This window comes from Meriones unguiculatus, chromosome 6 (assembly GCF_030254825.1).
Source record: "Meriones unguiculatus strain TT.TT164.6M chromosome 6, Bangor_MerUng_6.1, whole genome shotgun sequence".
Lineage (NCBI taxonomy): Eukaryota > Metazoa > Chordata > Mammalia > Rodentia > Muridae > Meriones > Meriones unguiculatus.
Window position 1 is genome coordinate 132,195,213 of NC_083354.1, and position 1,153,433 is coordinate 133,348,645.

A 1,153,433-nucleotide genomic window follows, 5' to 3' on the forward strand; every position below is an offset into this window, starting at 1 on the left:
TAAAGTCAGTTTCCTGGCTTACAGATAAATCAGTCTTAACCTGAGCACTAGCTATAAAAGGAGTATACATGGGCTGATTCCATGCTGTGAGAATTAGTGTGAGAAAACTGTAGCATGAAGCTCTGAGCAAAGACAAATTCACAGCAGTACTTCCCACAAATAGTTTATTCTTTTTTTTTTTTAATTGGGTTTCTGTTTTCACATTTACTATTTCCTCACTCTCACTAGCATTGGATATGATTTGTTCTTTCTCTAGTTTTCTTTTTTATTTAACTTTTTATTGATTATTTGTGAATTTCACATCACGCAAATGAATCCCACTCATCTCCCCATCCCTTCTTATCCATCCTCTGCCCTTGCAACCTCCCTCCAAAGAGGAAGAAAAAAAGATCCCATTGTGGAAGCTGCAGTGTGTCACTGTGTGCCCCACAGTATAACCTTTTGTCCACACTTCTTAGCTTGCCAATGTTTATTGCAGTGACTCCTTGGTCTGGTTCCAGGTCTCTGGCTTCTGCTCCACCACCAATACTGGATCCTCATCAGGACTCCTCTTGGATATTCTGTTGTTGCCCTGTGTTGTGGAGATCTTGCAGCTTTGGATGGGCCTCTTCACATACCCCAACAGTTCGTAGATGGGGTAGATGTTGGGATGGGCCAGCTCAAGGCCCTGGATCTGGGCCTGGGGGACAGGCTGAACTGATCAGCCCACCAGCTCTCCTGCACTCAACCACCAGACAAGCTCTCCATCACTCCATGCTAGCTCATCTACTGCCCCAGCCCCACCATCAGAACCAGCTCTATTGTGCTGCCTGCTCTCAGCAGGCAAGGGATGGGCCAGCTCTTCCACCTACCACAAGTGACAAAGCTTGGGAGGATGCAATGGGGAGTGGGGGATGCCAGCCCATGGCAGACTAGTTGTGGGGCCAGCTCTCCAGTACCCACAAACTCCAACTAACTGGTGCCCCCACCACTAGGGTCCCCTCTACTGTGCCGCTCTCCTGAGTGCTGCAGCAGGTGAAAGACAGAGCCAGCTCTTCTGTTTTCATGACCCCTCAGGGCCAGCTCTCCCTGCCTGCTGCAGGTGGTAAGGGGCAAGGGGTTGAGTGGACAGTTTATTCTTTCTATCTTTTCTCTTTTTAACTGAAACAGTCTTTAATGAAAGTTGTATAGGAGAGGCCTCTACTCCTGCATCTTCTCAATCTTTTCTTCCTTGTGTTAGCCCTTCTCTTTTCCTACTTGTCGAGACTTGGCTTTCCTCTCCATGATCTTCTTGCTGTCTTTGTCCAGCTTTAGCCTGGTGATAACCACCCTGCTGGGGAGGATGCCCACATGGACGGTTGTGCTGTTCACCTTTTCTCCCTGTGCTCACTCAGTGTAGATGATGTATTTCTTCCTGAACACATGGGCCACTTTGCCAATCTGCTGGCCTTTGTAGTGTCCTCGGACAACCTCAATGTCATCATCCTTTCGAATGGGCATGGAGCGAACATTATACTTCTGTCTCAGCTCTTTGGGAAGAGGAGAAGACATGATCATCCTCCGGATGTGAGACGGTGCATTGAAATGCCACTTGCAGTTCTTGCTTCGGTCAGAGGTCACAAAGTGATTGAATGTCATTCTGGCAGCTATGATCTAGTGATGGCTGCAAAAGGAAAGAACTTGAATAGTTTATCGTCAGTGTCATTTATTTCATGATATTCACAAACAAATGCATTTTTCTACTTAAAAATGAGGCTTTTTATTTGGGTATGTCAGTACATATCTGTGATTCAAGCACTTAGGAGGAAGGTTGAGGCAGCGATTTATAGTTTGAGGTCACTCTGTGGCTATACTTCCAATACAAAAGTAAATAAAATTAGGAAGGAAGGAAGAAAGAGAGACACTAGTAGACTTCCAACTTCAAATCTAAAGTTCCATGTTAACTTAGCAAAGAACTTTGCCCATACTGTTCTGTCAGTAACAATTAGGACAGTTTGGCCTGATTATAAAGTTATCTGATGTTTCCATAAGAGCTAGCAGTGAGCCCTTCCTAACTAATTAGCTTAGAGGAACACTGTGACATTCCTTCTACACAATAAGGAAAGGTTATGAGATATATCCTTTTTGTGAACACAACCATGTATGATAGTGTAGGGGTTATAGTATTCTGCAAACTAGAGTTAACTAGGGAAGAGAGAATCTCAATCAAGATGTCTCCACCAGACTGACCTGCAGACAAGACTGTGGGGCATTTTCTTAAGTAATGATTGATATAGGAGGGCCCATGCTACAGGGCACTATCCACCCCTCGGCAAGTGGTCCTGGGTTGTATAGGCAAAGGAACGGAATGAGCCATGAGAAGCAAGCCACTAAGCTGCACTCCTCCACGGCCTCTGTTTCAGTTCCTGCTTCCAGCTTCCTGCCTGGCTTGAGTTCCTGCCTTGGTTTCCTCAATAATGGATAGACTCCGTTACATGTTACGGAATGTGTAAGCCAAATGAACTATTACTCACGAAGTTGCTTTTGGACATGCTCTTCATCATAGCAACATCAAGCAAACTAGACAAACAGGAACCTCAAAATTCATCCAAATAAAAGAGAAAGGGGAAATGCAGTCAGCCAAATTGTTAACTTCAAGCTGAGATTTGGCAGAACATTGGGAAGAAAATATCTTCTACTCTTTGACACTTCACACATATTCAGTGAACAGAGGCAACCCAAGGTTTACAGCAATCCAAGCAATGCAGTTTGCTGGGGGGGGGGGGAGTCTAGCACCCAAGATTTCTATATATTGTCATAAGATTTAAAAATATCCATTTAGAGGACATGTCTGTCCGCTGATTCAGCCCCACTGCTTTCTGTCAACAATGATAATATTATTCCAATCCCTCACACACTCAGCAGTTACTTAACAAAGAAATAACAACTCCCAGGAAACAGAATAACCCATCAAGCTGAAAAGCACACTAAGAATCCAAAGAAACATAACAAAGAGCAGGTGCTCTTTGCTCTGATTGCCGATCGCTCTTATCGCAGAAATGGTTCTAAACACAAGCTCCTACTTACAGCTCCCAGAAAACAGCATCTCAGGGGATGCAATAGGCAAAGGGTATGATAAAACTTACAGTTCCCAGTGACTATGACAAAGCAGTGACAAAACTAGAAAGAGCTTGCAGCAGACTACTGAACGGGTGCTTGTCTGCAGTCATTTAGACAAGAGCAAGCAAGCAGCCAGGGACAGCTTAGCAAACACAGAAGCAACCTTGCCTCATCTGAGTGGGGCATACTGACCTATTGGGAAGACTTGGTAGTCTATGTAGAAGCTTCTCTTCAGAAAAGCAATGAGACAGTTTGCAATGAGGCATACGGAACTGCTTTGCTATTCAAGTGACTGAGCAGAGAGGATGCCGCTGAGAAAACAGTGCTGGTACATGACAGTTCACCCATTCCTCACCCTGAAAGAGAACTGCGGTTACAGACTGCATTCATCGCAGACAGCATTCATGTGGCTTTCAGCTTGTTTTGGAACATTGCTTCTTAATTTTAACCTATGTCCAAATGAGTCCATACCGAAACATCCTTCTCTCTCTCTCTTCCTGCCTTCTTTTTTTCCCTCCCTCTCTCCCTCCCCCATCCCCATCTCTTCTTCCCCAAGACCTCCATATTTAAGTGAAGAAAACTGTTCCGTTGGTTTGTTTCAAGCTAACACTTCTTTCTGTTGAATCCTGACTGGCAGCATGATGTCAAATGTCACTGCAGATGCAGGGCAATCTGGCTCTCCCACCCACCCCAGCCACCCCACTCAGGGAACACTATGCTTAAGGCAGATCCCCAGTGGTCAACTGTGGTGTTGACACAATTATTGACTGAGATGGGATTTGTTCGCTCAACAAACAAAATTAAATGTCACCTAATAATTAGGAGATATTGGCATCACATAGTAAACAAGAGACTCCTTGAGTAATTATTTATGGATATATTGATACATATTCCTTTAGCTTCTTAGCATCCTATCTGTACAACTGTTCCTGATGGGAGGAAAGGTTTGTGGCTTTGAGTTGGTGCACAAACCTGGGCTAAGTGATGACAAGGGCTTTGGAGTTAACCTTAGATCCCATTGCAAATGTTTGAAATAGTTTCTATCCTCTTTCTTCCTACATCATGTCTTTCACTCCTTAATATATCCATTAATTGTTATACGGAGAGCTTCTGCTCCAATCTGCTGGCTTGAATACTTTGAAAGTGAGATGCTTTAATTAATTGAGTGAACAACAGTGCAGGCAACAGAAATCTCTCATGATAATTCATTTTTCCATTCCCCCTCTTTTAATGAATTCAATCAATGTGAAAGTTAATTCCTTTATGTATTTTAGGGTCCTGTGAGTTTTATGGTAGATGTGAAGTGATTGAACAGGCAAGCAAACTGGATTGAGAGTCCTTGTCAGTTTTGGATTGGCATTTGCGGGAGGGGTGAGGAATCATGAGGAAATCTCAATGAATTTTCCTGTGCTTTCAATTGTCTTCTTCAGGTAGTTGTGTTTGTAGCTCTCAGGAATGAAGCTTTATTTAGTTGAGCAGTTTCTCGCTAACATGTTTTGCATTGAATCCTGACTGGTATTGATGCCAAATGACCCTGCAGATGCAGGGTGATGTAGCTATCTCCTCCACATACCCCCGACCCCTACATTCAGAGAATATGGCGCTCAAGGCAGATCCTGAGTCCCAGTTTGCCTCCTTCGGTACAGTAGTCTGTTGTGGTGCTCATGAAGTAATTGCCCCAGATGGGATTTGTTCACTTAACAAACAAATAGTAGATGCTCACTTTGTGGTGAGCAGTGCAGTAATTCTCTGTTCTCCATCAGTAGAATGAAAAGAATGAGTAGAATGAGTCTTCGGGCAAACTACCCTGGGGTTATGAGGATGTATTTCTTCATGGGTATTGAGTAGGGGAGCGGTTATCTTTGGGTTTCAGTTCCTTTGCCTTCCCTACATGTGGGTAGCCAAATGCTTGTATGCCAATAAAAACGTATAGCTCCATTTGCCTAGCTATGTTTTTACCTTTTTATGATTTAAATTAAACTTAGAGAGAGAGCAGTCATCTCTCTAAAAGATAAGCTCTCTTCTTTCAAAGAACATGGTTAGATGAATAAGACCAACATAAAACAACAACAACAAAATGTTCTAAAGTGTGGGTGTAGTTATTAGGCAAAGACAGAGTGTTCTGGGAAAGGTGAATACAAAGCACCTCCTTAAGAATGGAGGAGTTTTTGAGGGGGTGTTGTCATGTAACTGCAGATATGAATGGTATCCACTAAAGTCGAGCAGTGTGGCAATGCAGTGACACTCAAGCCTAAGGGGAGGGCTGGGGAGAGTGCAACAGGGAAAATCTGTGGAAAACTTGAAGGAGAGAAACATTTCCCTAAAGTTCTCCGACCTCCACACACACATACCATGGCATCATACCTACCCACCAATGCATATGAACACACACACGGAAGCACCCCCATAAAACAAACAGGCAAACAACAACAAAACCCTTAAAAGTCAGGAGACTCCAGGATAAGAAATTCCAACAGAAAAATAATGAAGAGCGTGTATGATGGCCACAAAATGAGTGCCAGAGCTCAGGGGGTTGGCCATCTCAGAAAAGACCAGTCAGCAAAGGGCTCGACATGAGGAAGCCAACTGGAGAAAAGAATAAAGAGGCAAAGATGTGATTATTCTCAGCCTCATTCATCATCATAAATATCTGATTTGATGTTAAATAAAGTGGGAAGCCATCAAAAAATTTAAATAAGGAACTGATAGCATTTTAGTTTTTACAGGTTCTTTCAGTTGTGTATAGGAAAATGTGTTGAAAAGGGAAAGAAGAGATAGGAGTTAGAAATCTGTGGTCCTGATTTAGGCAAAGGATGATAAAAGATTGGATTTAGGTGGTAGATTAAATAAACATTTTGGAGGCTGGTAAGATGGCTCGGCACTGGCTGCTCTTGCAGAAGATCTGGGCTTGATTCCCAGAACTCACATTGTGGCTCACAACCATTTATAACTTCAGTTCCAGGTGATCTGGTCCACTCTTCTAGCCTTTGAAGCCACTTTACCCTCACAGTGCACAGCCATACACGCAGGCAAAACAAGCATGCACATAAAATTAAAAATTATGATATGACTGGGAGGGAATGAGGGATCGGGACACGGCTGGGATACAGAGTTTATAAAATGTAACTGATAAAAAAATAATAATAATAAAATAAAAAATACAAAAAAAATTAAAAATTATAAAATAAGATATTTTAGTTAGTAGAACTGAGGGCCTGGTGGGCTTTATATGGTGCATTTGTTGTTGTTTTGTCAACTTGATGTAAGCTACAGTCATCTGGGAAAAGGAAATCTTAACTGAGAAAACGTCTTCATCGGACTGGCAAGCCTGTGGGAGCATTTTCTTCATTAATGATTGACGTGGGAGCACTCAGCCTACTGTAAGCACCACTGCCCATGAGCAGGTAGTTCTGGGTGCTACAAGGAAGCAGAGTGAGCTACAAACGGGAGCAAGCTAGTAAGCAGTGCTTCTGCATGGCCTCTGTTTCGGCTCCTGTCTTCAAGTTCCTGCCTTGCTTAAGTTTGTACCATGACTTTCATCGATGATGGGCTGTCACCTGGAAGTTAAGATAAAGTAAATCCTTTCTTCCCCGAATTGAATGGTGTTTATCTCATCAGTGGAAGCCATTCCTAAGTGAGTGAGTGACTCATGTCATAGCATAACTATTAGCATTTACAACTTAAAATCTCAACAAACCAAATTTTTGTTCACTAGCGCCACAAACAAAAAATTATGGATAAGCAGAGAGAGCATTATGCTGCACTGGAAGTTTTTAGTCCCACTTGGCACAAGATCTTGTGTTCAGCAAATGCGCACGCATGTGTGACATGAGTAATTAAAGCTGGCAGTACTCCTGCCATTCTAATAATTTATAAGAAAAAGTTAAAGGCATATTTTAAATAATTTTTCCTGATTTCTTAAATATTAGTGGAATAATAAATATTACAGTTGGAAAGGTTCATCTGGCTTTGGCAGCCCTGTCCCCAGCAAACCCACATCTTTGTTGTTATTGGACAAGAGAGACTCATTCCATTGGGCTGGGTCCTAGGCATACTGGGTGCTGGGCTGTTGCTGAGCTCCATGGCACTTCATGGGAAAGGCAGAGAGATGGTTCTTGATGGTTTTGAAGCCTAGATCCAGCTACGACATGAGAAAATAATTTCCTCTTTTACTTTACGTTCATATAATAGGATGTGTTATTTTTCACAGAATCAATGATCTTTTTAGGCTGTGACTTACAAATGAATTCTATATTAATAAGATTATGTTAATATTTATTTATAAAAGAGCCAAAACACTTAACATCTAATTTCATGTCAGTTAAAAATCTGTCTTATTTTTGTCTAACCTGTGCCTGACTGTTATGTAAAGGCTAAAAGGATCATTCACTATTTGTACTGTCTGGTGACACTGTCCTCTGAGGTGTTCAAGGTCCAATTCCTGGAGGTCAAACAGAATGAAGGGACTAAAAGGATGACTAGCATTTGTCTTTTTTCTTGCAAAGATAAAAGAGATCCAGGAGATGACAGAACTCCTCTAAAGGGCTCCTGACATTCTGATTTCACCAGAGAGGCAGTAGAGATGCTGGAAGCTGAATTTACTAGTGCACACCCTGAAAAAGCGTATCTGGAGGGAGAAATGTTTCCTAACCTCTAAGGCAGGCAACAGTTGGCAAAATAATGACTCATTCTAGTAAATGTCATGACACGTAGAGAAAAAATTAAAGAAACCAATAGAGGTTCTTAAAAGTAACCCCTTTTGGAAACTTTACTGACATAAAAAAAGAAAAAAAAGAAAAGAAAATGGCGGTTTGGGTCCTGTCTTAGTTACTTTTTCTATTGCTGTGATAAAACATCATGACCAAAGCAATTTATGAAAGAGAACATTTACTTTGGGGCTCACGTGTTTAGAAGTTAGAGTCCTGACCATCATGGTGGGGAGCACGCCAGCAGGCAGGAAGGTAGTCATGGTGCTCCAACTGCAGCTAAGGGCTCGCATCTACAAGCATAGAGTAGAGAGAAGAGCCTGGGGGTGCTGTGGGCTTTTGAAACCTCAAAGAACACTCTCAGTGACACACAGTCTACAACAAAGCCACATGCCCTATTCTTCCCCAAAGAGTTCCAATAACCGGGGACCAAATATTAAAATTTATGAGCCTCTGGACGCCATGCTCGTTCAGAACATACATGTCCACCTACACAATCTCTTTTCCTTTTAGTTCTTTGAGAATCTCATGCAATGTGTTTTGATCAAATTTGCCCCTCAACTCCACCAAGGTTTACTCCCCCATCCCCATCAACCTGATTTTGTGTCCTCCCCTCCTTACACCCATAAAATTCAGTCTGTGCTACCAACACATGCTTCAATGTATGTTGTTCCATTGGAGTGTGGTTGATCTATCAGCAGTTATATGTACATGTGTGTGCATGCATGTGGGTATGTATATCTGAGTACAGATGACTGTGGAGGCTCAGGGGTGTGTGCTGAGTGACGTGGGTGCTGAGAACTGAACTGTGTCCTCTAGGGAACAGTAAGTGTTCTTAATTGCTGAGCCATCTCTCCATTTTCCTAGGGGCTACACTCTTAAAGAAAAAGGGCTTTCCCAATCCCAGTAGTATCAACTGCTAATAGCTTCTCAGCTGGCTAGGAGTGGGAATTCATGCCCACGTCTTTTCTCCATGTTGGGATTTGGTCTGGCTTGAGCACAAGTCTTGTGCTTGCTGTAAATAACTGCTGTGAGCTTATGTGTATAGCTTCCCTGCTGTGTCCGGATGGTAATGTTTCCTTATGGCCATCTACTGCCTCTGGCTCTTACGCCCCTTTTACCCCCACTTCTGCATTGATCCTTGAGTCTTAGGAAGAAGGGGTGTATTTTAGGGCTAAGCATTTTGTAGTCTCTTACTACAGACAGTCTACACCTAGACCAGGTGTGGGTCTCTGTGGGAATCACCACCTAGAGCTGTCCCTACCACTTAGCTGGGCACCATGGGAGATCTGGCCTTGAAGGCCTGAGAGCAGGAGAGCTGGCCCTGCCCTGCACTGCTGCAACACTTGAGAGTAGCCCTCTTCCCCCCCTCCCCCGGGCCGTGCAGGAGAGCTGGCCCTGGTGGCATGAACAAGGGAGAGTTGTCAAGCTGACCAGCTCAGATCCAGATCCAGGGCCTTGTGTTGGCCCACCCTAGTATTCACCTATGAACGGCTCGTTCTTGTGATAGGGCCAGTCTTCCAGTGCCTCCAAACCAAAGCTGCAGCATCTCATGACACAGGGCAGCAACAGGATAACTGATAGTGTAGCAGAAGCCAGAGGCCTCAAACCAGGCCAATGACTCACTGCAATGAGCATTTGCACAAAAAGCTGTTTAGCAAAAAGGGTAAACTGTGGGACACTGTGACACACTGTGACACACTGAAGCTTCCACAGCAGAATTTGTTTGTTTGTTTGTTTGCTTGCTTTCTTTTGAGGAGAGGTTGCAAGGCAGAGAGTGGATGTGGAGGGACGGGGAGATCAGTGTGATTGGGGTGCATGATGTGAAATTCGTAAAGAATCAATAAGAAAGTTAAAAAAGATAAAGAGCTATGGACAAGGCATGAACAAGGATCACCACAGCCAGATGTGAGCAGGGCCTTTGTGGATACAGGGCGGCTGCCTGGGCTCTGTGTGGCCACAGCTTTCCATCATAGGTTAGACCATTCTTTGCAATTCTCTAGTTAAACCATTTCCTAGTCAGAGGCCAGGAGATGCCCAATGTGGAAAGAACTTGCTCTGCAAGCACGAACATCTGAGTTTGGGTCCCTACCACCACTTACGAGTTGTGCACAGAGGGCTGTGTATGGGACAGGGGAGAGGTGGGTTACCCTGGGTTCTCATTAGCCAGCCTGTCCAACCCAAACCAGCAAGCCCTAGAGAAAGACAAGAGAAAAACTCTGTCTTAAAAAACTAGAGAGAGTATTAGAGGATTGACATTGACCTGGGGCTTCTATGCATGTGCTCACACATGCACTTGTACACACACACACACACACACACACACACACACACCTTCATAACCATGAAATTTGCCACTGTTCAACACTTGGAAGAGGGAAAATATGTCACAGACTCAGTGTAACAGGAGGATGTGGGACATCTGCTCTCAGGAGCTTGTTGGGAAAGCCTAGTGCCCAGTTAGGCTGGAAACTTCCCTTGAGCAGAGACTCGGGGAACAGTTGAAGAAGAAGCTGTATTCTGGTGAGAACAGAGCCTCTCATGGGGCACCTGCTGAACAAAAGCTCACAGGTGCTCTGGGCGATTTGATGCCACCAACTTAATAAAGCCCTGAAACCCAGGGAATCTCTTTCTTCCCTGCTGGGAGATGAAGCTCATTAGCTCTTTGAAGGCTTAGATTTTTTTCACCAAACCTACTTTATTTAGGGTTCTTAAATGTTTCTCCCTCCCTTCTCCCCACTGACTAGGGGTGAAAGGTTATTAGGTAAAGGGGGTTGTAGACCTTTATAGAAGTAGTTGCTTGGGATGAGTCCAGTCTTTGTTGTTGAGATACCAGCAGTCCAGTCCAAAGGCCAACACCAAGCAGTAACAGGGATCAGCACGAGTCAGAAGATAGGGACAAGTGTGCAAAAGCTGCAAGACTCAGCAGGATTGCCCTGAGAAGTGCTCTGGGATGTTTTCTCTGTGGTCAAGTGTGGAAGCACAAAAACCAGCGCAGCAATGTCAGCACAAAAGGCGATGTCTCACTGTCCATGGGCTTCTACACATCTCCTCTCCTCAGAGTCCACCCACAGATGTTTTAGCTGACCAATGTCATACCTCTCGCACGAGACAGCAAAACATCACGCGCCCTCTCACAAGACAGCTTCTAGCCAAACATCACATGACTCAACTGAGTCTTCAAAGAAACCAGAAGCTTCCACTTGAGCTATTAAAGTTGTTAACAAATTTCTATTTCAAAAATAACTAAATCAATAAATCACTTTTTTATGAAGAAATCATGCACATTAATTTACTCATGGAGTTATTTTATTTTGTTGTTTTTAGTTTGGATTTTGCTATCAGACAAAGAATGCCTCATCTTGAAACAGATAATGTGATGAATGCTAATCTCTCAAGAATATACAAATGCAGTTGTGAAGGACGGGTGTTCTGAAGTCCATAAAGGGTACCCCAGAAACATAAAAATTACCTCTGTAGGTCCTGATATCAGTCTCTCATTACTCATTTTCTGGTTTGCTTGGTTAAAACGCTTAGCCGTTTTTCACATCACTGCACATGAATAAAATGAGAACCTTGGTACAGTGCCCTGAAATAGACAAAAAAGGGAATTTGGCTTAGAGGATTCCAGAGGTGGTGGCACCCTGAGGCTATGGGATGAACATCCCTCTTCTCCGCAGCTCACAGGAGGCCCAGCTGTGTGCTTTGACACACTAGCTGAGACTGTGGATTTAAAAATAAATGTGTCGTGTGTTTTCCCATTACTGTTTTTTTTTTTTTTTTCAAATGAATATTTTAAAAGCTCTTTTCTTAAATTCTGACTTTGGGCTTACACTTGATTCCTAAAAGTTAATGGAGGCTATTTTCACTTTTTTTTTTTTTTTCTAAAACGAAAACATCTCAATTTATATCAGTTTATACAGTAGGTAGACACTTTCTATTTAAAGAGAGTGCTGCTCTGTGGGAGCTGTAAGGGCCTCCACAGAGGTGGATATCACTTTCTGTTCACCCCTTGAATCTGAGATGAGCCTTCCTAGGCCAGCACAGCATTCAGGTCCTCGCTTCAGGGCCCTTTGATGCTGAGCCACGGCCTTCTCACTGGTGACCTTTGCTTCTCAAAGGCTGAACCTGGTTTCTCTCCCAGGGCCTGTGAGTTACATTTAAAGGTAGCACTTCGTTTCTTGTTTTAAGTCTATTCTTCCCTAATTACATTAAGTGCTTATACTGTAATATCCTAGTGAAAAAATATGTAAGAAAAGTCCCCAAACTGTAAGAAAAAGAAAGAGGGAAAGGAAGAAATACTTGGTAAAACATTAAGTTGACTTACAGCATATAAAGAGGGTGTGCTTTCCATTTGACATCAGTGAGATAGGTGTTTTTGTTTTGTTTTGTTTTGTTTTGTTTTTGCCCATTTTTCCTAAACTGTTCTCCAATCGGACAAGTCTCACGGCTCTAAGCTGGAGTTAGTTGTTTTTTAAAGTCATGCTCTACTGAGGTTTCTTCTGAACTGAGCTCTCCCGTTTTGTTTTTACAGTGGCTTCCCTTTTTTCCTTCCTGCTGCTTTTCCACATTTCAAACCACTTCTGTGTCTAGAGCAGTCTCTCCGTGGGGCTCAGGCAAGGGTCAGTAGTGTCAGCTGCTACCAATGTGAACCAATTACTCTCCCCACAGTCTTTCCTGAAAATGCCTCACCCGTAACAGCAGAGGCCACTTCCTCAATGCAGGGGTTTACGCTGCCATCTGGAAGCCGATAGACCGAAGTTTCTGCCTGCCTTATCCAGATTTCTAGCGTTTCCTGCGGAGGTCCCGCCACTGTCCGCTCTTAGTCATCCCCTGACTCATCGTACTGAGCTTTAAGTAAACAGATGACTCTAAGATAGAACTGGTTCATCTCTAGGTTAAACCCGGGAGTAAAGGAAAGCAACTTTCTTTCACTGACGATGAAGCCTCAGAAGTCATCTTTCTCAGTTCTGGACCTAGGCTTCAGGACGGATCTCTTACCAGCATCTATCTTAACCAATTCACAAACTTTTCTACTATTGATGAAAAAAGGATGCAAAAAACAGGACCACTGCATGTTTCAGCTTTAAGAAGCAGTTTGTAGGCACTTTGGATCACGATTTCAATTTAGTTGGGGCTCAAAATGGTTGTGATGTCCATCCATCTGCCCTCCTCATGACCTACGTGCATCACTCTGTTGGCCAGGGTGCGGTACCTTTCCTCCTAAGCAGGGCTGGTTCTGCTCAGTGCCCTTGGGTAAGACAAGTACAGGGCGCAGCTGCCGTTTATTTATTGTGGGTGGGTAGGGGTACAATCGCCACAGTGAAGCGGTGCAAATCAGAGGGCAGCTTGCAGAGTCCCTTCCCTCCCGCCACCGAGTGGCCTGGGGTTCAGCCCAGCCCCTTAGCTTTACCTCACAGGCCAACTATTTTAACAATTAAAGTCCTCTCCATCCCTCTCATCCATCTCTCCCTAGCCTGAGATTTTCTTCCTTTCTCAGCTTCTGCAATTGAGTTGTCTATCCCAGAGTCCAGAAATAGGTCAAAGATTTTATGCATAGTTCTGTGTGTGAAGATATTCATTATTCTAAGAGAATGTGGTCTTAGTGGTCATCAGATTACTAAACTACCTTATTCTTAGGACTGACAGGAAATGTTCAATGCTAATGTAGAGCTAATAGCTTATAAATTACACCCAGCGCGGGAAATAACTGTGGTGTTGGTGTTTTCATATTTATATGCACAATTTCGCCTGCTATGCCCCCTGAGATGCTTCTGCTCACAGGTTTCCGTGGCTCTCAGTGATTTATTCGGCATGAACTACAAGACATCACGCCATCAGGGCGAATCCTCATGCACCGTCACAGAGTACAGAGTGTTGGAGTGAGATTCACGGCCCCTCAGCTTCCAGGTCTCTTCAAATACTGTGAAATATGCTAAAGATGAAACAATCTCATCATGAATATTACTAGTCTTAGCTGTGGATATGGCTCAGTGGCATAGTGTTCATCTTCTTTGCATAAAGCTAGTTTGATCTCCAGCAGGGCAGAAACAAGACAAAAAATGAAGCAAACAGACAGAAAATAAAATAATATAAAAAAATAAAATAAAAACAAAACAAAACAAAACCCTCTCCAAACCCTGTTTGCTTTTTAAAATATCTTTTGCCCCAGTGACCTAATGGACAGTTCATGATGATATAACAGAAATAATCCAAAAGACATGAGTAACCTCTCTCAAAATACAAAATTGTTTTAAAGGCTAAATTGAAACAACCCCAAATATAAAGCAGACAACATTTTATACAGTGAGTCATGATCTCAGCTTTAATAGCCACATTCAATTTGGATAATTGGTTTCTTTAATTTTAGAAAACCTACAAAAGCAGATAGTGTGTGTGTATGGGGGGGGGGGTCCCCACAAATGCATGGCCCCTAGAATAAAGATCTGAAGGGGGCAGGAAAGGAATCCAGTTCAACACGCCTAAGTTAGCTCTTGTTGGCTCAAGCTTCTACAGCCAGGCAGTTTACTTTAGACACATTTAAATACAGTGCAAGTTTGGAAAAAAATCTCTTGGTGACAATGATTTCAATCCCGTGCTCACAGTGAAGGTTAAGGTGCGACTTCACTGAAACTCTTTTGCAAAGCACATGTGACCTCTTCCATAAAGCTGGCTTCTGCAGCCTAAGGGCCTAGGTAGGGAACGATCTGGTGTTGTCTTGGTCTTACAGATAGCAGAGGCCACAGAGCTGTGAAGGACACGTGACACCTTCCCTAAGTATGTCTCTATTGACTGAGAAGCCATGTTCTCAAGATAAAGGTGTGGGAAGGAAGGGTCTGAGATAAACGTGACAGCCTGGGCATTTCCAGTGTGGCTGGCCCTACAGTTAGCACAGGTTACCTATTAACTGCATCCTCACCCAGCCTTCTGGGGGGGGGCAGCTGTACATATCTTTTTCACTGAGATAAGCCTGAATGTTCCACATTTCTACTTTCCCTATCACTATCTGTGGGTGTGAGTACCTCATGCCTTCTACAAAACAGAAGTGTATAAATTACTGAAAATGTAAGATTGCTGTTCAAAAGGTATGAAAAGTTGGACTGGCGTGTAGCTCAGTGGTAGAGCATATGTTTAGCATACAATATCAACTCCCAGCATGAACGCAATAAATGTTAACGATGTCGTTCGCTGCTAAAGAACAGAATTGGTATCGGTGGCTCGGCAACTGCCATAATTCTGTTCATAAGAAAGCTGTGTGCTGTGCTACTGTTCTTCGTAAGAAAGCCATGTGCATGTCCTTGTTTGTAAGAGAGCCACGCGCGCGTGTTACAGTCTGTGAGAGAGCCACGCGCGCGTGTTACAGTCTGTGAGAGAGCCACGCGACGCACTAGTACAAAGAGCCTTGCAGGTGCTGCGGTCAGCCACCGTTGTTGAGTGCCTCCTGTGCTTTCCACGTGGTCAGTGATTGCAGTGACCCGGCACTGGAAGACTTGTCGTTCGCCGAGGACCATCTCCTTGGTAATATCCTGATGCCCACAGTGCTCTTCCGTGGACCTTCACGCTTATTGTTCCAGTTCGCTCTCCCTAGCTTAAGCCTCCAGCCATCACCCTTGTTGAGCTGCGCTATGGTGGGTTGCACTTCAGCTAGCATTCCAGCCCCCAGTCAGGGGTAGAAACTGGAAACTACATCACAAGGCGATGGGGACAGAGGAGCATGTGTGAAGTAACTTATGAGAGTCCAAGGGGAACAATAAATATGAGAAAAAGAAATGATTTGGGAAAGAAGATTTGTCCCTCAGTATAAGTTTTACAGTTTCTTTTTGTGTACACATAACATATGTTCTGTGACCATGAAGTCATCCAAAATGATATCAAAAAACTCCTGGACTCTACTGTTGTAAAGAATGGTGGATGAAAACACAATGATGTTCTCTGATAAAGTTATGTATATTTCCTAGCTCTCTCTCTCTCTCTCTCTCTCTCTCTCTCTCTCTCTGTATGTATGTGTATTTCTACCTCCTGAAGTGGAGAAAAAAGATAGCAATGGTAAAAGGAATGAGGAGGGAGAAAGTGTGACTGGTCAGAAGAAAGTATGAGTTAGCAGGTAGGAGTGGCTGCTGACTTGAAGAAAGCAGGGGTGTGGGATTTACTAGGCTATACTGATCCAGATGAAATACAGTAGATGACAGATGGAAACTGAGAGCTTAATGAAGTGTTGGAGGAGAGTGGGGAAAAGAATGGTGGATGTGTCTGCTTCAAAACCAGAATGAATCAGGTGTAGTGGCATGTTTGAAATGAAGTACTAGGAGTCAACGTCACAAAAATCAAGGGTAAGCCTTGGCCACATATCAAGACCATCTCAACACAACGACAAAAATAGAAACAAAAGCCACCCAGGCAACCAAAACCCCTCACTAAGAATAGGAAATAAATTCTTGTCTTTTTGTTTGCTATGGTTCAAAGTATCTTCTGAAGATTCAAGACAATGTACCAACTATAAGGCACTATAAAATAAAATTTAAAAATCAAATTACATACTTCCAATATCTAGTGGCATAGAAAAAATGTTATCATTTCAAAAATAAAGAACGAAAGAATATCAAAGAAATCTTGAAACCCAGAAAGGAAAAACGCCAACCATTTTTTTCCTATGTTTAGCATCTGGGGCCCATGCTTAGAATAATTTGAGCTCCAATGGCCTTCAGCTTCCCTGTCTCTCCACTTCTGCTGCATCCAGCACCTGTAATCTCTCTCTTGGACTGGTTCCCCTCTGCGCCTATAGCTTTCTTCAGCAGATACCCCGTAATCCTGACATCTCCACCACCCCTGGTTCTCCATCAGAACTTGGTCTTTACCAGCGTTTCACGCAGTAGTCTCTCAGAGGCTCATTGTGGGGTTCTATAACCTTTCCAGGAATGGCTTGGCCTCAATAGGTTTCTAGATTCTTGGTGCAAGACTTGCTGGTTCCATCACTCTTACATTTTCCATGCAAACTAATTTCTGCCAGCTTAAAAAGGATCCTGACTCCCTGCCTCTGGCCCACGGCTGCAGCAGTCTCTCTGTACATTTAAGGCTGAGCCTATGCATAAACAAGAACAAGAACATGAACAAGGACAAGAACAGAAGCAACAGTTACCCAGGGAATTGGTTTTCAGCATAGAGTCCCTTCAGTTCTCCTGGCAATCTAAGCTCAAGGATGCTCCTTCCAAATTAACTTTCACTTTCATAGATTGGATCCTTTGACCAGTTGTGTCTTGCCCTCTGAGGGAGGGGGCAGCTTCTAATTGTCTCAAGGTAGAGCAAAAGGGTTCTTTTTAATGGTGCTAATCGTTTAGCAAATAGATGCTTTGTCTACAAAGACCTTGTCTGTAATTCCAAACTTCTATACTCTTTTGTTTACCCTAACTACATGTTTTCATGTCTTTCTGTTCTTGTTGCTTTCTCTCATTGCAGACCTTGATAAAAAGCAACAAGCAGTAACCATGACATGGCCTGAGTGCTAACCTGTCCTGAAATTTCTTCTCCCAAGCAATTCAATTCCTTTTGAATTCAGCTTCTGTCAAGTTTTTATGTCAGAGGCAGAATACAGGCAGACCTTTTACCGGAATCTCACATGAATAATTTCTAGCGAGTACTCACTAGAGTACTTCAGAACCTGCACGAGGTCCATCCCACTGCCTGGATCTCTCTTAGCATTCTGCTTCCAAACTCACATCAGTGTGACCTATTAACCACTGATTAGGACATTCCAGGGCTTTTCTAGTCCACTCATCCCAAAGTCTTCTGCATTTCTCACACAAACCAACTCCGAAGACCTAGGAGTGACATAACTAAGTTCATCGCAGCAATCTTAGCATCAGTTTTCTGCATTACTTGCTTTGTTGTGTTGCTGTCACAAAATACTTGATGAAACAGCTTAGAGAGGGAGGGCTGTGCTCTGGCCCACAGTTTGAGAGTACGGTCCATCATGGTTGAGAGGGTATGTGGCGTGAGCATGAGGCAGCTGGGAATGCAGTGTCTGCAGTCAGGGGGAGGCACGTGGCTTTCTTCTTAGTTCAACAAATCATTGTTTTTCTTATGCTTGTGACCTTAGTATGTAAAAATGTTGTGCTCCTCAGTTCATGAACACTGTTCTAGATAGCGTGTTTATAAATTTTGTTGAGTATGCGCATATAAAGTTCTAATTATTTCTGCATGTCTCTTTTTATAATTCGTTTATGAGTGTGTGCGTGTGCGTGTTGCACATGTGACGGTTAAAGGGTTAAAGGGTTAGAGGCAAACTTGTAGCTCCCTCCTATAGCACTCGAGCATCTCTGCTCGCTGGTTCCTGGCTTTATGAAGCCACCGTATGAAATCTGTGACTCTCTTCTTCCGAAGGAATGAAGTACAGTTAGTGGGATCCTCTTCTTGAATAAACTGTGACAGAACTACAGATATAGCTATTTATATAATCTGCTCATCTCTCTGTCTCTAGTTCTTTCTCTCCATATATGTATATATATGTATATAATTATGTTGTGATAACCTTATTTATTAACAAATTTTAATAATGCTTGCATCTTGGGAATCTATCTTCCTCAGGCTTACTTAATCTGAAAGTGTTGGGGGAAAATCAGGCAACATTATCTACCAAACATGGTGTACATTGGCTACACACAATTTTGCACATTTGTGAATGCATGGAAGGGACAGAATGAAAAGGTAAAGCAGGCACTCAGTGTCTGAGCTTGGGGAGAAGAATGGAAAAGAAAGAGTGAAGTACCTTTTTAGGTATGATTTTAACATGACCAAATGAGAGTAGGAAAAGAGCCTCAGGGTCAGTTAAGATGAATGTGTAAGGCCGGTGAGCAATGAGAATTTAATGTGAAAGAAATGATTAAGGGATACTCTGTTTCAAGTTCAGTTTACTGGGCTTCCAGAAGACATGCGATTTATAGAAAGGACATGTGACTTCCTTTTGTATAATCTAAATAATGTAACACTATTCCTTTTCCTTTCTTCAATAACTTCCTTTCAATATGTCTGATTTCCTGTATTTGAGGCCTCCCCACTGGCTTATAAAATTGGAATATAACTGTTGATCTTAGTTCGATGTCTCTGTGAGATGCACTCTGCTATCCACACGATATTTCTCATCTCTTGCTCCTTCAACTTCACATAGGCATAAAACACACCATAGTGGAATTGCCTGTTGAATGCCAGCACATTCATGTGCACCTAAGGAAGGAAAAAGATGACATGGACCATCAGCTTGTCTAGAACATACTACATTTATGACACAATAAACATATATGGCTTCGGCTTATATAGTGCTTATTTCTTCTTAAGTAGCAATAGTGAGAACAATTGTCAGAGCAGAGGCACCTTAACACAGCTGAAGGAAGTGTCACATGGGCAAATGTAGGAGGTAGCGACGTAAAAAGTAAGTTTATGGACTTCACAAGGTTGGCCTCACATCCCAGCACTACCAGCAGAAAGGTGTGTTTGGGAATATATGTTTAACTTTGTAGTATTATTTATGTCTTTCAGTTGGTGGGCTAGCCTCATTTAGATAGAGCATTCCTTCTTGGCAACAAGTTCAAAAAATGTAAAGAGGAATTTAAGGCCTTCTACCCTGCAGGGCGTTGTGACAGTGTTCTGGAGTCCAGACTGACACTGTGAGCTTTTTATAGGTGCTCTGTAGCCACCGTCCAGGCAGCGGCATTGCTCTGCTCTTCAAAATCAAGTAGCAAAAGAAAATTAAACTCCTTACACCTCGAGTCAAGCTGAAGGTGGGGCGGCTCTTTCACCTTGCTCTATGTTTGACTTAGGATGGAAGGAGGGCAGGAGAGGCGCGCGGCCTACCACGCGGCTCTGCAAACCTTCAGCGACCTCCTCAGAAGTGCAAGCTGCCCCTGCAGACACAAAGCAGCTTCATTGACTGCCCCTTTGTGGGGCGGGTGTAGCCTGTGCACTTTTTGGGGATCCCTAACATGTTGGAATGTTTGCTTTGTTTCCACTTCTTTCCATGGAAGCAGGCTGTTGAAAAAAGCCTAATGTCTAGGAACAAAAAAAGTTCCCGAGCTGCAAGCGGTGACATCCCAACCCTGACGTCCGGATCTTTATTGACTTTAATCACGCAGGCACAGGTGGGCCAATGGTTTCAGCCAGCTGAATGGACTAGAAACATTCTCTAGATTTGTAGAAACAAACCTGAATAAGAATTTTTTTTTAAAAAAAATTTATTAAATCGTCCAGTAGCTCAAGGGTCTGAGAACGATTGATTAAGTAATCTGCATTTTTTAGGGAAAGAGAATAATCTAGGCTCTGGGTTTCCATATGAATACTTCCCATGTGGGTATAGGTTTCATTTTAACTTTGTGAAGACACTTCCTGCTGGTGACATGGACCAGAGAGTGAGAGGGAAAAAAATTAGTATCTGTGAGGACACACTGGCTTTCCGTTTCTAGTTTACTACCTCGAGAAGCCACTTCTACAGCTCCCACTAGAGATACACTCTTCACAGGACAATTTGTGTGAAGCTATATGTACTGCGGGGCTCTGGCATGCTAAGGAAGTCACATGAGTGTTTACAGAAAAACGTCGGGTGCCTTGATAAAATATGAGAAGAAATCTCAAGTGAGAAAACATTTAAAGCCCATGATAACAACAGGAAGAAGAGCACATAAACGATATTTTCACTTCTGCCGTACCTCTCTCTCATAGAAAACATCCTCCAGTGTCTTCCCCCCGCTGCCACCTACAGCCTCAAACAAAGGCTTGTAAACCTTAAAACAAACACAAGAGTTAAAATGTAAAGGGTTTTTCAGTTTTTACAAATGCATATATTTTCTCAGCAATATAGATATTTGTGTGTGTGCATGAGTGTGTGTATGTGTGTGAGTGTGTGTGTGTGTGCTTTTGTAACTGAGGAAAAGTTGTAACTGAAGGCCTGAAAGTTTTTGGTCAGGGCTTTGACTTCTTGACACTTCCCCACCCCCCTCAAAAAAATCCAAATGACCGACGAGGTGGTTGAAATTCTGACTTTCTCGCTTGTGGGCTTATTCGGGGCTACAAGCCCAGGGCAAACACTGTGTTTCCTCGACGTACATTGTTATTTTCACACATCCACACAGTGGACTCTGAGCTCTTACAGTGTGGTCAGCATAAGTTTTCGAGCTCCTTGACAGGACACTGTTGCTCCTCATGGAATTTCACGTGCAGAAGAAGGGGAAACTGAGAAACTCCGGTTTTAATATTATGCTAAAGGGTTGTCCTCAGTTGCAGATGGTATATGAGGAGGATTGCTCCTGGAAGGATCTGACACCCACGAGCAAACACCAGTGTCATTCTTGGGCTGAGAGGGGAACTTCAGGATACACACGTGACTTCCCACAAGTCTGAGGACGTAGAGTCCGAGAGCGAAGAGCCCTGGGTGCGGAGCTCGGGCCTGTCTCAGAGAGCTGAACGTGGGATGAGGAAAACTAGTGGCCAGTTCTGTTCCTCTCCCGGCTTCTGCCATTACACAAAAGGGTGGGGGAAACCCGCACATACCCCATACTCTCCTGTAGTCCCTACAGATACTCTGTCCTGATTTGGTTTCCCCAGTGGGTACTTGAAAGGAACCTTGGGGTCAGGCTCTTTTATGTAATTTTGACATGAACTCCCACTTCCAGGAGCTTTCCCTGGCCTCTTAGGGAATTTGCTTTAAAAGGTACTTCAAGAAGTGCTCAAATAACCACTCCTTGGAGATTTAAACAAGGGCTCTCTTGGCAGGACTCTTAAAAGGCACCAGCTTGGACTGGAAATTGGAAGTGTTTCTCTGGGAGGCGTAATTACTGCAAGAAGCACCACTTGCTGCCATATGGATGTAGCTTTGGATGAGGAGTCCAAGTGGATGTGTGTGAGTTTCTAAAGGGCCTATACTGGAGGACTGCGAGGTGCACGGGGCGCTGTTGAAATCACTTACTCCGTAATTATCTGCTACCCTCTTCATCTGTTCAAAGTCTTCAGCCTGAGCTAACAAACGCAGCCCCTCTGGATGAAGCCTGCCGCAGGTGGGGAACAGGGTCTCCCTGTCTTCTTTGCTCAACTCAGTGCCAAATGAGTTCAGAGTGATGATTAAAGCACGTCTGTCAGCCTCGAACTGAATGCAAGAGACACAAAGGCAGCAAATCTGTAATCTTTTACACCCCAAGCTACATGCAGAATTGCATTTCTGGAGTGATCTACATTTCATGTCTAATTACAAAGTAGGCATGTGTTAGTAATGTCTCTTTAGTCTCTTCTTGAAAGGGAGAAATTTGTTTGCTGGGGGAAGCTGTGCAGCCCAGTGACAGCCTATGGCTCTTGAAACCCACCAAAGCTCTGTTTCCCAGTGTCCTTGCAATGAGTTACTCACAGATTGCTTTCACGTATGTCACCAGAATCATAAGTGTATTTTCCACGAAGGAGGGAATATTACCACTAGAGTGCAGCCATGAAGGGAATAAGGCAACGTAAGCAAAAATGTCTGCTGGGGTGTTTGAATAAGAGAGCACCTCTACAGGTTTCCAACCCTTCTAGTTGCTCCTGTCACTATTACTGGTCTTATTGTTATTGTTTGTGATGGTGAGGATCCAATCTAAGGCCTCAAGCTTGTCACACAGGCTCTACCATTGAGCCACATCCCCAGCCGTATTCACTTTATACAATTAAACTTTATACTATATGCCATCTGAATTTTTATGGCTTGGATTGTTTTAATGACCTGCCATCTCTGATTCTGTAGCTAAGAATCATGTGGCTTGGGGTGATTTATCTTCCTTGCAAGGCCTGATTCCTTATGACCCTTAAGTAGGTCAATGTGTGCTCACAACCTGTGCTGAACGCTGAATAGGAGGCCACTGCAGTCCTATTGCATCAGTCCTGTTTCCTGTAATCGTGCTGTCTTTCCAGAGATTTCTTTCCTATTCTTTTGTTACCTGTGTTTCTGCTGTCTCTCAGTCTTCCCTATATCCACATTAATTATTACATCTTCCTCTCTTCTTTTTATACCTATATATGTATATACTTATAATATATATATATATATATATATACATATACACACACACATATATTTACCTTTTGACCTACTGAATCCATTTTGGGGTCCCATACACAAATGGTTGTGGGGTCATCCACCCAGGCATGGGGAATCTACCAATGGCCATACCACGTGCCCACAGAAAAATAACTCTTCTCCGGCAGCCACATCAAATTGCCAGTAGTTCATCAGCTAGGGTTGGGCCTCAGGTCCTCTTCCTTACTCCATCCTGAGATGTGAGACTGAGATGCTCTTATATTGGTCTTGAACCACACTGCTCTGAGTTCATGTGCGCCACAGCTATGTAATGTCTAGTGGAAACCATTTCTCAGGCTCTTCCCATCCACTGATCTTAAAATCTTTCCTCCTGCGCCCCTCTGCACTCCCTCAAGGCTCCTCTTCCTCTTCTTTTGGGAACTGGCCTTTAGGCTCAGGAACTCTTCCCCAGTTCCTTGAAGTACTTTATACTTACTGTCACTTTGAAATCTGTCCATGAAATTTTCCGCTTCCTACTCTTAACTCTTGAAAGAATCACGTCTTCTTAAATTTTATTTCTTGCTCTTGTCACATAGGAGTGTTCTAACTACCTACTGAATCTAACAGGACAGTCTGTTTGATTTCCTCACTTTTGAATTTTCTACAATATTTTCTACAATGATGCTGCTTGAAGTCATGGCTCAGTAGCTTTGCCATCAATGGGATCGTTACTAAAAATGCAGAATCTCAAGCCACAGTCTAAACAAAGTTAAACCAACTGACCCACACTCTGCCTTCTAACAAGATTCCACAGCTGTTCACATGCACAAGAAAGCTCTGTGCTGTCCTCTGTTGCTCTCCACACTTACTCGCTAGTGACAAAGCCAGGCTTGCAGCAGCTCTAATGGCAGTTTTGTTAGAACAGGTGTTTCTTCTTATCATCGGGAGAGTCAGAATTCCCACTGGTCCTTTTGATTACTCTCATGGAAATTATGGGTAGGCCAGAAGCAAGGTAGCCTTATTTGGAAGCAAAAGCAGTTACATTCTGGCTCTTGCATATAACCAGTCTTATAAATCATTTTAGAGCTTCTGGGGAGGAGAGAAGAAATGCAAGTGGGATTGTCCATGGCAATAAGAATCCTTGAAATAAACAACATGCAAGTAGTTATCCCAGATTTTCTTTCTAGTTGTAAGATGTTAGAATTTTAAGAAGGGGAATATGACAGGGCAGGCAGCATCACAAGCATCAAAATAACAGAGGCTGTGCCAGAGGAGGCTGCGGCAGGAGGGAGCACGTAGGATTTGGAGGATGCTCACAGCTTCAGCTTAGGGAAGCCACTGGAAAACTGGATACGCAGGTATATGGCGAGAAATCAGGAAGCACCTCCAGTGCCAGGTTAAGAAGAGAAGACTGACTGAACATAATGCATTATCCAAATAATCTACTCATTTCCTATGCCTTGACTTTGTTATTCGTTTTTTTTTCCTTAGCTTGTAAACACTCCTTCCGTACCTCTGTGTGCTGAAATACTCCTGCACCGAGGGGAAGCGGTGTTCCCATTAAGAGCTTTCTTTTTTTCGTAACAAGTACTTCTATCTCCTGCCTACTTGGATACATTTTCTTTTGAATTCCTTTTATACTTTAACGTTCTTCATTCCTTTAGTTTGAAAGCTCTTGGCATGGTTGTGAGGCTTCACAGCGAAAGAGTATAATTTAAAAAGTTTAAAAAATTGTGCTTTGATTACCCCTAAGCACCGTCTGACACAGAAAGAGATGACAGGAGAATCTCCTTTTTCTCCTCCCTCTTTCTTCTTTCTCTCTCTTTATGTCCCCTTCTATCCCTCATTTTCTCCTCTTCCCTTGCAGGGTTGGGCATTAAACCTGGGGACTTGTGCATTCTAGACAAACTCTCCCCTGAGACATCTCCAAGCCTTCAATGCTCTCTTCCACTACAGCGAGTCTTTTGACATCTCTCGTCAATAGACATTCAAAAACATATATGTGGAATATTATAAGTTGTGGTGCTCTGTAGCTGCAGGAATAAAAAGAGGCTGAGTATGTTATTACATACGACACTGACTAGTCCCATCTGAGTACATTTTTAGAGAAGTTGTAATTGTTTGCCACATGGAGCTGATATTCCTATGTAAGTTTTACGTGATTTGCATTCTTGAAGTAGGAAAGGAAACACAGAACCCTAGACATATAGCAGATCAAATTCTTCCACTCATAACCAAAACTCTATTGAGAATTACAAAGGCAAAATTCTTACATAGTCTTATTCTTACAGGTTATACAACAGGATCTTGCTTATGAATTAGTATGTTTCTTATGTACAAAATAACTGTGGGTGGTGAAGCATAAGTATGTAAGAATTGAACTCAGGCTGTCCAGGCTCAAATCCTGACACGGCTTCTTACTAACAGTATGTTGTCAGGCAAGTTTCTAGCCATCTGTGAGCCTCAGTGGCCTCTTCTGAAAAATAGGATCTTGTATAATTTTGAAGTGCAAGTGAGTTCATTTATACAAAACACTTAAAATGGAATCTAGCACGTAGTAAATATTAGGTTTTGAATTTTCTCTCCTTTTCTTTTAAGTGCTTGTGGTGGTTTAAATAAAAATAGCTCCCGTAGGCTATTGAATGCTTAGTCAGCAGGGAGAGGCACTATTTGAAATAGATTAGAGGTGTGGCCCTGTTGGAGGAAGTGTGTCACTAAGGGTGGTCTTTGAGGTTTTACAAGCCAAGCCCAGAGTCTGTCTCTCCCTTTGTCTTTCTGTCTCTCTCTCTCTGCCTACAGATCAGGTTTTCAGCTACTACTCTCACATCTCTCTGCATGCTGCCATGATTCCTGCCAGACTAAACCTCTGAAACTACAAGCAAGCCCCCAATTTACATGCTTTTTCTAATACTTGCCTTGGTCCTGGTGTCTCTTCACAGCAGTAGAATACTGACCAAGACAGTGCTGAGGACTAAACTCAGGGCCTCCTGCATTTTAGGTAAGAGTGCTACTATTAATCTGTATCCTTAGGCCAACATTGTCTGGTAAGAGTCACTGCATATTTTTTAAATAAGGTTATGAGTTTTATGAAAACTTTTATTTTATGTATTTCTGGGCATAAGATAGACATACCATTACTAACTCATTAGAAGTATGCCAACTGGAAAGTGCAGTTGGAACTATGGAATGAAACGGGGAGCTAGTTAAGTCTGTGAGAAGAAAGAGAGCCACCACCTAAGATTGCCACGCTCTTCACTGTGTAACCAGCATGTGCAAAAGAGACAAGCTCATCTGCGACCTTGTGTCATAAAGGTCATTTATCTGTTAAAGTCCCACTTCATAATACATAAGAACAAAACATAGTTTCAGACTTTTCCAGCCAGCGGTAAGATCTTCTTTCAAGGACTGCTTGGCTTTACTTTAAACACTTCAACAAGGGATAACAAAGTAACTTTACCTCTAAAGTTATAATGACTGGGTATTTTGAGAATTAAATTTTTCAAACAGTTTCAAATATTAAAATATATGCAAATGCTACCTGTATTTTTTTCTTTTTGAATGAAGGATAATGCTTGGTAGATTTTTCTTAAAATCAGAAGTTATTTATTTAGAAAATATGAATATTCCATAGATAAAACTAAGTTTCAGAGGGCAAAATAAGGATTTAGAAAACATGAAAGTTGTATTCTTTTCATTTTTTAAGAGGATTAGAAAGCCACTGAAATATATGTGTCAAATATAATCTGAGATGAACACCAACCTTTCTTGATGGTCACCCCAATCTCTCATGCATTTAGAGGTCAACCTTCTGCCAAGAGGACCCCTGAGCATGGGTGGGGTCTTTGGTGATACAGAGAAAATTTAAAAGGATATCACATCAATTCCAGGGAAGACACTGACGTGGTGCCCCACACATAATCAAATTCTGGCTGATTGTGCATTTTGAGTAACATCCTTCCCACTGCAGCATGGGATGGTAGAGGGCTGTTCAGCCTTGGTCTAAGGTTCTATTGCCACTGTGAATAGAGGCACAGCGGACTCCAGTGCCAACCTGCAGGGCTTTCCTGCTGCTCAGTGCTCCCCTTTTGGAGGGAATTTGAGTGGGAATTTGGAGGGAATATTATAAGAATATTTATAATCTACCGGTTTTTAGTAGCATGCAAAATGTTTAATGAATTGTAATTTACTTTCTACCTATCCATTAACACGAATCGTAGCCATACATTCGCCGTCGCTGTGTTTTGTTGGTTTGTGCATTGCTAGAGATGGAACCCAAGGCTCCATATGTGTTAGGTGAGTGTTCAACTGCTGAGCTGCATTTCTTGAGACCACAAATGACTTTCCTTATTGAACTTCAGATCACTTCTAAGATAAAGAAATACAACACGATCAAAGCAAGGACAAGTATGTAACTCATTATTTGGCAAAGACAGAGCCAAAGGCTCCTTCTTACCTCAAGAATGGGACACATAATTTCTGCTGTGACATCACCGTGATCCTTACAGAATTTGTAGAATGCCTCAAGGTAAGACTTAGAAAGAAAGAAGATTTTAAAAATGAAATGAGTAATTTTTCTTTTGGAAACATCTAGGTCATCTTTTTATAGCTTACAAAATGCTTTAATGGAAACTGAATTGTTACTCTATATTCTGTAGTAAATTTAATAGAGATTTAATATGCCTGTGGCCCAGACTGTAAAAGAACTCCATAAAAGAACAGAATTGCACTTACCACAATGTCTAATTACAAGCATTTTTTTGCACTTTTCTTGGATTATTTTTTATAGTTAATTCCAGCTATTCTAACAAGAGTGCCAAGTCCTTTTCTGGACTCTGCAAATGATGCGGTAACTCGTATGTTAAATCCCATAAGACACGTTGGCTTTGACTGTGGGAATACACTGGCAAAGCAGAGCCCAGGTTGTAAGGTTGGACTGTCTGTGTCTGCATCCCAGTTCTAACGCTTAACGGATTCAGCACTAAGTGATTTCTGCCGACAGAAGCCTCATCCCTCTGCATCACTCAGCTTTATATGAGGAACAGAAATTGCACAAATCTTATAGCTTTGCTACTAGAGTGAGTAAATTAAGGCCCAGGAAGTGCTTAGAGCACTGTCTTCTGTTAGTTATGTCCCAGGAATGCCTCCCTACAGCGTGTGTCTCTTCCTCAAACAAACAGAAAAGCAGTGAAAATAAAATACGACGGGAGAACCACGTGTTTGAGCTCAGTCCACTATTTACATACCACAGTAGTGTGTGTTAATTTACTCATGGCAGTGAATACCAGAGTTTGCTTGGCCTATAGTACAGTCTACTCTGCTGTTGGAGCCATCATCCAGACCGTCAGATCACACAGTGTTTCATATGACCTAGTGTGTACCCACTGGTAATGCTGACACGGGTTTCAAATTGCATGGACAGGTTAATTATAAGAGTAAGCGTTCTGTAACAAGATCTACAGCAGAGATGGACACTCTAAAACAGTACTAAAACATACTCTGTGCCAGTTACCTTTGAGATGGGTTTTCCCACACATTATCTACCCATTTACCATCATCGAGCTAACACTTTTTGCATTCAAGGCATTGGGCAAAGAGCAAAGGATAAAAAGAATACAGTATGCTATTTATTCTTAAAAATCTTGCCAAAGAGGAGATGCTGACATGCATGCATACAACTAAAAACCAAATTAAAGCTTTATTCCAAATATGCATCACTTAATGATTGCAGAAGTTGGCCAATAGGCAAAGCAACTTTGTTAATAAAGAACTCCAATTATGTTACATTGTACAGTCTAGAAAAATACATTTGGGAAAAGCATTACCTTGTATAGTTTATTGCGCAGCAATTCAATATTCAGTTCATCCAGAGTATTTTCAGACATACAATCTTGAAAGAATGGAGCTGACAGCAAAAGGATATAAATCACAAGCCATACTACAAACTTGCTGTTCATTAAGCATTTACTATGTGTGAACCTACACATGCCTCGCTGTACCAATCCGTGGATACACATTAGCTTATTTAATTTCACAGCATTTAGAAATAGTTACTTAAGTCTTGAAAATCCTTCCTTGTATTTTATCACAACCTTATAGCACTACTTACCATCTGCAAACTTGTTTACACCAGGCACAATGTTTTACTGAAACTATGCTTAAATTCATTTTCAAAACAGTTATAATACAACATGAAGTGAGGAAATTGGGGATAAGCCAAATTACCCAAGTCATTGTATTGGGACCCGGCAGAGCTTTGCCTCGTATCTGTTCATTCCAGACACCCTCGTCTCCACCAGGCTGCACTACCTTAGCCTCAGATGCCTAAAGGTGACCTGGCATGGCCTTGCCTTTTTAAAATGTGTAAAGGGTAAGTATTTTGGCTCAGAGTGTGGGCTCATGGGGATGGCATGTTCTTAGCACGCAAAATACCCTATGTTTAACCATGCTCCCCAAATTGATCATTTTATTTTGTTTTCTATTTTTATATGTATGGGTATCTTGCCTGTATGTATGTCTGTACATCATGTGTATGCTCAGTGCCTGCAAAGACCGGAAGAAGTTGTTGGCTCCCCTAAAATGGAGTTACAGATAATTTAAGGCACCATGCAAGTGCTAGGAATTGAACCCAGGTCCTCCGGAATAGATGCCAATGCTAACATCTCTCCAGCCCCTGGTGCCCATGATCAACAATGATTTGCTACCATCTAGATTTCATGACAGTAATATATATATATATATTGTTTGACAACTTTGCCTTTAACATTTTAGATAATGACAGTAATCAGGGCTAAGTCATAATGACACTAAGTCATTTCATAATTGATCTAGATAATTTCATAGAGTAGCCGAGAAGCTGATAGCAATGACATTTTTAAATTTCTTAAAGCAAAATACTCTTTAGATATTACCTGAATTAGATAAGAGTTTAATATGAAAGGATAAAAAACTAATTGTCTAAAACACAGAAAGGAAATCCATAGTTTGAGAACTTACAAATTCCTCATTTAATTTCTATGACCTGGTAGATAGCAGAGATTTGGAGGTTGGGATGCAAGCCCCAGCCTCTCCTCTACTCTGAATAGCTGTCAAGGACAAAGACCAGATAGATCGCCTCACTTGTCATCATCTGAGGAATGAGAAAGCAAGATCAGGTGATTTTCCATATGCGTGTGTATGTTTATTTCTGTAGATATTCCGATATGCATGGGTGCCCATACACATGGGGTGCGTTTAAGGAGAAGCCAGAGGACACTTTTGGTGCCTTTCCTTAAGAGCTACCCACCTTGTTTTTGTGACTTGAAGCTTGCCAAGTAGGCTGGGCTAGTGGTCCAGCAAGCCCAATGGATCTCCACCTCCCCAGTGCTGGGATTAGAGGACTGTTTGCACAGCACATTGGTTTTTTATAAGGGGTTCGAGGCTCAAATTCAAGTCCTTATGCCTGCAAGTACAGTGCTTTACAAACTGAGCCATCTCCCCAGGCCTAGATCATTCTTTTGGTGGTGTTTGTTTACATGAATCCGGGTCTCTCTGCATAATCAGACTGATCTCAGACTTCCCAACTTCCTGCCTCATCCTTCCTCATACATATGTATGTGTCCCCATGTCCAGCTCAGACATCCTGTGCACAGCATGAGTCGTATAGTATAAAACTACATTATAAAAATGTTGCATGGTGAAAGTACATTTTCTTATGACTCTGCTAACACGCACAGGCCACTTCACTAGCAAGTATTCATACCTAGCGGTGTTTCAACCAGCACAGCCTTGAAGAGATCTGAGGCAGTCTCGGCAATGTTGACAGCTTCCATCTCTGTAAACCGGCCCAGTGGGTGACATTTGGCTAGAACTTCTTTCACAGATTTCTTTTGCAGTGCCCCATTCATCAGTAGAATTACGTTGTCTATCATATAGCTGCATCTGCAATGGTACTCAAGCATTAGGAAAACAGTTACATGGGTGGTGTGATGATCTGCAGCTGGGCCCTGAAGAAGTCCACAAGTTAGGCTTCCTGGGAAATGACATTCAGGCTGAAATTTGAAGAATGAGTGGCTTTTTTTTTTTTCCATAAAGGGCTAAGACCTGGGAAAGCGAGTTTTTCTAAGCAGAGGGAAGAACATTTGAAAAAGGATGATAGACCCTCCTCTCTCTCTCTCTCTCTCTCTCTCTCTCTATCTATCTATCTATATAGATATATATATCTTTCTCTATCTCTATCTCTCTATGTATTATATCTCTAACTCTATTTACATATCTATATATCTATCTATATGTCTATATCTATCTACTATCTACTACTATCTATCTATCTTGGTTGGACCACTGGGGTAGGCTCAAGGTTGACCACAGTCATGATAGATAAAGGGAGGAGCTTGGCCGTTAAGGAAAATGGTGGATGCTTTTCCACTACAGGGAGTTTATGCTTTAGGTAACTCTGTTCACAGGTGGTGTCAGAGCCAGCATCAGTAAGGGTGGCTGTCAACTCATGGACTACATCAACACCCTGTTTTTAGCACCTTTCCAAACATGTATCTCTGATATTGGCATCTGGGAGAATCATGAAGGCACTTATCATGTTACAGCCAATCAATTTCAAAACTACTTTAAGTATATGTCTAATATCCAATGATAAGTGAGAATACATCATGTGTGTCTTTTTGCTTCTGGGATACCTCACTCAGGATGATCTTTTCTAGATCTCACCATTTGCCTGCAAATGTCATGATTCCATTGTGTAAATGTACCACAATTTCTGCATCCCTCTGTTGAGGGACATCTGGGTTGTTTCCAGGTTCTGGCTATTAGGAATAAAGCTGCTATGAACATGGTTGAGCAAACGTCCTTGTTGTGTACGTGAACATATTTTGGATATAAGTGGATATTCGACATAAAATATAGGAAAATACACTAAAATCTGTACACCTAAAGATGCTAAACAAAAAGGAGGACCCTGGGTAAGATGTTCACTCCTCATTCAGAAAGGCAAACAGGATGGATATTGGAAGAGGGAGAAAACAGAGAACATGACGGGAGCCTACCTCAAAGGGCCTCTGAAAGACTCTACCCATCTGGGTATTGAAGCAAATACTGAGATTCATAGCCAAACTTTGGACAGAGTGCAGGGAATCTTATGAAAGAAGGGGGAGATAGAAAGACCTGGAGGGGACAGGAGCTCCACAAGGAAATCGACAGGACCAAAAAATATGGGCCTAGGGGTCGTTTCTGAGATTGATATTCCAACCAAGGAACATTCATGGAGATAAGCTAGAACCATGGCACAGATATTACCCATGGCAGCTCAGGGTCCAAGTGGGTTCAGGGGCTATCTCTGACATGAACTCAGTGGCTGACTCTTTGATCATCTCCCGCTTAGAGGGGAGCAGCCTTACTAGGCCACATAGACCTGTCCTGTGCAGCCAGTCCTGGTGAGATCTGATAGACTAGGATCAGATGGAAGGGGAGGACAACCTCCCCTATCAGTGGACTGGGGGAGGGACATGGGAGGAGAAGAGGGAGGGTATGAGGGAGGGGGCTACAGCTGGGCTACAAAGTGAATAAATTGTAATAAATAAATAAATAAATAAATAAATAAATAATTAAAAAAAAACTGCTTTAAGTAGTTAAAAGTACATTTTCGGCAAAGGACCACAAGTTTGAGGCCAAATTGAGCTGTATAATGAGACCCTATTTCAAAAATTTTAAGTAAATATTTGTCATTGTAGAGTTTGTAGTATGTGGCAAGCATTTCGCATTTTTTCATTCAAGCCTCCTACAGTCTACTGCAGAGATTTCACAGCTTGGGGCACCAGGGATGGGGCTTCAGGTCATCCTGCTCCATCCTGGCAGCAGCAACTTGCTGGCAGTAATGTCTACCTGCCTCTCTGTGAAAACTTTTTTCCATTCCAAGTATCCACCGCTTCCTCAGGTTGTGTAAAATGCCTACGAAGCACCTCCTAGGGTAAATAAACAACCACGTTCAAAGCCAAGGCTTTCAATTCCTTTATCCGGTTGAGATAAAACAACCAGCTGAAGCCAGACAGTACTTCCAGCATTTCCCTTCCGTTTCAGATTTATCCTCTCCTCTTGGTCTTTAACTTGTTTAAGAATCTTGAAAATACCTAAAATGAATTTTTTTTTATACTATAATAGCCAGATTCTGAGCTGACAGTTGCTGAAGGTCAGCTCAAAATCATTATTTACTGAGTTAGTGAAAACTTTCTTTTATGGTTAAATTTTCTAATACTTCAGTGTCATTAACAGCAACTGTGAAATGGCTGCCATTTGCTAAGCACTGTGGGTGTGAAACAGAAAAAGACAAATGCTTTCTGGAAGGATTGGGAAGAGATTGTTACTGGGTGCTTGATGTGAAACTCCCAGAGAATTAATAACAATGTTATGTGGGAAAAAGAAAGATGAATGCTTTCTAAGGAAGACACAGATCAGTGATGATCTCCAGTGTCTGCAAAGCTGATAATTTGAGGTGTACTGATCAGGTGTGAAACAGGACGCCTCAGTGCTAGAATCTGTCTTACCAGGATGCTCAGATTATGGGTGGCTGCGAGGAAGACCCGTGAACTGCTATTTCCTTGCATCCTATCAAGGCTGAGTGGTAACATAATTTTTCATCTTTAATGTTGACCTTGATCTCCTGGCTGAGGTAGCACATGCCAGGTCTCTCCAGAGTAAACTTGTTCTATCCACTCTTTCCATATCGTATGTTTTTAATGTGTCTATACTGCTAAGAGGTTGCAATGATGATTATCCCCTTTAGCACGGGCTATCTGCAACAGTTACAGGAACTTTGCCACAAGGGAGACTTCTTCTTCATCCTTTATTCATTCATTAATTTAATTATTTGTTTGCACCAATATTAACACAGGGTATTTATTTTATGCCTGGGATGACAGTTCTAGGCTACCTCCTTTATTTTGTTGCTTAGCTTGTTGGCCACTGTGAGCTCTTTCAATTGGCCTGATGTTCCTTCGGCGAGCCTGTGTCGCTGAGCTTTGCTTCCTAGCACTTCCTCCATTTCTGGCACTATAAGGTAGACTAAGCTAATTCTGCACATTTCCTGTCCCAGCCCTAGAATCAGCTGTTTCTCTGAGGAAACATTTTAGTCCTATTTTGAGCAAATACTGCTAGAGCCCACGTCTGGGTACTGGTTGGGTTTGCTAAGAGGATACTATTTCTGTTGGCCCCTCTCAGCTGAGCGAAGGAAATACCTGTGGGTGTTCTAACTAAAGGCTCCATCCTACTGTAGTTCTCATTCAGTACCCCCACTCAATGATGTCTTCCCTGGGCATGGTTTTCTTCTGTTGAAGAAGCAGAGTTTTAGCAACTGTGTAGTTCTAAAGAAATCTGCCTTGTAAATGTCAAATGGATGAAAGTATGTTCTTTGCATCTCACAAACACAAATAATTTTGTTATGGGTTTATAATATAAAATAAAATGGATGCATGTTTTTAATTTGTATATTGCTGTTCTGGAGCCTGAACCAGGCTTCAGAGATGCCATGGCACTCAGTCACTGAGCTATGCTCTCAGCTGTGATTTTGAACTCTTGTAATTCTTTTTGGTGCATGATATCGTTGCTTTTCCCACAGGCACCACAATCACATGAACTACAGCAGCACGCAACCCAAATGTCTCTGCTATGTTTCTCTTCTCTTTCCAATCTCTCCACTGCTTTCACTCTTAAAGTGACAGTGACCTCCTTCTGCTTTCAGGGTCAAACACGTTTCGATTCCTTGGATATAGGCGTTTTTGAAATTGATCTTTGGTTACCCTTCAGCAAGAGATAACTTAAAATAAAGTGTATATTTTCAGGCATGGAAATATAGCCCTGTGCTGGAATGCTTGTACCAAGGTCTGGAACACCATCCACAGCACTGAAGGGGAATAAAAGGGGCATGTTTTAGAGGAGAGACTATGGCAGAGCTCCGAAGGATGTTCTTGGGGGCAGAAATGAGATGTAGTAGGATAGACTGAGAAAGGGCGGGAGTGCTAAAAGGAAGCCTGTCCTCACACTGAGTGGGCTGAGGAGGGCTTCAAAGGCTGGGTGAGGGGAGGGCTCGGCAACCCACATGGCTTTGGTGGCACAAGGGAGTAGGGTGCAAGATTGAAGGGGGCGTGCAACCAAGGGTCCAAGCAGAGGGAAGTAGAACATTCCTTTAAACAAATTTGGCACCACAAGACAAGAAGGGGCAGAGTTGGTAGGCCCACTAAGCAAATTAAAGTAAACCATGCATATCAAAGTGGCTTGAAAATCATAACAAGACTGTCACATTAGAAGGAGCCGAGGCTTGGGAATAGGGAAACATGACTCTAAGGCCAGTTCTGCCACTTAAAAGCCAGTTCACAAGCCCTCCATTTCCCAGCTTAAGAACAGAAATATTTGTTCAACTTTGAATGGTTAGCCTCAGGATTAGTAATAATAAGAAAACACAGGAGAACGCCTTGCACAAAAGAAGGCCTTGTACTCTGACAGGAGATTTTCCTACAAATTGGTCTCTGTAGGCGTAGAAAGTAGAAGTGAAAACCGCATCTTTCATGCAAAAAGTTTACAATGTTTATATCTTTTTATTAAGCTTGAGGTTTCCTCATATGTGGTTTTACATTTACTTCCAAGTAAAAGAGCCTTTTCAAACCTCCCCCTTTCTCTTGGAGAATGGGTGGTGGAGTTAAGAGGCTGAGCAGACGTGTAGAAGGCTGAGACATTCACAAGACCACAAGCCATGGGAGGTGAGGTAGTTCAGGGCTTTTACCTGCGTCTAACACTCGGAACTCACAGTGGAGGGAGGAAATCAGCTCCCCAAAGTTATCCTTTGACATCTACACACACACGCTAACAGTAAAGAAAATTAAAATTCCAAAAGGACATGAGCCAGTTACGCTTTGAGATATTAGCTTCAAGTCCGTGATTTATAAGTATTTTGAAAAACCAGTTACCACTTTTATTCTGTGTGTGTGTGTGTGTGTGTGTGTGTGTGTGTGTGTATCTGTGATTTCAACTCTACATGTAAGGCAGTGGTCATTGTTATAGATGATATTTTCTTTAAATAAAGAGTTCAATGTTATCTCTCTCTTTGGCAATGAATTATTAACTTTGAAAATTATTATTAAAAACATTATATGCATGTATGAAAATGTTACATTTTGTATAATTAATATATGCTAAAATAAAACCCCCAAACCAAAAATGAAAACAGAGCGTGCTAGGGGCTGTCTTAAATGACAGTCACTTTTGTACATAAAAAGACCTGGACTCACTTTTTCAGTTGGAGGCCCTTCAAGACCCCGTCTGAACTCCTGCCTTTGGTCTCAAACGAACAGTGTATAGCTTGATGACAATACCAGATATATGGTCTAAAGGCGTGAGACGATGGTATGGCTTGACCCTAAAAGTCATGTTTGTATCACATTGATTTATTTTGTGTGTTGGGGGCATCCATGCTATGGTGTGTGTGTGTGTGTGTGTGTGTGTGTGTGTGTGTAGGTCACAGGACATCATGAGGGTATCAGTTCTTTCCTTCCACTTTGTGGGTTCTGGGAATGGAACTTGGTTTGTCAAGCTTGGTAAACAAGTATCTTTCTTCACTGAGCACCTCGCCTACCTGAAAGTCACTTCTTTACATTAAGCTTCATTTGCATAGTTCCTTTCTACATAACAGGCCAGATCAGCATCCTTCTATCTGGAAAGTACGATGCATTATATAGTCAGTGACAGCAATTGTCTTAAGTGATAGGAGCTCTTACCTAAGTTGGCGAGGTAATGTTTGCACCTATGGAAAATAGAGAAGCAACATACATTTTCAGATATAACTGATCACTAACAGAGGTTTGGTGTGTGTGTTATGTTTGATACATTTTAAAACAATTTATTTCATCCCCCACTAAAACTTCTCAGTGAAAGATCCTGGTTCACTCATAACAGGCCGACCTGTCATTTGTCATAACACAATAAGGGCCATGTTCTATTTTCCAACTTTAATAATTTGCAAGTGAAGCTTTGTCTTGATACATGTTTAATTAAGTCACGGAATTGCTCAATCCATGTCTAAACAGATGTGCTTCATGGGGAAGTCCTGACATTTTGTATGATCTGCAAACACACTGCTGAAATTCAGCATACCCACAAACATTCTGCTCCCCCTGCATTTTCGGTAGCATTTTTTATTTCTCTAAAGCTTCTCATTTTTAAAATAGAGGAAGTGAAAATTAATTTTTCAGAACTATTTAATTTTGCTGCAACATTCTTTTTTCATTATAGCAGAATAAAATGCTGAAAAATTACTCTGCATTTAGCATTGCCCACAACAGTAAATATCAAAACAAGAATGTTGCTAACTATGTATTACCCAAACTCTAGACCCGTTAACATTTTGGTATTTAAGATAGTACCCAGGCTTGCTGAAAATTCCTCTACACTGGTGTTGCATTCTTTGCCTTTTCTAGAGACAAAAAGATGCTAAAAGTTTGAATCTATCTCATCCTTTCAGGCTAGAGTCAGGTACATCTTCACTTTAAATTTTTAAATGTTTCCAACTCAGGGATGGAGGGAGGGTTCAATAGGTAAGAGCACTTGCTGCTCTTGGAAAGGACTGGGGTTCAGTTTCCAGCACCCACATCCCCTTCTGGCATCCTCTGGAACCAGTATGCATTCAGTACTTACACACGCATGCGGTGCTCACACGTACACATAAAACAAAAAAAGTCTTTGAAATGCCTCCAGCTAGAAGGGACCTCTGTCTGTCTGTCTGTTGTCTGTTCATTCTCTCTGTCTCTTGGTTCCTATGCACATACACTGGCAGAAGTGTATTTCATTACACACTTAGTGAACATATAATCTGGAGTCCACTACCACCTCTGCCACTTCCAGCTGAGTGCTCCTGGGTAAGTCGCTGGATGTGTTCACTTGAAACATAGTTGCCCATAGTTCTTACCCATCTCTGAGGATGAGGACTTTACCAAGTATGCTTTCTTTTTCCTTTTCTTTTTCTTTTCCTCGGCTTACAGCAGACAGGGATACAATGAACATTTTTTTCTCTATGTTCACAAGTGTGTGACCTGATAGTGTTAACAAAGCAAAGGAAATAACTGGTGCCAGGTACCTTATCTGGAGCTCCCTCTCTAGGAGTGACAATTGCCAATTTCCTGCATTTTCTGTAACTTTTCTATGCACAGAATGATCATAATATTACATAAATGGCTCCAATGTTTTTTTTTCTCCAGTTAAATCACTGAAACATGCTGAGAGCATCTACCATAGCTGCCTCCCCACAGTAAAAAAAAAACCTTTGTGATCTCCTCTTTAATATATTTAATTATCACTCAGAGCAGGTTTTGTATTTATTTTTTTCCTTTTGACACAGAGAAGAAACAAACCCCAGTGGACAGGAGAGGGTCTGAGAGAAGCACAATCTGCAAAAACTGAAGACTTCGACAAAGCAGCTTCACTTCCGAGAATCCATCCTAAAGAAATCATGAAAGAACAGGTAGATGCAGGGAGGTTGCTTTCAGAATCACTTGGAATGCCAAGGAAATGAAACAAGCCAGAGGTGGCACATGCCTGCAGTACCAGAACTCTGAGTGGGGAGGATGGTGGACACTCAGTTAACTGAGCTTTACTGCCTTTTAAAATGAACTAACCAACCAAACAACCAACCAATCCATATAGACAAAAGGGGTGATTCAATGCATTATGATACAACATAATAGTCTATGCTATATTCATTGTATAAAATCATCTATATGTATTTATTTTGAAAGTTCATAACAAATATGAAATAGGAAACCTCTAGACAATGTCCACAGTGCAGTACTATTATCTAAGCAAATAATAAAGCTAATGATATAAATTTGTGCTTATACATAAACACGTGTTTATATGAAACTTTTTGAGGTGGAATATGTAGAAAAAATATCATCAAACATATACATAGTTACCATGGAGCCTCGGGACCCGAGCACTCAGAATGTTCCTTTATTTATGGAAACGCAACCCTGTTAGGACCACTCCGTGGTTACGGGGAGACTTCAGTGAGCCCACCACATTTCAAATGCTGGCGGATGTTCTATCTTACAGTGAGCGACAGATTCTAAAACTAAGTTTTAAAGACACACTGCTTCTTTGAAATAAAAAAAGGAAGATAAATAAAACTAGGGCAACAGATATCTGGATCACTACCAAGGTAGACGTCAGGCTGTACCCTGAGAACCCAGGTTATGAAACAGCCGAGTCTCTTCAAGCCATAGCTAGGGAGAAGAGAGACTGGAAATCAGGTTACCAGGATCCACCGCGCCCCCTGGTGGATGATTGATGGCTCGGCGGCTCACGGTCCAAGCCCCAAGGAAAGCCCATGCCTTGGGCCGTGATTGCATCCCACGAGAAGGTCAGTTGCAGACTGACGTCCTAAGCTCCTCCACACCCACTACGTGAGTATCCTTCATCCTCGGACGCCACTTGCGCTAATTCTCAGTTGGCAGCGGCAGCTCAGCAGCAGTATTAGTTCAACTGGTCTCTGCTTTCCTGGCTGGGTTCACCTCGGGTCTGGCCACTCCGCACAGAAACATAAGCTCCTCCTTCAAAGCTGGGCTGGGGCATCTGCCACCTTCACGTATCCTGCCCTCTCTCTCCCAGGTGAACACTGTGCTGGCATTTGCAAGTAAAATGCCCTACATTTTCAAAGCACATTTGGACATTTCTTTAAAACGTAGTATTTTTTATTGATTATTCGGAAATCTCACGTAACACACCTGGGTCACGTCCACTCCCCAGCCGCCCCCCTCAGGCGCATCCCTCACCTTGTCTCCTCCAAAATAAAAGAATAAGAAAACAAGAGACAAGAAGTACCGCGTCCTGTTTGCGTTGCCGTATACCGAAATGGTCCAACTCCCAGTGGCCAGCGCCCTCAAGATAACTGAGTCCTTCTCTCCCATCAGAAGCCACCAGGCGTGAAGACCTACACTTGACATCCCGCCCCAGGTTTTAAGTCACCTTGCGGCTTACAGCCAGCGGCAGCACAGGCCGCGGACATGCGCATAGCCCTTGGTGGTCACGGGACACAGTTCGTAGCCCAGGCACGACTCGACGTTTTTGAGCTAAGGTACAACGGCTGGGTTTGCTTCTCGTGTTAGCACGTATGTTTACAGGTGACTTTCACAAATCTGTGATTTACGTACCACCCCAGGGACCCACATGTGGTTTAACCATATCCCGTTTTCTCTTGAAATTATTAAACATTTTAAACCAAAGACCCTGCATATTCCTTGCAGTCGCTTTCACAAAATACCTTTTTTACACTAATCCCTTATTACACTTAAACGGACGACTCTGTACCGCATGAGATGACATTTCTTCTTCAGACGGAAACTAAGGTTTTGGGTGCCTAAGGGACTTTTTCTTGGGGTCCCAAAGTAGCAAAGTGCAGACCCATGTTGGAGTCATTGGGTTGCGAGAATTTCCCATCCTGCATCAGGGTCACCAAGAAGGCTTATTAAATAAGACACAGATACACAGCTCTGCTGCAGGGCCCACTACCGCATACCTTTTGAAGCATGATCTTGGAAGCTGCCCCTTAAATAATTCTTCCACAGTTAGGAAACAGTTCTAATCTTGTAATCTTGCATAAGTCTCCCCGGCAGTACTTACTCCAAACACGTATTGTGATGGGACAAACAAATATTCCGCACAGTCCAGCCCGACCAGATTTGGATTCTGCAAAAGGGCACCAGGGTTTTTCACTTCTTGAAAGAAGGCGGGGGCGGGGGGGGGCTTTAAATGATGAAGGCCTTATCAGCAACTGCAGCTGAGACTGTCTGGGGACAGCTCTGCTTCCTGTGGAGTTTCTGGAGATAGTAAAACCTTTGAGGCAGAGCGGTCGGAGCGTCGGAGCGACAGCCGGAGGGACTTTTCTGGCTGCAGACTCAGAATCAGGGATGAACGGTGGCGCTGAGGTGAGTGACTCGGCGTCACGTGGAAGCCTCTGTCACAAACACCTCAGGAGGAAAGACTGACTGACCACATCAGAGGTTCACTCCACCACCGTGGGAGGGCGGGGGTAGAGCGGAGCCGGTCCACCCACGCTAGCCAGGGAGCTGGAGCAGCTGTGGTCGTTCACACAGGCTCACCTTAGACCAGACCTCTCAAGCCTGGTGTGAACTGAGAAAGGCCAGATAGTCAGACAGGAAAGGTCCAGGAAAGGCATGTTTTTGGGACACACCCACTACTTCCTTCAACCAGGACCCAGGTCCATTTATGCAAAATAGTACTCTATCTATGGATTGACCTATCGATTAGATCAGAGCCCTTCAGTGCTAGTCATCGATAAAAACAAAACAACTCACAGACACATCTACGGGTGTGTTTTCCTTATCTACTGGCATATCTCAATCCAATTAAATAGATAGTCACGATTAATTGCCACTATTGTCAGCCATCGTCAAAATGTTGTTGGAAATTTGATAGTAAAAATAAGAACATAGAATGTACTAGGCAGAGTTTGGGGAAAGGGAAGGACAAAGCTTGTATCTGAGCTTCTGTCAGGAACCAGAGAGAAGGCTCTACAAGTCACTTAAAAATATGTTAGAAAATTATTTATGTTGGGGAAAAACACTCGGTGAATGTAGAAAAGCTAACAGTCCAAATTAACAGATTTTAGTTCTTTAAAAATGATAGAAAGAGAATGTAGAAAGATGTCAAATAATGATGAAATAATGGTGAGTTATTTACATTATATTCTTTAATTCACATTGGATCTTGAAAGTTTTGTCTAGAGATAAAAATTAAATTCTTACACATATCCCTTCCTTTTGCTTAGACTGCCTAGGAACCATCATAAATCAAGATGGTAAATTCAAAGAAACCCAACCCTAAGAGTCTCCAGCCACCTTCTCCTCTTTCTTATCTCAATTGTGAAGATTTCCAGCACAGATTTTAAAAAATAACTTCCTCCACATTTTCTGTGCTTTAAGCCTCATCTTTTCTAATGCCAACAAAATTACCTCCCTAAATACGTCATTCTGCTCACTTTGTGAAGCAGGAAGAATGACCAGCTAAAGCCACTGAATAAGAAGGACTATGGCTGCTTGGAGTACCGTACTTGGGTGCTTAGTTACGAGTCGTGCAGACTTAGACAAATTGTTTGCCAATGCCCCAGTAGATAGATATGGTAACTGCATTGCCAGTTATTGAATGAGCACTGTGTGCCCAGCAGTCCTAAGGACCTGCCACTGGCCGGGTGAGAAAAGAAGATAAACTCATAGAGATTAAACTGGTTAGCTCTCCAGCCAGCTGCAGTGGATGCCGTCAATCTTTCTGTCTCATCGTCTCATGGCAGGAAAGTACTCCTTGTCATGCAGGGTGGTGACTGTCAAGTGAGGGCGATAGATCAGCACATGAGAAGCACATGAACTTAAGCAGCTTTGTGACAGCCCTGCCCTTTTTTCTTCATTTTTATTTGGACCAAAGCCCTGAACCTGGCCAGGCTCCTTTCTTAACCCCACCCCGTCTTCTCTTTTTATGTCTTGTCCAGACCTTTCTGAATGAGTTCCTATTTCAAGCACGGACTCTTTTCATGTTTCAGTTATTCCTTCGATGTATGCACATTTTAAATATTGGTTATGTTCTGCCATTTCTGTGGATCCTTTAATGTTATAGCTACTGCTTCAAAACCTGTAGGTGTCCCTGACTGACTGACTTCTCTAGCCTGTGACCTGGCTGCCTAATCCTAGCTTGGCTTTTCACCATTCAAGGACTTTTTCATCTGCTTCATTCAGATAGGAGTTCTCAGCAAGCCTGAGTCAAGGTATTCATTTCCTGTCTAGACTGCTGAGAGCTTGCCTGCTTTGGGGACTATAGAACCTGAACGCACAGTGCAGGGTGAAGCCTGAAGACGATCTGTGGGGCATGGCTGGGATAGTCAAGAATGTGGTGAATCTTCAAAGATACCTTCAGAGGAACCTGAGATTCTCAGTATCTTTCATCTTTAATCTAAGATTTCTCACTTGATGCCTCCCTCTGCACATGGTGAGGACCTCACCTCCAAACACCCAAAATTTCAGATGTTCCAGCAGGTAAAATGGCACAGTATTTTTTTGTAACCTGCATGCATTGTCCTATATGTATGATCTGTAAATTCTATCAGCTGATATGATATAAATGCTATATAACTAATTGCCACAATTTAAAGCTATACTGACAACAAAAGTCTCTATATGTTCAATGAAGTAGGTACAATGTTTATCATAACAGTCTTGGTCTACACTTGGTGGCGGTCATGACTACTGCACAGGTCCTAAAGAGCGTATTTTTCTGGTTATTGCATTAAAGTTATTTTATCAACTTGATAGTAAAATACTTTGACTGCTTGAGAGATTTTTTTTTTAATAATTTCAAAAGAGATGAGCAGTTGAAATGGTTCTGGAAAGCACTGGGTAGGAAGGAAGAAAATCAAAATAATCTCAGCCTGTATTAAAAAGTCTTCTCTAACATGCTGCTGGGTCTGTTCCTTTGTTTCATAAACTGTGCATAATTATAGTTTGCAAAACCTTTAGATATTCTTGTTATGAAGGATTTAAAAATATCTGCTCCACATTTTCAAAATAAGTTTCTCATGTACAGTAATTATCTCATATAAAATGTGCAAAGCTTAAGATAATCAATTTAAATTTAGACTGTCTTTCTTAGGGTTGACTTTGACAGTGCTATATTGTTGCCTCAGGATATTTCATACTAGTGAAAGATAGAATTCTGATTGTTGGAAGCTCATGGGGGCTAGATAGGCACTTGACTTTGCACAACAGTTTGGAGGGAGTATAAGAAAAAAATTCAGAACAGTAGGACAATAGTCGCCATTTGTACACAGTTGGTTATTGAAATAAGATCTGCCTAAAGTGGTAGGCTTTTGCCAGAACCAACAAGTTACACCAGAGTATTGTTTACTATTAATATTTAATGTTGATTTATCTTTTAGTTAAATGGCGGTTATTCCTAAACCAGCTGTCCACCAGGATTTATTTAATTAACCTAGAGCACAATACTGGGCAGTCGTTACATTCTAAACCCAAGCTCACATGGCTTTCTCCCATTCAGATGTCCCACATTATATCTGCTTTTAGTCATATCTCAGGTCTCCTGGTGGTTCCAAGTCATCTCTTGCCAATCTTGCCTCTCTGACTCCTCCCACTTGCTTCCTTCTCCTCCCCTTCGGACCAGGATGTCCTACCCTATTCTCTCCATTGCTCAGCATTGGCTGGCTGTTTTATTGACAACACAGAGAACAAATGGTAGCATCTTTACACAAACTTGAGACAAGTGATACTTAGAATAAGCATCACAATGCAATATCCAGATTGAAACTCGATAGCTGGGTAGAGAAATCAGCATTTGAATGAAAAAGGGTAAATTGTATACATTCCACAAGAACATTATACAAACACCAGAGGATGATACCTTGGGACAAAACACAGACAACTCTGTAAGAGCCAGATATGGTGGTGCGCATGTGCAATGCTAATTATCACGAAGCTGAGACAGGTCAATTAAGAGACCAGAGCCAGCTTGGGCTGTGTAACTACTATGGGTCCAGATGAGATACATGGCTTTAACTAGCTTTAAAACATTAAGGGCTGGAGATTCAACTCAGTGGTAGAGTTCTTGGCTTGCATACTAGAGACCCTGATTCAATCCCCAAAAGTTCAACAGTCATAGACCTCATAGTCCATTCCTGTAATCCCAGATACTTGGGAGGCAGAGTCAAGGGGACTGCAAATTCTCAGTCATCCAAGCAGTTTAGATAAGCCTGGCTGTTAGTGGGACTCTGTGTGAAAATAAAACAGAAGGTGGAGAAGCACACAGTTGGGATCTCTAGGGCAGACTTTTTTCACTTTTTAGAAAGAGTCCTACAGGACTGGATGTCTGTAATCCTACCACGAAGACATACGATGAGGAAAAACACAAATTCAAGGTCAGCTTGAGCTAACTGTGAGACAGAGTCAATAAAAACAGAAACAGGGCAATGTATGCTGGTACATGCCTGTAATCCAAGCAACTGGAAGGTAGAGACAGGACAATTCGGCGTTCAAGGTTGGCTTTGGCTATATATGGAATTCTACACCAGACTGGGCTACATGAGACCCTGTCACAAAAAGCCAAACCAAACCAACCAATCAACCAACCTCATAGAACATCCTACACACACACACACACACACACACACCATAAATAGATATAAAAAATAAGGATCACTGAGTCTGGACTGTAGTTACTGGTAAAACATTTGTGTAGTATGTGTGAGGTCCTGAACTTGGTCTTCAGCACCAAGAGCATACAAAACTGATAATAAGTACTATAAAATTTAATTGCATCAAACCAAGAAAATAGCTTTGTAACACATTAATGCAGAAAAATACTGCTATATCAATTTACAAAGAATTCATTTCAATTTAAAAGTTCTGCAAAGTCTAATAAACTAGGTAAAGAATTTAGTCTAGTAATAAGTATGGGGAAATCAGATTAACTCACAAGTAGCTGAAAATCAAAGGAAGAAGTTGCTAGTTTTTAATCTTAACAGATTGGCAAACATTTAAAAATGATACAATATGCTGGCAATTGTATAAGAATGCAAGCCTTCTTGTGCACTATTCTGAAGATTAAAATTGGTGTTATTTTGGTTGTGAACAGTTTTGCAACATTTACCAAAGTTAAAAATGCACACTCCTAACCTGACGCATGGCCATCATGAGTTCAAAGCAAGCTATTGCTACACAGTGAGTCTTCGGCTGCCTGGTTTAGATAGAGGAATCGTCTCAAAACAAAACAAAGCAAGAGAGACTCATTTCTTTGACTCATCACTTCCACTGCCACAAACTGAACTTAGAAATCCATTTAAGACATGCCTAGATGACTGGGAATGTGGCTCATTAACGGAGTACTTACCTTCCTCACAACGACAAGGCCGTGGGATTTGATTCCATGTGCTGAAAAGAAAAGCCTTTACGGAAACTAGCTAATTGCAATTTATTTTTTGCAATGGAAAGAAATGAAAATCATCTAGCTGCCTGTCAAGAGATGACAGATAAGTGGAGTCATGGCACATTTAAAACACAGAGTTATATGGTTCTTTAAGGAGAACGATTTACACAGGGATATCATTAAGAAATATTAAGAAATATTAAGAAGGAGAATCCAAGAAGGAAGGAGCTGTTGGTATACACCTAACATATGGAGTAATGGTCATGGCTTGCATTGTCAGACGGATATGAACGGGAATGTTTTTATTTAAAAAAACACCTAAGAAATTAAGGAGTTAAGGGTTCCTGGAGAGTCCCCTGGTCCTGAGTTGACATAATGACCACATTGGTGGTCAAAAGCAGCAACAGAATAGATACGTGTCACGAGCAGGAAGTGAAAGCTGAGGAGAGGAACATGTCTGGGGGTCAAAGAGATTTGTGGAATAGGGCAATTTTTATGTTTTTCTGAACGCTCAGAAAATTATAGTTATGTCTCTTGGTTTTTCTTCCTCCTTCTCCCCTCTTCTTATATATCTCTCCCACACCTCCCTTCTCCTCTTCTTCTTCCTCCGTTTATGAAATGTGCGTTATAAAACCCAGGGCCTTTTCCATGCTTTAGATTCATTCCCCTCAATCTAAAGAAAGTGCTGTCTGATAGAGCAACAAACTCAGCCATGTTTTTTCTTGATCATATAATTCATGAAGTGAAGCTGACCCTACGATATCATGATATACTAAAGAATCTCAAAGAGCTGAACCTTCCTTTATTTCTGATCTTGTCCAGCACCAATGACAGAAAGTTCACGCTGACACAAGTTTGCCTTGTATTAAGCTTGAGATGTAGTTCTATTTCTATGGTGTATTTTCTGGTTGCCAGTTTTTTAGATCCAAATGCACATCTGATATAGTGTGAGAAGTATTTCTAACTGACACATTTCCCCCTCAATCTAAAGTCAGGTGCAACAGCTGGCATCCATCCAGTTTTGTTCAGCTTGGCACACATTTTGGATAACCTTCGTTCTATTTTCTATTCACTAGACTCAAATTCAGAGCTGATGATATTTGCAGAATGGAATAATAGACAATGGAGAGATGGAAGAAGAGAACAGTGCTACAACACAGTAGCACCATTGTAGTCATACTACCAGACAGTCATAAGAGCAGAGGCTGAAAGCATCCCTTTAGAAGGTCCTCTGCCATCTACCCATCTGCCCTCATCTTTTCTCCTGTTCCTCAGAACTTATCTCTATGCCCATAGTTTTTCCCCAGGCTGTCACTGCATGCACTCTAATGCCCACCTTATTTTATGTATTAACATTTTCCTGATTTCCATCTATCGCTGAACACAGTGTTCTATACAAAGTCCTGTTCTTTTTTTTTTATTAATTACACTTTATTCACTTTGTATCCCCCATAAGCCCCTCCCTCCTCTCCTCCTGATCCTACCCTCCCTTCCCCTTCTTCATGCATGCCCCTCCCCAAGTCCACTGATGGGGAGGTCCTCTTCTCCCTCCTTCTGATCTTAGTCTATCAGATCACATCAGGAGTGGCTGCATTGTCATCTTCTGTGGCCTGGTAAGGCTGCTCCCTCCTCAGGGGGAGGTGATCAAAGAGCAGGCCAATCAGATTATGTCAGAGGCAGTCCCTCTTCCTATTACTATAGAACCCACTTGGACACGAAACTGAAGGCTCTGCCCTGCAGACTATCAAAGCAGCTGCTGAGACTTACGGCCAACTGTTGGGCAATGTGCATGGAATCTTATGTAAGAAGTAGGAAATAGTAAGAACTGGAGAGGACGGGAACCCCACAAGGAGAGCAACAGAACCAGAAATTTGAACACAGGGGTCTTCCCAGAGACTCATACTCCAACCAAGTGCCATGCATGGGGATAACCTAGAAGTCCTGTTCTTTTGTTTCATTTTTCTACTTTTAGTCCTATACAATCCAGCATTTGCATCATCTTCCTATGAATGCATTGTATGCCTGAGTGCTATGCACTCTTGGGTCTATTAATTATAACTTTGTACCTTATAGTTAAATTCAATCTGTATAATTTATAGCATCTCTATTGTAAGTCTTTGTTTTTAGTTAGGATAGCTGGAGTGGTGCAAAGCTATTTCAAATGGCTCATGTGAGCACTGGTATATATTGAGTGTCATTTATCAGTACACGAGCATTGGAATTTCTTTTATAATAAGAAGCACACACCTTGAAAGGTTGAAAGCACTCATAGGGAGTAAGAATAAAGCATGTGCAACTATGACAGGAGGCGCTTGTACCGTGAAAAGGGGACCAGGAGAGGAAGAGATGACCCTTAGAAAAATCTGTGGCATCTTCTCCCACCTCACAAACATTAGAAGAGTCTCATAGATTTACTTCAGTCGTAACACTTTAAGGATTAGCCCCACTCCGTATTCATTAAAATAAAAACCCTGTCCACAGAGGTCATCATCACCTCCACAGTCAGCTTTATGTTCATGAAGCCTTCTCTATTTTGAAAAGAGGTCGTGAATTTACCAGTTGCTAAATTCTGCATGTATTCTAAAACACAGACAATGAGAAGGTCCAACATGGACACCCTTATAAGCCCACTGTCCCACTTATAACTTAGGGGCCATCCATCACATTGAGCTCCACTTACGTCATGTAGGTTAAAAATGTGCTCAGGGGCTCCAACGAATGATTCCGGAAATAGTCAAACTCCCTGCAGAGCTTTTTCCTCATCTCCGTGTCAATTTTGGAAACAGTGAGAGGGTTTGTTTCATTAGCCAGGAAGTTGCCATAATCAGTGGTCTGGAGGTGGATTTTCAGATCTGAAATGCAAAGAACCCCAAAGAGAGTTAAAGTCGGAGACATATTTGTGGTAACTTTAAGAAAAAGACATTTATTGTTTTCTTAGACTTTAAAATAGGTGTAAGTAGCTGGGAAATCTGAGACTGGTAAAGCTCTGTCCAAAACTGAGGAAAAGAGAGAATTGTAACAGTTGATAGAGATATAGGGGGGATGGGCAGCCATCATAGCTCAATCTCCGTGTCCTTTAGTCCATGGGGGCAGAATGATGGAGTTCCCTAGAGCTTATCCTAAAACCAGAAGAGAAGAGACTGTACTCCAAGGATCAGCATCATTTCTGTACCATTTATTATATAAGCACCAATGGTTTGTGCAGCCAAAGGATTGGACTCAATTCCAGCTTCATTTTATTGTTGGTTCTTTCTCAAAAAACCATGTGCCATATTTTTGTTATTGTTGATCCCACCCCACTTTCTAGAATCACCTCAGTAAACTGGGATTCAAAGCCATGTTTAATTTATTTGGAAATCATTTTGTAGTTTGCTGTCAATCAATGCAATCATTATCACACACTCTGTAAAGCCTCTATCTTCTGAGACAAAATTTGAGAACACTTTGCTAATACTTCAGGCATAGCACGTGCTGTGTTTTGAATGTTCCCTGTAGACTCACCTAACTGAACACTGGGTCCCTAGTTGGTGGTGCTGTTTTTGGAGGCTGGGTCTGTGGTCTATTTAACAGAAGAGGGTTACTGGGAGTTGACATTCATCTCTGTTTCTGCTCTAACCCCTCTGCTTCCTGACCCACCAAGATGTGAACAAGCCATGATACAAGTTCGAGGTCCTGTGTCTAACCTGCCTTCTTCACCATGGTGGGCTGAGCAGTCAAGTGGGAGATATGAAAATTAAAAATATACCTACCATACAATTCAGTAACCCAAATACTGGGTGCATACTCAAAAAATATGTAGTCAGCACATCAATGAGATATTTGTACATCTATGCTCTTGCAGCATTAATCACATCAATAAAGCTCCAGAAGCAACTCACACGGCCATCAACAGGTGCACAGACAAAGAACATGTTGGCTAAACACACATGAAGTATTATTCAACCTTAAAATGAAGGGACTTCTGTTACATATGGCAATAGCAATAAACCCAGAGGACATACTGTTTAGTGAGGCAAGCCAGGCACGAAGGGGCAGGTTTGATGTTATCTCACTCAGACGTGAAGCCTGAGAATGGAGCTTACAGAGGTGGAGAACAGAATGCTGGTTACCAGGAGTGGAGGGAGTCAGCTGATGTTGAGGAGGTGTTGCTTAAAATATACAATGTAGCTGGTAAAGGAACATTCCAAGATAGCTATTGCAGAACAAGGTGCTAGTAAATAATGAGGGATTCTATACATTTCAAATCATCAACAGAATGTTTAAAAAGCTTTCACCACAAAAAATATGTGAGGTAATGTTTACGTTAATTTGCCTAAAGGAACTACTCCACAAAATGTAAGGACTGCTTTTACTACATCATGTTAAACTGGATGTGATGGTACATGCCTTTAATCCCAGCACTGAGGAGGGGAGGCAGAGGCAGACAGACCTGTGTTGAGAAGCTTGGTCTCGTAGTGAGTGGTTACACAGAGTGAGTTCCAGGCCAGCCAAAGCCACATAGTGGGAACCTGCCTCAAACAAAAAAAAAAAAAAAAACCAAAAAAACAAAAGTACTTCTTTCCCTAGTAATCACCATTCTACACTCTACTTATATAAACTGCAGGCTTCACATCTGAGTGAGAGAATGTCAAATCTTCCCTTTTGTGCCTGGCTTATTTCACTAAACATTTTGTTGTCTGGGTTGAAGTTACAGAGAGGAGTAAGAAGTGTTAGTGTGCTTTTTGCACAGTAGATCGATCAAAGATCAAATCTACATGTCATAGATTTTTTTGTTTTAATTTAGAAGGATTTTTAAAGGTGATAGTATAATCCTGTCATGGTGTATGTCTGTAATCTTGCATTTAGGGGCCTGATGTCAGTCTGGGCTACATAGCAAGATACTGCATAAACAAACAAGCTAAATCAATAACAATATGAATGTTTGAAGTGCTTGTAACTATGACAAACAGCCTGACAAACTCAACTTGAAAGAAAATAATTTCTTTTTGGCTCATAGTTTAAGAAGGGATAGAGAACCAATTCCCAGCACTTTCACGAGGGCTTACCACCATTCATAACCCCAGTTTCAGGGCCTCTAATGACTCCTGTGTGTACCACGCACATATGTGGTGCACAGAGATATATGTGAGCAAAACGCCCATATACATAAAGTCAAATATACGTCTTTTAAAAAGCCGCTCTGAGCCATGAATTCATGGCTCTCACAGCCAACAGCCAGAGGAAGGATGATGTGGTGCTTGAGAGGTTGAGAGACAGGGCATGAAGTTCCTCAGTGTTCTGAGTAGATTTTGCATCAGAGATGCTTTTTATTGAATCAATTCACTTTTTTAACTTTTTAACTCAATTTTAAGCAATTACGCTTCGTGCCATGCCTTGTTTGGCTGTCATTTTGGTGGTGCAGATTTTTATGTAATTTTGCAATTTGTATTTTCACTACCAAAGATTATTTGCCAACAGAAATGACACAAGTGATGGTATTTCTTTCAAAACCATGATATTTTGCTCAGTGACATATGTTTCTTTTAAGCTAAACAACTTTCAAACCTTTTCTCTGCCAATGAGAAGTTGCAGTGAAATGTCTCTGTTCCAGACTCAGGAGGAATCTTGGAATGTTAAAGTCCTGGAAAATGGAATAAGAGACTCTTTTCCTTCCCCAGCACCAACATGATCCAACAGACATTTGCACAGTGCTCAGCATTGTGTAGTTTTCAAAATAGGTTCATTATTTTTTTTTCCCTTGCTGTTTGGACCTGCTTCTAAAATTTAAAATTTAGAGCTGGGTGTGCTGGTACACATCTATAATCCAAGTACTCTGGAGGCTGAGGCCTGAAGATCAAGAGTTTGAGACCAATGTGGGCTACTGAGTGAGATTATGACTCAAAAAGACAAAGCAAAACAACAACAAAAAAGGAACAACTCTTTCCCTGGAGGTTATGCCAAGGAGGTACCTTTAGACACACCTGTCATCTAGGATACTGCTGTAGCAATTGGACCCTTTCCATTTTCCAAGTCTGCTTAGTGCCAAGCTTAAGGAGGACTGTTGATCTTTCTCAACTCTGTTTCCTGATCCAGAAAATATTAGAAAGCTTTCATGGCATGAGTATGTGTACACACACACACAGTCACACACACGAGCAGGTGGGGGGGGTGATAGAGGGAGGAGGCACACAGGGAGAGAGGGAGAGAGAGGAATATAGACTCTATATACTCAGATTAAGGCAAGGGCCTCTTGGTGTTGTAAATAACTTAAGACAGGAGTTATAGGAGGTAGATGGTGTTTTGCTGCTAATAATGTGATTCTAACGTGTCATTTCTTAACTTTTCATTGACCACCATTTCACAGATGAATAAGCTGAGGCGTGCAGAGATAGCGTGCTCATGCCGGTGAGTCTGTTGCTGGACTCTGGCATGATTCTTGTCTCCACCCAGTGATATGTTCAGCATCCTGACTTTCACAATCAGACTTTCAAGGCACCAGGGTTGTTGTTTGAGAAAGGAACTTGCCCAGGATGGCCTCAAACTTTCCAGCCTCCTGCCTCGGCCTCCCAAGTGCTAGCACTGGGGACAGGTGGCACTGTGCAGCCTTTTCACCTTCTTACTTTCAGGGATGAGGATTTCCAAAACCAACTCCCTCTCAAGTAGAACACAACCAACAGTCATATGCCAAATACCAAGAACCCAACCCTGGAAATGAGCGCTTTTCCTGGCTGTAGCCGAGGAGGGAAATCTGATTCCTATTTTGTAGGCAATACAGTTCAGATTCACAGCTAAAAAGAAAAAAAAAAAAAAAAGGCTCCAGGAATGTTGGGTCCTTCCTTGTGCTGGGAGATGAACCCGAGAGATAAACTCTAAGTATCAGATGAGGAAGCTCCAAAGTGGAAGACTCCACAGCTTGCTTTAATGTCCTAGAGTCAGGAAGTATTAGACAGGCTGGTTTTGTGCTGCACCAAACAGCCATAGGCTCCAGGAGGCTGGACAGGGAATGGTGTAAGGTACACTTTCTGCCCACAAGAAGCTTATGCCAGAGCTAAAAAAGTTGCTTGGTAGTAAAGTGCTTATCTGGCCTGTGTTTAGCATGTTGCAGGCCGTGGGTTCAAGTCCCAGGATTGCACACACACTTGCACACACACACACACACACACACACACACACACACACACACAGAGAGAGAGAGAGAGAGAGAGAGAGAGAGAGAGAGAGAAATAGCTTACAATATAGGAGATGGTGTCTTGTTTCTACATGAGTTAACATGTTAGTCTCTAGAGCAGGAAAGTTGAGTGAGGTCACGTCCTTTGGCAGGGTGATACATTCTAATGTATGCTGCACAGGGTTCAGGTCACTGCGAGTTATATGCCACAAAGCTGGAACTTGCCAATTCTGTAACCAGGGACACCACAGAAAAGGGTCTCTGCAAGCAATGGTCTGAAATCAGATCAGATGGAGGGAATTTGTGATTGAGGGCATATGTCTAAAATAGTCAAAAAGTTTCCGAGTCATAGCTTGAAAGATGGTCCGGCTGGTCAGCCAAAGGTCAGCTGACATTGTCTTGGCCTAGTGGAAGCCACTGGTGGACATTGGAACAGCAACAGTGTTGGGTAAGCTTTCTAAAGACAAAGCAAAAGTAAGTGCTGGAAGGAGAGGCACAAATCATGTGCAACGATTCAGAGAGAAGTTTTTTGATTAACAGCCTTCTTCCTTTATGTATTTTTACTTTTTTTTTTCTTTACAGAATTCATTCTTTAATGTGTGTGTGTGTGTGTGTGTGTGTGTGTGTACAGGGAAAACTTTAATAGTTTCCTTCTTTTGTTCCCAGGAAAGACCGACTCACACTGGCTCCATGACTAGTTCATGCTTCTGTTAGTCAGGGTCAGACTTGGAATGGGTGAATATTTCTGACCACATTTGTCCACTTATACTCACAAGACAGCAAAATCTTGAATATGAAGACTTCCTAAAGTTTTCCTAGACAAGTTTATGTTCCCTCTTCTAAACTTACTTGCAATACTATGTGTCCTTTTTCTTTCCCATCAGGAACACATTTAAAGATGATGGGCTTTAAAACAGCGAAAGAAAATTCAGTCTTTTCCAAGTTAGCTTTTCTTTTGCAAAATGCACCTACTTCAGTATAGTGTTGGGACAGCAATCTTACTTTCTCTTCTTTATCCACAGCTTACCTAGTGCATACTCTGCAAAAGTCAACAGAAGTCCTTAACTCCCATCCCAGCAAATGCCCTTGATTGATTCCTAACCCTGAGCTGGCTCAGAAGTTTTGTGCATATTCATAGAAGCAACAAATACATTGCTTTTCAGAGCTGTTTACTTCACTTCTAACACCCTAGAAATGAACTAAGTAGGGGTCCTCTGTATCATTTCTATCAGCAAAGCAGAGCTGACACCAGCACAGCGTGGCTCTACTTGTGGGTCTGTGTGTGTGTTGCTGGAGATGTTACCATGCATGGCTGGGCAAGTGGCAAGCGCTGGACCACTGAGATACATCTCCCAAGATGCCCTGTGTGCTTCTAAGGAGAAATGTAGTGGGTGAAGAGACACTGCTCTCTCTTTTGGTAGCCTGTGGGCTGCTCTGAGTCACTCTGAGCCTCAGTGTTCTCAGCTGTATGAGGATAAGCAGTTCTGAACTAAGGAGCTGGAGGGGTGGTTCAGAAGAGTGCTTGTTGCTCTTGCAGAGGGCTACCTGTTAGTTCTCACCACATCAGGTGGTGCACAGCCTTCTGTAACTCCAGCCCCAAGGCGTCCCGTGCTCTCTTTTGACCTCTGTGAACACCTGCATATATGTGGCACACACATAACATACGTATATTACATGTACACACACAAAGACATTTTAAAAATTCTTTTAAAGTTGTTGTTGTTGTTGTTAATTTGGCTTTTGTGGCATCCCTGGTAACTCAAATGTGGTTTACTAATTTTTGATAGATGATATTTCTGGGTATCTCCAAATAGTATTCTGACACACAAGTTCACATATGGTTGGAGCCATTCCCTGAAACTGTCAGGAGGTTCTGCTGGGTCAACCCACCCGTCTGAGTTCCAAGTCTGTAGACAGATTATCTGAGAACTGAAGAACTGGAAAAGAAAATATTGAGAAGAAAGGTAGGAAATCATGCGGTGTAGTGATCATAAAGCAATGATGCATGCAACAGGGCTTCCTAGCTAGGATATAGGGTTGCTTTCTGGTGGCCCACTATCCCTTAGCATCCTCTGGGGAGTTACATGTGTGGGAATGTGTATAGTTTTCCAAGAAGCATCATTCCTGAAGTCTCCAAAAGGATCTGAAAACTTGCCTTGAAAATAAAGTACTATATTTTACTAGGCGACTCTTTTAAGCCAGATATAAGCTATATACTTTTCCTTCTTCTCTTCCCTTTCCTCTTTCAATGGAATCTTTTGGTTAAAATGCCCAATGGCAAAACAAAAGAAAAAAAAATCTTGGTAACTTTAAAAAGAAAAAAAAAAAAAAAAAACACAGATTACCTTCATTTGTAATTATGTGAACATGTGTGTGAGATGGGTGCATATCTGTATGTGAATGCGTGTGCTTTCGGCAGCTTGAGATAGTGTTATTAGGGGCCTGTGAATTGCCTGCCCAGTGGGAGTGCTAGAAGCTGAGGGTCAGGTCCTCCACAAGAGCAGTACTTTCTGTCAACCTCTGGCGCCAGCGACATCTTTTAGATCTTGATTTGTATCATTTTTACTTTTTATATCCTAGAAATATTTTTCTGACTTTGATACAACTTCTTTGATTTCTCTCTGAGCACTATGTACGTGTTTGGTATCAAAAGACGTCTCAATGATCGTTTGCATTTAGATTAGCACATTTCTATTGTAGATGCTTGACTCAAAACTAAATACAATTTATCCAAATGACTGACTTCTCTCAGAAGTTCACTTCCCTGTGTTCTTCCTGTATCCTTCCCCGTATTCTCCAACACCCCCCCCCACACTTTAATTTATACAGAGGTTTCTATGAGCAATTAATATTCTCTAGTTGGCTAACTCCTACCTGAATATTCTCTACCTGGAATTATGTATCATTGTTTGTAGTCAATAGAATTCCTTATCATCTGAAAGATATGTTTATAAATAAATCAAAAGGCAGAGGAAGGCAGATCCCACCTCGGGCCCTTAACTCTGGCTGTAACTAGTCACAACTGTGCAAGAGAGATCTCCGCTCCAGTTAGCCTTACAAGGAAGCCAGCAAAGTCACCTTCAGAAGGTTTTTTTTGTTTTGTTTTGTTTTGAAATACAGTTTGTTTCCCCTACTCTTTAATTCCTTTTCTAATAGGTTTCTTCTTAGTGCTTACTCACTTCTCCTAGAATAACTGGGAAATTTCTCAAAATGAACAAGCAAAGCTGTTTTTAATAGTACAATGGCTACAGATAATAATAATAAAAGGTTACAGATGTGCATTCTCTGTTAAGGTTTGAGAACAATGTGAATTAGGGGAAGTTGTCATTTGCTGAATGCTTGGCTATATTTTCTCCTTAGTAAATAGGTAGGAATTCATACCACATGTGTACAGGAGGGCTTCCAAGGCTCAGAGGTTTGGAAGCATCAATTTAGAAGTAGCAGAAGTCAAAGTGATTTTAACCCACAGTGGATCTGCCACACAGCTTTTCTTTTTCACCTGCTCTTCAGGTAAGGCAAATCTCAAATTCTCAAATCAATATTGAAAAACTGGAGCTATACAAAAATCTCTCTAAGCCCAAAATATTAACTGTTTCTTTCTTTCTCCATAGACTCTAAGCAGGTTGGTGAAGTTCCTTACCAATATTGTTTATAATTATCTGGATGAAACTAGACGGTATAATCATCACTGTATCTTCAAAGTGTGCGCAAAGGGCTCTTTGTTGACACATCACAAGTCAAATTAAAGGATGCACGCAGCATCTACTCTCACTGCAAACCGCAGACACATTAATATACTTGAAAACATCTGCAAAGACTTGAGGGGAGCCCTGTGGGTTTCTGGAACCGCTATGGTTTATCCTCTGCGTTCATAATGCAAGGAAATGTTAAACTGTGTCTGGAGAACGTGAAAACAGAGATCTCCTCCTCTCACATCCAAGGTCCCTAAACTACAGTCCTCTGGTTTAGAACTCCCCAGGACTTCTGCCCAGGAGGCACAGCCCCTTTCCCTTCTTTCCAGTGAGCGGCTTCAGTTTTTGATTGTTTTAACGGGATGAGGTGAGAGGCTTACCTTCTAAGGTCTCACACTGCACGAGGTTGGCGTAGTCCTGCTGAGACAGGAGGCTGGCCTTGCACCCCCGCACCAGGCCCTCCAGGTAGCCGTGGTCCACATTGAAGTACAGCTCCGCAGACTCAAGCATGTTCAGCCCGCCGCGGCTTTCACTCCAGGGCAGCAAGAGAACCCCGGGCCTGCCAGGAAGTGTGGGTGTTGTGGTGGCTCAGCTGATAGGGTGCTACTGACTAGTTTGTTGCGGTGGCTCAGCTGATAGGGTGCTACTGACTAGTTTGCTCCAGTTTCAGAGGCTCTCATCACAGGGCCTGCTCCTGTTTTTACAGCAACAGTGAGTCAGCCACGTGGTCTAAGTGCACCCAGGGAGAAAGTCACTGTCAGGAGAGGTGGTGAGAAGAGGGGTCCTGCCTTCTCCTCCCTCCCACAGTCCAAGGTCATGTCCAGTTTTGCCAAAAAGAGACTTCAGATACCCAGATGTTGTGTAAACATTCATTTTCCACATCTGAACTTTAGTTATAAGTTACAACTATTTCATTGTTTTTGAGGACTGTTACTGTGAGCAAAAGTTTCCTTTTCAAAGCACTGAGAAATGCTGGGTGTGATGGTTCATTCCTTTAATTGGAGTACTGCTGTAGCAGGAGGTTTGTCATGAGTCTGAGGACGGCTTGGGTTACAGAGTGAAACTAAACCATAGTCTCAAAAAATAAAAGCAAAAGCATTAAAACAAACAAACAAACAAAACGAATGTTTGCAGACCCATAAGACAATTCTGTAATATAGTGTATTGGTTAAACAAATTAGTAATGTCTTGAAATTGCCAAAAGCTGCCACCTAGTTCATTTTCTTTCTTTCTTTTCTATATTTTCTTTCCTTCCTTCCTTCTTTCTTTCTTTCTTTCTTTCTTTCTTTCTTTCTTTCTTTCTTTCTTTCTTTCTTTCCTTTTCTTTTTTGCTTTCGGTTTTTGGAGACAGGGTTTCTCTGTATGTAGTCCTGGCTGTCTTAGACTTGCTTTGTAGACCAGGCTGGCCTCGAACTCACAGAGATCCACCTGCTTCTGCCTCCCAGGTGCTGAGATTAAAGGCTTGCACCACCATGCCTGTCTGCCAGCTATTTCTTAACCAGTATAGCAACAGAGCCGTACGACTCCGTGATAATAAACCACTGCCTTTTCGTAATTTGGCAGATGATGGTGCGCTCTTTATTTTCTTTCTTCACGTGGATACTTTGAGATGGATGCTGTGACTGCCCAAGTCGCCGGTAACTTACCACATTTCAGAAGACACGAGGCAGCTCCAAGAGCACGGCTGGCAGCAGAGCAGGTATCAGTGATGTGGGCACTTACTGGCTGGGATTCATGCTCCAAAAAAATGACTTGTTCTCCCAATATACTTAGCTCACAAACTGTCACCTATCCTCAGCGTGACTTTCTCGGGTAGGGTTTCCTGTGTATTCTGTCAATTGCTCAGAGAGAGTTAAAGTATGGGGACTTCTCTGGGCAACCTCAGAATTTGCAAACTGACCAGGATTAGAAAATTTAACCAATGTAAACTGTGCTGTAGTGTTTTTAAACCACAGAGAATCAAGCTTAGCCCATGTCTGAATGTCTGCAACTGATGGGAAACCGAGGTTCTTATTGTATTCAGCTCTCCCACAGTTCCACCATCTGAAAATTCCCGAATGCTGTTATCATGAAGCATGTGAACTTATCTATCATTTTCATAAGCTAAAAATGGCTTATGTTATCATCTTAGTTAAAAAGGATGGAAATTCACAAATAATAATATATTTTATTTTGTTTCACTTTGCTTGAGGTTATTATATCTATTTTATTTGCATTGTGATTCTCTTTTCAGTCATTCTTCTTTTTTATTTTTTTTCAGTGTTATATATTAATCAGGCCCCGGAACATGCCTGGCGAACTCCACCAAGGAGCCACACTGTCAACTCAACAGGGAAACGTTTCATCTAAACGTTTTCTCCCATGTATCTCTTCTTGACTCACTCCGCTAGGAGCATTTATCCCATGAAAAATAAGAAAAATAGACATTTTCTTTTAGTATTTATACATACTAGTATGTGTATAAATGTGTATAATCATATTGACACGAAGAGGAATACCTATTCGTGTAAAAATGTCTGCCGAGTGTGTGCAGGCACCTGAGTAGGCCAGGAGAGACATCAGATCCCGCAGAGCTAGAAGTGCAGGCAGCTGAGAACCACCTGATGTGGACGCAGGAAATTGAATCACTGTCCTCTGCAAGAGCAGGGAATGGTCTTAAATTCTGAGCCTCCTCTCCAACCACCATATTTAAAAGCTTTGATCTGAACCAGCAAAACAAAAGCACCACCAAAATGTTCACATTCTGTAGCGCAGATGAAGGCCAGACACTCGCTGCCGTTGCTCCACCTTTATTTCAAGCATGTGCTGTTATTAAGTCTAACCGCCACCTTGTACATGAGCACCCCGGAACTATTTACCTTACGACGAAAAGCGTGTCCCGGTGACCACCGTCTCCACAGCCCCCTCCCATCCCCCGCCCCTGGTGGTCCTACCCTTCGTTTCTAAGAATTCAGCTTCTCAGACGCAAACACTGTTTGTGTTCTCAGTTCCGCAACTGAGCTGCGGGAGTGGACGTCGGTATCTCGAAAGGTATTTATGCTTCCGTGTTCACTGCGGTGCTGTGCATCAACAAATGAACGCATAAAGAAACTGATGTGCGTTCATTATTATTGTCATAACGCCAATGAACCCCCCCACCCCACCCCGTAGTGCGCTGTCCGGTATGCAGGAGCGCAGCGGGCTACGCAGTGTGCGCATGCGCATTCCTCTCTGGAAGCTGAGGTCAGTTTCTTGAGCAGATGTGCTCAGTTCTTCTAGAAAGGAATATACTAGGGACCATCGCTGACTTGAACTCATGGGCTGGCTCTTTGATCACCTCCCCTCAGCAGGAAGCAGCCTTACCAGGGCACAGAGGAAGACAATGCAGCCAGTCCTGATGAGACCTGATAAGCTAGGGTCAGATGGAAGGGGAGGAGGACCTCCCCTATCAGTGGACTTGGAGAGGGGCATGGGAGGGGAAGAGGGAGGGAGAATGGGATTGGGAGGGGGTGGGAGGAGGGGCTACACTTTATATACAAAGTGAATAAACTGTACCTAAAAAAATTAAATTAAACAATAAAAAAGAAATGAATGTACAGTTGCCTTGCCTTAACTAACCCCCTTTTAAAAACCAAACATCAAAACCAGAACAAATAGCCCCTATCCGTTTCCGGGAAATGCTCTGCTGAAACACGGACTTCCACAGCCACACACGCTTAACTTCTGTATATTCTTCTTCAGGAAGGGTCTCAACTTGATTCCAGTGAGCAAATCCAGGACACCGTGCTTGTATTCAGTACCGAAACATCAGCAGGCAAACCAAGCTCCCTCCCTGGACTCCAGCTTCAAACGCTTGTCATAACCAGCAGGCGGGGCGCAGGGCGCTCCTGCTTCAGTGGACCCTTTGATCCGCCAGCAGGTCATTGGCTTTCCAGCCCAAGTCACGAATACTCACCCTTCTGAGGTTGGAAGCAAGACCAACTTATCCAAAATAGTCGGTTTTGGATAATTTTAAGAGTTAAAAGACGTCTTATATTATTTAATCTTTTTGTTCTTTGGGAATTTTATACATTTATGCAATGTTTTTTGATCATACCAGCCCCCTCCTAAACTGAAGGTCTGAGTGATTTAACGGTTTCTTTTGAAGAGGAGGTTAGACTTTTGTGCGGGTTCGTGGTTAAACCTGCCCTGTCGGTTATTGCAGGGACGCCTGACCTACTGCTCACCTTTTGTACTTGAACAAAATACTGGTTTTTGTTTGTTTGTATATTAATGAAAGCTGGGCTTGATTTAGTTCAGGCCTTTCCTCAAGATCGCTCAGTGCTCTTCAGTGAGACTAGTGCATTACTTACTAGAAGACGTGACTCTGGCAAGACAGCTCCGTCTGATGAGAAGAGAGAAATCATCCTCTATCAACAGATAAAATATTCATCTGTTGATAAATACAAAGCAAAATGTTCAAAATTCCGAAATGTGAGTTTAATTCAAATACATAAGGACATTTCTGTTTAATTTAACCCAGAGTCTGAATTCTATGAGTTACCTGAGAAAGATGTTCCTCCTTTGGTTTGTTTTACTCTGATTCATTTACTTTGAGACAATCTTGCAGCCCAGCCTGGCTTCAAACTCATGCGTTTCCTGCCTCTGCACCCTGAGTGCTGGGGCTGCAGGCTGTGCCGCCAGACTTCCCTATTTTTTCTTTTTTGGTCACTGGAGCAATGGATACATTTTTGTAAAAACTGAACCTCCACCGGAATATATGAGTAAGCGCTTCGTAAAAAGCACGCCAGAAATAGACTCCTAAGGATAAGTTAGAGGACATGGAGTCGAAGCACCAAAATCTTTCTTTCTGCCCAGGGTGTCCGAAGCAGTTTCTCAAGGGGCCATTTTGCTTTTGAACCACAAGAGGTCATCAGAACATTGGAGCAAGCAGGTCTTTTGATTTGGTTCACCTGATCTGCAAACTTTTATTTTGAAAGTCGTCACATCAAAAGTTTAACAGGTGACCCTTGTTAAAACTACCTCTGAAGGGACTCCACACACGTCGGATGGTCTCCTGCTGTTTTCCCCAAACCACAAGTATCCTCAAAAAGGAGCCCATCTTCCTTAGCTTCTCAATAGCACAGGGCTTTTGACCCCTTTCCCTGTTACTTCGCAGTCTGGCTTCCGCGGCTCTGTTACGGTGCCTTTTCTTGCGCTGAGGATTTCTGAGAGACAGCCAGCCAAGGTGCTCTCAGGGACAGTTCTTAAATTAAAACTGCCTTACCTCAACCCAACATTTTCCCAAACATTTGATTGGACATAGTCCCTTTCTGTGGGCAATTAACATCCTGAAAATCTGAAAAAGTGGTATTCTTTGGAAAATGATTTAAGAATTCTGATGTGTAACAGTTATTTTTAAAGTGTTAAAAATGCACGATATTTTGTTTAACTTTGTTATTTTGAAGTTCAGGTTATCATGCAAAGAATTACATTTCCATATATCTATATGTATGTTGAGAAGCTAATTTCTATATATATATTTTATTCATCTTCCCCCCACCCCCATCAGTCCCCATCTCCCTGCCTTGCTGGTCAATTTCCTGCTTCTGATCTCCGCTCTGTTCTCATGGCCACTGTATCACACACCCCTCTTGTTGTTGGTTTCCTTTTTGTTAGATCTCTTTCTTTCTCATAGTTGTTTTTTTTTCAACTTTCAGACCCTGCTGTTTCATTAATATTCAATAAATTTTTATCTTAAATTTTAATTCACATTTTTAATTCATTTTTAATTCACATGTGCTTTAAAATGTAATAACCTAAAAAAATATTTTCTTTTCTCATCTGCTGCTTTGTTGGTGATCCCAGAACCTGTTTTGCTAGAAAAATAAATAGTATGGTGAACTATTGGTAACAAAAAAAAAAAAAGAAAGAAAGAAAAAACCTGTGGGAAAAATAAATATCATTGTTGTGACAAGAGGATTATTTATAGAGAAATATGAACTAAAGTAATTTCTTGTGAGTAGAGGCTCATTATTTTGTATTAAAAGGCTAGAGAAAACATGTTACATATATGTGTAAGCAGAAGGTTTTACACTAACAGTCCTACAGTGCTTGCATAGGATGACGTGTTAGGGGTCATGTGATATGATGTCACATGGACTACAGGAGTAGGAAGGAGCTGTGGTTCCTTTGAGGTTGGTCATGTTTTCACACACTACAGGCATAAGAAACATCTGTTTCCTGGCAAAATAAAACACTTTCCAATGGAACTTAGGGTCTGCTGGCTCTGTTCTTCAGGATATGAGATTTTTATTTATTTAAGGTCTGGTTAGCCAAATTCTCTTAAAAATCACTACAAGGTGGCTTTAAGACATTTGAAATAAAAAAAAAAAGTTTCCTGATCTATGAGAACTCTAAGATCACAAAAACTAAAAGTTTTTAATATACAGGGAATGACGGAGAATTAAGGATAGCATAATTAAAAACTAGTCTTCTTATCTTAAAAATAGAAGCCCATGATCAAAGAAATAAGAAAAAAGTTAAACAAGATCACAGACTGATAAGTGGCAGAAATGTGAACAAAACAAAGATGTTAGTAGTCCAAGTTTCTGATTCATTCCACTACCTAAAAGTGATTCATAAAGTTATGCAATTTTATGCCAGTACCACACAGTTACCATCTCTGACATGAACTCAGTGGCTGGCTCTTTGATCACCTCCCCCTCAAGGGGGGAGCAGCCTTACCAGTCTACAGAGGAAGACAAAGAAGCCAGTCCTGATGAGACCTGGTGGACTAGGGTCAGATGAAAGGGGAGGAGGACCTTTCCTATCAGTGGACTGGGGGAGGGGCATAAGAGAAGAGGGAGGGTGGGATTGGGAGGAGAGGAGAAGGGGGCTACATCTGGGATACAAAGTAAATAAACTGTAATCAATAAAAATAAAATTTAAAAATTTAAAAAAAATAAAGTTTTGCATTTTTTTTAAAGAATGAGTATTACTCAGTTTGACTTAGAACTGTGTTTCTTGTTTCCTGAAATGGGGTTACTCTTGTAGGTAAAGGCTGTGTGTCTCCATTTTAAACAATAGTGGAGATTGTGCATGTGGGCCTTCATAAAGGTAACCAACAAGTTGGATGAGTAGGTCTCAAAGGAACAGGGACAGACTAGAAAGATTTGGGTGAGTGAAGTTTATAGGGACACCGAGATAGTCACTTTTCTATTGCACATTATTAAAACCACTGAGAACCAGTTTAATGATTTTTGGTCCCTGTAATGGAGTCTGTGAATCTCACACCTGTGAGTTGAGTACAAAACGAGAAAGTGTTTTGTCAAAAACAGACATTTCTTTCTTTTTAATCTTAGTTTTTATTTATTCATTTTACATCCTTGTCATAGCTCCCTCTCACCTCTTCTCCCAGTCCCATACTCCCTCCCTATTTCCCCTATCCTTCCTTCCCTACTTCTCAGAGAAGGGGAGAGATTCCTCTCCACTCCCCACTCCCCTTCAGCACATGTCGCATCAAGACTGAATACATCCTCTTCCCCTGTGGTGTGGAAAGATAGCCCTGGCAGGAGAAAGCAACAGAGTCCATGTTAGAGTCAGCCCCTATTCCCCTAACTGGGGAACCTATATGAGGACCAAGCTGCCCATTGGCTACTGTGTAGGGGGCCTAGGGCCCCTACTATGTAGGGGACCTAGGGCCAGTCCATTCATGGTCCTTGGTTGGTGCATCAGTCTCTGCAAGCCGCTCTGGTTCCTAGTTAGTTGGCTCTGTTGGTCTTCTTGTGGAACTCCTGTCCACTTTGGGTCCTTCTATTCTTCCACCAACTCTTCCACAAGACTCCCTTTGCTCCACCCAATGTTTGATTGTGAGTCTCTACATCTGTTTTCATCAGGTGTTGGGTGGAGCCACTCAGAGGGTAGCTATGCTTGGCTCCCATCTGCAAGCATAGCAGAGTATTGTTAATTGTGTCAAGGGTTGGCTGTCTCCCACGGGATGAGTGTCAGGTTGGGACAGTCATTGGTTGGACATTTCCTCAATCTCTGCTTTATTTTGGGTTGAAGTTTTTGTGGGTGGGTTGGTGTTCCCCTCCTATTAGGAGTCATGTCTAGTTAGAGGGTGGCCTCTTCAGTCTCCATGACCCCTCTTATTAGCAGTCTCAGCTAGAGTCACGGTCATATCCTCTCAGGATCCTACCCTGTCATAGGCCTCCAGCTTGTCATAGAGAAGTCCCCACCCAAGGTTTCTCTTATCACAGCCTGTCTTCCTGCCTCCTCTCTCCCCAGGTCTGATATCAAGCCTCATTTCTCTCTGTGCTCCCTCTCTTAACTTCTCCCCTCCCTTCAACCACATCCACTGTCTATTCTGTTTCCACTTCTGAGTGAGAATTAAGCATCCTCCCTTGGGTCCTTTCTGTTACTTATCTTCTTTGGGTCTGTGAGTTGTAGTATGGTTATCCTATATTATAAGGCTAAAATCCACTTATAAATGAGTGCAGAGTATATGTGTCTTTCTGGGTCTGGGTTACCTCAGTCAGGATGGTCTTTTCTAGTTTCACCATTTGCCTGCAAATTTCATGATTTCCTTGTTTTTAATAGCTGAGTAGTATTCCATTGTGCAAATGTCCCGCAGTTTCTTTATCCAGTCTTTGGTTGAGTGACATCTGGTTTGTTTCCAAAGTCTGACTATTACGAATAAAGCTATTATGAACATAGTTGAGCAATTGTCCTTGTTGTATGGTAAAGCATCTTTTGGGTATATGCCCAGGAGTGGTATAGCTGGGTCTTGAGGTAGAGCTATTCCAAGTATTCTGAGATAGCACCAGATTTATTTCCAGAGTAGTTATATAAGTTTTCACCCTACCAGCAATGCAGGAGGGTTCCATTTTCTCCATTCTTTAAGTTCTTCTCAACCATTAGAGATTCCTCTGTTGAGAATTCTCTGTTTAGGTCTGTACCCTATTTTTTAATTCGATTATTTGGTTTGCTGGTGTTTAATTTCTTGAGTTCTTTATATATTTTAGCTATTAGTCCTTTGTCAGATGTAGGGTTGGTGAAGATCTTTTCCAGATGTGTAGGCTGTTGTTCTGTTCTATTCATAGTGTCCTTTGCTTTATAGAAGCTTTTCAATTCCATGAGGCCCCATTTATTGATTGTTGATTTTAGAGCCTGAGCTGTTGGTGTTCTCTTCAGGAAGTTGTCTCCTGTGCCAATGGGTTCAAGGCTTTTCTTCATTTTCTCTTCTTATAGATTTTGTGTTTCTGGTTTATTTTGAGGTCTTTGATCCACTTAGATTTGGAACTCAGACATTTCACAGTGTATTTGGGCATCAGAAAACCATTTGGAATACTGCATAAAAGGCAGGAATAATGGAGAAAAAGATGTAATGACTTGTACCTAAAGTTAAGGTAGCTGTGTTTAATAACTGTAAACCAATTGGAAAGCTCTAAGACTTTATAATATTACTTTTGATTCCAAAGACTACTTTATATACTAAGAAAGAAAGATGACAATGGGTGCATCTGAGCATGTCAGACAAAAATAGAACATTTTTATAAAGGACAAAAGAGGGCTGGACCTGTACCCCAGTTGGTAGAATGCTTGCCTGGCTTGCAGTACGCTCTGGATTTGATTCCCCAGAACTGCATAAACCAAGTGTAGTTTCACAGGCCTTGACTACCATTCAGGAAGGAGAGGCAGGAAGAGCAGAGGTTCAATGTCACCCTTAGCTAGGGAAAGAGCTATTAGGCCAGGGTGTGCTACCTAAGATCCTGTCCCAAGAACAAATTAGATGGATGTTATGGTTCATGTTGTAATTCTAGGACTCAGAAAGCTAAGGCAGAAGGATCACTGAAGGTTCAAGGCCAGTCTCATCTACAAAGTGAGATTCAGGCTGGGCTAAATTATAAACCCTTGTTTAAAACCAAATTTAAAAAATTACATAAGAGCTATTGAAGAAACAAAAGGAGCAAATTATAAAGGAAAAACATTGACACACGAGAAATAATCGTGATGAGGTAGGGAAAGGAAAATCAGCATCCCCTTCCCCAAATGTCCAGAATAATTCACCAGCAAAGTTCAAATAGCCAAATCAGGGCTCTTTATGCTACCCAGACTGTCCTCAAACTCATGGTCTACCCATGTCAGCCTAGGCACTGCACCATAATAATGTACTTGTTCTTTGTTTTCTGCTGATACAACATCATGAGCAAACTCAAGCTTGAGGGGAAAGAGTTTAATCAAGCAGAAGGGTCAGAGCCAAGACACTACAGGGACAGTAAAGCCCAAGTTGGTGTCGGTGGCCCAAGTGTCCTGAAGGATGCAGGCCTGACTATGGAGCCTAGTTAGATTCTCAGCTCCTTTCCGGGTAAAGTACCATGTGGAGAATTAGACTTCAGAAGATAATCCAGAGAAAATGATCGCTTCAGTGTCCTTTTCAACTTGCCTAAATGGCTGTTTCTTGGAGATTGTAGACCTTAGACATCTCTAAATTTTGTTTTGTCTTTTTCCTTACTGAATACAGTCTTCTGAATTGTCAAGCAAGAGTTGACTCTACTTTCCAGTGTCTGTGGGAGGAGAGGAGTCAAGCTTCGGGAGGACTGAATATCCAGCCTGGATGACATAGTCGAGAGGGCATCCTCCCGCATGTGACTTCCAGGGCTTTTACGCTGGTTCATTCCAGCACCTGAACTGGCTCTTGCCTTTTGTCTGAATGGGGGTGAGTTGCTCTTTCTCTTACCAGAATAGTTTTATTGCTGTTGGGGTAAGATGAATACAGGATTCCTTGCTATTTTTAACATATCCAGCGCCATTACGATTGATATCTTTAAGCAAGCACTGCAGTGATAAATGAAAGGAGAGCAATAAATCAGCAACCAGAGGGAGGGAATCCCAGTCCTTGCAGTTGAAAGGAGAAAGGCTTCCAACTTTTATGAGCTCCATTTAGATAAAGGGAGCTGCCTCTCGTATACAGGGTTGGGCCCAGTCAGCTATTGCTTGGGAAACTCCCTCCACTAAATTCTAGGTTGTTACTGGAACAGAGATTGGCCTTTGGTTTGGGTATCCAGGCTATATTATTTTTGTGGTTTTCAATGTTCCTTAGCCATTCTTCCTACACTTCTGTTTCTATAAAGTAACCAGCGGCAGCTTCTAATTGCTCCAACCATAACTGACACAGTAAGTATATGTATAATCTGTGCTGCACAGAGCACACCCCAAGCCCTCATTTAGCTGAAAGTACAATGCTTATCATTGTCATCACTGAAGAGGAGCCAGACCTGGCTGGCCCTGTTCGATACGCTCGCAGGTTGATGAGCACAAGAATCCATCAGCTTGCATCATGCTGGGCATGCTGACAGGAAATGAAGTCTCCTTCCCCTCTTAGTTTTAGATAGGATGCAGTGAAAGGCAGCCTAGCTAGCTCCTCAGGTAATTCTAGTCCTAGTAGTCTGTACTCCCTTCATCACAGTCCTCTTCCCAGAGTCTATGCAGAGCCTTTTTCTTGCTTCCTAGAGTATTTTAAGGTTAGGGACAATGATGATTAAGCACAGTAAGTCCAGTGGCCATGGGGATAAATAGGACTGGAATTGTAAAGAGCCAGTTAGCACAATGGTTCCTCTGGTTATCTATAAGCAGGGAGGGGATTCAGTTCTGGGGATATACACCCTTTTAATGCCAACCTTTCCTACTGTAAGTGGTTTTCAACAGATTGAATGCTCCAAAAATTAGCTAAAGCTTGTCTTTAACCTATGTAGAGTTGAGCTCAAAGCTTAGGCAACTTGCCAAATTTGTGGCCAAATTGCATCTTAGAACACAGCCATCTTTCTTGTTGTGATTCTATTTATAGTACTTGCAGAATAGGGACAATATAATTTATCTTTGTGTGTGTGTGTGTGTGTGTATGTGTGTGTGTGTGTGTTAGTAGTAGTACTAAAGATCAAACTCAGAGCCTCACACATACTAATGTATCACTATCCTGAAGAGAGAATTTAAATCTGACTTACTTTCATTCTAGGGAACTTATTTTAATTGATTTTGTCAAACAGGAGGGGATATGTAGTTTTTACATACTTCATCTCAAAAATCATGTTAAGATTTTTAAAAAATCATGTTAAGTTGCTTAGAGCAACTCGGATGATGTGAAATTGTGCCATTTACAAAACTGGCTTTGAAGGTGCTTTATGGGAGATGGGGATGGAGGAGAGAAGATGGAGGAACTGGAGAGATGATGTAACATTTTCTTCCCTGATGGGCTCCATTCCCACTTACCGTCTTCAAATCACCTTTGATGGCTTAGGGAAAGTATGTACTCAGAAGCGGATTCTCTCATTAAACGTTTGCTGCTGCTTGCATGAGCTGGACACCCCACATGGTCCTAGGCAGTCAACATCCCGTCAGGCAGATAGGCAGGATCTGGGCAACCTTCACGGAGATGTGTGATGAGACACAGCTTAGGTTTGTTCATCGTTGTGACACCGTTTATTTCTCCTACTCTAAATTTTGTTTTGAAGCCTACTGTCTCCTCCACTGTCAAATGACTAGAATTTTTCAGTTATTTGATACGTGAAGCACCACTTAACAGTGTTGAATAAAGCTTCGATTATTTGAGCAAAACAGTGTGTTACTCAGAAGCAAAACTGGGTCCTTAGATGTTTGGTGATTAATTCTATGAGCCAAGGAGTTTGTTTGCTGTTTTAGTGTGAGAGCTATAAATTAGTATTGGCAAAGTGCTTTCAACTGCATTAAAGATAACAGGAAACCTGGTCTGAAAAGCAGGAAGCTTTGCAGTGCTTGTGACTGTCTTCAGCACCACCCTGGCACAGCTGGTGAGTAAGAGACAGATTTGGGTAGCAGAAAAGAATCTTGTAGCAGTACTAAATTGCTGTCTGTTTTGATAAGGAAATTAGCCAGAAAATTCAATGACTGTGTACAACAAAGCTATTTTCTACAAAGTGGCAGAGCCAAACATCAGGGACATTTTATTCACAGAGTATTGGGAACACATAAACAGAAATAAAAATAAAAGTATAAGCTGTGCAGAAAGAAAAACTATTTGAAACGTAGTGATCTTTGCATTAAAAACTTAGGCATTGGGTGTGTTACAGAAACAGTTACCTTGCCATTTGACATTTGAGTCTATGCTATAGTTCTCTGGGTGAGATTTTCCTTTTTGAGGGATTGGGTGGAGTGGATTAAACATGATATTACAACATAGCACTGGCTGACCTTGAACTCACTACGTAGTCTAGGCTGGCCTCAAAATTGTACTGCCTAAGTTTCCCGAGTGATAAGATTATAGGCATCATATATCATACTTATGTCCTTGGAAAGATTTTTAATAAAGCATAAAAACATTAAATTATGATGCAAGTAAGGACATTTAGGCTCAAACTCCAATTCTATGGTTTAAACAACAAATTGTTCAATCCCAATTTTCAAATTTCCTTGTCTGTACCATGAGGGATTGGGCATGAAGGTCCCTAAAGCTGACTCTTCCTTGTCAGCTTGACTTGACTTAGAGTTACAGGGACCACACATCTGGGCATTTATGAGAGCTGAGCATCCCTGAGTCTGAATTCAGGAATGGCCTCTTCTCTCCTGTTTGTTTGCCCAGCACTGAAAACATACTAGAAGTCAGGGGTGTGTCATTAAAATAAGTCAGTGTATCCCACATCTATCTGACTCTTTATGTTTATTCAGACACTAATGTCTACAGTATTAACATTTTAAATTAACTTTTAAAAGTATCTTTGCATGGGCTTCTATAAAGACAACCACAGGTGGCCTTGTGCGATGGCACACACCTGTAATCCCAGCAATCAGGGAAGAAGAGGCAGGTGGATCTCTGTGAGTTCAAGGCTAGTCTTGGCTGCAAAGAGAGTCCAGGACAGCCAAGACTACACAGAGAAACCCTGTCTTGAAAACAAAACAAAACAAAACAAAACAAAACAAAACAAAACAAAACAAAAAATCCAAAACTAACCAACCAAACAACCAACCACAGGCTGCTGGTCTAACAAGAAGCCACCAGTGTGAAAAAGGACAACAGATGGAAGTGGTTCCCTGGGTCAGGGATGGCATGGCAGCTGGAGCAGCTAAAACCTGTGGCTATGGGAGTTCCTCATATAGCTTCCTGGCCAGCTATGAAGTAGCGGGTTTGGGCCAGTGCCAGGAGCGGCCATTGCCTCCCCAAGATTTGCTCCCAGTGCCATGCTTGCACCACACAGCCCTCGCCTCTTAAAGATAACAAATTTAACTCCTTACGACATCACCATGTGGGGACCGAATGTTCAAACACTGAGCCTAGGACATTTCACAGCTACTCTACAGCACTGGGGAAAGCTTCACCGGGCAGGGAGTGGATGGAAAATTGATGGTGAGTGACGATGATGTCTGCAGCTTATGGCTGGTTCCGAGTAGGAACTTGATTCAGTGTGTAGTTCCTGTAAATATTTTTGGTCTTATACTACCAGGAGTTGAAAATTTGAGCACACATGCTCAGTTTTTATTAATTTATAGGATGCACTCATGCACATATATTAGCTGTTAGTTTAATTTTAGTTTATTAAGCATAAACAAAATAGCTTTCTGAGGGAGAAGGTAGAGATAAACTGAAGCTCACTTTCTGCCTTTGCCTGCCCCGTTCTATCATGTAATAGGACAAGGACTCATAGGCACTCTCTGATTGTTCTGTATGGCTCAGGAAGTGTGTAATTTGTAACTCATGTTTGAATAATAAGCTATGCCTGAGTGATTTTTTTTCCAGTGTGCTGGTTACCTTATTTTCTGGAAGTGCATTTTTAATGTCTATTCATTTGCCGACATTTTAATGAGCTCTCGGTAAGCCTTGCTGCACAGATTTTATGTTCTTTCCAGAAAGATTCAGTTGCTTGTCTTTAATGTTCTCTTTGAGATGTCTGATTTACCCTTCATTTAAGCAGTCTTGATCTCAGATAAACGTGGCTGGATCCAGGGTCAAATAGTTGTCTAGACAAAATTTGAGGACATATCATGTGTTAGCCCCAGCCGGGCATTGTCTAGACTTTCATGCTTAAGTAGTTAACAAATATGTCCATTTAATTTATGACCTGTATTTTTCCAATAAATATTTTAATGAATCATTTACCTAAACAAATATAGGGGGAAGAATAATATCTTCACTAGCATTTTGTTATTCAAATTCTAGGTTAATACAATTTTAAAATTGAATTGCATGATGCCTATCCATGAAGTCTGATTTTTCCTGATCCAAGGAAAAGACAGACTGTCATCTTTCCTGGGACATATAACTTTAAAAACACATATTTGGGGGTGGGGTGCTGAAGAGATGGCTCAGCGGTTAAGAGTATTGGTTGTTCTTCCAAAGGTCCTGAGTTCAATTCCCAGCAACAACATGGTGGCTTATAACCATCTGCAATGAGAGTCTGGTGCCCTCTTCTGGTGTGGCAAACATTACAGGCAGATTTGTTAGAAGTTATGCTTTAGAGACAAATGTATAGGCAATTAATTTTGCCAATATGTATTTTTTTGGGGGGATGGTAAACTTTAAGGTATATTTTCCAAGTATATGATATGTGCGTGTAAGAAAAGACTTAGGTGTGGTACGACAACCTGTCTGTGCCCACTTGCACAACTGCCAGCGTGGCCACAGACAAACGCAGAAACAATGAGTGTACACATGTAGTGTCAAACAGGGTTTTGTGCACAGCATGCTGTGCCGCAGACCTCCTGTGTGCTGCACTTGGGAGAGATTACACAGCAGGGAAGAGACGCGCTGGAGGAGATGGCTTCGCGGGCTAGCCTTGTTCGGTTGGTCTTCTCTCTGTGAATGCAGAGGTGTGCTGAAGAGTGGCTGAGTCCAGATTAAATGTTGAAAGAGAAGGGGAAGCTGATGATCCCCAGTTTCTTCCATTTCCGCTCTGGTTCATTCTCTGGGTCACGGGGACTCTAAGGGGTGACAGGCCGTGTCTGATCATGATGTAGTTGCTTCAGCTAATGTGATGTGAGAATTGGTTAGCAGCAACATGCTGCAGAGGTGTGTATAAAGTACTTATCATTGGTAGGTCAAATTTTGGAGCATAATTTGCCTTTCTAGTTTGCTATATTGCTAAAGGAGCTTTTTATCTACTTACTTTAAGTCTTAGCCTTGGCCAAGTATTTCCTATTTGATGAAGTATAATGTAGACAAGATACTGTGGCTAGCCATTCAGCTGGTCAGACCCTAGGTCATCTCTAGATGAATGCTATGACTGCCACAGCTTGCAGTCTGAATCTTCAGAGAGCCATTTTCTAGAACCTCCTGCAGAAAGCATGTTCCCACTCTCACTGTTTTCTTTTATATATATATATTTGCTTAATCACTTCACAGCCTGTTCAAATGACCCTCCTTCTTCCCTCCCAGTCCCACCCTCATGCCCTCCTCCCCCCATTCGATCACCCTTCTCTTTCTTCTCTGAAAAGCGGAGGTCCTTAAGGAGTACCAAGTTACCCTGGCACCTCAAGTCACAGCAGGACCAAGCACATCCTCTCTTACTGGGACCATACAATACAGTCCAGCTAGGGGAAAGGGATCCAAAGGCAGGCAACAGTCAGAGACAGTCCCTGCTCTCATTACTAGGGGACCCACGTGAGGACCAAGCTGCACATCTGCTACATATGTGTAGGGCCTAGGTGCAGCTTGTGCTTGCTCTTTGGTTGTCTCAGTCTGCAAGGTTCTCATGGGCCCAGGATAGCTTACTCTGTAGGTCTTCTTGTGGTGTCCTTGACCCCTCATCCTTCCTCCCACTCTTCCACAGAACTCCCCGAGCTTGGCTTATCGTTTGGCTGTGGATCTCCATTGGCTGCTGGATGAACCCTCTCAGAGGACAGTTATGCTGGGCTCCTGTCTATAAGCATAGCAGAGTATCATTAATAGTGTCAGGGGTGGCCTCTCTCCCACGGGGTGGGTCTCAAATTGGGTCAGTCATTGGTTTGCTATTCCTTCCATCTCTGTTCCATCTTTACCCCTACACTTCTTGTAGGCAAGATAAATTTTGGATGGAAGGGTGGGTTGGGGCCCCTACCCCCACTGGAAGTTCCACCTGGCTTCAGGAGGTGGTGACTTCAGGTTCTATGACCATGGCTTCTAGAAGTCTCAGCTGGGGTCATCCCCATAGACCCCCGTTCCAGAGATGACCCCACCAATTCTGTTTTCTCTCCCAGTACTCTCCCCACCCTTGATCTCTGCATACCTGATCCTCACCTGTTAACCTCCCCATACCCTCTCCCACCCAGTTCCCTTCCTCCATCTACTTCAGATAGCTGTTTTATTTCTTCTTCTGAGTGAGATTCAAGCATCTTTCCTTGGGTCCTCCTTGGCTTCCTTGGGTCCGTGGATTGTAGCATGGTTATCCTGTACTTTATGGCTAATATCCGTTTATAAGTGAGTACCTACCACGTGTGTCTGTACAACCCTGGAAGTCACGCTGATTTTACAAACTGAAGCATACATGTAATAGAAGAGCAGAATTGCCTGCACTTATGTAGAAGTATGAACTTGAAAACCTTTGCCCAATTTTAAGACAGGTCTATTAATTTCATTTGTAACATTGGATTAAAAGTGATTATTTCATCATGATTAGGGCACTCAAAAACTTGGAGAATATGGGGGTATGCAGTCACTGTTGGATAATCTTGTCTTTACTTTTAAATATCTTTTTGTCTATATTTTTATAGTATGTATCTGCAAATGTTTAACAGGATAGTAAATGTTAGCTACATTAAAATAGTGGTAATAATAAATGAAGAAAAGTTTTTCAGTTATAGGAATTTACATGTTTTGATGTATCACTTACAATTATTTTGATGTACTAATTACAATTACAACTTACAAAAAAGTTGTTAACAGCAAAAAAGAGATGTCCATGAATGAAGCAGAGGAGAATTCTGAGAGCTTGTGAGAAAACTCGAAGAAACAAGATGAGAGTCTAATAACCTCCCTTTCTCCATTACATGAAATGTTTGTGGAGTGTGCTTTCATGCCTCTCCCAGGTGCAGCAAATAGGAGTGGGTTCAGTTCATCATTACTCAGATAATGCTTCTAAGCATGGGCTGTTCCTGTGACTGTATACAGCCTAAGCCCATGCAACATTGGCTCATTTGACCTTGCTTGACCCTCAGAATCTAAATCGTGTGAAGCTCCAACCCTCAGAGGACCCTCAGAATACAAACTGTGTGACGCTCCGACCCTCAGAGGACCCTCAGAATACAAACTGTGTGACGCTCCGACCCTCAGAGGACCCTCAGAATCTAAACCGTGTGATGCTCTGAATGAAGCTGGCCACTTGCTGAGACTTTAGCGCTCACTTGAGGCTCTGCTCTCCCAGCTTCACCCACCAACCACAGTGGTGACACACATCACCAAAGCAACCTGAGGAAGAAGGGGTTTGTCTGAGATAGGACTCTTTTGCTGTTATAAAATACCATGACCAAAAGCACCTTGGAGAGAAAACAGTTTTTTCAGCATACAGTTCCACAGTATTGTCCATCACTGAGGGAAGTCAGGGCAAGAACTCAAGTAGAGCAGGAGCCGAAAAGTAGGTTCCTGCTGCAGAGGCCATGGAGTAGTGCTGCTCATTGGCTGTGTCTCATGGCTTGTGCCCCACATCTTGCTCAGTCTTTCTTTCTGTCGTCCCCCATTTATTTATTTATTTATTTTAGTCACTCTACAGCCTCATCTAGCCCCATTCCTCCTCTCCTCCTCTCCTCCACTCACACCCTCCTCCTCCCATTTCCCCAAAAGGTTCCCCGGGCACCTCAAGTTGCAGCAGGACAAGTGCATCCTCTCTCACTGAGGCCAGAGAAGGCAGATAAAGGGATCCGTAGGCAAGCAACAGAGTCAGAGAGACAGCCCCTGTTCCAGTTACTAGGTGAAACACATGATGACCAAGCGGTACATCTGCTACATATGTGTGTGTGTGTGTGGGAGGTCTAGGTCCAGCACACACATGCTCTTTGGTTGGTAATTCAGTTTCTGTGATCCCCCATGGGCCCAGGGTAGTTTACTATGTAGGTCTTCTTGTTATGTCTCCTCTGGTTCCCTCAATCCTTCCTTCCACTCTTCCACAAAACTCCCCAAGCTCAGCCAATTGTTTGCCTGTGGGTCTCTGCATCTGTTCCCATCAGCTGCTAGATGAAGCCTCTCAAAAGACTGTTACCCTTTCAAGACCATCAACTCAGGGATGGCATTGCTCACAGTGAGCTGCAAACATCAATCGCCAGTCAAGAGAGGCGTTCCTTTCTTGTCACATGGCTGCTCCAGAGAACGACCTGGTGGGCCATTTCCTCAACTCATGTCGCCTCCTCTGCAATAATGCTAACTTCTGTCAAGCTGACACAAAATTAGCCATCACAATTATTTCAGCTTGAAAGTCAATGAGGAATACAATTCACAGAGGAGGAAGAAAGATTTTCTTAATCATAAAAGTAGAGGAAAAAAAAATCCATGGGACAAATAAAAAAACCATCAGGATAGAAAGCACCCACCATGTCCAGGAGAGCAAGCCAGTAAAACCCTGTGAAAGAAAAGAATAAATAATAATTTATAATAATAATAATTATTATTATTTATTTATGTCATTTTCTGATAAATTCCTAAGAAACCTTTTACTTTCAAACATCTATAAGAGTATGCTAAAAAGAGTAAACCTATAATTACAGGGTAGAAGAAGCTGAGTTAAAAGCCTAGAGATATTAAAAAAAACCTATTCAATAAAATTACATCAGAAAGTGTCCATAATATAGATCAAGAAATAGACAGTCGCTTGCAAGAACCTCTTCATGAACTATTAAGAGTCAAGATGTCAAAAATACAGAGCATTTCTTAACCTACCAGACTGAAAAGCATTTCCATCGTGGACAATGCAGATGGCGGGAGGTTGAAGGCTAATTCATACTTGATGGTACTACCTCATAGACACGGGAGTCAGTTTGGCTAAATCAATAAGCTTTGACCTTAACTTCATAGTAGCATTTCTAGAAATTAATCCTACATATACATTCTTGCCAAATGTATAAAGCATTAATACTTAGGTAACAGAAATCATAAATAGATTTAAATAGGGTCTCACAAAAGTGCTACAGCCATGAAAATGGCTGTCATTTATTCAGATGTTAAAATGACAGAATAAATTTGTATATTATATTGTATGAGAGATGCCTGCTTTAAATTTAAACAAAACAAAACAAAACAAAACAAGATGTGGAGGAGTGCTGCATTATGACGTCCTCCGTGATAAACGTGCTCAGAAACTTGAAAAATTGATAAGGCTCTGATAAAGAAAACAGTGATTACTTCTTATAGAAAAGTAGGACTTTGGGGTGTGAGGGAAAGGTTTACTTTTACCACTAGTTTGGAAAAAATTTTAATTCACATATTTACTTTATTCCTTTATTTTTTCAGATTAGAGGCACAGCTTTATTTTCTTCAGCAACAAAGAGCTTATTTTCTTAAGCATCAAACCAAATGGCCCCTAAGTACCTGAGAACCAAATCAGGCAAGAAAAAAAAAATTAGGCAGGCCCCTTCAGTTAGGTAGCAGCTGCTATTTCTGGAATCTTTTTTTTTTCAGCCAGGCTTAACGGGAAAGAGGAGGCCCAAAGCGCTGTATGGTGTTCACCACCAGAGAAAGCTGGTCCAGAAAGTTGACCACGGAGGTCCGGAGCAGCCGAGGGTCTTCTGCGCTCCAGCGCACCTCCAGCAAGCTGCCGCTCGCTTTAAGCTCCTTCCCTACCAGTCGTTGGTGTGGTTCCACATCAGGAGCTAAGGATCCACAGGCGATTTCTGCCTCCAGACAAGTCGGGAAAGGCACGGTGAGGGCGAATCTGTGACGTCGGATTCCCGGCCTTTCTGTAAAAGGCGTGGTGCTTTTGCTGGAACTCCGGTGAGCTCCACTAACTGCCTCTGGGCCAGCACCACCCAGACAGCAACGGCCGGTCGGGGCCTGTGCAGAGTGACCTGCGTGTGCCGCCTGCAGGTCTGCTGCTCCACTTTCCAAACCACACTCCCGTCTCGACATATTTAACTCTGCAGTAAAAAGAAAACACAACTGAGAAATGCAAGTGCTAGGAGGAAAAAGATTGCAAAGGAAGGACCCAAAGGCTTCCGGACCCTGAGAGACAGTGCCCATCAGGGACACTTTTTATCACTAGAGGTACAAAAAGCAGCCAACGTTTGTAACGCTAAGACGATCTGATCTCTTCAGTCAAATTAAAAAGTGTGTGTGTGTGTGTGTGTGTGTGTGTGTGTGTGTAGTTGTTCCTTTGGCTTGGAACTTACCAATTAATACTCACTGAGCATCAAGCCCCAGAAAATCTTCCCCTCTCTCGCTCTCCAGTGATCGGGTTACCAGCTTGACTTTTTCTTGTGTACCCGGGTTCTGGTGTTCTAACTCAGATCTTCATGGTTGCAGGCCAAGGACATTATCAACTGAACTATATCCCCAACTCCTGAAAAAGTTTTTAAAAATAAACAAGTTGAATGTTGGCCAGTAACATCAGCTCTTGGGAATTGGAGGCAGGAGGGTCACCCTGACACAAGCCTGCATAGCAAGACGGTCTCAGGCAAACAAACCACGGCCATGTGGTTATTATCCTAACATTTCCTGGTACCTCTGGGAGGAAACTTCTATAGCTTAGACATGAAATAACTTTCCCAAGATCATCAGGAGGGAAACAGAAGGTCTAGAATCAGAAACTTAGAATTCAGTCTTTGACTTCTGTGTAGATCATTTCCAAGAAGTAAAAATACAAATGAGAGCACAGGGGCCTGGGGATTATTTCTATGCATGATATATACGAGCATGAAATGTTTTCATGTAATGAATATGAGCAATAAAAAATAAAAAACAAATAAATTAAGAAAGAATGCAAATAGGTTTGAATGCTTATTATCTGTTTCTGTGCCACAGAGAAATAAAAGAATACATCATAACAGTACAAAGTTGTGCTGTAAATATTAGTCATTGCCACAGATAATCAACCCCCCCTTTTTCTTTGTTCTGTGTACTTACTGTTTTGATTATTATGTGGTAGGAGGATTTTCTTTTCTGATTGAATTTATTAGGTGTCCTGTATGCTTTTTGTATGCTTATAGGCCTTTCCTTTAAATTGGGGAAATTTTCTTCTATGTTTTTGGTGAAAATATTTTCTGGGCCTTGGAGACAGGAATCTTCCTTTTCCTCTATTCCTATTATTCTTAGGTTTTATTTTTCATGTTGTTTTGGATTTCTTGGAAGGCTTGTGTAAGAATTTTTTAGATTTAACATTTTTTTGACAAATACATTGATTTCTTCCATTGTATCTTCCACACCTGAGATTCTTTCTTCCATCTCTTGTAGTCTATTGGTTATGCTTACCTGTGTAGTTCCTGTTATCTTCCAAGTTCTTCCTCTCCATGATTTCCTCCATTTGTGTTTTCTTTAATTTTTCCAATTCTATCTTCATATCTTGAACTGTTTGTTGATTTCCTTCACCTGTCTGACTGTATTTTCCTGCTTTTCCTTCAATTCCTTCAGCTGTTTGTTTGAACTTTACTCTGTTTCTTTTATTTCTTTCAGTGATTTAATTATTTCCTCTATGAAGGCCACAAACTGTTTGGCTGCATCTTTCTGTATTTCTTTATGGATGGCTATAATCTGCTTGACTTTATTTTCTCTGTTTCTTTATGTACTTTATTTGTTTCCTCCATTATCCTCTTCATTAGCATAGATGTGAGGTCATATTCTTGGATTTCACTCACGTTAGGGTGTCCAGGGCTACTTGCCCCTGGATAACTGGGTTCTGGAGATGCTATACTGCTTCGACTTTTGTTGGTTGTGCTTTTACGATGGCTTTTATCCACCTGCTGTCTCAGGTGTTGGCTGTTAATTTCTGGTGCCTGCTGGAATCCTGGGGTGGGGAGAATCCCCTTGGCAGGAAGATGGTTGTTCCTGAAGGAGGCCTCCTCAGCTTTTCGAGTATGGTCACCAAATGGCCAGTGCTTCTCAGGAATTGCCACAGCTCACAACCTGCGTGGTCACTATGGACGTTGATAGTCAGAAGGGGTGTCCTCTCACCAGGGAAGTCCAAGAGACAGCTGCCCTGCCACTGGGTTTCTTGCTCCGAATTTAGTGGGCTGCTGCTGCTCTTACACTGTTTGCCACGTGCAGCCCTGTTGAAGAAGTAGGGAGGCCTGTGATTTGGTCAGTTTAGCTAGGAGACAGGTTGTGCCTTGGAGCAATGTGTAGGGGCGGATCCTGTGAGTCCCAGGCCTCTCTAGGTTTGAGGTTGGAGCTCTATGCCCCAGTACCCAAGTGTTAATCAGAGGCAGGTGAGCGCAGCACACAGGTGTGAGGCTGGAGGCTAGAGCCTGGAGCCTGCGGGAACCCAGGAACTTTTCCAGGGATTAGCTGGGTGTCCTGAGGTGGGACCTGATGTTTCTCCCACCAAGGGGTTTTCTCCTGACAGGGAGACACAGTCTGTGGAGTTTGGGGGTCCACAGCTCAGCCTGGGATGTTGAGTAGAGCACGCATGCGCAGGTGGGTGCCTCAACGCTGGCAACTGGAAGCCTGCAGGAACCGGGGATCCAAGAACTTTTTGTGATGGAGGTGGAGGGTTGGCTGGGTGCCCTGAGGTCAGACCTGCTGTTTCCCTCACGGGAAGAGTGTCTCCCGATGGGAAACCCAGTCTCTGGTGCCCTGGGGTCCATAGTTCTGTCTGGGATGGTGAGTCAGGCGCACAGGCGTTTGGCTCTGGGCTGGCGGCTGAGCATCCACCGGAGCCCAGGACCTGAAGCCCAGAACATTTTCCAGGTGTCTGAGTGACCTGAGGTCGGTCAGTCCCGATTGCTTCCTTCACCATGGGGTTTTCTCTCAACTGGAAATCCCAGTCTTGGTGTTGTGGGGCCCACAGTTCAGTGTGGGACAGTGATCAGAGCACGCAGGCGTGTGGCTTTGGGCTGGGGACAGAGGGCCTGCCAGACCTGGGAATTGTTCCAGGGTTTAGCTGGGTGACCTGATCTCGATTGCTTCCCATACCATGGGGTTTCCTCTCACCTGGGAAACACAATCGCTGATGTTTGAGGGCCCAGAGTTCGGTCTGTTCTGCTGTTCTGCTTGTCAGACACAGTGTCCTTTTGGCGCCGCCATCTTGGATACTCGCCTTTTTCCTTTTTTTTTTTTTTTTTTTTTTTTTTTGCCTGTACTTTACTACCCAGCTTTTATTTCACTGGCAGCTTTAATAAGCTTGTCAACAAGCATCCTCCAGTCCAAAAGTAGGACTCTGTTATAATGCCTGGTCAACGGACAATACTCCATGCAGTTAGACAATATGATTTTGGAGAGCAGTAACAGGGTTACATTTTCTGTCATATCTCCTATTTCAGAATTTAGGGGACTCTCTGGGGTGGAAGGTATCAGGAGAAACTTGCTCAAGACAAGATAGATCAAGACCACAATAAGAGGAATACAGGAAGTGATGTCTCTGTAGAGGGGCTTAGCACTGACCTGAGAGAACAGGTTCTCTCGGTTGCAGTGGTAGAGAGCCTGCAGGGTAGAAGATCAGAACACTAGACAGAGGCAGTAGGCATCTGCACTGAGACAATGTTTGCAGGACAGGACTGAACCATTGCACACACAAACTCACAGCCACTATGGCTGGAGTGTGCCTTCCCCTGCCCTAAAGAGACAAGCCAGGAAATTAACTCACCAAGTATGTCACCTAAGTTTTTAAAAACGTGTGGTGTGTGTGTTCACAGGAGCTGGTGGAAGGGAGAAGAAGGCATAGATTTCTTTGGAGTGGGAGTTGCAATGCTACCAGCTGTCCAGTGTGGATGCTGGGATCCAAATTCCAGGCTTCATCACTGTACAGCAGCAAGCATTCTAAGCTGCTGAGCCATCTCTTCATCCTCTAAACTTGTTTTTAATAAAATTCTCAGCAGTTCTCAGCCCATGGGCTGTAACCTGCAGGGGTGTCACATCAGATATCCTGAGTATCAGATATTTACATTATGAGTCATAGCAGTAGCAAAACTAGTTATAAGTAGCAAAATAATTTATGGTTGGACATCACCAAAAAGAGAGGGAACTCTACGGAAGTGTGGGAGCATTAGGAAAGTTGAGGACCATAGCAATTCTAAGTAACAGTTAATTAGATATACCTCCCAGCATTGCTGGGAACCCAGGGGAAAAATACAGCTTATGCTGGAATTCTGACACCATCTACCATCCCCTGGTAAAACTGCAGATTGCAAATCAATGTTTTTCTTTACGTAAATAGGCTAACAGCCTCAGTGAAAACAATACCCAGATTAATAAGAACATTAAACATCACATTTACTTTCTGAATTACTTTTATTAATACTTGTATGAAACAATTTCTATTTCTAATAGAAAAAAGGAATTTTTTCCTGGATGATAATACCAACTTAGTTCATCAGTAACACCATTTACATTTTGTCTTGTTTTATTATCAGTCCTGAATTTCTTACCTTACCATGTTCTCTTTCATTATGCTTCAATGTCTGTCTGTATATATGGAGGGTTCTGATTAATACTAATACCATTTCTCTGGAAGAAAAAGTATTTGTGAAATTACCTTAAAGAAGCAAAGGACTAATGATTTCACAGTGGTATGAACAGAAGGACACATGAAGAGTATGGGAAAGAGTGTTTGCCGTTCCAGAAGATATCCAAAAAGCTGGTGTCCTGATCGGCATCGCTGATCAACAGTATTTTGTAATTTTCATTGAAAGGCGTGTAAGGTATCCCTTACAACTAACTGATCTACACACTCAATTTCTGAGATACTTTGAGTGAAGAACCTGTTTACTTTTTTGAATGAACTGCTAGAAAACTGAGAGTCAAATGTGGGCTTTATCCTTAGTTACTATTAACAATTTTGTTTTTAAATAATAGGATTTTTATTTTAAATATATGTAAATAACTATATCATTGGCTATTTTTTACTTTTTTATTTATCTTTTTTCTTATTTTATTTTCTTCTATTTTTATTTATTTGTTTATTTATTTTTGCATTCCTAGTCCGGTGATTTCAAATGGATTTTACTTTTCTTACATAAGATGTTTTAAACTTTTATAATAAGAAAAGGAAGGGAGAAAAGGAAGGAAGGAAACAGAAAAAAGAAAGATATCAATTCCCTTAAAATAATTATAAGAGTCAAGTTAAATTATCTTACTGAATTGTTGTAAGAAATAGAATGTGGAGGGGTTCCAAGATAGCGGTGATCAGTGTGCACTGTACGGGGGGGGGGGGGGCAAGGATCTGAAACTCTGAAACTGGTGAGTGGATGGGCAGCTGAAGCCTGAGCATCAACTGTGAGGCTTCTTGGGCTAGAGGGGACAACCTTGAGCTGGGACGGAGTGGATCAAGCCCCAACCCTACCACCGTGGGCTTCTTCAGGATCTGAGAGTGGCTAACTGTTGACCCCCTGCCCTGTCCCTTGCTCTAGGAGTGACAGCAGCTGCCCCAGGTACGGGCCCCCAGCTCTAGCAGCCAAAGAGCTAAGCCACTGCTGGACCAAATCTGAGAGCAGACAACAGTGGGCCCCTGTGCTTTCCGCACATGCCTGCCTGAGAGTGCTCCTCTGAGTGAGTGAGTGCTCCTCCTCCGAGTGCGTACATGCAGAGCCCCAGACCCAGGGATCCCCTGAGCTATCTGTCAGACATTGGATCCCTCGCACCCACTGTGGGCAACATTGGGATCCCTGGGACAGCTTTCTCAATGCGGAAGCCCCTGTTCTGTGGCTCTCCTAGTGGAGTCCTGGCAAACAATTCCTGGAGCCACAATGGTGCAGATCTGAGTACCTGGAGTACAACAGGCCTGTGGCCCACTGAGCCATTCAGGGCACCCACACATGCGCACTGCACCCACGAACCACTCCAGGACCCCACCTGTGCTCTCCACCCTTCCAGGCATCTATGTGCTCTAGCACTTGGTCCTTCAAGGCATGTTTCCACGTACACTCCCGTGCTTGCACACATGCATCTGCAACATTCCTTCCATAGCTGCATCTGAAACACCAACATCCACTCTCAAACCGGTGGACCCCTCTCATCTGTCTGAAGAATACTCCAAACTCTGGAGACAGACGGACCCATTTTTGCAGTGCAAGAACAAACAGCTACAAGAACAAACAGCTAAGGTTACGAACAATCAGATGCTCAAGGCCAGCGAAAGAACACATCCAACAAAAATCAGGACAGCAGGCTTCACCAGCAAACCCCAGAATCAATGGATATTTTAATTCATCAGAAACACAGGAAAAATCATGTTAAATCTATGCTTACCCAGTTATTAGAGACACATAAGGAGGAAATGAACAAAGCTCTCAAAGAAATACAGGCAAATATAGCCAAACAAATAGAAGCACATATAGAGGCATACAGAGAGGAAATGAACAACAACAACAACAAAAAATAGAGGCCATCATGGACAAACAGGAATCCAAATACAAACAGATGAAGGAAATGGTGCAAGAGATGAAAATGGAATAAGAATCGATAAAGAAAACACACACTGAAGCGCCTTGAAGCTCATTGATACAGGAGACAACTTCCTGAACAGAACACCAACAGCACAGGCTCTAAGATCAACAATCAATAAATGGAACCTCATGAAACTGAAAAGCTTCTGTAAAGCAAAGGTCACTATAGTCAGAAAAAAAAAAGTCTACAGACTTGGAAAGGATCTTCACCACCCCTATATCTGACAGAATGCTAATATCCAGAATATATAAAGAACTCAAGAAGTTAAAAAGCAACAAATCAAGTAACCCAATTAAAAAATGGGGTACAGACCTAAACAGAGAATTCTCAATAGAGGAATATCAAATGGCAGAGAAACACTTAAAAGAAATGCTCAACATCCTTACTCATAAGGGAAATGCAAATCAAAATGACCCTGAGATGTCACCTTAAGATCAAACACTCAAGTGACAACACATGCTGGAGAGGATGTAGAGAAAGGGGAACCCTCCTCCATTGCTAGTGGGAATGTAAACTTGTACAATCACTTTGGAAATCAATCTGGTGCTTTCTCAGACAGCTAGGAATAGTGCTACATCAAGATTCAGCTATACCACTCCTGGGCATATATCAAAAAGATGCTCAAGTACACAACAAGGACATTTGCTCAGCCATGTTCATAGCAGCTTTATTTGTAATAGCCAGAACCTGGAAACAACCCAGATATCCCTCAACTGAGGAATGGATACAGAACTTGTGGTACATTTACAAAATGGAATACTACTCAGCAATCAAAAATGAGGAAATCATGAAATTTACAGGCAAATGGTAGGAACTAGAAAAGATCATCCTGAGCGAGGTATCCCAGAAGCAGACAGACATACATGGTATATACTCACTTATAAATGCATACTAGACCTAAAAGATAGGATAAACATACTAAAATCTTTATACCTAAAGAAGCTAAGCAAGAAGGAAGACCCTTGGTAAGATGTTCAGTCTTCATTTAGAAAGGCAAATGGGATAGACATTTGAAGAAGGTGAAATTAAGGAACAAGACAGGAGACTACTATAGAGGGCCTCTGAAAGACTCTACCCAGCAGGGTATTAAAGCAGAAGCTGGACTCATAGCCAAACTTTGGGCAAAGTGCAGAGAATCTTATGAAAGAAGGGGGAGATAGAAACACCTGGAAGAGTCTGGATCTCCACAAGGAGAGCAACAGAACCAAAAAATGTGGGCAAAGGGCTGTTTTCTGAGACTGATGCTCTAACCAAGGACCATTCATGGAGATAACCTGGACCCCCTGAACAGAGGAAGCTGTAGCAGCTCAGGCTCCAAATGGGCTCCCTAATAAAGGGAGCAGGAGCTCTCTCTAGCATGAACTCAGTGGCTGGCCCTTTGATCACCTCCCCCTGAGTGGGGAGAAGCCTGACCAGGCCACAGAGGAAGACTATGAAAGGCAGTCCTGATGAGACCTGATAGGCTAGGGTCAGATGGAAGGGGAGTGGGAAAGGGGCATGGGAAGAAAATAAAATGGAAAGAAAACATTGAAGACTCTGCTACTTTTACTACAGCAAGTGCCTTGTTAACAAAAATAACCATACTAAATTACTGTCAGGGAAGCTGTGATTGATCACAAGAAATCAGGGAACATGAATTTTATATTGTAGTACTTCACAAGGACATGAGGGTCAGGGTTAGGGTCAGGGTCAGGGTCAGGCTTCACACAAGACTAAAATGCAAGAGCAGAGTATGAGAACCTGCAGCATAGTCAGCACACAGCTAATCTTTAGAGAACACACGCATGAATAAAACACAGTACAGTGGACTCTTTGTAAAAGTGATGTGCCTCTACCTTAGAAAAAAGTAAATCCCATATATAGCAGTTTGTAGATTTATTCATATACCTATGAAGTTACTTGTTTCAGGTAATGTTATTGAAACACCAAACCCAACCCAACCCAACCAAACCAAAACAAAACAAAAACAGTGAAATTGGTAGTACATTTACTACATCAAGAACTTTGTTGTGGGAGGCTCCTAACTTGTTTCCTGTTTTCTTCTTCTTCTGGTGTCCATCCTCTTTGCCTTTCGGGATGCGGATTGAGCGTTTTAGTCAGGGTCCTCCCTCTTGATTAGTTTCTTTAGGTGTACAGATTTAGTATGTTTATTCTATATTATATGTCTATATGAGTGAATATAAGGCTCTGCCCTGCAGACTATCAAAGCAGATGTTGAGACTTATGGCCAAACTTGGGGCAGAATGCAGGGAATCTTATGAAAGAAGTGAAAAATAATAGTAAGAGCTGGAGAGGACAGGAGGTCCACAAGGAGAACAACAGAACCAAAAAATTTGAGCACAGGGGTCTTGCCTGAGACTCATACTCCAACTAAGTACCATGCATGGAGATAACCTAGAACCCCTGCACAGATGTAGCCCATGGCAGTTCAGTGTCCAAGTGGGTTCCATAGTAATGGGAACAGGGACTGCTTCTGACATGAACTGATTGGCCTGCTCTTTGATTACCTCCCCCTGAGCGGGGAGCAGCCTTACCAGGCCACAGAGGAAGACAATGCAGCCACTCCTGATTAGACCTAACAGACTAGGATCAGAAGGAATAAAAAAAAAACCCCTCCCTTACCAGTGGACTTGGGGAAGGGAGTGTGTGGAGAAGGGGGAGGAAGGGAGGGGTTGGGAGAAGAGGAGGGAGGGAACTAGAGGGGGGGATACAAAGTAAATAAAGTATAATTAAACATAAAAAAAGAATAAAAGAATTGGAAAGAAAAAAAAGAACTTTGTTGTAATGGTTCTTTACAAGAAAGCAGAGCATATGGCCCTACTCTTGTTGTACTGCATAAGGACATCAGGTGATCACAGCATTAGGAATGTGAGAGAGAGTATATGTATTTGTAACATTAGCAGTGCACAGAATCATCTTCAGAAAACACAGGCCCAATTGGCTAAAATACCACACAATGGTGTATTTGCAGAGTCCATGTACTCCTACTATGGCAAACCCAAATCCCATTAACAATAGTTTGGAAAGAATTACTCATGAATCTCTAAAGTTGCTTGCATCAGAAGAGCAGGTACACATTGCTATGTAAAGCACATTTTTACAAAAGAAGACTAAAGATGGCATTACTTTTACAACAGAAAGATTTGTCCTAACAGTGCTCCTCACAGAGAGAAGTGCTGCCTTGGGAGCACAGCACAGGAGTAATTCAATAGCAATACTGTTGCCCTGCATAAGGACATCACGGTTAGGTGTCTGTGTGGTTAGGGTTAGAAAGGAATATGGGGGAAGCGCGAGGACGCCTCTTCAGAAGACCACAGGCAGACTTCACTATGGCATCACAAGGTGGCGCATTTGCATAAACCAATGTACTTCTGCTCGTGGGCAAACTCAATCCTGGTTACAGCTTTCACTCTTAAAACTGAAGCTGCTTGCATCAGAGTATCGTGTGTACGTTCCTAGGTAAGTTTGTGAAGAATAGAGTGCTCAGTCGGGATGAGTGAGGCAACACAGGCCCAGACGACACACATGATATATATTCATTTATAACCAGAGTGTAGTCGGGTAGTACAGGGTGGACATATGACAACACACAGACCCCAAGACGATGAGGCCAACAGACACCTTAGACTTCATGTCAGCCTGCTAGTTAGGGAGTGGGGGATATCTCTAGCATGGAACTATGTTGCCTGCTTTCTAATCACTGCTCCCTGGTGGGACTTCCCTACCAGGCCCCGGGGGAGGAAGAAGAACCCAGTCCTCACTCGAATAGATGAGCTGGGATGTGTGGGTAGAGGGGGCTCCCCTGTTCCGAAGACGAAAGGGAGGGTGGGACTGGAAGGAGATGAGGGAGGGGCCTATGATCTAGATGTTAACTGAATTAACAATAAAAAGAATAAAGTGCTAACTGCAGTATTTTTACAACAGCAAGAACTTTGCTAGACCAATAATACAAAAGAGAAAGTGGTGTTTTAGCGTAAGAAAGCCGTGAAGATGAGTTTATTGCCATAGCTCCGGGCACAAGGTCACATGCGTTAGAGTTAACATTTTAACAAGGAAGGAATGGGAGGGGAAGAGTATGACTGTCTACACTGTTAGCAGTGCACAGAATCTTCTTTAGAAAACACACGCCGAAGTGACTAAAACATCGCACAATGCCATATTTGCAAAAACTAATGTACTTTCACTGTGCTAAAAACTAAATCCCAATTACAACAATTTGGGTGGTCTTGCTCTAACATCTCTAAACTCGTTAGTGTGGGAAAAGAGGTGTGCACACTCCTTGGCAAAGCTGTGGGCTAAGAGCTCAGTGAAGAATGTGCTGCCTTTACAGCAGCAAGTACTTTGTTAAGCCAATTCATTGAAATGAAATTTCTGTTGGGGAAGTTGTGGCCAATCATAAGAAAGCAGGGCACATGAATTTTTTATTGTAGCACTGCACCAGGACATGAGGGATAGGTTTATGGTTAAGCTTTACACAAGAATAATGCCAGGGCAGACTGAGTATCTGTAGCATGATAAGCACACAGCTGATCTCTAAACCCCCCTAACACACACACAGGCAGCTAAAATGCTGAACAGGGGTGTAATTGTAAAGGTAATGTCCTTCTACTGCAGAGAAAATAAACCCTGGGTACATCAGTTTGTAAAGATTTAGTCACTTAGCTCAGAATTCTTGCCTCAGAAGAGCAGCAGATGATGCATTTCCAAGTATGTGGGCTTTTAAAAAATGGAGTAAAAATGGTGTACTTTTACAACAGCAAGGACTTTGCTATAAAGAACTTTGGGGCAGTTCACCTCACAGGGAAGTACTATACGGGCATTGGTGATTAGTTAGAAGAAGGTAGAACACAGGTGTTTACCATTGTTGCATTTTATAAGGATATGATGGTTAACAATGGCATAGCATTAGGGTTAGAACAAGAAAGGAACATGACAGAGGAATACAAGTATCTGTAACTTTAGCAGTCCAGAGTGTCACCTTAGAAAACACTGGCCCAAGTGATTAAACACTGCCCAGTGGTGTGTTTTCAAAAACCAATGTACTTCCACTGTGGCCAAAACTAAATCCCATTTACAACAGTTTGGAAGCAATTACTCATGCATCTCTGAAGTTGCTTGCATCAGAATAACAGAGCATACATTGCTAAGTAAAGTGAGTTGTTAAAAAGCAGATGAAAATTAATATTTTACAACAGGAAGGCCTCTGCTATCACAGTGCACCTCTCAGAGAGGCGCTGTGAGGAGTTGGTGATTATTTACAGGAAAGCACAGTACAGGGGTAATTCAGTAATAATACGGTTGCCTTGAACAAGGGCATTAGGGTTGTGGTGAGAGTTATGGTTGGGGTTGGAACAAGAAAGGCTTACTAGGAAAGAGTCTAAGTGTCTAACTTTAGCAGCAGTGACTGCTTTAGAAATCACAAACAACTGGCTAAAACATCACAAGGTGGAATGTTTCCAAAAGCCAATGTAGGTGTACTGCAGTGAGAACTCGATCCCAGTTGCAATAACATGGTCGGTTTTACTCTTAAAACTCGAGTTGTTTGCACCAGTGATCAGTGTGTACATTCCTTACTTGACTGCATAGCTGCTACATAACTGGATTTGTTAAAGGCAACTTTCAGAAGCGCATGGATTTTGTTAAACTAATGCACCAGTCTGAAAAGTACAGTCAGATAGTTGCTGATTTAGACTGATGATCTTTTGGTTGTGTTTAGGGCTTCTGCAGGAGGAACCCATACCTGGCACTGTCAAAAGGGACAAGAATCTGTGGTTAGATAGGTTATAGGCCCCAGAGGAACAGCTCTTGTTCTACAGAATCAATACAGCGATAAAAGAACTCCTCATGACTTTGCTGTATAAATAGATCAGATAAATAGACTCAGCCTCCATCGGAGAAGCTTCATTTCCAGCTTGACTTCTCTGTGTTCTGTGTCCAAAGCATGTGGTACCTTTAGGAATAGGATACTATAATCTAGTTCTTGTGGGAGACTGAAAGTAATAACATTTGCTTACTTTTCGTTGGATGTGGGTAATGTCGCATTAAGCCTTTTGGAGGCCCATAGGGATGATGAGTGAAGAGTCAGCGACTCCGACTCCTTGAAAGGTCCTGATCCACTGCACACAGTGTTGATCCATGAGGCACTTCTGGCACACTAGTGAAGTCTCAAAATGGATATGAGCGGTGACTGCTTCACCACTAGTTACAGAAGCCGCCTAAGGTGACCTTGCCTCCCCCACATCTCCCACATTTCCTTATAGTAGAAGCAACCTGATTGATTGTTACTGGTGCTTGAGGCTAGTGTGGGATGGTCCGACTGGCCTTTCAATCATTTAAAGGCTGTTTACACTGTAAAATAAAGTTAGATCTGCACCTTTGAGTGTGGTCTCCGGAGTCTGATTTCTGGGATTCTGTGTAGGCTCCATCGCTACTCAACCCCTTTCCCCTCGGTTCCTGATCCCTGCAGTTGAAAGCTGGGTGGATGGTTGACCCACAATTCATAGGGAAGTAGCCCAGGCCTGGCACTGAGCATTGCATCTGGGAGAACCAAGGTCTGCTGTCATATTACATGTGTTTTACTAGCCCTCCCATCAAACCCTCCCTTCCAAACCTCCTTTCTTGCCTCCTGGCCTCTGAGTACACTCACTTCAACAATGTAAGCACAGAAGCTGAGGCATCTGTGTATCTATGCTTAGGTTACTACACTCAGTCTGATATTTTCCAGTTATGACAAGAATGGAAGACAAGAACTTGTCAAGGAGAACAGTCTCCTGAGCGAGCACCCCTGCCTAACCACTGTAGGTGGTAATGACTGGAATTAACAGGAGGTACCAGGATAACTTATGGCTGGGCCAACAGGACTGACCAGCTTACCTCCCTCTTCAGGATTCATGCCACTTTCTGCCAGAAGCCCTTTAAAAAGCCTCCAGATTAGCAGCTTGATGACACCCTACTTTCTGGGATCCTTCCTGCTGCACCCATTCTCTTTCCTTCTCCTTTCTTAAGCTCTTACCAATGAATCTATAATAAACTCTCTAAAACAGACTCTCTGTGGTCCACAAATTTCATTATTCAGACTTATGAGACAAGAACCAACTATGATCATCTTTTTAACAATTGTTTTCATGTCTTCAATGTACTGTGATGATATTCACATTCCTCTGCCTTCTTTTGTCCCTTTCCCTGATGGACTCTTGTTTTTCCCAATAATCTCCCTTTCATGTTCATGTCCTTTTTCTATGTATTCAGGTCTTCTGCAGGTGGCACAGCTGCTTTGTGTTCATGACTGCAAAGCCCTGTCCTGTCCACAAGACCATATTTCACAGCGCTCCTCCCTACCCTACAGATCTTGGCTCTTGCATGCTTTCTGTCTTCTTGGACTTGGAGAAGGTGATATAAGTAGACATTTTAGGGCTCAGCACTCAACAGTTGCTTATTATCAACACTTTGACCTTTTTATGAGTCTCCGTATTATCATTATCCACTGTAAAAAGGAGCCTTTGTAGCCAAGGTTGAAATCAGCATAGATATAAACACAATTATTCAGAAGGCAAATTAGCCATTAAGTTCATTTGCAAAACATTAGTGGTAAATTCCCGCCAGACTTGTGAGTCTCCAACCATAGGCCTGCAGGATTACAGTGCCAATCAGAAAGCAGACATTTACAGCCATGCCTCAAAGAGCTGTGCCATTATTGAAGCAGTGAGCATTTGCCCTCCAGGTCAGTAGAGTCTAAAACTGAGTAAGACCACTTGTGACTTAATATCTAGAATTTACAAAGAACACACACACAAAACTAATTATCAAGAAAACAGATGAATGAAAAATAATAGGCTAAGAATCTGAGACAGAGGTCTCAAAAGAAAAGTGTAAAAAGAGTAAAAATGACTAATAAATACTTTTAAAGTGTTAACATAATCAACTATCATGTGAATATAACTAAAAATACTTTGAGATTCCACCCATACCAGCCAAAATGACTATTACAAGAAAACAAATTAACAGCAAATACTGAAGGTGTAAGGACAAAGGGAAACACATTTAGAATTGGTGGGAATATAAACTGGTGTAGCCAGTTTATATGTGTGGCTGTTTCTGAGAAAGGGAAAACTGCTACCTTAGTGAATTATCTCCTAAATTCTCTGTATTGTACAACAGAGATATCTTCAAATTCATGTTTATTGTGACCTTACTCTTAATAGCTAGGAAATGGAATCAGCCTAGATACCCATCAAGTAATACATTGATAGTGGAAATGTGAGAATAGACCAGATGGGAAGAATAAAAGGTCAATAGGGAAAGGGATAAGAGAGGGAGTGGAGTGTGAGTATCATCACAATACATGGACGACATCGTAAAAGGAACTTTTATTTGCCTGTTTCAGTTATTGTCTTGGAGGCTTACTGTCTTCATCTGTTCACCTAGGCCTAATCCTGGAAACTTCTTACCTTCATAAAATCCAATCTAAGCCTAGAACATTTTCAGCTTCCAAGACTTATTGCTTAGTAAGCTCACTCTTTCTTGTTCTTACTGAGCTCTGGGCTGGCTGGTTCAACTCAGCTGTTCAAGCTCCTCTTCCAGCTGACTTATTTAACCTGGCTTTTATCAGCCTATGAATTGCTCTGCCTCAAACTAACTCCAGCAATAAGTTCTTATCTCCTGGCTCCTTCTCATTCTCTGGCTCATTTGATCTTCAGCTATTCTCTCTCTCTCTGCAACCTGTCTCTCTATTACTGTCTCTGTAAAACTGCTCTCTCTTCTTCTTTTCCCTCCCCTTCCCTTCCCCCTTTCTCCCTTTCTCTTTCTCCTTCTCTCCCTCCCCCTCTTCTTCTCTTCCTTCCCCTCCCTCTCCTCCTCTCCCTCTCTGTCTCAGCATTGCTCATTAAGTAGATTCCCTTTCCTCTCTCTTCTGGTAAGAGTTGGGCATACCTATTCCATCAAACCTTCTCTGATTTGTTACTTTTTCTGCCACTCATTAAATATCACTTTCAAACATAGGTGCTTCCTTCTACAAACTAAATTTACCTTCATTGTTTGGGATTAAAGGTGTATAACATCACACCTGGACCTAAGCTTTTCTTTACCTGAAACTTGCTCTATACCAGCCTGGTCTTGAACTCAGAACTACTTGCCTATGTTTCTTGGATTAAAGGCATGTTTTTATTCCATTTGGATCACACAGATTTAGAAGGTCTTTGGATGTGATCTCTTTCCAGAAGAGCCTGAATTTAAATTCCTCTACAAGACATGAATGCAATTCTTTTTTTCTTATAAAGGAAACATTTATTTGGGGCTGTCTTACAATTTCAGAATTTAGTCCATTATCTTGATGACAGGAAACACGGCAGTGCACATGTAGACAAATTTCTAGAGGTAGCTGAGAGTTCTACATCCAGACTGGCAACCAACAGGAAGAAAAAAAGACACTAGATTTGGCTTGAGAATTTGAAACCCCAAAGCCAACATGCAATGACACACTTTTTCCAACAAGGCCACACCCCCTAATCCCTGTCAAATAGTGCCACTTCCAATAGTGCTACTGACCAAATATTTAAATTCATTAAAAACATGGAAACTTCATGAATCTGCATGTCATACTTGCACAGGGCCAGGCCAATCTTCTCGGGGTCATTCCAATTTTAGTATCTGTGCTGCCAAGTGAGCGCATGAATGCTGAGGGCGGCGCGACATCCATGGCTATACAGAAAGCCCTCACTCAGCTCAGTGAATCACAGAGAAGAACCGCTAGTCAGGAGGCAGACATTGGCAAGAGTGAGGCAGAGAAAGAAAACGGTAGGAATGAGAAAGAGTAATTAGAATGAATTACATATATATGAAATTGCCAAATATTAATTAGTAACAGAATCATGTCTGGATTTTGGTTGTTTTTAGTTAATTTGATTTCTCAAGCATCCTGCACAGGTTTACTCACCAGGAACACTATCAGATTTCAAGCTATGCCTTTTTCTTATCAGTTTGTGCACTGAGCGCTACACTACGCTGCTTCCCCTTGTAGGGAAACCCTTGAGAAGGATACATTTTCAGCTCCACTTCTGCCTCTTCTACTCTTGTTTTCTTTCTGTGGTATGTATTAGACCCAACTCAACACATAACATTGTTGAATATTAAGCTCTGTTAAGCACATACCATAGCCAACTTCGCTGGAACTTGGGTTCTCCTGGGATTCCCCTTGGACAGATTTCAGTCATCCCAGGAAGCATACTTATTCTTTGCCCTCCACAAGCTGTGAGGACAACTCCTGGCTGTTGGCTCCTGCCTCTACAGCACCTATGAGCAGGGCTATGAACTGCTGCTTTCCAACCAAAAGTCACATACTAGTCTTTTAGATCTCCTTTATGAAGGTGAGCCACTTCTGCTCTTTAGTGAGTCCAGCAGTGGCCAACTCTTCTGAGAATAACAATAGAAGCCCTTCCTGAGTCCCACTGAGACTCAGTTTGAATCTGTTCAAAGGCACCCTCATTATATAGCCTTCCCTTCATCTCCACTTTTGGCTTTTTATACTGTGAATGAAAATTCATGGAAAGAAGCTGCCTTGGAAAAGACTGATTGACTGGTTAGAACTGTAGATGTGTAGAGAATGCGGTGGAGTGTGTGTTGTGATGGGGAGCATTGCAGGGGCAGAGGCTAATTGCCTTTTTTGGAGCTAACTTTTAGAGCCCTGGATAGCAATTTCTTGCCCACCTCTGTGTCGGAACAGTGGCACAGAGATAAAGATTTGTGACACTAACTACCACTAAGCCCGAAGTGAAGACTGTCCTCAGATAGCATCCAAGGCCTATAGAAAAGTTTTCCTCATCTTGCTCTAACCACCTCTCTGATGTACACTTGCCTGGATTTTCTTTTTCTTTTCTTTTTTCTTCTTTCTTTCTTTCTTTTTTTTTTTTTTTTAAGATTTATTTATTTCTGCCCCCATGTTCACCTGCAGGCCAGAAGAGGGCACTAGATCTCGCTGGGAATTGAACTGAGGACCTTGAGCCATCTCTCCAGCCCACCTTCTGGATTTTCAATATGTATCCTTGGAGTGAGAACTCTGTAAACTTCATTTCCCAGAATTCCTTAACAGCTGATTTCATGTAAGCTTTTAAGAAGGGAGAAAGCTGAGTGCATCCTTGTTCTGTACTTATTTCTGCGGCAGTGCCAGCCAGTCATAGAAGAGTGCTTCTTTTGTCTTACAGGTAGAGGGTGAAACCAAAGGCTTTCCATGTTACATGTTACATGTTACTTGGGTTTTTGAGGCAGCGGCTTCTATGTAGCTCAAGCTGCTCCTACTCAGCTCACTGTGTAACCAAAACCCAACCTCCAGTGACTGATTTTCCTGCCTCTGCTTTCCAAGTGCTGAGATTACAAGTACATACTACCACACTTGCCCAGAACAGGGCTTTTAAAACCATCTGGCTACCAATGGGCTTCACCTCTTTCATTCCCAACAACAGCACTGAGAGGAACCAGAGACTACTAGCACCTGCTGTCTCTTCTCCAGAATCCCAGCGGCGCTCTGTGATAGTAGATCCAGTCTTATCTAATGGACGTCTGTGGTTATGGCAGCAGCCTGGGGACACCTCCTCCACAGTTCTGGTATCTCACGACTCCTTTGCATTATTGTTCCAGAGGCACAATAGTGCAGAGCTATTAATACTTCATTTCCTCCCCCAGCACCAACCCCCCCAAACAAAACAAAGCAAACAAAAAACAAGCACCATTGATCATCGTGCAGCAATGATCGCAATCATACATACAAATAGTAACTAGAAACTGATCACACATTCATAAGCCTCTTTCTCTTTTTAAAATCAGTGTAGAAAAGCACCAATTGCTTAGACAATAAATTTACATTCTTGGATTCTCTAAAGTTCAAAGTTTGTAAAATAAACTCTCCAAACTTGAATACACGATATTCTATTTATATTTTTTTCAAAAATAGTGTGAGCGACAGCTGTGATTTGTTAGTTTAAATACTTTAAAAATGAACTTAACTAAAATTAAGCATTATGTAAAATTACTTACAAATAAACAAGAATAAAGATAAAAAAAATGCTTAAATTTAAAAGGACTGTTAAGACTGACGTTCCACAATAAACTAGTAGAAACTACCTTTGAGACCCTATATTCCAGCCCAGTTTCTGACACCTTAAAAAGGTATTCATTACACTTGAATCAAAAAGTATTATAACCATGATAGATCTCCAGCTGCATGGTGCAAAGCTTATCATGCTTGTGCAATGCTCTGTAGCTTTAGATTTCATTGTTTGCATATTCAAATTGCATCACATATTAGTGAAAATTTTAAATCCCGAAAAAGCTTCTCCACCCTAAACACTCCCTGTAGGGTGCAGCTATGTGTCACCTCCCCTGGTCAATCAAGGCCAGTTGTACCTATTGATGTAGCTGCAAGAACCGACTCCCTAGTGCTGGCCTTGGCTGGTCCCTGAGATCGTCCACATGGGCTTTCTCTACAGCCACCTTCCTACTCTACCTCCTTGAATGCAGACCTTTCTATTCAGGTCTGATTATCTCCCCTGGGAAGGTCTCTGGGTCACTTGCTTATCCTTCTTGTCAGATCCCTTGGATTTGCATTACCAAACCATTTAGATTGGCTCTGCTAATGTAATTCTGTGAAAGTACTGGTTTCCTAAAGTTTTTCTCAGCAATCTTGTTGATAGATCTCTTTTGACCAATTGTAATTTGATGTACTACAAATAGCATGCCATTATATTTCTTTTGTTATAGCTTATGCAAGCTTCTTAAAGGTAAACGAATATAAAATGGTATAAAACGCCACAGAGGAAGACAATGCAGCCACTCCTGACAAGACCTGATAGACTAGAATCAGAAGGAAGGAGAGGAAGACCTCCCCTATTAGTGGATTTGGGGAGGGGCATTTGTGGAGAAGGGGGAGGAAGGGTGGGACTGGGAGGGGAGGAAGAAGGGAGCTACAGGGGAATGCAAAGTGAATAAAGTGTAATTAATAAAAATTAAAATAAAAATATTAAAAAAGAAACATTTAAAAGACTCATAGACAAATTTTACGTGGTATAAACTTACATAAATGGTAGTTTAAAGGATTTTTAAACTTGGCTAAGAGGACAGATGTTAATTTTCCTAACTGGTCTCCAGTTATGAAAGGGCAAGACAGAGTAAACACATGCCAGAGTGTCGCAAGACGCGCCTAGGGTCTGAAGTGTAGAAGATAAGGAAGTTAGAAAATATTTTGATGTGTGAAGTAAAACTTTAAAAAATATATTTTCTAACTTCCTTATCTTCTACACTCCAGAGCTGCTTACAAGCTCTCGGCCACAGGTCTGTTTCCATGCTCTTTACATAGAGTTGGTCTTTGGCTATTTACAACACCAGAAAGTGTATGAAAGGCCATGGCTGAACCAACACACTGCAGCTGTCGCATTTGGCCCCAAAACTGCGCAGACACTTTTGGTGTTTCTTAAATAGGCCAGTAAATGTGTTATTTTATTGTTGTTTGCTTTCTTGCTTTTGAGACAGGTTCTGACTGTGTAACTCAGCCTGTCCCCAAACTTAGAATCCTCCTTTCTTAGCCTACCTGAGTGCCATTGTACCTAAGGTCATTTAAGTCCTAAATAAGCTGTTTTAGTTTGCTTTTAGAAATTAAAGTTTCATGAAGTCTCACACAGTGTCTAGCACAGAATTGATACTATGCAAATATTTATAAACTAAATTAATGATCACTACAGATGTTTAGTGTTTAATTTGTTGTATAATCAATAATGGAGAACTTTGACTTCCCCTAAATTACACAGCTAATCTGTAACTCACATGACACATAAAGTTCTTAGTACCCTCCTTTACACAGAATTGGCATACATGTGTACTTGAAGGGTAAAACTCTGGTCCACATTTCATTGAGCTATGTGGCTCTCCCTTGTTCTGGAGTGCAGTGGTGTTTAACTGTAGTGAAAATGATTTCCAGAGGCTTTACATACATTGAACTTGGGCGCTCAGTGTTAGTATTTCATAATCTGACTGTTTATTCTGGCTGTAATGCAGTGAGTTAAATGATGGCTTCATGTTATAACAAGAGTTCCAGGAGGTTTGGCATCTCTTTTAGTCTGCTGTAATCAACAAACACCTGCTGGTTGATGGCTTTGATGAAGTTTAGATCAACTTTTATCTTAGCAGTTCTCAGGAATCCAATTATATGTATCTAACATCTTACAAAACAGATATGTGTGCCTCTATGAACAGTATTGAGGCTACCAGATGTTATATTTAGAGATATGGTCATGACATAACAGTTACTCTTTAATAACTTCTTTAACTTAGTGGAAAACAGTTAAAACTACTCACTGAGCATATGAATTTCTATATCTCAGCTAAGTGAAATTCAGAAAACCTAACACTTGTTTTAATTTTTATTTTTTGTTTGTTTTTGTTTTTCAAGACAGGGTTGCTCTGTGTAGCTTTAGCTACACTTTGTAGATCAGGATGGCCTCAAACTCAGAGATCCACCTACCTCTGCCTCCCAAGTGTTGGTATTAAAGGCACATACCACCACCATCCAGCCTAACATTTATATTTTTAAAAAAATGAAGTATTTGGGGGTAATGTGTGGATGAAATATATTTTCAAAGTGCCATAGTATCTCTTTGATCAACATCTATTCCTCAGACAGTGTTCCAGTCCTACAGATTTGAATTTTGCAGGTGGGGGAGCTAAATTAGATTATATCCATTTGAAAGCTCTCAAATTTAGTGTATTTTAAAAATTTGGTGAAGTAGCTTTTAAAAATCCATATGTCTAGACTTGTTCCACGGAGATCTGAATGGGGCTGGCAATCTGTCTTTAACAAAACATAAGGTAAATTATGTAAGTATGTGACTATGATTGGGAAATATTATAATTAATATCATTTTCTAAGTTGAAAAATCTGGACAAATTGCCTTGAACTGAGAAGAATTCATCTGGGCTTGGAAAACTTAGCTTACACCTGAAACTCACTAGCAAACTACAGAACTTCCATTGCCACCCATCCTGATGACGCTGAAGAGAAAGGGAGAAGGGAGCTGGTGCTGTCCTTTCCCTAAGGACTGCACGACATCCTCCGGCATGGGGTGTGAAGATGGCCCCCCCAGGCAGAGGAGAGGAAGCCCCACAGTGGAATGCAATCTCAGCAGCAGGGTTTCCCAACAAGAACCCACGCCAGAAACCTGAAACCAAGGAGTCTCAGAGGAATTTCCTTCCTTGCTTGAGCTCAGCTGCTTTTCCTATAAGCTCAGGCCCGCCTGCCTACGGATGGTACTGCCTACTTTAGGCTGGGCACCTGTCCACAGAAACCAAGGAAGTGCCCCACAAACAAGCCCACAGGCCAATCAATGGAAACAACTTCTCACCTGAGACTCCCTCTTCCCAGGTGTGTCAGACTGACAGCTGAAACTATGACAGCCATAAAAATAACTTAATTTTGTATATGCTACATTTATAGACCTCAAAAATTGTACTTAGTAAGTCTCATGCAGAGGGGAAAATGCTATTTTATTCTGCTTGTATGAGGTACTCAGAATAGGCACAATCATAGAGACAGAAACTAGAATAGAAGGTACCAAGAGCTAGTACATGGATGCAAAATTGTTGGTAAAGATGGTAAAATATTTCAGTATAGGTGGTGGTGAGTACATTGTGGATGAATGCATTTTATCTCAATTATCTACTAATGAGCACTTAAAGTGATGAATATTATGTTGTTTATATATTATCACCAAAAGTAAATACATGAAAGATTATACAATGATTTTATGTCTGGCTTTTTCTCTATATCCTTCACATTTTCTCTCCAACCTTAATGTCTACCTTCCTATTTTCCTTCTCCTTCCTTCCTTCTTTCCTTCCTTCCTTCCTTCCTTCCTTCCTTCCTTCCTTCCTTCCTTCCTTTCTTTTTTGTCATTAACAGGGTCTCATTACATAGCCTTGGCAGGCCTGGAACTTGCTGTGTAGACCAGGCTGACTTAGAACCATTTGAGATCTACCTGCCTCTGCTTCTCCAGTGCTGAGATTAAAGATGTGCGCTACCACTCCAGGCCACTCTCCTTTTCCCTCACTTTTCAACTGAGGTTGCCCTTGAACTTCCAAGCCCGCTTTAGTCCTCTGCAGACTGGGATTGCAGGGCTATGCCACTGTGTCTGGCCTTCTTATGTGCTTGAGCAACATCAGTAATCTACCAGCTGTGGCTTGACTGACAGAGCTGTTAAGTTCCTTGATACCCGGATTGGAGACATGTAAAACGTGAATGCTGTGTCCCTCAGAGGCCATGAAGTTCAAGGACTCGGGCAGACTTGGATGTTACTACAAAGACAGAAATGAAAATAGATTTCCTAAATAAATAATGAGCAAATTCATATACAGACATTCATAAAGAAGCAGCAGCCATGAAGCAAACAATTTAAAGTAGTAGTCAAACCATCATGAGTCACGAATCGAGTATAAGCATTCAGATGTGTTGAAGTAAAATACATATTATGCATCTATATAACATAAGGAAAACTCTTGCAAAACACAGTTCAGTTCACATGGTAAATTTGGATTTGCCTTTACATCTGTATGTATTATCATTTATTTGACTAGAGCACCATCATGACAGAACAGGAGAAATCCCACACAGAGCAGACACCAAGTCTCCACAGGGCTTCCTCAGCCTCTCATCTATGACAAGCAGGGCTCTGGCCCTGGTCTTTAGATTCCAAACAAGGGTCTTTTGGGCTTCACTATGGGAGGGATAGTATTGACTTTTTATGTATATTAAACCATTTGAGTTTGGGTTCTGTGCCTGTCAGATAGGCCAAGTATGGGTAAGTAGAGGCGTTCTAGGATTCCCAGAGTTTGATGTAATCTCAGTCAAACATTGACCACTCAGAGGCAGTGCTCAAACCACTGCAATGTTTTCAATGGTAGTGGCTCACGCACGTGCATTCTCAACACTAGAATCCAGCTTTCAGACGGCCAGTACAGGGTTTTTCTTTCATATGCATGTATGTCAACCTGTGTGTCCAAGGATGGACCCCAGAGCTCGTATGTACTAAGCCAGTATGCTAAGATTGAGTTACGTGCCCAACCCTCCAGGCTGACCCTGTTTCACAGCAGTCAGTCCCTGAAATCTGATATTCTCATTTCTGAATAGGGATGGAATTACCTCTGTTGCAGCACTGCTAGGGATTAAAGCCACTATATATACACAACATCCAGCACACTATCTGACAAAACTTTTAGTATGTCCAGTCGATGGTTTTAATTTTTCTCACAGTGATGGCTATATCTACCTACTCATTCAATTCTATATTATAAGAATTTGGTATCTAAAGCTTAAATTTATATGAAAAGTACTTACATATTTGAGGAAGCATACTTATTGGCTAAAGCTACTGAGTCTGGGGTACCTACTCATTCAATTCTATATTATAAGAATTTGGTATCTAAAGCTTAAATTTATATGAAAAGTACTTACATATTTGAGGAAGCATACTTATTGGCTAAAGCTACTGAGTCTGGGGTTCCATATTGGGGTCTTGTCTACAGTCCTGCCTGATCTCCAAGGGGCTTTCATGTCTCAGTTGTCCATGTGCTGAGATTTCAGGCATGAGCCACTAGCTTGGATCTCAGTCTTAACAGGGCTGATTACTAGCTGTGTGAATCTGGGAAATTCCTTAGGCCCGTTCATCAGTTTTCTTTATAACATGGGAATAACAGTCTCCTTTGTAGGACTGCAGTGAAAATGAAATGACAGTGTTTGTGACAAGCAAATCATATTGTTCAGCATATAGTATAGATGTGTAAGTCTTTGTTTAGGTAAATATATCTTCATAAACAAGTTTAGCACATGTTGCTTTCAGATGAATTCTTTTTTTTTTTTTCAATGCAGTTTATTCAGAAACCTTGAACAATCCTCGGACCCTGGGGAAAGCCAGCCCACAGCTTAAATAGCCTCTGGGTAGCCAACCCAGGCGTGCCACGTGGGCAATGCAGATAGGTCCACATACATGGAAGCAAGCCAGATCCTCAGCCTTAGCCAAATGTGGAATTGTTCGTGACAGAGAGCACTCACCATCGGGAAGGTGGAAGGCGGAAACCAGCTCCATCTTTAAGGCATAGCATTCCGCAGCTCTCTACAGTTCCCCCTTTTTGTTTTAGACGCATCAGGCAAGAGTAGAGGTCTGATCTCTGATATTAGAAATAAATTGGGACTTTGTACCGATGTTCGTTTAGATGTCATCCACCCAAAGAGCATCAGACCCGTCAGATACCTTTTTCTCAGAGGCGGGACCTGGGGCATCAACCCGCATGCAACCAGACATGCTCTTCTCTGGGTCCAAAGTGGCTGACCCTGAGTGCAGTGCTTAGCCTCGCATCCTGAGCGTAACATTTTAGCTTTTTATGGTATCCAATCATGCTTGGGGAGAATGTCCTGCTTCAATGGCTGTAAAGGCCTGAATGATCATGGCTGCATCACACTGTTGTGAGACTCTAATCTTGCATATATACCACAGGCAAACCAAGGAGACCAACACCAGAAGGCCTGCTAATGCTCCCATGCCCGCCCATTCCTTCAGATGATTCATGGCTGCAGCAATCCATGATGGTAATCCTGTGGCTAGTCCTGCGTCCACTCTGGTAGAATTTACTGTGACAATGCCACTCTCAGCTGCTCCATCATAGTATCGAATTCTCCAGTCCAATTACCTAAAATATAGCTCGACAATTGTTTAGACAGATTTGCAGCACTCTTAAGCAATAATATATGAGATAGTATTTCCAACAGTTTCTTGGTCCATCTTTGCTGCAATAGTGAAATACCTTAAACTTGGCAACAAACTGAAAAAAAAAGCAGCACTTTCCGTCAGGCAATGTGCCTTCTGTAAGTGTCTAGCTCCAAAATGGTGTCTTTGGGTTGGAAAAATGGCACTGTGGTTAATGGCTCTTCCTGCTCTTACAGAGGACCTTAGGTCAGTTCCTAGCACCCATATTAGGTGGCTCCCAATTACTGGTAACTCTGGCTCCAGGGAATTAGACACTCTCTTCTGATTCCTGCATGCACCCTCACTTATACACATAAATAAGAGTAACATAAAATTTTAAGCAAATGGTGCCCTTTGCTCTCTTCTCTCATAGAAAGCATAAATGTGTAACTTACTGTCTTGTAAAGGCACTAATCCTGTTTTAGCAGGATAGAATCCTAGGCTTCTACTCGCTTCTTAAAGGGATGCCACCTTCACTGCTATTTGTGAGGAGTTAGGTTTCAGTGCTTATGTTTGGGGAACAGCAACCCCCAGACCTCAGTATCAGGCTAAACTTTTATTATTAGTGGCCTACAGAATTTTTACTATAGACTGATAGTGGTGTGAAGTGCTCAAAACTGGACAAATAAGTGTTTGGTTTACACATCTCAATAAATTTCTAGTTACTAGATGTGCAGTTTTTGTTGTTGTTTTACTTATCATTTTCTTTAATTGAAAATGTTTTTTCCCACCTCCCACTCACCCATTTCCATGCCTCTTTCTCTCTCTGGGAAACAAATAAAAGACAAACAAAAGAAAAACAAAATAGAAGAGAAAGCACAAGAAACATACACACATATACACATATGTACACACAGACTAAAAAAATACAATATCAGAAACCATAAAATATGAGCAAAATACCCGTAAGACAAAAGATACCCAGACAAATTGATATGAGACCAAAGTCTACAAAAAGAGTATTTGTGTTAGCCACCTGCTGCTGGACACAGGATCTCCCTTAAGTGTGGTTCACACAGCCAGTGAGACTCCACTGGACAGCACTAATCTTTGCTTTTCAATGATGTCAGTTGGAGGTTGGTTCTTGGTTAGGGGTGGTAACTCATATCCACTTGCCCCTCTCAGCACTGGGATCCTGTCTGACCCTGAATGAATCTGTACAGGCCCTGTACATGCTGCCATCATCTCTGTAAGTTCATGTGAATCAGTCCTGTTGTGCCTGGAAGGCAGGCATGGTTTCCTTCGTGTCATCCATTCCCTCTGGCTCTTACTATCTCTCTGCCTCCTCTTCTACACACACCCTGTAGGAGGAGTGTACTATGGTCACAGGAACCCCAGAGGAACTTGCAGTATATATCAGGGTAACTGAAAAGAAGTAAAAGGAAATGCTGAGAAATTCTGAGCATTGATAGACATTATGAGGTCAATCCCCAAGCACCCAAGTGACCCCATAGTTTCCAGTCAGAGTTGGGAATGTGGAGAGTGTGTTTTGTATGGGTCCTATGGGTAACAGAATGATCCTATGGGCATCTCCCCACTCAGAGTCTATAGTGGGAATGACTGCAGTTAGAATGTGGAAGAATCAGCTTATTGTTTTCCTGGCCCAGAGAGGAAGTAATTTAAGTAGAAAGGATCAAGAACAAGCCTTGGACTGAACACTATCCTTTGCCTCCAGGGTCCTGCCCCCATGTGCAGGACAGAGCCAAAGTGAGCACCAGACTTGCAGGAGAAATCTGTAGTGTGTGTGTGTGTGTGTGTGTGTGTGTGTGTGTGTGTGTGTGTGTGTACATGTACTCGTCTTCAGAATTTCTTTCTGAATCTGGAGCTCACTGATTCTGCTTGACTGCCTGGTCAGCAAGCCCCAGTAATCCTCTTCCCTGTCCACCCAGCGCTGAGACTACAGGTCTAGCCCAGTTTATTGTTGTAAAGTCTGTGACTTCACTAGCCCCGGGAAGCTGGCTAAGTGTCCAGTACCAGGCCTGGTTTTCCTTTCTTGAGTGGGCTTTAAGTCCAATTGGACAGCAGTTGGTTGCCACTGACACGGGAATCACTCTATGCATATGTAGCAATGCTCGTAATGGCCATGCTTCTCGGTTCTATAGAATGGCAGATGCTTCTTGGTACTATAGAAGGGTAGGACTGTTTAATTGCTTCCCTTTCTCAGAGGCTTGTGACCTTGATAATCTAAACAGCCCTACAAGTTCTGGACAGAAACAGCTGGTAATCAAATTGGATAAATAGGATGGTTTAACAAAAGAACAAAAGAAAGATGTGGAATCCAAAATCATCCTGGAAAGCTTGTCCTGAGTCAAATAGTGTCCTCCTAAGTGTCCTTCCTAGAACCCTAGAATGTGGCCTTATTTAGGAATAGTGCCTTTGTAGATGTGATTAAATTAAGCTGAAGTCATACTTGGTTAGGTGAGCCTTACTTCAACATGACTGTTGTCCTTATAAGAGCAGAAAACAGACAGGTAGAAACATACATAGAGAACACCATATCACAATGCTCATAGAAATTTGTGTGATAATAGTCAAGGGAACCAAACACCCTGTGAAGGAGCAGAATCCAGAAAGAAGCACATAGCTCACCTGACCCAGAGCCTCCAAAAGTAGAGCAAGGCCCCACAACCCTTGGGCTTCAGGGTTTCTCTCCAGAACTGCAGGGTTGAATGTCTGTTGTCTAACCACCTCATGGTGGCATTTGTTAAAGCAGTTCACACAAACTAGTATGATCTTAAACAGATAACAGGTGGGTAGGTAAGGACACCTAGAGAACAAAATCATGGCTATAAAATGGGAATTTTCTGTGGCATTCAGCAGTGGAGCAATCTGATCTGTGATCCTGTGGTAGAGTGCCAAGAGAATGACTGATCTCAAAATATCCAGCCAGTGCCCTCTGTTCACCAAACATCAGTAGGAGCCAGAGAGCAGGAGAACACATTGAAAAAAATCAATAGAGGTCAGCTTTAGGACTTGGGGAGATGGCTCCTCGGTTAGAATGTTTGTTTACTATGCAAACACGAGAACCTGAATTCAGATATGACACTCACACCAAATGTCAGGGACATGCTTGTAAGCTCAGTGGTCGGAGGGAGACAAGTGGAATCGCAATGGCCAGTAGCTCTTGCTAAAGTGGTGATAGGTTTGTGAAAGACCTTGCCTCCAAAAAAAAAAAAAAAATGATGGAGATCATTTAGGGAAAGATATGTGAAGTTTACCTCTGGCCTCCATATATAAACATATGGGCACATGCAACCATAGCCACAGGCATGTCCACATGGAAACACCAAACACACACACACACACACACACACACATACACACACACACACTCTCTCTCTCTCTCTCTCTCTCTCTCTCACACACACACACACACACACAGACAGATACAAGAATGTACACTTATGCTTGATATGTCACCGACTTCATATCAGAGAAGACAGCAGAGTGGAGTGTGTATCTGAGGTGAGCATGGTAACAGCTACACACTCTTCCACTGGTACATGCTAATTGGAGACCATATGCTTTTCACTTAACAGGGTATTTCAACAAGATATTGCATGTCCAAGGATTGCAAATCCCAGTTATCTCAGACACTTGCTGTATTAGTGACATTTCCCTTCTGGCACCTGGTGAGATATCCCTGATTTGCTGTGCCTGTTTTATGAAAAACACGAGTTTCAGGGCTGCTAAGAGCACGTGCTTCTCTTGCAGAGGGCCCACGTGTGGTTCCCAGTAGCCACAAAAAGCGGCTCATAACTGCCCATGACACTAGTTTCAGGGCATCTGGAACCTCTGGCCTCCACAGGCACTGAAAAAACAAAGACATGAATTTCATGTTTACACTTGGATTTCATCCTTAAAATATCTCAGATGTTTGGTGTTTTATGAATGCCCTCTCCCTGCCAGGGACACTGTGGTGAAAGGGCTGGCAGTGTATAAGGTAGAAAGGCTTCACGGGAGACCTTCAGGCTGTTGGGCAGAAGACATAGTTCTTCACAACTACTGAGTTCTCATGAGAGTAGTACTGGGCAAAGATCAAGTCTGTCCTTACCAGCTCTTCTTTATCTTTCTGCTCCTGTCTGAGTTATGACACCTTGTTCATATGTATATTTCTGCTGTTGTGGGGTACCATCTGCTGCCCTCTGCTGAGGCCAAGTAAGTGCCAGTGGTTAGGAGGACACCCATACTTAGACTTTGGTCCTCTAAAACTGTTAGTTAAATAAATTCTTTTTTTTTTTTTGATAAATTAGCTGCCTCCAATATTTTTGTTGTATTAACACAAAGCAGACAAACACAACAACAATTTGCAAATTCAAAATCCAAAACCACTTCTTAATCCTACACATTTCATGTAAACCATTAGTCACACGGCTTTTAGGCTACAGTGTTCAAAGGGGCCTGGTACAGGAAAAGACTTATCTGTAGATTCAGGCTCTAGCACTAGGTGTCCTAGGTTTGGCCTTCTGATTCACTGCATGGTGTTAGAATGATCTAAACATTCAAGGAATCACTAGGTGGTGTCTTCTTCTTCTTCTTCTTCTTCTTCTTCTTCTTCTTCTTCTTCTTCTTCTTCTTCTTTCTTATCTAATATCAGATAAACCCTGTCCTGTCCCTAACATTTCATTTATAAGTGCAGCTTTTAGTCAGACATGCCTGATGGACACCTGTATTGCCAGCATTGGGAAAGTGCGGCAAGATGATAACTTGAGTTCAAGAGTGAGTCTGAGACCAGCCTAAGTATCATAGCAAGATCCATCTCAGGTCTATCTCAAAAATAGTTGGACATAGTGGGGCAGGCTGATAATTTCAGTATGGGGAGACAGAGAAAGGAAGATTGCCTCAATCTTTTCTCTCAATCCTTTGTTTGAGGCCATAGCAAACAAGCGAACACTGCACAGTTGCACAACAACAACAACAAAATCACAGCACACACACACAAACATACGCCATACTAGATCCTCCTTTGCCATTGGACCTTGTTAGAGTGTGGTCACAGAACAAGAAATAATTGCAGTACTGTGTTGACTATTATTACCTTATCTGGTCCACCAACCTGTACTGTTTGCTGTTGTAGCCAAATGCTACAGTGTGTTAGGCTCTAGCACAGCAGTTTTCAGTCTATGGGTCATCATTTCTTTGGGGTTCAAACAACCCTTTCACGGGGGTTGCCTAAGACCATAGGAAAACCCAAATATGTACATTATGATTCATAATAGCAGCAAAATTGCAGTTAGGAAGTAGCAACAAAAGTAATTTTATGGTTGGGGGTCACCACATGAAGAACTGAATTAGAGGATCACAGTACTAGGAAGATTAAGAACCACTGCTGTGGCATGTTGGACAACACAGACCACTTATTTAATTGAGCCTAAATTCCCAAAGCACTTCCTCCTACTGCTTTGTCCTCCCTCACAAAACTCATTCTTGGGGAATCATGAAGACGCCCTGTAACTAGTTAAATGGAGGAAGGAATCATGAGGCTGAGTTTCTGAGTAGACACATGACACCAAGACACAATGACACCAATTGGGTGTGACAATGGTTGCATGACTGCCCTCCTTCAGGTTAGTCCTGAGAGAGTGAGGGAAAATCTTCCATTAGGCAGATGTTCAAGAGGCAGATTTTATTTATCTATCTGTTTAATACTGAAAGACATCAGGCCTGAACATGTTTACTATGACTTTCAGGAAATGCCCAATGCTGGGTCAAATAAGGAAGCAGCAGTCCTGGAGGCCTGACAATCAGGCCAACGGGTGAAAACATATGCAACTGTACCTGTTGACTGGGCAGACACAGAACAGGAATACTGTTTATATTTTTAGTGGACAGGTGGAGTTGAAAGTCCACCAAGGCCTTCACCGAGAAGATGCTGTTCCTTTCTAAGGCAGTAAACTACCATCCTGGAAGTGAGTATTTCTCTTTATCTGGGCATACTCAGTTACAAAGTGTGAATTACGGTGGGAAAGCAGCATACACATCGGGCTTATCACTCGAAAGAAAACATGGGCTTCTTTCCACCAACTCTTATATGGCTGTTCCCTAACTTGCCCTCAGTATAAACCAGCATTCAGCCCTATTACGGCACTGTTTCCTGGAGTCACCCCTGAACCTTGATCTTTTGATGCAATGAGTGAGTACCTTTCATCGGGGATGAACAGTGATAGGTCCTTACAGAAACATTGTTAATATGGGTCTTACTTTTCAGTAGCTTCAGAGAAACTAGTACAGATCCATAAGCAGTCCCCACAGATACTTTGTCTTCAGGGTGGTCTCCCCTATATACTTCCTGATTACAAAATTTGTTCTGTGGCACAAGAAGAATAACAGAATGGCTACACCTGGCTCAGGCTAACAGTTAAAACAGCTGCTGACTTAGAAACCAGCTGTGATAAGTACTAGAGAGTCAACATGATAGATTCTAGAATCTCTACGTATGCCTTTGAGGGTGTTAATCAAATTAGGTAAGCTCTTGATCATGACTGTGAGAGATTTTCTCAATTAAGTTCATTGAGGTTGGAAATCCCTTTCTGAATGGTGGATCAACAGAAAAGAAAAAGCAAACTAAGCTCCAGAAACCATCCCTCATGGTAGTCTGCTTTCTGACTACCATGTTAAGCTCCTGTGACCTGACCTCTACATTAAAATGGACTGTACCCTTGAACTGGTGGCCAAATAAGCTTTTCCTTCCTTATTTTTTTTGGGGGGGGGGTATTCTGTCATAGTAGCAGGCAAGAAGGGAACTTAGATACTAGAAAAGATTGAGAAAGATCAGCCTAAAACTCACTTCCATGTCTACTTGAAAGAACATACTGCTGGTTGGTGAGTTGTCCCACAGAGCTAGAAATAACAGAAACATGGTCAATGCTTGCTGCCTCAGCACCCACCCTTTACCCAGGAGGCAGCAGTGACCACATCCCTCTTACTGTGTCTTCTAACAACCTTTTAAAGAAATGTTTTTACTTACTAAGCTCAAAGATTTGGCTTAGAAAGTTTGGAGATCTTAATTCCCTAGAGAAAAATTATTTTGCCAGGGAATGCAGTGATATAGTTACTATTCCAATAAATAAACTGAAATTTCCAACAATCAGTTGAAGCTTCTGCATTAGCCATTAGGACAGAGGAGTGGTTGTTTGAAATCAGAAAAGACTTTCTGTTACACAATAGGGACAAGAGACTATGTTTGTGACCTAGAAAGTTCACCAGGGAGTCCTGTGTTCTGTGGTAGGAATCAATGGAAGCTCCACCCACTAACATCAGGACCATCTCAAGCCTGGAGCCAGTAGAAGCAAAGATTTGGAGCATCTCATCAGGTAAGGAATTTTGTGTCACTGGAAGAGAATAAAGGAACCATAGAATGGAGAGCAGATGAAGGTGGCCATGAATATTAACTTAGATCAAATGAATCCATTACCTATGACCAACATGATGTTGCAAAAGAGGCAACTCCAATAGGTTTACTGCCTGTGTTTCTGAGCTCAGCTAAGATTGGCTAATTGGCTCTGCTGATTTGGTCTGGCTCATTCACATGACTAAGAATCACCTGATTCTTAACTGGAATAGCTTCAGCTGGGGAACTTGGCTCTGCTGCAGGTATCACCATGCAATGGCCTACATGGGCACATCCTCATAATGACTTCAGAAATGCAAGCAGAGAGTCAAAAAGCATTGGGGATTCTGCTCAGGATAGCATTGCAACCTTACTCCTCCTCTATATTCACAAGAACAGGTGCAAAGAAAAGATGAAGACCTGACATGCGTTATAAGAATAACTGAAAGTTCTTATAGTGAAAAGCATAACCTCAGGGTGAGGTGGGGGAGTGGGCTCTAGTTGGAGACAGTGCTCTCCTAATGCATTGGGTCTCATTGGGTTGCACAGTCATCCCCCTTCTTGTTCAAGTATGCAGCACTAGCAATTCCCATTGCAGTTGGCTCTGCTATGTCCCGTCCTCCCTTGGTGAACTCTTTATCTACATCTGTTAAATTGTCCCCCTCTGTAAACTCAAGCCAACTGGTCCCTTCGGATGTGTTGTCTACTTCTTTCTGGGTCCCTAATTGAGACAGTCTCTTAAAGATTGACAAGTGATAGTAAGATGTTAACAGCACTCCTACTGGAGTCAGAGAGATGGTTTAACAGTTCAGAGCATAAGCTGTTCTTCCAGAGGCCTGTGTTCAGTTCCTGGCACTCGCATGGTGACTAAAAGCTAGTCCCAGGGGGTCTAGCTCTTCTGGCTATTAAGGGCACTGTGCTCATGAAGACATACATGCAGGCAAAGCTATCCATATAAAATTAAAATGAAGGTAAAAATATTATGTCACCTTTTGATGAAAAGGAAAGAATATAAGTAGCTGAAAAGTGACTTGAAAGATAGGGATTAAAAGCACCAACACATATACATCTAAAGTGTATAACTTTTTTTCCATTTTATTCATTTATTTTGGTGTATGGGTGCATGTGTTCATTGTGCCATAGTATATGTGTGAAAGTTAGAAGACAAGTTTCTAGAGTCTGAAGTTTGTTTTGTCCTTCTACTGTATGGTCATCAGGATTACTCATGTAATTAGGCTTGGCGGTGGCACCATTACAAGCTAAACCATCTTCCTGAATCCAAACTGTAGCTTTTGACTTTCACCAAACCCGTCAGCCTGATGCTAACTGGAAACCTATACAATAATAGTTGAGTATAACATATTTACTGTGCTGTAATTATAAGGGTAACTGTATGACAAAGGTAACAGAACCTTTAACTGTATGACAAAGGCATGAGAACTTTGAACAATCATTCTTTACTACCACTTTTTTACTAAAGAGACCAGCTCTCCATATGGAAATTGTCACCCAGCATTTTAAGCAGATGTTGGTAACACTTGACCTTGGTAAGTGCAGTATCAAAAAGTATGGAATTATTATAGTAGTTCAAAGTGGTTCTAATAGATGTTACTACTATCTACATATTTTATGGCTTTGTCATGTTTTATTATCTTTTCCTTTCTTTTTCTTTTGGAGGAGATTCACTTTATTCCTCTGATGCACAGCAGTGTACAAGGCAGACTTTACCTGACTCCATTTCTTGAAGAGTCTGCCTGCTTTAGCCAGTGGGGCAGAACACTTGATCAGGAATGTTTTTCTAAGACATTTTTACAGGGATGTGGCATCAAGGGGCAGCAATTATATCCAGTAATAGGAATCTTAGCCTTAGAGGAAAAGTTCTGCAGTAGACCCTCTGCTTCCCAGCAAGACTGGGGCAGAGAGGGAGAGCGCAACAGCAGATTGCAGAATAGAGGCAGAACAGTGTGAGTGGAAGAGCTGAGGAGAAGGAGCTCAGCAACAACCTAAGTCATTAGGCTCCTTCCTTCCTAGGTTCTGAGCAGAAACCCCGCTGGATACTAAGATGGTTTTAGTTTCAAAGCCTGGCTTTGCTCCAGGGTACCAGTCCACACCAGGCAAAGGTCTCACAAGTGATACAGGCAGAGACGTAGAGCAGGATGTTCTCAGGACCACGTGCACGCACAGCAGCTCTGAGGCTGAAGGAAGCTGGAGGTAGAGATCGCACTTCATAAGCTCGAACAGCATTTAGATCACAATTCCTCTGCTGTTCTGACCCCTCTCTATAAGCTGTTACCAATCACTTCTAAGGCAGAGGACAAGGCAGCAGGAAGGAGAGGATCTGCGGAGGCAAAGACTACTTGGCTCCCGCCACTCCACACCCACTTGTGCTGAAGGAAGGAATCTTCCCCTTTGAAGGACATATAGGCTGCTGAGATGAGGGCTCTTTCTTGAAATGTGAATTGCAGGAATCACCATTTTTGACACCCTGAGTAGGTTAACTACTCTGAGTAGGGTTAACGAGAATGAATTTCAGGCCCCTGACTGTCTCCAGGAGCCAGAGTAATGTTCTGTGTTCTCTAGTGAGGACCAGTAACTCGAGACATAACTACAGGTCAGATGATTGATGTTGGTGAAGATGTTTCTCAAAGGCTGGTGAGTTTTACAGGAATGTTAGGTAATCTGGGAAATCAGTTTTTATCTGCATAAATTCTAAGGGCAAAAGGTGTGGTACAAAAAGTTCTTCAGAAGTAGTCTATCATTTTATTGGATTATTGCTATTATGACTTTTAAGCTATTACATCTAAATTTTGTGATTAAAGCAAATAATTGATTATGCCATCAAAAGTTGGTACAAAATGAAAAAACCACAATCTTAAGTCTGACTTGGAGACTTTCCATTAAATTAATATGGACTAATCGTGAATTTTCCTATGAATAAATTCTATTTGTATTTCTCTCCACAAGAAACTGACAATGTAGCAAGAATGAGAAGGGATAGGAGCCTCCTTTTGTCCCCTTCAGGTGACTACCTAATCCCAGGTTACCACTCTCCAGGTTTCTAGGACACAAAGTTCTGCCTATTTTGTTACTGAAGAAATGATGCCCATCTTCTTCACTGACTTTCCATTTGGAAAATGCAGCCCTACTGCATTAGTTTGCCGCTTTACATACAGCGCTCTACTGTATGAAAACACCACAGTTTCTATACCTCTCCCATTATCAGTGGACTTTCTCATTATTAAATCTAACAATCGAATCTCCTATGAGTATATTTACGAGTCCTGTTTTGAACAAATGCTGTCTATAGCAGATTTTCAGTAATTAGATGGTACATGTGTATATTGGTGGGAATAAATATCAACTTTAGTAACTAATGCCAGTTTGTTCATGAGAACAGATAAAACATTTATTTCATGTTTCTTATAAAACAGAATCCCAGGTTGACAAACTAGTTAATAAAAAAAGAAAGTTTTTGTGTATAAAGCTTTCTTATGATAAGAAAATGACAAGTCAAAAAATGACCGTTTGTAACTCCTAGTAAAGAAATGAGCCTGCATTTTAGTAATGGACCTGGAAGCATTCAGACGAATGGAATAAGGTGAAGGTACCTATACCAACGAGCCAATATTTCTACACCAAATAATGGGACAGCACAGACATTATGAATCGCCTTGTGATGCAGAAAGAAATCTCTTCACTACTTCCAATAAAACTAAGATTGAGTGTTTCTCTGCCATTCGATATTCCTCTACAGAGAGTTTTCTGTTTAGCTTCATACCCCATTTTTTAAGTGGATTACTTGGTTTGCTGTTTTTCAGCTTCTTTAGTTCTTTATATATTCTGGATATTAGCACTCTGTCAGATATAGGGTTGGTGAAGATTCTTTCCCATTCTGTAGGCAGTCGTTTTGTTTTGGTGATGGTGTCCTTTGCTTTACAGAAGCTTTTCATTTTCATGAGGTCCCATTCATTGATTGTTGCTCTTAGAGCCTGTGCTGTTGGTGTTCTGTTCAGGAAGTTGTCTCCTGTGCCAATGAGTTCAAGGGTATTCCCCACTTTTTTTTTCTAACCGATTTAAAAAGCACTTTAATTGTAAGATTAAGAAATACTTGTTCCTGAGGATCTTTTTTTTTTTCAGAGCTGATCAATATTTTATTTTACAATCATTAATGTCATTAATGTTGAGAACGGCACTTTGCATAAATAAAAGATAAACATGCAGAAATGTTAAGTTTAAGTATTTCTTAATCTTATAATTAAAGTACTTTGTAATTTCAAAAAAAAAAACTAAGATTGAGGCAAAATCAAACTTCTGGATCTAAAATACTACTTACTGGACATGCAGGAGAAAGGGAAACACTTTAACAACACGAGTAAGAAGAAACCAGAAGAACCCAGAGTGTGGTAGAACCTAATAAGATTGATCCACCTACTCCAATACACTGATGGGGTTAAAAAGGAGAGTGGTCTAGAGTTTTAGATACAACCAAAAAAAGCCTCTAGGGGAAGGTGCCCAGACCCTGGGCTGGAGAGTGTGGGACAGGGTAGGGAGGTGTATAGCAGCCATACCCTGTTGACAGGTAGGGAGGAGAATCTGGGGGTCAGGACCACTTTGATAAGTTAAATAAGCATCTCAGTCAGGGTTTGAGACTTAGTTTCCTGATTGGAGTCTGACTATTTTCCTTTTTTAAAAAATTAATTAATTTTTTTATTAATTACAGTTTATTCACTTTGTATCCCAGCTGTAGCCCCTCCCTTTTCCCCTCCCAATCCCACCCTCCTTTCCTCTTCTCCCCCTATGGCCCTCCCCTAGTCCACTGATAGGGGAGGTCCTCTTCCCCTTCCCTCTGACCCTATCCTATCAGGTCTCATCAGGACTGGCTACATTGTTTTCCTCTGTGGCCTGGTAAGGCTGCTCCCCCTCAGAGGGAGGTGATCAAAGAGCCAGCCAATGAGTTCATGTCAGAGACAGCCCCTGTTCCCATTACTAGGGTGGATTCTATTCAGCAGGGTATCAAAGCAGAGGCTGAGATTCATAGCCAAACTTCCAAAGACCATGCATGGAGATAATCTAGAACCCCTGCACGGATTCTGTTTTTTTAATACTGTTCTATCTCCTGCTCAGCATAGAAGTCAAGGCTTGTAGCCCCGGAACCCCAACATCCCCAGCGAGCTGTCTCAGGAGTTCACACTACATCACAGCACATTACCTGCCTCCTTGTTTCCAGTTGTTGGCATCATGTTCTCCTACACCATATTTACTGATTTATCTCTGATCGATCCCCAACCCACACAAAAGTAAAACCTCACCAAGGCAAGAGTTTTGTTTTGTTCTGAGAATACCCCGATAATCAGAACAGGGTCTCCCCCCAGGAACCACTGCATCAGACATTCGTGTTCAGGTTCCTTAAAGGCGCTGGTCTGGTTTCACTTGCACTGCTCATTTAAGAGGAATTAGCTTCAGTTTTATGGACTCTCTTCTGTCTAGGTGGCAGTACAAGTCTAGGATAATTTCAGTGGGTGGAGATGAAGGAAAATGTAGTCATGCTCCTTCAGATTTCTGAGTTATCTCTGCCATCCTCTTCACTAGACATTCTTCAGATTCCGCCACTTAAAGATTTTGACTTGGACAGGTGGTGAAGTCTAAACTCACACAGTTACCGCGTGTTCCCTCCTCAACCCCTTCCCCTTTTATTTGTTTATGACTTTCACAGAGCTAGATGCCAAGATCCGGGAAGCATTTTCCAGGATGGAAGCAAGGAGGGGGAGGAGCAGGGAGACTGCCAAAGGTGTCTTCCTTGAATCCTTAGAGATGGCCTAAGCTCAGCTTAAGGAAGTAGGAGGGAGGATGGCTACTACAGTGTCTGCCACCCGGCTATTAAACGGCAGTTTAAAGGCTCCTTACAACTTCGTGATTCCAAAATGGAATAAGGCGGGGAGGGGGAAGGCAGCGAGGAACGAGTGAGAAAGGTCCTCTGGCAGCCTCCTTATAAACATTCCAAGTAGCTTTTTGAGTTCACATTCTCGACTTTCAACACCAGTGACTTTCCTTAACTGGGGCTGGCTCCTGCTGCGGTGATCAGCACCCGAGAGCACCACGTGGGTTCCTTTAAGACGGCGCCGTGGCCCTTGCACCCCCGGGGCACGGGAGATCGAGGCTTGCCCCGGTGAGTGTGCTGGGGGCGGCGGCCACGGTGGGGGCGGAGGGTGGCGCTGCGCCCACGATGTTCCCCGCGCCACCCTGAAAACGCAGCGGCGGCGCGGCGGGCATGGCAGAGATGCGACCGGGGCCAGTGACCGGGACGCAACTCAACGCGCTGCCCGACCACTCGCCTCTGCTACAGCCCGGCCTGGCCGAGCTCAGGCGCCGGGCGCAGGAGGCGGGCGTCCCGCAGACCCCACAGCCACTCACCGACGCCTTCTTGCTGCGCTTCCTGCGCGCCCGGGATTTCGATCTGGACCTGGCCTGGCGGGTGAGTGCGCACAGGGCCCCCGCAGACCTCGGTGAGCTCGGGCTCCACTCCCGCCGAGCGTGGCATTGTGGCTGCCGACGCGCCCAGAGCCCAGTGGCCCGCGCTGAGCCCTGCGTGGACTAGTCCAGAGCCCGAGCTTAAAGACAGTGGAGTTCAGCCTTGACACACCTGAGGAGACAACTCCAAGTGCGGTCAGAAAAGGACGAAACGGGCACCAGAGGATGAAAAAAACCTACGTTAATAGATCTAAATGCCAGCACAGTCAGGCAGTTCGGAAGTTTGAAATCCGGGGCAGGATGGGCGATTTTGTGCTTTAGGTATTTACAACACTGAGAACACACCGGCCCTGGGGCCAGCGAGGTGCAACCTTGAGTTTGACCCTCTAGGGCTCCATGTCCTTATCTGTTCAGTAACTGTGAGGACAGGACAGTAGTTTCAAGAACTGCACACTGACCTGTAACGGTTAGAACGAGATGTGCACAGCTCTGTGCCTGGCACTGAGTGGTCAGCGGGTCAGCTGAAGGACCTGACCTAGACCTTTCTCCGAGGGAAATACTAGGGTGCAGAATTCCAGCGTGCCCCAGTTTATTGCAAAAGCAACACAACAATACAAAGCAGTCGAAAAATCTTCAAGGAAATTTTCTAAAAGGAAAAAAAGAATTCCCACCACAAACTTGAGTTAGCAGCTGAGTAACCAGGAGTGTCATACTGCCTGTTGCAAACAGGTGCGAGAGGTTGTTTGTTTTGTTGTTGGCTTTTCTCACTGGCTTGTTGTACAGAACCATGTCATGCGAGCACGTGCACATGCATCCTAGTCTTTGTTGAGCTGCTCTTAGCCCACAAGATGGAGATATTACAATAAGTGTATCCAATCAGTTCCTTGTTTGTGCAGTCGAGATTAGTACCAGGTGCTGTCAGGCCCATGCTCACTGCTCATGCCTTCATTCGGGGGTGGGGACCCCCAGTTCTGCTATGCTTGCCATTCATCCCTTCATTTAGCGTTTCTCTCCTTCCTTTTTTTCCACCCACATTCTGCCTTGCCACTGGCAGGTGCGTGTGTTCTCCCACCGACTGCATCCTAGCCTGGGTTTACACTTCATCCTTATACACAAATAGGAACATAGCCTTATGCATCTGTATTGCACAAATCCATCACGTGCAGAAGTGTGATGCTCATATTTTCAGTGTTGAGGAATGCAACAGCTTTGCAGGGAGTTTTCACTATGTTTTCTACTCTGATAAAGTGTGCACTGCAGAAAGGTGTCTTCTCCATATTATTATGTATATTGCCTTACCAAATATGATTTATACCTGCTAGATGAGAAAATTTTTTATTATAATATACATCAATATTGTTATTAGTGAGGTTAACCATATTTTAGATATCTAAAACTAATTTTCCAGTTACCTTTTTAACATATTTTTTCTTCAAAAATACATATTTACATCAAAGAAATTATGCCTGTCCTAGCTTACAGCCTATCTGATATTTAAACTATGTCCTTTCTGAAATAACTAGAATGTTTAAATATAATTGAATGTATTGACTGTTCTTTGTTCTTGAGTTTCATTTGTGTTTTGTTTTCTGGTGACAGGAGTGTATCAGAAGGCTAGCAAGTTAACTGTGCCTTTGTCAAGACTAAGTCTTGCCATATGTGCCACAGCCATGAAGCTGGTGAAATGATCTTTCTCCATCTTTTCACTGTTGTTTCCTTTTACCTTTTTCTTTCTCTTCCTTTCTCTCTTTCTTTCTCTCTTCTTTTTTTTTTTTTTTTTTTTTTTTTTTTTTTCCTGTAGAGCTTCACGATCTTGGACAAATGCTGCCACTCCTGTGGTAGTTTGCTTTTCATAGGATTATATATTTCTCTTGTGGAATTGAACCCAAGTTTTGCTGGGTAAACATGATTCTACTGAATCACACCTCTAGCCTTTGTTTTGGAGGTACTTTTTCCTTTACTTCCCTTCTCTTCTCTCCTCCTCCCCCTTTTCTTTCTTTTCCTGAGCTGGAGACTGAACCCAATGCCATGTACTTAGCAGGCCAGAACACTAGGACTGAGTTTCATCCCCAGCCTGTGTAGAAATGCTTCTATCCAAACTTTTCTTTAGAAATGAATTGACTGTCTATTTTAATGTTGATTTCAATTTATTGAGATTATTTTGATGTTAGAGATTAAATTATCCTTTACCTGTGCATTCTGGGTATGAAGAGTCTCAACACCAATCAATGAATGCACTAGTGTGTGCTTTGCAGCCACTGAATGTGAAAATGCAGTCCCTGTAATTTAAGGACTCATAGTCCTTAGAGATCTGAATAGAGATACTTAATAATAAAATCTATGAGTTGTTGGCCTTAGCTGCTTTTTAAACAGTTATGGGTAAGCAGATGGCGATAGAATCTGTCTGTGGCCACTGTGGGATTGTGAATGTTTCTTGTATTCTTTTTTTTTATTGAATGTTTTCCATTCCACATACCACAATGAATTGCCTATTCGGACTGTGTCTGAGTCCATGGGACAGAATCCAAGTTTCTGTTTGTGACCTCTCTGTCTTGTCTGCCAACTGGAAAGGAAAGGGGAAAGGGCAAAGCTTTGCAACTTATTTTTATTTTATTTTTTCTGCAGTTACCACTGCAGAACTCTCTTGTTTATGGTACAAAGTTTTGTAGAAAAAAATATTCAACAATTCCCTCAATTATAATGGAATTTTTCATTATTCTGGTTTTTGAAGATGTGACAAATGAATATTTTCTAGCCTTACTAGCCAATATGCTAATGGAATGACAGGTACTTTTTCATTTTTTACAAGAAATTAAGACATAGAGTAACTCATTGGTACTCAGATAGCAGTGATATATGGCTTTGAACTTGGTTGAAGCACAACAGAGCCTGTGCTGCTGGAAGACTGCCTTGGCTCCTTCAGGTCAGATCAGTGAGCATGAAAATAGCCACATGTGTGCAATGACTGAACTGTCCCGTTTCTTACATTTCTGTTGTAAGCTGGGATGGTTTGGATGGAGTTTGTTCCCTCAAGACTCATCTTGAAGTTTAATCCCTATGGACAAGTATTAAGACGGAAGAATGAAAACCCAACTGTGGGGAGACATGCCTTTTTATAGAGCATTCAAGAGGCAGAGGCAGGTGTATTTCTGTGAGTTTGAGGCCAGCCTAGTCTATAGAGTGAGGGTTACACATTGAAATCCTGTTCCAAACCCTCGTCTCTCCACCAGAAAAGATGGCAGAAATGTAATTCAACTACTGTATGTGGAGTGGGCTTTCTAGGAAGAGTTAGTCAGTGAAGAGCATTCATGATAGAATAACGATAGTTTTTATGAGACCAACACACGTGTATATATGTATACACACACATATATATATATACATATATGTCCACACATATATACACATGTACTTATGTATTTATATATACATATATGTATATATATGTATATATATGTATGTAGTCACACACACACATATATATATGTGTATATATATATATATATATATATATATATATATATATACCCTGCCGATTCTTGCCATGTAATGCCTGGTGTTTTTTGAGGACTCTACCAATAAGAAGGCCAATAGCATAAGTGGTCCACTAGAACTGTGGACCTAGAACTGTGAGCCAAGATAGACTTCATCTCTTTATAAGTTGCATCATCTTTTATTTAGAAACAAAATTACTCAAGACACACACACATACACACACACGCACACACACACACTCACTCATACAGTGTTTTCAGCACTTTATCTTCACAGTTTCTACCAAGACATCAAAGCTTTTAAAATTCTATGATCTCTTTCTGACAATTTCCATCAAACTGGCTTCTTTTTGTGAAATTTATCATACTATATATAAATATCAATCTTCACTCTGCCTAGTGGGTAAACATTATTTCTCATAGCTTTGTTATCTATCAGTGGGATACCATCAAGGGTCATTATAAGGCAGATGGTATTGTACTATATAAAAGTGGCACACGTATGTTTTTGTTGTTGATGTTGTGATGGTGGTAATCTCAAAACATATGGAAAAATGTAAGAAGAAACCTGTAATGCTGAGCCATCTGTAGTGGTCTTTTTTTTAAACTTTATTTGTGGTGTTCAGGCCTCTCCTCCCTTCCATCAACCCCCAACCTTAAGTAAGAGCGAGAAAAGGTCAGTAGGGAGAGGCGGCCCAGACCCCTTTACTTCTTCTGGCTACTTAGGGTCAAGGGGTTCTTTCAGGTTTCTATACCAATCTCCATCAACCACAGATGCAGCTGGCATCTCTTCCATGCCGCTGTGCCCCAAAGCATTTCTCTCTGTCTGCTCCAAACCGCCACACCATCTTTGGTCTCTCAGGTCTCTTCTCTCCAAATTGCTATATACCACATGCCAACACAGAACACCACATGGTCTTTTTCTCAGCCACATATTTATACTCTCAGAGTCCTAGACCACGACCCTCTCCATGCTGCACATGGAAGGCCATTACCAGCTGGCAAAGATTACACCCAGCACATGACAATTGGCAGATGTGGATAAACTACAGCCCAACTAAAATCCCATACTTGGGATTAAAACAAAAGCAGATTTTCATAACATAAAAACAAACAAACAAACCCTTCATTACAGAAAACTACTTTAAATACGTTTTAAGTAGACATTTCCAATTTTTCAGTGGAATAGGCAGCCTTTGGTAACAAATAGTTATTTTGCAGCCAGTTTGGTTTTGGTTCTTGTTTGTTTGTGTGGGTATTTGTTTGTTCTGGACTTGAGTTTGGCTTAGGAACAATTTACTTTTACCATTAACATTTATGTTAATGGACTTCTAATTTGTTTATCAGCATAGAATAAATGACCAAAGGTTTGGATTTTGAGCCTTTGGGAAATGTAAGTGCCAAGATGCATGACAGTAGTTGTTTATATTTACAGACGTAATTCTTTTCAAATGTGGCTGATTGAATCCTGCATTGATACACTCTTTCATTCAGCATGTCTCTATGCCCCAAGAGCCCACACGCTCTCTGCAGAGACATGATGAATGTGCTGCCTCCATTAGCTCAATGCGAGACACTTTCACATTACCAGGATGATAAAACCACTATTCTTTATAGTCACCAAGATGCTGCTTTCAACATTTACACTGAAGCAGGATTTAAAGGTTTATTTTGTCTGAGGGAACTGTTAAAAAGTGAGGATCATAAAATGTTACTGACACTGATTCCACTGCCACCTAGGACAGGAGGAAGAAGCAAAGTTCATAGTATAGGACAGAATGAATGTATCAGAACTACAATGAGCCTCTTGTTCTTGCTGCCTTTAGAAATGGCTATTTAGGTCACCAATTACTTTTGATGGCAAACTGACTGACTTTCCTTTTTCTTACTTTGCTGAATTTGATCCTTAGTAAGTCTCTCTTTTTTTTAAGCTAAGGAGACTTTATAAGATGCAGAAATGAAAGAGACAGACAGAAAGGAAGAAAAAAAGACAACATGAGAATAGGAAGTAGGGAGAGAGAAAGAAAAGTGAGGACCACAGAGGCTTTGTTCTAGAGGGCTCCATGATACTTCCCTCGTAGCCCGACTGGCTCTTCTCCCAGCCATTCCTGGTCAGGGACTTGCTGTACAGTGCAGAATTCACCTGAGCATAAGCTATTTGTAGGCCTTCCTCTGGATTATTACTCTTTTGTGGCTACAGTTACAATGTTTATGATAATGAATTTTAAATATAAAGTTTCTTTGGTGGAGCTTCACCAGAGTAAGACCCTAACTCAATGAAGAATGAGGTTCACATACAGTGTCTTTTCTGGTGTTTCCACAAAATGCTTACTATATCTTTGTCTTTAACCTAACTGTGGTTTTATGTGGCTAGTAATACTCTTTAGACATAAAACAAGCACAATGTCAGTTTAGGGAAAACAAGAATACAAAAAAAAAAAAAAAAAATCCGGAAAGAAAATTAAGTGAAGATAACTTTTTGTTTACTGACTAATTATTCTGGTACTTCTAGGGGAGTGGCAATGGGTTTCCTTTAAACCATATTTTGCCAAGATCTATTGTTTAGTTACACGGCTTCTTTGCTTTTTAATTTATTTGACTGACTTTGATGCCTTGTTTCAAAAGTACTAGCAGTGGTATTCCTATTGCTAAATAGAAAATAGCCCCCCAAGGTTCTTGACCTACAGAACAACTCCACATTCACCTGAGTTCTCTGCCTTGGCTGAGGCTCAATGGGATGATCCATTTTGGCTATTATCATCCAGTAATCGGACAGATATCTGGACCAGAAAGCAAACTCAGACGGCACCAGGGTTTCTAGGTCTTGTGAAGCGTCATTTCTGCAACTACACTATGTCGAAGTAAGGTGTAAGGCCAATTGCACTTCTTTCTGGAAGGTACACATTAGAAGGTCTAGACTTTTTGGTGACTATTTTGGGAGACTATTATGGATGGCCACTAAAAATCTTGAACTCAGGACCAACTCTCATCTCAAATAAGATAAGGATGTCAAATCATTAATGAAAGAAACTTTTGACTTTTACAACTAAAAAGCTCTTTGAGAGTCTAAAATGACAGGTGACATGGTTCAAACACAATAGCAAACCTTTTAACTATTTTAAAAATTCTTATTACATATATAATTATGGACGTATTTTATTTTTTTCAGTTAATGAAAAACTATTATAAATGGCGAGCAGAATGTCCAGAATTAAGTGCAGATCTACACCCTAGAAGTATCATTGGACTTTTGAAGGCTGGCTACCATGGAGTTTTAAGGTCCAGGGATCCTACCGGCAGTAGAGTTCTTATTTACAGAATTGGTGAGTCATAATAGCAGTTCTCCTCCCTCTCATTTTGTCTTCACTTCTCTCGTTCATTACTAGGTGTTCTCGTGTTTGTTTTGGTCAATGTCTTATCTGACCAGGATACTATAGCACAGTTCCATAGACAAGTTGCTTAGAAAATTGAAATTTAGTTTTTAGTGCTGGAGGCTATGAATTCCAACATTGAAGAACCAGTGATTTTGTTGTGATGAGGGCCTGTGCTCTGGTTCACAGAGATTTCCTCACCCTGCCCTCATACAATGTAAGGAGAACAGTAATAAGGGTGTCTTAACAATAGCACTAACCCTATTCATGAGGATCCTACCTTTGAACCTAATGAGTTTTCCAAATCTGTTTCCTAATACCATAAACTACATTAAGATGGCTCAGCAGCTAAAAGTACTTGCTACAGAAGTCTGATTTCAAACTTTGGAACCCATAATGAAAGGGAAGACCTCACTCCAAAAATTATCCTCTGATTTGTACATGTGCACCATGGCACATACTTCTGTGTGTACGTGTACTGGGGGGTGGGTGCACACAAAGAAATACCATAAACTTGGAAGTAGAATCCTATCGTGTGAATTTGAAAGATACATAAACACTTATATCCATAACTGATGACCCATAGTCTCTGCCACATCTTTAGTTCTGTGTGGTTAAACTTTCAGGTGACAGCAGAGACCACAGACATTGCATGGCCTTTGGTATAACAAGGGCCACAGACATCAACACAGCCTCTGGCTGTGTAGTCTGTGGCCCATGTGGCTCCTGTTACCACAGGAGGTCATGTGGATTTTCGAGGTCAGTGCTGCGACCTGAAGCTGTGTTGATGTCCATGGAGCAGGTGGCTGCTGGATGACCGTATTGGTGTCTGTGGCCCATGTTGCCCTGGAGGCCATGTTGATGTCCTTGGCCTGTGGGGCTGCTAAGGGCTATAATGGTGTCAATGGCATGCTGCTGCAGAAGTTGATATCTGTGGTCTGTACTGGCACCAGGGACCATGCTGATATCTGTGACAACATGCTGATGTCAGAGACCATGTAGAAGTCCATGATCCGTGCTCCTGCTGACTGTAAAGACCAAGGTAGTTACTTTTGCAGTGATATTGATGACTGAAGACTCACAGTTGAAAAAGGGGCATGGAAGGTTTCTGTGACACCCCCTCCCCACCACACACACACACACACACACACACACACACACACACACACAGAGTAACAGCCTAGAAAGGAAGCCACTGAGGAGAAGTCCTAAAAATTGTTGTGTGGATGCTGAAATATATGTAGCTCTCCATAACTGATGACTTCTGGCCAGGTTCTGTGCGGGGAAGGGCTCAGTTTTCTTTCAGGAGCTGGCCACTGGGAGTTTAACCATGTTTCAGTAAGTATACGGGCAGCACAGATTGTATTCTTCTTCTCCTCCTCCTCCTTCCCTTTCTTCTTCTCTTCTTCCTCCTCCTCTTCTTCTTCCTCTTCCTCCTCCTATCCTCTTCTTCTTCCTCTTTTTCCTCTTCATCTTCTTCCTCTTTTCCTCTTCTTCCTCTACCTCTTCTTCCTCATCCTCTTCCTCTTCTTTCTCCTTTCCTCCTCCTCTTCCTTCTCTTCCTCTTCCTCCTCTTCTTCTTGGATACCAGGAAGAACTGGGAGGTGAGTGTAATGGAGTGAATGATGTGACATTCCCAAATGAAAGTATTGCATTGGAAAACAAACAAACCAAAACAACCAACCAAATTAAAACAAGCAGACAAACAAAACTTTCAGGTGAAAGGAGAGAATCCCATTTTTCCAGCACGTCCTCATAGTCCAGTTGAAGAAACACAGTTAACCAACATTTCAGGAACAGAATTTCTTCAAATTGTATTTACAAATATACTCTCTGTCTGTCTCTCTCGATGGAGTCTCAAAATATTACCCACACTAACTTTGAGTTCAAGTAGCTTTGAACTTCTGGGCTCAAACTATCACCCTGCCTCAGCCTAGTCCCTAGTGCAATCATGGGAAGGTGCCACAATGCACAGCTCATTTCTTCTCCTTTAAAATTTAAGTGTTTATATATTAATGATCACTGCTTACCTCTGTATGCAATCTCTACCTTTCCTTCAACTGCTTCATGTTTGTTAAAGAGAAGATGCTGTTTTTAACTCTTGAAAGTCTATGTACTTTGACTGGAGTACTATGACTGGAGTCTATATTTCTTGCCCCAGATTACATATTAAATAAAAATGAACTAATCATGGAGTCTTGGCTTTTCTGTCTTTCTGCTGTTCCATCCATGTCAGAAGAAGCTTCTTAGGGATGGGCTGGTCAGCATATATGTTTGAGTTAGCAAAGAAACCAATATATTATAAAAACTTAGGATTACCAGTTCAATTCAAATTTCAGATAAACCATAAACAAGTTTTCAGTATGCCTGGAACATACTTATATTAACTCTTATACAAATTTATCTAAAATTCACAGTTTAAGTGGTGCTTATATTTTACATGATAACTGTGCTTAAGTTACAAGAGCCCAAAACTGAAGCATACAGATGTTTTATTTCTTTCTGCCTGCCTCCTGCTTTTTTAAGTGTCTAGGTTTTGGAGTACCTGGCTGAGTAGTTGTTGTTTGTTTTGTGTTTCTAGTGTAGAAATTAAATGAAACAAAAAGAAGTGAAAACAATATTTTTGTAGTGAGAAAGCCAATGCGTTTTTTTTAAATTTTTCATCAATTACACTTTATTCATTCTGCATCCCCCCATAAGCCCCTCCCTCCTCCCCTCCCAATCCCACCCTCCCTGTTTTTTTTTTTTTATCACAAATATCATAGCGGCAAACTAAAAGGTCTATTGTACAGCCTGGGCCTCTGGGAGTGTAGTTATTTAAAAGTGTGTTATTTAGGAGCTGGGAAGATAGTTCAGTTGGTAAAAGACTTGTGGTGTAAACATGAAGACCTGAGTTCAGATCTCCCAAACTCATTGAAAAGCTAGCGCATGCTTCAGTACTTGTCTGCAACCCAAGTCATGGGGACCCATGGATACCTGGACCTTGCTGGCCCGTCCGTCTGCCACAATCAGTGAGCTCCAGACTCAAAAAAATAAGGTATAGAACGACAAAGACACCCAACATTGAACTCTGACCTTCATGTATAGCCATGTGTGCATGTTGCACACACACACACACACACACACACACACACACACACAAAATGTGTCACTTAATTCAAAGATATTTAACATCAAAGATACATAGGTTTAAGGAAGGTCAGAATAGAAAAGCATGTTGCAAGTCTCCTGTGTGCTATGTTATTCTAGAATGAAAAGAAGAAACTCAGAATTTTGTGAATAAAATAAAAGGACAGAATAAAATATTTTCTCAATTTAATTGAATTAATGATGTAGCTACATCTGTGATAGACTTTTTTTTTACAGAAGCCCAGTGTGGCCATCTCCCCTCTGTACTATGTTGGTACAGTAAAAGCAGTGAGAAGATGCAGAGCCCTTGCCTCTACATGGACCTTTATCAGACCCATGACAGAGGATGTAATTTGTGACCTTTGCAATCAACTACTAAACTACAGCAGCAAAAGCAAATTTTAACAATGAAGATTCAGTTTTAATGATACTTGAGTTATTATGAATTGAAGCTATGGGGCATGTTGACTTTATTGAAATCTGTAAAATGCATGTACTAAAACCCTACACCACAGAGTTGCTGTGAGAATTACATCTTGTTTTATACAGTACATACATGCACACGCACAAAAACTATAACAAGAACATTATCTGGTGCACAATGAATAATAAATGCAAGGTAGATGCTAGGGAAGTAATTAAAATTCTAGTTTCTCATGTCTTTCTTTATGGAACGCTCTTAGTTAGCCAGTACTGTGCAATAGAGCCTTCTGGGAAGATCCTGTTTTACTGTACCCACTAGTTTATACATAACTATTGAGAATTTGAACCGAAGCTACTGGAATGAGAAACTGAACTTTTAATTTATACTCACAGAAAGTAAATACAGGGCAAAACAGGCCAGACAAGTCAGTTGGCTCAGGAATTAGTCAGAAATTGTTGTATGATCTGCAGATTTCCTTTGTTGCACTCATATTTCATCACTGTAGCATTCATCTGAAGTTGTGTCATATTTTTGAGCTGAATTCCTATATTCTTACCAAGAATCCAAGTTGCTGTAAAGCAAAGTGACATCCCACCATGACTTTCCATAAATTCCACGGCCATTTTCTAGATTTGTATCTTTTTCCTCAAGGCTGGACAATACCAACTGACATTTATAATTGTCAAGGTTCAGCCTCTAAAAACAAAAACTCCTCCTCAGTCCCACTTAATCCAGCCTCCCCGACCCCCCTCCTGGGCACCTCTGGTTTCACTGTTTCTGCCCGTGGCCAGACTGCTTGTGTCCCTGCATCTGACCAACCTTACTTCTCAAGATTCTTATGTGTGCCTTGGTCTGGCTTCATTCCCACCTCTACTGAAAGGACCTGAGGCTAAGCAACCCTCTTTCCAGCAAATCTGATAAACAAACCATACTCTATTTGGCTTCAGCAGCCAGCCAGCACTTCTCTCTTATGAACTACATTATTCTGTGTCACTGTTGCCATGCATTCCAAGAGTTTTTCCTTAAACTAAACTGCACTCTTCATTTCTACCCTAGGAACCACCTGTTTTATTATTATTATTATTATTATTATTATTATTATTATTATTATTATTAATTTTATCAGCCTCTTGAATTCTGAAATCTGAGAGGACACTACTCAGATTTCATTACATATGTATCTCATTTTTACAAACTAAAACAAAAATATGCATTTGTGTATATCTGTGAAGGGGTATGTGCACATTCGTGAAGATAACCCACAGAAGCCAGACACAATGTGGGATCTGCTGGAGCTGAGACACAGGAGGCTGTTAGCTGCTCGTGAGCAACGTGAGTGCTGGGAATGAAATTCAGGTCCTCTGAAAGAACAGAGGAGTTGTAATTGCCAAGGCAGATTCGAGCCAATTAGCTTCTCTCTCCTGTAACAGAGATGTTTAGATCGATTCTGGCCAATCCCTGCCATAGGTGCCATCTAAGCACTAGCACCAACAGAGTCATTTCTTTGCCGTGTTTTATTCTTTGAAGATTCAGATCAATACAGCTGGTTGTCTGCACTACTCGCACCAGCTGGCAGTCGCTCCGTCACCACTGTGGAATGTGTGCATGCGCTTTTCCACTCCCCAAACACCATCTCAGTGAATAGCGCATCCCATTCAATTGGAGGCCTAAGCAAGGATATCTGAGTTTCTGAGCTTTTACAATTTCTTTGTTATTAATCATTTTCTTTCTTTTATTCTTCTTCCCTTCCTTCCGTCCTTTTCTCTTTTGACAGGAGCTCATAGAGCCCAGGGTGGCTTTGAACTCACTGTATAGCTAAAGATATCCTTGAACTCCCAATTCTCTGACTTCTACCTTCCAAGTGCTCCCACCATGCCGGTTTCTCAAACTGAGCTTATGTGGTCAGGCTTGGTGGCAAGAGCCTTTACCCACTGAGCCATCTTTCTGGCCTTATCTATTCTTCTAGATTCCACTCTCCTCTTCTTACATCTGTTGACAACTAGTTTCTTCTTTTAAGTCAGTTTTCTCTCTTAATTGTTTCCTTGAATTTTTATTTATTTTTTTTTGCTTTGTCTATGGAGTTTGGTGCCTGTCTTCTTTGTGAATCATAAGACAATTTTTAATACATCTGGATTATTTTAAAATACCACTTGTTTGCCTATCCATTACTGTTATCATTTCTGCCTGCCATGTCCTGTCTTATAGATGGTGGGGAGGGACGGGTTGTATAGACAAGACTATCAATACCTCCTCTCTCCATAGGAACTCTTTGTTTTCTGGGTTTGTACAGCTGCATTCTCAAGACCAGCTTCTTGCTCAAGCCTATAGGGACATGACTGCCCTGTGCTGCTTGTCCCTGAGATATTGCATATGACCAGCTGTCTATCTATTCCACAGGCTTGGGAACCTCTTTGGTTGCTGTGTTAAGTCACCTGTCCACCATTGTGACAGAGTTTCTGAGGAAATCAATGTGACAGGAGGAAAGATTGGTTCTCCAGGCCTAAGCCCAAAAGTGCTTGGTTTTATTATTGTAGGCTTGTGTTGATGCAGTGAACCATAACAGGGAGAGCAGGGTAGAGGACAGCTGACAAGATTATGGTGTTCAGGAGGCAATAAGTGAGAACAAGAGACAAAGTATCCTCAAGTGCACACCCCTAATGACCCATTTCTTCCAACCAGGCCCTACTTCCAAAGTTCTGAATACCATCCAACAGTCCATGACCTTATTAATCCATAGATGCCTTAGTCCACTGATGAACTTAGAGCTCTCATGAGCTAGTTCCCTCCAGAAAGCACTATCTCTGAACACAGATGCATTAGGAACCAAGCCTGTAGCACATGAGCTGGTAGGTACACTTCATATCAAAGCCACAAACTGCCAAGATCCTTGCTGCTGATTGCAACCCAGACTCACACTTTTCTATTTCTGAGCTTGGAGCACAGTCAGAGGCATTAAACATTTCCATTTCTAGGCACAGCCCTTTTTTGATGTGATGGTGTGACTTCATTTATCAATCAAATTTGATCTACATTCATCCTTACCCCAAACTATTAAAAATCTATTAATTGCCAGAAATTTAAGGAAGAAGGGAAAAGCAGGCAAATATTTGCACCTCAATTCAATCTATTGCTTAATTTATGGTCCCTTGTTCATGATTTTATTTCTACCCATCCTTTAGGCCTTAAAATAATCTGTCCCTTTAAAGAATCTGATTCTTCATTAAATGCTAAGATATGATATGTTTTTATCTATCTATCTATCTATCTATCTATCTATCTATCTATCTATCTATCTATCTATTTATTGTAGCATACTGGGATCCAAAAGTTTTTACAGCCTATGATGTATTTCGTGTAAGTCTGATCACATCAGAGCTCATTGTACAGGAGGCAGAAACTCAACGGAATGGAATCAAGGCCATATTTGATCTAGAAGGCTGGCAGATTTCTCATGCTTTCCAAATTACTCCATCTGTGGCCAAGAAGATCGCTGCTGTACTTACAGTGAGTATATATTTCAATTATTATGTGTTAATTATATAACAGTGTCTGTGTATACTTTAGAAACTTAAATATTAGAAATGACAGGTATATATTTAAACAAGGTTAACAGTAAATATAATTAATTTTAAATAAATACATTCAAAATAAGTAACTACAGAATTTATACATTTAAATAATAAAGGGATGTTATTTTATTTTGTTCATTTAAGTTTCTTCCTAAATTAAAAAGTTGGCTCAAGGCAGGCATGGTAGAACACATCTGTAATCCCAGCATTTGGCTGGTGCACACAGAAGGATCAGAAGGCCAGCCTGGGCTACATGAGACTTGATATCATAATACTAATAAGAATATTGACTAAAATATATTTATAATAATGATACAATACAATATCACATGTTTTTCCAGATATAAATTGATATGCCTTTCTTCAGAAATGAAATCTTTGTGTATGTACCATAGTTCTTGTGTGTGTACCTACACATGTGCGTACGTAAGGAAGCCAGAGAACAGCCTTAGATGTCCTTCATTAGGTGTCATTTACTCTATTTTGAGACACGGTCTCTCACTGGCCTCCAATGATTAGGCTAGGCTAGCTGGCCAACTAACCCCAGGGGCCTGTTGCCACCACCCCAGTGCTAGGGTTATAACCATATGCAAACATGCTCAGCTCCCCCAATTCATGCATTTGGGGATCAGTCCCAAGTCCTCACAATTACATATCAAGCAGATGACTAGCTAAGGCTACTTTCTGGCCCCTAACATCTTTAAAAATAGCCATTATCTTTAACCTAGTAATTTTACTACTGGAACCGAGCTAAAGGATGATCCTAAATTACAGTAAGAACTTGTAACAGTAATATCTTCCTCTGTGCTTGGTACTTCCCTAAGTCTCAAATGCATTTCTACTTAACAGCCATCCTGGGTGGTGGCATAGAATGACCATTTCAAGTGAGCAGTGACCTAAGGATCCTAGTCCAGGTCAGCTGCATTCTACAGTCACCTCTCTTACTACATAGAGACAGTGCCTGCATCATAACTTCTAATAGAAGAAAATTAGATATAACTTACTTGCCCAGAAATAAGAAAGGGATCACTTAAATGATGACATATCCATTTGATGGACCATCTCAACAATGTTAAAACTCATAGTGCTCCCCACAAATCGTATTGCAACAATGGGGCAAAACAGGATGCAAGATGTTTAGAGAGTATAATTGGCAATTAAGCTTAAATAAAATTACACATAGACTCTGTAATAAAAATAAATTAATAACACATCTCTAAACAGCAAGTTGGGGGAAATTCTTCATAAGAGAGGGATAAAAAACAGTCTTCATTAACAGTAATAGTTAAATTTCAGGATAAGAAAACTATTGATGAGTTGGTGTTTTTTTCAGGTCTTAACATTTTAAGTAGTCCATATGGCTTTGATACTAAAGATATATACCAATATCAAAAGTTTAAAAAGTATGTACCTATTGTGATAGTCTTTCAATTTTCATTGCTGTTTGAGTATTTTTCTCTAAAAATATTTTTTTTTGGTAAAAATACTAAATTAAAAAAATGTTCCAAATCATCGTTTCCCTAGTAGAAGCTTTATGTGTGACTAGCAAGTGGATTTTCTGCTAAAGTGGGTAGGATGGCTCTTAAAATACTTTTAAGATCTTTTCTGAGTACACTGACAATGATATATAAACCAGGATTTTGTGTTGACAAAATAAATCATTTTGAAAATGAAGTCACACTTTAGATTTTGTTGTGTGTGTGTGTGTGTGTGTGTGTGTGTGCTCATGCTTACTCATATATGAATGGAGGAGCGAGGTTAATGTCTGCTGTCTTCTACTGCTCTCCACATTATTTTTTGAAGCTTATCATTTCTGTTAGGCTGGCTAGAGTGAAGATCTGCCTATGTCTGCTCCTTTGTACTGGGAACACACACAGCCATGCTGGTTGTTTCCATGGAGACCTCAGGTCTCCATCCTTGCACAGCAAGCACTGTACCCAAGGAGCCATCTTGGAGATCCTTATAATGTGTTCCTAGAAAAGACTTGTCTTTAGGAATGTAACTGCAGTATTTATGTTTTGTTATTAAGGTTTTTATTTTTCTTTACTTTCAAAAGGATTCCTTTCCATTGAAAGTTCGTGGTATCCATTTGATAAATGAGCCAGTCATTTTTCATGCTGTCTTTTCCATGATTAAACCATTTCTGACTGAAAAGATTAAGGACCGGGTAAGTAAAATATATGCAAATGATTGTTTCCTGAGAATATTCTTACCTCTTTCCATTTAAGGATGTCTTTATTATATTCCCATACTTATCAAACATGTCAACTACTCTTTTTTTTTAAGATTTTATTTATTTATTTTATGCATATTAGTGCTCTAAGAGGGCAGTAGAGGGTGTAGATGGTTGTGAGCCACCATGTAGTTGCTGGGAATTGAACTCAGGACCTCTGGAAGAGCAGACAGTGCTCTTAACCACTGAGCCATTTCTCCAGCCTCTCAACTACTCTTACAAATAAAAGAAAATTGACTTTACTTTTGAAGAATCTAGCATTACTGGCTGTGAAACTCTGGGAAAACTGACTCTCATGTATCACTGGAGTGTAAAATATATTCCCTCTAGAGGGCAGTGTGGTATAATAGTTATGACAAACTATGTCAGCATTTTCTGGACATTCATCAGATACAGCTGTATACCAACACAAGCATATATAGTAAAGAAGATTAAAACCATGAAGCATTCACCATGAGGGGTCTGGGGAGCAAACTGTGACAAATTCACAAGACGGCAGCGTGTGTTTTAAGATGAAATGCGCACCATGCACAGGAGTGTTATGGCATGCCACCCTTGCTGTGAAGAGGGAGAATCAGAACATATAACTATGGCTGCACAAAAACAGATTCTGTTAGGACAGACAGAAAACAGTCCAGTGATAGAAGGTGAGGGCAGAGTTTGCAGCAAAATCTGTGTTTTGTTTGTTTCTTTTTTTTATTATCTTGTTTTGATTTCTAACTTATGTGGTTGTGTTATACAAATAGAAACACATACAGTCTTAAGTATTAAATAGATGTAACTGAAACATATCATGCCTGGGGCATATGACTTTAATGTCTTGCAGCTAACCAAAGTAGTCAATGTTCACTAACCTGTCCTGCTGAGCTTCATTTCACACAGAATTTTTTTAGTTCACATTTTGTTGTTTAGAAATTTTAAAATGTTGACAATAATTTGCTGTTCAGAGCAGCAACTGCTTGCCTGACCTAATCTGCAGAGGAGCGCTCTGACAGCTTTCATTCAGGATGTTGTTACATTGTTCAACTGTCTGTGTTTTCTACGGAGCTAAAGTTACAAATCTCCTTGTATGGGTTCTGGGAACTGAATGAGGTCCCCAGGGCCATCTCTCCATTCCCAACCCTCATTACCCAGCACATATAGGTTCTTATCAACTGGTTGCTGAAAGCATTGATAAGCATTTACCTCTATATGGGTATCCTTGCAAAGTCCTCTGTTGGCAGAGAAATGATCCAAAGAGAGACAAGAATGAAGCTCGGTTCAGTGAGACTTTACTTAGCCAGACTGGTTCAGACTTCTGGAGTTTGACCTCAAGCAGTTTATCTAGAGCAGAGGAATAAAGGGAGCAGTATTTAGAGGTACCTGCTTGCCTCAGTGTACCCTGTTTTGTGAGGTTAGTTTTTCACTGGAAAGGCTTCTAGCATGGTGAAGTCAGAGACAAACAATACCTTCTAAAACACTGGCTATTTCAGATTCATCTGCATGGAGACAGTTACAAATCAACCATAATTCAGCACTTCCCAGACATTCTTCCTCTGGAATACGGTGGCAACGAGTTCTCCATGGAGGATATTTGTCAGGAGTGGACAAATTTTATAATGAAGTCTGAAGATTATCTGAGCAGCATTTCTGAGACCATCCAATGAGAAGTTATTTCCCGTGAATGTCTTAGTCATTAAAAATTCAAGAATGGGATCCTATCTGGTTACTAAATTCAGAAGTAACCCTTCTAAATGAATTGATGCTTATCTGATCTTTAAACATTCAACATGGATATCTGGGGAATGGCTTAACTTTTCCAATGTTCTGTTCCTTTTATATCAATTAAATGCTAGAAGAGACGTGAAGGGCAGACATAGCTATATCTAAAGTACCTGTTCCAGTGTATCTTTGTATGGTTCGGGAAATTTTTATGATCACATTAATACTAGACTGAACACTAGTCCACGGGAAAGAAACATTGAGCATATCAGCTGATGTGAAACAGTGTTAGTGCTCAGTTGCAGTTGGTGTCAGGTTACATTTCAGACTGCAATCTGCAAGCTTTATGTTGGCAGGATAGCTCATCTCAGGAAAAGCCTACTTTAGCATATGCACACAGAAGCCTATGAGTGGACATCACACACTATTAATACTGCAATCAATGAAATCACTGTGGTTGAAAAAATTATTTACTTTAGAAAATATTCTGAGCACAACTGATGGTTTCTCATATAGTCTTGTATTTGCAAATAAGTAAAGGATATAATTACGGCTTCTGTTTATGACTTAGATGGAAAAGTAGGGGCACATGTCTTTTAAACAGACTGTTCATACTTGAAAATTTAACAGAACTACACAAGTGAAAGGAAGTGTTTACATTTTTAACCACCAGCAGTTATGTCTAGTATTTTTCAGATTATTCATAAAATAACTTGAGCTTTACTATTATCTCAAATATTTTAAGTCCCACCATTGATGTTTAATTTAACAGTCAGTAGCTAGGTGTGCTCTCTGTATCACAGTGCAGTTCATTTCTAAGGCTTTCATTCATTGAGAAAGGTGTACTCTAATCCCATATTCAGTACAATCTTCAATTTCTGGCATAAGTTTTTACTTAGTTTTTTAAATTAATTTTCTTTTGAACTTGAAAGAATACAATATAGAGAACTTGTTGAATTTGTGTTCAACTGTGTAGGCTTCAACATTAATCATAAAGAGTATCTGTGTAGGATATTTTTCATTGTAGAGGGGTGTTTGTCTTTATAAGAAAATAAGTTTAATCAGATGAGCTGACACTTATGATTCTCTGTACATATACCTCTGAAAAAACTGAAATGAGTGATGTTCTTTAGAGAACGTGTCTAATTTTGATTTAGCAACTAGATGCTAACTTTACTATTTGATTTTACTAAAAAAGATACCTTTTTTCTTAAAAAATTAATGTTCTTTATTAAATTATAAAATTAAAATTGTATAAAAATAATAGAAAATCAGTTAAAGTAATAATGAGTAACACAATACCTCTGGCTTATCAAGCTTTTAATCGCAGAAACTCAGTCAATCACCTTCTTTACATGTTGCTATTAAATTATTTGCCATGACTCTGAAGCAATGGCACAATACAATAAGGGTGCATGTTTTAAATGTCTACATTAGTGAAGTAATTAACAAGAAACTGGATTTTAAAATGTCAATCAGTGTAAGTGCATTCTATGATGGGGCTTTCAAATGTTTATAAAATGAAGCAAGCCTATGAAGACCATCAATGAACAATGTGAGTAGACAGTTTGAAGGGTGCTGTGCAAATAACTGTGGAATTCTCCATGCTGCTGCACTGCATTTGTGACAGAAGCACTTTCCAAGAGGGGAACTCAATAGGTGCTCAGTGTGTTGCTGAACTTCACAATAATTTGCTTTAATATTGTTAAAAATAAACATCTTTCTCATAAACCATGGCATTGATAGTTTTCATTTAAAATGTAAAGGAGGCATTCTTTTAAAAAATGCTATTTCTTTCAGAAAAAAATTAAGCAAAGACATACCACATTTCCTTATCCATTATACAAACATTGGTTCCCTTGTTTACACACTTTAGGTGCAGACTATTTTTCCTGCTGCTGAGCTCTCTTTAGTGTTATATCAAGGAGAGACACTGCAACATAAATTCCAACCTTGAGTCATATGTCTTTGGAATTCATGTTCAGTTTTACTTGAAGGGTAAAACATACCTAAAACATTATATATACATATATATTAGAGATGTAAATAATTTTTTTTATTTATTACAATTTATTTACTTTGTATCCCAGCTGTAGCCTCCTCCCTCATCTCCTTCCAGTCCCACCCTCCCTTCCTCTTCTGCTCCCTTGCCCCTCCCCCAGTCCAATGATAGGGGAGGTTCTCCCCATTCAATCTGACCCTAGCCTATAAGGTCTCATCAGGACTGGCTACATTGTCTTCCTCTGTGGCCTGGTAAGGCTGTTCCCCCCTCAGGGGGAGGTGATCAAAGAGCCAGCACTGAGTTCACATCAGAGACAGCCCTTGTTCTCCTTACTAGGAAACCCACTTGGACACTGAGCTGCTGTGGGCTACATCTGTGCAGGGGTTCTACATTATCTCCATGCATGGTCCTTGGTTGGAGTATCAGTCTCAGAAAAGACCCATGGGCCCAGATTTTTTGGTTCTGTTGTTCTCCTTGTGGAACAACTGTCCCCACCAGGTCTTCCTATCTCCCCTTTCTTTCATAAGTTTCCCTGCACTATGCCCAAAGTTTGGCTATGAGTCTCAGTATCTGCTTTAACACCCTACTGAGTAGAGTCTTTCAGAGGTCCTTTGTGGTAGGCTTCTGTCCTGTTCTCTGTTTTCTCCCTCTTCTAATGTCCATTCAGTTTGTCTTTCTGAATGAGGATTGATCATCTTACGGTGGGTCCTCCTTCTTGCTTAGCTTCTTTAGGTGTACAAATTTTAGTATGTTTACCCTATATTATATGTCTAACATCCACTTATAAGTGAGTGTATACCTATATGTCTTTCTGCTTTTGGGATACCTCACTCAGGTTGATCTTTTCTAGTTCTCACCTGTAAACTTCATGATTTCCTTGTTTTTAATTGCTGAGTAGCATTCCACTATGTAAATGTACCACAATTTCTGTATCCATTCTTCAGTTGAGGGACATCTGGGTTGTTTCCAAGGTCTGGCTATTATGAATAAAGCTGCTATGAACACGGTTGAGCAAATGTCCTTGTTGTGTACTTGAGCATATTTTCAATATATGCCTAGCAGTCAGTGATATAGCTGAATCTTGAGGTTATATTCCGAATTGTCTGAGAAAGCGCCAGATTGATTTCCAAAGTGGTTGTATAAGGTTACATTCCCAGCAGCAATGGAGGAGGGTTCCCTTTTTCCACATCCTCTCTAACATGTGTTGTCAGATGAGTTTTTGGTCTTAGCCATTCTGGGTGTAAGGTGAAATCTTAGGGTGTTTTAATTTGCATTTTCCTGATGACTATGGATGTTGAGCATTTCTTTAACTGTTTTTCTGCCCTCCAATATTCCTTTACTGAGAATTCTCTGTTTAGTTATGTACTCCATTTTTAATTGGATTACTTTATTTGTTGTTTTTTTAACTTCTTCAATTCTTTATATATTCTGGATATTAACACTCTGTCAGATATAGGGTTGGTGAAGATCCTTTCCCAGTCTGAATGCTGTCGTTTTCTTCTGATGATAGTGTCTTTGCTTTACAGAAGCTTTTAGTTTCCTGAGGTCCTATTTATTGATTGTTGATCTTAGAGCCTGTGCTGTTGGTGTCTGTTCAGGAAGTTGTCTCCTGTGCCAATGAGTTCAAGGCTCTTCCCTACTTTTTCTTCTAACAGATTTAGTGTGTCTGGTTTCATGTTGAGGTCTTTGATCGATTTGGACTTTTGTGCAGGGTGAAAATATGGATCTATTTTCATTTTTTTGCAGGTAGACATCCAATTAGACCAGCACCATTTGTTAAAGATGCTATCATTTTTTTTTTCACTGTATGGTTTGTCATCTTTGTAAAAAAAATCAAGTATCCGTAGGTGTGTGGGTTTATTTCTGGGTCATCTATTCAATTGCATTGATTCACCAGGCTCTTTCTATGCCAGTACCATGCAGATTTCATTACTATTGCTCTATAGTACATTCTGAGATCAGGAATGGAGATACCTCCAGACAATCTGTTGTTGTACAGGATTGTTTTAGCAATTCTGTGTTTTTTTTCTCATATGTGTTTCTCTGTGTTTTTTCTCATATGAAATTGAGAATTGTACTTTCAAGTTCTATAAAGAATTGTGTTGGTATTTTAATGGGAATTGCATTGAATCTATAGATTGCTTTTGGTAGGATGGACATTTTCACTATGTTAATCCTAACAATCCATGATCATGGGAGATCTTTCAATCTTCTGATATATTCTTCAATTTCTTTCTTTAGACTTGTTTTTTTCAAACATGTCTTTTACTTTTTTGGTTAGAGTCACATCAAGGTACATTATGATATTAGTGGCTATTGTGAAGAGTATAGTTTCCTAATTTCTTTCTCAGCCCTTTTGTCTTTTGTATACAGGAGGGTTTCTGATTTTTTTTTTTTTGAGCTAATTTTGTGTCCAGCCACTTTGTTGAAGGCATTTATCAGCAGAAAGAGTTTTCTGGTTGAATTTCTGGGGTCACTTATGTATACTATCATATCATTTGTAAATAGTGATACTGCAACTTCTTTGTTTTCACTGTGTATTCCCTTGATCTCCTTTAGTTGTCTTATTGCTCTAGCTAGGACTTCAAGTACTATGTTGAAGAGATATGGAGAGAGTGGGCAGCCTTGCCTTGTCCCTGATTTCAGTGGGATTGGTTTAAGTCTCTCTCCATTTAGTTTGATGTGTCTATAGGCTTGCTGCATATTGTCTTTACCATGTTTAGGTATGTGCCTTGTATCCCTGATCTTCCAAGACTTCAAACATGAATGGGTGTTGGATTTTGTGAAATGTTTTTCAGCATCTAAGGAGATGATTATGTGGTTTTTCTCCTTTAGTTTGTTTATATGGTGAATTACATTGATGGATTTCCTTATATTGAACCACCCCTGCATGCCTGGGATGAAGCCTACTTGGTCACAGTAGATGATTTTTTTTATGTGTTCTTGGATTTGGTTTGCAAGTATTTTACTGAGTATTTTTACATCACTGTTCATAAGAGAGATAGGTCTCAAGTTTTCTTTTTGTTGGGTCTTTGTGTGGTTTAGGTATCAAGGTGACTGTGGCCTCATAGAATGAGTTTGTTAATGTTCCTTCTGTTTCTATCTTGTGGAATAATTTGAAGAGAATTGGAGTTAGCTCTTCTTTGAAGGTCTAGTAGAATTCTGCACTGAAACCATCTGGCCCTGGGCTCTGTTTGGAAGGGAGACTTTTGATGACTGCTTCTATTTCCTTGGGGGATAATCTATTTACCTGATCTTGATTTAATTTAACATAAATATATTAAAGAAACAATTATTATTTGGTTAACTAGCACATTATGAGTTTTACTTTTATTTTCATTTTACTTAGAGCTTTAATTTAAGTATGCATGACTTAGCTTTATACATTTAGCTTTGTGGCTCCTTTTATGTATCTGCCTGAGGACATGGGTTCTATTCTCAGCATTTCATAAAACAAAGTAAAAGATAGATAATCCATTTTTTTTTAGAACAATTTTCTACTGTCATGCCTGGTTCTTGAACACCAGAAGACCAGGAGTCAGTAGACTCCGCTGTAAATACATGAGACTTTTTTAATTGTATATGCGTTTGAACATGGGACACAAATCTCCTGTGGAAACAGAAGAGAAATGTGGCCCCAGGGTCTAGGGGTACAGAGTTTTTAAGGGAAAAAAAAAGGGTAAGCAGTGATGTACATGCTTTGGCATTACATGATTGGGTAAAGGAAATTGACTTTTGAAATGACTGGTCCACTTTAGGCGCCATGACTACAAACAGTTCTGGCCTGGTCATATGGGCTTGTTTCCTAACAACTGTATAATTAGAGGGCAGGGAAAGAATGTAGTAAGATGAGCTTTCCCCTCAGGGCATTTCTGGACAAGTCTATACCCAGGTAGCCTTAGATTAGGCCTTAACCTTTAATAATGCTGCTGATTTTTAATCTTTTGGTCTCTCACTACCAACCCTCATCATGATTTTATTTGTTAAACTAGATTTTACCTATAGAAATAGCATTAAGGTACTTTTGAAATATTATCTCTACTACCAACTTATATTAAAAGTACAAACAAAAAATTAAATTATAGAAAGAAACCAACCCAGCCATCAAGTGACACTGTACGTCCTGGAACACTCTGTACAGTCTGCTGAGTTTTGCCTTTGTTAGATGGCAAAACTGGAAGAATCACGAGTTACAAAGGTGCAAACAGAAATGAAGCCAATAATATTGAAGACTGAAGGAGAACACTGATCAGCCAAGACATACACCTCCCTACTCCCATTGGATCCCTAGCACTTGACTAATTGTTCGTTCAAGCCAATCAGATTGTCTACTTTTTAATTATTACTTTTATTTTATGTGAATAGTGTTTTGCCTCCCTGTACTTCTGTGTACTACATGTGTACCTGGTGCCTGGAGAGGTCAGAAGAGGGTGCCAGATCTCCTGGGCCTGCAGTTACAGATGGTTGAGAGCCACCATCTGCTGGGAATTGAATAGGCATCTGGAATCCAGTGATCCTAACCACTGAGCCATGTCTCCAGTTCCACATATCTGTTTTTGACAACACTGTGTTGTTCTATTTCTGTAAAGAGACACCATGACAAAGGCAACTCTTGGCAAATAAAGCATTTAATAGGGGCTTCCTTACAGTTTCAGAAGAGAGCCTGTTATTATCATTGTGGGGTCATGGCAGCTGGCAGTCATTCATGATGTTGAAGAAGTAGCTAAGAGTTACATCCTGATCCACAGACATCAGGCAGATAGAGAAAGACTGGGTTTGACGTGGGCTTTTGAAATCTCAAAGTCAACTCCAAGTGACAAAATTTTCCCAACAAGGCTATACACCCTAATCCTTTCAACCCTCAGACAATTTTACTCCCTGGTGATTAAGCATTCAAACATATGAACCTATGGGGTCCATTCCACTACATTCCTCTCCCTGGCCCCCATAGGCTTGTAGTCATATTATAATCAAAATGCATTCAGTCCAACTTCAGAAGCCCCCATAGTTATTTAAGACTGTTTAAAAGTTCAAAGTCTCTTGTAAGGCTCAAGGCAATCTTTTAATCACACACTTCCAATATATAATGGCAAAGAATATACATTACCATTCCAAAAGAGAGGATAGGATGCATAGTAAGGAAATGTTGAACTAAAGTAAGATTGAAAATCAGGACGAATTCCAAATTCTGAATCCTATGTCTAATATCAAAGTGCTCTCTGGAGCTCCAACAACTTTCTGTTGTTGGTTTCCTTCATTATTTAAACTTTCCTTTAATTACTTTTCACAAGTTGTGAGCTTAGCCAGATGGGGGTTTGCCCAGATGTTACTACTTCCTTGATGCCAATTAGCATCAGGCTTTTCTTTAAAATCTTATGTCCTTAAGCACTGGACTTGGCTCCAACAAAACATTTCTTGGTGTGACCTTTCTCCTCAAAATATGCATTTTGTATTTCTTTTTGCCCTGTTTGTTCTTTTTCATTTGTTATGAACTTTGAGAATACTGGAAAACCCCCAGACTCAATCCAAATAATTATTAAGTGGATTTATTATTACTGTTAGCAGGGCAACAGCCTAGAAGGCAAATGGAAGGCATGCCACCCAGAAGGGGCTAGATGAAGGGCTTTTTAAGTTGGGATTTGCTAGTGCTTGAGAAACTGCTTCACTCCCTTCAGCTGTAAGGGTTGTTCCCTTCACTCCCAGTTACATGGTGATGAAAGAGCTGCCTCAAACCTTGTTACAGAAAGATATGCAGGTTTACAAAAGCCAGAGTAAGCGGTTAATTACCTCACAGCAGCAACACTATTTTTGGGAGTGTTCCGGTTTCTAGGAGCTCATCTTTTAGGAATTCTGGACAAAAGGAAATAGTTACGTAGATGGGTTCCTGTTACAGAATGGAGTTTTCTTAGCCATCACACACTGTAGGTCTACATAAGAGCAATCACTAATAACCATATGACACAGTCAGTACTAAGCTGTCTTGAAATCTCCTCTTCCAGCATCATAAATCTAAAATTCTTCAATTTAGTCTCAGGCAGATTTTTAGGACAAGAGCAAAAAGCAACCATTCTCTGTCAAAATAGCACAAGCATGGTCTCCATGTCAGCCAATAATATTCTTTCCCTCTGAAATCTCTTGAGCTGGGCCCCCACAGTTCACAATGCCCGCTGCACCACTGTTTTCTATGCTCTTACTAGTATGCCCTGCCTCTGAAGCCCTGCTTAAAGTGTTAGACTCATTTTATAGTCCAAAGTTTCAAACTCTTATTTCCTCAACAAATATAATGGTCAGGGTTATCACTTACACACCACTGCCTGGTACCAACTTCTATCTTAGTCACTGTTTTATTGCTGTGAAGAGACATCATGATCAAGGAAATGATTATAAAGCATTTAACTAGGAGCAAGTTTCAGAGACAAGTTCATTACCATCATGGTGGGGAACAGGGAGGCAGCAGGCAGGCAGGTGTGGTGCTGGAGAAGTAGCAGGGAGAAAGGAAGAGCAGGAGGAGGAGGAGGAGGGTGAGAGAGTAGGGAGAGGAGACTCAAAGCACACCCCTAGTGACATTCTTCCTCTAACAAGGCCACACATCTTAATCCTTCTAATCCTCTAAATAGTTTCACTTCTGATGACTAAGCATTCAAGGTATAAGCCCGTGGGACCACTTTCATTCAAACCACTACAAATATTAAACAGATAGAAGAGAGAAAACAGCATATCGAAAATTGTCAGGGAATAGTTCACTATAAAGAAAATTTGAGCAATGCCAATAAAGGACTTTGAGGTTTAACTAAAGAAAAGAGAGTTTCCACCTGGGGTAACTGAGGAGGCATTGTGCCAAAATAGCACAGATGAAGTACTATCAAAGGCAGCCTAATTTCCTAAGTTGCAATGACAACTCAGAGGGGGCAGGAAGCTGTCTCAGTTGGGGTTTCTATGCTTTGACAAAACATCATGACCAAGACAGCTTACAAAATCAAGCATACAATTTGGCTTATTGTTTCAGAGGGTTAGAATCCATGATGGTGTAGCAAAGGCATGGCAGCAAGAACAGCTGAGAGCTCACATCTTGAACGGTACGCAGGGAGTGGAGAGCATGAGTCTTTTGAAACTTAAAAGCCTGACTTTAGTGACACACCTCCTCCAGCAAGATAGCATCTCTTAATTCTTTCTAAATATTTTCCCACCAACCGGGGAACAAGCATTATAACGTATGAGCCTATGGGGAACATTCTCATTCAAAGTACCACAAACGCTTTGATTTTCATATTGTTCTTGAAGTCTGAGGTTATCCCAAGAGGCTTACCCTCATCATTAAGTGGTTTTGTCTGGTGGATTAGATCAAAGGATTTTTCTGAGTGTCCTGTAACTTGGGTACATGTACAGAATTGGTTATTCTAGGTCAGTTTTTTTTCCAGGCCTCTGTCCTGTGCAGGTGTTGCTGAGTATGGAGCTCTCCATGCTTTGTCTTGTTCTTTCTGGACTAGAATAATCCACATGCTACAACTTGGTGTCCTGTCACTCACATCCTGCACTTTCGCTCACACCTGTTTTTCACATCTTCATGCTGTTCTAATTCCTGGCTTTTTTTTCCTCCTTGTTTTTTCATTTGTTTTACAAAATTTCCATTTGAGTATTTCCTGTCTCAGACAGTGGCAGTTCATGGTTCCGTATTACATAAGGACATTGTCATACAAGTATACATTGCATGTTGAATGTATTCTCCACCTACTCCCAATCTTTCCCTCCCTCCCTCTCCATCTTTTAAGTTATTCTATTCCTCTAGAAGATTACAGTTCTACTTCATGCCATATGTATAGATAGGATTTTGTACATCTTCTTAAAGATTAAAAATCATACATGAAATTATACAATATTTGTTTTTCTGACTGGCTCAATTCACTTAGTATGATATTTTTCATTGATTTGTTTTCCTGAAAATGACATAACTTTTTTCTCTTTGGCTGAAAATTCCATAGTGTATATAACCACATTTTCTGTATCCATTCTTATGCTGCCACATCTCCAGGTTGGTTACATGACATTTGTATTGTGAACAGTGCTGCAGTAAACACCAGTGTGCAAGAATCTCTGTGATACGCTGACTTGGAGTCTCTTGGGTAAACACCCTGAAGTGCTTCAGCTGGATTTTACTGTCCATCTATTTTAAGATTGGTCTTGAGTGGATCATTATTCCATTCTATATATTCTGAGTATGAGGAAAGAACACACCCATGCCACAGTGCATAAACAGTCAGAAGAGAAGTCGAGTTGATTTCTTCATCATGTGGGTACTGGGAGGTGAACTTACGTTATCACAGTTGCTGAGAGGCAGCTTTACCTACTGAGCTACCTTACTAACCCTTATTTCCAAGCTGATCTGTGTAGATGGACTAGTTTGCACTGCAATCAACAGTGTCTGTGTCCCCTTTTGCCCACATCTCATTAGCACTTGTTATTTCCTAAAGATTGTTGTTCATACTGGGGTGAGACAGCATGTGAATGCAGTTTTAATTCATATTTCTAATACCTAGTGCAGTTGACTATTTTCATGTGTTTATTAACTATTTGTATTTTATCTTTTGAGAATTCCTTATTTTATGTTGAAGTTGATTAGGTTGTTTGATTTTTGCAATATATTTTTTGAATTTTTTTTTTTTTGTTTATTCTAGGTGTTAGTCCTTTGATAGGTAGCAAAGATTTTACCCCATTCTGTAGGCTATCAATTCACTTGACTAGCAGTTTCTCTTACTTTCATAAGCTTTGGAATTTCATCAAGATTGTGATAGCTAATCTTAATCACCAGCTTAATGGGATTTAAAATCACCAGGACGCCAGGAATGGTGGTATAGCTACTCATCCTGGCACCTGGGAGGCAGACAGCCATGAGTTCCAGGCAAGTGACCAAATGGCAGCATAACAGGGCCACAAAGTGAGGATTCCCTTTACTTCCTGGGTAGGTGCTTCAGTAAGAGGGATATCTTAAAGGTATAGAGAAAAAGCTGTTAAGACATGGCAGGGGAAACCAGAGGACCTTTCAGAGAAATCCACTGAACAATAGAAAATATGTACCTTTCCCACTTGAAACACACACACACACGTATCTATGCACAGCATTTCATTGCGTAGCCTCTGCTAGCCTTCAACCAGAGATCCACCTGCCTCTGCATGAGTGATGGGATTAAGTTTTGATGGCTGGTACAAAGTCGTTATTTATTTATTTATTTTTATATTTTTAACATCACTTTAGTCTGGGACAAGAGCATGGAGGAGCCAGATAACGGTTAGGAATACAGATTAGTGACTGCTGTTAGTCCACAGCACAGAATACCTTCTTGATCTGTCCCAGGGAGAGAGCTACAGGGTGTGTGGTCAGATTTTTTTATGCTATGGGATCTGGCTTCTTAGGTCTCTTTTCTAACAGGCACTAGTGCTTGTTGGTCTCTGGTGAGAGCCTCATGGCCAATGGCATCATCACATGGTACAAGAGGAAGCAAGTGAACAAAAAGAGGCTAATCTTGTTCCATGTTCCACAGTGGAACTAGCCACTCCTATCAGACCTGACCAACACCTGTGGAATAGCATCAATCTGTTCATCAGGGTGGAGGCCCCTTGACCTAGTTAGTGAGACTATGTAGCAGGCACGTACTTCCATCTGACAAATGGTGGATTACAGAATATGTGACTTCACACCTGCATCAGAGATTACCTAATAGCTTCCTAGAATGGTTGAAATAATCAACCATCTACCAAAAGTATCAAACTTTAACACAGCCAAATCCGTTCATTTTCATTAATACATAATCTTTTTAAATGTTTTATGATGTTCATAAAACTTGATATCTTAAGAACGAATCTGACCATAAAAGTTATGGATACACATATACCTTTATTTTTCCAACCAAAGTCTAGTATTTCACCTTTCACACGTACATCTTTTCACCACCTGGAGTTTATTTTTGTGCGCAAAGGCAGAAAAAAATTCGCCTTCGTGGGTAGACAATTGCTCCATCAGCACAGACACGTACTTGCAATAGATCCTTATCAACTCAGTTAGGCTCAGTCCTGCTTTACATTTTCTCAGTAGCTTTCACCACGCCCTTCTACAGTACTCTTACTAAACTAAGCCACGTATTGCAGTTCTTTTTCTTGGCACTTGCCAGAACTTTTCTATTGTTTTTTTCCACAAGTCACATTCTGCCTTTTTTTTTTTTCTCCCCTAAACTGTAAACGTTTTACACAAATGACATCATTCAGTACACCTTTTCATCTTCGATAGATTTTCTGTTTTAATCTGGAGTTTAGTTGAGCCTTGACAGGAAGGACCTTCCCTGTGTTGCCGGCTGTGAATGCAAGCATTCGTACATTCGAACTGCATTTGTCAACCTGAGCCTTTAACGGCTTAGCTGTTGCCGCTGTCATCATTTTGTAAGGTAACTAGTGGTTTTCTGGGGTTGGTGCTAACAGCGAAGCATATCAAGGACCCTGGGTCGTCTGAGTGTGGCCTGGTCTTGCCCGTTTGGGCTACGAGCCAGGACCCTGGCTAAGGCAAGGAGGGTGTCCTCTGGGCCTTTCAGTCCCTCCAGACAGCCGCGTGCCCCCAAAATAGAGAGCAGTGGAATGTCTCTGGGAAGCCACCCCCTGTCCTAACACGACATGCGGTCACCACCCTAGAGCCGGGCACCTACGCTCGGGCAGCAGAGTTCTCTGGCGACTTCTAGAACCTCGCCGGCCTCTGCTGCCTGGTTACCACACAGGGCCAGGCCGGACCCGAGCGCGCCGTTAGGTCCTGGGCTGGGCGCCACAGCCCGGAGTGGCTGACCTCGCCAGGCGACAGAATAGTTCACGGGGAGAACTCACAGGACTCGGAGGCCAGCGGGGCTCCACCCGCCGCGTCTCCGGCGTCTCCGCCGCGGCCTTCGGGCGCGTGCCACGCGCGGGGCCGCGGGTCGCGGGTGGCGCGCAGGGCGATGGGGCGGCGTCGAGCCCGCTCCCTGAGCCGCCGGCCCCCGCCCCGCGGCCGCCGCACGCGCGCGCCCGGACTGCATTTCCCATAGGCCCGAGCGGCGCGGCCGTGCGCGCCAGCCAGGCCCAGCGCCGCCCAGGCCGCCGGGCCGCGCCCCCGCCCGCCCGCCCGCCGCGCCGCGCCGCGCGACCTATTTGAGAGGCGGCCGGAGGCGCGGTGGAGGCGCGATGGCGAGCCTGGGCCGGCTGCTGTGCGTGCTGGCGTGGCTGCTCTGCGGGTCCGCGAGCCCCGGGCTGTCCAGGCCCCAGGAGCCCGCCTCCGAGAAGCCCATCATCGGTAAGGACGCCCGGGAAGCCAGGCGGCGCGGTCCCGCCGAGGTGGCGGGCAGGTGTCGAGGAGGGGTGGCGCGCAGGCTCTGCCGTGTGGAGGAAGGCTCAGCTCCACGCCACGACCTGGCCCTGGAGGCAGCCTACGGCGTCCCGTGGTTTTTAGGAAGCACAGTTCAGGCAGACCTAGCCTAGGAGGCTTCCGTGCAGAAAAGCATTTCAGGGAGAGCAAGTGGGAAGCCAGGTGAAGAATAGAGCGCAGGAGAAAGCATGGTGCGAGCTAGAGATGACTCCACCTCATAGTCCAAGAGGTCTCCCCGGGATCTCACTCTATTCCTGTTCCCCTATTCCGTAATGATTATTAAGATTATAGAGAGGATGCGGAGCTGCCTTGGATAAGATAAGACCAGGAGCTACTAGGGATGTACAAGAGGTTAGGATATGCCTTTTACTGTAAATGTCATTTCCAGCGAAACACCTAGAAAATTGCAGAGAAAAGAAAAAAACTTTGTGGCTGGCTCTTTGACACCCCCCCCCCCTCCCGCCGGGAGGAGCAACTTTGCCAGGCCACAGAGGACGACAATGCAGCCAGTCCTGATGAGACCTGAAAAACTAGGGTCAGATGGAAGGGGAGGAGGACCTCCCTATCAGTGGACTTGGAGAGGGGCATTGGAGGAAACGAGGGAGAGAGGGTGGGATTGGGAGGGAATGTGGGAGGGGCCTACAGCTGGGACGCAAAGAGATTAAAATGTAATTAATGTAAAAAAATAAAAATTTAATTAAAAATGTTAATTTACTCTTGAGTGTTGGCTGGTGAGAGGATTCAGTCAGACTTCAGTGTGAAGGGTGCTTTTCCTATCCTGTGTCCCCACCATTTTCCCTGCCTTTCCTACCCCAGAAATTCTGCACATGGGCTAAACTTACATAGCTTTGGTCGAAACATACTTGACGATACAACACACTGAAAATAAAAATGAAATAGGTAAGCAATGCAGGTGTGACAACAGTGGCTCTGAATGTCAGTTCAGAGAGCTGAATGTCAGTTCTATTGCAAATAAAGTGTGTAATTGTTTCTGGCATTTTTGTGCTTCAAACAGGGTAAAATTGGTTTGCATTCATATCAAACATTTGAAAACCTGTCAAGGAAAAAAATCAGCCTGTAGTTAAAATTTGACAAAAGAAATTTATGGGTAGATATATGTAGGATTATGATGTGTGTGTTTCTTCCTTGAAGGTTAGAAACAGAAACTAGAACAGAAAGTAGAAACTTTTTTATGTATTCAGAAGTAGCCCGTTTTTTTGTTTGTTTTTTTGTTTTGTTTTTTGTTTATTTTTTTAATGGTTGAAGAGGTTTTTTGTAGATACAAAGCATGGAACAGCACAGGTTTGTCACAGCTCAGATTTTACAGTTTTCTTTAAATTCATTTTTCATTTTGTGTGTGTGTATGTGTTTGTCTTTGAGGAGGTGTGTGCATGTAAGGACAGTTGCCCATGGAGATAAGAAGTGGGAATTTTCTTCTTCCTCTTCCTCCTTCTCCTCTTCTTTTTCTGTCTGTTCATGGCTGTCCTAGAACACACTCTGTTGACGAGACTGGCCTTTTACTTAGAGATTGACCCGACTCTGCCTCCTCAGTGCTGGGTTTAAAGGCGTGTGCCACCACTCTTGGCTGGGTGGGGATATTCTTCAGGCAGTTTGGAGTTGCTGGAGGCTGTACACAGCTCCTCTTTGTGGGCAGTCCCCCCTCTTAACCACCTTGCCATCCCTCTAGCCCCTCTAGTCTCACTGTATCAAATTACCAGAAATGTTTCTTCCACCGCTTCCATTGCTCTGGATTTAAGTAAATGTCTTTTCTTCCTGCTTTCATTTTGCCTCCAGATCCATCTGATATTTGCTACTAGCAATCAGCGCAGTTCTTTACTCCCCAAGCTCTGCCGTACCCATAACCTTCCAGTGCACCCTGAACTCTGCTGCACCTCATTCCCCAATCTGAAGTGTGTGACTCCTGCTGCTGCTTCTATGCTTGGAAGATACCACAGATCTCAGTTCCCACAGCTTTTCATTTCTTTACCGTATTTTTTCTCCTCCCTGGTAACTTGCTTTTTCACTCTTTAACTATATTATTTTTTTAACTTCACTGTCACAATTGCTACTTGAAGTGCTTGAAGAAACAAGTTTCCTTAATTTAAACAGGGCTCAAGTTCAGCTGTCTAACAGCCTGCTGCTTATTCTCCTCTTTTGTGTTTTAGAGGCAGGGTCTCTCATGCACCCCAGGCTAGACTCAAACTCCTGATCCATCTGCCTCTGTCTCCCAACTGCTGAGATCAGAGGCATGTACTGCCACTTTTTTTTAATATAGCATTTTTTTATTAATTATAGTTTATTCACTTTGTATCCCAGCTGTAGCTCCACTCTCATCCCCTCCCAATCCCATCCTCCCTTCTTCATCTCCTCCCATGCCCTTCCCCCAGTCCACTGATAGAGGAGGTCCTCCTCCCCTTCCCTCTCACCCTAGCCTGTCAGGTCTCAACAGGACTGTCTGCATTGTCTTCCTCTGTGGCCTGGTCAGGCTGCTGCCCCCTCAGGGGAGGTGATCAGAGAGCTAGCCACTGAGTTCATGTCAGAGACAGCCCCTGTTCCCCTTACTAGGGACCCCACTTGGAGCCTGACCTGCCATGGAGTAGCCCGGTTTTTAAATGGGTTGCTTACTAATATTTGGAATCCTTCTTCCAAAGCCATTTTCATTAATGGTTAGATTCTTCAAGGTGAATCATGTAGCATATCTAGTGAATTGCATTTGTGGGTCTAGTGAACAGAAAAGATGACAGAAGATTCATTGTTGTTGCTTATAATTTAGGCAACTCTAAGTTGAATATGGGGGGAAAAAAACGATGATGCTTTTGGTTAACCAGATCCAATCACATTTTTCTTTTATATTTATAGTTACTGTGTGTGTTTGCGCATGTGCAAGTGCATTCTTGTCACATACACCTATGGAGGCCAAAAGACAACTTCAGGAGTCAATTCTCTTTCTCCATGTGGATCCTGGGCTCGAACTCAGGTTCTCAGACTCAACAGCAAATGCTTTTACCTATTGCTTAGCCATTTTGAAGTCCCCTCTCCTGAATCAATTAAACATAATGTAGTTGAATGAGCACAAAGTATGGGTAAGCAGGCCACAGAGGAAGACAGTGCAGCCAGTCCTGATGAGACCTGATAGGCTAGGGTCAGATGGACTATCACTGGACTTGGGGAGGGACATGGGAGGAGATGAGGGAGGAAGGATGGGATTGGGGGGGGATAAGTGAGGGGGCTTCAGCTGGGATACAAAGTGAATAAACTGTAATTAATAAAAATAAATAAATAAAATTTAAAAATAAAAAAGTATGGGTAAGTTATTACTTCTGGAAGCACAGAGTATTCAAAGACAAGCCACAGAAGTTATGAGATACCCTAAGTACAAACGCCATCATTTGGGGCACATGCTGAAGGACAGGGCACACAATCTGAGCTTTTTGCTTCAGAACGAGAAGAAATGAATGGCTTTGGTGTGATGGTGGGATCAGCTTCCTGCTGCAGACACTTAGTTTCCATGATTCTGCATGCCTTCCTGGTGGCATCGCCCCTCCTGCCTTTACATCAGTGTTTTCTTTTCTTGGTTAGATTCCATTTTCCATTCTGAAGACTGCCTTACCTAATACGGAGGAGAGAAACAATCTTGCTAGATACATTTTGACATTTGATATTTTACAGTGGTCCATGTCAACTATTCTAAGAAGCTGACAATACAGATGTGGTTAAGATAGATGATGGGTGTGTCCCACTGATACAGTTAAAGCTTCATACTGACTCACAGAGGCACAGATAGTTAGTGAGCACAACTATTGTCGTTTAATTTTTGTAGGCCAGGGATGGACCCAAGACTTCGCACATGCTAAGCATATGATGACATGCTTGGGTGTATGTTGGGTTTCATTGATGAGGGGAGATGAAAGAGGTGAGTGGGACAGAACACGAAGGCACAGAGCTTGTGTAGCACCACTGAGCTATGTAATGAAGATGGTAGCCCCTGCATGTTTGCCTCTATCTGCACCATTAACTGTTGCCTTCTTGCTTTCTCTCGCATGCTTCCAGTCTGATGGACTTTTTGCAGAGTGACAGGCTGCCTCATGACCTTTGCATGGGACTGTTCCTTTGCTCTGAACTGCTTTTCTTCCAAATGTGGGTGGGCGGCTCACTGCCTCACCTCACTGCTGCCCTAGATTAAGTGTCATATTACACCTTCCCTGCTCCACCCCTCTGGAATTCTGTTCTATCTTCTCTGGGAGACTTGCCACCCTGTTTAAGAGACATTGTAAACGGAACACCCATTTCATTGACTTCTTAACACAAGCACCAGTCATCATAATTGGCCCTAAAAATACATCTCTGTTCTTTGTCTTACCTCTTTCCTCTCCCACCCACTTGCACTAAAGCCTACAAGATGGAGATTTTTTTTCCCCTTTATTTCATTGTGTCCTCAGAACCTAGTTCAGTGCCTGGCATGCAGTTTGAGTAAACGATATTGAATGAACAAGAGAATGGTGATGTAGTCAATGCAATTTCTGTGGATAAACTGGAGGTGGAGGGTTTCTTAAGGAAGGAAGAGGATTTTAATTGTCTGGGAAGGGCTTGCAAATACTGGTTGCTTCAATTATGATATTATTAGAAAAGATGGAGATGAAGATTATTTCTATTCTGGCTTTGCTGACAAGGTGCATCTGTGTCTTTGTGGGAAAAGGCTTTGTACTTTAGGCATTTAGTGAGTTGTGTTTGAATAGTCTAAGGTTCTATGCAGAAAGTTGGGGTGTGATAAATTTACTTTGGGGGCTTCTGAAACATTCATGGTGTGGTAAAAACTCAGATCCCCATTCTCCACTGTGTTCCCAGTGACTGGGCAGACTTGCAGGAGAAAGATGCAGGTCTGGGAACCAAGAAGCAAAACTGGGACATTGTAGTGTGCTGTGATTCAGCTCTGAGGAAGAAATAAATGCATCTGCTTGAAACTAAAGCCTTTTCTTTTGAATTTAGGAATATTAATGCAACACTGTCGTACGAAGGAAATGAAACAGTTAGGAAAATACTACATTGCTGCATCCTATGTGAAGTATTTAGAGTCTGCAGGTGCAAGAGTCGTACCTGTAAGGTATGTTTCAGTGGCTTTCACCATGCGTGTAAAGATTAGTGTTTTGTCTTTAAAATTAATACATTCTTTCCTCTGATTACATCATTAAAAGTTGTGATATTGTATCTGATTTCAGCCACAAATCTGTTGCCTACAGTCTCCCACTAAATTGTTTATGAAGCTCTGTGTGTCTGTAACATCATTGACAGTATGCAGTGTGATGTCTGTTATCACTGAGAAAGACATGATAGCTTCTCTCACTCCAGAAAGACACTCCTCACAAATACCCTAAAGAACTGTAACAGGGAATCCAATTTAGCTAGCTTTCTACCTAGGACTATTAAGGGAACACTTAGGGAATGAGAGAGACTTTTTAGAAGATGACTATGACTATGCTTTCACATCTTGTATAGCCTGTCAGGAATGACTGTATTATTGTTGCTTTAGAGTAAATGGCAGGTATTGCAGTTTTATAGGCATTAAGTTTGGGGTCAAAGACATGACTCAGTCAAGTGCACTTGATGATCTTCCAGGGGACCAAAAGTTGGGCTACCTGCAACTCACAACCACTTGTAACTGTAGCTCTTTGAGATCTAACACACAGGAAATGAACATTCACTCATACACACAGAGAGAGAGACAGAGACAGAGACAGAGAGAGGAGAGAGGGAGGGAGAGAGAAAGAGATAAAAATCAAAAGAAACCTTTATAAAGGTGCTAACATAACGATATGGCTCAGTACAAATAATATGATTAATCTCATACTTGCAGTGTGAAGGGATTGATTGCATCAACATTTTCACTAAAAAAGGGTTAATGAACAAAAATCTTTTAAGCACTTACATTGTCAGCAGGATCTCTTAGAACTCTCACCTAAGCTGTTTTGAAATTTTATAAACAAAACATAGCTATAACAACCTATTTTGCAAATAATTACAGACTTTCTTATATTCTATATAATATTACTAATGTAATATTATAAATTGTAAGTATGATTTATAGTTTTTCGAAAACATAGTCTTCATGTTGAGATTCATAAAGATTGTCTTGTTACACTTTTGACCTTTGGTTAGCTGTCTGTGCCCCTAAGATTAATGTTTAATTTCTTAGTAGTGAACCGACTCTCATAGGAACTTACATACTCAAGTTTTAGATCTGAGGAGGAGGTCTCTGAGGGTCTCCAGCATAGTGTTTCATAGTGTTGAAGATGGAACTTTAAAAGCTGTTTAGGAGGCTAGTGCAAGCGTGGGGGAGAACCAGCGCAGCAGGCAGCCACCTTCAGAGGCCTCTGGAGAGTTCTGGCTGGGAAATGAAAGAGAGTAGCACTGAGCAGCAGCTGTGGCTTGCTAGGTACGTGTCCTTAAAAAAATCAGAAAAAAACAATGACTCATCAAATATGAGGTTGCAGAAGAAGAATAGGGTGAAGTTTGGAAGCTTGAGCAATTTGAAACCAAGGAAGTTTTGAAACCAAATGACTTATAGAATATTAGCATTTATGTCAATCAGCTGAAAACCTGGTTGACAGCACGTAGGCTAAACTCCAACTTTGGCATTAGAGTTCACTCACTCAGAAACTTATTGCTTGAAATTGGAATCATGTGATCCTGTAGAAACAGTGTAATCTATGGGAGGGAAATTCTACATGTAAAATGAGGAGACTCTTGCAGCAGTATTGTGAACTTGGTTGCTGGGGCTACTTGCTGGTGCAGAGAGGAGAAGAAGGTCCACGAGAGACCTGGGTGGAATTGTGCTGTGGCTGCTGCTTGACGTTGGTTTCACCCTGCTCTTCTGGGTACCTTCTTTCCCAGGACTTGGTGCTTTCAGGTTGCCGTTTTGTACGGTTGGGCTGTTGGAAACAGGGTTCCTGAAAGGTAGAACCCAGCAGCCTGAGCCAGCAGAGTCTATGTTAAGAATAATTTCAGTTTGTTCCACAAAACATTTAAAATATTTTTTAACATTGACAAGTCAGAAGAGTATGTAAAAGACAGATGGTTTGGCTCCCGAAAATAGTAATGTAGGTCTGATCTTCAGTGGGAAAAGTGCTACTCTCTGGCCGTGGGGACTTCATGGCTTTTCATGCTGCTGCAGCCAACCTGTGCCATCATTGCTGGACTGGATTATGGAGAGAGGAAACTATTTCTTACGAACCTTTCAGAGGGTTTTCGTTTTGTTCTTTGACAGTTCATACAGGATACTATATTATGATCACACTCATGCCTATACTTTTTAAAAATAGTATTTTAAATTTATTCTCTGAAAATATCATATATGTGTACAATGCATCTTGTTCTTACTCACTCTCCCCTCCACCTCCCCCTAGTACTACCCCCTACCCCAAACACATCTTCCTTTCAACTTCATGTCCATTAAAAATATTTATTTTTCAGCCAGTGTGTCTAATTGGCTGCTTATATCCATTGGGGCATAAGCAACCCACCAGTGGCTGTATCCCAGGAGAAAAATTAATCTTCCTCTCCCAGCAGCCATCAACTGTTAGTAACTCCCCAGCAAGGGGTAGGTCCTCATATCTGCAAGAAGTTTTTAAACTGGCTTGACCTTGTGTAAGGTTTGTGCTTGGCTATTCTCACAGGCAGTCTGGCCACTATTGGGCCAGAGGGAGCCTCTTTCTTGGCACATCTGTATCGCATCATGGGGGGGTCTAGTGCTAGGTAAGAGCATTGGTGCCTTTTCTCCCCCAGCAGTGGACATAGCATCTTCCTGCACTAGGAAAGCTAGGGTTTCCTGATGGGCTCAAGACTGATTTCCTTGTGTCCTGCAACCACCGTGTATGATGTCTTAAGCAGCCTTATGCTTTCCTACCTTCCGCCCTTGCAAACTGCCCTCTGATCAAAGTGAACCCTCCTCCAATCTTCATGTCTTTTCTGTTTTTGTTTTGTAACCCTCTGAGTTAACCAGTGTGGACATTCTGTGGAGCTTGCCACTGGCCAGTGGACAACTCAGTAGCAGCCACACCACTGAAGACAGTGACTTCCTGTCCCTAGGCGACTGTACCTGCCAGGAGTTCCCAGGGAAAGGATGAGACCCTATGAGGCCCTTTCCGTACTTAACTGAATGTTCATTAGCCCAGGCTTGTGCAGGCTCTGAGCAGACAGCTGCAGCTGCTGTGAATTCGTGGGTACAGCAGCCATGCCATTCCTAGAAGGCAGCGTTTCCCTGAGCTTTGGCGGTGTAGGGGAGTGAGAGCAGTATCCTGTTCACAGCTGGGTGTGCAGCAGCCTCTCATTCTTCTCACCTGGGTTGGTCATGAGTCTCTTCGTTAATTACCATTTACTATAAAAAGACTGAGAGCAGTGTTGGTCTGTAGGCACAACAGATATTTAGGGGACAGTTTGGCAATATGTCCATTTAGTAAAACAAAAGAAGCAGGTTTACACCTAGGGCGTATGATCTCCCAGCCATGGACCTTTGGCCACGTGTGTGGTACCAAATGTGAACTTCCTTTAGGAAAGCATCATATCTAATTAGAAAGCATTTGGCTATCCCCAATCAACCATGCCATGATTGCACCAGTCGACATATACCGCCTGGCAGGCTGTTATTGTAGTACATAAGGTTCTCAACTGGGTTTGCTCTTTCTTCTCTAGCTACCTGCATACTATCTTCTAGCAGTATGAAAGCTAACCAGCAGTGGATAAGCTTTCAGCTAACTTCTAGCTTGATTTCTCTCTATCCTGCATTTAAAGAGTAACGGTGTCTTCAGCAATAGGCTGTTAACTGTATAGTTCTAGTGGCAAACCAACAGGAGGTTTTGTGTTAAGAAATTAAAAATAAAATTAAAAAAAAGAACATCTGACAATAAGCAGGTGCCGTCTATGTTCAAATCATGGATTATTTTTCCTGGCATTTTCTTGAAATAGGAATCATCAAGCCACAGTCAGCAGTTATGTAGCCTATTAGTAGTGAGATATGGGGTTAAAACCTACAGTCACAAATGCCCCAGTGTCTGCTTATTTAGCTGGTCAGTGGTTATGCTGTGCGGCTTCTCCTGGAGCATGAGGAAGGTTTGAGGTTGCTGGGACGACCTGAGGAGATTGGATTGGCAGGATGCTGAGAATATGTGCACTCACATTCTGCCTTCAACACTGATCTGAGTCACCTGTCAGCTTAGTCAGTCTGCAGCAGTCTCACTGAATGCTTTGTGGCTCTGTGCCCGAGAGATGTTTACTATGAATTTCTGAACAACTTATGTGGATTTCTGAGCTTGCTGGACTTAGAGGAAAGCTGGAGAAGATCATAGGAAGTAGAGCTTACTTAGCAACAACAGGAGCCATGTTCTAAATTGACCTATGTCCTCCTATATCTTTTTCCTGGGGCAGAAATATGTATATTCTAGTAAAGACTGTAAACTTTTATGGATGTGTGTATGGAGAGGGTGTGTGTCTTATAGAAATAGAAGGCTGTTCAGTTATTGCAGTTATTGCAGGATTTCACACACTTTTTTACAGACATCACACTATGAATCAAAGGTTGTAGTGGTTGTCATGGATTAGTTTCTTTGGGTTTTTTATCTCTAGAAAAAAAGAGATAAAAATCTCCAATATCGTAGCAGTTGCTAGGAAATCCTTGTAAGGGTGCTTGATCAAGATGCTTCAGAATAATTAATCGAGCCAGTCCCTGTGTGGTGTGTCATTAGATCTAGATTGTTCTGGAGTTTAAGTATGGTAGTAATCAGACCTTTGGAGCTGGTTGGAAGGAATGAGATGTTGGGATTTTGTGTCCATTCATATTGTTTCCATTTTTCCAGTCTGCCTGTAGGTAAGCTGAAAGGAAGGCAATGAGAATGGGCATCAGAAAAAGGAGAAAAGAGGGAACAAGTTAGGAGCCTGCCACAGAGGGCCTCTGAAAGGCTCTGCCCTGTAGACTATCAAAGCAGATGCTGAGATTTATGGCCAACTTTTGGGCAGAGTGCAGGGAATCTTCTGAAAGAAGTGGGAAACAGTAAGATTTGGAGAGGACAGGAGCTCCACAAGGAGAGCAACAGAACCAATAAATCTGAGCACAGGGGTTTTGCTTGAGACTCATACTCCAACCAAGTACCATGCATGGAGATAACCTAGAACCCCTGCACAGATGTAGCCCATGGCAGTTCGTTCAGTGTCCAAGTTGGTTCCATAGTAATGGGATCAGGGACTGCCTCTGACATGAGCTAATTGGCCTGCTCTTTGATCACCTCCCCCTGAGGGGGAACAGCCTTATCAGGCCACAGAGGAAGACAGTGCAACCACTCCTGATGTGATCTGATAGACTAGGATCAGAGGGAAGGAGAGGAAGACCTCCCTTATCAGTGGACTTGGGGAGGGGCATGTGTGGAGAAGGGGGAGGGAAGGTGGGATTAGGAGGAGAGGAGGGAGGGGTTTATGGGGGGATACAAAGTGAATAAAGTGTAATTAATAAAAATTAAAATAAAAAAATTCTTAAAAAAAAGCTGTGTGTGCCATACCCACAGAAGCCACAAGGGGGGGGTGTGTAAGAGCTCCTGGTACTGGAGTTACACAGTGGCACAAGTGTGGACAACTCTGGAGGAGCCCAAGATCTTTGAATTGATAACTGTCTCTCCAGCTCTATCAAGCTTTTAGAAAAAAATGTGTCCTTCTATGAAATGGCTGAATACTTTTAGGTTTCGTGGCTAAGAGATATAACTAGTGTCCAGTGTTTGGTATATTAGCATCTACTTTAAAATACTGAATTTCATTAAATCCCGGAAAAACAGATTTACCTTTCTGATCAGGTAAATATGGTATAATTTTGTGATTTTCACAGCTTGAGAAGAATATATCTAAGGTAGAGATATAATACTCTCTGGTATTTAGGCAAAAGTGGTGTTTCACTTGTGCTGAGTGTACAAAGCCTTAGATTCACTATGCAGCACCTCAGATAGCCAACCTTTCAGTCGGTGTTTAAAAAGTAGTGTGGTGACTTCATTTGAATGTTAACGCTTTCCTTCGACTTCAGAACTGAGTTTTATTGATAAAATTGTTCTTGTTTTCAGGCTTGATCTTACACATATAGAGTATACAGAACTTTTCAAATCTATTAATGGGTAAGTGGTCTTGCTACCATATCAGCTCTTCATACAGCGTTTCCATGTGTACATATCAGAGTTTTGCAAAATGTCATACAAGCACTGTATGTTTTTACAGAGCTCTCGTGAAAGTTGTCTGATGATAATGTGCTAAGTGCTTTTGTTGAAATGTTTTGAAAGAACGTGAAAAGCTCCAGTGGAGTGTGGGAGGCAGGGCGAGGCCTTGGACCTTAAGCCCGGACTGTAACTGCAGTTCCTTGGGAGGCAGACAGCAGAAAGTCACCAGCCTGAGAAAGAAAGGAAAAATCAGAGCAGAGAGGGCAGCTCAGTGGTAGAGCCTGGCTCATGTAAGGCTCTAGCTTCAGTCCTAATACTGAATAGGAAGCAAGTTAGGAAAAACGTAATTGCTGTATAATAGGCCCATTATTTTTAACTTAATCTTTGTTTCAGTGCTTAAATATTTTGAAGTTTCCAAGTCCTATGTTTGAAATTACAGACTGTTTATTATTTCCAAGGTAATTTGAATAGAACTTAGGAAGAAAAGAAAAACACTCTTTCCTGCTTCACCATAAAATATGTGAGTAGTTAGACAACAGATCAGGATTTGAAATCACATGAAAAACACCCATTATTGCTCTTAACTTGAGAAAGTACAATTATAGAAATCTAGAACTAAGTTGGCAGAAGTCAGACAACTTGCTAATACACTGTGAGGAAGAGGGAAGAAATAAGCATTCTGAATTTGAAATACACCTTTCTGGGAGCTTGAAATTTATCTTACAAATAAATACTTGCACAGACTTAGGAGTAGACTTTGTCCCAATCATAAGCAATTGTCCAGAAAGTCCCAGATTGTAGAAGCTGCTGTGTAGGTGGAGGTGGGAATGATTTCAGTGAGATCATTGTGTGTGTTTAATAGTATGAATATCTAATAGTACCTTATGCAGGAGTTTCAAACCAAAGATGTTTGTAGATGCTGTTTTGAAGCACTGTTCTTGTGCCAACAGTGTTATAAAAAAGCAAGGCACAAAAACAAAACAGAAAAACTGCTGTTTGCTGGTGTGCAGGGCACACAATGGCACCCATGGTGCCTGGCTTTTTGCTGGTGTTTCTATTATCAGCAGGCAGATGTTAGCAGTAGCTGCTTCTGATTAGGAGTAGGGTAGGAAGCAGTGATATTTAAAAATAAATTTTACTGTTGTTTCAGTTTGGATCAATAACTATTGTATAACTGGGTCAGTTTAGGAAAATATGTACCATACCCAGTAGGTTCAAAGTATTTGGTAAAGACAAAGGCAAATAAGTCCAGGCCAAAGTGCATTGGAAGAACTCTCCGATAAATGTTTTGAATTACTTCATCCCCCTGACCTTGTTGGGGAATCTGAAGCGGTGTCACAGAGAGGGGTGTGAACAGCTTGGGGCAGCTGGTCTAATGGCCGTGTGTCATCGTGGCTCTTCAACTGACCAGAGAGGCCTTCCGAGTCTCCACCTGTGTCTTCCCGGTCACTGACCTTCCAGAGACTGGCACTCTCTTCAGCACTGGCTCTGAAAGTGGGCCTCTGATTGGTGGATATCCTGGGTGTAATTGGTTGTTTCTGAATGGAATTTATTGTTTCTGAATGGAAACAGGAAGAAAAAGTGCAGTAATGCAAGTTCATAAACACCTTCACTGAGGTAGGGTGGTGTGGACCCCACACTATTTTGTGGGAGAATGTCCTCCAAATGAAGTATGGAGCCTGCCCTAAGGGCGACTGTCATCTGGGAGTGGCAGACCACCTTTACTCTGTAAAAGAGCTGTAGGATTCCAGAGACCAGATTTGGTCAGAGGTAGCTTTTAAAATACCCAGTTAATGGGGGAGACTACCAGTTGGTCTCCTTCAGTCACCCATGCCTTCTGCTGTGGTGTTGTGGTAGCTGTTTTAGCAGACAGCTTTTTCAGTCTTTTCCAATAGACTGTGAGTTTCCTAAAAACGGAAACTAGCATTGTCACAGGCTGATACCAAGCCCCATTCACAGAAGCTTGATATGGAATGAGATATAGCCTCTGGCTGGTAAGATAGCTCAAGGTATGCCTGTCACAGAAGCCTAGTGAAGTGTGTTCCATCTCCCTGTTCCATGTGGAGAGAACATGTGTGCCTGTTCTCACCCTCCCCCCACTTATACACATGCGAATTAAAAATTAAAATAGTGTCAGTATGCCATTAAAACTCATATGTAAATATTTTTATGTTTTAATATGTTTAATATTTTAATATGTGTAGTCCAACTTTTATTGACCAGAGGAGCTAGACCACTTCTGAATATCCTTTGTTATTTCAAGATGTATTCAAGAGTTCAAAATTTTAACGTTACTCTGAAGACCTGATTTAAAAACATGATAACTTTTCCCCCTATATTTCATCTTTTTGGGTGGAGGGGAAGAATCTAATATTTGTGCTTCTTCTAAGATATTTTCTAAGATGATGATTGTGTTGATTTTCAGGATTTCCTAATTTTATATTTATTGCTTAAGAAATATCAGCACTGTGAAGAAGCATATTCTTCCAGATACTTAATTCTAATAGAAATTATTGTTATGGTCATTTTGTGCTTTGTAGTTTTATATATTATTTTGGAGTTAAAATAGCTGTGTACTTATAATTGACCTGGCCTTGCTGATCACCTTAATTCAGAGCCAGACACACCTGGAATTTTGTCTTTTCACTCTCTTGGGTCTCTGTCCGTTTTTTTTTTTCTCTCGCTTTCTTTCTTTTTGAGTTTGATTTGTTCATGTAATGAGCTTGTTTATTGAATAAGTTTTAAGAGAATATGTGCAAAATTAACTACAGTAGTTTCTGAATGTCAAGGATTATGGACTGTTCTATATTTGTATATATTATATGTATTACAGAGTCAAATATATTCATATATAGTATATTCATATAATATTCACATATAATATGAATATTATATGTCTAGGATTATGAATATTATAAATGTATACATCACTACGTACAAGGAAAAATTCTTTAAATGAAGAATGTTTATTTACTTGGTTAAGGTGGAATACATCTTCTATCTCAATTGGTTTTGTTTCAGAATCCTTTTTCCTGGAGGAGGTGTCAGCATATTACATTCATCTTATTCCCATGTGGCCAAAATATTTTACAACAAAGCCATAGAGGTAAATATTTGCTATTGCTTATCCCTTCACATGGGTTTGTCTGTTTCCATAAGGACGATTCTCTTTCAAAGTACTTTAAAAGACTTCCTTCACAGTTATTCCAGCCTTCCTCACCTTCATAGTCAGACACCTGCTCTCCAGGAGTCAAGTGTCTGTTTCCACTGCTGGTTTTTTGTGTCATTTAATTTGGGTATTCCAGGTATAGACTGCACCCTTTTAGCTTAGTAAAGCTGATGTCCCCCTCTGGCCCATTATGTCCTGGGTATCATTCCTGTGCTACTAACGGTCTCCTTTTTAGTTGTTCCATCCAGCCTCATCCTTTTTCCAGCCACCTGTTGACACCAGACACAGTTCTTGCTAGAGAGGTTTTATTCTGAACCAAATACAAGTGAAATATAAGAGTTACAGAACAAAACAAAATTGAAAAAGTACTTTACCAAGTTGATGAGGACATGAGGTGAGACACTGTGGAAGAGTGAGTTTCAGGTGCTAGCTCACAGAACGTTTGGCTTTAGTGTTGGGCAAGTCAGAAGTTTGCTAAGCTCGGGAATGCACTGGAAAACTTGTACCTATTAGTACTAAACATGTCAGGTCAGGTGCAGAGGGTGGTGCTAAATGTCTATTAAAACAGGCTGCAGAGAGCTCAAGATCATTCCTCCTGTCAGTCTGTAGCATGATGTCCCTCCAAGGCACAGAGTTTTAGTCAGTCAGTCCATAGACTCTTCAAGACAGATGTGACTGTTTCAGAAAATGTCACTTCACATATCTTAGGCCTTGTCTGTTTACCAGGCACAGCCCCTAGCTATTAGGTAATGCTTCACCTTGGACCTTGGAGAAATTCTGCACTTCTGCCATGGCTTCTTAGATCCTTGTTTCTCCCCTGAAATATAAGTTGCTAAAAGTAAATGGTATCAGGCTAATAATGTTTATTAGCCCTGTAGTAATTATGGCAGTATTATTATTTCATCCGCTATCACAATCAATAAGACACAGTCACCTGTTAGATTTTATTATTGCCTTATTTCACCTTGGGCTGGGCAGGTAATTCCATCTATCCTAGCGCATGTCTCCCAGCTCCCATCCCATCTGCTTTAATGATTCCTAATTGGGCTTCCTCCCATCCATAATTCCATAAACACTTGCTTATTCTTCATCAGGATCTCTCCTTTCTAGCCATTCTCAGAGTCCTTCCACTTGGCCTACATGGTTCTGTTCCCGTGCTAACCCATTGTGGCTTTCTCCTTCCTTCTTTTCTCTTCTTCTCTATCCCCAAGAGTCCTCGAACCTTGGCCACACCTCCACCTTGCCCAAGTATGTTTCTGCGTTTTATTGGCTAAACAGAGAGGACAAGTTTACAGAGTCATTTGGGGTACCAGAGTGTTTTCTTGTAGCAAGCAGGCCTCAGAGGAGAGGCAGTTAACACCAAACAAATATTGTCGGCAATCTTTCATTTATTGTTGCTAGCACTCAGATATCTCCAGCCTCACTTAAACATTTTCCTCAACAACTACTTTTTTGAGATGGTTGCTTAATAACTTAATAGCTAGATTAGAAACCTCATGGGTCTTTGGAGGAACACGTAATGTGCTCACAATTTCCCTTACTATCCTGCCTGGGCTTTTTCTGAATACAGATTTAGTGGTAGCCTACTTATGAATCCTAGAGAATTCTGCAGAAATCTGTGTAGCAGTAATAACAAGCAGTGTGTGTGTGTGTGTGTGTGTGTGTATGTGTGTGTGTGTACATTTAAAGTTTGAATTAACTTAATTTTTTACTCTCCCAAAGAGTTATGATAATGGAGACTATTTTCCTGTGTGGGGAACATGCCTTGGATTTGAGGAGCTCTCCTATTTGGTTAGTGGAGAGAGCTTACTAACGCTTACAGACACTGTCTCAACGACATTGCCCTTGAACTTCACTGAAGGTAAGAAGAAGCACCAACTCTTCTAAAAATATTTCTCAACAGCACTAGCAAACACTGAATATCAAGTCAGAAATGGTCTTTGAGATATTTGAAAACCCAAACCATGAATAGCAAAGTTCTCTGTTCTTCACTTGTGAGGATGACAATATTTGTATTTGATAATGCATTACTTTTATGGTCTCAGGATCATGGGATTAAGAATTCACACATCAGTTCTGCTCTGGTTTTCAGTTCTAGCTTTCTCACATCGGTCTTAGAGAATCATTCAGTCTCTCTTAACCGCATATTTTTCACTGTAAAAGTTTCTGCGTCTGAGAGTTCTGAGAATTGATGGAGATGATGACTTCCAGTTTGATGTGTAGTACTTTAAATACAGATCTTGTAAATAGCAGGTATTATTGCCATCATACCAGCATTTTCTCTTTGTCTACATATGTTGCTTCTGTCTTACGTGTGCAATACTGCAGTTTTATTCTGGCACGAAATACTTGCAACTAGCAAGACCTCACAAAATTAAAGGGCTTGGTGCCCAACAAGACCATTGTATTTGTGTCTTAAAGAAAGGCAAATCTTGGGCAGAATGCATGGAATTTTATGATGGGGGAGATAGAAAGACCTGGAGGGGACAGGAGCTCCACAAGGAGCGCAACAGAGCAACAACAACAACAACAACAAAAATAAACCTGGGCCCAGGGTGCCCTGCAGAGACAAGGACCATGCATGGAGAAGACCTAAAACCCCTGCTCAGAGGAAGCCCATAGACTCAGTCTCCAAGTGGGTTCCCTAATAAGGGGAGCAGGGGCTGTCTCTGGCATGAGCTCAGTGGCAGGCTCTCTGATCACCTCTGCCTCTGGGGTGCAGCCTTGCCAGGCCACAGAGGAAGACAAAGCAGCCTTTCCTGATGAGACCTGATAGGCTAGGGTCAGATGGAAGGGGAGGAGGACCTCCCCTATCAGTGGACTTGGGGAGGGGCATAGGAGAAGAAGAGGGAGCAAGAGTGGGACTCAGAGGAGACAAGGGAGGGGGCCACAGCTGTGATACAAAGTGAATAAATTGCAATAAATAATAATAATTCATAAAAAGATAAAAAAGATAAAAGTGTTTAAGAAAACAGAATAAACAGTAAGAACAACAACAGAAAAGAAAGGCAAATCACCAGCCCATACCCACTCTCCTGCAAGCTGCTGCAGTTTTGGGAATGCCTAAGACATGGGTGCCATGTTTATAATTTACTAGAACAGGACGTAGAGGCTCAAGAAGGTACTTGTATTTGTTTTCCATCTTGAAACTTCCAGGGCTTTGGCTTTCTAGAGTTCCAGAATTTTCATTGCTATTTCCTTACAAAGCATGATTGAATCATTGCTCATTTGGATGAATTCAGTCTCTTATGCCTCTTCCATTTCCAGAGGTTGGGCTGTGTCAAAGTCTTTTAATCACATGATTAGTCTTCCTGGTAATCAACCTATTCTGAAGTAATCTAAGAGTTAACAACAAAGCATCTCATTATCTCACTACACTCTTACCACTCAAGAAATTTCAGAAGCTGTGAGTTAGAAATCTAAAACAAATTCTTTATAAATTCTAGGTCATCATAATTAAGTGCTACCAACTACTGATGTTTTCAGTAAGGATTTGTTTGGGGAGGGAAGAATAGTGGTCACTGACAGAATTCATAGGATGTAGCATACCTTCCACAGTCTTGTTTTCATTATCCCAGTCACTGCATGAACCTTATGAGAAGCATATGTTTTAGGTTAGGCTTTTGAGGTTGTAATATATCAGAAGCCCAGTCTATACAACAAAGGAATTAATTACTCACTGTTTGCAAGAACAGGAGGCCTGGCTGAGCATCAGAGCCTTGAACATATCAGGATTGTGTTTTCACTCCCCTGTTGATACTCCATTTTGTGTGCTTGACCACAGTCTACTGTGCCTCTTCCATTCCCAATGGTTGGGCTGTTTCAAAGCCCTCTAATCACCTGATCAGTTTTTCTGGTAATCAGCCTCATTCTGAGGTAATCCATGGAGCAACATGGATTCCTTCATGTGTTGGCCAAGTAGATTTCTTCCTTAGGTTACTTTCTTAATGATCTTTTCTCTTTGGTTGGTATGTTTAGCCTTTCTTCAGTTGATTAAATTTATTTGCTCACTTCCTACACAGATATAATGTATGTTTACTTTTACTTACACCTTTTATCTCCCTCTTTTCTCTCTTACCCATTAACTACCCTCGCCCTTACATGTGCCTTTCCCCCATTTATGTCTTTTTCTTTTTTGTTTTGTGGCTCACTAACTTTAACCAAGTCTCTCTGTGTGACAATGGTTTTTGAAAGGCATTTCACATTCCTTCTGTTTTGTGATTCTTACATCCTTTTCTTTGTACAGAACTTGACAGTGTTCGTTGAGCTTTAGATGAGTGGTACAAATGTCCTATTTAGGGCTGAGGATTCAAGTATCACTTATTCTTATCACTTTGATGAGCCACAGATCTACATTCACTGCTATCCATCGCCAAGAGAATCTTATTTAATTAGGAAGAACTAGCAATTGTCTCTGGGTGTAAGCACAAATATTTAGGATGAAGTTTGGCATCATGTTGGTTTAGCTAAACAATGGTGGTGAGTTCTACTTTAGGGCCCATGATCTTTTTAGGACCTATGACCTTCTCAGCATCCATATTCTATATGCACTGGCCCGGCCACAGGCCTTTCTGTGGGAACATCTTTGCTTGCCATTTACTCATCTTGGTTATGTCTTGATAATATCTGCTGTTTAGCTGCAGGTAAATGCCTTTGTGGCTTCTATTTTTTCATGTGTTTAAGTCATTTTTCTGTGCTTAAATTATTTTAGGTGCTGTTTATTGTGTGTGTGTTATGGGTTTCATAGTCCCAGGCATATTCTCTCATGAGAAGAGTGTCCCAAATCTAATCTGAGAGGAGTTGCTTTACTCTCTTGCCACTAAGATGCATCTCTTGCTTTGCAGGCTGGCGTTGTAGTTTATAGGGTTCACACCTGGTTGAGACCATTGTTGCCTTTTCTCCCTCAGCAACTAGTGTAGCACTTTCTGGCAGGGTGCAAGCTGTCCAGCATAGAGGAAGTATCTACCTCATTTTTCAGCTGGATTTCTTTAGATTTTAAACCCAGCATGTTGTGTGGTATCCTCTGCAGTAGGGTTTTGTCATTAGTTCTGTTGGGCAACCAAGAGGAATGGCAAGAGCTTATATTGTTTTAAGAGTCTCATTTGCCTCCCCGACCAGCCACTCAGAAGGCTGTGTCCCACATCAGCACAGGGATTTAAAGGAGCAGCATAACCTAGTTATGCAGAGTCTCTATCTGTCTATCTGTCTGTCTGTGTATCTGTCTGTCTGTGTATCTGTCTTTTAAAAGAAGATTTGTGTGTGTGTGTGTGTGTGTGTGTGTGTGTGTGTGTATACCAAAAAGGGAGTAGGATCCCCTGGAGCTGGAGTTACAAATGGTTGTGAGGTACTGGACATAGGTGTTAGAAATTGAACCTGAGTCCTCTTCAAAAAAGCAGCAAGTGCTCTCAGCTGCTGAGCCATCTTTCCAGCACCTTAACTTACAAGTTTTAGTTGGCTTACAAAGTAGTAGGTTCCCACATGGCCTTTTATTTTGGTTAATCTGCTGTCAATGCCTTTTAAGTCCTGTATACCTTTCAAAATACAGTGGAGATGTGAGGTCCTTTTCTGGGAACAGAACATATATATTTGGGGAGTCTTACTTTTCAGTGGTTTCTGAGGAGCCAGAGTTCAGATTCTCTGTCCTTCCACATCTTGATTGTACCTTAATAATTGTGTTGTTTGGCCAAAGGTAAGTGATTTAGTGGGTATATATATATATATATATATATATATATATATGTTTAAGTTATTTCTCTATGCTTAAATTTTTTTAGATGCATTACAGAGCAGAATGTTCCAGAATTTTCCTGCTGACTTATTGCTGTCATTAGCAGTAGAACCTCTGACTGCAAATTTTCACAAATGGAGCCTCTCTGTGAAGGTATCACATGATTATACAATCAGTACCTCATTAGTGAGAAGAATACATTTAGGACAATTACCAAATTGAACCCTCTGTTTTATTTTCATATTTTAGAACTTTACAGAAAATGAAAAGCTAAGTTCGTTTTTCAATGTGTTAACAACAAACACAGATGGCAAGACTGAGTTCATCTCATCCATGGAAGGTATGTGCAGCTGTAGAGCATCTAAACTGATATTTTTTCATTTAAATTTTATAGGCCTCTTTTCTTGTGAATGAAGTCATGTGACTTTGTAGCTCAAAGATAGAAGTAAGGTTGTTTTTGAAGACAGACAACACATTTGGAATGTCGACATTCCTCATCTATTTAGACTTAGGTGGTTAGTTTTTGGAACTGGGGTGAGGATGAAGAACTAGATGGAGAAAGCCACTCCATTTCTAGAGTTATCCCAGATTAAGCACCTTGACTAGTTTGTCAGACAATTATGAAAGATGGGTTGATGGAGGAAACAGCATTCTAAATAGGTGGTGAGGAAATAAGCACATTAAAGCTTGAAATGCTGAGTGTTGAAAGCAGCATTATTGTCAGTTCAGAACCAGGGACAAAGGCTGTGTATGGAAAGGGCAGCATGTGACAGGACTGCAGGCTGCTTGCCATGCATAGCTAAGCTTGAAAGATGCCTGGAGTCCTGACCATGGAACTTCAAGGAGAATTGCTGAGCATGCTGAAGGCATAGGGTGAGGATGGTGGGAGGAGAGAGCCTTAAGCACTCACAGTAACAAGATGGTCTAGTGTCACCTACATTATACTAGCTGGGAATATGGACAGAGGGCGAGTTAAAATGTTGGCTTCTTGGTGTCTTCTGGTAGTACACATGTGCATGGTAGAAGCAAATTAAAATACTTGTCTTGGAAAGGGCAAAACTCATTGCCGTTGAGGATATTTCAATGGATGAGGTTTGATGAAATGTGGATGGTTCATGTCCCAGATAACTAACATACAAGGAAGAAGAGTGCCACAGTGTAAACTTGGAGAAACAACAGTCAGCTCTGCACAAAATTCAGCTATTTCAGGGAGGAGGAAGAGGAGGAAGAAGGAGAGGAAGAAGGAGGGACAAGCATGCACTCCACTGCTGCTGGGAGGAAGCAGAGCCAATGGCTGTGTGCAGCTCTTGGCATTAGAGAAGAGAAGAAAGAAATGATGTACTATAAGATGTCACTGAAGACCTTAGTGGCCAACAGGGTGATCAGTAGACCCTATCCTGAAGCTTTTCATCAGGTGGTCTTGGTCACATTGTAGATGTAGATTCCTGCATCTCTACAGCATGAGACTGTATTTAATTGTGAACTTGTGTTAAACTATCTCTGTACAAAGGCAGAGGTTTTCTTTTTATATGGGGAAGTAGTAGTATGCTGGTCAGATTTTTGTCAGCTGGACACAAGCTACAGTTACATGAGAAGAGGAACTCTAAATTGAGAAAATACCACCATAACATTTGTCCCAATATTTGGGGATAGCTGCTCCAGACAGAGTTGACCATTTGGATTAGGTGACATTTGTAATTAGTCACAATGAAGAAAATCAGTCTGAAAACCTCCAGGAACTCTTTCAACCTGATTAAAAGCAAAGACAAAACTGAGTTTTTGGTGGGTCAATCCCAATCCCTCACTGGTAGGTGACTTTGTGAAAGACTCCTTCTTCGGGAGCTGCTATGGCAAAGACACGGCCAGCTGTGACGTTGGCAGTGAGGGCGAGAAAGGGGAGAACAGGACCAAAGGTGAGAGAGCCTGATGGGCACCTTAAAGAGGCAGTTGTCCTCTAGGCAGAGGGGTAAGGGCGACACTGCACCCACAGATGAAGACACCCCCTCGGCTTTAGCGCCTGGCCGCCTCAAGGTTGTGCATGCTCCAGGGCCCTTCTGTTCCACAACCTGCACAGTCTACCACTACAGCCCCACCTCCTGGCCTCTGCTCTGAGGAGGTATGCCTCAAGACGGAGCTACGGGTAAAGGTGCTGGTGTGTACTGTCAGCCTAGGCCCCCGTTTGCTCAAGGAGCTTCGTGAGCTGAAACTCAAGGAGCTGTATGACCTGCCACCCAGGATGCTGCCGCTGCCCAGGGAGCCGCAGCCAGAGGTGCGCCCTGAGTCCTGCTCACCCAGGGACCTCCTCCTCCGTGGAGGAGCATGTGCCTGTAGTTATCTGACTTGGAGGGGCCACGCAGCTGCTGCCTGGATACATCTTTTCCATGGAGGTGTTGCCATGCCTCTGGGAGGCACTAATGGCGCCTCTCTGTAGATGACAGTCAGGTGGACTAGAACCTGGGTGTAGGCCCAGAGATCCTTGTGGATTCGTTGGTGAATGCTTGTTGATTGGCATGACAGGGTCATGTTGCAGAGCCCTAAATCAGGTCAAGATGACGCCCTCCCCTCACCTCTCCAATGCAGAGTAACTCAATGTGAAGGACCTTCTGCAGCCTCTCCAGCTGGACGTAACTGGAAGCATTCACTATTGTTTGAGTTTCGATCCTAACTCTGCACCTGGGGTTGCACTCAGTGCAAAATAGTGACCCTACGAAGGAGCTGAAGAAGCTTGGAAAACAGGGGTGGTATGGCCTCATCCCACGCTGCGAGGTAGAGGGAAGCTGGCGAACATGCCAGATGGTCTTTCCTTGTTTGGGATAGTACTGATGACATTTTAAGCCTGAGCTTCCACTCTCATGGTAAAACATTTCACACTAGCATTGAGCACTCAGATGGTAGATTCAGCTTTTATAAACAGCCCGATGTGGAAGGGTGTTCATCTATAGTTGACTTTGTTGAACATTTAATCAGGGACTCTGAAAATGGAGTATTTTGTTATTCAAGGTTTGGGTTGCCTAGATCTGTGACTTACCCAGTCACACTGCCCAGTCCAGTGTCACGGTTCATGTGGGTGCTCTCTGCAGTGTCTGTGTCACTTTGTTATACCTCAGTACACCAGAATAGGCTTAATTCAGAAACTGCCTTTACCAAACAAAACGAAGGATTATTTGCAGGAGAAGCACTACTGAGAGATTGGGAGCCCTGCTTCTTTTACTCTGGGGTCCAGAAGTGAGACTGGAATACAGTTTACAGACCTCTATCACTACTCAAGTCTTTGCTGCCATAAGTTTTTATGTGAGTCATCGATTTGTTCAGGGGTGAGGAAGTGTCTGCCTGGCATGTTGAGTTTACTGTGGTTCTTGGAAAGGGATGTCTTGAGGGTCTAGAAGTGTAAGTTATCTTTCTTCAATGTGCAGAACAATCACAGTGTGAATGACAAGCTTCTCCTTATCTCTGTCCTCCCCAGTCCTTTGCTGCTATCCACTGTGGTTCATTTCATATGTAGTCAGTACTAAGTAAAGTTGAATGAAACTTAAAGAAATATAAGGTAATATGACATTAAATGGCCTAGTTGAATTAACCTGTACAGGATAAACCATACATATACACTGAAAAATGGGTTTTAAGTCTCATTTTAAAAGTGTTTGTTCACAATTATGAATTCATAGTCTTGATTAATGGGACGCAAATCTGCAACATATCTTGTACAACACTTTTCTAAATTATTTCTTAAGGATAATTGTTTTGGTTGTGAGAAGCTGAATTTTTCTGTTGCCTTCATTTTCATCTTGTGATTTGTCTCTTTGGATAAATGGACTTACATTAAAAATTCTAAACAAATATAAAAAATGACAGAGAAATATATACTTAAAATACATGTTATCTGCCAAAGGGTCTGTGTTTATCTCATAAGAAGTCAACTTTATGAACAAGGAATTTAAATAATAGACTCTTATAAATAGCTAGCTAAGAGCTCTGAATGGGTGCCTTGGAGAATGATCATCAGTGTGTTGTCCGCATATGGCTGTATGAGGGAAGCTGTCGGTGTAATTACCAACTAGTGGAATGCTGGTGGAAGCACAAGAAAGAAACCACCAGACATCAAGACTGACGGAAGTAAGACTGATGATGATGACAAATGCCACCCAGGCTGTTGCACAGGACACATTCACGTGTTTAAGATTACAGTCAGAGAGCCTGCAGCAGGCTAACTTTTATTAGTGAAGCTGAGTATTTTCCAGTCCTGTCATCCAGCAGTTCAGTCCCAATATTTAAAAATGCCTTCACAGAGCTGGATGTGATGGTACACACCTTTAATCTTAACATGTGAGAGGCAGGGGTTAGCTAGGACAGGGCCACATAAACAAAAACCAAAGTAAAACACAAAACAGTATGTACAAAACCCAATGAAACCCATTCACATACATAGAAATGCGCATATAATTGTTGCCATTAGAAAAAGGGAGGCCGTTAAAAGGAATCCAAAAGCATGACAGTCCAAGGAGTAAATCCTATGATAGAACACTATGCAGTTATTCAAGTCATCGCGCATACTTTGTGTTCTTCATTCTGAATGGACTTTGGCAAACAATTTTGAGTTTAAAAAAAAACCACAAGAAAATATAATATATCCTGCATTTTTTTTCTTGAGACACTCTCCCTCTGTGGGGTAGGCTGGCTAGAAACTCAGTGTTACAGACTGGCCGCAAGCCTTAACAGTCTTCCTGTTTCAGCTTGCAGAGCTCTGTGAGCATAGGCATGCACCACAGTGCTTCCTCCTAAATACTTTATATAGTTTACATTTCTATGGTTTTTCAAACAGGCTACAAGACAGCCTTGAAGCAAACACGGAGACGGACAATTTATTACAGGAGTTGTTGCACTGAAGAGGGGATTTGTAAATGTCAGTCACACTTGATGTTTCAGTGTATGTGATGGGTAATCAGGAATCATATTGTTCTGATGTTTATTCAGGAAATGATTCCCCCAGACTCCTCAAGAGGTATCATTTTACACACTTTATGCTCTGTCTCTCAGAACATCTATGACTGGATGGCTGCAGACCGTTTAGGAGCAAAGGCTGATGGAGTATTTGGAGGAGCTGGAGACAGGAAAGGGACCCAGACGCACAGTGCACCTTCTCTGCTCCTATGCCAGGCGGACTTTGGTTGGTGAGGCTGGAGAGAGCAGCCTGGGAGGATAGAGTCCTAGATTGTTACTTGGAGATTGGCCATGTCACTTTGACTTAGTCTGTCTATGTTACTGTTATTATTAATGTCACTGTCCTGGAGGTTGGCAGGTCCTGGGACATAATGTTAGCATCTGAACATATATGTATCCATAAATACACACACGCACACACATATATATTCATACATACATACATCATCACTGAATGTCAGATGGCTAAGCAGAAAGAGAAGCTAGGTCAGTTTTCCTTCTTACAGAGTTACTGATACTTTCATGGCCTCACCCTTCCAACCTCTTCTAGGCATAATTCCTCAAGATTCTACCTCCATATACCATTAACGTGATTTAGGAATGAACTTTCCAATATCTAAATCTGGGGAACACTCCTAAAGCACAGTGCATTGGTCAGATTCGTGAGAAGAGAAGTATCTATGAAGGAAATTCTGAGAAATGTTGGTCAGCCCAGGATGAAGGGAGGTTATCTTTCTACCCAGGTGCTAGTGTCCTCACCTCCCAAACAACCTGCGGGACAAACCTGGAGTTCACCCTGGCTTTCCTGCCTCATTATCTACTTTTTAAAATGTCAAACCCATCCTTGCCTCCCAGGCCTATCTTGGGTATGCCTTCTCCTTTCTACCCAGACTCCTAGCTGCTCATACAGTTATCTTCCAGCTAGGCATGGGATCTCACTGAGAAACCAAACTGATTGTGCTGCCTAAACAATACTCAGTGGCTCCTCACTATTGGACGACAAGCCTAGATTTACCTAATCATTATAATCCATGCTGTCTGCCACTTCCTCTGTGTTCCTTTGAGATCTGTGCTGCCCTCCACAGAGCAATGCTTCCTGAAAAGTTCCTCATGTCCCTTATGTCTTTCGGTGAGCTCTCAACTACCTTGAAAGACTCAAGCTAGCTGTCTCATCTTTGAGAAGCCTTCGTCATTATTCTCTCTTTTATGTCTTAGTGGGTTTGCTTTGAGTCCCTTGGAAGTGTTACTTTTTGCTTGTATTTGTTCAGGCTCAACACTAGAGCCTATTGGGAGCTAGGGTTTTTATCTTAGTTTTCTGTTTCTAGGATTTTGGGAAAACTACAGGTGATGAATGAGTGATCTGTTAAGCAATAGTACTGTATTGGAAGTTAGAGATTTAGATTCCTTGTTGGTTCTTCTGACCATGTCATCATACCAGGCTCATGGGAGAATTTTAGAGCCTGATAATTTTACGATACCTCTGAGTTAGGAGTCCTTGATGCTCCACCACCTATGTATTTTCTTTTCACTCTTGGTAATCTTGTTCTAAATCTGTGATTCAGGTCATAATTTTTACAATTGTAAAGTGTCATTGCTATTTCAATAACAGCTTTTCTAAAGAGTAAGCCATACTTGTTTCTGAACATCAGCCTCCATTTACCTGTGTGTTTGACTATCAGATAAATCCTCACATAGACATCTTTATCCTCAGCTATGCTTTTGTCTGTGGGTCATCCCAGGATGGGAAAAAGACAGTGCCAAGAGAGAGAGGGAGGCAGAAGGGAGGGAAGGGCTATGTCTGGAGCTGCTTGCTGGTAGGCTTTGCTTCTTCTGGACTCCAATAAGACTGGGATGAAGTGTTTACAGCCTGCTGTGCAAGTGGAGAAGACTAGTAAGTGGGGTGTGAGAGGACAGTGATCTTTCCTTGCCTGGCGTGGTCTTCAAGCACTTACTGGGAACTGTCATGGGCTCCAATCCAAAACAATGATGTGTGTGTGTGTGTGTGTGTGTGTGTGTGTGTGTGCTTGCTATTAAAAGCAGGAAATTCATGTGTGAATAAAAGAGAAGGCTTGCTAATTTTCAGAGACATATATATTCACTTTTCTAAAAATATGTAAAACCTGTAAAGCATTTCGGAAAAATAAGGGAGTTATATATATTAAATTTTCTCAGTTCTAACCAGTCAGCTTGCAAATGGCCATTCTTTTATATATTTTCTCCTCATACTTGTTATTTTTCAATCTAATCTTAGGGATTAATTCATTTCTATCTAGCTAAGAGTGTATATAATAGCTAGGAGTTCTAAAAATAATTGAATTATAACCACCAAGAGTACAAATGTTTTTAAACTGCTAAAATTTATTTTAACAGATATTGCCCCAAAGTAATAAGTCATTCCATAGGCTGAGACAGACTGGCAAATATAAAAATGCTTGCATTATTTGTTTTCACTTTTATAAGTCATTACGGGGTGAGAACATGTATGAAGAGAGGTAGGATACAGATACACACATGAGTGTCAGCAGCTAAGTGTGCAGTCAGGCCTGAGGATAGAGATCAGTGGTGGAATGTGTACTTAGCAAGGGGGTGGCCTTAGCTTAGAGCCGCAGCCAAGAGAGATGGTCACTTTCTCTCCTGCTGAGTGGATGCCAAGGTGGCAGTGGCGGTGGCTTCTTCTCCTTCATCTTCTTCTCTGTCTTTGTCTTCTTCTCCTTTGTCTTTTTCTTCTCCTTTTCTGTCTTCTTCTCTTCTTCATCTTCTTCTCCTTCATCTTTTTCTCTTTCTCTGTCTTCTCCTTCTTCATCTTCTTCCTCTTCATCTTCTTCTCCTTCTTCGTCATCTTCTTCGTTGTCCTCTTCTTCCTTCTCCTCCTCCTTCTTTTTCCTCCTCCCTCTTCTTCTTTTACTTTGATTTCCTAGAAAAGCAACTCACAGTCAAATTGTTAGAGAGTGCAAGTCAGTGGGATACACTATAACCCTGACTGTCAGCACTTCTTTGTGTGAGAGAATATGTACAACTTATACATTTTCTGATTTTGGTGAGTTCTAACATGTTTTACGTGGCACAGTGAAACTTCATGGCATGAAACAATGTAGGAACATCACTGTAAACCATTCTGTGCTTACTGGTGTGTGCTTTCCACACAGGAGTTAAGTATCCAATCTATGCTGTGCAGTGGCATCCTGAGAAAGCACCCTATGAGTGGAAGGCATTGAGTGGCATTTCCCATGAACCAAATGCTGTGAAGACTGCATTTTACTTGGCAGATTTTTTTGTTTCTGAAGGTAATATATGGCTGTATGATCTCATTACTCTATTAGGACTTCTGAAGGAGACTGCATACCCTGCTCTTGGCTCCTGCATAATTTTTTATCCTATGACTTCAATAAGGTCTATAGATTTAACTGGAAAATATTAAATAATGATAAATCCTTGAAATGGAGTATATTAGTATTCAAGAAAATTTCAGAGGAATTAGTTAACAGAGTCATCTGTGATTCAGTGGACCAAATTCTTGATCAGTAATTTAAAGAATGTGGAGTTCTTTCTTCTTTTTCCTTAAGTACTTTCAATTTTCCTTTTTAAGAACAATGATGTAATTATAACAATCTTTTAGCATTATATGTTTTTTCCCAAGACAGTTATATAAATTTAATTCTAGCCTATCATAGTCTGTAGCTTTATAATTGTCCGTATGCAGGCATTGGCATACTGGAGAAAAATTATTAAGTTTTGTCTGCTTGGTCCTGAGAACACAGATTTTCATGCTATTTTGCACTGTGGTTACATAGTTTGGGCATAGGTGTTTATATCATAGTTGAGTGATATGGATGAGAGCAGTAGAGGCAGCATGCAAGGGACAGAGCATCATTTAGGTGAGGTGGAGCCAATTGATGACTTGATGAGCCCCATGTTTATCTTAGATCCAGCTTGCCTTATGTTTTTTTCTCTACTTTATTGCTCATTAGGAAGCCACCAACCTCCTACCTGGTTCATTTGTGTCTAGAATTATATATAGTCGAATGGGGGAATTCCTAAAAACAAAACAACAACAAAAAACAAATGAGTTTTAAACACAAAGCCATCCCAGATGTAATGTTGATCCTAAGGAGAGTTCTCCCTGTGGTAGGTGTGAGTAGCTGCGTGGGCAGAGAAGGATTTCCTGAGGCTTTCATCTTGTGGTAGTTGGCTCTGTATCTGCCAACAATCTCTTTCAAAACGTCAGAGGGCCTTACTTTGACCTTAGTGTGGGATCTTAGTTCTCAGCTGTGTACAGAGTTCTCACTGGCTTCCTGGGTCAAATGATCCCTTCTTGTCTGCTCCACTGGCATCGTAAGTTTCCCCAGCTTTTACCTCATACACTATCCTAGGGCAGGAGTCCTATGACGAAGTGTCCACCACTTAATTCTGCATGTCTGCTAGCCCGTGCTTCTCCAGTGATGGCTACATGTCCTGTCTCTACTTTCCCTGGAACATATCCAGTCTTGTGCACATTTAGCCTTGTAATGAGTTATACTGGGGTTAAGGAGCTGTTATAACAACAGCAACTGTGCTAACATTGGCACTGTTGTCCTGAGGAGGGTATTCTTGAGGCATGTCTCTTCTTGCTCATGCTTCCCCAGTGAATAATTCTGATCTCAGGAAGAACTACCATAAAATAGTCTCTTGGAAATCTTGTCAACCAATCTTTTTAAAAATGAACATTATTTTCTCTTGCAGCTCGGAAAAACAAGCACCACTTTGAGAACAAAATTGAGGAGACGGATTCTTTGATTTATCAGTACTATCCAGTGTATACTGGAAATATTTCTTCATTTCAGCAGTGTTACTTATTTAACTGAAAGTCTTCAATACGGTAACAGAGAAAATTTGAGTACCTCTGAGATTGAATTGCTAACACTGCTCATGGTGATATGAGAAAGCACACAGATGCCTTTGTTGTGTGCCTCGTTCTGTTTCTTCACTTAGTACATGATTATTTTTTATCAGATTTAATAACTTGACAATGAAAAAGATAAACAATCATAGTGTTTTTCATGAAAAAGTCTTATAGCTGAAGATCAGTAAAATATAATTTTTTGAAAAAAAAATTTTCTGTGGCTTATTATTGATTCCAGGAGGAAAAGCTACCTCAAATCTACTCAAGTTATTTTTGCAAAAGTCTTTTTGAGTTCTACCTCCAAGTCCCTATTATGTCTCCCCCATTTGAGTGGCAGGAGTGTGTGTGTGTGTGCGTGTGTGTGTGTGTGCGTGCGTGCATGTGCACGCGAGCATGTAAAACATAGTGTTTCTTGGGAACATGTGAGTTTCTAGTTTTGTTTGTTTTTCAGCTTTTAAAATATTTAATTATGTGTATTTTTTGTGTGTCTCTGTGTGTTATATGGGCATGTGTATGTGGATGCTCATGACTTGTAGCCCAGAGGTGTTGGTCTCTGGACCGCAAGCTGCAGGCTGTTGGTACTTGAAATCAAACGTAGCTCCTCTCTTGGCAAGTATGTGCTCTTAACTGCCACTCCATCTCCTTAGTCCCATAAACAGAGTATTTGATCTATGTCAGATAAATATTTGTTTTCTCCTATTGTCCAAGACAATATATGGGAGTTAGAGTGATGTCAGAGGACATAGAAATGATTTATATACAAAAAATTAAGAGTAGGGACCTGAGTGTACTCTGAGAAACCACGCTGTCTGGCAGCAAGGACAGAGGGAGCACTGACACCAAAAGGATTACAGTTTCAGTTAGCTAAGACAGAGCTTTCATAGCTTTTATATGGCAGATTTGGTTTCTTTACAAATATTGCCAAATGTCCCATTCCCAGCCAACTTCACATCTCTTGCCACTAGAAGGGAGACATTTATGACTCAGCACTGGCTACTCTTCAGCAGGGCAGATCAGAACTTTGTAGATCAGCTTGTCTCAGCAAAGCCCTGATAGCCTGGGAATGCTGACTTTCTGCCTGCTCCAAAACTGCTCACCGGTTTATGATGGTGATTACAAAATGCATGAACATTTGAATGATTTTTTTTTCTGCTCACGTTAAATTTGCTAGTTCTCAACTCTGTGTGTGTGTGTGTGTGTGTGTGTGTGTGTGTGTGTGTGTGTGTAAGTCTTTACATTAGAATCTATTAATTCCAAGAATAAAATTTCTGGGGGCAAGATGGCGGCGCCGGGAGGACTCTCATTCTGAGCAGCAGCACAGCAGGATCAGCACAGTGACCAGCAATCAGAACTCGTGGCCATAAAACACAGTTATTGTGTTTCCCAGGTGAGAGGATACCCCACGGTGGGGGATTCAATCAGCTTTTAACTCACCCGGCTAAACCGCGGAAGAGATCCCGGTTCCGCCAGACGCTTGGCTGCCGGCCGCCAGCCCCAGCCCCAGCCCAGAGCCACAAGCCAGTGTCTCTGGTCACGGTCCCAGACTGAACCGTGTGCACCACACTATCAGAGACTGGAATTTTCAGTGGAGAGATAACCCCAGGGTACAGGAAACGATTGGGACCGGCCTTAGGTCACCCAGACATCCCCTGGAAAAGACTCGGGCGGGTTCCACGGGCACCCCAGGAGCCAGCCCGGAGCCAGAGCCGTGGACCCAGGTTCCGGCACAGAGCCCTGCCTGCCTGCGCGCCTGATTCGCCACCGGAGATAGAAACGGCGGGTCTGATCTCAGAGCACTCAGCTCACCACCAACCTGAAAAGGTCCCTGGAAAATTACCCATCTTAGGGAGGCACTCAGGCTCCCAAAAGCCGCAAAGGCAGACACAGGCAGTTTCTGCGCACCAGACAGCTGGCAGAGACTGAGCCGCCATCACACAGCTGTGCTCCAGGCACAGGCAGTTCCTGCGGCCAGCCAGCTGGCGGACACTGAGCAGTGTGCACCAGGGCAAAAAAAGACACTGGGAGTCCGTGTCTCCAGAGAATCCACGGGGAAGGAAGGAAACTGTACTGATCTAAATCACCCAATCCTTCCCTAGAAAGTCTAGCAGTCTAGTGGGGCCGAGGCGCCAGCACTCAGCTGTGCTCCAGACACAGGCACAAACAGTTGAGGCGCGCCTGATGTCCAATTGGGTCACAGCAGCTGATCATTAAATTTACAACAAGAAACCCAGAAACAGGGCAGCTGCCCTCAGGACTTCCCTGGGTGAGAGGAGAACCCTCTCGACTAACAAAGACCACAGTTACCACTCAGGTCTATATCCCTGAGGTGAGCAGCTCCTGAAAAAACACCAGCCATCCAGGGACTATACCCAAAAAGCTGAGAAGACATCCTTCAGGAAAAACCAGCTTTCTGCAAAGGGGATTCTCTCCACCACAGGATCCCCAGGAACCACCAGAAAATAACCCCAAACACCTAAGATAACACAATGGGTAGAGGCCAGCGTAAAAGCTCAAGCAACAAAAGACAGAGCAATATGGCATCTCCAGAACCCAGTTACCCAGGGGCAAGTAGCCCTGGATACCCCACCATAACTGAAATCCAAGAAGATGACCTAACAAGTATGCTCATGAAGATGATAACAGAGGAAACAAATAAGATTCGTAAAGACATAGAGGAAGATAAACTCAAACAGAATATTGCCATCCGTAAAGAAATAGAGGAAGCTGCAACCAAACAGTTTATGGCCTGTAGAAAGGAAATGCTTAAAACACTGAATGAAATGATAGAAATAGAGTTGAAGGAACTAAAAGAAAAACAGGAAAGTACAATCAGACAGGTGAAGGAAGTAAACAAAACAACTCAAGACCTGAAGATAGAATTGGAAAAATTAAAGAAAACACAAATGGAAGAAATAATGGAAAGGAAGAATCTAGGGAAGAAAACAGGAACTACAGAGGTAAGCATAACCAACAGACTACAAGAGATGGAAGAAAGAATCTCAGGTGTAGAAGATACAATGGAAGAAATCGATGTATCTGTCAAAGAAAATGTTAAATCCGAAAAATTCCTGACACAGAACGTCCAAGAAATGCAAGACAATATGAAAAGACAAAACCTAAGAATAATAGGTATAGAGGAAAAAGAAGACTCCCTTCTCCAAGGCCCAGAAAATATTTTCAACAAAATCATTGAAGAAAATTTCCCCAAGCTAAAGGAGAGGCCAATTAGAATACATGAGGCCTACAGAACACCCAACAAATTTGACCAGAAAAGAAAATCCTCCTGCCACATAATAATCAAAACAGTAAGTATACAGAACAAAGAAAAAATACTAAAAGCTGCAAGGGAAAAAGGCCAAGTAACATATAATGGCAAACCCATTAGAATCACACCTGACTTTTCAACAGAGACTATGAAAGCCAGAAGGGCCTGGACGGATATCATGCAGACCCTAAGAACACAGATGTCAGCCAAGGCTACTATACCCCGCAAAACTCTCAGTCCTCATAGATGGAGAAAACAAGATATTCAATGACACAAACAAATTTCAACAATACCTACAAACAAATCCAGCATTACAGAAGACACTGGAAGGGAAAATACAACCCAAGAAAGCTAGCTACATTCAAGAAAACACAGGAAATAAATAACCTCACTTCAGTAAAACAAAAAGCAACCAAGCACACAACAGTATGACCACAGCCAACATCAAAATCTCGAGATCTAACAGCCACTGGTCATTAATCTCTCTCAACATCAATGGACTCAACTCTCCAATCAAAAGACACAGATTAAAAAAAAAACAAAAAAACAAAAAAACAAACAAAAAAAAAAGACACAGATTAACAGAATGGATACGTAAACAAAACCCAGCAATCTGTTGCATACAAGAAACACACCTAAGACACAAAGATAGACATTACCTGAGGGTAAAGGGTTGGAAGACGACTTTCCAAGCAAACAGACCCAAGAAGCAAGCAGGAGTAGCCATTCTAATATCTGATAAAATAGACTTTCAACCAAAATTAATCAAAAGAGATGGGGAAGGACACTTCATACTCATCAAGGGAAAATTCCACCAGGAAGACATCACAATCCTGAACATCTATGCCCCAAATACAAGGGCACCCACATTTGTGAAAGAAACATAAAATTTAAAGCACATATAGATCCCCACACATTAATAGTGGGAGACTTCAACACCCCACTCTCAACAAAGGACAGGTCAACCAAACAGAAATTAAACAAAGAAACAATGTCTCTGACAGAGGTCATGAATCAAATGGACCTAACAGACATTTACAGAACTTTACACCCAAACACAAAAGAATTTACCTTCTTCTCAGCACCTCATGGAACCTTCTCCAAAATAGACCATATAGTGGGTCACAAAGCAAGCCTCAACAGATACAAGAAGATTGAAATAATCCCATGTATCTTGTCTGATCACCATGGAATAAAGCTGGACCTCAACAATAACAGAAATAACAAAAAGCCTACACACACATGGAAACTGAACAACTTGTTACTAAATGACAGCTGGGTCAGGGAAGAAATAAAGAAAGAAATTAAAGTCTTTCTAGAAATCAATGAAAATGAAGACACAACATACCCGAACTTGTGGGACACAATGAAAGCAGTGCTAAGAGGAAAGTTCATAGCACTAAGTGCCTTCAAGAAGAAATTTGAGACAGCTCATTCAAGCACCCTAATGGCTCACTTAAAAACCCTAGAAAAAGAAGAAGCAGACACACCAAGAAGGAGCAGACGGCTGGAAATAATCAAACTCAGGGCTGAAATCAATCAATTGGAAACAAATAAAACAATTCAAAGAATCAATGAAACCAAGAGCTGGTTCTTTGAGAAAATCAACAAGATCGACAAACCCTTAGCCAGGCTAACTAAAAGGCAGAGAGACACCACCCAAATCAACAAAATCAGAAATGAAAAGGGGGATATAACTACAGACACTGAGGAAATCCAAACAATCATTAGGACTTACTTCAAAAGTCTATATGCCACAAAATTTGAAAATCTAAATGAAATGGACAATTTTCTTGATCGATTTGACTTACCAAAGCTGAATCAGGACCAGGTAAATCAACTAAATAGTTCTATATCCCCCAAAGAAATAGAAGCGGTCATCAAAAGTCTCCCATCCAAAAAAAGCCCAGGACCAGATGGCTTCAGCGCAGAATTCTACCCAGACCTTCAAAGAAGAGCTAACACCAATTCTCTTCAAACTATTCCACAAAATAGAAACAGAAGGAATATTACCAAATTCATTCTATGAAGCCACAGTCACCTTGGTACCTAAACCTCACAAAGACTCAACAAAGAAAGAGAATTTCCGGCCAATCTCCCTTATGAACATTGATGCAAAAATACTTAATAAAATACGTGCAAACCGAATCCAAGAACACATCAAAGATATTATCCACTATGACCAAGTAGGCTTCATCCCAGGTATGCAGGGGTGGTTCAATATATGGAAATCCATCAATGTGATCCACCATATTAAACTGAAAGAAAAAAAACACATGATAATCTCCCTAGATGCTGAAAAAGCCTTTGACAAAATCCAACATCCATTCATGTTCAAAGTATTGGAGAGATCAGGGATACAAGGCACATATCTAAACATAGTAAAGGCGATATACAGCAAGCCTATAGCCAACATCAAACTGAACGGAGAGAAACTTAAAGCAATCCCACTGAAATCAGGGACAAGACAAGGCTGCCCACTCTCTCCATATCTCTTCAACATAGTACTGGAAGTCCTTGCTAGAGCAATAGGACAGTTGAAGGAGATCAAGGGGATACAAATTGGAAAGGAAGAAGTCAAATTATCACTATTTGCAGATGATATGATAGTATACGTGAGTGACCCCAAAAACTCTACCAGGGAACTCCTACAGCTAATAAACACCTTCAGCAAAGTGGCCGGATACAAAATTAACTCAAAAAAATCAGTAGCCCTCCTGTATACAAAAGACAAAAGGGCTGAGAAAGAAATTAGGGAAACAACACCCTTCACAATAGCCACAAATGACATAAGGTACCTCGGAGTAACCCTAACCAAGGAAGTCAAAGACTTGTATGAAAAAAATTTCAAATCTCTGAAGAAAGAATTAGAAGAAGATATGAGAAGATGGAAAGATCTCCCATGCTCATGGCTTGGCAAGATTAACATAGTAAAAATGGCCATCTTACCAAAAGCAATCTACAGATTCAATGCAATGCCCATCAAATTACCAACACAATTCTTTACAGACCTGGAAAGAAAAATTCTCAACTTCATATGGAATAACAAGAAACCCAGAATTGCTAAAACAATCCTCTACAATAAAAGATCTTCCGGAGGTATCTCCATCCCTGATCTTAAGTTATACTATAGAGCAACAGTTTTAAAAACTGCATGGTACTGGCATAGAAACAGAATGGTGGATCAATGGAACCGAACAGAGGACCCAGAAATAAACCCACATACTTATGGACACCTGATCTTTGATAAAGACGCCAAAACCATACAATGGAAAAAAGATAGCATCTTCAACAAATGGTGCTGGTCTAACTGGATGTCTACATGTAGAAAAATGCAAATAGATCCATACTTATCACCCTGCACAAAACTGAAGTCCAAGTGGATCAACGACCTCAACATAAAACCAGACACATTAAATCGGCTTGAAAAAAAAGTGGGAAATACCCTAGAACTCATTGGTACAGGGGAAAACTTCCTGAACAGAACACCAACAGCACAGGCTCTAAGAGCAACAGTCAATAAATGGGACCTCATGAAACTGAAAAGCTTCTGCAAAGCAAAGGACACCGTCATCAAAACAAAGCGACCTCCTACAGATTGGGAAAGAATCTTCACCAACCCTTTATCTGACAGAGGACTCATATCCAGTATATATAAAGAACTAAAGAAGCTGAAAAGCAGCAAACCAAGTAATCCACTTAAAAAATGGGGAACAGAGCTAAACAGAGAATTCTCTGTAGAGGAATACCGAATGGCAGAGAAGCACTTAAAGAAATGCTCAACCTCACTAGCCATTAGGGAAATGCAAATCAAAACAACCCTGAGATTTCACCTTACACCCATGAGAATGGCCAAGATCAAAAACTCAAGTGACAACACATGCTGGAGAGGTTGTGGAGAAAGGGGAACCCTTCTCCACTGCTGGTGGGAATGTAAACTTGTACAACCACTCTGGAAATCAATCTGGCGCTTTCTCAGACAACTAGGAATAGCGCTTCCTCAAGATTCAGCCATACCACTACTGGGCATATATCCAAAAGAGGCTCAAGTACACAAAAAGGACATTTGCTCAACCATGTTTGTAGCAGCTTTATTTGTAATAGCCAGAAGCTGGAAACAACCCAGATGCCCCTCAACTGAAGAATGGATGCAGAAATTGTGGTACATCTACACAATGGAATATTACTCAGCAATGAAAAATAAGGAAATCATGAAATTCGCAGGTAAATGATGGGATCTGGAAAGGATCATCCTGAGTGAGTTGTCCCAGAAGCAAAAAGACACACATGGTATATACTCACTCATATAGACATACAACATAGGACAAACCCACTAAAACCTGTGCATCTAAAGAAACTAAGCAAGAGAGAGGACCCTAACTAAAATGTCCAATCCCCATCCGGAAAGGCAAAGAGGATGGACATCAGAAGAAGAAGTAAACAGGAAACAACCTAGGAACCTACCACAGAGGGCCTCTGAAAGCCTCTGCCCTTCAGACTATCAAAGCAGATGCTGAGCCTGATGGGCAACTGTTGGGCAGAGTGAATGGAATTTTAGGTAAGAACTGGAAAATAGTAAGAGCTGGAGAGGACAGGGTCTCCACAAGGAGAGCAACAGAACAGGAAAATTTGAACACAGGGAACTTCCCAGAGACTCATACTCCAACCAAGGACTATTCATGGAGATAACCCAGAACCCCTGCACAGATGTAGCCCAGGGCAGTTCAGAGTCCAATTGGGTTACATAGTAATGTGAAGAGGGACTGCCTCTGACATAATCTGATTGGCCTGCTCTTTGATCACCTCCCTCTGTGGAGGGGAGCAGCCTTACCACGCCATAGTAGAGGACAATGCAGCCACTTTTGATGTGAACTGACAGACTAAGATCAGAAAGGAAAGGAAAACCTCCCCTATTAGTGGACTTGGGGAGTGGCATGCAAGCAGAGGGAGGAGGGAGGGTGGGATTGGGAGGGGAGGAGGGAGGGGCTTATGGGGGGATGCAGAATGAATAAAGTGTAATTGATGAAAAATTTTAAAAAAAGGGAAAAAAATAATTTAAGAACCTTAAATGACTTTCAAAAGTGGAGGAAAACATGGAGTTAGTCAATTGGCATGGAGCACGTCTCGCTCCTGGGGGCAATGGTCTCCTGAACCTACTCAGACCTCGGACACCACCACTGCTAGTTCTAGAACTGATGCAGGATGTTCCAACGAGGGGGTTAAGGCTTCTCATAATATTTCCTATAAGCCCACACCTGTTTGTCTATATCCCCCATTTTTATTCATTATTAGCCAGATAGAGCCAAGTAATTGTGGTGATGATACTTGCTTTTTTGCCCAATGCTGGAATGCTAGTGAATTTAGGTATGCCCTGGTTACTCGCATGCCTCACTGCGTGCCTGTGCCCGTTGATGCCCCTCACGCTATGACTCTCTTCAGACAGAAAAGGGATCTTGGAACTACAGCCACCATTGTTACTACCATCTCATTGGCGGCTGTTGGAGCTACCACCGGGGCATTAGCCATGAGTCATACTGGGCAGACTGCTCAGACCCTGAACAATCATTTAGCCAATGTAGCTCATGCCTTAGTTGTACATAAAGGAATTAATGCTCAACTAAAAGGAAGCTTGATGGTGTTCAATCAGAGGATTGACCTCGTGCAGGAGCAAATTGATACCCTATGGCAAATCGCTCAAATTGGCTGTCAATGAAAATATGCTGGACTTTGAGTCACTAGCATATAACATGAGAATTTTTCCTGTGCTGCAAATCTGTCTAAACAATTGTCGAGCTATATTTTAGGTAATTGGACTGGAGAATTCGATACTACGATGGAGCAGCTGAGAGTGGCCATTGTCACAGTAAATTCTACCAGAGTGGATGCAGGACTAGCCACAGGATTATCATCATGGATTGCTGCAGCCATGAATCATCTGAAGGAATGGGCGGGCATGGGAGCGTTAGCAGGCCTTCTGGTGTTGGTCTTCTTGGTTTGCCTGTGGTATATATGCAAGATTAGAGTCTCACAACAGTGTGATGCAGCCATGATCATTCAGGCCTTTACAGCCATTGAAGCAGGACATTCTCCCCAAGCATGGTTGGATACCATAAAAAGCTAAAATGTTACGCTCAGGATGCGAGGCTAAGCACTGCACTCAGTGTCAGCCGCTTTGTACCCAGAGAAGAGCATGTCTGGTTGCATGTGGGTTGATGCCCCAGGTCCCGCCTCTGAGAAAAAGGTATCTGATGGGTCTGATGCTCTTTGGGTGGATGACATCTAAACGAACATCGGTACAAAGTCCCAATTTATTTCTAATATCAGAGATCAGACCTCTACTCTTGCCTGATGTGTCTAAAACAAAAAGGGGGAACTGTAGAGAGCTGCGGAATGCTATGCCTTAAAGATGGATCTGGTTTCCGCCTTCTACCTTCCAGATGGTGAGTGCTCTCTGTCACGAACAATTCCACATTTGGCTAAGGCTGAGGATCTGGCTTGCTTCCATGTATGTGGACCTATCTGCATTGCCCACGTGGCACGCCTGGGTTGGCTACCCAGAGGCTATTTAAGCTGTGGGCTGGCTTTCCTCAGGGTCCGAGGATTGTTCAAGTTTTCTGAATAAACTGCATTGAAAAAAAAAAAAGAATAAAATTTCTTTGAAAGGTACCCTCTTTTGCCTTTCTTATTGCAACACAGGAAGGATTGGCAAGGGCTTGACCGTATGTGTCAAGAGCAGGCCCTTTTATCTTCCATCAGGGGAGCAAGAGGCAGGGCACTGGAGGAAGAGCCTGCTGCTGCTGCTGCTGCTGCTGCTGCTGAGTCATCACTCTGAAATATGGGGCTCTACCGCTGGTGGCTTACACAAAACACACCATGGAACATGAGGAGAGGCAGGACTATGTACTCACTGCTGTGAGGAGGGGAGCACAGGTAGGAGTGAAAAGTGAGGGAATATGTATGAATGATTGAAAGCAGCCACAACAAAGTACAAAGGAAGACTGGGAGCCTGGGCCATATACATACAATAAGGAAATTTCTCTTAGTGCTCGGCTGATGTGTCAATCTATGAAGGCTGTTTTGAGAATGCAATCTCTATTTCTCCTTGCACTGTCGTTCCTGGTACCTATATAGAATTATATAAATGCAGTCAGTGATGAGGAGAGCAGAGATGGCCAGGAGAGGACTTGGAACCATGAGAAGATATGAAGCAGACCTAATATATGACTAAAAGACTCCATCCAGGATTCCACACTGCAGATGCTTATCACTCTTCTTGGCCATTTTAAGGAGTTCTGGCCTCAGTATGGAGAGAGCAGAACAGCCCCACTAAAGCTTCGGGCCCTGTCTGTGGTCCTGCCCTGAGTGGTCCTAGCCTTCCTCATCCCAAGGATCCCCACACAGACAGGACCAGCTGCTGCAGGACAGAGGATCTCACAAAAACAACAGGATGAAACTGAGAAGGAACAAGGGTTGAGCCACGGGCTTAGATTTAAGGAACTAGTGAGAGACAACATCCCTGGGCTCTTTAACAAGTCAGAATCCTAGAGGGGGCTGTGCCCAGGTCATACAGAGCAGGTGTACTGCACAGTCGTGGAGAGAGAGAACACACTTCAAACAAAATAAAAACACCAGAACTGGACATTTTGGGGCCAAATAGAGAAAAGTGGAAAGGGTCTGCCTAATAAATATGACAATAGCTTAAAAAAATAAATGCACTGATGAGGTACTATGAGGGACTATGTCTACTTATTTCTAGTCATCTGGATATTTCCTCATACATTGAACTTGAGGCCTGGCCCAAAATGGTTTGTGGGGGATGTTGAGTATCCCCATTCTGTAGTCCAAAGTAGGGAAATCTCCTAACCTTTGTCACTAAGCCAGGGGTTCTGGGCTTAGGATAATTATGTGACTTCCAAAAACACAGAGATTACTCATTTGGAAGTAGAGAAGCCTGGAGCCTAGCACAGAGTAGGTCTCTTGTAAATCGCTGCCCACGTTAGTTTCTTTACTTTTTAACCTAATACAGCCTAGAGTCGTTTTAAAAGAGAACTCCAATTGCATAGTAATCTAGATCAGACTTTCCTGTGGGCATGTCTGTGGGGAATTCTTGATTATTAATAGATGTAGGAATGTATAGCCTACTACGGGCAATAACAACCTTAGGCAGGTGGCCCTGGGTTGGATAAGAAAGCTAGTGAACCATGAGCCAGTGCATGAGGAAGTTAGCAGTGTTGCTCCAAGTTTTGTGCTTCAGATTCCTGTCTTGAATTCCCTTAGTGATAGTCTGTGTCCTGGAAGTAAAAGATTAAGTTAACCCTTCTCTCAAGTTGCTTTGGATTATGGTGTTTGTTACAGCAATAGAGATGAAATTAAAACAGAAATTGGCACCAGGGAAATAGGAATGCAGCTATGGTGAACTTGGCCATATTCACCAAGCCTTTGCACTGTTTTGTTGGAAGGTTGTGGAGGATTTTGGAGCTTTAATCTAGAAATACAATTTATGAATTGTTGCTTTGGGAGTTTGACCAATAATGCTGAGGAAAATGTGGATTATTGAGGTCTGGCTTGTGGTGATTCAGAAGGAGCAAGGACTTGAGACTGGAATAGGAGCCATTCTTGGGATATTTTGTCCAATGTTTTATGCTGGTTGGTTACACTGGGTTCAGGGAATCATCTGTGATTAACAGACTGAGTGCCACTGAAGTGAAAGTTTTTGTGCTCTATCAGGACATTATGGGATGCTGGTCTGGCTGGGTCAAAAACTCATCTGGGATTAAGGACATATCAGCATCCCTGAGGTAAAATCTGCATAGGAAAATATTTCCTCAGGGTTAGCACCCAAAAGCTTCGTCCATCAGATCCAAGGCTTCATCTCTAGCTGGCAGCTGAGGCTGAAAATGTTTAAGGAGTGCCCACATGGCACTGTATTTGAAGGCATGAAAGTTTCAGGATTGAAAAAGTTACAGAGCATGACGGAAGCCTGGAGTTTGGTCATGGTATTTTTCACAGCAACAAGACTGCAAACCAGAACTGTGCTCCACACACATGTAGGGTTTTCTTGCGTTTACTCTCCAGAATTGCATTATGCAATATACAACTGGAGAATTTCTCATAGGAGAAGAATTAAGGCCATTTCCTACCAAACTGAAAATTTAAAACACAGAGTATTGTATTTTACAGAGTGTAGTAAAAACATGGTGATACTGGCGCACACACACACCACACACACATGTGAACACACACAGCATGAATAGAATTGAGGACTCAAATAGAAGTCTACAGACCTATGGCTAGGTGATTTTTGACAGAGGCCAGAAATACATGGTGGAGAATGGAGCATCTTCAACAAATGGTCCTGGAAAGTAGAATATATGTTTGTAGAAGAATGAAACTTGATCCTTATGTCCCACTTGGCACACACACAAACATTTTTTTTGAGTAGATCAAAGACTTCGATGCTAAACCTGAAACTTTAGAAGGAGAAGTAGGGGGAAAAACAGGATATAAGCATGGGTAGGATCATGCAGGAAACAGGAGCAATAATCAAATATTAAATTTAAAAAATTAAATTAAATTAAAAAATAAAAACATACTGCAAAAGAAAACTGTTGATGGAAAAGGCAACTTCTGAGAAAATCGATAAAGGGAAACAACCTTTATCAGCTTTATAGCTGACAGGATGGGTGTCTAGAATATAGAAATAATCAAAACATCTGCCTAAAAATAACCTACAGAGCTTGAAACTAAATAGATTTCTCAAAAGAAGAAATAAAAGTGACTGGGAAATGTTTTATTTACTTTCATTAGTATATTGAATTTTTAAAAAATCGGATATCCTGTATTTTAAAATGTTCCTTTATATAAAGTAGAATGGCTAGTTAGCAGATTTGGATATTGGTCTGAATTGGACACTGTGGTACAACACTGATGAGACTTCTCATACAATGTCCTGACATGGATTTGATACCCTCCTCAAAAGAATTCTATAAAGAATTGCTCTGAAGCCCCTTTGAAATTGCAATATTGCAGCAAAGCCACTGCCTGTGCACCTGTTACTTCAAATATAGACTGAAAGCTGACATGCAGTCCACCACCTGTGTGTGACTTCAACAGAAACCCTACCTAACTTAAACTATCAGATCTACACAGGCTGTCCTTTCACAGAAGGTAAACTGCCCTGGCATGTCAGAGGCCAGCCTCAGTGCTGTGGGCTGCGAAAGAAGGCCTCCTTCATGGTCTGAGTCATGTGAAGTAAGGGACCAGGCAGAGTGTAGACAGCTCAGGCAATTGCTGGGGTATACTGAGCCAGAATCTGGTGATGATCTGGTTTAAGCTGCTGTCAGGCCTACTGACCCTGTTCAGCTGGTTGATACTGCCACTCTCCCCGTTCAGTGACTGTGTATTTCAGGAATCCCGAAAGAGGTGGTTTCTACTACTTTTGGTCTGAGGAGGGAGATGCTTCTCTTCCTTGTTATTCTTCTCCTAGGACAGAGACGCTGGCTCATGGCAGCTTGTGTGAATCACACTCAAGGACAGCTAGCTGAGAGATCTGTGTTCTGATGACTTGCCACTCTCATCCCCTTGCACCTTGGCTCTAGCCACTTATCTATTAGAGGGGGCCAGGAGTGTGCTACCACCTATACCATGGCCAGCCTCTCTGGCTCTCCCCTGTGTTCCAGGATGGTAAATAATAGTTTTTAAAGTGTTCAAATATCCCTAGCCAGGAGGGAAGTATAAATAAAAACCACTTTGTGATTTCTGTTTACCCCAGTCAAACACAAATGACAACAAATGCTGGTGAGGATTTAGGGAAAGGGAAAGCCTTGTTCACTGCTGGTGAGATGGCAAACTAATGAACTGTTATGTGTAAGGCTAAGCCAAGTTGCTTTGGTTATGGTGTTTTATCACAACAGTAGTAGGCCTAACTAGGAGAGAGGGAGATACGAGGTGGTTATTTGGGAAGAGTTGAAGGCAGAGAGTGGGAGATAAATATGATCAAAATATGTTTTATACATATGTGAAATTCTCAAAGATAAGCTTAAAGCATTACATTATGAAGGGTATTGAATTAAGAAAGAAGAAAGTAGAAGAGATAAAGAGAGAAAGCAAGCAAGAAAGAAAAAGCGGAATGTCTTCTGCTCCTTAAAAGCAGCATCTGTGTGACTGTGTTGTTACTTGGACTTGAATTTGTCTTGTTGAAATTATTTTATATAAGTGAATACAGTGTTTATTTCATATGTAATTTTCATTGTGATAGTAGTTTGACAGATCTCTTGTAGGAATACATGAGAAACACTAGATGTCAGGAGAGAACCAGCTTCTCTGTAATTTAACCAGTTGTAGATCTGAGGAAACTGATTTAACTCAAGATGATTATTTAAGTACTTATGGCTATGTAAACATAGGCTTACATCTAACGCTGGAAGCTTTCTCATCTCATCTATGAGGAAGCTCTAACTTCGCTAAAGTCAGAAACAAAACAATTTCAAACATTTGTTAAGGGACAGGGCTTTTACACACATAAATGTTTATATGAAATTAAATTTTCACCTTGAAGGTTTGGTAACATGCCTGGAATCCTACCCTTCAGGAGGTGGAAGCAAAAGTACAGAGCACGGTTTCCAGGATTTCCAGGTTAGCTTTGGGTACACAGTGAGCTCTAGGCTATCCAGGGCTCTATTTCAAAATAATCTACCAAAGAAGCAAGCAAAACGCAAAAATGTTCTCTTTCCCCGGGCAAAATTTAGGCTCAGAAGTCTTTTCCTGGGTAGCACAAGCCAGCTGTTCCTATGCAATATGCGCCCGAGGTGGAAGGTTCGGAATTGGCCAGGGAGTACCCCCTGACTTCCTTTGAAGACACAGCGACACTTTAAGCAGACATAGGCCCTTGTTTGTACTGTTTTCTCTAGAGGCTCAACCTTGTCATCAGAATATGATGAAGAGCATGTCTTAGTTTCCCAAGTTTATGGGAAAGCTTTTACTGCTTTGTGTTCCTGGTGGCCTTGTTTCCTGTGAATAAAATTGGCAAGATTTTAGACTCCCATTTCTCTGACATTTGTAATAATTCTCATCCACCTCAATTAATCTACAGCCAGCCTGTTTCATAATGAAACTGATCTTTGGAAACTGCACTGTTACTCTAAACACCTTCTGCTGGAGTTAATTCAAGCTGGTTTCTTCTGAAAGCTGTTCAGGAAGAAACTTGGTAAGATTAGAAAAATCTCAAAATGGAAGAGAAAGCAGATTATATCAGTGAGCAATGGGGACACATAATTTCCATGAGTGACACCTAAACAGTATTTGCTTATTTAACCACATAAGCTCTGGGTTAAAGTGAACTTTTCACAGATGACAGGTGACAATTTTTTAATAATATTTTTATTTTTATTAATTACAGTTTATTTACTTTATATCCCAACTGTAGCCTCCTCTCTCATTCCCTCCCAATCCCTACCTCCCTCCCCCTTCTCCACCTACACCCCGCACCCAGTCCACCAATAGGGGAGGAGATTTGTTCTTATTCAGGTCACATCTTGTAGTTTCCCAGAGTGTAAGAAGGAAAGAAAATACCAAAAGCTAGGATAGCACAGATCATGTCCTATTTCTACTCTTTTTCTAAAGAAAGCCTTACCCTTAAAACTTTATACTCTGAGGACTTTTGGTCTTTTAAAACTGTCCTACAGGTTGTAAAAACCTTGTTCTGACTAATCTTTTCCTAGTCAGAGAAACTAAGTCACACCTACCATTTTTTTAAGGTCTCAATGAAGCCAATGTTCAGTTCTACCAAAGCTCACCTGAGGAGTTTGAGTTTATAGGCTTACTCACAGAGCATAGGCAAAAGGCATGGGCAGTAGCATGAGTGACCCCAAAGCAGCCACACTGCAAAAATCTGCATCTAGCAGAGGTCATAGCCCAATGGCTGAGTAGCCCCATAGTCTTCCCATCTCAAGACTCAAAAATGCAGCTAAGTCAGAATTCCTGCACACGCAAGGTTAGGAAGGGTGGCCGGATACTCTGGTGAGGATCTTCTAAAAGATCCTATCCCTATCCACCCCTCCTTCTAGCAGGGAATGCCAGTCATCAGGTCCAGCTGTGGTGATGCTTTGCAAGTAGACCCAGCTCATCTTACAAAGATGGCAGTTGTTTGGCCCAGAGCATATTGCTGTAAATCCCAAAGAGATACTTTCATAGTTTTGACAATCTGGTGAAAAATACACTTCCCATAAAGCTAAGGAGAATAAAAGTTTTCATCTTGGATCAAAATAGCGAAATGACTTTTCCCACTGAAGAACCTGTTATTTCTCCTCCAATTTTTCAAAATAAGTTGAAGAGGGTCATTTGCATTCTTTTTCTTCTGTACTCAAAGGAATCTAAATTGCTCTTGACTAGTCTCTATGCAATGCAAAACAAGCGTATGCAAATCTGTCAGTATAATTAAAGATAGCGATTGACTCCAACTTTGAGTGAAAATAGTTGCAAAAAAATACATTTTGAATTATTCCAGAGTAGACTTTAGAACAAAGCTGATACAATAATGATAATTTTAAGAAACTGAATTGAAAGAATCTTTCTGTCACTTCCCTCGACATGTTTATTTCCCTGTCCATAAAGTTTATGCCATTTCTTTCACTCTTAGTGGATCAAAAAAAAAAAAAAAAAAAATCACGTTTTAGTGTTGCCACACTGCCAGCCTCGCTGTTCTTTGGGGTAATGGAATGCCAGAGCTACTCACTGAGCTATGCAGGTTGGGCTGATCGTGTTGGGATTGGTCAGTGTAGAAGGTGGACGGGTTCAGCCAGTGCAGGGGTTCTCCTTTGCGTGGTCCAAAGTTGAGGAGTGAAGCCGATCCAAGCCAAAGCACACATGGGGAATCAAAAGTTCAAGTGAAAAAAGGACCGGGAAAATGAAGTGCACACCAGAACCAGAAACTAGGGCCTGGACTGAAGATAGTTTAAAATGCAAGCAAGTTTTCACAATCGGAGCGGGGAGGGTCTTTTGTGTCAAGAGCTCCCACGTTCAGAAAAAGTAAAAAAATTCAGTATTTCTTCCTTTGGGTGACTAAGGCTGTTTTAGTTTATTTTTACTATTGCTTTGATACGGCGAATTTGAGAAGAGCAACTCAAGGGAGAAAAGGTCTATTTTGCTTCACAGACCGAGAGTGCAGTACATCACGGCAGGGAAGTCAAGGTGGCGGGAGGTTAAATCAGTGGATTCTGTCCCATCTACAGTGAAGAACAAGAGAGCAGTGGAGGCTTGCTAGGACTCAGCTTGCTCTCTCCATCTTACATAGTTCAGATCCTCTGCTGAGGCACTACCAACAGTCAAGCTGAGTCTTCCCTCATTGGTTAATGAAGGCATCCCGCTACAGGCATGCCCAGAGGCTCGTCTCCCAGGTGATTCTTGCTTCTGAAAGGATGCCGGTGAAAAACTACCAGAATTTGTTCACTTTGGACATATAAGTTGATCATTTTAAAACCAGTACAGCCAGATGTGGTGGTGTATGCCTTTAATCCCAGCACACAGGAGGCAGAGGCAGGCAGATCTCTGTGGGTTCGAGGCCAGCCTGGATTACAAAGTGAGTCTAGGACAGCCAGGGCTGGCCTACACATTTTACACAAAGAAATCCTGTCTCAAAACAAAACAAAACAAAACAAAACAAAACAAAACAAAACTAAACTAAACAAACAAAAAAGTATTTGGGGCTGGAGAGATGGCTCAGAGGTTCAGAGCACCGGCTGCTCTTCCAGAGGACCCAGGTTCTATTCCCAACACCCACACGGCAGCCCACAACTGTCTGTAACTCCAGTTCTAGGGAATATGCCACTGTCACATAGACATATACATGCAGGCAAGACCCCAACGCACACAAAAATAAATAAATCTTAAAAACAACAACCTCAGTACAGGTTGACATTTCAATCCCCCCCCCCACTTCCTGGCATGGGCTTTCTGTACCATGTCTTTTGGGTCAGTACTGCTGTGGGCTGCCAGTCACTCTAAGAGTCACTCCTGATTTCCATTACTTCTATGTTCTCTCTTCCGGAAGGAGCTGATTCTTTTTATACTCATTCTTCCTAGGTAAATTGGCCTTGGGGTAATCTAGCTGTATGATTCACTGAAGGCAGTAAAGATGAAGCTCCAACACCAGCTTTGCTTTGGTAGGACCAGCCACTGCTGCTTTGCAGCCAGGATGGTGCTGAATATCCTCACATGCAAAGCAGACCACCCAGCTCAGCATCCATGGGGCAGGTTTAAGTGGGAAGGCACCCGATTGAGGCAGGGTGCTTATACTGTGACTCCCAATGAAGGCTTTTCCCTTTTATCGAAAACAATATATCCTGATAATGGTTTTCCATCTCTCTGCTCCACCAAGTTCCTCCCAAACTTCCCTCCCATCCAGACATATCAACTTTCCATTTCTCATTAGAAAATAAACAGAATGCTAAGGGAATATAATGTAATACCGCAAATAATATATATAATAATATAAATGATAAAATAAAACAGAAACTAACACATCAGAATTGGACAAAACAAATAAACAGAAGGAAAAGAGCCCAAGAAAAGGTACAAGAAACAAATAGAAATGCACAGGTCCATGTGTTTGCACACTGAAGACTCCCCCCACCTCCCAATACTAAACTGGAGGCCATGATAAATACATAAAGGAACAAAGGACATGTAGGGAAAAGTAAAAAGACAGAATGCATGTGTGTGTGTATCTATCTGTGTGTGTCCGTGTGTGTGTGTGTGTGTAAAATGAAAAATAAGATGGAGTATTTCTATAAGGAGAAGCCCCAACACAGCATTATGAGACAGGGAACCTACCACTGGGTTCATTTTCTATTGTCATCTACTGACGGCGTTAGTTTCCTTACTGTGACTCCCTTGGAAAAAAGAAGATTTTCATTATCCATTGGGGATGGCTTTTGAGTTAGGGATGAAAGTATGTGTCCACTGCTCCTTTCACCCATCTAATGCAGGTCTTGTGCATGCTCCCTCAGTCTCTACATGTCTGTATGTGCCTTGGTCCTATTGACTTATAGGGCCTTGTTTTCTTGGTGTCCTACCCTCTGGCTCTTACTATCTTTCTGTTCTCTCTTCTGCAGGGCTCCCAGAGATCTGAGGGGAGGGGTTTGATGGACACATCGCATTTAGGGCAGAATGTTCTAATGTCTCATTCTCTGCATAACATCTGCTTTGGATCTCTATATTTTCTCCCATCTGCTGCAGGAGGAGGAAGCGTTCCTGATGATGGCTGAGCAAAGCACTCACTGTTCTGTGAGTACAGAAAAATGTCATTAATAGTAATTTTATTGCTATATTAATTTATTTTAGAACAGCAGTGGCTTTATTCTAGGTCCTGGGCTATCTAGTCTCGTGTTCTTGGTCACCAAAGCAATGTTAGGCGTGGGTTCAATATCAGGCAGTGGATCTTAAGTCAAATCAGATATTGATTGGTTACTCTACAAGCTTTATGCCAACGCTACACTCTCCTATCTTGCAGGTAGGACATTATAGGTCATTGGGTTGGTGGCTGTGTTGGGTTTCTGTTTTTGCTTTGGTAGTTTATATAGTACCTTACTTGGGTGGCTGTGTTGGGTTTATGTTTTACTTTGGTAGTTTATAAAGTTCCTTACTCTACCAAGGATGGAAGCACATAAGGGTGAAGGCTCTATTTAGATACTAGCTTGACTTCTCTGCCCAACAACTTGTCTGCGTGACGTCCTCACCAGCGGGACCTTACCATCACCTTGTGAAGAGCAGTGCATAGTCTTGCACAACTGCCTGGGTTATTCGGGTGTTCCCATGGGACACCACTGGCCAAGAACTCAATTACATGTAATGGAATCCTGGCACTTCCTTCAGTGACAAGAGATGGCCAGATGGGGCTGTGTCTGACCCATTATTTGGCAATTCCATTTAAATTGCCACCATATATATGCATTTTAAGAAGCTTTTGTTGTATTGTTTCTATATCTACAGCTCCAATGTCCCTTATATTTAGCTGTCTCTCCCCAAGTCCCCTGCCTTGTCACCTTTTTCCATCCCCCTGCCGCTTGATTCTGCCTTTCCAGACCAGCATGTCCATATATAACTATTCTATTTCTCTTTCCTCAGGAGATGTATATGTTACCCCCACCTCAGTCCCTAACTCTATATCCAACCTCTGTGGATATATAGATTGTAGCTTAGTTATCATGAACTTAACAGCTAATATCTACATATAAGCAAATACATATCATATTTGTTTTTCTGGGTTTGGGTTATCTCACTCATGATTTTCCCCTAGTTCCATCCATTTACCTGTGAATTTAATTTTTTAACAGCCAACTAATACTTCAGTGTAAAAATGTACCACATTTTCTTCATCCATTCTCTTGTTGAGAGCCATCTAGGTTGTTTCTGATTTGTGGATGTTATACATAGAGTAGCAATGATCATAGTTGAGCAAGTGTCTCTGTGGTAGGAAGAAGCTTCTCTTTGGCATTCCTCAAGAGCGGTATATCTGGATCCTGGGGTAGGTTGATTTCCACCTTGCTCTGTAGCAACCACATAGATGTCCACAGTGACTGTACCAGTTTGCACTCCCATCAGCAATAGATGAGTGTTCTCCTTGCTCCACATGCTCACCAGCACATTTTATTGATCTTTCTGTCATCTGTGTTATTGATCTGACACAATTACACCATCCTGACAGGTATAAGATAAAATATCAAAGTAGTTTTGACTTGCATTTGCCTGATGACTAAGGATATTTAACATTTCTTTAAGCGCTTCTCAGCCGTTTTGAGAATTCTCTGTGTAGATCTGTATCCCATTTTTAATTAGGTTGTTTGCTTCTGTGATATCTAATTGAGTTCTTCAGTGGCTGGATCTTTGACCTCCCTCCTACCCCCCCCACACACACCGAGATAGGAGCAGCCTTGCTAGGCTACAAAGGAGGACATTGCAGCCAGTCTTGAAGATACCTGATAGGGTCAGATGGAAGTGGAGGAGAACTTCCCCTATCGGTCGACTTGGAGAGGGGCAGGGAGGAGATGAAGGAGGGAGGGTGGGATTGGGAGGGAATGAGGGAGGGGGCTACAGCTGGGAAACAAAGTAAATAAACTGTAATTAATATAAAAAATTAAAAAATCTAATTGAGTTTTTTATGTTTTGGATATTACACATCTATCAGATGTGAAGTTGGTAAAAATCTTTTCCTATTTTGTAGGTTGTTGCTTTATCCAAATGATGGTGTCCTTTGACGTACAGAAGCTTTTCAGTTTCATGATTCCCATTGATTGTTACTAGTGCCTGTTCTAAAAGTGTTCTATTCAGAAAGACTTTTACTGTGCCAATGAGTTCAAGGATATTTCCCACTTTCTCTTCTATCAGATTCAGTACGTCTAGCCTTATGTTGAGGTCTTTGATCCATTTGTAGTTGAGTTTTGTACATAGCTGTCTAATTTGACCAGACACATTTGTTGAGGATGCTGTTTTATTTATTTATTTATTTATTTTTAGTTTGCTTTTTTTTAGGAGGATACGGTGTCTGTGTCTTGCCTGGTATGGCATTCTTCTGGTATCCTGATAGGTTGGTCACTGGGGTTTCTGAGTAAATTGTGTTTCTAGGGATTGAGACCTGATACTTAGAATGGGCATGGGCTAGGTGTGTGTGGGCCTAAGGGATCCACAAGAAGGAGAACAGCAAAGTATTCCTCCAGGACCTGCTCAGTACCCTATGAGGTGGGGAGCTGGTAGACGAGGCCCCTACGGGTCGTAGGGACAAGACGGGGAAGTGGATGTGGCCCGTAGGAGGGAGAGTGAAGATCTGAAGCTATCCTCCCTGCTTTGCCCATTTCCTTCTCGGGCAGCTCTGGCTGATACGTTTCTAGAAAATGCACGCTGTGTTTGGGGCAGGGGATGGTCATGAGTTGGGAGGAAGGTTAGAAAGGAGTATCTGCCTAATCTGCTAGAGATGGGGCCAAGGAGGGAGGCGAAGATGCAGCAGCTGGCCTGTAATGGAGATGGGAGTGAGACTCAGGAATTTTGATTTGGGGAAGAGAGAGGCGAAGATCTGCAGTTTCCTTACCTGTTTCCCTCGCCAGAGTGGTTTTCCAGTTACCAGAGAATGCCTCCTGGAGACAGGGACTGGGATGAAGCAATGAGTGTGGGGGGCAAAGTTTGGAGGGGGAGCTCTGTGAGCCGCTGGAGATGGCTGCAGGTGGGGAAGGGAGTCTGCAGCAGAAGCTTCACTACTAAGCTAGGGCTGACACTCGGGGATTAGATTTGCAGGAGAGGAGGGAGAGGTGAAGTTCAGCAGTTAGCCTGTTTCCCTGGCCTTGAGGGCCACACCAATTCTAAGTCTTAATGAAGTTTAGACATTTATTTCAACATTTCTTCCCTACACAAAATCTGAAACAAATAAATCCAAGTGTTAAGGAGTTGTAGCATAATAATTTGCCAAAACACATGTACAAGGCTCAAAATGCTGTGTTTTTGTTTGTTTTGTCCTTTTGAGACAGGGTCTTGATGTGTAGCTTTAGTGTGTCTGGCACTCTTGGAGATCTGCTTTCCCCTGCTTTCTGAGTGCTGAGTCCCATGTGCGTGCCACCCCACCCAACAAAGATTCATTCTGAAGCTGCATTTATTTCTTTTTATCTCTGTAACCTCTGAAATACAGACACAAATGATTCCTCCTGTGTTGCATTTAAGCAGCCATCTTCTCGAGGAACGCCTGCTGTTTTTGGATGCTGGGATAACGGGATGAATTGAGGGAAGGAAGGTTGGAAGGGACAGTTCTATGTCACCCATTTGGATGGGGATCTGAAGGAAAGAGGAGGCTGCAAACAGGTAGTATTCTATAGAGCTGGGGATGAGACTGGGGGTTAGATTTGGAGGTAGAGAGGGAGAGGAGTTTTAAAGAGCAATTAAATCATGATTGGGCTTTAGTCCTCTCCTATCTGTAAGGAAGGAAGGTAGAATAATGACTGTTTCTTAGGTTTATGAATGTCTGTAAGAGCAAACCACAAAAGGTTTTGTTTCCTCTTGTCGTCCAAGGTGAGCGGTGTCTTGAACACAGGACCTTACCATTTAGTTATGGTGGGTATCCAGGAGCAGTAACAGTAGCCTGTGGTGGTTTGCGTGCCTCAAAATTATACATGTAATTTCTTAAACTGTATATATGCATAGTCATAGGCAATAAAGAGAGTCTGTATTATAAAGATGCTGGGATCAAGGCAGAAGTACCAACATAAGAATAAGCACGAACTAAAACTGATAGAACTAGGTAAGTACTTATAACAACTTAGTTTATTGTTGGGGAAGCATTATGTATAATTTATGAAGGGAAGGAAATGTTATATTGGTACTAGAGAAATGAATACAAAACAAGAACTGACTACCAATTCAATTTAACACACTCAAAACACAACAAAACAGAGTTAGGAAAACTGTCATGATGTAGTGAGATCAGACTTGCAGTGAATTTTTCAGCTTTAACCCTTCCCTGTCTCCAAACGTGGAAAGGATTTTAGTAGGAATTCAATAGACTTATATATTAAGTTGAGAAAAACATCACATTTTTATGATTTTTTTTTTTGGTTTTGTTCCTGCCTGAGTCTTCTTCTGTAGCCAGCTTGACTGCAAACTTTCAACCTACCTGCCTCAGTTTCCTGAGTACTTCTGGGGTCCATACCTACTGTCACACTCACAGAACAAGTAGATCTTTTTGACAGGAAAGTGTGTACCTTTTATACTTCCTAATTCAGTAAAGAATGCCATATTTGTATTTACTGCAATTGGTTATTTTATTATCAATGTAATTTCTCAATGGAACTTACTTTACTCAACATAAAGCTTTAAATTACTTCTCTCAAGGCCATGAAAATGATATCTCTCTAGACATTTACAACAGGTTTTATTAAAAACAGAAGGGTAGGAGCTGTCTTGTCAGCATTCTACTGATTTCTGTCTGTGGATTTTATATGTGTTCCTTTTACTGAGCCATTTATTAATTCATAAAACATTTTCATTGATGTCAAAGGACTGGTATTTTATCATATATTCATAATATATATTTATATACATAAATATATACTATCCTTTATTGCAATTAATAACTTATTTTCACACATGCACATGTGCACATACATATGTAATATATTATTTTGTATAGATTATATATTATAATATGTTATACTATCTACAATAAACTCATGTGTTGATTCTTTACCACAAGTAAGGAATTTAGTATGTACATTAAGTGGGCACGGAGGCATTTGCATACTGAAGTGGTGTAGTTAAAGTTAAGGCTTAGGGTTGCAGGATGTCATTTTAGCAGTGGATGCAGAAGCTGGTAGATTTGCTGCTCTGTCAGTGCAGTTATTCTGGGCCTTTGTCTTTGCCCAAACAGGAAGACCTGAAAAAATCCATAGAGGCTCTGGGTACCCAAGAAAGCACAAAAGGTGCCCTGGTGTTGAAGAATACCTCCGAGAAAGAACTGACACCTAGCTAATGAGAGCATCTCAAAGTCTCACTAGCACAGACCTCATCCTTTCCAATTAGGACCTCAAGAAACCTCCAGATATTTCCAGGCCTCTGGCTAGGGTCATTTGAATGTATTTACATTCCAAAGCCTGGAAGCTAATATTGATCACATTGATTTTTTTTTCTTCTGTAGTATTTCTTGACATTTATGGTAACCTAAAAGTCATTTATTTTACTTTTTAAAAAAAGAATTTAAGTTTTTTATTTTAAAATAATTTTGTTTCGTAGAGAAATTAAAAATATTACACAAAAGTTCTTATCACCCTTGATCTACCCACTCAAAGGTTAGTATTGTGTACATATTAATTGCCATTCTCATCTTCTCTGTGAGCTTGCTCTGTTCCTATGTCCAAGCTCCCATGCATATACACATATATTCCATATATACATGTGTTTGTATGCAAATGGAAAACACTTAGAAGCAAAGTGCAGATCCCCATATCTCATTATCAAGGTTACCAATAGTTTTCACAAGGGTAGTGTATTATTTCAAATGTTTCTGTAACTATTCTGATAGCATTTGGTGTCCTTTTCTTCTTGGAAGATACCATCTTCACCTGGTATTATCAAAACCAACTAACTTTTAAAATTACTACTATCAATGATAAATGATAATTATATGTATTTGTGGAGTATGTGTTGGTAGTCCTCAGACCCATAGATTTGAATGCTTAGTCACTAGAGAACGGCAGTATTTAGAAGGATTAGGAGGCGCGTCGCTATTGGGGTAGATACAGCCATGCTGGAAGAAGTGTGTCACTGGGGGTGGGCTTTGAAATTTCAAGACCCCAATCCAGGCCCAGCGGCTCTCCCTCTTCATAAAGATGGAGATGTAGAACTCTCAGCTCCTTCTCCAGCACTATGTCTGCCTGCCTGCTGCCATCCTTCCCACGGTGATGATGATGGGCTAAGCCTATGACGCGTTAAGCCCCAATTAAACACCTTCATTTATAAGAGCTGCCATAGTTATGGTCAGCAGCAATACACTAAGACAGAAATACAATGTGATTTTTTGATGTATGTATAAAACATGGAATAATTAAATCAAATTAATTAGTTATGTCCTTCATTTACCTGTCTATGTGGTGTGCTATTTAATATTCACTCTCTTAGCTTTTGAAAAATACAAATTGTTGTTAAGTGTAGTCACTCAGCTGTATGTTAAATCTTAAAATGTATTTCTCTTTCCTAAGGGAAACTTTCAACCTTTTAGATGAAGTTTCCACAGGTCCTGCTCTCACAGCTCTATTTTTAGCAATCCGTATTCTATTTTCTGCTTCTGTGAGTTTGACTTTAAAGGATTTCGCTTACATTAATCTTGATTGCCACTTGACAAGACCTGGTATCAATTAAGAGATACACATGTTGGTGTGTCTGGGAGGGTGTTTCCAGGAAGGATTGATTTATGGAAGAGCCCCTCCTACAGATGCCCCTATTGGCAGGTGGCCCAGTTAAAAGGGGTCTGAGGAGGAAGCTGTGTGCTTACCTGTCCACTTTGACTTCTTGCTACAAGCATTTCTGTCCTTTGCTGGCATCAAACTCTATCTTCTGCAGTTTTCCAACATAGACTAAAGTTCAGCAGCTTTCTAGGAATCCTTTAGGCCTTTTAGAACAGCTGAGACATTCAACTTTGTGGACTGAGTAACTACTGGGCTCTTAGATTCCCCAGTAAGCAACTGCCAAGTCTCTGTCAGCTAGCTGTAGTATTTTAGTAAATTCTCTTTTATAATAATTCACACACATTCTATCAATTCCATTCTTCTAGAGAACCTAGTCCAATATTCCACTTCTGAGATATGGCAGGTTTTTGTATTTCTGTACTAGGCTTTTTACAGTTAGCATAACATCCTTCAGGATATTGTCATAAGTGACAGGATTTCATTTTTTTAATGATTTCAGTTTTTAAACTACATTTTTCATATTACCAAATTATGTGTATTCATTCATTTCCTGATCAACACTTGTACTGATATCATATGTTGGCTCTTGGGAATTGTGCTTCAGTAACATGAGAACACAGGAATTTTGACATTACTTTCAACTCTTTTGAATAAATTCTAAAATGTAGGATTGCTGACTCATATAATATTTTTATTTTTAATTTTTGAGAAAGCTTCATGTTTTTCTCCATAATGCCTCAACTAATTTACATTTACACAACTAATATGTTTATTTTTTTTCTTTCTCTACATTCTTGTCAAGACCAGAAATAAGTCCATGCATTTACAATCAGTGAATTTTAATGAAGATACTGAAAACACACAATGGAGAAAAACCCCAAGTGATTAAAGGTATGATTTTGGCAAAATTGGATATCATCATGCAGATGAATAAAAATGGATCCCCACCTCACAGTATATAAACATCAATTTAAGAAAGATTAAAAAATAAACATAAAATTCCATGCACTCTGCCCAAAGTTTGGCTATGAGTCTCAGACTCTGCTTTGATACCTTGATCAGTAGAGTCTTTCAGAGGCCCTCTGTGGTAGACTCCTGTCCTGTTCCCTGTCTTTTCCTGCTTTCATGTCTATTGTGTTTGTCCTTCTGAATGACAGGAGCTCCAAAAGGAGACCAACAGGGCCAAACAAACAAACAAAACAAAAAAAGAAAAGCAAAAAACCTGGACTCTGGGGCCTCTGCAGAGACTGATACCCCAACCAGGCATGGAGAGGACCTAAAACCCTTGCTCAGATGTAGCCCATAGACTCGGTGTCCAAGTGAGTCCCTAGTATGCAGAACAGAGGCTTTCTCTGACATGAATTCAGTGGCTGGCTCTCTGATCACCTGCCCCTGTAGGGGAGCAGCCTTGCCAGGCCACAGAGGAAGATGATGCAGCCAGTCCTGATGAGACCTGATAGGTTAGAGTCAAAGGGAAGGGGAGGAAGACCTCCCATGGACTAGTGGAGGGGGATAGAGGGAGAAAAAGGAGGGAAGGGGGGGTTGGGAGCAGACCAGGGAGGGAGCCACAGCTGAAATACAAAGGAAATAAATTGTAATAAATAATAAATAAAAATTAAAAAGATAATAAGACCCAGACTGAAGACTTTAAATGTATTTGAGAAAACATGTGGTGGGAAAGCTTCCTGACACTGAACTGGCCATCGATAAGTTCAATGACAAGAACAAAAAACAAAAACCAGACAAAGCTAGATGAGAGACTACATCACCCAAAGAAGTTCCAGGAAAGACCAAAAAAAAAAAAAAAATCAGTAAAGTGAAAAAACAAAAAACAAAACAAAAAACCCAAAAAACTCACAGAAGAAAGTATTTGTGGTAGGGAGAGAATATGCAAAATAGATGAGTATGTCAAATGACCAAGCAACAACAGCAAAAAAAAAAAAAAAAAAAAAAAAAAAAAAGAGAGAGAGAGATCCAATTAAAAAATAAACAAAGGATATTATTGTGTGACTTTTCCTGGGGAGATGTTAAGAAATATGAATTCACCCCAGATAGGGAAATGATGGTAAGTCAAGAAATAAATTTGTTAGACATGTATTATCATCCTGCATACAACTCAACTCCAGATGGATCAAAGATCTCAACATAAGACTAACTACATTGAATCTGGTAGAGGGGAACGTGGGGAATAGTCTTGAGCTGATTGGCACAGGAGTAGACTTTCTGAACAGAACACCAACAGCACAGGCACCAATAACAAAAATTAATAAATGGAGACTGATGAAGCTGAGAAGCTTCTGTATGGTAAAAGGTACCATCATTGGGCCAAAGGGGCAACCTACAGAATGGATGAAAATTACCAACTCCATATCTAATAGAGGACTAAGATCCAAAATATATGAAGAACTCAATTAGATATCAAGAAAACAAATAACGACTAGCCACAGGATTATCAACATGGATTGCTGCAGCCATGAATCATCTGAAGGAATGGGCGGGCATGGGAGTGTTAGCAGGCCTTCTGGTGTTGGTCTCCTTGGTTTGCCTGTGGTATATATGCAAGATTAGAGTCTCACAACAGTGTGATGCAGCCATGATCATTCAGGCCTTTACAGCCATTGAAGCAGGACATTCTCCCCAAGCATGGTTGGATACCATAAAAAGCTAAAATGATACGCTCAGGATGCGAGGCTAAGCACTGCACTCAGGGTCAGCCGCTCTGGACCCAGAGAAGAGCATGTCTGATTGCATGGGGGTTGATGCCCCAGGTCCCGCCTCTGAGAAAAAGGTATTGGACGGGTCTGATGCTCTTTGGGTGGATGACACCTAAATGAACATCTGTACAAAGTCCCAATTTATTTCTAATATCAGAGATCAGACCTCTACTCTTGCCTGATGCGTCTAAAACAAAAAGGGGGAACTGTAGAGAGCTGCGGAATGCTATGCCTTAAAGATGGAGCTGGTTTCCGCCTTCCACCTTCCCGATGGTGAGTGCTCTCTGTCACGAACAACTCCACATTTGGCTAAGGCCGAGGATCTGGCTTGCTTCCATGTATGTGGACCTATCTGCATTGCCCACATGGCACGCTGGGGTTGGCTACCCAGAGGCTATTTAAGCTGTGGGCTGGCTTTCCCCGGGGTCTGAGGATTGTTCAATGTTCCTGAATAAACTGCATTGAAAAAAAAAAAAAACATGGGGTACAGATCTAAGTAGAGAAGTCTCAAAAGAAGAAACTCAAATACATGAGAAGCACTTAAAGGAAGGTCAACATCCATAAGTCATCAGGAAAATGCAAATCAAAACTTTGCAATTCCATCTTAGGCCTGTCAGAATGACTAAGATCATTAAAATAGTGACAGCTCAGCTGGAGAAGGTGTGGAGCAACGCGAACACCCATCCATTGCTGATGAAAGTGCAAACTGGTACAGCCACTATGGAAGTCAGTGCGGTGGTTCCTCAGCAAGACGGAAATCAACCTACCCCAAGATCCAGTCATACCACTTTTGGGAATATGCACAAAGGTTGCTTCATTCTACCAAAAGCATTGTCCAAACATGTTCATTGTTTTTCTGTTAATAATAGTCCAGAAATCAGAAACAACCTAGATGTAACTCAACAGAAGAGTGGATAAAGAAAATGTGCTACATTTTTACAGTATTACTTAGCTATTAAAAAAACAAAATTCACTGGTAAATGGATAGAACTAGAAAAAAAAAACATCCTGAGTGAGGTAACTCAGATGCAGAAAGACAAATATGATGTGCTTATATGTAGATGTTTGTTCTTAAGTTATTATAAACAAGCTACCATTTGTAAAACCACAGAGGTTAGGTAGAGAGTAGGGGATCTCAGAAAATAGAATAGATAGTTATGGAGGGACAGAAGGAGGGACAGGAATGAGAGGATCAAAGAGAGGCAGGGTAAGGAAAGGAGAACGAGGTATAGACTATGGGAAGGGACAACTAAAAGTCAGGGCCATTTGAGGGGTTGTATAAAAAGCCAATGGAGTAGAAGTTCTTAAAATACAGGCACATATAAAGGTTATCTGAATGAAAATGTCAAAGAATGGAGGAGACAGAGTCCCAACTGGCCTTCTCTTGACACCAAAGGAATCCAGTACTAAAATTCTGTTACACCTGATTGAGCCCGTGGGAACTCCTACGCAAGCCAGGCTATTGGTGGCTCTCCGCAGACGAACGCTAGGGCCCTTTTGCGGAAGACAACTCCTACACCACTCACTGAACAGAGAAATACAACTAGGACTTCCTGATGAATGGTGTTCATCGTACTGAAAGTTACTGCACATGCTGCCAAAGGAGAAAAGAAAACACCAGCACAGACCCTTCGGTCTACAAGAGTGACCTGCCAGCAAGATCCACTGCTGCAGTTGTGACACAAAACTTGTTAGAGTAGTTAACCAATAACTTATTAGAGTTAAGGCTCTCCCCATGAGATGGAACCCAGTGCTCCTTGGGTGGCCAAGTATCTAAGGCTACATAGGCCAGGGACCTAGGGAAAAACCAAACACTTCTGTCCTGCCAAGCAACGGTTTTAAACCCGTGGGTTGCATTCCCTTTTGGGGGTAGTCAAACAACCTTTTCATAGGGGTCTCATATCAGATATCCTGCATATCAGATATTTATATTATGATTCATAACAGTAGCAAATTACAGTTATGAAGTAGTAATGAAAATAATTTTATGGTTGGGGGTCACCACAACATGAGGAACGGTATTAAAGGGCCACAGCATTAAGAAGGCTTAGAACCACTCTGATAAAGGAACATGGCAATAAAATGACACCTAAGGACATTCTAATGATATTCATATTTCAGTGCCTAGCTCAGCCATCATCACAAGCTCCCTCCTGTAGCATATGGGAACAAATAGACAACCACAGCCAGACATTATCCCATCAGTGAGAGACCTTGGAGCACTCAGCACTAAAAGGGATGTCTCCATCAAATTTCTCCCTTTAGGGCTTAGGGAATGAAGCTGAAGAGAAGGGAGAAAGCGTAAGAGCCAGAGGGAATGGAGGACATCAAGGGATCAACGCCTTCTGAACACAACAGGGCTGATTCTCGTATGAACTCACAGAGACTGATGCAGCATGCAAAGGGCCTGCATGGGTCTGCACCAGATGAGGTTCTGCCTAGAACAGAGAGGAGAGGGGGATGCATACCCCCATTCCTAACCCAGAGACTATCTCCATCTGAAAGCCTTTTGAAAAGGAAAAATTATTTTCTCCGAGGGATTCTTACAGGAAACAAAGCACCCTTTACTGTAGGCCTCATGCCCAGCAACAGATGATCAACACAAAGGAACTCAGTAGCATCTTTGGAGGCTCTTTGTCCCATAATGTTGAGTCAGGACATTATTTATTTATCTATCTATTTATTGTTTATTTGTTTATTATTTTTTAATGTTACAAGGTCCTTTGTGTATATATTATGGTTTTTGGTTTTCGTTTTGGGGGAGGGATTTCTGTGTGGGCAAACATGTAAGTATGTCTATGTATGTTTCTTGTGGTTTTTCTTTGACTCTTTATTGTTTCATTGCTTTGTCATATTCTGCTTTGCTTTTTTTTCATTTATCTTATCTTAGTTTATTATTATTCTTTAGATGCCTGTTTGTTTTCTGATGAGAGACAGAAATAATGTGGGGGGTGAGGTGAGGAGGAACTAGAAGGATTATGGGGAGGGAAACCATAATCAGAATGTGTTAGATGAAAATAATCTATTTTTAATTTAAATTTATTTTTTACAATTTACATCCTGATTGTAGCCCCCTCCCTCATCTTTTCCCTGTCCTCCTCTCTCCCTCTTCTTCTCTATTCCCATTCCCTAGTCCCCAGAAAGAAGGAGCCCTCCTCCTCTACCATCTGACTCCAGCCTATCAAGTCTCACTAGGACTGCCTGCATCCTCCTCCTCTGTGGCCTAGGAAGATTCCCCAACCCCTGGGAGAAAATAAAAGAATGATTTCACCATTCGAAGAGAGGAGGAAGGAGAATGCCACGATGGGTTAGGTGGAGAAGGAACCACATGGCAGAGGAGTAAGGACTCCAAGAATGGTGTGGAAAGGACCAGATGAAGAATAAAAGCAAGTATTCATAAGATTATGGATGGAAGGTAGCCCAGATAAAGAAGGTTAAGGTAGATGGCATTGGATGGGGGCTGGGAGATGAGTGGTGAGGTTATTGGGACAGTATAGATGAAATATCTGCCCGGCCCAAGATAAAATAAGGCAATTATAAAATCTAACAGGTGTCTGTGTCTCATTATTTGTGAGAGTGGGTTAGATAATACCACCGGGTAATCTCAGGTAATAATAAATATTATTACACAGCCCAGCACCCACTTTCATTTACTGTAACACCTAATGAACTGCTGTTAGTATAGCGGTTAGCATCATGAGTGAGTTGATGATGTGAATTTCCTTAAGGCAGTTGGATTACAATGTAGTGGAAGTGTTTAAACATCTTCAGGTTATCACTGGAAACCAAATAGATGAACCAGCATAGTGAGAGGAAATTAATACCCACGACAAACAATCTTGAGAAAAGCGGATGGGAGAAAAATCATACAACCCAAGCACACCATCCACAGTCCCTTCCCCCAAGAGAGCTGGACCAAGGACCAACAGCTGAGTGGTGGGAATGCTAGAACAGAGAAAAGTAAACATGAAGAGTACAAAGGCTAAAAAACCACAAATGTCAGCCAAGGCATCTGTTCCACGCTGGGCAGGACCCAGTTATTATACAGGTCTGAAGCAACAACAACATAAAGTTGTCCACAGGTAAGCACCCATCAAGAGCAAGCCAGTAAACAGCTTTCTCCGGTGGTTCCTGCCATTGTTCCTGCCCCAGCTTCCCTCTTGGGAGGGGACAAGGGAGGGGGCTACAGCTGGGATACAAAGTGAATAAATTGTAATAAATAAAAATAATAAATAAATAAATTTTAAAAATGAATTGTGATCTGGAAGTATAAGCCAAATAGCCTTCTCCTAGCCCAAGCTGGTTTTGGTCAGTCTTTTAACAGAGCAACAGAAAGCAAGGAGAATACGTGGTGAGTGGACAATTCGGTCATCTCTTACCACTGTGGCTACCGCGGTGAGGGGTGAGGGAGAAGCTACCCTCATCTTTTAGGGGAGAGTGCACTGCCTCCACCTCCTCACCCAAAACTATTTTTGCCCTTCTTCACTAGTCTCTCATGAGCAAAGAATCCTTCTGTCCTGCTGCCCCTTAGTCTGCACTCTGCAGCTGCTTGCTGGCTCACGCAGAGCAACACCTGATTTGTGCACTGGCCTGTGAGGTCACAGGGTCTGCCTCCCCCCACTGTATTGTCCCTCACTCTGTACCTGAACACTGACCTTCCCCCCCACTGCTCTGCCCCAAAATATGATTTCTGCTCCCTTCCTGCCTGATATGGGCAGGCCTTTCCTGAACACTGCATGGCATCTTTTCTTGGCACTGTTGCTCTGGCTGACTGCTTCATTTGTCTTCACAGTATATAAAATCCTCCAATATAATTTTATCTACCTGTTCATGTAATTATTTTCTGCCTCCTTAGCTGGGATGCAATTTGCATGAAGACAAGAACGATTTTGCCCTACATCACTGTCTGCATATGCCTGGTGGCTCATAAATAAAGGCAGAGCTGTGCTCTCTGTGCCAGCAGAATTCCTGACTGGGCTGAATATGAGTGAAAGATCAGATTCCTGCGCACTGGGCTACAGGGTTTACAACACCTTTAAAGAAAAATCTGACTTCATTTAACTTTTGCCTCATGCACTCACTTTACACTTAACCTCCGGGGGGAATCTGACCGCATTCTACAGATCGCTTCCAGATGGACCCTTTCATAAAATGAATGACGAGAACCTGCTAACCCAAAGCTGCGTAAAGCTTCTCATAATGTACAGTGGAAAAGTGCTGAGGTCAGTGGTTCTGAGCATCAGGCATACTGAAAAGTGTACTGGGCTCATGGTCTCAGTTTTAACAATTCTGCCACAACAATACAAATCCATGAGCACATGTGGGGAAAACTGAAAGTCTTAAAAAAAAAAAAGCACAAAACATTAATGTAAGTCATCAGATACTGTTTTCATTTTAGTTTTATATTAAGAAGGCTCTTTCATTGTGAAAAATACACCAAGGTTTAGCACTATACACTCCAAACATTGTTGCTCGTTCTCCTCTACCCACCTTTTCTTCCTATTTATTTGATAAATTGAGAATAGACAAGCTATAGCCAAACACTTTTCACTTATAGTATACACATATATCACATGTGTTCCCACAATAAAGTAAGAACAAATGGAAGCCAGGAGACTTTCCAATAAGCCCCTATACCCAATGGCTTTCTAAAATGGCAGCACATAGTGATGGCTGTAGGTTAAAATCCACAGGATGTGACCACCCATGACCATCCACAGCCTTCAAGAAGGCTCCGATGAATCATAACCCCCCAAAATTTGTCTTCCTTTCCTTCTTAAGCCCGAGATTTCTTGGTGGTGATGGGGTGTCTGTCCTCTGTTCCATTCTTAACCACCAGTACATCTCAACATCCAAAAGCCATGTATTTTCCTTAGAACTGAATCTGAATGTATGTCTTCCGCCTGCCCTCACCTCTTTTCTATCTGGCAATTTTCAAATTCAATTTTGAGCTTAATTACTAGAAATGCTTCTCCCCTCCCTTTTAAATGGGGAGATGTGTTATTAGCATTTCTTCTAGTAAACACAATTTCTAGCAGTTCTACATAGGTTTTGTGCTGCTGGGCTGTATACCACAGATGGACTTGGACGTGACAGGAGGCAGAAGGTGTCTCCAGGGGTTCCCCATGAGGGGCTGGGGAAGGTGGAGGAGAGTTCTTCTCCTGGAAGGGAAGGGTTGTTACACTGTGGGCCACTGAGGGTGTCCAGGTTTCACATTCAGCCATAGGAGGCAAAATGAACTTACTGTCAAGGTTTCCCCAGACTGCAGCTGCTGGTTTGGGGCTAGCCGGCTAGCCGTTGGGACTCAGTTAGATTTACTTTGATCTTTCAATCAGCTTTATTAATGGGTAGCAGACAAATGAACATTGTACATATCTATCTATCTATCTATCTATCTATCTATCTATCTATCATCTATCTATGTATCTATCTATTATCTATCTATCTATCTATCTATCTATCTATCTATCTATCTATCTATCATCTATCTATCTATCATCTATCTATCTATCTATCTATCTATCTATCTATCATCTATCTATCTATCTATCTATCATCTATCTATCTATCTATCTATCTATCTATCATCTATCTATCTATCATCTATCTATCTATCTATCATCTATCTATCTATCTATCTATCTATCTATCTATTATCTATCTATCTATCCATCTATCTATCTATCATCTATCTATCTATTATCTATCTATCTATCTATCTATCTATCTATCTATCATCTATCTATCTATCTATCTATCTATCTATCATCTATCTATCTATCTATCTATCTATCATCTATCTATCTATCTATCTATCTATCATCTATCTATCTATTATCTATCTATCTATCTATCTATCTATTATCTATCTATCTATCTATCTATCATCTATCTATCTATCTATCTATCTATCTATTATCTATCTATCTATCTATCTATCTATCTATCTATCTATCTCCTTTTGTGGGTGTACTAAGAATTGAAGCCAGGGTCTGGTTCATGCCATGTGAGTGCTCTAACCACTGAGAAACATCCTTGGCCTGAGCTTTTGTTGCATGCACACACTGTGATCTGATTACTCTCCCACAGCGCCCATACTGCTCCAATTTCACACTGCTTTTTCCTATCTCTTCTCCATGACTTTTCTATTTCTCTAGTTTCATTTCTACCTTGTATCTCCAAGATATTTTTCATGTAGATCAGGCTAGCCTGTGCCAGATTTCTGATCATGCTCAGGTTTTGGTCCACACTCAGACTTCAGAGGCCAGGCAATGTGAGTGAGGTCCTTTTTGCTGAAGGCTTCTGTGGTGGCATGCCTTGTGGGAGTGGGGGATGGTGTGTGTGTGGGGTCACAGTATAGATTCTACTCTGCTGTCTTCCTAGCTTTAACTCACCCAGCCCTCATGCTGTAACCGGAATAAAGTCCTGAGGAGGATGTGGGACATCTGAACTATTCACAAGGGTTAAGCATGCAACAGATGCCTGTTCCATACCCACCTAATTGAGGGTTATTGGTTTAATTGCAGAGCTATATAGCCATCTGCCTTTCCCTGAACCCCGATGTGCTAAGCATCTGTGAATCTACTTTCCTTCATGTCATTAAGAATGGAAATGTACTCATGTAAATGCCAGTTGGGAGCGGTTTCTGACATTTGTCAAAGATGCTTATTTTGGAATTTTCTACTTGAGGTAAAACCTCACAGAACCATCAAAGTCTTATGTCAATATTTAGATCTAGAGTAGCAAGTTTAATGGCTTCAGTTAGACCCCCATGCCAATGGCTTAATTTTGTATTTCACCTACTTTCACTTTCCTGAGCTGTAACCTAGCTAAAAAAATAAAATAAAGATAAGAAAGCAGAGTTTTTCTGTGAAGAACATTTGAATGTTTCTTAGATAAAGAAAAATCTCAATTCTCCTTTCTAGTAGGCACCTACTAAAGACCCTCCACTTGAGGATGGAGGGAAGGTGGACCATGGGGCTCCCACACTTTGTCTACACAGTGCCTTACCCAAACTAGCTACCAGATTATAACCCTTCTCCAAAATGTAGCAACTCACAGGAGGAGCTGTGGTCATCTCGGTAACTTACAGCATTGCTGGAAAGAGGAAAACAGTTAGTGTTGAAAGGGACCGGTATTGCCCAGGACACCCCAAGACCAAGTTCTTAGCACAAAGGAGATTTATGTGGCCCAGAGGGACAAAGGGCAGGGAACAAGAGACAAAGATAGGAGATAGAGGATGAAGAGTATGGGAAGGAGAAAGGAAGGGGGTATTCATTTTAGGCAGGGTTGGGGACAAAGGATGGCCTCTGGACAGATGGATGTGGCCCATTTTTCAATGGCAGTCTATAAAGGTAAAATGGGAAACCCATGTTAGGATGAGGTGGTTAATTTTAATTGGGTATGTAAGCTAGGTGAGCCAAAGGTGGCTTTTTTTTTTTTTCAATGCAGTTTATTCAGGAACATTGAACAATCCTCGGACCCCGGGGAAAGCCAGCCCACAGCTTAAATAGCCTCTGGGTAGCCAACACAGGCGTGCCACGGGGGCAATGCAGATAGGTCCACATACATGGAAGCAAGCCAGATCCTCGGCCTTAGCCAAATGTGGAGTTGTTCGTGACAGAGAGCACTCACCATCAGGAAGGTGGAAGGCGGAAACCAGCTCCACCTTTAAGGCATAGCATTCCGCAGCTCTCTACAGTTCCCCCTTTTTGTTTTAGACGCATCAGGCAAGAGTAGAGGTCTGATCTCTGATATTAGAAATAAATTGGGACTTTGTACAGATGTTCATTTAGGTGTCATCCACCCAAAGAGCATCAGACCCGTCCAATACCTTTTTCTCAGAGGCGGGACCTGGGGCATCAACCCGCATGCAATCAGACATGCTCTTCTCTGGGTCCAAAGCGGCTGACCCTGAGTGCAGTGCTTAGCCTCGCATCCTGAGCGTATCATTTTAGCTTTTTATGGTATCCAACCATGCTTGGGGGAGAATGTCCTGCTTCAATGGCTGTAAAGGCCTGAATGATCATGGCTGCATCACACTGTTGTGAGACTCTAATCTTGCATATATACCACAGGCAAACCAAGGAGACCAACACCAGAAGGCCTGCTAACACTCCCATGCCCACCCATTCCTTCAGATGATTCATGGCTGCAGCAATCCATGTTGATAATCCTGTGGCTAGTCCTGCGTCCACTCCGGTAGAATTTACTGTGACAATGGCCACTCTCAGCTGCTCCATCGTAGTATCGAATTCTCCAGTCCAATTACCTAAAATATAGCTCGACAATTGTTTAGACAGATTTGCAGCGCAGGAAAAATTCTCATGTTGTATGCTAGTGACACAAAGTCCAGCATACTTTCATTGACAGCCAGGTTGAGCGATTTGCCATAGGGTATCAATTTGCTCCTGCAAGAGGTCAATCCTCTGATTGAACACCATCAAGCTTCCTTTTAGTTGAGCATTAATTCTTTTATGTACAACTAAGGCATGAGCTACATTGGCTAAATGATTATTCAGGGTCTGAGCAGTCTGCCCAGTATGACTCATGGCTAATGCCCTGGTGGTAGCTCCAACAGCCGTCAATGAGATGGTAGTAACAATGGTGGCTGTAGTTCCAAGATCCCTTTTCTGTCTGAAGAGAGTCATAGCGTGAGGGGCATCAATGGGCATAGGCACCCAGTGAGGCATGCGAGTAACCAGGGCATACCTAACTTTACTAGCATTCCAGCATTGGGCAAAAAAGCAAGTATCATTACCACAATTACTTGGCTCTATCTGGCTAATAATGAATAAAAATGGGGGATATAGACAAACAGGTGTGGGCTTAACTGGGAAATAGTAAGAGCTGGAGAGGACAGGGTCTCCACAAGGAGAGCAACAGAACAAGAAAATTTAAACATAGGGAACTTCCCAGAGACTCATACTCCAACCAAGGACTATTCATGGAGATAACCTAGAACCCCTGCACAGATGTAGCCCAGGGCAGTTCAGAGTCCAATTGGGTTACATAGTAATGTGAAGAGGGACTGCCTCTGACATACTCTGATTGGCCTGCTCTTTGATCACCTCCCTCTGGGGGGGAGGAGCAGCCTTACCAGGCCACAGTAGAGGACAATACAGCCACTTTTGATGTGAACTGACAGACTAAGATCAGAAAGGAGAGGAGAACCTCCCCTATTAGTGGACTTGGGGAGTGGCATGCAAGCAGAGGGAGGAGGGAGGGTGGGATTGGGATGGGAGGAGGGAGGGGCTTATGGGGGGATGCAGAATGAATAAAGTGTAATTGATGAAAAATTTAAGAAAAAAGGGAAAAAAATAATTTAAGAACCTTAAATGACTTTCAAAAGTGGAGGAAAACATGGAGTTAGTCAATTGGCATGGAGCACGTCTCGTCCCTGGGGGCAATGGTCTCCTGAACCTACTCAGACCTCGGACACCACCACTGCTAGTTCTAGAACTGACGCAGGATGTTCCAACGAGGGGTTAAGGCTTCTCATAATATTTCCTATAAGCCCACACCTGTTTGTCTATATCCCCCAAAGGTGGCTTTTGATTGGTAGACTTCAATACTTTGATAGCTGGATCTTGGTAGTCAACCTCAGGAAAAGGAAGTGGCCAAATGAGAGACTAGACCTTGGTTGCTAGTTTTAAAAAAGTATTCTAAAGGCTTTAGCAATGCAGAGGAAATGGGGAGGAGGGCAAGGCCTGTCAGAACCATGCTTGCCATGCTCAAGCTGGCCAGAGCATCTTCAAATGTAATAATTATTTTGTTGCTAATTTAAACTTTTCTGAATAGCAGTGTAAAAAAAAATCAGAATGTCTCTTTCCTTGGTCTGTAGCCCCAGAAATGCAATCCTCCTTCCAGAGATGCCAGTGAGACTAACTCAAACATTCTAAACTAGAGTACAAGTTCATTTGGACCCATCGGTTTTGGGCCTTTGGTGGTCATGGAACATTCTGGCAGGAGCCCATGCAGACCAGCTACTCACTTCATGAAAGCAGGAAGTCATGAAAACAATAATTGCGGATATCTCTTTCAAAGGCACGTTCTGAAGACCCAACTCTTTTCCACTATGCTCTATTGGCTGAAGCAGCCGCTATCAACCAGTAATGCCCATAACCTGCAGATCAAACCTTTAGCGTGTGAGTCTTTGTAGAGAAATCAGGACATAGACCAATGGTATGGTGCATTTCCTGCTGCTTATAGGCTTCCCATTACTTGTTTTGGAAGTGACAATCATTCAGTGCACAGAGATCCTCTTCCTCTTCTGATAACGCATAATGGCTGTCTATGATGAACCGGGCAAATATGAACACTGGGCAATGCAAAGGTGTTTGCATTGTTTCTGATCTTACTACTAAGATAGTTCAGTCAAAACAATAAATAACTTGTTTATACATGTGTGAGTACATCTGTAAGACATTCTTTTCCTAAATATTGCTGAAGCAAAGAGAGCTGCATTTTTCATGTTAACACAGATTTCCAAACGTACACATGTATTACAATTTGCAGTTAACCACAAGTCATGAATGCACTGAAACAAGGGTTTACCAAAAAGTCTGGCACAATAAAGGGACAAGGCATGCTGAAGTTGGCCTCATGTTTTTGAGCTATGGCTTATGCGTGTTTGTAGGTCTATTAGGGAAATGCCTGCTTTCCAAATTCTCAGAGCTTTATGCAGTGATAGTGATAGTGATAGAGATAGTGATAGTGATGGAGATAGTGATAGAGATAGTCATAGTGATGAGGAACCATAGTTGAGGTTTTCTTTCTCACCTGCCAAAACTGTCTTAGATAATGCTTTTCAAGGAAATATAAAGTTCGAGAAAGTCTCCCCCTGTAGTGTTTCTCCCATCTGCAGCCTCTCCCTTTAACCTCTTAGTACGAAGGCCACTCATGAAGACTGATTAGTAGCAGAATGATTGTGTAGGGGGACTGAGGGGGCGTGGAACGATAGAAAAGGGTGACAAATTTCCCTGCTGATGGCAGAGGAGTCTGCTGGTCCCTAGAGTGGTGCTTCTCAACCTTTGTAATGTGAGAACCTTTACTACAGATCCTCATGTTGCAGTGACTCCCAATCATAAAATTATTTTTGTTAATACACTGTAACTGTAACCTTGCTATTGTCATAAATTATAATGCCACTGTCTGTCTTTTCTGATGGTTTTAGGCCACCCCTGTGAAAGGGTCATTTGACCCTTTAGGGGTGATTGCCTACAGGTTGAGAAACACTGCCCTAGAGAGTTTTACACAGCACCCATCCCTGGTGACCTGTTTGGTTTTATAGAAAGATTCATATAAAGACACTGACTATTATTACTTTCTCAATGGTTTGTTATGATTTATATACATATATCACAATCTTTAGTTTTGCCTCCCATCCCTCCTCTTCTTCTTACAGATCACCTTTCTCCCTTCAAATAGCCCCCCTTGCTTTCATGCCATACGTGTGCAGATGTGTGGAAATCTAGATGGGCAGCTGAGCTGGCTCTACATCATTGCTGTTATTAGTGTAGCAATAAATATGAATGTGTAGATATTTAGCATCTCTGAGACATGCTAAAAAGTCTCTACTGTTCTGTGGAAACTTAACATTTCAGGGCAATTTATTTTTTTAAAAGTCTTCTAATTTTTATAAATATCAGTAAACTGCCAATATTAACCTTAATAATTACAAAGGAAAATATACTAATTGAAATGATTTTATAAGAGATTGCTGAGGCAAAGAATTCACTGACTTTATTCTAATTACTTTTCTTTCAGGGCCCTAGTGACACTCTGTGTTTTCCTTTCCTTGCTATCTGGCATGGCTGTGACAATGCTGATCTGGGCACAATGGTACATTTCATTCCCAGACTGATCCAGAACCAAGGGCCTCAGTAACCACTCAACCTTCCCCCATGCCCCGGAAGCAAAAGATCTCCAAACCTTCCACGATGGCAAAGCCAGCTATGGAATAAAGCCTGGTCTCTGCGCTTTGCTGGGAGGATACTGGGTGAGGCATTCTTCATCCCCTAACAAAGCAGATATGTACTTTCTTTGGATTTATCTTTATTGGCAGGTTGAAGACATAAAGACATGCTCAGGATTCAATTTCATTGTAGGTAGCCTTGCTCACCTGTAAGAAAATGCTATGCCTTATTCAGTGGAGGGAGTCAGATAATTCTCTTTGAAAACACTTAATGCTCATGAAATAAAAATCAAAATAGATATGTTGCTTTCTAGAATATGTTTTTAATACATTGAACTTTATACCTGCAGCCTCTAGCCTTTGGATAGCAAACTAAGGTGTGTGTGTGCGTGTGCATGTGTGTGTGTGTGTGTGCGGAAGCATGAGAAACATGTTGCCCTGTGGCATGTCAGGAGAAAAGAATAAAGGGAAGCTTGAAGGCTGGGAGGGGTTTGGAAACACTAATATTTGTGGAAGTCTTCTCCTGATGTCAGGATATGTCTTGTCTGCTTTCCATGCATTTTCTCTCTTTGTAATCAGTAGGGTGGTGGTTTGATTCTATTAAAGGTCAGAAAATTCAGACTGATAAAAGTCAACGATTTGTAAATGATATTCAGTGACTCAAGTTCAGAATTAATGAATAGTGGGGCACAGTACTAGAATAAAATGGGTTAATTGAGAATGGTGACCACATAATGCAGGAAGTGTAGAGATCAGAGAAAAGCAGAGAAGAACAAAGGACAGAAAGGAGAGAGGAAAGCAAGGGTGGGGCAGGAGACATAGCACCACTCTTTTCTCTGTTCACTTTGCAACCAGAACTGTAAACCAAGAAAACCATTTCCAGCAGCTTTTATTCCCCAGGACACACTGTCCTTAAAGATGTATTCAATCAGAGTTCTAAAAGATTGCATTAATTGGAGATGTGCCGTCACCTGCTATTTCTCATCAACAAAATGACAAGGCCAGAATCAAGCACCACTAATGCTAGGCTTCCTCGTTAGAGACCTTTCGCACAGCTCTTCCAGGAGATGGCAGCTTTAGGGGAGATGCGTTGTGAAAGCTCACTTAATGAAGTCACTTTGACACAATCTGTAGGCAGGAATGTCTATTGTAACTAAATTTCCATATCGACCAACGTCAAATTCTTATGCATCACTGTGGGATGACCAAGAGATCTTTTGTTGTGTGTTAGTCTTGCTGTGTCAGTTTGAATGACTTACAGGAAGGGAGAAAATAAATAAATTAAATTTCTGCTTTAGTAAGAGGAAGAATGCAGATCCTGTATTTGTTGCCAACTTTTCTGGTTCTTAAAGGTATGTGCAGCAGCATGTGTTGGTTCCGGCTCATTATCCCAGCTTTGGGGGAGGTTAAACAGGAAGATTTCAAGTTGAAGGCCATTATGAGCTGTAGATGGAAAACAACAACAAACAAACACACACGATATATACCCAAGTCTTGATATTTACTAAGTTTTTTTTTTCCTTTCTTAACTAATAGGCACCACTGCAGGTGATTAAATTTACCAGCAGTGATTAAAACTTAATACATAAGGCACAAGGAGAGCAACAGAACCAAAATATCTGGGCACAGGGGACTTTTCCAAGACGGATAGTCCAAGCAAGGACCATGCATGGAGATAACCTAGAACCTCTGAACAGATGTAGCCCATGGCAGCTCAGTCTCAGTGTGGGTACCCTAGTAGTGGAACAGGAACTGTCTCTGACTTGAACTCAGTGGCTGGTTCTTTGACCACCTCCGCCTGAGGTGGGAGCAGCCTTACCAGGCCACAGGGAGGACAATGCAGCCAGTCCTGATGGGACCTGAGAGGCTAGGGTCAGAGAGAAGGGGAGGCAGACCTCTCCTATCAGTGGACTTAGAGAGGGGCATAGGAGGAGATGAGGGAGGGTGAGTGGGATTAGAAGGGAATGAAGGAGGGGGCTATAGCTGGGATACAAAGCAAATAAAATGTAATTAATGTAAAAAAATAAAAATTTAATTAAGAAAACTTAACACATGGTGTTAGGGAAGAAAGATGGGATATGAGAGTGTGGCATGAAAACAGAAGGGGTTTATCTTTTTGAGAGAAGTGAACCAGTAAGAGTGGAACATGGGGCATGGAAGAGGACTAATGAGAACAAAGTATAATGAGCACAGACATATGAAAATTCTGCCACGATACCCGGTACTTTGTATACTCATTTTAAAATTTAATAACAACAAAAAACAACCTAGACCATGCCAGTGGTTTGTGCTGAACAACCCTTGACTTTGCCACCCGTAAGGCTTTTCAACACAGAAGACACTCTTTCCAGTTCCTGAGATAGCGCCCTCCTATTTTTGCACCATGCAGCCTCACATCTGGTCCTCTCTCAGGTCCAAAGCCATCTTTTAAGGTTGGTTCCGTTGCTGACTGCTCGCTCTCAGGCCTTATCTCCGTGGCCTACTCTCAGAGAAGAGTTCCGTGGCCTGGAAGGCCCGCTGGAAGCCAGGCCTGTCCTCCGTCTCATCACAGTTTCCTCTCTCTGACACCACTCAGGTCATTTTTCACAGCGTGATCCCAATGTGAACTGATTTTAAAAAATTAATCTATTCTTTGAAACTTTCTCGCATGCATTAAATAGTACATTCTAGCCACGCTCCTGCCTCGTTTTTGACTCGTGACCCCTTAGTTTCCCCAGGGCTGAACACGTGAGCTTGGTGTGGTGGAAAGATCTGTCGGAGCACGGCCACTCACCAGTAGCTACATGACTGAAGACAATGACTGACTTTTCCTCGGTAGCCCTCAATCGCCAGTAGTTCCTTGGACAGGGCTGGACTCCCAGAATGTCTCCCCACCTCTCTGCGAGTCCTGGTGGGCTGAGTTTCTGGAAGACCCCATGGCGGGAATTACAGCATCTGCAAGCTCAGGAGCGGCTTGGCCATGTCATGCCCGCAAGACAGCAAGTCCTGGTTCTCTCCCCCTCTTTCATGATGTTTTATGAGCCTCGGAAGGGTGATATGAGTGGATCAAAGTGAATTAATTTAAATGTGTTTATAAATTTGTACGAAGTTAACATATTTTTATAATTAATGTCTATTTAACTTTTATAAATAATTTCTTTAAATTTTTATGGAGCTCATTATCATCATAATTTATTTTTATTTTTTTTTTAATCATGAGATATGTCAGGGGAACAGGATGCTATTCCTACACAGGAGCCATCCTATAATATTCCAGCTTTTAAATCTGACCAACTGAAGTGAGCAAAGATTTATTTATTTATTTATTTATTTATTTATTTTTGTACTTACTGAGCTGTTTCAAGTTTACATTGAAAAATTAATATGTAGCTGGTCTACCAAAATTTTATCCTTTAGCACACAGGAAATAAAAATGTGGTTTGTCTGAGTGACACAAATGAACCTCTGGCCCAGAAGAGTGGCGGCAACATTCTGAAGATGCAGTAAGTGCTAGTGAAAACGCTGAATGCCTAGACATTCAGGTGGGACCAGTGTTCTTAGTGAACTCAGAATATCAGAGGAAAAGATTTTATAAACTATCACTACAAATTTAGTGCAAATCTCAGGAAAGATGTTCACGTATAATTTATAATATCTTATAAAATCAATGATAGACTTTGGCACTAATATGACAGAACACAGAACACCTTAGAACAGAAAACAAACATTTTCATAGTATTAATATGTTAGCCTCCACTAGAAAGACCAGAGAAATAAAGAGCCAGGGCTTCAGAAGGGCCCTCTACCTAGTGCTGTGCACACCCTTATTCTAAGGACTCATTGGGCCTTGTCTGATGCAGATTATGTAATAACTTGGCAATAATTATTTATTAACTTTTTCCAGATATAAGATTTTGAAAAATTTGCATATCATATAACCTGTGCACAATAATTGGTAAGCTATTTTTAGAAATTAGTATCTAGCTGTTCTGTACATTCAGATTTTAGGATGATATATTGTCTTTGTCTGTTTCATGCTACTTTAACAGAGTGTCACAGACTGTGGAATTTATAAGGCATGGGGATTTATTCCTTATAGTCTTGTGGTTATTTCTTGAGGGTAGTAGCTGGTGAAACCTTGATGTGCTGTCACATGGTTTAGGGCAAATGCATGCTAGAGTAACATACTTTTTGACATTTTATATTAACTGTACAAAATAATGGGCTTCATGATATAATTTTTATGCATTTATATTTTCTGATATTCAGTTCCCCACTATCCTCTAGTCTTTCCCTTATAATAACCTGCTTCACACGAGTGAAGGCAGACCTCTCATGACCTCACCTTTACACAGAGAAACCACCTCTCAATACGAGGCTTTCCAATACCTGACTCTCAGGGGAAAACTTAAGTTATGGGAAGAATTACATAAAGAGTCATGTAAGGATGAGGGAGACGGAGGATGTTCAACCAGAGCCGGACAGGGACACATGCTGGAATAGGGAGGCAGTAAGTTAAGGGGCTAATAACTCAGCTGTGCCAGGCCATAGAAGACCTCAGGCACCAAGCTGAAGATCTCCCATCTAGTTCATATTTCTGTTTCTACTTTTGACTCCATCGGAACTTTCTCCGCCTTTGGTGTGCATTACAGATGACCTTATGTTGAGCCTTCTGTCCCACCTTCCCAAATGCTGGGATCACAGGTGTATGTCTTTATGCTGGGCCTCTATGCTCCACTTGGAGCAAACAAAGTTCAGATTTGTTATTTTAGAAATACAGCATTGCTCTGCCAGGTGCAGGGACAGGTGCCTGTCTCCCCACCCTGGGAAGTTTGAGATGGAAGGTTTCATTCTATCCAAGAATTTAGGATTAGCCTGGGAATACAGTGACTCCCTCAGATAAATGGAGAGAGAGAGAGAGAGAGAGAGAGAGAGAGAAGAAGGAGGAGGAGGAGGAGGAGGAGGAGGAGAAGGAAGCGGAAGAAGAAGAAGAAGAAGAAGAAGAAGAAGAAGAAGAAGAAGAAGAAGAAGAAGAAGAAGAAGAAGAAGAAGAAAAGAATTTGGGACATTTGAACTCCCGTTAGAAATGTATTTAAGGCATAATCCCAGCGCTCAAGGAGGCAGAAGCAGGTTGAATTCAAGGCCAGCCTGGTCTACAAACTGAGTTCAGGACAGCCAAGGCTACACAGAGAAACCTTGTCTTGAAAAACTAAGAAAAAGAAAGAAGGGTATTTAATATAGAGATGATGAGACCCATACCTGAAAAAAAGTTGGGGTTGGGGAGTAGGAGCTATGAAATGAGAGATATTGTTAAAGTTACTTTAACTTAGGCAAAAAGAAATGAAGGAGTGGGAAAAAATATGTGATAGTTTATGGTTTAAATACATACGCTTGAAGTATGGGAACAAATAGTGTCATTGCCATTTGCCATACAAGACATGACAACTTACATATCTAGTCAAGGGAAACTCAACATGAAAAGTTAAATTGGTCTTTATTTTGTCTGGAAGTGGATTGTTGCTTTGAGAGTAGAGTACATTTTTATTATTAAATTTTTTATTGGTTTTTCAAGACAAGGTTTCTCTGTGTAGCCCTGGCTGCCCTGGACTCACTTTGAGGACCAGGCTAGCCTCAAAGTCAGATAGATCCTCCTGCCTCTGCCTCCCTTTGTGCTGGGATTAAAGGTGTTTATCACTGTGCCTGGCTTAAAGTATATTTTAGTCTTTGATCAACAGAGATAGGGACAAAATATTTATGATTATTTTATATCATCATGTTTATATTAATAAGGGCATGTCACTGTGTTAGTCAGCTTTCTGCTATTCTAATGAACATCAGAAAAAAAAAATCAGTGGCAAGGAGAGAAAGGCTACTTTGGTTCACAGTTGTTCAACTCAGGATACCCCATTACTTCTGTGCTTGTAGCAAGGCAAAGCATCATGATGGAGAGCAGGTGATGAAGCAAAAAGCTAGTAGCTTGTAGTAAAACAGGAAGAAAGAAAGAGGGGTTAGAGTCAAGTTATCTCCTTCAAGGGAACTAGTCCAGTGTCCTCAGGCTCCCTGTCCCCAGTCACCAGGCTCCAACTCCTACAGTCTCTACCATCTTCCCACAATGCACTGGCTGCAGATTGAGCCTATAATCCGCAGACTTTAGGGAACATTTAAGATCCACACCATAGCATCACTAAAACAAGTCTTCTCACATTTAATAAAGTGACAGGACCACAGGAGTACCATGAAAGCAATGCAGACATTTCCCATGCAAGGTGCTCTTACTTCCTCTTATCTGATGGCAAGGAACTCAGGGTGAAGAGTGGTCCTGTTGCAGGGTAATGCACTCACTGCCCCCAGGGATGGAATCCCAGCATGAGCGACTCTCAGGTATTTAACACTCTTTTACGTCTGGGAAATTATGCTGGTGTTAAGGGGTTACTGCTCTCTGGATAGGCTGGCTGGAAGGCATTGTGTGACCTGACCCAGAGACAGTGAAGAAGTTAGAAAGAATGGGTATTCTGGGAACGACATGGTGGCAGACAAGGGGAAAGGAAAAGAGTCCTGGCCAAGAGCATGGACTCAGTCTGACTCTCCGTGCAGCCCGGGGCTACTTTTTAGGCATTTCTTCCCTGTGCTGTGTTCTACAGGTTATATATAGTCGTTATCAAACCTTGGTATATTTGATTTTCTGTGTGAACTAAAATTTTGTATTCTGGAATTTTGGACCTGTGGCAATATGGCAGTGCTAAAAATAGTGTTGGATTTTGGACTTCAGGATTCAGTATGATTAACCCATAATACAAGGAGAATCATTAAAAGTAGCGTTCGTCTTTTATTTCTGTGTACACTTTTATTCATGGTTGAAAATAATAGTTTATTACATATAACTTATAAACTTATTCAGAATCAAAAGTTCAGAGAGACATAAAAATGTATGTATTTTCTATTAAAGACACATTCTGATGACTATAGAATATACATGTATAATCAAAAATGTGAAAAGTAATATTGTGAAAACAAGTCCTGTTAACAGTATATGTAAGAAAAAAAGATTCATTTTCCCACAGGCTACCAAATACAGGGAAGTTCTTAACTGAGTTCAGTTATTTTCATTTAATTCACCTGGTAGCTCAAGAAGTGATAGAAAAAGACTCTAATATACAGTGAAGTCGCTTCACAGTGTTACGTGACAGTAGAAACTCATATTAATACAAAATATCACTTGAGGTTTATTAACCCAGAGTTCCAGTGCCGAGTGTGAGGGACATCTTGGACAGCAAACAATCTGAGACTTATTAAAGACTGATTTTTTAAACAAATATTTCTGTTGGTAAAAATGTTGACGGGTTCAGAGCAGCTGAACATAGACAGAAGTTGCTGTGACCTGTCATTTTACTAGCAGACATGGATCAAGATGCTCTGGGTGCCTCCACTCCTTTCCATAAGATGTCAGAGCTGGTGTTACAAAGGGGATAACAAACTCATTCTATTGTCCAAGGCATTTAGAGTCATTCTTGCCATTTCAATATCACTATCTTCATTCAATGATAGCACTAATATTTATCCACGTTATCAGAAACAACAGCAGAGCAATGTATGAAACTCTAAGTGTATCAGGGTTCCCTGGGGACACTCTGAGCACTGCTACACATCGGGTCTCTGCCGGGTTTCTCTCATACCCAATCACACAAGCCCTGTGGCTGCACTCCCAGATCATCACACAGGTTAGGCAAGCATAGTTGTTTAGACTGGCAGGGTCTGAAGAATGGCCTACCTCACCGAGAGCTCAGAAATGTGATGGGCTGATTTTTGGCTTGTGTGATACGGTTGACTGGTTCTCGGATTTGTCTGTCTGGTACTGAGTGATAGGGCACCCATTTTCAAATGTGGCACACACATGCTCAGATAAACAGATGGCTCAGATCTCAGTGTCTTGAACATCACAGAGTGAACAGGTGATGTCAAAGGCTGATGTCAAAGGGGATAATTCTCAGAAACTCATCTTAGAAAACTAAATCTTGAAAATCAAATCCTGCTCCATCTCAGATAGCTTCTTACCATGCTGTGGATCCCATAGGGGGCGTGTATAGGAGATTTCTGAGGTATGAAGTATGCTTTGAACTTTATGCTTAGTGTCTTTAGTTTAGTCATTTTTACAGAGGAGTCTGACCAAGTAAAACTTACCTTACCCTAACTGTATCAGAGATGCTGATGAAAACAAGGCCCCATACCATAGGCATATCACGCTGCCCTCAGCAATGCCACATTTAAGAAGCATAGACAATGAAGGTCTGTGTGATCATCAGGGAAAAAATTACCATCAGCTAAAAGTAGTGCATCTCATTCAGGTAAAAGTAATAATGATTATAATTGTAAGGCCAGTGGAGGAGACCTAAGGAGTACCCATTCTTACTTCACACGGACATGATTTTCACTAACATCTGGATTTATTATAACAGGAATAAATCACTGTTTTGTATAGCTATGCACTATTGCCTATAGACCATGTTACAGCATTTTTTTCCTTACCTCACACGTGTCCATACACCAGTTATTTAGGTTCTTATTTAAGCTTTCTCCATATGCTCTTTCAGAGACAGTGTTTTAGTTGGTCACCAGTATTTTGCATATTTTATGCAATAGCTACCTTTTCTTTCCTGCTCCTAGTCTGTTGTGTGCTTGAAAAATTATTTTACTAAGATGAATTCAAGTTGTGTTTTAATCAAGAACAAGAAATACTAGGTTGGAGAGCTTCCCTATGAAGAGAACTCGAGAGTTTCAGAATGTGGAATATAAAACAAAACAAAACAAAAAAACCCTACAGGGAATGGCAGAGACTTTTTTGTCTGTTTCCTTGGTTCTGCTGTGTATGCAGGAGGTTGCTAGGCAGCGGGGCTCTTGTCACATGTAAGAAGTCTCAGAAAAGCCTACAAAGTCAGAAATTCCTCATTGTTTCCAGCCCAGGGGCTCTCGCTGGCAACTCTCACCTATAAGTTATTAGGAGAGGATGAGGAAATGCTTCGTTATTCTATGTTAGGCATTTTGCTCTAGGAACTGATGTGGATAGTAATTCTACTTCTCTTCACTTCAGGGTTTTCCCTGGAGGACGTGGAAGTGTTTTGAAGTATTCGCACCCACAATTCCCTTGAGTAATGTGAAATGAAGAAGATGTAACAGCTCCATCTTTAAAAGAAAACGAGGCCTGCTTTACTACCATTAGTGCTGCTGCTAATAATACTCTGGGCCTGTAGCATCATCCATCATGTGACAGCTCAGATCTGCAGAACTTCGATTTTAAGTAAACTCCGTTTGCTTAAAGGTTGTGTGTAATTTTTATGCAGCTCCTTAGTTACGGATATGGAAATGCAAGGTTTACATGGAGGAAATCAAGGAAGGTAGATGGCCATGGGCACTGAGACAAATGAGAAATAAGGAGACAAACCTGCAGCCTACTGACACCACTGCCCAAACCCTTGACAAACCCTTGCTTTGTCAAGGGTTGAGTCACAGCAGGACTTGCAGCCCCTTCACAGCCAATGGAGGGATTTTGATCTCTATTTCAGGTAGTTTGATGTCTGTCATCAATATATTTCTTTGTTATTAAAAAATCTAACAGTCACCAAATGATGTTCAAAATCCATTAAGTAAGCTTGTGGTTTAAAGACAATAAAACAAACTAATGAGTTCTGCTTGTCCTTTAGAAATGAGTTAAGTAAGCCACAAGGCAAGCTTGCCCTGAATTCTAGTCTTAACGATGCTTAGCTTGCAGGCTGGGCCCTTGTGGCACCTGCCTTTAATCCCGGCACTCAGGAGGCAGAGGCAGGTGGGTGAGTTACTGTGAGGTCCATGCCATTAAGGGATGTATATTGAGACCCTTGCCTCAAACAAACAAAGATATTTACTGTCCTACTCCACATATTATACTTTGCCTAAATCACCAAGCCCAGGGAGTGGTGGACTTCTAAAATATGATAAAGATGAAAAGGTATAGAAACCAAATAGATACCTGTACATATTGGATGAGTAAATGGATTTAAAAATGACAGTTTATAGTAATAAAATCCCAGGCAGTATGAAGAAAAGTTTATATGACCCAATGCAGGTATTAGTGAAGGAACTGGAAAGCTGGTTAATATTCATAACAATACCTGTTTCTATTATCAATACCTGAATTCAGTATTAGTAATTGTGGTTATTGGGCTCTGGCTTGTATATGAGACTGCAGGTGGTCTTCATAAACTACTCAGTAAAACTGCAGTCAGTGAGTATACTTTTAGTTAAGAATAGATTTCAGATGCCAGAAAGAAAACAGAATGATCCCCTTTGAGCATGGAGGCTTAAGAAGGATGAAACTGTAAAGTAGTAAAAGTAAAGTGACTTTAAGCAATTTATTACCACATTCACTTCCCCAGGACCTGTCATCCAACAGTTGGAAGTAAGCCATCTGTGTGCTGGCTGGTAAAACATAGTGTCCAGGTTGTTCAGACCACACAAATTTGTGTTTAAGCTACAAGTGAACAAAGCAGGTGCAGTGAAGTCTGTCTTGTGGAAAGCAAAAGGCAGTGACCTGTGGTCTGGGATTTCTCATTTTCCCTGATGTAAACGCAACCTTCATTTTGTCTAATGAGGGGCTGGGGAGGGGATGAGAACTATACCCAAGCTTTACCAATACATGGCTTGGGCTGAGCCCAGAGCATTTCTATCTGACTATGCCAGATGCAAAAGTAACTTATTCGCCTGAAGTAATTGCTGTCTCTGAGGCTTACTGCCTCCTTATGTTAACCTAGGCCTAGTAATGGAAGCTTCTAGCTTCCATACAATCTAATACAGGCATAGTATGTTTTCATTCTCTGAGACTTACTTGCTAATTAACCTTACCCTTTATAGCTCTTTTCTGAACTCTGGCTGGCTGGTTCAACTCAGATGTTCTAACTCAAACTTCTTGCCAAGCTAAATGATTTAAACTGGCTTTTCTCACTTTTGACTGAATTGCTCTGTTTGGCCTCAAACTAACTCTAGCAATCTGTTCTAATTTTCTGGCTCCTCCTCATTCTATGGTTCATTTGTCTTCACCTGTGTTTAGTTTGTTCTCTCTACAACCTGTAAAACTGTCCTGATAAAACTGACTTCCCCCTCTCTCCCTTTGTTGCTCTCTCTATTAGCTTTTCTTTACTTTCTCTTCTTGTGAGAGTTAGGCACATCCTATCTCTAACTCATTCAGTCAAATCTTTCTCTGTTTCATCACTTTGTCTGCCTCTTAATTAGACATCACTTTCAAACATGGATGCTTTCTTCTACAGACTAATTTTGCCTTTTTTGTTTGTGATTAAAGGTGTGTACTAAGGCATGTCTGTATTCAGTGGGATCACACAGACCTAGAAGGTCTTTGGATGTAATCAGAGAAGCCATGTTGCTAGATTAAAATTTCTCTACACCCAGAGAAGACAAACTGAAGTCAAGCAAGGAAGCAAGCAAGCAACAAAACAAAAAACAAAACAAAACAAAAATCCATCAGAATACAAATGTCCTCTGGCTAGTGACTCTGCTGAGAAGAAAGCAGAGGCAGATGATGCAGAGCAGTCCAGCAGGGTTCATCTTCCTGCAGGTGGCCTGCAACCTGAACACCCAGGGCAATGCAGACCTGCAGCAAATGTCACCACAGAACAGCCGGCCAATAAAAGCCTCGTCAGTAGGGGCTGTATAGAAAAGGAAACAGGCTAGACTGATTCACAGATATGATAGGACAGTGGGGAAGCTATGGTCAATTTCCTCCTCAGCAACTTCCTCCTGGACATAAGGAGACACAACAGGTCTTTCCAGTGCTATGATTTTAGCTTTCAAAAGAAAAGCATACTCTTGTGAGTGTTTGCACAAACCAGTGCCTGCAAAGGCCAAAAGAGGGAATCAGATCCCATGGAACTAGAATTATAGGCAATTGTGAGCTGCCCAATGCAGATGCTGGGAACTTAACTTGGGTCCTTTGCAAGAGCTTCAGGCAAGCAGTACACACTAAACCCATAATCCATTTTTTTCCAGTCCCTCTTGCTTACACACACACACACACACACACACACATTAATGATGTCTTGATGCTCAGGCTGGCCTTATACTTCTGGGTCCAAACATCTCTCCTACCCCAGGTCCTGAGTGCTAGACTGCAGATATTTGATACTCATGTGCAGCTCACGTAATCATTTTGAAATTATCAGTTATGTTAGCTGGACTTGGAGGCATTTTATGTCTAGAGAGAATATGACCAGCACTTTTCAGTTACTGAAATCACTTCCTAGAGTATTGCGGAATAAGCAGTACCTGAAACATATAGTCTGGGAAGAAGGTACAATAAAGTCTGATGATAAAACCTTTTTTATAATTTTCCTCAATCCTAAGTTTCTCAAGAATAATGTGTTTTTTATTTTTTATTTTTTTAAAGAAAAATGTGAAGAGAGGGAGGCCAACTTAAAAAAAATGCACTTTTTTTTCCCATTTTAATTCTCCTATGGCTGATAACTGAATCTAGCATTTTGGGTTCAGTGATAGTCATGTGTTCCACCACTGAAGTGATTCTCCTGCCTTTAAACTTTAACCTTCAATAGCAATGATTTCTTTCTCCTCCTCTTTCTCTTTTTCATCTCTCTCCCTGTTCTTTCCCCTCTTTCTTTTCTTCCTCTTCTTCTTTTACCTTTTGGGATAGACTCTCACTAAGCTGCCTAGGCTGCTCTTGAATTTATGTTCATGTTCACTCAGCCTCAGCCTCCCATGCAGTAGAGGTTATAGGCCTGTGCTAGCATGCTTGGCTGAGCTCAATTTTAGCAGAGAGAAAAATAACAGAATACAAAAGATCACTCAAAGCAATTCCACTAAAATCAGGAACACGACAAAGCTGTACAAAAGATCACATGTTCTAAGTTATCTGTCTTGACCCACTTTCCTAAGCACTATATACTCTAGGTACTTGTTGAATAAAATAGCAATAAAACAAAGACCTTATTGATCATCTCAAAAGATCTGTGTAGCAGAGTTCGACTGTTTTACAGTGGAAGGATTAACTTGTCGGTACTGTTACGTGCAGACTGAGCCCTGTATTGAACTGTCTCCTCAACTTAGGGTCATTTCCAAGAGTAAGAAAGTCAAAATGCATTCTGCAGAGTTGAGGAAATATGGGACGATATAGTTTCATACATCAGGTGTTCACTCCGACCATAAAGGCCAGATAGGTAGCAAGAACCAGACATTTTTATTTCATGGGACTGATGATGACATTTTTCACAAAACTGGAAAGTATATGTCTCATTTTTGCATAATCTGTAACAATTAAAAAATTAAGACCTCCATTTCAACAAGATGGTACTCTTGAAGGGTATAGAAGGGTCCACTCAATGTTCTTCCATATATGTTCACTATCTGTAGTTTTATATGGGTACAATATCATCTAAAATATAGTTTCTCATGCCCAGCTTTCTTTGCAGCAAAGTTTAGGGTAGACCAAACTTCAGCAAATGATCTAAGTAGAAATACTATAAGTCAACTTCTGAGACTTGTCCTCAAATGAAAGAAATAATTCTTTCTGCCTTTTCCCTGTCTTTGGCTGGAACTAAAAGCCAAAGACATAAACTTTTGCAGTCATTTTGAATGTTCTTATGACCTGAGAACAGTAGCCACAAAGAATGAAGCAATAACAGGTCAAGATCCCTAGGAGGCTCACATGCTGATCTCTGCTGATGTCTCCAGAACTGTGGAATATGAAGAGGAATAGACACCTATCTTAGGTAAGCTGCTGTCTTTCTGTTGTTAGTGTTGGTGATGGTAATGGTCATTTGTGGTTCAACTTCATCCTAAAGTAGACTGATGTGGTTGTCTATAAAAGCAGAGACTATGAGGAAAACCACCTCGACTATCAATTTCTTCAAACTGGTTTCTTAGCAACTCTGAAGAGGAAGGGGGAGGTATTCTGCCAGTGGAAAATAATTCAGTGTTTTCACTTAGTTAAAACAAATGAAGCCATTTGACCAAACAAACAAAATTGGCATTGTTCAAATCAAAATGAGGTAACTTTCAGTTTTGATTCTTTCATTGTATTTCTCACGCAGCTCTTCCTTTTTTGTTCTTTTTCCTCTCTACTTTTCTTCTTTGAACTTATATCTCTGGTTCAAGCTAAAGCACATTTGGATTCTTTGACTATTTCATTTTTAAAGCATTTAGCATTTAATAGGATTCATGTCCTTTATATGAATGCAAGTTCAAAGAAAATGATTAATTCATCATGGGCACCTACCCCCAAATCCCAGTACTTAAGAGGATTTATTCACCTTGTAGAACTGGCATTTTTCTCTAAACTTTCTTCAAGAAGAAAAGAGGTTCTACTTACAAAAAATGTGAATGTTTCTAGTTCTTCACTTTTCAGAATATATGTATTTTTTAATCTATAAGTACATTCTTCTAATATGTAAAATTTACCCACTTCCTTTCTGAGTGGCACACTATTTAGTCACACAAGGAGTAATGTTTTTTCATTAGTGTTGTTTTTGGACAAAACATTCTTAATTTACCGTCTTATTTATAATAAATATTTAAAGTTAACTTCCAGACACTTTAAAAGACTCCTTGACTTCAAAATGTTACAGGCTATTCACATATTGAAAGAATATTTTTTTAAAGCTCAGAAATTTAAGGTTCTTGAGTCTTTAAAAGATAGGTGGGCATATCTGAGCTCAACAAGATGCCAGGGGTTTAACAGTCACTGAACCGGGGCCACCGCAGGCGGCTTCTAGGTCCTCTCGCTGGTGGGTGTCAGTGCAGAGGCTGGAGAAGCCAGGTCTTGGGAACATGGCAATGCTATTCTAACGGCTACTTCCAAAGATCCAACTTTTGTATCATTTCATTAGGCAGCAGCTTTGTTCACAGTTTTGGGCTAGTTCACTAACCTATTAATGCCATGGAGTTAGTTCTTTAAAATATAAATGCCTGTCTTAGGCTTGGTTGTATCTGCCCGTGGCCAGTCTACATAACACATCAGTTATTGGTGGTTTTTCCTACTTTATTCATCCACCCTTGAAAGAAAGCAGATACTGTCTTGATCTAAAACAAGTCAGAACAGCTGAATTCTAAACAAACTGCAAAGTTTTTCCAAATTCCTTATTAAAGTGACTCACAAGTGATAAAAATCACTCCAGAACGTTTTCCATGGTGAGACAAAATGAAGCTCTGTTTAACTTGGCAGGATTCTCATTTCCAGAGACAAAAGGTACAATTTTGGTTATCATTTGCTCTCCAGTTTAGCAGTCAGGATGTTTTCCCTCAGCTTCACAGTCAGCGTACGTGATTCCAATGGAGACAAATTTCTCTTATCAGGAGTGGGTTGTTCATTGGATGAAACAGGTAGATAGCCACCTTGCCATATCTTGTTGGGTTCAGCTATTGAAAGATAGTTTATTTAGGTCTATGGGATCAGCAAGGCTTGTTTTTTTTTTTAGAAGAAATAAGAAAATGGGTCAAGATTTTGCTAGAACCAGGTGTCAAGTTGGCTTCTGAACAATCGAGCCAGCTACATTCAAGTTTGGAGAAGGGTGGAGACATGTTTTTGTTTCAGAGATACATTCTCTGCCTTTGTGAGGAGGTGGAAGGGAGGCTGAGATCCCTGGAGACACACTCTTTCAGTTTTTCTCTGATGTGGACTGTTGTATGCTGAGAACATTTTGTCAGAGAGAGCTCTAATCCTTTCATCCTTCTTCTGCCTAACTTTTGCTGGCTTTGAAACATGATTGGAAGTTCCAATGAATAAAATGGTGGCACCTCAGCTTCCTGTGTTACCACATAATGTAGCAGGAGGGCCACAGGGAAGGGTAAGTCAGCCACTCAAAAGGGGGCACAGCCTGGGGCCAGGTTGGCCATAACTGCAAGGTGGTTCAGAGACAAGACATTGGTGTGTGTCATTCTTCCACTCTCTGCCACACCCTCTCCCACAGTGCAGAACGGGAGCTTGGTGGCACCGCCTTTCGGGTTCCAAGAAGCTCCTTTATTTAGAATCTACCTTTATTCTGAAGGATAAAACTCAGTGAGAGTTAGTGTCAGGTCACTGAAAAGACACAGCGCAGGGACATGAACTTAGAAGCATTAGGGCAGAGGTGATTGCAATACATTCTCCACAAACATACACGAATTTGTACCAATTCCAGTGGTTTAGACACTCATGAGCCACACTGGACCACCACTGGAACAAATAGGAGCAGACAGAACCTTGATGAAGGGAATGCTTCATTTTCACATGTGAGAAAGAAGCAAAATGGATTTTCACATGGGTCTAATGGAGGGACAGAACAACACGCACATGAGACAAGCAGACAGTTAGAGATGCAGTTACACCTCAGCGGTGAGAACCAAGTCAGATTTTATGCATCCACTTGGCCATGTGACAAATCCAGATGAAACTAACATTTAAATGTCGGACTAAGTCAAGCACACTGCAGGTTACAGAGCGGTACGTATTGCGGGTCAATGGCCTCATGGTGACTGACGGAAAGGGGCCCTCAGGAAGTTTCCTGAAGTGTCAGACATGTTCTGCTTTTCCCTTGAAGCATTGGCCACTCAGTGTGCGCATTTCTCAGAACTAGTCACACTGTACCCTTAGAATAAATGTGTTTCACTATATGTATATTTTCTTTAATTTAAAAAGCCCCGCAATTGTGATAGCTTTTTTCAATATGAACCTTCCCTCTCTCCTTAGAAAATTAGGTTTTCCACATAATTTTCTTGGTTATTAGGATTGGGGGAGGGGGAAGAAAAAATGATGTAGTTCAAACATAAATATTTTCATTACAGATTTCTGTAGAGAATTTCAAAGCATTTGAATGTTCCCATTGAATATGCTAAAGTTCCTGGCTACAGATTTATGGCTGTGATTTCTATCCCACAGCCCTTGAGCTGTATGTTTTAGGTCTGACATCAGTGTTGGGAGTGAAACAAAGAGCAGAAAATATGACCCTCAGAGACAGCCAGGCTCCCTGCACAGGGGTAGGGGCCTCCACTCATCATTTCTTTCTTTTTGTACTCAACAATATACAAATCTATGTGTCTCAGAATATTTCAAGAACAAGATATGCATGAATCTGAAAATTTAGATTGCCATAATATTGTTGTGGAGGCTTCAGAAACTCAGAACAAAGGACTCCATGTTTTTTGTCTGTGTCTGGTGCTGTTCATCCAGTGATCCATGCTCCCTTTGAAAGTTGGATTCAGTTTTTGTGCATTCGGCCACAAGTCTACCCTTGGGTCTCATGCCCACAGGCAAAGTCAGCTCACACAAATCCATTAGGCCAGCACGGTTCAAGGGCCCGCAGCCTGGATGTCACAGCTCGACATCACTCCTTAGAAATTACTTGGAGAAGATTTTCACAGATTTTTTTTCTTTTCATTTTGCATGCCTCAAGTTAAATTAAGAAAAAAATTAAAACTTATTCTTATTATTTTACAATTTACAAGGGCTCATATAAGAAGATGACTGAGAAAAGACCCACCCAAGCACCCGGGACGCATCTAGCAAACAACGCTAACATTACACAGCGGAGACCGAAGTCCTCGCAGCATCGCGTTGGCTGGGCGGCAGGGGTCGCAGTCCTGCTGTCCAGGAGGAAGGTGGTCTGTCGGATACCCAGAGCCAGAGGCCAATGGTGCTTTTGTTCCCTAACTCAAGTCCAGAAGCCGCATTTCAGAGTCCATGTCATTACTTATTTCGACCTGAAAAAGAAAATATAAATTGCTTTAAAGAACTTCAGCGCTGATAAATGAAATGAAAAGCCCGGCTCTTTCTCAGGGCCTTTTGAAATGCAAAGCAATTTAGGGTGGGCCTGCTTCTGTCTGACTAGGCCCTAGGGAGGTAGAAGGCTCAGCAGATCAGCTGGTGGCACTCCAGATCCCCAGGGAGACAGCTGACAGCCTCAAGATTGGGGGATGAAGAGGGCCTCTTCCTGATAGACTGGTAACAGGGGTCTTGGTATGGGGCAAATCATGAACCCTGCTCCCTCATCAACATCCTGGCATGTATTACAAATCCATTTGCCTTAACCACCGTACCCAAATATTTGGTGGAAAAGAAAAAGAAATTATCTCTGGCAGTGTCCTTCAGACGAGAGTAACAGTTAAATCAATAGGCTAAGTCAAGTCTGTTTTGCTCCGCAGTGTGGGTGGACCTCGTGGGATCATTTGAAGGCCTCGCCACAGAGTGCTGCTCCCGGGGGAACGGAGGATTCCCCGGCCAGATCATCCGCAGCATCGACTTAGCCCTGCTCTTCAGTCTTCCGGCCTCATCTCAGATTGTGGACTTGCCAGGCTCAAGTACTGCCTGAGCCGATTTCTTAACATCTCTCCCAATTCTCCTCTTTTCTCCTCTAGATCTCCTCCTCGTCCCTCTCCAGAAGCGCCCCTAGCCACCACCACCACCACCACCATTTTGCTTCTCTGGCGAACCCAGAGCGCTGCAGCCCTCCTGTGTTAGTCCCGTTCTCCACATTTTTGAACACACATGTGCACTACTTCCTTTGCAGCCTTTAGAATGTGAGGATCTGAAAGTTGTGTCCGCGCACAAAGTCCCCTTCAGCACCGCACCTGCACAGCCAGCATCCAATAAAAGCTGGCCCGGTGTGTTAGCGCTCTCCGTCTCTCTCAGGTGACATCTTAGCTGGTCTAAACCGTCTCCCCTCGGACGGCCCAGTGAATACTGGCCTCGAACACTTTTATTGGTGTTCGGCCGTGCTGTGTCTCATCCGGCTACAAGAGCTCAAGCATGCTCTAGAGTCCCCTACGTGCAGCGCATGGCCACTGGTGCCACTGGTGACGCTGGACTGTTTCTCTCAGTCACAGGAGCTTTGTCCTTCTGAACTGCTCAGAACCATAGCGGCGAAGGAGGCTGTTTCACACTAATTTTACTCCCCGTCTAGAAACTTAACTTCTCTTCCATTAGCACAGTTCAGTTCGAATGGACGTTTCCGTCCTAATTCGAAATAGTTTAAAAGATTTCCAGCTTTCTAGTCTTATTTATTTACTCTTTGATGCCTCTCTTCTCCCCACAGATGATGCTCCCTCCTGTCCACCCCAGGAAGCCCCTGGACATCTGAAGTCATCCTGCAGCATTCACTCCAAGCTTCGGTTTCTCTGGAGTCTGAATGGCACACCGCTCGCTCTAATCCTTTCACTCTGCATTTTAACATGGATTTCCACAGGGAGATAAAGAGATAAAGTGGAATTTCATACTTCTGTAGAGTCTTAGGTTAGCAGGAAGGGTAAATCTCTAAAGATCATTTCGCTGTGAATACATGAAGATGGTCTCGGGGAGGGGGATAAAGAGGAAGCGCTATTGTATCTAGCGCATAGGAGCCAAGGGTGCCCCTGTATAGCCTTCCACAGCAGAACAGACATGACACGAGGAATTTCCGGGCCCAATGACAAAGTGTAGAGGCCAGGACAACCTGCCTGACTGTAAGACTTTGTCTACTTGTGTGCTTATTTTACCTAGTCTCCACCGCTATAGTTGTTAATAATATTTAACATATTTCAAATCTGTACTGCTTCAATTACCTAGAAATATTTCATTATAGTAGTTTTCTTGAAATGATAATCTAATTATATTTGACCGCTATGTCTCCTCAATCTATTTTAATTACTAACAATTTCCCATAATTAAGTTTCTTCTTACTTATACATATAGAGATTTGGCTCATTCTATTAAGAGAGTAGTTTAAGGACAGGCTTGAATTTACAAACAGGTAGCATGCATTCATTTCTTACATATCCCAAACCACAGACTATCTGGTGGAACTGTTTTTAATGTTGTGAGTAAGCAATAGGTCTAGGTGTTGATTTTGGATTCTTAAAGTCGTGCCTCTCCCTGCCCCCTTGCTTTTAAATAGGAGCATGCAGTGGTCTGATGAACCCTTCTCCAAAGGCAGAGAGCAAGCAAAGGAGACTACAATGATGCTAGTTCATTGTATTCCTGGTAGGCTTGCAATGATTTTTTTTATTTGTTTCTAAGTTTCTTGATGTTGCATCTAGTCTCTCTCTCTCTCTCTCTGTGTGTGTGCTCTGCTCTTGCTTTCGTTATTTCCAGTGTGTTATTTCATTGTTTCTCCACAGACTTGAAATATAATCTTTTTATCTTTATCAATCTTTTTAAAATTTACAATTTAGTTGTTTTTTTTTAAATTATTCACTTTCCATAGGAGACTACGATTGGAATAATATTTTTAATGTGAATAGAAACCCAGAATGTAGAAACAGGAAGATTTCTGCAAACCTCCACCTGTCTACCATATCACGCATGCAACACACATCTCTAAACGATTTTTAAAAGATGAATGGTTGTGTAGCATGAATGGAAACTTTTTTTTTTTTTACCTAACATGCTCTGTAGGTGAACAGAGAAGTTGAAAATGGTTGTGAACAGATTCTGTACAGTGAGATATGACATTACATTGGTGGCAGCGTGGTAATCTCTTCAGCTGGCTGAGAACCAGGTTCTACAAAGTTCTCAGAGCAGAGAATAAGGTTTCGTACCTTAATGTCACATGAAAAGATGGTGGTGTTCCCAGGGAGAATAGGATGGTTGACTGACTTTTCATTGTAGTGAGCACACTGGGCATCTACAGTGTTGGAGATAGCCTTCTTTTTCAGCGAGGACAGGACACATAGCCTATTTTAATGATGAATCGGTCCAGATCTAACCTCAGCGTTTCACATGACGGCTGCATGTTAGCATGTGCTCTTACAGGTAGTTATAAGATTGTGCAACCACTTCTCACAATGAATCAGAAAGCCACCAATGTCAGTGAGAAGAAAAGAGTTCCCAAACCAGAGACAGCAAGGAGCTGGGATGCAGCTTTCTTTTTGCTAAGTAAGACATACACATAAGGAATCCTAGTCTCTCCTTTAGGGCAACTGGGACTACACTGAGTGTGTTGAAGTTGGAGTGTCATTGAGGTGGTTCTCAAAGGTTAGAATCTCTGAAAGTGCCTTCCATTTCCAGGAGCTGATGATGGCTCTCAGTGAGTGGGCCTCTATGCTCAGCTATGGGAAGAGTGAGACTGTAATCACCAGGAACAGATCTGTTAAAAGTACTCTGTGTACCACAGGGGACAGAGCAGGCAGATTTACAAAGCTCAACACACACTCTTGGTAAACATTTAGCCATGAAGGCCAAGCAAGAATAAATGCAGATAACACGAAAATCGTTGCCATGCCTCCATCTTTAGTCTACGCTAGACACTGTTGCTCAGAGTTACTGAGAGTTTTTCTTCCTTTTTTAATTATACTTTTATTATTTAAAACATTTTAAAATTTAAATATATATTCTTCCCCTTCTCCAAGTCCTGCCAGATCCTCTCCCTATCCACCCAACTTTAAGTTATGTCTCAAATAAGCAAACAAAAAACCCAATACAACAATCCCATAAAAACACTAAACTGGAAGCCATAATGTAAGCACAGAGCACCGCGTGGAGACCCTGGTAGGCCTTACGCATGCTGCTTCTGTCTCTATGAGTTCACATGAACTCTTTGTTTTCTTGGTATCCTCTATCTCTTCTGGCTTTCATACTCTCTGTGACTTCTCTTTCACAGGGTGCCTGAGCTCTGAGGGGATGAATTCATAGAGACGTCCCATTTAGGGCTGAGTGTTCAATACTCTGCGGAAAGTCTGGTCATGGGTCTGTATATCTAGTCCCATCTGCTGTAGGAGGAAGCTTTTCTGATGGAGAACAGCACAATCAGATGTTCCCCAGTCCCGGTACTCGAAGTTTCATTTGGTGACTTGGGGCCCTGTCTCTCCCATTTCCACTTAAATCACTTCATATATGTATGCATATATTTAGGAAGTTTCTGCTGTATTATGTCTACATGTTCAAATGTCCCTTAGTCTTAGCTATCTCTCCTCTCCCTCTTCCCTCCCACAACCCCTCTACCTTCACACTTGATACTCCCATTACAGGACACCTTAAGACCCCAACCTGTCTAGTTCATTTTCCTTTTCTAACTGGATTTGTCTGTTCCCTTCAGTCCCTGACTTCAGCCCTAGCCTCTCTGGTTCTCTGGATTGTAACTTGGCTATCAATGACTTACAGCTAATGTTCACATATAAGGAAATACACACCACATTTGTTTTTCTGTGCCCAGGCCACCTTACTTAGGATGATTTTTTTTTTCTAGTGCCATCCATTTGCTTATAAATTGCATGATGTCATCTTTTGACATCTGAGTAATATACTCCATTGTGTAATTATACCACACTTTCCTTATCCATTCTTCTACTGAAGGGCATCTATGTTGTTTCCAATTTCTGGAATTATGAAATTGGTGTGATTCACTAAGTACTGGGCATGACTGAGCAAGTGTCATTGTGGTGGGATGAAGCATCCTTTGGGTATATGACCAAGACTGGTATTTCTGGATCTTGAGGTAGATCCTGCTGAGGAAACTCCACACTGTTTTCGACAGTGTTGTTCAAGTTTGCTACCACCAGCAGTGGGGGAGTGTATCTCTTACTCCATAACCTCTTCAGGATCAGTCCTCACTTGTTTTGTTGATCTTAGTCATCCCGACAGCTATAAGATGGAATCTCAAAGTAGCTTTGATTGGCATTTTTTCTCATCCTAAGGATGTTAAACATTTCTTTAATTGTTTCTTGGGCATTTGAGCTTCCTCTAGTGAGAATTCTGTTTAGACCTGTACCCCATTCTTTAGTTGGGTTATTTGTTTTCCTTATATCCAGTTCTTTGAGTTCTTTCTATATTTTGGTTATTAGCCCTCTATTTGATATGGAGTTGGTAAAAATCTTTTCCCATTCTCTAGGTTGCTGCTTTGTCTGAATTACAGTGTCCTTTGCAGTGCAGAAGCTTTTCAGTTTTATGAGTTTTATCTTATTTTTACCTTATTCAGTTTTATCTTATTTTCTCCATCTGTGGTGACTGAAAGTTTTGCTGGTTATGGTAGTCTGGGATTGCATCTGTGGTCTCTTAGGTATACAGCACATCTGCCCAGGCACTTCTGGTGCTTAGTGTTTCCATTGAGAAGTCAGGTATAATTTTAATAGTTCTGCCTATATATGTTACTTGTTCTTTTTCCATTGCAGCTTTTAATATGCTTTTCTCTGTACATTTAATATATTGGTTATGTGCTAAGAGGAATTTCTTTTCTGGTCCATTAGATTTGGTATTCTGTATGCTTCTTTTACCTTGATAGGCATATCCTTCTTTAGGTTAAAGAAAATTCATTTTATGATTTTGTTGAAAATATTTTTCATGTCATTTACCTGTATTTGCTTTCTTTCCTCTATTCCTATTATTCTTAGATTTAGTCCTTGCATGGTGTTCCATGTTTCCTGGATGTTTTATACCAGGAGTATTTTAGATTTAACCCTTTCTTTGACCAATGTATCTATATCCTCAACCATGTCTTCAATTTCTTCTGTCTCTTATATTCTATTGATGAAGCTTGCCACTAAGGTTCCTGTTTGAGTTCCTAAATTTTTAATTTCCATATTTAACTCAGTTTGTTTTATTTTTTTTAAGTATTGATTAAATTTTTCACTTTCAGGTCTTACATGGTTTTATTTGTTTCCTTCCACTGTTTGTTTGTGCTCTCATAGATTCCTTTAAGGGATTTATTCCCTTCCTTTTTAAGGACCTCTATCATATGTAGAAAGGCTGTTTTAAGGCTGCTCCACTGTGCTTCAGCTGTGCTGGACGATTTAGGGCCCATTATGTGAGGGTTGCTCAGCTCCAGGGAGACATTGTGCTGGCTGTTATCGGTTGTGTTTTTACACTGATGGCAGGCATCTAGGATTGACAAGATTGTAATTTAAGGCGCTTAGCTCTGGTTTTGTTGTTGCTAGGTAGGTGTTTCATTCCTTGGCTTTTGTTTTTTCCCTGGTTCTTAGGAGAGTGTGATGGCTGTGTGTTGCCTGAAGGAAAACATTTTTGGGTTCTGATAGGTGCAGGTAGTGGGTTCCCACATAATAGGTGTTTCTGACTACTGGGACCTGAGACTTAGGAGTGGGGAAGCACTGTGGGCCAGGAGGGAGCTTCATAAAAGGGAGGCAATCAGGGGGTTCAATCCGACTCTGCTTAGTTAGTCCCCTGGGAGCGGGGGGCAGAGAGTAAAAAGAGGCCACAGCAGAAGGTTTGCTAAAGAGCTGGGGTGAAGCCTCGGAGATAGGACTTGGAATGGAGGAAGAAGTAAAGGTCTGCACTTAGCCTGCTTGCTTCCCCAGTCAGAGTGGTCTGTCTGCCCCAAGGAGTGCTTGTTGGAGTGAGGGCTGGGTCTAATGAATGACTCAGGTGAAAGAGTCTCGGAGGGGAAGCTCTGTGGGAGCCACTGGAGATGGATGCAGGAGAAGCGAGGCTGCGGCAGGTGTTGTGCTGCAGAGCCGGGACCTGCAATTAGAACCCTTGGCTTGCTTTCCTGACCAGAGGGGCCTGTGGGTTCTCAGGGAGTGCCTGCTGGAGTTGCGGGGTGAGGGTGAACTGAGGGACGGAGTTCGCGGGGTAGGTGAAGAGCTCTGGATCCTCTAGAGATGAGGTGGAGAGAAGTCTGCAGCGGGCGCTTTGTTACAGCGCTGGAAACGGCACTGGGGACTTGAAGAAGTGAAGGTCAGGCGTCAGTCCACCTGCTGTCCTGGCTGGAGTAGTGGCAGTTATTATTATTATTTTTTTAATAAGGATGTGGAAATCCTTTATTCCACCGTCTTACCCACCTCCCCCAACCAAGGCACACCTGTGATTGTGTACCTGATTTGTCTAACTAGATAGAGCTCAATCAAGACACTAAATCCAAAATGATCTTGTGTGGAGACAATTTACAATGGCACCATTACTGACAGAAAAGGGATGCTCTCAGGAAAGAGCAAATAGACACTTTCCTCTTGGCATCTGTCCCCAGACATCATAGGTGAGTTTTCTGTGGTTCTGAACTCTTGGAGAAAAACAACCAACCAAGCAACAACAACAACAAAACCCCAAACAAAGCAAAACATAAACAAACAGGCAGCAATGATCCCTACCCAGAGCATGCTGGAATAGTGTTTTGAAATAGGGATTAGGTGCCTCTGCCTTTTATCACTTAGAGGCAACAGAGTGACACATGGCATATAGCAATTTTTGTGAAGAAAAATTAATTTCCAGCAAAGGCAATCAGACAAGTCAAGACACTATAGAAAAGTCAAGTTCTCATTTGGAAGTCTTAGGAAAAGAGTTTTTAAAAGTGACAGGTGAGTTCAGAATAAAGGGTCTCATCAAACCTTTCTAAGCTGTAGCCACGGGCATCTTCCTGTTGGATGCTTCCATCAGAATCCAGTGTCGCTCTGCCTCTGCTGTACAGCACAGTTCTGGAACGCAGCTGCTATCTCTCTTTGATAAAGTGCCTTGCTCTAATTACTTTTATGTGAAGAATTACTGCGACATGGAACTTAATTTTCCTACTATCCAGATGCTGCCTTTTGAGTGGAAATGCACCAGTTACAATTTTGACAAACTTTAATTTAGTCGCTCATTATGTTGTTCTCAGAAATTGCATCTCACTGTCATATATGGTTTTATGCTCTACTATTTTTCTTCTCAAAGGTAAATTTACTTTTGCTCTTCCCTTTCCCTTGCTGTCATTATTGCCTCCAATGTGGAAATGCCTCTTCAAAGCCCAGCTGGCCTCCAGAAACCTTGGCTTGGTCCTTGTAGGCAAGAGCTACTCTTGCTCTTGGCTTTCAGCAGACATACAATCCTTTGTGAGTGGTGGCTAGGGAGGTTCCAGTGGAGACCCTACTGAAAGTTAGTGTGAGGTTACTCCACTCTGTCAGCTGTGGCATGATGACGGACTATGGCATAAGCGAACTCTGATCTTTGTCCCACATTTGCAAGACTCACTCAGAAGACAACCACTAAAGTATTTTGTGTGTGTGTGTATTAAGGTACATGTGTGAATGCATTTGTGTGTGTGTGCTCATGCACATGAGTGCATTTGGTTCAGGACATCAGAGGTCGACATGGACTGTCTTCATCATTCACCTATCTTTACTTAGTTAATAAATTAAAGGTTTATTAAAGGTTTGTGCCTCCAATCTTGGACTCCCTCGTATTTTTTGGGACAGGGCTCAGCATTGAAGCCCAACCACTGATTCACTGAGCTCTTCTGGACAGCAATCCCTAGCCCCGTGTCCACCTTCTCAGCCCTAGGATTAGAGATACGCCATGCCATGCTTTCATGACTGGCATTTTAAGTAGGTGCCAGGGGTCACACTCAGACACACATGCTTGTGTGACATGCACTGTATTGGTCAAGCTATTTCCCCAGGCCCTACTGAAGGCGATTTGACAGTGGTAGGCATAAAGAGTAGAACTGTGTAGATAACGGCCTGACAGTTGCTGAGCTTGGTGTCTTCACCAAGAACTGCCAAGGTGCCTGCTCCACCTCAGCACCTTCTTCCTTAAGGATCCTCTCATTACGTGAGCAAAATGTCAGCCATCAGATTGCAGAGCCGTGAACTTAGATCTTGCCTTCCAGAGTTCAGATTCTGACACTGGGCTATATCTGTTATGGGGTTGTGTCACTGGATTTGGGAGCCATCCATGATTTGGACCAAGCCAAGGTTTCTGGAGGCCAGCTGGGCTTTGAAGAGGCATTTCCACATTGGAGGCAATAATGACAGCAAGGGAAAGGGAAGAGCAAAAGTAAATTTACCTTTGAGAAGAAAAATAGTAGAGCATAAAACCATATATGACAGTGAGATGCAATTTCTGAGAACAACATAATGAGCGACTAAATTAAAGTTTGTCAAAATTGTAATCATGGATGGCTCCCAAATCCAGTGACACAACCCCACAACAGATATAGCCATGTAATAGTTAAAGAGTTCTGAATATACAATGATCAAAAGTTATTTCGACATCAAACATGCAATGAATATGGAGCATTTATGGCAGTACTCACCTTACCAGTATCACCATGGCCTACCTCCGAACACATAATGAGCACACTTTGCAGGGTGCATGCAAACAAGCTGCATAACACCAACACTGCCTAAAACATGCAGCTCAGATTCCAGACTACTGTACAGCATGAGTTACTATGATTTTACCATGCACGTTTTCTGCTGTCATAGAAACACATGATTCAATCACAGAAAACAGACTGAACATCTTCCTGCTGCCATTCTTCAGCACCGAAGCACCGAATTAGCACACCTATAGCGTCACGTTTGAATGTTTGCCTCTGGAAAGTGCTGTTTGAGATTCTGTTTGGCATTGTGTAAAAGATATTAAATGAATTTTGGTTTGGGATTAGGACAGAATTTCTGAAATATTCCCCAAAATACTTCTACAATTTTTTATTATGCATTTATTCAAAATGGTGTCCTCAGCAGAAATGGATTATAAAACCAAAATATTGATAAACTTGGAAAAATAGCTCTATATCCTGTGTACTTTCAGCCAAACTTGAATTATTAATGTAAAAATAAACAAAACGTCCATCTAATTGCTATATAAATTTTTGTCGCTAATGGTAAAATTACATATGTCAAAGAATTGTATTATAATTTATTATCAGTAAATGTTTAATTATACACACTTCTCATGTATCTATAAACTGTGGTTTCATACAAAATTTTCTTGAGTGAAAGAGTTGGAAGTCAAGAAGAACAATCATCTCAGCTTCCATATGAGAGACATTCTCCATCTTCTTTCTCTTCCCCCTTCTCACCTTCTTCTTCAATTATAGGTTCATGACAAAATTAAGAGGAAGGTATAGAGATTTTCCATATTCATACATGGCCTTTGCCACTGTCAGCTGCCGAGACAATGGCTGCTGGTTATAGTCGATGAACCTGCATGATTGTGCCCAAAGCCCATACCTCACATTGCAGTTTATTCTATGAATTTGAAAAAGAAAGTATAATGTCATATATCTAGAAATGTAGTATAATTCCAAACTATTTTTGTCCTGCCAATACTCTCTGATCTCTCTTTCTCCATCCTCTCTCCAGCCCCTGATTTATGCATTGTCTTCAGTTTTGCTTTTTAAAAAAATAATGCCATATACTTAGAAATGAACACTGCAATGGCCTTTTCTGTCTGTCTCCTCTCACTTAATAATATACACTCACATTTTATGACTGATACCCATTTCTTTTGACTGTTTAATACTATTATGTTGCTTTTAGCGTCTTTATCCATTCTTCTGTTACAGGGCATGGTGGATTCTTTCCAGTTTGGGCCACTCTGAGTAAAGCACCAGTAAACATCATGGGCAGATCTTTGTGTGGACATAAGCTTTCTTCTTCTTCTTCTTTTTATTTTTATTTTTTTGAGTAATACACAAAAGTTCAGATGCTAGGTCATGTGGGAGTAGTATGCATAGCTTTGTGAGAGACTGGCAAACTGTTTTGTGCAGGGTGTGGTCTTTGTTCCTTTTACAAACTCCATGTCTTCTCAGTGTCAATTCAGTGTCATTTCCCAGTAAAGACTTTCTCTACTATGGGAAACAGCCATTTCCACTTGGGCAGAACATTATCTTGGAGATCTTATTTCATGTTTATTTTCTCCTATGTAGGTCTCCCCTCCTGGGTAATCAGCATTAGAGGCCAATACTCAATTGCTATTTATCTTTTTATCTCCAGCTCCCAGGGAAGTGAGTGGTTCACCCCATTGCAGTTAATCAATTGATGACTATAAATAGAATTAAAATGACATAATTAATCAACGGGCCTTGATACCACTATTGTAAAAAGAAAGAACAAAACCCGGCCTCATATGTGAACTGCATCACCCCCCTCACCACTGCTCTCCGCTGCACGCATGCCCACAATTCGGCCATGGGTAAGCTGATGCCGAGGCACGGGTATGAGTCTTCCTGTACAGTTGTAGAGTGCTATCCACAAACAGGCTGTCAGCTTTTATCAACTCTTCTTCAACAGAAAGGCACCTGTTCCTAGACACATGTCTGGGAATGTGCTGAGGATGCTTTTGCCTCTCTCAATAAAGAGGCTTCCTCATGAAGTCTGGCTTTATACTTCATGTAAATGAAAGAGTCAATGAAAGCTTAAAATCAGCTGAGCATTCACTCTCCTCTTGATCACTTTAGTACAGAAAGCTGGCTTCTTCTCCAAGCTGGTGCATGCATGTGTGTGTGTGCATATACTATGGTATCAGTGGGCTGGGTGAATTGCAAGAGTATGAAAGGCCTTAGAAAAAGGAGCCAAGCATCTAATAGATGCTCGCTGGATCAATACGGAAACATTTGTATACTAGGGAGAAACAGCGATTTTCAAAACTGTTCTATGTACAATGATTTCAATTCAGGCTTAGTTTGATTTTTCAGATTTCCACTCCCTTTGTGGTTGAAAGGCACTCCTTACACACACACACACACACACACACACACACACACACACACACACACGATGTGATAATAAGCATGTGTCAAAGCAGAGCCTTTTCGCAGCCTGTGGTTTATGTCAATGCTCCACTGAAGTGGTGCAGGTGCAGCAGTGAACAGGACAGTGAGAAAACCCTTTGAGGAGACAGAGCACTTGATCAAAGCTTGGCAGGTGATCTTAAAAGGATGTTTAATGTGGTCTCGATCCCCAGGTGAAGGGGCCTCAGTGAACATAAAAGGAAGTCACTTGTCCTGGGACATGTCACATGCAACTTGAGAGATGCATAGGTATTTAATAATCCATTCTTTAAAGTCCCCTGAGAAAGGAGACCCCTGTGGTCAACATTAATCAATTACAGTTCTTAATAACTTCCCTAATATACTCTCTTACACAGCAACGTTTTTCACACTGCAATTTCTCTGTAGAGGTTTTCCTTTTTTTCATGGCAAGATTAAAGAGTCCATTAATCATCTCTTATCTTAGAACAAATACATGAAGGCTTTTCCAGCCATCACCAGGCTTCATCTTTGTTCTCTTTCGTTTCCAGTGCACTTAACACTCTGGTAATTGACGTAACTCCTACCATGCTCTCCGACCTGCAAATACTGACTTTTGGAGCACCTCATTTGCGATCATTCACAAGCAAATGTAATGAGGTGATGAGCAAAGTGCCGACTTGGATGGTGTATGAGTCATGTTTGCTCTAACTAATTCTTTTTTGCAGGTTCCTCAGGACCTCAGTCCTCAGAGGTGCTGCGGGATCAGTGCAGATCTGAGCATGGACCAAAGTGCCAGTAAGGCAGCCATGGAGCCTTTGCTATGTGGTTGCATACTGGTGATGGATTTACGGGACATTCTGCTACCTCAGAATTATCTAAGGTTGGGCAGAACACACAGGATGTCCACTTGAGCATGTCTGTTAAGTCCTGCTAAGTAACACTGCATTACCCATAGAAGAGGCCAGCTCTTCTATTTATTAATAATGAGATGTTGAGAAAGCTCCTAATTCTTTGTTGAGGTTCGGTTTTCATACTCATAAAATGGAAATATTGATTAATATATATTAATATTCCTTTCACAATAATTCGATGAGACAGTGTAGGCAACACAGCTAGCATATGACAGCTGTTATTTTGTATGCTGGCCTATTTTCTACTTTGAGTTTCTCAAGAGTGGAGTCACTGAGCCTCTTCCATTATATTCCAGGATTTTAGGAATCCATCCTCCAAGATTCCTTCCTGAATCTGAAATTAGAGCAGTTCCATGGGGTCACTTTGTTATTGACTTTTTCTATTCCCTTGAGGAATATAGTAAACTTAATCCTGAGTTGTTTTAAATTATAAACAACATTGATTGTAAATGAAACTTAGAAGCGACTGCTCATATGAGCTGTGTTTATTAAAGATTACCTCCTACCCCACAACAATCCATCCTTTTCCCATGAAGCCACATGACAGATGATGTAAGACTCAGGCATGTTTAACAAGGTACCTGTATTCTGTAAGCCTTGACTGTAATCCATGGCCCCTCCCACTCCCTGTCTACTCTGCTGTGACACCCAGAGACTCATTCAGTCTTCATTTTTGTAGAATAAACAACCCTGTTTTCCCAAAGGCGATCAATCAACTGATGACGAAAACAATTAGACAAGAACATCACTTTAGAAGTACATGCCATATCACCTACATCAAATCCTCTCTGGAACCAGTAATAATGATATTGGGTTACATATGACAGTTGTTTTATTAGGAATGAAAATTAAAGCAGTGATGATTAGAAGGTCCAAAGTGCCCCAGAGTTGGTTAGTTTAGGCCAGGTTAGATGGATTAATATTTTGCATACTGTCACACCTCTACTTACAGGTTTAACAGGCTTTAATGCAACATGATCCTGGCAGTGCGGGTGCGCGTCTGGTCCACCCATGAAATCAACTGAAACACAGCAGCCCACGTTGGATCAATGCGTAAATGAAAATGCAAATAACACTGAATTTTAAAGAAGTCTACATATGCGTTAGACTAAAAAAAAAATCAGTTTCCTACAAAATGGAAGAAGTGAATATTTAGTACAAAGGGCTCCTAAAAATATGGTAGGGAAAATTTAAAAGACACACAAATAACCTGAGCTTTTAGGGCCTTGAAAAGTCACAGCTGCTATTGATTTCAGTAATAAAAAAAATGTGATCCTCTGAAATATTAAGACCTCTGAAATAATGTATCTCCTTACATATCAAAATGTATTTCTATTTTGGTTGCCAAGACCCACATCTTACCTTCTTAAGAATATTCACTACACAATTAAAATCACCTTTGGGAAGTCACAGTCTGTCTCCATGCCTCTGTCCTCAAGCTATTCCTAAGAAACCATCATTTGTCTTGCAACTTTTGCGAAGTTTCCATGTGCTGGACACCATAGGGATCTGCCTGTAGTCTCTAGAGGCATGGTGATTTTTATAGTCATGTTTATAATTTCCTTCTGCCTTACTATACTTTCCTCTCAAATCTTTAATTTGTTCTTTTATTCTATTTTCCACTGAAAGTATTACTTTAAGCCAGCAGTTCTCAACCTGTGGGTAGCAACCACTAAGGCAGCCAAATAATCTGTTCACAGGGGTCACCTAAGACCACTAGAAAACACCTATACATTATGATTCATAAAACTAGTAAAATTACAGTTATGAAGTAGCATCAAAAAGAATTTTATGCTTGGAACTGTACTAAAGGGCTGTAGCATTAGGAAGGTCCAGAGCCACTGAACTTTGGTTTGGACAGTAGTTTGTTGAGTACTATTGGTTTCTAGGTACACAAGAGCACTGGAATCTAAGGGACATGAGTATGAGTGCGTGTACACATACAGTGAAACACACTGTATGCAAACTATCACACTCAGTTCAAGACAGGCGTTTCAGGCAACTAACGTTGAGAGAGAGATGAAGGGGTCTAGCAGTTTTACCGAATTCTTGAGTAGCTATAGGCACTCTGGCAACCAATGACCTACACTTAACTTCCTTTGAGTAGCTGAAGCAAGGCCAGGAAAATCAAATTTTCACCACCTCGGTAAATAAGTATGAGCCTGTGGGTGCCTAGCCACTAAATGGCAAGGAGCATCTCTAAGAAGTCCCGCTGTAGGAAAGGTGGCCAGAAACGGCGTCATTTTTCTGCCATGTTCATCGCTTAAGAAAGGAAATGAGGAGACACAATTTGCCTGAGACCCTGAAAATTTTTCGTCTCCTGAGTCTAAGCAAGACATTTAACTGTAAGTTTGGACTAAGTTTTAAAAGAAATTTAATAAAATATTTGTCCTCACTTCTTTAGATTTCTGGGTAGAATTTTAGAGGGAAAATAGAATTGATTAAAATTGAATGACTGGATAACTTATAGAGCACATTTTAAAAGTAAAGAGGGTGTGAAAAATACACAAAACTTATAAATAACTACAACAATGTATAAATAATAAATAAAATAGTTTGACTTGAAAAACCACAGTCTAAACATTAGATGGTGTGTGTGTATATGCATCAAAGCAAAATAAAATGAATATGCCTACATATTGATTTATAATATGTTAAAAGAATCATTAATTTCCATGGTTTTTAATCTGTTTTTAATTATCTCTGTTGTTGATATATCATATAATTGGTATTTTGAGAAAAAAAACACAGATGTTCATTATTAATTACATTATTTTTATAAATCTATTTACAGCCTTCTCTGAAGTTTCTTTGTAGGATTAGTAAATTTAAATTAAAAGTAAAAAAATCTCATTTATAGTTTTATATTTGTTTTATGTGTGTGTGACCACGTATCTGCAGGAGCAGCACGGGTCAGTCCATGTGTATAATTCCTGGAGCTGGAGTTACAGGTGGCTGTGAGACGCCCTGTGGGTGCTGTGAACCAAACCAAGGTTCTCTGCAAGACCAGCAAGGGCTCTTAGCTGCTCGGCCACCTCCACCAGTGCCACAGTACACTGGCCAACTTTCTTTGTGGGTGTGGGTGTGTGTAGGTGACCTGGCACACATGTGGAGGACACAGGACAACTTGCAGGAGTGGGCTCTCCCTTTGCACCATGTGGATTCTGGGGATCCAACTCAGATCGTTAAGCTTGGCGGGAAGCACCTTTACCTGCTGATCCAAGTCAAATTACCTAGGGTTAGGTAATTTGAAATCGATCCGTGAAGGAAGACATCCTGTTTTTACTGGGGATGGCAACACCCTTTGAAATCTGTAGTCAAGACAACAACAACCGCAGAGGATCTGAAGTCTGCAGTGAGCATGGCAGAGGTGCAGGCAGGGTAGAGGTAGCATCCAGCCACTGCCTGCCAGGCAGCCTCAGGACATTGAGGGTGAGTTCTGGCTACCCCAGCTATTACATCTGGAGTATGATGTGCATTTTAGAAAAATATTAGCACAGCTGGGAGTCGGCCTCCACTCTCCAGAAAACTCGTTTTATGTGTGTGTGACCACGTATCTGCAGGAGCCGCACGGGTCAGTCCATGTGTCTAATTCCTGGAGCTGGAGTTACAGGTGGTTGTGTTGCAATACCCCAAACCCCATAACATTTATTCTGACATTATCTTCTTATTCCGCTTCATCATTCCTCGGTTTGCTTCTTCTATGAGGAGATTCCTATAAACGAAAGCCAGGCAGGAACTTGCTGTCCATTCAGATCATTTAAAGAGACCGAGCAGCATGCTACATAGAAGAGAGGCCAGTTATTTCAGAGGCAGGTGGCAGCCTCCTCCATTCTTGAGACTGAGGCATTGCTCTCACAGGATGCACAGGGGAAGAGCAGGACCGGGAAAGGCCCATTTTCAATCCTTCAAATTCACTTCCGGGGCCAGCATTCAAACCTACAGCGAAGCATCTTCCTGGAAGAACTAACGTTGCTTGTAATTGAATTTCTTTGTGGCTGCTCATGGTAGTGCCCCGCCCCAAACTCTGCCAAGATTCTCAACTGAATGAGTCACAGCATTTCTCTGCAGAACATTATCTCACCATGCAAGTTCGGGTTCACATCCAATTGTAACGTCTCTGTTCATCTAATGGACACGTTAGGTCACGAATGAAGCTTCCGTTCATGTGCCTGGGTCAGTCATCCTTGCTCAGCCATTGCACCTCTCACTTACACAAACGCCACTCTCTGTTCATCACAGAACACATGCTGATATCTGATAGTGAACATGGCTGCTTCACCTGGGCAACAGTCCACTGCAGCTCCTGAGACAGTGGAAAGCCGGCCGTTTATAGGACAAGTCCCCTTCAGCCGTGACCACTCCCCTGTGCTTCCCAGAGGCCATGCAGGCGTCGATGCTTCTCATTCCTCAGGGAAAAACTCTGGTGCTGTTGATATGGAGAGCCCTCTCTGTGGGCTGGAGTCCATTTTTCACTGTATCTGTACCTCTTTGGGTTACCTAAATTCCTTTGAACCACAAACTTAGACTATATGTAAAAAAACAGCCCGAGTTTCTCTTTTATTATCAAGAAGTCACATTATCTTCTCATTTTATACACTGAGAATATTATTTTATATTTGTATTTGCAGTTTGTATTTTAGCTCATTTTTCACATCTGAGTTTCCCCCTCTTATTTTTACTGGGATCACAGGGAAGGAAGCCTCTACCATCTGTGGGTGGACTCGCAGGTTCTTTAGCGACTTCCTAGCTTTGGAACCATGGAGCATCAGTTAACCTTTCAGTGCAGCATGCGCACATACAGCTTGTGGGGTTGCACTTTACCAAGTGACGGGACGCCCGCATTATTGGCTTAGAAACATTTGCTCATGATTGACGGTTGGAACCCAGCACAGCAGGAGGGGACCTTTCCTGCCCTACTCTGTCTTAGCCAGGCTCTCTTTGCAGGGAGCTAGAGGCTCAGTGTCTGAGGTGGGAAGTTGGTACAGGTTGCTGCTTCTTGGCTGAGCTGAGGCTGGGAAGTCTGTCACTTCCAACAGGAGCATCTCTCGGGCTTCCCTGAAGCATGGCAGTTGCAGTCCAAGAGTTAGCAGCCAGAGATAAAGGGCCCAGCAGGATCCTGTGATCTCCTGTGACAGTTTGAAACGCCACACGTGGCAGGGAGGGAAGGGAACAGAAAGTCTAGGTTTCCATGGTGCTGTCAGACAAGAACTCGTATACCTCGATTTGCAGTCTAGCCCTGAGCTGCGGTATGCCTCGTGCATACCGCACCAGCGAGTATTTGAGCTGTCCTTTGTGTCCCGGTTTTAAGTGTATTTACCAATAATCAGAATAAAAACATTTCATTCCAGCTTGAGCCATACTGCTTTGTGTCTTGCCACTGCATTAAGGGACAAGGAGTTTCTTGCCACTGCATCAAGGGACAAGGGACAAGCTAACACTGCTAGCTCAGAGAAAAGACAAAATTCAGGAAGAGGAGGACCAGTTACCAGATTCACTATTATTATTTCTTTTGTTTTGTGACATCAAAGATGGAAGAAGAACCTTTTGCAAGCTAGAGAAGTGTTCTGTTATTATGCAATACCCCAAACCCCATAACATTTATTCTGACATTATCTTCTTATTCTGCTTCATCATTCCTCAGTTTGCTTCTTCTATGAGGAGATTCCTATAAACGAAAGCCAGGCAGGAACTTGCTGTCCATTCAGATCATTTAAAGAGACCGAGCAGCATGCTACATAGAAGAGAGGCCAGTTATTTCAGAGGCAGGTGGCAGAGAAGGTCTACCCATGTTAGCAGGGGACACAATACTTGTATTGACGCTAATTCGCCACTCTCTCCTGTCTGACACATCTGAGCTTTCAGAAGGCATGGCCTGCTGTGCTAAACTAAGGCTCTGGGCTTGGCAATCACAGGACAATGAGTGCCTCCGGACACCATGCTGCGTCTGCCATGCAAGGGAACTTGACAGTACCCTACAATATTGAGGATTTCAGAGGCCGTGACTGCCCATGCTCTGCTACTTGGGTCAACAAGCTATGTGACCCCCCCTCCCCCCAGGCTTCAGATGAGGAAGTGACAAAACGCCATCTTCATGGCTGTTCCCCTACTCTTGTTATGACTCAGGAATATTTTGGCCTTTTACTTCCCAGCAAGCATGCAAAACCAAACACAGGAAGCACACAGGGCCAATGAAATGCGTCACAGCACATCAGCTCCAGCTGCATAGTCAGGACAGCATGCCAGGAGCTGCCTTCGTCTTGAGCGCTCTGCACAACATTATCACCTCCTGCCACATGGAGCAGCCATGCCAAGTGGACATTCCTTACTCCCTCTCATCCCTCCCCGCTTCATCTCAGGTTCTGATGTGTGCTCTGTTATGGTTCAGTGGACCTCAGTGGCACTCTGGTTCTCAGTGCAGAGAACCAGAGAGCATCACCACTTTCACTAGGATCCCTTGGTCTTCCTTGTGCTGGGGAACGAGATGGGAGGCAGTGAGAGAAATGGTCTTCATTCCAGAGGTGTCGCCTCAGGTAAATGCAGGGTATAGACACACACAGCAGCTGTCTGTTGCTATAACAGAGTACCTAAGACTGGCCAATCAATGAAGAGGAGCTTTATTTGGTTGGTAATTGTGGAGGCTTCTGCTAAGGGCTTTTGTGTTACCTCATAACTCCTGTGTAAGGAGAAAGGTCATGAGAACTTATGGAAGGAAATATGTTAGAGATGACAAATCCCTGAGGAGGTGGGCTTGTTCCCTAGCAATCTTCGTCCTTGACCAGGACATTCACTGCTCTTAAGACTCAGCCTCAAGGTCCCATCTCCCAACACTGCTGCAGCGGCTTCTCCTGGGGACACATGTCTTCAAGTATTGATTTCCCGTATTTCAGAAACTTTGTTTAGCTTACAGTTATGTGAGAATTTGTAAAAATCCCCACAATGCATTCTTGTTCCAGGGGAGAGTGTTCTGTTCTGATACAGCCTGCACTGGACTTGAGACCCAGTTTCTTCCATTTGGAAAGGTCAGCTGACTTGTAGGGTGGAAAATCATCAGTGAGTCATAGCGTGATGCTCAGGAGTTTTATCTTCTATAAATGTTTGTATTCTAGAAAGGTGCACTTTTCCTTGTAAACGCTGCTTGGTGGGGCGGGGAGGATCTCAAGTGAAGAAAAATTTGTGGCCTCAAGTCACCTATGGGAGCTCTTTAAGCTCTCTGCATGCTGCTGCTGGGGAGGGGGCGGGAGTGTGGGGCCTGCCAGAGTGGCCACGAGATGCCTTCATTCACCTTCCCTTTAATATTTGATTGGTGCTGACATTTTTCTCTGGTCTTTAGCTTCCCTACTCGCATGAACTTTGAGGGGGTGAGATTTCTCTTTTCTTCATATTTTAAGACATTCCACAGGATGCTTTGCAGATAAAAAAAAAATCCTCTTTGTGTGATCCACACACAGCGATTCTTATGGTAATATTTTCAGTGTTGTTCTTTTAGGTGCTGGAAGACTCTGACTGGACTTAGTTCTGGATCCCCTAGACCCTGAATGATTTACTACGTTGTCTTTTATGTCTTGCAAATGGGAGGCTGCTCAGTGTCCCTGTAAGGTGCTTGGATGGTGGTATTTACTCTTCTCCGCCTTCGTTTGGCAGGAGCTCTCGGCCTTATAAAGATGCCAGTAACGCAGCTGCCCACACTACCCTTATCTCAGCTCAGCACATGCACTTGGGGTGCTTATTTTCTAGTGTGCAGAAAAGAACAGCAACTGTCTCTTTCCTTGCTTTCTTTTTATTTTTTTTCTGACAGAGCGTATGTAGCCCAACCTCACGTATGGGGATGAGGATGACATTGAGGAAGTGACCTTCCTCCTCTACCTCCCAGCTGCTGCGACCACAAGCAAACATCACCCTATCTACTAATAAGTTTTTTCTTCTCTTCTGTCACTTTCATCTTTAACAGAAATTCTATTCTTCCTGAACTTTTCTAGCTCTGAAAGCAACAGTAGTTGTGCCCTGTTTCACAATGGTAGAAATGCCCTTAGCCCACCAGATACTTTTACCTGCTTAGTAACTGCATGGAATGGCTACCACAGGCGTCTGCCTACAGCGTCTTTACTGAAGTCCCTTCCTGAGCTGAGGACCCTTTCAGCTACTGTCCGTTTATATTCACTGGTGATCAAAAACTTTGGTCAGTATTCTTGGCCTCATCTGGAGCAACGTTTCATTCTAGACAAAGCACAGCTTTAAAAAATGCCCCTTTCTCTGTGTTTTTGTGCTTCCTCGTGTTTTTATTGACTGGGCTTTTGGCTTTTGCTCCTTCTGCGAGTTCAGATTTCTGAAACGAAGTGTTTCTTGTAATCTTTGCTGACAGTTTCTTTCCACCTTAGAATTTTCTAAGTGTGTAATACTTAAATAATGGGATAATAAATTCTAGAACCTTTTTGAGGTCAATGAAGCAGAAGAGAATGGCTGAACGAAAAAAAATAATGTTTCAAAAGGTCTGAGGCTAAAAACAGGCCCAGAATTTATCTCAACAACTCTGAGTGAATTCTTTTCCCATGTAAGGTATTTTATTACAGTTACTCAGTTTTATTCAATCCATTTTTATCATTCTTGCTTATGACTAGCCAAAGTTTTACTTTGCTCTATAAATCAAGTGACAAATACTTGTTGGCTTTAAAGTCTCTCTATAATTCCTTTTTACTGCCTGCTTCTACAATTTTAGACATTTCTCATTTGAAACACTATTTTCTTCTCCTCCTTTCCTTTCCTTTCCTTTCCTTTCCTTTCCTTCCCTTTCCTTTCCTTTCCTTTCCTTTCCTTTCCTTTCCTTTCCTTTCCTTTCCTTTCCTTTCCTTTCCTTTCCTTTCCTTTCCTTTCCTTTCCTTTCCTTTCCTTTCCTTTCCTTTCCTTTCCTTTCCTTTCCTTTCCTTTCCTTTCCTTTCCTTTCCTTTCCTTTCCTTTCCTTTCCTTTCCTTTTCCTTTCCTTTCCTTTCCTTTCCTTTCCTTTCCTTTCCTTTCCTTTCCTTTCCTTTCCTTTCCTTTCCTTTCCTTTCCTTTCCTTTCCTTTCCTTTCCTTTCCTTTCCTTTCCTTTCCTTTCCTTTCCTTTCCTTTCCTTTCCTTTCCTTTCCTTTCCTTTCCTTTCTTCTTCTTCTTCTTCTTCTTCTTCTTCTTCTTCTTCTTCTTCTTCTTCTTCTTCTTCTTCTTCTTCTTCTTCTTCTTCCTACTCCTTCTTCCTTATAACCACATCATTGCTTTTGGTTCTTTGTTTCCAAGGACAATCTCCATTTAAAGTATCATTTCCTTGCTGAGATTTCTCTCATAAATCCTTTTCCCTGCGAATTACTTTCCCAGGAAAATTGAATCTGTTCCTATCATTCTCAAGGTTAAATCTATTTACCAGTTCACACTGTTCAGTAGAACATCCCAAATAGCATGGCCTTCATGGGTGCAGGATGTGGATTCCCTTACTCTCTGAAGTGTCTCTGTGTGAGCACATACACTAGTGTTTGTGCATGTTACATGTATGTGCATGGATATGTGCATGTGTACACATGTTGGTGTCTGCACTCATGTGTATATGCATGCATGAACGTATGTGTATAGACATGCTTGTGTGACGGCACTAGTGTGTGTGTTGATTCTGTGGGAAGTGAAATTAGGAAGAAATAGCAGCTTGCCTTTTGGGACACTTGTTTCTTCTTAGTAGAAAAGGGCTTTATTCACTGTGGGCCCATACGTGTTGCCATTATCTATCTGACCATCAAATATGAAACATTTTGGACATCACTGGTGCAGAAAAGACTTCCAGGTCCCTCACAGACTGACCTACCATTCATGTTGTGAGCTGGACATGCAGAGCTACCTTCACATGACATCTTTAGAGTCAGATTTTCCCAGACTTTCTTGTATGTGATTTGTGTTATTATTTTTTTTTGGAATTTTTTAGCTTAAGACGTATTTTTTCTATTATTTAGAGTGTACTTTCTTCTTTTCCTGATGATGTGACATACCATACATATGGACAATACACATGTTCTGAACATACGTGCTTGACTCAGTTATACCACAACCTCTGTTTTTTGCTCTGCTTGATTCACTTGCCACACAACATCTTTTTTTTTTTTCAGTGTTCTGTATCTGTACAGGCCTGGCTCACCTACTAGAATCTAAGATCTCCTGGGAAAATGGCTGGGTTCTTCTATTCATCTCTGTATCCTGTGGCTTACCACACAGAAATCCCTCCATGAGTGTTTCTTGAATGAACAGATCAATTATAAATGCTCAAGGGATGAGCTATCTCAGCTAGTTCAGACTTCACAAGCTAAACAATATGTTGGGTCCGGACAATAAGTGCTTCCTCATCTGGACAGATTGATGACCTCAGGACAAGAAAAGATATGACTGAAATGGAGCTTAACCAAGCACTGAAATATCTACAGCAGTTGGCATCCTACCTGGGAAATGGAAGCAATGCAGAATGACATCAGGTGGTACAGTTAAAGGAAACAAAACAGGTAAATAGTCAGTTAGACCAGCACCATTCGTTGAAGATGCTGTCTTTTTTCCATTGAATGTTTTGGCATCTTTGTCAAAAATCAGGTGTCCATAAGTGTGTGAGTTTATTTCTGTATCTTCTATTTGATTCCATTGATCCACCAGCCTGTTTCTATGCCAGTAACATGAAGTTTTTATTAACGTTGCTCTATAGTCAGCTTGACATCAGGGATGGGGATACCTCCAGAAGATCCTTTATTTTAGAGGATTGTTTTAGCAATTCTGGGTTTCTTGTTATTCCATATGAAGGTGAGAATTTTTCTTTCAAGGTCTGTAAATTGTATTGGTAATTTTATGGGAATTGCATTGAATCTGTAGATTGCTTTTAGTAAGATGGCCATTTTTACTATGTTAATCCTGCCAAGCCATGAGCATGGGAGATCTTTCCATCTTCTGACAGGCAGGGTCTCTGTGTTTGTCTGATTGGTAGTTGGATGCTGTTGATTGCAGTTTGTTAAGTAGTCATGAACAAGGAAACAAGAAGAAATTAGATATCCTGACAGGTAGGATCTTCTTCTATTTCTTTCTCCAGAGACTTGAAATTTTTTTTTCATACAAGTCTTTGACTTGCTTGGTTAGGGTTACTCCAAGGTACTTTATGTCATTTTTGGCTATTGTGAAGGTGTTGTTTCCCTAATTTCTATCTCAGCCCTTTTGTCTTTTGTATACAGGAGGGCTACTGATTTTTTTGAGTTAATTTTGTATGCAGCCACTTTGATGAAGGTGTTTATCAGCTGTAGGGTTTTCCTGGTAGAATTTTTGGGGTCACTCATGTATACTATCTTATCATCTGCAAGATACTTATGTCTTTGTGCTTCTGCTGTATGAATTGCAGTTGGTCATATAAGCCCATTTCTTTGACCACAAAACATCAATTATTGGTAAAACCCGTTTTTACTAGTCAAAGTCAAAACACTTCTTCTTTAGTATGGTGAACTAAAGAAGGAGTGATACTTTGACTTCTTCCTTTCCAATTTGTATCCCCTTGATCTCCTTCAATTGTCTTATTGCCCTAGCAAGGACTTCAAGAACTATGTTGAAGAGATATGGAGAGAGTGGGCAACCTTGCCTTGTCCCTGATTTCATTGGGATTTATTTAAGTTTCTCTCCATTTATTTTGATGTATATTGCCTTTATTATGTTTAGGTAAGTGCCTTATATCCCTGATTTCTCCAGGACTTTAAACATAAAGGAATGTTGGATTTTATCAAATGCCTTTTCAGCATCTAAGGAGATGATCATGTGGTTTTTCTCCTTCAGTTTGTTTATGTGGTGGATTACATTGATGGATTTCTGTATATTGAACCACCCCTGCATACCTGGGATGAAGCCTACTTGGTTATAGTGGATGATATGTTTGATGTGTTCTTGGAATCGGTTTGCAAGTATTTTATTGAGTATTTTTGCATCAATGTTCATGAGGGAGACTGGTCTGAAATTCTCTTTCTTTGTTGGGTCCTTGTGAGGTTTAGGTATCAAGGTGACTGTGGCTTCATAGAATGAGTTTGATAATGTTCCTTCTGTTTGTATTTTGTGGAATAAATTGAAGAGTATTGGTGTTAGCTCTTCTTTGAAGGTCTGATAGAATTATGCTCTGAATCATCTGGCCCTGGGCTTTTTTTAGATGGGAGACTTTTGATGACAGTTTATCTTTCCTTAGGGAATATAAGACTATTTAATTTATTTACCACGTCTTGATTCAGCTCTGGTAAGTGGAATCGATAAAGAAAATTGTCCAATACATTTAGATTTTCAAATTTTGTGGCATATAGGCTTTTGATAGCTACATGTAAAGATTCAAATAGATCCATACTTATCACCCTTCACAAAACTAAAGTCCAAGTAGATCAAAGACCTCAACATAAAACCAGATATACTAACCCTGTTAGAAGAAAAAGTGGAGTAGAGCCTTGAGCTCATTGGCACAGGAGACAACACTAATAGCACAGGCTCTAAGAGCAACAAACAATAAATGGGACCTCATGAAACTGAAAAGCTTCTGTAAAGCAAAGGACTTTGTCATCAGAACAAAATGACAGCATACAGACTGGGAAAGGATCTTCACCAACCCTTTATCTGACAGAGGGCTGATATCCAGAATATATAAGGAACTCAAGAAGTTAAACCACAACAAGTAATCCAATTTAAAAAAAAAATGGGATATAGAGGTAAACAGATAATTCTCAATAGAGGAATACTGAATGGTAGAGAAACACTTAAAGAAATGTCCAACATCCTTACTCATCAGGGAAATGCAAATCAAAACAACCCTGAGATTTCACCTTACACCCATGAGAATGGCCAAGATCAAAAACTCAAGTGACAGCACATGCTGGAGAAGTTGTGGAGAAAGGGGAACCCTACTCCACTGCTGGTGGGAATGTAAACTTGTACAACCACTTTGAAAATCAATCTGGTGCTTTCTCAGACAATTAGGAATAGTGCTACCTCAAGATCCAGCTATATCACTCTTAGGCATATATCCAAAAGATGCTCAAGTATACAACAAGGACATTTTCTCAACCACGTTTGTAGCAGCTTTATTCATAATAGCTAGAACCTGGAAACAACCCAGGTATCTCTCAATTGAGGAATGGATACAGAATTTGTGGTACATTTACACAGTGAAATACTATTCAGCAATTAAAAACTGTGAAAAAAAATCCAAAACAGTTATAATGAGTTCAGTGCAGGTTAAATGGTCTAAGATGTAGTGAGAATTTTATAATTTTGGTTTCTTTAAAAAACATAGAATGTTATGGGAACATGTTTTTGTTTGAATCCCAGGTGTGGTGAGAAGAGACTGCTTCTGAGCAGGTGACTATGATTTGCTTAGTTCTGTAGCAGGGGTGTGGTTTGGCCGGTTGTGGATAGTTTCTGTGAGTGTATGATGTTTGGAATTCTGGGAACATTTCAGAGGTTATATAAATGCTAGGGTCCTGACAGGCAGGGTCTCTGTGTTTGTCTGATTGGTAGTTGGATGCTGTTGATTGCAGTTTGTTAAGTAGTCATGAACAAGGAAACAAGAAGAAATTAGATATCCTGACAGGTAGGATCAAACTTCCCCCAAGGAATTAATGCTCCCGCAGCAGGAAGTAGTCTTCTCCATTCGTGTTTCTCTCCTACCTAGTGTTAGGGCATTAATAAGAGTGGAGAAGGGTGGAAGAGAGAACAAGGAACCCACAAAGCTGCAAGACTGAGACTTCTAAGTCGCAAATAAAACAGATTATGTAAATGAATCCAGACTCTGGATTTAAATAGATCAAACAAATTTAAAGCCAAATGGAAGGTTTGACTTGATCATCTTTCCTCCTGCTCGGCACAGGGTTTGAAATGAGATCATCTGCCTTCTGTGAATCTTTGGGGCAGGAAAGCCCAGGTCACCTGCATGACTCTTTGGAGCAGTTTGTGTTGGGCACTCCAGGAGCCACACTTGGTTTGGCTAGAATCTTTCAGGATGTGTTTCTTATTTCTTCTGCCAGGAAAGTGCCTCTCCTGGCTTCACTTGCAGTTTTCTTTGAATCTTTTTTTTTTTTTTTTCAATGCAGTTTATTCAGGAACATTGAACAATCCTCGGACCCCGGGGAAAGCCAGCCCACAGCTTAAATAGCCTCTGGGTAGCCAACCCAGGCGTGCCACGGGGGCAATGCAGATAGGTCCACATACATGGAAGCAAGCCAGATCCTCGGCCTTAGCCAAATGTGGAGTTGTTCGTGACAGAGAGCACTCACCATCGGGAAGGTGGAAGGCGGAAACCAGCTCCATCTTTAAGGCATAGCATTCCGCAGCTCTCTACAGTTCCCCCTTTTTGTTTTAGACGCATCAGGCAAGAGTAGAGGTCTGATCTCTGATATTAGAAATAAATTGGGACTTTGTACAGATGTTGGACCCAGAGAAGAGCATGTCTGATTGCATGCGGGTTGATGCCCCAGGTCCCGCCTCTGAGAAAAAGGTATCGGACAGGTCTGATGCTCTTTGGGTGGATGACACCTAAATGAACTTCTTTGAATCTTTTAGGTCTTAATACAAAGCTATCACCCCAAGCAGCCCCCTGAGTCATAAAGGAGAACTCCTGCAGGTTTTTGCTCAGAGGTCCCTGTTGCAGATACTCCTGGATGCTCATCAGCACCTTAGGCCTCAGAAGCGTTTAACATCCTACTTTCAAATCCCACAATCAACTTTCTTTTAAGACCCAGGGCACTTGGGCACTATGGCACCTCCATTTAAATACACTGTCTGGAAGCTTCCTTGTCTGCTCATCTCCCACAGTTGAAGGGAAAGACCTTGGAGAGAAGCAGGTGGATATTACTTAGGGGGCAGGTCTGAAATCCACCTTGTGGAAGCTGGTTCCCCAACGGCGTGGAAGCTGAAGCATACTACATAACTGTGTGTTGGAGAACAGACAGCTTTAGTGGCTGGTGAGGCAGCCTCTGCTACAGCTTCTGTAGCTATTAGGAATTTTCTAACCGTAGTGTTGAATAAATCACTACAAGTTTGCAGCTGACTGAACTGTGGAAAGAAAAATGTCCTTCAGATAGACCATTAACTCGAATGTAGACTTTCTGTTCTTATGATGAGCAACTGAACAAAGAAAACAGGAAGGAAGGAGGGAGGAGGGAAAGGTGTATGTGTGTGTGTGTGTAGATTTCTAAGTGGAAAATATGGACAAAATAGAGAAGCTAGCCATCTGTTCTACATATTATGTTTCACCCATTTTGTGCCACACAGACCTCCGCATTGCTGTCCAAATCTTATGAACACACCCCATTACCTCATTTCAGTTCCAGGTTCAAACATTGTTCCCAGTAGTAATTGTTCTTTAGTGTTCCATATCTGCCCTTTGTTTATGTGTGCTAGTCAGTTCTATGGCATTTCTTCAAAGGAACTATAAAATCAGATCTTTATAAAAATCTTCAATGTTTAGCTTGAGATAATAGATTTTTAAAAACTATTATGTGCTATTTCATTATCTAAAAGGCCCAAACATCTCTTCTACTATCTGGCATTTAAAATATTGTTCTATTGCCTCATTGTAACATGCATGAGTAGAGAGAGCATCATGAATACAAGCCATTAAGCTATGTCTGAAGGGATGGAAAGTTGGTGAACAGTTTAAAGACAATGATAAGTTATCATTTTCAAACATACCCAGAACTAGGGTTTCAAGGTCTGTGAGCAGCATTCCCATAAAAAATTGGTGCATTTGTATGTAGATTTAAAAAAATAAATTATAAAATATGCATGGTTGAAAAAGAAAGGATTGCTTTTGACAAAACTCAAAAGACAGGATTCTTCTGCACTACCAAGCAATGCAGGAGAAAATTTCCAGCAACTAACAATGACCAGACCACCAACTCTAAGGAATCTTGATGAAAGCTAAGAGAATCTGAAAATTAGAGGGAGGGGCTCACTGGTCTTTGCAATAGGGTTTTCAGGATTCAGGACAGAAATCCTGATGGCACCTGACTGGGTGAGAAGTGGAAAAATGGCGGCCGTCACTCTAGAAGACTCAAGGATGAGGCATGCAAAACAGGAAGGACACTGCACACATGGCAGGTGGGGAAGCTGATGGCTTCCCTTTATTCTTTTAATATAACTGTGTGCCTTCTTATCTGGTTGAAGGAGTAAAGGAGGAAACTGAATATCTGGGAGAAGGGGGACAGGAAAGAATAGTTAAAAGAGCAATAGACCTTTATGTGATGGAAGCTTAGAGGCAAAAGCCACAGAAAACCCAATACAAAATGAATCTTCCTTTTCTATGTTGGGGAGGTCATTGTTAAGTATAGACAGGTGGTTATGAATGCAGAGAAATCTCAGGACTCTGAGAGATAAGAGCCCTTAGATGTAAATTCCCTTCATGATAATATTTCAATGATAGTGTTTGTGTAGATGTCATAGATGCACAAGTGTGTATGCAAGTATATACAACTGTGAACACATATGTGGAGGGCAGAGAAAGATGTGTGTCCTTCTCTATCACTATCTTATTCCCTTGAGACAAGAATTCTCATTGGATGTGAAACTAGACTAGAACCAGCAAGGTCCAGTTATCCTACTGTCTACATGTTCCCCCTACCAGGGAGATTACAGGAACACATGCAACCATTCCTGGCTTCACTTGGCTTTTCACATGGGTAGTGGGATCTGAACTTAGATACTTATGCTTTCTCGGCAAGTATTTTTACCCAGAGAGCCATCTCTCCAACCTTCTGTGAAGGATGATAAAGGTACTTGATAGAAGAGAAAGAACCATGAATTCACATTATCTATCATGAGTTTCAGTCAGTCATCTAGAAGCAGGGGTTTGGGACTCCAATATCCCTGATGTAAAAGTAGTTCAAAGTGTTAATTTATATGAGATCTGGAGAAGATGATGACTAGAAACAGGTGAATGGATGGTGTGGCACGTGGTTGGCTCTGATGGAGCACTGTGACTTCATCTTGGCAGGTGCCATTCAGCATCATTAAGGAACAAAAGACAAACACAGAGAAAGGAAGGCCCAATATGTCAGTGTTGGGGGCACAGAGTTCCTTGTACTCACAGAAGAGCGGTAGGAGGACCAGGAATGTTAATTGTGCAGGGGTGTCCCTCAATGGAGGAGATAAAATCAAATGCCTGCATCCCATCCAGAAAGCTGGGAGTGGATTTTCTTAATGAGCTGGTGATCTTTTTGCTACCTGTGGAGGCAGACCTCATCCATCTTTTGCTATAAAGATAGACCTCATCCAAATTCCCCCAAATGATTATCCCAGACACTTTCTCCCTAGACTGCTACCCATCCCTGGGGGAGATGTCACATGGCCTGCTGACCTCTATGCTATTGGTAAGAGACCACATTAGATTTTTAGAACTTTTAGCTATAGAACTGACCCTCTTGGTCACATCTACTTTGTAAAAGCGTTTCTATGTAGTCACACCTGAAGTTGTATTGTGCACCTGGAATTGGACCAATTGTTGCCTGGAAGCTTTTACCCAAATTGTACTGCATTTTTAATATTCTGACAACAAACTGTCTGGCATTAGACTCCGAGTCTGACCCAGGTTGACAAAGTCAATCTGCACTGGGTTTTCATTCTCATGTCTTTGAAGGCTTGCTTTCCCGTCATGACAACTACAGGGCCCTCCTCACACCAAGAACAAGGATGGCAAATCTGGATTAGTGGGTTAGCCACCAAAGGTGAGACGCAAGTCTGGATTAGGGTTTTTGAGCTTAGATTTAAAACAGAAATACAGGATCCTGCCATTTGCTCCTGCTAAATTCCACCACCAACAACCTTACAACAAATTTCTTCTTGTGATAAACTCCAGGAGCCGCAGGATGCGGACAGTTCCTCATTTGTTATCCCACTCTCTCATGGCCACATCTGGGCTCTGAGTTCCTCATCTTCCATTCTTACCATCTGGACAGCAGGTTTTTTGTTTGTTTGTTTGTTTGTTTTCCTTCCCCACCAACTTAAGAACGCCCTGCACATCTTGACACTGCTGCTGAGCATGAGCTCCAGGGAAGCAGCCTCCCGGAGCTGTCACTCGCGCTGGGGTGGGCTTTTCGGTGATGCTGCTGCCCTTGAGCTATTCACCTGTAAGCCACTTCCCACCCGCATACCTTAAGGAACTCCGATGCACTCACTGTTTCATCAGGCTAGACATTGGTGGAGTCACATTCTTAGTGTACCATCACTACTGTATCTGGAGTGAGTAGGCATTTGCTCACACATTCTCAGAAAAAAAAATCACACAACTGTATATTGCGTAGAATGACCACTGTGTTAGAAAATGAGGTTGCTGTGGTAAATACTGTGACCTTAGAAAATTACAGTTGTGTTATATGTTTTCAAAGAAGACACATGATTTACCAAAAAAGCGTTGGTCTCCTAAGATAGCCTGGAAGAGAGGGAGAAGAAAGTGGCGAAATTTGGGTAGAGGCAATTAAGCTCGAATGGAACAAAACCTGTTTGTATGGGCAGATAAAGGCGGAGTGGATTTAGGCTGGAGATTTGTGAAGAAAGCAGAATTCAAACTGTAGACAGTCCTGTTCAGGCTGAGCTACACAGTCTAACTGCATTGGACAGCAACTGAGGCCTTGTGTGATACTGATTTTAGCTTTTCCTTTGGAAGTGGATTTGATGAAATTGTTTTTCTAGCTAGCTCCTGTGGAGAGTTTTGCTCAGTCTATAGTTTTAGGTTCTTGGGTACTTATGATAGTATTAGAGAGAGAGAGAGAGAAAGATTGTCTTGTGATATATCCAGGTACTGGTATCTTCTCTTTGTCTTGGACCGCTGCTCAGGCCTTTCTTATGCTGCCCGAGTTTCCCACTGGTGACTGAGGTCACCATTAGCAGGTCTCTGATATATGGCAATGTGCCAGGTACAATTTGGAAGCCAAGATAAGAAGCAAGACTAAAACAGATCCCCTGAAAAACCTGGCAGTACGTATATACAATAATGGCTACTTTTCAACATAGCTTGCCTTATCTGCACACTTTTGGAAGGTCTGACAAAAAATGGTAACAAGTGGGCAGTTCACTTTGGCAGAGGACTCAACAGAGGATACTTCAGCAGGGTTTTATGACGACAGATCTCAACCGCAAATCCCACCCATTGCTCTGTTGCTTTTATCTCTTTGTCTTTGTGGTCATAATCTTTATAAGAAACAGTAAACAATGAGGCTGAGAGGTAACTGGGAAGATGAGTGCTGAAAACGAATGTTTCCCTAACCATTTATTGCCCTTTAGAAACTTCCACCTGAAACACTAGCTTTAGAGACTATGTAAGCAGGGCAGAGTGGAGAAGTGGGGCTCTTACTCATTCTCAACTCCCTGGCAGCTTTCAGTTTAAGAACAAGGCTTAATTCTGTACTTTAGATTTTGCAGAGATTTCATTAGTTCAAATAGGAATCATGATAAATGATAGAGTACTGGCCAAGATACCATGGCATTAGGGTAGTTTTTAAGTCCCCTTTCAGAATGAGCTTTCCAGGTGTATACTTAGATACATCGTAAAGTCACTGATTTTTTTCTTACTAGTGCTTCTATTTTGAAAAGCAATTAAAGAAGGTGTGCTTCTCTTTGGCAGCGGGCTGGTAACGTCGTGCCGAAAGAGCATTACATGATTGCACCTAGAATCCTGCAAGTGTTGGCAACAGCTGCGGAATTCTATGAAATCATGGAAACTGGCTGCAGACATTGCTTTTCACTCACATCTGCTTGTTCTTTTGATTCTCCTTTCGGTAAAAATGGAAAATCTGTCTTCCAGGTTAAAAGGGTTACAACTTCTTTTCCACTGTTATCTTTCTTCCAGCAGTTTACCACGTTATGCTGGGCATAAAGACTTTGTTTTGAGCGCCCTAGGCTCTTTTTGACTTTAAGCATTATCAGGGTTGATGTCAACACAACGACTTCCAGCTGTGGCCGAGTAACTTTATGTATGGCCCTAATAGCAAACACTAGAATTACACCATTAATAGACTAGGCTGTAACCAGCCTCTTCAGACTGAGTTTGATGGCATTATGTTAGCTGATTCAGAGATTTCAATGGAGAAGCTTCACTTAATAGTGTCAAAGTCAATAGAACTACACTATCTGCCAGTAGAAATACAGTCTCTGTCCTCTGACACTACTGCTCTAGAGCAGTGGTTCTCACCCTTCCTAATGCTGTGGGCCTTTAATACAGTTCCTCATGTTGTGGTGACAAATAAAATTATTTTGTTGGTACTTCATAACTGCAATTTGGTACTGTCATGAACCCTAATGAAATATCTGGTATGCAGGATATCTGATATGCAACCCCTGTGAAAGGTGAAACCTTTCGCCTCCAAATGGGTCATGACCCACAGGTTGAGAACCACTTCTCTAAAGGCAGCGTGATGGACTTTTATTTTGCACGACATTGTGTGTTTCCTGTTTTCACCTAAGACTCACAGCCTCAAGGAAATGATATTCTGTATGTATTGAGTTAGAAAAAAGACTGATGATTAGAATGCCTTTCCTCTTCAGTGAGGCAGGGTGGACTACTGGCGTCTAGACAGTTGAGGGAGGAGAAAGAAGAAACCCACCCTTTCTTGTGGGTAATGTCGGGATAAGTATTCAAAAGTAAATCATAAGAAATTCAGAACAGCAACTGAAGTATTTATTTAGTCCCGATCCCAGCTTCTTTGAAATCTCGCTTCAGTTGGTATTTGTGTTCAGTTGTTCGTGGCCATGTGAATTTTTTAATAGTTTTTGTTTTTGGCACAGCCCTGAATCACGCTGCTGATAGTCTTTCCTTAGTGCTGTCCCCAAAGTTCCCCTCCAAGTGGGACAGGTTGTTACGTTAACAGCACTTTTGAAATTGCCAGGAATTCTATGCCATTTAATATTAAAAGAAAAATATGCCCACGTAGGCACAAAACATGCTGCTAGGGTTTACCTGTCCTCATCACCAGACACCTGTACCCTCAAGGTCTAGCATTTTCTATCATTAGTTGGGTTAACTGAGATGAGGTCACACTGTCATGGATTTCGGCTCAGCCATCACCACTGCATCTGTTAGGTGGGAACCGTTCACCTTGGAATCGTATTCTAGCAAGGCTGTTATAAAGGTTAGCTATACATCCCCATTTTGTTAAAAGCACTATTTGAAGCAATTTGGGTAACAGTGGAAATGGGTAGATGTCATTTTCTGAGGTAATTCAACTGTAAAAACGGTTAATGTCTGTTATTGCCTTACGTGAGCACACTAGAGTTGTGTGAAAAGTGCCTTCCCTGTATGTTTGCAGGTATTCAGCAAATGGAATTTGTTGACCTGTGCTGATATCCCTTTAAAATAGAACCTCCAGTCATGCTATAACTTTTATTTGATGCTAAACCTTGACTTAGTTTCTGAGCATAACACGAGGCACTTCTAGTATCACTTCAATTTTTTAAAAAGTTCCCACGAATGGCTGTAATTTTGTTGCTCCACAAATTAGCTTAGCTCAAATTCATAGGGGATCCCACAATCCATTGCGTTGCTATTAATGCTGTTAGTGAAATTTCTAAGGTTTACCATCAGTATACTCCCAGCTGGTGACGAATAGAATAACCCTTAACTGAGCACATTGCTTCTCGAGCCTCTAGTGTTGCCTGACAGCAGCAGTCCGCAGGCGTCTGAGCCTCCCACACATTTCTGAGTGACTCGGAGGGAGGGTCAGTGGCTAGTGCTAACTTGCTTTTGTGAGCTTGAGTCTGCTACCTTGATTGTAGCTTGACTCTGAGGAGTTGAATAGTCTTAGCCTTGTAACAGCTTTTAGAGATCCGAGTCTTACCCAGAAGAAATGCCAAGGAAGGACCGATTCCACTACTTACAGGTGTCTTCTTCGTCCATGGAAACGCTGATCACATAACAGGCGTACACAAAACCAACCAGCTGGAAAAAAGCAGATGGTTTTAGAGCTTACACCAATGTGCCAGTAACGCCTAAGAATTTGTAATAGAATAAAATTTTACATCTAAGCAATAGCTGTTTCTAAAACCTTTTCATTCTTTTTGGTAACCTAGATAGCTTTCTAAAAAGATAAATGAGAAATAACAATTTGGGATACTTCCCTTCACTTTGATTGAGGATGTCCTTAAAATCATTACAAATTATTCATAATGTATATGTTAGTTTTTAATCTTTGTAGAGCAACATGTACTATATTCATTATTCCCACAACTATTTTAACATTTAACAGGCAGAAAGGGACCTAAAACAGGTTAAACATAAAGTAAATAGCAATCATCTACTTAATAATTTAAAGTGCAGTGAGAAAGTAAATTCTATTGAGTACTAAGTTGTTTTGTTAATTACATCATAAGAAAATACATTAACTTGCTGGTGGTCAGTGCTGAGATGCAGGAGGAGAGAAAATCCGTACTTTGCTGAGTGTCTCAAAGAACCAACCTAGCATAGAGCAGCCTTTGCTGCTTCTCCTGGTTTTTCCTGCACTTGCCTGAGAGATGATTTCTGTTCCACACAGCTACACATAGTCTTTGGAGGTTAAAGTAGTTAATCTCAGCTGATTTAAGATTACTTGGCTTCTTTGATAGTCAAAAGCAGTTGCCTCACTAGCTCCTGCCGTTAGCCATTTTGCCCTCTTCTGCGTGTTCAAAGCTTGCTTCCTCCTCCTATCCTCACCACAAAACAGCTCTGAAAAGCAACTACTTTCACAGCCCTGTCAAAGCCAGTCAAAGGCTAGGCTTCCTACTGCACGGAATATCCAACTGCCCAGGTGATTCTTAACCCAGGCTTACGATCTGACCCCAGACATGGAGGGAAAACCCGAGTCCTAAGGGACTGAGGAGTCAGGGACAGAGGCCTGTAAACGCTCAGAGAGGGATTTCCTACTAGGGTAGGTGGTGAGGAGGAGGATTCTGGTACTCTGGGTATAAAAGGTGAGGAAGGTGGTGTTAAGTGATCAGCCAGCAAGTGGTGATGCAGAGAGACACGTAGATAATACAGAGAAATCCTGAAGGAGGAGTGACTCGTAGTCTCCCACAAAATCACTCTCTGGATGAAACGCCAGCCTGTGCGGGACTGTCAGATCCAGCGAGTGTCCTCTGCCAGTTTATCGGTGAGCCAGTCATGTTCAGCCTGTAATCCCTGTATTTTACCTCAAGGTCACTGCTGCTTCAGTCCCTAAATATCCAAGTAGGGAGGAGTTGAGATGAAAACAGCTACTTATACGGCCCCTTCATATATTTAAATTTATTATAGTAAAACACCACTGGGAACTTCCTTTTGTTATTTTTTTTTTTATAAATATTGACTTGATTTTTGGAAAGTTTGTTTCATTTCTCTGTAGCAAAACCATTTAAAATCCTGCCTCCTAGTTATTTTGGAATATTCAGTACAATAATAATATATAATTATTATGATTCAGTTAAAACAATAAAAAATAAGCTGTAATATCTCTTATTCCACCACAGTAACTAAAAATACCCATCTCACCATGTTCTTAGTTGTACAGGATTTTTTTTCCCCTAGAATGAACGCATTCATAGAATAAAACACCTTCTCTTTGTAACAGCTTTACTTCATCTGATACATCTTTACTTTCTATTTGCTACAATTATGTGAATTATATGTAGAATTTCTTTACTCATTTCCATTAGATTTCTGTATCCCTGGGCTGGTGGCACCACCTCTCTTTCATCAATGCCAACAGCCCCAGGACAGATTTTTTTCATGCTACTATTGCTGTTGTCTTCTCTGCTATGCCTCCTTGTCCTACCTTTCCTTCTGCAGTCATTATAGTGAACTCACCTGGACCATAGTGGGAAAATCTCCCCGTTATTACGACCACCTGATGATCACACCTTCTCTCATCTGCAAACTCGATTGATTTCCCTTTGTGGTGAGTAGTTATTTCATCACAGGTTTCATAAGCTGAGTTGTGGGACATTCATCACATGTCTGTTAACCTGTCTTAAGTCAGGGGTAGGCTTGTCATACAGATTTAGATCTAGGAGATGATGTGAGAGAACAGCTTTCTGGGTCAGTGTTTGGGATCATGGTATTGAATGACCTGAACTGAGAAGTTGCATTTTCTCATTCATTCCTTTCAGCAAACACCATTTCATAACACGGAGACAAAAGCAGCTACAGGCAATTGCACATTTTTACATCTGACTTTATGTCTTTCCAACTTTCTAAAAATACGTGTTCCAAAAGCAGAACCTAATTACTTTAAACAGCACTTATTTCAAGGGGTTTTACTGACAGCTTCAAATGAGAGGGCACCATCTTTCATTTTGAGATAGTGTGGGTTTTATTTTGTACTGTGCCTGACAGACTAAACACACACCAAGAGGATGCAGCATGTGTGCTCCTACTTAACAGGAAACATAACTCACATTTTTATTTATAAGCCACAGATTGTTGCAGAAGAAACGTCGATCCTACCTGATTTTTTTTTTGTGCTATACTTAGTACGTAATTTGTAAATGCGCTGAGCCCTGCATGAATTCTAGTTAATCTCAATGCTACATGGCTGCCATAAGTAAGCTACCTGTACTGTGGCTCCTGTTTTTTCCCTTCCCCTCTCAAGGGCATTGCTGGAGTCTCAGCGGTGCATTTTATTGGATGAGGCTACTGCTGGGAAACCACAAGTCCGGTATAGTTAGAAGATAGTTTTTCTTAGGTTCAGGATAAGTGTAAATAGGAGAATGATGTAGCATGTTATCCTCATGTTGCATGTGCTTATATTGTATATCCTCTGCGCATCCTTTAGAATCAGGTATTCTGGGTTCTGTCAGGTTATCATGTGAATCTGTTTGGCCTGTGTGGTGGTGTGAATAAAAATGGCCCCCACAGGTTCATATATTTTGAATGGTTAGTCACCAGAGACTGGAACTGTTTGAAAAGATTAGAAGGATTAAGAGGTGTGGTCTTATTGGAGTAGGCGTGGCCTTGCTGGAGGACATATGTCACGAGGGGGTGGGCTTTGAGGTTTCAAAGAATCCACAGCAGCCTCAACATTATTTCTTTCTGTCTCTGACCCTCTCTCCTGCCCATGGACGAAGATGTAATGCTTTCAGCGCCAGGGCCATGCCTGCCTGTGTGCTGCCATCCACACAGTGCCATGCTCACGATGATGAATAAACCCCAAGTTAAATGCTTTCTAAGTGTTGACTTGGTCATGGGGTCTCTTCATAACAATAGAATAGTGACTAAGAGAGCCTGTTTTGGCAACTACATTTGTAGAGGTTCCTTTTGCTTGAAAAACAGTTTAATGGGTTCAAGAAGTCTGAATTCAGTAACGTTAACGGATTAGATTTCGTTGGAATCAGAAGTGGGGACAGCCTTTGGCTAAAGTGGCTGCAGGTGTCTTCCTAGTCATCACTACCAAAATGACCAACACTCCACGTCTCCTTCAACAGTGTAGAAAAAGATGGACCCAGCTGGATAGAAGCCCATCCGGGCCAGTTCTGGTATTTAATGACACATAGACAGAAATTAGACAAACATTTCTGATTTTATTTCAGAGGTGGTTACATTGTATGACAATTAGTTTTAATTTTCATGTCAGACTAAGGCCAGTTAATTCTCACACATATCACCGATTCTCGTCTAGATAAGTTGGAGGCAGACAATGCTGTACGGGCGTGCTTGGGTGAGTGCCCTCGGGGTTCCGAGGGAAGACTGAGACTTTCACGGTACTTAGTAATACCTGTATGAATTTCTATTGTTCTAATTAAGAATAACGCCTGACACCTTTATTTACATCTAAGTGTTGACTTAAGGTAAGGTGTGTTATTGTTTTTCTTTGTGATGGTTTTGGGCAGGGCATCTAGCGTACATATTCACATATTGCTGTTCCTTTTGACAGAGAGCATATACTTTTGTGTTTTCTAATATTGCTCATTCCATTTGGCAGAGCTTGATCCATCAATGTTTATTGGTAAGTCCATCAACATTTACTGGTTGGTCTATTGGCATTTACTGGAAGAAAGGCCAGAGGATTGATGAGAAGGCCCCTCAGGAGCAAACAGCCTTGCTGAAACGCTGCTCTCACATATCAATATGTGAAGTTAATTTGATGGAGTTGAGCCTGGAGACTCAACAGGAGACCACTTCGCCTTGAACAGATGCACCCCACCCCCTGCTCCCTGACAGAGCAACAGAGCAATCTTAGCCTTCTGGTTTTTCTTCCAGCTGCTAGAAAAGGTCTGGAAAGTATTAAGGGCTCATTGGTAAATCATTTTAATATACATTTATATACTTAAAGGCACAAAATAAGTACCCTCTAAGGGATTTTTATAGCATAAAATAAAATTGTACTTTTTGCAGGAAACTTTTATGTGGTTCTAGCTCAGACCTTCTTCTAGCCTCAAAATATATGTTGACCAGATGGTTAACATTAAAGATTAGATGTGAGGTTTATTGCCTTCATTTCCTCATCCAAGTAAGTAAAACTGAATAAACAGTTTGGAGATAGATGGATAGCCCAAGGCAGTAAATAAGTCAAGAGGAGCATGGAAGTTCATTATACATGGACTTCTGTGAGGGCAAAGCAGCAAGCTTTGGGCTAATGTTTTCAGATTAAGCTCAATGTAACTTGTATTTATCCCCCACGGTTTAAGGCTACGGATTCTGAAAAATATTAGAATAGCTGTATTTCATGAAACTATGTACTGTGTACGTACTCGTCAATGTATTTCTTCTTTTTCAAATATGTTTTTTAAAATAGTATGTTTATGACTGACAGTGAATATCATCAGATAGGTAATCATAGTAACAGCACATGCCTTATCTAGCAAAAAAAAAAGGTTCTTAATGGTGAAATGTGGGAACGCACAGTTCCAAAAGGAAGGAGCAATATGTACCAACAGAATGTTCAGAATGTTTGTCAGATCCAACTGTTCACTAATGGACTTTAATATAGTCTAGATAGATGACATAAAAGGAATTTTGGCCAGGAAATTGAAGCATACAACTCCATTAGAAACAATAAGATGAAGATTTACCATGCTAGAAACATTAGCTCACTCTCCAGACCCTCAAACAGAATTTGCTGTCATAATTTCAATATTACAAATGAATTAATTAAAATATTTCCTTTTACTTTTGCTGTATTGATGGGCATATTAATAAAATATTTATTTCAGAAATTAATCTTGCTATTGTGATTAACCAAACTACTGTTTAATTAATAATGTTATGCTCATGAGAGCCTGTCTAGACATCCTGTTAATCACCAAATTGTAGATGGCTGGCTTGTGTGCTTCTTGGTTTCCCAGAATAAGACTTGAAATCATTTCTGCAATTCTCTGCTGATTTATAAGAAATGAAGTGAAATCCATTCTTGCTAAGAGAAAAAAAAAACAGACAAAATAAATAACAACAGGAGGACAGTCCTAGTATTTTATTTCTTTTGATTTTGGATATCTGATAAAGGGTCTGATTATAGCCCAGGCTGGCCTGGGCTGCTCTGTAGCACAAGCTAGCTTCAGATCCATGGAAATCTTTGCTTCAGTCCTTGAGTGCTGGGATTACAGGTAGAAAACATTTTACCTGGCAAAGAATTTTTCCTTGCAGTGCTGAAGATTGATCACAGAGCTCCATGAATCTTAGTCAAATGCTATGGCACTGAGTTATAGTCCTGACCTATATTTTTGAGTAAAGTTATGAAAGAGGCAGTCCTCTTAAGAACAACTTTTTGCCTCTTTCATTAAAGCCATCCATTACCACATAGAATTTAATATTATCTCTTCTGTGTTGTAAATTCTGACAGCATAGAACTACCCTTTCCAACATGTGTAATGAAGGCAGATGACTTAAGAATTGGTTTTAACACCACTTTTTGTGTAGAAGGTTCATTATTTTCCACAATTGGGAAAGGACTAGAGGTTTGGTTCGATTTGGCCCTACATGCCTTGCACAAGGACTGCCAGGATTCGGTTCATAAAGAGGATGACAATTATGAGCTGTGCTCTACTTGTTTGCCAAGGAAACACTTTCTGGTGAAATGTATGAGTGAAACAAGCTCACCCAGGTGTGACGAAGGGAGAGGAATTACAGGAGACATATTAGGGAGGTGTTAGGGTTGGAATGGTTGAAATCCAAAAAGGTTTTTCGATAGAAGTAAGGGAGAAGAAGAAGGAGGAAGGAGAAGAAGAGGGTGGAAGGGTGGGATTGGGAGGGGAGAGGGAAGGGGGCTATAGCTGGGATACAAAGTGAATAAACTGTTATTAATAAAAATAAAATAAAATAAAATAAAATAAAATAAAAAGGAAATAACTCTAAGAGTATTCCTAAATTTCCCATCATTCTTGTATGGTCTGAGTGATGTAAAACTCCTCCTGGTACCCCAAGATTCTACAATGTTCTTTACTTATTGATTTTCATCCCTGAAGTTCAGAATAACTCTACAAGATTCTTGTCTAAAGCTTGGAAATGGGGCTGAGGCTGACACATTGGTCCTATGAGAAGTGGCTGAACATTTGTAAGCACAAAGCTTCAGTATGCAATGTATTTGGTTTACCATTTGCTAAGTTACTCATTAGAAAAAGCTCTTAATATCATCATTGTCGGGGTTTGGTATTGCTGTTACTCACAAGTTACCAGTTCAGCTATGGGTGTCTAAGGGATGAGGGACAGAGACAAGGTAGTGATAACACTATACCTTGGGATCTCGCCCCTCACGTGGGTTTCTGCGTTCTCACATGCCTTGAGCTGTGATGGGTACTCTGACCCCACAGTGAAGGTGTGCATAAGGGGAAAAGAGAGCTTACAGCATAGGAAAGAGTAGAAAATTGACTAAATATTGATCACTGAACTGGCCACTGGACTTATATATGAGAGTTATTTTTGTGGAGAATGAGACATCAATTTGGTTGAAGTCAGGGTCATAAGAAATAGGATGTCAATTCTTTCAGAAACTTGCTGAAAAGATAGAGACCCAGAGAGCAGTTGGAGAAGGTGATGTTAATGAGCCTGTTTTTCCTCAGTCCTTCCCTCTCTTCCTTTTTTTTCCCCCCCTTGCTCCCTCCCTCTCTTTCTTACCATCAGTGGTGATATTATAGTATGTTTACAGTATAGTGGTGATAAACACTTCTTAAATGATGCTTCCAGTGAATGTCAACGCTCTCCTGTGTCTGCTCTCCATCTCCTGAACATGCCCCGTTCTTTGCTGTGGTCACCACTCACCCTGTTTTCTCATCGCTTTTTGCATAAACCCTCTTCTCTTTTAATCTCGCCTGTATGTGTTTGGTTTCTCCAGCTGGCCCATTGCCCATATAAACTGCCCCAACCCTCTGTTCCACGAAGCAGCAGTTCCCGATCCCTAACACAGCGTGAGCACTTGGCACCACCAACAAAGGTGTCACCCTCTACGAGTCCTGGCTTGGCTCCATTTGGGAGAAAGAAAGTCTGTGTCTTTCCCTGCTTTGCTCTAGTTTCACAACCCTCCACACAGGCACATTTAAAGTTATCGCACTATCTGTTCATATGTACACCACCAGGCTCTACTAAAACAATCTCTCCTTAGCTCAGTATGGGATTAAACAAAACAAAACAAAACAAAACCTCAGTACTTAACTTTGTAAGAAGTTATTCATCAGAGTTTTTGAACGGGATGAGGGAAGGGAACCCACGTGCCTGAAGCAGTGGCGGACTCTCGGGATTCTGGTCGTTGGCAATGCCGGAGCTGCTGTGGCACCCAGCCAGCGCAAGCCTCTTGCACTTGTATAATGGGTTGCTGCCTTGATTCGGTGACTTGAGAAACTTTTGGCTCCTTTTCCTGAGAAGTCAAGATGGAGCTTTGTCTGATGGCTCACCATCAGTTTTGGGTTGGTCCTCGGGTCTTTCTTTCCCTTTAAGGAGCTTTATATAAAAATAAACAAGCAGAAAGGCTCAGATACTGGAGAACAGGCAGCAGGTGGACACTTTCATCTCTCACTGCTTTGTGGACAAGTTTCTTTCTTTACTGTTCCCAGGAGGGGCTTTCTGAGCACTGCTAACCCAACCCACCTGCTTTTCCCCATGCCCAGCTTAACAGAATCCCACCATCTCAGGAACCTCAGGGGATGAAGTCTTGAGAGGGACTGCCTTGCTGTTGTTGAGACCACTGGAGAAGTTGTGCATCTTTGTAATAACTAACCCACTTGTCTTTAATCAGTCTGCTTATACTGTCCTTTCCAGGGTCCACAGTGTCTGTTTATGGGGCCCAGTAAAGTCTGAAATTACCTAGAGACCTTTGGTTCCTTCCCGAGAGGCTCCCTGGAACCTGCGTTCCCAATAATCAATGAACATGGAAACAAGATGTCCCCTGTATGATGTCCACAAAAAGACACACCAGGAACTGGGCCACATTCTCAGGATTTACATCCTTTTTGTGTGGGGGGAGTGGGGTGGGGGTACACTCCCACAGACAGCTTCCAAATAGAAGACAGATGACTTGCTCACTTCCACAAATTAAGAGTAGATTTTTAATGATGTGCTTTTGTAGTGCAGACTCTGACTAAAACAGCTTAGCAATATCACAGAGGACACAAGTGCTACTTATCTCAGAGAAGATTCGTCCTTTAACTGTGCTGGTTGGGTACAAGTTATTAAGTACAGTGTCTAGTTTTGTTTTTTTTTCCCCCTCAAATGATACCTGTTTAAGTAGATAGCTGTATCTAGGGTTTTGAGAATAAATATAATTTCATGTGCTCTCTACCCATTTTATATCCTAAATATAAATAAAACAGACGTTAAAACTGTGGGTGATAACTCCCATGTTATTTTGTAAAGTGTCAGATTGGATAGGTAATGTATAAGCTTGAATGTGTGTGGAGAATTACTAAGTGTACATTGAACTTGGTCTCCTCATTCTTTATTAAAAGAGCTTGGCCTAGCAAGCTGGAATGAGGTCTAGATTAGGCTGGACATGGTGGCACATGTCTCTACTCCTAGCACTGGGTAGGCAGAGGCAGGTTGAGCTCTTGCTAATTTAAGGCCAGCCTGGTCCACACAGTGAGTTCCAGGCCAGCCAGGAAAAAAAAACAAAAACAAAACAAAACAAAACAAAACAACAAAACGCCAGATGGGGACAGAGTGGTAGGACCCTATGTGTCCATTCAGACAAACTGAACTAAGTCCAGACTGGCTTGTTGGATTTTCTGTTCCCTTTTCCTGTCTTTAGATGTTGACTTCACTCTCAGACTCCCCAAAGCCATCCTTAAGTCTTTCTTTAGAGCTGGCTCTGGTTTACGGACCAGAGAGGCACCTTTGGGACACCCTCAGGGCCTTGGGAAAGACATTTAATTTAAAACCTGAGGCATAGAGGTTAATATCCTGTCCCCACATTTCTTAGGGAAAAAGTGATGCTCTTGAGGCCCAAGATGGGGCTGTCTGTTTATTGCTTACCACAGAGGAGTTCTTCCCCTCCACACTGTCATCGGATACTGAAGCAGGTGAACATCCTGAGTACCTTGTGGACGGAGAAAATAGTGCAGTTTTTTGCAGTTATTCTTCAGCAGAACCAGGTGCTATCCACCGAGCCACCGCCTTAAATGCCATTTCTTAAATGGTGCCTAAAAAAGCACTTTTCTTAAGAGTATAAAGTTTAAGTGAAATGCATAAGATAACATTAGGATGCTGTGTCTGATGACCCAGAGTTCTCGCACTGCTCCTTTGGTTTTATAGTGCATGTTTTCAATTCAATGAGAACTGCCAGTTAATATCTTGAGTGGTGTGTTACCTTCCATAGGAATGAAAAATGCAAAATTTTCTTCCGTGTCTGACGATATTTCTATTTTCATTGTTGAAAGTAAGGTACAGAATTATGTGGCTGTATTTCCCTTCAGATACTAGTATCCATCTTTGTCCAACAAATTTAGTGCTATTAAAGTTAAATAGATTAAATCTATCTTTGGCACAAGATTTATCTAGTAACCATGTCCAAAAATGAGGCAAAGTCAACTCAAAACTCAATGTGGCAATCATGACCTCGAGTCTAATTCCTTTGCTGCTTGAAGACCTTAAATGATGTGTTCCAGAGTCACAGAGTGGAGGCAGGGAGGCTTTTCCATAACTTCGGGAATGTATCTTTGGGAGATTGGGACATGGACCTATATCGAAAGGGGAAGACATGCAGGCAGTTCTCACTTGCTCTAGAAGCCAGCTATGATTCTGAAGGAGAGTCCCTGCCAGGCTGGGCACTCCACAGTCCAGTTGCTGCAGTGGAAATGCTTTCAGTGGAGTCACGCAGTGTTACTTGGTCAGTGACAAACTGACGTAGGGCGTGAGGTGTGGCTCTGTGGTACTTTAGCTGGCTTGGCCTTCTAGGGTGGGCTTCGATTCACTCTCTTTAGAGGACAACTTAAACCCAAGGGTTAAATTACCCTCCAAGAGAAAAAGGTTACAAAAGGAGAGATTCCAGAAACAGTCTGGGAGATGAAAATTTTATCATTCAAAAGGAACACTTGGGGATTTATTAACCTATGTTGTGAGACAGGGTATTGTTCTGTATACCATATTGCTCTTAAACTCATGATTCCCTTTGTCAGCCTCACAACAGATAGGAAAGAAATCCTTTTAAATCTATTTTTAACTACCTTTTTCAGAATTAACATTATTTTGCTCCAGAAACAGTGAAATGATCTAGATCATTTCTGATTTTTGTTTAAAACACTCCCATGGAAATATAGTATATCCCACAAAAACCTCTAAAATAATTTGTGTGGTTGTAAGTGAAAAGTAGCTGTTTTGATTTCAGGTGTTAAATACAAAAGAGCCAACGGTGGGGTTGACTGCTGTTTTCTGGCTTCAGTTCTACCTTCTCCATCAGATGGAAAGGTCTAGCAGCACCGACAAACTTGGTGGAGGGCAGAAGATGTTGGGGTTGGCTCAGTAGTAATCGGAGCTCAGCTTCCTGTTAGGACTTGAAAGGTCGTAGCTGTGGGGGAAAGAAACTGTGGAGCTTTAACTCAGTGGCAAAGAACCAGCTGCTGAAAGTACATAGACCCCACTGGTGAGCTGGCTCTCAGCTTTCCTTTGTGGTGAGAGCTGAGCAGAGCAATTATTGATTATTAGAATTGTAGAGAAGCCCTGGAGTGTGTGTGTGTGTGTGTGTGTGTGTACTGTCCATTGTTTCTGCTAACAGGGTATGTCTGGGCCAGTAACATCTCTGTACTTATGATGCATGTTTGCATGCCTTTAACTATGAAAGACGTCTTCTGAAATACTGACCTGGTAGTTGGTACCATCTAGCAATTTATCTGTATTTTAATGTCTTTGGTGTGTTAGTTTGCCTTCTCTTCCTGTGGCAAACACAATGACAGAAATCACCGTGGAGGAGAAGAAAGGGATTATTTTATTGTACACTTCCCCATCATGGTCTGTTATCAATGGAAGTCATGGCAGAAACTCAAGGCAGAAACCTGGAGGCAGGAACTCATGCAGAAGCCGAAAGAATGCTCCTTAATGACTTGCTCCTCATGGCTTGCTCAGCCTGCTTTCTCAAGCACCCTAGAGCCATTTGACTGGGGTGACACATACTCAGTTAGCTGAGCCATCAATTAAGAAAATGCCTCAAAGTTTGGCCCAGAAGACAATCTAATGGGGCAATTTTCTTAATTGAGGTTCCCTCTTGCCCAATGCCTCTAGTTTGTGTCAAATTGACAAAACACTAATGGACATATTAAATAATTAAAGTATTATAGCATACTTGTGAGATAAATATTTTAGCTCTCTGTTTTCTTGTGAGAAAGCCAGAGATCAGAGTATCTTCGTAGCATGTAGTAGAATCAGAGCAACACAAATATTTTCTTTTCCAAAGGTTTTTGTCTCCAACGAAGTGCACAGTGCATTCCCTCCACAAGTGTTCCTACGCATATTTTGGTACATTTTGAGGCGCTGTTTTACAGAGATTCATCCCTTCTTATTTAGGGAGGCTGCAATTCTCTTGTGTTGCCTGAACACACCCCATAATTTCTGGATCTTTCAGCCTGTCGATTGTGAACTTCTCAGCCTGGTGGGCTGCCCCCCTCTCTCCCATCACAGCTGTCATGTTTGTGTGTGAAGACAGATATATACATATATAAGCTTGTGTGCACAGACACATGCCCCTTCCAAAATTAAGCTTAATTAACTTGTGGGTTATCTCCTTAACATGTTAAAACAATTGCTTACAATTAGAACTTCAGTGTGGAAATTCTTTTGGACAATTTTACTAAAAATAAAAATTTCTTGTTTCTCTTTAAAAGCTGCAAGAGAATATGATCTGAACACTTTGTGTCAACAGTTGGTTCAAACTGAATGATAACTGCTCTTTGACACATGCCCTATTCCTTGAACTCTGAGACATGTACTGTTTTCTCCTTCTCCCGTGGCCATGGTCCATCTTAAAGAGGGACTTCAATGTATTCATGAAAGATAAACGAGTGAAGAGTGAAAACATGTATATGAAACTCTGGAGTAAGCATCTCCATCTCTGAAGAAAATAATGACTACATCATGTCCTAACTTGTTCTCTTTGGATCTGGAACCTGGTTGTTTACAGAATGCACACTACACCATGGTGGCCCCCTGTTCAATCAGCTTTTTATACTGACAGGTACTTCAAAAATGAAATGAAGCCCATAGCATAAGTTTCCCCATTTCTGTGTTTTATGGTCAGAAAACTCACGCATGGGCTGGTTATCAACACCTAACAAGACTCCCTGCCATTTCTGAGCCTCCTTACCTCTTGCCTATATACCTGGCCCTTCCAAATTAATAATAGAGATCTGGAATCAGTGATACCATCCTTTATTTATTTATGCGACGCACAAGAGATTTTGTGTATAATCTATGTAAACAAACTAAATAGTTTTTATCAAGTAAAACGACTGGGATTTTGACATGATAGTAAGTTTTGTTACTAATTTGCACATTTGGGATTTTCTTATCTTTCTGTTTAGATTTATTATTACCTACATCAGACTGACAGACTCAGTTTTATTCATTTATTGCCTTTGGAAGTACATGGAAGATGTGGTTTTCACATCCAGGTTGAGCATTTCACTAGGGGACTAATCACAGTGGCCAGAAAGTGTGTGGGAAAACCCCAGTCGTGCTTTGTTAGATCCAGCCCCATTCTCTCACATCAGCTAATATAGCGGTAGCATAGAACAATTGTCCGCTTTCTCCCTCCCAAGGTGCTCATGTGAGGTGAAATTAATCAGAGCTGGGATGCACTCAGATCTCAGGGAGATGTTACAAATGCCTCTCAGAAATGATAACCTGTGTGAGCCTCTGTGAAACCAAGTCAAGCTACAGAGCATGCTGCGTTCTTTGCTTTTCATTTCGGTTCATTGTTTTCTTCTACCTTCCAGAGGATTTAACTCCATAATACCCCTGGAGCCCATTCAGAAAATAATTACATGTTACATAACATAGAACTATTTAAATATACTTAATCCTTGTTAAAATGAATAAAAGTGGCCCCAGGAATCCACTGAGATGTCTGGCTCATGAATATTCATCAGACATAGTTTTCTCTCTCTCTTTTTCTATTATTGCAACCAGAGCTGTTTCAACTGAGCACAAAGAAGCCATTCAAGCCTTCTTCCATTTATGATGGATTGTAGATAGCTGTCAGCAGGGCATTTCCTAGCATCTTTCTCTACTCATTTATTAACTGTGTGAAAATGTAAGGGAGGAAAAGAAGCAAGAGTAGGATGAGGATAGAAGAAGAAAGGAGAGAGAGAGAGAGAAAGAGAGAAAGAGAGAGAAATATTGTTAAGGTTAAAACCTAGTGACTTTGGAAGGATTTTAACTACATCTTAGAAATAACAAGGTTGGTAGGAAGGCAAGCTTTTCCCTGCTGAAGGGCTCAATAGGAATTGTATTTGAACAGTTAATATAAAGCCTTCCTGGTTGCTCATGTGCCCACTTTGCCATTCTCTGTCTACTGGCCTTAGTGAAATCCTTTGTCAGCCTGCAATCCTACCTTGACCCTGCCTATATATCCTAAGACACTTTGTTTGTATTAAACAATACAGTCCTATCCACCTTGGAGTTTTCGAATGACAAAAACATAAAAGAAATATTTCAATGTAACAATCACAGGTGGATAAAGTTTAGGGAGTGATCTGTTATCTGCTACATGAGAAAGGACAATATGGTTATGGGTAATTGGTGTGAATGACAGATGTCACACCCAAAGAAGCCTGAAGCTGTGTTTCTGTGGTTGTTGAGAGACCATTGGTAAGAACAAGGATGAACATGCTCAAAATATGGACACCCAAGCACATTGAGTGAGAAAGAAAACTTATCAAGTAGTCTGGATGATAACTTTTTAATGTTTGAATGCCTTTTATACCTGTGGACTCTACCTCTTTTGTGTAAGAGACAAAGGGAAATGAACAACTTTAAGTGGGAGAGAGCAGAAAGGTAGTTACCTTTCTGTTACTTAGGAAGCAACTTCATAAAATACAGATTGGCTCAAAGGAAGAACTGGCCTACCCAGCAAGTTTTCTCAGGCCAGAAGGGGGAAGATGCCTGACTGATGTACCCCCTCACTGGTCAAGTGTCTAAACAATGGGAAATTGAAAGATAGAATTGTCAATCTGGCTTGCTAACCAAGGTTCTGTTGAGCACACGCAGGCATCTGTGATCAGAGCATAACAGTTTTCAGAGATTATCTTCAGAGGGCGGGGTTTTCAATGTTGACTATGAGCTTTCTAAAAAATATATCAAGACTTTTTAATTAGGCTTTAGATAAAAAGGCTCAAGAATGGTATTTTGGACTCTAGTATTGAGAACTGTCAGCAAGCCTGTGACATTCAACTAAAGTAATTGATTGAAATAAGGTCTATTTTGTGAGTCATATTTTGATTATGAAGGTGAACATATAACATGGATTAACATCTTTTCTCTGTGTTGGCATCAAGCAGAATTTTGTTGAAGGAGGCTTTAGGATTCATTCTATATGATTCCATGATGGTTTTACATCTTAAGACTAGAAGTATTAGTAAGTTGTATTTTCTTTGTTTTTAAATGCAGACGGGATGAGAGTCCTTTAATCTCTCCCATTCTGGATCTTTGCCTCCCATGATCTCCATTTTTAGTCCTGGCCATCACTCCAGGTCTGTTCTGGGAACTGTCATGAAGGCACCCTGAGCACACCTGATCATCTCTGAAGTTCCATGTCATGCCTATTCTGTATTTCTAAGTCACACGTTACCTTATCGGTTTTTAAGAGCCATTAAAACCTGTCTTTTCTGTGGAAGAATTATTAAAAGCCTTTTTATATAAAATATCCATATAATCTACGTTCTAGTGCTTACGTGGAATTTGAAGGCTTCTTCCTATACCCACAAACTTTAGTATTTGCATTGTAGTTTATCTATATATTGCATTATCTTGATGGTCTTTGTGGTTTCTTTTGAAATGCAACAAAATAAAAAAAATGTGTGTAGAGCCTGGGCTTAGAGCCTAGATGTTGGTATTCTGTTTAAGGCTGATCCCCACTTTCTCTTATAATAGATTCAGTGTTTCTGGGTTTATGGTGAGGTCTTTCAACCACTTGGATTTAAGTTTTGTGCAGTGTGATAAATATGGATCTATTTACATTTTCTACATGTAGACATCCAGTTAGATCAGCACCATTTTTTGAAAATGCTTTCTTTTTTCAATTGTATGGTTCTGGCTCCTTTGTCAAAAATCAAGTGTTTGTAAGTGTGTGGGTTTATTTCTGGGTCTTCGACTCCACTGTTTAACAAGTCCATTTCTATGCTAGTATCATGTGGCTTTTATTACTATGGCTCAGTAGTACAGTTTAAAATCAGGGATAAACAATTAACAAACAGGACCTCATGAAACTGGAAAGCTTTTGTAAGGCAAAGGGCACTGTCAATAGAACAAAATGGCAGCTTACAGATTGGGAAAAGATCTATACCATCTGACATCTGACAAAGAGCTAATATCCAAAATGTATAAAGAACTCAAGACATTAAGCACCATCAAACCAAATAATCCAATTTAAAAATGGGGCACAACTTCACATCCCACTAGTGTGACTCTATTTATTAATTTCTTACATAAATTCACTCATATGTTGGTCAATAAACACCTTTCCTCTGACAAAGCAAAGCTGGTTTCCTAAATTAACTTGAACAATCCCTTTCTTGAGGAAGGCTACAGGGTAATAATGAAAAGCAGTATGTATTGATAATAATTCAGCTAGTGTGTTATCTCCTTCTCTTCAAGTTGACTGGCTCACAGCTCTCATACACATTTGATCTGTCTGTCATAAAATTAATGTTCTTGTAGTTTGTACATTAGTTAAACATGCTATCTAAAATTTTTAAGTTGAAAGTGATGTGGTGGTAATGGAAGATGGAGGCTTGTTGCGACCTGTTTTCACAGTCAAGAATAAAGAAACACTGTTAACACGGGAATGGATCTCATAATAAAATGAGTTTGGCTTCAAAAAATGGGGTACAGAGCTAAACAGAAAATATACAATGAAGGAATCTTGAATCGCCAAGAAGCACTTAAAGAAATGCTCAACATCCTTAGTCATCACGGAAATGCAAATCAAACGCCTCTGAGATTCCATCCTATACTTTCTTGTGGAAGAGTAGGGTAAAGGATAGAAGGACATGGAGGGGACAGGAACTCCCCAAGAAGACCAACAGAACCATCTAATCAGGGGCTTGCCAAAGAACCAGCCAAGGTCTATACATGGACGGGACCTAGCCCCTACACAGATGTAGCCCAGGGATAGCTCATGCTTCCTGTGTCCTCTAGGAAGGAGAGCAGGGACTGCCTCTCACATGGTCTCAGTTGGTTGCTGCTTTTTTATCTTCCTGGTGGGGCTGCCTCGCCTGGCCACAGGGGAAGAGAATGCACTCTGTCCTGATGTGCTAGGTGGGTTGGTGGGGGGGACCGCTCATTTTCTGAGAAGTAGGGGAGGGGGGATAAGGAGAAGAAGGAGGGAGGAAGGGAGGGTGGATCCAGGATGAGAGGAAGGAGGGGACTAAACTTGGAATGCAAAGTAAATAAATAAAAAAAATAAGGAAAAATATATAAAGTGTGTGTTTGTGTGTGTGTATGCTCTGTGTGCTCACATGTGCACTGCAGAAGCCAGAGTAGGATGTTTGTTATCCCTCTCAACATACACACATACCTATACAAGCTCAATCAGAAGTTTCTGTGGACAGTTGCAAGTCTTAGAGTAGCATACAGTGTGTGAAGAAGAACAAAGTCAAAGAAACTTGGGTTCACTAGTGAATTATGCTCAATATTTATGAAGAAATAATAATATTTGTCAAGACCTAGATTCATATAACATACAGCTATAGTGTTAGCATGTAACATTAACTAAACAATCGACAGAAAGACTTTCAGAACAGAACGGAGAGCCTAGAACATTTGCCACACAAATGTGGTGAACTGGTTTGATTTCTAATTAGAAGTCAAAGGTGCTATGGTAGAGCAGAATCAATTTCTTTCAACAAATGGTCTTGGGAGAACTGCACATCTGTGTACAAAAATTCCGTATATTCCTCAAACGATTAACTCTGAATGCTTTATGCACTTAAACGTAGAACAGAGAGCCATGAAATTTCTTTAGGATAATACTCAAGAAAAGCAAGGTGATCCTATGTCTTGGAATGCTTTTTAAAATAACATCAAAGGCACAATCCAGGAAGAAATAATTGATAAAGTAGATTTCATTAAAATTAAAAAGTTCTAAAGAAAGAAAAGAAAGCCCACAGACTAAGAAAAAAATATTTACAAAAGCCACATTTGATAAATTTCTGCTACCCTTAGTCTAAAAAGTTAAATGAATAGTGAAGTTAAAAAAAAAACTAGGCTGAAGATCTGAAGAGATATCTAAATAAACAATAAATAAAAATAGAAAGTAAATTTCTGGTTCTGTTGCTCTCCTTGTGGAGTTCCTGTCCTCTCCAGATCTTACTATTTCCCACTTCTTACATAAGATTCCATGCATGTTGCCCAACAGTTGGCCATAGTCTCAAAGTCTGCTTTGATAGTCTGCAGGGCAGAGCCTTTCAAAGGCCCTCCATGGCGGGTTTCTAGCTTATTTCCTGTTTTCTTCTTCTTCTGATGTCTACCTCTTTGCCTTTTGGGATGGGGATTGAGCATTTTAGTCAGGGTCCTCTCTCTTGATTAGTTTCTTTAGATGTACAGATTTTAGTAGGTATTTTCTCACTTCTGAAGCCTGTGTCATCACTATTCCACTTTGCTGTGGGAAGGCTTTTTAGCTCATATAATTTCACTTGTCTGTTTTAACTTTTGTTTTCTAAGCTTTAGAGTACATAGAATACATCACTTATAAGAATGTCTCAAATTTTCTGGTTCTGTTGCTCTCCTTGTGGAGTTCCTGTCCTCTCCAGATCTTACTATTTCCTACTTCTTACTTAAGATTCCATGCACACTGCCCAACAGTTGGCCATAGTCTCAGTGTCTGCTTGATAGTCTGCAGGGCAGAGCCTTTCAGAGGTCCTCTGTGGCAGGCTCCTAGCTTGTTTCCTGTTTTCTTCTTCTTCTGATGTCCTTCCTCTTTGCCTTTCAGGATGGGGATTGAGCATTTTAGTCAGGGTCCTGTCTCTTGATTAGTTTTTTAGATGTACAGATTTTAGTAGGTTTATCCTATATTACATGTCTATATGAGTGAGTATATACTGTGTATGTCTTTCTGCTTCTGGGACAGCTCACTCAGGATGATCCTTTCCAGGTCCCACCATTTACCTGCAAATTTCATTATTTCCTAATTTTTCATTGCTGAGTAATATTCCATTGTGTAAGTGGAGCAACAGAACCAGAAATTTGAACACAGGGGTCTTCCCAGAGATTCATACTTCAACCAAGTACCATGCATGGAGATAACGTAGAACCCCTGCACAGATGTAGCCCATGGCAGTTTAGTGTCCAAGTGGGTTACATAGTAATGGGAAGAGGGACTGCCTCTGACATAATCTGATTGGCCTGCTCTTTGATCACCTCCCCCTGAGGGGAGAACAGCCTTACCAGGCCACAGAAGATGACAATGCAGCCATTCCTGATGAGACATGATAGACTAGGATAAGAAGGAAGAAGAGGAGGACCTCCCCTATTAGTGGACTTGGGGAGGGGCATTCGTGCAGAAGGGGGTGTGAAGGTGGGTTGGGAGGAGAGAAGGGAGGGGGTTATGGGGGGATACAAAGTGAATAAAGTGTAATTAATAAAAATTTAAAAAATAAAAAAAGGAAGTAAATGAAATGTGCTCAACATGTCATTAGAGAATAGCAAATGAAAAGAATGATATTCAATTAAGCATGTACTAGAACAACCAGTGCCCCAAAACAATGAAAAGAGCAAATTCTGATGAAGATATGTCATGTATTCTGAGTTCATCAGAAGCTCCCATTCATTACTCACGGGAAGGCAAAAAGGCACAGCCAGTTTGGGGCACAGTTTATACAAGCACCCAAGTTTAAATATACGTAGAAAATGTATCCATATTTATGAAAACCTAGAAGTAACCAAATAGATAAAGTATGGCTTATTCGCATAACAGGACATTACTCAGCCTAAAAAGAAACTAGCCATAAGCCACGAAAAAGGATGAGGAGACTTATGTGCACATTACTAACACAGCACCAAGTCATAAATGGTGAAATAATGGCCATCTGGAAGAGATGGAATGATGGAGTGATATGATCACTGGTGGCTGCCCGGGGTTGCGGAGGGTTGCAGAGGGTTGCAGAGGGTTTTGACGACAGTGAAGTTATACTTTAGTAATGGGCATATTCATATAGTTGTTGAAAAACCTATAGCATGTATAAAAATAAAGGGAATTCTAATACAAAGTATAAAGTTTGGGTTATTGTATTCAATATACAATCTTCAGTTATATAACCGGTATTCTCTGCCTAGTGTGAGAGTTTGAAATGAATTAGCTTTATTTATACAGCACGGTTGGGTCCCCAACAGTGCTGAACATAAAGTAAGGGGTGAGTTCTCATCCACTCTCTGTGTGGTACAGTCATGATAAAGGGTGTTTGCACAAGAGAGCAAAGGGTAAGCGGGACATCGCTAGTGTCTGCTAAACTCTAAATATAAGATTTACTAAAAGAAAGATCACAACAGTATGTAGATTAGATATACAGGCTGAGCTAAATATTGTTTATATTTTTAAGGTGCCTCTGCAACTGAACTTGAAGTTTGTGGTCTATTTTCAGCACCTGTACTTTTAGCTATTGCTTAGCTATGCCTCTTATTTCCAGTATTAAGTAAGTTTTGGGAAGCTGCCAAATAGTAAAAGGTGAAATAGGAAAAGAACCTTTAGTCTGATCCTGAACACCTACATTTGTCTTGTCCTCATCACAGCATAGGGATCTAAATGAGGTGTAAAAGTGCTCAACAGTAAATCTGTCAGAACTCTTGCTTGTCTTAAAGAAAATGGATAACTGTATCTGTATATTAGCATGTGATTGCTGAAATTTGTTCCTTAACTGTAGTTCTCCCCTGTCTCTCTCTCTCTCTTTCTCTCTCTCTCTCTCTCTCTCTCTCTCTCTCACACACACACACACACACACATACACACACGCATGCATACACTTCCCTGATTTAGAGCCATGCTGAATGGTCTAAGACTGTACTTCTGGGCCCATTTCTGGAGGATGGCATGCTTGTTTTTAAGTAGACAGTAAATCGTGGGGCTGTGAAAAGGATACCATCCTCTGTTGCCTTAGGTCCTCTGGCTAGACGCTTAAGTGAATGTCAGAGAGCTGAGTGAATTTAATTCCTGAGTGCATAAGGAAAGGGATCTGAATTTGCTGCTCAGATGCACAGATAATTCTTGCTTACAGTCCTGCTTTGCAGCTTATTAGACGTGTGACCTTGGAGAAGTTTCTCCCTCATGGTGTCTGCTTCCCCTTCATAAGTGAAAATAATAATAATAATAATAATAATAATAATAATACTATCTAGTGTAGTAGCAGAATTTTTGTTTGTATAAAAAAGACATTTTAAGTAAAATTACTAGTTACTAGCTGGGGGCAAGCGTATCTTATTTATCTCAATATGGGAAACGACTTTAAGGAGTCGCAAGAGGCGGCTCCAGCGACTTCTACTTGTGGAGAAAATTACAATTTGTTGAGGGATGGATTTGACATTAAAGGAAATTTCAGGTATCAAAACCCACTGATGACCTCCCTTGGGAACAATCTTCTGTGTTTTAGAGCATGTGCCTAAAAGGAGATGAGGGGTAACAATATGGAAACGTGAGCAAATCACCTCCTTCTTGGATGATCCCTAGAAAGTCCCTGCCATTACCGCCACAGCCCAGCAGCAGGGAAGCAGCAGCAGGGAAGCAGCAGCAGTTAACCTCCATTTTCAATAGCCTCAGAGACACAGACTAGCAGACTGGACAAGAGCACAGGATCCATCTTAGTCATCCAGGAAACACACTTCAACATCAAAGAGAGACATCGTCTCAGGGCTAAAGAATGGAAAAGGAAAAGGCTTTTACAAACGAACCCGAGAAGTAAGCAGCTATAGTCATTTTAATATTTGAAAAAACAATAGACTTCAAAACTATCAGAAGAGATAGGGAAAGACAGACAGTACATATTCATCAAGGGGACAATTGCACTAGAAGAGTATGGCAGTTAGGAGCTGGCCACCAGGCAGGAATGCAGTGGAGGGAGATGGCACCAACCCACCCATAAAACCTTCAACCTAGAATGTTCCCTGTTTACAAGGTGTCCAGGGATAAAGGTGGAGCAGAGATTGAGAGATGGGCCAACCAATGACTGGCCCAACTTGAAACCCACCACATGAAACTAAGTGCATTACATCTAGTTGAGTCATTGGCTAATGGGACCCCATGGAAACTCCCAAACTTCTCAGACTATTGCCAAGGTTGCTTTCTACAAACTGATGGTATGGTTTTATTGCTGAAGTCAACATTGACAGATTTCACTGAATACAGAAATGTCCAGCTGGTGCCTAATTAGATCCTTTACCCCTACTAACTAGTGTTCATGGTCCTGAAAGGTGGTCTGCAAGCTATCACAGGTAGCTAAAAACCCTGCAATCAACAGTCTCCCACTTGCAAGATATACTGGTACAATAGTGGCATAAATGTTATGAGAGTAACCAATCACTCACTGATTGCACTTAAGGCCAACTTCATGAGAGGGAATGCAGACCTGACATGTCACATAGCTATGAACCTTAGATTACAAAGGCCATGGACGTAGGAGAAAACCAGCTACTATTGTTTTGCTAAAGGAACACAACATGAAATAAGTCCTAATGACATCCTGCTATGCCCATAGACAAGAATCCCATTTAGTCACCACCAGAGTAGCTTCCTCTTTCAGTAGAGGAAAACTAGCAGAGACCCACAACTGAACAATGAGCAGAGGCTGGAAATTTTGGAACACTCACTCCTAAATGGGATTTTGTCATAAAACCCATCTCCTCAGGTCTCAAGGAGCTTTGCAGAAGAGTGGCAGAAAGATGTAAGAGCCAGAGAGGAAGGATGCCTTCCCAATATAACAGAACTGATACACACATGGACTCTATTGCAGGACATATAGGTTTGCATAGGTTCAAGCTAGATGGGGTCCCATGGCTGAGATGAGGAAGTGGACATGGGCTCCTACCCCTAACCAAGAAGTATTTGAAATTGACAACTGCTTCAAAGGAAAAACATGTTTTACTCCATATACGCTCACCTGGTGTATTAACCACACTTACGGGTAGGCCCCAAAACCAGCAGTAGATAGCCAGCATAAAAGAAATGCAATGGTAATTTTATAGACTTTTTGTCTTATATTCCTTTATTTGGGCGTTTTCTATCTTAGTAATCTTTTATCTGCCTATTGTAGTTTATATCTTTTGGGGTTTTGTTGTTGTTGTTGTTCATTTGTTTTTGTTTTGAGACAGGGTTTCTCTTTGTAGCCCTGGTTGTCCTGAAACTCACTCTGTAGTCCAAGCTGGCCTCTGTTAAGATGAGAGTGTGCCACTGTCACAGCCACCCAGGTGATCTTGTGTTTTGTGTGCATGCGTGTGTTCATGTGTGTGAATGTGTTTGTGTGTGTTCTTCTTTTGCCTATTTTCTTTTTAAAGGAAAAGAAAGAAAGGGCAAAAAGTTCAATGGATGGAGAAGTGAAAGAATATGGCAGGAGTTGGGGGAGAGAAAATTGTTATCAGAATATATTGTGTAAAAATATTTTCATAAAATAACAAACAACATAAAACAGAGGAAACAGGATGAAATCCCTTTCTAGATTCTGGTAAAATGTGGAAGAAGAGCCCATGTGAATGTATGTATTGTGTAATAAAGGTTTTTCATTTTTCAAAAAGGAGGGCACATTAATTGATAAGGAAATAATTATTTGATAAGTCACAATAAAATCCCATGAGGATTTTATAGGAAGCAGAATTATTTTACAGAAAGAAATATGAAACTAACACAGTAATACATTTTCCAGCATGGGATCAGCTTAGTCAATTACTAAAAACAAATAACAACAACAACCAAAACAAAACAAAAACAAAACCTTTTTAGCAGTCTTCTCTCTTTAGAAGTCTTCCCGCCTTCTCTCCCTCCCTCATCTCCTCCCATGTCCCTTCTCCAGTCCACTGATAGGGGAGGACCTCCTCCCCTTCCATCTGACCCTAGCTTATCAGGTCTCATCAGGACTGGCTACATTGTCTACCTCTGTGGCCTGGTCAGGCTGTTCCACCCTCAGGGGGAGGAGATCAAAGAGCCAGCCATGGAGTTCATGTAAGAGACAGCCCCTGCTCTGACTTAGGGAGCCCATTTGGAGACTGAGCTGCTACTGGCTACCTCTTTTGGTGATTTCTCAGACAATTAGGAATAGTGCTACCTCAAGATCAAGCTATACCACTCCTAGGCATATATACAAAAGATGCTCAAATATTCAGCAAGGACATTTGCTCAGCCTTGTTCGAAGCAGCTTTATTCATAATAGCCAGAATCTGGAAACAACCCAGATGTCCCTCAGTTGAGGAATGGATACAGAAATTGTGGTACATTTATACAATGGAATACTACTCAGCAATTAAAAACAAGAAAATAAAGAAATTTGCAGGCAAATGGTGAGATCTAGAAAAGATCATCCTGAGTGAAGTATCCCAGAATCAGAAAGACACACATGGTATACACTCACTTATAAGTGGATATTAGACATATAATAGGGTAAACATACTAAAATCTGTACACCTAAAGAATCTAAGGAAGAAGGAGGCCCCTAGGTAAGATGATCAATCCTTACTCAGAAAGGCAAACAGGATGGACATCGGAAGAGGAAGAAAACAGGGAACAGGACAGAGGGCCTCTGAAAGGCTCTACCCAGCAGGGTATCAAAGCAGATGGGGAGACTCATAGCCAAACTGTGGGCAGAATGCAGTGAATCTTATGAAAGAAGCAGGAGATAGGAAGACCTGGAAGGGTCTGGAGCTCTACAAGGAGAACAACAGAACCAAAATATCTGGGCACAGGGATCTTTTCTGAGACTGATAGTCCAACCAAAGACCATTCATAGAGATCACCTGGACCCCCTGCACAGAAAATTAAACTTTCTTGCATTCATTTTTTGTTTATCTATTTATATGTCAGTTTTTAAATTTATTTAAAATAGCTTTTCTTTGTTAGTTTTTTATCTATCTATCTATCTATCTATCTATCTATCTATCTATCTATCTAATCTATTATTACAATTTATTCACTTTGTATCCTGGCTGTAGCCCCTTCCTCATCTCTTCCCAGTCCCAATCTCCCTTTCCCTTCTCCCCTTATGACCCCTCACCTAGTACACTGATAGGGAAGGTCCTCCTCCCCTTCCTTCTGACTGTAGCCTATCCGGTCTCACAAGGTTTGGCTGCATTATCTTCCTCTGTGGCCTGGCAAGGCTGCACCCCTGAGCAGCAGGTGATCAAAGAGCTGACCACGGACATGCCAGAGACAGCCCCTGCTCCACTTACTAGAGAACCCACTTGGAGACCCAGTCTACGTTTGGGCTACATCTGAGCAGGGGTTTTAGGTCCAATCCATATGTGGTCCTTTTTTCTATCCCCCGCTTCTTTCATAAGATTCCCTGCACTTGCCCCGAAGTTTGGCTATGAGTCTCAGCATTTGCTTCAATACCCTGCTGGGTAGAGTCTTTCAGAGGTCCTCTGTGGTAGGCTCCTGTTCTGTTCCCTATCTTCTTCTATTTCTAATATCTGTCCCGTTTGCCCTTCTGAATGAGGATTGACCATCTTCCCTAGGGTCTTCCTTGTTGTTTAGGTTCTTTAAGGCTGTAGATTTTAGTATGTTTATCCTATAATACATATCTAATATCCATATATATGATATATATATCATATATATAATACACCATGTGTGTCTATACCATATATATGATATATGTATAAATATACCATATATATGTGTGTGTGTGTGTGTCTTTCTGCTTCTGGGTTAGCTCACTTAGGATGATCTTTTCTAGTTCCATCCATTTGCTTCCAACTTTTAATTGCTGAGCACTGTTCCATTGTGTAAATGTACCAGAATTCCTGTACCCAATCCTCAGTTGAGAAGTTAAACACCAACAAACTAAATAATCCAATTCAAAAACTGGGGTACAGAGCTAAACAGAATTCTCAACAGAGGAATATCAAATGGCAGAGAAACACTTAAAGAAATGCTGAACATCCTTATTCATCCAGGAGATGCAAATCAAAACAACCCTGTGATTTCACCTTACACCCATTAGAATGAATAAGATAAAAAACTCAAGTGACAACACATGCTGGAGAGGGTGTGAAGAAAGGGGAACCCTTCTCCATTGCTGGTGGGAATGTAAACTTGTACAACTACTCTGGAAATCAATCTGGGGCTTCTAAGAAAATTAGGAATAGCACTTCCTCAAGATACAGCTATATCACTCCTATGCATATATCCAAAAGATGTTTAATCATACAACAAGAACATTCAGCTATGTTCATAACAGATTTATTCATAGTGGCCAGAATCTGGAAACAATCCAGATGTCCCTCAACTGAAAAAGGGACACAGAAATTGTGGTATATTTATACAGTGGAATACTACTCAGCAGTTAAATAAAGGAAATCATGAAATTTGCAGGCAAATGGTAGAAACAAGAAAAGATAATCCTGAGTGAGGTATCTCAGAATCAGAAAGACACACATGGTATATACTCACTTATAAGTGGACATTAGACATATAATATAGGATAAACATACTAAATTTGATAGACCTAAAGATGCTAAATAACATGGAGGACCTTTGGGAGGATGCTTAATCCTCATTCAGAAAGGCAAAGAGGATAGACTTTGGAAGTAGGAGAACACAAGGAATAGGACAAGAGTGTCCACAGGGGTCCCTGAAAGATTCTACCCAGTAGGGTATTAAAGCAGATGCTGAGACTTATAGCCAAACTTTGGGGAGAGTGCAGGGAATCTCATGGAAAAAGGGAGAGATAGAAAGACTTGGAGTGGACAGGAGCTCCACAGAGCAACAGAAGAGCAGGAGAACAACAGAACCCAAAAGTCAGCTCAGGGGGACGTGCACAGACTGATGCTGGAGAAGACCTGGACCCCCTGCTCAGATTTAGCCCATCCATAGGCCAGTCTCCATATGGTTCCTTCTAGTAAGGGGAGCAGGGGCTGTCCCTTGCAATGACTCAGTTGCCTGCTGTTTGATCACCTCTTCCTGGTAAGGTGGCCTTACTAGGCTTCAGAGAAAGAGGATACAGACAGTCCTGATGAGGCTTGATGGGCTAGGGTCAGATAGTAGGGGAGGAGGACCTTCTCTATCAGTGGACTGGGGGAGGGGTATGGGGTGGGAAAAAGAGAGGGAGGCTGGAACCAGAAGGAGATGAGGGAGGAGGCTACTGTTGGGATACAAAGTAAATGAATTGTAATTAATAATAGTAGTAGTAGTAGTAATAATAATAACAACAACAACAACAATAAATTTAGTTGTCATAATTCAGCTCCCTAAAAAGACTCTTATTTAGTTTTTAATTAAATCTTTTAAATCAGTTAATTGAAAAATAGTACCATAAGACAATGAATCTGCCTCTGCCCCTGAAATCTCACCCCAGATCACTTTTGTAAAAAATTTCAAATGTCCTTTCTTTATAATTAGCATCTATTTCCAACAGCATTTTTAGATGAGGTCATTTCAGAGCATGGGAGACCAAAAGCACACCACTTTCTTACTGTCCCAGCTTCCAAAATATGCAACTCTTGGCTCTGCTGTTAGAATACAGCAGAAGTGAGAAGAAAGGTGGGAATGCTTCCACCTTGATTCTTCTCCTCTACCTCCTCATCCTTGTCCTTGTCCTCCTTCTCCCTGTCCTCCTTGCCCTCCTCCTCTCCTTTTCCCTTCTCCTCCTCTTCTTCTCCCTTCTCCACCACTATCTCCTCCTCCTTTTAAATGGCAGTGGCAAAGATCTGGAAAGTAGCTCAGACAATATCTTCATCCAGCTCTGAAAATGTAGCTTGAAAAATAAAGGCAGGACATGGAAACAGTACCTATGATGTTACTGCTGAGTCACAGCATCTGGTGACTGTCCTCCTGGTTGACACTGAAACTCAGTTTCTCTACTTAATTGTGAGGTCACATCAAACCCCAAGAAACAGGTTTGACTTAGCACAAGGCATGAATCAAAGTTACAGCACGGCACTGTCATCACTTTGGGTGTGTGAAGCCAACAAAATCTCAGTGTTATCTAAAAGGTCTTGCTACTTCAGTTGTAAATTGTTTTTGCTTGAGATACTCACTGCTTCCTGGTCCATTTCCTCTCACTATTCAAGTCCAATGAGAGAGAGAGAGAGAGAGAGAGAGAGAGAGAGAGAGAGAGAGAGAGATGGCTCAATTATTTTTGCTTTGATTACACGTTAGAGTTCTTATGTTGCATCAGAGAGGGTTCATAATATGGCTTTTTATCCCAACGAGAGCATCTGTTTCTTCTTTTTCTAAATAATATTTTTATTGATTCTTATTTCACTTCATATACCCTGCTGATCACATTCAACTTGCTGTCCTTTCATGTCTGCCCCTCCCAGCCCCTCTCCCCCCAAAAAAGCAAGTCCAGTTTGTTGTTACTGGAGCATGGTCAATCTCCCAGTGGCCAGTCCCCTAAAGAAAATTGAGTCCTTTTCCACTTGCACTTCTATGATAACCCTACCCTCACCGGAAACCCTTCAAAAAACAAAGCAAAACAAAACAAAACAAAATGTAACAGTCTAAAAGAAGAGACATCAAGGAGAACTCTTAACTGTTAGGATAGGGTTATCTTGCTATAGCTCTCCTCAATCACAGCTTCTGCTCTCTTTTCTAAGAGTGCTACTTCCTTTTCTTTTAAAAATATCTTTCAAACTCTGGGCACACTAGCCTCTTACTGCATTCTAGTCAGATGCTTATAGTCTTCTCAGAATGACTGAGAACAAGGCTTCCTGTCTGTTTAGCTGACGATTTAGTTGATGATTTTCTGATATGTTTTAAAGCCCCTATTTCTATGCCATTGTGTGTTATATCTCTTTGTGTATGTATTCCTCAAAATGTACATATATTTCGCAGTTAAAATGAATGCAAATATCGCCAATATAGTGATTTAACATATGAAGGCATTCTGGCTTCTGAATAAAAACACGAGAGTTCTGAATTTACTTGTCTTTACCTCTTCTTTAACTCCAGAGACATGTGGTATGGAGGGCCCACGTGTCCAGAATCCCCACTGTCTTTGCATATGCATCTGTGCTGGTGACCAAATAGTTTTATATTCATAATCTAGTTAAGAGACCAGATAGTTTCCCCTCTGTAGCACCATCTGCCTTCCTATATATAAAGCAAAACTAAATGTGTTATCATATGTGGAAAGAAAAACTTTCCATGATGTGACAGTGTGCATAGAACAATTCTAGAAAAAAAATACCTGGAGAGGACAGAAGCTCTGCAAGGACCAAATATATCTGGGCACAGGGGTCTTTTCTGAGACTGTATCTCCAACCAAGGACCATGTATGGATATAACATAGAACCCCTGCTTGGATGTAGCCCATGGAAGCTCAGTATCCAAGTGGGTTCCATAGTAAGGGGAACAGGGACTGTCTCTGACATGAACTCAATGGCTGGCTCTTTGACCCTCCACCCCCAAGGGAGAAGCAGCCTTGGTAGGCCACAGAGGAGGACATTGCAGCCAGTCTTGAAGAGACCTGATAAACTAAGGTCAGACAGAAGGGGAGGAGGACTATCAGTTGACTTAGAGAGTGGCAGGGAGGAGATGAGGGAGGGAGGGTGGAATTGGGAGGGAATGAGGAGGGCTACAGCTGGGTTACAAATAAATAAAATATAACTAATATAAAAAATAAAAATTTAATTAAAAAAGAATATACTAGTTTGCAACAAAACAAATAAATATAGGAGAGAGGAAAAAGAGAGAGAGGAGAAGGAAAAGGACAGAGAGAGAATGAGAATATAACATGGAAACAAAGGGGAACAGGAGCCCCACAAGGGGACCAACAAAGCTAAAAATCTGAGCCCAAGGAGTCCTGCAGAGACTGATGCATCAGTGGAGGACCATGCATGGAGAGGACCTAGACCTCCTGCTCAGATGTAGCCTATTGGCAGCTCAGTCTTCATGTGGGTTCCCAAGAAAGCAAGTAGGGCTGCCTCTGTCATGAACTCGGTTGCCTGCTTTTTGAACACTTGCTCCTGGTGATGTGGCCTTATCAGGTCACAGAGAAAGAGAATCCCGGCCGTCCTGATGAGACTTGATAAGCTATGGGCAGATGGCAGAGGAGGAGAACTCCCCCTTTCAGTAGCTTAAGGGAAGGGGATAAGGGAAGAGGGAGGAATGGTGGGACTGGGGGGAGTTGAGGGTGGGGCTTCAATCTGGATATATAATGAATAAACTAAAATAAATAAAAAATAAAAAAAAATAAATAAATGAATACATAGAAAAAACATGGAACCAAGGGATAAGATTATTGCAATGTCACAGCACAGAGAAAATTATGATTCTTTGTAGATGAAAGCAGCCACAAATCAGAATACATTTAGTAGTTAAAATTAAAAGATATCAAAGAAAGTTGAATTATTGGAAAGATTATTTACACAGAATAAACCTGCCTAACTATCCTTAAAAGGGAATTATTTCATATATTATTATGGTAAGTATACAGGCATAATATGGCTAAAATCAGGTTAACATAATATCTAATATTTGACATGTAAGTGGTTGCTTAGTGTTTCAAATTTGTGTTCTACTAAAGGGGAAATGTAGAGGTCAGCATTTTTTTCTTTAATTGAAAAACAGATTTTTTTTCTCACATAATATATCCTGAATTCTGATACAGTGTCCTAAGATGGAAGTGGGAAGACTACAGGAGAGTCTAAAGCATGAAGAGAGCAATGCATAAACTACACCCATGATGTGAGGCACTGTGGGTCAGACTGAGTATGAAACAGAACAAGTGAATTTACACTGAGTGGGACACAGGCAGGAGTGCATTCCTGGGCAGCTTGCTCAACAGGCCGTTCCCTGCTGCACAAAGAAAATAGCAGTAGTTGCCAGCTCATAGGACTGAGCATGAAATAATAGGCACATGGATAATAACATAGATAAATAGATCTTAAGAGGAAATGGTAGTTATTGTTATATAAGTACCTTACAACCAGAAATGTACATCCTTTTGATGAATCAGCCATACTCTTCCTTCTTACATACTACATGTGAATATGTTGATAGGGCAAGTGCAGCTTTATATTGACAAAAATGGGGGAGGTTGGAGAGATGGCTCAGTGGTTGATAAGAGCACTTGCTGCTCCTGCAGAGGACTGGGTTCAGGTCAGACTCCATATGGTGGCTTACAACTCTTATAACTCCAGCACAAGGTGCCCTCTTCCGGTTTCCATAGCACCAAATACTTGAAGGAAAACACACACACACACACACACACACACACACACACTAAGTATATACATTATATATAATTATATATAATAAAAAACAAATCTTCAAGATAAAGAAAAATACTGAGGCCACAAATGTACCACTGAATATCAAAAACATCACTTCATGTCATGGGTGACACTGGAGAGTCAATGAGGAAAGTTTCCATGCCAGCTCCATCATACATCTTGAGGTGAACCTTTCTTCTTTGTGTGTTCATTCATTTAAGTTATTTTATAATATAAAAATATGGCTAATGATTCAAACACATCATGATGAGATCTTAAAATCACACATAATATCTAAAATTCTAACATTAACTAATTACCAAACTCTGAGTCAAAACAGTACTGTTTTTTTCATAATGATATGTTAATATCCTAATATAATAAAATGCAAAATAGCATTGTAATTACAATGCCTGGAAGGAATGAATATGCTTTCCTTTACAAGGTGCTTACTGAACTGAGTTCATTTAGAAAATATAGTGAATTCTCAAAGTACTTGAAAATGACAAATATTGGAATACTGTATCAGGCTGTTCTGGTTCTGGTCTAACACATAACTTCTTAAATTATGGGCAAACACACACTGAGAAAACCCTGGAGATGGAGAACCAGCGAAGTGATCGGGATCCACAGAGGTAAGCATTGCCAGCTGGATACAAGGGATGGAGGAGAGAGCCCCAGGCGCTGAAGATACAGTTGAAGAACTCTAACAATTAGCGCATCACACATAATCAGTCTGAGGTGCTTCTACCAGCATTCACCCGCAGCGCATCGAAGGCCACCACTGCAGCCTTGTGCAGGAACACACTGCATGTTTTCTCTGACATCGTCATGACATGTAATGTCAGCAAACACAGCTAGAAGCACTGCAGCTCTGATCCCAGGCCATTGTGAGTTGCACACAATACTGTACATGCCAAATTTTCTGTTCTTATAGAAACATAATTGTTTAATTGTGAAAATAAATGATTCAAAGATTTTCTTGCTTTCATTCTAAGTGGGGAAGTATCAAATAGGTATGTTTTTCAATTTTATAGTTCTAGAACATTTGATTTTGAAAATTAGTGCTTGAGTTGGTGAACTGAGTTTCATAATAATAATGATAATAATAATAAATCATTAAATAGATTTTTTTTTTGCTGCACTCTGCTCAAAGTTTAGCTATGAGTCTCAGCATCTGCCTCTATACCCTGCAGGATAGAGCCTTTCAGAGGCTCTCTGTGGTAGGCTCCTGTCCTTTTCCCTGTTTTCTCCCTCCTAAGATGTCCATCCCTTTGCCTTTCTGAATGGGGATTGAGCATCTTAGCCAGAGTCCTCCTTCCTGATTAGCTTCCTTAGGTGTACAGATTTTAGTATGTTTATCCTATATTATATGCCTAATATCCACCTATCAGTGAGTATATACCCTGTGTGTCTTTCTGCTTCTGGGATACCTCTCTTAGGATGATCTTTTCCAGTTCCCACCATTTATCTGCAAATTTCATGATTTCCTTGTTTTTTTTATTGCTGAATCATATCCCATTGTGTAGATGTACCACAATTTCTGTATCCATTCCTCAACTGAGGGGCATCTGGGCTGTTTCCAGCTCCTGGCTACTATAAATAAAGCTGCTACGAACAAGGTTGAGCATATGTCCTTGTTGTATACTTGAGTGTCTTTTGGATATATGCCTAGCAGTAGTATAGCTGGATCTTGAGGAAGCGCTATTCCTACTTGTCTGAGAAAGTGCCAGATTGACTTCAAAAGTGGTTGCATAAGTTTACATTCCCACTTTTTTGCTTGGGATCAGAACAGAATTTTCAAAAATTTCTGAAGTCAATATACTTCAGTCACTTTATACTTTTCATTTATGTGAAATAGTATTCTCAGAATTGATGATTTTGAAATTAAAATATTCATCAGTTCTGAAATACATCATACAGTCTCTAATATTTAGACAGGATTTAGATCTTTATGTAGAAATAAGCACAGCCATCTCATTAGAATGCAAATTTGCTTTCATGTTTATCCAGTGCTAAATTTATATAAACCAATTTATTTTTAAAACAAATTTATGTATTTATTATCAGTAAATGTTTGCTTTTTATACCTGTTATATATATTTAGATACTACCACTCATGTAAACATTTCTTGGCCAAAAATCTGTTGAGAATAGAAAAAGTTTAAGAAATCCTTGTCTAACAGGTATCCATGAACTACCTGTAGGGTATGACCATGACTAAGGCTCATTCTGTGATTTTATGGTGGGTTGATCTAGGCAGGTGCAGCTTAGAATGCCAAAACAAAACAAACAAACAAGCACGTGTTTGAGTTAATAGTGAGGCAAAAGGAGCCGAAATCCCTTTAGGTTGGCACCTACCACATGTGTTATAAGCCACATTCCAACCTGCCGAGGGTTACAGTTTTTCATCAAATTTCAGAAAACTTTGAAGAGCTCATGATGTGATACACTTTATTTGGGGCATTGCATAAGCAAATAATAGATCCTTTTAAAGATGAAGTACAATAGTATGTGTTACATATATGCATGTGTTAGCTATCAACTGTGTGCTGCCATCTTGGCTCCCACAGGTCTAACTACAGTCCTGTAGTTTTGGAGCCATCTTTCCCCGTTTTAGTTAAACACCACATCGCCAGCTTAGCCTGGCCTACCTTAGGTCACATATCTCTTCCACTGGCCAAGTCCAAGGAAGACATTATTACATCAGATGTACAACAAAAGAAAGAAGTCCCCATGTCAAGGTCAACTGGCCAAAACCAAAATAGCATGAATGACAAAGACAGTATATCTCCCATCAGATCTAGTAGTCCTATAAAAGTATTCTTTTATGAGAAGTACTTAGATTAACAGGAGGGCTCAGAATTTAAAAGAATTTAATTTCATTAAAGAATTTAAGACATTTAAAGCTGATACAAACACTTCATTGAACTGCAAGAGGATTTTAAAAACAAATAGTTGAGTGATGTCCAAGAAAATACAAATAGACGGCTGAATAAAATGACAAAGATAATTCAGGATTTTAAAAATGAGTTCAATAATAAGAAAAATACAAGCTGAAAGGAGACAGAATTTAAAACTCAGTATCCCAATTAGAACGTGCACAGAAAAACCTTACAATTAGAATGAATCAAGCAGAAGATGGAATACCAATACTTGAAGATAAAGTTGTCAGTTAGAATGACTCAAGCAGAAGATGGAATACCAATACTTGAAGATAAAGTTGTCAGTCTAGATGAAATAAGGAAAGACCTTGAAAAAATTGAAAAGTAAAGGGGACAAATATAGGGTACCATCAAAGGAACAAACCTTTGAATTATAAGCATTGGTGAGTGTTAGGTCTTAAATCTTGGACAAATGGACAATCTTGGCTAACTGTGGTGTCTGTTAACATATCAAAGCAGATGTTGGTTACCAGACTCTCCTTGCATTCCTTAGTCCTGGATGAAACAATCTGCAACTCTACCCTGAACTCTCTAAACTAAGTATTGGGTTGGACTCCCCCTCATCCCCCAGTTCCTCTGATCCTTAGCTATGCCAGCCTCTTGGACAATTTCTTGGTCCAGGTTGCTGCTTTTTGTTGATGGCTTCTCTCTGGATCTCCCCTCTTCTTTCCCCTCTCTCCTCACAAGACCTATGTCAGTCTGGCCATATTCACTCTAGACTCTCCCAGATGTCTCTGCCTCTGACTTTGTTCCCCTTTTTATCTTCAATAAATCTTCACTTCTACTGTACTTAGGAACAGTCATGCCTTCCTTCCTTCCTTCCTTCCTTCCTTCCTTCCTTCCTTCCTTCTTTCTTTCTTTCTTTTTTCTTTTATTTTCTTTTTCTTTCAATGGGGAGAATAATCCCAGGTCAATGTCAAAAAAGCAGATCATTAATTAGATCATAGAAGAAAAAAATCCCCAAACTAAGGAAAGATATACTCATAAAGATGCAAGGAGCACACAGAATCAGAACTAGACAAGACCAAAGAAGAAACATTTTTTTGCCATATCGTAGTTAAAACACTAAATATACAGAACAAAGAAAAACATTGAAACAGCAAGAGAACAAACATGTCATATATGTCTTAATTAAATTTTGGTGTTGTGCTGAAACATCATGATCACAAGCAACCTAGGGAGCAAACAGTTTATTTGGCTTCTACGTCCTAAATCACAGTCCACTGAGTGAAGTCACAGCAGGAATTCAAATCGTTGGAGACCTCCAGGCAGGATCTGAATGCAGATGCTCTGAAGAATTGATGCTTACTGGCTTGCACAAATGGCTTGCTCAGCCTGCTTTCTTATAGGACCTGGGACCACCACCCAGAGTGCCACCATCTATAATGGTCTTGGCCTTTGCTCACTAATCACTATTTTTTAAGAAAAAGTTCCCTATAAGCTGGCCTACAGCTTGATCTCATGGAGATATTTTCTCAATGGAGATTTCTTCCTCTCAAATGACTCTAGCTTGTGTCAAGTTGACAGAAAAGTATCTAGTCCAACATTTTTTAAAAATTTACATTATTAGTTACATTTTATTAACTCTGTATCCCAGCTGTGTCCCGCTCCCTCATTCCCTCCCAGTCCCACCCTCCCTCTCTCATCTCCTCCCTGCCCCTTTCCAAGTCCACTGATTGGGGAGGACCTCCTCCCCTTTCATCTGACCCTGGTTTATCAGGTATCTTCAGGCCTAGCTGCAAAGTCCTCCTCTGTGGCCTAGCAAGAGTGCTCCTCCCTTGGGGGGTGGGGAGGTCAAAGAGCCTGACATTGAGTTCCTGAAGTCCACTAAAAAAGGATCTTGAAGCAAAACCATCATGATAATACCTGGTTTCTCAATGGAAACTCTGAAAACCAGAACACCTGAAGCAATGCTCCAAAAGGAGCAATTGTCAACCTAGATAAGTAAGTACCCAATAAGTGTCTACCATGGTTGAAAGGAAAAACAGCCTAAAGAAACTCACATCCAAAATAAATAAATAAGTAAATCAACCACTAAGCAGAACTTAAGAGAGGAGTAAGCACAGCTAAGACAATTTAGAAAGAAAACAAATGATTCTACAACTTAATGAAAAAACAAGCTACACTAAGGACATAATCCAGCAGAAAACACCACATGATTACAATCTACACATACTGTTCAATAATAATCTTAAATATTAATGGCCTCAACTCAGGGGCTAGCTGAATGGAGAAAGAAACAAAGTCCATTAAGTTGAAAATCTAAAGGAAATGAAAGGATTTCTTCACTCATTCAAACTAACAAAGGTAAAGCAAGCAGCCAATGACCTCAACAGACCCTTAGTGAAGATGTAGATTGTAGTAACAACATAAAAAGTCTAACAACTAAAAACAATGAAAAAGTCCAGGCCCAGATGGGTTCACAGCAGGATTCTACCAGACTTTCAAAGAAGAACCATGACAAAGTTTTAAACTCTTAGAAATAGAAAAGAAAAAAAGAAAGAAAAGAAAAGAAAGAAGAAACAAAGAAATCTGGCACTTTGTCAGAAAATTGGGAATAGTTGTACTTCAAGACTGAGAGCAACAATCAATAAATGGGACCTCGTGAAACTGAAAAGCTACTGTAAAGCAAAGGACACTGTCCTCAGAACAAATCGACAACCTACAGATTGGAAAAGGATCTCCACCAACCCCTATATCTGACAGAGGGCTAGCATCCAGAATATATAAAGAGCTCAAGAAGTTAAACATCAACAAATCAAGTAACCCAATTAAAAAATGGGTTTTTACAGGATCAGATGAATGGGGAGGAGGTCCCCCCTATCAGTGGACTTGGAAAGGGGCACGGTGGAGATGAGGGAGGGAGGGACTGGGAGGGAATGAGGGATCGGGACACGGCTGGGATACAGAGTTAATAAAATGTAACTGATAAAAAAAATAATAAAAGAAAAAAAAAAAGAAAAAAAAAAAAGACACAGGTACACTCCTGTGTACACCCAGGTATACTCCTGGGTATATCCCCAAACGATGCTCTGCCATACAAGGGAACTTGCTCAACTATGTTCATAACAGCTTTATTGGTAATAGCCAGAATCTGGAAACAACCTAGATGTCCCTCAACCGAGGAATGGATAAAAAACAAACAAACAAACAAACAAACAAACAAAAACATCTGTGGTACATTTATACAATGAAATATTACTCAGCCATTAAAAACAAAGAAACCAGGCAATTTGCAGGTAAATGGATGGAACTAGAAAAGATCATCCTGTGTGAGTTCACGTAGACCCAGAAAGGCACACATGGTATGTACTCACTTATACGTGGGTTTTTGCCATATGGTACAGGATAACCACACTACAAGGCATAGACCCAAAGAAGAAATGTAACAAGGAAGATTCAGGGAAGGATGCATAAATCTCACTCAGAAGAGGAGATAGACTAGACAGAGGTAGTGGCTGAAGAGAGAGAACAAGGTAGGAGAGGGGGTGCAGAGAATTAAAAGGGTGGAGATCAGATGTAGAGAGAGAAGGACAAGAGGACAGAGGCCTGTAGAGAAAAGAGAAACTGTGGGTGGGGGCATCTCTGTGACAAGTTGGAGCTCTAAGTCAGGGTAGGCTCGTGGGGCAGAAACTCTTAGTAGCAGGGGCCATAGAGACTGAAGAGAACACCCTCTAACTAGACAAGTCTTCTAGTAGAAAGAGGGGAACACCAACCCACCCACAAAAACTTTGACCCAAATTTTACCCTGCTTACAAGTTGTGCAGGGATAAAGATAGAGCAGATAGAGCAGAGATTAAGGGAATGCCCAGCTAAAGCCTGGCTCAACCCAAGATGCACCCCACGGGAGAGAGCTAACCCCTGACACTATTAATGGTACTCTGTTATGCTTGCAGACAGGAGACTAGCAGAATTGTCCTCTGAGAGTCTCCATCCAGCAGCACTTCAAAACAGATACTGAGACTCACAAACAAACACTGGGAGATGTGTAGGGGTCTTGTGGAAACATGGAAGGAAAGAGAAAAGGATCTGGAGGTGACAGGAGAAGACAAGAAGACCAACAGGGCCAACTCGCCAGGGCCCAGAGGGGCCTGCTGATATTGAAACATCAAACAAGGACCATACAGCCCTGGACCTCGGCCCCTAAAAAGATATAGCCAATGGGCAGCTCAGGCCTCATATGGGTCCTCTAGTAAGAGGAGCTGTCTCTGACATGGACTCTGTTGCCAGCTTTTTGATCACTTCCCCCTGGCAGGACTGCCTTGCCAGGACACAGGGAAAGAGGACATGCTCAGTCCTGATGTGACTTGATGTGCTGGGGTGGATGAAAGGCAGAGTCCATTTTTTCTGAGGAATAGGTGAAAAGGGAGCTATGAGATGGAGGAAAGGTGGGACGGGGAGAGAGAAGAGATGGGGCTACAATCAAGATATAAATTGAATGAGCATGAAACTAAACAATCTTCAAACAGAGGAAAAAATAGAAAACAGATCCTCTTTGCAAACTTATGCTCATACGTAAATAAAATTCAACCCTGATTTAAAAAAAAAAAAAAACAAAAAAAGAGAGAGTGAGAGAGAGAAAGAAAGCAAGGAAGAAAGAAAAGCACACTTTGTAAAGCTGGCATTAGTCCAGTTCCTCAAATCAGGTAAGAACACAATAGACTGACAAAATACTCAACAACATGCTAGCAAACAGAATACAAGTACATATCAAGAAGATCACCCATGATCAAGTTGGCTTTATCCTGAAAATTCAGGATTGGCTCAAAATACATAATACGTCAATTAATACAATAATCCTTATAGATAGAATTAAAGGCAAAAATCACGTGATCATCTCAATAAGCATAGAATAACCTTTTACAAAATACAAGCTGTTTTCATAACTTAAGACCAAACTTAAGGTTTGGAGCAAATATACCTCAACATAATAAGGCAAACCATAGCCAACATCATCATAAATGGAGATGTATTAAATCCTATTAAAATCAGGTGTGAGACAGGACTTTGCTCTATCCACTTTCCTTTTCAGTACAGTGCCAGAATCGTTAGCTGTAGCAACAAGGCAAGGAAAGGAAATGGAATAGATACAAGCAAGAAAAAATAGTTATATTATCCCTGTTTTTAGATAATATAGTATCAAACATAAGAAATAACCAAATTTCACCATAAAGCTTGTAGAAACAATTGAAAATTTCAGAAGCATAGCAGGGTACAAAATCAACTTACAAAAATCTGCAGCTTTTCTATATAACACCAACAAATAAACTGAAAAAAAAAGATTATAGACACTTTCCCATTTACAATAGCACCAGTGATAATAAAATGTCTTGGAACAAACCTAACTAAGAGGTAAAAGCTAAATGTGATAAAAACTTAAAATCTCTGAAGAAAGAGATAGGGGAAGACATTAGAAACTGGAAAGAGCTCCCATGTTCAGGGATGTAATTACGGTACACGTAATATTGTGAAATGACCATCCTACCAAAAGCAATGTGCAGATTCAATGCAATACCAGTTGAAATACTTGAAAATTCTCCATAGAGAAAAAATCCTAAAATTCATATAGAACCACAAAAGACCCTGGATAGCCAAATCAATGTTGAGCAAGAAGAGGAATGCTAGAGGCATATATTATAGAGCATTAGTAATAAAAATAGCATAGTATTTTCACAAAACACATATGTAGACCAATGTAATAAAACAGAAGACTCAAAAGTGAGTACATGTAACTATAGTCACCTGGCACTTGACAAGCAGGCAGAAACGTATACTGGACACAAAGCAACATCTTCAACAAATGGTGCTGGCAAAATTGAATGTCCACGTACAGAAGAATAAAATCAGAACCTTATATATCATCGTGGAGAAAAATTATAGCCAAGTGGATCAAAGATCTCAGTTTGCAACCTGAAATGTTAAAACTGCTAGAAGAAAACATGTGCAGTTTCCTAAAAGATGTAGGTGTAGAAAAAAAAACCTTTTTGAACAGGACTCTATTGGTCATGGAATTAGGGCAATAATTGACAACTGGGACCCCATGGAACAAAAGAGCTTCTGTATAGCTAAGGAAACAATCAAGTGAAGAAGAATCTCACAGAATGGGAGAGGATCTTTGCCACCTGACAGTAAATTAATATGCAGAATATACAAAGAGCTCAAAGAAAACATAGTCAAGAATAGAAAATGACCTGCTTAAAAGTGGGTTAGGGATCTAAAGAGAGAGTTCTCAATAGCAGAAATTTTAAAAATGGCTGAGAAATATCTCAAAAAGTGTTCTTCATCCTTAGCAATTAGGGAAATGCAAACCATTGCAATTTTGTGATTTCATTTCATCCTAGGTAGAATGGCTGAGTTCAACAAAACAACTAATACTAAATGCTGTTAAGGTTGTGGGAAAAGAGGAATCCTCATTCTCTGTTGGTGGGAATGCAAATTAGTTCAGCTACTCTGGAAACCCTCAAAAGACTGACTGGAAATTTATCATCTGACCCAGCTATGCCCCTTGTCATATGTGCAATGTACTTGACATTTCGCTCTACAGATACTTGCTCAGTCATGTTCATTGCCGCTCTACACATAACAGCTACTAGATAGAAAGAACTTAAATGTCCTTCAGCTGATGAGTGGATGATGAAAATGTGGCTCATATTATACAAAATGGGATAACATTCTGCTGCAAAAAAAAAGTGAAATCTAAAATTAGCAGACAAATGGATGAACCTAGAAAAAATACATACTGAGTAAGGTAACCTATACCCAGAAAGACAAATGCTATTATTCTCTCTCATCTGTGGTTCCTAGCTACAAACCCTCAGAGGTGAATATACAGAATAAAGTAACCACAAAACTGAGGAAAGTATAAAGTGACCACAAGTGGCAGATAGAGGCTCGAGAGGGAGCTATCAGGATAAAGGTGATAGGAAGTAGGAAATGGAGTAATGGTGGGTATGGGGATCCAACTGGGGAGGAGGGAGGGAAGTCAACACAGAAGAAAGGGACGGGGCAAATATCACACGGTTGTTTGATGAAGCCATAAGAAATCACATTATTTTATATTTATATATACTATATATATGTATATATTTACCATAGCTACATGGAAATTATGCCACTTGGGCTGACAATGCTTCCCACAGGAACCATAAACTAACAAGAACCTCAACGTTCCAGGTGAGAGAAACTTCTTTTTGAGTGCTTGGTCAGGGTCATCCAAGAGGCTCTCAGTGAGTTGCATCACAGAGGTCGAAGGACAGTCCCTGTGGCTGAAGATATTGTCCACTTTGGTTTCATTTGATTCCAGCTGTATCTAATCTGGAAACCTCCTTTTTGTAGTCCAGCTTCTATGGTGCCAAAAAGTAACATACCAGCTACCATGCAAGCTCTTAATAGTCCCACCAGCTGCAACACCTCAGTCCCAGCAGTGAGCAGCATGGGAAGAGCTCTGTGAGGGTCTGAGCAGCCGCACCTACATGCTGGTGGTAACTAATTGCTGTCTAACTGGACTTAGGGTCCACTTACTGAGAGTGAAATGATCCCTGGTACTAGAAACCCAGCCACATTTGCAAGCTTAGTGTGGTCATGGACCTTAGATGAGAATCTACTACTGTCACTTTGCTAGAGCAGGGTGACTCCTTACTATATTCTAAATCTAATCCTTACAACCCAGTTAGGTATGGCTACAATCCATTATCGGAGAATCCACACACCGTCAGGTAAGTGTAGCTACAATTTGTTATCTCTTTACAGCAAATGAAAACAGTCCCAAAAACCACAACTGGATACAATGTAGAGATCAAGGAAAAGTGGGGACTGCAGCCCCACTGGACACATCTACATCACCTCTCCCGCATCCGTGGCTCAGGGAACACCTAGGAGAGGGGCCAGAATGATTGTTACAAGGCAGTACGCCAGGCTGTCAGCTGTGAAACATCGCTCCTACGAAGGGCTTCATCTGTAAGACTGGAGCAGTGGCAACATCAGTGGACATTCTAGCGTGGAAGGCAGAGGGTTTCACCTTTAGACAGAGAGCTATGGACACCCAGTGGCTTCTGGAGGAGAATTACCCTCCTCAGGGGTGAGCCCTCTTGTTGGTTATCCAACAGAAAGTTCTGAAATATACCCACAGACAACAAAATGGATTAAACAGGCTGTATTCATGTATTTGTGCAAACATATACACACACAGGTATGCAACAATAATAAGAAAAAAGAGGCTATCAATTTAAAACTGAGGGGCATGGGAGTAGCTGAGGGGAGGAAAGGGGAGCAGGAGGGTGATTATTAAGGATTTCAAAAAGCAACCTTTCTTTTAAAAGAGGAAAATTCAAAAGTGCTGTAAGTAACTCCGCTTGTAGCATGCCTGCCTAGTATACATGAGACCCTGGGTTTGCTATTGATTCCCAGCACCACATAAACTGGATATAGCTCATACTTATGATCCTACAATGTGGGAAGTAGAGGCAGAAGCATCAGCAGCTCAAGGTTTCCTAACTATACTGTGATCCTGCCAGCCTGGACTACTAAGACTATGTCTCACAAAAGTTAACAATTTATATATATGAAATATAATATATAAATACATAAATGTGTAAATGTATAACTACTAATTTAACATTTCTATGAAAATTATTGGATCAGAGAGAGATTCTAGGTCTAGAACTATATGTGATTCTAATATATGATTGTACTGTTGAAATGGCCCAGACCCAAGGCAAAGTGAAATGCCTATGTTTTGACATGGATGTCAAGATGGTGTTGTGGCTGGTGCTGTACAGGTTTTTTGTTTGTTTGTTTTTTAGAAAATACAGAATTATGAGAAAAAGATTAACTGTTACCCAACCACTAAAAAATATGTAATAGTACAACAGAATTATAGTTAGATATGTCTGAGAGGCCTATGATATTCAAAATGGCCACAGAACCTCCAAAAGAGAGGCTTTCTTTTCTCATGATTTTGACCAGTGTGTGTCCTCAAGAGCTCCTATTTTGTGTAAACTGTGGCTCCCTGTGATGTTGCTGCGAGCCTGGGGTCAATGGGAAGGTACTGATTTTAGATAATGACTTCATGGAACATCTGGTGCTAGTTGCACATACAAGCATCGCTACTTCTCTTCTTGGAGGGCAGCATGGGACCCGCTGTTGATTCTTTTCATTAAATTCTCCACGGAAGGCTAATCATTTCTGATCATGAATACATGCTTCCAGCCAATTGATTGCTTAGGCAGAGGGGTAGAGTCAGGTATAGTTTTGGCTTAAAAGCCCCAATAAATTTTAATTCTGTGCTTTCTTTTTGAAACAAGACATTTTGCTTTGTTTTCTTTCATTAATCTCCCTCTACCCCCAGAATGTGTGCCTTCTCAAGACTGGCTGTCAGAATGACCCTCATCTTGCCTTCTGGTGATTTCCGGTGATGTAAGACTGGTCTTAGTTAGGGTTTCTACTGCTGTAATGAAACAGCCTGATCAAAAACGAGTTGGGGGATAAAGGAGTTATTTGGCTTAACTTCCACGCTTTTGTAGTCTGTCATTGAAGGAAGTCAGAGCTCTAAAATTAAAACAGGAAGAGGCCCTGGAAACAGGACCTGATGCAGAGACCATGGAAGGATGCTGCTTAATGGCTGTCTCTAGATTTCTTTCTCACTCTGCTTTCTTACAGAAGCCAGTACCGCCAGTGCCATGGTGGTCCCATTCTCACACCAATCACTAATGAAGAAAATGCCCACAAGCTTTGCTATTGCTCAGTCTTATGGAAATATGTCTTTTTCTCAGTTGAGGTTCTCTCCAGTAACTCTAGCTTGTGTTAAGGTGACATAAAAACAGCCTGGACAGGGGAAAAAACCCCAAACCCCGGGAATCCTAGAGCCGCGAGGTGCCACACAGCACCCAGGAGTGAATATCTCTGTGACATTCGCAATCATTAGTGAGCTTGAAGCTTTGGCATTGGCTAGAGGCTGTGCTTGTTTGGGGTATTTGGTTCTGGTAGTGTCATACAGTCAGGCTGTGACTTGATCTTTCTTAATTTTCTTATCTATCATCTATCTATCTATCTATCTATCTATCTATCATCTATATATCTATCTATCTACTTTTTGGAGAGAAGCAAGTTTTATTTGTGGAGAATGTTTAAAAAACCAAGACCCAACGTTGACTGTGATATATTTTCTAACTTCTAAACAGAGCAAACTGAATATTACACTCCAAGATATCCTCATGACTAAGAATTTACCTTTTCATTACTAAAACCCATTATATTTCTTGAGGCTTCGTTATTTTCAGGACTATCAGGGAGGTTTAATTAATACTTATATTAACAATATTAAACAAACTAGACAAATAGAGTGTAAAATGACAGTCATACAGGTAAAAATGAGGAAAAAGAATTAAGTGATGACAAAGTGATTTGAGACCTCTACTGGTCCAAGTAGAATAAAGATCTCAATATAAAACTAGAAATACTAAATATGATAGAACAGAAAGTGGGGAATAACTTTGAAAGAACTGACACAGGAAACAACTTCCTGAACAGAACACCACCAGCTCAGACACTAAGATACAAACAAAACAAAACAAAACAAAACAAAACAAAACAAAACAAAAAAACAAATGGAACCTCATGAAACTGAAAATCTTTAAGGCATAGGACACCATTAACAGGAGAAAACAGCAGTCTACAGAATGGGAAAAGATCTTCACCACCCCTACATCTGACAGAGGGCTAGTTTCTAAAAAACATATAAAAAACTCAAGAAACTACACATCAACAAACCAAGTAACCCAAATAAAAAATGAGATCGATGGTCCTTGGTTGATTCATTGGTCTCGGAAGGGCCCCCTGGGCCCAGATTTTTGGCTCTGTTGGTCTTTCTTGTGAACTCCTGTCCTCTCCAGGTCTTTCTTCCATAACGTTTCCTGAACTCTGCCCAAAGTTTGGCTATGAGCCTCAACATCTGATTTGCTACTCTGCTGGGTAGAGTCTTTAAGAGGCCCTCTGTGGTAGGCCCCTGTCCTGTTCCCTGTCATGTCCCACTTCCGATGTCTATACTGTTTGCCTTTCTGAATGAGGATTGAGCATCTTCCCTGTGGTCTTCTTTGTTGTTTAGCTTCTTTAGGAGTATAGATTTTAGTATGTTTATCCTATATAATATCCAGGCTTGCAGAGGACCTGGATCCTCTGCTTGGAAGTAGCTTAGTCTCCGTGGGGGTCTCCAAGTAAGGGGAACAGCCACTGTCTATAGTGTGGACGAGGTTGCCCACTCCTTGATCATCTCCCCCTGGTGAGGCAGCCTAACTAGGCCACAGAGAAGGAGGATCCAGACAGTCTTTTTGTTGTTGTTGTTGTTGTTTTTCAGACAGTCTTGATGGGACCTGATAGCCCAGATTCAGATAGTAGGGGAGGAGGACCTCCCCTGTCAGTGGACCAGAAGAGGGACATAGGAAGGGAAGAGAGAGGGAGGTGTGACTTAACCTTTATGTTTGTGATCTTGAAGTTTTCCATGTGTGGACAAGGTCAGCTGATAAATAATAGTCAGTGTCTTCTAAAACATTTTTGAGATTTTATTTTTATTTTATGTGTATGAATGTTTGCCTGAATATACTACTTGTATACAGTGCTCTTATAGGCTAGAAGAGGGCATCATATCTTCTGGAATTGGAGTTACAGGACTTTTGAGCCACCATGTAGATGTTGGGCATTGAGCCTGGGTTTTCTGGGAGCATAGCCAGTGCTCTTAACCACTGAGCCATTTCTTCAGCCCCATGTTGTCAGTGTCCTATTTAAACTGGTAGATTCCAACAGAATGACGTTTGCAACCAGCTTCCATGTTCCACAGTAGCTGTCAGGGCAGACGGCAGACTAGCATATATACCTGATAAGCCTAGAGCCCTGGGAATTATTACATACTCAGCTGTGCAGGAAGTTGTAATCAGTGCATTAGCAAGTTTGTCATGCACAGCAAGTGATTTGCCTTAACTAGCTCTAGCTTTAGCACTCAGTACCATGCTTTCTTCCTGCCTTGAAAAGAGACCAGCTTTTTGGCCCAGTTCCACCAAACTCCAGTTTCCCCACAGAGGAAAACTGACATGAGGGGAGCTATCTACACTCACTTATCTGCTGTATGGACTAGGAGCAGCTGACTTTTGACTCTAAGTTATGAGACAGCTTATGCAATTGTTCCCAATCACCACCTACAACATAATTCAGACATTAGGGCTCAGACCATGCCATATTGGAAGAGAGAAATTAATCTGATGGCATGACGCCCCAGACTACTGACCTTAAATATACAGTCAAGAAATACTGACTATTCAAACATAGTCCTGGGCCTGGAAAAAACCATGCTTAACAGGAAAAACTGGAAACAGCTTTCTGCAGTGAATTAATCTGTTCATATCTGTTTGGTTGGGTTAGTCTCATAACATGGCTTTGAGACTAGTTTTTCATGACCCATTAATCTAAAATATTTGTAGTGTTGAAACAGAAGCAAGAGAGAGAAGGCATGCTAGCATCCACAGGTCCCAGAATTTTGTATACATAATGTTATTAATCTTCTCAAAAGACCCAAGGGGTGCATGGTCTAATTTCCATTTACAGGAGAGAAAGGTGGAGCTCAGTCTGTGGACCTCAGTCTGTGGACCATGTCTGAGGTCACAGGAAGGGTAGGAATGAAATTCCACTAGGTCTATCCAGATACTGCCCTCATTCCTATGGTATCTGCTCCTAGCACACTGCATGCCTTGTTGAGAGAAGATCACTCCTGTCATAGCATATATGGTGCTTCTATGATGTTTTATGTGTATGCATGTGTTCATGTGTGTATATGTGCCTATAGGTATACTAGTGTGTGTGTGTGTGTGTGTGTGTGTGTGTGTGTGTGTATGTGTATACAGAGCGAAGGTCAAATATTGAAGCAGAATGATCTAGTATCTTCCTTGACTGCTCTCCACAGTATATTCTGAGACAGGGTCCCTCGCTAAACCTGGAGCTCGCTGATTCAGCTAGACTGGCTGCCAGCAGGCTCATTGGATCTGTCTATCTCTACTTTTCCAGTACTGGAGTTAAAGTGCTCGCCACTACACTCTGCTTTTTCTGAGTTTAGGCCCTCATGTTTGAGTGGCTTGTGTAGTTAGCATTTTACTGGCTGGGTGATCTTTCAGTTTCCTTCCCCTCCTCTTCACATTCTCAAGTAGCACATCATTGTTCCTGGTCCCTACTTGGTAGTCAACATTGACACAGGATGATACAGGGCTTTTTGACCTCAGCTGACCCATTTCTCCATTCTTAAAGGCTGCCCTTGGTAATAATTCTGACATTTCCGAGGTCAACACAGTGACACGACTCAACGTGAAAAAGCAAAATGGGCAGAAGATGCCAAGTACAAGAGTAATTCCTCAGACAGAGCACCGAGGGTGCAAAGCTATTAAAACTGCCTTCTCCCTGCCCATCTGTTTCCCAGGCTGCGTCCCCTTTATGCTACTGAGTCCCCACCATCCCAAGGAAATGTCTCCCAGCATCACGCAGGACACAGACACTGAAATTATAGCTTGTTCTACCTTCAGGAGATGGCAGCTCATTTGTTCCATACTGGGGATGGTAAAGACAAGGAAATCTGTCACTAGGATTTGTGTATGAAGCAGGGACAAGGAGATGAATGTTCTTTATTTTAAAACAATTGAAGCTCTTGTATTATTATTTGATTTGGGGTGTGATTATGTGTCTTTTCACTTGAAGGAAAAATTATGGAACAAGGTAACTGGAAAAAGAAAAGATTATTTAAAAGGGAACTGAGCTAGGCTGGGTTAAAACTTAGCACACGCAAGGCTCCGGGATTAAACCACTGCTCAAAACAGAGACTGAACTGATGTTCTGTTTGCAACAGTGCAAAAGGCAGTAAGAAAACAACGCATTTTATATGCATTTGTCTTTTATCACTGCTCATTTTGAAGCATAGCAAATCTGGATACAGGTATAAAAACACAGTATGATGCTGGTTTTAAACACAAACCACCTTGTCGTTTATAAAAACAGAAAAGCTTGACCACTGGTTGGTAAATCTTTCCTTGCTATCAACCCATTGATTTCTGACAACATTCACTCCTCAAATCTCCTCTGCTTTATGCTTCTCTGTTACACAATCATTTCTTTTGGATGGAAAGTGTGTGGCTTCTTCTCCTGCCCTCACATGTCATGGTTGTGCTTTTGATCTTTATTCTTCATTCTTCTCTGGTAGCTGCATGATCATGTATGGACTTTTAAGAACTAAAGTTCTGAGGAGGACTTTTCTGCCTTGGGGTAACTGTCAAATCTGTGAAATTTGACATTGTGAATCCATACTCTATCTTCTCCAGTGATCGAAGGTGTCGGGAGCCGCTCCCGCCATTACAAGATGGCGCCGGTTTCCTGCTTCCTGGTTCTTCTTGCCAAACGTTGTCTTGCGATGTACGCATGCGCCACTTTATGCTAATGTAGGTTTGGTTGTTCTCCCTATTGGAGAACACATGCTAACTGGGTTTTGTGTAGAGCACCAATCACAGACGAGCAAGTCACCCTGCTGGCTATTTAAGCAGAGCACGCACAGGGTTTGGGGTCCTTCTCCATCTACTTTCAAGAGCTTCGCAATAAAACTGCTGCTGGACAAATCCTCTGTTGCCGCGTCATCCTTATCGGCAAAGGCTGCGCGCGACAAGTGGTGCCGAAACCCGGGAACTTGCCGAACCCAGGGCGGAGGGATGACTCGAAGGACCCCCGACTGCTCGTCGGAGGAGGATTCAAGCCAGCAGTGTGAGGAACCACGGTACTTTTCTGCAAGGTATGATTTCTGTGGTCTGGGGTATTCCGTTTCTCGTGGTTAGTTTCGTTTTTGTTTTGTTGTGTTGTTTCTGTCTCAATTGTGGGAAACGGGAAAAGGTAACGTTAAGACCAGGAGTATGGCCAATCTATAAGAAAAGGTCAAGGAGGGTCAGAGAGTTTTGTCAGACCATCAAGATAGTCTGTCCGAAGCAGAAAAGGGGAAGATGTCAAAAGGAGAGAAAAAAACTTAAAAGTGCAGGAAAAACAGCTAAACTCGAGTTAAAAGCTAAAAGGCCAAAATTAACCGCAGATACTAAGAGGGATCCCATTAAAAGAGAGGACGGTCGTAAACTGTACCCCCTCTTAGATGAATTTAAAAATCTTAGGGTGGAGTCCTCTTCCGGGGAGGAGACGTCCTCAGAGGAAGAGGAACCACGACAGTCTGATGACTCTAGCGAGGAGGAAGAGACAGGGCTTGATCCTGATGAACAAGCAGAATTAGACAGCAGTGTTATGGCAGCAAGGACCACTTTTATGGGTCCATTCCCAGACTTCCCCTGGAAAAGTGTTAAGTCATTATCCAACCCAGGTGGGAGAAATTGCTCTAAAGGGAATTCACATGGCTTTAACTCATTTTGGAATGGAGCCATGTTCTATTATCACCCCTTATACTAGCTATCAGGTACAAGTGTTGTGCTCCACTTTGGATAATTGGGCTATCTTGCGCTGTATTTATTCTGGCAATATTGATAATCATTATCCTAAACATCCCTTATTACAATTTACATTAACCAATGCATTTATTTTTCCAAAAATTACAAAAATTCAGCCTATTGTGGGGGCTATTGATGTTTGATGGATCAAAAACTGGTGTAGGAAGTTATGTTGTTAATAATGAAGTGTTTCAAAAGCATTTTAGTGTTTCATCCCCACAATTGGTTGAATGTGCAATTGTAGCTGAGGTGTTACGAGCCTTTCCTCAGCCCGTGAATATTATTTCAGATTCACACTATGTGGTAGGAGCAGTACAAATTTTAGAAACCGTGGGACTCATTTCTTCCAAAAGTAATGTAGCGCAAGTTTTTGTTGATATTCAACAATCTATTAGAACAAGAGTAAATCCATTTTTTATTCAACATATGAGAGCACATACATTATTACCTGGACCAATGTCAAAAGCTAATGACTTGGCTGATAAAGCCACTAGAGCAGTATTCCTTTCGCTTAATTCTGTGCAACATGCCGCAACCTTCCATGAGTTATATCATGTGCCGGCTGAAACACTTAGGTTGAAATTTGGTATCTCACGAGCAGACGCTCGTGATATTGTGCTGAAATGCGCCAATTGCGCAGAGTTTAGACCTACACCTGCCATTGGTGTTAATCCCAGAGGATTGAGACCTTTGCATATTTGGCAAATGGATGTTACTCACATTCCTGCCTTTGGTAAGTTGAAGTATGTTCATGTATCCGTGGATACTTGTTCTGGTGTCATCCATGCCTCACCTCTTTCAGGAGAAAGGGTGGCCCATGTTATTACCCATTGCCTGGAGGCTTGGGCAGCATGGGGAAAGCCACAACAATTAAAAACTGATAATGGACCTGCTTATACTTCTAAGGTATTTCAACAATTTTGCTCAAAAATGGAAGTCCATCTTGTCACGGGGTTGCCTTATAATCCACAAGGACAAGGCGTGGTGGAACGTGCACATGGCACACTCAAAACGTATTTGCAAAAACAAAAAGGGGGACTCTGGCCCATAAATATGGGTCAGAAAGCAACTATCTCCCTTACTTTATTTACCCTAAATTTTTTAAAATTGGATTCTAATGGACAGTCTGCGGCAGACAGACATGTCAGCCATGCATACCCGAAAGAATTGGTAAAATGGAAGGATGTGCTTGATAATCAGTGGAAAGGACCGGATCCTATTTTAATAGGATCCAGGGGAGCTGTTTGTGTTTTCCCACAGGATCGGGAAGATCCAATCTGGGTTCCAGCGCGACTGACTCGGGTGGTGAAGCACGATGACCCTGCTCCTGATCCTGCTGCTGAACGGGATGCTGAGGAGCCAAGAGGTGAAAGGCCAAGAGATTCGATGGGGAATCCTGTCAGCCTTCCCTCGGCCCATGCCGGTGATGCATGATGCACAAGTCTTCCCAAGATTCTTCACAACTAATGACTCTTTGGGGCTACCGTATTTGCCAATATCTAGAGACATAGCTCCTATTCAAAATAATGACACTTGGACCATTAATGGCAGCTTATGTTTTACCGTGAATCAGTCATTTGATTTCTGTTACACAAGGACTGTTTACTTGGATATCCTCTGCTTTCTCCTATTTTAAAGAATGGGTTGGTGTGGGAATGTTTGGAGTAACCTTGGTTGCAGGACTGCTCCTCTGTTTTTGGTTGCTCTGCAATTTAAAAAAAAAAAAAACAGCAGCAAGCAAAAAATGTGGCTATAGTCCAAGCCATGTTGGCTGTAGAGCAGGGAGCCTCTCCTCAAGTATGGCTAAATATGCTCAGCCGTTGAGACACTGTCAGAACTAAAAGCAATCCTTACGGGCACAGGTTCCCATTGCACTAGGAAGCTGTTCTTGGCAGACCTTTGCGCCCCCCAGGGCTCAGGTTCCCATTGCACGGGGCTAAGGGCGTAAAGGGTCTCATACACTGTGTAACCTCCTTGATCGCTGATGCTGTTGAGTCAGCAGGCTGATCGGAAAACTCATGGTGTAGTTACGGATCATTTTTGGCTGATTTTAATATAATTTTTAAGGGGGAGATGTCGGGAGCCGCTCCCGCCATTACAAGATGGCGCCGGTTTCCTGCTTCCTGGTTCTTCTTGCCAAACGTTGTCTTGCGATGTACGCATGCGCCACTTTATGCTAATGTAGGTTTGGTTGTTCTCCCTATTGGAGAACACATGCTAATTGGGTTTTGTGTAGAGCACCAATCACAGACGAGCAAGTCACCCTGCTGGCTATTTAAGCAGAGCACGCACAGGGTTTGGGGTCCTTCTCCATCTACTTTCAAGAGCTTCGCAATAAAACTGCTGCTGGACAAATCCTCTGTTGCCGCGTCATCCTTTATCAAAGGATGCGCGCGACACGAAGGCCCCAATATGGAGCTAAAAATTACAAAAGAGAGAACATTTTATTAAGTAATGAATCAGAATGCAGAAATCAGTGGGAATGATATATTCAGACAAACTTTATTTACTCTGACAAGATATGGCAGATTTAGGGACTTCAGTGGATTGATCTGAACTAAATCTGTCTTGTCCTTTTCTTTCTTAACATGCTGCTCAATCCTTGCTTGATAATGCCAGTTTTCTTCTGCTCCTGTCTTGTCTGCCAAGGGAAATGCCTGGTCAGCAGTCTGCATGTATGATGGCCTTACTTTAAATGTCTAACACTTCATTTTTCTCTGATTTTATTTTACATCAACTGGGATAGCTAGGATAAGTTATGGTAGTGATAAAATGTGACATCAGTCACTTAGGTATTTTCTACTCAAATATGACCCAACTCCCTTTCTTCTCAGCGGGCATTATATCTACTCCAACTCTGGTCATTACTTCTACTGTACAGAACTTATTTCAGATCCCAAGAGATGGTGTAAATAAGAGTGTTAAAGAGGCACTCAAACTGGCTTGTCAAGGTTCTCATTTCTGAAAGCAAGGAGAAGGGGCAAGTGAAGGCAGTTATATTCATATAAAGGAAGAGGTGAGTTCTGTTAGATACAACATCGTTTGATTTGTTAATTAATGGGTGAGTCCACACATTTGTATGAAACACATGACCAATGGCAAACAAAGAAAACTGAACATGTGTAGGCACCTTAAAAGCAACATCAACTTGGAAATCTGTCTTTATATTAACGTTAAGAGGTCCAGCACATGGTAAGATTCCCTTTAATTTCTAATGATATCCAAATAGGGTATGGGGCTAGAGTACACTAATGATACTGTACAATACACCTGGTAGGTGAAATTTGTCCAGACTCCTTTCTAAGATGTGGAACATGAAGGCAGGTGACCCGGAGAGCATAGACAATTGATGAACTTTCTCAGAAGTGTTTCCTCTCTGGTGCTATGGTTGAGGAAGCGCTAGGCATGCTGAGATTCATCCATTGCCAAGGCCCAGGGCTTTACCCTGTCATAGTCCTGGTAGACCATATTCTACAAGAAAAGCCCATGGGGCAGCAAATGGGATAGCCACCAAAATGAAACAGGCACCTTTGAGTGAAACCTTTCTCGTTTTGTCTTTTGCTTCAAGTTTTACTGGACTTCAGGGAAACCACATTCAACTCTAATTAATCCTCATTTGTATTTATTACTACTAATACAGCACAAATAAAGTTGTTTTTTACTATGGTCCAGCTTCACATTAGATCAGAGAGAATTAAAAATGTGTTGTGGTTGCAGTGAGGAGGAGGATGTGTTGTGGTTGCAGTGAGGAGGAGGATGTGTTGTGGTTGCAGTGAGGAGGAGGATGTGTTGTGGTTGCAGTGAGGAGGAGGATGTGTTGTGGTTGCAGTGAGGAGGAGGATGTGTTGTGGTTGCAGTGAGGAGGAGGATGTGTTGTGGTTGCAGTGAGGAGGAGGATGTGTTGTGGTTGCAGTGAGGAGGAGGATGTGTTGTGGTTGCAGTGAGGAGGAGGATGTGTTGTGGTTGCAGTGAGGAGGAGGATGTGTTGTGGTTGCAGTGAGGAGGAGGATGTGTTGTGGTTGCAGTGAGGAGGAGGATGTGTTGTGGTTGCAGTGAGGAGGAGTTTGTGTCTAGCTAGAGGACATTCCCTACATTATTCGATGGAAATGTTTTTAACTTGACTTTGCATTTTGATGTAAATGCTAACCTAAAGATTAAATTGCCAACGATAGCTGTTGATTTGACATTTTCTGACAGGAAAATATGATCCTCACTATCTTCAGAGGCAGGGAATTTTTTTCCAGTGGGCATGGGCACAGGTGGTTAATGAGGAGTTGCTTTTCTTTGCAGATGCTCTTATTTTCTACTCAGTAAAACAGTTAATGACCTGAAGACTTCCTCCACCATGCCTTCCATAAATCACAGGCTCAGGATGTATACAGCTCAAGGTAGAAATGCAAATAAATTGAGATGCAAGAAAATTTTTATGCCCTACAAGGCACTCTTCTTTAAGATAGACCAATGGCCTGTGTGTTTGGGACTTTTAAGGTCATAGATGAGTTTGTGTCCAGACTGTTACTATGGTATTAATTTGGCATGCAAATACTTTTTCATCAATAAAGCTGTTAAGAGAGTCAACCCATTACATAACAGTAGGTCTGTGGAGCTGTGCCTGCATGCTCTAGGTCACTGTCATTAATGCCTTCCCATTTCATTGGTGGCATTTCTCTTCTACAGCCAAGAGAGGTTATAAATTGGTATAAACATCAGCAAAGGAGAGGAGTGAGTCATGCTACAATGCAAAGCAGACTCAGCAGGATTGCACTCTGGAGCTGCAGAGCTTCCACCTTATAGGCAAGAAAAACAAAAGGCATGAAAAAGCATTCTGTATGATACTGTTGTAGCAAATCACCAAACTTAGTTACCTAAGAACACCATGCACTTTGGTAGTAGAACACAGATAAATTAATCTTAGACCATAGGGAAACCAATTGGTCTGAGGCCAGTTCTTCCATGCTGTATATCTGCCATAGTGCTGGAATGTGATGCAAACTACTTAGAGAGAGAAGACATTAGTGGTCTTGTTCAATTCTGGGCTCTGTATCTAAAAGTTAAAAAAGCTAAAAGACCACTATTTAAGATATGGATATATTATTTTCTATAATTTGCAAAAGATAGTTTGGAATTTTGAAATTCATTTGACAAAGGAAGGTAACTCTAGTCCTCCTACATTTCACTCTCTATTGTTATATAAAAAATGGGCATTGAAACATATCTGACTTTATGTATTTAAATTGAGCAATAAAAGAACACTGAGATTATGCATTAATACCAAAGGTAAAACTGGTGACAGATAAAGACATGCTTGCTAAGCCACTGGAAGAGAGATGCAGAAGAAAATGATAGACATCAGAAGTGGATGGAGAGGGAACTGAGTGGGAGAGGGGGTGAGACGTTGGAAGGACCCAGCTGTTTGAGGTTGCAGTCCTCCAAGTCCTATAGGAGCAGGGAGGGGAGAGCTAGCAGAAAGCTGTGTCAAAGGCCATATATAAAATGTGGTTAGGGGCTTCTATATCTAGAGACACTCAGTGGGAGGCATCTCTGGGACAGTCTGAAGACCTGTGATGGAATCAGCTCCTGGGAGGATGTGGGGGTGACTCTAGCTGAGACTCCTGGCAGCAGGGGATATGGAGCCGGAAGTAACCATCTCCTATAGCTGGGCAGGACTTCCAGTGGAGGGAGGAAGACTCCAACCCACCCATAAAACCTTTGACCCGAAGTTTACCCTGCCTACAAGATATGCAGAAATAAAGATGGAGCAGAGTTTGAGGGAAGGGCCACCCAATGACTGGCCCATCTTGAGATCTATCCATGGGAGAGAGCCAACCCCTGACACGTTTAATGATATGCTGCTATTCTTGCACACAGGAGCCTGGCATAACTTACTTACTTACTTACTTACTTGCCTCCAAGAAGCACCACCCATCAGCAGATAGAAACAGATGCTGAGACCCACCGCCAAACATTAGATGGAACTGGGGAATCTTGTGGAAAAATTGCATAAAGAATAGAGGATCCAGAGGGGGCAAGAACTTCACAAGAAGACCAACAGAGTCAACTAACTGAGGACCATGGGGGCTCACAGAAACTGAACCACTAACCAAAGAGCATGCATGGGCTGGACCTAGGACACTTATGTAGCTAATGAGCACCTTGGTCTTCATGTAGGTTCCCTAGCAATTGGAGCAGGGTCTGTCTCTGTCCTCAGTGCTTTACTTGAAGAGAAGGGGAAAGATAAATGGGGGCACATGGTGAGAGGGTGGAATAGGGAGGAGGGAAGGGAGGGGGTTTCAATCAGGATGTAAAGTGAATAAGTTAATAAATTAATGAGAAAAAAAAGAAAAGATATGATATAGAGCAGGGCTCCGTAAGGTCAATCTGGGTGTTGTAGGGACATGGCAGTGGCTATGTTAGTAGGGGATAGAATTATAGCAAATATGTCCACATTGTGTGTTGCTCAGGTGTGAAGTCAAATTCCTATAATTTTTATTATTGAAGAAGATTCTGGACTCTATTAAAAATTCTCCACTATTTGTGCAAAGTTATTTAATTTAATAAAAATAATTTCCCAGTACTAAAATTCCAAGCAATCCTGGTAATTCTCAGAACAAAAATATCTGTTTTTTTTTTTTTTTTGGTTCTTGTTGGAGGACTTTATTTTTTACTTATTTATTTTAATTAAATTAATTTATTTATTATGTATACAATTTTCTGCCTTCATGTGTGCCTACCCACCAGAAGAGGGCATGAGATCTCACTATAGAGGGTTGTGAGCCACTATGTGGTTGCTGGGAATTGAACTCAGGACTTTTGGAAGAGCAGCCAGTCCTAGTAACCTCTGAGCCATCCCTCCAGCCCATTGAAGGACTTTAAACATGTCCACAGGTTTTTTTTTTGTTTGTTTGTTTTGCTTTGTTTTGTTTTGTTTTTTCTTTGGATAGCTGGAAACTGACTCTTCCAACGGTAAAGAGTTCTCCTTTGTTTATGATCTCTGGTTACTCCAAATTAAAAGACGCAAGTAATACTGATTCTAGTTCAATACTAAATAATTGCACCTAATAAATGCAAAGCATGTAACATATTTTAACATATCCTTGCCAATCAATGCTTTTATCTCTGTCATAAAGTTATCTCTCTAGCTAGAGTCTACAAAGATTTCTGGAGGCAAAATAACATTTACAAATAACTAAGACAGTTAATGGAAAACTCTCAAGTTGTCCTATTTCTAGTTTAACATTGTTGCATCTTCTATTACTAAGCATCTACCAAATCCACAATTTGCTAAGGGTCAGAGCTGTTTGTCTCATTTGATATTTTGAATCACGTTTTTTGTCTTGTGTGTGTGTGGGGAGGGGTGGACATTTTTTGCTTAACCATTTCCACCATATGCTTTTTTTTTTTTTTTCCTGACAGGATTGTCGGATGTCAATACAGTTGTGCTCATCTGACACTTCTCATTGGTGTTAGGATGTACCTTGCCCATGATAGAGACTAAAAAACACAAACTAAATATGAGCACCTCTAGAAACTAATCCCCAGGCATCCCGTAGTGCCCACACAACATTTCCTTAGGTAAGGGGTGTATCTCTCTGATTCATTTGCCCAAGAAGTATAAAACAGCCTCCATCAACCACATCTGCAACCACATCTGCCTTTGTAAATTTAAATTGTTTTAGCATGAGAGGAAAGTAAATTTGCTCAGATTCTTTTGTTCTGTGTTAATCTCAAAGAATTCTGGGTTTTGAAAACTTGCACGAAGACATGGAAAGCAAAGAACATTACATAGTTCAAACAAAATGTCACTATCCAAATAGCAGTACATTATGATACTATGTATGCTATATTCATATGCAAAATAAAATCTCATTAAAAATAAGATTAAACTTTTCCTAGAATTATCAAGCATCAAAAATATTCATTAATTTGACTGTCAACAACTTTAGGACTATTTCATTTTGTCTTACATGGCTAAATATTCACCTACAAACCATCAGTTGTGACCATAATTAAATCATTAATCAATTATTTTAAAAGATCATGAAGTAATGTTTTATTCTTAAATGGGACAGGTTACTTACTTTCCTAAACTCAAGAAGAAGCACAGAATCAATTGATTTTAAGTATTTTAAATAAGTTTCAAGTCTGTGAAGACAGAACACTCATTAAAAATAAATGCTAGCTCATTATCCACACTGTCATTCACATGAACCAAATACTGGGAAGGCCTTGCTAATATTTTCTTAGAAAACAAATAGCAGAATCTTGAAGGAACGTCAGCCAGAGGAAGGACTAGGTATTCCGTTTCTATCATGTAAGCTTATCAGAAATGACCCTCATTTTAATACTGGACATGTACAGCGCACTTCCAGTCTGTAAGCAAACTCGGTTAGTTTATTGAAAGGTTGAGGTGTTACTTTTCTTACAGAAGCACATGTTAACTCTGAGGACATTCTAAGTGCTATGCAAGTTCCTGTGTTGACTCCCAGTCCTGAGTTTTAGAAATCTTGAAACTGCTTTACACTAGGGTTATATTAAGTATGGAAATAACGTCATCTTTACAAACACCTTGAGGTCAAACCAGAGATGGGGAAAGACAGGCAGAGGGCTATGGGAACCTAGGTGGTGATTTTGATTTTAAGTTTGCTTAGATTAGTAAACACCTATGAGGCTAGCAAAATATATCTCTGGGAATGTCTGAAATGGCATTTTCATGGGCAGATCTTAAGGTCTCTAACCCAATCCACAGATTAGTCTTTAAGTGGTTCATAATATAATCACATTGTTGAGAGGTGTGGAAAGCAGGAAGGCAGAGGCTAGAGGTCGGAGGTCCCTGGGAACATATCCTTGGGTGTATGTCCTCATGGCCCCTTCCTCTATCCTCCTTCTCTCTGATTCCTGTTTGCCAAAGAAGTATAGAACAGCCTCCATCAACCACATCTGCAGCTATGATATCCCAACCCAAATACATGGGTCCACAGCCACGGGGAGCTCTATCAGACCCGGCACTAAAGTGAACCCTTTCAGTGATGAAGCAGCCCTCAGGGCAATGGGATGGCTAACAGCACAGAGGGTCTCAGGAAATCTATTCTAGTTGAGTCCTTGTGGTATAGGAAGATCTGTTTGTTCACACTCACTGTTAGTATTGTACTGTTCACTGCCACGTATGAAATGGCAATTATAACTCAGATTTAATCCTAGTCCACTGCAACTTATCAACTACAGGGGCAAGAGTCTAGACTCATTAATTTCTCAGTGGGAAAAAATAACTAAATATGACTTTTAAATTGTACTCAATAGTCACAGAAAGATCAGTTATGTATTGAAAGTGTATCATAGGACTTACTAAAAACCATATTATGTAAAATAAAAACCGAAGACACTACTTATTTTTGAAGGCAAATCTAGAAATTTCCTGTGCTCTGTAGTGAACCATAGGCTCTTTTTCTTTCTACATTTTAATGATGTCTTTAATCACCTTAAGATTCAAGTGTATTACTACTGTAGAACTCTGTCTTTTTTGAAGGATGCATCTGGTAATTGGAACATGAGAACTATTCCATGAATTTAGTTTTGTCCTCTTTCATTTCAAAGGCGATTTGAAGCAGATATGGCATTTCTTTATTCATTTCTTTATTTTTTCTTTCATTTTCAGATGGAAAGTAAGGAGTGTAGTGTACAGGAGCCTACTTTATACACAAATACTTTAATATCCCTTACATAAAGAGAGGTGCTTATAGTTTTGCAGTGAGTATTATCTTCCTCGTATTACTATCTATATTGATTAATGACCTAGTCATGAAACAAAGAAACAAAGGTACAAAAATTAGGCATTTCTCTTTGAGATTTCTCCACACCGATTTTCATATCAGTTATACCAGTTTATAATCAACCAATAGTGGATGGGAATTCCCCTTTCTCTAGATCCCTCTTAGTATTTCTTGTCACTTATTTCCTAGATCTTAGGCATTCTTTCTCAGAAAGGATGAAATCTCAAATAGCCTTAATTTGCCCTTCTCTAATCATTGAGGATCCTAAATACTTTTAAAGATATTTCTTTGTCATTTTTATTTCTTTGTTTTTATTTATTTGGACTCTGTTCATATCCGTAGTCCATTTTTTTAATTGGGATATTGTTTCTTGAGTTCTTTGTAAATTTTGAATATTAGTTCTCCATTGTACCTATAGCTGAATGGCCTTCCTCTTCATTCGGTTGGGTTGGTCACTTCATTTGCTGTAGAGAGGCTTATAAATACCGTGAGGCCCCATCCGTCAATCGTTTGCATTTGTACATGAGCAAATGCAGTCCTACTCAGAAGGCACTTCCCCGTGCCTGCACATCAGTGTTTCTCAACCTTCCTACTGCCACTACCCTTTACTCTGGTTCCTCATGCTGTGCTGACCCCAATCATAAAATTATTTTTGTTGCTAATTTATAACTGTAATTTTGCTATTGTTATGAATCATAATGTAAATATCTCTGTTTTTCTATGGTCTTAGGTGAGCCCTGTGAAAGGATCATTGACCCCCGAAGGGGTACCAACCCACAGATGGATAGCCACTGCGTGTACAGATTACAATCTGTACTTTCTTCTAACAGTTTCAGCATTTTGAGCTTCACATTGAGATATTCGGTCCCTTTGGAGGTGATTTTTCTACAGGATGACAGATATGGTTGCGATTTCATTCCTCTGTATGTGGACATCTGTTTTTCTTAGCATAATTTCTTTAAGGTGCTGTATTGATTTCAGTGTGCATTTCCTGGTATCATTGTTAATAGCAGATGGCTTTAGTTACATGCAATCATGTTTGGATCTTCTGTTTTTATCAGCTGATTTACATGTGCATTTTAGAGCCATGCTGTTTTTATTACTATAGCTACATAGTCTAGCTTGAAATATTTTATGCTGGGATCATATTTTAGCAGGGATCTTTTTCTTAGACTGCTTAGGCCATTTGGGATCTTTTGTGTTTAGGATTTTTTTTTTCTATTTCTGTGAGAAATGTCATGAGGTTCTGGGTTGGGATTGCATTGAATATATAAAGAGCTTTTGGTAGAACTGTCATTTTTACAATATTAATTATATCAATCTGAAATCATGGGAAAACTATCCATCTTCACATGTTTTCCTCAAATTATTTCTTCATATATTAAATTTTTATTATAGAGGTATTTTTACCTCCACCTTTGTTAGATTTGTTCCTACATAATTTTTTAGACTCTTGTGGATAGGAATGCTTCTATGTCCTCCTCAGCATTCTTGTTACTGGTATATTGAAAGCCTACTGATTTTTAAAGTTGATTTTATATCCTGTAACTTTCTTGAAAGGGTTCGTCACTGGAACGTATGGCATCTTTTCCGTGTAATGTGGTGCTACTCCACTGTAAAGCCTATCAATCAAGCAAAACAACGATTAACTTGGAACGCTGTTCCCAGAGGTCCAGTCGTGGCAATTTCATCTTAGGACAAGCAATCTGGCTGGCTAGATGTAAGACCCCAGCCAAGAAGAGGAAATTTATGCTGTAAGCCTAGCCAGCTACCGACGGATGGACAGGTCAGACATCCCAAAGAAGAACCTATTACTGTCATTTTCTAAACCAATATGATTTCTACCTCTAGTCTAAACTCTTACTTTTGTATACACAGGTACATGCAGTTCTTACCTGTTGTCAGAGATGAAGACTATTATGGAAATCCACAACTGGTTAAAACACAGTTAAATTACTGGCTCTCTGCCCAAAGTTTGGCTATGAGTCTCAGCCTCTGCTTCAATATCTCCATAAGTAGTCTTTCAGAGGCCCTCTGTGGTAGGCTCCTGTCCTGTTCCCTGTCTTCTCCTGCTTCCAATGTTTATCCTGTTTGACCTTCTGAATGAGGATCGAGTCTTTTCCCTAGAGTCCTCCTTGTTGTTTAGCTTTTTTAGGAGTATATATTTTAGTATGTTTATACTATATTATATGGCTAATATCCATTTATGAGTAAGTATATACCATATGTGTCTTTCTGCTTCTGGGTTACCTCACTCAAGATGATCTTTTCTAGTTTCTACCATTTGCCCTGGTGGGGAGGTGTGCAGCCTTGCCAGGCCATAGAGGAAGACAATGCAGCCAGTCCTGATGAGACCTGATAGGCTAGGGTCAGAGGGAAGGGGAGAAAGACCTTACCTATCAGTGGACTAGGGGAGGGGCATAAAGGGAGAAGAGGGAGGGAAGGTGGGATTAGGAAGAGACAAGGGAGGGGGCCACAGTTGGGATACAAATAGAAAAAAATTGTAATAAATGATAAGAATAAAAATAAAGAAAATGCAAATAAACAAAACAGACATAGACCACAGTGTGCCTAGTTCTAGTTGATATATCCACAATGCAACCACTATTTCTAGGGCTCAGAGAAAATTGAGGAAGAGGGGGCAGAAAAACTGAAAAGATCCAGAGGACCAGGACACCTGCAGTTACATAGTGTTCTCTGCACTTATGAAAGCTATCCTCACAAACCCTCAATGACATGACCACCAATCAACACCTGAACAAGGACAACACACACTGAGATGGCAGTGTGAATGGGGGAACCATAATACCCTACCCTTGGTGAAGAGAAGTCAATGGATGTTGAAGGAAGGAGAACTGTTTTCTCTAGGGGTCATCAGACTCATAATATACTATTTAATCTTGAGTGGGCAGCCCTAAACAACTTACGAACATAAGAGCAACACTAAATGGCTGAGAGAGAGAGAGAGAGAGAGAGAGAGAGAGAGAGAGAGCAACATAATTAAAGAGGAGACCATGAATTTGAAAGGGAGTGTTGGAGGACAAGAGAGGAGTAGGAGGGGGTGGGGCAGGGTAGAAACAATATGAATATAGTAATTGTTCATGAAAAATTCAAAAATATTAAATAAAAATGTCTTTTTAATCTTTTTGCCAAATTAGTCTCAAATTAGTCAATTTTTAAAAAATGTAATTCGTAAGTATTCTATTGCCATGTGTCTATTTAGATAAATATCTTAAAATTTTTTGACTCCTGTCATACGTTCAATAGTCTACATAGGAGCTCCACAAGGACCAAATATATCTGGGCACAGGGTCTTTTCTGAGACTGACATTCAACCAAGAACCATGTATGGATATAACCTAGAACCTCCACTCAGATGTAGCCTGTGGTAGCTCAGTAACCAATTGGTTTCCCAAAGTGAGGGGAACAGGGACTATTTCTAACAGGAACTCGATGACTGGCTCTTTGGTCTCCCCACCCCTGAAGGGAGGAGCAGTCCTGTTAGGCCACAGAGGAGGGCTTTGCAGCCAGTCCTGAAGATACCTGATAAAACAGGATCAGATGAATGGGGAGGAGGTCCCCCCCATCAGTGGACTTGGAAAGGGGCACGGTGGAGATGAGGGAGGGAGGGAGGGAGGGACTGGGAGGGAATGAGGGATCGGGACACGGCTGGGATACAGAGTTAATAAAATGTAACTGATAAGAAAAAAATAAAATAAAATAAAATAAAAAAAAAAGAAAAAAAAATTTTTTTGAAATGTATCTTATCTCATTATCTCTCTCTTTAAAAATCTTCTTGAGACAGGGTCTTGTGTTACCCAGGCTGGCCTTAAAAATGCTGTGGAGCTAAGACTGGCATTGGATTTCTGAGTCTCCTTACAAGTGCTGGGATTACAGGCAAGCTATCCAACTATCCTGTCCAACTATCCCTTACATTTTACAACCTTGTGGAGTTTCTTTTTTCTAGGTTTGATTTTGTCCTGTAAAACAAATTTTCCTAATCTCTCCACCTGCTTTGCTTGTAGCATTGCTATTTTCTTTGCTGATATTCCTTACCCTTACTGCTGGTGAAACATGAAGTCTTCCCACGGTCCAAATATTTCTAGTGATCCTTTTTGGAGTGGCTGAAATGGTGAGTCAGGGATCAGGATAAACAAGAATTATCTGGGAAGCCTGTTGAAACTGAGCATCTGGATCTTCAGTTTCAACGTTTCTGACTAAGGCTTGGTGTGGGGTAACGTTTTGAATTCTGAATTTCCTGTAGCACTTCAGCAGTTATGACTTAGGTGGTGGAGACTGACGTTCTGAGCAACTCTATCTTAAGGCTGACTGAGCTCCTGATTCTGAGACCTACTTTTTCTTGAGTATGTAGCTCCATAGTGTGTGCCTTGCTGTAACTTGCCTCTTCTTTTATCATCAATCTCATGAGAAATTTCCTGTCCATTAGAGTATCTGTCTACTGTACAATAAACCTCTACAAAATTAGTAGCTATAAGCAACCACAAGAACTCACTTTGCTCATGAATTTTTGATTTGGCAGAGTGTAGTATGTTATTTAGTTTCTGACTTCCTGTGGCAGTGGGGGTGGTGTCTCTTGATTGGATATCCAGTTCTAGCATGGCCAACTCACATGGTGGGAAAGCTGGTTCTAGATGTTTCTTTCTCCACGGGCTTCCTTAATAAATGGTTTCCTAAAGGTATTCTGTTTTTCAATCTATTAACCAGTGGATTATAGCTAAAAAAAACAAAACAAAACAAAACAAAACAAAAAAAACAAAACAAAAAATCTACATAGGAATTTGAAATTAGTATATAAGTTTCTCCAATTCTAGCGTTTGCTGAACACCTATTTGAGAGTATTGATGACTATATAAGAAATTATACAATGAAACTGAATATGAGAGGCGACTAGAGAGTGCAACACTGCTCTTGTTCAATCTGCTGTTTTCTCCCTTAGCACCATTCTAGGCCCAAGTGCTGCAGAGAAAGTAGACAGGCAGGCTCCTGGGAACCGGATGTCCTCAGTGTGACTCATAAGTGGAGAGATACTATTTGCTAGTAGCTTTTTGTTGCTAATGTCAACAAATAATAGAAAAAATGAGAGAATGACTTTAATATAGATATGATCTACAACACCCATGCAAAGGGAGTGAATTCATCAGAATTCAGTACAAACAAGTCTTTTCAGTGGCAGACCCTTCGTTTGGGCTGGAAAATTATTTATTTGCAATTTATCACTACTGATCTATTATTTCCCTTTGTGAAAGAGAAATTCAAACACTAGGACCAGTGCAGCATCTCTCAAACCTGCCAGGTGACAAAGCCATCTCTTGTCCCCACTCTGAGACCTTAATAGCACATTCTAGTAAAGCAGAAAGACATTGAGGGGAGTGATACACAGCTGTTTCCAAACCAGCAAAAGAACTTGGCTTCAGAGCAAATTTCTGTAGTTCGTTACAATTCAGCCTGTCTCAGCTATTTAGGTTCTTCCAGGCTTCCTCTGTATTCCTGCTACAGTAAAGGAGAGCATTGTATTTCTAATAAATAATGGACAATTAATTAGCATTTCCAAAAGCATAGTTTCCTTCACATGTAATTGTCTTCTTTCTACTCAAACAGCAGGTACTAATGAGATCAGGTTTTTGTCTTGGAACAATCAGTGTCTGTTATTTGGTAATTATAAAGTACTTAGGGATTGGAACTCAATTTCTCTAGGTTTATCCATTTAAAATCAACCTTGTTACTACAGAATGGATAGAGTTTTATTTGGTATAAAAAAATCTTATTTAACAAAGTCAGAGGAAAAGGGATTCCAGCTGAAACCCACCTAAAAGAACTCAATCACCCTGAATTAAATAGAACAGAGAAGTCAGAGTTGTGAACTGCACTGACGAGTAGGGCTTTGTCTGCAATTGTGATAAACACTTAGCGTTACTCAAAAGAGCTCAGATAAATACATGTTTGTTTATGTGGACCCAACAATAATGCCAACACTCGGATGTTCATGAGGGCCACCTTGGAGACCTTCTTCTTCCATTATCTCCTGAACCCATTTCATTGAATCTATTCATTAAATAACTTCAAAGAGAGGAACTCAGAGAGTTCTTAAATCATCTCTGAGTCATTTTAATTGTAAATTAGGTTTAGGAATCCATGTTTCAGTCAGTTTGTTATCTGCTTTAAACTTGTCTGTGCACAAAGATAACACAAATACATACCATATACATAAGCGGTGAGAACAAATTAAACCATTGCTTCATTTGATATAGTGAATTTCATCTCATTACAACACATATTCTTTTCTGGAGGCAGAGTACAGTGGTCAGGGAAAGAACAATAACAGCTCAGTTGAATAAACATAACACATTATAAATTCTCCCCAACTATCTGTTGAATCTACAATAAAACACACACACACACACACAATATAGATGTATAGTGTTTGTGTGTGTGTGTGTGTGTGTGTGTGTGTATGTGGTGTGTATCAGTCCCAAGTGACACTCAGGTTTGGATACTATATTATTGAAAGGGAATATGCTCTTGCATCCTTTGCCTCCATGCTTATGCTAGAGTGTTGGTCAGATTCAGCACCTCTGTTAATCAGAGATGTCTAGATTAGGAGAATGATGGACATAGTAGTAGCTAACCACATAACCACACACACACACACACACACACACACACACACACACACACACTCACTGAACAATATATAAGACATAACTAATGCTTTATAAAATTTGTTAGCTTTGGAAAAATAATCTACTTCCTAACATGTGCTTCAGTTCCGTTAAATTTGCTAAGCCTGATTCTAATGAAATGTTCCATTGCTGCTGAGACTATATAAGGCAGTGGATGGAAGCCCACAAACTTGGTCTTCATCTTAAATCTTTGCCTTACTGGACATCAGACTGCAGGACAAGCATTACTCCTTCCTCATATCCCATACTGCAGCAGGCCTCCTTGTCTACTTTAAGATTCTAGGTGAGCATCCCAGAATGTGCTCTTTCAACTCCATTCTGTGATTCCTGAGTTTGTGTTGGTCTCTTTTCTAGTTACTGTTTAGTGAGACTGACACGATGTCTTTGAAACTGTGAATGATATGCAGATTTGAGGATAACTAGGATAGTGAGAATGCCAACGCACAAGTCTCCATGATTGCAGGGAGTTGAAGATTGGAGGAATACAGAGGGAGAAGTAGGTCAGGGATAAACAGAGGCTCTAAGTAGGTGAAGGAGTGGAGATGTGCATTCCCACACAGTGAAGCAAAATGCTCCTTTCTTTGCATTTCCAAAGCACACGTAGCTTCTACTGTCAAAGCACATGCTGTTGCTTGTTTATTGTTGTTGTTATTGATGTTTGTTTTCCTAATATTACAAAGACATTTTATGTTCATTCTTATATTGAAAAGGCTCAACAGATAGATGTCCGGTAGGGTGAGCAAAAATAACTGCCCACTGCATGGATGGACAGGGGAAACAGGTTTATAGTACACTTGTAGAGTGAATGTTGCTATGTGTTACTCGATTCTCTTTGCAGGATTAAGCACTCATTCCTCTAGCTCTGGGGAGTGCCATTTGTTGTCTGCTAAGTCACCTTTTGTGACTTATTCTCAGATGAAGAAGGTCACATTCCCTGCCAAGGAAAAGTCCATCCACATTGGCTGGCCAAAATCAGGTAATAAAATCTGTCTCTTTACCCACAAAGTAGTTTCAAAGGGCTTGTGGTCTCCCTCAGTTCCCACAGGGTTGAAGTCTTTGTAGAGACTGCACTGCAGCTCCACTCTCCCTGTTTAACGTGGCGCCTTCACTTCCTCCCGTGTTCATCAAAGGGCACACACCATCACACACCCAGAGCAACAATTTCCTCTTAGAGTTTTCTTATGGGATTAACCTATGCTAACTGGTGGTTAATATGGTGGTTAATGTTTTGCATAGTAGAAAAGTTAAGTTTGAGATAACACTGTGCCACCTGCAGACTTTGATGGGAATTGGAAATTGAAGTTACTCTTCTGCTGGAAAATGAGTGCCCTGAATATCTGAACTACAGCGAGAGTGCAGGCAGAGGAGACGCAGAGCTGCACAGTGGAAGGTGGCGGGGCACACTGCGGAGACCATGACCGGCTTCATTACTCAGTCTTTGGCTGCGCCCTTCCACAGCAGTGCTTTCGCTCATTCTGAGGCCCGAGGGCCTTTGCGTGGTGCTGGGTTTTAAAATAAACTTATGTAATGAGTCACTTTATTGTTACTATAGAAATTCGCTATTAGGCTTCAACTCTGTAACATGTCCAAAGTATGTCCCCCTGTTTATTCTGTTCAATATCACATGCTATTTGTCTATTTTTAGTATATTTGTTCCTCAGTTTCTTCTGAGTTCTTTACTACCTTCATCAGTGTATGACTAAGCCTCCCCACATTCAGAGTTCATGATCCTCAACAGCCATATATCTGCAGTATTCTCTGACAAGCATTAAACACTACGATAAAAATTACTATGTCAAGCTAATATGCAAGTCAATTTCATAGTAAATGTCTACACAAACCACAGGTAATGATTTTATAACCATGTGAGTCTACCATATTTGATACCAGATGCTGAATCTTCATTTATAGTCTTCATTTACTTGTCTGGGACTTAGTACTGAGGGCTAATTGAAGAGGTATGTCCCCTCACTCAGGTGAGTCTCAGAATTCCACTAATGCTTACTTGATTATTATTGTGTGATTGCTGCCTTTATCTTTATTCACCATTCCTTGAGCATCTCTTATATGATAGGTATGTTTTACTGTACATGCATGAATTATGACATTTGCCCCTCGGTTTTTACAAGAGATGCTTTCAGGACACCCCAAAGACACACAAACCGAACATTGTCAAGTATCATCTATAAAGTGTCTTGATATTTGCATATAGATACACATTTTCCAGTGTACTTAAAGTCACTTCTAGACCACTTATAATATCTACTGTGCCTGGCTATTATATAAATCGATGTTGCAATGCATTACATAATAATAAATAATAACAAACAGCAAATGTTTAGTTCAGATGCATTTTTCTCAATATTTCGATTGACCCTCAGTTGAATCCGCATGTGCACAACCCACAAGATACAAAAAGCTTACTATATTTAGCATTGCTATACCAAAGAGAAAATTACCAGTTTTTCCCCCTCAGTGTGTGTGTGTTTTCACTGAGAAATATCTTCAGCAAAGACAAGGTGCCTAGGTATAGTCTCTAGTACTCTTAGGCTGCATGCTTCCTACAAATACCAGCATAATTTCACATCAGCTGCCCCACATCAATGGGAAACTGAGGCCGCTGAGAATGACAGTTCCAACAGAAGCCTCTCTGAGACTGTCCCTACCTGTGTCCACGGATATTAACTGAGGCAAGTAGGCATTCTGCCATGGTTCTTTCAACATACCAATCACACAAAAATAACATGTAAGTGTTATTTGCCTAGGTGTCAGATGCTAAAGTAAAATGCCTTAAAATTGCTTAGTATGTAATTTACATCACATTAATGCTTTTATTGAAGAACTATTATTAAAAATCTTTCACCTAGTTTCTATTTTTGTATTACTAATGTAATTTTTTTTATTTGATGCCTTAACTTAGAATCCTTCAAACAGTTGCTCTCCCATCCCAGTGAGAGGGAAGAAATTATGCCCTACCATCAAGAAGATAAAATCAGCAATAAGACAACTACTATAGATCAGCTGGTTCCTTTTCCTTTTGACAATATGCTTCATTTCGATAACAGAAGGATTTGGTCACCTTGTTCAACCCAATTTAAACTCCATACAGCTTCATAAACGATTAATGAGAAACTAAATTTCTACAGTGGCATCCTGAAGGAGACCCAGTGTAGCTGTGGTTATCAACCTCCAGGTAATAGCTTTCCAAAGCAAGGCTACAGGAACACTGCCTCAAAAAGTACAGACTCAGAGGTAAATCTTCAATACCAGATCCCCAGAGATGAGCGTGGGACGGATTTTAATAGGCTGTGCTAGAGTAAAATTCTTCCCGTCATACTCAGAATTTAAATGCCACCTTTGTGTGTAAGGTTAAATGTAATAGGATTCAAATACATCAAACAACATTTATTGGAAAGCAGTACAGTGGAATGTTCTAGAAAGGAAGTGATAATGTCATGGAATGTTCTGATGTATTTCAGCCTTCATGAGCATCTGGCTGAGCATCCTCTTTGGGATTTCAACTTGAAAAATGTCATGTCGCCTCTGAACATTTTTGTTATTGTGCTCTTTGTCATAGGACATGCAATGCTACTTCATGTTGGTGAAAACACGCATGTTCTAAGCACAAGTATGCCTTTTATAGTTGTGCTCTACTCAAGAGAGGACTGCAGTGTATCTTATTGATGTGGTTAAGTCTGATGTTTCAACCTGCAACAATTTCTTCAACTCTCTGTCTCTCTCTCTTACTTTTCCCACTTATTTGTTAAATAAATTCATCTGTTGGAAATCTTCTTCCACCTTCTTGGTACTCAGGATTGAAATTGCATTTTCTGTTACGCTCAGGATGCGAGGCTAAGCACTGCACTCAGGGTCAGCCGCTTTGGACCTAGAGAAGAGCATGTCTGATTGCATGCGGGTTGATGCCCCAGGTCCCGCCTCTGAGAAAAAGGTATCAGACGGGTCTGATGCTCTTTGGGTGGATGACACCTAAATGAACATCTGTACAAAGTCCCAATTTATTTCTAATATCAGAGATCAGACCTCTACTCTTGCCTGATGCGTCTAAAACAAAAAGGGGGAACTGTAGAGAGCTGCGTAATGCCGCTCCTTAAAGATGGAGCTGGTTCCCGCCTTCCACCTTCCCGATGGTGAGTGCTCTCTGTCACAAACAACTCCACATTTGGCTAAGGCTGAGGATCTGGCTTGCTTCCATGTATGTGGACCTATCTGCATTGCCCACGTGGCATGCTGAGGTTGGCTACCCAGAGGCTATTTAAAGTGGGTTGGCTTTCCCCAGGGTCAGATGATTGTTCAAGGTTCCTGAATAAACTGCATTAAAAAAAATAAAAGTATAGCATCAGTGAGAACTGCACAGCAAAAAAAAAAAAAAAAAAAAAAAAAAAAAGAAATTGCATTTTCAGGCTTGATGGAGAACACCTTTATCCACTGGACAGTCTTAACAACCCCCCACTTACCCTTTTAGATCTAGCTGTTACGTTACTCTCGGACACCATCATGGGTTGCACACAGTTTCTCTGCTCTGCAGAGGTTTATTTTGGTTTACAGTTTTGGAGGTTTTAACTTGTGCTCAATTGATCTTATTGGTTTTAGAGCTTCACAAGGAAGCACACCAAGGGCAGAGAAATCTGTGCTCCTCATAATTAAGAACAAAATGAAAAAAAGAGGAGACCATTGCCCCCACAAAGCTCTTTGACGCTACACACTCAAGGATCTCAAACATTCTGCTCAGCTTCATTTCTACAGTGTTTTATTACCTAACAAAGGTGATTAATGCTTTAGCACATGGCCTGAAGGTCATTTCACATTCAAACTACAGCAGAGAAAGAAAGCATTTCACTGAAGAGGCCCCACAAACAGCAGAAATAAGCATACGAAATATTGTTCATAAGTAGTAGATATCTGGGAAGTGACAACTAAGAGGTATGACTCCATTCCTATAAAATGTTAAAACCGACCAATCAAACAAACAAAAAGCCAGCGACAACACCGAAAATTAGTGATGAAGAAAAATTAGGTCACTTATATAGTGCTTGTCAGGTTGTGCAATGGCATAATCACTTGGGAAGATAGTTTGGTAGTTTCTTCTATTATAACATATGCAAGTACCTTACTACTAAGCAGCTACAGGTTTTGAGTGTTCCAGAAAAAAAGAATAAAAGAATTACACCTTTTCACAGAAACCCTGCCACACAACTGTTCTTAATGACTTCATTTATAATGGTCTCAAATTGTAAACAACCTAGATGTCCTTCCACAAGCAATTAGTGAGGCTAACTGTGGTGCTGCCTTACCGAGGGACACTCCAGCCTAGCAGGGAAAAGGAAAATTTGTCTACTCAATCATGTGGATGATGCCACAGGGACTTATGTTGAGTGATTTGCAAGATATATTTGCTGCCTAGAAGACTGGAGAAGGACAATGGCTTGGAAATTTCTTAGAATTGCAACAAATACGCATTTCCAAGTCTAAAAAGGTTAATTTCAAAAGCAAATCTAAGTTATCGGTAATCTCTAATAAACTACATATGCAATTTCCAAGTGATCAATGAACTCATACGTATGTGCATGTACACATACATACACATAAGCACACATATGTGATCATGAATACTGAAAACGTTATGAACTCAACAGAAGTCAGTAAAGAAGAAAAGAAAACGAGCACCTGTATATGCATCACATCTACTCAGAATAAAAATCAAGAGTGAGATCAATTATCAAATGAATAGAAATGGTCATCTCAGATGTTAGAAGACAGGTGTTCAGCTTAATATTTTACAAATGAGAAATCCGAAGCCCATGGACCAACGTGGCTTGCCGCTACTCTCAAAGAAAATCCAATCCTCAGTATAGACTGAAATGCAGTCCCTCTCTCATTCTCACGCTTTCATGCTATAAATATTTTTTCTACCCTACAAATGACCTCTGCCTACAAATATATCCCATTAAACTTGCTCGCATGTCCTGACAACTCTTCAAATCGTAAAAGAATTGGAATGTGCATGAAAGCTGAATTACATTTTTTTTTCTCCAGAGTAAATGCTCTTCTGTATTTCAAAGGTCATTTACTTTTCTCTTTTCCCATTTTTTAATTTCTCAATATGTGGTAGGGAAGCCTAGCCTGAATCTGAAATTCATGAGCATGATTGTTCAAGCAAGGAGCTGTGTCCAGAACATTCAGACTTCTGGAACGAAGTGACTCCCCAGCTCAGGGGCACATCAGGGCTACATGAGTTAAACTTTCATCTTGGACCTGGTGAGGAAGACGATAATCAATAATATGAATATTATTTAAATATCCAAAGTCTTTACATACTAATATTATCTATTCTTTTAGTCATAAAAGTAAGCAGAGCTAAAGGTAAATATTATTGACTCTATAGGCAATTAGACTAGATCTGGAATTAGAAGATCTAGTTTTTGTGCTATGGATGTGATTTTTTTTTTTAAGCTGTGTGGTCAAGACTACATTATTTGTTATCCTGGTCTTCTCTCTTTTTTTCTGCAAAATATATAGTAACCATTCCCTGAATTGTAGGAATCATAGTATAAATCTATAAAAGCCCCTGGCTTGTGGTAAGAATTCAATATACTTGTCAAACAGCTTTGAATTATATTGCAAAGTATTGTTGAAGCATTAGAACTACTCTAATTACTTCTAATATTGTTTCCCCAGGAAATACCAAGTCAAATATTTTCTTCACACATATGTGCTACTGTGAGTTCATAAGACAGCAGTGTGATTAGCAACATGAGATGAAAGGCACAGACAACACAAGACGATGGGCTGAAGGAAGTTGCTGTGGGCCTAGAACAGCCACTGTGCAGAATGCCACAGAGTAAAACAGAAATAAAGACATACAGTTCAATAAAGGACTAGTAAATTGTTAGCAAGATTTTGCTGAGAGAACTCCTAAAACACAGGCTTTGGGGTGGGATGCTGAACTCAGAAACAAAGGAGCAAATGCGTGTGAAGCACAGGAGCAGAGTATTTGGAAGACTCGGAGCACGCTACGGCAGACAGCTAGCTGGAAAACCTTGGTTACTTCTGTTATCTGAATGTCAAATGTACCCCAAAGGCTCATGCATTTTACACTTGAGAACACTGCTTTGGAAGGTTGAGGAATCTTTATGAGGTGGAACCTTGCTTTAAAAAGTGGGTTACTACAATTAGCATTTGTCTTGAACCTTACCATTTAAAATTCATTCTGAGCTTTTGACTCAAAATGTCTTTTAGCAGTGAATAGCCTTCAGATCTAAATCAAGGCTAGCCTTGTATAAATCTTTAAAATTCCACTCCACCAGCCAGGCAGGGTGGAGGTGGTGCATGCCTGTAATCCCAGCTCTCTTGGTGGCAGAGACAGGCAGATCCCTGTGAGTTCCAGGCCCTCCTGGTCTACAGAGTGAGTCCAGGACAGCCAATGCTACACTGTGTCTGTGTACACAAACCACACTTAAGGGAGGCCCCGAGCCCAGAAGTAAGTGGCAGGCACGAAAAAGCCACCAGTATTTCTGGAGAGGTTTTCTTTCATAATGCACTGTTTGGGAATTTTTAGCTTATTTGTCTTTTGCTTATCTATTATGATTTCCTTATCTCTTGTGTTTTTATGGTATGTGTTCCTCTCATACCATATCATTTATTCTTTTTTTTTAAATCTGTTTTTCTGTTTGTTTTGCTTTTTTCTTGCTTGTTTATTTGTCTTTCTAGAGAGAGGAGAGAGAGAAAGGGTGTGGATTTGAGTAAGTGTGGAGGTGGACCTGGGAGGAGGTGAGGGAGAGAAAATCAGAATATACTGTATAAAATGTTTTCAACAAAACAAACAACAACAAAAAGTATAAGAACTGAAGGGGAAAAAACGAAGTTTTCATTCAAAGCCCTTTGAAACGAAAATGATCCCATGTCCTAAGGAGACTTTTGAGCTCTCTAAGTCCTCAGCTCAAGAGACACTTGGCTGGGTGTATGATCACCTCTAGGGAGAGCAGCAGAGGAGGGAGGAGCTTCAGGACGAAGGACCTTTCTGCCAGTGCAGGGCTGGTACTGCTTCTGCTTTTGTATGGAGACCAGTTATTAATAGCAATACCTAATGACAGCTGAAGGGCGCTTTCTTGTGCTTACACACCACGCTGGCCATGTAAAACTACTTTTCTATGATACTTGTCTCATGCTCCACTTGCTGTTTATTGGAACCAGACAAGAACTTACAATGTCAAAAATAACTACCTCATTACGAGGTCATTTATTGCTGGACAAGGTACCTTACTTTTTTTTCAATTTTTAATTTTAATTAATTACAATTTATTCACTTTGTATTCCCCCTGTAGCTCCCTCCCTCCTCCCCTCCCAAACCCACTCTCCTTCCCCCCTTCTCCACACATGCCCCTCCCCCAGTCCACTGATAGGGGAGGTCTTCCTATCAGGTCCTCTAGCCTGTCAGGTCTCATCAGGACTGGCTGCATTGTCTTCCTCTGTGGCCTGGTAAGGCTGCTCCCCCTCAGGGGGAGGTGATCAAAGAGCCAGGCTTTTAAAGAAGAAATGACATACTCTGTGTGCCCAGGCTCCTAACAGTGGCAGCAGGAAAGCCGATGACAAGATGGCATAGTAGGACAAATCTGCCAATGCTGGAGCTCACAGGCTCACTGAGGAGCCTTTGGCTTTACGAGCTCTTTTTATCCTAAAACCACACAGCAGGTATGAAAGCATGACTAATTTGAATGAGTAGGAAAGCAGTGCCTGTCAATTATTGCTTCTATATTCCCAAGAGGGCTTAATCAATAAAAGCGGGCATCATGCTGTTACAACTTAGTCGGTGATTCCCCCTCCACACACACACACTCAGGCTTATATTCCACCACCTATATGAATTACTTAATTCAGAAATGTCAGCTTTGATGGAGTTAGGGATATTCTGGGTAATCATAATAGGAATGCATTCTTTAGATGTCCTTACAGCTACCAACAAAACATTATTGACTTGATCTTATACATCTAGTACGAACTCAGGTGCTCAAATCAACCTTCCTGGGCTGCAGTGGCAGTGCCCCAATTCTGCCCTCCCTCCCTCTTCTCCTCCCCTGCCCCTCTCCAAGTCCACTGATGGGGAGATCCTCCTCCCCTTCTATCTGACCCTGGCCTATCAGGTCTCATCAGAACTAGCTGCAATGCCCTCCTCTGTGGTTTGGCAAGGCTGCTCCCCTCCCCGCTCAGGGGGAGGTGATCAAAGAGCCAGCCACTGTATTCATGTCAGAGATGGTCCCTGTTCCCCTTACTAGGGTACCCACTTGGAGACTGAGCTGCCATGGGCTACCTCTGAGCAGTTCTTTGTTATCTAGGTTATATCCATGAATGGTCCTTGGTTGGCGTATCAGTCCCAGAGAAGACCCCTGGGCCCAGATATTTTGGTTCTGTTGCTCTCCTTATGGAGCTCCTGTCCCCTCCAGGTCTTTCTGTCTCCCCCTTCTTTCACAAGATTCCCTGCACTCTGCCCAAAGTTTGGCTCAGCCTCTGCTTTGATACCCTGCTGGGTAGAGTCTTTGACCGGGAGAAATGACAGCTTCCTATTGCTAACCCTAATACAGCAGTTGTTCCTTATCCTTGCAGGGCACATTTCTACTTTCTATGAGCGTCTTAAGTATGCAGAGAACAAGACCATGCCCGTTTGTTTTCTATGCACCTAGAAAGGCAGCGGGTGCACAGCAGAGTTTAGAACAAGTTTAGATTCTTGTTCTGAGAATCTCAATATTCAAACTCACAAGTAACCTTTGATCTTCCTGTTTAAGCATTAGTAGGACTACTTAAGTACCATTTACACACACACACACACACACACACACACACACACACACACAACTCCTGCACACAGATATACATGCATAGAGACACCATAAACACACACAGATACACACATATACACACATACAGACATTATAGACACAAACACATACACAGACACCTATAAACAGACACACGCACACACACACACACACACACACACACACACACACACAAGCATGTAGTTACTGTTTGTGGCCTATTTGGACTTATCGTACCAACACAGCAAGAGAAACCAATACAGTATTGATGGCTACATCTGAGGAATTCAACTAACATTTTAAAATTCACAGGTAATCATATTCATTTGCTAAAGTTTCCTTGTTCTGGTTTTGCAAAGGACATTCATATTTATCATATTTAATTAGGTATTGCTCAGCCTGGAGCTTGAGATTTCTTTCCCTACTTTTCTCTTATTCTTAATTATTTACTTTATTTTATAAATAGATGATTTAGTCCATTTCTTTCTTTTGATCTATCTATCTATCTATCTATCTATCTATCTATCTATCTATCTATCTATCTATCTATCTATCTACCTATCTATTTTTTGCTCCTATTAGCTGCCTAAATCTTTTGTGGGGTAGTCAAGGATACAAAATAACCTGCAGAACCACACATGATATATTTTTAATAGTTGCTCAGAGACATATGTAGCATGTAGAATTAGAATAAAATTACTTCTTGAGTGACAGCATTGCATTCAAAGAAATAATTGGTTTATTTACTCAGTGCGAAGGATTAACATATTGCAGTTTATACAGACACAAAATCATGTCAGAGAAATTACATCTTTTTACTGTCTTTCTCTTTCTCCTCTCGTGTTCGTTTTATTCTATGGGTTCATTTTATTCAGGCATTCAAGATCATGTGTGTTAATCTGTGAGTTCCACATTAGCCAGCTTCAGGTCGGAGCAGAAAGCAGCTGTGGGCACTGTAGGTCACCAGCTGAAGCATATGCTCACCATTGCTCTGAGAACATGTTTCATACAGCCTGAGCACATGTGCCCGCCCAGCCAAGCCTTTCACAGACAAAGCAACCAAATCACCATGTTTTCATACTCCACTGACACCACACATGTTACAGACCTTTCTCAAAGGGTAAAAGCTTATGTTGCTTTCTTTCATTTGGCAATAAATATGTATGGGATTACCGGTCCATTGTAAATGGGCCAGCCAAATGTATTCTAACGCAAAATTGCTGGCTGCTTATCTAGCTGTTTGACAGAATGCAATTACAAGACCATTTTTTTTTTTCTGTGCCCTTTTGTTACTACTCCCTGGATAAGTAGTGATGGACTCTGTAGGTTTTTCTTCTTCTTCTTCCAATTTTGCTAAGCAATTAGACATTTATCCTTCTCTAGTAACTCTGCAGTGAAGCAGATCCTAGCCAGTCTAGGAGCAGGTGGCAATCCCTGGGGAGCACTGGGGTGGGCAGGATGGGCAGAACCTAAAAGATCACACCAGCTGCCCCTCCGGAGGATGGCATAAAAAGGTTATTTCAGGTGGCCTAGGAGCGAATGCATACTGCTGTGTGAAGGGCGATTGTTCTCAACCCCTTACCATACCCCGCAAACATTTTTTTTTCACAACTGAAAGTTTTCACTGTGATTTTCACATATCTAGCACAAAACTACCTGAATTGTTAAAGGGCATCTCTCTCTCCATTCCATTGTGTGGATGTACCACATATTCATTATCCACTTATCAACAAACATGGACGTGCCAGTATCTCTGTGGTAAAAGTCTTTGAGTGTAAGCCCAAGAGTGCCATGGCTGGACCGTGCGGTAGGTCAGTTTCAGCTTTTATTTTATTTTATTTTATTTTTGGTGGGAGACTATCTGTTTATTGTGTTTGGGAGGCAGAGCGAGGGAGAAACCCCCAGGAAGAAGATGGGGTATACTTTAGAGTGTGAAGGAAGAGCAGGAAGGTCTCTGCTGTACCTATTCTGGAAGGAGAGACAGAGCTCAATAGATCATCCCCTTTGTTTCTCCCCAGGTCTTCTTGAGCTTCTTGAACTTCTTCAGCTTCCTGAGGAGTTTCCACACTGATTTCCAAAGTGGCTGCACTACTAGTTTGCACTCCTACCAGCATTGAAAAGAGTTCCCCTTTCCCACATCCTCACCAACATCTGCTGTTATTTTTTTATTGGTCTAGGCCATTCTGATAGGAGTAAAATACAATCTTTCAGTACTTTGATTAGCATTTCCCCTGATGGATTAGGATGTTGAACATTTAAAAAGGTGTTTCTATTCCATTTGTGTTTCATCTTTTGAGAACTCTCTGTTTAGATCTATACCCCACTTAAAAACTGGGATATTTGTTTCCTTCATGTCCAGTTTTTGAGTTCTTTACATATTGTTGATACTGTATATCAGATGAAAATTTGGTAAAGATCTTTTCTTATTCTTTAGTCTGTCACTTTAATAGAATAATGGTGTCTTTCACTGTTACTGCTTATAGTATCTGGGACCTGTTCAGAAATGCCATTCCTGTGCCAAGAAATTCAATCACATTCTTGTTTTCTCTTCTATGAGATTCAGAATTTAGGCTCTTGACCCACTTAGTTTTGTACACAGGGATAGAAATGGATCTATTTTAAATGTTCTACATGTAGCTATCTAGTTTGCTGAGCATTACTTCTTGAAGATGCTGTTGCTTTCATCAGAGTGTACTCTTAGCTTCTTTGTCAGAAAGTAGGTGTTCATAGGTGTGTTGAATTGTCTGTGTGTCTTCAGCACTATTCCCATTGATCAACATGTCTTATGGTAATATCAGCTGTTTTATTATGATAGCTCTGTCATACATCTTAAAACCTGGAATGTGAAACCTAGGGCAGTTTCATTAGTATTCGCTTATTTACCTGCCTGGGGATGTCTGTGTGTGCATGTGTGTGCATGTGTGCATGTGTATTTTCATATGACAATACATATGAAATACATTTTTAAGGACATCAACGTGAAAAATTGTAATATCTAACTTACTTAAAAATTCTTTCAGTGTTTATTTTTTACCATTGATTTTCAAAACTTAGCACATAAAGTAATGGGTCTGATTATAGCATTCCACGTGTTCTATTTCATCTGTTACTGCTCTTTCTTGTTCCCACCCCTGCTCCTCTTTCTTTCTTTCTTTCTTTCTTTCTTTCTTTCTTTCTTTCTTTCTTTCTTTCTTTCTTGAATGGGGACATTCTACTTTCATATGTATCCTATTACCTTCCTACTCCTCTATAAGATCTCTTCTCTTGTCTAATATCCACTTATAAGTCAGTATAAACTATGTGTATCTTTCTGCTTCTGGGATACCTCACTCAGGATGATCTTTTCTGTTTATACCAATTGCCTACAAATTTCACAATTTCCTTGCTTTCAATAGCTGAGGAATATTCCATTGTGTAAATGTACAACAATTTCTGTATCCATTCCTCAATTGAGAAACATCTGGGTTATTTCCAGATTCTGGCTATTATAAATAAAGCTATATGAACATGGATGAGCGAATGTCCTTGTTGTATGGTTGAGCAAACTTTTGATATATACCTAGGAGTGGTATAGCTGGATCTTGAGGTAACACTATTCCTAATTGTCTGAGAAAGGACCAGATTGATTTTCAAAGTGGTTGGGCAAGTTGACATTCCTGTTTTATAGGATAATCATACTAAAATCTCTACACCTAATGAAGCTAAGCAAGAAGGAGGACCCTGGGTAAGATGATTAATCCTCATTCAGAAAGGCAAATGGAATAGACATCTGAAGAGGGAGAAAACAGGGAACAGGACAGGAGCCCACCACAGAGGGCCTCTGAAAGACTCTGCCCAGCAGGATAACATAGCAGATGCTGAAACTCATAGCCAAACATTGGGCAGAGTGCAGGGAATCTCATGAAAGAAAAGGGAGATAGTAAGACCTGGAGGGGACGAGCGCTCCACAAGGAGAGCAACAAAACCAAAATATCTGTGCAAAGGTGTCTTTTCTGAGACTTATACTCCAACCAAGGACCTTTCATGGATATAACCTAGAACCCCTGCTCAGATGTAGCCCATGGCAGCTCAATATCCAAGTGGGTACCCTAGTAAGGGGAACAGGGACTGTGTCTGACATGAACTCAGTGGCTGGCTCTTTGACCACCTCTCCCTGAGGGAGGAGCAGCCTTACTAAGCCACAGAGAAAGACAAATGCAGCCAGTCCTGATGAGACCTGATAAGCTAAGATCAGAGGGAAGGGGAGCAGGATCTCTCTCTCTCTCACACACAGATGCAGTATGAACATACACAATCACACAGATGCAGCACACACACAATCACAAATATGTTTACATTCACACACATGCATACAATCACACACAAATAATCACACGCAAACATACATGTTTTAGATATAAACACATTTTTGTTTTGGTCCCAGGTGTGGGATGGGGGACTGATTCACTGGTCCACAGCAGCAGACTATTTGCCTCATGCGGGCTCTGAGAGGAGTGCTTTGCCAGCTGCAGAGAGTTTACATCTGAGGACTCTGGAGAGAGAATAAAAACTGAGCCCATGGAGTGGAAATGTCCGAAACAGAACAAGGCTGCTGCTGCTGCTGCTTCCCCTGTTTCTCCTCTTGCTGTTGTGAGACAAGAAGCTGAAGCTCTCCTGAAGCAAGGATCCGACTGGCTCCAAGGAACCCAATGATCCAATGATTTTAGCAGGAAGCAGCTAAAAGAACTGTACCCCTTCTCCCACTAATTCTTTATCTCTCCTACCTGGTGTTGGGGTGTTGGGAGGGATTGGGATGGACTAGAGAGAAAAAGATTAAAGAAATGTAAATAAAAAGTTTAAAAAAGTATGCCAGCACACACACACATACACACACACACACACACACACACACAGAGAGAGAGAGAGAGAGAGAGAGAGAGAGAGAGAGAGAGAGAGAGAGAAATACGTAGGTCTTAGGTGTGCATATGAAAGAGTATACAGAGTATCTGTATTTAGATTCTGGCGGATTTCACGGAACATGGTCTCCAGTCCCATCCTCTTTTCTCCAAGATCATAACTTCATTTTTCTTTATAGTTGAATAAAATGCCACTGCGCATGTTCCTCAGTCTTTCTTATCCATTCATCTGTTACTGAACGTTTTGGTTGGCTCCAGGTTTTAGGTACTGAAGATGGTATAGCAGTAAACAGTAATGTGCAAGAAACTTTTTAAATGTTGGTTTAAGACTTCAGCTATACAACCAGTAAAGGTACAACTTTGTATATATTTATTTATTTTTAATTTATTCAGAAACTGCCACACTTTTTCCATAGTTTCTGTGTCTTCACATCTGCAATTTTAGTTATGTGATGTCAATGTACATATATATATATATCATAATAGTTATAATGTTTTTAGTTCACTTACATGATAATCATATACATTTTCTAATTTGCTTTTTCTTTTCAATATGTTTCATAACTTTTTTGTGTCTTCATTCTTCCTTGAGCCTTCTTCTGTTGACTAAATATTTTGCTTTCCCCCTTCTCTAAACCCTCTTGTTTTGAGGCAGTTTCATGTAGCCCAGGTTGTTCCATGTTTGCTATGTGCCTGCTGCCCATTCACCTGACCTACTCATTATTTTTGTTGTTCTATCTGCATTCCTTTGTTTATTTTAAGAGGCATTTAAAATTTATTTCTTTTGGATTCGTTTAAATCTGGCAATATGTATTTTAATTTTATACAGCCTAATCTTCAAGTTACCATATAGTTAATTTTGATAGGCTGTAGAATCTTTTCTGTTTTCTCTTTCTTCTTGCTCCTGTTTGATGAGATACATATGAACTATTGCAAATGTAATAACACATTGCTATAACTATTGTTTCTTTTAGAACCTGATAGCCTTTAAGTATATTCAGAAAAATAATACATCCATAGTCGTTTACATTTATCCTTTCATGAGATTCCCTACTCTCTGCCCAAAGTTTGGCTCTGAGTCTCAGCATCTGCTTTGATACCCTGCTGGGTAGAGTCTTTCAGAGGCCCTCTGTGGTAGGCTCTTGTCCTGTTCCCTGTTTTCTTCCTCTACAGATGTTCATCCTGTTTGCCTTTCTGAGTGAGGATTGATCATTTTACCCAGTGTCCTCCTTCTTGTTTAGCTTCTTTAGGTGTACAGATTTTAATATATTTATCCTATATTATATGCCTAATATCCACTCTTAAGTGAGTATATACCATGTATATCTTTGTGCTTTTGGGATACCTCACTCAGGATGATCTTTTCTGGTTCCCACCATTTGCCTGCAAATTTCTTGATTTCCTTGTTTTTAATTCCTGAGTTGTATTCTATTGTGTAAGTGTACCACAATTTCTGTATCCACTCCTCAGTTGAGGGACATCTGGCTTGTTTCCAGATTCTGGTTATTACGAATAAAGCTGCTACAAACATGGTTGAGCAAATGTCCTTATTGTATACTTGAGCATATTTTGGATATATGTCTAGGAGTGGTATAGCTGGAACTTGAGGAAGTGCTATTCCTAATTGTCTGACAAAGCACCAGATTGATTTCCAAAGGGGTTGTACAAGGTTACATTCACAGCAACAATGGTAGAGGGTTCCCCTTTCTCCACATCCTCTCCAGCATGTATTGTCACTGAAGTCCAAGTGGATCAAAGACCTCAGCCTAAAAACCAGACACACTAAATCTGTTAGAAGAAAAAGTGGGGAAGAGCCTTGACCTCATTGGCACAGGAGACAAGTCCCTGAACAGACACCAACAGCACAGGCTCCAAGAGCCACAATCAATAAATTTAACCTCTTGAATCTGAAAAGCTTCTGTAAAGCAAAGCACACTGTCATCAGAACAAAATGATAGCCTACAGACTGGGAAAGGATCTTCACCAACCCTGTATCTGACAGAGGGCTAATATCCAGGATACATAAAGAAGTCAAGAAGTTAAAAAGCGGAGGGGTGGAGCCAAGATGGCGACTAGCACACACAGTTTCTGAGCGGTGGGATACCTGATCTTCTGAGTTGGAGAATGGAAGGACCCCCAACCCAGGAAAACCACAGCGAGGCTTTCTGAACACCAGGGAACATCGCAGGAGGTGAAAACTTTGGCCTCCGGTCACCTGAAGACTTGCTTGGGGAAGGAGAGAAAGGATCCTTTGTTCTTGCAGCACTCCCTTCCCCCAGACCTCCTTCCTCCTCCGCACAGCGGCACAGCAGACTCATCTTTCTCAGCGCAGACCTAACTGCCTGGGGTATACAGCCGCTGAGACGGAGCCCCAAGCACTTTAGCGGCAGACAAAAGCCAGCAGTACGTGCCCCGGAGTCCCAGATTCGCGCAGCGGCTGCACCATCCTCCCAGGGCGCGAATCTGCTAGACACCATACTAGCTCCGCAGGTTCGCCATCACTGACGGTATGGCCCGCCCAATCCCACAGTGACAGAGAATACGCTATATACTCACCAAAACCAGGCAGAAACGTCATACAACCTGGACACACCAGGCGCTGGGCCTCCCAAGCTTGGAGAGCACAACCAAGAGATCCCAGGACTTCCCAGAAAGCATTGGGACTAGCAACCCAGTCTCCAGTTACAGTGGGAAGTGGCAGCGGAGCAGCACTGAACTGGCGGGGCACCACAGCCCTCCAGTTTAAGACTAACCAGGGCCAAACCAGAGAACAGAGAGCCTGCTTACCCCATCCCTGCTGAAGTGACCACCCTGAAATCTCCAGCTGCAGCAAGACCTCAGAACCTGGCAGTGACAGCAGTACAGAACTGGCGGAACACATCAAAGAAGCAGGGCCAAACCAGAGAGCAGAGAGCCCGGATACCAAGATCTCGGCCAAGAGACCTGCCTGTAAGTGAGTGCACCCTTGAGAATCTGCAGTTCCCCAGATCCTGGGTCCTTCTAAAACAGAAGCCAGGCATCGAACCCCCCTCCCACCCACATACCCACTTTGGGAAACAGAGGGGCACTAGGGACATTGAAGTTCCTGCCCTGTGGGCCTGACTGAGGAGTTAAGACAGTTAATGCCAGAAATTGCGCTGCGATCATCATTAGCGCCTGCGACATATACAGTGCAGAGCCCCTCCCACACACTCAAGGGTTCAACATTAGCCATCACTCTGTCCCTCGAGAAACTCATCCACGCACACTTACACACACAGACACACACACACGCGCGCGCGCGCGCACACACACACACGCTTGCATTTGCCCCGTTTGCGCCTGCGTACTTTCCTCCCACAGGTAAAGCTAGTCCTCAGCACACGCTGAGAGTGCTCAGCTTCCTGAAGAACTCTCCAGACACCAGAGAGAGACAGCACCAGTCTGATCTGCAGAATCCAAAAACAAACAGGGAAGGTTTCAGATAAGCCAATGGCCAGAGGTAGGCAAAGAACACTTCCAACATAAATCAGGACACCATGACTTCACCAGCAAACCCCAAAATCGATGGATACACCAATTCAGCAGAAGCACAGGAAAATGATTTTAAAGCCATGCTTGCCCAATTATTTGAGGTTCATAAGGAGGAAATGAACAAGTCTTTCAAAGAGATGGCCAGTCAATTGGAGGCAAAGAAAGAAGAAATAGACAATATCCTTAAAGAAACACAGGCAAACATAGCCAAACAAATAGTTACACAAGTAGAGGAAAAATTAGTGGCATATAAGAAGGAAATGAAAAAAGAAATAGAGGCCATCGTAGAGAGACAGGAATCCAAATTCAAACACATGAAAGAAATGGTGCAAGGCATGAAAACAGAATTAGAAGCAATAAAGAAAACACAAAATGAGAAAACCCTTGAGCTGGAGAACTTGGAGAAAAGATCAGGAACCACAAAAGTAAGCATCACCAACAGAATACAAGAGATGGAAGAGAGAATCTCTGGAGCTGAAGACACACTTGCAGAAATGGATACTTCTCTCAAAGAAAAAGTAAAATCAGAAAAGTTCCAATCACAAAATATCCAAGAAATCAAGGATGCTATGAAAAGACAAAATCTAAGAATAATAGGAATTCACGAAAAAGAAGACTCCAGACTCCAAGGTCCAGAAAATATTTTCAAGAAAATCATAGAAGAAAATTTTCCCAACTTAAAGAAAGAGATGTCCATAAATATACAAGAGGCCTACAGAACTCCAAATAGACTAGACCAGAAAAGAAACACATCACGTCACATCATAGTCAAAACACTAAATCTACAGAACAAAGAAAAGATTTTAAAAGCAGCAAGGGAAAAAGGCCAAGTAACATATGAAGGTAGACCTATCAGAATCACACCGGACTTCTCATCAGAAACTATGAAAGCCAGAAGGGCCTGGGCAAGTATCATGGAGACTCTAAGAGATCACAAATGTCAACCCAGACTACTATACCCTGCAAAGCTTTCAATCAACATAGATGGAGAAAACAAAATATTCCATGACAAAACTAAATTTACACAATATCTACACAGCAAACCATCCCTACAGAAGATACTAGAAGGAAAACTCCAATCCAATGAAAACAAATTCACCCAAGAAAACAGGGCATACAGATAATGTCCCAACAAAAATGAAAACAAGCAATGAAACAGGGTTAGATCATTGACTCCATTACAAAAGGAACTAACATGCATTGGTCACTATTATCTATCAATATCAATGGACTCAACTCACCAATAAAAAGACACAGGCTAACAGAATGGTTAAGGAAACAGGATCCAACATTCTGTTGCATCCAAGAAACACACCTATGCAACAAAGACAAACACTACCTCAGAATAAAGGGCTGGAAAACTGTTTTTCAAGCAAATGGTTCCAGAAAACAAGCTGGAGTAGCCATCCTAATATCTAATAAAATAGACTTTCAACCCAAGTTAATCAAAAAAGAGAAGGAGGGCCACTATATTCTCATCAAAGGAAAAATCCACCAAGAGGACATCACAATCTTGAATATCTATGCCCCAAACACAAGAGCACCGACATTCGTAAATGAAACATTATTAAAGCTTAAATCATACATTGATCCTAATACCTTAATAGTGGGAGACTTCAACACTCCACTCTCACCAAGGGACAGATCAACTAGACAGACACCAAATAGGGAAATAAAAGCACTCACAGAATCCCTAAATCAAATGGACCTAATAGACGTCTACAGATCATTTCACCCAAACTCAAAAGAGTACACCTTCTTTTCAGCACCGCATGGAACCTTTTCCAAAATAGACCATATAGTGGGCCACAAAGCAAGCCTCAACAGATACAAAAGGATTGAAATAATCCCTTGTATACTATCTGACCACCATGGACTAAAGCTCGACCTCAACAACAACAGAAACAACAAAAAGCCGACACGCACATGGAAACTGAACAACTTACGACTCAATGACAGCTGGGTTAAGGAAGAAATAAAGAAAGAAATTAAAGACTTCCTAGAATTCAATGAAAAGGAAGGCACAACATACCCAAATTTATGGGACACATTGAAAGCAGTGCTCAGAGGAAAATTTATAGCACTAAGTGCCTGCAAGAAGAAATTTGTAACATCACATACAAACAACTTAATGGCCCAACTGAAAACCCTAGAAAAAAAAAGAAGCAGATACACCCAAGAGGAGCAGACGGCTGGAAATAATCAAACTAAGGGCTGAAATCAATCAACTAGAAACAAATAAAACTATCCAAAGAATCAATGAAACAAAAAGCTGGTTCTTTGAGAAAATCAACAAGATAGACAAACCCTTAGCCAAACTAACTAAAAAGCAGAGAGAAACTATCCAGATCAGCAAAATCAGAAATGAAAATGGGGACATAACCACAGACATTGAGGAAATCCAAACAATTATTAGGTCATACTACAAAAGCCTATATGCCACAAAATTAGAGAATCTAAATGAAATGGATAATTTTCTTGAAAGATTCCATCTACCAAAACTACGTCAAGATCAGGTAGAAAGACTGAATAGCCCTATATCTCCCAAGGAAATCGAAGCAGTCATTAACAGTCTCCCCTCCAAAAAAAGCCCTGGACCAGATGGCTTCAGCGTAGAATTCTACAAGACCTTCAAAGAAGTGCTAACTCCAATTCTCCTCAAGCTATTCCACAAAATAGAAACAGAAGGAACACTACCAAACTCATTCTATGAAGCCACAGTCACCTTAATACCTAAACCACACAAAGACCCAACAAAAAAAGAGAACTTCAGGCCTATCTCTCTTATGAACATTGACGCAAAAATACTCAATAAAATACTTGTAAACCGAATCCAAGAACACATCAAAGATATCATCCACCATGACCAAGTAGGCTTCATCCCAGGCATGCAAGGGTGGTTCAACATACGGAAATCCATCAATGTAATCCACTACATAAACAAACTGAAGGAGAAAAACCACATGATCATCTTCTTAGATGCCGAAAAAGCATTTGACAAAGTCCAACACCCATTCATGTTTAAAGTCATGGAGAGATCAGGGATACAAGGCACATACCTAAACATAGTAAAGGCAATATATAGCAAGCCTATAGCTAACATCAAACTCAATGGAGAGAAACTTAAATCAATCCCACTGAAATCAGGGACAAGACAAGGCTGTCCATTGTCCCCATATCTCTTCAACATAGTACTTGAAGTCCTAGCCAGAGCAATAAGACAACTAAAGGAGATCAAGGGGATACAAATTGGAAAGGAAGAGGTCAAAGTGTCACTATTTGCAGATGATATGATAGTATACATGAGCGACCCCAAAAATTCAACCAGAGAACTCCTTCAGCTGATAAACACCTTCAGCAAAGTGGCAGGATACAAAATCAACTCAAAAAAATCAGAAGCCCTCCTATATACCAAAGACAAAAAGGCTGAGAAAGAAATTAGGGAAACAACACCCTTCACAATAGCCACTAATAACATAAAGTACCTTGGTGTGACTCTAACCAAGTAAGTGAAAGACCTGTTTGAGAAAAAATTCAAGTCTCTGAAGAAAGAAATTGAAGAAGATATCAGAAGATGGAAAGATCTCCCGTGCTCATGGATTGGTAGGGTTAACATTGTGAAAATGGCCATACTGCCAAAAGCAATCTACAGATTCAATGCAATTCCCATCAAAATACCAACTCAATTCTTTACAGACCTTGAAAAAAAGATTCTCAGCTTCATATGGAGAAACAAAAAACCCAGAATCTCCAAAACGATCCTGTACGACAACAGATCATCTGGAGGTATATCCATTCCTGATCTCAAGCTGTACTACAGGGCAACAGTAATAAAAACTGCATGGTATTGGCATAGAAACAGAAAGGAGGATCAATGGAACCGCATAGAAGACCCAGAAATAAATCCACACACCTACGAATACTCGATATTCGACAAAGAAGCCAAATCCATTCAATGGAAAAAAGACAGCATCTTCAACAAATGGTGCTGGACCAACTGGATGTCTACATGCAGAAAAATGAAAATAGATCCATATTTATCACCCTGCACAAAACTAAAGTCAAAGTGGATCAAGGACCTCAACATAAAACCAGATACCCTAAATCAATTGGAAAAAAAAGTGGGGAACAGCCTAGAACTCATTGGCACAGGAGACAACTTCCTGAACAGAACACCAACAGCACAGGCTCTAAGAGCAACAATCAATAAATGGGACCTCATGAAACTGAAAAGTTTCTGTAAAGCAAAGGATACTGTCATCAAAACAAAACGACTGCCTACAGATTGGGAAAGAATCTTCACTAACCCTTTATCTGACAGAGGACTAATATCCAGTATATACAAAGAACTAAAGAAGCTGAAAAGCAGCAATCCAAGTAATCCAATTAAAAAATGGGGTACAGAGCTAAACAGAGAATTCTCGACAGAGGAATATCGAATGGCAGAAAAACACTTAAAGAAATGCTCATCCTCATTAGCCATCAGGGAAATGCAAATCAAAACGACCCTGAGATATCACCTTATACCCATCAGAATGGCCAAGATGAAAAACTCAAGCAATAACACATGCTGGAGAGGTTGTGGAGAAAGGGGAACCCTCCTCCACTGCTGGTGGGAATGTAAACTGGTACAACCACTCTGGAAAGCTATCTGGCACTTTCTAAGACAAATAGGAATAGTGCTTCCTCCAGACCCAGCTATACCACTGCTAGGTATATACCCAAAGTTTGTTCAAGTACACAAAAAGGACACTTGCTCAACCATGTTTATAGCAGCTCTATTTGTAATAGCCAGAACCTGGAAACAACCCAGATGTCCATCAACGGTGGAATGGGTACAGAAATTGTGGTATTTTTATACAATGGAATATTACTCAGCAATCAAAAAGGAGGAAATCATGAAATTTGCAGGCAAATGGTGGGATCTAGAAAAGATCATTCTGAGTGAAATATCCCAGAAGGAGAAAGAAAAACATGGGATATACTCACTTATATAGACCTATAAGATATGATAAACATAATGAAATCTATACACCTAAGAAAGATAATCAATTGAGGGGACATGGGGTAAGATGATCAATCCTCGTTTAGAAAGACAGATGGGATGTGCATTGAACGTATGACAGGAGTCTACTGAGCGCATCTGAAAGACTCTAACTAGCAGTGTTTTCAAAGCAAAGACTCATGACCAAGCCTTTGGCAGAGTACAGGGAATCATAAGAAAGAAGGGGAGTTAGTCTGATGGGGAAAGGATAGGAGCTCCACAAGGACCAAATATATCTGGGCACAGGGTCTTTTCTGAGACTGACATTCAACCAAGGACCATGTATGGATATAACCTAGAACCTCCACTCAGATGTAGCCTGTGGTAGCTCAGTAACCAATTGGTTTCCCAAAGTGAGGGGAACAGGGACTATTTCTAACAGGAACTCAATGACTGGCTCTTTGGTCTCCCCACCCCCGAAGGGAGGAGCAGTCCTGTTAGGCCACAGAGGAGGGCTTTGCAGCCAGTCCTGAAGATACCTGATAAAACAGGATCAGATGAATGGGGAGGAGGTCCCCTCTATCAGTGGACTTGGAAAGGGGCACGGTGGAGATGAGGGAGGGAGGGAGGGACTGGGAGGGAATGAGGGATCGGGACACGGCTGGGATACAGAGTTAATAAAATGTAACTGATAAGAAAAAAAAGAAGTTAAAAAGCAACCAATCAAGTTTCCAACTTAAAATGGGGTACAGAGCTAAACAGAGAATTCTCTGTAGAGGAATGTAGAATGGCAGAGAAACACTTAAAGAGATTCTCAACATCCTTAGTCATCAGTGAAATGCAAATCAAAAGGACCTTGAGATTTCACCTTGCACTGATCAGAATGGCTAAGATAAAAAACTCAAGTGACAACACTTCCTGGAGAGGATGTTGTTTTCTTACAGTTTGAAAGTTTTCTGTCAGTATGGAAATATGACAGGGATTGTAGCAGCAATTTTTTCAGATTTTGTTTATCTTGGAATTTCCTTGCCTCATCTTCAGTTTTTAATTCTATTTAGTTGGATGGCAAACTGTTGTTCCCCCCCCCCTTTTTCTCTTTCTCTTTAATGAACCTTGCATAACTTAAGGAATTCAGAGGGAAAGTCATCAGTAAATTTTATTTTTATATTTTAGTCTAATAAATTGTTTTATGTTACTTGTGAGTATTATCCTTTGATTTTCAGCAATTTGGCTATGGCATAGTGTAACGATTACTCTGCTTCATACATCTTTCCTGGAGTATAAAGTTTCCTTGGATCTAAGGATCATATTATATCATTTCACTTAATAAGCCGATGGTATCCATTCTTTAAAAAGTTTTAGGCCACTTTTAGTCATTTCACACAATTATGCTTATTTTGTTGTATCTCCCAGGGTCCCTCTCCTACTTTTTCATCATTTTTCCAATATTTGTCATGTTGGATGATTTATTTAGTCATTCATCTTTCTTCTGCTTGATAATTCTGTCTTCTGCCATTATATCATTATTAAACCTGTTCAGTGGATTTCTCATTTTAGTCAGTAAAATTTTTTGATTTGTTTGTGTTACATCTAATATCTGTAATTTCTATGTGCACACACACCTACAAACACACACATATATTATTGAGATTTCCTGTCACTAAAATATTGCCATATTTTCTTTTCAGTATCTAAACACAATTTCCCTTGATTTTGAATATATTTATAGTTTCTGACCTGAATTATTTTCTTCTAAATATAACATTTGAGTCTGCATAAGGATACTTACATAACTGCTAGGTACCTGTGTAGTATTCTATCTAGCTGCCCCAATTCACCAAGATACAGTTAATATCAGCAAACATGCTCTCTGCGGATGATTCTTTGTATGAGTTGGGGAGTCATTAAAAATGTAGGAAGATATTTCCTTGTTTTTCCTTTTGGGTATTCCTGCCCTTCTTTTTTTTAATTATTTTTTCTTACCTTTATTTTATGTGCACTGATATTTTGCCTGTATGTCTATGAGAGTAGAGTGTCAGATCTTGGAGTTACAGACAGTTGTAAGATGTCATGTGGGTGTGGGGATTTGAACCCAGGTCCTCTGAAGAGCAGTCAGTGCCCTTAACCACTGAGCCACCTCTCCAGCCCTATTCCTGCTCTTCTTAAAGAGCCATGTGGTCAGCAGCTAGCAGAGCTGGTTGAGGACTTGAGTCTTCTCAGTTTGCCATTGCAGATTTGCAGACTCCCAGGTCTTTGCATTGTAAAATAATCATAGGAAGGATAGCACAGCATTTTGCCATATAAGTTAATATAGGATAGGATGGACATTTACCATCTTTCTCACTTGCAATTGGTTAAAACCGTGTTCTGGGTATTAGTCACCTTCAGAGGGAGGGGCTGTGCTTTGCAGGGATAGTAATACTAGAAGGGTAAATTACTGAGGGTCACTTCAGGATCAACAGTCTAATAGAGAGAATTGCTCGGGACTGAAGTTCCTAGCTAGTCTCTGGTCGAGGACTTAAAGGTATGCTTGGGCGAGCTTTCCGAATATTGCTTCATCTGTAAACCGTTTCGAGGAACTGCCTAAACTCATTGCCAAGATAAACAGCAGGATCTTGGTAGCTTCTGGTTTGGTGGACGGAGAAGCTCGTGGAGCTTGGTGTGAGAGACACAAAGCGGTCAGAGATTCTTTTAAAGGGAGGGAAGGAGCAACACGCCTGTTGAAGCAGTGGTGAGAAGGCAGGCAAGTCCTGTCTGTATAATTTCTTTAAACAGCATAGATTTCCTAGACTTTCTAGTCACTTTTTTAGGAAAAAAATAGCTCAAGAATTCAATGAAAATTTTTTTTCTTACTTGAACTATTTGAGTTGAATAAGTAGAATTAACTAAATAATTTGGCATTGTGTAGCTGGTCTATCTGTGACTGCTGATTATAATTGAAATAAGATAATTGTGGGGTTTGGACGGCTGTGGAGTGCCTAAGCATCTGTTAATATTTTTAAATAAACTCATAACTGTGCAGTTCATCACTTCTTAATTAGTGTGTCTGAGTAATTGGAGGCAGATTGCTATACTATATATCCCATGTGCTCAAATTTGAACCTGGACTGAACTCTAGAACTTCTCTTATATAAGTTTTTCACTAAAAAATTTCTCTGTAATAAGACACTTTCTCTAGTTTAAGAAAGAAAGAAAAAAGAAAATAGGTCTTGGACCGGTGGATTTCTATTCTCAGTGTGTTTTTATTCATTTTTCTAATATGAACGTAATCTAAATTAAGTATTCATTTTTTGTGGATGCCCACAAATTGCAAAGAAAAAATATTGAATATGTGAACTTGTCAGGTATCCAAATGCTAGTCTTTTAGTTTGTTTTTAGTTGTTTTTTCATAAGAAAAGACATTAAGAGGCAGGATCCTAAAATATTTATAACACAAGAAAGAACTAATCTACTGTATTCTATTTCACTTGTATGAATTTGTAAATTAAAAAATAAAATAATGTTCATAATCTTTTGTTGAGGAAACTCATAATAAGGAAGTAATCCCTTATCACTATAGTTACCAGAGTCTGTCTACATGTCCAAGTGATGCTGGCACAAGCCTGTGTGTTCGAAATTGGCTCAGAACTGCCGTAACCTTTCAGCACTTGTCTTTTACTAGGCCTAAGGTCAAAGCCATCTCTCATGAAACAAGTCAGAGCAAGACATGGCATCTCTGCTACACCCCCTAATGTGGCATTCTCTCCGGTGGCATTCTCTCTTTACGGAGTAGAGGGGCCTTCTCTAGTCTCCAGTAGAAGTTTATGCCTTATCTATGCTGTGCGGGACGGAAACTTTCCAGTAACAAGTCAGAAGAGCTGGGTTCGAATGACAAGTATGCTCTCTGTGAGTGCCTAGAGTGGAAGGTCCAAAGCGATTAATTGCAGATCAGCATATGAAAATCAGTTTAACACTTACAGAAATCAGTGTCGGATGGGTCTGACTAGAGGGAGAATGACTGAATGTTTAATCAGGAGTTACATCAATATTTATCAGGGATGTCCTCCACCAGTATTGTCCAAAAGAAATATGACCGATTGTAAACTATCTTATAGCATCATTAAGATTTAAAAGAGAGTATGTGAAACTAATTTTAATAGAAGATTCTATTTAAACTCACGATATACAAATTACTTCTTCTATATAATTAAGCAACATAAATGATCGAGGAGATAGTTTGCTTTTCCTTTTTCCCTGTTGTCAAATGTGTTCCTTACATCTACAGCACAGGTTGAACTGTATCTGCCTGATGGATTCTATCTGCCCCAGAGCAACATGCAGCTGATGATACAGACGCTATTGATGGCTGTGGACTGAATTCTTGAGATGTGAGCAAACTGGACTAGATTATTTCAAATTTCCTTAAAGTTAACAATCCTAAAGCAGAGTGCTCATTTGCTATGTGTGAGGCCATGGTTCAATCCTCAGCAACATAAACACTTGCACCTGCATACACACACACACACATAGACACACACACACACACACACACACACACACACACACACCTCAAAGCAAAACAATCCCTCCTCCAAAAAACCCTAGGATCCTAAGTGAATGTAAAGTAAGCACTCAGAAATTAAGAGACTGTGGAAACATTCAAAAAATCAATGAGAAAGTGTTCTAACTTAAAGAAACTGTTCCACAAACCACTGTAAACATGAGAGAGCACTTATTGCATCTGGTACAGGAAAAGGTTTGGGCATGTCTGCATAGTCGCTGCCTGCCCGCCTCTGTCTCTGTGTGTCTCTCATTTTCATAGATTGATTTTCTTCTCAGGTAGGTATTACGCACAGGATAACCAGCATCTACAGTGACTTAACTCGGTAGGCTTAAAAATCAAATAGAACTTCTATTTCACTAGAGTAGATCCTTCTGGGGTCCTTGTAGTATATCATAGACCCAGGGATTTAACATTCCAAGGAATCACTGAATAAAAGTTTATGTTGGTTTAGATGAACAGGCTTGAGAAGCAGTAGTTCTAGAGTACCCATTAATTTTATCAATGGGAATAGTTTGGAAAACTTTATTTTTCTCTTTGAAATAACCTATGTGGGACATAGAAATTTCATATGGGGATTATGACTTACCTGAAAGTGCCAAGTAAGCAAAAATTACAAATTGACTTTTTACACCTTAATGTCTTTTCAAAACATGCATTAATGCAAACATTAATGTAATGTAATGTAAAGTAGCTTTCCTTGCATGTATTAAGGAAGAATCCTCAATGGATATGATCATAGAGATGGTACAGACGAGGTGGGGTGTCCACTCTCAGCCACTGCCGCTGGCCACAGATTTGTCCTAGCTTTGTCATAAACGTATACACTGGGGACAATAAAGCCTGCTCTATGCAGCCTGAAGGATGTGCCAGATAGCACATCCAAGGAAGACGCCAGCCACAGACTATGCTCTGTAGTGAGAATGCCGATTCTCTTATTACAGGGACTGCCTTGAGAAGCCCTTAAGTGCCACACTTCAACACAACTCCCCGTCTCTTTGGATTAGGTGCGCTAATTAATGAAAAGCTGTTGTGTGCTCCAAGATGTTAATTTGGTCAGGCTTCTCTGTAGGAACCACTGTTTGTCTTTATGTTTGCATCGCAAACATTTTCTTGAATTTTACAGAAATTGAAGTTCGGCAGAAGCTATTTGCATTAATCAGTTTGTATTAGTGATTTTGCCTCAGGCGTGAGCGGCTAATGCCGCCCTAACTGCTGTAAGTCACCACAAAATGACAGTCGAGTTTGATCGTACAACCTGATAATAGCTGCTTTCTACTTCAGGTAATATAGAAAGAAGCAGGAATTCTGCTTCCGCTTCCTTTAAATTTAGGCAGAATATATTTTCCATATGTCTTACAACATTTCTCATTATCTAAAACTACAGTTATAAACAGCTTGTATTTACCCTTATTTTAAGATGAGGAAAAGCCACTAGCAAATAAACATCCTAGACTCTCATCTCACTAGCTACCAGCATCCTCTATCCTGTCACTCACCATTCCTTCATGCATCATTTCTTCTTGTCTTACAAGGACTAGGCATTTCTATGTATACAGCTACCACTAAGTCAAAGATACAATTTTTTTTTCTCTTTTGCACTATTTGTTCTCTTCTTTAGTCCATTCTCTGGGTACATTCAAAGTCACTTTCCTAAATACAGATGGTGCAGGTATCCTGAGTACTCAAGGTCTGTGTCTCTTCTTCCTCCCCCTTCCTCTTCTTCCTCCCCTTCCTTCTCTTCTAATTTTGGCTTTCTGAATCAGCATCACCCTACACATCCTTGTCCTTGTCATTGAACACATAGTCCCAGTGAAGGCTCCTCAGTGCTCAGATGCCACGGTTGCATTACAATGGGCAGACCGTGTCACTCTCTTATACATTCAAACGTTTACTATCAAATAGCCTAAAGCCTTTCATAAAAAACGTTGTGTATGATCTATGAAGTCCCAGCTATGTGTTCTCTTTGGCATTCTGAAAAACACCCTCTTATAATCGTACAGTGGGAATGAGGCAACAGAATCCTATATTGCCTGGGATGGTCAGATCCATAAAGAGAGCTCTATCCCAGGGTAACAAGACCAGAGTTGGATAAGGTAAGGTGCTGTGTGCTCAACTCTCCCCACCTACCAAAGTCACTCTTTCACAGTGCAGTTCGAATCCTTTCACAGTGCAGTCCAAGTCCCCTTTGCATCTCTGAAGGTAACATCTCAGTTTTGTGTACCTGCATAAATAACTGGTGGAAAATATACTGATTTTTTATTTTTAATGTCAGCAGCAAGGTGCGAAGGCATCTTTGAATTAAAATATAGCAAAGCCGCCACAACTGGTATGGCTTCTGAAAACTCTACCTACCAGGCCATTGAAGGACATACTGAGACTCATAGCCAAACTTTGGGCAGAGTGACAAAAACCTTATGAAAGAAGGGGGAGACAGAAAGACTTGGAGGGGACAGGAGCTCCACAAGGAGACCAACAGAGCCAACAAAACCTGGGCCCAGGGGGCCTGCAGAGCCAACTCTCCAACCAGCTTGTTCTGTTATAACATGCAGTGGCAATGCTCCCTTCGGTGCTGTATATCTGAATAGGGGCCCCACAAGCTTGGCAAAGGGCCCTACTGCAGGGGTATTGAAGCTCCGCACCTGTCCTGACAGCCGGGAAGCTGCTGGGGTGGCCATCTTTTCCCAGGCGGCTGTAGATCAAAGCCCTCTTCCCAATTCTTTCTTTTTTATTTTTATTTTTGAGAGAGGGTCTCACTACGTAGCCCTGGCTGGCTTGGAATTCACAGTATAGAGTGGGCTAGACTTGAAATCAACTACCCTGCAGTATCTCCAGTATACCACCATGCCTGTCTTAGGTGATGTTTTTAATTGCATAAACCTAAATGAGTCATGTTCAATTTCAAATAATATGCATTCATCATCTTCCTTTCTGTAAAGTTACAACCACTGTTCTTGTCACTTGAGCTCAGATTTCATTATTATACTTTAGATTTTTCTTTCAATTGCCGCCTCATCTAATTAGTGACCAAGTCCTCCTACTCTGGCCTCTGTTTCTTCAGTTGCACTTTACACACACTATATATTCAGAGTTCTGTCCTGTCTGTATGGCCGTCCTCACACTTCCCAGTTGTCTCTTTCACTCAACCCTACATACTACTTAGTGCAGCTTTGTTAATTTCTGAACGTCCCATGAGGAAGAAGATTGACTGGTCTCTGTCTCGTGTTTAGATCTCCAGAACAACTCATTCTTCAGTACTTTATAACTTCACAGAGTAAGCCTTTATATTGAGTATATTTTCAGAAAAAAAAAAATGAACGCTGACAGAAAAATTAAAATTTCAGAGAAAAATCTTGCAGTTCTAACTGGCTGTAAGCCTGTCAGTTTCTATTTCTACCTGGTATTTGTTCCAAGGATATGTCTGATAGAATTTTGAAGAAGTATTCACGGATTGTAGCAAATGAATTTGAATAACCACATCTTTATTAATAATAGCAAGGCAGCAGAAATTTACAGCCTTTGAGGATCTCCAGGAGCCACTTTTAAGTGGAGAATTTCAACAAACTTAGTAAGAAAAGTGCTATTTTTAGAATTATGCGAAAGAAGAAAATAAGTTTATGTTCACAAACATTCACAATTGTAATCTTGTAGATTGGGGGGTATTTTGCCTATTTCTCTTTTCTGAGGTGTCTAGAGTCATGAAGTGTCAGAGATGAGGGTCAGAAGAAGATACTAGCTCCTTGCTGAAGGTGACTAGCTTTACGTGTGTGCACACTTCTGAGACACCAGCCGCACCTTGTCACTTGCTCACACAACAGCTCTCTGCCAGTATTGATGAGGCCACCCCCACCCCTATTGGCATGCAAGACGGACACCGTCTTCTCCTTCACTTCTTGCACACTCATTCGCAAGTGCTGTCAATGTGCAGGACCTACCCTTGGATTTCTATTTCCACTGATACTTTCTAACTTTTCCTCACTTTTTTATTGTTAGTCAAAGCATTTCTTTGAGTAAATTGTTTGGAAAGTTAGATTTTTAACAATTTAAAAATACTCTCAGGTATAGCAAGATGCTCAGTGAATAAGAACACAGGCTGTTTTTGCAGAGAATCTGAGTTTGGTGCCCAGAACCTGCGTGAGAGCTCACAACCTCCAGCGACTCACGTTCTTGGGGTTCAACACATGCTTCTGAGATCCACGGCCACGGCTTGCACGTGGTAGATATACTTACACGCGCACAAGGCAGACAGACGCCCATTCACGTGAGATAAACTAAGCAAAATGTGACAGGAGTTTTGAAATTTCATTTTGCAATAAATTCAGACTTAACAAAAATTTGGAAAACATAGTACAACGGTTCCTTAAATATTCATGAACGAGACCCCTTATACAACTGCAGTATAGTGATAAAAAGAACCAGAAAATTAGCACTGACGTTATTCTGTCCTCTAGTCCACAGATCCATTACAAATCTCTTTTAAACATTCATCTATTTTTAAATCTGTATACATTTTAATTGAAATAGAATTGCACCATTTTCCCCTTCTCTTTCCTTCTTTCAGCTCCTCCCATGACTCCCTGCTCTTAAATGACAGGCTCTTCTTTGATTATCGTGACAAACATACATATTTACACACATGCGTGCACAAATATATACAGACAATCTGCTGGCCACATCTGTCCTGTTTGGGTGTATAACGTGTCAGGGCTGAGCACCCTGTATTGGATGACCAATAAGAAGGCTCATCCCTGGGAGAACTAACCTCCCCAGCAGTCAAAAACTGAAGAGGGAAGTCCTATCCTGAATATGGATGGCATGGTTCTGTGGGCTAAGGTCAGGGACTGAATCAAGAGTGGAAACCAGCTGAAAGTTAGCATTCTTCCCTCTCTGCATGCTGACTGCATACTCAATTTAACCAGCTGCCCTATGATCGCCGAGTCCTGCAAGCCTTGCCATTATGACCGACCGTAAACACTTTTAAAACCATGAGCAGGAAGTAACCTTTGCTTAAGTTGCGCTGGTTTGATTCTGTTGTCACAGAATCAGAGACTTATGGGGAACCTAGAACCCCTGCACAGATGTAGCCCATGGCAGTTCAGTGTCCAAGTGGGTTCCATAGTAATGGGAAGAGGAACTGCCTCTGACATAATCTGATTGGCCTGATCTTTGATCACATCCCCCTGAGGAGGGAGCAGCCTTGCCAGGCCACAGAAGATGACAATGCAGCCACTCCTGATGAGATCTGATAGACTAAGATCAGAAGGAAGGAGAGGAGGACCTCCCCTATCAGTGGACTTGGGGAGGGGCATGTGTGAAGAAGGGGGAAGGAAAGTGGGATTAGGAGGGGAGGAGGGTGGGGTTTATGGGGGGGATACAAAGTGAATAAAGTATAATTAATAAAAGTTTAAAAAAGAAGAAAAAAAAGAAATTTTGCATACTTTAAATTGTACCCAATTTTGAATATTGTTTTGATGAAATATGTTACTGTTACTTTGACCAGTCTTGGACATGAATTATCTGTCTGTCCAATGTATATCCATGTTCTATTCACTACCCTCCTAGGTATTGGATTTGTAGCCATACTAGAGCAGTGGCTGTGTTCTCATTGCTTTATTTTCACCAATAAAATTACAAAGCACAAGTATAAAGATTTTGAAAACTAAGAGAAAACAGAAAAGACATAAAGTGCTTCCAATAATTAAAAAGATGCAGGTTTTTTTCTGTTATATTTTTCTCTGTTTTTGAGATTTTAAAACTTTATTGCAATTTATTCACTTTGTGTCCCAGCTGTAAGCCCCTACCTTGCCCCCTCCCAATCCAGCCCTCTCTCCCTCTTCTCCTCCCATGCCCCTCCCTCAGCCCACTGATAGAGGAGGTCCTCCTCCCCTTCCATCTGACCCTAGCCTATCAAGTCTCATCAGAACTGTCTGCATAGTCTTCCTCTGTGGCCTGGCAAGGCTGCTCCCTCCTCAGGGGTAGGTTATCAAAGAGCCAGACACTGAGTTCATGTCAGAGACAGTCCCTGTTCCCTTATTAGGGAACACACTTGGACACTGAGCTGCCATGGGCTACATCTGTGCAGGGGTTCTAGGTTGTATTCATGAATGGTCCATGATTGGAGTATCAGTCTCAGAAGAGACTTCTGGGACCAGATATTTTGGTTCTCTTGCTCTCCTTGGGGAGCTCCTGTCCCCTCCAGGTCTTTCTATCTCCCCCTTCTTTCATAAATTCCCTGCACTCTATCCAAAGTTTGGCTATGAGCTTCAGCATCTGCTTTGACACCTTGCTGGGCAGAGTCTTTCAGAGTGCCTCTGTGTAGGATCCTGTCCTGTTCCCTATTTTCTCCTTCTTTTGTTGTCTCTCCCATTTGCCTTTCTGAATGAGGATTGAGCATTTTACACAGGGTCCAGTTACACCACTCCTAGGCATATATTTAAAATATGCTCAAGTATGCAACAAGGACATTTGCTCAACTATTTTCATAGCAGGTTTATGTGTAATAGCCAGAATCTGGAAACAACCTAGATGTCCCTCAACTGAGGAATGAATACAGAAATTGTAGTACATTTACACAATGGTATATTCCTCAGCTCTTAAAAGCAAGGAAATAATGAAATTTTCAGGCAAATGGATGGAACTAGAAAAGATCATCCTGAGTGAGTTATCCCAGAAGCAAAAAGTACATGGTATATACTCATTTATAACTGGGTATTAGACATATAATATAGGATAATGATGCTAAAAACTGTACACCTAATACCTAAAGAAGATGTAGGTTTTTAACTTAAAGCGAGAGAGAGAGAGAGAGAGAGAGAGAGAGAGAGAGAGAAAGAGAAAGATAGAAAAACCTATGCTAAGGTTGCTAAAATCTAGTGCATTTTTTATTGTTACTTTCACTGTACTTAATTAAATCTTATCCATAATAAGTACAAATAGGAAGAACAGTATAGGGATCCAGAAATATCTGTAAATGACAGTTATCAGTATGTTGTAGGAATTAGAAATTTGCAAGACTTCATCAAGCAGTCCTTGCTAATCAGAAGAGCCTATTATCATCCTAGAGCTGTGAAACAAACCAGAGTGCATTATATTTCCATTTAAAAAATAACACATTAGGTGAAACCTTTCAAGTGTATTACAAAAGAATCCTCAGAAAGCAATGGCTAAACTGCTAATTTTCTAATGTCTGCATAATAGAGTCAGACCTATGAATGTACTCTTACAGCTCCGACTTGTCACTAAAATAAATGTTAAAAATTCATTTCTAAGTGACAAGTACCTTTAGGTGTCAACCTATATAGTTTATTTAGATTTTACTTTGGGTATACTTTTATGAGCAGCCAACCCTTATCAAATGCTCTCACCTTGCTCTGCATTTCAGTTTGAGTTACTTTATTTGCTAATTTCTGGAAAAATGGCTCTAGTTCCTGCATTTTGTTGCACTGTAAAGCTTTGGAGAACATGCTGTTATTTCACAGTATGGTTAAGCAAGTTTTTATGAACATTTTAAAGTGAAGTTTATTTTTTTTTTAGTTTAGAAAATGTTTTGGATTAAAAAATCAATAAGAAAACTTAGAAGTGGTAAATGGTTAGTTCACACACACACACACACATACAAGTTTATATCATATATGTAATATATATCTGTGGGTTTTTTTTTTTTTGAGACAGGGTTTCTCTGTGTAACAGAGCCCTGGCTGTCCTGAAACTCACTTTGTAGACCAGGCTGTCCTTCAACTCACATCGATCTACCTGCCTCTGCCTCCTGAGTGCTGGGATTAAAGGCATTTATCACCATGTCCCACAGTTCTTTGATATTTTAAACAAGACTGAAAAATACTAAGAGAATGCTAGTCCCAGATTTTTAAAGCAAAGATTTAGTCACATATATTTTATTGACATTTCATTTATAACTGCTGGATTAAAGAAGGACCAGAGAAAACATAAAAATCATGTGGAAAATGATGATAATTTTTTTCACTTATAAAGCAAGACTGTAAGAATCTTGGATAATCAAATTCTTGCTGGCACTTTAAAAGGAGGTTCACCACAGTGAGATGCTTTTCACTGTGTTAAGTAGGAGCTACTTTATGGGTAAAAGAAAGTTGATAATTTTTATATTATGTTTTGACTCTTACTAAAATATTAAGTCCTTAGAGGATCTAAAAGACTCACTACACTTATCTGGGCATGGTGACACACTCCTTTAATCCCAGCACTTGGGAGGCAGAGGCAGGTGTGTCTGTGAGTTTAAGACCAGCTTGATCTAAAGTCGAGAATTCCAGGCCTGTCAGAATTGCAGAGTGAGTCCCTGTCTCAAAGCGATATAAGCCACTCTACGTTGTTTCTGATGTTACACATTTTTGCACTCCATATAATGGTCAAATGTAAGCAGAAGTCTCGTGGAAAGAAATTACCTTAAGGAATGCCTGGTACATTACAGTCTTTGTGGTATAACAAGCCAATTCCTCTTTTTTTTTCCTTTAAGAGAACTATGTCCTGACATCAAATGTTAAACATTTCTGGGGGACTTTATTTTTTTTAAGGAATGATTATTTGGAGCATGGAGGGCATCATGGTCAACTAGCCACTGTAAGTGCTTCCATCCTTCCTCCGGAAAGAAGCGCACTATTTGAAGAATATATTAGCAGCAAAGCTTGCAGTGCCCAGTAGATAACAGAGCACTTTGGGTGGTGATGATGTCATTTCACTTTATAGTGTAGGTTGAGTCTCAAGTTGGAAACCTTAGCGACTACTTGTTTCTAAACAAAATGCCTCTATGTGAAGAAAAGTGAGGTAACCAGCTGTTACATATCATTAATGACACCACAATTATTGTTGCTTCCACTGTTAATGTCTTCTGCATGCTTATCGGAAGCACGACCTACCTGGTGGCAGATACAAGATGTCAACAAATAAGACTCTATATTGGACAATGACACCCAAGTGAGACTTACAGATAGCAGTATTTGTACAGCACTGTGGATGACTTCTAGGTACTGGAAATCGACCACACAACCTGTGACTGAGACATACGTGTAGTCATCCACCATGTCGTGGGCTGATGGGGGCAGCACTCTCCGGACACAGCCAGGTCCATGTTCCCTCCACCATGACCGATGTACAGAGATGTTGAACGTCATCAGGTCTGTGTCCTACATGGCAGTAGACAAAAGAGAAAATTTCATTACATCGTGCTTCCGGCTTTGACATTGGAAAGGTCCAGGATAAGTGGAAGTGCTGAGATGATTTCAATTTCAAATGAAAAAGAAGAAGAAGGAGGAGAGAAGAGAAGAAAATCCAAAGTCAAACATGTCTATGAATATCATATGTCTGTACTACTGAGTTATAATCATTCAGTGTAGAGACATAATTGTTTGAATGATATTAGCCTTGAAAGATTTGGACATATCAAAAGTCTGGGGTGAGGGGTCTTTTGCTTAGATAGAAACAACTTTTTGCTACATTTCTTGGTGTGATATTATCATCGATATCATCATGCTAACTCATATTTCCTGAGTGCTTCATTGCCCTTTGGGTGATGTTATATGAGACTTTCACATAGTATAGATTTCTCTGGGGATCTCATAGGGGATTTATTCAGAATCCTCTACAGATATCAAGTGTATGCATGCTCATGTCTTATGTAAAATGGTACAATATCTTTATATAATCTGTAGCTATCCTTATCTAAAGTCAAGTCAGCTCCAATTTTTATAACATAATGCCTAATAAAATGTAAATGGCATGTAAGTAATTAATGAAATAATGAGAAAATAGTTTGCACAAGTTCTGTAGTGACACAGTTTTGTATTGCTTCACTGTTATTGATTGGTAAAATATATGCATAAGAAATCAACAGATATGAAACTCTAACTATGTAGCCTTTAGCCTTCATGAAGGTATTATTAATTTATTATAATTTAATAAATAATTTTTCTTCTAAAATATATGTCAAATTTCTAGAATGAGTGAATTTTATCTTCTGTATCAGTAAATAATTAAGGATGAGGGCTCAGGATGTTATACCAGATTATCTGGGTGGGCCCAGACTATTACCAGAGGTAAATATTTTCCTTCTTTCTTTTTCTTTCCTCTCATTCATTCTTTCTTTATTTTTTTTTCTTCCTCCTATGTAGTCTCTAACAATCGGAAACTGTCCTCAAACTTGCTGTGCATCGAAGATTGGCCTTGAACCCCCAACCCTTATACCACTACTTCCTGAGAGGTAACAGCATATGTTACCCTACTTAGCTAAAATAATATATATGCAATATGAAAGGGACGTAACTGGAGATGAGATATACAGAGAAAGGGAAGTAGTCAATGTGACCATACAGGTCATAGACATCGAGTGATGCAAGCATGGCCAATAAATACCGTGGCCACCAGAAGGAGAATGATGAAATGAAGACATAATCTCCGAATTTAGATGGTGCACAGCACTACCAACAACAAATTCAACTCCAAGAAACTCATTTCATATTTCTGGCTCTGGAAACGAGGGAGAAGAAATTTCTGATGCTTAAGCCAACAGATTTGTGATAACTTATTGCGGCAGCTATGAGAAACTAACACGGGCAAAGAGAGTAAATTATTACAGGTAAGTTAATTAGCCCAAGCTAGCAAAGCAAGCTAGGTGTGCAGTGAGGGCTTGGTGCTAGGAAGTCTACTCTTAGCTGTATGGACAGTATCATGTGCATTCTTTCACAGCTTTCCCACTAAATCTTTGATCATGCTTCATACCAGGAAGAGAGCTATGTCTTCCTTCCTTCACAAAATGCATCCTCAGTCAATCCAAAGCATAAAGAAGATACTCCTCAACTTTTACAAACTAAAATTTAGCAGTCGTGAGTGGAGACAACAACTGGCAGTTTTTACATCTTCAAGAGATGAATTTTACCCTAGACTGAGCATGTCTAACAGTAAAAGCATCCCAAAACTTTTTGATTGTCAACAGGAAAGTATCATTGGCAAGTCTGGCACTTGACCTCTTGTGAGAGGTTCATGTGCATTAGAAATGTTGTAAAATTATGTTCAAGCTATGTATGTAAGGTATATATGAAGCATATACAGACTTCATAATTAGACTTGAGAGTCCCACAACCAAGGTAACTTAGGTGTGTATAAATAATAAAAAAATCAAATCAATCTAAAAATATTTCTTGTCCCAAACACTTTGGATACAGAATTCATCATCTGCATTTCTGCAATATCAGCAGTGGCAGACTAAAGTTTTAATACTTGGACTTCTGGGTAAGATTATGGACTAGAAATTGCCTTTCTGTGACTTGGTAAAGAGAAATAATTAAAGAAGAAAAAAAAGACCGTATTTCAAAGAAGGAAAGAAAGAACTTTGGAAATGTATAAAGATCAGAACAAGACAGCTGAGAGCTTCAGAGAAAGAAGGAGATGCAATGAGTAGAAACAAGTCAAGCGCAGGGCATCTCCATTTGTGTAGCAGAATGGGAAGTGAGTCTACCCAGAAGCAAGAGAGGCAACCCTGTGAAAAGAAATTTGTAGTTCTAGCCTTCGCCATGCTCACCCCCTCAAGGAGCCTCAAATCCAGTTGTAAGTTTCGATGAGACCAAGGCCTTTAGCAAAAGCTGAGCAATGGAGAGGAACCCCACTTTGTCCCTCTGTCTATCTCTGAGAGTGACATGTTAAGCGGGGATACATTGTTTAAAACCGAGTTACAATGGGGGCCTGAGTTCCAGCAATGATCACAAATCTTGGAGGCCCAATTAACTAGCTCAAGTCCTAGGATGACAGCTGTAGAATTCAAAACAAACAAACAAACAAACAAACAAACAAACAAAAGAAAGGCTCAGGAAATGTAGTGTGAAGTGTGTGTGGAAGGACAGCCCCATCTTTGGTGACCTGAAGCTGACTTTACCAACTGAGAATAATCTTGGAGTCTGAGGGCTTTGTGCCTGATGTCAGCAAGTGGGTCATCCTCATCTAAAGCCACCTCTCTAACATTCGCCACTGGAGAATCTGAGAAGTATGAAGCTCTAAGGACAAAGTTTGATACCCGCATGTATATCCCTCCAACAGGGTGATTAACACCTGAGAGTGCTCCAAGTCTGACGCCTCCTCTTTTATAATATTGTTACTTCCTTTGGCACACTTAGGAGAAAGCCCTCAGCTTGAGCATCAGTCACTTCAGACGGCACAATCGGAGGAGTCTCAGCAAGGTAGCAGAATGTGCAGAAGACTGCAAAGCTAAGACTGGCTAGGGAAAGCCCTGGTGCACATAGATGATAGTCTGCTAAGGTGAAGACAGCTATGGTGGACACCAAAATGCTTGTACAATGGGGTTTAGTGTTTTGAAAAGATAACTTGTATGACCTATGTAAAATGAGTGGTGCTGAGATGACTCAGAAGGCAAAGGCCACTTACACCTAGTGACCAGTTTGAGCAATAGATCTCAGGTAAGAGGTTAAAGAAGGAACTGACTTCACAGGCAGTCACTGAATTCCACAAGTGCCAAGGCATGCCCACCCCCCCCTCTGTCATGCACACTCATACACAATAATAATAATAAATAAATTTTTAAAATATGACAAGAGACTATTTAATTTACTCACTAATATTACATCAGAATCCATGTAATCTTTCATGTCCATTGTGCTTGTTTTATAAAATTGGGAGGCTCGAAGTATTTATCTTATTAATTCTTTGTGGCCTTCTTTATCTCCAATGACTATTTTTGTTACATATCTTTTTTTTTTTTTTCAGGTATCAGAAGAGCTATGACTTTTGGCTTTTGTTTTCTTACTGGATTGCCTTTTATTCAGTGGCAGTTTTTGCCAGAGAGGTGTAATTTTTGTAGATAAAAATAATTTAACTTTTATTTCTAATTTAGTTAGTTGCTCTGCATTTCTCTTTGTAAGTTAAGTTTATTTATGCAACCAAGGACCATGCATGGAGAGAACCTAGACCCCCTGCTCAGATGTAGCCCATGGGCAGTTCAGTCTCCATGTGGGTTTCCTAGTAAGGGGAGCAGGGGCAGTCACTGGCATGAATTTGGTTGCCTGCTCTTTGATCATCAATCCTGGCAATGTGGCCTTACTAGGCCACAGAGAAAGTGGATCCAGACATTCCTGATAGACTAGGGTCAGATAGTAAGAGAGGAGGACCTCCCCTATCAGTGGACTAGGGGAGGGTCATGTGAAAGGAAAGGAAATATGGGTGAGATTAGGAGGAAATGAGGGAGGGGGCTACAGCTGGGATACAAAGAGAATAGATTGTAATAAATGATAATAATAATAATAAAGGGAAAAATTTTTAAGGTTATCATTTAAAAATTATTTGTTTTTTTATTACATTTTATTCACTTTGTCTCCCAGCTGTTATTGATACATGGTTATTAGTGTTTATAATTTTTCTGGCTGCATTTTGGGTGGATTTTTTTTTTCCAAATCATTTTGGTTCGTTTCTTTTGTCAACTTGACACAAGCTAGAGTTATGTCGAAGAGAAATCTCAACTGAGAAAAATGCCTTGATAAGACTGGTCTGTAGACAAGGCTTTAGGACATTTTTTGACTATTGTTTGATCAGGAGGGACCAGGCCCTGTGAGTGTTGCTGTTTGGGCAGGTGGTCCTGCAGGTATATAAAGCAGACTGCGCCACACTGGACTGGTAAGAGCCCATAATGCCTCAACCCTACACAAAGAATTCTAGGAAACTGAGGAAAGCTGGAGAGGGAAAAGTGACTCTCCCTAAGGAAGAACACACCAGTTGTTTGTCTGCTGCAAACTGGTCAGCTCTGAAAACAGATACACAAGTAACAACATATGGACACAACAGGCTATGCTTTTGAATGTGTGTGTATTGTAGAAATACATATATCCGTGCAATAACAATTGGTGAAAAACAAAAAAGCCCATGAATCTGAACGAGAGTAGAGAGGGATATGTGAGAAGGTTTGGAGGAATAAAAGGGAAAGGAGAAACATTGTAATCAAATTACAATATGAAATAAAAATACTCCCCATCCCCATCAAGCTCAACAAGCTGAGAGAACAAGTCAGAAAGCAGTGCTCCTTTACGGCATAAGTTCAGGGTTTGCCCCGGGGTTCTTCCCTAACTTCATTAGGATGTAAAGTAAATAAATTTAAACTAAATAAATCCTCTCCTCCCTAAGCGACTTTTTGGTTCTAGTCTTTATCACAGCCATGGATATCTAAGTGGGAGACAAATAAGAAAGGATTTCAATTCCCCGTGTGAAGCAGCAAAAGACTGGACAACAATGTGGGAGTAGGTGGGCCGCAGGCCATGGTACTCAACAGTTAAGCCCCTCAGGGAGTGGACAGCGCCCAGGCTAAAGCACTGCACACCTGGGAAGCAGGGTGAGTAAAAGGTACCCGGGTGGGGTGAAGACACTACACAGATGCATCTAAGGGAGTGGATGAAGGGGAGGCTGTGGCCCTACACAAGTGGACAGCGGTGGGAGGCGGTGGGAGGAGTAGCAAGGTTCACGGCTTCCTTGTCTCCTAAGCCAGGTCTGTTGTCTTTTAGGCCAGACACTTTTGCTTGAACAGCTCCTATATGGCCTTTGCTAAGAGGCCAGAGATTGGCAGTCAATGGGCATCAGCATCCCTGCTCCCCTGGCCATTTTCAGTCCTGTCTGAGGACAGTCCTCCTTTCAATAGTTTCTGAAAGTGAAGGTTGGGACTCTTCATGCACAAAGAAGCCAATGGGAAGGAGAATGCTCTTGAACTTGCAAATGGGTGAGATTGAATGTCATCTGATTTGGACTCTGAACAAGTACAGTAGGGTAACTACTCCATATATTCTCCTGCAAAGAGTGAGCCAGGAGGTCACAAAAAGGCCCTGAGCAAATTCCTGGGTGAAGGTACTCAATGCGGATAGATTTTCCTCAGCTTAAGGAATGTAAGGGAGCTTTATGGGCATGCCTGAAATTATACCAATGATAAAACCTTTTACAGTTTTTTGTTTTGTTTTGTTTTGTTTTGTTTTTCTTTTTTTTTTTTTTTTTGCTTGTTGGCTTGCTATTCAATTACCTTTACAGCACTAGTGCTTTATTGACAATAAAATATTTTACTTCACTTTTAAGGTCTGTTGATTTGCCGCATGAATCATTTTCATCTCTCAGAGGGTAAAATATTACAAAAAACTAATTGCTTTCATTGTGGATCTGGATAAATGTAAGGCAATTTACCTGCAGGCAAACTGCAAAGATGTACACTGACTGCTTCCCTTCCTGGTCATCTCTTACAGTTAGTCCTGATTGATAGAGAAGAGCTATGTGTTATTTCCATCTGAACAGAATTCATTAGGTTCAGGATGAATTAGCATGATCTAAAAAGAAAATTTTGTCTTTCAATCATTCATATCCAGTGACCTTTGCTATTGTGAAATATAAGCTTCTTTCAATATGACTTTGACTAAAATGTATACAAATAAAAAGCAAATTATACATATTTGTTACAGCCATAAAACTGCTCAGCATAGTTCTTACTTATCTCTAGAGATACAACCATTTATAAACCATACTATGCTTCTACTGCCTGTATTAAAATTTGACAGTGAACATCAATAGCATAAAATTATATTTAAAGTTCTTACTTCATAGTTTGCTCTGGAGTTTTTATTTCAAGTTTGTATCGATTTTATATGTCCTTCACTACTAGATTTCAAACACAAAAATTTTGCTACACAAACGACAACTCAATTTCCTCTATAAGAAAGTTCAGACAAAAGGAAATGCATAGAGCTTAAGGATTTTTATATAAATAAATAAATATAGGTCACTTATTTTGTTGAAACTCTTCTACCACATCAAGATCCAGTTGTTACATACATAGATTATTCTGAGACCACAGATAAGTAATAATAAAACAATTTTGAATATTTCAAATGCCATATCTCTTTCTGATCCTGTAATTAGAATGCTATGTCATGAATTAAGTTCACCTGGTCAAGAAAGTAAAACAAACAAACAAACAAACAACAACAACAACAAAAACAAATGCAACTGATGCTTTTGGGATTAGTTTTAAGATTAAAAATGATCTAGAGTTTGGATTCATGAAAATATAGGTAAAGGATAACAGAATTTGGCATTTGTAAATGTGACTTTTTGGCCTGATGATGACTTAAAACTAAAGAAATTGGAAAAGCAAATTTCTTTGCTTTCTCCTAATTTGCTAAAAGCAAGGTTCTAATTTGTAAAGTTGCCTTCCCTCCATGCCTGCAAGTAAAGGCCAAGCTTGATTACCTAGCCATGGCTTTACCTGCTGCCAGCCTGGAGACAGCATGGGGGGGGGTGTCTATTCACCACTGTTTACCACTTCTCTCTTTTATGGAGCCTTCTACACACAATCTTTCTGTATGTGTATGGAAGGCTGGGGTTAGAGCCATTGAACTGATAATGACCCATTCTTTGGGTGTCTCCCACAAACATGAAGTACATATGCCAATGCTCTTGTTTGTTTCTCTGTTATTCTGTTCCACCATTTACTATTCAGTGTTTGGAAAAGAATCCAGGAAAGAAGAACATTATCTTCCTACATATGTGGTACCAGAGGATGGTTTTTAGAGCAAAGAGAAGAATGAGAGAGAGAAACTAGAAATGAATAATGAATAAATTGTGAAGAAAAACAATTTTTAATAATTAAAAGAAAGAAAAGGAAGCCCAGGCTGGGGTGGGAGAGAACGGCGGGGGAAGGTACCGCAAGGCGGCAGGTATCTTTCTCATGAGGTCGGGCTTGGAGGCAATAAGGGCGTAGGATGGTGGCTTGAAGAAGGCCAAGAAGGGCAGCTGCCGACACAAGTTGAATCAGCTGTACCTCTCCACACACAGTCCCGGAACTTAGAAAAATCCCAGGGTATCAGCCTCCCCTCTCTAAGCTATTCAGTCATTAGGTGTTTCTCAGTTCTTTCACTTCATTAACCTACATTCTAAGCTTGAGGCAGGGTTTTACAAATATTTGAAATACAGAAAAAAGGTTTCATAAAATTTTAAACTGTTGCTCATTAGCTGCAAATGCAGCCACACCTGCACATGTGCGTTCACAGTAACTGCTTCTAGGGGATTAGTGCACATGCAAACAACCAGCCTTCATTTCTTTATGGCATGTTAGAGATATTTTCTCTATTGCCGTTTGAATCATCTGCTCCTTACAGTAAATGCTAAGTTTGGCTTTAGACATTTCCCCCTGTTCCTAAATACAGACCCAACTAAGCAATAACATTTACACCTTTACTTCACCCTAGTTGCAGATCAGAGGGCTGCCGAATTCACCTTACATAGACGTGTAAAGTCTATAGATTCACTATATATTCCAGCAGACAGCTGGAAATCATCAAACCCAGGGCTGAAATAAATCAATTAGAAATAAATAAAACTATTTAAAGGATTAATGAAACCAAGAGCTGGTTCTTTGAAAAAATCAACAAGATAGACAAACCCTTAGCCAAACCAACTAAAAGGCAGAGAGAAACTATCCAAATCAACAAAATCAGAAATGAAAAGGGGGATATAACTACAGATACCAAGTAAATCCAAACAATCATTAGGTCATACTACAAAAGCCTATATGCCACAAAATTTGAAAATCTAAAAGAAATGAACAATTTTCTTGATAGATTCCATCTATCAAAATTAAGTCAAGATCAGGTAGAAAGATTGAATAGTCTTATATCCCCCAAGGAAATAGCAGCAGTCATCAACAGTCTCCCTTCCAAAAAAAGCCCTTGGACAGATGGTTCTACCAGACCTTCAAAGAAGTGCTAACTCCAATTCTCTTCCAACTATTCCACAAAATAGAAACAGAAGGAACATTACCAAACTCATTCTATGAAGCCACAGTCACCCTGATACCTAAACCACACAAAGACCCAACAAAAAAAAAAAGAAAACTTCAGCCCTATCTCTCTATGAACATTGATGTAAAAATACTCAATAAAATACTTGCAAACGGAATCCAAGAACACATCAAAGATATCATCCACCATGACCAAGTAGGCTTCATCCCAGGTATGCAGGGGTGGTTCAACATATGGAAATCCATCAATGAAATCCACCATATAAACAAACTGAAGGAGAAAAACCACATGATCATCTCCTTAGATGCCGAAAAAGCATTTGACAAAATCCAAAACCCATTCATGTTTAAAGTCATGGAGAGATCAGGGATACAAGGCACATACTTAAATATAGTAAAGGCAATATACAGCAAGCCTATAGCCAACATCAAACTCAATGGAGAGAAACTGAACTCTATACCACTGAAATCAGGGACAAGGCAAGGCTGCCCACTCTCTCCATATCTCTTCAACATAGTGCTTGAAGTCCTAGCTAAAGCAATAAGACAACTAAAGGAGATCAAGGGGATACAAATCAGAAAAGAAGAGGTCAAAGTTTCACTACTCGCAGATGATATGATAGTATCCATGAGTGACCCCAGAAATTCAACCAGAGAACTCCTTCATCTGATAAACACCTACAGAAAAGTGGCTATACAAAATCAACTAAAAAAAAAATCTGTATACCAAAGACAAAAGGGCCAAGCAAGAAATCAGAGAAACAACTCCCTTCACAATAGCCACTAATAACATAAAGTGCCTTGGTGTGATTCTAACCAAGCAAGTGAAAAACTTGTTTGACAAAAACTTCAAGTCTCTGAAGAAAGAAATTGAAGCAGATATCAGAAGATGAAAGACCTCCCATGCTCTCGTGGATTGGTAGGATTAACATAGTGAAAATGGCCATCCTGCCAAAAGCAATCTCTACAGATTCAATGTAATTCCCATCAAAATGCCAACACAATTCTTTACGGACCTTGAAAGAAAAATTCTCAGCTTCATATGGAGAAACAAAAAGCCCAGAATTTCAAAAACGATCCTATACAACAACAGATCAACTGGAGGTATCTCTATCCCTGATCTCAAGCTGTACTACAGAGAAATAGTAATAAAAACTGCATGGTACTGGCATAGAAACAGAAAAGTGGATCAATGGAACAGAATAGAAGACCCAGAAATAAACCCACATACCTATGAATACTTGACTTTTGACAAAGAAGCCAAAACCATTTAATGGAAAAAAGACAGCATCTTCAACAAATGGTGCTGGTCCAACAGAATGTCTACATGCAGAAAAATGAAAATAGATCCATACTTATCACCCTGCACAAAAGTAAAGTCCAAGTGGATCAAAGACCTCAACATAAAACCAGATACTCTAAATTGGTTAGAAGAAAATGTGGGGAAGAGCCAGAACTCATTAGCACAGGAGACAACTTCCTGAACAGAACACCAATAACACAGACTCTAAAAGCAACAATAAATAAATGGGACCTCATGAAACTGAAAAGCTTCTGTAAAGCAAAGTACACTATCATCAGAACAAACAACAACCTACAGACTGGGAAAGGATCTTCATCAACCCTATATCTTACAGAGGCTGATACCCAGAATATATAAAGAATTAAAGAAATTAAAAAAGCAATAAATCAAACAATCCAATTAAAAAATGGGGTACAGAGCTAAAAAGAGAATTCTCTGTAGAGGAATATAGAAGAGCAGAGAAACACTTAAAAGAGATGCTCATCGTCCTTAGTCATTAGAGAGATGCAAATCAAAATAACCTTGAGATTTCACCTTATACCCATCAGAGTTACTAAGATCAAAAATTCAAGTGACAACACATGCTGGAGATGATGTAGAGAAAGGGGAACCCTCATCCATTGCTAGTGGGAATATAAACTTGTACAACCACTTTGGAAATCAATTTGGTGCTTTTTCAGACAATTAGGAATAGCGCTTCCTCAAGATCCAGCTATACCACTGCTAGGCATATATCCTAAAGATGCTCAAGTATACAGCAAGGACATTTACTCAACCATGTTTGTAGCACTTTACTTGTAATAGCCAGAAGCTGTAAACAACCCAGATGTCCTTCAACTGGAGAAGAATGCATACAGAATTTGTGGTACTTTTACATAATGCAATACTACCCAACAATTAAAAACAAGGAAATCATGAAATTTGCAGGCAAATAGCTTTATTTAGAAAAGATCATTCTGAGTGAGGTACCCAGAAGGAGAAAGACACACACAGTATGTACTCTCTTCTAAGTGGGTACTAGACCTATAAGATAGGATAAACATACTGAAATTTGTACACCTAAAGAAGATAAACAAGAAAGAGGACCCTGGGTAAGATGATGAACCCTCACTTAGAAATAGGAATGGGATGGACATTGGTTGTATGAGAAAACAAGTAACAGGACAGGAGCCTACCACTGAGGGCCTCTGAAAGTCTCTACCTAGCAGTCATAACCAAACCTTCTGCAGAGTAAAGGGAATCATATGAAAGAAGAAGTTAGTATGATCTGGAAAGGACAGGATCTGCACAAAGACCAAATATATCTGGGCACAGGGGTCTTTTGTAAGACTGTATCTCCAACCAAGGATCATGTATGGATATAACCTAGAACCCCTGCTTGGATGTAGCCCATGACAGCTCAGTATCCAAGTGGGTACCCTAGTAAGGAGAACAGGGACTGTCTCCGACATGAACTCAATGGCTGGCTCTTTGACCTTCCCACCCCCACCCAATGGAGGAGCAGCCCTGGTAGGCCACAGATGAGGACTTTGCAGCCAGGCCTGAAGATACCTGATGAAAGGGGAGGAGGACCTCCACTATCAGTGGACTTGGAAAGGGAGAAGATGAGGAAAGGAGAGTGGGATTGGGAGAGAATGAGGGAACAGGATACAGCTGGGATACAAAGTTAATAAACTGTAACTAATATTAAAAAAAATTAAAATTTAATTTAAAAATAAAAGAATACAGAATCTGTCCATATGGCAAAAACAGTATGTCTCTGATTATTGCCTTCCAAAATCTTCCAGTACTTGAATATCTACACAACATTATGTAAGTGGCATTCCAAGTATTACTAAACTGTTATAACACACATTCATAAATATCTACACTTATGCTATGCCATTTTTACATATGCATATGTTAAGATGTCTTTATATGTGAGTTTTGTTGAAACGATGTAGGTTTCATTTGTAATCTATAACTTTCTAACATCTGTAGTTTCCTTAGGTATTTACCATCTGACTCAACACATCTGGCTTCTTTATCTTTGTGTTAACCAATAATTATTTGATTACAGTGTTATGCCTTTTATGGTAATTAGACTTTTGAGACCATAAAATGGTTCGATGTTTGTGCTTCATGCCAGCACTAATGTGTTATATTTATATTTTAGTGTATTCATAAATCACGCATACATTTGCATGTCTACACACATTCTACCTAATTTGCACAAAGGAAAAATTTGTTCTTTGTTTCACATTTGTTCAAATTCACATTTGTTCTTATATCATTTGCCACCTGGAAAGAATATCCTTATTTGTTTTTCAGTTGAGATTAAAAAAAACAACCTTGTTAGAATAAAAAATGTTTTAATGGAATATTTTTTAAAAGAATGAAATGTCATATAATATTTCAATTGCTGTATTTTTTAAAGATAACTGGGTAAATAGAATAGTACTGCTATTTTTTTTAACTATGGATGTTGTTAATATTTTGTGCCAAGAAAAAAATTCTTTCTTTTTTTGTAATTGCTTTCTTTGATCAAATAATTATGAAGCCTGGAAAGAAATCTGATTAATTATAAAGTTGGCTGCATTTAAAACCTTTTCTACAAACTTTTACCTGCTAGCACCTGTCTCTAGTGGCTGAGTGGCTATCTTAGAAGTTGGAAGGAGGTACCCTATAGTAACTGGGAGCCTCAGAGACAGTAAGTCAAACACAATTCCTCAGTGTGACTTCTGTTGAGTGATACTTGTGTGGCAGGCTTTTCCTCATGCCTTTATTCTCACTTGAAATTTTTAGGGATCCATTCTTACTCGTTACTTGTATTTATTAGTTATTTTTACATTATTATTATTACCAAATACCTAGCAAAAATCTTGAGGAAAGAAATTGAAGAAGATACCAGATGGAGGGATCTCTTATGCTTATGAATCAGTAGGATTAATATAGTGAAAATGGCCATCCTGCCAAATGTAATCTACAGATTCATTGCAATTCCCATCAAAATACGAACACAATTCTTTACAGACCCTGAAAGAAAAATTTTAAACCTCCATATGGAAAAACAAACAAACAAACAAACAAACAAACAAATAAAAACCCCAAAATGACTAAAATCATCCTGGAAAATAAAAGATCTTTTGAAGGTATCTCCATACCTGATCTCAAGTTGTACTATACAGCAACAGTAATAAAAATGGCATGGAACTGGCATAGAAACATACTGGAATATCAATGGAATAGAATCCCAAGACCCAGAAATAAACCCACACACCTATGGACACCTGATATTTGACAAAGAAGCCAAAAACATACAATGAAAAAATACAGAATCTTCAACAAATCATGCTGGTCTAACTGGATGTCTACATGCAGAAAAATGCAAACAGATCCATACTTATCACCCTGCACAAAACTAAGGTCCAAGTGGATCAAGGACCTCAACATAAAACCAGACACACTAAATCCATTAGAAGAAAAAGTGGGGAAGAGCCTTGACCTTGTTGGCACAGGAGACAACTTCCTGAACAGAACACCAAAGGCACAGGCTGTAAGATCTGTTGATCCACATGATCATGTGAGAGACAGTCCCATTCCAGCAGCAATGCTGTACACAGAGGAAAGAAGGCTAGCACTCTGCTGCAGAGGTAGGTAAGATGAGGTTCAAATTTTAAGTCTTCCATGTACTACTGTATTCATTCTGAGGATATGTCTCACTTGTTTAGCTTTTGGTTCACTGTAAGCGCTAGTTTGGAAATTTGAAGATCCGTTTTGTCAATATTAGATGTATCCTTTACCTAGAAAAGAGGAAGCAATTACCACCTTGATAGCCTGCAAGTGTACAAAGTATAAGGAGCAGTTAAATAATAAACACAGCTTTGTATTATTACCCAATATTTTTCTAAGAGAATAATGTAGGATATTTTCTTTAAAATATTTTGGGTATAGATCTGAAACATGGGGATATCTTTCTTTTGTCTGAAAAACTGAGAGTGCTTTCAAGCCACTAATTCATTTACACTAGAGAATGAATGATCTCCTTTTTGCTAGCAGTGATTAATCCAGTTAGCTTTAACATCCCCAAATAAAGGAAAGCACTTTTAGCTTCTCTTTTGAAAATGTTAGAACTGAAGCGTTCTGAACAACATTGGGAACTCTTCCAGCCAGCATTCATGAGGTGTGCCTTTCCTCCAGAGTCAGGGGCATTTGCCTTGTACATAGTGGCTACTCCTGAAACACCCATGTTTCCCATAATGTCCTTAGCTATAATTTTTTGAAAGTGTCTCCATGAATACACATCTTACTATTCAAAGCAGATAGGCTCTTCTCTTTCATAATTTTGCCTCTGTCCACAAAGGTTTCCCTTGATCTACGGTTGTTTCCAAAAGTGATATCTCAGTGTGATGGTGGGTATTTCAAATGACTGCTACATGACACTATCGTAAATAAAGACCAACATAAGAGAATGCATATCAAGTAAGTGGACAATAAAAAATTAAACATTGAAAAGGGGGAACATTTCTGAATTACAGATTTTTCAATACTTCTTGTGCCTCCTTGGAACCCTTCAAGTGCAGATCTCAGTAACCAGGGCTTGGAAACTTTGCCTTCCTGACTGTTTCCCCTTTGCCTAAACACAGTCTTCTCGTGACATAGGTTTGCTCCTCATGAAAAAACAATTGTACTACAGATAGATCATTATGAATTTAAAAGTCTCACGAGGCTACAAGATCTGAATCAGTGTTCTTAATTCAGCACAGTGTAAAATAATTCATGCCTTAATTAGCACTTTATAATCTAAGATGCATAATCTATGTCAAATACATTAGAGGACGCAGAATAAGAAAACCTAATTCAGAATTGTTTATGTATCATTCAGGTTCTGTAGACTGAAACAGTCTGACAGAGTGATTTTTAGAGCATATCTCACCCAGTAATAAAGCTCAGAGCATGCTATTTGTTATTTAAAATAAGTCAGGATGGTCTACAGAGAGGTACTATAAAGGAACCCAGGTTTGAGGACATGCCATTTTGTCTCTGAGGCTCTACAATCCAGTCTATCCTGGGTCAATTCTTTTTCTGGGAATGAGACACTCTGGAAGTTTAAAAGTTATTTTAGAGATTTTAGCAGGAAAAAAATCAAAGAAAAAATTAGTGTTAAAGTTTCCCGTCTCTGAGGGTCTGTGTCCTCTGTGAAGGGCTGTGTTTCTGATGATGTGTAGCTGAAGAAGACCTCACAGCACTGGAAGGTAGATGTTGCCCAGCAGACCTGGTGAGTGAGACTTGGGCGCCACTTGCTTGGCATTCTTACCCTTATGTCACCTGTTGGCAACACAGTAACAAAAAGCCTACGAGAGCTTTAAATCAAGGAGAAATCAAAGTAGTTGAACTCTCCCTCTGTTTCCTGGGGGAGTTTCATTTCCACTGACCACTTTGGCATGCTCTAGTTTCAGCCCATTCTGAAATGTCAGCACAGCAATACTTGAGGCCTCTGTATAAAATTCAGATTTCAAATCCAGAGTCGTTGGCTGCAGTTTGGAACTGAGGAAGTCTTCTTCAAAGCGTAATGATATCTAACACACCATCCTCTATCTAGGGAAAGATTTTTGTTAAATTAATGTTGTTTTTAAATTAGCAGTTCTAAAAATATGTGTGTGTGCTTGCACATTAGCATGCTCACACATGCACATAATATGTGTATCTGGGCTCATGTGCCATGGCACACGTGTGTAGATCAAAGGACTACTTTTGGAGTCAGTTTTCTCCTCCCTTTATGTGGGCTCTTGGTATTGAACTTAGGTCACCAAGACTGCACAGCCAGTAGCTTTACCCTCTGAGTCATCTTCTTGGCTCCCCTAAATGAACTTTTCCTACATGATTTTTAAGAGGAACATTTTTACATCAATATAGACACAAGGAAACAGGTGGGAGAATAGTGCCATCTAAATCATATAAAAACAGGAATATTTCTAACCTCTTCTCCCATGATCCATAGTATCTCAGTTATGGTGCATGATATTAAATGGTCATTGATAAAGGCCCAGGAAATAAGGGAAGGGTAGACACATTGTATATACCCAAGCACTTCAGAGAAAGCTAGATAAACATCACATTACCAAAGACGCACAGTTAAATGGAAAGAATCTGAAATAGGCCAGTTACTGTCTGCTGTGCACAAAATAATCGGGGAAAGAACACGGAGTCTCTTCCTCTTAACTCCTTTCCCTACTTTATTAAGGACTGAAATAACATTCACCCAAGTAATCCAGCCAGCAGAACCAATTTGAAGTAAGAGACCAGATAGATTACTTGGTGGCTTTTGCCATACTGACTTTGGGAACAACGTGCTCAGAAAAAAGACAGGAGGAAATATAAGCTGTCATTATCAGAAAAAGATTGATTGTGTAGGCACAGAGAAAAGAGAATTTTATGGAGGAATTCAGTAAGTATGCCGTCCATTGGTCTTGTTGGGCATTATTTACAATTAATAAAGAATTAATTTATGGACAATTTTGGCATTTAATTAATAACTGCCTGCTATCTCACAGTCATATATTTTATTCATAATGATGAAAATTGTTCTAAAGTTCAAATAGCTTATAATATAATGTATCACATACAATGCCTATGTACTTATTAACAGAGAAATATAGGTGTTCCTGTGATTTAATGGAAATGCATAAATGTGTTAGGGCCATCATCTCATCATAAAATACCAGGAACTGTTATGTAAAGCATTCTGGGTCTTTTATATAACCATTCGCATTGTTATAACAGATTCTACCTTAGGATGTATAAATTATAGCTTTTTAGCTTGGTTACTCAGTTTGTTTATAATTTCACATAAATTGGGTCTTTCAGCTAGTGTCTGTGCCTGAAATGTGGTAATTATTATTTGGTGGGGGAGCAATTGCTTTCTTTTAGACTTATTTCTTTTATTCTATGTGTGAGTGTTTTGGCTGCATGTATATGTCTGTACCCCATGCATGCCTGATGCTTGTAGAAAACAGAAAAAAAAATCATCTGATCCTTTAGAGCTGGAGCTACAGATGTGAACCACTGTGTGGAAGCTGGGGAATGAACCTTGCTCTTTGTAGGAGCAACAAGTGTTTTAAACCACTGAGCCATCTCTCCAACCACAGTACAATTCTTGTATCTGATAAAAATGCATACAGATGATGGGAGGAACATAACATATTAGTGTCGGCAAGAGCAGAGGCTCGTCAGACAAAGCATGAGGCAGACAGATTATTTGCTGTTATTTTTTTCTGAAAATCAGTTGAGATCAGATTCAAGTAAATACTAGATGAAAGACAAAGCATAATCTCAGCTGACTGCCAAACAGTGATTTACTGGGCCAATTCATCATAGAAGTTTCCAAGGCTTCACTGATGGATTACAATCTTTAAGGTTAGTTCTCAAGAAAAACCATCCAGACTCCTGCTTGACGCAAAGTGGTGGCAGAAAGCAGAGGGAAGAACACCAGTGGAAAGGGCAAGGCCCTGTTTTAGCAGTTATTGCGGTTCTTAGGTTTCTGATGAAGTGTCAGATTGTGTGTGTGTGTGTGTGTGTGTGTGTGTGTTGAAGACCATCCTATGCTGAATACTTACCCACAAGGCAGTTAAGAACTCGAGTCTTTTTATAATGACGAGGTAAGAGTGGTTGCATCTATGCAGTGTGTCCACTATTGCTTATGTATATTGCTCCTGACCTGGCCTTGCTCTCAGCACCGAGCCACTATTACTCTGCTTGCCTTTTGGCTGCTACTGTGATTTCTGCTTGCTTAAAAGAATTCACCATGAATGTATCAGAATCCTACTATAGAAAGAAGTAGATCCATTAGCATAATTGTGGTTTTTTTTTTTGACTCCCAGAACTTGCTGTACCAAAGTGTTACTGATCTCCTTCTAGTGTTTCTTGATCACTGATGTTGCATACACAGCCTGAGTGTGTCTTTGTGTCCATGTGTATCTGGAGGCATATAGTGAGTTTTCAGATGACTCACTGTTCTCAACTAAAATAAATGACATCTACACTTAAAAAGCAAATACTCAAATCCACACATATCAGAGACGTAAGCACAAACTATAAACTAAAATTAAACAAAATAAAACAGATAAGTGTTTAAAGGTAACACTTTATCATAAAACAAGCAAAAAATGAAAAAGAAAAGGAAATGATTGGCTATAGTTATAAGGTTGCTTTATCTGATGCTCAAATGAAGTAGGGTTCCTGATTGTCCTGTGAAGCTACTTTAAAAATGCTCCTTGTTTTGTTTTTTAAAATTTTTAATTAATTACAGCTTATTCACTTTGTATCCTAGCTGTATCCTCCTCCCTCTCCCCCTCCCAAACCTACCCTCCCTTCCTCACCCTTCCCATGTCCCTCCCCAAGTCCACTGATAGAGGCTGTCCTCCTCCCTTTCCCTCTGACTCTAGCTTATCCAGTCTCATCAGGACTGGCTTCAATGTCCTCCTCTGTGGCCTGATAAGGCTGTTCCTCCCACCTCAGGGGGAGGGGATCAAAGAACCAGCCACTGAGTTCATGTCAGAGACAGTCCCTGTTCCCCTTACTAGGAAATCCACTTGGAGACTGAGCTGCCATGGGTTTTTATCAAATTAAATATTTTTAGCCACATGTTAAAAGAAATAATATCCATGCTAATAACATCACAGTTACACAGATGAAGTGGCTTAATATATTAAGGGAAATGTTACGTGGGTTAAGCAAAATATATTAAAATGTCTAAAACCCAACAAATTGATTTGACTCTATTTCTTGGACCTTAGTCAATAAAGCCAGCATCCCTTAAGGGTCATGCTAGAGCTACTTGGAAGCTACTTAGCACTAACTCCAGGCAGCTGTACAGCTCTAGGGAGCATGACAAGGAAAGATCCTTCATTTTACCATAGCCTCCTTGCTGAGACTGCATTGTAAGGAGCATGTGATGCTCCCTGAGAAAAATCTATGATCACAGATGAAGAAAACAAAGAAGCAATCTACAGAGGACCCACTCGGAGAAGTCAGGGACCATGCTCTTTCATGCATAATTTTGCTTCTGATTCACTATCACAAAGGTTTGGAGGTCCATTATTTTTGTGCAGTAAATTTTAAAGGTTTGCTATTCCATATATGAGGCTTACTTCTTACAGTCACATAGAAACATATTTATAACAAACGTGACTTACTCAGTTGTCATATTTTACACTTCACATTTTTGGTGTGGAACTATTTTCAACCTTGGTTAAATCTGCATTTGAGGTAAAATTCATGGTTACCTGTAGATCAAAAGCTATGTAACAACAGTGGTGTTTATATGTTTTTACTTCTTATCCAACAGTTTCACTCATGTATATACTGAATTTGGGGGATTTCACCCTCCCCTGGTTACCCTTCCTCCTCCCTTCTCCCCCATCATAGTTCCTCTTCTTAGTAAGTCCTCCATCTACTATGACGTACTGTTTTTGACTCACTGAGTTTAACTGTGGCTGATTGTATGAGCATGCATGGAACACAGGCAACTCACCAGTAGCTACATCTCTGAAGAAAATCTTCTTCTCCAAGAACCCATTAACTGCCTAATATCCTTTCCGTGTTCTGCAGCAGTTTGTGGGTGCAATGGCCTTGTCATATCTTGAATATACTGGCTCTCAGCATGCCCACTCCATCCTTTGGCTCTTACATTTTTTTTTCTGAACTCTCTTCTGCAATGTTCCGTGAGTTTTAGAGAGGGTTATATAGATGAGCCATTTATTACTCTGGCTGTTGTGGCAATTATTATGTAGCCTTAAAGTCATGGCAGTCCTCCTGTTCATCCTCTCAAAACTGGGTTTATAGGTGAAAGCCACCATGTACAATTCTTTCTACAATGATTCTTAGCTTAGAATTGAAACCAGGATAATTTTCCTAGTTCTTTTTTACTAGATCAGGTGTATCTTTAAGGCAGGATGGTAAATTCTGATTAGGCTTCTTGAGAAATTCAAATAGTTGTTTTTGTTTTTGTTTTTTCTTTTTATCTGAAGCCCAGTTTCCAGGCCAGAGGAAGAAAGTTCCCACGTGTCTATAAAATTCTGACACTGGCTCTTTAGAACAATATTAATCTTTAAGCCACAGAGTGATGTACTTTTTAAATCTACTTCACGAACAACAACAGAAAAGATATAATGGCTCATTAGGAAACATTAAATCCTGATCATTTTGTTAATGTTCTTGCTAATATGTGTTCCATAAAGTTGTTCACTTTTGTAACTACGATGCTGATATCATGGGTTAATGATCCATGCAGCTTCTAATGCTCCACATCTGCCATTAATCCATTACCAGGAAAGGCTAATCTACCAGCCCTGCAGATGGATTGGGTCCTGTAGGGGTAAATGATCCCCATCCTGTGTTGTTGTGTAGGGCCTGGTGATTCACAGAGCGTTTTTACATATATTATTTTTAATAAAAGGACGCATATATTATGACTCTCCCTTGTTTGTGCATCCTGACAGGGAAGCTTGCTATCCGTGTGTCCTTGACCAAAGAGAATTGATAGAGGGTTCTTTTAGGAGGAAGGCCACTGGCTGAGCGTGAAATTTTGATAGAAACACACTATAAATAGAGGCCTGGGAAGAGGATGTCATTCAGTCAGTTTGACAAAACAGCTCTGCATAACACTATTCCCATTTTGTGGTGAAGAAACAGCATTTCAACCAAATGGCAGTTCCCCAGTGGAGAGGGGGAAATCAGGCTGTTGATTGTTCCTTGCTCAAAGCTTCTATATCATACCATGTACAAGAGAGGCTGCTGAAAGTCTGTACTTCTGTATGGCCCTGTGTGGCCCTGTGTGGCTCAGAGAAGTTGGCTATGCCTTCAGGTCCCAGTGGTCCTTATGTTGAAAAAAAGGCAAGCTTGTTATATTATCTGGTAATTATGTAAGAGAGGACTTAAACTGCCTTCCTCTCAACCAAAGAATCGGAAAATTTCAACTGAAGAAACAGATTTTTTTATCTAATCTAATCTAATCTATTCTTCTTGCATTAGTAGAGATTGAACCTACAACTTCATACATAATAGGCAATCACTGTACCATTGAGCTGTATCTTAGTTTTCTGTTTTGTTAGTTTTGTTTTCCCCTCCTTTTTATTTTGTACCAGGGTCTCACTAAGTTTTACAGGCTGGCCTTGCATTTGAAATTCTTTAGCCTCAGCTTCTCAAGTAGTTGAAATTACTGGACTATCCAGCCACACCTGCCTAAATAATCTTCATATCTATGAGAATGACATAGTTTTTTCTTCTAGACATTGTCACAATAGCATATCAACAAAGATGAGGAAGACAGAGGTAGCCTAGCGAGTTTGCAGAATTTGCTTTAATAGCTTGCCATCAAGAAACCTTGTTTTAAAAAGGCAATCTGACTTAGCAAAAAAGAAAAGGCTCCTAGAAGGAAGCAAGTAGCCAGACCTGCCCCTAAGGACCTCCAGCCACTAGGCTCTGCTGACTGACACTCCATGGTGGGGAGACTTGGCCCTCAGAGCTCTAACATTTACATTGGGGAACGCTTTCCTCTCAGATCTGTAATACTTACAGAAAGAACCTGGGTTTTGATGGTGTCACACAGTAAGCCAGCCTTGAAAACAGCTCTCCCTTTGGACTTTGAGGTGTGAACTGTGGGTATCAGGGACAGCCTGAGGAGTCACTTTCTATAACTCGCATCACAATGCTTCTCAGGTTGTTATTCTCACACTGTGGAGCAAGCCACTGGGATTTGGATTTTTGCCTCCTAGGTTTTAGTCACCTCGCACCCTTTCCCAAGACTCCTCCAATCTGTGAAACTGGAGCAACAGTGATCTCAATTCCACATAGGTGGAAAGGATCCAAGGATGCTTTACAGGCTCTCCCCTTGTCCTTGAAGGATATGACTGAAGACTGTTGACAGATGTCTGAAATTGCTGAGTCCCAAAGGCTGAATTTCCTATGCCCTCTCAGCCCCAGTGGACTCTGGTGTTTGAAAAGGCAGTAAATGAGTAGGATGATAAGAGGGGCTGGAAGGTTCTCCCCCGAGGAAAGACAGAATAGTGTGATAGTCCGTAACAGCCTAAAACAGCACCACTTAAAACTTCAAATTGTCTCGTTCTGGAAACGTACGCTGGATACTTCATGACTGTAGGTAAGTGGAACTTCAGAAAGGGGAAGGCTGGGCACAGGCAGCCTCTAGAAGCCCCTCTCCCCAGCACACACCCCACCGAACTGACATTCGATGGTTATCAGCTACTATCAATACTATTAGCCACGGCATTTCATTTTGTTGTTGCTGTTGCATTTGATACTCTGCATATGGAATAAACATATAGTGTTTCTATAAGGAAGTAATTAATGAAGCATTCTAAAACTCTTTGGCAAATCTTGCTTTCCTGTCCTGCCAGATTAGTGCAGCTCTCAACCCTCATCATTGAAGCTTCTTTTCTGTAGTAGATAGAGCTTGATAAAAGTCTGACTGTTGGTCCCCTTTCAGTGAGTAAGAGACTGTGGAACGATCAGGCCTAAATGGAAAACCTCTTCCCTCACAGGGATAATCAGTGAAGAAGAGTAGGTGAAAGATCGTAGGAGCCAGATGTTGATGAAGATTCATCTGTAACAGCATATTATGGACCTGACAGGGCCACTTTACACATGAACTCACAGCAGTTGTATCTGCACGCACAAGATCCGAGTAAGATCAAACCAGTCGGAAATTTAATTTAGTATGGATGGGGAGTATTTGTGAAAGCCCACACATAGCCAAGGAACTATTACACTTGATGACTACTTGGGTAGGGATCATCAATGTTCTTCAGGGATGCTCCTCCTCATAGGTTGTCCATGTTCTGGTGGATGGCTCCTCACCCATGCACATGCCAATACCATCATCTGGACTCACTGCTTAAATGGAGAGATGGCTTAGAGATTCCTGATTCCTCAAGTGCTTCCTGATCTTGGAGATCTTCTAAGCTCAGATCCCCAAAACCATATTTGGTCACAAAACACTTCTGCCTCTTTGTATACCCGCACATATGTGCATGTGCACTGCACACATCTACAAACACACACTCCCACTTACAAATAACAATAAAATAAATGTTAAAAATCAGCACACACAAGATACTGATTAAATAGCAGTTATTTTAATTCCAATTAATTAATGTATGCCCGTGACTAAAAAATCAGAAAGTGGTAAATATTTATAATTAAAGGAAGGAACCCTCCCTATTTTTGAGTTAGCCACCCTAGCATATAATTTTATTTAAAAAAATTATATACCTTGGGGCAGGTGAAATGGCTCAGCAAGGAATTGTATTTGCTTGCCAATCATGATGGCCTGAATTCAGTTCCTATAATCTGCACGGTGGAAGGGGAGAACAGACTCTCTCATGTCCTCTGATTTCCACATGCATGTTAACACACACACTGAATAAATAAATGCAGTACATTTATGTATGCTCATTAAATATGCTGCTATATTTTATGTAAAAGTTTGCCTTTCAATAATTCTATCTGAACTGAAACATAATACTTTTTTCTCATAATGAAACCCCATTACAGTCTGTAAAAATGCCTACTAAGGAATGCCCTATTTTACATGCAAATGCTTGGCTTCTAAAATGAAAAAATGGAGATGTCTATGACGTTGTCTATTGATCTATATACTTGTACAGGTCAAATATCCAAGTAAAAATAATAAATATCTAATATTATATCACTAGTGAATATTGCACTATCCAGAAAAACTGAGTCTGATTTATCAATATCTAGTGGTTTCAAGCATAATTCTGGTTAAAAGACATATTAATAATAGTAGCTTAATTCTAGCCAAGTTTATAATGCATTATAATTAGCTTTCTGGCTTCCTTAGAAATCTGATGAAGCTTTCTATTGAAGTAATAAGCTAAAACTCTATTTGCATTATTACACTTAAACAAAATGAGGCAGTCTATATATCAGTGTAGTATTTAATGATACACATAAGCTGAATAAATGTTTACTTTGATTTGCTTTTGATTTAGGACCTAACAAATCTCAACATATGACTATTCATATAGAAGGCATTCCTACTAAATTATTGATTTGCATTTTATAATAGTTGTATTTTGTAGTAAAATACAAACATTGATCTCAATTATTATTAGTGACATGTGGTTACTCAAGAAGTATTTGTTGAATACATCATAACAGAGGATAAATCCAGTGCACATCTAAATTATTGTGAACTTCATCTTTATATGAATACTATTTTAATTTTCAGGACTATGTATATGTTTCACTAGCAGGAAGAAGAGAGAAGCACTTAGTTTTGTTAGTTTGTTAATAAAACAGTCTTCAGTCTATAAAGCATGTTTTACTATATATCTTGGATATAGAATGTTGTCCTGATCTATTATTCATCTTGGATGTGTCATGTTGTCCTCTTGTGGGTCTCTGTATTAACTGTCATGCACTGCAAAAGGAAACTTCTGTGAGGAGAGTTGAGTGACACATTATATTTATGGTTATAAAAATAAGAATTTGGGGAGCAGTTTATGATGAGCAGAATAATGGTATTGCGTTCTCATCTAAGCCAATGACCTAGCCAGCCACAGTCTCCCTAACCTAAGTGCCTGGCGTGAGTTCTGTCTTGTGGAGCCAATGTAAAAGTGGCTGGTTATCCCTATAATATTCGTATTACTCTTGGACCCTTGAGAATACCGTGCCAGGCCACTGTTATTACAGTTTGCAGGGTTTACAGCTGGGTAAACCCTGACTGTTTTTCTCCCCTAGACTATGTGGCACATTCTAACACTGTGAAAGCTAACCAGCAGAGCTGAAGCTTCCCGGCCATATTGATCAAAACCATCCGTTTTCAGTTGTGCTGTAGTTGCCAAGACTATATAGAAATGCAAGAATTATCATTCAGAATAAAACCTTAAACAAGCAGAACTATCTTGGTTTCCTCTTCAAATCTCACTCAAATATAAAGACGAGTTTCAAGAGATAACATACAATCTTGAAGGTATAAAGAGCACTCCCTTTTACCCCCCAACCAGGAGACCAGGAGACTATCTTTAGGACTATCTGCCCAGTTGGAAGCCAAGCAACATCTATCGCCCTGTGTGTACGAATCGTAGGACTCAGAACACAGCAAACATTAGGACCTTTAGACTAGTTCCTCTCCTAACTTGTAAGTATGTACCTGAAAGTATTATTAGGGATTTTATTAAAACCACTGCACCGTGACAGAGGACAGAGGCCACAACAAACAGAGATAAACATAACGGACAATAGGGTACCCCGAAGATGAAAAGCACTTTCTTTGGGAGAAAAATAACTAAGCTTCAAATGTGAAGAAAGCAGAGAAAAATACTCTATCAGGCAAAGATAAGATGCCATGAATAGGGACGTGAGAAATGAATCAATGTTTAAAAGTGCTTCCTGCTCCTCCAGAGGGTCAGGTTATGAGCTGCTGCGGGTCAGGTTATAACCTCCTCAAGCTCTCACATTCCAGGGGGATTTGACACCCTTTTCCAGCTTCTTCAGACACCCACATGCACAACCTCCCATACCTTTCCCATAATTAAACATAAATCTTTTATTAGAAAAAAATTCAATGAAGAGAAAATTTGAGGGAAAGATAACTTTTTATATATAAAAATATTAACATGTAAACAAAGCATTAATTTAGAAGTGTCAGAAAAAATATTCCAGAAGGGTTTTTTGTTTTTGTTTTTTTGTTTCTTTAGACTTGGAAAGTAAGAAAAAAGATAAAATCAGAGAGACAATCAGGGAAGTTTTGTGCCCAAGTATTTATAATTACAGTACAGATAAAGGGGGGATTGGACAGCAAATTAACAGCATAGTACTTTAGGGGGCTCATATAAACACTTGTTCTCTTGCTGGTGGGACTATTTGGGGAAGGTTCTAGAACCCCATGGACACAGGGATGCTTGGAGGGTTACTCTCACCCTCATGCACACGTGGCTTCTCGGTCTGTCCATGTGTCAGCAGCCACCTCCCAGAGCCTGTGCCAGGAACCTGCTCTTCTCAGATGCCCTCTCCACCTGAGTGGACTTACACCCTTGAAATGTGCGCTCATACTACACCTCCCTTCTTCTGTCTGTTACTGTGTCACAGCAGATGGGAAAATTGACCAACACCCTTATCTGGAATTACAAGACTGAAAAATGCCAAGTTTGAATAAGCAAATATCCAGGATAAATAGCTCAAAAATATTTTTCCTGTGTATGCCAAGACTGTGTCCTATCAAATGAAGAAGTAAATCAAGAAAGACATAGATTCTGGAGAAAATGAGGAGCAAAGGCAGGCCTGGGAAACTGCCAAGTTGTTTAGGTGGGCTTTCATTAGAGTAGGGCACATAGGTTAGCAAATCCAGATGACATTTCCTCAAAAGACTAGAAGAGCAGATCCTTGGTTAATGAAATTAAGAATTGATGACTATTAACCACTTTATAAATTAGAATAAAATGCACCGAATAGCTCACACATTACATAAACATATCTAAATTATATTTAGACAAATTTGGGGCAGTTTGGAGATAATTTAGTGATAAACACAAAGAAAATTAAGCAAACCAAATAGAATCGGTAATTTCTAAGAGTCTCACAGTTCTTTAAGGAAGAAAAAAATGTCTATATTCACAGCATATCCCAGGTCAATATCATTTCATAGCCCTAGTAAACAGTGAATAGTAATTGATACCGTAATATAAAAATATAATCAAAGTCACCTTATTGATCTGTGAGTAAATGAGTTAAATATATATATATATATTTTTTTTAATTTTTTTTAATTTTTTATTTTTTTTATCAGTTACATTTTATTAACTCTGTATCCCAGCCGTGTCCCGATCCCTCATTCCCTCCCAGTCCCTCCCTCCCTCCCTCATCTCCACCGTGCCCCTTTCCAAGTCCACTGATGAGGGGACCTCCTCCCCATTCATCTGATCCTGTTTTATCAGGTATCTTCAGGACTGGCTGCAAAGCCCTCCTCTGTGGCCTAACAGGACTGCTCCTCCCTTCGGGGGTGGGGAGACCAAAGAGCCAGTCACTGATTTCCTGTTAGAAATAGTCCCTGTTCCCCTCACTTTGGGAAACCAATTGATTACTGAGCTACCACAGGCTACATCTGAGTGGAGGTTCTAGGTTATATCCATACATGGTCCTTAGTTGAATGTCAGTCTCAGAAAAGACCCTGTGCCCAGATATATTTGGTCCTTGTGGAGCTCCTATCCTTTCCCCATCAGACTAACTCCCCTTCTTTCTTATGATTCCCTGTACTCTGCCAAAGGCTTGGTCATGAGTCTTTGCTTTGAAAACACTGCTAGTTAGAGTCTTTCAGATGCGCTCAGTAGACTCCTGTCATACTTTCAATGCACATCCCATCTGTCTTTCTAAATGAGGATTGATCATCTTACCCCATGTCCGCTCAATTGATTATCTTTTTTAGGTGTATAGATTTCATTATGTTTATCATATCTTATAGGTCTATATCAGTGAGTATATCCCATGTTTGTCTTTCTCTTTCTGGGATATTTCACTCAGAATGATCTTTTCTAAATCCATCAATGTAATCCACTACATAAACAAACTGAAGGAGAAAAACCACATGATCATCTCCCTAGATACCGAAAAAGCATTTGACAAAGTCCAACACCCATTCATGTTTAAAGTCTTGGAGAGATCAGGGATACAAGGCACATACCTAAACATAGTAAAGGCAATATATAGCAAGCCTATAGCTAACATCAAACTCAATGGAGAGAAACTGAAATCAATCCCTCTGAAATCAGGGACAAGACAAGGCTGTCCATTGTCCCCATATCTCTTCAACATAGTACTTGAAGTCCTAGCCAGAGCAATAAGACAACTAAAGGAGATCAAGGGGATACAAATTGGAAAGGAAGAGGTCAAAGTGTCACTATTTGCAGATGATATGATAGTATACATTAGCGACCCCAAAAATTCAACCAGAGAACTCCTTCAGCTGATAAACACCTTCAGCAAAGTGGCAGGATACAAAATCAACTTAAATATATATTTAATGTTTGTTTGTTTGTTTTCTGAAATGGTCTGTTGACCTTCAAAGCCCAGATTAGAGAATAATATATATTTTAAAGTTTTTCAATTAATTTATTGTTATACATGTAGGTTCTTTGCCTTGTCTATGTATCTCCCATGTGCAATGCCTGCAGTGGCTGTAAGAAGGCATTGGATAGCCTAGAACTGTTGCTACAGATGTTGGTGAGCCACCATGTGGCTGCTGGGAACCAAACCTGGGTCCTCTGGAAGAGCTCCCAGCTTTCTGAGCCTGTTCTCTCCAGCTGACAGCATTTTTAAAATAATTTTTATTTTTATTAATTACAGTTTATTCACTTTGTATCCCCCCCACCTTCCTCCCTCCTCCCTTCCCAACCCAACCCTCCCTCTTCCCCACCTATGTCCCTCTCCTAGTACACTTCCCTTTGACCCTAGTCTATCATGTCTCATCAGGAGTGGCTGCACTGACTTCTGTGGCCTGGTAAGGCTGCTCCCCCCTCAGGGGGAGGTGATCAAAGACTAGGCCAATCAGTTCATGTCAGAGGCAGTCCCTGTTTCCATTACTATGGAACCCATTTGGACACTGAACTACCATGGGCTACATCTGTGCAGCGGTTTCAGGCCATCTCAATGAGTGGTCCTTGGCTGGAGTATCAGTTTCAGAAAAGACCCCTGTGCCCAAAATTTTAGGATCTGTTGCTCTCCTTATGGAGCTCCTGTCCTCTCCAGGTCTTAATTTCTCCCACTTCTTTCATAAGATTCCCTGCACTATGCTCAAAGTTCGTCTATGACTCTCAGCATCTGCTTTGATACCCTGCTGGGTAGAGCCTTTCAGAGGCCCTCTGTGGTAGGCTTCTGTCCTCTTTCCTGTTGTCTTCCTCCTCCGATGCCCATCCTGTTTGCCTTTCTGAATGGGGATTGAACATCTTAGCCAAAGTCCTCCTTCCTGATTAGCTTCCTTAGGTATACAGATTTTAGTATGATTATCCTACATTATATGTCTAATATCCACTTATGAGTGAGTATAAAAAATAATATTTTAAAATAAAAATGAGAATTTGCTTCAGAGGATACCTAATAGCAGATGCTCAAGACATTATAATGTTATGAGATTAAGTAATTGTATTACTTAGTTAACTGGCTTTGGGTGATGTTTTTAATAAGTTGAAGTAACAATGAATGTAATACTTGTAGAGTAGGTGCTATTAAGTTTAGTGTTGCTGTCATGGAACACCAGGTCCGCTTCCTTCCCTACCCCACCGCTTTGGAATGAGAGGCTTTGGAATATGTCATACCGATGGTGCTCATTCTTATGATGCCATGAAATAAAATAGCCGTACAAATGGAGGCAATCATTAAGTCTGACAATCTGAATCAGCACAGAAAAGTTCCCTGAGAGTTTATTTCATCTGTTATTATATGGCTTCACTTAAGTTAGCATTGATATGAGGTGGGATATTTATATTCTTAAAGAATAATCAAAATTTAACTTGAGAATCAAAATGAAATGTGGCAAAACAATCTCCCAAAACATAAGTCTGGAAGCAAAATCTTCAATCATGCTAAGTATGTTTCAGGTTCCATGACAGAACAATTTCAAATAACTTTAAAATTAAACCCAGAAGAAGTAATCTGGTGCATGTGTACACAGGTGTCTATGTGTGTTTGTGAGAGAGAGAAAGAGAGAGAGAGAAAGGGAAAGAGAGAGAACATGGAGGCCAGAGGTTGATGTCATGTGTTCTCATCTGCCCACACTTTATTTCGAGGCAGAGTCCCTCAATTAACCAGTGATTAGCTAGTGATTAGCTAGACTGGCTGTCCTGTAAATCCCAAGGATTCTCCTATCTCTGTCTTCCAGTGCTGAGATTACAGGAGTGCCCTTTTCTGCTGGATCCTCATGCTGACATGGGGAGCACCTTAGCAACTGAACCTGAACCATCTCTCAGGCCTCCAGAATTAAAACAAATAAACAAATAGCATGGTAAGCAATAATAGCATGGTGGAGACATCATTTGCTAGAATCACAAAAATGATGTTTTCTTTAGTCAATGGCGCTTGTCCATTGATAAACTACCACAGATAAACTATTAATTAAACAAGGGAACAAGTTTTCTTGAATGATTTTGCCTTTGTACACACGCTGTTGGCATATCCATCTAACTTCTGAGGTCCTCATAATCAAATGTTTGTTTGACCTTTGGCTCTTCCCACTGTTTTACAGCATTGTGATTATTGTGTTTTAACTGAAGGCTCTGTGGAAGTAAGAACACCATGAGTCCTGGATGTGAAGTATACTCTACACGGGCACATTCTAAGGTCAGTGGGCATATACAGTCATGTCGGAACTGAAAGCTGCTTACTTTTATGTCATGTGCCCTTTACTTGACTTTCAGTATTTCTCTACACGTGTTCAAGTGGGAAGACGTCCTGGAAAAAACATGATTTGGAAGAGTGTGGTCAGGAAAATCATCCAAAAGGGAAGAAGGAGAGGCGTACCTCCCCTATCAGTGGACTTGGGGAGGGGCATGCGTGAAGAAGGGGGAGGGAGGATGGGATCGGGAGGGGAGGAAAGAGGGGCTTATGGGGGATACAAAGTGAATAAAGTGTCATTAATAAAAAATTAAAAAAAGTATAAGACAAAAAAAGAGAGACATTCCTCAAATGCAGGCACAGGTTCCTGTTCTTAGCTCATAGGGCCTCTTAAGGGAATTAGCAAGCTTCTTCCCTGGGCTTCTTCCCATGATCTGTGTCTTGTGTGTGTGAGGAGCCCGTGGGACATGTGCTTTGACACCGTGGTTGCTACGTCAGAGCTTTGGAATTGCTTCAGAAAATCAGTTCCAAATGGATATATGGAAAAGAGCTTCGGCGGGGGGGGGGGTCGTGCTTGGGCTCTAAGGAATGCCAGCTTCTCGGGGACTTGAGAGGTCTGGAGGTATGGTGCATTTCCCACTCCGGCCTATTCTGAAGTGATGGTAGCAGTGATGGTTTTGAGATAGAATTCTGCAACCTCTGCATCACCTTTCCCACATCAGCTCTGCTGCATACGACTCTGTGGAGGCCCCAGCCCCACGGTACTGTATACCCTAAACTGAATTTTTCTTTTATTGCAACACAGACTGAGTATAGCAATAATCAGTCACGGGTTGAGAGGAGTATCCTCCGCCCACATTTAATCGGCTGCCAGATTTTTTTTTTCGGCTTCTTGTCCATTTCAAGCCCCCCCCCATGCTTCCACAACTCATAAAATATGGAATAAACAAAATTTGAGTTAGGAAGCACGACAAATGCATCCTTTATCACTTTATACCTCAGGATACAGGCTGTGCCTGTTTGCCACAAGGCTGGCAGCCTGCATTCAAAGGTGAACATCAGATTCTACACTAAGCTGAGCCCTCCTTCAAACATGGTTGGATGCCATGTTTTAAAAGGCCCAGATGGCCAGATCCTAACATTTATTGCATTATGGTGTCAGTATTGTGAATCAAATCGAGACAAGAGATTCTGGGGCCAAAGTGGTTATTGCACAGTGATAAAAAGTGAGCTATCTAAGCAAGCGCAGGGATTTATAAAAAGGTAAGTCTGGCTGAATTTAACACTGACCTTCAACAGAAATCATTTACTTTTTACCAAGGACAGGTGGGTTTCTAGGAGAAAAGACTAGCTATATATAATATTTATGGCTAAGCTAAAGGATCAAAATGCATAATATTTGGAAATAATTTGTTCCTGTCTCAGGGTACCAATGCGCAGTTCAGGTCCATAAAGTAAGCGGATGGGAAGTAATAGTAGAGATTGTCATATTTCTCAGCTTATAAAATATGGCTCAGTGATGATTCATTTTACTTTTTCATATATTGGAGAAGGTCTAGCCCTACAATTTAGTTGCTGAACAAAATAAAGTTAAGTAATTATTCTTTGGAAAAAAATGTGTTCTTTAAGATAAATTTCATTTTTAAGATAAATTTCTTTAAGAGTGGGTTACATAGTAATGGGAAGAGGGACTGCCTCTGACATAATCTGATTGGCCTGCTCTTTGATCACCTCCTCCTGGGGGGGAGCAGCCTTACCAGGCCATAGTAGAGGACAATGCAGCCACTTTTGATGTGAACTGATAGACTAAGATCAGAAAGGAGAGGAGAACCTCCCCTATCAGTGGACTTGGGGAGTGGCATGCAAGCAGAGGGAGGAGGGAGGGTGGGATTGGGAGGGGAGGAGGGAGGGGCTTATGGGGGGATGCAGAATGAATAAAGTGTAATTGATGAAAAATTTTTAAAAAAAAGGGAAAAAAATAATTTAAGAATCTTAAATGACTTTCAAAAGTGGAGGAAAACATGGAGTTAGTCAATTGGCATGGAGCACGTCTCGCCCCTGGGGGCAATGGTCTCCTGAACCTACTCAGACCTCAGACACCACCACTGCTAGTTCTAGAACTGATGCAGGATGTTCCAACGAGGGGGTTAAGGCTTCTCATAATATTTCCTATAAGCCCATACCTGTTTGTTTATATCCCCCATTTTTATTCATTATTAGCCAGATAGAGCCAAGTAATTGTGGTAATGCTACTTGCTTTTTTGCCCAATGCTGGAATGCTAGTAAATTTAGGTATGCCCTGGTTACTCGCATGCCTCGCTGGGTGTCTGTGCCCGTTGATGCCCCTCACGCTATGACTCTCTTCAGACAGAAAAGGGATCCTGGAATTACAGCTGCCATTGTTACTACCATCTCACTGGCGGCTGTTGGAGCTACCACCGGGGCATTAGCCATGAGTCATACTGAGCAGACTGCTCAGACCCTGAATAATCATTTAGCCAATGTAGTTCATGCCTTAGTTGTACAAAAAGGAATTAATGCTAAACTAAAAGGAAGCTTGATGGTGTTCAATCAGAGGATTGACCTCGTGCAGGAGCAAATTGATACCCTATGGCAAATCGCTCAACTTGGCTGTCAATGAAAATATGCTGGACTTTGAGTCACTAGCATATAACATGAGAATTTTTCCTGTGCTGCAAATCTGTCTAAACAATTGTCTAGCTATATTTTAGGTAATTGGACTGGAGAATTCGATACTACGATGGAGCAGCTGAGAGTGGCCATTGTCACAGTAAATTCTACCAGAGTGGATGCAGGACTAGCCACAGGATTATCATCATGGATTGCTGCAGCCATGAATCATCTGAAGGAATGGGCGGGCATGGGAGCGTTAGCAGGCCTTCTGGTGTTGGTCTCCTTGGTTTGCCTGTGGTATATATGCAAGATTAGAGTCTCACAACAGCGTAATGCAGCCATGACCATTCAGACCTTTACAGCCATTGAAGCAGGACATTCTCCCCAAACATGGCTGGCTACCATAAAAAGCTAAAATGTTACGCTCAGGATGCGAGGCTAAGCACTGCACTCAGGGTCAGCCGCTTTCGACCCAGAGAAGAGCATGTCTGATTGCATGGGGGTTGATGCCCCAGGTCCCGCCTCTGAGAAAAAGTCCCAATTTATTTCTAATATCAGAGATCAGACCTCTACTCTTGCCTGATGCGTCTAAAACAAAAAGGGGGAACTGTAGAGAGCTGCGGAATGCTGTGCCTTAAAGATGGAGCTGGTTTCCACCTTCCACCTTCCCGATAGTGAGTGCTCTCTGTCACGAACAATTCCACATTTGGCTAAGGCTGAGGATCTGGCTTGCTTCCATGTATGTGGACCTACCTGCATTGCCCACGTGGCACGCTGGGGTTGGCTACCCAGAGGCTATTTAAGCTGTGGGCTGGCTTTCCCCAGGGTCAGATGATTGTTCAAGGTTCCTGAATAAACTGCATTGAAAAAAAAATATCCAAAATAAAAAAAAAAAAAGAGTGGGCTACATAGTAATGGGAAGAGGGACTGCCTCTGACATTGTCTGATTGGGCTGCTCTTTGATCACCTCCCCCTGGGGGGAGCAGCCTTACCAGGCCACAGAAGAGGACAATGCAGCCACTTTTGATGAGAACTGATAGACTAAGATCAGAAAGAAGGAAAGGAGAACCTCCCCTATCAGTGAACTTGGGGAGGGGCATGCATGCAGAAAGGGGAGGGAGGGTGGGATTGGGAGGGGAGGAGAGAGGGGCTTATGGGGGGGATACAAAATGAATAAAGTGTAATTAATAAAAAATAAAAAAGTTAAAAAACATGAAAAAAATTTAAAAATTTTTTCTTTTATTTTTACCTAATAAATATGATTTGTGCTAAAAACACTGTATTTATGTTTTTAAAAAATGGGATTTGCTATTTTTGCATCTCCATTTTCTTTGGAAAAGTTGATTACTATGTGATTCAATGTTCAAGTAATATATCTCTTCTAGGCTGATCATTCCTATAGAATGAGAGGGCAAATATGGAAAGCGATTACGTTTCTGGAAATAGTCACTGATTTCACACTTCATTATATCCTTCAGCATTTGAGTGCAGTTTGCTCTATGCAATTATAGAAAACATTGTTTCTCTACTTTTTTTTTAGCTAAGAAAAATGTGGTGCTGAGAGTTTTAAAAACCTGACCCAACCCACTAGTGTTTGAGCTGGAATGGTCACGGGTCTAAAGACTCCCTTTTTTACTCACTGCAGTTTTGAATCAGTAAGTCAAACTAAATAAACAACCCAAAAACTGTTTGAGAGATCCTCCTACACCCACATTCCTTGAGTTGTCCCTTTTCAGTGGAGACACAGCATCTATAACTATGCAAAATCATTCTAATGTCAAATACACCACTAGCCAGTTACATAAGTGAGTTCTTTAAAGCAATCTTTAAAAGTTACTTAGGGGTTTCAGTAACAACAGCCACACAGGCTCATATATTGTGACGCTTAATCACCAGGAATGGATTATAAGGATGCTTGAATTATAAGGATTAGGGATGTGATCTTGTTGGAGTAGGTATGATATTGTTAGAGGAAATATTTCATTGAGGGTGGGCTTTGAGGTTTCAGAAGCCCATAGGAGGCCCAGTCTCTCTCTCTCTCTCTCTCTCTCTCTCTCTCTCTCTCTCTCTGTATGTGTGTGTGTGCTCTATCTCTCTATGTCTATCTGTCTCTGTGTGTCTCTCTGTCTCTTTGTGTGTCTCTGTCTGTCTGTCTGTGTCTCTCTCTGTGGATCAGGATGTAGAACTAAGTCTTCGTTACTTCTCCAACACCATGTCTTCCTGAGTGCCACCATGCTCCCACCATGATAATAATGGATTAACCTCTCAAATTTCAAGCAAGCTCCCAAATTAAATGCTTTCTTTTAGTTTCCTTGGCTGTGGTGTCTCTTCCCAGCAATAGAATAATGACTAAGACTGGTTCTATGTTAATCATTCTTGAGTTACCTGTGTCTAAAGCTGAGAATACCAATGCCTTTGAGTATCATGAAACACTGAACACTAATCTTTTTTTGTGCTATTTTGTTACCAAATGCATACTGCAAGAATAGTCAGAACCCCAGGAGAATAAGAATAACCAAGGCTAGAAATCTTCCTTTGATGACAGCAGGAGCTAGGGAGGATTGAAGAAAACATGGTAAAAAGAGGCTACATACTTCTTTGAGAGATGCAGCTTAATTTCCATCCTTCTCTTCTGCCAAAGAAATGAGAAACGCGAATATTTAGAAGTATTTGGTATGCAGGTTCACCAATTAAACATAGTAGTAATCATTTAATCATATTTTTTTCCCACAGAATCGAAAGCATCTTCTTTCATTAGCGTTAATTTCATTTTGAAGGGCAATGCTATTTAAAGATGTCTTTAATTGGTCATCATTCATAGTTTAATATGGATCCTCCATGTAATTGATTTAGAATTAAAAGTATAATTACAGAGAAATCTAGTGGTGTGCTTTATAATCATGGAGCACATTGCACTAATTTCCTTGAACCTATTTGACCTTTTCTGATGAGCTTTTGTGTAGTTTTATCACATTAACTCCCTCTTTTTAAAAAAAACTAGGCAAAAAAAAATTACAAACTGGATATGCATCCTAAACAAAATTTCAGAGTAATTTCATGAGAGAAAATGTATCCCTAGGAAGGTCACAAGGAAGCCATCATTGATGAACAGTAATAACATGTCAGAACTTTCTTTTCTTTCCTTTTTTTCTGTGATAGGTTACCAGAAGGAGAACATAAAGAAAGTTTTCTGGTACTAGTTCTTACACTGGCAAAATATTAGACAATATCCTTACTCTTTAAATAGCAAAACCTTTAATTTCAACCGCACGTAAATGACTTAATTCCTGTCTAAGTCATCCTAACTCAGTGTAACTTATTAAGAACTGGCTGCCAACCAGCAGGAAGGTTTCTCATAGATTGCCTGAGGGTTTTCTCTCCTCAGCTGTCCTCAGCATTTCTCCAGTTAAATTTCCTAAATAAATGGAAAGTTTTCTCAAATTTGTAGCTGACACTAATTACCTTATTAGTGAATCCGCGGAGTTCAATCGTACTCAGAAAAGTTGTGCATGGGCTGACATCTACCTGCTGTGTGGACTGGAAAAGCGTCAGGTCTTGTGCCTGGATGAACTCCGTGTGCAGTGTGCTAGGAACTGAACTTGCTCAGAACTGCACGCCCCTAATCTATACAGCCGACAGAAGAACAACATGCTCAAATAAGAGAGGCGAATCACTAGACGTGGGGGGACGGTAGCACTTGGTGCTGGGAGCAAGCTCAAGTTTTGTTCAGTTCTAGCTGTCACCCTTGTCAGTCTGCTAGAAGGCAAGTCATGTCTGTCTGAGACAATGCAGGAAGTTGAACTTGTGAAAAGAAACGTCTGAACACTTCTGTCTTTATTCAGCTTGTGATAAACTAAGCCCTTGGATGGAACTCAACAGACTCTTCAAATACACATTAAAGTATATTATTCACAAGGGAGGTTTGAATGACATTTTTTATACTTAAACTATTACAAGATATGTATAAAACTGTATATATACACACACACACAAGATATATATAAAACTGCTGTGTGAGGAATGAAAACTTTTTCTTCTCATTTTTATATTGTATATTTTTCAATTTTTTAATCCATTTTCTAGTTTCTATTGATTAAGTTTGTAATTTTGTAAACAAATTTAAAGAAACTATTTTTACTACATAATGTAGGCTCTTTTAAGAATTTTTTGAAGTGTATATTATTTTAATAACATAAATGGTTGAGATTCATTTGGTAATTTATTGGTATTGATATTCAGTTTTAGGTTGTTTTTTTTTTTAATTTGCTTTTCCACATATTGTTTTGAGTCATGTCTCTCTTTACTCAAGCATGATTTTGTGTAAATTTTCAGGAATGGCAGCAGCCATAGGATAATCTCATATATAAATTATACCTCTTACAAAAGAAAAACACGCATTCTTCACGTTCAATCTTTGTCCATCTAGGTGAATACATTTTAGTTCATATTTCCAAAACATCGTGTGGAGAACTTAATACGTTCCTGGCATTTTTTGGCTCTAGAGATGCATCAATGAGCAGAAAACAAAAACTTTCCAATAAGCAGCAGATTTCCAGCAGGTAGGAAATAGCAGAAATGGGTGAAGTCAATAAGCAAATGATGAAGTATGTTAGAAAGGAGCAAATACTATTCTTTGAAACAGTGTGGAGCAAAGTTGACATTTCATATTGGATGTGATGGGGATGGTCTAACTAAGACATGATACCTGAACAAAGGCTTAAAAGGAAGGGGATGCCGACAGCCATTAAGATAATGTGAAAGAGGGAATTAGAGCTTTCTAAGGCCACGAGGTAGGAGTGTTTCTAGGAGAGTGAGACAGAGAAGCAGGTGTGGTGTGGAACACAGCAGGTAAAAGCTGGAGAGGCTGAAAGAGGGAAGGAGGGGATCTTCAGGCCACTGGGGACCAGTGGGCAGTAGCAGCGCTTGCCTCTGCTTGGTGGTGCTCCTAAGCCATGCGTGTGGAGAAAAGCCATGGTGCTCCTAAGCCATGCGAGTGTGGAGAAAAGGACAGTGAGGAGCTGACTTGAGATTGAAATGGATCAGCCTGGCAACAGTGTCGTAAACACAATATGGAGAGGCAAATGTGCAGCTTCAATTCGGGTCTCTTCTATTTACTTCCTAGCAATCAGGAAGCGCTCAATAATGGCCTTCCGTGCTTATTTATTCATGTGTTTTGCCTTTTACTAGGAAAAAGTGTAACAGAGGCTATCACAGAGAAATACCGACTCACACTACTGGAAGGAACCTTGAAAATAAATTTATTTCACATTGGTTCAGTCAGGTAACATCCTAGTAAATGACTCAGACACTCCTAGTGAAAGCTTCAAAACTTCTTAAAAATCTACACTCCAAGGCTTTACACATACATCTTTCACAAAGTCCTCCTATATGTCAAACTCTATAATGTATAATTTATTCCTCTTTTTTAAAACCTGGGAATAGAAAGCAAAAGGCATTGAGCACACACACACACAAATGCAGATTTCTAATCATTTTTGGTTCTAATCGCACTGACCTACAGTATAAACTATGCCATAGACACAGTCCTTCCCTTTAGCTCCTAGGAAGAAATGGGCTCCTCAGTCCAGACATAATTAGAGTCACTGTTGGTATTATTCTCTTCTCATTAGGAATGGGGAGTTAATCCGCTCCCTTCAGGGCACCTTGCCTCAGCAGGATGGTGCATGTTGCCTCTAGATATGGAATCTTCAGGGAGCAGCAAGTCATTAATTCTGAGTTGGGGAAAATCACTCGGAACTCACCTAAAGCTTTTAATCCTGGTTTAGAATCATTTCCCTCTACTACAGTGAGTGACCTTTAAGGAGAAATTCTTAACCATTATTTAAATGAAGCTTAGCAGAGTAGTTTAGTATAGTCTTTTTAAAAAAAAAATGTACTTCAGGCGTTAAAGTAGAGTAATCCATTTAAATATCTGACTTAGATAAAAAATTAGTAAAAGTTTATTAAAAAAAAACAAAAAAAAGTCAACAACCTAGTTTCCTAAGATAAAAATGGTTTGTATCTATGTATGTATAAAATATAAGAAACATACACCCATATAAATAATCTGTTAAAGTTCCTCCTGCACTGGAGCCATTCATCCCAAGGTGCTGTGAAATAAATCACCACTTCATGAAGCTTCCAGAGTCACCTTGTCTCAGGTCTCTAAGGTCAGAGAACAGCGGCCTGACCTTCAGCCTTGACTGTGATCTGGGATACCTATGGCACAGCCAGTTATTACAGAGCCTCCATTGGTCCTGACTTTTGTCTTCAGGACTGATGATAGTACAGTATAATGCTGTACAGACAGATCCTCATGTAGGTCAGACTGGCCTTGAACTCCTTCAATCTGTCTCTCAAATGATAGTATCAAACAACATCAAGCTCCTCAAGGCTGCATAGTAAAATGCTTCATCCTTGGTTCTGGGCTCAAGTTTGAATTTGTCATAAACTATTTCCATGTGTTTGGAGTCTATAGGTTCCATTTTTAGAGATTTCCAGTATTCTTTGCTCCATTGACAATCTCCTATTCTGTCTCAATGTGCTTTTCACTAACCTGAATACTTTGCTGTTTTTCTCCTGTATGTAACTATATCTTCAGTTCATCCTCTGTGCTTTATTTTAAAGGTTTACATTCTTAAACCTTTACTTTCTGTGGTGTTAAAGGCTTTGCTCAGTGTCAGTGAGGTAAAGCTAAAAACAACTTGGGCTTTCATATGTAGAAATGACAGTTTACACATGGTACAGAAAAATGTCACTAACTGATTTAAAATGCAGCCTTATTAGTCAAACTGCATTTGAATCTACAAAATGTTTTAGCAGCAGGAAGAAGGAAGATGCAGGCTACCTAAGGAGAGAAAGATTAGGCAAATGTTGTAGGGGAAGGCAGTGGCATGAAATCTGTGTAAAAGAGACAGATGGATGAAGGTGTTTTTAGGCAGACAGAATAATATTTACAGGGATCTGGAAGTAGGAAAAATTGAAAGGCAGATAATCTCTCCGTGCTCCAACCCTGTAAGAACACAGAAGAGGGAAGGCTGTGCAGATATCTTGTAGCTTCTGGGGTGAGGGTAGGCTAATAATGTAGATGTCGACCCCCTTTCCACGGGCAATGGAACCAGTTAGAAATCACTGGTTTTCAGAGCTGACACTGAAAGATGTTCTGACCAGTGACTGAGGGTCAAGAGTGACAGCACAAGATTCAGAAGTAGATGTCAGTGAAGTCAAGGTAAGCAGCTGAGGACGGAGATACGGAGGAAAACCTCAGTGGCAACATGGCATAGAGCAGTTTTTCTTTTTTTTTTTCAAAATGGGGAATGATTTTCTACAAGTTGGCTCAAATTCTGAATCCAATCTTTTTCAAATTGTATACTTTTTTCTTTTTCTGTTTCCTACAGTGGTCATATCCAGCTTTTTATATGGGTATTTCTGTATAGGGGGCATTTTTTTCCCCAGAGATTTCTGGTCTTGTATTTCTCTATCTTGTTGGTTTATTTCTTTTATTTCTGGGATTGTAATATAATTAAATTCAGTTCTTCAGGGACCCATTCTCATGCTTCAGTAAGACCAGCTGTGCCTTTATTTGCTTTATGTGAGTTTCCACATAATATTTTCTTGAAAAAAAAAAAAGCTGCTTAAAGAAATTTTGCTCTAGAAATAACCTAGAACCCCTGCTCAGATGTAGCCCATGGCAGCTTAGTACAATGATCTTGTATACTCCCAACAATACTATACCCATGAAATCTCAATGATATGGTAACAAGACATAAAAAATGACATCACACACCAACATGCCAATGTAGATGGAAGATACTTCACAAGTCCTCACCCTGTACATGAAAAGCTACTGGCAATCAATGGCTGCTGAGAGAAGGACAGCTTACAGACTGGGAAAGGATAATCACCAACCCTATATCTGACAGAAGGATAATATCCAGAATATATAAAGAACTCCAGAAGTTAAAAAGCAACAAATCAAGTAATCCTATTAAAACATGGAGTACAGAGCTAAACAGAGAATTCACAACAGAGGAATTTACAATGGCAGAGAAACACTTAAAGAAATGTTCAATGTCCTTAGTCATCAAGGAAATACAAAACAAAATTACTCTGAGATTTCACCTTACACCCATCAGAATGGCTAAGATCAAAAACTCAAGTGACAATACATGCTGGAGAGGATGTGGAGAAAGGAGAACCCTCCTCCATTTCTGGTGGGAATGTAACTTTTACAACCACTTTGGAAATCTTTCCGGTGCTTTCTCAGATAATTAGGAATAGTGTTACCACAAGATCCAGTTATACTACTCTTAGGCATATATCTGAAAAATTCTCAAGTATACAAGGACATTTGCTCAACCATATTCGTAGCAGCTTTGTTCATAATAGCCAGAATCTGGAACCAACCCAAACGTCCCTCAACTGAGGAATGGATACAGAAATTGTGGTACATTTACATTGGCTGCATTGTCTTCCTCTGTGGCCTGGTAAGGCTGCTCCCCACTCAGGGAGAGGTGATCAAAGCACCAGACACTGAGTTCATGTCAGAGACAGTCCGTGTTCCCATTACTAGGGAACTGACATGGATAATAGGCTGTGTCTGTGCAGGGGTTCTAGGTTATCTCCATGACTGGTCCTTGGTTGGAGTATTAGTCTCACAAAAGACCCCTAAGCCCAGATATTTTGGTTCTGTTGCTCTCCTTGTGGAGCTCCTGTCCCCTTCAGGTCTTTCTCTCTCCCCCTTCTTTCCTAAGATTGCCTGCACTCTGCCCAAAGTTTGGCTATGAGTGTCAGCATCTGCTTTGTTACACTCCTGGGTAGAGTCTTTCAGGAGATATTGAATTTGATAAGGACTCAAGAAGAATTGGATTGAGGAGAGGGAAGGGTGGAAATGTTATAAATTCAGTACCCCTCTATAACTATAACAAAACTATAACAAAACCAACTCAAATAAAAAGGTAGTATATCTTCCTCTTTTTAAAATTTTTTATATATTAATTACAGTTTATTCATTTTGTATCCCAGCCTTAGCTCACTCCCTCATTCCCTCCCAATTCCACCCTCCCTTCCTTATCTCCTTCCATGCTCCTCCCCAAGTCCACTGATAGGGGAGGTCCTCTTCCTCTTCCATCTGACCCTAGCTTATCAGGTCTCATCAGGACTGGCTGCATTGTCCTCCTCTGTGGCCTGGCAAGGGTGCTCTCCCCACAGGGTGACATAATCAAAGATCCAGCCACTAAGTTCATGTCAGGAGACAGTCCCTGTTTTTCTTACTAGGGAACCCATTTGGATACTGAGCTGCCATGGGCTACATCTGTGCAGGGGTTCTAGGTTATCTCCGTGCATGGTCCTTAGTTGGAGTATCAGTCTCAGAAAAGACACTTGTGCCCAGATTTTTTGGTTCTGTTGCTGTCCTTGTGGAGCTCCTCTCCTCTCCAGGTCGTATTATCTCTCCCTTCTTTCCAAAGATTCCCTGAACTCTGCCCAACATTTGGCTATGAGTCTCAGCATCTGCTTTGATACACTGCTTTGATACACTCTTTCAGAGACCCTCCATGGTAGGCTCCTGTCCTGTTTCCTGTTTTCTCCTTTTTCCAATGCCAATCCCGTTTGCCTTTCTGAGTGAGGATACATGCTGGAGAAGATGTAGAGAAAGGGGATCCCTCCTCCATTACTGGTTGTAAACTTGTATAACTACTTTGGAAATCAATCTGGTGCTTTATCAGACAATTAGGAATAGTGCTTCCTTGAGATCCAGCTATACCGCTCCTAGGCATAAAACCAAAATATTTTCAAGTATACAACATGGACATTTGCTCAACCATGTTTGTAGCAGCTTTATTCATAATAGCCAGAACCTGGAAACAACCCAGATGCCCCTCAATGGAGGAATGGATACAGAAATTGTGGTACATTTACACAATGGAATACAACTCCGCAATTAAAAACAAGAAAATCATGAAATTTGCAGGCTAATGGTGGGATCAAGAAAAGATCATCCTGAGTGAGGTATCCCAGAAGCAGAAAGACACATGGTATATACTCACTTAAGAGTGGATATTAGGCATACAATATAGGATAAATATAGTAAAATCTGTACACCTAGAGAAGCTAAGCAAGGAGGAGATGCTGGGTATCTTCCTCTTTTAATGGGGTATAAACAATTAGTTTTTGGGAGAAGATTAAGCAATGCTTTAAAGATACGTGGTATTTTGTTTAGCCATAACTTGATATCTCAAAAAGTTCTCTTCCCACCCAGCTTGCTCATCAGAATTGTGTATGTCAAATTTTAGAACCCTCAAATTCATAGCAACTTATAATAACATCATATTACTAATAATATATGATATAATGTAATTGAGCGACCCTAAAAACCAAATCAGGAGAAAAAGGAGACAGATGGTTCCTGGACTTTTTGAATGATTGGCAGTGACATTTAACTAAAGGGAAAAAAAGAGGGTGAGGCTCATTGTGCAGCGAGTTGAAATTAAGTTCAGCACCCAGGATTCAGTTAGGTAAACAAGCCCAAGCTCAGGGGGACTCTGAGCTCAGAGATCTGGAAGCCATCAGAATTGCATTAGAGGAAAAAGCTCAGCAGGTAAATTGGCTGAGGAGGAATCTCTGAAGGAGGAGTGCAAGCCTGTTGGAATGGCAACAAAAGAAGGTAGGGTGGGCTAATATTAAGGGAGGGCAGGCAAAAGCAAATTAAGAAAACTGAGAGCTAAATATCAACACAGTAAGTAAACCACAGCAGAGAAATCACCACTGAGTTCCCAGTCAATGGGAGCAAAGGTTAGTGTTAGGTGCGAATACCCCTTGGCTCTGATTCTCCTCTCCTTCAAGGGAACAAAGCACTGATTCTTTAGTGTGGGGTGGGCGGTCTCTCAGAAAGTTTCTGTCCTAGACTCAGCCAGCCTAGCTGACTGCACTGAAAAGCAGACAGTTGTCCTGAGGTTGGGGGAGGCGGGGGGAGGATAGGAGATGAACACCCTGACAGGGAGACTGTGTGCCGACAGGGAGGCTATTGTTTCTCTCGTCTCTTGTCTCTATTCCTTCCCGACTTTTGTTGCTGGAGGATAACGGACACACACTGCTGTGCCCGGGTCCAGGTGAGCTCTGGGGAGTCCAACTCACATCCTCACACTTGTTTGTAAGTGCATGGCCCACCACGTCTGGCCTGACATCCTCTGACACTCCACTGCAGGTTTTGTCACATAAAAGCCCAGGTCTAAGCTAGAGTGGAAGCTCTCATGACCACTGGAAGCCTAGAGAGGGAATAAGGAAGCACGGTGCCCTTCTGTTGCCTACAGTAAGTTAAGAGAACAGGTAAGATTCGAGAACTGAGTAACAGATGTCATCTTTTGAGGAGGGATATTCAAAGTCCTGTTACAGGGGTGAAAATGAGGATAATGTTTGTAGCCGTAGACGCACAAAGGATAAGCAGGGACGCGAGCGTACAGAGAATCGCTGACTGTGAGAAGAAAGACGTGGAAATGGACCGTAAAGATGAGAACGGCTATTGTATGGGGAGAGGTGGCCTGCCTGGGTGTGCAGAGGAACGGGAGGCTTATGTAAATGAAGATATTTGAGGGATCTTTGTTCAGAATTTTAGAATTTAACATTTTCAAGTACAACACACTTCTTTTCTCTCTTGGGTGAAAAACAAAACAACAACAAAACAAGGTCAATAGCAACAATGCACTCCTAGCATGATGCTACAATGCTTTGAAATCTGGGAACAACGAGAAAGCCATAGAAACACGACAAGGAGCCACAGCATCTCAGTTTTGCCAGCACTCCAGCAAGGGCACCAGCCACGCTCAGCCTCATCCCCCCCACATTACCAGGGCTTTCCTTTCCTTCGGGACAGTCTTCAAGGGGTGATGCAACGCGTTCTCTTGGTTCCATCTCCAAGCAGGTGCGTAAACCGCCCACACTTGGTTTCTGCCGGCCTCTCTGCAGTGTCGCCCGCTTCACTGTCAGAATCAGCGGCATAAAAGCAGGAGGCTGTGAGCCACCCAGCCTCAAGGGCTTCTTACACCAACAGCATTGAACTCCACACTTGGAGCTGAGGAAGCCTCTAAGATATGCAAATGTTTTGTTGTAGATGTCAAGGATGAGGCACCTGTTAACCCCCTGCATTCTATCAAGGGGACACATTGTCTGCATAATTTATTCTGTGGTTTCTCAGGATCTGGAGTGTCAGAGAACACAACGGAAATTGGTAAAGCAATTAACGCGCACAGTGTCTCCCCCCACCTGTGCAGGAGTGGGTAACAGTGGCAATTGCTCAGGCAAGTCTCCCTTGCAAACGTGGCCCGTCCCAGGCTCGCACATTCCCAGGGCATCTCTTACCCAGACAAACTCACGCTGTCCTCTCAGCTTGTGCGAAATGTGTGCAGCTGCCAGGGGAAACTTGATCAGCGCTGCAAACTGAGAAACTGGCTAGAAGTGTCTGTCAGGATGCTCAGCTCCTACCACCCAGCCTCTGGGCAACTGCCTACTTTTCATTGCTGCCAGCCAGGCTGACTGAGGCTGAGAAATGGAGGCACTAACGCTGAATACCCCCTGTCTCTCTGTGATGACTTTGGAAAGCTGCCCAGCTTGTGCATCTGCCTTGGCTTCATAGCGTGTACTTCAGAGAATGAAGCTTTCAAGAGAGACACTGAAAACAACCACATCTATTCACAGAGGGATAGTGACATTTCTTCTTTCTTTGAGGGACAAGTGCCTACCTCGTTACTTTCTGCCCTCGACATTGTAGCTGCTGGTGAATGTGTGGAGACAGGAAGTACTTACTTGGCACACAAGTCCTGTGACTAGTGCCATTGTCCAGCTGGCGTGTCTGAAGGACACTACTTAGTTCAGAGCTCAGGAGGGAAGGCTGAGAAGAGAGATGAAACTGTAAGTGCAGCTAAGCTAGGGTCCTTATTGGGCTCCTATCTCCCCTGTTCAACCTGTGGTACCTATATTTTCTCTTTCCTCTTTGTGTTTGTTTGCTTTTCTCTATGGTTAAAAAAAATGGCCAATGAGCTTTATTTGTTTTCAGCTGAAGAAACTGAGCTGTAATGTATTCTGATTTACCTGAGGGAATGGACAAACCCCTCTGGTGCTGTTCCAGTCATCTGACTTAATGATTACAGTACATATTATAGTCAAACAGATAAAATGTTCAAGTTCCAGAGATTTAAGAAAGAGATTCTGATAGGGTATAGGAATTCTTGGCGTGTGTTTTAGGGTGGTGTAGTTAACAGGCCTTTCTGAATATTCTTTAAGATGTGCTCCTCTGACACAGAGCTCTGTATGAAGTCCTGAGAGGTCCACTTTCTAAAAGGGAAAGAGTCACCGAGGATCAAGCCTGTCACCACTGAGGCTTTGAAACCTGACTTATCAGAAGTCTATGCCTGCTTGAAATGGATATACACAAGCAGTGTCCACCAGCAGATTCTTCAAAGGAGAAGAAAGGGAGCGTGAGAGATGAAATCAGAGCGAAGAACGGAAAGAAGAGGAAGTGACTGTACTCTGTGCAGAGGAGCTAAGGGGCAGGTGGGCAGAATGCATAAGAACAGGGCTTCTTAGAGGCATAGTGCTTTGACCTTTAGAGTACATTACTATAGCAACAAGTCTGGAGCGCAACTATTTGCATATGGCTTGTCTTGCTGCCCTCAGAAAGGGATTAATGCTGGCTTTACAGAAATAGGTAAGTTCCTTCAAAGGTGGGGTATTATAAAAAGAGGTGTCTGGCCCCTCCCACTCTCTTGAGCCTCTCTTGCCACCTATGGGTGCTTTCAGCCTTGCTAATGCCCCCTGGCTTTCTTTCGGCCTTGCTAATGCCCCCTGGCTTTCTTTCAGCCTTGCTAATGCTCCCTGGCTTTCTTTCAGCCTTGCTAATGCCCCCTGGTTTTCCTTGGTCTTGCTAATGCCCCCTGGCTTTCTTCGGTCTTCTAACTCTCTCACCATGTCATGTTCTTTACCTTTTGGTATCCCTACCACCAAGAAAAAACATCACCAGATGCAGCCCAACATTGGATGACAACTGCCATCCAAACCAAGCCCTCTTCCTTTCTAGCTAACCAGAGTGCAGTGTTACATTATTAAAAATGAAAAGCAGACTGAACCAAGAGAGCAGCAGCAACTTGGAAACATTATCAAATTATCCAAATTACTTTGAAGACAGGTTTCCAAAAATTGTAATTTCTTTCAGAACATATTTCCCTGTCAACATTATAGAAGGAAATATAACAACACATAAAAATTATGACAGAATGTACAAACTGTAGAAGGAATGTGTACAGTTGCAACTGTTATTTTTATTTAAAAGATTTATAGAGCATGAAGAAGAGCTCACAAAAACCTAAATATTTTGTTGTTAGTTTTAAAACTATCTTAAAGAGAAGTATTTTTAGTGGTCTTTATTTTAACAGGGGGAAAAAATCATCCCTTAACAGTGATATGGACAATAGATGAAGATTTTTGGAACGTTTATTCTTTATTCAACAAAATACCACAGAGTCTCTCTCAATCTCTCTTTCTCTCTCCCCCTCCTATCTTCTCCACTTTTCCCTCTCTCTTCTCTCTTTCCTTCTCTGTATACAGTGGAAAGCAGATTTCTTGATAACTCCCCTATGCAGGTCCTTTTACTAACTGGATACTTTCCAGTAAAGATCTTTTTACTTTTGTTAAATTTAAAGCTAGTTTTGCACACACATATTTTCCTTGAGGCAATATATACATCTATTGCTATATTCTTTGCTATATTGCAAGTTTATTCCAAAATTTGGAATAAGACAGGTACTTAAGCAATACTTTATGAAAACATGCTCAAATAAATGAGTCTGAATATTCATTATTGAATTATTATTTTAGTGTATACAAAATTTGCCAACACCTAACAGGACAAAAGACTAGGTATTAACATGTATTGATTTCACTTAATCTTCCTGTTATTTTAAAACATAGGTATTAGCGTATCTATTTTGCAGATGAAGAAAGTGAAGCTTATAGAGACTATCTGGGCCATGCCTGTCTGGTGTTCAGGTCTGGGACCAGTTTAAATTGTCCCATGACAAAAACAGATAGCTGCCTATGCATTATGTGGATGGACTGTCGGAGAACTCTAGAATGCACTTGATGAGAAAGCAAATATTTGTCACTGAGTTACGGAGCTTGTTTGACCAACTGTCAGGCTCATGTAATAGAGAAGACAGGAAAGGACTTGCGTAAGAAACAGCTAATGTCTCCTCTGAACTTCAAAGCTTTAATTGTCTAGACATGCTGAAGTGGCAGAATAATATGCTTCTTCCCTTCTCTTGGTATTTTTCTTGTTTTCTTTTCCTTTAAAGCAGATGGTTTTTATGATGCTGACTGACTCAGGAGAAAGACACCCAGAACAGCAATCAGAAATCCTCCTTCCTTCAGCTTCTCAGTTCTAAAATGCCAGTGCTTTCACAGGCACCTGGAAGCTTGTGGCATAGGCAAAAATAAGGGAGGGGAAGATCAAAGAAGTAAGCAGAGTTTGCTGAATGAACATGAGAATGCATTGGTACTTTTGAGGAACAGTTGCTGAACTTGAGTTCAATGAATGAAGCATGGAGGAATAGATTCAAGCAAGGTGCTCCTCACTGCACAGAAAACTGTATCCTTATCACTGATGGAAGCCCCATGGAGGACGGTTGCTTTGGAAATGGAGCAAGAACACAATGCACATGTTTTCAGATAAACCCCGAGGAGACAGAAAATCTCAGCATGACATTGTATGGAGGAAATATCCAGGACACACAGCCAGAAGTGTATCAGAAAATGCCAGGACAGAAGAGACACTCTCCTCCCCCCGCTAGAATTGTTTCTTCAAGCAGACTCTCCAAGCTTAAAGGCAACATGAGAAAGAGAACAATCACTGAAAAGAGGAGAATAATGGCTCAAAAATTTGTTCTGAAACCATAATGGTAATCAATGTTTGAAAATTTCTTCTAAATCTCTCGTCATCCTATTTATTTTATATGCTTTTTCTCCTTAATTGAAATCTGAGTACACATTGCTCCAGTGAGGATAGTTTAAGGTAACTATCCTTGATGTTCAAGCTCGACCTCCGAATGACATCATTGCCCCCATTTAATTTATTGTGAAACAAAGCGACACTAAATTGATCAGCTGGCTTTGGACCCTTCCTAATTCAACTAGCATATTTTGAGATATTACCTTCACATATTCACATACATTATTTTAGTGTTAATCACCAACAAAACAAACAAACACAAAACCCATACGACATGTTCTTCTGTATTTGAGTCTGACATCACTGGACCTCTTCTGCCTCCCATGAGAATGTGGAAGTGGTAAGTACCATCTCTCCATCCTTTTTCTCATCCCTTTCTTTACCTGTGGCTTGGACAGATATTCTCATAACAAATTTGCTCCTTGTGAAGTAGATATTGCAGAAGAGAGATTTAAGAGGTAAAATACCTATGAACGATGAAAACAGGCAAGAGAGGCAACTAAGGAGAGCTCACTCCAAAGAAGTCTCCTCCTTCAGCATGGAGAGGCAGAAGGAGGACTTGGGGGAGGGCTATGGATTTCTCTGCCTTTCTGAACAAAGGCTGTGAAAGCAGAGTGCTGGGTTTCCTGTCAAGGCAAATGGCCGGCATGAACAGCATCACTGGGTTTCCTGCTGAACTTGGAGCTGCCTGGGAAGAGAGGGCCTTGGCAGGAAGTGGGGCTTGGTCCTGAGGGACCTGTAACAGCCAGGCATCAGCCAGAAGACTTCCTCAAGCCAGGTACTGCTCTTGGACGGAGACTGTGGTAGTACACCATCATGGCTTTCACAGTTACCGTTGTTTCCTTTCAAGGTACACTTCTTTTTTAATGAAATTTTTATTTTTTATATATTAATTACAGTTTATTCATTTTGTATCCCAGCTGTAGCCCCTTCCTCATTCCCTCCTCATCCCACCCTCCCTAATTCTTACCTTTTTTATGAATATTAATTTAGAGTGGTCTTATGATTTCTTGAAAGGAAAAATTGTAAAAGGATTTAGGAAGAGAAATACAAATCAGACCCGCTTGTCCTAAATTATCTGTCAAGCATCTGAGAATGCTTGAAAGCCATCCTGTCAGAACAAGTTACTCTGACCAATCCCACTACATTGAGATTCTGAGCGTTCCCATGAGCCAGTTGGTGCCTGTATAAATCCCGTTAATGTAAAGTTCTTAGGGCGAATATTTGAATGGCACAAACACCATAATAATATCTTGGCTAAAACAACATAAAATTCAGCATTTGATTAAAAAGACTGTAAAGAAAAGGAGGTTCCCGAACTTTCTTTGTGAAATGGCTGACAAAAGTCTTTATGATGCATTTAAAGTGATTTTTATTGACCAATTTTCTTCCAACAGAAGAGAAGTAAGCAGGTGGGTCGGCAGTAAAGAATTGCAGCTTATTAAAGTCAATTTACTTACCTGTGAGAATTAGGAAGATAGTGAAATCGAATGAAAGGGAGGCTATTTTACAAGCCAGTGACTGAAAATGAGGACAGAACATTTTTAATATTATTTCTTTCTAAGCAAATTGCATAATAATAAAAACTTGAAGTTCTCACCTGAGCTTCATTCTGTGAATTCAGTTTGTTCCCCTGAGGGCTGATGTATTTAAGTTGTATGTTCTCCAGACAGAGACCATATTAACAGTCCCCCTGCCTCTTGCTTTGTTGTAAATCTCTCTCAGTGGGAAAGTAGGTCTCCTTGAGAGGAGCACCATCAGTGAAGAAAAGCTTTGTTCATAGCTTGCCAATACCGTCTTCTATTGTATTAGAATAGGATCTTACCCCCTGCCCGAATTAGCTCTCTAAGGCTGTCATAACACTCAGTGGCTAACAAAATTATCTTCACAGAACTCTGGAGGCACTAACCCAGGATTTAGGCATAGGCAGAATGTTTTCTTCAGGAACCATTTCTGCTTCCAGGTCAACTTTATTCTGATTTCTCCATGTGGCATGACATCTATACTTTTCTGCTTTAGCCTTTGTATGAGACCTCACTCATAGTAGATTAGGGCCTACACAGAGTTCCAATTTAACTCTATGTATTTAGAGTCACCACATGTAAACATAGTTGTAACTATGAGTTCTTAATTTGTGTGTGTGGGCTCGTGTGAGTGTATATGTATTCGTGTGTGTGTGTGTGTGTGTATGTGTGGGTGTGTCTGAGAGCCTCTGTTGCCATCTCTGAACTACCACATACTTCTTTTTCAGTCAGGGCCTTTCATTAGCCTGAGGCTCATCACACAGGTTAGACTGTCCAGCCAGCAAACCTTGAGGATCTGCCTGTGCGGGCTTCCCCAGCCCTGTGATTCCCAGTGTGAGCTTACAGACATGTGCCAACTGTGCTATGAATCGGCACTGAGTGTGTTAAAACACTGAGCCCTATGGGTGAACTGCATTTTAACTGAGATAATAAATGCTTGTGTTTCAACCAAGTTACATCTGTGGAAAATTTACAGAAGACATTGGGTCCTCATGTTAATGGCATTTTTAAAACTGGTAAAACTCAGTTCAAACCTGAGCACCCCGGAACTAGAAAGGGTCCAAAGCCAGCTGATCAGTTCAGTGTCACTGTTTCACAATAAATTAAAAGAGGGGTGATTATGCCACTCAGTGATACAGCTAACATTCCCATCATGCTACATTAAAGCCCACATTAAAGGCACAGTCTACAGCAAGAAAAATGTGAAAAACCTCCCGGAAAGAATATTAGCTGGTTGAGTTCTCATTCCCATCTAAATCCTGTGACTACTGGAACAAGTATAGACTCCACAACTTGCGGCCCATGCCGCAAGAGAGGGCCCACACCTGAAACTGCTTGGATGGCTAGGAACCAGTGGCTGGAGAGCCCAGAGACCTAGCATAGAACCACACATGACGAGTAAAAAAAGAAAAAAAATCTTAAGAGCTTGTGGGCCTGATAGCTTGTTGGATACAGGATTGACAAACAAGGAGAACCTGGATTAAACAAGGTAGAAGGTGATGATTGACACTCTGGTTGTCCTCTCATCTCCACACTCATGCTGTGGCACATGTATACTTGCTCTCAGATACATGAATGAGTATCCACACATCACATACATGCACACAAAAATATTGCTAATATTTACTGGTAGGTTATTACACTAGACCCTCCTCATGTGAGAAGTATTCTCTTAGCTTTTTAGTAGACACTTAAAACCACTGCTGGCATCTGTCCCTATCCTGTATCACACCAAAGGCAAACGACTACAGGTTTACAGGATGAGCCCAGGTCAGGAACATGACAATCAAGCAGGACAAACAATAATACTTACTGAATGACCATTGGCATGTTCCTACGACCTATTCCCAGTTCTGTAATGCCACTATGATGCTACCTATTTCTGCTCGATATTTGATTCCCTCTCCCCACCCCCCACCCCTGCAAAAACATATGGTGTGCTTGCTCCTTGCGGTTGGCTCCATGTGTACATGCACACATCCTTACCTGGACCCAAGATTTCTATGTCATGGTCCAACTCATGCCTAGGGTAACTTACCAGCCTGAGGAGGCCTTCTAATGGCCTAATCGCCTATGAGGACTAAATGGGAGCTAGCCAGGGCTATACTAGTCTCCTTACTGGTAGGAATTGGGACTGGGGTATCAGCCTTTGTCATTCAGGACAAAATTTATAAGTTTACCCGAGCCGCCATCAACTTGGACTTAGCAGAAATAGAAAGTCCATGACCCACAAATGGAAGAATCCTTATCCTCCCTAGCCGAGGTTTTACAAAATATAAGGCGCCTACACTTATTGTTCCTCTAACAGGGAGGGTTATGTGCAGTTCTAGAAGAGTGCTGTTTTTATACAGATCATTCTGGGGTTGTTAAGGAATCCATGAGCCTTCTAAGAAAAAGACTACTTGATTGAAAAATAGAAGGGGGACAAAATCAGAGCTGGTATAAAAATATGTTTAACTGGTCTCCCTGGCTTACCACTCTGGTCTCTTCCTTAACTGGGCCTTTGCTGATTTTACTATTACTTTTAACTTTTAACTATTACTATTACTTTTAACAGCCTTTAGGAGAGAACATATTAATGCAATCCAGCTGATGGTTCTTCGAACACCTAAACAAGGACATGCGAGCAACTGGACTCATGATTGGGGTCCAATTAGCTACAAGCAGAGGGGGGAATGAAGGGCCCAAGCAGCTGTGCTGAAGCAGCTTCATAAGATACTGTAGGCCAATTGGACTCATGATTGGGGTCCAATTAGTTACAAGCAGAGGGGGGAATGAAGGGCCCAAGCAGCTGTGCTAAAGCAGCTTCATAAGATACTGTAGGCCTGAGTTACTGTTTCCTGGTAAAGCTCCCACAGTTGCTTAGACCATGTTTCTATAGTCCATATAAACGAGATACAGTAACTCAATAACCTCCCTGAAAATCAGAAACAATAACCTAGTAACCGCCTTGAAAAGCCTCCAAGAACTTGACCAATCAAATTAAAAGTTAGTTAGAAATGCTTTGCTTAGTTAGTCAAAATGCTATTGTTACCTGTGCACTTTTTGTAGCACTCTTTGTTACATGGACACACCTAGTCACCTGGGCACTCCATGAAGTCCTCCCCCATCCCCTAGACCAGCACCAACCAATTAGTTTATGGCAAGCTTGCTTCTGCTAAATGCAAACCAATCACATAACTGAAAATCTGGTTCAGTCCTTGCAAAGAATGAAAGTGACTTTCAAAACCACAATAAAACCCCAGCTTTGCAGTTACTTGGCGCTCCTGCCCTAATCCACTGTGTTGGATGGTGGTGGGTCTGAGCTTAAACCCATAATAAAGCTCTTTGTTCTTGCATACATGGTAGGTTTCCTTGTGGTCTTTGGGGACTTTGTAATCTGGGCATAACAGAATCAAGTGGGAAAAAATGTTCATACAAAATGTTTTTCCTTACACCAGTTACAGTCAGTGATTAACTGTAATTGAGAAAGGGAGAAGGTAAGTGAGAACTTTGGTGGCTGATAAGGGAATATGCAAGATTCCCTCCCCAGCGATCTTCAGACTCTTCAAAATATAGCCCTCGCAAGCTAGAGTGTCAAGTACTAACAACGCAATTACAAACGCAATGTGAGGTCATCAGCATCTTATCTAAAAATTGTCCTTCAGAGCAAGTATTATTATTGGGAATAGTTTGGTTGTTCCTTAAATGGCTCTTTTTTTTCCTTACCATGTATTAGTGTGCGTTGACATAGAAAATCTATATGTTTCTTATCAATAAATATGAACCCAGGGAGTGTTGTGGGCCAGTCCATGAGCTGGAAGACAAAAAAAAATCATGAAGGCTCAAAAGAACAGTGATGATTGGCGTGAGAGTTAACAGCTGCCAAGAAGAAGTGCAGACGCTGGTTTCCGTGAGAGCAAAGGAGTAAGCAGTGACTTGTCTGTGACAAGCATGTGAGCGCTTATTGGAGGATTAGGAAATCTGGCTGTATTCCAAGGCTCAAGCCTATGCCATGTAACAGGGTTCGTGTGAATAGGAAACATATGAACCATCAATCTATACCCCACATCTTCATCTACCCTTTACCTCATCACCCTAACTTGTTAGAATGGCAAGAATAAGTGATGATAGACTATTTAGCCTTCAACAACGTCACTCTGTCACCTACTTCAAGGCTTAGAGAACATTATAGGATGGAAGAAGAAAGAATGTAAGAGCTGAGGTTGTGGAAATGTGAAGCAGTAAGAAACCTAGATAGGGAACAGATGTTGCACTCACTCATGAACTCACTGCAGCTGCAGTTTTCTGCACAAACCTTTATTAGTGCAGTAAGCACATAGAAAAAGCCAGGAGACCCCAATCCTTTTCCAAGAAACTATTCTTAATGAAGAAGATAATACCATTTTCTTCAAGGATTGTAGTCACAGATAAATAAACAGCTCTTCTTATTAAGAAAGATAATTTAGATGAAATATACAAATCTTCCAGATTGAGAAGATGAGGAGATAAATCATCATCAAGAAAGATTTCTCCCAATAGTTCTACCTTAAGACGCAGCTATACCTCACCTGGATATACCCAAAAGATGCTCCACCATAACACAAGGACACTTGTTCAACTATGTTCATAGTAGCTTTATCCATAATAGCTACAAATCAGAAACGACCTAGATGTCATTCAAACAAAGAATGGATAAGGAAAATGTGGTACATTTACATAATGGACTATTACTCAGCTATTAAAATCAAGGACGTCATGAAATTTGCAAGAAAATGGATGGAACTAGAAAATATCCCAAGTGGGTTAGCCCAAACCCCAAAAGACATGGATGGTATGTACTCAGTTATAAGTGGATATTATCTATAACGTTCAGGATAACCATAACTCACAGACCCTAAGATGCTAAGTTACAATAAGAGCCCAAGGGAAGATGCTTGAATCTCCCACAGAAAGGGAGATAAAATAGGCATTGGAAGTGGATAGGAGAAGGAACTGGGTAGGAGAGGGGAGGGGGAGGGGGACAAAGGTGGGGATTAGGACTAGGGTCAGCAGGAGAGGGAACAAATCCAAGGTGGAGAGCATCTCTGAGACTTGCCAGAGACCTGGGCTAGGGGAGGCCCCAGGAAGTCTATGAGGATATGGAGCCTGAAGTAGCCACCTCCTATAGCCAGGAACGACCTTATCCCTCAAGTGAAGGGATAAAGACAACAACCACCCACAAAACCTTCAGCCCCAAGTTTATCCTGCCTACAAGATGTGCAGGGGCAAAGATGGAGCAATGTTTGAGGGAATGGCCAACCAAAGATCGGCCCTACTTGAGACCCATCTCATGGGAGAGAACCAGTCTCTGACACTATTAATGTTATTTTGCTATGCCTGTAAACAGCAGCCTCGCATAACTCCTCAGAGACCTCACCAACACCTGATAAAAACAAATGGAGAGAACCACAGCGAAGCATTAGACAGAGCTTGTGGAATTCTACTGAAGAGTTAGGGGAATGACTGACAGAGCCAGAGTCAAGGACTCTACAGAAGACCAACAGAGTCACCTAAAGTGGCCCATGGGCGCTCACAGAGACTGAACCACAAACCAAGGAGCATGCATGGACTGGTCCTAGGCCTCCTGCATGTAGGTAGCAGATGTGCAGGTTGGTCTTCATGTGGTCCCCCAACATGATTGGGAGCCCTCTCTGACTCTGATGCCTGCCCTTGGATCCTTCTTCCCTAACTGGTCTGTCTTGTCTGGCCTCAGAAGAGGATGTGCCTAGTCCTGCTGAGACTTGATGTGCCAGGGCAGGCTGATACCCTTGGGGAACCTCCCCTTTCTCTGATGAGAAGGAGGGGGGAGAGTGAGGGGAAGGGTGTAATAGGAGGAGAGAAAGAGGGATGAAATAAGGATGTAAAGTGAATAAATAATTTTTAAATGTTAAAAAGAAAACTTTCTCTCTTCTCTGTAATTATTCTAATTTTAACTCTATCTATCTATCTATCTATCTATCTATCTATCTATGCTCATGTTTAGTTGCCACTATTTCTAAAATCTTGGAGATACCATGTGAGCATGTTTGTGCTCACTAAAACATTCATATTACAACTTTCTTTAAAGCCCAATTACTATAATTTGAGATTAAATTAGTTGTAATTTGATGACAATTTTCAAGGAAACTCTATGCAATTAAACAAATTCATCAGAGTAAAACAATTGAATGTAGAAATAGTGCATTGTTTTTTGTTTATTTGTTTGTTTGTTTTTGTAAAGAGACATTAAAGTGTGTGCACCCATACACACATTCATACATGGGAAAACAATCAACACACACATTTTTTTTTTAATTCTTGGGCTCACAGTATTGAAAAAGAGGTTGTTGTTGAGTTCTTCAAAGAGTGTTCAAAGAGAACACTAAGGCTCTTCTCCCCCTCTGTCTGAGATATGCCAAATTCTCCAGTATTGTGAAACTTTATTATCTTTTTAACAGAGAGGAAAGGTAAAGGAAAGGTTAGGAACCAAATTCCTTTTAAGTCATCTTTGTGTCCACAATTACAGGCTTCTTTCCAATATGAGCTTTCTGTATGTGCTGAAATTGCTATGATTTGAGTGACTTAGAAGCAAGCACACATTTCTTAACCCACAGTTCTTCCTGTCAGAGAACGGAGAGCTGCTAGACTCACAAGGCATAGCACCGGGGCCCTGTACCTAAGCCAAAGCTCAGGGGGACTCTGATTCTGCTTCTAGCATGAGGACTCAGTGCTCTGCTGCTGCCAGAGAGTGGGTTCTCCTGCTGGCTGTTAGGACGACCTGGTTTTCAGCTTCCACAAATGTACTTCCTCCTTCTCCAGCTTCAAAGTCAGCAATGGCGCTCAAATCACTCACTTGTCTTAACCCACTTGACAACTGACCCTCTCTGATTCAATCAGGAAACTTTCCAAGCACAGGACAGGCTTGTGCCACTAAAGCAGCAGTTCTCAACCTGTGGTTCTCTGTCCCTTTGCGGGTCAGGAATCAGCTATCCTGCCTGCCAGGCATTTACATTACAATTCATAACAGTAACAGAATTACAGCTGTGAAGTAGCAACAAAGATAATGTTATGGTTGGGTGTCACCACAGCGTGAGGAACTCTCTTAAGGGGTCACAGCGTTACGAAGGTTGAGAACCACCGCTTTAAAGGTTCATGTGAGTAAACAGAGCTCATCTGAGTTGCCTAATTTAAAGTTTCTGATTTTTTTTTTTTTAACAAATGCAAGCTAATATCATCACTGGCCCCCAGAATTAGGGAGTTGTGCTCTGTAAAGAAATCAACTGCTTACAACACCTTTAACAGCTAGCAATTTCTTTGTCTGGCTACCTCTTACCTGCAGCAGGCAGCACCCCCCCACACACACACAAACTGAGTTGTGTTTGCTTCTGAATAAGGGGTAAACGCTGACCCCTATAGAAATGTCCTCCTTGCCGATTTCTCAGTGTTCTCCTCAGTGTGCTCTCAGTTTATTTTCTTGCTAGTCTGCTGCCCTGCAGCTCTGACATTGTCTTCTGTGGTGCTGAGTCTGGGATGGAGCTGTCTGACGAGCTCTTTCCTCAGTCCTGCACTGACTAATCATCATGGCTTCTGAACTTGTCAGTTGGAAGGAGGATTTCCCAATGTGTCTGTAGCAAAGCTCTTCACTCTTTCCTCTGCTTCTCTCTGTTTCTGGTGTTAGCAGCAGCCACCGCTGCCTTCTAGTCTTATATTTGTCACACTACCCCTTGACATGAGATAATACGAAAATGCCTGTGTTCCAGTAATATTCATCAGATGCAGGGCATACATATCAACTGACTGGAATTCACATGTGATGTGATGAACTACAACTAAATAAAAACAATTTTTCAAAATTGTATATGCCTTGGTTTATGGAGAAAAGTTACAGAGCTAGATGAACTGGTATTTTTTATATAGTTTTGATAAATTATTCAACAGTGGTATATCACAGTGATGGAATTAATGTACTTCAAATGACAAGGTTCTAAAATATTCATTTTAGTGATTTGGATCTTTTTTAATAAATGAGTTACATTGGTGAATTATATTGATATTAAAATACTCTACTCAGTTACCTGGTCCTAGTTGTAGGGATGAGCTGAGGAAACTCCGGGCACTGGGTGGACACAGTCAAAGCTTACAGCTTCCTCAAGCACTAGGATGCCATAAGCTAAATTTGCAAATAGTTATTTACTACTTGCTGGCTGCAGTTTACTGGAAGGCAAATAAAGATGAATTTGGATTCCTCCTTCAAGGCATTTACAGCCTATTAGATGAGGTAGCAGAAAAATGAATATCTGGATTCAAGGTAGAAATAATGTCTGCTGCAACAAAGATTCACACAAAACACCAAAGGAATGAGAAGGGGAAATGATTCCACCACTGAGGACTACACCCAGCGCTTTGTCTAGGGTAGACACTTTGTAAATATCATTGAGTGAGTCGAGCCTCTTACTTGCTTTGAATCATTATATATACTGGCATCAGAAGGCAGTGAAAGTGCAGTGTTCTCAAATGGAGAAATGTGAATGGTATCTCAGAGGCAGCCCAGCTTTTCCTGCTGCTGCCTTTGCTTTCTGATAAGCTCAGATTCTGTTCATTTCCAGTCACTTCCTGAATGTAGAATCTGACCCATCTTTACAGGGTCTCCAGGGTCTCCGGCACTGTCTAGCAAGCTCCTACCTTGTTTAGTCTAGAAGTTACATTTGATCCATCCATATTAAGTTTGTATATACTTTCCCTACACTACAGATCATGTTTTCTCAGTTAACAAAGTTAAAACCAGATTATCCGTTCCTTGGGGGTGTTAATATATGACATTACATTTCATTTTTATCCTCAAGATGATGGCAAAGAAGTAGAACCATGGTTTAATGAGTAGACGGGTATCTTAATCAATGTTCTATTCCTGTGAAGATACATCATGACCACAGCAACTCTATAAAACAAAGCATTGAATTGGGGCTTGCTTACAGTTCATAGGTGCAGTCCATTATCATCATGCTGGGAAGCACAGAGGCATGCATACAGAGATGGTGCTGGAGAAATAGTGGGAGTTCTGCCTCTGGAGTCATGGGCAGCAGGCAGAGAGAGCCACTGGGCCTGGCTCAGGCTTCAAAAATTTTAAAGTCCACCCCCCAGTGACACACATACGCCAACAAGGCCACACCTATCCCTACAAGGCCACACTACCTAATTCTTCTAGGTAGTGTCATTTCTTGATGATTAAGCATTCAGATATATGAACCTATGGCAGCCATTTTTAAGCAAACCACCACCAGTTAGCTATAACCACAATGAGCTTGGCTTGGTTTCTTTTGGCACAATGTTCATTTAGTGTTTAATATTTCCTAATTGATTGACTTGTGGGATGACTATCTGTGAAGATATGGAATCATATTTTATTTGGGAGGGGGCTGCCTTTAAATATTTTTGTCACATATTCTAACTCCTTGTCTGATATAGTGGAAGAATAAGTGGAACCGAAAATTCAGGAAATAGAATTGATGACTATAGACACAACTAGCTTAATTACTGTTGTCATATTAAGTCTACATACCATTAAGAGCCTGTTTCTCCAATCAAGGACCAAGCATGGATATAACCTACAACTCCTGCTTGGATATAGCCCATGGCAGCTCAGTGTCCAAGTGGGTTTCCCTAGTAAGGGGAACAGGGACTGTTTCTGACTTGAACTCAATTGCTGGCTCTTTGACCCCCTTCTCCCCGGCCGAGGGAGGAACAGCCTTGCTAAGCCACAGAGGAGGACATTGCAGCCAGTCCAGAAAAGACCTGATAAGCTAGGGTCAGATGGAAGGGGAGGAGGACGTCCCCTATCAGTGGACTTGGAGAGGGACAGGGAGGAGATGAGGGAGTGAAGGTGGGATTGGGAGGGAATGAAGGAGGGGGCTATAGCTGGGATACAAAGTAAATAAACTGTAACTAATATAAAAAATAAAAATTTAATTAAGAAAAAAGAGCCATCAAAGTATTTATGGGCTTAGTATTCTCCTAAGTAATTGTATGGGGAATCCTGGGTAATCACATTGTCATTAACTTTTCAAGTCAATTTATATTTTACACTTGAAAAAGGATTGTGTTCTTTTTGATTAATTATTATTAAACATGGACATTTTAGAAGTTTTTAGTGAGGCTGAAGTTCAAAGGCAAAAGATCCAATTAACTGTAACTGCTTCTTACCTCTTAAAATTTTTTCTATCAGCGTATTTGTTAACATACTCTTATTTTTCTTTTGTAATGCTCAACACTAAGACATTCCTTTGTGGTAGAGAGTTCACTTAGAAACATACAGTGTGGCAGAGAGTACCTTTAGTAAGCACTGGAAAATTGTGAAGTCTAAAGTGGTTAATTATTGTCTACCAGAAGGTTCAGTACTCTCAGACAGACTGGCCTTGAGTCTTGTCCCAGATAACAGTGGCTGTGCACACTGGAATGATTTCTTTTAATGCTGTGAAAAGCACTGCCTTCACAGGGTTGTGGAAAGGATCAAATAAGATAATGCATGACCTACTAACAACTCTCCACTTACCACATCCCTTTCAAGTCAGAACTACTATTATTACCGTTTTCAGAGGGAAAAACTTTCTCATTTTTCTTCCTTTACTAACAATCATCTATTTGTAAAAGTCTACTCTATCAAGACTTTCCTGGGCCTATAGGCAGTCTTTGGTTCAAAGGCCCTCTCTATTTCCTTCCACGTGATTCTAGGAATATTGAGATGTTGACTCTCACCTCATATTACATTTTTCACTTTTTAACAAAATACTGATATGCATCAAAGGTCATACAGCTGGAAGTTGTTAGGGCCAATATTAAAAGCCAGGTAAGTGGTCTGATTCCAGAGCTGCCACAAAGACCCTAATGTTCACTTCACATAATCTCCAGCCTAACTCCCAAAGTCTCTAGATGAAATGCAATAGGAAGTAGTCAGGAGCGGGGCCCTGGGCTGCACTGCATGTATTAGCTTCTTGCCTGGCTGTAGCCTATCAGCACAGCATAGTTGGCTGTAAATGGCAGGAATGTGTTCTTCCACCCTTCCTCCAGTCAGAATCTGAAACCGAAGAGTGTGCTCCTTCTACTTCTATGGGATAATGCAACTTTCCTTTCTTTTAATGTCTGGCTCCAGACATTCTATGGCCTCTGGCTACACTCTTAGACTTCGAGGTTATTATTTTTCAAGTTTTCCTTACCTCCGACAATGCCTTCACTGCTATTTGTTTCTTTTTTTTCCGCATGTGTTTTAAGGATGCTTTGCTAGCACTTAGGACCACTTTGATAATCCAGGATAAGTTCGCATCTCAAGAGCCTTAATTTAGTCACAGCTAAAACACTTGACCATGGAAGATAACCTCCCAGATTTCAGGAAGGAGAGCTGGGAGTCTCTGGCAGGCATTGTTAGGTGCGCTTCAGTGGAGCATTTGAAAATGATACGTCCTCAAATGCATGGATCCAAAATGACATACGATTTTATGTACAGTAAGGAAAACATGTAGCCTGGGTAACCAATTAACAGACATCCCCCTGCCCCAACAAAAACTGTAGGTAATACCAGAGAGCAGAAATAAACCAAAACCAAATCCATCAGATAGGGGCATTTTGCATATCTTGACCTTGGTAGGAAGTAGAGAGAAAGGAGTTTCTGTAAATTTGAGCACGGATTATGTCTAATGTCTTGTCCAGACTCAGTGCTGAGGATTCATTTCCAAACGCAATGCTCTGGCATAAGAGGGGGCTGCGTGTTCAGAGAGGCACATCTGAGTCACCCTGTCTAGAAGCGCAGAAGTGTTGGGCAAAGGTGAGGAAACTTCCAAATGGGGAGTAGGTGTGTGGCCTCCACGCTACACACACATCTGCCTTCCCATTATAAGCTCTCGAGGGCCTTTGAAGGGTATTGCATGCCAGGTGAATCTGACATGTAAGTCCAGTAGACTCTGAGAACACCTGAGGAGACTGCAGTGAAAGCTGCACCAAGCCCGCCCAGTTCTGTCTGCTGGCCCGGAGGCTGTCGGGGGAGCCCTCTTCTCAGGCCTTTCCTATGGGACCCAATGAGCACCCCTCTGCGGCGTGCTGCTCCATGTGGGAGCACAGAGGTCTCTTGTCCTGACAAGGGACAATGAAGGTCTTTGGCTGCTGTAGCGTCCCTGGGTGACAGAGGCATCTACTACAAGTCCGTCCCCTCTCAGAGGGCCCTCTGCTAACTCCGATGTCGTCTTTTTCTTACAGGATCACACCTCAGACGTCCTTTCCCATGTCTATCCTCTCAAGACTGTCTCATTGTGAGCCTGACTTATCGAGTCATCTGAAAAATACTAAAACAAGCAAATAAAACAAGATCTCCCAAAACATAAAGAACAAACAACCTCAGGATTTGTCTGGCTGTGAAACACCTTTAGGGACAGTTATCCCACAGCTGGCAGCTAAGCTACAAAGTACGAATCAGTTTTTTATTTTTATTTTTTTATTTTTCAGTTTTTAGAGCCACTGGATATTTGACTAGGCTCCCAAGACAGTGAATTTCCAATCTGTGTTCTGACCTAAGCTATTGACCGTGTTACACACTTGGATATAAACTTCTGTATCTTCCACAATTTAGCCCATCCGATTTCTTGTAATAGGAGATTGGTGTCCTGGCCCCCTCTCAAGGTGCTTATAACTATGGTGTATTATGCTCCACAGAGAAAACCTGCCTAGCATGGAAAGGCAATTTAGGAATTCTACTTTCTTTTTATTCTCCACGGGATACCCACCCCCTCCACGGGATACCCAACCCCCCAACCTTCTCTTTCCTTGTAGTCTTCCTTTGAGAAGAATTGCAACAAAAGATCAGGAAATATGTTCTTTGTATGTGCTTACTTTAAATAAACAAAGGTTATATATACGGAGTAGTAGGAATAACAGCATTAAATAAATCCCCTTTCTTCTAATTTCAAAACAGACTCAAAATACCCACACCCATACGTGTTTTCTAGAAAGCGCAGTTGGACTGACTGTGGCCTATCCATAATCCAGGGGGAGCTGATAAGCTAGAAACGACAAGTATCCACCTGATCCCTGGGATTTCCTGCCAGGATGGTCTGGAGAGTGCGGCCCAGAATGTGGCATGAGGCAAGAGAGAGTAAACAGGTGTTGGCGCAGAGCTCTCTCTCTTCGTAATGCATGTTGCAATCTTAGAACCCAGGGCCTTCAGTGACCAGCACAAAACAGCCACAGTACCTGTCTAGAAGACCTTTGTTCTAGGTTCTGATAATGTGGCTGCTCTTCCAGGTTATAAAGACAGAAAATTGATCTGATTTTGCAAATTTTAGTTAGGTGATCATAAATTTTAGATGAATTTTTCATGTCTTAGAGAAAAAAATGTATATGCTTTGCCTGAATAGAAAGGTCATAAGAAAAGACATTAACTTTGATTTGCCATAAGTTATTCAATTATTTTGGTGAATACTCATTGGGGTGATTTAAAAATAGTAATGTAGAGATCATGAAAGAGGCCTTAATTCAGTGGTATTTGGTGGTTCACAAGGTATCTAAAATTTAATGAAACTGATATAAGATAGAAGTCTTGTTAAAGATAGGGAAAAAAAACATTTTTTCATTTTTATATCACTTTGCAGTTTACAAAACTCTTTTGCATATATTAATGGGAAAGATAATCCTCTGAGATGTAGGTTACATATCCATAACCTCATTTAGCACATGATCAAACTGACACTCAGAAGCGTTAACATAAAAAAAATAATTAACTCTCTGCTTCCAGACAAAAGCTGGGCCCAGCCCGCTGTGTTCCTCAACTCTTCAGGCAGGCCTGAGCAGAAGGTGTGTGTGGTCCTGGGTGCCTTACAGCAGAGCCGAGAATTCGCCGATGACTATCCTGGCAAGGACCAGATACCTCAGCTGCATTCCTCTCTCCCACTAACTACCCCCATCTAGAGCTTCTGTAATTGGCCACAGATGTCATGGCAAGAACATTGATCTGTTCTGTGAAGTTACACCATTAAAACACTCTCCCGGCCTTCCCCTGCAAATCAGCCTCTCAAGGAGACACCTTCCACAGCTGGGGTTTCCAGGTACCTCCACCTGCTTGCATGACTAACACTAAAAATGAACCTGTAGAAACAGTAGGATTGCTTCTCTGTAGGTCAAGCTAACTGGTAACAAAGCACCAGTCACCGAGTCGCATTTCAGCTGTTAATTCCTGGCTCATCTACAGGCAAGCATGTGGTCACTTTCAAGAAAGAAACTCTTCATTTTATTGTAAAAAGGGTATTTTTGAGTTCATCTAAAAGTCTCATGACGTCTAGGAATGTAGATTCGTGTCTAAGTATAGAAATCTGAGTCATTCAGAGCCGAGCCACCTTAAGCAGTTGATCCCACGGTGAAGTGCAGTTACTTTTCTTCACGTGTGAGACACTCCTCACAACAAGGTGGGTGGGCTCGCATCTTCTCTCTGAGGTTCACAACGGCTGCTCTCTGTGTGGGGTGTGCTGAGCACATGTTCATTGCCTGTGCAGTGTCATTCCCTTCCTTTGTCCTTTCCCCAGGACTTCATTTGGGAACTCATGTGATTTTGGAGACTAGAGCCCATCACAACCTGAGTCATGGGACATGTGATTTACAGAGAGTGGCCAGCACATCCCGTAAACCATAGACTTATGATGGCCATGCTGTCCAGCCCCAAAGTCAGACTGAGAACCAGACAGTCTTGGGAAACAGTGTTAACATCCTCTATCTGACTTGTAGGTATGACTGTCACACTTGGGACATATGCAGCCTTTTTTGTTGTTTGTTTGTTTTGTTTTTGTTTGTTTCCTGCTCCCGGGAAAGCTATACCAATAAAAATAACCCTGGTCATAGTGAGAGGTATAGTATAATGAGGCAGGTACAGAACTTAATAATATCATTATCTCAAGAATCAATTGTGTCCAAAGGCTGAGTCATGTATACAAATAGATTAGGTTAGTGGAGTTGAGTTTTTAATGTTTCTTATAAAATAAAAGGTTCATATATAAGAATTATCTCACAGAATCTGTGTAATTTATACTTTCTTATTAAAAATGAAGAATCCAGAAAGAAAATAATAAAAGCATTAGCTATGTAGTACTTTCCCAGTACAATTTTACATCAGAATTTATATTTTCATGCTTTCAAGAGGATCCACACATTAAATACCTTCCTCATGCAAAAAGCATGTGAGTTGGATTTCTACAGTGAGAACATATTTCAGATCTCAGGGCACAAAAATCCTTAGTTTTCAGTAATCATATCTGAAACTATTCTCAGGATCACCTGAAAGAAAACAGGAGGTTTTTATACAGGTATGAACATTTTTTAAAGGGTAAAGGTTGTCTAGTAGTTTCACGAAACTCTCAACTTACAAGGAAAGTAGGATGAGAGCTGGCCTGTCTTCATCCTCCTGACTCATATCTCAGAGAGGCTGAAACATTTCAGATGTGTGAGAATGAAGGAAACACCTATCGTAAGAGCAACCAGAACCTACGGGAAGAGATGCGCACATGGGCAGCCGTTAGACACTCTGCACATAAACGGGGGAGACTAAAGACTGGGGACTCAGATGAGCACTTCGCTGGCCGTCGCTTCTTTGTTCAGTGTGCACAGTATGTACGCATTGTTAGTCATATATCAATGTATGATTATAATGACATACATCCATATAAATGCAGTACTTAGTTTTAAGCAGGAGACAATCTCATGTTTTATAAGTGAATATAGATACATTTGAAGGAAGGAGGCACATGTGAGCACATGTGAGGGGCCTCACACAGATGTTAGGCTGGGGATATTGCTTAGGAACATTAGGAATGAAAGAGCTACAGAGCAACACTGACAACCCAAGACAAAACAGAAACCAAACTCCGCCCTAGACTATACCCCCATTGCTGGGGTTAAAAGACAAATGAGCAGCCTTACCAGGCCACAGAAGATGACAATGCAGCCACTCCTGATGAGATCTGATAGACTAAGATCAGAAGGAAGAAGAGGAGGACCTCCCCTATCAGTGGACTTGGGGAGGGGCATGGGTGAAGAAGAGGGTGGAAGGGTGGGATTGGGAGGGGAGGAAGGAGGGGCTTATGGGGGGATACACAGTGAATAAAGTATAATTAATAAAAAAATGAAAAAAGGGATACTATTGCTACTTTTAAGGTTCCAACTAATTATTCTAAAGCCTCAGAAAATAATCCATTTGACCACAGGCTTGCCTGAGGCCTCTAGCTTCTTTAGTGGACAGTTGCCTCTGAAACTGACTTCCAAAGAGGACCATATGCAGTAAGAGAGTAGACTACTTCCCAAAGGAAACCGTGGCCACTAAAAAGTGACTATTCCATTGTGTAAATGTACTACACTTTCTGTATCCATTCCTCAATTGACGGAGATCTGGGTTGTTTCCAGATTCTGGATATTACAAATAAAGCTGCTATGAATATGGTTGAGCAAATGTCCTTCTTGTATGCTTGAGCATATTTTGGATATAAACCTGGAGTGGTATAGCTGGATCTTGAGGAAGCACTATTCCTAATTGTTTGAGAAAGTGCCAGACTGATTTCCAAAATGATTTTACAAGTTTACATTCCCACCAGCAATGGAGGAGGGTTCCCCTTTCTCTATATCCTCTCCAGCATGTATTGTCACTTGAGGTTTTGATCTTAGCCATTCTGATGGGTGTAAGGTGAAATCTCAGGGTTATTTTGATTTGCATCTCCCTGATGACTAAGGATATTGAACATTTAAGTGTTTCTCTGCCATTCACTATTCCTCTACTGAGAATTCTCTGTTTAGCTCTGTACCTCATTATTTAATTGGATTGTTTGATTTATTGCTGTTTAACTTCTTGAGTTCTTTATATGTTCCGGATATTAACCTTCTGTCAGATATAGGGTTGGTGAAGATCTTTTCCAGTCTGTAGGCTGTCATTTTGTTCTGATGACAATGTCGTTTGCTTTACAGAAGCTTTTCAGTTTCATGAGGTTCCATTTATTGATTGCTGTTCTTAGAGCCAGTGCTGTTGGTGTTCTGTTCAGAAAGTTGTGTCCTGTGCCAATAAGTTCAAGGTTCTTCCCCACTTTTTCTTCTAACAGGTTTAGTGTGTCTGGTTTTATGTTGAGGTCTTTGATCCACTTGGACTTTAGTTTTGTGCAGGGTGATAAGTATGGATCTATTTGCATTTTTCTACATGTAGATATCCAGTTAGACCAGCACCACTTGTTGAAGATGCTATCTTTTTTCCATTGTATGGTTTTGGCATCTTTGTCAAAAATCAGGAATACATTTACACAATGGAATACTACTCAGCAATTAAAAACAAAGAAATCATGAAATTTGCAGGCAAATGGTGGATCTAGGAAAGATCATCCTGAGTGAATTATCCCAGAAGCAGAAAGACACACATGGTATATACTCACTTATAAGTGGATACTATACCTATAAGATAGGGTAAACATACTAAAACCTGTCCACCTAAAGAAGCTAAACATGAAGAAAGACCCTGGGTGAGATGATCATTCCTCATCAGAAAGGGTAATGGGATGGACATTGGAAGAGGGAGAAATCAGGAAACAGGACAGGAGCCTAGCACAGAGGGTCTCTGAAAGTCTCTACCCAACAGGGTATCAAAACAGAGGCTGAGACTCATAGCCAAACTTTGGGCAGAGTGCAGGGAATCTTATGAAAGAAGGGGGAAATAGAAAATCCTGGAGGGGACAGGAGCTCCACAAGGAGAGAAAAAAAAATCTGGGCCCATGGGTATTTTTTGAGACTGATACTCTAACCAAGGACCATGCATGGAGATAACCTAGAACCCCTGCACAGATGTAGCCCATGACAGCTCAGTGTCCAAGTGGGTTCCCTAGTGAGGGGAACAGGGTCTGTCTATGACATGAACTCAGTGGCTGGCTCTTTGATCACCTCCCCCTGAGCAGGAAGCAGCCTTACCAGGTCACAGAGAAAGTCAATGCAGCCAGTCCTGATGAGACCTGATAGGCTAGGGTCAGATGGAAGGGGAGGAGGACTTCCCCTATTAGTGGACTGGAGAATGGCTATGGTGGAGAAGAGGGAGTGGAGATAGGATTGGGAGGGGATGAGGGTGGGGGCACAGTTGGGATACAAAGTGGATAAACTATAATTAATAAAAAATTAATTAATTAAAAAAGGGACTATTCCCCTTTAGCAAAAACCACTCACATTTATACAGTGGTAGCTAAAGCTTTAGAAACTCCAACTTTGATTCCTGCCTGTTTAACTACAGAAGAATGTCAATAGAGTTGATAGTGTTAACTATTATAGTAAATGACAAAACAAAAGAAACAAACTTCTTATCAAGAGAACAGGATGCCGCTCATGGATGGAGACATTACCCTCCAGTTGGACACATCAGTGCCATGGCCAAGGAATCATCCTTTGGAAGGTTATCACACTGTAAGCCACACTAAAGGGTTTGGTAAAACCAATTTCTCATTTAAAGATATAGTAATTTCCTTTTCCAAATCCCTTCCCCTAACACAGTAGGTTGCTAGGCTGTAGCCATGCCATTTGTATGTCTGCCATTCCTCTGAATTATTCAGAGAAACTTAGCTTCTCTTCTAACTTTTTTGTAAGTATGATTTTCTTAATGTTTTGTGTTTTTTTTTTTTTGGGGGGGGGCTTCCTTTCATTCCCTAAAGCCTTCATTCTCCTGCCACGTAATTTCTGGTCTGTCATGTATCTGATATGTGACAGCTTAGATGACATAGCTTTTTTACTTCCCTCATTCATTCTCTTTTGGGCAGTGGCTGAGTTTTAATGCTTGAGTACCCCCCGCCCCCTTAACTCTAATATACTCCTCCTTGGGCTTCCATTTAGGTCCATTCTTAAGTTCTTTTACAGACGAGATCAAGAATCCCAAGGGAGACCCCAGATTTCCCTGTATCAATCGTATGACAACAGGTTTCTGTGTCACATCAGAAAGTTTAAAGCAGAGATGAGTAATGTACATCACAGGGATAAAGCTTCAACCTTCTTCTGAGTGACTGTAGGCATTTTTCAAAGGCTGTATCTATGATGAGATGCTCTTCCCACAGTAGGACCATGGCTGAGGATATCAGACTTGGTTCACTTAAAGGATAAAGGGCATCTTTAAGTCTGGAGAACAAAAGGAAGGATGGTGTTCTTACAAGGACTCACACTCTGTCTCTCCTCACCATCAGTACAGTTTGATGTTCACAGTGCAGACTTCATACAAGTGTTAACTTTCCTCATTTGGATAATCTAAGTCTAGTTCAAAAAACATACTCAATTCTTAGATGAAAATTTGTTGCACACAAAACATTGACAATTTGCTTCCATCATAGTTTTGAAGCACAAGGGTATAGAAAGAAGAAAGGACAATCCACTTCTGTTTTTCAGAGAAAATGACTCCATAGTCACTGATTCCCTCAACATGCAGAATACACAGAGTAAGAGGCAATCATACTTCCCTGAAGGTGGGCTATTTTTAAGTGTAACACACTGATGCAGTATATGAATACCCAGCATGTTTCTGACAATCCCATCCATCACACTGCAGCACTTACCATGGCAAGGCCCTGCAGAATAGACACAAAGGCAATGTCATTGTAAGAGCTGAACCCAGGAAGAGAAAGGTGAGTGGACTTCAAAGCCACGGTGGTCATTGGGATAACTTTACAGCAAGTGTCCTTACCTTTGTATTGATTTTTCTTCTATCCTGAAATCTCAGTTATACATTCCAGCATGATTGCACACCAAGCAGAAAGTCACTTGATGAAATACATTGTCCCAAAATGGAAGAATGAAAGGAGTTCAGATAATTTACCATTTTGGTTGTCTTGGAAGCAGACTCTGAGACAACATTAGGCGCCATGAGTAACGGTTAGTGTCTGTGTGGACATTGGATGGGAATGGCTTCAAACTGAAATCCAGCTCTTGTAAAATCCAGATTAACTGACTCAGCCTTGGAGGAGAGCAGTAGTGCACAGGGTAATAGTAGGGGACTGTGCAATAAGGGGCAGGAAACGCTGCTACATGTCTTCCTCCTAAATGCTCTAGTCTAATGACTATGTGGTAGGCTCTGAATAACTGGTAAGGTGAAAGGGAGCTTCAGTCTTGTGTATAGGAAACTTAGCCAAGAACTTCCAATAATATTAAGGAGGAACAAGGGACAAAACCTAATATTTTCAAGGACATTAAGATTGAAATGTTTTGAGCTGGTGAGATGGCTCAGGTGGTAGAAGTGTTTATGAGGCAAACACGAGGATCTGAGTTTGGATCCCTAGCACCAAAATAAAAATTCAGGTGGAGAGCCACACTTTTGTAGCACAGTGCTGGGGGTGGGCTGAGGCAGGAAGCTCCCATAACTCACTGGCCAGTCAGTCTAGATGAATCTATAAACTCCAGGTTCAAAGAGAGATTCTATCTCCAAAACTTACAGTAAACAGTGACCGAGGATGACACCCAACTTTAACCTTTGTTTCCCACAGTTATGGGTACACACGTGTACACAAACCTACATGCACACATGTATATGCACAAATATGCAGGCATGCATACATCTCTCACACATACAAACACAGAAGAATAAACAAAAGTTTGAAATGTTTTATTCCAATGCACATCAAACTTGATTTTGAATGTAAATTTCCTGGGAGTTGTGTTAAAATCCAGATTCTGACTCAGTTTTGAGGCAGGCCTTGGAATGCTACACTTCAAACATGCTTCTAGGTGCTGCCAGAACTGAGCCCACTCATGGTACATACACCAAGGACTCCAAATCTTACCACAGATGGTGCTACATCCGAACTGACTGCTGCACTTCTCATAAGAGCTAAGAAAGAGAACCAACCTTACTGTCTAGCAACACACGAATAGATAAAGATACACAATGGAATTTTACCAAGCTGCAGAGAAATGTGAAATCATTACAGTTGTAGAAAAATAGATAGAACTGGAGATTGTATTAAGTGAAGTAACCAGATTTAGAAAGACAAAAACTGCATAGTTTTTTCCACATGACTAATCCTGGATATTAACTTTTATGGATGTATCCATATATACGTACGTGTTCTGTAAATAGATCACAAGCAGACTGTTAGATAAGAAGAGGGAGCAGGGGAGAAAACATATGTAAGAGAATTCATGAGAAAGTAAAAAGACCAAGAGACTAATGAATAGGAGGGCACTGGGCTAAGGGAAGGGAGTGAATGAAGAATCAAGCAGAATAGTGTATGATTAAAATATTGTAGTGAAAGACATTTCTTTAAATGCTAATTAAAAAACTAATAAAAGAAATTTTTAAAAATACTGTCACATCCCAAGAGTTCTAGTTTTCAAACTCAGTAAGACCTTGCTGCAACTGTCTTTATCTTTAAAAAAAAAAAAAAGTTGTTTCTCGCTGTTACCCTTTCTCAGACAAAGTTCCCTGGAACCTTAACCTCTAAAGTCCAAAAGATTTGGCATTATTCCCTGTCCATCTGGAGTGGTTGATAGGCAGCATCTTTAGATAGGAAATATATCATACGGATAAGCAAGCACATGGACCCTGAAACACTTTTGAAATGCCATGGCCAGCTGAGGAGATGCCTCTGTAGTTAAAGCATTTGCAACATGAGAAGGAGGACTGGAGATTGAATCTCCAGATATGAAGATGTCACGGGTCCCAGAGTGTTAATCAGAAATCAGATACACCAAACTTGAGAGCTAATTGGCAAGCAAGACTAGCTACTGGCAGTGTTCCCAAGCTCTGGGCTTAATTGAGAGACTTTACCTCAAAATGGAAGTGGAGAATGATCATGAAAGAAACATAAATATCAAATATCAAACAGGGGGCCTCCTAGCCTATTAGGTATCATCAGGACTGCCTGCACTTCCTCTGTGGCCTGGTAAGTCTACACCCACACCAGGGAAAGGTGATCAAAGAGCCAGCCCCTAAGTTCATGTTAGAGACAGTATCTGTTCTCCTTACAAGGGAACCTACTTAGAGAATGAGTTGCCATGAGCTACATCTGTGCAGGGGTTCTAGGTTATCTCCATGCATGGTCCTTGGTTGTAGTATCAGTCTCAGCAAAGACCCCTGGGCCCAGATTTTTAGTTCTGTTACTCTCCTTGTGGAGCTCCTGTCCCCTCCAGGTCTTTCTATCTCCCCATTCTTCTATAACAGTCCCTGCACTCTGCCCAAAGTTTGGCTATCAGTCTCAGCATGTGCTTTGATACCTTGCTGGGTAGAGTCTTTTAGAGGCCTCTGTGGTAGGCTTCTGTCCTGTTCCCTGTTTTCTCCCTCTTTTGATGTCATTTGCCTTTCTGAATGAGGATTAAGCATCTTACTCAGAGTCCTCCTTGCTTAGCTTCTTTAGGTGTAGAGATTATAGTATATTTATCCTATATTAAATGTCTAATATCTACTTATAAGTGAATATATGCCATGTGTGTCTTTCTGCTTCTGGGATACCTCACTCCGGATGATCTCTTCTAGTTTCTACCATTTGCCTACAAATTTCAGGACTTCCTTATTTATTTATTTTTTTTTTATGTTAGATGTATATTGCAATTCTTTTTTATTTTATTTTATTTTACTTTTTTCTCAATGCAGTTTATTCAGGAACCTTGAACAATCTTCTGACCCTGGGGAAAGCCAGCCCACAGCTTAAATAGCCTCTGGGTAGCCAACCCCAGCGTGCCACGTGGGCAATGCAGATAGGTCCACATACACGGAAGCAAGCCAGATCCTCACTTTTAATTGCCTTAGTAGTATTCCATTGTGTAAATGTAACTCAATTTCAGATTGAGTTGTTTAGATTGGGTTGTTTTCAGATTCTGCCTACTATGAATAAAGCTGCTATGAACATGATTGAGTGTTGTAAGCTGCGATTAATATTTTCTATTGGTTTATCTTTTATTAATGCTGCTGTTAATCCTAAATAGCTGTATAACCAAATCACCACACATAGACTATGATTTATTTAGTTAAACTAGCTCACAATGCTGGGCAATAGATACTCCATCCTAAACCTCCAAGCCCTCATAGTTTCCTAACATTTATATTTCCCACATTATACTTGCTTTTAGTGATATATTAGGTCCAGTCCATCTTTCCATGTTGTTCCAAGGTCTCTCCTCCAGCCTTGCTCTCCCAGTTCTCTCCTGCCCCCCTCCCTTCTTCTCTGCCTCCCACCATCCTGTCCTCTGGCTCTTCCCTCTCTTCCTGCTTCCTTTCCCTTGCTCAACATTGTGGCTAGTTGATTTATTTTGGCATGTTTACACAAAGTTGAGAGAAGTGATGCTTAGAATAAGACATTGCATTAAGCATCACAATGCAATGTCCGATTGAAACCAGAGAGTGGAGGAGAGAAATCAGCATTTGAATGAACAAGGATAAAGTGTATACATTCCAAAAGAACATTATACCAACAATTGAGCAAATGTCCTTGTTGTATGCTTGAGGATATTTTGGATATATGCCTGGGAGTGGTATAGCTGGATCTTTAGGAAGCGCTATTCCTAATTGTCTGAGAAAGCAATCAAAGGACAAACAACATCCAATGCCACCAAACTCAGACATTGCATTAAACCTGGGCAACTTAAATTAAGAAATGGAAGCTATTTTAATACATATATCTGAAGAATTCAAGACAACAAAAGCTTTCCCAGAAGTGTATTTATTTGTTTAATTATCAGAAACAAAATGAGAAATTCTATAACATTTGCAGCAAAATTGTATCGAGGTATAACGAGACACAAATAAAGTTGCAAGGGCTGTTGAGTCATCCAAGAACATTTCTTCTTAAGATGAAAATTGTATTGCTTTGGCACTGCAGGGTGGCTGAACAGGTGAGGGTTCTTGCCACATGACATTGCAATCCTGAAGACCTGATTTCTAAGGTGGAGACCAGCTCAGCTTCCCAGAGAAGGCTCAGCTGAGTTACTGGGAAAAGACACTCTCGAACCTGTTGAGCTGCCTGCAGGCTGTGCAGTGAGCTCCAGGTCCCCAGCTTTTGTGAGCTATCACCAGTGCTTTGGTGATGCAGCTGTCTTTGAGTCACTCTTGCTTTTGTAAGTGACACATTCCTGTAACTCCAATTACACTCACTGGTTCAGCAAGTTAGAAAAAAATGGCTGGGCCTACCAGTTCTCAGTCAAAGACAGTAAAGACCAGCAAGCCTCATACACAGGGAACATGGACCAAGACCTCAGCAGAGGTAGGACCCATTGACTACCTGGAATTAGAGGATAATTTTCCCTCCAGCCAGCAACCACTGGGGTAAGAAAGTTACAAGAAGGGAGGAATAGGTCTTTCTGTGTGTGTGAAATTATAGGCTACGTTTAATAAAATTAGCCATTCAAATGGGAGATTTCTAGTGTATCAAAAACATAACTTTGAAAATATTATGACACGTAACCCAGTTGTTATCATACCAATAATAGGCTGTCATTAGTGGACAGGATGTTTGACTGTATAATACTATGACACCCTCCTCTTCAAACACAATACAAACATGAGGCTATAAATACTATGAAAAAATAAGCTCTGCCATACATAAACACCTTATCTGCTTAACTATGCTTTCTGTAATATGTTTTTTCTATCAAGGAAAATGTCATATCCTAAAATTTCAGAGATTTTACAAATAAGATTGACTTAAAACCATCTTATTTACATTTTTTATGAATTTCTTCTTCACTGTTTTCTATTACCCCAGTCTATTGAAATGGACACAGCTAGATGAACTGATACCATTCACATGCACAATTTGTGAAATTAGTCACTATTTTTCACACTCCAAGAGACTTATTTGTTTTTTTTTTTTAAATCCTTTCATTTCAGTAAGGCCACTCTTCTCTCCCCCAAAATACTTGATCACACCTTCCCAAATCTGCTTGGTCTTGACTCTATAAACAACTGGGTTCATGGTAGGGGGCAGTAGCAGGTAGAGGTTGGCCACTATGATGTGGATGTGGTGGGGAATAGTGTGTCCTCCAAAATGATGAGTGAAGAACGTGAAAAAGGCAGGCACGTAAGTGACCACAATAGCACAGATGTGAGCTGTGCAGGTGCTGAAGGTTCTGGGAGAGCATCAGCAGAGGACAGGGTCATTGCTGTTCTCGATATCATTGTGTAAGACACAGTGATACAGAATAGGCCTTAAACTCATGAGTAAGGAATAAGTTTTTTAAGAGAGGCTTCATCCTTCGTGCATCGGCCGGGAAAAACTGCCTAACTGGAAACAAACAAGTGATGAGCAAGTATGCATCATTCCCTCCTTGTTTCTGCCCTAAGTCAGTACGGTAAAGGCTCGTAGAAAGGGATAGATCACCAATAGAAATAAAAAGAGGAACTTCTTACATTTTAATGAGACCAGTCCTTTAAAGTCACCAACAGGTGATGTGAAGTTCAGGAGCTTTTGTGCCAAGTAGGGAGCTAAGTGGTGTCTATAGCTCACACATGCAAGGCTCTCGCTGTTCTCATGAGCATAGTGGCCTAACTGAAAAGAGCTGAGCCTGGCAGAGGAGTGTGGAAACAGGCCAGAGCAGGAGCTTGACCCAGACAGTAGATCTAAGTAGCCAGAAAGATGTGTTCACATGCCCCCAGTGTTTCAACTAACTGAACACCATGTGCTTCGACAGTGATCCCTGTCCCACTCTTGTGGAAATCCGGAAAGGTACAGAAAGCTTGCAAGGTATTTTGTGTAGAAGAATAGCTTTTCTCTGGTGCAGATACCCTGCAGGCAGAATCAGGTGAATTTGGGCCATAAAAGCCAAGGTCCCCTAGTTCCCTGGAGAGACCAGTGCATTGATCCCGTGGATCCACAGTCCACACTTGCATTTGGATCTCAGCTACTCAGGATCCATTTCTTATTCATTTATTGTGTAGCCAAGAGATGGAGATTAGGAAAGCCCACATGGAGTCTTGATAATATGGATTCTCAGGGGTTTTAGTTTTTAATTTTACATTATGGAGATATGACATCTCCATATCCAGAATTGGGTTATGAACTTAAATATCACCTCTAATCACTTTTGATCAGACTTCTTTTCTTTGTTATCAAAAAATGGTTTGCACTGCTATGTGAAGTCTTTGGCCGTTTGATCACTTTTAATCATTTCCTCAATATCTACGGTGTTAAGGCCACCATATGTATCATTTCTTTCATAACATAGTACAGGGGTTCCCTAGGTCACCATCTATATTGATGTGAGCTGGGGTATAGCTAAATTATTTCCTCTTCTTAGAGAGGGAAAAATAAAAGCTAGTTCCTGCATGTTTAGTTCCACTGTAGACATCTGTGAACAATCCAGACTTACAGATTATAGAACTAATTACATGCTCTGCAGAGTTCTTTTCTGAAGCTGCTGTAACCGTATGCTACTCGTCTTCATTACATCTTTGTGAGGTATGACCACAAAATCAATTCTTTTTCTTTAATAGGGAGAAGAGGAAGAAAGCGGTTTGCTCAAGGTTACTTACTAAATAAGCACTGGAACAAGTGCAGAAAAAGCAGGACTCATGATTCCTGTTTCTGTATTCAACCCAGGAAATCCTGTTGCCTTCCAAACCATGACATGATCTCAGGCATGGTTTCTGGTAAATGCAGAGCTGGTCTCTGAATCCAAGGCTGTCTCATTCCTATTCCCTGACACAAGGCACTGAATGAAGGTGGGTCCTTACAGAATAGATCTCTGCTCCTCGGGCATGGGAGATACAGACGTGAGTAAATCTCCTTTGGAGGCCAGCTTCTTTAGACATAGAAATGAAGTGGAATCTTTCGGGTTGCCTCTGGGCTGTGTTACTAATTAGCTTTGTGTTCTTATGATAGTCAAGCCGTTGAAAAAGAAGTTCTATGGAGACACAAATGACTACTGACTGAAGTGGACAGGAGTACAGTGCAAAACGATGCCTTTTCATATGGAAGAGGGCACTGAGAACATGTTTTTCCACTGAATTGGACCTCTTTCTCACTTTTGTCAATCTCCTCATCATTACTCTATTTCAAGGGCCTTGAATAACCTCTACATTCCAGATATATATTGCCATGTAAATATGCAGAACATTCTGACACTTAAAAAATATGTCCAGAGCAAAGTAGGACAAATGAGAATTACAGCGTAGCCTGCAGCCATAAGGGAGAGGAACAAGTAGGCAATACTTCACTTCCTAAAGCTAAGGTAGTAGTTTTCCAGCCAACTGATGCACAGGGGGATGAAATTATTAACCAAGCCAACAAATGCACAGGCTAGGAAACAAATAAATTATTTTAACATTATTTTAAAACCCATGTATCATCAATGATATATCACCAAGTACAAGCTATACATTCTGTACTGATTTTAAAGACTCAGTATCTTTATGGTATGATATTTATTCAAAAGTGAGCCATAATATATGAATGGATGAGTCTCATTTATTTATGATATACAGAATAGTGATTATTGTCAATAATAAAAAGCTACTGACTCAGTTTCCTAATGATAAACTCAATTAATTTCTGCATAGAAGCAACCAAAATGACCATTTCCAAGGAGACATGAAGAGTTTTTCCCTGATCCCTTTTTAGAAAATTCAGTTTTGCTAGGAGATAGGGTGCTGTGTGTTTTTGATGCTGTCCTTGTCATTGACAGAGGGCTGAGGAAGCACCTTCACTGCAATGGAAAACTAAGATGGTCATAAGCTTTCCGCAAAGCCAATGCTGCAGAACTGGACCTTCCCGCTGTGGTTCTAGGATCTGTGAGTAAGGAGTGCTTAGGATGCGCCATTATTGATGCATATGACTAAAAACCCAAGAGAAACACACATACAGATAGAGAGGTCTGAATTGCTTGCAGCTATTGCTTTCTCTAGTGTGATTTTTGTCATGTGAACGGGCACAAGAGCTTTCCTCATATGCTTCCCTTAATGTTCACAGAGTGACATGATGGGTAATTTTATTCCCATTCTCCACAGCAAGGCCATCCAGGATGAAGCAAATGCTGTTTGGAGTGCTTTTGCTCAAAGGGTCACACACCCCAAGTAAGGATTCTTTCTGCTATGTTGTCACCAAGGCAAATGTTACAGGCTGCCATGGATGACACAGGACGTTAGCAGCATAATGTGTTTTCAACAGAACACAAGGCTCAGAAAGTAAAATGATGAGCAAAACAAAGGTTTTTCTTTCCGGATGCTCTGGGATTGGTAAGTTTTATTCTTTTTATATTTTTTTTCTGATTTGTGGTTATAGAAGAAATTAATAGCACCGGGGGAATTAACTTTGAAGTTGGAAGATGACAAAAAAAGTGATTTAATTATATTGGCTTCCTGTTATTGAGATTGGCAGTAGGCATACAGCAGGATGTAATTTGCTTTCTGTATAATACTATGTAAAACTGATCCAAATGGATGTAATTAAGTGTAGAATATTGACTAACTAATCCACTCAAGTGAATATTATTGAGTAAATGTAATTGTGTATTATTACAATTTCTAATAGATTCTGACATTTTGAGTAGTTTCATTGTGTGCTTATGAAATATTTACGAGATTGTCCCAAGCTGATAAATAATAGCAAATTTCAAATACACTTTGGTAGCTACAGTGAAAAAGATATTCCATATGCAGTCTGATGTTTAAATGATATAAAAGTTGAATTTGTTTAAACAATGTTTGTTTCCAGTACAAGCAGTATAACTAAACTAAAGATAGGTATACCCAGGAGGAACTAACATGAGCTCATCTATTGGAAATTGATCTTTTTAAAGTTTGAGTTTAGAAAACGCAGAACTTTTTTATTTTCGAGGGATTCATTTCACACAAATGGATTTTTAATAAAATCTCCAATTATTTCCTCACATGTGGATTTACTGGTCACTTCCTTTTTCTTGTCTTGTTTATTGGTTTCTTTATCTTCCCAGAACAGTCTTAGCTGGAGGCAACCTCAGAATTGCAAAGTACCAGCACAGACTTCCCTTTAAAATAAGAAAATGATGGAGGTGAAGGTTGGAAAAGAGCTGCTGGGAAGAAAGAGAATCCTGGACACAGAGAAATTGTAAAAGCATTTATTCAAATTTACAAATTAAAAGGCTAAAATAGCTCAGGTTTTAGAAACATATAATTTTTAAGCATAATTACAGTCTACCAAGTGAGGCCCTAATTTGTGACACTCATTGTCTAACGCTTCCAAAGAGCTCCAAACAGGATTTCATAATTCAATGCAACTATTTTTTACTCTTTTTATTTTTTGGAATGCTTCCTGATATATAAAATAACAGCCATGGAGATTTCAAAGACCACTGCAACAGTGTCCAGTTTAAAAGTTGATGTCCCCGTTTTTACAGTTGACATTAGAACTTTGTGCTGAATGGAATCATCTAAATTGGGAAACAAGGAGTATAAAGGGAACTCCGTAATGGCCACGGTCAGAGATGGCTGGAAAGTCAGTGGCACACAGGCTCTCCTGCTTTTGAGATGGCCAAGCCATTGTTCAAGTGGAGCTATCACCAAGTCTTTTTTTCTGTGCCATCCTTACTCTGGACTTCTCTGGAGCTATCATTCTGCCCTTTTTAGGAGAATGGCACTTGGGCTACATCCACAGGGAAGGATTTTTGCTTGACTTTATTAGTGTATTTGAAAGAAATATGATTATGTGATCCCTACGCCAACGCTTCCAAAGCTTCAGGTAGTGTTTGAACTCCAGGAGTTTGCTCATAAGCTGTTGTACTTTCACTCCAGCTTGCTCTCTCTTCCTACTTTATAGGGATCTCTTTTCTACTCGTTTTGTTTAGGATACTAAAACATGTATTTCTCTCCCTTTGAAGGACAAACCACATATTCTGCTGCTTCTTAGACAGCTCCCTCCGGATTTGCCATGTCCAAAGCGGATGTCTTCACCTTCCGCAATAACTAGGTGCCAGATCTTATCATTGTCAACCCGTATTTGTATTTGAGTGGTAGACTACCAGCAACACAGTCATCTAGAAATCTGAGAGTTATTCCCTCTTACCTTGCCTCTCCACGTTTATATCAGTTCTACTTAGTTTCATATGGTTGGGTTATGTCCTCGCCTCTTTGATCATTCCTATATTAACTACTGGAATTTTAGATTAATTATAATGGCTTTGCTGCAGTATCATAGAGTTCTAAATCATTTCATGTTTTCTGCTCTTACTTCTTTCTATCTATTTTCCACCCTGGAGAGAATGTTATAATTTAAAATTTAAAACTAATTATGTCACTCACTTTCCTGTCTAAATATTTCAATGAATATCGGATGACAGACTAGTGATACTTTTAACACATTTTCATCCATTATTTGGGAATTCCATTCCTGTATACAATATATTTTGACAATATTCACTAAGTCTTCCCCATAACTCTTAGATCTTCACCAAACTTCTCCATCCCTTTATCAACTTCATGTTATTCTTTTTTAAAATTACTTACAGAATTAAACTTGTGCTGTTTATATACTCAAGGGTAAGGATCTACCCACTTGAATATAGTAGACCCACAGGTCTACACCCTTAAGAAAGACTGACTTTTCCTTCCTGTAGCAACTATCAACTAGGGGCTCTCAAAAGCACTTTGCTCCCTTCATGCTTAAAGGTTGCTGGGCCTAGTCTTGCCCAGAACGGCGCTGCTGTTAGGTTCACAAATGCAGAAAACACAGTTTGCCAAGGTCCTCCCTGACCTTTTAAATTGAAAGTATCCCATTTATGGCTGAGTACCTCACATACACTTAATCTCTGCATGTGATTGAGAATTCCTTAGTTAATGACTGTCCACCACACAAACACATTTCTCTGGTAAAATCTGAGAGCTGCACTAAACTATGGGCTTAGAAATAGGAATTTAGAGGGCAGCTTGATACTATATATTTTTTTAAAAAATGGTAATAGATATTCTTGGGGCTATGAGCTTCCTAGTCATAGGGTCTTAGCCAGATAGCCAGATATATAATACCAGGCATACATTTCTGCATGTGGAACGGGCCTTCACTCCAATCAAGAAACACCTTGTTATCTGAATAATATTTCTCCGACAATTGTACTTATAGACATATCTTGCTGTGGCAGTCACTATGGTAGTGCTCAGGGTTCATAGCTGGGTAAGACTACTGAGGATTTGTCTTCCTCTGTAGCTTACATAGAACCTTCTCTTACTATGAGACCTAACAAGCAGGGAGAAAACTTCCTGGTCGTTATCAACTTATTTTCCTTGTGTGCTGTGACAAATCTGTACAGTGTCTTTGACAATAGGGCATACACCAGTTTCTGGTGGACAACTATTGGATAGCAGTTTCCCCTAAGGTTAAATAAAGCCTTCCATCTTGTAGGGAAACTGCCTAAGACAAAAATAATAATAATAATAATAATAAAAGAAAAGTGAAAGAAAGGACGTTTTAGGATACGCTATTTGGAGGAGGTGAATCAACAGGATTCTAAGTGGAGATAAAACAGTCTATCTCTTAGGGAAATTCTGTTGAGATAGGAAGCAAACAGTTCAAGCAGCTGCACAAAGTCCCTCGAACTGACCAGATTCACTAGATCCCTTTCTCCTCAAGAGTCTATAAACAAACAAGACTACCAAGACTCACTCTCAAGACAACCCAGCCAAGCAACCTTGAAGAAGCCAGTGCCAGCCGGACTGCCAGGAGGAGGCTCAGACCAACTGATCCACCTGGAAAGACTCTCCAACACATTGAGCTGCCCCTGTGCACTGTGCGCTGGGTTTCCAGATTTTGTGAGCTGTCACCAGTGAGAACCGTCTTCATGTAGCTGGTTTTGTGTAATTTCTTCTCCTGTAAGTAGCCTTTCGCCCATATGTTCCTGATAAAACTCACTGATTCGCCAAATCAGATATAGGTGCAGTCATTACTTTGTTCTATCATGGACTCATTTTCTAAAATGAGTAGCTGTGTGTATTTCTCTCTCTCTCTCTGTGTATGTGTGTGTGTGTGTGTGTGTGTGTGTGTGTGTGTGTGTGTGATGTCTCCCTAGGAAAAGTCTACACAATATCAACCAAGAGCAATGGAAAAACCTTGTATTGTTTTTTGGGGGGGGGTGTCTCTGGGTCATCACTAACTAGGGTTTTTATTAGGCTATCTGCTTCTGAGAGGAACATGACCTCATATTTAGGGTAACATTTATGACACTTTTACACACACACACATTTCTGTGTGGCCTTTTCCGAAGTTCTTATCAATCTTCCTACCTTTTCTGCTTTACCCTTCTTTCCCTCTCACTACTTATTCCCTTTTCCCTTAGTGTAACTTGTGCTCTGCTAGCCTCCTCCCATTGAGTTATGTGTATGTCGACTATGTCAGAGGCAGGGCTTGCTTTTGGAGGAAGACAAGACCCCCTTCAGGCTCCCCCAGCCACATCCTCACACAATCTGCAAACAGCTGTCTGGCCATCTGAGCTTTAATCCTCACAACCCATTACAGAGGTACCAATCACCTTTTTCTCCTCCAAGCACTAGCATCTTGTTTTCCTGAACTGTATCTGAAGTATAGAATGTGTAAAGCATCATTGCTCTCCCTGACTGTGCACTCTTATCCTTCTCCCACTGGGACCAGGCCTATGCTTAGAAATAATCCTGGTATCTCATTTCCCTGTAAACTTCCCATTGTTTCTCTCCTGTTTCCTGTTTCTCTTGACTACCTCTCCTTTGTTAGGTGTCACAAATTTCCTCTGTGTTATTGTATGTGTTCCTCTATTTGTGTGTATGTGTGTGTGTGTGTGATAAATTTCAGGAGATCTATGTTTGAAAACGTTTTTATTATTCCTTAAGTGGAATGATAATTTGGCTTGGTTTATATTTTAAAATGGAAATAATTTTCTTATTAATTTTTAATTTTAAGACATTGCAGCATTATCTTTTATATATCAATATTTAATATGAAACAATTCTACAGTATTAAATAACAATATTGACCTGTTATAAAAGGTATTAAGCATATTCCTTCCACATTGCCAGTCTGAATATTTGAACCCTCTCCCTTTGTGGTCTAAATTTGAATGTCAAAATCCCAAATCTCATGCTAATAATGGATTAGGCAGTGGGATCTTTGAGAAGCCTTCATGATTTGAGTCAGTTATGCCTGGGTCCTGGACTTTCCAACCACCATGGCTATGAGAGCTAAATATCTTCTGTATAGAAGCCTCCCAGTTCATGGTATTTACTGTAGAAACCTGAATAAAGTAAGATGTAATCCTCCTATAGCCTTGTGGACAATTTTTGTCAATAAGATTTAAGAGAATGATTACTAGATATTAATGCAAATTTCACTATGAGACTTGACAATTGTTCCTCCTCTTATTCCTTGGATGTTTCTCTTGAGCAATTCAGACCATAAAGAGGTACTTTAAAAAGGATGTGGAACCCCTTCATCATGCATATATAAATATAAAGTATGAATAACAATTCAATCATGAATTAAAAGAAAAAAATGTGCTAGTATTATTCTGAAAAAAAAAAAAAAAAAAAAAACAACCTGAGCTAGAGTGGCAGGGATTTTGCTATGAGATTGTGTCTGTTACAAATGTCAGAGGGGCTACACCCATAAAAATCTCACCAACAAGGCTGCCCAAACATGAGCAGAGGATAGTGAATCGACAGGCTAATGGAAAAGGTGAATGCTCAGGAGGTCTCAACTCTAGACAAAGAACTACAGGCAGCAAAGAACAGGTCTGGTGGGGGGTTGTAAATGGGGAGGGTTCAGAGGAGCAGTTCTCAACCTGTGGATTGAGGTCCCTTTGGGGACTGAACAGCTCTTTCACAAGGGACACTTATATATACAGCATTATCAGCTATTTACATTGTGAGTCAAAACAGTAGCAAAATTACAGTTTGAAATAGCAATGAAATAATTTCTTGGTTGGGGTCCCTACAAATGAGGAACTGTATTAAAAGCTCACAGCATTAGGAGGTTTGAGAACCACTGGTTTAGAAGGCAAGAACAGAAGGGGAAATGATGTAATCATAACCTCAAAAATATTTTAGTAAATTTGTTCCTCTCAGAGGGAAAATATATTGCAAATTTACTTTTTATTCCATTGGAAAATGTTGCCTTTTCTTATTTTTTCCAGATACTGGTGGAAAATTAAAATTATATGCCAATGAAGGTATGTTTAGATTTTAAATGTTCACGTACAATTCATGCAAAAGACTAGAGTATTCCTATTGGAAATTTTCTTGAAGTGTAAATTTATATTTTTATATAAAGAAAGTTTTGTTTTGGACAATATAAAATTACTAGCTCTTATGTTTTAACAGCTTCAGTAGTGTTTACACTGTGTTTAAAAACATGTCAAGAATGTGTCACCAACATTGACAATGACTTCCATTTTCACCTCTTCAGGAAATAATGAGACAAACAAGCAAAGCAAAGACAGATGTCTGAACACAGGCTAAGCTGTGACATACACCAGACATGGGCACTTAAGTGATGATATCAGAAATATAGCCCTCAGTATCTGTGCTCAGCATGCTGTCTGTGATCAGGTATGCAAAACATCTTTCTATTTCATTTTCTTTCTTTTTTAATTAATTAATTTTTAATTAATTACAATTTATTCACTTTGTATCCTAGCTGTAGCCCCCTCCCTCGTCCCCTCCCAATCTCACCCTCCCTCCCTCATCTCCTCAGGATTGACTGCCTTGTCTTCTTCTGTGGCCTGGTAAGGCTGCCCCCCCCCCCCTCAGGGGGAGGAGATAAAAGAGCCAACCACTGAGTTCATGTCAGAGACAGTCCCTGTTCCGTTTACTACAGAACTCCCTTGGACACTGAGCTGCCATGGGCTACATCTGTCCAGGAGTTCTAGGTTATCTCCATGAATGGTCCTTAGTTGGAGTATCAGTGTCAGAAAAGACCCCTGTGCCCAGATTTCTTGGTTCTGTTGCTCTCCTTGTGGAGCTCCTGTCCCCTCCAGGTCTTACTATCTCCCCCTTCTTTCATAAGATTCCCTGCACTCTGCCCAAAGTTTGGCTATGAGTCTCAGCATCTGTTTTGATACCCTGCTGGGTAGAGTCTTTCAGAGGCCCTCTACAGTAGGCTCCTGTCCTGTTCCCTGTTTTTTCCCTCTTCTGAGGTCTGTTCTGTTTGCCATTCTGAATGAGGATTGATCCTCTTACCCAGGCTCCTCCTTCTTGGGTAGCTTCTTTAGGTATACAGATTATAGTATGATTATCCTATATTATAGAAATGTAAACTTGTACAATCACTTTGGAAACCAATCTGGTGCTTTTTCAGAAAAGTAGGAATAGTATTACCTCAAGATCTAGCTATACCACGCCTAGGCATATGTACAAAATATGCTCAAGTACATAAGAAGGACATTTGTTACTCATAATAGCCAGAATCTGGAAACAACCTAGATGTCCCTCAACAGAGGAATGGATGGAGAAATTGTATTCTAGAAGCAGAAAGACACACGTGGTATATGCTCACTTGTAAGTGGATATTACTTCATTTTCTTTAACCTCAAAAGAAGACAAACTCAAAAACATCTTTCAGAGTGTGACTATGATGTGTTTTGTAAATGACATTGAAATTTGATTGCTGTTTTGGTGGTAATAGTGGGAAGTTGGGAACAATGCCTTTTCTGAGAGGAGTTTCTCCTCTCAGGAACTCTATTACTTGCTCTGAGAAGAGTCTGTCATGAATGTTCTTTGCATATTCTCCTCTACCAGGGGCTGCTGACTGAGCACAGCTGTTATCATGACCATTTGATGGAGAACACTGCAATCCGTAACACCCAGGCCCCATCACCCAGGGAAATACTGTGTTCTCCAAATGGCTGTCTGGAAGGGCTAAGTTCTACAAGTGATAAGAGCCCAAAGGAGGCAATTTGGAGGCAGGAAATGGAAGAAACCAGAAGATAGCAGAATGAGCACATTTCCACCGACTGACCCACTGGGAAGCAGTACTGTAGGGTCATCATGAAGAATCATGAAGAAGCCTCAACACTAACTGCTTCCTATGAAGCTGCCTGGGTGGCATTGACCCTTCTGCCTCTCCAAGTCCCTCCGGACTCGGACTTTACTGTAACTTACCCTTGCTATGCCCCCCTCCACCCTCTGCAGTGTGAGGACTTAGCTTTGCTCTATAAGGAGCATTAGCTGAGATCTGGGGCTCCTCACACATTTAAGATGCCACTGGGGCTTCTCCTGGCTTACCTGTCTTATTACTCACTCACCCCCCCACACACACGCAACTCTGTCTCCATACCAGGCTGCTCCAGTGAGATCACCGTCACACCATCGTGCCTTCCATAGGTATCACCACACAGTGGGCTCATAGGTATCTTCAACCCAGTGTTCTCCAACTTGCTTCAAATGAATCCACAAGCTTAACCAAACAGCTCTTGTCTTGCTCATTTTTCTTAGTAACTGCTACCACCATAAATGAGTTGTCTAAGTCAGGAACCTGAAAGTGCATCCCTTTCTCCTACTCCCACTCTGCTCATCCATTCTCTAGCAAACCTTGAAAACCTCGCCTCTCTGTACACCTCCTAAACTCCATTCCATCCCCGTGTCATAGTTGTTCCTAGCTGTCCTCCGTACCTCCACTCTCCTCAGCTCCTTCAGTACAGTGTCCCTTCAGAAGAACAATCTCAGCATGCTTTGTTGCTGATTTTGTCTGAGGTAAATTTTTATTAGAATTACTCTGACCATTATTGACTAATCCTGCATTAAATAAATATCCTTCAACTCAGTGCAGTGTGCCTTCTATATCCTATCCCATATCTTTATCCCCAGGTTTTCTTCTTGTCCCCAGATTATAAGGGATTAAACTTCAGACTTACTGGGTTTTTATTTCCCTATACATCCTTTATCAATTGCACACCTGGTCTTTCCACATTCCCATTTTCTCTGTCTCACACAGTCTTACCTCTCCTCAGCTTGTTAAATTTTGCCTAACCTTTAGACATCCCTCCCCAGGAGGGCCCATCATATCTCCTCTCAGGTTAATGGTTCTTGCCATAGTAGCCACTGGGCCTTGACATTTGCCCCACACCACCAAGAGGACTCAGTCAGGCCTGGTGCTAAGATTCCTTCCATCTAGGGATCAGCCCTCTGCCTGCCCTGCTTACAATCTGCCTTCCTCACAATCTGGCACAGGGACTGGCTTAAACTTATCACAATTTATCAACACCTTTATGAATAGGTTCGCTTCTCTGCTCTCTCGGTGTGTGTCAATTCCCAGAACAGCCAGTATCTTCTTTCTGTGGATAACTGCTATGTGCAGGTTTTCCTCCACAGACTCTTAGCAGATGTCACTTACAGAATTGCAAGGGGTAAGGTCAGAAAAACTTTCAAGGAACGAGCTCTAAGGCAGACTATTTCATTTACTAGGCGTAGGAAATGACAAGACGTAGATAATGCAATTATTATCCAGTACTTAAAAATCTGCCTCCTTTATATCATTTAATCTGAAGTTGGTGAAATACAGTATGAAAGCCCAGTCTTTAAGAATTGATTTCACAGCAAGGGAGCAAATTAAACACTCATTAGATTTGCTTGCCAGGGAGCTGGGGACACAAATAATTTTTTAATCACTTATACCACTTTGAGCTGACATTTCTCCTTCTGAAAAGTCTCTTTCTTAGGTATTTTATTATGTGGTGGTCTATATGTGCTATACTTTTAAACTATAATTGTAACATTTGTTTTTTATTCATGTATACTTGTATGTCTGTGTGTGTACTTATATGTCTGTGTGTGTACTTGTATGTCTGTGTGTGTACTTGTATGTCTGTGTGTACCAGGCGTGTGTGAGTGTGTGTGATTGTGTGTGTATGTGAATGTGGAAGCCCAAAGAGCTCCTGGAGTTTGAGTTCTAGGGAGTTGTGGGTTCTGTACACATTTAATAAAATATATTTTATCAAATGTACATGTTTAAATTTTGTTTGGTTTTATCTACTTTTAATATTATTTACTTTTATTATATACATAATATAAATTTATGTTTATATATAATTTATATAAACTCTAAATACATGATTTATAAAGTACATATTTTAAAAAATGAATACAGAAAGATAACTCTAATTAAATACTTTTAGAAAAAAAACATTAAATGACTTATCTATAGTTGGATGGATCCATAAAAATCTCTCCAGGTTCTGACTCAAATAGAACTCGTTCTCTTCTTAATGTCTTTAGCGTAAAGTCCTGGCAGGTTATCAATAGGATTGAACCATGTCTCTTAGAAATTGGCATTCTCAATCTTACTTAAACTTTACACTGGGTTGAGGATGGTGGTTAGAACAGTAAAGCTGGTCCAGGAGCGTGCAAGTAAAAGTGCAGCAGCGAGTGTGTCAGCACGTACCTCCCTCAGATGGTGAGTGCTTAGTCAGCGTTCTGTTGCTGTGAGGAGATAGCCCCATGAGCAAGGGGACGCTGATAAGAGAAAGCATTTAGTAGGGGTTTTGCCTATAGTCTCAGAGGTTTGGTCCATTGTCATCATGGCAGGAAGCATGGAAGCATACAGGCAGAGTACTGAAGAAGTACCTGAATATCATCCTGATTTGTAGGCAGAAGAGAGAGCGAGACTCCGGGCTTAGCATGGGTTTTTGAAACATCAAGCTTACCCCCAGTGATAAACTTTTTCCAACAAGGCCGTATCTCCTGATACTTTTAATCCTTTCAAATAGTGACACTTCCTGGTGACTAAGCATTCAAATATATGTGTGTACTCAAATATATGAGTCTATGTTTTCCCTTCTGAATGAGGATTAAGCATTTTTCCTGAGGCCCTCTTTGTCATTTAGCTTCTTGAAGGGTGTAAATTTTAATGTTTATCCTATATAGTATGGCTAATATTTAGTTATAAGTGAATATATATTATGCATGTCTCTCTGACTCTGGACTGATCTTTTCTAGTTCCATCCATTTGCCTGCAAATATCATGATTTCCTTGTCTTTAATTGCTGACTAGTATTCCATTGTGTAAATGTATGACAATTTCTGTATCCATTCTTTGGTTGAAGGACATCTAGATTGCTTCCATATTCTGGCTATTACAAATAAAGCTGCTTTGAATAGTGTTGAACAAATATCCCTGTTGTATGGTTGAGCATCTTTCAGATTTATGCCCAGGAGTGGTATAGCTGGATCTTGAGGTATCACTACCCATTTTTTCTGAGAAAGTGCCAAACTGATTTCCAAAGTGGTTGTGCAAGTTTACATTCCCACCAGCAATGGAGGAGGATTCCACTTCTCCACATCCTCTTCAGCATGTGATGTCACTTGAGTTTTTGATCTTAGCTATTCTGATGGATGTGAGATGAAATCTCAGAGTCATTTTGATTTGCATTTTCCTGAAGACTAAGGATGCTGAGCATTTCTTTAAGTGTTTCAATATTCCAGTGTTGAGAATTCTGTTTAGCTCTGTACCCCATTTTAAACAGAATATTTGGTTTGGTGGTGTCTAATTTCTTGAGTTCTTTATATATTCTGGATATTAGCCCTCAATCAGATGTAGGGTTGGTGAAGATCCTTTTCCAGTCTATAGGCTGTCATTTTATTCTGTTGAGACTGTCCTTTGCTTTACAGAAGCCTTTCCATTTCAGGAAGTCCCATTTATTTATTGTTGATCTTAAGAGACTGTGTTGTTGGTGTTCTAACCAGGAACATTAGTCTCCTGTGCCAATAAGGTCAAGGCGCTTTCCCACTTTTTCTTCTAACAGGTTTAGTATGTCTGGTTTTATGTTGAGGTCCTTGATCTACTTGGACTTTACTTTTGTGCAACGTGATTAGCATGTATCTACTGGCATTTTTCTGCATGTAGACATCCAGTTAGACCACCACCATTTGTTGAAGATGCTATCTTTTTACTATTGCTTTTTTTTTTTTTTTTGTCAAAAATCAGGTGTCCGTAGATGTGTGGATTTATTTCTGGGTTTTCTATTTCAGATTCCATTGATCTACCAGTCTGTTTCTATGCCAGTACTATGAAGTTGCTCTATAGTACAACTTGAGGTCAGGGATGGAGATACCTCCAAAAGTTCTTTTATTGTATAGGATGGTTTTAGTTAGTCTGCTTATTTTCCCATATGAAGTTAAGAATTGTTCTTTCAAGGTCTATAAAAAATTGTGTTTGTATTTCGATAGGAATTACTTTAAATATGTAGATTGCTTTTGGTAGGATGGCCATTTTTACTATGTTAATCCTACCAATTCATGAGCATTGGATATTTTTCCATCTTCTGATATCTTGTTCAATTTCTTTCTTCAGAGACTTGAAGTTTTTTTTCATATGAGTCTTTCATATGAAAGTACCTTTTCACCAAGGTACTTTATGTTATTTGTAGCTATTGTGAAAGGTGTTGTTTCCCTAATTTCTTTCTCAGCCCTTTTGTCTTTGTTATACAGGAAGGCTACTGGTTTTTATTTTATTTTATTTAGTAAATTTCATATCTAACCACTTTGCTGAAGGTATTTATCAGTTTTAGGAGTTCTCTGGTAGAATTTTTGGGGTCACTCACGTATACTTATATTGTCTGCAAATAGTGATACTTTGGCTTCTTCCTTTCTGATTTATATTAACTTGATCTCCTTTAGTTGTCTTATTGCTCTAGCTAGGACTTCAAATACTATGCGAAGAGATATGGAGAGAGTGGGCAGCTTTGCTTTGTCCCTGATTTCAGTGGGATTGATTTAAGTTTCTCTCCATTGAGTTTGATGTTAGCTATAGGCTTGCTGTATATTGCCTTTACTATATTTAGGTATGTGCCTTGTATCCCTGATCTCTCCAAAACTTTAAACATGAATGAGTGTTGGATTTTGTCAAATGCTTTTTAAGCATGTAAGGAGGTGATCATGTGTTTTTTGTTTTTTTTTTTCGGTTTGTTTATATGGTGGATCACATTGATGGATTTCCGTATATTGAACTACCCCTGCATGCCTGGGATAGAGCCTACTTGGTCATGGTGGATGATATTTTTAATGTGTTCTTGGATTTAGTTTGTGAGTATTTTATTGAATATTTTTATGTCAATGTTTATAAGATAAATTGGTCTGAAATTCTCTTTGTTGTGTCTTTGTGCAGTTTAGGTATCAATGTGACTGTGACCTCATAGAATGAACTTGGTAATGTTGAATTTTTATTTTAAGAGTGGGTTGTTAGAAAGTTACGTATATTTAGGACTGTATAGATAACATAATCAAAAATGAGTCCATTCAGTTTCATCACCTTTGACTATTGCTCTACCCTTCTTAGAGCCCTGATTTTATTACATCATATCATTAGCTGCTAGATAAATCCCCACCTCTCATTCATAGAAACATACACACACACACACACACACACACACACACACACACACACCAACCCTAGTAGCATTTTTCTCTTCTAAAAAACTTCAAACAGGGATAAATGGAAGGTTTAATATAAAGTATGGATATCCAATATCTTCAAAGAATTGGAAACTCAGCTTTTCTTTAAATGACTCCTCCTGCTCCACCCTGCTCTTTGCTCTGAACCCACTGAGGAATGAGTTTGGTGAGTTCAGTACTAAACTGTTATCCAAATCTATTCTTATACCATTTTGCTTCTCCTGCCCAGCTCCCTCTTAATTAGCACCGTAATCCGACTATCAAGAGATTGCTATGATTCCAGTCAGGTGAATCATAACCTAATCCAGCAAAATTAAAGACCTTTCTTACAAGGAGTATTTACTGTATAATTTCCCTCTGGGTTACACTTTCATCTATGTAATGAGAAAAGGCAACAGAGTTAACATTTTCTGGAGGTAATATAGATATAGATGGCCTGTCTGCATACAGAGCAAATGTTTACTGCATAACAATTAACTATGCAAGCATCTTCATTAGCTGCCAATTATTACTCAGCTGCCATTGCCTGACACTGTGCTAGATGACGTGGATGGCAGAAAGTAAAGGGCTTTAAATTATATTAACTTCATTCCCGTTGTGGTGCGGGGATCACTGCAGTCACGCTTTTTTACTAGATGATACTCTATGAGGGAGCTACACCCAATTTATACATTAATTTCTGAGATAGGCACCACTCACAAACATACAAAAGTTCATAAAGCCATTGCCAGATTTAATACTTACAATCACGATGTAGGCATTTCTGTTTACAACTCCAATAAAGACAAATATCCAAAGCTTCTCCCACAATTTTCATTATATTTGTATCTGAGTCACAATATTTAGAAAGCTCCAGAAGTCTTAAATCGGAATTTTTAGAAATTTGTGGGAGGTGTATGGATTGTATTAAAAATAGATGTTTATTCTTTGGGTAATTAAAAATGTCATTTTGAAGAGGCTTGTTTTTGGTATTTCTAAAAGTATCAATATAGCTTTGTTCCTTAGCCTTGCTCATCCTGGTGTGCACCTATCAGTGTTTAATGGCAAGAGATGGACGCGCACAGCAGATATTTTGAGAGTTCTTAATTTACAAAGGCAATCATAATAAAGACAGCGAAAAGATCTACAGGTGTATGCATGTTTTAGTGAGAAATGTTTTCATAGTCTCTGCCATCTTAGTACTTGATCCTCAGCTGGTGGTACTGTTTAGGGAGGTTTACGTGATGCAGTCTTGCTAGAGGAAAAATGTCACTGGCAGTGGGTTCTGAGGTTCAAACACCTGGCCTAGTTCTATGTTGTTTTCTCTACTCCTTACATGTGGTTCTCAGTGTTCGCCCTCAGCTCCTGTCTTCAACCTCCATACCTGTTACATGTTGTCATGTTTTCTCCACTAAAATTAACTCTAACCTTCTGGAACCATAAGCCAAAACAAACCTTTTCTTCTATCATTGCCTCGGTAATGACGTTTTACCACAGCAACAGAAACGTAACTATTATAAAGGGTTATACATGATGGAACAGAGAGCAAGTTGGCACCAAGAAGAGTGAAGTTTATGAGAAGATGAGTTATACAGGCAATGGTGTGATGTCAGTAGCCCATCAGCCTAACTTCACTGGCTTGCCTTGCTTCCATAAGTTACTGGCTCTTCTCATTTGCTAAAACCAACTGGGAAGCAGAGGACATGAGGGTACTTTACTGGAGTCCATAGGAGTGTAGTCTGGACACTTGTGGGAAAGAGAAGCATAAGATCAAATGAGACCTAGCCAGCAAATTGTTCTAAGAAATTGTGAGTCACCGTAACAACTGTATTAGAATAAGAGTTCAGCCGGTATAGAGGCAGAAGCAGTGGTCAGTAGATAGGAACCCACTTACAAATGTTCTGTGCTGTGAGACATCTGCAGGTGGGTACTGAGCAACAAAGGTAATAACAAGTCATCACACACCAGGGCCTCCTGAAACTAGTGCATTCTCTTCAGGCCTCTGTCTCCCAGACAGCACATGAGGGTCTACTACTGTCACGTCTGGGGAGCTCCTCTGGCCATGGACTTGCTGTTATTAAGGTACATAAGTGGAGTATTACCCCTGCTTTTTTACCAAAATTGGAGGCAATGCTGAAGCTGGATTTCTACAGCCAACATTACTTGGCACACCTTTGGCCCAGTTCAGGTTCCTGTGACAACTGGGTTGTCAGCCTTCTTAGAGCCTGAAAGGTACCCAGGTCCTCCTCCTGAGGTCCCCCTGAGGAGATACAGTGTTGCTCAAGATTACCCTTTTCTATAGTTGCCATTAGGTCACATACTGTTCCTCTTCCTACCAAATCAAATTTTAACATTATTGAACTAGTAGAATAATATTTAATGTACGAAGGGTCAATAAATCCACTGGTGAACGCAAATACCTCTACCTCAATGAACTTGATAAAGCTATTCGCTTGCTTCGCTGCTAAAATGCTTTCACGCACATAGGGCTAGATAAGAGAACATCAAAAGATTTTTCTTATCAAAACACTTGTTTGGCCATTTTTGCTTATTTTTAGGACATCATGAAACTGCCTTAAAACTATACAAAGAAAAGAAAACTTTGAAGATGATTTCTCTGTGCTTAATATTGTGCCAGTTTCGATGGGCCATGGTCGCTCATGTGTGGAAGCCCAGTTCTGAAGAGGCAGATGGCCTTGAGCATCAGTTCAAGACCAACCTATGAAACATAGTGAGGTCTAGGCCAACTAAGGCTACATAACTAGTCATGGACTTAAAAATATAAATACATAAATAGAAGAAAACTTAAATATATCAACTTCAGATAGCGCAGAGAAAGTTATTTGATCCAAACCCATTTTTACAGAAAACAAATGCCTGTCTATATCCACTAATAATTTTTTTTCTGCTTATACACTGTTATCATATGAACTAATTGAAAAAAAATGGTAACAAAGGTCTCTAAATATTTTTTTATGGTAGGGAGATACAAAACAAGTAGGGAAGGCCATGCCTACTGAATTGATATTATTATTTGATTTCTATTTAATAATCTTCGTCCAGAAAAAAACAGAAAAAACTAGCTGCTTTTTCTGTTGGGAGAGCCCAAAGGGAAAGCTATTCAAGGAAAGACATTAACATGTGTTTTCTTTGGAAAACCATTAAGGTGCACTTTCATTGGGATATTTCATATTTACTTTGGCATGTGCATGCAAACACATACACACCCAAAAGGGTACTAATTCAGTTATTAAAAAAAGCAGAACAATGTGCATTATGTTGTCTGGGAAAGTGACAACAAGCCAGGAAATAGGAAGTGGATCATAATGACAAGGCTGTCCTTTGAGACTCGAGCGGTTAGAATTCAGAACCAACATTATCAGCTTTAAATAGCTAGCTATTCAGTGCCTATGCGAACGCGTGCTGATAACAGCCAAACATGGGCTCTTGCTTAAGAACTACACTGTATTATCTTTCCCTGTCCCTGTGATTGGATGCTTGAGGGAGACGGTGTAAGGGAACAGTGGTTTGCTTCAGTTCATGGTTCTGAGGATGTAGCCGTCTACTGTGGTGGGAGGGAGAGTGGGGAGAGTGGAGCATTTGGTGGTGGCTGGTGTGTGCAGTGGAAGTACAGCCCTTTCACACCTCTGTGCACCGGGAAGCAAGCTACACAGGAGGCAGGGCTCCATGTCCTTCACCTCCCAAAGGATCGTTAGCCTGCCAAAAGAGTGCCATCAGCTAGGGATCAACCAACTGCTCAAACACATGAGCTGATGGAGACGGCTCCCATTTAAACCTCTTTGTATCCTCTCCTAATGTACTGCACCGAGAGATGCAGACATCGGACTGGGGTTTCAGCGAGGGCTCTTGGACGCTGTGTAGTATGGTCATGTCTTTGAATACCAAGCTCCCTAGGGGAGCTGGTTACTTCTAAGTGGTTGGATGTAGGAGTTATTTTCTCTAATTATTTCATTAGTTTCTGAACTATCAACAAAGGACATGCAGTGCTCTTGTTTATAAAATGTACATTCTGCTTTTCTGGAATCCCTTACTTTGAAAAAGTACCGTGTGCTTTTCTGGAAGAGATCAAGCTGTGTGTTAGGATTTGCTTCAGGTGTCGCCTCTGGACTTTCTTAGCCAGAAGGATCAGAGATTCGGAGAGCTAATTCAATTTGCAAGGCTCGGATGCTCAGGAATTTACAGATTCTCAAACCTCTTCCAAGGTTATAAAGCCATAAAGCGGTACAATATGCTGCTGGAGCCTCCGTTGTCTCTGGAGATAGTGAACCCGTGCTCATAGTGGACAGTGAATCTTACCTCTTGGCCACTTAAGGTGCAGCCTGTCAATGACAAAACAAAACAACTTATCTATAACCAAGATTCTATTTCAGTTATCAAGTAGAAAAGGATTCTTCTGGTTTCAAACAAGAAAAACAATCTTTCCTTGAGAATATATGAGGCCTAAGCTGCTTAAAATTTCCTAAGATAAACATGCACTTACTTGATGGCACAAATACTGGCTAGAGGAGACTCTACCATCAGCAAGCTTCCTGCACATTGGGCAGGAAGCTCTTGGAGACAGCTTTTAAGAGCAGTCATTTGTGGTATGGAGCTGCATTTGAGTCTCCTATACCACTGTAAGGCACCTCAAAAACCTCACAGGTTTGCTAAGCTCTTCTTGGATGAGTAAGCATGTCTGTCCACATCGAGGAAAAATCATACCACACTGGCAGTATTCATTCTAACACGCTCAGAACTTCTTATCTGGTTTCATACTCCTCCTCCCAAAAGGGTCAATTAGGTCAGTAAGAACCTTATCTATGGTTGCTATTCACTTCTATGCGACAGCACAAACACAATCTGAATTATTATAATTGATTTTACCTAAGTATGTGATAGGATTGAATAGATAGTAACTGTTCAGTAGATATTCAAGGAACTCAATAGCTTTATAGCACACAAACCAAGTTGAACCTAAATTTTCTCATCCACTGTATTTTTTCTCTGCGACAATAACCCGTTCCGAGCTAATATCCTACTTCAGCAGTGTAGCATGTAAGATGCTGAGCCGTATTTTACCCAAGAAACCATTCTCTGATGAGGTGTTTTGAGGCAGATATGGATTACACTTTTGGATATGCTATTGCTACTGCTTTGAACCACAGCTGTCCTTCCAGAAGCCCACAAAGAGCAAACGTAATACAGAGTGTTACTGAACTGCTGAGCACATTGTGAGTCTGTGATCAGATATTTCATTGTCATTTCTTAACTACAGTTCGCAGGGAAGTGTCAACCTTCATTAAACAGTGCGCAGCTCTCCTCACACTTATCACGAGTCAGGCTCTTGATAATTTAGATAGCTATCAAGACTGTGTGCTGTATGCTGTTCATGAACAAAAATCAAAGCGGTGTCATATAATCTGTTGAGAACAATATAATCTTTTAGAACAATTAGTTGGCCTTATTTATAAGCCTCTCATTGTCTAGCATGCTGCTCCAGTCTTGGTGGCTTGCAAAGCAATATTCACTTTGTATCTCAGCTGTAGCCCCCTCCTTCATCCCCACCCAGTCCTACCCTCCCTCCCTCTCTCATCTCCTCCCATGCCCCTCCCCCAGGCCACTGATAGGGAAGGTCCTCCTCTCTTTCCATCTGACCCTAGCCTATCAGGTCTCATCAGGACTGTCTTCCTCTGTGGCCTGCTTAAAAGTAATATTCTTTATTTCTAATAAGCTTGTTGATGTTGCTGGCATCATCTTTTCAGAAATATGAGGCTGGAAAAATAAGTGACTTTTTTTTTCTTTACCTATGTCTGTTGCCACCATAATGCTGAGGATTAGAAGTTACTGTGGTAGATAAATCTGAGTACCAAGATTATCTGAAATAGAACTGGCCTGTTGCTTTTCAACAGAGGAAAAAGGAAATCTAGCAACAAAAGTTCACGTTAGTGCTCCTTTTGCAAGAGACCGGATTGGAGGAACAGAGGTGAGATTCACATGGATGTGAAATTGACTCTAGGGTTTGCAGAGGCTTTCAACTGGAGCCAGGATCTACTATATGTGTAAGCGAGAGACAGAAGTAACATCTATGAACATCTGTTAAATAGCTAGAGAGATAAGAAATATTTGTCCTGTGCATAACGTACAATTCAACTTTCATTATTCAAAATTCACTAATGTATCTGTGGTGCCTGCTTCCCAGAGCACTGAGTTATGACCTGGGAGAAGATGCAAACTCGTGTATGCTTCAGATTCTCCCTTTGAAAAATTTACAAACAAGTTGGAAAATTATATATTCATATCAAAATGTTATAAATAAGAAACAGGTATGCCTGGGTAAGAAAAGAGTAAGAGTTCTAATATGATGGTAAGATGACTGTTAGCCTATTAATCAAGTATTTCAATACAACTAAGACAAAGAATTGAATGTTTTCAGCATAAAGAAATCAGGTGTTTCAGGTGACATGAATACTTGTTATCCTGATTTGATCATTACAAATTGTTATATGTGTTGAAATGCCACAGTATATTGTATAAATATGTACAAGTGATTACATTTTAATTAAGATATATATATATATATATATGGATGGATAGATAGATAGATAGATAGATAGAAGATAAGCACAATGCTTACAGGTGTGGCATAGTAAACTCTAGATATGAAATCAGAACTTATCACCTCAAATTTGGAGCTAGAAGTTCAGGACTTCTGACATCCCACCCTGTCTCCATTTCCTGTTCCAAGATGTTTATTGACTGTTTCAGTTTTTCCCAGTGTCCAAAAGGCTTTCATCATTTTCAGCTGTGTCTCTCTTCCTTGTATATGTTAAAAATCAAATCATTAGAAAAACTTTTTAACACTCCCTTGAGCAAATCAGCTCCCACTGTGACTCCCAACACCACACTCTTTCTCCTCTCTCCACCCTGCCCACAGTCCACAGCCCACAGTTTATCACATCTACTCCACTGAAAAGTGCTTCTGGCACTTCTGTAATTTCTTCTGTATCCTTTGTAAGATCAATTCTTCCTCCCCAGAAAGACCTCTCACCAGGGACTTACAAACACACTTTAGAAATGTCTAGACTTCTTTTACAAAACAGAAATACTGAAACTTCCTCAACACGCATGCATGCGAACCAATGTCTTATTCATTCTCAGAATACGTCTTCAGTTTAGATCACATTCTTCTTGCCTGAACTAAAACTCCGAACTAAGACTCCTTTCCTCCAAGTAGTCAGTGAAAATTTTCATTTCTTATCCATCCATCAACATGGATTTTATCTTGCCAAACCTGGTGGTCCATTTTCTGACGTTATTCTACAGGGGCTTCAGGCATCATGTGACCTAGTAATCACCTGACCTCTCTAGGAAGCCTTGTCTTGGCCTCCTCACCAACTTGCCTCTGATTTCCCTGAAAAAATTTCCTGGAAGCTTCTTACTAGTGAAACTTCCAAAATGTGTAGCTCTCAGGGCTGAAGCCTAAGCCCCTTTCTCTTGTCTGTTTCTTTCCTTCCGTCTGCTTCAGCTTCTGGAGATTTCACTTGCTTCATATATTTCCAGTCACCTCAATGCCACACTGGCAGCCCAGGCCTACAATTCTAGTTTCTTGGGAGTGTAGGCAGGAGGATTGCAAGTGTAAAGATAACCTGGAATAGAGAAACAGCTCAAGGTTTGGGCAATGAGGTGAGATCTCCCCTCAGACACAATGCAGAAAGAGGGGAAGGGGTTTATCTCTGTGGGTTAAGTGTTCCTGTAAATCACAAAAGACCCTAGAGTCATGCAAAGTCAGATATTACAAAGTGAAGGAAAGAGTGGATGGATGTTTAGCTTCTTCAGGTCTGCAGATATTATTATAGCTATCCCATATTATGTGTCTAATCCACTTATAAGTGAGTATATACCATGTCTATTTCTGGGATACCTCGCTCAGGATGATCTTTTCTAGTTCCATCCATTTGCCTGCAAATTTTATGATTTCCTTGTTTTTAATTGCTGAATAGTATTCCATTGTGTAAATGTGCCACAATTTCTGCATCCATTCCTCTGTTGAGGGACATCTGGGTTGTTTCCAGGTTCTGGCTATTACAAATAAAGTTGCTGTGAACACTAAGGAGGACCTTAGGGAGAATGCTTAAATCTCATTCAGAATGACAAACTGTATAGACACCAGAAGTGGTGGAAGAGAGGATGCAGGATGGGAGCCTACTATACAGGGTCCTCTGAAAGGCTCTACCAAACAGGGGATCATAGCAGATGCAAAAACTTACAGCCAAACTTTGGGCAGAGTGCAGGGAGTCTTATGGAAGAAGAGGGGGGACCTGGAGGGGGCAGGAGCCCACAGAGAACCAACAAAGCTAAAAATTATGGTCCCAGGGGGTCCTGCAGGGACTGATGCACCAACCAAGGACCACACATGAAGGGGACCTAGACCCCCTGCTCAGAGGTAGCTTGTAGGCAGCTCAGTCTCCATTTGGGTTCCAGAATAAGGGGAACAGGGGCTGCCTCAGTCATGAACTCGGTTGCCTGATCTTTGATCACTCGCCCCTGGTGATGAGGTCTTGTCAGGCCACAGAGGAAGAGGATCCAGGCAGTTCTGGTGAGACTAGGTGAACTAGAGGCAGATGGCAGAGGAGGAGAACTGCCCTTTTCCGTGGGCTAGGGGAAGGAGACAGAAGGAAAGAGGGAGGGAGGGTGAGACTGGGAGGAGTTGATAGAGGGGCCTTCAAGTAGGATATGTCATAAACAAAGTGTGAAAAAATTAAAATTAAAAAGAATGGATGGATGAATGAATAAGTAAACTTGAAATGCATTGTGTGAGAAGATTCCTGATATAGAATGTTGCACAGAACAAGGTGGCAGAAGTCTCCAAGCCATTTTCTAGCACAGCTCAGAGCAACAGAGTCTGAAGTATGGCAGTCTTGTCATAATAAAACAAAGAATAGGGCTAAATATGCCTGTGGGGGTAATACAGAGCAATGCGGGTCACTCAGCATCCTCTGTAAGCTTCACACAAGAAAGCAGGAGCTGGGTGGGTTGGAGATGCATGAACAATGGGATAACATCTGGCTGTGGGTTTAGGATTGGATCAGTAGCACTAGAGAGCATTCCCTATGTTAAGACAATTGGATTGGGGTGTCTAGGCCAAATAAATAGCAGTGGTTATTTATGGATAAAAATGGACAGTATTGCCATTGTGGTATTCAGGATAAGGCAGTGCCAGGTACACTCCAGTTCGGTACCTGCCCAATCCTGCTGGTTAAATCAGTCAGTCAAGCGGATGTACATTTTAAGCCTATAGCAAAGCCGTCAAGAGGAGATCCGACCTAGCTCTGGGAGATTTGAAAGGAATACGCATCCAGAGTTAACAACCCCATCATAATCTCTCTCTACCTTCATTTTCCTCTCTGCCTCCACCCTGATTTGTACAGCAGTGCTCAGGTGTGTAAGAATTAGCACATGAACAGAACTAATGAGAATGGACTGAATCCTTCCGTTAAAATAAACCTTCATCTTATAATTACTGCTTTATAAAAACCTTGTGTGTGTGTTATATGCATCTGTACAGGTGTGCACATGAGTAGAAGCCAGAGGACATCAGCTGATCAGCTGTCTTTCTCTTTCAATCTTTACCTTTTCTTTTTTTTTTTTTTTTTGAGATTGTCTCTTCGCTGAGCTTGGAACTCACCTATACTGGTTGGCCAGCAAGCTCCTGGGTTCTGCTTATCTTAGATTCTCTAAAGCACTGAGATTACAGATCAGTGTTCTGTAAAACGAGGCTTTTTGGGGAGCAACAGCTCCCAAATAATGACAGACTTATATTTATTTATGAATGCCTAGGTATAAGCGAGGCTTATTCCCAACTAGTTTTCTATGGCGAGAATGACTCCATTGGTACTAATCTAAGTTCTGCCATGTGGCTATTATTACCTCTTATTAGTCTAGATCTACTTATTGCTCTGTGTCCTGCTGGTTACTCTAGTGCCTCTCTCTCCCAGAATTTATCTCTCTGTTCTGGAAGTCAACTTTTTTTTTTCTTCCTTTGCTATAGATAATAAGCTTTTTATTAAACACAATTACAAGATGCAAGAGGGAGTGTTTGCAAAATGCAGTAACAGGGGTGCTGAACAATACCAAAATCTAGCCTGTAATCAGATCTCTGCCCAAACAAAAATGAGAATTTGTATACTACAGAGACAATCTTTACAGCATGCAAAAACGATCTCATCAGCGGTCATGCCTGGCTTCTTATGTAGGCAATGGGAATTGGCATCCAGTCCTCATGGTTGTGTGAAAAGCACTTCACTTACTAAGGTATCCCATTTGTCCTTTATTAAAACTTTCCAAGTAGTTTTGTTAACTTGCAGATCTTGTTATGAGTCAAATACTTTTTATTCGTTCGTTCGTTCATTCCTTCCTACCTTTCTTTCTTCCTTTATTTCTTTGGGTAGAATTTTGGGGCAGGTGTCATATTCTCTAGCATAGCTAATTTTTGAAGAAATTAATATTTTATGTCTTTACATATTTCCTCAACACAGAATGTTTTAGGACTATGCTGTTATCTATCTTACTGCTACTTTAAAGCCCTCCACCTCAGTGAGTCTCTTGATGATTCTTTCTATTGAATGGATGAAAAGCTACTGTAAGTGGCATCATGGAGAAGGATAACTAAAGTACTAGTAACACACTGGGGTCAACTCTGTCATTTGGCTTTCTGTTGCTATGGCCAGAATTCCTGAGAGAATGATGTTAAAATAAAAATAAGCATTTCACCTCAGTTTCAAAAACTCATTTCTTGACTCAGAGCTTGAGGAGAAGCAGAACATTATAGCAGGGAGAACATGGGCAGGGTGGACAGGAAGCAGAGAGAAAGTGGTGGGAAGTCTCCAAGGAAAGAATTCGGCCCCCACCCAAAATGTGGACCCAGTAACCTACTTCCTACGGCTTTTCCTGTCTCCTTCGCCAAGACAACACCACTAGTGGATGAACCTCACCCAAACCGTCATACAAATGACTGCCTAAGCCTTTCCAGGATATTTCTTACAATGGCCAAAGGCAAAAGAGGTTACTGGGAAAAGACAGCCTGTCTCTACCTCATAGAAACATGAGCATTACATTTTCTTGTTTGTGTTTGCTCTCTTTCTTTTGATTCCCGTTCTTCAGGGCAGCACAGGTGGATCTTTCTCCAGAGCCTGCCTCCAGTGCAGTCTTACTTGGATTATTGTAATGACTCTTCAGAATGAGTTAATGCAGTGCCCAGAATTCACAGCACCCCCGGAAACCAGAAAACAGTCCTGGGAGTCACTTTAGGCTCTTTCGCCAGTGGTTCTAGGTAGGCTGAGGCCTGCTGTTGTTAGAATATTGAATACAGACGGGAAGAACATCAGCCACTCATTGTTTGGTTTCACCATTTTTGTTTTCAGTGTAGGAAGCTACAAGCATCCTGTGAGTTTGCCAGTGAGGGGAGACTAGAAACTGCTTGTTCCCACAGGCTCCTTTTGTTCCCATAGGCACCCCTTGGCTTTTTCCCTTATTTCTTCCACAACTTGCTCATGCAAATGGATGTTGCTATGGACTCTGAGCCTTAGATGTATTCTTTGAAAATTCAATTCAATAAATATGGTGAAAAGATCTTTTTATAAACACTAGACTTTATGAACGAGAGGAAAACAGTTGTCTTTTGTTCTGCAAGTAGCTTTTGTTTCTTTAATTTGTCCCCAGTTACAAACCTGAAATCATATTTTCCCAAAACAAATGTATTCACACTTAAGATGAAGATGATACTTGTTGATATGTGCACAACATTTTAAAAATGAAGTAAGTTAACACTCTCCAATAAAGAAAAACTTCAGTTTTCAGCAATGATAAGTGTGAGAGCATATTAGAATCATAATGAAATCAGATTAGCTAGTTTTCCTACATTGTCAGATATCAATCTACCATTGCTAATCACTGTCACTGGACAGTAAGATTAACTGAGATTTCAGAGTTTTCTAATGAAGTCTTTGAGATAAAACCTATATCATGTAGATAATTTCCATTTGTTTTAAGTCTAAGTGCAAATTACAAATAAATGCATGAGGAACGTTCTGACTTCAAATGGAAGTACTGCTTTGAAAACCACCCTGTTGTCCCCAAGGACGCCCTCTCCTGGAGGTCAGAGAAATGCACAAATGCCAGGTCAGCTGTAATGTAGGGAATTTTCCGTTTGGATTGCCACCTGTTTATATTTTGGAGCCTTGAAACTGTGAGAGGCATGAAATTTCAGGACCAACATTGTTTGAGAAATGTGTATTTTAAAATCGAGCAATCTTCCTACAAATTTCATTTTATAAAGGTACAAAGAAACGCTTACCTGACTGCCACTTTCAGACTGTGGTGAGTTAAGTGTGTCAAGACAGCTGCAGTGGAGCTGTTGGTACATGCTTCATGTGTAGCAATTGTGAATGTGTGTGTGTGTGTGTGTGTGTGTGTGTGTGTGCTACAGAGTACCATATAGCTACAGTTTTTGGAAGCTACAAAATAAAAAAAATAAAGGAAAATGTCTCTAGAAATTTATCACAAAGCTCTTACATAGAGTATCTTAAGGACTGATGTATTCCAGGTTGGGAAACGAGTCTTTTTTTTTTTTTTTTTTTTTTTTTATCAGTTACATTTTATTAACTCTGTATCCCAGCCGTGTCCGATCCCTCATTCCCTCCCAGTCCCTCCCTCCCTCCCTCCCTCATCTCCACCGTGCCCCTTTCCAAGTCCACTGATGGGGGGGACCTCCTCCCCATTCATCTGATCCTGTTTTATCAGGTATCTTCAGGACTGGCTGCAAAGCCCTCCTCTGTGGCCTAACAGGACTGCTCCTCCCTTCGGGGGTGGGGAGACCAAAGAGCCAGTCATCGAGTTCCTGTTAGAAATAGTCCCTGTTCCCCTCACTTTGGGAAACCAATTGGTTACTGAGCTACCACAGGCTACATCTGAGTGGAGGTTCTAGGTTATATCCATACATGGTTCTTGGTTGAATGTCAGTCTCAGAACAGACCCTGTGCCCAGATATATTTGGTCCTTGTGGAGCTCCTATCCTTTCCCCATCAGGGGAAACGAGTCTTATAAATAAATTAAGCACTAAAAAATTAGAAACTATTCCTTCTCAGCCTGTTTCTGAAGCCACATTACGGAAGTGAGCCACGTGTGCTTTCTTACTGAAGTGTATACTATGTAAATACAAATATATATGATTATATAGAGTTTATATACACACAGCATATATGTATATATAAAAATATAAGTATATACTTATACATACTTTAAAATTGTATTTTTATTCTGAATTTACAATGTCCACATTGACCTTGTGAGTTTTGCATTGATTTTACCTCAATTTATAGAAGTAGAAGTGAGGCTGTAAGAGTCTGGGCAAATTGCTTAGTCCACAGTTGAGGCCTAGAGGAGGGAGAAATCAAGATTCCCTCCATGACTCCTACCTAGCCTGTGTCTCACACCCTCCTGGTACCCAAAACCTGGGCTACCTTGACATGAAAGGCTTCGAGGTTAGGAGCGCTAGTTTCCAGAGGACTAGAGTTCCAGTTCTAATGCACACCCCCACATTAGGTGGCTCACAATTCCACCTACAGGGCAAGCAACACTGTCTTCTGGTCTACACGAGTACTCACACATCCGGGGAAATACAGAGCCATACATATGTCCACATGAATAAAAAAATAAAAGCCAACCTCTCCTTTAGAATAAAGAAAAGATTTTTGTAAAAGGCATCTTGCTTAAACTCCGCTTTCCTCTGTGGGTGTCTGCCTCTCTGACTCTGTCATCAGAGATCTGCTAATACTTGCAGAAGAAGATGGAAACAGACCTTTGCCAGAACACTCCTCAGCAGGGAAAAACAAAGTCAGGGCCATATCTTTACTATGTGTTCTCTCCTACTGCAAACTGTACTATCTTCCGGGGCCATTTAATACAGCCCTTAATTAAAGACTTTTGTCAATGAGCTCTTAGAACTTTACAGCTCAACTGCTTTTTTTCTGAATTCAAACTTAAAATATTTTGACTAAAACTGCAAGCAGCAAATAGTCTAATGTGTCAATAGGTATCTGATATTTTCATTTTATACCCTAGTCAGCATGGTCCCTGATGAATTAATAATAGGTCTATCCATTAAAAATAATTTCATGCTAGCTGATCAGGACAATCACAAATAAAAGTTAAATAAACACATAACATGTAGAGAAGCACAATAAACTATTACAGCAGTACAAGAGATTATTCTGACTCATTTGACAATGAGTCAAGCCGAAGACGAAAACAGAGTCAGGAGGCACCCACTGTATCCCAGAATCTGCCTAAGGTCTAGCAGTCCCTAGACCAGCTATAACAGTACAGAACAGTCTCCAGTGCTCACTCTGTGCTGATGTTGTGTCTTAGCAACAGACCCCGCTATTAGAACAGCCTTTGACATCATACACATCTTCAAGCGACATTAAGGCTAATCAGAAAGTCTTTCACACAAGCCCAGGGAGCTTATATTGGAAGGAGGGAGTTTGGGATCTCAGAGCTAAGAAATCTTCAGAAGAAAGCTTGCAGAAGAGAGGCCTCTTGGAGTAGATTTGAGGGAAAGGGTGAGCTGCCATAGTGGACAGCAGCCTGCTATGCAGGTGGAAGAATGTGTAAGGCTCTGGGAGCCGAAGTCTGCTTAAAGCTGAAAGAATGACAAGTACACCCATGTGTGAAGGTCAAGGAGCAAGGAGGCAGAACATTGAGCAAAGATCCTTCCATAGGGACCTTTGCAAAAACATGTTAAATATTTTGGCCTTTATTTTGAAAGCTGTGAGAAAGTACTGAAGTATTAAACATACCAAATTGACCAGATCACATTTTCCATGTTGGAAAAAAAAATTCTGGCACCAGGATGATGTAGAAGCTGAGGAGAGAAAAAGGACAGTTAGATTCTTCCTTTATTTTCAGGCTGTGACTGAGGATGGCATCCTCAACACAGTAAGATGTGGCCAGAACTAGGAGGAGGGGTGGCAAAGCTGACCTTTGATTTGTTAATAATGCCAATGAGTAGACACTGAGATGGAAATGCTCAGGTATGGCTAGGGTCTCTGGAGAGGAGGCTGAATTGTTTCTTCTAGCTGTATGCATTGTGAGACTGTAGTCAAGAGCTTCCTATGCTCCAGCAATTTCAATTAAAAGGATGCCCTCTGAGAAGATCCACCCGGCAGCTGATAGAAACAAATGCTGAGACTCACAGCCAAACATTACATGGAGCTTGGCCAGCCTTAGAGGGACGTGAAGGGAAAAGGAACTCCAGAAGGAGTTCAACAGAGTAAACTAACCTAAGGGGCTTACAGAGGCCGAAACACCAACAAAAGAGCATGCATAGAGTGGACCTAGACTCCCTGCACATATGTAAATCATGGACAGCTTGTCTTCATGTGGGTGTCCTAGTAAGTGGAGAAGGCATTGTCTCTGACATCGGCTCTGCTGCCTGCTTTTGCATCACTTTCCTCTAGCTGGGCTGCCTTGTCTGGTCTCAGTGGAAGAGAATGTGTTCAGTCCTGATGTGACTTGATGTGCCAGGGCAGGTTGGTATGGAGATTTTTTTCCCCCTTTTCTGAGGAGGGTGGAAGGATGGAACTGGGAGGGAAGGAGGTAAGTGGCTGCAATCAGGATGTAAAGTAAATAAACGAATTTAATTAAAAATTTTGTTTAGTATGTAGAGGGAAATATTAAAATACACATTCTAAAAATCACTTAGCATATAGAGAAAAATATTAAAAATTAGTATCCTTAAAAAAAGAAGTTACTAGTGACTATAGATAGCTGCTTCTTTCGATAGGGTGGACTCTTCTCTATAGGGAGCAAATTGAAAGCCTGAAAATGTAGGCAACTAGAATAAGGTTGTCCTAGAAATGGTGGTCATTCAAAGAGTGATTGATTCAGGGCAGGAGCTGGAGAAAAGACAACTTTCAGTTAATATTCAATGAGAGGCACAGGCTAAATATTTGGCAGTAAGACAGATATAATAGTGAAAAAAATGCAATTTCTAAAGGACAAAGGTGATCAGTGGAAGTCACTCCGAATGGTAGCTTTAGAAAGGGGGCAGGCCGAAGGAACCAGCCTCACATTCCTCTTTAAAATAACAAGCCATATCTGGAACCTAGCAGGCTAGGTAGCTTGGAGGTTACTGGGGCAAAGACTGTATGAAGGATTTGAGGTAAGTGACCGAGAAGCAGGTATGGTGTGAATGCCCTGTGTTCTTCTGGATGAATGCCCATCACCATTCCAATACAGCAGGCTCTGTGACTTGCAGAACATGCTTGAAGTATCTAGAAATACATTTTCAGGGTCATATTAGCCTATGAGGATCAAATATCCTTCAACGATCCCATTGAAGAGCTGCTTTTCAATAGTCTTAGCTTCCCAGTAGGAATGAGGGTAAATCCTTTTGTGATTGTCTTCTCCGTGGCTTACATCTCCACTTACTGCCTCATTTTCATTCACCAAGAGGAAACTGCTTCACCCTACACATTCCTATGTTCAGACTAGCTCTTGCTCAAACAACTGCCTCATGTAATTGTGTAAGAATTATTAATACATAACCTTCCAAAGTCCAAGATGAGTTATGCTGTTGGGTCCAAGTTTATAAATAACCTTCATAAATACAAATTCCCATTGAAAATGAATGAATATGAAGTATGTTCTTTAATATTTTTCCAGACTAAAACAGCTTAAGTTGTGGGGGAAAAATTGTTGGATATACACACTCTAACCTTAGAATACTTTGGCTGAGGATAATTTCTTTATATGGAACTATTTGTTAATAGTTTTCCCAATAGTAAGTACTTAGTTCTGTGTATATCCTTGTAGAGTAACCATGAGGACCTACTATGTGTCAGCACTTTTTTACTTGTAAAGTTGGCATTCTATCACCATGAGCCTATCCATGGTTTCAACCAACCACAGACTGAAAACATCTGAAATAAAAATTTTGTTGAGAGTGGCCATTGTCACAGTAAATTCTACCGGAGTGGACGCAGGACTAGCCACAGGATTATCAACATGGATTGCTGCAGCCATGAATCATCTGAAGGAATGGGCGGGCATGGGAGTGTTAGCAGGCCTTCTGGTGTTGGTCTTCTTGGTTTGCCTGTGGTATATATGCAAGATTAGAGTCTCACAACAGTGTGATGCAGCCATGATCATTCAGGCCTTTACAGCCATTGAAGCAAGACATTCTCCCCAAGCATGGTTGGATACCATAAAAAGCTAAAATGATACGCTCAGGATGCGAGGCTAAGCACTGCACTCAGGGTCAGCCGCTTTGGACCCAGAGAAGAGCATGTCTGATTGCATGCGGGTTGATGCCCCAGGTCCCGCCTCTGAGAAAAAGGTATCGGACGGGTCCGATGCTCTTTGGGTGGATGACACCTAAATGAACATCTGTACAAAGTCCCAATTTATTTCTAATATCAGAGATCAGACCTCTACTCTTGCCTGATGCGTCTAAAACAAAAAGGGGGAACTGTAGAGAGCTGCGGAATGCTATGCCTTAAAGATGGAGCTGGTTTCCGCCTTCCACCTTCCCGATGGTGAGTGCTCTCTGTCAGGAACAACTCCACATTTGGCTAAGGCCGAGGATCTGGCTTGCTTCCATGTATGTGGACCTATCTGCATTGCCCCCGTGGCATGCCTGGGTTGGCTACCCAGAGGCTATTTAAGCTGTGGGCTGGCTTTCCCCGGGGTCCGAGGATTGTTCAATGTTCCTGAATAAACTGCATTGAAAAAAAAAAAAAAAAGAAAACAAACATTTACCTTATATTATTATCTGTTAAACAATGTAGTTTAGTAGCTACTTACATAGTGTTTACATTGTACTAGACACCTGAAATTCTCTACAGATGATTTCCAAAGATACAGGACAGTGTATGGAAGTAACAGGCAAACGTTACTCATCTCATCTGAGGGGCTGTAGCATCCATGAATTTTTTTGAATCTGGAGTTGAATGTGCTGAAATTAATGCCTTAAATGATAAGAACCACTGAACACAAGGAACACCCTGGTGTTCCATACCATATGCCCACCTCTGGCACAAAGCAGGCTTACATTCAATAATTAAAACTCTCAGGCAAAAAACCAAAGCATACCAGGCATGGAGATAACCTAGAACCTCTGCACAGATGTAGCCCATGGCAGTTCAGTGTCCAAGTGGGTTATATAGTAAAGGGAAGAAGGACTGCCTCTGACATAATCTGATTGGCCTGCTCTTTGATCACCTCCCCCTGATGGGGGAGCAGCCCTACCAGGCCACAGAAGATGACAATGCAGCCACTCCTGTTGTGATCTGATAGACCAAGATCAGAAGGAAGGAGAGGAGGACCTCCCCTATCAGTGGACTTGCAGAGGGGCATGCGTGAAGAAGGGGGAGGGAGGGTAGGACAGGGAGGGGAGGAGGGGAGGGGCTTATGGGGGGATACAAAGTAAATAAAGTATATTTAATAAAAGTTAAAAATAATAAAAATAAAAATCATAAATTGAACTACAAAAAAAAAAAAAGAAAGAAAACAGAGCAGAGATCATTCCTTGGTTGTGGTCCATTGGATTAGCAGGTAAGGCACTAGTAAGGATGAATCTGTGCATGTGAGCTGCAGTGTCAAGAGCTGACTTAAAACCATCCTGTGCTCTGACTGTCAAGATTACGAGAACCACGGTTCATTTTCCTATCTCCCTTTGTTGGCATGCAAGGTCTATTTTTACTTTACTGCCAAATCCTAGGACAGTGTCTAATATAATTATTAGTAGAAAACTAAGTTGGGAGAGAGTGTTTTCAAATATATAATTTTGAGAGCCTAATGAACTCAGTGTTTTACACAACTGAAGATAACTGAAAAAAATGAAATTTTAAATTATTCATTAAAATATATAACAAGGATTCTATATCTCACACAGTCTACAGGACTTAATATATAATGTGTCAGAAGGATAAAACAAATATTCCTTGTTTTGTGGAAGCTGATATCTAGAAAGGGACATAGATGCCAAATTGTGTCTACTTTTCTTGTGGTAGAAATAGGAAGTTGTTGGAAACCATGAATAGTGCATGAACAATCCATAAAACTTTCTTGACAAACAATAGCAAAAATATAGCCATGATTAAAAGTGTGCACTATATAAAGACATTAAGAACACAGCATACGTATAGATTCGAGACAAATAAAATGGAGAGGGAAGAAAACTGCTTTTTAATATGTGTGAAAGAGAAACAGAGGTGGCTACAGAATTTCTTAAAATGACTTATCATTGCACAAGAAGAAGTTCCATTATATGGAACTCAACAAAATCAGACATCTGGATTGGAAATAGGAAACCTGGTACTGACGAAGTTGGTTAGATAATGGTACAATTCATCAAGAGACATCCTAATTTCAAATACAGGTGATGATAAAATGTACAAATTTTGCTATGAAAACTGAGGATTTGCTCAGCAGGAAAACATTAGTAAAACAATAATGCATTTTTGTTGTACATTAACATGTACAAGCACCTAGTTCAGCTTTGAGATACGGTATTTTCACACCCATCTGAAATAAACTCCCGCTTGCATTCTCGTCCTCCTCTCAGGCCTTTGAACTGTGTGAACGTCAGGGTCCCCAGCTGCTGTGGTACATAATGGTAAAAGGTCCTTCCACTCACAGATGATCACTTGGAAAAACCAAGAATGTCAAACATACAGGGCTATATCTTAAATAGAGAAAATTAAACACCTGCCTTCCGCTTAGAAATCTGAACCTTTGCTAGCTGTAGAGCCAGCCCTCGCCCAAACCCCTCAGAATTTTTATTGCAGATGCTGCATCCCTAGTCCTTAGAGGAGATGTCGCATGTTCTTTATAGACCCTGACATCTATACGTCTCCATCAGAGACCACAAGAGATCCTAGGACCTTAAGCGATAGAACCCATCTTCATAGTCACATGCACTTTGCAAAGGAGTCTCTATGTATAGTCTTGCCTTATGCTTTACTGTGCATCTAGAGTAGGGATAATCGTTGCCTGGAAACTTCCTTTTTTTCAAATTGAACTGTTTAAATATGCTTGCCACAAACTACCCGGCATCAGACTCGTAAAGTCTGATCCAATCTTATTAAGTCAAGCTGAATCAAGTTTTCATTCTGCCCTCTTTGTGGTTCACTTTGCTGCTAGCCTGATTACCGCAGGGGCTCCCACACATGATGATGGAACTCACCGTGAAAGGAAATACAACTATTATTTAAGATGCTACTCCATTTGTTCTTCCATGGTGTGCGCGCGTGCGTGCATGTGCGTGTGCGTGTGTGTGTGTGTGTGTGTGTGATGATGTACATGTTAGTGTACATGTGTGCATGTGCACTGGGAGGTCATACGTTGTGCTGACTAATTTTCTTTCATCTATGTCAACTTGCAACAGCTAGAGTCATTGGGAGAAGGGATCCTCACTTGAGAAAATGCCTCTAACAGACTGGCCTGTAGGGAATTTTTCTTGACTCATGTGTATGTATGAGGACACAAACATTACTGTGAAGGTAATCCTGGACGTTATAAGAAAGCAGGCCAAGCAAGCCATGGGGATCAAACAAAAGAGCTGTCCTCCTATACAAGAGGAAGTATCACTAGAGTGTGAAGGCCAAGAAATAGAACACTCCTGGGACTGGGCAAATGATGCAGCTGAAACTGTCTATAGAAGATTCAGATATTGGTTCATGAGGGAAGGGTAGCTGTTGCAGAATCCAGTTCTCTTGAGGGTTTCAATGATCAGCCATAAAATGTTTTGGTTTCCAAAAAAAAAGAAAGGTGCTATGTTATTTTTTTATGTGCTGGGTTTCATTGTTTATGCTGCACATGGACTGTAGCGTTTGATAACTGTGACCCCTCACTGTGGTAATTGTGGTCATGCTATTTTTGATAAAACAGGATCAGATGAATGGGGAGGAGGTCCCCCCCATCAGTGGACTTGGAAAGGGGCACGGTGGAGATGAGGGAGGGAGGGAGGGAGGAACTGGGAGGGAATGAGGGATCGGGACACGGCTGGGATACAGAGTTAATAAAATGTAACTGATAAAAAAAAATAAAAAAAAAAAAAGAAGTGTACAGTTGACACCAAAGCACAGCTACATGACTTGCACAAGAGCTGGAAAGTGAAGCTGGGTGAATATCCTAAGAATATTTTCCTGAAGTACTTGAATTCTGGAATGACATCATTTATCTCCAAGGGTTTCCTTACTTCACTCTGTGGAGCACTGGAGGATTGGTACTCAGGAGAAGGGTAATCAATGTATAATAGTCTAAAGCAACCATGCCCTCACACCCTTAAAACTTTCTAGCCTGTGCCCAGTGGAACCCATAATTTATTTGTTCAGTCAAAAACTTCCATGTATTTATAGATCTAAATTCGATCTCCCTACTCATGGGACTTAGCCAGTCTAGGCTGAAACAGGAGTTTATTAAAGAAACAAACAATTCTTTCCTTGACTCCCATCTTTTCTCTGTGGAAATTCATTGAACATTGAGCAGCTTTGATTGGCACATCTGCTCTGTGTTATTGGGAGAACTCCAAGTGGAAATCTGGGGGAGTCTCTCCTGTATATTGTGGTACAGAAAGAAACTCTCTGTGGTGCTTTCCTTACAGCCTGGAAGCAATGAACAGAGAGCCATCAAAAGGGCTAGCACCAGAAAAACAAAGCATAATTTGAAGAGACTGCAGGAACAACTGTTACAACCAAGCATGGTGACATGAGCCTTTAATCCCAGTATTTGGGGAGCAGGCAGATCTCAGAGAACTGGAGGCCAGATGGTCCACATAGAGAGTGACAGGTCATCTAGGGCTACACAGTGAGACCCTGTATAACAATTAGAATCAGAATTAGATGACTTAATTTTAAAACAACTTCCCCCATCTCTCCTTCCTCCTCCCACCCTCCTTCTCCCTTTCCCCCCTTCGCCCTCACACACACACACACACACACACACACACACACACACACAATCTTTCTATATATTTATTTGTTCATATATAACGTATGAGGGACATGCTTGATAATGATGAATCAAAGGGAAAAATTTAAATACTTTTTATATTATGTGTATTAGAATTAATCTGAATGTACATCTGTGCAATATATGAGTCAGTGCCCACAGACACCCAGAAGAGCTGCCATCTGAGCTCTGGGACTGTAACCTGGGTCCTCAGGAAGAATAGCTCTTGCTCTTAACCATTAGGCCATCTCCCCAGCCTCAGGAATAGTTTTCTATTATATACTCAGCACTTTGGGAAACAATAAAGAACCACAGTGTCATTTGAATATAAACTTGGATTATTTGAAAATCTATACAGTAAACTCTGTGCTAAATATTGAGAAAGTGGAAAAAACTTCTGCTGGCACCAGGATCACATGTAGTACTTATACATGCATGCAGGTAAACATTCACACACATAAAATAAAAATAAGTAAGCCTTTAAAATAAAAGAACGAACAGAGAGACACCTTACTCACTGTGAGAACACAGGTACTAAAGATATATGGGATAGAAGAGTGTTATCTACAACAAACAAAAAACTCTTCAAACTCAACATCAAGACGAGAACGAATTAGTTAATCATCTCTATTGACCACTTTTCAAATGGTCAATAGATATGATAAACTTTTTCAGTAGGAAAGATACACAAATGAAAAGTTAACATATGACAAAGAGATGAACATATTACTATAAATCGTGAGTCAGAACATGATAGACACCACACATCAAGCAGAATGCTCTAAAATCAGAAGGCCTACAGCACGCACGATACAAGCTGGCAAGGGTGAAGAACAAGCGGAAGACTAATTTGTTGCTCATGGGAATGCAAATAGCAGGATGTGATGAAAGGCAATTTGACATTTTCTTACAAAACTAAATACAACCTTATCATTGATCACATTATCCAGAAACCCTTACGGGTTTCTTTCACATTTGCTCAAACAACTTGGAAATTTATGTCCACAAAAACTGCCCATGATTGTCTACTGCAGCTTTGTTTTGCAAGTGTCAAAACCGAGGAACAAGATGTCATTCTGAGTGAATGAGTAAACAGGTTGATATATCCAGACAGTATAATGTTATTCAAGATTAAAACAAAATGAATTCTCATGCCATGAAAAAGCATAAAAGAGACTCAAATGTGGTTATTAGATGATAAAAAAAAAGCCAGCTGAAAAGTCTGTGATCTGAAAAAGTTGTGATTTTTGGTAGGACACTCTGGAAGAGCATAACTACAGAAATAAGAGAATTAGTGGTTCCCAGGAGTTGAAGAAAGGGAGGGAACAGGGCATAAATGGACCATGCAGTTTTCTAGAGCAGGAAATCTATTTTGCTTGCTACTGTAATGGCATTACATCCTGGTAAAACCCATGGAATGTAGAACACCGAAAGTTAACTCTAGTGTAAACTAATTATAATAAACTCTAATGTACAGTAAACCAATTAGAATGAACTCTAATCAGAAAGAATACTAATATGAATTACAGTCTTTGGGTATAATGATGTGCCAGTGTAGGTTTGTCTTTTGTGACAAATGCATCCCTGTAGTGAAGTCTTCAGTAATGAGGCACACTGTACATTGTATGGAGAGAGTACATGCAAAGTATGCAAGTTCTATGTAGATTTGCTACAAATTGAAGTATTATCTAAAGTTTGTTTATAAAATTATGGGGAAGGTGCTTGCACAGAACTAGTGGGAATCTAATATGTGGCTCCATCTTTTATGAAAAGTATCTACCATTCATAAAGCATAGTGCCCAGCATACCATGACAACTGCTAAGTGAATTAACAGATGCCTGAATGAGACATGACAGATTAACCTGCGTTGAATGAGGCAGGCTTTGAGATATCACACCAAAGTAATGCTAGGGAGCAGTTTTAAAAATTGCGATCTGCAGTATTGTTGTCGTGAAATACATTCTTTATGTTTTGTGCATAAAGCAATGCTTATAGGAGAGGATACAAAAATTTACATGTTATATATCACCATACATTTTTTCATTTCCCCTTTTTATTGAAATTAGATTTTTTCTCACACACTATATCCTGGTTTTGGTTTCCCCTCCCTCTACTATTCCCAGTTCCTCCCCACCTCTTTCCCCTCCAGATTCACTTCATTTCTGTCCCTCATTAGAAAAGAACAGGCTTCTAAGAAATAACAAAAAACAAGAAAATAAAATATAATAAGATGAAACAAAATCTATCATATTATAATTGGATGCAGCCACTGAACACTAGGCTCACAACCAAAAATATAACTATACATTTTATAAAAGCTTTGTAAACCAATAGCTTAGGTACCCAAAATGATATGTTTAGAAATGTAATATATTCATTAATCATAGCATCAATTTCATCTTACATTATACTATTTAGAAATGCCTAATTTTATTATACTGAAGAATCTAACAACAATATTTATTTCCCAGGACATTTGCCTCCTGACTACTATTCTTAAAATAGTCATCTCTTTATTTGGCATATACTGATTATTCATATACATTTAAGAGAACTTGTATTATTTTCTCTGACATCACACTCTCACAGAACCAAAGGGTGAATAGTTGGACAAATCATGACACAGGTAGAACATAAAACACTATTTTACAATAAAAGAAATGAAATATTGGTGCCTGTATCACCTTGGACAAATTGTCAGAGAATTGTACTCAATGAACTGAGCCAACACATGTAAGTCATACACTATGGTAATATAGTTAGAAAACACTATGGTATGCTAAAACCATGGAGAGCAAACATGGTGTCCAGGAAAACAAGAGAGCTGAGTGAGAAATCTGTGCAGTTATGCAGTTATAAAGGGCTAAGCAAAGGGTCTCTTGCTGACATATATCTCTTCTCCTTCCTCTCTCTCTCCATATATATGTATATCTACATAGATAGATGATAGATAGATAGATAGATAGATTGATTGATTGATTATGCTTGTGAAAATTGTACCATGATATTATAAGATGTTATCGTGGGGAACAACTGAGTAAAGATGACATTGCCCCTCCTTGTTTAAATTCTCAGTGCACACCAACAAGAATCTTAGTAAAGTGCTTTACAGAAATATTGTTTCCAAAGGATGTTTGTGTTGTATAAATAGCACTCTTATTATGATGCCTAAAGATGTTTTAAACAGTGACAAAGAAGACTGTGTATACATACTGGGCTTAGTGAAAGTATATGTTCATATGTTCATGCATTTAGACATATAGGTTACAACAGTAACCAAGAGTAAGAAGCCATAGAATTGAGATCAAGTGAGGGGAATGGGTGGGGCTTGGAGGGAAGAGAGAGGAGAGGAATTGATAGAAATATATTTTAATTAAAAATGATATTTAAAAACTCAAGTCCTCCTAAAAGGAATAACTCTTAAAATGCAGGTTTATCTTTGAGTGGTAGATGGGAGAAGACAGATTTCATCCCCCCTTTGGTACAAGTTAACATATTTCTCATGTTAGGAAATAACTATGTACTATGCTTATAATCAGTGTCAACAAAACAGATCTGCTTAGGTCATAATCATCCGTCCTGCCCAAATTCCAAACTACAGAGTGTTCCAGTTGAATGTCAGAGGAGAGGCATTGTTGGACACCTGGTTCTGATATTAAATAAATTATCATTTCCTACTCTTCAGAAAGCAGACTTATAATTAATGGGCTAATTTAACTGCATCTTCTAGGCAGTAATATTAATTAGAAAGAGGGTAGTAAATGACCTTCTGAAAAGGACTTATCTCTTAATTTGCCCACAAATGAGCACTTGCAATGACTTCTTAATCGATATCAGGAAGCTGGCTGGAATTAATGCTGGGATTCTTAGTTTCAGCCACTCTGAAGAGCTCTCAGGTTCCCCACAATCAGACCAGCACTCTATTGTCCTTTAATTTACCTGGCCTTTCAGGCAGAAGTGAATTTAAGGCATTTATGGTTTTGACCTGAATAACTGGCAATTTTCATTACTTTAGTCCTTGACCAAAAAAGCTTTGGGAAATGTCACCCTTTCCCAGGCCACTGTGAATATGTTAATCGTATCATTAACATCTTTCTTAGCAGAGAAAAGGACTCTGCCTATAGGAAGCAGAAGGAGACTGTAGGAGGAGAGCTGAAGACAATTGCATTTTAATTATGAGAAAAATGGGGTTCTTCCCCCACTTCTCTCCTACACATAACATGACTGCCTACCAGGTTTCTAAGAACAGACACAGATGAAGTACAGTTGCCTCATCTGGGGATCTCTGACTCCGACATTAGCCTACATCAGGATAGGTATTGTCCCTGGCATGTAGACATTAGCCTACATCAAGATAGGTATTGTCCCTGGCATGTAGACATTAGCCTACATCAAGATAGGAATTGTCCCTGGCATCCTTGACTTGTATACAGTGCAATAAAGGTACTACCAGCACACATCTGGATTGGTGGTGGGCTGGGTGGAGCTTAACATACTAGCCCAAGAGATAGTGCTAATGTAGCATGCTGGGTTTTTTAAGCTGAAGGAAATTGAGAAGGAGCCAAGAAAAGGAACACTGTTATTTTTGGAAGACACGGAGGCAGTGGGGGCTGCATGACCTGGTTAATTTAGTTGTCAAATTGGCACAACCTAGAGCTACTCAGGAAGAGGCTCGACTGTAACCAGCCTGGCTGGCCCAGCTGGCCCGGCTGGCCTGGCTGGCCTGGCTGGCCTGGCTGGCAGTTATGAATGTACTCTAAACAGATGCTCTTACTCCCCTCGTTGGCTATCAGACTACTGCAAGAAATGGATCCCAAGAAATTCGAATTTCTCAAGTAATACTCTGCCAGGGAGAAGCCATGGCTGAAATGCTGAGAGCAGCCAGAAGACTTGTCTTCTCATGAAAGATTCACAATTTGTTATCTTATAGGAGACACTGACATGGAGCTGAGATAATGGTGCACAGGGGACCACGCCTTGGCCTTACTGCTTAATTATGCACATCTCTTCCTCTCTATTTAAATCCTCTCACATGTCAGAAACTAAAAAATGGACGTGGGATAATTTCTTTTTTCCTTCTCCCAATGTGGTCACGTTGATTAAATGTCCTTTTTCTGTTTTTCACCATTATTTTAGGTCTTCCAAGTGGTTCACTGAGTGCAGGCGCCCAAATGTGGCTTGTTGGAGCTGAAGCTCCTAATCACGGTAGCCTTATCTACGTGGCGCTGTCCTAACGAAGCTAATCGATGTGTGAGTTCCAGGCCCACTGTGGGGGCCTCATTCCCTATGGCTGCGTAGAAGTAGATAAAGGTGGCTGAGTATCAACTGCACATTCATGCATTTCTCTTTGCTCCTGACTGTGTATGTGCTATAACGCAATGTAACTCACTGCTTTAAGCTTCTCTCACCTTGATTTACATTCTACGAAGGACTGGGAATTTTAATTCAAGCAGATACTTTCTTCCTTAAGTTGCTTTTCTCGGGATACTTATGACAGCAACAGAAATAAAATTAGAACACTCTCCTTGCTAAGTATTATTATCATTACATCATACCCTTCATCCTTTCACATTTTTATGACTACAAACTTTTCATCAAACCCAGACTTAAATATCTCTTCAGATATTTGTTTCTTTAAAAAGCTAACCTAAATGCATTTGGATACTTGGTTCTTGATAAGCATTTATTGCAGGGACCTCAGCTAATAAGCCTAAAGGAAAATTAGTTTTTCCTTCCCCACAATATTTATCTTATCTTCACAACACTTCCTTTTAGGTCTGGCCCTCAGTTTATTCATTATGTTTCAAGAATGATGTTGACTACTTTCCTGGCCACATTAACAAGCTTTATACTGTAACAAATACAAATTAGCATTTATCAAGAGCTAACAGACCTATACAAGTAAAACTTCTTCTCTTTACAACTTCTTTAGGCTGCTGCCTGTTTCAGGCTTGAATACTTGTATTTCTTTGTTAATGTAAATGACTCAGCGTGGAAGTTGTCAAGTTAAATTCAGTAAAGATAAATAAATACCATATCACTGCCCAGTAGAACTAGGCAAGGACCAGCATGTCCTTCTGCCAGCACAGCATTACCTGAAGAGCACTAGTTAGATTAGCCAGATATACCTACAAGATGGAGTATGGCATCCATCAATCATCACTTCCAAAATGATGAAAGGGGGTGGAGCTACAGAGAATTCAAGGTTCCGTGGCAGAGTTTGTGCTGCGGATGATTAGTGAGTATAGCAAGGAGGTGTGGATGATTCGTGAGTATAACATGTGGGGTGGCCAGCACTTCAACACCTAGTCACTAAGCTGTGGAAGTATGCTGCTTCATGCATCTTAAGCCAAAGACTTGCCAAAATCTGGAAATACGAAATGATGATTTAGGACAGTCCCCAGTGCTTGAACTCACAGTGTTAACATAGTAAATCTTCCTTTCATTTTTGTGATGCATTTCTGGTGCCAGGCATTGCTACAAACTTGTGTTTATTCATACAACTCTGATATATGAAGTTTTCCTACTGCTTATATAAAACAGAAAACCACTCTCAGCGAGGAGAAAGAGGTTTAAAACAGTAATATATCTGTTTGGCTTTGTATTTTTGTTCTTTGCATGTTGTGTTTCTCTTATGTGGTAGCTGTAAATAATGGATATGATCTTAGTCTTAGAGAGATCAGTCCAGACTGAACAGTGAATTTTCCTGGTATCATTTGTCTGACCATGGCAAATTATCTTCTGTAGTACTCTATTTTCTTATCTATATAATAAGCAAAATGCTTTCTATGCAAGATTGTGGCTAGTGGAACGTGAGCTGCCAAGGCAAAAGCTCTAGAGGTGCTTGGGCTCTAATGGGCCTTCGTGCCTTGGCCTCTGCCTTCCTAGTTGGCTCAATGTTTTCTACATTCAGAGATGGTCTCATTCTGCTTTAACCTGAGCATTTACTGTCAAGGTGGTCCAAAAGTTCTCTGTTAGTGCATGAGTAATCAAAAATACCATGATTAGTGTGGCATAATTAAAGCGTGCGTGTTTGTTTAGTGTGTTGTCGCATTTCTCGAGCAGAGTTTCTAACGCCCTAGGGGTCTTCTGAGTGATAGTAATTTTTTTGGTGTTAATAAGGTGTTCCTTTTAATTATAGTTGAGTTTGTTACTGAAATGACTTTTGGGAGTAGGGTGGAGCTACATAGCTTCATGAGAACTGGTTGCCAGAGTAACAAACTACATGACTAGAAAGTTGGACCTGTCAGCCCACACTTCTAGAGAAGCTCAAGGATGCCAGAGAGTAAACCCAGTTACCAAAGGCCATCAGTTTAACTAACCTTGTCTACATAGCAAAGCTGTGTAGGGATTAATGCCTAAAACACACAAAGAGCCTTAAAAACTCAGAGGCAAATAAAACAATGAAATTTCATAGGTTAATGAAATGAAGAAGGAGCTCTCAAAAGATAAAAGACAAATGGTCAATAAACAACAGAAATGTTTAATCTTCAGTAAAGTGCAAATGAAAATTACATCGAGTTTCCACCTTACCCCAATCAGAATGGCAGTCATTAATAAAACACTGCTGGTGAGAATTTAAACCATTCCAGCCACAATAGGAGTTTGTGTGGACATATTTCAAGAAAATGAAAGCAAATCTTTCATGTGACTCATGCACTCTTCCTAAGTATGCACCCAAAGGGTTCCAAGCCTAAGTGTTTCAGAAATACGTGCAGATTGATATTCATTACAGCAGCATCCACAATAGCTAGGTCATGGAGCCAACCTACATGTTCAGCAATAAACGAATGGGTGAAAAAAAAAGTGAATTCTTTTTAGCAATAAATAAGAATGAAGTAATGCCATCTACAAGCAAATGTCTGCAGCTGGAGAGATAATCAAATTGGATAAACTAAGCCAGCCTCAAAAAAAAAACAAAAACAAAAAACCCAAAATATACCTTTTATGTCACACTTATATAGGTACCTAAAATCAGGTATGTACAGAAAGTATAAAAAATACAATTTAAAAATCTCTTGAATAATCCAGTTCTGGAAAATGTTACACATGAAAATGTTGGGCTGGAGAGAACATGGAAACTCCACTTTTTCCCATTTCTCTTTCATTTGATTGTTTCTGAGTTGCATTCTTTATTTTTTTTAAAAAAACCAAAAAGCTCATAATCTTGAACCATGCATTTTCTTAGATTATGTGCGTCATTCTGGTTCTCAATCGTGGTTCTCAACCTTCCTAGCCCTGTGACAGTTCCTTATGTCATTGTAATCCCCCCACCATAAGATTATTTTGTTGCTGTTTTATAACTGTAATTTTGCTACTGTTATGAATCATAATGTAAGATCTGTGTTTTCCGATGGCCTTAGGTGACTCCTGTGAAGGGGTTGTTCAGCCCCTGGAGCGATCCTAACCTGGAGAACTCCTGCCTTAAGATCACTCAGTGCCTGCTTGTGTTACATTATTTTTTCTTGTCAGCACTTTAGGATACATTATATTGCTTTTTTTATTTATTTACATATTATATATCTTCCTCCAGAGTATGCGCAAAATTTTCTTTTTATCCTCAAGTTATATTAGTAGTATGCACAGTAACACTGAGGATAACAGGAGATAGAAACTCGTCAGACATGGATCTCAACTCCGAAGCACAGTTCAGGTTCTCCATCTTGGCCGCAGGTTGTAAACATCCTTGAGCCTGTTCTGGCTGGTGGTCCTAGTGCCTGAAGCGTTGGCGTGTTCTGGTTCCTGCTCTGGTTTCTTGCCCTCCTCCTTTTCCTCTTAAAGCCCTAGCAGCACTTCCTGGAAGCTGAATCTGAGGACCAGATTGAAACCGAGGACCAGACTGAAACCGAGGTGCATGAACAGCTAGCTCCTCGGTGGGCTGCCCACCTCCCACCTCCTGGCGGCTGCCTGGAAAGGCCTTAGCACCACAGATGGGAAGCCTCGATGGGAGCAGGACAGCTCTTGGGGCAGCAGCTCACTTTGTCGAAAGCTCTCATCTCATCTCGGAACCTGTAATAAATTCCTTCCTAAAAACTTGCTCTCTTTTGTCCATGAAATTCATCATCTGAGAACACTAAGCAAAGGACTCGGAAACCACTGGGGCTTCAGAACCCATGTCGCAGCCCCCATCCTTACGCCCACCTGAGGTGAGCTAGTCCTCTTTAGCATCAAAAAACTTTTCCCACCTTACCGACACTAGTGTAGACTGAATGCCTAGTAAATCTGTTGGACAAAGAAAAAAAAAAAAAACGTTTAAGAGAGCCGGAAGTCATTTAAAATAAAAGTTCTAGAAGATTTTTCTGTGAAAAGCACGCAGAGTGGACGTTTTCCAATAAAGCAGCACGCCTCTGGCACATTACAGCGTTCTTTCTCACCTCCTACGCCTGACAACGTGTTTTGACGGCTGCTGTCATGTTCTGTAAAACACCTAGAGCTACTGGAAGGAAAATACAATATAAATGCAAACTAATAATAAACGGCCTCTGTTTGATCCTCCTAATAAAGAATGTGCCATTTTCAACGATCCGGTGAAAAATGAAATAAGGAGCTTGTAAGGGCAAAACATAGATTGAGTTGAAATCACTAAGCTCTGGCAGAAACACTGAGACAGCTTACGATGTAAACCTTCACATTTCAGCCTCAGAAAGCTTATTTCCTGCTGATTTCAAACTTCCTTTCTGAAACAATTAGGGAAATGTCTGTTATTTTTATAGTAAGGTTTAAAATAATTGGATCCCATTCGTCCAGGTCTTGATTACAAATGCCCAAATACTACATAAAGAACACCTTGGAAAAGTTGAATGGAATCGCCCATTGACATCCCAAAGCAATACCACAAAACTCTCAGGCAGAATAACTAGTATCTACTTGAACTGGGAAAAGTATTGTGTACCCAACAAGAAAACCGTAAATGCCGCTAAACCACATTCAAGCTGTCACTCTTCAACATAATGTATTTAAAATGCGACATTCATGTGACCTTTCACTGCATTAATTTTTATAGTTTATTGACAAACCTGCAAATGGAGCAAGAATCATAATCTAAGTCTGTGATTTATTAAGCAGTTGAACTGTTGTCTTTTATGATTAATTACTAAATGTTTACATTTTGCCTTTATTATTTGACAGGAGACAAAAACAATTGAGCAAATGGCCTTATTTGCTGCAATCCTCAGGTTTGAGGAAACATTCTGAGAGAGGAGCAATATGAGAAAACCGGAGAGCAGCATCACTTTGTAAAGAGTTCCTACGCTCAGTGGATGGGTTACATAACAAAGTAGCGGTGGGCATACTGTTTTGATAATAGCAAAAGACAATTACGAATCTGGTACAAAGAAGCTGACTCGGATAACCATGCAAGGAGGCGTATTAGTAGATTAAAGCATTAAGAGCACAGGCAGCCAGGGCGAGTACCCAATGAAAAGGTACTTCAGATCCAAACCACAATGGTTCTCAACCTTCCCGATGCTGCAACCCTCTAAGTACAGTTAGTTTCCATGCTGTGGTGATTCCCACACAAAATTATTTTCTTTGCTACTTCCTAATTGTAATTTTGCTACTGTTTGGAACTGTAATATCTGTGCTTTCCAAGGTTTTAGGCTACTTCTGTGAAAACATTGTTTGAAGCCCTCCAAGGGGTCACGACCCACAGGTTGAGAACCATTGGCCTAGGGTATGCTAAACTCATAAGCAGGTAGCAAAGCTTTCTTTGGGTCTGGGCATCCGGAAGGCTGGGCTTTTTCAGGGTCTCTAAGAGACAGAGAGAGGCTGCAGGGCCACAGCGTACCTTGCTTGCCAAGTCTGAAGGGGATGTGGCCTGATGTTAGGGAGAGAGAATACAGCGAGAGGGGCTGTGACACGTATCTCGTATCTCTGAGTTTTCTGATTGATTTAATTGGTAGCAGTGACACATGCCGACATTCTTGAAATCTCTCTCATGGAAAGCTAAATTCCGTTTTCAAAAAGAGCGTTGACACAAGCGATTTCAGATCAGGAAGCAATCACAACTCAGATTTGTGATCTAAGCTTGCCAAAAAAAAAAAAAAATCACTAGAAAAGAGGATAAATTAAATGAATGTAAATATTGAGAATAAATTTCAAAGCATATCAAAAGCCCATGTTTGGTAAACTCCAAAAATGATTCATTATAGGCTATACTTTATTGTGTGTAAATTATGAGGTGCTGCATCCCATGAATATTCATCCACTAGCAATCATCCCTCACCATCCTCAGGGTTACAGATTCTCTGGAGGGCTGGACCTACTTTCAAGCATGAAGAATTCAATATGTAGAAATTATTTTTACCGACTTAACACCATTGGGGAGAGTAAGTGGAAAGAGATTACACTAATAAAAAGGGGATTTTCCTTTAATCATTTTCTTATGAAGAACTGCCAAATAGGCTCATGATTGGGGGTGCAAGTAATGATATTCCCCAAGATTGAACAGGATTGAAGAAATACGGACAGTTATTTCTTTACCAAGACATAAAATTTGAATACCTCCCCTTCATGAACACCTAGCTTTGCAAAGGTGCTTAATGGTTTTGAGAGGGAATACATCACCCTTCTGTGACAATGCTCATCTGCATACTCCCGCTGGGCTCAGCAGGGGATGTGGGCTCAGGGACCTCCCACATAGAAATATAGGCATTCTCAGGGAAAAAACAGTTCCTCGATAAACTTTATAACCCCATTCCCAACTCCAGCTGTCAGTTTACAGCTTTCCAGATTGACGTCTTAAATCAAGAAAATGCCACCCGCATACAGTAACTGGCCTAATCTTTTCTGTAAATTGCTGCCTGTGGTTTTCAAAAACATAGTAAATTGCTAGCAATTGACAATGGCTTCTCTCTGGGAAGCCAACTTCACTTCTGCAGTTAACAAGTCAGGCTTCAATTATTCATGCACATCACCCAATGTCTAGGCTCTTCTGACACCCATTGATTTCAGACATCAGGCAGCCCGCCTTTTGTACTGAACCGAAATACATATTGTGCTCTCTTCGTGCAAAACTGTGTGCAGGGATAATAACCACAGTTATTATTACACCTCTGTATCTCAGCTAATGGTGGGTACAGCTCACCGCACATGTGCTGTTGCTGCTGCTGCTCCAAAGCAGACCAGAGCCATCTCCCAAACACCAGGAAAGTCTCAATGCCCAAATACTCAGAGGAAGGGTCTTCTTTTTATAATTCTTTTATAATTACAGGACAAGATTAAATGATGAATTATATCTACCAAGCGAAGCTGCAGATGGCCCCCCTCCCTTAAAACTATGTTGTCAAATCGCTGCACTTTGTTCTAGAAATTGGGTCAATTCCTGTCCCTAGACAACTCAAGGAAATTGAATTGTTGCTAAAATAAAGGTAGGAAGAAAGTGCTTGTCCTGAAAGGACTTCCCTGCACCACTTTTTCTTTCAGCACTGTACTCCCTCAAGGGATTCTGTGGGACACATGTTTACCTGTCCTTGATACAGTGTTTGCATCATTACTGGCTCTGAGCTAAACAGTGGCTAGAACAGTGAACAGCCGAATGCTTGCAGAGCACGCTCGTCTGTATCAGCTCAAGAAAATGAACTCCAGTAACATCAGGAGGACTTGATACACACGTTTTGCCCTTACTGAGTCTCAGCAGACATCTTGGGTCACCGACAGTCACAGTATGTAACTCGAGACCTCCTGTATTTTGAACTTGTTTCTGCACACTCTTAAGTGCAGGGACCTCAGTTCTGACCCCCACAACCCAGGGAGTTCTCTCTGCATGCTGACCAAAGAAGAGTCTGAAAAACTGGTGTGCGGTGAGGTATAGAGGGTGAATAAGCCATTACAGGGAAAAAAAAAGTTTAAAGTAGAAACTCAAAGCACTTTTCTAAAGAAAAATACTAGTATCTTTGTGAAGGTCAGAAGGTCACTTGAAATGCTTTCCTTTAAGGAGAACAATATATTCCTAAGTTTATTTTCCTTGGGAAAGCAGCAGCTGATCCTGGTAAAGACTGTGCTCCCTGCCCTGGTTTAGAGTTTGCCCTCACTGTACCCACTCGATATTTCCTCTGGTTACTACTCACTGAATATTTGCTTTCCCTATTATTGACAGTTTAAAAATGCTACTGCTTACTTTGTTTTTTTTTAAATAACTTTACAATGGTGTCAAAGCTATACAGACTCAGAAGGAATGGTGCATTTTAGATTTTTTTTTACTCTACTAGTGATACAAAGTTAACGTTCTCTCTCAGAAGCATCTAAATGAACAATAAAAGAAACGGTGGGTACTCTAAAGTATGTTTTGTATTTAAGCTATGCTTTTTCAGTAGATTAGCAGAGTTAAATACATCGTCCATATTTTGTTTGCATTAGTTATTTTTCTAATGCTGTAGCAAAACACCATGGACAAGGCAATTTATAACAAGAGGGGTTTATTTTGCTTATGGTTCCAGAGGGACAACAGTACTTCATGATGGGGGAATTGCAAAGAACAGGAAGGTGAGAACTCCCATCTTCAAGCCACAAGCATAAAGCAGGGAGAACTGGAGGTGATGTCAGTCTTAGAAATGTCATAGCCCATCTGCCGTGGTGCACTTTCTCCAGCCAGGCCACACCTGTGACAAACAGCACGCCCAGCAGGGAACCGATTGATGAAGTGCTTGGGACTATGGAACATCTCAGTCAAACCAGCACAGAATTGTCTGGATCAAGGATGCTGTACACTGAGCCCTTTAGGAAGGTGACACTTATACACAGCCAGAGCCTTTGGTGCTATGTCTAGGATGGAGTAAACCATGATAGGAGGAATTGTACACTTCTGTATGACTGTTGAGGTGAGGACTTTAAAACAATGGCTGATGTTTGTATTTTAACAGAAAGATGAACACAGGGAAGGCGGCCGGTGGCTGCTAAGAAAGGTCATTGCACACAGTTATCTGTGACCCAGATTCTCATGTACTGTCGACATTTTCAAGATCATTTTGGGGCCAATGCGATTGTCATCTCTGTAGCAGTAAAATAATGGTCACCAAGATGTTCATTTACTCATCCTCAGAACCTGTGAATATTTTCTTACATGAAAAGGAGATTTTGCAAATATCGTTGAAATAAGTTTTATTTTTCATGTGGAAGGATTACCCTGAAAAGCCAGCGGAACCTAGTTTTAATCTCAGGAGTCCTTCAAAAACAGAGAATGTTTTCTGGCTACAGAAACTCCAAGATCTTCTTTTGAGAAGCACAGGGTCACCCTGTTGGGATTTGGGGATGAAGGGCTTCATCAGTAACCATGACGTCACCTCTATGGTACATGCATTCTCCTCTCCAGCCTCTCAAGACGGATATGCAGGCCACTGATACCTTGATTTTAACCTTTTAAGACCTATGTAAGATTTCTGACCTACAAAAGGGAAGGTGGTAAATTTGCATTGGTTGACTCATTATAGGCCTGCTTCTAATAGCTCTTAAGTTGCTATTGCACTATATTTCATAACATCTCAGCTACCAGAACTCTCTCTCTCTCTCTCTCTCTCTCTCTCTCTCTCTCTCTCTCTCAGTGTGTGTATGTGTGTGTGTGTGTGTGTGTGTGTGTGTGTGTGCATGTGTGTGTGTAGAGAAAAAGCCCTGCAACCTTAGATAAAAGCCGGAATTTTCTAGATTCCCAACCAGGAGCAGGACGGGGTACTAAAAGACAAAGAGAAGCATCTACTACCATGGTTAATAAAGAGATGATTTAAAGCATGTAGGCATCGTTTTTATGGACATCTACTGCTTAAGTTTGTGATTTAATATACAGGTACATCTTTCCTTTCAATTTTATTGAATTTATTTAACATTTGCCCCTTCTGAGATAATTCAGACATTCAGGTTTCACAAATCAGCTGTCAACAACTAGAAGAGGAAAGCAGAACTGTTTTTACTGTCTCTACCCATACAATAGAAATAGTAGTTCTTATCTAGCCATGCTTTGGCAGGTCTCACTGTTTTCCCTCTTCTCACCTCTCTGTATCCCACTCTACTTTTGTGGAATCAACTCACTTTAGTTCATACATTTGAGATATTGCATGTGGGACTTGTCTGCTTGGCCTTGTTCCATTTAATATGTTTTCCAGTGCCATCCATATAACCAGAAATGACAGGAGTTCATCAAAAAGGGTATTATTCCACATTTTCTTTATCCATTCACCTGTTGTGGGGCGCCTCAGGTGATTCCATATCTTGGTTGGTTTGACTAGTACTGAAATGAACACGTGTCCAGGTGTCTCTTTAATATACTGAATTCATTTATTTGGACATTTGCCCATCAGTGTGGAACGCTTGTGCTGATTTTGACCTTCACAGATTCTGGCAATTATTCTTCAGAAAAATTGATGTTGAATTATTCCTGTATTCCTTCTATTGCTGAGTCAGGAAACAGGAAAAGGTGAATCAATGATGAGTGCCTCCAAAGGGCAGAGAAACAGCAGCTCAGTCCTGATGAAGCAGACTTCAGATGATCCTTGTGCCCTCTCTTTCAACTTCTGGCCTTCACGAAGTGATCTGTACTGAGTCAGACCAGCTAATTCCACCAAATCTGAACAATTGTCACATTAGGTGATTCTCTGTCTTCCTCTCTCATCAGTCCTCAGACAGGGCACAAGAGGGCTGAAATCCCTAATGTTTCGTGTCCCCTCTCCCTGGGCATGTCCATGTTATAGCTGGTACCCTACAATGTCCCACTTGTAGATAGACCCTGGCTTGTAAGGATCATTTCAGTGACTTATGGTTTATCTTTGTGCAGACACCACCTTGAATCAAGAGCAATAAACCTATATTTCTGACAATTTCTCATACTTGACACCAAACATTTTTGGTCAGTCATTTCCTATACTCTTCCTGATATATATGTTTGATACTTTCATCATTTTGCTCTTCTTATATTCTCACACTTATCTTCCCTAAACCAGAGTTCTTGTGCTACAACAGCTTGTTGTGAAACACTGGGCCCCCAGCAGGTGCTATAACCAGACCATTAACAAATCAGGTGCCCAAGTACTTTCATACTCATCGTGTTCAGGACACTGTCCCAATTCAGTCTGACGCCTTAAACCAATAATTCTTCACAGTATCGCAACACCTGCTCATATAAATTCTCTGCACAAAGTAATTTATTAGAGATGATTTTTACTTATGATTTTATGTCATCAGGCTACAGAGGAAAATTTGAAAAAAGAAAAGAAAAAGCATTGAAATGATTTGTGATCTGTCCCTGAAACATACTTGTCAGAGAAATTGAATGACTGTTACTATGGGCTGCCCTGTCAACTAAAGGGTCATTCTACACAGTACATTCAGAAAAAGGCCATGTGTCCACTTTTATCTTAAAAATCTGCCAGTAGTATAGACTGCTATTTGACGTAGAGAAGTAGAGGTAGCTAAACATGTTAATCATTGTCTCTTCTGCAACGGAGCCATGAAAAATGCCACCTGAAACTCATTGTTATGACTGTGCTCTTAATTGATGCTTCACAGCAGAGAGATTGTGCTTGCTAAACAAACGAATTAACCTCATAAGAATATCCCAAATCTTAGTGGCAATTACATGTGTTGTGTTTGTTCTACATGTTGTTCTTCCAAAACAATCTCATGTTCAATTGACTGCATCAAAAACTCTGCACCAGAATCCTTAAATTGCATTTCAAAGGCAGCAAAGGCTTTGACTACAGTGTGCAAAAGTGAGCTCTTTGCAATACCCAAATCCTCTTGATCGTTATGCTTACATGGAAATTCAGCAATTGAGGTCTACCTTAGAATGGCTTAGATAATAAGTTGTAATAATAATAAGTTGTAATGGCTTGGTAATAAGTTGTTTTTTGTAGTGGAATAAATGCAGACTTTCCAATACCAGCTTGTTGAAGGTGTTCAGAGATTTCAATATATTTAGACAAATATTGAGACAGTTCCCTTCAGTAGCTGGGACAGACTCTCATAACACTCTGAGGTGATAATCCCTTGAAACTGGCTTTGTAGACTGCTATCTACTTCCCATTTTTATTTTCAAGGTGAATATAGGGAAGGAGTTGGGAAATATGTATTAGTTTTGTCTGCATCATTGTGTCCAAATCACTTGATATTAACAACTAAATGGAGCAAAGATTTATTTTGGCTCATGGTTTCAGAGGTATTCACCCATTCTGTTGTGGAAGGCAGAGAGAAACAGGCCATATGTTGGCAAAGAAGCAGACAGAAGCAGATTAGAACCAGCAGAAGAAGGATTAAGGGTATTGTGGTCTCTACCTAAAATTCCAACACATTGGAGGTAGAAGCAGGAAGATCAGGAGTTCATTCCAGTTATATTGAGTCTAACCTGCTCTACATGAGACCCTGTCTGAATACCAAGCAAAATATAACAACTATAACAAAACAAAACAGAAAAACAAAAACAAAAACAAACAAACAAAAATCCAAAAGCACAGCAGAAAATCTTTAGGCAAGAAACAGCAGCCATTCCTCAATGGCTGTTCTTTCAAGCAGGCTCTACCTTCCATAGGTCCATCAGACTCTCATATGCTACACAAATTTGAATCAATGTGTGGGTTAAACTGTTACTATATCACAGTCTGGATGATCTAATGGTGTCTGGAAATGCTATTGCAGACACAGTCAGAGTTGTGTTTCTTTAATCTCTTAGGTAGATCTTAATACAATCACGGTGTTAAGACTTACCCTTCACAAAACCTCTTAGTAGTTGGCTCAGGTGATGTGATGTGAAGGAACAGATTTAAATTTCCTATTGCAAAGATGTTATTTTTCATGCTCATCATTGTTATTTATATTACCCAATTTATTACGGGACAGTATCTAAATCTGAGATAGCATTTGAGCACTTTAGTAAAACAAAAACCATTTCACAGTCACAGTGATTTTATAATTTTACATATGTAAAATTCTTATCTTTCTTTAAAATTTTATATTTTCAGTGAAAAAACAAAGACCAGAGCCTAAGAATTTCTAGGTAAATTTACAGAGGTGTGATGGTACATATCTATAATTCCATAGGGAAGGTGAGTCAGGAGAATATTTTCATAGACATTTTTCAATGTAGTGTCTCTAATCACAAAACATGATGGAGAGCTCCAATCCATAGAACAAACAGTCTACCCACCAGCTAGTGAGAAAGATTCATTTTAACTATAGCCGAAAAACATAAGATCATAACAGAAAAATGCCAATCTAATATCCCTGATATTACTCAGGATTGCTGCAATCACATGAAAGTTGGTGGTTTCTGTTTGTCCCTGTACTATATAAATCAGCATTAAGTTGTCCTTGTAGAATAAAGATCATAAACATGTTGGCATTTGATGGAATTTATAAAAATACAAGACTGTGTTCAACCTTGCTTTATTAAAGAAAAGCTCCAGGAAGAATCAAGCCCCTCACTGAACACATGTGCTGGGGGCTTTGTTTTCAGTCATTCCAGGCACTAGCAGCCACTCCAAAGAAATAGTTTTTGGATGGTAAACCACCGAATGTAACTGAGAGTTATCTGCAATGCAATGCCTCCTGAGCAAAGATCAGTCTTGATTGTCTGTCTTGCTTTAGTGTCCCTGCCCAAAGCCAAGGTTAATGGAATAACCTAGCCTTGAAGGAAACCAAATCTTATCCAAGAAAAATAATTTACTACATAATATACTGGCAAATCTACTGATGACAATATGCCTTGAAACAAATGACTTCTCTGATGCTGCCAGGCTGCTCATGGGGACTATGAATATGAAAATTCCACAGAAGCCTCTCACGAGCTTCCCTGTCGGTAAAATGAGACCTATAAAGTAGTAAAAAAAGGTGGTTTACTTTCTATAAGAACTAAAATACATAAAATCAGAAAGTGCAGGTGGAAAAGGACATAGAGAAACAGGTGCATATGGGTTGCTTTTCCGTGTGGAAGGCAATGTAATATGATGTGAACCATCAGGCCTGAGTGTATATTATAGCACATGTGCCTTGAGCAAGGCAGCTTCTCCTTTCTGAGTTTCCATATCTTTAAAATGAGGCTGATAATACCTATCCCGGAGGTAAGGACACCACAGAAAAGCCAAGCATAGTGTCTGTATGAAGCAGATCATTGGTGAGTCAGTTCAATCGTTTCCTTCAGGTATTTTAGAAAACTTTGAATCAAAGCTCATTCTTTTTATGACTAAACTGTTGTTCATACAAAGTAATACACATTCAGAACTCTATGAAAATGTGATACACTTGACATGCTCTAAGATCATTATTTTTTAATTTAATTTTGTTATTAATTACACTTTATTCACTTTGTATCCCCCATAAGCCCCTCCCCTTCTCCTCTCCCAGCCCCACCTTCCCTCCCCCTTCTTCACGAATGCCCCTCTGCAAGTCCACTGATAGGGGAGGTCCTCCTCTCCTTCCTTCTGATCTTAGTCTATCAGATCACATCAGGAATGGCTGCATTGTCATCTTCTGTGGCCTGGAAAGGCTGCTCCCCCCTCAGGGGGAGGTGATTAAAGAGCACGACAATCAGATTATGTCAGAGGCAGTCCTTCTTTGCAGTACTACATAACCCACTTGGACACTGAACTGCCATGGGCTACATCTATGCAGGGGTTCTAGGTTATCTCCATGCATGGTATTTGGTTGGAGTATGAGTCTCTGGGAAGACCCCTATGTTCAAATTTCTGGTTCTGTTGCTCTCCTTGTGTGGTTCCCGTCCTCTCCAGTTCTTACTATTTCCCACTTCTTACATAAGATCCCATGCACTCTGCCCAACAGTTGGCCATAAGTCTCAGCATCTGCTTTGATAGTCTGCAGGACAGAGCCTTTCAGAGGCCCTCTGTGGCAGGTTCCTAGGTTGTTTCCTGTTTTCTTCTTCTAATGTCTAACCTCTTTGCCTTTCGGGATGGGGATTGAGCATTTTAGTCAGGGTTCTCTCTCTTGATTAGTTTCTTTAGATGTACAGATTTCAGTAGGTTCATCCTATGTTATATGTCTATATGAGTGAGTATATATCATTTGTGTCTTTCTGCTTCTGGGGCAGCTCACTCAGGATGATCCTTTCCAGGTCCCACCATTTACCTGCAAATTTCATGATTTCCTTGTTTTTCATTGCAGAGTAATACTACATTGTATAGATGTACCACAATTTCTGCATCCATTCTTCAGTTGAGGGGCATCTGGGCTGTTTCCCAGCTTCTGGCTTTTACAAATAAAGCTGCTACAAACATGCTTGAGCAAATGTCCTTATTGTGTACTTGAGCCTCTTTTGGATATATGCCCAGGAGTGGTATGGCTGGATCTTGAGGAAGCACTATTCCCAGTTGTCTGAGAAAGCGCCAGATTGCTTTCCAGAGTGGTTGTGCAAGTTTACATTCCCACCAGCAGTGGAGGAGGGTTCCCCTTTCTCCACAACCTCTCCAGCATGTGTTGTCACTTGAGTTTTTCATCTTGGCCATTCTGATGGGTGTAACTTGAAATCTCAGGGTTGTTTTGATTTGCATTGCCCTAATGGCTAATGACACTGAGCATTTCTTTAAGTCTTTCTCTGTCATTCGATGTTCCTCTATTGAGAATTCTCTGTTTAGCTCTGTTCCCCATTTTTTAATTGGATTACTTTGTTGGCTGCTTTTCAGCTTCTTTAGTTTTTTATATATACTGATTAGCCCTCTGTCAGATAAAGGGTTGAAGATTCTTTCCCAATCTGTAGGCAGTCATTTTGTTTTGATCGATTCTACTTACCAAAGCTGAATCAGGACCAGGTAAATCAATTAAATAGTCCTATACTCCCCAAGAAAATAGAAGCAGTCATCGAAAGTCTCCCATTAAAAAAAAAAAAAAAAAAAAAAAGCTCAGGACCAGATGGTTTCAGCGCAGAATTATGTGAGATCCTCCAAGAAGAGTTAACTCCAGTTCTCTTCAAACTATTCCACAAAATCGAAACAGAAGGAACATTACCAAACTCATTCTATGAAGCCACAGTCACCTTGGTACCTAAATCTCACAAAGACCCAATGAAGAAAGAGAATTTCAAGCCAATCTCCCTTATGAACATTGATGCAAAAATACTCAACATAATACTTGCAAAGCGAATACAATAACACATCAAAGATATCATCCACCATGACCAAGTAGGCTTCATCCCAGGTATGCAGGGGTGGTTCAATATATGAAAATCCATCAATGTGATCCACAATATTAACAAACTGAAAGAAAAAAAAACACATAATAATCTCCATAGATGCTGAAAAAGCCTTCGACAAAATCCAACATCCATTCATTTTTAAAGTATTGGAGAGATCAGGGATACAAGGCACATATCTAAACATAGTAAAGGCGATATACAGCAAGCCTATAGCCAACATCAAACTCAATGAAGAGAAACTTAAAGCAATCCTACTGAAATCAGGGACAAGACAAGCCTGCCCACTCTCTCCATATCTCTTCATCATAGTTCTGGAAGTCCTTGCTAGGGCAATAAGGCAGTTGAAGGAGATCAAGGGGATACAAATTGGAAAGAAAGAAATCAAATTATCACTATTTGCAGATGGTATGATAGTATACGTGAGTGATCCCAAAAACTTTACCAGGGAACTCCTACAGCTGATAAACACCTTCAGCAAAGTGGTGGGATACAAAATTAACTCAAAAATCATTAGCCCTCCTGTATACAAAAGACACAAGGGCTAAGAAAGAAATTAGGGAGACAACACCCTTCACAATAGCCACAAAGGACATAAAGTACCTTGGTGTAACCCTAACCAAGCAAGTCAAAGACTTGTATGAAAAAAATTTCAAGTCTCTGAAGAAAGAATTAGAAGAAGATATGAGAAGATGGAAAGATCTCCCATGCTCATGGCTTGGCAAGATTAACATAATAAAAATGGCCATCTTACCAAAAGCAATCTACAGATTCAATGAAATTCCCATCAAATTACCAACATAATTCTTTACAGACCTGGAAAGAAAAATTCTCAACTTCATATGGAATAACAAGAAACACAGAATTGCTGAAACAATCCTCTACAATAAAAGATCTTTTGGAGGTATCTCCATCCCTGATGTTAAGCTGTACTATAGAGCAACAGTTTTAAAAACTGCCTGGTACTGGCATAGAAACAGAATGGTGGATCAATGGAACCAAACAGAAGACCCAGAGATAAACCCACACACTTATGGACACCTGATCTTTGACAAAGACGCCAAAACCATTCAATGGAAAAAAGATGGCAACTTCAACAAATGGTGCTTGTCCAACTGGATGTCTACATGTATTAAAATGCAAATAGATTCATACTTATCACCCTGCACAAAACTAAAGTCCAAGTGGATCAAAGACCTCAACATAAAACCAGACACATTAAATCAGTTAGAATAAAAAGTAGGGAAAACCCTAAAACTCATTGGTACAGGAAACAACTTCCTGAACAGAATACCAACAGCACAGGCTCTAAGATCAACAATCAATAAATGTGACCTCGTGAAACTGAAAACCTTCTGTAAAGCAAAGGACACTGTCTACAGAACAAAAAATGACAGCGTGCAGACTTTGAAAGGATCTTCACCAACCCTACCTCTGACAGAGGGCTAAAATACAAAATATATAAAGAACTCAAGAAATTAAACACCAACAAATCAAATAATACAATTAAAAATGGAATTCAGAGCTAAACAGAATTCTCAAAAGAAGAATATCAAACGGCTGAGAAACACTTGAAGAAATGCTCAGTGTCCTTAGTCATCAGGAAAATGCTAAATACTAAAAACAAGGAAATCATGTCAGAGACAGACCCTGTTCTCCTTACTAGAGAACCCACTTGGATACTGAGCTGCCACTGGCTATATCTGAGCAGGGGTTCTTAGTTGCTGGTTCTTTGACCACCTCCCCCTGAGGGGGGCAGCCTTGCCAGGCCACAGAGGAGTACAATGCAGTCAGTCCTGATGAGACCTGATAAGCTAAGGTCAGATGGAAGGGGAGGAGGACCTCCCATATTATATCAGTAGACTTGGGGAGGAGCATGAAAGGAGATGAGGGAGGGAGGGTGGGATTGGGAGGGAATAAAGGAAGGGGCTACAGCTGGGATATAATGTGAATAAACTGTTATTAATATAAAAATTGTTTAAAAGAGCAAACTCCTGTTACCATGGTAACTAACCACCATATTCAATCTAGGGTTTATATTGAAGTGATACACTTATGATACTGATTTTTATTAAAATTTTCTCTTAAAATAAAAATATGCACATAATAAACTAATGAGAAAACATTAAAAAAAAACAAAACAAAGAAATCATGAAATTTGCAGGGAAATTATAAACGATGGAAATAGAAAAGATCATCCTCAGTGAGGTAACCAAGAACCAGAAAGACACTCAGGATATATGCTCACATATAAGCAGATATTAGTCATATAATATAGGATAAACATACTAAAATCTACAGACCTAAAGAAGCTATACAGCAAGCAAGAGCCTATGAAGGAAGCTTAATTCTCATTCAGAAGGCAAACAGGACAGACACTGGAAGTGGCAGAGGAGAGGGAACAGGTTCAGATCCTACCACAGATGTTCTTAGAAAGACTCCCTACAGCAGGGGATTGAAGCAGATGCAAAGACTCACAGCCAAACTTTGGAATGAAGGCAGGGAGTCTTATGGAAGAAGGGGTGTGGGGAATAGAAGGACCTGGAGGGGACAAGAGCTCCACAAGGAGACCAAAAAAGCCAAAAAATCTGGATCCGGGTGGGGAGGACCTTCATCAACCAAAGACCATGCACAGAGAGGATCTAGACCCTCAAATGTAGTGCATCGGCAGCTCAGTCTCCATGTGGGTGGCCTAGTAAGGGGAGCAGAGGCTGTCGCTGACATGAACTTGGTTGCCTGCTCTTTGATCACATCCCTCAAGGATGATCTTGCCAGCCCACAGAGGAAGAAGATACATGTAATCCTGATGAGGTCTGATAGTCTAGGGTCAGATAGTAATGGATGAGGATTCCCCCTTTCAGTGGAGTAGGGGAAAGGGATAGTGGGGGAAGAGGGAAGGAGGGTGGGACTGGGAGATGAGGTAGTGGGCTACAATTGGGATATAAAGTGAATAAAATTTTAAAAATACAGTCATAAGATAAAATTAAAAAAAGGAAAAAATACAACTCAAGTTCTCCTTGTAACTTACACTTTCAATATTTCAAAAGGTACAAAATTGTGGAAAGTGAGTGAAGTCCTAAGTACATATATGTGTTACAATGGGCACAGTCATGTTGAGGACCTCAATGCCTCATCCCTTTCCTGGGTGAGGCTCAGAGGGATGCAAAAGCTTTCCTTTAGTCCATGTGTGTGTATATCGAGAGATGTGTTTCCATTAGAGAGGATAGACCACCTAATATCAGCTCTTCCTTCCCTTGCTGTTCCTAGTTTGGGTTCCAGCACTTTCATGGTTCAAGGATGGGACAGAATTTATTTTCTGACTATATTTTTTCTGAGAAAAATTATTTCAAATCTTCTAAATTACAAAAGAAGTGGCCTTAAGTTACTAATTGCGCCCCTGTTGATCTGTTAAAAAATGGCCTGATAGGCTAGAGTCAGATAATAAGGGAGGAGGATCTCCCCTATCAGTGGACTAGGGGAGGGAATAGTGGAGGAAGAGGGAGGGAGGGTGGAAGCAGCAGGAGATGAGGGATGAAGGAGGGGCTACAGCCTGGATAGAAAGTGAATAAACTGTAATAATAATAATAATAATAATAATAATAATAATAATAAATGGCATAAAAACAGCCACAGGGGCTCTCACAGCTGCTTGAAGTACTTCAAACGGGAGCAGAAAGAACATACAGAAAACCTGTCTGAAGATTACATCAAGAAGCTCTTTACATGTTGAAGGGAAGGGTTTAACTAAGAGCAGTGAGGCTGAAAAGGTAATATGCAGAGCTGAGGTCCCATCACACGGGCTGTGTCACACTTCTCTAAACTACTCAGTCCTACAAACATACACTGTGTTGCTTTTGCACACTAATAAATACATGCCCCAAAGGATTCAGTGAGGACCCCACCGTCTATTAACTTCTCCCAAAACAATAGAGACGATCACGATGACAGTAAAGACAGCAATCATTTACGGAGACCTCATGATATGCCAAGGTCTTTTCTAATCTCTGCACAGTATTATCTCACTCAGCATCTTCATAACAGGATTGCTTTTGTTTTGCTGGTTTTTCAGAAAAGGGAATTACAACTCCAGAGCAGTTGGTTACCTGTATATGATAATCTTCAAATCAATGCGTCCATCACCTTCGAGTGCTAGAGGATGTGGGGAAAATCAGTGTGTTCAAGACCACAGTGGCAGATACCTGCTGCAGGGCTGGGTGGCCCAGGAGATCCATGCAAAGGGAGCATCTGCAAGCTGCCATCAAGGCCTCGTGATCTTTAGCCAGGTGTCTAATCATTCGTGAGAACATGCACTATTCATCAATAAGAATGGTCCGGCCGAGCTTTAGGATGACCCCAGCTGCCCCATCTCTTGAGGCTGAATAGATGCTTTTTTGAAAAGACCTGGATTTGTGCGCTCACTTAGACCTCTAGTCCTGACCCTGCCTTGCCCTGGCATAGCAGCAGATGGTGGATCCAGATGGGGCAATCACATCCTCCCCATCACACCTTAGTAACATAAAGCAGGGGCAGATGGACCACAGCTGGGCCCTGTTTCCATCTGAGCAGCAGCTTTCCCAGAAGGCTATCACGCCCCCGGCCCTCTGAGTGTTTCTGAGCCCTGTTCCTTAGCCTCTTATAATTTGAGCCTCTGTTTTTCCAAATTTCTCTCCACATGGTTCATATTAAGAGGTCTTTTGTCCAGTGGAAACCAGGAATCTTGACTGCCTGTGAATGCTAATATACAAGGAAGCAAAGCATATATTTAATCACTCCTTTTTTTTTTTTTGGTTTTGTTTTTTGATTTTCATTCAGTTTGGCTTCCTACCAGTTGCTGGTTCTGTTACTGAAGGTTGTTTTCCTGACTTTTCTAATTCAAGTTTTTCCTCAGAAATTCTAAATTAATTATAAGTTCAATATGCTAACTAAAAACAAAGCCAAAATGGGGTGTGTATATCTATATGTTTGAAACACTTTTGTTCAAATATAACTCTACAAGGAAAACCTCATAAATGTATGAGGTCAAATCACAGAGCAAGGGAATATTAGATTATGGTTAGGGAATTTCAGAAATAATAAACAAACTAATATAAAGTAAAGATGATAGTGCTATTGAAACAGGTCCTGTAACATGTATCACTTCATAAAATACACCATAAATCAGTGCCAAGTCCACCCAGCAAACATTATTTGTGATATGGGCAAGACTCCGGGGAAGGTATCTGTTAAAGCATCACTTTGCACAGTTCAGAAAAGTTAAGCTCCAAAGGACTAAAGACCAAAACATCACGCTCCAACACAATGTAAAAGGCACAAATTAACAGAAAGAGCAAAAGAATTTGATACCTGAGTACACTGAATAATATTTAATATTTTAAAAAATCTTAAAGAAGTAAACAAGATAAAATAAGGTCTTTCATTTGACATTAGCAACATCTTCCCCAACTTCCCAAACGAGAAAAGAAACCTAGTTCATATAGCCATTGTCCTGGCTAGTTTTGTGTCAACTTCACACAAGCTAGAGTCATCCAAGAGGAGGAAGCTGCAACTGAGAAAGTGTCTCCATAAGATCAGCCCATGGCTAACCCTGGATGGCATTTTCTTAATAAATGATCGATGTCGGAGGGGCTAGCCCATTGTGGGTGGGGCCACCTCTGGACTGGTGCGCCCGGATATTATAAAAAACAAAGAAGCAAGCCAGTACATAGCACTTCTCTATGGGCTCTTCAGTAGCTCCTGTCTCTTAGGTTCTTGTCCTGCTTGAGCTCTGTTTATGCTTCCTCCAAGACGAGCAGTAATGTGGGAGGTAAGCCAAATATACCCTCTCTTCCCCAACCTGCTTTTGCCCATAGCATTTAAACCCATCAGTAGTAACCTCAGTAAGCCACTCATAATAGCCAAGAATAAGTGCGAAAACTACGTACACTTATACCATGCATACTATGTTACATCACACAAAATCGTAGAGCTAACCGAGACTCTGGTGGCAATATAAAAGTTGGATGTCATTAAGGTAAGCGGCTTTAAAAACATCCAGGAATGTAAATTAACTTTAAAATATAATTTTTCCTGGGAGATACCTGGACTGGTAGGATTTCAGTGACAGCAAAGCACCCACATAATATGTAATGCCAGGATCATGTGAGATCACAAATGTATCGTGGAAAGGTTTTATCCTCCATTATCTAAAAAGGTGACACAGGGGTTAATATGGCTACTTCATGGTTTATTCCTGGTTGTGTGTGGGCTTGAGGTTTTTGTTTTGGTTTGTTTTGAAAATGATTTAATGCTCAGTTTGGGTTGGATATTTTTTTCTATTTTTGGTTATATTAATTTTGCTGTTATTTTGTTAAGGTATCAATTAATTTCATTTAAAATGCCAAAGTAAACAGTGTTTTTCTATGTCTGTACCATTTATAGTTATGACTCCTTATTGACAATGGGAATTGAGTTGCTATTTCTTCTATCTTTGAGTTAAATGTTAAATGTTCATTTATTTATTAACCTAAAGCAACGAAGTATGGGATCACCTACACAGCTCGGTCATTTTCCTCTTATCTTCAGATGGAAGGCTGTAAATATTTTTTAACTTTCTTTTTTAGTAGTATTTGCTTGAATGTGTAGTCTCTGCACTGTTTGGATCATCCATAAAAATCTACTATTTTTTAATTAACATTTTATTTTATTATTAAAATTATTTTACTGTCTTAAAATTTTACTATTAAAATTACTTTAAATTTTTCTAAATTTGTACCATGTTTTGTAGTTTATCTCAAATTGTTTGCCTTGATTTTCAAAAAGACCTTCCGGAGTCTATTCATGCTCAGGTATAGACGTTCCACAGAGTTGGTTTCAATCACCGCGCTGTCTGCCAAGCAAAGGCTTCCCGCCTCCCTGTGTGTTCTCGCCGTGGAATGACTCCCAGCTTACACACAAAACAAGACTACTCTGGGTGCAGCGTTTGCAGGGAGAGTCTATTCCACAGCGGTTTCTTTCTTCTTTTTTTTTTTTTTTTTCAATGCAGTTTATTCAGGAACCTTGAACAATCTTCTGACCCTGGGGAACGCCAGCCCACAGCTTAAATAGCCTCTGGGTAGCCAACCCAGGCGTGCCACGTGGGCAATACAGATAGGTCCACATACATGGAAGCAAGCCAGATCCTCAGCCTTAGCCAAATGTGGAGTTGTTTGTGACAGAGAGCACTCACCATCGGGAAGGTGGAAGGCAGAAACCAGCTTCATCTTTAAGGCATAGCATTCCGCAGCTCTCTACAGTTCCCCCTTTTTGTTTTAGACGCATCAGGCAAGAGTAGAGGTCTGCTCTCTGATATTAGAAATAAATTGGGACTTTGTACCGATGTTCATTTAGGTGTCATCCACCCAAAGAGCATCACACCCGACTGATACCTTTTTCTCAGAGGCGGGACCTGGGGTATCAACCCGCATGCAATCAGACATGCTCTTCTCTGGGTCGAAAGCTGCTGACCCTGAGTGCAGTGCTTAGCCTCACATCCTGAGCGTAACATTTTAGCTTTTTATGGTATCCAACCATGCTTGGGGAGACTGTCCTGCTTCAATGGCTGTAAAGGCCTGAATGGTCATGGCTGCATTACGCTGTTGTGAGACTCCTTGGGGATAGAAACATTTCTTTCTGGGAGAAGCAGGGAGACACAACTCCTAACACCAGAATACTCTGCAAACTCATGGGATTCACAAGGCCCATCTGCAAAGTTACACAAACAAGAAGCAACTGCCGAGGGGAGAAAGGAGTGTAAATTGCCCGTGACTGATTTAGGAACTCCAGGCTCAGTGAGGCGGTTTTGTGAGTCACTCATGCTGTAGTGAGACTTTTCAGTCCTGCAGCCGCCTTTGTCTTACCTGTAAGCAATCCCCCAAAGGTCATGGGTTTTGTCCCCGTTAATCTTGTCAATTTTATTGGGATCTGGGGTCAAGTACAGGAGACATCTCTGTAATTTATAAGCTATTTTTTTTGGAAGGATTAAATTCGGAGGGAAGCCCCTCCAGGAGCAGCCCAGTCTGCAGGAGGAGCTGTTGCTTTCTACCCGCCCGCCCGGCCACCTGCCCGCCCGCCCGCCTGGCTGGGGTGTTCATCTCCTCCACGGCTGCCATACTGCCGCTTCTCTTTGGTGGGATCAGAGCCTGGCTTCTTTGGCCTTTTGGTTTTGACCGAAGACCCGTAACTATCCAGATTGGGACCGCTGAGGCACGTCTTCTTACGGACTGAGCAACAGCCATGTTCTCAGCCTCCGCGGCATGCAGATGGCCTTTTTTGCCTGCCCAGCCTGAATGGTGTGAGCCGATATAATAAACTCCTTCTGTAAGATATGCGCACCACGGCCATCCTGTTTCTCTGCAAACCCTGGGTGACACAGGGTCATTAAGCTGGACTTGGACAGAACTATTTTATTGGCCTGTTGCTGTACCGTCTCTCTGGTATAAATAAACCTTTCCGTGTAATTCCCCAGGAAAAATAGCTCAACGGGTTTTTGTTCCAGAATGTGTTCTGGTAAACCTCAAGGTCCCGGTGGTTTCTATTAATCTACTAAAGTGGGTAATTACGGAAATGCTTTATGGACTGGCAGGAAACAGAGAACTCTCTGTTACAAGCCTAGTACACAAACTAGCACACACGGATGAGGGGTTTCTTAGAAAACAGAATCCTGCTGGATGCTCGGCAGGGGCACTTCTTGTCAAGGGTTCCTAGCTATACTCTTTCAGAATAGGTTCCTGCAGGCTCCGTTTGAGATTAAACGTGGCTAGCCAGAAAGGCTGGAAAAAACGTAAACAGAAAATGTTAAGACTGTTTCTTTTTCAGTCACACATCCTATCACCGACTCTGTGTATTGACAGCTTGATGGATTTTTGAATGGGTTAAAATGAATAACTAAGACGACAAATACATCAACCTACTGGGCTCAGGGCGATGCTATGTGCTTTCCAGCTATTGATATTTTTTACAAGGAACTCAAACATGAGCAGTGATGCAAGCATTGTCAGGGAGGGGCCTATATGGGGGTCTCTCTGCACTCCTGAAGATGACTACCTCCCCAGCTCCCATCCTGATCAAGTCTTTTTTGTACCCTAAAAACTAATGTCCAATAAAAGGGAACCAGAAAAAAAAAGCTAAAAACAAGAACAAGAACAAAATTGCAAATAGAGGTTAGAAAAATAATTACAAAGGGCAGTTCACAAAATAATCTTGAGCAGCAACAGCAATTAGACTTCTGCTGAGCAAACGATGGCTGTTATGCATTTTTCAGAGTTGTTTTGAAGCATACGTAGTTACCATATGTGATAAACCTAACAGAACCAACATTTGCTGCCACCATCACTGACAACGCTGGCCCTGTTAGGATGCTTTCATAGGATCACAGAGGAAAGTATTTCATAACAGCTTCATTTGTAATAGCCAGAATCTGGAGACAACCTAGATGTCCCTCAATGGAGGAATGGATTCAGAAATTGTGGTACATCTACACAGTGGAATACTATTAAAAACAAGAAAATCGTGGCATTTTCTGGCAACTGGAAGGAAGTAGAAGAGATCATCCTGAGTGAGATAACCCAGAAACAGAAAGACAGGCATGGTATACACTCACTTATAAGTGAATATTAGCTGTATAACGTAGGATAGCCAACTACAGAAGCTAAACAACAAGGAGGACCCTAAGGAGGATGCTTAAATCTCATTCAGAATGGCAGACAGGATAGACACCAGAAGCGGCAGAAGAGAGGAAACAGGATGGGAGCCTACTACAGAGGGTCCCCTGAAAGGGTCCACCCAACAAGGGATCAAAGCAGATGGTGAGACTCACAGCCAAACTTTGGGCAGAGTGCATGGAGTCTTATGGAGGAAGAGAGGGGTGGGGATAGAGGGACATGGAGAAGACAGGAGCCCCATGAAGAGACCAACCAAACTAAAAGATCTGGACTCAGGGGGTCCTGCAGAGACTCACAAAGTAGGACAACACATGGAAAGGACCTAGACCCCTGCTCAGACATGGCTGATTGTCAGCTCAGTCTCCATGTAGATATCTGAGTGAGGGGAGCAGGGGCTGCCTCTATCATGAACTTGGTTGCCTGCTCTTTGATCACTCTCCCCTGGTGATGCAGCCTTGCCAGGCCATGGAGGAAGAGGATCCAGGCAGATGATGAGACTTAACAAGCTATGGGCAGATGGCAATAGTGGAGAACTCCCCCTTTCAGTGGACTAGGGGAAGGGGATGGGGAAAAGAGCTGAGGAAGGGTGGGAATGGAGAGAGTTGATGGAGGGGGCTTTAATCGGGAGATATATAATGAATAAATTGTGAAGAAAAATATAAAATTAAAATTAAAAAATTAAACAATTCGTTTTTATATTTCTGTAACAATCAAAAGACATATTTTCAGAAAACCTGATGAAAATAACAATATTAAGCAGACAGAAATAACATGTGGACTGTGCTACAATAAGAGCAGAGTTTCCTGTCTGATGAGAACCTCAGAACAGCCATTAGTTCATGTGTTCATATGTTCATATGTTAGTAAGCATGGCTCCACTGAAATCCATAGAGCTTCCATTCTTTACAACCCCTTTTCTATTTTACTTTTCTACATAGGACCAAGGTCAGTGTCATACTATATATTCATCAAAGAGACACAAGAGTTCACTGGAAGACAAATCTCAATTTCACTCTAACAAAAACAGAAGCCATGATTTTGAAATTCCTTTATATTCACGTGCAGTCCTCCAAGTTCACCTTCTCATGATAGAATACAGACATTACTTATTTTTAAAGCAAGGTCCCATATAGCAGATGCTGACTTTGAACTCACTACACAGCCAAGCATGATCTTAAAGTGATCCTCTTGTCTTACCCTCCCGAGGGCTGCAATTACAGGTATGTAGCACATGCCAGCTATTTTCAATTAGTACCATGTCGAAGTGTTCTATATTTTACCACTCAAGTATAATAGTACAAATGCATATCATGATAGTTAATATATAATTGTGCTCTTTTGAAGCGCATTTCCGAGGCACGATAAACTCACCTTAGAGAGGCCACCTACTTCCAAATAAAAGCAGATGATGAACGCATTCCAGGTGACCCAGAGGGCAGTCCACACTGTATACTGCAAAGGAAAGGGTGGAGAAGAGGAGAAAAAAAGTGGAGATCAAAACCACACATTTGAAATAAATCAGTAATAGAGATGTCAATAAATATAAGTCCTTTTTGAGGAAATAAAGAATGTTCAGGAAAAATAAATATTTTTTTTTTCCGGGTAAGCTGAGGTTTAAAAATTGAAAAGACTTTTGGTTCTGTTGCTCTTCTTGTGGAGCTCTTGTTCCCTCCAGGTCTTTCTATCTCCTCCTTTTTTCATAAGATTCCCTGCACCCTGCCCGAAGTTTGGCTATGAATCTCAGCATATGTCTTGATACCCTGCTGGGTAGAGCCTTTCAGAGGCCCTCTGTGGTAGGTTCCTGTCCTACCAATTTTCTCCCTCTTCTGAAGTCCATCTCATTTGCCTTTCTGAATGAAGATTGAACATCTTACCCAGGTCCTCCTTCTTGATTAGCTTCCATAGGTGTACAGATTTTAGTATCTTTATCCTATATTATATGTCTAATATCCACTTATAAGTGAGTGTATACCATGTGTGTCTTTCTGCTTCTGGGATACCTCACTCAGGATAATCTTTTCTAGATCTCAACATTTGCCTGCAAATTTCATGATTTCTTTCCAAACAAGGACTGTGCATGGAGATAACCTAGAACCCCTGCACAGAAGTAGCCCATGGCAGCTCAGTGTCCAAGAGAGTTTCCCAATAATAGGAACAGGGACTGTCTCTGACATGAACTCAGTGGCCTGCTCTCTGATCACCTCCCACTGAGGCTGGAGCAGTCCTATCAGGCCACAAAGGAAGACAAAGCAGACAGTCCTGATGATACCTGATAGGCTAGGGTCAGATGGAAAGGGAGGAAGACCTCCCCTATCAGAGGACTGGGGGAGGGGCATAGGAAAAGAAGAGGGAGGGAAGGTGAAATTAGAAGGGAATGGAGAAGGGGGCTCCAGTTGAGATACAAAGTGAATAAACTGTAATTAATAAAAATAAAATATAAAATTAAAAGACAATGCTTCCCACTGTGTTTACTGGATGCCTAGAATCCTAGACTACTAAAATCCTTTTCTGACTTTCAGGTCCAAGTTAAATCCAAGTGCTCATAGGACTTCTGTTTTCTGTGCTTTAGTTTTTCAAGATAACACACTTACACAGTTTTTCCTGAGCTATTAATCTACTTATTACCTGTCTATCTATGTACTACCTGTTTCTCTATCTTTCTATCTCCCAACCAATGGAAATATATCTAAATGTTGTGATAGATTAGACAGATACATATCCGATTCGTAAGAGAAAATTGTCTAATTTTAGAACGTTAGTAGAAATAGAACTTCCATATTCCTGAATGAAGATTTCTGAAACTAGATTTTTGAGTAATGTTATCAAACTCTTTTCTGTTGTGTTATTTTCCTGAGAGTAAAGCACATGATTCTGTATCAAACAAAAGTATATCCACATAAGATATGCTTAAAATCCAAGAAATTAATAACTAACAGAATGAGCTCACAAACAACAGATTTCCATTATAAAACAATACCTTTAGCTCACATCCTGCTAGGAGAGGTAAAAGGCATCAAGAAGAGCATCAACCTGATTTAACATAGTGCAGATGATACGCCTGCATGGAGACGCAGAGTCCTACGTAAGTGGAGGTACCGTGTGCTGTCAGGATCATGGACTGATGAAATATGATAGTGTTCATGCTCACCTTACTGTGCTGGAAAAATCTATAAATTGTTGAAACAGGCATGTGTGTTAAATCATTTCGTTTATCAGTAGATAGCAACTGTTGTATCCTGCTCCTAAAATAAATTTAAAACTTTCTTTTTAAATTTTATTCTCTGTCAAATGATTGCATTAAAACTACAGTCTATCAGAAGTTTACTGAAAGTGTTCATCTGTAAGAGGCAACTCACTATGTCTTTGCCACTTACGATTTTAAAGTGTTTAAAGTGTGTAGGTGTGTATCACGTTTTCTTTTCTGAGAATATTTTGCTCTTTGAAAACAGTAACTGAAAGCGCCATGATCACTCTGAATTTACACTAAAGCCTCTCAAAGAGGTCAGAGGAGCACTGAGAAGCTGTGGTGGTTTAGGTGTTTTATAGATATTGCAAATACATTCAACCGGGAACTACTCTCATTGACATTGAAAAGATCTTAAATACATTCTTAATGGGCTATTTTTAAATTTAACTTTATTTATATATTTCTTCATTACAATTTAGTCACTTTTTATCCGGTCCCCTCCCTTGTCTCCGATCTGTTCCACCCTCCTTCCCTCTTCTCCTCCCATGCTCCTCTCCAAGTCCCCTGATAGGGGAGGTGCTCCTCCCCTTCCATCTGACCCTAGTCTATCAGGTCTCATCAGGACTGTCTGCATCATTTTCCTCTGTGGCCTGGCAAGTCTGTACCCCCTCTAGGGGGAGGTGATCAGAGAGCAGGCCACTGACTTCATGTCAGAGACAGTCTCTATACCTTAATGGGCTATTTTTATACCTCATAAATATAAAAAAGTATAGATGCTTTGCTAATTTGAGGGCACCAGATGAACCAAAAGTGTATCACAATAGGCCAGCAATGTCAACAGTCGAGTCAGGAGGAAAAGTTCTAAGGAAGCCTGAGGACTTTTGCTTGTTCATTTTGGTTTTTCTATGTTAGGAACTGAAGCAGGCCCTTGTGGACCTTAGGCAAGTTCTCTATCACAGTACTACATCCCAAGAAAAGCCATATAACTCATAATTATTACAATCCAACTCTAACCTTATAAGTTTTGAGAATTTCCACAGTGTAACAAAGGTACAATAAAAAAAGAAAGCTTTTCAAAACTCATAGTACAAACAATGCCTGAAGGGGACTAAGGATCTAGTGAACATTGTATTATAGTTGTATTATAGATTATGTTTCTGACCTTTCACAGTTGCTGATAGAACTGTCCAGATCTACACATTTGACTGTAGCAAAGGCACTCTCCAAGGGGCATATCACTCAAGCCACCATATTAAACCCCCGAAGGATGGGTCATGCTTTGATTTCCTATGGAGTCAGAGTTGTCTGTGAACTCTGGCAGCTTGCTCCAGAGGCAGCATGCTTCGGTTGGTAGGCTTTATTGCAGCCATGTTAGGAAAAGGGTTCTCACTGTAAATGGAGCCTTCATTAAGTGTTTTACCTCACCACATGACAAATGAATAAAATGACCATTTTACTAAATAATGTACTTAATGTATATAGATATTTTGGGAATGACAGTTAGTTTTTAATATTTTGTAACTGATGTGCCACGCATGGTAGGAACATGACAGGTTTTTCTTTGTTTGGGAAGGGGATAGAAAGTTTCTGGTTATATTGCTCATTGAGAATGATGCTTGTCTTACTGAATTTTGGTTTGTGTGGGGTATAAATGATACGCTTCAGTACGCAGCTGAGAGGCCACATGGACCACAGATCTGCCGAAGAGAGTGTCGGCAGATCCACAGATATGCATTCTTCTAGTTGGGACTACCGAGTCATCTCTCCCAAGACTGGCCGTCCACCCCACCCTGTGGAGGCTTTAATTAGCAGTTCAGTTGACATGCTAACCGTAGTGCATGTCAAATACCTTTTGGTTAGTATGGAGCACGGCCACAGGCTGTGCATCTATGTAGGTTGGATAGAATTGAAGTGTGACTAATGAAACTTCTCCATGTTAAAACGAACAATGCATAATCTCTCCCTGCCCCCCCCCCATTTTCTTAAACTCTGTACACATGTTTTAGGTCCCGTTCACAGATAACACATGGTTTTGTGTGATTTCCTAAACATCTCCTTATCTTGTGAGGCTATTTCAGCATTTGGTAATTGAAATAAACTTTATAAGCTTTCCAGTCTGTATTTCTTTTTTTTTTAACAGTTACATTTTATTAACTCTGTATCCCAGCCGTGTCCTGATCCCTCATTCCCTCCCAGTCCCTCCCTCCCTCCCTCATCTCCACTGTGCCCCTTTCCAAGTCCACTGATAGGGGGGACCTCCTCCCCATTCATCTGATCCTGTTTTATCAGGTATCTTCAGGACTGGCTGCAAAGCCCTCCTCTGTGGCCTAACAGGACTGCTCCTCCCTTCGGGGGTGGAGAGGCCAAAGAGCCAGTCATTGAGTTCCTGTTAGAAATAGTCCTTGTTCCCTTCACTTTGGGAAACCAATTGGTTACTGAGCTACCACAGGCTACATCTGAGTGGAGGTTCTAGGTTATATCCATACATGGTCCTTGGTTGAATGTCAGTCTCAGAAAAGACCCTGTGCCCAGATATATTTGGTCCTTGTGGAGCTCCTATCCTTTCCCCATCAGACTAACTCCCCTTCTTTCTTATGATTCCCTGTACTCTGCCAAAGGTTTGGTCATGAGTCTTTGCTTTGAAAACACTGCTAGTTAGAGTCTTTCAGATGCGCTCAGTAGACTCCTGTCATACGTTCAATGCACATCCAGTCTGTATTTCTACCATTGAGAATTAGTCTTAAATGTGGATTATATTTATAAAGGGCATTTGGTCAGTTATTTTTTTTTCTCACATGCATGAACCTACTACATTTTCTCACAATACGATATGAAACAAGTAGGATCTTTGCCTGTACATTTTTCTGCTGTCTCTTGGGGTTTAGTTTTTTTTTTTTTTTTTTGTGAGAAGAACCTTAACTGAAACCTTCCATCCATGCCCCTTACTTGTAAGGGAAGAAAAGCGAAGGGAAAAATAAATGTAATGAATAGTAACAGTTGAACCATGTATCAAGACATGGTCTAGGTGAGGTCAGAGAAAATCTGCCGCATCTACTCTGACTACTAAAATCAGTCTATGAACTGGGTTTTATAAATTAGGTAAATATGGCAACTATAATTCAAATAAATATTCCAACGCTTAACAGCCAGAAATTGATGAAATAAAGTCATTTCACCTAAAAGCCTTGAATTCATGTCCTATTTCTTCAAACACAGTGTTCTTGAAACAAGCTTCACGTAGAGCAGAGCAATGGGTGCCTTCAACCCTACTCTCAAGCACACCCTGACTACCAGGTGAGAGGCAGGTACTGTGATAAGTAGACAGAGACGTGACCAGAATCTGTTCCAACAGCTAGGAGCAGGCACTGAGTCCTGACCAGGGGAAAGTAGAGATAGGTGTTTAGGAAGAGACCATTTAGCTAGAGGATTAAAGATTTCCTAAGACGATAAAGAGAATAGTCCCTCCAGATGGGAGGTTCAGCATGTGCCCCTGAGGAGGCAACCAAGCACATTGGTTGTCAAGAGAAGGGCAAAGGCGTACGAACGCAGGACCACAATTTCTCTGGCTGGAATCCACACTCCGAGGATTTTAGAAATTTAGTGAATGATGCTGAAGGGCTTCTTCCACGTGTGCATTCAGCTAAGCCATTGTCACAAGGATGATTAATTCTTTGAGGTCAAGCATGGCCACCACCGTCTACTGACAGAAAATTGTAGAAGCTTAACCCCGTTGTTGTCTTTTGAGCTCTACTTTCATTGTCGTAGCAGCAGACATCACATTTTATTAGATTCTGAGTACTCTCTTAGCACATACCTGGTGCTCCAAATAATTTGTTAGTTTGAAGTGGATTAAGTGCAATTGTCACATAAAAGGGGGACCCGAAGTACAGCAGATATGACTTCAAGATAAAACCTCCTGCAATCTAAATGTTAAACTGCAGTTGTGGTTCAACTATGGTATGTGATAAAAAGGAAGCACTGCAGTGTGTTTTGAGATGCCTGATGAAGGTCTGGAGGGGTGAGGCTCCCCGCAGAAGTGTCGGGAAGCTGAGATTTGTGGTGTGCATCCTCAGGGAGGCAGGCATTGAAAGGATTTCTGAGCTGGAATCATCACAGAATGCCTACAAGTTTGACGTCATAGCTGCCATTCATTCATTAAACAGTGAAAATTATGCTTTACTGGGCCTGAGTGACTAGAAAAGAATGCATATAAAATTGTTCTTTCTTTTCAGGGGTTCTGTACCGAAGGAAGAAGGTAGATTCCAGGGCTCTAGAGGCAAAATGTGGTAAAGGTGGAGTGAGAACAGATGGGCAGAGGCTTGGGGAATATTTGACCTAGGGTAGGAGAACTGGCATAGCCCATGACTGGGACCTTAGCTCAAATATCCTACGCTCCTCCCTAACTCTCCAGCACCCCTTTCCCAGAGCCATGCTTGGCATTTGTAGTCCAGTTCAGCATTTCCTTGGATACACATCCCTTTTTCCAGTTTAATGATTAATCACTCTGCTTCTTCGCTTCTGTGTCATGAGCATGATTAATAATTTGTTCACATGCAAACTTTCATTATTATTATTACAATGTATTCATTTTGTATTTCAGTTGTAGCCCCCCTTCCTCATCTCCTCCTGGTCCCACCCTTTCTCCCTCTTTCTCCCTATATCTCTCCCCTGGCCCACTGACTTCTCTTACTGTCTTACCCTAGCCTATTAAGTCCCATCAGGACTGTCTGGATCCTCTTCTTCTGTGGGCCAGGGGAAGTGATCAAAGAGCCGGCAACCAAATTCATGTCAGAGACTGTCTCCTCTTCTCTTACTAGGAAATCCACATGGAGACTAAGCCATCTATGGGCTACATCTAAGCGTGGGGTTTAGGCACTCTCTATGCATGGTCTTTGGTGGATGCATCAGTCTCTGCATACCTCTCTGGGCCCAGCTTTTCTGGCTTTGTTGGTCTCCTTGTGGAGCTCCTGTTCCCTCGGGGTCCTTCTATTTCCCCCTTCTTCCATAAGACTTCCTGTCTTCTGCCCAAAGTTTAGCTGTGAGTCTCTGCATCTGCTTTGATCCCCTGCTGGGCAGAGTCTTTCAGAGAACCTCTGTGGAAGGCTCCTGCCCTGTTCCCTGTCTTCTATACTTCTGGTATCTATCCTGTTTGCCCTTCTGAATGATGATTAGGCATCTTCCCTGAGGTTCTTTTTGTTGTTCAGCTTCTTAGGTCTGTAGATTTTAATACATTTATCCTATATAGTATGGCTAATATCCACTGGTAAGTGAGTATATACCTTGTGTGTCTTTCTGCTTTTGGGTTACCTCACTCAGGATGATGTTTTCTAGTTCCATCCATTTGCCTTCTAATTTCATGATTACCTTGTTTTTAATAGCTTAGTAATATTCTATTGTGTAAATTTGAGTTCTGTATCAATTCTTTGGTTGTTTTCACATTCTGACTATTAAGAATAAAGCTGCTGTGAACATATTTGAGCAAATGTCCTTGTGGTATGGTTAAGTGTCTTTCAGATATATGCCCAAGAGTGGTATAACTGGGTCTTGAGGTAGTACTATTCCCAGTTTTCTGAGAAAGTGCCAGATGGATTTCCAAAGTGGTCATACAAGTTTACATTCCCACAAGCAATGGAGGAGGGTTCCACTTTCTCCACATCCTCTTTAGCATGTGTTGTCACTTGAGTTTTTGAACTTTGCTACTCTGATGGGTGAGAGATGGAATCTCAGAGTCATTTTGATTTGCATTTCCCTGAAGACTAAGGATGCTGAGCATTTCTTTAAGTGTTTCTTGGACATTTGATATTCCTGTGTTGAGAATTTTTGTTTAGCTCTGTACCCCAATTTTTAATTGGATTATTTGGCTTGTTGATGTTTAATTTCTTGAGTTCTTCATATATTCTGAATGTTAGCCCTCTGTCAGATGTAGTGATAGTGAAGATATTTTTCCAGTCTTTAGGCTGTCGTTTATATCACTATTTGCAGATGATATGATAGAATACATGAGTGACCCCAAAATTTCTACTGGGAACTCCTACAAGTGATAAACACCTTCAGCAAAGTGACTGGAAACAAAATTAACTCAAAAAAAGAAATCAGTGGCCCTCTTGTATACAAAATACAAATGGGCTGAGAAAGAAATTAGGGAAACAACACCCTTCACAATAGCCACAAAAAACATAAAGTACCTTGGTATAACTCTAACCAAACAAGTAAAAGAAATATGAATATGAAGAAATAAATAAATAAAATTGTCTCTGAAAAAAGAAATTGAAGATGAGTCAGAAGATGAAAAGATCCCCTATGCTCATGGAACAGTAGAATTAACATAGTTAAAATGGCCATCCTACCAAAAGCAATCTACAGATTTAATGTAATTCCCAACAAAATGCCAACATAATTCTTTATAGACCTTTAAAGAATAACTCTCAACTTCATATGGAAAAACACCCTCCCTCCAAAAAAACAAAACAAAACAAAACAAAACAAAACAAAACAAAAAACAGAATAGCTAAAACTATCCTGTTCAATAAAAGTTCTGGAAGTATCTCCATCCTTGGTCTCAAGCTGTACTATAGAACAACAGTAATAAAAACTGCATGGTTCTGGCATAGAAACAGACTGGATGGTCAATGGAATCAAGTCAAAGACCCAGAAAAATTCCCACATACCTATGGACACCTGATTTTTGACATAGAAACCAAAACCATACAATGGAGAAAAGAGAATATTTTCAATAAATGGTGCTGGTCTAACTGGATGTCTACATGTAGAAAAATGCAAATAGATCCATACTTACACAAAACTAAAGTCCAAGTGGATCAAAGACCTCAACATAAAGCCAGACGCACTAAATCTGTTAGAGGAAGAAGTGGGAAAGAGCTTGGATCTCATTGGCACAGGAGACAACTTCCTGGACAGAACACCAACAGCACAGACTCTAAGATCAATAATCAATAAAAGGGTCCTCATGAAACTGAAAAGCTTCTGTAAAGCAAACCTTCTTTATTAGGCAGAATCTTTGAGAACATTGAGTGTAATATGTCCTTTATTTTTCCATTCTAACACCCCATAAGTTCACAAGGTTCCCTTCAGAGTCATAGGCATTGCTTCTCTTTCTGGTTTCTTTCATTTTGCTTCCTTCCTCCCATGTAAGGAAAAGAAAGATTTAGATATGCCAAAATCTTTAAAGATAAACATCTATAAGACAAATACTTCATATTTTCATTCTTACCATTTTCTCTTTTAATGTGTATGTCATCTCAATTTTTTATCATTTTATTTATAATCTTAACAAGACTCCTGGAGGGAGTGGAGAATGACCTCCTCCTAAGTCTCCCCGGGAAAGCAAGAACTCTATTCCAAATGCTTTATTTGACTTAATCTTTCCAAGAACCCTGTAAGGTGTTTTAGCATCCATAATTTATAGGTGAGGGGTGCTGGTTAGGTGGCTAGATGGCATGCTCAAGGAGGCCAATTGGGACCAGGAGAACCAAATGTGGATTGCTCCCACACTTCTTATTAGCTTCCTAAATTTCCATCACCAGATTTCAAACCTTAAGTCGTCCTTGGTATAAGTGATGACCTCGGCACTAGTCCCGCCTTGTTTCTCAAGCAATCATAGACTCCTATTGCCTATCAGGGAATCCAGATTCCCCATGGCTACAAACAACCCATGATAGTGTGTTTTTATTGTCAACCTGCATAATGTAGAATCAACTGGGAAGAGAATTTCAGTGAAAGATTCCTTAGATTAGCTGGCCTGTGGCATGCCTGTTAGGGACTGTCTTGACTAAGGAAATTGATGTGAAAATACTCAGCCTAAAATCAGGTAGCCCCAGTCCCCAGGCTCGAGTCCTAGACTGTATAAAGAGGAGAATATAGGCTGAGCACAGGCATGCATGTCTTCATCCAGTGTTTCATCTCCTAGGTGAAGGATGCTACTACTTCAGGTTCTCCACCTCGGCTTTCCAGCAGTGATGGATAGTAACATGGACTTGTGAGCTAAATAAAACTCTCTGTCCCCCAAGTTAATGAAAACCCCCTATGCTAATTAAAATGCTGCATTCCTGGGTTTGGTGATCAAATCATTGTGCTAGATAGGTTTGCTTTCTAAGGTTAGTTTGGCTTCACCAATGGCTGTCGGTACCTGAAAACACTGTTGCCTATGTATTGCATCTTATTACAGTGTCAAGCGTATCACTGAGGCCTTCTACTCTATCTGAACCCTATCTTAGATTCTCTTGTTAATTTAGAAATTCATTACACCATGAATGATACTGTGGTCTCAGACTTATGGGCATGTCTTTGGTCTGGGTGAAACATTCTTTGCATTGCCTATTCCATATTGACATTTATTGCACAGTTGAGAATTTCAGGATTAGAACAGCAATACCATGCAATAAAGAAGCCTTTCAAATTGTTTTGTTCATATTCTAATAGAAATTTCTCAGCGTTTATTTCAAGAGACATGACAATAATACTTACCACCATGATATAACGAGGTCTATACTGAATGGTTCCAAACAAACCCAATATGACAACTATTATATGAAGGAAATTTCCAAGAATGGGTGCCCACTGGAAGCCGAGGAAGTCGAAGATCTGCCTCTCCAAGGCTGAAAGCTGCACCAAAGCAAAGAGCATTCATTAGTGGCTAATCCAAGTTCCATTAATTCATCTCCATCATTAGCTCCCAGTTGTAGAAATATGCACATTCAGGTCCAATCATGGTTGTAAACTTTGCTCTTCCTTCCTTCCCTCCCTTCCTTCCTTCCTTCCTTCCTTCCTTCCTTCCTTCCTTCCTTCCTTCCTTCCTTCCTTCCTTCCTTCCTTCCTTCCTTCCTTCCTTCCCTCCCTCCCTCCCTCCCTCCCTCCCTCCCTTCTGCCTGCCTGCCTTCCTTCCTTCCTTCCTTCCTTCCTTCCTTCCTTCCTTCCTTCCTTCCTTCCTTCCTTCTTTCCCTCCCTCCCTCCCTCCCTCCCTCCCTCCCTCCCTCCCTCCCTCCCTCCTTCCCTCCCTCCCTCCTTCCTTCCTTGCTTCCTTCCTTCCTTCCCTCCCTCCCTCCCTCCCTCCCTCCCTCCTTCCTTCCTTCCTTCCTTCCCTCCCTCCCTCCCTCCCTCCCTCCCTCCCTCCCTCCCTCCCTCCCTCCTTCCTTCCTTCCTTCCTTCCTTCCCTCCTTCCTTCCCTCCTTCCTTCCTTCCTTCCTTGCTTCCTTCCTTCCTTCCTTCCTTCCCTCCTTCCTTCTTTCCTACCACCACTCTCTCTCTTTCTCTCTCTCACCCTCTCTTCCCTCTCCTCTCTCCCTATTATTTATTTATTTATTTAATGTGGTGCTAGTGATCAAGCCGAAATGGTCCTGTATATTAGACAAGTACTCTAACACGGGGCCACACCATCAGTCTTCATTGCTAGGACCAATTTAGTGACTTCTTAATGCAGCTTTACTCAGAAAATCTTGTAAAATAACTTTGCATGTTCTGATATCAAGTATGGGTTTTTAAACATATCTCATTTCGTGACCTAGATATACATTTTTCTTAAATAATTTTTACACAAACAATTCAACATAGAATATGCCTTAAATTAGTCATTATTGTTGAACAAATTATTAGCTAGCACAATATTCTTAGAATAACAGTAACTTCAGGTTTGCACTAAAACAGCTGGTATAAAGTTAGAAGAAAACAAAACCTTTACCTTCCTGTATGAATTAAATGTGAACAATAATGATTTGGATAGGAAGAATACTTCAAAAGCTCATGTGTTGAAAGCCTGGTGGCCACGCAACTGTGTCAAAGGTCAGGCCAGTGGTAAGTAATGGTCCCTCAGCTGAAGAGTGGACTAATTTCATGACTTAATGGATTACTTGGACACTGTAAAGGGGAGTTCTAGTCAGAACAAGTAGGTCACTAGGAGTTATGACTTCAAAATATTCATTTTTGTCCTTAACTACCCCATGTCTCTGGTTATCAGCTGCCTTGACTTGAGCAGCTTTACTTTGCTTATGCTCAGCCCATGGGAGACAAAGAACCACTTGGTCGTGGACTGCAGCCTTCAAAACTATGAGCAAACTAACACTCTCTTCCTTTAGCTAATTTTCTTAGGAATTTTATCACACTGGCAGAAAACTAATGCATTGTGTCCAATCCACTTGCTTTGTTTAAAATCTTCACTCACCTCTCAGTAATGATACCAACTCAAAACTTTCTCAGTGATCCTAGTTATGCAGTTACTCTAGGCCTATGATCCTAATATAAAACACTGGAATGAAATGGTCTCTTGAATCTTGTGACTTCACTGAAATCACATTAGCTAAAATCTTTCTTGAATTCCTTAATAAAAATTATGATACCGTGACTATTTTAGAAATACCACAGAAAATTATATTTGTATTATATGTAATTAAACTTTAAAGCAATCCTTCAATGAATCAAACTACATACTTAAACCATTTATGAATGAACAATGAATTTCAGAGGGTCTAGTGAACCCTGGCAAGGTCATTATCATATATAAATGATACTTCTTGTATTCTAAATCTGGAAATTTTATAGTCCCACCTGCCATGTTTGGACACTAATATTACACAATGGAGGTCTTTTTCTAGATTTCCTTTAATAAAATAATAATTCTAATAAAATGACCCAGCAATTAGCTATATTGATAGCAGTAGAAACTGAATCTTTAAAATGCAAATGGCACCCTAGGTAGTTTTCCTCTTATGCAGCAGGTGTACGCCTGAATAGGTCTAATTTCTTTGTACATAAAGAAATGTCCTCTATCCAGTACGTGGAATTGAAGCTGTGCAGGAAAAGAGAGGAGAGTGGATACTCAAAGACCGTCACAGCACAGCCACAAGGACATCGCAGGTGCATCTTAGCCGTGAAGTGCGTTGTCACCACCCCTTGCATATACAAATGTGCCCAAGAACAGAATAACAGAACAACGGAAGATGCTGAAACATATTTTCAATATCCTCTTTATCTCTGCTTCTGACTCTAATTAGTCCCCAGGAACCTTCCCCTGAAGGAAGTATCATTTTATTTATTGGCCCATCACAGCTATAAATATGCAGTGTTTTTATGTTCAAATAGAACGGATAGGCTCGGAATAAAGCAACCCTGAAGAGCAGCCACAGGCAATTGTGAAATGGAAACCCTATTTTAAAACTCTCACGTATCACAGAAACCTTTAGAGTGAACTTTTAAAACTCAGAAAAACTTGTTTTTCTGCTGTCAGATAATGCATGGTTACTACCCCCCTTTTATAACATGAGAAAAAAAAACATAATGAAGGCAGCTCAATTAATAGTAATTATTAGAAATTGGCTGTCTGTATTCAAGATGCTCTATCTCTATTAGCATTTATTTTCTAAGAACTTAAACAATGGGATTGAGATGGGTTGAAATGAAAGGACAGAAAAAAAAAGCCATCAAAAATAGTCAGAAGTTGGTACGGTAGCATACACCTGTATTTCTATCATTTACAAAGTTGAAGCTGGAGGTTTGAAAATTTGATGTAAACCTGTGCTTTATAGTATGGTTCTATCTTAAAATATGCAATGGACAAACAAAAAGTAGGGGCAGGATTGTATCAAGAACAAGGCACAGGACTTCTGTGACAACTATGCTTATTGTGAAGTTGAGATTTATCTGTGTTTAAAATCAACAACTGCAGCAACAATAGAAAGTAAGCTAAAAAAAATAAAATAAAATAACCCGAGCCAGAGACCTGGGACGGGAGAGGCTTCAGGGAATCTGTGGGGATGATCCTCGCTGAGACACTTAGCAGCCAGGGATACGGAGCCTGAAGTAGCCACCTCTGACAGCCAGGCAGGACTTCCAGTAGAGGGAGTGGGACAACAACAGACCCTCAATACCTTTGACCCCAAATTTGTCCTGCTTAAAAGATGTGCAGGGATAAAGATGCAGCAGAGACTGAGGAAATAGCCAGCCAATGACGGGTCCAACTTGAGATCCAACATATGGAAGAGAACCAACCCGACACTATTAGCTGTGCTTGCAGACAGGAGCCTAGCATAACTTTCTTCTGAGGGGTTTCATCCAGCAGTTGATGGAAACAGATAAAGAGACCCTCATTAGGCAGAGCTTGGGAAGAGTGGGGGTAAGGATTGAGGGAGCAGGAGCCATTAAAGACACCATAAGAAGAGTAAAGTAACCTGGGCCATTGGGGCTGACAGAGACTGAACAAGCAACCAGAGAGCAAGTATGGGCTGGACCTAGGCCTCCCACATAGTAGCAGATGTGCAGTTTGGTCTTCATGTGGGTCCCCTAACAATTGGAGCTGGGCTGTCTCTGACTCTGTTGCCTGCCTCTGGATTCCTTTTCCCTAGCTGAGCTGCTTTGTCTGGCCTCAGTGGAGATTATGTGCTTAGTCCTATTGAGACTTAATATGCAAGGGCATACAGGTACCCATGTGGGACCTCCCTTCTATGAAGAGGAGGGAGAAGCAGGGAAGGCCTGTGAGCACAGAACTGAAAGGAGGGAGGAGGGGAGGTGCTGTGATCAGATGAAGAGTGAATAAATTAATGAAATAAACCCTGTTTTTCTCTTTGAATGTCATAATCTCTAGAGGTATCTAAGATATAACAGTAATGATTCACAGCCACCAAGTGAAATTAAATAATACACAAGTCACTTTATTAACTGGGCAAAAGTACGAATATGCTTTGGAAGTGTCACTGTGGTATAATGGAGACCCAGCCACTTGCTGGGAATATGAACCATGTTAATCTCTTGCCCAGTCTAAAGTTATTCCACTTCTGATTTCAGATTGGGAGCTGGGTGTTTACAGGGAAATTGCACAATGCAACAAATCACAGTTTCTTTTCATGTTCTGAGAATCTCTTGTTGAAGACTTACGTGCTCATTTCAAAACAGCACGTTGAGAGCAGTGGTTCTCAGTCACCATCTTTGTAAAGTACAATAAGCAAAATCAACTCAGTCAAGAGGAGAGGAGAAACAAAGGGCGTGGGAGAAGCAAGCATTCTGAGGACACCAGAGAGGTCTATGCTGAAAAGTCACAGCAGAGAAGAGAGTTCGTGAGGCCTGGGAAGGCATGCTTTATCCATGTGAAACATGGAACTCTTTTGGTTGTTTAGCGGATAAACAATTATCAAGCAAAGAAAATATTAATGAAGCTAGGAGTGCCATAGACTTGACATACATCAAGAAACATTACAGTTTCTGTGCACATACTATTTAGATTGTCATCATATGTGATAAGCTAGAATTTGGAGATGTTTTCACATCTGTGAAAGTATGAATAACATTTACACTGATCACTATTAACCAGTGTAGAGTTTTAACTTTTATTATTATTTTTTCAGCATGTGGGTTCTGTGAGCAAACCTGGTTATCCAGCATAGCCAAAACATACATTTACTCATTTAGCTATATTTCCAGTTCTTGTTGGTAGATTTTTTTTTACAGCCATATTCCGTAGTTGGATGGCTATCAGTGTTTGCATGTAATAGAAAGTGGGGAGGAAGTTCGATTCTCAGAAGAGAATGTGAAAGATATGTAATCTTCTGAATTGTATTGAACTGGGTCGGGTATGTCTCTCCAGCACACTTGAAAGGGTTTCTTGGATTTTGAGTCCCTGTATCTTAGGAAATGGAATGGGTTTCTCCAGTCTTTACATATTCACAATGAAAGTTTCTGTTTCAAGCAGACAATACAGTATCTCACCAAAAGCACATTTGGTGACTGACTTTATTGTTTGCTTTGCTTTGTTGTTTTCTTTTTGAGACAGACTCTGTGTTTCCTTAGATGGCTTGAATCTCAAGACATAGACCATACTGGCCTTGAACTCACAGACATACTCCTACTTCTGCCTCTTAAGCACTGGGATTAAAGGCATGTACCACCAAGTCCTGACACCGAATTCTTTTGCTTAATTTTAAAAAAGAAATTAAAAACTCCAGCTATCATCTCAAGGAAATTTTCCTGTTAAAACATAAATAAATTTTATGCTGTAGATGGACAGATTTATGAAGGCTGATGGCAGAGAGCCTGAGGGTGTGTGGCATGGAATCTGTAAATTAGAAATTCACTTAGAAAATTTCTTTGTATGTGTTGTGCTCTGATTCAAGGCATGAAATGAACTAGCAGAGAGACAGCCATTTCACAATATGTTAGTAAGCCAGTAGATTAGTGAAATGATTTAAAGACTGGGAATAGCAATATTATGCACATGACATAAACTGGTTCAACATTCAGTTTATCAATATTTGTTATTCTATGGTGCTAAGAAAGAGTAGGGCAAATAAATTTACCCTATAAGATCTATAGAAATATGAACACTCAACTAAGTTACATCCCCTGCCCCTATCTGTACCACTCTGAAATCGTGTAACTAATTGTTTAACAAGTTTAAATTCTGAAATAAGATGCCTATAGAATCAACACAGCAAGTATGGTGATATTTCACAGTTTAATACACTTTCTCTCTTTTGTTCATTCCCAGAAGGGCTTTTATTCCACTTTTTATCTTTCAGAGGAGGGAAACTGTCTTTCAGAAACATCATCTCTGCTAATTAACCAACCATCAGTTTCTTCATCAAAAGTAGCTCATGGGAGGCTAGAATTTGCCTCAGTGAGCTAAATCAAAGTATTGGCGGGTCTGCATTCTCTCGGGTGATTGTACAGTGCATTTATTTTCCTTGATTTTCTCATCTCCCAGAATGTTCTCCTACTTTCAGAAGCAGCAGCAGTTTGTAGTCTTTGTGTAGTGACACTTCTCCTTGCTTTTCAGCCATATCTCTCTTCTACATATAAAGACACTTATAAGCAATTTGGCTCTCCACTGAAAGGCCAACTAAATACTTGTTTCTACCTTCTACATTAATTTGCCTTTTTTATATTAGGCAGTGAATGAATAATGTTATTCATTTGAACATAGGCAATATTTAGGGGTGGATATTCTATCACACAGGTTTCATTTCCTGCTGTCTTGTTTGAGGGGTTTCTTGGGGGGAGGTACACTGTCTTAGAGGGAAGATATGTCCATGATCATTCTAGAGCGTTGTGCCACTTTCTCTCAGTTCTAGAAAACCACCTGAGGTAAGGGTATATGGTACATTACTGCTGGAACCAGTGTCTTTAATCAGGTCTTTTTCCAGATCACCCCTCACCAAATGGAAGATTTATTTTCAGAAGAGCTAAAGTTAGTTCCAGAACTCTGGAGGCAGAGGCAGGCATATCGCAGCGAGTCAGAGATCAGCCTGTCTACATAGCAAGTTATAGGCTAGCTATGGCTGTTTAGTGAGACATTGTCTGAAAACAAAATTAAAGTATCATTACAATTAAAAATTTATGATGGAAGTATTAGGGATATTAATGTGACTAAATATAGTCTTACTCTATAAACTATTTAGAAAACTATCAATAATCAGAAGTAAAAGACCAGCTCATTCTCACTCCACATGCTAGTGTATGTATTATCATCCTGTGGTATCTAGGCCGCTTGCCCTAGAACCCTTGTGGCTAATAAACTCTGGCTTCTTAATCAGCATATAGAGAATTGCACAGTATTTGAATCTAATCTGTACACATCCTACAGCTGATGTTAAATTGTCTCTAAATTAGTTAAAACACCCAAATACTTCCCACATACTTGTTATAATACTTAGTTAGGTAATAACAATTTCTTTTCCTAATATTTTTCATTTGAAGTTGGTTGAGCCATAGGTACAGAAAACATGAACACAGAGAGCCAACTGAGCATGACACATCTTATCATGCACGCTAAATTATTTGAAATAAAAATATTATCAGTTAAGACATTAGTTTTTGTCTGAAGAAAAGCACTTCCTGTCAGTAATAAAAAAAATTAGGGCTGTGTCTAGTGACATCCAACGACCAACAGGGATACGCACCACTTATGCACCAAGGGTAATTCAGTTGAGGAATTGCCACCTTTACTATGCTGGCCTGTGAGCATTTCTGGGGGACATTCTCTTGTTTAATGATTGACGTGAGAAGGTCAGGCCACTGTATACACTGCGACCCTTGGACACTTTGTTCTGTTGTATAAGAAAAGCTGATCAAGACATTGGTGGTCACACCAATAAGAAGCATTCTTTCACTGCTTTTGTTTCAGTATCTGTCTTCAGGTTCCTGTCTTGAGTTTCTGCCATTGTTTCCATGTGGGTAGGACTGTGAAGTATATGGGGACATAAACCCCTTTTTCTCTAAGTTGCTTTTATTTGGATCACAGCAACAGGCAGCAAACTAGAATAGGAGGCATTGTAGAAATTACCTGATAGCAACTGATTGTAGGATGTGGAAATTTACATATAATAAATATAACATAATTATATAATGATGAGTACAATATGGAAAGATTGATAGGTAAGCATAAAGTATTTAAAATTTACTTTGAATACAACCATTATAATTAGAAATCTCTTTCCAGATTCCATTTTATGAACTTACTACTATTAGTTTATTTTTCTTTTCCATTTACTTATTCAGTCAGTACCACTGAACACTTGCTTTGGAGCTGCCAAAGTGAATGGCAGAGCTGTTTGCCTTGAGGAGCTAACTCTCACTCCAGTGGGAAGAAAAGACATAGATCAAGTAATTATAATATAATATTGCATGCACTAGAGGAGTGCTTAGGACAGGAAAGGAGAAAAGAGGAAATGGTTGGACCCATTGCCTGGCACACAAGAATTTCCTAAACACTCTTGCAACGAACCTTCTATTGTGTAGGGTTTTCAAGGTTTGGTCCAAAGTTTTTCAGCCCAGAAAAGGTAGGGCAGAAAAATTGCAAATAGAAGCAAAACAAGCCAATTCCAAGATCCAGAAAAAGTAGCCAATGGGCCTTTGAAGTTCTTTCTTTAAAATGTTCTCTTTTAGAGACACTAAAGCACTTTAGTTTCTGGAATGTATCTTGATAGTACAAGTTGTAAAAGCAACATTGTGGATATGATACTTGAGAGTCGCTTTCTAGCAACATTGTTTGACAATCTAGATTTCCCATGTTTGCTAACCTGTGCTGTTTTGCACATTTTTATTTCATTTTATTATCTTGTGGTATGGAGTGCTTTGCCTGCACACATGTACACTGCAGGCATCCTTTGTACGCACTGAGAATAGAAGAAGATACTGGCTTCCGTGTAAGCGCAGTTACAGACAATTGTGAGCTGCCATAAATAAATAAGGTGAGAAGAAGACTGTGGACCTCGGGAAGAGCAGTCAGTGCTTGTAATGGCTGACTCTTTTCTCTAGTCCTCTAAGGTGTGATCTTAAACTCTGGGTTATGGCTGCACATCTGTAAGATCAGGAAAATAATGTAGCCCACCTATTAAATTATTCTATACACAGACCTATACACACGATAAGCAAAAACTCACATACAGACACGAGTGCACACATGTAGACATGTGTTATTTTAGATAAGGATGCTCATAAAATGTTTCTTATAATGAAAAGACTGGAAATTGTCTAAAATTGCCGATACAGTCATAAATGAAGTATATTCCCACAAAAGCAAGAGAGTTCAAATGTATTAATATAAACATATAAGCACAATATATTATTTATGAAAAAGTCCTGTGCATTTAATATAGAACTCTTGATAATGAGAAATTTATAACTTCATTCAGACAATAAATATTTTAAGATCTTTGTGAGTATATGAAATGGTTTTATAACCTTCTACATAAATCACTTGTATGTATAGAAACATAAGATAGTAACTCTAACTTCTAAATTATTTTTAAATAGGAGAACTTGATTGTTTAAAAAACATCAGTAGTCATCTTTGTCTAACTACTTCATTCACCAAATATGAATTACTTATTTTACAAAAAGAGGCTGTCTTGGTGGCATATGCCTTTAATCTCAGTATTGCAGATACAGAGAGAGGCAAATCTTTGAGTTTGAGGCCAGCCTGGTCTACAGAGCACGTTTCAGAAGAGCCTGGGCTACCCAGAGAAACCCTATCTCTAATGAGAAAGAGAGGGAGAGAGAGAGGCAGAGTCAGAGAAACAAAAACAGAGAAAGAGAGAGAAGCAGAGAGAGACAGTTTTTTTCTTTTCTTGAACCCACATACTGAAACAAAATAATAAGAAGCAATTTAAAACTTTATGTCAGCCATAGCCTGGTCTGTTTTCTTGTGATGCATTTTGTTATATAATTAGCTCACAGAATGATTTCTTAACCTACAATGGGCCAAAAATTGTATTTAGTAAAATACTCTTAAAAAGCACTCTTAAAATACTCTTAAAAAGTACTTAAAAAGCACTCTTAAAACTTTACCACAGAAAGTTCCACATTAGGGGAAACTGGAGAGTAGTTATGCTTGGCGAAAGACTAGAATTTTCACCGCAGGTGTTGAGAAAATATTAAAGCATGCAAATCTTGGACACTGAAGTTTCATAATAACATTATCCTTTAAAAATCCCTCTGCCAAGGTCTGGAGGTGTTCAGATCTTCCTTCTGATAGGACCAGAGAGTTAAGGCAGGTGGACAGGACTTGAACTGAGGAAGATAACACTGTCACCATCATTACAACCATCAAGTGAGAGAAGATGGAATCTAAGCTATGGCTGTGGTTAAGGTAATTTAGAGTATAGACAATGTAGAAACACCGAAGGAAAGGAAATTTAATTCCTGCAATCTGAAGAGAACTGCCTGTGAGAATTGAAAGGTAAAGTAGGTCAGATGAACTTATGTCTTCATTCTGACTAAAGCAAGCTGGCAGGGCGGATTCTGCCAAATCACAGAAGGCAGAGGGAAGCTAATGTGTTTGCATTGCTTATGGAGGATCCCACACAGTGTCAGTCCAGACTCCAACTGAATTGCCCTTATTTTTTGATCAAAGTCAAATTAAAGCCAAATGTTGATGATCTACCTGTGGGTTCCACTCTTTGATGGTGCCTAGGAGCAAGCAGCTTTGAAGTTGCCCTTTGAGCTCGGTGCTCTGCATGTCAATCTTCTCCTCCCTGTTTGCTAACAAGCTACAGAAGAGCCCAGTGGTTTGCAATGTGAGTGAAGGGAAATGTAATTAGAGTAATTTCACTAACAGGCAAGAGTTGGGCAGTAAATATCCCAAAAAGGAACGTAAAGCTTATCAACTTCTGGGTTACTCCTAATCAGCGATTCTTTTACTGCCAAATGCTCTCTTCTGTATAAAGTTAGCTCATAGGATTTCAAGCTGTGATTGTGGGGAACAAAATTCCTTCAATTAAGTTAGCTTTATCAATATTCAATTAAATAGCTTGGGGGATGGTTTTGGAACGTATTTGCTAATAACAGTGAAGTCGTGTCCAGGCGCAAGACAAAGCTGTTAAGAACTAAGCTATGAAGTCTCTCACTCCAGGCCTTCTACTAGGTCATCAATAGCCTGGGTAAGAATTTCTTCCAAATTTGAGTACAGAAGATTAATTTCTTGATGTTTGTCCAAGGAAGTCATTTAGTTTCTAAAGATGGCCATTTATAGCATTTGATTCAGCTTCCAATAATTGTGTCCCTGCTGCAAAATTTTCCACATTCTAAATCCTCCAACTTGAACCCAAACATCCAAACAGAAGTTGACCTTAAGAAGTACAGCTATTGTTCATGAGTAGCTCAATTCAGAAGTAAAGAAACTCTTTCAGCAAAAGCCCAATGTGGCAATTTGTTATAGAAGAGTGACTGAAGATTGAATTTCCACTCTCCAGTGGACCCCTGATGGACTCGAGAGTGCTGAGGTTAAACCCCTGGGCTGGCTGACATATCCGTTCCTACAAACAGCTGGCACGGACATGTCTACCACGGCATTTAAGAATCCCACATCGATGTTTCAGAAATGGAAACCCAGCATGAGCAGATGGAAGAGAGGCTTATGGGCCAAAAATTTCTTTGAAAGCCTTTTTCTTGTTTTTATTTGTAGGTGAGAACACTTGCAAGAATTCTATAAACATTCTCTTTATTTTCTGCACTCTCTTTATTTTCTACACTGTTTTTGAACAAAATTACATCTTCTCTTTAAATAAAATATAGACAAATGCAAACTTAGGTCATGTAAAAATACTTCTGATATAGACAAGTGATTCTAATTTTAGAATAATATAATGCATGATAAACATTAAAGCAATGAACACTTGATGTTAAAATAGCCTAATAATACCCGTAGATTCTTTTTTCTTTTTTGTTTTTATTCCTCCTTTCATGTTCCTTTTTCAGCATCTTCCTTGTGCTCACATAATTAAGGAAGGAAAACTTCTAGCAGCTGCAGTAAACCACCACCACCAAACACATTATATCTCTGTAGAACTTGGGAAGGCGTCATGCAGCACTCAGGGTGTTGCATGTAACCTTGTAGTCTACATTTCCCTTTACATTTATTGTTAACTGAGAGTGGTGGTCAGCCTTGGTGGTATGTTCCTCAGCAATTTCAACCAAGTGTCTTTGCTCTCTAAACTTTAAGGGACACACTGAATCCATCTCTTCTCACGATGATGATATCTTGGGCCCACTAAATTGTTTCTCAAACAACAAAGCAAACTTGATCAAACTCTTAGCTCTCAGGTTTCTAGATTATAGGTTCAGAAATAAGGTAAACAAGCAAGAAGCTATTGTATGTTTTATCTTCTATATATTTTTTTCTAGTGATAGGATGTGAAGGGTAAATAACACTAATTTAATTTATCATTGAGAAGTACATATGCACATCTTTAAAAGCCAAACCCACCTACTCTCCCCCTCCCCCCGAATACTTCCTTTAACCTACTACCAGTTCATGTCCCTTTAAAAAATACCCACACTGAGTACATCAGTCTAGTATTTGTGGTGGGTAGGACCATCCACAGGAGCATGGGCAACAAGCCATGGGCTGTATTTTGGAAGAAAACTCACTCTCCTTCCTAGGAGTTTCATAGCTATTGGGACTTCATGGGCCCCTACCCTTACCATACTAAAAAAAATTAAGTGATTTTATTTACTGCTGGGTTTGTTCTTATAACCACAGACTCTTAAGAGTGCTTGTGTGAAAACAGCCCTGTCATGTCCTGAAAAGACTGTTTTCTTTCAGTCCTCTGTCTCATACAGTCTTTCTGGCCTGTCTCCTGATGGGACTCCTAAGCCTTAAAAAGAAAAAGTGCAGTACAAATTTCCATTTAAAGCTAAGTGCAGCGCAATATTTTATTCTCTGCACTCTGACCGGTTGTGGGTCTCAGTATTAGCTGTCATCTACTGTTAAAAGAAGTGTGTCCAAATGAGGGCTAAGAGCTGCATATATCTGTGTATATAAAGGTAAGTGTTTAGAGGGCAGCTTTTTACTATGTCCATTAAACAAAATGAAAGTGCCTCACCCTCTCCATAGCATATAATCTACATAGCCATGTAGATTGGCCAAATCAACAGTACTGGGTACGAGTTCCAGCATGTGGAGTAAGCCTTACATGTGGTCAGAAAGTGACCGGTGGCTCACAGGACACTGTTGTACAAAAGGATTTATTCTTCCAGGTTAGCTGTTACTGTAGCTCTCAGAGTTCATAGCTGGGTAAAGCTACTGATGACCTTTCAGTTTCTAAATTATATGTGTAGGTATAAAGAGTTTAAATAGTTACTTGGTACAGAAGAGTAAAGTATTAATATTTTGACCCGGACAGAGCTGTGTTGGTCATGAGGGTAGACACTGTCCACAACCTGAATTTGCATCTCAGGCATACTTAATCTTCTGCTTAGAGTGAGGATCCATATTTGCAATGTCTTTTATAAGAGTGATGACTTTTTAAAAACTAATATACAATGACAAATCTTCATTGCTTTTCAATGGTTCAACCTAAACAAATGTTTATATCACAGTAATACATATTCATGATACTATGATATATGTTTGACTCTCACTCTTAAATAAGAATACTTTCACAAATCTGCTTCCATTTTGGGTAAAGGTAGAAGAAATATGGAAGCTACTCTTTGTCCATCACCTCTTTTTGTGGTAGCATTAGCACTATAAACGGTACCTCATCAATCCTAGGAAATGCTCAGAAGTTGGCACTTTTATGTATTTGAAGGTCTACCTAACACAAGAAGGAGACACAACTAGCAAGCATTGGAAGCATCATGAAAGTCAATCTCAGTGAGTTTTCTGGACCCAGATTATTGAAAAGACAGTGTGGCCTTTCCTGAAAGCTTAGTTTAATTTACCATCCATTATAGATTAATCAAAATAGAAATATAAAAAGGTATAATTCACAAGAAAATAAAATAAAAAAAAGGTAAAATCCAACAATAATGTCAAAACCTTTTACTTAAGCCTTACTAAACCAAAAGCAACACCAGGTAAAAATGGTCTATTGACCAATTAACTGAAATTGGCAGAGTGGCTTAAAAGCATGACATTCCTGTATGCTGCTAACAGAAAATTCACTTCAAATAAATTACTTAAACAGACTGAAATGAAAGTATAAGAATAATTGTACTATGCAACATTGATCAGCATTATGACTACATTAGGATCAGACAAAGTACATTGTCATCCAAAGATAATTGTCAGAGATGGTTAATGATAAAAGTTTTAATACACAAAGAAAACACATGAATGCAACCAAGACTAGAAAAACTGAAATAAAAATGATAAATTTGAGTGAGACACTTTAATATCTTCTTTACTGAAAAATCAATAGAATAATCCATAAAAATCTATGAGAATAGCAAGGAATATCAGTGTTGTAATGAAACAACATGATCAAATAGATTCTTACAGCACACTGGACCCAGAAACTTAAGAGTCCTCAATTTTTGCAACTGACTATTATACAAATTCCAAGCTATACCATATTTGGGGTCATAAATAAATCTCAGTGTATTACAATTGCATTAAAATTATTGGAATCAGATTATATTCTTTAAGATGAAAATGGAATTAGAAATTAGTAACAGAAAAATATGAACTCTCAACATTTGGAAAGTATATATTTCTAAGTTTCTTTCTCTATCTTTTGATTTGATAATATTTTCCACTATATTCTCTCCCTTTGTTCAAGAATATGTTTTCTTTTCTTCAGATAGCTATTCAAAATACCAAAACAAGTCTGTAGAAATAATAAAAAATGTAAAGTTATCTTTGTTGTTCTTCCTAAACAATAGAGTAATCTTATACACATACTCTCCAAAATCGTCAGTTTCACTCATACTGTTCTATTGGTATTGATATTTCTATTTTGATAATAGAAATAAATATTTCTATTTTTTGCATTTAATTCACATACATATTTGTTACTTTCTAACTCCTTTTTCTTGCCTCTTAGTTCATCTTTCTGGGTAGGCTTCCTCCACTGATGGTGGGAATGTAAACTTGTACAAACACTGAGAAATCTGGTGCTTTCTCAGACAATTAGGAATAGTGTTTCCTCAAGATCCAGCTATACCACTCATAGGCATATATCCAAAATATGCTCAAGTACACAACAAGGACATTTTCTTAACCATGTTTGTAGCAGCTTTTTTCGTAAGAGCCAGAATCTGGAAACAACAGATGTCCTCAACTGAGGAATGGATACGGAAATTGCCGTACATTTTTAATTCTGTCTATCTATCTATCTATCTATCTATCTATCTATCTATCTATCTATCACAATTTATTCACTTTGTATGCCGGCTATAGCCCCTTCCATCTCCTTCCAGTCCCACCCAACCTCCCTCTACTCCCCCTATGCCCATTCCCTAGTCCACTGATAGAGAGGACTTCCTCCCCTTCCTTCTGACCCTAGCCTATCAAATCTCATCAGAGCTGGATGTATAATTTTCCTCTGTGGCTTGGTAAGGCGGCAACCTCCAGGGGAAGCTGAACAAAGAGCCAGCCACTGAGTTCATGTCAGAGACAACCCCGCCCTCCTCACTAGGGAACCCACTTGGAAACTGAACAGGGGGTCTAGGTCCTCTCCAAGCATGGTGCTTGGTTGGAGTATAGGTCTATTGCAGGCTCCTTTGAACACAGGTTTTTTGGCTCTGTTGTTCTCCTTGTGGAGTTCTTGTTCCTTCCATGTCTTTCTGTCTCCCTCTTCTTCCATAAGGTTTCCGGCACTGTGCCCAAAATTTGGCTATGAGTCTCAGTATTTCCTTTAATTATCTGGTGGGTAGAGTCTTTCAGAGGTCCCCTGTGGAAGGTTCCTGTCCTGTTCCTTTTCTTCTCCTACTTCTGATGTCTGTCCTGTTTGCCCTTCTGAATGAGGATTAAGCCTCTTCCCTTGGGTCCTCCTTGGTCTTCTTTTAGCTTCTTTAGGACTATAGATTTTAGTGTAATAAACCAATATTCTAAATTTTATTTTTAATGCATTATTCTGCTTAGTAACCTCAGAAACTTCAGAAACATTATCCCATTGGTTATCTCTCTTCCCTTCTTGAATATCCTAAACCTATGTATTGTGTCTTATTTTTTTTAATTACTGTATTTTAATTTATGTTAATTCTTATTCTTTTAAGAGTATTTGTCAGTTCCTTTCTTCTCATAGCAGTTCTGTCTGTTATTTCCTTTATCATAGGAATTTATGTCTATTTTGTCTGCAATACCTAATATCACTGTAGGTTTCATTTAGCTGTTTTTTTTTTTTTTCCTGCATTATACATATGGCATCTTTTTTGTTTGTATATTCTGAATAGTTGGCTTTGAATTTTATTCTTTGGTCCTTTATTTTTGAAATTTCTATACACATTTATCATACCTTAATATACGTATACATTATGAAATTTTAACATTGTGGCAATAACATACTCATCTTACAAAACAGACCTAGAGGACATTAGTCTAAGTGAAATGAACAAATTGGATAAAAACATTTAAGCAAACAAAAACAAAAAACTGTGCTCAATCACCCTTAGAAGTTAGAGCTAAAAAATAAACATAAAACACAAGAAACAGAGAGTAAATGGTGAGTGGTTACCCAAGGTAAGGAAGGAGAAGACAGAAAGGGGCAGATCAGAATGTGTATTGCTGCTGTTGCGTAGCAGGGGCTGAAGATCTCAAATACAACATGCTAATCAGAGTGCATGATAAGCTTTCAGGCATTTTGCATTTATTGTGAAGTTAAATAACCTTGGAGGTCAATTTCCTTATTCTTGTTATTTCATTTATACTTTGCTTCTGAAAGTTCATTGTTTGTCAGATGCCTGCACATACTAAGACTCAAGACTATTTTTCTAAGCAGACAAGTGGGATAAATTTAACTTACAAATCCATCTGAAATACCTGTGAGTATTCAACAGTCTTTGACATTTTCCTCCATCCCTGTGGTTAGAGGCAGACAGCTGCTCTTTTGGGTGGTCCTTTGTAAGGTGTATTTTCTTCCTCATTCTTTCAGTTTTAGAAAGAGAGTTTCAAAAACAGAGCCACTAGTTCCTTGTTAGTTCCTTTACGCAAACTTCAAAGCCCGATAGTCACTGCTCTTAGAGTACATGGATATTCGGGGGATAATTGTATGATACTTTCAAAGAAATACATTATTCCAAGATGTTTTTAACAAACAAAATAGTGACTCTATTTTACATCCTGTGACACAATTTCCAAGAAAATTTTGTTTTTCCAAAAAACCAGTTGTTTGGTAACGTTCCTTCTGTTTCTATTTTGTGGAATAGTTTGAAGAGTATGGGTGTTAGCTCTTCTTTGAAGGTATGGGAGAATTCTATGCTGAAAAGCCATTTGTTTTTTGTTTGTTTGTTGTTTTCTGTTGAGGCTTACCAGGAAATGAACATAAATTAGCTCTATATTTGGAGTTGACTTGGACAATTACTTAGTTCTCTGTCAAGTTATAATGTTGCTTAATGATATAAAGTGGGGCAAATAAAAAAGATACCTCCTGTTACAGTAGTGATTGAAATATAACTGTTCATTAATAAATTGTAGTTTTAGAAGGTTGTAGATTAGAGTATGTTAAGTAGAAGAAGATCATTTTCACTATGTAAACACCAGCAAACTCAGCTGCTTAATGGATAAGACAGTTGGCTTTAAAATCTGGCCCCAGATAAGCAGACATGTCTGCATGTGTTTAAGGAAGGTAAGAGTGGCATGGTATGGAGTCACAGTGCACGTCTGTTCAATGATACTTGTATTCCAACAGAGAAGGTGATTTGAGAGCCCTGTGATGCAGATGCTGTTTGAAATCACGGCGGTTTTTGCGCACTAAGATGCAGGAACGATTGGCAGGTAAAGTGGAACAAGCAGCTTTGGGCTTGTGAAAAGTGCATGAACAGTGTCATTGTTCTAATAATACACCCCCAAAACAGCGTGGAAAATGGTAACTGAAGGCTTTGATGTAGCCACACTTTCTTCTTCAATAGTTGAATCTGCATAAGTTTTGCATGGAAGGAGACTTTTGTGTCATTTCTTCACCATCACCACTACTACCCCTACCATGTTTTCCTCCTATGACCATCTCTCCATGGCAACACATATTGATTTGTCAGCATGACTGCAGTTGTATAGCCAACTTTGTGTGACTCTGGACTACCAGAAAGGAATCCAGCAATTTTCTCTTTTTACTTCTGGTTCTTTCTGTACTACAGAGCCACCTTCAGCTGCCATTATTGCCACTTTTTAGAGCACAGCACACAGAGGGAGAAGTGGAGGTTTTCAATGAAAGGTGCCTCTTTATCACAGCAGTCTTCCCGGGGGCAAAACTTTTCCAGCAGTTCTTTTGTGGAACTTAAGACCTGTTTGAAAACTGAAAGTGTGTGTACTTATCAACAGTATTAACTGAGATTTCAACATATCAAAGTAGACAAAAGTGGAGCCAGGGAACTGGTAGAAAGTTTAGAAATAGTTCTTTTCCTTTATATTTGTTTCACATAGTAGCAGCATTCACACAGCACTCAATTAAAACTAGATTCCCCTTTAGGTGTGAACAGTGACGCCATACCAATGCATGAATTCCCATCAAGGCTAGTCTTCATTCATCTTTCTGGTTGAATTGAGCTTGGGGTTGTTGCATTATGTCAGATTATGCATGTGCTCTTTTGGACACCTTGTACCTCTGGATCCTAGAAAATCTTTGGGCACTGGGGAGGTTTTATTTCTGTGTTGAGTAAAAGAATAAATGTTTGATGTTATTGTAAGTGAGGAAGAAATATTGACCATATTAAGTACATGCTATAAATGTTATATAACAACTCAATTTTCTGTAATTATAAACACAAAATATATTAACATTAAAAGATTTTTTTTTCACTTTACATTTTTGAAAAATCTATTATTAGTGTGTGTCTTAGCTAGTTTTTTGGTATGACATTTGTTCTCTCCTTCCATTCTTACAAAGATGAATCTATGTGGATCACATTTATGGATCACACTCAGGTCACTCAGGAAGTGCCTTTTCACACTGAGCCATTTCACCAGCCCCCCCAAAATATAAATTTTGCTAGCTATACTGTCACAATTAATATTTTCTTGAGTATATTTGATTCCAATGAGTTGAGATGCCATGACTATTTTATTTATTTATTTATTTATTTCAGTAAAAGGTGTAAACTTTGTTTACTACCCTCATGACAGTTTTAGATGTCATATACTCTGATGATACCAAGGACTGGATGGAACCTGAGGTGTCCTTCAGAGCAGGGAGATGTCTGTCCATTTAGAGGGACCTATGAAGTTATAAGAATTCTAACCCCTGGCTCACGGAAGAGATGAATTGAGTGCTAGCTAGGTGGCAACATATCAAAAACATCCCAGCATTCCAAATGCCTTCAACACTACTAGTTTTATCAAATCTTCTAAATATTGTATTTCTAGTCAACCAAATGAAGAATGCTTCAAACAATAAAATACTGAACATTGCTTCATTTTTTAATGTTCAGATTTAATTCTGTATGCTTTATGAAGTAATAAGTAAGAAAGTGATCATCAGAAACAAAACAACAATCTCCTTTATTCTCTTACAGAAACTAAATTTCTTTCATCGGTATTTGGGTTAAGAGGGCCTGGATTGGATAGAGCTGATGTAGAGGATAGCAAATCAACAGAGCTGTGCTTCTAACTCCAGCTGCAAAGATCTCATTTAGAACTTGTTTTCCATACATAAGTTGTAGCTTGTGGATCAGCTAAAGCAATATCACCTGAGAGCAGATAAAAACTGCAGAACCTTGGGCTCTGAGGAAAACCACATATAAATCTGTGTTTAATATGACTCCCAGGTGACTAAATGCATATCCAATCCTGAGTGCTAGAGGAAGCTCTCGTTCTAGTTAAATGCCATATGTATCAATTACAGTGGCAATGGGATCTCCCCTGTACATATGCCCAGTACTGACTGACCTCATCACATCAAGTTACTTTCTGGGACCAGAGGAACAAATGTATCATGTTGAGACTATCAGAGGTAGTGGCCAGTAAGCATTTTATTTTGTTTTATGTATGAGTCAGGTTTAATTGCACCACGAGGTTTCCTTTTAACTCGAGAGAGAGCTCTGTTATGGCTCAGAACTTGCACATCTTTCTGCTACTGCAGCTGAATGAAGAGATTATGGGCATGTGCTCCTATGCAGTGTTTTCAAACAGGTTCAAACAATGGAAATTTGAAGATGCACTGGTGTGGAGACTTTTCTTTTTCTCACCATCGTATTATTTACTTCTGAACGCATCACTGACAGCAGCTGGGAACAACACATTATTACTGATAATCAATGATTCTCCTCCTTCACTGGGTATCCTTTTAGTTTTATTTATTTAAGACAAAGATGTACAAGAACATGAATGCCTGATTGATGGAAAGGAGACATGGTACTTCCCTAACATCTGTTCAGAAACTACAAAAGATGCAAGAGCCAGCCAAAAGAGACCTCTGTGGGACAGGGATGAAGTCACTATCCTGCTAATATAAGAACATCCTGGCAGTTCTGATAAAGCTCAGATCACTAAGGAGACTATCAAGTCATTAAAATGTATTTGATGGTGACAATTGCTGCCCTTTGGGGCACAGCTTTAATTCATTAAAAATCCAATATTAGTATACCTCCCTCCAGCTAGTCCTTTATTCCTGTTTCAGACACTAGACAATGATAATGAAAAAGATCGTCCCTGGTGTAGACTCAGCTGCACCAGGTCCTCACAAATCCACTTTCCTCCCCGGCATGCAGAAGGGATGATAGAATATTCATTGTTCACACAAAGCCATATGCTACATTGGCACAGGTCCCATTGTTCAATATTTAAAGCTCTGCTGGGTCTCCTGGCACCCTCTGCCAGAACCCATAGGACAGCTCACTAAGTACATGGCAAGCTTTCAACCCCTAGAGTTGCATTTCCCTTTTAATGCTGCTCAGACTCTCTTAGAGCTTACATTTAAAGAGAAGCAAAATTATATAGAACATTTCATCTAGAAGCATTTCAGACACTTCTGGTTTAAAATAGTGTCTGGCTTTGTTCGTGACATGGCTTTCCAAAATTCATATGGCTATAGCTATGAGGACATTACAATGTGAAAATTCCCAGTTGGACCGTCTAGAAGAAATAGTCACTGATACCACAGAAGCTCCCACAAATGCCCACCTGCATTGTGTTACTTTGAAAGCAAACCGTCCTACAGGTCTGAACACAGGTACCTGCATGCCAGAAATTCCTGTCCATCCGCCATCTCATAAGGTACTCCTGAGACATCATGAGAAATGATGTTAATAGCAACTCTGACTGTCGTTCTTTAGGTGACCCATGAACTGCCTCAGTTTCTCCCCTCAACGTGACTTCCTAGTTTCCATCCATACTATGACGGATCTCCAGGAAAGGAAAGTCATTGCAGTAAGAACTATCTGGTGAAAAACTCTTTAAGTTTTATCTGAGAATCTTAAAAAGGAGGAGGAGCAGCAGCGGTAGGGGGAGCAAGAGGAACAGAATGAGGAAGAGGAGGAGGAAAAGAAGTCAGTGAGAAAATCTCTAACCTACTGTAGACAGAGAGCCAACACAAATCCTGAAAGCAGTGTGTGGTGAGGAATGTGGTTTTCATCTGCTGTATAGAATGTGAGAGTGTCTGAAGCAAGTCAGCAATCAGCAAGAGATCCAGTCTGGAAATACTCAAACTCGAGAACAAACATACAAAATAAGAGACCGCTTTGTGCTTACTCACGTTGGTAAACTAATACTGACAATATTCAGTATCAGCGAGGGCATGAAGAAAAGAGATTCCTTGATTTCTGTTTCTAGATATCTATCTGCCAAAAAGGACAGTTTACATGCACATGTAAATCAATTTGATCATGAAGAATCACCTAATGTCCTTTTGTGTAGTGATAAAAAGGGAGAAATAACATGCCTGTCAATTGGTGAACCTTTACACAAATTAATGCTCATTAAAGTCATTCTATTATTAAAAAGGATTAGATAGATTTAGATCTCCTGATTTAGAAGCAATCATTTTAAATGACCATTTTAAGAACCAGGTTGCAGAGTAAGATATATATTTTAACTTTCATTATTTAAGGGTCCTTAATGACTAGTGTGTTCAGGCAGTTATTTTATTCTACTTCATATAATCACTATATCGCTGAATGTTTGGTTTACATAAATATTGTGAATGAACAGAAGGTGGTTTGGAAAACAAAAAGAGGTTAGACTTCTGAGAGTTTTAGGGGATAAGACTGGAACAGACTCAATGTGCTACATAACTGTCTAACTCTATTTTAAACATTAATAATATTAAATTGTGTGTGTGTTCCTATGACTGTGTGCGTGTGTGTGTGTGTGTGTGTGTGTGTGTGTGTGTGTGTGTGTGTAGGTGCCCACAAAAGAAAACAGGAGGATCAGATCTTCTGGCACTGGGGTACATGTGGCTATTTGGTACCTGATATGGCCGCTGGGAACCAAACTGAAGCCCTCTTAATTGCTGACAATCTCTCCAATACTTCTATCAATAATCTTAAATAACAGTTGCTTACTTCTGTAATTTAAAGTGAAGATGTGATCTGAAAAATATGTATATATAAGACTTTACAACAATTGTATTTTTTAGATTTAAAAAATGGACTCATCCATGTAAATGCAGATATGAAATAAATTTTATATAGGTTTTGGGAAAGTTACAGCTTATTCATTAAATAAATGGATGCATTTTGAAATATTGAACAACCAAAGATCACTTTTGAAAAACATCAAGGCAGTAAAATAGACTTTCTTATTAAAAAATGGACTGACCTACATAGGATATTGAGGTAAATAAAACATTTTGAGCATATCCCTCACCACTTTCTTTTATTTCCCTTGTCCACACCATTAATTTCCTTTGTTTCTGTAGGCAATTTTGCTTCTTCTTCATGTCATCTATACATAGACCAATCATATGAACTTATGAATTCTAGGCTTCTGGGTCTAAATTTCTAATATGTTTGTCTAATTTTCAGATTTTCATTAGCAAGTCCATGTTACTGTAATAAAAATTGTAATTTTTTCAATTTAATATTCTTTTTTCCAAACACTTTTTAAATTTTTTATTAATTACAGTTTATTCATTTTGTATCCACCCTGTAGCTACCTCCCTCCTCCCCTTCCAATCCCACCCTTCCTTCCTCCTTTCCACCTATACCCCTCTCCAAGTCCACTGATAGGGGAGGTCTTCCTCTCCTTCCTTCTGATCCTAGCCCATCAGGTCTCATCAGGAGTGGCTGCATTGTCTTCCTCTGTGGCCTGGTAAGACTGCTCCTTCCTTAGGGGGAGGTGATCAAAGAACAGGACAATCAGTTCATGTCAGAGACAGTCCCTTTTCCCATTAATATGGAACCCACTTGGACACTGAACTGCGATGGGCTACATCTGTGCAGGGGTCTTAGGTTATCTCCATGAATGGTCTTGGTTGGAGTATCAGTCTCAGAAAAGACCCCTGTGCCCAGATCTTTTGGTTCTGTTTCTCTCCTTGTGGAGCTCCAGTCTCCTCCAGGTTTTATTATCTCCCCCTTCTTTCATAAGATTCCCTGCACTCTGCCCAAAGGTTGGCCATAAGTCTCAGCCTTTGCTTTGATACCCTGCAGGGCAGAAGCTTTCAGAGGCCTTCTGTGGTAGGCTCCTGCCCTGTTCCCTGTTTTCTCCCTATTCTGATGTCCATCCCCTTTGCCTTTCTGAATGGGGATTGAGCATCTTAGCTAGAGTCCTCCTTCTTGATTAGTTTCTTTAGGTGTACAGATTTTTGTATGTTAATCCTATATTATATATCTAATATCCAATTATGAGTGAGTATATACCCTGTGTGTCTTTCTGCTTCTGGGATAGCTCACTAAGGATGATCTTTTCCAATTCCCACCATTTGCCTGCAAATTTTATGATTTCCTTGTTTTTTATTGCTGAGTAATATTCCATACAATCAATAAACAGGACCTCATGAAACTGGAAAGCTTCTGTAAAGCAAAGGACACTGTTGTTAGAACAAAACAACTACCTACAGATTGGGAAAGGATCTTCACCAACCCTATATCTGACAGAGGGCTAATATCCAGAATGTAAAAGGAACTCAAGAAGTTAAACAGCAACAAATCAAGTGATCCAATTAAAAAATGGGGTACAGAGCTAAACTAAGTGGAGGAGAACATGGAGTTAGTCAATTTACATGGAGCACGTCTCGCCCCTGGGGGCAATGGTCTCCTGAACCTACTCAGACCTTGGACACCACCACTGCTAGTTCTAGAACTGATGCAGGATGTTCCAACAAGGGGGTTAAGGCTTCTCATAATATTTCCTATAAGCCCACACCTGTTTGTTTATATCCCCCATTTTTATTCATTATTAGCCAGATAGAGCCAAGTAATTGTGGTAATGATACTTGCTTTTTTGCCCAATGCTGGAATGCTAGTAAATTTACTAGCTGGTTACTCGCATGCCTCGCTGGGTGCCTGTGCCCGTTGATGCCCCTCACGCTATGACTCTCTTCAGACAAAAAAGGGATCTTGGAATTACAGCCGCCATTGTTACTGCCATCTCATTGGCAGCTGTTGGAGCTACCACCGCGGCATTAGCCAGGAGTCATACTATGCAGACTGCTCAGACCCTGAATAACCTTTTAGCCAATGTAGCTCATGCCTTAGATGTACAAAAAGAAATTAATGCTCAACTAAAAGGAGGCTTGATGGTGTTCAATCAGAGGATTGACCTTGTGCAGGAGCAAATTGACACCCTATGGCAAATCGCTCAACTTGGCTGTCAATGAAAGTATGCTGGACTTCGAGTCACTAGCATACAACATGAGAATTTTCCCTGTGCTGCAAATCTGTCTAAACAATTGTCTAGCTATATTTTAGGTAATTGGACTGGAGAATTCGATACTACGATGGAGCAGCTGAGAGTGGCCATTGTCACAGTAAATTCTACCAGAGTGGACGCAGGACTAGCCACAGGATTATCAACATGGATTGCTGCAGCCATGAATCATCTGAAGGAATGGGCGGGCATGGGAGCGTTAGCAGGCCTTCTGGTGTTGGTCTCCTTGGTTTGCCTGTGGTATATATGCAAGATTAGAGTCTCACAACAGCATAATGCAGCCATGACCATTCAGGCCTTTACAGCCATTGAAGCAGGACAGTCTCCCCAAGCATGGTTGGCTACCATAAAAAGCTAAAATGTTATGCTCAGGATGCGAGGCTAAGCACTGCACTCAGGGTCAGCCGCTTTGGACCCAGAGAAGAGCATGTCTGATTGCATGCGGGTTGATGCCCCAGGTCCCGCCTCTGAGAAAAAGGTATCTGACGGGTCTGATGCTCTTTGGGTGGATGACACCTAAATGAACATCAGTACAAAGTCCCAATTTATTTCTAATATCAGAGAGCAGACCTCTACTCTTGCCTGATGCGTCTAAAACAAAAAGGGGGAACTGTAGAGAGCTGCATAATGCCGCTCCTTAAAGATGGAGCTGGTTTCCACCTTCCACCTTCCCGATGGTGAGTGCTCTCTGTCACGAACAACTCCACATTTGGCTAAGGCTGAGGATCTGGCTTGCTTCCATGTATGTGGACCTATCTGCATTGCCCACGTGGCATGCCGGGGTTGGATACCTAGAGGCTATTTAAGCTGTGGGCTGGCTTTCCCCAGGGTCAGATGATTGTTCATGGTTCCTGAATAAACTGCATTGAAAAAAAAAAAAAGAGAATTCTCAATTGATGAATATCAAATGACAGAGAAACACTTAAAGAAATGCTCAACATCCTTAGTCATCAGGGAAATGCAAATCAAAAATACCCTGAGATTTCACTTTACACCCATCAAAATTGCTAAGATCAAAAACTCAAGAGACAACACATGCTAGAGAGGAGATGGAGAAAGGGGAACCCTACTCCACTGCTGGTAGGAATGTAAACTTGTACAACCACTCTGGAAATCAATCTGGTGCTTTCTCAGACAACTAGGAATAGTGCTTCCTCAAGATCCAGCCATACCATTCCTGGGCATATATCCAAAAGAGGCTCAAGTTTACAACAAAGACATTTGCTCAATCATATTTGTAGCAGCTTTATTTGTAATAGCCAGAAGCTGGAAACAACCCAGATGCTCCTCAATTGAAGAATGGATATAGAAATTGTGGTATATCTACACAATTTAATAGTCTTAATCGGTTTCTGTCATGACAGAAATATGATAAAATACCTTGATATCAGTATACATGTTTTAGTTTGGTTAAAGTGACTGAATAGTTTATGTCTTGTTAACTGTTTTTTTTTTTTTTTTGTACGTTTCTGTTACACTATATAGTTTAACAATGTAACAGAGTATAAATTGAAAATCTTCAAAACTTTGAGGAATTCTAGAAAAACATCTGTGTATTACCAACCACTTAAAACAGAAGGAAGGCTGAAAATGGCAAGTAATTAAATTAAAAGATTTCCCTGTGGCTTCCCTCTTGTTATGTACCAAAGATAATATATATTGGCAAGCATTTTACCAAATTATCAAATAAATAATGTACCTGTGTACCGTATGTGATGGTGAGAAGACCTAGTGGCTAAGCATGCCATCTTCATAAGGTGCTGCATGTGACCCTCAGTGACAGAAAGTGCAGGGCATTGGTGGTCACACTCTCAAATCCTTCCCACGATCTCCTAGTTCCAAGGGCTGTACAAAGTGATTGTCTGCATTTTCTTTGAGCTCCTCCAAGATGCCACATCCAACCCACTGAGAATCTTAGATGGTGCAGTTTTTAAATCGCTTAGAAGTTATACAAATACTGAATTAATGAGACATAGGAGTGCTGTTTACATTATTGTCATACATGTTACTCTATATTGGACATGAAAGGAAAACAACACTTTGTCTACAGATAGGAAATGAGGTATCTTTGGGCAAAGTAAATCAGTGAAAAGTTACTAGGCTTGAGTGCTAGGAACGTTCAGAGAGTGCCAAACTGACACAACACATACCCTGACTGTGGAATGGACTTCCCAACAGCATTCTCAGGGAATGAAATGGCTTTCCTATATCGTCAGATGCTTGACTTCTCGACGCCTGCTAAAATATTTGCCCCTTAAGTATAAGTCATCTCATCAATTTAATTTTGGGAGGGACAATATTGCACCAGTGAATAACATGGAAAATGCTACACACTCTTCAGCTGCATGTCATTAAAAAATAGGAAAAATAAGAAAAAAAATAATAGAAAACACACAAAACATTATATTTAGTTTTGGATACAAGAATACATACTGCATCATTGTAATGTTTCTACATAATGTAACTATTCCAGAATTACAGTCAAACATTCCATGTAGCAAACTGGTTTCCTCTTTTAGTTCTACCAGGATATAGAATATTTATTCCCTGGATATCATGGTCCAGAAAGAACTTAGACTTTGTAAGACAAAGCTCAATTAGGAGTGTAATATCTACAATGAAAACTAGAATATCACCTGCAAGTCTACAGACCGACACTGTCTAGATCTTTCCCAAGAGGGTTTTCAGAGCCCTTGAACCAAACCAAACAAGCTGTGGCTTTATGTTTAGAGCAAGAAACAAATGCTTCTCGTAGGCTTCTGACGAGATCAAGAGAACAACAACTGGCCACATTGTCCTCCAGGTCTGTCAGAGAATCACTCTAGCCTGACAGACAGGAAAGAGCATCACCACCAAAGACCAAATGCTGAGAACTCCATGTTGGCTCATTCTTGAATGCTAGCACACAACTGTCACCACAGTACATCTTTAACCTGAAAGATGCCAAGAAGGTTTACAAAGTAGGGGAGAAGAATCACGGTGCAGGAAGAAAAAAAGAACTCAACAAAAGCAACAGATCCCTTCAGTTTTATTCACCGGGCAATAAGGAATATCTACATTTATGAAGTAAGAATTGGAAAAAAAAACACTGTGCAAAATGGATCTGGAAAAAAAAAAACAGCTGGGCATGGTGATGGATGCATTTAAACCCAACACTCAGGAGACAGACAAAGATCTCTGAGTTTGGGCCAGTCTGTTTTGTATGGTTTATATGGTTACAGCCAGGGTAAACCTTTCCACTAAAAAAGGTAGCACTGACAGAGAACATAAAAAAATTAAAACTAATTTGAGAATATAGTGTAAAATTTAGAATTAAAGGTCCTTACAATGAGGAACAGAAAAAAAAGAATAACAATAACCTAATAACAAAAGTTCATAAAGGAGTATTTGCGGGCAAATGGTGGGATCTAGAAAAGATCATTCTGAGTGAGGTATCCCAGAGAAAGACACACATGGTATATACTCACTTATATAGACCTATAAGATAGGATAAACATAATGAAACCTATACACCTAAAGAAGATAAACAAGAAAGAGGACCTGGAGTAAGATGATCAAGCCTCACTTAGAAAGACAAATGGGATGGACATTGGATGTAGGAGAAAACAAGTAACAGGACAGAAGCCTACAACAGAGGGCCTCTGAAAGACTCTACCTAGCAGTGTATCAAAGCAGATGCTGAGACCCATAATCAAACTTTCGGCAGAGTACAAGGAATCATATGAAAGAAGGGGGAGTTAGTATGATCTGTAGAGGACAGGAGCTCCACAAGGACCAAATATATATGGGCACAGGGGTCTTTTATGAGACTGACTCTCCAACCAAGGACCATGTATGGATATAACCTAGAACCCCTGTTCGGATGTAGCCCATGGTAGCTCAGTATATAAGTGGGTTCTCTAGTAAGGGGAACAGGGACTATTTCTGACAGGAACTCAATGGTGGGCTCTTTGACCACCCCCACCCCTGAAGGGAGGAGCAGCCTTGCTGGGCCACAGAGGAGGACATTGCAGCCAGTCCTGAAGATACTTGATAAGCTAGGGTCAGATGAAAGGGGAGGAAGTCCTCCCCTATCAGTGGACTTGGAAAGGGACAGGGAGGAGATGAGGGAGGGAGGGAGGGTGGGATGGGAGGGAATAAGGGAGCAGAATACAGCTGGGATACAAAGTTAATAAAAGGTAACTAATATTTTTTTTTTTAAAAAAGTAGTAATGTGGGTGAAATAATGAGGTTGAGTTTTATTGAGCTCACAAAATTTCCAGAAAAAAAATCCCACCTTCAACAAAGCACCGAAGAATTTAAACCTGGAATGACACTGGGCTTCTTAATCCAAATTAGGAAACAAACAAAAATAAATAAACCAATAGTTCAAAAATTCAATAAGCAAACAAATTTAAATGCAAAATTTGTATTTATTTTTCTTTTTAATTAAATTTTATTCACTTTGTATCCTAGCTATAGCCCAGTCCCTCATCCCCTCCCAATCCTCTCCTCCCTCACTTTTCTCTTCACATGACTCTCCCCCAGTACACTAATACTGGAGGTCCTCCTCCCCTTCCATGTGACCCTTGCCTATCAGCTCTCGCCAGGACTGGCTGACCTGTCTTCCTCTGTGGCCTGGTAAGGCTGGCTCCTCCCCAGGGGAGGTGATCAAAGAGCCAGCCACTGAGTTCAGGTCAGATAAAACCCCTGTTCCCCTTACTAGGAAACCCACTTGGATACTGAGTTGCCATGGGCTACATCTGTGCAGGAGTTCTAGGTTATCTCCATGCATGGTCCTTGGTTGGAGTGTCAGTCTCAGAAATGACCCTTAGGTCCAGATTTTTTGGTTCTGTTGCTCTCCTTGTCAAGCTCCTGTCCCCTCCAGGTCTTTCCATCTCTCCCTTCTTTCATAAGATTCCCTGTACTATGCATAAAGTTTGGCTATGAGTCGCAGCCTCTGCTTCAATACCCTAGCTGGGAAGAGTCTTTCAGGAGCCCTCTGTGGTAGGCTTCTTTCCTGTTCCCTGTTTTCTTCCTCTTCTGATGTCTGTCCAGTTTGCCTTTCTGAGTGAGGATTGATCATCTTACCCAGGATCCTCCTTCTTGCTTAGCTTCTTTAGGTGTACAGATTTTAGTATGTTTTTCCTAATTATATGTCTAATATCCATTTATAAGTTATCATATACCATGTGTGTCTTTCTGCTTCTGGAATACCTCACTCAGGATGATCTTTTCCAGTACCCACCATTTGCCTGCAAATTTCAAGATTTCCTTGTTTTTAATTGCTGAGTAGTATTCCATTGTGTAAATCTACCACAATTTCTATATCCATTCCTCAAATGAGGGGTATCTGGGTTGTTTCCAGATTCTGGCTATTACGAATAAAGCTGCTATGAACATGGTTGAGCAAATGTAGAGTATATTTTGGATACATGCCTAGGAGTGGTATAGCTGGATCTTGAGGTAGCACTATTCCTAATTTTCTAAGAAAGTGCCAAATTGATTTCCAAGTGGATTTCTACCAGCAATGGAAGAGGCTTCCCTTTTCTCCACATCCTCTTCAGCATGTGCTTTCAGATGAATTTTTGATCTTAGCCATTCTAATGGGTATAAGATAGAATCTCAGGGTCTTTTTGATTTGGATTTCACTGATGACTAAGGACGTTGAGCATTTCTTCAAGTGTTTCTCTGCCATTTGATATTCCTCTGTTGAGAATTCTCTGTTTAGCTCTGTACCCCATTTTTTAATTGGATTACTTGATTTGTTGGTGTTTAACTTCTTCTGTTCTTTATATATTCTGGATATTAACCCTAGAAAAACCAGATATAATCCCATACACCTATAGACACCTAATTTCTGATAAAGATGCAAAAACCATTCAATGGAAAAAAGATAGCGTCTTTAACAAAATGGTGCTGTTCTAACTGGATATCTACATTTAGAAAATGCAAATAGATCCATACTTATCACCCTGCACAAAACTATAGTCCAAATGGATCAAAGACCTCAACATAAAACCAGATACACTAAACCTGTTAGAAGAAATTTGGGGAAGTGCCTTGAACTCATTGGCACAGGACATAACTTCCTGAACAGAACACCAACAGCACAGACTCTAAGATCAACAATCAATAAATGGGACCTCATGAAACTGAAAAGCTTCTGTAAAGCAAAGACACTGTTTTCAGAACAAAACAACAGCCTGCAGACTGGAGGATCTTCACCAACATTTGTATTTATTAAATTTCCAGTTGAATACTGAGGTAAAATGCATCCCTTTTACTCTTGAGAACTTACATATCTCATACCATTTTTAGGAACCCTATTAGAAGAATAGTTTGACCATAGTAAGAAGCAAATCAATAGTGAAAGCCCAGTGCCCGATTAGAAGAAAGCTGTACTTGCTAGCATCTCAGCACCTCTGAACTTAACAGACCAGATTAACAGATAGGCATGTGGCCAAAGTAGCTCACTGGATTTCAACGCTGGACAGAAAGACTTGGGGAGAGCTATCCAGTAGCAGCTGAGTGCATCAGCCCTGGGCTCTCAGCAGTCCAGCCCACAGAAGAAGTAACAGAAAAACAGAGAGTGAGGGTCTCATGTAACTCCATCTAAGCTCAAACTCATTCTATTGGTTGGGTGTAGTCTTGAACTTTTGATCTGCCTGCATGTAGAGTGCTGAGATTATGGGCATATGCTACCATACCTAGCTCCCTTTCCACTTTGTGGATATCATAACTTCTTTTTGCTTTTCATGTTTCTTAAACTCACTTTGTCTTTCTTTAGACCCTTCAAATATCTTTGGTCTGGCGGAGTCATCCCATTTAGAAGTGGATGTTCCAAGGACTCTCACTCCTGTCAAAATGGTTGTCTGTGGATCTCTATAACTGTCCTCATTTGTTGCATTTGTCTTTTTCAATGGCTGAACAATGTACTAATCTATGAGAATAGTGTCAAATCATTCAGAATCATTTTATCAATACATTTAAGGAACTTTATAGCAGTATTTTTTGTTTTACCTTAGGTCCCTGGGCTTTCTAGTCTCGGGCACTTGGTCATGTGGGCTGTTGGTCTCGTCTTCTCGTAAGCAGGACTTGCATCTAACTGGTTATTCATTTGAGTCACATTCCCCTACTATGTTGTGCGGCCACTGCAGCACTGTAGATAAGGGTTTAACAGCAGATTATCTTCTTGTACCAAAGAGCCTCTCCTCAGAGCTCAGAAAACCCAGTTGAGCTGTAAAGAGGGTGAGAGCCAGAGTGTAAAAAGGACACAAAGAAAACAAGGCCCCCTGGATCAATGTGAGCGAAGCACACGTGAACCGACAGAGACTGAAGTGACAGTGTGCAGCAGACTCTATCAGGTCCTCTGGGTATATCACAGCTTCCAGTTTCCTGCTCATATGGGTTCCCGAGTAAGGGATCAAGCAGCTCTCTGGTTCTTGTGCTCTTTCTAGGGCTCTTTTCCTTCTGCAGGTTTGTCTTGTACAATTCCAAAGTGATAGTTTGTGCTTTATCTCATTCTATTTTATTCTTTGTTGTGTTAAAAAATGAATAAATGAAATCCCAGCCTCTAGGGTAAAGGATAACAACTGAACTGTCATTTATTCCTGGTGAGAGAAGGAAAATCAGTATTCTCAAACTGAGTGACACTGGGTTTATCAACCACTCCAGGACAGGATTCATGTTCAGGAATAGTTGACAAGCATGTAATGGACTCCATGTTATTTTGTATGCTTTTATTTGGTTACAGTTTAGTTTTCTTTTCGGGGGGTTGTGCTCACATGTTTTTTTTTCTAGGTTTGGAGAAGTTGTTCTTGCATGATGCTTTTGTTTTCTAAGAAAGAACTTAAAGTTCAGTGGGCAGGGAGAGAGATGATATGGAAGGACTTGGCAGAGAGGAAAATATGATCAAAATATATTAAATTTAAAAATTGCTTGAAAGTCACAACCATACTCCTCAGGCAATACACTGTTGAGAGGGCAACATGAGTAATTATAGAGGGTGTTCTCTGCTATGCCCCAAACATCTATCTGAGCTACTTGTACTACCTACTCCGTGACAGTGATATAGAAAGCATGAACTCTGGACCCTGTCATGTTCTGTCTAAATACATAAATCTCTACCTAACACCTAACAGGGCAGCTAAGCTAAGAGAATACAATTGGAAGTAAATTCCAACAATTCCCATCTACCCAATTTTTCAGGGCATATTAAGGTAGTAATATTTTCCAAAAATGCTTTTACAGAAATCCATAAGAGATACTCATCTCAACAGATATACAAATATTAACACAGAAAGAAAACACACATACAAAAGGAACTGGCCATGTAGGCTGACCAGCTTAACTACCACCCATTTCCAGATCCAGGGTTTAAGTTGGCCCAATCCCAAATTCGACATCACATATGAACTGTTGGGACATGTGAAAGGGTGTTTCTGCTGATCCAAAGCTGCAGAATTTCCATGACACAGGCAACAACAGGATAACCAGGAAGAGTCCAGGTGAGGATCCAGTATTGATGGTGTCATAGAAGCCAGAGTCTCGAACCTGACCAATGGTTTACTGCAATGAACATTTGCAAGTGAGTATGTGTGGATCAGAGGGCTATATTGTGGGACACCCTGAAACTTTCAGGACGAGAACTTTTTTATGTTTTGTTTTGTTTCTTTTGTTGTTTGTTTGTGTTTTTTATTTTTGTGCTGGGGTGTTTGCAGATATGAAGGGAAAAGGAAATGAGTGGTATTGGGATCCATAATGTGAAACCCACAAAGAATCACTAAAAAGTTGAAAAATTAAAACAAAAGAAAAAAACATACAAGAAAACCCCAAACCACCTGTAGAGACAGAATCCCAAAGACTTTGGTGGTTGCATATATGCTTTACTATCGGTTTCAAGAGTCTTAAAGGATAAAACCTATATAGTTTATCCCAATAATCAATTAGTTCTCAAACAAAAGAGTGAAAGCAGAGCCTGGAGATCCTCACCATTCCCCCCATCTGACAGTGTTTGCATATTGAGGTCTTGTTCCCTCCCTGCTCCTACAGACCCAGGGATCCCACAGCCATGACTCAGGGGTAGCCAAGTACAGCCAGTCTTCCTGGACCAGGTAGGTGAGACATTAGCTGAGTAACTAACTGGTTCTACTGCCAACTTTACCAAATGCAACATTTATTGCTAAGTCAAATATTTTTAAAAATTGCAAAAAAAAAAAAAAAAACAAAGCAACTTCATTCTTCTAAATGTTAAAAGACTGTCAGCAACTGACTCTAAAATACTTAAATGCCAAAAAAGTCAAAAGAATAACTAGAAAATGAATTTGAAGAAAATATAGGAAAATTCAAATGCAATAAAGTAGATGGTATGTACAATACTTATTTGAAAACAATAAACCCAACAGATCAAATTAACATATTCCATATTTAAAAGACCCTGAACACTCTGCCGCAAATCTTAGACTTTATAGACACTTATAGCTAAGGCATAGAGAGCAACACCAAAGTGCAAAAGAAAGTGTCTTTGCTGTGAACCCATGACTAATACTTCTGAAGGAGGAACCAGGGGGAAATTGTTTACAATAGCTCGGAATGGCAAAATACTTAGGCGCAGGCTTATTTAAGAGACCACGAATCTCTCCAATGAAAACTTTAAGAAAATTAAAGAAAAAAAGCATAGCATTTTTTTTTTCATTTAGTTTAGACTTTGTTCCTGGCTAATTTTGGTGTAGGATGTGTGTTATTTACTTGCAAATATTTTTATGATGAATTTATAAAAGAAAAAAGATAGCAATTGAAAAATTTAGGAGTTAGAAAAACTATGGTGCTCAGGAATCATCAGAATTAATATTGACAAAGTGGTTGTGTTATTGATAACTATTGGCAGATTCAGCAATCCCTAGCTTAATCCCTATGGTATACTTTACAGAGCAGGAACATTTTTCTAAAATCCAAATGGAATAAAAAAAAGTCTTGTCCTAGATAGTTTTATGTTAATTTAACACCAGGTAGAGTCATCTGAAAGGAAGAACCTAAATTAAGAAAATCCTTTGATGAGATCCAGGTGTAGGGCATTTTCTGGCCCCCTGTGGGTGTTACTTTCTTGAGCTGATGGTCCTAGCTTCTATAATAGAGTCAGCTGAGCAAGCCAAGATGGGCAGGCAAGTAAAGAGCACCCAACCATGATCTCTACAACAGATCCTGCCTCCAACTTCCTGCTCCATTTGAGCTCTTGTTCTGTCTTCATTCAATGACGGATTACAATGTAGAAGTGTAAGCCACACCTCCAGCTGTTTTTTTTTTCAGTTTTTCTATAAAGACTCTCCCAAATTAAACACCAACATCTCCCAAATCATCCAATCATTAAATGTGTAAATAAACTGAGCAGACAGTTCTCCAAAGAATAATTATAAACATCCAAAATGAATTAAAAATGTTCAACATCCTTATCCTCAGGGATCTATAAATTAAGACTACATCAAGATTCCATCTGGACCCAATAAAATAATCTATTATGAAAGAGACAAATAACAGTAAATATTAGTGGGGATTCAGGGAAAGAAGGGCCCTTATTTACTGCTACTGAGAATTTAAATTGGTGTAGCCACTACAGAAATCAAGACAGTGTTTTCTGGCAAGAAAAAAAAAAACCCTAAAAAATAAAACTATCATATCTTCTACCTGGACCAGACCTGACTATAAACCCAAGTGATTCTAAGTCAACACACCACAGAGATACATGTATATCTGTGCCTATAGCAGGGGGGAGTGAAGGCCGGGATGGAAGGGATCTGTGTTCTTTAAAGGGCTGGCCACTGGGAGCTTGACCAAGTGCCAATGAGTATATGGACAACACAAATTGGACTTGATGTATTTCCTCCCTCCCTCCCTCCCTCCCTCCCTCCCTCTCTCCCTCCCTCCCTCCCTCCCTTCCTTCCTTCCTTTCTTCCTCTTTCTTTCTTTCTTTCTTTCTTCTCCTTTTTTGGGAAGGACATAGGGACCTGGGTGGACTAGGAAATGAGTGTGATTCAGGTGAATTATGTGAAATTTCCAAATAATCAATAAAAATAGTATGTTGGAAAAAAAGTGGGGAGGGAAGAAAAAAAAAGAATGAAGATAGATTCAGAGAGAAAGAAAAGCTTACAGACATTAGTATAGCCAGCATGGAAAGCACTGCAGAGATTTAAAAAAATCTGAAATAGAACTCCTATACTGCCTACCTCTATTACTTCTGGAACATACCGCAAGAAACCATTTATCATGCAATAGAACAGGCCACATAGTTACATTTATTGTAGCATGATTTTCAAAATTCAACATACTAAATCAGCCTAGGTATCCTCAATGGTTGAGTGGTTTGAGAAAATGCCACACATTTACATGATGATGTTTCAATTTCATGAATAACAAAATCATGTCAGCTTTAGGAAAATGGAAGGAAATGAAGATGACAGAGCTAAGTGAAACAAGCTTGTCTTCATGTTCTGTTGCTGTGAAGAGACACCCCAGCCGTGGTAACTCTGGTCAAAAGAAAGCATTTGATTGAGCCTTGCTTACAGTTTCAGGAGTTTAGCCCATTATCATCATGGCAAAGAGCAGGTAGCACACAGGCAGACATGCTGCTGCAGACATAGCTGAAAGTTCTACAGCAGGATCCAGAGGCAGCTGGAAGAGACAGATCCTGGGTCTGGCTTGGGCTTTTTAAACCCTAAAGGCAGCCCCTGAGGACTCCCTTCCTAATCCTTCTCAATTAGTGCCACTCTCTGAGGACAATGAGCCCATTGGGGCATTCATATTCAAGTCACAGTAAATACACATTTTTTTTTTCTTATGTGACATCTAAGAATAAAGCTTTAAAAGGAGAAGTCCAAGCAAAAGGTGGCTAATTGGGAAAGAAGTGGTTCAGGTCAATGCAGGTATAAAGGAAGATAGTGGGTACATATGACCACATACATTGTCATAAGCAATTTTAAGAACACATCACACCATTTTATTTTTTACAATTAGTATCTTGGGTGATAAAATGAGCTACATAACATGATGTGAGCTTATGGTGAGGTACTGTGGTGACAAACACCTGTGATCTAGTACTCAGGGTGCTGAGACAGGAGGATGGTTAGTTTGAGGTGCAGACTACGTAATGAGCTCCATGTCAGCCTGAAGTACATAATTAAACACTATAAAACAAACAGACAGGTCCACATTAAAAAAAGACAAAATTATAATACAGTAAACAACAAACACACTCCAAATGATTGTGACAGAACTTCCCCGGAGGCCAGGGCCTCTTCCGGGGAGCTACTTCTCACCATAGAAATCAGATGTCTGAGTACAGAGAAGGGCAGGGGAGCTGCCATCACTGCGAGGCTGGGCACACAGGTAACAATGTTACCATTAAATGTGGCTTCTCCAAGACTCTTCTTTAGACCAGGTATGGAGCAGAAATTTCTTTCAAAAGCGATGTGATCAAAGCCAACTTTAAAATCAACAAGTCTGTTGTGCATACAATAAGACTCTCGATTTCAAGCAGCATTTTTTTTTCTCATAGTGCTGAAAAAGTCACAACCAGTATTTTTAAAACTGCATATTAATAACCAAAGATGCAATAATTGAGAGTTGTTGAATTAATAGTATAGAAACCCAAAGGAAATAATCTATAGCATTACAAGATCTAGCCCGGTGCAATTAGAGAAGTGGCTGGCTGTAATAGCAAGCTAAGAAAAGAGAACATGCCTGAGAAGTAAGACAGGAAAAGAATTTACTCTTAATGAAAACCAATTTGCTCCTAAGGTGCCATTAAAACATATAGAGCACTGCTCAGCAATGTTAGCACACAAGATGCTTAAAATCCCAATACCATGTAATCAATGATGACACCTTTTAAACTCTGCTGGTACTCCCACGAAAATCCAATGCATTGACTTATAAATCACAGTTTCAACAGAAGCCCCTTATCTCTTTTTTACTAATTTATTTTTTAATTAATTACAATTTATTCATTTTGTATTCCAGTTGTAGCCCCCTCCCTCAGCCCCTTCCAATCCCTCCCTTCTACCCTATTCTCCTCATTCAGAAATGCAAACAGGATGGACATTGGAAGAGGGAGAAAACAGGGAACAGTACAGGAGCCTACCACAGAGGCCTCTGGAAGAATCTACCCAGCAGGGTATCAGAGCAGATGCCAAGACTCATAGCCAAACTTTGGGCAGAGTGCAGGGAATCTTAGGAAAGAAGTGGGAGATAGGAAGCCCCTTATCTCTTATTTCTAACTGCACCACTGTTTCTAGGTCTGCTCCTATATAGAAAGTATAGAGTAGCCTCTTTGTAGTGAGTCACCAACCATTTCTTTACACAGCTAGGATGGTTGTCTTTATAAAAGTCTGTTTCGTCTCAGAAATGATTCCAAAATAAACGTACAATATATTGTTCTTTTATTTCAGGCCCTGAAATACAGTGTTTAATGGAGAAATCCAATATGTGAGTTTAAATTGTCACATTTGTATGTCCTGTTCTTAGGAGATGGACAGTCCTCTCTTTTGATGATAGTATCCATGTTTTAGATCGTTCTGTTGGTAAACAGATACCCTCAGTATACTAAATGAGTTTAAGCATACCTTATGTATTGATTGCTCTAATATAACTGAAAGACTGCTTGAGTTGTGCATAAGAACATAACAGCTTGGAAAAAATGAGAGAGACTGGATTTACACTATTCAAACATCATTTCAGAGAATATGGACAGTATACAGTCTGAACTCTAACTTCTTTTGTCAAAAGAATTTAACCTAAGACTCGGAAAAGACCGCAAATGTTTTCCAAGTATTTCAGTGTGTGTGTGTGTGTGTGTGTGTGTGTGGTTTTTTATTTTATTTATCTATCTATCTATCTATCTATCTATCTATCTATCTATCTATTTATTTATTTATTTATTTTATTCAGTTACCTCCATGGTCATAGATATACTGTCCAAGACAAACAGAAACAGCCTTGCTGTCCAGCACCCAAAGAAAATGCCACTCAGTAATTTTACTCAGTTGGGATCTTCTTATCTTTAGAAAGAAAGACCATCCATTACCATCATAAGAAAATGAATACCTAGTATGTACATAATAGGTTCATATGGTTGCACTATAGGATTGTCTCTAAATATTTGTTTTCCAGATTCAAATCAGCTTATTACCCTTGTCTCCAGTGTAAACTTATCACATGAGAATTTGCCAACATTGTGTTAGAATGCATGGTTACAAAAAAATTGTTTTTAAGGGGTGTGCCAGTTTGAGTAAGAATGGCTCCCATAGGCTCATATGTTTGTTTGGTTCTCAGTTGGTGAGCTATTTAGGAAGGATCAGATGAGACCTTGTTGGAGGAGGTATGTCACCGAAGGTAGGCTTTGAGTTTCAAATGTCCGTGCCAGGCCCAATCCTGGTTTCTTTGCCTGCAAATGATTGATCAAATGGGATCTCTCATCAAATACACCAGCACTATACCATGCCTGCCTGCCTGCCAGCCAGCCTGTCACCATGCTGCCCACCATTGGTGGCCCCAGATTAACTTTCTGAAACTGTTAGCAAGCCCCTAAACTGAAGGCTATCTTTTATAAGTTGCCTTGGCCAGGACGCCTCTTCACAATAGAACAGTAGCTCACATAAGAAGATTCTACTCTAGATATAAATGTTACTTATTTTTATCCCAAATAGCCCATTTAGAGTAACACTCTTTAAATACAAATATTTCTTATATATACATATGGATGCAGGATATTAAATATCACATATATGATTCTTTATTTATACACGTGTCTGACAAGCAAGCCACATATGTATATGACTGGATTAGCACATGGACATATGCTGTGAGTACTTCCATAAGACAAACAGTGTTTGAATCCCATTCTATGCTCATTTGTGAGCTGGACCAATTTTGCATGCAAAGAATGACATAGAGTTGAGTTGAATGGCAGAAATTCCTCCATAAAGAGAGTCCAATTCCAGGGTTTATAAATACCACTCGCAAGCAAACAGAGTACACGAATCAATTTGATCTAATTCTACATCTGCTATAGCTAGGGTGTTATTTGTTAGCTGTGTTTCACGAAAAGCTGATTATGAACACTCTCTTTGGGACAATTCTAGGCACTTTCAAAGAGTCAGGAATGTATAAAGAAGAAAAATAATACATGTGATGCTATTATATTCCTACAACAAGAAAAGATGCACTTCTCTGACAGAGAAACAGCCATGCAAAGAGGCATCTGCTAGACCAGCCATTCTAAAATGTGACCCAGGAACACCAACAGATTCCAGTTCTTCTGTTAGAAACATAAATGATTGTGTTTTCCCATCTCATGAAAGGGAAGCTGGCAGTGTGTTCAGCACTCTGGCACGGCCCGTCCTCCAGGGAATTCTGATAGAGCCAATACACAGAACTCACTGTGTTCATCTCGCCACGATGAGGAAAACCTGTGAGTTTTACAGTTCACGGAAGAGAATCATCCTATACTGGTTTAAGGGAGTACAATTACATTTTAATTATGATCAAGGTTACATGATTTCCAGTTAATAAATGATGTGTGGGTGGATATGACTCCATGGTTTTACCAAACCAGCACTGCACGAGAAAAGCTGCACTTGAGTCAGTCCAGCAAGAGAGCTGCTCGGCTTGTTGGCATTCTTACCATCTGGTGTTCTCTAAGACTGGTCTGTTTCACCCCACCAGGTTTGGTGGTTATTAATCTTCATAGGAATCTGCTCAGTTCTGCCCACCCATGATCACTGTTTCACCGAGACACAAGCCTCCCACGCCTGCTTACTAGACAGCATGAATCAGCTTAGAGAAGACAAGAATTTTTGTTGGATGACTATAGGATTTAATGATTACTGGTAGATCCAAAGCAGCATAATCAGAGAGCAGAAAACACCCCAGGAAACATAGTAGATGGGAAAAGCTAAACCTGCCTCATGCTTCATGACGTAATAATGTGATTTATGTCAGGAATGATCAGGGCAGCAGTCTCTAGTGCTTAACATGTTAATTCTAATATTATCTATCTCATGACTACCATGACAAGACAACATTATTATGATTTTGTTTTACATAATTTCATATTCAGAGGGTGAAGCATTTTAAAATTCCAGGCAAAATTTTTATTTCTATGACTGTAACTACATACTTGAACTAACAATTTATACACATGAAGTTTTATCCTTATAAACAACTTTTGATCAAGAACTCTAGGAAAGAGTAGATCAACATTGCAAGCAAAAGAAACATTTAAAAACTATCTACAAGGAAAAGCTAAATATAGTAAAGGGATAACCTTTCCTGGTACTTCAGAGTGGAAAGAAACTCAGCCTCCAAAATTTAATCTTAGCTCCCTAAAGATTTCTATTTGAAGCATCTGTAACTCTAGCAGGGAGGACCAGGGGATGGTTACATAGGAGGTAAGTTTGCACCAGGCCAAAACATAAAGTAGAAGAATCAAATTTATGTGGAGTTTTATCCTCATTTCCCTGATTCTACAATTATGTATTTTATACAATTTGTTTATTTTTATTTTTCTCTACCTATAATGCTTGAAAGTTTTTTTTCTTTGGTCAACTGTTGTTACCCAGAGTGGACACTTAACACTTGTCATATGACACTTTTTCTCATGTTAAAATATATAACTATAATGTTATAAATATAAACAGTAAATGTACTATTATTTACATTAACATCAAAGATCTCATTTATTTAATCAACACCCAGGTCAACAGAAAATATTCCTAGCATCCCAGAAAAAAAGTTCACATTTTAAATGTTCCCCAAAGGCATTTAGGTGGCTCGGTCACTACCACATGATGCTATTTGGAGGTGGTATAGTCCTCAGGAGTTTGCTTTTATAGGAAAAAGTTAGGTAATTGGGGGCATTCTCTTTAACTGGATTTTATCAATTCAGTTTCTTCCTCTTGCTGTTTTCTGCCCTCCACAAGATGGGAAGCTTTGCTTCATCATATTTTTAAAACATTTTATTGATTCTTTGTGAATTTTACATCATGCATCCCAATCCCACTCATATCCTCATCCTTTCAAATCTGCCCTCTGCCCTCACAACCTTATCCAAAAATGAGAATAAAATAACAAACAAACAAACAAACAAACAAACAAACTAAAATCTTGCAATGGAAGCTTCAGTGTGTCATGATGTGTCACACAGCACACACTTTTTCTGTACATCTTTACTTGCAAAAGCTCATTGCAATGAGCCAATGGCTTCTGATACTGTCGACACTGGATCACCACAGGCACTGTTCTCAGATATACTGTTGTTGATCTGTGTCATGGAGATACTGCAGTTCTGATTCTGTAGGATGGCCCCTTGATACACTCCAGCAGTTCACAGATGGGGTAGAAGCTGGAGAGGGCCAACTCCAAGCCCTGGTTTTGGGCCTGGGTCATAGCTGAGTTGTTTAGCCATCTAGCTCTCTCATATCTAAACAACTAGGGCCAGCTCTCGCCAGCAAGGGGAGAGGCCAGTTGTCCTGCTTTCATGCCCCCACAGGTCAGCTCACATTTTCCCTCCATCTTCTGCCAGCAGGGCCAGCTCTACTGTGCTGACCAGGTATATTACAAGCTTTTTAAAAAAAATTAATTTATTCACTTTACATCCTGATTGTAGTCACCTCCCTCATCTCCCCCCATCTCACCCTCCCTCATTCTTCCCCCATCCCTGTCTACAAGCGTTTCAATGTTGATTTTATCAACATTGTCATAGAAACAAAAAGATGACTGAGAATACATTCAAATGTTTGTTGCATGAATGACAACAGAAGAATGTTCTGAAAGGTAATATCTTCAAACTATCGATAAACCAATGCCTAAGTATAAAGTGCCAAAGTCATGATATGGAATGTGGCCTGGAATTTTTCATTGTAATGCAACAAATATCACTACTATATCAACCTGTAAACATGACCTAGGATGAAGAAGAAAATCCAGAAGATGTTGGGGGAAGATACTGCAGTCTTATGTAAATTAGCAGCCTTTCTCATAGTGTGAAACTGAAAACCAGAGCCAGTCCACAAATAATCTTAACAATATGAGCTTGTAATCAGAGCAACACAGGAAGATAGTTCTAATGTGGTGAGTATCCAGATATTGCCAAAATGCTGACATACACACATTACATGGCCATGTATCATCACAAAGCAAATGCAAAATGCTGAGCCTGATGTCCAGGGACACGGATTTTTAATGAGATTAGCTTCCTAGTTCTGTGAAAACATGGATAATTATAGCATCATGTTTACTGTGTTGCTGCATACAAAGCATATATTTATTGTGATACAGCTTTCTCCCCCAGTAGTCATAGTACAAATAGAGATGTTATATTTTGCATTGATCGGTAAAGGTGTAAAGTCTCAGCCGCGGGGACTGAGTAGAGGGATACTGCTCCAGCCTGCACCATGGCATAGATAAACAGCTTTGTTTCTCTGTCAGGCCTGTGGAATTTTCTACCTTTGGGGCAAAAAGTTTCTCTTAACCTTCAAGAAACAACCCTAGTTGATGTGATGACATGGCACACACCAAATGACCACCTTAGTGGTTCTCATGGGAATCAGTGACAAATAACAATTTAATGAAGAGCTGAGGCCCAAATGGGTTGTGGTCAAGAAATCAAGCATTAGATTAGTAGCTTTTACAAAGTAAATGGCAAAGTTATTCAGCTGAGCATGACCACAGGGGCTCTCAGAGATGCTAAGAGCCAGGGCACTTCGCCAGGCATGCAGAGGTGAGGCACATTAGGCCTTCACTTCATTACCGTCACCCTAGGGAAGCAGCAGTCACAGTAACACTTAGTGGGAAGCTGAACACAAGGACATGGTCCTGATTTCCTGTTGTTCAGGAGAGAGAGAGAGAGAGAGAGAGAGAGAGAAGGAATGAGGAAGGGAGAGAGGGAGGGAGAGAAACAGGGAGGGATGGGGGGAGGAGAACTTTGTGCATCTTTCATGCCAGAAGTGTAGGTGACCAAGCGGTTACTCAACAGGATGGGGTCTAGTGATTTCATTAAATCTGTTTGCTTATCTCTAGTCCAGCTGAGCCCCATTTGAGCATGGAGTGAGGTGAAATAAGCACTGGTCAATTATTTACTTAATTCTACCTCTATTTATCTGTAAAATAAATTAACTGTTGATCTATTCTCTTCACTCAACAAAATATATACAAGTGGGTTCCAAATGCAAAAGAAATGTCATTTGTATTCCTGAAAAGAACATTTTACTTGGGGAAACATGACATGTGACTAAATCCTTGCAACCTCCCAGTGAGGCTGCTCCAACTGCTATTAAGTAAAAGAGGAAAGAAAGACTGGCTGCAGCCACAGTAAAGCCTTGCAATAAAGAGTATGCATGCTGCAATCACCATGGGATAAGATGAGGAAAGACAAAGACAATATATCTCACAGTGAAGCAATTGTGCTTTAAATAAAAGAGGAGGGAGAAAAGCAAAGGACACTGGCATCAGAACAAAATGCCAGGCTACAGATTGGGAAAGGACCTTCACCAACCCTGTATCTGACAGAGGGCTAATATCCAGAATATATAAAGAACTCAAGAAGTTAAAAAGCAACAAATCAAGTAATCCAATTAAAAAATGGGGTACAGAGATAAACTGAGAATTCTCTGTAGAGTAATATCGAATGGCAGGGAAACACTTAAATGTTCAACATGCTTAGTCATCAGGGAAATGCAAATAAAAATTACACTGAGATTTCACCTTACACCCATCAGAACAGCTAAGATCAAAACTCAAATGATAATACATGCTAGAGAGGATGTGGAGAAAGGAGAACCCTCCTCCATTGCTGGTGGGAATGTAAACTTGTATAACTACTTTGGAAATCAATTTGGCACTTTTTCAGACAATTAGGAATAGCACTTCCTCAAGATCCAGCTATACCACTCCTAGGCATATATCCAAAATATGTTCAAGTAAACAACAAGGACATTTTCTCAACCATGTTTGTAGCAGCTTTATTCATAATGGCCAGGAGCTGGAAACAATCCAGATGTCCCTCAACTGAGGAATGGATTCAGAAATTGTGGTACATTTACACAATGGAATACTACTCACCAATTAAAAACAAGGAAATCCTGAAATTTGCAGGCAAATGATCATCCTGAGTGAGGTATCTCTGAAGCAGAAAGACACATGGCATATACCCACTAATAAGTAGATATTAGATATATAATATAGGATAATCATACTAAAATCTGTACACCTAAAGAAGATAAGCAAGAGGAGGACCCAGGGTAAGATGATCAATCGTCACTCAGAAAGACAAACGGGACAGACATCAGAATAGGGAAAAACAGGAAAAAGAACAGGAGCCTACCACAGAGAGCCTCTGAAAGACTCTACCCAGCAATGTATCAAAGAAGATAATGAGGCTCATAGTCAAACTTTGGGCATAGTGCAGGGAACCTTATGAAAGAAGGATAAGATAAAAAGACCTGGAGGGGACAGGAGCTCCACAAGTAGAGCAACAGAACCAAGAAATGTGGGCCTATGGGTCTTTTCTGAGACTGATACTCCAAAAAGGACCATGTAGCCCATGGCAGCTCAGTATCTAAGTAAGCACCCTAGTAAGGGGAACAGGGGCTGTCTCTGACATGAACTCAGTGCCTGGCTCTTTGACCACCTCTCCCTGGGGAAAGGGGGGAGTAGCCTTATCAGGCCACAGAGGAAAACAATGCAGTTAGTCCTGATGAGATCTGACAGGATAGAGTGAGATGGAAGGGGAGGAAGACCCCCCCATCAGTGGACTTGGAGAGGGGCATGGAAGGAGATGAGGGAGAGAGAGTGGGATTGGGAAGTAATGAGGGAATACAATATAAATAAACTGTAATTAAAATAAAAATTACACTAAAATATTTATAAACCAAAATAAATAAGTAAATAAATAAAAGGAAGGGAAAGGGATAGATGAGTACAGTGGAGAATAAACAGGAGGTACAAGGAAGGAACAATTAATTCTAAGTCTTAAAATAGATATAAAAGTATATAGCTTATGAAATGAAGAGTTCACCTTGTATTCTCAGGATAATGAAGCAAATTAGTTCTGAGCCATGAGGCATGTTAAGTGAAGGCAGGAGGATACATGTGGTGTGTTTATTATTAATGGAATGAAAAGGAGAAACAGATACTTGTTCATTGTCACCTACAATTAATGACTTGGAAGACATGTGGTACCCTCATGATTTAGAAGGTTAGACATGTGGCCAGGAGTATTTGTTGTCGTGTCTTAAAGAGGTTGCATTCAATTGTGTCAGGCCCCCGGCATTTTGTTTTGGATCCCTGACTCTGGTTCTTCGAACTACATCACCAGAGAGAAAAGGTGTTTCAGCAGAGAGAGGCAGAATATATGAACAAGGAGCATGAGTCTTGAAGTATGTCATGTTGGCAAAGAGAGTAAATTGCTGTTAGATACTAATGACGGAATTTAAGTATAAAACCCCAAATTAGAGAAATGCAGTAGAGAGAAAGGCAGAATTCAAGATCATTTACTTTTTCATACATACAAGCAGAATTTATTTGGTGAGTAAAACAATGAATTTTCGGAGATCTTTTGACACATTATCCCTTCTTGCTCCAGGCTCAAAAGCACTCACAGCAATGAATATTAATATGTTCTGTCTGAATTCGTAGGATTTCTGAAACATCTACTAAGGTACAATTTTAAGGTCAAAGGATAAAGATCTCATTGTTAAACATTATTTCAGTTTGCCAGGCTACTTAATTGAAATCGTGTGGAAAATATACTAATCAGAGTAGCTTTCTAATGATGTAGGGACTGTGGGATAAAACAAACAAACAAAAAAACCAATTATATAGCTTTGGCGTCACATTTTAGGACTACCTCATCCTGAAATCATAAAACTCTGGTGCATTAATTAGTCCCTCTACCCTTGATAACACTGGATTTTTAACTTTTTCTGTTGCTTCATTTCTTTAACTACACATCCTATGACTATATTTATTGGAGCTGCCTCTAACCTTGCTTATGTAGTGAGTACACGTAAATCTACTTATTGTGAAGAAAACAAGGCAGGGCCAAACATCAAATCCTCGTGAAAGGCGATGTGGCTCTGACTCTAGCCTACCTTTAATGACAGTGTAGAGTATTCCCTGCCCTAGAAAGACAGAGCTCTGTCCGATACGGCCTTTATTCACTGTATGAATCACAGATTCTTATATCTCCAACACATCCCAAATGTGCAAACAGATATTTAATGGGTGCAGTCTTTGCTGATTTGTGCTGTTTTAACAGATTATGACAGATTAGTGGCTTATGAACAACATATACTTATTTTTCACATTTCTGGAGGCTGAGAAGACCAAGAACCAGGTGGCACACTTACTGTCTGGTGAGGGCCATTTTTCAGTTCAGAAATATTCTCTTCTCATGTTTTTGGCCACCTAGATCTCTAGGATATTTCTCTAGAAAGACTTCAAAATACCATTTATAAGGATTTTTACTCTCATGATTTAATTACCTCCTCCAACCTTGATGTCCTCACCATTTGGGTCAGAGATTTAAAGTATAGATATTAAAGGAACAAAGACATTTAGCTTGTAAAATACATAGCAAGAGGCAAAAATATGCAGGAATCAGTGAGGTTGATCAGAAATTATTTTATGCTGGCCTACAGCAGACCTCAACAAGATTTTTTTTTTTTTTTTTTTTTTGCCTGATAAGTTAAAGAAATGTCAAGGCTATCCTGTAAAAATGGCATTCCATTTGCATCCTATTCTATTTTCTGAAAAAGTAGACAAACAGGTTGAGTTATGGTTAGAGACAAGGAATTGCATTCCACTACAAGTATTCTCATGGGAAGTGTTTGTAAACATATCTCATCTGCTGTGCATGCTAGAGAAGAGACAGATTAGGAACTGCTGGTCCAGCAGAATGAAAACAGACTTAGTTTTAGGCAGACTTTACTACAATTCTGTTTCTATCACTACAGCTTAAGACAAGTTACTTAGCTTTTCTAAGCCTCAGTTTTCTTACATGTGTATTTGGGAAAAGCCAATACACCACTTAAGATGATTCAAAATGTAGATATTTGGTATTTTGTCTAGTTCTTCTTTCATGAACTTCTTGAGACTGATTACATTTTCAGTCTAAGAAGCTTTTCATTTCAATTAACAGGAAGAAGAGCTCAAAATGACAGTGACTGTATGACATGCATTGTTCCAAGAAAGGAGCAGTTATAGAGGTTGAGCACTGGAGGTCTAGGATCTCTCGTCTAAAATTGATAAGCCAAAATTCTTTGTCTGACAACCTTGTTTTTGACAGAGAATGGTGGCCTGTATCACTTCCAAGGGAAGATGGCAGTCTGGCTCTCAGGATTACAAGCTTCAGAGAGGAAAATGTAATAATAAGAGCAAAAATGAGAGCTGTATAGAGAGGGAAGAGGGGTGGGATTGGGAAGGGACTAAAGAGATGACTACAGCTGGGATACACACTATATAGAATATAATTAATAAAAAATAAATAAATTTTAAAAATGCAATCATCTGTCATGATAGGTATTCCTGACAGGATTGCTATATAGTTACTCTGATAAAAATTGATTTGAATACAATTGGTTGTTGAAATAAGAAAATAAGCTGTTGCTATGTGAAGAAATTTATATGGATATATTTGCTTATTAGTGGTCTCTCTTTATTAACCCTTTTTATAGTAGCCTATGTGAGGACTGAATTGATAGAGCAATGGAAGGTTATGCGTGCGTTCCTGAAAGAGAATTCATTGATAACCTCAATCCCTCCATACAATTAATACATCTTTAATATGATCATATACAACACAAAAGTAGAACAGCTATTAAACTAGAATACATCAAGAATTCACTATAAAATGTCAAGATACACTTAGTAGCATAAGCAAATAATCAACACGGATGGACAAAAGGCTCTTAAAAATTAAGAATGGAAATATCACAGCTGTTCAGTATAACAGCGTTGCTAGAAAAGCAAAATGAACTTGAAATATTCTACATGCTGCCTTGGGAGGCTGGAGTGTGCCTGGAGAGTTGAAATAATGGAGGGATGTCATGCGGGTTAATTGATGTCAGTAGAGCAAGGCTGAGGAAAGCCTCTCTGCGGATGGAAGGTGAATAATTTCCACTGTCCAGGGCTATATTCTGAGTGACCTCTGTTGGTTACTATCAGCAGGCAGAATTAGTTATCACTGCCAGAGTGTCCCTTCAGGGTCTGCTCATTTTTCAATTCACTGCCATTCAGTTGAGTTATTCTCTAAATGAATCAATCACTAATTCATAATTAGATCCAATGCTATCATTGGGTCTAAAGTAAAAAAAACATTAGAGATGACATGAATCTTCAGACAAATCAGAAAGATTGCCTGTTTGTTATTCATAAAACCAACTGAATCTTGGCTTGCTTAAAATGATTCTTGGTCAAATGCTCAACAAAATACTTGTAACCGAATACAAGAACACATCAAAGATATCATCCACCATGACCAAGTAGGCTTCATCCCAGTTATGCAGGGGTGGTTCAGTATATGAATATCCATCAATGTGATCCACCATATTAACAAACTGAAAGAAAAAAAAAACACATGATAATCTCCCTAGATGCTGAAAAAGCATTTGACAAAATCCAACATCCATTCATGTTTAAAGTATTGGAGAGATCAGGGATACAAGGCACATATCTAAACATAGTAAAGGCGATATACAGCAAGCCTATAGCCAACATCAAACTGAATGGAGAGAAACTTAAAGCAATCCCACTGAAATCAGGGACAAGACAAGCCTGCCCACTCTCTCCATATCTCTTCAACATAGTTCTGGAAGTCCTTGCTAGAGCAATAAGGCAGTTGAAGGAGATCACGGGGATACAAATTGGAAAGAAAGAAATCAAATTATCACTATTTGCAGATGGTATGATAGTATATGTGAATGAAGAACAGATGCAGAAATTGTGGTACATCTACACAATAGAGTATTACTCTGCAATGAAAAATCATAGAAACCAAATCATTTTTAAAATCAAAGAAATCATGAAATTTGCAGGTAAATGGTGGGACCTGGAAAGGATCATCCTGAGTGAACTGTTCCAGAAGCAAAAAGACACACATGGTATATACCCATTCATATAGACATTAAACATAGGATAAACTGAAATCTGTACATCTAAAGAAACTAATCAAGAGAGAGGACCCTGACCAAAACGCTCAATTTCCATCCCGAAAGGCAAAGAGGAAGGACATCAGAAGAAGAAAACAGGAAAAAACCTAGGAACCTGCCACAGAGGGCCTCTGAAAGCCTCTGCTCTGCAGACTATCAAAGCAGATGCTGAGACTTATGGCCAACTGTTGGCCAGAGTGCATGGAATCTTATGTAAGAAGTGGAAAATAGTAATATCTGGAGAGAACAGGAACTCCAAAAGGAGAGCAACAAAGCAGAAAATTTGGACAAAGGGGTCTTCCCAGAGACTCATACTCCAACCAAGTAACAGGCATGGAGATAACCTAGAACACCTGCACAGATGTAGCCCATGGCAGTTTTGTGTCCAAGTGGGTTACACAGTAATGGGAAGAGGAACTGCCTCTGACATAATCTGATTGGCCTGCTCTTTGATCACCTCCCCCTGAGGGGGGAGCAGCCTTACCAGGCCACAGAAGATGACAATGCAGCCACTGCTGGTGTGATCTGACAGACTAAGATCAGAGAAGGAAAGAGAGGAGGATCTCCCCTATCAGTGGACTTGGGGAGGGGCATGCATGAAGAAGGGGAAGCGAGGGTGGGATCAGGAGGGGAGGAGGGAGGGGCTTATGGGGGGATACGAAGTGAATAAAGTGTAATTAATAAAATGAAATAAAAGATTCTTGGCCAAGATATTACTCATCTTTCCTTGTTTCCATATACTTGCACAGCTGATTTTCTAATGTGGTGGATTTGTCAAAACTATTGACATTCAGTCTTCTCTTCAGCTCTGCATTCTATAGTAACTACTATGAATGTAAGATCAGATCATCATCTTTCAGAACCAATGTCACACAGTAGGACTTACAGCTGCAATGAAACACCACTATATAATGAAATATAGACAATAAGGGTTGACACAGCAGCTGAATTGCATCTATAATCATTTCTGTAAGTCTTAAAGGCCCTTGACTCCAATGCAAGACTATTAACATCATAGTGAGATCTAACTGCCTCCCTCCTTTGCTTCACTGCACACTCCTAAGTAGAGAAGGGTGTACCTCTTCTCCTTATGCCTTAACTCCATGTCGTTTGACAGTATTCAGTGACCTGGTACCTTTGTGGTAATAAGACCTTCTAGAGAGACTCTTAACAGTAGACCATTAGGGGTCTCAAAATGTTCTATACCATATACCCAGCAATGTGGCACTTTCCATAGCCCTTCTTTTGCACCAGTAATAAGGTTACCAAATCCTTACATAGTGATTTATATTATACAACAATGAAAATGGCTAATGAATTACTCTCAGATAATATTGTATAGCATTTCCTCTTTCACTAAATTGCAAAACAGTTTCCCCTAGTTAGGTAAGTTATTACAGAACATGACAACAGAGTCATCACTGGGAAACTTGACCACTGTGTCATGACAACCCAAGTACTAATATTTGCCAGCACTTTCTGACTTAATATAGATGAATGAGCAAATGATTCATGTATGAATAAGATGAGATCAAACATGAGAGCACATTCTAGATTTTTGCCTTTTTAGTCACTTTGGGTTCTTTTCACTCTAAGAACTTTTGTAACTGGACTGCCAGGTCTAGAAAAATCTATGCCTAATCTCAAATATCATAGCAACAATTTCTTGTCCCTATTTCAAATGTTTCAAAAGGAGAGTAAAGCATTTAGAAGCCAGATTTCTCAATAATGATAAATAAAAGAAGTTAGGCAAAAGCTTAACTACATCTTATTTGGGAAAAGCTTGTGACAACATCAACAAAGATGTTTTAAAATATCTAGAGTCACGGTTTTTCTCAAACTGGCATACCCAAAGAACTTTTCGTTAATTTGTCTTCTGAGACAAATTGTCATGATCTTCTGGCAGACAGGAGATTGTAATGAGATGCCTTCTTTGTACATGCTTCAAGGGCTTTGACAACAGCTAAAGCAATTCAAGAAAAGTATTTGTGAATCTAGTTCATGAGCCCATCTATGAATTCAGCTACACACAGACATTTAATTTGCCCCAGCAGTCTTTGTAAATCATTTATTTGAGAGGTGTATGGACCTCTCGGAAATCTCTATGGGATTTTCTGCCTATTGAGCACACTTGTGGACACAGAAAGTACTTTGAATCACTCCAGCTTGCCAGGGTTCAGAGCTAAGTGATACTTCAATTACCAACTTAGAATCACTCAAGGAAAAAAAAACAACAACATTATAACTCTTCATCAATTATCATGGAATCACAAAGATTACTTGATCTCAGAGCACTTTGGAAACAGCTGATAATGTGGCCCATCAGGTGATTGTTACAATCACAGGCTCAGAGGAGGAAGAGACCTTGAGATGTTCACGAAAGCAGCCACTGCCCTTCAGGAAAACTGCAATTAAGACATCCAGACAGGTGCAGAGATGGATATTTGGCCTAATTTTACAGACTGCAGGGAGCGAGCTCTTGGGGCTTCTTACTCCGAATAGTGAGAAAGCCATTTTTTGTAGTTTAACAATCTCTATTTGAATCCAAATCCACTCATTTGCGCCTAGCTGAGGCAGAGGACGGCTTCCCCAGACTTCTGCAGCAACAAGCACGTTTCATTCAGACCAAAGTTGACTTCTTTGAGAATCAGCTTTTCTTACAACTTCAAAAATAACTGAGAACAGACCCTGTAGCATTAATCTTACTTCTAAACTCTACTTCTTTTTTTCATAGCTCTTAACCCTAAGCCTGGATATTCTTTTCCAATCAATGAGAAAAACTCTCAGAGGGTGGGCTCTTACAAAGTCATTCCTTGAGATGTGGCTAGAGGGACCTTGAAAACAAATTCTAAATTAAAAAATACTTAAATTTACATCTAAAAATTGATCCTTCCCTATTTGTAGGATTGTAAATATGTCTGGAACAACTTGAATTTTTAAATCTACTTTTTCAATTGAAATTATATAGCATATAAATGATATTCAAGTATCATTGCTAGAAATATATAGCTCATGGTTTGAAAATATCTTAGTATAAAATAGGGGATTTGACATTTTAACATGACTTAGATTAATATATTTACATTGATTACATGTTAAAATTATAGTATTTGGGGGTTAGAAAAATATTATTATTATTATCATGTACTATTTTTATGTTACTGTTGCTTCTGGGATACCTCACTCAGGATGATCTTTTCTAGTTCCCACTGTTTGCCAGCAAATTTGATGATTTCCTTGTTTTTAATTGCTGAGTAGTATTCCATTGTGTAAATGTACCAGTTTCTGTATCTATTCTTCCGTTGAGGGACATATGGGTTGTTTCTAGGTTCTGGCTATTATGAATATAGCTGCTACAAACATGGTTGAACAAATGTCCTTGTTGTGTACTTGAGCATATTTTGGATATATGCCTAGGAGTGGTATAGCTGGATCTTGAGGAAGAACTATTTCTAATTGTCTGAGAAAGCACCACATTGATTTCCAAAGTGGTAACACAAGCTTACATTCTCACCAGCAATGGAGGAGGGTTCCCCTTTTTACACAACCACACACGGTATATACTCACTTATAAGTGAATGCTAGACCTATAAGACAGGATAAACACATTAAAATCTGCACGTCTAAAGAAGCTAAATAAGAAGGAGGACACAGGGTATGAAGATCGATCCTCATTTAGAAAGACAAGTGGGATAGACATTGGAAGTAGGAGAAAACAAGAAACAGGACAGGAGCCTACCATAGAGGGCCTCTGAAAACTCTACCTAGCAGTGTATCAAAGCAGATGCTGAGACTCATAACCAAGTCTTGGGCAGAGTGCAGGGAATCATATGAAAGAAGGGGGAGTTAGTATGACCTGGAGAGGACAGGAGTGACACAAGGACCAAATATATATGGGCACAGAGGTCTTTTCTGAAACTGACTCTCCAACCAAAGTCCATGCATGGATATAACCTTGATAGGCCACAGAGGAGGACATTGCAGCCTGTTCTAATGAGGCCTGATAAACTAGGTTCAGATGGAAGAGGAGGAGTACCTCCCATACTAGAGGACTTAGAGAGGGGCAGGGAGAAGATGAGGGAGGGAGAGTGGGTTTGGGAGGGAATGAGAGAGGGGGCTATAGGCTGGGATACAAAGTAAATAACCTGTGATGAATATAGAAAATAAAAAATCATTAGAAAAGAATTACTATTGCATGATAGCTCCACTTATAGATTTAAACATGCAATGGGGTTTAAGGTTAAATGAAGAATGAAGGAAATGAACAGAACAGGATTTTAAATGTTGTGTTCCAAGATCATGCTTGAAACAGTCCAAAAGAGACAAAAGGCTCTGCAGCTTGGAGGCTCATTTATTAACAAATGGGATGTACAGGGATACACATAGCATGAGTAAACAAACTGGCTTTAATCATGTTTTTTTTTATTTTCTTTGTTTGCATATGAGAAAAATGAAGTGGGAATATGTAAGGAAAAAGTTTGGATGCTGAAACTTGAATGTTGTGAGCTCGTAGGATGCCCTGAGAGTTCTGAGAAGGTCTCAGATTCGTACAACCCAAAGAGGGCTGTGCTGTACTTCAAGTGGCAAAACATGTGGGTATGGGTATAGAGTGAAGAGGGTCCAAGGCTGCAGATGTAGAAAGATCTTTGTGTTGTGGGTTGTTCTAATGCTGGCCCTCAACATCTGGGTACACCTCTCCTTTTTTTATAAACCTTCTGAAGAGATACTAGATTGGTTGATTAAAGTCCTATACCTGGGCAAGGCAGAGTTGGGTAGGCATGGCTAAGGTTCCAGGACTTCTGGGACAGGAGGGAGACAGAGGGACATCACAGGAGACAGATGGATGAGGAGGGAGGAGAACTACACAGTAGGTTACTGTGGAGAAAAAAAACACATGGGCCAAGATGAAGAACTCCAATAATGGTGTTAAAAGGCCTAGATGAAAAATACAAGCAAGTGCCATGGGATTATGGATGGAAGGTGGACCAGATGAGGAGGATTGTGGTAGACGGCATTGGGTGGGGGCTGGCAGATGGATGGTGAAGTTATTGAGTCAGTATAGGTGAAGTATTTGCCCCGTCCAAAGTAAATAAGGCAATTAGGAAATCTACCAGATGTCTGTGTCTTATTATTTGTGATAGCAGGTTAAATAATACCACAGTGATAATCTTAGAGCTGATAATTAACATTATCTAGTCCAACACTCATTTATTGATTTACAACATATTTGGAATGCAACTGCTTGTGAAAGTATGGCAAGGGTTATTATTTAAAAAGACGCTGAAGTTGTTAGTTCATGGATTATAGGTGAGAAAGGCACAACACAGGAGGACGGTCATGCAGAATGATAATGTTGACAATCACAGAATGTTGAGTTTCCCAGGTCAAAGATAATTTCCATCATTAAGTTAAAAGGTATTTTTAAATTCCCTCCTGAAATACACTTCAGGTGTCTTTTAATGATGCTAAGAGAAAATATTATATATGTGCATTCTGTGGTTATAGGTATTAATATTTCCTATACTATGTTCATGTATTCAGAGCTTATAAAAGGGCAGCATGTGCAACAATTGGCAGCTTTTGTTTGATGTGACTTTAATCCATGACTGCATCATTTTAAAGTCAGATTGCACATCTGGCATCCACAGACAGGATAGGCCACAGGCAGCCTGGTGTGAGGGTTCTGTACCCAGAATGTCTAATAAGTAATCATGAGGATTTTAGCATATCAGAATTCTCTGACTCTTTTCACAGACACTTAGACATTTTATACTTTTGCAATTCATCTGTTGGGCATGTGCTGGCCAGGGATTTAAACATATTACTACTGGACATCTCATGAGGGGAGAGATGGTTTGCTAACTTCGTTTAACGTTTCTGTTTTTTAAATTATTTTTTTTCACATCCAAACCACAGTTTCCCCTCCCTCCTCTCATTGCAGTTTCTCCCTCTAGCTCCCCTCTGTCTCACCAAATCCACTTTTTTTTTTTTTTTACAGAAAAGGGAAGGCCTCCCGTGGATATCAACCAAACATATCTTATCAAGTTGCAGTAAGACTAGGCAATTCCTGTCTTATTAAGGCTGAGGAACAGGGTCCCAAAAGCTGGCAAAAGAGTCAGAGACAGCCCCTGCCGCACTGTTAGTGGTCCCATAAGATGACCAGACAAAACAACAGTAATTTATATGCAGAGGGCCTTGGTTAGTTGCATGCTGGCTCCCTGATTGTTGGTTCAATCTCTGTGAATTCCTTTTAGCTCTGGTTAGTTGATTCTGTGGGTGTCCTTGACCTTTCTGGCTCCTAAAATCCTTCCTCCACCTCCTTTGAAGTTTCTTAATTTCTTTCATGTGCATGATCTAAATGAAGATCTATATGATAGTACTGTGGAGTATTTCTTTTATATCCTTACAAAAATATGGTCATCCCATACATTGTAAATGCTATGAAATAGTAGAATATAGGTTCTGTAATGATTTCAAGAGGATTTCTAATAACTCCTATGATTACAAAACTCACAAAACTGGGACAAGCTGTTAATACAGCTTGTTAGCAGAAAATAGAGCTGGAATCCTTGTCGTTTGAAATTTTGCTTCCTTAGGCAGGCTTAGCAACAGCAGAGGTTACTTATGAACAAATCAAATACACAAATAAATTCAGTGCTCACTGTTTATAATTTACCTTGGAAATTTTATGATTTAAAGAAGTGTTTTAATGATTCAGAAAATTTGGGGGGTTTGATGCCTAATATGCAAAGTAAAAATGAGATGCTTAAAACATGATGAAATCAAATTTCCTTGATCCCCCAAATCATCTCACATTTACTATGTGTTAGCGACTATGTCAAGTACTATGCATAGAGTGCCTTACAATGAGAAAGGGGATATACAGAGGAAGAAAAATAGCCCTGAATCAAACATGAGCTGAATGATGGAATACCTGGCTTTTTCTTCATGTTCTGAATGATATTCAAGTTTCTAGTATCTTCTTTCAAAAATCAACTCACTTAGATGAATATGAGTGCTCAAGTGAGCCCATGCTATGCTTCCTAGGGCATTGAAAATGAAACACACACACACACACACACACACACACACACACACACACACACCTGCATTTGCATCTGTACCTGCACCTATGTATTCACAGTTCCTTCTAACAAAAATTCTGAAAAGGAAATTTAGAAATAGACCCACTGTGAACTGTAGACAATGTTGTCTCAGAAAAAATATGAAATACAGTCTGTAGAGAACATGCTCTTTACATCACAGTAAGTTAATGCTAAAATGAAACATGAAACCATTACTAATGTGTATTTTAGATCTTGTATTAATATACAATATATTTTTAGAATAAATTTGTCAGGAAAATAATTATAATTACGACCACAACATTATTTTATTTTATACTTAATGAAGAATATTGTTCATTTATTCAATCAATATTTATTTGAAAAGGTAATTCTTACAATTAAATTTAACATTAAATTATGAATTAATTCTTGGTTAAACGGGACTGTAATAACACTAGACTATACAAGAAGTCAGTAAAGAATTTATGATTAGTTATTAGAAGTTAAAAGTAGGGTCTGCCATTAAAATTGGAATGCTATTCAAAATGAAGAAGTGTCTGGATATGGTGTGGATATCAAGCATTCAACTGATGGCATATGAACTTTTATGCAAGGGAGAATCCCAACACAGATATGCGAAATTGTCAGTGAACTTTATGGAATACATGGAAATAAATATGGAAAGAAAGATATAGATTGCTGACATGATGCAACAAAGTGGTAATTCTTGGTGAATTAACTAAGAAGCTGGAATACATTTATAAACACATTTTTAAAATGTTACTACAGGACACTAATGGCACCTAAATAAAAGGAAATATAAATTTTGTTAGTAGATGAGAGAGTTTCACGGTTTAAGAATATTAAAATTCCTTGATTTGATAAGTAAATTCAATATGCCAATCCATGTTGCAGGAGAGTCTTTGAAAGAACTTTGGAAATTTTATTTAAAATCATATAAGTGAAATCGTCTAATGCTATTTTGACAAAGATAAAAAATGGAGACCTTTTTCTGTTATACATGAAGTTACACGCTAGAGTCCTGCTAAACAACAGGATCTATTGAGGATGCACAAAGAGCACCCAGATGACAACATGCTCTGTTATCTTGATACAGAATACAGGTAGGAATAGCAGCCAATGCTGAACTAGATCGTTTAGCTGAAATTTTAGGGAGAAATTCATTTCCCAATTACAAAACCAAAACTTTTACTTTATACCAGGCAGAAGTGAAATTAAGATGGATTGGAAACTGAAATGTGAAAGGTAGCAATTAATGAAATGAAAGATTATACAGAAATAAAAAAATGAGATTATCAAATACATAAATAATATTGTAAAGAACTATAGATCCCAGTTCATATAAATGTTAGCATTTTGTCAAAAACAGAGTATTTTGGACAAGGCTGGCAGAGACTTGGAATGATTTACAATTAATTAACAAAGAGTTCTTCATTAAACTTATAACAAAAGTCCTATAAATGAAGATGACAGATAGCAGAAAACATGCTGACAGAAACTGGCAACACACAGTGAAGCAAAAGTAGCATTAGAGGAATTAATCTTCATGGTTAATGAAAAATTTCACTCTAGGTAATGAAAACTACTGCAAGATTTTTCTTTATTTCCACAAGATTAGCAAAATGTAGAATACTGTTTGTGAAGATATGAGAAACAGAAACCTCTATGTACTCTTTGTGGGAATATACATTAATATGGTCACTCTGGAAAGCAATTGGACAATCCTTGTCTAACTGATCATTCATAGGACCTATATGTCAGATCCACACATATATACATTTATATATGGCATGTTGTATATTCTAAATGCAACTGTCTTACAAAAGTAGAGAAATTCACAATGACACTCATTAGTGGATTATTTACAGCACAGGAGAAACAATATTTATACGCAGTGCATTAAAATGTGCAATGCCATTTGCTCAGCCATGTTCATAGCAGCTTTATTTGTAATAGCCAGAATCTGGAAACAACCCAGATGCCCCTCAATTGAGAAATGAATACAGAAACTGTAATACTTTACACAATGGAATACTGCTCAGCATTTAAAAACAAGGAAATCACGAAATTTTCAGACAAATGGTGGGAAAGAGAAACTATCATCCTGAGTGAGGTATCTCAGAAGCAGAAAGACACACATAGTATATTCTCACTTATAAGTGGATATTAGACACATAATATAGGATAATCATACCAAAATCTGTACAGCTAAAGAAACTAAGCAAGAAGGAGGACCCTGAGTAAGATGCTCAATCCTCATTCAGAAAGACAAATGGGATGGATATCCGAAGAGGGAGAAAACAGGGAACAGGACAGGAGCATACCTCAGAGGGCCTCTGAAATACTCTATCCCCCAGGGAATCCAAGAAGATGAAGAGACTCATAGCCAAAGCTTGGGCAGAGTACAGGGAATCTCATGAAAGAAGAGATAGATAGAAAGACCTGAAGGTGACAGGAACTCCACAAGGAGAGCAACAGAACCAAAAAATCTGGGCCCAGGGGTCTCTTCTGAGACTGACACTCCATCGAAGGACCATGCATGGAAATAACCTAGAACCCCTGCACTGATGTAGCCCGTGGCAGCTCAGTATCAAGTGAGTTCCCTAGTAAGAGGATCAGGGGCTGTCTCTCACATGAACTCAGTGGCTGACTCTTTGTTCACCTCCCCCTGAGTGGGGAGCAGCCTTACCAGGCCACAGAGGAAGACAATACAGCCAGTTCTGATGAGACCGGATAGACTAGGGTCAGAAGGAAGGGGAGGAGGACCTCCCCTATCAGTGGACTTGGGGAAGGGCATGGGAGGAAAAGAGGGAGGGAGGGAGGAGTTGGGAGGGGACTAGGTAGGGAGCTACAGTTGGGATACAAAGTGAATAAATTGTAATAAGTAAAAAATTAATATTAAAAAGAAAAAAATGTGCAATGCTTATGCTCGCAAACACCAAGCAGGCATGAGAATTAACATTAAATATATACATATCTCAAAACATGTTGCATCATAGATAAGTTCTATTTTTGTCAATTAAAATATGGGCGGTCAATGACTGCTGATGGAAAGCAGTCATTCTCCTTGACAGACAAGGCCACCAATAGGATGCCCGTGATTTTGTGAACTGCCCCACACTCATCTATACTTAGGAAGCCCTAATTGGATTCAGTGGTTATTAAAAAACAACAAAATTGAATAAGATAAAGTTGGGAGGAAATTATTCTGAAAAGCACAGGGAGGTTGGAGGGAAGTGGTGGCCGATGAATATGATCAAAACACTTCACATAAATATATGATGTCAAAGAGCTTATAAAACATATTTTCAAAAATATTAAAAATAAAAATTTGCATGAGTTAGTAAGACCTGGAGAGTACAGGAGCGCCACAAGGACCAAATATATCAGGGCACAGGGGTCTTTCATGAGACTGACACTCCACCAAGGACCATGTATGGATATAACCTAGAACCCCTGCTCGGATATAGTCCATGGTAGCTCAGTGTCCAAATGGGTTCTCTAATAAGGGGAACAGGGACTATTTCTGACATGAACTCACGGCGAGTTCTTCAACCCCCCCCCAATCCCGAGGGAGGAGCAGCCTTGCTAGTTCACTGAAGAGGACATTGCAGTCAGTCCTGAAGAGACTTGATAAGCTAGGGTCAAATGGAAGGGGAGGAGGACCTCCCCCATCAGTGGACTTGGAAAGGGGCATGGAGAAGATGAAGGAGGAAGGGTGGGGTTGGGAGGGAATGAGAGAGGGTAAATTTAAATAAAAAAATAAAAATAATTTAAATGGAAAAAAATAAAATACTATAAATTCACATATCAGAATGAATAATTGAAAAAAGTTGGATCGAAAAATATTAAAAATGAGCTCTCAGCACATTTTTCCCTTAAATTTGTCATGATTTTCTGTACTTGAAAATGTACAGAAAATATTATTGTGTTACATAAATATGCAAAGAAATATTCCAGTTTGCTATGACATAGTAATAGAAATGAACAAGACCAAGGCTTTGCTCAGGAATGACTGGAAAGGGACAGTAAAAAAAATTTCATAAACTCAGGGTGACAGCTGCCTCAACAATTAATCACATATTCTCACAAATCAATATAGGTACCTTGGCGGTGTAAGGGACAGCGAGACAGGAAGAGACAATGAGAAGGAAGTGGAATTTTAAAATGTAATGTGAAATGCTGCTTCAAGTATGAATGTTAGTGGGCAAGACGAGGGGAGGGAGGCTGATGGTCCAGGTGGCCCAGCTGCAGTGTCATCGCTGATCTAGAACAGTATCTTGTGCTATTTGTTGAATATGTTGACATCTCTTAAGTAAACAAACCCAGATGTGGGTGGTCATGGGGCAGGCAAGGCGCTTAGTCATTATAATAACTGACATTCTTCATATTGCACTTGAGCCACAATTACCCATTTATTTCCATACATGATGTTAGTGCTAAGGAAGTTACATCCCTAAGGAAATTTAATATTTTTTTCCTTTTTAACTATGAAATAGCAATCAAAAGTGAGGAAATATAATAGCATTTTACAATTACTATGTCCAAGTGATTTCATTTATTATCTCCCGAAGATGAGTTTATAGATGTTTCTGTCTCTTTAGGGAGTAGTTCTTAGTACCGTTTTATAAATTTTCATTCTAATCTATATCAAATAAGAATATGGGGTGAATTGTAGATACACATTATTGATAAAATTATCTAAAAAAATTTAAGATGCAAAAAAGTCCCACCAAAATTAGGTGAGTGAACAAGTTTACACATGAAAAACATGTTTTTAGGGAAGGAAAGGGCATAGTCATTAATAGTGTATTCTAGCTTAATTCACAATCCAATATTTACACAAATTAGCCAAATGTTTAATATACTGTTCAGAATTAAGCATTATTTATCAATACTGAGCATTCTTATAAAGTCATTTAATCACACAGCAATCAAATTCTTATCTTCATGACCATACAAAGATAAACTGATTTCAGAACGTTGGAAAAATGCCTACAATTCAGGTATGTTTTATGTAACAAGGAACTAGGATTTACCAGCAGTAAATCGACGAGCGTAGACATAATCAACTCCACACAAACACATCCCTCCTGCACAAACACATTTTGCTGAATTATAGAAAGCATATGTTCTATGCCTTGATGTGTCTCCCAGCATTCATTTGCTTGAAACAATGTCCAAATGCAACAATGTTTGCTTGAAACAATGTCCAAATGCAACAGAGTTGAGAAGCTACTTACCCACTTACGTGTTGTTTTCATCATGAATGATCTGCCTGGGTATGTAGCATAGAATCTTTTTAAGATCCTTGTTTCAGGAATGGTTTAATCATCCTGGGAGTGGATTCCAGATAAAGGGATGATTCCTTTCTTCTCTCTCTCTCTCTCTCTCTCTCTCTCTCTCTCTCTCTCTCTCTCACACACACACACACACACACAGACACACATCCAAAACACACACAATCTGGGGCTCTTTTCTCTCTTCTGCTTTTGCCATTTGAGGTAAGACAGTCTCCACCAAAAAGAGATCCTTTGACCTTAGTCATAGCAACTATCAGAAACAAATCTCTATTCTTTATTAATGACTCAATGTCAAATATTCTGTTATTGAAACACAGAATGATATACTGTGTAGCACTATCTATATTCCAATAAAAATTAGCTTGATAATCCATACTGAAAAAATGTATAGACAGTTTTGTACTTGTACTGTTCAGCCCTGTATCTTACTCTTAGGGATTCCCGGTGAGCATTCTTATTATGAGTATGTTTAATATGACTGTTAGGACCTTACAGATAAGTGTTCTGGATCTGTCATCACATTCATTTGCAGTTATTTCCTTGAAATACACCCTATTCTGGCATGGAATATTTACTTATCACAATTTGTGGCCACTACTGTTGGAGGATGGTGCTGTGCACGGTGCTGTCAGCTGCTGATTTCAGTGCCCTGAGATCTCGTTATGCCCTGTCACAGGTATTGTTATGAATTCTGAACCATCTCCTGTACCCTCTGATTATCCCTGATTGGCTAATAAAGATGCAGAAGAGAGGAAGGCAGAGTTCTTGGCTTGAGGTTGAGAGCCCATGATGATGGGAAGAGAGGCAAGAAGAGGTACGAGGAGGAAAAGAAGCCAGAGAGAAAGGAGTCTCCGTGGGGCAAGATGGACAATGAGCACATACCATGAGGACAGGCTGATGGAGAAAAAGCCACCCAGGAGTCATCATATTGACAAATGATTGACTTTTATGTGAGTTTTTAAGGGAAGTAGGATTAGAATAACCCACAATCTGCCTAGCATAATACCTAAAACTTAATAATGAATTCTAGTCTCTGTGTCTATTATTTTGGAAGTTAGCTGGTTAAATAGAAATGATGCTTTATTAATCAGTATTCTACACACTACTTACACAAGGTTGAACAGGACCACTGTCTCCTGGAATACAAACCTAATACAAGAAAATATTTATTATCCAAATAACTGGATTCCAGGGTAAGCATATATGATGTTGAGCTGTCAAATGTCAAATTCTGTTTCTTTTGACATTGATGTTTTTTTTTTTCCAAAGCAGGTACTATGGTTACAGTTGGAACATTATGTGCTGGACTCATTTACTTTAAGGGCTTGCACAGCCTCCACTGCCATTGTCTTCATCATTAATTGCACTTCTCTCCAAGCACTTCCTAGAAAGACAGCTACTTGTCACTTGCTGGGGATGTGCCATCTGTTCACGGAAAATGAAAATCACGAAAAATGCAAGTTTTCTTGAGGAGAGAGGAACGCAAATTTGAGAGAAACCCAGAGATTTACAGGAATGTAAGCACATGCTTCACATACAGGCTTGGGGGATAAAGGATGTGGCTCTCAGCAGGAGCAACAGTGGAGATAGTTTGACTAACAATAGCTTTATGCAGTGTCTCTGAGGAGACATGAACAGCTATCTATTCACTCAATACGAGGCGACAAAGATGGGCCAAAGCAATGCTTCCCCCCAAGTCTAGCTTTGTGAACTGATTTATTACGCGCTTTTCTTACAGAAGCCTTGGGGAGGGGTTTTACTTAAAAGGGCGTAGATGGCACCCAAAGCGCTGAGACTTAAAGTTCTCACCCTGACTCGGGTGCTGGCTACTGCAGATCTATAGACGGAGTTTCAATTTCAGTTAACTTTAAAGTTTCTACCCTCTACATACTTTAACAGCTCTCTAGACAGCTTATAGCTGGGAGACTTAAACAGCCCAGGGCTTCAGGAGGGAGCGGCTAGTCACTCTGCCATTTACTACTAACCATCAGTCGTCAAGAGGCCTGAACTTATTTATTTATTTATTTATTTATTTATTTATTGGTGGTTAGTAACATCTCCTCTCATGAAAGTGGCAGTGGCTGCCATGCCGGGGGCAGAGTTCCACAACACTAACACACATGGTTCACTTTCCACTGAGTCTTCTCAGCAGCAGCAACTCTGGTATCAAGACTATAGTTTAGAGTCTAGGTCTGTGGGTGGCCAGCCAAGTGCCTGTTCCCCTAAGTAGCTTCTGGTGGGGTGTCGGGGAGGGGACTTAGTGAGAGTTACAGTGGAATTCAAGATCAAAAGAGGAATTTTAGGAGACATTTAAAAAGCAAAGTAAGTAAAAGCTCGAAGCAGAACTGACTAGAAACGGAAAATGAGGGTTCGAAATACGCAGTTCTCTAAAGCATGATCACATGTGGGAGGCATGCTGCACCCTTTGTCTGGTCTCAGCAAAGGGAACTGAGCATGTTCCAGGGCTTGATCAGTTATGCGGAGAGGAACATATGGGTGTAAAGGGTGAATTTAAGAAAACCCTACAAAAAGCTGAAGAAGAGAGAGCCAGCGCATAGTGGTGAAGGCAGTCAGCCTCTCCAAACACATGCTCATCCATCAGCAGCTACAAGCTCATCTGCCTCATAGATCACTTGTTAGTTCATTCTGATACAATGGCTCATTAGCTCAATCATTTATGCGCTCATAATTTTAGTCAGTGCCACAGATAAGAATTTTTTGAAGTCTTCCCGGCATGATTGTGTTCACTAAGATTGTATGCTGTATAATAGAAACTAAATGCATTCTTAATAAAGATAATACATCTATCAAGCATCTACGACATGCTAGAAAGCCTGCAATATGCTGAGAAAAATGACCAGAAAGACAGCTATTAATCTAACAATGACTAAACTTAGTGGTTATAAGGAATTAATGACTGGGGCCTGAGTGGGGCTGGGAGGGGAAGTGGACAAGGAGACAGTGAATATAAGGTACCAAAAGACAACTAGACTGGAGGAGCAAGTGTAATGCTATAAGGCGTAGTGTGGGGGGGTTAAGAATGTAGGAATTTGCAGCTTAATGATAACTAAAAGGGAAAATTCGAATGTCTCCAGCACAGAACAATGGTAGGTGTTGGAGTGGGCAGAAATGCCAGTTAGTGATAGTATACACATGTTCCAATATGCACATATATTGACACAAAACATTGTGTCTGACTATAATTATTAAACAAAGTCAAATAAAAGATGTGAAAGTTAAAAAATTACTTTTAGCTGATTCAAGGTGATAACAAGGGACTGAAATAAAAATACTAAGTCTTTGAGGATCAAGGATCTAGTACATGCTAGGAAGTATGCAGTATACTGAGGAAGTATGGAGTATACTGAATTTTCTTGGAAAGAGTACAGGAGAAAGCATTTTAAGCCACTTGGAGATAATGGCTGAATTGTGGATGGCTGCACTGAGCTGTTTAGCCCTATTTTTGTGATGTGGTACATCCTCCTCTTGTCTGAAAGAAACTTAACTAATCGTCCTGTCTCATATAGACTCCTTTCCCCCATGCTTACTCCTGTACTGCCAGATTACCCTCTCCTGATGTCCTCATGCCCCAGACCAACCCAACTTTCAAGGCTATTTGAATGTCACTTGGTAGTCTATGATGAACTCCACCTTCCAATCTGAAGGAAATGCTTTCATTCCCACCCCTCTGCACAAATATTAATTTCTGAAAATCTCGTTGTCCATTTAAAATCTACATGTCTCCATATGTTCTCTATCCCTTGATAGGCATTTATTTTCTCAAGGACAAGATCCATTATCTTCCCTTCGCACTGCCAGTAACAACTTTACCTGAGATAGTTGCCGTGCTACAATCAGTATTGCTGGATAGAATAAATAAAGGAAACGTAAGAAAATGCCTCCATTTAAATATGAATAGTATTAAAATGTGCACTGTAGTATTTATGAGAATTACAAGAAAAAAAATCATTAGAAAACAAAAGAAAGAATTCATGGCAGTTTCAGGTGCCTCTTCATGGCACACACTGTATTTTGGATTTGTGGCTTGTGTTTCATGGCAATTTCGTGACCACATGGTGTCCTGGCCCGTGGATGCTATGGTGTTTGGAGATAAGGAGGCAACCACCGTTGCATTTTATTGCTCATAGATCAGAAATGACAACAAGGCCACTTCTGTTAAGTCAGGGACACACAATACATACAGCGCAATAAACGAAGAGAACATGCAGAGGGCAGCCATGACAGAGGCAGCAGATAAAAGGAGACAAGAGCAGTGTCACAAAGGCCACCAACAAGTCCCCTGTCCATGGATTGGTTACTAGATCTTTGATTATTGACAAAGTCAAGCAGGCTCTGGGATGTGGATGGGAAAGGGAGTGGAATGCAAATGACTTTCTCTGGCTTGGCCAAAGCTTGACTTGATAACACATCCTTACGCTGTCATCTTCTGCTCTCTGATTGACACCTTAGACTTCTGAACCCATACTGCTTTTGTGGACACAGGAACAGATTCTTTTCATTGTCCTAGGAAATGTTGGTTTTTCAAGATCACAAGCTAAGCCCTGAGGAGGAAGTCGCTAAAGATTGACAGAGCTGTGCCTCCTCTGAAGGAATAGTAGACATTTGTATAGAGAAGCCCATGGTTTCCAAAAGAGCGATGTCCAAAAGCTTGCTGGATCATAGGAGCCTAATGTAAGCATCAGTATATCAATGGCAGAAAGGTTATATTTCCTGATCTAGGTAAAGAAATGGGGTACTTTGACAAGGAGGAACTGACATTGTAAGCATTCATGTCAGTATGTAAGCAACTTGTATATATTTTTCTCAATATTACATACTGGTAAATTCTAACAGTAAAAAATAGTGAAAAACTCTTACTGCAATATCACTAGTCTGAAAGAAAACCCATAGAGACACAGGGATTTAGCTGAGGGATGAGGAGAGTGAGGTCCCAAGTCACCATATGTAGGCATTTGTGTAGGCTTAGATTTTTCAAACACCTACTTTATTTAACGTTCTTAAATGCCTCTACCTTCCTTCCCACACCCAGACCTTAGGTAGGAGATTAGTAGGGGAAGGGGCTGTAGACCTCTTATCTACTTTCTGCTGATTAGGGTTGTTGGGTTCTTTGGGGGTTATAACAATCTCAGTTGTCAAGATACCAGCAGTCCAGTTGAACAGCAAAGCAGCAAACCACAGCAGCAGCAATCAACAGCAACAGTGAAGGTTTGGTAAAAGCAGAAATACTCTGACCAAAGGGCACACGTCCACCTAAGCTGCAAAACTCCACCAAAGCGGTGCAAGCGCTTCTCTGGAGCATTTCTCTCTGAGAAGACCAGCAAAAGATCTGAAGCTTTGCAAAGTGTAGCAATGCAAAAGTGTTCCCTCACTGTCCGTGGGCTTCTATTTGTCCCATCTCAGAGTCCACGTGAGGACTTTTTCCAGCTCACAAAAGCCACGCTCCTTGTATGAGGTAGTTTTCAGCTGACAAACATCACATGCCTTTTCACAAAAGCCGTTTTCATTCCCACATTCAACACTTGGGACCAAAACGTACTCACATGACAAAACTGAGTTTTAAAAACAAACAAACAAACAAACCCCAGAAACTCGCACTTCACATCTGTGATATTCTGTGTGTAGTCTTGTGGAAATATGTGCAAATATGTGTGCAGACATAGGGAGGTCGGGGTTGACTTTAAATGTCTTCCACTTAGACTAAGACTGGGAAACAGCATTGCAAGATGTGGTTTAGCACCTTTTAGTACTGAGGAACTACAATCTGGTACCTTCAGGCACCACTTTCTGAGTTTGTAGAGAATCTCTCTGAGGGCTGCCTCATGCAATGGAAGCCTGATTCCTCTCTGATATCTTTCCCTCAAGCTCTCACTGTACATCTGGCCCTTCCTTTAAGAAAGCCAGCATCAAGATAGCATCATTTCTTCTTACAAATCCCATAGGGGAGGCTTTTAATCCACTGAATAATTTGTCCCAGCTGTGAAAGACCAAGCAACTTTGGAACAGGAAGGAAAGGAGAATTATATTAATCTTGTCTCCATCTATCCTGGAACTCTATTTTTAAAAAACAGAGAGGAGGAGAAAATAATTTCAAAAGACAGAGTGGAAATGAAATGGCAGTAGTTTTGTGTTTTCCCACTAAGTGTATATAATTAAAATGTGTCCAGGAAGGCAATAGATCTTAGAAACTTCCACTGCTAGGTATATACCCAAAGTTTGTTCAAGTACAAAAAAAGGACACTTGCTCAACCATGTTTATAGCAGCTCTATTTGTAATAGCCAGAACCTGGAAACAACCCAGATGTCCATCAACGGTGGAATGGGTACAGAAATTGTGGTATTTTTATACAATGGAATACTACTCAGCAATCAAAAAGGAGGAAATAATGAAATTTGCAGGCAAATGGTGGGATCTAGAAAAGATCATTCTGAGTGAAATATCCCAGAAGGAGAAAGACAAACATGGGATATACTCACTGATATAGACCTATAAGATATGATAAACATAATGAAATGTATACACCTAAAAAAGATAATCAATTGAGTGGACATGGGGCAAGATGATCAATCCTCGTTTAGAAGGACAGATGGGATGTGCATTGAACGTATGACAGGAGTCTATTGAGCGCATCTGAAAGACTCTAACTAGCAGTGGTTTCAAAGCAAAGACTCATGACCAAACCTTTGGCAGAGTACAGGGAATCATAAGAAAGAAGGGGAGTTAGTCTGATGGGGAAAGGATAGGAGCTCCACAAGGACCAAATATATCTGGGCACAGGGTCTTTTCTGAGACTGACATTCAACCAAGGACCATGTATGGATATAACCTAGAACCTCCACTCAGATGAAGCCTGTGGTAGCTCAGTAACCAATTGGTTTCCCAAAGTGAGGGGAACAAGGACTATTTCTAACAGGAACTCAATGACTGGCTCTTTGGTCTCCCCACCCCCGAAGGGAGGAGCAGTCCTGTTAGGCCACAGAGGAGGGCTTTGCAGCCAGTCCTGAAGATACCTGATAAAACAGGATCAGATGAATGGGGAGGAGGTCCCCCCCATCAGTGGACTTGGAAAGGGGCACGGTGGAGATGAGGGAGGGAGGGAAGGAGGGACTGGGAGGGAATGAGGGATCGGGACACGGCTGGGATACAGAGTTAATAAAATGTAACTGATAAAAAAAAAGTTTGAAAGTAGACTAACTTTTGGAATAAGGAAGGTAAATAATTATAGTATGGGACTCTATACTGTCACATCTATCATGTTTGCTTGATTTAAATTAGATTGAGAAGAAAGAATACAATCAGGCTACTATTGACTAGGAAGAAAAAGCTAAATATGGTCCTCTTGTAGAAAAGTAAGCGTTTATTGAATGCATACTGTGTAAAGAAGTAAATAATGCTGAGATACTGATTACATTAGTCTTAAGTTCTAGAGAAAAAAATCATAATTTTCAAGCAACATTTTTGCTTTGTTCACAATTCAGACTCAAATGAACAATCTTCATCAATCTGGGTGCATCCACATTATCCAAAATTGTTTTAGTTTTATACAGTAAAACTGACAGACACATAATATTTTTCCCAGCCACTCATGTATTTTAGAAAACAACTGGACATTATTGACATAGTAAAAATTATCATTTTTCCCCCGGAAGATTATGTCATCAGCATGCTCTCAATCAAAAGCATTTTACATTTTCCACAAACTCCAATCATTTATGAAAGAACTTCCCAGGGTTGGAAAGATTGTTTTTGTTTGTTTGTTTGTGGAATTACTTTTTTAATTTCTTCCTTTTTTTTCTTTTACTTCTTTCTTTTCTCTTCCTTTCCCTTCATTTGCTTACAGTCAAAGAAATGAAAAAAAAAAAAAAAAAGCTTTGCCGGAACACTACCTAACCCTAACCCTAACCCTAACCCTAACCCCTCCTAAAAATGGAGGGGCTCTCTGTGTTCTTGCAGTGGGAGCAGGTTTCAGCTGCTTATCATATAAATTCCTTTCTACTCCAAAGGCTAATCTTAAAAAACAAAAACAAAAACAGATGAAACTTCACGTGTCCTTAATCATGCATGCATACATAATCCTACACATTTAATTTTATATTCTATAAAAACATAACTTTTTCATTATAGATTCATAATCACTATTATAAAATGGACAGAAGGATAATGTACAAGGTAGACTGTTTGCCCTGAAATCTCCTCATGCTGGCCCATGAAACTTGTGAGTGCATGATCTTATATACTAAAAAGGAAATTTGCACATATGATTAACCTAAGGATCTTGGTATAGGGTAGTTATCCTCAATTACCAGATGTACCTCATGCTTAAAAGAAGAGGATTGCTAGCTGCTGTCAAAGACAGAAGTAACAATGGGATAATGATCAAAGAGGTGAGTGCTATGTTTTGTACTTTAAAATAGAAGAAGAGACCATAATTCAAGAAAGGACGATGCTGGTAAGTTTAGAAAAGACCAGGAAACAGATTCTTCACTGGGGACTCCATTAAAGATTCCAGCCTTGACCCCTGGATTTAATCCAGTAAGAGATATGTGGAACCTCCAGCCTAACAACTGGAGAATAATGAGGTTGATTATTTTATGTCATTTACTTTGTAGTAGTGTTTATAATAGTACGGGAGTATAACACATGTAGGTTGGCAGGTAAGGGGTCGTTTGCATGAGTATCTTAAATGCACAGAGATATTTTATTTAGCAGTTAGTGATATTATTATGCATGTCTTTATTTAACAAAATGACTGTCAAATTCAAAATGGAGTTCATGGATTAAAGAGTATCAATCCATTTTTCATATGTAAAGATATTTCATGAATACTGCAACACACAAAAATCTCAGCCTAAAATTATGTAACAGATAAAATGTTGCATAAATTCTCACCGATAACCTAAGAGCTTGGTTTTATTTGTTGCCACAATAGTTTTCCCATAACAAAGTTGACTTTGTTGTTGTGATAATTTTTTTCATTCTTTTAGTATTTTAATTGTATTTTTTGCTAGTTTTACTGAATTTGCATTTATTTCTAAGAATGTAGTTTATGTGAAATATAGAAAACTTTTATAAAATAAAATATAACAAAGAATGAAAAAAAAACATTGAACAGAGGGTCACACAATGTCCCTTGAACCAAAAGAAGGTTGACATGTTGTTTAGATAGAAAGGGTATTGCAAAGAGAAGGGATGTCATTGACTTGAGTGCCTTGTTTGGATGACATACACTTATTTAGTAGTGCTAGAAGAGTTTATGGTAGTAGTAGCATTAAAAAAAAACTGGGAAAGACAGTAGAAATAACATTACAATGAGCAATGACATCTAAGATGGTCAATAATGCTTGGGATTACAGGTAATAAGGGTTAGTCCATGGAATACTAGCCCAGCTATTGATGCTTTTCAGGAAAACAAGATACAGAGAAAAGCTTTGGTTATGATAAAATGGATGCTTTGGAGAAATGGGAGACAAAGTAGAGAAAGTATTGGTTGTTGCAGCAACGCAAAAAACAAATGTTGAAGCACAGTAAATAGATATCTGGCAATGGAATGAAATCCAAAATAGAATCAATACAGCATAACAAATTATTGGGTGTGAAGTTGGAATGAAGAGAGAGGGAAATGACTGTAGGATGATGATGTGACAATGAGCAATAGAATACAGTGGAAAGGACAGGTAGTGGGAAAGGAAGTCAGCAAAATAGTCTGGATCAAATGATGATTATCTGCCGCATCTTATTTCAGGTCATTCATATTCACATATTTTATTCAGGATGGGGTTTTCATCTTTACTGTGTAAGTGCATAGAAAATGGAATGATCTTCTACAAGGTCCTATGATAAGCTAGAGTCAGAACTCTACCACTGGCCAGTTGAGCATAAAGGCTAGCAACTTCTTATTGCCCCTTGTAGCATTATTTCATTTTTAGTTCATAGAATTTGGTGGGCTGAAGACAATCCACACCTAACAAGCAATTGCATATGTTGTTGGAGACCATTTATGGAGCACACATGAAAGAAGAGCAATCGGGAAATAAAAACAGAAGGATAATGAAAATCAGGAAATGAACAGGAGTGAAGTCGAGGAGAGGTGTGGCAGAAAGTAGGTGGTTAGGTATAAGCCCTGGAAATTTATGTGAGGATAGGAAGCCACTGATTTTTCACAAATACAACCTTTATAGGGTCAATTTTCAGGTACTGGAGAGCAAGACACAGTGCTCAGTAGTGAAGATGTGCAGCCTCTTCTTTAAGATGCATCGTGACAGATGAAAAGAGGCAGGACAGAGTAACCAGGGCCAGGGAAGATCCAGACATGCTTTTTTTTTTGTACAATTCACTATCTGTAAGAAGGCTTGGTTGGTTGTGAAGGGGGAATAGGAAATGAAGGGTATGCATGAAGGAGAAAGGCGTAACCTTGCTAATACCGTAGATATGTTCATCATCTTTCTCACTGCTGTGACAAAAGAAGCAATTGAAGGAAAGTTGATTTTATTTTGTCTTATGGTTTGAAAGATACTAGTTATCTCGATGGGGAAGGTATGGTGTTGAGTCCTTGCTAACACCGAGTGGCTCAGGACGCAGAGAGATACTGTCCCCTGATGCAGGCCTAGAAACTCTTCTCAGAAGGCCCCTTCCCGCAGTGAACTTTCTCTAGCAGGGTCCTATCTCCTATAGACTCCAAAGTTCCCCACCAAGCAGCGTCAATAGCTAGGGACCATATTTCCAGATGTGTGAGCCCACATGAGGCACCTAAAACACACAGGATACTTGGTGGTTGTGCAAAGGCTTAACCTGCTTTGATCTTGTGAGCTGTGACACGGTGCGCTGTAGAGTGCTCTGAGCAGCCCTCCGTCACACCTAGAAAGTCTGTGTTACGTGACCTTCTATAACAGTGTATAATGTAAGCCTTTCATTTCAACTCAAGATTTCAGCCTTTGTCGTCTTCCTCCTGTCATCTTGCGTGTGTGTGCGGGAAGCCCCTGGGAAGTGCAGTACATAGTGGCTAGAATGTGTGAGGGGAGCCTTGGAGGCAGGAGAAAGAACGTGGGGCTGAGGTTTCAACACCCCCTTCAAGGGAGTACCTCCGGGACCTAACTTCTTTACGCTAGACCCCACCTTTTGACGGTTACATAACTTCTCATAGAGCTGAAGTGTGGGGCCATGTCTGCAACATGGGTGCTTTGGGAGGGCATTCCAAATTTGAACTGTTGGGGAGAGATCAAATCAACCCTTTATAATTTGAGCAGAATGTTCAGCTGGGTTCTGTTGGTATTTAAAATGTATCCATTAAGGAGAAATGTTGTATCCCAGAAATGACTCATCACTTAGTTCATTTATACTGTTACTAAATACCAAAGATTGTCATGCAAGGTTATGATTTTGTTTTGCATACATAAAGTAGTACAGCTTTAAATATATACATACAAGTTCAGTGGCTTGTGCTGGTTACCAAAATTGAGTTCCAATTTAAGCGGCAATTACAGCACAAGCATTTAGGAAAGCCGAGGGAGAGTATTATGAAGGTTGTGGGCTTTTTAGTCTAGCACATGCTGAACAGAATATGCAATAGCAAGAATATACATTTTACATAGTGTTCAGACATAGAGGCTGAGGTATAGTTTGATTCCATAAAAAGAGCAATGGAAACAATAAGAGCTTTGAAATCTGTGGCAGATACAAGAATATGAGGAATGAAGAAAAAAAGAAACAACAACAACAAAAAAAAAAACAACAAAACACAAGTACATAGAGAGTTGAGAAAGCTATGAAAGATAACAACAACAAAAGAATAGTGTTTTGGGCAGAGCACAGTGAATCTTATGAAAGAAGGGAGTGATAGAAAGACCTGGAGGGGACAGGAGCTCCACAAGGAGAGCAACAGAACCAAAAAATCTGGGTACAGGGGTCTTTTGTGAGACTGATACTCCAACCAAGGACCATGCACAGAGATAACCTAGAATGCCTGCACAGATGTAGCCCATGGCTGCTCAGTAATAGGAACAGGGACTGTCTCTGACATGAACTCATGGGCTGGCTCTTTGATCACCTCCCCCTGAGGGAGGAGCAGCCTTATCAGTCCACAGAGGAAGACAATGCAGCCAGTCCTGATGAGACCTGATAGACTAGGGTCACATGGAAGGTGAGGCGGACCTCCCCTACCATTGGACTGGGGGAGGGAAATAAGAGAAGAAGAGAGAGGGAGGGTGGGATTGTGAGGGGATGGGGATGGGCTATAGCTGGGATACAAAGTGAATAAACCGCAATTAATAAAAATACAATAATAATAAAAAAAAGAATAGTGGCTCTCAGGAGAAGGGAACAAATTGAATGTTCTACCCAATATTACTTTGTTCTTGTAAGAATAATTTGTAAAACAAACAGAAGAGGCAGGTGCCAGGGGACTTAGCAGGGCAGAAGATGGGGTGAGGATGGAACTTCCAGTAGTTAATGATCATGGCAACTCTTACAAAGGAAAACATTTATTTTGGGCACAGTTCAGAGGTTTAGTCTATCGTCATCATGGCAGGAAGCATGACAGACATGGTGCTAGAGAAGGAGCTGGAAGTTCTACACGTGCATCTGCAGACAGCCAGGAGAAGACTGGTAACCACTGGCCTGCCTTGAGTTATCTGAGACCGTAGAACCCACCCCTAGTGACACATTTGCTCTAAGAGCACCATACCTACTCCAATAAGGCCACACCTCCTAATAATGCCAGTCCTGAGTCTATGGGGCCATTTTCATTCAAACTCAACAATGTGGGATAACATAATTGCATACAGTCTCTCCTTTCCACAATTAACAATTCAGTATGGTTGGAAATATTTAAAATAATAATGATATAAATAACTAGAGAGTAAGACATGCATTAGAATATGCTTATGCTAATATAGCATATCTACACCTAAATAATAAACATATTCTGAATTTCTTTTTCTGAGAAAATGAAATGTTTTGTTTTGTAGTACCAACAGGCATAACAAATTTGAGGATTCCCCTCAATAGCAATGTGTGATGACCCCTGTGGCTCCTTGGATGAACAGTGATCCAGCCAAGCTTCCCTCCCAATGCTTTTGAGCTTTCTGATCTCTGATTCTCTATGAGAAACCCCCTTTCTGTTCCAGAAATGCCCCCTGCCCAAACAGATATTCCTCCACACTGACATCAGGTAAAGGTCATGTCCTTGAAGGCATTCTCTTCTGAGTTCTCACTTTTCTGACCCATATGTGACATGGAGGATACTTCTCAGAGTTCTCTCTTCCTCTCCTTCCCATTCTCCAACTCTCTTTCAATCCACCTCTGAATTTTTCATCCTCCTTCTTTGTCTAAAATAATTTTTGTTACTTTCTTCTGAAATTTAATGCCCCACAGACCACTGGATAAGGAATACATGCTATTGGTATCATGAAAGTTCCATTTTCTGAAATAAACCCCTAACTCAAAAGGCCATCTGGGTCCTAAGGGCATAGCTCAGAGGTAGAATGGGTTCCAGTCCAAGGTCTGCCAGTAGCTTGAGTATGCTCTAACACAGTGGCCTTGCCCAGCCCTCAGTGATGCACATTTCCAGATCCATGTAGGCCGACTCATGAAGGGGGAACTGAACTTGGTGCTAACCTTGCAGCATCAGGTTTGATCTTGTTATTGAAATAAATCACCAGCTCTCCCTGTCTGTTAGGTGCTTCAGCCATGACAAGGCACAATAGAGAAAAAGATTAATTGCTGAAGTGGAAAGTCCTTGCGGTGACAAGGACAGAAAAGAAAGGGGAAGGGGAAAGAAAGAAAAGAGAATACAAAGGAAAGAAATGAAATATAAGTAGATACAGATAGGTAGATAGATCGATGATAGAGACAGACAGACAGACAGACAGACAGATACTCTAGTTACTCTATTCTGCAATCTCTATTTATCTCAAATTTCAAAGTTTCACAGTATCAGGGCCAGGTTCTGACCATAAAACTCTATAGTCTAAACCATTAATAAAGGGAAAATTAAGAGTCCCATTTGTGTTACTGAAGAGCCTTGGCTAAAGCTGTGTGCTATGCTTTTCAACTGCTTAGGAGACCTGACACAGAATCCTTTGTCCTTTATCTCCTCTAATTCACATGAATACAATTTAATTCTACTCAGAGACCTTCAGCAAAACAGCCCTGTAATAAATTTGCAATACCACGGAGAATTGTTAAGTTGATTAGGAGATTCACCTCACTCAATGGCCTACTGTCCTAAGCAGGCACTGAAGAATGAAAAAGAATTTCTATATGGAAAATAACATGCCTGCCAGTTGCCTTCACTGAGTCTCCCAATGGCCCAGGGTCATCTTTTCCTTCCACAACTGTAAATTTTGGTGTCTAGTAAAGCGCAGGCGCAGTTAAGCTCCCTGCCTTAGTTAGGATTGGGCCAGTCACTATCTGGCAAATACCAGAGTTCTGTACCTACAAGGAAGCCCTTCATGACTCCAGAGAATATATGCTGACACAAGTGAGAGAATATGGACTAAAAGGGATTAGAGCCAGGAAGTAATTTACTGTCAAAGATGGCTTGAATGTATTTTGATGCTATTTTAGATACAAATAAATGGAATTGTGGAGGAAGTCATTCCAGAAAAGAAATGGTGATAAGAAAGACAAAGAGGAAGGAGGCCATGGCATAGAGGAGGAAGTCCAGAGTTACTGAACTCCTGAGCGTGTGGCTACTGTTGATAAGGGCATGCAGTGTCAAAGACTCCAATACCTCAGTGCCATCAGAGCAATAAGGCCTTCCTTGGACGAGGCTCAGAGGTTTGGCAATGACTTCCTCAGGTGTCCAAATATTTATGGCAAAACTTTGTACAGACAAAGTCCACTATACCTTTCCCTTCTCCACCCTGATATTTACTGCCTGTAGACAGCTGCTCTGAAGAGACTGCTCCTGCAGAGATCAGCTAAGCCTGCCCTCTGTATTCCTCTGCATGCCACAATGCCGCCTCCTTGTTCGCTGTGTGCAATAACCCCACCTCCCCGTTTAACTGTATGATAAACAGGCTGAGCTTCCAAAGTGCTATACCTCTCCATCACAGACCCCAGGGCACCCAGTTCCAGCTTGTTCGTCCTTGCATAGGTGTGTCTATCCTTTCTTCATTCCTTCAAAGTCCAAGCCAGGTCTAGTTCCTGAAGCCTTCCAGAAAAACCCCAAAGAAGGCCTTACCGCAGCCACCAGCACACTTGTAACTGGGTTCGTTTTTGTGAGGCTCCCTCTTCCCAGCAAAAAAGTCATGGGGCTTGAAACTACTCTGCATGTTCCAAGTCACGGTATATAGTCACACATGTTTAACTGAGTAGAGAAAAGTCATGCACTACTTCATTGATTCTATTATTGGCATTGATTCTTATTTGTCTGGTATCCAAAATCTTTGTTATGGAACCTTTCAGTTCCCCAATAAGAAGGTAGACTGCTCATCTTACCCCATGTCCGCTCAATTGATTATCTTTTTTAGGTGTATAGATTTCATTATGTTTATCATATCTTATAGGTCTATATAAGTGAGTATATCCCATGTTTGTCTTTCTCCTTCTGGGATATTTCACTCAGAATACAGATGGGATGTGCATTGAACGTATGACAGGAGTCTACTGAGCGCATCTGAAAGACTCTAACTAGCAGTGTTTTCAAAGCAAAGACTCATGACCAAATCTTTGGCAGAGTACAGGGAATCATAAGAAAGAAGGGGAGTTAGTCTGATGGGGAAAGGATAGGAGCTGCACAAGGACCAAATATATCTGGGCACAGGGTCTTTTCTGAGACTGACATTCAACCAAGGACCATGTATGGATATAACCTAGAACCTCCACTCAGATGAAGCCTGTGGTAGCTCAGTAACCAATTGGTTTCCCAAAGTGAGGGGAACAAGGACTATTTCTAACAGGAACTCAATGACTGGCTCTTTGGTCTCCCCACCCCCGAAGGGAGGAGCAGTCCTGTTAGGCCACAGAGGAGGGCTTTGCAGCCAGTCCTGAAGATACCTGATAAAACAGGATCAGATGAATGGGGAGGAGGTCCCCCCATCAGTGGACTTGGAAAGGGGCACAGTGGAGATGAGGGAGGGAGGGAGAGAAAAAAAAAAGAAGGTAGACTTCACTTTACACCTATTACCTTTGGACTTCTCTGTGTGATTGGCTTTAATGAAAAAGATTTTTTTTCTGTTTAGATGAGAGTTGTTGTAATCCAAGGCGAAACTTAACATTCTGCTAGCCATACACTTGCTCTCCAGACACAAAGGAATGGTCAGAAGAATGGATGCAATGTGGAGCATGAAGGCTTCAGAAGCAATTGCACAGAGATGGCGATTTAAAGAGTATAATGCCGAGTGTGCTTGAAAGTGTCAACTTAAAGGTAGGCAATCAAGTGAGGAAAGAGTAATTGATGGACAGTCTTAATAATCAAATAGAACAGTTCACATTTCAATAGAACTTGAAGAGAAAACAATGTCAGTGGTGCTGGTGAATAATCTAAACCAGAATCCGGTGCCCTCCACAATTACATAGTAACCCTGACTATCTAACATATGAAAACATCTTTACTCCTGAGCAAGCCTTGGGTGTTAAAATTCTACACCTGTGACTGACTGCAGTGTATAGACACAATCTATAAATATTTGTACACATGTAAACAAATTTGGCAATGTTCTAAAAATAAAACCCAAAGAAACAAACAAAAAGACACTAAGCAAAAAGAGAGGACCTGAATTCATAAATGCATTAACAGAAGGTCCACCTTCCTTGGCTTTTCTTACTCACTCCTTTCACTAATAGATACTTTCAGCCTTAATGATGATAACCCTGAGTTTTCTAGCTGTTCATTTCAAGCTGACCATGTGAGAGTCTCAGCTTGCAGAAATGAGAAAGCTTCATTCCTTAAGACAGGAATCCCATATGGTGATAAGCACACAAGATCATAGGAGTGAAAGACTTCACAGTGTAGATTCATACTTCAGTGTTAAGCTCAAACTCAGTTTTCAGTGAGGCTCACCTAAGGGATGATTTGGGTCTCTGTTAAACATGTGGGGTCTTCTAGTTGGATTTAGTGTGATAGAATGATTTTTAAAAAGCAAGATGGGTAATACAATTCTATTTAAAAAGATGTCTGTAACCAAACTGGAACTAGTAGATAGGACAGTAGAAACAAAGAAAGACCAAAGGAGAGACAAACCATTTGTTTTCCCACCAAGGAGAACTTTATTTTAAACAGAACTGCTTGTACAGCTATGAGCACACCATGAAAATGTAAGGTATCCTCAGAAGTCAGTTTTATAGACCTTACACTTCATGACATTGCTCCTGTAACCATTGGTTCTATCTATTTCTAAAACAGTCTCCTGTCACTTTTCTGGCTTAAGACAGAAGAGTTTGTTTATTTTTCAGCAACTTTAATTCTTTCTTCCCCTGAAGTGATACATTTTTCTAAAGGAAACCTATTGAATTGCTTATTTGGAGATTTTTTTTTTTATGGTAGCAATCAAAAGAGTTTAATCAAGGTAAAACCCCAGATTTAAAAACGGAAGAAGCAACTTGTTTTTTTTTTTTTTTTTTTTTTTTTAGGTTATTAACTCTTTTATGGCAGTTGCATCATTGAGAAAATGTCTTTCCTTCTTTTTTTTTTTCTGACAAGACCTTAAACTTCTAAGCCTCCTTAATTGTGAAACTGTGTATGTGCTCAGAGATGACATCTTTCTCCGGAGCTCATAGTCATCAAGCAGATCAACCATTGCAGTTACTAAGATACCAGACAGTCACTTAGCCAGGAGGGAGGCAGAGACCAAAATTAAGATACCCCTGCTAAGAAATGCATCCCACAAACAAAGCAGGCAGATGAAAATTCATGTCCCCAAAGGAGCTAATGGCTTCCTAGTCTGTTCCCAAATCACCCAACCCTTCTCAGCTGTTTCTTTGGAAGCATAATCTGGTATCCTTTTAAAACTCTTTATATCCCCTGCTGCTCCATTTTACAATATCTCATTCATGGAGCCTACTAAATAAACATATGAATAAATAAATGGATGTGAAGAGGACATTAATATGTGATCAAAGCCACAAGTAACTCCCTACTGTACTATTGTAGTTCTTTATGTGATGATAAGAATCAGTGAGGAAGATGGAGACCCGGAGACCCAAAGAACCATTTACTCTGAAGTGCTCTTAGGAGCACTGCTTTTTTTCTGAACAAGTAAGAATACCTGGATAAGCCACAGAGAACCAGTGCATTCAACATCTTACATACAACTAAGGTGCAGCTAGAAATGCATAGGAATTACTAAAATGCCCCTCCCCCACACACAAAAGAACACTCTAGTAAAAACATTTGCTAAAGTATTATTCCTATAGATTGGAAGCAATAGGAGAGAGCCTAATTAGCTATGTAGTTTAGATCAGCTAATGTCTTCTACGGAATGTCATAGTCACGTGACTTTGTTATATTTAGATATTATGAATGGCAACCACATCATTGAAAGCTATTCGGTAAATGGGGCTGGGGCTGTTGAGTAAAAGCGTCAGCATGTAAAGGTCCACTTTTGGGCTCAGTGCTCCTCACTTAATCTCTCAGCTACAGTGGCACCAATGAGAGCGCTGTGGAAACAGCCCCACACTGTGCTGCAGTGAAGCCAGAAATTGGCTTCTCAGTTCAGAGCGTTGTTGGAATATTGGATTAGAAAAGTGACTTAGTATGAGATTAATACACGGCAGTTTAAAGCATCATGTTGTTCTAGTCATACTCCGTAATTCAGATTCCATCTTTGGTCACTTATTACAAACTTCCAGTATCCTTGTTCCCCATAATATAACTTTACATGATTTTAAATACATCTCTGCATACTGTCCTTCAGGAGGAGACAGCAACTCTCCTTTTGTATCTTCTATAACATTTTCACCACTAACCTAACAGAGTGCTTGAAAAAAGCCAAATTACACTGGAGGGATGTGAGAAAAACAAATTCTATAATTCTCAAATATAGTGCATTTAAACGTTAAAACTATTGTCTCTCCTCATTTATTTATTTTAAGTTTTCAACTATAGTTTACCATTCCCTTTGCCTGGCACCTCTTGACTTTAAGTGCACTCGTAATCTAATCGTACAAACCCCATATTCAAAATTAGTTTTATTTTTTAGTGCAAATCTATTTAATGCAAGTTTAGATAAGTTCCATTTGATTGGAATTGACAACTGACATATTTGGATCAAAAATGGTACACAGCAAGTAGATAGTTTTAATTACATCTGCTACATCTGGATTCCATGAGGGAGAATGAGAGGCAGGAAGTACCTGAAGGATACTGTGCACCTGACAACGAAGGCAGGGATTTCCACATGGTGCTTAGACCAGAGTCTGCTCTTCCCTCCAGAGTTATTAATTACCAATTGCTGATAGTATTCTTTGCTTTTCGTATGCAGCTCCAAAGATCCTAATATGAAAATTGCTATAAAATTAAATTCCTGATATTTTTACAGATTAGGGAAATAACAAGTCAGAATATTTGAATTATGTTATAATAGAGCAATAGTTGAAGTATGCGTATTAAAATTAAAATTTTAGCCATTTAAAGCAGTAAGGTAACACCTTGAAACTTATATTATGGCTCTGATATAAGAATAAAATAATCTAATTTTTGAGAGCTAAATAATATATTCAGTCACTGTTAAGATGGGAAGGAAACCTAAACAACAGTTGTCTCACTTTTTACCCAGCTATTAGTTCAGTACATATGATGTGGGGCTTGGGGCATCCCTATTTTAAGTTTCACAGATAAATGAGGGGTACTTCCAAAAGCTAGTGGTCTCAGATCTTAATATGAGAGCTGCTAAACAAATACTGAAATCTTTAGAAGCTGCTGCTTCATATGTTTCATTAAATTCCAACAAGGAGTAAAAGGACCACTCATATGCTTGACATGGCATTTTCTTTCTTTCCTATCTATCTATCTATCTATCTATCTATCTATCTATCTATCTATCTATTTATTATTTACAGTTTATTCATTTTGTAGCCTGGCTGTGGCCCTCTCCCTTGTCTCCTCCCAATCCCACCCTTCCTCCTCTCCTCCTATGCCCCTCACCTAGTCCACTGATAGGGGAGGTCCTTCTCTCCTTCCCTCTGAACCTAGCCTGTCAGGTCTCATCAGGACTAGCTTCATTGTCTTTCTCTGTGGGCTGGTAAGGCTGTGCCCCCATTAGGGGGAGGTGATCAGAGAGCCTTCCACTGAGTTCATGCCAGAGAGAGTCCCTGCTCCCCTTACTAGGAAACTAAGTCTATAGACTACATCTGAGCAGGGGTTTTAGGTCCTCTCCATGCATGGTCCTTGGTTGGGGTATCAGTCTCTGCAGGGTCCCCAGGGCCCAGGGTGGGATTTAATTCCATTAGAGTATATAATTAAAATACTTGAAATATAACATCATAGAATACCAAATACACTGGACCCTAGCAATTGCATTGAGTTAGTGCCCAGAATTCTACTTTATATCTGTTGTGCTACTTCCTTTTCTATCCCTTTTCTAGAGCAACTATTATTTCTTTATTATTATTATTATTAATATTATTATTTACAATTTATTCACGTTGGATCATGGCTATAGCCCCCTCCCTCATCTTCTCCCAGTTTCATCCTCTCTCCCTCTTCCTCACCTTTTCCCCTCCCCTAGTTCACTGATAGGGGAGGTTTTTCCTCCCCTACTATCTGACCCTAGCTATCAGGTGTCATCAGGACTGTCTGGATCCTCTTTCTCAGTGGCTTACTAAGGCCCCCAAACTAGAGAGTGGTGATCAAAGAGCAGGCAATAGAGTTCATGCCAGAGTCTGTCCCTGGACCCTGAAATAAACCCACATAGCTATGGATACTTGATATTTGACAAAGAAGCCAAAACCATACAATGGAAAAAAGATAACATCTTCAAGAAATGGTGCTGGTCTAACTGGACGAAGAAAAATACAATTAGATCCACACTTATCACAGTGCACAAAACTAAAGTCCAAGTGGATCAAAGACTTCAACATAAAACCAGACACACTAAACCTGTAGGAAGAAAAAGTGGGAAGAGTCTTGAACTCTTTGGCACAGGACACAACTTCCTGAATAGAACACCAACATCACAGACTCTAAGATCAGCAATCAAGAAATGGGACTTCAAGAAACTGAAAAACTTCTGTAAAGCAAAGGACACTGTAATCAGAACAAAATGACAGCCAACAGACTGGGAAAAGATCTTTACCAACCCTACATCTGACAGAGGGCTACTATACAGAATACATAAGGAACTCAAGAAGTTAAACACCAACAAATCAAGTAATCCAATTAAAAAATGGGATTCAGAGCTGAACAGAGAATTCTCAGCAGAGGTATATTGAATGGCAGAGAAACACTTAAAGAAAGACTCAACACCCTTAGTCATCAGGGAAATACAAATCAAAACAGCCCTGAGATTCCATCTTACATCCATCAGAATGGCTTAGATAAAAAACTCAAGTGACAACACATGCTGGAGAGGTTGTGGAGAAAGGGAGACTCTTTTCCATTACCGGTGAGAATGTAAACTAGTACAATCACTTTGGAAATCAATCTGGTGCTTTCTCTGAAAATTAGGAATAGTGCTACCTCAAGATCCAGCTATATCATTCCTGAGCATATACCCTAAAGATGCTCCACAAGTCAACAAGGACATTGCTCAACTGTGTTCATAGCAGCTTTATGTAATAGCTAGAATCTGGAAACAACCTAGTTATCCCTCTGTGATGAATGGATACAGATTGCAGTACATTTACACAATGGAATACTACACAGCAAAAACAACAGGGAAATCATGAAATTTGCAGGCAAATGGATAGAATTAGAAAAGATCATCCTGAGTGAGATGACCTAGAAGCATAAAGATACACATGGTATATACTCACTTATAAGTGGATATTAGACATATAATATAGGATAAACATACTAAAATTTATAGTCCTACAGAAGCTAAACAACAAGGAGGACCCTAGGGGAAATGCTTAATCCTTATTCAGAAGGGCAAACAGGATAGACATTGGAAGAGGGAGAAGACAGGGAACAGGAAAGGAGCCTACCACAGAGGGCCTCTTAAAACTCTACCCAGCAGGGTATTAAAACAGATGCTGAGACTCATAGCCAACATTTGGGCAGAGTGCAGGAAATCTTATGAAAGAAGTGGGAGATACAAGGACCTGGAGAAGACAGGAGCACCACAAGGAGACTAGCAGAGCCAAAAAATTCTGGGCCCAGGCAGCCTGTAAAGATTCATAAATCAACCAAGAACCATGTATTGAGATAACCTAGAACCCCTGCTCAGATGTAGTCCATGGGAAGCTCAGTCTGTATGAGGATCTCTATTAAGGAGAGCAGGGCATTTCCTACATATGTTCTCAAGGTTAGTGGGCACTACTCCCATTAGCATTTTTAACAGTGACACGATCCATCTTTTCTTTTGGCCGTCTTTACAGATACTTCTTCTTCATGCAGATTAATTCCTAGTATTCTCCAGGGTACAAAGCCTGCTCTCTCCTTATCCTAGATTGATCTGCTTAATGAAGTGTGTGCTGATTTTGCTCAGAAATTCTTTCTAATCTAGGCTTTTACTTCTTACAGTGACACCAAAAAGGCTCAACTCTGCTCAGCATGAAGTTATCTTCACTATCCTCAGCCTCTTCTAGCATAATACCTTTTCTGCTTCCTCTATTTCTATGCTTTTTAGGACTTTTTAACTTTTATCTTGACTACAGTGAATGCTAAAATCTTTTTTTTAAGGTTTTTATTTTTATTATCAAGGTTTTGTTGCTCTTCATTCTTTTACTGGAGAATCATTGTGTCCACCTGTATTACTGCCCCTCTAATAACTTTAATTTTACAAATATAACCATGTACATCTTCATATGTGCAATCTACGCTGTCCACATAATAACAAAATCAACCAATGATGTGTTTCTAAAAAATGTATTTCCATAATGAAGATGTACATGGCTAAAATCTTTTAATATCAGCGCACATCAAAAGAATAGCACTCTTGTTTGCCTCTGCAAGAAATAAGAAAACTAGAAGAGGCCAGAGGGAAAAGGTTGAAATCCTTCTAAATGACAATTCATACACAGTGAATTCACTGAGTTCCCACCCCTGGTGCCTCCAAAATAACTTAGCTACAAGCATTACAAGAGTAAAATTTAACCTGCCCAAAAGATTAGTGGCCACATGGAGAAAGGTTAGGATGGCCACTGATCAATGGGCTGTTGGATCTCTTCATAGTCTACATGTAATTTGTGGCATCTGCTAACGATGTGAGTAAGCACAGAGGTGTTTAGTCATTATTTCTAGGGAGAAGGTGTTATTAAATTCATAATTATTATTTATACAGAAATTTGGAAGCTGATGGGATAATATAATTATTTTCTGGCCTTTACTCCTCCCCTTGTGGAACAATGGATAGAAAATTATGTGAGTGTTAATAGACAGGTTATAGTGATTATTTTATATTGATACTGATATCAGAAAGACATTCAGGAAATGAAAACTTGTAAACTGTTGAGACTCTATAGTCACACGGAACATCTAATAGTTGTTTCTTGTTGTTTAATTATTATTATTACTATTAGTTTTCAGATAAGATTTCACTGTGTAGTCCTGACTAGTCTGGAACTTACTGTGTAGACTGGTCTACACAGTAAGTTTCAAACTCATGGACATCTGCCTGTTTCTGCATCCTAAGTGCTAGAATTAAAGCTGTGCACTGACATGCCCGACACTAATTGATTTTTAGATCACCTTATTTTTATTTAATATTCGTGAGTGTGTTGTTTGAACGTATATGCACTACAGATGTGCAGCGCCCACAAAAGCCAGAAAGGAGCGCTGGACCCTTGGGACCTGAAGTCATCCATGGTGGTGAGCTACCAGGTAGATGTTGGGAGGTCGAAACTGAATCCAGCTACTCTGCAGAAGCAGAAAGTGCTCTGGCCACCAAGCCATCTTACTAGTTTTACTTTTCATCTTATTATTAGAGACATATAACTGAGTACAACAAATCTGATATTTATACTGGAAGCTACGAGGCAGGGCAGGTTAGAACCCAGGGCCGGAGTAGTCTCAGCTGTGGCTTGGAAATCTTTCAAATGACTGAATCAGGGTTGGGCAGATTGAAATCAAATGTTTATAAACCTCTACCGTATCTTCAAGCAATGTTAAGGCAATTCCTACCTTCATGGTGAATAGATATATATGTAACAGTACCTACATTAACTGACACATCAAATGAGCTTTTATGAATTCTGTTCCTATTCTAATACGAATAAAACACATGACAGAACCTTCCCTGTTTTAAATCATTAGTATCCGGCAAAATTGGAAAAGCATATTACCATTTATTAAACACAAAGTGAATGTCATGTCTGATTTCCCTAGTGACATTTCTAAGGAGACAGTGGAGCTAGGTATGAAACTTTTGTTCTGGCATACTCTTGACAGCACACTTCCACAGGAGCTACTGCTCCATTTTCTCACCAGAGTCTCAGGAAGGGCTGATGTGAGACCGTCAGCTTACAAGGTCACAAAGTTCTGTCTCAGACAAGTTTTGTGGCTTATATTAAACTCTGCATATTAAGCAGTGGGCTTATTTATTGCCTCATTGATATTTGCTATGACTGAAGAACATAATTAAAATAAAGGGTAAACACATTTCTTTTAAATAGGCTGGTTTTCAGAGCTGGGATGCCGATTCAGCAGTCTAGAGCACACACTGCTTTTGCAGACGACCGGAGTTCCATTCCCACTACCCCCATGGGCACGTATACTCTGCTCTGGCATCATTTTAAAATTTGTTATTCCTAAGAACTTATCTGTAGTGGAATCTGACATTTAAAAAAATACCCTTCTGTTATCCATATATAGAAGCAAGGCATATTAGAGCCTCACACTGCAAAAGCTACCAAAGACATTTAGTTTTCATTCACTTACAGACACATTCCTGTAGGAGGTATTTAAGATAGTTGATAAAGTAGATAAGACATTATGATTTAAAGATATACATACTTTTTCAGAGCTTAAGGTAAAATTTTATTTAATTTATTAATAAAATACAAATTAATTTATCTAATTAAATTTTATTTAATTAAATTTTATTTAATGATAAATAAATCACCCTATGACACATCAATGTGCCTTGTACACGCATGTGTTTAACCTTGAAATCAAAAAAAGAAGTAATCCTCCCCTAGCCCCTCTCCCTAGTCTACTGAAAGGGAGAGCTCTCCACTGTTGCCATCTGCCCATAGCTTGTTAAGTCTCATCAAGACTTGGATCCTCTTCCTCCGTGGCCTGGCAAGGCTGCAGCGTCAGGGGCAAATGATCAAAGAGCAGGCAACCGAGTTCATGATAGAGGGAACGAGGGAGTTAAGAGAGGGGGCTTCAATTGGGATATATAATAAAAAACTATAAAAAATAAAATTAATAATCACAAAATGTTTTCCTCTTGAAAGCACAAAATAAAAAAGTAATCATCATATAATAAATAGAATAAAAATAAGAGTCAGTGTTTTTTGAACATGTAACATACCTGCTTATTCAACTAGAAGACATTACAGAAAATATCAAATATTCCCAGCAAATTTATGTAGGATCCACAGCTACAAATGAGATTGTCAGCACATGGATGCTAAGTGTGGGAGCCACAGTGTGAGCCAAGCGCTCTTAGTTTCAACCCCACCACAGAGCTGCCTACATCTCTGATTAACGTAGCCTTAGACACAGTTATATTTCTAAGTCTCAAACTTTGCAACGTCTCATTTTTTGCGTGTGTTTTGTTCAGTTTTTTTTTCTGTTGTTCCTGTCCTTTCTATTGGGAAAAGTTATTCAGACATCTTTAAATAATCATTTTCTACTGATTTCAAGTTTGGACAAAGGTTTGGATGCGAAAATTCTACAGTACGTTTTCTGGGAAGTGTAAAGTAAAACAAAACATTCAGTAGGCAGTGAGACACCTTATTCAGTAACTCCCACATTCATTCATTCATTTCAGGTGGATAGTAAGGAGATAAAGATGAGAAAAAGAGCAATTTTACCTTTCAAAAAATTTGCTATCTATTTGAAATGGAAAGCTAAACAATTATATAAATGATAAGGGAAAGATAATAATAAAAGATCCACATAGTATTAGCTCAAAGCTCAGTATTAGTTAAGGAAGAACAGATGCCTTCATGACACATGAGCAGAATAGCTTCAAGATGGCACCAAGATGAAGCTGACGACAGAAGTGTGTGTAAAACATTGATAACTTTTACTGCACATGCATGAAAAAAATCAGGTAAAGAGGTTGTGTACTTGAAATGTCAGAAGGCTGAGTAAGAACTTCACTTGGTTATTGCCAAGTTGATTATGTGGCATTCTCTGCAGTCAAAATCGTCTAATTTAATAGCTTACAGATACAGTGCTTATCTCATAAAAATACAAATTAGATTTAACATAAAACATTACCAATAGTGAAACAGACTAATAACCCCCAATGACCAAGCTGCTTTCTTAGAAACATAATGAGGTATTGATATGAAGTTCTCACATCCATGGAGACCATCACAGCTCCTGGGGGGATATTCTATGTCATTTTGATGGTATGCTGTCCCAAACTCTATTCCCATTTAAAACTTGTAGCTGGCAATGAAACAGCCTGTGTGCAGCTGTCACAGAGTGACAATGTTGAGAGCTCAAATGCATGTGACAGAGGCACCAGATATGGGATGACCATGGAATAAATGACATGAATATTAAAAGCTTTAGGCACGCGCCATTCTAAACAGTTATAATTTACTTGACTATCACGTTTTGTGATTATATTTGACAATACAAACATGAAAAAATTTGAAAAATAAAATTTCAAATATTAGGATAACCATATACTAAAGCAGCCCCATAGCTATGAAGCCAAAAGGGGATTCAAACGTGGCTTTTTTTTTTTTTTTGGTGTCATTACCTCTGCATTAAGTGTGAAGACATGCAGTTCTGTCTCCTCATATTTGAAGAAAAGGTGGGGTGTGTTTCCATTTTGGAAACATCCTCACGAATGTAAATGTTCACATTCTCCTTTCCTTTGCTCAGTGTAGAGTCTCTCCCAGGGCATTTCCTCCTGACACCGTCTAAAAGCTGCTCCGTCTCTGGGGGCTGTCCCTTGATTACAAAGGAAGCACAGATTATTTCAGCTTCTTAGCTTACTCATTCCATTTTGTTACATGTGGTGTCTGTCTGCTTAAGTGTTTCCATATTCTTGGTTCCTTGTTCAAGGGACTGGATGTGATGCACATGGGAAGCAACACAGAACAAAGTTTTATTAAGAGCAAAATCTATGTGCAAGTTATACACACACTGCCACAAGAGGCAGCAGGCTGTCTGGCTGAGAGCGTCCTCAGAGGCTCCAGTTGTTATTTGGGGGCTCAAGAGAAGGAGGAGTTGGTAGCTTTGAGCATAGTTTAGGTCTTCCACTCTTCTGATTGACGGATGAGTCATGTAAGCTTTTCTCCACTCTATATGACCCTTTCTATGATTCATTCAATGTAATGCATATGAATGACCAATCATGGACAGAAGGTATATAACAGATTCTCTCTAACATTTCATTGAGAGGTCCCCCTTTAGCTTACTGCAAATGCATCCCCAAACCAGTACAGACCAGACATGCCTTCTGATTTAATGTCCCAGACGCATCTCTAAAAGTGTCTGGATAGAAGTGCTATATTATTAAATAACAAGAGCTTGCTAACGGTGTAAAAAACACTGTCGTCGTCTAAAGCAAAGCAGTACAGAGGCAGTTTGATAAAGGCGGTGGTGGAGGTGGCTTGGTTGGCAACAGGTTCCTACGTGCATCGCTCAGAAAGTAATGTGTTTAGTGCCAAGCCAAGCAGACCCCCCAGTTGCTATGCTATTCTCTCTTCTTGCCTCCTTTAGCTGTGAAATTTCAACCCAGGACTCTGCTGAGACCTCTCTACTTAAACAACAAACCCAGTAGCTTTTCCAACTGTGGGAGAGGCTAGCTCATCTATGCAATGAGGACAATTAACACTGCAGGGGCAATTTAAATGCTTAGGTTTCTATTTTGGCTAGCGTGGGCTTTGATTAGATTGTTCCATCACAGTGAAATGTCTGATGAAAAGAAAGAAAGAAAAAGGGAAGAAGTCTATGCTTGCAAGGAAGACTTTGTCTGGATGAGACTGTCAATTTTGTCAGTGTGCTTGTTCCCATTTCATTCAACTATGATACTTAAGCAGCACCAGGGAATCTTTGCCTCGTATAATCCTTGTTTTAAATAATCTATCTCCTCATTTACAGATTCTTCTACTTTTCTATCTTCCTTCAGAAACAACAAACAGCAGCAACAACAAAGGATGCAGAATGAAACTGTTGCCAGTTTCTGTAAGAAAGACTTAAAACGGTTGCAAGCAGTAATAGGGATAGCAGGAAAACTGCCCCGGGAAGATTAATAATGGCATTCTCACTTCTGCAGTCCACAGGGAGTGTTAGAAGTTTTCTCTATGTGTATTTAGGAAACTGCAATAAGGGTTATTACTTTTTCACATTGCCCTAGGTCAAAAACTCAATGTTTAAAATCAAAGACAAGTGAGGAAGATGATGGCCCTCTCTCCTATGAATGGCGTCCTGGAAATGAAACTGTCTCTCAAGCTTAATTTGAGCACCCTTTTGAAATACCATGGGAAAAGATTGAGGAAATCTAAGAAATTTACTATCTGAATAGCAATAAAAGAAACTTTTTTTTCCAAAACAATATGATGAAATAAGCAAATGGAAAATCAACCAATTCCTCACGACTTACGTTTGAGCAGAACAGGTGTCACACATCGAGGTCCCTTCCCCTTGTCTCAACCTGTACTTCCCGTTCATAGCCTCTCTGAGAATGGCCACCACACCATTCTTATCTTATCTTATCCAGTCAGTCTTCTTCACTGGTCACTTTTATTTTGAATCTTATATGTTGGAATGTCATCCTCATTCTGTGAAGTTTTCATATTGGTTTGATTTTTCTTAGACAATTTTATCTTTGATTAAAGCTTTAATGAGTCATTAACAGTTTCTCAATTTTGTTTTCCTCCAGACATGATTCTCCACCTAAAATGACACTTTCACATACACTGCAGGGCTTCAACCCAGAGCACACAGTTATTTTCCAATTAACATGGACCTACTGTCATCTCTCAGACCTGCCACACCCATATCACATAAAGCACTTAATGCATTAAAAATCCTCTGCACTCATCGTAAAGCACTTTCCTGATCCAGCATTAAATCTCTCAAGTTGACCTCTGGAACCACTCATAAATCCATTCCTTTCTCCTTTTTACCAGGATAATGAAGCGATTTACATGCAAGTCTCTTCTCTCAGAATGAATCTATGGTGTCCTACTGGCCTTCTTGGCTTCACCCCACCCTCTGGATTTTTGCTAGTACCACCTATGGAACACACCTGCCTCCTAAGTTCTGATGAGCCATGCTTCCAAAACAAACCAAACTTTGACCATAAAATATTCATAGTTTCTAACCCAATACCCATTTTCTAATACAGAAAGTTCCCTAAACACAGTGGACACGCAATCCACACCTGCTAAGTGCATATGTGAATGGTTGTGTTTTCATTTGGTTTAGCATTTCTATACCATAAATATTTTTTTTCTCAACAAAACAAGTGAAAATCATCTCAGACCTTTATTCTGAAATTAAGCAAAACTCATGCTGTCTTCTGAAGCCTGTCAAAGATAGAATGACAAACACATATCCTCTGAGCCATGGATTTTCACTGTCACAATTACAAATGATCCCCTCATTGTTTCACCTGTTTTGGAAAAGTGTAATGGAACTATGAATCTTCCCTCTGGCTTATGATGAGAAATAACGGCAGGAACAGAGCTAATAGGCAGGAGGAGACCATGCTTTGCACACTATGTTACAGAAGACCCAGCTTTGGAACAATCCAGACCATTCTTCTCCCTGTTCCCTCATAGAAGGAGTTGGGCTTTCCATCTCCAGGTGAGGTAAGAGAAATGTAGAATTTGTATGAAAGGTGGTAGGGTGATGACAATGACACACAGCAGTTTCTTTGTCCTGGCTGTGTGAGAAAGGCTATTACCACCATGTCCCCATCCCAGAGAATTTCTAGCCACAGCTGGACGCACAGCTGTAAGAACACTGTGATGTTGCCGTACAACTGGTCTGCTGTGACAGGGAGTCCAAAGATGAGCTTCAGCACTGGCTGATACAAAAAGGACGGGTGGAGACCTAGGTTCCCGCATTCTAGATCTTTAAGAGAGTGGAGAAGAATTAGTATTCACAACAACAAGGAAGGCAATGGACCCGTACTTATCCTAGGGGATCAGACAAAGTTCATTGTTCATTTGCTATATTCATCCTATGAAATCCTTTCTCTTTCTGTTAATCAACTTGTTCTGGATCAGAAAGCTTGTGAGTGGAGATTTATGACTTGAACCTAGAATGTCTACCTCAAAGTTAGCATAACTTAGTATGATGCGTACTGTCTCTACGTGACAAGCCCTGATAAGGCTGCTTAGGGCAGGTTCTGCATGTCCTACATGCAGAGGGCAGGAAGAATTCAACTGTAATTTTGGTGGCTTTTCTTCTAATGTATTACTCTACTCAGTACATGAAATTCAAATTCTCCCCACACTAGTGTGTAAAGAGCCTTTAAGACTTTTTTCAAAGCAAGTAATCACTAGCATTGGATAGTTTCTCCTCCTACAGAAAGAAAGGCATAAAAAAGAAGTTGAGATCATGTGTAAACAGTTGCATATCATCCTATTTAAGGCCAATATAAAGCTGATTAACTTAAAAAACAAAACAAAACAAAACAGGTGTTTGTGTATCCAAGTTGAGTTTCACTGTGGCCGCTGAAAAGAAAACTTCAGTAATAAAGACATATAGTGACCCCAAGAGCCAGGGGACAATGTTAAAGTAACTTTGACTTGTCTGATGCAATTGTCATCTCTGAGGCTTAATGCCTCCATTTGCTAATTTAGGCACAGTCCTGGAAGCTTCTAGCCTCTGTACAATCTAATCTAGGCCTAGAATATTTTCAGCCTCTGAGACTTACTGCTGAATAAGCTTGCACTTACTAGTTCTTTTTGAACTCTTACTGGCTGGTTTAATTCAACTGGTCTGGCTCAAATTCCTCTCCTAGCTGAATGATTCAATCCGGCTTCTCTCTCAGCCTCTGGCTGAATTGTTTTGCTTGGTCTTATACTACCTTTAATATTATGTTCTAATCTTCTGGCTCATTCTCATTCTCTGACTCACTCCGTCTTCAGCTGTATCTAGGTTGTTCTCTCTTCAATCTGTCTCTGTAAAACTGTCTCTGAATTCTACAAACTGAACTGCCACAGACTCACCTCCACTATACTGCCTTTCAGCTCACTAACTTTACCAAACTGCCTGAAGAGAACTGACTAGAACTCAGAAACCTGCATGCCCCTGTCTCCTAAGGGCTAGGATTAAAGACAGGAACTTCCATGTCTAAACCTAAGCGTTTCTTTACTTGAAACTTGCTGTGTACCAGGCTGGCCTAGAACTCAGAGATCTGCTTGGCTCTGTCTCCTGGGATTAAAGGCATGTCTGTATTCTAGTTAGAGTAGCCATGTTGCTGGATTAAAATTCCTCTACAGGTTAATGTGCATTTATGTGCTGGAGTTTTCATAAAAAATGTTCCAGAGGAACCATGTGAAAGCCTGAATGAAGGGATCATCCGGCTCATCTGTCAGCAAACTTCATGTGAATGCTTCATGAGCATCTCTCTACTTCCTCACTGTGTAGAACACAACAGCAACCTGTGCACAAGGTGCCCGTTGGGACTCAGTTAGCCAAGGCCCACTCTGTCTCCTCTCTTGAGGAAGCTGGACCACCTTATTATTAACCCCCTTGCTTTGGATCTGGCCCTGGCAGAATAAAGCTCTATATGAAGCTCACTGGGAACTAGCTTTCAAGGATGCCTCCTGTTGCCTGATTGCTTATCTCTACAGAGACATAAAAAAGTAGATGCCAAAACTTCTTTTTAAGCATGGAAATATGTAAGAGGTAATGAAAAAGAAGACAAAAGAAGGCGGTAGATAATTATCCCCAATTAGAGCAAAGCTTCGTGTAGGAAAAGAAGTTGCCAGTCTGGAGGTAGTCACAGGGAGAGATGTACAGTCTGATCATGACCTCCTGTAGCATATTTTTAGGAAATAGAAACAACAAGAACATTTTCTCTAGGGAGAGAAGCTGAGCTACATTAGAAGTTATAACGGATTTATTGGACACATAGAGAAGTGCAGGTGCGAAACCGCCACTCAGACAGAGCAGGTCCACTCTGTAGACACAGTCTGTGGTTTAAGTAAATGGGAGCTTCAGTTTGGTGTAACATAGAGGCATACAATTTAAGAGGTTTTTTTTAAATAATAGATGATTTTCGTCACATCAAACATTCAGTCTCAACGTGTATGGTGGTTTCTTGGATTAACACACACTGGCATGTGTTTTGTAGTCAAGGAACTAAAAGTGGAGTCGTTTTTAACCCTTGGTTATTTTTACTGATGTGCAGACAGATTTTTCAAAGGTTCTCCTGTAAATTTTCCTTATTTTTAATTAGTGATTAAATCAACAGATACTTACTCAATGATGTCTTGCAACTCTCCCCATTCTAGTTAATGATGGATGAACACAAGTATAATTTAGCTAAAATGCTCAGCTACCTTACAGATCTAGTTAGGCTGACAGAATAATCAGTGTGCAATGTGGATGTTTAAGGATAGAGTGATGCAAAAGAGTTTTTATTTCTGTCCTAGATGGATATCTGAAAATGCTGACGTCTCAGTGAGAGCTGTACGTGAAAGGCATCTTACAGCATGACAAGAAGAGGTCACAGACAGAGGGCAAAGGACCCGGTATTCAAATGTTCCAAAGTGTCACCCAACAGATTCAAAGCTTTAACTAACAAAACTGCACCCTCTTGCCGCTCTGCTCTCTCACATCTGATCCTCACTCTTGTTCCCCTCCCCACACCCCATCCCACCCCAATCCCACTCTTTGTCCACCATACACTTCTGAACGGGATTCAAGTACCCTCCCTTGGGCTGTCCTTGTTACTTTGTGTCTTTGGTTCTGTGGATGGTAGTAAGGTTATCCAGTATTATATGGCTAATACCCACTTGTTAGTGAGTACATACCATGTGTGTCTTTCTGGGTCTGGCTTACTTCACTCAGGTTGGTCTTTTCTAGTTTCATCCATTTACCTGCAAGTTGCATGATTTCCTTGGTTCTAATAGCTGAGTAGCATTCCACTATGTAAATATGCCACAATTTCTCTATGGGAGGCAAGAGTGCTAGGAGAGAAAACGGAAACCGTGCGGGAAGCACATCTTTGAGATAAGCTGGAGACCTGTGACACAGTAGGCTCCTGGGAGGATATAGGAATTACTCTAGCTGAGACTCCTAATTGTGGGGGACATGGATACTGAAGGGGCCACCTTCTACCCATGCAGGGCTTCCAGTGGAGGGAGAAGAACACCAACCGACCCACGAAACCTTTGACCCAAAATTTACCCTACCTACAGGATGTTCGGGGGCAAAGATTGAGCAGAGAATGGGGAAATGGCCAACCAATTACTGCCCCAAGCTGAGACCCACCCCACAGGAGAAAGCCAACCCCTGAAACTATTAATGATTCTCTGCTATGCTTAAGGAGAGGATCCTAGCATGACTGTCCTCAGAGAGGCTCTGCCCAAAGTGGAATGAAACTAAGGATCACAGCCAACCATTAGGCAGAGCTAGGGGAGTCTTGTGGAGGAGTGTGGGAAGGATAGAAGGTCTCAGAGGAGGCAAGAACTCCTCAAGAAGCCTAACAGTGTCAACTACCCTAGGCCCATAGGGGCTCACAGAGACGGAAGCATCAACCAAATAGCATGGACTGCACCTAGGCCCAGGACACATATGTAACTCACTGGCAGCTTGGTACTTATGTGGTTCCCCAAGCAAGAAGGGGAATGGGATCATGTCTGACATGGACTCTGTTGTCTGCTTTCGGATCACTTTCCCCTAGCTGGGCTGCCTTGTCTGGCCTCAGTAGAAGAGTGTATAATAAGTCCTGCTTTGCCTTGATGAGCTGGGGTGTGTTTGTAAGGGGCTCCCCTTTTCTGAGGAGGACAGGGGAAAAGGTAGAAGAAAGAGAGAGGGTGGGACCAGGGGGAGAGAAGGGGGGCATTTTGAAATTAATAAATGAATAAATTTATTTAAAAAAAAAGAAAACTGTTTTTGCTAAGCTGCCCAGGTGATCAGAAATTTTGTCCATTATTTCACGAGTTTGTAAAACCAGTTATTACTCTTTATAATACTCTTTAAAATATTTCCTTTTAAATAAAAATGGCAGCCTACACAATGCAAAAAAAAAATCTTCACCAATCCTACATCAGACAGAGGGCTGATATCTAAAATATATAAAACTCAAGAAACTAGATACCAACAAACCAAACATCCCAATTAAAAAAAATGGAGTGCAGAGCTAAACAGAGGATTCTTGACAGAGAAACCTTTAATGGCTGAGAAGCACTTAAAGAAATCTTCAATATCCTTACAGAAATGCAAATCAAAATGACTCTGAAGTTCCACATTACATCTGTCAGCCTGGCCAGGATGTGGAGAAAAAGGAACACTCCTCCATTGATGGTTGGAGTGCAAACATGTACAACCACTTTAGTGTTCAAGTTGTTGGTTTCTCAGAAAATTGAGAACAGCTCCACCTCAAGACCCAGCTATACCACTCCTAGGCATATACCCAAAAGATGTTCCACCATATCACAAAAACACTTGTTCAACTATGTTCACAGCAGCTTTATTTGTAATAGCCAGAAACTGGAAACAATCCAAATGTCCCTTACCAGAAGAAGAATGGAAAAAGAAAATGTGGTACATTTATACAATGGAGTACTACTCAGCTATTAAAAACAAGACACGGGGAAGTTTTGTTTGTTTGTTTTGGAGACAGGGTTTCTTTGTGCAGCCTTGGCTCTCCTGGACTCACTTTGTAGACTAAGCTAGCATCAAACTCAGAGGGATCTGCTTGCCTCTGACTCATAGAGTACCAGAATTACAGGCATGCACCACAGTGCCTGGCTGACATCATGAAATTTGCAGACAAATGGATGGAACTAGAAAATATCATCTTGAGTGAGGTAACTCAGACACAGAAAGACACATATGGTGTGTACACACTTATAAGTGGATATTAGCCATATAGTACAGGATAACCATGCTACACAATCCACAGACCCAAAAGAAACTAACAAGAAGGGCTCAAAGAAAAGTGCTTGAATATCATTGAGAAGGGAAAATAAAACAGTCACCTGGAGTGCCTGGAGGGAGAGCACTAGATAGGAGACTCGGTGAGAAGGAGAAAAAGAGGGATCAAATGTGGGGAGGATGTAGAGAGAGGGAAATGGACTCAGTGTGTGTTACCTCTGGAACAAGCTAGAAGTCTAAGATAATGGAAACACCCAGGAATCTGGGAGAATGACCCAAGCTAAGACTCCTAACGATAGGGGATATGGAACACAAAATGGTCACCTCCTGTAACCAGGTAAGACATCCAATGGAGGGTTACCATCTCAGCCACAAAACCTTCAACTTACAATGTTTCCTGCCTATGAGTGTGTCAGGTATACAGAGTAGAAAGTGAGAGAATGGTCAGCTAATGACTGGCCCAACTTGAGTCCCATGCCATGAGAAGTTGCCCATTAATTTTCTGCTATACCTACAGAAAGGAGGCTAGCTTAATTGTTATGTGAATGGTTTCACCCAACTGATAAAAACATATGTAGAGATCCACAGCCAAATATTAGGCGAGGCTCAGGAATCTCATGGAAGAGGGGGAAGAGGGATTGAAAGAGGCAGAGATGTCAAGGACACAAAAAGAAAACTTACAGGATTAACTAACCTGGGCCCATAGGGAATCACAGAAATGGAACCTCCAAAAAGAGATCATCCAAGGGATGGACCTAGCTCCCCTACATGTATGTAACAGATGTGCAGCTTGGTCCTCATGTGGGACCTCTAAGAGCAGGAACAGGGCTGTCTCTGATGCTGCTGCCTGCCCTTGGGTCGCTTTCCACTAACTGGACAACCCCATCTAGCTTCAATAGATGAAGATGCACCAAGTCCTACTTTACATGCCAAGGCCGTTGACTGCAATAGGATGTCTCCCCTTCTCTCAAGAGAAAGGGAGGAGACATAAGGGAAAGGGGGCAACAAGAAGAGACTAGGAGAAGATTGCAGAAAGTTTCAATTGGGATGTAAAGTTAATTAATTGATTGACTGATTAAAATATTTGAAAATGATTGAATTGTTATTCAACATGTATATATTTTTTCATGTCACTATTCCCTAAAGAGTTACGTGTAGCATCTACTTATCTATCACTAACATTAAATTAGGCATTAAAATTCTTCAAGATAATTTAAAGACAGCAAAGGCATCATTTGAATAAAATAGGGAGTCTTTCAGTGGAAAATTCTGTAAGCTTGACATCAATTACAGTACATAAAGGTGGCTGCCCATTCTGAGAAAATATCAAATAGGAGACAATATGTCAAAAACTTTTGTAAATGTTTTTACCTCCTTGGATGATTGGATGAGATAAGAGCTGTACTCGAGCTTTAATAATACAAGACTTAGGCTGAGCCCAGAGCATTTCTATCTAACTGTCACTACACCTAAACCTGGAAGCTTCTAGCCTCCATACAGTCTAATCTTCTGAAAGCCTGGACCTGAAGGCTTCAGGTTCTAGCTTCCACCTGCTAACCTAGGCCTAGAATGTATTCAGCCTCAGAGACTTACTGCTGAATATACTCACCCTTTCTAGTGCTTTCTGAACTCTGGCTGGCTAGTTAAACTCAGCTGCTCAGGCTCAAACTCCTTTTGAGGCTGATTGATTCAAGTTGGTTTCTCTCACTTCTGAGTGAATTACTCTGTTTGGAAAAACTGCCTCTGAACTCCAGATACTGAACAGCACAGAACTGTACTGTCCTCCTTAACTCCACTTTACTGTCTCCATGAACTCCCTGCTTTCTCTCTGTGCTACTCCTAAGTAGCTTTTCTGTCTGTTCTCAGGACAGTTGGGTGTATCCTATGTCTGACTCTTTCTGTCAAATCTTTCTCTGAGTCATCACTTTTTCTGTCCCTCAGTTAGACATCATTGTTTGAGATCAAAGGTACTAAGAGCATGTCAATATGTCACCTGGATCACACAGACCTAGGTTTTTGGATGTGATCCCTTGCCAGAGCAGCCATGTTGCTGAATTAAAATTTCTCTACAAACATTCTAGCAGATGATATCCCCCTTCCTTTGTCATTACAGTCCTTTTAGTAATACAAAAAAAAAACACCAAAACATCAATATTTTTATGATCTTGATGTTTGCTTTATATTTGTACGGTTTTCTTCACTGCTTATTTTTACCAACCATCTGTGTTCTTTCAATCATTTTAGGATCTGACTCAATAATCACTGTACCTTTAATTTACTTCCTTCAAGGAGTGAAACATGAAGATATCTTTTCCAGCATTTCAAGATGTTTTCATTCTTCAAAAACATTTCAAGAAATGTTTTTTTTTTCTGAGTACTATTTTTTATTTTGATCTTGCCATGATAACTTGTCACACAGGCTTTTCTGCTGTCCCCCAAAGTATGCAGCATATGACTGCCTTTGAGCTATTTTTAAAATTGTTTTTCTCCCTAAGAAACAACTTTGTTTTAAGTCTCCTGAGGATCTTCATATCAGAAAGGCAGGTCACAAAGCTCGGGTATGTCTCTCTTTTCTCTTATTATATAACACACAGCAACAAAACATAGGACATTCCTTTTAACCATATCTGTCAATTTTCCTGTTTGTTGGGTCTGTGAAGAGACACTGCTAGGATTTTTAGTACTTTTTGAAAGATGAGAGGTACAGCTTTATTGCGGCCTCTGCACATGTTCACATTATACATACACACACACACACATATACATACATACACACATACATACATACATATATATGCACATACATATATGTGTATATAATATATACATACATATATATGTACACACATATACATACATACATATATATGTGCACACATACACATATATATACATATATATATATATACACACACATACATACATACATACATACATACATTTGTTTTCTAGCTTCAGGGTAGGCTCTGCCCCTCAGCTTTGATCCTAGAATATCATATCAACCTCCAGGCTGTACCCACATGCACAATTGCCCTGTTGATTTGGTTTCTGTGGGAGTCACACTCACCTCTATTTCTGCCTAGCTTCTGTTTTCCATTTTCTTCTTCTACTTTCCTTTTTAGGTTCTGAAATACACAATTCCCTGAAGCTTCCTTCACATAATAGCACAAGCACTCTTATCTAGAAATACTACATCTGTCGATAAAGGAGGAATAATGTGAGCAACTATAAAGGACAGAGCCACAAATGACAACTCTGTAAGAAGCCATCTTGTGAGAGGATGGATTCTGGGGCTCTGTAGGGAAGGGATGAACAGAAGTGGACCCTGAGAATCCAGAGTCGATGAATAAGCAGTCTCTGCAGTCCACAGCTGCGCATTCATCCTGTTCACTGGGTTACCATTTCTTACTCCCTGTGGAAAAAGCATGCTCCTGTCACTGGGGAACGATGCCCTAAGACAGAGGTTTCTGTGCGTTTGCACAAAACTGTACATGTGTCAACCTAAGACTACCCTCAACCTTCCTGCAGCCACGGCAAGGATCCAGCATCCTTACCTGATCAGCTCCAGGATCTGTCTCTTTCAATGCTGATCGTCTAACGCCTGATAGCTTCTCTCTGCAGGAAGGTTCCCTGCAGTGATAGTTCTCCCTGCCCTGGAGACGTCAGTTTGTGTAGGGCGCTCCTGTGCCTTCCCTGCACCTCTCCCATCAAAGCTGCATCTACGTTTGTAGTCCAACCACATCCCTTCCCACCTCAGTGTCACAGCATTCCCCGTGGCACTCGTTTCCCGTCTTAGTGTAGAGCAATCCACCTTAAAACTCCTCAAACCCTTCTTCATCTTCCAAGAAAAGATACACGTTATTTCTGAAACAAAAGGCAGAAATATGGGAAGACTGAAAATGATAATGAATCCCCTGTAGTGGCTGTGTGTGGGAAGCACACAGCGCTGTGAATTATGATGGAAACGGACACTTGTGAATGCACAGCACATGTATGCCAGTAACATACCTGAACACCAAACAGCACATACCTGTGACCACGTCTATGACACCAGTTTCAAATATATGCAGCCTCAACTTTTCTAAATTCTGTTTGCACCTAATAAACAGTTTACTATCCTGCCACATACCAAGGCATACTCACATATCCATTTCTCATTGACAGCGTTCTCTCAAAGCAAATGTCCTGGTTGTAAAACTTAAATTTTCTTACTTGATGATGGCACAGAGCAACAAATTGTTGCTCATACAGCTCTAACCTGAAACTTCTTTCTCTAAAGAACAGTAATAAGAGTAGTTGCCATGGGGAGGTGTAGGGGTGAACACGATCAAAATACATTTTATGAAGTTATCGAAGAATTAAAGATTAGAGTGTTAAAAGTCAAAGAGAATATGTGCAATTTTAGAAATAGTTTTCACAACTTGACCACTGCTTTTCATTACCACCTCAAGGATAATGTCATTTCCACAGACACTGAGCTCCCTACATTGGAGCCATTTCCCTGAGTTCACAGGAGCAGGGACCAGTTTGCTACACAAGTTTGTGCTTTCTGATCCGGTGCGCTCTCTGCACTATATCAGTTAGATAACAGACTCAATGAATTCAAAGGGGAGTAGGAAGGAGACAGGCGTGTTTGGGGGAGAGGGAAGGAGTCTGGCAGGAAGCATGATTGGAAGCAGGCAGACACGGTGGAGGAGCCGAGAGCTCTCCTCACGTGGGCAGCAGAAGGAGACTGTGTACACACTAGTGGTAGCTTAAGGGTAGGAGACCGTAAGGCCCACCCCCACCGTGACACCCTTCCCTCACAAGGCCACAACTACTCCCAGGCAACACCTCCTAATAGCACGAGTCACTGTTGTCCAAGCCTTCAAACCCACGAATCATGGGAGCCACTCCCATTGAAACTGTCACATGGACATGGCATATCATCTACACTCCTGTGGAAGCGTTAGTGAAAACCGCAGCCACAGTGAGCATGCAGGTGGAGCCATGCCCTGCTGCAGACTCATGGAGACCAGGATAGAGCAGGCATGCCAGCCCCGTAATCTGCAACCACTGTCTCTCCTCCTTCTTTAAAGGACCGTTGTTTATTATAAAGCATTCTATTGAGATATATATTGTATGATGGTTACTGTTCACCATTCACTTGACAGGCATATAGGAGACAAGACTCCAAACATTCCCGTGAAGAAATATCTAGACTATGTAGAAAAAAAAAGTCTTAATTATGAATGGTACCATTATATGGGAGGGGACCCTGGACTGAAAAAAAAAAAAAAAGAAACGACAAAAATGGATATCTGTTGCTTTCTTCTGCTGATTAGAACACAATGTGATCAGCTGTTTCAAGGACCCCCATCCTCCTCCCCCAGGCAATGAAAGACTACACCCTTGGACTGTGAGCCAAAATAAACCAGCTTTCTCTGAGTTGTTCAGGTTTTTCCATTTTGCTTTAATTCAAAGAATCAGGAAAAGTAACTAAGACTCTCTCTCTCTCTCAGTCCTTGTTCTTTGATTCTTTGTTTCATTTCTTCACACATGTATATTTATTTGGAGCTGATGAAAATATGTTCTATCATAAGACTATTGCCTTTTTAAAGCTATGACTCATTATTTCCTGGTCATTGCTATAGGATTTCAATAGACATTCTCAACCAGTCACTCTCTATCTTGAGTTAACATTATGCATTTTCACACATACTATGAAACATTTCATACATAATGTACAAAATTTTGTTCCAATGATGCTCTATTATTTTCCTTTAGGTAGTGGATATTTTACTTTTTCTGGATACCAGTTCCTGAGGTCTTGCTTTCCAGTGCGGCTCCCTACCTCCACTGCCTTAATGAAAGCTGCCAGGAGAAAGGATTCAGATACAAATACAGCAAAGGCTGCTTTCTGGGACTTCTGACCTCAGTCCCAAGCATGGCTCTCCTATCACTTTGTCCTCCTTGGTTCATTACTTTAAGATTTTGGTGTGCCTGTAACTGTTTAGTGTATTTAAGAATGGCTTCTGCTTTTATGTTTGTTTGTATATATGCCTGGTGGTGTCATATTTTTTACAGTGACGAAGGCATCTCTGCTTTCTTTCATTCTGGGAAGAACCCTGGAAACACTTTAATTGTTTACAATGAGAAATGCAGTAATATTACTCAGACGTTAGGTTACAAGTAAATGACAAATTTATCTGATGAAAGAAGAGCTGCCAGAGAAAACACGTCACCCACTAAGCCTGTACTTTCAATACATAAGAAACTTTTTTTTTGTAAAAGTGCTTCTCGGCTATTGAATGTTATGATGGGCTATTCTCAGAAATACGTGAGATAAACCAACTGATAAAGGAAAATAATCTAGACATTCCTATTCATGTATAGGTAATCTTGGTACTTTGGAGCTAGTTACAATGAAGCATATTATGGTAAAAACTGCACAATGGAGCTAAAAATCTGTCAACCATGTGGTATGAAGGAAGCAAAAGAGAAAACGAGAAAGACACTAGACTCACAGTCCTCCTCAAAAACATGCTACTAATGACCAAAAAGACTTCCCAGAGGACCTACATACTAAAGGCTTCACCACCTCCCAAGAGTACCACAAATCATATCTGAGCCTTTAACATATGACATTTGGGGTATACCTGAGCCTCTGGAATATACTTATAATAAAATAACCTATTTATTTGAAGTGTGAATTTAGCTGAGCATCCTGTATTTTTATTTGCCGAACTTGTGCTTAACAGAAAGAAACCAATAATAGGGTGTGGGGATCACTTAACAGGAATGCAAAGATTGAGATCCTACTTAAGGAGAGATCAGGATGTTCAAAGATTACCAATAATGTATGTTCAGGGTAATGGTAAGAGGAATGGTCAGAGAGGTGTGAAGTTAAACCCCCTGAGGATTCTGAGATGCAATCTCAGAAGAACCAACTTCGTTTTGTCAGCGAAGACAGAATAGGAAAGACTCACTCAAAGTCCCTCATTTCAACCCCTTTAAAAGTAATGTAGCAGTAAGAATCAATTTTATGGTTTTGGTCTTCCACAAAGAAGACCTTTTTCAGATTTTATAGGGCTTTTTGCTTCAATAAGATCCATTTTCTTTTTTATGTTTTTCTCTGGGCTTTTATAGTCTTCCTTTGTTCAGGATAAAAATGATGATAGCTCTAACTTAAGAATGTGCAACAAATAAGATTTTCTATTAATGACAGATAAATGAAAGCCTAGATGGTGTAGAAATAGACAAAGGCCAAACAATAGTCTCTTTGCCATGTTTTTCTGAAGCAACTTGCTGCACTTCAGTGCAGATTACAAGTCATCCTCTAAGCCCTCGAGAATCTAAGGCTTGCCAAGAGCTACTTAACTGCTCTGACAGAGGGAGGATGAGCAACAGAAGGCTTGGTTTTTGAGTAAGTATGGAGCAATTAATTTGAATAAATGGGGAATCAGAAAGCAGAAGTGAGCAGGAGTAGCAGCCATCCAGGGAACGCCTCCATGGATGCTTGCTTGGTGCTAGAACCCTCCGCTGCAAGTACATACTGACATAAATGTTTGAGTACAGGTCAGCTTCCTGTTACAGTTGTGCTGGGACTAGTCACCCAGCAGTGATTGCAATGTGATCCTTTCTTGTCTTTCTGCACTTGTAACCAGTGGCCAGGGTATGCAGGGTGGGGTGTTCGCTGCTCACTGTTACGAATGGCTGAATACCAGGTTAACAAACTGCCATTGATAGCCCATGCACTTATGTTCCTTCACCCAATTCTCTTTTTAAAAAATTAATTATTCACTTTACATCCCGATTGCAGACCTCTCCCTCCTCTCCCCCCTCCTCGTGCCATTCTTCTTCCCTCTTCCTCAGTCCCTTTTGTTGTTCCTCAGAGAAGGGGAGGTTCCCCCATTACCAACCCACCCAGGCTCTTTTAAGTTACATCAGGACCAAGTAAGTGCTTTTCCCCTGTGACCTGCTGAGGCAGCCCTTCCAGGGGGAAGTAATCAAAAAGCAGGTAACACAGTCCATGTCAGAGGCAGACCCCCGCTCCTCTTACTTGGGGAACCGCATGAAGCCTGAGCTGTCCATCTACTACATCTGTGTAGGGGGGATAGGTCTAGTCCAGGTATGGTCTTGGTTGGTGCTTCAGTCTCCACAAGCCCCTCCTGAGTCTGGTTAGTTGGCTCTGTTGGTCTTCTTGTGGAGCTCCTGTCACCTCCAGGTTGCTCTATCCTCCCCCCCCCCCAACTTTCCACAAGACTCCCTATACTTTGCCCAATGTTTCACTGAGTCCCGGCATCAGTTTTGATCCACTGCTGGGTGGAGCCTCGCGGAGGAAAGCCATGTAAGGCTCCTGTCTGCAAGCACAGGAAACTATAGTTAATAGTGTCTGGGGGTGGCTCTTTGCCATGGAGGGGTTCTCAGGTTGGGTGAGGTATTAGTTGTGCATTCTCGGCTTTGTCTTCACCCCTTCACATCTTTCAGTCAGGGTAAATTCAGGGTCAAAGTTTTTGTGGGTGGGTTGGTGTTCCTCTCCTGTCGCTATGATAACTGTACTCTTATTCTTAAGGAAAGGAGACTGAGCATCATGTCCATGCCTCCCACTCAGGTGTGTTGGCTCTTGAGTCGCTTCTCCAGAGCCTGGGAGCACAGCATTGCCTTGCTGCTTTGCGTCCTCAGCTCTGTACGGATTATCCCGCTTCGATTCTGATTTGATGTAAAATTTTAGAACCCTGGACTTTAATTGTTGTTGAAGGTATGAATCCTTTGTCCGACTGAGTTCACAACCCCACGGGATCCGGGCCGGGCTGTCCTGTACTGGTTCGTATGGGTCACCGTCCTGAACACTGTGTGAGCGTTCACTGACTTCAGTGAGTCCAGGGCAGAAGATGCTGCTGACATGTGAATATACTGCTTCATGGAGAATTGGGTTTCTTCTTTTCCTAGCAGATTTTTTAAATCTATACAAACTTCTACAAGAGAAATCTAAATTCTGCATAAAAGTTATCTTATAGTACCTCTTATATTTTTTATAGTACATACAAGATTTTCCCAGATAACTTCAATAGAGCTTATGAGAGATTTCAAATGTTTTTTGACATAACAGTGGAATTATCACCAAGATAGAACAGATGTTAATATATTGTTATTTGAAACAGAACGTTTGTCAGAAGATATAAAATGTTATATATGTTCCTGGGTTGCACTCCTGTCTCCTTCTCAGTCCGCTCTCACCATCCACTCTGCTGGAGGTGGTGCGAACTATTTCCATGCGTGTTCTGGAGCATCTACCAAATGAATATGTTCAACCATGAACACTTTCCAGCTTTAAAGCTTAATACAACTGAAATCCTATAACATTCATTTATACAGTGTCTTTTTCTCCCAATTTTATGGATGTCTTTGAGGAAGAAAGATGAGAACAGGATAGAGGTATGAGATTCACTTAATATCTGAGCTTTCTAGTAAACCAGACATTGAAAACAACCCAGTTCTGCCATGATTATACCATGTGATTTATTTATTTAATGCAATTCTATCAATACTATCTAGCAGCTAAAATAAATCAACAAGAGCTGCATATAACTATGGAATTTAAACCAATTTTAAAGCACATAGGCCAAAGAAAGCAATGAATATAAAGTGGAATTTTTGTGTGTGTGACAGTAGCTTTTCTGTTTGATTTTTAAAAAATATTAATAAAAGTACTGAATGATTCAGTCCATAAATTTCTTAGTGTTACCATTATGATAGTAAAGCAATACTGCAGTGTTGTTGTTTTTTTTTTTTAACTCATCTCTTCAGGTTATATGTTGCATTTTCTATGTCTTAATGGAAAGAAGCAGAGTTTAATTAAACAATAAGTTACATCAACTCATCAGCAAAATGTCATCCATTCCCTGTCAATGACTTTGCTAAAAGCTCAGGAAAAGGGATGATATACCCATCCTCCATTCTTGCAAAAATGGTTCTGACCTTCCAAACTGGAATATGGTATCATATCTGGAGTGCCTCTCTGAATCTTGGTCCTTTTTGTTCCTTTGTTTCGTCAAGTTAATTCTAAAAAGACTGGATAGCTCATCTGTATGCAAACCTGAACTTCCAAATTGGCAGCTCTAACTAGTACAGTATTTGAATTGCCATCTATAGATGGCAGTAAATTACTTTCAATATTACCTTCAAACTATTAAAGCTACGGCACACTGGAATAATGCATGGGCCCATATTGCTACTGTCAGTAGGTACTCAATCAATAAAACAAGATTGCTCAGTATTTCAGCATAGCACAAGTCCCATAAGGTAATGGTTGCATGAAACATGTTAATAAATATACTCAGTAAAGCCTTTACTAGTGAAGAAGAAATTGATGTGAATTTGAATTATAAAGCATTCCAAGGCCTGGGCTCTTCAAAGACGATATTCTGCTAAAGAACTGGCTATGGTTGAACCTAAGGAGGAAGTTATGTAGAAGTCAGATAAAACATGCGGAGCTACTCAATTAGTCTGATGAGGAAAGCAACTTTTTTTCTGATCTTCCAGAACAAGTAGGAATAGCTTATTGTTTAGTTTTATGGTATATTGTAGAATTCTTTGGTGGAGCTTATAACCAGTCTGAACATCCAATTTTTGTAAATATTTGATCAAAGCTTATTGATTTGCTACCTCCTACTGTTATAGGCAGATTGTACCTGTCTTGCTCCATGTTTGCAGGGCAAAGAAAGCTCCTTACAGACATTGGAAAATTGCGTGCCATTTGGAGAAGCTTGACGATGCGTTACAGCCTCCACTGTTTCAGTTAGAATAAGATTAGCCTTTGTCTTGCGCGTCCATGTTGTATTTTCTTCCCCCCACCCCAGTCACTGGGCAACCATCCCAATTAACAGATCCACTAAATGATGGCGCCGTGTTTGGTGTAAGTAGCCCCTTTTCACTTAGTAATGAATGACCACAAAATACAAAAGTACTAATAATGGTGCTTTGGATATGAAAATGAGAAGCCAAGAAGTGCTTTCTTGAGTCCTAAACTGAAGGACTGATCAATACACATGCTGCCTTTGTAACATCTACAGTTAGAAAAACAAAAAACAAAAACCTGAATTCTGTGCTTTCTGTAGTTTTAGACATATACATTAGATTCATCTCCATGAATAAAAGAGAGACCACTGTAGTAGCGGAATTTGAAGGTAGACACAGTCTTCTCTTGTCTCTGTCCCTCTATGGCCCGTCTGACAAACAGCAAGCTAGTAGTTGAGGGAACAGTGGAGAACACGCATTTAAGCTGGAACCACAAGGTCCACATTTGACTGCGCTGCTTACCTGCTTGGAGACAGGGTAACTTAGTTAACTTTGGTGTGTAAACTATTTTAAGGACGAGAAAACTGCAGGTATTTTTTCAATACATGTTTTTCTTTGTTACCATTATTATTCACGATTAAACTAGCTGCTTAAGGATTTTGCTGAGTCGACAAAAATCAGAGGCAGGAGACTAGCTCCAGCTATTAGCATGATTAGGAAGGGCTTTCTCAGAAGAGATCATTAGTATAACTTAGGAAATAATCCGGTTCATGATCCATGCTCACACCAAGGTGAAGTGTGTGGGGAGGGTGGTGAAATTTGAAGTATTCAGGACTTGAGCAAAACAGAACACTGCTAGATGAGAATAAATTTCATTATTAGGAGCAATGCAACAATCCAATAGATCTGTACGAGGTGCTTGAATGTTACTTAGAATGAGCTGATATAATTTTAGGAAGCTAGTAATGAGGAGAGGATTAAGGTGGAGGCCGACAAAGCGATTCTGGTGATGCCTGTTACTGTCTGGGCGCTTCCCCAGGAGCGTAAGTGGGGTGCTCAGAATGAGGCCCCTAAAGACACTGAAGAAGTAGGGTGGCAGTCATGCGCGTGTGATGTATCTACTGACGCTAAATAACCTCCAAACAGAGACTCCGTACATTACAGAGCTTGTGGAGAGCAACTGTGTACAGTCAGTAAGGGACTAAATCCCTGCTCTCTAGTCCCAGAAATGCTACAGCACATCTGTTGCCATTATTGAATCATATCCTTAGCACACCTCGGGGGCATCCTTTCTTTCCCTCCTGGAAAGCCCTCAAGAAGGTTCTCAATGCAATACCCCCCTTCTTCTAAAAGCTGGGGTCTCCGAAGACATGTTCATCATCTCTGACCCGAGATTTGGGTAGGGAGGAAAAGCAGCCCTCCTGAGTCATATCCACTTTCATCTTCAAAACTCAGTCAGTGTTTATGTGTTCTTTATTAACTATACTTAGGCAAAGAACCGTGTGGCGAATAAACATAGAACTGAAGGAAATGGTCCATCTTAAAGTCACAGAGACACCTTTTCAAGGGAGGAGACATTTGTTGAACACCAAAGTGATGGTCCTTGATATAAATAAGTTGCCTGAAGAAAACATGTCAGAAGATTTTTTTTAAAAGAGTCCTAGACTTTCCAAATTATCTTACTCTCAAGCGTTGTATGTTCAAAACCATAAAAATAAGTTCAATGCTTTTATAGCTTCTATATAGAGTATAAATAAATTTATAACCAAGACAATTATATTTTGTTTTTTTCCACTGACTTTTACTTTCTATTTATTTATCTATCTATCTATTTATTTATTTTTTATTAGTTACATTTTATTAACTCTGTATCCCAGCTGTATCCCGCTCCCCCATTCCCTCCCAACCCCTCCCAACCTCCCTCCGTCATCTCCTCCCTGCCCTTTTCTTAGTCCACTGATTGTGGAGGACCTCCTTCCCTTTCATCTGACCCTGTTTTGTCAGGTATCTTCAGGACTGACTGCAAAGTCCTCCTCTGTGGCCTAACAGGACTGCTCCTCCCTTTGGGGATGGAGAGGTCAAAGAGCCCGCCATTGAGTTCCTGTCAGAAATAGTCCCTGTTCCCCTTACTATGGGAAACCAATTGGTTACTGAGCTACCACGGGCTTCATCTGAGCAGAGGCTCTAGGTTATATCCATACATAGTCCTTGGTGGAGCGTCAGTCTCATAAAAGACCCTTGGGCCCAGATATATTTGGTCCTTGTGAAGCAAATATTCTTTCCACATCATACAAACTCCCCCTTCTTTCATATGATTCCCTGCACTCTGCCAAAGGTTTGGTTATGAGTCTTAGTATCTGCTTTGATACTCTGCTAGGTAGAATCTTTCAGGGGCCCTCTGAGGTAGGCTCCTGTCCTGTTACTTATTTTCTCCCATGTCCAAATGCACCTCCCATCTGTCTTTCTAAGTGAGGACTGATCATCTTACCCTGGGTACTCTTTCTTGTTTATCTTCTTTAGATATATAGACTTCATTATGTTTATCATCTCTTATAGGATTGTATGAGTGAGTATATACCATGTGTGTCTTTCTCCTTCTGGGATACCTCACTCAGAATGATCTTTTCTAGATCTCACCATTTGCCTGCAAATATCATGATTTCCTCGTTTTTGATTGCTGAGTAGTATTCCATTGTGTAAAAATACCACAATTTCTGTATCCATTCCTCCATTGAGGGACATCTGGGTTGTTTCCAGGTTCTGGCTATTACAAATAAGGCTGCTACAAACATAGTTGAGCAAATATCCTTGTTGTGTACTTGAGCAAATTTTGGGTATATGCCTAGGAGTGGTTTAGCTGGGTCTTGAGGAAGCACTATTTCTAATCGTCTGAGAAAGCGCCAGATTGATTTCCAAAGTGGTTGTACAAGTTTACACTCCCACCAGCAGTGGAGGAGGGTTCCCCTTTCTCCACACCCTCTCCAACATGTGTTGTCACTTGAGCTATTCATCTTAGCCATTCTGATGGGTGTAAGGTGAAATCTCAGGGTCATTTTGGTTTGCATTTCCCTGATGGCTAAGGATGTTGACCATCTCTTTAAGTGTTTCTCTGCCATTCTATATTACTCTACAGAGAATTCTCTGTTTAGCTCCATACCCCATTTTTTTAATTGGATTACTTGATTTATTGCTTTTTAACTTCTTTAGTTCTTTATATCTGCTGGATATCAGCCCTCTGTCAGATATAGGGTTGGTGAAGATAGCAACAGCACAGGCTCTAAGAGCAACAATCAATAAATGGGACCTCATGAAACTGAAAAGCTTCTGTAAAGCAAAAGACACTGTAGTCAGAACAAAATGACAGCCAACAATTATATTTTGAATCAGGAACTTTTTAAATACCCTAATCAAAAAGTAAGACCAAGTCATTTCACAATTATCTAAATTGGTTGTAGGAGATAAGGCTGTCTTTAGTTTCTTTTCATAAGCTTGCTGATCATAACCATGATTTCACTGATTAAAAAACATTTTGTGAGAATTTCTTCAACCTCTTTTTTCATAAGGGTATATTCTATGTTTACTGAGACCAAGTTTCCAAGAAATACATAGCAATCATCCAAAGGCCACACTGTCTAAACACTAATTTGTGTGAGGTGTAGAATGAGAGAAAGTGGCCAGCTTTCCAGATAGACGTTAGCAAGAACAGATTTACAGCCCTGGGACCAGATGCTATGTGGCATTTAGGAGAAAACAGCACTCTCGTGGCTGTTCGGCAGTGTAGAACACAGTGATGTGGGAGAAGGAATCAAGTCATACAAAATCTCAAAACTCATGCTAGAGTTGTCCCTGAGTTAAAGTCCAAGGGGAAGTCCTTTGAGTAATTTAGGCAGATAAATAAATGACCTGCTTAACCTTTTAAAATGAGCATGTATGCTATTTTGGAATTAGTGTTAGTCAAGTCAGTTTCCAGACTCAGGGCTCACACTGATTGCTTCACTGCAGATTCTCTGGCATTGCTCACTTCTTAACACAAAGTACAGGTTCCTGAATGACTTAAATAATGTCTGTTTCTGAATGAAGCAATGGAGTCAGGGAAAAGACCTTCCTTGAATATGGAATTCAAGAGACATGCTGAAACATTTTGGATACATCAAAATTCTGAGTAGACCAGAAGTCCTTAAAATTGTAATTGTTATTTATAATCGGGAATGTCATCAGCCCCCAAATGCATTCTCTTTTTTAAAGTTTTTTCATCAGTTTTATGAATGTTACTGCTTTATCTAAGTGACTTTCTTCTGATTATTATTTATATATGTATCCAGGGTAATTAAGTCAAATATCCTCATTTTGAAGAGGTAAATTATGGTAACTATATGTTTCCAACTTATAAGTACATATAAATCTGATAACAGCATATTATTTATAGCATATATAACAATATCAATCTGAAGAACTTGCCATAAATATAGGAACTTGGATGCTATTAATTTAAACAGTCATTTCAGGCCAATATAACATTCCAACTTACATTTTTCTCAAAATCAAAGGAAACTATAAAACAAAAAAAAATTTCATTTCATGGTTCAAAACACCCATGCTGTATAAATCTTTGAAAAATTATCTACACAGACTGTCAAGTGGATAACAGTTTAGGACACAAAGACTTTAGATACTACAGTATATTGAAATAGTGATTCTTAACAACTAGACAGATACGGTAATTTCAGAAACATGTTCAAATTTTATTTTCTCTATGATTTCTCAATGAAAGTGTATTGGTCATGTATTCATTATCATTGTAAACCAAGATAAATCAATTCATAAAAGGGAAAAAGGTATTTTTTTGCCTTACTGTTCTGAGGTTTTTGGTCTCTGACCAACTGGTCTAACTTCCATGGGCCTGCAGCAGTACAGCATGACAGGACCACATGGCAATGAAATCTATTCAACTCATGCCTGGAAAATAAAAGCAAGTTAGGAAGTGGCCAACGTCTCCTGTTTCTACATTTCTGATGATCCACATCCCCTTGAGGGAACTCACCTTTTAAATACTCCACCATTCTTCACAGTTCCTCACTGGAAACCAAGTCATTAACACACATGCTTTAGGATGTTGTTTTAGAAACTATGAGAGATAGATAATTTATAGCTTATATCTATATTAATTGTTGGGAAGCATGGCCTACAATCTGACCTACCAAAGTTAAATCAAGATGAAATTTTAAAAAACTTAAACAGATCTATCACCCCCAGTGAAATTGAAGGAGCAATTAAAAATCTCCCAACTAAGAAAGTCCTTGGGCGAATAGACATCCAAAGAGAATTCTACCAGATATTTGAAGAGCTAACTTCAGTATCTAAAACACCATTCCTGATACTATATCATTCACTTTTCTGTCTTTTTAAAATAACTAATTGTATTGATCATCATATGACATTTTGTATTTGTTCATTGGCTTCTTTCATCAAAATGTAAACTCTAAAAGGAAAATGACTGTGTTCAGCATGTCATCCACAGTACTTAGAACAGTGCTGAGAGAGCAGTAGGAGTTTATTTTGTAAACAATTCTTGTGTTGGGAGCAGTAATCATCATCTTCAGACTAATACGACTTGCCTTACAATTATTCTTATTTGAACCAACCAGAAATTTCAGAAACACTGGGGTAACCCAGACTTTAACTACAATAAACACAGTCATTAACTGATGTGTCCAGATGATCATGGCAACTGGACATGCCCCACAACTTTGAGAGCATAGTCCACCAAGGATGACGATGCCATTTTGAATTTCTACTCCAAGTGGCAAGTAAATCCTTAATCCTGAATTTGAAACTTTTACAATAGAGCAAATCACTTTATGACCAAGCACTGAGGAAGATGAAGTCCTACCTTGGAAACCAGAAGCACAGATGCACTATGTTTTCTTTATTTGACAGACTCCCTTTACTCATGTCACTGAGGCTGAAAACTGACCTTTCACCTCATCAGCTATAACCTCTGAATGGTTGCTGCTGAAAGAAACTCCATGGGACAGATAAGTAGTCTAAAGCATCATGATTCCGCCTGTGCTGATTTGCTCTGCCTTGGCCCTCCACCCAGAAGGAGCACTTTGAACAAAGCAACTGGCCGTGCTGCTGTTGAATTTGGTTCAAGTTTTCCAACCTTAGTTTGTCAAATATATAGGCACATGATTTAAGAACATCTCAAAGACTTTCCACCGAACAAATAAATTTTGTTCTATTAAAGCAAACCCTTAGAAAACTGTCTGCCTCAGCAGCTTTTTATCCAAATCAAGATGGCTAACAGGGCACGCTTTCTTGCAGTCCTTCATGGTGACAGCAGATTCAGTGTCTGGCACTATTTTACTACAAGCCATTATTTGTTCTCATTGTTGTAAAGTTAGGTGATTTTCCTCTGAACCCAACTTTACCTCACTCTGCAGCTTTGTTTGTGGGGCCAATGTGTTCGTAATATTAGAATGGCTCATTCCTTCTACATAAATATTAGTCTACTTAACATAATGGTTCCATATGATCTCTGTGACATTTTTCACTCTGGAGGTTTGATAAATACATTCTTGTAGAGCTAGAACTACAAGGAAGGAATACAGTGGCTAGGATGAGGCTTATGGCATTAGCTCTTTCTGAAGCAGCAGCACCAGTAGCTAAGGAAGAGAGGGAATTGACTCCAACAGTCAGAATTGCTGATGAGAGACAGGAAGCCAATGATACAGTTGAAGTTGTCTACAATAGTGCTATTATTTTTGTTTCACTTAGAACTAAAATAAAGCACTGGAAAACCAAAGAAAGCTGAATGATATACTACTTATTCCCCCTGAGGACCACTGATAAATATAACACAAACAAAGTGACAGCAAATCTATAGGTAATCAATAGTGGGGCAGTTAGTTCAGTGGCTTAGATAGCTGTAGCCACAAGACTGTTTGAGCAATGTGACACAGACTTGGATAGATCCTCTCTGAACGAAAACTGAGTAAAAGCAAATGCTAGTAATAATAAAGTGATTTACAATACAAGGCAGATACAAATATTTGGTGTTAATATTCACATATGCCTAATCTAGAGTATGAGAACACTCTCTGTATTTGAATTTGTGTGATAAGCTATGTTTAAGTTATGATTTATTCAATGCTTTTGAAGGTAATTATCATCCTGGGAAAATGAATTAAAATGTGAAAAGAATGAGAAATTTGATTTTGAATTGATATTAGGCAGATGCTTTAAAAGGGGAAAATAAGAGGTATAGATTACAAATGGAAGTCACCGTGGGCTCAATTACTGAAAAATCAGACAATTTTTTCTGCTTGGAGATGTCTTCACGTTTGAATGCCTGTCCTGTGCAGACCTGTTACAGGTCCTGTCCTGCTACAGACCAGAGGATTACGTGATATCTATTTGACACTCTTGGTATCAGAGATATGAACTTGACAACAGATCTCTCTTTGCTCATATGTGAACAATCTAATTTATTCTTAAATTTTTTTCTGAACCAAAGCATTTTCAGGAGTTGTAACAGAGTAACCAACTGTGTACTCCCCGTAAAATAGCCTAACTAAAAACAGTCCCCTTTTTGTGCTATTCATTTTTTTCAAATATTTGCATATAAGTCTCATATTCCTTTCTCACATGGTCCTTTCTTTTTTAGTACCCAGAAGTCACATGCTCTGCTCACATCCATCTTCCCAATTATTCATTAGTTTAGTGTCCAGCTCTGTTCTCACAATAAACACCAAACATTGCTATGTTTAAAGAACTCAGGCTACACTGAGAACCAGAAAGATGCAGCACTTGTATTTGTAGACTTAACATACACTGAGACCTAAATACGTTAAGCTCGATATTTAAGATGGGTTAGTACAGTGAAGGGTAAGGTTCTGAGCGTTTTTAAAATGACATTTATAAAAGGTAGTACCCGGGACTACATACAAATCCTCCGTCATTATTTACTGAACACAATTAGAATTGTTTATCAACTTTGATCCAACTCATGATTTCTCTCTCTTTCTCTCTCTCTCTGTGGGTATGTGTATTCTATGCACCAAAATAAGTGTCTCATGTCTATAAAGAAATAATTCTACACATTCTCATGATCTTTTCAACTTGTCTAAGACTATACAAATCCTTAATTCACACTACAGTAAGTAATATTCATACTAAGCCTGTGCATACTTGCAAAGCCTATCTACATTTCACTTGTCCATCTCTCCTAAACCAACATGTTTTCTACTACTATAAAGCTGAAAGTCACCCCAAAGAAATTCTAAGAAACTTCACAGTTCAATTGGATGTTGTAATCGGAGATTAATATTTACTATTGGTTTATCTTTTAGTAAAGCTGCTGTTAGTCCTAAACAGCTGTATACCCAAATCACCACACCGAGACAGGGCTTATTTAGTTAACCGAGAAGAAAATGCTGGGCAATATTTACTCCATCCTAAACTTCCAAGCCCTCATAGTTTCCTAACATTTAGATTTTCCACATTATACTTGCTTTTCGTGAAATATTATGACCAGTCCATCTCCAAGTAGTTCCAAGATCTCTCCTCCAGCTCTCTCCTAGCTCTCCTCACCCTTTCTCCTCCCACTCATTTCCTGCCCTCTGGCTCCTCCCTTCTTTCCTGTCCTCTGGCTCCTCCCTTGCACTACATTGTGGCTAGTTGTTTTATTTTGGCCTGTTTATACACAGTTGAGACAGGATGCTCAGAATAAGTATCACAATGCAATATCCAGATTGAAACCAGAGAGTGGCTGGGAGGAGAAATCAGCATTTGAATGAACAAGGGTGAGGTGTATACATTTCAAAAGAACATTATACCAACAATGAGACAATAAACAAATCATATAAACAACATCTGTATAGGGTCTGCCAGGATACCTGAAAAGGGGTTTCATTTCTTCTTAAAATGTTTTTTTTTCCTGTGTAATATTTTAAATTTAACTTCATACATTAATGCCACATATTTTGATCACATTCACTCCATATTTCAATTTTTTTCTATTTTTATTAGTTCTTTGACAATTCCATAGAATATGTTTGAATGATCTTCAAACACCTCTCCACTCTCCCCTGACTCACTCCCTATCCCGAATGCGCTCGACTTTGTGCTCTCTTTACCTATTCTTAAATCCAAGTACAGTCGGTCCTGCCAATGTGCTCTTGGATATGTGACCTCCCACTGGAGAACGGTCAACCCATCAGTTTTAGGACACAATACTTGGTGGCTCAGTAGTGCTGTTCCCTCAAGTTTGCATTTCATTATAACCGACTGGCTCAATTCCATTTTTGTCATATAATTTGTCTTACTTCTTTCATTAGCATGACTGTTGTTCTGCATTAGCAGATCTCTGGGTATACACGAGGCTTAAATAAATGTGTAAAACTTCTCAATTTTTGCTTTGTTTTCCTTAGTCATGACACTATGCCTTGCATGTCAGAAGTTGTGCACTGATATTTTGCATGTTGTTAGATTTTTATGTATTAGGAGGAATGCTCCCTAAAGAAAGTCACCATCAATTACTGTGGGCATAAATTCTGTTTTAATCTACTGTTTTCATCTCTCCCTATATTTGATAATAAAAGTGAACAAGAAAACAGTAGTGACGTTCTCTAAAACTGCTTCCTTCATAACTCAATATATCGTTTGTGAGGCCCATGCTATTGTGGGGACAGACACACATTATATTAAAGTTAAGACTTCACCAGTTAAGTAACTTTGAGTGGATTCAATTTCTCCAGTGTTGTATGTTTGTATATACGAATGAATGTATGTATGCTAGATGATCTATAAAGTATTACATTTAAAATGATTTGTAATTAAGTTTTATTTTTTTTTCTCTTTTCTTTTGTCTTTCTTTTTTTTTTTTTTTGAGACAAGGTTTCTCTGTGTAGCCCTGGCTAACCTGGACTCTAATAGACTAGGCTGGCCTTGAACTCACAAAGATACACTTGCCTCTTCCTTCTAAGTGCTAGGATTACAGGCGTGTATCACCATGTCCAGCTAAGTTTCAGATATTTTTAAAAGAAACTGTAATGTTTGGTTTGAAGTTAGTATTTTAAAAAATAAAAAGTGAATGATTTTGAACTTTTTCTTAGTTATCAGTGCCAAGTAAAAACCTAAAGATTTATTATTTGTATAATACATTGACTTGTATTTTAGGAAATCTTGAATTATTTTATGTTACATACAAGTAAGCATATACAAACATGATTTACATTCAGTTTGAAAATGTCTTTCCTGATATGATTCAGTAGAGATATTCATGAAAAAGATAACCTACCTGATTTGCCCAAACTTAACCGTCAGCACACTATATCATCAGTCTGCTCTTCCATGAAGTAAAATGTAAAACATGATGACCCAAACACTCAAAAGGTTTAAGCTTTGGCGTAGTGCAGTGTTAGAAAAATTTGTTAGGTTTTGTTTGTTTGTTTGTTTTTCTTCCTAAACCAATGCTGAGGGATTATGGAGAAGGCTCAGTAAAATATTATTAAGCCCGAGTCTGAGGACCAGGGCCCACATGGTGGAATTGATAAGGAAGTGCCATCACTGGTTCTCTGAATTCCACATTGGTACTGGGACATGTGCTGCCATCCCCATCAACTCAGTAAGCAGGTGAATTTAATTACAGTGGGTTTTTAAAACAAAGTCTTCAGGAATGCTGACCTAGAATGTATTACTTAATCTACTTCAAATGTAAGAGCCAGTGAACCCCTCAGTTCTAGGGGTTTTGTTTTCGTGGCAGACCTAGGACAAGATTATTTCATCAATGTCTGCTGGTCAGCCCGGGTCGGGGACAGGTACACTTCAGAGATTTTGCCCCCTTTTAATTTTCTGGTGAGCTGGTATTCACGTGGGTAAGTTAACTCCCACTTGAAAAGTTCTGAGAGTAAAAATAATACATAAAACTGAAGATGACAGAATTGATAAAACATTGACATTTTTTTCTTTTTTTTTATTTTATTTTTTTTATCAGTTACATTTTATTAACTCTGTATCCCAGCCGTGTCCCGATCCCTCATTCCCTCCCAGCCCCTCTCTCGCTCCCTCATCTCCACCGTGCCCCTTTCCAAGTCCACTGATAGGGGGGACCTCCTCCTCATTCATCTGATCCTGTTTTATCAGGTATCTTCAGGACTGGCTGCAAAGCCCTCCTCTGTGGCCTAACAGGACTGCTCCTCCCTTGGGGGGTGGGGAGGCCAAAGAGCCAGTCATTGAGTTCCTGTTAGAAATAGTCCTTGTTCCCTTGGCAGAGTACAGGAAATCATAAGAAAGATTGGGATTAGTCTGATACAGAAAGGATAGGAGCGCTACAAGGACCAAATATATCTGGGCACAGGGTCTTTTCTAAGACTGACATTCAACCAAGGACCATGTATGGATATAACCTAGAACCTCTGCTCAGATGTAGCCTGTGGTAGCTCAGTAAACATTGACATTTATTTTGATCCAAGTTTAGTTTTAAATGTTCTTATGCTTCTTAATAAATATCCAACATGTCAACCAAATAGGCTAACGAGGAAAAAAATCCTGAAGTCATTCTGGATCTGAGAAGCTTAGACAGTGTAATAAGGAGGAGGCATGCAATAGAAATGCATGGGATTTATGTCTAATATGGGCATATTTACTTTATAGATTAGCAACATATATCATTTACAAAGCAAATTATAAAATCCAGCTTTTCCTTTAAATACCTCAAAAGGAAAACACGTACTTGTGAAAATGACAGTCCATATTCCACCTAAGTTATTAATCTGTCTGCCTGACTGCTTGCTTGTTCATCTACTGGCCAATTCATGAGTAATCTACGTAGTCTTACAATTATTTGGATATTACGTTGAGATTAATCATACTTCCTCCTGTATCTATGTTGAAATGTTCCCTAGGGGAAAAAATGAGACTATTGAATGTTTTCTTTGTTTGTTTGTGTTTGGGTGTGGGGGTTCTGTGTTTGCAGGGAAAGAACAATGTATATCTGGAGGCCAGAGGTTAATCTCGACATCACTCCACAATCTCTGATCATTTTGTGTTTTTGATGGGATGTCTCACTGGCCCAAAATTCACCTCTCGGGCAAGACTGGCTGAAACATTCTGCATTATTTCAAAGAATGGAACAATGGAAGTTATGGAATAAGAAAGATAAATGCTGAAGTCTATCAAATAGTTATTAAAAGATTAATGATTTTTTGAGAGAAGAGTTTCTCTGTGTAGCCTTGGCTGTCCTGACTCACTACATAGAGCAGTCTAGCCTCGAACTCACAGAGATCCATCTGCCTCTGCTTCTGCGAGTGTGCTTACAATGTGCACTGCCGTGCCTGGCTGCGTAATGAAATCTTAATACTTCTCCTCCAAAGCTGTGGAAAACAACAAAACTGCATGCTCAGTAATAACCTAAAAAAACATACTGAGATTAAAACATAAAATTTTACTTTCTATTGAGTCTTTGATCTTTGACATTGTAGGTATTTTTTCTTCTTAAGAGTCATTTCTGTCAATGCCATTTCATAACCAATATTAGCTCATAACAATGGCTACTGGAAAGCCTTCATGTTGTGGCTTCTTTGTGACCAATGCCAGTGTAATATACTTAATGGGACTGATTATATTTAATAAAGACAACTATTCTGACAAGTCAATGAGAGGAATTCATCAGACCCAAGGGTACGGTGAAGAATATTTGATACCCTTTACTCTAAATCCTAAAAAGATCTTTTATCATTTCAGTGCTACAATCTCACTACCTCTCTCAGTCAAGTACATGTGACTCAGCGGCTATAAAAGGAAGAAACAAAAAAAAAAAACAGAACTTTGAAGGCATTTAAAACTTTTTTTAGCTTTACTATAAAACCAAATGTAGTGTAAGAAAGCAATAGTAGCTATATTTGATATAAATGAGCAAATCTGTTTTAAAATCCCTAGTATAAGGCCATGCCTACATAATAGATCACTTTTGACAGTCCTGAATGCTTCCTGTGCTTAAATATTTTATGCTAGCCTATTTGTTAACGTTTATAGTCAAACACAAGGAGAGAGTAGAATGCATCAGGTTGACAGACTAAGCAGTCAGATGTAGATTTACCAGACTATGGAGCAGTGCATGGCTTGTAAAAAAAAAAAAAAAGTTTGTTTTCTCTCAGCATTTCTAAACCTAAGTATGTACAGTTTGGAGAAGTTCTCGCAAGAGTGAATCACTGTCGAGTACTCTTTTCTACTTCAGTGAAGGTGTCTCATCAAAAACATGATAATGTTGAGGTTTCTAGTGTACTTGAAGTCGTCAGAATTTCTTTCTAAGATCACATTGCAAACTTCTTCACATAAGTAGTTGAGTTGGCACTACATAGATAAATATACTGAAGCTTAGGGATTCTAAAGAGACTTTTCCTCTTTCAGTAGATACCAGAAAAGAGAGTGTAAGCTAACCTTGGCCTGTGATCTCAGTATCGACACCATTTACCCACCAGTCTGGAAAGGTAGAAACAAATGGAAGTTGAAGATTTTCTGTGCATCAAGAAGCACTATACTACAACACATAAGATTCATCATATTCATATTGACCTAGACTTAAATCCCTTGACTCTACAGAGTGCTCTGGGATGCTTAACAGCAATAGTTTTCAAAACATTCCTTCACTGGATTTCATATTCTAGTTCAGCTGCCTTTTCACTGTTTGTCTAAAGGATATGTTTCTAAAGCACACCTGACAATGGTCATGTCTATGACAATAAGGAATAAAACAACAAGACCTTACTGTGAACTACCACAGAGAGGTAAATAGAGAGCAAGCAAACAGAAGGCCATCTTAGTCATTGTCTATTGCTATGCAAAGACACCATGACCAGTCCAACTCTAATAAAATAAAGCATGTAATTAAGGGCTTGCTTAGAGTGTTAGAGGGTTAGTCCATTTGATCATAAGGTAGGAAGCAGACAGGCATTGCACTGAGCAGGATCTGAGAGTTTTACACACTGAACTGAAGGCAATAGAAAGAGAGAGTGAAACCCTGGACAGGCTTGGGCTTTTTAAACCTCAAAACCCACTTTAATAACACATCTCCAACAAGGCCACACCTCTTCCAACAAGGCCATACTTCCTAATCCTTCCCAAACAATTCTACTAACTGAGGACCAAAAATTCAAACACATGAGCCTATGGGGATCATTCTCATTCAAACTAACACAAAGGTATTCTTTTTGTTTTCTTTTCTTGTATTTTTTACATTTTCAGAACTAAATGCACTGAGATTATGGGTATTATTTTATAATTTTATACATAAATATTATTATATATTGTTAATTTATTATCATCTTTTGTTATTGAAATCACTAGAAATATGTAATTTGATATTCCTATCAGACTTAGAAATAAGCTATTACTGTTTTTATCTTCTTTGTGAAAATATCTTCCTTCACAGAAATTCCAATGTGTGTGCATTTGTTTGTCCTGCCCCGGGCCCCACTGGGGATGTTACAAAGTCTATGACAAATATATCATGTATATTTCTAAAACTTGAAATCTTCTCAGTTCTAGGGCTATACTCATTCAAACATTGGGTCAGACATTATAGATACATAATAACTCTTAAATAAAGCTTTCACTGAGGTTGAAATACTGTACATTGCCTGATAATAGCCTAACACTACAGACATAATAAATTCTTCCTGCCATCATGAAAACAGATCACAGCAATCATTTTCTGAACTCCAGCACCCTGCTTCCTGTTTGAGCAAGACCTGAACAAGCTACAACCTTTCATTAAAAAGCACAAAGTTGTTCCAGCCTCTCTGGCTATCATGTCTTCTTCCACCCTTCTTCCTGATATACTCCAAGTATGAGCCAAAAATAATTCTCTTTCACTTAAATTTCTTCTGCCAGGTATTTCATCATGGCTCCAGAGGAGCAATGAATACATTGCTAATATTCAGAAAGTAAAAATTATTGATCTTGGAAGCAGTTGGCAATACTCCAATTAATTGTTATTATTAATTCCTGTAGTCAAAGGTTAATGTATATTTTGATTTTAGGTCTTGTTTTTAGAGCATAGTAAAAGTAGGTTTTTGTTTTGTTTTCATTATTCTGTTTTAATTTTTTCTTCATGTCTGTAAAGTAGGTAATATAAAGACACTAAATACTATAGATTCTGAGGTAAAATTAACAAATGAGCTTTACTTCTCTATTTACAAGATACTAACTTTGAATAATTTGCTTCATCTGCCTATTCCTTATATCCAAAGCAGAACTAATTATGTGTAATTTTAACTTATTTATTACAATTTATTCACTTTGTATCCTGGCTGTATCTCCCTCTCTCATCTCCTCTCAGTTCCATCCTCCCTCTTCTCCTCCTATGCCCATTCCTTAGTCCTCTGATAGGGGAGGTCCTCCTCTCCTTCTATCTGACCCTAGCCTATCAGGTCTCATCAGGGCTGACTGCATCACCTTCCTCTGTGGCCTGGCAAGGCTGCACCCCACAGGGGGAGAGGAAGGGAGGTGATCAAAAAGCCTGCCACTGAGTTCACATCAGAGAAAGCCCCTGTTCCCCTCCTTGGAAACTGAGGTCCACTCATGGTCCTTGACTGGAGTATCAGTCTCTGCAGGCCCCCTCTGGCCCAAGGTTTTTGGCTCTGTTGGTATTATTGTGGAGTTCCTGTCCCCTCCAGGTCTTTCTGTCTCCCTCTTCTTCCATAAGGCTACCTACACATTGCCCCCGCCCCTCCCCCAAAAAAAGACAACTGGGTTGAGAAAGAAATTAGGAAAACAACACCCTTCACAATAGCCACAAATAACATAAAGCACCTTGGTGTGACTCTAACTAAGCAAGTGAAAGACCTGTATGAAAAAAAGTTCAAGTATCTGAAGAAAGAAACTGAAGAATATATCAGAAGATTGGAAGATCCCCCATGCACATGGATCAGTAGGAATAACATAGTGAAAATGGCCATCCTACCAAAAGCAATCTACAGATTCAATGCAATTCCCATTAAAATACCAACACAATTCTTTACAGACCTTGAAAGAAAAGTTCTCAATTTCATATGGAAAAACAAAACAAAACAAAACAAAAAAAAACCAGAATAGCTAAAAACAATCCTCTACAATAAAATATCTTCTGGAGGTATCTCCATCCCTGATCTCAAGCTGTACTTTAGAGCAACAGTAATAAAAACTGCAAGGTACTGGCATAGAAGCAGACTGGTGTATCAATGGACTAGAATCCTAAGACCCAGAAATTAACCCACACATCTACGGAAACTTATTTTTTGACAAAGAAGCCAAAACCATACAATGGAAAAAAGACAGCATCTTCAGCAAATGGTGCTGGTCTAACTGGATGTCTACACGTAGAAGAATGCAAATGGATATATTTATCACCGTGCACAAAACTAAAGTCCAGTGGATCAAAGACCTCAACATAAAACCAAACACACTAAATCTGTAAGAAGAAAAAGTGGGGAAGAGCCTTGAACTCATTGGCATATGAGACAACTTCCTGAACAGAATGCCAACAGCACAGGCTCTAAAATTAACAATCAATAAATGGGACCTTATGAAATTGAAAAGCTTCTGTAAAGCAAAGGACACTGTCGTCAGAACAAAATGACTGCCTACAGACTGGGAAAAGATATTCACCAACCCTACATCTGACAGAAGGCTAATGCAGATTATGTAAAGAACTCAAGAAGTTAAACACCAACAAACCAAGTAATCCAATTAAAAAATGGGGATGACACCTGATAGGTCCCATGCCCCTCCCCTATCACCAGACTTGGGGAGGGGCATGGGAGGAGATGAGGGAGGAAGAGTGGGATTGGGAGGGAGGGGCTACAGCTGGGATACAAAGTGAATAAACTGTAATTAATAAAAAATAAATAAATAAAAAAAACAGGGTACAGACCTAAGCAGAGAATTATTGACAGAGGAATATCAAACGGCAGAGAAACACTTAAAGAAATGCTCAACAATCTTAGTCACCCGAGAAACGCAACTTCAACTTCTGAAAGGTTTGGGGTATACTAAGGAGTTGAATATTTGAGGTTTTCTTGAGGTTTGGTTTGTTGGTAGTACATGGTATTTCAAGTGAAATTTCTGATTTACATGAATTTTTGGAAAGCAGTTTGTTTTATTTTATATGCAACATTTAAGCTGGTAAATCTTTGACAGTTTTTTTTTTTTTTTTTTTTTTTTTGTAATTTGATAAACTGGGAAGATTGTAATTGGACTGGGATGAGTAATTATCTTCCCAGAATGAGTAGCATGGCTATGTCACTGCACAGTTACGGGTAGTTGATCCACTGTACAGCTATGTCATTGATTCACAGGTGGATTTCCACATGGACTCTGCTTTCTTTAACTGTCCTTTGTGACAAATTGTCTTGTTATTTGTGTCATGTAAGTGTTATTGCTGTAATTTTAACTATGATTTAGAAATGGAGAACCTATTATATATTCATATGCATACTTACATGAATGCACATGCATGTGCTTCATATATGTACATATGTTACATATATGAGATATATATCAAGTATATGCATACTCATAAAAATAGTGCCTTCACAATCTGATTTCTTAAATTTAGGTTCAGGGTATATACAAAGTGAGGAAAACATTTCAACATGTGCATTGTTTTCTGATCTCAATAAACCCTCATAATTTTACAGAAAAATTTATTTAACAAAGAATACGTTGAGTATTAGGTTGAACATAACCTAGGCAAATTATAAAATGATGTTATTAATACTGTGTATGTCCTTATATCAAGTGACCACAGGATTCATATATCCTTGATTGACAATAGAAAAGTCACTTCAGCCAGGTTGCTAAAAATGAGATAATGTAGAACTAAGCAGGAAATAGCGTCCCTTGCCTTTGTAAGATACCAGGAACACTCTGGATATGATGTAGCATATCTTATGAGTGCTTTGGTTTGGATATGCACTGTCCTTTGAAGGCTTACATATGGAATGAAGACTTCATCCTCAAGCTATGGATCCGAGCACTCTGAATCACTGATGAGCTATTAACAGTCAAAATCTAATGAACATATTGAGAGGTGGTAAAAAGTAATAATTAGGGCTTAGATCATGAGATTGGTCACTGGGAAAAAACCCTTGAAAGGTCCATGTTGTCCATGTCCCTTCAATCGTTGTCTCCCTCTATGACTGTTCTTATACCTCTCTCCCACACTCTTCTCTTTTTCTATTCCTTTCTCATTCCCTCTCTTTCCTCATGTATGCACATCCTGGAAGCATGAGATAAATAACATTTCCTCCTTTTAAGTTATTTTTTTCTTATATATTGTCACAATGGCAAAACTCACTAATAGACTGAATTTACTATTCCAACCTGTCAACGGAATATTCTGCAAGTAGATATACTCATCACCCTTGTCATACTGAAGGATACCTATTGTATGGTTTTATGAATGTGAAGTCCCTAAAGCAGTAAAGTTGTCACTTGAATGGTGACGACCAGGACGGGGAGGGAGGAAATGGAGCATTACTGGGTACAATGTTTTAGTCTGAGATGATAAAAAACGTTCCAGTTACTGACGAAAATGATGATTAAACAATCATGTAAACATATTTAGTGTCATGAACGTCTACATTAAAATCGTGTAGATGACAAATGTTAACTATACTGTGTCACAACAAAAATCATGTTTAACAAACTTTAAGTGATTTGTACTCAATTTAGCATCTGTCTTAATTGTTGACGGTAACTGTTCTCATAGAAGTCAATAAGCACCAACATGGACACGCATGTTCGGTCCATCCATGAAGCCTTAACTGGACTTTAACTCCACTTCCAGCCTTACAATAATTCCTGACACCTCAGCTCTCTTCTCGGTGTTGCTATGATAATCTAAGGAAGCTCCCAAAATACTTGACATAAATTCAGTCAACTGAACGTCCAGCTACAGACATTTTCTTACTTTCGTTTAAACTTATTTATCTTACAGTTCTATTCTGATGCCAGCAAAGTGAATATATGGGAATTTTGACTCCTAAAATAATCAAAAATATTTTGGGATATTAAACTGTTAGTGTCCTTAAGAAGTTAGTGATTGCTTTTGCTTATCAGGCACAAATCGTTATAGACTCTGTCATTTAACTCTCACGTTGTTTCTTATCATAAGATTCCAACATAAGTGGTAGCCCACCAAAACCGATACTCCTTATGGGAAAGAGTTTCAAATCCTGATGTGTGGGCCATTTTTGCTAAACCTAGGAAAACCTGAATCCCGGGGGAGAGAAACACAGGATAAGAGCAGACCAACCATGGTGCTAGAAGCAGACACTTCCTTGTCCTCCCTTTGTCTTTTGTTTGTTTGGTTTCCTTTGTTTGTGCCTCACTTAATTTGGGGTCATCTTCTGTCCTCTATGCTGTTATAATACAGGAAGCAAAGCAGAAAAAATACAAGTGTGCACTTAGGAACCAGGCTGATTAGGTTAAAATTTTAGTCTCAGCATAGATGGCGTAAACTTACACAATTTAGTGAACCTCATGGAGACTCAACTTCCTTATAAGAAAAAAAATGGGTGTAATAACATCCCCACTAGAAGAGTATGTGTTGAATGCTTAGGATAATGTCAAGTGAACTAGAAACAGGCAAGTCTTATGAGCTATCTTTTTGAGTGTAGTTTCTCCTGCTCTGGGCTCTTAGTCTTTATGGGATGTAAGCATTCTTCAAAACAACTTATTTGCTTTTCATATTCCCCTGATTTGCTTTACCTGTACATGTTCATTGAAAGGAATGCATCTATATCTTATTTCTTTGTACTGCTAGTGATGTCATAATGCTTAGGTTCAAATTCTAGCTTCCTTGGTTGTTCACCTATTTTAATATGATAACTTAACCTGGTAATGGAGAAAGCCCTAATGGGTAAATGAGAATATAGTTGATACCTATCTAGGAGCACATATTAAAACAAATCGGTTCAATACCCACCAAATAGTGCATCATGAAAACAAAAAAGACCTTATGAGTTGCAAATAATAAATAATAAAAATCAACTCTGTGTAGAAAGGAGAAATAGGAAACACAGAAAGCAATTATTTTCCTTTTTTTAGATTTGTTTTTATTTTTATCTAGATGAGTGCTCTATCTGCATGTACACCTGCATGCCAGAAGAGAGCTTCAGACCCAGTATAGATGGTTGTAAGCCACCATGTAGTTGCTGAGAATTGAGCTCATGATCTCTGGAAGAGCAGACAGTGCTCTTAACCACTGAGCCATCTCTGTAGCCCACAGAAAACAACTATTTATAAATATAAGAAGTGCGAGCAAGAATTAAAGGGGAATAGTTATAATATGAGCTACAATTGAACAATGTTTAAAAGAATTTGCTGAATATTTCAAGTATAAAAATGTAATGGTTAAACAATGACCTGATTTGATAGACGGTAGCTTAATCTGAATGCAATAGAGATAGTGTGACTTTCTAGAAAACTGTGTTGTGGAAAGACAGTAGAAAACAGTGATGAGGCAGCTTTCAGAAGCGATAAAATGCTTACCAATTTTTGTCATCTCCAAAAGTATCAATATTCATAAGACATAAATAATCAAAAGAAATTCTAGTTGAGAAGGAGGAATTCTTAGATGTAACACTATATCAATGAAAAATGTGTAAAAGAATGCTGATGAAAGCATCTAAGATAAATATAACCAAATACAATAAAAAATAAGAAAATACTAGTTACATCAGGAAAAAGATAATGTATATATAAATTATTAAAAAATTCAAATAATTATATAGTTCTAGAGTTTTTTTGGTTTTATTATTTCACTTAATAGTAATAAAAGATGCAAATGGGTAGTCACACCATACTTGTCAAGAAACAATTGTCTACATCATGGTTCTTCTCAAATGATTTTATACTGAAGACATTGGAGAAGCAACCGAGCCATATAGCAATACACAACAAGTTAAAAAAGAATTTAAAAGCCTCAAAGTTAACAGTGCAAATAAAAAGTAGATGAATCATTAGCCACAGACTGTGGGCAACTACATCAAACATAATAAAGAGTTCAGCCTTTCCTAAGGAGAGATCTCACACCTGCAGAAGCTGGAGCTACAGAAGCACAAAGCCCCAAGTCCAGTCCCAGGATGACACAAAAGTGAAAGCAAAGTTGTTTTTTAAAAGGGAAACCACTAGAGAGGCAATAAAAACAAGACATAAAAAAAATAGAAACCAGTGCGACCAACATAAGTGCTGACTGCTAACGAGGGGAGCCTGAAAAACGGAGCAGGAAGAATAACAGCAGCTGGTAAGTGGCATTTTAGGAAGAAATTGACAGGGCAAATATAAAAAGTCATGATAATTGAAATGTCAGGACATTTGGAACAGCCATTTGCTGTGAACAACTATTTTCATATTACCTCAAGCTCCATAAATCTTACAAGAACCAAGGCACTAATCTGCCTGCCTCTGGGACCCCATGGCCTGATTAATGGTGGCTATTAAGAGAATAAAAACGGAATACTTTGTATTTATTTCCCCTTATAAGTCATTTCCTATTGTCTGCCATCTTCATTGTCCTCTCTTCTGTTTTCTATAATTTATGCTCTATTAGAGTACACTGTAGTCACCCAGAATTCTCTGCTACACTGGAATTCATTTCTACCTGGGTTTTGATACTCACCATCTAATCTGACTCTAGCCTCCTCCCTTTTCCTTCTTATTTTGCAGGAATTACTATTCTACTTTCCTATTTTGAAAAGCTTTGGGAGTAAGAAAGAACATTTACTTCCTGTGGTTGTTTATCCCATTTAGCACTATGCCTTCAATCTACCCACAGAGCAGGAGTCATTCTTTTTGTACTTGAAAAAAATGCTTCTGCTAAAGACAATAATTTTATCTACATATCCATCAATGAATATTACATATTATAAATTTAGTTTAGATTTTATGAATGAGATTTCTTGATTGCCTTGTCCAACTTCAATATGAAAATTATTGCTTTGTCTTATTATATTTTATTTCCCCTTATCTCTTAGAACCCTGTTATTTTCTAATGAGAAACAGAAAGAGAGTGGATGCAGAGGGGAAGAGAGATGGGGAGAAACTATGGGGAGGAGGGGCAACAATAATCCTAGTATATTATATGAGAAAATAATCTATTTTCAATCATTTTCATGCCATTTTTGGCTATTGTGACTGGGGATATTCTGAACAAGGAGAACCTATGATGAGCTGTGATATGCTGCTTTTATTCAATTTAATATAAACTCAATATTAGGATAACTGGTTCATATTTAGATGTTTTTAATTTTTTAAGAAGGCTCCCGTTTTCCTCTATAATGGCAGTATTAATTTGAATTCTACCTGAGTATATTGGAGAGTATGTTTTCCTCATCCTCCCAAACATTTGTTATTTTTAAAAATAATTTTGATAACAACCATCCATTATCCTGCCTGGTTTTAATATTGTATTGTGGTTCTAGTTTACAATTTCCTGATGACTAGCAATGTCATATACTCTTTTATACACTTGGAAATTTTTTTCCTTTTCTTATGAATTCTTTCAAATTGCTGAACTATTATGCACGTAATAGTTACATTTTTTATTATTTATGTATGCTGAATATTGATAATTTATTGAATGAAGAATTTACAGGTATTTTCTCACTTCTGAAGCCTGTGTCATCACTATTCCACTTTGCTGTGGGAAGGCTTTTTAGCTCATATAATTTCATTTGTCTGTTTTAACTCTTGTTTTCTAAGCTTTAGAGCACATAGAATACATCACTTGGATGCAGAATGAATAAAGTGTAATTGATGAAAAATAAAAAAAAAGAATACATCACTTATAAGAATGTCTCAAATTTTCTGGTTCTGTTGCTCTCCTTGTGGGGTTCCTGTCCTCTCCAGATCTTACTATTTCCCACTTCTTACTTAAGATTCCATGCACTTTGCCCATCAGTTGGCCATAAGTCTCAGCATCTGTTTTGATAGTCTGTAGGGCAGAGCATTTCAAAGCCCGCTGTGGCAGGTTCTTAAGTTGTTTCCTGTTTTCCTCTTCTTCTGATGTCTAACCTCTTTGCCTTTCAGGATGGGGATTGTGCATTTTAGTCAGGGTCCGCTCCCTTGATTAGTTTCTTTAGATGTTCAGGGTTTTAGTAGGTTTATCCTGTTATATGTCTATATAAGTGAGTGTATACCATGTGTGTCTTTCTGCTTCTGGGACAGCTCACTCAGGATGATCCTTTCCAGGTCCCACCATTTACCTGCAAATTTCATGATTTCCTTGTTTTTCATTGCAGAGTAATACTCCATTGTGTAGATGTACCACAATTTCTGCTTCCATTCTTCAGTTGAGGGGCATCTGGGCTGTTTCCAGCTTCTGGCTATTACAAATAAAGCTGCTACAAACATGGTTGAGCAAATGTCCTTTTTGTGTACTTGAGCCTTTTTTGGATATATGCCTAGGAGTGGTATGGCTGGATCTTGAAGAAGCGCTATTCCTAGTTGTCTGAGAAAGTGCCAGATTGATTTCCAGAGTGGTTGTACAAGTTTACATTTCCACCAGCAGTGGAGGAGGGTTCCCCTTTCTCCACAGCCTCTCCAGCATGTGTTGTCACTTGGCCATTTTCCATCTTGGCCATTCTGATGAGTGTAAGGTGAAATCTCAGGGTGGTTTTGATTTGCATTTCCTAATGGCTAATGACATTGAACATTTCTTTAAGTCTTTCTCTGCCATTCGATATTCCTCTACAAAGAATTATCTGATTAGCTCTGTTCCCCATTTTTTAAGTGGATTACTTGGTTTGCTGTTTTTCAGCTTCTTTAGTTCTTTATATATACTGGATATGAGTCCTCTGTCAGATAAAGGGTTGGTGAAGATTCTTTCCCAATCTGTAGTTGGTCGCTTTGTTTTGATGACGGTGTCCTTTGCTTTACAGAAGCTTTTCAGTTTCATGAGGTCCCATTTATTGATTGTTGCTCTTAGAGCATGTGCTGTTGGTGTTCTGTTCAAGAAGTTTTCTCCTGTGCCAATGAGTTCAAGGGTATTCCCCACTTTTTCTTCTAACCGATTAGTGTGTTTGGTTTTATGTTGAGGTCTTTGATCCACTTGGACTTCAGCTTTGTGCATGGTGATAAGTATGGTTCTATTTTCATTTTTCTACATGTAGACAACCAGTTAGACCTGCACCATTTGTTGAAGATGCTATCTTTTTTCCATTGTATGGTTTTGGCATCTTTGTCAAAGATCAGGTGTCCATAGATGTGAGGGTTTATTTCTGGGTCCTCTGTTCCGTTCCATTGATCCACCATTCTGTTTCTATGCCAGTACCATGCAGTTTTTAAAACTGTTGCTCTATAGTACAACTTAAGATCAGGGATGAGATACATCCAGAAGATCATTTATTGTAGAGGATTGTTTTAGCAATTCTGAGTTTCTTGTTATTCCATATGAAGTTGAGAATTTTTCTTTCCAGGTCTGTGAAGAATTGTGTTGGTAATTTGATGGGAATTGCATTGAATCTGTAGATTTGAACACAGGGGTCTCACCAGGGACTCATATTCCAACCAAGGAACATGCATGGAGATAACCTAGAACCCCTGCACAGATGTAGTCCATGGCATCGTAGTATCCAAGTGGGTTCCATAGTAATGGGAAGAGGGACTGCCTCTGACATAATCTCATAAGGCCTGTTCTTTGATACCTCCCCCTGAGGGGAGAGCAGCCCTACCAGGCCGCAGAAGATGATAATGCAACCATTCCTGATGGGATCTGATAGACTAAGATCAGAAGGAAGGAGAGGAGGACCTCCCCTATCAGTGGACTTGGGAGGGGCAATCGAGAAGAAGGGAGAGGGAGGGTGGGGCTGGGAGGGGAGGAGGGAGGGGCTTATGGGGGATACAAAGTAAAAATTTTAATTAATAAAAAATAAAAAAAGATTAAAAAAAAAAGAATGTCTCAACATGTTGCCTTTATCCTTTCTTCTAGAAGTCACATAGTTTTAGGTCTTATATTAAAATTGGTGGACCATTTTGAGTTAAACATTTTTCTAAAATGGGAGAAAGGGACCTAGGTTCAATCTTCTGTGTATGGATAGCCAACTTTTAGAACACCATTTACTAAATTCAGTAGCATTTTATATATGAATAATTAGCTTGCCAAGTAACTCTAATGAATAAGTAAATAAATATAGAAAATATTTATGAATAATAAAATTAACATACTGATTTCTACAAGAAATATTTAACAACACTGATAAAGGGATCTGAAGATGAAGAAAAAGGGAAAAGTAAAGGCCACTTATGTTTATGACTTGTAGGAATTAACATATAGTGTTCATTCTGAATAATTTAAATTTAAGATTTAATGTAACTACCAAGAAACCAGTAACATTTTTTTAAAATAATAAAATAAAAATATAGGTCATATGGAAACAGGAAAGATCCACAAAAGACAAAGCAATATTGATATGAATAGAATAAAGCTGAAAGCTTCAAGACATGACTCAAGGCCTGTGTAATAGTGGGGTAATCAAGACACCATAATACTGGCATAGAAGGCAACAGCAATAGCAAAGAATAAATGTGCGATAAGTAGTAAGTAATAAATCTACATCTGTAAGCAGCTACCAGGAAGTCTCTAAAATCCCATAGTAAGGGGAACAAGGACTATTTCTAACAGGAACTCAATGACTGGCTCTTTGACCTCCCCACCTCCCAAGGGAGGTGCAGTACTGTTAGGCCACAGAGGAGGACTTTGCAGCCAGTCCTGAAAATACCTGACAAAAGGGAGTCATATGAAAGGGGAGGAGGTCCTCCCCTATTAGTGGACTTGGAAAGGGGCAGGGAGGAGATGAGGGAGGGAGGGTGGGATTGGGGAGGGAATGAGGGATACAGCTGGGATACAGAATTAACAAAATGTAGCTAATGAGAAAAATAAAATTATAGGAAAAAAAAAAGAAACAATAAACTCTGGACTTTTTTTTCTCCTCCTTGGGTAGCCTAGTCTAGCCTTGATATATATGCCTCATCTTATTGCATCTCATTATGCCATGCTCAGTTGATATCACTAAGATGTCTGTGCTTTTCTAAAGAGATATGGAGGAGCAGTGGATCTGGGGGAGATGGAGGGTTAGTGGGGTGGGGATTCCAGGAAGAGGAGAAGGAGTCTAGTCTGTGGTCAGGATGTATTATGTGAGAGAAAAATAAATTTTAAATAAATGAGTAATAGAAAAAAGACTTGAGCATGAGAAGTACATCATGGAAAGCAGTCAATACAAGAGCTTAAGTAAAGAAGAGGAGTGATGACAACAAAAGAAAAAGATACAGAGTTGAATAGAAGACAGTGATGCAGGAAAGTGGAATGGGCCTTATTTTTTTAAGGCTGTTTGGGTAAAACTGATTCTTCTTATATCTGAATGAAATCAGGGTTATAAAAGAAAATGATATTACAGACATTGTTCATTTGGTTGGAGACTCTTTTTATTTTATTTTATTATTTTTATTTTAATTTATTTTTTAATGAGCCCTCTTGGTGTTCCACTTAGAAGGTTAATAAAAAGCAAGGTAAGTCAATATTAGAGATAACAGTGTTTTCCTAATTCTGCAGCTACCCTGACCTTGGAATGACATGGGACAGTAAATGAAATTCACCTATTAGAGGAGCAAATCTTGGTCAAAACAAAACAGAAAACAAAAGAACAAACAACAACAAAAATCTGTGGGCTCAGCAGTAGCTTTCCATTAAAATCCACATCCCCCTGAAATGATCACACCTGTTCCTCACTCCCCTACTGACTGAAGAAGGCAAAGCTGTAAACCTCAACCATTTTTGCCGCAATAATTATTCCAGTCAAGTAAAGTGAACATTTCCTTAGACCCAACCTATTCTCAGAACTCAACCACAAACAAAACATCCTTCTGGTTGGCACACCTCATGTTCAGTTGCAATGGCTGTTCTATGTAAATTATCCAAGGAAACCGAGAGAGCTTCTTCGTTAACATCTGCCTGCAAATGTTCAGAACACTTGGCATTTGAATCCATGTGGCTAAGTACGACTGTTAATGACTCTGAAATCAGATTGGATGGAGTGTAGAGACTGCCAAGTGTGACACAGAGAGCTGTGTGAGGGGAACAATCTGTGCGCTGGACACATTTCTTACCCGGATGGATGCCGAAGTGCTGAGACACTTCAAGGAAATGTATGTGTTAGCCAAAATGATGCTGGGATTTTTAATTTGCTTTCTTGCATCCAGAATCAAACACCTGCTAAGTCTGGCCCTTTAAACAGCTAGAAAAAAAAAGCATGGGTTGGCTTACACAAAATTATCCTAACACAGAAAACTGGAGCTACATGATAATTGTCTGAAGAGTCTCTTCACACGAGGCACATACCTGACAAGTTGTAAATTGTGACTTATGCTTAACACAGCTCTCTCTCTCTCTCTCTCTCTCTCTCTCTCTCTCTCTCTCTCTCTCTCTCTCTCCTGTGGAAAGCATTCCCAGTTGGGCTCTCACCCTGCTGTATCTCCCATCTATCAGTTGCTCCAGCACGGACTTCATGCAAAACCATTGCTCACTTTCACATCAATGATTGTCACTCTCTTTTTTTTTTTTAAAAAAAAATAATATCCTTCAAGAACTACTTTGAGACCCTTGGATAAAGGTAAGCACCCTTAATATATTAGATTAGAAATTTAGAAATTAGAAATTTCACCCTACCTACCTCTTCATTCTAAGTGTGTGCCATGCTTAACTTGCTTGCTATGGTCTCAAGTGTTCTGTTTAGATTTCCCAACACCCCATTACCCCAAATACCTTTAGAGCACACCTCTGGAAAAGAATAACAAATCCTGGATTAGATCCTGGCACTTTTGTGATACCCATTGCTGACACTGGACACAGGCGCAGCTTTAACAAGTGGGAGCCAGAGTGAAAGAGAAAGAACTTGGTCCAGGATGCTGGTGACAGGCTGGGCAGTGAGCTCAGAGACTTCTAAGTGCATAGACGATCTGCAATAGTGTTATGGCTAGAATGCCACTTGATTTGTGAACACAGGTGACATTTGTTTCTAGCAAAATGGCCACCCAAAATATAGCTGAAAGAAGATAAAACAAATGTAATTTTATTGTGGTTTACAGATAAGGATAGACTCCTTTTCTGTGCAAATACATAAAAACAAGAACATGCAACTTGCAGAAAGGAACTCAGAAGCACAGGAGGCTGAAAGAAAGAGGAGCAGAGCAGTGACTCCACCTCCAGGGAGCAGGACCTTGGCAGGGGCCCATTCTCCTCATCTGCACCTGTTCATATGGGGCCATAGTGCATTTTAAAAGACGGCCACTAGACCAAACCCAAAAGGCTTGAATTAAAAGCCATGTAGATAATTCATATGCTCATTCATATGCTCATTCACAGGCTCGGTACATCAAACCATGTAACACTAACCTTTTACCGCACTTTCTTTTGGCTGCATTGGACATAGGAGTATTTTAGAAATGCATTTAGAATTTAACATAGTTAATAACATGTTTCAGCAATTTTCTGAAGGCATCAAAAAATTCTCCCCAAATTAGCACTTAAATGAATACATCCATGGAAAATAGGCCACCAGACCCACAGACTGTTTTCTTGGATGTTAGAGTCATTTCCTTTCTCTTCTCATACATAAACACTCACTATTGCAAGCATTTTTTTATTTTATTTTTTTGCCATCATGCATTTCCAAGTCCACAGATACAAAGCACTACCTGAGTAATCCTGAAATATCTTTCCTGTTCTTGGGGGCCCACAACATCAGATTTTACAGTCCTTTCAGAGCAAAAACAAGAGTTTGCCTTTGAAGTATCATTAAGTCACAAATGGTAAAGACAGGTTAGCCTTGGTCCATCATCAGCCAACAACAAGGAAGATCTATCTCCACAACTGAAAGAAGAGCTGTAAAATGAGTAAATCAACAAACTCTTTATATGGCAGCAAGGCTGGGATATTTATTTTGAAAATTTAGTGGCTGCAGAGAGAACTTGATGTTTAAGTGCACTTGCTGCTTCTTCTCAGGAACAAAGTTCAGCTCCCATCACCTCCGTGGTGGCTCACAGAGCCTCCTCTGCAGTTCTGAGGGATCAAGTGACCTTTTCTGGTCTTCACGGGCACCAGGCACATAGGCAGCATGCATAATTATATGCAGACCAACACACACATAGCATAAAAATAAAACTCGAAGGCTTTCCTTTTTAAAGATTTTCTCCTAGCTCTATCTTTTTAATCAGGCAAAATATGATGATTTAAAAGGTAATTTTAGATAAGCTAGTTTAACCAGTTCTCACATTTCTTGGTAGGCATTTATTCTGAATGGTGTGACTGGTCAATAATAGTTTCATATAATTTTCATGTTATGAGCCTCCTAGCATCAAAAGTAAACCTTTCTCTTTTTCCAGTATTGAACCCTTGAAAATTTAAAAACTGTAAAGCAGTTCTATGGCTTTCAATGAAAAGCTATGGTTATAGCTATAGTTATAGCATAGTTCTGTACAATCTACAGATTCAATCTATAATCAGTTCCACTCTCTTTTGAAATTCATTTGTCTATCAGTTAACCACATATAAAACAATGTGATTGAGGAAAATTATTGAGGAATTATTAAGAAAGTTATTTTTATTTTGGCACATTTAGTTTAGATTCATAAAAAATACATTATTTTGTCCCACACATAAAAATTAACACTCCAAAAATATTTGCCGGATTTTTAACTCATAAAACTTGTACACAGTATGGTAAGGAATATAAAAACTGCTGATTGTCCCCTTCTTCCCATATCCATCCAATTTGTCTTTCTGAGTGAGGATTGATCATCTTACTCAGGGACCTCCTTCTTGCTTAGCTTCTTTAGGTATACAGATTTTATTATGCTTATACTATATTAAATGTCCAGTATCCACTTATAAGTGAACATATACCATATACCATGTGTGTCTTTCTGCTTCTGGGATTCCTCACTCAGGATGATCTTTGCTAAAATCCCACTATTTACCTACAAATTTCATGATTTCCTTGTTTTAAATTGCTGAGTAGTATTCCATTGTGTAAATGTACCACAATTTCTGTATCCATTCCTCTATAGAGGAACATCTGGATTGTTTCCAGGTTCTGGAATAAAGCTGCTACAAACATGGTTGAGCAAATGTCCTTGTTGTGTACTAACAGGAAACAGGACAGGAGCTTACCACAGACGGCCTCTGAAAGACTCTACCCAGCAGGGTATCAAAGCAGATGCTGAGACTCCTAACCAAACTTTGGGCAAAGTGGAGGGAATCCTATGAAAGAAGGGGGTGATAATGAGACCTGGAGAGGACAGGAGCTCCACAAGGAGACCAACAGATCCAAAATATCTGGGCCCAGGGTTCTTTTCTGAGACTGATACTCCAACCAAGGACCATTCATGGAGATAACCTAGAACTCCTGCACAGAAGTAGCACATGGCAGCTCAGTGTCCAAGTGAGTTCCCTAGTGAGGGGAACAAGGACTGTCTCTGACATCAACTCAGTGGTGGGCTCTTTGACCACCTCCCCCTGAGGAGAGGTGAAGCCTTGCCAGGCCACAGAGGAGAACAGTGAAACCAGTCCTGATGAGACTTGATAAGCTAGGCTCAGATGGAAGGGGAGGAGGACCTCCTCTATCAGTGGTCTTGGAGAGGGGAATAGGAAGAGATGAGGGAGAAAGGGAGGGTGGGATTGGGAGGAAAAGTGGGAGGGGGCTACAGCTTGGATACAAAGTGAATAAACTGTAATTAATATAAAAAATAAAAATTTAATTAAAAAAACTGCTAATTTTCAAGTCAAATATTGTCTTCTCTGTGGCTTGAGACACCATATTCCCTCCTCAATGAATTTCTGATTTTTTAACAGTTACATGAAAAGCTTATTGATGTTTGTAACATTACTATCTTAGGAAATGGTCAACACGTGAAAGCTCTTCATAAAGAACAAAGCTGAGGTTTCCAAAGAAGGATTGGACCTCCAAGTTCTAACTTCATCATGTATTTAGCAAGCTCCAAAAGGAGTGAAGCAACCAGAAGTCCTCCCCAGCTGTGACACGTATGACACACATCCATGATCAACAGGGCATGGCAACTCTAAGGGTGAAGTGGGCACACCCGTACCCTGGTGGGAGCCAACAGCACTCTGATTGGGTTTGAGTCCTGCTCATTGAGCAGGAAATCGTGCCTGGTACCATAAGCTTTGCCACACACTGAGGACTAGTGAACTCATGAATCTTGGAGGAGACCCTGTAGCTGCCCTTTTACCAAACCAGCACAATCACTAACTACATTCCAAACACTCCACACTTGTCTTTATATTCACAGACAAGTGTGGGACTCAACATCCCTCATCAAAGAAACTTTTCTTCCCAACATCTGGAGATAAAGAAAAAAAAAAAAAAAAAAAACAGAACCAATCAAAATGCAAAGCTGTGGACCCAAATTCCAATGAACAAATCTGCAATACAACACTCACTCATAAAGCTCAGGGACCGTTAAGGAGGAGGGAGCAGAAATACTCTAACAATCAGATGAAACTTGAACAGACATTTTGCTTGTAGATTATGCTACCTAAAAATATCAGAAGGTGCACACAGTCTCACCAAGATGACTGTCTAGCATGACCTGAACAAGGACAATATGGGGGAAAGTTTAAAAGGCCTCAGTCCCATACAAAGGACTATAGGGAACTAAGAAAACAGTCTCCTCCAGGGAGCAGCACAACGCTTGGTTATATAATGCCAAATGATCAGCCCCAAAATATCACACAAGTAACAGTATACAGCCTGAGCAAGTTGTACTTATGTATTTAGGAACAAACACAAACACACAAATGGATAACCAATTAATGAAAAAAGAAGCCATGAATTTTTTAGAAAGGGCCAGGAGAGCTGTATGGGTCCATTTAAAAGAGTAAAAGGAAAGGGAAAATGATGTAATTATATTATAATCTCAAAAGATAATTGATTTTAAGTGATGAAAATTTGCATCAGTGACAATGATATAAAATTCTTATATTAATTAAGCTAATGCCCAGAGATTCATGATTACCACTTAATCTGCCAAGAAAGAATGTGATGGCTTTATTATGTCTCATTCAAACTCCATATTAAATACTGCTAGGTAAATAGAAGCTGTATCTATAGTTCGGACTTCATCAAAAAGTTAGCTTTATATGAATTCTCAGCCATGAATTCAATTACACTCCACAGCTAGCTAGATTTCATTTATCTGGTTGCCTAGATATGTTTGTAATAACTATAAATAAAAGAACATTTTTAATTTTTTTTTTAAATCTCAATATATTAGCAAAGATGTGCACATACTGTGTCTTTTACAAAACTACTCTTTGGGGTATATTCCCAGGAGTGGTATAACTAGATCTTGAGGTAGTGCTACTCCCAATTTTCTGAGAAAGCACCAGATTGATTTGCAAAGTGGTTGGATAGCCATCTACAGACCTAAAGAAGCTAAACACTAAAGAGGACCCTAGGGAGGATGCTTAAATCTCACTCAGAATGGCAAACAGGATAGACACCAGAAGCGGTGGAAGAAAGGGAACAGGATGGGAGCCTACTATAGAGGATCCTCTGAAAGGCTCTACCCAACAGGGGATCTAAGCAGATGCTGAAACTCACAGCCAAAATTTGGTCAGAGCACAGGTGGTCTTGTGGAAGAAGAGAGGGATAGAAGGACATGGAGGAGACAGAAGCCCCACAAAGAGACCAACAAAGCTAAAGGATCTGAGCCCTGAGGGTCCTGCAGAGACTGATGCACCAATGAGAACTATGCATATGGAGAACCTAGACCCCCTGCCCGGATGTGGCCAACTGGCAGCTCCGTCTCCATGTGGATTGCAGAGTGAGGGGAGCAGGGGCTGCTTCTATCGTGACTGCTCATTGATCACTCACCCCCAGTGATGCAGCCTTGCCATGACACTGAGGAAGAGGATCCAAGCAGCCCTGATGAGAAGTAACAAGCTATGGGCAGATGGCAACGGTAGAGAACTCTTCTTTCAGTGGACTAGGGGGAGGGGAAGAGGAGGGAGGGTGGGGCTGGGGAGAGTTGAGGGAGGAGGCTTCAGTAGGGATATATAATAAATAAATTGTGAAAAAATAAAAAGAAAAAGGAAAAAATTACATACACACACACAAAGAAAAAAATGAAAAGAGAGCCATGTACATAGACAGTTATTTACTCAGGGGCTTCACTGAGAACAAGAGAAGGTTCAGTTATAGGTACTGAGAGTTATTGTCTGTTCACAGAAATGCAGAATGCATAGAACATATAACGACCACAGATGTACTGTCATTTTGGATAAAGGATGCTAACACATTTTTGCCTTATGTTATAAAACCCGAAAAACCACACAGTAGCTTAGACGAATACCATAGAGATAAATTTCTGAAATAATTAGCATCAAATGTTGTTACTTGTCAGTAGATGGGTATTTTGGTATTTTAAGTATTGCTACACTTGATTTCATGGCTTCAGGTCTACTTAAATAACTTATTATTTTATGAATCATTGCTCATCAGTGGAACCACTGTCCTACATAATCCTCTCAGCATATAGCTTGGAGTAAGAGTACAAACAGAAGTACTTGTGTTGGAGAGATTCATGCTGTGAATCTGAAACCGATACTAAGGTTGTAAGTAAGAATCTCTGTAAGCCACTGCAAGTCCAGCCCTCAGCTGCTGATGGACTCACGCTCCAGCTGGCTAAAGGTGACAGCAAAGCCAAGGGCAGCATTTGGGGTTTGAATAGGCTCTTGGTGCAGGTGTCAGGGCTATCTAGAAAGCTGCGTATTCCCTCAAACACTCCATCGTATTTTCCTCCTTTGTTTTGTTTTGTTTTTCTTTTCCACTCTTTCCCTATAATCCCTCTCCACTCCAACCTGGAGCTGAGCTCAGTGCCTCCTTGCCTTCTGTCTTCAACCAAGAAGGGGCGCCAATACAGTAGGGAAAATCCACAGATGCCTTCCCAAGCTCTTCTACTGTGAAGAGGGTGTTTGTAAAAAACACAAGGGGGAAGATCGGGCACCAACAATCAATCAGTTGTTTTGGAACTGTTTCTACAATCACAATCATTAAAACAGGTACCGATGAATAATTTTGAAAAAGACAGTAGATTAAGATTACAGGGCTTCTCAAATTTAAATATATGAGACCCTTTAAATGACAATTTCTTGGGTCCATGTTTTTCAAGAAAGCTTTTAAATGCCCAGCTGGATACTTTGTCATTTCATTATGAAAAAAAGATATCCTGCTAATGATGTCAGTTTTTTCTTCAAGTACAAAAGACAGAAACTAGGAAAAGAAGAAGTGATCTTTTGTACTTTTTCCAAAATTGTGTATTTTGGGGTCCTAAATATCCCAGTTTACTTTTAGATCATGTTTGGTCTAGTGAAGTATGCAAACAGTCCTCCCGAGGCCAAGGGAACGATTCTCCTATTCAGCAGGTCTGCTTCATAGACGCCTTCTTCCCTGATACCTAGAGCATCACTGCTCTCGGGAATTATTCCTGTCTGCTCTGACTCTCACCCCAGACTTTTGCTCACCATTCTCCCTCTGTTTCATGTTCTCCTTTTCACCTTGTAAAACTGGACAGCAGGGTTTTTCTCTGATTCAGTTTTGCAGTATTCAGTGTTCTGAATGTTGCTCTCATTGTGCATTCCTCATCCACCACTGTTGGTGCAGACACTGTGGAAATCAGTGTTGTGGATGTTCCTCAAAAAACCTGAAGCGTATCTATCACATTACGCAGCTACACCACTCTTGAGTACGAATTCCTTACTCTAAAGATACTTGCACATCCATGTTCATTGATGCTTATTTACAATAGCCAGGAACTGGCTAGAGAAACAATGAAACATGAGGTTGGGACTTCCACGACATGGAGATAGCAGCAGACACAAGCCTGCTCAACTCTGAAACTCAGCCCACATGTCACTTTCCAGCGTTTATCATCACGGACCATTTGCTATTTTGTTTTGTGAGTTGTTCTTGGTGTTTGGTGGGGGTGTGGGGTAGGGTCTTGTTAAGTAGCTTATGCTGGCATTGAGCTGGGACTATACTGCTTCAGCTCTCAGATCATCCTCACAAAAGTGGATCTCTTCCTGATAATGTAGATAAAATATCAAGGTTTGCTTCAAGCTGCCAAAGGTTTATTTTAAGTGCACGTCTTCACTAGATCTTGTTTCATTTATGTTCACAAACTCAGAACCAAGCTCCCACAAACCGTAATCTCCATGCAGACAGATGGTGATCCTCCTTGCTCCCATCTGTGTTTGTACAACCAGCACAAACTGTCAGAAAAATAGAGTTATTCAAGATGAATGCATAGATGGATAAAAAGTCAAAGGCAGAGGCTGACAAAATACAAAGACATCAGTCACATTCCCTGATGAATTTAATATCCAAAAATTAAAAGACTTTCAGAACGCACAGAAAAGGAAACAGAGAGATCTACCAGGGGCCAGAGAGCAATTCAGTAGTTAGGAATGCACAACGTTTCCCAGGGTTCCTCAAGTTCAGTTTCCAGTACCCAGAACCTGCAGTTGACAATCACCTTAACTCTAGCATCATACCCCCTTCAGACCCTTGAGGGCACCTATATTTATATGAACATCCCCTTTCCCCACATAGATATAATAAAAATAATAAAACATTAAAACGTATTTCTACCACACAAGTTTTTCCTTCTTAATTCAACTTATTTAATGAATTAAATTTACTATTTGAGACATTTGGAAGGAAAGCTACTGAGTCTTTCCTCAGTGACAATCCCCATAATCTGATACACAAAATGGGAAACCTAAACTTCCATTCCTGCCAGAGCATCTTACCATCATTTCATCAGTTAAAGTAATTTAACAGGGATGGTTTGCAATTCGAAGACCATTATAGTATAACAGCATGGGTGGTGGGCTCCTGTGTGCTTTCCAGTGAGGCTCAGATCCAAGGCAAGGGCTCAGACGCAGTCATGCAGCCAGCCTCGAGTCCCATATGAAAGCTCTACTTTGGGATCAGCAGGACTGAGCTGGTGTGAAATACACATTGATCTTACTGTGAGGTCAGACATCACCTGACAAAGCAGACACTCTTCTCAGACTCAGGTCAGAAAAATACAAACACTCAGAACAAATACATGTATTCAAGCTTCAGTTCACCTAGGCTAAAGGGTTTAACCTTGGCTGTATCTTCTCTGCCAGAGTGCATTACACTTCAACGACGTTATTTCCCATGACACAACCTGAGGAAAGATCAGAGACAGCAGGGAAGAAAATATGCAGTCTTAGGAGAGCACTGAATATCATGCCATTATATAGTTTCTGTCACAGATTAATTCGATGCAGAAACCCTGGAGTCACATCAGTAGCACAGAGGCATCTGATTCACTCATCCTAGTCATTCTGCAGTCTTCTCTGCTCACACAGAAGTCTTCCTTGAATTTGTTCTATAGTTTGAAGGACATTATTTGGCTAGATGAGAGTTCTCTCTGCTTCTTGAAGTTTCTCCAAGCAGTAAGAGTTCCAAGATGCAAGTATTCCTTGGCTGGAAGGGCAGCACTCAGCTGGGAGATGAAATAAAACCACTTCTGCAGGGATTCATAGTCTACGATTATTATAAGCCTATGAACACTCATCATAAGGATTCCCTTAACAGTTTCACATACGAGAACTTCTTATGATTTCAAGTGATGTTTGCATCTTTTAAAGAAGAGAAATTGAGTAGACCATGAAAAAGAATGACCATACTAGAATTTTTAGAGGACAAAACACAGTGCTAAATGCTTCATTTTCTATTGTTTTAATTATTTATTGTGTTTCACTAGAAATGATATCTAAACTATCTAAACGGTTGTAACATGGGATGATTACAAATGAGTAACAGTAAAATGGGGCAAACACTGTTTTAGAACAAATTCTGCTTTTCCTATTATAAGCCCCTCTCTAGTCATTCTTAGAACATTTCAAGAGATAATTAAGCATTCTGTAAGTGACGTTTATAATCCTTGTTAACATTGATTGGTTACAAGACATAACAGAAAAAATCACCAATTTTCAGGTTTACTTAAAACATTTTTAAAAGAATTCTTTGTTATTTTAGGATACAAGAAAATCAATGGCTATGGCTAAGGTGCTTTTAATCTACAAGCCTTGAGTAAGAACAAACAGTGATTTTATCTATGTCCTGATATTATACTTTGTTTTTTTTTTTTCTGTCAAAACTCTTTACTTGAAATTACAACTGTTTCCCCACCATTCACTTTCTATATTTATGATTTTTACACAGAATTGGTACACCATTGATCATAGATCATTGACAATTTATTATACATTGGTCCTTCCAGAACTCTGAGCAAATAACGATATGATTGACAGGGGAATTACAACTGTGAGAAAACTCACCTAACAAAGAGAAAAATATTTTCCAAGTAATAATGATATAAATAAACGACAAATATATTTCCAAATCTGTAAGTTTGATGTCATCCCTTCTTTTTAACAAATTTCTTCTTGAACACCCACTTGGAGTCTTTCATACCCGAAGTATTTGGTGCTTTTAAGGGTCTACGAGCATGCTGTCATGTATTCCCCGTCTATCTGCATGGACTTCCAAGCCCACTGGATGCTTTTTCAGTGCCTCTTTCCAGAGAGTCTGTTCTGCAGCCACACGATACACAGATCCTGCTTGCGTGCCAGAGGGCAGAGCTACATTTTATTATTTGTCAGGGTTGATATTCCTGATACGTCTACATCTTCCAATTTTTTAATTGTAGTAGTTTTAACTTCATGTCCTAACTTACGTCCTATGCACTTGAACATATGAGGTTTTGATGTCCTTTAAAGACATGTTATAGTGAGGTCCACAAGGATGTGACAAGATTGGGACTGTGTACAATGGTACAGCAGTATTGAAAAGACTGTTATTCATCCTTGAATGATTAAAAATGGAATATATGACCCAGCACTGCTACTTCTGGATATACTATCAAAAGCTCCTAAAAGAGATTTGTTTACTCATGTTCATAGAAGAATTATTCCAGGAGTTACAAAGTCAAAGCCCAAGGCTCCAGTGACATCTGAGCAGAATGACCAAATATAGAACAGCAAAAATACGGTGGATGGCACAGTAAACTACTACTATCCACTAAAAGGAAAGAGGTTCTGAAACCTAATGTAAAGGGAAGGAACACTGAGGAAATTAGAAAAGTGAAACTAGGTAGTAACAAAAATTAAAAAAAAAAACTGATTATACATATAAAACTACTAACAGCTATTGAAATCACAGTAAGAGAGTGGTTGGTGATTTTGTTTTAGGGTTACGGATATAGGTAAATGGGTAGCTTACATGAGTGTGCTTCAATTTTACAAGAGTCGTGAAAGTGGATAATATGATTGTATGTAACAGAGGTAGTAACCAAAAAGTAAAAAGTTGTTTAATTATACATATAAAACATACAGCTGTTAAAATCACAAAAAGGAGAAGGATTGGTGATTAATTTCAGGGTTTGGGTAGAGGTCTATGTGCAACTTAATGGGTGTGGTCCTACAGTTTCACAAGAGTTATGAAAGTAGGTGGTATGATTGTATCACACATTCAATATTGAACTTTTAAAACAGCCTGTACAGGAGCTGCAGAGATGACCCAGAAAACAAAGCATGAAAATTGGAGCCTGGGTTGTCAGCAGAAAAAAGTAAAAGTGAGAAGAGTGTTATAATCTACCTTTAATCCTGGTTCTATCCACAAGACGGAGACAAGGATCCTTGGAGGACATTGACTATCTAGCCTAGTGAAGATAAAGAGCTGTGGGATCCCTGATAGACCCATCTTCAGTGAGTAGAGTGGAGAGAGATTGAGGGAGACTTCTGACATCACTCACCTGCACATAAGTGCACTCACAAGTATAAACATGTACCATATACCTCTATACAGACACACTGTGGGTACACACACACGCCATACACAACACGAAACAGCTAAGGTGATATATTTTACACTATATCGATTTTATAAAAATAAAATTGAAGATAGAAATGGGTGCAGATTATAAGATAAAACATGACAGTTTACAAGGCTATGCTAAAACCAGAGATTCATGGGGCCAGAACAATGCTCCACATCGCAGCCTCTGGCTTTGTTCACTAATTTCATGTGAAAGCAATTTCTTTTTCATATTACATCAAAAGTCTGTATCTGGTCCAGAAACACGCATTCAGACGTTATGCAGAAGATGTATAATAACCTTTGAACACTCAGCCCTAAACTGGGTGTCTCCATCAAGTCCCTCCTCTAAGGGCTCAGGAACCGTGGGGGAGTAGAGAAGGAAAGAATGTAAGTCCAGGGGGATGGAGGACAGCAAGAAGACAAGGCCCTCTCCATCAACGTGATGGAGGCTCACTGAATTCCCAGAGACAGAGGCAGCATGCACAGGGACTGACTGCACCGGTCTGTACCAGGTCCTCTGTTATAAATTATGGTTTCCAGGTTACTCTTTACACGGAATTCCCGAGTGTGTGAATGAGTGGTCCTCTCTCTTTCTTTCTCTCTTTTTGTCCACTTTCATTTCCTTTTTTAAATTTTTATTTATTTATTTATTTATTTATTTATTTATTTTTATTAATTACAGTTTATTCACTTTGTATCCCCCCTGCAGCTCCCTCCCTCAACCCCTCCCAATCCCACCCTCCCTCCCCCTTCTTCACCCATGCCCCTCCCCAAGTCCACTGATAGGGGAGGTCCTCCTCCCCTTCCCTCTGATCCTAGTCTATCAGGTCTCATCAGAAGTGACTGTACTGTCTTCCTCTGTGGCCTGGTAATGGCTGCTCCCCCCCCTTCAGGGAAGGTGATCAAAGAGCCAGCCACTGAGTTCACATCAGGGACAGTCCCTGTCCCCATTACTATGCAACCCACTTGGACACTGATCTTACATCTGTTGGGCTTTTATTTTTTTCCTTCCCATTTTCCCCCCATTCTGATGTGTTAATTTTTTATTCATCTTATTATATTTTATCTTATTATGTTTTACTTTTTTATTATCCCTTTGAAACCTGTTTGTTTTCTAGTGAGAGACAGAAAGGGAGTATATCTGGATGGAAGGGAAGATGGGGAGGGATTGGGAGAAGAAGAGGTAGGGGAAACTACGATCAGAATATATTATGTGAGAAGAGAAAAATCAATTTTTAATAAAAGAGGGGGAGAGTCTGTATCTGAGACATCATTTCACTGAGAAAGGGTCCAAACTGTCTTCATATTCTGACTTTACAGGCCTTGATTGATGGTGTTAGTGCGATCGTGCAAGGAGCTCCAACCCAAGAATGCTTAAGCCTGTTACTCGCACAGCAATCGTATTCATAGATCAGCACAACCGTGATCCGCCACCCTAGCACTCAAGTGGCTAACGCTGGAGGAGAGACTTACAGATACTGGGGATACATTGTAAGAACTAGTGTCTGTCTGCCTGCCTGTCTCCGACTTTCTCTCTCTCTCTCAGACGCACACATGCATGCACACACATGAACACACACACATAAGTTCGATGCATGAGAGCATGCTTGGGATATATAGGTGTTGACAGTATAATATGTGCATTTATGCCTCATCTATATAATGTCTGAGCTAATAAATATGTATGACATAAATTACTTTTGCCAGTTGCCAGATTTTGAGATAAAATCTTAATGTGGATAAAATATAAAAAGAAAAAAAAACTACTGAAAAAAATAAAGAGCAGGCCAAAATAAACTAAAGATGAACAATGTTCCATGAAATATCTCTATAACATGTTTACTTCAAGCTTTTTTTCTTTCTTTTTTTAAACTGGCATCTTCTAATGACAATGACAATAATGAAACAACAAAAAACTCATGGAGGGGACAGGAGCCTCATAGGAAGACCAACAGAGACAACTAACCCAGTCCCATGGGGGCTTTCAGAGACTGAGACATCAACTAAGGAGCACATATGATCTGGGCCCCCTGCACACATGTAGCCCACAGGCAACCCAGTATTCATATGAGTTCCCTGGCAACTGGAAGCAGGGGGTTGCTGTTTCTAACATGGACTTTGTTCTCTGCATTTGGAAAACTTCCCCCTGGCAAATCTACCTTGTATGGCCTCAAGGGATGAAGCACAGTCTGATGTGATTTGATGTGCTGGGGAATGTTATTATGGGGAAGGGGACTCCCATTTTCTGGGGGCAAAGGGGGAGAAGAAGGGAAAAGGAGAGAAGGAGGATGACTGGGAGGAGGGAAGTGAGGGGGCACCCTCTGGATGTAAAGTAAACAAACCAACATATAATTTAGAAATGTCATGGAAACTAAACAACTCTCTATGATTAAAATACGTCAAGACAGAAATAACAAAATAAATTCAAGACATTAAAAAATGAAAACAAAGAAATGCAATCCTTCCAACCACATAAATGGAGCAAAGGGGAAATGGAGAACATTTGCAAAAACATGGCAGATAAATAAAATCCCTCAATAGCAAATTGGTAAGAAATAGTAAATTGGCAAATTCAGAAATGCTGAATCATAAGAGAAACATGTTTTCTCTTTTAAAATTTATTTATTTTTAATTAATTTTTTATTTTTTATATTAATTACAGGTTATTCATTTTGTATCCTAGCTGTAGCCCCTTCCCTCATCTCCTTCCATCCCTCTCCCCAAGTCAACTGAGAGGGAAGGTCCTCCTCTCCTTCCATCTGACCCTAGCCTATCAGGTCTCATGAGGACTGGCTACATTGTCTTCCTCTGTGTCCTGGTAAGGCTGCTCCCCTCTCAGGAGGAGGTGATCAAAGAGCCAACCACTGAGTTCATGTCAGAGACAGCCCCTGTTCCCCTTACTAGAGAACCCACTTGAAGACTGAGCTGACATGGGCTACATCTGTGCAGGGGTTCTAGGTTATCTTCATGAATGGTCCTTTGTTGGAGTATCAGTCTCAGAAAAGACCCCTGGGCCCAGATTTTTTGGTTATTTTGCTCTCCTTGTGGAGTTCCTATCCCATCTAGGTCTTTCTATCTCCCTCTTCTTCAGTTAGAGTCCCTGCACTCTACCCAAAGTTTGGCTATGAGTCTCAGCATCTGCTTTGATACCCTGTTGGGTAGAGCCTTTCAGAGGCCCTGTGTGGTAGGCTCCTGTCCTGCTCCATGTTTTCTCCTGCTTTTGACGTCCATTCCATTTGCCTGTGAGTGGAGATTGATCATATTACCCAGGGTCCTCCTTCTTGTTTAGCTTCTTTAGGTGTATAGATTTTAATGTTTACCATATGTTGTCTGATATCCCCTTATAAATGAGTATGTACCATGTGTGTCTTTCTGCTTCTGGTATACCTCACTCAAGATGATCTTTTCTAGTTCCCACCATTTGCTGTCAAATTTCATGATTTCCTTGTTAACAAATGTAATGTTCCTACTACTTTAATTATCTTCATCTCCATGGCAACAGTTGCCAACTAATGCTGATTTTTCATAAACAAGCCATTGGTTTAAGATATTGTTTGGCTAACAAAAATAGATTCAAAATTTCTATTATAAAATAAAGTACAAAAGGACCATAAGTGTTTTACAGGGGTGTTTGAAAGAGGAATAGCTTGGTAGGACTTATATGAAGCTGGAAATTAAAAAAAAAAAAAATGAAGACAGGCCTCCACCTTGGATCATGAAAGGGAGTTCAATACAGAAGGGGAAAGAGGAACAAGAGTCAAAAAATGCTAAAGTTACATGATAAGCTTCAGGAGATCATATTATCTTATTTTACCTAAAATTAATTATATATAACACATGTCACTTGGGCTGACAATACTTCTGGCAAGAACCTCAGGCTAACAAAACTCCAGTACAAGGCACAAAAAAACTAATTTCATACTGTTGGACAAGGTAATCCAAGTGACTCCCAAAACTATAACATGATAGCAGCCATTTGGTTACTCTCAAGGGTTGAGGGTGAGCCTCTATTGTGAAAGGCACTGGATAGGCACACTTAGGTCACAGGACTCAGATGATTCAAGTTGAGGCTAAAACAACAACAACAACAACAAACTCCTGCACTGTAGCTTCCAGGGTACCAGAAATGCTATATAAGCTACCAATGGGGGGAATCAATTAATAGTCCTGGCTGTGACAACTATAAACCACAACTATGAGCATCATGACAATATACCCATAAAAGTGTATTAAATGAAACTTGCATGTTGACAACCAAATGCTGTCAAGTTGTAAGACCCACTCAATAGGAGCAAAATCATGCCTGGCACTGGAAATACAAACAATTCATGGACCTTACAAAATAATCCACTACCACTGCATTGCTAGGTCAGCATAATTCCTTGCTACATTGTAAATCTAATTATTGCATCCATAAGTAAGTTTACCTACCACCCCTCATGAAAGAAAATTCTCTTTTCAACAAGTGGAGACATCATGGAAAATAATAGAACACAATGCAGAGACCAAAAGATAATTGAGAAACCAAACCCAAGGATACATTTACAGCATAGCTCCTACATTTATGGCTTGGGAAACGTATCAGAAGAGAGGGTAGAGAGACTGTAAGAGCCAGAATAGCAGGGAGTTTGCTATGACACAGTCTGCTAACAAGGGCTGCCTAGAAGATGTAGGCTATGGCAATATCGACAGAAACGCTGATGCTGACGGGGGACTCTCACAGGCTTCCTCCCCAAACAGACAACCGCAGGCAACTATTGCCGAGAGAAAGAGAGTATTAGCTCGTCTCAGGAACGAACCCCATGATATACAGCGGTCAGTCTTGAAGTGTAAGTAACCAACACAAACAGATTCGGGAGGTTGTATTTCTTTATCTACACACACATGCATCTCTACATCTGTGCACACATGTGAATGTGAGTAAAAATAACCATAAAGGAAAAAGAAGATGATAATTTGAGAGGGCATCGGGCATGGGAGGGGTTGAAGGGAAGAAACCTGGGAAGGACAAGAGGGAAGAAAGGAAATGATGTAAGTAAAGTAACTATTTATAATTTAGAATGTATAAAATAAATTTTTAAAAGTGTAAAGGATATGATGAAACACCTTGTTAGTGATGATGAGTGTGCTCTTCTGATAAGGCTCACTTTGGAGTGTAAAGACCATTGGTAAATAGCTACTATTAAATTTTTCATGATTCTTTTAGTCTCGTAAAGTTGCAAACTGTCACAACTAACTCACTCTGTGTCCACCAATGGTATTCACTTGTTCCCACAATTGCTAGTTATGTCTTCAGTGTCTTAAAATTATTCCCGTGACATTTCTAACTTCACTAAAATGCTTGTGATTGCTCATTATAATATAAGTAAAAAAAAATTCAAGAGTACGAAATACTTTTGTATACCTGTGCAATCAATCAATCAATCATGAGTCAAATCCATTAATGTAAATAGAAGATCAAATGTATGTTATATTTAGACATGTCATTTTATCATAGAGTTAAAATATCTTGCTATCCAAGATGATGTGCTTTTACAAAAATGTAATAATGCTAGGTAATATTGCATATATTAGAGAGATGTGAGACTTTGAATCAGAAAGTACCAGAATCATTGAACTTTGCAAGCAAATGGTGGGAACTAGAAAAAATCATCCTGAGTGAGATATACCAGAAGCAGAAAGACACACTTGGTATATACTCACTTGTAAGTAGATATTAAACATATAATACAAGATAAACATACTAAAACTTGTACACCTAAAGAAGCTAAGCAAAAAAGGAGGACCCTGGGTAAGATGATCAATCTCCACTCACAGGCAAATGGAATGGACGTCAAAAGCAGGAGAAAACATGGAGCAGGACAGGAGCCTACCACACAGGGCCTCTGAAAGGCTCTACCCAGCAGGGTATCAAAGCAGATGCTGAGACTCATAGCCAAACTTTGGGCAGAGTGCAGGGACTCTAATGGAAGAAGAGGGAGATAGAAAGACCTAGATGGGACAGGAACTCCACAAGGAGAGCAAAATAACAAAAAAATCTGGGCCCAGGGGTCTTTTCTGAGACTGATACTCCAACAAAGGACCATTCATGGAGATAACCTAGAACCCCTGCACAGATGTAGCCCATGTCAGCTCAGAATCCAAGTGGGTTCTCTAGTAATGAGAACAAGGGCTGTCTCAGACATGAACTCAATGGCTGGATCTTTGATCAGCTCCTCATAGGAGCTACAGCCTTACCAGGCCACAGAGGAAGGTGATGCAACCAGTCCTGATGAGACCTGATAGGCTAATGTCAGAGAGAAGGGGAGGAGGACCTCCCCTATCAGTGGATTAGGGAAGGGGGAGAGGGAGAGAAGAGGGAGGGTAGGTCGGTCTGGAAGGAGATGAGGGAGGGGGCTGCAGCTGGGATACAAAGTGAATAAACTGTAATCAGCAAATAAGGCTATCAATTTAATGAGTAAAGTATGGCATCTATTTACTTCCTGTTAGCTAATCAGTCACTGAAATGGCGGCGATCTTTTATCATATTTCACCCACCTATGTTTCTCATTCTCCCTCCGTTTAGTTAGGTAGCTTTATCAGAGGCTTTTCTGGCCTAGGAGATGTAACGTAAATGATCTGTATCGTTCCCCGGGCTGACTCTACAATCTTGGCTATGGTGGAGGCAGCTGTAGAAATGATCAGGTCTCTCAGAACAGTCTTTGAATGACAGCTGCACCTTGGTACCACCTGGTACGAATTTCAGCAATGGCCTCACACAGTTGACAACTTTATTTGGTAACTCATTGAGATTGCAGAGTTATTCTTATAACCGTTTATCAGGTATTGTCTTATTTTTGTAATTGTTCTGTTCCCATTGTTCAATGCAGGATATAAAATACAGTAAGCAGCAAATGAGTATTTTCTTTTAAGCTATATACCTGAGGTGGCAGAAATGGTAATGAATTATCTAAAGCACGTGTGGAAAATCAATATAAACCCCTGTACTAACATTAGCCAATTGACTATATCTCCTGAAAGCCCGGTCTTGAAATATTCTGAGATATCATGTTGTTTCTGTGGGCAGCAGCCTAAGGTTTACCAGTAATTTCCTACTCTGATGCAAAACCAGGGTGACAGGGACAAGTGCCACTCATTTGACACTTGTGAGTTTCTAGGTCTTCCAGGTACGATACATAGAATCAAATTAAATGCTACATTAAGTAGCAACCGGAAAGTAGTGTTTGGTTCTCAGACAGCTCAGAGTCACTTGCAATTTAATTTTATTATTTTGGTAATGCAGTGTATTTTATATTAGATTTTTAAGTTTTTGTTGTTATAATAAAGGGAATGTTCATAACCTTAAAGGTTAATTAAAATGTTTATTCAAACCAAATTATTTTTGCAGGGATAGGTAAAATAGTGTCAGTAAAAAATTCCCATAATGGATTTTTTGTTGGTTCTTTTAATGTTTAATTATGTGCTTTATCAACATCAAAATAATAAGATGTAACTTTACCATATTATATTTCATCTCCTTAAAATATTCTGGCATGTATTTCTGAGATAAGACAAAAGATTTAACATTTTCTACATATTTATTGTCTACATGAGATGCTATATGATGATCATCATACTCTCAGTAGTAAAACGGTCCTCTAAAATTATTCTTTGGGCATCACTATCCAGTCAGGCATTTTTATGAAGCACCGTAAAGTGTTGAAGCCAGAGCTTGGACAGAGCTTTTCAGTGTGTAGAAGATAACATGACTTTGTGGTGTTAAATCATTTGATTAAACAATTAATTAATTACCCCCCAACTGTTTTAAAATGGTACAACTGTAGCATATCCTGAGGCCCCAATGAAGACTATATTATAAAAACATAAAGTAGAATTGAAGCATTGATTACAGATTCAATATAAACAATGGGGCACTATGTGCTGCTTTCCTATACAGCATTGATCCACAGCCACAGACAAGTAAAAACAGAGAGAGATTCCTACAGATACCAACTCTTTTTTCAGACGATACAGACAATGAGCTCCACCCCAGGCAGATGGTATGTGTTAGTCACCAAATAGGCTATTTATTGCAGGATATCTGATCCCATTGTGAGCGCCAAAATTGTTAACTGTAAAACACTGTTTTTTTGGGTTTTTTTTTTTTTTTTTTTTTTGGTGTTGTTGAGCCCTAACACATACCTGATTCCAAGACCTTTCTGCTTATGCTAAATAGATGATTATGGTGTAGTTCACCTAGCCCTACCATACACCTACAAGCTTTCTATACACAGGATTTAATAGAGTTAACCCTAGGTCAAGAGGCAGAGCAAGAAACCAGGGATTGACAGGGATTAAAGAGTAGGAGGGGCTTCAGAGTTGAGTATTTAAAACAGCATGGAGAAGGAGAAGGGGCTTTTTGACCCAGCTCTTTAGTACTTTAGCTCTCTAGCTCTCTGGCTAATGAGACTTTTAGCCTTGGGTTTTGGCCTTTTCCTCCTGGCCTGTCACCTGAACCAGTGAGACTTTTGTTTTTTTTCCCATCAGGCCCTGAGCTGAGAAGCAAGGTCCACCAGGTGCTTTCTCTGCCTTTCTGAGCTAGCAGGTTTTCACCCCAGCATCTTGATCCTGAGTCTTCATTGGCAGAAAAAAAGAGAAAAGGCTGGGATTTTCATGTTTTTAAAACAACAGCTCTTTCCCAATCAAGCAACGTCATGGAGCCAGATTCTTCTCTTGCACGGCCAAAGCACACACACCTTCCTACTTTCATTAAGAAATGCCATCTTAGTGAAGGCACAAGGGGAAAGGAATTCTCAGAAACTGTCAACCATAGTAAATTTTGGTCTAAACTCCCAGAAACACATGTTTGTCCTAACTGCATAACTGCAGTGAGACAAGGATCTTTGAAGTGTTGATCTTACATTAAGAACACAATATTTTCATGCCAGCTCTACATGATTGGCTGGACAGAAGCCTTAGGTTTTAATTGAAAGGTACACACACAAAAAAAGATACAGAGTAGCAGAATGGATGCGAAAACAGAATCCATCCTTCTGCTTTATGCAAAAAACACACCTCAACATCAATGACAGATATTACCTCAGCGTAAAGGGTTGGAAAAAAATTTCCAAGTAAATGGACCTCAAGAGTAAGCTGATACAGCCATTTAATATCTAATAAAATAGATGCCTAATAAAATAGGAAGGACACTTTATACTCACCAAAAGAAAAATCCACCAAGATAACATTTCAAATCTTAACAAAATCAAGAGCACCCATGTTTGAAAAAAAAATTATTAAAGCTTAACTCACATATCAACCCCCACACATTGATATTGGGAAACTTTAATATCACTCCTACTCCTACCAATAGATATGTCATCAAGACCAAAAATAAAAAGAAATGCCAGAGCTAACAGATGTTATAAGTCAAAACTAACATATTTTTACAGAATATTTCACACAAACACAAATCATATAGTCTATTCTCAGCACCTCATGAAACCTCTAAAACTGAGAACATACTTAGTCACAAAGCAAGCATCAACAGATACAATAAAATTGAAATCCTCAGCTGCATTTTATCAGACCACCATGGATTAAAGATGGACTTCAACAACAAAAGGAACCCTACTGGTATACTGGGGGAAGGGCATGAGAGGAGAAATGGGAGGAAGATAGGCCTTTGGGAGGGGATGAGGGAGAAGGCTACTGCAGGTACACAAAATGAATAAATCATAATTAATAAAAATTGATTAATAAAAAAGCAACAGAAAGCCTAAAAATGTATGGAAACTGCACAACTCTCTACTTAATGACCACTGGGTCAGGGAGGAAATAAAGAAATGAAAGACTTTCTTGAATTCATTGAAGATGAAGGCACAATATACACAAACTTATGGGACACAATGAAAGTGGTGCTAAAAGCAAAGTTAATAGCACTGAGTCTCCACATTAAAATTTTTGGAAAGATCTCATACCAGCAACTTAATAGCACACCTTAAAGCTCTACAACAAAAATAAGCAAGCAAACCCAAGCAGGTTAGATGGTAGGAAATAATCAAACTGAGAACTGGAATAAATAAAATAGAAAGAAAAAGAAAAATACTGAGTCAAATGAAACAGAATTGATTCTTTGAGAAAATCAGCAAGATAGACAAACACATATCCAACCTAACAAGAACAACAACAACAAAAAGAGACAGAGAGAAAATTCAAGTTAATAAAATCAGAAACTGAAAAGGTGACATAAAAAACAATGAGAAAAAATCTAAAAAATGCTTAGGTCATGCTTTATAAACCTGTACCCCACAAACATGGAAAATCTTTAAAAAATGGCTAACTCTTTATAGATACCACTTAACGAAGTTAAATCAAGATCAGGTAAACAATTTAAATATACTTATTAATCCTGAGGAAATACAATAAGTCCTTAGAAATCTCCCAACCTAAACCAAACAGAAACAAGAACAAATCAAAAACCCCAAGGCCAAATGGTTTTAGTACAGAATTCTGCAAGATTTTCAAAGTGATGCTAATATGTGTCCAATTAGTCCACAAAATACAAATAGAAGTAACATTGCTTAACTACTATTACAAAGCCACAGTTATCCTGATACCAAACCACACAAAGATTCAACAAAATTATAGACCAATACACTCACGAACATACATCCAATATACTCAACAAAATACTTGCAAACAGAATCCAAGAACACATCAAAGGGATCTTCCACTGTGATCAAGTAGACGTCACCCCAGGGATACAGAGATCATTCAATATACAAAACTCAGTCAATGTAATCCACCAATGAACAAACTGAAAGGAAAAAAAGCATCTGATCATCTCAGTATATGCTGATACACCTTAGAAAAAATCAACACCCCTTTCACCAACTTCACATGGAGTAGAGACTTAATATCCAAAATATATAAAGAACTCAAGAAACCAGACATTAACAAACTAAATAAATCAATTTAAAAACTGGGGTAAAAAATTAAGAGAATTCTCAACAGAAGAATCTCAAATGGCCGAGCACCTTTAAAGAAATGTTCAAAATCTTTAGCCATTAGGGAAATGCAATAAAAACTACTTTAATATTTCATCTTACACATGTCAGAATGGCTAAGATTAAGACCACAAGTAACAATTCATGCTTGTGAGGATTTGGAGTAAGGAGAAAATTCATCCATTTCTGGTGGGAGTACAAACTTTTATAGCTACTATGGAAATTAACATGGTTGAAAGTGAGGATCTGTCTACTTCAAGATCCAGCTATACCACACTTCAGAGTATATGGAAAAGATGTTCCATCCTACCAAAAGACACTTGCTTAACTATGTTTGCAGCAAGTTTATTCATACTAGCCAGAAACTGGCAACCACCTAGATGTCCTTCAATTAAAGAATGGATAAACAAAATGTGGTATATTCATAAAATGGTGTATTACTCGGCAATTATAAAACATGGTATGTATTCACTTGTAAGTGGATATTAACTTTACTGGGTAGCTGCATGCTAGCATTTCTTCTTGATTGTCCCTGGGCTACTATGATGAGAACATGAGCAGAGCAGTCATGATGGCAGCCATGATACATGTACATACACTTACCAGGATACTCTGTATCACTCAGCCACTTTGTCACCACTGAACGTTAGCCTGTTAGTAACACATAAGAGCACTAAGGCCTCCAGTGCTACTACTACTTCAGAATCTGAGCTGGCTATTTCCAAACAAGTAAGCTACATCAGAACTTCTGCACTCTGGGGAGTGGTGATTTTCACTAACCAGCAGTAACACCTTTTGTAGGTAGACAGCTTTCCTATTGTGCCTGAGCTATTGATGCAATGCCTCACTACCTATGGCAAAGTGAAAATATCAGTCATGACCTGTACAAGGGTTTCGCACATCCAGTAATCCAAAAGAAGCCCCTTTAACCATGCAAGAAATGGCTACTACAGTTCTAGATAAATTACAAATGTAATCTGGTCCCCAGTGAAGATCAGTATTTGGAATGTAGCAATAGCCACCCATGCAGGATTTAGCTAGACTTTTGACTCCAGAAACTGTGAACAGGAAGGTGAGAATTATTCCTTTTAGCTTCACTCTCAGTGAATCATCTGTAAATTGCATCCATTCATCCCTTTAATCTAGGCAGTAAAAGCTTATGCTAGGGAACATATTAATGTTACTATCCAACTTGGAGATTAATGCTTCCTGGATCACACAGCATATCTTATGAAAATAAAGTGCCAATTACAGTAAACGTTTATAATTTCCATAGTCAACATAGCTTCCCACTTGATGCAAACAAGAATAAGTTTGATACTCAAGGGAACCAACAGGTTATCACTAAGTGCTTCCACAGCTAGTTCTGACAGTAATGTAGAGAACACAGTTACACCAAATGTCAAATATTAGGCAATGAGGAACAAGACATTTAGATGTTTCTACCCTATAAGTCACTTGGTCCAGTCAAATGGTTGTCTGAAGAGGAGGGAAATCTGCCCGAAGTTTGGCTTTGATCACTTTGCCCTGGGGGTGTGCAGCCTTGCCAGTCCACAGAGGAAGACAATGCAGCAAGTTCTGAAGAGACCTGATAGGTTGGGTCAGACAGAAGGGGAAGGGGAGGAGGACCTCATCTATCAGTGGACTCGGGGAGAGGAGAGAGGGTGATGGGATTGGGAGGGGACAAGGGAGGGAGCTACAACCAGAATACAAAGTGAATAAATTGAGATAAATAAATAAACAAACAAATAAAAAAGATGAGGGAAGTCTGAAAGGAGTGGTGTACAAGGGAGATGAAGGACTGATTATAGCCTACAGACCAGCTATACTCATGGAGGCTCAGATGGATTCATCATCTCTCTCAAATAAAGCTTTGCAAGGACTGCAGCTGACTTATCTCAAAGAAAATCCTCTAATACAGTTAGTTATTCCTTTCATCTTTTTTTTTTTTTTTTTACAGAAGAATGATTTTTTTTTTTAATTTTTTATTTAGGAGTTTTAGAAAATGGAGGAACCCTAATTAACTTTGATCAAAAATCAGGAAACATAGTCCATGGGACTGCTCTACCAGGCCACAGGGAAGCAAGGTGAACTCAGCCCTCATTTGACTAAATGATCTGGGATGTCTGGGTGGGGGTGGGGGCGCCCCTAGCCTGAGGAATAGGGGAGGAAGGATGTGATAGAAAGTGTGAAACTGGGAGGAGAGGAGAAAGGGGCCTATGATCAAGATGTAAATTGAATTAATTAATAAAAAATCTAAAATCTGAGCTTTGGTGGTAAAAGAAAGTGAAATAGAAGGCATGAAAGGAGAATTTTTCATCCTGACAGAAGTGGACTGAAGGTGCTGAAACCTGGGTGGCGTTAAGTGTAAATATCTGGAAGGTATGGAGCCAAAACACTTCAAGGAAAGCTAAAGACACATCCTACAAACAGGGCACAATAACTGAAGCAAGGAGTGACAGAAACGTTATCATTTACTAATTATAAAAGACAATAATTCTTAATAAAATTATCATAAGGATGCTTGTTGTGGAAATAGATATCATACTCTTGAGGGCTTCTCTATCCTAGATAGCTCCCATATAATCAAGACAGAGACCTCTTGGATTTACAAAAGCTTTAAGGCTCAGTAACTGGGCAGGTATCTACCCTATAAGCTATTTTGCTATTTCCCAGCTATACACCCCAAGTTACTTGCTATAATAGTTTCTGCCTGGGATGATTTTGTTTCATCACTCTTTCCTCAGAGGAAACTGCTCTTGGTAGCAGCCCCATGGCCCTTACTGCCCCATGGAGACTTCCTCCTCTCCAGCTTCCTCTCCTCCTGCTACATCTTCTTCTCCCTCTCACCTCTTTTCTTGGCCTCATGGAACCTCTCAGACCCCAAGCCCAGGAACCTAAGCTCTGCCTACCTCCCTTCTGCACAGTCACAGTCTTCAGCAACTTTATTAACCCATCAATTTTAAATTAGGTAGAGCAAGATTGGTACAGCAAAGACAGGTGTAAGTGAGAATGCGCTCTTCTGGGTGGCCAGATGTTGGGGGCCAGTAATTAGCATTCGATTACATATAACCAGACCCACCCCAACAGACCCTTCTGCGTCATCACAAGAAAAACGTTTCTATGGTTTATAAATATTACAGATAGGTACAATAATAGTAGCCTTTGAAGAATAGGTGATAATATGAACAAGTGTCCTACTTAATCCAGGATGAACATCACTCATTTCTAAGATACATCCTATGAAAAAAATCAATAGCCATTATGAAAGCAAGCTATACATATAGTTAACATTACCATGTTTGTCATTAAAATGTTTTCAAAAACTTGTAAGCCGAGATATTCAGCTCCTTAATATTTTTCCATTGCTGATAATGACACTATTGGTCACAACGTTGAGAAAAGCTGCAACCACATCATTACAGTAGCATACTGTCACCTACTACTTACATCTATTCTACGACAAACACATATTTTATTTCAATAATGACCCAAGCCTACTCCAAATTTCCCGATTCAAATTTCAGACTCTCCTTAAGTGTTCTAAAGAACTTACAAGTGTTCTAAATAATCAAATTTTAGCATCAGCCTCTATTTAGTGAGCTTTTGATTAAAATATAGTGGAGTAAAAAAAAGTTATAAGTGATATAAACTTTTACATAAAATACACTGTGCATGAAAAATATTTATTCACTGAGAAAATACTAAGAAGTTAGGAAAATGAAAGAGTCTGAGGCTCAGACAGAAAACAAAGAACAGGTTCATGAGCAACAGTCAAAAGAAATAACAAATTATCAAGAATTTGTCGAAAACATTTGGTAGAAATTTTTGTTTTCCAGCCATACGACCATACAGCCCCTGAGAGAGCAAGAAAATAAAAGCCACAATCATTAAAGTTGCTAGAATACAAAATAAAGCAGTTTGAATATTCAATGTAATGTAAAATAGATAAATATTTAATAATTTTGCAAGGGAAAGTATAAACAGATTACTAAAAAAGACAAACCTGATATTGGATATTTCTCTTCTTAGAATTAGCCACCAAAAAGAATAGAAATCCATTCAAGCAAAACTATATTTTAAGAAGAAGCTAAAATTTAAATTATAGAATAAAATATTCATGAATGCTAACTGATATTGGAGAATAAATTAATTTTAAGTATAAGAAAAATAAAAACATTGCTATTCAATACGTTCAATGTTTGAGTGATCTGGGGATGACAACACCCAAGGAAGCATGTGTGTCAGCTCACTGCTGCCCAGGTGTACGGTAAGAACTGGAGCACCTATGGGGTTTGGCACTCATGACAATCCTTCACGGCATTGGAATAGGTCTCTGTCTTGCTCACGTCACAGTTTTTGGAGTATAAAATTCCGCTGAGGGAGCATAAGATGGCAGCGACCAGAGTGCACCATATCTGAGGGGCACAGGATCCGAAACCCCAAAATGGGTGAGTGGAGGGGCAACTAGAACCAGAACATTGACATTGAGGACTCCCGGCAAGAGGGACAACCCGGGAGGTGGAACAGTTTGGATCCAGGTCACCTGTGGATGTCTCACATGACCAAGTAGGCTTTACCCCATATATGCAGGGATGGTTCAATATACAGAAATCCATCAATGTAATATAGCATGTGAACAAACTGAAGGGGAAAAAAACACGCAATCATCTCCTTTAATGCTGAAAAAGCATTTGACAAAACTCAACACCCATTCATATTTAAATTCTTGGAGATCAGGGATACAAGGCACTTACTTAAACATAGTAAAGGCAATATACAGAAAGCCTAGAGCCAACATCAAATTAAACAGAGAGAAACATAAATCAATCCCACTGAAATCAGGAACAAGGCAAGGATGCCCACTCTCTCCATATCTCTTCAACATAGTCCTTGCTAGAGCAATATGACAAAAATAAAGGAGATCAAGAGGATTCAGTTTAGAAATGAAGAAGTCAAGTATCACTATTTGCAGATGATATGATAGTATACATTAATGACCTGAAAAATTCTACCAGGGAACTCCTACAGCTGATAAACACCTTCAGCAAAGTGGCTGGATTCAATATTAACTCAAAAAATCATTAGCCCTCCTGTATACAGAAGACAAATGGGCTGAGAAAGAAATTAGGGAAACAACACCCTTCACAATAGCCACAGAGGACATAGAACACCTTGGTGCAACTCTAACCAAGCAAAGCCAAAGGCTTGTGTGAAACAAACTTCCAGTCTCTGAAGAAAGAAACAATAGAAGCAGATATGAGAAGATGGAAAGATCTCCCATACTCATGGCTTGGCAGGATTAACATAGTAAAAATGGCCATCTTACCAAAAGCAATCTGCAGATTCAATGCAATTCCCATCAAATTACCAACACAATTCATTACAGACCTTGAAAGAAAATTTTCAACTTCATATGGAATAACAAGAAACCCAGAATCGCTAAAACAGTCCACTACTCTTTGACAGCCCCCCCCCCCCCCCAAGAGAGGAGCAGTCCTGCTAGGCCACAGAGAAGGACTTTGCAGCCAGTTCTGAAGATACCTGATAAAACGGGGTCAGATGAAAGGGGAGGAGGTCCTCCCCAATCAGTGGACTTGGAAAGGGGCAGGGAGGAGATGAAAAAGGGAGGGTGGGAGGGAATAAGGGAGCAGAATACAGCTGGGATACAGAGTTAATAAAATGTAACTAATATTCTGGTTCTGTTGTTCTCCTTGTGGGGTTCCTGTCCTCTCCAGATCTTACGATTTTCCACTTCTTACATAAGATTCTATGCACTCTGCCCAACAGTTTTCCATAAGTCTCAACCTCTGCTTTGATAGTCTCCAGAAAATTTGAACACAGGGGTCTTTCCAGAGAGTCATACTCCAACCAAGTACCAGGCACGGAGATAACCTAGAACCCCTGCACAGATGTATCCCATGGCAGTTTAGTGTCCAAGTGGGTTACATAGTAATGGGAAGAGGGACTGCCTCTGACATAATCTGATTGGCCTGCTCTTTGATCACCTCCCCCTGAGTGGGGAGTAGCCTTACCAGGCCACAGAAGATGACAATGCAGCCACTCCTCATGTGATCTGATAGACTAAGATCAGAAGGAAGGAGAGGAGGACCTCCCCTATCAGTGGACTTGGGGAGGGGCATGCGTGAAAAAGGGGGATGGAGGGTGGGATCAGCAAGGGAGAAGGGAGGGGCTTATGGGGGGATACGAAGTGAATAAAATGTAATTAATAAAATTAAATTAAATTAAAAAATAAAAATGTAACTAATAATGAAGAAAGAAAGAAAGAAAGAAACAAAGAAAGAAACAAAGAAACAAAGAAACAAAGAAAGAAACAAAGAAAGAAACAAAGAAACAAAGAAAGAAACAAAGAAAGAAAGAAAGAACAGTCCACTACAATAAAAGATCTTCTGGAGGTGTCTACAGCCCTGATCTCATGCTGTACTATAGAGCAACAGTAATAACAACTGCATGGTACTGGCATAGAAACAGGCTGGTGGATCCATGGAATCGAATAGAAGACACATAAATAAACCCACACACTTATGGACACCTGATCTTTGACAAAGATGACAAAACCATACAATGGAAAAGAAATATAATCTTCAACAAATGGTGATAGTCTAACTGGATGTCTACATGTAGAAAAATGCAAATAGATCCATACTTATCACCCTGCACAAAACTAAAGTCCAAGTGGATCAAAGACCTCAACATAAAACCAGACACACAAACTCTGTTTGAAGAAAAAGTGGAGAAGTGCCTAGAACTCATTGGCACAGGAGACAACTTCCTGAACAGAACACCAATAGCACAGGTTCTAAGAGCAACAATCAATAAATGAGACCTCGTGAAACCGAAAAGTTTCTGTAAAGCAAAGCAAACTGTCATCAGAATAAAACAACAGCCTAAAGATTTGGAAACAATATTCACCAGCACTATATCTGAGAGAGGGCTAATATTCAGAATATATAAAGAACTCAAGAAGTTAAACAGCAACAAATCAAGTAATCCAATTAAAAAAATGGGGTATAGAGCTAAGCAGAGAATTCTCAGTAGAGGAATATTGAATGGCAGAGAAACACTTAAATGCTCAGCATCCTTAGTCATCAGGGAAATGCAAATCAAAACAACCAAGAGACATTACCTTACACCCATCAGAATGGCTAAGATCAAGAACTCAAGTGAAAACATGCTGGAGAGGATGTGGAGAAAGTGAACCCCTCTGCCATTGCTGGTGGGAATGTAAACTTGTGCAACCACTTTGGAAATCAATCTAGTGCTTTCTCAGACAATTAGGAATAGTGCTACCTCAAGATCCAGCTATAACACTCTTAGAATCTATCCAAGATATGTTCAAGTATACAACAAGCACATTTGCTCAACCATGGTCATACTAGCTTTTTTCGTAACAGCCAGAATCTGAAAACAACCCAGATGTCCCTTAGTTGAGGAATGGATACAGAAATTGTGGTACACTTACACAATGGAATACTCCTCAGCAGTTAAAAAGAAGACAATCATGAACTTTGCAGCCAAATGGTGGGAACTAGAAAAGATCATCCTGAGTGAGGTATCCCAGAAGCAGAAAGACACACATGGTACACACTCACTTTTAAGTGGATATTAGACATATAGTATAGTATAATCATACTAAAATCTGTGCACCTAAGGATGCTAAGTAAGAGGGAGGAACCTGGGTAAGATGCTCAATCTTCATTCAAAAAGGCACAGTCTTTCAGCCTTGCATTATACTTCAGTATTATAGCTACCAGTCAATCATAAAACCATAGTTTTGAAGTGTACATTTACATGGTTTTAAAATAGCAGTGTCTTGAATGTATGCTACATTTCTTTTTACAGAGAGAGGATCTTTAGACTTACACCTTGAGCAATATATCCTCCTATTTTCCTATGCCAAGGAAACAAATCTTGAACACCATATAAATTGTTCTTGTTTAGAATATGTAAAATCTTAATCTTTGAATTCATATATACAGTTCACATATCACCACAGGTACAAATTCTGCTCATGTATAACTTTCTCCACCTTAAGATAGTGTAAACTGATGCAATGACATGATATCTGTGACTTAAATATTTATTAATTGTTATCATTTAGGTCAACAAGCATTTATTGAACACACTTGGGTGTACTCAGCCAAATGCTAGCTACTGAGAGTACAAAATAAAATGCAGCATGACTTCCCTAAAAGCAAACAACATCAACAACAACAACAAAACCTTCACTTGGGCTAACTATGATAATTTATATGTTCCACTGTAGCAGGCTGTGCTGATTACGGGACTTACAGTCCTTGGAAAGAAGATAACAATGTGGTATACATTGAATAGCAATTCAATAGACCTAACAGCCAGGTGTCCAATGGGTAGTGAAATTATTTACTAGTCTGGTAGTCAAGAAAGGGAAAGAAATGAGCGATAATATAAAAAACACATTTGTCACAAATGATATGTGATTTAGGCTTAAGGCATGCGCAAAATTGTGGCGGAGTGAAAGGGTAGAGATTACAAGCAGAGAAAAAATCATAGGAAAATAACTTTGATATAGGAAGCCATGAAGTATGAAGTAAAAAGAAGCTGGGTTTGGAAGCTTCATAATCTAGAATATTAAAAGACAGAGTGTGGCCACAGCAAGAGTTATAATTTTATTCCAGTAGTAGGAGAAAACAAGAAACAGGACAGGAGCCTACCATAGAGGGCCTCTGGGAGACTCTACCAAGCAGTGTATCAAAGCAGATGCTGAGACTCATAAATAAACTTTGGGCAGAGTACAGGGAATCATATGAAAGAGGGAGTTAGTAAGACCTGGAGAGGACAGGAGCTCCACAAGGACCAAATATATCTGGGCACAGGGGTCTTTTATGAGACTGTATCACCAACCAAGGACCATGTATGGATATAACCTAGAACCCCTGTTCAGATGTAGCTCATGGCAGCTCAGTGTCCAAGTGGGTTCCCTAGTAAGGAGAAGAGGGACTGTCTTTGACATGAACTCTGTGACTAGCTCTTTGACCTCCCCAACCCCCATAGGAGGAACAACTTAGCTAGGCCACAGAGGAGGACATTGCAGCCAGTCCTGGTGAGACTTGATAGGCTAGGGTCTGATGGAATGGGAGGAGGACCTCCCCTATCAGTGGAGTTAGAGAGGGGCAGGGAGGAGATGAGGAAGGGAGGGTGGGATTGGGAGGGAATGAAGGAAGGGACTATAGCTGGGATACAAAGTAAATAAACTGTAATTAATATTTAAAAATAAAAATAATTTTAAAAATTTGTTCCAGAGTCTTAACTAAATATATATGTATAGATATTTATATCATATATTTACACATATTATATACTAATATGTAAATATATTTGTATATTATATAACTAATTATATATTCATATACACACACACACATATATGTAATTTGATCTGTATTAGTGCATTTTAGTCACCAGCAACTACATAAATATACCCTGGAGCTAACATCCACATGCTAACTAACATGATGATGAGAGAATAAAGACAAGTATAGCCAAAGAATGAGTCAAGGCTGAGCAATTAACTGGGAAAAAAAGCAGACACATAGCATATGCACTAGAAAAAAATGTATAATATAAATTTTGTGAGTCTTTTTAGGAAAAAAGAAAAGTCTTGGAAATTTCCCACAGTTCTTTGACCAAATGATTTTTTTTTAAGATAATGGCAGCAATTGAAATTTAAGATTATTGTCTGCTTGTATCATACAGTTTGGTTATCCTGGTCCGAGACTGCTTGCTGACTGAAGGTTGTCTCTAAGCAATAGAATATAAAAACAATAGTGCAGGGATGTCAGTCCTGTTAGTAGGACGCATAAGCTCATGACACTTGTCCTACCAGAAGGCTCTCTTTGCTGACTTTGATGGAACAAGCTGTCATGCAGAGAGGCCCAGCAGTCAGCTAGAAACAGATTTTTTAGTGAAACATCTCTGAAGAACTAACACTGCCAAAGCCACACTAGTTGGATGCTGACTGGAGGATGACACTATATTCCAGTAACATCACAGTTAAAAGTCTTGTGTGCTGCACTGTAGTAAAAGACCTCAGCCATCTGCCGAGATTCTACGTAACTCACGTTGATTAGTTTGTTGGTTAGTTTTTGTCAGCTTGACACAAACACTTCTAAGAAGAAAACAAATCTCAGTTGAGAAACTTTCTTATCAGATTTTCTTATGACTGTGCCCAGGTGGCGGAGCACTTTCTTCATTACTGATTGGTATGAGATAGCCAAACCCACTGTAGGGGAAGTGGGACCCATGGACAGGTTAGTCCTGGACTGCGTAAGAAAGCAGGCTGAGCAAGCCATGGAGAAAAACCCAGCAACTAGAGTGCCTCTGTGGTCTCTGCTCTACTTCCTGCCTCTGGGTTCCTAACCTGAGTTCTTACCCTGACTTCTCTCTGTGATGGATAGTAACTTGAGGGCTGAAATAAAACCTTTCCTCCATAAATTGTTTTTAGTCAGGGTTTTATGATAGCAATAAAAAAAAAGAAAAGTACTCTGTTATTCTCCAAATCTTCAGTTATTTTTCCAGCTTTCTTTTGTGGCTTATCCATAGAATGTTTAAAACATCCAGTTCTCCGATGCTGGACCACATACATAACACATCAGTGGGGCAAGAAAATGTATTTCCCTATTTTCTCGTTGGAAGGAGCTAAAGCTGAAGAAGAGACTGTCAGTATTTGCCTTCTGAATGAGCCAAATCTTAGACTTTCATTCCACTCTGGAGATGTCTCCTCACTGAAGCGGGGATGAGAATAAACCAGTAAGTCTCTTGTGAATTAAGCTACAGTGACATTTAAGAAAATTTCTCCTAAGTGTAGATACAACAATGACAATGCAGGTAGCTCTCAGGGTACCGATGAGATGTAAGAACTAAAGATGCTGAACTTCAGGACTAGAAAAGATGGTCCACAGCAGAGTTATATCCACAGTACACCAGAGTGAAATAACTGACATTTCTGGTTGCTTATTTCATGCAAAGTCTCTAAGCTTTATACACATATTAACTCAATTGATTGTCTTTATGCTATATGAAAGTTTCATTATATCCATTTTATAGATGAGAAAAGAGACTAAGAGAAGATAAGTAACTTGCCCATGTTTAGAATGTGCTTAAGTGGCACAGCCAGGGGACGAGCCACGGCAGTTAATTTTAGAGTCGTCACTTTTCCTTATTAGGAATGACTATTGACTGGCTGAGGGCAAACATGGAGATCTCCCCGTAGGCAGAGGTTTTCACAGGTCTGTGAAGCCAAACTTGTTCAGTGAGCTTAGAAGTTTGATGTATCAGCTGATCCTTTACAACTGTTGCAAGGATTGTGACCAGGAACATCTCTGTTTCTTTTCTTTTCTTTCTTACTAGGAACCCACTTGGAGATAGAGTCTAGAAGGGAAGGAGGAACTCCCTGTCAGTGGACTAGTTGATGGGCATAGGGGAGAAGGGGGAGGGAGGGTGGGATTGGGAGGAGACAAGGGAGTGGCCACAGCTGGGATACAAAGTGAATAAACTGTAGTAAATAATAATAATTTTAAAAAGAATTAAAAGCACAAAAAAATTAAAAATCTACATTCTCAAAAAAAAAATTACTGGGAAAACTTTTTTTTATTCACTTTACATCCTTCTTGAAGTCCCATCTCTTCTACTCTCCCAGTTCCCCATTCCCCTCCTTTTCCCTTCCCTCTTCCCTTTTCTCAGGAAAAGGGGAGCATCTTTCCCATCCACCCAGCTCATCAAGTTGCATCAGAACTGAGCATAGCAAGGCAGTCCCACCAAGGGGAAGTGATAAAAAAGCTGGCAAGTGAGTCCATGTCCCATGCAGTCCCCACTTCCCTTACTAGAGAACCCACATAAGGACTAAGCTATCCATTTGATACATTTTGGAGATGGCCTAAGGCCATTTCTTGCATGGTACTTGATTGATGGGTTTTTTGTTTTGTTTTTGTTTTTTTTCTCAGGAAGCCTCTCTGGACCCTGGTTAGTTGGCTCTATTGGCCATCTTGTAGAGCTCCTGTCACCTCCAGTTTCTTTTCTCTTTCCTCCCACTTTTTCACAAGACGCCCTATGCATTACCCAATGTTTGGCTGTGAGTCCTGACATCTGTTTTGAGGCTCTGTTATGGACTCACTTATAAGTAGATTTTAGCCATATAATACAGGATAAGCATACTACGAGGCACAGATCCAAAGAAGATAAGTAACGTAAAGGATCCAAAGGAGGATGCATAAATCTCACTCTGAAGTGGAGATATAATAGACAGAGGTAGTGGCTGAAGAGAGGGAATAAGGTAGGAGAGGGGACATAGAGAGTTAAGAGGGTGGAGATCAGACAGGGAGAGCAGGGGTGAGAGGTCAGAACTGGAGAGAAAAGAGAAACTGAGGGTAGGGACATCCCTGTGACAAGATGGAGACCTAAGTCAGGGTAGGCTCCTGGGAGGATAGCAAAAGGACAAGCAGAGACACCTAATAGCCTAGAGTCTGAAGAGGACACCCTCTAATTGGACTAGCCTCCTAGTAGAGGGAGGGAAAACTAACCAACCCCAATACAACCTTCGACCCCAAATTTACCCTGCCAAAAAGATGTGCAGGGATAAAATAGAGCAGAGACAGAGGGAATGCCCAACCAATGCCTGACTCGACCAAGAACCCACCCCATCAGACAGTGCCAACCCTTGACACTATGAATGATGCTGGGCTAAACTTGCCCAGGAGCCTGACAGGGAAGTTTTTTAACATAAAATCTCAAAAGCACAAACAACAGAAGCCATTACAGGCATGGGATTATATTAAACTAAGAAGTCATTGCATGGCAGAGGAGACAATCAAAGACTGAAGAGACACCACACAGGAGGAGGACAATATTTCTGTTTCCATTCACTGTCGCATGGATTACTATGAGAGTGGGTGTGTACGTAGTAGAGATACAAGCTCACCCACAGCTCATGCACTTGCAGCCAGAACCTTCATCTTGTGCCATTGCATTTTCAGCACATGTCACAAGACCTGGCACATAGCAAAATCATTCAATATTTACTGACTAGAGGAGCATGAGATAAGATTGACACTGCTCTATTAAATTTTACTGTTTGCAATTTATTCAAATGTCTATGAAATACAACACTGCAAACTGATTCCATATTTATGAAGCTCATGAAAGTTAGTAATATGCAGTACTCATAAATGCTTCTTTTTATTATTTTCCTTTTGGAGCCATATCCTATTTAATTTTGTTTTTATCTCTCTTATACCAATAATTCCCTAGTGACCGGCTTTTGAAAAACAAGGGTGCCCTTGTTTGTATGTGAATAATTCATTTACATTTTGTCCCACCCACCAGTTTTACTGACATTGAAATGTGGCATAATCAAATATATTTTCATTAATATTAAAGCTATGTAAAAGTAGGGCAGAAGCCTATTTTGCATTAATAGCAGTCCTTATCAATGCACAATATTTTCATATTATCAAAATTAGTAATGCAGAAATGCAAATGTGGTTCTCCAAGGCTTCTAACACTTGATCTCACTGGAAGGCAGTTATTCCTCGGACTTCTATGAAGCTTCTGTTGAATTACACTGATGTGGTAAGTTTGTAAACTTTGAAGGAGTCACTCTACTGCTCACTTATCATATGTGAAAATTAATTAACATACTAGAAAATATCTATAATTGCCTTTCCTTCAATTTCCTGAATAAGTAACCAGCTGAGAGCTTTGTATTCAAGTAAAATATCATATGATGAATAAAAATAAGGTAATCCAAACTACTTTTGATATTAGTATTTGTGACTGCATTCCACAAAGGACCATGAATAATAATGAATTGTGAGCTCTGACATAGTGTTCAGGGTACTTGTGAAAGATCACTTTTCTCTATATAAATAGCACATAAACATCAATACAGTTGGTGTTTATGTTAATTAAGCATGTAAAATATTATTCTATTTCTGCCACAGCTTAGATCCTGTGTCTAATTTGACATTAAACTACTATAACCATAGACAATGTCTGCATTGTTGCTTCTCATACCCTCACATCTACAAGAAAAAGGAGATAAAAAAAGCATTTATGTGAATTAAGAAAATGTAAAGACAGCTATAAAAGAGTTTTGTTTAAAACTTTTAGAGTTTGAAGTTCAGTAAGACACTCTGTCTCAAATGAATGAATAAAAAATAAGGGAGACAACAAGCTAGGATGATAACCTGTATTGACCTCTCATTTCAACGTGAACACATGTGCTTTGAAACATCCATGCACAAGTGAGCACATACATAAACATGCACACACATACATACAATGTGCATTTTTATCACAATTAATAACAATCTGCACAAAAGGAAGCATTTTATTAACCACATAACTGTAGCTATCATTCAGTTTCCCAGGCTAAGTTTCTTTAGTTTCCCTCTGCTTTCCTTTCTGTATTTTCTTCCACCTTTGTTACAGCATCAAGAAGGCAGTCAGCACAAAGTATTTTGCAGTCATTTAATGGAGGGCAATGAAACAGATATACACTAGCGACTGTAGAAATCCATTATGAATTATGGGTAACTGGGAGTTAATCAGACATAAAATTTATCATCAGTTTTCCAAAGAACATGGAACATGTGGTCCAGTTCATAGAGCTAACATGGAGTCAGTTAGGAGATCCAGATTCTTTGGGTGTCCATTTCCCAAGTTTTGGTAACAGTGCATGCAATCCACGGATATAGAGCTGATAAAGAGTCAGGAGCCCCATATTCCATTCAGATTCCCGTGACTCCAAGCTTCATTCCATTTCAATCATCTGCCCTATAAATTGGATACAGAACACATTGCCTACAACTCTCTGCAGAATTTGAAAGCTCAAAATGAGTTATTAGCTGTAGAGTGGTTGATACTCCTGGGGGAAAAGAAGTGCATACTTCAAGACTCAATTGCTCTACCTTAATCACTACAAACAACTTCAGCGCTTTGCAACACAACAAAAGAAATTTTAAAATCTTCGGATATGTTTATTTCTTTTTTCTTTGAAAAACTACATGATGAAAGGCACAAATGGAATGACATAGTTTATTTTCTACTCTAATTAAATATCAGGATGGCAGCAAGAATCAATGTTTTCACTGCAGTGAGGCAGCCAATAGCATCCAGAATAATTTCTGAATCTTTGATGAAGAGTTTACTGATAACAGATATGCCAGTCTTAACATGCCTTATCTGTAACATGCAAAAGAATTCACAAAATGAATAACTAATACCTGTTGTGGACACCATTAAATTGCTGTAAGCATCTCATTGCCTGTTCATGAGAACTCGTCTTTTTCTGTTAATGATACATGCAGGGAGAGCAGTTGAGCCTCCCAATCACATAGCAAAGCAAACGTCAAAATACTTCAGCATAATGTGATGCCCTGAAACAAAGTAACACTGAGACAATATGTAGGAAGTAGGAGACAGGGGCATTTTCCTAATGGTGATCAGCATACCACAAGAGCAACAGGAAAGGAAGCCATGCCCTAGAGTAAAGTGTAAAATGATCTGAATTGAGTTTCTATGAAATAGGCAGCATTAAGTAAAGGTCAGATTATTAGAGCAAAAATATGTCACAAATACCAAATTTATCCTGCTAGAAATTGGGAGGCATGGTTATACAGGAAAATAAATGAAAATGTCACCCTGAGCACATTAGTATTTTAACCACAGGTATATTCAAGAAGTGCGGGACCCAAACGCGGGTCTTCTCTGGCTCCTACATTTGTTCATTTTAACTTACTTTCATTGCCTTCGATACTTTTATTGAACAATTGTTTGTAGGACAGGATACAATAAAAAGAGAAAGAAAATGGAGATTTTTTTATTAACATTATATTGAGGTCAATTCTGCCAAAATTGAAAATATATTCATTGCAGTCAGAATCAAAATTGTAGCTGTCTTTATAGATGTGTTTGATGAGTTAATGTTAGTATTTGAACAGGAAGGAAAACAGCTTGGAGTAGTTTTAATGAAGAGCAATCAGATGTTGTTGCTTTAGACACTATAAAAACATGGCAATTAAAGAGAATGAGATTGGCATCAGGGTCGACACATCAATTAATGGGGGATTATGAGACTACAAACGAATCCACAATTGTTGCATTGTAACTCAATTTTCAATACAGATGCCAAGAAAAGGCAAGGGGTAAAAGGCTGTGTTTTTGTTTTTGTTTTTCTCTTTCTTTTCTTTCTTTCTTTCTTTCTTTCTTTCTTTCTTTCTTTCTTTCTTTCTTTCTTTCTTTCTTTCTTTCTTTCTTCCTTCCTTCCTTCCTTCCTTCCTTCCTTCCTTCCTTTCTTTCTTTCTTTCTTTCTTTCTTTCTTTCTTTCTTTCTTTCTTTCTTTCTTTCTTATTAATTACAGTTTATTCACTTTGTATCCCAGCTGTAGTGCCCTCCCTAGTCCCCTTTCAAGTCCACCCTCCCTCCCTCAACTCCTTCCATGCCCCTCTCCAAGTCCACTGATAGGGATGGTCCTCCTCTCCTTCCCTCTGACCCTAGCCTATCAGGTCTCATCAGGAGTGGCTGCATTGTCTTCTTCTGTGGCCTGGTCAGGCTGCTCCCCCCTGAGGGGGAGGTGATCAAAGAGCCAGCCACAAAGACAGTCCCTGTTACACTAGAATACAGTAGCTGAATATGTATGTGTTGGCAAATAAAGTGCTTTGACCCTTATTTCAAATGATAAATCCATAAAAACACAAACTTTATCATTAACCTAATTACATGAGGTGAATATCCAAATTTTATGAGGAAACTTAGGAGGAAATCTTCATGAACTTCTACAGAACCAACAATGGGATATTAAATTACAGAACACATGAAACCACATCAGTCCTTCAAGAAAAGAATTGAATGTACGTCATTTTGGTGATCTTTCCTACATGACGATGCTTGACCTGTGTCTTCTGTGAACTCTGGACATATTTCCAGCTGCGGCATCAGCTGGGATCTTGCCTGCTGTCCACCTGGGCTTTCTCGTCAGAAAGCCGGCGATCTGCACACGTCCATGTGAACACGTGTGCTGTGGTTTTAGCTGGGGGTTGTGAATGCAAAAGGCGTGTATGAAATCTTTTTTTCCTTGCACCTCAGTTATGTTTTCTATTTCCAGTTAAAATATAACCTTCAGCTTTTAAAGATGAGTTATGATGATGGAAATGAAAGATAACTACCCAAAACAGTTTCTTCATTGTTCATCCTGTCATGCAGATGCAGCCCTCTGACAGGTAATCAGAGCTTTAAGCTTCTCCTTCTATATCTATCTTCTTCCCTCATGACCTATTAGTTTCCATGATTTGCTGTACTTCTATTTAATGGTTCAATAGCAATGATACACTTTCAAATTTGCATAACAAAGTGACCAAGTAAGCAAGATAACTTTTGAAACTAACCAGAGCCTGTCAAAGCCATTCAATATTCCAGCTCCCTATCCTCAGTGATAATAAAACATGCCTATATCCTACAGCTAAACATGCCTATATCCTGCCTATATCCTACAGCTAAACTTCCACGCTGGCTCTAAAAGTAATAATAAAACATGCCTACATCCTACAGCTAAACATGCCTATATCCTACAGCTAAACTTCCACGCTGGCTCTAAAAGTGGCTTCATTTCACTGCAAATGTGATCCTCCTAATACCAATACTGCTAATCATTTATAGTTAGCACAATGGTCTTTAAAACAGCACAGCACCTATGTTTCCCACGGTGCAGGCTTATTTAGTTTTGAATTATTGTGAACCCAAGTAACTGTCGACTCACTTCTCTGTTTAGAGTAGTCAATACTAAGAATTTTCAGCGATATACATACACCTAAATTCCTTACTTCTTATTATATTACATTATTGAAATAATTTTATTCACTAGGTTCTACTTAGAGATTTCATGAGAACTTTCCCAAATTGACTAAATGTCTTGCTTTCATGTCTGAAAAGCATAGATTGATGCCGCAAAAAGTACAGGTTGAAAAAAAAAGAAAGACAACAAGTCACTGTGTGGCAAAATTATGACCACAGTGCTGTGTACTTACCAGTGAAGACAGCACCTGCACACATGCGCACACCCAGCCTCACACCGCATTCTGGGGCGCTTCAAAGACTTGCCATATGTTCAAGCTCTCGGTCCTGTCCTCCAACGTGTAACAAGTACTTGTACCTACCCGTATTTTTCTCCCAACTTCTATTTTAAAGCACAATTCTATTTTAAGTGCATCTCACTGTTTTAGTGTATGTTTTCATTACTTTCCTACTTTGTTCCATTCTTGTATCTTCTCTTCTGCCTTCATTATGTCCATGTATCTCCTCCTCATCTACATGCTCCCATTTCTTGTTATTAGAACTTGTCTTTCATCTATCATCTTGCCTTTCATGTAGTGTCTGGTATAACCCCTGGCATAATTTCAACAATTCTTCCCTTTTATTTAATGATTTCTTTTCATGCCATTGATCTTGTTTCACAGAATTGTTTACTTTCATCGACTGAGCAAGTGTCAGGTGAGAACCTGGCATTCAATGGAATTTAAGTCCATGCTAACCAGTGTCTCTATTTCTTTGTTACCACCAGTGCCATTTAAAAAAAAAAAATGCTAGAAAAATTTAAATGATATCAACTTTAAAAAAAATAAAATAATATTTGAAGTGGGAAGAATGTTTATTGATTTGATGTAAATGGAAAATTAGTGCCCTTTCTAATAAATGTGCACTCTAAAGTCATTTTTATAAGAGACGCAACCCTTGAAAACAACAACTACAACAAGGATTTGGCTCTACAGAACAGTCTGAAAAAATATCTCCCAGGAAGCCAAAAAAAAAAAAAAGAGGAAGAAGAAGAAGTTGACCAAATGCACAGGAGACTGCATCTCCCAGTCAGCCTGAGGAAAACCAGCCCTTGATGAAGCTCAGAAGGCAAATCTCAACTCTTTCCACTGACCAGAATGTTCTTTTTTCTAAATACAAACATATAATGAACAACCAAAACCACTGAAAATAATAATAACCTACCTTAAAGAGAGCAGCCCAGGCATGTGCAAGCGAGCGTGTGTGCGTGTGTGTGTGTGTGTGTGTGTGTGTGTGTGTAGTGTATGTGAATGTGTATGTGTGTTAGTATATGTGCCCAGTCGTCAACTCCGCTGCTATTCTTTGGCTCTTCAGGAGCCAATCACTTCTCTTTTGTATCTCAGCTTTTTCTGGGACGTGGGGCTCGCTGCTTAGGCTACTCTCACTATCCAGTGACCTCCATCATTCTGTACCTGTTTCCCCAGGACTGAGCCTGCAAACCCTCTCCACCATTCCTGGCCTTGTAGCTGCATGCCAGGGATCCAACTCCAGCCCTCATGCTTACGCTGCCAACACTTTACCACGTGAACAGCGCTGCTGGCATCCCAACTTGACAGTAATACGCCAGTCTTTCCTTTCAGCATTGCTTTCCTCAGAGAAGAGCTAAGACATGCCCAGCCTACATTTTGCCTCCTGTTCCTCTCTTCCACACCGGAGAGAGCCAGTGTCAGGGTGAGAACCTTGCACTCCATAGAGTTTAAGCCCATGCTTATCAGAATCTCCATTTCTTTATTACCATGCAGTGTCAGAAAACTACAGGAAAATTTAAATGATCTCAACTTTAAAAAATAAGAAATATTTGTTTATACATTTAGTGTAATTACTGCACTATACATATATGTAAACTTATATTAATATCATGTATTATAGTTCATAAGCATGTGTTTGAGTATAAATATAATATGCAAACTATATAAAGTCTCTACAGCTCTTATTATCCTATGGATAAAACTCTTTCTGGTTTTTGACTTTGGGTTTCCAGTTTCTAAGAGGCTACTGTGCATCTGGCAGTCAAACAGACTACTATCCTGGCTAAGCAGGCAGGAATCTGATGGTCCTGCTCTGATCATCACAGTTCATCTCCGAAGCTTTTCCCTGGAGTATGAGTCACTGTCCCAGTCCATGAGTAAAGCTGACATGCACTATTCAGTTAATTAGAGTGATTTTGGTAACATAAGGAGCTTGAACTTGTGATCTTCCTGCCTCCTCCTCTTTCAGCAAATTCTACCAGCATCTGGCGAAACTGTGGTGGGGATGGGGGGAGGGTACTGAGAGACATTCTGGGACAGGGAAGGTTTCCAGGAACCTAAGGAGTGACCCTAGCCGAGAATCCTAATACAGAGCAATATGGAATCTGAAGTGGCCACCTCCTTTAGCCAGGTGGAACTTCCATTGGAGGGAGAGGGACACCAACCTTACTGATTGGCCTGCTCTTTAATTACCTCCCCCTGAGGGGGAAGCAGCATTACGAGGCTTCAGAAGAAGACAATGCAGCCACTCCTGATGAGATCTAATTGACTAGGGTCAGAAGGAAGGAAAAGAAGTCCTCCCCTATCAGTGGACTTGGGGAGGGGCATGCATGCCAAGGGTGGAGGAGGGGAGCGATTGGGACGGGAAGAGAGAGGGAACCACAGGGGGGATACAAAGTGAATAAAGTGTAATTAATAAAGAATTAAAACCTTTGACCTACAACTGTCCTGCCTACAAGAAGTGTAGTGATAAAGATGGAGCAGAAATTGACTGATTGGCAAACCAATAACTGGCCCAACTTGACACCCACCCCATGGGAGAGAGCCAGCCCATGACAATGTTAATAACGCTCTGCTATGTTTGCAGACAGACAGAAACCTAGCATAACTGTCTTCTGAGAGGCTTCTTCCAGAAGCTGATGGAAACAGATACAGAGACCCACAGTCAAACAACAGGCCAAGCTCCAAGAGTTTTATGGAAGAGTGGGAGAAAGGATTGAGGGAACAGGAGAGATCAAGACCTGCAGAATCAACTAACCTGGGCCCATGGGGGCTCACAGAGACTGAACCACAAACCAAAGAGCATGCAATGGCTGGAGCTAGAAGCCTACACACATGTGGGTGCAGCTTGGTCTTTATGTGGGCCCCCTAACAATTGAAGGAGGGGCTGTATCTTAACTTTATTGCCTGTCTTTGGATTCCTTCCCCATCGCTGGGCTGCCTTGTCTTGTCTCAGTGGGAGAAGATGCTCTTAGTTCTGCTGAGTCTTGAAGTGCCAGGGTAGGTTGGTAACCCATGGTGGGGGCACAGCTCCTCTTCTCTAAGAAGGGGAGGGGTGATGGGGAAGAGGGTGTGAGAGTGGGACTGGAAAGAAAGAAGGAAGGGAGTTGAAGTCAGGCTGAAAAGTGATTAAATACATTAATAAAAGGGAAAAAAAAGAGTTTGTGACCTGGGAACAACTAACACCCTCAGAATGGATAACAATGTAACAACAATACAGAATACCCTGAGCCCAGGGAGCCATCCCAGATGGCATAGTCCTCATTTGTTGTTAAAGCCGTTTAAAAAGCTGTAGAATGTCAGTAAACTCTGGTCACTAGTTATAAAATTAGTATAATATAAGCTTTATTGTTGTTTAAAGTAATTAATATAGTCTATGGTTGTCAAAGGCACTAAGCAAGGAAGAGAAGCCAATTGGGTATAAAACTGTTCATCACACTTAGGCTTGAAAATTTTTCTCAATCCTTGGGTTTGTTCACAAACAATTATTGCCTGTGTTGGGATCTAAATAAGCAATGACAAAGTATTCAAGCAAACAAAAGATTTGGGGGCGTTTTTTTGCTAGTTTCTTTTGTGTGTATGGTGGGGGCATGGATGTGGGTACCCATGCAGGTACACATACATGCATGCGTGCTTATGGAGACCAGAGACAACCTGGAAGATCATCCTAAGGTAAGATACTCACCTCTTTCCAGACAGGATCTCTCCTTGACTTGAAGCTCACTGATTTGGCTGGGCCAGCTGGACAGGGAAGCCCAGCAAACCCTGTCCCACTTCTCTGACACCAGAAAATGATAAGCATAATCATCGTGGCCAGCATTTTGAATGGATAAACGATAAAACACGGGTTTTCACACTTCCAGGGGAAGTGATTTCCTGACTGTGCCATTCTCTTTAGCCTCTTAGTCTTATTTTTAATCATGACATCTCTATGCCCTGATATTATTCTTTGTCTATTACATTGGAAATAGTTTAAATTTAAAAAGGCAAGATGATATAATAGATTTCAAGTGTAATGAATAATAATATTTGAATTCATATCTGTGAACCACTTTGGGGTTCTAAAGCAGATGCCCATCATCAATACAGGAACATCTGGAATGTGAACACTGAGTCACAGGTGGTCCCTGTAAGATTTATATTCAATGCCCAATCAGCAAATGAACTCTAGAGCTATTTAGAATGAAACATATTTTAATTTGTTAAATATGCTTCGAAGTTGTTTCCTATTCTTTACAATGTCATTAAGAAGTTAGGCACTACAGCTAAATTCATCAGGGCTTAAAAACACCATGAATCAAGGAGAGTTTGTTAAAGTCACCTTTTTAACATTATTATAAAAAGAAATGTTTGTTATTCCTGGATACTTACCTAGAGAACAAATTAATAGCAGAGCTATTTACTTCTCTTTTCTCAAGATAGAATGGACAAATCGCATTAAAGAGTAAGTTTCAAATTATAATTATTACCCATCCCTTGCTGCAGCCTCATGGTATATTGGAGGTAGGAAGCCCATCAGCTCTGAGCTCGTCAATGCATTCAAATAGTTTAGGAGAAAACTTGTTATGTGACTGTCTCGTAGTGGCAGACCATCAGCAGAAAACGTATATAGCGAGCAAGGGGCTCGTTCAGCAATGCCAAGCTCAGTGCTCTGGCCACTCTCAATAGCAGGAGGATATTATGAAAAAATAGAGACGTGATGTAGGCAGCCATAAGTGTGCTCCATGGAATGCTTAGTGTAAATATGTGCCAAGGTTGACAGCAACATAACTGTTTCTGTGCTTAATTCAAGGGCCATGTCCCAGTGGAGGGACTGAATGGATGAACCTCAGTCAGGAGGTCCAAAATGGCTGCCTGCTTGCTGAACCTAAAATGAGAATATTTTTACGTGATCATTCCATACTTGACACATGAACCAATAAAAAAAATCTATTATTCCTGCTTTATTCCTGTGGGCCCATTAGCCATTGAGCACAGGATTTCAGGCAACAACACTCATCTCAGTTAACTAAATCCTACTTTCCTGGTTTGTCCACCCTCAACCCTCACTTACTACAGAAGCAAGTGTTTCCTGTTTCCTCCGTCCACTCATTTAAATAATGTTACCTGCTGGGCTGGCCAGGGTAATCGTGAGCATAGTTGAAGATGACCATATAAAGTTAAAAAGCAGCCCACTGGGGTCAGTATGAGCCGACAATCTACATCTCAAGTACTTAAGTACGGCTGATAATCATGAGTGAGACCTGTGATTCACTGCCTCCCTCCTCTCTCACATGTATCAGCCTGGGTCAGTCACAGAAGTTCAGAGATAAGAAAACCACAGAGAGTTGAGTGATAGGCACAGGGTCAGTACATTGTGGATCTGGTGCTGAAAGTCTAGTCTAAGTCCAACAGCTTTTACTTACTTAAACCAGACAATACATATGTAATAAGGATTTATCACATGCCCCTATATTTTTATTAAATCATATTCCATCATATACTCACCCAGGCATACACCAACTTGTATTGTTCTTAAATTTTATCTTAAAAATTAAATATGAACCAACTAAGTAGCTTAGAATCATACATTGTCACATTTGACAATCAGAAACTGACATTCTCAGTGGGACAAATTCATAGCATCCCTTCAGTTTCCTAGTCGTCTTTGCTTCCAGATATTCCAGAATTATAATCACTACCACTTATCAAGGGGCTGTGCCTGCTTAGAAGCTGTCCATTAAAATAAAATAAGTCTCAAAGCCGTATTTTTAGGTGGATAAAATATTATCAGCATCTTACAGAGGAATGGCTGAGACTGGAAAGTAATAAGGAAGTTATCAGACTTTATGAAACTAGCAATATGACTTTGTCACTTGTCTTTCAAGAAGTGAAACCTGCAATCACCTCCTAACTTTCTCTGGAAGAACTCACTTCATTGGCTCCACAGAACAGTAGAAAAATGGGTGCAAGAAAGGCATGAAAAATCAATATGCAGGCAAGAGGGAAGACCCAGGAGCAAGCATTTTACCAGCCATACAATTTAGGACACCAAATCCTATGTGGATGATGGACTGAGATATGATTCTCTCTGGATGACCTCCTTCTGGTCACTTACTCTAGGATTAAAATTATCCTAACCTGTTGGATGGGTAAATACGCAGCAGCGTGCAAGAATCTTACATACATTATGATGAGCAAAGAAGTCACAGCAGAAGTCTGAACAGTATGGATGCTCTTACTGGATCCCTCTGAACAGGGCAAAAATGCAGAGTTGAGGCTCCAGGCAGTCCTGATGAGTCTTAACAAGCTATGGGCAGATCTCAGTAGAGAACTCCCTTTTCGGTGGACTAAGAGGATGAGGGGAAGAATGGGGCCTGGGGAAGTTGTGGGAGGTGGCTTCAGTTGGAATATATAACGAATAAATTGTGAAGAAAAATAAAAATTAAAAAAAAGAAATAAAAAGAATACATTGGTAGAAACCAAGAGCCAGGGTCGTATTGACTAAAGAAAGACTGTGGGAGAGTTTTCAGAACAGTGGAAGCGCTCTATATATTGATTGTTACTGTGGCTATAGATATACAGTAGCCAAATCCATACAATTCGTAACCTGGAAATATGAGTGCTATTGAATTCAATTTAAAAAGCCCTTCCCACTGGCTAACTTTGGAATGGTATAGAGTGATTGAAGATGAAGTTAAAAGGCCCTGATTCACTTGAATTCTTGATTCACTTTTTGCCACTGGGATGATTAAAAAGCTATTGTGATTTCTCTAAGTCTCAGCGTATAAAATAAAGATAGCTCAATTCGCCTTAGCTTTCCATGTCCTTTGTACAGGATGTGAGGTAACACTGTAAAGTTAAAGTTGAGAGCCAAGCGAGATGTAATATCACACAATAGAGAGACATCACAACGGGGTAGAATGTGGGCGTCTCCGAGAGAGGGCACTATTTGCATTCATGCCTTCAGAGACTGACTCTGGTGATCGGAATTAAACATTTGCACTGGGTCATATATTTTCTCAAAAGAGTCCTATATCTCATGGATAATAACTTTTAAACAATTAAACATTTCCAAAATAAATAAATTCAGCATTTATTACAGGTATTTCGACTATGTAGAATACCATCAAATAGATGTCATATATACAATCATTCAAATCATAATTTCTTAAAGGAGTTTTACAACTACAGTGATAACTGGTGGACTGTTGGCTTCTTGTTTGATTTAGAAAATCCACTTTTGCTATATCTGAGATCTGCATAAGAGCTCTGAAGAATTTTGGAATTTTGAAATACTTGAATGTTTGGCTATCATTTTTATGATTGAAAGCTTTTTAAAAGATTCTCTCATACATTACACACCAACTGCAGTTTCTTCTCCCTCCATTCTTCTCACTTTCCCCTCCCCATCTTCCCTTCCCCCCAGTTCTACTCTTACTTTGTTTCCCTTTAGAAAAGAGCATGCCTCCCAGGGGTATCAAACAAACACGACATAACCAGTTACACTAATACTAGGCACAAATGTTCATATCATGGCTGGACAAGGCAACCAAGCATGAGGAGAAGGGTCCTAATAGCAGACCAAAGACTCAGAGACAGCACCTGACCCCACTGTTAGGAGTCTCAGAACACCAAGCTACACAACCATACAGGCATAACATATATGCAGTGGACCTAGACCCATGCAGGCTCCATGATTGCCACTCCAGTCTCCGTGAGCCCCTGTGAGTCTTGCTTAGTTGAGTCTGTGAGGGGTAATTTCTTGGTGCTCTCTACCCCTCTGGCTCCTACATTCCCTCCTCCCCCTCCTCCACAGGTCTTCTGAGCTCTGTCTATGTTTGGCTATGTGTCTCTGTATCTGCTCTTCGCAGTTGCTCGATGAAGCCTTTCTGATGACAAATGGACTAGGCAGCAACCTATGAGTGCGGGTATAGCAGAATATCAATAGGAATGGCTACTCAGCTTTATTTTTTTCCCTTTGCCAATTGTGTTTGGTTCTATCCTAGGTCTCTGGGATGTGAAGACTCTGTTTCTTGTCTATACAGGACAGTGTCAGGAGTGGGCTTCTTCTTGTGGCACAGGCCTCAAGTTGTACCAGTCATTGGTGAAAGTTTTTTTTTATTTTTTTTGGAAAAATTTTACAATATTTTAGTTACATTGTATGTGTCAAAGTCTTTACATCAATAGAAAGCCATTTGAAGATACAGATTTTAAGAGTTGCTTACAGATGAAAATACTAATCCAAAGTGAAAGCTCGGATGCATGCAATAAAAACCTAAGGATAGAGGTCATCACCTCTTTTTAGAAAGCTGAGGGGAGTGTCAGCTCTCATGTCTTAACAGTTTCGTAGCCTAGAGTAGATGGAGTTTGCCCAGAATGCTAAAAAGAGAAAGGACAACTTAAATGTGCAACTAAAAGAAAGTACACAAAGAAACCCATCGCTACAGCACAATTCATGCTCTTGAGCATGGTCATTGAGAATAGCTCACGACCACACATTGGAAGGAGTAACAAGGTAGGCGTCAAGGTCAGGCTGTGATGTTGACTGCAGGCCACTGTCCCTCCCACCACAATTAGGGTCACTGTCATGTGGGCCAATTCAATCAGCTCTGTAGGTAATTATTTTTCTTACTTGGGGACATTCATGAGGCAATGAATACAGCTTTGTTTTACTAAGTACGGCTTCATACCTTTGTTCTATTTCCCATTATAGTTGTTAATTTTTATTAAACCCCTAGCTGGTAGAAGTACTTTAAATGTTAAAGAATCAAATGTTTGGCTATTGGGTATTAAAAGGGGAAAAGGAAAATGCATTCTTGTATAAACTGGTTTATGCATAATTAAAGCTCGAGGCTAGGAGTAAAATTTTAGCCTCAGTTTGATTGACAAGATAATTGCAAAGAAAACAGATCTTCCATATTCTCAAAGTTACTCATACAAAGAAAGAAAATGTTTAACTCTAGAATAAAAGATCAATGCCAAGGGGAAAGAAAGGCAAGCTAATTAAAGCGCCACACATTCAGAAATGATAAAGGGTCTTGGGAAGTGTGGAAATACACTTTACTCACCTTTATGATTCTATAAAAGTAATATGGACTAAAACATTGTTAATTTATGCTTTTAATTGCAAAACTAAGCAGTTGGTATTTGTCAAAATGAGGCTCTCTGGAGTATATCACCATGAGCTTTCCCCAATAGGCGCCCTGAGACGTAAATTAGAAGGTCCACATTGCGCCTTGCAGGAAAACAGTGCATTACATTTGCGATTTATTGGCACAATAGCTCTTCAGCACACACCCAGCCCGTATTTCACACAGAAAAGCTGATTGAAGTCTCCTGTTGTGATCTGCTTTAAGTGCCCCCATTTTCAGTTTTGCAGTTGCAAACTGCCAGACCCAAAGCTTTTAGCATCGTTGAAACTAATGCAGAGGGTTTCAGTCTTTGCTTTGGTCTCACTTGAGTGTGAAAGAGAAATTATTCAAGTTCTCGTGTAGAAATGACAATGGGTTTTCCTGATCTGAGGGATCTGAGTCCAACCTTCCCATCTCTTCCTTGTAACAAGGCTCACCTGAGCATCAGCGAATGGGCAGCCTACCACTCTTCACTGTCATATTGGTTGAAGACTGGACACATGCATGTGCTTAGCAGCTGCAGTGACTATGCACTTGGGAGCTTCTCACTAGTGCTGGCAACGGGCTTGCTGAGTAAGTCAGAAGACATTGGTGTGTTAGAATGTGCTAGTCTTTCCACTGGCACGTCATGGGGGTTAGGATGGGAATGCCCACTAAACACACAGTGCCATCCAGAGGAGTGAAGACAACGGTACGTGTGGAAAAAGAAAAGGGGTCCAGGTGGTTATCTTGGCTATCCTGAAGCATCACACCCAGGTGGTTATCTTGGCTATCCTGAAGCATCACACCAACGTGTTCATTTACCCTCTGAGAGCAAAAAACACAAGCTAATTTTTTTTCTCATGACATCCTACTCATATTAAAACCATGTTGCATAGTTCTCGTCTTTTAGGCAGAATTCGACCTAAGCTATTTAAACAAGTTGTTGGTTGTATGTATATGCGTGTCTCTGTGTCTTACTCACACAAGAACACGGTGTTCACGGAGGCCAGAAGAGGGTGTCTGATCCCCTACAAGTGGAGCTGCAGTTGCTTGTGGCTGTGAGCCAACCTGGCTACTGGAACTGGAACTCAGGTCCTCTGCAGGAGAAGCATACACTCTTAACCACTAAGCCCTACCTCCAGCCCCAGCAAACACGGTTATCCCATGTTGCACATGGGATATTAAAATACCGGTTGTTAAAACTTTTTGCCAACTTAAATTTTCTGTTCAGCAAATGTTCCTGAAAGACAATTTTCTTCCAATATACTGACTTTCTCCTGGCAGAGATGATGCACAGAACTTCAGTCACCACTCCACCGCCTGTGGCGTCTGCCTACATCTTGTGATCCTTATCTGTAATATGACGATGTAAAAATATCTGTCATCTTGCCTGTTTGAGAAAAAAAACCTATTTGGAATTTTTGTTTGTTTGTTTGTGGGTTTTTTTTTTGTCTCAGACTTTTTAAATGGAGAAAATGGCAATATTCCACATGAGCTTGAAAATGGCTGCCACCAACGGCCTCCGCATTCCCAATCTTGCCTAATGATTAAGCAAAAATATTGAAGATATAGCTGAGATGCACAGTACGATTCTGAGAAACAAATCATTTATCAAACAAGTCCTTTGTTGTTGTTGAAGGTCTAAGTAAAGGGTTTGGGGGACATTGTTCTGCAGGAAGAAGGAAGGAAAAGTGGGGCACAGTTGTGCTTATGTGTATGAATCTATGCATTTGCACATATCTGTATAAAACATATAGACACTCTGGAGACTGTGTATTTCCCAAGAATCAATATTTTTCATACTTAAAATAAACATTATGTGATAATTAAATGCTAATTAGATAGTAAAGTGTATTTTGCTCTTGTTAATTTTCCATTACATTAACCTTCTCATCAAAGTATGTTTAAATACTAAAGCTTTTGAACAACTGAACTTTATAAAAAGGGTTTAGAGTCCTTTGCATATGATGTAGGCCTTCCAACAGAGTTATTATTTTGTGTGCTATAGAAAAAATTTTAAATGCACATAAAATATGTTTTAAAGTAGCTTTTGTGAGTTAAGTGCCTTCCACAACAGGCTTGATTCTAGATAGGAGAACGAGATTATATGTGAAATTACCATTCTCCACAGAATCATGTTTTTTGTTTTCTATTTAAATTGTGAAACAGCTTTAAAATTAACCTTTACCTAAAGAATAAAGTTTAACTATATTAGTACTTCAAAGCTCTCTTACAAGACTTCTCTTATGTTGTACATATAACGTCTGTCTTTCTGCCAGATTCTGAAGAAGGTGAGTATTTATCTGTTCTCTAATATACAACAGACTTATTTCCTTTTGGATCTGAGGAACTATCTGATTAGAACCTCAAGTCTTTGAAAAAAGAAATTAGAGACGATATCAGTGACAGAAATCATGCAGAAGAGTTACACAGCAGGTTCACAAATCATGCCATGTGACTGGTTCCATGTGGGAGGTTTATTAAGGGAAGGAGAAGGGAAAAGGAAGGGGGAAGGGGTCACAGAGACCATCTCTGGACAAGGCAGGAGAGAAAGAGAGAGAGAAGAGGAGCTTTGAGATCTCTTATAAGCTGACGCAGAGCATGCACAGGTGGTTCCAGATGGTCCGTAGGTGGCTTCACACATGCCTGATATGCGGTTTGTCAGGTCCCTTGGGGCTGGCTGTAGAGATGCCTGACGGATCCCAACAATCAGAAGACGGAAAGATTGGCAATGCTCATGGATCAGTATGACTAAATATAGTAAAAATGGCCATCTTACCAAAAGCAATCTACAGATTCAATGTGATTTCCATCGTCTGCATCAGGCCCAGGAGACAAGAGAAGACATGAGGGATTTTTTCCCTTTTCCCAGTGAATGAAACACCCAATCCTAATAACCAGGGGCAAAGTGTTAGAAACTATATAGCTATTTCACTTCCGACTCTTAAGGATCTCAAACTGGCTTGTGCTCAATATGGGCCAACTGCTCCTTTTAGATTGTCTCTCCCTGATTCTATTTTCTGGGGAAGCTTTTCTTCCCTCTGACTGGACAATCTCAATAAAAGCTTGTAAATATTTACCGTGGAAGACTGATTATGTAGAAAGATGTCAGAAGAAAGATATTAGAAATCAACAAAATAATGTGCCCATAACTTTTCAAATGTTAGCCGGAGAAGACATGTATAGTGATGATCAAAAACAGATGACCTATCCTCCTGAGATTTATGAACAAATCAATGCTTTGGATTTATAAGCATAGCATAAGTTACCAAATTCAGGGCGAAAAAAGACAGAACTTTCTACAATTAGACAGGGGCATGGCCAGCCATATCAAGTTTTGTATCTTGTCTTTTGCATATAGTTAATCACCTGGTGGTTAATGAGATGGCAGGAATGCTTATTGTTAAGCAATTAGCATATGAGAATGCTAATGATGTATGTCAGACTACCATCCATCTCTTTCAAAAGAAAGGATATGTTAGTGATTATGATGGTCTCTAAGCTAACATACTAAAGTGCATTCTCATATTCAAGAGTTCCCTCTGCCTATAGCCATGCAAGGGGAGACAATGCCTCAACTATTGGCAGCCATTCAACAAGAAAAAAAAGGAATGAATAATGACAAGAAGCCTAATTTTATTTCAAAAGTTTGCAGCTAGTACTTAAAAAAAAACACTAAAAATTTGTTTCCTCTTGTTTTTATTATGCATCGTATGAATGATCTGCTTTCTGCTAAAAATAAAATTCTAAAATATTTGTTTACAAAATAAAAATTATATTAATCCTTTTTTCGTGTTTGTATTTTGGATTTGTATTCTTCATGAAAAGCAATTATTAAACACTTTGAAGACAGCACTAGAATTTGCAATTCTATGCCCTGAAAAAATATAAAAAGAAACTAACAATGTTCCTACATACATCACCACGCCTTTTCATGAATTTTGTCAACAGTTTGATAGAACACACATCACAGGCATTCCATATAACCCTCAGGAACAATCTTTTATCAAAGGAACTAATGGATAACTAAACACTATTTTAAAATGAAGAAGGAAAGTAGGGTAGGATGCCAACTCTTCACAATATTTTATCTTTGACTTTATGTTCTTTGAATACTGATACCAGTGTTTTGAGAACACTTTTTTGCAGGGTAGTTCATTGATGTTGGGAAGTATTTCTTTATGTTTGTTTCTTTGTTTCTTTTTAATTTTTATTTTTATGTTAATTACAGTTTATTCACTTAGTATCCCAGCTGTAGTCCCCTCCCTCATTCCCTCCCTATCCCACCCTCCCTCCCTCATCTACTCTCATGCCCCTCTCCAAGTCCACAGATAGGGAAGGTCCTCCTCCCCTTCCACGTGACCCTAGACTATCAGTCTCATCAGGACTGGCTGCATTGTCCTCTTCTGTTGCCTGGTAAGGCTGCTCCCCACTCAGGGGTTGGTGATCAAAGAGCCAACCACTGGGTTCATGTCAGAGACAGTCCTGTTCCCCTTACTAGGGAGCCCACTTGGATACTGAGCTGCCATGGGCTACATCTGTGCAGGAGTTCTATGTTATCACAATGCATGGTCCTTGGTTGTAGTATCAGTCTCAGAAAAGACCCCTGGGCCCAAATTTCTTGGTTCTGTTGCTCTTCTTATTGAGTTCTTCTCCCCTCCGGGTCTTTCTATCTCCCCCTTCTTTCATAAGATTCCCTGCACTCTGCCCAAAGTTTGGCTATGAGTCTCAGCATCTGCTTTGATACCCTGCTGGGTAGAGTCTTTCAGAGGCCCTCTGTGGTAGGCTCCTAACTTGTGCCCTGTTTTCTCCCTCTTCTGATTTCTGTCCTGTTTGCCTTTCTGAGTGAGGATTGTTCATCTTATCCAGGGTCCTCCTTCTTGCTTAGCTTCTTTAGGTGTACAGATTTTAAAATATCCACTTATAACTAAGTATATACCATGTGTGTCTTTCTGTTTCTGGGGTACCTCACTCAGGATGATCTTTTCTAGTTCCCACCATTTGCCTGCAAATTTCATGATTTCCTTGTGAAAGAAGGGGGAGATAGAAAGACCTGTTGGGGACAAGAGCTCCCAAAGGAGATCAACAGAGAAAAAAAAAAAAAAAAACACAAACAAAAAACAAAACTGAGCCCTGGTATCCCTGCAGAGACTGATTCCCCCACCAAAGACAATGCATGGAGAGGACCTAAAACCCTGGCTCAGATGTAGCCCAGAGACTCAGTACCCAAGTGGGGTGCCTAGTAAGGGGAACAGGGGCTTTCTCTGGCATGAACTAAGTGACAGGGTCTCTAATTACCTTCCCATGGTGGGTACAACCTTGCCAGGCCACAGAGAAAGATAATACAACCCGTCCTGATGAGACCTGATGGGCTAGGGTCAAATAGAAGGGGAAGATGGCCTCCCCTATCAGTGGACTACGGAAGAAGCATAGGGGGAGAAGAGGGAGGGAGGGAGCAATTGGGAGTAGACAAGGGAAGAGGCCATAGCTGAGATACAAATTGAATAAACTGTAATAAATGATAATAATAAAAAGGAAAAAAATCTAAATTACTACAGTGATGGCAACTACTCATCTGATAAGAAAGTACCTTAGTGGATGTAGTGCTACAATTAAATGCAACTTATCCCTCTATAAACTTACATCCTCATTTAAGAATACTTTATGCTTGTTCTGTTTTGTTATAGCTTTCCATCAAAAGACCACTATTTCAACTGTAAAGGTGCTTCATGGAACCAAACTGTAAATCTGATAAATTTATCCCCAAAACCTTTGGCTTGGAGGAATGGTAAAATTTCAAATTTAATGAACATACTAAGTTTTAGGAACATGAGAAGATTAATATAATCACAGGTTCTCTTGTAAGAAGAGGTTGACCCTAACATGCTCGTAGGCTCTCAACAGCTCAAATGTTCATTCTTATGACCTTCTCAACACATGAAATTCTGCTGAACTTAAAAATAAACTTTGGAGAATTTCAGTAGAAAATAATTCTAGCCTATACTTTGTTTGAGAGAAATATTAAGTGAAATGCATATGCAGTGATTGGAAGGAGAATGGCCCCAGAGGCTCATGTTTAAATGATTGGTCCCAATTATTGGACATATTTGATAAGAATTAGAGATGTGACCACGTTGGATGAGGTATCGCTGTGATGGAATTTGAGGTTTCAAGAGCACATTTCAGAGCCAATCTTGTTTTCTGTCTCCTTCTTTTGGACCAGATCTAAAACTCTCAGCTAGTGCTCCAGCACTATGCTTGCTGCTTGCCACATTGCTTTGTGCCATGATAGTTGGGGACTTACCATGTGACCGTGTAAGGAAATTCACAGGTTAAATACGTTGCCTTGGTCATAGTGTCTCCTCACAGTGTATAACAGTAAACAAGACAATATATCTTTCCCAAACTTCACCTAAAAATAGAGTACATTCTCTCTGGACCTTAAAAATAGGTGGAAAGAATTTCATGACCTGCCACAGATTCCAGAACAGAACCCTCAGAAACAGTTCCATGATGTCTCTTTTCTGAAGATACTTTAATACCAGTTGCATTATTGGATCAAGTTAAATTGTCTAGAAGCAGAATTTCTGAGTCAAAGAAAAATCATGAACTCTTCTATTCAAAAATGATTTGGTAAGTTCTTTTCTCGAGTGTGCTTGTTGTACTAGTACAGATAACAATGCTTGCCAATAAAACTAGTAAGATATACATGGCTTTAAAATTTCTCCAAAGGTAAGAGCAAAACTATTAGAAGGATTACTATAAGCTCAAACGGTGAGGCACACTATAGACAAATTTCAAAAAGGAGCCCACAGTCATTTCATTTATCTGCTTCTATTTTGAGAAAGTTTTAATTATAAAGAAAGCAAAGGTAAGTTATTTCATAAAGATAAAAATTTTATCAAATGTGAAAATGCTAACCAAACTATACTACTTACTGTACTGATGTTGCCAGGGTTTTCAAGTAAAGTATGAGAAAACAAACAAACAAAAATAAAACCACCAAAATTAAAAAAATCCATTTAATTTATTTAAAACCTGAAAGATAACTCAAAGTTATATGAAGATATGCTGATAAACCTGCTTCTGAATATATGTGGGAAACAAAATACATGAACAAATCCAGAAGAAAGAAGGAGAAAATCTCCATGCAGATCACTCTCCTGAGTGACGCAAAGAACTGAATCATCTCTTCAGGTGTTGCTGTCCTCGGAGTAATTTCTTAAGTCTAATTAGGAAAAGGAAATGCATCCTCCTTCAGTACTATCTGTCCTATATTGAGACTATTTTCATAAGATACTGGGTTCGTTCGGGTCGAGTAAGGGAGGCTCTGATAATCTTTGTGTGTTCTTAAACTTTTAAGCCACGTGGAGAAGGCAGGTAGATATTTAGGACAATCTATCCTAACTTAGAAGAAAACATTAGTCCAGCAGTTTCAGAGATTGAGAGATTTTTATTAGTAACAGCCAAAGAGCCACCAGATCATGAAGACTGGGTCAAATCAATGTTCATCCAATTGTTCATTATAAGGAGAAGTTCTGGGTTAGTTTCTTACTTTTCCAAACAATCCAGGGATGATTCTACATATGGAATCATGGTTAAAGGGAATTTAAACTCCAGAATTCACTTAATATTATCCAATCTAATTTATCACGAACAATTTGTAAAATCCATTTTTTCTTCAAATCAATCATTCTACCCAAGCAACAGACACAATACATTTTTAGGCGCTTTTATTTAGCATTGGTACTTTTGTATATCTTTTAAAGACAAGTATTTTCCATTAAAAACTGACATAAATACAATTGACTCTTAAGCAGAGTCAGGATGTAAAATAGATGTCTCTCCAACTCCTTTCTCTTCTAGCGCCTGATAACCAATTTATCTATAGTGCTTATCTTTACAGAGTATCATGTAAGAGGAATAACATAACACCTATTCAATCTTTGCATCTTCTTCTAATCAGCATAGTTCATCTGAGATTCATACATGTCATTTTCACATCGGTATTCACTTACTTATATTGCTGAATGGTACTCAATTGTGTAGAAAAACCATTTTTCCATTCTAACATCAATGGCATTTTGATTATGAAATCATATTGTCATGCCTTTTTTCATGTGTTGACGAACTTTAGAGCCACTCATGCAGGTGCACACATGGAATCCCCGCAGTTAAGGGGTGAAAGCAAAAGGATCAGTAATAGTAGACTGGCTTAGGTTACAGACCAAGACTGTCTCAAAATTATAATAGCATTGTATGAACAAATTCGTGGTTTTGGTCCACTTTTTTAGTAAGTATTATTATTATGGTATTATTTCTTTTTTACTTCAACTTCTCTTACTCTTTTGTTATCAATTCTATCCCTTTATATTATTATTAAGAACTCTAAGGTAAACTATAAAAGTTTTCACCTTTTTCATGGTTGACTATCGCATCTACATTTCAAGGCAATGTTTACTCAAATGAACACACACATTTCCAAGAGCAGAGCACGTCTGAATCTATTATCACCATATCAGTCAATCAAGCAGCAGGAAGTGGGAGGCTGTTTGACATCATGGGCAAGAGTCCATGCAGCATGTGGTGGTCATTTGTTAGCAGGAGAGACAGCACTTCTCTCTGCACTGACTATTGAAGTTGTCCTTGTGCCACGGTGACAGAACCACTACACTGTTTGAAATTTAAATGTCTGCACAAATTGGATATAGTAAAATCTTATTATAGAAAAATCTCGAGAATGTTACAAATGTTGTCCTACGAGTGTTATGCTATTATTAAGTACTTCATAAACTTAGACTTTATAAAGTTGATATTAATCACCCATCTTTGTAAAACAGCCTAGAAACAAGAAATGGGATTGAAAGTAATACGATAGTAAAGTATATATACATAATTGTATGTAAAATTATATATAAATATATAAAATTCTATCTATCAAAATTATAATCAGGTACAGCCCTAACTAAATAACTTCTATTGCTTCGCTGCTTACGACATAAAATATGTGACGTGAGTATGTAAAAGCAGAGACTTGCTTAAGACATGCATTCTGCTGGCAGTTTTCTCCTCCACTGAACTTTGTCAGAAACATGACGAAGAAATATGTTAATGCAAAAGTTCAGCAAAATTAATAACCTAGCTCTCATAAAAATCAAGACAAAAAGTTTTAAGGAATAATTGTAATACAGGGACTCATGTAGCCCAGGCTGGCCTCATAATTTGTAGCCTGCGATGATCTTGCACTTCTGACCTTCCTGCTTCCAACTTCCTATATGAGCATGCCACTATGCATGATTTATGAAAAAATTAGATGTACCTACTAATAATATTTTATTAAGTACAGTTTAAAGAAATAATAGTATAAATTAGAAATGTGACTTATATGCATATTTATATGCATATTTAAAATAAAGAATGTCTGCAAGCTTGTAAGTGAGCTCTCAAATACTAGGCAGATATGACTCATATGTGTATCTACAGTCTGCTAAAATTCCTACTCTAATCTTCTGAGCCTCTGCCAATCAACCTCAGAAAATCTAATCACAGTTAAAGTCATTTCCCATTGATCAATTGAGCCAGTACCAAGACGTAGATATATAATCAATAATCCCTATCATCAGATATTAGAATATATTAGAAATGTGTGACATTTTGACAATTCCTCAAGAAAAAACACAAAAGTTTTAAGAAAAGACATAAAGGTAAGAGACAAATAATTCACCACAGGAAAAAGGAGACATAAGCTAAGAAGCAATTAAAGAAATGTTCAGCACCCTTAGTCTTTAGGGAAATGCAAATCAAAACATCTCTGAGATTCCATATCACATTCATCACAATGGCTAAGATCAAAAATTCAAGTGACAGCACATGCTGAGAAGGATGTAGAGCAAGAGGAACACTTCTCCGTTGCTCATAAGAGTGCAAACTTGTACAACCACTTTAGAAATCAATGTGGTGCTTTGTCAGGAAATTGGAAATCTGTCTACCTCAAGACCTAGGCATATCACTCCAGAGCACACCCAAAATATATTTTATCATACCACAAGAACACTTGCTCAACTATGTTCATAGCAGCTTTCTTCTTGGTAGGCAGAAACTGGAAACAATCTGGATGTCCCTCAATCAAAGAATGGATAAAGAAAATGTGGTACATTTTCACAATGGAATATTACTCAGCTGTTAAAAAAATGATATCATGAAGTTTGCAGGCAAATTTGCAGGAACTAGAAAAGATGATCCTGAGTCATGTAATCCACACCCAGAAAGATGAAAATGGTATGTACTCACTTATAAGTGGATATTAGCCATAAAGTCCAGGATAATCATGCTACAATCTAAAGACCCAAAGAAGCTAAGTAACAAGGAGGGCCCAAGAGGAGGATGCTTGCACCTCATTAAAAACGGGAAATAGAAAACACATCATGGATAGAGGGAACTGAGTGGAAGAGTGTGTGGAAGGGGAGCAGGATGGATGGAGTGGGGGAGGATAGAGGAAAAGTGTCCAAGGAGAGAGGACTGGAATTGTGGATCACCTCTGGGACCAGCTAAAAACCTAGGATAATGGAAACCTCTCAGGAATCCATGAGGGTGGCCCTAGCTTAAACTCCTAGCAATGGAGGTTTAGGAACCTGGAATGGTCATCTTCTGTATTCAGAAAAAAACTCCCAATGGAGGAAATGGGACACCAACCCAGCCACAAAACCTTAGACCCACAATTTGTCCTGCAACATGTTCAGGGGTTAAGAGACGGAGCAGAAAGTCATGGAACTGTCAACCACTATCTGGCCCAGTTTGAGATCCACGTCATAAGAGAAAGCCCACCCCTGACGCCGTTAATGATATTCTGCTATAGTTGCAGACAGGTGCCTAGCATAGCTGTCATCTGAGAGGCTCCACTCTGAACTTATAGAAACTGATGCAGTGACCCACAGCCAAACATCAGGCGAAGCTTTGGGAATACTGTGAAATATCTGAAAGAAAGGATTTAAGGAGCCAGAGAGGTGAAGGACACTACGATACAACCTACAGAATCACTAACCTGGGCTTATGAGGCCCACAGAGACTGAACCAGAAACACAGAACATGCATGGGCTGACAGTAGGCCCTCTGCAGATATATAACTGTTGTGCAGTGTGGTCTTCATACGGACTTCTAACAGCAGGAGCTGGGGCTGTCTCTGACTACGTTGCCTGCCTTTTGATCCTTTCCCCCTAACTGAATGACCATGTCTAGCCATAGAAGATGTGCCTAGTCCTACTGCAACTTGACATGCCAAAGCAGATTGATATCCATGAGAGGCCTCCCTTTCTCTGAGGAAAAAGGGAAGATGGGGGAAGTATGGGAAGTGAGAGAGAGGGAGGAATAGGAGGAGAAGAGAGAGGCAAAGCTGCAATTGGAATCTAAAGTAAATCAATCAATCATTTTTAAAAGGATACTTTACTCACTTGGCTTCTGCTCTCTTAAAATAAACAGAAATAAAAGTGTTAAGAGGGTTTGGTTTTTTTTTTGGTTTTGTTTTGTTTTGTTTTGTTTTGTTTTGTTTTTTAATCTAGACCACCAGGGAGAAATTGGATTACTTCCCCACAGTGGAAGTACAGATTAGATTATGTATGGAGTGTAGGAGATTATTTAGGGAACATCTTGGTGTTACTATGTCTTGTGAGTGAGGTCAATGGGAAAGTATAACAATCCAATTTAAACAGGATGACAAAGAGTCCAGATTACAAAACTGAAGAAATGGGGCATCTCTTCAGGAAAAGAACAAAGACCTGCTGAGGTGCTCGCTGAGGATGGTGGACGTACCGTCCAGCTAGTAGAGGAAATTCACTGCTAATACCAGCTAAGGTCACACTACACACTCAGAAATGAGAACTGCAATGGCGTGAGGATTTCTGTCTTATTTTTACGAAGAATATATTTGTGTATGCATACTTAAATACTATGTTGATGTTTGAATTAATGTTTGATTTATATTTCCTCTATTTCTATATCATGTAAGGTAATATTTACATGGTATTAGTTCTGTGTTGCAGGATATTTGATCACGTTGTGAACCCCAAGATTGTGTTGGTTAGTGGGAAAAAAATCTATTTCTAATTTGGGTGTGGCTCATGACTAGCACACCTTTAATCCAACAGCTTTTTGCTTGAATATTGTAAACAGGATTAAATAAAGTCAACCGTAGGTCAAGAGATGGAGCAAGTAACCAGCTGACAGAAGTGACATTGGATTATTAAGAAAAGAAAACATAGAGAGACACACAGGAAGTAAAAGGGAGGGACATCAAATTTGAACAGTCTGGTTTGAGACTGTTTAGAAGTGGGCGTTCCTTCTGGGACATCGGCTAAGGAGAAAGGTCAGCTGAGGGCTTTCTCTGCCTCTGTGGGATAGCAGGTTTTCACCCCAGCATCTGGCTCCTGACTGAGAATTTGCTGAAAGCAACAGTTTTGTAAGATAATATCATTTTAAGAAGTTTTGCAAGTTTGTATTATCATATAATATCATATTGTTGTCCTATCATATAATTACAATCTTATAATTATATGACTTACAACATTGTTATTTGTGGTGGTGGTGGTAGTTGGCTGGTTTTGCTAAAGAGTGTTTTGGCCTGTTGGCTGGCTCTTTGATCACCTCCCCCTGAGGGGGGAGCAGCCTTACCAGGCCACAGAAGAAGACAATGCAGCCAGTCCTGATGAAACCTAATTGACTAAGATCAGAAGGAAGGGGAAGAGGACCTCCGCTATCAGTGGGCTTGGGGAGGGGCATGCATGGAGAAGGGGGGAGGGAGCAAGCTACAGGGGAGATACAAAGCGAATAAAGTATAATTAATAAAAATTAAAATTAAAAATATTTTTACAAAAGTGCTTTGGCTGAAAACTCTCATCTTGTGTGTAAAAGATAAAATATATAAAATAGCTTGCAGCAATATTTGTATGAATAAAATTAGAAAAAACAATGCACATTTCCACATAGAATACAACATAAAATTAAAAACCACATAAACTCTTGATTAATTTTTTTTTCCAAAAACTAGAGGTCTATCGTACAAACTAAGAATTAAGTCAAATGCAAACTCAGGTACAAGTCCATGTCTGCAGATACAGAGAGCTATGCTTAAGGCTAAGCTCGGTAGTGAATAGACCCTTGGTTTTGATGAATTTACTATAACCAGAGTCCACAATTATACATATTAAGTTAAGCAAGTTAAATGATTTCCACAAAACATTCACAATCACCTTCGAGGCATTGCCATAAATCTTGATTTGGTGACCGACTTGCCATTTATTAATAGGCTTGAGTCAATTAATACACATTAAGTAATGCCCTGATTTGTTTCACTTCCTTCAATTAACGGAAATTCAACAGAACATACATAGAAAGCTCCTTAGGATAGTTAATAAAAGTTCACTTTTGCTTATATGCCAATGGTTTTTCAACAAAAAGACACATGAGAACAGTTAAACTCACATAGATCTCTATACAGAGAGGTAAAATTAAATGAAAAATGGCCTTTGGGTACCCGTTTCTCATTATTAGAGAACAATACAATATCCTATATAGATTTTCTTTTACTATTCTTAATCTTGCTGCAAAATAGAAATAAAATGTCTAATTAAACATTTTCTGCCTTCAAGCCAGTGTGTCATTCTTCTGCCTAAAACCCTGCATTCATATCTGTCTTTCAAGTAGAATATGCCATTGAGATGACAGATTTCCCAATGATTTCTGATAAACATTGACTTGCCAGGGAATTAACTTATTTAAGACAGACAAATTAAATTTCCTCAAATCCTTAAAAATCATCCTAGTGTAAAAGTGATTTTCAGTTTACAATATTGAAGTCACTTATAACATACAGCTTGGGTTTGTAATTGTAGAATAATGTATTTAGTCTACCCCAATAATCACCATTTGCATTTTCCTACCTCTTTAGCCCATGCCATCACAGAGCCAATGACAGGCCGGTTAGAAGGTAGAAGTGAAGCTTGGCCTAAAAGTTCCTGAACAGCTCCACGGGAAGACTTACGTCCAGTGTAGCTATGGTTCCAGACACTGTCAGGGAGCTGCCTGCTGTGCTAATATATGGTCTCATGCTGTAGAAAAAAATCCAAGTTATGGGTTGCAAAAAAGAAGACACTTCGCAGAAAGTGAGCTGCAGTAAGGAGATGCACTGGCCTGTCAGTATAGTGGTTCAGTATTAAGAGAATACAATCAATTTTCAAGAGTGCACAGAAGCAGACACACGCTGAAAACACCACCAGCTCTAGGTCAAGAGGGACTTTTTTACTGTGTGCAGAATAGAGTTCAATTTCAATTATAAATGTTGTTTTAGACATTGTCTAAATCCCTTCCCACAGGAACGTATTGCGGTCCACTGTGTGCTGTCTTCCACTTGGCCACTGCCATTCTTGCACTGAGAGGTTTAACTACCATCCCCCATGTTCTCATCCCTACCTTTGCTACAGTTTCTCCTCCACCTGGGAGACTGTCCCTGCATTTGGCCAGACATATAATGCTGTCTCCGTAGCTGCTTCTTCTACACTGGGTTTTTTTTTTTTTTTTTAACATTTTCCTAGTGGAATGATCGATTTTCCTTGGCTACATAAAATTGCAAGTGAAGATTCTTAATCGCCTAGTATGAGCCAACAGGTATAACCAAGTTCCTTAAAAGCTAGTATCCTCCTGACAATTTAGTGTTGCAGGACAGTCTGAGTTTTCCCTGATTCCAGCCTCCTGGTCCTACTCTGTTTTCCTAATACAGGTCCATTTGAGAATAATTCTCATAGCCTCGATGATCCTTCCTTAAGTCATCCATTAGCTCAGTGTTTGCTAGAATGATTTGTGTGGCCCACCCACTGTGGTGTTAGAGAACTTCATCAGTCTGTTGAGAAGTGGACCTAGGTCTCAGTGCATACTGAAGGTAGCAGGAGCAGGTAGGTCTGAAAGTACGTTAGGAAGCATCCTGGAGGTGAGGCATGGAAGTAAAATTACACAACAAATGGGAACCAATGAAATAACAGAGAAAGACATGTACACTGACAGTTGGGGCAACCAAATGCATACATTCAAGAGCCAAATAGACCGAGCACAATCTGTTCTTTGCTGAAGCTGCGAGGACTGACAGAGAAAATTTCATTTTCAGCACTTAATTCTTCACAGATCACTTTACATCAGTCGGTAATAAACAAGTACATACTTGCTGAGAATATAAATCATGAACTACATACTGGAACTAACAATATGAGTCATTAAGTATATTTGATGTAATAAATTTGTGGACCCATAAGGATTTGCAATGATTCATATATTTTATCTCCTTAAATATTTTGAATTATTTATAGTTCTTTTCTGCTTCACAGTATGTGAAAAGGTAACAGTCTAAGTAAACATTATTTTTAACTTAGTTCATTTAATCATTACACAAATATTTAACACAATCGTGCCATTCCTAGGCAGTTCTTTCATGGAGCTTAATGTGCTAGAGAGGAGGCGATACTAACACTAAAACAAGTAAACAGTTAAATCAATTATATGGCACTCCAAATCAGAGGCAAAGTGGAGCCAGTGATCCACGAAACTAAGGCCAACTCACAAAAAATGTCCATTTAGCAAAAATATTGTCAGAACCAAGTCAAACACTAAAATTATCTTCTAACAAGGTCATTGGTTATATTTCCTTTACAATTTCCTAAATAACTACAAGACTCAACTCAATTTTCTTGATTTAGACTGTTTGTTAGAGATAAACGGAAGATCTATGACATCTGTGGCAATCAGGGTGATACTGGCGTTGAATGCTCTGACCGTTGCAAGTCCAGACATTCTTACCCTCTTACTAGAGTTTGAGCCAGCTGTTAACCTTCTAAGAACACCATTACCTCCTTCATAATAAAAAGATAAATGTGATAATCTCCAAAGCGCCAAGTGCAGGCTACAGTGGGGTTTCCAGTGAGTTGAATTCACGCTAATCCAGTTAATTAAGATTGTGCTCTAATGACAATGCACTGCCTTTTCAAAATACACTAGCTATTTGTATTTCACTTCATTAAGAAAACAATAAAGTGCCTTGTTCAGAACCACTGTAGGTTTTATGAACCTACTGGCTGAGTTGTTGTGCTCTTCACAGCTTAAAAAAAAGAGCTATATATGTCTATGCTACATAAGTTTCAAATGGTAGAAAGTTGATTTCCTCTTAAATGACCCAATCTTCTTAGATCCAGATAGTAGGTTTCTTTGACATAAAATAATCACGATGACATTCACAGGAAGAATGATGACTAACAGGAAACTCAATAATCAGGACAGACATATATTTCCCTCTTCTCTCCCAGGACTCCTGGGTGGCTTCACTCCAAGAAGCAGGGTAGGACTTCCCAGGACCCGTGCATCTGGACTGAGATTTTATATACTCAGTATTCTAATGTGTTTCAATGAATAGGTCAGAAACCAATGTCACAGCTGGTGTTGGTGGTATTGAGGAAATTGGCACTAGCACTCCATCTCCTCTGTTATTTACTTCATGACATCTTTGAGATGAGTCTCCATCTCTTCAACTGGCCATGCTAGCATCAATCTCTTGAACTTCTACACAACGACACGCGTAGATACGTGCACTTGTAAATTCCTGCTTCTTTGCATCTTCGGTTTCTTGTGTGCAGTGCGGGGAACCCAGCCACAGCCTTACCTTGTTAGCAGCATCAGGTTCAGTAAGAGTTCATGACAACAGGCAATACTGATGCTGCTCCTAAGCTTTCCAGAAAAGACTTGGTCTGGCTTTGTTTCCTCTTTCGTGCTCCCCGCAGAGAAGAAATGAGTAACTTGTTGGGTAACAGCCATTTAACGAAATATGGGAGATTTGATTACAACTGTTTTCCTTTCCAAGTAAAAAACTGAGTCTGTGTCATTATTATTATTATTATTATTATTATTATTATTATTATTATTATTTTCTGTGTCTTTGTTATAGTGAGCCTAAATCTCTCTTTGAAGTACTGGCCCATGCTTTAGTCTGGGAATTAGGAAGTGTAAGCTGGTCCATTTGACTTATATGACACATACATGCTTCAAGTTCGGTTAGTTCTTTTGTCCACACTGGCCTCCAACATGCTATGTAGCGAAGAACAACCTTGAACTTCTGATCATCCCAGCATCCATCTCTCGAGCATTGGAATCATTGAAATGTACTACCACAGCCATGTCTGTAAGGCTGGCACTCGAATCCAAGGCAATTGTAACTTCCTAGGCAAGCACACTACCTACTGAGCTTCATCTCAAATGCACAGGCGACAAAAATGAACGACGATGGTATATCAAGATGCTCATGTCTATGTGCCAAGTGTTTCTAAATCCAGTAAATAAAACGAATGCTTCCTTGATCTTCTTAGCTGTTTGAGACAAAGGAACTTAAAAATGTAAGAAATGAAAACAGAATCTCTACCTTGAATCTCTACCTTTCCAGTCTTTTGTGACTTCTGAGGTTTGTTGAACTGTGCACATCTAAACTCTATAGGCTGGTGTAAATAAGATGGTAGAAACAGACATGTGTGTGTGTGTGTGTGTGCGTGTGTGTAGAAGTAAACACGGAACATACTGACAGAAGCTACCTGAACAAACAATTGACTTTGCAATGTCATGTATGACAGTTTAGGTTCAACAGTGACAGTGTCTTTCCCAAATGTTGAATTACGTGTCTTTTGTATTTGAAGATCCTGAGACGAGCAGTGTGAAGACATGCTAACAGCTCTGCCCATTTCCCACATTCTGCACTTTCTTATACTTACATCCATGAGGAAATGCCAAATATTTGGAATTAATGCCTGAGTATATAAGTGGGAACTCATTTATGTCCGCAGCTAGCATATATTGGATTGACACTTTTTAGTTTGGCTTACATAGCACTTTTTACCTTATCAACCACCATTAAAATGCATTAAATGATTCTCATAATGACGAGCAATTGACCTGCACAGTGCTCAGCTTTCCACATCACGTCTAATTTCTGTCTGAAAATGAAAACACCCAAATGATTAAACTTCTAACTCCAGTTCTATTGAGCATGCTAACACACACATATTCAATGTCCTTAGTCATCAGAGAGATGCAAATCAAAACAACCCTGCGATTTCACCTTACACCATCAAAGTATTGTCTTAAAAAGACAAAGTTGTTCTATGTGAGAGAACCTATCATACTTACATGGAGATATAAAAGACAGGCAGAAAGAAACTTCTTTCAGTTCCTGATTTAATATAAACATGTATAGTGATATGAAACACACAGAGAAAAATCTGTTGTGGTTCAAGGAACAAATCCTAATGTAGAAAAAAGAGTCCTAGAAAACTGCATTAGATGACTCAGAGTGGTGCTAACAGAGAGATTAAGTAACACTGTTTTGGGCAATGTGAGAAAATGTCACTGACATTACATACATATGTATGTTTATGTGTGTGTGTCACTAAAACGAGACAATAACTTCTATGTCAACCAGCTATACAATTTCATCTCCAGCCTAAGTGATGTCTCAGTTTCAGGCACTGGGAAGATGGCTCAGTTGGTAATGTGTCTATGTAAGCCTAGTTTGAATTCCCAGCATCCGCATAGAAAGCAAGCATCAATCACAGCACAGGACAAGCAGAGTTGGGTACAGAGAAGACAAAAGAATCCTAGTGTCCTGCCAATTTAGACAAAGTCATTGATGAGTGCCAGGATCCTTGAGAGGAACTGTTTGAAAAAACAAGGTGGACGGAAGCTCTCGGAAGATGTCTCCCCAGGCTTTTCTACCAAAGCCTAGGGCTTTAGTGCCATCTCCAAGACCCACATGGTGGAAGGAGAAAACCAATACCCACAGGTTCACTCTGACCCCCAAATACCCACTGTAGCAACATGCGTGCATGTACATGACGAACACATAAATATACAAGATTAATACATAAAATTTAATCTTAAATTCCTAAAAGTTCTGAGGATTGATCAAAGAAGTCCTCAAGATCAACTTCTATCCCCTTTCATGCCTGCATACACATGTGCACATTTCCCACAAGCACAGAAACGCACACCCATGCACATGCACACACACACACACACAGCTTTGTCAACTTAGATTATAAAAACAAACCTAGCCCTTTTTTGAAAAAATGGGAGAATTAATTTATTTGGTCCACATGTCAGTTAGGCCACGTATATAACACAGCTGCCTATGTGATTCTCAAAGCACAAGATGTTCAGGGAGCATGCCAACTGCTTAAATCCTGCCATGAACATTTTATGTTTACCTCTCCACTTAGACAGATTAAGACTTCTAAACACTGGGAGGAAATGCCATTCAAAGATTGCTGTGTTTATGGGGAAATAACACGGCAGTCCAAAAGAGTCCTAGCTTCCAGGTCAGTCAAGTGAGTCCTTTCTATTGAAAGAATTCTCTATAGACATCTCATACTCTGTAAGTCTTGGCAGTGAGGTATCATTACCCTTTGTCTCCATGTTTTCTAAGATGTTTAAACAGCCTTAAAACACAAAGACAGCAGCTCTCTAGAGAAAAAAGGCTGGCATGTTTCCTCTCAAGCATTATAAAGAACTCACTCCAAGCAGGGGAAAAGACAAGGCATATTTTTTGCCCATTGGAAAAGACCCAACACCTTAAGTATGGGAGCTCTTCAGGATACCTATGCACCTGCATGTCCAGATGCCCACATGTCATCTTTGTCTCCTCCAGGAACCGAGGGTTAGAGGCAGGGTGCTTAAATGCCAGCAGAGCAGGCACTAAAGTCCCAGTGAGCATTGAACACTCCTTCACCTCTTAGCCAGGAGTCTCAGTTCTTCAATCACTATTGACGAAACTGTGGCAAGCTCACTTGCCACCTTGCAACTAGTCGCACATTCTCAGACCCTGAACAGACAGTTCTATATAAAATTATTATACACACCCCTTTCGTCATTATCTTTGGTTGCCTTTCCAGACTGATCATTGCACATAAATCATATTAACCAGGGCCGGAGTGGTGCTTTATTATATTACAGCCCTTAAAGTTGTTTTTCCTAACTCATTCCATTTTTCCTTGACTCTCTTCCCAAAGATAATAGCATGTGTAATTCCTGCTTACTTTTCTTTTTCTTTTTTGGTTCATTTAAAAATTTACTGAGCAAAGATACAAAGATATTAAAATAAAACATGGTCAAAGAGATGAGGCTTTTGCACAAGTGGTAGAATGCAGTAAAGTCCCCTGCATCACAGGAGTGAAAAAATGCGATAGGAAAACAAGAGATTTCTTCCAGCATGCAAGAGGGAATGAATGGCCAACCAGGAGAGGGGACTGATGTTAAAATAGAAGACTTCAGTCTGGGTGGTTGATGGGCTCAATGCAGGCTATCTTTGTTTCTCTCCTTTTCCTCTTTCCCAACCTTTGGACTTAACAGTAGTGTCCAGGAATTTTCAGTGCACCTTTTCTATACTTGGTTGCATTTTTGCCTTCATGTCTTCTAAAGAACTAGGTTCTTTTGGTGTTTTAGGAAATTTTTCCTGTTTTTTGAAGGACTACTGACCATTTGATCTTGGTGTTGATGGTTTTAAGTCATTTCCATTTTGGTTTGATCTTTGTGAATTTTTTGCTGGTATATCTTGTACAGATTTCTTCACTGGGAATTTTACTTCAGTTTCCTCCTCATAAAAACCATCATCCTCATGATCTTCTTCATCATTGTCCTCATCATCTTCATCAAGTTTTATTACTTTTCAAGACACACTGCTGTATTCAGAAAAATGACCTGCTGGGCATCCCCAGAGGAACTATAATTACCTCCTCTCTTCCCAAGCCTCTGGTAATGACTAGGCTCCTTTAAAAACTTCATTCAAATATAGCTTTAGTTTAGAAAATCTACTAATGCACGAAAATTTCTATTAACATTGTAGCTGTGAACTCTCAGAGAATCTTTGTTCTATCTCCAAATTGTGTTTCATTTCTTACAATGTTTAACAGAAGCAAACACTAAAATACTACTCTCCACAGTTAACAAGAAAATTAGTCACATTTATACGATTTTCCTGAGTAGCAAATGTATTCATTACTAAATATTTATTGAGTTTTTACTGTGTACAAGAATATAATAGACTCAATAATACAAATTTAATATATTTTTCTTAAAATGTTCAATGATATAGAAGTCTATAATCTAATGGCATATCTTTTACAGCATTGATTTCCAAGAAACAAATAATATATAATTCCCACACCAATAAAATGTTTTGAATGATAGCTGAATAAATGAATACATGAATAATCAATGAGTAAATTCAAGTATGCAAACAGAGAAGCCGCCAGGCTCTGTACAAAGTGTATGTTTGTGAGGCCTGGGGATTTCTGGAATCATTTCAGATTAGTTATGCTGATGAAAACTCATTTCTTTGTAGAAAGTAGGGTTTAAATTGTAATTGCATTAAAATCCTGGGGCTAATACCATTTACTAGGAATACACATATAAACCATTAAATTACACTTAAACTAACTCTGTTAAGATTGACAATTTTGCCTTATTTTATGAAGCATGCAAATTTTTACCTGGATGTGTCTCTTCACTCCTAGGTATCTACAGGCCATCCATTGGTCTCAGGATCTGCTCAGATACGACAGTCCATGGATGATGTAGATAAAATGTCATCTTTGAATTACTTTTATAAGACTTCATGTGTTGTGAATGTCATATGAATTGCTGTTATACTGCATTGTTTAGAGAACAAGAAAAAGCATGTATGCTTATTCAGCACACACAAACACCACAACCTAAGGACAGCATACAACTGAGACTCAAGAGGAATAATTCTCAAGTCCTGGGTGCTGGAGAGGGACTGCCAGGCTATAAACTGGCAGGACCCCACAGGAGGGCATGCTATGTGTCACTGTATCTAAAAGTATTAATTGTAAAAATGAATATAGCAACCTGACTTTTTGCTTTGGTTTTAGAACTTTCCAGTATTTCCATTTCTCTACCTTTTTTTTAAAGTGTGACTATTCTGCAAGAATGACATATTTTAGAATTATAAAATCTAGTTATCGGAAGCAAGTTTTCCAATTCCCTTTCCTCAACATTTTAAACCAAAGTTAAGCTGACTAATAGATTTAGAAGCCAGGGATCCAGAGAGCCAAGTTTAGATTTCTTCTCGAATCATCCTTTTTCTAAAATTTTGTCGTTGTTTTCAACTTTCTGTAAATCTTACATTTGAAGGCAGTGCTGCTGATCAAATATGTCCTGATTTCTAGCAGCTAAATCAAAATCTCTGTCTCTTTCCGATGTCAGTTCTAATCTTTGTATTTCACTTGGTTTCTCTGTCTTACATTTCCTAAATCTATTCATGGCTTCAAATCTGTCAGTCCAAATCTCTGGCCCTTATGGCACAAGCCAGCTCTTGTCGAAACTCCCCAGCAGGGAGAAGCAGCAAAGAACCCCACTGCTGTGGTTCCACCCAGGGCGACGGGGATGATGAGCATGTTGTTCGCACAGCCTCAGCAAAGGATGTGTATAGTGTAGACTACAGGTCCTGGGTGCTAAATACTTAGATTTTTACTTTCTTTTGTTTTTCGCACAGAGATACCTCCTCTTAAATGATTACCACGATTACTGTCTACTGTAGACCAAGGCATATATGGATAACAGCTGCTCAAATATATGTAGCAAGGAAACAAAAGAAGCCACCACCTCCACTAAACTGGAAAATGTAGTTCTTAAAGTGCTGGAAACGTCTTCAAAGCAGGCACGACAAAGACTAAGCTTGTCCTGTTCAGTAAAACACACAGGCTTTATGTTTGTCTAATCAATTATTTCTTTTTAAAATTAAAATATAATTATATCATTTTCCTTTTCATCCCTCTATCCTATCTCACATACCTTGCTTTCTCTAAAATTTGTGGCCTCTGCCTTCCTTTACATTAATTGTTGAGAGACATGTATGTATAATGTAATATATATTTATTTATTATTTGTAAACATATAAATACAATATCTTCAGTCACTTTAATCTACATATGTGTATTTAACTACAGGATTGGCCACTTGGTATTGGATTCCCCAATTTGGGGACTTTTCGCTGGAAAACACTATTTTTTTCTCTCTTAAGTTCCCTGCCCCCATATATTTTTGTTTGTTTTAAGCTGAATCAAATTTTTATTTTTTACATTTTAATATAATCACGTTTATTAATTTCAAAATAGCATTTCCACTTGTTTCAACAGCAATTTTACACCATAATTTTCATTTTCCTCAGAGAAGGACACCTAGGTAGCCCATCCTAAGAATCACATCCTAAGAATGACATCCCAAGAAGGAGGGATACCCTAGATGAGGGCTTCTCTCTGTAGAAAAAGCTCTGTATATCTTAGGTCCAGATGTGCAGAACAACCGTGGGTGCTATGAGCTATTTTTAGTGGATCCCACGTGAACTGAGATCCAACTTTACTTTCCCTCACTTAATTTTCCTATGAATGCGACTACTATAGAGCCCCCTATGCTCTGCATGGCGAGTCAATTTTGGAAAACATGCATTGTCTTGTCTACTTGTTTTCATCATGTAAAAACATTTTTTAATTCTAGTAATTTCATTAAATTTATCTTCAACTCTTTAAAGACTGAATCACCTACAAATAATGATATTCGTTGTGAGGCTAGCAAACCACTGGGAAGGTTAAAAAAAGGTTCAAGTTGGATGTCTGGGCAACTTTATTTAGCGTGTGGGGCCTTTGAGAATGATAAAATGCTTCTCCTGGTAAGTGTGTTCCATTTACTAGCCCTTGACAGAGATTAATAAGCATCATAATTAGCTTCTGACTTGCTCATCTTTTCCTCGATTATGGAACATGAGCTGAAGGTTGCTTACTTCTGGCACTCTACCACATTTATGAGCCAAAGAGATTTCTGGTAAAAAAAATTATTCACAGCGACTCAAATTTATGTAAAAACTTGTCCTCAAACTTGTGTAAAAGCTAACAATTCTCCTGTGTGATGTTTATCTTATTTAATATGAAGCATACACTTACTTACTTTCTAATCCTCTTTCTGAACGATGAGACTGTCTCAAATTAAAGTTTGTTCTCTTTCTCAGATTAAATGGGAGAGATGAAGAATATGATGTCCTTGTTTCTTCTTGCTATTTGTAAGCTTATCCTTTGACTTGTTCCTGTTTTAACAAGCTTTGTTTTAACTTGTTTTAACAAGTTTAATATTAAACTTAAAACACATATATCACCCTGTTCTAGGCTTTGGCTTGCCACTATCTATATTTATTCATGTGTTCAGTCCTTGATTAGTGATGTCCATTTCCTTTGATATTTTATCTATTTCTGTCTCTCAAATGGCTGATTAATTAACACGCTCCTTCAATCCTGTGGAAATGGTTCTTAAGACCACTTATAGCCATGGTTTACTTTTCCAAGTCTTCTATCAATTTTCTGATAACCTCTCCTTTTAAGGCTTTTGAGAAATGGATATTTATCTTTTTTATAAAACTTTCCTGATTCCTTCTTTAAAAGCCAGGGTTCTTATCTGGAGCATTTCTTTTCCTTCAAATTTCTCTGCCAAATTGAAAGTACATTTTCCTTTTAGATAGGCTGAAAAATGCTTATCTTGCTTCATAAAAATGCAGTTTTTCAGAGTCCCTCTGTGGTAGGCTCCTGTCCTGTTTCCTGTTTTCTCCCTCTTCCGATGTCCATCCCATTTGCCTTTCTGAATGAGGACTGAACATCTTACCCAGGGTCCTCCTTCTAGCTTAGCTTCTTTAGCTGTACAGATTTTAGTATGTTTTAGATATTATAAGTCTAATATCCACTTATAAGTGAGTATATACCACGTGTGTTTTTCTGCTTCGGGGATACCTCACTCAGGATGATCTTTTCTCTACCCAATAGGGTATCAAAGCAAATGCTGAGGCTCATAGCCAAACTTTGGCCAGAGTGCAGGAAACCTTAGGAAAGAATGAGGAGAAAGAAAGACCTGGAAGGGACTGAAGCTCTATGAGGAGAGCAACCGAACCAAAAAATCTGGGCCCAGGGGTCTTTTCTGAGAATGATACTTCAACCAAGAACCATGCATGGAGATAACCTAGAACTCTTGCATAGATGTAGCTCATGGCAGCTCAATCTCCAAGTAGGTTCCTTAATAAAGGAACACGGGCTGTCTTTGACATTAACTTAGCAGCTGGCTCTTTGATCACTTCCCACTGAGGGGAGCAGCCTTTCCAGGCCACAGAGGAAGACAATACAGCCAGTCCTGATGAGACCTGATAGACTAGGGTTAGATGGAAGGGGAGGAGGACCTCCCCTATATCTGTGGACCTGGGGAAGGGCATGGGAGGAGATGAGGGAGGGAAAGTGGGGTTGGGAGGGGGCAAGGGAAGTGATACAAAGTGAACAAACTGTAATTAATTAAAAAATAATTTTAAAAATGCAGTTTTAAGTTGTATATCATATTGATAACCAAACTCTGCTTTTTGAACTGACCTCATAGATGTCATCACCATAAAATTCTCCATCACTGTTCTACCCTTAAGAAACAAACTTCAGATTATATTTGAAAATATCTCATGTAACTTTTCTGCACAGGTGGTCTTAGTATTAATTCTTCAGCAACAGGAGTTTCATCCACCCATTTTGTTCTCTGGGAATATTTAGTTCTCCTATTATAAATTATCATTTGCCTAGATGATATTCAGTTCAATGACAATGAATGATAAAATTGGGACATGGTATCATTCATTTACTCCTGGCATAAGTAATTGGTTTCTTTAAATACTATTTGAAGGTTACTGAATTACAGATGTGAGTCACAAAGAACTCATTCTGTATCTGGGTGAAGTGCTCTGGTGGGCCTGTACAGAGGTGCTCATGAAGAATATTCATATTCATATCAACCTTTCTGCTAACAAGTAGAGCTCATAGCATCTACAGCCAGAAACCTGGCGGCCTCGGCAACAGCTAGGCTTCATCCTTCTCTTCTAAAGTGACGGGACTGACTCGGCGGTGACAAAACTCAGCCGATCACAGGGGATTTACCACTTATTTTGCACCTGTTCAAGCTCTTATAATACATATCGAAGTAATCATTTCCGAGATCATTTTAATGTAAGAAAAAGATACATGTTAGCTTGCTCATTAAATTAAGTCAACAAATTAAAACACTGTTGGTTTTACTATTTGGCCAATATAGTTTACTTTGTAATTCCAAATTCGTGTATCCACTAGGTATATCTCTGAGTGTTGAAAGAGTCTGCTATCAATTTAGAAATCTGGAGACTGATCTAGTTCAAAAACAGAGACTTCTGAAAGTAATGCATATTGTGTATGACTATGTATGTGTAAATGTTAAGCAATCTAACTGAAAAAAGCTCAAGTGGATGCGCTCATTGAAAAGAATTACATTAATAGTCCCCATCCCAAGAAACAGAGCTTTGAAACATCAGTATACAAGTTTTACTGTAATAAAAACAATAAGTGGATATTAGACACATACTAAAATCTGCACACATAAAGAAGCTGAGCAAAAAGGAGAACCCTGGGTAAGATGATCAGTCCTCAGGAAGGCAAACAGGACAGTCATCGGAAGAGGGAGAAAACAAGAAACAGGACAGGAGCCTACCACAGAGGCCTCTGAAAGACTCTACCCAGCAAGGTATCAGAGCAGAAGCTGAGGCTCATAGGCAAACTTTGGGCAGAGTGCAGGGAATCTTATGGAAGAAGGAGGAGATAGAAAGACCTGGAGGGGGCTGTAGCTCCACAAGGGGAGCAACAGAACCAAGAAATTTGGGCGCAGGGGTCTTTTCTGAGACTGATACTACAACCAAGGACCATGCATTGTGATAACATAGAACTCCTGCACAGATGTAGCCCATGGCAGCTCAGTATCCAAGTGGGCTCCCTAGTAAGGGGAACAGGGACTGTCTCTGACATGAACTCAGTATGTGGCTCTTTGATCACCTCTCCTTAAGGGGAAAACAGCCTTACAAGGTCACAGAGGAAAACAGTGCAGACAGTCCTGATGAGACCTGATAGACTAGGGTCAGATGGAAGGGGAGGAGGACCTCCCCTATATCTGTGGATTTGAGGAGGTGCATGAGAGGAGATGAGGGAGGGAGGGTGGGATTTGGGGGAAATGAGGGAGGGTGCTACAACTGAGATACAAAGTGAATAAACTGTAATTAATATATATATAGAAAATTAAAATTATACACATAAAAGCATGCATACAAAATGTATTCATAAAAATATAACATACAGGTGATACAGGTAGCATTTACATCAACCGTTCTGAAAAAAAAGGTCACAAGGACTAGTCTCTTTGATATTTGATGTTATTAAATATTTTTTGTATCATAGGCATATGAAATATACATTACATTAAGCATTGAAATCAACTGCTTCAAATATAAGTTATAAAACTTGACAACTGATAAACCTAAAGGCAATTTATTAGAAATTAAACATGATAAAATAAACTTTTTAAATGTTAAAGTTCTTATTAGGTCACATAGCTCATATTTTTCCACAACTCATAACCAAAAACACATGAGAAGAGGAATACGATGTCCCTTTGTCTGTAGAAAGCCATTGGATTTTGCTAGTTTCAAATCTATTGCAGCTTTTTCTATTATCAAATTCATCTTTCTGAGTACTGAAGTAGAAAAATCCATAAATAATAGATACATACAGATATTAGTTAATTAATTCTTAAATTATGATAATTAAGTGAAGCCTCATTGCTTCACAATGTCCGCAGTAACTGTATGAAAGCTCACTGAGATGTGTAGTGTTGCAGACTAGGCAAATGTTTGGGTTTCTTCCTTACATCAGTTGTGTGTTTGTTTTATTTGTGAATTAACTCGAATAAGATGATTTATTTTTGAAAAGATTTAAAAAATATAGTCTATTATAAATGTTAAGCTATCTACATAAAGGTAAGTAGATAAGCTCATTTAAACATGCATCTTTGTGGGGGGTTGTTTGTTTACAAGATAGGGTTTCTTTGTGTAGCCTTGGCTGTCCTGGACTCTCTTTGTAGACCAGGCTGGCCTTGAACTCACAAAGGTCCACCTGCCTCTGCCTCCCTGAGTTCTAGGATTACAAGCATGCACCCCCACTCCTGGCTTTAAACATGCATCTTAATAGGGCTCATTCCCAGATAGAGTTTTGAAATATCACAGCTTTGATACTACACAGTATAACTTTGGTAAAAACCATAAAATGCAGGGACCTGTAACATGCTGAAGATATACATATGCATGTAAAATTTGTTCATAAACACAATATATAGGTGTTTTAACATTTATATCGACTCTTCTAAATAGAAGTAACGGAGATCTGGCATTTTTTCCTTTTTTCATGTTCTACTGGATGAAACAACTTTGATATCAGTGATATTAATTTTAAGGTATTATACAACACCTGTCCACCATTTAAACACTGATGTAATGATAGCCATGCTTACTTGTATTCTCAATACTACAACATTTTCATACACTCACTTTCAAAGGCTCATCCATATAAACAGGATATTACATACATACCTTTTAATATTTGTTTGAAAAATATGTTCAATGATGACTACAAATAAGTGATAAAAATATCAATAGAAATATATATATAAGTGAAAAATTAACAGAAAAGTAATTTCTGAGTAAACAAGAATTCATATAAAATCTTAAATACTGTTCTAGCAATTCTTACCCTATACTATTCTGTATGATCTACACTTATTAATGAACAGTTCTACTAATCCCAATAGCAGCCCTCTTTGTAATATAACCATTGCCCCCACTTGGCAGATGACGCCAGATAAGAAAATGAGCCAGGATAAACCAGGGATTACATTACAAAACCGGAATGTGGATGCAATGAGAGACCAGGCATTTCTGCGTATCCTGAGTGGTAGCTGTATGTTCTCTGCAATAATAATTATAAAATCAAGAACAATTACTTGCTATCAGCAGGTATGAAGAATAACAGTCAATGTTGTAGTCTTCTACACTCCTGAGTTCTAAGCAGAATATTTTCCATATGGTATTCCTAGCTTCTTCCAGAAATGTCTCCATTGGCATGATTAATAGGTATATTAAATGCAGCCCTTTTCCAGCTTTCTAATATCTGCTATTACTACTTCAAAAAGCAAAGCTCAGCTTTTCAAGAGTAGGTTTCTCTGATGGGCAGTCTGCTCAACTTTTGACATTATCAATATATTCTTTTCACACAACATTACAAAGAGTGCAGGCAGCTGTGCCATGCTGGCTGTGGCTGCTTTGATGACCCTTTCTGAATTTAATCAATGAAAGAGAAGCCCTGCATTTCGATGTTTCCAGAGGAGAAACATCAAGCTCTATAAGAACAGTTTTGTGAAGAAGTCTTGGGCTTCTATTCAGGGCAGAGGCAAGATCAGTCAGCAGGATGTGACTTGGTGACATTTCAAGGATATTAATGAAGTCTAACTTTTTTGACAGTAGGAAAAAAACATTGATTAAAATGTGTCTATTGTTTGGCTTGTGTGGCTACTCTGTATTCAAAAGGAGTGGATTCTGTAACAGACTTCATCATGAGTATTCACTGTAAGCCTGTTCAGCAATATGCAGCTCTCAACGGCAATAAAGCAATGCACTTCCAGTTTTCCCAAAAGTAACAGAGGTAAAACATGAGCTCTTCCCCCTCTATCTTCTACTTTGACTTTACAATAAAAAATATGAACTCTTCAAGCTTTTATTTCAGAGTTACAATTGCAGAGACAATCTATGTTCACATAAATACTTTTGTACAAGCACTCTAACCATAAGTTATCTCTTCAATGTGTGATAGAATGAGCTGAAATCTGCACTTTGAGAGGTGAGTCTCGTCTGTCAGCACATTTATGTTTCCGTGAGCTACAACTCAATAGCTCTCTACCAACATCTGGATAGTGGCTTGTAATACAAATACACACATAAAAGAACAAAGAGGGAGAAATGGGATGTGAGAAATAACATAGAGAAGTGGGTTAACTTCTACAGCTCTGTGTCAGCTGACACCACACGTACTAGACACACAATGAGCAAAGGGACCTCAAGGGTCTTCCCACAGCTAACACAAAGACTATCAACTTCTCCTCATCCACAGGCTTTCTATTTTGTTTTCTGACACAACATTATAATAGACAGCAAACAAACAACACATGGCTAGATTATTCACCTTGAAAAGTGCGGAAGCTCTAATAAGGCTAGTGACATTTAATTTAATTGCTCTTGAGTAAAGGTAGTATCTTTGGAGAGTTAATCCACGGCTGTCTGAGTAAACGGCTGTTGATGCTCTGACTTGAAAGAGTAGCTTCAAGCTGTAATGCAGTTGGTGTCACCTGCCCATAGAGGCTCTGATCAGGTGGACCTCAAGCTTCTCCTCACCACCATGCTCTATCATCTTTACAATGGACTTGTTTACACAGCCTGTTCCTAGGACTGTGTTGTGTGAGCTGATGTGACCACTCACTTGTTTTAAAGAAAATTAACAATATGAGTAATTTTTTGGAGCTAAATCACATTCTTTAAGCAAAAGAGCCTGTCACAGACCTGAGAAAATTATGTTCCATTCATAAGCCCATATAGTCATATGCACATAAGTAACAACACGGCAGTCAGTAGAGCTCACATGGGCAGTGTCGACCCTTAAGGTTGTAATGGAGCAGAAGAGGTTCAGGTTCTATATGCAATGGCGTAGTGGTACCTTAGCCTCCTCACCACGTGCTGTGACAGACGTGTACATTGCTGCTGGCATGTGTGAACCTACCGTGCTGTCAGCCAGATGAAGAGAGCACAGCCAATCACGTAGAATGTAAGAACTTAGAAGACCGTAACATGTGACTACGCTACTGGCTGCTGCTCTATTTATGCACTTTTTATTGGTATTTTACTGAACACTCTGTGTACGGTTTATTCAGTTCCCTGTAAACAGGCAGTCAGGTTGACCAACAGCGTCACCACGCCATGCTTCATGACACACACTCACTGACTTGGCGCATGTGGATTTGTGTAGCTGCACTCTCTGACGTTTGCACCACAAAATCATCGAAGGACACATTTCTCAAAACAGGCCCTCGTTGCTATGCGATGCTTGACTCTGTAAATATTTCAAAGTTCCCACTGCCCGGTTAGTCTTTTAAAGAGTTCAGATTAATGGCTAGCAGGTGAGCTGTCTGTTTCCTGTAAATTTAAGATAAACTACAGAGAAGCCTTGACATAGACAAGAGTAGTTCCAAGGGTAATGTAAAAACTCCAGAGGATACAGCTGTAATTTCTAGATGAATAAGAATGTAAGTACTTACCAGGTGGCACCTAAAATATGACCATCAACCGCCATGCTTCACAGCAGCAGTGTCTCAAGTCTGCTCTAAAGGATGAAGGCGGGATGGCACTCTCTTTGATCAAACATTCATCAGCCTCCCAGGACCCCTTCTTAAAACCTTAGCTTGGCTCTTGCCAAATCCTGCTCTGGTCATACCTGAATGATTCAGCTTAGCAAAATCTTGCCCAGAGGGGTACTAGACAATACCCTTACCCTATATATGACTGTCCTGGTTTGTGGTTTAAGTCAGATTTTCACTGTTGTAACAAGTAACTGAGAGAAATAATTTTATAAATAAGATTAATAAGATTAATTTTTACTTCATATTTCAAAAGTTTTTGTTATTTTCAGCCAGCTCTGCTGTTTCCTGGACATGTTGACAAAGGCCACTGAGCTGGCATGGCATGGCAAAATAACATTCCTTATGTCTTGATAGCCAGGAAACACAAACACAAAGAGGGACATAGGGATAAGATACCCCCAGCAAGGTACAACTCCACAGTCCCACTTCCTTCTACTAGGCCTTACTTTCTACAGTTTGTACAAAGTCTCAAAATAGGGCCATCATCTGAGGACTAAGATTTCAACCTGAGTCACTGGGGCACACTTCACGCTAAAACTAAAACAGCTGCTCACAGCAAACACGCTGTCGCCACCACTTAGTAAGGCCCTCCCAGTCTCCTTCCTGTTTGTATCAACCGTCCTTTAACCTGTTCCCTAGGTATTGCTAGGGCTCAGAGCATGAAGTCCCAGAATGCACTGCTTTCCCAGACACTCAAGGAGACTGACTGACCTCTGAAGCTCTTAAGGAGCTTCATGAATAATACATAGCTCAATAACTTCTCTCTGACCTCTCAGGCCTCCTTTCTCTTTCCCCTATTTCCTTCAGGCAGGAGCCAGAAGGTAAAATTCCCCTTCCTAAAAGAAGCTGTAAACGTCTAGAAATAACAGTTTCATATCATCGTCCTCCTCTGTTGCAAACCTTCTGACATCAGGGCTTTCACTTGTACATGGAGGCAGGATCGCATCACAAAGAAGGCAATAAATTTTACATATAATCTCAAGAGGCTCCACAATCATGTTTATTGCCTTTAAAGAATATCCATTTTTTCCCAATCGCATTTCAACATGGCCATCCACTCTTTAATCTACTTTAAAAAAATTTTTTTAAAGTGTTTTGCCCTGGTCTTCAGTCTGAAAGCTCCCATATCATGTCAAACTTTGTAAAATAAATTTCTTCATGTTACCTCTTATTAACCATTTATTGTAGTAGTATCAGCCATGACTTTTGTGGTAAGTGAAAAGAAAGTACCATGCTTTCTTGCATCTATGCTATACTTTTTACTTGTGTTTGAGTGTATCAAATGTTAAACCCCATTTAATACTTTTATTCTCAATACCTGTCATGAATAAAAAAAAAGAGTCATGAACATAACTTCCTTCATAATGCCATGAACTGTTTAAGAAAACACCATGACCAAGCATGAGAAACCTACTTTCAAATTGTTGGCTAGGGGCATCCATAAGATTCTCCAAAACTAACATAGTTTATTGCAATTGTCCTTGGTTTTCTCCCATAATTTAAAGTAGATATCAACTTCGTGAAGAACACACCAGACAAAGGATTTGGAGGAATTATATTGGGACTAACCTAGAAGCCGACTTCTTGAGGCCTACTCTTCATTGTACACAAAAGTACTGTGCAAGCTGTCAAAGACGGACAAAAAACTAACAGTCCTACCCAGAAATGACACTTCAAAGCTACAACAATGACCAGCTCAGCGAGATTTCCACAAAGGTGCAGTAGCTGACACTTTTATCATGGCAGTAACTCACAAGTGTTCAGTTGGATTTAAGGCCCTCTCAACAGGAGGAAATTCATTTACTACTATAGATCTCCCAGTCTCTGGAACAGTGTGTCTGATCATCCTATACCAAGAGCTTGAGTACCCATATAGTCTCTGTTTTGTTTTGCGCTTCTTTTCTGATATTAATTACAGCATACAGTCATTTTATCTAACTTCCTTTCTTCTATACGTCCTTAAAGAATATAAGTTCTATGATGGAAGCCTCTTTTTGACCTGCTGTTGGTGGTGTTTCATGCACTCAGAAAACACTCATTTCATGCATTCTAAAGATGAGTCTACATTTTATACTAATACCACAAGCAAAACGTTATCAGGGCTGTAGTAGTTTGGATGAAAATTGTTCCGCAGGTCCATAAGGAGTGTCACTATTGGAAGGTGCGGTCCTGTCAGAGTAGGTATGGATTTGTTGAAGAACAAGTGTCTCAGTGCTTACTGAGGATCAGAAGGGAGAACTCTCAGCTACCTCTCTTGCACCATGTCTGCCTGTGCACCACCATGCTGCCAGCCTTGATGATGATGAACTCAAATGCTGAACTATAAGCCAGCCCCGATCAAATGTTTTCCTTGATAAGAGTTTCCCAGGTCACAGCGTCTCTTCATAGCAACAGAAACCCTAACTAAGACAACGGCCATTTTTCCAGTGTCTGTTTTTGTTTTTTCCTATTTCAAATCTTCAGCATGCACACACAGTTTGTCTAAAAACTAATATATCTATATATCCATTTTATCAGAAATTATGACAACTTCTCAATTATAACCTATTAAAATTAATGAAGTTTTACAATTACTTCAAAGTAACACGCTATCAAAGCAACTTAAAATTAGCCGACACATGGATGGCAAAAAGTCAAATAACACTTATCAAAAATACTAGCATCCTCTGCCTTGTCTGAGAAGTCAGTGGGCAAAGAATTGGTATGAGAATATTTTTTTGTATTTCCCTAATGAATCTGATCCCAGAACTTACTATAAATAGTACATTTAACAATAAATCACTGTGCAATTGTGACCCACAAAGTCCTTTGTCTTTTACTTTTCCAAAGTATTTATTTCTCACACTTTAGTTAATGGAATGAAATCTCAATTGTGAAACCGTTTTGGTGGACTTTCCAGAATTTTCTAGAATAATAAATTACGTTACATTAGTTTATTTGAAGAGCATTGCTTAGTTATATATTTTACAGTGTGTGTATATGTAGGTATGCATGTTTTATATACAGAGACACAAGTGTGCACATGTACATTTATATCTCTTTTCTATGTAAAACCTGTGTGTTGTGCATTCTTCCTCTATGTCACAATGTAAATAGTGAGCTGAACAGAAATTAAAGTCCACTGCCGTTGTCGAGTGAAAAGAGAAGCAGGTACTAGCAATTACATACAAATACGAGCATGTGCCCAAATTCATTCGCTATCACAAGGGCACTCTCAACCTTAATTTGTTCCCATCTATTACAGTTAATTCTTCCTTGCATGTTAAGCTGTTCTTTTTATATGTTTGCTTCATACTATAACATAAGCTCTTTGAGGGTAAAATGTCATATTCTGTCAGGAATGTTGTTGTTTTAAATAAAGATGGCCTTTTCGTTAAGAATGTTCATGAAGTTCCATCTATCTTCTCTTTCGGTCTAAAAGGGAGTCCATGATTGTATCGGTGAATGAAAAAGGCAGAAGTATTAGGGTCTGCATTTTTTATCTGGCTCTCAGAGTGCTGGCAGCTTCCACTTTTTGCATCTTGATAATCATCTTTTAAGCCTGAGCTTCCATATATAAAGTTGGGCTCCTTTGAAAGAGAAATACTCAGGGAGCCCTTGGAATTACCTACAGCAGAATAAAACTCTACCAAGCCCACTTGGCTGGCAGTCTCCATGAGGATGAAAGCAAAGTGTAAAATTTCTCTGGCTGTCTGGACCAGGCACTGACTTATGAGTCACAGGGCAGCCACCTTCTTCTTTCCGTCATTGGCAGAACTTAGATACTGTGCCAAACAGTACAGACCACAAAACTTAGAATACCTGCTGCATGGTCACTCATAAATTTCTGGCTTGGTATTGGTGGATCCTTCCCAACTACCCTTGAATGGTTATGGGGGGGGGGTATTGTTTTGAGTAATAGTCTCTCAGTCAAACTCAGACTATAATCTTCACTATGCAAATCATAAGATGGACTACATTACTGGTGTAGTCCATCTTATGGACTACATAACTGGTTATGAACTACATAACTGGTGTAAGCCACTTACTCATATGCAATAGTAAAAAACAGACATAAAATAGTCACTGTCTGGAAGTATGTTGCTGCTTGAAATCTGTAACATGTGTTTCTGATTCTAAAATCAACAATAGATGGTAACCTGAAAAGCTTCTTGGGGTCTAAGTGGAAAGAGGACATCACATTGACATTGGAGGAATAGGTTCTACACCAACAAAACTGTCATAAAGCATTCCAGGATGTGAACACATACCATTGAGTTATACAGACACAGGATGCATCATGTGCACTGACGAAAGTTCTGTCTTGTTTCTGCATATAAAACAAAAAAGAATAGAAAGAAACCTAAAGAATTTGTAAGTCCTTCAAGGATGCTTACTGGCAGAATAGAGAAAATAACAATTGGCTTCAGCTGCCTGCTTGAAATATGAAAAGAGAGATGAAAAAAGAATTCCTGAAATGAGTGTGAGCAGAACTTGTAGAAAATATGAGGAAGCCAAGCTAGGCTAGATATGAAAAAAAAAATGCTGTTTCCATTCTCTGTTTTATACAGACATTGACCTGTGAGGCCAGAAATTGTTGTCTCCAGCATAACTTTAGATATGCTGTTACATGTCCAATAGAACTGTGTGGCCAAGAGTCTCAGGGTGTTTAAACTCTCAAATTTGATAGCAAGTTAGGTAGGGTTTCATAAGCCCCAAGGATATGCCTCTATGAATCTTAAGGCTATACCTACTGATCACTTTCAACTATAATTTTTGTAGTATTTTTCCACAGTACCCTGAGTTTCATCTCAAAAGATGAAAACGGTTATGTCAGAAAAAAAATGTCTATGTGGCTCTTCTTTGGTGGACAGGATTAGCATTTGATCCCTTGAATTTTTATAAAGAAATTTTAATGAGAGGAGGAGGATGATTTCAAAGATAGCATTAAGAACCATCACAGTCATTCTCAGGGCATAGGAATGGACTGCAAGCAATGAGCTAGTTAAATTCAAAATGATAATAACTGCTGTACCATCCATTCTCAACCCAATTTTTCTTCTTGGAAAAGAAATATTTTTATCTTGCTCTTGTCTGACCATAACATATTGCAGTGAGGGAAGATAAATAGTTTCTCCTGGTTTCATGTCTTTAGATAAAAGACAACCATACTAAAAAGTATCATCTAAAGATTGACAGGACTTATAAGCACCAGAATTTCATCAGAAAAACATCAATTTCACGATAATTCTTAAATGGAGTTAGGATTGAGAATATGAAAGAAATTTAAGCAATCTATGGCGAGGAGTTGGAAACAGTTCCTCACAGAAAGCATTTTATTTCTCCCCTTAGGTCTGAGGGTGCCTGGGACTACTACACTGGCTAAAAGAAGAGAGCAGTGATTGTGCCATTCAGACCGTTGCAACATCGGGAGGATAAAGAATAAGCTAAATATAAGATGCCTGTGACTGACGCTATTTCTGATTCTCCAGCACAGCCTCTGGTGTAACACCGCCATAGATGCCACAAGGAAAGACTTGTGAGGCCAGACCTTGAGAAAATATGGACCTAAAATATCCTCGGATGGGATGAAATGTTTGTTGTTTGGTGGAATTTGTTCAGCACCAATATATAATAAACATATGTCATACGGGTCCTACATTCCATTATATTTTCAATATCATCAGCCTCAAAGCCTCTGAGTTAGGCAATACATGCTCTCTCTTGAAACAAGGAAAGGGTCTTTCCAGGTCAGAGTAAATTAGGTAAAGTCATACTGAATTGTGATGGATCCTGTTCCAAGAACTGGTATCATTACATGTGTAGTGGGAAGTGTGGACACAAACATGCCAGGAAAATGGCTAAGAAAATGAAGACAGAGATGGGAGGCAGGAGACAGCAGCTGCTGCAGCCAGACACTAGAAAGAAACTTCTACCTGAGTCTTCAGAAGTAAACGGCCCTGTGACATTTGATTTTGGACTCTCAACCTTAGAATTATGAAAGAATGAGATTTTTGCCATTTCTGGTAGATGGGTTCTGTTAGTAAACACGAGGTAGGTAACTTCTCTCCTCATCAAGGACTATAGATCAGAGTGTGTGTTTTACTCTTACTTTGGCTGGTAACATGCTATGAATCCCGGGAGCAATCTTGACATAATCAACACTATAACCACCAAATGTAAAGGCGAGGCCTTCAGTGCTATCATTGCTCACTTGTGTGATTATGCTACAGTCCTTCATGGCCTTCCATCCTCCTGGCACTTCACCTCCACGTAATGGTGACTGACCTTACAGGCGAGAGGCAGCAGTCATGAAAAACCCAGTGACATAAAGTCACTCTCTAATCATTGGTGACAGATAACTGTAATTTTTCCCCAAAATGTGATTCAGAAGTTTCTAAGGCATTAGTTACTCTTTTAAAAGAACTTCAGAAGATGATGCCGAGGCTTAGAGCCATGAGTAAAGCACTAATGGTATGTAATATGTGTCTTAGTGAATGCCTAGTATTTTAAAAACAGGACGGCAGCTTGTGATGCTTATGTTTAGAGAAAGACAATGATCATATCTAATGAAAGCAATGAAACAAATCAACACGTAGTAGGCCCTTCTCATGAGTAAGAGCGCATATCTGCTTCATGAAGTGACTACACGAATGTGACTTGTATAGTGTTCCAGGGAGTATGAAGGACTGCTTTTTGTATTAACCCCCACTTAAGAAATCTCTGGTACCCCTACACAGAGTGCATAATGATTTCTTTATCAGTATTAAAAATGTATGTCCTATTTCCAGATGGTGTTCATTTGACCAATGAGACATGCACCATAATGAACTAGTAACAGATGCATCTGGGCTGTAAAAATAAATAATAACTGCATTATAATCTTCTAATAATCTTTTGAAGTACAGCCAAGAATCATTTCATTCTAGAGTCATACAAAGGTGAAATGAACCACAGCAATAAAATACCTGTGAGAATTTAAGAAATCATCTTCAGAGGCCAGTTACTCTAGCTTTTCATCCAATGAAAATGCCAATTTCACAAGTGAAAATCTATAATTTTAACAGTCCATTTATTTAGCATTGATAATGGAAAATCTGAAAATACATCTGACCTCTAAGCCTTTTGGGGAAGAAACTATTAAACCCGAACAAAGCCAGATATGCTATGGCATATATTCCTGAAACACTAACACTTGGAAGGTAGAGGTAGAAGGATAGAGAGTTTAAATATATATTCAATTACCTAACAAGTTGAAGGTGAGTGATAGATAGGTGATAGATAGATAGATAGACATATAGATGATAGATAGATAGATAGATAGATAGATAGATAGATAGATAGGCAAACAGACAGGCCTCAGCATGGTAGTATATCACATCACTTAAAATAAAATCATGGCTTAACAGAGCTTCTAGATTCACTTAAACTTCTCAAGTAATAGTCCCTAAAGGTATATGGCAAAAGTTATCCCAACTTCCTGTGTACTTTTTCATACGCATTCCTCTGTAATTTGAGGTTTTGGAATTTAGGTTGTGTTTGGTTGTGCTTATTTCTTTCTGTGGTGAAGTTTATTTTACTCAGAATATTATATTATTCCAACATAGTATTTCAAAGCAGTGATTTATTGACAATGGATAACTAGCATATAACCAGCATGTTCTCGGAGTCTGATGCACACGCATCCAAAACATTCTTACTGATCCCTAGCAGAGTCTGCTAAACAGAAATGAGAGGCCAAGAATGTAATAGCTGGAGAAGCAGTTTCTTCCCTCTGAAGAATTTATGATTTCACACTTCTCCTTTTCAAAGTCTTTTTAGAAGCTCTGACACACACCCATTGAAGTTTCATCAGGAGTGTAGACAGGTTGAAGGGCAGACAGGTAGAAAGGTTTGCTAGAATCTAGATGGAAATAAATCATTAATCATTCCCTTCACATTCAGATGCAGACGCAAGCTCCCACCCAGGCCATCCAGCTGGGGAGCTGCCTCTGGCTTCAAAGAATTCTCCTCCAAGAGAAGACATCAACTAAGTCATATCTAAAAGCAAAGCTAAACATTACAAAGTAGAAGTTTTAAAAATAATTTTTAAAGTGCTATTACAAGGCACTCTTTAATTTCTCTTGCACAGAGAATCACAAAATTACACAACGATCAATGGTTTCTGTTTAATGTAAATTACTTGTCATCTTTTCAGGTGGAAGATATTTGCTTGATAAGTCACTTTTTAATTGATCTAGGATAAAAATAAAATTCTTTTTTATTGCTTATAAGACACAATTACTTCCTTTCCAGATATCAAAGGTAAAGAATTTAAATCTCAGTGCTTTCTTCTTTGCATTATATTCTTCAGTGGGTAAAAGGTGGGATATTTGAAGACTCTGTTCTGAAACAGTCCATATTCATGTGGTGTCTCTTTTGTGCCAAAAGTTGTGCTGACAGGACCAGGCACAAGAGCCATGGTTGTTGCTCTCAAGACGTTTTGAAATTCAGGATGACTTTCATGTGAGTCAGAAATGGAAAACAGTAGGATGAGAGCAAGGGCAGATGGGAATCACAGACAACAGCAACTGTATCCAAGGCAAAGCACCAAATAAGTAATCTCTATAGATGAGAGGAGTTGTTGAGGGGAACGGGTGGCTGTCCAGTCCATGGAAGAGCAGACTCACAGTGCAAGGATGATCCCAGCTACTTTTGATATGACTGCACAATAGGAATGTCAAGGAAGAGGAAGAAAAGGGAAAGAAGATGAAACAGATAAGAGCAAGAAGAGAAGGAAGTGAGGACAGATGGAAGAAGATAATAAAAGATTTAGAAAACCCGTCTATGTCCAAACCAGAAGTGGTTTGTTTCAGTGACAGAGGAGAATGCTACAATGCAAGTAGACAGGCAACTCACATTTCTGGTCCCTTTGTGTGTTTGTTTTCAATGGGTCCTTTCTAGACACAGAGTACAACAATATCTGAGTGTGATAACAGTCATCACACAAACTGGGGGAAGAGGTGGCTAAGAGTTTGCTTAAAACTGCTTAGGAACAGAAGGGAATTAAAAAGAGTATTTTAGAAGTTAAGCATAATAATATTTGGCAAAATAATTGGACAGAGTGAAAAATAAAAGTAAGATATGTTTTCAACTCCAGTTCAAAACTTTACTGCAAGACATGGTCATGAACACAACATTTTTTATATATGTAATGAACAGTGGACTATTTATAGATGGCCTAAAGAATTATTTGCTCATATTATTTAATGAAAAATACAATATTCAATAAGTAAATGAAGCTGAATATATGGAAATCTAGAAGAAAGTAAAGGAAATTGGGCTTTCACCCACATAATTCACATCAATTGACCAAAACTGGATCAAACACATTAAAAAAAAAAAAAAAACAGAGCAAATGATTTACACTATCAGCAATGAGTCCTTGGTTACTATATCAAAGCCCACACCACAGACACACACATAGAAGAATTAGACACACTGATGTTTTAAAGCTTTTGCACATCAAAAGAACATATCAATAAAATGAGCTGACACTCAAGAGAATGGGAGAAAATATTTGAAAACTATATATTTGCTAAGGAATTAATATTCAGAATATATACAGCATTCCCAAATTCAAGAAAAATAATCTAAATTCACAATTTGGCAAAGGACTTGCATAGATACAAGTGTGAATAATCACATGGCCTGCCTTAGTAATAACTAGGAAAACCCAAGTTAAAGCCACAAGGAGGTAGCTCACCATGCTCATTAGGGTGGTTTTCACTTTAAAATATGTGAGAAAAATCAAAAGAACTGGTGAGTGAACAGAACTATCAGAAACCTCGCGGCAGCCGATAGACACGTAAATGGTGCAGCCACCATGGGAAGCAGCGTTCAACAGTTTCTGAGGAAGACAAACAGTAGTAGTCTATGACCTGGCAATTTCTTGCCTGCACATATGCCCAAGGCACATCCATGCTTTTCTCAACTTTATCTCCAATGTAGCTTGAAGACAAGATGAATAACGTGCTATAACCCTGTCTTAGGAAAAAGCACATCTTCTTTAAACAGCTCCACTAGGACTCATTTTCACAGGAAAGGTGTAGCAGTCACACTATCACATTGTAGTGACTAGCGGAGAAGACAAGCCATTAGCAGAGATGCAACTGCAACCTTAATTTTTTTAAAATGGGTTTACAAAATGGGCTGAAGAGGTGGCCCAGCACTTAAGGGTATATGTAGCTCTTAGAGACACTGAAATTCAGTTCCCAGCATCCACATAGGGTGGGTTACAACTTCCTGCTTGTCTAGCCCCAGGGCACCCAACACTCCCTTCTGACTTCTGGGGGAAGCTGTGGTCAAGTACGCATACCTACACACAGGCACAAGCACACACACACACACATACGCTCACACTCATACTCACTCTCTCTCACACACACAGGAGAAAGAGAGAGAGAGAATTTAAAATAAATATTTAAAAAAGAAAAAAAATGGAGAGCAAGGAACACTCTAAGATGACATTTCTTTTTATGCTTTTTTTTCAAGATCGGGAAAGGGCATAAATGTCCTAAAATTTCATGCCCACAGACAAATAACAGAATATTTCGTACTGCCAGCACAATAAGAAATTGCATGTCATTCTCAAAGGTGGATACCAAGACTTATCAAACTGCTACTGAAGAAGATCCCACTGCTCCTGGGAGGGAGCAGTTACCATACTTTATGTGTGCCTTGTCCCGAGGGCTTTCTGGAATGGCCTTTTTACTGATGGGCATTAATTCTCGTTTTACCTATGCATGACTGACAAAGGTTCAAACAGCATCTCACATAGGTTTATCCATCAAGTGTTTAAAGATGCCCAATTCAGGTGCTTTCTTACTATAGCATAAAATTATTTGGATGAGGTAGGGGTTTCTGCCATAGTCACTGACAACAAATAAGCATACATCAGAATTTTAGTGCTGAGACCAATCTGGCATCTTGATAAACAGAAACCAGTTTCAAAATATCCATTATTGCTGACTGATTTCTAAAGAGTTACTACAATTTTAGAAGAGAAAACCCGTATTTTTTTTTTGACTGTCACATAGAAAAAATATGCTCTAATCTTGCTGCACAAACCAAATTGTCATAGGCAATATCTGACTGTTTTACCTTGTTATGCCTGCTGTTCTCATTCATACTTCTTAGATACTGCGGCTTTCTCATTCCAGTTGTCCGAGATGAGCAGCTTCATAAACTCTCCTGTTAAACCAACTTCAGTGAGGTAATGTAAGCAAAATGGTCAATTCCCAACAGAGATTTGTACTCATCTCTTCTCAGTGTGTGCACTGAATCCCTGCAGGTACCCTGGAAATTGAGGTGAAGACAGTTGATGGCCGGGCCTGGGCTGAAAATATAAGCGCTAGAATGAACAAAATAGGCACAGACAACAATGCCACTCAGGACATTGGCTTTGCTTTGCATTTTGTGCTGTGCATTGAACTTGAGAAACTGACGGTGCAAAAGCTTTTTATGAGTTCCATTTGAGATAATCATTTCAATTCCAGTTTCTTCTAAATAACTGTAATATACAGTGAAGTGATGACTGCTGCTTAGATACCATGTGCCTTCGCACATTTGAGGAGATTTGTTATCCTGCCCATTATGGCTCTGTCTTAACTTTAATCTATGAAGTCTTCTCTTGCGATAAATTCACAACAAGCATTAGGCTATTCTATTTCCCAGGGAGCTCCTTCCTACACACTACACAAATACTCTTCTGTAACTCCCACAAGTCAAAGATTTCAAGATTTAGCCACTTGCAACAATGCTTTTATTTTCATCAAGAAATAAGAGTTTAAGAGCCAAAGTATTAGAGGATTGGCTGTGAGATTGTGTCTTCTAGTAATATCAGAAGCTATACCCATAAAAATCACACTAAGATGACTGCCAAAATATGAGCTGAACAAGGAAGACACTAAGAAATATGCCAAACCTACGGAGAAAATCCCACGAGGCCTCAGCATTAAACAAAGAACTACAGGCAACAGAGGAATGCTGAGGAAGGTAATGGCGGCCTTCTCCAGGGAAGAGCACACCAACTGGTTGTCCAGCACTAGTCAGCCCTAAAGATATGCATAAAGGTAACATATGGACTGTAAAGGTTAAACTTAGAAATACATATGTATATGCACATATACAGATATATACATATGTACATAATAACAAGTAACAAAAAAAGAGGCCCTGAATTTGAAAGAGAGTGGGGAGTAATATATGGGAGGACTTGGAACAAGGAAAGGAGAAAAAAATGTGATTAAATTATAATATCAAATATTAAAATAAATAAATATGAAAAAAGAAACTGTTCTATGTTTGGTTCAGATCTCTGTTTCATAGGGGTTGGCCACTTTGGCTAAAGTATAAACTGTACAATGAACATATATACTGACAAATAAGCATTGTTTTGACTACTGGCCAGTAAAGCACAGCAAGACATAACCTTGTTAATAGGCAATTCTCAAGTGAACAGGGTTGTTTTCTACTAAAGCTACCCCTTCAAAGAAAATTCAGACTCCCACCTCCACACAAGTAAGGAGACTAACTCTCAGACTCAGCTTTTGCTAAGGAAAAGTCTGTGGTTGTGGTGAGCAATGCTGTTAGAGGCAGGTAAGGAAAGTTAACAGGTCAGTCTCTCCACAGAGAAAGAACTGCTTATGTTCATGCAGGAAAGGTGTTCTTCTGAAGTAAAGGAAGAAGTTTTGTTTTCATAAAAGGCATAAATATATGTAATTTATTCAATCTGAGTGGGCAAAGTAAATACTGAGTGGAATCCTGACAATGGAACACTCAAATGACATTACCATGCCATTGGATGACCTCTGGAAGAACTCAACAGAGCGACAGCTGAATGTTAGGAGAGCTTCCTAAGGTACCAAGAGAGTCAGAATCCACCCAGTAACATAGCAATTTAAATTTTTCATTCTACTGTGTTTTAAACTTAATTAAACATCGTAATACCTGCACAATATTTTAAATCGTACCTTAACAGAGACATTATTCTGAATGACAGCAAAGAAATGTAGCAGATAATTACCCTGGGCTGCTGAGACGGGCCAGTGGGTGGGAGAAGCCTTTGCTGCCTAACCTGACGACCTGAGTTTGAACCGTGTGACCTACAGGATGGAAAGAATCAGCTCCTACAAGCTGCTCCCTGACTGCCATGTGTGCACCATGAAACATGCATACACACACATAAACATGAACACATATAAAATAAGTGAAACTTAAACATGTGAAAATGCTTATAATGAGCAGAATGTAGGAGTATTTACAGAGGTGATAATTTGAAAACTACACATGTAATTTTCTTCCAATTCTAATCTTCCTTTGTGCAAAGATGAAATTTAATTTTTTTGCAGTAATAGCCCCAGTACTTTGTACACAGAAGACACTCAATAAATATTTTGGATAAATAAAGATGTGGAAAAATATGGAACATTCAGTAGTGCAAATATATTTGTTGTGACTATGGACTTGAGGCATCATGAGCAGCTGTGCTAATGGACATATTTATTATAAAATGCTCAATTTTTTGCAATATTTTATGAAAAACAAATCTTCACTGCTTTGGTACATATGAATAAAATATTTAGAAATTGCTCAAAATATAACCAAGGAGTTATGGGCATTTAGCTCCTGTATCTATTATTTGTGACAGTAATGTCTACTTTCCACCCTCAAGTCCTTGATGATTAACAGTAGCTTTTGCAAGTTGTTCGCACTTTCACCCTTGAGCACTTGCGTTTCAAAGACACAATCTGACATATATCCCAGGGAAATTTATGAAACAGATGTATGCCAACCCATGCATAATTATACTTTCTGCCGCTTCCTAAGTGGATGGGAAGAAAAATACATAATTTCAAATACATTTTTAAAAAAAATGTAGTTTTAGATGAAGACAAAATTTCCTTTTATAAATGGCTTGGAACAGTTGGTTGACTCCATTCAATCTGCAGAATGGTTTCCTAGAGAAATTCCCCATCATCTATTTGATCAATAGCAGAGAATGCTTGAATGAAAGAGTCTACACAGTGTTGGACAGCAGTTTTTGGGATTCAAGTAACAGATGCCTGACTAACTTGACACATGGACATAAAAAGTAAGTCTTTTTTTTGCTTCTTTCTTAGAAATAAGTTTTAATATTGAGATGTAGACTAGAAGATGCTAATTTAATTCTTGCACCTATTAGCTTAATTCTCATTTGCATAAGTTTCTTTTCCTGTGAACTGTCTACTCTTCCTGCTTCTTAAAAGCAAAAGCTTGAAATACATGTAACAGTTTATTAGAAAGGAAGCTTAGATATTCAGCCTCAAGTGCAGTTTTTATATAGTAGTTCCTTGAGATTGTAAGGCCAGAGAAAGTCTCTTATCCAAAGCATTATTTGTAAAGGAATGAGATTTCTTAGCCTGCAGTTATGAAGTTCAAGGGCAAGATGCTGTCTTCTGTGTGTGTGAGAGAAAGCTTTATTTTTTCTTTTTTGTTTATTACAGTTTATTCATTTTGTATCCCAGCTGTAACCCCTTCCCTCAGCCCCTCCCCATACCACTCCTTGCCTCTTCTCCTCCCATGCCCCTTCCCTAGTCCACTGAGAGGGGAGGTCCTCCTCCCCTTCCATCTGACCCTAGCCTACCAGGTCTCATCAGGACTGGCTGCATTGTCTTCCTCTGTGGCCTCTTAAGGCTGTTCACCCCCTTCAGGGAGAGATGCTCAAAGATCCAGCCACTGAGTTCCTGTTAGACACAGCCTCGGGTCCCCTTCCTAGGAAGCCCATTTGGTCACTGAGCTGCCATGGGCTACATCTGTGCAGGAGTTCTAGGTTATCTCCATGCATGGTCCTTTGTTGGAGTATCAGTCTCAGAAAAGACCCCTGGGCCCAAATGTCTTGGTTCTGTTGCTCTCCTTGTGGAGCTACAGCCCCCTCCAGGTCTTTCTATCTCCCCCTTCTTTCATAAGATTCCTTGCACTTTACCCAAAGTTTGGCTATGAGTCTCAGCATCTGCTTTGATACCCTGCTGGGTAATCTTTCAAGGGCCCTCTGTGGTAGGCTCCTGTCTTGTTCCTATTTTCTCCCTCTGCTGATGTCTACCCCACTTGCCTTTCTGAATGAGGATTGAGCATCTTAACCAGGATCCTCCTTCTCACTTAGCTTATTTAGGTATACAGATTTTAGTAAATGGAATACTACTCAGCAATTAATAACAAAGAAATCATGAAATTTGCAGGCAAATGTAGGGAACTAGAAAAGATCATCCTGAGTGAAATAACACAGAAAGAGAAAGACGTTCATGGTATATATTCTCTTATAACTGGATATTAGACATATAATATAGGATAAACATACTAAAATTTGAACACCTAAAGAAGCTAATCAAGAAGGAGTACCCTAGGGAATGTGTTCAATCTTGATCAGAAAGGCAAATGGGATACACATAGGAAGCAGGAAAAACAGGGAACAAGACAGAAGCCTACCACAAAGGGCCTCTAAAAGATTCTACCCATCAGGGTATTGAAGCAGATGCTGAGACTCATAGCCAAACTTTGGGCAGAATACAGGGAGATACTCTTTTCTTTTTTTCTTTTCTTTTCTTTTCTTTTCTTTTTTCTTTCTTTCTTTCTTTCTTTCTTTCTTTTTCTTTCTTTCTTTCTTTCCCTTCCTTCCTTCCTTCCTTCCTTCCTTCCTTCCTTCCTTCCTTTCTTTCTTTCTTTTTCTTTCTTTCTTTCTTTGCTTTGTTTTGCAAAAAACAAAGGCTCTCTCTTTGTAGCCTTGGCTGTCCTGAACTCCCTTTGTAGACTGGGCTGGCCTTGAACACTGAGTGCCTGGATTTACAAGTGTGTGTCACCATGCCCAGCTGAAATGGAGATATTCTTTTTTATTTATTTATTTTACTTTATTTTTCTTTATTAATTACACTTTACTCACTTTGTATCCCCCCATGGTTCCCTCCCTCCTCCTGTCTCAATCCCTCCCTTCCTCCACCCTCTGTATGCATGCCCCTCCCCAAGTCCACTGATAGGGGAGGACTTCTTTTCCTTCCTTCTGATCCTAGTCAATTAGGTCTCATCAGGAGTGGCTGCCTTGTCCTCTTCTGTGGCCTGGTAAAGCTGCTTCCCCCTCAGGGGGAGGTAATTAAAGAGAAGGCCAGGAGATATTCTTACACATTTACTTCTTCCTTCATTTCCCATACTGGTCCTGTCTAGCTTGGGGATAAAGAAGATCTCAGGAGAACACATCATTCACCTCAGAGGTACACAGAATTGATAGTGCCTACCAATAGGTTTTGCTATAGACCCATACCTTCTGTTATGACTTGATTATGAGATGTACCTCCAAATATTATATAGTCAAGATTTAGATTTTAGGCAGCTAAGTGAAGAAGTGAGATTTTGGGGAGGTGATCAGATCACGAGGTCTCTTATCAGCAAAACAATCTGTAAATGAAGTCATAACTTGTCAGCTATGGAGAAGTGGTGCAACATTTGGAAGGTTGGCCAATTTTGAGGAAATGGATCCTCTAGGAAGATGTATTCTGTTCTGGTCCCTTTCTCTCACTCTGTTTCCTGATTTTCATAAGGATCATTGTTCCTCACCATGATGTCATTCTCAACAGAGGTCCAAAACAACAGTGATCATGTGATCATGAACACTGTGACTTTGGCAGAGTGCAGGGAATCATATGAAAGAAGGGGAGCTAGTAAGCCCAGGAGAGGACAGGAGCTCCACAAAAACCAAATATATTAGGGCACAGGGGTCTTTCATGAGACTGTTCCTTCAACCAAGGATCATGTATGGAGATAACCTAGAACCCCTCCTCAGATGTAGCATATGGTAGCTCAGTATCCAAGTAGGTTCTCTAGTTCTCTAGTAAGGGGAACAGGGACTATTTCTGACATGAACTCTCAATGGCAGGCTCTTTGACCCCTCCCCCCAAGGGAGGAGCAGCCTTCCTAGGCCACAGAAGAGGACACTGCAGCCAGTCCTGAAGATACTTGATAAGCTAGGGTCAGATGAAAGTGGAGGAAGTCCTCCCCTATCAGTGGACTTAGAAAGGGATAGAGAGAAGATGGGCAAAAACCACTATTTTTTTAAATACATGTTTCATGTGAAAATGAATACTATTTTTTAAGATGTAAAACTTTTGTTGTAGTTTAAGTAAAGTGTTATAATAGTTGGATATTTGCAGAGGTAAAATTATGTTTTATTTTATAAGCCACTGGACATTTTCTATTTAGTTTGAATCTTACTAACTTTTAAATTTATCGTGGACAGATAGCAAGCCTTCTAAACTATCAACATATGGTTGAATGGATGATTCTGATTCTGTTTTCCCAAAAGTGATCAAAGTAATACATATTTAATTATGTATTCATCCCAATGTACAGGTAGATATTCATGTTCAGCTGTGAAATGCCAGGGTTGTGCAGCAGATCTGAAATTTCTGTTTCCATTTTCAGCTTCTCTTCAAGAACCTACTTACATCACAAGTTCTGTGCTGGAAGACCCTGCTATGAAGGTCACAGTCCATCATGTCCCAATAGCTCTAAAAGCTCAGAACAAAATGGAGGACTCCCTTTCTAAGCAGGGCTTCTTCTCTTCCTGACCTTATCTTGAGAGTGCTCTAGGCACAGATGCCTGACCTAGCTTGGAGGAGGACCCTGCACAGAGCCTCCTGTACATGACTCAGCACACAAGTCCAGCTCCTCACCCCACCCCCACTCCACCTGCATGATAAATAGGTACTATGACCAATTAGACCTTCCTGCCCCTATGATAATTAGGTACTGTGTGATGGCCAACAGTCATTCCCTCCCCTAACACTAAGCACCTTCATCACAACACCTCTAAAACAATAAAATAACCTGCCTCTCTGAGGCCGACACCTGGGACGTCTTTCTTACTCACAGCCTTCTGAACTGAGCTGCTTACTTTGTCCTCCTGGGCCAGCAACCCCTAGGAGAAGGGAGGACCACACTTCTGATGATGGCAGCATGCTTTCTTTAATTAATAGCTCCTTTGCCAACCAAATCCAAATCCTTTGTGTCTCACAGTTGTTTCTCATTGCCACCTTCAGTCTATTCACACTGAAGTTCTGTTGTTTGCTTGTTTTTATAACCTCAGCAATATGGCTGATTAAATAAGAACTGAACAATGACAATATGATGATGTGAAAGGGGGTTCCATCCCTAGAAAAAAATTTAAAGGCAACTAATGACTTCTGGGAAAGGGAGAATGAACTTCTTTTAGGGATGAGCCCTCTAACTGGTTGCTCAATATAAGATGGTCAGTTCTGCTATCATATATGCACAAGCCATGCTAAATGAATTCAGTAGGATAGATGTATATAGTTCTGCATTCCTGTATATATGTATATTTGAATATATGTATATGTAAAACAGAATAATCAAAGAAGAAAAGAAAATCAATTTAAGAGAGTGAGAGGGGGACACATGAAGGGGTGAAGGAAGGAAAGCAAAGAGACCTGATTATATTTTAATTAAATTTTAATTTTTAAAAAGTTTAATAAAAAGTTTTTCTTCCACCATAACTCATGAAGATAATCCTCTATGCAACTGTAATTATAAGAGTGTTCCTCTTCCTGAGGTGTACCTTTAAATATTCTCATGGACCAAGATTGCTTTTGGTAGAACAATCTTCTCAAAGATAGTTCTTAACCTGTCTCAGTCACTTGTCTATTAACATGAAGAAATGTCATGACCAAAGTACTTCTGATAAAAATAAAAAAATAAAAAAAAACATTTAATTGGGGTTGGAGGCTTGCTTACATGATCATCATAGCAGGAAACAGAGAGACATGGTGCTAGAGCCATAGATGAGAATTCATTGTGATCCAAGAGCAGCACTCTGAGAGAGGGAGAGAGAAAGACTGGGCTTGGCTTAAACTTTGGAAATATAGAAGCCAATGAGGCACTGCCTTTAACAATTGTACACCTACTAATCCTCGCCAAACAGTTCTGCTAACTAAGGACCAAGTATTCAAATGTATCAACTCACAGGTCCACTCCCATTCAAACCACCACAATCATCATGCTCCATGGCAAACCCTGAGTCTTCTTCACACTGCTGTATTAGCGAGGTTCTAGTTTCCTGAGCTGTGTAAGGCTCTTACAACCCCTACATAGGGATGCAGGCATTCTAACCTGTGCACCATCTTGCAAGAACTGTGTGACCTCTCGACACACATTTGGAGTGAGGAAAGAAGAGGTCCACATAACTCTGAAAGGGCTCTGAAGAGAGAACAGACACTGCTGTAGCTCACCAGAACACTTGAGGCTGTCTTCACAAAGAACACAAAATACATAGCATCCTCTAAAGTGGGGGCATTTAGTAATCTCCTCACATGGTTATTGGGAAAACTGCCTTCTCCTTGTTTCAGCTAACCTTTGTAGCTAAGCAAGTGCCATCAGCATGGTGGACTGGAGTTCCAAACTCGGCGCTTTCTGAGCTGTGGCGTCTGTATCTGAAGGGAAGGTCTACCTAAGTTCTGGTGTCTTTGTCACCCCCACCGCTGTGTCACATGTCCTTCTCTACAAACTTGCCGTTACTCTGTCTCTAGATTTGACACTTCGTTTAGTTGAAGGTCAGCTTCTTCCTCCAACACCCTGAAACCACCAGCCTTACCTAAGGGTATGTGACAGATATGTACTTTCACTTCATATCTGCACACTGCATAATTCACACATGACTTGCACATTCCGACTAGAGGTGATCCCTCTCATACTTCCTGAACATTTACTATCAATTTCTAGGACATAAACAAGTCTTATCCAAGCCTTAGGTAATGTTTTATTAAAAAAAAATAAAAAAAAAAATAGTGGCTGCACAGAAGAGATGGAAGCACCTGTCTTGCTAGGTGAACTGGAGTAATGCTGAAAACCCAAAAGTGTGTTTAAATTTCTGCTGCAGCTGTGTTTTGTTATGAGACAGTTTGGATGTACTGCCCAGGGTGCCTAGAGCTTTCTATGTACCACAGACTGGCCTTGAACTTATAAGCACCCTTCATCTGTCCCCTAAGTACTTGGAAAGTAAAATAGCATGCTCTCATGTTCGAGTTTCTTTCCTCCCACACATTGCAAGTATTCTGTATCCCTATTACTTAATAAAATGTCTGGCAAACATAAGTGTGAGTGTACATGTACATAAATACACACACACACACACACACACACACACACCACAAAGAGAGGTAGGAAGAAGCAAAATAAGAAACAAACGGGATAAAGGAATGGGAGAGCAGAAGGGGGAGGAAGAGAAGATGAGGGAAAAGGAGAAGGAGAAGGAAATAGGAAAGAAGTAGAGCGGAAGCTAGTTGAAAAACCGAAGAAGAGGAGGAAAGAAGAGGGGATGAATGTATTTCATATCAACTTTTGTCTTGTTGATCTCCAATGACTTTGAAGAGAATTAATCTGTTTAATGAAGCTATTTGTATGTACTGTTTATAAGCAGAGCAGGAATTAAATTATAAGTGGTATTACTGCGGTAAGTTGGCATTTCCGGCAGAATCAACTGTAGGGCAGCACTGTGCTGCACGGAGCCTGCTCGCCATGGCTCAGGGTCATGCAAGGCAGCAGCACACTGGGAGAACCAGGACCGGGGTTCCCTAAGCTCAGTGGCATGCTGCTACAGTGAGTGACTTCTCAGGATGTCGTGAAAAGGCCCAAATGAACAAAAACTGAAGTGGCACTGAGGAAGGCCCAGGCCCTGCCCGGCAGAGTCCTCGTGGACACATCTCCAGTGATGCCAAAGGAAAGCCAATGGACCCGGAAGGTCTATGGTGACAGGCCAAGATGATCTGTGCACCTACCCCGCAGTCATCATTCATCCTCAGTGTGAAACTATGTAACCTTGATCTTTGGCTAAATCCACTAAAAAATGGCTAACTTTACACTAAAAGTATCAGTGGACTTGACTTCTCCCAAATGCTCTATGCTGATTTATTCCTCTATCCCTCTTTATTCCCTTCCCTTCCTCCATGAAACACACACACACACACACACACACACACACACACACACACAGAAAAAGGGAGAGGGAGAGAGAGAGAGAGAGAGAGAGAGAGAGAGAGCCTTCTCTTGACAGGATACGTTTAACCTTAGGAATGTATCTATTCAGTTACTTATCTGGCTTTAAAAACTGTCTTGTCCAAACTTTTATCACTTTTCTCTTACTTCATTTTATTGGAATATGGTCTAACACTCTGTACCATTTTATTTCAGATAATTCTAAATTCTTGGGACATTAATAAATTAATTATGTCCATCTATTATGTGCAATAAAACACCAAAGTCCTTTTTTTAATAAATCTTTAAAAGTTATAAAATTTTGATTTCTCCAGAGGAGACATAAAACATAGAAAAATGTATAAAATAGTACAGAAAATTGTCATTGCTTGCTTACGTATGGAATCCAATAAACAGTAAGAAAAAGTGCAGCAGGATTGAGGTAGTGGAGGAACACATTGAACGGCTGACCTCTGAAAGATGAAGAGGTAGTTTAACGATGTCTGACTACAGGAAGTTTTTGATCTTCAGAAAGAAGAATTCATTGAAAATGGCAGATTAGGGGGTGCTTCCTCACTCCACTAAGTCCCTTGATGCTCCTGTGAGCACCATTCAGTGTGACTCCTCTAGAGCTCAAGGAAGCTCAAATCATAGGAAGCAGTACAAAAAGCTCAGAGCTTTGTTGACCAACATCTCGGTTTTCCAACGTCTTGACTGAAAATGAGTCAAGGTCTACAAAATTCACCTTATATCGAAGGATGATAAATATTTAGAAACCCACGAAAAGGCAGTTGGAGGCCAGCCTTGCATTTTCTCCCATCTATTAGCCACACTGGGCTCCATGGGCAAGAAGTTAACACTTTCAGGGTCCTGATCAGGCATCTCAAAGGGACACAGGACAGAAGAGTGACTTCCATAGCCCCTAGAAAGGAAGACCAAAATTTCTTTATGAAATAATGGTTCCCCCAAAAGTGATTTTTTTTCAGTAAGAAACCATGAAATCAGTGGATACTAACAGAAATTCATGAAACGCCGTGTGCCTTAACTTTCATTAAAGTTTGCAATGAGATATTGTTTTAAAGCCATTGTGTTTTTCCCATTAAAAGCCATGTTCTACCAATATGTTTTGTAACCATTAAAGCTTTAAAGTCACATTTAGTAGAGATGTGTTTTATATAATTAAGAGTAAGTGGTATGTTTCAGTGGACATAGCCACTGCTTAAAGGATAGCCACTATGTCCTGTTTCCTTTACACAGGGTCTCACTGCTCCTTAAGCAAACCCATATCTGACTTATTCCCTCTTTATAAGGTAATAAGTGACTCAGGGTCACACAGCTATGAGGATCAGGACAGATATGGGCAGATTTTTATCTCCATGTATCTTTTTCTTCTCACTATAATGAAGGATTTCCTAAAAAAATAGAAAGAAAAAGTTTCCTTTTTAATTTTGTTTTTGGCCATGCTGGGATTGAAAGTGCAGTCTCCCACCGGTAGGACAAGAGCTCCACCACTGAGCTGTAACAGCAGTCCTAGATCTGCCCATGTTGGTGTTCAACCAGTTTTTGCTAATTTTGAACTTCGTGCTTAGTAGTCACATACCTCAGACATGACCCCAGGAGGACAATGTTACTCTCATGAAGCCAAACCAGGCTGGCGGCTTTCCTAAGCTATCTGGTGGCGTTTGAACTTCAGGCTTATGAACATTTTAAATCACAGATTGTTAGACCCCAGTGTCTGAGTAACTACACCCAAACACCTGGCCGTTTAGCAACAGGCTGAAGACTGACTATAGCTTATACTTGCTGGTTCTCGCGCGGGTCCTTTCTGCCTTATTCTACGTGCCTATTGCTGTGGTATAAATGTCCACCCCAAAACTCCTGATGACATTCAGTTGCTACTGCGATAGCATTATGGGGCAAGATCTTTGAGGCATCATTAGATTGAGATAGCCCTGTCATCATAAATAGATTAGTGGGTTTTTTTGTTTTGTTTTTTTCCACTAGGATCAGGCTAGTTATTGATAAATAGGATGAACTGACCCTATTTCTCCCCTCGGCCTCCCAGGCTTCCTCATGTTACAACACAGCACCACACTTTGCCAGGTCTGCTATGCCAGGAGACCCTCAGCCCCAGAACCATTAGGTGATAAGGACTCCTCAAAACTTTATGAATTATAGTCTGTGATTCTGTTACCACTGCAGATAATGGATATGCAGAAATGTCTACTTTTACCAAGGATAATCCTAGAAAACTGGATTACTATGTATTGGAAAATAGTTGTTCGAGGCGTGATACAGAAGTAAAGGTAACCAGAGTGCCACAAAGGAAAAAAAAATTCAGCCAAGCTGCACTATCTTTTGGTGGTCCCTGACAGGGGCTGATAGATAATGGTTGCAGCATGTATTAGCTGTCTTCCTTCTGGGTAGGTCCATCCTAGCAGGGTTCAGCATACTCTCCTCTCAGCCAAGCACTCACTCCAGCCCTTAGGGGTCTTCCTGTAGATGGCTAGGCCTGTCCTACTTCAACTTACGTATGAAAATGGTGGCTTGTCTAGGATCCCAAGGGTTTTCACAAAAAAAGACCAGGGCCTGTCACATTTCCTGCTTCTTTGATCATGACAACATCTTAGAAAGAAAGTTCCAAAATCATTTTTTAATTGAAATTAGAAACAGGTGACTAAATATTCCCTTGGAGACTGAGTGTATAGAAATGTCACAGTTTTAGAAATGTGAAGCAGCTATTTTATTTTATGAATTTATGATCTTGAAAGATTAAAAGTAAAACACTTGATTATAAGTTTCAGGGCTGTACTCCTTTTGTAAATTGGATGATAATTTCAATGTATACTTTAATTATTATAAAACTTGAAGAAATGTGTTAGTGTCGATGTAATCCTATTTTTCAAATTGAAGGCTTTCAAAAATTGCACTGTACACGATTTCTAACTAAGATGTTTCATGTCCACTTACAGACAAAAGGACGAAACGTTAGTGCCTGTTAGTGCTGTTTTCTGATACCTATACATTCACACAGCATTTAAATTACACATGGAAATTTTTTTAGCATATTAACCTATAATTCCAAAGACAGCCCTCGTTTTAAAGCCATCTCTTCTGCAATTACCATGATATGGTTCAGCAAAAGGCCACTTGGGTTTGATGAAGTACAGCAAGCTGCTATCAGCAAGCAACTTTTAGGAGGAAAAAAAAATCCATTAAAAATACAAGAGGTAAGCAAGGCCTGAACTGGTAAATTGGATCTTCAGTCACCAGCTGCTGTTCAAGGGTTGGCTGGGAGACCAAGCCAATTAGAATGGGAGCTTGGCTCACACAGTGAAGAACCTCCAAAGTTCTTAGGCATGCCAGGCCTCACACTGCAGCCTCGTGCGTTTCTTTTTAATTGTCACAGAATTAGTATCCAAAGAGCACAGCTGGTATAACACGAAACTATAAATCATCCACAGGAGAGCACACTTCCCAATTCCCCCTCATCATCTGCATTCTATACCTCACTTTTAATACTGGCAAGGAGTCCAGAACCATGACCAGGAAACCCAAGCTCCTTGCTCTACCCTCCTCCATTCTGAGCACTGCACTTACTTAGGCGATCTGCTACAGGCAGCACATCGCCGCGTTCTTGAGTGACACAATGAGGGAAACTGTTACAGGCCAAATCCCTCAAAGAAACATTCATAGATGGTGAAGAAACAGAAAAGATGAATCTTTTGACAAATCCACACCAAATGACATTCTGCTGTGATCACTTGAAAGCCTGACACCATTTATCTGTGCATGTTTACTAAGAAGATAAGAATTTTTCCTATTCTGGAGAACAGCTGTGAGCTGCTGTCGGTAGAGCAAGCTGGAAGATCTTCATATTCATGGAGTTCATGGCCATGGAGTGGACTCAATATGCCTGGCATTAGGATAAATGCCAATAACCATGCTCTAACTGATGTACTGACATATGTTACGGTCACTGTGTGTCCTAGTCCAACAGAGCATAACATTAGTTAAAGCTATATTTTTAAAACTAATCTTCCCTTTTGAAATTATGTCTCTTATTATTAAGTTGGCATCTGAAGAAAAGCTAAAAGGAGAAAAGCTTTTATATAATAAAGATGAATTATTGTTCTGAATAGCACCTAGAAAAAGTGCTTTATCTTGAAATAATGAGTTATTTATTTTCATTGGATGAAAAGGGTTATAAGGAAAATTTGGAACCCATCAAAGGTAAGAAAAAAATCATTTTTAACAATGTGGTTTAAAGAAGTAGAAGAGATTAATGAGCAAATATGGAGTAGCCCTTTCTTCCTAAGGAACCATTAACCAGCATGCACACTCTGGTTTGCCCACTGGGCAAAGCTGAAATGGAAAATATAGCCAAGCCCAGCCCTAATGAATAGCTCGACTTGGGAGTTCTGAGTATGGAGGGGCAGTATGGTATGAGCACATTCATGTTTTCAGATGAGATCTGGTATGTTCAGGGTGCTATATCCCCAGACAAATGAGCATGTTTTTAGTCACCTAGAAACCTTTTCATTATTAATCAGAAAGTGAGGATGCTTACTTAGCTAAAAGCTTGATGTTTGAGTTCATTGTGGCATAGTCTATGGTGACTACTGCCATAAACCAAGAATCTCTAAGAGATACAGGGGTAGGGCAACACTTTATAGCATTTATTAAGCTGGGGCCTAAAGGTGAAAGCCTTACTAGCATTTCTAACTTGATTTCATCTTTAATTTTATGAAACAATGCAAATGCTGATTTTTTCCCTTTGTGTGCAACCCTGGAAAATCTGATTGGTTCATACAGCTAAGTCTACCACTTTTCAAAGGGTGCTGTTGACACAGTAAAGGCCAGTGGGAACTACAGAACTCTGCGTGTGTGTGTGTGTGTGTGTGTGTGTGTGTGTGTGTGTGTGTGTGTGACAATATATATGAATATGTGAGAGAGACAGATCAAAAAATACACAAAAAATAAAATAGAGACGCAGAGACACCAATTGAGAAAAAGTGAAGTTGTTGAGTATGCTCACATTTCTATTGTTCAGACTGAACAGCCTAAGCTCTAGTTCAAATGTAACTCAGTTCCTTTAAGGACTGTTGAAGCAATTAAACCGTAAGCATGCTCTTATTTTCCATGAGCCCTTATGGAAACTTATGTCAGGTCATAAGTTTCGGGAGACCCCAAACCCTGTGGAAAAGCTATACAAGCATCTATAAGACAACAGGCGTGTGTCCTTTCATAAGGGAAGCATTCGTTCTGTTCCTAATCTGTCTCTGGTGGGTGGACAAATGCCCAGCCTATAGGAGAAGAAAAGAGACTGAGAGTGAAGAGCATGGTATACTTCCCAGTACTCCAAAAGAGCCTTTTCAGACATGTGCTGGTTTCTCTGACCATCCTGTCAGGAGGAAACTGGAGTCACATGTCCTCACTGTGAGGCTCTTCAGATTTATTCAGGATAAAGCTGCAGGATGAGTCATCAAATCATAGTACTTAAGCTGCCTGCCTTTTCTTCTAACTTCACTCCAGCACATTGGGTGTAAACCCACACTGGGTTACACAGTAGAAAATGTGTGGGCTCTAGCCCTGTGAGGAGTCACATGGAAAATGCTAGCTACCCACCAACCAAAGCATTCCTGCCTGCTGCCCAGTCTAAATCGTCCACATTTCCCTCGAGTGCTGCTACTCTCCCCTTATTCTTCCTTCTATCCGAATACAAGGATTAAAAGATGCTTATTTTTGCAAAAGCTCAATGCTTGTCCTGATGTGTTTCACATATGACACAAACATTTTACAGAATGCAGAAAGGAAGGAAAAAAGGAAGAAAGAGGGAGAGAGGGAGGGAGGAAAGACGATTGACTGTTTCATTCCCAAAGGGCAAATGAATGTGAAGAAGCATAAGAGCACCTTCAGTGTCTGCAAGGATGTGTGATGAGTCTGTGGAGTCTAATCCCCACAAGTATAGGTTTCTACCCCAGCAGCATTGTCCCTGTAACCTGGGTCTAAACATGTCTAAACTGAAGTTTTAGCATAGAAACTACCAGAACACCTCATACGGAAGGGACTGTCAGTGCAAAGAGTTTCATCTAAAAATGATGCAGGGGTGATAGAGAAGAAACATGCCAAGGTAAACGTGTTTTGTGTCTCACACTCTGTGTTCTGGGGGCAGCAGATTATTCCTTCGAGACTATTAATGACCTCAGCCAAACAGCCAGGTTAGAGAGTCTGAGTATATTGACCCACTAAATCATCCTTACAAGGGAAAGTTTAACACCAAGTTCTTTGCGCTGAAACGTGAATCATACTCTAGAGGGTGTTATTTAGGAATCTCTGTAGCCTGAGCTTCTTCCCAATTGTTTTTCATGCTCAAAGTTACCCAGAGTAGATAAGCTTAGATTCTATGTGGCTTTAAATAAGCCTCACATATGTGTTCATTGATTTGGTACTCTTTTTTAACTTGCTAACCATAACACAGGGACAAGCATTAACACAAAGATAAACCCCAGTCTACACTCAGTGAGATCTTGTTGAAGAGAAGAGTTTCTCACAAGGACTACATAGGAAAAGGTTTATGAATTATTAATTTGTAGTTTATTATACCTAGTAGGTTGTTAGTAGGATGTTTTCTGCCTTCTTCATCTAGCAAACTTCTTTGTATCCTTTGAGCTCAGCATGATCATCACTATCTTCAGGAAGCTCTCACTACGCTCTATGCTCCTTCACATTAGAATGGGTCTCTCTTATTCAAAAAACAAAACAGTGCAAAACAAAACAAACAATACAAAACAAAATAAAAGAACAAAAAGCCAATAAAAACAGCTCTGGAGTTGGTTTCCAGAACATGAAAGGAATTTCCACAAATTAAGTTCCTGGAACTTAATTAAGTGCCTGGAACATCAAGTAATCCATCAATGCTGGGTCAACATATTTCAAGAGCTGGATGTAAATTCTCATGTTAAAAGTGCTCAACTATGTTCATAGCAGTATCATTCATCATAGCCAGAATCTGTAAACAAACTAGATGTCCCTCAACCGAAGAATGGAAACAGAAATTGAGGTACATTTATACAATGGAATACTGCTCAGCAATTAAAAACAAGGAAATCATTAAATTTGCAGGCAAATGTATGGAACTAGAAAATATCATCCAGAGTGAGGTAACCCAGAAACAGAGAGAGACACACATGGCATATACTCACTTATAAGCAGATATTAGTCATATAATACCGGACAACCATACTAAAATCCACAGACCTAGAGAAAGATTAAGGAGGACCCTTTGGAGGATCCTTAATTCTTGTACAGTAGAGCAAGTAGAACAGACACTGGAAAGAGTTCAAGAGAGGCAACAGGATAGGTGTCTACCATAAATGTCCTCTGAAAGACTCCACCCAACAGGGGATGGAAGGAGATGCTAAGACTCACTGCCAAACTTTGCAGAACACAGGGAGTCATAGGAAAGAGTGGGGAAATAAAAAGACCCAGAGGAAACAGGACCTTCACAAGAAGATCGACAAAGCCAACAAATCTGGATGGAGGGAGACTTGCAGAAACTGATGCACCAACCAAGGACCATGCATGAAGAGGATTTAGACTCCCTGCTCAGATGTAGCTGATAGACAACTCAGTCTTCATGTGGGTCTTCATGTGGGTAAAGGGAGCAGGGGCTGTCTCTGACATGGATCCTATTGCCTGCTCTTTGATCACTTCCCTCTGGTGGGAGGCATTGCCAGGCCACAGAGAAAGAGGATGTAGGCAGTCTTAATGAGACTTGATATGATGGGGTCAGATGGTAGGAGAGGAGTGTGCCCCATTTCTGAAAAATAGGGGAGGGGCATTGGGGGAAATAGGAAGGGAGGGTGGGATTGGGAGGAGATGAGGGCAGGCTACAATTGGGATGTAAAGTGAATAAATTATAAAAATAAAGTTAGAAAACTGAGAAAAAAATTTAAAAAACCTGAGAAATGCTCTAAAAATTTAAACAGGGCCAGTGTTTAGAGAGAAAATCTTTTAAAAGGTTATATCACTTGCCAGTGAGTAGAATCTGCATTAAGGCCTAAAGAAGAAGAATTGTGGGGGAAAAAGAGAAAACAAAAGTCTATTTGAAGAATAAGTTAGAATTTGAGGAACTAAGAAGACAAAGGCAGGTTTAAGATAACATAGATAAAGTCAAAGTAAAAAGAAAGAAAAGATATGATGAAGATCAAGGAGACATATTTCAGAGAGCAAACATTCAGATCACATGTGCAAATCTGTCCTTGAAACATTGTCAAAGAAAATGTCAAAGAATTTGCCTATAATTTATAGACAAATTTATAATTTTTCCTTTCTTTCTTTTTATTCAAAACAGGTTTCTCTGTGTAACAAGACCTGCCTGTCCTGGACTCCCTTTGTAGAAGAGGCTGACCTCAAACTCACGGAGATCCTTCTGCCTCTACGGCCCTGCGTGCTGAGATTAAAGGCATGAGCCACCATGCCCAGCTGAAGTTTTTATTTTCAACAGTCATCACATCTGGGAAAGTCATATAGTCAGTAAATAAGAATGTATGAAAAGATTGTCAACTGTGTTAATAATAAAGGAAAATTATGTCAATGGCACCATGAGGTTCCAGAACATCCTAGGAGATAAAATGTCAAAAGAGATGCAAATAGTGACCCGTTACAGAGTAAGAGCCCCGAGTAGACACTCCAGTGTAACACTGACGACAGAGGGAGTTAAGGTGACTCATCATGGTTTGCAACAGTGGCTGCAGGCTGTGAGATACATGCTATCTATGTCAAGAAGGCAATTCTGAAACTGCTGTGCATCTAGGCAAACGTGCAGATTGTAGGTATAGGACAGGACCGTTTTCTTTACACCATCCAAACCCCAGTGCAGATAGATGGCTGCATTCACTCAAGAGTGGGAATTTGTTGAGCAGCTACAGAAATTGGTAAGGGAGACTGAAATTCACTGACATAAAGACAACTAAAATTTGGTTTACGTTCAGGCCCCTCCACAAGAAGGAACCCAGGCCCGACACTGCTTGGGTGACCGCGATCACAATACTATATGGACCATGAGCCTAGTGGAAAACAAAATACTACTATTTTTCTAAAGAAAAATAAAGTAAAATTACTCCTACTGACATTATACTCTACGTATAGATCAGTGTCTGACTCAGCCATCATCCCAGAAGCTTCTTCTTACAGTAGATGGGAACTACCACAGCGACCCACAACAGGAAAATGTGAAGAGAATGAAAGACTTTGCAACACCCTGTCCTAAAGCCCTCCATCAAAACCCCCTCCTCTGGAGTCAGGGAGCCTTGCAGAGAGGAGGTGGAAAGATTGTAAGATCCAGAGAGGATGGATACCCAAAAGAAATAGTGTTTTCCTAATTCACATATGAACTCACAGAGACCGTGGCTGCATTCACAAGCCCAGCCAGATGGCATTCCAGTGCTGAGAGGGAGATTTACACATGAGTTCCTACCCCTAACTAAGACGCTAACTCCAACTAACGTTTGTACGCAAAGCAAAAATCGGTTTCCTCCCAATGGAGTCGCACTGGGTCTGGGTCGATTAATCACAGTTAATGGAAAGCCCCATGCCCAGTAGTATGCAAATTCAATGGTATTCTTCCATACTTTTGTCTTACATTGCCTTGTTTGGGCATCTTTTTCTTATGGATCTTTTCCATGTACATTATATTTTCTGATTTTAGATTTTAATTGTTTGTGTGTGTGTATGTGTGCATGTATTTATTGTGTTTTTTCTTTGTGTCATTTTGTTCTTTTATAATAGTTTTATTTGCTTTTTTGTTTTCCTATTTGTTTGGGAGGCATGAAATTGGTAGGTAGGTGTACTGGAAGAGTTGGGAGCTGGGAAATTGTGATCAGAATATATTGCATGAAAAAACATTTATTTTCAATAAAATTTTTAAAATGTGGTTTACACGGGATCTTTTGTGTAGCAAAAAGATTATACTAAGACAAAAGGAGATAGAATTGTTGTGCTAGTCAGGATTTTGACACTGGGGCAAAACACTGTTGATATAAACAATTTAGAAGGAGGAAGGCTTGTTTTGGTTCAGTTTTGGACTCTCTACCCCTGATGAGTAGGTAATTTTGTTTTGGAACATGGGAAATAATACTGATGGAGTGTGCATATTAGACCCAAGCTGCTTAGCTCATGAAAACTGGGAAGAAAAGAGGATCACACTTAACTTTCTTAGGTTGAGCTCCATCCCTTAAAGTTTGCCTGAGCTTTGGTAGCACTGAGGCGAGGAAGCAACGGGTTGGAACACTGACCTTTGAGGGACAGGTAAGCCACAGATATAACCACCTCCATTCTCCAAAGCCATCAATGAGAATTTGCCTATAAAGACTAGACTTCAAAACAGCATACCAATTTCACAAAAATGTTATTGGTCGGAAAATAATGTGTGTCTTTTTAAATGATGAAAATGTGGCAAAAGCAATAAAAATACCTGTCTACATATTATTAAATTATAACTCCTAAATATCACTAAAATAAAAACTCCATTTAATATTTAAGCAAATATTAGCATATAATTCTGCTTCAAAAAGAAAGCAATATTTGTGGTGATGCCCAGAGATTTTTTTTTTTTTTTTGTAAGTCGTTTTGCCATCAACTTCCAAAGCCACAACTTTTGGGAGAATATTTTCCCTTTGAAAATGTTCAACATCTATGAAGACAAACCAAGTACCAAGTACAATTCCACCCTGGGTCACGCTGAAGAGCTAGTGAGTCCATAGTGTTTGTAGACCACGAACGAGGAGTTGCTTACTGGAGTATAAATGACCCCAAAGCAGTCACACTGCCAAATCTCACCCAGTATGAAGGACGGCTTGACTACAGTCTCATGAGAGGCACTCCTTTCAGCTAATCTTCTCTGGCCTATAACTTATATAGCACACCTGGAAACCCCTGAATACATGTATAGCTAGAACAGAATTGCATACACATGACAGAGAAGGAATATGAAGAGAAGAAGGTTTACCAATGCATCCCAGCCCTTCTATAAGGAAATATCAAGCCAGCCAGCCATTGTTTGAGATGGACTGTATCAGACAGACACAGCTCTCTGATGAAGACGGTGGCTGTTTTACTTGGACCACATTCCACAACAACCAAAAGTTTGTTTCTCTAATGTTGGCTTGAGTGTTACAGAAATCTGATCATTGTGATAGTCATTACTTGGAATACAGTTCTTGCATGGGGAATTGATGGAGAACAGAGAGGACAAGGATAAATTAAGATTCTTTTATGCTATACCATGTTCCTTGAATCCTCAGATTTACCAGAGTGACACTCACTTTAGCCACATAACCACCTCTCTGACTCCCTGGGAAGTGAGTGGGCTCCTACGAATAACACCAGGATTTGATCATTCTCAAATCCTCGGCAAAGCCCAGGAAACCAAGCTATTCTGGGCCCATTGGCTGTGAGCAGCCATGATAGTGCCTTCATCTGACTCCCAATAAAAGCAAGCACTGGCCTGCAACAAAAGGAGGGATTAGAGTAGCACAGGCAAGAGGAGAGGCCTTTTCCTTCTTTGTACAGTGTTCCACTATAAGTAATGTCTAAAAATATTTTCTTTACAAAAGATAAGTAATAAATCAAAATATATTCAGTCTTATCCATAACTCCATGTAAGTATGTAAGCAACACTGGCAGTTTAAAGACATGAGAGAGCATTCATTTATATACTGTAGGAAAGCTATGCTTTAGAGGTAGAAAGTAAATATCGCATTTCCTAGCTTTGTCATGTATTCATTTACTTATCAACTCACCAAGGTCCTGCTACATCCAGGAACCATAAGTAGCTAGGGAGAGAAGAGGGAAAGTCTCCCTGTATTGTGGATATAAACAAGTTATTATTTTAATCCCAGGTGTGGGGTGTGGGACTAATTCAGATAGTCAACAGCAGCAAACTATTTTGCCCTGTGCAGGCTCTGAGAGGAGCTCTTTACCAGCTGCAGATGGTTTAAATCTGAGGACTCTGGAGAGAATAAATGCCAGAGCCCAGAGAGTGTTGAGAAACTCTGAGAAAGAACAAGGCTGCTGCTTCCTCCCGACTCTTGTTGCTGTTGTTGCGTTGAGACAAGAAGTTGGAGATCTTCTGAAACAAGGGTTGAACTGGCTGCAAGGAACCCGACAACCCTAACCAGCAGGAAGCAGCTAAGAGAACGATGCCTCCTCTCACACCAACCCTTTCTCTCATCTACCTGGTATTGGAAGGAACTGGGGTGGAGTAGAGAGTAAAATATATAAAAAATGTAAGTAAAGGAGGTTTTAAAAAGTACATCAATATCTCTGGGCTTTAAACAATGAGTTACACATAGGTAAAACTTATTCTAGATGTAGGGAGACAACAGAATCCTGAATGAATGTATATTGTTGATGTGGGCTTTGTCGTGTCAAGGACCCCAATGCTGCAGATGGATGAAAACAGTCAGGCCTCCCTTGGTCAGCCCGAAAGAAGGTGCAAAGCTTCCCCTGGTGCAAGTGCAGATACTGCCATTGTATGCACTTCAACCTCTTCAGCTCCTTCCTCCTGGACAACTGCGGCCCCACTGTGTTCAACTACACAGACACACCACAGATTGGCTAGCCAGCTACCTTCTAATGTGTATAGTAAGCCTGTCTTCTCACTCAGCTGAAGATAAGCATGAGGAGTTCATGGGCTGCTAGCACATCTTCAGCTATTCTGTATGCATGTCTCATTTCTTTGATCCTGTCTAATCGATCAGTCAGGTCCATCTGTAAGTCATGTGTGTCGTGGCTTAAAAAATAAGGGTTAGAACAGGTGCAACAAATTCAAGTTAGTCAGGACTAATCTTTTTTTAAATGCTATTAAACTGATACCCAAATGAAAGGCAGGGAGCCAAGTTTGGCTGACCTAGGAGAAACAGCATGTTGGGCGGCTCACGAAAGGAAGAATATGGCGAACTGTTGGGGTCAGAGATGGTGAATACAGTAGAGCTTCAGTACACTGGACAAAAGGAGATGACGTGGACAGGAAGACAGAGCACAGCCCCTGCTAGAGACTGAGAAGCACTGGAACCATTGCAGAAAAAGCTATTTCTAGGACGGGGACTGTTGCACACTGGAATCAACCCCAAGCTATCACTTGCAGGATCTAATGGATATCATACTGAATACAAAAGGAATTGGAGCGGCGTGCTTCCTGGGTAATGGCAGGTATACACCAAAAAGGATTAGCTACAGCAGGCTCCAACAGGGGCATGGAGAAACTCAATCCATTACAAGGCTATACAAAGAGGCTGAAAGATTTGTGATGAGTCTTGGAAGACTGCCTAGGAAGACAATGTGGCCAGATTCCTGTTAAAAATACCTGGGTTAACAGAGGTGTTGCAGGTGGGGAAAACTGTGAGGTTCTGAGAAGGGTAGAAGAAAGAAGAGCCAAAATTCAGTACTCCAGGAACCTTACCTGAGGGAGACCGAAGAGGAAGCAGAAAATCGCTACTTAGATCTGGAAGTCAGGAAGAAGTGTGGACCACAAAGAAATGGAGATGCTTTTGACACATAAGTGGACACCAAAGGGACATATTTATTTCCTCTCTTCTGGATGTGAATGAGCTAGATTCACAATTCTAAAGTAGTTTCACACTAAACTGAAAAGTCAAGGTTTCGGTCATTTGAAATTAATGTCTTGGTGCTGTTTTGAAGATGATAATTATGCTAACTATAAAAAAATAGTCTTTTTAATTCCAGGAAGCAAGCAATTCCATGAATATGAGATTATGCATTCAGAGATGTTTTTCAGACATGTCAGATGGTATTTTGTCTAAAGAATTATCAGAAGAGCATTTTCACTCTCTACCACATTCAGCTCCCTTACAGACTAGTAGACTGTGTTTGCAAGTCAGTCTTGTGCAAGCCATCAGGGGCTCATCTGTAACCTTTAGTTATACCCCAACAGAACCACCAGCAAACATTCTAGCATTCATTATGGAGTCATATATCCTCAGGTCTCAATACTTTGCTCTTCTGTTCTTTGAGAACAACAAAGACTTGCAGCTGTGGATAGAACTGTGTGGATCGTAACAAACATGAAAAAAGTTTAAACTGGCCTGGTGAGAGCCAGAAATCCTATTTGAAATAATTTCTCATGCTCTTGAAGATCAAACAAAATACGAATTATCTTAATACTCTATGTTCAAGTTGGCCGGGGCGAAGGTGGAATGTTTACACTGATACTTGAGTACATAGAATTCTGATGGTTGTATTAGCCGCTTTCTGTCACTGTAACCAAATGGCACAGAAGGGTAATTTATGAAAAATAAATATCCATTCAGCTGATGGTTCTTCAGGCCCATAACTGAAGGAAAATATCAGGTGAAAAAACCTGCTGGCTTTCCCCAGGGTCAGATGATTGTTCAAGGTTCCTGAATAAACTGCATTGAAAAAAAAACAAAAAACCTTTCTGTGTTTAGGGACTCTACAAAGTCCCAAGACAGTCTGGGATATTTCACAGTAAGACAGGAACATCCATGGGACAGGAATTTGTGTCCCACTGACATATATAGAGGCTAACTTAGCAATTGCTCAATAAAACAGAAAGATGGAATGAAATGTCACTGAAGCATCTGCTTCATTCATGACATCCCCCATCGGAGAACATCTTAAATACCCGTCAACAGAAAAATGACATAAAAATTGTTATTCCTCAAGAAGAGGAATGAATTACAACCAGAATAATGCTGAATTGAGAGAAAAATAACAGACATAACCTTGTAGAAGAAAACACAGGGATTTTTAGTAATATACTTATATCTCAGTAATATATTTATATGAATATATCTAAATCAACTTTCAGAACCCACATAATTTTGGTGGTTTCTTATGAGTGGAAAGGATGTGTATAAAATGTCACTAAAGCAGCATGACAATAAAGAATGGCCATGATATTGGGGAAGCCGGGAACCAGATCACACAAATAGATTGTCTTCCTTCTACCTCAAGAAGATTCCTTGACCCTTGTTCCTCTTAAAGTTCATAGTTTTGGCAATTATTTTTTTAAAAGATAATTTAAGATTCTCATGTTTAACTCTTTCATCGTGCTTTGGGGTTTGTATTTGCTATATTGTCTTTTAAGAGAAACATAGGGTTGCAGAAACAATTCACATTTTACAAAATCGAATCAAACTACACCAGAAAATGTTTCTGAGTATCTACATTATAAATATGAATAAACACCATTAGCTGGCTTACATTAGCTCCTCAGTGCACTCCTGTGGTTCAGTGTTGTACTAATGAACTTGAATTATTCTGTCCAGAGAACAATACATAGATCAGTTCCTAAGCCATCCACCCTTAAGGATCAACTCTGACCCATAGCGTTGAGAGGTAAAAGTATAGAACTATTTCTTCAACTGGAAATTATTTGCTATTATTTCCACTAAGTATCCACTAAGAAGTCACAATCTGATACTGCAAATTTGCCAAGAACACTTACACTGGAAAGTGATGTTTAGAAGAAATCCAGTCATTTAAATGGCATAGTGCCTTTTGTGCTAACGAGGAAAGTGAAAGACCAATAGGAAAAAAAACTTCAAGTCTCTGAAGAAAGAAACTGAAGAAGATATCAGAAGATGGAAAGATCTCCCATGCTCATCGATCGGTAGGATTAACATAGTGAAAATTGCCATTCTGCCAAAAGCTATCCACAAATTTAATGCAATTCCCATCAAAATACCAACACAATTCTTTACAGACCTTGAAAGAACAATTCTCAATTTCATATGAAAAAAAAAAAAACAACAAATGGCTGAAACAATCCTGTACAATAAAAGTTCTCCTGAAGGTATCTCCATTCCAAATCTCAGGCTGTACTATAGAGCAACAGTAATAAAAATGGCATGGTACTGGCATAGAAACAGAATGGTGGACCAATAGGACTGAATCAAAGACTAGAAATAAACCCACACACCTACAGATACTTGATTTTTGACAAAGAAGCAAAACCATACAATGGGAAAAAAAGATAGCATCTTCAACAAATGGTGCTGGTCTAACTGGATGTCTCCATACAGAAAAATGAAAACAGACTAATATTTAACACCCTGCACAAAACTGAAGTCCAGGTGGATCAAAGACCTCAACATAAAACCAGATACATTAAACCTCTTAGAAGAAAAATTAGAGAAGAGCCTTGAACTCATTGGTACAGGAGACAATTCCTGAACACCAACAGCACAGGCTCCAAGATCAACAATCAATAAATGGGACCTCATGAAACTGAAAAGCTTCTGTAAAGCAAAGTACACTGTCATCAAAAGCAAACAACAGCCTAGAAACTGGGAAAGGATCTTCACCAACCTTATACCTGATAGAGGGCTAATATCTGGAATATATAAAGAACTCAAGAAGTTCAACATCAACAAACCAAGTAATCCAATTAAAAATGGGGTACAGCACTAAACACAATTCTTAATATAGGAATAATGAAAGGAATGTTCAAAGTTCTTAGTCATAGGGAAATCAAATCCAAACAACCCTAAGATTTCACCTTCACCCATCAGAACGGCTAATATAAAAAACTCAAGGGATGATGGATGCTGGAGTGGATGTAGAGAAAGGGGAAGCCTACTCCATTGCTGGTGGGAATGTAACCTTGTACAACCACTTTGGAAATCAATCTGGCACTTTCTCTGAAAATTAAGAATAGTGCTACTGCAAGATCCAGCTATGTGACTCCTAGGTATATACCCACCCAAAAGATGCCCCACCATTCAATAAGGACATTTGCTCAACCATGTTTGTAGCAGCTCTATTCATAATAGCCAGAATGTGGAAACAAACTTAATGTCCCTCAACGGAGGAATGGATACCGAAAGTGTAGCACATTTACACAATGGAATACTACTTCGCAATTAAAGATGAGGAAATCATGAAATTGAAGGCAAATGGTGGGAAACAGAAAAAATCATCCTGAGTGAGGTAACCCTGAAGCAGAAAGACAAAAATGATATATACTCACTTGTAAGTGGATATTAGCCATATAATATAGGATAAACATACTAAAATCTATAGCCCTAAAGAAGCTAAATGAATAGGAGGACTCTAGGAAAGATGCTTACTCCTCATACAGAAGGGCAAACAAGATAGACATCAGAAGTAGGAGAAGACAGGGAACAGGACAGGAGCCTTCCACAGAGAACCTCTAAAAGACTACCTACCAGGGTATCAAAAAAGATACTGAGACTCATAGTCAAACTTTGGGCAGAGTGCCAGAGTCCTTATGGAAGAAGAGGGAGATAGAAAAACTTGGAGGGGCCAGGAACTCCATAAAGAGAACAACAGTACCAAAATACCTGGGCCCAGGGAGGCCTGCAGAGACCAATACTCCAAAGAAGGACCATACATGGAGAGGACCTAGACCCCCTGTTCAAAGGAAGCCCATTAGCTGCTCAGTTTCCAAGTGGGTACCCTAGTAAGTGGTACAGAGTCTGTCTCTGACATGAACTCAGTGACAGGCTCCTTGATCACCTCTGCCTAGGAGTGGGGTGGTGGGGTAGTGAGTGCAGCTTTGCCGGGCCATAGTGGAAGAGGATTCAGCCACCCTTGACAAAATCTGATAAGCCAGGGTCAGATAGAAGGAGAGGACTAGGGAAAGGGTATAGGGAGAAAAGAGGGAGAGTGGGAAGGTCTGGGAGGAGACAAGGGAGGGGGCTGCAGCAGGTATACAAAGTAAATAAATTTTAATAAATAATAAATAAAATAAAATTAAAAATTATATAAGCCACTCCAAGAAATTACATCAAATAAATATGCCCACATTTATACTATACAAGATCAATTTTTGATGAGAAAAGTTCTCTGTAATTTAAGTTTTTTTTCTATTACGGGAAGATATAAAACTGAATTGATAAATTACATTTAGTTGTAAGGGAATGCTGCTGCTACATTCAAGCCTTCTTGTCCCAAATTACTATTACAAGTTAATGGTACTGCTCAGAGACAGATTGTGTAGGTCCTTAAGTTCCAAGGTTAGTCCAAACATTATGAGGTTTTATCAAGAGTGATGATATAAAAAGTCATAGTTTCAAAGAGACCCCAAGGCCACTCAGCACACTTGAAGTGCTAAAGTAGAGTCTGTATATTAGTCAGGGTTCACTAAAGTAACAGAACTTGCAGAATGAATGTGTGTATGTGTGTGAAAGGGATTTATTAGAATGACTTACAGGCTGTGATCCAGCTAATCCAACAATGGCTACCGATTAACAGAAGGTCCAAGAATTCAACAGTTGTAAAGTCCGTGAGGCTGGCAGTCTCTGGTGATCTTCAGTATACTTAGGAATCCTAAAGAAGTAGGCTCTAATGCCAGGGAAAGAACTGATGTGCTAGGGAGGGCAGGAACAAGCAGGCAAAGATGCTGCCTTCCTTTCTGCATGCTGTACACAGGCATCCAGCAGAAGGTGTAGCCCAGACTGGAGACATGTCTTCCCAAAGGAGAGGGGAAAAAGACTTATATTAAAGGTGTGTCTCACAGTCTCAAAGGTCTGGATTAGAATTAGATCTTTCCACTTGAGATTATTTAATTAAGCAAAAATACCTCACAGGTATGCCCAAGTAATTATTTTTAGCTTTATTTAATTGCTGTGTAGTTGACTTGACACCCAAAATAGCAATCACAGCAAGCCAAAAAACAAACAAACAAACAAACAAAACACAGAAGAGATCCTAGGAACCGGAGCCCAGGGACATTCTGGTTGCTGACCTCTATCTGTTCTGGCATGTTTCTCATTCAGCTTTCTATGATTCAGCTCTCATTACAAGGACCCCTATAACGAATAACTCCATTTCTAATGATGTACATCATGATAGATTTTTTTCCTAGCAATCGGATTCTCTCAATTTTTCTCCATCATGAAACACACACAATAGGGGAATTATTTTACCAAAAGTTTATAGCTGGCAACTTCAGATCAAATGGTTAAGAGGGCATCCATTCTCAGTTTTACAGTGACTCTTTTCTGAGAGAAATTATCTTGGGAGGTTTTAGCATCCTGAGAGTCATCATGAGAAAGATTAAGGGAGAACTTTATTGTGAGCACAGAATGACAGTGCCTCTTCATTTTTCAGAAACAGCAACATACCTGTGATGAACTTGTAGCTTTCTCATGCACTGCTAGACCTGAGCTTTAAGATGCAGCTGTTGAAGCTGATGGTTCGGCTCTGCACCATCATACCCACGGATGGTGCTCAGACCACTGAACTCTGATGCCACTGAGCATTCACACAGCCTGCATCTGGGACATCCTACTGGCTAACATTGGTTATTTACTTGGGAGAGATGCTACAGGTCCAGAGTTCATTTCAGCATCTTGTTTAAACTGCATTCCTATTTTACCCAGTTTTTTCCGTTAATGCTAGTATTGTACTGACTGTCCTTCATTACTGCTAAGTGTTAAAAGAGCTACAACACCCCCTGAAAATTAGCACCATAGTTGCCTAGCTTCCTTATACTGATGAAGATGACACCAATAAAAGTGAGGCTACCAAGGTCACAGCTGTCTCTTCCATCTTTACCCATGTTGCAATAAAACCCTTGACAAAAGCCACTTAAGGAAGAAAGGATTTATTTTGGCTTCCAATTTAAGGGTGAAACCTGCAGTCTGAGGTTTGAAGTAGCTGGTCCCTTGAATCTGTCATCAGAAAGCAGAGAGAACACTAATTTTGTGCAGTTCGAGGCCCCAGACCAGGGACTGGTGCCATTCATATATGGGTCTTCCCGTCTCCATCAGCTTAATGTAGGTAACCTCTCTAGCACATTCTAAGGCTTGTCTTCTGGGTGGTTCTCCACCCTGTAGAGTTGATAAACAATATTGCCATAACATATTGGTTACCAAAGAGTAGTATGATTAAAAATATAGGCAAAAGTAACATAAACATATTCTTCAGCATCAAACAATGCCCTGTTTGCTCTCCCCATCTCTGTATACCCTTTATTATTCTTTCTTGGAGCCCTTATGCCTTGGAGACGATAGATCCACATGGCCTCCTAGACTGCATGCAAAAATAGGAGTCTGGGTCCATGAAAGACAGAATGAGAGGAACTCTAGGTCAGGGCACAAAAACAGTATTTCTGAGCTAATTTCAACTTCACACTTGAGCTACTCTTCTGGTCCCACTTAAATACTATTTATTAAATCAACATAGCCTACAAAAAAAAGTAAAAATGTAGGCCCAGGTATGGTGGATATCGTCTTTAATCTCAGTATTAAGAAGGGAAGGGCAAGTGGATCTCTGTGAGTTCAAGGCCTGATTACTGTAGCAAGTCCCAGGCCAGCAAGGGCTAACACACTAAAAAACATAAAATAAATAAAATAAAATAAAAGTAAAGTGTTGAAAATGCAATAAAAAAATTTCATGTGTTGTATTTTTCTTCCTACAATATAAAAAAAAATTGTAAGTATTACCAAAAATAATCACAAAGACCATACTCTGGACAACAGAGACACTGATAAAATAAAGAAGAAATTCTCAATAGTTTCAGCTTACAAATTTATATCATTTAAAAAAGAAAAAAGAATCTTCTCACATATTATATTCGAGATGAAAAACACAAGACATTTGAAAATACAATGAAAGGAAAATATAGTGCCACGTGGACAAGGTCTTCAGATTACAACATTGGCTACCACTGCTCTAGAAAGTTACATAAGCGAGGACCCCAGGGCAGATGTGGCTCTGCAGAGAAGCCAAAATTCCAGTCTAAATTTTCTTTCATTCTATTTTCCTGTTATACTAAACTAGCATACATATGCCTGTCTCCATGACAACTTCAAGAAACTGAAGGATAGGTTCGTGCCTAATATATTCAGGGAGTGCCACGCAGGAGAGAGTCTAGAGTCACAATGGCTAACCCACAGGATGGACTGGAACAGGTGGCAAGGACTGAATAAGGCGCATGAACAGAGGGAACACGTCTCTTTCTCCCCCCCCCTCTCCCTTTCATGCTGTAGCATTTGCCATGAGAGCTCAGAGGAGAAAATGCTGCCTTCAATTTGAATATGTACTTCATATCAAAATGTAAAGGAAACAGAATGCAGCAAAGTATCTAGATCACACAAGAACATACTTTCACATACATACCTGTAAGAACAAAAGTAGCATGGCTATATACAATATATCACAAAGACCACACGAAATCTAGCGTCTTAACTGATTGACATCTGTGGATAAGATTACAATGTTTTTGGCTACCTTTATTTTCCAAATAAAATTAGGTTTTTAAAAATAAGTAAATTGATGTGACTTTCATCCAAAGCATTTTACAGAAAGCCTCCTCTACTCTTGGTCTGAACAGGTCTTCCTCCACCTGATAGCACTTTCTAAGGCACTGATGAATCTTTAGGCACATTACTTGATGCAGAAAACATACTTGATTTGGAGTTCTCAACAGAATAGAGCAAATACTTTTTATACTTTAAAATACATTTAAAAATACCTTTTATACGTGCTGTGTCTAAGCTTGGCTTCAAGCTAAGTACTTCGCACCCACAGTCAACTTCAGAAGTACTCAACATAAACGATATTAAATTACTTGAAAATTAACTAAAAGCAGCATTCCACGGGAATGATTCCACCTGTGTAATTTTGCTCTCCATTCTGATATCCCGTGTTCTTAGACTCTGTGATCACTGAGATCCTTAAGCATGTTTGTGCTATGACTTTTCTGCCAAACAGCTAAATGTACCAGGCATTTGAAACTCCCCAAGGCGATGTGTGCATGTGTGGCCCTGAAACACTTAGTTACAGAAGAAAAGAACCCATCTGGAGGAGAGAGAGCCTGTCTCAGTGCATAGGTCATGCTTGCTCCGTGGCTGAGAAGAAACACCACCCCCAAGTGTCCGAGCTCCTGGGCATTCCCACGGCAGCTTACGGGTCAGTCTTTCCGTGAGCAAGGGTACTATCTCCGGTATTTCTGAGAGCGTTTTCCGGATAAGCAGTGACAGTAGGAATACTTTTCATATTTCCTGCCATCCCTGTGCGTCTCTAACTCATGTGTGTTGACTGGGCTACTTATAAACATAGTTCTGAAAGACTGCTAAACACAATCCCTTCTCAGAGAGCTGACTGTGTACTTTTAAACTCCGATGCGAAGGCTCAAACTGGCACCTAGTACATGGGGGTGATTCTCCTTGTACCACCTGGACAGCTATATTTCCAACCAAAATTTGTTTTATACTCAACACAAACTTCAAACTCGGGTAATTATAACGATTTTTTTTTACCTTTTTAATTGTTAAATTTTCTCTTACCTTCCCCGTTCAAAGGTAACAATAATCTACGACATGTTTTCTCGTGCAAACAGATCAGTTCAGCTTTAATGCTCACGCCTACGATATATTTCGAATTAGTTTGTGAATAGAGTGAAAGAGGCACCAAAACTCTGATTTTCCATGTTTATCTGGCGTCCCAACCCTGCATGTTGAATAGATTTTCTCTCCTCCATTAAGTTACCAAGCCGTCTTATGAAAACGTGGAGCACTGAGCGGCTTTACTTCGGTTTTGGTCCATGTCTATAACAGCCACTGTGTTGTGGAGAGGGAAATCTTCTCATGGTGTACAAGATTGGGTCCTCTGGCTCCGATCCTGACCAGCGTTATTCTGGGTATTACGGACCCTTTTTACTGAAAACCCATTTTAGAATCGATTTATCGACTTGTTCCCCTGAAGGAGCACTGTAAGCTTATTTTACTTAAAATTTTGAAGGGATTGTTTCATATATAGTCTATATTTGGGATATGATATAAATATTGAGTTACACTTTAAAATCTTATCTTTAGGCTTGGTAAGTCTTTGTCATTTCACCACCTACTTTGATACCAATCCCTGTCAAGTGGTTTCTCATTCCAGAGTAATTCTGTTTTTCAGAACTTGTATATTGTTCTTTTTTTTCCCCTAGATTCTCTGCTTAATTTTTTGTCTCACTTCATTCCTCATTTCTGTGTTTCCTTTCAAACCCTAAACATCTTCATAGCAGAGTTTTGAAGGTCCTTGCCCGTTCATTCCAGGCAGAGTGCTGCCGTGAGGCAAGAAACTCGGAGAACAGCATCGGAGGGAATGGCTGTATCTCCAGGAAATGTGAAGCTTTAAGTGTGTGTGCGTGTGTGTGTGTGTGTGTGTGTGTGTGTGTGTGTGTGTATTCAAGAAGATGGCTCACACACAGGACAAAGGAGCAGTACCCAAACGACCTCCTGTGGAGCAGCTCCTAGGGTGTGTTCTCAGTCCCCTGGGAGGCCAAGGCATCATGCCAGGCCTGCATCATGGAGCCACCACGTGCAGCTCAGGTTGCTGACCTGTTGGGTGAGCCACTGGAGGGTGGGTCTTCACCCAGATGCAAGATCACGCTGAGTTTGGGCAACAGAGTCTCAGGGATAGTCCAGGTAGGGTTTACCACGCTTCAGAAACTAGAAACCTTGAAGAAACCAAGGCCTGTTACAATGGGTATTTGCATATAAAGCTATTGGGGATAAAAACAAATTCCTGCGTGACATACCACAGTGTGCGCTGCCTTTTTGGCGAACAAATGCATGAAGGAGTGGTGGGAAAGAGCGGAACGGAGGGGTGGTGCACAGTGAGAGAGGCAGAGCTGGGACGGGGCCGCAGCAGGTGTGGGGTGCTGCCGTGGTGGTCTGGGGAGCACTGTGGCCTAGCAGGGTCAGCAGGGTGGCATGCAGCCTGGAGCTCACACAAGCCGGCCTCCTGAGCACACTGCCCAGCCACACACTGCCCTGGCTCTGAGAAAGGGCAGATGAGACATTGACGGCTTCTGTGAGAACTACCCCCTCAAAGAAACAGTCTAGACAGGCGGCTGTAGGAGAGAATCCTTAAAAACCGTGATAAAGATGCTGGTCCAGCTCTTCACAGCTGATGACTTCTGCAGGGGAATGGGAACGAACTCTTAAAGGGCTGGACACTGGGAGTTTGGCCATGCTCTACTGGGTATATGGGCAACACAAATTGGAGTTGCGGTAATTTTTTTTCTTTCTTTGTGGTGTGGGGTCACTAGGATAGAAGGGTAGAAATGTAAGGAGTGTGAACAGGGTACATTGTATGAAATTCCCAAATAATCAATAAAAAATTATACTAAATATGAAAAACAACATTTTAATTGTCAAAACTCAATAAGCAGAAAATCTGCACTTAGTATTAAATACATGGAAATTTCAGAGCATCATGTCTTGGTTGCTGTGATGAGCATAGGTTAGAAATTGGGGTGATCTGAGACACAAAAATTGACTTATTTTCAGTTCTTCTCTGAAGTCCAGTGATGCCATCCAGCAATGGACTGATGTTTGTCTTATTGATTTTTGTGGATTTTTCTAGCTGTTAGTCTGCTGTGGTTTTAATTTATTCTTTTGTTGTTTTGTCTTCCCTGCTCTTGCTTTTGGGAGAGATACAGAAAGACAGAGTGTGAAGTCAAATATGGGAAGATTGGGAAATAGGAGAAACTGGGAGGAGTTGGGGGATGGAAAGCATATAACCAAAATATAATGTATGAAAAAAAACTAGGAAAAAAGTTGAAGTGACTAAAAATGAAAAGGTGAAATACTTCAATTTATCAATTAAAATATAAAATTCAGAACTGGTACAATAGACCTACGCAAGTAACCTCACAAGCCCTCTTACCAATTTCTTCTAATGGTGCCTCTTGGTCTTTTTTCTCAGTTTAACCTGGTAGAAAGATACTCTGAGCTTTTGTACAGCTACATGATAGCCTTAATAAAGTTATCTTATTTCCTCGTCCGAGAAATTATAAACAGATAATGAATGGCAAGCTTCAAATTTAGATGAGTAAATATTACCCAATATTTAAAAAATAATTAATATTTGCTTATGGAAACAATATAAAATAATTTTGTCTATAGTATTTTATTAGAAAAATATAATACTTCAAGTTTTGTAATTTGATTAACAACCCTTTAAATGTGAATTTTAAAATAACTTCAGACTGGTGAGCCGGCTCTGTGGTGGAGCACTTTTCTTGCCTGCAGTAGACATCTGTTTGATATCCACCACCAAAAGTAATTGCCAAGAATTCTCCTACTCTCCTTAGGCTAATGCATACTTCATTATGATTCCTAAAATCCGGTTAATTCTTTATCAACTTATCTTTAAGCTGAAAAAGCAAGCCTGATGAGTATGTTTTAAAGGAATAATAAATATTTAGGATGGATATGAGGGGAGAGAGAATGGAGAGAGAGTGAGGGATAGAGGGAAGAAGAAAAGGAAAGAGGGAAAAGGGAGAGTGGGAGAGGGAGAAAAGGAAAGTTGGTGTATGACTATACAAATGGAAGTCATAATCTTGCAATCTGGGTAAAATGAGAGAGAAAAATTAAAATTACACAATTCCTTCTACTTTTATAACCTTAATGCTAGTAATAGGAACAGGAACTGTCTCTGACATGAACTCAGTGGCTGGCTCTTTGATCATCTCCCCCTGAGGGGAGAGCAGCCTTAAGCAGTCCACAGAGGAAGACAATGCAGCCAGTCCTGATGAGAGCTGATAGGCTCAGATCAGATGGAAGGTGAGTGGACTGGGAAAGGGTCATAGGAGAAGAAGAGGGAGGGAGGGGACTACAGCTGGGATACAAAGTGAATAAATTGTAATTACTAAAAATAAAATTAAATAATTTTAATTAAAAATAAAGTAAATAAAATAAAATAAAGTAAAATAATTGGATTCTAGAAACCACCCAAGTCCATTAATCACAGATTTATTTAGAGTAGGCAATAAAAATAGAAAAGGGATATTCTGTAAAAATCATCCTTAGGTATAGCCTTCTTAGATTAATCAGTTATTCGTTCTCCTTGAATATTGGTAGGATCTCTGGGGGAGGTCAGCACATACCTTCAGTTATTCATCTATTTTTCTTTTAGATTCCAACAACAGATCATCCCTGTTTGGTTTTAAAACCAGGGCAGTTTGGAAACTGTTCACTAAAGGCATCTGAGGCCACATAGGACATTTTGCTCAGCACAGTGATGGTTCCACAGATAAAAAGTACTCACGAACACAAGGCGCTAATGATGCTATGTGTCCCTGATGAAGAGGAATTCCTACACAATATGAGATTGCTGTCTAAAATACCTCAGTGAATGCTATTAAGAAGCAACTAGCCTCTGTCTCGATTCTCTGTAAATTCAGTCTTCAACGTTATCATGTTATCAAGCAACCAACTGTTTTGTTAGATGTATAACATGCAGGGGGGTAAAGACTTCCTCATGGCTAACCAGAAGCTCAGAAATCCTATTAATATCTACTAGTGCCATCTTTGTCCTGCAAAGGAACTGACACCTGTGGACTGAATGTCATGTCACTCCTGCAACCCATTTACTGACCTTCTACATCCTGTGCTCTCCCCTCTGGTCCGGACTGCCTCTGGTTGTGCTCAGGAGGAACTTTATTTCTGAGGTACTTCAGTCTCCTGTGCAGCATGAGACATCATCCTTAGAATGACTAGCTGCTGTCCATTCCATTATTGTCTCCTAAGATTTTAAAGTTGTTATGAGCTACAACTCAAATCCACATGAACTATTGATAACAGAAGGTTTTTGTCATACTTGAGATTTCCAACCCTTTTTGGAGAGTGTGAATGTGAGAGCACTTGCCAGACGTACACACTATTTTTGGAGACTGAGTCTTCACTGAGCACAGAACTTGCTGTTTGGGCCAGAGAACTCCAGAGATCCATGAGTGATGGGAATTTGAACCCAAGACCTTGTGTTTTCATAACAGGTTGATCTCCCAATCCACCAACTATTCTTACTAGCATGAAAGTGGCCACACACAGCACATAAAGGAATGCACACAAGTGTGTTTAAATAAGCCTTACTTATAAATACACATGGTAGAATAGATTTTGCTCATGGAAAATATTTCGATAGCCTAGTTATATGTATAAAGCATTATTAGGGTAAACTCAGGTATATTCTTTGTTTACTATGGCTGTTCATATCAACTTGCTGATTTCAGCCAACAATTTAAACCAGCTGGAACCTTCTGACTTCTAATTATTCCACTTCTGTTTTCCAGTAAAAAAAGAAAGAAAGAGAGAGAGAGAAAGAGAGAGAAAAGAAAAGAAAAGAAAATAGGGCTTTAAAAAGAAACCTTTTTAAATTTTCCCTTATTTATTTATTTTATTCACTTTACATCTTTGTAGCCCCTTTGCTCCTAACCCCCCAGTCTCCACCCCACCCCCCTTTCTTTGGAAAAAGGGAGCTCCCTTTCCCATCCACCCCAGCTCATCAGGCTGCGTCAGGACTGAGCATGTCCTCGTCCCCTGTGGCCTGTCAAGGCGGCCCCGGTGAGTTACCTAGCACAAGAACATTGTAATGCCTGAAAATGCCTGTACTGCATACTTAAGATTTTAGTTTGAGATGAGCAGTCGTTTAGTTTGATAAATACAATTTGGCTTAACAATTCATTTATGACATGGTTCCAAGTTCCTGCCACACAAGGATCAGTTGTTCTTTCTGAAGAGTTAAGAAGAGATCATACTGTTTTCTTCAAACTATGATTGATGGCAATGACAAGCTCCTCTCTTGCCAGTATAAGCATGCCAACACATCCAATACTGATCAAATAAAGCAGATTTTTACTTAATCATCTGTTTGTTCAAGTTGTTTTTTACAGTTTGCTGAGAAGAGATGTGAATCTGTTAGATGTTCCACCTCATTAAGCTATTTGTGCAGGTACATATCTATGAGATTGTAGTGTGACTGTACAGCTGTCTATCAGGTTGTGAGAGCCTCTGTTGGTCCATTGGAGTCTACACATGTCAAACATCATGTGCCTATGACATAGTGTGACTCTGCAGTTCATCTACTTTCTCTATAGTTTAACAACATCTCCTTACTGCTATGTAAGAAGTGTTTCCATCTTCCAGGTCTGCTAACTAACGCAGACAGGAATCTTGCTCTGGTGTTTGGAGATTTTTAAGATGTTAGTGGAGGAATAAAAAGGGGAGGGGTGCTTCCAGTAATTCAAGATTCTAGGGAACCATTTGAAGGATCACTTGGCCTAACACCACCATTCACATTCATATTCTCTCTCTCCCCTCTCTCTGTCTGTCTCTTGTTGCAGGATATTTGATTCCATTGTAAACCTCGAAATTGTGAACTATAAAACCCTGTTTCTTTGGTGGGGTTGAGCCCTATAATACACCTTTAAAACAAGAGTTTTCTGAACACAGGATTTAATAAAGTTAACTCTAGGTCAAGAGGTGGAGCAAGAAACCAGCTGATAAGGATTAAGGAGTAAGAGGGACTTTGAGTTCTGGAATATTTAAGGAAATGTGTAGAAGGGCTATTAGCTCAAGCTCTGGCTTTAGCTTAGGCTTCACCTCCTCAGCAACCTGGCTTTTGGGGCTTTGAGCTAGCAAAAAGCTAGCTTTGGATTTTTTTGGCCTTTTGTTCCTGGGCTGTCAGCTGAGCTAGTGAGCCTTTGGGTTTTTCCATCCAGATCTGAGATGAGAAGGAAGGTTAACTGGTTACTTTCTCTTCCTGTCTGAGCTAGCAGATTTTCACCCCAACTTCCAGCTCCTAAGTCTTAATTGGTAAAATATTTTCCTTCTTTTAAAATACTGTCTCTCTCCCTGTCTCTGTCACTCTCTGTCCTTTTCTCTGTCTCTGTCTCTCTCTCTGTGTGTTGTGTGTGTGTGTGTTGTGTTTTGAGACATTCTCACTCTACACCCCAGGCTAACCTGAAACTCCTATATACCCAGACTGGCTTTGAAATTATAACAATCCTGTCACAGCCTCCACAATTTCTGTTCTCAAAAGATAGGAATTTTATTGGATACTGTTCAAAATGATACTTTAACAAATCTAGAAAGAAAGAGAAAGGAAGAAAGGAAGAAAGGAAGGAAGGAAGGAAGGAAGGAAGGAAGGAAGGAAGGAAGGAAGGAAGGAAGAAGCAAGAAAGGAGAAAGGAATGAAAAAAGGAAGAAAAGAAAGATTATGATCATAAGTCTTTTTGGCCTATCACACCAATAAAACCCCCAGATTCAGAAAGAATTAGAAGAGATAATCCTGGAATGCTAACTCTTGGCACCCTTTATTACATGGAAAATACAGCATGAAGAAAGAATACATATTTTTGGATGAACTATACCAGACATGCTCAGGTTACAGTAACTTGTAGACTTCCTAACACTGCCACTTCAGTAGAGGGGTTGATTTCTGTAGCTCGGCTCTTTTTTATTTTTTAATTTATTCACATTGCATCCTGATTGTAGCCCCCTACCTTGTCTCCTCCTGATCCTACCCTCCCTTCTTCCTCCCATCCTCCTCCCCTAGTCCTCAGAATGGGAGAACCCTCCCCCCTTGCCACCTGGCCCCAGCTTATCAAGGTCATCAGGACTGCCTGTATCCTCATATCTGTGGCCAGGGGGAAGTGATCAAAGAGCAGGTAACACAGTTCATGTCAGAGACAGCCCCTGTCCATTTACTAGAGGACACACCTGAGACCGAGCTGCCTATGGGCTGTGTCTGAGCAGCAGGACTAGGTCCTCTCCATGCATGGTCCTTGGTTGATGCATCAGTCTCTGCAGGGCCCCCTGAGGCCAGATTTGTTGGCTCTGTGGTTCTTCATGTGGAGCTGCTCTCAGGAACACATTGGTACTTTCTTCCAGACAAAAGCCAAGCCACCCCTCTCTCTCTTCTATTTCTTTTAAAATTTCTAATTTCTGAGGCCTACCACAAATCTTGTTTCTAAAGGATGCATGAAGAACAAACAAATTGCAATAAGCTCTCAGTTCTGGTCGTATCCTGTGTTGTAAACTCTTGTCCAACACTCTGGCCATAATCAACCACATGCATGCTGTGCTCCAGTCTTGGCCCAAACAGATGCACTTCACGAGCAATTCCTGAATCATTCAAAGGGAAACGGAGTATCACGAGAACACTTCAAAGAGTACTCAGAGATCACTCTGTGTCTTAAGCTCTAATTAAATTCGAAGAATGTGTATGTGTGTGAGTGTACGTGTGTGTAGAATGAGTGATGTGATATCTAAAAATATTAGTTGTATATTTAAAAGAAATTCTTAATCTTCCAAAAATTTTCCAAGTAAAATTGTATTACTTCTCAGGTCCACCTAAAATTTACTGTTACCATCTTTTTAAATACTACAAAGTTGATAAATCAGTATGTTCATAGTTTTAAACTGTAAGCTTTGGGTAACAATATTTTGGGAAGGACTTCATATGGGAGAAATAGAAATAGACATTTTGCATTATTCATACTTTAATATAAAATATTAGTTATATTTTACTGAAAATACATGATAATTTTTAGAAAACAAAATAGACTTATTTTACCACAAGTTTTGTTTTGTTTTTATGATACCTCATGAAACGTTGAATATGATGGGATGTTTAGTTACTCATTACACACGCTAGAACTGTTCACCCAGAGGCTGTACCACCAACATTAATAAGCATTGTCAAAGGCTGCACAAGCCAAAGTTGCTGACCTGAAATAACACACAGTCGCATACGATCGACAGCATGTGGCTCTGACAGGAACAACACTTCTTGAGGCAGATCTGTGATGGCTCCACACATGATAAAACTGTTTAAAATACAACAAGAAATCTGCATATGTAGGCACCAAATATGGATATCTTCAAAGCGACTTTTCACTGCCCTTTCAATTCATTACCAAGCATACCTTAGCTAGAACTGAATGTCATCTATAAATAAAAAATAAATAAACATAGCTGCAGATAATTAGGATTCTGCACCTAGTATGGTAGGGGAATGGTAAAAAGCAGTTGCCAATAGATTTATCATCAACACCATCCCAAAGGCAATTTTCTAAAGAATTGAAGTATGAAAAACTAAGCGATAAACAGAGAATTTGCCAAATGAGGAGCTTACCAAGCAGCTGTGACAAGGGCATCAGAAAGCTAGTGACTTGGGACTCTTAGCAGTCAAAGACAAAAGGCAAAGTAAGTCACTGGGCTTCTGCTAGAGAGTGTTGCCATGAAAGTTTCAAAAGTTGTCAGCCATGCATAGATACCCATAATGGAGTTTAATGGCACAATTCTTCTAGATTCAAGAATGACAGAAAAATACATTAATGTCTAATACCCACTTATAAGTGAGTATATACTGTGTGTGGCTTTCTGCTTCTGGGATCACTCAGGATGATCTTTTCTAGATCCCACAATTTGCCTACAAATTTCATGATTTCCTTGTTTTTAATTGCTGACTAGTATTCCATTGTGTAAATGTACCGCAATTTCTGTATCCATTCCTCTGTTGATGGACATCTGGGTTGTTTCCAGCTTCTGGCTATATGAATAAAGCTGCTACAAACATGACTGAGCAAACGTCTTTGTTGTGTACTTGAGCATCTTTTGGATATATGCCTAGGAGTGATACAGCTGGATTTCGAGGAAGCACTATTCCTAGTTGTCTGAGAAAGTGCCAGATTGATTTCCAAAATTGTTGTACAAGGTTCCCTTTTCTCCACAACCTCTCCAGCATGTGTTGTTACTTGAGTTTTTGATCTTAGTCATTCTAATGGGTATAAGGTGAAATCTCAAGGTTAAGTGGGTATTAGACCTATAAGATAGGATAAACATACTAAAATCTGTACACCTAAACAAGATAAACAAGAAAGAGGTCCGGGGTAAGATGATCAATCCTCACTTAGAAAGACAAATGGGATGGACATTGGAATTAGGAGAAAACAAATAACAGGACAGGAGCCTACCACAGAGGGCCTCTGAAAGACTCTACCTAGCAGTATATTAAAACAGATGCTAAGATTAATAACCAAACCTTCGGCAGAGTGCAGGAAATCATATGAAAGAAGAGACAGTTAGTATGACCTGGAGAGGACAGGAGCTCCACAAGAACCAAATGTATCTGGGCACAGGGGTCTTTTATGAGACTGACATTCCACCAAGGACCATGTATGGATATAACCTAGAACCTCTGCTCAGATGTAGCCTATGGTAGCTCAGTATCCAAGTGGGTTCTCTAGTAAGGAGAACAGGGACTATTTCTGACATGAACTCAATGGCTGGCTCTTTGACCACCCCTGCTCCCGAAGGGAGGAGCAGCCTTGCTGGGCCACAGAGGAGGACATTGCAGCCAGTCCTGAAGACACTTGATAAGCTAGGGTCAGATGGAAGGAGAGGAGGACCTACCCTATCAGTGGACTTGGAAAGTGGCAGGGAGGAGATGAGAGAGGGAGAGTGGGATTGAGAGGGAATGAGGGAGCAGGCTACAGCTTAGATACAAAGTTAATAAACTGTAACTAATATTAAAAAAAAAGAAAATACATTAATGTCCCATTGGGTCCTGCTCCATGACAAAGGGAAAAATGGCAGATGTTTTATAGGGTTCCAGTTTAGTGGACTAAAAAGTTCACTAAATACAGTATTTGTCTGAAATACAGTATTAGTGATTAAAATATTGAGATACTTATTTCCTATCAGCTTTTAAACATTTTTTCTGGGATAGACATTCTCATGTTTCTGACACCATATACACAAGAGCTGCCCAGTCAGAGCACTCAGCAACCAACCTACGTGACACAGGACAGGGAACATGAACCTAGACCCTCGTGGGATAGATTTGAAACTCCAGCTCTGCTTACCTAAGGGTGCCACCTTGCACAAGAAAAGGTGCAAAACTTTTCCATGCCTCCCTTTACCAGACAGTAAAAAAGAGATAACCCTGGCAATGCTTAGTGAAGTCATAGACAATGCAAGGAAAAACATGAAACGCTTTCTGTGTGTAGTCAGTTATTGCTCAGTGTCTTTATTTACTGAAGTATTATGTGAACTTCAGACCCAGTAGATCTCCAGAGATGTGCACAACAGCCACTGTCCAGGGGATTTTGATGACAGAAATCTCTAGTGGCCATGTCCCAAGGACTTGACTGTGACAGCATTGAGGGGATTGTGTAGGACAGAGCAAGGAGAAACCATCTACAGAAACATGAAGGAAGTGCTTTCTTTCTAGATGAAGGGACGGAGATGGGAGAGGTGGGGCTCTTTCTTAGAGAATGCTTTCTTTCTGAAGCTGAATATTTCCACGTGAAGACACACTAAAGCAGGCCAGAAGAGCAGAGCAATTCCAGAGAGGCAATGAGCTCAGCAACGCCGCTGAGCACTGTTGAATCCCAAACCAGTAAGTCTTTCCCTACTGTTGTGTGGGTGTGAGTTTATTAATGAATACAAATAAGATCATGCTCTTTAATACATATATTCTAAAAATAGGTTGTTTGGTGGGCTTCTTCCATCTCCCTGATTTTCAGCAGAGGGGAAAACCATTGCACAATGCAATTGAAAGAATTCCTGAAACAGTGGCAAATCACTTGCATCTTTATGTCAGTATAAATCCATATTGTTGAACATGCTTCTAAATAGTTTCTCTTAGGCACTTAGTTCCTCTAGGCTTAAACCATGAAACAATATGAACAAACAAACAAGCCTCTCCAATACTCTACAAACTAACACAAATTTCTGGACCACACCTTCGCAACTTTCAAACAGGGACTTTGCAATTTTTTTCTTACTGTCATGAAAAACATCCTGGTGACACAGAAAATAATTCTAAACCATGTCTATTGAGGATTTCATTATGGAAAACAACGTCTATTTTCTATAGCTCAGAAACTAGAGGTATTAATGCTTCTACAAACAATACAATATACTGCAAATGTGCTTGCTTGGAACATGTTTGTACTGGGGCAATGAAAGATAGAGCTTCCTTTCTTCAGCTCTTTCTAAGGACTTAAACTGTAATTCTTTGCCTCAAAACAGATGCTGAGATCACAGCCAAATATTGATGAAGGATGAGGTCCACACTTACCTGTACCTATGATAACATATTTAGAGTACAGACAAGAGACCATTACAGAAAGCTATATCAATCAAAATGCAGATTCAGGAGCCCAGACCCTAGGGATATATCTCCAATAAAACTCCTTCACCTAAAGCTCAAGGACCATTTTAGAAGAGTCATAGAAAGACTTTACAAGCTAAAGGATCATGCAGTTTGCTAGACTGTGTCTCCTAGGAGTATCAGAAGCTAAACCCATAGTCTCACCAACATGACTTCCTAAACATGAGGACAACAACAAGCATGCTACCATGGCTGAGGGGAAGCCAGGAGGCTTCAACCCTACACAAAGCAACTAAGGAACATGGAGGGTCGGGAAATGTCTTCTCCAAGGAAAAACACAAGAATTCACCAATCAGCTCAACAATATCAAATGGACAGCCTAAGACTACACATACAAGTAACATTACATAGACTGAGCAGGTTGTGCTTATGTGTTTAGGAATATATATATATATATATATATATATATATATACTCATATCAACAACTAAAATAAAAAGAGGCCATGCTTTGAAAGCAAGCAAGAAAGGGAATGTGGGAAGATTAGGAGAAAGTAATGATGAGGGGGAAGTGATATTATAATCCCCAAAATAAAACAACTAATAAACACCACATAATTTATAAACTTATATCCCTAACATATATATAAGACTTTGATAATGTCTATCTAAAATCCAATTTTAATTTCATATATGTGCTGATATATTATGGTACATGAGATCACACCACAAATGGGTCCTTTTATGAGAAGAAATCTTAATTTTTTTAAGTTGAGAAATTCCTGTAAATTTTATAAAAAAATCTAGAGCCATGTCGCTTCACACCCAAGCAATAATTTTAAAATTCTTTTCTATACTAAGTCCCTTTTCCCAAACAGTTCCTACATATAGTCCAACATCTTATAAAACATAGTCTTTCTTTGTCTTTCCCATTGTTTTTGTCAGGCATGTGTGTATGGAAGAGATCCAGTACTATGTCAGCATATGCTGTTTACGCACAGCTGTGTGTGCTGGTGCACGAGCCTGTGCATGAAGCTTTGCAAGCATGCAAACCTATTTGTGTGTGTAGACCAGAAGAGGGGATCCAGTGTCCTCCTTCCACTTATTCCTTTGCATCAGTCTCTCTCACTGAACCTAGCACTAAGCTGATAGTCAGGAAGCACAGGGTTCCCCTCTGTCTGTGCCTCAATGCAGGGGTCACAGACACTTCCCAAACCTGCTGTCTCCTTACATGATTTTTGAGCTCTTCCTGCTTGAATGGCAAACACTCATCTTACAAAAAGATTTACCTGTTTTCTATTATGGGTCTGTATGTATACCTGCGTGTATGTAGACCGCATTCCTGCTGGGAATTCAGAGGCTAGGACAGAACATCAGATGCCCTGGAAATTGAGTTACAGGTGGTTATGAGCCACCTGGTATGGGCTCTTGGAGTCCTAGTCTTGTGCAAAAGCAACAAGTACTCTTAAGTGCTGAATACCTCTCCAGCCTGAAAATAAAGAGTCTTAATTCACCTATTTCCAATGTGCCGAGCCTCTGGTTTTTACAGAAAAAGTGACAAATGGAACTCTGGGAACCTGGCTCTAGGCCCCCTTTTTCCCTCTAAGGATCCCGGAAGACCCTTGCTGAGACTAAAAGATTAAGTAAGAGCAGAGCAAGCAGAGAAGGGATGGGCCAAGCAAAGAAGGACTCAGAAGAGCTGGCTCCCTCTGAAGCAAGGCAGAGCTAAATTTCAATCAGCCTATGGGCTATGGAATGTCCTGACAGCTACATCCGAGAAATGACGGTGTTTTACCTTTGCGAATTCACAAACATCTAATATACAGACACACAAACGCTCAGTACAAACTAGGGAGGCACCACACAATGTTGCCAGCTGAATTCCTTCAAGGACACTTAGAGCATCAATCTCCGGTTTCCTGATGAGAACATCTGTGCCCAGTCTCTGTTGGGCTTTGAACATCTGCAGCTCCAGTACCTCACCATACATACAGAGTTTTCCAGACACTCCATTTCTGAGCTGAAAACTTGTGATTAAAAAGTACCCAACTTGAATGCACCAATAAAGCATAAAATACATTCTATTTTATATTTGAATGCAATTAACTATTCAAATTTACTTTAAAAATATGTAAATATCAAAGTGTTTGATTTACAAATTACAAACATTTATGCTTCTATAAGTGTTTATAGCATGCTGTCACCGAAGACAACGGTTTCCATTTTTACAGGGCAAGCAGCTCTATCCTATTTTATTGTTTAGATCACCATAGAAATAGTTTCCCAAATCTTCCACAAGCTATAAAACACACCTTGTTCAGATAGAAGTGTTTACAGAATTTGCTTATTCCTGCCATTTTGTAGAAAAGGATAATTACAAAGCAGTCACCCCAATGAATTTACAAGGAGAGAAAATCAATGGAGTTATAGAATGATGCATGTATCAACTCCTAAGCCCCAGGTAGCAATTTTAAATAATTAGATGGGAGTTGGACAATTAATAGGTGATCCCTTACACTCTGAATTAATGTCAGAATCTTTTTCCATAATGGCTCCTTTTATGCACCTGTTTCATCTGTGACATGCACCATAAGGCATAGGTTTCTGATGTCGCTTTTCTCAAAGAAAAGAGTCTGTACTGGAAATTACACAGCCATATGGGGAGGAACGAACAGCTCATGAAACACTTCTCCAGGTGGCCTCTGAGAGCCCCTATTAGAATGTCACACTCAAGAAAATACATGTGATAAAAAGGATCCGTGAAGAGACACAGCCAGGCTGCTGCCGCAAGAGCAGGAGGATTCACGCCATGAGTCTCAGTGAACAAGTGGACATTTCAAGCCGTATCAGCTGGCAGCTGTGGGACAAGAGTGAGTATACGAAAATCAACATAGGCACCGATGTGTCTGCAACCCTCTCAGCAGGAAGAAACTCTGCAGAGAGCAGCAGGCCAGGCAGAGCCAAACACAGTGCAAATGTAGCTTTAGTTGTACCATATTACACATCTCTCTGAATCGCCTTGCAGAACAGAGGACATTGCTACTTACCAGCTCTCAAACCTTGGGGACTGCTAGGAAAGCTTGGAAACCATGTTAGTACAGTGAAGGGGTTCTACTGCCCCTAGTAAGCCTTCTGCTGTTACCACTCTTCATTCTCCCTGCTTGTAAGGGAAGGATTTACATACATTACTTAAGGTCTCAATAGAAACCAGTTGAAGAACTAAAGACAACGGATATATGCTCTGGGCTTTGGTAAAACTGGATTAACAATCAGGTCGAGTCAGAACTCACAACACTGGACAGTGATTCCTGGAGTGAAGAACACAGAGATTGAAGCACAGAGTGGATGAAGAGATTTTCATTAGTATTCTGACATGTTTGCTTGCAATTACAATAATTCAACTTTAACCTGCATATCTGAGCTCCTTCATTTTTCTTCCCAACTACAGGTGTTTCTAAATACTTTTCTATTAAGTTTGTATAAATATTTCATATTATCTTACTGTAAGAAATATAAAGTCACCTCTCCTTTGTTTGGGTTCCCTAGTAAGGGGTGCAGGGGCTGTCTCTGACATGAACTCAGTGTCTGGCTCTTTGATCACCTCCCCCTCAGGGGAGTGCAGCCTTACCAGACCACAGAGGAAGACAATGCAGCCAGTCCTGATGAGAACTGATAGGCTAGGGTCAGATGGAAGGAGAGGAGGACCTCCTCTATTAGTCGAATGGGGGAGAGGCACTAGTGGAGAAGAGAGAGGGAGGGTAGGATTGGGAGAAGAGGGAGGGAGCTACGGGTGGGAGACAAAGTGAATAAACTAATTAATAAAAATAAAAACAAAATTTTAAAAAAAGAATGCATTGCTAATTGCTACATAGGATGCCGATAAATTTGTAACCCAGTATTTGTTGCTTAAAATACATATATTGCTCACTCATCGTCTGTCTGTTGCTCATTACTGTTCAGATATCATATCTAGGATACTCTTACAAAATACTACCACTAATCATACTGGAGTTTACATACAAGTATACCATGAATTCCATCCCCAAACACATTTCTTAAATACTTGAGAGGCACAGAAATGAGAAAGTCTAAATATCAGGGATTCCTACAAGCGTTTAAGGGCTGTCTTCCTTAGGGATGCCGATAAAGCGTGTTAAAATTGTTCTACTTTACTATACTCTTCCTGCAGGAATAAATTTCAGATTACCTCTTAATTGAAAATGATGGCAAAGACCAAATAAGTGAAATTCTAATTATGAAATAGCCACTACTCTAATAGCATCTTAAGCTTTTCATCAGTAAAAGAACAACTAATGTACATTTTGCCATCAAATTTCTTTGTGACAATTAAGAATTAAAGATATATTTGCCTGCAAATTTCATTATTTCCTTGTTTTTAATTGCTGAGTAGTATTCCATCTTGTAAAACTATCCCAATTTCTGTATCCATTTCTCTGTTGATGGACATCTGGGTTGTTTCCAGGTTCTGGCTATTGCGAATAAAGCTGCTACAAACATGGTTGAGCAAATGTCCTTGTTGTGTACTTGAGCATATTTTGGATATATGCCTAGGAGTGGTATAGCTGGATCTTGAGGAAGCACTATTCCTAATTGTCTGAGAAAGCACCAGATTGACTTCCAAAGTGGTTGTACCAGTTTACATTCCCACCAGCAGTGGAGGAGGGTTCCCCTTTCTCCACATCCTCTCCAGCATGTGTGGACACTTGAGTTTTTTATCTTAGCCATTCTGATGGGTGTAAGGTGAAATCTCAGGATTGTTTTGATTTGCATCTCTCTGATGGCTAAGGACGCTGAGCATCTCTTTAAGTCTTTCTCTGCCATTGGATATTCCTCTACTGAGAATTATCTATTTAGCTCTGTACCCCATTTTTAAATTGGATTACTTGATTTATTGCTTTTTAACTTCTTTAGTTCTTTATATATTCTAGATATCAGCCCATGGTAGCTCAGTATCCAAGTGGGTTCTCTAGTAAGGAGAACAGGGACTATTTCTGACATAAACTCAATGGCTGGCTCTTTGAACTACCCCCACCCTCACCCCCCCACCCCGAGAGAGGATCAGCCTTGCTAGGCCACAGAGGACAACATTGCAGCCAGTCCTGAAGAAACCTGATAAGCTAGGGTCAGATGGAAGGGGAGAAGGACCTCCCCAATCAGTGGACTTGGAAAGGGGCAGGGAGGAGATGAGGGAGGGAGGGTGAAATTGGGAGGGAATTGGGAGGGGGCTACAGCTGGGATACAAAGTTAATAAACTGTAGCTAATACTAAAAAAATAAAAATTTAATAAAAATGTTAATGATATAATATTTATCCATCTGAAATGCCTTGGTATGGCTGCCCATATATGAAAATGTATTATGACTAAATTATCTTGAAATAAAATTCATGCAGATTCATTTACAAATGCAAAGACAGTTTGTCATCATCATAGAAAGATATAGGAAGAAAGTCAGTGCTCTATACTCTAGGTGGTTCTGAAAGGAAGATGGAATGACTGAATCATGATATTTCAAATACTAAAGTTCCCCAAACATCTCCCTTCTAAGAAAATTACTGTTACTAGTGAATAATGTATAAAGACACTCCTGGTCTAGCCAAACAAATACATGAATAATAGATGACCAAGGATCTTCCTTAGGACGGAGGGTCTGTGGAATGTTATAAAACATTAAGTCTCCTACTTGTGAAATGGCTCAACAAGGCTCACACGTGGGAAGGATCCCCAAGGACAGCTCCATCTGTGTACTTCCAACCGCAGCTCTCTGTGAGATGAAAAGGCTGTTAGGGGATCTTGGCAGGCCCTTAATGGCTCCAAGCCTTCATCTAATGCTTCGCTCTAAGTGGCCCTGAATTTAAGCCATCCATTCAAAAGCGTGGTTACGGCATTTAGATTTTTAGAACGTGAGCACTCCAAGGCCAAGGAAGAGCTTCTCCTCAGACAACCAAAAGGTTTAGCGACTGCAACTCTGAAGAAGAGGGAAGACACGGGGAGGAGAGGCCCCAGTGAGATTAGCAGGTTATACTGGGCAGCAAGAAAGCTTGCCAAAAGTGGTTTATCTGGTAGAGAAAATGGAGCGTGCAAAAAGTGCAGAATTCTTGATCTGGAGATAAGTCTATATTTCAATCTTCTGTTTCAAATGCAACAGGCCTCCTGGGGACCCCTAAAACAGATATCACTAATGAGAAAGGTTACCTTCTACTGAAATTGCAGACAAAATGAAAGTTGTTTCCAAGAGCTCAACACCTCTACTTGGGCCTCGAGCCACCTGCATCACACTTTAAAAGCCACGTTCAATGTTGGGAAATACCTTGCTCAAATAATTATACTTTGTGGCATCTTTAACACAAGTCTGATTATTTTAATGAAGTCACGAAAATCCACAAAAAGTTCTCTTACCAATTTTCTTTTTTGGTTGTTGTTTTTTTCTTCTTTTTTAATTACACTTTATTCACTTTGTATCCCCCCCTGTGGTTTCTTTCCTCTTCCCATCCCAATCCCTCCCTTCCTCCAAGCTCTGCATGCATGTCCCTCCCCAAGTCCACTGATAGGGGAGGACTTCTTTTCCTTCCTTCTGATCCTAGTCAATTAGGTCTCATCAGGAGTGGCTGCCTTGTCTTCTTGATGTTGATTCTCAAGGGAAGGACTCATTAGGACCAATAATGCAGGCAGGCCACTGGGTCTTTTGGTTAGTCCTTGCTTGTGGAGCCAGTCAATACAGAAATGAGTCTTTCATGGGGAAGGATTCTTGTTTCATCCAGTTGCCTAGGCATGAAACCTATGAACCATTACCAATTACTGACTTAGAGATCTGCAAACTGTATGAACACTTTAGAGAAACCTGGAGGTGGCTGTAGAGAAGGAGTCAATAGTGCAATTTTAAAAAAAGCCTGTGCGTTATATTTAGATAATTTTAAAGACACACTCAAAACTGTAAATACTTAGATTAGTTAATGCATTAATTAGTTATATGAAGAATTAATTAAAGTCTCTTTAATATGTAACTACTCATAGAAAGAAAACGGACCTTCTGATGAAAGATTTTGCATGGTGGTGTGTTAGTAAATGTTTAATAAGTGGCTCTGGAAGACAGCGGGGCAGCCTGATTTGTGATCTTTGTATAGTTTCATATGAAAATACCTCTTCCATAATAAAATTTGTGCTACCAATATGATATCAATAGAAGTATGACTTGGATGAAATTTTCTTTAAACTCCACACTTCTGTATAAAAGTCCTAACCAACAGTACTATAAATGAAAAATAATACCCAGATGGTAAATATGTTGACTTTCTGAATATGCATTAATTTTGTTTCTAAATAATTTATCTGTAGTTCATATAGTTATTTCTTAATAAAACTGTTTAACAATTGGCTCATAAATTTTTTTAAAAACCTTATAGTAAACTCTTCCCAGCTGGGGCGAGCTGCTTCTAGTCCACAATTGCCTGAGCTCACTATTGGCCAGCTAGAAAAAATCTAGACGGAGAAGAAAGAGCAGAAATTGGGGCAAAATTCCATTCTGAAGGCTGTGGGGTATTTAGGACAGAGATTTCATTGCAAAAGGGCATGTGAATTTCTATCTTGTAACTAAAGACAAATCCAAAACAATTTTTTTCTCATAAAGTACAATTTGAAATTTTGCCTTCATTAGTTATTTAGGTTTAAGTAGCTCAGTGTGGTAATCCATATCTGCATTTCCAGTACTCCCAAGGCAGAGATCATCACTAGTTTCTAGTCAGTCTTGACTACACAGTAAAACTCTATCTATCTGAAATAAGATAAATATACACACACATATAGTCTTATTATATATGATTAGAGTGAAAAATTGAGGAAGAATTTCCACTAAAGACAATTTTGCATTTTGTAATATCTTAATTAAGATTATTTTATTCAATATACTTATTGGTAGAGGAAACCAATCAAGTACAGTGCTTTCTTTTGTACCTTGATTAACTGACCTGATCAATCAGCTTGCTTAGCATTCGGCTTCCTACTTAGAAACATTTATTATACTACATATGATCAATACCAAAATACAGATATATTACTTCTTACTGGAATAGGGGAACTGTCAGCATTATATTTATGACTTAACATCTCCCTGGTTGGGCTCAAGGCTCTTACAAGAAGAAAACTGCTACAATATAGTTCCCCTACCATCTTCTGATTCCTGTTACAAAGGAACTCAATGTCTACCTGAAGCATTCAGAACCTAAAGTCTGTGGAAAGAGTAGGATGAAGGTACCCGACATTTAATTCCATTTAATGATCCAAATATATGTCATTAGTCAGTCGTGGGAAACATTCAAATGAATGGTCCTTCCTTTTTTTATTTTTTAAGGGAAGAAAAAAATCAAGAAACAAAGGTATTTAGCGCCAGCCATCTATCTAATCACTGCAACAGGATCCATTGCCAGCAGTCCAGCCCTTATTCTCTCCAGCCCTTAGTCATTAGCCACTCACTGTAAGTGTGTCCGCTCCCAATGAACAAACTCTAGTTTTCTTGCTGTATTAAGGGTGTCATCTTCCCCAACGCACGTAGATATACCACCTTCTTTTACTCTAATGTAGTTATGTTAATGTCTGTTGAATACTGTGCCTATAAATAAACGGGCTCCCATGATCTTTCATTTTATTTGAGGATGTTTGCAAAATATTCCAAATTGAAGGCATAGATTAGTTTGTTGTGTGTGTTATATAATCATTGCTAAAGAATGATACTTGAAAATGATGTTCTGTTACAGATGTATGTGTTGTTAACAGTTTCCTCTGAGACTGAAATGTTTCCTCTTGCAGGCAAAGCCCCTTAAGCAGAAAGTGAAACAACTCAAAACAGCCTCAGGAAGTCCCTAATACTGACAAGATTCACTAGACCCCTCCCTGCCAGAGTAAATTATAAACGCCCATCTCCGAGGTAATGAAGCTGATCTGAAAGAAAGACTCTAGGAGGAGAAAAGCGGCATTTATGACATACCAGATCAGGGGCCTGGCAGCATCAGAAACCACCCAAGCATCCCAGAAGAGGTGTAGAACTACCGAGGCATCTGAAAAGGACACTCTTCAGTCTGCTGAGCTGTTCTCAGGCTAAGCAGTGTGCTCCAGGCTCCCAGCTTTGTGAGCCATCACCCATGTGGTGATACAGCTGTTTTTGAGTCATTTCTGATTCTGTAAGTAACAGAAATGACCCCAACAAAACTCAATGGTTCACCGATTTGGACTTTGGTGGACTTTGATCTGTCATGTGTTCCTTATTTGGGATGAGTATGTGTGTGTGTGCACATCTCCCCAGGAAAAGCATAAAAATTTTTAGGCATTAACAGAAATTCATATTAAGGGTATTAAAAGCATGAATGTCTGTTGCACTAAAAATGATGTATTTTATCCTTATCAAACATTTATCAAACGGTATACCTAAAATTGAAATTCAAACATGGTCACAGTTATATTTGGTTTCTTTCTCTTTGTTTCAAACTTGTATTATGATACAGAATAGAAGTAGCATAAGAAAGTCAAAATAAGTAATTCTCATTGTTGGCAAAATCTCAAATTAAACATTATCTAGTTTGATTTTCCCAATGAATAACACATTTATCCTCTCATTATATGTTACCTTAACATTGACACTGTGTATCTAGCTCAAAATGTGAACTTTAATCTCAGGTCAGGGACTCACTAGTGGCAAGCACATGACATAGGCCAAACGAAGGAGCCCTTCCATGTAGGCTCTCCGGAAGGATCTGGGCTGCGCACAGCTTGCTTCTCGTCTCAGAGATTCCTCAAGCTGATCTTCTGTTTTAATCATAATGTTTCTAGCACCACTACTGTCTCATGCAGATACTGGAACACTGAGATAACAACGGGAAGGCCGGTGTGTCTACTGTCTCATCCTTTCCCAAAGCCTTCCAACTTCATATTTATATTTTGATTTTTGTCTGTTTTGATTTTTATTACAATGTGAAAGTTTTAGAGTTTTTTCTTTGTCTTTTTTTGGCTTTGTTTTTCTTCCTTATCATTTTCACTGTTTATTATGTACTTCTAGGTACAAATGTCTGTCCTTGCAGGTTCAAATAGAGTTTGAGGTGAGAAGGCTTCCTCTCCCACTCTCCACTTTATATGTCGAGGTAGGGTCTTTCACTCTACCCGTCTTGCTCCAGGGATCCCATGTCCACCATTCATGTCCTGAAACTACAAGCTCAACAACAGCTCATATATCATTTATACAGGTGCTAGGGCTCCAACCTCAGTCTTCACCATGCATAGCAAGTGGGTTACTGGCATCTCCCAAGACTGGTTTTTGCATTTTTATTTTCACTTTTATTTTGAAATGTCTGTTCTATTCTCTCTCTCTCTCTCTCTCTCTCTCTCTCTCTCTGTGTGTGTGTGTGTGTGTGTGTGTGTGTGTGTGTGTGTGTGTGTGTGTGTGAAGCAAGGTTTTTGTGGGGTTTGGAAGTAGTTTTTGTTGTTTCTTTGTTTTTGTTTTTGTTTTCCTAATGATTTCTTCTCTCCTCTTTGCTAGCTCTTTGTTCTCTTATCACCCTACAAGGAGTTTTATTTTATTACTGTTCTCATTTTTCTTTACCCTATCTCCCAAGGTAATTAATCCAGAATCTGGAATATAAGTTTTTCCCATGATTCTGAAGACCTGTCTCAGTCTGTTGTCTGGGTTCCACAGTCATGAAACCAGCAGTCTGAATCTGAAAGTTTATTCACTTTGTGTCACTAAACATTTTTGCTTGCCACGCACATGCTTACATGTCTCCATCACACTACCACATCCTGAGGCCCTGAACGTTGTAACAGCACAGCTCAGTCTTCTGTACTTGATGTAGTTTAGTCCACAGCCTTGGCTAATGCAGATTATTTCCACATCACTCACAAAGTCTATTATCAGCCTTAAATTAATACCCCTAACCTTTTTTAAATTTCACAGGATGAACCAGAGTATTAAAATTAAGAAAACAAAAATTAAGAATTATATTTCAGGACTGGAAATAGTTAACAGTTAAGAGCAATGACGACTCTTCCAGAGGACCAGGGGTCAGTTCCCAGCACCCTTGTGGCAGCTCAAAACCATCTGTAATCTGATGCCCTCTTCCGGCCTCAGTAGACCCTGCATGCACTACACAGAGCTGCAGACAGAACACCGTCACACATGAAATAAAATCTTAAAAAGGTGATTTTCAGCACATACGAAAAGAGCTATTTGAATTGAAACTATGCAAAAACAAAACTATCCTTCTCTCTGCATGACAAAATAAATATGTTTGCAGACTGTCTTTCCGATGTTTCTGGGAGCTGAGCAGTAGAGGACTTAATTCCAAGCACACACATATGCCGCCACCATTCGCTCGCCAGCACGTTTATCTCGGCATTCCACTCTCACAGGTGCTCTGCTCACAGGTGGTTAGAAGTGGACTAGGAAGTCTTGAAACTGTGCTTTCACTGTCAGCAAATAAATGCTAATTTCTTTAACCGGGAGGAAGCTCTCTAAAATAAAACATATACCCCATCTACATGTTAATAGCTGCTTGTTTAGGTCACCCTCTTGGGGTTTCTGAGACTATAAACATGTCATCATAGTTTTGACTTTTAATGGGCTCATTACCAGCTCTGACAATAAATATAGTTCTCACCATAAAAGGATACAAAATATAATAAGTTCCCCAAGTAATACATGCCAACTTCTATTGAGCATGCCTTAGAGTTTGATGTCCGGAGTGTTGGAAGATGCCTGATACTCTGAAGAAACCGTGCCTGCTATAGTGCGTGCCACACTTTCCTCAGAGGAAATGTTTCTGAAATACCATGTGGAGGTAATGGCTATGTCTATAACACACATATAAGGCTCATTTCAATATGGCGACCAGAGCTGATTTAGCATGATTGAGGGTTTTGTTTTGTTTATAGCTCTGACCCCACACACCTGACGACGGGATACTCGCTGTTATGCCAACACATTGCATCAAAGGTGTCCTTACATAAGGCAAAAGTTCTCTGATGACTTGATAGGTCACCTTTCCTGGGAAGAATCACTTCACCAAGTCTTCTGTGCTCCTGTATTGCTTCTTTACACCTTCTCTTTAATCTGCCTTGGCAAAGTTTGAGCATAAATGTAAAATATGGGAAAACATATAAGTCAGCGTGGAAAAAGGCAATAATGGAAAATAGTCAAAGCAGTGAAAAGAACAAGGTAGAAGAAAGATACTGCAAATTAAAGTTCATCAACATTAGTCACCTAAAAATGGCCAGTTCTCTCTAGTTAGACTTCCCATTTTGATACATTTTCACTTCAGGGGGAAGGAAGCTCATAAGAAATGGAATCATAGTAATATGAAGAGGGACTGCCTGTGACATAATCTGATTGGCCTGCTCTTTGATCACCTCTCCCTGAGTGGGGAGCAGCCTTACCAGGCCATAGTAGAGGACAATGCAGCCACTTTTGATGTGAACTGACAGACTAAGATCAGAAAGGAGAGGAGAACCTCCCCTGTCAGTGGACTTGGGGAGTGGCATGCAAGCAGAGGGAGGAGGGAGGGTGGGACTGGGAGGGGAGGAGGGAGAAGCTTATGGGGGGATGCAGAATGAATAAAGTGTAATTGATGAAAAAAAAAGTTTAAAAAAAAAGTTTAAAAAAAAAAAGAAATGGAATCAGAGCACAGAAAACCTTCCGTTTCTTTGGTTTAGACAGCTCCTGGGCTGTCTGTGCGGTCAGTCGTTTGCAGCTGACTCTTATCATTACAGTGTGAATTCCCTGTGTGAAGTCTGAGCAGCAAATGCCATCTCCTCTTCAGACCAGCACTTGTTGATGTTTCAGAACCCGAGAGCTGGTCTGAGTAGGGGAAACATGAAGGGAAAGGGACAGCTGCCTTCAGCTGGAAGCGCACTGGGCCTGGTGGCTGAGGCAAGTTCACATGGCATGCTGAGGCAGGCTGAGGAAGGCTTATCACACACAACCATTGCCAGCTGAATAGGACAAATTAAATAACATATTTAAAACTGAAGTATTAACATACCTAAAATTCATTCCTTTGCGATTATTTCACCACATTCTTATTTTTTCTGTGCTTTTGAAATTGTTTAAGCATCTTATTTTAACTGGATACTAAAAACACTATATACAAGTTTGTTTGTAACTGGCTGAAGTAGGAGTATTTATAGCAAAGACACTAGAAAATGTTGCAAATTGGGATGTGACTTATTACTCACTGATCATCTATCTAGACCTAACAAATTTGTGGGTAAAAGATATTTTAATAATGCATACTGAAACTATACATATGTAATGTATATAACCACTACTTTGTCAAAAGACGTTCATAAATAAACTTTTAGTGCCTGAAAATCATTACAGGTCAGAAAAAGAAATCTGGTCATAGCATTGGTGAAATTCTAATTTTGTTTCAGTCTCCTCTTTCTCCTTAAAGCAAACAAACATTTCAAACAGTATCCACATCAAAACTAAAAAGCCAAGAAAACTTGCCAAACTCAACAAAAGAATTCAGTCAGATATAATTTAGTAAGAATTACTGTGTTTTTTTTTTCAAGACATTACTATTCTTTATATAAACAGTGCTATCATGTATGGTATAATAATGTAACAGAAGAGTATGCTGGCTAGGTTTTTTTTGGTTTTATTTGTTTGTTCTGTCAACTTGACACAAGATTAAGTCATTTGGGAAGAGAAAACATCAGTTGAAAAAAACACCCCAAACAGATTGTCCTGTGATTGATTTGGGAGGGCCCAGCTCACTGTGACCTCTGGGCTGGTGGCTCTAGACTTGTATGACAAAGCAGCCATGGGGAGAAGCCCAGCAAGCATCTCCCCAAGGCTTCTGCTGCAGCTTCTGCTTCCAGGTTCCTCTAGAGTTCCCACCCTGCTGTGATGATGAACTGAGAGGCGGAACTGTGTCTCAGTGTCTTATCATAGCAATAGAAACTCTCACTGGGACCAAGCAGACACTTTCTTCTGTTCAGGATCTACTTCTGAAATGTGCATGATCAGGCTCTGCCTCTACCATACCACTGCAACTAACTTTGGAGGGGAAAAAAAAACAAACTGTAATTTCATGAGTTCCTTGTAGGCAAATCAGTGAACTGAGTACCTCCCAGAGAATAATTGTTTCTGTGAAAAAACTTTATAGACAGAGAATGTAGGCATCGTCATAAATTCAGCAGATTTGGTTCAGCTCCTGAGCACTAACACTTGCAGTGTTTACAGAGAAAAACAATTGATCCTAACGGCATAGTGCTTACAGTGATTAGACAATCATGAGATGTTTATGTAAAGAGAGAGAATTTAAGAGAGGGTGAAATATACATCACAGGAAAAACAATAAAACAGCATAGGCTATGAAATCAAAGGAGCACAGGTGAGTTATCCTGGAAACTCCAGGCAGACTCATGCGGGAGACGGGTTCTGAGAGGAGGTTGGAGGAGTAGACTTGTATCAATGAAGAAACAGTGGGAAAAGCGAGAGTATTCTGGGCGGATGATGACCTCTCCAGACTATTAACAGCACAAAGATCATAATGTAACTTGAACTATGACTGTACTGATCAGCTGCATGAAGCTCTTAGGGGTTAGGTTCATCTAACACTGAAGTTTGGTCTTTAGGGGTCACACAATCGAGTGTGCTTACTCACTGTCTTAAAGAATCGAGGACTGAAGAAATTTATTCAGTTTCCTAAATTAAAAGCCAAGTTCATTTCTAAAAATTACTGTAGAAGTCGTCCTTTGCCTTTTTTTCTAAAACAAAGAAAAAAAAATACATGCTCACAGTGCAGAAGGGGTTGTCCAATAGGCTTTTGAATGTATCTGTTTGGGGTGGGCGATTATAGAAAAATGAGCACGTGCAGAGTGTCCCTCTGGGGGGAAAGTGGGAAAACTGGAAAAGTAAAAACATTTGAAAACCTCCAGTGAACAAGGACTAACTCCTGAGCAGCAGCATCTAATCTCCCCATTAATGAGCCCTGCGAGAGCTATCACCATTTGGTAAAATTCGCTGACCGCCTTCTCAAAATAAACCTCTTACACCTGTGCGGTTTGTGGCAAGACAAATGGAATATGTTTCAAAGAAAGCAAGCCTAGTGCTGCACCTGTGTGATCTGGACGCTGCAATGAGGGGGAAAAAGACAATCCCACAAGTCTGGCACAGTGCTACCTTGACTTCTACCGACAGTGAAACAGACCACAGTGTCAGTCCTGATGACAGAAGGATAAAAGTGTTTGCCTAGAATCAGAAAGGTCTTTTTCTTTCCACCCTGGTTTCCAACTTCCGATTCCACTCATCCCCTTGGCAAGGCGCCAAGCCAAAGAGAAGCCCTGTTCAGTCCTTTGCTCTGCTCACACCGCGGACAGCTGTCAGTCTCTCGCAGCCTGAACAGGCAACATTTCAAGAAAATCAAAAGCAGAACTGAAAAGGCAGAGTCTGAACTTGTGGTTCCCAAGCACAGCATGTTCCTGGACTTCTGGCCTCCTCTACCACCAGAAAGAGCCCTCAGAAAGCTGCTCCCTCAGAACCTGGCTGTCTGCAAACACCTTCAAACTGAACAACATTCTGTTTCCAAAAAACCATCCCTAGAAGAGCGAGCCCTGAGCCCGCGTGTAACTTAAGCAGAATTTTGCAGATGGGGTACACGCAAGGTGTCCAACAGAGGGGCGGGGAAATCGCTCCTTCCCGGAGCGACACCCCAGCTGCCCCCGGACCGCGTGGAGACGCCGGGCCGGGCGGGGGCGCAGTGAACCCCAGCGCCTAGGTCTAGAAGTGAGACCGCGCCCTCCCGCGGGCAAGAGCCACCAGGCGGGAGGCACAGACCTCCAGGAAGGGACAGCGAGGGGGGCGACCCCTCTGGTGCGCTCCGCTCGTTCAGGGATGCTCAGCCCCGAGCAACGGAGGCAGAGAGGGAGCCCCACGAGCCGATGCGAGGGTGCGGGCCGGTCCCGGAGCCCGAGCACCCTGGGCACTTACCAGCTGCAGCGCGCAGAGACACACGAGCGAGCAGCGCCCCGTGCAGCAGCCCATGGCGTGGCCCGCGTCCCGGCAGCACCGTTGGGAAGGGATCTGCGAGCTCCGGCGACGCGGCCGTGGACTTGAGAAGCGCCGGCGCCGCGCGCTCCGCCGCCGGGCTCAGGCTCAGCCCCGCGGCCGGCTCTCCGCGCCCGGTTTTGCGGCTGGGGCTTGCCTTTGTTAATCCGCGCGCAGGGCGGGCGGAGGTCAGTGCGGCGCGCCGAGCCGCGCGTCTGCCGGGGGTCCCTGCCTCCCCGAGCGAGGGTCGGCTTCTTGGGGAGGGGGAGCCGGGCGGGAGGGCGGGGGGCGGAAGAGGCTACAGCTGGTGAGTGGGTGGATGTCTTTTAGGGGAGGGGAGTGTGCAGGAGGTGGGGTCTGGAAAGTGCGGTGGGCTGTCTGGGTCGGTGTGTGAGCGTGTGTGCGCGCGAGTGTGTGTGTGTGTGTGTGTGTGTGCGTGCGCGCGAGTGTGGGGGGGCGGGGGGGATGAATGAAAGAGCGTGTCACCGGGGAGGATCGTCTTGTCTTGTTAGGAGTCTGGGGGGAGAGAAGGAGACTGTGACAGAACGAGAATAAACACGAACGAGCGTAAATCTGGGAGGCCCTAGGGATTTGCGTCCCGCGCGTCCAGAGCGAATGTGGAGAGTCTCGGGCTATAGGTTTTCCCTCTGGGTGTGAGCGGTGGTTTGGAAGAGACTGCAGAAACCGGGAGCCGGGTTTAGCCGAGCTGCCCAGAGGAGGCACAGGTTCTGTTTGGTGTAGGGGGAGTCAGGGCCCAGGGACTTGAAGCTCAAAGTGACAGCGCTCCGCATGAGGCAAGGCCACCTTAAGGGCAAGGGACTGGCCGGCCGCGGGTGTCAGGAAGGGGTGAAAGCAGTGGCGCTAAGAGGCGGCTCCAGAAGGGTCCTGCCGAACAGTTCCGTGTCCCAAATGGAGCTCACGTTTTTCCACGCCAGGCGGGCGCCCCTGCTGGAACCTTCTAGGAAAGTTGGCTAGGATTAGAGCCGAGGATAACGTTCCCCCGGGAGCTCAGAGACCAGGGACACTGCGGAAACTGGCTGAAGCCTCTGATTCAGTGTGCCCTGGGAGTCTTCACAGAGCCGCTGACGAGGGGAAGGTGAGGGCAAGGCCTCTTGATAACAATGAGGCATTTCTAGAATATACACGAGTATGAAGGTGTACAGAAAAAATAAATTGAGAGGAGTCATGGTGGAGAACCTAATTCTAGGTAAGCAAGATGATACCAGACAGATTCTCCGTGAATTCTAAAGAATCTGTCTTTCCTGTCCACCAAGAGATCAGAGCCCATAAGTTCTGTGGAGACTCAAATTTCCACAGGGCTCAGCACAGGTAGCTAAAATCACTCCACAAGAATCGAGAATAAATCCCTGACCAATTAATTGCCTCCAAGGAGGCAGTCTTCAGAAGTAGGCTCGAAACTCTGTTTATCCTCCTGCTGCCCTCCTGGTTGCTTCTTGGTTTATGGGTTAAGAAAAGGTGCGGGCTAGGTGGCATCTCCTGCCTTTCATCTCAGCACTCTGCAGGCGCGAGGCCAGCCTGCTCTATACAAAGAGAATAGGTGAGAGAGCTTTGTGTTCTCTTTGCTCCACACTTGAAGACTGCCCAATCCAGTCAGACACCGAAGATACTTGTTTTAGTTTGTCTTGCCATTAAATGTCCAGTTCTTTAAATTTTCCAAAGCACACATTTTTTTCTAATATAACAATATTGTTCCAAAGAAAAATATACTCGTGATAACTCTGAAATTATAGTAAGAACACAAGAGTTATATCAAATTGCTGTCAAAGAAAGAGTCAAAAACATTCATTATTGGAATCCTGTTCATTCATGTGAGAAGGGGTAAGTGGAGTTAGAAGTATCTTTTTTAATCTAACTTTAAGATATGATAAAGGACTATGAGGAAGCGCTGGTTTTATACACATAAAACACATTCATGGCCATCACTGATGAATGAAAGCAATAAGAAGATAGACGCTGACAAATAGATAGTAACTGAGAAAAGGCCTACAGAAAGTCTTAGGCCGTTGACCGCGGTAGTAGTCTAGGTAACCGGGTGTAGAAAGGCACACAAATAAGTCCGTCTATGTCTGCCACAAGTATTGCAGCTGCTTCATGTCCTGAGGTTGTGATGAACCTTGGTAGTAAAGCAAGTGGTCCTTCTGTCCTGCTCATATAAGTTTTACCACAATGTGTTTTATTTGTGATTTAATCCATCAATTCAGGAAGCACTGTGAAACATGCACCCAGTGCTTGTCAAATGCCTGGCACCAGGCTCTCTGCACCTTCACTCCTCTGATCCCCACATCAGCCCCATTTAAGTAGGTCCTGGACAAGCTGTGGATGCAGACAGAGAAAGTCGTCTGAGGGCCACGGAGAGGCATGGGAATCAAAAGCAGTGAGTGTGATTTGAAAGCCTCTGGACTTCCAGCCACTGCTGTCTGCAAAGATAGGGCACAAAAGCACGTCCATACAGTGGGAAAGTGATCCCCCGGAAGCTGTGGTGACCTGCGCTGGTCCAGTCCCCAGAGGCATTGCTACCTGGCAGAATGTCCTTCTGCCTAATCTCCCAAAGGATGCAGATTGGAGAACTGGAGCTTCTTCTTTATATAATTCAAACAGCTGAAAATGCATTGATTTTAAATGCATACTTTAAAAACAAAGCAACTTTAATAACAAATCCAAAGGAAGTATGAGGCTTTAGTTTTGACTCACTGTATTCTTTATTTATTTTTTCTAAGTGGTACTAATAATCCCGAGCTGAGGATGTACCAGTTATTAAATGTATGTGTGTATGTACAGGGATTTTTGTTGCTGTTCATTTTTTTCTGTTTTGTTTTTTGTTTTGTTTGGTCTTCTGTCTCCTTTGTTGTTGTTTTTTTTTTTCTTGGTAAAACTGCTTTAAGAAACTCTACTTCTTTCTCCCCTAATACTATGAGCTTTGAAAATAAAAAGTCACGTGAGGGGAGGACAGCACTTCTAAAAAGCAAGGTCTAAAAGTGAAGATGTCTGTATTTCTTACTCAAGTTGCACTTATTTGAGGATCTTGGGCCGAAGGTATTATGAAATATTTTCATAAACATAACAAGATACTTAAGTCTAAGCATGAGATTTTGTTATCATCCATATACATCTTATACATATAGCCTAAAGTCAATTTTTAAATGTGCTTAAGTTTTGACTACAACATAAAATCAGGTGTGGAGTTTCATACTTGTGACATCATTTTAACTCTCAGCTTTTTCAGAGTTAAGGTATTTTATATGAGACACTGGTTTCCTGTTTCTCCTTAAATAAAGATTCAACCTTAATACACTAAGACAGCATCCAGCAGGAGTTCACGGTAGCTGTACCCAATTGGATTTAGAGTTGTGTACGTTCAAAAGCGGTTTATAGGAGATGGATCTAGTAGGGGCTTGTAGGTGTTCCAGCATCCTGACCTCATTCTTTTTTTATTTTAATTTTTATTAATTGCAATTTATTCATTTTGTATCCCCCTGTAGCTCTCTCCCTCCTCCCCTCCCAATCCCACTCTCCCTCCCACTTCTCCACCTATGTCCCTTCCCAAGTCCACTAATGGGGAGGTCCTCCTCCCCTTCCTTCTGATCCTAGTCTATCAGGTCACTCATGAGTGGCTGCATTGTCTTCCTCTGTGGCCTGGTAAGGCTGCTCCTTCCCCGCTCAGGGGGAGGTGATCAAAGAGTAGGCCAATCAGTTAATTTCAGAGACAGTCTCTGTTCCCTTTACTATGGAACCCACTGAACTGACATGGGCTATATCTGTGCAGGGATTCTAGGTTATCTCCATGAATGGTCCTCAATCCCCATTCAGAAAGGCAAAGAGGATGGTCATCAGAAGAAGGAGAAAACAAGGAATAGGACAGGAACCTGCCCTCATTCTTTTATCAGTTCATTACACAAAGATTTAGCCTCCTCCTGCTAGCATCAACATCTCACATGCAAGTCAAACTGCAGTTCCTAAGAGTAACTCTCTCAATGACTGATCAAAATAACACAAATAACTCATCTCTATGGACTCTCAAGAAACAAGTTCTGAGGTGCTAAGAGATTATCAGCATTTTTTAGGCCTTGTAGAATAACAGACATTTCCAATGTCAGAAGATGGAGAGGAAGGAGCTCACCTCAGCTGTGATTAAGCTTGGATGCTTGAAATGCAAACACATTTCAAAATTATAGCTGTTATCCTCATAGACCATATGTGATTGACCTCCGTTGTTGGTCTCCAAAGCCTAACAGTCTCTCTATCTGGGTATTTTAGGGGTTCACAATTAGGCTTTTCCCAGGTACATGATTCTAAGATGGTATCATGCATTTTAATCCATTGAATCCCACAGTCATTCCAGACCACAGAGGTATTTAAAACAAGTAACTAACACAATCCTGGTTTGTTCTCTCTCTCTCTCTCTCTCTCTCTCTCTCTCTCTCTCTCTCTCTCTCTCTCTCTTCTCTCTCTCCCTTCTCTTTCCCCTCCCTACTTCCCCTTTCCCTTTCCCCTACTAACTCATAGTTGCCAGTTATCAACAAACACACGTACAGGAAAGCAGATAAATATCTTGAATTTTGGTGGCTGAAATTATAAAAATTTTACCCTAGGTACACAAACATTCTCATCTGTTAAGGACTTGACATGTGACATCCCAGTGACTTTCATCTGTAAGAACAAACGCTGTAGCTATATTCTTCTTCCGATTGGCTGAGGTGGGGGATAAAGCAAGATAATGTTGCATATGTGCCCTTTCAAAGACTAGATATGGAAGACAATATCATTTCTGGCCGTGTTCTAAGTTTACAGTCACCATATGACTATGGGCATCTACAAGAAGACTGGAAAGTCTGAGTCCGCCAACCCTAAGAGAAAGGGAGGAAGATTTCAAAGACAGGAGGATCTACGAAAACGTATTTGTTTCTAAACTCAATTTCTCTGTAATCTCCTTTGCTGAACTCCCCTCCCCTTCACATACATCCCATCTCCACAAGGCTTTTTTTTTTTTTAAATCATGGTCACTAAGTTCATATGCTGTCTCCTCTGTGAACTGCTCTTCTTGCTCTGTTTCTACCTTAACAGTATTTGTGTTATTGAATTAATGAACTGTAATAATTTTTCTGTATAATTATGGTAATACATAATGATGAATTGGTGGAACTCATCTGGCATGAAGTGGCAACGGTGCAGTGCTGACGTCCTGCCCCTCTGCACCCCTTTGCCACCTGAAGAAGCCTGGAGAGCTGGTCCTTTGGTCATGAGAGCAGGAGATTTTGCCCCCTCACTGGATGCGGCATTCAGGAGAAAAGGCCCTGCACCTCACGTGGGCAATACAGTGGTGCTATCCCTGATGGAGAAGGCATGGGTGAGCCACCCCTGGGGGTGTGAGGGTGATAGAGTGGGAGGCTGGCCCCAGCCCTCACAGGCTGCAGCACTTGAGAGGGTGGCCCGGAACCTTGACCTGACAGCACAGTGGAGCTGGCCCTGGAGGTATAGGTGCAGATGATCTGGCTCTGAGGATATGAGAGCAGGAGGGGTGACTCTGCCTCCTGCTGACTGCAGCACTGAGTGGTCTAGCCAGGGCAGTGCAGAGAGCAGTGCAGGTAAAGGAGAAGTGTCGTGCTGACTGTGACCAGCAGCTACCACCGAGGCCCAGAGCCAGGACTCTGAACTGACCCACCCTAAAATCCATGTCATCTGTGAACAGTTAGGATGGAGGAAAGGGCCAGTCCTGCTCATCCACAATTGCAGAAAGTCTATGACACAGGACAACAATAGGATGACTGGAAGGAGTCCTGTCCTGGTGAGGAGCCAGTATTGATGGTGTCACCGAAGCCAGAGATTGCAACCGGATCAATGGCTCATTGCAGGGAACATTTGCCAGTGAAGATGCGTGGACAGAGGAGTGTACTGTGGGACTCACTGTGACACACTGCAGATTCCGTGCTGAGATGTTTTCTATGCTTTCTTTTTTGTTCTTGTTTTTTTGTTCATTTGTTCGTGTTTTTTATATTTTGAAGGAGAGGTTTCAAGGAAAAATGACAGAAATGATAGGATGTAGAGATGAGTGGGACTGGGGTGATGATGTGAAACTCACAAAGTATCAGTAAAACTTCTGCTGTGAGTAATTCTAATTTCTGGTCATTTCTAGTCTCCAAATGATAAAGCAATGTTTGTTTATAAAAGACAAGACTGAAAATGTATTGTGAGATCAAATTTTGTATCAGGCACCTTCAGTGGTTTTTCTCAGCCTCTCCTCCCTAACCCCTGCCTCTTTGAGCACTGCTAATATAATCACACACAGATTTTCTAGTGACATGTGCTCTCTGTGTCTGAATAACTATTGAAGGCTTGTGGCACTAATAAAGGACCCGGAGTGACAAAAAATTAGAATGGTGCTACTTCCTTGTTGGGTCAGGGAAGGTATGAAGGAGGAGAAAAACATTGTTAGAACATCAAGAAACTTGTCATATCTATCCAGGTTGGAAATCTAGAATTCTTTTATTTGTAAATACTTGACAGGAACCTGTATTTTAAACACAGAGCTATAATTGAAAGGACAGTGATGTTATGGCAAAAGGCACCAGGATTCCTTTGGTGTTCCTCAGAGGCAGCACTGGCTCATACTCTGTATCTGCCCTACTCTGAGAATAGTTTTTAGCACATGTCGAAGGCTCAATAAATGCTATTGACTCAGTGCCCTTGCTTATGGACAGTGGTGAGGAGAGCACTCTCATGAACAAAAATGTGAAAATTGTGGAAGGTTTTTAGCCAAAAGTTAGGTAAACAATTATACAAACCTTTGCACTGGGTTCTGCTCTGCCCAAGGGGTGTCTCATTGAAAGGCTCCTGGAATGCCCACACAGGCACCTGGGAGATTAATCATCCCCATCATCTGGCCGCATGTCTGATAGGCGCGCTTGAGGACATTTCTGCCCTCTGTTATCTTTCACATGGATATTATTAAAATTTTTTACTCTACCATTAAAGCTTTTAGTGAATCCCTATTTCAACAGTCTTCTCTTCCAGGATTCTCTTATGAATAGTAAAATATGGATCTTAAAGCACAGTATCTGCACATTACCTAGAAACAACTCCCTGTATATCTGAGCTCACTTCCAAGTTCTTATAAAACAAAGCAACTGTTATTTAAATAGTTGTTAGGCTGTATTCTTTAAAGATGCCAAGCAAAACACCTCAACACATGCTCAGTTCCAGCATATTTTCCTCTAATAATTTCTGTCCTGACTAAGTGACTCTGTGGATAAGGGACCCACAGAGGGCCAGTTGTGTAGTTCTTAGGCGACAGACATAAACATGGTCTATTTTTAAATTTATCTGTTTTTATGTGATTCTAGGAAAACCATTCATTATTGAAACTAAACTAGTTTGGGTGAAATGTCTAACACACTAAGTTTTTGTGAGAAAAGGAAAATCAGGCACAGCCTTACCTGATACTTGGAAAGGAAAGTACAGAAGAAAGCAGACGCTTCCTTCCACAGCCAACAGGAAGCCTACTACTTCCCTGGGACAGCTTAACCTGTTCTACATAAAACGGGAGTGTGTCCTCTGAGTTTAATTCTTTGTTTTGATTCTTTTTTCGTTTATTGAAAATATTTCTTTTCATACAGTACATTCTGATTATGTTTCTCTCTGAGATCCTTCCCTCTTTTTCTCCCACCTGAATCCACCCCCTTCCTTTTTCTCTTTAGGAAAAAAAAATCTAAAGAATAATAATAAAATAAGATAAAATACAAACAAACATAGAAATATGAAACAAACAAGCATGAGAAAGAGCAAAAGAAATTAAAATCCTCAGGGGTGTGTCTTAACAAACTGAGACAAGGCTCGGCTATTAGGATGACAGGACTTGTGTAGATAGGAGAGAAATTGTCAGGTATCAGGGCTTGATGGTGGGGGTGGGGGTTGTCATCCAAGGATGTCCTGCAGTGGGTGAGAGAGGTCTGGTCCTCCAAGGGCCATATCTCTAGCTGTCTTGTCGGCTTGGTTGTTTTCCTTAGATATGATAGAATTGTTAGTCTGGTGGGACTGGCAGTGGTCGGTTCCTGTACCTGCGGGGAGAGGGTAAGCTATTGGCATGGCCATGATTTGGTCTCAGTTGGTTATTGATCCTTCTGTTGTAAGTGGTTCACATTCTTTCCGGATGGCAGTGTGTGACGGGAGGATGTGAAAGCAATATTTGGAGTCTGTGTCCTTGTGCTTGTTGGGAGGCACAGTTCACGCTTTTGCTTAGGGGTGTGGGCAGGAAGACCCTGTCCCTAACGAAACAGATTTCCGTGTAACACTTCACTGTTCTTTTACCTGAAAGAACTTGTTTTACAATGGCTGCTCCCAGTCATCAGCAATCTGTGTTCCAGGGTGAGTAACTGGATAGAAAAAAAAGGATCTAAAGTTTATGTACAGTCTGAGGATATGAAAGCTTAAGTTATGAGGATCAAAGAAAAATGTTTTAGGGTCTAAGAAGGTTTTAAGGCACGTAAATGAAAGTTATAACTTAAGGTGGGTAAATGCAAGTGATAAAGGTTGGAGTCTGCGAAAGCTTAAGTGGTGATAAGAAAGTGATTTAAGGTATATAAAAAGAATGAAAAAATACTTACTATTGTATTAAGACTTCCAAAGTTCAGAGTTTTAACATTAATCTATGGAGTTCTGGTAAACTATTAATAATCTAGCTCTGATAAAGCACTTTTACTATTAACTGCCACAAGTTCAAGTTTTTAAATTTTCTCTGGTTGTCTTAGACTTAAAGAGACTGTCTATTGTGCTAGAAATGTCTGTCTAATCTATATATATCCAGCCTTCTGGATAGAGGAAAGAAGCCTCTCTTTAATAGACTGTATTCAAACAGAAAATCAAGATCAAGCAAGCATTTGCCCTTCTGCTCCACGGATGGTTTCTGGCTCGCCTAAGCTTGCCTTAAAGGGTGCCATGGCTTTAACCCAAAATCATTTCCCAAGCCTGTACTATGACACAAAGGTGTGAGTCTACTGACCTTTCTGCAATGTGGATTTCAGTACAGAAACAATGATCATGCTAATGTGTCTAAAATGCATCTCTTTTTGTAAATTTAAAAACTTCCTTGTAAGCTTCAGGGAATCAAGTTGAATCCAAGCTCTCATGGGTCAAATAGACTCCAGATAAGAACTGTCAACCAATATTCTATTTCTCCACCTGCCTCTTTCACTCATTCCTGACGGTGGAATATCCTTTTTTCTGGTCCTGGAACTTTCCTCTTGGTCTTATCAGGATCATGGGCCTAAAAGCTTCAAAGTTACACCTATGGAAAAAAAAATTCTCCCTAAATTTCTTAACTTTATATCTTCTGCCCCTAACAGATATATATATTTATCTGTTCAGCACCTGTCCATGTCCAGGTGTTGTCCCAGAATCTGCATCCTAGACAGCCTCAAATCAGCTAGCCTCAGGTAGTTTAGCCTCACAGACTACTTCAAATGGACCTGCGCTTTTCTAGACCCAGATGATCCCACAGAGCTTGGACCTGGACAGTGAGTGAAACAGCCAGCTCTTCCAGGTCTTGGCCAGAATTCCAGTTTTCTTGGGTCCCCAAAGATGTCATGACCCCCAGACAGTAGTCAGTGGTCTAAGGAGCACTGTGCCCTCATTCCTGCCTTCCCATCAGCCCTTCATATTCCTCCATCTTCTATACTACACAGAAAGGAGGGATGCTGTAAGTTTGCTGCTCCACTGGCCTGCTTTTAGTGACTCAGCAGCGACTTACATCATCACCCATTGGCGCCAGGTGTGGCACATTCCCACGTTACTCCACCTGGGTGTTTTCCTCTGAGACATGTGCCCCCTTAAATGGTCTCTCTTTGTCTTGTTCATTCACTCTGTCTCCCATCGTCCCCCCTCCGTCTAGCTGTCTCTATCTCTCTACCATGTCTCCACTCTGAGATGGCCTTTAACTCTCCCCTCCTCCAATAACGCTCTTGCATTAGATATGTTGCACGGAGTGATTTCTTAGGGGCATACCTTGGTCCCAACCTGCCAAAGGTACTTTCTGGCACCTTAGCTTTAATAGGAACGACCCACAGACTGAGAACCGCCGCACTGTGACATCTTTCCCGTAGATCATTACTGTAGAACGAAGGGTTTGTGGCTGGTTTACATTTTCCCGTCAGCAGTGTGCAGAAAATGCTCTAGTACTATGAACACTAGCGGTGGAGGTCTAGGTAAGCAGCAGCTCAACTTCTCCATGTTCAGAGTGTTATCCCCAGCCATAAGGCCTTATCATCAGTTTGTAGAGAGCAGCAAATAGGCTTGGCAAGAGCCTGAGCTGTTGAGGTTCTCATGGGACACCTGTGGCCAACAATTTGATTGGATATAACCCATTCCTGGTACTGGAAGCTTCATATGGTGTCAAAAGATGTCCAGGTAGGATTCAGTCTTTCCTGCTATTTGGCAATTTCTTTTACTTTAATTTCATTCGTGTGTGTGTGTGTGTGTGTGTGTGTGTATGTGTGTGTTTGTGTAATATATATGAAGGGTCTACTCTATTAGCTTTCCACATGACTCCTCACATGGACCTAAGTTTCATCTGTCCCTCTCCATATTCCATACCTTACCTCTCTTTTTGGTCCCCATCCCTCATTGATCCTCTGGTTCCAATCCCATGATCCCCACCTCTCCATAGCTATCTATTCTATTTCCCCTTCCAAGGGATATCCATTATTATAGTCCCTTATACTAACCCCTGTGGGCCTATGGGTTATGCTTTGCTTATTGAAGATGTAATAGCTATCACCCACATATAGGTGAATACATACCAAATTTGTCTTTCTGGGTCTAGGTTTGCTTGCTCAGAAACGAGTTTTTCTAGTTCTATCCATTTACCTCTGAATTTCATGATTTTTAAAAAATAAATGAGCAATATCTATTGCATAAATGTACCACATTTTCTCCCCCTCCTCCTTTTTTTCCCTTATTGTCTTCTTTTTTGTTTTATTTGTTTTTTGTTTGTTTGTTTGTTTAATGACACAGGGTTTCTCTATGTCCTTGGCTATCTTGGAACTCATTCTATAGACCAGACAGTACTCAAACACACAAAGATTTGCCTGCCTCTGCTTCCCAAATGCTGGGATTAAAGGGGTGTTCCACCACTGCCTGGCTTACATTTTCTTTCAAGTTATCCATTGACATGGATGTAGGCTCTCTCTAATTTCTGGCTATTGTGAACAGAACAGCAGTGAAGATGGTTGAGCAAGCATCTCTGAAATAGGATGAAGCATCCTTTGGGTATATCCCCAAGCATGGTTTATCTGGAACTTGAGGTAGATCTCTCCCAGCTTCCTGGGGAAACTTCACACTGATTTCTGCAGTAGCTGTGCCAATTTGCAGTTTCCCCAGAAACAGATGAGTGTTCTCTTTTCTCTACCTTCTCACTAGAACAAGCTGTCATCTGTTTTATTGATCTTAGCCATTCTGACTGGTGTAAAATAAATTCTGAAAGTAGTTTTGAGTGGCATTTCCTTGATGACTAAGGATGTTGAATATATCTTTAGGTGTTCCTCAGTCATTTTGTTTTCTCTACAGAGAAATCCCTGTTTAGACCCGAACTCCATTTCAAATTGGGTTATTTGTTTTCTTGATGTGCAAGAATATATTATATATTTTAGATATTAGCCCTTTATGGGGTGTGTAGTTGATTAAATTTTTTCCCATCCTGTAGCCTCCCTCTTTGTCAAAATGATGGTGTCCTTTACTTTACAGAAGCTTTTCAGTTTTGTGAGGTTCTAGTTATTAATGCCCATGCTACCAGTGTTACGTTCACAAAATCTTTTCTTGTGCTAATGAGTTCAAGACAATTCGCCTCTTCCTTTTCTCTCAGATTCAATGTATCTAGCTTATGTTGAAGATTTGGGTACATTTGGAATTGAGTTTTGTGCAGAGTGATAAGTATGGGTCTTTTTGTGGTTTTCTACATGCAGCCGTCCAGTTTGACCAGCAACCATTTGTTGAGGATGTTATCTTCTTTCCAGTGAGTACTTCTGACTTCTCTATTAAAAAATCATGCATGCATAGGCATGACTTTATGACTGTATCTTCAATTCAATTCCATTGATGAGTTTATCTGGTTTTGTGTCAATACCATGCTAATCTCAGGATAGAATTCCTGGCATTATAAGTGTATTATGCCAAGTCTGGATTTTGTGTAGGTTCTGGGGATCTAAACTAATGTTCTCACAGTTCACAGCAAGTGTTTTACTCACACAGAAAAAAAACAAAATCCCTTAGTCCTTTTAGTTATATTCACATAAACCCAAAAATAACTGAAAGAAAATGTAAACACCAGAAATATTCTATCACCACATCACACTATTTTAAGAATGTATGTCATTAGTCACAAAAAAAAAAAAAAAAAAAAAAGAAAAGCAGATGGCTCATTCTTTACATTGAAAAAACAGGATAGTGTGAAGTTTAACCCTGAAAGGCAAAGGATACTTCTAACCATTGCATAAAGAGTCAAAGAAAATAACTGGCCTCAACCATTCTGTCTTCATCTTCTAAAGCCTGGAGCAGAAGTCTGTCGAAGGATGCTACAGGCACTATGGCTGCACACTCCTGACTGCTGTGCATTTCTGAACTTTGATTTAAACCTTGGATTTTAGTTCTCTGTCCATAGCATCATGTAGTTCTCAGAACTAGGACATTACTGGGTGAGAAGGGGCATAAAAATTTCACCAGTCCAGGCCTGGTTGAATTTTGTTTTCTCTACGGGAAATTATTCACACTGTCTTTAGGCCATGTTTTGGGGCTTATTACAGGATGGCTGAGGGCCTTTGTACAAATACAGCTCCCATTATTCCGCTAATATAAACTGGAAGATACTTCAGTAAAAGGTCAAAGCTTTGTATTCTCTGAAGATACACCACAAAGGTCACCTTCTATCTGAAATTTATCTGTAATTCTCAAATCAGTACTTACAACATTTTACAATCCTGTGCAGATATATACACAACAGGAATATTCTGAGTCTGATGCAGTCCTGTTCAGCTCATGTCAAACAAGGAAATTCCTTGCCTTTTCAGTTAACAGGATATAGAACTATGTACACCTATGTGATTTGATGTTCTGATATGTATGCACATTACACAATGATTGGATTAAGCTAAATCATTCTTTCTTGCCAAAACGTTCTTTCCTCTCTTAGAAACTTTTGCATGAATTGTGCAGCACTAATAGGTATGACCACTCTACTTGCTCTGCAAAATCCATCCTCCTTTTATAATTAAACTCTGCTCTGCTTGACCAGCACCTCCCTGCTCAGTCCTCCATCCTCAGCCTCAGAGATCCTCTTCACCCTCTTTAGATTTAAGTATAACTGAGATCACACATTGTTTGGTGTCCTGGGCATCCTTTATCTCACATTGCAGCATGCCCCCTAGGTTCTTTCATGGTGTTTAAAACACCAGGCTTTTGTTTACATTTAAAGTAGACTAATATCCTATAGTACGCAATAGTGTACATGTATTTTTTTTTACTCATTTACAGCTTAATAGACAAGTCCATGCTGTGGCTATTATGATGATTAATCTTGTGACAAAGCCCAGAACCACCTAGGAAACACATTCTGAGCATGTCTTTTGGTGGGTTTCTGGAAGGTATTAACTGGGGGGAGAAAACTGTATTTCCATAGTTTCTTCCAGTATTGGGTTCTTTGAGGTCTGTTTCCATCATGAACTGATTTTTATACTGTATGAGATGGGAATGCAATTTCGCTCTCGTGTGTATCTAGTATCCTCTCTATCCTCAGAGTGCGTGGGGCCTCCAGCCAGAGCGCCAACTGTAAAGAGGTTGAACACAAGGCAGCACTTCCTGCTGCTTTCTCTTCTTCCCAAGCCACTGGCCCTCTCACTCCAGTTGCTGCTGACACCAAATTATGAGACTTTTAGCTTGTCAGTGTGGACTGTGAGTGGCTCTTCAGGGATCTTTTGGCCCATCAGCATCAGATTGGAAATGCTGAAGTATCTACCTTCACCAGCAATGTAGCTGACCATCACATTGTTTCTGTTAAAAGTTTTCAGCATTACTTCATAGTTTTAGTGTATAAGTCTTTTACACACTATTTGGTTCTGTTTGGTTCTATTTGGTTCTATTTGGTTCTGTTTGGTTCGATTTGGCCTAGTGCTGGGCGTGAGCCTTGCCCTTAAACGTGCTTCATATACCTAGTGAGATGCCCTGGAAGAAAACTAACTTTCATTTGCAAGCAGTTATCATTTGGAGGTAACTTCTGGGTTAGGGATGGATGGGGGCTGTGTCCATTTCTCTCAGCATTAGGACCTGCACAGGCTCTGTGCATGCTGCCACAAGCTCTGAGATCATACGAGCATCAGCCCCATAGTGTTTAGAAGGGTAGATGTATTCCACCCTCATCGGCTCTTACAATATTTCGGATCCTCCCCCACCACACACACACAGTTCCACAGAGTTCCCCAAGCACCTTGTGTGTGTGTGTGGGGGGGGGGACTTAATGTGGACTTCTCGTTTGTGACTGGGTCTTCCAAGGTTTGGGGATTTTTCTTTGATTGTTTGATTGTTTTCTGTTTTGTTTTGTTCCGAGACAGTGTCTTACTATGCAGCCCTAGCCAGCCTGGAACTTTCTATGTAGAATTGGCTGCTTCTAAACTCACAGAAATCGTCTGCCTCTGCCTCCCAAGTGCAGACATTAAAGGAGTGAACCACTATGCCCATCCTATAGAATTTCATAGATAAATATCTATGGGTATTTTATGTTATCCTCCGTGTGACCACTGACTTCATATCACAAGTAAATGGAATAGAGTGAACATGCATGTTTCTAATGGCTCAGCAAAGCTATATTTTTTCTTTTTGAAATTAAAAAGCAATTACATCATTTCTCCCCTTCTTTTCATATTCCAACTCCTCCTCTGAACCCTACCCTGCTCTCTTTCAAATTCATTGAATGTATATATATATATATATCACATATACAATACATATAATATATTCATGAGGAGCAGTAATTGTTTAGAAATGTTTGAAATGAATTTTTCTGCATACAGAAACAGACAATAACAGGTGGGGACCACCGCCCACTTTTAAAAATGTTTTTATCCTCTTGGATTAAGGGATGTTGTAGGATAGGGGAAAGACAGGGCTTGTTTACACACAATGATATAGTCTGTGGGCACAGGGTATGGTGTGAGTATAAGGAGCAAACAGGAGATGAGATGAGTCCACGGGGAATCAGAACCACAGAAAGTGACTAAAAAGACCTGACTTGAACAATGGCTGAGATGCGAGACAGGGAATTTACCAGTCTACATAAGATTTTAGGTAATGGTTGTGTTAACACTGAAATTGTTGGAAGATAGAAGATATTACCAGAACCCGGTGGAAAAGGAATGCCTTCTGTGTGGACCCTAGTTTCCCCTCACCTCTATTTTTCTCTCACCACATCTTGCTTTTACTAGTGTACTTGCTCACTGCAGACAGGGCGCTTGTGCTTCCCTGCTCATCCTGACCACATGGACACTAAATTCCTCAGCTCTTCAGAAGAGGCTGTGAGGTGAAATGTGTGCCTGGCTGTAGCAGAACCTGACTCACTTCTTCCACTAGCAGCGGCTGGCTTTAAGGCTTGACATCTATTTATTAGTTAGCAGGCTGCTGAGGACAGCATTCTGTGGCATCCTTTCCTGGAAATCCTACTAGCTCAACACTCACCAATCCATCATGGCTTCACAAAAGAAGCAATGAAAAGCAAGCTTGTCTCCTGCACTTAAAATTGAGATTAGCCAATTTGGACTGCTTTGGCTGACTTAACAGGACCCATGTTTGTTTTGTTTGGGCACTTTTTGCCTTATATCTCTTTTGTTTCTTTATTTTTATTTTTATTTTTTTTGGGTTTGTGTGTGTGTGTGTTTCTGGTGTTATTTGTTTGCTTGTTTTTCCATTTATCTGTTTGTTTGTTTGTTTATTATAATCTATTCACTTTGTATCCCAACTGTAGAACCCTCCCTCCTTCGTCCCCCCCCAGTCCCAACCACCCTCTCTCCTCTCCCCCTATGCCCCATTCCCTGTCCAATGGTAGGCTCCTGTCCTGTTTCCTGTCTTCTTCTTCTTCCAGTGTCCATCCAATTTGTCTTTCTGAGTGAGGATTGATCATTTACCCAGGGTCCTCTTATTGCTTAGCTTCTTTAGGTATACAGATTTTATTATGTTTATACTATATTAAATGTCCAGTATCCACTTATAAATGAGTATATACCATGTGTGTCTTTCTGCTTCTGGCATACTTCACTCAGGATGATCTTTTCTATTTTCCACCATTTGCCTACTTTCAGGGATCATTTCTATAGTTTGTTACAAATACCTTTTTAATGCCTCCTTTAATTTCATGTCTACTTAAGAGGTTATCTTCTCTTGTCTTGTATCCTTCAATTTTGTCCAGTCTTGTGCTTTTCAAGTCTTTTATCATGTACTCAAACACACACACACACACACACACACAGACACACACACACACACACACACACACACACACTGCAGGGAGAGGGGAGGAAGAGAGTAAAAAAGGAAAGCGGAGATATTCAGTATATAAATATCAAGCTAAAGCTGGAGGAAATCTCTCAGACTCCACATAAGCTGTGTAGCCACAGAAGGGGTCGGAGGAAATTTCTCAGACTCCACATAAGTTGTGTAGCCACAGAAGGGGTCCCCTGCATCTGTTGTGGGATGATGCCAGGTCAACAACTCTCATGTGCTCACCATAAGACGCAATTGCTAAAAATTGTGTTTAAAGAAACTCAAATACAAAAGCAATGGTATAGCAATTCTCCATACAACAGCAAACACCTGCAAGGATAAATGAGCTCACATTTTGAATCTGGGAAACAGAGAACGCTACATATTAGTGTCTCTCTATGTTTAGTGTCTAGGCAACCGTCAGATGTTCAGATAGTTTTCTTTCCACGACAGAGCCCTTGTACTATCTCTGCTTATCCTGTAGAAAGACTCCTTTGTTGTCTATATCTTTCCTAGAACACAAGTAGCATAACTGAGTTAGACACTTCAGGAGGCTCTCTTTAACTCCTGTTTCCATCTGGGTTCAGTAAATAGACAGTAGGAGACTGGCAGTAAATAAGAGAGAAGAGCATATGTTTATCCCAATTCTTCCCCTCTGTGGCACCAACACAGGCTTATTGAGATACTTGGCTGAAGATCACAATGTTGTCTGATGGCTTCCTTTCAAGGTCAAAGTGCCTCTGGGTTCAGTGGCCTCTCTTCTTGTAGGAGACAAAAAATCAATGATTCATTGCTACAAGCTACAAGCCAGAAAAAAAGTTTCTTCTAGTTTCTCTGTTCCTGTTAAGCTGTGCTGTAATTAATCCTTTTGTTAAAATATCCTAAAATTTGTAGTCCATATAGAGAAATAGATGGGCAACAATCCACAACATTAGCTTTCCCAAAGATCACTGAAACTCAAATGTCCCATTGGTCCTGCCATTATTTATTAGAACTTGTTTTCAAAGCTTATGCTGAAAACAAAACATAATAAAAAAGGAAAGATAAGATTATTTTAAAGTAATGGCTTAGCAAATACTAACATTTATTATAATTATAATTATAATACATTATTTATGGTTAATGATACATTAACAAGTCAGTCTGATGAAAGAAAAAGGGTTCAAGAACAACATTCATGGATAGGCTGAACTTGTTGGACTTTAATTAAAGATAAGGAATAACAAATTAATAGATAAATCTCACTGTTCACTAAAAGATGCTATGATGACTATCTATACATGAATAAAATGTTTAATTTATAGCATATCACAAAACCTTTTATCTATCTCAATTAAAGACAAGTATTAAAATAAAAGTTTCACTATTTAAAAGTACATATAGGAAATTAGTAACTTTCATTTAATGAATGATTTTAAAAGAACATAAACAAAAATATAAAAACTATTAATTTTAAACATTTGCAATATCAGAGATGAAGTTTAAACACCGGGCAGAAAACAGTATAAAATACAATTACAAAATATGTAATTGGAAAATAATTATCCACAAGGAACTGATACCTCCTAACCAATGAAATAAAAATACATTTAAATAGAAAAAGATCTGATACAATATTCACCTAATCAGATAAAATAGTGAGCTACTGTAGAAATACAATTTTATAACAGTGAGACACTATTTGACAGCTAACTAAGATTTTCGGTATTTTTAAATATGAAAATGCAGAATTCTTAAAAGGGTTTAGAAGCCAGTAATTCATACACTGCTACCTAACGTCTGCCTCTGTCACATTAGAGAGTACTCAGGATTATATACAACAAAGTTGGAAAAATATGCAACACACCCATGCATAAAAATTACACCAGGTGAATCTTTTCCTTTGAGAAATACATCTCTGTAAAAATGGACATGGATGGAGATGTTTGTAGGTTCTTTTGGTAACTGATAAAAACTGGACATGGAAAACTGAGGAAATGGAAAAATAAATTATGGTTTGTGCATATATTGGAAAACTGCATAGCAATAGATATTGATGATCCAAGTGCAATGGATCAACTCGGGTATAGCTAGAAAGGGAGCTGAGTGGAAATGGAAACGCAGAAATGTAAAATACATAATTTTGTGAACGACAAAGACAACAAGGCTGCTTATGGCTGCTCAGTATGTGGCAACATCCTGACTGAAATATGTCAGAGAAGATTCTAAACCCAAATGTTAAATATTTCATTAAATGCTTTAGTAAATATTTAGAAGAGGAAGTACTGACTTCATTATTTTGCTTCTGTGTTTTAGTCCTCTAACTTCTTATTTTATCATCAGCATCCATTATTTTCTGTGAAACTTGTAATACAGAGTACTGACACACTAACGCAATCAGAACTTTTTTTTTCAGATTTCTTCTTGTTTATTTTGATCTGGACTTAAGTGACTATGTTTTATTATATTTTATTTTTTTATTTATTACAATTTATTCACTTTTTATCCTGGGTATAGCCCCCTCCCTCATCTCCTCCCAGTCCTACCCACCATCCCTCTTCTCCCTCTGTGCCCCTGCCCCAGTCCACTGATAGGGGAGGTCCTCCTCTACTATCTGACCCTAGTCTATCAGGTCTCATCAGGACTAGCTGCATTGTCATCCTCTGTAGCCTGCCCAGGGTGCACCCCTCCCCCCGCAGGGGAAGGTACTCAAGGAGCTGGCCACTGAGTTCATGCCAGAGACAGCCCCTGCTCCCCTTACTAGGGAACCCACTTGGAGACTGAGTCTATGGGCTACATCTGAGCAGAGGTTCTAGGTCCTCTCATGCATGGACCTTGGCTGGGATACAGAAATTATGGTACATTTACACAATGGAATACTACTCAGCATTTAAAAACAAAGAAAACATGAAATTTGCAGGTAAATGAAATGGATGGAACTAGAAAAGATCATCTTGAGTGAGGTATCCCAGAGCATAAAGACACACATGGTATGTACTCACAAGTGGATATTAGACATATAATATAGGATAAACATACTAAAAAATCTGTACACCTAAAGAAACTAAGCAAGAAGGAGGACACTAGGGAGGATGCTCAATACTCTTTCAGAAGGGCAAACAGGATAGACATCAGAAATGGGAGAAGACAGGAAGAGGACTCTGAAAGACTCTACTGATCAGGGTATTGAAGTAGATGCTAAGACTCACAGCCTAACTTTGGGCAGAGTGCAGGGAATCTTATGGAAGAAGGGTGAGATAGAAAGACCTGGAGTGAACAGGAGTTCCACAAGGAAACCAACAAAGACAAAAAATTTCCGGACCCAGGGGACCCTGCAGAGACTGATACTCCAACCAAGGTCCATGCATGGAAGGAATCAAGTGGCTATTATAGGAAAACCTGTCTTTGCTTAGCAGAATTTATATGTGCATAACAGAGAAACCATCATTCAGTCATGGAACACTAAGAAAGCCTTTAGATACTCTTTGGATTCCCATCCTGGCTCTTGTTTTAAGGGCACCCAGGATATGATAACAGCCTAACAAATACAGGTAAGAAATTCTCCAGGCAGCTCAGTCCTGTCCTTTCTGCAGTGAGCTGAGGAAGTTTTGTTGTGATTGTTGTTCTCCTCAGACAAAATGCTCCATAGGTTATAAATTTGCTGAAGTCTATCTCCATCCTTCCCACTGTACAAAGCAATTGGATGTTCACAGAGACACCCACAGACAGACACACACACATACACACACACAAACACAAATCAAGGTGATACTCTTGTATTTCTGTATACACCCAAATGGCTTGCCTTCCTCCTCTCATGTATGTAAATCTGGAAAATTAAGTATGCTTCATCTTCCATACTAACGAAGTTTAGCAAACTCACTTATAAACTTGAACTTCTCAGGTGGGATTTTCTACCAACAATGGAATGATGCTCACTTCAGTATAACCACTACTGGGCTAAAAGTGCCTAGAGAATGGGGGTTTGTTTATCCTCATTTCACAAATCAGAGAACTGGGGCTCAGGTTGGCTAAGTGACATCCCTAGTGCAGCACAGTAAGGCTAGAGCAGAGATGAATTTCTGGTTTTTAAAAATTACTTATTTTCTAGTCGACACATATGGGAATCTTCTCGCGGGGTGCCATGTGCTGTTTTGGTACATACAACAGTTTTTATTTTAAGTGTATGAATATTTGGCTGTATTTATATATGTGCACTGGGTACATGGCTCGTGGCCTTCAGGCAGAAAAAGGGATCAGATCCTTTGGAGACAGAGTTAGAGGTGGTGGTTAGCTGCCAGGTGAGTAGTGGAACAGAGCCCATGTCTTCTGTAAGAGCAACAAGTGCTTTTAACTGTAGATGCATATCACCACCCCTATTTCTGTTATTTAATGCTCAGATCAGTTTAGGCCTGTCTATGTTCTCAAATATGTATGATTTCTTTGTTTTGCGAATATTTGTAATGTCTTTTTCAATAAGCACAAAGTATTATTGTAACTTGTTCAGACAGCAGGGAGAAGGCAAGCTACGTCTGGAGTTCTACTGCTCAAAGGAACATTTTTATTCCCCATCTTCATCTTTCTTTAACTTGGAAGTCCATACCATCCTCCAGGACTGACTCAAAGCCACGGCCATGCTCCTTTCCCAGAAACATTTTCTCAGGCAAACTATGATTTAGATGGTTGGAAAAGTGCCAAAAGTGCCAACCTTGTGAAGTCTTTGTCAGTGTGTCAGTGTGTCATGAATTACCTAAGCCACTGGGCATGGGCTGGCAACCTAGAGAATCATCTTTCGAATAGCTATAAAGTAGAGCCTTCTTCAAATATTTTATTAAATATTGTTGTTTCAATAATTAAGTCACAAATACTTTAAAGAAAGCGAAGACCGAAAGTCTCATGTAAAAAGAATTCATTTCAAGTCCTCATCTGGACTCTTTTAAGACCAGCTGCTGTTTAATGCAGCCTCATTGTATTCAAGGCAGGTCCACAGTCCCTTGAGAGATACAGTGTCTTTATGACCCCACGAGTAATTAGCCAGATGAAACCCAACATCTGAAGCAAATTTTCTAGAGCATAACCTTATTCTTGGAAGAAAATTAGCTGCCCAAAAGACTTGGGTGCACTTTTTTTCTATTTTAAAAGTATCAAACTTATTATCAAGTAAAATATAATGAAATTAAATAGTATAAATCAAGAACAAGAATGCTCCCCTAAGCCCTTTCCAATAAAGATAATTTCCTAGTCTGTTTGAAGTCAGAATTAGCACACAAGAATTCAATGATCAAAAATTAAATAATAGCAAGCAGTTAAGGGAAATCTCTGAAAGAATAGTGTTCCAAAGGGCTATATGGGTAGAAAAGTGATTTATGGTTAGAAAAATGATTTCTACTTAATAAGTCACATTCCTGTATATTTTTGTAAGGAAATAGGATGTTCTAGTCATATGGGAGGGTCAAATAAAAAAAAAGTTTTGTTTTCCCTTTTGAATGAAAAGGAGGGCATAGGGGGAAGGGAGATGAGAGGGAGGGGCTGGGAGAAGAGGAGGAAGGGGAAGCCCTGATCAGTAAATTATTTAATTAATTAATGAGAAAAAATAACTGCAGTTATTTGGACAGTAATATGTATGACTAAGTACAGAGAAAAAAAAGAGCAATGTAAATGCATAGTTTCTTCGTCTATAATTTTTTTCCTTTGAAAAATTAGACTCTTGAGCAAAATAGATCACTTATTTTAATTTTTTTGTTGAACGAAAGGAGAGATTTGAAGGTAGACGTTTCTCAGCTAGGCTGTGGGTGCTCTCATTCCAGAAGCGCCCACACCCTTACTCCTTATACGGTAAGTGAATCTCGGCATCAGGGCACACCTTGCCCCGGTGTTCCCACACAGTTTTCCAGTCACAGTCCAAGCAGCTGGAATTTAACCAGACACACAGAAAGCTCTGATCCCTTGCTCTCTACTTGAGAGGTGTCAGAAGCTAAGGACCTTAAGTTTTATAAAATATATGGAAAGCAGTCTCATATCCTGTGTGTATTACATGTTCTAAGACTTACATATTAAATAGTATGTTTCTTCATTACCCCAAACAATTAACTTGCTGATCAAGAGAATCTGTCAATTTAAAAAGTCAAAATTGTGTCTCCCTCTCTCCTCTTTCTGCTTCTCTCTTTCTCTCGTTATTTCTTCTTTCCCTCTCCTTCTTTTTGTCCCTCTCCTTCATCCACCTATCTTTCTTTTCCTCCTTCCCCTATGAATGTTAATCAACATTTGTAGCATGAAGTAAATTATGTTACTGTCTATAAATGAGGATGTTAGCTGCTAATTTTTCATAGGTAAGAGTCTATAAGAGTACAGTAAAATCTAAGCAAACAACCTATAGCCAAGAGATGTGAAAACTTCTTTAATTTTATGTACAAAGATAACCCAGGCTCTCTGAACCCATCTACTCACAGCACTACTCCTCAAACTCTCTCACGTCTGAAATCGCTTTTGAAATTGTTCTTCAAAATACTTCTTATCGATGTTAAGTTTTGCTGACAATTGCTCCTAATTATAAAGGAAACTCTTTTATCTCTGATGCATGTCATTACAGCACCAATACAATTCATTAGAAAGTAAAGTGTTTGGTGACTAAGCAAAGTTTCCTCTTGCAGACACTGTTTTCTGGTGCAGAAGGAGATATGAGCTTTCCTTCTGAGGTTTCCCATTTCTCCCTGTCTCTCATAGCACAAATATCAGTTAGACCTTTGTTAGTTTCTGAGTTGCTTATCCAGTTAACTGTGTGCCCCTTGAGGTATAGAGCCGTGACTTCTCCATCCCTGTATCCACCACAGCAGATCACTAAATTCAGTAAAATTAGGACAGTTGAAGAAGTCTCATTTTCAAAGCAAATCCTTTTTTTATATTCTTCAATATTGATTTCCAGGTAGTTTTATAGTCTGGAACACTTTCAAACATCTCTCTTGGGAAAGGTGACCTAAGGTCTAGGATCCAGGAAATATGGTTTATGCTTAGCTTCCAGAGTCACAAACATCTCTATACTTCCTACGTATGCTTTCATATTATTATAACAAACGCTGCAGCAGCTTCATTTACCCCATAGGGAGGAGTGTACATAATGGAGACTAGCAGGGATAAAGCTTCATACCATCATCAAGTTAAAAACGGGGGGAGCTGATGAGCCACTGAAGCTGATGGACAGTGCCGGTGCAGTACGTGAGAGCAGACAAATGGGGGACAGAAGAGGTTTCCCTTCACCCTGTTGATGTCACAACTCACTATACCATTACCATCTGCAAAGGAGAAATGAATTCTTGTTTATAGAGACAACTTCTTCCTGAAATCACAGTAGGTAGCAGGTCCCTAGCTCCAAGCAACAAGAGCAAAGGGGCCAGAAGTGATTTCTACTTTGTTTGATTCTTTGGGAGCCTTGTCAGGCCACCTAGGATTTTCTTTCTCACTCCTCAGGGCAGGTCGCTCAGTACAGAGAACATCAATTCATATATCTCTGCTGTCAACCACCGCAAGGAAATGTGTCCTGAACAATTCTGTACGTAATTGGTCATTTCCTGTCTTCCAGCTGTGACCTTTCTACCTCCCACTCCCTGAACCACAGCGGGGCCCTGAGCAGCACTTGGTATAAAAATCTTCCTGTTACTGTTCCCTATCGGCTAAGAGAACCAGAGGCACATTGTTTCCTCCTTCATGATTGTGTCCTGATTGTTGCAATTCAGTGTTTTAGTCTAGTGAAAGGGATTACATCACATGGTAAGAGCTCCTTCTGAAGCATTATTACAATTCTTGTTTTCAAACGATCAAATTGGAACAGAGATTAAATACCTATAAATAATTTCTGATTGTTGTCCCCTTTCTTGTAAATTAAAAAAATAAAATAAAATCTCCCAACTTAAAAACCCTTTCCTTGCAACTCTTTAATCTAGCTTTTGTGACATCAGCATTTCCTATAGACTACTAAAACCTGCTCTTATTTTAAGTTATGATGCATTGAGAATATCATCTAAAACAATAATCTTAAAAATATTTTAACTTGTAGGAAGTAAAATCATCCTGAAAAACTAAGACTCACTGTAGTGCATAAAAACTGTAATAGACATTAAAAACTAGTGATAAAACAAACAGAGACATCCAAGGTCACAGGAACCTTTTCCATCCCTACTGTAGGACTAACACAAATTGCAATCAATAATAACCCTAAGAGTTTGGCCTTATTCTGCAAAACTACTTCCATAAATTGTCACTTAATGGAAATGAACAGAAGGTGATTCTGAGGCATTCACAGCATTCTGTCTCTCATGGAGGGACACAGTGAAAGAAGCCTTCCCAATCACCAGATTCCAAGGTTAAGGAGAGAAGACAAATTGCCTTTGTGTTTCCTCCGATCCTGAAAGCTAGCACTGCTATACAGCCACGTTGTGGAAAGCAAAACAAAACAAGACAAAACCAATGGGAGAAACCAGCAGATGTCCCCAGGAAAAGCAGATAAAGCAGGTGTTGTAACAAACTTAAGATGTGTCCAAGAGAAAAGGAAAACAGCTTGAAATAAACAATGAAATAGCGAAAGAAGAGCATGCACACAATGGCTAGTCCTCAGTAATGTGTAACTTATTAGACACATATTCTGTAGCTCTAATCTCTTTGATTCAGTACATCAGGCAATTGGCAAATGGTAGGATACAAAAAGAAAGTTGAAGGGTCATGCTAAGCAGGATGATCCAAACACAGTAAGAAAAAGGTGTCGACGCTTGTGTTGTATTAGCACCTCAGACCTCTGGAGACTCTCCACCTCCAGGACCCCTTCTTTTTCTATCTCACAAAAACGATTTGATACACTGACCTGCCATCTGTGGCATGCTACAGCTATGAATAATGATTACACGAAGAAGGCCAATAACGTCCATGGAAGAAGGGCTGTTTCCAGAGCGGACCTGGGCTTTATCGGGGGACTTCGCCTGTGTGGCTGACAAGGCTCACGGGACATTCATTGGGACACTGGGAAGAATTATCCTTCACAGCTCTGAGGTGTTTATCTATCAGTCTATCTCCCTTTCCCTTCAGACCTGGCACTCTTCGCTCTCTAGGGAGATAAAATCAAGAGACAGTTGCACATGCCCACACCGGAACCTGACTGAAGTAGCTAGCTTCCTTCACCGAGAAGAGAAACTTAGGGCATTCAATTTGTTATGGTGTAGAATGTTGAAAGATAAAACCTGTCTGGCTCTCGGTTATCAACAAAACAGATAAATTGCAGCTGACTGATGCCGGAGTGTCAGAAGTCTCAAAAGTGCCAGACTGTTTATATTCTCTGCAATGCTCTTAACACTACATTAAAAAAGATACGGAACAGCATTAGAACCGACAGCATGGAGAAAACAGTATCAATAAAATGACTCAGAAATTGAAGGACGTCTCAGCTTTAAACATCAAGTCCAAATTGATCTGTAGACAGAGAAAGACTCACTCCTAGAAAAATAAAATGGAGCCAAAAGCTCATCGATAGAGACTAAAGAGGAACTTGGCAAACTCATTACAGTGTCTATGAAGCTGTCTGATGGACTGTGGGATGGAGACAAAGCTTTTTGTTAAAAGAGTAGTCTGAGGCCTTGCACTCCATCTGCCAGCTGGAGCCTACAAGAACATTCCTTAGCAAGACATAAGCAAGGCACAAGGAAATGAAGGAGTTAGTTTATGAGACAGACAGATTTGGATCACTCAGAGGAATGTCTCCTTTGTCATATGCTAACCCCCAACAATGGGGCAAATATCTTCAACCACTGGTTATGACAAGCCCAATGTATGGACTTACATTTAACAAATGTAATTTAATAGTTTGTTTCAAATCCTCCATAACCTGTTATGGACAGGTCTGAATGGGCCAAGCCAAGTGTCATAGTACAAGGAATATAACTCCCATTGATTGTCAGAACAGCCATTTCTTCCCGTCTGAAGCAAACCTTGCCTCCTTCAAAGCATTTGGGTCTGTACATGGGGTCCAAGTGTTCAGGTGTAAACATTTAGCTCTAGAATAATTCCAAGTATTCCAGTTTAGACCAATTCACCTCAAGTTTCTTTCTTTCTTTCTTTCTTTCTTTCTTTCTTTCTTTCTTTCTTTCTTTCTTTCTGATTTGGGCCTGGAAATTATACATCCTCAATGATTCAAAATGGAATAGCTACTTTGAAATAAAGAGAGATGCATGGAGCTGCTCTGCCATCTCCAGCAAGGGGACTCCTGTGGAGGACAAACAGCCTGCAACTGAGTTCTCTTTAGTCTCATGCTGAGACCTGTTGCCACATTCCAGTGAGTTACAGAGAAGTAGGGACTTCACAAGGGAACTGACAAGGAAAGCTTTCCTTAGAGGCTCTGTCAACCTGTTCACACTTCCACAACTGTAACATTGGCTAAGACCCTTCCTTCCCCAGATCCCCTACAACAGGGTTGTGCTAAGTAACTGGCCTGGTACTCTCCAGTGTCTGCAAGGTGCTCAGGCTGTTCTTCAAATTATGGTAATTACCCCACCTCAGCATCCAGACTGTTGCGGTACTTTGTATGTGCCACAACTGGTTCCTCTTCTTCCCAGGGCCACATCTGTATTAGAATCTTGAAGCTCTTCTCTCCTGTCCACGGCTCCATCTTCGCTATCTCAGGGCATTGCCCCATTAAACATCTTGCACATCAAATGTTGCCTTTTCAATAGGATCTTTGGGGAGCTAAGGTAGCAAGAATTTATGTCCAAAAATTACAGATACCTGCTAGGCTTTGATTTGACTATCTAAAGAATCAACTCTTGAAAAAGAGAGGAGTTCTTTATCAAAGTGTTTGAGAAGAGTTAGTAACACATAGCAGGGTTTTCTCATAAGCCATGTGGGATTTAGATAAATTTTCTATTTCAACAGGGTCCTGAAGAGAAGGCAGAAATCATTATATTTTCTCAAGGCATCCAATAATGTCACAGAGGAATCTGTTAGGCCCATGAATATAAGTGGGCCCTGGTGAAGGACATCAGTGGATCCAGGATGAGCTAGAGGAGATATATATTGTGAGGTATAGGAGAAGCCAGGGCAAAGGCCCACATGGGTAGAGAAGCTGTCCCCTGAGAAACGTACAGAGCATTGGCTGTGTACCAGCAGTGAGTAAAGCACATTAAGAACAGTATGTGTAAATACAAAACCAAGATGTAATCTGTCTGACAAGCCTGCAAAAGAGATGCCGCCCTCCTTCTAAACATGAAACAGTCTAGGCTTGAACTGTTTGCTTGATTTGACAAGTAATGCAGTTTATAAAGAGCCATCATCTAGGTAGAGGTCTGTCATTCATCAAGCCCTGGGAAAAACCACAACCCACAGACGTCTGTCCTTGGAAAATGGTGTCTAATCCCATGTGCTTAATTTTGGTGAGCAATGTGACCAGTGGTTAAAAACAAAAACAAAACAAACAAAAAACCGAGGGTTCCTTCTATAAAATGTAAAATCACAATTTTCCCGATCCGTCTCCAACATAGCCTGGAATGAGGAGAGTGGTGTGGTTTGTTGGCTGTTCTCCAGAACCTCCGCAAATGGCCTGTGGTGGGGGGTAGTTTGTGGGCAGGAGGGTGTAGGCTTACTTTTTAACTATTTGACTTATGTATCTTCAGCCTCTTCTTTCTCCACCCCAGCCCCTTCCAACACCCCAAAACTGGGTAGGAGAGAAAGGAAGTTAGTGGGGACAGGGTGAGCAAGTTCTCTTTAGCTACTTCCTGCTGGCTAGGGTTGTCAGGTTCCTTGGGGGAAGTCCAATCTTCCCTTCAGGATATCTCTGACATCCTGTCAAACTGCAACAACAGCCACCAGAAACAGCATGGGGAACACCAGAAGCCATCATTTCTCTTGGAGCCTCCTTTTTCTCTCTGGGCTCTGGCCTTTATTCCCTCTTCAGAGTCCTCAGAATTAAACTATCCGCAGCTGAGAAAGAGACCTTTGCTGCTGTGGACAACCTGAATCAGTCTCATATCCCACACCTGGGATTAAAACAAACATGTTTCTATCCACAACAGGATGGACAGCAAGCTAGTGGAGGTAGCCTGAGTGAGAAGATCGCATTGCTCCTGAAATACTGAATTTTAGTACAACTGGGGCACACTATCCTCAGCACAGTGTGGACTGGTCCTAATTTCAGTTCTAACTGTGGTGTCAGTCCCAGCAAAGTTCAGAAAGCTTTTATGCTGCCGTTGTCTACAAAGCCTTACCTGCTGTGGGAGGATCTCATATTAGTTTCTGCTCACGCGTAGACTAGGCATGAAGAAAAAGCATGTCTTCTAGTGAAAAAATACCCACTGGGTATTTCTGAGAGAATGCTTTCTCCTCCTTTAGCAGTCGTGGAATAATTATACTACTGTTGTCTACAATAGCACCATTGTCAATTTTCTTTTATATTAGATTTTTGCCTCTTTTGCCTTTCTTTTCTTTCTTTCATCCTTCTTTCCTTCCTTCCTTCCTTTCTCTTTCTTTCTTTCTTTCTTTCTTTCTTTCTTTCTTTCTTTCTTTCTTTCTTATTTTCTTTCATGTGTGTCCTGTGAGCCTATCTCCTTTTGAGTCAGCTTCATTACAGTGTCTATCCTAGGTTTCCCTATTAGAACGGACCATGGTAGTTGGTATAGCAAGTGAACCAAAAAAGAAAAAGAAAAACAAAATACTTGAGATGGCATTCTAGAGCTCCATCTCTCAGGAGCTCTGAGGACACACATTGGCAATGAGATTCCTCATGTACCCAGAATCAAAATGACAGCAGCATATTTGAGGAACATTTGCAGATGAGGGACAGGAGAGAAGGCTGAACATCAGTCATCCTGGAGCAGAGGAACCTAAACCGTGTGGGTCAGGGGTGACTATAAAGGTTTTGAAATTTGCTGGGTTTTGCTAACTGTCTTAGAAGCTTTAAACAAACCAAGAATTTAAGGCCCAACTCCTAAGCTGGGGCTTTGACACACAGTGGGTTTCTGTGTCTGCATTCAGACATCACTTATGGTCTCATGGCAAAGCACATCAAAAAGGAAGCCCAGGATTGGACCACAAAGACATAAGGTATATGGAGAATCAATATGTAATCTGAAGTTGCATTATTTACTAGAGCAAAGTCACTTATAAGAATTAATAGCTCTTGGAGATTGGGGACAGGAGAAGGTGACTGCCTCTACGTTGGGCAAAGGTACAAGCAGAAGGCCCTTCCAGCCCATTTCCAGCAGCACACCCCTAGGAGATGTGTGATACAGATCTTAGCCTCTCTGCACTGAAGAACAAAGCAGAGGCAGTCTATAACCAAGGTGCTTTCCACTAAAATGGGGCTGTAATTGGGTTACTTTTTTTTTTTTTTTTTGATGTATCAACAAGGAGAATTTTATTATGGTAAGTCATCTGGTGATTTTTTTTATTATTAATTACACTTTATTCATTTTGTATCCCCCCATAAGCCCCTCCCTCCTCCCCTGCCAATCCCACCCTCCCTCCTCCCTCTGCATGCATGCCACTCCCCAAAATCCACTGATAGGGGAGGTCCTCCTCTCCTTCCTTCTGATCCTAGTCTATCAGTTCTCATCAAAAGTGGCTGCATTGTCCTCTACTGTGGCCTGGGTACTTATGCAGGAAAAAAAAAAAAAGTAATGATTGCAAATTCTGTTCCAGGTGCCATCTAGAGCTAAGAGAAGAGTGTTCTGCAGTGCCCAGCTGCTGAGGTATTCTTTGGCACTGTAGTGCCTGATGATAACTGCAGACAGAAAACTGTAGCAACGGTGGCACCAACAGGGCACAGCAAGTAAGAAGGCTTATCAGATCGGAAGGTCTGGGAAACTCACTGAATTAACTAAGGCGCTCGCCTTAGTTCTGCAGAACTACTGGATAAGCGAGAGAAACTGGGCAGAATGAGGGGAAGAGCGGGATCATGGAGTCTACTTAAGGTCTTGGCAGCTTATTTCACTAACCCCCCATAAATAAGCTGCAGGAGAAGAATTTCAGCTAGTCTCCACCTTGAAAATGCAGTGACAAAATGGCTTCGGCGAAGCCCCTTAAATAATGTGAACAGTGAAGCAGCCTGTGTTGGGGCAGATGCCGCTTGGCACATGCCACTTTTAGCTTCACCTGTGGCGGCGGGTCCTCCCAGACGTACAAAGTTAGTACCGGGCCTCAGTTTTCAGAGATGCCGACAGGACTGGACTTGTAAATCCCAACAAGCCGCCAAAAACAAACTCCTCTGCTGGTGATCTTCAAGCAATGGGATGAAAGTGCCAGTAGGACAGGGTCCCTGAGTCGTGATGGCATTGCTGGGAAGGATTCTGCTCAGCTCTCAGCCGTTCTGGATGAGCTGAGCCCAACTGCCTTTAGCAGGGGAAGCAATAATACCCACTTACATCGGCTTCTCTCCTTTCTTGGTCCTTCTGCTTCTCTCCCTCTCTAAGTTCTGCTTTCTAAGGTCTCTCAGACAAACTGCCCGCCCTGGAGCCTCTTTGCAGGCTCGGCTTTTAGTAGAAACTAAACTAAGACACCAATCTCTCCACGTCCTTCCTGCCACCCCACTGCATTGACAAATGTGCTGACCTCTACTGGAAGGGTAGACAAGCTTCAAATAAGAGAAAGAGTATTATTTAGAGCACTTGAGGTCTGAGTCTGGCTTACGTGCCAGATTGCAGAAATCTCCTGCTTAGCAGGGTCTCCCCATAAAACCTGGATGCCACAAATCTGCTCTCACAGCCAGACAAGTTGTTGCTTTGGGAATTTTGAACATTCACTCAGACGACATATTTTTTAGAGAAAAATAAAATAAAATCCACCGTGGAGCAAAATTGAAATCATTGGAGGGAGCATACTTCACAGAACTATAGTTTTTCATCTTCCTGAGACCTGTACCCAGCTCCTGCCATCATCAATACAGCTACAGGAGCATTCTAAGTCATCCCTGGTGAGCTGTCCGCTGCTAGTTCTAAGAAACACGAAGTGCAGGTGTCTAAGAGCTTCGATCAATGAGTCATGACGAAGCTAAATGGGAGTCCTAGCCCCCAGGCCACGGCGCAGCAAGGGGAAGGCTGCCTGGCATTCTCAGAGGTACCACAGCAGCAATAGCACTAAGCATTTAGCAGCACTTGGCCACAAATTAGAGCGTCTTTTGTGTGTATTCCATAGCCAGCCTTTGAAGTATGCGATCTTGCCCTTATTTTTGAAAAAGGTAGGATATATCTCTTCAAATTTAGTCTTCTCTCATATATCACACGCTGACTGCAGATTCACCTCCCTTCTCTCCTCACATTCCCTCCCTGTCCCATCTCTCCTCTCTCTCAAACCGACTCTTCCTTCCTTTCTCTTCAGAAAAGTACAAGTCTCCCAGGGATATCAACCAAACGTGACATATCAAGTTGCGCTAAGACGAGGCACTTTCCCTTATACTAAGGCTGGATAGGCAAACCAGTAGGCAGAAAAGGGTCCCCAAAGCAGGCAAAAGAGTCAAAGACAGCTCCTGCTCCCACTGTTAGTAGCCCCACAAGAACACAGAGATACACAACTGTAACATACATGCAGAGGGCCTTGTTAGACCTATGGAGGTGCCATGATTATCAGTTCAGTCTCTGTGAGCCCCTGTGAGCCCAGGTTAGTTGATTCTGTAGATTTTCTAGTGGTGTCCTTGACCCTTCTGGATCCTAAAATTCTTCATCCTCATCTTTGTCAGGATTCCCTGAGCGCCACCTAATGTTTGGCTGTGGGTCTCTGTATGTTTCTCTCAGCTGCTGGGTGAAGCATCTCTAATGACTATTAGAGATGTGTTTTGTTTTGTGTTGTTTTTTCTACAAGTATAGGTGGGTACCATTATAAATCATTTCATTGACTTTCTTTTTTCTGGTCTTGTTTGGTTCTCTCTGAGGTCTCTGGGCTATCCAGCCTCTGGTTCCTTACCCTCTAGGTAGTGTCAGGGGTGGTCTTCCACTCATGGCATGGGTCTCAAATCGGACCATTCATTTGTTGGCCCCTCCCACAGGTCCTATGCCACCTTTACCCAGCATATCTTGCAGACAAGACAAATTATAGCTCAGTGGTGTTGGGGATGTGTTGGTATCCCAGTCCCTCTACTGGAAGCCTTACCTGGTTCCTGAAGATAGCCGGTGCAGGGTCCATATCCCCCATTGTCAGCAGTTGTACACCTAGGTCACCCTTAGAGATTCCTGGACATTCCTATTGCACTAGATTTCTACCTTGTTCCAAATGCTCCCCAATTCCAGCGATCCCCCTCAGTACTCTCTACCTCCATCCTCCCTCAACCTGATCCCTCCAGTTCCCATCCTCACTTGCCCCCAGACCACCAGAGCTATCTGTTCTGTTCCCCAGTCCCAGGGAGCTCTATGCACCCTCCCTTGAGCCCTCGTTGTTATTTAGGGGTTCTGGTCTGTGGGTTGTAGCCTGATAACCCTTTATTTTACAGTTAGTATCTGCTTACAGGTGAGCACATTCCATGTTTGTCTTTTCTGGTATGAGTTACCTCACTCAGGATGGTCTTTGCTAGCTCCAACCACTTGCCAGCAAGTTTCATGATGGCATTGTTTTGAACTCCATTGTGTAAATGTACCTCATTTTCTTTATCCATTCTATAGTTAAGGATGTCTAAGTTGTTTCTAGCTTATGGATATTACAAATAAAGCTGCTATGAAAAGAGTTGAGAAGGTTTCCTTGTGGTATGGTGGAACATCCTTTGGGTATATGCCCAGGAGTAATATAGCTGATTTTTGAGGTAGATCAATTCAGAATTTTCTGAGAAACTGCTACATAGATTTCCAAAGTGTCTGTAAGTTTTTGCATTTTTATCAGCCGCAGAGGACTGTTCCTCTTGATGCACGTCATCCCTGGCATGAGCTGTCACCCGTCGTTTTGAACTTAGTCATTCTGATAGGTGTAGGATAGAATCTCAAAGTAATTTTGATTTGCATAAGGATGTTGAAATTTTTCTTTAGCCATTTGAAATTCCTCTGTTGAGAATTCTCTGTTTAGATTCGTAACCTGCTTTTAATTGGATTATCTGGTCTGTTGATTTCTAGTTTCTTGAGTTCTTTATATATATTTGGATATTAGCCCTCTGTTGGATAAGGAGTTGATAAACGTCTTTTTCTCAATCTGTAGTCTGCTTTTTGTCCTGTTGATGGTGCCCCTGGCCGTAGAAAAGATTTGTAGTTTCACGAGGTCTCATTTATTAACTGTCAAGTTCAGCGCCTGCGCTGTTGGTCTTCTGCTCAGGAAGTTGTCTTTTGTGTCAATGTGCTCAAGGGCACTCCACTTGTTCTCTTCTGCTGGGTTGGGTTTATGTTCAGGTCTTTTATCCATGTGGATTTGACTGTTGTGCAGGGTGATAGATATGGATCTATTTGCATTCTTCTATATGTAGCCATCCAGTTAGGCCAGCATCATTTATGGAAGATGTTTTCTTTCTTCCATTGCATATTTCTGGCTTCTTTATCAAACATCAGGTGTCCATAGGTATGTGGATTTACTTCTGAGTCTTTGATTCCATACCATTGATCAACATGTCCATTTTTATGCCTATACCATGTGATTTTAGTTCTATAATTTTGTAGTATAGCTTGAAATCAGGTATGGTAATAAACCCAGAACTTCTTTATTGTACAGGATTATTTCAGCTATCCTGGGCTTTTGTACTTCCATATGATGTTGAGGATTGTTATTTCTAGGTCTGTAAAGAACAATGTTGGAATGAGAATGGGGATTGTGTTGAATCTATAGATTGCTTTTGGGAAATGGCCATTTGTACTATGTTAATACTGCTGATTGTTGAGCATGGGAGAGCTTTCCATCTTCTGAGATCTTCCTTTTCTTTTTTCAGAGATTTGAAGTTCTTGTCATACAGGTTTTTCACGTGTTTGGTTAGAGTTAGACCAAGATACTTTATATTATTTGTGGCTATTGTGAAGGGTGTTATTTCCCTGATTTTTCTCTCAGCATGCTTGCATATATGAAGGCTACTCATTTTTTTTTTCTTACTTTAATCTTGTACTCAGCCACTTAGGTGAAGATGTACATCAGCTATAGAAATTCCCTGGTAAAAATTTGAGGGTCACTCATATATCCGCAAATAATGAAACTTTGACTTCTTCCTTTTCAATTTGTATTCTTTTGATCTTCTTAAGCTGTCTTATTGTTCTAGCTAGAACTTTAAATACTATATTTAACAGATATGAAAAAAAATAGCTTTATCTTGTTACTGATTTTAGTGGAATTGCCTTGAGTTTCTCTCGGTTTAATTTGTAGTTGGCTATAAGATTGCTATATATTGCCTTTATTATGTTTAGGTATGTTCCTTGTATTACTGATGTCCCCGAGACTTTTATCATGAAGAGATGTTGGCTCATATGAAAGGCTTTTTCAGCATCTAATGAGATTATCATGTGGGTGTTTTTCTTTCAGTTTATATGCTGAATTACATTGACAGATTTTTGTTTGTTGAGACATCTCTGCATCCCTGGGATGAAACCTGCTTGGTCATGGTAGATGTACAATTTGATGTGTTCTTGGATTCAGTTCATGAGCATTTTATTGAGTATTTTTACACCAATGTTCATGAGGGGAATTGGTCTGTAATTCTCTTTCTCTGTTGAGTCTTCTTGTGGTTTGGGTACCAGCATGACTCATAAAATGAATTTGGCAATACTACACCTGTTTCTTTTTAGTGAAAAAAATTGAGAAGTATTTTATTAGCTCTTCTCAGAAAGTATGGTAGAATTCTGTGCTAAAACCATCTGGCTATTTTTTTTTGGGGGGGGTGGAGACTTTTTATGACTGCTTCTGTTTCTTAGAGACTATAGATCTATTTAAGCTGTTTATCTGATCTTTGATTTGATTTTTTAAGTGATATCTCTCTAGAATAGTGTCCATTTCTTCTAGATTGTCTAATTTTGTGGAGTATATATTTTAGATAAAATTGATTTTTAAAAATTTATGTATTCTCTTTACATTCTGATTGCAGCCCCTTCCTCCTTCCCTCCTGGTCCCCCTCCCACCCTCTTCAGGTATCCTCCCTTCCCTTCTCCTGAGAAAAGTGAAACCTCCCTCACCAACCCAACCTAACACAACAAGTCACATCAGGACGGAGCTCATCCTCACACACTAAGGCCAAGAAAGGCAGCCCCTGCAGGAGAAAGTGATCTAAAGCAGTCAACAGAGTTCATGCCATAAACAGCACCTGCTCAACTCACTATGGCACAAACAGAAGATTAATTAAACTGCCCATTGGCTACATGTGTGCTAGGGGCTCAAGTCCAGTCCATGCATGTTCCTTGGTTGGTGCTTTTGTGTCCAAAAGTCCCCATGGGTCTTAGTTAGTTGACTTTGTTGGTCTTCTGGCATCATTGTCCCTTCCGGATGTTCTTCCATCATTCCCTCCCCAACTCTTCCACAGAACTCCCAGAGCTCTACCTAAGGCTTGGCTGTGAGTCCCAGCATCAGTTCAGTCAGCTGCTGGGTGGTTGGGATGGTTATGCCAGATTCCTGTCTTCGAACATAGCACAGTATTAATGGTGTCACAGGTTGGCTTTCTCCCATGGGTGGATCCCAGGCTGGGCCATGTATTGGTTGGACATTTCCTCAGTCTCTCCTCTTTTTCTCTGCATAACAGGCAGGGTAAGTTTTGGACCAAAAGTTTTTGTAGGTAGATTAGAGTTCCTCTCTCACCACTATAAGTCCTGCCTGGCTAGAAGGTGGCCTCCTCAGTCTCCATGCCCCTGGCTACTAGGAGGCTCAGCTAGAGACATCCCTATATCCTCCCTGTATCCTACCCTGTCACAGGTCTCCAGCTTGTCTCAGAGATCCAGTATAGGGTTTTTTTCTTTTTTTAATGTTTGTTTGGTTAGTTTTTTGTTTGTTTGTTTGTTTGTTTTCAAGATTGGGTTTTTCTGTGTAGCCTTGGCTGTCCTGGACTCACTTTGAAGAGCACGCTGGTCTCAAACTCACAGAGATCCACCATCCTCTGCCGCCCTGAGTGCTGGCATTAAAGCCATGCACCACTACACCCGGCTATTTTTGCATATTCTCAGTATGACTTACAGATACTTTTAAAAAATAAGTGACTCTTTACCACTACTGGCTACCTTTGCATGGAACAGGTCTCTCAGGAGCTTCGTACTCTGTTCTAAGAGAACTTTTTCTTGGTTTTTAAGAACTTTGAGCACACTGAAGAGCGGATAGCTCTGTAATTCAAGGTACAAACATTTTCCCTTCATTTGTCATTTGTATATCACTTTGCGCAGTGTTATTTTGCCATTTGATTTAAAATTGAAAATATGTGTAACTTAATTAACCATTACTTCTTTTTTGAAGTTTGAGTTTGGGAAGAGTATTGGGAAAGTAAGTTTGCTGAGTAGTTTTTGTCAACCTGATAGAAATTAGAATCATCTGGTATACTGGATGGTTTTGTGTGACAACTTGACAAAAGCTAGAGTCATAAGAGAGAAAGGAGCCTCAGTTGAGAAGATATCTTCATGAGGTTCAGCTGTAAGGTATTTTCTTAATTAGTGATCAATGGGGGAGGGCCCAGCCCATTGTGGGTAGATCCATCCCTGAGCTAGTGGTCTTGGGTTCTACAAGAAAGCAGACTGAGCAAGCCATGGGAAGCAAGCCAATAAGCAGCAATCCTCCATGGCTTTTGTATCAGTTCTTGCTGCCAAGATACTTCCCTGTTTGAGTGCCCGTCCTGACTCCCTTCAATAATGAACAATGTGGAAGTGTGCGCTAACCCTCTTCCCACCAACTTGCTTTTGAGCCAGGGTGTTCCGCCATAGCAATAAAAACCCTACCTAAGGCCCCTGGGAGAAAGGATCTGACTGAGATATTAGCTCCTTCAGATTGCCCTGTCAGAATATCTGTGGAACATCTTTATTGCTAATTGATGAAGAAGGGCCCAGCCCATTGTGAGTGGCACCATCCTGGAGTAGGTGGTTCTGGTCTTTATAGAAAAGGTAGTTGAAGAAGCAAGGTTAAGCAAGTCAGTAAGGAGCATTTCTCCTTGGTCTGTGCTTCAGTTCCCACCTTGCGCTCTACCTTTGGCTCCACCCTCTCCCTCTTCCCCACCCTTACTCTTCTCTCTTTTTACTTATTCGTTATGAATCAATAAAATCATCAACTCATCTCCCCATCCCTTCAGATCCACCCTTTGCCCTTGCAACCTCCCCCCAAAGGAAAAATAAAAACAATAAAGAGAGAGAAAATAGAAAAACAAAATGAAAAAGACCATCCTGCCATTGAAGCTGCAGTGTCTCACAGTGCTATACAGTGCATCCTTTTGCCCAAACAACTTTACTTGCAAATGTTCATTGCACTGAGTCATTGGTATGCTACACTATCAATACTGGATCCTCATTGGATTCCTCTTAGATACTTAGTTGTTTCCTTGTGTCGTGGAACTCTTGTCGCTTTGGTTCTGCGGGTCCAGCTCCTTTTTACCTTAGCAGTTCACATATGGTGTAGATGTTGGGGAGGGCCAGCTCAAAGCCCTGGATGGATCTGGGCCTGGTTAGCAGCTGTCTTGGTCAGCTTGCCAGCTCTCCTGCACCAATGCCCCCAGAACTAGTTCTCCAAAACTGTCCTAGCAAGTGGTAGGCTTGGCTTTCAGACTCTAAAGCCCTTAACCAGCTCACTTGAGTCAATGATACAAGGGCCAGCTCTATTGTGCTATCCAGGAAAGATGCAGGTTTTTCTCCTGAGTGCTGTAGCCAAGGACGGGCTGGGCAGCTTTCCTGTGCTCACACTCTTGGGGCCAGCTCTCCGACACTGACCAAGCAAGAAAGGGCATACTTCTCTAATAAGTGCCACAGTAGGTGACGGGCAATGCCAGATCTGTGAAGCCCTTTGATATCAACATGGTCCTAGGCATCAGGACAGACCAAGGACACCCCTATGGCTTTTGGTGGTAACATGGGCCTTGGACATCAACACATAGCCCTGCTCTGCAGGGTCATGGGCCCAGGCATGGCCTCAGGTAGCAGTGCAGGCTCCGCACATTAGGCTGTCCATTACTGCCCTAGAATCCCGAGTTCAACCTCTCTTCATTGTGCACAGACCATTCTGCTTCTCTTTCTCTCCTGTGTCTCCATGGGGACATCTGGGCATGTGGCGGCTGACAGGAAAGGAGTGGGGCATGTCAGTCATCTCTAAGTGGTCCCTCCTTGACTTCTCTTGGTGATAAAGATGAAGTAAACCCTTTCTTCCCCAAGTAGGTCTGGGTCACTGTCTTAGCTGTGAAGAGGCACCATGACCACAGTAACTCCTTAAAGGAAATCATTTAATTGGAGCTGGCTTATACTTTAGAGATTTAGCTCGTTACCGTCATGGCAGGAAACATGGCAGTGCACATGCAGATGTAGTGCTGGAGGAGGAATGAAGAGAGTTCTACACCTGGACTGACAGGCACCAGGAGAAAGAATGACCCTGGGACTGGCTTGGGCATCTGAAACCTCAAAGCCCACTCCCACTTCAACAGCACATACCTCCTAAGACCCTCTGTGATTCCTGTGACCCTCTGGAGGCCATTTTCAAATTTTCTTTCATATTAATTAATTTATCTATTCAGGTTTACATTCTGATCATAGACCTCTCTCCTCCTGGCTCCATCCTCCCCCCCTTCCCCGTCCCTTCTCCTCAGAAAAGGGGAACCTCTCCTTTACCAACCCACCCCAGCACATCAGGACTAATTGCATCTTCTTCCACTGAGAATAGGCAAGGAAGCCCACCTAAGGGAAAGTGATCCAAAAGTAGTTAACAGAGTCCATGGCAGAGCCCCTTTCCACTTGCTAGGAAACCCACATGAAGACCAAGCTGCCCATCAGCTACATATGTGTAGGGACACTTCATACTCATCAAAAGAAAATCCCACCAATATTACATCTCAATGTTGAATATCTATGTTGCAAGTGCAAGGGCATCCACATTTATAAAAGAAACATTACTAAAGCTTAAATAACACACTGAACCCCACACATTAATAGTGGGAGACTTCAATGCCCCACTCTCACCAATGGACAGGTCAATGAGACCAAAACTAAACAGATAAATAATGAAACTATCCAACATTATGAATCAAATGGACCTAACAGAAATCTACAGAGCTTTTCACCCAAACACAAAAAAATTATACCTTCTTCTCAGCACCTCACAGAACCTTCTCTAAAATTAACCATATACTCAGCCACAAAACAAACCTCAGCAGATACAAGAAGACTAAAATAACCCCTTGTGCCTTCTCAGACCAACATGAATTAAATCTGGACTTCAGAAACAACAGAAAACCTGCAAACTATGGAAGCTGAACGTTCTACTCATTGATCACTGAGTCAGGGAAGAAATAAAGAGAGAAATTAAAGACTTTCTAGAATTTAATGAAAATGAAGACACAACATATCCAAACAATGAAAGCAGTGCTAAGAGGAAAGTTCATAGCACTAACTACGTTCATAAACAAAACAAAACAAAACAACAACAAAAACTGGAGTAATCTCACACTAGCAACTTAACAGAACACCTGAAAGCTCTAGAACAAAAGGAAGCAAATACACCAAAGAGGAGTAGACAGCAGGAAATAATCAAACTCAGGGTAGAAATCAATAACTCAGAAACAAAGAAAACAATACAAAGAATCAATTGAACTAAAAGATGTTTTTTTTTTTTTTAGAAAATCAGCATGATAAAGAAACCATTAGCCAAACTAACTAAAGACAGAAAAATTATATCTAAATTAACAAAATCAGAAATGAAAAGGAGTCGTAACAGCAGATACTGAAGACACCCCAACAATCATTAAGTCTTACTTCAAAAGCCTATACTACAACAAAACTGGAAAATATAAATACAATGGGTGATTTTCTTGATTGATTCCACTTATTAAAATTAAATCAAGATCAGGTTAACAATCTAAATAGTTCTATAACCTCTAAGGAAATAGAAGCAGTCATTAAAAGTCTCCCAACAACAACAATAACAAAGCCCAGGGTCAGATGGCTTTAGCACAGAATTATGAATTCTACTAGACTTTCAAGGAAGAGCTAATACCAGTAGTGTTCAAAATATTCCACAAAATAGAAACAGAAAGAACATTGCCAAACTCATTCTATGAAGCTACAGTCACCCTGATACCTAAACTACCTAAAGATTCAACTGAGAAAGAGAATTTCAGACCAATATCTGGGGGCTATTTTTAGTCAAACCACACAGTTAGTATTTGATCACAGCACCGGAAAGCAGAGTAGGACGGTGTTATCGGGAAAGCATTCTTTACTCTTATGCTATAAAACACTCATTCGATTTCCTAGTGCTTATGTGTTTTGGCTTTTAGATCTTCATTTCTAATTTATTGAAGTGGATATAATATGAGACATAATTGCCAAGTTATCTTGCTTTAAATTTCTATTTAGGTATTTCAGGCTACAATTAAAAATTCCATGTTTTCCTTGGGTGTTTGAGCTTGTAACTTTATTATGTAAATTCTTACACATATGTCTTTTTTGCTTTCAGACTTCATTCTGTTTAATTAGTAGTCCATAACACTTTGTGTGTGTGTGTGTGTGTGTGTGTGTGTTCACCTCAACCCATTTTTCTACATTTTGCAGGGTATTAAGGATAAATTTTATTGATTCATTTTTTTAATTTTTTAATATTTAAAATGACATATATAACTTCAGGCCAATAAAATACAACAAAATAATGAAATTTGGTGGTGTCACATTAAGCGCATACATTAACTTGAATAGTTTTGATTGAGTTTTTCCACCCAAACTCTATCCAAAATTTTATTGACCCAATTTTTCTCATTTATACTTTTCATATATCTTGTTAAAACAATTCTTAGATATGTGATTGTTGCTGCTCTTATGAATGATGTTTTTGTCTCCCAAGGTATTTCTTATTTTCTATTTTGGGATATACAAGTATTGATTTTTACATTTTAATTATAACTTGCTAAATTACTCACTTTGCTATTTCTCATTTTTCACTGATCACACTTAATTTCAAGACACTTTTACATATAATCTACAAAAAACTTCCTCCCCTTTCTTTTAACTTGTATGCCTCAGGTTGCTGATCTCTGAACGACTGGCTGGTTTCTCCACTAGATTATCAATGGTGCTGTAGTTGTTTTACATTTTTTACACCTCTGCTAGCGTTGAAATATGCGTCCTTCTTAATTAAGATGCTGACGTGATTTATCTTTATCTTCCTAAAATAATCCCACTTAATCATGATGCATCTTCTAAAATGAATTTCTGATTTAGTTTGCTAATGGCTTATTTATAGCTTTACATCAATATCTGTGAGTGGGATTAGACTGTGATTTAGTCGTCCATGTGTTTGTAATTGTTGCAATAATTGCCTGGTTTAGGATCAATATTATATTCCCATTGTGAGATTCATCTGAAATCTTTCTTGTTTAAAAGCTCTTAAACAGCTTACATAGTGATAGAATTCTTTTTCTTTTTTTAATTAACAAAGCCATGGCTTCATTGCATGTTAAATTTTGAGAGTACAATCTTGCAAACAGCAGACATGATACAGAGGAAAAGGTGTTTGTTTTTAGGAATAAAGTAACATGGAATGAGACTACAATATGAATTTCTTCTAAAATGAGTTCTGTGGGACCTGTTTCTTCAAAATATTTCAAAATCTGTGGCTTTGGCTAATACCCATGCTTTCTGATAAAATCAAGGCAAGAAGGTGACTCATCCCCTTTGGATTAACGTGGTCATACTATTTGCCTGACCTGAAACTAAAGGATAAGGAAGGTAAACAGAAACCTGCCAGAGGAAAGGTGAGTGTAGGTGGCTTCTTATGTGTTCAGAGTCCTTCTGTTTAGGAAATTGTTACCAGCACTCCCATGTGGAAGGGGAAAATGATTTGGACTTAATAATTTAATAATAACTTAATAATTTGGCAGTACTAAAGGGGTTGTTGCACATTAATGATCAAAATAGTTGGCTTTCCACAAGAAAAATGTATTCCACTGAGAGATTCCTCTTCAAATCGTGCAATTATGACCTGATCATGTTTCTAAGCCTCTTGCCACAGTGAAATATTAAGGTGTAAGTCATAGAAATAAGATAGAAACTGAAATCTTCACCAACCCTTTATCTGATAGAAGACTAAAATCCAGTATATATAAAGAACCAAAGAAGCTGAAAAACAGCAAACCAAGTAATCCACTTAAAAAATGGGGAACAGAGCTAAACAGAGAACTCTCTGTAGAGGAATATCGAACAGAAGAGAAACACTTAAAGAAATGCTCAACCTCATTAGTCATTTAGGGAAATGCAAATCAAAACGACCCTGAGATTTCACCTTACACCCATCAGAATGGCCAAGATGAAAAATTCAAGTGACAACACATGCTGGAGAGGTTGTGGAGAAAGGGGAACCCTTCTCCACTGCTGGTGGGAATGTAAACTTGTACAACCACTCTGGAAAGCAATCTGGCGCTTTCTCAGACAACTAGGAATAGCGTTTCCTCCAGATCCAGCCATACCACTCCTAAGCATATATCCAAAAGGGGCTCAAGTACACAATAAGGACATTTGCTCAACCATGTTTGTAGCAGCTTTATTTGTAATAGCCAGAAGCTGGAAACAACCCAGATGCCCCTCAGCTGAAGAATGGATACAGAAATTGTGGTATATCTACACAATGGAGTATTACCCAGCAATGAAAAATAAGGAAATCATGAAATTTGCAGGTAAATGGTGGGACTTGGAAAGGATCATCCTGAGTGAGCTGTCCCAGAAGCAGAAAGACACACATGGTATATACTTACTCATATAGACATATAACATAGGATAAACCTACTAAAATCTTTACATCTAAAGAAACCAATCAAGAGAGAGGACCTTGACTAAAACGCTCAAACTCCATCCTGAAAGGCAAAAAGGATGGACATCAGAAAAAGAAGAAAACAGGAAACAACCTAGGAACCTGCCATAGAGGGCCTCTGAAAGCCTCTGCCCTGCAGATTATCAAAGCAGACGCTGAGACTTATGGTAAGAAGTAGGAAATAGTAAGAGCTGGAGAGGATGGGAACCACACAAGGAGAGCAACAGAACCAGAAAATTCGAACACAGGGAACTTCCCAGAGACTCATACTCCAACCAAGGACTATTCATGGAGATAACCTAGAACCCCTACACAGAAGTAGCATATGGCAGTTCAGTGCCCAAGTGGGTTACATAGTAATGGGAAGAGGTACTGCCTCTGACATGAACTGATTGGCCTGCTCTTTGATCACCTCCCCCTGAGGGGGAAGCAGCCTTACCAGGCCACAGAAGATGACAATGCAGCCAGTCCTGATGTGATCTGATAGACTAAAATCAGAAGGAAGGAGAGGAGAACCTCCCTTATCAGTGGACTTGGGGAGGGGCATTCGTGAAGAAGGAAGAGAGAGGGTGGGATCGGGAGGGGAGGAGGGAGGGGCTTATGGAGGGATACAAAGTGAATAAAGTGTAATTAATAATAAAATAAATAAATAAAAGTACATTGTTCTCTTTTTGTCCCAATAAAACTTTGAGTGATCCTTATTAATTTGATAATAGTTAAAAGGTTCTTTTTAAAGCACGGGTAGCCATATCAGTGCCTGTGTAATTACAATTCCCTGTGAATCCTAGTCAGTCAGCAGTGTGTCCCTTTACTGAAAAACTGAAGCTTCCCTCTAAGTATAAAATAGTACATGAGGAGTGGTGTGCATTGTGTTTTCGTAAAGGAAAAAAAAAAGTAAAATCTAAACACTTCATATTTACTTATTTTCCATTTAAAAGCTGGTCATGTGGTTAGTTACGTTTTAAAACATAAGTTTCTAATATATTGTATATGTCAATATACAACCCATAGCTGGCTGGACTTAAGGTGCTGCAGTGTAAGGTGAACATCGTCCTAGGTTTCCTTTTGGGGACCAGCTAGACTTCCTGTGCATACCTCTGAGACGTCAGCAGGAACTGCTAGAGGATGGATACCAGCGGCAGAGTGATCCTGGATAGACTGAACGGTTGGCAGCCCCTGCTTTTGCAGCAGATGTCAACTCCAACCTCCTCTTAGCTTAAGCTATGAGAGGCATGGTTGCTTTGAATCCCTTTATTTTCCTCAGGACACTTGAGGTTTGAAACCTTTTAAAACATCTTCTTGTCTTTCTGTATCCCTTTCTGTAAGGTTGCTAGCTCTCCAGTCATTTCTTTAGGGTCCATTCTTGGCCGGGACTAAATAGATGCTCAAGATCAAGGGCAGCACCAACAGAGAATGATGGGGCCTTTGTGGAACCTGCCAACTCATTTGCTCTACGGCAAGCATCTTATTGATTTTTCTGCAAATAAACAGTTTGTGTCAAGAATGTTTGGTCTGGAAGTAGGGTTGCAGAGAAGCTGTGTGCATGTGGGTGTCATAGATTGGATGCTTAAGGTTGAAAAGAGAGATTCTTGCAGTTCCTATCATCAGACTCACCCCTGTATGACATGCACTGGGAAATTGGGTCTGTGTTTTGGTGCAAGTCAGAAAAGTGCAGACATTGGTGCAGAAGGAGGCTGCACACACTTCCTGGGAGATGGCTGTACTAAGCCATGGACCATGAACTGCTTGGATCTGAAGCAATGACTTTAACTGTGCTGATTTGGGGCAAATACATTACACAGTTATGTTAAAGGAAAGTGTAATTTTATTTTTAATTCCTCTTGAGAACCTCCAGACAGATCAGCGTTCGGTGTGCAGAGAATATGACCCAGAGGTTGTTGGGGAAAGGGCTCCAAACCCAAGTGAAAGACAGGTGATATTTCTGTAGCTTATTGTGTATAATGGTAGAAGCTGGTTGTTCAGAATGAGGGAAACGTTACTTATATTTGACTCCAGAAATAAAACAAGTATCCAAATACATAGAAACACTGATAGTGAAAGTTTGTCTGGCAGTGGAAAAGGTAAAAAGAACCATTTTACTAGAAAGCTTATTAATTCGCTAGGTTATGAGGCTTAACAAGGCTAGCTACTTCAGTGAAACGTGTCATTTTGGGAAAGAGAATGTGAATGTTTTGATTTTAAGAACACAGCAATCTGATTGGTTATTCAGTTCCAAGTGGTCAGCCTTAAACACAGACACATGTGAGAAACACTAAATAGACTCAGCAGATTGTGTGTGTGTGTGTGTGTGTGTGTGTGTGTGTGTGTGTGTGCATTAAGCAGTAATGAAGAAGTCATAAGCTTGGAGGGAGCTGAGGGTGCAGGAGTTTGAAGGGGAAAGGTGGTGGAAGTGACATAAATATAGCGCTTACAGATGAAATCCCCAAACTAGTAAGAGCGTGTGGGAGACTCAAAGACAAGAACCTGTGTTGTCACCTTTGCTTAGCTGCTTCTTCCGGGAAGCACTGGCGTGTATGTTCTCTGAGAAGGCAACCACTGTAGTTAGCCTACTAAGTCTGACATTTGAAACCACAGCTCCGTCGTGAGTTTGGCTGCCTTACTGATATTCCTGCTACAAACATAAAATGATTTAAGAATTCAGGCAAGTGAGGAGATGAACATAGAGGATGTCTTTGAACGCAGATGAGAGAAGGAAAGACTGCCGAGGGAATGCACCTCAGCTACATAGTTGTGGAGGTAATTATTCCTCTTCTGTCTCCTACGAAGCCTAATGCAGTACTGGATTTGGAGGGGATATTCATCAATTTTAATTGAATTGGCATCAACCTGCGTCATAGGCAGTCCTGAACCCAAGATGAAGTATTATTGCCTCTGAAAAGCTGCAAGATAAAGGATATCACAAAAATGATTAAACTCTTGATGTTTCCCAATGTTTCAGAAAGAACAGAAGTGAGAGCCCCAAATCTGAGATGCTAAAGACATGTTGGATTAACATGGGAAGCTGACATCGTAAGACAATGGATATTCAGCTCAGCAGTGATTAAGTGCCAGATAGTGTTACTTTTCAAGGAAATCTCACTGTGGAAGAGATTAGAGTTAAAACGGTATCAGAGAAGCCTCAGTAAATCTCCGATTTCTCTCATGTGAAATTGAGTAAGTAAGTACCGCACAATAGAAGAATTCATATGTACATAATTTGTAGGTTCTTTTCACATCAAAAGCATAAAAGGAGATACTAAGCTTCTCATCACTTCTAGACGAGAATGGTCACTGGAGCCAGAACAGCTCTGAAGAGGGTCTTCCAAGGCCCATCGAGTCACTTCATACAATATTCATCTCTGGCATTATCTCCCAGTAGTCAGAGCTTCTCCATTCAATGTTCACAGCAATGTCTTCATTTTATACTATGTTAGCAGTGAATCAGAAGGCTTAGGGGAAGTTTTTCAAATGACCTAACAGATGTCCTGGCATTTCCAGAATCATTTGCCATCTTTCAGACTGCATCCATATCCCCAGGGCTGGATTCTTCCACTGAAAGGAGTGACACTGTCCTGAGGCTGACTCTTTATTTGCTGTTTATTTTCATTGCTAAGTTTGTGTTTGCCCTAGATGATTTTAGTCCCAATTGAATGCCTGTGATTGACTACCTGTAAACATTAACATATTAAAGCAAGAATACCATTAGAGAATATTCTTCAAAACATTCTTATCAACTGCCTACAGTAAGTCATAAATGTACGTATTCATTGACATTTGATAATTAAGTTTTAGTGAGGTTTTCATAAAAAAATAAATCTGCTTATGATACATATTACATATTAGAAATAAAGGATTATTCTTGTTTATTCTCTCTTTCATTGATGAGGAAGCTGAATATAGGATGGAGAGAAGTGCCCCAAATCACAAACAAACAACCTGGGTCTCACACTGCTGTGGACAAGAACCAAAATGTAGACTCACTTTTCACAAAAGACACACAAGGAAATGATGGTTTCTATGTTTGCATCACCGGGTATAAATTGTACTATGGTATTTAAAAAACACTGAGCAACTGAGCAGTGTCTCTTAGTATCTCTTACAAAATAACAGAGAATTAAAATGTGCAACCAGGATGCTGCTTTAATCAGTTCTTGATACTTTATAATACTAGTTCTAAAAAGCTCTAACGATGGATTACCAACAGATAAAAAACATAAAGAAGTCCAAAAGAGGGAGTATTTCATAAATTAAAAAAAAAGTATGCATTATCTTATTTAAAGGTTTATTGATAAAAATCTGAATTGACTTCTTTTTCATCAGGCTTAAATAAATTCCCCTGGGAAATTTCTTCTGCTTTCCCCAAAGCTGAAAACATGGTTTTTATATAGATTAATAATCCTAGCATTCTCTCCTGAAAGAAATGTTTAATAGCCTGATGGATTATGGTGCAGAGAAAATGACTTCTATGAAGTGTTATCTTTTACTTGTTTCCAGCACAGCAAAGAGGGACCTCATATATTTGTAGTCTCCTGTCTTCAGAGTAGTTTCCATTACTCTCTGAGTTTATCAAGAAGAAGAATGATGCTTTGATTAAAAAAGGAACATCATTGCCACCATAGTCAGGGCTCACCAAGGGCAGACTCGCACATCTTTCTTTTACTTGCTTCCATAAATGTGACAGAAAGCAATGGTAAAATTCATCAGACTATGACAATTGTGTAATGGCTGTTATACGTCTTCAGTTCCTCATGAAACACTCACAAAACCTTTCTAACCAGTGCAATGCACAGACATGTATGTCTTTAGTTTTCTTTCTTGTAAAAATAGAAAATAAGATTGAACAACACAAGGTCTACCAACCTTGAGCTCATCATCCTACGTTGTTAATGCATTGGCATGATGCTAACCCTTAAGTCGAGGGCAAATAAGAACTCTAATACATTCCCTCTCTGCTTGTTCACTGTTCATCCAGAAAGTGTCTACCTCTGTCTAGTTCTGCTTTACTGGACTTGGAGCCACAATCCTCCTCTTGATTTACCTAATTCTATGTCTTGCCTTTGAATCAAGAATGTCAAGCACAAAGTTCTCTCCACACTGCTGGAGTGATTGGCATTCTTTGTGTATTAATTCTTTTCACTAGTTGTGACCACAATCCTTGAGAGAACAACTTAAAGGGGTTGGCAGTTTCAGGGATCAGTGCCCAGTCCCTGGCTCCACTGTTTTTGTATTGACAATAAGGCGGGCATCATAGCCCCAGGAGCATAGCTGGCAGGAATCAGAGTGAGAGCAGACCAAGGACCAGATGGACCCCTCAAAGTCATGTGATCTGTTTCCTCCAGTCAGGCATGATGCTCACTACCTTCCAAAAAGCAGCACCAGCTTGGGAAGAAGAGTTCAGCACATGAACTTGGGGGGATATGATGCAGTCCTGTCCTGCTCATTCCCCCCAACTTCATCCAGTCAAGTGTCTTCCTCCCTTTGTAATTACCCAGGTGAAGATATTGTTTGGAGTAGACCTGCCTACAAGAAATCTACAGGAGGTCAGTCTTTCCATCCAGACCCCCATGTGACGGGCGTGAGGGTGAAGCTGTGTGTGTTCTAGGACAGCTGAACACCACTGAGCAACACCAGACTGTAATTTTCTGCAAGTCCAGAAAATTACCCATGGAAGCCAGGGCAAGGTTCAATAAACATCATCATGAGCTTTGATCAAATGCGTATGGTTTTAAGCCGCCCAGCTTTGAGATAATTAGTTTTTCAGCAAGAGATACTCAGTGCAGACTGCTAAGAAACTGAATCAGAAAGAAGTACAATGTTTGTATTTACATCAAGAGAAGCGATCTGTGAGAAAAAGAGGAGGGTACTTTAGGGATCAGGAAAAAAATACAGATCTTTACCCTCTCCCCACCCCAAGTGAGAGAAAGAGAGGACCTAAAATTGTCAAATGTATAAAAGTAGAGAGAGGCAGGAAGGAAGTAGCCAGAGTTTGAAGATTAAATAAAAATAATTAGAATATGCTCTAGAGCAGTGGGTTCTCAACCTGTGGTTTGACCTGTTTGGGGACTGAAGAGCCGGTCAACAAATGTCACCTAAGACCATCAGAAAACACAGATTTTACATTACAGCTCATAACGGTGGCAGATTACAGCTATGGATAGTCACAAAATAATGTTATGGATGGGAGTCACCAGAACATGAGGACCGTATTAAAGGACAGCAGCTTTAGGAAAGCTGAAAACCACTGCCCTAGAGGCCTAATGTATAGTGGTGCTGATAGCATAAAATAGAAAAAAAAAGGGGGACATTTCCCAGTTTGTAATTCAGGCAAACACATAGCTGATGGTTAGGAAGTCTTTGGCCACCCACATAAAAAATAAATACCAGCACATGTAAATATGCTCCCATCAAGCCAAATAAAGCCTTGGCCATGGTGATAGTCCTGGGTAAATCCAAGGAGATTTGGGGGAAATTAGAACTTAAGGAGTTGCTGATCCAGTGAAGTTCATGCTTCCTTTTCAGGTATCCCAACATGTGCTAAAGCTCCTGATTTGCAACCATGCGAACAACAATTTTTATGGATGATTGATGTATATAAGTTCAATGTAAATGATGCCATGGAATCAAAGAAGCAGCTATGTAGAGGGACTCACAGTGGGGTAGAACAGAAGGATGGAAGTAACTTCCATTCATAAAATGAGGTAACAGTTGTGCACTTGGAAAGAATTGGCTGACCTGAGTATAAGTTTGTTGAATCTAGACAAGGAAGTCCTCAAGTTTAAGACGTCAGAAATCAGCCACCAGATACCCTAGTACAGCAGACAAAGATTGAAAAATAAATCAGATTTGGTTATGTAAACCAAATCTGCAAACCCTCAAAGATGCTGCTTCTCAAAGTTACATTGAGGTCTGTTGGACAGAGTTTATTCATGGCCTAATGATGAGGAAATTCTGGCTAACTTTCCAGTGTTCTACATGCCTTCACATCTGCTCTCTTTTCCCCTATAAAATCTGATCATGTTCTATATCATTGAATTCAAATTAGAAAGTTACCTACGTGGCTTTCATGATTCCTAGCTCCAGCTCAATTGTGTATTCAGTCTCAATAAGAACCAATCATTGAAAAGAATTTTTTGCTACATAGTACTAGACCAGGACTTCCTTGATATTTTTTTTTTGCCACAGATTATCTTGCAGATGATGTCAGTTATAAATATTTGTTTTCTAAGGAGACATGAAAAATTCCCTCAAGCTAGTCAGCAGAAGCAGTTTGTTTCCTTCAAGAAAACATTTCTTAAGGTGTCGCCTTTCATCCAATATATCTGGGCACAGGGGTCTTTTATGAGACTGTTTCTCCAAACAAGAACCATGTATGGATGCAACCTAGAACCCGTGCTGGATATAACCCATGGTAGCTCAGTATCCAAGTGGATACCCTAGTAAGGGGAACAGGGACTATTTCTGACATGAACTCAATGGCTGGCTCTTTGACCTCCCCCTCACCTGAGGGAGGAGCAGGCCTGCTAGACTACAGAGGAGGACTTTGCAGCCAGTCCTGAAGATACCTGATAAACCAGGGTCAGATGAAAGGGGAGGATGTCCTCCCCTATCAGTGGACTTGGAAAGGGGCAAGGAGGAGATGAGAGAGAGAGGGTGGGATTAGTAGGGGAGGAGGAAGGGGGATACAGCTGGTATATAAAGTTAATAAACTGTAACTAATATTAAAAAAATAAAAAAATAAAAAGATGCTGCATTTCTTTCTTTCTTGGATATAGATGAGAAATCTGCATTACAACAGCCTTGTTGCAACAAGAACCAAGAAGATAAACTAGAAAAATATTGAAGATGACAGAGAGAAAATAGAAAATTTCAGATCACTGATAACATTGAGCTTCGAAATTGGCCATGCGTCTCTTTAATAAGAGCACGCTAAGCATGTTCATTGAGGCACAACTGGGCAGCTCTTCTGAGGATTGCAGAATTTTCATTCTAAATGTATCACTAAATACATGATGCAGTCATCTGGAGATGCTCTTGTTATTCACTGCACCACTGTAGAAGACAATGGGCTTCCACTTTTGCATCATAAAAATTATCTATCAGTTGTCATTTTCGTTTTATATTTATATTTAAATTTTCTCTTACATTTAAGAAGATATTCAGGCAGCACATGTTTATAAATCCTACCACTCAGAAGGCTGAAAAACAAAGATTGTTAGTTGCCAGGGCACATAGAGTGAGACAATATCTAAAGAATGAATTTTAAATTTCCACATATTCAATTTGTAAACACATTAGAAATGGCCAAATGATTTGTTAATATGTCATTAAACTTTACGGCCAAGATACTATATTCACCACATGTGTGTAATTTTGTAATTCGTTCTCTCCAATTTCCATGATTCTTTCTTTTTATTAATTACACTTTATTCATTTTGTATCCCCCCATAAGACCCTCCCTCTTCCCCTCCCGATCCTACCCTCCCTCCCCTTTCTGCATGCCCCTCCCCAGGTCCACTGATAGGGGAGGTTCTCCTCTCCTTCTTTCTGATCTTAGACTATCAGTTCTCATCAAAAGTGGCTGCATTGTCCTCTACTGTGGCCTGGTAAGGCTGCTCCCCCTCAGGTGGAGGTGATCAAAGAACAGGCCAATCAGATTATGTCAGAGGCAGTCCCTCTTCACATTACTAGGTAACCCACTTGGACACTGAACTGCCATGGGCTACATCTGTGCAGGGGTTCTAGGTTATCTCCATGAAAAGTCCTTGGTTGGAGTATGAGTCTCTGGGAAGTTCCCTGTGTTCAAATTTTCTTGTTCTGTTGCTCTCCTTGTGGAGTTCCTGTCCTCTCCAGCTCTTACTATTTCCCACTTCTTACATAAAATTCCATTCACTCTGCCCGACAGTTGGCCATCAGGCTCAGCATCTGCTTTGATAGTCTGAAGGGCAGAGGCTTTCAGAGGCCCTCTGTGGCAGGTTCCTAGGTTGTTTCCTGTTTTCTTCTTCTGGCTTTCAGAGGTCCTCTGTAGCAGGTTCCTAGGTTGTTTTCTTCTTCTTCTGATGTCCATCCTCTTTGTAGTAACAATATAATGCAGTTTTTCTTAAGCCCATTCACAAAGTATATAACCCCAGTTTGTGGTCCTTAAGAAATTTTTGGATGTATGTAGAATGAATCAACTTTTGTAACTTCATTTGGAAAATGTTGCAAAATGCGTGGGAATAGCAAAATCCAACACCCTTCTCCAGATGTGAAAGGAGTAGATTCATTTCTCCTCAGGGATTCCTCCTCGTCACTGTCACTCATTCTGAAAGACTGTGCTCATTGGTAGCTGATAATTACATGTCTTCTACACTTATAAGAGCTATCAAGATAGACACCTCTCCACTAACAATGGGAAAAGCCACTGCAATGGGTATGAAATACATCCTTTCCTATGTCTGGTGTGCTAAAAGCCAACTGTACAATGAAGCAATTTATTGTGCTCACAGAAGGGAGTGGTAAATGTGCTCTTAGAGGGGCATAAAGTATTGATAGAGAAAAAGAAAATCTAACTACACAGTCTCCACTAGAGACAAGATTCAGCCTGGGCAGTGTCTTTGGGCACATCATGCCAGATCAAATTCCATTTTAGGCAATAAGAGTGTATTTACACTCCAACATTGAGTGTCTTTGAGTGAGGTTACCATAGAAAGTGGATGGCTCCCTGTGAGGTAAAGCATGTTTGGACAAAATATTACAGAATATTTCCCAATCATTTGAACTAACACTCAGGAAGTGGAGAATGGCTTACCCAGCTCAGAAAATAAACATGGAAAAGATAGCAAAAGAATCTAATAGTCTATACATTTCACAAGTCAGATTCCTTTTTCCTCATGTGAGATTTACTCTATCTAAGCATGGTTTCTCCATGATTCTGATTGATCATAATTTCTGGGGAAGCTTATAATAAGATTCATAGTGGGAGAAATTACAGGACAGCATGTGTGGTTGATCTTGAGACTATCTCTGATGCCTGACATCATCTCTTCTCGCCAGCACTTCTGTATCTTCCTCCTTATACTCTGGTACTACTCTAGATATGGGTAACTTCTTTATTGTGATGACTCAGGCTGCAGCATATGGAGGGTTAAAGACCCAGTTTCCACACTCTTCTATGACCACAGTTGCTCACCTGGCCAAAATCGAGTAACGCTGAGCCTGGAAACACTGTACTGTGCACTCATTTAAATACTCATTATACGTTCTTCCGCTCTTCTCTCATAGAGCAAGAATCTGGCTATGACGGCTAGAGCCACTTACATATATGTCATTGTGCTCTACTGTCTAAAAACACACATAGCAAAGCTTAGTTATTTTACTTTGCATAGGAATGTTACACTGTATCTCTTCTGCAAGCCAGGATATCCAGGACTGTTCAGCCTAAGGTCATGATGCAATTTCATCAACTAGATCACTTGAAGTAATGGTCACTAGTCTATTCCATTATTACCTTAAAACTACTACAGTCTTTACATAGATAATGCAAAACATAATAACCATTGATTAAAGATGTTTACCATATTGAGATTCTAAAGCACAAATGCCATTCTAAGCTGATGCCTCATTTAAACTTGAAAAGGTGTTAGATTTCACTAGGCACACTGCATTTTTCTTTTTGAATTTAATTAATTGATTGATTTTTGTTTATTACAATTTATTCACTTTGTATCCCAGCTGTAGTCCCCTCCTTCTTCTCCTCTCAATTCCACTCTCCTTCCCTCTTCTCCTTCCATGCCCCTCCCCCAGTCCACTGATAGGGGAGGTCCTCCTCCCCTTCCATCTGACTCTAGACTATCAGGTCTCATCAGGACTGGCTACATTGTCTTCCTCTGTGGCCTGGTAAGGTTGCTCCCCTTCAGGGGGTGGTGATCAAAGAGCCAGCCACTGAGTCCATGTCAGAGACAGCCCCTTACTAGGAAACCTGTTTGGACACTGAGCTTCCATGGTGTACATTTGTGCGGGGGTCCTAGGTTATCTCCATGCATGGTCCTTGGCTGGAGTATCAGTCTCATAAAAGACCCCTGTGCCCAAATTTTTTGGTTCTTTTGCTCTCCATGTGGAGCTCCTCTCTCCTCTAGGTCTTTCATTTCCCCTTGTTTCATAAGATTCCTTTTTTATACAGCTGTGTATGTGAAACCAGGAGATGACATAATTACAGAAACATCACTTATTTATTGTCTTTGTTGGAAATTAGGTCCAGTGGTCTATGATAACATCATGTTAAAATTAAGAATTAAGAATCTAAGGAACATTGGGCAGTTGTGTCACCCAAAAAACTTCAGGCAAGAAAGGCATATCCAACTCTGTAATAAAGGTCACTTCAGGTAGAATGAAAGGTGCCTGCTAAATTGTGAATTATACTTAGCATGTTTTCTTGACAATGGTGTCTGTGACTAGAAGGTAGAATACTTAGCAATGACAACAGCTATTTCTGCCTGTGAAAGGGAACAGGTGTAGCTAGCACATTCATAGCATCCATCTTGTACCAAAGTGGCGACTTCAGCAGGGAATTATTGCTCAAGTATAGATAGAGCTAGCTGATCGCATAGGCAACCTTGCGTGTGCTGGATGAGGCATTCTGTTCATTTGAATGTTTAATGCATCTTCTGCAGTGGATGATCTCAGGTATGTACTACTCTGTGATATATATAAACTCCTCTTCCAATAGCTCCAGCCAGTAGTCAAAGTCAAAAATATTCTACATGCCCTTAGACGCTACACACACAATCTGTTTTTCTTTTTGACCAAAGTTCCTCAGAAACTCAAATCCATCATGTCTTCCAGACACATCTGTACGTGGGAGATGGGTTTCTTTTTTTCTTTCTTGTAGATTAGGGGATATAACTGAGCATAAGCTTAGTGCCTTGTGGAATATATACATACTTCAGGTTTTTTTAAAACTTTAGTCAGATAATGGTTGTGTCAGGGCCTAAACACTCTTTCATCTGTGGAAGATGGCTCAGTACTTAAACTGCTTGTCTCAAAAGTGAAAAGATCTGAGTTTAAATTTACATAGCCCATGTAAAAGCTGCATGTGTTGGCATTCCTCTACAATCCCATTGCTATTAAAGCAAGATGGGAGTAGGAGGCAGTAGAAAGGGAACAGTCCTGGCCAATACCAAAGCAGGACACATCTCTACCTGTCCCCCTCCTTTTCTCAGACCCCCACTCAATCTTGGTGCTTTATTTCCATGAACTGAAACACAATTTAAGCTCTTTGTAGGCAATCTACGTAACAATAGAAAAAGGAGAGAGCCAAAGTTTGTTCTCTTGGAAGGGAACAGTAGTAACACGCTGTGGTCTTCTTGGCTTTTGTTCTTAGGCATGAGGGTTTGCGCGAGTATACCTAAGCACAGGAGCAGCATGTGAGCAACATGGGTGTGCTTGTTTTGTTTTGTTTTTCTAAATTGACTAAAAGTTCTCACACTTACTTCAGAAACATGAATTACCAGCATTTTAATAGTCAGTTCAAATTGTCTTGCAGTATAATTCACTTCAAGGTTTAGATTTTTGGGAGCACAGGTCCTCGCCATGAAAGTCAGTTAAAAACTCATCAGATAAAAATCATTCTCACATTTCACCTTGAATTTTTATCTAAATTTATCTTTACACTAAAAGGAGGAGTTATGGGGGGGTGAGTGCATTAATTACTCAATTAAGAAGTTCTAGATAATTTTTTCCATTTTCAGTGGTTGCATGTTGCATCAGCCCTTGGTCACTTTACATGTTAGTTTCTCTTGCAGACATGCATATTCTTGCTCCTTAAATTTGAAGCCAAACACACAAGATGTATTTTCCATCTCTGGGATTATAGACTTCCTTTGAATTCAGTCTCATTATAAAGCTAGAGATTAATCAGAGATAAATAAATACTTGTAGTTGTTAGTGAACGTTTATGAGAAGATTGTGAGCTTTTTGTTTGGTTTGGTTTGGTTTGGTTTGGTTTGGTTTGGTTTGGTTTGGTTTTTTTGACACAGGGTTTCTCTGTGTATCCTTGATTGCCTTGGACTTACTTTTTAGACCAGACTTGCCTTGAATTCAGAGAGATCAGCCTGCCTCTGCCTTGCCACGTACTGAGATTACAGACGTGCACCAAGATGCCTGGCTGAAGATTCTGAGTTTTATAAATAAGCTTCTATACACAAACTACTGTTTTGAGCATGTGGTTCCTCCATAAAAGCACACCCATTCAAGACAACATATCCCTACTCATTTCTCTTTCATTTGCAAAACTTTCCTGCAAAACTTGTCTCTTCTGTATCAGGCCCATGTCCTTTCATCTTGTCAAAGAGAATCATACCCTAGCATCTCCTAAATTCATTCTTCTATTTATGCAAGAAACATATTCATTGTTCAGAGGACTGGAATCCTGCTTTTCTGGTATGTTCTCATGGCTTTCAATTTCCCAGAGCCCAGCAGTAGCTAACTCCTGGTGTTGGATTACCCCAACTTAATTTATGCTATGTTTTTCTTTATTCAAACTTTAGTCCAAGGAATGATTGAGGTCTAAAGAAAATTTACACACGCTGGTCTTCAGCATTAATATCATTAACTTTATACAATCCACATTGAATATATCATGACAGTACTATCAAGTCCTTATTTATATTAAGTTGGATGTTAGCCAATGATTGTGTTACTTTGCCATACTGATTGATTATTCAGTTTATACCAGATATGTGTAATCACAATTCTCACATGGTCATAGATAAGTACTGTTATTACAGCAATGCCTACTACTATCCATTTTCTGAATCTCTTCTACTTAGTCAATGTTTAAAATAACATATATATGCAAATGAAAGAGAAATTGGGTAGGGATATGTTGCCTTGAAATGAGAAGGAATGTAAGTTTCTAGGAAGTTTTGCAGATGAAAGAGAAATGAGTAGGGATGTGTTGCCTTGACTAGGTGTCATATGTATAAATATTTAGAGTTTCTAGAGTTGATTCCAGAAAAGAATATTTAGTGTTTGAAGATGTTCTCTGATAACCTGTCATTCTTAATCAGTCTTGAGGATCCACAGTTCCAATCACATATCTGGGGTTAAGCTTCCACATTGGAAGTCCAAAGGATAGGTATATGAGATGAGTCTCCACGGCAGTCGAAAGGCCTCATCTTTTAAATATGCATCAATGGAATAACAAAGTTAGACTACACTTATATGCATAGTGCTCAAACATAACCAGTAGAAAGGAATAAAAAAGAACACATTATAGCTGGGTTTTGGATGTGAGTTGTGTTGAAACACAGCTGTCCTTGAGAAGGTAGGTAGGACAGAAAAAATTAAGGAGACTCATCACTTAGCTAGGGCCCATGCCAGACCTGTGATGGAAGACAAGCTGACTGAGGAAAGTAGATCTGAGAACATAGAAAACAACAAAAGGACTAGAAGATGTGTACTTTGGTTCTGTTTTCATCCCTGCTCCTCTCTCTTCTTTCTTTACTATATACTATGAGGTTTGATAGATAACTACAGCCCCTCTGTTTGAATTTTTGTTTACTTTGTCATATGTATATCTTTGGGTCCACACATGAACAAATTCTCTGCTTCTTTTCTCCAGTCTTGAATTGCCAAGTTTCTGAAGGTTTTGGACATGTACCATATCTTAATATTTATAATATATGTTCAGGCACTACTGATAGTGTTTTAAAGAAGGAAATAAACTCTCTCACGATAAGCAGCTTGGGGTTTTGGTATGGCCAATCAATAGAAATGGACACTATAATGAGATCAAATCTGTACGTAAAATAATAATATCAAAACATATTAATTTCCATGAAAAGGTGTCTTTTGTCAGTCATAGTAGCAAGTGAATAACAGAATAAAAGTTATAAATGATACATGACAATTTCAAATTAGAAAACACTCTATGGCATGACAGGCATCATGTGACAGAATCATACTCAAGGTAATGCAGCAGCTATATGTCAGTAAGCAGTCATCCATAGTAAAAGCCCAATACCTATTTAGCAGCTCAGGCTTGTGTTTGTCCACCAGTCTTACACCTCATGCTTCCTCAAGATGCTCATGGAAATTGCATCTGCTGAGAGAAAATTATTTGTAGCTTGGTAAGCAACAACATCATCTTTCTATTCTGGCATTTTTCTTTGACATCACTGATTCAATTCAATCAGCCATTCTGTAAGATGTGTTTTTCCTAAAATTATAAGCCATCAGGAGCATAAACTGTTAAGTCCTACCTCTAATAATGACATTACAGAGCCTGGTGCTCTGGTCTTAAGAAACAATTATGCTAGTTGATATGATATAGATGATGTCATGGACAGATGTTTCTCTTTTAAGAGCAAGCAACTGGATGAAGAAGTACAAACTGTCAAGACCTACCACTAATAATGCCATTACAGAGCCTGGTGCTCTGGTCTTCAGAAATAATTATGTTAGTCGCTATGATGTAGATGATGTCATGGGCAAATACTTTTCCTTATAGAAGCAAGTAACTGGGAAATTTTGGGTAGAGAACTACAAATAGTAACTGAGCCATGCCATAGTCAAAATGGAAAAACCGTATAGTGTGTACTTAGTCATGTGACTGCCATGAACATTAATTAGGAACGAGATTCTTCTAACTATCTGCTTTATTATAACCTTTTTAGGAGTAGTTTCTGGGGATGAGTTCACTCTTCATTGTCTGGATACCAGCTCTCCAGTGCAAAGGCCAACACCAAGCAGCAACGTGAAATCAGCAGATCAGGACAAGTCATCGAAAGCTGAAAGACTCAGTTGAGTTGCCTTGAAAATGTTTGTCTTTGAGAAACTAAAAAGGTCAGTGCAGTGATGGTGATCCAAAAAACAATGTCTCACTGTTCGTGTGTTTTATAGATCTCCTCTCCTCAGAATCTACCCACAAAGGACCAAAGTCACGCCTGTCACACAAGACAGCGCACAACAAAACATCACGTGACTTACCCGAGTTTTCAAAGAAACCAGAAACTTCCACTTACATAGTGGACATCTCTGCGGCAAGTCCTGCTTACAGTGATAAGCAATACTTACTATTCAAGGATCTGCTTTTCTTTTTGGGTAGATGAGGGAGGGCTAAAGTCAAAGATAATAACAGACTACATATGCTGCTTCTTCAGGGTTGTTTTCATTTGTTAAGCCATTCCATGAAAAATAATTTACTTGAAATTACAATATAAAAGCTTAGTCCTAGAAATCTCTCCTTAAAATATGAGAATCTAAAACAAATCTTTTTTCTAGAAAGTTGCAATTAAATTAGATCAGGAAGGATCAACCTTTCTCCAGAATTTTTGTCTAACTGCTGTTTCCTGTTGAGTAGTAACCTACCATATGGCATGCTCTGTGACTCCTGATTGCACAGGAAGAAGCTAGATTTAAGAATGTATATTTTGCTATAAAGAGGATATGAAAAAGCCAAAATCCATATGGGCCAAGTGAAAGAATAAACACTCTAAAACTAAGATGTGCATTATTTAAATAGCAACTTCTAATATATACTCCTAGCTAAACAAGAAAAACTAAATATAAATTTTAGTAAAAATAAAATGTAAGAAAAATTAAAGAAACCATGAGACTGAGCAAGACACAAAGGGAAGTTAATTATTCAGAACTGAAATATATAAAATAAGAACAAAAAGTAAAATGTGAAAACCTTGTGTTGAGATACACATCAAAAAATTTTACAATAGTATATTAAGAAAAATTATGTGAAGTTACTATTACTAAAAGACTAAAGAGTAAAATGCAAAAAGATTCAATGACAATGTTCTAATAGTTGATACTATAGTCAGGAGTACATATGAAATGTAAGTGGATTCAATGACAAGATTCAAGGTTTTAATGCCACAGGCAGGAGTGTATATCATCATAACAGAAAATCAATGTACATATTGCAGAATACTTTGCCTTGCATGCACAGGGCCTGCTCAAATCTGCACTCGGTCAGATATGTATATATCATGACTTCCTTTATGGTGTTTCTAAGGGATTCCTGAGTTTGCAAACAAAATGGGTCTCTGATTCTCGTGCCTTGGGTTCTTTTCCTTCTGTTTCTTAGTCATATGAAACTCCAATATGATAGTTTTTGTTTTACTTTATCATATATTATTTTGTTATACTTTATTATTATTCATCAGAAGCTTGTTTGTTTTCTAATGAAAAACAGAAAGAGAGTCGATCTAGATAGGAGGGAAGTTGGGAAGGAACTAGAGTTATAAGGAGGAGAAATTATAATCAAGATATATTATGTGAGAAAAATACTTGGCCTTAAATTATTGTAAAAGTTTTAGTTTGCTTTCTTTCTAGACTGTGAAAATGATCTAACATATAGATACAGTTTGTTGACTCAAGTAGCCATAATGCTTGCAGCAGTGAAGTCGGCTAATCACTCAGAACTAGGAACAGAAGTTTCAGTTGAATAAGAGATAGCCTCAATGGTCAGTTCCTACAGGTTCCTGAATCATTTTCATTATTATGTGTATCCCAAGATGTCTCTTCTGCCACTTTTCCCTCTGTCTCTTCAGTCACAAAAATATTTTAATTAATATGAAAATGTAACAATAATAATAATAAATGCTAAGTAAAATAAGCACAAGATTTGAATGGATACTAATAGCTATTTTGAATGGTCTGACAGAGCAATGTGACTACATATTTTATTAAAGAGTGGCAAATTAGCAGTCCACCATAACTTATAAAATAAAATTTTAAAAAGTTACTGATGAAACTGCATTGAAAAAAAAAAAAAAGTTACTGATGATGGTAAAAAATAACATTCAGCAATTGAATTACTTATAAAATGCTTTAGAAAATGACAATTTTAATTCCTTGGCTACAATTACTTTAAAATAAATCCTTGTTTTCTATGATCTGCCTATCTTTTTTCCTAGGTATAGGTCCCATTAAGAAATCTTACATATGTCCATCAAATCATATAGTAGAAAATAAATAACTAGAAGGTAGAACACAATACATAACATAAGCACTCCTGACTTCAATTGTCTAAGATAGTAAACTACAGAAATTGTCTTCAGAAATTGCCTTCAACCCCATGGATAAATAAATAGCTGTGCTTTCAGACATAGAAAATAACGAGTTCAACAAGAAAGGAAAATCTAAAATTACTCAGAAAGAATGAATGATTTCTGAGATGTGAGGAAATTCAAATTCAACTACCATTAGACATTAAGAGGAATTCCTCCTGGGGACCTAACATTTAACAGTTGAATTAGCAGAAGATATTCCCCAGGCACTTACAGTACAGAGTCAGATAATACCAAAGGATCCTCCCCAGGCCCTTATCATAGAGTCAGATAACAGAGGAACTTCCCCAGGCTTTAAAACCATATAGTTAAGCAACGCAAAGGAGAATTCCCATCCCTTAGCATCATAGAGTCAGGCATTAGCAAATGCTTTCTCTCCCAAAACCCAGCTCTGCAGAGTTAGACTTCCTGAAGACCTAACACTATAGAGTCAGGATTAGCAAAGGACTGTCTCCTCGTGACCTAAAATTAAAGAGTCAGACATTAGCTTAGGAGCCTCTCAAGGACCTAAGGCTATAGAAGCAGGCATTAGCAGAGGAGTTCCTATCCAGAACCGAAAGCTGTAGAGTCAGGCCTAAGCATAACTAGAAGACCTAACACTACAGAGTAGCCCCTCAGTGGAGGAGTTCCCTTAGGGATTGTTTTTTGATGGCATGTACCAAGGTGGTTTCAGGAAACCAGGTCAAGCTCTTTGTGTTATTAACTGCTGAGTTTGTGAAAATTCTATGGATACTTAGACATGTTGTTGTTGTTATTAAAACAGCGGTCTCCCTTATCCATGGGGATATGTTCTAATACCATCTAGTCTGGTTTCCTGTGTATACGATGCATACTAGGCACAGTAAGAGATTATCCACAGTCATTAGTAATATGCAGAAGTATATAACAATAAAGATTACTTTGAACTTAAATTCATTTCTAGAATTTTGCATTTGTGGAGGTGATAACTGACTGCTGCTAATTAAAAACATGAAAAATTAAACAAGATTAATAGGAGTAGTAGATATGATTAAATAAGGAAGAGCAAACAAACAAAACCGCTTGGTCCTACAGTGCCTCTATCTTGTACTGTTGTTTTACCTTTTATGCAAAACTTTGCTCAAATGAGTGTCCCACAACAGCTGCCATTACAGGCTCTGCTCTCCTTCACTGTTTCTCTGTATACCGCATGTCTGATCAACACTGGATTATTTCCAAGGCTGCCTACAGCAAAGTCAGTCTTCAGTTCCCAACCTCCTTACAGCACTCCACACATCGCCCTCTTCTTAATGCTTGAAAACCATTTTATTCTTTATAATTTATTCCATGGGCCACATCTTTGAAGTACTTTTTCTCCCTAAAATAAATGATGAATCACATAGGTCAATCACATAGTTAGAATTCAGAGGACACTATGAACATCAAAGCACCTGTAAGTGTAAATGTAAGTTCTTGAACAGAGTTCAAACTTTGCTGATGATTGTCGGTAGATGATAGAAAAACTACAGATGGAGAAAAGTTGAAGACCATCTTCAACACCACAGGATAAACTGAGTCAGGGCATAGACTGACAGTTGATGGCCACTCAACAGACCTTTTCTGAGGTTAATTTTGAGTGTAATCAGGCCAGAACTGATGCTTTCTGACTGTGGTTCCCCTGATAATGACAAACTGAGGAGCCAGAATTAAATTTCTGGTGTTGGCCAGTGCTGATAGCTTCCTGGTGTGGACTTACACCTAGTATGGTAAGCATTGGCTAGGGCTGTTGGCCCTAGCACACACGCACACACACATACACACACTTGATGAAGTAAGCCAAACTGTAGCAGGTAGGTTCCAATAATAAAGCTTCTTTCCTTTAATGTCTCATCATTTAGCTTCTCTTACACACTTCTACTTCACACATATGCATAAATATATGCAGACAGACAGACAGATAGACATGCATCCATATTTACATATTGGGTGGATGGCGCAAGCTCCAGAGAGTGAGCTCCAACTCAACCTTACATACACACACATACATATTACACACATACATATACACACATCTTGGTAATGGAGCAAACTCCAGAGGGAGATCCAGGCCTCCTTCCATACATACATAAACACAACGTTTGGTGGATGGAACAGGCTCTGAAGAGCAAGTTCCAAACTGCAGCTTTTTCTTTTACTCATTTTCCCACAGCTTATATCTCCCAGCAAGATCTTTCAAACAGTACAAAAACCCACAATGTGGTTACATATTTTTCTTTCACTTATTTGTTTTTATTTTATTTATTTTTTATTAATTACTTTGTATCCCAGCTGTAGCCCCCTCCTTCAGCCCCTCCCAACCCCACCCTCCCTCTTCTTCTCCTATGCCCCTCCCCCAGTCCACTGATAGGAGCCTGCACCTTCCATCTGAACTTAGCCTATCAGATCTCATCAGGACTGGCTGCATTATCTTCCTCTGTAGCTTGCTCCCCTGGAGGAGAGGTGATCAAACTGCCAGCCCCTGAATTCATGTCAGAGATAGTCCCTGTTCCAATTACTAGGGAACCCACTTGGATCCTGAGCTGCCATGGGATACATCTGAACAAAGGTTGTAGGTTATATTCATGCATGGTCCTTTGTAGGAGAATCAGTCTCAGAAAAGACCCCTGTGGCCAGATTTTTTGGTCCTTTTGCATTCTATTTTTCGTTAAGTGAGTGAATGTGTATACATAAGAAAAATATGTTCCCCAATATTCTTGCATGATCATGTTTTGAGTATTGTGGGTGAAAAACAAATATGAAAAGGGTTCTCAAGAACCCGTCCATACACATTTGTAACTAAGCAACTTGTATTAACAGAGTGAGCAAGTAAAGTAACTTCTCAGCCAGCATTTTCTTTACTGGCAGGCTGCAATTTGCAGTGATAAAGAAAGTATCAATTATCTTAAAAATAATTTTATAAAAATCTTAAAAGAATCACAAACCTAAACTTTTATATGAAAATGGCCAGCCATTTCTACTTTAAATCCTCAAGGTACCCATCTACTCATTAATAACTTTTATTAAACCATATCAGGATGCTGAGGGCACAAACAAATTTAAGGAAATCAATTGTCGCAGTCACTGGTCCGGCCTGAGAGTGTCACATGAGTTAGTGTTACCTTGGGCTATTGCTTCTGTTCACCAAACTTAAAAAATCCTTGACTTTACTAGTAAGAGAATACTTTTCTTAATGTCAAATTGTTCTCTAAGATTTTCTCAGTAATTCAAAACAAGGAAATCATGAAGTTTGTAGGCAAATAGTGGTAATTACAAAAGATCATCCTGAGTGAGGTATCCCAGAAGCAGAAAGACACACATGGTATATTCTCACTTATAAGTGGATATTAGACATATAATATGAGATAAACATACTAAAATCTGTACAGCTAAAGAAGCTAAGCAAGAAGGAGGACCCTAAGTAAGATGATCAATCCTCATTCAGAAAGGCAAACAGGATGGACATTGGAAAAGAGAAAAAACAGGGAACACGACAGGAGCCTACCACAGAGGGCCTCTGAAAGACTCTTCTCAGCAAGGTATCAAAGCAGATGCTGAGACAAATAGCCAAACTTTGGGCAGAGTGCAGGGAATCTTATGGAAGAAGGAGAAGATGAAAGACCTGGAGGTGATAGGAGCTCCACAGGAGAGCAACAGAACCAAAATATCTGGGCCCAGGTGTCTTTTCTGAGACTGTTCTTCCAACCAAGGACCATGCATGGGCATAACCTAGAACCCCTGCACAGATGTAGCCCATGGCAGTTCAGTATCCAAGTGGGTCTTCTAGTAAGGGGAACAGGGACTGTCTCTGACATAAACTCAGTGGCTGGCTCTTTGATCACCTCCCCCTGAGGGGGGAGCAGCCTTACCAGGCCAGAGAAGAAGACAATGCAACCAGTCCTGATGAGACCTGACAGACTAGGGTCAGATGGAAGGGGAGGAGGACCTCCCTTATCAGTGGACTGGGGGAGGGGCATGGTAGGAGAAGAACGAGGGAGTGGACAAGGGAGGGTGCTAGAGCTGGAATACAAAGTGAATAAATTGTAATAAATAAATTTTAAAGAGTGAAAAAATATTTTCTATAACAGAACTACTAGCAAAAACACCTTTACCTAACCTTGCTAAACAATGTATTTTTCTAAATTTCTTTTCTCCCTAAGGGTAGTGGTCATTACTAACAACCTATAGCTGGAGGTTCTTTTCAAGGGTGGTGCTTAATCTGCTCCAGCAGCAATGCCTGGATGAAATCAACCCTTGTTACTGTGAGTGCCAGTGATACTGCCCAGCGAGGGGCTGGAATCTCCCTTTATAGAATTCATACAATTCGTATATTAGGAGGATTATGATGACAAGCAGAACTACGCTCCATAAAAGCATAAAGTCTTGGGACACATAGTTCTCATAGTTCTCGGGAGTTGTGCCATGCCATGACATGTCTGTTGTGGCTCTGTTAACTGGTGAACCACATTCCATGAACCCTAGAGCTGTTTCTTCACAGAGAAAGGACAGGACTCACCACTAATACCAAACTCCCCTCCAAGAAGAGAAAGTCTGCACTAAGTTGAAGTATTGAACTACCATGTGTGCTACACCATGACCAAACTCAGAGGTGTCTCTGGAGGGTAAAGCATGATAACAGGAGAGGCGTATGTTAGGGATTGGAAAGAGAAGACAAAAGAAGAAGTAAAAGGGAACAATGTGATTCTGCCAGGGAAAAGAAAAAGGATAAGAAAGGAAATCACGGTGTTAAGCAAACTTTCTGTTGCTGTGATTAAACTCCATAACCGAAAGCACTTGGAGGAGGAAATGGTTTATGTAGCTCAGAGTTTAGATTTTTATCAGTGAGACAAACCCAGGCAGGAACTTAAAGCCAAACATAATGCAGGAACATGGAGGCAGGAATTGAAAGCAAAGACATCCAGGTTCCACTTGCCTGGGGATGGAGCTGCCCACAGTGGACTAGGCGCTTCCATATCATCATCAATCAAGAAAACCCTCACAGGCGTGCTGTAGTCTAATCTGACAGAAGTATTTTCTGAATTAAAGTTGCCTCTTAGGTGACTCTACAACGTTGTAGAGAAAACTACTACACAAGGCAATTAAATTTCTTCCCACACCAACCAAACAGATTACCAGGCAAGGCAACCAAAAACTGTGCATTTTCTTATTCTCATACCAACCAAACAGATTTCCAGGCAAGGCAACCAAAAACTGTGCATTTTCTTATTCTCATACCAACCAAACAGATTTCCAGGCAAGGCAACCAAAAACTGTGCATTTTCTTATTCTCATACCAACCAAACAGATTTCCAGGCAAGGCAACCAAAAACTGTGCATTTTCTTATTCTCATACCAACCAAACAGATTTCCAGGCAAGGCAACCAAAAACTGTGCATTTTCTTATTCTCATACCAACCAAACAGATTTCCAGGCAAGGCAACCAAAAACCGTGCATTTTCACACACACACACACACACACACACACACACACACACACACACACACACACAAACACACACTACCTGGAGTGGAATACCTGTAACATCTCCTGATCACTGACTTCCTGTCCATAAGTTGCTTAGAATGTAAACTCTTTTCCTACACAGTTAAAAATGAAAATACCATATACAAAGCCCAGATCAGGAGAAAACTCCAACATAATATTAAAGCTAAATCTCCAACAAGCATCAGTGGATACTTATAGACAGATTAAAAGGCTCATATTTAAACCTCTTATAAGTACACAAAACTTGATTGAACTCACAGAAAGAAGAGGAGGGGAAGGGAGAGGAGAAGAAAAGGGGAAGAAAACAAAGGGACAGATGGGGAGGGGGATAAAAGATAAAATTATATCAGCTGATAACTCAATGACAAAGCACCCCAAAAAGAAGAGTTCCAAAAGAGCTTTAATCAGGGACATCAGAAAATTAAAATCCAGTGTCATTAATAACAAGAATGCTAAAACAGAGAAAACAGAAGAAAGCACCAAGGGAAAACAAGCAAAAGGAGCATTTGATTACATACTGAAAACACCATCGACAAAGCACAGAGCAGGAGAAAACTCCAACATAACATTACAGTTAAATTTTATGAAGGGAATTTTTGAAGTGCCCTTACTTTTACTCATTTTTATTTATATCAGGGAAAGGAAATTATGCATGTAGGTCTGCTTTCCAGCTGTGGAACTGGCAAAAACATAAGGCGAATCACAGCCCCCTGAATTACTCAAGTATTATATGACACATAGAGTGTAAAACAATAAACGAAACGCAGACAAAATCTTTGAGCACCAACTACAACTAATTACCAAGGTTGTCAAATACTCTTGAGTATTGTGCAACCATTTTCTGTATCACTTCTGCAATTCTGTAAGTTTCAAAATATATTGAAATAACTTTTGAAACTGAATGAGCTTATTAAACTGAGTAAACTTTAAAAAGTTTAAGTATGGGATGAGTAAGCATTTAGTCATTCAAGGTATTTATAAAAACAGACATCAAGATGAAATTTTCAAACATAACTATATTTATGTTGGAACGAACAGCTAGGTTTGAAATAATGATTGAAAATTGTGTTGTTAGCTTTAACATGTTGGAGTCACTTTCACCTTTGTCCTTTTGTTCTAGCTCCCAAATTACCATAAATTAGCATGTCCTGCTTTTCCAAGAAAGAAAAATTTTAAAAAACGCTCAGGTGTTCTTTATATTTGCTCTTCTCTTTGACAGCTGGGCGGGCAGTTGAAGTCACTAAAGAAAAGAATGGGGTTGAAAGTAAGACCTGGAGGGAACAGGAGCTCCACAAGGAAAACAACAGGGCACAGGGGTCTTTTCTGAGCCTGATACTCCAACCAAGGACCATGCATGGAGATAACCTAGAACCCCTGCACAGATGTAGCCCATAGCTGCTCAGTATCCAGATGTGTACCCTAGTAAGGGGAACAGGGACTGTCTCTAACATGAATTCAGTGGCTGGCTCTTTGACTGCTGGGGGAGCAGCCTTGCCAGGCCACAGAGGATGACAATGCAGCCAGTTCTGATGGGACAGGATAAGATAGGGTCTGAGGGAACGGGAGGACCTACCCTATCTGTGGACTGGAGATGGGCATAGGAGAAGATGAGGGAGAGAGGGTGGAAATGGGAGGGGGAAGGGACTACAGCTGGGATACAAAGTGAATAAACTGTAATTAATATAAAAAATAAAAATTTAATTTAAAAAATGTAAAAAGAAAAGATCTTTTCTACAGAACTGCAGCTACTATCAATGTCTAGAAAACATCTTTCTTAAATGGGAGAGAAGAGCAGAGCAGTTCAAATTCAAGTTAACGAAATCAGGCAAAGCAGTTTCTTCACCCTAGCACTGCTTGGTACTCACTACATGACATGCAGTCAGTAGGTCTGCGCTGGTTACACTTCTGCTGTTATGAAAAAATTACCTGATAAAACAAAACCAAGCTGTGCCAGCCACTGGCGGGTCATCCCTCCATCTCTTCCTCATCTTTATCCCTGCAATTCTTGTAGGCAAGAAAAATTTGGGATTGGAGGTTTTATGTGTGGGTTGGTGTCCCCCTCCCTCTACTGGAAGTCCCACCTGGCTATGGGAGGTGGCAACTTCTACCTCCTTAACCCCTGCTGCAAGGATTCTCAGCTAGGGGCATCCCCATAAGACCCAGGGAGCATTCTCTCTCCCTGAGGTGCCACTCCACCAATTTCTGTTTTCTCTCCCAGTCCCCACGGCCACCCCACCCCACCCCCACTCTTTCCACACCTGATTCCATTGGAGAGAGCCAGACCCTGTCAACTACTAATGATACTCTGCTGTGCTTGCAGACAAGAGCCTGGCATAACTGTCTTCTGAGAGACTGCATCCAGGAGCTGATGGAAACAGAGTCCTACAACTATACAATAGGCAGAGCTCAGGAAGTCTTGTGGAAGAATCGGGAGGATTGAGGGAGCCTAAGGGAAGACCAACAGTCAGTTAACCTGGGCCTGTGGGGGCTCACAGAGACTGAATCACCAACCAAAAAGCATGTATGGACAGGACCTGGACCCCCTACACATATGAAGCAGATGTTCAGCTTACTCCCTAACTCTTTTGCTTTGGATCCCTTTTCCCTAGCTGGGCTGCCTTGTCAGGTCTCAGTGGGAGAGGATGTGCTTACTCCTGCCATGATCTGAGATTCCAGGGTGGGTTGGTACCTCTTGGGGGCTACCCTTTCTCTGAGCAGAAAAAGAGGGGGCAATGGGAGGAGGGTGACATGAAAGTAGTACTGGGAGTGAAATAGATAGATAGATAGATAGATAGATAGATAGATAGATAGATAGATAGATAGATAGATAGATAAGTGGAGGAAAAGGGAACTAAGGAAAGACTTGAAGATAAAATGTATCGTGTCAAGGCATGGCAAAGGTAGGGTGAAATGGCAGATCATGTATCTACAATCAGAAATCATCTCACTCTGTCCTTTTCCATCAGTTTAGGACTGCAGCCCACAGGATGGTGTCACACACATTACTCGTGAGTGTCCCTGCTCAGACAGACCTCTCTGGCAGCCTCCTCTTGGGCACACATAGAATTTTGTTTCAGTGGTACCTTAAATCTAGTCAAATTGATCATAAAAATGAACTATCACAGGATCATAACCTCTTTAAGCTTTGGTTCACACAAAAGCCTACTCCATGAAAATGCAGGGCGTTAGCAGGCTAATTGTGGTGCTGGGCACAGACTGCAATCAATAAACTGTACCTTGATTTATGTGTTTTTATCTCTCTCTAATTAACACAACATACCATGTACATTTATCTCAAGTGGTATAAATCAACTGAATCCAAATATGAATGCTAATATGCAGAATAAATAAGATTATTCATTTTGCTAAACACATCCACCACAAAGTTCCCTAAATTACAATCTGTTAGACTTCTTCCCCATTAATATGCAATTCCCAAGAAACTTTGAATGAACATATAAATATACAAAAAGAGAACCAAGCAATAAAGATCTGTGCGTGTGAAGAATATACATATCAGCTCTTAAGTATATTACAATACTTGAGCATTGTCTGGCCTTTGTCAACACAGTATACTCTAGATTGTACTGAACTTCACTCTAGGCAAAGGATACATTGAACTAGTGGTGATGGTAATGCTATGACTTAGTTGCTGTTTCCCAAATTACTGAAAATCAACACTGTTACATGAGTGTGTAATACAGAGGGAAATTAATGGTTTTGGTGTTACTGTCTGCTTCTTCCTGGAGCTCCAGGATGTCACAATTAGATTTTTTTTACTTAGGTCACCATGACCCAGACTTTTCTGATTTAGACAGGCCCATGACATTTCTATGGTTTCGCCACTCTGGCAAATCTTATACCTGCCTATAAGCTGTATGTGCTACTGATCAGAAAAGTTCTCAAATATCATGATATATTATATATAATATGTAAATACATGTATAGTATGTATCCAGTACAGTCCAGTTGTCCCCCATAACTAGATGGTATGTCACTAATACTAAAGGCTGAAGACAGTACATATTTTATTTATAAAACACAGAATAACTCTATTCTGTGTCAAGTTGACAAAAACCTATCCAGCACAATACAAGAGTAGTGCTATGTAGCACTGTTTTCTGGATCTATTGTGGTCATTACAATCATGAATACATGACATCTACAGATACTTGCATGAGACCTGTGCATGTAAACAGCACTCACATACATTCAAAGAGCAAGAAGGGGGAAGGGAGTCAGACAGACTGAACACATACACACAAACATGAAAATTGGAGGATGACTGGCTGAGAAAAAGAGGATTGGTAGGGAAGACAATAAAATACACTGATGTTAAGTGAAATGGACCATAATGCTGTGTGTGTGTGAGTATAATTGTCAAAAATAAAATAATAACATTAAAAGCCCTAAGCCAAAATCATCTTTGTCTATGAGTTGTTTCTGTCTGGTGTTTGTTACATTGATGAAAGACTGAATAACACATCATGCAGACACTTCCTTATAATTTTTAATGACTTTCCTGTTAGGAGGTGTAAATACAAAATTTTTGATGCTATAGAGGCTGAAATAAAAGGCTTCTCTGCTAACATACATATGAATGGAATGAAGAAAAATATACGGGCAATGATTTATCTATTCTTTAATTTACTTCTCTAGGCTAGACATATTCTGGAATGTGAACATTTTGTCTGCTTATGTTTTGTTTAGAAACCTCCTCTACTTGGAACAGCCCTTGCAGCCTCTTTTTCTGTCTCATTTTCTCAAGTTTTAGGTGATCATCATATCCTTTCTACTTCTACACTGAAGACACACACGGTGTATACTCACTCATATAAACATACAACATATAATAAACCCACTAAAATCTGTGCATCTAAACATACTAAGCAAAAGAGAGGACCCTAACTAAAATGCTCAATCCCCATCCTGAAAGGCAAAGAGGATGGACATCAGAAGAAGAAAACAGGAAACAAACTAGGAACCTACCACAAAGGGCCTCTGAAAGCCTCTGCCCTGCAGACTATCAAAGCAGATGCTGAGCCTGATGGCCAACTGATGGGCAGAGTGAATGGAATTTTATGTAAGAAGTGGGAAATAGTAAGAGCTGGAGAGGACAGGAACTCCACAAGGAGAACAACAGAACAAGAAAATTTGAACACAGGGAACTTCCCAGAGACTCATACTCCAACCAAGGACTATTCATGGAGGTAACCTAGAACCCTGACAATGCAGCCACTTCTGATGAGAACTGATAGACTAAGATCAGAAGGGAGAAGAGGAGGACCTCCCCTATCAGTGGACTTGGGGAGGGGCATGCATGCAGAAAGGGGGGGAGGGTGAGACCGGGAGGGGAGGAGGAAGGGGCTTATGGGGGGGATACAAAATGAATAAAGAGTAATTAATAAAAGTTAAAAAAAAAAGAAAGACTTGAGTCCTTCTATGCAAAATGGGATTAGGTTTAGGCCTGTGTGCACTTGTGTGTGAGACTGGTTATGCATAAGGCACACCTAAACTACTGCTAATTTGAGACATACCCCCCTACCCCCCGGGACATAGACTTTGAATGATGCTTTGAATTTGGATTTTAATTAATGCATTTAATTGGTTTTCAGTGGTAATTTCAGTGTCTGGTAAAAGTTGCTACCTTTGCCATAAAACTTGTAATTCCTCAGGGCAGAAACATGTAGAAAAAGAAACTAAATTGATAAAATCAGGGAAATATACATAATAATGACCTAGCAAGGTAAAGGAAAGCAAGGTTCCAGGTGTCTTAGCAAAACTTTAACACAAAACTTAAAAGTATACTTTCATTTCAGTTTTCAGGGGAAATGTCTTATCTAATCATCCTAATGGCTGAGAAGGTATAAGTCATCTTACAGTTAGAGGAAATTCACCACAGCTAACTAAAATTTCTGTAAGATCCAGCACCACTCACCATGTAAAAACAGGGCTCTCCCTAGTCTAACCTCTAGTGTTAACTGCAGATGAGTGTGGATTCTGACAGTATTTTTTTTTTAAGAGAGGGCAATAACAATGATTTTTCTTAATAAATTTAATTAATTAATAAATTTAATGAAACAATTTGCCTCCATTAGTTAAGCACTGCACACAGGAGCACAAACCCACACACATGCAGAGATCTGTCCATCCCTTCATTAGGCAAATGGGGTATCTGAGTCCATGTTTAGAATCGTACCATTAGTCTGAATCAACGAATGAAGACACACTTCAGACCTTTTCTACTGGCCTGAGCAGAGTTTATAGGTGGCAGAAGATCTTACATCTTCGACCCTTGTCATTTCCATCCTCTGAGTACCAGTGTGACTGGATGTCTGCCTTGTGTGACCTGATGTTGGCAGACAGAGTCAAGTTATGCAACAAGGGGCCAGAGAACCCCTCTGTGCTGTGTCAGTGCAGGCTGGGGGGAGTGGTGCCCTACTGCAGCTATTGCTAGCGTCATCCCCACCCACACAAGATGTTTTCAATACGCTTCTTACAGCACAAGCAACTCACAGTTTCCCTGCTCTTCCACAGAGGCTTTCGTGTTTCTCTCAAATGCGCACCTTGGCATGTTGTCAGCCAAGGGTTAGCTTTCATCCAGATCTTCAGCCGGTTAATCCTCAAACAGGACAAGTTCTGAACTGCTAGAGTTATTTCCCTTCTTCTGCGAATCAGTGCAAAGCAAGTATGGCTGTCATAGCCAACTTAGGTGAGGTACAATATTTTGATTCATAATATTGTCATGGTCAACTGAGTGTGAACTTTCTGAAAGAAAATATAAACAACAAGAAGGTGCTGTGCAGGCTCCTGGAAGAGAGACCAATCAACAACTTACCCAGCTGTGAACTCTAAAAGCTAAAATAATGAATGAGCTGGAAAGATGTGCCCACTGGTGAAAGAGTGAGGCGAACCTTATGAGAACAATAACACTTCTCCACTTACTAGACTTAACACTCATGCCATAAAGTGGGAAAACTGCTGGGCCGAGAACCTGTGGCTAGCTAAGCTGTAAGCCCTAGGAGAAAACCTAACAGTACTTTTCTGTTGAATGGACATAGAAATAAACTGTCCGCAAAGTTTTTATTTCATAGCCATAGTTTAGTGCATTTCTCAGTCTTCACCAGAGCTTTTATTTATAGAACACAAGAGTTAATAAAGAAACTGTCAACATGGAGAAAATAAGAGATTATAAACTGATGAATTCTAAATGCATCAACTATATTATACCACTCTTCTCTCCAAGACTGAGGGATCATTGAAGGAAAGAGGGGTAGAAATACTGTAGGAGCCAACTGTCTGTGGCTGATGAGGCCATGGACCATAGAAGAGAACCTACTGCTGTCATTTTCCAAATGAGCATAATTTCCAACTGCAGTTTAGCATGTGTATCCTTATGGCCATAGATAAATGTAGCTCCCACCCCTCACCAAAGAGGCTTCTTTTCCCATTAGCTAGAGACCATCACAGAAATACACAACTGGTCAAATGCAGAGGATAACTGATATATGTGCAACACAACTTCTATACTAAAAGCTTAAAGATTATTACAGAAGAAGAGACAGAAAGATTTGAAGATCCAGAAGACTAGGATATCTGTTATGAGATAGTGTCTTCTATATGACAAGGAATGGCACACAAAAATATTAACAATATGGTTGCCTAAACTAGGCCTGACAGTGACAATATCAGTTGACATGGAAATGTGGATGCGGAAAATGTCACATGGCCCACCCTAAATGAAGAGCTGTAGAAAATTAATTGATGCAGAGAGAGGGAGAAATCAGACTACCTTAAGTTATTTAACCCAAAACAGTCAGCCCTAAACATATACACAAGTAAGTTACACTAAATAGGCTAAAAAAGTGTGTGTGTGTGTGTGTGTGTGTGTGTATTGTGTGTGTGTGTGTATGTGTGTGTGTGTCTATGCAGAGCAAAAATAAAGGAGAGGCCATGTGTTTGAGATGGAGTGGGAGAAAGGGCGGAGTGGAAATGATGTAGACACACAGTACTCATCAATGAAATTCTCAAACATGTAAAAATAAACAGACAAAACTTTGGATTGCTTAAAGAACATGCTCTGTACACAAAGACGTAAGCTTTTGTCCATGTGTATTGCATGGTGCCTTCTCCTGCCTGAGACTTAAAATTTTTCTATAGTCACCTTCTTTTGGGGAGTTAGGTTATTTATTCAACTTTCCAAGTTTCTGTTTAAAAAAGAAAGAAGGAAAAGCAAAAGAACTTCACTTTTGCCTGTCTTTCTATGACTACCTCACCTTTGCTTTGTACTAAGTTTTCTCTCTCTTTCTGGCATTCTCTAGTAAATACTTCAGTTGGATTGTGAGCTTCTGGTCTGAAATTCATTAGAAATTCTTCCCCATGAATCTACTATATTCTTATGCCACTCAAGGATAGCAACATGTTCTGGTAAACACATTTTTATAGATCAGAGATCATAGAGAGTAATTACACAAACCCAGCTGGTGTAGGCCGCTTAACATAGCCTTATCATGTAGTCAAGAGATACGGCAAACATGAGATACAGGAGGCTGCTGCTAACACAACACGGCATTCTGTTTTACAGATAAATTTTTTAGTGTGTAGAAGAACACTCTAACAATGATTAAAATGTGAACAGTAAATACACAAAGCAGTAACCTCTGACTTATTATCATTGGCAAGTTTTATGTACTTTACATAATCATACATGCCATATTTCCTATAACTGTTAATGCAGCAGGTTTTTCTAGATTGATGGTACCACAAACACATGAATAGAGCACTAAGCGCTGTACTGTGAGTTGGCTAAGGCTACACCCAAAGTAGAAAAGGAGTATCAATCCTCATTTAGAAAGACAGATGGGATATGCATTGAACGTATGACAGGAGTCTACTGAGCGCATCTGAAAGACTCTAACTAGCAGTGTTTTCAAAGCAAAGACTCATGACCAAACCTTTGGCAGAGTACAGGGAATCATAAGAAAGAAGGGGAATTAGTCTGATGGGGAAAGGATAGGAGCTCCACAAGGACCAAATATATCTGGGCACAGGGTCTTTTCTGAGACTGACATTCAACCAAGGACCATGTATGGATATAACCTAGAACCTCCACTCAGATGTAGCCTGTGGTAGCTCAGTAACCAATTGGTTTCCCAAAGTGAGGGGAACAGGGACTATTTCTAACAGGAACTCAATGACTGGCTCTTTGGTCTCCCCACCCCCGAAGGGAGGAGCAGTCCTGTTAGGCCACAGAGGAGGGCTTTGCAGCCAGTCCTGAAGATACCTGATAAAACAGGATCAGATGAATGGGGAGGAGGTCCCCTCATCAGTGGACTTGTAAAGGGGCATGGTGGAGATGAGGGAGGGAGGGAGGGACTGGGAGGGATTGAGAGATCGGGACATGGCTGGGATACAGAGTTAATAAAATGTAACTGATAAAAAAAAATAAAAAATAAAAAAAATAAAATGTCACACTTTCAAGATAAAAAAAAAAACAAAGTAGAAAAGGAGGACATCTTTTCTGTAGGATTTCTCATCTGATATTATACAACAGTAGAACGTTAGTCAGTCTTTGAGGTTACATGAAAATTTAGAGGTTGAGTCCTTTCATAGTCTACTTCACAATCTCTGGATTCATTCATTCACCCAGCTCCATTGCAGTCTTATGGAACCATAGCTCTATATGAAATCTACTGTGACCAACACAGCATTTCAAACTTGCATTAGTCCTCTGTATTTTACCAGTGCAGTCCAAGCAGGAGACATCTCCTTCCCATATGGTTTCACACTGTGTTCTGGACACTGCATATTCAGGAAGCTGATAAAGACCTGTATATGGAAATGTTTTCATATAGGCTAGTGGAGGCAAAATAATTAGCTGTTGATGATATATGGGCTAACATTATGTAGCATTATTTTCAGTGGAAAGGCCATCCTTTTCTCAAAGCCCATTTAAGGGCTTCTTCTGAAATGTGCAGAGGGTTGCATCTACTACGGTTTAAAGTTGACATCAATGAAAAATTTCACTGCTAATCACCTAATGTTGTCTGGATTTATTGGTTTAAAAATTATTTCTCATTTCTTTATTCTGTTATTTTCCCATTATCAAGCTATTAAATAGTCTCTGTGTGTGTCTGTGTGTGTATGTGTGTGTGTGGTGTGTGTGTGTCTCCTTCATAATGTTTTCTCATTCCAGTAAGTTCATGATTCCTTTATTGACAGCTGTTATGGCAAGGGCAGCAGGTCTTGGCAGTTGCCTCTGTGGCCACTTATTCATTTCATCTGCTCTTTGCTGGGCACATGTTTTGCCTTTGATTCTCCTTGAACGTACAAACAGCCTGAGGTTCTCATACATACTAGAAAATTTAACTTGCATGCAGACTGTGACAGGACTCAAACTCTAAATTTTCATGTGATCTCAAAAACTAATGTTCTACTGATGTGTGATATATGAGTAATCTGGGAAAGGGGAATATAGAAATGACCTTTGTATACAGAACTCAGATCACTGTGCAATGAAAGATGGGAATGGGAAGGTTTACCACCTAATTAAACTTAGCTTTTTTAAGTTTTTTATCCTGCTTTAAATATTTTCAATGTTTTTTTAGAAATATTATTTTAAGGATCTTATATAAAGATGAAATGGATAGCAAAATTATCTTACCTTTTGTGCTGGTTAGCTTTTTGTCAACTTGACACAAGGTAGGGTCATCCAGGAAAAGGAAACCTCAGTTGAGAACATGCTTCCATCAGACTGGCCTGTAGGCAAGCCTGTGAGGCATTTTCTTGATAATGATTGATATGGAGAGGCCCAGCCACTCTGGGCCTGTATACGAAAGCTGTTTGGATAAGGCAGGGAGAGCAAGCCAACAGCAAGCCTCCATATCTTCTACTTTAGTTTATGACTCCAGTTCTTGCCCTGACTTCACTTAAAAATTTACTGCATTTGGGACATTCAATAAATCCTTTCTTTCACCTTCTTGCTTTTGGTCATGGTCTCAATCATAGCAATGGAAACTTAACTAGAACTCTCTGAATCTAGAATTCTATTAGATACTAAAATGATAGTATTTATGATCAAGTTCTCAATGGTTGTGACCTTAGAACAATTGAAATTTAAGAAATATAGAAGAACAAAAAGAAAAAGCAGTATTCTCTCTGATATCATTGGGTGGTGCTTCCTACAAAAGATATATAAAAATCTTCATTGGCTATATCCCATTTGGAAATAGGCACTGTAATTACAAGTCAAATTGAAGTCAACCAGGAGAAAAATGGCCAGAGAATTAAAAATGGCTGCTATCATTTTAAGAAGACTGCCATATAAAAATGGGCACACAGGAAGCTAAATAAGGTCAAAGCAATTTTTACTGTGAGGGAATTTCAAACCCAAGAAAGCCAGAGCTCCAAGAAGAGTACTATCAGAAGCCAGGAGGAAGCAAAAGCTTTTCAGTTTCAGATAAAGCTTGACACTGTCCACTGTCACCCACCTATCCTCCTAACCCCCAAATCCTCCCAAACCCTTTCCCTAAGCCCTCAAATACCCACTCCTACCCCCCTCAACTCCTGCCATGACTCAGTGTTGTCAGTCCTTGGATTCTTTCAGGGTGGAAAGCATCTAGTAATTTCTGTTTAAACAGAGGCCATTTTTAACCAATTGACAATCATGGGTGTTTGATAACCACCTTCCAGAACAGCATTCAGCTTCAGCTTAGAAAGCTGCTGGCTCTCTCTCTGTCTCAACTACTTTTTTATTGTTGTGTTAAAGCACTGTGACCTAAAACAACTTGGGAAGGATAGGGTTTATTTTGCTTATACTTCCACATCACAGCCGGTCACGAACGAAGTCAGGGCAGGGATCTGAAGCAGAAGCCAGGGTCGAGTGCTGCTTACTGTCTGCTCCCCCCTCTCCCCCGGCTTGCTCAACCTTTTCTCCTACATCCATGAAGGACCACCTTCCCAGTGATGGCACTGCCCACTGGGCTGGGGCTTCCCTACGTCAATCCTGAATCAAGAAAACGCCCTACAGTCCAGTGCGGTGGGGGCATTTTCGTAGTTGACGTTTCCTCTTCCAAATGCCTTTAGTTTGTGTCAAGTTGCCAAAAAGCTAGCCAGCATAATCTCCATCCTGAGGGTTAATATGTCAGAGAATGAGAGTTAAATGATCCCAAGTCAACAACTCATGCAGATTCACCTCATTTTTTTCTCTAATTTCTAAAAGTTAAATAAATAGAAGTATACCTGAGTTAGGTTAAACGGAGGAGGACGTGCTGGTAGTACCTGAGAAAGGAACTAGGATTTACAACCCAGTTGACACAGAACTTTGAGCCTCCTGCCTGGGCTCCAGCGGTCCCCACACACAGTTGTGATGCTGATAACAGGCAAACCCAGCATTAGTTAAGACGCTTTAAAGCTGCAGGAAGCAGAGGAGAAAAATACTCGCAATAAACCTGTGTTAGAGCCTCAGCATGTTTTTATTATTATTTTCCAACTTGAAAGCTAAATGTCTTGGGAAATATTAGGAGTTGCTTCAACAGCATTTCTGTGTACCCTGAGCGGGAACTATCCCAAAATGTCCTGCTCTGATTGCTTGTAATCCGCATCTCCTTGGTAAACAACCATGGACGCCTTCCTGAAAAAGAAGCACCAGCCTAGATTCTAAAGTAACTAAGTTATTTTTATGAGAAAAAAAAAAACTTTATGTATACAAAGTGAAACAGAAAGCCTGGTGAAGGCAGTTGGAGTGGTTAATTTTTAATTATTCTTTTCCTCACAGAACAGAAAAAGAATTTTTGGTGCTTGGATACTATTTTAAAATGATGCTCAAATATACTTAATTCTCAAGAATAATGGCTAACTCTAAATTCCAGTGATTTATTCAGAAGAAATTATTAACATGAGAAAGTATAGAATATTTTCTGAGGAGTTATAGAAAATTTTATGTACAGTTCTATGCAGTAAAGAACATTTTTAGGCAATAAAAATTAAAGACACAAATTATTTCCAGGCCCTGACTTTCTTGTAAAACCACATGGACTTTAAAGTTGCTAATAATATACTGTGTATATCATATTTAAATCTGCTAACTTGTTTTTATTATAGAATATTCATATTTTTATATAACTCACATGTTTGTTATAGCATATAGATTGTTAAGAAAATATAAATTTTCAAAAGAACTAAAAATAATCTGGCCTTTACTCAATAGAAGAGCCATGGCTTACAGTAGGTTCTCAGAACCCTGGGTTCAGTCCTCATCCCCACCCTCTCCCTAAAAGTAGCTGGTTGTATACTTGGTTCAAAAGTCATGGCTTATTATGGTCAAAACCCTGGGTTCAATCCTCGGCCTGCCTCCTTTCCCAAAGACAACCAAATGATGTGCTGTACTGTGTCCAGAGGGTTTCCATCGTTATAACAGTCAGGGATGGTCCGTTCATAAAGAAAAGATTAATATTGGCCCACAGTGTTGGAGATTTCAGTGGTTAATAGTTAGCTCCATTGTTTTGGTTTCATGACAAGACATTATATTACACTGACAAAAGCCTACCAGAACGAAGCTATTCATCTTATGACCAGGAACTAAAAGTCAGCAAAAGGGGCTGTGGCCTCGCTATCACCTTTAATGGCGTACCCTAATGACACAAAGGCTCTCATCAGGCTCCACTGCTTCTCTTTTTCGACATTTCCAGACAGCATCAAGCTGTAACCATACATTTGGTCCTTGGAAAGCACTCTAGCTCCAAAGCTAGCCTGGTCCTCTATGGAGGACACGTGTGGTCTTTTCCACTAACCTGTGGACTAAGTAGGTGGTTACTTGACACCATTGTACCGTGATATCTTGAACCCTGAATTTCACTTTTAGAAAGAATATACTTCTTTTACTTTAGAAAACAAATGTTTCATCCTAAAACACGTTGTTTTTTTAAAATGGAAGTATTACTGTTTTAAATTTTTACATTTGATTGCACTTAGATATTTGTGTTATGTTTATTTGTGTAAATTTAAATTTCCTAAACTTTTAATCAGCCTTTCCCACATACATAGACAAAGTCCACTTAGGTGGGGCACCCGCTTTCAAAGGTTACTTTTTTTTTAATATTTATGTTTATGCTTAGTGTGTGCGTGGTTGCACAAAAATACATACAAGTGCTTGCTGCATGAACTCACACACCGTGAAGGCCAGAAAAAGACATCAAATCTCCTGGACATACAGGCAGAGGCTTACACCCAGCTTTTTTGTACTGTCCTTGTGTCCTCTTCTTACACTATGAATAAAGGCTGCTACGCCAGCAGCCAGGGTTCATTCCTGGCATGGCTACATCTTTCCTTGATTTTATTCATCACATTATCCAATATTATTTTGAAAATTAACACTGTTTACTCACTTTCATTCTTAAATTATTATTCAAGGCCACTGTTTACAATATCTTGTACTATGAAATCAAAGACTACCTGTAAAATATCTTGTCCTGGGCTGGTCAGATGGCTCAATGGGTAGAGTTTCTTGTTGTGAGGGCCTAATGACCTGACTTTGATCCTCAAAACATACAGTGGAAGATGAGAGCCAACTCATAAAAGTTGTTTCCACTAGTGTGGGCATGTGCACACAACCACACACAATAATAAATAAAATGACTCCAAAGAAAATATTTTAAAATGTATATTCATTTTTTCTAATTTGCAGGTGTTTCTCAGCGCTCTGATACTTGGGCTCTGCTGCAAATGCCAAAGCTTTCTCCCACTCCTCCTGAATGTCTGGGCTTCCTGGCTTTTCAATTTTGTCTGCATCTGTCTCTGAAAGCCTTTTCAGCTCCTGCTGCTCTGAGAAGACCGTAGGCTGCTCTAACAGAACGGAGCGCCGGCACTGCTCCCTGGCAGCTTCAGCCTCCTCTTTCGTACTCAGCATATGCGCTATTTGCAATAACTGATTGTGATATTTATGCCTCAGCCATTAATTTATTAAAGACAGGCTGATTTTTCTTTAAAAATCTACTGATATTCACTGCCTTGCAGAAAGTAGCTGCACAGTGGGTAATGGGATCCCATTGGCTCCTGGAAAGGTGAAGAGCTTATGGGCTTGAATGCTAGGAAGGTAGGGGAAACTTATGAAAACTGGTTATTAACAAAGTGTTTAAAATCACAGCAATTCATCTTAATGTCAGAGCAATGATGAAGCACTGATCAGTCAATTAGCCTTAATTTTACTAATAACTCTATCTGCTGTAGCCTGTAACCAGGATTTCAGATCCTCCAACCCGGATCTCCAGGATCTTCCAGGATCTCCAACCTGGAGGCTCACTTTTAAGAAAGCTCTGTGGAGAGCATGAAGATGGAGAACATTCTCTCCAGCTCCCAACAAAAGAGAGGCTCTCCCTGAAGGAGGGGCAGCTGCGCGTGACATGCAGGTACAGTGTGTGTATAAGCCTGAAGACTGGGGGGTTTCTACCACGTGGGTAGCAAATAAGCTTAGCAAACAGTCACTCACAGAGAAGCCTGTACACAGAGGTGGTCATTGATGAGGCCCTGGCAGATAAGCCAGATTCAAACATGTAAAGAGAATTTTGTAGGATGCAAACACGTGGAAGGAAGCGTGTCACAGGAAATGTATTCTGGGCTATGGGAGGGGGCCTATGGAAGTAACAATCTAAACCATCACTTCGAATATGCAAATGCCTATTTTCTGTACAATTTTTTAGTTCAAAGGTTGTTGTCAAGCACTCAGACAGTAGAAAGTGGTGACCAAGTGGCCGATGCCCTTATGGATGGAGATGCAAGTGCGTAAGAAATAGGTCTCTGGACAGCCTGAACCAGGTAATCAACCTGGCCCTGCAACTACCCAGCCCTGTGACGGGCAGTGACTCCATTTCTCTAAGTTCTGGTTCTCCAATATTGCCAATACAGTGAACGATACCTTCATGTGCGCTTCAGAATTACAGACAAGTATGGGGAAACGTGGTCCAGTGCTTGGTACGCGGCCAGCTCCTCCCGTGGACTTGTGCCAGCATCTTTAGATCAGTCAGGTGGCCATGCTGACTTTTAGAAGCAGCCGCCTCCTCGGGAAGTGCTACCCACGGTGCAGGCCAACTCGCTAAGCTGAGCTCAGTGGGTGGTGTTTGATGAAAGTGTTTTCTGCCCTGTCTGCAGCTGCAAGGATGCTGAGCTCTCAGGGAACTGAGAGGTAAGGCTGTGACTGGCAGTAGGATTCATGGAAAGAGCTCAGAGCACGGAGGGAAGGGCGGAGAAGTTCTCCAAATTCTTTCACTTTTTCTGTTGTTTAATGTTGTTCTGTTTGAGTCTTCGCCTGCAGCAGTGCTGGGTTGAGGTTTGCAAATAGCAGGTGCCACTGAGAGTTCTGGAAGTTAGTGGCTGCGGTTCTGAGAGCTGTTTGCTTCTTCCTTCTTAGTCTATAAGCTTGGGGCAGAAGGTGCAAAGACCGTGGACATTGAAATTTTTCATTTCTCAAATGTCCACATGTGTAAAATGAGCTTGCTGAAATTGTGTATCTCGCTAGTAATTTGAATAGACTAGCTAAAATAGTGTATCTAATTGTTACAGAGAGAGGCAGGGAAGGGGAAGAGACGGAAAACCCCATGTTCTCAGCTTGAACAGTGAATAATTATGCTCATATAATTAGTGCAGACACATAAGTGGTGTGTGTGAAACAGTGGGTAACTTAACTGGGAAATGTGGATTTTTAAAAAATATATTTATTTTACACTGCAGTTTCACCTCATCCTCTCCTCCCAATCCCTCTCTCTTCCTCTCCATCTCCCATCCACTACTCCTCCATTTATCTTCAAAAAAGGGCCATTACATAGCAAGTTGCAGTAAAACCAGGCCCTTTCTCCTATTTCCAGTAGGAGGGAAAAGTCCCAAAGGCAAGCAACAGGTTCAGAGACAGCTCTTGCTCCTGTTGGGAGCCCCGGTAGATCAAGCTACAGAACTGTGACATATATGCTAAGGACCTACGTTAATGCTGTACCGGCTCCCTGGTTGTTGCTTCAGTCTCTGTGAGCCCTGTGAGCCCTGATTAGCAGATTCGGTTGGTTTTCTTGTGGTGTCCTTGACCCCTATGGCTCACACAATCCTTCCTCCTCTTCTGCTGGATTCCTCCAACCTAGCCTAATGTTTGGCTGTGGGTCTCTGCACAGCCTGTTTCCATCAGTTACTACATGAAACCTCTCTGATGACAACTGGGCTAGAGACCAATCAGTGAGCACAGCAGAATATCACTAGGAATCATTTCATTGACTTTTTATTTTTTTTTTCTTGACATTCTTTTTTAGTTCTATTCTGAAGTACTGGATTATCCAGTCTCTGGGTCCTGGCCCTCCAGGCAGTGTCTGGGTGAGTGCCCTCTCCTGGATGGGTCTCAAGATGGAACAGTTGTTGGTTGGCCAGTCCCATGATATCTGTGCCGTCTTTATCCAAGCATATCTTGTAGATAGGACAAGTTGTAGGTCAAAGGTTTTGTGGCTGGGTTGGTGTCCCAGTGCCTCCACTGGAAGTCTTGCCTGGTTACAGAAGATGGCCAGTTCAGGCCCTGTATCTCCCATTGCTCATTCTTAGCACCCTCACTGATTCCTGGAGTTTCTAGATGGTCCCAGATTTGTCTCCTCATTCCAAGTGTCTCTCTCAGTACAGTACATTCTATCCATCCTGCCGCTACCTGATCCCTCCTGTTCCCACGCTTTTCAACACCCTTCAGTCCCCTCTCTCCACCCACTATGTCTATTCTGTTTTCTTTTCTCACTGAAATTCAAATATCCCCTCCATGAACCCTTCTTGTTACTTAGCTTCCTTGGGTATGTAGGTTGTAGCATGGTTATTCTTTAAGTCTAATACTCACCTATAAGTGAGTACATGCCATATTTATCTATCTAGGCCAATATTACCTCATTCAGGGTGATCTTTTCTAGTTCCATCCATTTACCTGCAAATTTCGTAATGTCATATGACATTTTCTTTGTTCATTCTTCCGTTGAGGGACATCTATGTCATTTCCAGGTTTACAAATAAAGCTGCTGTGGATATAGTTGAGCAAGTATTCTTGTGGTGTAGTACAATATCCTTTGGGTATGTGCCCATGAATGGTATAGCTGAGTCTTGAGGGAGATCAACGTCCAATCTTTTGAGAAATTGCCACATTGATTTTCTGTACAAGTTTGCATTTCCTCATCAATGGAGGTGTGTTCTTGTTCCACATCATTGGCAACATGAGCTGGTACTTGAGTTTTTGATGAGATTCTGATAGTGGAATCTCAGAGTTGTTTTGATTTACATTTCCATGATGGCTAATGGTGTTGAACATTTAAGTGCTTCTTGGCCATTAGAGATTCCTCTGTTGAGAATCTTTGTTAAGGTCTGTACCAAATTTTTAATTGAATTATTTGATTTGCTGATATCTAATTTATTGAGTTTTTAATATACTTTGTATATCAACCCATATTTTTGATATGTGAGGTTGGTGAAGATATTTTCATATTCTGTAGTCTGCCATTTGGTTCTATTGACAGTGTACTTTGCTTTAATAAAGGTTTGCAGTTTTTTGAGGTCCATCCCTTTATTAATTGTTGATATTGGTGCCTGTGTATTGGTGTTCTGTTCAGGAAATTGTCTCCTGTGCCAATGTGTTCAATACTATTCTACACTTTCTCAACTATCAGGTTCAGTATATCCAGTTTTATGTTGAAGTCATTGATCCACTGGGACTTGAGTTTTGTACAGGGTGATAAATATGGATCTATTTGCATTCTTCTACATGCCAACATTTAGTTAGACCAGCACTATTTGTTGAAGATGCTTTCTTTGATCCATTACATTATCCTGGGTTCTTTATCAAAAACCAGGTGTGTATAGAGGTGTGTATTTACTTCTGGGTCATCTGTTCAACTCTTTTGATCAACATGTCTATTTTTATGTCAATGACATGCAGTTTTTTTACTATTGTTCTGTAGTGCAATTTGAGATCAGGGATGGTGATACCCCCACAAGCGTTTTTATTGTATGGGAATGTTTTAGCTATCCTGAGCTTTTTATTTTCCTATATGAAGTTGAGTATTGTTCTTTCAAAGGCTTTTGAAGGAAAAGCCTATAAAGACTTTTGATGGAAAATGTGTTGTATTTTGTGGAATAATTTGAGGAATATTGGTATTACCTCTTCATTGAAAGGCTGGTAGAATTCTGTGCTAAAACTGTCTGGTCCACTGGCTTTAGTTTGCTTCTTTGTCTGGGTAGGGTTGGGTTTTGCTTTTATTGAGTGCTTCTATTTTCTTAGGGATTGTTGGTCTATTTAAATTGTTTATCTAATGTTGATTTAACTTTGGTAAGTGTTATCTATCAAGAAAATTGTTCGTTTCTTTTAGATTTTCCAATTTTACAGAGTACAGGTTTTTGAAGTATGATTTCCTAGATGTCTGTTGTTACGTTCTCCTTTTTCCATTTCTGATTTTATTAATTTGCATATTTTCTCTCTAGTTTTTAGTTAGTTTGGATAAGGGTTTGTCAATCTTGTTGATTTGCTCAAAGAATCAACTCTCTGTTTTATTGATTCTTTGTTTTTTTCCTCCTTGTTTCTATTTTATTGATTTCAGCACTAAGTTTGATTATTTACTAATGTCTTCTTCTCTTGGGTGTATGTGATTCTTTTTGTTCTAGAGCTTCCAGGTGTACTGTTAAGTTTCTTGTGTGAGATCCCTCCAATTTCTTTATGAAATGACCTAGTGCTATGAACTTTCCTCTTAGCCCTGCTTTCATCATGTCTCATAAGTTTTGGTATGTTAGTTCTTCATTTTCATTGAATTCTAGAAAGTCTTTAATTTCTTTCTTTATTTCCTTCTTGACCCAATGGTAGTTCAATAGAGTAGTTCATGATTTATATTATTTCTGTTGTAACTGAAGTCCAGCTTTAATCCATGGTGGTCTGATTGGATACAGGCAGTTATTCTAATTTTTTTTAATCTGGTGAGACATGCTTTGTCCCTGAGGATATGGTCAATTTTGAGAAAGGTTCTATGAGGTGCTGAGAACAAAGTATATTCTTTTGTGTTTGGGGAAAAATATTCTGTAGAGATATGGTAGGTCCGTTTGCATCATAACATCTATTTATTCCATTATTTCTCTCTTTAGTTTCTTTCTGGATGATCTGTCCATTGGTGAGTGTGGGGTGTTGAAATCTCCAACTATTAATGTGTGTTGTTCAATGCATGATTTAAGCTTTAGGAATGCTTCTCTTACAAATGTGGTTGCCCTTGCATTTGGGCATAGAATTTCAGAATTGAGACCTATTTTGGTGGATTTTTTTTCATTGATGAGTTTGAAGTGTCCCTCCCAATCACTTTTGATTAATTTTGGTTGAATGTCTGCTTTGTTAAATATTTGATTGGCTACACCAGCTTTCTTCTTGGACCTGTTTGCTTGGAACATCTTTTTCCAGCCCTTTACTCTAAGGTTGATGTTGAACTATAGGTCTTGTATACAGCAGAAGGATGGATCTTGTTTCTTCATCCATTCTGTTTTTCTGTATTTTTTTATTAGGGAATTGAGTCCATTGATGTTGAGAGATATTAATGATCAGTGATTGTTTAATCCCTGTTATTTTTATTTTGGCGGTGTGTGTGTGTGTGTGTGTTTGTGTGTGTTTCCACTCTTTTTGTTTTGCTGTTATGGAATTATTTGTTTCCTGTGTTTTCTTGGTGTTAATTTTCTTAGGTTGGGGACTTCCCACTACTATCTTCTGTAGAGTTAAATTTGTGGACAGATATTGTTTAAATTTGGTTTTGTCATGGAATATCTTGTTTTCTTCATCTAAGTTTTGCTGGGTATGCTAGTCTAGGCTGTCATCTATGGTATTTTAGAGTTTGCAAGAATCTGTCCAGTCCTTCTGGTTTTTAGAGTCTCTGTTGAGAAATTGAGTGTAATTTTAATAGCTGCCTTTTTAAGTTACTTGGCCTTTTTCCCTTGCAGATTTTAATATTTTTCTTGTTTTGTACATTTAGTATTTTTATTATTATGTGATGGAGTCCAATCTATTTGATGTTCTGTAAGCTTCTTGTTATGTTTATAATCATCTATTTAATTTAGTAAAATTTTCTTCTATGGTTTTTTTGAAAATATTTTCTGGGCCTTTAAGCTCAGAATCAGTTCCTTCTTTTATTCCTATTATTCTTAGGTTTGGTTTTTTTTTTCATGTTCATGGATGTTTTGTGTCAGGAACTTTATATATTTAGAAAGTGTTTACTTTTTTGACAAATGAATTTATTGCTTCTACCTGTATCTTTAATTCCTGAGATTTTCTCTACAATCTACTGTATTCTGTTGGTGATACTTGCATTTGTAGTTCTTTCTCACTTGCCAGGAATTTTCATTTTCAGAATTCCCTCTGTTTGTGTTTTCTTTATCATTGCTTCTAATTCTATTTTTAGGTCTTGAACAGTTTCCTTCACCTGTTTTTGTTTGTTTGTTTGTTTGTTTGTTTGCTTGTTTCTTTGGCTTTTTTTCTTTTTTCTTTTATTTTTTATTATTTTACACTTTGTTCACTTTGTATCCCCCCATAAGCCCCTCCCCTCTCCCCTCCTGATCCCACCTTCCCTCCCCCTTCTTCATGCATGCCCCTCCCCAAGTCCACTGATAGGGCAGGTCCTCCTCTCCTTCCTTCTGATCTTAGTCTATCAGATCACATCAGGAATGACTGCATTGTCTTCTTCTGTGGCCTGGTAAGGCTGCTCCCCCCTCAGGGGGAGGTGATCAAAGAGCAAGCCAATCAGTTCATGTCAGAGACAGTCCCTCTTCCCTTTACTATATAACCCACTTAGACACTAAACTGCCATGGATTACATCTGTGCAGGGGTTCTAGGTTATCTCCATGCCTGGTACTTGGTTGGAGTATGGGTCTCTGGGAAGACCCCTGTGTTCAAATCTTCTAGTTCTGTTGCTCTCCTTGTGGGGTTCCTGTCCTCTCCATAACCTACTATTTCCCACTTCTTACATAAGATTCCATGCACTCTGCCCAACAGTTGGCCTTAAAAGTCTCAGCATCTGCTTTGATAGTCTGCAGGGCAGAATCTTTCAAAGGCCCTCTGTGGAAGGTTCCTAGGTTGTTTCCTGCTTTCTTCTTCTTCTGATGTCCATCCTCTTTGCCTTTGTTTCTTTTTGTGTCTTTTTTGGTATTCTTTAAGGAATTTATTAATTTCTTTGAAAGTTTGTCTGTGTTTTTCTCAATTTCATTGTGGGATATTTTTCATTTCTTCTTTAATGCTGTCTATTACCTGCATAAAGTTGGTTTTAACATCTTTTTCTTATGCTTCAGCTGTATGGAAATATTTAGGTCTTATTGTCATAGGATAGCTGGCTGGTGCCAAATTTCCCTGTTGATTATGTTCTTACAATGGCATTTAAGTATCTGAGTTTAAGATAGGTGTAGGTGCTCTTTCTAAGTTTTCCCTTGTTGGATGGATATTTTGGTTTTTCTCTTCTTTTTTTTAATTTTATTTTTTTCTCATCAGTTACATTTTATTAACTCTGTATCCCAGCCATGTCCCGATCCCTCATTCCCTCCCAGTTCCTCCCTCCCTCCCTCATCTCCACCGTGCCCCTTTCCAAGTCCACTGATGAGGGGACCTCCTCCCCATTCATCTGATCCTGTTTTATCAGGTATCTTCAGGACTGGCTGCAAAGCCCTCCTCTGTGGCCTAACAGGACTGCTCCTCCCTTCGGGGGTGGAGAGGCCAAAGAGCCAGTCATTGAGTTCCTGTTAGAAATAGTCCTTGTTCCCCTCACTTTGGGAAATCAATTGGTTACTGAGCTACCACAGGCTACATCTGAGTGGAAGTTCTGGGTTATATCCATACATGGTCCTTGGTTGAATGTCAGTCTCAGAAAACACCCTGTGCCCAGATATATTTGGTCCTTGTGGAGCTCCTATCCTTTCCCCATCAGACTAACTCCCCTTCTTTCTTATGATTCCCTGTACTCTGCCAAAGGTTTGGTCATGAGTCTTTGCTTTGAAAACACTGCTAGTTAGAGTCTTTCAGATGCGCTCAGTAGACTCCTGTCATACATTCAATGCACATCCCATCTGTCTTTATAAATGAGGATTGATCATCTTACCCCATGTCCACTTTCTTGATTATCTTTTTTAGGTGTATAGATTTCATTATGTTTATCATATCTTATAGGTCTATATAAGTGAGTATATACCATGTTTGTCTTTCTCCTTCTGGGATATTTCACTCAGAATGATCTTTTCTAGATCCCACCATTTGCCTGCAAATTTCATGATTTCCTCCTTTTTGATTGCTGAGTAGTATTCCATTGTGTAAAAATACCACAATTTCTGTACCCATTCCTCCGTTGATGGACATCTGGGTTGTTTCCAGGTTCTGGCTATTACAAATAAAGCTGCTATAAACATGGTTGAGCAAGTATCCCTTTTGTGTACTTGAGCGAACTTTGGGTATATACCTAGCAGTGGTATAACTGGGTCTTGAGGAAGCACTATTCCTAATTGTCTTAGAAAGCACCAGATAGCTTTCCAGAGTGGTTGTACCAGTTTACATTCCCACCAGCAATGGAGGAGGGTTCCCCTTTCTCCACAACCTCTCCAGCATGTGTTGTTGCTTGAGTTTTTCATCTTGGCCATTCTGATGTGTGTAAGGTGAAATCTCAGGGTCGTTTTGATTTGCATTTCCCTGATGGCTAATGAGGTTGAGCATTTCTTTAAGTGTTTCTCTGCCATTCGATATTCCTCTATAGAGAATTCTCTGTTTAGCTCTGTTCCCCATTTTTTAATTGGATTACTCGGTTTGCTGCTTTTCAGCTTCTTTAGTTCTTTGTATATACTGGATATTAGTCCTCTGTCAGATAAAGGGTTAGTGAAGATTCTTTCCCAATCTGTAGGCAGTCGTTTTGTTTTGATGATGGTGTCCTTTGCTTTACAGAAGCTTTTCAGTTTCATGAGGTCCCATTTATTGATTGTTGCTCTTAGAGCCTGTGCTGTTGGTGTTCTGTTCAGGAAGTTGTCTCCTGTGCCAATGAGTTCTAGGCTGTTCCTCACTTTTTTCCCAATTGATTTAGGGTATCTGGTTTTATGTTGAGGTCCTTGATCCACTTTGACTTTAGTTTTGTGCAGGGTGATAAATATGGATCTATTTTCATTTTTCTGCATGTAGACATCCAGTTGGTCCAGCACCATTTGTTGAAGATGCTGTCTTTTTTCCATTGAATGCATATGGCTTCTTTGTCAAATATCGAGTATTCATAGGTGTGTGGGTTTATTTCTGGGTCTTCTATGAGGTTCCATTGATCCTTCTTTCTGTTTCTATGACAATACCATGCAGTTTTTATTACTGTTGCCCTGTAGTACAGCTTGAGATCAGGAATGGAGATACCTCCAGATGTTCTGTTGTTGTACAGGATCGTTTTGGAGATTCTGGGTTTTTTGTTTCTCCATATGAAGATGAGAATCTTTTTTTTTCAAGGTCTGTAAAGAATTGAGTTGGTATTTTGATGGAAATTGCATTGAATCTGTAGATTGCTTTTGGCAGGATGGCCATTTTCACAATGTTAATCCTACCAATCCATGAGCACGGGAGATCTTTCCGTCTTCTGATATCTTCTTCGATTTCTTTCTTCAGAGACTTGAAGTTTTTCTCAAACAGGTCTTTCACTTGCTTGGTTAGAGTCATACCAAGGTACTTTATGTTATTAGTGGTTATTGTGAAGGGTGTTGTTTCCCTAATTTCTTTCTCAGCCTTTTTGTCTTTGGTATATAGGAGGGCTTCTGATTTTTTTTTTGAGTTGATTTTGTATCCTGCCACTTTGCTGAAGGTGTTTATCAGATGAAGGAGTTCTCTGGTTGAATTTTTGGGGTCACTCATGTATACTATCATATCATCTGCAAATAGTGACACTTTGACCTCTTCCTTTCCGATTTGTATCCCCTTGATCTCCTTTAGTTGTCTTATTGCTCTGGCTAGGACTTCAAGTACTATGTTGAAGAGATATGGAGACAATAGGCAGCCTTGTCTTGTCCCTGATTTCAGTGGGATTGATTTAAGTTTCTCTCCATTGAGTTTGATGTTAGCTATAGGCTTGCTGTATATTGCCTTTACTATCTTTAGGTATGTGCCTTGTATCCCTGATCTCTCCAAGACTTTAAACATGAATGGGTGTTGGACTTTGTCAAATGCTTTTTCAGCATCTAAGGAGATGATCATGTGGTTTTTCTCCTTCAGTTTGTTTATGTAGTGGATTACATTGATGGATTTCTGTATGTTGAACCACCCTTGCATGCCTGGAATGAAGCCTACTTGGTCATGGTGGATGATATCTTTGATATGTTCTTGGATTTGGTTTGCAAGTATTTTATTGAGTATTTTTGCGTCAATGTTCATAAGAGAGATAGGTCTGAAGTTTTCTTTTTTTTGTTGGATCTTTGTGTGGTTTAGGTATCAAGGTGACTGTGGCTTCATAGAATGAGTTTGGTAGTGTTCCTTCTGTTTCTATTTTGTGGAATAGCTTGAGGAGAATTGGAGTTAGCACTTCTTTGAAGGTCTTGTAGGATTCTGCAGTGAAGCCATCTGGTCCAGGGCTTTTTTTGGAGGGGAGACTGTTAATGACTGCTTCAACTTCCTTGGGAGATATAGGGCTATTAAGTCTTTCTACCTGATCTTGACTTAGTTTTGGTAGATGGAATCTTTCAAGAAAATTATCCATTTCATTTAGATTTTCAAATTTTGTGGCATATAGGCTTTTGTAGTGTGCCCTAATAATTGTTTGGATTTCCTCAGTGTCTGTGGTTATGTCCCCATTTTCATTTCTGATTTTGCTGATTTGGATAGTTTCTCTCTGCTTTTTAGTTAGTTTGGCTAAGGGTTTGTCTATCTTGTTGATTTTCTCAAAGAACCAGCTTTTTGTTTCATTGATTCTTTGGATAGTTTTATTTGTTTCTAATTGATTGATTTCAGCCCTTAGTTTGATTATTTCCAGCCATTTGCTTCTCTTGGGTATATCTGCTTCTTTTTTTTCTAGGTTTTTCAGTTGGGCCATTAAGTTGTTTGTATGTGATGTTATGAATTTCTATTTATGGGATATACTCACTTATATAGACCTATAAGATATGATAAACATAATGAAATCTATACACCTAAAAAAGATAATCAATTGAGCAGACATGGGGTAAGATGACGAATTTCTTCTTGCAGGCACTTAGTGCTATAAATTTTCCTCTGAGCACTGCTTTCAATGTGTCCCATAAATTTGGGTATGTTGTGCCTTCCTTTTCATTGAATTCTAGGAAGTCTTTAATTTCTTTCTTTATTTCTTCCTTAACCCAGCTGTCATTGAGTAGTAAGTTGTTCAGTTTCCATGTGTGTGTCGGCTTTTTGTTGTTTCTGTTGTTGTTGATGTCTAGCTTTAGTCCATGGTGGTCAGATAGTATACAAGGGATTATTTCAATCCTTTTGTATCTGTTGAGGCTTGCTTTGTGACCCACTATATGGTCTATTTTGGAGAAGGTTCCATGCGGTGCTGAAAAGAAGGTGTACTCTTTTGAGTTTGGGTGAAAAGATCTGTAGACATCTATTAGGTCCATTTGATTTAGGGATTCTGTGAGTGCTTTTATTTCCCTATTTGGTGTCTGTCTAGTTGATCTGTCCCTTGGTGAGAGTGGAGTGTTGAAGTCTACCACTATTAAGGTATTAGGATCAATGTATGATTTAAGCTTTAATAATGTTTCATTTACGAATGTCGGTGCTCTTATATTTGGGGCATAGATATTCAAGATTGTGATGTCCTCTTGGTGGATTTTTCCTTTGATGAGAATATAGTGGCCCTCCTTATCTTTTTTGATTAACTTGGGTTGAAAGTCTATTTTATTAGATATTAGGATGGCTACTCCAGCTTGTTTTCTGGAACCATTTGCTTCAAAAACAGTTTTCCAGCCCTTTACTCTGAGGTAGTGTTTATCTTTGTTGCATAGGTGTGTTTCTTGGATACAACAGAATGTTGGATCCTGTTTCCTTAACCATTCTGTTAGCCTGTGTCTTTTTATTGGTGAGTTGAGTCCATTGATTTTGATAGATAATAGTGACCAATGCATGTTAGTTATTTTTGTAATGGAGTCGGTGATCTAACCCTGTTTCATTGCTTGTTTTCTTTTCATGTTTGTTGGGATATTATCTGTATGCCCTGTTTTCTTGGGTGAATTTGTTTTCATTGCATTGGAGTTTTCCTTCTAGTATCTTCTGTAGGGTTGGCTTGCTGTGTAGATATTGTGTAAATTTAGTTTTGTCATGGAATATTTTGTTTTCTCCATCTATGTTGATTGAAAGCTTTGCAGGGTATAGTAGTCTGGGTTGACATTTGTGATCTCTTAGAGTCTCCATGATACTTGCCCAGGCCCTTCTGGCTTTCATAGTTTCTGATGAGAAGTCCGGCGTGATTCTGATAGGTCTACCTTCATATGTTACTTGGCCTTTTTCCCTTGCTGCTTTTAATATCTTTTCTTTGTTCTGTAGATTTAGTGTTTTGACTATGATGTGACGTGATGTGTTTCTTTTCTGGTCTAGTCTATTTGGAGTTCTGTAGGCCTCTTGTATATTTATGGACATCTCTTTCTTTAATTTAAGTTGGGAAAATTTTCTTCTATGATTTTCTTGAAAATATTTTCTGGACCTTGGAGCCTGGAGTCTTCTTTTTCATGAATTCCTATTATTCTTAGATTTTGTCTTTTCATAGCATCCTTGATTTCTTGGATATTTTGTGATTGGAACTTTTCTGATTTTACTTTTTCTTTGAGAGAAGTATCTATTTCTGCAAGTGTGTCTTCAGCTCCAGAGAGTCTCTCTTCCATCTCTTGTATTCTGTTGGTGATGCTTACTTTTGTGGTTCCTGATCTTTTCTCCAAGTTCTCCAGCTCAAGGGTTTTCTCATTTTGTGTTTTCTTTATTGATTCTAATTCTGTTTTCATGCTTTGCACCATTTCTTTCATGTGTTTGAATTTGGATTCCTGTCTCTCTACAATGGCCTCTATTTCTTTCTTCATTTCCTTTTTATATGCCACTAATTTTTCCTCTACTTGTGTATCTATTTGTTTGTCTATGTTTGCCTGTGTTTCTTTAAGGATATTATCTATTTCTTCTTTCTTTGCCTCCAATTGACTGGCCAGCTCTTTGAAAGACTTGTTCATTTCCTCCTTATGAGCCTCAAATAATTGGGCAAGCATGGCTTTAAAATCATTTTCCTGTGCTTCTGCTGAATTGGAGTATCCATCGATTTTGGGGTTTGCTGGTGAAGTTATGATGTCCTGATTTATGTTGGAAGTGTTCTTTCGCCTACCCCTGGCCATTGGCTTATCTGAAACCTTCCCTGTTTGTTTTTGGATTCTGCAGATCAGACTGGTACTGTCTCTCTCTGGCGTCTGGCAAGTTCTTCAGGAAGCTGAGAACTCTCAGCGTGAGCTGAGGACTAGCTGTACCTGTGGGAGGAAAGTATGCAGGCACAAACGGGGCAAATGCAAGCATGCGCGCGCGCGCGTGTGTGTGTGTGTGTGTGTGTGTGTGTGTGTGTGTGTAAGTGTGCGTGGACGTGTGTCTCGAGGGACAGAGTGATGGCTAATGTTGAACCCTTGAGTGTGTGGGAGGGGCTCTGCACTGTATACGTTGCAGGCGCTAGTGATGATCGCAGCACAATTTCTGGCATTAACTGCCTTAACTCTTCAATTAGACCCACAGAGCAGGAACTTCAATGTCCCTAGTGCCCCTCTGTTTCCCAAAGTGGGTATGTGGGTGGGAGGGGGTTCGATGCCTGGCTTCTGTTTTAGAGGGACCCAGGATCTGGGGATCTGCAGATTCTCAAGGGTGCACTCACTTACAGGCAGGTCTCTTGGCAGAGATCTTGGTATCCGGGGCTCTCTGCTCTCTGGTTTGGCCCTGCTTCTTTGAATTGCTCCGCCAGTTCTGTGCTGCTGTCACTGCCAGGTTCTGAGGTCTTGCTGCAGCTGGAGATTTCAGGGTGGTCACATCAGCAGGGATGGGGTAACCAGGCTCTCTGTTCTCTAGTTTGGCCCTGGTTAGTCTTAAACTGGAGGGCTGTTGTGCCCCGCCAGCTCAGTGCTGCTCTGCCGCCATGTCCCGCTGTAACTGGAGACTGGGTTGCTAGTCCCAATGCTTTCTGGGAAGTCCTGGGGTCTCTTCACTGTGCTCTCCAAGCTTGGGAGGCCCAGCGCCTGGTGTGTCCAGGTTGTATGACGTTTCTGCCTGGTTTTGGTGAGTATATAGCGTATTTTCTGTCACTGTGGGATTGGGCGGGCCGTACCGTCAGTGATGGCGATCCTGCGGAGGTAGTATGGTGTCTAGCAGATTCGCGCCCTGGGAGGATGGTGCAGCCGCCACGCGAATCTGGGACTCCGGGACACGTACTGCTGGCTTTTGTCTACTGCTAAAGGGCTTGGGGCTCCGCCTCAGTGGCTGTATACCCCAGGCAGTTAGGTCTGTGCTGAGAAAGATGAGTCCGCTGTGCCACTGTGCTGAGGAAGAAGGAGGTCTGGGGGAGGGGAGTGGTTTTTGTTTTCTGTTTCCTCTTTTATCTTGCAGGCTTTGTGGCCTAGATTTGTGGTGGTCAGCTTGACCTTTGAACCCCTACAGACACTCTGACCACGTTGGGAGCTTCACCTCTGGCAACCTGCTTGGCCTTTGTGCAGCAGGAGGTCTCACACTGTTCTGACTGATTTGGCCTACACCTGAGTACCAGGAGACTGCCCTGTGGTGAGTGGTGAGGTTGAAGGGAGCAGAGGTAGAATGAGTCTTGGGGAACTGAGTCTAGGGTAGTTCATCTGGTAGGGGCTCACTCATTTGTCCTTCTGACTGGTTTGGCCTGTACCACATAACAGTGTTTTCCTATTTTAAATTACAAGTATTCATTTCATCATGCAACAGAAACCATCTCTAAATTCCACTGGCCTACAATCATGGCAAATTCAGTTTGTTCATGAATCTGTACTTCATTCAAGGCCTGGTGAGACAGCTCATGTCTGCCTAATTTGACAGTATGAAGAATGGAATTATTTCATCATCATTTAATAATATTTGGGGCAGATGATGTTTGATGCAAGCAGGCGTCTCTGCTGGACTATATTCACCCAAGGTGCCATTCTGCATAGCTGTTTTTCATTTCCTCAGGGTATGGCAAACAGTCATAAGGGCAAATGTCCTGAGTGAGAGAAGACCAGGTGAATGTCAACTACATTTCCCAACTTGTTCTTTAAAGGCATCTGTCATATTTTTATCCATTTAGCCTTTTATTCATGCTAAACCATGTTCAAAGGGAGCATAATTGCGTTTGTCTTTTGAAGGCATGAGTAACTACAGATGTGCTACCATATTTTGAAACCACAGAGTCCACTCCCATAAGTCTACATTCTACCTTCACTTTAGTTAGTACACAGAGTTTTAATATGAGTTCTGTGGGAGTGGCCACAGATATTCAATTCCCAGTACCCTGCCTATCAACCAGTCTTTTAAATAAGTTTCTTATTATTGTGTCTTGGCAGTATTGTACATGACAAATTATTCCTATAGAGCTGAGAAGACACCTTGTAGAATTGGTTCCAGGGTTGGAAGTACAATTGTCAGGCCTACAGGCTGTTGGGATCCATAGCAGGCATCTCTATGGCCAGCCCCAAGAGACCTGACAAACCGGATATCAGGCATCTATGAAGCCACCTATGGACCACCTGGAACCACCTGTGCATGCTCTGGGTCACCTTATAAAAGCACTGGAAGTGCCTCCTCTCTCTCTTTCTCTCCTGCCTCATCCAGAGATGGTCTCTGTGACCCCTTCCCCCTTTCATTCCCCTTCCCTCCCCTCCCCCTAATAAACCTCCCACGTGGAACCAGTTTCGAGGTGTGATTTGTGAACATGCCTTGTAACTCTCATCCTGCACGATTTCTAACACAAGCATTTACCTGCCAGCTGTCCTGGCAACCACATTCCCACCAACCCTCCTTTCTTAATTGAAAAAAAAATATCCCTCACACAATATATTTTGATCATTCTTTCCCCCTCCTATCTTAGCATTAGATTTAGTAGTCTCATGAAAAGGAGTAAAAGGTAAAGTAAAGATAAAGGTTTCCTCTTTCTATAATTAACCTTTATAGGCTAAGGTAGAAAACAATAATTGCAAAGCAGAGGTGTTCTGCAGTCTTTCTAAACATGCTCAAAAGCCATCTTAATGCGGGCAGTCTCAGCTGCACAAAGTGTGGTTGGCATACATTCGTGAAGAGAATTCACATTTTAAAGCAGTATTCGTGCAGCTGAAAAATCAACCCCTATTCCCCTACTTGAAAATTCATGAATAGCCAATTTTTTTTTTACAAAGGAACAAATTTTCAATACTATTTTTATATCTGTCTTCCTCAAAGCAGTGCAAGCACACATGCCTGAATAACAAAAAATAATTATCCAACTTCTCAGCTTTTCTAAAAGCTGGAAGTCTTGTTCATTAAGCTACATCCTGATAAGATTTCATAATTGCTGGAATCCAATCAATTTTTCAGGCCCCATGAAGATCATTTTAAGTAACAAGGGAATGTGCATCTTAGAGAACTAATGGTCCATTCAATAACTTTTCTCTAGTCAAATAACCTCAGAGAAGTACTCGCTTTAGACTCCCTGCAAATTTTCAGCAGCCAGTAATTACATACTCATTTGCATAAGAGTTTTGCCTTTTAGGAATAGTTAAGGAGAATCATCCCTGCTGCCCATAGGAATGCCACACAGCATGCTACCATCCTAATCATGACCTAGGGTGTTTTTAAGAAGGCACAATAAGAGTTTCGTTCACCCAGAATTTCATTTTTTTTTTTTTTGTGAGACAATATATTGGTTTTATTCTTTTTTTTCAGTTTGCTAATGTTTTTTTATTACTATTATTAATTACACTTTATTCATTTTGTATCCCCCATAAGCCCCTCCCTCCTCCCCTCCCGGTCCCACCCTTCCTTCCCTTTCTGCATGCATGCCCCTCCCCAAGTCCACTGATAGGGGAGGTCTTCCTCTCTTTCTTTCTGATCTTAGACTATCAGTTCTCATCAGAAGTGGCTGCATTGTCATCTTCTGTGGCCTGGTAAGGCTGCTCCCCACTCAGGGGGAGGTGATCAAAGAGCAGGCCAATCAGATTATGTCAGAGGCAGTCCCTCTTCCCATTACTATGTAACCCACTTGGACACTGAACTGCCATGGGCTACATCTGTTCAGGGGTTCTAGGTAATTTTTCTATGAATAGTCCTTGGTTAGAGTATGAGTCTCTGGGAAGTTCCCTGTGTTCAAATTTTCTTGTTCTGTTGCTCTCCTTGTGGAGTTCCTGTCCTCTCCAGCTCTTGCTATTTCCCACTTCTTACATAAAATTCCATTCACTCTGCCTGACAGTTGGCCCTCAGGCTCAGCATCTGCTTTGATAGTCTGCAGGGCAGAGGCTTTCAGAGGACCTTTGTGGCAGGTTCCTAGGTTGTTTCCTGTTTTCTCCTCTGGCTTTCAGAGGCCCTCTGTAGCAGGTTCCTAGGTTGTTTCCTGTTTTCTTCTTCTTCTGATGTCCATCTTCTTTGCCTTTCAGGATGGGGATTGAGCATTTTAGTTAGGGTCCTCTATTTTGCTTAGTTTGTTTAGATGTACCGATTTTAGTGGGTTTATCCTATGTTGTATGTCTATATGAGTGAGTATATACCGTGTGTGTCTATTTGCTTCTGGGACAACTCACTCAGGATGATCCTTTTCAGGTCCCACCATTTACCTGCAAATTTCATGATTTCCTTATTTTTCATATACTCCATTGTATAGATGTACCACAGTTTCTGCATCCATTCTTCAGCTGAGGGGCATCTGGGCTGTTTCCAGCTTCTGGCTATTACAAATAAAGCTGCTACAAACATGGTTGAGCAAATGTCCTTTTTGTGTACTTGAGCCTCTTGGATATATGCCCAGGAGTGGTATGGCTGGATCTTGGGGAAGCACTATTCCTAGTTGTCTGAGAAAGCTCCAGATTGCTTTCCAGAGTGGTTGTACAAGTTTACATTCCCACCAGCAGTGGAGAAGGGTTCCCCTTTCTCCACAACCTCTCCAGCATGTGTTGTCACTTGAGTTTTTGATCTTGGCCATTCTGATGGGTATAAGGTGATATCTCAGGGTTGTTTTGATTTGTATTTCCCTAATGGCTAATGAGGTTGAGCATTTCTTTAAGTGCTTCTCTGCCGTTCAATATTCCTCTACAGAGAGTTCTCTGTTTAGCTCTGTTCCCCATTTTTTAAGTGAATTACTTGATTTGCTGCTTTTCAGCTTCTTTAGTTCTTTATATATACTGGATATGAGTCCTCTGTCAGATAAAGGGTTGGTGAAGATTCTTTCCCAATCTGTAGGCAGTCACTTTGTTTTGATGACAGTGTCCTTTGCTTTACAGAAGCTTTTCAGTTTCATGAGGTCCCATTTATTTCTAAGGTATATCAGGTGAAGTCCCAGTGTGCAAAGAGAAGCAAAGGTACACATTTCTTAAAATCCACAATGTATTGACAGAAGTGAAAGCACAATCTAGGCTATGAAATTAGATTCCAAAGGCATGCCAGAATAAAGCAATTGATAAAATTGTAGAACAAATGAAAATGAGCATGAAGGCAAAATAAATAATAGGAAGGAAAGGGAACAGATGCAGGAAGAAATGAAAGAAAAACAAGAGAAAATGCAGAAAAAGGAGGAAGAGGAGAAGGAAAGATAATGAAGAAAGAAAAGTTGCAATGGGGTTAAAAGGAACAGCCATAAAATCTTATACCAATTAAAAACAGGGAAATAATGAAATTTTCAGACAAATGATGGGACTTAGAAAAGATCATCCTGAGTGAGTTATCCCAGAAGCAGAAAGACACACATGGTATATACTCACTTATATAGACCTATAAAATAGGATAAACATGCTGAAATCTATACACCTAAAGAAGATAAACAAGAAAGAGGACCTAGAGTAAGATGATCAATCCTCACTTAGAAAGACAAGTGGGATAGACATTGGATGTAGGAAAAAACAAGTAACAGGACAGAAGCCTACGACAGAGGACCTCTGAAAGACTCTACCTAGCAGTGTATCAAAGCAAATACTAAGACTCATTACCAAATGTTTAGCAGAGTGCCGGGAATCATATGAAAGAAGGAGGAGTTAATAGGACCTGGAGAGGACAGGAGCTCCACAAGGACCAAATATATCTGGGCACAGAAGACTTTTATGAGACTGTTTCTCCAACCAAGGACCATGTATGGATATAACCTAGAACCTCTGCTCGGACATAGCCTATGGTAGTTCAGTATCTGTTCTGCCCAGTTTACAAACCCCAAAAGACCAGGAATAAACAGACTCCGCTGTAAATACATGAGATTCTTTTATTGTAAATTACAAGCTGCAACTTGGGCCCACACCCCCCACCGCTGAAGCTGTGGGAGCTGAGCGTGCCTTGATCAGGTTAGTTGGGTTATTTAAAGATTCTGGTCCATCCCAGCATGCCCAAGGCAGGGGCAATTCCTGCCTGGCAAGCATCTATTGGTCATAATGCTACATTTTAAATTGATTGGCTATAGGAAGATCCCCAGACCATGATGACCTGGTGTCCCTCCCTAGGGGGATGGGCCAGTTTCCTAGCAACTGTATCTCTAGTGGGTGGGGAAAGAACACAGTGAGGCAGTCCTTACCCTCAGGGCATTACTAGACTTCTCCATCCACCTAGTTCAGGCCTTAATTAATAATAGCTGATTTTTAATCTTTTGGTCTCTCATATCCAAGTGGGTACCCTAGTAAGGGAACAGGGACTATTTCTGACATGAACTCAATGGTGGGCTGTTTGACCTCCCCTCCCCAGAGGGAGGAGCAGCCTTGCTAGGGAAGCAGGGGCGGTCTCTGACATGGACTCGGTGTCTGCTCTTCGGTCACCTCCCCATGGTGAGGTAGCCTAACTAGGCCATGAGAAAGAGGATCCAGGTATTCCTGATGAGACCTATAGTCTAGGGTCAGGTAGTAGGGGAAGAGGGCCTCCTATAGCAATGGACTAGGGGAGGGACATAGGCGGGAAAGGAGAGAGGGTGAGACCAAGAGGAGATGAGGGATGGGGCTGTAGCTGGGATACAAAGTGAATAAATGATAATAAATGATAATAAAATTAAAATAAGAAAATCAACAATATAGACAAACCCTTAGCCAATCTAAATAAAAGATTGAGAGGGACTATCCAAATCAAAATCAGAAACAAAAAGAGGTATATAATATAGTTTCTGGAAACTATATTTTAGAGGAAATCTAAAAGACTCATTATGTGTTACTTCAAAAACACATGTGTACACCACAAAATCAGAAAATCTAAATGAAATGAATGATTTTCTTGATAGATATCATTTACCAATGTTAAATAAAGATCAGGGAAACAATTTAAAAGAACCTATAACCCCTAATAAATAGAAGCGGTCCTTTAAAAGTCTCCTAGCCAAAAATATCCCAGGGCTACATGGTTTTAGTGCAGACTTTCAAACAAGAGCTAATACTAATACATCTCAAATTCCACAAAATAGAAAAAGAAGGAGAATTTTCAAATTTGATTTATGAGGCCACAGTCACCGTGACAGTTAAACCACACAAATGATCAACAAAGAAAGATAATTTCAGAGCAATTTCCCTTATGATCATTGATGCAAAAACTATTCCACAGGAACACCAACAATGACAAGTAACCTAGTCCCTTGGGGGCTCACACAGTCTGAACCACCAGCCAAAGGCACACATGACTGGACCTAGGCCCACTACACATATGTAGCTAATTGGCAGCTTGGTGTTCATGAAGGTCCCCTAGCAATTGGAATGGGGCCTATGTCTGACATGGACCCTGTTGCCTGCTTTTGGATCACCTTTCCCTAGCTGGGCTGCCTTGTCTGGCCAGAGAGGAAGAGGAAGACCTTAAAGCGGATGCCATTTGATATACCTGTGCCTGGGCATGTTAGTAGGGAGAAAAAAGGGAAGGAGGAAGAGGGGGAGAAGATGAGAGGGGGGAGACCAGGAAGAGAGGAGAGAGAAGGTTACGATCAGAATGTAAAGTGAGTTTAAAAAATACTCACAAACTAAATCTAAGAACTCATCAAAAAGATCATCCATCATGATGAAGTAGGCTTTATCCCAGAGATACAGGCAGATGGTTCAACATACAAAAACCCACCAATATAATCCAACATATAAGCAAAGGGAGAGAATGAGATGACCACATGATCATCCCATTAGGTGCTGCTTAAAACACCTTTTTCAAAATCTAACACCCCTTCATGTTAAAAGTTCTGGAGAAATCAAAGATAAAAATGCATAACTAAACACAATATAGGCAATATAGAAAGCTTATGCCCAACATCAGATTAAATGGAGAGAAACTTAAAGCAATTCCACTAAAGTCAGGTAGAAGGCAAGGCTGTCCACTCTCTCCTTATTTACTCAATATAGTACCTGAAGTTTTAGCTATAGCAATAAGACAACTAAAGAAGATCAAGAGGATATAAATTAGAAAGAAGGAAGTCAAAGTATTACTATTCACAGATAAGATAGTATACATAAATGACCCCAAAAATTCTGCTAGAGAACTCCTAGAGCTGATAAACACTCTCAGAAAAGTGGCTGGATACAAAATTAACTCTAAAAAATCAGTAGCACTCCTATATAAAAATGATAAACAGACTGAGAAGAAAATTTTGGAAACAACAACCTTCACAATAGGCACAAACATTATAAAATACCTTGGTGTAACTCTAACCTGCAAATGAAAGACGTATATGACAAGATCTTCAAGTTTTTGACGTAAGAAATTGAAGAAGATATCAGAAGATGGAAAGATCTCCCATGTGCATGGATTGGTAAAATTAACATAGTAAAACTAGGCCTCACCAAAAACAGTCTTCAGATTCAATTCAATTCCCATCAAGCTTCCAAACACAATTCTTCACAGACCTTGAAAAGACAATGCTAAACTTTATATGGAAAAAAAAAAAACAGAAGAGCTAAAAAGAATCCTATACAATAAAAGAACTTCTGGAGGCATATCTATCCCTGATTTCAAGCTATAGTATAGAGCAATAGTAATAAAAACTTTATGATACTGGCATAGAAATAGACTGGTTGATAAATGGAATTGACCCAGAAATAAACCCAAACAGCAACAGACACTGACTTTGAAAAAGGAGCCAAAGCCATAAAATGGAAAAAAGATAGCATCTTCAACAATGGTGCTGTTCTAACTGAATGTCTACATGTAAAAATGCAAATAGATCCATATCTATCACCCTGCACAAATGTAAAGTCCAAGTGGATCAAAGACCTCAACATAAAACCAGATAAAGTAAATCCATTAGAAGAGAAAGTGGGGAAGAGCCTTGAAATAGGCACAGGATAAAATTCCTGAACAGAACACCAAGAACTCAGGCTCTAAGATCAATAATTAATACATGGGACTTCATGAAACTGAAAATATTCTGTAAGGCAAAGGACACTGCAAATAGAACAAAATAGCAGTCTACAGACTAGAAAAAGATCTTCACAAAGTCTACATCTGACAGAAGGTTTATTTTCATAATATATAAAGAACTCAAGAAATTAAACACCAACAAATCATATAACCCAATTTAAAATGGGGGTACAGAGCTAAACAAAGAATTCTCAACAGAGGAATCTGGAATAGCCAAGAAGCACTTAAAGAAATGTTCAACATTTTAAATCATCAGAGAAATACAAATCAAAATGACTCTGAGATTCCATTTTATACCTGTCAGAATGGCTAAGGTCAAAAACTCAAGTGACAGCACAATCTGGTGAGGATGTGGAGAAAGGAGAACACTCCTCCATTGCTGGTGGGAATGTAAACTTGTACAACCACTTTGGAAATCAATCTGTTGCTTTCTCAGAAAATTAGGAATAGTGCTACCTCAAGATCCAGCTATACCACTCCTGGCCATATACCCAAAAGATGCTCTACCATACAAGGACACTTGCTAAACTATGTTCATAGCAGCTTTATTTTTAACAGACAGACTCTGGAAACAATCCTTCAACTGAAGAATGGGTAAAGAAACTGTGGCACATTTACATAATAGAATACTACTCAGCTATTAAAGCCAGGAAATAATGAAATGTGCAACAAATGGATGGAACTAGAAAAGATAAATAAAGTAAATAAAGAAAAGACCATCCTGAGTGAGGCAAGCTAGACCCAGGACACACATGGTATGTGCTCACTTAGAAGTGGATATTAGTCATATTATACAGGATAGCCATTCGACAAACCACAGACCCAAAGATGCTAAGGAACAAGAAGAGCTCAAGCTGGGACAGATGAGTCTCATTGAGAAGGGGAACTCAATGACTGGCTCTTTGGTCTCCCCACCCCCAAAGGGAGGAGCAGTCCTGTTAGGCCACAGAGGAGGGCTTTGCAGCCAGTCCTGAAGATACCTGATAAAACAGGATCAGATGAATGGGGAGGAGGTCCCCCCTATCAGTGGACTTGGAAAGGGGCACGGTGGAGATGAGGGAGGGAGGGAGGGACTGGGAGGGAATGAGGGATCGGGACATGGCTGGGATACAGAGTTAATAAAATGTAACTGATAAAAAAAAATAAAATAAAAATAAAAAAACATAAATTAATAGTAAATATTAATATGCCACAACACCTATAAAAAAAAGAGAAGGGGAAATAGAATAGACATCGTGGGATGAGGGGGGAAGGTAAGTGGCAGACACCGCATTGGGGGTTGCAAACAGGAGGAATCGGGTATTGGGAGGATGGATGGAGAGAGGACTGGAAGAGTGAGGCATGGGAAGAGCCTTGAGAATGGGAGTGAGGCATCTCTGGAACAAGCTAGCAACCTCGGGCAATGGAAACTTCCAGAAATCTATAAGGGTGACCCTAGACAAGACTTCTCCAATGAGGCACATTGTGCTTGAAGCAGTCATCTCCTGTATTCAGGCAAAGCTTCCAATAGACGTATTAGGACAACAACCCAGCCACAAAATCTTTGATGTGTAATTTATCCTGTCAACAAGAAGTGCAGGAGTATAGATGAAGCAGAATTGGGGGAATGGCCAACCGATTCCTGGTCCAGCTTGAGAAAGGTATGCCATAAATGGGAGCTGACCCCTGACCTTGTCAATGGTGCTCTGCTATACTTGCAAACAGGAGCTTAGAATAAATGTCCTAAGAGAGGCTTCATTCAGCAACTGTTAGAAACAAATGCAGAGACCCACAGCTAAACATAAGGTGGCGCTTAGGAGATCTGATGGAAGAGAGGGAAGAAGGATTGTAGAAGCCAGAGAGGTCAAGAACATTTCAAGAAAACGTATATAATCAACTAACCTGAACCCATAGGGTCCCATAGAGACTGAATTGCCAACCAAGGAGCACGCATGGAACTGACTTCGGCCCTCTGCACACATTTAACCTTTGTCAATCATGGTTTCCATGTGGGACTCCTACAGCAGGAGCAGGGGCTGTCTCTGACTCTGTTGCAGGCCTTTGAGTCCCGTTTCCCCTGCTGGGCTGCCTCTTCTAGCCTCAGTAGTAGTAGATGCACGTAGTCTTACTGCAACATGATATGCCAAGGCTGGTTGGTGTCCCTGGTAGGCCTTTCTCTGAAGAGGAAGGGAGGAGCAGTGAATGGGTGTGCAGGGTAGTTGAGAGATAAGGACTAAAAGTAGAGGAGGGAGGGGAAAATGAAGTCAGGATGTAAAAAAGAAAGTATACGTGATATGAATGTCTTTGCTACTTTCTACCACTGGGGAACAAATGACTAAATATAAACTCTTTAAAATATGAAAATAAAAAGTAAATCATGTGAGGTGAATAAGTGTAAAAAAGTAAGCATTTTGCAGAATTTAATATTTTATATTTCATTTTATTTTTTCTTTAAATCCGATTTATATTCTAACGGCCTAAAATGAATTCTATATCTTACTTCAACATCTAAAATATTATCAAGCATATCTTTTCAAAAAAGGTTATATTAATCAGTGGCTACAGAAATGACATTGCCATGCTTTCAAGTTCACAATTCCTTGGAAATTATTTTTAGTATTTACATTCCTGAATTACTACTTTGCATAGATAGAAGTTCTCATGAAAGTTTCATTAACATAAAGCAAATTGCATTTTCAGCTATATATTATTTTAATACTAACATTATGCCTTCAATTGTCTGTATTTTGATATCAGTGAAATTGCTAAGTAGAATAAGAGGTAAATATAAATTATGAATGTACGAACAAGCATTTATATCTTTAAAAGTTGAACACTTTTAAACACAGTTGTCCTGATAAAAATTACTTACTAGGATACACACGAAAATGTAAAGTGAACAAGATTGTATTACTGCAAGTGTTGCTGACGGGAATAAGGACACAACTCAAGCAGAATTTGCCTTCAATGTCAGAGCTCACAGTGCTTAAGCGAAAATTCCATTGATCATATCTAAAAGACAAATACCTGACCTGTGGAAAAGACAGTTGTTCTCACTCTGCTGCACTCAACAAACACGGCTTTTTTGCATCTACTTCTCCTCAGCAATGGGCTTCACATAAAGAACTTGAGCAAAGAATGGGTCAGTTTGTGAACACCAACAAGGACAAATGTGACGAATTTAACACACATTTGTTATTGATTTTGGCTTGCAAATTTGAAATTTATAGTCATGTTTATTGGTGTTATTTGATCAGTCCTTTTGTGAAAATGTTCACTAAGTCTCTAAAAATTTGCACTGGTTTCTGAATTATATACATTATTGCTCACAGAGACCCAATAATTGTTTAGCTTTGTGTTTTGCAAATACTCCTGATTTCTCTGCTTCATGTGTCTATAGTGATTGCGCCTGCACATAGCAGAATATATTAAATATTGCTAAACAAATGAAATAAACAATCAATAATTACTGAATATTGACATTTTAAAATAGTTTTTCTGAGATCGTGGTAGAAAAATACAAAATGACTCTGTTATGCAAATGGAAACCAAATTATAATTACCTCCAATAAGGTGCAATTACTCAAAGCCTAGCTGGTATGAATAAGGGTTCTGATGAATCTGATCATTTGTGAAACAATTTAGCAGGTCTGCACCTGAATAGAGAAAAAAAATTAAGCAATTTATTGAAAATGTATAATTCTGGAAGAGTTTGCAATAGAAGTAGTGTTCTGGCCAAGCAATACATAATGTGCAAATGTGAAATACTTCTAATATTGCAGAAGACTGTGCCATTTGATCCAGGGCTTCTTTCTGTTTTGCTCTGAGCCATCTTTTCATTCACCCACCTACAATTATGCACACATGCAGCCACCCTCAATTATCATCAGCCCTCTGTCTGCACAAACCCCCAGCTTCTCATTGTTCTAAGTGTGGTTTGCTGACGGTTCACATGAATTCAGGCTCCATGCTTTGAACATGATGCAACAGGAAAGCCTTGTGCACTGGCTCCAATACAGCCTTCCAATCTCGTGTGAGAAAGCCTATGCTCTCAAATCCTGTCCCTTAACACCTGCCCCCAGAACAGGCAGGATGCTCCTCTTCCAGGGCCTCCAGAGGACCCAGCCCCACACAACCCAGGCCAGAATGTTTCATAGACCTTCTTCCTGGGGATCTCCGTCCTCATGCTCCATTGTTGAGTCTCTTCCTGTTTCATTGCCATCTTACTCTTCACTTTCCTTAGGAGAAAAACAAAACTCATCCAAGAACTGGAAGTAGACAGTGTCTGTGCCCACTTGCTGAAATCCTAGCGGTAAGAAAATACTTGCAGGCACATGTCATGAATTTGTTTTCAATCATTCACTCAATATTCAACAAGTATTTTCTAATCGTGTGTCTTATGTAAGGTCATGATGTGTAGTGTATTTGTTTTTAAAATCCCAGAGGGAAGTCACGGAAGATTCTGAACAAGTGGGAGCCATGTTCTTTTTCACGTTTTGATGGCATTTTACTTGTATTTACCAAAAACAGGAGAAAGGATGGAGGTGGAAATAAGGATGATTTAATTTAAGGTTTAGGATGGTAACTGCAATGACATGAGAAATAATTGGTAAAAAAAAAAAAAAAAGTCCCATAGCCATGCTGCAGTTGAAGCATAGAAAATATAGAGAAAAAGAGCAATAAACATTTATTGAAATTTATTTTATTGCTTTTAAAATGTGTAGAAAACATCTTTACATAATAGTTTTGGAACCTCAGCACCATTGGCACAGAAAACTTAATGCCACACATTCATTATACATAATGGGGGTTTTTATAAGAAATTTTTGTATAAGTGAAAATTTACTTTGAACAAATTCTCTCCTCTCCTTTCTCCCTCCTCCCCTCTCCCACAATTCCTATTGTTTTTTCCATACTTTTTTATACTTTCATTTCATAAATAACCTAGGAGCCACAAATGAGAGAAAATGTGGTATTTGTTTTCTGAGTATGAACATTTACTGTGGTGCTATGCAGTTGAAACTATTTTCATTATTCTTTATGGGTGAGAAAAATGACTGTAATCTGTCTATCTATCTATCTGATTACCTGCTATATCTATCTATCTATCTATCTATCTAATCTATCATTTGTTTATAGAAATAGATAAAATATAGATGTACAGTTCATTTCTTTCTTTTTTTAAAGCTAGTCTTCTTTTTGAAAGATACATTTATTTATGTACATGAGTGCCCTGCTTTCATATACACCAAAAGAGAGAACCAGATTCCATTACAAATGGTTGTGAGCCACCATATGGTTGCTTGCTGGGAACCGAACTCAGGACCTCTGGAAAAAAGAGCCAGTGCTCTTAACCACTGAGCCATCACTCCAGCCTTTTTTTTAAATGTATTTATTTTTATCTACATTTGACATACATATATATCGATGTGAGAGAATCAGATCCACTGGAACTTGAGTTACAGACTAGACAGTTGTGAGCTGCCGTGTGGGTGCTGGGAATTGAGACAGGGTCCTCTGGAAGAGCAGCCAATGCTCTTAACCACTGAGCCATCTCTCCAGCCCCCAGTTCATTTTCTTTATTCATTCATCAGTTGACATATACCAAGGCTTTGATGCTGCCATCCTAGCACCACAGTAAAAGTTCATACTCAGAAAACAAATACCACATTTAAAATTATCTAAAAACAAAGAATGTAAATGTAATCAGAAACCTATCCACATTGACCACACTCACACACACACACACACACACACACACACACACACACACATATACACACACACATTCAGGTGTCTTCTTAACTCTATGTTTCTAGGTCCAGTGGCTCTGCACTTAAATTTGGTAGTGACCATAACTACTCTCTTCATACAAAGAATACTAGCCATGATTACAATGTCTTTTCTTTTTTATATAGTGATATATATATAATTTTATTTTTTATTACAGTTTATTCACTTTGTATCACAGCTGTAGCCCTCTCCCTCATTCCCTCCCAATCCTGCCCTCTCTCCCTCTTCTCCTCCCATATCCCTTCCCCAGTCTACTAATAGGGGAGGTCCTCCTCCCCTTCCATGACCCTAGGTCTCATCAGGACTGGCTGCATTGTCTTCCTCTGTAGCCTGGTAAGGCTGCTCCCCTCAGGAGGAGGTGATCAAAGAGCCAGCCACTGAGTTCATGTCAGAAGCAGACCCTGTTCTCTTTACTAGAGCACCCACTTGGACACTAAGCTGGCGTGGACTACATCTGTGCAGGGGTTCTAGGTTATCTCCATGCATGGTACCTGGTTGGAATATCAGTCTCAGAAAAGACAACTGGGTCTAGATTTTTTGGTTCTGTTGCTCTTCTTGTGGAGCTCCTGTCCCCTCTATGTCTTTCTGTCTCCCCCTTCTTTCATAAGATTCCCTGCACTGTGACCAAAGTTTGGCTATGAGTCTCAGCATTTGCTTTTTTAAAGTTTATTTTCTATTAATTACAGTTTATTCACTTTGTATCCAATCTGTAGCCACCTCCTTTGTCCCCTCCCAATCCCATCCTCCCTCCCTCATCTCCTCCCATATCCCTCCCCATACCTTGCTGGGTAGAGTCTTTCAGAGGCCCTGTGCAATAGGGTTCTGTCATATACAGCAAGCTTATAGCCAACATCAAACTAAACGAAGAGAAACTTAAATCAATCCCACTGAAATCAGGGACAAGGCTGCCCACTCCCTCCATATCTCTTCAACATAGTTCATGAAGTCCTTGCTAGAGCAATAAGACAATTAAAGGAGATCAAGGAAGAAGTCAAAGTATCACTATTTGTAGATGATATGATAGTATACACCAGTGACCCTAAAAATTCTACTAGTGAACTCCTACAGTTGATACACATCTTCAGCAAAATGGCTGGAAACAAAATTAACTTAAAAAAAAATCACTAGTCCTGTATACAGAACACAAATGGGAATAGGCTGAGAAGGAAATTAGGGAAACAACACTCTTCACAATAACCACAGGGACATAAAGTATCTTGGTGTAACTCTAACCAAGCAAGTCAAAAACCTGTATGAAAAAAAAAAAACTTCATATCTCTGAAGAAGGAAATTGAAGAAAATATCAGAAAATCGAAAGATCTCCCATGCTCATGGTGTGTGGCAGGATTAACATAGTAAAAATGGACATTTTACCAAAAGAAATCTACAAATTCGATGCAATTCCCATCAAATTATCAACACAAATCTTTACAGAACTTGAAAGAAAAATTCTCAACTTCCTCTTTTAATTTTTATTAATTAGAGTTTATTCACTTTGTATCCCCCGAACTCCCTCACTCCTCACCTCCCAAACCCACCTTCCCTCCCCCTTCTCCACCCATGTCTCTCCCCAAGTTCACTGATAAAGGAGGTCCTCCTCTCCTTCCTTCTGATCCTAGTCTATCAGATCTCATCAGGAGTGGCTGCATTGTCTTCCTCTGTGGCCTGGTAAAGCTGTTCCCCCATTAGTGGGAGGTGATCAAAGAGCAGGCCAATCAGTTCATGCCAGAGACAGTCCCTGTTCCCATTACTATGGAACCCACTTGGACACTGAAATGACACAGGCTACATCTGTCAGGGGTTCTAGGTTATCTCCATCAATGGTCCTTGGTTAGAGTATCAGTCTCAGAAAAGACCGCTGTGCCCAGATTTTCTGATTCTGTTGCTCTCCTTGTGGAGCTCCTGTCCTTGTCAGGTCTTACTATTTCCCACTTCTTTCATAAGATTCCCTGCACTCTGTCCAAAGTCTGCCTATAAGTCTCAGCATCTGCTTTGATACCCTGCAGGGTAGAGCCTTTCAGAGGCCATCTGTGGTAGGCTCCTATCTTGTTCCCTGTTTTCTCCCTCTTGTGGTGTCCATCCTCTTTGCCTTTCTGAAAGGGGATTGAGTATCTTAGCCAGAGTCGTCCTCCTTGATTAGTTTCTTTAGGTGTACAGATTTTAGAATGTTTATCCTATATTATACATCTAATATCCCCTTATGAGTGAGTATACACTCTGTGTGTCTTTCTGCTTCTGGGACACCTCACTTAGGATGATCTTTTCCAGTTCCCACCATTTGCCTGAAAATATCATGATTTCCTTGTTTTTCATTGCTGAGTAGTATTCCATTGTGTAGATGTACCATAATTTCTGTATCCATTCTTCTGTAGAGGGACATCTGGGTTGTTTCCAGATTCTGGCTATTACCAATAAGGCTGCTACAAACATGGTGAAGCAAATGTCCTTGTTGTGTACTTGAGCTTCTTTTGGATATATGCTGATCTCAATACACATCAACAGTAATAAAACCTGCATGGTACTAGCATAGAAACCATCTAATGGATCAATGGAATTAAACAGAAGACCCAGAAATAAACCCACAAACTTATAGATACCTGATTTTTTACAAAGATGCTAAAACCATTCAATGGAAAAAAGGTAGCATCTTCAACAGTTAGCTGGTCTAACTGGATATCTACATTTAGAAAAATTCAAATAGATCCATACTTATCACCCTGCACAAAACTAAAGTCCGAGTGGATCAAAGACCTCAACATAAAACTAGATACACTAAATCTGTTAGAAGAAAAAATGGGGACATCCTTGAATACATTGCCACAGGAGGCAACTTCCTGAACAGAACACCAATAGCACAGGCTCTAAGAGCAACAATCAATAAATGGGACCTCGTGAAACTGAAAAGTTTCTGTAAAGCAAGAGACATTATCATTAGAACAATATGATAGCCTACAGACTGGGTAAGGATCTTCACCAACCCTGTATCTGACAAAGGGCTAATATCCAGAATATATAAAGAACTCAAGAAGCTAAACAGCAACAAATCAAGTAATCCAATTTAAAAAATGGGGTGCAGAGCTCAACCGAGAATTCTCAATAGAGGAATATTGAATGGCAGAGAATCACTTAAAGAAATGCTCAATGCCCTTAGGTCATCAGGGAAATGTAAATCAAAATTACCCTGAGGTTTCACCTTACACCCTTCAGAATGGCTAAGATTAAGAACTCAAGTGACAACACATGCTGGAGAGGATGTGGAAAAAGGAAAATCCTCCTGCATTGTTGTTGGGAATGTAAAGTTGTACAACCGCTTTGAAATCAGTCTGGCACTTTCTCAGAAAATTAGGAATTGTGCTACCTCAAGATCCAGCTATACCACTGCTAGGAATATATCCAAAATATGTTCATGTATATAACAAGGATATTTGCTCAACCATGTTTGTATTTATTATTTATTTATTACAATTTATTCTCTTTGTATGTTGGCTGTAGCCCCTTCCTCATCTCCTCCCAGGCCTACCCTCCCTCCCTCTTCTCCCTTTATGCCCCTCCCCTAGTCCACTGATAGGGGAGGTCCTCCTCCCTTTTCTATCTAACCCTTGCCTATCAGGTCTCATTAGGGCTGGCTGCATCATCTTCCTCTGTGGCTTCCAGAGGCTGCATGCACTGTTATAGAATCAGGATTGGACCAACAGAGGTCTAGTTAATGTTACTCAAAATAAAAAAATACCCAAGGAATATACTTTTCACCCAAAATCAAAAGAGTATACCTTTTTTCTTTCTTTCTTTCTTTCTTTCTTTCTTTCTTTCTTTCTTTCTTTCTTTCTTTTCCTTTTTTTTTTGAGTAGCATCAACTAGACTTGTATTGGTCCAATCCTGATTCTATAACAGTGTTTGTCTTCAGTATTACTACAGTTAGACTCAATGTTAAAAATTCCATGGTCTTTGAGACATCTACTTGAGGAAGCACTTTACTAAACCTACTTGCAGGTACATCATATCTACTCAGAATTCTGCAACTTCTGCAACATTATATTGTCAGCAGTTCTATTGAAGCCCAGCTCTATGCTGTTACCCTAAGCGTACAGAGGAGTTCCCATTATATTGAAGAGCTGTGAGTCAAGACAAATGTGGCCTTCAAGACCTGAAAAAGTACACCAATGGATATCCCAACATGGATGAAGAAAATCTCATAAGGCCCAGACCTAGATCAAAAGCTACAAGCAAGTAGTGGCTGTTAAGAGGGGGAGCACCAGTCGCATATGCTTATGAGCAACAGTGAATGCGATGAGCTAGTTGTATTTATATGTCATATGTGCATAAGTATCCCCTATATATTATATTAATAATAATTTAAAGAAGAATTTAATTTAAAGAAGAAAATGTCATGAATTTTAGAGGAAGTGATAGAAACATGGAAAGGCTTGAATAGGGGAGAGGTTAGAGTAGAAATAATGGATAAAACCAAAATAAATTAAAACTTTCCAAGCACTTAAGGCAATAAGTGAGGGAACAGAAAAATTAAAGAATTTTTTTCCACAAAATCAAGCAAATGAGTTATTATAAAACAAGTGTATGAGGATAATTTTAGTATTAAATACACCTTTATCTAACTTCTGGCTATTTAATTTGTACAATACCAGCCCTAGCTGTCCTACACAGATCCCTGTCTTAGTTAGGCTTACTATTGTTGTGGTAAAGCACCACCAACAAAAGCAACTTGGAGAAGAACAGATTTGGCTTATTCTTCCATATAGCTGCTCTTCACCTAAGGAAGTCAGTACAGAAACTTAAACAAGGCAGGAACCTGGAGGCAGGAGCTGAAGCAGATGCCATGGAGGGGTGCTGCTTCCTGGCTTGCTTCCCCTGGCTTGCTCAGCCTGCTTTCTTAGAGAACTAAATCAGCCCAGGACAGCACCACCCCACCATAGAAGGGGCCCTCTCCCTCCAATCACAAATTAGATAAGGGCCTTACAGCAAGGCCTCATGTAAGTTTTTCTCAACTGAGGTTCCTCCTTTCAGAGAACTCTAGCTTCTATCAATATGACATAACATCAGAAAGACGAGCCCCAAGTTTCTCTACCATGTTTCTGTCGAACAAAGGTGGAACTACGCTTCAGTGCACCTCATGCCATAGTCTTTCTGGAATTCCTCCTGCTTTTCACCTCTTTCTCACCTGGCCATCTATGGTTTGTAATTTTATAATCACATCTTTAGCCAATGTTCTTTATTGGATGGGCTTATTCTTAATAGTAATACAGATTAATAATGATTATTATCTAATGCCACAATCTCTCATTAATACACTCATTTTCTGAAAAGATAAGGGTGTCTGTCTTTCTCTACACTGTGTGCATGGGTGTAGTGATGGAACACAGTCAAAATAATAATGCATGGTGAGCAATGCCTTGGTTAACTGTGAAAGAGGCTCCAGGAAAAATGGCAGAGGGCCTTTGACCTGAAGTACATGTTATTCCCTCGATTATTCTTGGATGTGATTTCAAGTTTAAACATGTTAAACATTTACAATCAGCTTATAAGTCATGTTTATTCTTGCTGGATGTCAGAACATAACTTTAGAACCCAATCTGGTCAGTGTATTCTGAATTTGGATATAACCTTCTGCCTTGCTTTCATGCTTTCCCAGATACAATCTATAGTGCTTGGTAGGCAATGTGTTAAAATTGTTTTGTCCTGGGGTCTTGGAAAGGGCTGCTCTGTCAACATTTATTTAGTATGTGCTTACTGGCGTTAATTTTCATGTTTTTCTGATCATGTTTTTCTGAACTCAAGACAACCTTCCTCAGATTATTGCTTTCTTTGTTTCATTTGGGCATAAAAGCACACTGAAATGGAAATAATGTTGTCTACAGCATCACACTGTAGTTTTCCCCATTCTTTCAGGCCCTCAAGTCCCAGGTTCAGGAGACGAGAACTGCATAGGTCTACCTGAAAAGCTGACAGTGTAGTAGAGAGGGCTTGATCTCATGAACAGCAACTAATGGAAGTATGTAAGCAATAGATGGTAGGTTGGGCCAATCATTAGTATTTTTATATAACTGATAAAACAGACTTTAAAGAAAGGTTGATAGGATGTGCTTTTGCCTAGCAACCTGTTTTTTCATCTGCAGAGATTAGAGTTTATAGTGCAACTATCAATTTTTTCACTTCATTCTATAATTTTGTTGGGTCTTATTTATTTGCAGTTTTATACATAAGAGACTTTCTAGAATGAAAAAAAATTTCCTTTGTTCCTTATAATATTTTTTTCTAAAAATTGTGACTTTCTCTTTTGCTTCCACTTAAAATTTAAGAAGTTTCCAAGAGTCTTTAGCTAAGCATAAGCCATGGTGATGGCCCATGCAGCATGTCCAATCTTGTTATCTATACATAGAGTACCATGGAGAGTTGGAAGGCATGACTGAATAATGCAGGAGTCCTCGAGTCATCTTTGTCCCACCCACCCCATTCTCTTTGAATCCTGCCTTCAAGGTCTCTGTTAATCTGTTCAGACTGTCAGAGTGACCTAGAATACACACAGCCCAGATCTGCCTTTCCTAGGGAAGAAGTAACTATTTTCCAGGTTTTCTTCAGAATCCTTCAGAATCTTTAGCTCTACAGGACAAAGGATTCCTGTGAAGAAAATTCAACTGAATGATGAAATTTCTGCCCCAGCTCAGTGGGGGTGGATGTCATCAAGATTGAGCCAGGCAAGAAGCATTGAGCTATCTCTAGATTGTTTTCCTCATGAAAGTCTTAGAGATACAGTAGAACACTCAGAAATCTGATAACAATGGAACTAGCCACTGGCCACAAATGTCAGTTCCAGGATCAGTTCCAAGTCATGTTAAGACCTTTCAGGGGTATGAGTATCTATGTATCAGTTTATAATCTGAATAAGTAATTTGTTTAGGATTTTTTTCTTCATGTATGTAAATAAGTAAAAAAGATGATTTCACTGAAATAATTCATGAACCTTTTTCCCCTGGTGTTACATTTTGTCCTACAACAGAATTTTACTGAATATGTAATAATCTCTTTTATATAAGAAAATAACCCAAATGCTGGAAAATTTATGATTATGCCTAGTTTTCCTACTTTTTCAATGACACAGGAAACCCTAGTACTGTTTTTATAATATATGCCCAAAAGGCATGTTTTCTTTGGAATTCAGTCCTGAAAATGCAATTTTAAATGTGTTAAAAAGCTTTTTTTCTGAATTCACTGAATTTTTTTCACTCAGAAAAATCATTAGAAATAGGAACGTTAATTAATATAAATGTATTAAATGGTGCAGTCTTGTAGAGAAACAGGCTTACCTATAACTTAAAAAATATTAATTTTTTCTATGGCAGTCATATTATTTCATGGGCATTGAGGTTAAGACAGACATGTCTAAGTTTATAGAGATATAAAATCTGCAGTAAAACACTACTGTATCTGAATTTGTTAGCAGTGCGGTATGATGTCATATGCACAAGTCTGCTGAGAGATGGCTTGAAATGTAAGAAAACCAAGTGAATGACATCTGTGGGTTTTCAAATTCCAGCAGGTGCATAAAAAGGATCATTGCTGTAGTAGTTGATGTTATCATGCCCTGAACATCAAAGGCTTTAAAAAACACCCTGTTAATCTAAAATTGTTGATTACTCTGTGCTACCTGTTAGCAGTCAGTAGTCACAAAGACAGCATAAAGCCTTGGAGAATTCTTGCTTAATTATCTTTCTCAACATTCTCTGAGAGCAACTGAAAGAGAGGCTTATAAAAAGGAGTCAATTAACCTGTCCTAAAAACTCTGCTCATCCAATTAAAGCACAGCTAAAATAGTGTTGTCTTGCTATCAGTTGCTTGATGAAAGAAAGATAATTTCTCTATGAGGGGGAAAAAACAGACAAAAGGGAGTATTTTAGGATCTGTTACTTTGCCTCTCCTGATTTCTTTATGATATTATATCTTCTATTTTCATAATTAACCTTATTTTCTGTTAAATTATTTTCCCTCAGAATATAACCAAATTGCCTCCGGGTATCCTGCGGGAATACAGGGTGAGTGTCTGAAGACAGAGACAATCCAGGAAAACTGTGCATCATGACAATTATTTGCATGTTTAAAACTGTGAACATCACAGTCCTCACTTCAAAATAATAATTATAGAGACTCAGAGTAGTGACAGTGAAGAGCTTATTCTATGACCTTGCAAACAGAGCAGCAACCTAAAGGAAAGATGAAAATGGCTGGATTGGTACAGAGCAGTGGTTTTTATATCTCTAATCAGTTTTCCCTGCTGGAATTCCACATTGGCTGACTTCTTTAGAGGCACAAACCTCCCCCACTCTGCTAGCATAGGAGCCACTCTAAAGTCCCCATCCTTCTGGGGCTAGAGATCCCAACCACCTTGCCGGTTTTCAGATAGCCATGACATCCCTAACAGGCTATTGGCCAATGATAAAACAATCAATGAATGAAGACAGCAAAACCAAATATAGAGAGACAGAGACTTGAAGCAAGCACAGAAGAGAAAATTTAAACACGTGTCTACTGACCTGCAGACAGATGGAAAGCCATCTGATGCCTAATTCAGAACATCCAATACTCTAACAAGCCCACAATGTTGAAATACTGGCTCAGCATTTTCAAATTTTCATGAAACTATAATTTCAAAAGTATAACAAGGGCACAAAAATCAGAGATACTCGAAGACTTCTCACCAAGGACAATGTAAGCTAGCAAACGGGAGGATAGCTTTAAGATAACAGAGAAAAAGATTAGCTTAGAATCTCATGACCAGAAAAAAAGATACAAAGAAAAAAGAACTTTAATAAGGAAGACAAAATTGGATTATCTTGTGCAACAACAACAATAACAAAAACAAAACAAACAAAAACAGGTTGGATCAAGATATTCCCCAATGAAAACACAGAGCCCCAATTGAACATCTATAATTACCAAAAAAAGCTTCCAGTACTGGAAATGGGTTTCATCTAATTGAATTGTTGGCCAAAGATGTCCCATTGGAGCCCCCAGGTTATTGTCAAGGCCAATGGTTGTTCTCCCCAAACTGACAATAATGTTCTATTGCTGAAGACAATATCTACACAAGTCACTGAACAGGGTGAAGTCCTGCTAGTGTTTATCTGGAGACTTCAGCCCTATATGCTGGTGTTGATGGTACTGTGAGGTACTTTTATTATTATGGAGAGAGATAAAAAACAACCAGGCTACACACCCTTTGATCTACAATGTTGACATGAAGACATGATATGATAGAGCAATAGCTGTACAAAGGTTGTGGAAGTGACCAACCAATATCTGCTTTTACGTAAGGCCCTCTCCACGGGAAGAAACCCATACATAATGTTACATAGATGACCAAGCACTTAGGACTAGATAGACCAGGGACCGAGGCAAAGCCAAATGCAGTTATTCTGCTAAAGGACTGTAGCAAGAAAATGACTGATAACAAAATTCTGCTATAATCATGGATCAGTATCTTGCTCAGCCTTCATCTGAAAAGCTTTCTCCAGCAGTAACTGAGACCAAATACAGATACCCACAGCTAGCGAATACACAGAGAGTGAGAGAACTTGGAATATTCAGCCCTAAATGAAATGTCTCAATAAAATCCATTCATGGCTCAAGGATATTGATGGGGGTTTTCTGTAACATGTGTTTTTAACTCACACAATTGTTCCCAAAAATAACAACTCTGAGGCTTAAATATATTTACAAAAATCCTAGGCCAATATAGCTAAGCATGTTTACTGACTTGCTTATAGCTAATATCTCATTTATTCTATTCTTAGCTCGGCCACACGGCTGGTTATGTCTGCTCAGTGTCAAACATCCATCTTCTATGGAGTATGGGGTAAATCTCCACCTCCTGGCTCTATCATAATGTGTGTGTGTGTGTGTCTGTCTGTCTGTCTGTCTGTCTGTCTCTTCTAGAACTCCTGACTCCTATTTCCTGCCTCAGCTAACAGGGCATTACCTTTTTATTGACAGGTGGTGCTTCCATACAGACACAAGACTATTCCTTCTATGTTTCTCCCTTTAAAAGGCTCTTTCTCTTACAATAATAGGCTATATACAGTAATAACAATTATGAAACAATCTGGTAAGATTTACATTCAAAATGTCCATCCCATATGTATTTGCAACTTTGAAGAATGTACTCGACTATCTATCTTATCTTGGTGAGTTTAGAATCCTATACTTAAATTATTTTTTATTCTAACTTGTATTATCAATCTAAAAAAATCTTCTTAGACTTAAAACATCTTTTTAAAACATTTTAAATTCTAAACAACTTAAGCTTAATTGTGACACTATAACTATCTAGTCTTCAACCCCATCAGAGACTTGAGAAGGAATAAATATTACCTCAGTATATAGAAAGCGCAGAGCAAACAGCTTCCAAAATATAAAAATGACAGATAGACAACTGGCTGCCTGGACAGTCGCCCCAATTTTTTGTTACTTTGGGACATCATCTTCAGCTTTCTGGCCCAGTATATCTGGCAGACATTTTTGTGAAGCAGGAATTATGAACCTATGGCATGTTGTGTATATTTCAGCTTTTTAAACTCTGTGTAATGAAACACATGATCTCTTGTATGGCATTGCTCTAATGTAGCATCAACAAGTAGAATCTGGATTCTTACCTCAATATATTACGTAGAAGTTTCCATTCTAATTCCTCAAGCCTTTGTGGATTTTTTTCGTGTGGAACTATCTTTTTTGATGTTAACATAAGTTGCATGTTGGATTTTTCTGAAGATTTTTAATTCTGGTTTTTAAAATTCTCTAAGCTTTGTTTTATAGCCTTTAATCTAGTAATATATTTTTCAGTTCTTTCTTTTTCTTTACTTAAGTCTGTCTTATTTTTTTTTAAATTTTTCATCGATTACACTTTATTCATTCTGCATCCCCCTATAAGCCCCTCCCTCCTCCCCTCCCAATCCCACCCTCCCTCCTCCCTCTGCTTGCATGCCACTCCCCAAGTCCACTAATAGGGGAGGTTCTCCTCTCCTTTCTGATCTTAGTCTGTCAGTTCACATCAAAAGTGGCTGCATTGTCCTCTACTATGGACTGGTAAGGCTGATCCCCCCCAGAGGGAGGTGATCAAAGAGCAGGCCAATCAGATTATGTCAGAGGCAGTCCCTCTTCACATTACTATGTAACCCAATTGGACTCTGAACTGCCCTGGGCTACATGTGTGCAGGGGTTCTGGGTTATCTCCATGAATAGTCCTTGGTTGGAGTATGAGTCTCTGGGAAGTTCCCTGTGTTCAAATTTTCCTGTTCTGTTGCTCTCCTTGTGGAGACCCTGTCCTCTCCAGCTCTTACTATTTCCCAGTTCTTATCTAAAATTCCATTCACTCTGCCCAACAGTTGCCCATCAGGCTCAGCATCTGCTTTGATAGTCTGAAGGGCAGAGGCTTTCAGAGGCCCTCTGTCGTAGGTTCCTAGGTTGTTTCCTGTTTTCTTCTTCTTCTGCTGTCCATCCTTTTTGCCTTTCCGGATGGGGATTGGACATTTTAGTTAGGGTCCTCTCTCTTGCTTAGTTTCTTTAGATGCACAGTTTTTGGTGGGTTTGTCCTATGTTGTATGTCTATATGAGTGAGTATATACCATGTGTGTCTTTTTGTTTCTGGGACAACTCACTCAGGATGATCCTTTCCAGATCCCACCATTTACCTGCGAATTTCATGATTTCCTTATTTTTCATTGCTGAGTAATATTCCATTGTGTAGATGTACCACAATTTCTGCATCCATTCTTCAGTTGAGGGGCATCTGGGTTGTTTCCAGCTTCTGGCTATTACAAATAAAGCTGCTACAAACATGGTTGAGCAAATGTCCTTTTTGTGTACTTGAGCCTCTTTTGGATATATGCCCAGTAGTGGTATGGCTGGATCTTGAGGAAGCGCTATTCCTAGTTGTCTGAGAAAGCGCCAGATTGATTTCCAGAGTGGTTGTACAAGTTTACATTCCCACCAGCAGTGGAGAAGGGTTCCCCTTTCTCCACAACCTCTCCAGCATGTGTTGTCACTTGAGTTTTTGATCTTGGCCATTCTCATGGGTGTAAGGTGAAATCTCAGGGTTGTTTTGATTTGCATTTCCCTAATGGCTAGTGAGGTTGAGCATTTCTTTAAGTGCTTCTCTGCCATTCGGTATTCCTCTCCAGAGAATTCTCTGTTTAGTTCTGTTCCCCATTTTTTAAGTGGATTACTTGGTTTGCTGCTTTTCAGCTTCTTTAGTTCTTTATATATACTGGATATGAGTCCTCTGTCAGATAAAGGGTTGGTGAAGATTCTTCCCCAATCTGTAGGTGGTCGCTTTGTTTTGATGACGGTGTCCTTTGCTTTGCAGAAGCTTTTCAGTTTCATGAGGTCCCATTTATTGACTGTTGCTCTTAGAGCCTGTGCTGTTGGTGTTCTGTTCAGGAAGTTTTCCCCTGTACCAATGAGTTCTAGGGTATTTCCCAATTTTTTTCAAGCCGATTTAATGTGTCTGGTTTTATGTTGAGGTCTTTGATCCACTTGGACTTCAGTTTTGTGCAGGGTGATAAGTATGGATCTATTTGCATTTTTCTACATGTAGACATCCAGTTAGACCAGCACCATTTGTTGAAGATGCTATCTTTTTTCCATTGTATGGTTTTGGTGTCTTTGTCAAAGATCAGGTGTCCATAAGTGTGTGGGTTTATTTCTGGGTCCTCTGTTCGGTTCCATTGATCCACCATTCTGTTTCTATGCCAGTACCATGCCGGTTTTATTACTGTTGCTCTATAGTACAGCTTGAGATCAGGGATGGAGATACCTCCGGAAGATCTTTTATTGTAGAGGATTGTTTTAGCAATTCTGGGTTTCTTGTTATTCCAGATGAAGTTGAGAATTTTTCTTTCCAGGTCTGTAAAGAATTGTGTTGGTAATTTGATGGGCATTGCATTGAATCTGTAGATTGCTTTTGGTAAGATGGCCATTTTTACTATGTTAATCCTACCAAGCCATGAGCATGGGAGATCTTTCCATCTTCTCATATCTTCTTCTAATTCTTTCTTCAGAGATTTGAAATTTTTTTCATACAAGTCTTTGACTTCCTTGGTTAGGGTTACTCCGAGGTACCTTATGTCATTTGTGGCTATTGTGAAGGGTGTTGTTTCCTTAATTTCTTTCTCAGCCCTTTTGTCTTTTGTATACAGGAGGGCTACTGATTTTTTTGAGTTAATTTTGTATCCTGCCACTTGGCTGAAGGTGTTTATCAGCTGTAGGAGTTCCCTGGTAGAGTTTTTGGGGTCACTCACGTATACTATCATATCATCTGCAAATAGTGATAATTTGACTTCTTCCTTTCCAATTTGTATCCCCTTGATCTCCTTCAACTGTCTTATTGCTCTAGCAAGGACTTCCAGTACTATGTTGAAGAGATATGGAGAGAGTGGGCAGCCTTGTCTTGTCCCTGATTTCAGTGGGATTGCTTTAAGTTTCTCTCCGTTCAGTTTGATGTTGGCTATAGGCTTGCTGTATATCGCCTTTACTATGTTTAGATATGTGCCTTGTATCCCTGATCTCTCCAATACTTTGAACATGAATGGATGTTGGATTTTGTCAAAGGCTTTTTCAGCATCTAGGGAGATTATCATGTGGTTTTTTTCTTTCAGTTTGTTAATATGGTGGATCACATTGATGGATTTCCGTATATTGAACCACCCCTGCATACCTGGGATGAAGCCTACTTGGTCATAGTGGATAATATCTTTGATGTGTTCTTGGATTCGGTTTGCAAGTATTTTATTAAGTATTTTTGCATCAATGTTCATAAGGGAGATTGGCCGTAAATTCTCTTTCTTTGTTGAGTCTTTGTGAGGTTTAGGTACCAAGGTGACTGTGGCTTCATAGAATGAATTTGGTAATATTCCTTCTGTTTCTATTTTGTGGAATAGTTTGAAGAGAATTGGTGTTAGCTCTTCTTTGAAGGTCTGGTAGAATTCTGCGGTGAAGCCATCTGGTCCTGGGAATTTTTTGGATGGGAGACTTTTGATGACCGCTTCTATTTCTTTGGGGGATATAGGACTATTTAGTTGATTTACCTTGTCCTGATTCAGCTTTGGTAAGTCAAATCGATCAAGAAAATTGTCCATTTCATTTAGATTTTCAAATTTTGTGGCATATAGACTTTTGAAGTAAGTCCTAATGATTGTTTGGATTTCCTCAGTGTCTGTAGTTATATCCCCCTTTTCATTTCTGATTTTGTTGATTTGGGTGGTGTCTCTCTGCCTTTTAGTTAGCCTGGCTAAGGGTTTGTCGATCTTGTTGATTTTCTCAAAGAACCAGCTCTTGGTTTCATTGATTCTTTGAATTGTTTTATTTGTTTCCAATTGATTGATTTCAGCCCTGAGTTTGATTATTTCCAGCCATCTACTCCTTCTTGGTGTGTCTGCTTCTTCTTTTTCCAGGGTTTTTAAGTGAGCCATTAGGGTGCTTGAATGAGCTGTCTCGAATTTCTTCTTGAAGGCACTTAGTGCTATGAACTTTCCTCTTAGCACTGCTTTGTGTCCCACAAGTTCGGGTATGTTGTGTCTTCATTTTCATTGATTTCTAGAAAGACTTTAATTTCTTTCTTTATTTCTTCCCTGACCCAGCTGTCATTTAGTAACAAGTTGTTCAGTTTCCATGTGTGTGTAGGCTTTTTGTTATTTCTGTTATTGTTGAGGTCCAGCTTTATTCCATGGTGATCAGACAAGATACATGGGATTATTTCAATCTTCTTGTATCTGTTGAGGCTTGCTTTGTGACCCACTATAGGTTCCATGAGGTGCTGAGAAGAAGGTAAATTCTTTTGTGTTTGGGTGTAAAGTTCTGTAAATGTCTGTTAGGTCCATTTGATTCATGACCTCTGTCAGAGACATTGTTTCTTTGTTTAATTTCTGTTTTGTTGACCTGTCCTTTGTTGAGAGTGGGGTGTTGAAGTCTCCCACTATTAATGTGTGGGGATCTATATGTGCTTTAAATTTTATCAATGTTTCTTTCACAAATGTGGGTGCCCTTGTATTTGGTGCATAGATGTTCAGGATTGTGATGTCTTCCTGGTGGAATTTTCCCTTGATGAGTATGAAGTGTCCTTCCCCATCTCTTTTGATTAATTTTGGTTGAAAGTCTATTTTATCAGATATTAGAATGGCTACTCCTGCTTGCTTCTTGTGTCCATTTGCTTGGAAAGTCGTCTTCCAACCCTTTCCCCTCAGGTAATGTCTATCTTTGTGTCTTAGGTGTGTTTCTTGTATGCAACAGATTGCTGGGTTAGGTTACATATCCATTCTGTTAATCTGTGTCTTTTTATTGGAGAGTTGAGTCCATTGATGTTGAGAGAGATTAATGACCAGTGGCTGTTAGATCTCTTGATTTTGATGTTGGCTGTGGTCATACTGTTGTGTGCTTGGTTGCTTTTTTTTTTTTTTTGCTGAAGTGAGGTTATTTATTTCCTGTGTTTTCTTGAATGTAGCTAGCTTTCTTGGGTTGTATTTTCCCTTCCAGTGTCTTCTGTAATGCTGGATTTGTTTGTAGGTATTGTTGAAATTTGTTTTTGTCATTGAATATCTTGTTTTCTCCATCTATGAGGACTGAGAGTTTTGCCGGGTATAGTAGCCTTGGCTGACATCTGTGTTCTCTTAGGGTCTGCATGATATCCGTCCAGGCCCTTCTGGCTTTCATAGTCTCTGTTGAAAAGTCAGGTGTGATTCTAATGGGTTTGCCATTATATGTTACTTGGCCTTTTTCCCTTGCAGCTTTTAGTATTTTTTCTTTGTTCTGTATACTTACTGTTTTGATTATTATGTGGCGGGAGGATTTTCTTTTCTGGTCAAATTTGTTGGGTGTTCTGTAGGCCTCATGTATTCTAATTGGCCTCTCCTTTAGCTTGGGGAAATTTTCTTCAATGATTTTGTTGAAAATATTTTCTGGGCCTTGGAGAAGGGAGTCTTCTTTTTCCTCTATACCTATTATTCTTAGGTTTTGTCTTTTCATATTGTCTTGCATTTCTTGGACGGTCTGTGTCAGGAATTTTTCAGATTTAACATTTTCTTTGACAGATACATCGATTTCTTCCATTGTATCTTCTACACCTGAGATTCTTTCTTCCATCTCTTGTAGTCTGTTGGTTATGCTTATCTCTGTAGTTCCTGTTTTCTTCCCTAGATTCTTCCTTTCCATTATTTCTTCCATTTGTGTTTTCTTTAATTTTTCCAATTCTATCTTCAGGTCTTGAGTTGTTTTGTTTACTTCCTTCACCTGTCTGATTGTACTTTCCTGTTTTTCTTTTAGTTCCTTCAACTCTGTTTCTATCATTTCATTCAGTGTTTTAAGCATTTCCTTTCTAAAGGCCATAAACTGTTTGGTTGCAGCTTCCTCTATTTCTTTACGGATGGCAATATTCTGTTTGAGTTTATCTTCCTCTATGTCTTTACGAATCTTATTTGTTTCCTCTGTTATCATCTTCATGAGCATACTTGTTAGGTCATCTTCTTAGATTTCAGTTATGGTGGGGTATCCAGGGCTACTTGCCCCTGGGTAACTGGGTTCTGGAGATGCCATATTGCTCTGTCTTTTGTTGGTTGAGCTTTTACGCTGGCCTCTACCCATTGTGTTATCTTAGGTGTTTGGGGTTATTTTCTGGTGGTTCCTGGGGATCCTGTGGTAGAGAGAATCCCCTTTGCAGAAAGCTGGTTTTTCCTGAAGGATGTCTTCTCAGCTTTTTGGGTATAGTCCCTGGATGGCTGGTGTTTTTTCAGGAGTTGCTCACCTCAGGGATATAGACCTGAGTGGTAACTGTGGTCTTTGTTAGTCGAGAGGGTTCTCCTCTCACCCAGGGAAGTCCTGAGGGCAGCTGCCCTGTTTCTGGGTTTCTTGTTATAAATTTAATGATCAGCTGCTGTGACCCAGTTGGACATCAGGCGCGCCTCAACTGTTTGTGCCTGTGTCTGGAGCACAGCTGAGTGCTGGCGCCTCGGCCCCACTAGACTGCTAGACTTTTTCTAGGGAAGGATTGGGTGATTTATGTCAGTAGTTTCCTTCCTTCCCCGTGGATTCTCTGGAGACACGGACTCCCAGTGTCTTTTTTTGCCCTGGTGCACACTGCTCAGTGTCCGCCAGCTGGCTGGCAGCAGTAACTGCCTGTGCCTGGAGCACAGCTGTGTGATGGCGGCTCAGTCTCTGCCAGCTGTCTGGTGCGCAGAAACTGCCTGTGTCTGCCTTTGTGGCTTTTGGGAGCCTGAGTGCCTCCCTCAGATGGGTAATTTTCCGGGGACCTTTTCAGGTTGGGGGTGAGCTGAGTGCTCTGAGATCAGACCCGCCGTTTCTATCTCCGGCGGCGAATCAGGCGCGCAGGCAGGCAGGGCTCTGTGCCGGAACCTGGGTCCCCGGCTCTGGCTCCGGGCTGGCTCCTGGGGTGCCCGTGGAACCCGCCCGAGTCTTTTCCAGGGGATGTCTGGGTGACCTAAGGCCGGTCCCAATCGTTTCCTGTACCCTGGGGTTATCTCTCGACTGAAAATTCCAGTCTCTGATAGTGTGGTGCCCACGGTTCAGTCTGGGACTGTGACCAGAGACACTGGCTTGTGGCTCTGGGCTGGGGCTGGGGCTGGCGGCCGACAGCCAAGCGTCTGGCGGAACCGGGATCTCTTCCGCGGTTTAGCCGGGTGAGTTAAAAGCTGATTGAATCCCCCACCGTGGGGTATCCTCTCACCTGGGAAACACAATGACTGTGTTTTATGGCCGAGAGTTCTGATTGCTGGTCACTGTGCTGATCCTGCTGTGCTGCTGCTCAGAATGAGAGTCCTCCCGGCGCCGCCATCTTGCCCCTCCCCAAGTCTGTCTTATTTTTATCTCTCCTAAAGAGGATATACAAACTTTAATTGTTACTAAAAAAAAAAAAAAAAAAAAAAAAAAAAAAGAACCATTTGCACGGAAGCATATGGGCTCTAGACGCCTTGTGTCATTGTTTCCATCTTTAACATAGAAAATATTTTTCTTTTTTAATCTCAAAACCAAACTCTTCCTAGGATTATTTTTTTTATGCCCAGCTTCCCCTTTCTTTTATTGTTTTCCAAACTCAAGACCTTACTGCTGCAGCTGCTCAGGGCATCTAGCTTGTCCCTTGTATTGCCTTTAGTCCTACAGCAGCCATTCAACTAGCTTGTGCCATGATCACCTGATGCTGAGTGGCAGGCACTGCAGGCGCTTCGAGGAAAACCTGAGAGAAATTGCCTTGCAGGTTTAGAACCTGCCTATTGAGTCAGCTGTCTTGGCATGGTTGGCTGCAGTTCCTTTGTTCTGTGCTGCAGTTCTGGGAAACTTTTTGCCTTTGGGGCATGAGGCTCTAGTCTGCTTTTGCTCTCTTTAAAAATATTTTTTTTCAATAATAATCTTTATTTTATTCAATTTTTGGCAACGTAAAGATAATGCAATTTTTTTTTTTTTTTGGAAATTTCCTTCTACTTAAAATAATAGAAACCTAAAACCCCTGCATAGGAGTAGCCCATGGCAGCTCAGTGTCAAAGAGGGTTCCACAGTAATGGGAACAGGGATCATCTCTGACATGAACTCAGTGGCTGGCTCTTTGATCACCTCCACCCGAGGGGGGAGCAGCCTTGCCAGGCCACAGAGGAAGACAATGCAGCCAGTACAAATTTAGTGGACTTAGAATTTGTTTTATTTTTACTTTATTTTCATTGATTACAGTTTGTTTGCTTTGTATTCCAGCTGTAGCCTCCTCCCCCATACCTCCCACCCTCCTTCCCTCTTCTTCTCCCATGACCCTCCTTCAGTCCAATGATAGGGGAGGTCCTCCTCCCTTTCCATCTGACCCTAGTCTATCAGGTCTCATCATGACTGCCTTCATTGTCTTCCACCGAGGACTGGTAAGGCTGCTCCCCTCTCAGGGGGAGGTGATCAAAGAGTCAGCCACTGAGTTCATGTCAGAGATGGTCCCTGTTCCTATTATTGGGGAACCCTCTTGGACATTGAGCTGCCATGGACTACTTCTGTGCAGGGGTTCTAGTTTATCTCCATGCATGGTCCTTGTTGGGAGTATGAGTCTCAGAAAAGACCTCTGCCCCAGATTTTTTCATTCTGTTGCTCTCCTTGTGGTGCTTCTGTTCCTTCCAGGTCTTTCTATTTCCCCTTCTTTCACCCTGCACCCTGCCCAAAATTTGGCGATGAGTCTCAGCATATGTTTTCATACCCTGCTGGGTAGAGTCTTCCAGAGTCCCTCTGTGATAGGCTCCTGTGCTATTTCCTGTTTTCTCCCTCTTCTGATGTCCTTCCTATTTGCCTTTCTGAATGAAGATTGAGCATCTTACCAAGGGTCCTCTTTCTTGACTAGCTTCCTTAGGTGTACAGATTTTAATATGATTATCTTATATTATATATTTTCATTTTTAAATTTTTTATTTATTATTTGTTACAATTTATTTACTTTGTATACCAGCTGTGGACCCCTTACTCATCCCCTCCCAATCCAACTCTCCCTCCCTCTTCTCCCCCATGCCCCTCCCCTAGTCCACTGATAGGGGAGGTCCTCTTCTTCACCTTATATCTGACCCTAGCCTATCAGGTCTCAACAGGACTGGCTGCATTGTCTTCCTCTGTGGCCTGGCAAGGCTGCACCCCTCAGGGGGAGGTGATCAGGGAGCCTGCCATTGAGTTCATGCCAGAGACAGCCCCTGCTCCCCTTACTAGGGTACCATAAAATTTGCAGGCAAATGGTGCTAACTAGAAAAGATCATCTTAAGTGAGGTAACCCCGAAGCAGAAATACACACATGGTATATACTTACTCCTAAGTGGTTATTAAACATATAATAGAGGATAAACATACTAAAATCTATATTCCTAAACTACAATGAAGACCCTAGGGAAGATGCTCAATCCTCATTCAGAATGGCAAATGCAATAGACATAGGAAGCAGAAGACAGGGAACAGGACAGGAGCCTACCACAGATGGCCTCTGAAAGACTCAACTGATGGAGTTATTAAAGCAGATGCTGAGACCCATAGCCAAACTTTGGCAGAGTCCATGGAATCTTATGAAAGACGGGGAAGCTAGACCTGGAGGGGACAGGAACTCCAAGAGGAGACCAACAGAACCAAGAACTGGGTCCTGGGGGCCCTTCAGAGACTGATACCCCAACCAAGGACTATGCTTTCGCTCTTGTGTAAAGAGAACAAGCCTCATGTCTGGCTAGCAGATTGCATAAGGCTCCAGTTCCCTGTGCTACCAGCCTCTGCTCAAGTGCTCAGTCCAGTTCTGCAGTGGTTCTTGAAGGAGTTTTGCCTGGATTTCTGGTTCGGCTCCTGTGTCTGGAACTTTTCGTCTAGTGCCTGAATCTTGTGTCCTAATCTTGGATTACATGCTCATTGGTGGATGGCATATGAAGAAGGGGGTTTTCTATAACCCGTGTTTTTCACCCATACTCCTGTTCCCAGAATAAATGACTTTAAGTCTTAAATATATTCACAAAAGTTTAGACTAATGTACCTAGGCATGACCCATGATTGTTCAGAACTAATATCCCATTTATTCTATCCTTAGTTCAATGATCTGGCTGATTACTTCTGTTCAGTTTCATTTGCCCATCTTTTTCATAATCTATGGGTGAATTTTTGCCTTCTGGCTCTATCCCAGAGTCCCCCTCCCGACCCGCTGAATCTCCCACCTCCTAATTTCTGCCTCAGGTAGCAGGCTATTAGCTTTATATTGACAGGCAATGCTTCCATACAGACACAGGAGATTCCTTCTACACAAAAAACTCTATGGAAGAGGAAATAGAAAGTGTAAAAGAGCCATAGCAAACTTAGGGGTCAAAGACTCAAGTCCTTCTCAATCCAGTACAACCGATGTGCAAAGAAACTCACAGAGATTGGAGGCATGCTTAGAGTTTGATATACCAGATATATAGAGTCCTAGAGCTGAAAAGAAAAACAGACACATGCCCCATCTTAAGTTATCTCCAATTGATAACCACTTAAAATGAAAAATTAGTTTTCTCCGAAGGCGTCTTACCGAGAAAACAAACCCCTGGTCAGGGTAGTCCCATGCTCAGCAGTGATGGCAGACACAAAATGAACTCAACTGCATCTTTGAAGGCTGTCTGTCTCATAATTTTGAGTGTGAGCAATCTCACAAGTCCTTAACATATATTTTATGGCTTTTGGCTTTCTGTTTTTATGGGATTCCTATATGTGCACACATCTGTATTCTTAGAATGACTGATGTGCCTGCAACCTATTTGATATAAGGGAGGTTTATTGGGGAGAAGGAGTAGGAGTGAAGGGGGGCACCTGTGATGGAGAGAGGCAGAAAGACAAAGAGAGACCAAGAATAAGAGAGCTAGGGAGCCTGGAGGGGTCCTCTAATCAGGCATGAACCTGGCAGTGGCAGTAGATGATGACACCAGAGATTGCTAGGCCCCTGAAAGGCCAGCTAATGGGAATGCAGGAAGCTAATAGGCTACTAGGCTAATATTTTCCCGTTTAGTTTAATTAAAAAAATGACAAACTTAGGAAGGAGTGGTGAGGTGGGAATGAGGACGCTGTGCTCAAAAAGGCTGGTTTCTGCTGATTTCAGATGAGGACATCTTTGGGGATTTGAAGGGAATGGGTGAGGAATCCCACCCTCTGAAATAGGCAATAGGTGGGAAACTTAAGGTGTTGATTCTTATGTGGAGTCCATCTGACCTAAGAGGTGGATACGGAGTGGATTTTCTGTAGCTTGCAAGAATCCTTTTTTAAGTTTTCAAAGAAGATAGGTCTAAACATGTTAACATTACCATTGCTTGTAATATGCAGTGAAATACACATTGTAAAAAAGGCATAGATATATATCTTTGTGTCATAGCATAGCAGAGGCTTGGGAAATGATTTTGAGTTAACAATATGAACACTGTCTAAGGTGAGCTCAGGGGAGGCAGAAGCCTTCTTAGAATTAGAATGAGCAAAAGCTCCCTTGATCTTGATTTTCAGTATGACTATACTTCATGAAAGAGGGGCTTCTTTTCTCTACCCAGAAAACTGGATCAACTAAAGTCTAGCTCAATGAGAAACAACTTTTAAGTCTGTTGCAGGAATTTGATCTCATTGTGAACCCCAAAGTTGTGAATTGTAAAGCCCTGTGTCTTGATTGGTGTGGTTGAGCCCTATCACACAATTTCTGTTTATTGGGAACAGGTGGTTATGGTGTGGTTCAGCCAGCCCTAACACAAACCTTTCAGAGCTTTTTTGGATGCCAGATTTAATGGAGTTAACCCTAGGTCAAGAGGTGGAGCAAGAAACCATTTGACAAGGATTAAAGAGTATAAGGGACTTTGAGTTGAAAGCTATTTAAGACAGCATAGAGAAGCAGAAAACATGTTTTAGCCTAAGCCCTGACTTTAGCTTAGGCTTCAGCTCCTCAGCTCTCTGGCTTTTGGGGGCTTTGAGCTAGCAAGCCTTTGGCTTTGGGTTTTTGGGGCCTTTTCCTCCTGGGCTGTCACTTGAGCTAGTGAGCCTTTTGGATTTTTTCCATCCAGACCTAAGCTGAGAAGGAAGGTCAGCTGAGTGCTTTCTCTGACTTTCTGAGCTACTGTCTGGCTCCTGAGTCTTTACTGGTAAAATAGAATGGTTGGGATTTTCATTTTCATATAACAACACAAGTCTCTATTTAAAAGACAAACCAAAGAAAATTTAAAATCTTGAGCTTGGAACTATGATGGTGGATCATATAATGTTCTGACATAGTAAGATTAATACATTGGAGCTCCACTAATTAATATCAAAGCTCTAAACAGTCTTAATACAACAGCAACACAGCAACCGGAAGAAATCTGAAGCTTTTTTTTTAGATACTTTAATTACCTTCTAATGCTCATCTAGGCTTTCACTTGTATTTGTTAGCCTTACAAAATCTTCTTAGATCCTAAAACACTTTCTTCGGTCCTCACAACTGACGCTTCTATGTCCTTAGGCCTTATATAAGCTTTATATCTTTCTTCCTATCCAGTTGTTTTCCATGAGACACAGGTAAGACTGCTGGGAGGAGTCACTGTCCTTTAGCTAAAGGAATAGTAAAATGTTACACCTGAGACTTGTTTATCTGTTAACATGAGGCCTATGAGCAAGGCAAACTGTTTTTTTTCCTTTTTAAGTAAGAGATCTAGTAGCTAGTAGTTTTAATGAGCTAATGAATTGACTAATAAGCTAACAACAGTTTCCTCTTTGCTCTACATGAAGACTCTTCCTTCTAGTTCCCTATGACGTAAATTATTAACTTCAGCTCTTCCTTGCTTTGCTCTGTGCAGTGCTATAAATCTCCTTCTAAACATTACTTTCCCACCGCTTACACAATTTGACATGCTGTGTTTTCTATTATCCTCAAAGTGTGCTTAAGTTTCTCTTGAATTTTTTAACCCATGTTATTGTGATATGCAGTTTGGCATCCAGATGCATGTGATATACTAGCTGACTCTCTGTTGTTCTTCTTTAGTTTCCTTCTGTCGACCTGAAACTACTCTGCATGGTTCTGTTCCTTTCCTCATGTCACATTTGTTTTATGACTGAGAATGATGTCTGTGTTGGTAGATATCTCAGGAAAGATTGAGAAAAATGTTTATTCTGCTACTTTTTAGAGTAGTAGCGTGTAGATGTCAATTAAATCCCGTTGATTGATGGCTGGGTTCAAGTAAATGATAGCCGTAAGTATTTTCTCTGCTATGTCTACCAATATTGAAAATCCAGTATTTAAATCTCTAGGTGGAATGGTGGAATTATTTATTATTCTCCGTGGCTCTATTATTTCCCTCATACATTTCAACAGTCTGTTATCGCACCCACGTGAACTGGAATCTTTATTAGTATGGAATGCTACTCTGCCTTTTAAAGTCACACACACACATACATATATGTTTGTATGTGTGTGTATAGCATTAAAGCTGATGCCATTTATTTGGTATGATAACATAATAGGTAACTCTAAACTTAAAATTTAAACTATGTGAATCTTTGTATGTAGAGTGCATTTTAACGATCTTTAAACTGGTGTGCTCGGGCTAGAAAGATGCTCAATCAACAAAGACACGCAAGCGTGAGAGCTTGAGTGAGCATCCCCAGAACCCACATGAAGAGCTGACATGGGCACCTGCGTCTGTTACTCCAGTTCTGGGAAGTTGGAGACGGGCAGATCCCTGCAGCTCACTTGCCATCCAGCCTAGCCAATTCTTTAAACAGCTTTTTCAGTGAGAGACTCCTGAAAACAAACAGACAAACAAACAAGGTGGATAACAATAGGAAATCTAGCTGACATAGATCTCTGGCCTGTGCAGGCACCCACGTGAACATGCCATAGTCCTTCTCTCTCACACACACACACATACATTCAAAATAGTATGTTTAGGTCATTACATTATCATGCAAACTTTATCAATATTGTACTTAGTATTTATCCTGCTTATAACGTATCGTCTCCATTTGATTTTTTCGTAAGAGACAGGAAGGCCAATTTTTACTGTAGCAGTTGGAGAGGTAACAGTCTTGAAGGGCAGGGAAGGCCTGGCAATGAGAACAGCTTGCTCAGCACTTAGTGGTTGACATGGTACCAATTTCTTCTTCTGTTATTCAGTCCAGAACAGCCCACATAAGAGTGCTACCCTGCTCCCACGTGGGTCTTCCCTCCGCAATTAAATCTCTCCGAAGGTTTCACAAAGACATATTCTGATGTGTATCTCTGATGTGATCCTTACTATAGTCAAGTTCATAACTGAAATTAGTGATCACATAATTTCAGAGGAACATTGTAAATAATGGAGTTTGTCTTTACTCCACATTTTAGTTTCCATTGTCTTTAAAATCATTGTGATTTCTGTAGAATTTGTAGAATGTATTTACACTAATCTGCATTTAGCCCAAATAACATCTATAACCTAGATACCTTTGGTGCCTCGTTTGTTATGTGCTATGGTCACTTACTTCATTTATGCAACTATTATGATGATTAGTACTCTGCTTTAATTTTAATAGAAATATGTATGCTGATTTTGAAACTCTTTTATGTTTATATGATTATCTGAATTTCTGGCTGACCTGAATAATTTTCCTTTATCCAGATTAACTCCTCTCAACCTCTTACAAAGCAAAACTATTTTAAGAAATTTCAGGTTTTATTTATCTGTTTATTATCTGTTTCTCCTTCAACATTAAAAGATAGTTTCAGTAGACAGAGAATCCTGCATGTGATTTTGTTCCTTCAGTGTTAAAATTTTTTACTCTGTTCTTGTTGCTTGAATAGCTCCTCGTCTAATGAAAACATAATTTTTAATGTAGTTACTTATGTCTCATTGACTGAGGAACAAGGACTTTTAATGTGAGATTTTATGTTAATCTGAGGAGCCAGCAGTAATCATTTAACATTTATTGTGGCCTTTGCGGTCATAGACTTTGTTTCAATCAAGTTCATGTTTTCTTTTTGAAGTTGTAGCCTCTTTTCACAAAGGAGCCACAGCTAAGTGCACTGTTCACAAACCCCGAAACGAGGGAGGTGGCACATTTGGTGGTGTAACCCCAACTTCTGCTTAACATATTCACTCACTCAGCACATCCTTTTCAGACTATACATCAAAACTACACTTAGGGAAAACTGTGATACTGATACCAAATTCCTTCCAGTATCATTCAAAGCACTTGCCAAGGGCTGCCAACAGAAGACCTGAGAGTTCTCAGGCACAGCTCTCTGTGGCTGTCCTTCCATGAAAAGCAGTGCATCACCCAAGGTCATGGCACTTTCCAGAGCCAAGTCACAGGCAACAAGCCATCCTGAGGGGCTATAGGAACCTGTCAGCCTTGTCTCCATTCCAAAAAACCTTGAGAATTCATCTTCTTTGTAGCAAAACTGAACTCATTTCTACTTCTCTTCAGTGGACAGAAAAGTACATGCAAAGTCATCCATGCCCTCATCCCCTGAACCTGTACATAGGGAAGGTTGATGTAAAGGGAAAATGTTTACATATTGAATTTGGACTGATAATCAGATATCTTTCATGTGAGGCTGTTATTATGCTTTATCTCTAAGATATAGTAAAAAAAAAAAATTCTTGAAAGGTGGAAAAGGGAGTTGGGATTAGAGAATTGAAATACGAAGGAGATACCACCTGTGTTTGGAATTTAGAGATGGAGGTAAGAGGTAGGAACAAGAGAATGTGGGTGGCTGCTGGATGCTGGAAAGGGTAAGGAAATGGGTTTTACCTGCAAGTGTCCAGAGAGCAGCCTATCCTGAAAGACACTTCAGTTGAGCTCAATGAGATACATGTTGAGCTTCTGATTGAACGAATTGTAAGGTAATAAATAAGTGCAAGATAGTTTTCGGTCAGAATGCTTGTGGAAATTTGCTCTGCCAACTGTGGATTCCTTTCCTCAGAGGTGCTGATTGACACAGAGTAGTCCTTGATCAACAAATACCATCTCATAGTTGTTCACATGATGAATAACACAACAATTAGGATCTTTTCTGCTTTTCTCTCTTATATTAGAGATCACATGCCCACCTAATCACCAGTGACACTACTGAGGCAAAGATTCAGCTCAAGAGCACAATGGAGTAGGCTTCCTCCAGAGTTGCTGACTGAACAGATCACATCAGACTGTGAGGGCCTGCACTCGAGACTGATGACTACACTATGTAAATCAGGGGACAGAGGCTGGGATGATCTGAATGGGCACCCTGCAAACTCATGCTCAGATTTACACTGTAGCTGTAAGAGGAAGGCTCTTCCCTTTGGTGCCTTCAGATAATGACTGGAAATAGATAGCTAGCAATCCTTCAGCCTTCTTCCCCTTCTGTCCTTTGAGATGGAGTCTAGGCTCAGACTGCATAGTCAGCAAACTTACTAGCTCCAAATGTGGATAGTTAAGTCTCTGTTACTTACAGAGAGAAAGTCTAAGTATTTAGCCCCATAAGAGGATTACAACGTAGATCACTTGTTTTCTTACATTGTTTTCCAGGGAAATCTTTAAAGATATTTTAAGTGCCTCGTCTGGGATATCGGTGAAGAAAGAAAAAATAAAACCTTTAATTTTTTTTGTGTGTGAAAAGCAATCAAATCTGTCTTTTGCAGGCAATTTTTTTGAAACTGAAATATTTTCTTTATGAGGGTGGAGGGATGCTCATGAGGAGCAGGAAGTAAATAACTCATGGGTCTTAGGAAGTTCCTGAAACTAACAAGATTCACAAAGTACTATCTCTCCAAGGGCAAAAGCATAAACAACCGCTGAAGCCTGAGAATCTCTGACCAGCTAAGTGGCCTGCCTGGAGAAGACTCTCTCACTAGCCAATCCACTGAAACTGCTGCAGAGTTCTCCACGGTTGCTGCCTTCATGAGTCGTTACCCAAGCTGCTGTGGGTGGCCCATGATGCAGCTGCCTTGTGTCATCCGTGCTCCTATGGAGAACCTCCTGTGTGTATTCCTGTAAGTAACAGCAACACGGTCACAGTGTCCTCGGTCAGACTTTGGTAAGATCCGTACTGTTGTTACTGCCCTATCTGGAACAAGGAGATGTTTTTAGACTGACATATAAGAAGTTCCGTTTTGCTATCCCCAACCGATAGAGACTCTTCTCCTGCATAAAAGGACTCTTTAGAACATCCGTTGCATAAAACAGGAGGCAAGCCTACTTTATTTATAATTAATTATATAATTAATTATATATTATATATTATATAATTATATAATGCATACTATATTTATAGAATATATAATTCATATATAATATTATATATTTATATTGTATATAATATATAATTTATATAATATTTATATATATTTATATGGTATGTTTATATTATATAATAGAAATTATATAATTATAGATTAATTTGTTTGTTTGTTTGTTTGTTTGTTTGTTTGTTTGTTTGAGACAGGGTTTCTCTGGGTAGCCTTGGCTGTCCTGGACTCACTTTGTAAACCACGCTGGCCTTGAACTTACAGCCATCTGCCTGCCTCTGCCACCCTGAGTGCTGGGACACTCTAAAGACATGTGCCACCATGCCCAGCTTACTTTTTTTTTTTTAACCTGCTTTTTTCTTGTGACTACTTCAAAGCAAATAAAAACATTATAGATAACAATGAGAAAAATGTCAAACAATTTCTGTCTTTTCTAATTTAAAAACAAAACCAAAATAACAAGGCCCAGGTGTACGTTTAAATGTCACTGTGCAACTAACGGAAAACAAGGTGTACTTCAGATTACTACCTGTCAGCACAGCGTGCTGTGCGAAGAGAAAAAGGGGGAGGAAAGCTCTCATTAGTGTCACCAAGCCTGCAGCATAGGCCCTGAGACAGACAGGAAATGTGTTAGGCACAAAATGTGTTCACGTGAGCATTTTTCTTAAATTACCATGAAGCTTTACACACCCTTTAGTGTGTGAGGTGCACAGCCTTCTGTGGAACCCTTCTGCAGAATCACGTGGATGGTAGAAGGTACACAGTAGTGACTCGACTCATCAGATAGAGTTTTAATTGATCTCAAGGCTAAAATTGCCCCGGGTCTGGGCTGTATCAATTTCTCAAGGGTTTCCTGATGCGCAATGAACTTCCCCCTCTACATGCTTCCTAAGTACATTTCTGTGTATGTGCTACTGTAGTGTGTGTGTATGTGTATACACATGTGTATGCTTGTACACACACATTATATATCTGTACAGTAGTGGTTTGAATGAAGAGGTTTCCCATGGGTTCATAGGGAGTGGCACCATTAGGAAGTGTGGTTTTGTTGGAGTAGGTGTGGCATTGTTGGAGGAAGTTTATTGCTGGGATGGACTTTGAAGATTTAGATGCTGAAGACAGACCCACTGTCTCTCTCCCATCTTCCTGCTGCCTGAGGATCCAGATGTAGAAAACTCTCAGCTACCTCTTCAGTGCCATGTCTGCCTGTGTGATGCCATGCTTCCTGCCATGATGACAATGGACTGTAAACCACCCCCCAATTAAATGTTTTTCTTTATAAGAGTTGTCATGGTCATACTGTATTTCACAGCAATAGAAATCCTAACTAAACATATATATATATGTAATTAGAGATGTAAATATAGCTACAAATATCATATACATATATATGGTATATACATTGTTTCATATTCATGACCTGATAAAGTAATGGTTCAAACTGCCTTGCATCCTTGAAAGTCAGGGAATTGATTATGGACAATTTGACAATTCACTGTAGATGCAGAATTTTTTTGTATTCCTTTTATAAAGTTATGGATTTTGTTTTTGTTGGCAGTTTATGATCATTTTGTTTTTGAAGGCTGGTATTCGAGCTTTGCTAACAACAATACAGAGCTGTTGGAAGTAATTTATTCCTATTGCTAATATAATTCTCTTATAATAATTGTGTCAATTTATTTTTTATTTAATTTTATTGTGCTCATATAACTATTTTTATGCATATATCTATGTGTACCAAATACAGAACTATTGCTTTTTAGCATCAGAAGAGTGCATCATTATAGCTCTTAGAACTGGAGCTACAGAAACTTGTCAGCCGTAGTATGGGTGCTGGGAACCAAAACCTGGATCCTCTGAAAGAACAGCAAGTGCTCTTAACTGCTGAGCCAGCTCTCCAGCCTCACTGTCGATCCCGTTAGTGTCTTGAGACCTTCGTTTGATTTCTGGCTGGTTGGAAACCTACTTTTTTATTTCTGTGTAAGCCCTGAGAATGATGTAGGCTTTTGAGTTCATCCTCTCCTTGGACCAAAGCCAGCATGGAGTTTCAGACCTTCAGATGTCAGTCTTTCTGTGTCTCTCAGTCTCCTCCTGACCCCTCTTCTCTCCTCCCTTATCTCGGGAATTTTCTCCTTCTACTTCCCTTCTTCTCTCTTAATTCTAACTTCTGCTGGAGAATTCTGGCCTCTGATTCCATTGTTATGCTCTGTGGCTGGTAATAGCCTCTAAAGAGAAAACTTCAGGGCAAATCACAGTACTTATCTCAGTAACTTTGCTAATCTCAGGATGACAGTCTTTTATTGCTGATGATCTCCATCGAATGTCCTGTTCCTAAAAGCATCATTTAGTCATCAATCAGAGCCAAGTTCTTTTGAACATTTTTCCCATGAGCTTGCTTCAAGATCTTTTATTTGACTGTAACACAGGGTACAAAAGAAATCTACCCTATGATAAATTAATAGCTTTTCACAAAAACTGAAAGAACAATTTTAACTTTGTCCAGCTATCAAGACTATGATACCTAATTCTTTTAAGAATGATGGAAGAAACCAAAGCCTAACAGAATATGTCTTCCTTGCTGATATGTGGCGAATCACAGGCACACAGTGCTGAATCTTATCTTTACTACTAATTAAATGTTTGGTCATGACTAATACTAATTAAATGTTTGATATGTTTTCGTAACCTATTTGATCTTAAGTATTGTCTACTCTAAAATAAGTATACTACTTTTTAATATCATTTATGCTTTTTAGAGATAATATAAGTTAAAGGCCTAACTAAACTATCTTCAGATGCCCAATTTCATGTGTCTTAATGAGACAGGCAGAATATATTGACAATAAAATCTAATTATATGGTGTAAAAAAGAAACAGTAAAATTACACTCAACCATATAGGCTCTTATACATTATAGAATAAATATGTGAATGTTTTTCAAGTATATAAAATAAAGTTTTGATTTAAAACTAAAGCATGACTTCAGAAAAAAAAAAAAAAAAAACAACAGAATATTGGTTAGTGACAAACCAGAAGGGGCGTGGGTGTGGGAGGAGCGTCACTGTGTAAACTTGACCAGCACCTACCTGAATCTTGTTTAGAAGAAAGTGGGCAGACTAAGAGTGGACCGACCACCGATACATCCTGGTTCACTAAGCCCTGAAATCATAAAAGGAGTCACTCTGTTCTGGTGCCACACTTAAGGGGCAGCATTTGGATAATCACTGAGTATTTCTTGAAGTCTCCTTACAGACGGGAATGTATTCAGGCTAACTACACTTAAATTTCTTGGTCAATGATCTTTCCATTTTAAAAATAAATTATATTTCTGAATGATGCATTAATATGACATTAGCTCAGTTAGCATGGATCAGTGTACCTTTTTCCATTAGTTCTGGGGCACACTGAAAATTTAACGTTATAAGAGATTATGGGAGAGAAAAGGAGTAAAGGAGTTCCAAGCTAGCCAGTCTCCAAATCTCCCTGTTTGTGACAGCATGACTCATTACAGCCAGGAGTTCATGGATATGACTGGAGGAGCACAAAGAGTTGATTATATACCAGGCTGCAATATGGAAATAGAGCCTCATAATACTGCAGAAAGGTGGAAGAGATGGAGAATTTGAGATAACAGATACTAAAACTTCAAATTTTACATGATGTGACATTATATAGTAAACTCTATCTCTCTTAAATTAATTTGTTTTCTTTTTTTCACTTTAAAATTTGCTACCTGGAATAGTCCTAATACATATGAAAACACGTATGAATGTACAGCAAAGATCCAAAGAAGAAAAAGGGTTCGGTTGAATGGCATTGGTTCTAAATGTGGTGGCCTTTGTGTTGGATAAAATTGAGAAAAAATTCCTAAACATATTAAAAATAGTTTCTGCCACACTTGTTACATGGTTGAGTTTCATCCAGTTCATCACACCATGAAGCAAAGTGATGGACTGTGAAGACACACATGAAGCATCTCAATGTTTTTCCCCTGCCACCTTAGAATAGGAATATAATAGAGGCTGACAGGATTATTACTGGTCTCTTATTAGGCTTCATCATTCCCTCTCCCTTTCTAGGAGCTTGTTGCTTTGGGGGATTCATGTGTATCTGAAAAGGTAGTGTCTAGTTATTGTTTCCACTGGGGCAACTGACAGAGCTCTCCCAGAAAAGTACCTCAGTGTCCTGACCCAGACATTTGACTCAAAATTGAGCATATTGAATTGAGCTGCTTACATATAAATGATCCCCAGGTTTTGTTTAGACCTGTGGGGCATGTGACTCTTGTGCAGATGATGTGGGGTACAAATCTGAGACTGTCACATTAACTTTCAGGAATGGCAGTATAAAGTAGAGGGAGGCCATGAAGAAAATCCATGGGGCGAAGCTCAGATGATGGGAAAGCAGGGTGACCCAGAGGGCAAGCCAGGTTTAATGATGGCCTGCCTGGCCTTTGTCAGTCCTGGTTTATGAAAGTTAGACACTCCAGTGTATTGTTTACGCTTGTTTGTTGTTTGTGACATAAAGCTCCAATTCTAATACATAAATGTACCGTGCAAGTTTATTGTTTAGAAAGAAATACAAAAACATTAAAATCTATGTGAAGTTTTAGAATTATAGTTTCACTAAAATATGTTTTCAGAAAATATTCTTAGAGTCTGACTAAACTTCTAATATAAAATGTTTATTTATCTGTGTCAACAAGTTGATAAAATCTTGGCACTAAAATTCAGCTTTCACCACTTACTATTAAATTACTTTGAAGGACACAGGAGGGAAATAACAAAATGTTCTTGACATAAATGATTCTCATAAGAGTACAAAAACAAAACAAAACCTTTAACCCACCCTAATTTTAGAATAGTTTGTTTAGTTTGTTTGTTTTTTAATTTTTAAAGTTAACCTTTCATCTCAAGGGTCTAGCTCCACTATTAAAATTGGATTTTTAAAAGAATGCTCTGATAGTTTTTTGTATTATGTTAACCTTTTAAAACTTACCTATTTAAACACAAACCATATTTTTTTTTTCTCTCTAAAACTAACTTGGGAATATTTTCATCATTGGTTTATCTAATAATTTCTACTTTACATTTTACTATAAGTATCACTTGGCCAATAAGACATTCAGACCCATCCATGTCCACCTACCATTTCTTGTCTGTTGACTTTAGATGCTCTCGTCAGATCTGGAGAACAATACTTCTCTGTTTTTTAAATTTTCATTGTATATATTCATTGACATTTTGTACACAAGAACATTAATCTACAAAGTCTATGAATCATATATGAAAGAAAACATGATATTTGTCTGAAACTGGCTTGATTTTATTTTTATGCTGACTTCCATTGCATGTCCTTTTCCTGTAAAGGACATAACTTTATTTTCTTTCTTTTAAAATTTTTTCTTCACAATTTATACATTATATCTCCCGATTGAAGCCCCCTCCCTCAACTCCCCCAGTCTCACCCTCCCTCCCTCTTCCCCTCATCCCCTTCCCCTAGTCCACTGAAAGCTGAAAGCGGGAGTTCTCCACTGTTGCCATCTTCTCGTAGCTTGTTAGGTCTCATCAGGACTGCCTGGATCCTCTTTCTCTATGGCCTGGCAAGGCTGCAGCATCAGGGGTGAGTGACCAGAGAGCAGGCGACTGAGTTTGTGACAGAGGCAGCCCCTGCTCCCCTCACTCAGTGTGGCAGCTCAGTCTCCCTGTGGATCACTTTGCTTTCTTAATGGAAGAAAAATTTCTTTATGCTTATACCACATGTGCATGTACATACACATATCACATTTTTAAATCCATTTTTTGCTTGTGCATGATGGCTAGGTTGATTCTGTATCTTAGTGTACATAATGTTATAATAGATATTTATATGTAATAGATATTTGTGTATTTCTGATACATTAATCTGAATTCTTTTGGGTAAATACATAGAAATGGTATAGCTGACTCATATGGTAGACCCACTATTAGTTTTTTTAGGCACCTCCATTCTGACTTTCGCAGTTCCTTCCACTTTTCCACAAAACTCCCTGAGCTCAGCCTATTGTTTGGCTGTGATTTTCTGCATTGGTTTCCATCCATCAGCTGCTGGATGAAGCCTCTCAGAAGACAGTTATGCTAGGCTCCTGTCTGGAAGCACAGAATAGTATCATTAACAGTGTCAGGGGATGGGTCTCCCCCACGAGGTGGGTCATGTTCGTCCAGTCATTGGTTTGCCATTCTCTCGGTCTCTGTTTCATCTTAACCCTATGCTTCTTGTAGGAGAGACAAATTTTGGGTTTATGGGTGGGTTGGTGTGTCACTCGCCCTCCACTGAAAGTTCGACCTGTCTATAGGAGATGACCTCAGGCTCCATATCCCCCACTGCTAGGAACTTCAGCTTGGGTTGGAGAGATTACTTAGCCAGGCTCACTACCAAAATATAAGATTTCGAGTCTGTGAGAGACTATGGGGACTTTCGAAGTTGGACTAAATGCATTTTTCACTATTGTTTGGCTACAAGCCTACAAGAGCCAGGAAGTGAATAAAAATGGCCCATAGAGAGTGACACTATTAATAGGTGTGACCTTGTTCTGAAGTAGGTCTTGTTAGAGAAAACGTGTTGTAAGAGGAGGTTTTTCCTCCCTCTCTAAGCTCCAGGAATAACAGCTCATGAAACTCTATTATTTTACAAATACCCAGGTCATAAAGCTAGGCTAATTTACATTTGACCATGTGGCTGGCTAACTGAGCTCAGGCATCATGGGTGTGTCCTCTTCACATCTTGTATATTAAGTCTTGAGCACCTGGCTTTCTCCCAGAATTCATTGTGCCTGCTGGATGTTCCACCTCCGATTTCCTCCCTACGCTATAAGGCCACCAGATTCATTATTGGCAGGTGCTACATCCATATAATACGTAAGATATTCCTTTTACAGAAGTGTGTCATTGGGGGAAGGATTTGAGGTTTCATGTGCTCAAGTGAGGCCAGTGTCTCACTCTCTCCAGCTGCTGTCTGCTGACACAAAGTAGAACTCTCAGCTAATTCTCCAACACTATATCTGGCTGCATGGTTCCAGGCTTCCCAGCGTGAGGATAATGGACTAAACCTCTGAGCTGTAAGTTATCCCCAATTAAATGTTTTTCTTTGCAAGCATTGCTGTGGTCATAGTGTTTCTTTACAGCAATAGAAGTCTTAACTAAGACAATAGTATTTTGACTATCACTCTATTTGTCTTAGTCGTGTTATTAGTATTCTTCAATTAGTATTAGTATTCTTCAAAGCAATTAGTATCTCATCAGAAAATTCTAGAAATTGGTTTTGATTCACTGAAACAATTTCTGAGAAAGGAAAGTGGGTATATGTATTTATGATTCCATGCCTGGATTTCATATAATTAATATGTGGCCAACAGAGCTTTCCAAAGATAGAAACAAAGGGAGGGAGAAAGGAAGTGCATGTACAAACACTGAGAACCAGTAAGGGTAATACCCATTAGGAGATGTTATCTACTGCATGAGAACTCCTCTCTTCCAATCCTGCCAATCTCATCACCGAGTCAAGATGCAGATTCCTAGGAGATACTGATCATTTTGCCAAATGGAGGGAGTGGAATGAGAAAATAGAGTGAAAGAACATGCCTGGCTTCCTTTGCTCGAGGTTATACAAAGAAACACACTAATTTCTCTCTCCAGAGGAAACTGTTAAGTTTGGAAGAACCTTGAAATCTAAACAAAATGGAACAAGAGGCAACTGAAGCAGATGCAGCAAATTTGCTCTGAAGTAGCTGTCAGCTCCATTAAGATATAAGATATTAAAGAAGTAAAGTCATCTTATAGGCATTGGGTACTGTAGAAGTTAACTGTTTAATTATTGGTATTTTGCTTTATTTTTAGAGCTGGTCCAAAGAGATAGGCATCTCGAATGTAAAATGTGAACTGCTTGACACAGGTTCTGATCATTGAACTCAAGCCCTCCAAAGAGCAGTGCATGGCCTTGACCACTGAGAGTCCTTCCAGCCCTGATGTTTGACACTTCTGCATAGAGTAAGACCTGCCATATAAAGGTGTTCACTTCCCTAAGCTTCACCTGTGCAAAGCAGAACTGTCTTCCCAGGAGCAAAGCACTTACTCCTTGAATCTATCTTTGAGGAAAAAGCAGATGAAGCCGCTATATTCATGGAAACGCTTTCCTTGGAAATATCGCAGTAAGCAAGAGAAGCAGGTGTTTGTTTATTTCATGGCTTTGTCCTCTGGGTTCCCAGTCTGCAGTGGATTGTTTTTCTACCTTCAGAATCTAGTGTGACGAACTTGGTTTACAGGGGCCTTCCATTTTCTGTGTTAAGTTGTTAGAAGTTAGTTGAAGATGAGTGATTTCAGAGTCTTAGAATTGAAGCCCATGCACTAACAGCACTGGGGCTTGTTTCCTTTGTAGCTAAGCAACACAAAAGAGATGGCAGAACAGGCTTGGGAAATGCATCATTGTTCTTTAACTAGCAGCTATTTCCTTAACACCTGGAAGAGAAGAGCGCAATCACAGGCTCCCATAATGCAGCCCTTTGTGAATGTAATTCACAGGTGCACTGTCTGAGCACGCAGGAGGTTCTGGCAGTTCCATCAATCATAATACAGCCTCACTATGTCACTGTCTCGGACTGATGGATACAAAATGACAGTCATTCAGCCAGCCAAATAGAAGAAGCTAGAAAAAATATAATGTGAAATCCTTTAGGCCCTTCGATATAAATTCTCAATGTGAATCATTTTCTCTCTCCCTAACTTTTGTTATGTGTGTGATTCTATACTTCACGTGAATTTCTACAACAAAAAATACTTCCATAAAATGTAAAGAGTGTGAATTTAAAATAGGATACAGCTACATTAAAATCATTTTATGTTCCCTTAACTGTCTGAAGATTAAGGTTAAAGATCACATGTAACTTCCTAGCTATGTTCTGATGTTTTTTGTTTTGCTATTGAAAAGTACAGTTTAAAAGTTATACACAAATAGAGTATTGATGTCAAGTCCAATTTCAGAATTCATTCCAATTAAAACAGCTATTAAAATATTAACCACAAATGTGCTTTAAAGAAAAAGTTGTAAATTCATAAAAAATGTAGATTCATATAGTTATAAATCTATAAGTAAAAATTGAAATAAATGGAAATGGAAATCCTCATTTTTTACTTCTTCAGGTTTGTTTATTTTTAAGTGAATTATACTGTGTATATCAGTGTTTAGTAAGATCAGTTGATATAGCCATAATATTTTTGATTCAGATATAGTAACAAAGAATATTACATAATTATATAGAATTTCTAACAAACACACATTTGTTTAATTTCTCATTGAGAAAGACATCTCCAGCAGTTAGACAGAAATGCTGCTAGATAAACAGTAAAAATATAGCTCTGGCCTCAAGTTCTTCTCCTGTCAACTCTTGCAACTAGCTAAAACCTTATTTGGGAAATATAATTTCTATATTATTTGTAGGTATTATAAATTTTGATTTTTAATTTCTATCTGCAGAATTGTATCAAAATGTCAGGGTTTGATATGTATATCATTATGAACTAAATTGACACATCCATCACTTCATATAGAAATTATTATTTGCAGAGTGGAAATCTAAAACCGAATCTCTTAGTATAATTAAAATGTTCAATATGGTGTTGTTAACTATAGTCAGTGTGTTGTCCATCAACAGATCTCTAGTGTCAGGACATTTCAAATGTTCAACACAGCGTCCTTAAATAGCATCACCATGTTTGCTTGTCATCAGGTCTCCAGTGCACACTCATTCCTCATTCTGCGTCACTCAATTCTTTTTAAAAGTTTTTAAGATGTACATTTGAAAGGTTTGTTTGCATGTATACACGTGTGCATCGCCCAGCGAGAACGCTGAGTTTACCTCCACCTTGAAGCCTGAGGTTTAGCAGCCTTGTTCTTTAGGACACGGGAAAGGCAGGAAGCTCAGCTGCAGGTACTGCCCTGTTTCTGTAAAGGCGTGTCCCTGTCATTAATGACACCAGTTTTGGGTTCTAGGACAAGCGGCAGTGTTTGCTTCCTCCTTCCTGCTCACAACAAGCACCCTCTTTTCTTATTTGTGAGCTATAGCCAGGCCTTGCCATTGCTCACCTCACATCCTTGGACCTTTTGAAGGCTTTTTTTTTTTTTTTCATGAATAGTTGCTTTCATTGATGTTTCTAAAATGGAGGGTCAGGGCTGAGTCTAATGTCACATGACTGGAGCATATCTGCTCATCTTGTGCATTCCATCCTGACCCCCTCTTGTGTATGTTGTCTTCTGTGGTTTGTTATCTCCATGCCGAATCCAGATAGATGAAGGCTTCATCTAGATCAGGATCTTTGTGGGGTTTTTTATTTCATTCTCTTTACTGATACAATAGAATGATTATCTTTAAGCTAATTTTCTAATGTTGAATTTTGATAGACTAATTTATAGATTTTTAGATCTAATGTGTTCTACAGAATTTCGGAAGCAGCTTCAAAAGTTCTGCATTCATCTTTACCACATTATCGCGAGGTGAGACCACAGATCAATAAATTCCTCCAATGGCAAGAAGAGGAAGAAACTGGCTTGCTTGAGGTTACTTATTGAAATACCACTGAAATCCAGTGGCCTTGGGACCAGAGTCCAAGCCTGAGCTTGGTCTGGGAAACATTGTTGCCTTCTAACACACCAGCACTTTCAAGAGCTCCATGCTGGGTAAGCAGGCTAACTCCACCTCAGCTCATCCAGTCAGAAAAGGTGTTACCCATGGCATGGCCAAGCTTTCTGATTCTTGGACCAGATTGGAGCATATACTGAATGCTCTATTACATGGGGCATGCACACCCATGTGATGCTGTGGGTGATGATAAGAGTTCCCAGTCTATCTTTTGACCACATCCTCATTCAAGGGTTGCATCTCTATCGGCTGGAAGCCTTCTCCAGAGACCTCGCTTCTTAACATTTTTTCTACTTAAAAACCTTGATTTAAAAAATGAAAAAAAAGCAGAAGTAGAAAGATGGTAATTTGAGAAAAGGAAAGAGATCACTTTGGAAAAAAAGAGAGACAAAAATGATGAAAGGAAATTACAGATATGTGTGAAATGTCATAATGACATATCAACCCATTGCTTTGGACGGCATTTAAAACTCAAATTGTAACTGTAACTTTTATAAATGGGAGAGCTCGTGGTATTTCTGATGGATTTTTCAGTTTGGGACTGAGCTAGGCTCAACACTTACATGGAATTTTAGCCTCTCGTGGTGGAAGCAGGAGGCTGGACAAAGGATGGTCTTAAGGTAATAGAAACATTCTCAAGTAAGTCAATAACCAAGAAGGTGACAAAGCATGGCTGTTCCTTGTGTAAATTCTTGGCTATGGTTCTAATTTGACATCAGATACTTCGAGTCAATATCAAACAGACTGTGCTGAGATATGAAAAATCTTTAACGAAAAGGATATTTTGTCTATGAACTTGTGATAAATGTCCTTACAGAGGATGAGGGAAAAAATGCATAGGTGTCTATCTCTCAAATGAGTTAGCATTTCATTTTTTAAACTTGCTTTGTTAACATGTATTAATTTAAATAATGAGTTTCACTATGACATTTCATACATGTCTGTAATGCCTTTTGACCATTTCACCCCTGTTTCTTTCCAAAGCAGGTTTTTTCCTTTTCTCAAATTGTCAATATTTTACTTTCACCTATTTTTATATATAAGTGAAATACTCAGGCTTAGTCCTTCTGAATCTGGCTTATTTTGCTTAATGTGATGATCTTGTGTTCATCCATTTTCATGTAAGTGATTGTTTTTCATTCTTTTTTTTTTCCTTCTTAATTTTTGTACATACATCAAGATACTCTTGCCTTTTTCAAGTCATTGAACAACTGCTGTTTTCCATGCACACTTAGCATAAGTATGTAATATATCCTTGCCTTTAGGAATATGTTTTTCCAAATGACGGCCCGTTGGAAGTAAAGTATGGACATATCAATTAGCTGTTCCTGTGCAAAAACGACCTTTGAACTGTTGTTTCTTCAGCTCATGATCTGTTAGATTCCAGGCTGACCTGTTCACACTTAGGCAGTCCTGTGCTTGTGGTTGGGCTCACTCATTCAGGTATTGTGAGTAGATAGTTACCTGCTTGCTGGCTTAGCCTATAGGATGCATGGGACAGCCTCTTGGCTGGTGTGACAGTCTAGCTTAATCCTGAAATTCCCGCAGCATAGTTCAGCGTTCTTTCCATGGTCTCCAGAGCAGTAAGAAGAATCTCCAGAGCGCATGCATTTTTTTTCAGTCCTCTGCCGAGTTCATATTTATCCCTAGTCCAGAATAAATCACACATTTTGCTGACCTAGTTTCATTCTGTTGCTGTAATAACATAGCAATATTAAAGCAGTCCAGGGGAGAAAGGGGTTTATCTGACTTACACTTCCAGATTATAATCCATCATGGAATAAACTCAGGGGCAAGAATACAAGGAGGATCATGAAGCAGAAACCAGAAAGAAGTGCTGCTGAGTATCCAAATATATGAGCCTAGGGAGACCATTCTCAATCAAGCTACACCCCCCAATCAAACATGAATATTATGAAGACTTACCACAATATTGTATCCTGCTGTACTTGTTTATCGTATAATTATGATAAAGGCAGTCACACGTTTATAAGAATTCTGAAATTGTTCAGAATTCCCTACGCTATAGGCGGAAGATGTTCCTTAAAATTAGAGCTTAGTTTTCTTCCCTGGAATGACTCCCAAGCTTGCTTCTTCTACTGTGCCCTAGAAGCCACCCCCCACCCCATTTCTTTTTCTACTTTTGGTAGTCTGAAGTAGACCAGTCTGTCTGTGAACTCATTATAGAATTTTTCTGACTCTTTCTCATAATGAATAGCATTCACATACTACCACGCCCAGGTAGAAATAGTTGTTGAATTCATCACTTGATTTGGGATGGCTCATCTCACTTGCCTCCACCCATGTGTCCATGTGCTGTTCAGCCAGATAATGCTTTGGAGACCAAGTAGTTGGGAGGTTAACTGAATTGTCACTGGGTTATGTAACTGTGCTGCAGTTAAGACCAGGGCTTTCACACAGTAGGGCAGCAGGGGTCCCAAGAGAAATATTAAGGCAACTCTAACATTCAGGCTCTGAAGCTTCTGCTGTGTCGCTTGTGATAACAGATCACGGCCTAAAAAATCCCACCAACTTGGATTTGAGAAGGCTCTCTTCTGCTTGCCATCTCATTTCCTACAAGCTAATGCCGCTCTTTTCTCCCCACTATTCTTTTCTGTTAGACAGCTACCTCCTTAAAAATGGTGGGTTTTACACTTAGGGATGCAACAAAACCAGTCCAGAACAGCCAAGGCTGCACAGAGAAACCATGTCTTGAAAAAACAAAATAAACTACAACCAAAAAGAAATGCTGGGTTTTATTGTTGTTGTTACTGTTGTTAACGTTCTTTTTTTTTTTTTTTTTTTTCAATGCAGTTTATTCAGGAACCTTGAACAATCTTCTGACCCCGGGGAAAGCCAGCCCACAGCTTAAATAGCCTCTGGGTAGCCAACCCCAGCGTGCCACGTGGGCAATGCAGATAGGTCCACATACATGGAAGCAAGCCAGATCCTCAGCCTTAGCCAAATGTGGAGTTGTTTGTGACAGAGAGCACTCACCATGGGGAAGGTAGAAGGCGGGAACCAGCTCCATCTTTAAGGAGCGGTATTATGCAGCTCTCTACAGTTCCCCCTTTTTGTTTTAGACACATCAGGCAAGAGTAGAGGTCTGATCTCTGATATTAGAAATAAATTGGGACTTTGTACCGATGTTCATTTAGGTGTCATCCACCCAAAGAGCATCAGACCCGTCCGATACCTTTTTCTCAGAGGCGGGACCTGGGGCATCAACCCGCATGCAATCAGACATGCTCTTCTCTGGGTCCAAAGCGGCTGACCCTGAGTGCAGTGCTTAGCCTCGCATCCACTCTCTTATTTGAATATCTCATTCCACCCTGCCCATTTGTGATGTATGACTTGATGTGTAAGCTAAGTACTACATACTTTGACAATTTTGAAGATACCTTCCCACTCTCTTTCACTACTGTGACCATTGAGAACTGTGAACAGATTCTTGATCCTTTGTATGTAGTGTATGTCTTATATGTGAAAGTGTGAGATAAAAAGCTACTATAAACTTCTTGTCTTCAAAATTCTATGCATAATGAGGCCTCAGAAGGCACTAAGCCAGTTCACATTATTATAGCCATGAACCTTTCCAAAATACCCTCAAATAGATTCCCAAAAATGAAAATTTAATTTTAGAGTTTCATTTTCTTACATTTTATATATTTTTAATTATTATTTTTATTCACTTTATATCCTAGTTGTAGCCACGCCCCTTTTCCCTTCCCAGTCCCATCCTCCTTCCCCCTCCCCTATTCCTCAGAAAAGGGGAGCTCCCTTTCCCATCCACTCTAGTTCATCAAGTTGCATCAAGACAGAGCATGTTCTTTCCCCTGTGGCCTGGCAAGGCAGTCCTGCCAGGGGGGGTTGATAAAAGAGCTGGCAAGTGAGTCATTGTCCAAAGCAGTTCCCGCTTCCCTTGCTAGAGGACTCACAAGAAGCCTAAGCTGCCCATCTGCTACGTCTTTGTAGGAAGTCATAGGTCCTGTTCATGTGTGGTACTTGGTTGATGCTTCAGACTCAGCAACCCACTCTGGGCCCTGGTTAGTTGGCTCTGTTGGTCTTCTTGTGGAGCTCTTGTCACCTCCATGTCCTTTTCTCTTTCTCCTACTTTTTCACAAGACTCCCTTAGTATCACTGAATGTTTGGTTGAGTCTCAGCATCTGTTATGAGGTGCTGCTAGGTGGAGCCTCTCAGAGGAGAATTCTGACAGCATTAGAAGAGTATCTGTCAAGGGCTGACACTCTCCAATAGGGTGGGTCTTTGGTTGGGCCAGGCATTGGTTGGGAATTCCCTCAATATCCGCTCTATCTGCTCTATCTGCACATCTTCTAGGCAGGGTAAATTTGGGGTCAAAGGTTTTCTGGGTGCGTTGGTGTTCTCCTCTCTCTACAAGGAGACTATTCTAGTTAGAGGGTGTCCTCTTCAGTCTCTATGTCCTCTGCTGCTAGGAGTCTCTGATTCAGTCTCCCCACCCCTGTATCCTCCTGGAGCCTACCCTCCCCACCCCTGTATCCTCCTGGAGCCTACCCTGACTTAGGGATCCATTTTGTCACAGAGAAACTCCCACCCTGAGTTTCTCTTTTTGCTACAAGCCTTCTATCCTCTAGCCCTCACTCTCCCCAGGTGTGATCTTCACCCTCTTAATGCTCTAAGCCCCGTTTCCTACCTTGTTCCCTCTCTTCAACCACTTCCTCTGTCTATTCTCTCTCCCCTTCCAAGAGAGATTTATGCATCCTCGTTTGGATCTTCCTTGTATAGTTTTCATCATCAACAACAACAACAACAACAAAAAAACAATTCTAGTATATTTCTACCATGGGTTTAAAGCAGTCAGTTGTATCAAAGTGAGAGGAGTACTTTCAGACCACAAGCCAAGCACCTGAAGACTTACCTCTCTTAAGAGGATGTTTAATTGATTACACTGTGGATTTATGACAGCAGAGAGAGGAAAAGGGTGGGGAGAAGGAAGGGAAAGAAAGGGAGGGGAGGCAAAAAGAGAGGGGATGGATGGAGAAGGAAAGGAAGAAAAGAAGGAAGAAAGAGAGCTGGCAAGATGGCTCAGTGGGTAAAGACCCGTGTTTCCAAGACTGACAGTCTTAGTTTAAGTCCTATGACTAATACAATGGAAGGAGAGAAAACAACTCTCAAAGGTGGTCTCTGACATTTATATCTGTGTGTGCCCTCTCCACCATGCAGGTCCATGTGCATGTGTGTACATAAAAATCATCATTTTTAAAAAAAAAAAATTCAAGGAAAGAACAGAAAGGAAGAAGGAGAAAAAAGGAAAAAGAAGTAATATGATGAACTGATACTACTGCACTGAGAGAAACTGAAGATTATGATAAATACTCATTTCAAACTATCCACAATGAACAAAGTCTCCACCATTGCTAATTTATGCTGACCACTGGAGGACTAGAATAGCTGATCTATGAGATTTAAAAATACTTACTCAATTTGATTCCTTAACTTTTATTTCCTTAATTCAGTGATTTAAAAGATGTTTCAAATGATGTAGCATTTTTTAATGAAAATATGACTATAAAATGTAAATAAAAATTAGATCAGGAACTGATTTGGTACTACATTAGTGAATGAAGGGATTCTTCCTCTTGAGCAGTTTAGAACAAGAGCAAACCCAAACTAGAATTCTTCTCTCTGCATGTTTTCAATTGGCCTATGGTCTGCTGTCTGTGGTCTGTCTGCTGCTGTTATAGGTAACTAATCTCTCTCTTTCTCTCTCTCTCTCTGCTGTCTTCTGTTGTCTTTTGTCTTTGCTCTGTATTTATTGAGCAGCACAGAAATGGTGAAAAGATGATGAATTTGATTTTACAGAAATCTATTAGAAAGAAAGAAGTTACCGTACTGACCCCAAATGACCTAGAATACAACTCATTCTATAACTCATTGATGTTATCAAGCTCTGTCCACATGTTGTTTATAGCATTTATGGTAGATATTTCTTTTTGTTAAGGTTGATTCCAACCCATTTGCTGCTTTCAGCAAATGATTACAGCACACACACACACACACACACACACACACGCATACACATATATACACTGTTCTGGGCCAGGGGCATGGAAGAGTACAGAGTTCAATATTAAAGTTAAGTTTAAGTTGTAAAAGTTGATTGCATAGGAAGCCTAAGGCATAGTAAAGATGGTTAAATTATGTTCTTAAGGCAAGTTAAACAGGCCAAATACAGTAGTGAAAAAGATTAAGTACCTAGTTCTAATGATCTTAAGGTATATTATTAACTTAGATTCTAGGTTTGTCAAAGAAGTATTTTCAGAAAAAAAAAAAAAAAAAAAAGCTGTTCTGACAAAGTCCAGAGAAATGACTCACTTGGTAAAGGTGCTTGCCTCAGACCTGATGACCGGAGTTCACTCCCTGGAACCCACATGGTGGAAGGAGGAAGCCTAATTCTTGTAAGCTGTCCTCTGCCCTCACGTGTACTTTATGGCATTCTTTGGTACATACATGCTCAAAGACTGATGCAGGCCTAGATGTCTCACCAAACCTACTTTACTTAGGGTTCTTAACTGCTTAACTCCCTTCACCCACTTACCAGAGGAAAGGGAGAAAGAAGGGTATTAGGGAAGGGGTTGTAGACATTTTTAGAAATTGTTTCTTGGGATGAGTTCACTCTTCATTGTCTGGATACCAGCAGTCCAGTCCAAAGGCCAACACCAAGCAGGAACATGAATCAGCACGATTCAGAAGATCAGGACAAGTCAGTTGCAAAACTCAGGTGGATTGCCCTAAGAAGTTCTCCGGAATGTTTCTCTCTGTGAAGTCAAATGTTGAAGCATGAAGATCAGTAGTCCAAAAAGCAATGTCTCCCTGTCCATGGGCTTCTATGTAGCTCCTCTTCTCAGAGTCCACCCAAAGATGCTCTCAGCTGGCCAAAACCACATCCTTCACACAAGACAGCTCACAGCAAAACATCACCTGCCCTCTCATAAGACAGTTTCTAGCAAAATATCACATGACTCAACTGAGTCTTCAAAGAAACCATAAAACTTCAACTTCAGCCTGATAATAGTAAATCAAATTTTAAAATATTCTACAAGAATTGTTTTAAATGTATCAGTCATTCTGTTGGTTGTCTATCCTGATTTTATACTATATTTTCATTGAATACCTTAGAATATAAGACTAGTTGTAATATTTAATCTTGGTTAAGACAGAGTAAAATAATAAGCAAGCCTGTCGGTTTTCTGAGCATGCTTTGATAGCTAATTTCACACATCAGCAGAGCCACAATTTCTATGGTGGAAAATCCAGGCTAACACCCTGTGGACTTCCCCTTAATCAGGACTATCACACATCTTAGATATACACTTATTAAACAAGAGGCCACTGTGCACCTGGAGCAGGATCGAGCACTTGGGGAAAATGCAAACTCAGATCTATTTATGACCTTGGAGCCAGGGAGAACTTTGAAAACTGGAAGAACTCTGCTGTACTTGGAGTTCAGGAGAGGGCAGATCAGATGCCAGGTGAAGACCAGAAAATATCTGATAGATGTCCTGCAAATGTTCTAAACATGGCACACAGTTCTTTTCCAGGGAACAGTGTTGTCCGTGTTGAAAAGAAAGGATGTAGAAGTGTGACCATGACCTTTTTCTGTGCTACTCCACTAAAGCCTCACCGGGGTCTCTAATGAGGTCCAAACATCACAGAAATATCATCCTCCCAGACTTAGAGATGGAGGCCAAATTCTTTACTAAAGTGGATAGCTGGTTGAGGGTAACACCCAAATAAGAGTTGGCCTTGGAGAGAAAATTTTAATAACTTGCATCTTAGATTTATGCATTTGCCAAATGCTGTCATCTTTAAATCTCTCTCTCTCTCTTTTTTTTTAAATCTCTTTTAGGCCCTGGAACCAAGTACTTTGCACAGTTTAAACAGAGATAGGAGATTGCAAATCTGGCTATGTATGCAAAAGAAAAATTTACACAGCAGATATTGCCTGAATTATTTCTTAGGTACAGCAGTTTTACTCTTTTCAAATAGTTGTTACCCAAGGTCATAATGCCTATCTGGCAGAATTATACTTTTCTCAAGAACAGAACTGGGGATTTTTAGCAGTCCAGGACTTAACATAGGTTGTGACCCTACACGCTGCCTGCATGAGTTGACTGTCCTAGATCTTTGGGAATGGGCCAAGTAGCTGGTGAATCCTAGTGAACAAACATTTACACTCTAGGGTTGTAAATTTTGCTTATCAGTAACAGGCCTGTTACTTTGAGGTTCAGTTCTCCCTTTGCTAAGTTTATTGTTGTGAGTTCATATCTCCTAAGCAAACTTATTAACAAATTCTTGATAACAATTCTAATTTCTCCTAACCCACAAGGATACATATCTTTTCTATAAAAGTAGGAGAGACAGAAATAAAACAACAGAACATATTTCAACTGACTTCACCAGAAAGGGCGTTCATTTGTTCATAAAATTTAACTGTCCAAGATTCTAGTTTTTTGATACATAGCCAGCAAAGTCCCAGGAAAAGAATCTCATTGGGCATTTTCTGTGCTCAGCAGTGTGTGGTATGAAAATCATGTACTATGTCTGAGTCTCTTCCCTGCTGCTGGGATAGCAAACCCCGACAAAAGCAACTCAAGGGACAAAGGTTCTATTCAGCTCACTGTTCAAGGGTACAATTTATAATAAAATATTATAAACCATTTTATGAAACTTTTTTTCTTTCAATCCTGGTTATTACTTATTTTTTCTACTTCTCTTACTTCTTTTCTTTAGGCCTTGTCCAGGCCATAGCAATTTCTAATTGCATTTCTGAATTTAGCAATTCCTTCTATACTTTAAATTTTAATTTCATCTTTGGGTCACTTATCTTAATTCCTCTCTGGAGAAGCACAGTGTTGTCAAACACAGCACCCCACACCAGGACTGTGAATTCTGGCTCTGCTCTATGCCTCAGGTCCTGGGGGGCCAGGCTTTGTCTTACTGTAGAGATAGCAGTAGAGGTGTCAGATGAGAGAACAAAGAACCCAGAGGGGATTCTGAATTCTTTATGGGTGCTTGAAGAACAGGTTAGTACAATCAAGAGATGCAGGAAAGGGAAGGCACAGCAGAACGAGGGATCAGCAAGAGAAGGAAGCTGTGCTAACTTAGTGTTAGTGGTTTCACAGATAGCACTGCTAACTAAATGACAGGCTTTGGGTTCTCTGAGGTGCCACACAGTAGTCACAGTCCTATATAAAACTTCCTCTCTCTCCCAATTCTATTTGACTCTTGTTGTCCTACTCCTCCTGACCAGTAAAGAAACACAGCTAAACAAAACTTAACTTCAAATGGATCAAGGACCTCAGTATAATGCCAAATACCCTGAATCTGATAGAAGGAGTACCATGGAGATCCCCAAACAACTGAGGCTGTTGCCAAGACTATAGGTTTCTCTCCACAAAGCAAAGCCCCGTCTCAGAAGACAACAACTACACAACTCATTGAACATAGAGAAGTTGAATTTCTGCCTACATTAGAGCCTCCATTCTTGTGTTCTGTCATCTTTGGTACAGAAAGATACTCCACACACTACCAAAAGAGAAATGACAACACAAACCCAGGCCAAACACTTTGATCTACAAGAATGTTTAGCCTACTCTTATATGCTAGGGCAATGGTGGCACAAAACTTGTAGGTGAAACCAACTTATATCTGATTTGACTTAAGGCTCACTCTACAAATTGGATCCCATGACTGAAGCTGCTTGGATGACCAAGAACCTGTGAATAGACAGCATAGGGATCTAAAGTAAAAAACAAGTACTACTGTTCTAAAAACAAAAACAAAATGAAACAAAAAAAAAAAAAACCCAAAACAACAACAAAAACAGAAACTTGCAATGAAATGACTCTTAATGACATTCTGTTATACTCTTAGATCAGTGCCTTGCTCAGCTATCATCAGAGAATCTTCCTCCTTCTGAGACCTTGGAACACTCAGCTCTTTTCTGTGAATAGCTCATTTCATAGAATCCTTCCAACCAGGACTCAGGGAACTCCATGGAAGAGGAAGCAGAAGAAGTGTAAGGACAGTGTAAGATGGAGGACACCAAGAAAACACGGCCCTCTAAATCAACGTGATCAAAGCTCATATGAACTCACAGAGACTGAGGCAGCGTGCATAATCCTGCATGGTGTGTAACAGCTCCTCTGTGTTTATATTATGACTTCAAGTTAAGCATTTTTATAGGATGCCTGAGTGTGAGAACAAGTAGGTCTCTGGTTCTTGTTTGTTCTTTTGGACTATTTTTCTTCTGTTTGTTTGTCTTGTACAAATCCAATGTATTAGTTTATATTATGTTATATTACATCATATCATATCATATCATATCATATCATAATCTTTTAGAAGCCTGTTGGTTTCCTAATGAGAGACAGAAAGGAACTGGATTCAGATGAAAGGGAGGACTGGAGAAGAACTGGGAGAAGTAGAGGAAGAGGAAATCGTAATCAGGATATATCATGTGAGAAAAAAATCTACAATAAAAGAATAAAAATGAGATACAGAATTAAACACAGTTCTCAAAAGAGGAAACACAAATTGCTGAGAAATACTTTTAAAATATTCAGCATTCTTAGTCATAAGTTAAATGCAAATCTAATCTATTTTCAGATTTTATTTCCTACCAGTGAAGATCAATAAAACAAATGGCAGCTCACGCTGGCACGGTGTGGAGAAAGGGAGATACTTTTCCATGGCTGGAAGGAGTGTAAACCTATGAGCTACTGTGGTAATTAGTGCGTCAGTTCCTCAGGAAGATGGTAATACATCTATCTGAAGCAACAACAACAAGCCATAGAGTTTGCAGATCAACGAATGGAGAGAAAACAAACAAACAAACAAACATTCTGGCTGAAGTAACACAGAACCCAAAAGACAAATAAGGTATGTTTTCTTTCTTTCTTTAAAAATAAAATAAGTTATTTATTTATTTTTCATTTCAATTGCAGCTGCCCTCCCTCCTCTCCTCCCAGTTGCTCCCTCTGACCTTCCATTTCCTCCCCACCTACCCCTTCCCCCTCTCTCCTCAGAAAAGGGGAGGCTGCCCATGGATATTTACCCACCTCCGCATATCATGTCGCAGGAAGACTAGACATCTTTTATTTAGGATAGATGAGGCACCGCAGTTAGGAGAAAGTAGTTCAAAGGCAGGCGACATAGTCAGACAGCCACTGCAACTGCTTTAGGAATCCCACAGGAAGACTCAGTAGCACAACTGTTACATATATCCAGAGGGCCTCCGTCTGTCCCTTTCAAGCTCTCTGGTGGGCAGTTCAGCCGTTATGAGTCCCTAGGGGCCCAGGTAGTTGATTTTGACCCCTCTGGTTTCTTCAGTCCTTCCCCCACTCTTCTACTGGATTCCCCAAGCTCCACTTAATGTTTGTCTGTGGATCTCTGCATCAGTTTTCATCAGTTGCTGGGTGAGGCCTCCCTATGGCAGTTATGCTAGGCTCCTGTCTGCAAGTATAGCAGAATACCATTAACAGGGTCAGGGTTGGGCTCCCTCTCATGGCATGGGTCTCAAGTAGGGCCAGTCATTGGTTGGTCATTCCTTCAGTTTCTGCACCAGCTTTTACCCCTGTACATCTTGTAAGCAGGACAAATTGTGGGTGTGATGTTTTGCGGCTGTGTTGGAGTCTCAATCTCTCCATGGGAAGACTTGCCTGGTTATAGGAGATGGCTGGTTCAGGCTGCATATTCTCCATCGCTAGGAGTCTTAGCTGGGGTCACCCTCACGAATTCCTGGGAGTTTAAATTGTCCTTGGTTTCTCGCTCATCCCAAGGATGGTCCTCCATTCAGTTGTCTCCCTCTGTCCTCTCCTCACCTCATCCCTCCTTTTCATATGTAGATATTACACTGTGTGCATTTAATAGGCATATATAATCATATAACCACAGACATTAGGAACAATTGCCCAAGGAATGGAAAATGGAATATAGTTATGGATAGACTTGGTATGTGTGTGGCATACTGGAATGGGATGATTAAATGAAGAGGAGAAAGGATGAGGGTATAATGGAAAAATTATGAGGAAAAACAGTTAACACCAAGGGCCACTGAAAAGGCCTATGGAACCCTACTAGATTAGAAATTTCTTTAAATATCTATATATGAAACAAATATAAATGGAATTATCAAATGGAGGAGACAAAGCCCCAACAAGGCATGCATTACCACGAAGAAAAGCTCCAGTGCTGGAAATGGGTTATATCTGACTGAGTGTTGGCCAAATCCATGGAAACCTCCACACAATTCAGGAGACTGCCAAGGCTGTTAGTTGGTCTCCACAAACTGATGGTGAGGCTCCATTGCTGAACACAACACCTGCATGTCTCACTGAACACAGAGAAGCTAGGCTGGTGCTAACTAGAGCCTTTACCCCTGCTTAGTGTCCATGGTACCAGAAGTACTCTGCACACTGCCAGAGGAGGAAGGGATACATGAAAGCTGCTACAAACTGGTCAGTCCAAAATAGTGACCTTCCACCATGATGGGCTAGTGCAACTGCGGCACAAAGTCTGTGGGCGAAAGACTCTCTGGTCTGATTTAAGGCCCACTCCATGAGATGGAGCCCATGCCTGGCACTGCTAGTGTGCTAAGACTCTCTGGTCTGATTTAAGGCCCACTCCATGAGATGGAGCCCATGCCTGGAACTGCTAGTGTGCTAAGACTCTCTGGTCTGATTTAAGGCCCACTCCATGAGATGGAGCCCATGCCTGGCACTGCTAGTGTGCTAAGACTCTCTGGTCTGATTTAAGGCCCACTCCATGAGATGGAGCCCATGCCTGGAACTGCTAGTGTGCTAAGACTCTCTGGTCTGATTTAAGGCCCACTCCATGAGATGGAGCCCATGCCTGGCACTGCTAGTGTGTTAAGACTCTCTGGTCTGATTTAAGGCCCACTCCATGAGATGGATGCCTGGAACTGCTAGTGTGCTAAGACTCTCTGGTCTGATTTAAGGCCCACTCCATGAGATGGAACCCATGCCTGACACTGCTAGTGTGCTAAGGAACCCGAGACTAGATAGACAAGCTCTACTCTGCTGTCCAGGCAAGGTGCAGGGCCCACTCTCCTGAGTACTGCTACTGGTGAGGGATGGGACCATCTCTCCTGCTGTCACACCTTCAGGACCAGCTCTCCCACAATGCCCACGAGAGGGGTGGGGCCAGCTTTGCACAGTCATCAGGTGACAGCCCAGACCAGAAACTTTGTTGGTAACAGACCCCCACTGCTGCAGGACCCTTGGAGGCAGCATGGGCAAGGACCTCACCATGACCTTGGGTATCATTGCTAACTGCTCACATCAGGCTATTCCTCACTACCTTCAATTCCCCAGCTCTCCCTCTCTTCCTTGGGTACACACCCCTCTGCTTCTCTTTCTCTTCCATCAACCCACCACTTATTTGTTCATCTTAGTGGTGTTAAAGGCGTCTGGGTGTCTGGGATCACCTCAAGAATGGTCTCAGGGTGCTATGTCCACCCTGTGCCCTATGGCACCAGGCGGGAGTCATCTCAGGCTTGCTCCCCACCTGGAGCTGGGCTGGGGGATTGTCTTGGGGATGGACTCGTCAAGAAAATGTTCTTGAGTGCATAGTTCTAGAAAACTATTATTCACTGTAAGTATGGATGGTGGAGAGCATCATTTAAGAGATATTTCACATACAAAGAGATCACAATGAAAATAGCTCACCATGGTAAATATTAAGCATGAATTAGATCCAAGTACATGACATAGTCGAGACCTACAATAACATCACAGTATGACTTTACTAGTGACTTTTAGGAAGAGATAGGTAGCATTCAGATTCTGGAAGAAATTCTGCCACTGATAAATTATGAGCAAGAAACTTTCATAAGACAAAGAATATATTCCATGGAGATTTTAGTTTATTTATGTTGAACAGTGCTCTGACTCTTGAGTAGAGTATAAAAGACAATGCTAAAACTCCTTTCAGTATTGTCAGGCCTGTATTAGAGCACCTGGTCCAGTACAGCTTTAAGTGTGTTTGATGAGCATAGTCAGAAATAGATTTAAAAAAATCTCTCTTCTACCTGGTCATTGTTTTAAAAATACTTTCAGTTATACATGTATAAACAAGGTATTTTAACACAGCTTGCAGTTCCTGGTATGACCTCAGTTTATGTTTATGAACTTTTTTTTAATATAGTACTCACTTAGAAAGGCTTGCTCTGCCAACTGTTCCTTCTTCATGCAAGGTCAGGCACCCTGTCTTCACTCCTGCATACAACTTGGGTGTTTTTCCAGTTAATCTTTTTTTGCCTTCATTTTGCTTTGTTTCTTTCCTCTAGTAAATTTTCAGGTAAGGTAGACTGATATCTATATGCATAACCATATGGCCGGAGATGATAAACTAGGTGTTCCAACTCATGTGTGACTATAGCATTTGCATAGTGAAAAGAAACTGCAAAATCAGAACAGCAGTTGGGACCATGTGTGGGAGGGTAATAATTATATTTGTGGTACCAAAAGGAGCTGGAGTACAAACCTGGAATTAAGTGATCTTCTGGCAAAAAGGGATAGAAAGTTTCTTTCCCAGGGGTGTCCCTGGAGTCTCCTGGCTTCACTTTGACCACTTGTAAGCTCTCTCCCACACTGACATCTTCATGGGAAGTAACCATTCACAGGCACTCATTTTTATTGCATTCACCACTCTCCTCAAGGCTTCTTTGCTCAAGACATAGCCTGCCCCTCCACTCATGTAGCCCTGGTCTACACAGGGCCTGAATCTTCTCCCAAAATAGATGGGTTCCTTTGGGTCACGATTTTGCCAGAAGCCATCTCAGGTTGTCTACAGTAACGTATCTGTCATCTGCTTTCATGAACCAATCTGCATCTTCCAGGTGGTGGTCATGAACATACAAAAAGGCCTTTAATATTCTCTTGGACAAATGACTTCTGTCTTCTTTAGTGTTTAGTCCCACAGAGGGAAGTCAGTGTTTCCTTTTGAGCTCATAAACAGCACTTTGTTACAATGCTGGGACCAAGTATCTCTAATGTGTTTGGCTCTTACCTGCAGGCTTTGTGATCTCATCATTATCCAGCAAAGAATCTTCATCTTCTGGTAGAGTTTTGCAGCCATATCTGGGTCTTCATACTTATGTCCAATATCCATTTTTGACATCACCAATTCCTTTAGACCTTTCTTTCTGGTATCATTTATAGAATTCTCAGTGGAATAATGAGGAGCCATTGGGTGAATGTTTCTCTTTTCTTCCAACAAAACAGTAAATACCTGAGAAAATTTAAAAATTCTGATGACTGATCCGCAGAGGAAGGCTAACAGATGCACCCAAGAGGCTGAGGACATTTAGGAGGGTATGTCTGCAACCAAAGCAGTTGCTAGGCCTGAGGGTCACTGGGTGACGATTGCAGTGATCTAGGCTATCTGCAACCAAAGCCACTTTGTGTGGATGAGTGCAGTTCTGCAGGAATGTGCAGGGCTGCAAGTGTGAAGGTGGAGGGCGTGTAGCACAGTGCCTTCAGCTCCAGTAGCTGAGGATCACGCCTGACTTTCCAGCTCCTTTCTCATGCCCTCCCCCTATCCTGAGTTTTAATGGTCCACTGAGTGTGCATCTGTGGGAGTCTGTGTTCCTTCATGTGAACCTGTGCTTTCTTTCCATCCCATTTGCTGCTCAGGAGCAACTATGAGAACTATGAAGTTTATCATCTGTTGAATCAAAGTTGTTGGCTGTCTTGGCATTATTAAAATAGAGTATGGCTTGAGAAGTGGACGTTTCCAGAGAAAACAACATTGACAAAGGGAAAGAAAAAGATGTCTGGAGACTGGAGAGATGGCTCAGGGGGTAAGAATACTAGCTTCTCTTCCAGGGGAACTGGTTTTGATTCCCAACACCCACACAGTGTTCAGAACCATGGTAAATCCAACCAAGGAGATCTTATATATATTCTTCTGGTTTCCACTGGCATCATGCACCATAGGGCACACAGATAACATGCAGGCAAAACACCTATACATGTAAATAATTTAAAAATATATCTGATAAAAATTACTACTACAGTAGATTTTAATAAACATTGAAAAGATATAAATTAATTCCCCCTTTCAGTTTTATATTCAAGAAAAATCTGTTAAACGTAGTGTTTGTCACATAGATGCATCCTGGAAATTACTGTCTTGCACTAAGGAGACAAAGCCCAAAGTTTATGTTTCAAAGGCAGTGCAGGTAAAGAGGGCCTCTCCATATGCAGAGATAGAAGGGAACACAAATAAACATGTGAAAGATTAGCCATGCAAACAAAAGAACCAGCTAGCAATTCTGCTCTCTCTCTTTTTTTTTTAATTCGAGTTTGAGGTTTATAGACAAAGTATTGGGTTTCATTGTGTGTTGTTATGATCTCATTGTTCCCTTCCCCCAGTATCCTCATTGTCATCCTTCACTGGTTCTCTCTCTTCCCCTCATTCTTATTTACAATACATGTACTCAGATTTCATTCTATTTGTCACTTCTCTTATAATACTGCCTTACTTCTCAAGATCTGCTTCTTATTTCTCAAGACCCCCCAACTCCTGCATACAAATATGTACATATAGAAACACATAGAATTTTAGACCTAGGTGCTACATGTAATACAGCACATAATAATTTGTCTTTATGAGTCTGATTTGTTTACATAGAGTTTTCTAGTTGCATCCATTTCTGTAAATGACAGGATTTCATTTTTTTTATGACTACATAAAATTTCATTGTGTAGCAAATGCATATTCCTTATGCATTCATCTGCTGATAGATGCCTAAGATGACCCCATTTCCTGGATCTTGTGAGTAGCACAGCTGTAAACATGGATTGACTAGTGGAATGTTGACCTGAGTAGCTAAGAGTAGTACAGCTGGAGAACAGACGTAACTGTTTTCATAGCCCCACAGTGGCGCACAGTTTACAGTCCTCCCAGTGAATGCAGTTCCTCTTCCCTACGTCTTCAACAGCAATTCGCTCACATTTCTCTTCACTTGTTTTTCTGGATAAAATCCATTATGATGGCAGTGATCTGGCATCTCAAAGCAGTTTAATTTGAATTTCCATGATCATCAAGCAAACCTTAATAAGCTACTTTGTAGAATAAATTTCTTATATTTAGATCAATTTCTAAAATGCTGTTTTATTGTTATTATTTTCTCATACATTACATCCTGACCACAGTTTCCCCTATCTCCAATCCTTCCAGTTCTTCTTTTCCCTAGATCCACTTACCCTAGATCCACTCCTCCCCATTTCTTTTCAAACAAACAAACAAACAAAAACAATAAAACAAAACAAACAAACAGGCTTCCTAGAGATATCAGCTGACTCAGCATAACAAGTTGAATAAGACTAGGCTGGACAAGGCAAATCAGTAGGAAAAAAAGGATCCCGAAAGCAGGCAAAAGAGTCAGAGAGTCCCCACTCCAACATCAGGAGACCCCAAAGAACACTAAGCTACACAACCATAAGATATATGCAGAGGGCCTAGCTGAGACCCATGTAGGCTCTGTGATCTGATCATCAACTCAGTCTCTATGAGTTCCTACAAGCCCTGCTTAAATGATTCTGTGGGTCATGTTCTCATGGTGTCCTCAATCCTTATGGCTTCTACAATCCTTCCTTGCCCTCTTCAACACCATTCCCTAAGCTTTGCCTGTTCTTTGGTTTTGGATCTCTGCATCTGTTTACATCAGTTGTTGGTTGAAGCCTTTCTGGTGATGACTAATCTAGTCTCTCATCTATTGGTGCCTGACCATCCAAACAGTGTCAGGCATGGGATCCCTTTTATGGCTTGGGCCTCCAGTTGGACCAGTCATTGGATGGCTTGTGGCCACCCCAAGTCTGCACCACCATTTCTGCAGCACATCTTGCAGAAAGGGCAAATGGTAGGTCAAAGGTTATGTGACTAGGTTGAAGTCCCAGTCACATTGCTGGAAGCCTTACCTGGTTACAGAGTATGGCAACTTCAGTTTCTGTATACCCCCCCTTACTAGGAGTCTTTCCTAGTTTGCACTCCCACCAGCAATATGAGAGTATTCCCCTTACTCCAAATTATTGACATCAAGAAATGTCATTTGTGATTTTATTTTAGCCAATCTCACAGTTAAAGATGGAATCTCAAACTAGATTTGGTTTACAATTCCCTCATGGCTAAGGATGTTGTGTAAAATATTGTGTAGATATATGTTAGGTAAATTTGGTTCATAATGTCTGTTAGCTCCAGCATTTCTGTTTATTTTTTTCTGAATGAACTGTCCTTTGGTTAGAGTAGGGTATTAATGTTTTAGCAATGTTTCAGGGACAACTGTGGATTCCTTTTCATTTGGAACATAGATGTTAAGAATGGAAACATTATCTTGGTCTACTGTTATTTATTTATTTATTTATTTATTTTGGTGAGTAGGAAGTGTTCTTCTAAGGTATTTTTGATTAATTTTGGTTTTAAGTCTATTTTGTTAGATATTAGCATGGCAATACCAGCTTACTTTTTAGGTCCATTTGTTTAGAAATTTTATTCTAACCCTTTACTCTGAGGTAATGTCCATCTTTGAGGTTGAGGTGTGTTTCTTGTTTGCCGCAGAAGGAGGAATCCTGTTTTCTCACCATTCTATTTGTCTATGCCTTTTTATTGGGGAATTGAATGCATTGATATTGAGAGATGTCAATAACCAGCAATTGTTAAATTAATTCCTGTTTTGTTTTGTTTTGTTTTGTTTATTGGTAGAGGTGGTGTATGTATATGATTTTCTAGAGTAAAATTATTCATTTTCTGTATTATATATTTAGGCTGAGATTTCTTTCTGGCTCCTTCTGTAAGGCTAGATTTTGTTTGAATTTAATTTTATCATGGAATGTCTTGTTTTCTTAATCTATGGTGATTTGCTGAGTCTGCACTGGCATCTGTAATCTCTCCAGGACCTTCTGGTTTTTAGTTACCTTTAGTTATTATGTTACTTAGTCTTTTTTCCCATGAAGCTTTTAATATTTTTTGTTCTGTAGGCCTAGTGAGTTGATTATTAGGAGCCAAGGGAACTTCCTTTTCTGGTCCACTCTATTTGGTGTTCTATACCCTTCTCATATGTTTCTAGGACTCTCTTTCTTTAGGTTAGGGAAGTTTTCTTCTGTAATCTTGTTGAAAATATTATCTGGGCCTTTGAGCTGGGATTCTTCTCTCCCTTCTGTCCTTCTTACTTGTTTAACTGTGAATGCTGGTTAATACTACAGAGTTATTATTAACCCTATGATGGCTTTTTTTTCCTCCAGGCTAACCCATCACGGTGTCCTCCTTCTTCCTCTCTTTCCATCCATCTTTCTCACATGATTCTTGTGATTTTTCTGTCCTAGAAAGCCTGGGAGCCTTAGCCATGCCTACCCCATTCTGTCCTGCCCAACCAATCAGGTATAATGTTTTAGGCAGGTTTGCACAAATATGGGTATATCTAGAGGGCAGTAACCAATCTTGAGGGCCAATAATTAGTACTGGACCAACCTCCAACAGTTCCGTGTGAAACAAATAAACACTCATATTGGTGTTGGTGGGAGTGCAAACTTGTCTAGCCACCATGGAAATCAGTGTGGTGATTCCTCAGGAAGATGGGAAACAGTCTACCTCAAGATCCAACGATACCACTCTTGGCATATACCCAAAGGATGAGCCATCCTACCACAAGGATATTTGCTTAAGCATGGTCATTGCTGCTTTATTCATAATAGCCAGAATCTAGAAACAACCCTAGATGTTCCTCAAATGTATGTATTATATATGTATTTTATATGCATATATACATATATATATATATATAATGACATTTTCATGGAAAATTGATGGAACTAGGAAAAATCATTCTGAATGAGGTAACACAGATCCAGAATGATAAATATGGTATGTCATAACCATGCTACAATAAACAGTTCCTGAGAAGTCAGATATAGAAAAGGGGACTAGGGATACACATTGATATCCTATATAGGGGGAAATAAAATAGATTTTGTAGGAAGATGGGGGACATAAATGTGAGAATCAGATAGGGAGGGGGAGGAGTGATGCAAATGAAGGAAGGAATTCTAGGAGAGACGGCTAAAATTGAAAGCCATTTGAGGGATGGTATGAAAAACTAGTACTGTTGAAACTTCCTAAAATATGTGGCAGTAATCCTAATAAAGCTCTAAATATTATGAGAAATGGAGTCCCAATCAGCCATCTCTTGTCACCAAGCAAAGTTTCCAGTACTGTGACTGGGTTATAACCAGTAGAGTTGTTGGCCAAAGAGATCCCATGGAAATCCTCAAACAACCCAGATGGTTACCAAGATAACAGGTTGATCTTGTAAATGGACATCAAGGTCCCACTGCTAATGACAACAACCACAGAACTCACTGAACACAAAGTTTTCCAGCTAGTGCCTACAATAAACATTCTGCCCCATCTTCTAGGATCTTTGGTATAGGAAGGTACTCTGTAGGCTAACAAAAGAGAAACATAAACATCAACCTAACCATAAAACCTTTGATCTACAATCTGTCCTGCCCACAAAATACATTATAACCATGGTTACACAAAACTTGGAGGAGTAACCAACCAATGCCTGATTTGCCTTAAGGCCCACTTCACAAGATGGAACCCATGCCCAACCTGTTTAGGTAACCAAGAACCATGGACCAAATATACCAGAGACCTCGAGTAAAACCAAATACTACTGGTTTAAAAATGTAACAATAGGCCCTCTGTAGCAGGTTCCTAGGTTGTTTCCTGTTTTCTTCTTCTTCTGATGTCCATCCTCTTTGCCTTTCAGAATGGGGATTGAGCGTTTTAGTTAGGCTCCTCTGATTGCTTAGTTTATTTAGATGTACCGATTTTAGTGGGTTTATCCTATGTTGTATGTTTATATGAGTGAGTATATACCGTCTTTTTGCTTGTGGGACAACTCACTCAGGATGATCCTTTCCAGGTCCCACCATTTACCTGCAAATTTCATGATTTCCTTATTTTTCATATACTCCATTGTATAGATGTACCACAATTTCTGCATCCATTCTTCAGCTGAGGGGCATCTGGGCTGTTTCCAGCTTCTGGCTATTACAAATAAAGCTGCTACAAACATGGTTGAGCAAATGTCCTTTTTGTGTACTTGAGCCTCTTTTGGATATACGCCTAGGAGTGGTTTGGCTGGATCTTGAGGAAGCGCTATTCCTAGTTGTCTGAGAAAGCGCCAGATTGATTTCCAGAGTGGTTGTACAAGTTTACATTCTCACCAGCAGTAGAGAAGGGTTCCCCTTTCTCCATAACCTCTCCAGCATGTGTTGTCACTTGAGTTTTTTATCTTGGCCATTCTGATGGGTGTAAGGTGAAATCTCAGGGTCGTTTTCATTTGCATTTCGCTAATGGCTAATGAGGTTGAACATTTCTTTAAATGCTTCTCTGCCATTCGATATTCCTCTACAGAGATTTCTCTGTTTAGCTCTGTTCCCCATTTTTTAAGTGGATTACTTGATTTGCTGCTTTTCAGCTTCATTAGTTCTTTATATATACTGGATATGAGTCCTCTGTCAGAAAGAGGGTTAGTGAAGATTCTTTCCCAATCTGTATGCAGTTGCTTTGTTTTGATGACAGTGTCCTTTGCTTTACAGAAGCTTTTCAGTTTCATGAGGTCCCATTTATTGATTGTTGCTCTTAGAGCCTGTGCTGTTGGTGTTCTGTTCAGGAAGTTTTCTCCTGTACCAATGAGTTCTATGGTATTTCCCACTTTTTTTTCTAACTGATTTAATGTGTCTAGTTTTATGTTGAGGTCTTTGATCCACTTGGACTTCAGTTTTGTGCAGGGTGATAAGTATTCTGAAAGCCAGAAGAAGAAAACAGGAAACAACCTAGGAACCTACCACAGAGGGCCTCTGAAAGCCTCTGCCCTGCAGACTATCAAAGCAGATGTTGAGACTTAGGGCCAACTGTTGGGCAGAGTGAATGGAATTTTATGTAAGAAGTGGGAAACAGCTAGAGCTGGAGAGGACAGGAACTCCACAAGGAGAGCAACAGAACAAGAAAATTTGAACACAGGGAACTTCCCAGAGACTCATACTCCAACCAAGGACTATTCATGGAGATAACCTAGAACCTCTGCACAGATGTAGCCCATGGCAGTTCAGTGTCCAAGTGGGTTACCTAGTAATGGGAAGAGGGACTGCCTCTGACATAATCTGATTGGCCTGCTCTTTGATCACCTCCCCCTGAGGGGGGAGCAGCCTTACCAGGCCACAGAAGAGGACAATGCAGCCACTTTTGATGTGAACTGATAGACTAAGATCAGAAAGAAGGAGAGGAGGACCTTCCCTATCAGTGGACTTGGGGAGGGGCATGCATGCAGAAAGGGGAGGAAGGGTGGAATCGGGAGGGGAGGAGGGAGGGGCTTGTGGGGGGGATACAAAATGAATAAAGTGTAATTAATAATAATAAAAAAGAAAAAAATAATAAAAATAAAAATTTAACAATAAAATGGCTCCTTATAATATTCTGCTATATGCATAGATCAATGTCTTACTCAACCCTCATCATGGAAATCCTTCAGCAAATGGGAACAGAAAGCCACAGCCAGATGTTAGGCAAATAGAGAGACCTTGAATCACAAAGCTTTAAATGGGAATTTGCCATCAAATCTCTTCCCTGAAAGCTCAGAAAACCCCTTGGAAGAGGAGGCAGTGTAAGAGCTGTAGGGTATGGAGAACACCAGGAAAACATGGACCTCTAAATTAACTGAGCAAAGCTTATATGAATTCATATTCACAGCTGAGTGTATGTTAGTGTTAAATTACTTGGCTTTTGCTCTTCCTGGGGTCTCAACAGGACACTATGACCTTGCCCTAGACAAGTCTGATTGTAGCTCACAGTGTTCCAACCTTGCCACTGTCATGGAGGCTTATCTTAGGCCACCATTTCTTGCCTCTGCCAGCCTTCAGCAAACCTTTCATGAATCCTGCTCTGGAGAGATGCAGCAGGTCCAATGTGCCCAGTAGTACAGGAAAGCTTGAGCTTCCCAAGCAGCTAATGGGAAGGGTGTGGTAATGCAACCTGGAAATAGGAAGTGATGACATGCATGAAGCTGTTCTCATAAGGAGACACAGGAAAATGAAGAAAAGCGCCCTCTCCAACTACTGAAAAAATGGCTTACTTTTTCGTACCTCAGAATACAAAACAACAGCTTTGTGGGCTTCAAGTCTGCATTACTCTGTGAGGCTGAGTTCATATCAGAGGGTGTGGTTATTATACCATACGCAGTTAGACACTGAAGTGAATTTTAGTGTGCTATTTGCTCTTCAAACACTGTAAATCATGAAGAAATGCCATGTAAGGGTCTGTTTCTGCTTTATTTCCTCTGAGTATCACAGCGTTTGAAATTCATTTCTAACACTCAGTGCATTAGGAAAGGCCATAGACTATTTCTTAGGAATTAGAGAGAACATTCTAAAAGAAACAAAACTGTGATCCAAAACAACTGTCAGGCCTACCAGCTTCCCCAGTCATCTCCCCAGGCTGACTCAACTCCACTCTTCCCCCACGAGCCTTTGAGGAACCTCTGTTGCAGCAGCCAGTTCCCTCCCTCCCACTTCAGATTGGGTAGTATTAAAATATGTGGTCTCTATTTTGTTTCTATCTGTAGTGGGAGCCGAACATTGTGCTTGCCTCGTTGTTGAATAGCGATGAATATATGCTAGCTGTCAGGTCACAGAAAACAACAACAGTAAAGATTTCCTGTTGTGTAATTCTCCTCTTGATGCTATTTTAATTTATTTAATGATAAAAATTGTAAACCATATTTTTAAATTAAAATTCTGACAATTTCATGTCTATAAAATATATTTTGATGATAATCACCCCATTAACCTTCTTCTCTCCTCCCCTCCCACTGAACTCCTTCTTCCAAACTAATTTCCTTCCTATTTCTGAGGCTTTTTTTTTTTTTGGTGTTTATGAGACTCAATAATTTTATTTAATGTTGCATTTATGTGCATTGGTAGACTTTTAAAATATATAAAGTCATGAATGACAGCTGCATATACAACTACACAGAGAAGATGAACAGCTTTATGAATAATGATGGAATTAAATCCTCTACCTTATACCCAGCACTGTGTTTGGGTACTGAGGACAAGAAGAAATGAAGGGTTTTAAAATTTGTATTGATTTTGGGAAAACTATTTTAAATAAACACTGTGAAAATCATTCAGAAAGAAAAGGCAGGATCAATGTTTAAGATCAATACTAGCTATTATTTTGCTTTTAGTAATGACTGGCATTGCCCTTTGTAGTACTCTTCAGCTCTCTGACTGTGTTAGATAATTGTCTGACCCACTGAATCTTTCAAACAGCCTTAAAAAGCATGAACCTGAATGTCTAGGAACTGAGAAAGAATAGACAAGAGGACAGATGCATGTCTAGGAATGTCTTTGGAAGGACTCGATTATCCAGATAAACACTTTCAAAGAAAGAAATAAACATGAAATATTTTTATAACCTACCAGAAGTCTGATAATCATCATTGCTTTCAACAAAAACTGTTTATACTTAAATTTGACATTCATGTTGGCCAGGAGCCCAAGACGAAATAGATAACATGGTGGCAGAGTCTCCTTGTCAGAGGAAAGAGATCAAGGTAGGGGAGAGTTATGAGTTCATTTGGGGACAGATTATGACAGCAAGGGGCTTACAGTTGTGAGCCCTGAAAGAAGGGAAGGATTGCAGACCAAGAAAGAAGCCAGAGAGCTTTGTGAATGTCAGACTTAAAAGAACAGAGTCTTCAAACCTGCAGAACTTGAATTATGTGTGTTTAAACAAGTGCTCTCCATAGTATAATATGATTGGACACTTGTAGTCCAGGGTCTCATTCACCCTCATATGAGAACCTGCAAGGGTGTTTCTTTTCCTAGATTTTTACAATAATTTTATTTAAATATCAAATAAAATGACAAATTATTTATTATAGGAAACTATCCAAGACTTGGTTATTATTTTTTGCATTCAAGAGTTGTTTAGTCATTTGACTCAATCAATGTTTTTGTTTCTGTTTTGGTTTTGAGATAATGCCTAACTCTGGCTGTTTGCTGGATGGAGATATCCTGACAAGAAGATCAAACTGCTCCCCCAAAACTCAATGCCCCTAACCAGCAGGAAGCAGTCTAATGAAACTAATGTTCCCTTTCTCCTCTAACCTTCCTTCTCTCCTATCAGGTGTTTGTAAAAGATAGGGGTGGTGTAGGGAGGGGAAAAAAGGACCCAACAAATAGTCCAAAAGTCTGACTACAGGTCAAGGTCATGGCACATCAACTGTCAACAGCTGTGGCTAAATCCGCAAGACTAGAATGAGTTCAAGGCAGCCAAATCCCAACACTGATGGAAGCGGTGTTTATGACTTACCTGAGTTCCTCAGTGTGCAGTCCCAGGCATGCGCTCCACGCTGCTGAAACTGTCCTTTCTGGTCACTGAAAATGAAGTCTGCTCTGTGGGCTATCAGCCACTCCCACAGGTGAGTTTAAAGGAAGGAGGAATTCTACCAATCTTAAAATAATACTTTATAAGATTACAAATAAAATAATTCCTTAGAAAGGACTTTCCAAATATTTCATAAGATCTGCAGCCTGAAGGAAAATTACACCCCAAAATTTATCTTCATTAGTCCTTCTAAAGACGTAGTTATCATGATGAAAATAGTTATGTGATTTCTATACTCAAGAAAGACCCTTTTGGAATCATCCCTAGGCTTAGGTGCATAGTTCCAGGATAGCCTTTAAGTGATATGATGCCATTTTTTCTGATGGCCAGTTGCTTTCATGGGCACTTAGCACAATGATGCAGAAAGCCCTAACAGACCCCTGAGAGACCATTGTGATGGTTTGTCTCAGCTAAAAAATCATGTCTATCTTTTAATCCTGGGCAGTTGGCCTGATAAGCAATTTTAAAACCTTGATTCTTAGGACATTGCTTACATAGCATAAATAAGGCATAATTGCATGAGTTTTCAATCTGATGATAATTAGTGAATCTTTATTAAAAATTTCAAGTGTTTTTGCAACCTTGAGTTATCATGGTTTTATCATCTTAATTGGAATTTTCTTACAATCTAGAAAATAAAACTGACTGTTCCCATTTATAGCACAAAGTCTATATGTTTCTACCATATTTTATAATGCTAAGAAAGAAGTTGACATATCATTGCATAATGCCTGCAGGACAGGAAATGCACAAGAGCAGATATGCACAAGTGTTGTGTGTTCCAGAAGAGCTGGAGAGCAGGGAACATGCAGAAGCTGAACTCACCTCAGGGTTTCACAGAGGACCTCCAAATGCCACTAGTGATACACTTACAGTAACATTACTCAAACCTACCCCTTGTCGATACCAAAAGTAACCATGAGTTACTATGCTAACATGCTTGTTAATAAAGGACAGGGCAAAGAAAAGAGTAGCTAGATAAATTTCCTGAGAATTCTCGTCCTATCTACCCAGTTGTAAATTTCATGTTGTGTGTGGGAACAGTGTTTAATAACCAGAACATTGACTATGTCTTATCATAGGTACTAAGAATGCTCATCCTACTGTCTGTGAATCTGAAATAAAACTAAGAATATTCCAGTTTCACATAATAGTTTCATGTAACGTAATAAGGTTGGGAAAGGTCAAACTGTAGTCAAAGGCTACACACTTTATCCCAAATACAGTACTCCAGTCTAGTGGTCTTTAGACCCTCTGATAAGTTTCTTTTGACAACCACTTGTCTCTGTAAATACCCCCAAGTTCCTCTTACTCTCAGCTGTCCATAGTTCTCGTCCATCTTACAAAATAGAAAAGCAACAAGGGAAGAAGAAAGCCACACGCTGTATTTTCTATAATCTATGTCCCTGTACTGGCACCCTCTCCTATCCCTTTCAGTGTTCTGCACCTGCCTTGCTGAGCTCTTAACTTTGCTCAGACTTTACTTCTGGCCTGTTCAAGACTGGCTTCTAATGTTATCTCATCTTCCTTGTAAAAGTTTCTTCTCTTGAAAATAGAGCGTTCCCAGTGATACATAGGTATGCTATAATATTTTCTATGTTTTGAACAACCAAAAAGCTCAATGCCATCACACCATTAATGACTCCAGGGAACAGCTATTTGGAGAACAAAACGAAACAAACAACAAAACCTTAACAACAAAGTTCTCCACTGGAGAACGTAAATAATTCTGGCAATATCTTCACTGTGTGAATTTCCCAACTAACCAAGAGGCCAGACTTGCAATCTTCTGTCTGTTTAATCATTTAAAGTATAACCGGGGGCTGAGGCCTAAAGGATGACATAAGGTATATGTATATAAGCTAGTAAAGCGTTCTGTTCAAGGCCCGCTCTTCTATGCTCCCTATGCAGAGCCAGACAAGCACTATAAAGAGTATTTCTCTTAATTAGTCTCTACGCATGTGGAGTGACTCCACATTGGGAAGACAAACTTCTATTATGCTTTGACTTCAGATGTCATTTTGTATCAGCTGGTGTAGGATTTTGGATGACACATTTTCTTTCCTGTGGAGGTGACAGAGTATTGCCTGGCTTCCAGCTGTGAAAACATATTGCTGAGAATAACATTATTTCCCTTTTTTTTTTCATTTCCTTTATCTTTTCCTTTCCATTCCTTTCATTTCCTTTCCTTCCCTTTCCTTTCCTTTTTCCTTTCCTCTCCTTTTGTTTCCTTTCCTTTCCTTTTCTTCCCTTTCCTTTCCTTTTGTCCTGTCCTATCCTGCCTTCCCTTTCCCAGGATGGATTTGTAAGCAGCTCCTGTTCTGATTTCAGACTGTGTCTTGTTTCAGGGGCAACAGTGTAGGAACCTCTTGTAATGTCCAGACATATCAAAGAAGAACTGAGAAAGCTGATGTTGGGGAACACAAATAATTAAGTTTCTTCATATAAGTTAGAGCAATCAGAAGTACCAGGCTGCATTACGTGGGAACTAGTAATTGATTGTCTCACTTGAAAAAGACTAAGCAACTGCTGGAAAAACAGCCAACAAGCTTTTAATAGTAAAGTAATGATATTAATATGGCCTCCCAGTGAGAAATCACTCCATTTCTTAGAGCTTAATAAAGAAAATTTTTAAAATAACAATAGTGCATGTCTAGTTCTGGTTAATGCACGAAGGGAAGAAGCAGGACCTGAACAGAAATTCCCCTGAGCCTGTATTATCCCAACTTGCACTTCGAGCAATTAAACATCTTTCACAGGGACAGAAATTCCATTGTTTGGTTGTGCAGACAAATGGGGGATTTACAGTGAAGGATAGCACCAACTTACTCTGAGGCAGAACAGGGCTGCGTTTTTTGGGAGCTGTTCATCAACTCCATCTTGCCTGGCTGGCAGAATCGTACTCCCGATAAGAGAACCCAGATTTAAGAGCAGAGAGGACTTAATGGCTGCCCCCTTTGAACTGCACTTTAGAGGCATGTTCTTTGACATAGGAATAGTCCTGAGCTGTTAGCCAGAGGTATCTCTTTTTATTATCGGAATGAGCTCAGTTGACAACAGTCATACTGAAAAAAAAATCTTAACAGAAACATTTTTTCAGCAAACTTACGCTTTAATTTTGTTAGAGACACAGACTTGTCCTTCCTATGGCTTCTAGCAAATCTAATGTGCTATTTATTTACCCTCAACTGCTCCTTTACCTACATTTTGTCTTATATAACTTGGTATTTCATAAACAGCTTTAGCAGATCCATTATGACACCAATTTATTATTCCTAGCTCCTTGTCTGTCGATTTAATGGTAGAAATGGTAGTATTTACCAAACTAGTAGGTCAGTATGTTTTGTTATTAGCTCTAACTTAGAAAAAGTTTAAGAATAGAAATTTGTCATAGACTTTCACAGACTTTGAAATTCCTTGGCAGGAAACTGCCACCCTGTTCTAGGCATGAAACACCCAGCCTTAAGATTTGCACAGGGCTCTTACTTACAGATCTGAGGTGCTCCAAGGCAACCTCTGCATGGGGGAATAGTCTTTATGTTGTGACACAAACTCATGAAATCCACACTGTGTTCTACTGTTGGTTTGTATTCTTGTCCCTGCAGCTCCAGTGTGGTGCTTATTGTGTGTCGCCAAACAGAAGAATCTCCATTCCACTCCCCAGTGACTCTCCAGCCCCGGAGGCCCACCCTCCAGGAGACTTCTTCTCGGCCCATTATTTGAACTGCTACTATGCACTTTTCCCTTCTAGAGGAAATTAACTTGAATTCTTGTTTGAAATAGGGAGACCTGAAAGTCCATCCAGGCTCAAAGTAAAAGAATCTACAGAACAATAGAGTCTATAATACTCTAGGGAAGGTATGTACAGAAGAACCACAAAAGGGATTGGTGAAGAATACGCCCAATGCCATGTTCTCATTAATAGATATCTATCTTAATATTCTTTCTATGCAAGAAACTCTGGGCATCGTCTCCATTGCTAAGCAGCAGTGTTAGTGTCCTGTTAGAGCATCCACATTCCTATGGGATGAGAGATAAGTGATAATAGCATGTTCCTTCTTGATAGTTGAAGATAAAAAATTTGTGTGTATATACATCCTACTACTCAATGCCAGGTATCTTTTTTAAAAAATCCATTTATTTACTTCACATCCCAAGCATGCCCCCTCCCTTCTTTTCTCCCAGTCCCTCCTCCCTTCCATCTCCCTTCCCCCAGAAACAAGGAGCCTACCAGTATGAACCTTCCCCAGCACATCAAGTCACATCAGGATATGAGCATATCCACATCCCCTTATGCCAGGCAAGACAGCGCTGCCAGGGGGAAGTGATCCAAAAGCAGGCAATAGAGTCCACATTAGAAACACCATCCCCTCTGCTAACCAGGTGATCCATATGAAGACAGAGCCACCCATCGGCCACATATGTAAAAGGAGCCTAGGTCTAGACCATCCATGCTCCTTAGCTGATGGTGCAGTCTTTGCAAGCCCCCGTGAGACTAGGTTAATTATCTCTGTTGGTCTTCTTGTGAGGTTGCTTTCCCTTCCAGGTCCTTCTTTCTTTCCCCCAACACTTCCACAGGACTCCTGGAGCTCTACCCATTGCTTGGCTGCAAGTCCAGCATCTGTCTCAGTCCACTGCAGAGACAGGAGCCTAACTTCACTGTCCGCCAGGTACCTTTGTAAAGTTTCCTTGTCTTACATAACAGAGAGGCGGCAACCACTAAGAGGCCTCTGCACAACCTCCAAGTTTAAAATGTGGCTTCTGAAAGAGGAAATGCCTGTTTGATGTCTGGCTGTGTCTCCTATTAATTTTGTCCTTAATTATTCTTTTCAACTTTTAATAATGACTTTCCCAGTAAAACATGAATTTTATTATTTTTAAAGAAATTTGATTTAAGTTTGTATGGCCAAAAGTAGGATTTGTACATTTTGAAGTAAGCCGTACAACGAACAATGACAAACCAAACTTTGGAGAGTGTATTTGTGTGGCAGCTACTCATAGTGTAGCTGTTAGAGTTGGTAACAGCTATTCAATTCAGGAAGAGTGACAATAATTTACTGTTATTATAGTGTATGAGTTTTACATGAAGTAAAATATTTAGTTCTATTGTGTAATCATTTGTAATAGAATTCATGCCATATGCTGGCTTACTCTTATTTATAAAATCAGTGGATTGCAAAAGAAAAAAAAAGTATCAATTATTTACTTTTCTTGTGCTTGTCTACCACATTTTATGACTGAATGTAGCACACAGAAAAGGGCTTAGAGGAGACAAGGATTTGGTTAGTGTCCATGAAGCAGGGCTGGACCACCTGAAGGACTCTCTCACTGGCATCTACAGTTGACTGCAGTGTATAGCCAAGTGTCTGGTTAGCCCCAGGGAGAGGGCTTTATGTTTTTATTGACTTATTCGTTTTATTTTTTATTTTTTTCATGACTGAGTTTCTTTGTCTAGCCCTGTCTGTCCCGCCACTGACTCTGTAGACCAGTCTAGCCTTGAATTCAGAAATCCGCCTGCCTCTGCCTCCCAGTTCTGGGGTTAAAGGATTCTGCCTCAACTACCCAGTAGGAAGAGAGCTTTGTATTGAGTTAAGACACTAATCTTAGAACTAACATCCTTGAAGACATCACTCTTCTGAGTTCCTGAAATCTTTATATCTAAGAAACTGCTCCGTATTAATACATACCCTATTTTCTGAGGACAAGGAGATAGCTACCACTTGGGTGGGAAATAAGAACATGATGAAAGATGATGTGAGGAAACAGGGGCTGAATTTTAGGTTGGAGGATGGGTAAAGAGCGTATATTGTGAGCGTATGACATGTGTATGCATGGGCCATTTGCCATTGTGATTTAATTACTTAAGTCTGTGAAGTTTTTGAAATATGTGAGTCCTGCATTTGTTTTCCCTGAGGTTCTAAAAATAAAATAAAATAAAACAGGGAACAGGAAAAGAGTCTACCGCAGAGGGCCTCTGATAGACGCTACCCAGCAGGGTATCAAAGTATATGCTGAGACTCACACCCAAACTCTGGGCAGAGTGCAAGGAATCTAATGAAAGAAGGGGGAGATAGAAAGACCAAGAGGGAACAGGAGCTCCAAAAGGAGAGCAACAGAACCAAAACATCTGAGCAGAGGGGTCTTTTCTGAGACTGATAATCCAACCAAGGACCATGCATGAAGATAACCTAGAACCCCTGAACAGATGTAGCCCATGGCAGCTCTGTGTCCAAATGGGTTCCCTAGTAAGGGAAACAGGGACTGTCTCTGACATGAACTCAGTGGCAGGCTCTTTGGGAGCAGCCTTACAAGGCCACAGAGGAAGAAAATTGCAGCCACTCCTGATGAGACATGATAGGCTGGTGTCAGATGGAAGGGGAGGAGGACCTCCCCAATCAGTGTATTTGGGGAAGGGAGGAGAAGAGGGACGGAAGGTGGAATTGGGAGGGAATGAGAGGAGGAGCTACATCTGGGATACAAAGTGAATAACTTATAATTAATAAAAAAATAAATAAATTTTTAAAACTCTTATGATGGCATATTGCTACAGACTATTCAAGGGATAGATATGTATGTACACCACAAATTAGAAAATCAATACTAGTAGTTAGTTGACTGTGAGTTGAAGAAAAATGATATTTCTAGTTTCAGTTCTTCTACTCCAACTGTTTTGGCATCAGAGGAGCAATGTTTTTTAAAAAGAACAAATGTTACTGCTTAGGAACCCTTGACTCTGAATCACATTTATTGTACACAATTCTTCCAGCTTATGGTAATGTGTTTTATTAAGCTAGAGGATTGGTAAAGAGCATATATTGTGAGATTGTGAGTGTATGAGATGTTCAGGAAAGTCTATTTTATACTAAGATAAAGGCCAACATTTACTTACGCATTTCCTCTTTGGAAATTGCTGTGTGATTCTCTATTTCTAATTCATATCATGAAAAAAAAAATACAATGTGTGGCTGTGATGAAACTATCAAAAGGAAGATTCCAAATCTGGATCTGCTTGCTTCTTAGCATGTGTTGGGTTCACTCACTGCCCAGAGCCGGCCTTCAATCTATGACAGTTTCGAGTCACACAGCATTACACTATCTTCAGTGTTTCTTCAACTACACTGATGCTTGCTAATACTATTTGTGCAGATCATAGGAGAAATTTTTAAATGGGATTATATATCATTTTGCTGATACATGTCACAATGTGTTAGATAATCTACTGTATTTGAAATTATTTGCAGATAATTATGTTTTTTGTCCCGAGGCTGCTATGTCTGAGGCACTGCCAATACCTCATCTGAACCCAGCTGGCCAATTCTGAGCTGTCCTTTTGCTTTCCTGGGCACAGTCTCCTACACAGAGTAACACCTAGACTTCTGTCTCTCTTCTTTCCTTCTATATTTCTTTCGCCTGCCATCCTTATCACTCTGTCCCAGTCCATCATAGCAGCTCTCAGTTTGTGATTGTCCCTTTCTTTTTATTCATTCAACTCCCCATCCCTCCCCAGTAGGATTAAAAGTGACATATACAAAAACCTGGCACTCAAGTAGTGATGAAACCATTATCCTCACTTGCTTCCTTACCTCATGCCTCTTCAAGCAGAGAAACTCGAAGTAATAAGTTGATAGTAAAGATTCCCTAACAAACTTGCTTAGGAAGTATTAAGTTACACAAAGAATTCAGCAAAAGGAGTGCTGCCTCCAGTATGACTGGAGATAAGCAGTACTAACCAGAATTAGTAAAAACTTAGAAATAAAAGCTATACCACAACTGAAGTTTGGGGTTGTTGAGAAGGAATGGTTCTTCTATTTGTTTATAGAACTTGACCACCAATCAGGCTCCTTCCCCTAATGAAAGGAGACAACTCTGACTTAGCAATGGGCCGTTAGGCTCATCCCTATGTCTTCAACAGGACTCTAAAGAAAAGCTCAAGGCAGCAGCACAGAGCTACCCACTATCATGAAGTTCCAATCTGCCATTAAGTGCCCTGTATTCTTCTCAGGGAAAACACCAAGTGGGCAAAATGACTCTGGGTAACAACCCCAGGTAAAACAAAAATTTTATGTTAGTTAAGAAATAATTCGTGCAATATATTTTCTGTATAAATCTCTCATATGCCTATGTGGCCAGACTTGCAGTCTTCTGTCTGTTTAAATTGTTCTAAGTGTAATCTGGACAGGTATTCTTAAGGATGACCTTTTTTTGCATATATTGAATGCAAAAGACTAAGTTGTATTTATACTAGCAAAATCTCCTATTAAAGTTGGCTCCTCTTTGGGCATCAGCCAGAGCCAAACTCACACCCTCATTAAAGAAGTTTCTTCTTGTTTTCTTGAATGTGTGGAATGAATTCTCATTGGCAATGGAGAACATATTTTTGTATCACTTATAGTTGCCATTTCCACTCTGAGAAAAGTTCTTTACCTTCCCATAATTCATTTATTCTTTCATTCATCTGACAAATGCTCATTGATCACATGGCATGACATATACTGTGTCCCGCTGAGAGAAGATAGAAGTGGCAGAAAGGAAGTGGCAGCAGGGATGATTAATACCCCCTAAAAGCAGAAAGCATGTAGACCACGCCAAAGCTGGAACTAGAATATGGGTTCAGTGAACTTGCACTAACCTTGGGGCATTCAACCAAGACTAGTAGACTTCACAGGAAGTCAGAACTACAGGTGCAGATTTGGCTTTCTGTATAGAAAACTCTGTCTCCAGAGAGTTCCCTACATTGGGAGTCTAGAGTTTATTATCAAGCTGGTTTGTCTAAAACACTGAGAGATATCATTAGTGACAGAACTGTAGGAGCAGATACTCATATGGGAATGCACTTCTGATACAGTTGTTTATAAAGTATTGTGGTGGGTTGTTTTATATCAACTTGACAGAAGCTAAAATCATCTGAAAGGAGGGAATGTCAATTAAGAAAATGCCTTCATAAGATCCAGGCTGTAGGTGAGCTTGCAGGGCATTTTCTTAATTAGTGATTGATGGAGGAGGGCCTCATCCCTTTGTGGGTAGTGCCATCTCTGGGCTGGTGGATTATATAAAAAAGCAGGGTCAGCAAGACATGTTGAGCAAGCCCTTAAGCAGCACCCCTCAATGGCTCTGCATCAGCTCCTGCTTTCAGGTTCCTGCCCTCTTTGACTTCTTGTCCTGACTTCCTTCAGTAATGGCCCATGATGTAGAAGTGTAAGCCAAATAAACCCCTCCTCCATATTGCTTTGGTCATATCATTTCATAATAGCAATAGAGAAACCCTAAGGCAAATATTACTAAAAAGAACAGCAGAGATTTGCTCTATTATGAATTTTATTCAACTCTGTGAGATTGCAACTAATTTTCATTGACATGGAGACGGGGAGCTTTAATACACAACGTAGGACTAACTGCCCAAGGCTGGCAGTGCCGCAGTGCGCTGGGCTCTCCCCCATTAATAACTAAACGTGAAAGTGCCCCCAAACCTCCCTGCAGCCCTATTTCATGGGGTATTTTCTCAATTAAGACTCCTTCATCTCAAACGACTCTAGCTTGTAACAAGCGAACAAAAGCAAAACAAGACCTAAGCAGCAGAGTGATGCATGACAGTATTTGGAAGCCGGTTGGGCATGCACTGCAGACTGTCTGTGAAGAAGCCAACACTTCTCTACAACAATCTCTTCAGACGTTTTAGTAGTCCTTGCTCGTCCATGGAGAATACTTGGCATAGTGCAGCTAACACACACACATTTCTTTCCATACTCTGTTCTTTAGAAGCTTATCAATGAGTCCCACAGTAAAAAGCAGAATTCAGTTAATTATCCTGGATTTCAGGTATGTGTGGAGATCTGCTAAAAACCAACATTGGCAATGGAAATATTTTAATGGAAATACTTTAAGGAAATGGTTTTCTATTCTATTTTGTTCAATAATTTTTGTATGTACTAGTGGAATTTGCCCTGACAATTATTTCTGTGGTTTCCAGTAGTGATGTTTTTGTTAACAAGTAGTTTAAAAGCATATGAGAATTTGGCATATAAATTCACCAGTGTGGCCCAAGACTATAGTGCATTGGGTCACAGTATTCTCTTTTTAATAACACCCTTGAGTTCATTTCCATATTCTGATGGACTTCAGTTACATTAGAGTGCTGAACACTCATTAAGCAAAGATGCTTAATGGTCTCAAGAATAGTTATGTCATCGTTCAGCGAGAGTTATGTCATTTGCATACACATGTTCAACCCCAACATGGTCTGTGGGTTCAGGGGTAAATAGACATTTTCAGGACAAAGCAGTTTCTCGATAAACTTTACAACCTCATTCCCAGCTCTCAGTTTACAACTCTCCAGGTTTACATCTTAAATCTAGAAATGCCACCCACACACAGTAACTGGCCTAATCTTTTTTGTTTTGTTTTTTAATTTTAGCCTGGGGTTTTCAAAAACATAGTAAATTGCTGGCAATTGACAATGTTTCCCTATGCCAAGCCAACTTAACTTCTGCAGCTAACAAATCAGTCTTCAATCATTCCTGCACATCACCCATGTTGAGACTTTGATTGACAGCCATTGATTTCAGGGACCTGTAATTCTTTTATACTGCAGCAAAACTTGTCACCTGATTCTTTTCACTCTCTTCAAATGTGAAGTTAAAACTGTAAGCAGAAAAAAGGACAAGTCCCACCTTCTTTTGAAATCTCAGTGAGAGGTGAGCAGAGTTTGTCCAGCATCCAGCCCCTGCTGCCCTGGGCTGCTCTGCAGGGAAGCTGTTTCCTCAAATTAACTGCATCAATGTTTTCTAGTAACCACACAGAGTGCATTCTTTTCTGCTTCAGTTCTGTAAGGACAGAACAAAGCAGTGCATAGCTTTATGTACAAATGAAGACACCAGGTGGCTTGTTTACAAATAGCATTATTAAACCACTGCAGACTACTCTAGACCTTTCCTCCACACAGTATTAATACTAACTCTGTCAGATGATACCTTTGTGCCAAGAGGAAATCTCACATTTGAAAAGCACTTTTGTTAATATTTGCGTAACAATAATAGCGCAAGGGTCTTTTAAATGGAGCCCCAGTAGGAAGCTTTCTTTCTTTCTTTCTTTCTTTCTTTCTTTCTTTCTTTCTTTCTTTCTCTTTCTTTTTGTACAGACTAAAAAATACACAGGAGGTGAGGGACTTTGTTTAATAGTGTATTTCAAAAACACTTTTTTAGTGTACATTTATTTATTTTTATTCATTTTTATTTATTAATTACAGTTTATTCACTTTGTATTCCAGCTGTAGCCCCCTCCTCTATTTCCTCCCAATCTCACCCTCCTTCTTCTTCTCTTATACCCCTCCCCCAGTCCAATGATAGGGGAGGTCCTCATCCCCTTCCATCTGACCATAGTCTATCAGGTCTCATCAGGACTGGCTTCTTTGTCTTCCTCTGTGGACTGGTAAGGCCGCTCCCACCTCAGGTGGAGGTGATCCAAGAGCCAGCCACTGAGTTCATGTCAGAGATGGTCCCTGTTCCTATTATTGGGGTACCCTCTTGGATACTGAGCTGCCTTAGGCTACTTCTGTGCTGGGGTTCTAAGTTATCTCCATGCATGGTATTTGGTTGGAGTATCAGTCTCAGAAAAGACCACTGTGCCCAGATATTTTTGGTTCTGTTGATCTCCTTGTGGAGCTCCTGTTCCCTCCAGGTCTTTCTACTTCCCCCTTCTTTCATAAGCTGCCCTGCACTCTGCCCAAACTTTAGCTATGCATCTCAGCATATGTTTTGATACCCTGCTGGGTGGAGTCTTTCAGAAGCCCTCTGTGGTATGTTCCTGTCCTGTTCTCTGTTTTCTCCCTCTTCTGATGTCTGTCTCATCTGCCTCTCTGAATGAAGATTGGACATCTTACTTAGGGTCCTCCTTCTTACTTAACTTCTTTAGGTGTCAAAAACTCAAGTGATAACACATGTTGGGAAGGGTGTGGAGAAAAACATTATTTTTTAAGGGCAGTAGCCCCATGCCCTGGTCTGTCATGGCGCCTTTTTGCCAGTAAAAAGTTCAAATAGAAGATTCTGTAAAAAGACCAAGCCATGGAGGTGAGTAAATGAATATGGGAAAACTTATTACAGGAGAAGCATGAACATGCTGCTTATCTCATACGCTGCTGAAAGTAAACATGGCACTCACACATGACCATCAGCATTAAATTTTTGATGTTAACTTCAATCAGCATAGAGCCAGTGATTGGCTGAAAGCCAGTGGCTCCTTACACCAGGTGCTAGTGAGAACAGCACAGGTGCTGATGAACAGTGGAGTGTGTTGCTGACTGCTCTGCTTCTAGGTGCTGTGGTCCATAATCCTCCAGGGTGGCCAGTACAGACCAGCAGAACCATACCCTGTGCCCAGGTACCAGGCCACCCTCAATAGCTGCCTCTGTGATTCCCAACAGCAAAAGGTTTCTACTGCAGCAGGCCCTGCTAAAAGCTAATGAGAAGTTATCATTGGCTTTTGAATTTAGAATTCTTATATTGAAGATACTCCAGAAATTACATTTTCTTGTGATGAAATTTTCACAGTATTTTTTAACATATGAGGATAAAATGTCCCTCTAGAAGATAAAATAATCAAAAAAAAAAAAGCATCATGGGCATTTTTTAGAAAAGATACACTTTAGCTGACATGTAATGGAATCCTGAAAATTAGACTGATTTACCTCAGTGGCAACTTGGACCTTGAAAATTGTTCATGTTGCCAGTGCTGTTTCTGAGGTAAAAGATGATGTTTGTCAAGTATCTGAAGAACTGGGAGTCAAATTTGTGAGGAGACCTGATAATGGTAAAGCCAATGGCTGGGCATTTATTCTTGAGCCAAAGGAAAGTTCATAGCATTAAGCGTCTTCATTAAGAAATTGGAGAGATCCCGTACTAGTAATTTAGTACCACACCTGAAAGCTCTAGATAAAAAGGAAGCAAACACACCCAAGAGGAGCTGAGAGCAGGAAATAAACTCAGGGCTGAAATCAATAACATAGAAACAAAGAGAATAATACAGAGAATCAATAAAACCAAAAGCTGTTTTGTTTTGAGAAAATCAACAAGATAGACAAACCCTTAGCCAAACTAACTAAAAGACAGAGGGAGAGTGTCAAAATTAATAATATAAAAAATGAAAGGGGGACATAATGACAGACACCAAGGAAATCCAAAGAAACAGTAGATTGTACTTCAAAAACCTGTACACCACAAAATTGGAAAATCTAAATGAAATGGATGGTTTTCTTGATAGATATCACTTACCAAAATTAAATCAAGATCAGGTTAACAATTTAAATATACCTATAACTTCTAAGGAAATAGAAGCAGTCACCAAAAGCCTCCCAACCACAAAGAGCCCTGAGCCAGAAGGTTTTAACACAGAATTCTACCAGACTTTCAAAGAAGAACTAATACGAATACTCTTCAAACTGTTCCACAAAATAGAAATAGAAGGAACATTGCCAAACTCATTCTGTGAGGTCAGAATCACCCTGATACCTAACCTACACAAAGACTCAACCAAAAAAAAAAAAGAGAGAGAGAGAGAGAATTTCTGACCAATCTTCCTTATGAACACTGACGCAAAAATACTCAATAAAATACTTGCAAACTGAATCCAGGAACACATCAAAAATATCATCCATCATGATCAAGCAGGCTTTATCCCAGGGATGCAGGGATGGTTCAGCATATAAAAATCCATCAATATAATCCACCATATAAACAAACGGAAAGAAAAAAAAAAAAAACACATGATCATTTCATTAGAGGTTGAAAAGGCCCTTGACAAAATCCAACACCCCTTCGTGTTTAAAGTCTTGGAGAGATAAAAGCAATATACAACAAGCCAATAACCAACATCAAGTTAAATGGAGAGAAACTTAAAATGTTCCTGCTAAAATTAGGAACACGACAAGGCTGCCCACTCTCACCATATCGCTTCAGTATACTACTTGAAGTTCTAACTAGAGCAATAAGACAAGTAGAGTAGATCAAGGGAATACAAACTGGAAGAGAAGAAATCAAAGCGTGGCAGCTATATGATATGAGAGAATTCTTCAAGATTTCAGTGAAGTTGTAGATAAAAAAGGAAACATGGTTATCCAAGATATTAAGATAGGAGAAACACCTAGGAATGGATCATTCAAAATATTATTACATTAATCCCCATTTTCTAGTTTGGCTGTTTGTTTTCTTTCTCGCCTGTTTAATGATCTTAATTTTAAAGTACAACTTTATAACAGAGCAGAAGAGACACCTGAAATGTTTTTGGCATCATTCCATGGGCTGGAACCCCAAATGTGATACTTTTACACAATGAAATACTACTGAACTATTAGAAACAAAAGCCTCATGCAATCTGCAGGCAAATGAATGGAACTGGAAAAGATCATCCTGAGTGAGGTACCAGACACAGAATGGCATGCATAGTATATACTCACTTTTAAGTGGACACTAAGTCATAATGTGGAGAAAAACCATGCTACAATCCACAGGCCCAGAGAAGCCAAAGAAGGCCCAAGGAACGATCTGTAAAACTCACTCGGAAGAGAAAATGAAATAGATATCTGAAGTAGATAGAATGAGCAAGCTGTTTGGGAGAGGGGGCAAGCAGGGTAATGGGAGGAAGAGGGAAGGCTGAAAGAAAGAATGGAAATGCGGGCATCTCTGGGACAGGGAAGGCTGGTGGGAGTATATTGGGATGACCCTAACTGAGATTCCTAACAGCAGGAGGACAGGGAGCACAAAGTTGCCACCCCAACCCACGCATAAAACATTCCACCCAAAATTAGTCTTACGTACAAGAAGCGTAGGGATACAGATGGCCCAGAGATTAAGGGGATGGCCAGCCAATGACTAGCTCTACTTGAGACCCACCCCGTGGAGAGAGCCAGTCCTTGACACTGTTAATGATACTCTGCTAAGCCTGCAGACAGAAGCCTAGCACAACTGTCTTCTGAAAGGCTTAATTCAGCAGCTGATGAAAACAGACGCAGAGACCCACTGCCAAACAATAGGCCAAGCTTGGGGAGTTCTGCAGAAGAGTGGGAACTGTAAAGGATACCACAAGAAGACATGCACAGCCAAGTAATCTGGGCCCTATGGGTTCACAGAGAAGGAAACATCAACCAAATGGAGAGAAACTCAAATCAGTTCCAATAAAATGATGAACAAGAAAAGGCTGTTCACTTTCTCTATATCACGGCTTGGGCCTCAGCTTAAGGCATTCATGGACATTCTCCTAAGCTCTGATCCGCCACTGCCCCAGCACACCCTGCAGGAAGGACTGTACTGTCACGCTGTGACCCCACGAAAGCACCTCCCTCCTTTACTTGCTTTTGTCATGTATTTTGTTACCTCCCTTCACTACCTTTGCTTCTTGTCAGGTCTGGTTTAGATTCATCATTAAAATTATGTTTTGCTTCTGAGGTCATGTTCTTGTGGGTTTTCAATTCTTCAGAAATAACTATCAGCAGGAAAAGCAAAGAACTTTTGGCTGAAGAGAAACTATTAGTGTGCTGCATTGTGTAGTTACATTCCAAGGTCCCAGGGGGCAGAGGCAGAAGCGGCAGGATCACAAGTTTTAGGCACTTGTCCTAGAGTAAGTCCAAGGTTTGTAGTCACACAATGAGACTGCTTCAAAATACAAAGTCAGGGGAAATGTGTTAGATATTCACCTGCTTCCTAAATACTACAGCCTTAGAACCTGTTACAGTTTCTGTTTTGTTTTGTCTTCCCTCAGAGAGATCTTACTTATTGGAATGTGTTTCACACTCCTTTGTTCAGAATTCTAGAAAAGCCTCCTGTCCTAAGCTTCATGTTTTGCTGTTATTAAGTTGTCAGTGCTGTGGGTTATGAAGAAAGTTTAACTAGAACAGACACAGCTACTACAGTGTTATCCCAACTGTCATGTCCACAGGCTCTAAATTACAACTTGCTTATCAATTTGCATTACACTAGGTGTGATACTGCAGAAAAAGCCAACATGATGGTTTAACAGATTTTGTATTGTATGAAAGAATGCAGAATTATGTAAACCAAGGCTGTCAAAATAACTCTACAAAGACAGGGCTCTGAGGCTGGTCCTTACCTGCTGGTCACGATTAGCTTACAGTGTAGGGTGGCTGTCACAGCCAGCCAGTTTGTTTTCCATCTTTCCCTATCCAGTTCCTCTTCTTTCTTTTTCATTCTTCTTTAGTTTCATATAAAAACTTATTGTTTCTTAGTGAAGGGTATTAAACTGACAGGAGCTTTGAGGGCATTCTGTGATGCCCAGTTACTTCATAAAATCAAATGTAGGCCTATTCTAATGTGCCTCACATTCAAGAATATGGTGCTTTGGCATTTCTGACACACACATACCATAACATCAACAATAAACTTTCTCTGTGCAAGGAGAAATTAGTTTGAATATTTTTATGAGATGCTTCTGATTTTTTAAGAAAGGAAGTGACAAAGAAAAACTAAAGTAGCAATGTATGTCCTGAGACTCTCCTTCCTTTGTAATATTGCAGTTGTGTTTTATTAGTATATTTTAAGATTATCTGATCCTATTTGGTGTCAGCTAAAACTTCATTTATTATCATTCGGTTGCAAGTGCAATTTTATTTTATTATATAAAAATAGCCAAAACTTTGAATTTCTCTTTCTTTAGGAAAAATAAAAAGTGACATACATGATGTTAAATCTGATTTTATCTTATGAACCATTGCAAATACCACTTAAATTCTTTACCATTCTAATTTTGCTCCTAATTAAGTTTCCCAGCCGTGAGATTATATGCATTAAGTTTAGTAATTAAGTTCACAGCAAGAGAATCCATAATCTTAAATGATATTTGCTGGTGTTCTACCTATGCTACTCAGTGCTGTTCTAGAATGACCTTATGTTCAATTTCCTCCATCAAGAACTCCACCTGGATATTTGAGTTTCTTTTTAAAAAGCACAGCAGCACATCTCCCAGGAAGCCATTCAAGCTGTCTTCTGGGAAGCAGCAAGCTGTTTTCATTGACTTTAGCATCCATGCCCTACTCTCAGCAGCTTCAGGTTTTTATTGGTGGCCTAACTCTCACTTACCAAAATCACTACATGTTTATTAAGAAAAACAATGCTACTTGCAAGGAAGGATATAAGGGATCCGGCAAGTGTGAAGGTTATCACATCAGCAGGCCCCCAAGTGTCCAGTTATAGGGAAGCACCTCATGTCCCCCAGGTTTCAGTTGGTTGAGTATGATAATTTCTGCTGGCTTATTTTATCTTCTACCAATACAATGGTGTGTACATGACAGCGCGAGAAGAGCAGAAAACCCTCAGAACCTCAAGCCACAAACCACAGGCCGCAAGCATCGTTTTCTGTGGCCAGGAAAAATTCCTGAAACCAAATGTGAATAACTCGGTTTAGATAGCAAATGTTGGCACCTAATTATGATGTGTTGTCAACTGGATGGGGGTTTATAGGTTTCTAAATAGATGACACAGAAAAAATGTTTACTTCAAAGAACTGCTCTCATATTTTTGGAGAGGGTAGGCAAATGTCTTATTCCTGATTTTAGTGGCCTTACTTCAAATTTCTGTCCATGTAACTGGATGCTCCCTATGGGTTTGCTGTAAACTGCCCCCATTATGTGTCACCTATTGATAAAAGTATTCGCTTCTTCTACATTTTCCACCTTGGTGGAGTTCAGGTTTTTAAAATACGTCTTATGAGTCTCTGGATTTCTTCGGTGTCTACTGTGTTATGTCCTCCTTAGTTTCTGATCCTGTTAGTTGGATATTCTCCCTTTTGCCTTTTAGTTAATTTAGATAAGTGTTCGTCTATCTTGCTGATATTCTCCAAGAACCAATTCTTGGTTTCATTGATTCTTTGTATTATTTTCTTTGTTTCTGTCTTATTTATTTCAGCCCTGAGCCTGATTATTTTTGCAATCAGCTCCTTTTGGCTGGGATCTCTTCTTTCTGTTCTAGAGCTTTCGGATGTGTGCTGTTATGTTTCTATTACGAGGTCTCTCCGCTGCGTTCATGTTGGCACTTAGTGCTGCGAACTTGCCTCTTAGAGCCACATTCATTATGTTCCATACATTTGAGTAGGTTTTGTATTTGTTTCATTAAACTATAGAAAGTCTTTAATTTTTTAATTTATCTCGACCTATTTTTCATTCAGAAGAGAGCTTTTCAATTTTGGTAACTTTCTGAAGCTTTCTGTAGTTCATAATTCCCATTAGGAAAGGGAAATAGAGCAGTTATGGATAGAGGGCAGAAAGGTGGAATGATGCTTGGCTTAAATCATAATCTGTGATCAGTTTTGGTGAAAGTTCCATGAGATGCTAAAAAGCAAGCAGATTCTTCAGTGTTTCTGTGAAATGTTCTGTCGATGCCTGACTGACATTTGATTCATGATGTTATATAGCTTCGGCACTTCCCTGTTTAGTTATTGTCTGGATGGCTCATGTATCTGTGAGAACAGGATATTGATGTCAAACACTATCACTATGTGGGAGTCAATATATAATTTTAGCCATAGAAGTGTTTCTTTCATGAACTTGGGTGCTGTTGTATGTGGTCCACAAATGTTTAAAATTATAATATCTTTTTGGTGGATTTTTTCCTTTAACTAGTATGCAATCTCCTGCTCTATTTCTTCTAAGTAGTATGGATTTGAAATCATTTTACAAGATATTAAAATAGATATCCCTGCTTGTTTGGGGGATTTTACTTACAGTACTTGTTTTCATTCTTTTACCCTGAGTTAATGTCTAGCCTTATTGATGAGGTGTTTTTCTTAGCTGCAGCAAAAAGATGAATCCTGTTTTCTACTCCAAAATTTAGTCTGTGGTCACCACTGAAACCACTACTTTTCAGAGTTATTAGTGAGCGATGGTTATTGATTTCTGTTATTTTATAATTGTGGTATGGATATTCCCTCCCTCTTTTGATTTACTGTTTTGGGATCACGTGTTCTTTGTGTTCTTTTGGAATTGTGTCTTCAGATTAAAGTATGTTTTCTAGTGTCATATGTAGACTTGGATTTGTAGATAGATACTACATAACTTGGTTTTCTCGTGGATATTTTTTTCCACAATCAATTGTGATTGTGACTGATAGTTTTGCTGGGTATAGTACTTTGGGCTTGCATCTCAGAACTTACAGAAGACTCATTTAGGTCTTCCTGGCTTTTAGAATCTCCATTGAAAGTTCAGGTATTATTCTAATGTGTCTGCCTTTATATGTGACTTTTCCATCGAAACTTTATCTAGTCTTTGGTCTGCTCATTTAGTGCTTTAATTATTATGTGTCATGGGGAATGTCTTTCTTGTCCTATCAACTAAGCGTTCTGGATGGTTCTTGTACCTTTTACTCTTTCGTTAGGTTAGGAAATTTTTCTTCTATGATTTTTTTAAAAAATATTTGCTGTGCCTTTGATCTGGGTTGCTTCTTCTTGCATATCTATTATTCATGTAGTTAATCTCTTCATAATATCTCATATTTTATGTATGTTTTATGTCTGAATTTTTTAGATTTATCATGTTCTTTGATTAAGCTATCCTTCTACCTTTTGTTCAAGATCTGAAATCCTCTTTCATATCTTTTAATCTGTTGGTTAAGGCTTGACCTCTAAGTTTTTTGTTTGGTATTCTAAATTTTGTTTCCATTCTTTTTCCTACAGTTTGTGTTTTCTGTAGTGATTTTATTCATTTTTTTGTTAAATTGTACTTTCATGTCCTGAAGGTCAGGGGAAAAGACTTAGGAGATCCAGGGTCTGAACCAAGAAACAGAGTGCCCAGGAAGCAGAGGTGGGAGCAAGTCTAAGAGACTGGATTAAAAAGCAAGGGAGAAACTGGGTTCACACCAAAAATAAGATTGCTATATTTTTTAATGTGAACCTTTATAGCTATAAACATTCATTGTAGAATTGTCATTGTTGTGCTTTGATTTTCATTCGATCTTAACATTTTTACAATTCCCTCCAGGATTCTTTTTTTTTTCCATAATTTTATTTTTCTCATTAGTTATATTTTGTTAATTCTGTATCCCAGCTGTATCCCTCTTTCCCTCCCCAATCCCACCCTCCCTCCCTCATCTCCTCCCTGCCCCTTTCCAAGTCCACTAGTAGGGGAGGACCTCCTCCCCTTTCATATGGCTCCCTTTTGTCAGGTATTTTCAAGACTGGCTGCAAAGTCCTCCTCTGTGGCCTAACAGGACTGCTCCTCCCTTGGGAGGTGAGGAGGTCAAAGAGCCAGTCATTGAGTTCCTGTTAGTAATAGTCCTTGTTCCCCTTACTATGGGAAACCAATTGATTACTGAGCTATCACGGGTCACATCTGAGCAGAGGTTCTAGGTTTTATCCTCTCATGGACTTTGGTTGAGTGTCCATCTCAGAAAAGACCCTGTGCCCAGATACGTTTGGTCCTTGTGGAGCTCCTATCCTTTCCACATCAAACTCCCCTTCTTTCATATGATTCCCTGCACTCTGCCGAAGGTTTGGTTGTGAGTCTTACTATCTATTTTGGAGCACTGCTAGGTAGAGTCTTTCAGATGCTTTCTGCGGTAGACTCCTGTCATACGTTCAATGCATATCCCATTTTTCTTTCTAAATGAGGATAGATCATCATACCCCGTGTCCGCTTTCTTGATTATCTTCTTTAGGTGTATAGATTTCATTATGTTTATCCTATCTTTTAGGTCTATATAAGCGAGTATATTCCATGTTTTTCTTTCTCCTTCTGGGATACTTCACTCAGAATGATCTTTTCTAGATCCCACCATTTGCCTGCAAATTTCATGATTTCCTCCTTTTTGATTGCTGAGTAGTATTCCATTGTGTAAAAATACCACAGTTTCTGTATCCATTCCTCCGTTGATGGACATCTGGGTTGTTTCCAGGTTCTGGCTATTACAAATAAAGCTGCTACAAACATGGTTGAGCAAATGTCCTTATTGTGTACTTGAGCAAATTTTGGGTATATGCCTAGCAGTGGTACAGCTGGGTCTTGAGGAAGTGCTATTCCTAATTGTCTGAGAAAGCACCAGATTGACTTCCAAAGTGGTTGTACCAGTTTACATTCCCACCAGCAATGGAGGAGGGTTCCCCTTTCTCCACAACCTCTCCAACATGTGTTGTCATTTGTGTTTTTCATCTTGGCCATTCTGATGGGTGTAAGGTGAAATCTTAGGGTCGTTTTGATTTGCATTTCCCTAATGGCTAATGAGGTTGAGCATTTCTTTAAGTGTTTCTCTGCCATTCTATATTCCTCTACAGAGAATTCTCTGTTTAGCTCCGTTCCCCATTTTTTAATTGGATTACTTGTTTTGCTGCTTTTCAGCTTCTTTAGTTCTTTATATATACTGGATATTAGCCGTCTGTCAGATAGAGGGTTGGTGAAGATTCTTTCCCAATCTGTAGGCAGTCGTTTTGTTTTGATGACAGTGTCCTTTGCTTTACAGAAGCTTTTCAGTTTCATGAGGTCCCATTTGTTGATTGTTGCTCTTAAAGCCTGTGCTGTTGGAGTTCTGTTCAGGAAGTTGTCTCCTGTGCCAATGAGTTCTAGGCTGTTCCCTACTTTTTCTTCTAACAGATTTAGCGTATTCCCTCAAGGATTCTTTAATGACCAAATAGGTACTGAAGCATGCAACTCTTAATTCCAAGTATTTGTATGTTTTTACTTGATTTTTAATTTTATGCTATTGACTTTTAGTTATAGTCTACTATCTGATTAGTTATAAGGAGATATTTCAAATTATTTATATTTGTTATGACTTCCCTTATGTCCTAAAATGTCTTCTATTTTATAGAAGACCCTATAACCTACTGAAAAAAATTTGTAATATATAGACGCACACACACACACACACACACACACATATATGATAAGTCTACTTAATATTTGCTATTGCTTGTTCTGGTGTTTCTTTGTTGATTTTTAATTTGGATGACCTAGTTTGAGATGTGAGTGGAGTATTACAGGCATTTGCTTTTACTTTATCAATGCATATCTGTTATTTTGCATTCATTAGTGTTTTTTTTTTATGTAACCAGGAGCAACAAAATTTGGTACATCCAAATATTATATCCTGTGAATGAATTTTCCATTTATTAATGTATAGTGACTTCATTATCTCTTATGTTAATTATAGTTGGAAGTATATTATTTATTGGAAAATATCTATTTTTTTCTGTTTTTATTTGCTTGTAAATTGACTTTCAACACTCAGTGAATGACTTTGCCATAAATTTATGTTTCTTGGAGACAAAAGGTAGTTGGAAATTGTTTTCCAATACATTCAGGTAGTCTGTGTCTTTTAATTGGAAAATTAAGATTACTTACATTTAAAGTTATAATTGAGAGAACACACTAAAATATTACCAAAGAGCCTAAAAGATAAAATAGCAAAAAGTGACAAAATGTTTTGCAAAGTTCAGAATGATTTAAGATAAATATAAAAACAGTAAGGTAGTGAAATAAAAGACAAAAAGGATCAAAGTGAAGCAAGGTTAAACAAACAGGAGGAAGATGAGTAAAGATTGTTATGAAAGAAAAAGATTAAAGAATGAGACATTTGATAAAAGACAAAAGATTGTCTAATAATTACATAATACATAAAGAACTTAAGGAAAAATGTAAAGTGGGTAATAAAGAACGTAACATTTTGCTTTTTTGTTTAGAACGAGGTCTCCCTCTGTAGATCAGGCTGGCCTTAAATGCACAAAGACCTGCTTGTCTTCAGCTCCTAGTACTGAGGTTAAAGGTGTGCACCACCATGAGTGTAAGAACCATCAAACCTGGAACTTAAGACTCAATAAACAATAGGGAAATTATACCTGGTATTGGGCCCCATTCAGCTACCCAGGCCTAGTGAAGCTATGGATATTGTAGAAGGGCCCTCAACCACTGTCATGCTATGAACTAAAACAGCATAATCCCTAACTACATTCTAAACATTTGTCCTTAGACCCACAGATAATGTGGTAGTATTCATCTCTCTGTACAGAAACTTCTCTTTGAATAGATGGAGATCAGTATAGAAAACCCACAAATAATCACAATGTATAGTTGTGGTGACATGTTCCAATGGATACACTTCCACACCTAAGACCCAGGGAACACTGCGAAAAAAGTGGTGGAAAGATTGTAAGAGTCAAAAGACGAGGGAGCTTTGTATGAGATTACATATCCTATGACTGTAAGATGCTTCACCCATAGGGTCTCACCAACATATTTAACTAAATGTGAGCTGAACAAGGACAGCAACAACAAACACATTAATGTGGATGGTGGGGCCAGGGTAGGGAGAGTCCAAGACCCTACATAAAGATTCTGAAAGCTCAAGAGTCTTCCCCAGGGATGGGTACACTGGGTGGTTATCCAGTTCCAAGTGATCAGATCTGACAATATGCACACAGGCAAATTTATACAGAATAAGTACATTATATTCATGTATTTAGGAATACCTACATACATATGTGTAGGTGAGTATATGTGGGTCCACGAGTGTATTGTGTGTGTGTACATGTGTGTGTATGTAGCAACAATTAATGGAAAAAGAGGCTATGAATATGAAAGAGTGCAAGGAGGGATATTTAGGAGGGGTGTGAGAGAGTAAAGGGGATGGGAATGATGTAATTATAATCTCAAAAAAATAGTTAAAAATAAGATAAAGTCAAAATATTAGCAATAATTTAATAAAAACGTATGAAGGATTATGTGAAAAGATGGTGGATTTTTGTCAAGGGCTTTTTCAGCATCTAATTAGATGATCATGTGGGTTATTTTCTTTGAGTTCATTTATATGGTCAATTACATTAATGGATTTTCATATATTGAACCATCCCTGTATCCCTGGGATAAAACCTACTTGATCATGGTGGATCCTATTTTTAATGTGTTCTTGGATTCAGTTTATGAGTGTTTTATTGAGTGGTTTTTGCATCAGTGTTCATAAGGGAAATGGGTTTGAAATTATCTTTCTTTGTTGGGTCTCTGTGTGGTTTAGGTGTCAAGGTGACTGTGGCCTTATAAAAAGAGTTTGGTAATGCTCCTTCTGTCTTTATTTTGTGGAATAGTTGAGGAGTATTGGTGTTAATTTTTCTTTGAAAATCTGGTAGAATTCTGCTCTAAAACCATCTGGTCCTGGGGGGATTTTGGCTGGGAGACTTTTAATGACTAATTCTATTTTCTAAGGGGTTATAGGTCTATTTAAATTGCTTACCTGATCTTGGTTTAACTTTGGTAAGTGGTATCTATAAAGAAAATTTTCCATTTCTTTTATATTTTTTTTCAATCTTGTGGAGTACTGTTTTTTTTTCTTTTTTTAAATTTTTTATTTAACTTTTATTAATTACACTTTATTCATTTTGTATCCCCCCATAAGCCCCTCCCTCCTCCCCTCCCAGTCCCACCCTCCCCCCCCTTAGGCATGCATGCCCCTCCCCAAGTCCACTGATAGGGGAGGTCCTCCTCTCCTTCTTTCTGATCTTAGTCTATCAGTTCTCATCAGAAGTGGCTGCATTGTCAAGGTTCTAGATTATCTCCATGAATAGTCCTTGGTTGGAGTATGAGTCTCTGGGAAGTTCCCTGTGTTCAAATTTTCTTGTTCTGTTGCTCTCCTTGTGGAGTTCCTGTCCTCTCCAGCTCTTGCTATTTCCCACTTTCTTACATAAAATTCCATTCACTCTGCCCGACAGTTGGCCATCAGGCTCAGCATCTGCTTTGATAGTCTGCAGGGCAGAGCCTTTCAGAGGCCCTCTGTGGCAGGTTCCTAGGTTGTTTCCTGTTTTCTTCTTCTGGCTTTCAGAAGCCCTCTGTAGCAGGTTCCTAGGTTGTTTCCTGTTTTCTTTTTCTTCTGATGTCCATCCTCTTTGCCTTTCAGGGTGAGGATTGAACATTTTAGTTAGGGTCCTCTCTTTTGCTTAGTTTGTTTAGATGTACAGATTTTAGTGGATTTATTCTATGTTGTAGGTTTATATGAGTGAGTATATACCCTGTGTGTCTTTCTGCTTCTGGGACAGCTCACTCAGGATGATCCTTTCCAGGTCCAACCATTTACCTGCAAATTTCATGATTTCCTTATTTTTCATTGCTGAGTAATACTCCAGGTTTTTTATGTAAGGCCCAATGAATTTTTAGATCTTTTTAGTGTCTGTTCTTACATACCCTTTTTTATTTCTGATTTTGTTAATTTGGATGTTTTCTCTCTGCCTATTAGTTAGTTTGACCAAGGGTTTGTCTAGCTTGTTGATTTTTCTCAAAGAGCCAACTCTTGGTTTCTTCGATTCTTTGTTTGATTTCAGCCCATAGTTTGATCACTTCTTGCTGTCTACTCCTCTTGGGTGTGTTTACTTATTTTTTTTCTATAAATTTCAAGTGTGCTAAGTTATTAGTGTGAAATCTCACAATTTCTTTATGAAGGAATTTAGTGCTATGAACTTTCCTTTTATCACTTCTTTCATTGTGTGATATCACTGCTATCACTGCTTTCATTGTATCCCATAAATGTGGGTATGTTGTGCCTTCATATTCATTTAATAATAGAAAGTATTTAATTTATTTATTTATTTCTTCCATGAGCCAGTGGTAATTGAGTAGAGATTTGTTCAGTTTGCATGAGCTGGTAGGTTTTCTGTTTTTTCTGTTGTTGTTGAAGTCAAATGTAATCTATAGTGGTCTGATAAGATACAAAGAGTTCAATTTTCTTCTTTCTGTAGAGGGCTTTCCTTATGACCCACAATATGGCCAATTTTGGAAAAGGTTTGTGAGGTTCTGAGAAGGTATATTCTTTTGTGTTTGAATGGACTGTTCTTTAGATGACTGTTAAGTTCATTTCATTATTTCTCTATTTAATTTCTGGATGACCTGTCCATTGGTGAGAGTAGAGTGTTAAACCCCACTGTTGATGTGTGTGTGTGTGTGTGTGTGTGTGTGTGTGATTTAAACTTTAGTACTGTTCCTTTCATGAATGTGTGTGCCCTTGCTACTCAATATTGAGACATCACCTTGGCAGATTTTTCCTTTGGTGAGTATGAAATGTTCTTCCCCATGTCTTTTGAATAATTTTGTTTTAATGTCTAGTTTATTAGATATTAGAATGACTACTCTAGCTTGTTTCTTGGGCTCATTTGCTTGGAAAATCTTTTTCCAGCTCCTTACTCTGAGGTAATGTTTACCTTTGAGGCTGTATACAAGTATGTTTCTTGTATACAGGAAAGTGATTATCTTGTTTTGGGATGCATTCTGTTACCTTGTGTCTTTTTATTGGGGAAATGAGTCCATTGCACTGAAAGATATTAGTGACTAATTATTGTTAATTTCTATTCTTTAGATGCTTGTGGTGGTTGTGTGTGTGTGTGTGTGTGTGTGTGTGTGTGTGTGTGTTTTCCCTTCTTTTGGTTTTGCTGATTTGAAATTGTGTCCTGTTTTTTCATGGATATAGTTAACCTTTGGTTGGAATTTTCCTTCTAGTTTCCTCTGTTGGGTTGGATTTGTAGATAGATATTTCTTGTTTTCTCCATCTATGGTGATAGAAAGTTCTGCTGGGTATTGTAGTCCGGGCTGGCATCTGTGGTCTTCTACAGACTACAAGACATCTCCCCAGGCCCTTCTGGCTTTTAGAGTCTCAGTTGAAAAGTTGGGTGTAGTCCTGATAGGTATGCCATTATATGTTATTTGACCTTTTATCCCTGCAGCTTTTAATATTCTTTGTTTGTTTTTCACATTTAGTGATTTTATTTTTTTCTGGTCCAATCTATTTGGTGTTCTGAAAGCTTCTTGCATGTTTATAGGCATTTCTTTCTTTTTCATTATTATTATTATTATTTACAATTTATTCAGTGTGTATCCCAGTTGTAGGCCCCTCTCTCATCTCTTCCTGCTCTCACCCTTCCTTTCTCTTCCTTCCCTGTACCTCTTTCCTAATCCACTGATAGGAAAAGTCCTCCTCCCCTACTGTCTGACCCTATCCTATCAGGTCCCATCGGACTGCCTAGATCCTCTTCCTCTGTGGGCTGGCTAGGTCACCCCACCAGAGAGAAGTGATCAAAGAGCAAGCAACCGAGTTCATGTCAGAAACTGTCTCTTCTCCTCTTACTAGGGAGCTCACATGGAGAATGAGCTGTCTATGAGCTATATCTGAGCAGGAGGTCTAGGTCCTTTCTTTGCATGGTCTTTGGCTGATGCATCAGTCTCTGCAGTGCCCCCTGGGCCTGCATTTTTTTTTTTTTTTTTGGCTTTTTGGCTTTTGGGTCTCCTCCTGTGGCTCCTGTTCTCTCTGGGTTCTTTTATGTTCCCCTTCTTCCATAAGACTCCCGGCGTTCTGTCCAAAGTTTGGCTGTGAGTCTCTGCATCTGCTTCGATCCCCTGCTGGTTGGAATCTTTTAGAGGACGTCTGTGATGGCCTCCTGTCCTGTTCCCTCTCTTCTATTGCTTCCAGTGTCTATCCTGTTTGCCCTTCTGAATAAGAATTAAGCATCTTCCCTAGGAGCCTCCATGTCGTTTAGCGTCTTTACATCTGTAGATTTTATTATGTTTATCCTATATAATATGGCTAATATCCACTTATAAGTGAGTATATACCATGCATGCCTCAATGTTTCTGGAATACCTCACTCAGGATGGTCTTTTCTAGTTTTATTCATCTGCTTGCAAAGTTCATGGTTTCCTTGTTTTTAATAGCTGAGTAGTATTCTATTATGTAAATGTACCACAATTTCTGTATCCATTATTCAGTTGAGAGACCTCTAGGTTGTTTCCAGATTCTAGCTATTACAAATAATGCTGCTATGAACATAATTGAGCAAATGTCCTTGTATGGTTGAGCATCTTTTGGATATATGCCCAGGAGTGGTAGAGCTGGGTCTTGAGGTAGCACTAGTCTCAGTTTTTGGAGAAAGTGTAAGATTGATTTCGAAAGAGGTTGTATAAATTTACATTCCCACCAGCAATGGAGGAGGGTTCCTTTTCTCCACATCTTCTCCAGCATGTGTTGTCACTTGAGATTTTGATCCTAGCCTTTCTGATGAGTGTGAGATGGAATCTTAACTTTCATTTAAGGACGCTGAGCATTTCTCTTTTTTTTTCCTTTTTTTTTTAATATTTTTTAAATAATTTTATACATTCACTTGTATCCCAGCTGCAGCCCTCTCCATCTTTCCCTCCCAATCCTCCCCTCCTTCCCTCATCTCCTCCCTGCCCCCTTCTGAGTCCACTGAGAGGGGGTGTCCTCCTCTCCTTCTGTCTGGCCCTAGCTTATCAGGTATCTTCAGGATACCTTCAAGATGGTTGCAATGTCCTTATCTGTGGCCTAGCAAGGCTGCTCCTCCTTCAGGGGGGAGGGGAAGCTCATGAGTTCATGTCAGAAACAATTCCTGTTCCCCTTACTAGGGAACCCACTTGGATACGTTGAACATTTCTTTAAGTGTTTCTGCACCATTTAATATTCCTCTGTTGAGAATTCTGTTTTGCTCTTTACCACATTTTTAATTGGATTATTTTGTTTGTTGGTGGTTAATTTCTGAAGTTCTTTATATATTTTAGATATTAGCCCTTTGTCAGATATAGGGTTGGTGAAGATCCTTTCCCAGTTGGATATAGGCTGTTGTTTTGTTCTGATGACAGTGTCCTTTTGCTTTACAGAAGCTTTTCAGTTTCAGGAGGTCCCGTTTATTGATTGTTGATCATAGAGCCTTAGCTCTTGTTATTCTGTCTAAGAAGTTGTCTCCTATGCCAATGAGTTCAAGGCTCTTCCTCACTTTTTCTTCCAACAGATTTAATGTGTCTGGTTTTATGTTGAGGTCTTTAACCCACTTGGACTTTACTTTTGTGCAGGGTAATAAATATGCATCTATTTGCATTTTTATACATGTAGACATCCAGTTAGACCAGCACCATTTTGTTGTTGAAGATGGTGTCTTTTTTCCATTTTATGGTTTGGTTTTTTTGTCAAAAATCAGGTATATATAGGTTGGTGGGTTTATTTCTGGGTCTTTGATTTGATTCCACTGATCCACCATTCAGTTTCTATGCCAGTACCATTCCATTTTTATTATTGTTGTTCTATAGTACAGCTTGAGGTCAGAACCTGCAGAAGTTCTTTTATTGTACAGGGTGGCTTTAGTTATTCTGGATTTTTTTGTTTTTGCATATGAAGTTGAAATTTTTTCTTTCAAGTTCTGTAAAGAATTGTGTTGGTATTTTGATGGGAATTGCACTGAATCTGTAGAGTGCTTTTGGGAGAATGGACAGTTTTACTATATTAATCCTACCTATGATTATAAGCATGGGAGATCTTTCCATCTTCTGATATCTTCTTCAATTTCCTTCTTCAGAGGCTTGAAATTTTTTTTCATACAAGTCTTTCACTTGCTTGTTAGAGTTATACCAAGGTACTTTATGTTATTTGTGGCTATTGTGAGGGGTGTTGTTTCCCTAATTTCTTTCTCATGCCTTTTGTCTTTTGTGTACAGGACAGCTTCTAATTATTTTTCTTTTAGTTGATTTTGTATCAGCCATTTTGGTGAAGGAGTTTATCAGCTGTAAGAGTTCTCTGGTAGAATTTGGGGGGTAGAATTTGATTGAACTAAAATTCAATCAAATTGCAATTCATGATACTATCAAATCATCTGAAATTCATGCTACTTTGACGTCTTCATTTCTGATTTGTATTCCCTTTATCTCCTTTAGTTGTCTTATTGTTCTAGCTAGGACTTCCTGTACTATGTTGAAGAGATATGAAGAGTGTGGGCAGCCTTGCCTTAGGCATTTCTTTCTTTAAGTTAGGGAAATTATCTTCTATGAGTTTGTTAAAAATATTTTCTGGACATTTAAGCTGGGAATCTTCTCCTTCTTTTCTTGATGTTTTGTGTCAGGAACTTTTTAGATTTAACATTTTTTCTTTACCTGGTGTATTGATTTTTTTTTTCTGTTGTATCTTCTACACCTGAAATTCTTTCTTCCATCACATGAATTCTGTTAATGATGTTTGCATCTGCAGTTCCTGTTCTCTTACCTAGGTTTTTCATCTCCAGGATTTCCTCAGTTTGTGTTTTCTTTATTGTTTCTACCTTCATTTTCAGGTCTTTAAAAGTTTATTCCACCAAGGACTATCTATGGATATAACCTAGAACCTCTGCACGGATGAAGCCCATCGTAGCTCAGTAACCAATTGGTTTCCCACAGTAAGGGGAACAGGGACTATTTCTGACAGGAACTCAATGGCAGGCTCTTTGACCTCCCCACTCCCCAACAGAGGAGCAGTCCTGCTAGGTCACAGAGGAGGACTTTGCAGCCAGTCCTGAAGATACCTAATAAAACAGGGTCAGATGAAAGGGGAGGAGGTCCTCCCCAATCAGTGGACTTGGAAAGGGGCACGGTGGAGATGAGGGAGGGAGGGGGGATTGGGAGGGAATGAGGGAGTGGGATACAGCTGGGATACAGACTTAATAAAATGTAACTAATAATAATAATGATAAAGTTTTATTCATTTCCTTCACCAGTTTGACTGTATTTTTCTGTATTTCTTCCTCTTTAAAGGCATCTTTACAACATTGGCTTTAAGGTCATTTTTTTTCTTTTGCTTCAGCTGTGTTAGGATGTCTTGTTGTAGTAAGACAGCTGAGCTCTGATGGTTCCATGCTGCCCTGGACATTGTTATTTGTGTTCTTAAGCTGGCCTCTGACCATCAGTGTTTTCTTGGGTTTTTTTGTTTGTTTGTTTGTTTGTTTTGTTTTGTTTTTTTGTTAATATAGCTTTAAGGAATGATTCTGAGTTTATCTTTGTTGGATGGGTGGGGGTTTTCGTTTGTGTTGTTTTGTTTTTTTGTTGTTTGGATTTTTTTCTCCTGGTTTCTATTTCTTTTTGGTTTTCTCACCTGAGTGGCCTGGGATTCTGGAGACCAGATTCTTCAGGTCTAGTTGAATGTCTCCATTGGTTTTTTTGTGCCTTGAGTGGGCTCTGGGGTTTTCATAAAGTTGCCTCTTGGGTCCCTATTACCAGCATGGCCTGGGCTCCCTGGTGCCTGTGTTGCCTCCAGGAAAGCAAGCATGGTTGTGGAAGAGGAAATGGAGCACCAGGTCTGGGATGCAATTTACGGCTATTGGTTGTGCTGTCCAGGGACTTAGTGGGCAGAGCTTGTGGTGATGGTGGTGGTGGTGCTGTCAGGCCTCCAGGAAAGCAGGCAGAGTTGTGGGTGAGAAAATGGAATGCAGGTATGGAGTATAGTTTTCCTTTGTTGGGTGTGCTTTCAGAACAGTTGGTGGACAAGGCATGTGAAAGATTACAAAGATGAGGCATCAGAGCTGTGTATGTTGGGTTATTTAAAGTCAGAATCTTCCAGGTGGAGGTGGTAGTGGTGAGCAGTCAGACAAACATGTAGAATCTTGTGTTTCACATGTTATATGTTGGTGCTAAGCCCATACTGCAAAAGTGTCAGATTTCTACTTGAACTATCTTCACTTTACTGACCTCCCTATTTGTGTACCTGGAGCTTCTTCTGGCTGGTATTAACTTTTCAGGCAGATTCTCCACCTTTAACACCAAGTCTGTAGGCTCTAGGATGGCTGAGGTTCTAGCTAGTGCACATCTCCTAGATGTGTTGTGAATGGGAGAAGCAAGCCAAGGATTGACGTATGCACATACGGACCTGTCTCTGTAATTTTATGACCCATCAAAAATAAACAATGATAGAGGGATGTGGATGGTTAGTAACTTTCTGGACTTGGAGAATTCTTAGACTCTACTGCAGTGAACTTCATTGTGGATGGATGCAGATATTTATCCACCTGTTGTCTTCAGGCTCAGTGATAACAGACTCCAAAGTTAATATCAGGTAGTAAAGACAATACCTTTCTCCTCCTGTGTATTTCTATACATGAACAGAGCATTTTGCCGTCTGTCCCTCATGGTTTTGCAGTGTTTGGGCCCTCTAATCATCACAGTTGCCACCTACAGGAGCATCCTTGGACTGTGGCTAGTGATCGTGACTCAGGGACTCTGACTTGTGATTGCTCTTAGGCCCCTGGGATAGCCAGTGGCTTTCATCTTAAGATGATGCCTAGCCCTGTGCTTCTAAACCATGAGGTGTAATAAAAGCAAAACTCCTCTTGACTAGTAACCCATCTCATTAAAGGAATTACTGTTTCACTAAACCTTGCCATCATGTTTGAGGCTTTCAAGAACTGTGGACTTACCCTAGAAGTAGGATAGCTGGGCCCATCCGATTGGAAAGGCCTATGTTTGAGGTGAGAGGTCTGCTCTTCCTTGTACCTGGAAACTGCACAGACAGAGAAGGGTAAAGTGTCCTTCTTTTCACTGAGTCACTCTTCTTTTTCACCGCTTTTCAACTGCCCTTTATCCTTTTGTGGGTTTCTGGTGGCCATCTTCTTTTTCTAGCTTCAGCAGAAAGTATATTCTTTGTTATCCTCACTTTTCCCATGCGTGTGGAGGCAGACTCTAATCTGCATTCTGTGGTAGTTTAGATAAAAATAGGCCCATGGGCTTATATGTTTGAGTACTTGGTCCTGAGTTGGTACAATTTACTTGGAAAGGATTAGGAGGCGTAACCTTGTCAGAAGAGAGTGTCTCTTGGCCCAGACTTTGAGGGCAAAGACTCATGCCATCCTGTTCTCTCTGTCTCTGTGTGTGTCTCTCTCTCAGTCTCTCTCTCTTTCTCTCTCTCTCTCTCTCTCTGTTTGTGTGTGTGTGCTTGTGTATCTTGCTTGCAGATCAAGATGTGAACTCTCAGCTGTCCCTGCCACCGTGTCTCTAATCTTCTAAAACTGTAAGCCCAATTAAACACAGTTTTATAAACTGCCTGGGTCATGGTGTATTATCACAACAATAAGAAAAACAACCTAAGATACCAACCTACTCAAATGTATTCCAAAATTTTAACTTTTATGACAACTTAAGAGTATTTGTATATTTGTCACAATTCCTATTTATGTTTCCCTAAGTGAGTAAATTATGCTGTTGATAGGCAAGCTGGATTTTTTTTTCCTGGAGGATAAAAAAAACTAACTGCATATGCAAGTAAACTTAGTGACGTTCCCAAATGCCTACTTAATACTTACATATAAAGATTAGAGTCAATATCATCTTTCTAGTTCCCAATGCAGTCAGAATTTTTATACATTCCAAGAACGATGCTTGTATAAAAGTCTCCAAATTGATTCCTTGAGATGTTATGCTTGAAGTAGCAGCCTCCAGATCACCACAACTATTACATTTCAAAATTTCACTTGATGGTTACCCATGTAGAAAGCAATCATCCATTAAAAGGGTTTTACTCTAATTGTCTAATTATGTGTTTAGCTAAAACAGAGAGACATAAAAAGATTGGCTCCTCAAGTGAAGTATATAAATGAAGTATTTCATAGAAAAAGTGAATTTTCACAGGCAGGTGTAACCTAACAATATGGGAAAATTGGGGCCGAGGATATAGGTACCTGACAATCACATGCAGGGCCTTGGGTTTATTCCCAGAACTATAAATCCATGTATGTGCATATGTGCATATCCTTGAGATATAAAGTTCTATTGTAGGGAGTTTAAATTGTTTTCTTCTCAATGAACCAAAGTCATAATTAATCAGACTACCTTAGAAGAGGGCTGTAAACATCATGCCTAACAGAAAGAAAACCAGTTCCCAGTGAAAAGTCAGCTTTGATAAAAATAGGAGATCTGTGGGCTGAATCTCTATGGGTGGCCTCCTTTCATACTGTCTACCTCCCCTTTTTTGCATATTTCTTAAAATTTTTCAGCTAAAGTTTATCATAGAACAAAGAAAATAATACTTACATAAGAGGGCCACTGCAGTCACAGAACTAAACTTATAAAATAATGTATGTCTCCAGACTAACAATATCAGCCATGCTTACCATCATTTTATTTAGAAGACACCGAATTAATGAATTTTGTAGCTTCAATCACTGTGAAATTTTTTGCATTACCTACTTTATTTTTATGTATAAAATTGTTTGTGTATAAAAATATATAAGCAAGTGCTTAGAGGATTTGAAACATTGAAAACACCAAGGGATCACAAAGGTAGAAAAGCCCTAACCTCTTACAGTGTTAAAGAGTAAAGAAAATTGGCTCATAGGTTTGCTCGGCATCAGATGCCAGAATAATGTCAGCTTAGCTCCTTTGGAAAATAAAAGTATGAGTTGAATTTTTAGTATGTCTCTTGGTATCTTACACATGTCAGATGAAAAATGTTTATCTTTATGGTTGCATATGTTACATGGAAGGAAAATGATTCTAAGTCATGTAATTTCCAAGGAAGCAACAATAATTTAATTGTGCCCCTGTTGATCTTAAAGTGAAGCATGAAAAACAGCCTTGGAGACTTCCAAAGATGCCCATGTACTCCTAGTGAGAGCAGTAGGAAGCAGGAGAATCTGGCAGCAGCAGTCTATCAAAAAGCTATTTACATGCTGAAGGACAGGATTTAATTAATAGTGTTACAGCTGTGAAGTCAATGTGTAGATTTGAGTTCCAAGCACAAGGGACCATTATATCTACTTAACTTGTCACTTAGTCCAATGATTTTCCCTTTTGAGCTAATGCATTGTAATAAACATATATCCCTGAGTATTGACTAAATCTTGTTGATGGCTGTTACTCCTGCTACTAATAAACATGATAATAGCTACCATTTATTGTATACTTAAAATATGCTATGTCCTTTAAAAAGCAGATTTCATACATTGTTCTGTTTTTTTTTTTTCAGCAACCTAATTATATTGATGCTATCATTATCTTTATCTTACATAAAAGGAAACTAAGGCTTTGCCAAAGTGGGTAATTTGCAATGGGCTGTGCTTTTTGGGAAATAGTCAATCGTCACTCTTCACCTTTCCCTTCAAAAACTTTTCCATTGGAAGAGTGCCTCTATTACGTTTAGGTATATTGAAAGTATTTAAGCACACAAACAAATGGAGTCTTGAGCAGACTTATTCGTCTTCAATTCTTCTATCCCACTGGTGGATAGAAGAGTAAGCTCAGACACATATCTCTGAAGGGATTATAAGGGATAGTTCTACTCTATGTGCTGTGACATAATACTGTTTTTAAAGAAAGAAGAGTAATATTCTGTCACCTGTCGTTGGATGTCATGTTAGTCATCAGCAGCATCTTATCATAATGTAAGACGCTTGAGCGGGCTCCTCTAGCCCAGTGTTTCCAAGTCTTCCTACTCTGATATTTTCTTTCTAATATTCAAAACTTTTAAGCATGTATTAATATTTTATCACATTTATTATTTATGTATTATCACATGTTGTTGTCCTAATTTTTATATATTATATTCCACTACACCCAGTTACATGTGTTAAAGTATTGAATTATATTATTTGATACCTATGTCTATGACTGAAGTGCAGGTTATGGGCATGTCTGTTGGTTTCACTGGGGTATCCTAGGCACCTGTAATTGTATGAAAGGCTCCGATTATTATGGAAGACCAAAGAGAGAGAATATACTACTGAACCACAGAGTTAACCAACTGCCTAATACAGTCCTTTGACATGAGAGTTATTTAGGGCTGTGAACTGGTTCACTTAGAGCCCAAAATGTTATAAGAAATATACTTTTCCAAGTAACCAGCTAGACAAGATCTCATAGAAGCTTTCAAAGAATGTCTGCTTACTCTCCAGAGCACATGCTTTTAGTGGCACGTTCCACCGCGTTATAAACCTATCATAAAAGATTCAGTGAGATACATGAAATGCTAAAGAAAATAGGAGTCCTGTAAAGTGTGGACTCCTGTGTAGTGTCGGGATGGACACTAGGAACACGAGGGTACGCAGAATTCATCCTTCAGCGTATCAGTGTGCTTGTAGGAAACACTTCTGTCAGCTATAGAGAATGCTAGAGAGTCAATCCCTTCTGAACACATCTGAGCAAACAATATGGCATTTACTATACTCATGGTATCAGTTTGTAATAAGGGAATTAAACTGAGCATACTAGCTCACACTATAATTCTCGCACTTGGGAGACTGGTGCAGGAGGATTGAAATAAGTTTGAGACAACATTGGCCTTCTTCAGCACTGTACACAATAGCCTGGGTTTATGTAATCTTAGAGCAACAAAGAAATGTGTCTGCTGCAAAAGAGACAATATATCAGAACAAAAATCACAGCATAAAAACAAGACACAGCACATCCATTCCAGAGGAAACATCTCATCTACTTGAAATGACAGTCTATTTCAAACATGTTAAATGGGAGGTGTAAAAATATTTCTAGCCAGAAGGCTCAACATGAGCAAAAAACGATGAGAAAAACCTTAAAGGTAATAATGATGGTATTTATAAAATGTGTAGGTCTTTTATAATCTGTACAAAAGAGAAGGTAGCTATGCAGTTGTTGAAATACTAGCACATCACTGAAGAGAAATGCGTGTAGAGATACTGAGCTGTGTGAGGGAAATCCAGTACCAAGTTCTCACGGTAGTGGTGTAAGACATGATAGACAGAGGCATGGTTTGACTATAAAGCAATTAAAGAAAAGATTATACAGAGGCCATCTGTGGAAGTTATAGAGGAAATGCCCAGCGAAATTTTACTGCTCAAATGACTCTAATGCTGAATAACTAGTCTCACTGGAATTGTCATGAGATTTCTTAAAAACCTGTGCCATGCGGCTAAGAAAGACTCGAAGGTTGGGAATCAAGCTTTCAGGTGAATGAATAGAAGCTACCAGATGAGGCAGTGTTTTACTTAGAGTTTTCTTGCCATAAAAGACATCATAATCACAGCAACTCTTACAAAGGCAAACATTTAATTGGGGCTGGCTTACAGTTTCAGACGTTCTGACCCTTATCATCATAGAGGAAAATATGGCAGCATACAGACAGACATGGTACTGGAGGAGCTGAGAGTTCTGCATCTTGATCCAAAGGCAGCAGAAGCAGACTGTACCACACTTGTAGCTTGACCACAGAAAACCCAAACACCTGCCCTACAATACCACACTTCCTCCAACAAGGCCACACCCACTCAAGCAAGGCCTAGTAGAGCTACATCCTATGGGCCAAGCATTCAAACACATGAGTCTGAGGGGTTCATAACTATTAAAACCATCACAGGTAGCAATTAGGACAAAAACAAAAGGGGCCTTTAATACCTTGTTCTCATACACAGTTAGATTTGACAAATTGAAAATAAGCAAATAAGAACAGAACAGGAGCCTACCACAAAGGGTCTCTGAAAGACTCTACCTAGCAGGGTATCAAAGCAGATACTGATACTCAGCCAAACTTTAGGCAGAGTGCAGGGAATCTTGTGAAAGAAGGGGGACATGAAAGATCTAAAGAGGACAGGAGCTCCACAAAAAGAGCAACAGAACCAAAATTCTGGACCTCAGGGTCTTTTCTGAGACTGATACTCCAACCAAGGATCATGCATAGAGATAACCTAGAACACCTGCACAGATATAGCCATTGGCAGCTCAGCATCCAAGTGGGTTTCCCTATAAGAGGAACAAGGACTGTCTCTGACATGAACTCAGTGGCTGGCTCTTTGATTACCTTCCCCCCTGAGGGGGGAACAGCCTTACCAGGCCACAGAGGAAGACAATGCAGCCAGTCCTGATGAGACCTGATAGGCTAGGGTCAGATGGAAGGGGAAAAGGATGGCCCCTATCAGTGGACTGGGGAGGAGAAGAAGGATGGAGGGTGGGATTGGGAGGAAGAAAAGGAGGGGACTACAAAGTGAATAAATCATAATTAATAAGAAAATTTTTAATTTTTATTTTTTTAAGGTTAAATTCAAATTCTTTTTTTTTTATTTTATTTATTTATTTTTTTTATCAGTTACATTTTATTAACTCTGTATCCCAGCCGTGTCCCGATCCCTCATTCCCTCCCAATCCCTCCCTCCCTCCCTCATCTCCACCGTGCCCCTTTCCAAGTCCACTGATAGGGGAGACCTCCTCCCCATTCATCTGATCCTGTTTTATCAGGTATCTTCAGGACTGGCTGCAAAGCCCTCCTCTGTGGCCTAACAGGACTGCTCCTCCCTTCGGGGGTGGGGAGACCAAAGAGCCAGTCATTGAGTTCCTGTTAGAAATAGTCCCTGTTCCCCTCACTTTGGGAAACCAATTGGTTACTGAGCTACCACAGGCTACATCTGAGTGGAGGTTCTAGGTTATATCCATACATGGTCCTTAGTTGAATGTCAGTCTCAGAAAAGACCCTGTGCCCAGATATATTTGGTCCTTGTGGAGCTCTAAGCAAATAAACTTCAGAGTTAAATTATGTAATGGATCAAATAGACTTAGAAAAAAGAACATTCTTCTTAATGGAACACAGAACTTTCTCCAAACTGATCACATTATAGGCCAAAAAACAAGACTTAAAATTGAAATAATTAGTTCAATAATTTGACTTAAATTGAAATAATTCTCAGCATCCTATCAGACTAGAGCAGTTTAAGCTTAAAGCCAAAAACTATTACCAGAAAATATACAAATACTTGGATCCCAAAAAATATACTTTGACATGAAGAGTGAGTCAGTGAAGGAATCAAGGAGGAAATTAAAGTTTTCATAGAATCAAATGATAATGAAGGTACAATGGACCAGAACTTCGGAAGCACAGACCAGTCAGCCCTACGTGTGAATTTCATAGCTATAAATGCTCACATTAACAACTCAAAGAGACTTTGGTAATGGCTCAGTTGATTAAAGCACTTGCTGCACAAGTGTGAGGACTTGGATCTTGGAAACTACAAAAATGCCAGATGGGTGTGGCACCTCATCTGCAATTCCTTTTTCTTTGAGGGCAAAAACAAAGAATCCCTAGATCAAGCTAGAAATGCAAAATATTCTGAGTAGAACTCCAGTGGCACAAGAATTGACAAATGAGATTATGTGAAACTAAAAACCTTCTTTATAGTAAAAGAAACCATTAACGTAAGTGAACTACTTCAGACAGTTAATATGTAGAATATATGAACTGCAGAAACTAACACCCAAGGGCCAAACTGGTCATCAGTAAATGAACTAATGAACTGAACAGGCATTTCTCAAAAGAAGATATAAATTCCCAATAAATATTCGAAAAATGTTGGATACCTCAAAGAAACGCAAATTAAAATTACTTTGAAAATTCATCACATCCTCGTGAGAACGGCTGACAGACACCATGAAAACAAATAACAGATGCGGTGAGAATGTGCGGGAAGAACACCATTTGTGTGGCGATGCACGCCTTTCATCCTCAGAGGCAGAGACACGTAAACCTTTGTGAATTCTCATCCATTGTGGTCAACATGGGGAGTTCCAGACCAGCCAGAGCTACACAATGCAGCTATGAATCAATAATCAAACAAACAAACAAATGAAAAGATTGTGGGAGAAAAGAAATAATTGTTGAGGTAAAAGCTCCTATAAGTTGTTTTTGAGATTCTTTGAAAAAAAAAAAAAAAAAGACAAAACATCCATATGAGCCAGATATGTCACTTATTATACTTAAAGGCCTCCACAGCTACTGCAGAGGCACTCACACATTCCTGTTAGCCGCTGTTCTTTCACAATGCGAGGAAATGAAGACAGCCCAGCTATTTATCAAAGATGAACGGATAAAGAAAGTGTAGGGCGTGCCCAACAGTATTTTGCTCCTCAGTAATGAAAAATGAAACTCTGAAAACCTCAGGAAACTGGTAGACCTGGGAAGCATCCTCCTAAGTGAGCTGACCGAGGCTGAAAAAGGAGATTACTCACGCTCCTCCTCACCTTCAGGCCCTATCATCCACTGGTTAAATGAGTGTCTCTAGAGGGGAGTAAATGCTGGCAGAGACAAGGAAGCTAGAAAGGGGCCCACAGAAGGAAGAGAGTTTGTCAGTCAGGGTGGTGGAAAGACAATAGAACACAGGATATATAAGAGTGGAGGTGTGCATTCTGACGGTAAAATAATACAGCTGGGAAAGTGGAGCACAGGAAGATGAGGGAACAGAGAAAGGGAGACGCAATTAAAATGCAGTGTGTTTACAAAATGTCACCATGAGAGCTCTTACTTAGTAAGCTAATACTTGACAAAAAGAAGACAAATCAGTATCCGTCAGGCAGAGGCCCTGTGTGCTAACTCCATCCCAAAGCCAAGTGGACACACTTACGACTCTCAGAGAACCCGAGAGCTTCACAAAACAAACAACTCATTCATAAACCAAATTCATAAATGAAAAGTTAAAAAAAAACATTTTTGACCTTTTATTTAATCATGTTGAGTGCTTTACAATATCAAATCATGCTGTATACAAGATAAAGTTTTAAATCGCTTAAATAAAAATCCAATTCTATGGACTCTGTGGAGTGATGAAACCCGTGTTCTCCCAGCGTGTGCGAATAGCTTGGCATGTGTGCTTCCTGGGCACATCTGGCCGACACCAGGTTCCCAGTTAGGCATCAGGAACGGGGCTCTGCACACTAAGATGGTCACTTCCCCTTTCAGTCTGCTTATCCATCCTCTGTGGCACAGTGAATTGCTGCTCAGGGTGATTCTCACATGCTAGGCGCAGTCTTGCATCTGTGTTCCTCGTCAACCCCTTTTCTGGTTTAATGACAAGCTGTTCACTTTGCTCCTGGCCGTCTGGAACTGTAGTTGCTGACTTCATGTAACCAACACATATGTTGGAAGTCAACCTCCAGTTCAACAAAAGAACGAGGACATGAGAAAGTAGCACTGAAGTTTTATTTTACGTAGATGTGTGGCATTGTATAAGAAAGTGAGGGGGGTTATATGTGTTATGTGTGTGCACATGTGTTCTCATAGCAGGAATCTCCTCTCAGGCCTCATCCTTGTATGGCAAGCACTTCAGCCATATCTCCAGACACTGAAGTTCTACCATCTGCAATATATCTACCATTTATTTGCTATTTTATTCACCATTTTGTTGATTGTATTATCTTGACTGTTGATATTTATGTTAACAACAATGTAAAATCATAGTAATTGACACACTTTTTACTTAAACCAGCAATATGATAAACACTGTGACACAGTGTAATAACTTATTGGAGAGCTGTTTTCTCTTTGTCGACTAAAATGAACATTGTACATAAGGGAAAGAGCAGAAGACAACATATAGGAAGAAGGATGTGTGGAGATGAAAGAAAAACATAGGAAATGGGACCATTTATAATGGCAGTAAGAGTAAGCCTTTGGTGCCGTGTTCTGAATGGGCTGTAGGAACTTAGACCTAACTGTTGACAATGAGGAATTGAAGAAAAGACAGATAGACACAGAAAACCTGAGAATAGGTGATGTTGGCACACTGCTGGAGAAATCTCATCACCTCAAATAGCCAACCTGTTTTGTTTTGTTTTGTTTTGTTTTGTTTTGTTTTGTTTTTTTATAAAGATTTGAGAAGGGGGCAAGGGCTATTGCACTCAGGAAAACAGTGAGGCAGAGTTTACGGTACATAGCTGGATTGAGGACATAGGTTTACATAATTTCAGTAGGAGCAATCTCTGTAGGGGAACAATACTCAGTCTTTAAATATCTGAGGAGAGAAGCTGTGATGGACACTCACGCTCAATCCCCCAAGAAAGTCTTTGCCTCATGTAGAGAGAGGTCTGTGCCTTTCTCCATGGATCTGAGGCTCTGTGCCCTTGTCAACAGCATACATTCACTCAGAACTTCGCCCATTCAGAGTTTCCTCTAATTCCTACACTTCAGAGTGGGAAGAATCAAAGAACACTAAGAATTATGCTGCTTACAAAATCTGCTCAGAGTTTTCAAACTTTCAAGTCTAATGGTTTCTAATACTTTCTTCACCTGCCAATAACACTTCATTCGTTCTGTTGACCTGAATGAGATGTTTTCCTGAATTCTGGCTGAACTGATTATTGTTCTCAGAAACTTCTCATTTTGTAATAAGTAATATGATATTCCTCCAGAGTCATCCATCATACTAAAATTTAACTATGCTAATGAATTGTCAGAGCTAAAGCACTGAAAGCTCCTCCTACTTCTCATAGAAGGCCACTTTTAGAGAGATGTTTGTTTAAGTAATTAGAGATTATTTCCTATTTGTTTATAGAAACAAAAACCTGTACTTTTGTGGACCATGTAGTGAAAAATACTATTTAAAAAAATAGTCATTTACCTGGGCAAGATGACACAAGCTCATAATTACAGTACTTGGAAAGGTGAGGAGGAGGTTGTATGTTCAAGGTTAACCTGGACTAAATAATGAGATCCAGGCTAGTGTAGGATAGAGTAAGACACCAAAAGCAAAAAAAAAAAAAAAAAAAGACCTTGATAATGACTTTTTTGCATTAGAAAATCCTGTCCTGGACTTAATTGTTTGTTTGTTTGTTTTTCTGTTTTAAAATACTTAATTGGCAAAGACTATATATGATCAGTATTTATCATGTGATTTCATACTGTATGCATAAATTGTATAATGATTACAATCAGATTAATCTCCACAATCACCACTACCCATACCATTTCTTATATCCCCAGAAGTTGATTATCTTACATCTAAAGTTTAAAGTGATGATCAAAATTTCTGTTTCTCTCCTTCAAGCCAGTGGCAAGTGGTAATGAAACTTAATTGTTTGGTTCTTTTTTTTATATATTTAAAATTTTTTATTAATTATTTATTACAATTTATTCACTTTGTATCCTAGCTGTGGCCTCCTCCCTAGTCTCCCCTCAATCTCTCCCTCTCTTACTCTTCTGCTCCTATGCCCCTCCCCTAGTCCACTGATAGGGGAGGTCCTCCTCCCCTTCCATCTGACCCTAGCCTATCAGGTCTCATCAGGACTGGCTGCATTGTCTTCCTCTGTGGCCTGGTAAGGCTGCTCTCCCCTCAGATGGAGGTGATCAAAGATTAGGCCAATCAGTTCCTCTCAGAGACATTCCCTGTTCCCATTTCTAGGGACCCCACTTGGAAACTGAGTCTATAGGCTACATCTGAGCAGAGGTTCTAGGTCTTCTCCATGCATGACCCTTGGTTGGGTTATCAGTCTCTGCAGGGCTCCCAGAGTCCAGGGGTTTTTTGTTTTTGTTTTTTGGCTCTGTTGGTCTTCTTTTGGAGCTCCTGTCCCCTCCAGGTCTTTCTGTCTCCCACCTTCTTTCATAAGATTCTCTGCACTCTGCCGAAAGTTTGGCTATGAGTCTCATCCTCTCCTTTGATACCTCGATCAGTAGAGTCTTTCAGAGGCTGTCTATGGTAGGCTCCTGTTCTGTCCCCTGTCTTCTGCTTTCAATGTCTATTGCATTTGCCATTCTGAATGAAGATTGAGGATCTCCCCGAGGGTCTTCCTTATTGTTTAGCTTCTTTAGGAGTATAGATTTTCGTATGTTTATCCTAGCTTATGTGGCTAATATTGACTTAGGATTGAGTATATACCATGTTTGTATTTCTGCTTCTGGGTTACTTCACTCAAGATGATCTTTTCTAGTTCCCACCATTTGCCTGCAAAATTCATGATTTCCTTGTTTTTAATAGCTGAGTAGTATAGCCAGAATCTGGAAACAACCTCAATGTCCTCAACAGAGGAATGGACACAGAAATTGTGGTACATTTACACAAAGAAATACTACTCAGCTATTAAAAACAAGGAAATTATGAAATTTGTTCAGCTCTTTAAAAAGAACCCAAAGACACTTAATCCATTACTTTTAGATTCACATTAGGAAACACTCCCAGAGAATGAAAGTATGGGACTGCTTGGTGGCCAAGAATGCAAATTCCTTTGGAAGCAAAAAAGTCACTAGATGAAATATAATAGTTTATCCATTTATTTTACTTCATCACTAACATTGATGAATTCATGATTTTCTTAATTTTCATTACATAGCCACAAAAGTCATATCATTTTCTGTCACTGGAAATAAATGATAGTCAAGCAAAGTAAAATTTTAAAGCTATATTAGTTTTATCAAATTTATTTCTGTAAATAATTTTATACTCTGCCCAATAATAACGTTATGCATAGCAGGTGGCAACCTATAAATAGCTACAGCAATTTTAAGTCTCACTGGAACATGATAGCCATAAAATTTAATTTATAGCCCTTTTTCTAATTCATGAATTTTTTCTGAAAGTTTAGTGGCAGAATTGATTACATTTAATTGCATACTTTTCACCCTGCTTTTAAAGTTCTTTTTTTTACATTCTTTTTTTAAATTTTTTATTAATTACACTTTATTCATTTTGTATCCCCCCATAAGCCCCTCCCTCCTCCCCTGCTGATCCCACCCTTCCTCCCCTTTCTGCATGCATGCCCCTCCCCAAGTCCACTGATAGGGGAGGTTCTCCTCTCCTTTCTGATCTTAGTCTATCAGTTCTCATCAAAAGTGGCTGCATTGTCCTCTACTGTGGCCTGGTAAGGCTGCTCTCCCCTCAGGGGGAGGTAATCAAAGAGCAGGCCAATCATATTATGTCAGAGGCAGTCCCTCTTCACATTACTATGTAACCCAATTGGACTCTGAACTGCCACGGACTACATCTGTGCAGGGGTTCTAGGTTATCTCCATGAATAGTCCTTGGTTGGAGTATGAGTCTCTGGGAAGTTCCCTGTGTTCAAATATTCTTGTTCTGTTGCTCTCCTTGTGGAGATCCTGTCCTCTCCAGCTCTTACTATTTCCCACTTCTTCATACAACTTTATTTCTAAAGAGCCATAAAACAAAAATGAGCTATACCTCCTGAGTCCAGAGATGTGGAAATCCCAGGTAATGTAAGTGCAAATTTAACAATGGCTCTCCAGCCTCTGCGTCCACACAGAGACATCAGAAGTCATTGCAAATCATTGCTTTCAGTCTTACAAGGCAAACTAGGCAAACTCAGAATTAGTTATTTTGATTAAGCACATCATAAAACAGGCTCCAAACTGCCATCATACCATTTCGGGGGGATAGGCATACACAGGGAGACAGATGGGGTCTGCTATGAGAGCAGAAGACCCTGGAGCTGCCTATCAGTAACATCACATACAGGATGATTCTGATAGATTGCCTGGTGCTGTATTGGGTAGCAAGATGAAGACAGAAACTATACCAGGTCATAGCCTTGGGCCCCTCACAACAGAGAATTTGTCCCTTAGAAACCCACCAGATATTCAAGTGAGGATCTGAGGAGATCCTGCCTCTGTAGAAGGTAGGTGTAAGCAAGAGGAATGGATCACGGTAAATAAGGCCCACCTTGTTGCAGCAGAGACTGCCCGAGGTTGGACTGAGCTGGAGCCCCGACTGAGGAAGGCAATGATCCTCCTGTTCAATACAGTCCAGACTTCCAGTCTCAAGTAACGAGAAAACATGTCCTGAGAGTGTGCTCCTCCATCTTTATCCTCAAACCTACGAAATGTTGACCGAGCCATCTTTTCCTTCTCTCTAGGAAAGAATGGAAAGAAGAATAAATGCAATGAGTACATAGTTAATAGTAAATAAGAGTAATTTCAGTGACAATGGCTCAAATATCATAGTTTAAAAATACTATCAACATGGATCTAAAGAAACTCATCATAAACATGAAGAGAGAGAAGAATTGTGTAAAGGAACATATGCCATGAGACATTAATGAAATAACGATAAATGCATAAATGCGCTGCTTTCAGAAAAAGCAAACTTCAAAACATGTAAGATTAGTGAGAATAACAAGATCATTATGTATTTAAGAATAAATTCACTAGAAACATACACTGATCCTAGGTATGTAGTTACACCTCCCCCAAAACATAAAAATTCATGCCAAACACAAGTGAAAGAAGAGAGAAAAAAGTTCATGTTTGTAGATGAAGATTTCAGCACCTTTCTCTGTGACTGAACATTAAACAGAGAAAATGTGTTGTGCAAAGGCAAATATGACCTCTGCTGTCTGTATCAGCCCACACCATTTTCACTTAATTTGTTCTAATTAACATTTTTAGATAAGTTTATCCAGTTGTAGAAAAACAAACATTTTCTCCAAGCTTGCATGAACATTAACCAGAATACATAACATTCTTTACCTTAAAATGTACATAGCAAACCTGAAAGAATTAAAAGCTAGCCTGGCCCATATACTGAAGAGGCTCTTTCTCAAACAAGGTGGAAAAGTAAGGAACAGCATCTAAAGGTCTTTCCTTGAACTTCACACATGAACCGCGGTATTCTTCGTCTGCACTCACCAAGATGAGAAAGAGACAAAACCCACCTCACACCCACACAAATCTAATACAGCATAAATTGACAGGATAGGACAGAGGGTGGTGAGGAAAATGGGGTGGGGAGGAAAATGGGGTGGGCAAGTGGGGATCTAATGTGGGGAGGGGGGAAGGGGAAGAAGGACAGAGGGCATGCAGAGAGAAGAGAAACCATGGTCTGCGGCATCTCGGAGACAGGCTGGACACCTACGACAGGGTGGGCTTCTGGGAGATTATGGCGGTGACTCTTGCTGAGACCCCTACTAGCAGGGGACATGGAGACTCAAGCGACAACCCTCTAACCAAACAAGAATCCAAGTAGAGGGATGGGAACACCAACCCACCCACAAAATTTCCCCGGCCTACAAGATGTGCAGGGAAAAAGATAGAGCAGACATTGAAGAAATGTCCAATCAATGCCTGGCCACACCATGAGAGAGAGCCAAACACTAACACTATTAAGGACACTGCTATGCTTGCAGACAGATGCTTAGCATAGATGCTGTCCTTTGAGAGGCTCCGCCCACAGCGGATGTAAACTGAGACTCTCAGCCAAACATTGGGCAGAGCTCAGGGAGCCTTGTAGAAGAGTGGAAGGAAGGATAGAAGGACCTGGAGGGAACAGGATCTCCACAAGAAGACCAACAGAGCCAACTAACCTGGGCCCAGAGGGGATTGAAGAAACTGAGGCAACAACCAAGGACCATGTGTGGATTGGACATAGGCCCCTTACACATATGTACACAATGGACTTTTGGTCTTCATGTGAGTTCCTAGTAAGGGGAGCGGGGTCTGTCTCTGACAAGACTCTCTTGCATGCTTTTCAAGCCCTGGCAGGGCTGACTTTCCAGGCCACTGAGGAAGAGGATACACTCAGTCTTGATGTGCTGGGAGAGGTAGGTGGGGTGGGGACTCCCCTGAAAAGAGAGGAAGAGGTGGATTAGCATGAACGAATGAATGAATGAATGAATAAATAAATAAATAAATAAACGTGGCTAACGAAAAAAGAAAAAAAAAGTCAATGAAAACAAAAGCTGGAACATTGACCAGTTCTGTTCAATTGATTAGATTTGTATAATTATCTCAAAGGAGCAAAGAAAGAATCCGTAAGTGATCAATGTCAGAAAGAGGAGACACCATTGTTTGTTGCTCAGACATTATGAAGATAAGGGAGTACTCAGCACAACACTGTATCCACCAACCGAGCCCAATTTGTTCAGTTAAAATCGATACAAAGGAACAGTTACAGATTCAATGCAATTCCCATCAAATTACAAACACAATTCTTTACAGAACTTGAAAGAAAAATTCTCACCTTCATATGTAAAAACAAGAAACCCAGAATTGCTAAAACAATCCTCTACAATAAAAGATCTGGAGGTATCTCCATCCCTGATTTCAAGCGGTACTATAGAACAACATTTATAAAACTGTATGGTACTGGCATAGAAACAGAATGGTGGATCAATGGAATTGAATAGAAGACACAGAAATAAACCCACATACTTATGGACACCTGATTTTTGACAAAGATACCAAAACCATACAATGGAAAAAATATAGCACAAATTGCGCTGGCCTAATTGGATGTCTACATGTAAAAAAATGCAAATAGATCCACATTTATCACAGTGCACAAAACTATAAGTCCAAGTGGATAAAAGACCTCAATATAAAAACAGACACACTAAACCTGTAAGAAGAAAAAATGGGGAAGAGCCTTGAATGCATTGGCACAGGAGACAACTTCCTGGACAGGACACCAACAGCACAGGCTCTAAGAGCAACAATCAATAAATGGGACCTCATGAAACTGAAAAGCTTCTGTAAAGCAAAAGACACTGTTGTCAGAACAAAATGACAGCCTACAGTTTGGGAAAGGATCTTCACCAACCCTATATCTGACAGAGGGCTAATATCCAGAATATATAAAGAACTTAAGAAGTTAAACAACAATAAATCAAGTAACCCAATTAAAAACAGGGTACAGAGTTAAACAGAGAATTCTCAATATAGGACCACATAATGGCAGAGAAACACTTAAAGAAATGCTCCACATCCATAGTCATCAGGGAAATGGAAATCAAAGCGGCCCTAAGATTTTACCTAACACCCATCAGAATGACTAAGATCAAAAACTCAAGTGACAACACATGCTGGAGAGGTTGTGGAGAAAGGGGAACCCTCCTCCAAAGCTGGAGGGAATGCAAGGTTGTACAACCACTTTGGAAATCAATCTGGCACTTTTACAGACAATTAGGAATAGTGCTACCCTAAACCCAGCTATACCACCTCTAGGCATATATCCAAAAGAAGCTCAAGTATACAACAAGGACATTTGCTCAGCCATGTTTGTAGCAGCTTTACTCATAATAGCCAGAAGCTAGAAACAACCCAGATGTCCCTCAGTTGAGGAATGGATATAGAAGTTGTGGTACATTTACACAATGGAATACTACTCAGCAATTAAAATCAAGGAAATCATGAAAATTGCAGGCAGATGGTGGGATCTAGGAAAGATCATTCTGATTGAGGTATCCCAGAAGCAGAAAGACACACATGGTATATACTCACTTATAAGTGGATATTAGACATATAATATAGGATAATCATACTAAAATCTGAACACCTAAAGAAGCTAAACAAGAAAGAGGACCCTGGGTAAGATGTTCAATCTTCATTCAGTAAGGCAAATGAGAGGGACATCTAAAGAGGAAGAAAACAGGGAACAGGACAGGAGCCTATCACAGAAAGCCTCTGAAAGACTCTACCTAGCAGTGTATCATAACATGCTGAGATGCATAGCCAAAATTTGGGCAGAGTGCAGGGAATCTTATGAAAGAAGGGGGAGAAAAAAAGACCTGGAGGGAACAGGAGCTCCACAAGGAGAGCAACAGAACCAAATATCTGGGCACACACTCTTTTCTGAGACTAATACTCCAACCAAGGACCATGCATGGAGATAACCTAGAACCACTGCTCAGATGTAGCCCATGGCAGCTCACTGTCCAAGTGGGTACCATAGTAAGGGAACAGGGACTGTCTCTGACATGAACTCAGTCGATGACTCTTTGATCACCTCCCCCTGAGGGGGAAGCAGCCTTACCAGTCCACAGAAGAAGACAAAGAAGCCAGTCCTGATGAGACCTGATATACTATGGTCAGATGAAAGGGGAGGAGGACCTCCCCAATCATTGGACTTGGGGAGGGGCATAGGAGAAGAAGAGGGAAGAAGAGTGGGATTGGGAGGGGAGAAAGAAGGGGTTACAGCTGGGATACAAAGTGAATAAACTATAATTAACAAAATTTAAAAAGTGTATAAAAAAAGAACAATTTCTTTAAAGATATATAGTAAACTTTAAAAAAACACCTCACTCAACAATACAAGGAGCAACTACTAACCCAAATCTCCATCATCCTAACTGAATTGTAGTTTAAAATATAAAAAATAAGTTATCAGGCCCAGACAGATGGGAACTTGCAGAGTCTTCTTGTCATTTAAGGATGAAGACATTCTCCACATTGTATCTCAGAAGAGACACATTCTCTGAGGCCACAACATAAGCCAAAGACTTTACCAGAGAAGAAGATGGCAGACCAGTATCATTCATGAATAACAAAAAAATAAACTGTAAAATACTAGCAAGTTACTCCAGCCACATGTTAAAAAAGGAAATATATTCTATGATCCAGCAGGATATGCGTGGTTAGTTCAATATTTATGAAGACAACTAACGTACAGTATTGCAACGCTGTTTGTGAATTAAGCTCTGTGAAGAGAATTCCGAGGGCTTGTGAGAAAACAAGTCTTGTGACCCTGTTCCTCCCGAGCAGGGGTTTGTTCTTGGAATGCTTTCATGCCCCTCTCAGGTGTGGCAATAGGAGAGGTTTATATCCAAGTGCCCATCATAGTATTTTTATTCAGATGATGTTTCCAAGCACAGGCTGTCCTTGTGCCTGTATAAATCTTGAACTCATGTGAACTTTGCTCATTTGACCTTGCTGAACTCTAAGAAAGCAAACTGTCTGACGTTCTGAGTGACGCTGGCTATTGCCTGAGACTTCAGTCCTCATCATCTTTAGGCTCCACTCCCCCAGGTTCATGCTACTAACTATAGTAATAACACTACTACAGCAAATTAGACTCAGAAACATCCACATGAGCATATCAGAGGACGCAAGGATGAATTAATGCAACTGAGCAGCAATATAGAAGACAAACCTGAAGCCATAGAGTAGTAGAAGACAGTTTCTTCAACTTGATAAGGCATTTCTTCAGAAAATGTATTGCTAGCTTCTTTAATTTGAACTTTGAGTCTCTCTAAGGTCACAAATGTAAGTACTAATGGAGTTTATTTCAGATCGTTGTGAGTGAAGTTGATATAGGTGGAGTAATCCTTATGTGAGTGGTTGGTATGCGGTAGCTTTGGATTTTAGATTGCATGATACTTGCATGTACATCACAAGATATGTTTAAGAATGGATTCAAGTCTAAACATAAAATGCATTTTTGTTTATATATGTTTTATCTGAAACAAAAGAAAGGAATTTAATACAGTCCTTTAATCCTTGCATCTTTTTTTAACTGAAGCTAGTACGTGAGCACAGGTGTGGAATTTCCCAAGTAGTGCCAGCCTTCAAATTTCTGTCATTTGGACAACTCAGACTTTCAGATTAGGCATGCTCAGTCTATAGCTATTTGTGATGTGTGACATATGCTGCCCAGTGCTCAGATTACTTTGTGAATGATGTATCTGATATTTTGAGTTGTTCTGAATCTCAAGGGATTTATGACTCAAAGGTTTTAAACAACAGATTTGTCCCTAATTTATTGGTATGTTTTCAAAAATAAAAATTATCTAGAAGCCAGGTGTGGTAGAACACACCTGTAATTCCAGCATTCGGGGAGGCAGAGGCAGAGGCAGGAGGCTCTCTGTGAGTTTGAGGCCAGCCTGATGGACAAAGTGACTCCAGAACACCCCAGGCTATATAGAGAAACCTTGTCTCAAGAAAAACAAACAAAAAATTGTCTAGATATCTTAGACTGAAGGCCCTGTAATTCAGAACTTGACTTTTTTGTGACTTATGATCAATTCATGACATTCTATCTAATATCCACCACTCTACAGTACAAATAAATAAATGAAACTTTTCAGTGTCCAGAGACTGCCAGAAAAATATTTGATACAATCATGATGTGAAAACTTGCGTTTTCCTAAAGTCACCACATCTTTATTAATTTTTATAAGTTTATTTATAAATTTATTTATTGATAAATTTTATTAATTTATTTTGTGTGTGTGTCATTCCATTTATGAGCCGTGTCTAGAACAGGGAGCCACTGAGAGGGGAACATAGGAAGGAGAGGAAGGTAAGGATAATGCCCCAGGTGGGGACACAGTCCCAGCGCTGTGTTCACGTCACAGCTGTGGATCTCAGGCCACAGGAATGCACCTTCATTGAAACCCACATGCTCCCATGCTTGGGCCAGCACTGCACTTGAAGATGGGTACAAAGTCAGTCCAGGGTTCGCTCTTTTCCATGCTAGAGACTTCTCTGGGGAGAACACTTTCTGGCACGCTCAGTCTTGTCTCAATTGTACTCTGTGTTCATCTTTCCTGGCTGGCATTCCTCAATTTTTCTGAAACACCAGAAGGGAATCATACCAGAAGAAAGCCTATGGAAGCTACTCAGGCACAGGAGATTCATTAGGAAGCTGAGTGTTAGGAGGGGAGGCCGGGCCTCTGCAGCTGGTCTAAACAGCCACCTGTTCATGCCACTGCTGGACATGGAAACTGGTAGGTGTCTCTGAAAACCAAGAAGCCCCAGCAGGGAGGATGGAAGCCAGTCCCAACTTCCAGGCTCTATTTCTGGTTCAGCTCACGGGCTGCCACGAAGTTTAGCAGGTCAGTGACAGTAACAATGAAGATGGATTCCACCCGATACCCTACATCCCTATTGTAGCCCCCTCCCTTGTCTCCTCTAAGTCCAACCTTCCCACCCTCTTCCACCCCACTTCCCTACCCTAGTCCTCAGTAAGGGGGAGTCCTCCCTTATGAACTGACCCCAGCTTATCAAGTCTCATCAGAACTGCCTGCATCTTCTTCCCCTGTGGCCTGGCAAGACCACCCCACCAGGGGGAGATGATCAAGAGCAGGCAACAGAGTCCATGTCACAGAGAGCCCCTACTCCCCTTACTAGAGAACCCACATGGAGACTGAGCTGCCCATTGGCTACATCTGGGTTGGGGGCCTACGTCTTCTCTACACATGGTCCTTGGTTGGTGCATCAGATTCGGCAGTCCCCTACCCCTACCCTGAGCCCAAGGTGTTGGCTCTGTTGGTCTTCTTGTGGAGCTCCTGTCCCCTCTAGGTCCTTGTATTCCCGACTCTTCCATAAGACTCCCTGCACTCTGCCCAAAGTTTGGCTGTGAGTCTCAGCATGTGTTTCTATCCCCTGCTGGGTGGAGTCTTACAGAGGAGATCTATGGTAGGCTCCTGTCCTGTGTTCTTTCTTCAACTGCTTCCAGTGTCTATTCTATTTGCCGTTCTAATGAAAACTAAGCATATGCCCCAGGGTCCTCCTTTTTACTTAGCTTCTTTAGGTCTGTGGATTATAGTATGGCTATCCTTTATTATATGGATAAATTCCACTTAAGTGAATACAGACCATATTTGACTTTCTGGGTCTGGGTTACCTCACTCAGGATGAGCTTTTCCAGCCTCATCCATTTGCCTGTAAATGTCATGATGCCCTTGTTTTTAATAGCTGAATATTATTCCATTGTGTAGGTGTACCAGTTCTTTGTATATTCTTTGATTCAGGGACATCTTGGTTGTTTTCAGTTTCTGGCTACTATGAATAAATCCACTATGAGCATCTTTGAGCATATGTCCTTGTTGTATGGCAGAGCATCTTTTGGGTATATGCCCAGGAGTGGTATAGCTGTGTCTTGACGTAGAGTTGTTCACAATTTTCTAAGAAAGTGCCAGATTGATTTCCAAAGTGGTTGTACAAGTTTACACTCCCACCAGCAATAGAGGAGGGTTCCCCTTTCTCCACACCTCACAAGCATGTGCTGTTACTTGATCTTAAACATTCTTATAGGTGTAATATGGGATCTTGGAGTCATTTTGACTTGCATTTCATGATGACTAAGGGCTTGAGAATTTTTTTGTTTCTCTGCCACTTGATATTCCTCTGCCAAGATTCTCTGTTTATCTCTGTACCCCATTTGTAAATTGGATTATTTGTATTTTTGTTTTTGGTGTTTTTGTTTTTGAGTTTTTTATATATTTTAAATATTAGCCCTTTGTCGGATGTAGGGTTGATGAAGATCTTTGCCTAGTCTGTAGGCAGGTTTTTTGTTTGTTTGTTTGTTTGACAGTATGCTTTGCTTTACAGAAGGGTTTTTTGTTTGTTTGTTTGTTTGTTTAGTTTCATGAGATCCCATTTATTGATTGTTGATCTTAGAGCCTGAGCTGTTGGTGTTCTGTCCAGGAAGTTGTCTCCTGTGCCAGTGAGTTCCAGGCTCTTCCCCCCCACCTTTTTTTCTTCTAATAAATTTAGTGTGTCTGGTTTTATGTTGAGGTCTTTGATCTACTTGGACTTTAGTTCCCTGCTAAAGTCATAAATATGTACCTATTTGCATTTTTCTACATGTAGACATCCAGTTAGACCAGCACTGTTTGTTGAAGATGCTGTCTTTTTTTCATTGTATGGTTTTGATTTCTTTGTCAGAAATTAAGTGTCCACAAAGTTGTGGCTTTTGTTGATTGTGTTTTCATGCTGGCCTTTAGCATGGTTGTCTTTGGCATTGGCTGGTAGTTTCTGGTGTCCACTGAAATTCTGGCGAGTGGGCAGGAAGATGGATGTTCCTACAGGAGCCTTCCTCAGACTGGTGGATATGGGGCTGGCATGCGGTTCCCCTGGGAATTGCCTGAGGCTCTCCCCAGATGTACAATCCTGAGGAACAGTTGGACTCCTCAGGAGGCCAGGGGCTCACCAGAGAAAATCCTGGAGGCAGCCACCCTGCCACTGGCTCTTTTGCTCTGTGGTTAATAAGCTGCAGCTGCCCAGACTTTGTGCTCAGTCACTCTGGTCATTGAGCGCAGCCATTTTGGAGAATCTGTAAGCCCAGAGGTCTGGTTGGTCTCCCTAGGAAGACGGGTTGAGCTTTGGAGCAGGGTCTCTGCTGTTCCATTGATCCCGGGCATTAGGAGGCCTGAGGTTGGAGCCGCCTTGTGGCACCCATGGTACCTGGAAAGTATTCATGAGAGCAGTCGGGTAGCTGGAGGCTGAGACTACACCCAGACAGGTGGCTGGAGGCTGAGACTGAGGGCAGGTGGGTGGCTGGAGTCTAAGACTGTGTACAGGCCGTGGCTAGAGGCTGAGGCTGCGTGCCAGCCGCAACCCAGGAACTCTGCCTGGGATTAGCCAGGTGATCTGAGGTTGGACCCGCTTGTTTCCCTCACCGTGGGCTTTCCTCTCCCCTGGGAGACACAGACACTGGTGTTTTGGGGCCCGCAGCTCAGCCCGTCTGTCACTGCAATCACCGCGGTCTTGCTGATCAGACAGTGTGTGATCAGTGCTGCCATCTTGGATCTCCCAGTTCTCACTTAATACGTGGTGCCAAGTAATAGGATAATCTACAACACCTTTTCTGCCAAGCCCTTTATCAAGGGCTTGGCATATGGCCTCATTCCACAAATAAAATGTGTGACTTTGAGGAAACTGCCATTTTTGCATTTTAGCATTTATTAGCAATGGCTGCTGGATACAAGTCTATTTTTTTTTCATTTGCCTAAAGATAGGCCCAGAGATCAGTAAAGTCCCTAATTAACAATAGTTCTTTTGTGAATAATTAAAATTTTAAAAGAAATAAGGGAGGGAAGGAGGAAGAGAGGAAAGGAGAAAGGGAAGATAGAAAATTTTGTGAAAACTGTTTGGTTCTGTTGAAGGGCCAGAAAAGAGCCTTGTGGAGGATAACATTTTATTGTGTACCTTATCCGGTTGATATAGTCAACAAAGAATTTTAAGCATTTACAGCATAGTTTAGCACACTGGGCCTAAGCAACACTCAAGTAGAGGGACAGGAAGAAAGCAAGAAGGGATGCCCTACAAAGTAGTGACAAGGGCAAAATCAAAGACAACATGCTCAAACCAGCTGGCTGCCATTTAGAGGGCAAATGCATGAAGACTTGAAACAGCACTAATTAGAAGCCATGGGTTTTAGTGTCATCAGTCCTATTGGGATGAGCAGTATGTTCACATACTAAAAGTCAAAACCCACCAGCAAGTAAGTGTTTTCTGTTCCCAGTTACAACCCACAACAAGCTCAGAGGGCAGCAGTCGTTTGTCATGATGAAAAGCATCACCATGATGGAAAATGTGGTGCCGTGGAACACATTTATGGTGAATCATGCAGAGATCTGAGAAGCCTAGATTGTGTTGAGACTAAATGAGGCAGGAGCAGCTTAACTCAGTATTAAAAAAACAAAAAAACCTCCAATATGCCTATGAGGGACATTTTGAGCGCAGTGACTGCTCCGTCAGCCTACTTATCTTCACCTCTCACGGGAGAGAGAAGAAAAGGTATAGGTGGACTTTAAAATGAAGAAGTTGAAACACACATTGAAACAACTGCACATGTAATTTTTAGGCAGATGGAGAGAAATTAAACCGGAATTGAATACCAGCATATTTCAGTAAAAGAATATAATGTATTTCCTAAGGCCATAGTACTGAAAAATAAATATTTAAGAATTCTACAACCTAAGTGCTATATTTAAGTAATTTCGTTGAAAAAAAAAGATTTTTCAGATATATGCCTAGGAGTGGTATAGCTGAATCTTGAGGTAACACTATTCCTAACTGTCTGAGAAAGCACCAGATTGATTTCCAGGGTGGTTGTACAAGTTTACATTCCCATCAGCAGGGGAGGAGGGTTCCACATCCTCTCCAGCATGTATTGTCACTTGAGTTTTTGATCTTAGCTATTATGGTGGGTGTAAGGTGAAATGTCAGGGTGGTTTTGATTTGCATTTTCCTAACGACTAAGGACACTGAAGATTTCTTTAAGTGTTTCTCTGCCGTTCAATATTCCTCTAATGAGAATTCTCTGTTTAGCTCTGTACCTCATTTTTGTATTGAATTACTTGGTTTGTTGGTGTTTAACTTCTTGAGTTCTTTATATATTCTGGATATTAGCCCTCTGTCTGATGTAGGGTTGGTGAAGATGTTTTCCCAGTCTGTAGGCTGTCTTTTTGTTCTGATGACAGTAGCCTCTGCTTTACAGAAGCTTTTCAGTTTCATCAGGTCCCATTTATTGATTGTTGCTCTTAGAGCCTGTGCTGTTGGCGTTCTGTTCAGGAAGTTGTCTCCTCTGCCAATGAGTTCTAGGCTCTTCTCCATTTTTTTTCTTCTAATAGATTTAGTGTGTCTGGTTTTATGTTGAATTTATATTTATTTATTAGTCTTGATAGTCTATATCTTATTTTGCAAAAGTAATCTTAACTATAATAACAGAAAATCAACTGAGTATAACAGAGAGCATTTTAAAATATTATACCTCCTAGCATAGCTTTTCTGTTGCTACAGTGCAGCAGGTGTGTTAAGCAGGTGTGCTTAAACCTAGAACCCCTGCACAGATGTAGCCCATGGCAGTTCAGTGTCCAAGTGGGTTACATAGTAATGGGAAGAGGGACTGCCTCTGACATAATCTGATTGGCCTGCTCTTTGACCACCTCCCCCTGAGGGGAGAGCAGCCTTACCAGGCTACAGTAGAGGACAATTCAGCCACTTTTGATGAGAACTGATAGACTAAGATCAGAAAGGAGAGGAGAACCTCCCCTATCAGTGGACTTGGGGAGGGGCATGCATGCAGAAAGGGGAGGGAGGGTGGGGTTGGGAGGGGAGGAGGGAGGGGCTTATGGGGGGATACAAAATGAATAAAGTGTAATTAAAAAAAAGAAAAAAACTAGACAGTATCAAAAATTAAAAACTTTGCCTTTAAAAAAAAGAAAGAAAAAAAAAAGAAAGTCATCACATGCTGGAGAGGTGGTTTAGCAGTTAAGAGCACTGGCTGTTTTTCCAGAGGACCAAGTCCCTCCCATCTGCTCTTCCAGAGGTTCAATTCCCAGCACCCACATAGTAACTCACACTGTCTGGAATTCCAGTTCTGGGGAATCTGACATCTTCACACAAACATACATACAGACAAAACACCAATTACATTAAATAAATAAAGAAATGTTTAAAAAAAGAGAAAGTCATCATTTAGACCTTCTGTCCTTTTATTTGCTTCCTTTCCCTAAATTAGCTTAATTTGAGGAAAATTGTAGGCATATATATCTACCTAAATGTGTATATGTTCAAATATACTGTACATCCAAAATAGAAAAAAAATCATATAATTTAATTTACTAAATACATTGTTATTTGATACATTTTAATTTACTAAATAGGTTATCATTTATATTCAAACTAACACCATATTTGTTATTGTTTTTGGGGTCCAAACTATTTTCTAAGTCTGAACAAATTTCATGTTTCATTCCTTGGATAAGCCTTCGATTCAGACATGTTTTGAAGCAGACTGTTCCCTACACGCGCTGTTACACTGTTTCATTCTCACTGTACAATATCTCTTACAGGAAAGTCATTGTTAATCTTCCTCTTGGTACAATTTAGCATTTGAACTCTGAACAGCAATTCTGTAATAGTACGTCAGAATGAGTAATAAGCTTTATTATCATCATCTTGTAGTAGTTTGGCAGTGTTTATATGAATAGACACAATTATGAAATGGCATGTGCAATCCTGTCAGGAATGATGCTGGAAGGCTGTAAAGAAATCCATGCATCAACTACCACATGCAACAAACTTCGCCAAGACTGCAGTGCAGTGACAGCACCGCCAATCTGGTGTGGCCTAGAGGCTTGAAGGCCAGAAGTTCCAGTTAGGGAAATCTATGCATCTGCTCCTGTTTAACTAGACATTCTCATGATCTTGAGACCTTCTTCATGCATGGAATGGAAATGGCAAATTATAATCTCCATGGTGGTCATGAAGCTTTATTTCCTTTTCCTAAATCATGTTGGTTCTGCCTCCAGGGCAGTACCTATTTGCCATTCCTAAGATGCTTAAAGTATATGGCTTCCTGGACAAAGGAATGTGCAGACCTAGTGCTGAAGTACTTCTAGGGCACAGCAGCTTTGCTTGGTTTCTCCTGGAATGTGGAAGTTGCCTCTCAGTCCCAGCCACAATGTCATGAAGCCTATGACACATGACAGGGCTATTTAACAAGTTAATTGTCAACACCAATCAAGGACTCAGTCACTAGCCTGTGTCAATAATTCTTTAGGTATCAGTTTCCAGGCTTTGACCCACCCAGCTGAGGCCCCACACAGTAAGGGGCAAAGGTGAGCTATCATCTTTGTGTTGTGATTGAATTTTTGACAGCATGATTTGTGAGCATAATAAATATTTGCTTATGCTACTAACTTTTACAACCATAATAATTGGATTAGCTAGTGATGGTGCATATTCAAGGTCATGCATGAGCTCATAAAAATGGGGGTTTGTTGCTATTTCTGTAGGCTACTTAAGGTAGTTTCTCTCTCATTTTTTCCAAGAGTATTCTGAATACTATGGTTTCAAGTATAAAATTTTTGTTGAAGCCACATGAAATAGAAACGTGTTTAAGATATTCACAGAAAATTCTGGGAAGTCATGATTCGCATACTACTGTATCAGACGTATGATGTTCCTGAACAATATTGTAAGCATGACATAAAAGATCTAGTACTGTGTGTAGATAACTTTTTTAAATGATTTCTCACTATGTAGAAAATAAATACTATATGTATATTTCTTGTTTCCTTAAAATGGTAACAATTTTATAAGACTAGAAGACTAACAAAGATTCAAAGTTTTCCTATCACTTAGGCTTCAGGATCCTAACATTAAAGTAGACAAAAGTATTTATATTAAAGTAGATTTTGTTAATACCTAATCCTATCTCAAATTAAATAAAATTATTTTAGAATAATAGTATAAAAGTTAAAGAGTATTGGTAATTTTCAGGTGTGTCAGGGGAATGTATTTTCATTATGTAACATCATTAAGCAACTTGGGAATTACTGTAACATACGGTTGATCATGTCATACAACTGAATTTCAAGTTCAATGATTATCAACTAGAGTGTTATGTATATAACGTTTGGATTCTAATAGTGTGTACTATTGCTCTATTTTAGTGACAATTCCTGTCACATGATAAACTTTTACAGTAGACTGAGAGATATCAAACTTAATTCTAATGAAAGGAACCAGAGGTTATCTGGACTGCGGACAACATGAGCCACAGAGGTGAAAATGAAATTTGAAGAATTTCACTAGATATGTGTAGCAGGCATTTGGCTTGTATATGTTTTAGACTAAAACTATGCCATAACATCAGAAAAAAAAATATCTGCCTTGCTTACTATTGGTTAGCTATGGAGAAAATAGATCTTCCCAGAAATAGATGCCAGTGTCCCAAATTCAATTCATGCGCATCTCTGAATTTTCTGTTATCTGTCCCCAGCTCTTGCACCACTTGTTGAAGACCACAGAGGTGACAAAGCAAGAGGATGAAAGCAATCCACTAACAATTCAGACACAAGTTTCTCATGTCATCCATTTGTGGCACAAAGGTGTAAATGCAAGTTCGGGGCTCAGAGAAAATGCCTGAAGAGCACCTGTGAACAATACATGCTGAAAAGTTATGCTCTCTGAAAGCTGCCATGCGCAACAGAGCAATTACAGTACATTGCTTCAGATATATAAAAATACAACTTTCTGTCCAGTTAGAAATGTGTGGGAAGAACCTCATTTTATGGTTTTAGGTAAAAATTTCCATGCAAGTGACCCTTATCTGGAGAATTATATTCATCATTAAGGAACATTCTATTGTATATATTATCAATCAATCAATCAATCTATCTATCTATCTATCATCATCTACCTACCATCTATCTGTCATTCACTGTTATAGGATTACTTCAAAAATACATTTGAAGTGGATTATATTGAGAAATCATATAATAATTGATGCATAATATGACACCAGTTGATGAAGCTATTTTTCTTCAGCTATGCTAGATCTCTGTGGAATCTAGATTCCAGGATACATAAGGAGATAATGACATTCAGTGCAGATAGGGGAGAGGTCCCTGATAAATGGCCAGAGCTTCCCTTTCTGCTCCTGTTCAGCCAATGAAGTGCAATGTTTTCTTTCCTGAGTGTGAAATTCAAAGTGGAGCTATAGGTATTCATCTCACTATACCACTGAAGGACAAGCCAGTGGCAAAGTGTTTGTTGAACTTGGTTCAGTCAAATTGTCCCTGGAAAGAGGAAACTGTGGGACACAGACATGTCAGAGAAAATATTCAAGTCAAATAGCATTTAAAGGTTGGGCATTGGGGTATAATGTCCAAACAGCCCTGATATGGTGGACAGTGGCTTTATATTACTCACAGAGCTTCTGTTTGGATACAATAAGGAAAAGTGACTGAGGTCTCTTCAGGGTTGAGAATTGTGGCAAATGGAATAACACTGCTGGTTGGTTTCCAGGAAAGGAGGACAAGGAAGGCCTTTGTGTAGTCTCTTCCTACAGGAAACAGCTAAAACTGCTTTAAAGGAACACACAGAGAGTACAGGACACAATACTTAAGAGCAATCAAGCTGAGGTTAGAACTAATCTTTACCCACCATGAAACATTGTGGCATACGGTGGCCACATGCTGTGAGAGGCTGGGGGTTGGTTGACTGTCTAACAGCGTTGGCAGAGTAGCTGATTTGAAAGGATTAAGCCAGGAACTTACAGTGGAGGCTATGGAGCTTAGAATGATTAGTATAATGATACAGCTGTAATGTTTGCTATGGCTATGGCTCAGAGAGATTTAGAAGATACCTCACTTATTGTTTTTCAGGAACATCCGATCCCAGATATGATAGGCTCTACTTCCAAAAAACACAACATGACAATATACACTTGCAACTACCAAGTTACCAAGAATGACCTTTACAACTCTTTTTTTAACCACTAAATCTTGATAAGGTACATAATGAGATTAGACCTGATGGTACCTGATGGTAACTGGTGGCCTCAGGTACATGAGAGTACCCAGTTAGACAGATATTTGCAACTTATGAAGATGCTGTTGCAGCTATGCCAAAAGGCAAAGCAAGCATGCAGCACCAGTATGTAGAGCTCTTCTCCGATTCTATATCAGAAACAATTGCTTAGCATTTTGAAGTATATTGAACTGCGTTAAATATGTCCCAGCTTTTCTCTAGTTTTATTGTAGCATGTGCTTGAGCAGTAAGTGAATTTAGGCTAAAGCAACTGAATTGTATGAATGCTGTGTTAATAGCATGCTATATTGAAAATCATTTGGATGCTTGTTGAAAGATAGGCTTTAAAAAAATTCAATATAAGAGTTGTGTCCACAATTAAAAGTGAAATTTTTGGCATGTTTGTTAATTCTTATTTCATGTGATAATCAGTAAAGCATAAAAGCTTAAGGTTTTTTGTTTTTCTTTTTCTAAGTTAATAAAAAATTTTGAGGCATAATACTAATTCTTTAAGGATCTTGGTCTTGGCATTTATATAAAATTCTAAGGCCTTGATTTGTATAGTGATTTCCTTTTAAGTGTATTGCATTAAATAAGCCTGTCAAATAAGTCTTTCATTAAAATAAAAACAAAGAAATGAGTAAATTGCAAGAAACAGCAGCCAAGCTGGAGAAAACCTACAATAACAGCTGTTACAAAGTCTGTCAAAAAATGTATGTGAGGGAAGTTCTTTCAGAAACAAACTAAAAAAAAAAAACATAAAAAACAAAATTCCTCTGTGTGCTTTTATATCATTTAATAATGCGATGGCTCAGCAAATAAACTCCACACTTTCTAACCCATCTAAAGACACGTTTGGTTACATTGGTATTAAAACTTTATATTGTTCTGTTAGCTAAGGAATTTGATATAGATCTTGAAAATATTTCTGTCTATTGGCTCTAATAAAGAAGATAATTTGGAGTAAGTTAAATTTATTAATGGATCACCTGTCGGCGATGAGTAATTAAAGATCTCTTCTATAAATTTTCTAATATTGTTATGTTTTCAATAGTTGGCCTCTGTATTAAAGTTTGCTGGAGAAACAGAACCAGTAGAATGAATATGTATTGTATGTATATTAGATAGACTATATATAACACGTTTATTAAGTTGGCTTCCATAGCACTGTCAGAGGAGGCTGCTGATGGCTGTCCTCATGCTGGACAAGCTGAGAACCTGACATCTGCTCAGCTCACGGAGCAGGAGACCTTGGAAGTCCCGGTCTAGGGCTGAAGACCTGGAGAATTTCTGGAGAACCACTAACCTTCAGTCCATCCTGGAAGGCTGAAGAAGCTGGGTTCCACACCAGCAGAGAATCACAGCAACATCACTGGTAGTGGCCAGAGAAGACACTGAATAGATGAACTTACGGAGAAGAGATGAAGGCGAGCAGGCAAAAGCATTTTCCCTAGACTTCCTTATGGCTTGATTGTGTCAGGAAAGTGTCTTCCGTATTCAGGGTGGATTCACAAGCATGTCTAAAAGGTTGATCTAATCTAGGCAGTCCTTCACATGTATGCCCGGAATCGTGTCCCATGAGTGTTTCTAGAAGCTGTCAAGTAGATAATCGGTAATAATACTTGGAGTTTCCAGAATGTGCTGCTACTTTAGGGGCTTGTGGTAACTTCAGGAAGCAGGTCCTCTCTGAAGGAAGAGGCTTGCTAGGATCATGTATTCAAAGATCACTCTCTTCTTCCTATTCTCCATGAGGAAGCCTCCTCTTTCAAATTCTCCTGCTACCATGATGCTGTGCCCTAGAGCCAGAGGGCTGAAAGCTCTCAAACTGGAAGCTGAATAAACCCTTCTCCTATAAGCTGTTTACTTTGGTATTGTGGTCATAAGAGTGCAAACGAACATCGGTACAAAGTCCCAATTTATTTCTAATATCAGAGATCAGACCTCTACTCTTGCCTGATGAGTCTAAAACAAAAAGGGGGAACTGTAGAGAGCTGCAGAATGCTATGCCTTAAAGATGGAGCTGGTTTCCGCCTTCCACCTTCCCGATGGTGAGTGCTCTCTGTCACGAACAATTCCACATTTGGCTAAGGCTGAGGATCTGGCTTGCTTCCATGTATGTGGACCTATCTGCATTGCCCACGTGGCACGCCTGGGTTGGCTACCCAGAGGCTATTTAAGCTGTGGGCTGGCTTTCCCCAGGGTCCGAGGATTGTTCAAGGTTCCTGAATAAACTGCATTGAAAAAAAAAAAAAAGTTTGTAAATCCATATATTTGGACGATAATCTGGTTTCCAGATCTGGGACACATAATAACAATATAATGAAAATAAAACTTATAAATGTGAAATGTGTGAAAAAAAAAAGAGTGCAAATGTAGCTTAAGCAATAAGTAGGTATTTCCAATAAGCACATTGATGCCATATAAATGTAGAATACAATAAGCTTATAAACTCCAGTACAATTTCAAATATATATAGTACATATATAAAATAATTCAAATTATATATGTATATAAAATTTCTTATATATATATTTATATGCGCATATGTGTGCTCATTTTCCCTGACTGCTTGTCTGAGCACTATATTCCCACAATGGAGGGAGGAGGACCCCAGCACCTGGACCTGGAGTTACAGACATGTGTGAACTCCTGTGTGGGTTCTGGAAATCAAATCTGTGTCCCCTGGAAGAACAGCTGATGCCCTTAACTGCTGAGCCATCCTTCAGCCCCAAATTTTATGGCTTTAATACTCTCTAAAGAAAAGATAAAATTCTATTTCCTCACAACAACAACAACAACAAAACTAATCTAATTTGGAAATTCTCTCATTAACTGGTTCTTTCTTTTGAATTAAAAATTAAGATAAGTGGTTCAAACTTACAGGTAAAACTTTAAAAAACATTGACATTTACTCATGTTTTATGATGATAAGTGCTAAAGGAAAAATCAAACATTGACACCAGCATCATAAGTTCAGTCACGCCATACGTAGCTTAAAAACACGGTTTTTGTTTGTAAGTTTGTTGTTTGTTGTTTTTTGTTTTTTCCTGAAATCTGGCTTAGTGAGAGTTAGGAGCTGACATAGAAATGCTAGTGCTAGATTAAGAATATTATGATTTCTCCAAGGGAAAAAAAAAGTGTCAAGATTCTGACAAGATTCTATCACATAAGCTAAAGAGAAGTGACTGAAAACTTCCAGGAGATTTTATTTTCTGTGTTTGGGTACTGTGGTGATCTGTTTGGTACAACAAAAGAGAACTAAGTAAGAGTTAACAGTTAAGGAAATCTGCTTTCTTCAACCTATCAGAAGGCTGTTAAGAGTCCATTAGAATTAGCTTGATAGCTCCTAAATTCAGAATCATGTTAAACAGCATGAAGATTTGTAATTTATAGACAACCTATAACATGCTGTTATTATACAAACATATCTTACATGCTAATTATTCCAAATATTTCTCATATGTTGAAAGGATGGGAAAAGAACATTCTAATAATTTTATCATGAACTGCTGCATTGTAATCACCTTCAATGATAACATGCTAGTTAGAGTTCCCACATTGTCACAAACAATGAGGAATATTGTAACCTATGTTTTTTCATTAATTTATTCTCTCATATATTACATCTTAACCACAGTTTCCGCTTCCTCCTCTTTTCCAGTCCATCCTCTGCTATGTCCTCCCCCCCCACTCCTCCTCTGTTTCCCTTCAGAAAAGGGCAGGACCCCCTAGAGATGTCAACCAAATATCTAGTAAGACTAATCACCTCTTGCTCACATTAAAGCTGAATGGGGCAACCCAATTGGAGGGCAAGGGTCCCCAAAGTATGCAAAACCATCAGAAACAGCCCCCACGTCTCCTGTTAAGAGTCCCACAAAAACACCAAGCTGCACAACTGTAAGATAATGCAGAGGCCTGGATTAAACCTATGTAGGTTCCCTGGTTATGAGACCGGTCTCAGTGAGCTTCTATGAGACCAGGTTTTATTGGTTTTGTTTATGTTGTTGTTGTTGTTTTATTCAGTGGGTTTTCTTGTGGTGTCCCTGATCTCTCTGGCTCCTTCAATTATCTTTTCCCTCTTAAGAAGGATTTCCTTACCCAAGATCCACCTAATGTTTGGTTGTGTGTCTCTTCATCTGTTTCCATCAGTTGCCATTACAATGGCGACTCTTTATTTATTTATTTATTTACTTATTATTTATTAAAATTTATTCACTTTGTATCCCAGCTGTAGCCCTCTCCTTTGTCCCCTCCCAACCCCATCCTTCCTCCCATGCCCCTCCCCCAGTCCACTGATAGGGGACATGAACTCAATGGCTGGCTCTTTGATCACCTCCCTGTGGTGGGGGGAGCAGCCTTACCAGGCCACAGAGGAAGATAATGCAGACAGTTCTGGTGAGGCTAGGGTCATACTCTACAAAAGAAAACATTTAATTGGGGCTGGCTTACAGTTTCAGAGACAATTATCATCATGGCAGGAAGCATGGCCATGTGCAGGCAGACTTGGTGCTGGAAGAGTCAAGAGTTATGCAAATTGATCTGAAGCCAGTATTCCGCACTGGGCAGAGCTTGAGCACACACATGACCTCCAATGACACAGTTCAGACAAGGCCACACTTACTCCAACAAGGCTTCACCTCCTAATAGTGCCACTCCCCATGGCCAAGCATTCAAATACATGAGGACTAATAGGGGCCATTCCTATTCCAGCCACCACACTGGATGAAGACTCTGTTGGGCACAATTGGGTTGGGCACAAATCTATGCATATAGCAGAATATAATTAAACATTATTTCAATGACTTTTTGTCAGTTATGTTTGATTCTATCCTAGGACTGTGGTCCATCAGACCTCTGCTGTCTGGTCCTCCAGGCAGTGTTTGGGGTGGGCTCCTTCTCATGGCCTGGGTCTCAAGCCAGAGCAATCATTAATTAGTCATCCCACAATTTCTGTGTCACCGTTTCCACAGCATATTATTCTGGCAAGGCAATTGTTAAGTCTTGAGGTAGATTAATTCCCAGTTTTCTGGGAAAACACCATGTTGATTTCTAAAGTGGCTGTATAAATTTGCACTCCCACCAACAATGAATGGTGAAGGCTTTCCTTGCTCCACATCCTTGCCATCCATCATGAGCTATCACTAGCTGTTTTTGATTTTAGCCATTCTGACAGGTATAAGATGGAATCTAAGAGTTGTTTTGATTTGCCTTACCCTGATGGCTAAGGATGCTGGACATTTCTTCAAATTCTTCTCAGTCATTTAAAATTCCTCTGTTGAGAATTCTCTGTTTAGACCTGTGCCCATTTTTTAATTGGATTATGGTTGTTGGTGTCTAGTTTCTTGAGTTCTTTATATGTTTTGGAAATTAGCCCTGTCAGATACAGAGTTGGTGAAAATTTTTTTTCCATTCTGTAAGCTGTATTTTGTTTTATATTGGTACCTTGCAGGAGGTTTTCAGTTTCGTGAGGTCCTATTTGTTAATTGTTAATCTTAGTCACTGTGCTTTTGGTGTTCTTTTCAGGAAGTTGTATCCTATACCAATGTTTTCAAGACTATTCCCCAATTTCTCTTCTATTAAATTCACTGTATCTAGTTTATTTTGAGTCTTTGATACATGTGTCCTTGGGTTTTATTCAGAGTGATAGGTATGGGTCTATTTGCATTCTTCTACGAGCCAACATCTAGTTAAGCCAGCACCATTTGTTGAAGATGCTTACTTTTTTCCATTGTGGAGTTCTGGCTTTTTTATTAAACAAAATCATGTATATGTAGATGTGCGGATTTACATCTGGGTTTTCAATTTAAATCCTGTTTTTGTGTCGGTACCATGTTGAGTAGCTCTGTAATGCAACTTGAAATTAAGGGTGGTAATACTTCCAGACGTTCTGCTATTGGATAAAAATGTTTAGCTAATGCATTTGTTCTTCCATTTGAGGTTGTTTATTGTTATTTATTCATTTATGGATTATCTTTTCAAAGTCTGTAAAGAGTTGTGTTAGAACTTTAATGAGGATTATGTTGAATCTGTAGATTGTTTTTGGTAAAATGGTCATTTTTGCTATGTTAATCCTAATGACACATGAGCATAAGAAATCTCTCCATCTTCTGACATCTTCAATTTCTTTCTTCAGAGACTTGAAGTTTTTGTCATACAGATTTCTCACTTGCTTCATTAGAGTTAACATAAGATATTTCATATTATTTGTGGCTATTATGAATGGCATTGTTTCCCTAATTTCTTTCTCAGTCCAAATATCATTTGTATAGAGAAGGGCTACTGGTTTTGTTGTTGTTGTTGTTGTTGTTTTTAGTTATTTTTGTAACCAGCCACTTTGCTGATTATCACTTTGTGTTTATCAGCTGTAGGAGTTTTCTCGTAGAATTTTTGGGTTCACTTATGTATGCTATCATATCATCTGTAGGGCTTAATTTGTGGATAGATATCTTTTAATTTTGGCTTTGTCGTGAAATGTCTTATTTTCTCCTTCTTTGGTGATTGAAAGTTTTGCTGGGTACGGTAGTCTAGGCTGGAATTCATGTTCTCTTAGAGACTGCAGCACACCTGTTCAGGCCCTTCTGGCTTTTAGAGTTTCTATTGAAAAACTATAATTGAGAAACATAAAATTTTAATAAATTTGCATTTATAGATTACTTGCTCCTATTTCCTTGCATATTTTAGTATTCTTTCTTTGTTGTGAATATTTAGTGTTTTGATTATTATATGACAAGAGAACTGCTTTTTCTGGCCCCATCTCTTTGGTGTCCTGAAGCCTCTTGTACTTTTCTAGGCATCTCCCTTTGTTCACTGAGAAAAATTTTCTTCTATGATTGTGTTGAAAATATTTTCTGGGCCTTTGATCTGGGAATCTTCTCCTTCTTCTAGTCCTATTATTCTTAGGCTTGAGCTTTTTGTAGTTTACCAGGTTTCTTAGATGTTTTCTGTTATGAACTTTAACATTTTCTTTGACCTATGTATTTATGTATCTTTTTATAGTTTACCAGGTTTCTTAGATGTTTTCTGTTATGAACTTTAACATTTTCTTTGACCTATGTATTTATGTATCTTTTTATAGTTTACCAGGTTTCTTAGATGTTTTCTGTTATGAACTTTAACATTTTCTTTGACCTATGTATTTCACTGTATCCTCAATGCTGAAAATTCTCTCTTTCATCTTTTATATCTGTTGGTGATACTTATGTCTCTGGTTCCTGTTCATGTGCCTAGATTTTCTAGAATCCCCTCCATTTATGTTTTCTTTATTGCTTCTATTTTCATTTTCAGGTCTTGAGCAGTTTTGTTTGCTTCCTTCGGTTCTTAGCTTTCTTTAAGAGATTTATTCATTTCCTCCAATCATTTATGTTTTCCGTAATTTCCTCGTTAAGGGCCTCAATCATCTACATAAAGTTGGTCTTAAGGTCTTTTTCTTGTCCTTCTGTTGTGTTGGAATATTTAAGCTTGTTGTAGTATGATAGATGGGTTCTGGTAGTGACATTATACCTTGACTGTCCTTTCTTATGTTCTTATGCTGACCTCTAGGCATTCCGGCTGGGGGTAGTTAAAGGTCTAGGTACCTGTTTCTGAGTTTGTCTTTGTTGGATTGTTGATTTGTTTCTTGTTTTCTGTTTCCTCTCTGTTCTTCTGGTCTGTGTGGCCTGAGGTTCTCCTGGTCTGTGTGGTTTCTGGTAGAGAGGGATTCTCATGGAGGCTAGATAAAAACAAGTAGGAGAGTTTAAGACTGGTGATAGGGTGGGGAACTCTGAGATAGTGAGATAGCGGGTGTGTTTGACTGGACTCCCCCAGTCTGCCTGGTCTCTGATGGAGCAGGGAGACTATGACCCTGCTGAAGGCTGAGGCACAGCAAGAAGGAGGGAGGGGTACTGGGGATATGGTTGGGGGTTTGAGATAGTGAGAGAGTGTAGAAGGTTGGGGAAGGGCAGCCTACCTAAACTTCTCACAGTCTATGAGGTCCCTAGTGGGCCAGTGCCCTGTTGGAAGCTGGGGCACAAGTAGGAGGGCAAAGGACTGGGATTAGAGTGGGGAGATGCTGAGACAGCGTATAAGTCTAGCTTGAGAGCAGCCTCTGACACATCTTTTTTTAAGAGACTCATAGAATTGTGATATGAGATTTGTAATGACAAATATAGATGTCATATCAGAGGGGAAGATGTCCCACTTTGACATTCTTATTTCTTCTTCTTGCTACAGTAATAGTTATATCCACTCCCATGGTGATTTGAATAAGAATGGCCCCCATGGGTTCACAGGTTTGAAAGCCTGGTCTCCAGGGAGAGGCAATATTAGGAGGTGTGACCTTGTTGGAGTAAGTGTGGCCTTGTTGGAGTAAGTATGTCACAGGAGATGTGCTGCCTATCTCTCTTTTTCTCTCTCTCTTTCTCTGTTGCATGTGTACACAGCACACACACACACACACACACACACACTGCATGATGGACTTGTGACGTTGCACTGTCATCCAAAGTAAAGTCTTTTTCTCTTAAGGATTTTTTGACAAGATATTTCCTCACATCAATTAAAAAAAACAACAAAAAACAAAAACTAAGAAGTAGAGATTTGACTCTCTTACTCTAGTTTTATTCTGCCGTACCACCTTGAGAGTGTGCAATGTAAGATTCTTTGTTTAATGGGTTCATTTGCCAAATGAATACCACCAGGAATAGAAACCACATAGGGTGGAGTTGCTTCTATTTTGAGCCTCTTCACTTTTCTAGATAAACTCTGTTTGCTGAGGAAGGAAAAAAATGGAAATTTCCCATCTCTCCAAAGATAAATATGGTACTTTTGGGAAACATTATCTGTGTGTCCTTGGTCATGTGCAAACTCTGAACCTCAATTCCTTTGTTATATATGTATGACAGTAATCTTTGCTTCATAGATATTCATTAGGAATGAATATAAGCCTAAAAAAAAATACTCAAATGGCAGTTAATCATGGCAACAGGGAGCAAACATACTTCAGGAAGTCCACAGTGCCCTCTGTAGAGTCCATACCTGCCACTCTCCTCCATCATCCCTAAAATGATTGTGTTGACATTAGTGCTGTTCCCAGAGGCAATAAGCACCTGTCTAGGGCCAAGTAAACCAGCACTTCATCGAACACCACTGGCACCTCAAATATGCTTGTCAAAAAGAATCATTGTTTCTTGAAAATGCACTGATAAAGCATTTCCATGCAAAATCTATACTATAAAAGTATTAGCATTTGACACATACAAATATAGACCTAACTACAAAATAGATGTTGTAGCACTGGAGCTTAAACGAAAGGGAAGATAAGTGTTTCCAGCACGGCCCGTCTCCTAATAACACACTTTTTAAAATGTCAATATCATGAGTAAGAGTCCTTACCCTTTGCCTAAGGAAAATGGTTTTCATGCCAGTAATGAAGAATCACTTGGGCCATGGCAAGTGGATCGTCGTGATCAATAACAATACTCAGCACTTAGGTAGCAATTTTCATCCTCAAAGCACTTTACTGGCATTAAGCATATCCACTGTGCTGTCATTTTCCCACCAGAAAGTCCAGGAGATGAACAAAGCTGCAGTTTGCTTGTCATTCCAGATTCTAGGATACAAGTTGTGGAAGCAGGCGTTACCCTCAAAGCGTGTGCTGCCAGGCCGCTTGATGTAGCTAAAGGAATTCAACTGACAGGAAATATTTCAGTTTATGAAAGCAGTACTATGTTGTCAACAGTGTGGAAAGACAGAGAAATACCAAGAAGGACAATTGCATAAATTATTCTCAATTTATGTGTTTCTTATTTTAAAAAAACAACAATAACAATGGCAACAACAAAGCATTTTACTGGGCAGAGTGGCAAACAGGCCTTTAATCTCGATGCCCAGAGGCAGAGACAAGCAGTTCTCTGCGAATTCAAGCCCAGTCTGCTCTACAAAAGAAGCTACAAGAGAGGACTACTTAATAGAAAAAGCCTGTCGCATTAAAAAAAAAATCTTTTGTGGGATTGGGAGGGGAGGGGGAAGGGTTGTATGGGGGGGTGCAAAGTGAATAAAGTGTAATTAATAAAAATTTTAAAAAAAAGAAAAACATTTTTGTTGCATGTGTATGATGTATGTGAATGTGTGTGTACGTTTGTGTGTGTGACAGCAGGCAAATGGCACAGCTCGATTCTGGAGAACCTAGGACAAAGCCGAGTGCACGCCTGTAATCCCAGCCCTCAGGAGAGGCAGGCAGATCTCTGTGAGTTTGAGGCCAGCCTGGTCTACAAAGTGATTCCAGGACGCCTAAGGCTACACAGTGTAACCTTGTCTCGGAAAAACACCAAGGGGGACAGCTTGAGGAGGAGGGAGAGAGAGAGAGAACATACACCAAGGGGGACAGCTTGAGGAGGAGGGAGAGAGAGAGAGAACACAAGACAACACTGGCTACCAACTCCTGCCTTCTACCTCTCTGAGTTGATTCTCTGGCTGTCCTCCACTGTGTTCACTAGCTAGCAGTCTGCAAACTTCGGAGGTACCCCTGCAGAAGCACTGGGGCTAAGGTTCATGTGGCCACTCCATACTTTATGTGGGCTCCAGGCATTCAGATTGAGGTCCTCGTGCTAGAGTGACAAGCACTTTTCCCACTGAGTAATCTTGGTTTTTGCCACTGAGGGGCTTAATAGTCCACTCTCCATGACACTGGGTTTTCATCAGCCCTAATGCCTGTGCCCTGCTTACCTCTATGGCTCAGCGTCTTCGGCATTAAGAGATATGCACATCTATCCATTTTAAAAATTCTGCGTCTCTATTGATCACCTGTTCCATAAAGTTTATATACAAGGAGTCAAACAGGATGTGATACTCTTCATTTTTAATATTTTCGTTAATGTTTTAGTACCTTTTTCTCTTTATAGATGCATAATATTTTACTATATGAGCATACTAGAGACCTTGCATTTGTTTCCACCTTCTGGTTACGGTGAGCTCTATTAGTATTGATAATAGAGTGCAAGCACTTATTTGAATAGTTGTTTTTAATTCTTTTGTCTGCATAGCTAGGACTGGAGTTGCTGGGCAGTATGGTAATATAGTTAATTTGATGAGAAATTCACAGTGCTTACTCTAACAGTCGTTTAAGGAGTTCTTCGTGTATTCTCAATAGTATACATTGTTAAATGGATGATTTTTGATTATTTTTTCCTTTCTGTGGATTGTATTTTCATTTTCGTGATAAAATTTTGATGCAAAGGGTAATTCAATTTCAGTCATGCAGTTACTCTATTTTGTTATTTTTGCTGTTAATGCTTTTGTGTCATGTAGTAAAATCATTCATTAGCCCAAGGTCACAGACGATTATAACTATGCCTTCTAGCAAGACTGCATTGCCTCTGATAATGTTTTTTAGAAAACCTAACAGGCTTTCTATATACAAAATTATGTCACCTACAAATTGAAATATTTTACTCCCCTTCAATATGTAAACTTTTCATTTGTTTCCACTGTTAAATTACTCTGCTAAGCCAGGCGTGCTGACACACACTTGTTATTTCAGCACTCTGGGAGGCAGCGGCAGGAGCATCTCTGTGAGTTCCAGGCCAGCCTGGTCTACAAAGTGAGTCCAGGACAGCCAAGGCTGCACAGAGAAACCCTGTCTCTAAAGACAAAACAAACAAAAATTACTCTGCTAAAACGTCTATCAACTATGAAATACATGTGAAATGCATGTGTGTCTTGTTCCTGATTTAGGATTTTTTTCATAGAAACAAATTCTGGTGCAGTCTTAGTTTACTGAGTGCCTTTTCAGATGAAATTAGGATAGGATGTTGGCTTTTGTCAATGCTTTTGTATCTTTAGGGCTGAGTGTGTGTTCTTCCTTTGTGCTACTAGACACATTTGCTCCTTATATGGACTTATAAGTGTATTACTTATATGTTACTTATATAGAAGCACTGGGATTATTAGCCTAAATTTCATTTGATCATTTTGCTTAATATTTTCTGTATGCTGATAGACTCAGCTTGTACGGATATACTCAGGATTTTTGCATATATACTCAAATGCATTTAATTTAGCCCACAATTACCCTATCATTTCTTGTGCTATTTTTGTACTGGGAATCAGGGTAAGATTGGTTTCATAAAAAGCACTGAAATGTGCGTATACTACTTGCTTTCTTCTTGTTGCTGTAACAAGCTACCTGATGATATAAGTTAAGGACCTAAGGATTTTACTTGGCTTACAGCATGAGGGGACAGAGTCCATCGTGATGAGGCAGGCATAGTGTAGGAGTATGAGCGTCCATAGTGAGGACAGAGTGAGGGATGAATGCTTACGCTCAGCTCACGTTCTTTCCATTCAGTCTGGGCTCTCGGTTATTGCCATAGCTCTGCTCACACTCGTTCTATCTTCCCAGTTCGGTCAAACCTTTTTGGAAGCATTCTTATAGACAGACACCCAGAGGGATATTTCCATGGTGACTCTAAATGCAGCCAAGAAAACAATGAAGAAAATTGAGATTGATATTAATTAATCTTTAAATGTTTTATGGAATTTCTCACAAATCTATCTTTTCCTGAGGTTTTCTTTGTGGAAAGAGATATGACTGCTGAGTATAAGTCTATTCAGATTTTCAAATATTTATTTGAATTTATTTTGATAGTTCTATGTTTCTAGTTATTCATCTATTTCCTCCTTGATATTTAGTTTGTATTTGTACAGCTGTGCCCTCCTTTATGCTATTATTGGTATGAATTGTAAGCTTATATCTTATACATAGTAGTATATATAGTCTCTTTCTGCAGTTGTCTCTTAAATACAAAGGGAAATGATGAATTACAAACATTAGCATCAGTCCATGCCTTCCTTCACCTGGCCCTTCTGTGCTATCTTTCCATCTCAGTTGATTGGGGTTGCTGGGCAGTGACCTTCCCCTTTAGCTGGGCAGACTTCCTTTAACACTTGCTTAAACAACATTTGGTAGCAGTGAACTCTCGGTGTCTTACTGTATTGAGAATGTCCCAATATTGTCTTCAAGTTTGAAGGACAGTTTTATGGCACATAAAACTCTCATTTGACAGCCTTTTTTCTGTTCTTAGAACTCTGAACATGTCATTTCACTGTCATCTAGACTTCCTGAGAGAAATGAGCTTCTAATTCTGCAGAGGTTTCTTTACATGCACTAGATTGTTTTTCTTTTTTTACAGTCTAGGTTTGTTCTTTGTCCTTAGTTTTTGATAGTTAGATTACAATACATCTAGGCACAGTTTTTTTTTAAGTTTATCCTATTTGACGTTCATTTAACTTCTTAGATGTTTGTGTTATGCTTTTTTCTTAAATTATATTTAGAAACTTTTCAGCTATCATTTCTTAAATTGTCCTTCAGGCCTTTCTATTTCCTTCTTCTGGGATTTTCATTATACATATGCTGATGTATTTAATATTGTCCCGCTTTTTTATTTGTGTTCTCACTCTGGAGAATATGAATTCACCTATTTTCACATTCACTGATTTCTCATTTTGACAGTTTAAATATACTTTAAAGCCCTTCAAGGCAAGTATGTACTCTCTGCCTCTGAGCATTTTTTATTATTATTTTTACCCTTGATGTGCCAGTGAGGTTTTCACTGCTTTCATTTACAACTGTAGAATTTTTATTTGGTTACTTGTAATTTCTATATCAGTATTAATGTATTCTACTTGGTAAACCATTATCTTGCCTTATTATCTTAGATATGTGCTTCTATGAGGGGGCTCATTTAAGACCTTGGTTGAATTACTCCATTCTCTACACATCTGGAAGTTTCTATTGATTATGACTTTTTCAGTGATGAATTATATATACTCTTTTTCTTTGATGCTTATAGTTTCTGCAGAGAAAGAGAAATGCTTGTGTTCAAATAGTTTCCTTCCTTCTGTTCAGCCCAGGCCATGAGGGTAACGCCCACCTCCATGGGAGTCTTGTCGCTTCATCTGAATCTGTCTGGGAAAACCATCATAGACACACACCCACACACAGAAACTGGTTTCCACAGTGATTCTAAGTGCAATAGAGTTGACAGTAAAGATTAAACACCACCTATGAAAAGTCATATGTTTCCATCCTCCAGGGCAGTTTATTGTTTTAGTTTGTTGGTTTTTTATGATCTATGTAAACTGAATTCTGCACTGTGCATGTTGTGGTACAACCCTTATATAATCATGCTAAAACTGTCAATAAGAATATCAGCTTACAAAATATAAACTATTCTGAATCACAGAGTTCAAGCCTTAATAAAGTGTTTTTAGCTACTTTGATGTTGATTACACTCTTTATTGGCATAGGAACTGCATGATGCCCCACAACCACCATAACTCCAGTTCCAGGGGCTCTTATCTCCTCTTCTGACCTCCGTGGGCACACGGTGTACACGTGGTATACACACACACAGGCAAACACTCGAATGTCTAAATGTAAGTCATAAATATTGCAACCTTTAGTAAGGTTTCCTTTTAATGATGATATGCAAGCATGTCTCATTGTTCTGTACACTATCCTGAATTGTGGTTTCATCGCATGGGCTAATTCTATCTTCTAACGTTTATTAACTTATGTGTCTGGGCATCCACCTGTGCGTGGGGGTCAGAGCATAGCTTGTGAAAGCCTGTTTTCTCTGCCGCTATGTAATGCCGGGTATCCATACCGTGGTCACAGCATTGGCGGCAGGTGTCTGCCCTGCTGAGCCATCATTCCAGTCCGCATGGGAGAGTCCACACTGAATATTTTCAACCTACAGTACTACCATTATTCCTTTTACATTTTGTTAAACCTTCTCGTTCTGTTCCACACGAACTACTATAGTTCTAACTCAGTCCTCAGTGACACAGCATCATGTAGGCAGTTGAGATATGTAACCTTATTCTCACCTATTAATTAAAACTGTCTGAGATTAGGAGGATTGATGTGTTGTGGGTTTTTTTATGTCAACATGAGAGTGTAGTGTGAAAACTTTAAGCACATGTGGACTGAACAAAAACAACTTGGATTCTGCCACACACATGGTTTCCTCCCCTGCCATGTACCAATGTGTTCTCTGAAGAAAGCTGCGAAGACCATGAGTTGCTGACACTTGAGGCTGATCAAACAAATTTTTGTCATAACTTCATTCAATTGTGCACAATAAAATATCCATTTATTAACTACCCACACTCTGCATGGAAAGCTAGAATCACAACAGTGAGACCCTTGCTTTTGCAAGCATGATGAATACACACCCAGCCCCCTACAATCCTGAGGGTCACACTTTTGGGGTCACCTTAACCAGGCCCCATATACCTACCCATAAAGAGTGGTCCCTTTCGTATAGCCGAAGACACACGTGCATTGCTTCCTCACCTCTGTCGTGTTAGTATAAGTCACCTATTAACTAAGTCTGCTTCTCCACAGAACAGGACTCCCTCCCACCCCACCCACATCAAAAAATGTGCTTTGTCAGGGATGACTAAAACCTCTTACCGCTGCCCCCGTCTGTGTGTGCTTCTTGTCTGCCTGCCAGCACTAATGCAGCTCTTACCTGAAGGGAGACTTTCCTCAGCACCTTTCACTTAAGTTCCTGTTTTTGTCTCCCTCCTCAATCACCCTAAAGGAAGCATAAGTGTAAATAACGAGTCTTTATCAACCCAGCACTCTAAAGAAAGTAAGGTACTTGGAGACAAGGAAGTAGGTGTTCAGAACCACTGTGAGTGATGGCTGAAGACTTCTAGACCATCAGAGCCCGAATAGTTGCTTCCCAATATTTTTAGACTATATTTGTCACTTTTCTTACTTTTGAAAGTTTGTTTTGAACTGCCAAATCAATTCTCATGGAGACTTCGTGGTTATATATGGGTACACACAGAGTAGCCGAAACTTGTTACAGACATGGGTCACATAACAAAACTAGGTTAACAAGTTTTCTTTATCAAATCTGGAGAGTCGGTTTTCTCATTTTTCTGATTTTCTCTTGGTAATTACCTGTTCAACACGGTCTCTAACCATGGCATTCTAACGATGCTCAGAGTTCAGGAAGACTGTGATATAGCAATGGAGAAGCTGTATGTTTTAGACACAAGTCATAATAGTGCTGGCTCGCTACCCATAATCAACAAACCAACAGAGAGAATTAAATAATTGTTAATTGGATATGCACAAAGTAGGTGCATAGATTGCCATCAAATTACTGCGACCCATCCTTTAAAAAGTGGAACCCTTTGTTTCCATCAGAAGAAGTGGTTCAGGTGCCTGCAGAGCAGTGACAACAGAATAGAAAAGACTACAAATAATGTCGCCTGACTGCATGTGGAATAAAGGGGAAAATTTACACTTTGTGTCTGTCAAAAATATATGTATATATGTTCTCTGCTATAAACCTGTTTTCCTTGCCCCATCATTGCTATGAAGATGCTATTGTAAGCTTTGAAAAACAATTGCTTATTTTTGTTTTACGTGTATGGATGTCTTGCTTCTGTGTATGGTTGTGTACCGCATTTGTGCCTGGTGCCAACGGAAGCAGAGGATTGCACTGGATTCCCTGGAACTAGAGTTACATACAGTTATAAGCCACCAGGTCCGTTATAAAAGCAACAAGTGACCTTAATGGATGAGCTATCTCTTCAGGCCCCTGTTGTAAGATGTTTCTTAAGTTCCTTAGAGTGTTGCAAGTTTAATTGTATACATGACAATCTAAAGCAACAAACCTTCCATTGTACAGAGAATATTTATATTTCTGTCTGAAGAAATTTAACAAACATAACTCTTCCAATGAAAAGTTTACCCTTCTTTTGTAAATTTAAGTAATTACTATTTTCTTATCTTGCCTTGCCTATGGAAAAGTTAAATGATATGAAGACCTGCCAGAGACTTTAAACCTGGAAACTCCAGCACTGTCTCCCATGAGGCTGGTGCCCTCTCAAACCCATCTAAGTAAGAGCAGACAGCTACTTCGGGTGCTGTATGCCGTGTTCTGCTCTGAGACAAAAACAAGTGGATACAATGAAAAGTTTTCCAGCTGTGTCACAGTTTGTTTTTTGTTTGTTTGTTTGTTTGTTTTTTCAAGTGAAAAAGAGGCGCTGACTGTAAAACATAAGGAGATTCTACTTTTAAAAACCAATACCAAGGCCCTCTGTGGTAGGTTCCTAGGTTGTTTCCTGTTTTCTTCTTCTTCTGATGTCCATCCTCTTTGCCTTTCTGGATGGGGTTTGGACGTTTTAGTTAGGGTCCTCTCTCTTGCTTAGTTTCTTTAGATGCACAGGTTTTAGTGGGTTTGTCCTATGTTGTATGTCTATATGAGTGAGTATATACCATGTGTGTCTTTTTGCTTCTGAGACAACTCACTCAGGATGATCCTTTCCAGATCCCACCATTTACCTGCAAATTTCATGATTTCCTTATTTTTCATTGCTGAGTAATATTCCATTGTGTAGATGTACCACAATTTCTGCATCCATTCTTCAGTTGAGGGGCATCTGGGTTGTTTCCAGCTTCTGGCTATTACAAATAAAGCTGCTACAAACATGGTTGAGCAAATGACACCTAAATGAACATCAGTACAAAGTCCCAATTTATTTCTAATATCAGAGATCAGACCTCTACTCTTGCCTGATGTGTCTAAAACAAAAAGGGGGAACTGTAGAGAGCTGCGGAATGCTATGCCTTAAAGATGGAGCTGGTTTCTGCCTTCCACCTTCCCGATGGTGAGTGCTCTCTGTCACGAACAACTCCACATTTGGCTAAGGCCGAGGATCTGGCTTGCTTCCATGTATGTGGACCTATCTGCATCGCCCCCATGGCACACCTGGGTTGGGTACCCAGAGGCTATTTAAGCTGTGGGCTGGCTTTCCCCGGGGTCCGAGGATTGTTCAAGGTTCCTGAATAAACTGCATTGAAAAAAAATATATAAAAAATAAAAATTTAATTTAAATAAAAAAAAAAAAACAATACCAAATGGCAAGGCAAAGCACAAAGGGGAACATTTGATCAGTAAAATTGTAGGTGGTAGAGCTGCTAAGGAGGGCACTGGAAACAAGCCATAAAAATTTGTGGCACATTCATTCATAAGCACTTTTTGAACAGTACATATATTTTAGGTACTTGTGCTATATCAATTGGTATTCAGTTGATACCAATTAAAGGTGTCAATTGAGAAGGTAGAGAAGTTAGAAAAGCAAGACTAATAAAACACACTTTATTAGACTATTTATTTGAAAATTTAGAGAGTACACAACACGCTAAAGATGTGTCCTGCACATATTTATAACTCATTGCGTTTCTGAATGAGATCAACTTGGATACATGTGTTTATAAATTTTTGAATTAGAGAGAGGGGGAGTCAAGGACAAAGAGAGAGAATGAATCTGAGAATAACAGTTCACATTCTGTCACTGAAGCACTTATGGCCAAACTACTTGTATCCTCCTGTGCAGTGAGAATCAGTCATATTTAAATTTCTCATACTTCAGAAAAACTAGGGCTGTCAAATGGATACTGCTTCGCTAAGACTGTATTCATTTCTGTGTAATTCAAACTAGTCAATTCTGCTGAAAGTCCATACTTGAACAAACTGAAATTTGTATTTACTTATCTCCTTGTGGTTTATCTGTCAAGTCCTCATTGATTCTGTCTCTTGTGTTTCGTGAACCTATCCACTTCTTTCTCATCGATTGTCTTAGAAATATCACTTGGATTTCATATCTTGACTATTCTAAAGCCTCCAAACTAGTTTTCCCACACTAATCCTTCAACAAAATAAATCTTTGAAATATTACTTTTCTTTGAAACCTCTCTGCTCAAATATCTCCAGCTACTCGTATATTTTAATATAAAGGAGAACATATTTGACGTGATTTGAGTGCTGTATTGAACTTGCAGTGACATGCTTTTCTTTCTGGGCACTTGCACACACACCAGCCCCTTCCTTCAACGGTTTTTCTCACTATGCTGCTGTTTCATACTCCTCCAGTCTGAGAATCCAAATTAATATTTTCCAGCATGTTTTACCATCTTTCTCTTTCAAATTCAGATATTTGGTGCACTTTCCATTTAGAATCTATGAAGCCATAGAGAATATCACTCCAGTCTAACAACCAGAAGGCAAGAAAATCTAAAATTGTAGATTGTACAGAGCTAAGCCTGAAGAGTAATCAAGCAAAATTATTCCAAATAGAGATAATTCATTCAAGGAGAAGCAACACACAGAATGTTTTATGGTTACATGAACATAGAAGTAAATGGTAAACAAGCAGTGAATAAAAAAATCAGCCAAAAATAACAATTAATTCTTTTAAAACCATGAATGAGTTAGCATGAGCACTTAGAATGATGAGTTTATACACACAGAGAGAACTTTTTTTTTCTAGTTCTTCTTAAATTATTTTATTTATTAAAATTATTCACTTTGTATCCCAGCTGTAGCCCCCTTCCTCACCCCTAAGCCCTCCCTCCCTCTTCTCCTCCCCTGTCCCTTGCCTAGTCCACTAATAGGGGAGATCCTCCTCCCCTTCCATCTGACCCTGGTCTAACAGTTCTCATCAGGACTATCTACATTGTTTTCCTCTGACACACAGAGAATTTTTCACTGAGTGGCAAACTCTTCTTCAAAGACCTCAACTGGGAGCTTATGAAAACTATTATGGGCAGGAAAAAAAAACACCTTCTCAACATGTCAGGCACATAAATAATGGCCAGTTACATTTGACTCATCTCTTGTCCCCATCTAGCAAGAAGGGACCATGGGAAAGAACAATCCCAGCAAGGATCTGTGGCTGAAAGGAATTGAAGAAACAGTTCTCCCTCTCTAGAAGACGGGAAGGGATTTCTTAGTCATCTTCCTACACAGCTACAAAGAAAGTCTGAATCCTATGCCAGAGGAGCAAGAAATACACACCACAGGGTTGAGCAGTCTGTGGTAAGAAGAGAGAATCTGACCCAGCTAAGCCCTGGAGGCCCAGAGTCAGAGGGCTTCACTAGCTCTGTGGCTTAATCATGTGACCAAAACCTCCCCTCTCAGCCCCACCATAATCCAAGTACTAGAGGATAAGAGGCAGGTGAGCAGTTCCACAAAAGCTGCAAGAACGTGACCACCCACCCCAGCAGCAGTGGTGGGTCATGATTGTGTGCTAAACACTATAAGCCTCTCAGCTTCTGCAGGAAGCCCCAGACAGCAGCAGCCCGTCATCGGAAGAACACCAAGTTTGTGTGTACCGAAGATGTCAGTGGTAGCAGCACAAACGGAGCACATGTCATCTTCTTTAGCATCATGATCCAGCTCCTCACACACAAGGCCTAGAAGAAATGCTTAAGTCAGGTTCAGGTTTGAGCTTTATTTATATTGGTCTTAACTATTCTTTCTACATGGTGTCTGACAATTGATATAAAATACATGTCACACTCAGAAAGGCAAAGAAAGTTATTTCTTTCCGAACAAAAGACATCAAAGAAAACCCAACTGAGAAACACATTAGAAATAATAAGTTATATATATATATATGTGTGTATAAGCCTAAGCTAATTACAAAATACAATATTAAAAAATGTTTCAGTTGAGGTATTGAATAATTTTTTACCATTTTAATTGAGACATTGGCTAATGTGCCTCTCAGAAGTCATAAGCTGCAAAGCAAACGCACAGTGCCAGGCATGGAACACCTTTCTGTGAGTTAGTGGCTACAGTGACCTCAGAGGCTCCCAAGCAGGGCAAACAATTGGCAGCGATACTGGCCACTCATTGGAATTAGATGGTCCTGTTTCCCATTTCTCTCCTAAGATTTCCTGCAGTCTGCCCAAAGGTTGCCCATAAGTCTCAGCATCTACATTGATAATCTTCAGGGCAGAGCCTTTCAAAGGTCCTCTGTGTCAGGCTCCTGACTTGTTCCCTCTTTTCTCCTTCTTCTGATGTCCAGCCTTTTTGCCTTTCTGGATAGGAATTGAGCATTTTAGCAAGAGTCCTCCCTCTTGATTAGTTTCTTTAGTTGTACAGATTTTAGTAGGTGTATCCTATATTATATGTCTATATGAGTGACTGTATACCGTGTGCATCTTTCGGCTTCTGGGGTAGCTCACTCAGGATGATCTTTTCCAGATCCCACCATTTACCTGCAAATTTCATGATTTCCTTGTTTTTTATTGCTGAGTAATATTCCATTGTGTAAATATACCACAATTTGTGCCTCCATTCCTCCACTGAGGGGCATCTGGGCTGTTTCCAGCTTCTGGCTATTACAAATAAGGCTGTTACAAACATGGTTGAGCAAATGTCCTTATTGTGTACTTGAGCCTCTTTTAGGTATATGCCTAGGAGTGGTATAGCTGGATCTTGAAAAAGCACTATTCCTAGTTGTCTGAGAAAGCGCCAGATTGCTGTCCAGAGTGGTTGTACAAGTTTACATTCCCACCAGCAGTGGAGGAGGATTCCCCTTCCTCCACAACTTCTCCAGCATGTGCTGTCTCTTGAGTTTTTGATCTTAGCCATTCTTATGGGTGTAAGGTGAAATCTTAGGGTCATTTTGATTTGCATTTCCCTGGTGGCTAATGAGGTTGAGCATTTCTTTAAGTGTTTCTCTGCCATTCGCTATTCCAACCTTAGGAAAGAAATGGGAAACAGTAAGATCTGGAGAGGACAGGAACTCCACAAGGAGAGCAACAGAACCAAAAAATCTGAGCACAGGGGTCTTTCTTGAGACTGTTATTCCAACCAAGGACTATGTATGGAGATAACCTAAGACCCCTGCATAGATGTAGCCCATGCCAGTTCAGTGTCCAAGTGGGTTCCATTGTAATAGGAACAGGGACTGTCTCTGACATGAACTCAGTGACTGGCTCTTTAATTACCTCCCCGTGAGGGGGAAGCAGCATTACCAGGCCACAGAGGAAGACAAAGCAGCCATTCCTGATGAGACCTAATAGACTAGGATCAGAAGGAAGGAAAAGAAGACCTCCCCTATCAGTGGACTTGGGGAAGGGCATGCATGCAGAGGGTGGAGGAAGGGAGGGATTGGGACGGGAGGAGGAAGGGAACCACAGGGGGGATACAAAGTGAATAAAGTGTAATTAATAAAGAAGAAAAGAAAAGAAAAGAAAGAATTAGATGGTAGATACTTATTTCAGAGAAAACCACGGTTTGGGGGAAAAAGGACATAAAAAAATCAAGCAGAAACTGAGGTGGGAGCTTCCTCTTTCCTGCTGGTATTCAGTCCTGGTGCTGGAGGGTGCTTCGTGGGCATTTGGAGGGGAAAGACCATCATCAGTTTCAGCCATCTGTGGACCTGTAAGGCAGAATTTGCCTACTGATGCCATGGTAGTGAGGAAAATGCTTTCTGACTGGATGTGAGGTCTGCCTGACAGCAGGGAATATGTGCCTGGTATTACATTTTTTGTAAAAGCCTTATGGATGAAGATGTCACAGGCTCTAAGGGAGAACCTGTTACCGGTCTCATGATAAATGGATATGTGATGAAATTGCCCTCTAATGTTGTTTTGTTTTGTTTTTGTGAGACAGGCTTTTTCTGTGTAAGCCTGACTGTCCTGAAACTCACCCTGTACACCAGGCTGTCCTGAACTCACAGAGATTTGCCTGGTGGCACACGCCTTCTAAATTTTTATGCTCATGCCCATAAGTCACTGCCGCTTTCAGCCTTGACCAAAGAAGCAGCTTTTTTGTTGTTTGTTTGTCTGTTTGTTTGTTTGTTTGTTTGTTTTACAATGGGTGATGGCTAATGCAGACTCACAACTGATCAAAATGCTGAGAATAAGTGACGGTTGTGTAATCAGCCCTAAGATATCAATATCACTCCTGTCAAGGTTTAAGAAACATCACAAAAGGGAGGACAGGAAGATGGAGAGGAGTACCATGGAATGCTGTTTTCTGGACACACATGGTCTTTGTCGTCATCAACACACAACAGATGTGGCTACCTGAACAAAACCTACATGTACAAAAAAGGCATGGGAGCAGGAGCCTCCTGATGTGAGTGTAGGATCATAACTCCGGTTCGATGCAAAAGGCACAGGCGGTCTTAACCACTGAAACAGCTCTCCAACACCCATCCCCTATTTAATTTTTAAAATACTTATAAAACATACAAAAAAGGAAATAAAATAACTTCCTGCTTGGTAATAAGACAGTGAAGACAACTAGACTCAGAAATACATTAGAAATTATAATTACCAGATACAATTTTAACATAAATATGGGGTTACTTTTTTAAAAAAAAAAAAAGTCCTATTGGTTCTGGATCATGAAGAGATGCAGATTTGCTCTGAGTAGAAAGGTTAGAAAGAGAGTGAAGAAGTTGCTGTATGTTCTGCCAATGATCTCTGTTTACCATTACATGATAAGTGTTCTGGTTTTGCAAGCTAAACTTTCTGGCCGTTGATGGGGAGAAAGCAAATACTTTTAAAGTGTTTCTTTGTGCTTCTGTGTACATGTTCTTGGTCCCTAGCGTGCAGCATGGCCCACATGAAGTAAATCACAAATATCTTTGGAAACACTAGCTGAAAAACTTACATTTCTCCTTCTGTATTGTGCTTTGCTGATTTGCTTTAGATTCTGTGTATTCTTATAAGAGCATAGCCTCAGAGCATATGAATATGACTGGTTAAAATCTTTTATTACAGTGCTGGGATTACAGGTGTGAGCGACTGCACCCAGCTGGTATCCAGTTTTTTGATGCTGTGACAGGACATTATCATCTTCAAAGTTCACTATCAAGAACCTTGAGATCAAGTAACAAAAACATCATTCAAATAAATCTCGTAATATTTTAAGTAAGTTTAAAAAAAATCTTTTATTGGTATGAAATACAAATAATGGAAAACTGTGCACATTACAGAATTAGGAGAGTATAAGATCAAATAGTATATCTCCAGTGGTTTTACCTAGATGATCAAGTTGTCATCTGTAATCTGAGGCTTTATAATATTCAGACATGACAGTGACCATTCTGAAACAATGGTGTGAATACACAGCTATATGAAGGCTCTAACTCCAGACACTCGATACACACAGAAAACCAGAAAGATTTGATGGGTGCTCACCTGAATGCATAGGTTGATTTATTAATCCTGACTTTCTACAAACAGATTTATTTATAAAGCAAAGCAGTATCCTCCGCTTAAGGGATCCAGTGAGATGTCTGAGAAATTGATGAAGCACAGGAATGCATTATTCCCTTGGACCTCTGGTTCTGAATGGCTTTGCTACTTACTCTAATGGTAATTGTAACCTAGCAACATAAGCAGCACCAGGGAGCTCGTGGAAATTGCAGAATTTTGAACTCTGCCTCAGACCTATTGAGAGACAATTTGCATTTTAGCGTGATACCAGGTGATTTATGAACCTATTAGAATTCATAAACTGTTACCCCAGCAGTCCCCCTCACTTCCATCCCATGCTAAATATGTGCCAATTAATAATGCATCTCATGACTCACCCTTTATAGCCGTAAAAGCCAATGACCTGACTCCATCACAGGTTTTGGTTTGCTGGTAACTGGAGTTGTAATTTTCTTCAATTTTATATCATCATTGAGCAGAGTCTCAGGGACTCAGGTAATATTCATGGTTATTCTTCAACTACTTCAGAACAGAATGAAACAGAACTTCATGTACACTAAGGTCAACGTGGGTATCCTGATAATCGGCCACCTGCTTCTGACATCTTGCTCTTGGAAGTACACGGGCTGTATGCATGTGTTTGGCTAGAAATGTGATCAAGCATTACGAAAGCACTGACGGCTTTTGTAAGCTGTCAAGTAAGGTGAAATCTTACTTTATTACTTCAAAGTAAGTAGATGCCAAGTAAGGTGAAATCTTATTTTATTAGGTCAAAGCAGGCAGAAAACAAATGTTACTGAGCAAATATTTCAGATAGATAGGAATTATTACTTTGGTCCTAGGAAACCTATGAAGGAAATAGCAATACACACACACACATGTCCATAACATAGAAACGTATTTTATATCTATATTACCATTTAATATTGTGCATCAATTCCGTTTACTGTGGCAACTGTCTTGCACTGGTGAAACCAAAACCAACTGGTGTCCTTCATATGAGCACTTCCTGCTCAGAAAAACACAACCAGCAAAAAGTAGGACTCTGTTCACATGGAGCCTGACCCCAGTCTTGCTTCAGTTGTGCTTCCTGACTTCAGACATGAGTGCTGAGAGACAACTGACTCAGGCTTTACAGTTAGCCTGTGTGCTCTCTTACCTTGTTCCAGTGATGTCATTCAGATGGGAAAAAAACATATTCCCTCACATGGCTTGTTTCCCAAGATTGTCTAAAATAATTGTTTGTGAAATCTGTAACATATATATTAAAGATTTAAGAGATTTGTGTGAGCTGATTTCAACTTTAGCTACTACTGGAAATTTCTACTATGATGACGATGATGATTATTTACAATTTATTCCCTTTGTATTCCAGTTGTATCCCCCTCCCTCATCTCCTCCCAATCCAACCCTCCCTCCCAATTCCTCTCCTATCCCTCTCCCCTAGTCCACTGATAGGGGATGTCTTCCTCCCCTCCTGTCTGACCTAACCTATCAGGTCTAGTCAAGACTGTCTGGATCCTCTTCCTCTGGACATGTCTTATAATAGCGTTTATAGAGGCAGAAAACCCTATTGTCTCTGTTATTTCATGCTACCGCAAAGGGCTGAAGTGTAAGACTAGCGTGTATATAAACAAAATACTGGACAAACCTTCAGTGATTAAACATATTTGTTCATCTATGTCATTACTTCAACCTCCACTATAATAAAAATGTGCTTAATAAACACTCAAATTCACAAAACAAAACAAAAATATGATTGTGGTGATAGCAAATTAAATTTGTAAGACTGAAAGCAAATGGATAAGTAAAATTCTAGAATCAGTTAGTGGAAGAGCAAAGTGCCTCACACTGCTGAATGTGAGGAAAGTGACAGGACTTGGCTGTCTCCCATGAGATGATCTCAGGTTGGGCCAGTCATTTGAGGCTAGCTCCTCAAGCTCTGCTATATCTTTATCCCTGCCCTTGTAGGCGGGGTAAATTTGGGGTCAAAAGTTTTGTGGGAGGATCTCCTTACCCCTCCCTCATTTGGAAGTCCTGCCTGGCAATAGGGGGTGACCACTCCAGTGTCCATCTCGCCTGCTGTCAAGAATTTCAGTTAGAGTCACCCCACATCCTCCCCGGAACCTACTCTGTCAAAGGTCTCCAGCCTGTCCCAGAGATCCCCGCCCATCGGCTGGCCTCCCATCTCTCTCCCAGAGCTACTGCCTCCCACTTCCGATTTCCAGAACCTGGTCTCACCCTAGTTCTCCTCCCTACTTCCTCTCTCACCCAGTTCCCTTTCTTCTTCTTCCACCGTCTATTTTATTTCCCCTTCATAGAGATATTCAAGCTTCCTCCTTTGGGCCCTCCTTGTTACTTAGATTCTTTGGGTCTGTGGATTGTAGAATGCTTATCCTATATTATACAGCTAATCCACTTAGAAGTGAGTATATATCATGTGTGTCTTTCTGAGTCTGGGTTGCCTCTCTCGGGGTGATCTTTTCTAGCTCCATCCATTTGCCTGCAGATTTTAAGTTGTCTTTGTTTTAATAACTGAGTAGTATTCCACTGTGTAAATGTACTGCATATTCTTTATCTGTTCTTCAGTTTAGGAACATTTAGGGTGTTTCCAGTTTGGGGCTATTATGACTAAAGCTGCTATAAACATAGTTGAGCAAATGATCTTGTGTGGTGGAGCATCTTTTGGGTATAGGCCCAGGAGTGGAATAACTGGTATTGAGATAGAACTACTTCAAATTTTCTGAGAAAGCAAGTGTCAGACTGATTTACAAATTGGTTGTATAAGTCTGCACTCCCTCTAACAATGGAGGAGCTCTCCCCTTTCTCCATATCCACACCAGCATGTGCTGTCACTTGAGATTTTGATCTTTGCCATTCTGATAGATATAAGGTTTCCACCTTCTCAGAATCATTTTTGACTTGCATTCCCCTGATGATTAAGGATGTTAAACATTTCTTAAAGTGCTTCTCAGCCATTAGAGATTTCTCTTTTGAGATTCTCTTTTTATCTCTGTATTCCATTTTTTATTGGATTATTTGCTTGTTGGTGTTTAACTTCTTGATTTCAATATATATTTTGGACATTAGCCCTCTGTCAGATAAAGGGTTGGTGAAGATTCTTTCCCAATCTGTAGGCTGTTGTTTTGTTCTGATGACAGTGTCCTTTGCTTTACAGAAGCTTTTCAGTTTCATGAGGTCACATTCATTGATTGTGGATCTTAGAGCCTGTGCTGTTGGTGTTCTGTTCAGGAAGTTGTCTCCTGTGCCAATGAGTTCAAGGCTCTTCCCTACTTTTTCTTCTTACAGGTTTAGTGTGTCTGGTTTTATGTTGAGGTCTTTGATCCACTTGGACTTTAGTTTTGTGCAGGGTAGTAAGTATGGATCTATTTGCATTTTTCTGCATGCAGACCCCCAGTTAGACCAGCACCATTTGTTGAAGATGCTCTTTTTCCATTGTATGGTTTTGGCGTCTTTGTCCAAAGTCAAGTGTCCATAGATGTTCGAGTTTATTTCTGGGTCTTTTATTTGATTTCACAGATCACCTGTCTGCTTTTTTGCCAATACCATATGGGTTTGTTTTTTTATTAGTATTACTTCTGCTTTGTAGTACAACTTGAAATCAAGGATAGTGATTCCTCTGTAAGTTCTTTTGTTGTATAAGGATTTTTTTTTTAGCTATCGTGAGGTTTTGGGTTTTTTTTTTCCATATGAAGTTGAGAATTTTTCTTTAAAGTTCTGTAAAGAATTGAGTTGGTGTTTTGATGGGAATTACATTGAATCTGTAGATTGCTTTTGGCAAGATGGCCATTTTCACTATGTTAATCCTACCAATCCATGAGCACTGGAGATCTTTCCATCTTCTGGTATCTTCTTTAATTTCTTTCTTCAGAGATTTGAAGTTCTTTCATACAGGTCTTTCACTAGCTAAGTTAGAGTTACACCAATATACTTTATATTATTTATGACTATTTTGAAGGGTGTTGTTTTCCTAACTTCTTTCTCAGCCCCTTTTTTCATTTGTATAAAGGAGGGCTACTGATTTTTTTTTTTAGTTAATTTTGTATCCAGCCACTTTGTGGAAAGTGTTTATCAGTTGTCAGAGTTCTCTTGTAGAATTTTACAATTGTACCTTTCTTTATGTGACACTTTATACATTCCTATGCCATTTTGAAGAATGGAATATATTTCACGTATTTATTACCTTTAATATGCACCTAAAATAGTCAAACTATTGCCTTGCATTACAAAAACCTTAAAATAAGTTAAAATTTTACCTCGGACAAAGGTAGGATAAAGCATAAATTCTGCTTTTGTATTCATGCTTCAGCTAAGCCCCTCTTTCCTCTTATTTTGGGAAGATTCAAACTTGTGAAAGTTTTGTTGTTGATGTTGTTTTGTGAAAAGTGCACCACAGCAACTGCCCTGATCACTCTGGCTTCTGTAGCCCAGTCTAACCCTTGATGGTCATGAAACACAAGTAGCACATATGGAAAGAATCTAATATCGTTAGACTGTAACTCATGGAAGTGGCCAACCAATGTGTCTAGCTTGAGTCCCATGCCACTAGAGGGAGTACACCCGACACTGCCTAGAGGGCCAGGTCCAGAGGCTGGATAGCCCGAAGACCTAGGAGAGAAATAATCTCTAACATTATTTTGCTATACTCATAGGTTTGTGCCTAAACCAATTGCCATCAGAGAGCCTTCACTTTGCAATCCATGGAAACAAGTGCAGAGACCCACAATCAGGCATTAGGGAGAGCTTGGGGAATCCTGCAGAAGAAGGAGAGGCAGGGTGGTAGGCGACAGAGTGTCAGGGACACCACGGAATCAACTAATCTGGGCCTGTAGGCTCTCACAGAAACTGAACCACCGACCAGGAAGCCTGCATGGGATTGACACCGGCCCAGTGCACAGGCTCCTGCTGGGTAGCTTGGTGTTTGTGTGGGACTCCAAACAGTGGGAGCAAGGGCTACCCCTGACTTTGTTCCCTTACTCCTGCTGGATTGCCTAGCTCCCCTTAATAGGAGAGGAGGTGCCGAGTCTTTAACTTGATATGGAATGGCTGGGCGATATCCTTTTCTGAAGAAAAAAGGAAGAGAAGCAGATGGGGACTGGGCAGAGGGGAGATAGCAAGGAGGGTCTGGGACGAACACAGAGACGGGGAAACTGCTATAGTAGTGTAAAATAAAAAACTAATAAATAAACAAATAATTAAATATGAGATATTATATTCTGTCAATTTTTAGTCTGTCAAAAAATGCATGTTAGGACCAGGATTTTCAGACCACCACCACAATCTGCTGAGTTTCCTAACTCTTTCAGTGCTGTTTGCTTCTTAGCTAGCCAGCTTTTCCACAGCAGATCCTGTGTAGGTTTCCTTTTATGGTGAAGGACTGAATCTTACCACCAGGGGCCAGATACTATAGGTGCTCAATCAAAATGTCCTAAGCTGTGATTAAGTAAATGAATGGAATGATAAGTATGTACTTTTACAATGGTCTAGTAATACACTAACATAACTTTATTTGATGATCAATAATAATTTTGATGTATAAGATACATATATAATACCTTATATACGATGCCCTGTATATTACCTGTGAAACACCATTAGCGTATTTGAGATTCCTAAATAATTTCATAAGAAATAAATGTAAATTAAAAACCTTATTATCTTCAAGTATGTGTTATTTTGTCTATAAATTAAAAACCATAATATCTTCAAATATGTGTTATTTTGTCTATAAGAAGATAGCAGAATTTATTATTATAAGATAATGGGCTTCCTATATTGTATGCTGATGCTGAAGTTCAAGAAATCAGATAATTTGAAAATTACCTACCAATGCTTCCTGGTACAAATCCAATCCAAGAGGGGCTACTCTTAGATTCTTAGATTCTTACTACTCGTAAGAATAAGACATGAATGAAGAGACAAGACATTTCTAGGCAATAATTTTTCTCTGGTGTTCTTAGAAGATACTAAGCAGATAAAGAAACCATTTAATCGTGTAAGGAAAGCACCATTTACTGAAACATGTCTGCTAAACTTTTAGCATGACTAAAAATATAAAAAGACATTTTAAACAGGACAAAGTTAATGATTGCCCAAATTGACATGGCCATAGAGATAACAAAGTGAAAGCTTTTCTGATCAGCCACTTTATAGGAACTCATGAAAAATAATAGTCTTTAGCTCACATTTTCCTCCATCACTTGCTCATTTTCTTTACTTGCTAAATTCACATTTAAATTATGCCCATATGTTCCCACTGAAAACTGTGGCCATATTTCTAACACCACTGATGTCTTGCCAAGATAAATGACTCTGTGTCACTTTTTTATGCCTCCTTTTATGCTCACATTTGACAGAGAATACACATACTTAGGATCCCTGTGGAATGACAAAAGCTTTTAAAACAGAAAGGCACGTTTTAGTTACTTCCCTCTGACAGGTGGTGAACGAAGGAATGCACAGGCATGAATCTTGGTCCTGATTCGGGATCCTTGTTAAGAGAACTCAATCTATATGGAGAGGTCATACCCCAAATCTGGTCTGGCGGGGTGTGGGGTGTAAAGTAGGACTGATTTTATAAATGTGTGGTGACGTTGTGGTGTGGATAATCCATAGACATCCTAATGACTGAGCATTGACAACAATTTTAATGTTCACAAGAGCCTGAGAAGATCAACTCTATTATTTTCTCATTATGTAGATAATGATGACGTTGATGACAATGACAACAATAATGGTGAAGGAAATGAAGAAAAGGAGGAGGAACAGGAGAAGCAGGAAGAGGAGAAGGAGCAGCAGGAGATGGAGCAGGAGGACGAGGAGGAGAAGAAGGAGAAAGCAGAGGACCAGCAGTAGCCACAAGACTGACACAGACTACCTTGGTATACTCGGAGTACTTGTATCTGTTACTTGAACAAAAATAGACACTTAGTAAACATCATATTGACTCTAGAGCTAGGTAAATACTGTACATGATTTTTTAATTATCTTAACATACTCCTCTATGCCACATCAGTATCATTCCCTTTTGCAAATAATTACACTCAGATTTAAAGAAGTTAAGTGTTATAACTTGATCTAAAAACCAAAGAAATAAAGTATATGTTTGATGGTGAAAAATATCTGTGTTACTTTATGGCAGCTTTCGCTTATTACCTAATATCTAGATACCTAAATTGTAAACGCAAATGAATTTGACACAGAGGTAGACTTGGGAATAAGAAGGGGAAAAAAAGGCATCTAGGTATAACATAATTTAATTTATGTTACCTCTTTAATCATATATGCAACATTGTGTCAAACATTTGGGTAAGTCTAAGTAATACATTGTATTAGTTTCATTTCCTGCTGCTTTGGTAAGATGTTTTGACAAAGGTAACTTAAGGAGGAAAGAATTTATTTTGGCTTACCATTCCAGGAAAGATACAGTTCGCAATATCAGTGAAGGTGTGGCAATCAGGAACCTGAGGCCAGCTGTCACATTATACCCACAGTCTGGAAGCAGGAGAACAGATTGGTAGGGCTATAAACCCTCGAGGCCTTCCTATAGTGGCATACTTCCTCCATCACGCCTCCACCACCTAAAGGTCTACAGTCTCCCAAAACACTGCCACCAGCTGGGGACCAAGCATTCACATGTGCCTACATGGGATATTATACCTTCAAATGCAACATCTTTTTACTTATATTACATGGTTCTTTGTAACATGGGTTATTATTATGTTGTTTATAACTAAGGAAATAAACTGTCGCTATGAGGAGGATGAATAATTGAGAGGCCCCTGCTAAGCTGAGGTGAATGTGAGAAAGTAGGTGATAAGGTAAACATGGTGTAGGCAGAGAAGGGCAACAGAAGTCAAACCTCTCAGTCTTCTACAGTGCGAGAGAGTGTACTCACGCCCACCTGAAATACTTGAAGCATATGCTCAGTTACCTCCGTGACCTACATATATACTACATGGTTAATTTACACAAATTTCAGATTGGCAGTTTCCAACAGAAGAAAACTAAATAGTCTCAACAAGCACACTCTGTAATTCACCCTCTAGTAATTTTGATTTGTTATTGATTGTAAATGCCTATTCTGGTTTCAGAGAAGTTAAGTAAAGGACAATGCAGTTTCTTCTTTAAAAGTGTTTAGAAGCATTTGAGGTCATATCACCACCACCACCACTAATAACACCACTACCAAAAACTCCACAGGCATTAAAGTAAGTTAATTTGTCAAGAGAAGGATGAGTACTGTGAAGGTACAGACAGGGATGAGAATTCAGAATCAGTAAACTTATGGCACTAAGTGAGAGCCAGGAAGATTTCATCGTAAGGCAGGATGTGATCCAGTTCATGAGGTCCTCACTGGGTTGGAGTGAGGGAGCAGAAGAAAGAGCTTTACCAAGGAATCAGATCCAGCAATTGTGTATGGAAGAAAAGGAGGTGACCAGCCCAGATGACAAGCATATATTGGATGGTAATGGCTTGTAATTTATGAAATTCCAATGGGGAAACAATGTATGGCCATTAAAAGAAAACCAAGCCCATTCATGTGTTTTTAATCGCCTGAGCAGAGATGCATAAAGCTTTAAGCAGCTGTAATGGGTCAGATTCTAAGTCAAAAGTAATATGACATTACATGGAACAGACAAAATAGAGAGGATCAGAATATAACAGCCTCTGTGAGTGTGATTTGTTGAGCAACTATTAGTTTTCAGGCACTATGCAGATAATTTGTTTTATCTTGTATTCAAGAACAAAAGTTTATTTTAGGAACAAGAAAGCATGAAGTTCAGTAATGTGCAGATTTCTGTGCACATTAATACAATACCTTTCCTTAATTCAAATAAAACTGTAATCTGTATTTATGGTATTTTATTGATCACATGAGTTATGCAAAGCATAACTGTAAAAAATTAAGATTTGGAAAAAAGAACTTGGGCCCCTCGCTGCACTTAGGTGTGTAGTATTCTTTTCAGTTTCTTTCTTTCTCTTAAAGCTCACATCTATTTTAAAACCCTTTCCTAATAAACTTCAACTTTACTTAAAACAAGAAAGTTACAACTTCATATTAAGTAAAAACACAGAAGTCAGTAACTGTACCACAACTCTGAGGTAGAATTTGACCAATATTATTTTAGCCAAAGCATGACAAACTAATTTTAAAACTTACTGCCTAGAGTAGTGTTCCTCAACCTTCCTAATGCTGCCCTTTAATACAATTCCTCATGAGATAGTGACCCCCAACATGACCATAAATTTTGCCACTGTTATGAATCATGATGTAAATATCTGATATGCAGGCTCTTTGATATGTGATCCCTGTGAAAGAGTTGTCTGAGCTACAAATCTCTACCCACAGATTGAGAAACACTGGCTTAAAGTGTTAATGTGTATCTCTAGGTGGATTACATTGTTGTCACAGGATTATGAACAGAGAACAATTGTTATGATTTCCCCAAAGGTACATGTGACAAAGGCTTGGTTGGTGCTTTGAAATCTTTATACTCATGGGGGCTCACTGAGACTCAGTGACCAATCAAAGACCAGGCACGGCCTGTACCTGGACACCCTACGCATATGTAGCAGATGTGCAGCTTGGTCACCTTGTGGGTCCCCCAACAACTGGAGATGGGGTCCTCTCTGACTCTGATGCCTGCCTTTGATCCTGTTCCCCTAACTGCGCTGCCTTTTTGGCCTCAGTGGGAGAAGATGCACCTGGTTCTGCAGGGAGTTGGTATCTACAGGTGACCTCCCCTTCTCTGAGGAGAATGGAGGGAGTGTGTGGAGGGACTGAGAGGAGAGGAGGAAGTAGGGGTATGATAAGGGTGTATCGTGAATGAATGAATGGATGGATGGAGAGAGAGAGAGAGAGAGAGAGAGAGAGAGAGAGAGAGAGAGACGTGAAAAAAAGAAGTGAAGTCCTGTAGGAAGAATTGGTCACTGGGCCTGTACCCTTGAAGGAGATGTGAGACCCAACAACTTCCTTGCTTCTTTCAGTACATTCCCACCATATATTTCTTTTAGTGACAGCTGCAACAGGCCAAAAGATAAAGGTCCTAATGTTCATGGGTTGAACCCTCCAAAACTGAGGTGAAACAAACTTTCTTCTCCCTGATTATCTTAGGAACGTTGTGAATGCTTCAGAAAACTGACTAACATGACAGTTTTGTCCTGAAGTAGTACTTGTGCATCAAAAGTTCAAGTTAAAACACATCTTGAATGTTTGGTCATTCTCTCTGGAGGTCTGCATTTTTCTGAAGGGAAATGGAGGAGGAATGGATGGGGAGTGGGGAGGGGAGGAGGGGTTAGGAGGAGAGGAGGTCAGGATGAGAGAATGAATTAGTAAAAAAGAAAACACTAGTTTGGCTAACAAAGCAAATGGCTTAAGAAGCAGATATTCCAAAGTTCTCTGCACACAGTTTCATCCTGATGGCGGACACCCACAGCACACAGGCACACAGATGGCGTCTTCCTTGCTCCACCGTCAGCCTAGCCAGGAGATGTAACACGTGCTCTGACCCACCGCAAGCCACGTGGAGACCGCTCAGAACATTTCAAGCAGATGTTACCAAACACCTTTAGTCGTTACTATTTCCTCATACATTTGCAAAAAGCAATCATCACCACTGAAAATGAGGCACAGTCAGCAAAGATACTGTTTGTTCTTAAAGTCTGAGAGTATGTTCCTAGTGAGGAAGGAATTTCTTTTCCTTTACTTCACTAAAATACTGCCAACATGTGAAAATACTACATAAACACATCAACAATATGTTTCCATTAAATCACCTCAACTTTACCGCTGATGTTCCTCTCATGGCATGCAACCATTTCCTTCCTTTCTTCCTTTCTTCCTTCCATCCTTCCTTCCTTCCTTCCTTCCTTCCTTCCTTCCTTCCTTCCTTCCTTCTTTCCTTCCTTCTTTCCTTCCTTTATTATTATTTTTCTTTCTTTCTTCTACCTTGTTTCAAGGATCAAAATACGGTGTATATCCTACTCTGTCACTTTTTTGTTGTTGTGATAAAGTACCATGACCAAAAACAACTTAGGGCAGGAAGGCTCTGATTTGTGGTCTGGCGTGGGCCTCACCGGCAAGGAAGGCGTGGTGGCAGAAAGCCCAGACAGAGATCACATTCTGCCGCAGAAAAGCGGAGAGAGTATACTGTAATGGCGACAAAGCTGTAGACCTTCAGAGTCCATCCCCAGTGACATATTTCCTCAAGCAAGCAATGCTTCCTAGAGATTTTATAACCTCCCCAAATAGCATCACCAACTGGATGTCAACTTTAAAATATATGAGCCTATAGGAGATGAGCATTGCTTATTCAAACCGCTATGTTCAACATTGTGGCTGTCTCAGTATACAAAATCACTTAGGTGAATTTCAAATTTCCCCATAGTCTCTAACAATATCAATATTGTACAAAATTCCAAACTTTTTTTTCTGAGACCCAAGGCAGTCTTTAACCTCTTATAAAGTTAAGAAAACAAAATAAAAACAAAAAAAATGATAAGCTTCTAACATATAATTTTAATGGCACAGAATATATATTTCCTTTCTGAAAGAGAAAAATGGAACATAGTGAAGAAATACTGGACCAAAATAAGACTGAATCTCACCAGGACTAAATACCAAATCCTATAGTTCTGTGTTCAGTTTCTGGAACTTTGTTTCATGGGATTACATGGTTTTGTTCCTCTGTTTTCACTGCCTGCAACATAACCCTCTTTTTATTTTGCTGGTTCTATTCCTTGTACTCAGCTTTCCTCGGTAGGTTCATGGCTTTGCAGCTTCAGCATCCTAGGATCTCTCCCACTCCAGGCTTCACATTCCCACACAGTGGCCTCTTAGGGGCTCTGCCCAGGGACACTAGCACTGTCACATATTGGCTGGCAGAAGAATCCATGCTCCCCTCACTCTGGCATCTCTCATGCCTGCCTCCGGTGCCAGCAATTTTGCGACAACACTGTCAAGGTGAGCTGCCATCTCAGGGCACACACTCAGCTTTCAACCTAATTAGCTTTTGCTGAAGTGATTGCTTGCTAAGAGCAGATCACTCCTTAGAATTTCTTTTCTCAACACTTGGAAGCTTAACTGGGTAGAGTCTTGCCTTCGGAGGCCCCTGCTGTTCCAGTACACAAGCACAGGTCTCGCTTTAAAGACACCGCTTTCCTTAACAATTATAGTCTCTTTTTCAGCACCTGCTTTGGCTGTAGCATGAAACTTCCCAGTGCTCCTTTTTCCTTCCAACTGTACCTTTTGTCTTGCGTTCTGCCCCACTTACCGTTTTTGATCATAGACCTGCATAAGAGTTGACAGTAATAAGCCCTTCAACTTCTCAATATTTTACATCTCAAAATAGTCCCCTTTAAAGAAATTACTCTAGTACTTTTTAATTTAGCCAAACTCTTTTCCACAATTCCACTAGAATAGCTTCTAGCAAAGTTGCTGTTCAATTCACTGCTTCCTTCTAAAACTTCACCTTTACCATCCACATTCCTGTCAACATTACCGTTTTCTGGTCTCCTGCTGGAATGGCCCATAAAGTTCTGCTTGCAACACCCAGTGGCATTTCTAGTCTAAACTCTCAAAGTCTCTCACAATTTTCCAAAAAACAACACAAGAAGGTTTTATACTGCAACACCCACATTTTGGTCCCAAAATTTGTATCAGTTGATTTTTAGTTGCTATCATAAAATACCATGACCAGAGCAACTTAGAGAAGGAAGATTTTATTTGGGATCATGGTTCCAGAAGCTGACTCCATAAATGCAAGAATGGCAAAGGATCAGGAGGCCAGAGGATGAAGCTAGAGGATCACATTTTATGGTACAGGAGAGTGAACTGAAAATGAGGCCAGGTGTAAACATTCAAAGCCCACCACTCAGCAACATATCTTCCAAACACTTCCTAAAGGTTCAGTAACCTCCCTAAACAGCGCCAGGAACTGGGAAAGTAAGTGTTCAAACACCCAAATATAGGGGAGAGATTGCTCCTTCAAGCACTGCTCTCACTATACCAATACTTTTAAAAAGTATATTAGAATCATGTTTTTAAAAAATCCATTAAGAACCCAAAGTTCTTAAAAAAAAATAAATTAAATTCTTAGTTAAATGAGTATCTCTAGGATAAAATAAATAGACAGTTTTTGTATGACTGAGGAGCAGACAGAATGATAAACCCTCCCCAAGCCAAGGATGTCACACACAGAGGTAAATCTTCCAGTGGACTCATCGTTGGCGGACTAGATCCCAGAATGTTCCAGAATGATATGGTTTCTTCAGTCATATACATGTTCTCTCACCGAAAGAGTCTGACTGAACGAAAGAGTCTGAGTGAATGTCGGGCCCAAGTCAAGAAGTCAGGGTGAGAGCTCTCAAAGCCAGATGTTGACATAATTACCAATAACCCAGAGATCTTGAAAGTTTTGTGACACATAGGGGAGACAGCTCGGTCAGTAAAGTGCATACTACATACGCTGCATCCAGACCCGAATTCCCCACTGAAAGCTTGGTCGCATAGACACGTATCTGCAACCTCAGCCGCAGAGGCAGAGTCCAGCGCATTCCTGCAGCCCACTAGCCAGGTAGCCTCGTAGAATCATCCGCTGCAAAACCAGCTCTGTGCTCAGTGATCCTCACCTCAAAGACAGTGGGCGATTGACAAAGATGCATACCATTGACCTTTACATCAGTCCTCCCACCCATACACACAGAGTGGGGGGGAGAGAGGGAGAGAGGGAGAGGGAGAATCAGTAAGTATAACAAAAAAACGAAGAAAAGATATTAACTACAAAAAGTAAAACTAAGGTTGAACTAAGTATTGGTTTTTATAGGCAAGAGTACTAAATAACTAGTTTTAGAAACATAGTGTATTAACAAATGGATTAAATGTGGATTCCATTAAAAAAGACATTACAAATGAAACAGAAAGGAAATTATAACATTGAAGAAGATAGTTAGAAATGAGAATACAGTAAACATCTGACTGGACAGAGTCAAAACAAAACAGAACTAATAAATTATTAAAAGCCGTCCTAAAACAAGCCCACGTGGCTGCGAGCATTCCACCCAGACCAGCAGAGCTCTGTCATACTACGTGTGGGATTTGCCAGATGCGAAGCATGAGCAGGGAGGTGAGGGAACACAGGTAGGCAACTGACAGTATTACAGCTCAAAACTTTCCAAAGTTGACGAAGAACTCTAATGTTGGTGTCCGAAAGCTCACCAAAACACAGATAGTATACATGAAAAGCAATTCACTCCAGGTAAATCAAGTCAGGCTGTTGAAAAACAAAATTAATAAGAAACTCATAAGACTGACTTACAGAGGATAGAAAGGCACACTTTCTATCAGGTGTGTCAGAAAGTCCTCTGTTATAAAAGTTTATTTTCTACAATCACCACAATTTTAATACTCTGAAATTTTCATTCTTGTTTGTCTCCAATATCCTGTCACAGCAATAGAAAAAAATATACACAGAAAACTATATATTAAATTGAATTAAAGACAGCCATTATCCAAGTGGAACCTGTAATGTTTTATATATTTCATATTTTTCTATCTTGTTTTGGATTTTTATAAAGGTTATAGTTTATTTTGAGCAAAACACTAAAGGCCTTAAAAAAAAGTGTGTTTGAAAATAGCTGATGGGTGTCCTAGTAAGGGGAGCAGAGCCTCTCTCTGACATGGAATCCGTTGCCTACTGTTGGATCACTTGCCCCTGGCAGAGCTGCCTTGTTGGGCCTCAGTGGAAGAGGATGACCCAATTTGATGTGCTGGGGTGGGTTGGTGACAGGACCCTTTCCTGATAAGAAAACTATTCAGTATGTACCTGGTGATTCCAGGAAGTACCCTCCCCAAACTAATGACATGGCTGGGTACCTTAGCTTTCAGCCAATGACCTTTCTCCATACTGTTAACTGTACCTGGAGTTCTTCCCCACCCCTGCTGCCCATAGCATGATTAAGGACTGTGTTCCCCTTCTAATGAAAGGAAGGTGCTCTGCATTAAATGAAGTATCCCTAGCACTCCTAGCCCTAGTGGGTCAAATACATTCATGCCCAAAACCCCTCCCACTGCCCAAGTTTCTAATGTTCCTGATTCACAAAATAAACTCGCTCTCACTCCAATCCTCCACCATGATTGCCTGAGACACATCATTTTTTTCTGGGGAAAAAAGGACTCACCTTCTCCCAGAAGGATTCGCTGCTGCTGCTGCATTCCTAGGCTTGACTTCACATCAGGCAGCCATTGTTGGATTCAGGGTGGAAGCCAAGAAAACTTGATACAGAAGCCTAAAATGAAAGCCTTATTTTTTGAGCTCAGGGAGGCAGTCAGTTTGGGATCTGAATAGAGCCCTATAGGGGAATCTGTATTGGATATTTAAAGGGTGAAAACCACAATTAGCTCACACTGGGGCAAAGGGATGGGGGCACAGTAGAACAGGGTAGTCATCACTAACTCAACTTATTTTTTTTTCTATCTAGACAAGCAGTTTTAGCTGACATTACTTGATTGGTCCAAGTAATGTTTATGGTTAGGGCCAGCTACGCTTATGGTTGGAGAAGTTCTAGGAACGAGGCCACAGAGTATGCCGAACATAAACGTAGTTTTTGGTCAACCTGACCTTGTACGGAGATTCTTTTTCTCTATATCAGCAACAGATGGAAGATGATGTGGCTTTTAGCTCTGAAACAGAGATGGCCATAGTTATACTAAACAAAAGGAGCAGGCTCGCCATTCCTCCCTGTCTTTATGTACCCGAATCAAATCTTTGATGATGGGTTGTTCTCGCTGTTGATTTTATTCATTATATAAGAGATTATATTCTGCAACAAGGAGGAACAGGACTAAGGGCCCATTTGGGTATCTTAACTGGCAGTATAGGAACCCATTGGTCCTTTATGCCATAGCATTTCAGCCTGCTAGGTGGGACAGTGGATGACATTTTCTTCCTCTGTAACTTTCTAAAGCTGACATAGGACGTTGTTAGCAGAGGCCCAAGAAGGCTGAAATGCTAGTCAAAGGGTGGGCAATGGGCCATTTATCAGAAGCATCTGACTGGTTGATCCAGTTGAAAGACAGGAAGCCATCACATCACCTGGACTGGTTTTCATCACCCATCAGAAAGTCCAGGGCTCAGCAGTTCGCAGTCCTCAGGATCACCTAGATGGATTCTGTCAACCAAGTGAAATCGGCTGAGACAAATGTAGACTAGGAACAGAATTAACACTTCCTAGTAATTGAGGAGGATTCCCAAGACCAGGGGAAATTTTCCATTTTTAGGAACAAGTAGGTGTGCTTCTCTGGAGTCCATTTGACTTGTGGAAGGTGGATCCAACTCATTTTCTGAAGTTTACAAGAATCATTTTAAGTTTATTAAAAAAGACAAATTGGATTGGGAAATAATTTTAAAATACAAATAATGTTAAAGTTTTTATTTACCAATACAACACCTGTGATTAACTAAATTAGTACCTAAAAAAAAAAAAAAAACGTAAGTTTGATTGACTATTGGTTTGCATTCATTAATTATCCTAAACACTTTGTGATGGTAGCTTCCAAAAGGACTAGAACTATAGATATCATTTTAAAGAATTACATAAGTACAATACCTTAAAAAGTGTTGATACGTAGTATATTGTAATCAAAATATAACCTTAATTTTATATTTTATTTTATTTTATTAATTTCAGTTTATTCACTTTGTATCCCAGCTATAGCCCCATCCCTCATCCCCTCCCAATCCCACCCTTCCTTCCTTCTCTTCTCCTATGCCCCTCCCCCAGTCCAATGATAGGACAGGTTTTCCTTCCCTTCCATCTGACCATAGTCTATGAGGTCTCATCTGTACTGGCTTCTTTGTCTTCCTCTGAGGACTGGTAAGGTTGCTCCCCCCTCAGGGGAAGGTGGTCAAAGAGCAAGCTAGCCCATGAGTTCATGTCAGAGATGGCCCCTGGTCCTATTATTGGGGAATCCTCTCGGATACTGAGCTGTTCAACCATGTTCATAGCAGCTTTATGTGTAATAGCCAGAAGTTGAAAACAACCCAGATGTCCCTCAGTTAAGGAATGGATACAGAAATTATGGTACATTTACACAATGGAATATTACTCAGCAGTTAAAAACAATGAAATCATGAAATTTGCAGGTAAATGGTGGGATCTAGAAAAGATCATCCTGAATGAGGTATCCCAGAAGCAGAAAGGCACACATGGTATATACTCACTTATAAGTGGATATTAGACATATAATATAGGATAATCATACTAAAATATGTACACCTAAGGAAACTAAACAAGAAGGAGGTATCAAAACATGCTGAGATGCATAACCAAACTTTGGGCAGAGTTCAGGGAATCTTATGAAAGAAGGGGGAGATAGAAAGACCTGGAGGGAACAGGAGCTCCACAAGGGGAGCAACAGAACCGAAAAATTTGTGCACAGGGGTCTTTTCTGAGACTGCTATCCCAAACAAGGACCATGCCTGGAGATAACTTAGAACCCCTGCACAGAAGAAGCCCAAGGCAGCGCAGTATCCAAGAGGGTTCCCCAATTTTATATTAATATACAAAGATGTATAAGAGTAGATTAAATAATCTACCCTTTTTTCTATTGTTTCTATGTTATTTTACCATCCCCCCCTTTTATCTTTTCAGTTAACAAAGTGAAGCAAAGGAAGATCAGGTACATTAAGGCCAATGTTTCAGCAGTAATGAAAAAGACAATCTCTTAATATTTCTAGTAAAAGCAAGGAGCTTAAGCATGTATTTTTAAATCTGCCTCTGTTAGCCTGAATAGACCTTATGAGCAGGGATTTTTATGTTCCAAAGAAATCATTTGATCAATCTATTTACAGCCTTTTAAAGTTTTTGTTTTCATTGGGGATGTATTTCCTATAATGGTTGACAATGACTTGAACTGATCATTAGTATAACCCTGGGCTGAGATGGGGCTGCAGTCCTGTTTCCCTCTTTTAAGAGCATGACCCCATTTCTATTGCAAACATTTTGCATTGAGGAAGCACCAACTTTTTAAATGAAGAAAACTAACCAAAATTAACCTAATGTGGTCAAATTTCCAAAATATTTTACAGCTTCTTTTCAAATTAGTATTTGCAGGTTTGAGAAACCAAAACACGATTCAGATACCATTCACATCCCCTCTTGTCTTCTCTATAACGTCTTACATACCTCAGGTCAGGCTTTTCCTATTTCCTCTCCTTTGGTTTAAGCAGACATTTTTACTTTCGACAAGCTATTCTTTCTTCCCTTCTCTTTATTATCCCGGTGTCTTACCTTCTCCCTTGCTTTTTAAACAACACAAAATCTTCCATCAAAATCTTCCTCATGGTTTCTCAGTAGTCTAGAGTATGCGAAGTCATTTCATGGCTCTTTATCATCCTGACATAATACATTGTAAAAACTGCAGTTTTCTTAATCGGCTCAAACAATATGGCTTGGTTTCATTTGGCAAAATTAATAAAATAAATTTCTGATTTGCAGACAACCTAGGATATTCTGTAAAAAAAAAAAAAAATTGACCTACCCTAAAGAGTTGAGAAACTGTTCCAAGTTGTTAGACTTCCAAGGCCATTGTTTTACTGCTGTAGCTCATTTTTGTCCCCATTCACGTGTTTTAATTTTTTTTCTTGGTCATAAGTTTAGTCATCATTTATAAACCATGACAAAACAGAATTATTTTATAATCACTTTTCTTATTAATCCTGTGACCCAATTTTTAGCAGTCTCATACTGTTAAGAGCATATTTTGCTGAAGTATGGCAGCCTATTCTCAGGCTGGTAGATCTTGCAGTTTCAAAACCACTAGACACAAAGAAAACATCCAAACCATCCTGGACATATTGTCATATCCCACACAGTCTATTATTAACTTTTTTATTTAAACATATTATTTTTATTATTATTATTAGTGTTATTTACAGTTTTTCACTTTGTGTCCCAGTTGTAGCCCCTTCCTCATCTCCTCCCAGTCCCACCCTCCCTCCCTCTTCCTCTCCTGTCCCTATCCATTAGTCCACTGATAGGGGAAGTCCTCCTCCCCTACTGTCTCACCTTAGCCTATCAGGTCCCTTCAGGACTGCCTGGTTCCTCTTCCTCTGTGGGCTGGCTAGGTCACCCCACCAGGGAAAATTTATCAAGGAGCAGATAACCTAGTTCATGTCAGAGACTGTCTCTTCTCTTACTAGGGAACCCACATGAAGACTGAGCTGCCTATAGCTCTCTGAGCAGGGGGTCTATGTCTTCTCTATGTATGGGCTTTGGATGATGCATAAGTCTCTGCAGTCCCTCCTGGGAACTGCTTTATTTATTTGTTTGTTTGTTTATTGGCCTTGTTGGTCTCCTTGTGTAGCTCCTGTCCCCTCCACGTTCTTTTATACTCCCCCTTTTTCATAAGACTCCCTGCACTCTGTCCAAAGCTTGGCTGTGAGTCTCTGCATCTTCTTTGATCCCCTGCTGGTTGGGGTCTTTTAGAAGACATCTGTGATGGGCTCCAGTCATGTTCCTTCTCTTGTAACACTTCTGGTGTCTATCCTGTTTTCCCTTCTGAATGAGAATTAAGCATCTACTTCAAAAGCCTGTAAACAACAAAATTTGAAAATCTAAATGAAATGGACAATTTTCTTCATAGATCCCATTTATCAAAACTGAATCAAGATCAGGTAAATAAATTACATAGTCCTACATCCCCTAGGGAAATAGAAGCTGTTGTCAAAAGTCTGGCAAAAAAAAAAAAGCCAGGGCCAGACTGTTTCAATGCAGAATTCTACCAGACCTTTAAAGAAGAGCTAATACCAATACTCTTCAAACTAATCCACAAAATAGAAACAGAAGAAACATTACCAAACTCATTCTATGAGGCTATAGTCACCTTTCTATCTAAACGGCACAAAGACCCAACAAAGAAAGAGAATTTCAGACCAATTTCATTTATGAACATCGATGCAAAAATACTCAAACACTTGCAAACTAAATCCAAGAACACATCCAAAGAACACATTCACCATGACCAAGTAGGCGTCATCCAAGGAATGCATGGTTGGTTCAATATATGGAAATCCATCAATGTGATCTACCGTATAAACAAACTGAAAGAGAAAAACCACATGGTCATCTCCTCGGATGCTGAAAAATCATTTGACAATATCCAACACCCATTCATGTTTAAAGTTTTGAAGTGATCAGGGATACAAGACACATATTATTAACTTTTAATAGTCATTAGTCCAAAAATCTATCTTCAGGCTGAAGTTATTATTCAATTTCTGCCATAATACAACATTTACATAGTTTTGTTCTTTGGCCATATGACACCATAGTGGCCCCATATGAGTTAATTTTCCTTAAGAAAGAGAGGTCTTATTGTTTTATTTAGGCTTTAATTTGCTCTGCTGCCAACTCCTCTAGGCTGTGGAATATTGTTTACCTTTGTGAGTTTACTTTGCTCTGATAATCTTGTTCTTGAGTAAGTGCAGGAGCCAGATAAGGACATCTCACTAACACTGGGAGGGATAGCATGGTAGAAACAGCACTCCTTGGAGAGGATGTAAATGATTCACAGGAAAATTTCCATTAGTTCAATATCCCCACCTTACATCATGACTGGAATGACAAGAATCAAAATAAGCACAACTCCCAGATTTACTCCCAAATTGATAATAATAGACCAAAGTCCTGTCCCAAGACAAAAGAAGAGAGTGTAAGAAGCTATTTTTCAACCTCAGAAGCTGAAGTGGACTCCAACTGAGCTGAACTAATGGCTGTAAAGACTGTATGTTTGTGGATAGCTCAGAATTGTTCCATAGCCCATGGAGATGGAATTTAACCTGTGCCCAGGTCACCTCAAAAGTCTTGTACGGAAATGGAGTAACACATCCATTTAAGCAGTAAATGACAGGAACAATTAATCTAACTTTAGTATTTTGAATTTGATTATCCATAAATATAATTGCTTTTCCAAAGCATGTATCCTGTCCTTTAGATTTTTATTAATTTTCTTTGAATGATTACTGCCAAGGACATAGTTTTTGAAAGCTGATTAACATGTTCTGCAGTGTGAACCTGTTAAACTAGTGATGTGACAGAGGCCAGGACTGACCTTCAAATTCCAGTTAGGGCAGTATTTTCTAATATAAGAGCAGCAACCAATCTTTTGGGTCCAGTAACAGCATTGGGAATGATATCTGGTGTGCAAGTGTCTGGTTCATCAAACCAAGGCTGACTCAGAGTTACGGGTCAGAAAACATAAGAAGGCTGATGTACCCAAACAAGAGTCCTTTTTCTTTCTTCCAAGAGGAATTAATACAATTAGTAACCATACAGGGGGAATAATTTACAGTAAAAAGGAACTAGATTTAGAGATAGTTAAACCATTTTAAACTTGTCTTTTATCAAGCTCATATATCAATAGACATTATTATTAAATGCCTGATTAACTTTAAAATGTTTTATCGCCTTAAACATTTTTAAAAACCTTTTTTTTTTGCAATATCAAAGTAAAGTACCTTTTTAAGAGTGAAGCATAACCATAGTTTTAGAAGTCAAAACCAAACTTTTTCAGTGTAAACAACTCAGTGTCTGTAAAATCAATACCAAGTGCACTATTTTGATGATATAAAACTTTTCTTGTTGGCTACCAGCAAGAAAAGTTCTTGTATACAGACATATGGAGGTGCAGCTCTAATAAACACCTCATTAATCAAGCAGGGTTTCAAATCTTATTTTATAAACCTCGATTTTTAAGACAGGACAGAAGTTAGGGTAAAATCTTATCCCAATTTAAAAGTACATTTGGAGACCTGTTTCTTTAGTTGGCTCAAGTCATTTGTTTAGAACGGCTCCAACCCTAAGTTGTAAGTTTAAGCTAACTTTTTAACATACCCAGTAACCAATAATCTATAACCAAGCCATACGGAATATAGTAAACTTATAAATTTAAGGCCAGTCAGAAATAAACGTGTAGTATCCATACATACATTTATACATTCAAAACAGACAGACAAAACTTCTCTTCCTTCTTCCAGCTGTAATTTCAAGGGAGGAGCAACTTGCTAATTGTTGAGTCCAGTTCTCGTGACCACAGCGGCTTTGCAGCAGAACCAGCCGTGAGTTTTCCTAGGAGAGAAGCTGAGGAGCTCGCGGCGCCCTCTGAGAGCAGCTTGTACAGGCAGCTCCGGGCCTGCCGCCAGCTTGATCCGGGCAGGAGATTCTGGGCTTGCGCAGGTGCGGGGCTCCAAGGACAGGGACAGCTCAGTTCAGCTATCTCCTCTTTCCTGAAAAGCCTCGAAGTGAGTTAAGACTAAGTCCAGCAGATGAAGTTTGGCCTTTTCCCCGGAATATGAAGATAAACTGACATGGAGAGAGACCGATAAAGCTGAATTTCAAAGACAGAGCGCGTCGCTTGGGGACTCGTGTCCTGTCCAAGTCCAAAAGGGTGAATGGCCAGCAGACTGTTTGAGTATCAGACACAGAACAACAATCGGACTAAATGAAACCGTAAAAACATATTGACAGACACGAACAGAGCAGCATGTCCAGGTGCTCCCCCAACGGGAACACGTGAGGGGGCTTCTCCACCAGGAAAATCCAGGCACCCAAGTGCGGAACCCGGTCTGGATGCCCAGGGAATCCGAAGATAAAATTTCAGACCGCAGATGAATCAGACAGGTTAAGTGAGCCCTCGATCGGCCAGCCAGTTTGAAAGACTGGCCGTTCGAGCTGGCAGGACATCCGCGGTTTTCCAGGATAGACCATGTTCCCGAGATTCTGGTGACAGGCTGAGGGGGGTGAGTATAGTCAGAAACACAATCTGACATCAGTGAGCCGAGTGACAAGACAGTAAATCAGATAGGAGAGACGAAAACAACATAGTCTGGAGACTTTGACAGCATCTGCTGAGCAGGTTCCAGATGTTCCCCAACGGAACGGGAGAGGGTTGGGAAGTCTCTGCACCTCTGACCTTAGGAGAGCTTCGTCCAGCTCTCCTCTTTTAGGTCTCAGAACAGATGAGATTCAGGCCTACAGGCTTACCAGTAGGAGCCCCAAACAGGTTACAGTGTGAGTGCTTGGCTTCCGGGTTAACAGACCAAATGTTGGCTTTTAACTGACCTTTCATTTCATTGGCCCAAGTAATGTTTATGGTTAGGGCCAGCTGCGTTTATATTGCGGGATTTGTAGAAGTAACAAATCAACAGTATGCCGAACATAGACACTGTTTCTGGTCACCTGACCTCGTACAGAGATTCTTTTTTTCTATGTCAGCAACAGGCTGAAGACTATGTGGCTGGCTTTTAGGTCTGAAACAGAAATGGCTATAGTTATGCTACCCAAAAGGAGCAGGCTCGTCACCACGAGGTGCTGGCTGCCCTGAACGTCTGCCATTCACCTGCTCCATCTCTCTGGAGCTGCTCCTCCTACTGCAGTGATCATCTGTGAAGGCGGGTAGCTGGCTGTTCTCCAAGCAGTCATTTCTTCCCCTCAAACCTAAGCCGGCTCCTGCCGCTGCCTCTGTGTCAAGAGGCTTGGAGCCTGAGCCTCTGTCACCGCTTGAACTCAAGGAGTCAGGCTGTTTTTCAGAGCCCTGAGCATCCCAGTGCCACCTGGCCCACTGCTGGCAGCCACGCTAAGAGCAGTAACAGTCGCTGTGGAGAAATCTTTCTCAGAACCTCTGGATGAACTGGAGATCTTCTGGCAGCAGATCTTGGTTCTGTGTTTGACCCTTGCCAGCCCAGAGACCGGCGGTCCTGGGAGAGCCTTGCTCTTTTCCAAGCAGAAGCCAACAGCACTGGAACCTTCCCTCGGGAGAAGCATTCACTTCTGACCCGCAGTGTTGGGGCCTCCTGGGAAATACAAAACGACATGGCCCTCCTTTTTTGAGGTGTAGAGGAGAGGGGAACAGAAGGAAGAGGAAGGGCAGGTAGGGCCAGGAGGAGAGGAGAATTAAGAAAAAAGAAAGAAAGAAAATAGCTGACAGCCAAATTTAGAAAGTGACCTTATGACATTCATAATCTGTCAAGTGCACGCCTGATTTCCAGAGCCCCAGCCATCACATTGCATTCCAATTTATAATGAAACTTGGCTGAAAATATTAACAAACAAGAAAGGCATAAAGCCTTACAGCCATGGAACACTTAACTGCTATCAAAATCACCTTTTCCCACATAGCTCTGAGCTTGACTTTTCAGTGACATCTGCCAGTTTAGACGAGTCCTAACTGCAGGCAGGTGTCCTCCTGTTTCATTTAGTTCTATCATAAAGCTAGCAACACCCTGAACACACACTTAAAAGTTGTTTGTTTTAATTTTCTACCTTTTAGATCAGGCGCAAATGATTTAGTGGCAGCTGATGTTTTCTACATGAGTAACTTTTAAGTATTGAAAAACTCTTGAAAAAAGCTAAAGTGTGTGTGTGTGTGTGTGTGTGTGTGTGTGTGTGTGTGTGTGTTTGGCCTTACGGCCTTATACATGCTAAGGCTATGTTCTTCAACAAGGCTACATAACTTTTAATCTTTACATTTTGAATTCAGGTGAATTCTACTGAATGCCTACCTGATGCTTCCTGAAACAGATTCCTCTTTCACTACACAGATATGTTTTTCTGTAGCTCTTCTTCGCTTGTACTCCCTGATAAATTTAGTAGTCCACAAAGCAAGCTAGGATCTGTCAAATCAAAAGCTGCGAAATAATGTTGGCAAAATGTAGTAACTCATACCCTGAAATTATTATTTAACGTGTAAAGTTTCTTTCTGCTTTTTCTAGATTTATTTTAGTTTTAAATATATGTATATATGTGCATCAGTGTGTAGGTATGTGCACATATGTGCAGGTACTTGTGGAGTGCGGTTTTAGAAAGAAAACCCTTATCCAAATCTATAGGGCCATTACAAAATGCTGTGCCTTAACAAAACTCTCACCCCAAATCTTCAATAAATATTATTTTATAAATAATTTATACATCTAGTAAAGTACTTTAGGTGTTATCACACTAAAACACTTGCTTTAGGAAAAATCACCTCTCTCTTGTAAATCTTTTAACAAAACTTCTCTCAACCTCAGTTTCTAGGGCATTAGAGAGTGTCATTTCACCAGGAAGGAAACTCAAGGTTAAATTTTAAATCAGATAACATTTTAATCACTCCTGCATGATGTAAAGTTTTGTATAACATTTTTTTCAGATCAATTTTTGATAAATTGCTATTGAATTTCTGTATTTTCGCAGTCCCCTCACCCATAGAAATTAGTGGCAGAGGTACCACTTCCTACCTATTAATATAGTCCAAAGTTCATACCACAGACATTCTCATTTTGAGTTAGGCATGTGAACCTGTAACTCCCTGAAATGTGGGCAGCCTGCAGCCTTTTGACTGGTAGAATTCTCTTTAGTGACCTCCAGGACCAGAGTCCTCGAATGGAACACAGCTGCAGCACAGCTCCGTCTCCCAAAATGTAGCCCTTATTTTGTGGCCTCCTAAAGATGTCTAAGCTGGCCTCTCTGCCTCAGTGATCTAGGGGAAACATTTCTGCATGATTTCTGTCTTCCTGCATTGGAATCTTCTATTTCCAGGTAGAAGGAGATAATAAGGTGCATCCTACTTCACAGGTCTTTCTTCTGTCTCTTGTCACTCATCTGTGCTGCGGATTTCCCAGTTGCTTTATATATTCATTGCAATTTGATAGTTGTTTAGATTCAAGGGAAGTCTATCCCAGAGACTTCAGCAGAGTTCCAGTGAAAGTTGATTTTCTGACACATATACAAAAAATATTAATGTTTAATTAATATTTTTAAGTTTAATCTTAATGTTAATTGATAGATACTCACACAAATTTGTCAAGTACCATGTGATGTTTTGGCACACACACATATTATGATGATTTAATGAAGATAATTAACCTATGTGCCACCTCAAACATATATCACTATTGGAGGGAGATGTTCAAAATCCTCTCCTAGCTATTTTAAATGTACAATCCATTTTTATTAATTCTGATCACTGTATCAAGCAGTACACAAGAACTTTTTCTTTCTGCATAATAGCTTTTTATCTGTTAGTGTTTTCTTCTCTCCTCTCCTTGTCAGGACAAAGGTGTAACTAACAATTGTAGGAAGTATACAAGTGACTAGGATTGTTATTGCACACTCCATTTCTCTGAGTCTAAGCTCCATTGAACCTACGTAAATTGTACATATTTGTGAGATGCAACTTCATAAATCAACATGTAGAGATCAAAGCATCATAATTAGCATTTCCATATTTCTTAGTCTCCTTACCATTGCTCTGATGAGATACTCCGGCCAGAGCATCTTAAGGGATAAGGGGCTTATTTTAGCTCACAGTTCAACATATATCATGGGAAATTTAGACAGCAGGAGCCTGAAGTGTCTGCTCACATTCTGTCCACGGTCAGTAGAAGAGAGCAATGACTGTGTGTGCAAGTGCTCAGCTCACTTCCTCCGCAGCTCCAGTCCCATGCACAGTCCATCCGGGTCTTCACACGCTACAGTCCAGGCAATCCTAACAGCTATGCCTGGAGCCCACTTCCTGGGTGATTACAGGTTTTAGCAGGTTGACAACCCTAACCATCACCCTTTATTACTAAATATTGATCATGTTTTTGTATTATAACATGTCAAGTTCAAGTCCATCACTTCTAGTTCTTTGTAAAAATATATTAGAGGTTCCTGTGGATTTCAGTCATGGTATTGTGGAACACTAGAAGTTATTTATACTGCCTAATGACATTTCAGCATTCATTATCTAGTCTTCCTGTGTCCTTCCTCCCGGCTACCATTCCTAACCTCTAATGACCACTCTCCTGCTCTCTGCTGCTGTGAAATCAATGCTTTCAGCTTCCACATGTAAGTTATGACTTGTGTGGTATTATCTTTCTGTTTATGATAATATCCTATTATTGTATTTACACTGCCACAAATAACTTCATTCTTTTGTGTGTGTGTGTGTGGCTTAACAATATTTCATTGTGAAAATACTGTGGCCATTCATTTGCCAGAAAAAAGCATTGATAGTCCTGCCATGAATAGTCCTGCAATGCATGTGGGAATATAGCTCTCTCATTGATTTATTGACTTCTTTTCTTTTGGATGCATAGACAGCAGTGGAATTGCTGGATCATGTAGTAATTCTATTTCAGCTTTTTAAGGCACTTGATGTTGACTTTATTAATTTACAATTTCTCCAGTGGTGTGTGGGCATCCCCTTGCTCTATTCTCACCAGCGTTTGTTAAATGTTGTCTTTTATATGTATTATAATCTATATGTCAGTCGTTCTGCATGAGAAAAGGCACTGTCACACTGTGGCCTTGGTTTGCATTTCATTGGTGACAGTGCCAATGAGCATTTCCAATAGTGCCAATGAGCATTTCCAATAGTGCCAATGAGCATTTCTTCACATATTTGGTGGAACATCTATTCAGATCACATTTTCCATTTTTACATCTCTCCATGTTGTATCACTTAATCTTTTATCAAATTAATAATTTGAAAATATTTTTTCATTATTCAGATTGTCTCTTTACTGTATTATTTGACATAATCATATCTGTCATATTTTACTCTCACATAAAATTAATTTATTTATATCCTATATTAGAAAACAGAACATGCTACTTTGTTGGTAGTTAAGTTATTATGTTACCAACACAGCTAAATTTTCACTTTTGTTGAAACTGACAAATTCTTTCCCATTTAATCCTGGAAATCTTTTTTCCTAATGCTTCTTCTAGCTTTCCCAGGAAAGAGCCTTGGCAATTTGAAATAAACTTTCTCTTTTTCACCTACAGAGTGGCTATTTTGTTTCTTTACTGTGCCTATTTTCATCCAGATATACACCTGATATTTAGTGTGAAAACAAATAATATTCTTTTGGATGAAGCAACAACAAATAAATATGTAATTACAGAATTTCTGAGATGCTCATCACTATTATGAAGGACATAACTCCAAATGAATGAGTAGATTTCAAAGTTGAACATATCAAAATGCAAAAAACAAAAACAAAACAAAAAATACAAAAACAGAAACAATCAAACAAACAAAACACCCAGAACATGTCTTTTGAAACATGGTCTAAGAATGGAGTCATAGGAGGAGAATTCTGAGTGCTTGTGAGAACAGTACAAGAAAACAGGTCAAGAGTCTTGTGGTTTCGGTTTCTTCAAAACATGGGATTGTTCTTGGAGTGTGTTTCTATGTCCTTGCCAGGTGTAGCAGACAGGAGTAGATTTGCTTCAGATTATCTATTGCCACTTACTTTTGTCCGTCAGATATTTAAATGAGCCTTTGTGCACCTCCATGGGAAAAAATGCTTTTGCCGCACATGACTTGTCTCTGTGATTGTCTATAGCCTGAACTCATGTGAACTCTGCTCATATGAACTGACCTTTCTGTACCCTCAAAATATAAAGTTGCCATGTCTAGTCCTCATTCATTGACGCCATCCTCCCAGGTCCTACCACCTTTGGAACAGTGATAGTCACCAAGCACAAAAAGGCTACTACCACCTCCTGCTCCTTAGCAGGATACCTCAGCAGTCACAGCCCACCTAGGGTCAAGTGGTAGGAAGAATAGATTCCACTTCTGACTGGTAGAAGAGCACACAAAATGAAGTGTATTGTATCATAGCAACCTGTGGAAAGCACTGCTAATGCTTGCCCTGATGTCTAATTTAATTGCTGACAGATGGTAACAAAGCAAGATTAGCAGATTCTCTAGCATAACACTTTCGCTCAGTGAAAAATCAAAAATGTTTAAAAAGTGAGATTATCATTCCCATCTAAATGTGTGGGAACCTGGAAAACAGGTAGACAAGGCAAATGCAGTATTTCTAAGGTGTTCAATGAAAGGTTACTACTTTACAGCTTTTGTTTTTGAGAATCTCTGCGCTCTGCAGACATAACTCTGTATGCCATGTGTATAATGTCACACTACATTGAATAGCCTGACGTTTGTCGCTCACAATATCATCACCATGTTTACTTCATTTTATGTCAAATATATGATTACTAAAATTTAACTTATCTGCAAAGATGTGATTTAACAAATCATTCTGGCTGTTTACTTGCATGCAAGTCATTAAGAAATTATTTAACACAAAAACTAGAAAATAACCTTTCGGAGATGGGAACTTCCAGTCACTAATTGTACCTCCTGGAACAGATTATGTGAGCAGTGAAGAGAGCATGCTTTTTCCAGTCAGACTTTAGATGAGGTTAGAATTTGTCCAATATGTATCTTTAACTCTATCCACATAATTCTCCTGTACTTTTCAATTATTCATTCGGTAATCCGCTGATTCTCTCATTTATGTGATGGATGTTGAGTCCTTGTCATAATTCTGTCATGAATAGTTATGCGTGAGAGCCAGAGATTAATCAAAGCCTATTCTTGACCTTGAGATGCTTCCTGACTAGTTTATAAAGAGTTATTTACCCAAATAACAATAATTCAAAGGTAAAGGGGGTGTGATCATTTTAAAAGTTAAAAAAGTTAGGTCAGGCCATTTCAGCACTTAAAACTTAGCCACAGCCTCGTAAGAGATTTATTCAACATCTAGATTTGTATTAGTAAGTCCCCAGTTTAGAGCTACTCTTTGGCTCTCAGATCACCCACCTTGCCTGATTTTCCCATCTACTATTAAAGGCAGGGAAAAGGAGATTAAGAAGAAGAAGAGGAGGAGGAGGAAGAGGAAGAAGAAGAAAAAAAAGAAGAAGCAATGTAAACAAAAGCCAGGCATGGTGGGACATTTGTAACCTTCACACTGGGGAAACAGAGACAAGCAGATCCCGAGAGCTTGTCAGCCAGGCCATGGGAGCCATTACTTCAAACAGGGTAAATAGTTCCCGAGAATGACACTCGAGCTTGTCTTTGGCTTCCACACCTGTGCACACACGTACAATGTGCATATGCACCAGCATGCATGCACCTGGACATATATACACGCACACGAACACGCTTCAACAACACTGTGAGCAAACATTTTATAGCAAATAAATCCTGACCAGGTTTAAAATGCTGCAAAAGTAAATATCTACCCATCACAGCCACTCCGTTTTAATGTTTGCTCAAATACCATCAAACGGCGATTCCTTGTTTAGTGAGTGTATAAATTAAGTACTTGATACAGAATATAATTTCCTCTGTAATGAAGCTGACTAAATTCATCAAGAACGTACAGCCAGCATCTAGCACTGATTACTCATTATTTCCAACAATAAAAACTTAAAAGTAGTTTCAGAATGGCCTTGGCTGTCCTGTTTTCTTTTAAAAACTGAAGGTGGTGGGTTTGTCTTAGTTTTACTGACTTTCTGGCATCAAGAAAAGATAAGAAAACAAAAATGATCCAACACATTCCCTTTTGTGTCCCGTTTGTGTAGCTTTTCATAATCACAGACTGAGCTCCTTCATTTTGGTTTAGACTCTTCAGTGGGAACTACTTACATGAAGTTAGGAAAAATGTTGTATTTCCATGCTTAATAGATGATGTTTTAACATGTATTTAAAATAGCTTATAACACAGCTAGCTGAAGAGACGGAATCTTAGAAATGAGACTCATCAGAGAGAAAGAGGGAAGGGGAACCAGAAGAGGTGACATGATGGGCTCTGAGATTAGTAAGGAAGGAGTTTTCACTCCAGTGGGGGAGTGGGGCGGAGTGGTGCTCAGTTTTCTCATCTAACCTCAGAGGGATTGATTGATACCAAGAAGGAAGCGAAGGTCCTCTCTCATGCTCCAAGCCTAGATTGAAGGCACCGTCCACTGTCCTGTGGTGAGGATAGCTTGGAGAAAGGACCTCACCTGGTCAGCTCTGCAGGTAATCAGGTAAGGTCTGCCTAAAACCACTGCCTTTGCGAATGTCGGCAAACTTGCCATGCATCAAACAGTTCTGCGTGAGGTAGTGCCTGTTGGCGACTCATTTCACTGCCTTCACTACTTTCTCTGTAAATAATAAACACCATTCACTATCTTACGTGTGTTCGTTGGCAGCATGGTTTAAACTTGTTTCAGTGATTTTATCCTCCAGTGTCCAGAAATTCCTGATCATACCTCCACAGCCGAGTCTCAGTATGGAGAAAAGTTCTTGGTCAAGAAATCAAACAAAGAGCTGTATAGGTGCTCTGGTAGGGAACACTATCAACCAAAACACAGTGCACAGCCAATCCAACATTATTTCCCCTGAAAGACCCAAAAATCGCTGCTGCACCTCATCCACAGAAGTGGAGGGCATCATATTTCTTGCAAAGCAAATGCTTTTCTGTGTGAGAAGCTTCTGAATATTTATGCATTAACATATATCAGGCTCCTCTTATCTATCAGACCTCTGTCCTTTTGAAATACTGAGCAATATCACTTTATTGACTGTGTTTCCAGTGGCATTAGCAATGCACACCATACATTATTCCCATACCACAGTAGTTTATAGTCTGGAGTTAATAATGACGGTAATTCACTATTGTCTGTCGATGACAGTATAGACACTGCAATAGTTAGAGCTGCCAGCTGGAAAACGTACACAGATGAACTAAGGCTTCTGCAGAGCCGAGTTAATACAGCAAGACAGTAAGAGAGAGCAGGCTTTTAGAAATCAGTGCTGGTTCAGAGACTGTTAGGCCTATAATACATGGAAGCAGCTCCTAGAAAGACAAACACACACACAAACAACAGCAGCAAAAACACAACGATTTCAGGAGTTTAAGTGTCTTGGTAATGTCAATGACAAAGGCTGGATGAAGTCTTGCTAATTTGTTGCCTTACCTTATTAAATCCTAAATCCTGAGCTAACTTAAATATATTTCAACACATGTTTGTGAACTGATGTGTTCACACAAGTTCAGATAAAGGAAATACAGCGGGGCTTTTGAGAATTAACTTATTTAATATTTTACCTCTTCAAGGAAGTGATTTTTTTTTTAAGATAAAGCTTAAATAATCATTTCACATGCATGGTTTGAATACAGTGCTGGCTTGCTTTAGCTTGACACAGTTAGAATAACTTCGGAAGAGGGAGCCTCAGCTGAGAAAATGGCCCAACAAGATTAGCCTGTGGGAAAGCCAATGGTGCGTCTCATGATTGATAACTGGATGCACTCACTCTGAGCAGTGCCAGCTCTTGGGTGGTGGGCCTGGGTGCTATAAGAAAGCAGGATGAGTGAGCCTAGCCATGGGACGCAATCCAGTAAGGGGCGCTCCTCCACAGCCTCTGCTCAGTTTCTGCCTCCAGGTTTTCTGCCATGAATTTTTGCCCTGATTTTTCTTAGTGATGGAATGTGACCTGAAAGTTGAAAGCTGAAATAAACTTCCCAAGTTTTTTTTTTTTTAAACCATGGTGTTTTACACATTAAAACTAAGATAAATACTTTTCACTTTTCCAAGTTGTTTTTTTTTTTATTTAATTTTCTTAGATTTTTTTTTGATCTCTCTTTTTTTATTTTATTTTATTTGTCTTATTAGTTACATTTTGTTAAGTCTGTATCCTAGGTGTATCCCACTCCCTCTTTCCCTCCCCAATCCCACCCTCCCTCCATCATCTCCTCCCTTCCCCTTTCCAAGTCCACTGATAGAGGAGGACCTCCTCCCCTTTCGTCTGACCCTGTTTTATTAGGTATCTTAAGGACTGGCCGCAAAGTCCTCCTCTGTGGCCTAGCAGGACTGCTCCTCCCTTGGGGGGTGGGGAGGTCAAAGAGCCAGTCATTGAGTTCCTGTTAGAAACAGTCCTTGTTCCCCTTACTATGGGAAACCAATTGGTTACTGAGCTACCACGGGCCACCAAACGACTGCCTACAGATTGGGAAAGTATCTTCACCAACCCTTTATCTGACAGAGGGCTAATATCCAGTATATATAAAGAACTAAAGAAGCTGAAAAGCAGCAAACCAAGTAATCCACTTAAAAAATGGGGAACAGAGCTAAACAGAGAATTCTCGATAGAGGAATATCAAATGGCAGAGAAACACTTAAAGAAATGCTCAACCTCATTAACCATTAGGGAAATGCAAATCAAAATGACCCTGAGATTTCACCTTACACCTTACACCCATCAGAATGAAAAACTCAAGTGACAACACATGCTGGAGAGTTGTGGAGAAAGGGGAACCCTTCTTAGCTCTTAATAGTCACGCAAAAGATCAGTTTTACTGTATCTCTCTGGGATAAATATAACGGATCAATTCTTCTGCATACACTATCTATATGTGTTCTTTTGCTAACTAATGGGAATTAAATATCTTCAGTGAGTGCATTAAGCATTTTTGTGACTTTAGCAACTACAAAATTAAACATTGGGCATGTGTAGATTTTATCTCTACACCGTGAATTCAAATCAAATGTTGGCATTAGCTGTGCCAACCATCCCTTCCTGAATGTTGACACTCAGAAAAAAAAAATGCTATTCTTTTCAATTTAATATTTATCCAAGCAATAGTAAGTGTTATAAAAGTATGGTTTTGAACACACACACTATTGGTTTTCTTCATTTAGAAAATTAGTATTGTGTGATTTTATTGAAGAAAGGAAAAAAAAATACCTGTGATATTTTGCCTTAGCTTTAGGACAGAGGCCACCTGTAGGGAGGGAGGCCGCAGGACAAAGAGGCATATATGGACAAACGAGCCCGCACTTGTGCTCGTTTTTCTTTAAAAGTTGTCTGTAGCAAATGAGGAAGAATGATAATGTCTATTGGAAATTGGCGATAGTTATGTGGTGTCTGTTTAAATTTACTGCAGTGTCTGAATAATTTTTTAATCTTAAATTCTATAAACACGTTTAGAATATTCTTTTTTGTTTTTTTTTTTTAAGACTCATTTTCTCCCCACCCTTTTAATTGAAAAATACTTTTTTTCGTACAATGAATTCTAATTTTGGTTTCCTCTTCCCCAGCTCCTCTCAGATCCTTCCCTTCCTCTCCACCCACATAATTTCACATGCTCTTGCTCTTTCTCATTAGAAAACAGCAGGTATCTAAAAACAAAAACAAAACAGCAGAAAAGTATATAAAATAAAAAAATAAGAGTCATGGTGAGGAGGCCCCCTGCATGATACGAATCGCTCATTTGAATGAAAGTAGCTACAAGTTTAACAAAATATAACCATGAGAAACTGATGCAACAGGTAACTCACACACAGCTAAATTAAGGTGCCTTATGCCTGTGCATAGTACCGGCCCAAATTTTGCTGCCTTACCCGACCTTTAGGATGTGACTTTCACTAGAAATAGGAGTTCCTGTGTACTCGGGTGAAGTGAGGTCTAGCTGGGATAGACCTAAATCTAAATCTAAACATTAGTATCCTTAGAAGAGAAAAAACTGCAGAGATCTGAAATTACAGTTTTTTAGAATACTCCCAACAGAGCCAAAAGATTCAAGGCCACCACAAAAAGACCTGGGCTCATGGGGGCTCACGGAGACTGAACCGCCAACCGCAGAGCTTGCATGGCCTGAGCCTAGATCGCCTACACACGCATAGCACACGCGCAGCACACGCGCAGCACACTCATGGCGTGGGTCCCCTAGCCATAGGAGTGGGGCTGTCTCTGGCTCTGTTACCTGCTGCTGGGTCACTTTCCCCTAACTGGGCTCCCCAGTGGGAGAGGCTGTGCCTAGTCTTGCTGTGACTTGAGACACCACCGGTGGATTGGTACCAATTAAGGGTCCCTCCTTCTCTGGGAGGAAGGAGAGCAGGGAATGGGGGGAGTCAGGTGTGGGTGTGAGACTAGAAAGAGAAGGAGAGGTTGGGATTGGGATGTAAAGTAATTAGTTAGATAGACGATAGATAGATAGATAGATAGATAGATAGATAGATAGATAGATAGATAGATAGAAATAAAAGAACACCCTCCAATACATACACACACCATCTACTGAGTCCATTTAGTGTTGCTTAGAAGTATATACGTCTAGGGATGAATACTTATTGAGAATGGGTAATTTATCAGGGTTCTCATTCCTGGAGAAGACTGATTCTCCCTCTACGGATAGCTACTCATCGTCTGTAGCTCTTTATCCATTCTTGCCAGTATTTTCACTTTGGGTTTTTGGTCTCCAGAACTATGAGACAATCAGTGGTTGTTTTAGGCTCTCCAGTTTATAATAATATGCTACAGCTGCATCAGAATTATAATTCTATTTTCTACTTCAATTGGAGTTGGGGCTGGAGCTCTGGAAGCATATAGTAACTTCCAATTTTCAGAGTTGACCCCTCAAAAGTCCATATCCTCAGCCAGGCATGGTGGAGCACACCTGTAATTCCAGCACTGAGGGAGGCAGAACCAGGCAGATCTCTGTAAGTTCAAGGTCAGCCTGGTCTATAAAGCAAGTTCAGGACAGCCAAGACTACACAGAAAAAAAAAAGTGCATCTCCAATCCAGGAGTACCTGAGCTAGGCAGCACTCACTACAGATTAGAAAGGAGCTTTAACTGTTCAAAACTCTGCTATGGTGTATAAAAAGGATAGAAAGAAAACCATGGCAGCTCTGCTAGAATCTCACATAGTTCATAATTGGCAAAGACCGTGTCATGGGGCAGAGTTGAGCTAGGGATAGCTAGCAGGGCCTCAGAATGGTCTGGAACTTCATAATGAATAGGTGCTCATGAGGACTAAGTGAAACAACATACGGAAATACTCTAGCACAATAATATATGAATTCTCTCCACACAAAACAGGCAATAAACAGGAAACATGAAGCTCCATGGGCCAGGCCAGTCAGTCTGGAGTCCTTGGCTGAAAGCTGTCTCATTAGTGAATTCAAGAAAGAGTCAAAGTGAGTTGTGTTTTCTGAGATTTGGAAGTGAGGCAGGAGTGCAGGGCTGATCATCAATTATGTAAGTACTTGGTAAATTCTGAGGAGATCCTGCAAAATTTCAAAATACTCATGGGCAGTTTTCATTTCCTTCACTTACATAAGCTTGGAGGTGTAGGAGAGAGTGCAGGCATGACCTGGCAGCCACTATACCAGGCATACTGTTCCCCCTCCTCCTGCTCCTCCTCCTCCTCCTGCTCCTCCTCCTCCTCCTGCTCCTCCTCCTCCTCCTGCTCCTCCTCTTTACCAGCCACTATACCAGGCATACTGTTCCTCCTCCTCCTCCTGCTCCTCCTCCTCCTCCTCCTCCTCCTCCTCTTCCTCCTCCATTTTCTCCTCCTCTTCCTTCTTCTCCTTCTTCTCCTCCCCCTGCTCCTCCTCCTCCTCCTCCTCCTCCTCTTTACCAGCCACTATACCAGGCATACTGCACCACCACCATCACCTTCTCCTCCTCCTCCTCCTCCTCCTCCTCCTCCTCCTCCTCCTCCTCCTCCTCCTCCTTCTCTTTTCCCTCCTTCCTTTTTAGAACAACTTAGCAAAATAAAATTTTGGTTTATTGTTAAAGATTGTTTCACATATACATCAAACAGGCCAAAAAAATAAAGAACACAAAACAAAAAGAAAAAAATCCTTTTATCTTTGGTCCTTTAAACCATCTCCTACAAATCATCTGCTTTTAGTACAGCTATATTACCTATACAGAAAAAAAAGTTACTGGAGTGTTTAGAATAAGATTTTGTTGTTGTTTTTCACAAGTTTTTTTCTCCTTTGAAATTATAATGAACACGGTCACACCACAAATAATGTCAGAAGTAGGAAAGAAAACATTCTGAAGGCTGATTTAATTATCTGTTAACCTTAAAAATAGCTCATCTGTAATGATATGCACAAAAATATAAAATGTAAATAAAAAATACAAACAAATTTTCCTTTTAAAGTATTTTTAAGAAAAAAAGCATGGCCTGGGAAGTTTTGATTCTTTACTCCTGCCCTGTTGCAAATTTGTGTTGTAGTCTTCATGAAAAACCCATGCCATCTGTGAGTGGCACTGCCTGCAGTGGGCAGGTGGGGCCTGTTTCTCTCCTGGAAGGTGACCACGTTTAAATTTTGAGACGGGAAGTGGGGGGTGAATAGGTCCCAGTGACCTTAAGTTTAGCTTTTCTTTTTCTTTTTTTTTTTCTTTACAGTGTTCAGCAGCCTTTCTGTATTCTTAAATATTACAGAGTTTCAAACCAGGAAATAGTTCTTCCCATTTCATATTTAGTACTTCCACATTAATCATGACATGGCAATCAGAACAAATACCAACACAGATAACTAAAGGCCAACATGACTTAGAGAGTCTCTTAACACATCTCTTTATAGATAATTCTATGTAGTTTCATTCAAGAATTTAGCTTTTCTTTTTTGCTCTCTACTCATCTCATCATTCTTCTGCTTCTTGGTGTCCACATCCTCATCATCTTCAGCTACCTGCTTGCGGTAGGAGCCCTGGTATCCTTATCTTCATCTCTATCCTGTTCCTCATCATCACTTCCTCTTCTTCCTCCTCTTCCTCCTCCTCCTCTTGCTCCTATTTCTTCTTTTTCTTCTTCTTTCTCTTCTTCGTCGTGGTTGTCGTCATTGTTATCGTCTTCATCTACCTCATTGTCAGCATCCTGCTCCCCATTTTCTTCATTAGCCTTCCCATTGGCAGGTGTCTCTTTCATTCTCTGCCTCCTCCACAGCTTTCTTCTTCTTGCTCAAGTCCTTGGTGATTTCAGAGCTGGTGTCCACTTCTGTGTCTGACATGGTAGGGTACACTGGTGTTCTGATGCAACGAGTGAGAAAGAAATCCAATTCGAGGACTCTGGCAAGAAAACGGCCAGTCTGAGATGGATGAGGGGCTGGTGGAGAAAGGGCTGTGGTGAGTGAGTGCTGAGCATGACCCCTGGACCAATGCAAAGATGGCTTTTCAGAGCAGCCCAGGGTGGTGGGGCAGGCGGCATATGCACTTCTAAATAATGAGCATGCTCACCATGCTCCTAAAGTCCGAATACGGAATTAGGAAGTAGCATGAGTAGCTGGTCGCTGGCCTGAGGAAGAGTCTGTACTCTCCACGTCTCCTTTAATGTCCTCCTTCTGTCCAGTCGTGGGTAACGTGCTGACCAATCACGGTCTATCGGTCACCACTATATATAAGAGGCTGCTCACGTGCAGTAAAGCAGACGCTGTTCTCTGAAACTGGAGTGGTTTATCTCCACGACTTTGCTGGCCCACAGGCATTGCTGTCTTGTTGGGGGGTGATGTAGAGGGTGTATACCCTGCACCGTGAGTCAGTTATCCCCAGGTATGGGCGGCATCTTATGGGAGTTACCATGTTAGGTTTGCCAGTGCAGAATTAGACATGGCTTCCGTACTGCTCTTACTAATGGGAAGCTGTATGGGTATTAAAAAGGAAAATCCCAGCATAAATCTTGAGGAAGGCAATATTGAAGCTGAATAAGAGCACCTTAGGTAGGCATACTCTATCTGCTGATACTCTTGCTAGCTGCTGCCCTTTAATTCATCTGTTGTTCAAATTAAATACCCCATAGCCATTCAGCAACTGTGAATCAACTGGCCACATCATCCCATTGCCAGAACAGTTAATTAGCTCCAGCAGCCTGAATGTCTGAGAAACTGCAAGAAGAATTTATAGTTGTGCCGTGAAGTACAAGTGCCTTAAACACCTTTGTTCTGCCTGCACAGTTTCTAGACCGTTTAGATTCTTAGTCATCCAATGGAAATAGAACACTTCACTTTTTTTCATACCCTGGAATGATGCGGCTTTAGCATCATTTTTCTTACTGGATAAGGGGATTGGTTCTTATAAAAGCAAATAACTCTACAAAATCTAAAGAAGGTAACTCTACAGGGCCCAAGATTTGGTAAAAGTAAATAAGTCCTTCTTATTGTATTTTGTGAATAAAATAGTTTACTACAGTCATGCATTGCTTCTGCCTCCTTCTCCTGTCCAGTCCGCCCAGCCCAGGGAGCTCTGCTCTCTGGGAATTCTCCTCTGCACTTGGGAGAGCTCACTTGGAGCTCCAGCCTCAGACCTTCCCAAGGGCCTGGAGCTATTGCACTCTGCACGTGCCCTGTGGTGAGCCTCCTCTGCCCCGTGTGTTGCTTCTGTATCCTTTCCCGGACTCCAGCCTTTAGAGGTAATGACAGCAAAAGCAAGGCCCTGGGAATCCCCCCATGAGCTAAAGGACCCACTATATCAAGTCCCTGAGGGGCACAAGTGGCTCAGCATGCTGGCTCTCAAGTGGAGCCCCTACTCAAGTTGGCATACACCGAAGGTGTAATCCTAAAAGAAAACTTGATAAGGAATGAGGCCTACTGAAGCGTTGCCTGTGGAAAAGAAGGCGGTGTCTGTGGACCACAGTCTCCATACTATCATCAGCTAAGAGCGATACAAGGCTGGGCCTACGGTATGTGAAACTCTGACAAAAAGTACGCATGTAAAGGCGTGCTACTAAATCAATAGCCCTGTGAACTGATTTTCTAAAGGAAAAGTCTGAGTCCTAATGAGGCATTCTGAAAACTAACTCAATCTCTCTGAACCTCTGTTTTACTAGCTATAGCCATACCAACCTAGAAGTCTGATAGAGGACCTGGATGAAACAAAATGATAATGCTGGCAAATGGTAAGCAGTCATCATCACTTGCTACTGTTACGCTCTGGGTTACAGTTATGAAATTGCCAATTTGACTAACACTAGTGGAAGGTATTGTGCCAAGCTGCTGTACATCAACACTAAATGAGAAGGCTTGAAGCTTTGAGTGAGTGCCACAGTCCCTGTTTTGTAAGACCATAAGGCCGTTGAGAAACAGACTTACGAAAACAAAGAGGGAAGCGTCAGAAGAGCAGATCACTCCCATTTCCATTTACCTGAGACTCAGAAAGAAAAAAAGAAGTCTGCACAATTAGAAATGTATGCAATGAAAGACAGGACTGATGGGCTTTAATTGTTTAGTCATTGCTGTGCTCTGGTGATCTGTACAGTTGGTGTGTGTTTTCTGGTAGCTCTAAAACTTTGTGGTTATTTCTCTGCCTCTTCCTTTTTTTTTTTTTTTTTACATTTTGTGTTTTACTTTTTTCTTTCTCCCTCCCCCTTGGCTTTGACCTCATAAATGATGTGCTGCTTTTCCTGTGTTGTTGTAAAGGGGTTCGAGGGATATTAAACTTAACTGGCACAAGAAAGTGAGAGGCAATGGGATACACTGTTACTTTAGGGTGAAAAGATAGGGTGTTTGAGAAGACTGCTGCAGCTTTGAGCTGTAACACAAGACATAGTGAATATTACAGCGCCATTACAGATGGCCTCCTGGGCAGAAGGAAGAAAAACTCAGTGCAGGAAGGGCGCCTGCTCAAAGGTGGGAAGGAAGTAGCAGTCACGAGGGAACGTGCATGGCTCCTTATCTGGGCCTGGGTGAGGATAGCACTGGGCTTATATTCTCACAAGCTCACCCATGTGTGTTCTTGTACACATGCTAGGGGTTAAGCCAAGAATTCATGCATGCTAAGCAGGCACTTGAGCACTGAACAAAATACCGCTTAGATTGGGGCATTTTGGTAACTTCCATTACAGTGTGTGCTCCTATGTGAGTGGTGTGTTGCATCTGTGTGTGTGTGTGTGTGTGTATACATATTGCATGTGTGTAGATGTACTCAGCTGTGTGCACATACGTGGGGGCTAGAGGCTGACTCTAGGTGTCTTCCTCTATCACTTCACGGAGTAGCTTTTGAGTGATGGTCTCTGGAGCTTGATGTTTCAACTAGACCAGCCGGTCAGTAAGGCACTAGGAGTCATTCCTGCTGTCCTTCCATCGACAGCGCTGGGATTACAGGCGTGTGCCTCTGTGCCTGGCTTTTATGTGGGAATCCGAGGTCAGGACAGTATGCTACCAGCTGGAAGAAAGGAGTGGGGAAGCTCTGCACTAGCACTGGAAGTCTTTAGAAAATTCTTCCCTTTTCATTTAGGTAGCCGATTCTTCAAGATAATGGTCTAAATTAGGAGGAACACTGATAAAAGCAAATCATCTGGCCCAATCCCAGACTGAGATTCAGGGGCACTAAATCTTTTAATTTTTCATTCTTTCAATTGAACTATTAGCCAGAATACGATGCTCCTTCCCTGTGCTAGTTAAGAGTTCTCTGTAATTAATTATAATCACAGCTCAGCCATTCAAAATACCTGAAAGGGTAATCATTCCTAACGGAGAGAACTCGCTTGTGTTTGAGACAGCCACTTGACAATGGCATTCTAACTGGGGCAGGGCTGCATGCAGTATTTAGGGAACTGGAGACCAGGGGGTCAGTTTTCTGAAACACACATTCCGTTTCCAAGGTGACACAAATATGCCAAGGAACAGAAAAGATCTATGTCTTTCTTTCAAGCAGTATAAATTAAGACCTATAGGGGCAAGGGCAGAAAATGAAGGACAGCAATGGATCCCTCAGGGCAAAGTGGATAAAGGTTTAATATGGAGTTACACAGAAATAGTGTATCTGGCTTACAATGGTTTCATTCATCTAAGACTGCTTTTCTAAAACACAAATCCATATTTAAAAATGTTAAAACCATATGTGGTAATATATGCCTGTAATCCCAGCCCTAGGGAAGTTGAGACAGACTGCAGGGTTTAAGCCAAAAGAGACTACAGGCAAGTATAAACCCAGTCAGGATTACATATTATGATCATGCCTCCAAAAATGCTTTAATGGTGTTGGGGAGGTGACTCAGCAAACAAACCTTTAAATTTAATATTTAAAATTCTCTGTACTTTTGAAGATTGATGTTATATACTTTCAAATGACATTCATTGTTTCTGCGAAAAGGAAAATCCAAGCCATTTAATTTTAGCAACGAAGACTCAGGAGCCAGATGCTGAGATGAAAACTTGCTAGCTCAGAGAGGTAGAAAAGTACCCAGGTCACCTTCCTACTCACCTCATGTCTCAGAAGGAAAAGGCCAAAAAGCCAAAAGCTTGCTAGCTCAGCGGGGGGCTCAAGAGGAAAAGGCCTGCTAGCTCACCCAACAGTGGAGAAGGAAAAGGCCAAAAACTAAAGAGCCAAAGAGCTAAAGCACCTTGTCTTTTCCCAGCTGTCTTAAATACCTTCTCTTAAAGGCCCTCCTTACTGCTTAATCCCTGTCAGCTGGTCTTTTGCTCTACCTGACCTAGGGTTAACCTTATTAAATCCTGTGTACAGAAAGCTCTTGGATTAGTGGGATGTGCTAGAGCTGAGTCACACCAGTTTACAAGAGACAGAAAGTTCTTGGATTAAAGGTATGAATCAGGGCTAACACACACCAACAAGAAACAGGTCTTTACAGTTTCAGTGTCTGGGTTCACAATGGGATCAAATATACTGCAACATCTTATGATATAATTCAAAATAATGTTACAATGTGTCTATCTAAATATCTATATCTAAAAGGGAAAGTATCAGCTCAGGACCCTCCAAGATCAATTTCTCAGCACAAAGCAGTATTTGCCCCAGAGAGACAGAGAGCAGGGATAAAGATAAAGGACAAAAGAGAGAGGATGAGGGCTAAGAGGAAGTGTTGATATAATGTTCTTATGGAATGTATACAATTTACCCTTGTTCACTCATGCTGATTTCTCTACCCCACTATCTGGTTTCATTCCTGACATTGCATTGTGATGCTTATTCTAAGCCTCACCTGTCTCAAGTTTGTGTAAACATGCCACCATTTGTTCTCTGTATTGCCAATAAAAAACAACCAGTCAATGCTGAGCAATGGAGAGAATAGGGAGGGACATCTTGGTCTGGAGGGGAGGAGAAAGAAGGAGTGGGAGAGAGATCAGAGAGGAGAGGACCAGGAAACACAAGGAGAAATGAACTGGACCTAAAATATGACTAAAAAGCAAGTATAATGTGGGAAATCTGAGTGGGAGGAAGCTGCGCGGGCTTGGGTTTAGAATGGCTAATTATTGCCCAGCGTTGTGCTCCAGGTTAATCAAATAAATCCTAGGTTTCTCTGTGGTGATTTGGGTATACACCTGGTTTAGGAATAACTGCTGCTTACCTAAAAGATAAATCAATATTAAACATTAATAATCTTCAACAGAGAAGAGAACAAAGGAGAGGGAAGGAGGGTAGTTGCCCTGGAGTGGGACAAAGGACTGACTCTGTTTAGAGAAGAGGCAGACATGGCACATAGGAAGACGACAGTTTATGAAGGTAAAAGGAGAAACCCTGTGTAAGTATGAGATGTTTAATTTTAATTGAACATGTTAATTAGGTGCGTCAAAGGGGGCTATTTATTGTTGGACTTCAGTACTTTGATAGCGAGACCTTGGTAGTCAGCCTCAGGAGGAGGGGTTGGCCAAATAAGGGAATGGACCTTAGGGGCTAGCTAAATAGGACTGTAACGTAACAATGTTGAGCAAGGCAGAGGAAACTGGAGACTTGGTGCTATCATGTCCTGTGATTAAAGTCAGTGTGAAACAACCATGGCCTAATCCAGGCAGAATGACAAAGGGTAATAGACCTACCAGGAATGAAGGTAAAAAGGCCAGGACCTTTTGAAGTCTTTGCTTATGGTAGTTATAAATATCAGCTAAGACCACGTGACCAGTTACAGAAATGAGAATTATAGTTGACATGATTGGTTCTGTTGTTTTTTTGCTAAAAATATGTTTGTACAGGTATTTATGCTTTCTTTCAATTTATTTATCATGTGTTGAAACATCAATTAAGAAAATATTAATGGTTATTATATGTAAGTTTGAGATACAAAAAGAATGTCCCAAAGGGACATTGCCATTTGTTCTAAATTTATAATGTGCTTGTGGTTGTACAAGGGATTGTTATGTCTTGTTAGGCATAATTACGATCTGGCTAAATATATAATGTATTTGTGATTGTTCATGGGATACTTATATTATGTTTAGGTGCTGTTATTACCTAGTTATTGTTTTCATTTGGAAATTTTTTATGACATAAGGAGATATGTTTGTGTGTCAAGTTAACAAGGGCTAGACTTGTGATGGCTATTCTTGGTTGTCAACTTGACTGTATCTGGAAAGAACTACAATCCAGAAATAGAGGGCACACCTGTGAGAGATTTTTATTTTTGGTTTGAAGTGGGTGCATGCAGTTCTAGTAGGGACCTTTAAGAGAGAAAAACAAATACCTTTGATCTGGATCTTGAAGTGGACAGACACATGCCTTTAATCTGGATCTGAGGCAGGAAGACAAATTTTTAATTTGGGCTCTACCTTCTGCTGTAAGTCTACATAAGGGACTAAAAGAAGAAAAAAATTGCTCTTTGTCTGCTTGCCCGTGGTTTGCATCCCTATTTCTTCACTGGATTTGAGCAAACTTCTTGAGGAGTCTAGCTGAGACCCAGCTGAGACATCCAGCCTCATGGATGAAGCTACTACTAGATTCTTGGGCTTTCCATTGACAGCCAGACATTGTTGGACTACCTGGACTACAGCCTAAAAGTCATTTCCAGAAACCCCTTTTATATGTAATATTTATATTTAATATCTATTTAATGTATTTAAATATTCTATACTAAACATATAGATATATGAAATGTCATATAGTGTAAATATATACATGTAAATTCCCATGTGTATATGAATATATATATATTCATTCTATAAATTTTTACTCTAGAGAACCCTGACTAATAGAGATGTCTTTTAACATTCTCTCAATTATTATTTTTTAGTCTCTTGTCTCATCTTCCATAACTTATCATCAATCATTAAGTTATACATCTGGCTTGTTCCCAACATACCCTCACCAAAAATCACTTTGTGTCCCAAATATTAACCGTGTATAACCCTAATGCCATATTTTTCATAAATCATTGACCATGTAAGTATCTAACTTAAAATGTATATGGAGTTCTATTCTTTTAAATTCCATGAAGGTTTGTTGGGAGAATTATCAAAGCGTGAGGTTGTCAGAACATGGAACAAATTGAGGAAACGTATTCAATAAGATTTTAATGACAGTGTCAGTCAGCTTTCTGCTATTTAATTGAATAAGGGAGATAATTTATAAAGGAGCACATCATGACAGGACCACACAGCTGGTCACAGGCATTCACCTCAGGAGCCGGGGAAACGGGAAAGCTGAAGGATCTGGGTTTGTGCAGTTCCCTGCACAGGGACATCCTCAGAGACCACCGGACTTCCCAGTACGCCTTTCCTTCTTAGAGTCCTGCCACCTCCTAGTGGAACTACCCTGGTACCACGCCTATACCACATGAGCTTGTGACTGAAAGGCTGGTCCAACAAGAACAACGAAACACCACAAGCAGGAGGGAAAACTGCAGAAATCTGAATCTTAGAGAAAGACTTCCCTGGCAGAGAAAGTGGAGGAAAGAATAAGTGTGGGCCCTGGAGTCAGTTACAGCCTTCAGCGTCAGCCATGCTGTGTTCAGCTACACCCGAGCCTTAACCTGTGTGAGTCTCCATTTCTTCCTCTGTAGAGCTGAACTAAGCTTCTTTCTCCAGGCTGGCACTTCACTCCTCCGCAAAGCATTGTGCAATTTCTTCCTTAGAAATGTTTTGTTTTTATTCAGTGATCTACTTTTCTGGTCTCTTTTCCATGACAGCAATTGCCAGTATCCTAATTACAGTGGAATGACTGCCAGGTACTGCTTAATAGATAAGTGATAGAGAATAATGTCGTTTCTAAAAGCTTAAGGGGATTCACAATTACAGAAGCATATAAGCTCTCAGCCCTTGTAAATAGAAGACATGTTTTCCTAACGACATAGCATCGCCATTTGAATTAATAAGCCAAGCAGTCTTTTCTTCTGTTTGGAAGCTCCAAGTATTAGTTTGCTCCCGTATTTCCAGATCTTTATGAGCTGCACACAGGGAGTCCTGGGAAGCCCATGCTGTACCTCGACATCTGCAGGTACTGAATACGGATTCAGCCAGTGTGACTCAGAAACAAATTTCTATTAAATCTACTAGATAGTAAAATAACCCCTCAAAGACTGAAAAGACATAGACAATGCCACAGTTCAGGTAAGGGCAGCCTTATTGTAGATGCCTGTACTGAACTCAAAATGGATGAAGGTTTTTCTTATTGCCATCCTCTAAATCTTACACTAAAAGAATTCTTTACAGAGCACTTATGCATTACTATGTAATTTAAGTCTTCTAGGGACAATCTAAACTATGGGAAATGACTGTGTTACTTTAATGTAATGACTACAATATTTTAGAGAAGGAATTTGAGAAGCCATGAAGTTTGATATTCTGCTTTGGAACCCCACAGATTCTGAGAGAGGACTGTGTCTTATGTGTATGTATGAAGTACTAATCTGACAAAATATAATATGGACTTAGTTTACCATAGCTATATGTAAACATCTAGAAATAGGTGAATGTATGATGTACATGTAAATATGCGTACATATATATACAACCTGTATAGACTCTATATCTAAATGTATGATAGATATAATGTGTTCTATAGCTAAATGTATGATATATCATATATACATACATAACCATATGTAGATGGTTAAGTAATCACCCAGACAATCGGTAATTCCTCAGAGTGAATTATATCAGTCAGTACATATTTTTTTCAGTATACTATATATCATCTATAATATACAGTGTATAGTTGCATTAAGGCATACTCGTAATTTAATTATCAATCAAGCATAACTTAAGGAAGGAAATGACACTTAAACAGCGTACTTACAAATCCTGACTTCCATGTAAACGTGGAAGGTTATTGAAATGAAACAGCACACTGTACTATTTTATTTTCAGATGTGAGTGGTAGTAATGCTTTCACAGATTGCGCTGCTGGTCATCCCCATGGGGGTGCTCTGAATTTCCTCCTCACACGCTTGTGGAAATCCAGGGCTATCTCTGCCCTCAAGCCCCATGACTGAAGAATATTTTCACCACAGGAAGCACCCTGTATGCTGATCCTAATCTCATTTCTTGCTTCTGAATCTTTGCTTATTCTACATATGTTTTCAGCAGTGTCTTTTCTCCAAGCATCATCTCCTTTTTGTAAGAGACTAATTACTAATCACTTGGGCTTATACTAGCAGTCCAGAAGAGCATTCCCTGCCCACGTCTGAACTAGCATCTTGTGGCTAATAGATAAAAAGCTTTCCTGAATTTAGTAATTAAGCAGATCACTGGCTTACAGCCGCTCAAAAGCAAAGAATGGCATCAGATAGCATCTTAGCACATCCTCACCTTGCTGTATCCCCCGCTGGTAATACCCAGCCATATGTGTTAAACTTCGCTTGATTTGTGACATTCTTCGTTTTGTAAAACATGTTTTAAAAACTTCATGAAAGTGCTCTTACATTGGAAAATGGGATTTGAGGTAACATAAATCTGTGTTCTGGGGCCATGGTCACTCAAAATGGCTCCAGAATAAACCATCTCTTATTTCCCATTGGGAAAAAAAAAAAGGAAGTCATATTCTGATATTCTGAATATACATGGATACACAATTTCTTGTCTAGATTAAGCACCATTCAGATAAAAATGCTTGGAGACTGGGTTGAACCTGAGCTGGTATCTGGCTATCTTCCACAATGAATTGACAGTTTTGCTTCAGTTTCTTTGAGTTTTCTTTGAGGTTCTGTTATGTTTGGATGCTCAAGTAGCTTGTACTGTTTTGATTCTACTGCTGGGAGTGACTTTGTGACTCATCACTATCTCCTCATTTTAGGAAGCCTGACCACTTCTGTGTGGGGAGTGTAGAATAGTTCCAGAGACAAGGAGATGTTTTTAAGTAATGATCAACTAAGTGTGTGGGCACTCCACAGTCACTTGTTCATAATATACAAGTATATAATGTATACACTTAATAATCAGTATTTACTGAAGACAGTAATTGTCATCCCTATTAGGGAAGCCTGGGCAACCATTAGATTTGTAGATAGAATTAAGTGAGGAAAACATAGCCAGCACCAGCGTTGTGACTACAAATGGTATATATGCATAATAGAGTCCCAGCATTTCCGAAGTGCTGTGACAGAAAGAGGTAGGAGATCCTTTGCCTGAGACATCTCAGTGGTGGGAGAATCCTCTCCCTCTTCCTCTGCCTCTCCCTCTCCCACACACATGGTGGGCTAGAGAGAGGGACAGGGAAAGTATCATAGCTTTAAAATGTACATATATCCCTTCTCCTGAGTGCCTAGTTAGTTTTTAATAGTTACCTCATTTTCTTCACACGCACAAATGTAGAATCTGTCAATCAGGCTGTGTACCATCAAAGAGAAACACAATAGGTCAAAAACAGGAAACACGTGACTGTAGGGTGCCCATAGCCACTATATATATAAAACAACCCCAAGACTTGAGGCTCAAGGAATACTGTGGGAAAGGATCATAAAGATCATAAAGGCAGGAGGAACAGAATGTTTGCTGAGGTACTCTCTTCTGTATATGGCATGGTTACCCAGAGACGACCTGCACAATTACACCAGTTGACAGGCCACAGCAGATGAGGAAAATCTCCTGTGGCCCCACCCCTAGATGAGGAGTGCAGACAAGTAATGACTGCTGGGGAGAGAGACTCTATGACTTTTCCCATCTGAATTAATTATCAAGACAAGATGTTCTGTAGGCTATGGAGATCAGCTCAGGCCATTGGCATATCCATTACTTTATGTTATTTCTGTATCTTTCCTCTTGGTCTTGAGATTGTCAGGTTACGTACCAAACCTTTTCATAATAATTGTGAAAGTGTGAGGGCAACTCCTGCTGTGTCAGGCCATGTCAAGTCTTGACTTCCAGTTCAACTGAAAATTATGTCTAAACAAAAGTAAGCTGTATGGCCAAGTCAAAGTCCCAGAGGGGGAAAAAAAATACGTTCATTGTTATGAACATATCTGTACAATTGCATTGGCAGGAGAGAGAGCTGCGGAATGCTATGCCTTAAAGATGGAGCTGGTTTCTGCCTTCCACCTTCCCGATGGTGAGTGCTCTCTGTCACGAACAATTCCACATTTGGCTAAGGCTGAGGATCTGGCTTGCTTCCGTGTATGTGGACCTATCTGCATTGCCCACATGGCACGCTGGAGTTGGCTACCCAGAGGCTATTTAAGCTGTGGGCTGGCTTTCCCCAGGGTCAGATGATTGTTCAAGGTTCCTGAATAAACTGCATTGAAAAAAAAATATTTATTTTTATTTTATTTATTTAAGAAAAAAGAAAAAATAGCGTGCAGTAGTTTTGTTTCTATCAAGGCGTGAGATGCTACATACCTTTCACAAACCTTCCACTAAGTCCCCTGTGCTCACCACTACAACTTGGAATTGTAGCTATAAAGAAACACGTGTTTGGATACTATGCCTGGAGTAGAACATTCATCAAGATGTGACTTGGCACATGGAAAGAGGGGCAGCTTGCCACTCTTTGGCTAGTGATAATGGGAATGATGAGCACTTAATTGTGAAAATGTCACTAATACACTAACGGAAGCTCTGAGGACCTAGTGTGTTGCTAATTGATGCTGCTCAACAAATGCCATAGGGGTTTCTAACATTGGAACTGTAGGATTATGGAGAAAGCACTTTTTGTTTTATCTTCCATTGTAACTGAATTTACGTTATAAATAAAATATTAACATATTAAATGTACTTCACACATAGCAGAATGACTGATATTCTAAAACTCTAAGAGTTGTCAGCACTGTGAAACTACACAGTAGAGGGAGTTCTCACACACCGCTATATGGATGTCGCTGCTTGGACACAGTTTTCAGTTTCTTATACACTGTTAGAAACAACAAAACTCAGTCCTATTCCATTTCTATCTGGTATGCAACATTTTGCTTAAACACTTCTTTCCAAAACTGTTGTCTCTCTTTTTCTATGTTCAAATATGATGTTTCTAGTTCCCGAAAAGTACTATGCATTCTGTTCATTCATGTTTTTTTTCTTTCTTCTCAAAACTTCAAACTGGCTATTTTTTTAATTTATTACAATTTATTCACTTTGTATCCCAGATATAACCCCATCCTTCATCCCCTCCCAATCCTGCCCATCCTCCCTCTTCTCCACCCATACCCCTCTCCTAATCCACTGATACTGGAGGTCTTCCTCCCCTTCCATCTGACCCTAGCCTATCAGGTCTCATCAGGACTGGTTGCATTGTCTTTCTCTGTGGCCTAGTAAGGCTGCTACCCCCTCAGGTGGAGGTGATCAAAGAGCCAGCCACTAAGTTCATATCAGAGACAGTCCCTCTTCCCATTTCTAGGGAAGCCTCTTAGACACTGAGCTGCCATGGGCTATATCTGCACAGGGTTCTAGGTTATTTCCTTGGTTGGTGTATCAGTCTCAGAAAAGACCTCTGTGCCCAGATATTTTGGTTCTGTTGCTCTTCTGTGGAGCTCCTCTTCCCTCCAGGTCTTTTTATCTCCTTTCATATGATTCCCTGTACTCTACCTCAATATCCGCTTTAATACCCTGCTGGGTAGTCTTTCATAGGCCCTCTGTGGTAGGCTCCTGTCCTGTTCCCTGTTTTCTTCCTCTTACAATGTCTATTCCATTTCATACTGGCTAATTTTAAAGCTATTGTTTTAGCACTTTTTGTGGAGTCAATGAATTAGGGAATGGGGAGTGGCACTGTCAATATGGTATTTGCTAAGCAGGCATGAAGATTTCAGGTACATCCCCAGAACTCAGGTAAAAAGCCAGATGTGGTGTCATCAAATTGAATAAATAAAAATTTTTTAAAAAAAGAAAATAACATGCTTTAAAATATTTTTATCTCTTTATAACTCATAATTATATACCTTAAAAAACCTACTTAGACTCTCCAATTTTTTGCACTTATCAACTGTGAAACATTTTTTAGACCAAATAACAACACTCTCTAGATTTTTACAACCTAAACTCCTGTATCCTCAGCATGTTAAAAATGGGAGATATTTTAAATTTCTCCCCCCTCTTTGCTACTGTTGTGTTTATGTTATAAGATTTCAAAAGTTCAGAGTTTTGGCAATGATCAATAGAGTTCTGATAAGTTGATGGAGCAATAACTGCTTATTATTCAGTCACCAGGTTGAGATTTTAATTTCCTTTGGTTGGCTTCTGGAGATAGACTTAAAGGTGCTTCTCGTTATTTTAGAAACATCTGTTTAATGTGTATATCTGACCCAAAAGTCAAAGCTTTTAGTATGGTATTCTTAATATCTGCCATTTCTGGGGCAGACTTTGACACAGGAATATCCTAAACCTATTCCTTCTAGTTGCTTTGTTAAGGAAAGTCCAAGCATCCAGGGTTTAGCACTAAAGCCAGGAATGCATTTCTGCCTAACTTTCCAGTGTGAACATGGAAGTGGGAGCTAAAAGTAGATGCTGAGTGTATAAAAACGGCCAAGCTCCATTCGTGACTAATTACCAACAGCTATGCCCACAGAAGAAATGTTACCGTGGACACACTTAAGTTGTTTATAAAGGTTATAAAACAGCTAACTGATACTCATTCAGTGGGATGCAGTTTTCCCTGTTACTCTCAAAATGTTTAATTTGCTGATATGTTACTTTTCTGAGTATTTAAAATTATGTATTTCCTTTTATGTACTAAAATTCATGAGTTTCAGGATGTGACCTGGATCTAGCATAGCTCAAAAGGATCACAGATGAGATTTTCCCTGATCTTTCCCATTTAATAGACAAATTTTAACTTCTGTCTTCAGTCTGAATTTGTTTCAGCAGATTTTCACCTGTTTAACTCTGTTCCGGGATCAGCTGTGGACTGCAAGCTGAGATCTGGACTTCCTGGAAACTGACCTGATTGCTCCCTGCCTCTTCGGGTGGATCGACTAACCAGATGCTTAGGACTGCCCTATTGCCCAGCCTTTGACTGGCATTTCAGCCTCCCTAGCCCCTGATGCCTACGGTCCAACGATCAGCATCAAAGCAGCTCCAGAAGACATATCTTTGCCCAAATCCCCTAGCAGGCTGAAATGCTAAATCAAAAGGGGCTCCCTGGCATTAGTTATTATCTTGGGCATCTGCTTAGCTGAAATGGAAACTAATATTGCAGCAACTGGGCTAAAAGTCTAGAGAGACCCTAAAAAAGGATAGTAGTTCTCCTTGGCTTACTACCCTAAAGGGACACCTACTCATTTTAATTTTTATTTTGGGGCCTTGTATTTTCAATTACTTAATGGCATTCATAGAAAAATGCTTAAGAGCATTACACTAATGGTATTCAGATCCCATTATAAAAAGATAAATCTATAAGATACAAGGGGTCATATCTGGAAGACCCAAGATTGGGTCTTCAAATGATCATGGGAAAGGGGGAAATGAGAGACCAAAAGATAAAGTAGCAGCGATCGTTAAGACCTAGAGTAGGTGCGGTATAGAAGTTAGTAATGCCCTGAGAGGGAGAGCTACCTCGCTGAGTTCTTTCCCCAACCACTAGAGATACAGTTGCTAGGAAACTGGACCCTCCCCCTAGGGAGGGACACCTGGTCATGGTCAATGGTCTGGGATCCTTCCTATAGCCAATCGATTCAAAATGTAGCATCTTGACCAATAGATGCTTGCCAGGCAGGAATTGCCCCTGCCTTGGGCATGCTGGGATGGACCAGAATCTATATATCACCCAACCATCCTGGGGCGGCGCACTCAGCTCCCACCACTTCGGTGGTGGGTGTTGTGGGCCCAAGCTGCAGCTTGTAATTTACAATAAAAAGACCCTCATGTGTTTTGCAATGGAAAAAAAAAAGAAAATAAAATCCCATTGGGTCCAAGACAGGGCTGGACCTCTAGGATGCACTGACACCAGCCAGCCTAGCCTAACCAGCAAGCTGTACATCTCACTGAGAGTATCTATATAAGTCAGAGCTCTCTAGAGGAATAGAATTTGGAGAATGAATACATGTACATATGGCATTTATTAGAATGACTTACAGGCTGTGGTCCAGCTAATCCCACAATGGCTAGCTGTCAACAGAAAGTCCAAGAATCCAGTAGTTGTTCAGTCCATAAGGCTTGCTAGCAAGAGAGAGGGCAGGCCAGCAAAAAAAGTAAATGCTTCCTTCTTCCATGTCCTAATACAGACTTCCAGCAGAAGGTCTGGCCCAGATTAAAGGAATGTGTCTTCCCACCTCAAGATACAATTTAGGAGTAGATCTTCCTACTTCAAATTAATTGAAAATCCCTCAGTGTGGTACCCTCCGTTTTATTTTTATTTTAATTAATTGTCAAGTTTTAGTTATTTGTCAAGTTGACAACTAAGAATAACTATCACCATACCTGTCTCAAAAATCAAGCTGGACATTCTTGAGGTAAATCACCCAAGCTGACTAAGGGGCATCATATACCAACGAACATACGTGCATGCACACACACATGTACACAATATATTTTACTTTGTTTTGTTTTTTATTGTTATATAAATTTATATTATTGCTTTTGTGTTTATAGCTTGACATTAAGGAGACAAATAATTTATGACCTTATGATCACTGTTTTAAAAGAGGAAATAACAGAGGTTTCTGAAATATGTGTAAGTTACTAAACAATGTCTACTATTTGACCTTTTATATCAAAGTGCCTGGAATCATTTACATTCATAGCATCATCATCTGCTTGAAGAGGCATCGCAGTGTTTTCCATGACAAAGATGACAAAGTGAGTCATGTCTGAGAAACAGTATTTCTCACAGAGAATACATTTTACATGGCAGAATAATTTAAATGTTTGGCACATTACAGAGGGTTTATGTCATCACCAGATTTGAGTTTGTCATTCAGCTGCCACACAGCTCAGACTGCAGCCAATCACGACAGAAGCTATGAAGAAGCCGCTTTTCTCTTACTCTCTCCCTCTTCCTTCTCTCCCTTGTTCCTTTTGATTTCCTCTTTCTCTCCTCTCCTATTTTTGGTATTTTTCATTATATTTCTAGTACACATCTGTAATTCTCATTAGGGTCTATAAAAAGAAAATATCAAAACAACAAAATGCTCATGATACTCACGACATGCGTACTCCTAGCCTTTTTTTTTCCATTTTGCTCATTGACAAATAATAACACTCTCCAAATCTTTATTCCTTAGTAGTATAAAGAGTTGCATCTCAGCTTAACACCTGAGTCTCTGACACCCAACTAGTGCTCTATTAAAGCCTTCCTTAAGAGCACGGCTTGTTGTCTAGTTAGTTTTCATAGACCTCAAACACTAAAGTTCTTAGCTACTCTCCAGAGAGTAGACTAAGATCTATTGCAGAAGAGACCACATATTTGAGTCATAGAACATGGAGAAAGGAAGTGGGCACTCTCGTGGAAGCTTCATCTATACTGACTAGCTTTCGTAGTTCTGGAAGGGACTACCAAGTGAGAAAAGTCACCATCAGTGTTACACAGATGTGAGTCCTAACAGCTACAGTAGCAACTGACCCTATCTCTCAAAGATTCCTGAGCCTTGGAGGGAGGGGTGTGATACAAAAGTTCCATTTAGAGCTGGATACTCTGTGGCAAGCTGCAACTCACTTGTTAATTACCATCTATTCCAAATATGAGCTTTTCTGATAAAAACTGAGAAACACATTAATAACTGGATGCAATCGGGAATAATTGGAGTCAGTTTATTCCCACCTAGTGGAATAGTAGTAGTGTGCTCTCCCCTAGGGCCTGTCTAGTGACCTGTCTGATCACATTTTTGGCCCTGATAATGGTACCAGGTGTGGGTCCAATCCAGCTGATCATGCCTTAAATCCAACAAGTAAATGGCTGGTTACTCATTATGCTCGTACAACTATTGCATCAGTAGGCTTTTTAATTTTTCAATTTATCTAAACCATAAATTTCTCTATTGAGAATGCTCAATAGAGGAATCTCAGATGGTTGAGAAAGATGTAAAGAAAATTTTGAACATCCTTAGCCATCAGGGAAATGCAAACCAAAACTACTTTGATATTTATTTCATACCTGTCAGATGGCTAGGATTGATAACATAAGTGACAACTCAAGCTGGCAGGATGTGCAGTAAGGGGAACACTCATTCATTGTTTGTGGGAGTGAAAACTTGCACAGTCACTGTGGACATCAGCATGGCAATTCCTCAAGAGACAGGGAATGGATCTCCTGTACGATGCAGCCATACTACTCTTGGGCCTATACCCAAAGGACATTTCATCCTAACACAAAGACACTTTCTCAACCATGTTCATTTATGCTCTTTTAATAATAGCCAGAAATTTTATGTCTAATAACCACTTATGAGTGAGTATAAACCATGTGTGTCTTTCTGCTTCTGGGATACCTCACTCAGGATGATCTTTTCTAGGTCCCATCATTTGCCTGCAAAATTCATGATTTTCTTTTTTTTAATTGCTGAGTAGTATTCCATTGTGTAAATGAATTACAATTTCTGTATCCACCTCAGTTGAGGGACATCTGGGTTGTTTCCAGATTCTGGCTATTACAAATAGAGCTGCTATGGTTGAGCAAATGTCCTTGTTGCATAGTTGAGCATATTTTGGATATATGCCTTGGAGTGGTATAGCTGGATCTTGAGGTATTAGACATATAATTTAGGATAAACATACTAAAGTCTATACCCCTAAAGAAGCTAAACAAGGAAGACCCTAGGGAAGATGCTCAATCCTCATTCAGAAGGACAAATGCAATAGACATCAGGAACAGGAGAAGACAAGGAACAGGACAGGAGCCTACCACGTCTGCCTCTGAAAGACTCTATTGATCAAGGCATTGAAGCAGAGGCTGAGACAATAGCCAAACTTGGGCAGAATGCATGAAATCAGAATGCATGAAATAAGGGGTAGATAGAAAGACCTTGAGGGCACAGGAGCTCCAAAAGGAAGAAAGAAACAAACAAACCTGAGCCCTGGGGCCTCTGAAGAGAATAATACCCCAGCCAAGGACAATGCATGGAGAGGACCTAAAATCCCGGCTCAGATGTAGCCCATAGACTCAGTATCCAAATGGAGTCTCTAGTAAGGGCAGCAGAAGCTTTCTCTGGCATGAACTAAGTGGCAGGCTCTCTGATCACCTCCCCCTGGAGTTTGCAGCCTTACCAGACCACAGAGGAAGACAATGCCACAAGTCCTGATGAGACCTGATAGGCTAGGGTCAAATAGAAGGGGAGAAGGACTTCCCCTATCTGTAGACTAGGGGTGAAGTATAGGGGGAGAAGAGGAAGGTAGTGTGGGATTGGGAAGGGACAAGGGAGGGAGTCATAGAGGAAACACAGATACAAACTGAATGAATTGTAATGAATGATAATAATAAAAAATAATAGCCAGAAAAAAATAATGAAAATAGCCAGAAATTGGAAACGACCTAGATGTCCCTCAACAGGAATGGATAAAGAAAACGTGCTACATTTATACAAGTGAATTATTACCCAACTGTTAGGAATGGTTGTGGGTGGTTAGAATTTCATGATAGTTCATCTACCATGTTCAAAAGACAGCAAGCTTCATCTAGGAACACCTTGCATAATCATACATTTTTCCTTTATTTCTGGGATGATATAATTGCACCATTTCTCTTTTTCCCTTTCCTCCCTCCAAACTCTCCCACATCCCTCCATGTACTCCTTCAAACTCATGACCTCGTTCTCACTAATTGTTATTGTATGCAGCTAAATATATACTCCTAAACAGAACTGTTTGGTCCATATAATGCTACGTGTATGTATGTTTTCAGAGCTGATGGCTTGGCACTGCCTAACCAACTGATGTGCTCTTCCCTCACTCCTTAGTTGCCTCTGGCTTTTGAGTAGGGTTGAGGTCTCCTTTTCTAAAACTATTTTTTTACAGAACTTTAAATAATTACCAAAAGGGACAGCATTCGTATTTACCTGGCCACATCTGTTAAAAACAAATACCATTTGAGATTGGTGCACATATATTTATTCTACTGCTGAGAAGGGTTGACTGTTCCTGCTCTTTAGCTATCAAATTGTTCCTACACACAGAGGCATAAGCAAATTACAGTGCTTACCAGATTCTTCCAAGACCAGAACACCCTCTGGGAATTTGCCCTTTACCCTACTGCTACCACTGACCTCCACAAGGTGCCATGATGTTGCAGAATTCTGGCCTCATGGATGAGAACCGGACTCTGTACAGCCATCTCTGTTGCTGACTAGGGGCTCTAGGAACAGGTTTTATTCAGTTATGGTAGAGTCAGCATGAGGCAGTAAATAATCACCATGTGGAACTGAGAAGCTGAGGAAGTGGACAGAGTGTTCTATCTGCAAATCACTCCCTCTCCATGATGAGAGCCTATGAAGGACCAGTCCATTTGACCCCATAAGTCATCAGACATTCCGGTTGATAAGTGCAGAGCACTTACAGCGATGGGGGAGCTCAAACAAGGCTATGACAGAATCCTTCAGTCTCATACACTAGTCTGATAGTCTACACCTACTTACTTGACTTTATCACAAGGAGCTTCTCAGCTATACTGCGTTCCCATGAATGCTGTGGGGACACAATAGGATATTTTCACAAGGAAATCTTTAGTTTGCCCTGAACAGCCTGTAGGGTCAGTTACTGTGTTGATATTATTTTTAATTTTTAATTTTTTTACTATTACAATTTATTCACTTTGTATCCCAGCTGTAGCCCCCTCTCTCACCCCCTCCCAATCCCATCCTCCCTTCCTCTTCTTCTCCCATGCGCCTCTCCAAGTCCACTGATAGAGGAGGTCTTCCACTCCTTCTCCTGACTCTAGTCTATCAGGTCTCATCAGGACTGGCTGCATTGACTTCCTCTGTGGCCTGGCAAGGCTGCTCCCCCATTAGGGCTAGGTGATCAAAGAGCCAACCACTGAGTTCATGTCAGAGACAGCCCCTGCTCCCCTTACTAGAAATACAAAGCACATACCTGAACATAGTAAAGACAATATACAGCAAGCCTGAAGCCAACATCAAACTAAATGTAGAGAAACTCATTTTTTTAAGCACAAGTATGTCTTTGAACTACAGAATCTATTTGTGAAAACATATGCATAGGTTTAGGTTAATTTAATTGATTGTTATCTTTTTCTTATTTCTTTTTTATTTTATTGTGTGTATAGTGTGTGTGTGTGTGTGTGCATGTCCCCTATGTATTTATGTGGCCACATCTGTTAAAAACAAATATCATTTGAGATTGGTGCACATATATTTATTCTCCTGCTGAGAAGAGTTGACTGTTCCTGCTCTTTAGTTATCAAATTGTTCCTACACACACAGGCATAAGCAAATTACAGTTTGCTTAATGGTTTGGATGGCCTGATCTATTTACCATTAAGGGAGGGTTTCTCAGTGAATCTAGGCTGACAGCTCATAAACCTCAGAGATCCTCTGTCCCCCAAAACCCTCCCCAGCCCTGTAGTTACAGGGGCATATGTGACCCCACCAGACTTTCTATGTGAGTGCTGAGGAATCTAACTCAAGTGTTCATTCCTGTACAGCAAATGCACTTATCAAGCAAGCTTTCCAGCCCCTCATTCTCACTCCTTTGTTTTCATCAGGCAATTTGACTGATTTTTTGTAATTTTTTTCTTTTTTATTTTTTCTTTTTATTAATTACAGCTTATTCACTTTGTATCTCCCTGTACCTCCCTCCCTCTTCCCCTCCCAATCCCACCCTCCCTCTTCCCCACCCATGTCCCTCTCCCAGCGCACTGAAAAGGGGGGGGGGGTCCTTGTCCCCATCCCTCTGATCCTAGTCTATCAGGTATCATCAGGAGTGGATGCATTGTCTTCTTCTGTGGCCTGGTAAAGCTGTTCCCCCCTTGGGGGGAGGTATTAAAGAGCATGCCAATCAGTTCGTGTCAGAGACAGTCCCTGTTCCTATTACTATGGAGGCCACTTGGACACTGAACTGCCATGGGCTACCTCTGTGCAGGGGTTCCAGGCCATCTCCATTAGTGGTCCTTGGCTGGAGTATCAGTTTCAGAAAAGACCCCTGTGCCCAGACTTTTAGGATCTGTCACTGTCCTTGTGAAACTCTTGTCTCCTCCAGGTCTTACTATCTCCCACTTCTTATTTTTATTAATCACAGTTTATTCACTTTGTATCCCCTCCCCGTATCTCCCTCTCCCCTTCCCTCCCAAACCTTCCCTCCCCCTTCTACTCCCATGCCCCGCCCCAAATCCACTGATAGGGGATGTCTTCCTCTTCTCCCTTCTGATCCTAGTCTATCAGGTCTCCTTGGGAGTGGCTGAATTGTCTTCTTTTGTGGCCTGGTAAGGCTGCTCCCCTGTCAGGGGGAGGTGATCAAAGAACAGGCCACTGAGTTCATGTCAGAGTAAGTCCCTGTTCCCATTACTATGGAACCCACTTGGACACTGAACTGCCATGGGCTACATCTGTGCAGGGGTTCTAGGTTATCTCCATGAATGTTCCTAGGTTGGAGTCTCAGTCTCAGAAAAAAACCCCTGTGCCAAGATTTTTTGGTTCTTTATTTGTAATAGGCAGAAGCTGGAAACAACCCAGATGCCTCTCAGTTGAGGAATGGATACAGAAATTGTGATACATCTACACAATGGAATATTACTCAGCAATAAAAAACAAGGAAATCATGAAATTTGCAGGCAAATGGTGGGAACTGGAAAAGATCATCCTGAGTGAGGCATCCCAGAAGCAGAAAGACACACATGGTATATACTCACATATAAGTGGATACTAGATATATAATATAGGATAAACCTACTAAAATCTGTACACCTAAAGAAACTAATCAAGAAGAAGGACTCTGGCTAAGATGCTCAGTCCCTATTCAGAAAGGCAAAGAGAATGAATATCAGCAGAGGGAGAAAACAGGGAAGAGGACAGGAGCCTACCACAGAGGGCCTCTGAAAGGCTCTACCCTGCAGGGTATCAAAGCAGATGCTGAGACTCATAGCCAAACTTTGTGCATAGTGCAGGGAATCTTATGAAAGAAGGGGGAGAGAGTAAGACCTGGAGAGGACAGGCGCTCCACAAGGAGAGCAACAGAACTGATTTTTTTTTTTACCTTCTCTGAATACAATACATTACTAGCAATTATTTGGAAATAAAGTAAAAAGCTCTAGCAGCAAGTTTACAATACATCATTATGAGAATAGCTTAGTCACATCGTTGTTCCCTATTGTCAGCAAAGATCACACGTGAAAAGTACAAAATGTCAAATGAAAATTATTTGGGTATCTTTTATTAGGCAATTAATGAAGGAAATAATCTCTTTTTTGTTCAAGTATGGGTACACTTAGTCAAAGGAACTCACTGAGTAAACAATTGTAATGCATTATGATAAAGAGATGCCTCATAACTCACCAGGAGAAAAATTAAATACTTCATTGTAATTAATTATGATGCACATTTTATTCCCACCTCTCTCATTCTATATTTTATGACATCAGCTCACATAGCCTCAGACTCAGCAAAGGCAGAAAATGAGAATATTTACACATATGGTAAATTGTCTTCTGCACACTGTGACAAGATGTGAAAGTTACACTATATTTTTCTATTCTGTGTTGATATTACCCTTTTCCTGCAGGAGATAGTTGAATGTTTGTGGTTAGTTCCATATATTTTGTTCAATAAGTTGTTTTTTATGATGACAATGAGAAAAAGCTAAGTGTATTCTGATAAAGTGGTGACTTACAAATCATGCCATCTCACAAATCTAATAGGGACACGTTAGGGTCTTATCAGCATACTGTGTCCATCGTCACATGAACTTTAGAAAAGAAAATGCCCGTGTTCTTTTAGTCTTTGTATGTTCAGGCATTGAGATATGTAATAAAACTAACTAATTAAGCACTTAGTATAAATTGACTAGGAAATTTCAATCTATGAACTATTACTTATGGATTATTCTTAATTATAAATAAATGCTGTTATTGAGAAAATTAAGATAGAAAAGAAAAAGGCATGCTGTTTACATTAATGGTTACCATTTGAAACTATTTTTATTTCAACATGCTGATTATATTTCTCACCATTCTCGCTCACTATTGGCATGAAGTATGTACCCATGTAATGTTATTGAAGGCATCAAGGTAAAGAAATTCCTCATCTCTCTCCAATTCCTGAAAGAAAAATTAATCTATAAGTCATCCCTGCCCTACAATGCTCAGGAAGAGCCCACTAACAGAGTCCCAGAACCAACACCCAACCATAGTCATGAGTCTTTTGTATAGCTGTGTAATAGAGAACAGTTTAGAAGTATTGTGTGAAGAAAATGCTTGACATAAACAAGCGTGAGTATGTATTTCCAAATTATGCTTCAGATATTTCATCTCACAGCTCTTGACTCTCAGTCTCATGGTGAGACAGAACATTACGCTGGAAGGATCAGGTGGCAACATCTAATCACGCTGCGGCAGAGAGGAAGCTGACAGGGCGAGAGGAGTGGAGAGAGGCAGAAAGGACAGTCTGAAGGACATGTCTCCCAGGAGATAATTTCACAACTAAGTACTTCTTAGTTTCCAAATTTTTACAAAGAAGATACACTAGATTGTTGCAGTTTTTCCAGCCCTAAGATTCCAGAATAATGATCCATGATACTCAAATAAATAAATAATACACACACACACACACACACACACACACACACACAGTACCTAGGCCATATAGCTAGGCTCTTCTCTGACTAGCTCTTCTCTTAAAATAACCCATTCATACTAGTCCTTATGCTGCCACGTGGCTGGTTGCCTGTGCTCAGGTGCCATGTGTCTGTCCTCCTCACATCTTCCCAGATGATTATCCTGCTCCTTCTATCCCAGAAGCCTTTCTGCCTACCATGTCCCACCTCCTATTTCCTACCTAAGCTAGAGGCCATCAACTTTTTTTTATTGACAGGTGTTGCATCTGTGCAATACACAAGATATTCTCTCAATACTAGATGGAATCTCAGCTTTTTTTTTTCTAGGTAAGAAACTTTTTTAATTAAATTTTCATTTTATATATTAATTACGGTTTATTCACTTTGTATCCCAGCTGTAGCCCCCGCTCCCCTCCCAATCCCACTCTCCCTCTCTCATTTCTGCCTATTGACCTCTCCAAGTCCACGGAAACTCAGCTTTTAATACACAACCCTTTTCAAGGCCAGTGCACATCCAAGCAAAGTGCCACCCTGGAACTGCAGGTTTTCTCTTCAATTGATATTCCACATTAATGAACACTCTTTTGTGTCTTTAATAAAATGATCTCTTTAATTGCATCTTTCACATAAGAGAGCGCTTGGAGTTAAGAAATGTGATTGTCATAAAGAAAACATGATACATGAGATAACAACGTTAACCAACAGCTATGAACATGATTATTTTCAAACTATTCACAACACATGAAATGTATGTGTTTAGTAATGAATATTAGGAAGAAAATGAAATTCAGTAAGTTACTGGATTAAAGGGATCCCAATTAGGCTATCCTGTCTTTTGTGTTTAAAATGTTAAATGTTAATTTAAATGCTAAATGTTAGTTTGTAATCTTTTAAGTTTAATAACAATTACTTAAATATTGAGAAACAGTATTTCAACTACCCTTTAAACTTCCTCCATCAGGATGGGATGGCTTACACATGAAATGCTAGTGCTCAGGAAGTAGGAGGATTGTGAGTCTCAAACCAGCCTGAACTACAGATAAGACTTTCTTTCACAAAACCAAAAATATAACAAATAAACAGCAGCAGCTAAGCTAACTCACGATTCCTATTGCCTCTGGAAGAAATTTCTACAAAATTAGTTTGTGACTTAAACAAATACATTTTCTTATACTTCTGGAGAATAGAAGTCCAAAGTGGATCTCAGTGGGTTTGGATGGGTTCTTGGGGGGAGGGGGTCTTTCTAAGGAGCCTAGACTCCTTAGACATCCACCCTAGGCCCACATTCTTCAGAATCTTGACCACTTCCTTCGATTTCAAAGCCAGTGGTAGTGGGTGGAGGCTTTCTTATTGGCTTTCTACTTCTACTTTACCCTAAAAGACTCACTCAATCACATTGGTCATAAACAGGAAGTCTATGACAATGTCACCAGTAAGCACTCTAATCTTTATGTCTAATGTATTCATAGACTGTGGACTTTGAGACTTGGGCATATCCAGGCAACCTTCTCTTGTCTACCGTAGACGGGACAAACATGTGACACAAGCAGAAGCAACTCAGTTCATTTTACAGAAATGGTCCTAGAAGAGTTCTGTTCCGGATGAGGTTCCTGTGCTCTGTGGGAAATTTTCCTCTCCTTTTCCCAACTTTGCCCTGTACCCTTGAGTTTTCCTTCTGCATCATATTTCTTCCACATAAACTTACTCTCAGGAAAGGACCTGTTCAATACCATTGAGTAAACATTAACTAATTCATGAGAAACTTTCCCCCTCACCATTTATAGTTTAATGAGTTTAGGTTAACACTCTGTATTGGTTTGAATTAAAATGGCTCCCAAAGGTCATAGGGAGTGGCACTATTAGGAAGTGTGGCCTTGAGGGAGTAAGTGGCACTATTAGTAAGTGTGGCCTTGTTGGAGGAAGCTGTAGGTGAGACTAAAGTCTCAGGAGCTCAAGCCAGCTTACTTCCTGCTGCCTGCCAAGTCCAGATGCAGAACCCTCAGCTGCTTCTCCAGCACCATGTCTGCCTGCATGCCACCGTGCTTCCTGCCATGATGATAATGGACTAAACCTCTGAACGGTAAGCCAGCTCCAACTAAGTGTTTTTATTTGTAGGAGTTGCTGTGACCTTCAGAATGAAGGAGGGGCCTTCATTCTAGATCTTATTAGGAACATGCCAGATATAAAGTTCATATTTTGTGACTCTGTGTCTGTAAAACTCAAGAATGGACAAGACTGGTCAGGAGAAGACTAAAAATGTTTTTTCTGTTGGGAAGAAGGCATGACAGAATTTTTTGGGTAATAGAAATGTTCAGCACCTTTACAGAAGTGGTGGTCATCTAGATGTATAAATCCTCAGAACAAGCAACTGCTTACTAAAAACCTGTTCACATTGTACATGGTGATCCTCCCCTCCCCTGATTTTCAAAAGCTACTACATGAACTGCATAATCAGAGAAGAACATAATACTCTAAAGAGTGCTAGCCATGAAACTGAGCTATGATCTCTGGGTTACCATTTGAATAATAATGAATTTGAATAGGAGAAGTCCTGAGAATATAAACTAGTAACACATTAAAAACAAGACTACTTTCTAAAATTACTCTCCAAACTTTCCACCAGTGAGGACTGGGATTCTAGTCATTGTTTCCTAGCTTTGAAATGTGGAAATGGTTTAACATACTTGGACCATGGCTCAAGGCAAGAAACCTTCATACTCTCTGATTCTAATATTTTACTGTGACCTAAAAATGTACAGATTTTTCATCTAACTCACTATACTTTATGTAGCATATGAACAAGGTCAAGATAAAATAGTATGAGTTTCACATGAAAAAAATGTAAACAGAATGTAATTAGCCTATAAAGATCAGTGATTTGTGGGGGAAAATGTAAGAAAATATTTGGGGGTGACAGAAATGTTTATTATATTTACAGAAATATTTTTTTACCCTGAAGATGTTCCACTACTCATGAAGCAAAAAACCCTACAGTATTGATTTTTACAGAATAAAATATTTTTGATATCACAATAAATCCAAAAAGAAGCATAGTTGTAAACTGTCTTGCGAAGTTTTTCTGAAGGCTTTCCTTGTTGAAATAGAACTTTCCCTATAAAACTTTTCATACTTAGTCTTGTTTTAGTGTCCTTTCTGTTGATGTGATTGACATCTTAACCAACAGCAATTTAGGAGGAAGGGAGGGAGGGGTGTTTCCCACTTTTTGGTCATAGTTCATCATTGAGGGAAGTTGGGACAGGAATTCAGTAGGAACTTGAGACCAAAACTGGGGGAATGGTATATGTCTCCAGCTTCATGATTAGCTAGCTTTCCATTTTCAAATGTTTTATTTATTTTTATTTTATATGCATTGGTGTTTTGCCTGCATATATGTCCATGTGACAGTGTTGGATCTCCAGGAACTAGAGTTACAGTTTTAGTCTGCATGTGGGTGCTGGAAATTGAACTCAGATCATACATCATCTTAACCACTGAGACATCTATCCATCCCTGTTATCTAGATTCCTTCTGGAGTACAGGACACTCTTCCCAGGGAATGATGCCATCCACAATGCTTCAGACTCTTCTATGTAAATTAACAATTAAGACAATCCCTCACAGACATGACCTCAGGCAATCTGATTAGGGCAATCCCACAGTTGAGACTTCGTTTTCCGGTGTCTCTAGGCTGTGCCTAGTTGAAAGTTAAATTTAGCTAGGACAAATCCCTCTGATTTATTATTCATACCTCTCAGAATTCTCACTTTCAATATTCTGAGCCTTCAGATACTTATGTCATGAAAAGAAAAAATCATATCAAAGAAGAGCCATCCTTTATATTTTTGTGTTCTTTGTAGTTTACAATTTATGCAAATAAATTTATTATTCATGCACATGAACCACAAGGAGAGAGCTGTGTATTAATGTTGGCACCATGAAAAGATGTACTTGATGACAGGTAATGCTGGCAAAGATGTGTAGTAAGGAAAACATTCGTTCCTACGGGGAATCAAAGCAGTACAGCCACTATGGAAATCTGTGTAGCGCTTTATCAGAAAAATGGAAATTGGTGTATCTCAAGATCCAGCTATACCACTTTTGGGTATATAACCGAAAGATACCTCTTTCTACCACAAAGATACATGGTTATGTTCATTGCTGCTCTATTTATGATAACCAGAAATTGGAAACAATCTGGATATCCCTCAACAGAAGACTAGATAAACACAATGTGATACATTTACATAATGAAGTATTATAACTCAGCTGTTAAAAATAATAAAATTGTAAAATTTACAAGTGAATAGAGCTAGAAAAAATAGCCCTGAGTGAGATATCCCATATTCAGAAAGAGAAATATGAAAAGTATCCACTTATATTTTGATATTAGCCGTTAAGTCAATAATAAGCAAACTACAACCCATAGAACCACAGAGGTTAAGTATACAGCAAAAACGTCGAGGAGACACATCTCCAAAGAAAAGGGAAATAAACTTGATGGTCTGGATGGATGGGTAAAACTGGGAGGATCAAGTGGGAAGGGAAGAGGAGGACAAAGGAGGGAATATGGGGAGGTACAGATAAAAGAAAAGGTTATTTGAGGGGTAGTATGGAAACCTAATATAGTAGAAGCAATCTAAATAAAATTGCCAAATAATAGAGGAAACAGAACCCTAATTGGGCATCTCTTGCCACAAAACGAAGCTTCTAGTACCAGGATTGGGTTGAATTTAATTGAGTTGCTGGCCAAAGGAGTTACATGGGCATCTACAAGCAACCCAGTCTGTTCACAGACTGTAGGTTGTTCTCCACAAACTGACATCAAGGCCCCACTACTGAAGACAACACCACACCACTAATTGAACATGGATAAGTGGAGCTGGTGCCTACATAGAGCCTTCATCCCTACAAATTACCGCCTTTGGCACAGCTGGTACTCAGCACACTACTAAAGAGAAACATCAGCACAGATCCAGTCACAAACCGTCCATCTACAATACATCCTGCCTGAAGTACATGCTCGGGCAGTGGTGGCACAGAGCTCGTGGGAGTGGCCAACCAATATCTGACATGACTTAAGGCTCACTCCGTGAGAGAGAGTCCATTCCTGACACTGCTTGAGGGACCAAGAGCCCGGGACTAGAGCAGCCCAGGCGCCCAGTCACAGCTGTTGAAGAGAAAACGTAGAAATAAAATGACTCTTACTGGCATTCGGCTATAATCAGGGCCTTACATCATCAGAGAAGCTTCTTCCTGCAGCAGATGGGAACAAATACAGAGACCCACAGCCAGGCATTACAAGAGTGAGAGACTTTTGAATATTCAGCCTATATACACTTAGCCTAGGATCTCAAAATACAAGACACAGATCTGCTTTTTGCACATTATGCACAGCCTTCTAAGTGTTCTAAAATCTTCTCAGACTTGCTCGACAGTCTGAAAAATTCCAAGCTCATTTATTTCATTCTGTTATTTATTTATTGCACTTCTGGGTATACCCTGGTCAAAAGCTCTACCCAAAGGAAAAGAAACTTTAAGGACATTCTGCTTAATGAAGCCAGTCAACAGAAAGTACAAATACTGCCTAATTCCATCTATGTGCTTTTTCCACAGTCACCAAAACAAAACATAAAAAAGAAAAGAAATGAAAGGATTGCCATTATCTACACATGGAGACAGGGAGTGAATACTTGTTGTTTGTTTGTTTGTTTGTTTGTTTTTAATTGTCGAGGAGTTTGAGTGTGGGTTGAAGAAAATGCTTTGAAAATGTATGACAGTGAATTATATTTTTAGAATGATAAAATGATAGCTACTTCACAACAATAAAAATTGAGAAAATATATTGGCATGATTGCACATTTCAATGTTCACAGCCTTTAATATGCAGAATGTGAGCTCTTGTAGGACATTTATATTGAGTGACAATCCTGTATTGCAAAGCTCACACATAGAAATAGCTTAATCAGCCAGACAGTGAGAAGAAAGGTCATAATTTTATGTACCCAGCATGGGAAATGTACACAAGAGTGCCACATATTGCTATAGTGGTAAGAAAAAAGTGAGGTAATGAATATGGATTAGCACTTAATTTAAAAAACTTCTATTTCAGAGTTTCAAGAGCATATATTTCAGTTATTTTGTGTGGCCAACTTACACAATTAGGAGTACCTATACAGAAGAAACACTAAGAAACAGAGATTATTATCCCAGCAAGTTTAGAGCTCGACAGGAAAATGACTGCATGCTGCAGTTTAGATCCTGGATTTTCTGTTGCTGTGACGGAAGACAAAAGCCAGTGCCATTTATAGAACCTTATTTTCTGCCATGGATGTCAGCGACATCAGGTCAGCAGGACTGGGAGCATAAAGCTGAGAAAGCGCATCTCCAACCACAAGAATAGAGACTGGAGTAGAAGTGGGGTGAGGCTATGAACCCGCAAAGCCTTTTCTGAGTAATGTAGTTCCTGAAGCTACTAAACAAAGAAACAAACAAACAAAACAATAACCCAAAATGTATATCCTTAAATGGGAGTTGTGGGTGATTGGATTCTATTTCTCTTTATTACCTTAGCACATAAGAAGGCTTTTGTCTTCCATTGACTCCTGAAATTGTCATCTAGAATCCCACTAGAAACCTGAAAGAAATGGACCTACTTCCTTATGTCCACAAACTTATAAAACTATAAATCAAAATAATTCTATCCTCTTTGTAAGTTATTTATTTCAATATGTGGAACTTTGTAAGTTATTCATCTCAGTTATAATGACCAACAGTTGACTAACAATGTAGCTATAGATTAAGGAATCAAGATGAAACAAAACATCCTAAAAAGCTGAGAGAACCATTGTAGGGATTTTAAAGGGCTTATCAGTGTTTTATGATACAGACAAGGACTGGGCTCCAGTGTGAGAGAATAATCTCTCTCTATTCAGAACATCGGAGGTCTCCAGAGCTCTGTCCCTGCAGCTCGTTGAAAACAGAGCACGTGTGCCTCTGTCTAGAATGATTTACTTTCAGGCCTTCCTGAAAACCTGTCTCTTCTTGCTCTGATGCCATGAATCTAAAACCCTTCATGGGCGGAGAGGCTGCATCGCCAGCTGTCTTGAAATGTTAGGAAAGCACATAAGTAGTGACGTTACGAATATGACAAATATCTTTGGTTCCTCCATTTTTCATCCTTTACTTCTTTCTTCCTTCCTTCACCCCTCTCTTTCTGTCCTTTCTTCTTTTCTGCATTTAAGATTGAAAAGACATTGTATCATCCAGACACCACATTAAGGATGCCACCATTTTCATAGGTAAGAAGGGGGATTTCTTGTTTGAACATTTGACTGATAGCAACCTTTAAACTATACTGTCTCTCCTATATCTTGGCTTCACATCTGAGAAAATAGAAAGTCAAAGTGCTCCCTTTCAAATATTTGTGGGGTAGTCAATCTTTAAACGATCCTACCTGTTCATACCTAGGATTCTTCATATCAGCTTCATCTTTGAACTCGAATAAATCACGCTGCCTCAAGCCATTTTCAGACCAGCTTTGACAGGTGTCATGCTTTCCACCCAGAAGGCACCATTATGTGAGCAATAAACTTTTGTAGACATTTTCAGGAAGTATCATAAATTTTTATATCAAAGACAAACTTTGATTGAAAATGTATCTAGATTCTGCCATTACCACAGCACATTGTAGTTACTAAGGATATTGGAAGATGGCAAGGTTAAAGTTGTGCAACAGGTTTGTATGACTTTGGCTATACTTACGAGGCTACAAAGATGAAAAAACAAAAAGGCAGAAACCTGAAATAGATGGCAATGGTGATAAAGTAAGGCCGAGATACATTCTCCCCTGTAAGCTACAAGAGCATGTAGAAATCCACTAGCGGGGGCTGGAGAGATGGCTCAGTGGTTAAGAGCACTGTCTGCTCTTCCAAAGAACCCGGGTTCAATTCTCAGCACCCACATGGCAGCTCACAACTGTCTATACCACCAATTCCAAGGGATCTGACAACTTCACACTAATGCACATCAAATAAAATAAAAATAAATTATAAAAAAAAAAGAAATCCACTAGCTTACGTTTATGGTACATGAATATTATAGTCGTTTTAAATAATTTTTCAGGTGTGATCTCTTAGGTGATAAAAATATCATCCAAAGCTTCACTCTAATAACTTCCACTGCAGACTTAATATAGTCCACTGTGTTAGTCACTTGTCTCATGGCTCTGACAAAACACCTGCCAAAAGAAACAAAGAATTACGGGGGTTTTGTGGGTTTTGTTGTTGTTGTTGTTGTTGTTGTTGTTGTTGTTTGGTTCACAGTTTAATGGTATGGTCCCTAATGGAGAGAGCGACATGGCAGCAGGATCTTGAAGTGGCAGGTCACAGTTTATCTTCAGTCAGGAAGCAGAGAGAGATGATTGCTGCTGCTCAGTTCACCCAGAGGTGTGTCTCCTAGGTGATTCTAGGTCTATGAAGTCACCAGCATTAACCATCACATAAATCAAGCTAAGCTTAAGACATTTCACTGGCAATGTTGAAGTACTGAGCACCGTTATCTATGCATGTGTATATGTACACATAATAAAGATGAAATTAAAATAATTTAATTTATCAACATGTCATTCATGCAAATAAAATTCCAACTAACTTATCATTCTCACAGAATTAAGAAAGTATAACTAGGAACTGATGCTCTATTAGGGACATGGTATGCTTAAGGAAGATACACATGCTGAATTGTGATTCATAAGCATTTCCATAAGAGTTGGGTATTGTGGTTCTTCCCTATAAAGATCCCAAGTTGAAGGCAAACATGAGATGCATAGCAAGTTCAAGGCCAGGCTGGGTAGATTAGCTAGATCCTGTCTCAAACATAAAAATAACAACAAAGGAATGTCAAGGGAATATAGTCCAGAGGTAGAGCTCTGGACTAGCTTACCTAAGGCCCTATCTTAATCCCTATACTGAAAAAAGGTCTCCTGATTTTAAAAGCTTCCCACTATGACTTCCCACTTCCCAGTAGTCAGTCTAATTATGAATTAATAACTATATTCTATTGAAAATTGTTTGATTAAAATGAATATTTGTGATGAGAAATCATCAAAACTAATTGTGTATTAGAAACGGGCTGAAAGAATAATATTGTTCATCTTCATTTCACCTCTAGCTTTATCCTAAGGACATCAACACATGATATCCCTCAAGGAAGGCTATTTCCATACTTCACATGCTTACCTGTAACATTCAAGTTCATTTTCCTGCCTTCAGAAGTTTGAATCAGAACAAAATTCTCGTATTTAAATTCTTTTTCCTTGAGAGTTTTGTACTCTGTTGAAATTGAACTATTCTTCCCACAACTAAGTTCATCTTGACATTTTCAGGATGATTCAGGCTCTAGAGTAATTTGTCATTTGCTGAGGTTTAACAGCCATGACCATTTATTGATGTGATGGTCAGATTAAAGATGCATTCTTTGCTCTTCCTGGTTAAATTACTTCAGGGTCTATGCAAAAAAAAGAAAAAAATCTTGTATAATGTTTTATTGCCCTGTCATCCTTACCTCTGTGGAGATTCCCCTAGAGAGGATGAACAGTTCATCAGCTCACAAATGCAGTGTTTAAAAATCAGTACGTATTTCATAATCCCTTCCACGAGACATGTACTCTGGTAGGATTGGGTTTAGTGGGGACTGTGTGCCAAGAATCCTGCTGCAGAACCTGCTAACTAGAGTTGACTATGTCTTTTCTCCTAAGGCTGGGGGAAGCCCATTTCAGGATGAGCTGACGGTTTTCAGAATTTGAAAGTACAAAACCGAGGAGCAGGATAACGTGGAAGGAACGCTGTGGTCCTGGTCAGCCTGGAAAGACTTTTCATGGGGCAAATCTCCTTAGCTTCTCTTTATTCCAGCTTTATCCCCTTTAGAGAACACTTAGAATTCGTGACCAATCTGATTTACATTAAACATTTAGGATTTATTGTGCTCCTACAGCTATTTATCACACAAGTCTTGATGAAAGATTTGTGTTTTGTTGTTGACTCTAAAAATTACTAATACTTGAATTTTTAATTAATTTACTTATTTAACATCCCAATCACAGCTTCCCCTTTCTCCTCTCCTCCCAGTCCCTCCCTCTCACCTCACCTCCTAGTCATCCTCCTGGCCTCCCTTTCTCTTCAGAAGAGGCTCAGAAAGGGAAGCCTCCCACGGATGTCAACCTGCCTTGGCATATCAAGTTGTCATACGACTAAGTGCATCTTCTCCTTTTGTGGCTAGGCAAGGAAGCCAGGTTAGGAAAAAGGGATCCAAAGGAGGGCAACAGAGTCGGCTCCGGCTCCCACTCCCGCTCCCGCTCCCGCTCCTGCCTTTTGGAGTCCCACATGAAGACCCAGCACACCACTGTTACATATGTGCTGAGGACCTAGGTCCATCCCGTATGTGCTCTCTGTTTGGTGGTTCCGTCCCTGTGGGATGCTATGTGCCCCGGTTTCCCAAGCTCCACCTAGTGTTTGGCTGTGGGTCTCTGCGGCTGCTTCCCTCAGCTGCTGGGAGTAGCCTGTCACAGGAGTCATGCTGTGTGCCTGTCTTGACTTACAGCGTAGTATCATTGACAGGGTCAGGGGTGGGCTTTCTCTCATGACGTGGGTGCAAATCTGGGACGGTCATTGGTTGCTCATTCCCTCACTTTCTGCGCCATCTTCAGCTCTGCATATCTTGTTGACAGGAGGAATTGCTTGTCTTTTGTGTCTGGATTGTTGTCCCAGTCCCTCCGTTCACCAGTCTTTCCTGGTTACCGTAGCTGGCCATTGCAGGCTTCCTACCCCCCGTTGCCAGTGTTTCTAGGTAGGGTTGCTCTCGTAGATTCCTGGGAGTTTCTACTGTTCTAGGTTTCTAGCGCCAGAAGGGGTCTGACCCGGAGGTTGAGAACATTGCTCCAAAGCAATGAAGAAAAGTAGATGGTAAGTAGTGTCTGCAGCTTGCCTCTCTTTGTAGAACCAGACCAAACCTGTGAATAAATCATTGGCATGCCAAATCAAGTTTGGGGGGGAAATGCCACCGCTTTAGTACGTGGAAGCACATGGGATATTTTTACTGACCTAACTTCAGGAATTGGCTCATTCAATTTTTGAATTTCATTTAAAACCTTTATACCTAAAAAAAAAAAAAAAAGCATGTGTGTTATCTGTTAGAATGACGGAGAACAGTGGGGATGTTAGTACCCAGTGCAAACTCTAGATAATGGCTTTGGTGAAGGAAATCTCTGCCTTCAAAACCTGAAATTGTAACTGCCAATCATGTATGTCATTTCCGAATAGAAATCTCAGCTGTTGTCTGAAGGTCAGGATTCCTTACATTCTGCCTTCATGTTCACACCTCTACTTCTGTCAGAGCTACAGACAAGGACTCATCAAGTCAAACTGAAGAATGAGGAATCTCACTTTTTTTCCCACAACCTTGACATTTTCAAAGATTAAACGCCATTTATTTGTTGACTCTTCTTTTGAGTTTTGCCAATTTTTGGCTGGTTATTTTGAATTTATTCCTTGTTGATAGAGATACAACATAAAAAATTTTTTCTTGCATTTGGCCTGGCCATAATAACATTTTTGTGCGAACCTTGGCTTATGATAAAGAGTATTCCATGGTCTATTATACAGTTAATCTTTTCTTTATAATCAAAAATATTTCTAGGAAAGCAAGTTCATTTTATGTGTCAATTTGGCTAAGTTTTAGTAGTCACTCATTTAACTAAATACTAACTGAGGTTTTCCTGTGCGTACATTTCATAGATGTGGTTAGCATCTAAACTCAGTTGATGTTAATTAAAGAATTATTCTTGATAATGTGAAGATATGGTATCTAATTGATTTAAAACACTCTTACTGGGAAGCACTTACGAAAAATACCTGCTTTCAGAATAAATAAGAGAACCAGATGCTCTTAGTAGCACATATATTTAACCCCAGCACTTGGGAGACAGAGGCAGGTGGATCTTTGGGAGTGTAAAAGGGGTTTTCATAATACCGTGTTGCCATGCTTGTTGGTATCTAATCAGCTATAATGACTCTCTGCAACTGTATCCACTCTGCTCTGCCTCCCATAAGCCATCTTTGAACGTGTCTTTGACACTTTTACAACTGTTCTATACCATGCAGAGCCACATATCTGTGTGTGAGACATGACTGGTTATCTGTGTGTGAGACATGACTGGTTATCTGAGAGAATGCCAGTAATGGACATTGAAATGAAAGAATTTGTTAGTGCTAACAGTCACGCTTTTAAGAGAAATGGTGGTTGGATAGTAAACTGGGTACCAACAAACAAACAAATTTAATTTGTCAATTTATTGGTGTTCAGTTGACATCATTGTGGAATGACACAAAGCTGTATTTTAACCATGATTAATATGCTAAGTTCTCCACTAGAAAAAATAAAACACTGGATAATAATAATAAATAAAACAAAAAGATAAAATTCTCAGATACTAAAACAATAGTATAGAGGCAAATGCCAAAAAGAAAAAGAAAAAGAAAATAACCTTTTTAATCTGGCCCTGAGTGTTAGAACTGTGACTCAATGATATGTGATGCCTTTGTACAAACGATTCAGAACCTAACTCCAAATGATGATAGGTCAGCACAATAAGGGCCAGTTTCAGCCAATACAGATGGCACTGCAAAATGTACTATTTAAGAAGTGGGATGCCCACTTCTTGTGTATGGAATAAAACTAGATGCACCCAGCTCTCTCTCAGGCATAATTCTCTCTAATAATTTGTCTGCTATTCATGTTTCTCCTGTAGTATACAACTGTAATTAAAACCTTTGTCTCGGTTCTGATGGGAAATGACATCTAGTCTTTGGCTAATTGTTTCTGACATGGAAAATGAGGATACCACCAAATGTCCAAGGTCAAAATTATGGGCTTCTTACCACCTTTCAGAGGATCAAATTTCAGGATACAATAGTTAATGAAAAGGATCCAGATAGATTCAATGTTGCCCCCGCCGAAAAAAAAAGAAAAACACAAAAACAAAACAACAACAACAACAAAAAGAGGGGATAGCGCCTCAGCTTTCTACCTTGGAGAAAGCATGAGCAAGTCAGACTTTTGTGGGAGGAGAGGGAGACTACAGTCCAAGTCGGGTGGGTGAAAGGTTCTGAGTGAATTGTTTAAGATGAACTGTTTGCAATGGATTTGGGGGTTATTCATGCCATGGGCACACAGGTAACATCCAGGGGCTTTGATGAGTTCAGACCCTGAGTCAGGAGTAAGAGCGTCTCCTTTAGGCCTCTTAGAAAGAAAGACAAGTTATCCCAAGCACCTCAACCAAGCAGTCTCTGATACCCCAGCTGGAGGCAGGGAAAAGACAAGGAGGGATATGTTAGTGCTGGCAGCCCTTTGATGTCCTGAGACTGGCAATCTCACTTGAGAAATACAGGCACAGGAGGAGTCTGTCAGGAAGCCACAGATTCGCTGGCAAGCTCTGGGTAGGGTGCCTGTCAGCCTGTCAGCTCACATAAGGCTGAGGAGAAAAGAGAATGCTGCTGGGACCATGGCCTACATGGCAGTCTGGGCTGGAATGCAACACTGGTCCTTAGGTAGACCTTCTCTGCAGCCAACAGGTTCTGGGAA

At 40.2% G+C, this 1,153,433-nt stretch overlaps 5 protein-coding genes, 3 long non-coding RNA genes, 1 other non-coding gene and 2 pseudogenes across 16 annotated transcripts; 6 read left to right on the forward strand and 5 right to left on the reverse strand.

Annotated features, from left to right (window-relative positions):
- Positions 1-354: 354 nt before the first annotated feature.
- Positions 355-1,620, reverse strand: LOC110565727 (large ribosomal subunit protein uL24-like; annotated as a pseudogene).
- Positions 1,621-18,671: 17,051 nt separating this feature from the next.
- Positions 18,672-57,390, reverse strand: Atp6v0d2 (ATPase H+ transporting V0 subunit d2). Its single transcript, XM_021663468.2, has 8 exons — positions 56,994-57,390; positions 48,455-48,626; positions 30,545-30,723; positions 28,629-28,708; positions 27,260-27,337; positions 21,733-21,909; positions 20,477-20,551; positions 18,672-19,001 (listed from the first exon to the last, which is right to left on the reverse strand). Exons 1-8 carry the CDS (start codon positions 57,121-57,123, stop codon positions 18,840-18,842), a joined length of 1,053 nt encoding a protein of 350 aa, XP_021519143.1. The 5' UTR covers positions 57,124-57,390; the 3' UTR covers positions 18,672-18,839.
- Positions 25,588-40,055, forward strand: LOC110565724 (uncharacterized). The gene is made up of 4 exons (XR_002477411.2): positions 25,588-25,804; positions 27,165-27,331; positions 28,983-29,173; positions 38,174-40,055. It is a non-coding gene; the product is annotated as an uncharacterized LOC110565724 (long non-coding RNA).
- A 19,199-nt stretch (positions 57,391-76,589) lies between the features above and the next one.
- LOC110565725 (EKC/KEOPS complex subunit Lage3-like) lies at positions 76,590-147,599 on the reverse strand. Of its 7 annotated transcripts, none has more exons than XM_060386046.1 (5): positions 147,446-147,599; positions 134,068-134,205; positions 82,075-82,153; positions 77,901-78,056; positions 76,590-77,634 (listed from the first exon to the last, which is right to left on the reverse strand). In XM_060386046.1, the coding sequence occupies exons 4-5, from the start codon at positions 77,905-77,907 to the stop codon at positions 77,186-77,188; spliced, it is 456 nt and encodes a 151-aa protein (XP_060242029.1). In that variant the 5' UTR covers positions 77,908-78,056; positions 82,075-82,153; positions 134,068-134,205; positions 147,446-147,599; the 3' UTR covers positions 76,590-77,185. The 7 variants fall into 7 exon arrangements, with proteins under 7 accessions (XP_060242029.1, XP_060242025.1, XP_060242032.1 ...); XM_060386042.1 differs by lacking the exon at positions 82,075-82,153 and adding an exon at positions 127,471-127,651; XM_060386049.1 differs by lacking the exon at positions 82,075-82,153 and adding an exon at positions 127,471-127,651 and having other exon boundaries at positions 77,887-78,056.
- On the reverse strand, positions 93,652-93,756 carry LOC132654922 (U6 spliceosomal RNA). Its single transcript, XR_009592524.1, has one exon. It is a non-coding gene; the product is annotated as a U6 spliceosomal RNA (small nuclear RNA).
- Ttpa (alpha tocopherol transfer protein) lies at positions 116,410-136,314 on the forward strand. Its single transcript, XM_060386041.1, has 5 exons — positions 116,410-116,666; positions 123,326-123,479; positions 130,391-130,584; positions 132,706-132,816; positions 134,355-136,314. Exons 1-5 carry the CDS (start codon positions 116,463-116,465, stop codon positions 134,526-134,528), a joined length of 837 nt encoding a protein of 278 aa, XP_060242024.1. The 5' UTR covers positions 116,410-116,462; the 3' UTR covers positions 134,529-136,314.
- A 50-nt stretch (positions 147,600-147,649) lies between the features above and the next one.
- Positions 147,650-178,064, forward strand: Ggh (gamma-glutamyl hydrolase). Its single transcript, XM_021662957.2, has 9 exons — positions 147,650-147,887; positions 152,946-153,060; positions 159,050-159,100; positions 162,161-162,245; positions 164,031-164,169; positions 168,083-168,189; positions 168,286-168,376; positions 176,121-176,258; positions 177,694-178,064. The coding sequence occupies exons 1-9, from the start codon at positions 147,779-147,781 to the stop codon at positions 177,813-177,815; spliced, it is 957 nt and encodes a 318-aa protein (XP_021518632.1). The 5' UTR covers positions 147,650-147,778; the 3' UTR covers positions 177,816-178,064.
- LOC132654768 (suppressor of cytokine signaling 6-like) lies at positions 168,384-176,114 on the forward strand (annotated as a pseudogene).
- A 19,175-nt stretch (positions 178,065-197,239) lies between the features above and the next one.
- LOC132654574 (uncharacterized) lies at positions 197,240-210,865 on the forward strand. The gene is made up of 3 exons (XR_009592197.1): positions 197,240-197,399; positions 204,855-204,943; positions 209,900-210,865. It is a non-coding gene; the product is annotated as an uncharacterized LOC132654574 (long non-coding RNA).
- A 15,619-nt stretch (positions 210,866-226,484) lies between these two features.
- Nkain3 (sodium/potassium transporting ATPase interacting 3) lies at positions 226,485-819,570 on the reverse strand. Of its 2 annotated transcripts, XM_060386050.1 has the most exons (7): positions 818,898-819,570; positions 530,997-531,134; positions 520,697-520,777; positions 374,580-374,777; positions 271,843-271,903; positions 250,922-250,992; positions 226,485-237,388 (listed from the first exon to the last, which is right to left on the reverse strand). In XM_060386050.1, exons 1-7 carry the CDS (start codon positions 818,949-818,951, stop codon positions 237,335-237,337), a joined length of 657 nt encoding a protein of 218 aa, XP_060242033.1. In that variant the 5' UTR covers positions 818,952-819,570; the 3' UTR covers positions 226,485-237,334. The 2 variants fall into 2 exon arrangements, with proteins under 2 accessions (XP_060242033.1, XP_060242034.1); XM_060386051.1 differs by lacking the exon at positions 250,922-250,992 and having other exon boundaries at positions 818,898-819,566.
- On the forward strand, positions 420,978-437,723 carry LOC132654769 (uncharacterized). The gene is made up of 3 exons (XR_009592483.1): positions 420,978-421,395; positions 423,038-424,540; positions 437,457-437,723. It is a non-coding gene; the product is annotated as an uncharacterized LOC132654769 (long non-coding RNA).
- Positions 819,571-1,153,433: the final 333,863 nt, after the last annotated feature.

Coding starts and splice junctions, on each gene's coding strand:
- Ttpa (XM_060386041.1), top strand. CDS start 116,463: ATGGCAGAGATGCGACCGGGGCCAGTGACCGGGACGCAACTCAACGCG. Junction 116,667..123,325: donor ATCTGGACCTGGCCTGGCGG/GTGAGTGCGCAC, acceptor TATTTTTTTCAG/TTAATGAAAAACTATTATAA. Junction 132,817..134,354: donor CTGAAAAGATTAAGGACCGG/GTAAGTAAAATA, acceptor TGGCTATTTCAG/ATTCATCTGCATGGAGACAG.
- Nkain3 (XM_060386050.1), bottom strand. CDS start 818,951: ATGGGCTGCTGCACGGGGCGCTGCTCGCTCGTGTGTCTCTGCGCGCTG. Junction 531,135..818,897: donor GTCTCTGCGCGCTGCAGCTG/GTAAGTGCCCAG, acceptor GCTTTGGTGCAG/CTTTCAGCCTTGGAGAGGCA. Junction 250,993..271,842: donor CATGGACGAAGAAGACACCT/GTAAGTAGTGGA, acceptor GCTGTGTTTCAG/TTGATTTCATGGGTGGACCA.
- Ggh (XM_021662957.2), top strand. CDS start 147,779: ATGGCGAGCCTGGGCCGGCTGCTGTGCGTGCTGGCGTGGCTGCTCTGC. Junction 162,246..164,030: donor TTTACAACAAAGCCATAGAG/GTAAATATTTGC, acceptor ACTCTCCCAAAG/AGTTATGATAATGGAGACTA. Junction 164,170..168,082: donor GCCCTTGAACTTCACTGAAG/GTAAGAAGAAGC, acceptor AAATTTTTTTAG/ATGCATTACAGAGCAGAATG.
- Atp6v0d2 (XM_021663468.2), bottom strand. CDS start 57,123: ATGCTTGAGTCTGCGGAGCTGTACTTCAATGTGGACCACGGCTACCTG. Junction 48,627..56,993: donor GCAGTGTGAGACCTTAGAAG/GTAAGCCTCTCA, acceptor TTTGCATTTCAG/ATCTGAAAATCCACCTCCAG. Junction 19,002..20,476: donor ATGTTTTCTATGAGAGAGAG/GTACGGCAGAAG, acceptor TTCCTTCCTTAG/GTGCACATGAATGTGCTGGC.